This window comes from Gopherus evgoodei, chromosome 19 (genome assembly GCF_007399415.2).
Source record: "Gopherus evgoodei ecotype Sinaloan lineage chromosome 19, rGopEvg1_v1.p, whole genome shotgun sequence".
NCBI lineage: Eukaryota > Metazoa > Chordata > Testudines > Testudinidae > Gopherus > Gopherus evgoodei.
In genome coordinates, this window is record NC_044340.1 from 10,623,498 (window position 1) to 11,776,930 (window position 1,153,433).

Here is a 1,153,433-nt window from a genome sequence, read left to right on the forward strand (position 1 = left end):
ACTTGATAATGAAATGTTACCACAGTGCACCAGGAAGTGACTCTGGAGCAGTAACAGAGCCGTGAGCATCGCACCTCGAGTGACTACAGGAATTTACTCCTTGGCCTGCAGCCTCACATTCGGAGCTGTGAGAAGGAACCTTGGCTTGCAGATCTGGGAGCGACTGTTGAATTTTGACATGAGTAAACAGGCAGCCAAGGGGGGTCCAACTGGATTATTCAGTTACATACAGCAGTGGTGGGCCCAGTGTCAGAACCTGGCCAGGCCATAGCGGAAGGAACATCACTCAAAATACAACCTCTTGCTTCTCTTTTTCCCTTGCTTCTGCTCCCCCTAGTGTTCCCAAATATGTTTTGTGTCTTCACACTCCTGATCAGGAGCTTAACATTTTTCAGCTCTGGAGTTGGCAAGGGAGTTTATCTCCCCCCCAACCCCGCACTTTTTTTTTTTTTTTTAATTTATGGAGGGAAAAGAGGGAGAGGTAAAAAGCGAGCTAAAGCTGCAGTTTTTTCCCCATCAAAACTTTTTGAAAATTAAAAAAAAAGGAAGTGGGTATTCACCCATGAAAGCTCATGCTCCAAAACGTCTGTTAGTCTATAAGGTGCCACAGGATTCTTTGCTGCTATTACAAACAGAAAGTCACACTTGATTATCGCTGAGGGTGAGATCCAAGCTGATCCACCTCATCCCATTGAAACAGACAAAGCGGATTCTTTGACACCTCGTAATCCCCTCTGATCACATTACCCACTCTCGCTGACCGCCAACCTCAGATCAGTAACCTCATGTCCTCAAGCCCCAACACACCATGCATGTCCCAAGGTCATGTACCTCAGCTCTGGCCCTCTGGCCTCCCACTTCCCCTGGGTACGCACCACCTGGAGCCTATGCCCAGCTCTGGCATGGGCTTGTGGCATGGGCATCAACAGTTGAATTCATCTGTCCACGCCTCAGCATCTCTGGTTCTAACCTGAGTACCACAGCATCTTCCACCAGAGGATTCCGAAGCAGCAGGCAAACATCCATCAATCAAGGCTGGCGAGGAAGGCGTCTGAAAGCTTAATTTCTGTGCGGTGCTCCTGTGCCCTTCAGTGGAAACCGCCAGAGAACGGCAAAATATGGTTGTTATAAAATGTGTCAAGGAGGAGCAAGGCCAGATTCATCGCAGGAGGAACAGGGCTGTAAAGCACAAGAGGAAGATGAGACTGAAGGAGCCAGCACATCCCCACAGAGGAGTGGATGTATTAAATAAAGGCCCCATTGCTTTGACTAGTTAGGTGGGGCTGTAGATTCAGCCCAAAATATGGTGCTGATCTCTCTTAGGTCTTTATCAGGCCTCCATTCCCACAGTGTCTGAGCACCTCACAGTCTAGTGGATTTATCTTGACAACACCCCAGGATACAGGGCAGTGCTATGACCTCCAGAGAGGAAGGAAGGAAGTGGAGCTGATTTGCCCAAGGTCTCACACATTCTTTGGCAGATCAGGGAATTGGACCCAGGTCATCTGAGTCTCAGGTGAGCAGCCAAGCCACTGGTGCAGCCTTCCTCTCTTTAACACATACGGAGTCTCTACACCGGAGCTGTACGGTGGAATTTCCATCTGGCGCAGACATACCTGCACTAGCTCTGATCCAGCCAGTGCACTAAAACCAGAAGTGCTAGTGACGAGATGGGCTAGCCACCCGAGTACGTGCCTAGAATCTTGGATGAGATCATCCTTGGGGCGGCTAGTCCATCCTGCTGCCCAGGCAGCCACGGCTACGCTACTGTTTGTATCAGGCGAGCTCAGTGAAAGCTGGCCTGTGCAAGTCTGCTAGAGCTGGAAATCACGCAGTGCAGCCATATCCATAGATGGGCACACAAGGCTCCTCTGTCCCCCTCCCCCCCACATGTGGCTCAGTGACCTGGGATTGGAGCATGTTGGGTTCTGTTGTTACCCTGCTTGGGAAGGGCGCGTCCGTGCCTCTGATTCCCAATGCAATGGAGATAAAGACCCATGCCTCCTTAGGAAAGGTCTGAGAGATCAAGGGATGAAGTGAGTTAGGTGTTGTTATATTTATTGTTCCTGCCCAGCACATGGGGAGAAGAACCTCAGCTCCCATCCACTCCCCACCCATCTGCCCACTGGTCAAGCATCAGCCACACAAGCCATGGCTCTCCCTACTATACATTGGAGCTGCAATACAGGCAGCCTTCACCCAGCCGCAGAAGGAGGTTAGAATCCTTCTCTGCCCTACCTGCTGCATTACAGACAGTCTGTCCCTTGGAGCATTAGCCAAATCAGTTGTTCCTGGGCTGAGGCCAGGGGATTTAAGGCCAGAGCACCATCTTCTCTCCCAGAGATGAAGCCCTGCAAAGCAGAGGGTGTGCAGGGTGGAACTGGCAGCACCAGCAGCTGCCACTGAGTTGTGCATCATCTCAAAATAAAAATGGGTTTCTGATGTTGTCAGAGCCTGGGCTGTCAGAGAGGCGCGCACCCTCAAGCCGGTGACCTTGGCAGTTATCCGTGCTGCCGGAGAGCTTTATTGTTTCTGTCAGTGGCCTGAGCATTCAGCGACGTGACTCGCCTGGGCACTGCGAGTGGGAGATGCTGCAGGGACAAGGGCTGGCGGGTGCAGAGAGGGAAGGTGCCATGCTGCTCCCCTCGTGTGATCTGGCACCTCAGCGGATGTCTCACCTGCTGCCTCCCTATGCTGTGGATCCCCCTCGTGTTTCCTCAATGCAGCTCTCCATCTGTCCTGTGGGCACCGCTTGCTGTGTGTGACAGAGCAGAGGGGACAGGGGAAGGAAGCCAACAGAAGCTTGTTTCTGTGCCATACCCTGCCCCTACTCTTTCTTCCCCCCTTGCCCATCATTCCTTATCTCCCCCTCTACTACTGTCCAGGCTGGAAAACAACCTAGTTAACACTGACCTAGGAACCATGAGCCCAGCACCATGACAGATGGCATGTCAGTTGCTAGTAATTAGCCCGCTCTTGGTACCCAGCAGGAGCCCCTCTGACGAAGTCACTGCCTTCCCAGCAACAAGGCTGGCGAATGCGGAGCTCATGCAAGTGCAAGTCAGCCAGCAGCCCTGCAGTTAATAGCGCACAAGGAGAGCTGTCTCTGTCAATCATCTCAGGCAGTGATGCAGGAGAGGAAAGAGGTTCGCTTCCTAAGCCAGCGCAGCCCAGACCTTGGGAAGTGCGAGGCCCGAGCCTGGGCTCTCTGTCATAGCCCGCTGGGCAGTGTTGCAGGATAGTAATTGTGAGCCAGATGCCAGGGTTCCTTGCTCAGTCTTGACTCAAGCCAAATCCCATTCAGGTCAAGCTGGTCGGAATGTCATTGCTGAAGCAAAATTTCAGAGAAACAGGCTGCTTTGTTGATGTGGAAATGTTTCATGGCGACGTATTCAATGGCACAAAACTTTTGTGGGCAGGGTTTTATGTTGGGGAGAAACAGAGGGATATAGAGCATAGGTGCCGACTTGCTCTCTACCCAGGGAGTGCTCGACACCCCCCGTCCCAGGGCTCACCCCCTCTCTAGACCTTCCCCCAAGCTCCCACCCCACCTCTTCCTGCCTCCACACTACCCCTTCCCCTGGCCCCACACCCACTCCGCCACTGCTCCACCCAGTTCTGTCCCCTCATCTGAGCACACCCCATTCTCTCTCCTCCCCCTCTCTCCCAGTGCCTCCTGCATGCCACTGAACAGGTGATCCATGGCTGGGGGAAAGGAGAGGAGTTGATCAGTGGGGCCACCGGTGGGCAAGAGGCACTGGGGAGAGGGGTGGGGAGCTTGGCTGCCAGTGGGTGCTAAACACCTGCTAAATTTTTTCAGTAATTTGCACAGAGTCGGCTCCTATGATAGAGAGACTGGATAGCTTGCAGGTTAAGGTCCTGGCTTGGGACATTGAAGAACCACGTTCACATTTCTGCTCTGCTGTATTTGGAGTGGTCTGTGATATAAGAGTCTGCTTGGAATCCAGCAGAGCTCGGATTTGAACTTGGGTCTCCCCCTCCACTTTCCTAAGTGCTGGGCTATCGAGTGGGGCACACGCTCACTTCCACATTTGCAAGAACATTCAGAAGGTTCAGGGTTCATTCCACAGTGGTACGAATACAAAGTTCAAACCCTCAGAAGTGGCTGTGAAATGGAATGCTCGTCTGCCAGCCAGCTCTCCATTTGAGTCAGGCCCGAGACCTGCCCAAGTGACAGCTGAGTGAAGACATTGGGATTTGCCCCAGAGTAAAAAGCCTTTTCTGGGAGAGAGGGGGAATGGTGGTGGTAGGAAGGGGCAGCATCCCCACTGGAGCATGCAACAGCTTTGTTTAGCTCCTTAGCTGTCCAGTGTTGGTTGCACTCAGGAGTGAGGCTCTTGTCATGTGTCACTACAAATCTGATGATTCTCAGAGATGCTGAGTGCCCACAGCTTCAGTTTGATTCCATGAGAATTGCAAAGTGTGAGCGGCTCTGAAGTAAAGGCCCTACATGTCTGTACAGCACTGAAAAAGGTTCAAGCTAGAGGAAAAATAAACACTGCAAGGTGGTGTATAGTATGCTATAATCCATCTATCTAAGTATGTTTCTAACGAGCCCATCACCATGATATCTAGACTCAAATCACAGTCATTGAAACTTGTGTTGTTTGTCCATAGTGTATCTGCTCTTTGCACTAAGCACTCAGTTTGCCCTTCCTGGGCCAGATCTCAGTTCCACTATGGTTTGGTCTATGTTGATGCAGCAGCCGAGGATCTGTCCCCATTTAGCACTGTCGTCTAGAGGTGGGTAGGGGGAATAGAGAACCTAAAACTCCACACTGAGGAGGAGAGTTATCAGAAGAGGAATTTGTGCTGGGAACATATTCCTTCCCCCCCCACCCCTTTTCTCTTGTGGGAACAAGACATTGGTTGTTCCCTTTTAAAGAAGGTAACAATTTGCTGAGTAAAATGTGAAGAAAGCAGCAGTGCCAAGAAAAGAAAAGGGAACATTAAAAAACAACCAGCTCCTTGAGGAAAACAACCATTGGGCTTAAGGAAGGTTTCTTGAAAATCTCTAAGACATCAGTCTGATGGGAGGGAAAAAAGGACCATGCCAAATTCCCCTCTAATCCCCTCGACAACAGAAAAATAGGCCTGGTTGCCAAACTTCTCCAGAGCCTGTTTTGCTTCACTCCTGAGATTTTGCAAACTCTGGCATGCCGGGAATTTTAATAAGGACTTGTGGCCTTGTTCATAGTTTTGTTTTTATTTCTGATTGGAGGGGAAGGGCCATGTTTTGCCCTTTCAAAACAAAACGTGTACCATTCCCATGCCCTCAGTCACGTTGATCGAGGTGTCTGCCTCATGTAAATGGCACTTTATCCACTGGAAGTGTGATTCCCATTGCCAGGGCCTGGGTCTGTCATCCTTATCAGCTGAGCGAATGAGACAGGGAGATGTACCTGGTCCTGTTAGTGCCAAGAGAGTGATAGGTAATAACATTTTGAGGGGAGAAGAAGCAGAGGAGCTGATGGACAGGAATCAAGGCACCGAGTGGAAGTCAATCGTTTATTCACTCCCAGTTTCATAGTCTAGGGAAATGTTTGTTTTTTGAGTTAGCCTATCTCTTTTCTTTTCTTTTCTTTTCTTTTCTTTTCTTTTCTTTTCTTTTCTTTTCTTTTCTTTTCTTTTCTTTTCTTGTCAGTCCAGCAGAATTAATTTTCTTCTCCCTACTCTCCCATCTCACTCCTTGTTAGTAATTGTAATAAGTTCCTGTACGTTTACATTCATGAGCTCTGTTATGGCTTTTGAAAACCCTGAGAGAAAGAGAGGTCTCTATAATCTGAGCATGAGGGTCGGCCAGTGTGATGCATGGGTTACAGCATGATGGGCTGAGACCGCAGGAAATGGCTGTTTCCAGTGCCACAGATTTTGTATATTAGTACTGCTATTGTCTTGTGTCTAAGCCTTGAGTGATCTTAAAGCACCGTACAAACTAAGGTCTATTTTCTCCCTTTCATGGGTTAAAATCTGAGGTGTGGAGGAAAGGCTTTAGTTCAGAGATGAATAGTTCCTGGGGAACTGCGGTTCCACAGCGTTGTTGCGTTGGTGGGATGGCTGTGATCACTTTGTTCGGGGTGCCGATCTTTTATTATTTACGTGGGGTAGAGCCTAGTAGCTCTGGTGCTGGGGCCAAACACACACACATCATGAAAATATGGTCCCTCCCCCAGATAACTTGCTATGTAAGCACATGATGCAAGCACATGATGCAAGCACATGATGGTCCCTCCCCCAGATAACTTGCTATGTAAGCACATGATGCAAGATAAAAGGTGAATGCAACAGACAGACACCAGGTAACAGCAAAACGGTTATGATCAACGTAATAAGCAATTGTTGCCAGTTGCTTAGCTATTGCTAAGTGTTTTTCAGGCATCCCAGCAGAGGTGGTTTTAAGGAGGATAATGTAGTGGCTTTGCCAATGTTTACAGGGATCTCCCCCCATGCATAAGTGATGGCACAAGAGAAAGTGTGAAGGTGGTTGTTGGAAAACTTGACAGCTGGACAATGAAGGCTGGCATCATATTGGTCAACGTATTGTGATGGGCGTAGCATAAATGCACAGATAGTTAGAAGGCCGCAGATCATAGAATCATAGAAGATTAGGGTTGGAAGAGATCTCAAGAGGTCATCTAGTCCAACCCCCTGCTCAGGTCTGCTTGGGTAGGGAACAGCAGGAGAAAAAGTCATTTCTGGGGAGCTCACAGAAATGTCCTGGGAACTTTAATGATCACAAGTAGCCAGGGCCCCCAGGAGATACAGATCAGCTATGTTTTCAGTATGCATGGTCCTGAAATTACCCTTTATCCATAGGGTCACCCTGGGCATGAGAGTTATAATGTAATGAGTTAAACTGCTTGTTTACAGCCCCACTAAAAGCACATGGGCTGGAAATTTGCTTTAAAGCTGGGAGGAACATTATTGGCCAATAAATTAGAATGCATAATGGATCAATTAAAGGGGAGCGTCAAGCCAGGCTGCCAAATAAAAAACAGTAAAGGGCAATCTATAAATAGACAGAGCATTATGGGATGCACCACAACAGATGATGGGCATGAGAGATAAGCAACAGCCAGGACTGGTCCAGGGGCTAGTGCCAGGGATCATGATCCTTTCCCCTCACATCCACCCCAACTTGTTATACCGCACAGGGTTTACAGTTGCTTGGGGAAGCCGCCCCATCACATGTGAGTGTTGCTCAATCTCTTTCTTCAGGTCTGTGCAGTGAAAGAAAGGCAGGGATGCCTGGCCATGCACCTCACAAAGGAGATACTTCTCACTGGGGAAGGGAAAACCCACAACCAAACAGTAGTCCTGAGTCACACGAGTAAATGGAGATATGGAGGATGGAATCAATGGGAGTGACATGGCCCCCTGAAGTCCGTGTTGTTATGCCAGTTGGCACCAGCTAAGGAGCTGGCACAGAGATCAGCATCTGACTCCACGTAGGAATGGTCTGATTGAAAAAACACAGTCTGCCCTTTGGTGTGGTGGATAATCCTTCCTGGTGGTCTTAAATGGGGGTAGTTTTTGTAGGGGCACAGCCTTACCTGAGACTAGGCAGATGGGAGGCAAGAGGACTCTCTCTCGGACAGGGATAAAGGCTGATTTCCCTGGTCGGATAAAGCCATTGTCTCTAACACTAAGAGAACTCTCTTGAGTTCAGTGGGGCCAGGATTTCACCCTTCAGCTCTAACAATGGGTGGCCAGACGTGAAAATGCCCTTGCACAGCATAAGGTGGTTCTGTGCGTTCCCACAGCTGAGACCTGAAGTAGGACCCCAGCAGCCAGCAAACTGAGTTAAAACAAGAACTTCTCCATCTTGCCTGCAGTGGGTGGTTTGCTGAGATCATCTCAGCGGGAGGTTGTTCTTTACAGGCCTTGCAGCTTTCCACCAGCCAGCGCCACTGGCCTGAAATGCACTCTCCAAAGCAAGCACATTGCCCTCGGGTTTTCCTGAGGAGAATGAATAGAGTTCTGCAGCTTTTATGGGCGAATCTGGTGCTTCCAAGGAGACAGGGGGAGAGAGCTGAAAGGGGGAGCTGTCAATTGGAGAAATGAGTTGGAAGAGCTAATTTCCCCACAAGCTGTGCAAACTCTCTTCCGTTGATCAAATAAAGTGTGTGTGTGTATGTGTGTGTATTCCCTCTGCTATGAAGTCCCCTCATAGTACTAGTTGCCTTTGTCTGTACTCTCCAGGAGTCCTGGCAAATTGATGGCCCTTTGGCGTGCACACCCCCAATGCGCACCCACCCACCCCACCCCCTGTTGGTGCTGAATTTCCTCCCTGTAGAAATCTCGTATTTCCAGACTGCATCGAAAAACAAACATGAAGAGTAATGTCGTTGACTTGCAGAAAGGATTTTGCATAATCTGCCCATTAGCTGTAGTTTCCATGGGGAATTGGGTGTGGGATTGGGGTTTTTGGTCCCTATCGGACTGGGGTCAATGGCCGCTGTTATTAGGCGACGTTTATATAATGAGTTGGTGTTCTCTGCCCCATCAGTTGGTAAACCCGGTTTGTGATTCCTTCATGTTACATCTGTCCTGCTTCCTGTCCTGCACTTCTACCCCATCTACTGCCTAGAGAGGAGTCCTAAGATCTGAACCATGTGAAATTCAAACCTGGATCTTACCTCCCATCACAGGTCTGTCTCTATTAACAATACGCTGACAATGTCTCTACAAATTCTTGGGTGAAATCCTGTCCCCTCTGAAGGCAACGGCAAACCTCTCATTGACTTCATTCTTTAAGGCCAGGATATCATCCCTTGAATCTGAACTGTGGTCCTGAGAGTCCTCTTCACAGTAGACTGGAGGCTGCTTGGTGCATGGCCCTTTGCCTTTCTAGGTGTTTTGAAAAGCTCTGTGTATGCTTAACAAAACTCTGCAGATACAACAGAGACAGGTGTCAGCCATCACAAGCAGCACTTGGCCCACATCATAAGCAATCACAGCAGAGAGGCCAAACACTTCAATGAGCCATGGGACCTGAACTCTACTGCTTAGGGAAGGTGCTCCTGAGAAGCATCCTGATAAGGAAGCACACACTGCTACAGTGGGTGCTGTCTCTACCCTGTGGGTAACTAGAAGGCTTGAGTGCTGTACTTTGCAAACATTAAAGTCATCCCCTGACTTCATCGGGTTCAGATTGGGCTCTTCTTAAAAAACCATTGATTCTCACTTAGACCCCTCCCCTCAGGGCACGTTCTGCTTTGCCCATTCCCCGGCCGGGGGTCTCTTCCTGGAAAAATAGAGTTGCATCTCTTTCTCTCCAATGAACTTGGTGTCATTTTACAACAGGAGCTGGAGCTGTTTCTAGGTGACTTGGCACATCTCGCTGGCTTGATGCATCATCTGAAGGGATGGCAAAAGTGGGAGTCTAGCAAGGAGAAAACACAAATAATCTGAAATATATTTTTTTCCTTTTTTTGGAATGCAAATTAAAAACAAGCACAACCCCTCTTTCTGACACCTGCATGCACAATCTCAGCAGGACGGCAGCTGAATCCAGGAATGCCAGGCAAGGCGGGGGGTACAAAGCAGTAAAATTATGAGGGGGTAAAAAACCAAAGCAGTATTTAATCCACAATAAGGTAGAGCTGGTTGAAAGGAAAAATAAGGTGAGCAGAGTGTTGTCTACGTCATTTCTTGTGGTGATTTAGACTCAGGGTCCATCTTGCTCTGGGGATCCTGTAGCATCCTGTCCTGATGATGAACGGACTCAGGCAATTCTCCTGGTGAAGTCAGCAGGCCAAGTCCTGAGGCCTGTTCTGAGTAAACACTGAGGTCCGGATTCTTAGCTGGTGTAAACTGGCCTAGCCACATTGACTTACAGCCATAGAGTTTATGGCCAGAAGGGATCATCTAGTCTGACATCCTGTATGTCCCAGGCTACCAACACCACCCAGACACTACCGCACCAGGCAAACAACCGGAATGAGACCAAATTAGTACAGGCCTCAGGAGACGAAACTATTACAGCCCGTACAACATTAACGAATGCTATTCCATGGAGCTACACTGATTTATCATGGGCCCTTTCTCGCCCCCATGACCACGGTATCTGAGTGCCTCTCAATCTTGGATGGATTTACCTCACAACACCCCTGTGGGGTAGGGCAGGGCTATCCCTCATCCTGTTTTACAGATGGGGACAAAAGAGCAGCCAGGAAAAGAACCAGGTTTTTAAGGGATTTAGACACCTAAGGATGCAGATAAGCACCTTGTGGGATTTTCAAAAGCCCCATATGCCTAACTCCCATTGATTTTGAAATTCAAAACCAATCATTGATTAGAAGTTGATGGAAGTTAGGCATTGAGGGGCTTTGCAAATCGCACTAGGTGCCTATTTGCACCTTAGGCTCCTAAACCCCTTTAAAAACCTAGCCTGGCCAAGGCCACAGTGGGGGTCTGTGTGGGAAAGGGATCGGAACCCAGATGCCCTAATCTCAGGCTTGTGCCCTAGTTACTGGACACTCCTTCCAGTCTACACCAGCTGAGGAACAGTTGCTTGAGTGTCCCCTCGATGAGGAGCACGAGATTTGAATGGAGGGACATTTTGCCTGGCAAAGGATGGAATGCGGATTAAAGGAAGGGCGGAGCCTGGGGTAGGTGAGAGATGAGGCCACCTGCTCTGCTCTGTCCATTAATCCTGCTGAATGCCAACAGCCAGAGCTGAAGACGTCATGAGATCTGGGTGATGCTTCTTTTAGAGCTTGCTTACTCACCTGGGCTATAGATGGAAGTGGGATGGGCTCTAGCAGGCTGGCAGAAAGGCCATCAAGGGTTCAGAATCTTGTTTGTGTGTCTCAGTGCAAATGAAAGACACACACACACTCACATCTGTTTTCTTTGTCTGAGTGCATAGCGTTTAGTCTTGTCCCCCAGCAGCAAGCCAAGAATCACAGTGCAGGCAGGAAGCCTCATTATGGAGCAGGCTGGCCTTGGCTCGCCTTTCGTACGCACTGCATATGGACAGGGGCCCCGTGCTGCGCTCCCCCCGCCGAACAGCAAGCTGCCGCGGTAAAGGGCAAGTGTCTGCCACTAATGAGAAGCTCCCCTCTCATCTTGTGGAGTTTCATAAGGAACAGCTGACAAGATCACTGGCCAAATGCTTATTGGTGCTGAGCCCCAGCAGATCCTGGTGAAACAAAGCCTGAATGGGAGTGAGTGAGAGTTGTGTAATGCCTGTGTAAAGCCCTCGGGATTTTGCGTGTTGGGTCTCACGGGAATTGCGGGGACTCGGCATTGCTCAGGATTTGATCATCTGCTTTCTCGTCCTTGAAGGACATGGCTGCTTCTGGCCAGGTCATCCCTGGCGGGAGCAATCTTGGGAACTTTGGCCAGGACCTCCTAGAGCAGGAGAACTCAGCTGCTAAGAAGCAACAGCTGTACTGTTGTGCCACTGGCCGTTAGCACTAAACAGGGAGAGATGTGAAATACAGAAGGATGTGGTGCTCCTTTGCACCTTCCATTCAAGGGTGAGGAGGCTCTTTGCCAGCCTGAGGAGCCTAGCAGCAGGAGGGAGCTGAGTGCTAGTCCAGCACTGTCTCTTGTTCTGTTTAGCATAAGAAAGCTCCTGCCCCACCCCGGCGCTGAGCAGGGAGGTCTGACTATTGCACAGGTTAAGACAGAGGAGAAGGTAGGCAAATCTCCCACCCCAGCTGCAGGACTGGAGAGGGGTAAGGAACAAGGGTGGGACCATGTTGGAAAAATTCCAGAGGGTGGCAGTAGGAAAACGTAGCGAGAAAACCAATCTGGATCTCCCTGCTTTTCAATGCACCTCTCTCTCCAGCCAGAATCTGGGACCTTGAGCAGTCGGCCGGGGGACAGAACACTTGGAGAGTTTCGTCAGTTTCAGGTGGGGAGCCAACCATGCTCGTGGAACCCACTTGTTCTTTCAGACACATCCTTACTGTGTGAATGTAGCTGGGGACTCTGCTGCTCTTATCTGGTCTTTGCTCTTAAGGCTCTTAGAACAGATGGGTCTCTGGGCTTCTTGCCAGAGACACTGCACTGGAGGTTGAGCCTTGTAAATAACACATCCAGGGCCTTAAATTCCCACCTGTCCTAGATGAGCAGTGCAGCAATTCAGTGTCGTGCAGTGGAATTCGGCCTGCAGCCTAGGTCTGATTTGAAGGTTGTGGGGCCACGTGGAAAACAAGGAGAAAGGGGGAAGGTAGATGGAAAGGAACAACCAGGGGACTGCCCGATGAAGACAGGGCAGGGATTGTGCCCAGAGCCAGAAGGAATGCTTTGATGGGCAAGTTACTAGAGAACCACAGGGGAGAAGTGTAGGAGGGTGGCATGGCCCGTGATGCCAAATAGCTTTGCATGTTCTTTGGGGCAGAGAGGCATCGTTTTGTTCTGTGTTTGTACAACACCTACCATGCCGGGCTTTCTAGGTGCTGTCTCCATACAAGTAAATAATAATAGTACACATGGCTTTTGTTCTGCTGCACTGGTTTACAAACGAAGCAGTGCAGCCCCCTAGTGCTGAGGTCATTTGACTTGCAAATGGGCGGATACCATGACATTACCTGATCCCCGTGGTGGAAGAGGGTCTTCCTGTTACTGCGCACACAGGGCAGCATTCCCATTAGGGGCAATATAACCAACCTCGTGCTGGCATAACGGCATCAGCACTAGGGTTTTGACATCACTTGCACCAGCCTGGTTTCTACAGTGGTCCAAAAACTGTGCACAGACCAGGCCACAGACTGCTTTATTCTGTTCTCCATGAGATCTTACCCCGCCCTCATCACCATGATGGCAGAGCACTTTCTGGTTGTGCATTAAGCTATGTGACTAATAAGGCAGATCATGTGCAGTTCGTTCTTTCTCTTATCCTCACCCCGGGGGAGATCTCTGTGTGCCGTGCAGGGCTGTGTCTTGGTAGTGGTTTTAACAGTTATTGCTGAGATCAAGGAGGGAGGAATGAAGAGAGACGTTGTCACCAGCTAGGAAGGGTCACTGAATACATCCAGTATAGCAGCTCCAGTGCTGGGACCAGAGCGAAACCTGGGCTGGGAATGGCAAAGGACACCAATGCATGGGCCACGCTTGGAGAGATGAAAGAGCTGCTTCCTCAAGTGCTCTGCTGAGTAGGAAGTTAGCACAAAGGTGGTGGTTGGAGGGGCAGGGGCAGTGCGGTGGTGTTTTAGGCAGGTCTGGGCAGATTTTGGTGCTCCATTGTTTCCAGCGGGTGTGCTGATCAGTACCCGTAGTGAGCTGGGGAAGGCACCAGCAGCAGAGGAAGTGACAATGTGGGGAATGGGCTGACCAAGAGTGGACCATACAAGGGGACACGGGTGACCAAAGGCCCTGGTTCAGGAAAACATTCAAGTGCATGCTCAAATCCCATTGACTTCAGTGGTACTTAAGCAAGCGCAAAGTGCTGTCCTGTGTAGGGTTGCTTGTTCCAAATCAGTGTCAGAGAGCAGGCTCAAGGGACCATCTGTCATCTCAAACTACTATGAAGGAGCTACTCGTTGTTTCCATGATGCTGCGCAGAACACTGGGCTATATATCTATATGGTTTGAGAACAATCTCTCCTCAGTTTTTTCTTATGTATGGCAGCTGCTCTCATTGTTGTGCGGTCACCTTGGTAGCTGTAGTTCTGCTGCATGTCAGGATGTTATTTGTTTGGCTTGAACATCTTTTTTTTCCAGCCTGATGTGTTGAAGCTGTGCTGTTTCTATGGTGAATCAAAACACTTTTGGCCAAGATTTTCCAAAGCAACTAGTGGTTTAGGGTGTCCAACAAAGACACCTTAGAGGGCCTGATTTTCAGGATGTGCTAAGCTCCCGGCCTCTGAAAATCAGGCCCCTTTAAAAAGTTGATTCAACTCGGGCACCCAGAATCACTACACAGGCCTTTATGTAGACTAGATTCCAGAAGGTGTTGTTTGTTTCTGTGAACTCCAGATATGCTGATGACAACTAGTTTCATTCTCCTGGGGTGATTTACCTCTCCAGGAGCAGGGAAGTGCTAGAACTGGCTGGAAATGTTTCAAAAGTTTGGCATTTCAATTAACAAGGGAGGAAGATGGAATCCACACGCAAATGTTTTGCATTATCTAGCCAGGTTTAAAAAATGACACTGTAGTAAGTTTAAAGAAGAAAGAACCATCAGGGAATGGTAGTTTGTTCTCTAGTGAACACCACTGGTTTTCACCTTGTGAGTGCCATGAAGCGGAGTGGATGGCTGGAGCCACACTTAATGTAGGCTTCCCCTATATATAATTTTGCCAATATGCCTCACTTGTGATCTGCAATACTCTCTGTTGTTCCGGTTCTGGAACCTCTGCTTGGTTTGCCATTGTCCCCTCCGTCCCCACTTGTAGAACCCCATTGATTTTTCCAGTCCTTAGTCCACGTATGTTCTATCATTGGTTCTCCGTCTTCACCCACAGCACTCCCTAATCCTGCTGTCCTGGGACAATCCACTTAACTCTACCGGTGAACTTCAGTCCTGACTTTCAGCAGCCCACACTACAACAGCCTCGGGCCACAACCCAGCTCTGCTAATCCACGGTCAAAGGCATTTGCAAATGATCAAACAACTGCCAACACTTAGGGCCAGTTCCTCAGCTGGTATAGACCGGCAAAACTCCACTGAAGTCTGTAGGGCTAAGCTGACATACACCAGCTAAGAATCTGACCAAAGGTGCTGACTTTTATTTTTCCCTGGTGGTGCTCCACCCCTGCTTTGCCCTGAGGCTCCACCCCATCCCCCAAGGCCCCCCCCCACCCCACCTCTCCTTGCCCCCAGGGGTGACTCTAGCCTTTTTTCTGTGGGCGCTCAAGCCCCGGAGCACCCACAGAGTCGCTGCTTATGGAGCTGACCCAGGGCTTAACAAATGTTTTACAAAAGTTTTAGATACAAGAAGATAATTGAGGCTCCGCCGAGATAGTGTGTGAATATGAACAACCAGAATGTGATAGATTTACCTACTGAATTCTTCAGAGGCTACTGCTTGCCCTGTTGCAATCAGCTGTCCCAGCATAATACACGCCCATTCCAGGACCTCGGGCATCACCAGGCTGCTAGAACAGCTCGGAGGGTTTATTTGACTAAACAATGTCATTGATTTGTTTGGGCTGCACTCAGACTGTGTGGTCTTTGGAAGTCGATACAGCCCAAGCCCTGTTCTGTATACAGAGTAATTACCTTGTAATGTATTATAGCTAGAAAATGAAATGCTGACTCTCCCGCTCCGTGAGTGCGATCGAGCAAGGGAGGAGGGGAGCATGGGTGGTGGCTGAGAGGAGGGCAGGTGGGAGTTAAAATGAGGGTGGTGGAGGAGGAGGCGAGCGAGTGGCCGTGTCCTAGCATTCAGCAATCCAGAGCCCTTTACACAGGGGAGTAAGTAGCATTATTTGCAGACGGGGAAAGCTGAGACACAGAGACTTGCTCAGATCACGAAGCTAATCAGAAGAAGAGCCAAGTGTAGAGCCCAGGTCTCCTGACTTGCTCTAACCACTGGACACACTGGTCCAGATGCGTAGCTGATGTCAAACCATGTAACTCCATTAAAGTGTCCATCAGCTGGAGATGTGCCCCACTGTCTCCCCAGAGAAATGTGAAGGGTGAGTGGTGGAGATGTAATAAAGCTCATAAATAATAGCCCATAGATAGAGGAGTATGGTCCAGAGGGCAGAGCACGGTGCTGGGACTCATGACATCTGGGTTCTGTCCTCTGATCTGCCATGGGACCTTGGGCAAATCACTTCCTTTCCTTGTGCCTTTGTTTCCTTTAACTATCTTGTGTATTAGACTGTGAGCTCCTTGGGGCAGGGACTGTCTTTTACTGTTTAGATACAGAACCTAGCACAGTACAGCTGAAATACAAAATAATAATAAGCATTAGCACAGACTTATCCCCTGAGAGTGCCCTAAGCAATTCCTGTTCCCCCTTGAACCCAAACACTGCCTAGTTGTACTAAAGTAAATCCATAGTCACTCCATTGACTGAAGTAGTGTGACTCCAGATTTACCTTAGTGACAACAGAATATGGCCCTGGTGTAAACATTTTCCATCTGCGTGGACACCCCTCTTCTTTATATGTAGTTGAGCTAGAGTCAAAAGACTAATAAAAGATGGGGGTTATTTTACAGCAATAATTCATCCTGTATTCCACATCAGGCCTTTGCTACAGCTTCTGGGCAAAGGTGGGTCACCAGCCATGTCTTGCCCTTTTCATGGCTGGAGACCATCCCAGACGCTTTCCTGAACAGCTGATCGCAACCAGTACTGGGTGGCAGGTGTCATGAGGTTGCCTTTAGGGAACCTGAGACTCTGCATCTCTGGGTGAAGTTGTCACTGACAAAAAGATTTAAGGCCTCAGGTTGGGACCTGTGCGGCAGAAGCAACTGAGATCCTGTTCCTGGGAACTCATCAGGATGGATTCAGTTCAGTTACACCACCAGGGAGGTATTCAGCACCATGCAGATTTCCTCAATAGTGAACAGCAGGGAGGAGGGGAAAAATACGGACCCTAGAAGCTAAAAGAGAGGTCTGATGAGTAGATTAGGTGTTGGGTTTTGCACGCCAGCAGTGGTCCCACAGTGCTCAGTCAGGAAGACTTCTGCTTGTGCAGCTTTGAGGCAGGCAGAGCACACTGGAGGGATTCCCCCATGAGAGAGTGGGTGGATCTACACTGCAATTTGAGGTGTGATTGCATGGTGGGTGGATATACCTTTGCTACCATGGCTTAAAGTAGCTGTGTAGCTGCAGCAGTGCAAGTACTTGTACACCGGGGACCCTGGATACCAACTCATGATGCTGATGCTCATGCCATCCCATTGGCAGTGCTACTTTCAGCCATAGTAATGCAGGAATGCCCATCAAAGCTGCAATCACACCTCAGATTGCAGTGTAGACCTAGCCAGTGAGTGCAGCCTAGTGGGTCAGGGGAGAGGGCAAAGAGGATCAGTTCAGCACAGTCACACAAAGCAGGGGTGAATCAGGCCCCAAGAGTGGAATGCAAAGGTTCATCCATCCCGGGCGGCTGCTCTCCTGTCTGCACACAGCCTCAGTCCCTTTAGTAGCCCCGTCTGAGTTAGGTTTCCAGTTGATCTTGAAACATGTGTATTAGTTTGGAAAGCAAACGCAACAGCCCAGAGCATGCTGGGTAATGCTCTGCAAACCTATTGGGAAGGTGGGCTGAGCTCTAGCAGATGGAGGGCAGATCTTGAGCGCGGTTAGGAGGCTGAAGAGATGATGGGTTAGGAGGACATGAAAAGAACTAAATACATGCAGCTGGGCCAAGCCACACCTGGGGCAAAGAGGGCATGACAAGTGCCCACAAGTGTGTGATGATTGCCAAGGGCACAGGGTGAGTAGAATTGCTGTCTTTTTGTTCTGTGTTTATAGCACACCTACCACAGTGGGGTCCTGGCCTGTGACTGTGATTCCTCAGTACAAATCATACATAATAACAGCACAGCAGATGGGACACGAAAGAAGATTGAGATGAAACTGAACTAAGGCAAACACAAACTTGGTATAGCGGTCTCTCACATTCAAAGGCAGGGCTGGGTGGGAAATCATTGTGGGAGGAGAATTTGCTGAAAACGGAACAGAAAATGTTCTGCAAAAATAGTTTGAGTTTTCATCAGAAAACTGAAAAACGGAAAATCGTGGCTTCGTTGCTCCAGGGCTTAGTTAGATTTAAGCTAGCTCAGGTGTGTCTGCATAAGCAGTAATCAGATCCTGTGATTGCTGTATAGATGTACCCAATGATTAAAGTCAATGGAACTATGCTAATTTAGACCTTCTGAGGAGCTGACCTCTCATGAAAAGTCTTAGGACCCATTCCTGATTCCATATGTTCCCAAGCAGCACCCCTGAACTTCACAAAAGTGGGTGGAAAACCCTAATCTTTCACCAAAGCATATTCATCTTCCCACACAGTTGCGGGGCGTGTTTGTTATGATACTGTGTAATGGAGTCCGGATGCCGATCAGAATGCATTCATTCAACCATACAAATGGAGATAAGGAAGCCACAGATCACAAAGGCTCTCACTGCTTTCACCATTTAGCACAGTATAATCAGTGTGTAGTTGGAATAACGTGTCTCTATTTTGCAGGAGGGTTGTGTTCAAGGCTACTGTACCATGTTCTTGTGTATGTGATTGTTTTCTACTCCTCTGTACCTAGAGAGGCAGGTCATACAGTGCTCTCTGCTGGGTATGTTTGTATACAAGCAGATAATGGCTCCTACCATACGCCTCCATTAGAGAAATGTATGAGTCTCACCTTTCCCCTGCAATAGGCATGAGATTGGCAAGAAAAGGGGGTCAGGTGGTTTAGTTAACCCTCCAGATGCATTCCAGCCTCCATGACTAATGCAGTACCCACAGAGAACGCCACAATGAGATGCTCTCAGAGGGGCTGTTATCCCACAAAGGAAACTGCTTTAAAATAAACCATGCATGCCCGCAGATTGTCGAAATGCCATCACTCATTAGGGAACCCTTCTTTGTCATTTTCACACCCAGTGTTTCTGAGGAATGCAAAAGACAAAAAAACCACTAAAATAAATCAGCAACTCCCTGGGACCCAGGGGAAAGCAAAAGTGATGCTCCTCTCTTTGCTGGGCACGCCGCATCAGCTGTCTATCTGATTCGTCTCCCAACAGCTCCTCTTCCATCTTCACTGGTGCTGGAGCACAAATAAAGTAGGTAACAAGACTCCTTCAGGTCCATTAGAAACACAGAGGGAAGTAGTCGATGTTAGCCAGAGAAGGGAAAAGATGAAAATGATACGGCTGGAGCAAGCCATCCTCAGGCTGCTAAGAAGGTGCTACTTGAATTAAGTTTGCGAAATATGCCGCCACTTCCTGTGCACGTTTGCAAACAACAAAGGGAGAGTGTGAGTGAAATTTGCTGAGTAAATTATTTGCTACAAATTGTTCACCAGGCTTCCACATATCTGCAGCTGACAAGCCTCTTTAGGGACTGCTTTTCTTTGATGCTATTACTGATTCCCATGGGGATGGGGAAGAAACCTGTGGAAACATGTTGTGATTATTTTTAGCTTTACAGAAACAAGGGGATTAGGCCAAATAATAGAATCCTGTTTGCGTTAACCCCTTGTGCTCCTCATAGAAGAGGCTGTGTAGGTCTCTCTATCTCTCTCATTTTGCTGCATCTTCTCTTGCAGCAGGAGCCTAGCTGTTCAGAATCCGCTGGAGATTTTCGGAGCAAATGAATATGCAGTGAGTTTTCAGTGATCACCTCCTGCAGCCAGCTTTGCAGATGCTGTGAGAGCTGGCAGCTGGAGCAGTGTTAGTTAAAAATCCCTCCAGCTCACCTACGTTCTGCTAAGCATGTGGCTGTGACCATGCAGGGTGCGGCATAGACACTGCATTGATTCAGTTCGCAAGACAAAATAGCATTTAGCAGGATCAGGTAATTCAAAGTGTACAGGGAACAGGGTGCACATCTCCTGGGTGGGGTGATGTGTCTCATCTAGTGGCACCCACGCCACTTAGAGAGAGAGACAGAAATTAATGAGTCTGCTCTACGGCCTTAGCTAACAGCCAATTGGCTTTCAGCTCATGTGGTAGAGCAGAGGTGGGCAAACTATGGGTGGCCTACGGGAAGCTCCTGCCCAGGCCCTGAGCTCCTGCCCTGGCCCCTCGCTTGCTGCTCCTCGTCCCCCGCAGCCTCAGGTCACTGTGCCACCAGTGCAATGCTCTGGGCAGCGGGGCTGCAGAGCCGCAGCCTGATCCAGTGCTCTGTGCTGTGCAGTGGCTTGGCTGGCTCCAGCTGGGTGGCGCATCTGCCTGTCCTGGTGCTCTGGGAGGTGCAGCTGTAGCGCCACCAGTCACCGGTGCTCCAGGCAGTGTGGTAAGGGAGCAGGGAGCGGGGGAGGGTGGGTTGGGTAGAGGGCAGGGGAGTTTGGGGGAGTCAGGGGTCAGGACTGTGGGATAGGGGTTGAGGCGGAAGGAGGGCAGGGAACAGGAGGGTTGAATGGGGACAGGGGTCCTGAAGGGGGGGCAGTCAGGGGCAGGGGTTCCCAGGGGATTGTCAGAGGACAGGGAGAAGGGGTGGTTGGATGGGGATGGGACAAGGGTCCCCCCAGGGACAGTCAGGAAGAAGAGGGGTGCTCCAGGCAGCACACTAAGGGGGCAGGAAGGGGGGGAGGTGTTGGATAGAGGGCAAGGGAGTTTGGGGCAGGGGTGTGGATAGGGGTTGGAGCGGTTAGAGGGTGGGGAACAGGAGGGTTGAATGGGGGCAAGGGTCCTGGGGAGGAGGGAGTCAAGACGAAGCGGGGGTTGGATGGAGCGGCGGGGGGCAGTCGGGGCGGAGGTTCCGGGGGCTGTCAGGGGACAGAGAACAGGGGCTGAATGGGGCAGGAGTCCCTGGGGTGTCGCTGGAGGCAAAAAGCAAGATCAGATAGGGGGTGGGGCTGGGCCACGCCTGGCTGTTTGAGGAAGCACAGCCTCCGCTAACTGGCTCTCCATACAATTCTGGAAACCTGATGCGGCTCTCAGGCCAAAAAGTTTGCCTGCTCCTGCTGTAGAGGCTCATGCACTAAACACCAGAGGTCCCAGGTTCACTCCTGCCTCCGTTACAGCTACACGGGGTTCAGGGCAATGAAGAAGCAGGTCCTAGGCCATTTATTCCTCGCCTGCTTCAATTTATCCACATCAGAGTTAGAGAGGCAAAGGAGAGCTCTGTCGTGCTTGGTGCTGTACAAACTCAGAGGCAATAATCAAGTCCTGTCTACCTCAATAGCTCTCTCCCAGTGGAGAACAGGACCGTTTTAGGCTCCTGGGAATTCTGTGGGTTCCATTGTTTGTCAGTGTATGTATGAAGTATGCAGTCCCTCCATGCCAGCCCCCCAACACAGCACTGCTTAGATCTTGCCAGAGTGATGGGTAGTGAAATGCCTCAATATTCTAGGAGTCCCACCTGCATTGGTCATTGGAAAGCAAAGGTGCCGGCTGCAGCCCATTTACAGCAGCCGGTGACGATCCTGCGGGATCTGATTCAAACCATGGCAGGCGCTGCCCACCCTGCTTGCCTTCAGCAATCTCTGCAGTACTTTAAATCATTCACCTGGCTCTCTAAAACTGGGAAATCATGCTCTGAATCCAGATGAGGGATGATTCTGTGCCCCAGCAGGCAGTGGCAAGCTGGCGCTGCCGGCGCATAGGACTTGCTGTGTATATCCTTGAAGTTACGATTCTGCAGTGGGGATTTTTTTTTTCTGCATGGATTTTACTTCCTCCAGATTTGGCCTTTGTCACACAGAGAGGGCTGGGATATGCATTACCAGTGTAACAGTGTGTGCACTAATTGGCCAGGAATCAGTCCTGAAATGTCACAGAGAGATTTATATCTCCCTGTAACCTCTCTCTCTAGGCACTAATTTAGCTATAGGCCACTGGATAATGGCTCATGGAGAAAATAACCCATGGTTCCCAGTGCCCCTTTTCTTTTTTATCCTGTATGCGCTTGGCAGGTTTCCGAAGGCAAAAAGATACATAAGGAATAAGATCTAATGATATCTTCTTGCCACCTTACAGAGTAATGGGTGAAGGGGGAACGCTGTGAACGGGAATGCTCCTGTGAAAGCTCCCAATAGCTACTGTAAAGAGAGTTCTGTTCCTGGGTTGAAAGTGGGGGTGTGACTCAGCGTGAGAGCTTCCCTAGGAATGAAAACTGAAGCGGGAACCTCAGTAGCTGTGATTGCCATTCCTATCTATTTTCATGCTGGCAGGCCTGGGAGAAGGCTGGATGAGCTTCTGAACCATTACTAGTCTGAGCAGAGGTCTCCTGGGATGAAAACTCAAGGCATTAAGCCATGTTGAGTACCCTAACTTGAGTGCTATTGTGAGGTGGAATTTTTTAGACAGAAACAACTCTTTGGTGGGTCTCTAAGATTCTTTCAGGATGCTAGCTAAGAAGGACCTGGCCTTCCATCCCCACTCCCCAGCATTGCCAGCCTGATTTTGGGGAAGTCTTGGCTACTTGCAAAGAAATATCTGGAAATGTATTGCAAGTAGAGCTGGCCGAAACTCGGGGGGCTGTTTGCAAGGAATCTCTGTAGTTTGGACTCTGCTTTCATTCCAATTTGGAACAAGAGCAAATTTTACTGAAATTTCCTGTGAACTGTCACCCCAAATTTTGCTTTGGAAACGTGGAAAGCAAATTGATCCTCTTGTCAGTTTCACAGTATTGAGTGAATAGCATTGGTGAAACTGAACAAATAAAGTCACTTTCACTCCATCTTGCTGCCTGTCAGTCCAGCTCCTGCAGAGCTCTGTGGTCTGCTGCCATGAAGAGGGGAACCTATCAGCCCTCGAAACCAAGGCTCTGAGGGCTGGCAGGCTCCCTGCTATGGAGCAGTGGACCCTGCAACACCAGCAGATTTCCAATGGAAACCAACCTGTGTTTCCCACAAAAGTGTCCTTGAATTTGTAATAGATTAGGCAAATCGTTTTGCTTCAGTGAGTCACCCTTTTCCGATGAAACCCACATTTCATTTGAAAATTTTGGACCAGCTCTAATTGCAGTAGATCTGTGGCTGCCTAGGAATGTCTGATGTGTCACTCGGCGCTCCTGGGCACTTCATGGTGACAGCAAGGACAGAAAAGCATAGGTCCCTCTTACTTTAACTAAAAGAAAATGTCCATTAGTACTTTAGAGCAGCAGTGTATTATCTGCGATCTAGCTAGTACCAATAGTTCTGATTTAGCGAGTACTATCCAGACAGCCCTAATTTAGGCAATCTCTGAACTAGGTAGCCCTGATTGAGGTCACTGTATGTAATCAATAATATGTTTTTTGTCAAACAAGAATTTTTGTTACCTCCCCAACTGAACCAACAGTATTGATCGTCCTGGTCAGTTACATAAAGACCATCTGCATTAATCTGATTTAATGGGGATTTAGCTGGCACTGGAATGAACCTGTTGCTATTGTAATCTTGTTTCAGCAACACACAGCTGGTTTTTAAACACTACTTTGCAGCCTCCTCTCCTACAATCCATTTGGATCAGAGATTTTCTAGCCAGTTCTTTGCTTTGTCTCGCAGCTTTTCCATGTCTATCTCATGCTGGTGTCGTTTCCTAGAGACATTGCCGCTAGAACGGCCCAACATATGCACAACCCAAGATGTCTGATTTCAAGTCTCATCATAAACTTGGGAAACTCAAACTGTGTTCACTTATTTGTCACTCATTTATAAAATGCCTAATGACATCTGCAAATGCAAAGATTTTAAAAAAATGTGTGTTATCATGTGTGTCAATACCTGAAGGAATGGAGCGTGAGAGGTCAACTGTCAGACCACTGCAGAACCTCTGTCCCGTGCCATCAGCCCTTTCTAGCAAAATTCCTAACTGACAACATGCCCTGACAGTCAGCAAAACTAAGCTCTGTTGGACTAAAGGGAACGAGTGTGATCACCAACGGCTGAGATGTTTAGGGGGGCAGGGGGAGGGTGATCCTGATGTATGCAAAGGAAAACCTGGACATAATGGTGACCACATGCAATCTGAGCCTGCTTCAGTCTGCAGAAACCCTGAAATGAGCTCTAAGAATGGCCCCATTCATATTCTTTCTGAAACCTGAGGCTGTCCCAAGAAGGGGTGGATACAGGGTGGAGTCATGACATGGTGATGGGGCTGCAAGGCACTCTGTGTGCGTCATGCCTAGGGCAGCAGATTGTCTTCATTAAGCCATGGAATCATGATGACACCAGGAATTGATGGATTGACAGGTTTTTCTCCACCTCAGATGGTGGGAGCTTGTGCAAGATATATGAGTAATATGTGCGCTGAGGTCCAACACAATATTTGTGATGTTCCTGCTGAGGGCTGGATGGTTCATGAGCCACATTCAGATTGGGCGTGAGTTTAATTAACTATGATGATCTTTACACCAGGGATGAATTTGACCCACAGTTGCCATTGTTGTGATTACATATCAAAAACTGCATTAAGGTGCCTTGTGCATATGCATTAAGCTGCAGTCTTTATTCACACCATCACATGGTATTTTTCCCACGTTACTCTCTCTCCGTGCAGTGCTGCCATCACCTTCAGCACCCCTGTGTCGCTAAGTACAGAAGAAGCAAAAGCCAGCGTAGGACACAATTTTAATTTGCCCAGTGACTGGAGCCGCAGTTACTGCAGCGTGCCTCTGGCAGCTGTGCCAATATTGCCCGCACAGCTGGACCGCTGAGCTGATGGCAGGCGATGCTGCTCTGTTTTACCTTACTGCTAGCAAATAAATAAATATGTATTTGTCATTTGCTCGGTAACTTGATTGCTCCTGAGAGGTATTTGACAGCCAGCATTGGCATTTTGGAGGCCTCTATTTATTAGCTAAATCCTACAATGCTGGGTGCACTAAATGTGGATATGACGTAGATGGGAGAGAAGTGTATATCCAGAGGAGCAGCGGGGAAAGCAGCACTGTAAACGGTCTCTCCACTGCATCAATCTTGTTCTGAAGGCACCGTTTTTAGGGATCTTTGGCATGTGAATCTCCATCTCTGTGGCCTTTGCTGAGATTGCCACCAATGAGGCCCAGACAGATCACTTTATGTGATGTGGACGCCTTCCCACCAAATCGGTCCTGACTCTTAATAGAATATTAGTTTTATTGTGCACCTGGGGGGCTGGGCAGAGCTATCATCCAGTGCATCGGAGGCTTGGGAGTCAGTGCTTTCTCTCCAGCTTTGCTGCTGACTCACTGTGCGGCCATGTGCAAGTCCCCTCATCTGTCCATGCCCTTAGTAAAATCAGGACAATGGAACTGACCCACCATTGGGATCTACAGATCAAGTGCGCTAATCGCTGTTGTCGTCAGGCTGCTGCAAAGGCTGCACCTGCTGACTGTTCAGAAGCTTAAGCTGGTGCACAACGTGGCCACCTGGCTACTGAGTGCGCATCTCTCTGGGAGCGCGTTATGCCAATCCACCAGAATCTGTTGAATTCTGGGTTGATTTTAAGATGCTGATTTTGTCCCAGCAAGCTTGAAGTGGCTTGTACGGCAAGACCACCTTTCTCCTTGTGCAATACTATTGGCATTGGAGCTGTTTTTACTTGGGGGGTGCTTTGAGTTAATAGACAAGGACCTGACTTCAGGACATCCCTTCAATGTTGGGATTAAACCCTGTGTTTGAAATAGCCTGAATCTGGTAACTCTGTAGGCGTGAATCAAGGTTCATGTGTTTTCTCAGGAGTGGGTGGGCATATGGGTTAATGGGATGTTGTTGTTTTCCTTCGCCTGTCAGGGCTGAATTTTGCTAAGGGTCCAGGGCTAACTGGGGGATGTATAATTTCATAGGCAATGTTTGAATTCACACCCAGGGCCGGTGCTAGGATGTTTCGCGCCCTAGGCGAAACATCCACCTTGCGCCCCCCCCACACCTCTGCCCTGATGCGTGCCCACTCACCCCCTCCATGGCAGCTCCCCCTCCCATCCCTGAGGCATCCCCCTTGCGGCAGCTCCCCACCCGCCCCCACCCCGAGGCACCCCTCCCGCCCCAGTTCACCCCTGCTCCGAGCACAAGCACCCCAAGCATGTTGTCACTACTTCACGTCTCCCACCTCCCAGGCTTGTGGCGCCTAAGCTGATTGACGCCACAAACCTGGGAGGCGGGAGAAGTGAAGCAGCCACGGTGTGCTCGGGGAGGAGGCGGGACAGGGGTGAGCTGGGGCGGGGAGTTCCCCTGAGTGCCGCCCCCCCCATTACTTGCTGCAGGCATCCCTTCCCGCGCTCCCCTGCCCCAGCTCCCTCTGCCTAAATGCCAGCAGCGACTGGCGTGGCCAAAGATCCAGCCTCCGGTTGCTGCCAAAGAAAATGGCACCTCCCAAATCCTAGTGCCCTAGGCAACTGCCTAGGTCGCCTAAATGGTTGCACCGGCCCTGTTCACACTCAGGAGCCTAGAGCTCTGTTTGGACAACTTTTATGTTGTCGTTAGAAATTGAAATTAAAAAAAATAAAGACTGCCACCAGGTCAAAAACGAGAGCTGATGTGTGTGTGTGGGGGGGGAGGAATTCAAAGTATGGAATTTTGATGGGAAAAGAGGAACATTTTCAATCAAAAAAATGTTAACAGAACTTTAGTCCCATTTCTTACTCCACTCTCATGCAAACCTTCTGACAGGCAGGCCGATGGCAACTTTCTTTGATGCATTAGCAGCAGCTGGAGGAGACATGTTTCCAGAGAAGGGCCGGTGACGGTCTTTTCAGATGGCTGTTTTCTTGGGGTTGGTATCCAAGGCTGACCAGCTGCCATGGTGCCTTCCTTTTATAGCCCCTTGGTGTTAGCCTCTGTGGCCTAGATATGTATCTTAAATATTGTGCAGTCCCTATCACCGTAGTATCGGAACATGTCACTGTGTCCCTGGGAGGTAGGGCAGGGCTGCTATTCTCGTTTGGCAGGTGGGGAACTGAGGCCCAGAAAAGCTAAGTGACTTGGCCAACGTTACAGAGGAAGTCTGTGATGGAACAGGGAATTGACCCCAGCGTCTCCTGAGCTCCTGGCTACCACCCTAAGCATTGGTTCATGCTTCTTTCTTTGTCCTCCAGTCACAGCATCACAGATCAGCCAATGGAAATGTGCCCTGATGATCCAATGGTTCATTATTTTGTTTCATTGGTTGAACCATTTGTTGATTGATATCCTGCACTGAGAGGCATAGAGGGGCTAAGTAACTTCTTCTCCGAGGTCACACGGGGGTCTTGGGGGGAGCAGAGAATTGAACCCACATCTCTGAAACCCTGGGCTACTGGGACCACTCTTTCATCAGTCCCTCCCCACTGGCTTTCTCTGAGCAGGCCAGCCAACCCATCTGCAGGCACCTCAGCTGGCAAGCCAGTTGGTTGTAGGGTCATTCACCTGCACGGTGGAGAGAGACAAGAACTTGTGGCTGCCCTTCCTGAAGGCTCCTTGGGGAGACAGAGGCTGCTCTTGGCAGCAAAGGAGTGATTCCATTTGGGATTCTTTTTTTGTTTTTGTTGTTGTAGTTCAATACCCTTATTTTGGTTGCCGTGGAAACAAGGCAAGAGAGAGGGAACACAAAAGTCAGGGAGGTTAGAGCAATGAGATACCCGCTACCCTCAGTTTGTCAAAGATGACTATGCTTTCTTATTTTCCCACAATCTCTGGCATGCCACTGGGGTGTAGGAAATTTGGAGGATTATTAGTAGCATATATTACAGGCGGGACCCGAGCAGGACACAACTTGCAGCTTTTAGCAATTAGGAAGGCTGTGATGACAGCTCCATCAGATTAATAGAGGGAAGTGATGGAGATGCAAGAAATCAGAGGCAGATGAGTGGCAGTAAAGGAGAACTAGCTCTGAAGTGACTCTTCCTCCTGATTTTAAATATGCTGCAGTTAAGCTTGAGAATGGTGATGGTGTGTGTTTAGAATCTCCTACCTCTTTGCAGTCTGCACATCTCAGATCTCCCCATATTCTCCTTACCTTGTACAAAAGACCAGGATTTTTAGTTTTGGTTCCAACATTCAGCTGATGGATGTGCCCAGAGGTGGGATGTTGGACTTGATGAGCCAATGATCATTCCCTCTGGGGCACCTGGCATTGGCCACTGTCAGAAGCAGGGATGGCTTTAGGCCAATTCGCCCGATTCCCCAAAATCGGGTCCTGAGCCTAAGAGGGCCCCGCGCCGGCGTCTTTTAAATTTTTACTCACCCGGCGGCACTCCGGGTCTTCGGCAGCATTTCGGCAGTGGGTCCTTGCGTGCTGCCAAAGACCCAGAGCCTGTGAAGGACCCACTGCTGAAGTGCCGCTGAAGACCTGGAGCGCTGCCGGATGAGTACGAATCGGGCCCCACGCTTGCTAAAGCCAGCCCTGGTCAGAAGACAGGATACTGGACTAGATGGACCTTTGGTCTGATCCAGTGTGGCCATTCTTATGTTCTAATGATTGGCAAATCTTGTGCTATATGTGCATCTCCTTAGATTTACCTGGATTTATCACTTCTTAGGAAGAGGGGAAGGCCCATGTAGAGCTCTCTAGGTGGACACCTTTCCCTACTTCACATTGGTCTCTCAAGTCCCTATTGTCTAGGTGGGCTTGTTACTGTCTGGTCTACCCTTGATCATGGACCAAGGATCATTAGGAGGCAGGCCTGAGAAGAACTGAAAAGAGACCTTCTGGCTCTTCTGGCTTCATCTGATTTTCACACTGTAATTGAAGATACCTGATGGGACTCTCTTCTGAACTCTTAAGTTAAAGGGCATTGAAACCAATGTACTGGACTAGCCGGATCTTTGTGACAGCACTGAGGAGACCTAAGATAAGTCTCAGGAGCTGTGATTTTGGCGATCCAGGACCTGAAATTGTGACGTGAATGTGAGGAGCAAATCAAATGTTGTACAGGAACTGGGCATGGTCAGCGAATGCCTGTGCATGCCGTTCAGTATGCAGGCTCAAAACCTGAGCTCCATGGACATTCAGGCAACAGGGCCATGTCAGGTATTTGTATTTATTTATGTTAAGTTCCCCTCCACCACCCCAAGGAAAGCTCAGCTCACCCACATCAACAGCTTTCAGGCAGGTTCACCCCTTCGTTTGCAATCCACTTTCCCAGGTGGGTCGATAGAGGCACAAGAAGATCAGAGGCATTTGACTCAAAGTCATTGCCTGAGTTACTCTCCCAGCCTGCCTTGCCGCCCAAGCCTTGCTCCAGAATACTAGTTCCCGCCTGTTCGTCTCAGAATACCGTTCCCAGCCCTCAGTGCTGCTTTGAACACCAGTTCCCTTTCTCCTTCTCTCCTGCCCCCTTGCTCTCCTCTGTCGTCTTCTCTGCCTCTCCCTCTCTGTCACTTTCTGCCCATCATTCCCTTTTCTCAAATAACCGGATCTTCGTGCCTGCTCCTCTCAAACCCAGTGTCAGCCATACCAGTCATTTGCAGCAGGGTGCAGAACTTGTCACTTAGAACCAGTAAGTTACCAGACTGTGATGGGTATTTTTTTTTCCCTTTGAATGGATTTTACTTGTTCTCTGTTTGGCCTTTTCAGTGGAGAGAACAGTTTGGATACACATTACCTGCATAGCAGAGTGTGCTCTAATTGGCTGAAAATTGGTCCTGAAATGTCAAGGAAAGATTTATTTCCCAATGCAGACTCTCCAGGTACTAATTCTTCTATGGGCTGCTGGATAATGGCTCCTGTGCACAATAGCCCAGAGACACTAGTTGGAATACAGGGCAGTAATTGGGTTGAAAGGATTTAAAATCATTAAAACCACATTCAGGGAAGGGAATGGAAAATGGAGCTCCCCTCCCTTCCCTCCTCCCTCCAACCCTGAGTGATTCACTTTGTATTTAATAAGATGCTGCTGGCATATGACTTATAATATTCTGGCAATTGTGCTAGGAGCAGGGCTGCCCAAGAGGGGGCTATTCTGAATCCATAATTCTAAAAGTCTCACATCTCACCAATCTGATGGATTTCTAACCCACCACAAGGCCCTACGTGACCATCAGCCACCATCAATTTGGCTTCTAAACTTTTACGGTCCGCAGCACTGTAGAATCTGAATACCTCACCATCGTTAATGTATTGATCCTCACAAAAGTGCTATTATTGGGAAACTGAGGCATGGAGATGCTAAGTGACAAGGAATTGAACTCAGGTTTCCTAAATCCCACACTAAAGCACTAATCACTGGACTGTTTTCCACCAGTGAAATATTACTCTCTCTCCCCAGCTCTGTGTCACGAGCATTCAATCCACAATACTGGAAGCCCTCCAGTACTCTGATACCTGCTCCATACAGACAGTGCCCTCTGGCGCCAGTGAGAGCAAATGCAACAGCAGACTATTTTATTCTACACGGTTTTTATACTGTGCCATCACTGTAGTATCTGAGCGACTTCCAGGAGTGCAATAAACAACGGAACTACACATCTGTCACAGGATGTTTGTTCTCCCATCCTGGCCCCAGTGGGAGTAGCGTGTGCAGGAGAGTGTCTCCTTTGGTAATGTTTCTCTTTAATATAAGTATACCTGATGGTATGTGTGTGTTCAAGAAGGCAAGGTAAAAACAATGCACCTTCCACTTCAACTGGAAAGTGGGAAGGTTTGTGATAGTCCCTGGTTCCTTGGGGAGTTCAATCCACAGTCTGGGACCAGCCCCTGTGATAGCTCTGTCTCTCAAACAGATGAAGTTTACTCATATTGTAGAGCAGGGGAGGGCAAACTTTTTGGCCTGAGGTCCGCATTGGGTTTCCAAAGTTGTATGGAGGGCTGGTTAGTAGAGTCTGTGCCTCCTCAAACAGCCAGGCATGGCCTGGCCCCAACCCCCATCCTACCCCTCCTGCTTCTCGCCCCCTGATGGCCTCCCCAGGACTCTTGCCCCATCCAAACCCCTGTCCCCTGACAGCCCCCAGAACCTCTGCCCTGACTTCCCTCCCCCCACCCCTGCTGCCCCATCCAACACCCCTCTTCTTCCTGTCTGCCCCCTGGGGACCCCTGTCCCCATTCAACCCCCCTGTTCCCTGCCCTCTGACCATCCCAACTCCTATCCACACCTCAGCCCCTGACCCCCACCCCCAATTCCCCTGCCCTCTATGCAACCCTCCCGTTCCCTGCGCCCTTACTGCACTGCCTGGAGCACTGGTGGCTGGTGGTGCTACAGCCGCGCCGCCTAGAGCACCAGGACAGGCAGCCAGGCCTCCCGGCTGGAGCCACCCAAGCCACCGTGCAGCACAGAGCACTGGGTCAGGCCGCGGCTCTGCAGCTGCGCTGCCCCAGGAGCTCGCAGTCCCGCCACCCAGAGCATTGCGCCGCCGGCAAAGTGAACTGAGGCTACGAGGGAGGGAGGACAGCAGGGGAGGGGCTGGGGGCTAGCCTCCCAGGGCAGGAACTCGGAGGCCAGGCAAGAGGGTCCCATGGGCCAGATGTGGCCTGCAGGCCATAGTTTGCCCACCTTTGTTCTAGAGCGATCCCTTGTGCCAGAGGAACGGAGTTGTCAACCAAGGTCCTTCCCAGAGCTTTAGATGATCTTTTGTTATCCTGGACTGAGACAATGGAGTTCTTCGAAGAAATTCTCTGGGAAGCTTTTGTAGAGATTGAAGGATAAGTTTGATGCATTTAACCACTTCCTCCCCGGGGGCAGCTTCGCCAGGTTTGCCTACTGGCGGTTCATCCACAGGGCCTGACTCAACTGCGTTTCCCTCAACGGAGCCATCCGCCACGGAAGCCAGGACAAGTGCTGCAGGAAGTGCGGCTACGTGAACGAGACCCTGCCACACGTCCTGTGTGGATGCAAGCAGCACTCTGGAGCCTGGCGGCACCGCCACAACGCCATCCAGAACCGACTAATGAAAGCCATCCCACCGTCCCTGGGGAAGATCACCGTTGACTCCGCCATCCCCGGGACAGACAGCCGACTGCCACCCGACATCGTCGTGACGGACGCAGAAAAGAAGGAGGTCCTCCTGGTAGACGTCATAGTGCCTTCCACGAGGTCCGAGCACGGAAGGAGTCAAAGTACGCCTCGCTGGCTGAGACCTTGAGAGCCCAGGGCTACGAAGTCCAGTACACACCCTGATTGTGGGATCCCTGGGCTCATGGGACCCCTGCAACGAGCTGGTTCTGAGAGCATGTGGGGTCTGTCGACGCTACGCCCAGCTCATGAGATAGCTCATGGTGTCCGACACCATCAGATGGTCCAGAGACATTTATACCGAACACATCACCGGACACCGCCAATATCACACTGAGTAATTGAGACAGCCAACCAGGGAAATAACCCACTTTCTTCCCTGAGGGTCCAAGGGATGCCCCCCACCCACGTACCTATCCGCTCCACCGATACTGACTTGGACTCCTTATTCTTTCCATGGGTGGCAAACTCGAGCCCACTTATACACTGCCACTTTAAAAACCCTTACACCCCAATCTGGGTCTATGCCAGTTATGTGATATGTATGTAACTTTTCATCCTTGCAAACGATATCTGTAACCCCCCATAACCCAAGCCTGACCCCAGATGTACAGTACCTTCCCTCTCAACCTGTGTATATTTAATTTCAAACATTTACTTTAATAAATTTTTATATCCTGTGTAGCTGAGTTGTGCTGCAGAGTCCTGAACCAGCTGGAGTTTTTAACCCGCTGAAGGCTTCATGCTGTAGTCCAGCCAAGAAACGACGAAGGTGTGAATAACTGGAGCCAGGTCTTCATCTGCCAGAGGGGGACGGAGTTTCCTAGCCAAACAGAGATGGTAGAAATGTTAGTCACTGAAGCTGCTCTGTGAGAGCTCAGTGAGGAAACCAAGGGAACTCCTGGACTATGGACTGAATTGACCAAGTGCGGGTGTGTATCTTCATCAAGGGAGATCTTGCTGTTGCTGCAGTCTTTTCAAAACACTGTCCTCTACCTACTAGCAGCTAAGAGCAAGGTGGGTGGAAAGCAGTGTGGAAGGTGAGTCACACGGTTTGGTTCCAGATCTGAACTCTTCCAAAACGTGGGGGCATTTGGAGCCAACACATTGATTCAGCCCATTACAGACATAGGTCCCACTTTATAACGAAGGCACTGTCATTACAATGTCATTACAGTGCATTTACACTGAGGTAGTACCTTTTGGCACCTGTAAAAAAACCAGAGAGATAATGACACTGACCTCCCTTTGTAAAGTGCTTTGCGATCTACTGACAAAAAGCACTAGATAAGAGCTAGGTATTAGAAGTAGTAGTAGTTACCTCTAATCCACATCACTGGAAATCTCAAAATATGAGTGCAAATGCCATTCGTATTTATTTGTATTGAGGTAGCACCTATAAGCCCCAGTCATGGACCTAGACCCCATTGTGCCAGCCACAGAACAAAAAGATGGCCACTGCCCCAGAGAGCTGACGGTTTAAATGTAAGACAAGAGACGACTGGTAGAGACAAGGGGCAATCCTGGTCCGCATGACGGGCAGCGGGCTCAGCACACCAGCTGCCTAACACCACCGTTTTTTGTAGGCCTCGTGGCAAAGGAGAGTTACAGTGTGGTAACAAAACCTGGATACTACCTGGATTCTAATGGTGTATGTATTAAGCAGAATGCTAAAGGGTAATAAAAGGTATTATTGTTGGTCCAATAAAAGATATTATCTCGCCCACCTTGTCTCTCTGAAGGGGTAATAAGTAATTCAATCATATTGTTAACTTCCCCCACTATGTGAACTAGTGGTAATATACTGAAAACCCAAAGCACAGGGTATTCAGGCAGAAATTGAAGCGTAGCTACCCTGGAATTATGGCACATTTTAATAAGTTATAACCTGGGTACAAGAGAATGCTATAAAGTTTGCATCTGGATATCGATCCCAAATCTTTCAAAATTTGAAACCAGAAATTGAACTAAGGAATGTTATTGCAGATCAGAACCACGTACCGCTGAAAAGGACAGAACCAAAACCGTGGGTCCAAATTAATGTTGCTGAATTTGGATTTGGTTATTCCTAGAGTTTACATTTGACCTGTTACAGAAATAGGGCCCTGCTTCTCCACTGAAGTCAATAACTAAATTCTCGTCAACAACAGTGGCACAGGATCAGACCCTGTTGTAATGTTTGATCAGAATGTTATCACGTGACTCACAGCTAAGGGGCCAGCACTGCTCGTCTTTTGTCTTTCATGCTTCATATCTGCAGCCATCACAAATTGACACTGTTATCTGGCTTGAGGTGCCACCATTTCAGGTATTAATTTCCCATAAGCTGCACAATGCACTCCAGGCACCTTTGAAAGGATTGTGGAGAAAGTGACGTCAGGAAACTCACCGATCGTAGGAAAAATATTATGTCCAGGTTTAATTGGCAATGATCGTTTTGTCTCCTATACAAAGGCAGCAAATCCCAGAAGCTGGTCAGGAGCACAGCTGTTTACGGCGAACAGAAGCTGTCGCTTATCTTCTTGTAGCAACCTGTCTCCAGGAGATCACGGCTTAATTAACTCATGTGTTATCGAGAGTGAAATTGTACAGACGTTGTAAGAAAATAAAATAAAAATAAAGAGAGATAAAGGGGAAAGGAATGAGGTGGCCTGGGAACAAAGCTGTGTATACTCTACAGAGAGTCCAGGCATGTGGCCGGCTTTAGCAGCCCCAGGCAATGATGGAATTTGCATAGTGGGCTGATGGGGTGGGCTTCAGCTCTGACTGGCAGGGCGGGCTTGCTGGATGATGTTCTGTGAGCATAGGTTGTTGCAAAATTATAATCAGACTAACGGGCCTGAGTCAAACCCACTGAAGATTTCCATTGATTTCCATGGGCTTTGGATCAGACCCAATATGATTTGTAAGGCCTGATATTTCATGAACTGCTAAAGGCAAGAAGAGCAGCCATACCTCCTTAGAAAGCTGAGATTCCCGGCTTGCCAGCAGCATGGAATCATTCTGAGATATCACACCTTAAAATGGTCCCTGGTCCCTTGGAGTAGGTAAAAAAACAAACAAAAAAATCCAGGCGGTTTACCAGAGAGGCACAGTGCTTTCCTGGGCCTGTCCACCCTTGCTCATTGACTTCAGTGGGACTTGCAGATGATCAGCATCAATCAGGATTTGGCTCACTATTAATAACTCAGCGCCTTTGTCTAAAAATAAAGGGGCATCCAGCAATGCCTTGAGCAACTGCTTAAAGGCAGTGGGAATGGAGGGCAGTCAGTGCTTCCCAGAGCAGCTCAGCACCTGACAAGATTGAGTGCTAAGGGCCTGATCTGGAGAAGATTGAAGTAGCATCAGTAAGGTTTAGATCAGGCCCTAAGTTCAGTGCCCATCAGTGCCAGTATCATGTGGGTTCGTGATGACTGTAGCAGTGGCGTTCATCGGCTGCAAGAGAGGGAAGACCCTGCCCTCCCAGCCGTGGGGAGTTGATAACAGAGGCACACGGCTCTCTATTGTGACTTAATGAGAGGTGTTGCTGAAGGAAACTGCAAAGTAGCATTTAAGCAGAGGATGCAGAATCACTTGGAGAAAGAGGAGTGCAATTTGACAACTCTTTCTCATTCATCTCTCCAAGTGCTTTAGAGTTCAAAGCCGGCGCAGTGCTAAAACATTTTGAACTAAGAACGTTCATTTCTAGCCAGGGCATTTTCATAAATAATTAAAAAAAGAAAAAAAAAGGCAGCGCAGACCTGTCATGTCAGGCCAATTCCATTTAATATCCAGCCTGTTGACTGACAGGTTTTGAGCAGCATAATTAACATATATAGTCTTAAAAGCTTTCATCAGTTTCTCAGACGTCCTCTGGATTACAAATCCCTCCCCACACAGTTAATATTATTATTCCATTGATATTTACTTATTGTGCCCACTGAGCCGAGCTAAGAGAGAGGAAGGTGTAAGCAACTGCTCTTACTGCCGTTGCATGCCAGGGCGTAAGGCTGTGGCGTTGCACAGACTTCACCTCTTGCCACCCCTGGTGGCTACTTCCTTGCCTGTCTCTGTGCAAGTCCTTCCAGGCCTGACCCTCCAGCCAGCTCACCTAAATGTTCACTCCCCTTCCAGGGTGATAAAGGTCAAACTATACGTCCAAATAAATAACCAGACTAATAATTATTCTGTCCCTCTTGGGCTACTCCGTAGTCTTCTGCTTTTGCCCCTACTCTTGGGCCCTGCAGACTGAGGGAACTGTCCTTGCTCCACTCTCCTGGGTCTGGCCCCAGATTGAGTTTATAGTTCAGTTTAAGTAGTCTTCTCCTGATCACTGTCCCCCGCTGCCAGCCACAGGCAAAGCTGAGCCCGGCTTCTGTTAAACAGCCACCCAGCCTGTAACAGAAGATCAGTCTGATAACTCTCCTCCTAGGATGCATATATGTTATAAAAAGCAGTACTGCTTACCCCAAGCTTTCAAAAATAATGAGTCCAGACCCCTAAACTCATGAGATTGCCTTAAAAATCATGTCTAATTTGGAGTTTGTGTGCGTGTGATAAAAGCTGAGATTGTCATCTAATCACATGACTCCAGGAGCTGGAGCCTGACAAAAGAACACTAAATATTGTGAGATGCGCAATTAAAATCACAAAGTTGGCAACACCAAGGCATGTTCTTCAGAACTATTGCATGGAAGGATGTTGATTAGGGCACTTTCTCCTTGGGTGAAATTCACCCCCCTGTACAAACCCAGCACAAGAGATATACATGCACCATATCCCACGTATGTGCTATTTGAAGGTCTTAAGTGGCATGTAAATTACATCTAGTCCTCATGTTTGTTGTGTGCGTAGAGGTGGATTTCACTCTTTAATCAGAAGTTCTCTGTGTCTCACTGTGGCAGTGCGTCTCGGAGCCTGGGTCAGCTGAGTAGGGCTGCTGTGTCTCGCGCTGTGGGGTGAAACATAGCAGTGTAGATACTGGGGCTTGGGGTGGAACCTGGGCTCTGAAACCTGGCAAGGAGGGAGACACTCGGAGGCCAGACTCCAGCTGGAGCATGAACATCTACATGGCAATTTTTAGCCCAATAATGCAAGCACCGCAAGCCCAAGTCAGTGGATGCGGGCTCTCAGATTTGCTGCCGCAGGGTTTTTGTTTTGTTTTGTTTTGTTTTCCTGTGCAAGGGAGGGGCTCACGCCGTGGTCCCAGGTCTGAGCACCCGAGTTTGGAATCTGAATCCCAGACCTGGATCAGAATTTTGCAGATGCTTCGTATATCTATAATGAGATTAACAAATTGGAGAGAGTCCGGAGGTGAGCCAAAAAAAAAAAGATGTTTGGAGAAACATGACAGTCATGACCTGTGAGGAAAGATTGAAATAACTCGGTATGTATAGTCTAGAGAAGAGAAGGCTGATGAGGGACATCAGTCTTCAAATATGGGAAGGCCTGTTATAGAGGACAGGGATCAATTCTCCTCTATGTCCAACGAGGGTAGGATGAGAAGTAATCACCTGAGTTTGCAGCAACAGAGATTTAGGCTGGATATTAGGAGAAAACTTTCCATCTTAAGGTTAGTTCTTCTTCGAGTGATTGCTCATATCCATTCCAGGTAGGTGTACGCGCCGCGCGTGCACGTCTGCCGGAAACTTTTTACCTTAGCAACTCCAGTGGGCCGGCAGGTCGCCCCCTAGAGTGGCGCCACTATGGCACTAGATATATACCCCTGCCGGCCTGCCCGCTCCTCAGTTCCTTCTTACCGCTGTGTCGGTTGCTGGAACTGTGGAGTGCGGCTTGCTGACCTCCACGTCCCTAGCTCTCCTGTTCGTCTTCGTCGTTTGATTGTAGATAGTTCTTAGTTGAGTTGTAGATAGTCTTTTAGTCTAGTAGTTAGTTAGAATCTTGTAAATAGTTATCGAACGTTGCCTGCGGGTGGGCCATTGCCCTCCCCGGCACCCGGCACCGGGCCCATGCCTGGCTCGCCGGGTTTCAAGCAGTGCTCGGCGTGCAAGAAGCCGATGCCTACGAGCGATCCCCACGACGCGTGCCTTAAGTGCCTTGGGGAATCGCACATTAGCGACAAGTGCCGCATTTGCAAGGCTTTTAAGTCTCACACTAAAAAGGAGAGAGACCAAAGACTTCGCGCTCTCCTCATGGAAGCGGCCCTGTCTCCGGCACCTGCGGCGCAGTCAGCCAGTTCTACTCCGGCACCGGACCGCACCGGCACCGGCAAGACTCCTCGGCACCGACCATCTCCGGCACCGGGAGCAGATCTACGTCCCTCGGCGTCTGCGACACCATCAAGGCAGGCCCGAGCGGACCGCCCGGCACCAACCTTAGCCGCGGCACCGCCTGCAGGACTGCTGTCGACTCCGGGCCCAGAAGGTCCGTCGAGTCCAGCTCCACCTAGCTCCCCCATAAGATCAGGGGTCGAGCTAAGGGTCCCATCGACGCCGGAGACCTTCGCCTCGGCTCGGGACTTAATTGCACTTACGGAGCCATCTCAGCCTCAGCCGGCACCCCCGGGACGCATAACTTCCAGGGATAAGCTGATGCTTCGAGCGCTGTCTCCCGAGTCCCGGCACCGATCACCCCGGAGGCGCAAACGCTCACGCTCGGGGCACCGCTCGGAGTCCCGGCACCGGTCGCCCAGACGGTACCGGTCGTACTCGCGGCACTGATCACCATCCGCACAGTCCCGGTCAGGCTCATCTCACCACCGGCACCGAGACTCCAGGAGCCATTCGCCTCGGCATTCGGCCCCGCGGTCGACCTCCCGGCACCGAACCGGTGGCAGGTCCCGAACCCGGTCGACCTCCCGGCACCGCGCCGGTGGTAGATCCCGGTCTCCGCTGCCGGCCCGGCACCGCGTTCACAGAAGGTCGCGGTCCCGCTCCCGGCACCGACATCGCTCCCGCTCCCGGCCGGGTTCTCGGCACAGATCATCACGCCGTTCCCGGTCCCGATCCCAGTACCGATGTGGGTCGCGGCACCGAGCCTCGGCACCAAGGGGAGCGTCAGTCACGGCGCATAGAGCTGCATATCAACCAAGCTCAGCGCCCCCCATGCCTTCTAGGGAGCCGTCGGTTTCCTCCCACACTGACAGTGTCTATGCCATGGCACAGGACAGGCACGCAGCCCTGTTCCAAGACCCTCCACCACAAGAACGAGGGCCTCCACAGTGGGGGTTTTGGACCCCATGGGCATACTCTCAGGCCCAGGGTCCGCAACACATTACCCCCCGCCCTGTGGTGGAGTGCAGACCACCAGAAGCGACAGCGTCTAGACCCCCTCACTCCCCGGAAACGGACGGTACTCACCGGGACCCAGAGCTCCCTCCGGAAACGGAGGTGCAGCCCCTCACGGAACTCCCTGTGGACACCTTGCTGCCGGGGGTCTCCTCGTCCTCGTCTCTGGATGAGGCAGTGGCGGGAACCTCGTCCTCCAGCCCCCCCCCACTGGATTTGAGGGCACACCAGGACCTCCTCCGCCGAGTGGCACAGAACCTGAACTTGCAGGCGGAGGAGGTGTTGGAAATTGAGGACCCGGTGGTGAGCATCCTTTCATCCGATGCGCCCACCAGAGTGGCCCTGCCCTTCATAAAGACGATCCAGACTAATGCCACTAACATCTGGCAGTCACTGGCCTCCATCCCTCCGACGGCTCGAGGGGTGGAGCGAAAGTACATGGCCCCCTCAAAGGGCTATGAATACTTATATGTTCACCCGACCCCCTGCTCGTTGGTGGTCCAGTCAGTGAACGATAGGGAGCGCCACGGGCAAGAGGCCCCAGCGCCCAAGTCGAAGGAGGCGAGCTGGATGGACCTCCTGGGCCGCAAGGTCTATTCGGCAGGGGCGCTGCAGCTCCGGGTCTCAAACCAACAGGCCCTCCTCAGCCGCTACTCCTTCAATTCCTGGGTAGCGGCGGGGAAGTTTGTGGTGCTATTGCCCCAGGATGCACGCCAGGAATTTTCCACCATCCTGGACGAGGGCAAGAAAGTAGCAAGAACATCGCTACAGGCCTCCCTTGATGCTGCCGACTCGGCCGCTCGGATCCTAGCTTCGGGGCTTACGATGCGCCGGATTTCTTGGCTGCAGGTCTCTGGCCTTCCGCCGGAGCTCCAGCACACAATCCAGGACCTCCCCTTCGAAGGCCAGGGCCTGTTTTCGGATAAAACAGACCCTAGATTGAAGGATCTAAAAGATAACAGGGTCATCATAAGGTCGCTGGGCATGCATACGCCGGCGACACAACGTAGGCCGTTCAGGCAGCAAAACCAGCAGCAGCAGCGGCCATACTCTCAGTTCCGCCCGCGGCAGGACCTTTCGAGGCGCCGAGGCAGGAACAACTGCTGCAGGCAGTCTGGTGGGCAAACGGGGCAGAACCAAGGCTCCGCCAAGGCCCCTCCAGGACCTAAGCCTTCATTTTGAAGGTGCGCCCGGGGGCGCAGTACCAGTTTCCCCTCCGGATCCTTCCCTGCAGTTTTCCAACCGCCTTTCCTTTTTCCTCCCGGCGTGGACCCAAATAACGTTGGACCGTTGGGTCTTGCGTACGGTGCAGGCCGGTTATCGTCTGCAGTTTTCTTCGCCCCCACCCTCCCACCCACCTTCCCCGTCCCTCTTCAGGGACGCCTCTCACGAGCAATTCCTCCGTCAGGAGGTGCACGCGCTCCGTGCCAAGGGAGCCATAGAGGCGGTTCCGGAAAACGAGAAGGGCAAGGGGTTTTATTCCCGTTACTTTCTAATCCCCAAATCCAAGGGCGGCCTCAGGCCCATTCTCGACCTGCGGGAACTCAACAAGTATATCGTTAAGTTGAAGTTCCGCATGGTATCCCTTGGAACCATCACTCCTTCCCTGGATCCCGGAGACTGGTACGCCGCCCTCGATATGCAGGACGCCTACTTTCATATCTCGATTGCCCCCCAACACAGGCGTTTCCTCCACTTCGTGGCCGACCGCCAACATTACCAATTTGCGGTCCTTCCGTTTGGCCTCTCTACGGCCCCGAGAGTGTTTACAAAATGCATGGCAGTCGTCGTCGCACATCTTCGACATTGCCGCATCCACGTCTTCCCCTACTTGGATGACTGGCTGATCCGAGGCACGTCGGAGCTGCAGGTCCGCGTCCATGTCGACAGGATCAGCACCCTCTTTGCGACCTTGGGCCTCGTAATCAATGTGGACAAGTCTACTCTACTTCCCATGCAGCAGATAGAGTTTATCGGGGCCGTTCTAGATTCTACCCTGGCCAGGGCCTTGTTACCCTTGCCCAGGTTCCAGTCGTTGTCGGACATCATTCTACGTTTGCGAGCGGCCCCGATGACCTCTCTACGAACGTGCCTGGCCCTCCTAGGCTACATGGCAGCCTGCACGTTCGTAACAGCATATGCTCGACTCCGCATGAGACCTCTTCAATCATGGCTCATTGCGCAGTATCGGCCGGCCAGACAGTCATTGGACACGGTCGTCACCGTCCCTCAGAGGGTGCTGGACTCTCTTCGATGGTGGCTGGACCAATCAGTAGTCTGTGCGGGGCTCCCGTTCCATCCGCCCCAACCTTCGGCATCCCTGACCACGGACGCCTCCGATCTGGGATGGGGGGCTCACTGCGGCACCCAGAGAACTCAGGGCTTGTGGACGCCACAAGAGATCAATCTCCATATCAACGTACGGGAGTTGAGGGCGGTCCGCCTTGCTTGTCAAGCATTTGTCCATCTCCTTCAAGGTCGTTGTGTCGCGGTCTTCACCGACAACACAACGACCATGTTTTACATCAACAAGCAGGGCGGCACCAGGTCCTCTCCACTCTGTCTCGAGGCAGTACGTCTCTGGGAGTTTTGCATAGCCCATTCGATTCACCTTTCCGCCTCCTATCTCCCGGGAGTGCGGAACACCCTAGCAGATCGGCTGAGCAGATCCTTCCGTTCGCACGAGTGGTCCCTCCGTCTGGACGTCGCCATCTCACTCTTCCAGAGATGGGGTCGTCCCCGGATGGACCTCTTCGTGTCCAGGGTGAACAGGAAGTGTCGAACATTCTGCTCCTTCCAGGGTCGGGAGCCAGGGTCTCTAGCGGATGCATTCCTGATCCCATAGACAGCCCACCTGTGTTATGCTTTCCCGCCCATCCCGCTGATTCACAGAGTTCTCATCAAGGTGCGCAGAGACAGAGCCCGGGTGATTCTCATAGCTCCAGCATGGGCCAGACAGCACTGGTATCCCATGTTGCTGGACCTCTCAGTAGCCAACCCAGTTACCCTGCCCCTTCATCGGGACCTGATCACTCAGGACCACGGCAGGCTCTGTCACCCGGACCTTCCGTCTCTTCACCTGACGGCATGGCTTCTGCGTGGTTGACAGATTCTGAGTTGCGATGTTCCACCCCGGTTCGCGAGGTTCTCATGGGCAGCAGGAAACCTTCCACCAGAGCGACTTACACAGCTAAGTGGAAGCGTTTCTCCTGCTGGTATTCACAGAAAGCTCTTCGTCCTACGGAGACTCCCATCACCACTCTTTTAGACTATATCTGGTCCCTTAAGACCCAGGGTCTGGCACTGTCGTCCCTCCGAGTCCACCTAGCCGCCATCTCTGCGTTTCATCCTGGAGTGGACGGCTGTTCAGTCTTCTCTCACCCTATGGTGGCGAGATTCCTGAAGGGGCTGGAGCCGCTCTATCCACAAATTCGCCCTCCGGCCCCTTCATGGGACCTCAACTTGTTCCTGACTCGACTCATGGCTCCTCCATTCGAGCCATTAGCTACTTGCTCCCTGCTCTACCTCTCGTGGAAGACTGCCTTCCTTGTGGCCATTACCTCAGCTAGACGAGTGTCAGAGCTGAGGGCCCTCACGGTGGACCCACCGTATACCGTCTTCCATAAAGACAAGGTACAGCTGAGACCTCACCTTGCCTTTCTTCCCAAGGTGGTCTCAGCTTTCAATGTGAACCAAGAGATTTTCCTCCCAGTCTTCTTTCCCAAGCCCCACTCGTCCCGCAGGGAGCAGCAGCTCCACTCGCTAGATGTCCGTCGAGCACTAGCATTCTATGTGGACAGGACCAAACCCTTCCGCAAGTCCCAATTATTTGTGGCAGTAGCGGACTGGGTCAAGGGGCTGCCAATTTCCTCCCAAAGGTTATCTTCATGGGTTACCTCCTGCATCAGGACCTGCTACGACCTGGCCCAAGTTCCGACGGGCCGTGTGACTGCTCACTCCACCAGAGCACAGGCATCATCGCTGGCTTTCCTCGCCCGTGTCCCGATCCAAGAGATCTGTAGGGCGGCGACCTGGTCATCGGTCCATACATTCGCTTCCCATTACGCCCCGGTCCAGCAGTCCAGAGATGATGCGGCCTTTGGTTCTGCAGTGCTCCAGGCCATGACCTCTCACTCCGACCCCACCGCCTAGGTAAGGCTTGGGAATCACCTACCTGGAATGGATATGAGCAATCACTCGAAGAAGAAAAGACGGTTACTCACCTTTGTAACTGTTGTTCTTCGAGATGTGTTGCTCATATCCATTCCACACCCGCCCTCCTTCTCCACTGTCGGAGTAGCCGGCAAGAAGGAACTGAGGAGCGGGCGGGCCGGCAGGGGTATATATCTAGTGCCATAGTGGCGCCACTCTAGGGGGCAACCTGCCGGCCCACTGGAGTTGCTAGGGTAAAAAGTTTCCGGCAGATGTGCACGCGCGGCGCGTACACCTACCTGGAATGGATATGAGCAACACATCTCGAAGAACAACAGTTACAAAGGTGAGTAACCGTCTTTTAAGCACTGGAGCAAGTTACCTAGAGAGATTGTGGAATCCCATCACTGAACGTTTTTAAGAACAGAGTGGACAAACACCTGTCAGAGATGGGCTAGGTTTATTTGGTCCTATCTCAGCACAAAGGAATGGACTAGATCAGTGGTTCTCAAAGCTGGTCTATCGCTTGTTCAGGGAAAGCCTCTGGTGGGCCGGGCCAGTTTGTTTATCTGCCGCCTCTGCAGATTTGGCTGATCGCGGCTCCCACTAGTCGCAGTTCGCTACTCCAGACCAATAGGAGATGCAAGAAGGGTGGCCAGCACATCCCTTGGCCCACGCTGATTCCTGCAGTCTCCATTGGTTTGGAGCGGCTAACTGCGGCCAGTGGGAGCTTTGATCGGCCGAACCTGCGGCCCGGCCCTCTAGGGACTTTCCCTGAACAAGCGGCGGACCGGCTTTGAGAACCACTGGACTAGATGACGTCTTGCGGTCCCTAACTTTCTGTGATTCTACAGATCAAAACCACTAATCAGAACTCCTTCTCCCCACCAATGACCAACCTTTGTAGGGTAAAAATATGACCAACAGGGTTTTTTTTTGGTATGGACCTATCTCCGCTCTAAAGTGAGTTTCTCTCTAAATTAATCCTCTGCAAGGATTTCTGTTATAAGAACAACCAGATTTCTCCAGCAAACATGAATTAATTAATGAACCCTCACAGCATCCTCTGAGATAGGTAAGTATTATCCCATCTGGTTTGCAAGTGGGGAAACTGAGGCAAAGAGGTGTGGTACCTTGGCTTGAGATAGTGACTTTCTGAAGAGAACCGGTTTCAAGCCTCAGTTTAGAACTCAGAGGTGTGATCCTGAAAACCTCACTCCTGTGAGTAATAATAATACCTCATGCCTTTTAATCAGTGGATCTCAATGCACTTTGCAGTGAATTTATTGTATCATTATCCCCTCTTTATAGATGGGGTTAATGAAGCACAGACGGGTGAAGTGATTTGCTCAGGGTCACCCAAAAGAGCCAGGAATTAGTACCCAGGTCTCTGAAGTCCCAGTCCAGTGATCTACCCACTAGGCAACACTGCCTCAACTAATTGCTGTAAACAGTGACTTCTGGATGGGCAGATGGTCTGAGCTTCCTATCGCCAGAAGCAGACTCTTCCTAGATCAACCTTGTCCATTCCTTCTAAGTGCTGCCATTTCAGCACTGATCACATGTAAGGGCAGGGGTTCTTTGTAAGGGGAAGAAAAACCTACTCATACTCCTGAATTTCATTCCATGTGGCGATAGGCTCTTCTCATACAGTTTCTGGCAGCAAGGCTCTGTAGCACAGTTACAGGTGTTTGGGCTTATTATGTACCACATGTTGATGCATTAAAGTAAAGTACAAGCTTCTCATCTGTGCACAACGGAGCCAATTTGGACTGCAAAGGCCCTCTGTTCCTGTTGGCTCCAGGGAGCCCGTGGCATATACAATGCAAATTGGCTGCACAGAAGAATAGAGCAAAGCACCAGTGTCAGCGTTTGTTTCATCTCATTATTCCTTTTGTGGCACATCAGCAGCAGATGCTTCGCTAGGTGACTCCCAGATGCACAGACGCAAAATCTGCAGCTTCCACCACTCCATGGCAGATTCGCCTCCTGCCGCTGACAGTTTTGACAGGATGATGCGCGTTGGCATCTTCCCACCACCAGCTTGGTGCTGGCCCTCTGCAAGTCTGTGGGGTCTACAGTGGCTTGGAATAAGGTTTGGAACCTGTGTGTGGATTATTCTTGGCGCAGGCCAATTTCCCTTTGCCGCTATGGTGATATTTCTTGTCTCCAGTTCATTGCTGGCTTGCAGCTGCCACATGCTAACTTTGAACATGCTGTGGATAATGATTATGGAGGCACTCCATAGTTGAGGTTTGTGTGTAGAGCAGGAGTGAAGCCCCCCTGCTTCACACTCTCATGACTGAATTGGGTCGCCACATTAAACACCCTGTTTGTGGAGGACTAGGGAACTTCCTATGTTGTTTGGGTAAAGTATTCACTGACTTTGGGAGAGGAGACATTTAAAGTAAAACATGAAATGTGAGGGAAGTTTGAAAAAAAATTGGGTTTGTTTAGTCTGGAGAAGAGAAGACTGAGAGGGGACATAATAACAGTTTTCAAGTACATAAAAAGTTACAAGGAGAAGGGAGAAAAAATCTCCCCCTTAACCTCTGAGGATAGGACAAGAAACAATGGGCTTAAATTGCAGCAAGTGACATTTAGGCTGGACATTAGGAAAAAACATCCTGTCAGGGTGGTTAAGCACTGGGATAAATTGCCTAGGGAGGTTGTAGAATCTCCATTGTTGGAGATTTTAAGACAAACACCTGTCAGGGATGGTCTAAATAATACTTAGTTCTGACACAAGTGCAGGGAACTGGACTAGATGACCTCTCGAGGTCTCTTCAAGTCCTATGATTCTATGAAAAATATGGCTGGCCAGAAAACAAGAATTCTATTTTATCCCCAAAAAGAGGTTTTGACTTAGGTTTTCATTCTGCATCAGAACAAAAACTAGCTCTTTCCAACTTTTTTTTGTGAAAAACCAGAGATTCCTCCCCAGAGTAGTCAATAGCCCAGTGACAAGGAATAGGAGAGGTTGAAGTCCCTGCTCTGAAGTTGGATTTGTTATAGTGCGGGTGTTCAGAAGTGGAGTGTCTCTTGCTGGATTGGACCATAAATTCCATTTTCGATCCAAGAAACCTTCCCAGTGAAAGCTGAGCTGAAACTGACATGTTTCCATGAAAAGTTTTGGTTTCAGTTAATCACCATTTTCTGTTGGGGAAAAAAAAGGAGATTTCCTGAAAAAATTCCTGCTCTGCTCTATTTAAAAATGCTTCTTTCTGAAATGTTGTTCAGCTTCCATCCCAGGGCTCCTTTAGCTGAACGACCACAACATCTCATAGGCTCCAAACTCTTGGCACATCCACCAGTCAATAATATTGCGGACAAAAGCCATTTGTCAATGTTGAGGCTGGGATAGTCAAAGGAGCCTAAGGGCATCAGACTCCCAATTCCCATTAAGTTTCAGTCCATGGGAGTTGGGTCCATGAGATCTTTTTGGAAGTCTCAGCCTTGCTAATGTAAAGAATTGTTCTTCTTACTCAGGAAAACGTAAAGGTTGCATAGCTAGGTGAGCCAATTGAATTGCTCAGGTCATAGAATCATAGAATATCAGAGTTGGAAGGGACTTCAGGAGGTCATCTAGTCCAAACCCCTGCTCAAAGAAGGACCAGTCCCCAGCTAAATCATCCCAGCCAGGGTTTTGTCAAGCCAGGACTTAAAAACCTCTAAGGATGGAGATTCCACCACCTCCCTATGTAACCCATTCCAATGCTTCACCACCCTCTTAGTGAAATAGTGTTTCCTAATATCCAACCTAGTTCTCTCCTACTGCAACTTGAGACCATTACTCCTTGCTCTGTCATCTGCCACCACTGAGAACAGCTGAGCTCCATCCTCTTTGGAACCCCTCTTCAGGTAGTTGAAGGTTGCTATCAAATTCCCCCTTATTCTTCTCTTCTGCAAACTAAATAACCCGAGTTCCCTCAGCTTCTCCTTGTAAATCATGTGCCCCAGCCCCCTAATCATTTTTGTTGACCTCTGCTGCACTCTCTCCAATTTGTCCACATCCCTTCTGTAGTGAGGGGACCAAAACTGGACACAATACTCCAGGTGTGGCCTCACTGGTGCTGAATAGAGGGAAATATCACTTCCCTTGATCTGCTGGCAATGCTTTTGCTAATGCAGCCCAATATGCCATTGGCCTTCATGGCAACAAGGGCCCACTGGTGACTCATATCCATATTCTTGTCAATTGTAATCCTCAGGTCCTTTTCTGCAGAACTTCTGCATAGCCAATCGGTCCCCAGCCTGTAGGGGTGCATGAGATTCTTCCCTCCTAAGTGCAGGCCTCTGCATTTGTCCTTGTTGCACCTCCTCAGATTTCTTTTGGCCCACTCTGGACCCTATCCCTACCCTCCAGCATATCTACATCTCCTCCCAGATTAGTGTCATCTGCAAACTTGCTGAGGGTGCAGTCCATCCCATCATCCAGATCATTAATGAAGATGTTGAACAAAACCAGCCCCAGGACCAACCCCTGGGGCACTCCACTTGAAACCGGTTGCCAACTAGACATCGCTGTTGAGCACTACCCATTGAGCCCAATGATCTAGCCAGCTTTCTATTCATTGTTTGCACTTACCATGCTGTTAGCTTACTTTCTTCTGCCAGTGCCCCTGGGGTGTTGCTGGGCCAGATTGTGCAACAAGGGGTATAGAGTTGGGGGAGAGAAGGGGTTCGGGAGAGCCGTGGTGGCACTAGTAGCTTGTGCTGTGATACATAGATACTCTTAGGCATACAGCCACAACTGAAAGAGTGGAGGGCAGAGGCCACTGCAGCAATGAAGGGACAAGATGTTAAGTGAATTTTCATTCAGAAACTCATTCAGTTTGAGTTCTGAGTAAAGATTGAGATCTATTTGGAATGCATCTGCCAGTGTCTGCTTGGACTTTCATGGATGGGGCTCCGTTTGTCAAAGGAGAACGCAATGGGGCACCACCAGCAACCATCCATTTGCACACACAAACATTTAAGTGTGCAAGTGTCCATTGTGCACGAACAAATCCTGGTTTGCATGCACCACAGTGGGATTTGAGGGGATGCATTTGGAGTGAAAAAGAGAGCCAAGCACAAGCCTGTGCATCTCTTAAATCCTCAAAACCTGTATGGGGCAATGGCCAGGCTTGAAAGCAGGATTTTCAGAGCCAAAAGCAAGCTAAAGAACTTAACCCTGCAGCTGTAGCAGGCTTTTTATAATGTGTGTGATTTTAGCCCTTAGAGGCGCACTCAAGATCAGAACACTGCCCTGTGCTAGGTTCTGTACATACACACAGTAAGACACTGAAGACCTTACAATCTAAATAGACAAGGAAGGAGAATTGTCCCCATTTTAGAGATGGGAAACTGAGTTACCAAGAGATATGGGTCACACAGAGAGACTGTGCTAAGGGTGGGAATTGAATGCAGATCTTTTGAGTGCTAGCCTTGTGCCCTAAATAGAAAGTCAGCCATTAGAGGAGGACAATGACTCACACGCCCCTAACGTGTGACTCATAAGCCTTATACTGGTGCCCAGCAGAGGGGTAAATTTCACCCCGGCCTGATGTGCATTGCTGAAGAGGCAGCCATTGCTGCTTGATTCACCCACAAGGTTTAGTTTTCAGGATGCGGGCACTTTAATTTCAAGGTGAGAGTGGGGTGATAGGGTTGACATTTGAGCTGGAGCTATAGGGCTGAGGATACAGGATTAGTGTCAGGGCTTGTATGGCACACAGAATTAAGAAAGCAGAGGCAGTCTGTGTTTATGATTCAGGTTTGTAAGGGGATTCAGATAGTGTCATCCTTATATAAGGATGTACTTACGGATTAATGGCAGGAAGTCCAGCATTAGCAGCAGAGAAATAGGTGTTAGTAAGATTAGAGGTGGAGGGTTTATTTTGATGTTCCTGGCATGAGCTTCCCCAGAGACATGGGGCTCCCAGACTGGCAGGGAATCCAGTATTTTGCAGGAAAAGCAAACAATCTGCAAGTCAAAAGAGAGAATTCTCCGCTGCTATGAATCAGCAGAGTTGCAGTGAAATCAGTGAACTTACACTAGCTGAGAATCTGGCCCACAGTAACCAACCTATTTCTAGCCCCTTTTTTCCATGTGTAGAATATTCACAAGCAGTTTGGGAAGATTTGTTCACTGTGTGAAATTATTCAACTTTTTTTTTTCTCTGCAACATTTTTGTCTGAGCCCATGGTTTGATGATAAATGGCTTGCTACAAGTAGGATAGATTTTCTGTGCGCGCTGCATCACTTGCTTGCGATTGGTTGGATAAACGGACACGGTGTTGTTTCTGCTCCCTGACTGGATGAGTGCCTGAGCCTTTCTGGCCGCAGATATTCTCTGGCGTACAATTTACCTTTCGGTTCCCACAAGTTTTGACTCTGTCCGTGAATGCTTGTGCCAATAAACCTCGATCAATTGAAACCACTTCTCTTAAAAATGGGAGCATGTTTTCAATGATCTTTTTATTTTGTGTGCACTGTTAGTCAGCTCTGTTGGAGGAAAGAGAGTGCTGGATTAGACCGCCCACTTACCCCTATTTTCAGGAGAAGCCTGTAACCTGTGGTCCAGGCTCCGGCCTCCTAGGGAGAAGTCTCTTTAGTGTCTCTGTTCATGCCTGGATGATATTCTTTGATTAAGCCATCCCCATAGCATGTTTGCACTGACACAAAAAGTGTTATAACTGCCAAGCCAAAGAAAAACCAAACCAATCCCATTACTTTATGGGGCATTGTCCAGCCCCCCCCCCCCCCCCCGGTACTGTGAGCAAACCCTATGGCTCTTAACGTCTGAAGGGGGTGGAGCTGTCATCAAAAGCCCACTCTGTCCTAGTTTCATATCATCAAGTGACAAGAAGGGAGGGTGGATGTGCAAAGACTGAGGACAAAGGAGCCAGGGGAGGGGGGGGTTGATTTAAGAACATAAGAACGGCCAGACTGGGTCAGAACAAAGGTCCATCTATCCCAGTATCCTGTCTACTGACAGTGGCCGATGCCACATGCCCCAGAGGAGTGAACCTAACAGGCAATGATCAAGCGATCTCTCTCCTGCCATCCATCTCTAGCCTCTGACAAACAGAGTCTAGGGACACTATTCCTTACTCCATCCTGGCTAATAGCCATTAACGGACTTCACCTCTATGAATTTATCCAGTTCTCTTTTAAATCCTGTTATAGTCCCAGCCTTCACAACCTTCCTAAAGTAAGGAGTTCCATAAGTTGGCTGCGCGCTGTTTGAAGAAGAACTTCCTTTTATTTGTTATAAACCTGCTGCCTATTAATTTCATTTGGTGGCCCCTAGTTCTTGTATTATGGGAGTAAGTAAATAACTTTTCCTTATCTACTTTCTCCACATCACTCATGATTTTATATACCTCTATCATATCCCCCCTTAGTCTTCTCTTTTCCAAGCTGAAAAGTCCTAGCTTCTTTAATCTCTCCTCATATGGGACCCGTTCCAAACCCCTAATAATTTTAGTTGCCCTTCTCTGAACCTTTTCTAGTGCCAGTATATCTTTTTTGAGATGAGGAGACCACAACTGTATGCAGTATTCAAGATGTGGGCGTACCATTGATTTATATAAGGGCAATAATATATTCTCCTTCTTATTCTCTATCTCCTTTTTTATGATTCCTAACATCTTGTTTGCTTTTTTGACCGCCTCTGCACACTGAGTGGACGTCTTCAGAGACCTATCCATGATGACTCCAAGATCTTTTTCCTGATTTGTTGTAGCTAAATTATTCCCCATCATATTGTATGTATAGTTGGAGTTATTTTTTTCAATGTGCATTACTTTAAGTTTATCCACATTAAATGTCATTTGCCATTTTGTTGCCCAATCACTTAGTTTTGTGAGATCTTTTTGAAGTTCTTCACAGTCTGCTTTGGTCTTAACTATCTTGAGCAGTTTAGGGTCATCTGCAAACTTTGCACCTAACTTGTTACCCCTTTCTCCAGATCATTTGTGAATAAGTTGAATAGGATTGGTCCTAGGACTGACTCTTGGGGAACACCACTAGTTACCCCTTTCCATTCTGAGAATTTATCATTAATTCCTACCCTTTGTTCCTTGTCTTTTAACCAGTTCTCAATCCATGAAAGGACCTTCCCTCTTATCCCATGACAGTTTAATTTATGTAACAGCCTTTGGTGAGGGACCTTGTCAAAGGGTTTCTGGAAATCTAAGTACACTATGTCCACTGGATCTCCCTTGTCCACATGTTTGTTGACCCCTTCAAAGAACTCTAATAGATTAGTAAGACACGATTTCCCTTTACAGAAACCATGTTGACTTTTGCCCAACAATTTATGTTCTTCTATGTGTCTGACAATTTTATTCTTTACTATTATTTCGACTCATTTGCCCTGTACCGACGTTAGACTTACTGGTCTGTAATTGCCAGGATCACCTCTAGAGCCCTTTTTAAATATTGGCCTTGCATTAGTTATCTTCCAGTCATTGGGTACTGAGGCTGATTTAAAGGACAGGTTACAAACCCTAGTTAATAGTTCCACAATTTCTTTCTGCCAAAGACTTCCTGTGCAACCTTTAGCAAGTCACATCCCTTCCCCATTTTGATACTGGTGGCGACAATACACTGAACTAAATGGGCCACTGGCCTTAGCCATTTCTCCGTTCCCATGAATGACCTGATGTTAACCATGCTGTTGGTGCAAAGCTCTTTGGTGGAATCTAAATGGGCCACTGGCCTTAGCCATTTCTCCGTTCCCATGAATAACCTGATGTTAACCATGCCGTTGGTGCAAAGCTCTTTGGTGGAATCCGGACTGTGGACACCTGCATAGTCAAATTGCATGGTGAGTGAATAGCTGTTTTGTTTAACTAAGCCAGAGCAATAGAGAGTTTCCATTACTTATGCACTTCCTGAAGCTGAAACAATTGCTATTATCCCACATAACATTGCATGACCTACATTTTTACTTGAAAGCCTCCAGCTAATAATTAGTTTGAATTTTGATTTATAAATAAACACATTCATATTCCAGTAAATCAGAAACCCGACCCACAACAAAGTTCCCTCCCCAGTGTCTTGCTCTTTCTTTTGCGTTTGTTGTTTGTCTTTCAGAGGAGGTGGGGATTTTGCTGGTGTGGGTGAAGGATGTAATGAGACTACTGGGCATTTTCCTGGATATCTGCAGGAGCCTCAGTGCTTTTGAGATTTGTGCCATCTGGATAAAGAGGGTCAAGCTACACATTGGCAGCAATTAGACATTGCGGCATGGCAGGACAGCTTGGCTGCGCTGAAGGAGCTGCAGAGCACAACAGATTAGTAAACAAAAGTACCTAGCAGAAGGGGCCCAGGTTGGTCAACTCTCAGGGCATAGCTGGCAGTGGTGATGCCTTTTATTTCTCTAGCTGTCCATCTGTGTGGCCATCCACCCTGGCACCAGAGATGGGGCAGCATTGGAAGGTCTGGAGCTTGCGTTTGGTTTGGGTAAGGGCCCAAAAGCTCCTGTGTAGTTTCTACGGCTGAGATTATGATTTCAACTAAATGTCTGCATAGGGAATTTTGAGGGTGAGAGAACCTCTTCCCCTGATGCACTTGTGCAGGAGTAAGTGGGGAATACTCCTTCCCTGGCGTGTGTTAGTGGAGAGTTGGTGGGCAACGCACACAGCTATAGCTGCACTTGTGTGATGCAGTAGGGACTGTCTGTGTGGGGAGTGGGAGAGCAGGGGAGGACTTTAGGGGATGGACGATGCCAGGGCCTGTAACCTGAGCTAGGTAAGGGAGGGGAAAGGTCAACACCTTTGCCCGGGAAGGGGAACAAAGGAAGGGAGTGGCAGGAGGGAAGCAGTTTGAGTTTGGGCTTGGGGCTGGATGGGCGGAATTCAGGGTATCCTAGCTAGGATCCAAGCACCCTGAAAGCCCAGAAGGACTCGATGGAGGGGTCCTGACTGTGCCTGCAAGCTCTGCTGTAACCGGTGTTCCTGTTGTCCAATAAACCTTCTGTTTTACTGGCTGGCTGAGAGTCACTGTGGGTCCCAGGAAGAGGGGTGCAGGGCCGGACTCCCCACACTCCGTGACAACTTGCTACTTGCTGTGTCCAGCACAGCTGAGATCGCCTGGTGTGCGGGTGTGGGGTAGTTACTTACCGTGGAATGGAATTATAGGAATAAATTGCCACTTTCTTGGGAGAAAGTGGAGAGCTGAAAGGGAATTGAGGTTCTCTAAGATACAGTTCTTTTCCTAGGATACTGGTGTGGTGCTGGTTGGCTTCCTTCCCTACCATGAGCTGTGTCCTTGCAACAGAATTGAGCCCTGAACTATTAAGACTTGATGCAAGACTGGTCTGCAGAACTGGGCTGGAGAACTCAGCTATCCTAGTGATGGGGATGGGAGAAGACTAGAAGAGACTTTTCCTTGGGGTTTGCAGTATTTTTGACGTCTGTTTGGGCTGAAAATAACATGAGAACTCTTTCTTGACTGATATATTGTCAGACTTTTGCTGCTGGTCTTTGCCAGAAATATCAAGTGTAGAGGCTGCCATGACAATCATTACTGAGCCAAATCCTGATGACCGTTTTGAATTATTAGTCATTCAGACTGGCACTGAAGCCAATGGGAGTTTGGTCTCAATATGAGATTATAAGAATAATATCTGGGCAACACGAGTTACTGCACCAAGGACTTGATCCAAAACCCTTTGAATTCAGTGGAAGTCAAGGATCTGTGGACCCAGTTTCCTTCCTCTGACAGTGGTCAATGTCAAAAGCTTGAGAAGAATGCATCAAGCATCCATAATGTGCCCAGTTGCACTGTGGAAGTAATTGTCATTCCAACCCAAGCTGGTGATCAGTGTATGCCTTGAAGCAAGACAATTGCTAGCCTTTGTAATTTCTCTCATGAAAAAAAAAATCCAAATCAAATGTAATAAGGACGAGACCAATGGAGTTCTACAGAAATTAGTCTGAAAACTTATAAAATTGAATGGAGATTGTGCTGCCTGTTGTGGAATTCTATGGATGGGTTTAAGCATTCTATGGAAAGGTTGTTATTCTTGATTAAAATCTATAGGTTTCCTACCAGGTGTTATTCTAGCTCATGCAACTCCAGATGCTATTTTTATTCAGAGAAATGTCAAATCCTTTCTTGAAACTTACTAAACTACTTGCCTCAGCAGTCTCCTGCAGTAGCATGGTCTATAAAATAAAAGCATCCCTTGTTTTCTTTCTCCCTGTTACACTTTTTTGTCTTTTTTAATGTAAAAAACATTTTTAAAAAGGATAGAAACATGAATAGTTCAGATGGGGGCTGGGGCGGATCATAGATCTAGTGACAACATTTCTCCTGAGGCTCACTGAAGTACAGCTATAGGCAGAGAAGCATCTGTGGAAATGGCATTGCCTTCGTTGGTGTTCATGGGTTTGGTCTGATGCCCATTAAAGTCAACGGGAGTCCTTTCATCCAGTGAATGTTGCTTCAGGCCCTGCTCTCTCATCGTGGCTCCCAGATCACATTTGCTCTGTTTACTAGTCAGAAGCAGAACTGAGCAGGAACCAGAATGTCCATTTCGCAGAAGTTCCACAACTTCCAAATTTGTTCTCGTTCTGCATTGAAACAAAAGCCATAAATTTTGAAATTTCACACCGAATTATCTAAAAAATAATTATTTCAGGTCAATGGAAAGGTTTCATTTTGCTTTTTGCTTGTGATTTTTATGTCATAGTCTCATTTACAATAGAAAATAAAACCTGAAATGAAAATTAATTTCAAAATGGAAAATGGGACGGTCCCATTCCAGTAGTGCTGAACTGATCAGTTTGGATCATTTTTTTCTAAACAAAAGTTCATCGAAATCAGCACATTCCCACGGAGAGTTCTGGTTTCAATAAAGTGGCATTTTCCCATGGAAAACAAATGTTTTGTTGCTCAATTGCCAGCCAGCTCTAGCCAGAAGGTCATTGAATGATAGAACGAAAGGGTTAGAAGGAACCACAAGAGTCATCCTGTCTTGTGGTTCTCCACCAGGGGCCTGAGGCCCTGCAGGGCCGTGAGCAGGTTTCAAGGGGTCTTCTAAAATAAACCATTGGGCAGGGCTGGCATTAGATTAGTGGAGCCCAGGGTAGAAAGCCAAAGGCCAAACCCCATTGCCCAGGACTGAAGATGAAGCCCGAGGAACTTAGCTTCGTGGGGCCCCTTGTGGCATGTGGCTCTGGACAATAGCCCTGCTTGCTACCCTCTAACACTGGCCCTGGTTTTTAATCTACTGGATACGCAGAAGAACAATTGTGGCACAGCTGGGCCATGGGGTGGGGCCTCAGAGAGAAAAAGGTTGAGAACCCCTGATCTAGTCTAATTCCCTGCCAAGATGCAGGATTTGGTGTGTCTAAACCATCCAAGACGTTCATCTCTTAGCTGCCTGTATCTCAAACCCTACCTGAAGGGCGAATACACTGCTCAGTTCTCTTTCTCTTTTTCACGCGATGAGAGGTAATTCATACTTGTTACTGATGGGCTTGCTGATGATGCACAGGGCAGAATGGAATCTAGCTCAGACTCTGTGTTGACTCTGCCAGGATAAAAAATAAACTGCCTTGGCCAGTAAAGTGAGCAGATCTGACTGTACGATGCACATGATGCGGCAGGACCGTTGCTCTTTGGACCATAAGTGCATCTTATGGGTCATGTTCAGACTTGTTGGAAGTGGATGTGGCTCAATTGACTTCAACATGCTTGCAATGAGTATAAGCAGGGTCACTTCAGTGAATTGCACCCACTTATGCCGGAGCTGAATTTGGCCCAATATTTGTCCATCTTGTCTCTTTCCTTTAATTATGTGCAACTCTAGCTCTTTCTATTTTATTTTATTTCCCTTTTCCGTTGTGTGCAACTCAGAGCTTTAGATGGTCCTTGGAGGCATTTCTTATAGAGTACTTTATAACATTTTAGTAATAGGCACTTGAAACGTATACTAGATACATGTCCCTGTCACACATTGAATGCCATGATGGGGCCTAATTGGCCGCTGTCTTGGCAGCTTCAGAAGAGCAATCAAGGATTGACTGAGCAATGAAGGTTGGACTTTCCTTTCCCCTGTAGAAGTGCACCCTCCGGGATAGGGCTGAGGAAAACTGGCAGGTCACTGAGAGATCCCTGCATTTCTGCTGCCTGCATGCTGTGCCTATAAGGTGGGTGTCGATCCAGCTCCGCCAGCCACATGCGCCTTTCATCAACCCTAGATTCACTAGGGAAGATCCAGAAAACAGCGGTGGCTCTCTGAGCCCTTGAATTGGAATGGAACAGGTTGGCCTGTGTTGTTAACGAGGCTGCTTAGCACTTGCCCCATCAGGATGTATGGAAAGGACAATGCCGGGCCAAATCCAAAGCTGAGTGCATGTGTCCAGTGCAGCTATTCCTTTCGAGAGGGAGAGGAAGTTGAGTAGTATCTCTCCAACAGATCCCGAAGGAGCAGGACTTGGGCCCGAACGTCTGTACTGCCCTAATAAAACATATACTGGGATTTGGAGACCTGTTTGCACCGACGTGGTGTCTACATATTAAACAATCAAGTTTCCATGCCTTCAGAGGAGCGGGCTGCTAATCTAATCCAACCCTTGGGTTTTGCTCACCACAGACTCTGCATGGAAACAAACAGTGGCCCGGTTTTCCTATTTAAAAGCTTCCAGGGATAATCTGGTTGGGTCGCTGTTTGGGGAACAACATGATCTGATCTCTTACTGGCTTTTTCAGAAACACTCTTGAGAAAATAGCAGGTGTGGGAGGGTGTCAATGGTTGTTTTTTTCCTCTCCAGCCTTAAGTGGTCAGCTGAATTCACGCTCAGAGCCCCTAGCCTTCTGCACCTCATTCATTTGGGACAGTTTGGTGGAATAGAGAATCAGATTGGCAGTTGGGAGATCTTTGTTCTGTGCTTGACTCTCTGAGTGACTCTCTGTGGTACAGAGTTTGATCCCCTTTACTCTCCCCGAGTAGCAGTTTACTCCTCCGTTTCTCCCATTGGTTTCAATGTAACTTCTCTTGCAGTAGAATACATTTCAGTGTGAGCTGGCAGATCAGACTTTACCCCATACGACACTGGCTAAATCATGCACTACTCCAGGCCTCAGTTTCCCCACCTGTAAAATGGAGACAATAATACTGACCCACCTTTGTGATGCACTTCGGGATCCTGAGATAAACAGTGCTATCTCAGCACTAATTATTATTTACTTACGTTTGTTTCCTTGCTTTACTCTTTGTCGAGAGTACTATCAACCGTATGGGCAAAGCAGTTTTTTGCTGATGTCTGTACTATAGAGCCAAACGAGTGACCATGCCAGAATATCTTTTCCAGTCTCTTGCAAATGCATCTCCCCACCTCAAGGATGAGTGAATTCCCTGTGCCAGAATCTGTTACAGCTGGCTATGCAAAGAGGACCCAGCTTGGTTTTCAGAACCTAGCTTGAGTTGGGAAGTGCTGCCAGTGGATTAAAAACTAAACAGAAACCCTCTTTGGATTTGTAATCTGAGCTGGAAATTGTCAAGGCGGAGGAAAAAAAACATACAAAGTCCTCACTGTCATATTTCAAAGCAACACTGCGCGTGAAGTGACTGTGCATGCTCATTTAGGGTGCATGGAGTTAAAACACGCAGGAACACCGGAGACAGAAAACAAAGATATTTCAGCGGTGCTGAGCTCCCACTCACTGCCGTCAGGGCTGTGCATACTCACTGCCGTCAGAGCTGTGCATACTCAGAACCTCTGCAAATCAGGCTCCCATTACGTCTGACTGCCTCCTTTTTATCTATAGTAAATACCAGGATGAGGGTTTCTCAGTTGCTCTGTCAGTTTGGGTCCGATCAATTTGGCTTTCCACTCAGTTCTGGCATCTTATGTTTCTCGGGTACGTTCTGCCTCTTTCATGTAATTCCTTAACTGGTTTCCTATCACTGGTGGGTCTCTTCTTTTAATGTGTTTGAATGTATTTGATCATCAACAAATTTCTCTGTCTGTTCCTGTGATAAAAAATTAAATCCAGGCACCTTTGAAGGCTGTATTTTTTTCCCATGTGCTACAGTGTAGTAACTGACATCCTTTACTTATTAAAATAAAAAAAGTTTTAAATATGACATCTTTTATTAAAAAGAAGAAGAGGGAGAGGAAAAAAAAACACACCACTGTATATTCTTACAGATGGGACATCAAAATGTAAACTATAAAGGATACATTTTCAAAGCCTTGTGCAGGGGCTGAGTTGATTAAATGGGAATCAGGCATCCAAATCCTCTCATGTCACTTTGAAAATGTATTGATATGGGAGAAGTCTGTCATTTTAGCTTGAAATGTGTATGATTTTCTAGCCCTAGCTAATCTACTGTTATGATCTACCCCTAGGGGGAGCTAGAGAACACCGTGTTCTCCAGTAGGATATATCTCTGCGGTTCTCAAACTGGGGGTCGTGACATGAGTGTGAGAGTGAATGTGGGGATCCTGGGTACGGCATTGCCACTTGGTGAGCACTGCAGCTATTACGAGGCTCATCACAGCTGTTTGAAAGGAGCTGCACCTAGTTACTGGCCCATGGGCAATGCAATCTCAGCAGCACCCTGGGATATAATTAGCCAACACTGTGCATTAGACAATGGTCAGTTGTGGCTATGCTATCCGTAAAGAGTTTCATCCATCCGAGGTGATGCTGTAGCTCAGGTTGACACCTGGTCTGCATTTAGACTGGCTTCCCAGAGGCAAAGGCAGTTGAATCGAGCAAACAACATTGTATTTTATTAATTGAAATAAAGGAAGATGTGAATCACAATGTAATACAGCTCCCTGAGTTCATCTGAAACTTCCATGCGTGGTCTGAATCATCCAGAATTCTCAACTGCAATCAGAATATCCTTGAGACACCCCTAACTACCCCGCCCAGCTCTTATGCTCCTGAGCTTTTGGGGGAGTTTACAACCATCCCCTTTCTTTATAACAGGCCAAACCAGACACTTAAGCTTCCAAGAGGTTAGAATCTGTATCCAAGCTCTGCAGATCAAACCTTCTCTGCAATGAGGTGGGTCACACCCGTCAGCTAACAGTCCGTGATGCTCAGCTCCACATGTCTATCACCCCATGAAAGGCATCACCTGAACTCTAGGGCAGAAAAGTGGATGGTGATTTGTTGAGTCATTTCAGACTAAGCTCAGTCTTCTCCCGGTGACTTCAGCAGATCTCAACCCCTTGCCTCAATCAGGCCCTTCCTGCTGTATTCTCTGATCCCTGGATACCCCTTCTCACGCTCCTGAATTAAACACCATCCAGCTTTGTTGCAGGGTCGTGTGGGTTTCTCTCTGATGAAGCCAGTCAGTTGATCTGTTCCACTCCCTTCCAAACATGCTTCTGTGGTGTCAGCGTCTCTGGTATTTAGCTTGGGGAATGGAACTGTGTTTATTCTGCTGACCATTGCCACGGTATCTGAGCACCTTGAAATCAATGGCAACCTGCTAGGTGCCTTACAGAGGACAGTCTCTGCTGTATTTAGAAGAGGAGGTGCTTGGGAGCCAATGGGAATCCCAAAGCCAGGTGATCCTCTACAGAAATGTGCCTCCTTCTGGCTCCCTGAGATCGTGCAGTCAGAACATCCCAGTCACTTGTACTATTCTTGGTTGGCTACATGAAGAGGATGCTCTGTGGGAGTCCAGGCTTAGCCCAACATGGAGGACATTATAGGCGAGGACTGGGGCCTTCTGATGAGTTTGGATTTGGTGTCGCATGAAGGACCCTTCCTGACTTTCCTATGTTGAATTTATCTCATCCCCTTGCTCTGTCTGACTCTGCATCACCTCTGCTCAATGCCAGTACAATGCAATGAACACATATAAAGCATCTGCACAAGAGTCCCAGGGCCCTTTGCAACCATAAACATCTAATCAAAGCACAACCTCCAGCATGAATTCCCATTACTGAAACGTGTAAACCGAGACAGACATGGCATTTTTTCAGCTCTCAACCAAAAACTGATTCTACAGTCTCTGAGCGGCGTTAATTACCGAAAGCTCCATGTTCAAGATGCCAGTTGAGAGACTGGGCTTGGCTGGGTAGGAAGTTTTAAGTGAACATAAGGGAATATAAGGTAATTGTCTGTCAAAGAGGTGGGTGGGAGGCTGTTCTTGTCAGAGGCATGGCCAGGGACAGCTGTGTGTCAGGATGGTGCAGATCCATAAGGGACAATGGTGCCAACCGTTTATTTTCTTTATTTAAAGGGGAAAAAAGACGTTTGCAATGGATTTAGCACTGAGGAAAGGTGCTAGACTGATCGCTAGAGAGGCTGAAGTCCTTTTAATAAGTGTAGCATAGTCAATGTGAGTGCAAGCTTCCCCCATGCTGTCCTATCAGTGTCAGTCAAACTTGTCCAGCTCTAGGGCTAAGAAGAGCATCCAGCCTTCATGTCCCATTCAGTCCATGGCTGCTCTGTTCAGACTGCCAGCCGGCACCACGCACAGTATTGGCATTTGTGACACGCAGACTTGTCAACTGGGAACTAGAGTAGGATCCATCTGCTCACATGACCTACGCCACCCAACAGCCATCAGTTAGGGACAACTTCTGGCACTGTTGATGACCTGGTGAAGAAAGTCCCTAAAGATGGTTATTAATCCCCTGTGCCATCCAGTCACCCTCTTTACACTCTGGTCAGTGATTAAGTGCTCAAAACATTTCCAAGCTGGAGTTAGCTCACATTTTTTGTTGCTTTGCCCAATGCTGAGTGTCATCAGCTAATGAACTTTCTGACAAACGCACCTTCGTTATTATTTGCTTTATACTCGTCTCTAAAGGCCCTGCCTAGCAGATGAAGATCGAACCCCCCCAATGTGCATGGTGCTGTGCACACAGTGAGAACCAGTCCGATCTAAACAGCCAAGAGGTGAGATAGGAGCCAGAGAGGCACAAAGTTGTGAACTGATTTGCCCAGGGTCACAGTGGCCAAGCCAAGAATAGCACCATGGTCTCTCAGCTCTCAGTCCAGTGCCCTACCCATTAGTCCATGCTGCCTTCCCACGTCTAGCTCTGTGATAAAACCTGGAATCAGGTGCTGTGCATCTGGCTCAGGGCTATTTGCTGTGAAAGTTTATCAGCGTTTCTATCTGGAATCTCATGAGTGGTGCCAGGTGCTGGAAACACTGGTGCGGGGCGAGAGGGAAATCCATGGTGGGGAAAGAACATAAATAAGCAACGGGGAAAAAAAGTAAAATGTGAAGTGGCCCTTTAAAATGCAAGCCTCTGGAGCCCAGAGCTCCTCCAGAGCTCCCTCAAGTATTCAAATGAGATTGCAGCAAAAGATTGGTATGCATTAGGCTGGTCTCAATGAAAATTAACATGTAATTGCGTCAAATGAAGTAAGTGAGGAGGTAATCTGTTCTTAAATTGGATTCGCAGGATTTTGTGGTACCATAATGCAGCTGTGAAATGAAATATATTTTAAAGATGATGTCCCCAAGGGGCGAGGGGGAGGAAAAGGGGGATGTTATAGAGCAAAAGTTTCCCCCTTCCCCATCTTGCTTTACCCTTTGTTAGCACTGCTCTCTAATAGGGAAGGGTCTGACAACGGGATAGCAATCTGAGTCTCCTGGACGGGGAATACCCCCTGATGTTCTGGAGTCTTGTCTCCTCAGCCTTGATGTTCCATTGTTCTCTCTTCCTTTCCCTTCCAGCCTGGAGTTCTGTTTTCCCTCTGTCTTGCTGCTCTGCTGTCCTCTCTTCCCTCTGAAACATCAGGGAGCGTGTGAGTGGATGCCTGACTTAGCAGCGAAAGCACAAGGCAGGAAATCTGGCTTCTGTTCCTGACTCTGACGCTGATTGGCTGTGTGACCTTGAGCAGGGTTTACTTAATCCAGCCTCAGTGCCATGGGTAGACTAAATGACCCCTTGAGCTCCCTTCCAACCTCACATTTCTATGATTCTGTGAATTTAAGACACTGTGACCCCCTGTGTGACTCGGTTTCCCCATGCATAAAACAGAGATTAGACTCTCCTACCTTACAACAGAGCATAGGTGAAATGAAATTCACTGATCCCTGGATGGAAAGTGGAAGAGAAGAGGAAAATATCCTCATTATTATTCTGCCAGTGGACAGTAGAGAGGATTCAGGCAGAGAACACAGAGTATAAATATTATCCACTGGGAAATGCCTCCCTGGGTGTCATGAGGCTAGGAATCAGTGGGGTAGGCCGAGAGGAAGCCAAATCCTTGGCATCCAGCCATTCGTTACCTGAGCTCTTGGCCATGGCTGAGCTGCCAGCGTCTCTCTGCTCTCCTGGATGCCACGAGTTGGCATTACAAGAGCTTTGATGATTCCTCTAATTCTCCCCTTTGTTTGTACTCTCCATGCTGGTGTTCTCCAGCTGCACGTGCTGACTGGTTCCAGCTGCACGTGTGAGGAGATAATGGATCTGTGTAACTCAGACGTGGAGCTTTCGCAGCTCCCGGGGTGTATGCGACCGAAGGGGCTCTTGAAAGCGCTCCACGAGGAATGTTTTTCAACCTCTGGAGAATCTCCTGCTCATGAATCCTAAACAGGTAGATTATAAAGCAATGTCCCTCTGTGTCAGCAAAGCAGGGAGGCGGCTGTGCCTAGTGGAGCTCGCTTTGCTGGCTTTACTCCTCTCTTACAGCGGTGAGCTGGTGTGGTCCCTTCCCACTCCCATTTGGGAACCAGTATTCCCGCTGGAGACTGGAATGGACTGCTCTAGTCTGCAGTTAGGAGGCTAGTCTCCACCTGTAACATCAGAGATTTCACAGCTACAGCCCAAGGCAGCTCTTGGACTTGATTCTGTATTCTGTGGGGCAATGGATGCGTCTAAAGCAACACCAGAGTTTGCTGACTTGGAGGACAAGTGGTCTCAGGGGTGGGACGGTGCTGGACTCTAAAATACACCCCCTCTTGTGGCCTCTGCAAAATCCAGCCCTTTCTCCAGGTTTGAATTTGATAGTGTGAGGGTGAGGGGGGCTGGGTGAGGGATGGTTAATTGTTTATTATGGAAATTGGCTTTTCCCTCTCAAAGTGCATATCTACCTATTTATATATCTATCTATTTATCTGTTTAATCATGTATCTGCATCCCAAGATGCACGATAAGGATCTAATAAATAAAGCTGAGACTGGCAGCTTGCCTGCATATTTGTACAGCACCGAACACAATGGGCTCAACGAATTCAATTAATAATAGCCAGACCATGCTGGTGAGAGGCAGGCATAGTGCAGGTGATGTGTAAGCTTCCCATACCTCTGTCACCTCACTCCTCAACTGCTGCATAGCTCTGACAGTGCCTCTTAAACCCAGTCTGTAGCACCTCTGCTACTCCAGGGCTAGGTTTCTCACGTGGTTCTTGCAGTGCCCCTCAGCAACCCCCAGGCTTTCCATTCTTGCAGCTTGGCTGAGGCTCCTGGCGCATGCCAGCCCGCAGCATGCCTTCCTCTTTCAGTCCTGACTTCCTGTCCACAGCTGTGCCACTGCACCTCGGCCCTGACCCGCAGCACCCCCTGCTATTCCATCCCCACTCCACCCCACTCTGCCAATACTCTTCCGTCTTGACTCTCAGCCCCCTCTACTACTCCAGCCCTGGTCCAGACAGCTCTGCTGATGCATGTCAGTCCTGACCCGCAGCACCCCCTGCTATTCCAGTCGTATGGCTCTTCTTAAGAGAAAACACCAGTTGCACCGATAGTTTCCCATCTGTAATAACGTAAGTGCACCACTTCCCTCCAAATGTGTTATCATTGCAGTTAAATGCTGCAGTCCCTAGCCCTTGCGCCTAGTTAAATGCATCCCTTTCACATACGTTGGAGCAATGGCTTAACTTTATTCGTGGGCCATTGGTGTCAATTGCACAAAGCAGAACCTGAATTTATTCAGGGGGCACAGCTCATAACAGAGAGTTCAACACTCATTGCAGCGCTAGCGGCTGCAAATGCAGTGATGAGGGACCAGCCACTGCTCCCTGTTAGGCTGAATGAGGGAAGCAAGGTGGTAAATTGCCAGCGCACTGACTTATCATAAACTGTTCTACTGGGTACTAATGTGCAGGGATGGCAGCACCACCCAGTGGACCGCACACTGCACTGGGAGGCAGGTAACCTGGGTTTTGTTCCTAGCTCTTCTGCATGACTTGGGGCAAGTCACTTCCCTGCTTGGTGCCCCAATTTCCCCATGTGTAAATGCATCATTGTTTGTATTGTGGTAGCTCTAGGAACTCCAGTCCTGGACCAGGGGTCAGGACACCATGGTGCTAGGTGCTGTACAAACAAAGAAATTAAAAGTGATCCCTGCCTGCAAAGAATGTATGGGATTAATACTGGGAACTTCGTAGTGGGATGGTGGCTCAGTTAACTAATATCTATAAAGCATTATGAGTCCCTCGGCAATGCAAGTGTTAATGTTGGCTCTGAACCCATTACCCACCCCTAGTGCTGCTCACTCGTGGCAGAGAAGACAGCTGGGTAGCAAACGGCCGGCCATGGGCTTCCCAAGAGATAAGGGCTTCTCCTTTTCCTTTTCCCATCTGTTCTTGAAAAGGGGATGGAGCAGGTGTGTGTGGGGGGGAGAGAAGTGTTAAAGGATGGGGGTGGGGAATTGTTCTATCTCCTCCTTCTGAATGATCTGGTGAGTCAAATGCCCACAGGCCGTTAGAACGGGCAAGGAGTGCACGAGTTCTGTAAGAGCTTTGCCTTTGCATGGACTCCGGCAGGATGGCACAGAGTCCGCCTACACAGACACTGTTCTGCACAGCAGCAAAGTGCATAGCCCATGCCCATATCTAGCCCAGGAAGGTCAGTACTATTCAGGAGGGAAGGAGAGGATTGTTTCCATCTCCAGCACCTACAGTAGAAAGTTCTCCAGACTGGCTTAGACACCTAAGTAAATGGTCTAGGGAAGTCAGATTGGGAGTTTCCGATTTCCCCATCTTGTAAGGTGAGAACACGGGGACATTCGATGAAACTGAAAGGTGGCAAATTCAAAAATGATAAAAGAAAACACTTTTTTTTTCTATGCAACACATAATTAGACCGTGGAATTCATTGCTACTGGCAGTCTCTAAGGCCAACAATTTTACAAGATTCAAAGGGGAATTGGATATTTATATAGCAAGAATATCCAGAGTTATGACAGTTAATGCTAAAAAAAAAAGAGTACTGAAAGGGAAATTAAACCTCAAACTTCAGTGTTTAAATTCATTTCAACTGTTAGAATTAGGATGAGACCTTCTTGAGGGCAGATTACCTCACATTTACCTCCTAGGGGTTTCTTGCACCTTCTTCTGAAGCTTCTGGTGTGGGCTGCAGTCAGAGAGAGGACAGTGGACTGGATGGACCTGTGATCTGATCCAGTCTGCCTATTCCTCTGTTCCTACATGGATAAGATCTTTGCAGTTCCACTGTAAATTTTCTAAGCAGAGAGTATCTCGTATTCTGTGTGTGTGTGTACACCATCCAGCGCAATGTATCCGAATAAATGATACCAGCACTTAGGACAAAATGGACAAGGTCCCTTAATCCACATACTTCAGCTCATAAATCTGCCGCTGTGCAGCATTTCAAAAGCACAGTGGCGGTGTGCATGCACAACTGTCTGTGTGTACTTTGGTGGTGCTTTCACCCTTCCTTGAAACATTCCCAACCAGCCAGTCCTGGAGGGTACCTGACTGGATGGGCCAGTAGCTTGCTGTAGGTAACAAATCCTGTATCTCTGGGTGACTATCGTTGGTTAGATTTAGAGACAGGGTCCCAGAATGAAAGGACCTATTGGTCCGTGCTGGGGCAGTGACTCCGACCCTCCAGACACTGCTCTATCTCACTAGCAGCTGTGAGGCTGAATTCCTTAGGGTTTTGTAAAGCGCTTTGAGATCCTTGGGTGGAACATGGCAAAGGTGTGCAAAGTGGGGGTGGTGGTAAGGTGTGTTAATAGAAGGATGGGGATGAGTCTGGTGCAGGGCCACAGGGCAAAACACAGCAGTGCTATGGAGAGATAAAGACCTTCTCAGCATGACTGTCTGCCGTACTGGGACTTGTCTGCTTTGGTGTCCTCCCACTATGACTCATACGTCAAGGTTGAGAACACGTGAGCTCCTAAGTTTCTTTTGATGGACTTAATCTTCCACCACTAGATATTCTCCTGTCACAGAGCCTCCCAGAATTAGATTCCTATTGCCTTGGGAGGCACGTGCACACACCCACACTCAGAGGAAGACAGATATGGGGGGCGGGGGTCAGCATTCCTGAGAGCCAGGCCTGGGCTGCTGCTCCTGCAGCTTAGCCAGCCTCTGCTGTTAGGAGACTTGCATGTGGGGGAGACAAGCAGCATGTCAGCACCAGAGCAAATCCCGAGCACCTTCCCACGTTCTCTCTGCCGCCTGCCCTCTAGCCCAGCCCAGTGGTCCTAGCAGCCTTCATCCGCTTCCACAAATGCCCCTAGTGTACAGGAGGGGCATGTAGGTTAGTGGTCAGAGCCCAGGCCTGGGCGTCAGGAAGAGATGTGGGTTCTACTCTTGGCTCTACCTCTGCTCTGACCACGGATGAGTCATTTAATGTCCCAGTGCGTAAGATTGCCCATCTACCTGGTTTCAGAATGTACAAATGCATCTAAGGGCAAAATGAGGATAATGCTTCCCTTGGGGACTAAAGGATTCATCTTACTGATGTCAGCCAGCCTTTATCTATTGGTCTTAATTCCTTAATGTTTGGGAAGCACTTTGAGTTGCTTGGGTGGCTGGTCCCATGTGATCCGCCATTGCTTTAAAGTTGGGAGGGGTCTCTCAGCATGGTGAGAACTAGAAGAGAGTTTTCAAGCACTGGCTTCATTTTTTCCTTCCTCTCTTTCTTTCCATTCCTTTCCCCCCATTTCCCAATAAGCTTGTGTACAGCTGTGTGCCCTGAGCTGTCTGTGCATCATGGCATTGCACCAGACCAAGCAAAGTGGAGCATTTATAGCTTGCATCTTATTAATAATACAATTAGAGCAAATGATTTGCATCTGTAGATTTTGAACTGAGGCTCTCTGGTGCTCTCCGGTGCTTCACAAACATGCAAACTAACCCTCCAAACTCACGCGGGGAGACCAGTGCTAAAATGTGTCACTGCATTTTACTCAAATGGCAAGTGAGGTGGGGCGAGATGAAGCTTTTTGCCAAAGCTCACCCTGTGAGTCAGTAACCAACCCAGGAGTCTCGGATCCTAGTCCCTTCTGCAATAACCACATGACCACACTCACCTATCAGAGCTGGAGACAGAATCCATAAATCTTGACTTCCAGTCCCCTGCCTAACCACTAGGTTACACTCCTTCCCCCAAAGCTGGGAACAGAACCCAGGAGTCCTGACTCAGCCTCACCACTGCCCCACCCCATAACCATTAGGTCACACTTCCCTCACAGCCCTGGGAATAGAGCCCAGGACTCATGATCCTGACTCCCAGTCTCTTTCTTCTAGCAGTTAAGGAAGTGTCTCCTCCTAGATATTGTCTTTTTGCTCCTCCAGCCTGGAGCGAAGGACAAAGAGAACAATTTGGTTTGCAGAGGAAGGAGAAGAAAGAGCAGACTTGAATGGCATTTGATGTCCCCGATGGGCCTGTTTGAATGAAGCTGGTTAAATATGTTCAGATCTTCATGGGCAGGAAGGGAGGTGTCACAAAAAGGTTTTTATTTTCAATACCTGAGCTGCTCTTTTGACTGTGTGAATCCGAATAAAAACCTGGGTGCCAGCCTATCTGAGGGCAGCTGTTGACTCCCAGCCTTTGGAAATGCTCCAACTGCTGAGAGAGAGAAAATTTGAGGTGCATGTGGAAATCAGCAGGTGCGCCTTCCTTATCTGTCTGCTCTCCTGCTGTTGAGTTAATAGTGAATATCTAAAGAGAGATTTTCCCTGGCAGTGAAACTTCTCTTAACCCCTCATGCTATCTGTCCTGTGCGGTTATATTTCTGTCTGTCTCTCCTTTTCTTTCTTTCTTTCTTGATTTGTTCTGAAGCTGTCCACACTTCTGAGAGTTAGTGCCATATATCACACCAGGATCAACTTGAGGGCCGTACGGACAAACTGGGCTGTCAGCAAACTTTACAGCTTCATATAAAATTTTGTGTGCATGACAAGGACAGGGTGGGGAAAGCGCTGAGATGTGTGACAGTAGGCGTGGGTGGAGACAGGGCGTACCAGATTTTCCAGGGGCTTTCTACCAAGGGGATGTGCAGAAGACAAACAGGAGATCACTTCCACACCATAAGGTGACTGTGTTTCTCCCCACACTCATGGGGCAAATCCGTTCCTTGAAGCCCCCATTACCGAGGAGGGCACATAGCTGCGGCACCAGAGCCAAATCTAATAAGAGCTGCTGAAGGATAAATGAACTGCCTCCTTGCCATGAGAGCTGAGGTCCAGAAAGAGCTGCCAGTTCCAGTGTTCAGAGGTAGTGCCCCTTTCTCATGCGATAGCTGCTGTAATTTGAGTCTCCTTGAGACCAGGAGTTATATAACCATGAACCTAATTCTCCTCTCATTTGCAAAGGTGTAAGGCAGGAGTATTTCCACTGACCTGAGTGGAAAACTGGGGTGAGAAGAAAACCAGATCCACTTTCTCTCTCATTCTGATGTGTCACTGAATCATTCAGACACACCAGCTGAGAAGCATCTTCAGCCCTGCTCCTAGATTTATAAGCCATCAATCAGGATCTTCTGTGTGCAGACCCAAAACAAGATTCATAGATTTTAAGGCCAGAAAGGACCATTGGATTCTCTGCTCTGATCTCCTGTACATCACAGGCCGTGACATTTCATGCATTTACTCTTGTATTGAGCCCAGTCATTTGTGGATGGCTAATGTGCTTCAGATCTAGGTCCTAGTTTATCCGGGCCCCAATATTATGGGTAGGGAGATCTGATAAATGGTTCCCATATCTTGCATTGCTTAGTGAGGTGCCACTTTCACATGTTCTGGGGGTCCTAAGGAGGAAAGAAAAGGTCTGAGGAGTTGAAGAAAATGATTTTTCTGATCCACTTCGGTCCAGAGAGCTCTCAAGATCAGGGATTCTTGTGTGATTTTCTTGTATTTCCCAAGGGTGGCTGAGTGTGAAATATCTTGTGATTCATTTTTCTTGTCCAGTGTCCTTTCAGAACTCCAGGAACAGCAAAAGGGATGTACGAATTTATTAGAGAGCCAGCAGAGAAATTGTTGGAGTTCCATGTGCAGTGTCAAGTATCAGCGGGGTAGCCGTGTTAGTCTGGATCTGTAAAAAGCGACAAGAGTCCTGTGGCACCTTACAGACTAACAGACGTATTGGAGCATGAGCTTTCATGGGTGAATACCCACTTTGTCAGATGCATGTGCAGTGCGTAATCTGTGTGTGTGCAATGAGTGTGTGTCGGGGGGGTATGTCTGTGTGTGATATGTATAATATGTATAGTTTGTATGTGTGCTCTTTCTGTGGGTATAGTTGTATACTCTGTGTGCATGTGCATGTAGTGATTACAGACTGTGTGTATATGTATGTTCTCTGTGTACGTACAGTATGTTGAGTAGTTATACACAGTGTATGTGCATGAGTGTGTACTGTGTGTGTGGGTGTGCGCACACAATGGGTATACACTCTGTGTGTGTACTCTTGTGTGTGTACGCTTATGTGTGTGTGCACACTGGGTATGTGCTCTGCCTGTGTGTTCACACTGGCTATGCGCTCTGTGCTTGTGTGTGCGCACACTGGGCATGGGCTCTGTGTGTGTGTGCATATTGGGTAGGCGCTTTGCGTGTGTGTGCGTGTGCACTGGGTATGCGCTCTGTGTGTGTGTGTGTGCGCGCGCACACTGGGTATGCGCTCTGTGTGTGTGTGTGTGTGTGCACACTGGGTATGCGCTCTGTGTGTGCGCACGTATTGGGTATGCGCTCTGCATATGCATGTGTGTGTGCACACTGGGTATGCGCTCTGCGTGTGTGTGTGTGTTTGTGTGTGCACATTGGGTAGGCACTCTGCATGTGCATGTGTGTGTGCACCCTGGGCATGTGCTCTTTGTGTGTGCACACTGGGTATGCGCTCTTTGTGTGTGTGTGTTTGTGTATGCACACTGGATGTGTGCTCTGTGTATCCACACTGGGTGTGTGCTCTGTGTGTGTGTGTGTGTTTGTGTGTGCACACTGGGTATGCGCTCTGTGTGTGCGCACACTGGGTGTGCACTCTGTGTTTGTGTGTGCACACTGGGTATGCGCTCTGTGTGTGTGCACACTGGGTGTGCACTCTGTGTTTGTGTGTGTGTTTGTGTGTGCACACTGGGTGTACGCTCTGTGTGTGTGTGTTTGTGTGTGCACACTGGGTATGCGCTCTATGTTGTGCACATTGGGTATGCGCTCTGCATGTGCGCATGTTGGTTATAGAATACAGGTGAAGAGCAGAGCCAGCAGGCTCTATAAATCCCTTGGAGAGGCAGGCCTGATTGATAGAGGTTGCCAGCCTGTGAGTTGTGGGAGCAGCAGCAGGTAGCTATTGTTTTCCCTGACCTAGCAGAGGTGAACTGTTTTTGATGGTGAAGCAGAAAAATACAAACGAGGCAGAAATGCAACAGCAAGGACCCGGGCTTGTTATTTATTAGTGGGGGAAAGTTGCCCCCCGCCCCCACTAACTCCTGAGTATCATGATCAATGTTCGGGGTGGCAGCCGTGTCCTGGTGGCTGAAGAAGTGGAGACTGGAAATGACCACACTCTGCACACTGCCAGCTCGGCCATGGCTCTACAGCCTTGGATAGCGGGGAGTTGGGAGGGATGGTTGGGTGGAGGATGAAATTAAAGCGGAGGGGTATCGGGGATTTGGTTTGTGGACAGCCTTGTAGATGAGGATGTGGCACTAACATTAAGCCTAATCCCTTCAGATTAGGTCTAGGTGCTATATAAATATCTCGCTCTATATCATTTGAGTCTAGTGTTCTGCTCGTTTTTTCCCCCATTTGTCTCTGGTAGATCCGTGGATCATGGAGTCTTCTCTCTCAGACCCCGAAAGCTCCTTCAGGGGAAACTGTAATGATGCACGGTCTCACCAGACAGCTGTGAAAAGCACCCATGGCATCTTAATCTTGCCTCTTAAATGCCTTGGTAAATCTGCTGGCACAGTATGGCCTTCTAAAAGGATACTAGGCATTGAGATGATGTGGCACTGTATATTACCGAATAATGCCATCCCAAATGGTGTATCATTACAAGAAGAGACAAGCTTTGGGAATTCTAATGAGAAAGGGCTATCCATTCCTCCCTCTCTCCATCCATTCATCCCTCCCACCCACCCACTTTCCCACACATTCCCTTAGTATCTCGCAGGCTGATGCTAGCTCAGAGCTATAGTATATGTTCTTCAGACAAGTGAAGAGGATTTGAACACGCAGGCGGGGCAGTGCGTATAAGATAAATAGAGGGGACTTTCATCTCTGGTGGTGCCAGTCTGGCACCTTTCACCGGCACTCAGATTGCGGCAGGGCCAGATTGTGACTCTCACATTCCCGCTGGGGAGTCATTATTTGCACCAGGAGAGTCTATGATGTCAGTGGGAATTGCTCCTGGATAGGAGTGAGTGGTTCACAGCCCAGCCTCCAATTAATTCTAATAAATAGCAATAAAATGTGATAGTCAAAGAAATAAATCCAGGTTGGGAAGTTCCTGCCTTCGGCAGCAGGCTAGCTTAGTTGATCATTCATAGCACAACAGCTTAGAAGGGGAAACCAGATATGCAGCCTGAACTCTGAGGCTCTCCTGCTTCCAGCACCCTCAGTAGGATTTGTGGGTCCATTTCTCCCTGTGCAGGTTAGGAACAGCTCCCCCTGCTGGCCAGGTCTGTACTAGGAATATTTTCTGCCCCACATTTTACCTGATTTCCAAGCTAGTTCGTCTAAACTGATTTTCAGATGGGTCTAAAGTGCAGACCAGGGTCTGGGTTGCCCAGATCATGTTTAAGGGACTGGTTTCAAAATCCACAGTGGTTTGGAACTGGTTCAGTTAAAAAAAAAACACATCCTGAGCCTCCTGGAACTTGGTCAGTACTATGGCTCCAACACGTCTGAAATCCAGCATAGATTAACTGGTTTAAGAAACTGGTTAGTATTTGGGGGAGAGAAATTTCCCCTGTACAGACAAGAGCCTCTCAGCAGCTTCACTGGGAGTTAGTTTTATCCTAGGGTGTGGCTGGATGAAGACCCAATGCCATCAGTGTGTGTGTGCTTTAGAGTCCCCATCATCTCAGCCCACAGCCCAGATCTGGCCTGAGGAAGAGAAGATGGACCCCCAAATTTGCTGTGGGGAGAAGAGAGCCCAGCTTCCCCCCTGACAATTGCAATGAAAGCAGCAATCAGGTTGCTAATTTGGCATGGCTCCTTTGCAGTTCGAACTCAGATTATGCATTTCTTTCGGTGCCCTGCTGGGTTGAAACAAGCCACATTTCCCAGCCCAACCATCTCAAACACCAGGTCTTTGCATAAGAGCTGACAAAGCCATGTGTTCCAGTTCTAGCACTTCAGTAATTAACAACCTCCTTCCCCGCACCACCTTTGTGTGTGTACTAGAGGACACAAATAGGGACAGTTGGCAGAAACTTCCTCTAGCCTTTGACTGGGACATAATTGTGTTGGCTGTTAGTCTATCAGTCTTCTTCTAAATTTGGGGACAAGTGAGAGTAGTCGGGGGAGGGCTAGCTCAGTGGTTTGAGCATTGGCCTGCTAAACCCAGGGTTGTGAGCTCAATCCTTGAGGGCTCCATTAAGAGATCTGGGGGAAAATCTATCTGGGGATTGGTTGTGCTTTGAGCAGGGGGTTGGACTAGATGACCTCCTGAGGTCCCTTCCAACCCTATTATTCTATGATTTTACCATCCAGATGCAGTATGGCCTAAGAGAGGGCAGGACCCCTTGGGTCTATTCCCACCTCTGCCACTGACTTCCTTTGTGGCCTTGGGAAAGTCACTTCAATGCCTCAGTTTCCCTCTGCGTCAAATGGGGATCATACTTCTGAGGGCAGATAGGTGACTTAACTCTTTAATGCTTGAAAAGGGCTTTGAGAGCCTTATTCCCCACCCTCTGCATGGGGATAAGCTACCCCAGTGGGGAACTTATATAACTGGCATCCACACTAGAAAGAGTTGCATAGTTATTGCACAACAATGCTTGCATGTAGACAAAGCCATAGAGGGGATCTCATCTGAGACACTTTCCCTCTTTCAATTTCAAACTAAAAACTCCTCTTGCATCTCTCCCTCTTGCTTCCTGCTTGTTGCCATGGCGCTGCCGGCTGAGCTGTGTGTTACGATTGTGCATCTTTTGTAAAGGGCTTGGAGATGCTGGAGTTTGGCATAACAAGTCGCCCCTGCGGAGGTCTAGGGGATTCAGAAGGGAGCAGAGAGGAGAGGTATTTCTCAAGCTGTTTGGACTTCTCCTCTCTAAAAAGACAAGAATTGGAGGAGACAGGGGTAGGGGACAGATGCAGCAGAAGGGCAGTTGGGATTTCTGCACACGGAAAGCAGTTAAAGTGAATTACAAGGACAGTGACCGGCTTAGAAAGGACTTAGTGAGTATGAGCACAAGCCTATATTCTCTTTGCACTCTGCGATCCCATTATCTTCAGTGGGAGATTTGGTGCGCAAGGAACGTTGTATTTGGAGGAAAGACAACTGTTGCTAAGGCATGGCTCTGCAGAAGGGGCTAGAAGGAAGAGCTGGTGTCCTTGTTAGGGTTCTAGATCCTTTACCACCCTTCCCTAGCATTCTCTGGGTCCCCATCTAGCCCTATCTGTTTGCTCTACCAGTTTAGGAAAGATGAGCCCAAGCCCTATATCTGGGATCCAGCTTCAGAGAATTCTGCTCTCTAGTTTTGATTCAGTCTATTATAAAAGGGCCAGATATGGCTGCTCTTTACCACTCCCACAGCAAGTAAGGTTTGTAAATAAGCCACAAAGGACTAGGGTAGAATTCTCCCAATGCTGGAGCAGCATACATAAGGAATCCTATCCTACCCGTCCTGTAGGCCTCAGCCTAAGGGGTGTACTGGGACAGGGCTAGGGGTAGGAATGGGGATAGCTTTAGTGCTAAGTACTATAGTGTGCAGTGTAGCCCATAGGCAACCTAGGACAGACTGCTGTAAGTTGGACTGACCCCAGGGCTGCTCTAACTTGCACCAGGGGGTGTTTTGGACCATTCAGAGATCTGGAAACCATACTGAAAAAAAGCTGTCAGAAAGCCATATTTGCACCCCATCTCTGTAGCAAAGTGCACGAAATGTGGAGGGAGGAACAGTTTGCAGGAGACACGCAGAAGTCAGTCTGTACACACATGGCTGGAATGTTAGCTGCAGCTGAAGCCTCTCTGGAAATAGTTCTCTTAATAAAGAGACAGTTTTGTTTTAGAAACTTGGGGTCCTTTGACCTTATTACCCAGCACACGGTACATGAAACATGGTGGCAGCAGTCAGCCAAGTGAGAGACACAGCAAGGAAGAGAATGTGATTGACAGGCAAACAAAGCAGCATCTAGAAGCAGACATGTTGTAACTCCACCTTGCCTTCAAATTATGTGCCCATAAATTGGCTTCCTGGTGCATCCTCCAAATTTTTCCCTCCTGCAACTGGTGCTTCTCCCTCCAAGTTCCATGCCGGTCATTAGTTTCCACCTGGGCTGCACTTCCATCTCCCAGGAGGTGATTATCTAGCCATCTCTGGTTGTAGATGTGGACTTGTACATCTTTGCTGAGGCCACGGCTGTTTCTGGCACCCTGGGGACCCATTTCCCCCTCCTTCATTGGCACATCGCAGGGAGAGCGTGGCTTCAAAGAGGTGCACAAGTGAGCAAGGGGAAAGTGTCTCTGGGCTTGGAGTGTTGCTGGAAGGAAAAGAGGGCAGGGAAAATATCCAGAATCCGCCGTGTATTTTAGCTCCCCCCGCGTCCCCCTTTGGAGCTTGCCCTTGCTGCTGCAACTAAAGGGGCTTTTGGTTATTTTGTTTGCTCCAATCCATATTGTCTCCTTTGTGGGAAAACAGGGTTGCCCATTGACAGGCTCAGCTTTTAGTTAGGAGCTCCTGGAAGAGGGAAAGGAACCAGATGAGGAGGAGAAGGGAGAGAGCATTCGGCCATCCTGAGCTGCACTCAGCGTCAGGAGCGGAAACAGCCTTGGCCATGTGACATCTCTTTCAGAACCATCTCCCTTCCCTACAAGTTTATAGCATGGCTGCACTTCAGCATGGCTCTGGATGGCAGTTGTGGGTCAGGTTCAGAGCTCTGGACCCTTTCTAGGCCCCTGATGTGTGCAGCTGATGTTGGCCTTTATTAATGCGGCAGAGACTTTGGAGCATAGGGTGTGTGGCCTGTTGGGGAGGATAAGGATTCCTGGATCTGCCACTGACTCGCCGTGGGCTACATCCACTGGTATCAATGCCAGAGATGCATCTGGTTCTTCTGTGATGCTGGACAAGTCACTTAGAACTCAGTGACCTCATGCAGCTCCCAGGGAAGCCAATGAAAAGACTCCTGTTGTTATTGCTCAGGTCTGTACATCCCCACACAGAGGATGGAGTGGAGATGTACCACCCTGGAGGAGCTTTGGGTGGCATTACAACTCAGCCAGGACCAACACAACCTTGGCACCACAACCTGTCTGTCCATCCGTCCTCCCCTTGGGAGGGATGCACTATGAGCTGGCCCCAGTCATGCTCTGAGCATCATGACTGCCTGGTCCATTCCTATCTCACATGGGTTGGAGGGAAAGATGAGAACCTGTCCCTGTAGGGGCTCAGGAATCCCATGTGAATGGCATGGAGGAGGACTGGGATCTCAGGAATATTGCTGCAGTATCCGAGCTTTGGGTGCCTATTTCCAGGTACTGACTTAGTTGGGGGTGGTCCTTCTTTGAGCAGGGGGTTGGAGTAGATGACCTCCTGAGATCTCTTCCAACCGTGATATTCTGTGATTCTATCTGGTAGTTGTTTGTATTGTGCTTTTTTTTTTTTTGAGCTTTAAGGAAATACAACATAAATAAAATAAAAAAGCCAGACCCTTGAGTCTGCCCATTCCAGGGACAGAGGAGCGTGTCTATGTGATAAGAAGAGATGGTGACCAGGCACTGTGAAGGCCGAAAGCACTGATTTCGCTGTGGCCTCATGCGTTGCCTGAGCCCTGTTACTTTTCAAAAGCGCTTAAATGCTCATTGGATGGAGGGAATGTTTGGATTACACACTGTCTGGTTCCATTGTTGTCCATGGATCTCCAAGCTGGGGTGCTTCACAAAGGCGGAGGGGGAGGCAGAGGATTTTTTATTTAAACCTGTTCACTGGTCCATGGTGCAAACTTCAGCAGAAGGCGACAGGCAGTTAATCATCTGCATTCCCATCACCTGCTTCATCTCTGAAATATCCAGTAGACAGGGCACCTCTTCGTTTGTACAGAAATGGGCCTCACAGTATTTGCTGGAACCTTTCTTTCACAGTGTCTTTAAATGTGCCAATAGAGGTAGGCCCAGAGCAAAATCCTGGATCCATGCATCTTCCAACGTTGGCTCTAAACTCTGTGGCTCCAGTCCAGCCCTATAATGAACCATTATTCATTTAAAAAAAAAGAGGAGTACAGTAGATTTGTCTTCTTGGGTGAAATCCTAAGGACCTTTCTCAGTCCTTACACAGTTAGAACTCCCTCTGACTTTGCCAGGAGTTTGATTAAGCACAAACTGAATAAAGCCCTCTGGGTTTGCCCATAGCGAAGCCATGGGTATTTTTTAGAAATAATAAAAATCTGTGTATGTCAACATCTCCTTTCATCTGAAGGTCTTCAAAGCAAAGAGGAAGAATGGGCCAGTGGTCAGGGCACTGGATTTGGGAGACCTTTGTTCAGATCTCTGCTCTGCCCACAGACTCCCTGGATGCCCCACTTAGCCTCTATGTGGCTTAGTTCCCCATCTGTCAAATGAGGATAATAGCATCGTCCATCCGCGCAGGAGTGGTGGAAGCATCAATACGTTTAAGATTGTGAGGTGCTCAGGTAGCGGGGCCCAGATCAGGACCTACATCGACAAAGCAGTGTGAAAGTAGTCTTGCTGGATCTCTGTGAAGTAAGTAAGCATTCATGGATAGGAAATTGTTGCACAGAGAGATTAAATGATTTTTCCAAGCATTGCACACTGAGTCAGTGGGAGCACCAAGAACGGAAGACACAGTTCCCAGGTCTAAACTGTCTTGGGAGACTTCACCAGGAGCAAGGTGTACTGGAACTGCAGTTCACACACGGCTGTGATTTTGGATCTTTCATTCTGTCTGCTGTTGATGGAGGTTCACGCTATTCAGATTCACGCTCAAGCGGATTCCGCTCATGATGATGTGGTACCTCTGTATATGGGTCCATAAGTCCCTCCTTCAAAATGTGTCCATTCACAGATAACTTTACAACAGAGCTCATTCGTCCCTCATATAACTGGGCAGCAGGCACTATGACAGGTCAAGAGCAGAGTAATAGATATAGTAGGGGGAGGAGAAATGGGAGGGCCGGGGGCAGAGAGGCCTTACAAGAGAGTGGTGACAGAGAGATGCATGAATTTTAACTGTGACTTTAGTTGTCTTCCATGTTACTTTTATCATTGTTTATTATTTAGACTGCGGTAGCACCCCCAATATGCTAACACTGAGGAAGGCCGAGGTCCCCAGAACATGTCCAGTGTCACAAAAACTCATTGACAGATCCCACACTGGGGCCACATTCATCCTTGCTGTCACTCCACTGACATCCATTCATTGAGGTTTCCATGTTCCACCTCTGTGATCTCTGCTGCACCCTCGCTTGGTAACGTGCAAGTTAATTTGCATCCCCACTGCTCGAAAAAGGAATGAAGTTGACTGGAGAGAATCTAAACATGGGATCATAGGCTGAGCGGGTTTATCCTCTGTCACTGACGCCTAACAAAGCTCTTTCTCTGGGTTATAAAAGCTGTTAAATACTGTGCATGCTTTAAATGGAACACAGTTGTATTCAGCTCGGATGTTTGAATGTTCTCCTGTCCCATAAGGGGTTTGGGTTCGTGCGTTACCATAAGACTCCTGGAAGTGGCAGTGAAACAGGAACACTGATTTTGCAGTTGGGGATACGTGTAGAGGCATTTAGTGACAGTGACTGCTAACAAGATGATAGGATGGTGAGGCGGATGAGGGAAAGGAAGAGAGGATGCTTGCAATGGGTAAACTTTAGGAGGTTGAAAGGTTCTTTTTGGATGAGTGTCCTGATCTTCTTTTGAGACTCTCTGCCTGGAACACTTGGGAGAACAGGAGATATTTTCTCTTTCGCTTCCAGAAACAGAGAGAGACTAGCTCCCTTCATCCTTTGTTCTCCTGGCTGCAGGGAAATGGAAATCTCTGGGGAAAATGAAAAATAAGGTTTTGTTGGGGGAGAAAAGAGATTTGAAGTTTCCAAAAAAGTTTGAGTTGATATTTGGACAAAAGTTGAAGGCTGTAACTATGTACTTGGTAAAAGGCAGCTTTGGCGTGAATGAAGGGGCCCAAAGAGCTGCTTGGGAATGGACTGAGAGAAGCACAAGCCATGTGACTCTAAAGTCATTGAGAATCTTTTTGGAAATCTTCTTGAACTGATCTGAGGCTCAGGTAGAATTTTAGATGAAACAAGAAGCCCTGAGCACAGCAGGCAAAGTGCTGACGTTCTCCTCCTGGAAGACCAGTGTTACTGGGTCTCCGAAACTGCTGCTCACAGCAAAGCTAAAAAAAGAAAAGGACAAAAAGAAAAGCGGCAGTGGGCGAGCGTAGCCACGAGAGGCGATGTGCTAATGAATCATTTTTCTCCTTTCCCTCAGGTGCTCCGTGGATAACAGAGTTACTCGAGTGGCCTGGCTGAATCGCAGCAGCATCCTCTACGCTGGCAATGACAAGTGGTGTTTGGACCCCCGGGTGGTGCTCCTGTCCAACACCAAAACCGAGTACAGCATCCAGATCCAGGATGTGGACGTGTACGACGAGGGGCCCTACACCTGCTCCGTGCAGACAGACAATCACCCCAAAACATCACGGGTGCATCTCATTGTGCAAGGTAAGGCCCAGGGGAGACAGGCCTTCTTGGGCTGCTAGGAGCTTATTGCCCTGCTTCTGTGGTTTCTCTTCTCCCATCTCTCCTGGTTCCTTTTTCCCAACAGCCCCTTGCAACTCCTCTTCCCAATTATCACAGTGACCTTTATTCCCAATTCCTTTGTTCCCGTAGCTCCATCCTAGGCTCCCTCTTCCCAAACAGCATCTCCCTTCCCAGTCCAGCAGCTGCCTTTGCTCTTTGCCAGCCTTGTCCCGGCTTGCTCACACAGCCTGACCATCTGGCCTAAAGCTCAGTCCAAGTGTTGTGGTGGTGGTTGTTTAGCCTCAAGTGGAGCAGGATTGTGAGGACCAGGCAGTGCAAGCAGAATTGGGCAAAGGCCATGTGTTTTATTTTTTCTAGGAAGATGGGGCAGGGCTTGGCTGACTCCCTCTGAATAGGCATCAGGCCTCAACCTCAGCCACTCAAGTGGGGGCACAGACTCTGTTCAAACCATAATTTTCTCACTCTGGAGGGAAACAGCAAAGCAAATTATGTCTGATGTAGCAGAAAGAGGATGAGAGGGAGGAGAGCAAGCAAGCACATCCATGCTGGGAGAAAGATATGTGCATCAGACCCATCTGTGTGTGTTGGGAGCAGATTTGTGTGCTCTGCGGGGGTTTGGGGAATTCTCTGGGTAGGGAGGATGTTTGTATTGGAGAGCTGTGTTTTCTAAGTGTGCACTCACTAGTGTGTGCATGCACGCTAGTCAGGGTGTGTGCACTCACTTGTGTGTCCATACGTCCATTCTCTCATAGTGCAAAGTGCCATAGAGTCACGTCACAATGTACAGTAAACACAGCACATGGGAGTCACAGGCCCGCAATCTTCCTCCACATAGCCTTCAGAAGCATCATTCTGTGTCCCATCTAGTCAGTGACATCAGCAGACCACACCTGCCTCAGGTGCCCCCTGGCACCAGTCCCTCCAAAGCTTGCTTCTGTAATCTTCCTCCACTCAGCTGGCCCACATGGCCCACAGATATGTCATCTTTTTTTTGATCACCTTAATGATATCAGAAATCACTCCAGTTCTGCTATACATTTGGGCAATTACCTTCTCGTTAGTCATATGCAAAGTCTAGCTAATGCGCGGCAATCACCTTTAGCATCTCAATTTGAAGGTAGAAAACCTATTAACGTACTTCTCCCTTAGCATCCATGTCTCACAGGCACATAGCAAGATGCTGAAGACAAGACTCTGCAATTTCTTTTTACACTTCATGGTAATACCTTTGCTTCTCCAAAGTCGGCTGAGTATTGCTGGAGCAGCAGTCGTGAGTCTGATTTCTGTGTTGGATGGCTGAATGATGTTTAGTGTACCTTGTAGTCATACAACACAAGTGTCTGAAGTGTTCAACACACTCTGGTGCCTCTTTAGATTTGAGCAGGAATAGCTTTGGCTTTTCAACACACACAGATGTCACCATTGTCTTCGTCTTTCCATGTGATCTCTTTATACCTAACTTTTCTGCTTCCACCACTATAGTGTTCTACCCATTTTTGCAACATTTCTTGCAATGATCCAATCAGATCCATTTTATTCCTGAAGCATAGGTGACTAATTTTTCATCTGCCCAACGGGTACACTCTCTTTTATGTTTCCATCCGTGGCCATTCTTAAAATGTCTTCAACATAACAGTTGAAGAGAGAGAGTGATAACATGCAGCCTGGTTTAACACCTATTCTCAATAATCCAACTACTTTGGTCACAGCCCACAAAAACCAAAGCTGTCGTTTTTCCACAGATATTTTTTATCAGTTTTATTCCATTTTCCCCAACAAGCTGCAGGATTGCCCCAAAAGGTTTGTGCCATATGTTGTCAAATGCCTTCACAAAATCCACAAAGACATGTATTACTGTCCCATCATTCTCCAGCACTTTGGCACTTAGCACATGCAGATTGAATATTTGCTTCACTGTAGCTCTTTTGGGTCTTAACCTTGTTCTTCAGCCAGAAAGTTCTCTTTCTTGGGCACAGTTCTCTTCAGAAGGAGGCACAGAAGTATTTTGTTAGGGTGTGTCAATAATGAGATGGAGTAATTGGGTCATCTTCCAGCCTCCCAAATTGCATTGGCAAACTTATGGTGTGCTTGGATGAGTACCCCTCAGCCACTTTTAATTAGTTCTGCTTCTATGTTATTTACTCCATTGCTTTTTCAGTGACCTCACTGCATCTTCAACTGTGACATAGGAGGAGATTCACCAGGACAAGTCAAGCTTCCTGTGTAGATTGCCCCTGCCTCTTTCACTTCCAACTTAGAATTTGTTTCGTTCATGCTCTCAGCAGTACCTACCCAAAACGTTAGGTGAAACAATATTTTTTCCTGACAGGGAAACCTTTTGAAAGGGTCTTAATGGTTTCATAGGCCTTCCTAGGGGCATTTGCTAAAAAGGAGTTCTATATATTGAAGCACTCTTGTTCAAGCTAGTCTTCTTCTGCCAATTTAATCAGTGAATCTATTTCTCGTGTTAAATGAGAATATAGCTCTTTTGCAGTTTCATTGGTCTTCCTTTGTGCTCTTAACTTCCTTTGTTGATCACATAACTCAGTAATCTTCTCCATGATCCAAGGTTTCTTCTTTAGGATCCATTTGCCCAGGAGCCCATCCATGATCTCTGTAATGCAGCAGGAGATGATGTGCTGTGCCTGATCTGTGCTTTTGTTTAATCATCCTTTTAAATTCCACTTGTGCTCGATGGACTTTCAGTTGGTCAGCATTATAATGGACTCCAAGGTACTTTCTGCTCTTTTCTTGTTTCCCAGTTTGTTCTTTATGTTGGCCATTACTAATTTATGATCAGATCCTATGTGACCTTCTTGAAGGATGGATCCCCCACCCCACTGAGATAGCATCTCTTCAAAGCCATGACCAAGGCATTCTTGTTCTGAGTCTATAAATGCAATCATGTCCAAGTACATCACCTTGGCGGTTTGTGCTTGAACAAAGTCTTCACTAAGACTGAGTCGTTTCTAGTCACACATTACATGAGTCGCAGTCCTCTGCTGTTTGTCTCAGGGTAGCTAAATGTCCCAACGCAGCTGCACCATTCTGGGGAACTCTCTGGATCAGTGCAAGCATTCCAATTACCCTATACCATTAAGATGTCTCTGCGGTGAACCACTGCTTGCTCCTGCTCGAAGTTGCAGTAGACTTTCTCAAACTCTTCACCACCACTGTCACTAGTTGGGCTGCAGCATTTATGTTATAGGGATTGGCTGACAAGCTGAGGGTCATCAACCTGCTGCTGATCATGTAGCAGGCTGATCTGCCTCCTGATTAGCAGCACAACCCAATGTGTTCCCACTATTCAGGCCATATGTGCATGCATGTTCTTCAGAAAGTTCGGCTAAATTCAGTGCCTTTCACCATGAAGCCTGTCACCATGCAAGGCTCTTCAGAACATGTATACTCACCAGTGTTCACATATGTGCACGTGTGTCTGTGCTGAAGGAACCTGGGTGGGTGTGTATTGCGGAGGAAGGAGTGTGCATGGTGCGATGTGTGCGAAACGTTGCTGTTTTAGCTGAGGGCAGTCTTGGTGAGGATTAATGGAAAACTTCTAATCCCTTGCTAGCAGTCTTTTCTCTCCGAGTTGGATGGGAGCCCTTTTAGCATGACACACCAGCCTGAGTACTGGAATCTCATCTCGGGTTAATTTTCAAATGCTGATGGGTGTATTGATTTGGCAACAAGCTGGGTTAAAAAGGCATTGGTCCGGTACACAGAGTTGCGTTGTGCTAATCCGCTGTCGATATGCTGGGGCTGAGCGTTATTGACAGCCTAATGAATAGAAGGCCAAACAGATTTCAGAGCTTCCCCTCCTCCCTCCTTCTCCTTCCTTTTAAAGCAATCGAACAAACTAAACAAGAGTTGGACTTTCCCCATCTCCATGAGCTGTGAAATGGAAAGTGGGTGCATCGCCACCCCAAATTCTTGCTGTTTATCTAGCAATCTGTTATTACCTGCCTGAGTTTCTTAAGCTGAAGTTGGTTGCCTGAACGCTCTGGAGTTGCTGTCAGGCACCAACGTGACACAACACAATTCTATTGGATCCGTCCTCATTCTGCTGCCAGGTTTCCTGATGTAACTTTCTCCATATTCTTAAGTATCCAGACCCCTCTCTCCATTGTGTTGGATACCAAAGTCAAATCCTGTCTTATTTCTCTAGCGCATCCCTCCAAAGAACTGGAGGATCCTCGAGAGGTTCACAAATGATGGGCCCAATCTTGCGAAGTGCTGATCACCCTCAGCTCTCATTGTGGTCGGCTGGAGTTGAGGGTATTCAGTACCTTGTAGAATAAGGCCTTATGTTTTCTACAGGAATCGCTTAGCTCATCGTCAAAAAGCAGCCACTGCTGGGATGGAACGCAACAACAGTTTAACAGCCCGCAGCAATGCTACATAGCTGTTTAGGGCAGGGAGTGAAGAAGAATATTGTATCCAATTAAAAGTACAAGGGAGGCAGACAGCAACAAGGGTAGTCAGGATCACAGGGCTGCAGGCAGAGAGGGATTCGGGATGAGGAACGACGAGAGTATATGCCACAAAAATGTAATTGCCCCCTGGAATCCTGGAAGAGCCTCATTTTCAAAATGCAAGGCCACAGCTCCTGATCTATGCAACACTGCTCAGAGGAACCTGGCGTGTGTCTCTGAGTTCTGAATGAGGGGACTTCACACACAACCCACTAGCCTTTGGGACACAGCAGCTTTCCTTCCTTTCATCTTGACGTTCCCCCTGCAGGTCTAATTAATGAGCAAATGCTTCCAAGCCATGCCTGCTCCTTTCAGCCACCTGGGTGGTTGCTGCACTCTCCGGGGCATGATGCCTTGGTCTGGGGATCCCAAGAAAACCTGCCTCTGGCCCCTACTGTGTCTCAGCCTTAGCCCCCACCCCCTCGCCCTGCTCCCCATAGGACATTTAAGCTATTTAAGTCTTGCAAACACAGCCCTTCCAGAGGTAACCAAGGGAAGGGGAAGGATAGCATCTGGAAAGCTTTATTTATATATGTAACACTCCCTGTCCTCTGCCTGCAAAAGGCTCCTGCAGCCTTGTAAGATGCATTAAAGAAAGTGGGCATTATCTGGGTACTGGAAAGGGAAGGGTGAGGGAAGCATCCTGTTGGCTGGGGTTGCATTTCACTTAGACACCACATTTGCATGATAGAAAACAAGGGAATTTTAGTGCTTCAGGCAAACCAACCTGGGGGATATTAGCATTTTTCCATCTCTTTATCTGTTTCCCTGGCCCTATCTGACTCTTTTTGTTGTCACTAGAGCAACTAATCACTCCCTCTCCCTTTGTTTGGTGTAAATGAGTTTTCCCACTCCTTCCTGGGTCGTGTGAATCTGCAAATCCTGCCATTGTTGGATAGTTAATTACCTGCTTGCTGGAGTTGCGGGGCTGTGTAGCTCAGGTGGAAGGAGGAAGCTCTTATATCTTGCCCAGCCATAGGAGAGCCAGTGGTGCAGAGTCATGGCGCTTCGCCCCACATATGGTGCCGATACGGTCGTGCGGGATGGAGGCATGCAGCCCCACGAGCCTCTCTGCAAGGTGTGCGTCATGTAGATAATGGGGCCCTTGGGCCTACGGTGTGTTCACGCCACCTTTTATTTCCTTTGTGTGTCTGTTTTGATTCAAACACTGAACTCTGCCTAATTCATTTTCCTTTGGTGGCGTGAGCCCCTATTCTTCACATGAGAATAAGAATAACTTCTAAGGCCTCACTCCCCCCCCCACACTTGTGCTGGTGTAAATCAGGAGTAACCCTATCACAACCCATGTGGCAATGGTGGTGAAAACAGCATAAGTGCCTGAGCCAGAGCAGAACCTGGAATCTCAGCACCTCACTGACGGCTGCCATGTACAGCAAGCCTATGCCACTGGCAAGGAAAGGTGCTGTGCAGGACCCCACTGCTGGGCTCTGGGGGATGGCTAAGGCAGAAGGGCAGACAATTGCAAAGCCACAGGCCCTTATGAGGATCATGCCTCCCACTCCAGATTGCAATGGGAGTCATTCAGCAGGCCCGGCTCCCCAGATCTCATCTGAGATAGATGGCTTTAGCTGTTGAAAGTCCTGTTGGATAAGAGGCAGCTGGCTGGGAACTGGTAGCACTGAGTCACCCCAGTGAAGGCTATGAAGCTATCAGGCCGGGACGTTCTGCAGTAACTGCAGTCAGAGTGGATTTCAAGAACGTGATGGTCACAGCATGGTGAGGTCTGGAGTCCGAGGCAACCCATAGGAAAACTACAGCCTCACATTCAGTCAAGAACACTGATACAGCTGCAGGTTGGGGGGCCTGCACTAGGCAGGGTTGCTACTGAACCAGACGAGAATATCCAGGGAAAGTCATTCCAGTTTCTTATATAGTTTGAGCTGTCACCAGCTCTTTCACATCCAACACGCCAGTCCTGGCCAGGTGCCGGGATAGCGATGAAATAGAGCCAATGTGATCAGGTGAGGCAGTATGGCCTAACTATTGCCTTTCAGTTTATGTGCTTGTACTTTGCTCTTCAATGTGTAATCTAAACGCTTAGATCGAGCTATTGTGAGCATACTTGTGAGATGGCAGGTGTTACCCACCTCTCCGCGCGGTATCACGTCCACAGCGAGCAGCCCCTTTCTCCACAGTCATCTCTGGCCTTGTCTAACCAAAATCATTTCTGGCTTTGTGCCCGTAGCTGACTACAGCCTCTGCTTTGCCGATCCCTGCTAGCGCCGCTTCTGTTCAGGTACCTTCTCTTGGCGTGTAAATCCAAGGGAAGAATTTCCAGGCACAGAACAACAAACCTGTGCGATAAGCTACGGAGATGTGATAGAAGCTTGAGGTGTTAATGTGATAGACGCTTGAGGTGTTATTAGCTCCAGGAGACACCTGCATTTGTTGCTGCTGGAGGAAAGGACTGGATGGAGGGATATGGTCTGAAGAGAGGCCAAGATAAAACCCATCTATCCCAGAGGAGTTGTTGTAGCCAGGGTTCAAATTAGGGCCCGTGATGTTAGAGGAGGTGAACTTCATTATTATTAGTAGTATTTATTATTATTGTGGTGCGTAGACCACAATCAAGATCAGGGTTCGCTCCATTGGTTTAGGGTCTGTACAAACATATTGGAAGAGACACAGTCCCTGCCCCAAAGAGCTTACAAACTAAATAGACAGGCCAGACAAAGGGTGGGAGGGGGAAGAGCTGCACAGTGAGATTAAGTGACTTGCCCACAGTCACCCAGCAGGCTAGTGGCAGAGTTTCAAATAGGACCCAGGTCTCTGGACTCCAGAGTAGTCCTCTATAGACTGGACTGCACAGGCCTCACACCAGACTCAGCACTGGCGCAGAGACAAAGCCGGGTCACAACAGGTAAAATCTATCCCAGTTGTAGTTCCTGTAACGTTCCTGGAACTACAGCGGGAATAAAATTGATTCCGTGTGTTTGAATTCTTCATATCCAAGAGAGACTGGCTCCTGGCCAGTTCAAGAGGTAAAGGGTGAATGTAGATTGAGCCCTGTATCCCTGCAGTAAGCAAGGTATGCAGAGACGCTCCTCAAACCAATTCAGAGGTGAAAGTGCTTTGGAGCTAAGAATGCAGAGCTGAGAGGTTAAAACCACCCTTTCCTTCAAACAAACTCTCCATCTCTTTTGTGGACTCTTTATTGGTGCTGTTTTTTCCTTGCTTCCAATATCCAGCCATCCATCCGTCCCTCCCTCCCTACACACCATAACTATCTATCCATCCATCCGCGCTGACTTTTCTTTTTCCTGGAGGGTGCTCCATCTCAGCTCCTCCCCAAGGCCCTGCTTCTACTCTGCTTCTTCCCCGGAGGTCCTGCCCTCACTCCGCCTCTTCCTCCCCCCTGCCCGCCCGCTGCTGGCTCCTCTCTGCCCTCCCCGAGTGCCTCCTGCCAGTCAATGAACAGCTGATTGATGGCCAGCTCTATCTATCTATCTATCTATCTATCTATCTATCTATCTATCTATCTATCTATCTATCTATCTATCTAATGCTTGTCACCATGTAGGCATAGATCCATGTCACTTTTTCTCTGTTGCTGTCTTTGTTTGCACAAGGTTACCAAACCTCGCCTCTCTTCTTAGATCTATCACAACTGCACCCCCTCCGATGCTGTGTGAAAAGCCAGCTTGTGTTCCTTGAGTACTAAGTACCAGCCATGGCACCCTAGCGAAGAACTTGCAGTCAGATAAACAAAATCATCTTACACCAGTTCCCCCCCGCCCTTGCCTAACAAGCGATTCCTGCAACTGAACTGTTTGGTATGCAACAAAACAAGGCCTCAGTGCAGAGCTGTGTTCTATTCTGAGGAGCAGTTCATTCCAGCATCGTCAGTGGGTTGAGCCTGGGTTCTGAGTGCAATTTAGGAAATTATCACTGTGATGGGTTCCCTCTTGGGTGCCACCTGGAACTGGGGTACCACAGAGGCTGTCATTCCCCTGATTTAAGGAGCCTTTTCCTGGGGTATAGGGGGAGGAACACGAGCGTGAATCACATCTCTTTTACTAATATTGTGCCAGTTTACTTTGCATTTCGCTCACTGGGGGAGGAGAGAGAAGCCACCCAGTGCACTCGGTATATTGGGTCAATGGGTTTATAATGCATGTCAGGGCTGGGGCTACTCCTGGAAAGGTGAGGAACTATATGAGGTCAGGAGTTCAACAGTAGGGCTTGTGACCTACCAGAGGGGCGCAGAATGGGAGTCAGTCAAATGGCTGTCTCTTCTGCACTGCTGTAGATGTCTAATTAGCCTCAGCTAATTCTCCCCAGGAGAAGGGCTGGTTGTTACAGGCTTATTACCATGCATGAATTACTCAAATGCCTTTGCCATTCCTCTGTCCGGTCTAGAGTTCATTCAGGCTGCCATTGAAAGCAGAGCTGTGTTCTCCCTGTCACCCTGGCTCAGTCTCTGGAGTCCATGGGAAGACTCCCTCTATGTGTGTCATCTGCAGAGGGGCCAGAAGAGGGTTCCGTAGACAGGCTCAGCGAGCCGGTACTTTTCCATAGTGACCACCATCTTGTGTTCCAGAATTTCACTATTTATTTATATAGGCAACCTTCAGGTGTTGTTCAACACAGTGACTTCTGCCTGAGTCTGTAGAGAGCCTGGAACAATAGTGCTAGAGAGAGAGAGAGAGCTATGAATGTCCCGATTTACTCAATAAAGTATTATCTCTGAACCCTAATGATGACAGCTGAAATGTTAAAACTATTGGCTATTTCACTGGTGACCTCACAAAGATGAAGGACAGTGCCATTGTAGTCATCTCAATCTATTCTGAGGAGCAGTTCATGCCAGCATCGTCAGTGGGTTTAGCCTGGGTTCTGAGTGCAATTTAGGAAATTATCACTGTGATGGGTTCCCTCTTGGGTGCCACCTGGAACTGGGGTACCACCGAGCCCTCTGACTCACCAGCCTGGGCTTCCTCTCTCACTGTTCTTCTGTGACAAGCTGCAGACCTAGTCCAAGTCCTACACTCCCTCAACATCCACTCAGGTAAGGCCAAGCTGAAGTTACATTCAGGCTCTCTGACCAGCCACTGCATGAACCAACAATAGAGATGCTACACGCCGAGGACCCCAGAGTGGTACCATCCTGCCTTGGTCCAAACCCCAGCCAGTATGAATTTATTATCCAGTTCACCGCCCCCTCAATCTGGAGAGGAATATGCAACAGCCTTTGCCCCTTGAGCTACCATTTCCCATGCATTTCTCTCAAACTCACTGGTTTAGATAAAGTGAAAACAAGTTTATTAACTACAGAAGATAGATTTTAAGTGATTATAAGTGATAGCAAACAGATCAAAGCAAATTACCTAGCAAAGAAAGAAAAATGCAAGCTAAATCTAAAACACTAGAAATTATATGAATTAACAATCTCTCACCCTGACAGATGATACAAGCAGGCTGCAGATTCTTAAGGCACAAGCTACACTTGCTTTGCAGCTTGGAATCCCCAAGTGTCTCATACACAGGCTAGAAATCCCTTTAGCCTGGGTCCAGCACTTCCCCCAGTTCAGTCTTTGTTCCTCAGGTGTTTTCCTCTTGTGTGGGGAGGGAAGAACAATGGATGATGTCACTCCCTGTCATATATAGCTTTAGCATATGGCGGGAACCCTTTGTTCCAAACTCAGTTTGTGGAAAAACACTGACATCCCAAGATGGAGTCCAGAATCATGTGGCCTGGTCACATGTCCTTGTAGAGTCATAGCAGGCATTACTTACAGGTTGTCTAGAGTGTTCTCAGGAAGGCTCACCAAGTGGGAGATAAGCATCCCCTAAGGCGTATTGTTTTCCCTAATGGCTCATTGCCCTGAATAGGGCCATCCCAACTAGCTATCTAGACTAAAAACATCTTGTCTAGTGGGCATCACCCAGTGTAACATTTGAAGTACAGATCCATAGTCAATATTCATAACTTCGGATGCAAAGATGATACATGTATACAAATAGGATAATCCTATTCAGCAAATGATAACTTTTCCAATGACTCCTCACATGACCCATCTTGTACAAAATGCATCATAATTATACCATAATCACATGATCATAATATAACTATGAAGAATATGGGATGCCGTGTCACAACCACCATTTTTTTTTATTCTGACTCTTGGTTGTAGCAAGAGAAGTCGTTAAAAGGGTTGTATATGAATGTGCAAGTAACCCTGTACTTTACCTTTTACTGTCTTCAGGGTCTCCCATGGCTTTGTCTATGTTAAAAAATGGAACGTATTTGGCAGACATGTTAGCTTACCATGCTAATTTAACACCTTGTTACACAGCACTGATAATTTAGTGTAGACAAAGACAGTGCTGTTTAAAAAGGTGTTAGCTGGTCATGGCCAACCCCATGGGATGCCAGAGTTGGCCACAACCAGTTAGCATACCTTTAACTGGTAAAAATGAATTTAACTAACCTGCTATAAGCCCCCCTTTGTGACAGGGCAGCCCATCTACATTAGGACATTGTCTGGACTACGGCCTGGTCTACACTTAAAATGTAAATTGACATAGCTACAACACACAGGGGTGTGAAAAATCCATACCCCTGAGCTAGCGCCCAGTCTAGACACAGACATTCCATCAACCTACCTACCATAACTCACAGAGGTGGACTTCCTACAGTGATGGAAATCCCCCTTTCATCACTGGAGGCTGCATCTGTGCTACAGATTTACGGTGGTCTATCTACAGCACTGTATCTCAGTTGCTCTAGTGCGCATGTTGTGTCTAGTGTCTAGTTGTGTCTAGTGTAGACATAGCATTGCCTAGAATTTAAAGTTATTAGAAGATGTTAGCAAATATCTTCTAACGATGCATCTACACTGCAGAAAGGTTTGTTCTTATCTTGGGTTAGCTAACCCATGTTAGCTGTCTTGGGTTACAATAACAGTGAAGACACAACACTCTGCTTTTAACCTGGGTTAGCTGCTCAAGCTCAAGCTGATAGGGCAGCCTGGCCTTGAACTCAAGCTGCTAACCTGAGTTAAAAGCAGAGTTGCCGTGTCTTCACTGCTATTGTAATCCAAGACAACTAAGACAAATTAAGAAAACACTTTTTTTTTGGGTAGGGTAGACATACCATAACACTCAGGAGCAGACAAGGCAGTGTATAACACATGATAAATATTAGAAATAAAGAGTGGAAATAAGTTGGCCATTTTTAACAGTTAACCATTGGAACAGTTTACCAAGGGTTGTGGTGGATTCTCCATCACTGACAATTTTTAAATCAAGATGGGATGTTTTGCTCAAAGATCCGTTCTAGGGATTATTTTGGGGCAGTTCTCTGGCCTGTGTTATAAAGGAGGTCAGACTAGATGATCCCAGTGGTCCCTTCCTGCCTTGAAATCTATGAATAAACTAGTGGCACTAAACCCTAATGGGGAACCTATGCTGTAATTCACCTCATTTAACCTTTGTTAAAGTATGCACTGCCTCGTCTACACTATACATTTAAAATGTTAGATTGTGTTAGCTAATATCTTTTGTTGTTGGTGGTGGTTTAGAATGTGCACAGGGGCCTCAGTCATGGACGAGGACCTTATTATACTAGACGTACAAACAGAATAAACATTGGTTCCCAATCCAACAAGTTTACATTCTTGTGATGGGGCACCTGCCCCACACCAGGCTCTAAGAGGTTAATAGAGCCCTGGGGAGGCTGCACAGGAGGCAGCCAATCAGAGAAGGGCTGAAGGGAGCAGCCAATCAGGCCTATATAAAAGGGAGCTGCAGGGCAGAGGAGGGCAGTTCTCTGCTGGGAGCCCAAGGAGGAAGGACTGTGTCTCTGGAGGACTGAGAGAACTGCCAGCACTCTGGACAGAGCAGTGCTGCGAGCAGGGACCGGTGGAGCGAGAGACAGCTCCTGGCTGGTTGCTAGGGCTTGCAGGCTGAGGCACTGAGGCAAGGGCAAAGAGGATGCTGGGGCCACGAGGACATGGCCAGACAATTTGCTGCAGTAGCCACTAAGGGAAGTGGCTGAACAGAAGACTGCAGGTCCCTCAGATGTGGGGAGCACAGTGTGTGGCACAGCCGGAAGCCTGTGTCGCTGAAGTGGATGCCGTGGTCCGTGGAGAGACATGGGTCCTAGAGAGGAGTGACAGCGGTGAAGCACCACCCGAAGAGGGTGCACTAACATGCGGAGCTAATCCCCAAGACAGCCAGCAGGAGGCGCCAGAGTGGTGAGTGAACGCTGTTACAATTCTAAATACAAAGAATCATAGAAATGTAGGGTTGGAAGAGACCTCAAAAAGTCGTCAAGTCCAGTTGTCTGTTGCTGAGGCAGGACCAAGTAAACCAGGCCTTTAGGTCTCAACCTACTCAAAGGGTACGCTCATCTACCTATATCATTGTTGTTACATCAGGGCAAATAATGAAGAAAAGGCATCTTAACTCCCTTACATCCACCTGGACTTCCTTGCACCCTCTTATTGATGTATAACTTACTCATTACTTCTGACTTGGTAATATCTGCAACATCGTTGTTATTTCCATGGCAACAGGCTGTAATATCATTGGCTCAGGATTATGAATGTGTAGCATTTGAGCTGGGCTGGGAGGGGAGGAGGTTTTTACTTGCAAATGTAATTCACCATGCTCACTAATATTCACTCAAGGGGTGTTTGGCCTGAGCACAGGACGGGCAGCCAGGCACCCCGGAGGACTGGCCCCGGCTCCAATATTGACTCCTCTTTTGGCCTTGACCAAGTCACTTGACCTCTCTCCAAATCAATTTAGCATCTGTGAGATGGAGATAATACTCTTCACCTACCTCGGAGGGGAGTTACACGGATTAATTAGTTAATGTCTGCAAAGTGCTTTGAAGATGGAATGTGCAATGTGAGTCCTGAGAGTTGTTAATTATGTAGCAAGGGGGCAGGGGAGTGATTGCGGGAAAGGGGAGAAACAGAGAATCTAGAGCTTGTGTGTAGTGTCACTCCCTAGCCCAGGTGTGAGCAGACACGTTGCAAAGCCATACCTGAGTTACTGGTCTTCATTACTGCTACATGCACCCAGGTATATTTCTAAGGGCATATCCCGTGGTTCTTTGCGGTGCAGGAAGTTGAGCTGCTCTGTGGTTCTTTCCCAGTGAATTGATGGAGAAGTTATCTTTCCTTCTGGGGAAACGGGGGATGGAGGGATTGTGGGAAAGCATTGGAGGACTATAGGCATCCCAGAACTTGAGTCTCATTCAGAAGACTTCAGAGAATAAGCTGTGTGACTGAACTGATCTCCTGAAGTCGGAAGGACTGGTGCAACTGGGGTTTGAACGTGTGATTTTAGGTATGGCAAACCTGAGAGTGAGGATTCAAATCCTTCCCCTCCAGCATACAGTCCTTGTTCCTATTCTGCATGGGCCTGATTCTGCATCCCTGCGCACACTGCAGTGCTTTGCATTGATTTCAGTGGGCCTGCCCCCCAAGGGTAAAGTGAGACTCAGTGTGCACAAGGGGGACAGAAGCTGGTCCTTTGTCTCCACTCAGACATATATATCATGAGTCAGTTTCGCCCCCTTCTCCTAACTACCTTAGCCTCACCTTTTCTTCCTTCATGTTCAGCTGCTCTGCATGCCCACACAGACCCTTGTCTTGGATGGCCACGCCAGCTAGTCGCGTAAAACCTCTCCCTCTCCTTGCAGCCGCTGAGGGGTCTTGGATTGTCACTCGCTTTTAAGCATGGAAATGAGCATTGTCAGACCTCACTGGCAGCCCCTTTTACAGGAGGGGCAAATTCTGCGCCAGGTGTAACTCCAGGTTACTCCAGACTCACACTGGGCGCTCCTTGGAACAGTATTTGGCCCACAGACCCTGTTCTGGGAGAAGCGGCTAGGCAGAAGCTCACAGCTCCTGGAAGAGGAGTCTGGAGCTTTGGAGCTGTTAATCCAGGCACCACTACACACGGTGAGTGCTTGTCAGCCCCTGAACAGCACAGAGCTTCCCTGCCTTGCGGCTGCCACCTCCACCCACCTGCGAGCCACATGCCAGGCAGTGGTTGACGTGCTGCTTATTGATGCATGAAAAATGCATCACCTCGCCAGTTAGAGGCATGTTTTGTTTCCCAGATGGAAATGGCTGGGTTTATTAATCAGACAGATGAGGAGCAGGGCGGGGGGGCGGCAGAAGGGGGTGGGAAGGAGCAACAAAAGCCTCTTGCAGCTGTAGGACCATTCATAAGACAGAGTATACCCTGCCACTGGGAGTAGAGCATTCAGCAACTCCTAGGATCAGGCCTATGGCTTGCAAACAGCCCCAAACCCTAAGGGGTATTGAGATGATGGAGGGATTTGTGAGAGGCCCATCTCAAACAACGATATAGCTAGTCTGGGGTTGTCACTATCCTTTACCGCCCAGTCTTTGTTCCCCATGCTCCCCTGTATTACTCCCTTAGTTGGATTTCACTAAGATAAATCCATAAATCCTATAGATTCTTGTGAGCTACAGACCCCAATACAATCCATCCAGCATCTGAAGTTGGATGGAGCTGGTTAATTTCCACAAGGTGTGGAACACCATAATGGATTCACACGGTACAGACAGAATCATGCCATAAACCAGTGATATATCACTCTCTCTCACACACACACACACACACACACACACACACACACACACACACACACACACACACACACACACACACACACACACACACACACACACACGTCTAGACCCTTGATCCGTAAGGTCCCAAGATCCTCTTTGAGCTGAAAGAGAGCTCCCTCAGCTGGCAATAGTAGTAGCCTGCAGAATTTGTCCGTGTGTGTTGCATGTACATGCAACGCACTTTGCACATGTAAGCAACCCATGGTAAATCTGATACCCGTCCACACAGGATGGTTATGAAGCCTGCTCTGAATCACTATCCATTAATGCCCAATGCAGTTTGCTGGGGAGGGGCTTGTTGCTGGTAATCAGAGTTGCTCAGGGAACTCTCCAGCAGTCAGACCCACTATCCCCTTTGTGGTGTGGCTCTTGCTGCTCATCTCACAGTCAGTGCACTGGGGTGGATTTCTCACGTCATAGCACTGGAGCGGGGTGACTAATCCTGCCTCTTGGTAGGAGTCCCAGTTGCCAGAGTCTCAGGAACTCTGTGTAAATCTATGAATTCATTTCAGTGGAGCTGCCCTGATTTATGCCAGCAGAATATCTGATGTCAATTAAAGCCCTGGAGCTGGCACTCACCTGCAGATGGATGCTGTGCAGAGCCGCACCTTTTCGTGACATTTTAGCGCTAGGCTCCTCTCCCAAATGAATCTCGGTCACGACCTATACCCCTCTAGTCCCTTCTATTCCTGTGCCGATCAAGTGAATGCTCCTAACTTGGGACCGTCAGTGCACCGACTATTCCAGGTGGCTCCCACACAGCCTGTCCAAACTGCACTTCCAATCCCACTCTGCCAAGGTATCTCTGTTCTGACCTTTAGTGTCCCCCAACTGTTCTGTTCCCAGGCCTTTCTACCAGTGAATCTTAATCCTGCCCCCCACCCCCGAGATGCAACTGCTAATCGTCCCTTATCTGTGAGCTTTGGATCACTATGTATGGGTATTTAGGCTCTTACCTTCATTGTAATTCTTTGTTTGTTCTTTAATTAAAAAAAAATGAGCCCCCGAGATACCAGAATTGGAATCAATGGGACTTGCTGCCTCCTGCATGCCAGTCTGGCATCGGATCCATCCTGCCAACACAGTCTCCTCTGGGAGTTACATGTTTGAAAACAGTGCAGCAGCCTCATCTCCGATTCCGTGTTTTTCTCCATCATTTGCTTTATTAAATATTGATTTTCTGTTACATTATTAAACCTTAAGTCCTGAGCATAAATTCTGAGCTGATACTTTAATCTGGCTCTCCTCTGGTTCTTCTTTTTGGCCTTTAGAACTGGTTTTCAGGCCAGCTCTCCTGGGGAATCTTTGAGTCAAGTCCAGAGTTTGTTGCAGGAGTTTGGGAGTGAGGGGGAAGAGGAAAGAGCAGAGACCTCTGTTCAGAGGTAGGGTTGCCAACTTTCTAATAACAAAACCATATACCCTAGCTCTGCCCCTGCCCCACCCCTTCAAGGCCCCACCCCACTCATTCCATTCCCCCTCCCTCCTTGGCTCACTCCGCCCCACCCTCACTCACTTTCACTGGGCTGGAGCAGGGGATTAGGGATGCATCAGAGGGTGAGGGCTCCAGCTGGGGGTGCGGGCTTTGGGGTGGGGGGGGTGAGGGATTGTTATAATATAATTCCCAATTCTGGACCTTAGCGTCCAAAATATGGGTACTAGCATGAATTCCCCTAAGCTTAATTACCAGCTTAGATCTGATAGCGCTGACACCAATCAGGAATTTTTAGGGCCTGATACCCTCTGGTCCCCCCAAACCTTCCCAGGGGACCCTAAGACCCAGATTCCTTGAGTCTCACAACAAAGGGGAATAAACCATTTCCTTCCCCCTCCTCCCCTCCAGGTGTTCCCTCCCTGGGCTCCTGGAGAGATATACAGATTTAAGCTTCCTGAATCTAAACAAAGGGATTCCACCCTTCCCCCCCTTCTCTATTCCTGTTAAGTACAGACTCAATTTCCTCGAGCCTCAACAAGGGGGGGAAAAAAAAACCAAACAGGTCTTCAAAAGCAAAACTTTTAATAAAAAAGGACAGAAAAAGTAAAAGGTTTATCTCTGCAGTTTAGATGGTCAACAATACAGGGTCTTTTAGCTTATAGAAAATGGATAAACAGCCTTATCCAGAAAAAATACAATTTAAATATTTCCAGCAGACTAACACATTTGCAAATACAAAAAAAAAACAATATAAAAGCCTATATTGTCTTTCTACCTTATGCTCACAACTGGAGACAGAAGATTAGAGAGGCAGGAGATTCCTGTGGTCACTCTCAGAGCCCAGAAAGAGAACAGACCAAGAACAAAGGACTCACCCAAACTTCCCTCCACCCAGATTTGAAAAAGTCTTGTTTCCTGACTAGTCCTCTGGTCAGGTGTTGTTTGTTAACCCTTTAAAGGTGAAAGAGACATTAACCCTTAGCTATCTGTTTATGACAGGGATTCAGGGTGTGGGAGGGAGCTCCAGGCTGGGGCAGGGAGTTGGGATGCAGGAGGGGGTGAGGGCTCCAGCTGGGGGTGCAGGCTTTGAGGTGAGTTGGGGGATGAGGGGTTTAGGGTGTGGGAGGGGGCTCCAGAGTGGGGCAGGGGGTTGGGATGTGGGAGGCGGTGAGGGCTCCAGCTAGGGGTGTGGGCTCTGGGGTGGGGTCAGGGATGAGGGGTTTGGGGTGCAGGAGGGGGCTCTGGGCTGGAGTTGAGGGGTTTGGAATGGGGGGCTCAGGGCTGGGGCAGGGGGTTGGGGTGCAGGACGGGATGTGGACTCCGGGAGGAAGTTTGGGTGCAGGAGAGTGCTCAGGGCTGGGGCAGGGGGTGTGGGCTCCGGCCAGGTGGCGCTTATCTTAGGTGGCTCCTGTTGGTGACGCTGTAGGGCTAAGGCAGGCTCCCTGCGGCAACCTGGAAGCGGCCGGCATGTCTGGCTCCTTGGCGTACAGGGGGCTAAGGAGGTGGCTTCTGCTCAGAGTCTTCAACTGCAAACTCTATCCTTGTGTGAGGCACCTAAGCCAGATCAGCTGTTTAGGTAGCCAATGAGATCCTCATTTGTTTTTTATTTGCCTGTTTTAGTATTGTGGGAAGGGTCCCCAAAATATTCTGCTTAGGGCCCCCACTGGGCTAGCACCAGCACTGAGTCCTGACTTGCAGTCTGCTGACCCAAATGCTGGCCTGCTGCCCTGGTGCTGTGGTGTGCTCCAGCTGGCTGCAAGGAGAGGCTCAGTCAGAGCAAGGATCCCTGTGCATGGCCTGAGGGGAGTCTGGCACCAGTCTCCAGCACAGGAAGGCTCAGGCTGGTAAATCTCCAGCTGCCTGTGGTGATGGGTCCCCGTGGGTTCCTCGTTGCTGGGGTGCACCAGCCGCAGGAGGCACTGCGCAGCGCTGGTCGCCTCCCTCCAAGTTACTCTTGGCCACGGCGCCCACCCTTCATTCTTCAGAGCTAGAAGTAGTGGCCTGGCTGGGGGTAGAAGCCAGAGGCAGCGGTTTGGCCAGAGGATGAGTGTCTGGGCAGGGGCCTAGGAGCAGGGCACTGCACAGAGCCAGTGCAGGAAGGGAGCCTGCCCTAGTGCTGCCAACCAGGCTTTTAATGGCCTGGTTGACGGTGCTGACCGGAACCTCTAGGGCCCATTTTCGACCGGGCATTCCAGTCAAAAAGCGGACACCTGGCAACCCTACTCAGAAGTAGTTTGATTTGTTGCGCAGCTGCATCTGCAGCAACATTGATCGCACTTTAGCAGTTACAGTTGTGCTGCTCATGGTAGCGCATCCTAGTTTAACTGGTTTGAGATTTGGCAAACGGTCGCCCCGTCTGCCAAATCTCCACAGTCCCTGGAGGTATTGCACAGTGAGATCCCAGACTGGGTTAGGGCACCAGCCTTTCGCACATGGAGTCCTTGATTGCAATCCTGTTCAGGTCACAGATGAAATGAATTGGGGGCAGTGTCTTATCCAAGTCCCCAAGGTGATGTTAGCCTACATGATGAAACCATCCGCATGATGATAGCAAATCCAGCCCAGCCCAGTAACCCTTGCTCTGCCAGATGGGCAATCTGAGCCTTGTTCCCTGTGGTTAGCAGAAGCCTGAGCGTGGCATGGGAGTGGCAAATGAGCTGTGACGGCAATCACTAACAGTAGATCCTGAAAGGGTAGAAGGAATGGGGAATACCAATGATGGGCACAAGATGAGCAGCAGACATCCTGACATGATCCTAAAGAGAAACCCTCATCTTGGCTCCATTGGATAGACGTTAGTTGCAGTGCCAGAGAGGACGTGTCAGACCAATCCTTTATACAACTGCTTCTTCTGACCTCACAAGATGGGTCTCTCTGCTCCCTTTTCCTTCCATTTAGCACTAGCCTCTTCTCCGTCCTGCCACTGCTGCTAACACAAGAGCCTTCTCCTTTGCCACTCCACCTTCCAGCCTCTCTGGCTCTTTTCTAACCTCACTGGAAACTGTGGCAGCAGGTTCACAGATAATCGCCAGCTATTTCTGGTGATGCAAAGTAGCTGTGAACCCATTTCAAGCTGCGTTTGCAGTTTACCACAGCAGTGCAAAGCGGTCAGAGCCGTACTGCAAAACCTGGACTGTCTGGTGGATCTGTTGGACTTCCTGGGACTCCACACTTACCCAGTGTTTAGGCTACAAGATCAAGCTCTAGTGTTATTGCGAAACTGGGAAATATCTGTATTATTTTTGACTGGCGAAGGTGCATGCCTCTGTGTGCTTGTGTATCAGGGATTACTTGCTAGTGAGCTAAAGAAACCATGCAGGAAAAATAAAACAATTGCACAGATAGAAATCTTAGAGGAATCAATGGGAATGCTGTTCGTTGGGGAATGCCCCCTGCTTGACTCCAGGGAGGCTGAGAACGGTCCTCTTCCCAAGACGGCGGCCATGTCTACACTAGGGAGCTTTAATCTGCCCTGGGATAATGGTGCGCTACGCTGGCAAATCACTCCTAGTGTGGATCTAGGTATAATGACAAAATTGTGCTTTGTTCCTGTATAGTCACTCCCTCCCCTCCCGGCCCGTGAGTGAAACAATTTATGCCAGTAGATCAGCTTTGCCAGTATAGCTGCGTCTGCTCTAGGGTCAGTCAGGAATCACAACTCTTCACCATCACCACCACCACCCTCCGACTAGGGTGACCAGATGTCCCAATTTTATAAGCACAGTCCCGATTTTGGGGTCTTTTTCTTAAATAGGCTTCTATTACCCTCTGACACCCATCCCGATTTTTCACACGTGCTGTCTGGTCACCCTAGCCCTGACCAACTGAGCTAGACACAGCCTAAGCCTAGGATCAGAAGGAGAATCTGAAACACTCCAAGACCCTGGGCCTAGAAATGGGGGCGAGCAAGTGTCTGTGAGAGCAGAGAGGCAGGCACAGAGACAGGGAGAACTTGCTGCGAACAGGACAGTGACCAGGCTAGCTGGCCCAAGGGGAACTTACAAACCAGCAAGGAAAGACCCATGTGTAGGGGCCTTGTATTAATTTTAGTCTTTCCCCTGCGTGCTTTGCATCTTGGAGTCGGTGAATAAATAATGCTTTGTTTAAAAGATCCTGGTTTTGCGTCATTTTGATGAGCCGCTGGACACCTTTAAATGCTGCTCTTGGGCTAGTTTGGGCATAACAGAGGCTTAATCCCACCACCACCGCTGCCCCCCAGCTCCCAAATATGCCAGAAGTTAGAGTTTGCCAAAACATCAGCTCAAGCAAGCAGGCTCTGACTGGCTGGAACCCTGCCTGCTACTGGCTTGAGAAGTTCCTGGAACGGAAGAGAGCTGAGCACACAGACACTGGCAAGCAAGCGCTCATAGTCAAAGCAGATTGCACTGACTGGGGTCTGATCACCTTCCCCTTCCTATCTGAGAGCTGCATGCGAAGAGCTAGCGCCAAAGCCCGACACTGCCAGAAACCAGGTGTCTGAACATGTTTGAGGAGCCAAGAAAAACAAGTGGCCAAAAGCAAAAGAAAAAAAAAGCCAGGGCCATAACAGTGATATTGATATTTGGGGAGGAGGGGGCAGAGTCTCTGTTTTTTTCATTGCACACCAGGAAATTGTGAGCTTCACAAATATTGTCGCAAAAAAACAAAGCCATTTTTCACTGGAAATTGGTTTCAAATGAAACATTTTGACCAGCTCTAAATAACAGCAGTCTCCTCTGCAGTGGAGAACACTGGCAAATCTCACTGCTGCAGTGGCCTGCAGGGAGATGGGTGGATGCAGTTGCAAGATATTCACCACTGGATGGCTGCTTTTAGTTTAGCACTGCCACAAGCTTTATTTATCCCCCTTTAGCTGATTTCTCATGTACAACTGGAGTAAGTTGGTGGGCGATCCAGGCCCTTTATTACCAGCGGCAGCTTACTAGCCTGGATATAATGAATTTTGGTGAGTCTCTGTCCACATCCTAGTTGGACAAACATCCACATCATAAAACCCACCACAGCAGTTAGTTGCTCTGATTTGCCTGGAGGACCATCCTTGCTCTGGGCAGGCTTCGGGGTCAGTAAAGATGATCAGCTGCCTTCCCTTTTCCAACTTGCACCCACAGCTTTCACCCAGTCTGTGTGATCAGTGCCTCTTCCTGTGCACACACATCTCTTCGCTGGTGGGATTTATTTTATGTAGTGTTTTTCTTTCCTTTCCATTCTTTTTGGCTGAGTTTGTCTGAAATATTATTTTTTGCTCCTTCGGTAGCAGGGCTGTATAATTGATGGGCCTCGCCAGGCTCTCAGAGCTAAACATTAAACTTTCCCCTGCTTTGGCTCCAACACAGAGTTCATTACTTTTTGAAAAGCTTCATGTCTGTTTGTGCTCAGCTGAGAATTGTTCTGGAAAGGAGGGAGGGTTTTGTCAGGCAGAGAGAGGAGAGCAAAATCAAGCTCAGCGAGGACACTGTTGTTATTAAAATCTGAGCTTTCTTTCTTTTCCATAAATGTCCCGTGGTAACAGGGCCTCTTCTGTGGAACTGAAATACTGACACACTGTTGAGCCGGGGGAGCAAAAACCTGGGGCTTCATAATTAAAGCACAGCAAAGGGACTTGCCGGATTTCAGGCCAGGGGAGGATGTTGCCTTGCAAATAGCTTGTAAGGAAAAGTGCCCACAGCCCAGCGCTGTGCCTGGAGGACAGGGCAGTACACTAGATCTGTGATCTTTTAAACACCTGGGTGGAATAATTTTCTATGAAAGAGTGAGAGCAATTGCATTGCCTACTACAGCCTGGCACAGCGCTGGCAGGGCCTGGGCAAGTGTTTCCCTCACAGTTCTGCCAGTGCATCTGTATCCAACCTCCCTGCTTCTGCAGTCTTGACTAGAGCGGAGTCAATAAGGAATTTTTTGGTTCAGTGGTTGAATGACTATTCTGATATTTTTTGTTTTTGGGAGGGAGGTTGAGCCTGAAACTATTGATTTCAGTACCTTGAACAAAAATTGCATTTTTTGGCAGAATTATTATTCACTGGTGGGGGAAAAGCTCCTCCAGCTCTAGTCTTGACCTCCAGTGGAGTGCTGCCAATGCACTCTGATCCTGATCTTCTGCTGTCTCTGTCCTGTAGCCATGTGGTCATTTAGGGCCTTCTGCAAACATATACCAGAGAACAGGCTGAAATCAACAAATTCATTCTTCCTTGCGGCATGAGCAGCATTTACACGCTGGTCTCCAGAAGTGAAAGACTAGTTCACTAACTAACTGTACCCCTTAACCTCCACTTCTTGCCCTTTTACTTCTGGCCTGGGCTACTTAAACCCTAGGCTTATAACAAAGTTACCTATGCACCTAAGCCCCACCCCGTATCAGTCAGCAGTGGGGAACAGGTGCTGCACTCATGGGCACAGCCCTTCCAGTGCAACCGTAGGTGTCCTCGAATGGGGCACGGTGCTGCTTAGCCTGACCAACAAGGGTCTGTGTCTTAAAAGCACAGTGCACCCCTAAATACCCTGTCTGCTTTCATTCTGATGATGAAAGCAACATGACAAAAGCCAAGGGGGCTGAATTTGGTCAGTAACTCTCTGGAAATGTATTTGAACCATGGGGATCATTTTATTTTTAAGCACCTTTAGGCCCCTGCTGGAGAGAGGAAATTTTCCTTTGATTCCCCCCACCCAGTTCCTCCTGATAGCTTCCTCTTCTGCTTCTGTGGCTTTTCAGCACTTAAAACACAGCAAGGCTGAGGTAATTAGAAGGATTTGAAATGCTGTGACACTTTCCTGCCAAAAAGTAATTGATTTATTAAAGACATTACAATGCATGCATGGCTCAACATAAGAGGTTCCTTTGAACTCACTTGGCATAAAATCCTAATGGGTGCCATTTGCTTTCAGCAGGATGGACAGAACAATTCTGTGTCTCTCCAGCCCACCATGTTCCAACCCAGTTCCCTTTGACAAGCGCAAGTAAATATCACAGCTCAAGGACTCTAGTCCAATGGCCACAGTGTGATCCAATTTAATAGCATTTAACAATTCAAAGTGATTGTTAGCAGAGTGGAAATGTCTGATTTCACACTCAGCCTGCCTGGAGGAAGAACGGGGGGAAAATAAGCCGGGATATGGGGAACAGACACAAATGGACTAGATAAAAAATAATAGAATACAACTTAATTAAAGAGACCTGAGCCAAGTTGAAAGTGGTAATGATTTATAATCAGGGAACGCCTGGGTTTAAAACAAGAAGGGGAGAAGGAACAAGGAAAGAAGAAAAAGAAACTCAGTGTAAACAGCCTGTAGAATGATAAATGGATCAGTTGGGATGGGTGGGGGCTGAGGAATAACTCTTCTAAGAAAAACAGAGGCAAATGAAGGAGACATGTTGCAGCTGCTAAGGTGGGGGTATAAGAAAGACGAGGGATGTCTTTAGAGAAAATAACTGCGAGATGTTTTTCAGGGATTCTCAAAGTTGAGAGGATAGCCAAGGAGATAGCTTGAGGGTTTTAATGGGAAACTGAAGATGCAGGCTTTGTGTGAAAGTCCGGAAAATGATAACACGCATACACACACATCATGGGCAGGCTGGTAGCACCTTCTATTGTAAGACTGCCTAACCCTTCCCACTCTAGGACCCGGTTTTCAGGTGTTTATAACTTTGCCAGAGTTTAACCATTTGGGGTGAAATTTTCCACGCAGCCTCACTTCTGCCCACTTTTGCTTGGGCTTGTGCAGTATGCTTAGGGTGACCAGATGTCCTGATTTTATAGGGACAGTCCTGGTTTGTCTTATATAGATGCCTATTTCCCCCACCCCCTGTCCTGATTTTTCACACTTGCTGTCTGGTCACTGTAAGTATGCTGCAGTTTTTAAATGATATGATCACAGACTGGTTTTTCTGCAGAACCGCTGCCTCATTCATTGCACAGGGTGGACCTGCTCATGGTTGTGTAGTGAAGGAGGCTGTTACCTGTAGGACTCAAGTCCCCTTTGCTGAAGAAGTTGGAAGGTGTATAGTGAATACGGTTGGGGACTGCAGGGAGAGAAAGGATGAAATGCTGGTTAAGGCAGTTGAATGCTGCCCTGGGGAAATAGATTCTATCCTTGCCTCTGCCACAGTGCTCCTAGGTGATGTTGGGCGAGTCACTTAAACTTGGTCCCTAATTGGGTGTTCCTTATTGTCTGGGAGCCGGATTTGAGACCCTGCAGTCCAATTTGAAGAAGGGCTGCATGCTCACAACTGCAACTGAAGTCATGGGAGCTGTGCTTTGCATATATTAAGTGATATATAAGGCTACAGACTGTGACAAATCATGTCCTAGGTGTCTCGAATTGGGCACCCATATTTAGCAGATACTTACGACCAATGGCTATAGCTACGTATAAAATCCAGAACTGTTACATTAAAAGAAAGTTGCAAAGTCAATCAATCAGAAGTTAGGAAATGCCAGAATGGATGTTGCCTGTGCAACCTTAATTTGGCCCGCTTATGCATATGCATGATGGTACAATCTTTAATATCATGAGTATATATTACAGTTTTCTACAGGAGCCCTGCATCATTCAGTGCACAGGATAGTTGAGGCTTCGGGAATGAATCATGGGCAAAATCAGCTTTTTCCCTAACCACGTTCTCTGAAACAGCGGAACTGTTTCTGCTGAAACTTAAAAACAAAAACAACGCAACCGGTGGCAGACACAGTATGGAAAATGTCAGCCCAAATGGCTTAAGTCTGGCAAAATTATCAGCAACTGAAAACAGGGTCTTATGATAGAAAGTGTTAGGCAACCTTAAGTGTAGATATCTCTGCCTGCACTGCTTGTAATACACACCTATCTAGGGTGACCAGATGTCCTATTTTTAAAGAGACAGTCAGTTTTTTGGGCCTTTTTCTTATATAGGCTCCTATTACCCCCACCCCCGTCCCGTTTTTTCACAGTTGCTATCTGGTCACCCTGCACCTATCTGACTATTATATAGGCCTTCTATAACTTATGCTGGGGCTGCCTCAAACCAGAGATTCACAAAGGTGGTGTAAAGTCACTTTTGCCCCCAAATTCTCTGTAGACTGTGTCTTTTGTTACTCATCTCTGCCGGGTCGCAGGGCAGAAACTGGCCCCTAAGAGTGTGTGTTTGTTTTATTTTCTATTCATTACTTCATGGTAGTAGGAGTGGTGCCCTGGGTTACTTATGTATAGCTCTTGTGCAGTTTGCATGATCAGTTGTTGAGTCATGTTTGATTAAGGTGCCTTGAGATCCTTGGCTGGCAGGTGCTGCCAGAGTTCAATTTATGGATAACATGCCAGAACTTCAGTTCTGTTTGAAACATACCTCATAGTCCCCAATCCTATTGGTGGAAATGGGCCTGCCCTTTACAAAGTGGAGTGGGGAGGGAAACAGAAAGAGGACTCTAAGAACTTTTGGTGGCTCTCAGCCATGTGGATCCATAGAGATTATGGGAGCAGGAATGGATGAAGGGAGTCTAGGCTTAAAAGCAGCAGAGATCAGGGAAGGCATAGCCTCTGAACAGGGAAGCATTGGAGAGGGCTTTAAGAGAGCGTGGAGGGAGATGACTGTTGGTGGAGATGTGGTCCAGAGTGAGAAGGAGCAGACTGAGGAGCCTTTTAGATGACAGGCTTGCTTCAGCAGGAGTGATGGAAAGACTGGTATGTCTGGTGTGAGGAGACCTGGTCCCATGGGGAGTGTATGTGGGGTTTGGAGGACAACACATCTGAGTAGCATCTTGTGAGACATAAACCACATCTCCTGCAGCTCATTTTGGACTGTGGGACAGCTCCCCGCCCTCTGCTGAGGATCTGGTCACAAATGGCAGTGTTTGCCTGGAGACCTCCTAATCAAAGAGTATTAGGGAAAGCTGCTCCCTGTCCGATCTGTTTACCTTTCACCAGAGCGCAGGGAGATCGGGGGAAGAGGGGAATCAAATTTGTAAGGCTCCACCTAGATTAAGAGACATGCGTCGAATCAATAAAGCCTGGGTTTCCATGGAACCCAAAATGCCAGCCACGTGGCAGAAAGACAGACAGATCTCAGGGGTCACGGATGTTCAGCAGCTCTGTTAATGCTGCCTCTTGGTCACTGCTTCTTGTGGAGGGAATACTGATACTTTTTGCCTGACAACAGAGATAGGAAAACAGCAAGTGAAGAGCTGTGATCCTCTGCCAGAGCTTAAAGGGGACAGAAAATTGGGAATGATCCTCTGTCACTACTGGGCAGCTGTGAGATGGAGTGCGGGGTATGCACGGGTTGACTGGAGGGTTTCTGTGAATGTACAGAGCCTGTGTTGCAGCCCCTCTGAATTCAGCCCAAAGGGATGAGTCACTGTGGGATTTGGTGCCTACTATGTGTTTTGTATCAAGTTGCTTTACAAAAAAAACCCACATGTGGATTTTTAAGGCTCTGTCTCCAACATTTGGGCGATGCTGCATTTGAGATAACCTTACAGTTTTCCAGTGACTCTCCTTGCTGTGAGGATGATTGACATGTCTGAGGATGTCCTGGATCCTCACATTACAGGACAGTTTATAGTGAAAAGTGGGCCTATGTCACAAATGTCAGGAAGGGTGGTGCTGATGACCCTGTGTTAATTGTCTGGCTGTGCAACACATCCGGTGGCAGCACGGTCTGCAGGATAGTGCCCTCAACTGGGAGTTAGGAGGATCATTCCAGGCTGTGCCACTGACCTGCTGGGTGACCTTGGGCAAGTCCCAGCTGTGCTTCAGTTTCTCCAGCTGTAACATAAGGGAATTGGTGCTACCCTTTGAAAAGTGCTTTGAGACCTGTCTACAAATGATAACGCTTCCCATGCAAGGATCTCAAAGTGGTAATGAATGAGTAATAAATCAGGTCTCTCAACATCCTCAGTGAGTTGGTCAATATAGTTATCCTCCATTTAGAAAATGGGGAAAGTGAGTTGCCTACGGTCACCCAAGTCTCTGGAAAAGCTGGGACTAGAACTTGGATCTCTGGACTCACGGGATCTTGTTTAAACCACTAGATAATGCTCCCTCTTTTGTGCTCAGTTCTTCTTTTTCTTAATGTAAAGATCTCCAACAAATGGCCCTGGATGGAGATATGGCTGGTCTGTCTCTCCCATATAAAGCAACACTGCTATGTATTTTAAACATGCTGATGAAAGAGTCTAATAGCCTCAGATTAATGCATTCATTCCCAATCAATTGAGGGGCTCATTACACTTCTCTGCTAAATCGGCCTCGGGTAATGAGCCATTCAGCCGCTGCTCTGCAGTGCTGCTGTCCCAAAGATGGGGGGAGAGAGTGAGTGGCTGAAGCTGAGAAAAAACAAACAATGGGATGGAGGGGGGCAGGGTGTCCTTAAGGAGCACTGGGGGATGCTACTCCCAGCTCCTTCGGGGCAAAACCAGGATTCCCTGTAAATAAGACATCAGTGCATCATTTGGGTGAGATGCAGATACGCAGGCAGCTGAGAAAGTCTGATATCAAATGTTTGCAGGCTTCTCTAGTATCAGACACCATACCAGGGGGGTGAGTGCATCAATCTGTGAGTCTCCAGCCGAGAGAGACGACAGTACCAAAACCACTGGCTGCGCACAAAGTGACTCCTGTACCTTTCTGCTTCTCTGATAGATGCCCAATCTGAATAGAAATCACACAAGGGTGCATTCCCTATGTAAGACTGGGGCTTGGACAGACAGCTGCAGAGTCAGCAAAGACGGGCTAAGGAGCCGCACCGTCTCCATCCTGCGATTACAAGAGGGATATGTCAGGATAATGGCTCTCGACAGAGATATTTGTTTCTTTATTCTTCATTATAAACTTAGAAAAGATATGAGTGGTAGGTAGACAGATGAAAGATATAACAGATATGCAGATCTAGTATGTGGAGAGAGAGAGATGGTAGGTAGATATTTAGTTAGAAATGGAAATGCAGGCAAAACTTTGGCTTTTTCGTTGGTTTCACGTTAAAACCATGAATCTGCCTGGCTTTTGACCATCAATTAACCAGTATTTGTTCACATCTCCCACATCTTTCAGCAGTCCTGGCCCGAGTCATGTTTTCCCCAGCACATTCTGTCCAGCTCTTTGAATTAGCTTAGCATCATTGTGGAAAGCGTAACAAAAAACACGTACTCTGTGCTTGAGTCAAAGGGAGAACATGAACGAGAGAGAGTGAGCACACAACGATAAGTATGAACATGCAAGAGCAGAATGTGTGCTTAATGGAGAGGAGATTTATTTGTCTCTGGGTCTGTTTAAGCCTCTAGATAGATCATAAAAAACACAACCAACTCCCCCAAAATCGCCGCCATGTAATTTTAAGGGCATCATTTTAACCAGTACTTCACATAAGACTCCTACCCTGTATTCATTGAAGATGCTAGCTACATTAGAGCATCTTATTAATCCTTGGAAGGGATGGCTTCATTCTTTAGTTCATGCAAGTGATACGGGGCAAGGGGCAGTTCAGCCCTCTGTGTCCCTCTGAAGAAGCCCAGTGGCTTTCCAGTTCCTGGGGGAAAACAGCAGCAGAAAAGGCTAATGGTCCATAGATGAATGTGAGCGTGATGCTTGTGGCTCATTTCTTGAGATCATCTCTCCAGGTGTGTGGTTGAGTGGTGAGGGCAGGTGACTGGGAGTCAGGTCTCCTTGATTCTGTTCCATTACTGTGTGACTGTGGGCAAGTCACTTTTAACCTCAGGACATGCTGAGGGAGGGGAGCTGAGTTCGCCAGGCTCCTCTCGTTCCAGCAGGAGGCCCCATGTCTTTCATGAAGTCCCTCCCCTGGAAGAGGCTCCTCCAAATATGCCTATTACCCCATGCTGCCAGCCTCCCAGCTGCCAGCAAGCCTAAAGCCACTCTGTGGCTGTGCTCTGCCTCTCCCTGGCTGATTCCCAGTCAGAGAAGGCAGTCAGGAGCCAGCAGCTTGTGAGGGGAAGAGAGAGGGCTGGTCAAGATGGGCTGCTTTCCCTCAAGGCAGAAATCTTCCCTGACAAGAAGGTAACCCTAGAACTATCCATCTTGAGGCCAGTCCTCAAGATGTAAGAACCTGGGATGAAATCCTGGCTCCATTGAACTCTCTGGAAGTTTTGCCATTGAATTTAATGGGGCCAAGATTTCATCCCAGAGTAGCTGAGTACCCATAACTCCCTGTTGTCATTAATGGGAGTTATTTCTAGGCGCTCAATAGCACTCAGGGTCAGGCCCTAAATTAAAAATCCTAAGGCTGGACCTCTCAGAGCCTCACTCTGGCTATCTGCAAAATGGAGCTGCTAGTAATAACGCCTACCACATTGACTTCTGTTTGTGGTGCTTATCCAGCCCCATTACTGCAGTATCTGAGCACGTTACAGTCTTTAATGTATTATCTTTGCAATACCCCATGAGGCAGGGCCATGCTCTTGCTGCCATTGTGGAGATGGGGAACTGAGATAAAGAAAAGCTAAGTGACTTGCCCAAGGTCACAGTGGGAAATCAGTGGCAGAGCAAAGAATTGAACCCAAATCTCTAGCTAGTGGTCTAAACATTGGGTCATTCAGTCCCTGCCACTGACTAACACAGTTAATGTCTGTGAAAGGGTTTTGCTGTGAAGGGGAAGTGCAAATCATGATCACCATTCCCCACCATGGCCCTCTGGAATAGGCAACCAAATCCTTTTTCATTCCTGGAGCCCACCCTGAGATGAGAAGCCACAGGCTGCAGCAGCTGGTGTCCGACAATACTAGGATCCCAGCGGACTTGCTCCTGCCTGGAGCCGGACATCAAGGAAAGGGGAGTGGGGGAATGGGAAATGGGAGAGAGCTATTGTCAAATCCCCAGCTTGCCCTTTCCAATCTAAAGTTCACTTGTGATATTTTTCTTGACTCCAGTTGCTAATGCGTTTTGTTCTCCTGAGTGTGCCGGGCCCGACTTCCTGCTCAGCCTTTAATTAGTTTCTGGATGATGACATCTCCGCTGAGAATCATCCAGTCGTGTCCCTCCGATCTCAGGGGGAGATAAAGGAATCTAATAAAGACATTCAGCATTTCTAGGTGATGGGTTTGACATGCTTTGTATTAACAAGGAATAGTGTTCAAACTTTCACTCTCACTCTGTCTCAACACTTCTCAACTCACTCCCGTGTGGTGACATTTCACAAGGGGATTAACAGAGGCACCGTCAGCTCTGAGGCCTTGTAGGATGAAACAGAGATGGCTGGGAAATACTACACTCTTGTGATAGAGAAGGAGGGTGGGAAGGAGTCATTCCGTGTTCGATTGGCAGTGTGGTTACTTTGTGAAGAGCTCAGCTTGTTTGCGGCATAGTTGTAGCTATGCTGGTCCCAGGCTTTTAGAGAGACAAGATGGGTGAGGTAGTATCTTTTATTGGACCAACTTATGTTCGTGAAAATGGCATGTTTTCCAGATTACACAGAGCTCTTCTTCAGAGCCCACATTGGTGCTCTGTGGATGGGTGTCTCAGAAACTGGACGGATGATGCGGGAATCTTGGAGTTGTCATATTCCTGCCTGTACTACAGGGTATTTCCTGTCTTGCCGGGGGAATTCCATACAATAACATGGAGTAAAACAGAGACTTGATTCCTGCAATGTAGCTGGGATTTTAAGATTCCTAAATAGCAAATACATAGGTAGCTAGTTTATTTTGTATCCATCCATCCCCATCTACACTCATCTGTCTAAGCTATCCTCCATTCATCCCCATACACACCCATGTATCTAATCTATTCTTCATTCATCTTCAGACATCTCTTTCTCCCCCCACCGCTGTATACACACCTACCTCTCTTTCCCCCTCCCACCTCTTACCTGCTGGCTCTTGGAGATGTGAGATTTTGGGTTAAATTTCACCCAGCTCCAACTCAACCATTTTATTTCCAAGGCTGAAACAGTGACTGATGGGTGTTGCAAAAGGTGAATCACCCCTGGATTTGACTGGAGAACACCTGTTCTATACTATTCTATTCTGCTTCTTTACATCACATTCCTCATTTTGTTATTTTAGCCTGTAGCCTGAGATACAGAGTTTGGATTTCTAACCAGGACTGTTCCCATCTGGAGTTTTGGGGCCACCCCACTTTAGCAATAAGGGCCAGCTGCAAAGTCCAGATTTGGACATGGGCTTCCCTAAAGTTGCAGTGGGTGGATTCAGAACCAGAATATTGGTGTGGGCCCAATCTCCATTTTTGCCTGTCTCTGTTTGAAACAGAGATTGGCCCAAACCAGAACCATTACTTGAAACTTGTCCTTTCCTTCTCTAGGGAGCTGGCTAAAATGGACCAAATCATAACAACTAAACTATTTCTTACCATTAAAAGGATTTGGCTTTCAGTTTAGTTTGTGGGGGAGAGGATAGCAGGGAAGGATGGGTGTTGGTGAATCCATATAGAGACCTAGAATGAGAGGGAACACGACCAAAATCTAGAGAGAAACTGAAACAAATCCCCAGATCCAAACAAGTTGTATGTTCTGTGAATACCTGCAGTCCAAACCGAGATCAGGAGCCACAGTTCTCAATATTTAACAGTAATATCTAGCTCTGTATGGCTCTTTTCATCCATGGATCTCAAGACCCTTTTCAAGGGACGTCAGTATCATTGTCATCATCTTACAGATTGGGAAACTGAGGCATGAGGAGATGAAGTGGCATGCCCGCAGTCACTGAGCAGCAATGATCTATCCACCAGGCCATATTGTTGCCCCTATTTATAAGGGTGTTAACCAAATCCCCCAATTTTGGCCATCCCTCAATCTTTGCAGCATTCAAAATCTGAATCCAGACTTGGTGATGTAGATCCAGCTGCCAGGAAGCGATAATTCTGGGTACGTAGGTTCTGATTTTTCTCTGACGGCAGTTACTCTGATGTATCCCTGTTGCCTTCAGTGGAGCTAGTCTTGGTTTAGACTGATGTAAATGAAATCAGGATTGGGCTCCATTTTGGCACTCAGCCCCAGTGTGTGTCTACATAATCCTGCTGCTTGCCCTGTGATTTATATCAGTGTCCACAAATACTTTACTAATGCTTGATTGGAAACTCCTTTTCTCTTCCCCCCTGCAATGAATTATGATAATATCTTATCATATAACATGCTGTAGAGATGTGTGTAAATAATTTTATGTCCTCCAGCTCAGAAAAGCAGTGCTATGACAGCAGGCTTTGTTATCTAGTTTGGAAATCATTTAGACACATCTCTGCGGCATATGATACATCTCATTAGGCCTTATTTTAAAGAGAGCAATTGCTATTAGTTATTTATTAATTGCTTATTAAGGCAGTTATGTATGTCCCTTTCATTTCAGGCATCTCATTTCATTTCTTCAGCTGCGTTTGGCTTTACATAGCTGCGGCTGAGCTCAGCATACCTGGAAGTCGGGCTGGCAAAGTTGGTATTATTCCCCCGGCCCTCCAATCTCCCATCCCTTCCTGCAATCGTAGGTTCACTTGGGGGTCACTTCATAAATCAGAACAGCTTTAGGACTGCAGTGAATTATGACAGCAGGGATGGCGCTTATTAACCATTCTGCTATCCCAGGGTCTTTGGAGCATGCATCATGCTCTGGCTCCGCCTCCCAGCACCACCGCTCCTGGCTTGCGTCATCTCAGCTTCCATCTTGCCCCCTGAGAAGAGACCAGGTGGCGTAAAGTCAGCTATTCTGGCCAAGGATTCCTCCGCTCTGAGGGAACCCTCACTGCCTGTTTAAAGCAGCTTGAAGCCCACAGTGTGCCACTGGAGAGGCGCCAACGGGACTTACTGGAGGGCAGGACAGCAACCAAAACTTGCAGAACCAGATCAGACAGTTGGTCTGTCACATTCCAGGATAAAACCCAGATCAGGGAGCGGTTGCGTCACCACCTCTCCTGCAACCTTGGGTACTTCACAAGGCTTTGCTGTTGTAGCTCCCAAATAGTCAAACAGCATGCAGGTCACCCCCTGAGTGTCTGTGTGTAACTGCAGTCCTGGTCCACAACACGGACACTAACAGCCTGTCAGCAACACACGAGCCACACTCTGGCTTCCAGCAGCCTGGGTTACGACCTGCAGGGTGACCCCAACATGCTTGCAGTCCCAAATGTTCCCCAAAACTTAGTTTCTGCACTGTCCAGCCCTCTCCTGGATAGTTCAGAGGCCTGTTACCCCTGGGAGGGGTCAGTATACAACAGTTTGCTACTTTAACTGCAGTTAGCAAACAGTTCAGTTGAAACACAACACTGGATTCATTTTGATTACAAATAAAACAAGTTTATTTAACTACAAAGACTTTTTAATGAGTACAAGCATAAGGTATTAAAGACAGAAATGGGTACAAGAGAAATAAAGATAAAAAGCCTTCTGGTAGCTAAAACTTAACAACTAAACTTGGTTCAAGGTCAAATGAGGATTTTTTATCATTCCTCCTCATATGTTCCCACCCACGTTGCTAACCGAAGTGAAAAGGCTGGTTCCTTTGACTTCTTAGGTGAGAGAGAGAGAAAAAGATAGATAGCCTGGTGTGTTTTCCTCCCTCAATTTTATAGTCCAGTCACCCTTTGAAATGCATTTTCCTGAGAGTTAATCCTAGATAAAGTTCCCTTTTGCTATGAGGATGGAGACATGGGGTCTTGTGGTGGAAAAGGTTCCACACTGTTGCTTGCTAAAATGCAGATGGATCTATTCCTGCCCCTCTTGCTTGCCACTGGATGGCCAGTTGACAGGTGATTGCCAATCAACTTTGATGACACCTGACTAGAGGTATTAGCTTGTCCTTTATCTTTGAGGAACTGGTTTATCCCTCTTGCTGTCTCAAGGACCCTGTTTACTATTTGTATGTAAATTGATGTAAAGACATATTTCATTGATTAGGACAGACCTGTTTAACATCTTCTGCCTGGTCAGGGCTATGTTGGTTTGAACACCATCATATGGAGGGAATTCACAACTTTGTATGTAATGTTGCTACCCTCATTTCACCATGATATTATTGATCAGTGAGTTATTAGTTTTCAGATGATACCTCACAAGGCATAGTTTGTACAAAGATTATTACCGTAGTATATAGGGTATGAATACAGGGGTTGCATTCAGTCACATGGTCCCACTGGCCCAGGGTCTCACTTCTGGACATTGCCTGGTATAAAAAAAAATGAACCTATAAGTGTCTGTTTGCCTCGTTGTGCAATGCTAGACACAAAGGGAGGAAATACCTTCCTGACCACTCTGGAGAGACCAGCTTATGCTCTGGAGCATGTGATTTAATTGTCACTGTGATAGCATGCAAAACTGCCAGAGTGTTTAAGTGATGAGGGGAAGAAATAACAAAGATCCCTTAGCAGGATAGAACTGCCCCTTAAAGATTCCAGTGCACAAGGTGGCGTCTTCTTCATTGTGAAGAACAGTGGGCGCCGTTCTATGCTCACATTGATGTGAGTCACTTGATCAGAACTCGGGACAGCTGGAGACTTTACCAGAGAGACTCCCTGTGTTTCCTTGGCCAAACTGCTTAGTCTCTCCATGCCTCAGTTCCCTATTTGTAAAATAGCTCTAACCCTATTTCATTTCTCCCAGACTTGGTCTATTTAGATTGTAAATTCTTTGGGCAAGGATTGTCTCACTATAGGTATGTACAGCACCTAGCACAACAGGACTCCGATCTCAACTGGGATCTCTCATGTCATACAAATAAATGATAATTAACAACTTCATTAAAGCCAATGGACAAACACAGGAGGAAGACACAGGGAAGTGTGGCTCTGAGACCTTGATTTTCCTCACTTATATTGGCCTAACACCATTGACTTCAGTCGAGTTGCTCCTAATTTGCATGGGTGTGACAGAAAAATCAAACCCTCTGTGTTTTGCTGTTCAAACAACGTGGCGTTAGAATGGCAGATGCTAGTTAGCTGGCCTTTGTAAGTGCTTTAGAATACAAATATTATCGAAGGAGCAGCTCTCCCAGTTTTCTCTCTGACTCCCTTTAGAAAAACAAGCACAAAAGGGAGAGGAGACTCAATGGAACAGTCTGGCAGCAACTATAGAGGGATCTGTACATAGACACCAACTTCCTGTTTTCCTGGGGGGTGCTCAACTCCCATTCCACCTCAAGCCCGGCCCCCACTCCACTCCTTCCCCAAGCCCCCACCCTCACTCCACCCCTCCACCTCCAACGCTTCCTGCACACCGCCGAACAGCTGATCATGGCAGGCGGGAGGTGCTGGGAGGGAGGGAGGAGGAGCTGATCGGCCGAGCTGCCAGTGAGTGCTGAGCACCCACTATTTTTTTTCCGTGAGTGCTCCAGCCCCAGAGTACCCATGGAGTCGGCACCTACGGATATGCCAAGAACTTGTGTGTGAATGGATATGGACGGAATTGGTTTGGATGCAGCCAGAAGGAACAGAATGGTTCTGAGGTCCAATAAAAGGATATAAGGCCTTTGACTTCTAGGACACTCTGAGTCCAGGTTGGCAATTGCCAATAGATGCTTTATATAGACTGAGGTGGATAAGTATAAATTGGTATCAACTAGCCATGAGTAGGGATAAACTGGCCATGAATAAATTGAGGCTAGAAATTAGAAGATGGTTTCTAAGCGTCAGAGGAGGGAAGTTCTAGCACAGCTTCCCAATAGGTGCAGGGGGCTGGGGGAAGAGAGGAATACAACCTAGCTAGTTTTAAGATGGAGCTTGATGAGTTTCTGGAGGGAGGTATATGACAGGGCTGCCTGTGGTAGCAGGGGACTGCACTCAGTGACACAGAAGGTCCCTTCCAGCCTTTTGTCCTTTGTCCCCGTATGCATGAAAGGTGATGTTCTGTGTAGTGTTTATTGGAGGCAGTGTGATCTAGTAGAAATAGGACTTGACTAGGAGACTTGGGTTCTGTTCTTCACTCTATCTCTGACCTGCTGTGGGATGTTGCACCAGTCAGTTCCCTGCTCTGTGACTCAGTTTCCCAATCTGTAATAAAACACTGTGAGGTCGACTGATGAAAGATGCCGTCCAAAACATTTGTTAGAAGCAGAGAATCTGCCTGTTCAGTGCTCAGGCAGCTGCCACTGTGCATTTCAGATTGGTTACAGAACATGAGTGTTATTCTCAGTCCTTTTCTCTTGTCAAAGGGAATGATTGTTAAATAAAGAACAAATATAATGTTCCTTAATCTGAAACAGACGTCACCTAGGCTGAAAAATACAAGTTTTGAACTTTGTGTGGGGAAGAAAAACCAGTAGTATTCTCCAGTGATAGTCCTTAACTGTAGCTAGTGTAGCGTTTTGGACCATTGATGTAGGATGTTCTGTACGCTTCTGTAAGGGCTGTTACCATCTGAAGGCTGTTTGAAATGAGTTTTTTGGGTTCTCAGTCCAGCCCGCAATGCACAATGGTCTGTGTCATAAAGAACATCCACATTCATTAATGTCCATACTAGCAAGAAGTCACAGGTTTAAATGGGCCATATCTATGGATGGTGCTGATGTCCCATACCCTCCCTCATCACCATAGTATCTAAGCACCTAACAATGTCTAATGGCTCTTTCCTCACAACACCCATCTGAAGTAGTGCAGTGCTACAGATGGGGAAATGAGGCACAAAGAAACCAAGTGAGTTGCCCATGGTTATCTAGGAAGTTTGTGTCAGAGACGGGAATTGAACTCAGGTCTCCCAAAACCTAGATGAGTGCCCTAACTACTAGACCGTCCTTTCTCTTTGGACGCCCACCTCAAACTTCACCTTCCATAGAAACTAACCTTCCCCTTCGACCTCCTAGAGAGGACACCTCCCATTCGGGGGCAAGGGAGATGGACTGCAAGAGCCGGCTCTGCTTGCTGGCTCAGCAGAAAGCACTGGGATTTTCAGTATGCTCGTGAAATATCCAGTCCAGTTGTGCAGACCCAGGAAGTTTGGATTGTTTGGCTGTGGCTGAGAGAAGAGGCTGAAATCTGGAGTGCTCATCTGAGCCGAGCGGAGCTCGCCGATCCGAACTGAGGAACACAGCATGGACACAAGACTGAGCACATCAGGAACCGGCTGCTCCAGAAAGAGAGCTCATGCGGCAAGGCGGGGAGGTGTGGCCGAGGAAATGAGTGAGGACATAACGCCAGGGGAAGGGATGGGCACTGTCAGCACAGCCCTTGAGGATGGGGACGATAGATGGGGAGATCATGATGATGGGCAATGGCATGGACCGAACGAGGAGGCAGAGCCAGAGATGTTTATGTAAATACAGGAGGGCTATTAAAAAAAAAGGCTGGAACAGGGATCACAGAGGACATCAATCACCCTGTTAACGACCAGCAGCGTGTCACCTGGGGAATGGCTCAGGAGATACATGCCTGCTAGTCCCAGTGTGTGGGGATCAGAAGCATCCGTATGTTAGCGTGTGTGCAGGCACAGAGGAAGGGGCTTTGCAATCCACCCAAAGCTGCATATGTGCCACGTGTCTGCAGGGGGTGGACATATGTCTGCGGGTAAGAGTATGAGGCAATTGGGTATGTGCATGGCGCACATGTTGGGGCATTTCTCTGTGAATAGATGTTCATATACCATTCAACAAGCACATCACACAGATGCACACCCTCCATGCATATATATAATGTGCGTATGCCATCTCTTTTAGCTAAATACTGTGTTTTCTAATCTGCAGAGTGTGTGGGCAAGAGGGATGAAAACTGACCCTGTGAAAAAGCCAGGGTACATTCTGGGGACCCACAAAAGGGACTGAATCAGCTCAGAGCAAACTAAACACCTTTCCCAGCATCATGGCAAAGAAAATGAGATCAGCAAAAGCACAGGCCCCGCTCTGGGGAAATCTGCACGCGGCAGACTAGCGCTGCCATGTTTAATCACCCCCCGAGCAAGGAAGAAATGGATTGGCAACAACGAGAGAATTCCTACTCGGGATGCCTGGATTTATTTATTTGTCCTCATCTGGGTGCAGTTCCATCTGCATCTTTCGTTCGGTTCGCGATTCCCCACCCCCACCCTTGGCTGTAGAAATACTGGCCAAATAATAATGCATTTTAATATAGATGTAATGGGATTACTACTGAATGTTAAATAATATCAGATTTATATTTATGGTCACTTATTTATTAAGGCTTTTCTCCCTTGTGTAGTAAAACCTTACACTCTAAATCTGTTAAGTCTCAAGGAAGGCATTTTAAATAATTCATTCAATTAATTATTCAAACATTTAATTTGCATACAATAACTGTCGTGTTAAATCTGAACATTGCATATATAATTGAAAGGGTAACTAAAGGCTCCTCTGCCCCTGTCACTCTCATTTTCTTCTCCAGGTACTCCAGTGTCACCTCTGCCTTGCTCCAGCTGATTTTTGATTGGGGCAAATCTTTTCATTCCTTGGGCACCTAAAGATTCTTCCCAACTCCTTCCTGAGATGTGGGCGTCAGTGTGGGCTCATTGCCAGTTGGTGCATAAGAGGCTAACGATTGCAGCTCACGTAGCTAAGTGGATTTATGTGCCAAGATCAGAAAGTGCTTAATCAACTGACCATATACTATTATACGCAAGGCCAAAACTGTCCCAGGCCGCCAAACAAATCTAACATCAAATACAGTGATAAGATAGAGAATGCAAGTACTCCCGAGTCAGCAACAGCAGAGTTGAAAGATTAACTTTAAGACTGCCTTCTTATAATTGTGTTTTAAAATGTGACTACTCTTTACATTTGTCAGTTGATGTAATACAACTTGGAGTGTCTAATGCAAACGAATGTGTTGCTAAGTGATATTACAGTAAGTAGTGTCTTTTAAACCCAAGTGAGATCTACAAAACAAGCCAAGTTTGATGAAAATGGATTCAGTAGTTTTAAACTCATTAATGGCCCAGAGCTGAATTAGAAAGGAAGTATGGACTTAGGATAAGGCACTGCACTTATATTTGTGCTCAATTGCTGCCTCTTCTTGTATGACCTTGAGCAAGTCCCTTGATCTCTCTGTGCTTCAAGTCCCTCTCTGTAATGTGAGGATAATAAATATTTCCTTTGTCTGTCTTGTCTATTGAGATGGTAAGCTCTTCAGGGCAATGACTGTGTCTTATTGTATTTACGTACAGCTCCTAGCATAGTGTGGCTCCAGTCTCAATCGGGGCCTTATTATGGCGTCAGAACATAATGTTGCCAGTATCCTTGGCTCCAGCCCCTCCTACCTCCCTCTTGTCAAATCATGGAACAGCTCCTTCCTTCTGAGGTACTCAGAGTCCCATCTAATGTCAACAAAAAGTTCTTGGCCCCCCCTATGGCTCAGCTCTCCAGCCTGAGCCAGCCCCAAACTGCTGGGCCTCTCCAATCCATCAGCTTTCTTCACCAAGCTAACAACTGGAGGTTCCCTAGTGTGTCCCTTTCCCAGGGCTCTAACAGTCTTTCTCCAGGACTCTCCCAGTCACCTCCAAGCCCCAAATCAGGGCTCCTCCCCTACAGGAGCCCATGTGCTTCCTGTGGGTTCCCCCTCGCCTGTAGTCCCATGCCTTCCCCAAGGAGAGCACTCTCTTCCTTCCTCTCACCTGGCATTGCCAGTCGTATCTGAGCAGCTCCCCACATATACTGTTCCGGCACTCTTCTTGTAGAACTCAGATGTTCTGTGCTGATTGGCTAACAAGCCAGCACCTGGAGCACCTACCTGCTCCCAGGTGTAGCTTACAGGGTCAGCATGGGCCAGTTAGGTCCTGATTCTCCATGAAGGGCCACTGGCCCGAGGGCATGCCTGTCGGTGTAACTGTCATACAGCTAATAATGAACATAATCCCATCTCCTCCAGTTGGCAGAACTGCTAGCAGCACAGCATCCCTTAGCACCATACTGAGGCACTGGTTCAAAGGGGAACATACAAGGTACATCTGCCTTGGAGCTGGAGGTGGAATTTTCAGCACAGATAGTCGTCCCTACACTGGACCCAATTGACTGGCTAGTCACTTCAGTATACGCCGAGGGTTTTGGATGGGATCACACTTACGCAGCCAGCCCATCCTGCTGCTTGCTCCCCTGTGGCTGCCCTTCTACCATTAGTGCACTAACTCAATCAGAGCCTGTGTGAGTCTTTCTACCCAAGCTGGAAATGATATCACCAGCTCAAAGTGTAGACGTGCCCGCAGTCCAGTTAGATTGGCTCTTAGCAAGAGCTGTGATGACTCACCTGAATGTAGGTACAGTTCATCCACTATCATCTCCGTGCCCTGCCCCAGGAGCTCTTCCATTCTGCCTACATTTGTTCTGCTGTTGTCCTCCGGTGTATGATTAGCAGATTAGCCATTGTGTCCAAAGTAGGGAAAATGAATTCCCGGCAGTCCTTCACATCACAGGGTAATTCATTACCCACCTTGATTTCCACTTAAACTGTATTTTAAATATACTTCCAGCCACTAACCTTTAATCATACTGGCATTCACAAAAAAGCCCATCTTTTTATTTTATTTTATTTCATTTTATTGCCCAGGGCTAGCATGACATAATCCCTTCCAGGCTGTCTTGGAGTGCTTTACGGATCAATAAATTACTTACCTGTGTGGCAGAGGCAAGATGTGCAAGGAAAGCCCCTGCAGTTGTTCTGTCTCAGCCAGTCCCTTAGAAAGTTCTATGTGCATACCAGCTAATCGTGCATATGTGAGGATCCAGAGAGATGAAGGCGGTGTCTAGCACAGGGGATGCTGTAGCCCGTGGCTGTCATGCCTGGGTGAGAGTCAAGAATGGGAGTAGCAGTGGTTCTTTACATCATTCGTGGATTTTCAGCTGGCATCAATGACATAGCTCCACTGAAGTTCATAGAGCTTTGCTGATCTATAATAGCTGAGAATCTGGCCTTACATTTCCTCTTATAGAAAAGTCCTGTAGAAAATGCAATAATGATGAAGAAACCTTGAGGGTTCTGTGCAAAGTATTCAGAACACCTATGGAACATATAGAATCCTTTCTATAGGTTATTTTTTTTATGCTATAAAATTCCATAGCAGGAGCTGAGTTTTCTATTAAATGCGATAGGATGGTCCAATGAAACAGAAAGGGGATTATTTTCTGTTCAGTTCTACAGGACTATTTTCATGGAGGTTAATAGAGAGTTTGTCTCGCAGAGACTTCCTCTCCCTTCGGAGACCACACAGATCACATCCCATCCTCTGCTCACATGGCAATGTGACATTGGGGAAGGCTTTAGCTGTTTTCTTTCAACTGTATTTAGTGCACGGAGCACTGAGCCCCTTTGGAATACGTCTCGTCATGCTGTTTCCTTTTGCTCTTCATTTCATTTCTGTCCTGCTCGTTCTACTCATGTATTCTTGTTGACAAGACTCCCTCTTTCCCTATATGTATCTATAGCCCCTCATGGCCAAGGTGGAGTCTGCTCTACCAGGCAGCTTTGGCCAAGGAAAGGCATACGCAGGAACGCAGCAAGGAAACTCCCTTCCAGCTCAGGGACACCTGTTCCAAACCCTCCTGAGTAAACACGCTCATTGGAATAGTACAATGGACATAAGAAAGGGAAATATTTATTTACAGAGGGGTGGATGGAGAAAAACACCAGGGGGGAGAAGATAGGGGGAGTGGCAAAACAGGGTTACATCCAACACAAGGACCCATGGACCCAGTGCTACCACAGTATAAAAGGATAGATGCCAAGAACTGTGTGTCTAGACTCAGAGGTCAAGAATCCCGGGCAGCATTCCAGTCCAGCAGTGAGCTGTGGGTGCAGCGCCAGCGCTAGGTGTAAGCAGACTTAGCAATTGCTTAGGGCCCCGCACAGCTCAAGGGGGCCCCCTATTCTCTTTTCGTTGTGTGTTGTGTGGGGTGGGAGGGAGGCCAAACGTTTTCCTGCTTAGGGCCCCCAATGGACTAGCTCTGCCTTTATTTGGGTGCTCCTGGTCATCTTCAGCGCCCGTCCGCTTTCAACAACCAACCCATCTGGTGTTCTGCTGCTCCCCAAAAACCCACACAGAGTAACAACCCCCTCCCCTTTGCTAGCTACAGCCTCCCTCCTTATTCGCCATGCAAAGTCACAAGCACCAGCACTCTCAGCCCCATAGAGTTCTGGTCAACGGTGACTCCGGTTTATACGTCTCAGGTGATTCCTTCCTGGCACAGTGCACCTCCTGGCTCCCATCTTGGGACATCCCCGGAGAGCCACTCTATCTCTCCCAAGTTTTGAGCTGGTTCTCGCCTGCTTCGCTGTGCAATGGCCAACACGCTGTAGGCCCTCTTGTCTGGAGCTACAGGCACCCCCAGGTCCCTCTCATGCTGCTCCTCTCAACTCCCCTCCCCTCAGAACAGCCTCAGGATGAGGTTTTAAAGGGGCTGTGCTCTCTAAACCCCAAGGGAGTACACATCCTACCCTAGATATGTTGCCCAACCATCTGGTTCTCTTCTCCCCAGCTCCCTCCCTGGACATTGGTGAAGAGCAGCACGAGTGGATCTCATCCCTGAGGGCACCACTGTATTCCTCTTCTGTGTAGTGGCAGCTCATAGAGGCAGCTAGGTTGGCTCTTTCTCCTGGCTTCCAGCTTCTTTCACAGGCCTCCAGAATCTGCTTCATGACATAGAGGCAGCTGCAAACAAGGGGCTTGAATTAGCACCACGCGATGAGTGAGAGCTCTACCGGCCCTAGTTTGGAAATGCCTGGCAAAGAGGGTGTTTTCCTCCAGTTAATCCTCTCGAGGACATGATTCCAATGGAAACAGGGCAGGGAGTAGGTTAAGGAGGGATTTGGGGGTAAGCAGCCTGTATATCTGGGAAGGAAGTGGCGATGGGGGAATGTCACCTCCATGTTAGATGGGGCTGATGAGCTGTTGCTTAGCTGGTAATGATGAGATGGGGAGAATCCACCTACACACACAAACTCCCACACACACACACAAAACCCTGGAGAATTAAAATGAAACAGTCAAATCTGAACCTGCCACCTCCTTACTTCTCCCTGTATGTCATTCCAGTGTCTCCCAAAATTGTTGAGATTTCTTCCGATATCTCCATCAACGAAGGCGGCAACATCAGCCTCACTTGTATAGCCACGGGCAGACCAGATCCTACAATCACCTGGAGGCACATCTCCCCCAAAGGTAAGATGGCCACATGTGGCCTCATGCATTCCTAGTGCTATCCCTGCAGTAGGGGCATAGGGGCACCAGCCATTCCCATTCACAAAGACAGATGTGATGCATGCTGCAAGGAGGGGTCTCCGGATGGATTCTGGAATTCTGGCCACAGAGTATGTGCAGTTCTGCCTGATGGCCTGGAAGGAAGATTCCATCCTTCCCTGCCCCAGGAATTGATCCCGAGAGCACAAATGATTTTAGACTGTGTCCTGAAGAGAGGATTCAGGGCTAACATGGCACAAATTCTCAGTTGTGTTTGTGAAGACCCTGCATTAAGGGCGAGTTTGTTTTTTAATCATAATTGTGGGTTGAATGCTTTAATCAGACTAGTGTGATAACAGGAGATCTTAGTGAGTGCAAGATCGATCAAGGGCAACGTTTTGTTTTTGTGTAGGGCCTATACAAAACACCATTTTAAAAAATGCAATATTAAAAGTTACCATTGGGATGTCCATATCAGTGCCAATGAGAGCTGGAAGTAGCAGTGCAAATTAATTGCCATCTCTCATTAATTAATAAACAACAGAGGCCTGTAACAGTGTGGATTTGATTGCTGGAGATTCCTATAGGCACAAATTCATTGATATCTGATCACATTTCAAAATACTTTCCCTGTGATTTTATTTAATTTCACTTTGCATTGTGCAATCTCCAGTGTTTCTCAGATGCTGTTGAACCAAGCGGTTAGGATTGGTTAGACTAGGATGATGACTGGAAGGCTTTGAGTACTGGGGGTCTGGTTACAGTGCCTGCCAGCCTGCTGTCAGGTTAGATCAGGGCAGGGTCTGATTGTCTATGATATCAGCAGCTCTCTACCCTCAACCCGCATGGAATGAAAGAACCTCAGGGCTGAACGCATCTATTAGACAAACGTAACTCCCCTGAGAAACATACCCATTTGTCCAATTGTTCCCCAGTCTAAGTCCATGCTAATCACTGCAGTGTCTGAATGCGACCCCAGAGCTCTCAGCTGACCCCAGTGCTTTCTGCGGCTGCTGGGCCAACTCATTAAACCTATGGACTGAGAAGGACAGAGCAGGGATCCTGACACCTCACTCCATTCCTTTCCTGTCACTTACAATGGGGACCTTTCGAACGGGTCTGTTACAAAACCCAGCCTTCCCTGCATGTGTTGACCTCTCTGCTTGAGATGGATGCACCTCACGTGGACCAAGCTGCTGAGCGGGCCCTTTGTGTGGGTGATTGATAAAGTGCATGCCACAGATCTCTGTGTGCTCCCTCCCAGAGCTGAGCATCTAATGGGACTGGATCAAGGTTACTGCCAGTGCATCTAACACTATCAGCAAGCGTTTATGGTAGGGCATCTCTGCACTGATCCATTTGCTCCCACTCTATAGCCATTCCTCTTCTTTCTTTCTTTCTTCTCCCTCCCCCCAATCCCCTTCGCTCTATTCCCCCCATACTCCCCTCCCTGTCGCTGAGGTTCTGCCACGACTGTCTTTCAGAGGGGCTGTTATCTCTGTGTGCTGCCATCCAGCAGATTTCTTTCCTCAGGGGAGCTTTACCTGTGCTTCAGCCAGATGTTTCCATTTTACTTAGGTCTTAGCTGCTATGGAAACTGAGGATGCACCAAGGGGAGAGGAGTGAGCTAATCAGAAATTACCTGTGGAGTTGGATAATTTACAACAGTAGCTGTTACCAGATTTCTGGCCCAGATTAGAGATTCTGCATTTGAAACCCAATAGAACTAATCGCAACACAGACTGCATGGGGCTGGGTTCTTGCTAGCTGGGAGTGCCAAGCTCAGAATTGGCACAGGGCAGCTCCAATGCCTGCCTACCTACCTATTTATTGCCAGACATGCCATCTCTCTCGCTCGCTCACTAGCTAAGTAGCTATGACTACATTTGATCTGTCCTTTGTCTCTCAGTGTCTCCACCCACACCCGTCGTACCATCTTAGCACTTTTATAGTGCCTGGGGGTGGGGGCGCCTATCTGTGAGTTGATTATTTGGCTGTCATCTGTCTATGTTTGGGCATCCTGAGATCTCAATGTGTGCTACATGCCAAGAAAACGCCCCAGTTTTGTTAATCCCAAGCAAATGCATTTTGACATGGTTCTGTAAAGAGCCTGACAGGGGAGCCTTCTAAGAGGCAGTGTCGTCCGAGGAGCTGGGAGGGGACTGTAACCCATGTATCTGGCTCTGCCAATTATTCCCCAATGACCTCGGACGAATCAGTTCCCAATCCCATGCCTCAGTTTCCCTCAGCTGGATTCTCTGAAGAGATGAAACAGGGCCACAAGGAGTTGGTTATAGGTCCCTGGTCCCATGGTTTCCAGCCCCTGCATACATTTGAGTTGCTAATGAACATTTGTAACCTGCACCATCAGTGTGAGGTCTTTCAGTGACCATCCCTTATGCCAGGGCTGAGGCAGGGATGGCCGGTAGCTGGTGTGGAAGCTAGTTCCTCTGCCTTTCCCTGCAGGAGCTACCCTGTGTAATGTGAATTTTCTGCTGATGTTTTCTAGCCACTTTAAGTCCAGTGACTCATCGTCCACCCCTCCCACCTCCCTGTCAGCTCCTTCCCGTCCACTGCTGGCTCCTGTGACAACAGAGGAGTCCTTGGTACCTGATTTCTACCAGCCTGCATTGCTCTGGTATAGTGTGATATATATGCACCAGCTTGCACTCATAAACCCCTCTGAGTGCATGGTGCTTATGGGAGCTGCATTCACACCACTTGTTTCTGGGGGTGAGGGGGAGAGGGAGGCTTTTCTGGTGCTGACCTGGTTGCTACTTGTGTGTGGGGGTAGGGGTGGGGGTGGAGGGGCATTATTTCTACCATTTAACTCTTTTGCTAAGAGCTGGAACAGGTGAATTTCCTGCTGACACCGTCTCTGTCACTGAGTCACATGGGCTTTGAGTGATCTCTTCTGTGTCTGTGGCTGAATGCTTAAGGCCTTTGGGGAGTTCCCCTGCAGGAGCCGCCTGCGGTTCCTTTGCACGTCTCCATTCACAGACAGCTCTCTTTCCAAATTCCTCTCGCCGTGAATGACAAAATTAGGATCACTGAGGCAAACAGCTTTTGAAAAGAGCTGTCTAAAGCCTATTCCAGTCTAGCCAAGATCTCATTCCATAACACACACTGTTTCTCTCTGTTTCCATCTCCCTCTCTCTGTTTTGCTGATATACTAAACCCTGGCCCCCAGTTACTCCAGTCCTGGACTCTCCTCCAACTCTGTTGATGCACTTCAGTCCTGATCTGCACCACCCCTTTTGCTGCTTCAACCCTGGGACTCTCATAAAACTCTGCCGATGCACCTCTCTCCTGACCAGCAGCCTGCTCTGTTATCCCGGTTCTGAGCCCCCCGTGCATCTCTGCCAATGCACCTAGTCTTAACCAGCAGCAACTCCCCTCATCTTTTTATTCTGCACCACAGCGTATTATTCCAGCTAGACACCTCTGGTAAAACGTAAAGAGCAAATACAACCATCCAAGTGGGCTGAGGGAAGAGCAGGTGCTTCAGTCTTCTGACATCTAGTGGAGCAGGGGAGAGGGTCTGTTCAATTGCTTAGTGCAAAGATCCAAGAGTGTTGTGACTCCTACCCCGATCTTTGGTGCATCTCCACTGAGAAGTCACCTCCAGCCCTCAAATGGGGCCTGGAGGCTCTAATGGGCAGTTCAAGTTCTGCCAGACCCACCAGGCACCCTGCCTTCAAATACCAGTTCAGTAAAAAGCTGTCAGAAGGCCACGCTCTGGCATCTGGTCAGCTGACACCAGCACCCTCGTCATCAGCACCAGTGTCAGAGCCTACAAGGCACTGAGATCATTAGGATGGCAGTCAGGAGAAGTTTTTCCAGCTGTGCGAAGTGAGGAAACAGGAGAGAGAGAAAGACAATGACGGTCAAGAAATGACGTGCTGTGTGGGAGGCAGCAGCATCCTTCCCAAGAAACCACCCCCACTGCAGAAGAACCTTCTTGTGTCACTTGTGCTGCAGACTTGCCCTCGGGGTGCTTTAAAGGTGCTCTAAATTGGCTGATTTTGGAGGCAGATCTTGCACTCTGCTAATTACTAGAGCTGGGTGAAATTCGCATTTCACAGCGCAGAATACATTTGGCTTCTTCCTGAACTGAAAATCCAGCTCTGATGGAGTTCAGATGCCAACCCAAGTCACATAGCTGTGCCCATACTCCCCAAAAGGGATGGCGTCCAAATGCTCAGGGAATGGGAGAAGGTTTTGCCCAGGAGCCAGATTTTAGGGTTCCAGCCTATGACTACTGCTTCCATCTTTCATAAGAACATATGAACAGCCATTCTGGGTCAGACCAATGGTCCAGCTAGCCCAGTATCATGTCTCCAATAGTGGCCAGTGCTAGATGTTTCAAAGGGAATGAACAGAACAGGGCAATTTCAAGTGATCCATCCCATCGGTCCTGTTCCACCCTCTGGCAGTCGGAGGTTTAGGGGTTGTGTCTCTGACTATCTTGGCTAATGGATTGGATTGGTGATCCCTCGATTCGAGGATGATCTCTACCACAGATTTACATATGGGTCCTAAGATGACTCAGGAGTCCGATCCTGGAACCGCAAATCCGCCAGCAGTAGGTACACATTTCATAGCAGGCCAGCTGCCTGCTGAGAGAAAGTTCTTTCTTTTCCTTCCTTCTCTCTTTTTTTCAGCTTCAAAGGCAAGGCACTTCTCCTCAAAGCGGGCCATTGCCTGATGGCAGATATGGTACCTTTGGGGTCGGTTGACGGCTTGCTTCTCCCAGCTTGTGACGTCCACATTAGTTTTATTAAGATACCCTGTCAGTGAGTCTTTGCAGTGTTTTCTTTGACCACCGCAGGATCTCTGACCATGAGTGAGCTGAGAGTAGAGAATTTGTTTTGGGAGGTGAACGTCTGGCATCTGCACACAGTGTCCAGCCCAGCGAAGTTGGTACATGAGGATCATTGCTTCAATGCTGGTGACATTGGCTTCAGCGAGGATGCTGGCTTTAGTGTGGTGACCTTGACACAAAGAACCTTCAGGAGGCATCATTGGTGGTACCTCTCCAAGCTCTTCACATGCTGTTGGTAGGTCATATAGGTTTTGCATCTATAGAGGAGCGTAGGAACAATTGTCTTGTAGACCTGGATCTTGGTGTCCTGCCGTAGGTCATGGTCCGTGAAAATGCATCAGAGCAATTGCCCAAAGGTAGCATTTGCGTGCTGGATCTCACTGTCGATTTTTGCATTTTGAGAAAGTTGGCTACCGAGGTAGCAAAAGTGCTCAACTGTCTCCAAAGTCTGACCCTCAATGGCGATTTGCGGTGGGTCATGTGCAAGGCCTGAAGCAGGTTGATAGAGCACTTTAGTCTTCTCCATATTGAGTGAGAGTCCTGGGCTTTGGTAAGCCTGGGACTTGGCTAATAGCCGTTGATGGATCTGTCCTCCATGAACTTCTCTAATTCTTTCCGGAACCTAGTTATACTTCTGGTCTTCACAACATCCCCTGTTGAGTTCCACAGGTGGCCTTTGTGTTAGATGAAGTACTTTCTTTTGTTTGTTTTAAACCTGCTGCCTGTGCATTTCATCAGATACCCCCTAATTTTTGTGTTATTGAAGGGATAAATAACACTTCCCTATGTACTTTCTCCACACCATTCAAGATTGTATTCACTGTTGTCAAATTCCACCCCCTCCTTAGTCATCTTTTTTCTAAGCTGAATGGTCCCAGTTTTCTTGATCTCCCCTCATATGAATGCTGTTCCATATCCCTGATCACTTTTTCTTGCCCTTCTCTCTACCTTTTCCAATTCTAATATATCTTTTTTGAGACAGGGCAACCAGAACTTCACACAGTGTTCAAGGTGTGGGCCTATCATGGATTTAGTAGTGTCATTATAATATTTTCTGTCTTATTATCTATCCCTTTCCTAATAATTCCTAACATTGTTGGCTTTTTTTGACTGCTGCTGCACACAGAGCAGATGTTTTGAGAGAACTATCCACAGTGACTCCAAGATCTCTTTTTTGAATGGTAACAGCTAATTTAGACTCCATCATTTTGTTTGTATAGTTAGGATTATGTTTTCCATTATTTTTCATTTATAAATATTGAATTTCATCTGTCATCTTGTTGCCCAGTCATCTAATTTGGTGAGATCTCCTGTAACTCTTTACAATCAGCTTTGGACTTAAATATCTTTAGTAATGTAGCATAATTTGCAAACTTTGTCTCCTCATAGTTTACCTACTTCCTTTTCCAGTTCATTTATGAATACATTGAACAGCACTGATCCCAGTCCAGATCCTTGGGGGGACCCTGCTATTTGCCACTTTCCATTGTGAAAACCAACCATTTATTCTTACCCTGTTTCCAGTCTTTTACTGATCCATGAGAGGACCTTCCCTCTTATCCCAAACTGGGATACAATATCCCATACCGTCAGGTTATGGTCACTCAAGTGTTTCCGTGGTTACTGGCCTTCTACTTTTTTTTGGGTAAATCAAATGTTGCCATGGTGACAGCAGTATTGTCATGTGCGTGTCAGCAGACTTGCGCCAGAATATCTTGGCTAAGCAAGAGTACAGCTTCATGAGCTGTAGGGAACAAGAGAATTATGGAAATGAAGAGACATCTCACTCTAATAAGAGTGAGAGGCGACACTGCTGGTGAACCCAGGGACACCTATCCATGGATACGATAGAAATCAGACTCCTCTTTCAAACAGGTGGCATTTGTGGGGATCCGAGCCGTGTGCTCAGGTTCTACGTGCATGGGATCTGTACTCATGGGTCCATTCCAGGTCCAAGGCTTGATGGGAGTCTTACGTAGAAAGATTGCCATTTAGCATGATAGATTCCAGTGTCAGGGGCCAGAATAATGACTGTCAGGCTAACGAGGTATCCTGATGTAGGGCTGAGGCTGTGATTATTAATAACAAGCCAGCTCACAATGGCTTTGCTCACTGAAAATGCCTGTTTCATTCAATAAACCGTGATGTTCGCCTCAATGTGGAGGATTAGAGATGGCATTTGGGCAGGGTCCACAGGATAGTTTCAGTGGTGGATTATTGTTAACATCGCCATGAACCAGGGTGACCTTTGGGCCAGACTTCATCAGCTGTTTGTATAAGAGAGGAAGGATGGTCCAGTGTTTGGGACAATCACTTCAGACTTGGAGAGACCAGAATTTGTTTCACGGCTGCTGCGGACTTCCTGGGTGGCCATGGACAAGTCAGTTAGTCTGTCCGTGCATCAGTTCCCGATCTGTAAAATGGATGCACTAGCACAGCCTCCATCACAGGGCTGATGTTAATTTAAATACATTAGAGGTTGGCGGGTGCTCAGACGCAGCAGGAATAATGTCCAGATCAGTATCTAAGATAGATGAGATTTTGGCCCAAAAAAGGCAGAGGTCTCATGAGATCCTCTGCTCATATTTGCAACAGCAGCGAAGCTGGGACTAGACTCCAGGCTTCTTAACTCCCAGCCCAGCCCCCTGTCCACTACACCAAGCCAATTCTCTATAATTCTTGGCAGGGCTTAAAAGCAAGGTGGGGAATCTTGAGATGAATGAGTTGGTGGATTGGAAGTGGACTGGTTCAGGCCACTTGGTCTGTGAGAGCAGTATGGAGCTGGGCCATGGGATGGTTGGGGTGTTTCAGGGAGCTGGGCAGTGGGTCATCGCTGGGCTGTGGGCTGGTCAGGGCTTCGTGGGGAGCTGGACCGCAGAGCGATGCAGGGGAGAGGGAGGTCGTGGGGAGTGGGCCACGGGGATGTCGGGGGCATTGCGGGGCCCTGGCCCGTGGGGTTGTCCGGGTGCCTTTCATCTGCTGTGGTTCTATCCGTGATGCTCTCCTAATAAACATGCCTTTCTTTTGGAAAGGAAACCTTTCTGTCCGCTCTCCCCAGACCAGGCTAAAAGCCGGGAGAGGGAAAGGTCCATTCTTATGGACCTTAAGGTCGGTCCCCCTGCAACCATGCGCGCACACACACCATGTTCCATCAGCAATGTAGGAGGAAGCAGCATATGCCAGCGAGGCAGCCAGGAGGCTCACAGCGGTGTCCCTGTTCCTGATAACGCGCGTGCACAAAGAGAATGAGGAACTTCACGTTGGGTTGTTGTCACTCTAGCCCTGTCTCGCCTTGTGAGCCTGTAGTGCATTCAGCCCATTAGAGCCATTACAATTCAAAGAATTGTAACCCCCCTGCTGAGCACATAGAGCAGAGTCAGGTGCAATGCAGAGGACTTGGAGAGGCTGATATGAGGGGCTTGGCCATGGGAGGACATGTGGTGGGTGGGAAAAGCTTTAAAAAAAATCCCCTTGCATTGTGGAAACTGGAATCGATCACGGGATCTGTCTGTCTATCCTAACGTATCTATCTGTGCATCTCATCAGTCAGTCTGACTACATCTATAGCACTTATCTCTGTGGGACCCATCCCTTGCTGAGTGGGATGATCGCTAGGGAAAGAGATTGCCTTTTAAACAATAATATACACCTCTACCCTGATATAACGCTGTCCTTGGGAGCCAAAAAATCTTATAGGTGAAACCGCATTATATTGAACTTGCTTTGATCTGATGGAGTGCGCAGCCCTACTCCACCCCCGGAGCACTGCTTTATTGCATTATATCTGAATTTGTGTTATATCAGGTCACAGTATATCAGGGTAGAGGTATATCTAGCCCTGTAACAATTGTCTAAGCAATTTGCCAAGCAGAACCCACCTCTTTAAGGTCAGTTCTCCAGGCCAGGCCAGGCCAGCTCAGCTCTCCAAAAAGGCCCATTTTGAGGCCTCAGAGACATTCACAGCAGATGTTGCTCCCTAAGCCAAGTATGTTCAGAGTCTCTGGTCCTCTTGGCACTTTGGGTAGTAATGGGTGTGCTTCATTGAGAGAGTTAAGGAAATAGATGACACAGGAGCTGAGACGGTGGTTGACAGATGAATTGGGTTATTGATGGTCAGAGTAATAGAAAGAGGGTTTTTTTAAAAGCAATGGCGAAATAGACTGATGAGTTGAGGTATTCAGGTGGGGAAATAGGAAAGCCGATTGCTGTCTAACGCAAAAAGAGACAATTTGGTCAGACTTTATATTAAGGTGGTTCTTATAAAGGGTTAATAAATGGCTAATAGATATTTTAATAAATGATGAATCAGTTGTTACAGATTGTTATAGAGTCCCACGGGTTGATAGGTTATGCATAACCGTGACATCTAATCATTTGTAACACCTTCTACTGATGCTTCTGAGTGTCCTGAAACCATGCCACTCATATCTGTAACATGCTTATATCATCTAGTTATCACTTATTAACCCTTTTTCAACCATTTAGAAATGGAACCTTAATATAAAGTTTTGACCAAACATTCCAGCGAAATAAATACCCCAGTCAGAATGGTTTAGATGCTTTAGTCCAGAGGATTTTGGTCCAAACGACCCTCGACTCCAGAGACAGGAAGTCGGGGCTCCTGGGTTTTATTCCAGGCTGTTTCATTGTTCTTGTTGAATGCAGTCATGCTGTCTCACCTTTGTATTCCAGTGACAGGCACTTTGTATGGTATGTACATTAGGGGAGGTTTCTGTAGTCTATAAAACTCACTATGTTGCATCTGGTATGATTAAGTGAGTGAATGTGATGCGAATAGAGTATGTAAGATCATCTTGTCTTGCTCTGTTTTGTTTTCCTCCTCCTCCTTTCTTTCCTTTGCTTTCTGTCTGTCTATGCTGCAGCACGTTTCTGGTCAAGTTCCTTCCAAGAATCAAATGAGCACCAGTGAGCCCTGACACTTGGCACTCAGTTGGGTTGTCTTAACAATTGGCCAGAAATGATAGGAGCTATAGGGCCTGGTTTCCTCCCGAAAGAACAGATGTGGCTTGTTGAGGCTGAATTTATGGGGTGATTGAAACACTGGCTGATACCAGCCTCTTGAACCCATGTGCTGGCGCAATAGAAACTTTGGGAGCTGGGGCTAAACCTTGGAGGACTGCAGGATGAGAAACCTGAATATATACTTTGGGCTGGTTTGAGGGTTTTGTTGTCTGCAGTGTTTTGGGGATGTCCTTTCCCAGATTAGGGAGATGAAATAAAACTTTTATTTCACCCTCGAGAGCCAGAAGACACCAGTGACTTTTGTTTTATGAAAGCCAGACCTGCTGCTCAAGAACTCACAGGCTGTTTTGTCACTGCCTTTGTTAAGCCAGGCCTGAGATTACACATAACTGTGACATGTAATCACCTGTTAGCACCTTCTACTAATGTGCTCCTGACCATCCCTGAGCAATGCCACTCATGTCTGTAACAGACTTATATCATTTATTAGAACCCTTTATCAACCATTTAGAAATGGAACCTTTGGACTGTGCCTTTCCCTGTTCTGTGAAAATTCCCCTTCTCCTTCAGAGCAGCAGTCCAGGGGCTGGATACCTCGGGATCTCAGCATTGTACCTGGAGCCTTTCTCCCACATGTGTCACAACCTCAACTCCAGCACTGGTTGGTAGAAGCCAAAACTTGTTATTTTCTGACCAGTGTTTTTTGGCCCATGTGGAATACGTTTGTGGTTATCAACCCAGTTCTTACCGGTGTCAATCAACAAAATAGACCCATAATTAATACTAAATGTTTTGTTCCATGCTCAGCATAGGAGACTGGGGGGTCAGTACTGCTGGGTTCTCTCCCAGCCTTTGCCGTTGTTCTGGGGCAAATTATTTCATCACTCTGTGCCAGTAACACCGTCTGAATCAGAGGGCTTGATAATGCTGGCTTTTCTGGTGCGGACTAATTTGTGAGGCTCAACTAATGAATCCATGAGGCACTTTGAAATCCTCAGATGAGAAGGACTGTCAGGGAATACGGTATTGTTTGTCACCCCATTGGGACAGGGAGGGCAAGGACTGATGAGCCACAGAGAATTGACGGCCCCCTGCTACAGGAACTTCCCTCCGGATCAGGGATGGCAGGGCAATGCAGCAGAGAAGCAAGTCCTGGTACTGCCTGTGTTGTACATGTCCTGGGGATAAGCAGAGGCCTGGATTCTCTGTCAAATTGGCACCTTCTCCACCTTCTTGGCATGGAAGGTTCTGTCTGGGTTTCTCTGCTAGGTGTCCCTTTCCGGTTCTATCCCCATTCCCTCTGCATTGTTTTAATACTTCCTCTTCCTTCCTGTTCTTTTTTCCCCTCATATTTTGTCCCCCATAAACAGAGGATTCCTGTGGCCTTGCGGCTCCATTTTTGATGGCAAGGCTCCACCCACCCAATCAGACATCATATAGGCTGGCACCAGCCACACCTTCTCTGAGCATGGGCATCATCCAAGATTCTTTGCTCGAGTGTCCCTCACGCTTTGTGATGGCCCCTCCCCTCTCCCGATGAGAATGAGGCTGCTGCTGTGAGGCTCCGCCTCTCTCATAGAAAGGCACCTCCCACCAGCACTAAATTCTCCTGGTGGGTTGGGGAGGCCACCACATGGCTAGAGCTGGTGAGCCATGGGGAGGCCTGTCTCTCATAGTCAGCAGGTGAGAATGTCATCTTCATCCTAAGAGCCAGTCCCAGGCCTGGGATCCGGCTAAATTCACTGAAGCATTTCAACAGGCTCCAGTCCTGTTGGCAGCTCAACCATCCCCTTGTTTACTGTTGAAATAATTACTGCTTTGCCATAATATTAGCTCTGAGCCGTGACTCCATTACCATTATCGCCAGAATATTACCCATTTATTATCTCCTAGCATCCCTGGAAGATGAGCACTAGGCTTTAGAGACCAATTGTTTTACAGCAGACAGGATCTTGGTGTGCATTGTTTAATGAGATAAACTACATTATAGCCAGCATTAATTTGGCTGTAGTGCAGTCCACTCAATCAGGGTTAACCTGTAAATCTGCCACTGTTTTTGATGTGCACTTCATCACACAGGGCTGGAGATGTCATTTGTGAGAAAGGTCACTTCCGACATCACTGAGGCAACGAAGGAGGGAAAGGGCTGCATGCAAGTCTGGGATGGGGAGGGGGGCATGCTGTGCACATGGCACACAATCCAGGTCACACCAAGAGAGTCCCTTATCAGGCGCTCCCAGATCTCCGCTCGCTGCTAGCACTGTTCGGTGCAGGGAGATGGGAGATGAAGTGAAAAGTAATGAGCATGGACTGCGGCAGAAGAGACAGAAGCAAGAAGATAGCAATCTCCAGCGCTGTCTCATTGCAGTAGGCTAGGGGGCTGGGCAGCATGGGCCAGCTATGTCTGGATAATGCACCAGGCGAAACCAGGCTGTACAGCAGTTACCTTAAAGAGTCAGGACACATGGCAAGGGTCATTAGCTTAACCCCTTCACTCCTAGGACCTATGTATGTGGCTCGGTTTGCCTATCTGTCTATTATATGCCTGTCTGTCTGTCTACAGTATTCTGTCTGGCTGTAGCATGTCTAGAGAGACAGGATGGGCGAGGTTATCGCACTTGTTATTGGACCAACTTGTGTTGGTGAAAGAGACAAGCTTTTGAGCTTACACGGAGCTCTTCTGGCCTGTCTGTTATGTCTGTAAGTGGAAGAACAAGCCTGAGAGACTGTTAGTTCTGATCCGTTTGCTCCTTTTGTTCTGGAGTGAGATTTGTCAGGCGCAGTGTCAGTGTAACTGGTAGCAAACACTCGCTCATTTAACCCACAGACAGATCATCTTGCCCCGGAAATGAGCATGTAATTGACAACACATGCATGCTGTGACCAAATGAAGGGAGCCTGCTCCGGCTCCCGTCAACTCAATAGACTTGTAACGCTTGAGATGCTGAGCATCTGCAGCTCCCATTTAAGTCCATAGCAAAACATCATTGACTTAATTAGTTCAGAATATCTGGCCCAATGGGAGCTTCAAGGTGCTCAGCACTTCACAGAATTAGTCCCTGAGGACCCAAGGGCCAAATCCATCCCTGGTATAACTCTGATACTCTTGGAGTTACACCGGTGATAAAGTTTGTTCCAAGAGTCTAATCCAGATAGACTGGCTTTAGTGGAGAATGGGAAAAATGCCATTCGAGCTTCACAGCATGCCTTACACTAGGAAGTAACCCTCTGCTAGCTCATCTTATGTCAGTATAACAGACGCGGCAGCACACACTAGTGCACTTTTGTTCCCTCCATCGTTTCTGAGCAGTGGGGTTTTTTTTTGATTTCCGGTATGGCTGAGATGATTGAGCTGAGTCGGTTTGTTTGTGCTCTGGGCTATCCAAACTAAAATCTGCATTAAAAAAGTAGAAACCCCCCAGCCACAAATGGGTTGATGTAGTTTTCTGAAACCTCCAACTTCCAGGAGGGATGCATATTACCTATATGTGGCTTTGCCACATCCTCTTCTCCCTCCTCACCACAGGCAAATTGTTCTGGATTCACTAACATCAGGGTATGACTCTTCCCACAGTGTTACTCTAGATAGAACTCACTGACCATTTGTCTACTTGGGGAAGGATCCGGGGTGTATCTCAGTACTCCCAGCTATACCCCAAAATGTTCTTCACTTATAAACAGGTTATTCCCCCTGTTTATTCTGATTTTTTTCCTACAGCTTTCCTTGCTTGTCAAATGCGCAATCTTCTGATTAGTGTCAGGCCCAGTAATGCAAATAGGCTTCTGTTGTGAAGCAGACAACACACCACAGATACATGACAGGCCAGAGAGAGAGAAGCGTCTCTTCCTTCCAGCCTGACCTGACTTTCTGTTGACCCGCCGTAACTCATAGCCCTTAAGAACATAATTTTTTACCACAGATACATAATTCCTTAAACATTACCCGTACACACATTTCACAGTGATTGTGGCAGCCATTGGGCTATTGGTTCTTGGTGGAGCTCTCATGTTTAACACCCTTTGGTAAATTTGATGTGCATTCATCTGACCCAGTGGGTCCCTGTGAAACTCTGTCACCCCTTGTGCCTTTGCCAGCTGGCACCAAGACATTCTTGGGTCACATGGTAAAGGGCACACTACTTAGATTGCAAGCTCTTTGGGACAGGGACTTTAGGGTTTCATACTGCTGCCCATCACCATAGCGTCTGGTCACCTTTCCTGGGAAATCAGGAGCAACAGCCAAGTCCCTAGTAGGCTCTGTTACATGTTTGCATGGTGCCCAGCTCCATGGGATCAGGGTCTCTGGGAGCTAGCATAATATGAAGACATAACAACAGTGATGACTGTAGATTTATTGCTTCTGGGCTGGTCCGTTTTCAGGACAATCTTGTAACGTGTAACAACCTTGTAACGTAGCGCATCTTTCCCACCTCATTGCCCTGCACCAAACCCGTCTGGATCAGACTTCGTGCAGGGGCTGTAAATTCCGACCTACAAGCAGGATCCATTTGCACCTTCTCCTTTATGATTGCCCAACATAAATGAAGCTTTTGATGCTATAGAAGGATGGTTTAGTTTTTTGTTTTTGTTTGTTTGTTTGTTTTTTTCATAGTAGGAAGAGAGAAAAAATGAGCTCGAGCTTCCCAGATTTCCTCTGCCCTCTTTAGCAATCAGAGCGGCTGAAGAATGGCACCCTCATTTCCCTGGTAAATGTGGTGCCTTGTATCCGTGGCTCACTCGGGCTTCTGCGGCACTCAGCTGGCATTGGAAAGCAGGGGGAAGAGCAGGGGATGGGAGTAGCTGAGATTCGAGAGATCTCCACACAAATTAAAACCTTTTATCAGCCTCTAATAGCTGTGCAAACTAATTATATTTTGGCCAAACTTCGCCAGTGACTCCCCGAGGTATTATTATAAAATTCTGAGCTGTGGAATCGCGTCCCCATTCTGTCAACACCAGGATGCTTCAGCTACAGAAAACTCGGCTCCGACTCATTTTAGCTGCTGTGATGAGGTTCGCATAAGCTGTAGCAGTTGCCCTTGGGGAGGTTGGGGAGCACAGCTGTATTGTAACATGTGGCCCGGGCTTCTTAAGCAACACAGCTAAGGACAGAGCTGCACTGAAGGGACGAGCAGTGCAGGGTTTTTTGTGTACAACTCCTGACAGCCTGCCTCATTCTTGTTTTGCCTTCCCAAGGAGGGCAATTGGTAGCACAGGGCATCAATTTACAAGTGGAGGGAGGAGAGTGGTGGGATTCCCCCAAACTCCACCCACAAACTAAGCTCCACTCACTTGTGACACCAAAATGAGACTGTGCTCATAGTGGATGGTGCAGATCGGGGTGTGTTTGGTGTACTAGTGAAATAGCAATGCTGATGATTAATTTGCATCATTGGGCTTCAGAGTGAACACACCATTTAGCTGAATCAAGGGCATTCCTCACCTCTCTGAGCTATTGTTTCCTACTGTCTGCAGACTCAAGACTGGTCTTCACTAACTAGTTAGGTCAACCCAGCTGCATTGCTCAAGGATATGAAAAATCCACACACCCTGAGCAATGCAATTAAGCCGGCCTAATCCCCAGTATAGACAGCGTTAGGTTGACAGAAGAATTCTTGTGCTGTACTGCTGTAGCAGCTGAAGTACAGACATGGCCTCGGACAGACGTCACCGTATCAGTTATCACTCCCTGCACATTTAGTGGGTTTTATTTGCAAACACAAGGTCAAAAGTTAGGCTTTGATTTTTACTGGCGATCTGGCCCCCTTGCACCGCTCAGGCTGTTAATACACAGGAGCTGGGGCTGGCCGGCACCAGGATCAGGGAGCCATATGGACTCCCAACAGGAGCTCAGACATGGGGGAGAACCTCTCTCTGCATTTTTCTCTTTACAGTGAAAGCTGAGTTTCTGGCACCAAGACAGCGCCCCCAGGAAAAAAGCAGCTGCTTGTTCTGAGAGCTCACTTGAGGTTCTTACTCATCTCTTTCCTGTGGTTCCATGAACGTGGGCTTCAGGATCGGGCCCAAGATGTGGTGGGTAGGCAGCATACAGCTTTGGGTTAAAGAGTGTGGCCCTGATCCTGCAGCCTTCTGTCATGTCAGTAGTCATCGCTCACTCCCTTGGTCCCATTGACTTAACTGGGGCTCAGCATAAGGAAGGATTTCAAAGACCAGGGAGTGAGGGGCACAGATGTTAGACCTGAGGGTTGTTGTGGTGGCTCATGGCAAGCATTTGGACCAGGCAGTTTTCCCTCTGGTCTGCCCTCCTCTGCACGCCGCAGCTGTGATTACCCTGGATTCCTAGCCAGAGGCTGAAGGAATGGACAGGGGGAAGTGGTGGCAAGTGGGCTCATCCCTGCCATCTGCTGTCCAGTCTCATGGGCTCCCACGATTGGCTTGTCAGATTCTTGACTCCTACTCAGTTGCTACTAATGACACTGCAGGTCAGTAAATCGTGTCAGGTGAGGAACTGACCATGAGAGAGAGAAATGGGCCCTCTGACAGCCGGGAGATAGGATAGTACCCAAAGCAACTCTTCGGGCTAGAGTCACACTTACACCCACTGCCTAGGATCCTGGGGTGCATATCCTCCGGCACTCAGGGAGCAGGGAGCATGTATGTATGTCTGCCCTGAGTATGTGTCCTGCACTCAGGCGCTGGGGTAGGTATCCTGGGCCCAGTGCCCTGCACATTCAGCCTACGGTGCTTAGATATTAAGAGGGGAGGAGCCTTAGAAATATCAAAGGAAGAGAGAGAAAGGGAGCAAGATCCTGTACTAAGAGGCAGTGGGTGTGTCTCATGCTTTGATGTGGGGGAATCCCACCGCTTTGGGAGCTGAGTCCTCCTGGCATTAGTACCCCGAGTTACAGAACTCTAGGCAGGACCAGATTTACACCTTCTGCGCCCCTAGGCAGGGATCCAACACTGCCTCCAGTGGCTGGGCAGATGCAGGTGCCCCTGCTCTGAGCTACCCACTACTGCCCACATGGGGCTTGGAGCTCCGCCCTCCCCCACAACACTCCACAGCTGCCGAGAGCTGCAGGGTCCCCCTCCCCACCCCGATGCCCACAGCAGCCTGGAGCTCATAACTGCTGCGGGAGACAGGGGTATTGCCACTTTTAACTTTTAGACACCCCGCTGCCCAGCGCCCCACCACCCACAGCCCACCAGCTGCCGAGTGCCCCAACACACACAGACCTCACCCACTGCCCAGAACCCACCACAAACCTCCCCACTGCCCAGAACTCCCCCACAAACTTCCTAGAGACCCACTCTCCTGCGCCCTGCTGCCCAGCCGCACTCACCGGCCCCGCTGGGAGGTGACCGTGTCCACCGAGCTGAGTGAGGAGCGCTTCAGTAGGGCTGCGTGGGGCAGGGCTGTCTCCCCCTCAGCCCGCCCTGCCACCTGCCGGGACCCCGGGAGTGGCAAATTTTGTATTTTTAGGCGCCCCTAGAATGCTGGCTCCCCAGGCACGTACCTACTGTGCCTAATGGGAAATCCTACCCTGTCTCTAGGTCTTTTTTTCTCTTGGCCAGCCTCTTTGGTTCCCCCACCAGCCCCCTATCCATGCCAGGCTCCGGATCATGCACGGCAAGCATGCTGTTCCTTTGCCATCTCAGGCCACAACCCACTTGTTTGCATTCCAGCACAAGGCCTGCTGTGGAGGATCTGCAGCTGAGGACAGCTCAAGGAAAAACTGTGACTTGTCCCAAAATCCTGCAGGCATGGTGTTGGGCCTGGTGGGAGAGAGAATCCCTCCTTCCCCTGAGTTCCTCCCTCCTTCCCCTGAGTCTGCCTGACAACTCTGAGCTCTTTGCACAGATTGCTGGCTAATGGGGTGGAGCTAGCTGGAGTGCTTTCTATTAATGGAGCAGAATATAAACAGAATAAAGCCTTCATTTCCCAGGTTGTGGTTTCATTATTAATATACTTTACAGTTCACGGCTTGTTCATTTGCTTCCATGTTTTCTCAGCTGGTGTAATCTGTACCTCGGAGTGAGAACAGTCATAAAATTTCCATTTCCAGTTGAATGTGCATCCAATTCGCCGTGAAATGTTCTATCTGTCGTGAATATGAAGTGCACCAGGAGCCCAGAGCTGCAGGATTAGGCCGGGAGGATTCCCAGCTCCCTTTCAGGTCTGGGGAAGCAGGGATGGTTTGCCGGGGCATGGGTGCGAATGCTGTTCGTAGCCTGAACAACGTGGAGAGCTGAAGTATGAAGAGAGGAGTATGGGGGTGTCATAAACTATTCCCAGATTTGGACCTTAGCATCCAAAATATGGGGGTTAGCATGAAAACCTCCAAGCTTAGTTACCAGCTTGGACCTGGTAAAGCTGCCACCACCCAAAAAATTAGAGTGTTTTGGGGCACTCTGGTCCCCCCAAAAACCTTCCCTGGGGACCCCAAGACCCAAATTCCTTGAGTTTTATAACAAAGGGGAATAAACGATTTCCCTTCCCCCTCCTCCTTCCAGGTGCTCCCTCCCTGGGTTCCTGGAGAGATACACAGAAGCAAGCTCCATGAATCTAAACAGAGGGATTCCACCCTCCCCGTTTCCAGCCTTGGAAAACAGAAGGATCGAGAGCTTATCTCTCTTCCCCCCTCACCCAGAGGGAATGCAAAGTCAGGCTAGTAAATCTAACACACACAGATTTTCCCCTGACTTCTTCCTCCCACCAATTCCCTGGTGAGCACAGACTCAATTCCCTGGAGTTCCCCACTAAAGAAAAACTCCAACAGGTCTTAAAAAGAAAGAAAAAGTACATAAAAATGGTCTCTCTGTATAAGGTGACAAATACAGGGTCAATTGCTTAAAAGAAATATGAATAAACAGCCTTATTCAAAAAGAAACAATTCAGAACACTCCAGCAACTACACACATGTAAATACAAAAGAAAAAAAAACAATAACCCTTATTGTTTTATGATCTTTGTACTCACAACTTGGAAACAGAAGATTAGAAAGTAGGAGATAGAAAAATCCTTCCCATAGCCGAGAGGGAGGACAGGCACAAGACAAGAACAAAGGACTCACACACAAACTTCCCTCCACCCAGATTTGAAAAAGTCTTGTTTCCTGATTGATCCTCTGGTCAGGTGTTTCATATTACTCCTTTCCAGGTAAAAGAACATTAACCCTTAGCTATCTGTTTATGACAGGGGGGGTTCCTTGGTGATGGCTGGGAAGCAGACAGACAAAGGTGGAAAGCTCTGAGGGGTGAGAAGAAGGGAATGTGGCAGAGGGAGAGATGGAAATTGGATAGAGGGAGAATAAGAAGGGCATAAGAGAAAAGAAAGTGAGGGAAGTGTGTGTGGCTAAGGGTGGGAGAGAGAGAGGAGGAGGGAGAAAAGATGGGATATAGGGGAAAGGGGGGGTCTGAGGCCTTTGTCGGATTTGGGATTAGAACCCACGTCTCTTGATTTTCCCAGAACCAGTGGGATAATTAAAAAAAATGGCTGCAAACGTTTGCATTAATTTATAAACAATTCCATGTGAGCTATGCATGGGTCTCTTCCACGTTTCACTGGTGCCAACACTTGCAGAAGGGAGCTCTTAAGTCCTTTTCATGAGCCATTGCACGGGACTTGTGCACTCATCCAGTCGGAGAGCAGAAACCATGCCATGCAACTTAGCTAGCCAGTGGAGGGGTACCAACCATGCTCCAAGAGGGAACAGCAAAGAGTCTCATGGATTTATTTGAGATCAGTTCCAGTGTGTGTGTGTGCGCGCACGCGCGTGTGTGCACATGCAGTGGGAATGTATACTCTGTCATTTGTACACATGTGAAAAATGGTTTGTCAAATGATTTGGAATAAAATCATGATCTGCTCATGGATACACGATCCGTACTGAAAAGAGATGAGATTTGTATGTGAAATCATCCATTATGAATTAGTCCTAGTCCCCTGCTGTAAAACCTGTGTGTTGTGCAACAGATGGAACATCAGACCCAGGGAGTGATGGGTGTGACAGCTGAGTGCGAGACTAGTATTGTGTATGTGCATGTGTGTCCTGGAGTGTGTGTGTACTTGTGCATGTCTGGGTTCATGCACCGCTCTGCGTTCTCATGCACGTGGGTGTGCTTATGTGAGGAGTGGGTGTGTACTCAAACCTGTGCAGAGAATGCAGGAGCTTTGACTCTCCAGTTCCAAAGTGGTAAGAGAGAGCAGGTGTGTGCATGAGACCAGGACTGGGAGGGAGGGAGTACCCCCGTGTATCATTGGGATGGCATCACCCGCTGCTCAGGGGCACTTGCCTCTGGAACTCATTTCCCATGAGTGAAGCCAAGTTTCTATTGCAGCATCTAAACTTCCAGTGGCCGTGCTGCCCAAAGAGTCAGCACTGGGATTGCGTGCAAAGTCAGCCGAGAGCAGCGGCTGGCTAGGGGTCCGGCCAGAGGCAGTGCCAGGCTCTGGTTCCCTTCCTCTTTGCCCTCTGGCTCTCATATGCTTCCTCTTAATGTTTAATTTAGATCACGCCTGCCTAAGTTGTGTTGTCACATGGCTCCGCTCCAACCAGAGGCAGGTGCCTCTCCTCCCATGGCTTACTGAGGGATTAGGATGTCCGCTGGCTGCGAGCCGAGACGAGTAGGATGCTGTGCCGGGCTGCTTTGGGCAATGTGAGTCTATCAGGATTTAGAAGCTAAGCAGGGTTCGGTTTGACTTAGCACTTGGATGAGGGACCACCCAGGAAAACCCTAGGTACTGCAGCAAGCGGGGCTGCTGCTTTAACAGGGGGTGCCGTTCCCTTGGAAGCAGCACTTTGTAGGAGGGTTGCATATTTGAGAGGAGACATGGAAGCAGAGACCTTGATCAGTTGTGGCCACTCAGAATCCTGCAATATTTGCATGAATGGGAGTATTAAGCTGGGCTGATTCTGGTCGGCTGCATGTGCTCTCCTTCCTTTGGCCTCCGAAGCTGCGTGTGTGGTTTAGCTGTGAAGCAGCTGCCCCATGCGGAGGTTGCAAAGCACTTTGGGATCCTCCAGGATGAAAGGCCCCACTGCAAGATCAGATGATGGGAGGATGAAAGGAGGAAGCTGCCTTTCAGTTCTACTGGACTCCCAGTGGGTTCAGGGCAAGAGGCTGGGAAGTGGCAGCAGGGTATGGGTCAGAGGTCTCCGTGCAGCAAAGGCATTTGAAGATGGGGGAAGTGAGAAGATGTGAGAGCAGCAGGAGAAGTGAACTCTGACACGTGAGGCCAGGGAAAGCGGGGAAGCAAAGAGAGAGAGGGAGGGAGGGGGTGGATTCACACAACACTTACAGGCTTAATGGTAGCAAGGGCACTCTCAACAGCTGGAGTCACAGCTGGCACTGCAGTGGGGAAGCTGATGCAGCTGGAGCTGCATCTGTGGAGAATTCCACATTGCCGTGGGGAGGCCTGCTTAGGCAACCCCACCTCTGCATCCACAGCAAGGCAAGTCCTGGCCCTGAGCTGAAGGGGCAGCCTCCAGAGACTTCCTGGCCTAGCCTGTCCTTGTCTGCTGAGATTGCCAGGGAAGGTGCCCATTAGCGCTGATTGTCTTAGGACTCGATCCTCAAAAGTATGTAGGCTCCTAATTTCCACTGAGGCTAAATACCTTTGTGGATCCAGGCGTCCGGATCTTTAGTAAAGTGGATGCTTGTCCACTGGGAACTAGGCTAAGAACCAGCCAGCACTTTCAATACAGGCCACCAAACAGCCTGAGATGGTGAGACATTCCAGCTGCTACTCTGCTGAGGCCTGGATTTGATCCCAGATCCTTAGAGGTGTGGGGGGCTCTGTAACTTATCTTATGTGACCATCCGCTTTCATCTTGAAGGATCACAAAGCGACTGTCAGACTGTATAAAAACAGAATAATTTCACCTGCCACTGAAAGGCAGCCACCTCTGGGGTGGAACAGGCAGCTGCGGAACAGTGTGTAGCAATGCTCAGGGCACGGGAATGAAGGATGCTGTCCTGAATTGAAACTGCAGGGAGAATTGAGGGAGGAAGAACACAACAGGGAGCGGTCTAGACATTGGGGCAAAGAAAAGCATCTCATTTTGCCCTCAGACATATGCCCAGTGCATGCAGTCATCTGCACATTCAGGTACAGTGACATGAACTCCATGTGCAAAACGGTGGGTGCAGCATTACAGGCTAAAGACAGACTGCCTGGGAAGTTGGTCTTGGTTCATCTCCTTGCATAGTGTGTTGTCTCTCTCTTCTCATTCTCCCCATCCCAGGCTGTTAATTCCCCTTCTTTCATGTCTTTCGCATAATCTCTCTCATATGTGCACTTCCTTGCAGTAGTTTCCCTCTCACCTTCCCACTCTCTTTCGTGAGTTTTCTCTTTTCCTGCCTCTCTCACATTCGAGTGCCTGATCTTTCCCTTCTCTCAGACAAATCCCCCCTCCCTGCCCCCCAGCTCAGCACAGGGTTCCATCCTGCCATGAACTGACACTTTGAGACTGCTCAGTCCCTGGTAGGTTGAAGCTGGTAGCCCAGAAAATAGCATGAGCTATGGCTGGAGCAAAGACTCAGATATGTGCTTCCCTGCTCCATCCCCTTTAAAGCCCCCTCTGCCAAATAGCCGCCGGGACATCGAAACAGAGGACAATAAAACAAACTCCGAGTCCATGCCCAGCTGTGGTGATAATTCCCCTGATCGGGAGCTTTGAAATTCCCCTTTGCTTCCAATTCTCTGCTGAAATAGATTCCGCCCCAGTGTCCTGCACTTCAGGAGGGGAAGGAGAAAATAGTCCATTTTTCTCCCATCTTCTCTCTGTCGAGTTGAGATAATAATAGTCTTTTTCTGATCCCCTGAACTTTCCCATCTGCTTGGTAAAACAATGGCAATTCTTTTTCTTTGCAGTCTCCCTCCTTTCCTCTCCTTTATTTTTATCCTCACCACTATAATTTAAAGCCACAGCAATGCTGTAGCCCATGAGAGGTTCCCCCCCACCCTTGCTTTAATACACTGCTGTTATTTATAATGGCCTTTCCTCTCAGAGTAACACATTCCTCCCCCGCGCACACACCTCTGCCCACCTCTGGAGCAATGGAGCTGGCATCTCACGTGACACTGCTTTCGTCAGGGGAGGGCGTGAGGCCCGGCGGGGTCTCGAGTTGGTCTATTGTTTTTTGTTGGTTGAACGCTTTTGCTCTGGAAGATCAGTGCAAAAACCGTACATATCTCACCGCTTCTGTGAGGTCTGAATGAGAGATCAAGAGGTGTGGGGGAAGGATGGGAGACATAGCAGTTAGAATACCAGACCTTGTCTCTGAACTTGGTGGGTTCTAAAAGGCCAGTCTGACTCTTGGTTTCCTATGGGCTGTGTTGTGAGCCTGGGTTTATAAAATGGGGAAGACTGATATCTTCAGCACAGAGCAGCTCTCCCACAGTACCTCTGCCACGTCCTCCAGTCCTGACCCTCAGCTCAGCTGCTATGCCAGCTCTGCCAGTGCACCACAGGATTGACCCTCAGAACCCCCTGGTCTGCTAACCCTGAACCTCCACTGCAGTCCTGCCAGGGCACGTCCGTTCTGTTCCATAGCTTTCTTACTGCCCTGCCAATGCACCACATTCCAAACCCGTAGCGTCCCCTGACCCCCCCACTTGTGGGCATTGCATGCTGGGCTGAATGAACCTCATCCCCAGCCATTCCAGTGCTGGATGCTGTTCTACTGGTGCACCCAATCCTGACCTGCAGCCCCTATCCACAGTCCTATCTCTATCCTCCAGGTCTTCCAAAGCCCCCGCGTCCTGACACATTGCACCCCCTGCGATGATAGCCCCAGCCATCTTCCCTTCCTTCTGCCCATCTATTTCCCAGGCTACTGTCAATAAGCAGCAATATTCCAAATGATCCTCTGGAAATGGAGATACCAGCACCGTCAAACATGAGGGGTAGAACAAGGCTGCTGGGCTGGAAAATAGTGTGTCTGAAAAACTAAAGATGGGCTCCACATGACGGAGCAGTGACAATGATCAGAACCCCTGTTTGAATTCGGATTGTTCGCTCGTCCCCACCGGAACAGAAAGGAGCTCTCCACAGGGCAGAGAGAGGGGACCCAGTAAGCAGCCCAGACCCACACAGGGCTCAGTCATGGGGCTTGGGATGGTCTAATTCGGGGCATACGGAGTGATGCAGCTCAGAAGGGAAGGCCAGAGTCGCATTAGTGTTGCTGCCTTCTGCCCGTGAATTCCATGCTGGTGGACGGTCCCAGACTGGCACAGGTGACTAATGTAGCCCTGCCTCCTCCTGTCCTCACCCCCTCACTGGGGCTGGGCAGAGCATTCACGGAGAAGGGATGAGACTGCATGCCGCACACATTGATCTCTGGTGCCTCCCCCCGTCCCGGGGCACAGCAAGTCACCATGCTGGCCCTTCAGCTGGACTTTGCTGCCTTGGTTTATTTTAACATTTGTTCCCCATCTTCTGAAAAATTGGAAATTTATCTCCAATCAGCCCTTGCCTGGGCTCTTTATTGGCTCCCCCGGCTCCCTCACTTCTTCTCATTTATTTCTGACAGGCATCATGTAACAAATTCCTAATTTGGCGAGCTAGAGATATCCTACAGGCAAAAGAGCAAAGCAGAGATGTGCTACTACAATTTCATTACTTCTTCAGTATTCCCCAGCCCCCTGGGGGCAGGAGAGGAATAAAAATATCCACCCCCTCTGAGAAGCCTCCCAGAAGCCTGGACTGACAAAATTTGGACAGGCCTGGAAAAGGGGAAGCCTGCAGCTCAGGAGAGTTCACTGGCACAATCAGGGCGCTGGTGTGTGGAATTTCACCGTGCAGGGATCCGAGCTGGCATAATTAGGGCAAAGCTGCAAGGAAGATCGCAGCGCCCGAGGGCTGGTTGGCACAGTCACGTTCCTGCTCGAATGTCCAGCTGCCTCTCAAGCAAGTGGTGATTCTGGACCATCATCTTTCCCAGCTGGAACAGGGTCGGCCTGGACTGGTTTGGGGATGCCAGGCCCAGATGGTGTGGGTGACTCAGTAAGAGATGCTCAGAGTTCTGAGCCAGGACTGTTCCAATACCCCAGCATGGTCTCAGGCTACTGTGCTTAGAGGACGAGATGCAAAACTGAGCTGCTCACTGTTCAGTTGTGGTGCGGGTAGAGCCACAGAGAGGCACATGTGGGTTAAACAGTGGAAACGCAGTCAGTACGGCTCCTGGGGGTACCACTGCCTGGGGGTAACATTGACTCTGGAAGTTCCTGACTTTCAGAGATGCAGGACTCCCTGAACTGCCGTGGACAGCAGGGAGTGCTGCAGGAGTCCAGTACCTCTGCAACATACCTTCCAGCGCTCTCGCCACTTGTGGTCAGACTTTTCAAACGCAGTGTTGCTGGGCAGTTTAATAGCATCAGTGTTCCAACCTAGAGGCTGCTGCATTCTACAGGTGGGAGGAAGGGATCTCTGTATATAGTTTGCAAAGAGCTTTGGGGGGTCTCTCTAGATGATGATGTTCAGTTGCTAGTCATGTGTGTAACTCACATCCTCCTGCCTCCCCACTTGCCCTTCGATTGGATTATTCTTGTGGAGGGAGCAAGGTACATAACCAGTAGGGGACCAGGTGTGACTCAGCCTGCGTCTGGGACCAGCTCCTCTGGTCTCTTCCTCTGCTCTCAGACTGGCTCGCCTGTCCCTTCACAGACTCTGAGCCTGATTCACAAACTACTAAATAAAGCTGACAGCCCAGGACTCCTAAACTAAGCACTTTTGAAAGACACCATGTGCTGCTCCCTCAGCTTCCAGCTATGAACTAATATCTCCCTCCCTTCTTCTTCCACCATCCCTCCCACATTTCCTCTTCTCCCATCATTCTTTCTCTTTTCCTTCCTCCTCCTCTTCCCCTCCCCATCTGCCCTGTCACTAGCCATCCCTTGTAAAGTCTCTTTCTCTCCCTCTCTAATCCCCAGAATAGATTTCCGTTGGCTGTAATTACCAGCTGCTTAAAGGTTTAGGGAAGGGCTATTAAATATTCCATGTTGTTTGTGTACTGTATTCAATTCCAGCCCTGTCCAGCATTCTTGGACCTCTGCTCTGGTCTCCAGTGAGAAGCCTGAAGTCTTGCCTGCAGATGTAATAGCCAGTAGCTGAGAGAGGTTTCAGATCCACTGAGGACTGGGGATTTGAGCCAGGGTTGTGTTTTGGTGACTGGAAGGACACACACAAAGCGGTTGAAGTTTCCCAGGTCCTTGTACAGATGGATTTGGCCAATACTTAGTGGTGGGGGTGGGGATGGAGATGGTGTTGTTTGTGCTCTACTGCCACTTGCTTCCATCCTTAAAACCCATGTTTGACTGAGCTCTGCAGGGTGCAGCCGTTTAGCGGTTCAGATGGAAATCACTTCTTGAAAGCTCTGAGTTTGAGTCTCTTATGATTGGAGCGTACCACCACTAAAAAATGTAGCCAGTTATAAAACTGATCCCAAGGCACCTGGGATGTTTTCTGGTCTGTCTGTTTGGGGGGGCAGAGGGAGGGTTGCTAGAAGACTAAAAATAGAATATTTAGGTATCAGTTTGTTGGTTTATTCCATACGCGTGAGCGTGACGGCAGGTGTGAGGCAAAGCTTTGCTAAAGCACCTCAGTCCTAATCAGCTGGACAACGTGTCATTGCAACACTGCCCAAGCATCTCACTCCAGTCCTGCAGCACCCCCTGCTACTCCGGCCATTCACAGCTTTGCCAATGCACTTCAGAGCTGCCCAGTAACACCCCCTGCTAGCCGGGCTTGGGCCCTTCACACTGCATCTCCATCCGGCCCTGCTGCTATTCCAGTCTTGTGCCACTGTACCACTTACCCAACACCCCCTTATCCTGATAGGCAGTCCCCCCTATTCCCCCAAACTCAGGCTTCCTTTTCACCCTGGCAACCCAGGCCTGCTGTCTACCACTCACCCCCGACAGTGCACGTTTACCTAGCCTAGGCCATCGGAGCGCTCAGGGGATGGTGCTCCTGCTCCTCCAGACTCGGGCCTCTCTTGAGCAGAAGCTGGTGAGAATTCCCCATCGTGGTGAATTACACAGCGCTTATTCTAGTGTGTTGGAAATGTCCAGCAAAGATTAGGCCAGAAGCATCCAAGCTAATTTGATTACTCAAAGCCCCCTTGCATCCCTGCCTGAAGGGGATAATGGTGGTGTGGTATGTAAAGTGGCTTGACCTAAGCAGAGTCAAGCAAGAAGGGGAATGGGACTCACTCCAGCCAAGGGAAGTTGCGGATTTAGTCTGAGGCCAGAGCTCCCACAAACAGGATGTGTGTGTTTGTCTGAGTGATTTTCATCAGAAGCATCTGTCACTCTCAAACCTCTTCTTAGCATTAAACATTACCCACTGAACCCCATCTGGCGATGAGCCCCTTCCACCATCATGGACCCCTGCCTCCCCCAGCTCGCCTGAAAAACTCACCGGCAAAGGTGACGAGCCAAACAACAGGACAAGTTAAATCAAAAAGCGCAGCTTCGGCACCCAGGGGGATAATGCACATCAGCTTTGACTTACTGCATGGCGCACACTTACAAGAGAGAAGCAGCAGTTTTTGTCACTGTGAGGGGCCATGAAAAATGAATTAGGGCCGCTGCTGGGAGAGGGCATGTGGGAGAATCTTTCATTCTGGCGACGCTGTCCTCTCTCACCTTGCAGGCAGCCAAGAAAAGAAAAAAGGGTAGGGGGGTGGAGGGAGGAAGGAGTAGCAAAAAAGAAAAGAAAGCAAAGAACTACCAGCTGGTAGAAGTCTAGCCAAGGTCTGGCTTTATCCGCTGGCACCCCTGGAGTGCAGGTGATAGGAGAGAGGGAGGAGGGGTTTGCTGTGACTCAGAGAGGCATCGGAGTCAATCCGGGAGAACACAACTGCAGTGCAATGCAATGTTTTTCATCAGTAGTGCCTCTTGGAAGACAAAACCACAGGGAGGGAGGGTCAGTCAAATTGCAGGGCTGCATAGGAACCCTGCTTTTGGTTCCAGCTGGTGAGTTCACCCCCTTTTGAGCGTTGCCGTCTGATGAACTCAGTGGGAAAGTCGCTCGCGAATCACAGCGTTCTGCCTGGAGCTGGTACAAAACCCGCAACACCCTCACCTTCCTCTGGTTCTGACATGAAAGTAGCCCAGGTCAGCCTGAAGTCTGGTCCAGGGAGAGGCTTCTGAGGCAGCTGGCCTTGCTCTCCTTGTGGTTTCTTGAGCACTAGGAAAAGATCCTGCCCCAATGCTTGTGCAAAGCAAAGAGGTTCTCTATGCCCCCAGTCCTGCCAGGTACCAGCAGGCAGGATCTAATTCTGGGCCCAGGATGAATAAATGCAGCAGGTCTGCAGGCTGATAAGAAAGCTGGCTGACTCAATGTTGTAATTGTATGTAGATGCCATTAAGAAAAGCAGCCCCCTAATGTGCACTTACACATGTTTTACTGCCGAGCTACACTAAAGAGCTTTGTGAGCTCCAAACTTTGCAACCTCCTCCAACAACAATGTGTATTGTCCAAACATGCCCCTTTCCTGAGGCCTGGCTTTATTAATATGGAAGATAATAGTAAGGTAACGCATAATTCAGCTCAATTCTTCTCTTCCAGTTTTGCAGCCTGTGGGGCTCCTCCCTCAGGAATGCTCAGCCTAAACCCTGTATCCTCTTCCCCCCAGAGGACCATTCCCACCTCTCTTATGGCTGAGTGGGATTACAAGTCACATGCCTCAGTCAGTCAGCAGAACCTTCTTCACCCTTTCCCAGCAGGATCCACATCTGCTAACAGGGAGGGTGATTTCAGGCGAGCCTGTTATAGGCTCATTTAATGTGGCTGGACTTGTTCTATCCTCCTCAGCATTCTCTTTGCTCCTCCTCCAATTCAGCAAACCCTGTGATTTTGTTACTTATTTTGCAGCAGTGTATTTACCGTATGTAGGTGTAGGTGAAAAGGCTGTTTGTGTGTTTTGCATGAATTTCTCGTCCTGCCGATCATTCAGAAATATGGCTCTGAACTTCACTGGCAGTGCAGAAGGGCTTTGCACCGGTTGAAGTCCATGAAAAGTTGGACTTGCAATGACTGCCCCCAAGTGTGATAAATGTCACTGCATGAGCCTGGACCATGAAATTTGAATCCAAACTTTCCCGGAAGTTATTTTATTTTAAATAGGGTTTCATTTGGCCCCATATAGAGTTAGGGTGCCGGGGGTGAACTGCACAACTGGATGCAATTCTCCACCAGAGTTTGGGTCAGAGGTGCCTAGTAGTCAGATTGTGTATTGGACTTCAAGACACACGGTGTCTCTCTGTGTGTGACAGGGTGTATGTAAGCTGAGTTAACACAGTGCATTCCTGTTTCAGTGCCTATTGTATAGCTGGTTGCAGTTGAGTCTCCAAAACAGCTGGCCTTGTTTACAATAACAATCCCCCTTGCCTGCTGCTCCTTGCCTTTGTGCCATCGGCATGATCCTGGAGTGCTGTCACCTCTAAATCAGCTCTTTCCCCAGCACTAACTCAGTTCCTCTACCCCTGCAGCATATTCCTCTCATTCTCTTCCGCATTTCGTTAAGTTTGCTACATAGGGGGGATCAAGGATATGACTGTCCCAGCTTTTTCCCCATGGGCTCCATCACAGTCTCATGTATTCTGGATGCTATATAGATGCTGGGCTTTTCTGAGCTTTCATTTCTCTTCCCTGGACTCTGATACCAGCAGCTCTGTTAATACCATCTGTACACACCGCTTCCTTCTCTACTCCATCCACATTGGAAATAGAAGGAATCATTCTTTATGCAATTAGTTTGCTTGTACGTTAAAGAGGCTCACTCGAAGATGGTGGGTCCATAGGGTTTTGAATATCTATTTACACCATCCACTTCTTTCCTGAGAGCCTCACAGAGTTTAAAGTTCTCATTTTTCTAATAAACATGTAGCCTCAAGTGAGCAACCCTACCGTAACAAAGCATGCTCCTGAGCAGCCCTGCAATAACAAACTGGTCATTTACATGCAACCCTAAAATAACTGCATGCTCGTGAGCAACCTTCAATAACAAAATGTGTGTTCAGGAATAACCTGCAATAAAAATGCTCTCTCCAACTCTGCAGGAACAAGGTATATGCTCAGAAGTGTTCTTTAATTAATCTTAGCAAATTTTACAGCAAAGCTGGGGTGAGATTGGTGTTTTCGGGCAGTGTAGTCTAGAAGAATGTGCTCCGGCATGGGCATCAAGAGTTCTGATCCAGAGCTCACCACTGACTCGCTCTGTGTCTCAGTTTCCCCACATGTAAAATGAGGATTGTATTTACTGAGTTCACCAGGATGTTTTGAGGATTAATTAGTTAATGTTTGTACAGCACTACATACATATTAAATGTTCAAAATGTGAAACCGGGTGAGCTTCACCTAGGTGTGTGTTTTCTTTACAAGCATTTTGCCCAGCTCTTCCATCACAGCCCACTGTTCTGCATACTTGACGCATTCCCCCTAGTGGCTGGTCCACAGAAGACATCAGCTACCAGCTAGGAGAGTTACCCCTTGAGCTCAATTAGCAGAAGCTCATGCTGTTAGCACTGATAGTTCTGGGGTTTGATCTTCAGGGACAGCCCATGATGGGCAGCCATTCCTCTAACATATGTCAGCAATAGCTATAGGGGGAGAATGTACTGGGAGGAGCAGGGCTGGTTGGGAAATGGGTTTCCCATCTCTCCCAAAAATTTCCTGTTCTGCATCGGAATGAATCTGAGACCTTTCAATGTGTTCTGTGAAAAATGAAAGCAAAAGAGAGACAACCCCCTAGCCTGGCAAATGGGGCATGCAGCTGAGATATAGCAGACACTGGTTGAAGCCCCCGGATCTACTATTTGCCTGTGCCCCAGGTGAGTTCTCTAACTGCCTGCTGCTTGGCTGTTCCAGGCTGGGACTCTCCCAGTCTCTCTGGTTGGAGTCTCTGGAACAGGGGCCTGAACCCAGCTCTCCCATGGCCTAGGCAAGTGCACTAGCTGCCAGCCTGCTGGCTGCTTTTGTGGAGATCTCTCTCATGCGTCTGCCTCTCTCTCTCTGACCAGACAGTCTATCCACGACCTTGGGAACCAGTGTTGACAAAAAAAAAATAAAAAATTTCCGTCCAAAAATTCAAACTGGGAGCAACCCCAGTGCTGGTTCAGCAATCGCCCTTGGGCGTGGTAAAGTGCACCATTGGTGTAGGTGCAAGAAGAGGATTATCCATCTCTGTGGCTTCTGTGTCTGAGTGTTTCTCTGGTAGATGTTGCTCTAACTATACCAGAGGTGCTATTCAGAACAGAGCTGAGTCCAGCATCAGACCCAAAACTCCCAGCTTGGGGTCATTGATCTGTTGATTTTGTCACTTTGTGTGTATTTGTGGGACTTTCAGAACATAATGCTAACACTGACTAATGGAGGACTGGAAGCTAGGGTGACCAGACAGCAAGTGTGAAAAATTGGGACAGGGGTTGGGGGGTAATAGGAGCCTATATAAGGGGAAAAAAAACAAATTCGGGACATCTGGTCACCCTACTGGAAACAGATGGGCAAATGGGGGCAGAAGACAGACTAGCACTGCACAGACTATATGCACCACCGGGTGGCGCCCATAGCAACTGCTGGATCCCCATCTTTTAGCTGGAGGCCTCTCTAACATGCCTTTTAAGACAAGATTTGAGAGTCGAAGGCCAGAGAAGCACAATAGCAGATAGAATGCTTGTACCTCATTGTCTGGAGAAGAGATGGCTGCAGGCTTGTGGAGAATCAGAGCTGCCACTCAGGCGGTTTCAATAGAACAGGTGGCAGATAGATTTCAATAAAAGAAATGAGTATAAATATTGTTAGCGGAGAAGGGAGGAAAAATTGAAAAAGATCTTGTTTGACTAGTCACAGTGGGAAACTTTCAAGGGCTTTTCAGTTAAAAACTCCTCACAATGGAGTTATAATGGGTGTCTTCAGTTAGTTGCATTTCAGAGAGCTGCTGAGGACAGTACGCCAACCTGACCCGCCGGGGACTGGTTCCATTGGCTTTGGCACTCAATGGATCCCACCCACACAGCACCACGTTGGGGAGGGGCCAGGCCATGCGGCCCCATGATGGCAAAATAAATAGAAAAGAACGGCTGGGTGTGTCAGAGCACTCCTTGGTGTCTGTCTAATGCATTCAGCGATTGTACTATGAGACAGTGTGGCCTAATGGATAGGGCACTGCACTGTGATTCCACAGACCTGGATGCCAGTCCCAGCTCTGCTTCTGACATCTTGGGTGAGCGTGGTCCCCCTGTGCCCCAGTTTCACCATCTGTAAAATTGAGATAATGATATTCACTATCTGATTTTGCATACATTAAGCACCAGAAACTCTGCCCTCGATTGCAAGGTTGCATCTCTTGTTGAAAGCAGCAGAAATCAGACTCGCATACCTGAGAGCAGAACTGGGCCCCAGGTGAAGTAGCAGCAAATATCATTAGGCAGGTAATGGTCTGTTGCAAAGACACAGAGGAAGAAAACTAGAGGACTGGCTGTGCAGCGAGAGGAATGAACTTCTGAACTCTCTCATGAAATAACGGGAGGTGTGGGGGTCACACAATGCAGACTGCATCAAGAACAATGGACTTCCCATAATACACCAAGTGCAGCAAGATAGCCACATGATGTGTCATGATACCTTAAATGCATCTCTGTACAGAGGAGTTAGTGCGTCACATGACTTGATAACTGGTGATGTAGATTTCACATGGCAACTTATTATTCATATTGTGGTAGAACCTAGCAGCTGCATTGTGCTAGGTATTGTACAAACAGAACAAAAAGACAGTCCCTGCCCCAAAGAACCTACAATCTAAACAGCCTAGGGAGTCTAACAACTTGGGAAATGTGATGGGGAGCTCCTTAAATGAAGGCTCTGAGACTAGATAGTCAGTGCATAGCTATGAACTTCAGTGAGCATGCCTGTCTTTCAGGAATGTCCACCCACAACTCTCAAAGCCCTGTCCCAGCATGCGCTGGGCTCATATATAACCTGGGATGAAATCTTTGGGGGATGGCGTCATTCCAAAATCCTGCTCAGGACTGTGGTTGGGGTTTCACCGGCCCCTTTCAGAAGCAGCTCACAATATTTTGCTCACTGATACTTCCAAAGCGAAAGAGAATGGTTCAGGTGCCCCTGAAGATGGCCCTGTCTTTAGCTTGGAGAGGAAGGAGCGGTTAAACTGATCAAGGATAGGAAGAAACTGCTGCTCTAAACTTCCCCAATACCTTGCAGCAAGACAGACCTTCATCGCTTCCTTTACATATGCCTTGGGCACAACTGAGGCGCTCGTCTTACAGCAGCTCTCACCAGACACCTTCATCCTATCCGCCCGACGGAGACAAAGCAACATCCGCCAGGCCAAGAGGCAAAATTGGACCTGAAAGTTCTGCCGAATCCAATTTAATTAACTGTACAAACAGCGGCGTGTTTGAGTGTGTGAGAGGGAGAGAAAGGCAGGGAAGCATTATTGTTCCCAGGCAGTCAAGCAAGGAGCCATGATTGGCAGAAACAGCACAAAAGCATTTGGGATAAGCAGTGAATATCAAATGCCTTGTGTTTCTGAAAATTAATCTTAAAATCCTTCCCCCTATCCCTACCCTGCTCCTTAAATATCTCTCCAGAGGATGAGAATGAGAGGAAGAATTTGGAAATATTATTGTTAAGCTAGTCACTGGGCTTAAGTTATAATACTGGCAACTTTAAATCTGGCCTGCTACCATGGAGACACATTGTATTTCACTGAGTTACTGCCGGATGCTGTGTGATATCTGGTGATAACTGACTGAGTGGTAAATCTGTCAGACTCGGGAGTCACTGCATGTGTGAAATGTTTCTCAGTTGATATTAGAAATGGGACAAAGCAGGACCTCTGATCTGAAGGTCCATGACATTTGTAATTCTCAGAAAGACAATGAACTCACTACGGTCACTGAAACTGGGTTGAATTTCAACAAGGCCTTAACATTCCCCAAATGTCTAAGCCTCACGTATCTCTTCTGCTCTGCAGTAAAAGCTGGACATTTCTCCCAGCTCTGATTACATTGTTCATGACAGTGGTAACATATTATATTGTTGTGACACGGTGAATGATTTCAGACTTTCACTATTGTTTGCACCGAAAGATCAAGACATACAACTGGTATTACGCACGTCAGTGGGCAGGAGAGCTATCAGTTGCAAAGTTCAGGTGCCTAATCAGATGCTCAGATACCACAGCATTAAGGATTGTATTAAAACATAAGTATGTTGGCAATCTGGCAGACAGTGAGAATTCTGTTTACGGGTCTTCTAGTAAAATAATGAAGACATGTAAGAACATGTTACTTGACATGAGACCATGAAAGATGATATATCTTAAAAAGTAAACGATCCAAAATTTTGGTTTAAACAGATTTTTTACTCCATCTAATGGAAATAGAATATTTTTTAAAATAAATAAATTAAGTTCTGGGTTTTTTTTTAATTTCCATGAATATAGATATTGGGTTTTTTTAATTTGTTTTCCTTTAATCATTCTCCAGCAGTTTAATCACCCTTTAATAGTCCTACTTCAGATTTTGGAAGCTCAGATATAACAGTCCTGGGCTAGTGCAGGAGAACCAAAAAGTGGAAATAATGTTAATTAACCAAAAGTTAAACTGACCAATTTGGTTTCATTGTCCAAACTGAGTGAAAAGAAAAAGTATAGAAAATAGAGAAAAATTGTGAAAAGTAACTGATTTTTAAAATGCTTCTATTTTTAACAATCCTAAAAGCTGCTAAGTGTATCACAGGCAGAGCTGGTCAGGAATTTTTCACTGAAAACCAAGTTTCAATTCACAGAACAGTGTCAGACTCAACAAATTTCCCAGCTTGAAAAAACGTTGAGAAAAAATGTCTGGAAATTTTCAGAGTGTTTCATTCTAGTTTTTCAGTTCAAATGCTTTTTTGATTTGGAAATTTAAGCTAATTAGGGGTGGTGTGTTTTTGTCGTTGTTGTTAGTGTTTGTTTGTTTGTTCTTAAAGGCTAAAATAGAAATAGTCCAAAATGATCAAAATGAAATGTTTAGGTTGACCCAAAGCCAATATTTTTATTTATTTATTAATTTATTTATTTTGGTTCACAAATATATTTGAGATTATGATTTTTTATCCAGATTTGAGATAGGAAAATAATTTTTAGCCTTGAAAATATTTGTGAGATGGGAAAATCGGTTTTGACCGCAGCTATAAGCACAAATAAAGAATGGAATTCTGCTTTGCCATTTCCCTACACTCTGCAAAACCCTGTACGTCAAAGCTGAAGGAGTTCAGAATGCTGCTGAATCAAGGTCTCTCTAATACCCTAAGACCAAGAGTGCTACAACTACACTGCAAACCAGGACCGACGAGAGAGGGGGAAACTGGTACAATTACCGGGGCCTGGCAATCCGGAAGGGGGCCTGAGTCCTGGCTTCCTAGGCTTCATCGGCCCTATTTAGCCGGTCTGCCCTTGCTGGGGGACCCGGAAAAAAAAATGTCACCAGGGCCCGAACCTGCTCTTGACGGTCCTGCTGCAAACTAAATCAGGATTGCATTTTGCACTTATGTAAATGACCTCAGGGCTGAAAAGGAGTGAATGAGGTACTACGTGTTTAAGATTAATTATTAGTATCATTGTTTATTTTATTTACTATACACATTTATAATAGAGCCATCACAATAGTGTCCAAGTGCCATTTCAGATATATGACTCTTAGCTTTTGAGTGTCACCTTAAGGCACAAATTCCTGACACCTTAATTTTTATTGCCAGAAGTAACCATAAATTGATAGCTCAGAAATGCTATTGGGATTGTAATTAACTAGTTACTATTTCACCTCCAAAAGAAGCAATGTTTCACGAAGCTCACTTTTACTTATCTGGAATCAGTTGCTGTCAACATCTGCTGAAGTCAGTATAAAGATTTATAGACCTTAGAGGTAAATATTGACCAATGAGTAGGCTGGCTTAATGTTCACCTTGAAGGACAATAAATTGTGCTATTGATTGAAGCTAGATGTCAATATCTCTATTGTGGCAAACATTTTAATAAAATTATCTCCATAAAATATTCTTATTTTCAAGCTCACCTGATTTCTGAGCTGGATAAAATCATGGGATAGCTTTGCTGTGGAAAGGGGCCAGTGCAGCAACGAAGCCGTGGGACCTTGTGACTCAGGTGCGGGGCTGGGAGTCAGGGCTCATGGGTTCTATGGCCAGCTCTGGTGCTGATACCATGTAACCTGCAGTATGTCATTTTCATGCTCCATGCCTCAGTTTCCCCCTTTGGAAAATGAGAACAATGAGGCTGACCTGCTGGATGGGTAAAATTGACCGAATAAATGAAGTGATGCTTGTAGAACACTTGAGATCTGTGGATTAAAAAGGGATGTACTATTATTTATTAATATTGCAGTAGAACCGTGGGTCCCCAGCTGAGAACAGGGTCCTTCCATGCTAGTGCTGCACATATGCATCATAGGAGTCAATCTAAACAGACGAAGTAGACCCAGGGCAGAAAGGAAAGAGATGCACAGAGGGGCAAAATGACTTACCCAAGGTCACACAGCTGGTTAGTGGATTTTTCTTCTCTTTTGGAAAGAGCCGAGGAATCCCCATTGTGCCGACCATTGCATTCTACATGTGTGTCTCTGTGGTGTCATAGGCACACACAATGCATGACAGGGGGAGACTCCAGTCCAGTGCATACTCATTACACCATGAGTAGAGGCAGCACCAAGGTGAGGAGTGGGAATACTGGGCTAACACGAGCAGGGTAGAACAGGAAAGCACTTAAGTAAGCTTTTTATGTTCATGTTTTTGTCTTGTGCTTGGGAGGTCAGCCTGGTGATCAGGTGAGATGCAGTGGACTCTACTGTCTGCAGTGGGAAAGAAGCAACTCCTGCACTGAACAGGGCCTTGGGAGCCACACGGATGAAAGGCACCATTAGAATGGCTCTCGTGTGCTGCTGTGACAAGAGTGGCATGAATGTGCCGCCAGGTTAGAGTCTTACGAGGGCTGTACATGGAGAGGAAGGATCAGCTTGTCGTTAAAATGCTGCATTCGAGGTCTTGGTTCAGTTCATGTTTCTGCCACAGACTCACTGCGTGACCTTGGCCAAGGCACTTAATCTCCCTGAGGCTCAGTTCCCCATCGATTTAAAAGAAAAGGGGTAATAATTCCTTTCTTCCACACATTGTCTGGTCTATTCAGAGTGTTAGCTATCTAGGGTAGGGACAGTCTCTTCTTCTGTGTATATACTCCATCTATCACAACAGGACCCTCATCTTGTCTAGCCACTAGTCTAATGCACATAAATAATAATCAAAATCCAGATTCTCATGTGCAGAGCATATTTCCCAGAGGTGCAGTGCTCTCTCTGTCAGTGCCAGGAGACATGGTGAAGCAGTCTGGAGTTGGAGAAAGTTTTTCAGTCAGCTCTCGAAGATACAGAAGCGCAAGGCAGGTTGCACTGGGACATCCTTCTTCATTAAAGCTTCTTTAATGGGCACACCACAATGTGCAGTCTGGGGAACTTGGAAGGCAAATCCCAGAGACCTGAACAGACATTAAGCCAAGCGAGGATGGCACGGCATTAGTCTGGGTGCATGTGTTCACATTCTTGTCCGTTATTATCATGTTACAGCCTAGATGAAAACGATGGGTTGAGAGAGAAAAGGAGAAGACGATTGAAGGGTGTGGGGCAGGGGTAGGAAGAAAAGTGCTTTCTCCTGCTCAGTGGCCTGGTTTCTGCAGCCCCGATCCAAGAGCAGATGCCCCCTTCCTTTCTTTTATCTTCACTCATTCCCTCTGCCTAAACCCCAGATCCTTCCTCCCTCTTCTCACGGCTCATTCCAGGCTGCCAGTGCACAGGCTGTCCCGTCTCCCCTCCCCCTGATCTCTGACAGATGAGCCAGGGTCCTTACAATGCAAGGCACCATCCGCTGGCTTGTAGATGGCAATCTCTCTAATGTACCCGCTGCGGCTTATCTCTGCCACGCCACGGGAAAGACAGCGCTCTGTTATTTATACCTTTCTGTTTCGGGCTCATCTCTGCCGTTCCTCTCGTCTGTCTCTGGAGAGGACACGGGGACCTGCGTGACACATTGGGGCTATTCACAAGCTCTGCTGGGTTTCAGGAGCAGTGTTAATGGCACTTGCCTTGCAGGATGTGACATCTAACTCATCCCTTTTCCAGACCTGGGCTGTTCCTTTTCCTCAGCCCTTCTGCACCTCTTTTTTGGCTCCTGATCCTCAGATCTGATCACTCAGTGCCGGATCCAGAGGAAGGAGGAAAGGTGGCTCATAGTGGTTCCCCCCTCAGTGTGAAATAGCTTCAAGGCTGCTTTGACCTATGCTGCCTGTAGTGGTCTGAAGCGCCAGAATCACCATGGCCCAGCATGCTCTGGCCATGCCCTCTTTTCCTTGGAGGAGGAGCCAGGACTAGGGTGAGGATGTGGCTCATTATTTCTAAGCTTCTGCTTTTGTTTTAAGAATGAATCTTAGCACTGGCGCAAGGGGCCAGACCAGCCACCCTGTCATTTAACAGGTGCTGCGTGAGTGGCAGCAGGGCCTGGCAGTGCCCCCTGTGAATGAACTCTAGTCTTTCCCTAGAGAGACCATGCAGCTTCTGTGTTCTACTAACTACTTGACCTCCTTGCTACACCTGCCAGCAGAGGGCCAGTTGGTGCCAACTGTGGTGGAGTTTTGGGAGCTGGGTGCATGCCCCATTGCACGACAGGCTGAGACCCACCCAGCTCATTTCACCCAAACCACCAACCAGCTGATAGGTGGTGAGCACACATGGCCACTATTGACCTGGGCTGGACTTCATGTCCTTGCCTCCTTCATTCTCCAACCTTCCCCAGCACTCTTATGACCTCTCGTTCCTGGTTCTCAGCACCGGAAATCTTTAAGCTAAAGTGCTGTGTAACTGTACTGACTACACCTGTGGAGAATGCAGCCCCTTAGGCCAAGCCCTGGCTGAGCATGGAAGGGTGAGGTTGCAGACATGCCTCATTCCCCATCCTTTGTAGTCCTCCTAGGGATGACATTAGCATTATGTTATATTTTACTGCAGTTAGAATCACGGAATCATAGGACCAGAAGGGATCTCTCGAGAGGCATCTAGTCCAGTCCCCTGCACTCAAGGTAGGAGTAAGTATTACCTAGATCATCCCTGACAGGTGTTTGTCCAACCTGCTCTTAAAAATGTCCAATGATGGAGATTCCATAACATCCCTAGGCAATTTATTCCAGTGCTGACCCACTCTGACAGTTAGGAAATTTTTCCTGATGTCCAACCTAAACCGCCCTTGCTGCAATTTAAGCCCATTCTTTAGTGTCCTATCCTCAGAAGTTAAGAAGAACAATTGTTCTCCCTCCTCCTTGTAACAACCTTTTATGTCACTTGAAAACTGTTATCATGTCCCCTCTCAGTCTTCTCTTCTCCAGACTAAACAAACCCATTTTTTTTTCAATCTTCCCTCATAGGTCATGTTTTCTAGACCTTTAATCATTTTTGTTGCTCTTCTCTGGATTTTCTCCAATTTGTCCACAAGGACAAGAAAGGTAACATGAAATGTGGCGCCTGGAACTGGACACAATACTCCAGCTGAGTATTGTGTCTCCGTCTACCGTGGAGTAGAGCGGAAGAATGACTTCTCGTGTCTTGCTTACAACACTCCTGCTAATGCAGCCCGGAATGATGTTTGATTTTTTGCAACAATGTTACACTGTTGACTCATATGTAGCTTGTGATCCACCATGACCCCCAGATCCCTTTCTGCAGTACTCCTTCCTAGGCAGTCATTTTCCATTTTGTACGGAGCCAGCCCCATCCTCTCCATGCGTCTCTTTGTAGAGCACTTTCATATCACAGAGTATCCCTGGGAAGCAAGGGCCTTAACCCACTGTAGGGACTTCCTGGGTTAGGAGATCTGCGTGTAACACAGTCATCCCCACCATGGTCAGCCTTGCAATGTAGACAGAACCAAGTCATGCTTTCCTGCATCCCAGCATCATGCTGCTACCTTGCTCTGGGGACGGAGTTCAGCCATGGTTGGGTTCCATCCATGCTATAAGACTGATCAGTGTTTTATTGTATTGCACCCTAAAGGGTTGTTCTCCCAGGTCAGACAGGGCCTAGTCATGTACAGGCAAGCAGGATGAGTGTATAAGGCTACATGGGAGGACGCAAGAGGAAAAGTGCTTGGCATTTATATAGCGCTTTTCATCGCTAGGCCTCAAAGCCATTTACCAGGGGGGTCAGTGTCATTAGACCTACTTTACAGATGGGAAAACTGAGGCACTGCAGCGCTAGAGTGACTTGATAGCAGAGTCAAGAACAAAATCGAGATTCCTGATGGCTACTTTCATGGCCGATGCACAGGACCCCACTTCCCCTGGCGGGAAATGTGCAGGCATAATGAGGAGTGTGGGGGCAGGCACAGAAGTACTTCTCTGTGCATGAACGAGGACAGAGGGCAGGAATGCACATTTCTATGTGCACAGGGCTCTGAAGGCAGGAACAAGCTTTCTGCTGATTTACCTAAGTTCCCTGCTAATTGCTCTGTTGCAACCACTTGTGTTCTGCTTGGCTTCTCTGCCTGACAGCGTAAGTTATCATCCACTCTCTCAGAGGCAGTGCTTCACTCGCCAGCTGCTGACTGTGCACCACCGGCTTACAACACACTCCCCCCTTCCAGAATGCACTGGGACAGGTGCCGTTTCCCGCAGAGTTCCTACGTGCAGGGCTTTAGAGCTTGGAATCAAAGGGCAGAACCGAAGATATGGATGCTTAGGTAACTTAGATACATACCCCAGGCGCTGTGCAGTTATGTCACAAGCTGGCTGGGATAGCAGGTTATTGCTCCAACTGTCCCTCTCCAGGGTTCAGCTAAGTCTCTGGTCACTGGTGCAATGTGTTTGGTGGCGTCTCCTCCTAGCCGCTAGTGAATAATTGTGCACACATCACAAGAAAACACCAGGAGCCTGGTAGCGTTCAGGAAAGTGGTAGTAGCAGGGGTGGAGCTGCTAGCCAAAGGGGAAGTGGCTTGGCAGAGCTGTGGGGAGGAGCCAGGAATGCTGCTGCGAGTTCTAGTTGTATTGTTGGCAGTGTTGTTGATCAGTTGTGCCCATCAGGACTGTGGTACGGCAGAGCAATGAGGAGCCCCAGTGCTGGCACGGCTGGGAGCACTAATGGGCCACTTTCAGGTGCATTAACAGACCTGCATGAGACACCTAGGACTGGAATAGCAGGGGATACTGCAGGTGAAAAGCGGGGTTCATTGGCAGAGCTGAGTGGGGAGGCTGGCCAAGTGTGTACCCCACACCGTTCCTGAACCAAACAAGTGCTTCTTGTCTGTGGCTTTGAGATGCTCCAGAACATTCAGCCTGCCATTTGCTTTTAAATGAATGAGTTAAAAATCTAATGGACTGTTCCCCACATGCTGCTTCTGGGAAGCATGGGACTTAAAGAGGCTAGGCTCACCTTCCTTTGCAGTGTGAAAACAATGAGCCCAAGGAAGGGAATCAACAGCAGCCTCACATCTGGGAGCTTGCAGTCCCAGTGACAATCCAGAGGTGATAATATACCCCAAGACAGGTCTGCATCTTTCAGAGGAGACGGACAGACAGACTCACACGCATGTGTGAAATCTACACCCTTCCTGGCTTGATACAGAGCAGTCACTAAAACCCAATAATGACTGAAAGTTACTCAGATACTATTGAGATGAGGGGTACATATAGAGCTAGATTGCTGGGAGTATATGGGATGGATGGATGGATAGGTAGGTGGGTAGATTAGATAGATAGGTAGATAGGTAGGTAGGTAGGTGTGGGGAGATGGGTGGATAAATAGGACTACTGAACAGGTCTTTACTCAACTAATGAAATGTTGTCCCCTGACACACTTGCCCCTGCTACATGAGAAACGATGGAGAATATCTGACCAAACTTCAGAGCTTGCCTTGAGATGCCCTAGCATGCCCCAGGCCAGAAGGGTGCTCCCTATCCTAGTTAAAGCAAGAATCTTGTGTGCACTTAGCTGACGGATGGGGAATACGTACTTCTTAATGGCTCAATTTTCTGGCCTGTGTTATATCTTTATTATTATTATTATTATTAATAATAATAATAGGTGCTGGCTGTGCCAGTTTTGTGGCTCCCAAGGAGATCAGAGAGCTTAATATTAATTCCTGTAATATTTCAGCTCCTAACTGTGCTCCAGTGAAGCCATATTTTAAAAGTTAACAAAGTTGATTCAACAAGGAAGAATGGAAGGAGGTAAGGGAGCTCCCAAAGCTTCTACCAGGAACTGGCTATTTCAGATTAACAGACTGTCCTGCCTCCGATGGTACCGGGGAGTGAACTTTGGGAGAGGCAAATGCTAGCTACGGAAGCTATAACACGGGTATGTGGAGAACTTCACCTGCATACATTGCCCTGCCAATCAGCCTCACCCTGGACCCCCTCTGTGTACGAAATGAGAGGATAGACTCCATGGTCTATTTAATCCTATGCCTTTCTGCTGGAATTGCCAGCAAATGTGCCCATTGTGTTGCTTGGTGTTGTGACAGACCTGTGCCAACTAAGAACTGAGTTAAGTCTTCAAACCACAATTTGAGGACTTCAATAACTCAGACATAGGTTAGGGGTTTGTTACAGAAGTGGGTGGGTGAGATTCTGTGGCCTGCATTGTGCAGGAGGTCAGACTAGATGATCATAATGGTCCCTTCTGACCTTAAAGTCTGTGAGTCTATGAGGTACACTAACCCATTTCGCACAGCCATCAGATGGGGAGGAGAATTTCTGAACAGCCCCATCTCTCTCCTGGGAGCCAGCCCCTCAAGTCCCTTCTCACTAGAAATGTTCACAGAGGCGGTGCTCTAGATCGAAACACAACACACCTGCTTCACCACTGCATCATTCCAGCTTGTAATGTCACTGCAAACAAGAGAGTTGCACTGGCATGGCAGTGGAGTAATGCCGCAGCGAAACAGGCCCGAAGAGTGAAATTTACCCCTCTGCAGCAGGGCCAACATGAGACCTATGACTTAAGCATCACTTAAGCTGCCAAAACAGGGCTTGAGCAGGATGTAAGCAGTGCATACAGCTGTGCCGGGTCTCCACACAGGGGTGATCTTCACCCGAAGACGTACCAGTTCCACCTTTCATGCCAGTCAGCGCCACTCTCTATGTGAATAATTGTCCTTTCCATCTCTAATGGCCCTGTGAGACCCCAGCAGCCACAGTTTACATGAGCGTTCTGTTGCTTCATACTGTCTGTGCTTACAGATTGTGTTTGCTTAACCCCAGTACTGCTCCCCCGAGTCCAGTCTATTTGTTTCTCCATTCGTGGCAGTCACTAATGAATGAGATTTGTCCAGATATCAACAAGACATCCCATTATAAATAGGCAAAAATGCAGAGGCCACAAAGCAGAGTGCATTAGCAATTAGTCTCAATCTGCGCATTTTGCTTTAGACAAATGCAGTGGCTGGTGTTACCCAGCAGGGGATGCTACAGCAAAGGGTCTGCTAAACCCCATTTTATTTGGGGGTGGTGGTGGAATATGGGCAATGAATTTTCAGCTTGGAAGTAGAAAGTTGATCTGTTTTGTACCACACTCGTTTTAAATGGTCTCGGCTAGTTGAGGGTTTTACAGACTTTGTGGCTTGTGACTTTATCTACTGCTTCTCTGTCCAGCGAAACTTGCTCTCCTTTTAAAAACCTGAAACCCAATGGCAACGTACTGTTCAGAAAGGCCTCCTGTGCTCTTGAGCCTTAAGGTGTTAAAAAAAAGGGAAACTGATGAACTATTATGGTTTAGGAGGTGACTGTGCTTTTCCATATATAGGGGTTTTTTTAAGTCTTTTTACTGCCTAGTTGCAGCGCCAGCACTGAATCACCCATGGTATTGTGCAGGGAAGGAGAACTTAAAGTCAAAGCTTAAGTTTTATATATTTAAAAAGATAAATCAAAAGGTGGGGGGACATAATGGCCTGGATACCCCCTGCTGTGCACCTTGTGTTGTCCTTTACCCACACTGACTGTGTAATGGTGCCAACTCCGCAAAGCGCTGTTTTGAACTCCCTCGGCGCAGGTGCCGCTGACTGACAAAGGGACAGGGTGGAAGGACTGGGTCCCGATGTGCACAGAAATGATCACAGGATTTTTTTTTCTCATTAATGGAAAACAGCAGGGGGATTGACTTGTTTCTCTGCTGTGGTGGGAACCCAAGCACAGCATCATGGCACTAGTCCACGAGACACTGACCGTAAACAGTAAGAGAAACTGACCCTTCTAGGTTAATTGTTTTAAGCTGAATAAAGATCCAAGAGTCAACAAAAGAACATAGGTGTTGGAAAGCAAATTAGATTTCTCAAATGTCTTAATAATTCCCAGTGTTGTTAGTATTATGGGTAACTAATGATAAATAGATGGATGAGAAGCAGTGTGGTCTAATGGATAGATTGCTGGACTGGGACTCAGAAAACTTGGGTTCTCTTCCTGGCTGTGTGACCTTGTCCGTGCCTCCAATCCCCCTCCAACCCTTTATTTCTCTTGTCTGTTTGGATTGTAAGCTTTCTGGGGCATGGACTCTCTCTCAGTATGTGTATGTACAGCATCTAGTGCAATGGAACCTCGATCTCAGTGAAGCCTCTAGAAGCTACAATAATACTCATCAAAAGTAGCTAGATACCCGAAGCTGGATCCTGCAGTCTCTGAAAGGGCAAAAGCAAGTGCTGAAATACAGTGCAAGAACTGTGTCTCCGTACTCTGCTGTATTTCTGGCCTGCCTTTGCAGGCTCTAGACATCCAAATTGTTTGGATAAGGATCAGATCTTGTGTGTACCCATCCAAAGTGACTTGGATTCCCTTGCCCTTTGTGGTTCACCCCTCTGTAGGTTTATCATCATGCACTTATCTCCGGCTTCTGCACTATCAAAGCACAAAAGGAAGGACTTGGGAGCCTTTATCTCTGATCTTTCCCTAGCATTTGTGGGTGGAAGGCTGACCCTGACCGTTAATTTTTAACGAAGTCTGTTGCATGCTAAGGAAACACATTGAAGCTCACTTATAACAGGCTCAAACCACACGCGAGCACTGTGGTTCCCTGCACTCCAATGGCTAATTCCTCTGGCATGAGATTCAATAAGGTACATGCTCACTAAGCTACTTCCATGCACTCAGAGAAAGGACTTTTGTTAATTAGAAAGTGGTTCATTATCTTTGCTTTGCAGAGACTGGAGTGAAATTTGCACACGGAAGTATCTGAAGGCCACTGACTGTGTCCTCACTTTATCAGCAGGCAGCACTGTGCTACTGAGAAGCCAATTCTAGGTCAGCCATAAAAGGGTGGCCCTTTTTGCGGCATGCGTTACCGCACAACCCGTGGAATAGAAAAGTGCAATTTTTGTGTCTCCAAAGGATATTGATTTGGGGGTGACGCCTTCACATCTTGTCCTTCAGTTGTGCTAGGTACCGATGAGCTCAGCAGTTCTAGTCGTAAACCAGTCCGGTGGGGATTCCTGCTTTGGACCTCGGAAGCATATGGATGTTAACAATTCATCACAGTGCTGAGGAGCCTGAGATGATGTAAAGATGCAGTGGTTCGCCCCCTTTCTACATTCTGGAGTGCAGCCTGAGCTGCACACAGTGCACTTTAGGGCTGGTTTGTGACTGGCGTGTGTGCATTCTGGTTATAGTAGACACGTATTGGGGGAGGAGTGGGGAGTGAGGGGAGGAAGGCAGGGACACAGGATGTAGATGGAAATCAAAGGAGTGGCCATGCGTCAATTTCATTGCCTGCAAACCCATGTCACAGAAACGCATGGCTGCAAATTGGCTTTTTAAATCATATGATGAACAGAGGCAGCACGTATGGGTGTGCCCCTATCTATGTGTGTTCATCTGTGTATATATGTGTTTGTATACGTGCATAAAGGAGGGAAATCCTGCACCCTCCACCGGAGCAGGGGGAAAGGATGAGGGCCATCTGGCTGTGGAATTAGTATGTTTCTGCTATACAACAGAGGAAACATTATAGGGATGGAGTTCTTCTCTGGGGCAGAGCTCAGCTCTGTGAGTCTCCGTGAGGGGGCCCTTTGGATAAGGAATGAGGCTGGAGGATGCACTGCTATGCAGATCCTATGGCCACTCACCATGGAGCAGCTATGCTTAGCTGCCAGGGAGGAGGATTCATCTCCACTTAGACTCACAGTTCCCGGTCCCCAGGCGAGTAACGGGTGCTGGAGAGATTGCCATGGGCCATGTTTAGCCATATGGCAAGTGTTCCGCAAAATGCGCACACACATGAAAACACATGAGCGCATCTGCAAATCTGTGCTAATGTGCAGTCTGTGTATACTCGTGTACATGTTTGCGTAGTCCTCTGTGCAGTGAACACAGGCATATCTTAGAACCTGTGTGCGCCTGCATGAGCATCAGTATCTATGCAGATGTGTGAGTATATTTGGGTGCTTTATACTATAATGTTCGGGGCATGATAAATAGACAGACGGACAGATAGAATGCTGTCAATCTACATGATCATAGTCACTGGTCAGATGCTGCAGTGATGGGTTCTTGTATGGTTGCCTACTGGAGGTGGACAGCTGTGGGGGGTGTATTTGAGCATGCAGTGTGCGTCTTTTCCGTATTCACACAAGTAACCATGCATGAGATGTGACCAGCCACCCACCTCGAGCCATAACTTATTGGGACGGCAGACCCCCTCACGCACCATCATTAAGGTGCTTCTCTGAGTGGCATTGCCCTAGGTGAGAGGAGAGGCAGGAGAGCTGCAGGACTCGGTGTCCTCTCGTCTCCCCAGATCCAGCAGCCAAGCGCACCATCTCCCTGGGGGACCTGTGAGCACTCCCCTCACCGGTGGCACTCAATCCCAGAAACAGCTGTCTGGAGCTAATTTATTTCCTAATGCTGCAGCAATGTTAATTTATAAATTACACTGGTAATTCGAGCTATTATTAATTTCAGATGGTGTAGGGCAAGCCTAATTAAAATATGACACCAATTGCCACACACATGTACCAAGGACTCCCGTTTAAAATTAATAGGAATATTAAGTGTGACACTGGTCTCAGAGATGCTTTGCACAGTAATTATAGCAGCCCTGCTGCAGGAGATCTGATAAAGGCGATAGAGAGATTTCAAAGAAATACAAAAATCCCACTCTCTCCCAGTTCAGGGGCTATTAAAAAAAAGCTGCTGTTGCTTTTTTTTCTTCTTCTTTCAAGGTCAAACACACTTTTTCATTGGAAACAGGACACAGGAATGGCACCGCGGGAAGCATAGCATTAATAACCTGAATATTTTTTTTAATGCATGCTCCTTATAAACATAGGGTAGGGGTCCAGCCAGTACTAAGAACCAGCTGGACCACCTCTGCTGCAGTCCCAGCTTGCTGACAAAGAGCCTTTGGAGAGGTTTGGTACATGTCTGGGAGACCTCCAAGGACCACTGCAGGAAATGGTGGTTGTGATTCAGTAGATGATGCTCTTCAGCCGACTCTGAGCCAATACAACAGCCTGGTGCCTTAGTGGAAGGGGCTGTGGTTGGTAGTTATCACATGACCATGGCCTTCCATCAAGGAGCAGAGCTGACTGTTCTTTGACTATTTGTGGTAAATATGCCCAATGATCTGTGATGGGACACTAAATGGGATGGGATCTGAGTTACTACAGAGAATTCTTTCCTGGGTGTCTGGCTGGTGAGTCTTGCCCACATGCTCAGGGTTTAGCTGATCGCTATATTTGGGGTCGGGAAGGAATTTTCTTCCAGGGCGGATTGGCAGAGGCCCTGGGGATTTTTCGCCTTCCTCTGTGGCGTGGGGCATGGGCCACTTGCTGGAGGATTCTCTGCACCTTGAAGTCTTTAAACCACGATTTGAGGACTTCAGTAGCTCGGAAATAGGTTAAGGGTTTGATACAGGAGTGGGTGGGTGAGATTCTAGGGTGACCAGATGAGACATGAAATATGGGGACACGGGGGGAAGGGCGGATGGGTTGCCGGCAGCAGGGGTGGGGGGAAATGAGCTGCTGGAGCATAGGAAAAATTGATGGGGGCTGATTCGTGCAAACCTGGGAGGGAGCGGGGGGAGGAGTAATGCAGCATGCTTGGGGAAGAGGCCTGGCCAGGGTGGGAACTTGGGGAGAAATCCAATGGGGCAGGAAGGGGACGGAGTTGGGGCGGGGCCAGGGCTGAGTTGAGGGCACAAGCCCCCTCCGCTTGTGCACCGGAGGGCAAAATATCGAGACAATTTGCGTCCTGACCCAACATCGGTCAGGACGTGGGACAAACAAGTAAATATTGGGACAGTCCCGATAAAATCGGGATGTCTGGTCACCCTAGTGAGATTTTGTGGCCTGCATTGTGCAGGAGGTCAGACTAGGTGGTCTTAATGGCCCCTTCTGACCTTAAAGTCTGTGATTCTATTCATTCCTGGCAAATAAACATTCCATGCAGCCCTGAGATCCGGGGCTCCCCTTCAAACTTGATTGTGGGGCGGTGACGCACCTCTCCCCTGCCCCCAGGGGGGTGATGGAGTGTAACAGCCCCGTGACAGGGGGTCTGCTGGCATAAGCTACTGAGTGCTTCTGCAAATGAGATACACCCCATCCTTTCTCCAGTGCATCACCCTGGAGTCTCAGTGGTTCTCCTGGCTGGTAGTACTTCAGGACAGGGGCATCTGTTATAATTTGTTTCACAGTGTCAAATGCTTGCTGTTAGGAATCTGCCCAGGCCCATTCAGCATCCTGCCTTGTGAGCTGATATATGGGCTTGCTTATGGCAGCCAGTGTGGACAGAACTTGGTCAGAAAATGTATTATTCCTATGAAGTGCTGTACCCTTTTCATAGCCACTAGAGCTGGCATGTCTCTGACTGCCTTCAGCTTTTGGGGATCTGCTTTCAGTCCCTCTGCTATGAGCAAATGTCCAATATGTCACCTCATGTTGTCTGAGTTGCATTTTTTTTCAGTTGAGTTTTAAGTTCCTGTCCCTGCATCACTGTAGAAAAACTTGTCATTCTCTGCTATGGTCCCATTCTGCTCCTGTATCATTGCTTCCTTCACCTACAGTAAGGCTATCATCTGCGATTACTTTCACCCCAGGCAGCCCTGCCAGCGCTTGGGCGAGTTTTCTCTGCAACCCCTCTGGTGCTGGGCTTATGCCCGCCAGCATGCGCGGCCATCCGTGGCAACCAAATGGCATTGCAAACGTTGTGAGCATACCAGGCTCTTTATCCAGGTTCATGTGCCAAAGCTTGTTCCTCATGTCACAGACCACAAAGATTCTGGCTTTGGGAAGTTGTGAGCAGTGAATAGTGGCATCTTTTCAATACTCATTTGTGTTGCTTTGGGTCAAAGCAGATGCATAATTTGCCTGATAACTTCTTTACTACCATGCTGCTTACCCAGGCTGTACTGGCTTCTACAGGTGCTGTGATATCTCTGCTCTGCAGACTTTGAAGCTCCCTGTGTACTGGATTACACAGTGCCATGTAATTTCCCTTCATGATAAGCACACCCAATCCATGGCAGGGCATAGTTCTAGCTGCAGCTTTCATGCAAGGCACCCATTGCCTTTGAAAACATCCCCATGTGCTTTTTAAATTGTCTCCATTGTCCATGGGACTCCCTCTTTTACTGAACCTGATCGGATCCATGGCTTGCATGGCCGTATTTCCCAAGAGGGATCTGTGGTGCTTACCTTCTACCGCCGCAAAGTTGAGCTGGAACCAACTGTTATATTTTGGGTCAGCTGTTATGAGGTCACATTTTCCCTGGGCTGCATTGTGCTGTCATTGTACATTATTTGCTTGCATCTGCTGTTTGTAAAGCACATGTTTGAGTCCAATTCACCCCCAACAAATCATATAATTGTAGAAATGTAGGACAGGATGGGACCTCAACAGGTCATCTAGTTCAGTCCCCTGCACTGAGGCAGGACTAAGTATTATCCAGACCATCCTGACAGGTTTTTGTCTAACCTGCTCTTAAAAACGTCTAATGACAGAGGTTCCACAGCCTCCCTAGGTAATTTGTTTCGGTGCTTAACGATCCTTATAGTTAGGAAGCTTTTCCTCATGTCTAACCTAAATCTCCCTTGCTGCAATTTAAGCCCATTACTTCTTGTCCTTTCTTCAGTGGATAAGGAGAACAATTTATCACCCTCCTCTTTATAACAACTTTTAACATTCTTGAAGACTATTTTCATGGCCTCCCTCCGTCTTCTCTTCTCCAGACTAAACAAACCCAGTTTTTTCAATCTTTCCTCATAGGTCATGTTTTCTAGACCTTTCCTCATTTGTGTCGCTCTCCTCTGGACTTTCTCCAATTTGTCCACATTTTTCTCAAAGCATGGACACAGTACTCCAGTTGAGGCCTTATCGGTGCTGAGTGGAATGGAAGAATTACTTCTCGTGTCTTGCTTTCAAAGTTCCTGCTACTCTATCCCAGAATGATGTTTGCTTTTCTTTTTTCTTTTTTCTTTTTTTTGGCAACAATATTACATGCTTGGCTCATATTTGGTTTGTGACCCACTATAGCCCCCAGTTCCTTTTCTGCAGTTCTCCTTCCTAGGCAATGTTTTCCCATTTTGTGTTTGTTCGATTGATTATTCCTTCGTAAGTGGTATACTTTGCCTTATTGACTTCCATCTATTTATTTCAGACCATTTCTCCAGTTTATCAATCCCTAATTCTAATCCTGTCCTCCAAAATTCTTGCAACCCCTCCCAGCTCTGTATCATCTGCAGACTTTATAAGTGTTCTCTCTATGCCATTATCCAAATCATTTATGAAGATATTGAATAGAACTGGACCCAGGACAGATCCTGGTGGGGTCCCACTCGATATGTCCTTCCAGCTTGTCTGAGAACAATTCATAATTACTTTCTGAGTATGGGTTTCCAATCAGCTTCCCAATGATTTTCCAGTCACGTTGCAGGAGGCCCTGCTATCCAGCTGAAATCATGCAGGGTGTTTCCCTGTTAACATGGTTGCTTACACAGAGGTCGATATGGTCCCTTGTTGCTTCCTATCTCGGTAACCTGAAGTTGGTATGCTCTCGTACTCAAAGAGAGAGTCATGGTGTCACCACCACTCTCTGATGTGCTGCCCCCCTCTTGTACATGGCTGAATGAATCTTTTTAAGACCTTCTGCTCTTGGGCACACTGCCAAAATGGTCCAACTTGCCATGTTCCTTGGAATGCTTCTCCTTTGTCTGCTCCTGCTGTCTTCCACAGGGAATGCATCTCATTAAGGGTAGGGAATCCTGGCCACCTGCTCTTCTTTGCTGTTGTCTCACCGCATGTACCTCCGGGCACATTGGGCCTCCTTGGCTTTTCATCCTTTGACTTGGTCTCTAGTGAAAAACCTGTGTTGCTCCACAGTTTCATTCTGCTTTGGGGAACAGTAGCTCTCCAGAGGACTTCTCTGAGGCTTGGGGCAGTGGTGAGCATCAGAGCACTGCAGACTTCTCTGCCTTGTTCCCCAGTAAGGTAAAGTAAAAGTTTTACTTTCCCGCTGTTGTCGTCCCCTTGCATGGCCAGGGCTGTGTACAGCTCAAACTCCTTTTACTGGGTCCATCGCGGGGCCAGGTTTCTGTCTGCTTCAACCCAAGCTCCGCGGCCCACGCTGCCAGCTGCTGCTCACAGGGGAACTCACAGCTCCCACACTGCCCCCGTGGTTCACTATCAAAGAGGGAAGGTGGGCACAGGTTAAGTTGAAGTGGAACTTATTAAATTCTGGGCACTGCGGTGTCCCTGTGTTGCTTCCAGCCTAATTCCCTGCATTCCTTGTTTTTTCTGGTGTCCCATGAATACCAGTTACCGCAGGGAACATGGGCCCTCTGATTCCAGTTCCACTGACCATGATACCCAAGCTGTGGTGCACTTGGCATGCTAGCAGGGACTGTATCAAAACAAAGCTCTCCAGAGAACACAGCACATAAATGAGAGGCTAAGTCTTCAACAGAACTCAGCCCATTTGGTACTGTGTGGAGCCCTGAGCTCACTGGAAAATCTGGCCCTGGTTGTCTATAAAAATACATCAGCCCTTCCCCCTAAATTAGGGGAAAATCAGGCCTGGCGTCTTGGAACAAATTCCAACATGGGTGATTACAATCTTCCTGCCTTCACTTCCACCACCAGAGTCAGTTGTGTATGGTGTCATGCACTTCCTCTTGTAAAGCCAGGAGCTGTTTTGCTGCTAGTGTGAAACATTTGCTACATTTCACAGCAGAGGGGAGAGCATTTCTGTGCTGGATGAACTGATAACTGAATGTGTTGTGATCCTTCGGGACGGAAAGGTGATTTCCAATGGTCAGATTGTATTAGTACCAAACTGATGGTAAAAGGTCCTGGACAAGGGGAATTTGTTGGCTCAGGGTCCTTCTGACATTGGTGTTTAGTTACAGAGATTCAAGCCTGGCATTTAGACCAAATTGGAATGATCTTTATGGTTTGATGAGGCAGCCTGTTAGCTGAACCAAAGGGGTAGCTTCTTATCCACGGCTCTCCCTATATAGAGCTAACCTGGAGAATCCTATGTTCAGCAGGTGCCCGAGTCGTCTCGGAGGGTGAAGTCTTTAGGGTCACAGTCCAGGGGCCTTGCTAGAGTGAGAGAGAATAGACCTTGTCCATAGGGCCTGATAAATGATTTTCCCATCTTGACCCAGATGGGAATATTCTCACACTGCAGGCTCCAAACCAATGCTACCAGGGTGGAAACTGTCTTCTGCATGTGGGACACCATGGGGCCCTGCTAAACCTGGTTCTGCAATTCCTTATTACTCCATGGCTGGACTGTAGCACTTGAGTTTCTCTCGTGCATCAGACAGAGAAAGGGGTGAAGAGGAGGAGTGGGGAGGAGGGGCTCATGTGTCGGGAAACCCCACTGGCATTGGAGGTAGGTAGAGCGGCTGAAGGGCCCCCCACCGCCTTTCAACGCACGCAACTGTTAACCCAGGTGAGGCGCTGCTCCTTAGCCCGTATTCTCCTTCTCTTTCCGGCCCCTGCAGCTGTGGGTTTCGTGAGCGAAGACGAATACCTGGAGATCACAGGGATCACCCGGGAGCAATCTGGCGAGTATGAGTGCAGCGCATCCAATGACGTGGCAGCTCCCGTCGTCCGGAGAGTGAAAGTCACCGTGAACTGTAAGTAACCACCTGCGCCAGCTCATGGCCGCAGCACAGAGGCGACGCTGGGGGCAGGCAGAGAGCAGAGACAGGGTGGCTGGCAAAGAAAGGAGAGCACCCCCCCCATGCAGGGGGAGGGGTAGAGATCATTGTCCCGTCACACACGGGCCGTGTTGCTGCCCAAGGAGAAGGGGCATGGTCGGGGTTTGTGCAGAGGCCTCGGTGTGGCTGAGGCTAGGAAGGGCTGCGGGGGAGCTGGGTGTGTCTTTTGGGGAGGGCTGGGTGTGTCCTTGCAGGAGAATGGGGTGTTTGTGCAAGGGGGAGCTGGGCTGGGGGCACCCTTTCAGGGAACAGAGGGTATCTGTGCAGGAGGGAAGGGCTGGGCAGGGCTGGGTGTGTCCTTGCAGGGGGCTTGGGGCATACACAGAGTGGGTTGGGAAGGGGAGTGCCTATTTTCTTAGCAGATGTAGTTCTGCCCACTCGTTTGGGTTTTGAATTCCTTTTTTTCCCCACTCCCTCGCCTCCCTGGCTCTCTGTGTGCATGGGAGCTTTCGCAGCCCATGGTGAGATGCTGTGTTGATAACCTCAGGGGAGAAGTGAAGCGGGAAGTGAGCAGCAAGTGGGAATTTAAAAACAAATAATGAGCAGAAATGCTGCTGCTAAGAGAAAACTCAGCCCTCCTGGCACCCTACTCCTCTGCATACACACACAGTGTGTGCACTCAGACACACACAGGCACAGACACACAGGGGGCATGCACTTCCATGTAGACACTGTGGTACACACAGGAGCACCCGTGCTCAAAAAGCATACACATGGTGCATGCGTTTACACACATATGCTCAAGTACCTGTGCTTGCGCTCACGCACATGCACAAACATGTGCACACACTCATTCACAAACATGTGCATGTGCTCACCCACATGTACAAACAAATGTGTGCATGAGCTCACACACATGCACAAACATATGTGAATGCACTCACCAGTATGGGCACACACAGGCGCACGGGCTCACCCACGCACACACGAAGTCACATGCAGTCACGCCAAAGGAACACAACTGTTAGCAGTGGAGAGAACCAGAGGCTCCAATAAGCATGTGCTGCTGGTGAACTGGGGCAGACAGATGGAAGAGCCCATGCTGGCTAGAGACACAGAATGAGGTTTGGGGTCATTCTCTTTCCATCTGCCTGAGCACTGGGCGTGAAGTTCCTTGCAGGCCTGTAAAACAGCACTTGAGTGGCAGGAACTGGGACCGGCTCGGGGAACAGACCTCCTGTTGGCTAGGGGAGGGCGGCTGGCACAGGGACCTTCTGCCTCTAGCCGGTTCATTTGGCTCAGCCCACGAGGTGGGGAAGAAAGAGAGGCTTGTGGAGTGAAGGCAGAAAAGAAGGGTTTTCCGAGGCCCGGGGGAGAAACCCACACGCCCTCATGTCCCCGCAGACCCGCCGTACATCTCGGACGCCAAGAGCACCGGGGTGCCCGTGGGGCAGAAGGGCATTCTTCAGTGCGAAGCCTCCGCCGTCCCTGCCGCAGAATTCCAGTGGTACAAGGACGACAAAAGGTTGGTGAATCCAACAGGGTATATGGGTGGGGGGGGGGACAGAAAGATCTTGCAGGTGGCATCCGCTCCAGCAGAAAAACTATTTGCTGCCATTCCCAGGGCTCCACTTACCTTGAACAAAGCCGGAGTGGTTGAGCCTGGAAAGAGGGGTCAGTGACCTGATTTCACCCTGTCTTTGTGACAGCCACACTCTCACTGCAGGAGAGTGGAGGTGGGGAATAGACCACTCTGTTGTAGTGCTGTTGTAAGAGGCACCAAGATTCTGTTGCGATTCCACACCATCTCCCCCACACACACTCACAGCGGCAAAAAGAGCCATGAAAACAGCATATCAAGGAAGGGGCAGAGAAGGCGGCCAGCCTCCCCATCCAGTGCATCCAGGTGCTATATCCAGGCAGGGGAAACAATAATTAAATACTGAGCATCCCTCTGTCCCAGATGTTTTAATTAAATGACGAGGAGAACAGAGGAAGCCAGATTGCCGAGCCATTTACTCTCCCCAAATCTCGTTTAGCCCTTTAAAAAGAGGCTTTTGCAGAGATAAAGAGGCCAGTGCTCCTGGGAGCAAAGACCAGCAGCTAATTAGAGATGTGCCCAAGGTGGTGTGTTTAGATCCGGATGCAAACTTGCCCATAGTTCAAAGACTGGTGGTGTTCAGATCCAGCTGAATCAGACCTTTATAAACACAGGAGCCAGCAGCTAAAGTCTGATCTGGATTCTGAGCCAGATTTCCCCCCAACTTAGGTCAGGTTCGAATCTGGATTTTTGTATTGGGCCCAAGTCTGCACTAATAACCTGATCTGTACAGGTGCTGAGCATGTGCAGCACCCATCCATTCCAGCAAGACCTGCAGTTGTTTGACTCATCTTAAAATCAGGCCATGAATTTATATTTAATTCATCTTTCTACAATATAGAGTATCTGAACTCCTAGGCTAGTTTTCCTGCCTGGGAATGGATCTTCTGGGCATTTGTTTTCAAAGTGGCCTGAATCTGCTCTCTAAATTCAGATTCCCTAAATTAGGGTGACTAGACAGCAAGTGTGAAAAATTGTCACAGGGTGGGGGAGTAATAGAAGCCTATATAAGAAAAAGACCCAAAAATCAGGGCCATCTGGTCATCCTACCCTGAATTCAGATGTGCATGCCCCGTGCTGCATGTGTAAATGGCATTGGTGGGCTAAAGTGGGCAGTGTGATCCAGTGGTTACAGAAGTGGGCTGAGAGTCAATTAACCTAGCTTCAGTTCCTGACCATCAGTGTCCCATTGGATGACCGTGGGGCAAACTATTACGCTCCTTGTGCCTCCTTTTCTCCATCTGTGAAATGAGAGCAAAAATAATTCTCCTCCTTGGTTAAGATTGTGTGGCTTCTTGCCTGAAAGTGCCAAGAGTATTATTGGAAGCACAAATCCAGGCTTTGGGGGTATGGGAAAATGCAGAGGCTTTAAGACTAAAGATGCTCTCGGTCCAGATCCTTTAAAATGACAGACAAAACGTAAGGTCCTTATCATGCCAGAAAGATGCCCCGATGGGAAATGGAGGAGGATAGTCTGCTGACTAGGGTGCTAACCTGGGATTTGTGAGACTCGCATTCAGTTCCCACCGATGCCACTGTTCTGTGGGACCTCGGACAAGTCACTTAACCTCTCTGTGCTTTGCATTCCCTTCTACGAAATGGGGATAACTTCCTGGGGGATGTGGTGAAGATAAATACATTAAAACAGCTTGTGTGACGCTCAGATCCTATGAGAATCTATCAGTGTAAGCTTAACTAGATCTCTCTTTTTGTAGGCCCTACACCAACTGTGAGTGTTGTTTCATTTGTTTTCTGTGTTAAGCACATCCCAGGAATGGAGAAATGGGTTTAAAATACTAATTGGAGGATATTTTTCCCGTCAGGCTATGCATTTTTCAGAAGCAGGCCATACTGCACTGGCCTTTAAACCGCTAATATGAATAACATTCATATTCATACTGAAGCCAAGTGCTAGTGAGAGTTGTCAGACAAGACCCAAAGCAAGCTGGGGTGATGGTAATGAAGAGCAGGCGCCCACTGGGAGGAATTAGCTAGTAAAAAAAAAAAAAAAGACCAGAGTGCCTGAAGAAATAGAGATGCTGGGGAGGAGGGCGAGTGAGTTGTGAAACACCGAAACAAAAAAATCAGTGAATGGAAGACCTGCAAATGATGTCACACCACACTGCGTTTAGCCAGAGAGGGCAGCATGATCCAGCTGTGACCCATCTCCTCGGCTTGCCTTCTTCATCCCTGCCCTATGGTTTCCTCTAGGTAGGGTACTTGGAGCTAGGGTTGGGGTTCCTGTGGGCCTGGTACCTGGACCTAGGATTGAAGTTCCTATGGGTCTGGTACTCGGAGCTAGGACTGGGGTTCCTGTGGGCCTGGTACTCGGATCTAGGTTTGGGGTTCCTATGGGTCTGGTACTCGAAGCTAGGATTTGGGTTCCTATGGGCCTGGTACTCAGAGCTAGGATTGGGGGTCCTATGGGTCTGGTACTCGGAGCTAGGGTTAGGGTTCCTATGGGTCTGGTACCTGGAGCTAGGATTGGGGTTCCTATGGATCTGGTACTTGGAGCTAAGATTGGGGTTCCTGTGGGCCTGGTACCTGGACCTAGGATTGAAGTTCCTATGAGTCTGGTACTCGGAGCTAGGATTTGGGTTCCTATGGGCCTGGTACTCGGAGCTAGGGTTCGGGTTCCTATGGGTAGGATACCTGGAGCTAGGGTTAGTGTTCCTATACAGAGGGCTTTCTGCCATTTCACAATCTTCCCAGAGCCTAGCCAGGCACATGCCATGCTCTGCCAGCTGGAAATGGGGTCTCTAGAGCGGGCTTTCCTGGGTCCTAGTTTGAATCGAATTACAGGATTAAACTCATCACTCCTTTGGCAATCAGGGTGGGGCAAATCGATTTGGCTCAAATCAAGGCAAGACTTGAGTTTCCGACCTTTTTCTGGGCTAGGCCTGAACTTTGCTGGAATTCTGGGGGAGCTGGTGACTGGATGAAAGGCTCCTGGCGTCTCTCCAATTCCCCTCTCTCCAGTCCCACGCAGGGCTTCTTCCTCTACCAGTTGTCCCCCTGGTCTTTTCTCTCTGTAGTACCTCAGCAGTGTCCCTTGAGAGCGATGCCAGCTCCTCCCATCTCTGTGAGTCCCCACCAGACCATTTCATCCATCCCACATGATGTCCCAGGCATTCTCACTACACAATCCTCACTCAGTTCCCTACATCTCCATCTAACTCTCTCTCCTGTCTCCTCTCTGTGAAAGTCTTTGCAGGCACCAGGGAGTTCAGCAACATGTTTGCAGAACCCCATACTATAGCTCCACTCATACCAAGTCCGCTCTGGGTCTGCTCTCTGATGTGCCCCTGAAAGCATGCCTGGATTGATCAGCAATGCCAGGGCCCAGTGGACACATTGCCAGGGGTCCTCCCAAAGGCCTCTGGGGATAGATTTTCAGGAGGAAGTGGGTCAGGAGAATTTATTAGGGATGCATGAAGGAAGTGAGCCTTGGAGAAGGGGGTTAGAGCAACCTGTCAGGGTTGTCAGATTTGGAAGGGAACAAGGGGATCATTTTGACGGTGGAGGAGAGGGGAGGATAAAGCTGACGTGGAGCTGGCAAGGAGTTGCAGTGCCCACATGGTGATCATCACTACCTGTGCGGGAGCTTTGCAAGCCCCAAGACTGTTCTGCCATGGTGGCTGCTCTGCTTATCTGAGGATGCTTCTTGTGCTAGCTCAGCTCTGAGGTGGTCTGAGTGTGATCCAGTGGATAAGGCATAGGATGAGATTCGAGATTCCAGTTCCAGCTCTGCCGCTGACCTGTTCTGTGACCTTGGGCATTCATTTCATCTCTCTTTTTCCCCACCTACTCTTTGTCTGTTTAAATATAAGCTCTTCAGATCAAGGAATGTCTCACACTATTTGTCCGGTATGGTGGAGCTCTGATCTCAGGTGGGTTCCCTAGGTTTTACTGCAATATGGATAAGAGCCCGAGGGATAGTTAGCAGCCCCTTGCTCTGACCGTGTCTTTCATTCTGAAGGTGTTACCATGTCCCTTTCCCCTTCTCCCCTCACCTCAGGCTGGTAGAAGGACAGAAAGGGGTGAAAGTTGAAAGCAAAGCCTTCTTCTCCAGATTGACCTTCTTCAACGTCTCTGAGCAGGACTACGGGAACTACACCTGCGTGGCCTCCAACAAGCTAGGAAATACCAACGTCAGCATCATCCTGTACGGTGAGTAGGGCGGAGTGCTGGGTGGGGAGAAGTAGGGAGAAGCCGATGTGGCGGGGAGAGGATGAAAGGATGCAACCCCCCAAGGGTTGTATTTTCTGAGTGTTGCTGACAGAAATGACCGCCTCAGTTTGGAGCCTCCATTCATCTTAAAGTGGAGATGTCACCAGATGGGATGCGCATTTCTTACTGATTGTTTCTGCTTTGATGGGGTTCTGAAGTTGCAAGGAAAAGCTCACACATGCTCAGCTGTTATTCCCAGGTATAGCGTGACCAGGAGCCAGGTGGGCTGAGCTACCAGTGCAGCACCTGGGAGATGAGTGGCCTCTTGTCCAGGCAAAAGGAAATTCAATCTCATGCTTGTTTCACCCCAGGTTCTTCCACCCATGCCCTTCAGTTCTGTCCTGCTGGAATCCATTCCCCCAGAACTTCATCCTCCACGTTTGTTCATTCCTGGGTTTCCCCAAACCCTGCTGTCCCAGTATGCCCCCAGCCCTGACCTGGGAGGGACCTCCTGCACTGAGAAAGGATGTCTTCTCCATCTCCATGCAACCCTGGGGTTGTCCACACACTGCTTTCTCCTTCCTTGCCTTGAAATCCCCTCCTTGATTTCCTCTCGCCCTTTGTCTCTCCTATAAACTTCTCAGAATTGACCTAAGAGCTGGACAGCTGAGGGCCCCTAAATCAGAACAACTGCCACCCTGCAAACAACCTAGGCTTGATTGAAGTTGGACATTAAGATCTAAAAGGGCTTTGTGAGAGTGAGTGAAACCTGGTCTGGCTGAAATAAACCCACCTACCTCATTGCCCCAAACGTCTACTGCATGTTCATAAGAGTTGGATGAAATTTTGATAACTCCTCACTCCCATTATGTCCCCAGCTCAGTGCTTCAAAACAGGTCCAGACTAGAGAATACAAAAAAATGGCAAAATATCCATTTTGTGTTGTATTTTTAGCCTGATCAGAAGGAATCAGGAAGCTTGCAAGAAAGTTTGTCCTTGTGAGAGTTCCAGCTTCTCACTACCAATGACAGAGCATTTGAGTAGTTCTGTTAAGGCTGGAATAAAGCATCCAGGTATCTAGGTGCTTATTCAAAGCATGCCGAGTAAGATCTCTGCCAGACAGCTCAGTCAGGATCAGCCCCTTGAGTCAGTGCCTTTTTCTGAACCGTGGGATAAAACATGACAGTATTTGTCCTAGAAACAGGCCCAACCCACAAATTCCACATCCAGACTCGGGTTTTGAATATGTCAAGGTTCGAGGGTGCCCTCGGCCAAGTTTTGCTTTGAGGCTTGGTAGCATTGCAAAATTTGGATCCAGATTCGGTTAGGGGTTCCAGTCACCCCTAAAGTTTGATATTTACTGAGCTGGGACTTTGAGCCTGTCACTAATATTCATGGTAATAAACTACAGGAGCACCCTTCAGGTATGTGGCAATCGCCCAGGTGGGGACATGTGTCTGCAGCTTCGCACAGAGCCATGAAAAGCTATAGTAACAGAACCAGAATCAAGGCGGCACTTGCTTTGTTGCAAACCTGAATCTCAAGACTGTTTTGCTGAGATATATGGACCTTTCAGCCAGCCACAGCCACAAACCAGATAGACTTGGATTGACTCCTGGATATATGCAGGAGACTTTGTGCTCTGTCATGTTTTGAGCTTAAACCCTGGCCAGTTTGGCTGAGTTTCTATTTGTGTTTTTGGGTCTGTCAAATCCCAAACTCAAAGGACCTAAACCCAGATCGGATCCTGATTTGAATTTGTGCAAGTCCATGGGAGCGGGATGAAACGTTTGATCCTTACGACAGAGACATGGCCCAGTTAGGAAGTTCATATCCTGATCTGCTGTGCACGACTCCACAGCATAAATGACCCATGCAGCTCTGTCTTCGTGTGTCAGCTTCCAAGTCACATTTCCTATTACTACAGCATAAAAAAAAAATAGAAAGATGACTTTGCCAGAGGGAGGGAGGGAGGGGGATGGGGAGTTCCGCGGCCTTATCTGGGAACTGTTTTCTCCACATGCCAGAGCCGTGATTAGAGTGATGCTTCCATCTGACACCGCTCACAGTCAGGGAGGACATAATTGCTCAACACATTTGTCACACATCTCCATGCTATGGCAGTCAGTGGTGTCGGAGCCTGTACCGCTGATCAGGAACCAAGTGGGGAGCAAAGTCCTTATCATCCCCTTCCCAGATTCCCCCACACCCAATTCCAGCCCACACCCATAGCCAGCTGTTCTACACCACACCTGTGGTGATACCCACCATTGCATTAGCACCTGTATCCTACAGACCACGGCTGAACCTCATCTCATTATACAGACTGGCTTGTGAACATCACTAAGCTCCACCCCTGCGAATGATGTTGTCATCTCCTAGTAACTAGCGACAACTAATAAGAGGGAATTAAAAAAAAAAAAAAAGGACAGAAATCCAGACTGTATGAGAGCTGGACAAAATATGCAATGGGCCAAAAGATAATTTTTGGGTGGCTTCATAGTGGGGCATCTGATTTGCAGAGGTGCTGAGCGCTTCCCCTTTGAAAGTCAGCTGCCTAGACGGATCTGAAGCCGAGCGGCCGCAAAACTTGAGGAATGCAAACTTAGACACCACTGTTGAGCCTGTGGATCTTCCCTCCCACCTTGGCCTCAGGTTACCGAACTATAAAATGGCTGCAGAATGTTAAGCGTGTACTGGACATGCAGGGGGCATCAGCCTGCACTGGAGGGAATGTCTCAGAGGAGCATTTGCAGCTACAGCTTCCGTTGTGGTTTCTGCTGGGGGTAGGGTGGCTTTATTTTTCTGTGGGAGTTTCAGAGGAGCTCCATCAAACAAATCTGGGAGCAGGAGGTACTGAATCGCGCATTGCCTGGAAAGCCTCCCCCCCATATCCCTATTTCAGGCAAGCAACACTCGCTCTTTGTTCACTGACCCCCTTATAGCCCAAGTTTCAGCCACTTTCCACCATCATTACCTCATCCGCTTGCAGATTATGCCCATTATGGGGGACCCCTGCCAGCGTGTACCCTGCCTCAGCTTTCTCTCAGGTCACCTTCCCCTTTAACGCCCACCCCAGGGGTCACCCTGGCTTTTGGGGAACCTTCCAGGGCCCCCTCAGTTTGTGCTGGGCTGCTGTTGAACTGGTCTGAAAGTGTGAGCCAGGCCATGGCTGATTGATTAACACCGCTGCAAACCACACTGTTATTGGGTTGTGGGCGAGGGGGACAATGGAAATGTGCTGAGTCAGCTTTTCCAGTCAATCATGAGTCAGGCTGTGCTGACATGAACAGTGGGGTGGTTGTGAGGTTGGATTTATTGGTGTGGGAAATCATGGGATGAAAAGCAAAACATTTTAGAGCCTTAAAACCCCTTCTGTGCTGCTCAGCTTCCTGCCCTGCAGGAGACATTCCACTGAGTAACACTGAGTTCCTGTAAAAAGACACACCCTACCTGTAGAACAAGTGAGATTGTAACATATTAGGACCCCAGTCCTGCAGGTGAGTCTGTGTAGGTGCAGGGATTGATCTGCCTGGATAAGTCGGGACCTAGAACTGTATATAACGTCCCTGCAGCTATCAAATCTTTGTCATGCTTCACCTCACCATGCACGATTGGTAGTACCTATTGTGTAATACAGCCTTGCAAAATTCTGTGTGTTCAGGGGTAGGGACTTTATTTTGGTGGGTGAATAACATATTGTTAGCTTTTCATTTACATTATGGTGGCAAGGACGAGCATGGGGATTTTGTAATTGGATTGGTACATTTCCAAAGAGGCACTTTGGTCTAGTGGCCAGTGCACTGGATTTGGAGTCAGGAGACCTGGAGATCTGCCACTTATCTACTATGTGTCCTGGGGCAAATCTCTCCCCATCTCTATAGCTCTGGTCCTCCCTCCTGTTGTTTGTCTATTTCAATGGTAAGCTCTTCAGGGAAGGGATGATCTCTCGTAGTGTATTTTTTATAGCACCTGACACAATGGGCCCTGGTCTTGGCTGGGGCTTTCAGGCATTCCTATAATAATCTCCCTTTTGCAAGGCTGCCATAATATTATTTATTATTTTAAACTCATGGTAAGATCATTCCTGCAATTTCCCATTATTCATTTCACTCACATCAGAAAGAGTCTGCTGCTCCCTGGCCCCACCCTCTGACCTTTTAAATGCCCCTCCCCCTTCCACCTCGATTTACACATCAGAGTGTTTGCGGAGTGATATGTGAACTATAATTTATTTATTTATTTATTTATTTATTTTTGTCATTTTTCTCTTCCGTCGTTTCCTCCCCCGGTTTAGAAATAAGTGAGCCCACAAGCTCAACCTTGTTCCAAGGTCAGTATCACTCTTGCTGTGTGTCACATCCGCTGTCCTTCCCCTGCCTTTAACCTCTGCCTGCTCTCATGTTCCCTGTTTCCCTGTCTGACAACATGCATGGAGGCCAGTACCACTTCCTGGAGGGCAGCCAGAAAGGATGCAGGTAGACGGGCTGTGACTGGTCACCTGGAATTTGTCTCCATAAATAGTGTGGCTTAAACTTGACACGCTTGTCTTGTCAACCCAGAATTCCTTCCTGGGGGGGTGCAAAATGCAGTTCTGCTTCGTCTCTTCCTGGAGCTTGCGCCCAGACTCCTTGTCCAATTGGATATAAATCCAGTTTGCAACCTTCACCTTCAAAATGTTGTAGCTAGGATGTCTTCAAGCAGGCCCCAGGGATCCAGTCCCAGTTCTTCTCTTTATTCTGAATGTTGCAGTATGAAACATCCCCCTGGATGCTAATGCAGATATTGGACCCCATCCTGCAAGGTACGGAGCTCCAGCTGCTCCCATTGAATGTGCAATGGAAGTTGAGGGCGCCTGATAGCAGAACAAACAGTAGGACTTTTGAGAGCTATAGGTGAGGCCTTAATGGTCACTCGCTGTCTTGAGAGGATTTGCTGGGCCCACAGCTGCCTTGGGAGGAGGGATGTGCAGTGATAAGGCATCCTGCCATTGCTGGAGACCCTGGCTCAGGAACATTCTTTGGCCTTGCTGGGAATCTGGTGCAAAATCAGAGCAATGCACCAGATCTGCTTTAGCCTTTCCCTGGATAACTAGGCTAAAGGAAAGGCTAAAGCAGAGCTGGCTTTAGGCTTTACGGAGCCTGTAATGAGGTTATTCTTGGAGGGTCCCCAACCTTTTAATCTCCCCTTTTCTCGTGCAATCTCCTCTAGCCTTGGTCACGACAGGGTCTGGAAGATTTTCTCCCTGCTCAAGGATTGGCCTCCTCCAGGTCAGAAATTACACCGGTCTTTGCCTTGCTGACCCTGGCTGAACCAAGACAGATCTAGTGGAGCACTGGTCAGCACCCCCGGGCAACAGCAGCAGCACTCTCAATGTTGCAGTCATTTTGGGACTGTCTGTTCCGCGAATGCAATCCCCGTTGGCTTTATCTTTGACAGCTCCCAAATGGCAGCTGTTGGCTAAGAGCATCTCACCATTGACCCTCTGAGGTAGCGCATGAGCAGAGCAGCTACATGGGTGATACCAAGGGGCACTGTGTGGCTTGCTCTGGAGGGTAGAGGCTACATGCATGCTAATTTAGTGCAGAAGGGGAAATAGCATCGGGTGGAAGTAAAAGAGAACCAGCTGTAGGAGTGAGTATCTTCCCAGCAGGGTATGTGTACAGCCTTGCCAGTCAGAGCCAACCGAAAATATCCGTGAAGGATTCCAGTAATTCCAGCCAGTCCTCCTACATGCCTGGCACCTTTGTTTATGACATGGTCAAGATCACAAAGGGAAGGGATGGGGAAAAAAATCACCTTTACTCCATGATGGTCTTTAAAAAAAAGACTCCATACCAATCCTGGTACGTTTATCTGCATCCCCCGCTCCCCTCACAGTGTCAACAGAGACAAGGTCACCTCATGCCCACACGTGGAGGCATTTATTAATCATCCCTTCATCCTGTTTTGTTTTTTCTTTCTTTTCTGTTTATCTCTTGCATGCCAACGCCCACATCTCTCCTCTTCGTGCTTCCCTCCATTCTGCCATGTAAGTACCCGCCAGTCCTAATAACTCACCTTCATTCTACTAAACTCCTTAGTGTTCTGTAAAGAAGGGAAATTGGGAGATGTTAGGCAGAGAAAAACAATGCCTTGTTGCAGAAGCCAACCAGCTAATGCACAGAGATAGGACAGATGCATGTGCAGGCACAGAGGTAGGGTAGATACAGGCTGAGATACTGTAGATGGAGCTGGGTAAAGCAATGGGATGCTTCAGATGGCTGAACATAATTGCTAATGGGTTGTGAATAGGTGTAGGTGGGTTGTGATTAGCCATATTGCTAAATGAGACAGGTGTGGGGAGTCACAGATAGATCCCGGCTAGATGGGAGTGGAGTCCTAGACGTGATAAGGTTTCCAGTGTGGAAGAGGTTGAGAACCACTGCAAGAGACGGATGAATGAGACAGCCATGGACACAGTGAATGGTTTGTATAAGTCGGCAGATAGGTGCAGTACATAGATCCCATAGATGTATGTGGCATAAATACATACTGATGCGGGGAGTGAGGCGGGATGAGAGGTGGATGGATGTAGTACACAGACAGATGGATACAGGAGGTAGACATTGTTAGACCGTTTACAGGTGACACAGCTCTGCAGAGAGAACAGGGTTAACATCTCAAAGTCCTGGTAACTGTTTATAACCATCTGGGCTTCTCAGAAGGTGGCTGTTGCACAGAGATTGGAACCCGGTCCCTCTTGGAAGGCTTGTGGGTATATTTGCCAGACATTTGTCCTCTTCAGTGAGGTCATGAGCTCTGTGTCTCAGTGGCATGCAGAATTACCTGGTCTGCTTTTGTGACACAAGGAAAGAAGCTGACTCAACCTGCTATGCCAGGGGCTTTGGCAGCTTTGGTCTTCAGGCACCACAGGTCTCTGTCACATGCGCATTCACTTTGAGCACATTAGGATTTGGAGATACACCCTGCTCCAGATCCATTCCTGGAGTAACTCCGCTGCCTTCAATGGAATCAAACAGGGATGAAGTTCACCCAGGAGAAATAGAAACCAGCAAACCTGAGCAGGTAGAAAGCTCGAATCCCATCAGAGTCTGACGATGGGGTTGACTAGACCTTTCCAGAATGATTTGTTGAATTGCTCCAAAGGCAGTAAGGTTTTGTGAAGTGGATAGGAATAGGATCATTGGACCTGATTCACCACTGAAATACCCCAGGTTGACACTGTGCTGAATCAGATCCAGTGTGTTTGCTGTAATCCTAGATGGGAGTCAGAGAGCAGCAGTATATGAAATGCCCTGAGTTTTCTTTGTCTAGCTCCTTTTATTCTCAGATGCAGATCCACCATCACCCTCCAGGTCTGTGCTACCTCTAGACTAGATCACTGCATGAAATTCAGCCTGCAACTCACCTTCAAGGCAACGCCGGGGCTTCGGCAGGGGCAGACTGCAGTCAGCTAGCTTTGGAGCAGGGTGGGCTAGTGGAACCCAGCTACTGCTACACTCTGAATACAGTCCGCTAATTCACTCCTGGGTGAAATTCAAGGGGTTGGTTTGGGCCCTACGTATCTCAGCAATCTCTTCTCCCCTTATGACTGTATTTGTCAGGAAAGGTTTGGCTTTCTGACCCAGTGGTGACGCCTGGGGAGTTGGGGGTGTTCTCTGTTGCAGACACTTGTCATGGAAATACTGAGCCTGACCACACTTAGAACATGGGGTCAGATACACCTCTTTGCTTGGGCCTTCCTAGGAGGGTAGGCACTAGAATCTCTGATCACCCAGCTTGGAAGTCATCGCCTTTCAGCTTATCTGTGTTCTTGTCACAGATACTCCACTTGGGAAAGAGGCTGAGCCAGAAATCCACCCGTGCTCACTTGAAATACAACCCGCCTGTGTGATGAGACTCTGAGAGCCCAGGTACACGAGCTGGTAACAAAGGGACTGCCACTCCAAGGGCAGACCCGTGTTCCATTGAATCTTCTCTCCTTTCTCAGCACTGCTCTACACTGGGAACTTACATCGGCATAGCTGTGTCTCTCAGGCACGTGAAAAACCCACATCCCGGAGAGATGTAGCTAAGCCAGTCTAACCCCCAATTCTTTTGTTGACCTCACTACTGCCTCTTGGGGGAGGTGGATTACCTGTACTGATGGGAAATCCACTCCTGTTGGTATAGGTGGTATTTACACTGAATCACTATGGCGGCACAGCTGCAAGCAGTTTAAGTGCTGGATGCTTCAAAGGAAATCACAGTGCACCTTCCTGCAATTATATCCCCATAGGGGTGGGTGTCTCCCTGCTCCCAGCTAGCAACTGGTTTATGACCTGAAGCATCAGGATTTACCTGAGCGGTACCTGGTATCAATACCCTGATCTATCTTCTTCAAGGTCCCTGAAGGTACTGTACAAGTAAAGGTATTTGACAAGAGATTTTCACTCTGCTATGCCCCAGGCCTCCCCTTTACATGCACACAGAGACCATCGGGCCAGGGGCTCAGGACAGTGCACAAAGTCATTTGGCTCTGAGCCTCTCTCTCTCACTTGGAGTGTTCTCTGAAGGAACGTTCACAGCAACCTGAGCCGCTCTGCTGCTGTCTTACCGACTGGCTTGGTCCCCACGGAGTCTTTTATCCCCTAGGCATTAAGCTGGCTTTTGATGGTATCAGCACTCGGTAAAAGGTCGGCTGATTAACGTCTGAAAGCGATCATCAAGCCAATTTATTAGCGAATATAGGACTGGAGGAAAACTCCTGAGATCACACGGGAACAATTGCAAAAAGAAGTGGTTATCAAAGACAGGCTCAGCATCCCCTGAGGATTAAAGGGAGTCACTTAGGAGCTGGACTTCCAGTTTGCGGCACTTAAAGGCATAGCATGTGCCAGAAAATTTGCTAGGCTTTCTGCTATAAAGCAGCATCATCTGGGCTTTTATGTGTGTGTGCGTGCTACCCCAAACTGCGACTCTTTCTGCATGGAATCAGCGAGATCAGCAAAAAACTGTTGGCTGCAGGAGTGGCAGGAGATCAAGAGGTTGTTTGTCCTTTCTTCACCCTGCTAGAAAAGCATGATCACATGATCATGTCGCTGGACATGTTGAGTTGCCTGAATGTCATGTCCATGTAGCCTTCTTCCAGGACAGGAGGGGTCACACATGGCACAAGCATGATTTCTGTCTGCAAGTGGGAAAAAAGCTGGAGATTAAACTAACCTCTCAGGGCAGGGAGGGATTCTTCAGGAAAACAAATGCTCTGAGGTGATGGCTCATAGCCTAGCAGAGAGCACGGCCGGGTTCCCCTCACCATCTGTGAGGACCTTTGCCTTATGGGTGAGTTTTCAAGTGTTTTATGGGTGTGCAGAACAGTGCAGGCGGTTCAGTCCCCATGTAGGTACTAGCGCCATCTTTCCCACATCAGTTAAAAGAGAACATCTCATCTATGGAGGCTGACCCTGTGTCCTAAGAGCCCCTCTGTGAACATCAAAATGCAGCCCCCCAAATCCTCCACAGTCAGTGAAGCAATATCCAGAAGGGAGTCATCATGGGAAATGAGGGACCTCTGTGATCCCAGGGTTTTCATGTGCCACTCATCAGAGCCGCATGTGGTCCTGTTGCCCATCCCCAGATAGTAGGAGCCATCAATATCAAAGGCATAAAAGAAGCAAGTGACATAATTAGGAGTAGTGGTTGCTATAGCATCAATCTCTCAGACTGTCTTTTCATAGGCTCCTAGAAAAGTAGGACTGGAAGGGACCTCAGTGGGTCATCTAGTCCAGTCCCCTGCACTGAGGTAGGACTACGTATTTTTTAGACCATCACTGGCATGTATTTGTCTAACCCATTCTTAAAAATCTCCAGTGATGGAGATTCCACAGCATCCCCAGGCAATGTATTCCGGTGCTTAACCACACTGACAGTTAGGAAGTTTTTGTCATGTCTAAATCCCCCTCGCTGCAGTTTAAGTCCATCATTTCTTGTTCTCTCCTCAATGGATAAGGAGAATAATTTCCTCTTTTTAACAACTTTTTACGTTCTTGAAGACTATTATCACTTCCCCCCTTGGTCTTCTCTTCTCCAGACTAAACAAAGCTAGTTTTTCCAGTCTTCCCTTGTAGGTCATGTTTTCTAGACCTTTGATAGTTTTTGCTGCTCTCCTCTGGACTCTCTCCAATTTGTCCACATCTTTCTTGAAGTTTAGTACCTAGAATTGGACACAGTACTGCAGTTGAGGCCTTATCAGGGTGTCATTATTAGGGTGAGCAGAGTGGAAGGATTATTTGCTTACAATGCTCTTGCTAATACATCCAAGAATGAGGTTCACTTTTTTCCCAACTGTATGACATTGTTGGCTCATATTTAATTTGTGATCCATTCTCGAATCTTTTTCAGCAGTATTCCTTTCATAGCAGTCGTTTCCTGTTTTGTATTTCTGCAGTTGATTGTTCTTTCCTATTTTGCATTTGTCCTTATTGAATTCCAGCCTATTTATTTCAGAGCAGTCCTCCAGTTTGTCGAGATCATTTTGAATTCTAATTTTCTTCAAACCTCATTCCTAAATCTTCTGGCTTTGTGGATTTCACTCTGGTTTTTTTTTAACCAGTATAAAAATAATGTTCGCATTATTGAGTGTTTAAAAAAAAAGTTTACTGTTTAAATTGTAAGCAGTAGAGTTTTCACCACACTGTGCAAGCATCATTAGAGCTGCCTGGAAGCTGTCACAGCCTCCCCCTCACCAGGCTTTCAGGCTAATCAGTGTCACAAATGACTCGGCTTTTGTAGTTAAATGTTTGTCTGTCTGTCTATGGCTGTTAAATGCATGTTTCTTGGTCTATTCCTCCTGAGACATGCTCCTTACTAATGCATCATTGGGCTGAAATTTACCCAGAGTTGACACAGAATTTCATCTGGATTAAATAACCTGGCAGAGGAGCCACATGGCAGACAGCCCACTAGTTGGGCAAGGTTTCATTAGGGAAAAAAAGTGGCCACAACCTCCCTTGCACTTGGAATGGGGAAGGGTTGTAGTGGGCCAGCTCTGTCTGCAAAGGAAGCATTGGTGTCTACATGGGGGCAGGAGTTGTGCTGATTCAACCCATATCCTCATCAAACTCCACCAGCAGGTCTCTGGTAAACTGAAAGCTGTCTTCCCGGGATAGGGATGCATCGGGCCATGCTTATACAGAGAAGCTCCAGTTGCATCTCTTTCTGTGCCAGGTTTATGGCAGTTGGCAATTAGACTGAATGAAATAGGTGCTGATATACCACATGCATTGCTTATGTAAAATCCCACAGTGACTGGCCGTGCAGGGATGAATTGCAGGCACCAGGTTGAAAATGCATGGTGAAATGCCTTGACCGCCCATTTGATTAAAAACCACATGGGGCCGATCGTGAAGTCCTTAATTAGGTCAATCTCCCATTGAATGAGTGAGGGGAGCAGGAAAGAGAAGTTGACCTTGTGGTTAAGGCATGAAACTGGAACTCAAGAGACCCAGGTTTTGGTGCTAGCTCTGCCAGACTTGCTGTGGGACTTTGATCAGGTCACTTAAAATGATTTTTTTCAAAGCCACCCAGGGGATTTAGAGTCACAATTCAGATTAATTTTAACTAATTAATTTTAAAGATTTGTGTGCATCTAAATCTCCTAATGAACTTTGAAAATGTCAGCTGTAAATTGTGTGCCTCAGCTTCCCCACTTAGAAACTGGGGATACTCATCTTCCCCTTCCCTTACCCTTTGTCTGTCTTGTCTATTTAGATTGCAAAGTCCTCAAGTGGGGATTCTCTCTTATAATCACAGTCAGAAACAGATCTCAGTTGGGGGCATCCAAATGATATTGTAACACAAATAAATAATAATAATAATAATAAATAATAAGGATTGGACCTGGAAAAAAATACCCAGTGAGTGCCAGATTCTGTCATGCTTACTTATATTGAGTCTCTTTCTCCATTGCCTTACACTTTACATAGATTCTTACCAGAAGGGACCATTAGATCATCTCATCTGACCTCTATATTGTAGGCCATTACTTTTCACTCATCTTACCACTGCACTGACCCCAATAGCTTGTGGGTTGGCTAAAGCACATTCCAGAAAGGCATCCTCTCTTGCTGTGAAGACAGGGCCGACTCCAGGCACCAGCTTATCAAGCAGGTGCTTGGGGCGGCAACTCCAGAGCAGGGCAGCACTTTCAGATATTTGGTGGCAATTCGACGGAGGATCCCTCACTCCCGCTCGGAGCGAAGGACTTCCCGCTGAATTGCCGCAGATCGCGATCGCGGCTTCTTTTTTCTTTTTTTCGGCTGCTTGGAGCGGCAAAACCCCTGGAGCTGGCCCTGTTTGAAGACATCGAGAATCCACCACTTCCCTTAGTAGTTTATTCCAATATGGTTAATCACCCTCACTGTTAAAAAGCTGTGCTGATTTCTAATCTGGATTTGTCTGGCTTCAGTTTCCAGTTCTTCTTCTGCCTATTTCCACTAGATTAGAGTCCTTTCATATGCAGTATTTTCTCCCTCAGAAGCACTTATACACTGTAATCAAATAACCTCTCAATCTTCTTTTTGAATAGTTAAACAAATTAAGCTCTTTCAAGGATACTCTCCACTTCAAAGTTAGGTTTTCTTAACTACATCACTCCGGGCTGTGAAAAATGTCATGCCCTGTGTGATGTCATTTAGCTCAGCTAAGCCCCAATGTAGACACTGCATCAGCTTTTCCATTATTTTGCTTGGGATTGATGACAGGCTAACTGAGGGCTTGGCTACACTGGAGAGTTGCAGCGCTGCGAACCCACCACCAGTGCTGCAACTTGCTCACCGTCCACACTTGCAAGGCACATACAGCACTGCATCTCCCTGGCTGCAGCGCTGGCCGTACTCCTGCTCTGCCTCGGGTATAAGGATTGCAGCGCTGGTGATGCAGCACTGCTCTGCAAGTGTGGCCACCAAAAGCGCTGTAATTGGCCTCTGAGGTATTCGGAGGTATCCCAGCATGCCTGTTCAGCCACTCTTCTGGTTTGTTGTGAACTCCGGGCTCCCAGAGCTGCTTATTTTAAAAAACAAACACAGCTTCTGTTTGCTCGAGCAGAGGCAGGCAAGGGAATTTCTTTGGAATGTTCACAGTTTGCTTGAGGAGAGAAGGAACACGGCAGGGGGGAGGGGGGAGTCCGTTTTGGAGCAGCTGCTTATCTGGTCTGAAAGCTATTTAGGAGTGCATAATTTGCATTTAGTGAATAAGAGAGGGGTGGGAGAAGGGGTCGAAACTTTTAAAATGATTGAAGGTTGGTGCTGTGTATCTTCCAGTCCTTAGAACTTGCAAGGCAGGGAGCTGACACAGCGTCAGCTCCAAAAATCCATTCTGTCTGTCTCCCCCACGCTCCCTGTCACATTCCACCCCACCCCCCTCTTTTGAAAAGCACGTTGCAGCCACTTGAACGCTGGGATAGCTGCCCATAATGCACCACTCCCAACAGCGCTGCAAATGCTGCAAATGTGGCCACACTGCAGTGCTGGTAGCTGTCAGTGTGGCCACACTGCAGCGCTTTCCCTACACAGCTGTACGAAGACAGCTGTAACTCCCGGCGCTGCACACCTGCAAGTGTAGCCAAGCCCTGAGCTATAGATAAGAATCATCTCACTTTCCCTTATTGAATATTGGCACAGCATTAGCACTCTTACATTCTTCTTGAACTTCTCTGCTATTTCAAGAGTTACTAAAAATTAACATCAGTGGGTCAGAGATCTCCTCAGCCAGCTCTTTTAGGACTCTTGAGTGCAAGTTTTCTGGACCTGCTGATTTTAAAATATTTATCTCTAGTGACTGTTGTTTACTATCCTCCTTAGTTAGTAATGGCCTACAAAGTACTTCGTCATCCTCACGTGATACATCCTGCTTCTTTCCAAATTTAGAACACAAATACTTATTGAACACTTCTGCCTCATTAACAAATTTACAATCTCCATGTAGTAATGAAACTATGTAATTGATAGGATTTCTTCTATTCCTTATATACATTAAAAAATCCTTATTGTCCTTCGCCCTGCAAGCCATGGCATTTTCTTGTCTTTAGCTTCCCTGATCAATTTTCTGCACTGCATAACTTCTAATTTATATTGATTGCTATCTATTTTTTCCTTTCCCATTTGTTATATATTGTTTTATTTATTTTTAATTGCTGCCTTCACTTTTCCATTGAACAACAGTGGGCTTTTAGCCAAAGTTGACCTCTTTCTTGATGGTGGAATCAGGGACAAAAAGCCATCTAATAAACTCTTCTTAGATAGCTCCCAATTTTTATTCACATTTTTCTGTTTAATTTTTTTCTCCAAGTAAATTTTGCTCATCATTTTCTTCAGCTTTGGAAAATTAGTCCTTTTGAAGCCCCGAATATATATATTACTCGTCAGGACTGTCTACTCTTTGCCCATATTGAATGTAATCAGGTCTGATCACTGGTCCCTAGGCAACCACTAACTTCCAGTGCAGTGATTAATTCATCTTTATCCATCATAATGAGGTCCAAAATAGAGTTACCTTGGGATGGGTGCAATACCTTTGTGTTAGAAAGTGATCATCTAGAATTTTTAGAAGCTCTGATGATGCTTTATTACTGGCTGCATGAAACCAGCAGCCTATGCCTCCCCAATTGAATTCTCCCAGAACAACACACTTTTTCTCTCCACTCTTTACAGACAGATGGTTAAGAAGTATCTCACCATGCTCACTGGTTTGATTCGGAGGCCAGTAACATACCAGTACCCTTTTTGGGCATTGGTAGCTAGCACATTGATCCATATGCATTCAAAATCCTGGTGTCAATAACTCTAAAACAAGTAATGTTGTCTTTAATGTAGAGTGCCATCCCCTCACTTCTTTTCCCACTGTCATCCACAGCTGTGCAAAGCAGGTATGAACACTACCGAATCAGAGTGGTAGTGTTTTAAAACCACTTTGCAGAATTGTAAATGACTATACAAGGTGTAAGTCAATAGAGAATTGGGCCTATAGGGAAGCAGTTTACTCTCTGAGTAGTCTCACTTACATGAATCTGATCCTTAATTATTTTGGCCGTAAAATCTATTTACTGAGTCCTACAAACAGGGTTAGGGAGCCTGGCTTATTTTGTGGCTAATCTTGAATAAATATATTCCACCAAAAGAGAGAAAAGAGTCATTTTTTAAAATTATTATTTAACATACAGTACAGGGCATCCTGCTTAATTCAGTCGCTGATTTGATTCTTTCTTTAATTTATGAAGACCTCTGGAACCAAATCTTTTTATTATTATTATTATTATTATTATTATTAAAAAAAACCCATAAAACCTCAATTTCCACCCTTTATTGTGATCAATGCTGATTGCTTTAGGCAGGTACGATTAGATAATTCTATCTAGAAAGTTGCAATTAATAAGGATGGGGCATGGGAGAGAGAAAGAAAGAGACCAAGGGAAATCCCGAGAATAATAATAAAAGACAAGTGTAAATTCAAGGCACATTATTTAGACATTCTGGGCCAAACTCAATCCTGATGTAACTCCACCTTTGCACCATCAATGAATGTCTCTCTCAAGTTGAAGGGCCAGAGCCTCAAATGGTGTAAATTAGTGGGTCGTCCTTAAGTTTTATTACGGATCTTGCTGTCTGCTCTGCCATCTATGATGGCCAGGTCTGTAATAAAATCAGCTTCTTGTTTAAGGTTCAGTAGTGCAACCATGAGGCACACTGCTGAGAACTGGCATCAGTCATCTCATTAAAGCCAATGGGCCAACCCTTCATTTAAAGAGTAGGAATGGGCTTGATTGAAATCAGAGGTAGGAGCTAAGGCTGGCAGTTTCTGAAGTGGCCACTGCTTTTTGGGCACCTCTGATTTTGGGTGCCCTGCTTGTGATTTTCCAAATGGCTGAGCACCCCACAGCTCCAGATGAAATCAAAGGGTGCTCAGGACCACTGAAAAATCAGGCCCTATGTGTCTCAGAGGCACCCAGAATCAGTGACTCCTTTGGAAAAAGTTGGCCTGAATGTCTAACTTAAAGGCCAGATCCGGAGCTATGGTGATTAACGCCAGCTGAGAATCTGGCCCTAGATGTTGTTTTAAGACTAAATGATACTACTTTGCATTTGCAGTGCTTTACTTATGTAAAACGGCCTACAACTATTATCTAAATGAATTTCCCCGCCCTATGAGCGAGGTATTTACCAATCCTATTTTATAGATGAGGAAACTGAGACAGAGAGGTGCTGTGACTTGCATAAGGGAAGGTAGCATTTTGAGTCAGTGGCCAAGCCAGGCTGAGAAGTCAGGACATGCTGATTCTAACCCCTGGGCTCATTTCTCCCAGTCGCAATTGCTCCCCACAATAGTTGACTGGTAATCCCAAATGTTATTGAGGAAAGTCCTGTACATGCAGATATTTGAAGTTCCTTGTGCTCCAGGTTGCTCTCTGCACTCTTCCTGTCCGCCTGTCTAATTCTGAGACTCATCACCATCTGTTGCACATGGAAAAGGACTCATTTTTGTCCAAGCCAAGATAAAACCTACACCACCACCTTTGGCTTTTCTCTGTCTTTCTTCAAATCCACAAGGTTTAGTGTGGGATCAAGGCACTGCCTGAGCATTGCTAGGTGAATTATGTAGGCTGCTTTGCTGGTCTTCTCTGCATTCTCAACAGGAGCCTAACACTGCAATACAACCCTTCCCACCATTAGCTTGCACCAATGTCAGCTGAAACTAGTAAGACCTGACATTAGTGAGGATAATGCTATGTCCTGGGCCAGCAGAGGCCTTCAGTTAACTCACAGGGGCTCATCACTGCAGTAAAGAACAGGTAGATTTCTTGGATACAATTGGCATGACTGACCGTCTGCCTGAAATCCCCCAAAGTGCGCTGATCTCGTTTCCGACATGGGATGGGGCTGTCTCCTTCCCAGGATTGCTAGTCAGAACAGGGAAGGCAGGACATTGGTACTAGCCATTGGAGATGAGCTTGACCCAAATCCCCCATGCTTTGGGAGAGTTCGGATCCTGATCCAGTCTTTGCAAACGACCGTACCTCTAATGGGACAAATAACCCACCCTCTGAGCTTGGAGAACATTGGAGAAACAACCCTGAACCCTGGGTCAGAACTATGTGGCTGGTTCTCCCTGCCTTGTAGCCATCAGTTCACCCCTGTGCAAAAGGAACATCTAACGCTGCCAGATCTGCAGGGTTGTGCTTTGTACTCTCTTTTGCACAGGGATGGATGACGACACAAGGTGCAAGCCAGTGGGAAATCAGGCCCAGCAAGCCTCAGACCTGTCTCTAATAATACTAGTAACAGCCACCTTGACATTAGCAGGGGGAATCAGAGGCTATGCAGGATGCTCAGTAGGGGGAAGAATCAGCTGAACTGTCTTTAAACGTCATTTTCCGTTCACTTTAACCATGACTTGTTCTTTAATTTTTAGAAGAGACAACTACAGCCCTGACACCCTGGAAAGGTCAGTAAATGTGCTCCCCAAACTGTGATTACTCCCCAAACTCTGGTTTCGCTGCTGCCACCAGCCCCTCTGCTTCTGCTGTTCCTTGTTTTCCCGTGGCTCAGCTAACACCAAGGGATCGGCTGAGTGGAAGTCACGATCTCTTGTCCCGCAAACCACCGAGAGCACCAATGCAACTAAATTCCTCGTTGCACCCCGGCTTTGTGGGGACCGCTGCAGCCCACCCATTAATGCTTGCAGGGTTCTAATTCAGTAGCATTAGGAATTAGGAGCAAGAAATACACCTGTGATGAGGTGTAGCCATGCTTGTGTCTGGAATCCTGCAACCTGTCCTTTCTTGTAGCCTAACATTCTCTAGAGACCTTCTCTGCACGGCCTTTTCCTCTGGATGCTGTGCAGCTGCCTGCCTAGCTCTCACTCTCTTTCTGTCCCCTTTTGCTGTGGCAAATATCAGGAGTTCTTTCTGGTCTGATTCACTGGGCTTCAGAGAAAATCTGTCTCATTCGAGGTCCTTATTCCTCCCAGATGTTTTCAGCAGATAATTGATGCTTGTAACATTTCTCTAGGACACTACAGGGTTTGATAATTGGCCTCTTTGGACTGTCACATGTTTCCCTAATGAGCTGGAAGTAATGAATGCATGAGACCTGGAGAGCAGTCACAGCCTGGCCTCCTTATCAGCTGCACTGCTAGCTCCTGCCAGCAAGGGTTCCATTATTATCCCCGCACAGCACTTGGCTCCCTCCAGAGCTTGCTCTGAAATTTCAGCAGGTTCAGCCCAGTTTTCAGGCACCCGATGCTTTCAGCTCTCCAGGATGCTGGATCCAACTTTGTTATGATAACCCCAGTTGACTCTCCAGTGCTGGCAAACATGGCTTTTCTTTTTTGAATGCCATGGATAACAGGTACAAGAAGTGAAATCTGTTTAGCCAAAGGAAAAGAGCATGTTAAAAAAAAAAAAAGCCAAGGATGGCTACACCCTTCTCTGGTGCCAGAGGGCATCTAGACAAATGCACACCAGCGGCCAGAAACACTCAGCATCTTATGTGCTCCCAACATGCTCAGCTCTTCAGAGAAGCTTACCACTTATTTTGGAGTCTAAAGAGGTCGAAGGCAAGTTCTTTTGAAAACCTGGTCAGAAATATCACAATGGGACCTGCTGGGACATTGTTGAGAAGTCTGGCCCCAGTTATGGGTCCTGAGTAGGACCAGTTGAAAATTTTCTGTCAAAACTGTTTTCCTATGGAAAATTAGGGGGTTGACGAAATGAAACTATTTTTTCTTGGAAAGTGTCTGCTTTTGTGGAAAATTTCAATTTATCACTGAAAAACAAAGTGCCTGGAGAAGGAAATGTTTTCATTTGGAAATGTTGCTTCTGCGGTGCCTTATGGGAGTTAGAGTTTGGTTGACTCATGTCCCCATTTTTCCCTTTGAGCTAGACTACCTGTCCAGACTACATCTCCCGTGACCACGGACTGCCACCATTCACAGCCCATGGTGCATCATGGCAGATGTAGTCTGACCAGGGAGGCAAATGGGAACATAAAGCACCCTAACTACAAATTGCATGAGGCACTTCAGCACCATTTACAATTCAAAATATTTTGGTTTGCGACTGAAATTTTCAGTATTCAAATTTCCACCAAAAATTTGAAAATTTTGGTGCAAAATGTAGACAGAATAATACATAAATAAATAAAAAATAAATGGCAGGAGGAAAACACAACCAGTTTTGGTGCTGATCATGTAAAAATGTAGTTCAAAGCATGTATCCTAGTGCACTTTGTTTACACACATCGTTGTGTGTTACCCCTCTGTACCCTACTCCCTTTGCATCATGGGAGTTTAAAGACTGCTAGTGAACAGCAATGTTGAATCTGCATTCAGTCCTGCCCGCCACTCTTGGTTCCATCTGGAGGGAGATATAAACCTTTTATACTTTACTAGCATGTTTTCTTTTGCATGAGATGTGGAATGAAACTCCTGGCTACTTCTTAAAAGTCGCAGGACTGTTTTCACAAGCAGAGGGATCTTAACTATGTGATACGGGAGGTCAGAGTAGATGGGCACAGTGGGCCCTGCTGGCCTTCGAATCTATGAACCATGGTTTCCCGCTCCATTTCCCCTGTTTACCTATCATTCTTGCAGCCAGCTCAACAGAATGGGGGAATTCTTCATTCCCTGTATCAGGCAGCTGTGCAAAGCTGCTGTGAACTTTTTAAAGGCTGTTTAAGGTAGGGTGACCAGATGTCCTGATTTTATAGGGACAGTCCCAAATTTGGGGTCTTTTTCTTATATAGGCTCCTATTACCCCCCACCCCAGTCCCGATTTTTCACATTTGCTGTCTGGTCACCCTAGTTTAAGGAAGGTGGATGCACTGCAGTTATGGGGAAGAGATCCCTCTCTATATAAAGTTTGGAGTCAGCTTGGAAAGTTTACCAAGCATTTTTCACTCATTGGCTGGAAGGTGTTGTATAAACATCAGTCATTGGGCCAATTTTAGTTGCTCAGTGAGGAAGCTTTGAGTCCTTTCACCCCCTCTAGTCTGACCGGGCTTTGCAATCATCTTCTCTCGCACAACAGATCCTCTGCCATCCCTCCTTCCAGCTAGTGCTATAAAGTGGGTATGGCTGGGGGGACGGAGCCTGGCTGGGAAAAAGGCAGTGTGACCCAGACATCTCTGCTCTCCGAGCAATCATCAGTTGCTGGTATAGCCTCTTAGGCTCATAAGCAGCTGACGCCAGTGAGAGCAGCCCCCAAATCAGGGGAGCCTAAATGTGATTTAAAGCCAACTTTGTGTCCCCGCTCCCCAGCAGTTACTCCAACAACAGCCGAGGATCTGCCCCGTTAACTTTCTCAGGTTCTGTAGGACTTCCTGCTCAGGGGCGGCGCCGGATACTAGCGCAGCAAGCTTGTGCCTGGGGCGGCAAGCAGATGGGGGTGGCCTGCCGGATGCTGTGAGGGCGGCAGTCAGGCTGCCTTCTGCGGCATGCCTGTGGGAGGTCCACCAGTCCTGCTGCTTCGGCGGCAGGTATGCCGAATCCGTGTTACTGGCGGACTTCCCACAGGCATGCTGCTGAAAGCTGCCTGACTGCCATGCTTGGGGCGACAGAATACATAGAGCCGCCCCTGTCCCTGCTGCTGCTGGTATCTGTCAGGAAATCTTCCCCATCAGTCATCTCATTAGGAAATATTTTCATCTTGATGTTGGGATCTTTTCAGTGTATTCACTTGCCTTGTCATTTCTTTATTTTTTACTTTACACAATTATTATTATTACTACAGTAGAGCCTAGGACTTTAGGAGAACTGGGAGATAACAGCATGAAACTAATTAGTTATCAAGTCAAAATCTGTCCTCACTTCCATCCCTTCTAACTCCACCGAGTGCAGAATTCGGCCCCTCGCATAAGAGTTTTCAGCTTTTAATTTGTGTTTTCTTTTAGTTATCATTATTATTGTCTGAGCTAAACCAAAACAAGAAGTCCAGTGGCACCTTAAAGACTAACAGATGTATTTGGGCATAAGCTTTCATGGGTAAAAAAAACCCCACTTGTTCAGATGCATGGAGTGAAAGTTACAGATGCAGGCATTATATAATGACACATGAAGAGAAGAGTGTTACCTTACAAGTGAAGAACCAGTGTTGACAGGGCCAATTCAATCAGGGTGGATGTGGTCCACTCCGAAAATAATAGATGAGGAGGTTCAGCTCCAGGAGAGGCAAAGCCGCTTTTGTAATGAGCCGTCAAACAAAAGGTGACTTCCAAGAACTGCAAACCTTAACTAACCCTCACAACACCCCAAGGTGCTAGGGAAGTATTTGCTGTCCCATTTATGTGGATGGGAAAAATGAGGAACGGATCATGGGCTAAGTTTTCAAAAGTGGCCACTGATTTTGGAATCAGTGGCCTCCTTTGGAATTTTTGGCCTGTGTGACTGGCACAAGGCCACGGAGGGGAAGAATTAGCTTCAGAGCTCAAGTTAGAATGCAGGAATCCTTGGTGTCCAGTCGCACATCCAGTTCACTAGGCCAGTCCCATCTCTGAGGCTTCTATTGCATGTGTGTTGACTTGTTTGGTAGAGCTTAGCTGGAAGAATGTGGCTCTTGGTTTTACGCTATAGAAGGTCAGTGGTTTGAGTATTGGCCTGCTACACCCAGGGTTGTGAGCTCAATCCTTGAGGGGGCCATTTAGGGATCTGGGGCAAAAATCTGTTTGGGACTTGGTCCTGCTTTGAGCAGGGGGTTGGACTAGATGACCTCCTGAGGTCCCTTCCAACCCTGATATTCTATGATTCTATGAGCTCAAGCTAAGGGACTGGTTAATTGCTGCATCAGTGTTTGGGCTCAGGCTGCATCCCAAACTCTGGGACCTTCCCACTTTGCAGGGTCCTTGAGCCTGGGCACCAACCCGAGCCTGAACGTCTACATCACAATTCAACCACCCTGCGAGTCTAAATCTGCTGGCAGAGGCCAGCCATGGGTTTTTAATTGCGGATTCATTTCAGGGTGGGCATCCAAAGATGGACATGCCCCAGCTCAGTTTTGCAGACATTGCCCTATGATTCTATGAATTAACCATGGCTAATTGGTTTATTTCTTGACTCCTCTGACTAACACCATCGGCTTTTTCCCTCACCCTCCCTCTCCCGCTTTGCAGGCCCTGGAGCAGTGCATGATGGGAACAACGGCACATCAAGAAGAGCTGGCTGCATTGGGCTGCTTCCCCTCCTGCTGTTGCATCTGCTTCTCAAGTTTTGACCCAAGTGCTGATTCTGCGGAGTAGCGACAACCACAGCAACAAGAAGAAGTATAACATTTAAAAAAGAAAAATAAGCATTATAATGAAGAGAATGTATTACCAGAAAATCTGAGGGGGAGAGAGAGAGAGGGGGAGAAAAGGGAATTTTGAAAAAAAAAATCCATTTTTTTCTCGCTGAAGCTTTGACACAGCTGAACCTTTTTCTTTCTTTCTTTCTTTTTTTCTTTCTGCAATGGACAAGTGTGCCGATACCAAGGACCAACCAGTACATTTGGCTGAACGGCTCCCCCCGCTTCCCCACCACATCCCTCATTCCAAGGCAGCTGGCTCGGTCATTTCTTTCTGCTCGACTCTCCTCCCTGGATGATTACAGAGTCGGCTGTTTCAGCGCATGCATATGCAGACACACAGCATTTTTTTTTCCTGGAGATATTCCCTCCTTTTCATGGACTGTGCTGCCATTCGTGTTAGTATGAAACAAACAAGCAAAAACTGACGCCGAGACAAACGAAAAGGAACAAAGCAAACCAGTTGTTAAACATTTCTTCATTCTGCTACGCACAGACATCATGGAGAATGAGGGATCTGATTCATTATTAATTTTATTAATTATATTTTCTGATGAGCCTAGAACGATTAGTTCATAAAAAACAAAAAAAAGAAGTATGTTTATTAAGCATTAAAAACAAAACAAGCAGATAGTGTTGTTCTTAACTAAGTGTGCAAGAGGTGGCATCTCAGCTTGTCTTAGGGTTTTTGCAAAATTGGTGTGAACAGTCAACGAGTCCTGTGGGGGGAAGAAAAGTGTTTTTACAAACAATTCCTCCACCAGCATTATTGAAACTTCATCCATTTCTCTGGTGTTGAAGGCAGAAGATACTATGCTAGCTATGACTATCTACATACTGTTTTGGAAACGGAAAAGCTGATGCTCACTGTATGTTGAATTGGATGGATATGCTTATTCTTTTTATGGGATATATACATATAGATATATATATATACATACACATATATATATATTATTTTTTTTGTTAGCCTTCTAGCCACATTATTTCTCAACAGACTCCTCCTTCTGCCATTCCTGCATGCTGTATATGGACTTAGCTGTGTATTGGTCGTCTTCTAAGAGATGATAGAGTTTCTTGATGATTGTGTAATCAATTCCTGCCTATTATTTTGTCCCCTCCTTCCCCTGGGTTATTTACATGTTGGAGACACTTATTTAAAAAAACAACCAAACAAACAAAAAAGGAAAAGTAACAGATGCAGTGTCTCTTTGCAGGTTTGGCTATTCCAAGGGGAAACCATGTATAACAAGACAAATTTGTCATTTCCCCTTTTCAACACAGCTCGGAATGTTAACACAACACCACTGCAAACTGAAAAGGAACAAAACCCATCGCCCCCCTTTGATTTGGCCATTGGTTGGTTCTATGACACTTGTGTGGCTATGGGAGAAATTAACTTGCTTTATTTTATTATTTTGTTTCCATCTTAGTGGACAAAACTGAAGAACGTGCTTCACATCGAGGTTCTGGGATAGCCACTTGGCCAGAGGCCCTCCAGTGTCGTTGACTTGTTGGGGGGGACGGGGGTGGGGACAAGAGGGAGAGGTTGTCTCTGACTAAACATTAAAAAGATGTTCTATGTTGCTGTTCTGCCTGGTTGTAGTACCTCATTGTGAAGCTTGAAGAATTGGTTGTAATGGTCAGAGGGTGGATCTGTGCTTCTATAAACAAGAAAATGTTAATTCTTCAGTAAACTCATGCTATCCCCTGAAGGAGAGAGGTGGGTTTGAGAACAGCAGCCCAGATCCTCAAAGGTATTTAGGCTCCTAGTTCCCAGGTGGGCATTAGGTACATAAAAACCTGAGGATCTGGGCCAATTAGCTCCAGAGTCCTGCTGTGAGTCTGATGGAGGAGATGCAGTCTCTGAGGAGGTAGAGTGGCAGACAGATGAAACCTGTCATCCCTGCCTGGTGGCTATTACATGAATGTATGAGTGCCAGTGCCTCACCATGATGGATAATGTCCAGATGCAGCTGACATTTGGGGTGGGGGAAAAGGAGAGAGATAATGCTAAATAATCATTAGCAACATCATGGCCAGGATTGCAGCATAGAATGAAGGTGGGAGAGTAAAAATCTCCCAATCCTGCTCAGCCCATCATACGAGGGTTTGAGTCTCAAAGCCCAGTGAGGTCAGCTGAAAGACTCCCATTGACTTTACTGACTTTGGATCAGTGAGTTGGGTATCCTGGAATAGACAGCTGAGGGCTGAGCCTGGGGATTGCTAGGAACTCTCACTTCCTCAGCAGCTTGTAGGATCAAGCCTTTCATTGACTAGGGCATGCTGCTCCTGTCAATCCCAGAAAGACAGACAATAGTGCAGAGCCCCAAAATGTGCTCTACTTTCAAAAGGTCCTGACCTACTGGGGAATGTCTTCCATATTCCAATGCCTGTTAGTCATAGACTCAGACTTTAAGGTCAGAAGGGACCATTATGATCTAGTCTGACCTCCTGCACGACACAGGCCACAGAATCTCACCCATCCACTTCTATAACAAACCCCTATGTCTGAGTTATTGAAGTCCTCAAATTGTGGTTTGAAGACCTGAAGCTGCAGAGAATCCTCCAACAAGTGACCCATGCCCCATGCTGCAGAGCAAGGCAAAAAACCTCCAGGGCCTCTGCTAATCTGTCCTGGAAGAAAATTCTTTCTTGACCCCAAATATGGTGATCAGTTAAACCCTGAGCATATGGGCAAGGGTCACTCACTAGCCAGGAAAGAATTCTATAGTAACACAGATCACAACCCATCTAACATCCCATTGCAGACCACTGGGCATACTTAGCTGCTGATAATCAAAGATCAATTGCCAAAATTAGGCTACCCCATCATACCATCTTCTCCATAAATTTATTAAGCTTAGTCTTAAACTAGATATGGCTTTTGCCTCTACTACTCCCCTTGGAAGGCTGTTCTATAACGTCACTCCTCTAATAGAGTTCTGTTCTTTTGTTTTCAGGCGCTTCCTTGGTCTTTTTAATTGCAGAATTATGGTTCAGCTTTAGGGCTGAATTCCAATCTCATGTTCAGCTGTACAAATTCACTGAAGAATGTGATGGGGGATATGCCAAGCTTTCACTAGCATCACTGATAACAGGATCTGGCCCTCAGCAATTGCCTGCTTTTTTATGGCCAATGATCAAATTATCCTATAATAGCTTCCTGAAGGGATGAGGATTGATCAAAAGCAAGGAAGACAACTTCCACCCTGTTAGAACAAACACCTGAGCTCCTAAGGTGCTGATTGAATTAGCTGGAGGATCAAATTAACCAAGGGTTGAAGGAAGTGAAAGCTGCAGTTGAATCTAAGGGGATAAAGTAGTGAAGTACACCATTCCATCCCCTGAGGAGAAAGATACAATACATCAGTATCTGTTTTGGTGAAATGGGAGTGGCCTGATGTCTGAGTTGTCCCCCAAGGAGCAGTTAACCAGAGGGCACTAAACCAGAGTACATATACATTCTTGCTGGTACCTGGCCAGAGGAGGACATGAAAATAAAGGCATGATGGCATGCAAAACACAGGAGAGAAATGGAGATGAAGAATGTCATATGGAAAAGGTGTGGGCAAGGTTCATTTTAAATGGATGAATAGATGCCACAGGCAAAGCAGAATAAAAACTTTAATCATTTATTTTATGTGTAATTAACAAGGATTTGTTTCAGTGGTTAGCTCTCTTCCCACAATGGCCTGGATTGGAGCCTCACCTGTCTAAGTGACAGGTTCAAATCCAGCATGCAGGCTGGAAAGTGAAAGCACTTGGTCAGCAGGAGGTGGTACAGTAGCTTATGTGAAATGAGTTGGTGGGTCTCTGTTGGGTTCCTTAGACACTTGTCCCCATCACAGAAACCACTTGCTCCATTAGTGCTTGTCAAGTGGTAATCTGTGCAGAGAAGCCAGAGTCTCAAAGGTGCACAGAGAATGAACTCTGCTTTATCTCTAGAAGTGGTGTCTCACCAGGGTGTGACTGAAGCCTGTTCATGCAGCACTGCTGGGCAATCTGGCAGCATTGATTCCTGTGCTCTGTGCATTTAAGAAAAAGCAAAGGATATTAGCAAAAGTATCTCAGTGGTTTGAGCATTGTCCTATTAAACCCAAGGGTTGTGAGCTCAATCCTTGAGGGGGCCATTCAGGGATCTTGGGCAAAAGTCTGGGTATTAGTCCTGTTTTGAGGAGGGGCTGGACTAGACTGCCTGAGGTCCCTTCTACCTTGATATTCTATGAAGTGTCTCTCTTGAAAAACACTTTCTTCTAACCCTATTGCTGTAGGAATTCTGCCTGACTTCAGCCTTCTCCCCTAGTTCTGTCCCTGGAAGCATGCTGAAGCCAGGCTAATAGCTGTGGAACTCAGACATTGGGTCAATGTGGGAAGGGCAGATGGAGTCCACACAGGATGCTGCTTTGTATAACAAGCACTTGGACCTCATTTGCTGAACTGCTGAGTGACTGCAAATATTAACCTGGCGCACCTTAAAAATCTGCCTAACAGACAGGTCTCCAAATTTAAGTGTCAACAGGAAATCATCATTGAGTGCATGTGTTTCTAGAGGAGTCCCACAGGGATCAGTTCTTGGTCCTATGCTCTTTACCATTTTATTGAGGACCTGGAAGAAAAAAAATCACTGATGAAGTTTGCAGATGACAGAAAATGGGGGGAGAATAATGAAGAGCACAGGTCACTGTTACAGAGCAAAATGAATTGTATGGTAATCTGGGTGCAAACAATCCATCGTTTAGTATGGCTACATGTAAAAGTCTATTGCTAGGGACAAAGAATGTGGGCCTTACAGGATGTGGGGACTCATTTTCAGTCAGGAAACAAAGTGTGGGTGGTAGAGATAATCAGCTGAACATGAGCTTCCAGTGTGGCACTGTGGCCCAAAGCACTAATCCTGGAATGCATAAGCAGAGGAAATCTCAAGTAGGAGCAGAGAGGTTATCTTACCTCTCTATTTGGCATGGGTGGGACTGGTGCTGGAATCCTGTGTCCAGTCCAGGTGTCTGCAATTCAAGAAGGATGCAGACAAATAGAAGAGGGCTCAGAGAAGAGCCATGAGAATGACTGCAGGATTAGAAAACCTGCCTGACAGTGATGAGAAGGAAGGAGCTCAGTCTAGATAGTTTAATGAAAGCAAAGTTTAAGGGGTGACGTGACTACAGTCTAAGTACCTGCACGGAGAACCACTACCTGATAAATGGGCTCTTCAACCTAGCAGAGAAAAGCCTAGCACAATGCAGTGGCTGGAAGTTGAAGCTAGACACATTCAGACTGGAAATAAGGTGCTGATTTTTAACAATGAGAATAGTTAACTGTTGGTACAATGCACCAAGAGTTGTATGGATTTGCCATCATTGGCAATTTTTAAATTGAGTGGCTGTTTTCCCCCCTCAGGCTGTGCTCTAGGAATACTTCCAAGGAAGCCCCAAGGCCTGTGTCATTTGGGAGGTTGGACTAGGTGACAATAGCCCTTTCTGACCTTGGAACCTATGACTCTGAACACCAACTGCCCAGAGAAACTCCAGCAGCCCAGCACTGTGCAGTGTTTCACTCCAAGTTGCATTAAAAGGGAAGAGCAGTAGTGGACCTGCTCACCATGCACCACCTTGGGTAATAACTACCCAAGAACACAAACCCCACAGTTGGGTGACTTCTGCCCTGCTCAACTAGGTATGGTCTTTGCCTCCCTTTTGCTGCATTCAGTCTGCCTTTTCCAGTCTGTCCCCCTTCCCTGAGATTCTCTTCTTCCAGACCACCTCAATCTTCTGCTCCCCTTAGCTTTCTCGGAGCAGCCAGCAGCATCCACCTGTGGAGACAAGCAGGGAAGGCAGAAGTTAAAAACAAGAGAGGAGCCAAAACAAATAGCCTCAGATTATGCTAACATGTGTAACACCCACTGTGTGTGTGTTACAGGTCTTCCTCTACAGTACTAGATATAGGGTGTTGTAGCTCCAGCTATTGGAATTTATGCTGTTTCAGCTGTGAGGTTTTGTTCAATCCCTTCTGTGCCACTGAAGATGGCAGCCTCATCAGTCACCAGGGCTGCCTGGAGGATTCAGGGGGCCTGGGGCAATGTGGGGGAGCTGGAGCACTTGTACTCACCTGGCAGCAGTCCAGGTCTTGGACAACCTTTCAGCAGCAAGAGGCCCTTCAGTGCTGCTGAAGATGTGGAGTGACTGAAGGGCCCCCTGCTGCTAAAAACCCTAACTGCTGCTGGGCCAGGGCTTGTGGGGCCCCTGCAGGCCTGGGGCAAGTTGCCCCACTTGTCCCCCCTCTGGGTGGCTCCGAGAGCTACACATCCCTTTAACCTGTGAGTAGTAGCATGGGTCAGCTTGGTCATGCAACTGAAGTTAAACCCATAGGGTGACCAGATGTCCCAATTTTGTAGGGACAGCCCTGATTTTTGCCTTACTTTTATATAGGCTCCTATTCCCCCACCCCTTCCTAATTTTTCACTTTTGCTTGTCTGGTCACCCTAAACCCATGCATCATAATCCACAGCACCTGCTGGCCCAGCCCTGGCATTTGCAGGGTCGCCTTGCATTTTAATAGCACCCTGCAGTGCTGCAGCTCTGCCAGCAAGTGGTGCTGTGTGAGGTTATAGATGAGCTGGGCTGCCGGCCAGCCCCACGCATGTGATCCGAGATGGTCTCTGCCTGCAGGAGGCTGGGCGTGTTGGGTTCCCCTGCGCCCCTGCTCCCTCACCCCGCTCTTTAGGGCTGCACGTGGCCAAGGTAAGCGAGGCCAGCTTGCTGCTGCTATAGCAGGCAGGGGGTGGAAGGAGGCCTGGGGGGCCCTTCCTCATGGCATTTCTTTGCCCCACTGTGTTAAAATGTTCGCCAGGCCCCATGTTCTTAACCACAGTTCTGTGCCTCTCCCTTTGCAAAAAGTAACAGCAAATATTGGCTCATGCCCAGAAGGGCCAGTTCTGGGCATTGTCCTTGCACTGACCTTAAATCACTGCTCTTTGCACTGGCCCCCTGCAGCCCTTGCCTGGTTTTTCCAGCTGCCTCCCAGCTACCCACTGCGAGAGGGAGGGAGGGAGGAGGGACCATTGTTTGAGGTTCAGAGATATTAGCAGGGCTGCAGGTTCCTCTGAATTGGGGCAGCCTAAATAGCAGGGTTTGAGTTGGGGAAACATGTAGCGCTGGGGTGGGCAGAGCAGCAGGTCTGCCCTTCCTGCAGAAGTGAGGGAGCTGTGCCCTCCATTGTGTGTATGCAGTCTGGGCAGAATGCATCAGGGATGTGGTTTGAGCATTGGACTGCTAAACCCAGGATTGTGAACTCAATCCTTGAGGGGGCCAGCTGGGGATTGGTCCTGCTTTGAGCAGGGGGTGGACTAGATGACCTCCTGAGGTCCCTTCCAACCCTGATATTCTGTGTTACTGGAATGTTCTGGGTGTATGAAGGCAGGGTGTGCCCTAAGACCTTCCATCCCAAATAGAAAATTGAGAACTCCACCCAGCAGCAGGGAGCTGGTGTGCATCCAAACAGGCATTGATTAAAGCTGCCCTAGCTTGTATACTTGGTTGGGCAATGGGCCTACTATCATCTAGGGTGGAGCAGAGGGGCAGCATTGCCTCCTATGGCTTGTACAAGGGGGGTGGGGCTCAGAGGGTGTTCCTGGCCAATCTGTTTCACTGTGGGGCAGCAGTGAAAGATGCTCAGAGCATCAAGGGAGGGATGGTTTGAAAGCAAAGAAGGAGTAAATATCTCCAGTGGCTGGCAATGGGACACTAGATGGGGAGGCTCTAAGTTACTACAGAATTCTTTCCTAGGATCAGGGCCACTGAGAGCTGGTTTGGGCCCTGGTGAAAACAATTTCAGCCCCCCCCCCCCCCCCCAGCAAGAGTGGACTGGCTAGACAGGGCCAGGGAAGCTGGGCCCCGTTCCAGACTGCCACACCCTAGTAATTTGTACCCGCTTCCCCCCTCCCCTTGACACCCCTGCCTAGGATGCTCCCTTCTAACCTTAAAGTCTGAGTGGATATGTTTGGCAGGTGCCTCATTAGCTCCAGTTCAGTTTTGTCCAGTGTTGTGTGCATGCTGCAGTCTGAGCAAAGATGCTCACTTCCCATTCCTGCTCAGGATCTTCATTAAACTTCCCCTCTGGTTATGCCCTGGGCCAGGTGGCCCTTCCTCTCATGCAATCTCCTCCACTTCCTCCTTCTGATGCAAAAGCCATCAGGATGCCATTGCTGCACTTGACAGATCTGTGGGATTGCATGAAGTTATTCATGTCTCAGGAACAGTTACAACTACTCCAGTGCCTGAAAGTATAGAAATGCAAAGCTGGAAAGGACCATGAGACATCCTCTCCTAGTCCATCCCCCTGCCCTGCTGCAAGACCAAATACATCTAGATCCCTGTCAGGTGTTTGTTCAAACTGTCCTTAAAAACCTCCAGTGAGGGGGATTCCACAGCCTCCCTAGATAACCTGTTCAACTTTAGAGTTGGAAAGCTTTTCCTAATATCTAACTTGAGTCTCCCATGCTGTAGCCCATTACTTCTGGTCCTACACTCCATAGGCTACACTAGTGTGATTACCCTCCCAATACCCATTTTGTAGCTAGGGCAACAGGCACTGAGAGTTGAAGGGACTTGGTGCAGGGAGGTGCTGATACCACTATCCTCTGTCCTGTCCCCCCATACCTCCCCCCCCAAACTGCAGACCCCTAAAATAGCCACAACTCAGTTAATTTAAAAAGCTCTTACTGGGATGAGGCATGCAAGAAGGGAAATGAGGGTCATGATCACACCAGGAAAACACAAAAGCTGATGAAGGAAAGTCAGGCTCTGGTCCTATAAAGACTGATGCAGCTTACACATGGGAAGTAACCCCGGTTAAGTCACCAGCACTGCTCCCAGCTTGTACAGTTGTGCATGTGTGAGCTTTTGCTGGATTGGGGCCTTCGGTTGGCTGCTTTTGGTGCGTTTTGACTGTGGTGCTGGGTTCCTCCGAGCATGGAGAGCTGGGTTTTTTTCTGGGAAAAAGCCTTGTCCTCTAGCTAATATTTGGCTTTGTGGTTGCTTTGCTTTATCGCTGATGTCAGTGTGCAAGATCCCATTTTCCTGTGTTCAAACAGGCAAAAATAAGTTAGAGTTCAGAACAGACTTGGGGATGGTGATTGTCCTTGTGCAAAAGTTGTGAGGAGAGACTATCGTCTGAAACTTGGAAAGATAGGCCTACCATCTGCCAGCATTTAGGCAGGGGAAGAATTTTAGACATGAAGACATAATAGTTTGAGACTTAATTGCCAGAAGGGAACCTCCGATCATCTTGTCTGACCTCCTGTATATCCCAGGCCATTACGTTTCACCTATGTGAAACCCAAAGACTAGTTAGACCCAATGCGTTAGCTTAGTCTCCAGGAGACTAAGTTGTGTTCCATTGGCAGAAGCCATGGTGCCACCAGGGCCCAAGCCAGTGTTCCCCCTAAGTTTTTAGATCCATGTGCAGAGTGCATTTTGTTAGGTGCACCAATATGGAAGTGACATGTTTTTTGGGGATGGTCCAAGGGGTTAGAAGTGTGGGAGGGGACTCATGGCTGGGGCAGAGGGTTGGGCTGGGATGCAGCCAGTGATGAGGTCAGTGCTAGGGGCAGAGGGTTGGGGTGCAGGGAGTGAGGGCTCTGGCTGGGGATGCAGGCTCTGTGTTAGGGCCATGGATGAGGGGTTTGGGGTGCAGGCTTCCATGGGGAGAGGACTCCTCCAGCCCTCTTTCACTGCAGTGGACAGGGGAGAGTTTCTCCCTGCCATGGCAGCTCTAGCGGGGCTGAATGAGAGGTGCCTCTACCCACTAGGCACCTGCAGCTCTTAATAGCCTACTGAGCAGCCATGCAGCTTACAGGGAACTTGGGCCCAATTTAAAGGTCCCCTGTAACGGCAGGGAATTGATTAGGTGAAATACTCCCAGATTAGCCCAGCAGTTGAATGTCACCTTACAGAATCAGACTTGCCAGCTTGAGGAGATCAAGAGCTCCCCTGTGCCAAGGCAGGACCAAGTAAACCTAGAACCTCCCAAGTAGGTGTTTGTCCAACCTGTTCTTAAAAATGTCCAATGATGGCGATTCCACAGCCTCCCCAGGCAACTTGGTCCAATGCTTAACTACCTTTAGAGTTAGGAAGTTTTTCCTAGTGTCTAGTGCTGCATAAGGTGGTGAAAATCCCAGAACTCAATGGGACTCTGCACCATACAGTTTCTCACACACCTGAGTGTTTGCAGGATTGTGGTTATAATCATCATGAGGGCTGAAAACAAGACTTCATAAGCCCGGTTATCATAGGCTCAGCACCCCCACAACTAGGGTCTGATTTTCAGTGCCCAACAAAAACCTAGCCACTGCTTTTAATACCTCAATAAGTGCCTGATGTCTATCAACATGCAGCCCCAGATTAGTTTAAAAGCATCATTCCTTACCGTTGAGTTTAAAAGCGTTGTGCTTCCTGACCAGTTGATTGGTTAGTTTGTAGTCATTTGTTGGGTGTTCCATTTCTTCTTGTCCATCATAGGTGTTTGCTGTTGCGTTCCACTCCAGAGGTGGCTGCTTGCCCACAGCAGTTGAAATAATTGTGTATAGTTTGTAAAGTGCTTTAGAAGGGTCCAATAGGTTTCTGCAGCAGAAGGCCAACTTGCCACTGTAGGAGACACTGGCTGTTTCAGGGCAGATGGTGTCAGCCTAGGTTGGGAACAACCCAAGGTTTTTGGCTTTCAGGAGGAAATTTCACTCACATGCTCAGTTGATGATCTCCACCCAGGTCTTAGGCCCTGATTCTCAAGTCAGGTCCCCTTAGCACAATCACCTACAGCTTCCTGGGTCCAGTAAGACCACAGGGGTCCAAGCAAGCAGCTCTGATTGCAGGAGGAGATCTGGGGATGAAAGGCCACCCCTGCCAAGCCCTAAAAAAGTAATTCTATCCATCCCTCCCTCCTTGCATTATAGCTTCATAGATTTCAAAGCCAGAAGAGACCATTTTGTTCATGCAGTCTGCCTCCTACCCACTCAAGGAGGTAGAATCCCACCCAGTGATCTCAGACAGCCTGCCTGATAGCAGAGAGGCAAGGATTGGGAGGTTTTGCAGTTTGGGCTTTCCTTTCACTGCTCCACATCCTACTTCAGGAAAATTGGCAGGGCGATGCTCTCACTGCTGCCACCCATCACCTAAGTGGAGGGTTTTTAGTCTCCAGCCCTCTAGTGCCAAACTAGCATAATAAAATTTTAATTGGGCACATACATATAGCATACCAATAGGGAACTGGGAAATAGGGAAGCATTGTCTGTACAGTGTATTGTTAAAGCTAGCCCTACAATAGAATGTCTGGCTCTAGTGGCCACACAGCAAGCCAGACATAGAAATACTGGGGAGAGTTTAAGGAAAAAGTGATCTAGGGGTTGGAAAACAAGCCATGTGATGGAGCTCAACCCAGGCAGCTTAGTGAAGAGAGGCTGAAAGGTGACTTGATCACTGTGGCTAGGTATTTACTTGTGCAAAGACATCTTGGGGGGGGGGTTGGCCTTTGAGAAAGGCACAAGATTCAGTGGCTGGATGCTGGAGTGCCATACATTCAGCAGTGAAGTAAGAGTTTCTTAGCAGCAAGGGTAACTAAAGAGTGGAACAGCTTACCAGGGGAGTTTTGGCCTCCCCATTGCTTGGAATCATTACAGTTAGATTGCATGTTTTTTAGAAAGGTATCTGGGAGAAATTTTATGGCCTGGCTATGCAAGGGGTTGGGCTGGATGGTCATGGGAGTCCCTTCTGACCTCTGCTCATTCCCTCACTTCATGGCCCAGGAAGAGAACAGGAAACTCTGCATTGCCCTCAGTGTGCTCATAACACTTGCTGCAGTGTATTAAAACAATGTCTATAATGCAGTCTCATATTTCATGGCTTCAACTGGTCTGCAAGGGTCAGGAAGGACTATTTTTCTCTAGTGCACAAGTGAGCAGCATTGTGTATTTATATTTCCAGAAAGCCTTTGACAAAGTGCCTCACCAAAGGCTCTTACGTAAAATTAAGCTGTCATGGGATAAAAGGGAAGATCCTTTCATGGACTGAGAACTGGTTTAAAGACAGGGAACAAAGGGTAGGAATTAATAAATTCTCAGAATGGAGAGGGGTAACTAGTGGTGATCCCCAAGGGTCAGTCCTAGGACCAATCCTATTCAATTTATTCATAAATGATCTGGAGAAAGGAGTAAACAGTGAGGTGGCAAAGTTTGCAGATACTAAACTACAAGATAGTTAAGACCAAAACAGATTGTGAAGAACTTCAAAAAGATCTCACAAAACTAAGTGATTTGGCAACAACATGGCAAATGAAATTTAATGTGAATAAAGGTAAAGTAATGCACATTGAAAAAATAACCAACTACATATACAATATGATGGGGACTAATTTAGCTACAGTGAGTCAGGAAAAAGATCTTGGAGTTATTGTGGACAGTTCTCTGAAGATGTCCATGCAGTGTGCAGAGGTGGTCAAAAAAGCAAATAGGATGGTAGGAATCAAAAAAGGAGATAAAGAATAATATATTATTGCCCTTATATAAATCTATGGTATGCCCACATCTCGAATACTGTGTACAGCTGTGATCTCATCTCAAGATAGATATATGGCACTAGAAAAGGTTCAAAGACGGGCAACTAAAATGATTAGGGGTTTGGAGAGGGTCCCATATGAGGAAAGATAAGAGGCTAGGACTCTTCACCTTGGAAAGAGAAGAAACCAAAGGGATATGATAGAGGTATATAAAATCATGAGTGATGTGGAGAAAGATAAGTTATTACTTATTCCCATAATACAAGAACTAGGTGTCACCAAATGAAAATAGGCAGAAACAAAAACAAAAAGGAAGTTCTCTATGCAGTGCACACAGTCAACTTGTGGAACTCCTTGCCTGAGGAGGAGGTGAAGGCTAGGACTATAACAGCATTTACAGGAGAACTGGATAAATTCATGGTGGTTAAGTCCATAAATGGCAATTGGCCAGACTGAGTAAGGAATGGTGTCCCTAGCCTCTGTTCAGAGGATGGAGATGGATGGCAGGAAAGATCACTTGATCATTGCCTGTTAGGTTCAGTCCCTCTGGGGCACTTGGTATTGGCCACTGTCGGTAGACAGATACTGGGCTAGATGGATCTTTGGTCTGACCCGGTATGGCTGTTCTTATTCTGGGATGGGATTCCCCTGCCTTCCTCTGAAGACTTGGGTTTGGCCACAGCTGGAGACAGGACAGTAGATGCAGTGAGCCAGTGCTCTGAGGTAGTGCAGAGAACCCTCTTTAGCAGATGTCTAGTGACGAGTTGTTAAACTGAATGCCAGATTTGGCGTCAGGAAGGAATTTTTCCCTGGGTCAGACTGATGGGGACCTTGGGCTGGAGGTTGACCTTCCTCTTCAGCACGGGGCACTGATTGCTTGCTAGGATCCCATGCCACTGCAGGGGCCTCAGACCCAGGGATTACCTTAGTTTCCCCTTTCCTCAGCCTGCAGCCCAGTTTTAGTCTCCTGGAGGCCGAAGTGCTCCAGGCTAACCCAAACTATTGGGCAGGGGTGACTGGCTGGAACTGAATGTTGTGTTATACAAAAGGTGAGGCTATGAGCTCATGGTACTTGGTCCAACTCTATGACACTATCTACTGGGACACTGTCTTGCTCTGGTCTCATGCATCTCCCATAGTGCCATGATAACAGCTGCATCTTGCCCCATTTTCATTCTCTGAATCCTCTGATTGCATCTGTTAACATGCCCCGGGTCAAGGAATTGCACCTTAAATCCCTATAGTGCCTGGCCCTCTCAGCTTAAATTCTCTCTTCGCCGCCAAGGAATCCAAGCTGAGTTTCACCTTTCTGAAGAACTGAGCTCCTCAGCTCCCTGCATCCTTATGCTGGCTGCCCTCTGCTCCGCCTTCACTGGTTCTTGTAATCCCCATGATATAATAAGGCTGCCACATCAATTCACAGTATTTTACTTGTGGCCTCCCTAGACTTACACTGCTTTTGGAACAGCTGCTGGTGATGTGACATTTCTTGAACCATCCTGGGATTTTTTTGGGCTGGGGTTGAGTTAGCCTGTTTTTTTAACATGGTGGACTGAGCAGAAGGCTTCATTTCTCTCCCAGAGCATGTAGAAGGTGTAAGGTAGCCTGGGAATGATTTTCCTTCCTGAGGGTAGTTTGTGTTAGAATAATACTTCAGATCCTCTCTGGTGTGTTCCACTTGAGGAATTCAAAGACAACAACAGGTAATGCCTCATGGCAGTGCCTTGGAAGGTGGGATCATGTGCTGTCTGGCAGATGGGGAAACAGGCACAGAAAGGGCAAGGCAGTAGAAGAGCTGGGAACAGAACCTTGGTCTATCTTCCTGTCATGCATCTTCATTTCAGGGCCAACCACAGCACATACTGTAACATTTGACTCCCTGGTGGGCCTCTCTTGTTCCTGAATGCTGTTGGGCCAAACTCAACCCCAGTGTAACTCCACTAGCTTCAGTGGAGTTATACCAGGTATGGGATTTGGTTTGATGTATCATGGTAGAAGGTTGTCAGTTGCTAAGCAAGTGTCACCTGCATTCAGCATCCTGGGAAGATGGAGAATCAGACAATTTACATGGCTGTGATTTTATATGGGATGCACCAGCCCATCTCATGCACAACTGTGGCATGCCAGGCTGTTGGCCTCTGGAGTTAATACAGCTCATGCAAGGCTTCTGATGAGGGGCAGTTTTTGGGGCTGACTGTGAACCTGCCTGGCACATTCCCAGAGACAGGTGGCATGAAAGCCCCAGGACAGGCACCATACATCTTCTAAGATCCAGTACAGTTTAGAGATGTGCGATCAGTTGTTTTATAGGACAGTAGTGTCTGCTGCTTCCCTGGTGCCTGCATCCAACCCTGCTGTCTCTGCTTAGTCTGAAAATCAAGCTTTGCTCTGTCCTCAGCAGGACTGGGAAAAGCCAGCCTGCTTGATTTTCTCCTGACCATTTGCATGGGGAAGGAAGAGAAGAGACCTGCCACCCAACCATGGAAGGGGAAGGTGAACAGGCACTATCCACAGGGACTGTGTCAAGGGATTTCCCCCCTACTTTGAACTTTAGCATCCAGAAAGTGGGGACCTGCATGATCACTGTAAGACTAATTACTAGCTTAAATTTGGTATGCTGCCACCAGCCAAAAATATAGTTTGGCATACTTCCTGTTTCCCCCAAAACCTTCCCTGGGGAACCCAAACCCCTTGGGTCTTAAAACAAGGAGAAAAACCATCCCCTCTCCTTCCCCCCCCAGACTTTGCCCTCCCTGGGTTGCCTTGGGAAGCTACACAGATCCAAACTCCTTGGATCTTAAAACAAAGGAATTAACCATTCCCTTCCTTTTCCCCCACCAATCCCTGGTGAGTTTAGACTCAATCCCTTGGATTCCAAAACAAGGAAAAAAATCAGGTTCTTAAAAATAAAGCAATTAAAGAAAGAAAAAAGTAAAAAACTGTAAAATCAGGATGAAAAATGCTTACAGGGTACTCGGATTCATATAGCCTAGAGGGACTTCCCCCCCACCCCCACCCAGCCTGAGATTCAAAGTTACAGCAAACAGAGGTAAAAATCCTTCCAGCAAAAGACACATTTACAAGTTAACAAACATAAGACTAATCTACCTTGCCTGGCTATACTTAGAATTTTGAAACATAAAAGACTGACTCAGAAAGATTGGGAACACCTGGGTGTACCTCTGGTCCCTCTTATCCCCAAGAGTGGGCAAGAGTCCCCTCATTGGTCCTCTAGTCAGGTGTCAGCCAGGTTTACTAAGCTTCTTAACCCTTTACAGGTAGGAGAGACATTAACTCTTAACCATCTGTTTAGACAGGCTGTATTGGTGATTTCAGGAAGAGGGCCTTGTGGGGTTGATCCTGGGGAGCAACCCAACACCCTTTCTCCCCCTGCACAGAAAGTGCAGCCATAGTGGTCCAGTGTTGTTGGACCCCATGGTCCCATATGGGATCTTGGCCTGCCTCGTTAATTAAGTCCCATCTCCACCACATGCAGCTTTGACAGAAGGTCCCATAAAGACAACGAGGTGATTAAACAGCAGCTAGAAGGGGACTGAGGTAGAGACCCCAAGATCAGACTCCCACACCAAATTAATCCCTCAGGCAGTCCTGCCTCTTGGGGTCTAAATAATAACATAATTTTGTCACTTGGTTTTTAATGCACAATCAGCACCTGTGGTCTAGACAGCCTAAGCAGTTGGGTCAGGTGCAGCCTAGTGCTGGGTTTGCACCTCTGCTGTGAGAGAGCAGTTTGGCCTGCCAGGTGTGGGACGAGGGTGCCTTTGTGGTTGAGGTGGCTACAGATTTCTTAAAAAGGCAGGGCAACCAAGTGGCCTCTTTGTGGAATTGCAGTCTGGGCAGAAAACCAATGGTAGGCCAGCAAAGTAAATGTGGACTGGCTTCTCAGAGTCAGACAAGTCTGTATGGAGGGCCCTATTTCTGCCCCTCTAATTTAGCTCCTCCCAGGGGAGGGGCTTATTCATTTTGGATCTACAAAGGGAAATAGCTGCAGATGTACAGAATAGCCAGAAACAGACTGACATTTTCAAAAGGGCCTCAGCAAGTTAGGTAGTCATCTCATTACATTTCAGTGGGATGTGGGTGACTAACTGGGAGTCAGTGATACCTAGCAGGTAGAGCACTGGATGAGGATGCAGGAGGCCTGAGTTCTATTCCCAGTTCTGCCATTGGCTTGTTGGGTGACCATGGGCAAGTCTGATCAACTCCCCATGCCTCAGTTTCCCCATACATGAAATGGGGATATTGGCACTGACCTTTTTAAAGTGCTTTGAGATAAAGTGCCACAAAAATTGGGTATTAATGTCCTTGCAAATCTCAGCCATAAACCAGAGAGAAAGGACAGAAATAGAGCAGACATCCAAGAAGGTCCCCCATTCTCCTAGCCAGCCATCTTTCTCCCACTTGATAAAATCAGTTATGAGTCAAAAGGAAAAGTAGCCAACCTTTTACTGCTTGGAGCTCAGTAGGAGCATCATCCAGAGGCTACTGAACTAATTGGAACAGCTCCCAGAGTGTATCAGGAGGCTTTGGGGCAGGCCGTCAGGAAAGACATGACACCATTTAGCAGCATCACAATGCTGGTGTGTAACAGTGTTGGGACTTACCACCACAGCACCTCCTGCTCTTTGCTCCAGGAATTACCACCATCCAGTGAAATGCTCCCTCCTGGTGATGTCCCATCCATCATCTCACCCTCAGTTGGCATGGTAACCCACATTGCACCCAACCTGCAATGTGCTTTTTGAGCTACTGCCTCCAGTGTAGTGGGTGGGCCTGGGTCCTCCCCACTGCCTCCAGCAGTGGCTCTTAGTCCATCCTAACCCCCTTCCAGGGGGTCCAATCAGCTGTCTCTCTCCACCCCAGCCAATGTGGGCAATTGCACTCCTAAAGTCACACCCCTCTTGGCAAGGGGTTGGTACAGCCCTAGACAGCCACTCATCAGCCAGGTGTAAGGCAAGGGGGGACCCAGGCCCACCCACTACTCAGGTCCCAACCCAGGGACCCTCTAGTGTCAGCCATCCTGCCCACCTTCTCTCCCTCCATCTGTCCAAATCCCTGGGCCCCTCACACCAGCTAGACCCTTCCCCTCAGGGCCTACAGCCTGGCAGACACCTGGCTAGACTTACCTTCTGCTGTTCCAGATGCTGCTCTCCTCACTCAGGAGACAGACCTCCCCCCTCTGAAGGTCTGGGAAAGACTGACTTGTCTCCCTGAGCAGCCTTTATATAGGGCCTAGGCTAGCCCTCATTGGATGGCTCTAATATTGACCCTGATTGGCTCTCAGTAAGCCCTTACCTGATTGGCTATCAGCTTGTGCAGCCTTTCTGACCTACTCTATCCCCCTCTCTCAGGTGATTCATATATTCATTACCAGCAGCAGTTTGGGGATTCCATCCCCTCCTATTTTAATTTTTTTTAATGAGCACAAATCTCATTGTGTTGTGGGGAGGGGGATCTTTGGAAAATCCAGCCCCATGCATGAACCTGGATCTGTGTAAGTAGCAAGAAACATTTGCAACCCTGTGGGCTGGTCTAGCAGTGAATGTGGGGACTCATGGGGTCCGTACCAGGCCCTGCCATTGACTCAGCATGGCCTTGGGCAAGTCACTTCACCCCTCTGTGCCTTGGTTTCCCCAGCTGTGAATCGGGGATGGGAAAGCACTTAGCAATTCTCTGATGATGTTCCAAAACTGCAGAATAATATTATTATTTATTACTGCTCTCATCTGGGTTAAAAAAAAATAATTCTCCTGCTTCAGAGCTTAATCCAACCTCTAACTATTTGTGGTTAGGATGAGACATTCTTGGGGTCCACTGGCTCTAGTTCACATTTTGTGATGGAGCAGGTCACTGTCAGTGACAGGATGCCAAAAGAGGTGGCCCATGATGTGGCTGTTCTGTAACGGCGATTGCTGTGTACTTTAAATTGCCGCAAAGAGAGGAAAGTTAATAACTTTGCTGAAACCACACACAGCTATGAAACTTTATGCCCAGGGAGTTCATATCCTGACACTTTTATGTGGACTAGCACCTTGTTCCATGGGTGGCCCTCGTTGATTTCAGTGGGACTGCTTGCAGTGTGAAGTGCTAATCAGAGTGAGTGAAGGTAGCGGGATCTGCTTTGGTGGCCCCTCACCCTATCATGATGTCTGAGTTCTGCCATGGCGAAGTGGCCCTGGTTTCTCTGCTGTGTGTCTGGATCTTGAGTTCTCATCCTGAGGTTGGGTCATGACCAACCTGCCCTTCCCATATTGCTGAATGAGAAACTGTTTCCAGTTAGGTTTCGGGATGCCTATGGGTCCTGGTATGAGAAAGGTTGAGAGCCACTGCTTTAGGGAGATAGTGTTGACCAATGGTTAGAGCACTTGACTAGGACTCAGGAGATGTGGATTCTATTCCTGGTACTGCCACTGGCTTGCTGGATGACTATAGACAGGTCACTTCCCCTCCCAGTGCCTCAGTTTCCCCTTTTTTGATTGTAAACTCTTGAGGGGAAAGGACTGTCTCTTACTGTGTGTTTGTACTGCACCTAGCACAATGGGGCCCCAATCTCTGGCGGGGGGGGGGACTATGGGAACACAAATAGATAAAAAGACTCCATGAGTATCTAAAGGGCTCTTAAAGGAATACAGTTCAGGTCAAATTTGAAATCATTTTTCCCCCCACAGAATTTAAGACCACTAGTAATGCGTTTATGGGTTGTTGTTGTTTTTCCCAGATCCTAGTAGGAATACTTATATCTATAAACGAACAAGCAACACTGACGTCACAGACATTGCAACACTGTGCTGGAGCATGTGCACCTGAGGTGAAACCAAGCTAACACTGTCTAAATGTGGTTTCTTTACATGCTTTCATGTATAAAAACAAAAGGCCATAAGAACTAGTGGGTAGAACACTGGACAGCGACTGCCCCGGAGACCTGGGTTCTATTTGCAGATTGGCCACTGTTGTATATATTTAGATGGACTATGTAGACCAAATGTGTTAACATAACCCGTATTCGGGTTAGTGTGTGAAGGTAGCAGGACCCAGCTTATAGGACGTCACATAACAAGATTCAGGGCGTAGCATAAAGAGACCTACCTCAGGCTGCTTAATACTGTGGCAAACCCATTATCAGGCCTTGTAAGCCTTTATTAAAGATACAGAAAAAAGGGAAATCACAGCAAGCCTTGAAAACGTGCAGTATTAAGTAAAGTTTCATTTTAACAACATCCCTTGTTCCCTTGCCCATTAGCTGGAGAGAGTTCTTCTCGGACAGGCTCCTCAGTTTTGGTTCCTTGATTTCCAGTCCCACGTTTCTCTCATTTACCAAACACCATTTTAACACGGGGCTTGAGATAGACCAGGGAGTCTTTTTCTTTTGACTTTTTCAGTCTCTGTTTCCCTTTTGCATGTTTTCCCATTACCATTTATTCTTATAGGTGATTTGAACGTTTTCACTTTTGTAGCTGCTGAGATTCAGGTACTGGTTAAAATGCGGTGGGGTAACAATAATAATACTGCGTCCATGGAGTATTTTTGCACCTACAAGAAGCTGGAAGTTATAGACCAGAGGTCGGCAAACTACAGCCTGTGGGCCACATCTGGCCTGCAGGACCCTCATGCCCAGCCCTTGAGCTCCTGGCCCGGGAGGCTAGTCCCCGGCCCCGCCCTCATTGTTCCTTCTTCCCTGCAGCCTCAGCTCACTGCGCCACTGGCACAATGCTCTGGGTGGCGGGGCTGTGAGCTCCTGGGGCAGCGCAGCTGCAGAGCCAGCCTGACCCGGTTGCTCTGTGCTGCGCGGTGGCGACGGTGTGGCCGGCTCCAGCCGGGTGGCACAACTGTAGTGCCGCCAGCCACTGGTGCTCCAGGCAGCGCAATAAGGGGGCAGGGAGCAAGGGGATTTGGATAGAGAGCAAGGGAGTTTGGAGTGGTGGTCAGGGGGCAGGGGTGTGGATAGGGGGCAGGACAGTCAGAGGATGGAGAATAGGGATTAAATGGGGGCAGGAGGCCCGGAGGGGCAGTCAGGAAGGAGAGGGGGGGTTGGATGGAGGGATGGGGGCAGTCAGGAGCAGGGGTTCTGGGGGCAGTCAGGGGACAGGGAGGAGGGATGGTTGGATGGGGCAGGGGTCCCAGGGTGGCCAGTCAGGAATGAGAGGTGGGGTTGGATGGCACGACGGGGGAAGTTAAGGGCAGAGGTTCCCAGGGTAGTCAGGGGACAGGGAGAAGGGGTGGTTGGATGGGGCAGGAGTCCTGGGTGGGGGCAGTCAGGAATGAGAGGACGGGTTGGATGGGAAGGCGGGGGGCAGTCAGGGGCAGGGATTCTGGGAGCTATCAGGGGACAGGGAGCAGGGCTGGGGTATGGGTCTAGGGGACTGGGGGGGTTGATGGGGCAGGAGTCCATGGGGGAAGTCGGGCGAGAAGCAGTGGAGGTTGCATAAGGGGTGGGGCCGGGCCATACCTGGCTGTTTGAGGAAGCACAGCCTCCGCTAACCGGCCATCCATACAATTTCTGAAACCCGATGTGGCCCTCAGGCCAAAAAGTCTGCCCACCCCTGTTATAGATCTTTCCCAGGAGAACTGGTTCTCATGCCAGAACCGTGCCAGATTTCACCAACCCTGTAGAATAAGATAAGCATGTGGGTCAAGATTTCCAATAATTGATGTTGGAAGCCACTCTTGCAAACCTTGGCCCTGAACACTTGGATGCTAGTAATCAGATGCTCCGAATCTTTCCAAGCTTCCCATCCGTAGATGAACGTTGATCGATAAAGCAGACATACCCATTGTTAGGGGATGTATGTAAATGTGATTAAAGATTACATGGATCTGCAATGCTCTGGACTTTAAAATCAGGCAGCAATCAAAAACCCATGGGAGCTCTCGCTTTAGATTCACAAGCCACTTCCTCTTTGCTGGCAGCAACTTAAATGCTGCTGCGGCTTACAGATGAGCTGTTTTCATGAAAGGGCCTGGTCGTCCCTACGGTGTTGAGTGCCTTCCTAGAGAACGCAAAGGAGAGGAAAAGAAACTCATGATTAAACTGAAATTGACATGAGAACTCCCATTGGTTTTAAGTTCCTTTGAGTCCCCTTCTGGAGCTATAACTCCATTAATCTAATATAAAACACTGTACTAGAAAAAATATGGGGCAAGGTCCTCCCATGCTATAAATTGGCGTAGCCACATTGACTTCTGCGGAGCAGTGCCCACTGACGCCAGCTGAGGATCCGGCCCTTAGTTCTTCCATCAGCTCACCGTGTTTGTGTAAAAGGGAACGATGCAGCGAATGAGTTGTAATTTGCGTACCCTGTGAATTTAGATGTATTAACTTCACTGCTGAAGAATTCTCTTCAGTCATTCAAATCTCTTTATTCTCCTCTCTGCCTTCTTGTATAATAGTCCACGCCTGGGGGGCGGCTGAGATCTCTCCATCAGTCTAAGCCATGTGAGAGGCAGAATTCGCATGCCTTGATATGGAGTGTCAGAAAGGACGTAAGAAACTTCCCCCTGAAAGCTATGATCAGGGATAACGTGTTCTTTGCTGTGATGAGGATGATGGTGTATTACTTGTAATACAAGAGTGGCTAGGGGCCCCAGTCAAAATTACAGCTCCTCTCCCCCAAGCTAGCTACTGTACATGCACATGGTAAGAGACAGCTCTGTACCCTGAGAGCTTACAGTCTACATAGGCAAAGAGTGGGAGGGGAAACTGAGGAATGGGGAAAGTGACTTTATTATTATTATAACTTCAGTGCTTAGGAGCCCATGCTCCAGGACCCTATAGTGCTAGGTGCTGTACAAACAGAACACAAAGCCCCAAAGAGCTGTCAATCTAAATATAAGGCAAGAGATGACAAATGGATAGAGACAGGTCGATGGGGGAGCACAAGGAAACAGTGAGACTGTATTGATCAGTATGGTGCACTTGGTCTCTGCTCAGCAGCAGCTTAACCACAGAGTTGGGAATGGGACCCAGGAGTAAAACTCTTGCTCTGTTGAAGTCAGGGGGAAAATTCCCATTGTTTTTAGTAGACCTGTGACTTCACCCAACATTTCTTGACTCCCCGTCCTAGTGCCCTAGCGGCTCGACAGCACTGCATCCCTTATGTGAAAAGCACTGATTGTGTATTTGAGGTTGTTATGTTTTCCCCCTCTGCTCTCTTTTTTGGAGATATCATTTTTAACAGCTAACACATGGATATTACCAAGACGACATTTCCTAACAGCATAATCAATACAGTATAGCTTTTGTATAGTGTCTTCCATACAAAGTACATCCCAGAACTCTTTGCAGACTTATGATTCACTGTAGGTCCCTGGTATAAATTACGGAAAGCAGTTGTACGGCGATAGAATTAAAGCATTTAGTCAGCAGGCCAACTGCAGGGAGAGAGAGATGTTGAAGTGTAGACAAGGGAGAAATAGGCTGCTTTAAACAAGTCAACAAGGAGGTTGGAGGATGTGGCAGGCTCTTGAGGTGGTGGGGAGAAATGGAGAAGCGAGTAGATGCTTGCATGGGTGCTGTGAGCAGGAAAGAGGAGTGGTGAAAGGTGTGAGGCTGTGTCTACACCAGGAAATGGAACCATTTGTAATTGAACACAGACTGTTCAGTGTGTCCGCATGGGCCACGCTGAACTAGTTTAAGAACCTTTGCAGATACACCCATGCTAGCAGTGTTCCAAGCCATTTCAGTCGCAGTGTCCTCTGGCCACCTCTTCTAAACCTCGTCACAGCTCCCAGAAGCAGCGGATTCTGGGAAATTTCTTATGGGCACCATTTAATATTAGAATGCTAGTAGGGATGGATAATTGAGCATTTCAGCAAGTCTGTGTCCACACAGACACTAAACCAGTTGAGACTGAATTGGTTCTTAGACCCAATACAAGCCTCATCTATGCCAACTAATTTTCAAAACTCTTATAAACCAGCTGCAGCATTTCTGCATGTGGTTGTCGCATCTGTTGCTAGGAAATTAAACGGGTTCTTAGACCAGCATGGGTCTTCAGTGCAGTCAAGAGTTGTAAAAGATGGCTACTGTCCGTTTAAGAGAACTCTTAACTTTGACAAAGGCAAAGAAATTCACCAGGTGCCTTCTTGTAATTTCTGATTTGAGTTTCTGGCCTTGTTCAGTCTTAAAGCTCCTGACACAAAAATCATTTGCTCCTCAGTCACCAGTGCTTTGGAGAGGCAAAGTGGTAATTTCATACTTTTCTTTAAACAAAGTGGTCACTGATTAAGCACAGAAAAGAAAAAATCACTAAGGTTTTCTCTTCCCTTTCCGATGCAGTGCATGAGAATTCTTCCTCCTGCTGAATTCAGATTCTATCCAGAGAACTATCCCTCTGTAGCTTGCCCTGGGCTGTGGGGGAGCCTGCAGATGAGATAGCAAAGTGGTTTGACTTGACTGCAGCCTACCTGAGCAGATAAATAATGATGCTGAGGTCTGGTGGTGCTTTACAAAGAATGATAAGTAGAATTATCCTCAGTGGGGAGGGGAAATGATTTGTCCAAGGCTAATGGGAATAGTACCCAGGCAGCCGCAATCCAAATCCAGTGATGTAGCTACTGGACCCCAGAGATTGTCTGCAAAGTGTTTGCCTGCACTCTCATTTAAGGCAAGGAAGGTTTAAAGCAGTGGTTCTCAAACTTTTGCACTGGTGTCCCCTTTTGCACAGCAAGCCTCTGAGTGTGACCCTTCTTATAATTGAAAAACACTTTTAAATATATTTAACACCGTTATAAATGCTGGAGGCAAAGCGGGGTTTGAGGTGAAGGTTGAGAGCTTGCAACTCCCCCATGTAATAACCTCATGACCCCTTGAGGGGTCCCGACCCCCAGTTTGAGAAACCCCGGTTTAGAGGAAGACAGAGATTGCCCTTACCTTCCGGGTACAGAAACTCCAATGCTGGGGCACAGTGTTATTCAAAGTAAAATGGACTCCCAGAGTATGTAATGACGTGGTCCAAGAAGGGGCATAACTTCCTACAGGTACACCTCTACCCCGATATAACGTGACCCGATATAAGACGAATTTGGATATAACGCTGTAAAGCAACGCTCGGGGGGGTGCACACTCCGGCGGATCAAAGTAAGTTCGATAGAATGCGGTTTCACCTATAACGCAGTAAGATTTTTTGGCTCCCAAGGACAGCGTTATATCGGAGTAGAGGTGTACTATGGAAAAAGAGCTGGGCCTATTTGGGGCATCTCAGAAGAATGTGAGATAAAAAGCTGCCAGAACAAACATTTCCTTGGCATTCCCAAGGCAAGAGATGGGGAGGCAGAGCTGAAGACATACTCTGCAGCACAAAAGTCACTGCAGGAGTATTACGGGGTCTGCTTATAAAAGATCTGGAGAATTGAGCCCAGGATAGTGAAGATTGGTATCATTTGGCTTCTCCCTTCTGGATCTGATAGTGCGGGGATAGGGATGGGGAAGTGTGGTACCCTGCCTCTGAGTCCCACAGCTACAGACCCAGAACCTCACAATCATTCCTGCCCTGTGTCGTCCTTTAAAGGAACTCAGTGGGATTCATTGGACTTGGCCCCGCAGAGCAGCAAACATCCTGACACTGATGGACTGGAGAAAAGGCTCTGGAGTTGTACAGTAATTCACAAATCTAGCTGGGGCAACACCTGCGTGGCATTGTGCCGTTCAGTGCAGTGCATCCTCCCTGTGTCTCCCCCGTTGCTGCGCTGGGATGGCTCCCCTTTAGGGCGTGGGTTGGCCAAAGCCTACAGAGGAGATTAGTAAACCAGGATCCAACTGTGCCGCTCCTCAAGCAGTTGTCATTCTACCTAGATTCCAGCCACCTTGGACAGCGTCAGTGCTGAGCTGCCATTGGCTGAATAACAGTCACCATCATTGTAGTCAGTGCTATGTGGTGCAGGGAGTTAATGGGCTCTGAGCCAGTTTCACCACCACAGAATCTTGTAGCAGAGCTTTAGTTCCTAAGCCAGGAGGAAGCATGCACCATATAGCAGCTGTTCCCCACCTCTTCCTAGCCCCATCTGAGCACTCAGCTCTTCGCCCCATCTTTCCATATCGAGAGCTCGTTCAATATGGAAATAAGTGGGACGCAGTGAACGCGGAACCGCTCACTGTAGGGCGGTCACTTTTCAGGGTAGAACAGTGCTTGAAAAAGATCTTGCCAAGTTGCTCAATGTCCTGAATGTAGAGGAGGGGAAATTCCCGGCGGGAGGATGTCTTTGTGTAAGATGTCGTGTAGAACGCCTGGATCTCCAGGGTTACTGCATGGGCTTTGCCATTAAGAAAGATGCAGTCCATGGGGGAGCCTGGAAGGGGCCAGGGTAGCAGCCCCTTAATGAAACAAAATCCAGAGGCAATCAAAAGCCTTACTTTGGAGGTCACAGGGCTCACCCCCCAAGCAGGTAGCCTGTCCTGGTTGATGGGAATATGGAATGTGCCTCCTGAATTTGGCAGCCTCTGGAGGATGCTCAGGGATTGAGATAAGTGTGTCTGCTTCCTGGTCGTATTTATCCTCATATTATATTCCAGGGCACTCACCGTGGGTAGATGTAATAATTTGTACTCTGCATGAGAGCTCCTGTTATGCTATGATCCAGCTGCCACTGAAGTCAACGTGAGTCTTTCCACTGGTATTAATGATTGTTGTATCAGGCCCATAGCCCCACAAGACAACAAGAGAGGCAAAACAGTGGTGGTAGACTTGGTGGTCCCGGCCATCAGCCCTTCCCCAGTAGATGTGCCTTAAACATCATATAGAGGGAAATTCCTTTCTATATTAGAGATGCTACCTTTTTGATAACAATGCCTGGTTCTTATACAGTGTTTATCCATAGATCTCAAAACATTTCACAAAGGTGATCACTAGCATTATCCCCATTTCACAGGTGGGGAAACTGAGGCACGGGTAGGTGATAGGACTTGCCTAAGGTCACCCACCCGGCTAGTGGCAGAGGTGAGAGTAGGACCAAGGTCTCCTGAGTCCCTGTCCAGCACTCTACCCACAGCCCACACTACCTTAGGGTTTGTTACAAATGAAAGACTGTAAAGAAATAGTGCTTTGTGAGTCTGTCGTTGCAATGTTTGCTTTTTGCATATCAAGTTGGATAGTGAAAATAGATGAGTGAGTTATACTTTCATTTCGTGTGACAAGGGGCTGAGACACCACATGCACACATCCCCAGAGAGTGGAGTTTGGGCTCTGTCACTCATTCATAGCCAGTTTTAGGTCAGTTTCACTTTCAGGTGCTCATGCTTCAGGAACAGGGTTGCAGTGTGTGGATGGTTGATTCTGCAGAGGAATGTTCATTTGTCTATCTACAAAGTATACATGGGCTCCCATTGGGATTCAAAACAAAAAAACAGAGACATATTACAGTTGGTCTTAAGTTTTGTGGGAAAAAATATGGAGTCAAATTTGACCTGAATTGTGGCCCTTTAAGAAAGAAATCTTCAGATACAAAAGAGTGTCAAGTTCACTTACAGAGTCTTATTATTCATTTGTTTTATAGTATAGTAAAATCAGGGCCCCGTTGTGCTAGGCGCTGTACAAACACTTAGTAAGAAGCAGACCCTTCCCCTAAAAAGCTTACAATTTAAATAGACAAAACAAAGGGGAAACTGAGGCACAGATAAGTGATGTGACTTGTTCACAGTCACAAAGCAGGTCAGCAGCATAGCTGAGACTAAAATCATGACTGCTTAGTCCCGAGTCTTAAGTGTCTGGATGAATTCCACACTAAGTTCCTGTGACAGTCACATCCACTTCCTGGAGATCAGGTGGAACTCTAAAGGCAGGTCTTCACTACCCAGTCGATCTATCAGGGGTCAAATTATCACGTCTAGTGTAGACGCGATAAAATCGATCCCTGATCGTGTTCCCTGTCTACTCCGGAACTCCAGCTCGCGAGAGGGGGAAGCTGAGTCGACAAGGGAGCGGCAGCGGTCAACTTCCCGCCATCCTCACGGCCAGGTAATTCAACCTAAGATACGGGTGTCTATTTGCATAGCTGAAGTTGCGTATCTTAGGTCGACCCCCCAGCTAGTGTAGACCGGGGCTAAGACTTCATGCTTGTACCAGGGAAAAACAACATAATTCATCCCAAATGCCTTACAAGTGCATTGATAGGACAGAGGAGGGAGTCTGCTCATTGCAGAGCTCAGACGAGAAAGAGTGCACGTGTGTCAAACTCCCTGGCTCTTCCCTCCTCCTCTAGGCTTCTGAGAAGAAAACAAACTGAAAATTTATGATCAATTGAGTTCAGACTAAGGCTGGAGAGATAAGCTGGGATGGATGGTGTAGCTGCAGGCAAGTTCTGGATATTTCCAAGGTTACAGACTTCCTTGAAGAAGAAATTACAGGAGGTAGCATTATTTTGGATGGATTACGAGAACCATTACCCGGCTGAAGTTGGATGTCTTTTCCTGTTTTGCTGTCCAATGGAATATCAGATGAGAGAGTCTAGAAAAATGAGCGGCACTCGCGAATGAGCATGAGTAGACACAGAGTGAAGGTTAGACGGCATTGCTCGTTAAAGGCCTGGAGCCAATAGGAACTGTGGGAGCTCAACACCTTTGAAAATCAAGCCCTGAAATATCAAAGACCTGATCCTGCAGTCTGATGTGCAGGCAGCCCCTGTAGAAGCTAGTGGAAGCTTTGCTAGAATAAGGGTTGCCGGATTGGGTCTCAGCTGGCTGTTACAAAAGGAGAGACAGCCCCCCTAAAAAGTTAGGGACTGTGTATAAATTAATGCACACGAGGATTCGGCAGCAGTCGGAGAGTTAGAAAGAAGAAGGGAGTAGGGCCAGGAAGTAGGACCAGGAAGGAAGAGGATCAGAGACGATCCCATCTGTAGAAACACTTCTGATCTGGAGTTTTGGAAGAAACACAGATTTTACAAAGCTTATGTTTCAAGGTCTAAATTGACAGAAGAAAAAAAGACCCTTTAATTCTATTAGCAATCATTGCCAACATTTCTGTAGCAACTACAATCCCAGCATATACATTGGTGGGAACTACCCTACAGTTCCAGAGGGGAGGGACACCCGGTATGTTCTCTCAAACCCTTATTTCTACATGTCTGTCTGCCCGTTCCCTGAGTATTTCTTCATGTCTCTCTTTTCTTGGGAGACAAAAAAAAACATTGACCAAGCGTAGGGTTCAGGGTTTCAGTTCAGGCCCAGGTCCCGTATCCTGTCTCTGGCAGTGACCAGTACCCAATGCTTCAAAAGAAAGCAAAACAAAGCCTTCCACAATGCATGTGAACTGTTGTGTAACTCTGTCCTGACCCCACTGCTGCTAGGCAGCTCAGCTCCTGAGTCAAGAGGGCTGATTGCTCTTATTATCTTTTGTTACTCATAAGGCAGCAGGTTTGCTCAAGACACAATTGTTTGTTAAATAGGGAAACAATGATCAGGTAGAAACTTCCTTATTGGGGGGCCCCTCCTGCCTTCCCCTGTCTACGTGCCAGCCTCGGTTCCAACCTCCAGTCCCTTTGCTTGCTCATAAACAGGCAGTAATAAGAATCTGATGAAACAGACTTCAGCTTTGATGCGCACGACCATACCACTTAGTGGTAGCGACTGAATGCAGAGTTAATTAGACAATGATTGCATGTTAATGAAACGACCATTGATTGGTGAAAGAAGGAGGGGGAAAACAAGCCTTTGACTAAAGTTCAGTAACAAAATGAGAGAGGCACTTAGTTCAAAACCAAGCTAGCAACCCGCTTGGCGCAGCAACAGGGATATGTGTAAAGTCCACAAAGGGCGAGGGTGCTTTTCTAAGGAGCCCTATTAAATATGCGTTGACTGTTTTGGCACCTTAGGCTCTCTTCATGAAGTTGTCATCGCACGGGCTTAGATCAGGCCCATCACCATTCAGGGCACCTACACGAACAGGCTTGTGTCTGTTTTGAAGCTCCCTCTATCGCTGCCGAGGGAGACGCCTGTGGAAAAAGAGAGTGGCACAACCCTTTCTAAGGGAAATTCAAAGCACACACCGGAGGCATGCAGTAAATCCCAGATTGTGTGCAGCGCTGGCTTCAAGTGTTTGATAAAAGATGAGTTTAACAAGGGGCAGGAGTAGTGGGGATGGTGGCTTGACCGCCCTAGAGGACTGGCGTCAAGGGTTTATCCATGGAAAAGGTATAGAATGGATTAGCATGAAGGCAAGCCCCTCCCAACACAGGTGCCATGACCAGTCAGCACCATTTCCACAGGCTTGAGAATTTGGTCTCTGTGTCTCTCTATTCTTGGCTTCTCTGTCGAGACACCCAGTAAGGACGACAGGATATGATTGGGCATGTGACTGAAGGAACTTTTGATGCCAACTGGCAAAGGATACAGGGATACAGATACCGAGATCCCCTGGGTCTGGCATCTAGCTGCTAATACACCAAAGAATGTCTTGTAAGGTCTCTAGTGAAAGCCAATGGGTCATCATCATCGCTGGGCGATGTATGTATGCAAAACGTGTGAAGAGCTACCTATAACAATATGGTTTCTAGGACTGTGAGTTAAGGTAAGTCAGCGAAAGGTGACCCACTGACTCCTGTCGTGCAGTGGGGAGAGACACTTTTCTCTGGCTGGACATATGCACTTTGAGTATTGTATGGTTCATAATGGAGGCCCATTTACAGTCTGAGCAAAATGTGAATGAATTGATTTTGGAGCCTGGAGGAAAAAAAATAAAACCAGCAGTGATTACACTGGTTAGGAGAAAAGACAATGAACTTTTGGAACTGTATGTGGGGTGCAGATGAATCGCCGGCCATTCCTTCAGTCTGTGAGGACAAGCTGCCAGCTGGCTCCATCTTACAAAAGGGGAACCTTGTCAAACTGAAAATGCTGGGAAAAGGACTTGGGGTCAGCTGTCTTGTAGGAGATAAGGGAATGCCTTGTGAGTTAAGATTAGGCTCTAGAAAACATGGTATGATTTTATTTTATGTGTAACCATTTGTTTTCAGTATTCTCACACTCCCTATCACTTGAATCCTTGTTCTTTCATAATGAATATATTCTTGTTTTCACTATATAGATATATCTAAGTGCTGTGTGTTAAGTGGAGTGGAGATCCAGAGTTGACTCTTACAAGTTGGCAGGTACTGTTCCTTTGGAAATATCAAATCTGGGGGCATTCAGCGAAACAGGGCTAGCCGAAGGATGCTCGGGGGTTGGCGTGTGCATATTGCAAACCTGTAGAGAGACAGCAAAGCCTGCAGAGTGCTTGGATTGCCAGAGGCTGGTGGTTTCAGGGAGCTGATCCACGTCCATCACAGACAAGACTTCCTCACGCTAAGGGCTGGCTGTGGCAAGATGCCTCCAAACCCTGGGAAGCGTCCTGGGGGTTATGATGTAAATGCAGTCGCTGCTGGGAGCTGGCATGAGATGGGTTCTGTGCTGGGAAGCCACACGACGCACAAGGAGAAGGGATGTTTTTTATCCCTGTTAACAAGTTGATGTCTGAACAATGGTCTGGAGGTGGCAAGGTGCCCAGAGGAGCCATGTGTGTCTAGCCATGTTGACAACCCAGGGCTGCGGAGATGAGTGTTGGGTGGAGTTTGCCGAATGTAGGTGGGAGAGACTTCTGTGGGGACCAAGTCAGTCCAGAAGTTGAGACGTGTGAGACATGGCCCAGCTCCTCTGGCATGTTCGTGATGCAGCAGCTTCGTAGTCAGCATGGGGAAGGTGGAGTATATCGGGCTGTTGCCCACTCCTGTGAATGGCACATGTATGTATGGGATGGAGCTTTCAGTGATAAGTACCTGCCACGGGGTGAACAGGAAAACCCCGGCCTGGGGAGCATAGAGAGGGGCATAGGGGTAAAACTCTGGCACAAAGAGTGCAGAAAAGGATAAACTATGGGTAAATTCCCCCATGGCAGAGGGAGTTTGGAGAAAGGGGAGAGGGAGGTAAATTTCCCCTTCTACCCTACTCCCCAGTAGGGGTAGCATTGGTGAGTGGGAGCTGGGGGTTAAGAGAGTTCTGCTGGCATCCTGGTGCTATGGGAGGGTCGGATGCTCCATCAGTCACATCGTCTGAGTATCCCAGGCTTTGGTTTCCCAGGATAGGTGGCAGCTGGTACCTGGCTGCGGTTGCCCTGCCAGGCTAGTCCTGCAGTGAATATCTGACTCTGTGAGATAATCACATCTCCCCCTTTTTTCCAGACAGGCAGTGGAGGGGCGTAGGGCCGGGGAGGCTGGGCGAACAGGTCTGGTCAACAGACAGATATATTGACCTGTTAGTATTTAACGTTGTTTAACCAGGTAGAGATAAACGAAAGCTTTCAGGGGCTGAACTATCGCACACATCACAATTAAGGTGGCACGTGTTCGGAGGACGTAAAATCAATAGGCCCAGACAGGAGGTTTTAGTCTCTATTTGAACTTGAGAAGAGACGTGCATTTTCCCGCTGCCACAGCTGTGCCTGCACCATCCAGGAGCCTCTCTATTAACTGGTGGCAAAGGCCTTTATTACCTTCCCTAATGATTTTTTCCTCTACGCTTTTGTCTTCATCAAAAAGAAAGACACATTGATTGCCACGGGGCTGTTTACTGAGAGGCCATCCGGACCACTGCGCCCGCTATGTGCCAGCGGGGCACCTGTCGCTGCCTTCATGGCTTAACAGAGAGAGAGAAAGAGGATTTCCAATAGAGACCTGCTCAGGCGCGGGGGAATGTGGCTCTGAGTGGCACCTCCCTGTTCCCTCGTGTCTCTAGGGCAATGCAGAGCCCTGGGTGGAATGTCTTATTCCAGCCGCTCTTCAGAGCCCCCGCGGGGAGAGAGATTGTCAGCCAGGCCCCTTTGTGCAGAATGTAGCAGCAAAACGGCAAAAGGGTGCGTGTCCATTCAGGTGGAGACACGTTTAGGATGCTTGAGGCCCCAAGCAAGGGCAATGAGTCTTCCCCTCCCTTTGGGCCTGCTGCCGGAGTGTGTTCAGCTCTGTTAGTGGAAGGCTGGGTGGAGGTTCGGCCTCCCCTGCCAGCCTGTGCCAGCAAAGCAAGGTCAGCAGGGAACTTGGGGTCACATCCTCCACCACCAGCACCACCACCACCACCCCCCGACGCTGGCAGAGAGCAAGCCGTGTCCAGAAAGCAGGCGAGGCAGCCAGTCATTCCCCACTGTGAAGCAGGGTGTCTGCTAGGAGCCACTCCTAACTGGTAAATTGTGATGAAATATACTCAGTCCCTGGTTATTTCTGTATCACCCTTTGATTAATTGGCTGACCCTTTGTGTTAGACAGTGGAAGTGTCACATCCCATCTGGTGGACTGTCACAGCTGTGAGAATTTCTCCCCTCCGGATCAGCTGTTGCTACACACCTGCGTGGAGGGAGAGCAGCACCTGCAACCTTGTGTGCTCCAGACCCTCCCGCCCCCAAGGACCACAGCAGTATATATATATGGGGGGGGGTGGAAGAAGCCCTGGGTGGTTCGAGTAGGCAGCAGTCGTAGCGGCAGGAAGAGCGCTCTGTGATAAAGACCCATGCAGGGGAAAGACGGCAGAGTGAGCTGAGCATTTGGATCGCCCAAAGGAGATGCCGTGGAGACATCAGGCCCAAAACATGGGGCACCTGGGCTGTTTGAAAAGGGTTTTGGTGAAGTGGTTGGAGCAAGGGGGCTGGGAGTTGAGAGGTTAGAGTTTGAGGCCAGATGCCTCCGCTGACGGGGGTGAGCCATTGAAACGGTGTTGGACCAAACACAGCATAGCAGAAGTAGGGCAAACTGCCATCTGAGCTCTCTGGGGATAGTGTTCATGTCAGCAACGGATTGGTCTTCTGGCATGGATTCTCCAAGGTATTTAAGCACCTCTCATTTATTTCAGTTGGGGTTAGGCACTGAAATACCTTTGAGACGGGGGCCTCTATGCCTTTTAGATTCCTTCAGTGAAGACCATTTTCGACAGTTTCCCATGGCACCCAGGACCTCAAGTGCTATGGCACTGGACTGGCTAATGCTTGGGAACTAGCTGGAAAGAGAAGGGGAAACCCACAACAAATCGCAAGGGAATCTGACCAGCTTCACCATCCCAGCGGAGTTAAACAAAGAGCATAAAAGGGCACATTAAAACGCCACTGTTTCCAATGTCGCTTTGCTTTAATAAGCAACACACGTTAATCTTGCCTTGCAGCGACCACCATTGAAAAGCCCGCTAGATAAGTTACCGTGCGGTAGAGTCCGAGGATGAGCTGAATGTCTTTATTCTTAGTCAAATAAAATACCTGCAAGATTTCAGACATCGCAGCATGACTGCTGCTGACTTCTTAACAGCGATCATTGTATGCAAAGCAGTTTTTTCCTCAGCACTTATATATCTTTGAAGCTGGTTTTAGGGGTCATTCGTTTTCCCTTTTTGGTCGGCTCAATTTCTCTTTCCCTTCTCAGAGCAGCATAGCTTAAAATAATCCACCCCACCCTCTCTGGGGCTGCTGGAAAAGGAATTTAACTGTCTTAATTCATATTAGCTTTCCTAGCTAGACAGACAGACAGACTGGGGATTTGGTGGCCCAGTTGAGACACCTTTAAAAGGGCCTGATTTCTGGAAATTGCCGAGCCTCCACTCCATGAAAATCAAGTGTCTCATGGAGGGAATCCAAAATCACTAGTCACTGGTGAAAGAATAGGCAGAAGCCTTCTGTTGATGGGCAACTTTTGGCTTAATAAGCTGTGTCACTTTGATGCCACCACCAGAACTGTGTCTGGTCACCTGGGTACTTTTGCCTAAGAAGCAATCGTAGGATAGGGCCTGGTATACTCAGGGTTAGGCATCTGTTGCTGGTTAGAGTTGGGTGTGGGGATTTTCTCTCTCTTGCTGGAAGAAAGCAGCAGCAAACTGGCTTGGAGAAGGACAACGTTTGTGCCAATGGGGATGTTGGGTGAACAACAGTCCCAGCACTGCTTCAGCCCAGACGGAGCACTCTGCAGGAGTCAGAACGTTAATGCACCCTGTTACAAAACGGGTCACAAAACTGACTCCCGTCGCCTTTTTGAGGTCTGTAAATTGGGGCACTCCTCTGGTTCTTGCTCCTGCAAAACTTACTCTCCATGAAATAGCAGTGTGAGACTGGGCCCCAAAATGGAAACACTGTGGGCTGAACTATTCAGGCTTTCTTCTTAGCATCACCCCCCATTGCAGCCGGTGTGGCGGTACTAGTGGGAACACTCGTGCTGCAATCGTACTAGCGTTCAAACCACTGTGTCACCTAGGCATATGCAAAGCAGCTCTAGACAAGATAGTGATAAAAGTGCCAGCAGCCGCCTGCGTCCAGTCGATGCTCGCGTTCCTCCTGGTGGAGCTGTGGTGACAGGAGGCTTGTGTGTCAGGCTGTACTTCATGTATATTGTTTCTTCATCAGAGGGACTGTCTTTTATTTTCCGCCAGTGGCTCTCACAGTCGCTAGGGTGAGGCAGGAACTTATACACACTAATTGGGGCTCTGTATGTGGATCAGATTGCAGAATCGGGGCCAAACGCTCAGCCACATTTTTCAAAGGAGCTCAGCCCTCGTTATCAAACCGTCTGAAATGCTGAGCTCTTTTGAATCCTGTAGGACTTGAGATGGAGATAGCTAGGCAGCCAATGCAGAGCTCAGCTGCGGCTTCCTCATTACACCCTCTCCCAGAATGATCCTGTTAAATATTACCCCTTGCGTTCCCTTCACTCAGGAAAGACTGTTCAACTCTACATAAACTTTCCAATAAAGGACACGGGGGCCCCCCTTCTGAGGAAATGTGAGCCATGACAAAACACTGCCCTGGCCCTTTAAAAAAACCCTCTCCTCGGTGTCTAGAAGGGAGGGCATTTTTGTTCAGGGTCTCAATGTTATTTGTTGGAATTCACCCTGCAGGGTAGGAAATGATGCTTTTTAAAGGGACAGACTTGTGCACAATACAAGGAAGGGTTAACCATCTTGTTTCTGCTCTGCTTTGCTCTCTATTTATTTCCCCTCAGTCCCGTGTTGATATGTCTTGATAGAGACAGAAACATCTTTAATACTATTACCGCTCCAAAGGCATTTCTGTTTTGTTCAGGGTTGTTTTTTTTCAATAGCATGTATTTCTGGACAAGATAAAGAAAATGCATTGGATCGCTTAACTGCTGTGCTTAAAGAACAACTGGATAAAGCTTCCCCAGTTGAACATTAAAGAGAGATAAGGGCAAAGATTTTCATTACATTGAAGTGGCTCTGAAAATAGGCATGTGTCTGCTAAGGGCTAGTATGGAGATGATAGGTGGATGGATTGATAGATGAAGGTTGGGGGATGGTTGGTTAGCTAAATTGATGGAGAGATATATGTGTGTAGATGGTTACATTAGGCAGGTAGATTGGATGAATACACGTTCAGGGGATAAGATAAATGGGAGTGGAGACTAATGGGTGTTCATGATGGCTGGTGAGTGGCTAGACGATGTAGAAATAAATAGTTAGATGAATCATTGATGAGTAGGCAAGTGAATAGATGGAGTGTGGCAGGGATAAAAGGGGGGCTTTCTACGTGGGTGCTGATAGATGGGTGGGTGGTTAACTTGTTGGTTGGGGGAAGAGAGAAATAAGGGGGTGAGTGAAGAAGTGAGGAATTGGAGGATTGACAGACAGAGATGGATGAAAGCAGGATGGTTAGCTAGTAAGATAATTATAGAGAGATGCTGATAGGGCTTTCAGGCAACTGAGATCTCAACAGTTCATTTAACATGCTCTTCTGGTTGGCGGATAGCTGTTATATTTTGGTTCTGACCCTGTGTCTGTCTCGAAGAGCAGGCCAGGCGTTTGCATAGAATCACCACCCTCCGTATTTGTATGCGGTGCCTCTTCTCCTCGGTGGCTGCCGGGCCAGTTTATTTAGAGCCCAGATATACCAACCTCATCTCATCTGGCTCTGCGAGGTGTGGTCACCGTAGGAACTTGTGGCTGCTCAAGTGGCCAGGCCTGGCAGGGTGCAGGCAGGAGAATGGAAGAAGGAACAGTGGGGATCAGGACAGAGGCTGATGGTGGAGGGGAGAGGGAAGCTTAGAGTACCACTCACAAGAGCCTTAAGTACCAGTGCTGCTATGAATACCAGGTGAAATGAACCCGCGTGCAGACGGGACCAATACCAAATAGGGACGTTTTTCCAGATTAAGGCCAGGTTGAATTTCACCACTGGCGGGGGCCTCTCCATTACTAGAATTCCTCATGGAGTCCAATACAGAAGCGCTGTGTGGGTGGAGTCCCAAATAACCCCTCCCCCCCAGGTACAAATTTCTTCAAACTTTATTGATACACTGCACAATCACAACCATCTCTTATTCTTTCTGAATTAGAAAAGGTTACAACTACAATGTAACATGCACAAAATTCAGGTAGTATATTCACCCTTTTTAATACAATTATTGACGGAAAATCAAGACTTGACTTCATTGCTTTAAGAAATAATCATCAAATGAAAGTACTCCTAGAAGGCTGACAGGAAAAATAAAGTTTGCTTTTTTGTAACAATGTGATGGTTTGTTTGTTTGATTTTCTTTTAAGCGTTTGAATACAGAAAATTATTTATTTTTGTTTTTTGTTGTTTTTTTTAGGATAATTGTGAGTAAAATGTGCACAACCATAGCCTTTTACACAGCTAGTAGAACTGCACCATTGATAAGTCATAGCATTTTTTAAACCTAGCAAAGAGAAGGACTCTGAACTGGACAGTTAACGGTTTCATACACCCAACATGTTCCTCACAACTGCACTTTACGTGTTACAAGAAACTTGAATGCTTTTAAAAAAAAAGGTCCCTGCTAGCCATTCTTTTTAGTTTCCTCTGCCAAAAAGAACTAATCGTGTGGAGCAGAGGGGACTAGGTTAGAGGTTTTCCTGTTCTTGATGCTAACCACCCATGGTTGCAGGAAGAATTCAGCTTGAAGCCGTGGGTCTTGGAGAGTCTAAAGGATCCCTTTAAAGTAATGCAGAGATCTGGGTGTGTGGTTGCCATCTTCCAAAAACTCCATTTCACTTAGCCTTGGAGCCAGCATGTTCAATATCTGAAGGACAACTTACGTTGATTAAATTTGGCCTTAGTACCAAAGTATATCTGAAGAGCAACGTGCATTGGTTGACTATCACTTGGCCTCTGTTCCAAAGCGTTGAATACTGAAAGGACAATGTATCTTGGTTAGCTATTTTATGGCATAGCTTTTAACTGCAATATTTTGTTTTGTTTTTCTCCTGTAAGGGACGAATGGACGCTGTTTCCTTTTGAATAGGATTTTTCCCATCTTAGCGTTATTTGGAAACACTTTTCTCTGATATATCACCCACCTCTTAGAAAGGTGTCCTGTGGCTACTTAAACGTTCCTGTCTTTGGGGGAGGGAAAATTGCACTTGAAGGTTTTCAAAACAAGGGCTGTGCAGAAACTAAAACCCTCTTGCTGTCAGTGGGGAATGAAGAGGAGAAGAAAATCACATTTTTTGCCCCAAATTAAAACATTTTTTCAGCTTCACCTTGTGGCTGCTGTTTTTTTTCCCCCTTGGTTTCCAGAGATAAGAAACCTGGAGTCACATTCAGGGAAATCCTTGGTTTTTGTTGTTATTGTTGTTCCTTTTCCCTTTGATGAGGGGAGAAAAATCTCACTCCTTGTCATGTGTCACTTGAGATTTTTCATGCAGCTCCACTTGGGACCACCCGGGGTGTAAACATCTTAGAAGTTTTCCAGGTGAATCATCTGCAGCAATTACTTTTGTAGGGTTTTTTTTTCTATTGCATGGTTTAACAGATCTATTTTAAGTCAATGTAACACACCCTGAAACAGGAACTTTCTATGACTTTCAGTGCTCTGGCTTGCTACACACCTAGCACATAATGTCATCCTCACATGAAACTTGTGCAGAGAGATGTGGTGTCTGGGATACAGAGTTGAGAGCCTAGAGCTTCCTTGCTAATGTGAACATTTTGCCAAAGCTTGGCCTAAATTTGCAGGGTGCTTGAGATACTGAAGTGAAAACGTTTTGTCTGCCCTTGCCCAAGGGAATGCTGTAGCACAGCAACAGAACATAGAGACCTGACTCTTACATTGGTGGCATTTCTCCTGAACACCAGGAAAAAAACAGGCTTCCAAACAACCATGTATCAGGCACTTAACATTTACCACCAACTTCAGTTCACATGACCTTGAAAGTCATGAAAGATATGGATGCCCCAGTGGGCTTTGAAATGTTGTTTTGAAATGGTCTGTTATTACTTCCACTAGATTCCACTTGTACCTCTCTCTTCTTAACGGCAGTATGCGTGTCTGTGTGGCTTCTCAAGTTATTGTCTCTCTGATGATGATAGCAGGCAGGAAGAGAAGAGGCATCTAGGTAGGAGTAGCTACACTAGTTAACCCCTGTGAGAGACCACTTCTTCAGGTTCTCTCCAGCAGCTCTCCTCCCTCAGCCTCAACAGAGTTTTGGCATGATTAAGCACTTAAAACTCTCTGTTTGGTGCCCTGCTTTGACAGTTAAAGGCATCTGCTGCTGTTTATGGTATTCATACACCAACAACATTGTTCAGTACTAATTCATAGATTTTTAAGGGACTGTTAGATCATCTAGTCTGTCCTCCTGTATGACACAGGCTGTAGATTATACCCAATGATCCCAGCTGCTAGCCTATAACTTGTGGTTGAACTAGATATAAAAGTGAAGACTTATTGTTTTAGTTCTTTACCAGCATTCCACCTAATAAGCTAGTGGAGCCAGCATGCATATCTGTGGTTTAAAATAAGAATACACCTTTGTATGTCTTTGATAATGAACAAGGTTCCATGTGGACCTGTTGCAGGAGGCTTCTTGCACAGATTAAGCCAATGTGCAACAGCTTCATGATGATTTTTTTTATCCAGATGAAAGAGTGGGAGGACGCTGTTAGATTTTTTTTTCAAAGCAGTAAAACAGATGGTGGTGGTGGTGGTGAAATCCAGGCATGTCCCTCTTCATACTCAAACCTTCCCTCTTGGAAGGAAAAATAAATGGGAAGGCAAGTGCATACATTCAAGAACTCGACTGTGCTGGATTTTTTTTTTCATATGCATGAACTCAAAAGAATGTCCTGCTCCATTTTATGAATATACCGCCCAAACGTTCAGTCTTGTATAAGTTTTTTTTCAGACTTTTCTTTAGTCATTCATGTTTTACATTTATTGACAGATTGGATGAGGCACATCCTTGACCTTCTGACTAAAACACCTAGATCCTACAGGAAACCGGCACGAGTCACTCCCTCTCTGCAAGTTCATCTTTGCGTCCCTGACACATGGCTGTCGGCAGCTCAGTATGGTAGGTTGTATGCTTCCTTGCTGCAGTTTGTTTGCCTACTGCGTTCAGACCAGCACCGTTTTTAGTGCCTGCACTCAGTCAGATGGCCACAGTGGTAAAAGGAACAAAAAATAAACTAAAACAATCAACAACAACAAAAATAACCAAATGAATCAATGTCTCCTTTTACTTCCTACCTGGAAAATAGTGTTTATGTCTTGTGGGATCAGAAAAAGCAAAAGGTTTCTACTTGGCAGGTCTTTGTAAGAGCCACTTGATTCACTCTAGTGATTCAGGTCATGCTGTGCCGCCCAGTCAGGTCTGGGGCGTTGATTGGAATGCCTGTCATGCAGACTGCGGTTTGGTCTGTGAATACTACAGTCCTCTAGCCCTGTCAGGCCTTAGCAGTGACCCAGAAAGCTAGTAGTATTTTTAATTAAAAAAAAAAAAAAAGTACATTCAAAGACATTTAAACAATGCAGATTCCTCCCTTACTGCCATTAGGCTTTCAAGAAAGTGCCATGTTTCATTCAAATAAGGCCTAGATCAAACCAAGGAACTTGGGGAAGAATCAATTGAAACTTTCAAAATAAACATCCATAGTCTAAAAAATAAAAGGTCTGATGCTACTGTTCCATTTCGGAGACAGCTGACTGAAATTCCCTTTCTAAAACATTTCCAGAGAAGCAACTGAGAAACAGGAAACCATGTGAATGTAGGTTTGTGGGAGGTTGTATTTTTTTTTCCTCTTCCCTTCCTCTTTCCCATCTGTTTTCTGTGTTGAGTTAATCAAGTGCTTGGAAATTAAGTCAGTTATTCAAGTACCCTCTGCTCATAAGAGGTTCCCAAACAAATACAGGAGTGATGTCAACACACTAGCAAAATAATTGGCCTCCGTCAGCTTCTGAGTGGATGGATTCTGAACAGAGCAAATGAGGATCGGAGCTAGGAAAGGGAGTGAGCATAGAAGTGTTGGCCAGATTGCATCTGGCTCTCCCGGGATGGGTAGTGGACATGTTGTTTGGAATTGCCATAAATAATGGATAATTAGGACTTTTCTTAAAGGAAACTGGATGCATCCCCATTGGAAAATAGCAGTACAAGCACCTGTTAGCAAATATAAAACATTGGTTCTTAAAGGCAAAAGATTATAACAGCATTCGGGTGGAGTGAGGGGTGTTGTTTACTTTGAAAAAGAGAGTATATATTTTGGGGAGATAGGAGAAAACAGATCTCTATTTTTTTTAGTTTTTTTTTTGCGGGGAGGACTAAGTGAAGGATTGCTACTGCATTATCATGTTTTGAATTGTCAGAGACATGCCCAAATGGCCAAATATTGCTTAGCTTTATGACCAGTAGTTATGTTCTACCACACGCATAAATGTAGTATTGTGAAATTTCTCAATATCCTCCGCCGTAACAGGTGGATGAACAGACAAAATAGAAAGAAAGCTAAATGGATGGAGGGAACGAGATAGAAACTTGGCTAGATAAATAGGTGACTCAATAGAGATGATTACGCTGATGGATGGATGAAGAGCAGAGAAGGAGAGATTTGGATAGAAGCACAGATAATTACATTGATAAATTGATAAATACAGTAAAGAGATGGTGAGATAGAAAGCCAGATGGATAACTAATTAGATGGATGGGTGAATAGAATAGATGGATGGATAGAATGGCTCCGTGATTACTTTGATGGATGGGGAGATGGATGACTCACCATTTTGTCTATTTATCTGTTTGCATTAGCCACTCAGCCATCAGTTTTAGCAGGAGGGGAGAACAGTGTCCTCTAGCTTTTCCCTTTCTGCACTCCAAGGGATCTCAAATCCTTTGTCAGTGTCCAAATGCACTATCGCTATGGCCTGTTCACAGCCGCAACTTACTGCTGTTGTTTCCGAGAGCCCAGGTGCTGGCGGGGGCTGGGTGGGTGGATTGATTTATTAAAACATCCCTCCAAATGGATGCCAGGTGAAGCCCAAGTGTAATAGGACACTTATCAACATGAACAGGTATGTACAGTGTAACAAGTAGAAAGAACAATCCTTTTGCTTAAGAGACACAGATATAATAGGACACTTTGACTCCTTTTGACTTCCGCTGTGTGTCGTCCCTCAAACCAAGACACGTCTCTGGGGGCAATTTGAACAGGTTCAGCCGAGACTCGCTTACCTTTAGGATAGGTTTATAAATAGGGTTGAGGGCGGGGCCGGGGTAGAAGAAATTGATTTGCCTTGCGAAACGCCCATGACTTATCCCCCAACAGGCGGTTGGAACTCTTTTCCCCTCCCACTCTCCCTCTCCCTTCCCCCTTGGCAGTACGTTCAAGTGGTAAAACTGGGTGTTGCCCCCGCAGTGTAGAGATTAAAGTCTGTGGTGTGGGAGACGCCAGGTGTCGCCTCCGAGGACCCTTTGCTTTCTTATCAAAACTTGATGAGGAAGTGAGCGAGGAGGGTGCCCGATAGCCAGAGGCAGGCCATTGCTCTGGAAGCCGCATTGCTGCCGTCATGAACTGCTCCGGGGCCTGGACAAGGGAGAGAAAGAAAGAACGGTTTGTTATTACCAGCTGGAGGGACAAGAAAATCAACTGGTCCATTGACTTCTAGGTGAGGTGGGTCCCAGAGGGAAGCCCTGAACTTTGGGGAAGTCTAGATCTGAGGTCCATGGCTCAGCCTTATCTCAGCTAAAAACACAGCAGGTCTTTCCTCCCTGCCTTTGTCCAAAGCCAGAGTTTCATTTCTCTCACTCATTGCTTGCAGCCCCACTAAGCCAGGGTTTGCTGGGATGGGGGGATCCTCAACCATTACTTTCAGTCCACAAACCACTGCAGGGGGGGGAAAGAATCACTCCTAGTCAGCCAACTCCTCCATCTTCCTCCTACTCAGGTCCCCAAAGGCCTCACTGCGCTGCCCACTGGAAGGGATGCTGGAAGGGATGCCGTCTGGTCCATGTGGCACAATTTGAGGACCTGTTTGTACTAGGCAGAGTGAGTGACCTCCATCCGTGAGCTAGCTCTCCCGCTGCATCATGTGGCTGCCTAGATGGATCCTCTATCCTCTATGTGACTCTTTGGGGGTCTTTTCTATTCCACCCTGTTCTGCAAAGGTTCTTACACGGCGTGACTTCAGCTTGACCCCGATTAGGGAAAATCAAAGGTGGAAACAAAATCTGTGAGTCCCAGTTGAATTCCACTCCCACTCCACTAATGCCATGCAGCCTTGCGTCCTAATTACCAGGCACTAGGATTTTCGAAGGTGCCTAAGGGAGTTGGGGACCCAAATCCCAAGGAAATTCTTTCCCATTGGGCTCCTTCTGGAAATCCCAGAGAGAATCTTTACTCAGGACTACACTGGACTACATTGGAGGTTCAAATGAAATGGCCATTCATAACGAGAGCAGATAAATATATCCATCCCTCGACTCCAATTCAAAATATCCCTTTGCTTTTCCACAGGGCTTTTCCTTCTAAGGAAATGGCCCACACACATCCATCGGGTTGTTTTCCTTTAAGTGAATTGTAGTGCTCAGGAAAGGCTCTGGACTATTTAAATACTGGCTGGTGGACCAAGAAAGGTGCAGGCCTGGCCACTGAGGAGACAGCAGTCTCCTGTTTATTCCCAGAGAGAATTCAACGCAGGCTTCCCACCCGCGCTCCCTTGCACCTTAATTTTAAATTGAAAAGCCAGCTCTTGGCATCAGCAATCCCATTCCGCCCTTAGCTTCTGTGCTGTGCTAATACAAGGTCCAGGCAGTACAGTTGTGATGGGGAAGAAACATGAACTGAGCTAGCTCATTTCACGTAAGCCTCCTAGCCATTCCTCAGGTTGCTACCGACGGGGACTGGATTTGAGCTGATAAGCAAGAGGCATTACACATTACACTCACCACGTACATGTAACTACTGGCAGGATGGAAGGTGATGCCTGTTACCAATCTGTTAGCACTGTACAGCCAAGGTAAGGTTGAAATGTCATGGGGAGATCATGATGACACTGGCTCCCACTGTGGGGGCTGGGGTCAGGAACAGTGAGATCAAGGGCTGGAATGTCCTCCACGTGGATGATTCCCAAGTCAGAGCCAGAGCTGCAGAGTATGGACCCGCACTGTTTTTACTGCAGGGGAAAGGCACCGGCTGCTTGCAGCGCTCCCCAAAACTGCCTCCGTTGTCAGAGTCGAGTCCTCGGGACTCCCTCCCACCGCCTGCTCCCGGGGTATCCCAACAGCCCTCCCGCGCAGTCTCGTCCCAGTGAGGAGAACTCGGTGTGCCATTGTTGGAATCTGTATAGGCCTGGGCCAGAAATCCCTGTGGGGCACAAGGGCAGGTTGCTTCTAAAGAGTTGTCATCCCCTGATTTGCCCCATCCTCCTCTACAGAGCCTGATCCCATGAAGGATTCCTGGAGGGGCTTCCTTGGGGTCACAGAGCCAGCAACTCCCCCTTCCACGCTCCCCTCCCCTGAACAGGAGGGAGCACTTGACCCAAAGGACCTCATTGTATATGCAATAGGGAGGGGAAGGGCAGAAAGGAAGAGGAGTTCCTCCCAGGGAACGTTGTGAAGTTGTCGATGGGTGGCACTGCCTGTCCCTAGAGATAAGAAATAGCCGCCTCCCTGTCTCCAGCTTGCGCGCCCCGTGCAGACCACTGGGGGCCATGCTGCAGGCACCGTCATATGCAGCATGGTCCACTGGTGTCGTCCTATATCCTTCATCTGTTGGTGATGGTGTGGTAAAGACACTCCTAGCCTTAGGACCAGGGGACCCAGACTGTAAGTGACATGTCTTTAACCGGCGTCATTCCATTTAGGTCCTGTAAGTAAGAGTGGGTTTAATCGTCGTTGCTGAGTCCCTGCTTGACACCTCCTACAAAACCCTCACCCTGGATCCCAGGACTGGCATAGCAGGGACGGGGCTGCGGGTCAGGATGAAAGTGTCTCCGCAGAGCTGCGTGAAAAAGTGGGGACGAGGGTTGGAGTGTGTTGACAGAGAGATGTGGGAAAGCCCAGGGTGGGAATAGTGCGGGCAGCGGCAGATCAGAACTGAGATGCATTGTCAGATCTCGTAAAGAGAGCTTACACAGAGAGCAAGCAGCTCGAGCTGTTGCTATCAGTCTGTGGGTTTGAGCCGCACCACAATCAAGCTGCCTCAAACGTTGGCATATATAAAAAAGTCAGAACCCTGCAGCCGGCTCCACAGTGCTTTGCAAGTTAGCGTAAATGCTCTGCATTCTTGTACATGGTTTCTCCAGAGCACCATATTGCTGCAAAAAGTATCTGACCCCGCTTTAGCCCAGCAAAACTCCATAGACCGCACTGCCTCTGGTAGGCTCATTTGCTCACAATTCCAGAATATATATCTATGTATTTTGCACAGCTTTCCAAAAGCTCTGGATTTAGGATAGAATCTGAGCAGGAGGAAGCTCTCTCTCCAAACAGATTGCCTCCCCCACCCCCCCACTGCATCCCCAGTGGAATTGCTAGAGACTAAAGACGCGAGGAAAGCGTCATGCTGTTTGATTTATTAATCACAATTTTAGAGTAACCATGATTGACCGGAGCCACGGAAAAGAAAGCAGCTGTGCCTAACTCCTCCCATCTGGAGCTCTTTATGCTGTAACTGCTCTTAAATGCTCTACACTCTTGTAGCTCTGTTCTCTAGTGGGCTCTGTTTTCCCCCGTACATGGAAAGACAGATCTCAGTTGTTATTTAACTCGCCTAATGGCACTAGCCTAATTAAAAATTGATAACTACCAAGGCGCACAGGCTGACTGCGAACCGACAAATACGGCATGCGGCCCCTGCTCATTTTAATGTCATTCCTCTTCATAGCGGGGGATATTAGCAGTAATGATCTGTTGATTTCACTTTCTCCCTTCGAACACGGAGAACCCCGATTTCAAACAGGCAGAGCTTCTAGTCCAGGACTTAGACCATTCGCTTGAGAGGTAAGAGGGCAAAGTTCAAATCCCTTTTCAGCAAGCAGACACGGGGTTCAAACCAGCACATCCCACTAGCCTGCAAAGAGCTCGCGTTTCTTTGTCCTTCTGGGGCCAATGAATATCTAATTAAAGTGGAATAGCTTCAACAGGCAAGAGTGAGGGAGCCACCCATCGTGGTACCTCCAAGGTTAGGGCATAAATCTGGGCTGCCTGCTCAAACTCGCTTTTAACAGGCAGAGGGGAAATTCGTACCCACATCTCCCTCAGCCCATGTGAGTACCCTAACCCCTGGAGTAGACGGGCAGTGTAGGAGACCTTTCTTTAAAGGCCTTTTCCTCATCAGACAGGGTGAAACTGAAACAGGGTCCCTCACATCACAGGTGAAGACCCTAACCACTGGGCTAAAGGTTACACCGCAGGCCTCCCAACTCCTTCCCCCTCTGCCCTCGGCTCTTTTGCGGGGTGTTAGGCCGGGACCTCACAGTCTCGTAAGAAATGGTTGAGGCACCGAAGTCACCTGACTCCGGGAGAGGGGGTTCCTGGCAGAGATAGGCGCTGAATTCCCTGAAAGAAGCAGGGCTTAGCAGAACCACTCTTGTCGCTGTCTCCCAGCTGGCTTTTATGGATCCCGTTCTTAGGTACCTGTCTCTCCCTTTTCATTGAAGAGGGAGCCTATGTGCTCAGCTCAAGCGTTGGGAATCTCTTTGTTCCAATTATTTTTCTAGGCATCTAAAAGGCAGCGATGGCACTGCTGATATTGCCACCTCTGAGTCCTTCTGTGGATCTGGTTCGCAGTCCTGAGATGGAGAGGAGCTGAGTCTGGGTACACTTGGTCCGTTTTATAGGCAGACCATGCTGTGATGTAAGGGAGCAGAGAATGGGCATATCGCCCTGATTGCAGAGGAGAGGGGTTATGCTGAGATTGGGCGTGCTCCGTTCATGCCACATCACCAGGACCCAGAGAACTGAGAATGGGCATGCGGGGCATGCTTTGTAAATGCCACAAGCACTGAGATCAAGAAGAGAGTGCAAAATAGACACCGTCAGTGCAGGCCACAGCCTCGCACCCAAGACCAAGGTGGGGAATTGAGAACAAGTAGCCTCAATGCCTGCCATAGACACAGAGCCCTAAACCTGGGGTGTCCAGATGGGTGTGTGAAAGGCTTTCTGGAGTTCCTCTTCCTCCACACTCGGGCTGCTTGGGATAGGGAGTTCTAAATTCCTTCTCTATCCACTTCTTTGGAGGTCAGCTGCTGTCTTCAATCATCTCTTTTCCCCTGCCTCTGAAAGCTGAAGTAGCGTCACATCGACTGACAGCATGAATGTTTGACAGCATAAGATGCGTGTCCATTCCCAGCTACTCTATGCATGGGAATGCCTCTGTACTTTGGGCCAACACCAATTCAGAAATAGAATTCATCTGCCCCAAGAATAGAGCAATAACTTGGGCACATCAGTGCAACATCTGATTCCAAACTCCACATTAGCGCCCTGTTCACACCGAGTGTTTGCTTTGCATCGGCAATGTGGAAGAACATGCGTGAATCTGCATGTTCCTTGTCCTTGTGATCCGCCTCGAGTTCCGGCAGAGGGGAAATAGGACATACTTCAAACCTGGGATAGCAACATCTCCGGACTGGGCAATAACAATCAGCTTGCTGAAGATCTGACAATCAGTAGTTTATTGTTTGTGCTGTCTGCTTCTTCTCTTCTTCGATTGTTTTGTTGAGATTACCAAATGATTTGAGATTGTGCCTCATCTCTTTGCAGCCTCCTGGTTACGAACGGCTTAATTTCTTGTGTGCCGTTCTCTTTGGTCATGCACTAACTTTCTGCCATTTCAGGTGGGCCCACGGTGTTCACAAGTGGCTGTCTGTTGTCTGGGCTTGTTTCAGGTTCAGTGCTAAAAGGATTTGTCATTCTTGGACAGACATTTCATCTGCAGCCATGCACTTTGTGATAGCTGCATTGTGGAGATCTGCTGCCGAAGGCTGCCCTCCACACATTTGTTTTGTCACAGCTGTTACAGCTGCAGCCAGTTAATACTTGGTCAGAGCCTTATCTTTTGTGCAAAGATGTGGATGCTTCCCACAGTTCTTGTTGAGTAATTGCTCAACGGACATGTCATGCCATCCACCATTGAAGGGTCTGGCAGTCGGGTATACTGCTCCCTGACAAACAACTAGGACGTGACATATTGCTGGCTTCTCCACCTCCAGAAGTCTGGTTTTTGCCCCATTTACAGAACTCCGTCTAGCATCGTTCACTTGACCACACTGGAAGTAAGTGGAATCATCTCTGCAAATGCTCCATGGATTTGTCATCATCTCTCTTGGCTGCTAAGTATCCATTAGTAGTTGAGAGAAATCCATTAGACAGTTTTCCCAGAAGAGAAATGCTTATGAACAGTTTTTTTTCTTGGGTAACGTAAGTGTCCATGACCTGGTGGAGTGATTGGGTACTATTCCTTAAGTCTGCCAGCACATTCAGTGCTTCTACTCTGTTTCCTCTGTGTGCTTTCTCTACAGCTTCAAATGCATCCCTGTACAATCGAGTTTTCTCCAAGATGTGTCACCTTCTGGGAGAATACCATTGTTCGTGGAACCGCCAACTGTCATCCATTTCACACAGTTAATTGCTTCATTCATTACTTTGTGTATATTAATGCCATAGTTAGTTATATGCTTTCCCTCTTAGAGCATGGCTCACAGACGGTGGTTTCCACAAGAATGTTTTCAAACCCACTTTCCTTCATTGCTGCCTATACTGTCCATGAAATTCAGTGCAGAGTGCATGACTCCCACCTCAAGGTGGTCCCTATCAAATTAGTTTTGATTCCTCCATTTAACCAACTGTTCTTTGCAATAGGTTGTTTCATCATAAATAACATATCTCCAGTCTTGGCCCTGAGAATGGAACATATCCTGAAAATATTTAATCATTGTATATGCTGTATTAACATTAGTTCTTGGTGCAGGAATCCTAGGACAGTAGCCACTATTCATAAAATAGCAAACAGAATATTTTTTCTCAGATCAGTCCATTCTACAAGTAATGACACACATTTTGATGTATTACCTGGTACGGACAAGCTCATGCTGTCATGTGACTACAAACTTTTGCTTTAACAGAAGGCAAAAAGTACAGACACTCCCCGACTTATGCAAGTGTATCGTTCCAGAACACCTTGCATAACTTGAATTTTGCGTAAGTCCTGAATGTTTACCTGACCATTATGCAAAAAAAACAAAAGCCAAAAAAGACTTTCTATCTTACAGAATTTACAGAACCTTTTTCGTAAGTGCGGATTTGCGTAAGTTGGGTTTGCATAACCTAGGGACCATCTGTACAGGAAAATGCATAAAATATATCATCTGGGGCTAAATATTTCCCAAACTTTCCAAAACAGTACTCTGTTGAGTATATAGATATGTTAGCAATTGTATTTAGAAGCTTTCTGCCAGTTTTGGTCAAAATTAGGTTACGTCTACCCTACCTGCCGGATAGCACTCGATCTAGCGGGGATCAGTTTATCACGTGTAGTGTAGACGTAATTAATCGATCCCCAATCGCTCTCCCAGTGACTGCTGAACTCCAGCTCAGTGAGAGGCGGAAGCAAAGTCGACGGAGGAGCCGCGGCAATCGACCCTGTGCCATGAGGACGCGAGGTAAGTCGAACTAAGATACATTGACTTCAGCTACACTATTCTTGTAGCTGAAGTTGCGTATCTTAGGGTGACACATACCAGGCCTTAGACTATGTTTCTTCGAGTTGTGTCCCTTTTTGTGATTTTATTATTTTTTTCATGTGTGACAGCAGTACATTTTTTCTAGCTGGTGGGTTACTCTGACTCATTAATAAGATCCTTTTTAGATCTGGCTGGCAGACTAAAGTAAGAATTATCCGTATTTTAAAAATAACTTGAAATCCCGCCAAAACGTTTTGTTCCAATCCCAGGTGGAGTTTTTTTTTCTAGTTTGTCTAATCACCCACCATTTTAAAAACTTTTATTTTGGGGACTCCATCTGCTCCCATGTGCTACGTGGACAGGTGTGTTTAATCTCTAAGGAAGATGCAAAGAGCAGCATCAAAATATTGTTGAATGTAATTATAGCTGGAGCGATAGATCTTAAAGCATTGATCAAGTAAAAGGCCGAATGACTTTCAGCCTGCTTCCTCTGCCTGAGGCCGGGGGAATGGAAGTGAGAGAGGGGCCTCATTAAGCTGCATGAAGAACATAGAGATTGTCTGATGGAAGGCACACTAGGAGGGCAGAGTGTGATTGCTGCCCAAGAGCTATGGTGATGGGCACCACAAAAATGGCTAAATAGCCAGTCGGTCCCAAGTGGCCTACTTAAATTAATCTGAATTAATTAGGTTGAACTAGCTACCCTAATGAAAACAGCCTTAAATTAAGGTTTGCCTTGAAGGAGCTTAACTTGCTCCTGTCTCAGTGGGCAAAATTGTCAGGGACTTCAGTCAACCAGTATCAGGCCCTAAACTGGGAGACATAGGCCTTGTCTATGCTGGGGAATGGTACAGTGTAATGGAAATGCTAGGGCCAGTCGTATGTAATGGGGAAAGGCAGCATGATCTAGCAGACAGGACACTGTAATAGGAGTTGGATTCTATTCCTGGCTCTGCCACTGACCTACTTTGTGACCTCGGGCGAGCCACTTCACTGTTCTGTGCCTCAGTTTTGCCACCTGCCCTCTGTCCCAATTGTCGATTCAAAACGTAAGCTCTTTGGGGCTGGGACTGTCTCTTATTGTGCATTTATACAGCACCTGGCACAGCAGGGCCCCGATTTAATTGGTTGGGACTCCTAGCTGCTACTATAATACAGCTAGTATAATATAATAAACAGTAATAAACTAGCAGTTCTCTTCCACGTGCATTACTCCCCGGGTTCATGCCTCGCGGTGTAGTTAAGCAGTACAAGTGCCCTGCCCACAGCGGAGTGTCAGGAATAATCGGAACATGCTAGCTAGTTTTCCAGTGCTTCTTGTCTGTGCCAGCACTGTAATGTCACAAGCTAAGAACATACCTGATTTGGACATGCTTGAAGTGGGGCTAACGTCAACAGTACAAAGCCACCTTTAGAATGAGTGCGGTTACCCAGAATGCTAGAATTCGCCACTATACAGTAAAGGCCAGACTGGGTAGAAGTAAAATATATCATTCCAGCACAGCACAAAGTAACATATGTTCTGCACCTGTGATCTTCAGCCTTGGGAAGGTACAGTATATACCCCAGGGTCTCATGCGAAACCAGGAAAATGGGGTGTGAAGGACAAAAAAAAAAAAGGAAAAGGAAAAGGCACCATAAAGACTTTGTGTACAGAGTAAAGAGAAAGCAGGGAAGGACATAAAGAAAAAGAGCTACAGAGGAAAAAAACAAGGAGCCATGCAGAGAGAGGCCCATAAAGAAGACATAAAGCTGTTTGGGAATTTGTAAGGTCAATTTGTGTGTGTGCAGGGGGCGAGAAGAGGGATTACTCAGCCAGACAGACCATTTTCAGTGGGAGATGAGTCTGAAAACAGGTTGACAAACGTGACTGTGCTCCATCGCGGTTTCGTCTGGCAGCGACGCTGGAAGACAAACCTCTTAAAGGAGCCAATTATTCTAAGAGAGCCTGAGTGGAACATGACTTTATGACGGGCGAAGGGCGAGTTTAATAACCAGCTGATGCTACAAATGCAGTCCGCTCTTCGGCATCAGCTTCACCTTGGATTTGTCTTGCACACATGGAGGGAAATCTACACAATCTGTTCAAGGAACTTGTTTTCCTCAAGTTAGTGGGAGTGCCTGGGTCGCTCACCCAGTGGAGTGGCAACTGGGCAGGGAGGAAGGGGGGGTTACATTCTAAACTCAGCTTGCATCCTCTCGCTAGTTTGGTTTAACTGATTGAAGTCAGTGGCCTATGAACTGCATATGGCAGCAGCGTGAGTGTGTTTTGGGGAGTGCCCCTTGGCTTTATGGCACCAAAGGTTTCACTGGCCACTTGGCAGGACTTTTTTTTTTTAATCGCAAATCCATCCAAAGGAAATATTTGTCCATGCTTGTTTAGATTAACAGGAATTGTTCACTGTTGTTCCCCAGCTGCTCAAATTGCAGTAGGATATATTCAGCCTCCAGTTACAGAGAGAGGGGGAACCTCTTGTCTAGATCATCCTTCACAAACTTGACTGGCTTATAATCTTGCTGACGGGCCCTAACTGTTAAGGGAGAAATTTGCCCCTTTGCAAGGGCTTGCATGAGACCTTTGCACTGCTTAACTCTCAGGCTTTAAAGTTTAAGTGAGACGTTATATGGACCCTCCTATCCAGAGGGTGTCTGGGATCCAGGACAGAAATAATGCACCTCTGTGTCTCATAGCTGCTATTGGGCTGGACAGCTCAAGACCCTCCACCCTCTCGGTAATTACAGATGGGCCAAATGCGAAGCCTCTGGTCAAAACCCCTCTGAAATCCCATGGAGGTTCAGATTTGAATCCCCAAACTGAAAGCCACCTCAGTGGTTCTACAGTCACACTTTCAGATTTGTCCCAAGTTGATAGAAAACTTGAGACTTCAGCTGAGTTCAAAAGATTTTTGCCATGTGGGGAGACAAAATCTTGTGAGATTTCAGAGCCATCAGTCTCTTATTCGGCTGTAACCTCAAACCCTGAGACTCCCATCGGAATAGCTCCCCCTTTTCTCAGCTCACTGCAGTGCAGTCAGAAATAACTGCAACAAGAGGAAAAGGGAACTTTCCCCCTTTAAAAGAAGAATCGTTAATTTATAATTACACATTAAGTGCAATCTCTCACACTTGGCTGTGATTTGAACTGAAAATAAACACAGTGTGCACAGCCTAACCTCATTAATTTTAAGGCAAAGGAATAACAACCATCATAATGGAAAAAAAAATAATGGAGTGAGGGGATCTAATTAGCTGATGCGTCTCTCTGCTTGTTCAGGAACACAAACCTCTTTTCCGCAGTGCAAAACCAGCCTCGCCAAATTGTTTCATTTCAAACAGAACTTTTATTTTCCTTAATTACAATAGACTGTGGTATTGTGTTTCCAGGCACCTACTAGATGATCTTTGTAGAGCAATTAAAATTATTTTGTGCGGGGCGGGGAGAGAGCAGTGGTAGCTTGTTTTTGGTTTTGTATTTTAAAATCGCATCGAGTTGTTGCAGGGTACAGTGCTGTGACTAGGAGCCTTGTAATGCTCTGTCAGAAAAGCTAATTTCAGTCGGATCATCACAATAAAGACAGAGACACTGCCAAGCTGCAAAAACTCCAAGCCTCTGCTGACTTTAGCAAACGTCGAATTGACGGCGTCAGAACTCGGAACGCTAGGACTAATAACCAGATGGCAATGATTTGGGAAAGGGTTGGGGGGGGGACACTCATCAGAAATAAAATGTGAAATGTCTGCATATTTTTCTAATATGTTGACATTCTGCAGGTTTCAGAAAAAGTAACTGATTGCACGGCTGTCAGCCAGAAAAAGGAAGGGACTGATTCACTCCACTCCTCCGTAACTAAATCGGAGATGTGAAAATGTATTTGGGGAAGGGAATGGAAGGCTCTTCAGAGTTCTTGCTACAGAGGGGAAAAGAAATCCCTTGACAATAATTTGCTTAACCATTTCTGATTGAAAGTGTTTTTTTCCCCCCGCCTTGTTTCAGTTTGAATTCAAGGCACTTTCAATATGACTCACCAATTTACCAGATGAAGCCAGTATGCCATTTGAGAGTCTGTGTGCAGAAAGGGACTGGTTTTGCTCAGTGCTACATAGGAGCCAGAACCTTTAGAGTCAGGCTGGAATCCAGAGCAACCCCCAAAGTCCAGGGAGTATCTGCAGTCACTGTAAAGGCCTGGGCTTATAATAGCGATAAGCAAGATTTGCAGAGGTTGGCTTCATAGCTATTGGCTAAAGTAGGGCTTCTCAAACTTCATTCACCGCAACCCCCTTCTGATAAAAATTACTACACAACCCCTCTGGGGGATAGCACCAAAGACTGAGCCCACCCCAGCACTGCCACCCCAGGTGGGGGGCGGCGGGGGGGGGGGGCAAAGCGGAAGCCCAAGGACTTCAATCCTAGGCAGGGAGCTTGTAATGTGAGCTCCACCACCCAGGCCTGAAGTTGAAGCCTGAGCCTGTCACTTTGGGTTTCGGCTTCAACCCTGAGCCTCAGCAAGTCTAATGACAGACTTGGGGACCCCATGAAAATGGGGTCCCAATCCACAGTTTGAGAACCTTTGGGCTAGAGGGGGCCTCCATTTGATATTAGTTTGACTCACAACAGAGCCCTAAGTCCTGAAGTTTGTATGTGGGTCCATACTCTCCCATAGTTTGGAGATCAGACTCATGCTGTGATTCACACCAATCTCTAGCTAGCACTAGAAAGTTGAAGTTTCAAGAGATGAATGAAGATGTTATTGTATTGTCCTTAACCCTCTTGTGTCCCCCTGAAATTCAAAGTGGCTTGTAATGAAGGTACTTCCTTGTGGCCCAGCTGATCTCATTCAGAAACCTGCAGCTAGAACAGGAATGGGCAAACGTCACCCGTGGGGCTGCCACCTTCGTGGCACTGTGGGCCCTGCGCTGCTCCCGGAAATGGCCGACAGAGCGGAAAGGGCTTTGTGTGCTGCCCTTGCCTGCAGGAACCGCCTCGCATCCCCCATTGGCTGGGAAAGGAGAACCGCGGCCAATGGGAGCTTCAGGGGAGGTACTCACTGGTGAGGGCAGGGAGGAGAGCCCTCTTCCCCCTTCCTCCCCCCGGGGCCGCAGGGACGTGGTGCTGGAGCAGCGCGGGGCCAGGGCAGGCAGGGAGCCGGCCTTAGCCCCGCTGTGCGCCGTTGCCACCTCGGAGCAGCTCCAGGAAAGCAGCCCCAGGCCGAACCCTGAACCCCTCCGGCAGCCCAATCCCCTGCCCCAAGCCCCCTCCCACACTTCACACCCCTGCCATACCCCAACCCCCTGCCCTGGGCCCCTTCCACACCCTGCACCCCTCCTGCACCCCACTCCTCTTCTCTGAGCCCCCTCCAACACCCCGCCCCCTGCCCCAGCCCTACATTCATGGCCCTGCATGCCGCCACCCAGATGTGGCCTTGGGCCAAAAAGTTTGCCCTCCCCTAAGCTAGAACTACTGCATTATTTTCCTGCAAAAAGGTAACGACAATAACTTTCCCAGGGCATGATACGTGGATCTCATTCCTGCCATGCCTGGAGCACAGCTCGCTACAGTTGTCTTTGGCCTTTAAATGGTAAAGGAAAAAAAAATCAGCCTGTTTCATCTCTCCTCCCCCACGCCCCTCCTTTCAGATTCTGAATGCAATTAGTGGGATGCTGTGCCTTTGTCTCATCTCCCTTAAGCCCAGGGGATTTGAAAGGTACAAACACAGCACAAGACACAGAAAACAAACCACCGAACAGTCCAGTATGCTCTTAACTTATGTGTGGAGAGAAAACTCAAGCTAGTGGGTTTTATTCAAGTTGTTTTCTTTCCTTCCACAAAGAGCCGGACTTGAGTGGAGACACAATGTGAATAGATATTTCAACCTGATTTTTTTTTCTCCCTTGCAGCCGTGATAGCAGAAGCTTCCACTACACTGGGTCTCGTGGGATTTTTCTTTTTCGCCCTTCCCCTCTGGTGAAGAATACTCTGCCCATGGCTGTGTTTCTCACTCCAGTTTATGCAGTAAGATGGGACAGACGCTGGTTTATTACTACTTTGGGGTGGGGGAGATATTCCTTTTGGGTCAAGAGATGGGGGTTCTGTTTGGTTTTCTCTCCCTGTGCGGCTTCTAGCTGCACTTGCTGTTTTTCAGATTACAGATTAATACTGCTGCCTGTTCCACTTGATTTTACTCACAGTTTGCAGCCGTCTTCATTCTGCTGCATCTTGTTTATTTTTACCCAATCTCATGTTCTCCCCTGCTCCTTTATCTTGGCTTCTGAAATCTGATTAGCTGCGGCTCAGTAACCTCCTCTATTGTTCCTGTCTATCTCGCTCCTTTATTCACAACTTTCTAGACTCTCATTTTTCTGAAAATGTTTACGAGATGGGATTTTTTTTTCTTCTCTTTTTAAAATGTTGCTTTGTAGCAGCCTGGCTTTATAAACCTAGGCCTCTGTTGATGGATCGCGTTGTCATTTTCACCAGTGCAAAGTGGGTGGGAAGTGCTACCCAATAGGAGCGTTTTCATTTCCCTGACCCTGGTGTAAATGACCCTATGACTGCTTTAGGCCCTGCAGAGGAGCTCAGCACTCAGCGAAGTAAATGCAGAGAGGATCCATCCCTTCCCTTCCATACAAGTTCTAGGGAGAGGGAGTGATCAGGCTGCTCCAAGCTCTCTCTCCAAGTCTGGGGGCAGCTCTTCTGGGCAATGCGAGGGGAGTCCCAGAGCAAGGTGCAGTTCAGGGCCTGCCCCTGGAGTCCTGCAGGATCTATCAGGGGGAAGAGGAAAGGGTAGGAGGACCTAGGGTGCGGCCTCTGAGGGTGCCTCCAGAAGGTGCCTCCTCTGAGCCACTTCGTCCCTTCCCTTCAGTTGCTGGCACAGTCTCAGTAATTCAGAGCTCCAGCTGGGTGCAGGGAGAGCTTCCCCCTAGTCAGGGAGAAGGGGAGGGGACGAGCATGTGGGGTCAGGCACCCATTCTTCCAGCTGAGTCTCGCTCATAGTCCTGGTCTTCCTCCTGCAGACTGCGCTGCCTCAGCGGGTACTGCATGTCTGCCCTCTTGCAGCCACTCTCTCCTTCTCCCAGGCTGACTGCCAGAGCTCCCTTGGGAGCTGAGGCTGCCCTGGGGAGCAGCTGCTGAGGAGTGGGGCCATAGTGCCCCAATACTGGGCCACCACCTCTTTAACCTAAGTGTGGGCAGAGTGGAAGCTGTGGAATGACTTTCCACTTTTGCTGCTCTGGGATGAGAGTTCTGCACCCCCGCACACACACACTCGACTCCCTCAGTAAAAGGAAAATCAGCCTAACACCTTGTTCTTTCCACAGTTCATCTCAAAGCATCTTCCTTTTCCACTCCCCATCATGCAAGGCTACTACCACCAAAGCGAATTGCTGAAGCAAGCAGAGCCGGCTTTGCCCCTGTTGGTGGAGAAGAGGGAAGGTGACAACTGCTGCGCTAGGGAAGGAAGCTTCACGCTACCGAGACTGTGCGCCGCTGCCTTCTCTACACCTCTATGACAAAAGTGGTTGATTTCTAATACGTATTCAAAGTTACCTTGCTCCAGACTAAGATCACAGTGTGTGACTTTCACCCTTTATACCCCTGAAAGCCACTATTCCAGCGTATCCTGCCCCGCTTTCTATACCACAAAGGGGTCGGGACTTGGCACTTACTATGTGCAAAGAGGTGCTGTACTGGGCTGTATGCAAAAGGTACTGGTGGCTAAAGGCCAGCAGTGACCACACAGCCTCACAATGAGCTTTCACTCAGTCCAGCCTCTAAGCATACCCCCGCCACACCCCCATAGCCCTGATGCAACCTCAAAACATATCCTTCCCACACACTCTACAATGCCCCCAGAGGTTTGAGGCACACTCGAAATGCCCCGATGCACCCCGCAAGCTTGAATCAGCTGACTAACGGTGGGGGGACACACCTCATGTTCCCACCAATGCCCAAAACACGGTCCTATAGGCTCAAAGGATAGTCGAACCACGCCCCTGCCATGCCCGCTTGGCACTGAGGCCGTGCCCAGAGGCTCAAAAAACCCTTGTGAAATGCCGCTGATCCACCCCCAAGCATCATCTAAGCACACCCCTCCCATACCCTGATAGGCATTGTTGAACACCAACGCTGACAGGCTCCGATGCTAAACGCATAATTGAACCACAACCCTGACACTCCTCACTCCAAAGCCTATCTATGCGCTGTGAGTCCACAAATTTAGAGATGGGGGTTTTGTGATCCCTTCCCCTTACCTCTGGCACCTGTTCAACTTTAGCTAACTGGCACTTGGGCCTCCTAGATCTCCAGTTCCCTCTGTAGGTTCATGGTGGTTTACCTGGGCTTGGAGCGGATGTGAGTTCAAATCCTCCCTGGGGTGTATGTGCGCTTATCTGTCAGGGGTAGTGTTGGGTGTGTGTTCCTTCAAAGCTGTTCCACTTTAATTAAATGGCCTTTGGTTCCCCCCAGACCCAGTGCCCTCTGTAGGTTGATGGTTGTGCTCTGTGCTTGGGGTGCCGGAGATGTGGGTTCAAACTTTGCCTAGTGTGTGTCCCCTGTCGTTTCTGTAAGAGTGAGGGGGGGGTTGTCTGTCTCTTTCTTGCCTCTCGCAGCTGTTCCACTTTAGTTAAATGTGCTTTGGACCAGGCCCCCCCCCGCAACCCTCACTCTCTAGTCCAGTGGTTAGGATATGCGCCTGGGTTGTGGGAGATCCTGGTTCAAATCCCCCAGCTGCCTGTTCAGCAGGGATTTGCACAGGGATTTCCCGCCTCCTAGGCGACCGTCCTTTGCGGTGGGCCATCCTTGTCTGAACCCCCTCTCTTTCTCAAGAGGCCATTGTCTTCTTGGGACAGAGAGGGGGTTTGGACAGGGATCGCTCACCAGTGACTCTCCCCAGGAGGTGGCAGCCCCCAGTTCACACCCCTCAAAAGAGCAGGGGAGTGCCCTGGGGTCTGCCACAACCTGGGTGTGTATCCTGATCATGGTGGACAAGAGAGAGAGGGGGTTTTACTGCTCAGCAGCAAAGCCTCTTTAATTAAAAGAGCAAGAGGCCCTGTGACAGGCCTCTTGCTCAGCTAGGAGGGGTCTCCTCTCACCCAACAGCAGCCCTCCTGGGTCATGGAGCGGGGACTTGAACCCAGGGCACTCACAATCCAAGCAAGCACCCTAACCTCCACACCATAGAGGGACACAAGATCTTCCCTTGCCCCCGGTTAATATGTAGTTAAAGTGGAACATTTGAGCGGTAAGAGATTGAGATGCCCACCCAGTCTCAAGCAACCCAGGAGGGATCAGAACCAGGGGCCACACCCAGAGCAAGTCTGCACCCTAACCCCCCACACCATAGAGGGGCTGGAGAGCACTGTGTGCCCCGGTTAATAGATAGTTAAAGTGAAACGCTTGCGAGGCAAGAGCTCAAGGGGCCCTACCTTCTCAACAAACAGAGAGGGGAGGGGGCTTGAAGCAGCCACTCACTAGCTTGGGGCCAAGGAGCCCAACCACAGGACTACCGAGGGAGCCACAGGCAGGCTGGGGCCCACTTCTCATGTACTATTTCCTGCAAGGGGCCCATCTGCAGCAGAAAAGAGAGGGAGCCCCCACATCCCACTACTTCCCAGCCCGGCACTTAGGCCACTCAGTTGAGAGCTAAGTGCTCAACTCCCTGCTCTTCAAGAAGAAGAGGAAGAGAACTGCCAACTTCCCAGCCACTGGGTATGTGCTCCAACCACTGCACTAACCAAACCAGCTAGTGCTGCTTGTGGCCCAAATGACCATGTCACCAAAGTGACCCTCCTTTGACAGAAAAGTCAGAGAGAGTCCCCACATGGGAACACCTCCAAGCCCAGCACTCAGGCCGTTCAGCGGAGAGGCAGGAGATCATGGTTCAAAGCCCTTCTCAGCAAGAAGGAAGGGTTTTGAACCCCAACCGCCCACATGCCAGGCACACACCACAGACCCCCGACTACACCATGCTGGTGGGTCCTTTGCTGACCCCATGACTATGTAATGTAAGTAAGTGGAACAGCTTCAGCAGAAAAAAAAAAGAAAGAGTCAAGGGGCCCAAGCTCCCCAGGTGAACACCTCTGAGTCCAGCAGCTAGTGCTTCATGTCAGAACAGGCCATTCAAGTCCTTCCTCTGCAAGGTGGGGGGAGGAGTTGAACTAGCCTCAGCCACACCCTGGGTAAGTACCCAAGCCACTGGACTACACAGGGGTTGGTCTCACTGGCATGGCCGCTTACTACTGAATGAAAGTGGCACAGCCTCGCCACGTTACAACCAGCAAGCCTCCTCCGGCTGTCCTTTCCTTCGGTATCGGGGCTCGCGCTCGAGAGACTGCAGAGCCCTCTTCAATGCCCTGCTAGTCAGGCAGGGAGAAGGAAATTGACCCAGCGTCTTCCCCTCCCAACCTCTGCTTGCTGGCCATGGCCGGGAACCCCTCAGGTGACTTAGGTGCCTAACCCGCTTAGTGTGAGCTGGTTTGGGACCCGCCCAACGCCCCGCAAAACAGCCCAGGGAGAAGGAGGCAGAGGCCTCCCGGGTAACTTTTAACCTAGTGGTTAGGGGGCCTCGCCTGGCATGGGGGTCGAGAGCTGCTTCGGGTTCAGCTGGGGAAAGAGACACTTAAGGTTGGATCTGCTAGGTCTAGCCAATCATGGCTTGGGTGCAGAACGTGACTCGGGTCGCGTTATTCACCCCTTCACGCAACGCAAGAACCGGGGCTCCCCCGCTGGAATTAGTAGGCGGCAGGTTTCACCCAAACCCGAGGCCGTACTTTGCCCCCACGATACACAGTCAGCCTGTGGAACACCTCGCCAATTGCTGTGGGGCGGGCCAAAACTGGAAGTGGGGGTGAAAAAAAGAATGAGAACGTGCTCGGTGAATGGGTCCCTCAGCAGCCATTAGCCGAGACGGTCAGAGACGCGGCCCCACACTCGGGCCGTCCTTAGCCCGCTGCTGGGAGGGGCCAACGAGCCGGATCGCTTGATAATTGGCCTCTTCGGGTCATTGCCTTTGAAGCAGGTGGCGTTAGCCGCTGCGGGAAGACAGGGCGGTGGGCTAGCTGGGCCATTGTTCTGATGCAATCTGCCCGTTCACGTTCTTAACGCTCCCCTTTGCCTGATGAGCGCAAGGGATTTGCAAAGGACTCACCTACCGCCCGCGTGCATGCCCTCATCATTGGGTCCTGGGCTACAGTGATGGGAGCACCCTCAGTTGAAGCTGGTCCACTTTAATGCCAGGCTGCTGGCCCCAGTTAAAGGCTGTGGCTCCCTCTCTGATTCCCGTGGTTAGGCCTCACAGAGGGAACCTGAGCATGGCTCGTTCAAATCCCCTTTCTGCCTGCCCGGTAGGTTGTGGGGTGGGAGGGGATTTGAAGAGGGCTCTCCTACAGCCTGTCTCCGCTCTGCGATGCCACAGCTCTAGCAATGGGGGGTCTTGTGTTCCCCTCCTCTTGCCCGTGAAGTTGTTCAACTTTAGTGAAATATTATTTGGGCCGAGCATTCCGCAGCACCTTCCTCTGTAGTCCAGTGGTGCGGCTACCCGTCTGGCTTGTGGCCTCTGTGGATTCAAATCCTCTCTTGGTGTGCGGCAAAGACCTTTGAAAGAAAGCCCCAGTGGTTCTGGCTCGCCTCTCATTCTGGGCGGTCAAGTTGGTTGCTTTCTCTTTGCCCATGGACAGTGTTCCAAGTTAATTAACTATTGTTTGGGCAAAGCTGCAGATATGGCTCTTGCCATGGTCCAGCGCTTGCGCCACAGGTGTGGGCTGTGGGTTCAATTCCCCAGATTTGCTGATGCTTCAAAGGGCTTCAGCTGAGCCTTTAACACAGGCCTGGTAGGTTTTTGGGTCCTGCCATGCGAGGGCTGCTTTCCTCTTACCGGTGGCAGCTGTTCCACTTTAATTAACTGCCATTTGGGCCACCCAGACTTCCAGTTCCCTCTGTAGGTTCATGATAGTTCACTTGGGTGCCTAAGCTAGGGGCAGATGGGAGTTCAAATCTCCCCTGTGGTGCACGTGTGCTTGTCTCTCGGGGGTAGTGTTGGGTGTGCCTTTTTTCTTGCCTTTCAAAGCTGTTCCACTTTAATCAAATGACCTTTGGTTCCCCCCAGGCCCAGTGCCCTCTGTAGGTTGATGGTTGTGCTCTGTGCTTGGGGTGCCGGAGATGTGGGTTCAAACTTTGCCTAGTGTGCATCCCTTGTCCTTTCTGTAAGAGTGAGGGGGGGTTGTCTGTCTCTTTCTTGCCTCTTGCAGCTGTTCCACTTTAGTTAAATGTGCTTTGGACCAGGCCCCCCACAACCCTCACTCTCTAGTCCAGTGGTTAGGATACTCGCCTGGGTTGTGGGAGATCCCGGTTCAAATCTCTCAGCTGCCTGTTCAGCAGGGATTTGCACAGGGATTTCCTGCCTCCTAGGCGACCGTCCCTTGCGGTGGGCCATCCTTGTCTGAACCCCCTCTCTTTCTCAAGAGGCCATTGTCTTCTTGGGACAGAGAGGGGGTTTGGACAGGGATCGCTCACCAGTGACTCTCCCCAGGAGGTGGCAGCCCCCAGTTCACACCCCTCAAAAGAGCAGGGGAGTGCCCTGGGGTCTGCCACAACCTGGGTGTGTATCCTGATCATGGTGGATGAGAGAGAGAGAGAGAGAGAGAGAGAGAGAGAGAGAGGGGGTTTTACTGCTCAGCAGCAAAGCCTCTTTAATTAAAAGAGCAAGAGGCCCTGTGACAGGCCTCTTGCTCAGCTAGGAGGGGTCTCCTCTCACCCAACAGCAGCCCTCCTGGGTTATGGAGGGGGGACTTGAACCCAGGGCACTCACAATCCAAGCAAGCACCCTAACCCCCACACCATTGAGGGACACAAGAGCTTCCCTTGCCCCCGGTTAATATGCAGTTAAAGTGGAACGTTTGAGCGGTAAGAGATTGAGATGACCACCCAGTCTCAAGCAACCCAGGAGGGATCAGAACCAGGGGCCAGCCCCAGGACAAGTCTGCACCTTAACCCCCCGCACCATAGAGGGGCTAGAGAGCACCCTGTGCCCCGGTTAATAGATAGTTAAAGTGAAACACTTGTGAGGCAAGAGCTCAAGGGGCCCTCCCTTCCCAACAAACAGAGAGGGGAAGGGGCTTGAAGCAGCCACTCACTAGCTTGGGGCCAAGGAGCCCAACCACAGGACTACCGAGGGAGCCACAGGCAGGCTGGGGCCCACTTCTCATGTACTATTTCCTGCAAGGGGCCCATCTTCAGCAGAAAAGAGAGGGAGCCCCCACATCCCACTACTTCCCAGCCCGGCACTTAGGCCACTCAGTTGAGAGCTAAGTGCTCAACTCCCTGCTCTTCAAGAAGAAGAGGAAGAAGGAGGGGAACTGCCAACCTCCCAGCCACTGGGCATGTGCGCCAACCACTGCACTAACCAAAGCAGCTAGTGCTGCTTGTGGCCCAAATGACTATGTCACCAAAGCGACCCTCCTTTGACAGAAAAGTCAGAGAGAGTCCACACATGGGAACACCTCCAAGCCCAGCACTCAAGCCGTTCAGCGGAGAGGCAGGAGATCACGGTTCAAAGCCCTTCTCAGCAAGAAGGAAGGGTTTTGAACCCCAACCGCCCACATGCCTGGCACACACCACAGACCCCCGACTACACCATGCTGCTGGGTCCTTTGCTGACCCCATGACTATGTAATGTAAGTAAGTGGAACAGCTTCAGCAGAAAAAAAAAAGAAAGAGTCAAGGGGCCCAAGCTCCCCAGGTGAACACCTCTGAGTCCAGCAGCTAGCGCTTCATGTCAGAACAGGCCATTCAAGTCCTTCCTCTGCAAGGTGGGGGAAGAGTTGAACTAGCCTCAGCCACACCCTGGGTAAGTATCCAAGCCACTGGACTACACAGGGGTTGGTCTCACTGGCGTGGCCGCTTACTACTGAATGAAAGTGGCACAGCCTCGCCACGTTACAACCAGCAAGCCTCCTCAGGCTGTCCTTTCCTTCGGTATCGGGGCTCGCGCTCGAGAGACTGCAGAGCCCTCTTCAGTGCCCTGCTCGTCAGGCGGGGAGAAGGAAATTGACCCAGCGTCTTCCCCTCCCAACCTCTGCTTGCCGGCCACGGCCGGGAACCCCTCAGGTGACTTAGGTGCCTAACCCGCTTAGTGTGAGCTGGTTTGGGACCCGCCCAACGCCCCGCAAAACAGCCCAGGGAGAAGGAGGCAGAGGCCTCCCGGGTAACTTTTAACCTAGTGGTTAGGGGCCTCGCCTGGCATGGGGGTCGAGAGCTGCTTCGGGTTCAGCTGGGGAAAGAGACACTTAAGGTTGAATCTGCTAGGTCTAGCCAATCATGGCTTGGGTGCAGAACGTGACTCGGGACGCGTTATTCACCCCTTCACGCAATGCAAGAACCGGGGCTCCCCCGCTGGAATTAGTAGGCGGCAGGTTTCACCCAAACCCGAGGCCGTACTTTGCCCCCACGATACACAGTCAGCCTGTGGAACACCTCGCCAATTGCTGTGGGGCGGGCCAAAACTGGAAGTGGGGGCGAAAAAAGAATGAGAACGTGCTCGGTGAATGGGTTCCTCAGCGGCCATTAGCCGAGACGGTCAGAGATGCGGCCCCAGACTCGGGCCATCCTTAGCCCGCTGCTGGGAGGGGCCGACGAGCCGGATCGCTTGATAATTGGCCTCTTCGGGTCATTGCCTTTGAAGCAGGTGGCGTTGGCCGCTGCGGGAAGACAGGGCGGTGAGCTAGCTGGGCCATTGTTCTGATGCAATCTGCCCGTTCACATTCTTAAAGCTCCCCTTTGCCTGATGAGTGCAAGGGATTTGCAAAGCACTCACCTACCGCCCAGGTGCATGCCCTCATCATTGGGTCCTGGGCTACAGTGATGGGAGCACCCTCAGTTGAAGCTGTTCCACTTTAATGCCAGACTGCTGGCCCCAGTTGAAAGCTGTGGCTCCCTCTCTGATTCCCGTGGTTAGGCCTCACAGAGGGAACCTGAGGATGGCTCGTTCAAATCCCCTTTCTGCCTGCCCGGTAGGTTGTGCGGTGGGAGGGGATTTGAAGAGGGCTCTCCTACAGCCTGTCTCTGCTCTGTGATGCCACAGCTCTAGCAATTGCGGGGGGGGGTCTTGTGTTCCCCTCCTCTTGCCCGTGAAGTTGTTCAACTTTAGTGAAATATTATTTGGGCCGAGCATTCTGCAGCACCTTCCTCTGTAGTCCAGTGGTGCGGCTACCCGTCTGGCTTGTGGCCTCTGTGGATTCAAATCCTCTCTCGGTGTGCGGCAAAGACCTTTGAAAGATAGCCCCAGTGGTTCTGGCTCGCCTCTCATTCTGGGGCGGTCAAGTTGGTTGCTTTCTCTTTGCCCATGGACAGTGTTCCAAGTTAATTAACTATTGTTTGGGCAAAGTTGCAGGTGTGGCCCTTGCCATGGTCCAGCGCTTGCGCTACAGGTGTGGGATGTGGGTGCTGTGGGTTCAATTCCCCAGGTCTGCTGATGCTTCAAAGGGCTTGAGCTGAGCCTTTAACACTGGCCTGGTAGGTTTTTGGGTCCTGCCATGCGAGGGCTGCTTTCCTCTTACCGGTGGCAGCTGTTCCACTTTAATTAACTGGCATTTGGGCCACCCACAGCTTCAGTTCCCTCTGTAGGTTCATGGTAGTTCACTTGGCTGCCTGGGCTAGGGGTGGATGGGAGTTCAAATCTCCCCTGTGGTGCACGTGTGCTTGTCTCTTTGGGGGGGGTAGCGTTGGGTGTGCCTTCCTTCTTGCCTTTCAAAGCTGTTCCACTTTAATTAAATGGCCTTTGGTCCCCCCTAGACCCAGTGCCCTTTGTAGGCTGATGGTTGTGCTCTGTGCCTCGGGTGCCCGAGATGTGGGTTCGAACCTTGCCTAGTGTGTGTGCCCTGTCCTTTCTGTAAGAGGGGGTTGCCTGTCTCCTTTTTGCCTCTCGCAGCTGTTCCACTTTAGTTAAATGTGCTTTGGACCAGGCCCCCTGCAACCCTCACTCTCTAGTCCAGTGGTTAGGATACTCGCCTGGGTTGTGGGAGATCCTGGTTCAAATCCCCCAGCTGCCTGTTCAGCAGGGATTTGCACAGGGATTTCCTGCCTCCTAGGCGACGGTCCTTTGCGGTGGGCCATCCTTGTCTGAACCCCCTCTCTTTCTCAAGAGGCCATTGTCTTCTTGGGACAGAGAGGGGGTTTGGACAGGGATCGCTCACCAGTGACTCTCCCCAGGAGGTGGCAGCCCCCAGTTCACACCCCTCAAAAGAGCAGGGGAGTGCCCTGGGGTCTGCCACAACCTGGGCGTGTATCCTGATCATGGTGGACAAGAGAGAGAGGGGGTTTTACTGCTCAGCAGCAAAGCCTCTTTAATTAAAAGAGCAAGAGACTCTGTGACAGGCCTCTTGCTCAGCTAGGAGGGGTCTCCTCTCACCCAACAGCAGCCCTTCTGGGTCATGGAGTGGGGACTTGAACCCAGGGCACTCACAATCCAAGCAAGCACCCTAACCTCTACACCATAGAGGGACACAAGAACTTCCCTTGCCCCCGGTTAATATGTAGTTAAAGTGGAACATTTGAGCGGTAAGAGATTGAGATGCCCACCCAGTCTCAAGCAACCCAGGAGGGATCTGAACCAGGGGCCAGCCCCAGGACAAGTCTGCACCCTAACCCCCCACACCATAGAGGGGCTGGAGAGCACTGTGTGCCCCGGTTAATAGATAGTTAAAGTGAAACGCTTGCAAGGCAAGAGCTCAAGGGGCCCTACCTGCTCAACAAACAGAGAGGGGAGGGGGTTTGAACCAGCCACTCAGCAGCTGGGGGCCAAGGAGCCCAACCACAGGACTACCGAGGGAGCCACAGGCAGGTTGGGGCCCACTTCTCATGTACTATTTCCTGCAAGGGGCCCATCTGCAGCAGAAAAGAGAGGGAGCCCCCACATCCCACTACTTCCTAGCCTGGCACTTAGGCCACTCAGTTGAGAGCTAAGTGCTCAACTCCCTGCTCTTCAAGAAGAAGAAAAAGAAGAGGGAGAAGGGAACCACCAACCTCCCAGCTGCTGGGCACGCGCTCCAACCACTGTGCTAACCAAACCAGTTAGTGCTGCTTGTGGCCCAAATGACTATGTCACCAAAGCGACCCTCCTTCGACAGAAAAGCCAGAGAGAGTCCACACATGGGAACACCTCCCAGCCCAGCACTCAGGCCGTTCAGCGGAGAGGCAGGAGATCATGGTTCAAATCTCTTCTCAGCAAGAAGAAAGGGGCTTTGAACCCCAACCGCCCACATGCTGAGCACACATCACAACCCCCTGCCTATGCCATGCTGCTGGGTCCCTTGTTGGCCCCATGACTATGTAATGTAAGTAAGTGGAACAGCTTCAGCAGAAAAAAAAGAAAGAGTCAAGGGGCCCAAGCACCCCAGGTGAACACCTCTGAGTCTAGCAGCCAGCGTTTCATGTCAGAACAGGCCATTCAAGTCCTTCCTCAGCAAGCTGGGGGAGAACTTGAACTAGCCTCAGCCACCTGCCAGCTAAGTACCCAAACCACTGGACTACACAGGGGTTTGCTTTGCCATTTACTACTGAATAAATGTAACTTCAGAAGAGGCCATTCAAGTTGGGGAGAAGTTGAACTATCATAGCCCCTAGCTATGTTATGTAAGTGGAACATGCCCCTGCCACTCCTCCAGTCAAAAGGCATGATCAAACAACAACCCTGACACTCCCTGCCACGCATTAATGTAAAGACATTATCAAAGCATAACCCTGACAAGTCCCCGAACACGCCTCCAGACTAACGGTATTACTGAAGCAAAACCCTGACGCCCCCACGAAGCCCCAGACGCCCCCAGGGTAAAGGCATAATCAAACCACAATCGTGGCACTTGCCCACCTTGTCCCTGCCACGCCCCCAGACTAAAGGCATAGTCGAACCACAACTCTGATACACTCCTGTGAATCTTCTGACATGCAGAAGGCATAATCAGAGCATAATCCTGACATACCCCTGTCAAGCCCCTAGACACGCCACCAGGATAAAGCCATCATTGAACTACAACCCTGACACGCCTCCCGGCTAAAGGCATGATTGAACCACAACCCTGACATGCCCCATGATGCCTCCAGGCTAAAGGCATAATCGAACAACACCACTGACATGCCTCCGCCATGCCCCTGACATGCCACCACCACACCCACAGGCTGAAGGAATAATAGAACCACAACCCTGACACAACCCCATCATGCCCCTAACACGCCCCCAGCCTAAAGGCATAATCGAACCACAACCATGACATACTCCTGGCCAAGCTAATGACACAGCCCCACCACGGCCCTGACACAACCCCAGGCTAAAGGCATCATCTAACCACAACCATGACACACCCCTGCCATGCCCCCATCCTAAAGACATAATTGAAACATCACTCTGAAAAGCCCCCACTATGCCCTTGACATGTCCCCGCATGCCCCTAGTCTAAAGGCATAATCGAACCACAACTCTTACACGACTCCGCCAAGCCCCTGACACGCCCTCGCCACGCGGCCAGCCTAAAGGCATAATTTAACGAGAACCCTGACATGACCTCGCCATGTTCATGACATGCCCCCAGGCTAAAGGCATAATCGCACCACAATCTTGGCATGCCTCTGCCAAGACCCCGACATGCTGCCAGGCTAAAGGCAACATCAAAATATAACCTTGACACGTCGTTGACATGACCCCAGGCTAGAGGTCTGATTGAACCTCAACCCTGACATGCCCTGCCAAAACCCCGCCGCGCCCCTGACATGGCCCCCAGACTAAAGGCATAAGCGAACCATAACCCTGACACGACCCTGCCGACTCCCGTCATGCCCCTGACGCCCTCAGGCTAAAGACATAATTGAACCAGAACCCTGCCAAGCCCCTGACACACCGCCAGGCTAAAGGCATCATCGAACCATGCCCCTGACACAGCCCTGCTACACCCCCAGTCTAAAGGCATATGTAGCGCGATTCACCCCTGCATCGCCTCTTGCTGGTCATCTCAGGAATTAGCTCTCAAGCTGTTGGAGCACCCTCGGCAGGCCCGTGTCCCAGTACCTCTTGGTGTCGTGTCCCTCCCAGACCCAATGTCCTGTTAACTGGGGCACTGCCCCCCAGCAGTCACCCCTCAGTCTTAGGATCTCCCCTCCCCCGGGGAACCCCCACCCACTATCCCCACCTCGCCTCAGTATATGGCTACTGCCAGTTATTCTCTAGCCCCCACGCCCTGGGGCAGACTGCAGTCTCAGCCTACCCATCACTGGCAAGGAGGGTTTGGACCTGCTGCCTTGGCCTACCCCTGGGCTGCCCTCTGCAATCCCCAGTACCTGTTGGCCTTGTGCTAGGCCACAGCCTCGGACTTTCCAAGCTGGAGTTCCCCAGCTCCTCTGCCTTTCCCCAGGCTGATCCACTAAGAGACCCTTTGTCCAGCTCCCTGCAGCCAGGCCCTTCTCTCTCTGAATGCAGAAAGAGACTGCTGAGCTTCTGGCTCCCAGCCTTTTGTGGCCTGATCGGGGTGTGGCCCAGCTGCGGCCGCTTCCCCAATCAGCCCAGCTTTTAGAGCTGCAGCCCTCTCCACGGCTGCTTTTACCAATGCAGCCCTCTTTCAGGGCTGATTTCAAACCCTTCAGGGCAGGAGCGGGTGTCCACCCCGCTACAGCATGATTGAGCCACAACCCTGACACGCCCCCGCCAAGCCCCACACACACCCCTGCACTAAAGGCATGATTGAATTACAACCCTGACATGCCCCCGCCAAGCCCCACACACACCCCTGCACTAAAGGCATGATTGAATTACAACCCTGACATGCCCCCGCCAAGCCCCAGACACACCCCTGCACTAAAGGCATGATTGAATTACAATCCTGACACGCCCCCGCCAAGCCCCAGACACACCCCTGCACTAAAGGCATGATTGAATTACAACCCTGACATGCCCCCGCCAAGCCCCAGACACACCCCTGCACTAAAGGCATGATTGAATTACAATCCTGACACGCCCCCGCCAAGCCCCAGACACACCCCTGCACTAAAGGCATGATTGAATTACAACCCTGACACGCCCCCGCCAAGCCCCAGACACACCCCTGCACTAAAGGCATCATCAAGCTACAACCTTGACGCGCCACTGACATGCCTCCATTCTAAAGGCATAATCGAACCACAACCCTGACAAGCTCCTGACGCACCCAGGCTGAACGGATAATTGAACTACAACCCTGACATGACTCCGCCACGCCTCTGACACACCCCAGCCATGCCCCCAGGCTAAAGGCACAATCGAACCACAACCCTGCCACGTCCCCACCATGCTCCTGACACGTCCCCAGGCGAAAGGCTTAATCGAACCTTAACCCTGACACACCCCCGCCATAGTCCTGACATGCCCGCAGGCTAACAGCATAATCGACCCACAACCCTGACACGCCCCCACCATAGTCCTGACATGCCCGCAGGCTAACAGCATAATTGACCCACAACCCTGACACGCCCCTACCATAGTCCTGACATGCCCGCAGACTAACGGCATAATCGACCCACAACCCTGACACGCCCCCGCCATAGTCCTGACATGCCCGCAGACTAACAGCATAATCGACCCACAACCCTGACACGCCCCCACCCCCAGGCTAAAGGCATAATCAAGCACAACCCTTATACGCCCCTGCCAAGTCTCTGAATCGCCCTGACATGCCCCCAGGCTAAAGGCATAATCAAACCACAACACTGACACACCCCCACCAAACCCCTGACATGCCCCTGCCATGCCCTCGGGCTAAAGGCAAATCAAACTACAATCCTGACACGCCCCTGCCATGTCCCTGACACGCCCCCGCCACTCCCCCAGGCTAAAGGCATAATCTAGCCACACCCCTGACACGCCCCTGACACGGCCCCCCAGGCTAAAGGCATAATCGAACCACAACCCTGACATACTTCCACAACCCTGACACGCCCCCGTGAAGTCCCTGGCATGCCCCCGTCATGCCCCTGCCACGGCCACTCCCAGGCTAAATGCATAATTGAACCAGAACCCTTCACGCCCCTGCCAAGCCTCTGCCACGTCCCCCCGATACGCCCCCCCCCAGGCTAAAGGCGCAATCAAAGCACAACCCTGATACGCCCCCACCACGCCCCCATAGGTTAGATGCATCATCAAAAGACATGCCCCCTGCGATGCCCCCATAGGCTGTAGACATCCTGGCTAAGCCACTGACACAACCCCATTACACCCTGGCACACTCTCACCATGCCCCTGCCATGCCTGCATAGGCTCGAACCATTGCCGTAACACCCCCGACACTTGCCCACTACACTCTTATAGGTTTGAAGCAGTCTTGATACATGACCCCCATAGCCTTGAGGAAGCCCTCCCATGGCCCTGACATGGCTCCATAGGCTCTAGGCAGCCTTGAAACATGCCCCCGCCATATCCCTGACACCCTCGTGTGCTCACATCAGCCTTGATACAGGCCCCTCCCAAGCCCGTGTACACTCGGAACATACCCTTGAAACATCCTGGTGTCCACATGTCATCCTCAGACCACACCTCTGAGCCTGTCTCCATCTATGCCCTCCCCATGTGTGGGCTGACTATTCCCCTTCCACACCCTTATTTGTACCCCTCTGCCCAATGTGCCCCTGCCCTCGCTCTGTGTGCAAGGAGACCCGTCCATTTACACTTCACTGTGGGGCAGGACTGGCTTTAGGCAGTGCAGGGCCCAATTCAAACATTTTCAGCGGGGCCCCAGCAGGCATGACTAAAAAAAATGTTAAAAAAAGCCTTTAATTTCTTGGCAACCAGGTCCCTATAAAAAGTTCTGATTTAAAGGATGTGCCACAGTATTTATTTTTTGTACCAATAGGGTTACCATACGTCTGTATTTTCCTCCTGGATGGCGATTTAAGAACCAAAAAGCCCGACGTGTCCAGGAAAATATGGCTATCTGTTAACCCTACCTAAAGTTCTTTTTAAAAAAGCCTGGCCTGAACTAGAAATGAGCTCCGTTTTACATGTGTGGGTTCCCGCCACTCCCTGGGGGTGTGCTAGGGTGATCAGATGTCCTGATTTTATAGGGCAGTCCCAATTTTTGGGTCTTTTTCCTATATAGGATCCTATTGCCCCGTCCCGATTTTTCACACTTGCTGTCAGGGCACCTAGAGTGTGCACATATGTGGTTCCCTGAAAGGTTACTGCCCTGGGAACTGCAGGGCACCAGTGGACATGGGGCTGTCTGGAGGCAGGGCAGGGGCTGACTGGAGGTAGAGTCCGGCTGCAGGCAGGTCAAGGGGTGTGGGGCTGGCTGGAGACAGCGGTGTGGGCTGGCTGGCTTCAGGCAGGGCCACGGGGGTGCGGCATGGGTTGGCAGGGCTGGAGACAAAGGAGTGCAGGACTGGCTGGCTTCAGGCAGGGGTGTGTGGCAGGGGATGGCTAGAGACAGGGCAGGGGGTGCAGTGCTGGTGTAGGCAGGGGGTGCAGGGCTGGTGCAGGCAGGGCAAGGGGTGTGGCAGGGGCTGGCTGGAGATGGGCTGGCTGCGGGGAGGGTGCGCGGGGCTGGCTGGAGATAGGGCAGGGTGTGTGGGGCTGCTGCAGCAGGGGCTGGCTGCAGGCAGGAGGTGCAGGTACAGGGGGTACAGCCCACTCTGTACAGTGAGTGCCCCTTCCTCCTCCTCCTCTCCCACCAGGGTAGCAGCAGCAGCAGCCCAGGGTTCAGGGGCTACTTAAAGGGCCCAGCGCTCCTCTGCTTCTACCACCCCGACCCTTTAAATAGCCATGGGAGCCCTGGGGAAGCAGTGGGACTCCGGTGGCTATTTAAAGGGCTGGGGTGGTAGAAGTAACGGGAGCTCTGGACTTTTTAAATATCCCCCAGAGCCCCACAGCCCTAGCCCAGGGCTCCAGCAGTGGGGCTCTGGTGGCAATTTAAAGGGCCTGGGGCTCCAGGCCCTTTAAATTGCCCCCTGGGGAAGCCAGGCTCTTGACGGTATGCTGTACCGGGGCTTGGGCGCGGGGCCCTCTTAGGGGTAGGGCCCGATTCAGGGGAATTGATTGAATTGGCCTAAATCCGGCCCTGCTGTGGGGTGTCTTTTGTATAGAAGAGAGGGATAACTCAGGGGTTTGAGCATTGGTTTTCTAAATCCAGGGATGTGAGCTCAATCCTTGAGAGGGCCACTTAGGGATCTGGGGCAAAATCAGTACTTGGTCCTGCTAATGAAGGCAGGGGGCTGGACTCAATGATCTTTCAGGGTCTCTTCCAGCTCTATGAAAGAGATATATATCCATGAAGGATAAAGAGGTGACATTGCCTTTATTTGACTTGTAACCTCAAACATGCGACCACCACCCCATGTCCAAAACTAGCACGGAATGTTCATGTTCTGTCTCTCATTGTAACTGCTGGCACCTGTTGCTCTAAAGTAGTATGTCTTTACAAAGCACTGCCATCCAGCCCATCTTCCACAGTATTTTATCTTCTCCCTGTAGAACATCATTCCCATGCCGGGAATGCTGCGCTGAAGCCCAGATGCTGTTGATTAGTGCACAGCAACCTGGATCCAAGTCCTATGTCAGAAGGCAAAAGTGAAGGAAAGCTGCAGGAGGGAAGGTACTGTGCAGTACCGAAATAGCTGAGTTAAGGCCCACAGCCAGGGTAAAATCAAATCCAAAAGAAACACTCAGTTAATGAGAAAAGATAATGGAACTGTATCTAGACATTGTCTGATTAAAAATCATATACTTTAATAACACACAGAATTGTTTAGAATCACTCCCTTTGAGTATATAAAACAAAGACGTTTATAGTTTATTTTCATTCTAGCAGCTTTGTTTGAAAATGAAACCAGACTCTTTTATACCTAGCAAAGAGACTGCATTAGCTTCACTTTCTTCTGGTCATGTAGCACTTCAGTGGTGCAAGGTTTACCTTACAAATCTCCCCCACCCCCCACTAAATCCATAAAGCTGCTTGCATTGGAACTGAAGCGAGGCCATAATGGGAGTATTTCTGTTCAGCATAGATTTTGTAAAGATTCAGTCCACCCCAAATTAAAAATTTGGGCTTCTCGCAAACTGACAGTATCCCTGTAACGGTGTCCTGAAGGGGGAAAACATATACATTAGGATGGTGCACCATGTTACGTCTTTATGATGTACAAAGGCAACCTTATATATTTATTTAATTCATCAAGCATATGCTCCTTTGATTGTTTGTTTTAAGCTATTAGATGTAGCAGAAACATCAAGTCTGGTCATCTCTGCTTTCAGTGAAAGACTTGCTGGCGTCTCAGAGAAAAGTTTGCCAAGCTTTGTCAGCCTTTGGCGATGAAAGAGTGAATAATTAACAAAGAGAACTTTTCTGCTGTTTGTGGGACATATGCGTTCAATAGGTTTAATAATAATAATAATAATTAATTAATCAGGTTTCAATTCCTCAGTATTGGTGATGTCCAAATTCTCCAAGTTCTCTGGTAGCCACAGTGTAAACAAGACCTCACTTTCTAACGGTGAAATGAAGCAAGTGCATACTTCTTCCCATGTCCCCACACCCCAAGCACCTTTTAAATATATCATAAAGAAATCAAAAAAGGGCACACATCCAATCTTTGCTTTCCTTTGTGGGTCACCTTTAAGACAAAATCCTCAACCATCTTGCGGCAGATGATTCTGCTGTGTAAGTGCCCTGAGAGTTTTTAGTTGTTTAAATGTATAAAGCAAATAAGCATCTGATCTGGTATAAACAGTGTAACATTACTGATATCAGTGGATTTGCACCCACTCATAGATCTGAAACTGACCATGTGCAGTGAAGTCCTCAAAGCATAAGCCCATCAAATAAACATGGCAGCCTCTCCCTGCTGGAGCTTAGGAACTCTGTAGATCCCTGGCACTGACTGATAGTCATTTGTCCAAACCCTTTGATTATCCGAAGGAATGTCGTGTCCCCGGTTACATTTGTATAACTGAGTTTGCCTTGCTTTATACAAAACAACTAGAGGCTCATTCTATCACGGCAGCCCAACCCTCCAAAATACCAGCACTGCAAAGCCGTGCATGGGTCTGTAAAACTGGAATACACTTTGCCAGACTGACTTCTGCAAAGATGGGACCAAGGCAGCTGTGACTAATGTGTATTTATACAAACTGGCTCCTTCCTGCTTAGAAGAAAAATCTGTGCCCGGTCAGTTCCTTCCTTCCATCCTTCCTTAGAACAGATCGCTGGCCTTAAATCTGTGCATGCTTGCCCACTTGGGCTGATCTAGGAGTCAGTCATCATTTGTAACGAGCCTACATGGCAAAGGTGTCTGGGTGTTGCAAGCAAATGAAGGGAGGAACATGCTGTATCAACCTGCCCGTGCTGTGGGTTCACTTATTTCTAAAACAGAGGACAATAGAGACAGACAGGGAGAGAACAGAAAGGGGAGGGGGAGAAAATATATAATTCATGTTTTCAGACAGTTGATCAAAGAATGATCATTAGAAAGGTGAGTACACACTGATGATAATGTGCATGCCGCTGACATGGTTACACAGAACAGGCAGGAAGTGTGGTTACCATCAGAAAAAATGACAGCATCTCTCTCTCCATACATCCCGCCTCACATTTGCTTGTGTACACTTGAAAGACAATTTGGATTAAGGGAGGTTGTGAATTTAAAGCACTGTAGCTATTCCTGAATAACTCTGTGAGTGGACGCTCTTATTTCAGAATAAGCAAGCTTTGTTCTGGTTTAGCTTAATCCAGTTTGAAAATGGATTAAACTACACAGGAACGAGGCAATCTTATTTCAGAATAAGTGTGTCCACACGTGGAGTTATTTGAGAATAGTTATTCTGGGATAATCCCATGTGTAGAGAAGCCCCCAGTGATGAAGGAAGCTATATACTTCTCTGCCTTGGGTATCAGCACAAATATCAGCTAAGTACATGGGATCATAATGACAGGGGCTGAGGCATAGGAAGAGAACACTGCTAGATTTTCAGATGCCAGGTGAGACTGGCAGTTAAACTCAACAGCCTGCAACCTGGGAGGGACTAGGAGACAATATACTTGGACCCTTCTGCTCTATGTTATATCACTTTTGCAGAATGCAACCCCGGTTTTAAAGAAGACCCAGGCAGAGCAATGTCTCCGACCTCCGGCCCCGCTCACTGCTTTGCCACGAGAAAATGCTGAGCAGGTCTGCTGGCGAGGACGGTGACCATGGAGGTGGCATTTTGGAGGCATAGACGTGAAGATGGAAATGGTTTAGTGAGGTGCAGAACTGAGACCACTACAAAGGTATGGAAGGGATTGCTTTCCCTTTCCAGGCGAGGGAACCAGATTCATTTCCCAAGGCAGTGTAGTCTAGTGGAACGAGACTGGGACTGGGAGCCAGGCTTACCCAACCCCGGCTCAGCCACTGACTCCTGCTCACTCACCCGTACTCACTGTGTGCTTCAGTTTATCTAGCTGTAAAATGCAGATGACAGTGCTTGCCTACTTCAGAGAGGTGCTGGGAGGATTCACTCGTGTGAACAGTGCTTTGGAGACACGAAGCTTTAGATTAAATATCATTGGGGCAGGTGGGGGCCGGGGAATGAAGCACACTCATTGGTGAGGTGACATCACATTTTGCTCATAGAAAGAGAAAATGGCTCCCTTTAGTACTCGGCTGCTAGCGGTATACATCTGTGTGCGTTAGTGAATAAGCAGGGTCGGGTTCTTCTAAGCATAAGGGCCTCGTTTATTTGCAGCTTGGACTTGAGGAGGAAGCATTGAATTAAATGGCCAGATTCCACTTTCTCAGCATGGTGGGTTCATCGCTTATCTTGTTTTGCCTCACACCTCTCTGCAGGTGAGATTCAGAGTCTCTCTCCCCCAGAGGACCCAACACAGGCCCATGCCACTTATGCCCTGAAAGTAGGGCACCCACAGCCTTGGACTGGCACTTTGCAGGGAGCTGAATTCCACCCCTTGTGAGGCTCGGTGGTTATCCAGCTCCTTCCATCAGTACCAGAAGCGTCTCCTCACAAAACACAGGCTCCGCCCCTCATACCTACCGTACAGGATTATACTGGCATTGGTGTTCCCCAGCTTATTAGTGGCCACGCAGGTGTAGTTGCCATAATCCTTCTCCGAGACATTGAAGAAGGTCAGCGTGGACATTCGACCTTTGTTCTCAATTCTCACTCCATCCAGCCCATTGGCTAATCTGTGGGGCAAGAAAGACGAAGGGCTGGTCCCCCCAATGACAAGATCGATCAATTCCCACCCCCATGCAGTCCCACCAGCTATATCTAGGTTAGCAGGGAAAGCACCGCCAGTCCCCAGATCAGGACCTCCCAGCTGGCTGTCACCAGGGCACTGGACTAGCTCAGCTGGTCTAAAGCAGAGTGACTCTCGTCATTTTAGCGGAGCTATGCCACTGCCCCAAAGTCTCCCCCTCCTCCTGAAGTGTCCCTGGTCCAGGATATTTTCTGCCAGGTTATTGAGAAGGTTCTTCCAGCTAAAGGGACCCCCGGACCAGGCCATCACTGAGGGTTCATCTCCACTGGAACAGGAGGTTTAATTTCCATTTGAGGTAGCCATACCCACGCTAGCTAACTCAAGCCAGCCTGCTAAACACAGCAGTGTCAGTGGGGCAGCACGGGGTGATGGGATGGGATGGGCACCCGAGTATTTAGCCTGGGTTTCAGATGAGACTGGTTTTGGCGTGGTTACACCATTCCATTGAGCTGCAGCAACACTGCTATTTTTAGCGTGCTAGCTTGATCAGAGTTAGCAGGGGTATGTGTACCTGAGCGAAAAATTCCACATCCCGTTACCGAGTGAACATACCCTGAGTCTCTATCTGACTTCCACATCGAGTCATTAGGATCGCAGCAGCTCACACCAGGTTAGCACTAGGACTCTCCTCCCCGCCCTTCTGAAACAGCCTCAGGTCAGAGGCTCCTCCTGGTATGAGATTTGGGACCTGGATGTTTTAACTGCAGATACTGATGTGCCTCCCACAGGATCCTTTATTTAGAGAGATATCTGCAGCAAGATCCACCCCTGCCCCCAATAGATATATTAAAATTAAGTGTAATTCTCTCTCCTTCCCGTGCTGACAGATGGCCATCCTGACCAAGGGAATTCAGCACTCCCCATCCGTGCCAAGAACGCAGCCTGGAATCTGCCAGGCCCTGGCAGCCTATTTAGGTACCTAGTTTCTTCTTTAAACCACTGAAATTCTGCGACAGGGACAGCAGAGGCCTCGCAGCGCAAGATTCCCTTCTGGCCCACCGAGGCGCCGGTGTTCTTGGCGTTGGAGATGTATGGTGGGTCTGCAGAGCAAAGGGACATTATTATACCATACTGCAGTCGTGAGGGGCTCTGGATCATGAGCACAGGCTGGACTCAGAGAGACGTGGGGAGAGGTGAGGGATATGGAGCCACGTCGTTATGAGGCTGGTTGGAACCCAGTCCAGGTTGTGCCCTCCTTGGATGGCAGGGGGGAGGGGCACACAGATCCACCCCCCAGGAGAGGCAGTGTTAGGCACTGACCCTTCATATAAAGGACACACAATTGGCTGACATTGCTTTGCTCAGCATCTTTCCCTTTCCCTTCTCAACCCCACCCCATCCCGAGCCATCTCCTTTCTCTCTTCCCACCCCTCATCTGCGCTGTGCTTTGGCCTGTGGTCTCCCCCATTTACCTCTGGGGCTTCCTTTCCCAGGTGAGGTGGGGACACAGAACCTCGAATTGTGTTGGGACAGGGTGGGAAAAGGGCTGGCAGCAAGAGGGAAAAGCCATGTGGGAACAGCGACAAAAGGAGCCACCCTTCCCCTGAGCCCAGCTGGTGGTGGGGAAGGTGGACCGAGGCTAGCACAGCTTAGAGAGCTGAGGTGGTGTGGCTGGCAGCAAGTAGGCCCATCCAGCAAAGGGCAGCAGAGACCGAGAAGAGCCTGGGACAGTTCCCAGCACAACACGGTTACCCCCACACACACAATGTGGTCACCCCTCCCCGTGCAATGTGGTCACCCCCCCACACACAACGTGGTCAACCCTCCCTGAGCAACGTGGTCACCACCCTACACACAACGTTGTCACCTCTCCCCGCGCAACGTGGTCACCCCTCCCCGCAAAAATGGCCAATATCTGGCCAACATGGGACAGTCGAGAGGGTCGGTATCTAAGGGCTGTTCGTCGGCCAGCATGAAATGAGATGTCCTATCAGGGCAGAGGGCCACATAGTGACCTCCCCCATCATGACTGACGCTCATTGGAGCCCGGGTGAGCAATCTCAGTGAAGAAACCAAAGGTGGAACAGGTCAGGGAGACCATAGTCTGCTCTCCCCGCCTCACTGGATCAACACTGGGGCACATTGGTAGCACAACGTAGATGAGACTTGGACGACTGCTACCCATGGGGACAGAGAGAAAGATTCAGGACCTGGGTAGCCAACTCAGCACTAGGTCATTCAGAAATGAATAAGGTGAATGCCAAGGGTCAATTCAGTGCACATTAAACCTTTGGTCCTCCCCACACCGCATGACTGTGGGAAACACACGTTTAATAAGGGAGATACCACATACACAGGGTGGAAACAAGGAGCCTGCAGAATGATAAGAGCTGCTCCATTGTAGGGTGCTGTCCCTGATGTCCCTAATCCCACTTTGGGATGCGGATTGGATGAGTGCCCTAAATAGGGATGCTTTGAATTCACAAGGCTCTACCCTTCCTTAAGCACTCCTCTGACTCATAGCCAGAGTGGGCTTACTTTAAAGTTCTTCTGATCTGATTGGGAAAGTTCCCTGGTTTCTAAGTATCTTTGCATCTTTTAACCCACGCTGTTGTGCCGAGAAATTTACAAACAGGCCAACCCCTCTGTAGGATCTAGACAAAAAGACTAGTTTGGAGAGATGAGCCAAAGCCAGAACAATGTATGCAAAGTCTTGCCTCTCCCCTGCACCCAGAAGGGTTGCTATAAAGCGTAACCCTTAGCCAAACCAATCCTGGTTTTGTATACTCAAAGAATAGACCAACTGCTCCAGTTTCATCCATCTCTGCTAAACCCACTTCTCCTCGTGTCAGGTGTGAAGAGGATTATAACAGTGGAACCCTGCTTGAAAAGAAAAGAGCACCAGGTAGCAGAAGAGCAGATACAGCCCTTCATCCCTAAAATACTCAGGTTTTTTTAAGCTTCCCAGAGGTGCAAAAGAATTCGAGTCACCCCTGAAATGCCGACAAGCTATGTCACTCCAGCTTTTCTGCTTTGGCTCATCGTCTGAAGTCTTTAAATCATCTGGGCTCTAAATTCCTAACCATGCTTCTAAAGAACAAATTGTCCTAAGTTGTAAATGCTTTAAGCTTAATGAAATGTATATATGTGATTTTCTTATAGCAATTTAGTGGATATAAAAACTCTGCAAGCTCCTTCCTAAAGGGAAGGATATTTAATGTGCTCTGTGTGTGGTGAGCCACTAGAGATTTTTTTCCCCTGAATTGCTCCTCGGGAAAAAGGTATTACCATTTATGTTCCAGCTATAAATAGTCTTTAAGGGATGCTGACGTAGATGTTATCTGCTTTACTTTTTTTCAGGAGTTTATGGTTATAGTTCAGCTGTTCTAACATACAAGCAAACCCTAGCCGGCACTGGAATACTAGGATCTCAGCTTTGGATCCCCATCGTCTTGTGCATTTCGTCATCTTCTACACCCCTGCAAAGGGGGGAAGAATCAAGGCCCTTCGATCCCAAAACTGGCAGGTAGGGAAAGGAAAGTCACACTTCAGGAGCACCCATCCCCAGTCAGGGTACGTCAGCACTCTGAGCCGGGGGCACAATTCCCAGCTGAAGGAGACATACCTGCACTAGCTCTGATCCAGCTAGCATGCTAAAAATAGAGTGCAGCTGTGTTGATGGGAGTGGTGGGAGAGGCTAGCCACACTGAGTACGTGTCTAGTGCCTAGGATGGGATCATACTCCGGCAGCTAGCCCCTCTCACCATTTGGACTGCTGTGGCTACACTTTATTACTGGCACGCTAGCTCGATCAGAGCTGGGAATTACACCTTCCGCCTGAAGTGTAGACGTACCTTTCGAAAGTATGGCAATGGGGCACGGTATACAGAACAGAATAGAACAGGCAGTTGTGGAACTGTAAGCAGACTACATTACGGCCCCCGATGTTCAGGCTGGGTAAAAGCGAAAATGATCTCTGTGAAAAGCCCCCACAACTAGCCTGAGCCTGGTGTTGTCTGCAGCCAGGAGGTGGGGTCAGGGAATGTATCATGCTGAGTCGTGCCCTACTTACAGTTCACGGTGACTTTTACTCTCCGGATGTCTGGAGCTGCCACGTCATTGACAGCGCTGCACTCGTACTCCCCAGACTGATCCCGAGTGATCCCAGAGATCTCCAAGTACTCGTCTTCGCTCACAAAGCCCCGGCCTGCAAGGGAGAAGGCGCAAGTGGAAAGATCAACCCGCCAGCCTGCCACTTCCACGCCCGTTGGTGACTGGGAGTAAACTCTGATAGTCTGACGGAATGGCAACCTACAGGTCAGATCCTGATTGGTTACACTGAGGGTAAATCCAGGGCCGGTGCAAGGATGTTTTGTGCCCTAGGCGAAACTTCCACCTTGCGCCTCCCCCCACCCGCCACCCTGCAGCAGCTCCCCCCTCTGCCCTGAGGTGCTCTCCCCCACAGCAGCTCCCCACCTCCCACCCTCCACCCTAAGGTACCCCCCCGCCTCAGCTCACCCCTGCTCCGTGCACGAGCACCCTGAGCATGCCATGAATGCTTCACTTCTCCTGCCTCCCAGGCTTGCAGTGTCTAAGCTGATTGGCGCCGCAAGCCTGGGAGGCGGGAGAACTGAAGCAGCCACGGTGTGCTCAGGGAGAAGGCGGGGTAGAGGCGATCTGGGGTGGGGAGTTCCCCAGTGTGCTGCCCCACCCCTTACTTGCTGCAGGTGGCCCTCCCCGCGCTCCTCTGTCCCAGCTCCCTCCGCCTAAATGCCGGCAGCAACCGGGGCGGCCAAAGATCCAGCCGCCGCGGTCGCTGCCAAAGAAAATAGCGCCCCCCTAAATCCCAGTGCCCTAGGTGACCGCCTAGGTTGCCTAAATGGTTGCACCGGCCCTGGGTAAATCTGAGGGTTACAGGGTGGTTAACTCAGAATCAGACTCTCTAAAACACTCACAGGACCCCAGGGGCCACATCTCACTGCAGCTGTAAAAGAGGTGAAATCCTGGTGGTCCCTCATTTTAAAACATTATTGCCCACATAAGAACCCTGGGACTGATTCCCCTCCAGCTCTGCCTCCAGCAGCATATAAAGCTGCTGAATACGCTGTAAGGGGCCAAAAAACAACTCCTCCGGGTTGGAGCAGTGCCAGAGTGAATGTAAGCACGTCAGGGGCATGGCTGGGGTCGCATTTGGGTTAGACTGAGGGCTACAGCTATTCTGGCCCAGTGCATGGACCTCAGGCAGCTCTGGGAAGGCTACAACCCAGGAGCTGCTCAAATTTATCCTAGTGGACATGTTCCCAAAGCAGTGCAGAGGCAAAGTCAACCCTTGCCCCTGGGCTGCGCCGTCCATGCCGCACACGTCACAAGCTGCAGCGCAGAATCTATCCCACATTTTAAGTTAATACTAATCTGTTCTACTGACAATGCCACTGATTATTATACCTGAAATACATGCAAAGAGCTCCTCGACTTGTTGCCATTTGTGCAGTTTGCTCACTGTTTTCCATTTGAATCCACTGCGGCAGAATATTAAACTGGTCAGTATCATTTCCCATGGTCATTCATTAGCACCCTGCATTTGCGCTAGGGTTCCCAATGTTGCACGGGGCAGGTGTCTCTCTCCCGTCAAAAAAACCACCATTTCCATTGTTTTGGGGGCTGGGGACTAAATTATTATTAAAAAATGGTCTCTTGGTGAACAAATTGGACTGGGAGTCAGGTCTCCTGGGTTCTATTCCCAGCTCTGCCATCCAGATATTGTGTAACTGTTGGCCAGTCACGCTCCGTGCCTCAATCTCCCCATCTGTAAAATGGGGATAGTGCTACTTCTCGGCCTCCCAGGGATGCTCAGAGGTTTAATTTGGGATGTCTGGAAAGGATGGCAAATACAAGCGCTTATTCTTGGCTAGCAGTGTGGGGATGTATTCAGGTCACTCTGCAAACAAGGAGAGGAGGATGAATTTCATTGCAGCGGCGACATGAGTTATCTGCAGCATTCCTATCATGAAAATGTAGCACAGTATCATTACCACAAATTGTCAGAGACCAGGAGATGCCAGCCACTATGTGACAATTATCACAATTGTACTCCAGCCCTCCCTGTGGAAGCTAAAGTTTGCTGCTATATTCGTGTAGTTATTCTTATTATTCAGGGTCCCGTTGTGCAAGGTGCTATACAAACAGAGAGAAGTAGACAGGCCCTGCCCTGAAGAGCTTACAGGGTAAATATATTTTGGGTTATAAGAGCTGCAGTGTTGCTACAAAGATCCTGGACTCTAGCCAGCAAGTCTCAAGAGTTGCAGAGTATCTTTGCCGGTGACGTGGTCACTGAGAGACACAAGAGAATCAGACTGTGATGTCCTAACAGTGCAGTTCATGGCAGCATGTGACCGTGACCAAATGGCATCCCCTATTGGTGCAGCTACCTGTGGCTCACACTACAAGTCAACATCGGGATGTAACACCCCGACTAGCTTGGGGCTCTCTGCTCCTTCTCTCCTCCTCCCCACTCATTCTGTCTGCAGAGGTGAAATGGAGCAGCTGCTTCTTCCCTCTCCCCCAGCATCCCTCTCCCATTGATCTAGAAGCAACAGCAACTCCTTGTCCATTTGCTCAATGATGTCCAGGCTGCTTTGCATCACATGCATCAGTTGTTCTGTTCACTCTGGCTAGACCAGGCAGCAGAAGCTCTTCTCAACCTACAGGAGCCAAGGAGAGCCATACGTTTCAAGAATCACTGTTCTAACGGCTGCTCTGCTCGGACAACGAGGATCTGAAGGCTGGATGTTGAAATGCTCCCTCTAATCCATCCTAAAAGGGTGCCTCTAAATGTGGAGTCATCTCTATACACTGAATAAATACGGCATTAGGTGGTAAAAAATAATCCTCACATGCAGTCTAATTTGTGAACAGTGAATTTTAAAGTTCATGGACACCCAGTTTGTCATAAACAGATAGCTAAGGGTTAATGTCTCTTTCACCTAAAGCACCTGACCAGAGGACCAATCAGGAAACCGGATTTTTCAACTTTGGGTGGAGGGAATTGTGTGTCTGAGGTCTTTGTTTTCTGGCTGCCTGCTTTCTCTGAGCTTTGGAGAAGTAGTTCTACTTTCTAGTCTTCTGTTTCTAAGTGTAAGGACAAAGAGATCAGATAGTAAGTTATATGGTTTCTTTTCTTTGGTATTTGCATGAATATAAGTGCTGGAGTGCTTTGATTTGTATTCTTTTTGAATAAGGCTGTTTATTCATATTTCTTTTAAGCAATTGACCCTGTATTGTATCATCTTAATACAGAGAGACCATTTGTATTTTTTCTTTCTTTTTTATATAAAGCTTTCTTTTAAGACCTGTTGGAGTTTTTCTTTACTTCAGGGAAATTGAGTCTGTACTCACCAGGGAATTGGTGGGAGGAAGAAATCAGGGGAGATCGGTGTGTGTTGAATTGACTAGCCTGATTTTGCATTCCATCTGGGGGAATAGGAAAGTCCTTTTTGTTCCAGGACCGGGAATGGAGAGGGGGAGTCACTCTGTTTGGATTCACAGAGCTTGTGTCTGTGTATCTCTCCAGGAGCACCTGGAGGGGGGGAGGGAAAAAAGGATTATTTCCCTTTGTTGTGAGACTCAAGGGATTTGGGTCTTGGGGTCCCCAGGGAAGGTTTTTCAGTGGGACCAGAGTGCCCCAAAACACTCTAATTTTTTGGGTGGTGGCAGCAGGTACCAGGTCCAAGCTGGTGACTAAGCTTGGAGGTTTTCATGCTAACCCCCATATTTTGGACCTTAACAGTGAATTTTAAAGTTCATGGACACCCAGTTAGAACCAGACAAATCTTCTCCACTAGGAGGGTGGTAAAGCACTGGAATGGATTATCTAGGGAGGTGGTGGAAGCTCTATCCTTAGAGGTTTTTAAGGCTCAGCTTGACAAAGCCCTGGCTGGGATGATTTAGTTGATGTTGGTCCTGCTTTGAGCAGGGGATTGGACTAGATGACCTCCTGAGGTCTCTTCCAATCCTTATCTTCTATGATTCTCCACATCTCTCTGCCAGGGCCACCCATGACCCAGCTGAAATACCCCTTGTTATCCCAGTCATAACACACGCACATGCACAGAGCTTTGCCACTGCACTTCCTTCCTGACTTGCAGACCCCGACGGCTAATTCAGCTACGGACCTTTTCAAAGCAGCTGTGCGAAACTGGTTGGTGGGGTAGGGACAAATGTTTGCCAGAGCCTGGGAGAAGAGTCTACTGAAATAATATCATATCCCCAAATGCTGACCAAGCCTGCCCCAGTTTAACCAGTAATGATCAAAGCATAAGAGTTCACCGCACAATCGTTTTCATAGGCTGGAATATAAATATTAGTTGCAAAACCACACACAAGATTCACTGCCTTAATTACAGCTCCATCACCCCTTGCTGACATTAACACCAGGAATACCAAGCCTTTCAAGCCAGGAAATAACAGTATTGACTGCAAAACCCTCCTTGCTTGGAAGACAAAACCATCCCTTGAGAAGGAAACTCACAGAGTGTGGTATGGGGAAGGTGGAGTGGGAAGACAAAAAATAACGATTGGGGGGTAGGGAGATGAAGCGGATGAGTGACACCGACTCTTTGCAAGTGAGTCTTCTTTGTAATGATCCCATAATCCTGGGGCCATTATGGAACTGGCCTATCCGCCCGGCGATTTCTATAAAAGATGATTGGGAGCGAAAGAAAATAGATTCGACGAGCCGATGACAGAAATACATAAATAACCAAGGTGATTTCTTTCTGTGGAGAAGGGGCCTCGGGAAGAGATAAGCCCAGCTCGCTACATTAGAGAGATAAGGATCTACAAGGATACAAATGGGTGCGCTCAGACGGAGGCTGCGTGACAGACACGGGACCATCAATCATGGAGTAGGGGGGTCATGCCGGAGCCAGCCGGCGCGCGCCAGGTCACGCGCCGTGCCCCCCACCCCTGCATCTGGCTGGATAACAAATATGCTGGGGGGTCTCACAGGGACAGGGCTGCTTGGTGCCCCACTGACTGACTGATGTAAAGCAGGGCCTCAGTCTCCCTTAGGATAAACAAAGGTCACTGGTGCCCAGCGCTGCTCATTGGTCTCCTTTCATCAGTACTAAATCCATTAGACTCTAGCCGGTCTAACGCCTCCCTCCAGCTACCCGCTCCACTCCCATGCAGACACCTGTTCAGGGGAGCTGACCTGAGAGGTGCAAGTTTCTCTTCCTACCTCACCTAAGTGATGCCCTCTAAGGCATCTTCTTGAACCACTTGAGGCCCTTCAGCAACAGGGTCTCCGAGATGAAGCCTGACCCAGAAGAATGTCAGGAAAAGGGAAGCACAGAGCCTGCTGGCTGCAGCCTTCCCTTAGATCCTAAGAATGACCATAGTGGGTCAGACCGATGGTCCATATAGCTCGGTATCCTGTCTTCCGACAGTGGACAGCACCAGCAGCGTCAAAGCGAATGACCAGAACGGGGCAATCATCAGGCACAGAAAAGGGTTCAATCCCCTGCTGTCCAGGCCCAGCATCTGACATTACTGGGGCCTTTCTGCCTCTCGCCCAGATATACGCTGTTCTGGAGAGCCCAGGTTGTTGTCATCCTGAGTTTAGTGCCAACAACAGCCTGCGTTTCCGCTGCTAGGGTACCTGATGTGGTATGACAAGGGAGATGCCTTGGGAGGCAGGACTACAGAGGCCTAAAACGGGGCATAGTGGTGGAGAGAGACGCAGTGAAGTGAGGGGAGGAAGGCAAGGGTTGTGGGGGGTGAAGGAAGGGAGAGAGGGATGTGAGGGCTCTCCAAGCTACCAGCCATCTGCCTCTCTCCATTTGGGAATCTAATTGCAGCAATGGAGGAGTAGATTCCCCTCACTAATTAAGTGTGAGGACGGGCACTGCAGTGCATTTCATTCCTGTAGGGCAGCAGAGATGCCGCCACGCTGGAGTTAATGAAAAGTGTGATAAACCCATTGTTTCATTTCACCTTAATTAATCCCAGTGATTGGATTGTGCTGAAGTCAGCCTGGTTTGGAGAAAGCGCCCCGGGGTCAGCATCCTGCTGGTTGGTGGAGTGAGGAGGCGGCTCTTTGTCTGGGGTGTGGGATGAGCGCGAGTATCTCTGACTGCAGCAGCTGTGACTGAGCTCTGCAGGGCTCCCCTCCCTCCTGCTCACTAACCCCCCCGCAGGCCTCCTGCTGCTGCCCAGGCACTCTGTCTCCTCTCCCAGAGCTGAAAGGTAACCCTAAGGCCAATGTGTGACTGTGATGGGAGCTGTTACTCTGGGGAGGAGGAGAAGATTCAGGCACACAACACGTATGACCCCACCCTCCTTAGAAGAAATGTGGAGGACAACAGTCACAGTCCGGGAGGGGACAGAGCCTTCCATTCTCATGGAGAACCCTGGCATCAATCTCAGGAACTCCAGCCATGTGGCATGGAGGGAGAGGAGAGAGATGATCTCTCCAGCCACATGGCAAGGGGTGGGGTGGGGAGCAGGCAGGTTCTACTAACTTATTTAGATTGCAGCTTTTTGTGTCAGGAATCACCTTTTTGTTCTGTTTGTACAGCACCTAGCACAATGGGGTCCTGATCCGATACAAACAGTAATAGCTATGAATAAAATTCAGGGTGAAAGTAGAGAAAGAACCGACAGGGATTTGAAGCGGGTTTCAATGCATGACAGTCTCTGTCAGCAAGAATCAGGCTAGCTGTAACCCTAATAACGCGAGATTTGTAGAAGCGAGGATTGTGTGAGGCGAGTGGGGAAGAACTGTGTGAGAAGTTGTTGCGACCTTGTGTAGATAAATACGGAATGTAGACTAGAGTCTAAATAAGTGAGAAAAATAAGTTATCAGGATGACCTATGTATAAACAAAATGCAGCTATTGCTTATTATTGTCTGTGTAGTGTTGCTTGTTATTGTTTATAATAAAGGTATAAATGTTTCCTATAATTGTTTACCTGTAGAGAGAGACCTGCGTAGGAGGGGGAAAACCTGTGTCCTAGTACACTCTCTCCCTCTATGCAATTGCTTAAGAATAAAGGATCTGACTTTGCTGCACCCAACCAGAGAGTGAGAACTATGGTTTTCTCCGACAGCACAGAAGGTTTAAAGCAACACCTTCAACTCCACCGGGCAGCAGCAATAATGCAGATCCAGTAGGTGCTTTAAAAATGGGCATGTCCTTACCAGAGGGAGGTTCATATTCCATTAACCAAAGGATGCCCCGAGTGCTTTCCAGCGGGTACTACTAATTCTCTATTTCACACGTGTGGGGTGGGAATTCAATAAAGCCCTATGAGATGCTAGCATGCAACGGGTGACATAATTGCAAAGTTTTCTTGGCAAGGCAGCCCCAGTGCTGCAGATTAATTACATCTGTATGACCTTTCCAGCCAGCCAGATAGAAACAGGATACAGCTAAAGACACGGGAAACCCTGAATCAACACAGTGAGAGAAAGGCAGGGACAGCCGAGCTGGGGGAGATGAATATCTTGACTGATATGCCCAGATGGAACCGGGTCTTTGGAAACACAGAAGGTCAGCTGGCTCTGGCTGGGCAGTGAATGATACAGAAAGGCTGCGAGGATGGAGCCTCAGGTTTCTGAAAGCCTTAGGTTATTATGCTAGGAGTCACTATTGAAAGTGGCAGGTCTACTGCATACAACCCATCCCCCTGTCCTTATAACACTAACCAAAACTGATGGGGCTAAATTCCCCCTAGTTAGACCAACTCCACTGAAGCAACATCAGTACAAGCAAAGGAGGATTTTGCCCACCAAGACTCAACCAGCCTTCCCTGAGACTCAAGTAAAGGCTCAGATGGATTCTTCTGCGGACAGTTCTGCTTAATTGGTCCAAAGTCTCTGTCCAGCATATGGAAATGATCTTGCCAGGACATTATCACACAGCAGGTTTTAAATAGGAAGAGGAGAAGGCACATGCTTTGCTCAATGAGAGATAAGTGGGCAAGGAGAACAAGGGAGTTAGGGTATGTTTCTGCCGTTGCTGGAATGGGATACGCCATAATTTGAGAGGGCACTGGACTCCACTTCCTTATCTGAGCATCCCAAACTTCAGAGCAGTTTGGATCTGCACCAGAATCCAAACTGCACTGCTGGCTGGCTCTCCATGATGGACCAACCAGAAATCCTGTCTCCAAGGAGCCCAGGACCTTGGGGGAAGTTTGGATCCAGATCTGGAATTAGCAGCTTGTGACCCTTCTCTGCTCGGAAGTTTTGGAACATGCATGATATCATCAGAAAACTTGGTGGGATAACAATGAATCCATGTGCTGCACAGGCAGACGATTACTGTGGAAATCACAGCAAAGAATCCTGTGGCACCTTATAGACTAACAGACGTTTTGGAGCATGAGCTTTCGTGGGTGAATACCCACTTCTTCAGATGCATGTGGTGGAAATATCCAGGGGCAGGTATATATATGCTAGCAAGCAAGCTAGAGATAACGAGGTCAGTTCAATCAGGGAGGATGAGGCCCTGTTCTAGTAGTTGAGGTGACACATCACACGATCCATCGTCTACAGCCAAGCACTGAGGTACAACCGCATCTGCTCTAACCCCTCAGACAGAGACCAACACCTACAAAATCTCCAGCAAGCATTCTCAAAACTACAATACCCGCACGAGGAAATAAGGAAACAGATCAACAGAGCCAGACGTGTACCCAGAAGCCTCCTACTGCAAGACAAACCCAAGAAAGAAACCAACAGGACTCCACTGGCCATCACATACAGCCCCTAGCTAAAACCCCTCCAACGCATCATCAAGGATCTACAACCCATCCTGGACAATGATCCCACACTTTCACAGGCCTTGGGTGGCAGGCCAGTCCTTGCCCACAGACAACCTGCCAACCTGAAACATATTCTCATCAGTAACTGCACACCGCACCATAATAATTCTAGCTCAGGAACCAATCCATGCAACAAACCTCGATGCCAACTCTGCCCACATATCTACACCAGCGACACCATCACAGGACCTAACCAGATCAGCCACACCATCACTGGTTCATTCACCTGCACATCCACCAATGTAATATACGCCATCATATGCCAGCAATGCCCCTCTGCTATGTACATCGGCCAAACTGGACAGTCTCTATGGAAAAGGATAAATGGACACAAATCAGACATTAGGAATGGCAATATACAAAAACCTGTAGGAGAGCACTTCAACCTCCCTGGCCACACTATAGCAGACCTTAAGGTGGCCATCCTGCAGCAAAAAAACTCCTCTGATACTGTGGAAATCACGTACACTGATGCATATCTCCTTCATTTCTAGAAACACAGGCCTCGAACACTGGAGCTAAAAGAGAACTCCCTTAACAGGAATCTGTAGTAATAGGTCCCTTCTCCTCTCTGTGAGGCAGCCACTGAAAAGACATTATCACAAACCCATGCAAAGCCAGTATGGAAGTTAATGCAGGGCATTACAAAAGAGAGTGAAGTACAATGCTCAGTCCAGAATATATCCTTGAGTCCTTGCTGCTTCCTTTTGGAATCATCAACAGCTGCATTATCCAGCACATCTGGCTAAGATCAGGTTCTCCCGCTCCAAACTCCAAGACAGCTCTAGCATGTCCTCCAGTGCTGAGTACATCCATCTCCTTCTCCCTCATCCTACAGGTGTTTTTATTGGAGACCTTTTGACACGGCAGGATTATCTCTCTGTGCATAGCCCTAATGGTATGATAATGATGCTAATTAACAGCATTCGTTAATATCTTTAAATTACCTGTATTAGCTCCCAGGCAAAACACCCACTAACAGCGGCGGCAGCATTGGCAGATTTGCATCAGCAAGGGACATGATGTTCATTTCATTGTTCCTTAGAACACTCCAGAGCGATCATGTCACTAAAGGACAGCACGATCCACAGGAGACTGGTCTGGTACTGGAACCAGGTGCCAGAGCTGCTCGTCTCAGCAAAAAGGCCCTGCTTTTGGAAGGTGCCTTTTTATTTATCCATTGCCCTGATACCTCTCTGGTGCCAGGGTGAATCAGCAGTGAGTAAAGCAGCGGGGATAGGACTCAGCCACGTGGGGCTGATGTGCTCATAGGGAAGGATGGACAGGGCTGGCTGGAACTGGCTATGAGCAGGATGGTGCTGTGCAAGCTTCCCTGACCGAACCCTTTGCCAATATCACTCCTGCCTCATTCCTGAACTACAGCTACCTCTGACCTCATTGTTCCAGTCCTGAGCTCCCGTGCCTTAGCCTGTTCTTCCTGGCATGTTTGCAGACTCCTCTCCCGGCTCACTCCTGTTCCTCCTAGCTCATCTCATTCCTAACTGTTAGCCTCGCCCCAATGCTCTAAGTCTCGAGTCCTCACGCCACTCTGCTTACTACTGGGATACTGATTGGCACACCCCACCCCTTGCCATTCCAGTCCTGTCCCTCGCACAGTGTTACGCATGCAGTTCAATCCTGAACAGCAGTTCTCCACCTTTTGCAAGTCCTGGTAGTCAAACAAGTGGCAAAGGATACAGAACACAGGGGAGAAAGAGAGATTCAAGGGATGAAAGGTGGCCAGGAGGAGAAGTCTGGGAGCTGATTTCCGATTTTTCTGCATCCATTTCCATGTTGGGGATTCCTGCTAGCAGCAGCCACCAACACTTCCAGGAGAGCTGGGGCTTTCTGCATGGCATGTCTCAGTCATGGACGTAGATCAGGAGCTTAGAAAGTTGAGCTCTTCAGCTCCCAGCCCCTGCTGCAGGTTGCCCGCCTGCCTGCCTCTGCACGGTTTCTGTGGCTCAGCCCACCGGCTGGGTCTCACAGTGCAAACCACCCCTTCCTGGGGGCAACAAACTTGGAAGAAGCAGATATGGCCTTGGACTCAGGTGACCTGGGTTTTATTCTTGGCTTTATCACAGGCCTGTTCCATGACCTTGGGCATATTATGGCCCCTGTCTGTGTCTCGGTTTCCCCATCTGTAAACTGGGGATAACGGCACTGCTTTCTTTTGTAAAGCACTTTGAGATCCACAGATGAAAAGCGCAATGCAAGAACCATTATTGTACTCCAGGAAGTGCTGTGCTTTCTGACAGAGCCCACACTGGACTGCTGCAGCTGTATCTGCCCACCCTAGGCACTCCAGTCCACATCCAGTTCCGCACCCAGGAGTCAGCTAATGGTTCTGCTCTCCCAAAATCCTTTGCAAACAAGCCTACTGGTCTCCAGTTAGGAAGAAGACAGGCAGGCGCATAGCAGCCTGCTTTAACAAATCAGAAAGCAATTCATTTTCAGAAGAAAACAAGTGATATTTACATTATTAAATCACAATTACAAAGCAAATCAGCTGCAGAAGAAGGGAGCCCATTTTCATCAATTATTACTGAACTGAACGTAATTTTTCAATCAGAGGCGGATTGTAAATGGAGGCCTTGATGCAGCCAGAACTCTTTTATCATCATATTTACTAATCAGGTATTAACTTCTTGGAATAACCAATGACATTGTGTAAAGAAAGCAGGGGATGGAGGGGTGAAGGAGGAAAAAAAAAAAGAAGGATGCACTTGTGCTAATTACAGAAAGTGAAATTAGGCATTGTGAGCAATTCATTGATAGGACAATGAAATGCCGTCTTGTGGGCTGGAACTAAATGGGCTTTGACTTCCCTCCAGCAGATTTTCCTTCAGGAAAATCAATTGTTTCTAGTCTGTTGAGAATTATGATGGTGTGGGGGTGGGAGAGGTACACAGTCATCCCTTTGCTCAAATACAACAGCGATGGATCCAGTAGGAAGTGAGAGAGGAGAGACAAGTTTAGCGGCAGAAGAAAGATTGGAGAGGGACACAGATAAGATAGAGGTATTCATGCCTGAGTCACAACAATTCCACGTCGCTGCCATATGCATTCAGAGAAGAAAGATAGTGCCGTGGGCTCAGACCCAGGAGAGTGAGTTCAGTTCCCAGCTATGCCATACACGGTGTCACTTTTGGCACATCACTTAATCTACATCTCAGCTCCCCATCTGTCAGTCAGGGCTATTAATACGCCTTTGTGTCCACCTTCTCTCTTGTTTGTTTTAAGTATGAGATCTTGGGGGTAGGGGACTCTGGTCTTAACAGGGGACCTTGGGCACTAATGTAACCTGTAATAACATGCCAGGATTGTCACTCAGAAGACCAAGATGCCTGGTGAGTCATTGCGAAGCGACAGAAACAGCTACAAGCATGGCTGAGAGTTTTTTGTTCAGACTATCCCCAGGTTCAATCCTCCCTGGGCTTTGTGGTCTGTTACCATCCAGTTTTTAAGTTCTCAGCCACTCTGACTTGGCCACTTACACCCATGCATGGTACAGCTACAGTAAGGCATACATCTATGCCATGCCAAGAGTCCTAGACCATTGTGAGATTGGTGGTAACTCAGCCAATCACGACCCTTACTCTACAGCTAATTTGTATGCTACAATGTCATTGGTTGTATGAGAGAGACTGCAAAGATGGTGGATTATTTGGCCCATGTCCCACTCCCATGCACGAGCTTTCCAACTTCTAATACAGAGGAGACGGAATCATTTTAGGAGCCAGGTCGGGATGAGGCCAAAGGAGATGGAAAGTTTAGCTTTGCAATTTCCCAATCTTGGGGCCATGGTGTATGTAGCCAGTCCCCAGGCATAAACTGAAGAAGCCAAAGGGCTGCTCTTCTTCACACTGGCACCAAGAAGTTAATGCCAGAGTCTCGACAGAGCATTGGAGCGTTCCAACCACACCCTGTCCATGCTGGTAGCAGGGGATAACATGGGAGTCTCTATCTCAACCCAACTGGAAGAGCCTTGTGCTGGGATGGGTCCGGCGACGCCACCTCGCAGGTGAGATTCTCCCACTGGTGCAGCACACGCCACACCGGAAGGTCTGCACTGTTGGTGTAGTGGAGCCTTCAGCCCGTGCACAATGCAGCTGCGAGCCAGTCTGTGACTTAGGCGGACGCAATCTGTACTTGTAGTGCGGCAGTGTGCGTGGTTACGTCATATTCCCACTTTGCACTGCTGCCAGCTGAAATTTTGAGATCAGGAAATAACTGGGTACATTTCTCTAAATGGAGCCATTATCCTGGTTTTCTGGCTTTACCTATGCAGAGGTGCAATGCAGAGAACAGAACTCAGGACAATTGAGTCTCAATCCACAGAGCTAAAGGAACAATATCTCCTGTTCAGCGGATACAGCAAATTGATATATCCCTGTGAGTAGACATATTCCATCCAGGAGGGGGCAGCAGCAGGTAGCACCATCTTAATCTCTGCATCAGTTTTAAGAACAGAGGTGAGCCTGTGCTTTGATTCAGGGCATTAATGGCCAAGGGATATAAAGGCTATTACTCTGCATTTATAGGTATGGTTTGCTTGTGTGGTTGAATTGAATCAGATCATAACTGCAATGGGCCTGATTTGGACACACTGACTTGTGTCGAGCCGGTCCCTTACGACACAGTTGTCCCAGGAAATCAGCGGAGGAAGTAGCTGCTTGGTGTAAGGGCGCTTTACATTATAATTATGACTGGTGGTTAATCGTGTGGAGCTGACACAGAAATGTAACACATTATTTGGTGTAAGTCACCCCGCTGCAGCTCTGCACAGCCCCACTCCAGCATGTGACAGGGTGCACAGAGCACTTGCCGTTTGGAAGCTGCAGAAAAGCTCCCAGATTTTCCGAATGCTCCTTCCCTGCTCCCCGCTGGATCCTCTGAAATATGGTGGATGGGGGCTGGGACAAGAGTACAGGAAAATGGCAAAAAAGGGGGATGGGTCTACAGAAGATTCCAGGGCTGTGTGAAAGGATGATTGAGAGAATGGAGAAAGTGGGGAGAACGGGTTCAAACCCAAAGCCCGGATCCCCTTCCCATATCAGTCCAAGGCCAGGCACAGCTCCAGCCAGCCAGTCAGGACAGGGCAACACACACTGGCACTACATTTGGGGGTTAAATAACAGCATTTGGGGCTAGTGGAACTGTCCGCTTTCTAATGCTCAGTGTGATCACTTCCTCTAAAACTAGACCCCGACTCCTCCACGCCATTCCTCATTCTGCTAGAGCCCGCTGCGCGATGGCACCTGGCCGGCCTCCCTAGAAATATCTGCATGCCGCATCAGGACGCAGCGAAGGGGATTACCTGGCCCTCACACTCTCACAAGCCAATTGTGGGAGAGGAGAGAAGTGGCTGGGTTCGCCCTGTCTCCATGCGCTCCAGAACACTGTTGACCTGACATTTCTTAATCAGAGCTCCCTGTCCATGTCACCATGTCCATTTCTCGGCACTTTACGAGCTTTAGTATCCTTGCTCAGGATACTGCCGGGTCTATTGCTCCTCTTCGCATTTGATCTCCTTCAGCCCCTTCCCCAGAGTCGTCTTCTCTTCCTAAAGTTTCGCCTTTCACAGGACTAGAACCCCTGCACAGCAGAGCTGTGCTATTAATGCTAATAATCAATGGCTGAGATTAAAATGACAAGAAGGAGCAGACCTTCTTAAGGTTACGAAGCCAAACTCATGCAAAATGAGAACTAGATAATGATTTCCTGCCCCTGGTGAGACAGGGATTTTGCACTACAGCAGAAGGCATAAACTACAAAGGAATAAACAGAGCCCTGTTCTTACTGCAACTTGTAATTTCTGAAGTGAATTTACTGCTAGGGCAAGATGCCAATTTGACAGAATTGGCGACTGACACCCTTTGTTTATCCACAGAGGATGAAATTCACCCCTGTGCAGAAGGCCAGAACGAGTCAAGCCCCGAGCGTGTGTGGGACTTGCGCTGGTTCTCTATAGAGGGATGAATTTAGTCCAGGATAGACGAAGCCCAGTCCTGCAGCCCTTAAAAAGCCTCAAACCATCAGCAAGCCAATTTCCTCCCTGAGGAGAGGAAGAGTGATTGGAGGGGAAAAACCCAACATACATGACAGATGCTAATTACCCTGCTTAATGCAGTGTTAGAAGGTGATTGCAGGAGGTGGTTGAATAGAATAGAATGACTTGGGCAAAACTCTTATGGAAGCCACTTGGCTTTTGCCTGAGTCAGGATGGTAGGACTGGAACCCATCTGTGGGGAAACCATCAAGAGGAGGCACGAATGGCTCCCAGATCAATACATGCCCTCTTGTTCCCAATCCGGTTCAAATGGTTTGGCCTCCAGGCGGCCTCTCCACCCTAGTATATATTACTATTAAAATGTTCTGCAGCTGGAGGTCCAGGTGCAGCCCAGGCAATGACAGTGCAAGCGGGAATGCAGCACTCTGCCCATTCGCCCCAAGCAGCAACACCAATAGCCTCTCTATGCGAAGGACAATCAAAGTATCCCACCATGTTGAAAGCCCTAGTGTAGACAGGCCTCTGATTTTAAGCCTTGGGTCATATGATCCTTCTCAGAGTGGGTCTAACTGACATAGCGCTTGAAATACTGAGGGATCTCTCTGCCCTAGGACTTCCAGTGTTGTTAACACAAGTGGGGCTGAAACTGAATCATTTCTCTAGTGCAGATAAAGATAGAACTCTCTTCCTTAAAGTCCTATACTCCTTTTTGTCCCTGGACTCATTTATATTAAGCAAGTTACTGAATTAAGGTAAACCAGGCTAAGACCCCACCTTGGGCAGGTGAGGCCTCTATATTAGGCGTATGCACTGGTGTAATTTATAGTGGGACACATTTTCTTAATAGAAACAAATTCTCAGTGAGTGCCAATTGTGGTTAGTGATATAGGCAGGCGTTCAATCCACAAAGACTTGTTATTGAGATGCACCAATTTATTTAATGCCTCCAGAGATGCTACTGACTTTTGCCTGGGGGCTGAATTTGGAAACGTGAGCTAGAAATTTGGCCCGTTACCTTTTCATGAGCTAAAGCCCTAAGGAACTCTGGGGAGGGCCAATCTACGGTAACTCAAGGACACACAACATAATAAACAGGTCTTTTGCAGCAGCGCAGGAAATAAAAGCAAGAGAGAGCACCAAAACCTCTGGAATCCCACAGATATTAAACTTCTGAGGAGGCACCGCAGACTTACAGGACTGGAATGGAGTCTGTGGGAGAGCAGCTGGGCAAGCAGCATCTTTTTTGCAGGGCAGTAAAGCCAGTGACTTCAGCTACGGAGGTTGTGCCCACTTCTGATCACCTGGAAACAAATTCTCGGCCAACAGAGGCTCTAACAGTGCAGCTGGCAGAGCAAGAGAGAAAGTCCAAAATGTGCTCACGCAAGAGCAACGCTCAGGGAAATTGAATGGCAATATGACGACACTGAGAGAAAGGGAAGTGACAGCTTCAAAGTCTGTGTCAATTCCCAATTGCAAATGGTTTCACTACAAAGGAATGATTCCAATAGACAACAGTGGTGTCCATACACCTACCAACTAGTCATCTCCCCAAAACCAGCATCCTTCAGACAACTAAGTACAATATTGTAGTACAAAACATTTTAAATCCTGGCCCTGAATCTCACAGGCAACAGATCTCAAAAGTGAGTGTGTGTGTGCGGGGGAAGGATTAGCAGAGTGCTTCAGGGAGGGACCTAGTTGGAGGTATCAAGCCCAGAAATCTTCAGTAGTCATTCTGCACTGCCCAGCAACCTGTGTAGTTATTTACACCTGGGCAGAGTGAGTGCCAAGTGAGTATAAAGGCATCATCAGAGGTGTGAGTGAGTGAAGACTTCTGATCCGGTAGCATTTGACACCTACCTTGTAACAGCTCCAATGGTGGCATGATGTGAAAGGCAGTGTAGAATCAGACCCTCAGTCTAAAGCTACATGTTCACTGCAGACAGAGGTGTGTTTCTACACAGAGACAGCTACCTTGAGAGAGACATCTTGATTTAAAATCCTAGGGGAGACAAGGCACAGATGTTTTTTTTTATTTTTTTTTTACCTTGATGTAGCTAGCTGAGGTAAAACCGACCATGCCTTGTCTCTACTAGGATCATACCAGTCAGCTGTCTCAATGTAAAAACTCTCCTCTTCCTGGAGAGAAGACAAAGCTGAAAGTACAACGTTGCGCTGGGTTTAACTAAAGGTACATTTTTAAGCAGATTTTGTTAAATTGGTGAAAAGTCCTGTATGGATGTTCTTAATTCAATTTAAACTCTGCTTCTATCAGTTTGACTTGGAGTGGTAAATTTGAGTTTTTACCCCAATTTGGTTAAATCAGTGCAACTACCATGGGCAGACACGGCCTATCTGGGAGGGGAAACTGAAGTGTGCTGTGGGCAGGTTGCTAGCAGGACGCTGTACCTACCCATGTTGAAGGATGGGGCCCGGGAAATAGGATAGTTCGGGGAAAGGACTGAGTTTCTCTGACCAGGTTTGCGTGTGAGCTAATGTCTCAGTGAGTGGATGAAAGGCTGGTTAATTTCCTATCACAGGGCACCCAGCAATTCCTCAGGAGAGGGTTCCCAGCCCACTGAAAGGGAAGCTGGGTGCCTTCAACAGGCTAATCTCACATCAGAATGCACCAGGCAAATCATTGCTAGCAGCCAAGGGCTGGCTCCCAACCCAGTTAGATGCATCAGTGACTCCTTGCTGAAATACCGAGATGGATCATCCCACCAGAAATACTTAATGTGACTCTTAAAATAGATTATTAATCAGCAAGTTCAGCACTCTCTCATGAAGGCATATATGCAGATGAGGGGAAAGAGGTTTATATCACAGTGATATAGAGGAGCTGGAGATCTCTCTGACGAAGAGAAATTGGGAAAGATCCAAGCAGAAGCAAGCAGGTAAGGCACAAAACAAGAGTAAAACAATTCACCATCTATATTCAAAACTCCTCTAAAAAAAATCTTTTCTCCCTTGCCTCTATCTGATTCTATTCCTTTCCTCTCCTTCTGCTATTATTCCCCCACCCTCGTTTAATTTTGTAACTAGGTTGTTTAACTCTGAAAAAGCTTTTTTTAGGTTGCTGAGCCCAATGCTATCAATCTACCTTGGGTACCTATCTGGCCCTCATCACTGCAATATCTGACCACACCTCACAGGTTTTAGCAAACTTATCCTCACAATACGCCTGTGAGGTAGAGCAGAGCAGAGGCACAGAGAGACTATGTGACTTTGCCAAGGTCGCAAAGGAAGTTTGTGGCAGAGCAGGGATCGAACCCAGACGTCATAAGCTAGTACCCTAGCCACTGGACCCTTCTTCCCTGCCATTCTCAACTCCCAGTTCTGATGTCACGCACACCAGTGTCATTCCACTAGGAGTGATCCTCTGCTACTTTGCACGTTGGTGTTGTCTTGCAAAAAGGGTGGTAAACTCTCCCCACACACCAGCTGCTCTCTTTTATGCTCACTTTGAATGGCCGCAAATGGCTACACAAAAGGTGCAAGGCAGCAGAGAATCAGCACCCCTAGTGCTAAGGAAGCTGCTCCTGATTTACACTAGGACAATCAGGTCAACTCAGAGTTCACAGGAGTCACTGTTCATAAGGAAGTCATGTTAGTTTAACCCTTTGCAAAACTCTTGTGCCTCTGCATCACAGGCAATGGAAATACAGGCCGGCCGTGCAGAAAGCCGGCCTTCTGCGCAGTTCAAGCAAATGCATGCTGCTGCAGGTACTTTTCTGGGAGTAAGAGTGTCATTCATATGCGTGAACTGCCACGTGAGTGGCTGTCATGCCCACCACGCAAACAAAAGGACACTTGTAGCAGAAGTGGTATGACGTCCCACTGACTGCTACCTGCAGTCACGTTTGTGTTTGCAATTTGGGGAGGGGATTATATAATTTCCACACCCCATCTGCACAAGAGGAATCACCCCCCTGGAAGAAATCGCCTGACCTTCTTATTGACAACCACCAGGAGGATCCCAAGCCATCCGGAGAGCTCAACAAAACAGCAGCCTTTGCAAAACTAATCGGAGAGCTTCAGAAAATGAGGGTGTGGATTCTGCCAGGGGCTGAGTGCACTCAGCCTCAGCACCTGACTAAATCAGACCCTTTCACACTCCCCAGAATGACAATGGGCAGCCCTGCTGGACCTTCCTCCCCAAACTCTGCCTGGCACTTAACTGTTTTTGATTCTTTGTTATTTTCTACCTTGGCACGTGCCATGCCTTTTCAGACAGTACCAGTAACAAAGTGGTCTGCCCCTTTAAGGGCCAGGGGGGCTGGGACCAGCCAGCCCTGTCCTGAGGTAGGGCCCCATTGAGAACAGGCTGGGGCCTCGTAGTTTGCAAGGGGTCAGGAGGTGGCCCAATGAGCACTCAAGTCCTATCTAGGCTGAAAGTAGGTCAGTTGGGTCTCTGGATCAAGCAGGAGATTGTTTGTGGCAGACCCAGCTCTGGATTAGGAGCAGGAAGTACTGGAAATGTTCCCAGGCGCATCCAGCTCTGAAGGGATTTACCCACCACAGACATTTGCTGAAGCCTCGGAAATTCTAGGCTGCTTTATGAAGGGAACTTTTTGGGGGTTTGCCTGTTCGTCACCAGCCTTGAACATCAGTGGGCTGCTGGGCATATTCTGATTCAGAATATGTCTCCAGGAAGCTATTCACTGAGGAACGCAATCAGATTCAGATCTCATTTTCAGTGGAGTTACTCTGGATTAGCATCAGCATAGCTGAGACCAAACACTGTCTTACTGACAGCAAATCTCCCCATAACGTGGCACGCAAGGACACAGCTTCAATTACCATGCCTCATAACCTCTTGGGCAACCTTCCCTCCCCGCCGTCCAACTCAGAACAATATATCTTAATTAGATAGACCGAACCTTACAGTCTAGAATGTAGCTAGTGACTGTGAAACAGCTCTAGCTACAAACGGGATGGATGGCTCAGTCATGTCTGGTTAATGAGGTGTTTACTGGAAGTCAAGCCACGAGCTCACAGCATCCACTAGTCTCTGAGGTTCCCAGGCTAGGGAGAACCAGGAATGCCTTATGATGTGCTCTCACTTTTTACAGGAAAGAGTGAAGGACCAGAAAACACAGCTGGGTCAACTTGAGTGTAAACAGTGAGATAAATCAGGTGGCTGAAAGCAATAACCCAATGGTCTGAGAATAAACTGTAGCAATCCGAGGGATCTGGGTTATGGAAGCCAACTTCAGGGCTGATTGGAGAGGTTCTTCAGGTCAGGAAAAGTGTCTTCTACCTGTCTAGGTAGGTCCTATCAGCATAGTAACTGAGCACCACAAAAATTCACCTCATAACAGCCTTCTGACCCTAGAGAAGTGCTATTATGCCCATTTTACAGATAGGAAAACTGAGGCACAGGGAATCTGTTGCAGAGCTGGGTCCTGAACCAAGATCTTCTCAGCCTTAAGTCCACTCCCATAACCACAAGCCTATATAGATACTAAGGGTCTTCCAACACATTTGGGCACTGAAAAAAACACTGAAAAACACTAAATAATATAGTTCATAGCAATAGTCCAGGTGATGGTTCAGGGTTATCTCTGGTATTAAGCAAAAGGCCAAGCAGCTTTACTGGACACATGCAACATGCCAGTCCCTGCTTAACGTTGATGGAAACAGCATGCACCAAATCTCATGGAGAGACCAGAAGAGATTGCACAGGAGAGGCCAGGATCTTGGTTGTTCCTAAGTCCAGGTGGGAGATATGGGAAGGATCTGTCCAGGGACATTCAAGATGGTTTATCTGTCCCTGAGCTTGAAGAGTAATTCTTCTTTGTGACTCCCGCAGCATTTAACGGCTTCTCAGAAATATGCTCATCTCCCGAATCTGCCCTCCCAGCCCTGGACAGCACCACACTGTGGTCTTGGCCTTTCTATGCAGTTTTTCCATGCGGTAAAAAACTGCTCGGCAGACAGAAGACTCTGGCTCCTGTGTGAAACACTCCCTCTCTGTTCCACAAATCCCTGCAGAGCAAGGCAGGCAGCTCATAATGAGTTCCTTTCACCGCCGTTTCCTATTATTGCTCAGCTCGTGCGGCCACTTTTGTCTCGCCTTCTTCCCCTCTTTCTCAGTTCTCTTGGCTCTCCTTTCATTATGGGGCCTGTGAGTGAGGGAATCCTAGCTGGGAGCTGGCAAAGCATCTGCTGATACCTTGAAATGAGTTTTTCCCCCCTGCTCTGTGGCTCTTCACACATTACATGCAGCATCCCCCCATTGGAGAGTTGGCCTCTTTGTGCAGGCAGGTGGATGTTTATCTTGGTGGTTTTGCTTGAGGGATGCCTTTTTCATCGCGCAGCACAGATGAGGGGAAAGGCGTAGGTAAGTGTCCTGAAAGCGGCTCCAGCTGCAAGAATAGAACTTTATCAAGCGTGGCTAATCCCCAGCGGAATAAGAAACATCCTTTAAAAAGGGATAAATTGAAAGAGCCCTCAACGCCTCTCGCTGAAAGAGCATGGGGAAGGGCTGGGCCATTTTTATTTCCTTTTCCTTTGGTTAAAAAAAAAAAGTTATTAAGACAAAAGTTTCCAGAAGGTGAAGTTTGGGGAGATAAGACACAAAGACGCATACAATCCCACCCCTACTTACCGGTAAACATACACAGCTAGAATATCTACATGCACACTAATGCCTACCAACTCACACCTCTCCATAGACACATCTCTATACCTATCGAACTACAAACACACATAGATGTGTGTCTTTCTCTTGCTCTCAACAGCTACACACAAACACAATCTACAGAGGGAGAGAGGGGTCCGTGTGTGTGTCTAGAGATGTAAAGATATATAGCTAAATGCAGAAAGTGGAGTCTGTGTATTTATATACAGTTACAAAAAAGTCTAACATACACACATACACCTGTCTCTATCTCTCTATTTATAAACGGACAGCTGTCTATATTTACCTCCAGGCTCACGTACGCACACACCCCCACACACTTACTTTCTCATACATATATGATCTAAATGTTGTAAAATGAGGCCAAAGGAGGTTCAATTCTGCATGCACATGCATATATATTCATATGCATCTTAATGAGTGTATATATGCATGTGTTTGTATAGATGTGTGTTTACAGATACATACACAAACTTATTTCCATGCATTGGCTTTAGATTAATGAAAAAGAAAAGGAAAAGGCCATCTAATATCTTCCTTTTGTGAAAAGAAGGGGAGAACAAAAGAGATAGTTGCAATAGAAAAAAAAAAGAAAATGAAGAAAGACAGAAAAAGGAAAAGAACAGATAAGAATATTCCTAGCTGGAAAGTATAAAACTAAAGGATAATAAAATTGAGCTGATGCAGTTTAAAGACTCCTCATTACCTGGCCTGAGATACAGCACCTATTGTTGCTAGCAGTTGGAGATTATTTCTCAACCTGCCACAAGCTGATAACAGATTCATCCACCAGTCAGAAGGCTCTTTGTTAGGGAGGCAGAAATTGCGCTCTGGAAGCAGGGATACAAAGTTGTCTACAGCTAAAGCGTCTTTCATTCTTTGCCTTCTGTAGAACTGTGGAAAAGTGTTCAGGCCACTCAAGATGGAGACTGTGTTTTCCCTCTCCCTCCTTCCCTGAAGTGTCTGAAGGATGAGGGGAACAATCTGAAGTATTTCCATTTACTTCAACGGGTGCTGAATCAGGATGTCGAACATCTGTACCAAGTGCAGGGCCTCTTATTGTCTTGCACTGACCCCTGCATGTCTGTCAAGAGATCCAGTATATCCATTCTTAGTGTGGGAAGCCCAGGACTGAAGATGAACATGGGCACTGCATTCTCCTAGGACACTGTAGTCCCTCCAGGCCAGGTGAGGTGCAGTGAAGAATGAGAATCATTTCAACTTAATTCCCATCTCAGGCAGGAAGACACCTTGTAGCTCAGGACCTGGGAGTGCACGGATGGAGGAGCATGTGGTAAGTTCAGGACTGAACAAAATGTGGTGACAGAGTTCCCTTCATACTCAAGAAAATGGTGACTGCTCCAGGTAAAAATTAGGGCACGTGCAGGCAGCATGAGGCCACACCCAGGATTCCCTCCAAGTACAGAAGATGGCATTCCTACCAACCAGGACTGAGATACTTTGGAAGGGCAAAAAAAAATGAGCCAGTAAAACAGGCTGTCTGGAGTTAGTCCAATTAAAGATATTACCTCAGCCACATTGTCTCTCTGATTCTCCATAGATATTTTATAATTCCTTAGGTACATGGTGGGCCTTCAGACACCCAAGTGTTAAAAATAATCACTTCTCAGAAAGTTTATTCATGGTGTGTTCTATAAAAGACTTCCAAGGGCTCGTTAAGAGGGACAATGTTCTGTAATGAAGTCCTCTTACATATCTCTGGAAATAATCATCACATGCGGAGAAAATGAGCATCTCTCAGTAATATTTATACTTCCCAGCAGTAAAGATGTCCTGTTCTGTAATTCTGCAGATCATGTGGAAAAAAAAAAAAAAGAAGCCAAGAGTGCACAAGTTTTCCATGGTAACTAGGTCACAGCATTTCAGGGACTCAGCTGCTGCCTTTGTATGTTGTAACTCGATGCAGGCTACAAAGCAGGACATGATGTTCCAGGGACAAAGCATTGCTTTGGTAATCTCTTCATCTGATATCATACCGAGACCTGGGGCACCTTATCTCAGGAAAAGATGCTCCACTGGTACCCACTTCATTTGATGTTGTGTCCATTCTTAGAGCATGGCTCGCTGGGGGCAAGCACTGTATCACCCACTCCATTTCAATGTACATTTATTCCCACACAGGACACACCTTTTTCCTGCAAACGTATAATATGCTCACCAGCCCAAATGTGACCGGTAATGATAGAAAACGATCAGCATTCCTAAGGCTATAAGACTTCCAGTTCCATAAGTCATTATGTCATGTCTTTTTCCCCCATAGCACAGTCCCAATTTTCAAACTTGAGTGCTGAAAATTAGCTGCCTCCCGCCACAACTTAGCTGCCTACATGGCATGATTTGAAGAACCTAGGTGACCATGCAAGAAGCGGTATGTCAGAAGTTAGGTCTCTCACCATAAGCACTGGACTCCCAGTGTCCAATCTGGAGAATGGCCCCATGGATTACAACGTGGGTGACTCAGGAGATCTATAGTGAGGGGCACCACCGTGAGAATTGAGGGTAGATCAGACAGAGCTTGGTAAATGGCAAGAGAGCTTTTTACCCCTTTGTCACTGTTCAAATCCAGCTTAGGTTGGTATTTACTCTTGTTTGGCTGTTTGGTGGATGACATGAAGTGAGTTTGGTGGGCTTCAATCTGATTCAGAAAAACACCAACACAATTGGCAGTAACTGCCCTTTCCCCCTTTGTCCCTCAGCAGAGAGGCTAAGAACCAAACAGAGCATGAAGGCTGAACATGGTTCCAGGTGAACAGATGAGACACATCACCCTGGGTCAGCAGTGGGGAAGCTTGCAGGGCCGCTCCCTCTGCCTTGTGCTTTGCCTGCACTAAGGACTCAATCTCAAAGATTGGTAGATCTGCCCTAAATCCATGCACTGTATCAAGGAGAGAAATCATGCAGATGCTGGGGACTGAAGGAAGACTTGCGTGGGTGTCAGCTAGCAATTGGTCAGACCGAGTTCTTGCTGAAGTAGGGCAGAAGGGGCTGAACATGAAGAGCATCTTCTGGAGTGACCACCCGGTGAAATCAAAATAAAGAGTGTCCAGACATCTGCATGTCAACAGTTGGAGTCTGCTCACCCACACTCTTCTATCCTGTAGGACAGAGGGCTGGACCGACCAGACATGCACTGGGAGAGTTGGCCCCAGGCTCGGATTGTGCACAACTGTTACCACTTTGCAATCAGGTTATAACTGGGTCTGTGAGCAGGGAGCATCGGAATCTGACATGTCAAATCCGAGAACCAGAAACATAATTCAGAAAGAGTTGATCTCACCAAGGAATGGAAGGAACAGATGGGGCAAGAAAATAGATGCAGTCCACGTTTTCCTCCCCCCGCCACCACCTTGCCTTGGCCCAGTAGCTGTCAGAATCATGTCTGGCAGCTCTGTATCTGTCACGCCGTTTTAAAAGAACGTATATTTCTACAATGCCTTTCACCCATGTGGTTCCCAAAGTGCTACGCAAGGATCTCAGCAGCCATCACAGAAAGGCAAATGTCTCAGCACCTCTGTGGGGAAGCTGTTTAACGCAACAGTTTGAAACAGGAAGTAAGGGGAAATATTGCATCCAATTGTGAGTGCAGCATGCTTTTAGGGAGGCAAAATGTAATTAACCTACCTAGGAAGTTGGTCAAGGCACCAGGGCTCACAGTAGTGCCCTTGGGAAACATGCCATGAGACTTTTAATTACCACGAGGCCTTAGGGTTTTATCCAAGAGAATGAACAGCCAGCAGCACAGAACCCCTTAGCATCACGCTGGGGCACTAACTCAGAGGGAAGAGAGGCAGCTTATTGTGCCACCAACACCAGCTGGATTCCCGCTGGAGATCTCCCATTCAGTTACTAGCCAGGGCCAGCTCTCCTTAGCTGATAAGATCTGACAAGATCTCAGCTCCAGGTAGCATGACTGCTGGCATGAGCTGAGAGGAGGCTCTTTTGTCTTGTGAATAGCTGCCTTCCTGAGCTTGCTCACCCATATTCACAGTCTCATTGCTCAGCCCAGGGCTAGGTGTATCATACGGTGCAACACATGGGAAGGGAATTGACACAGAGGACCCGGATGGACGTACAATGGCTGTGATTAAATTCCCCAGTCTACAACATATCGCCTCCCCCCCCCGCCCCCAGTATCTGTTGCTGTTGTTTTTGTGGGTTGTTTGGAAGCCTGTCACATCACCTGGCTTCTAACAGACAAATTAGAAATGGAAACCCACATGGGAGACACATGGGCTGGATGGAGCTGGGGTGGAGGGGTTACATGGAAAAGCCTTTGTCCAATAACTCATCATGTTCTGCAAGATTTAAACTGTCAATTTAAAAAAAAAGTTGTACTTTGCCTAGATAACGGAATGCAAGGATGTCAGACTGCGTCTAAGGAGAGACCAAAACAACAGGTCTAAGATATGTACGAACTCTCCATCTCAAATGTGCATTGATCTTAAAGAGTAGCAACATTTATTTAAATGCCAGCATTGTCATCCACTCACTCAGGGTTTGTTACCCATCCATCTCTAGTGCCTGGTCTGCACAATAGGATAAAAACGTACTGCTGCTAGCAGTTGGTAGATATAGACCCTTTTACTCCAATGATAGAGCCCTCTGCTGAAGTTAAGTCCCAGCCTCTAACCTATCCTGGGGTCGTTCCTGAACGAGTGGGTTGCAACTGTTTCCTGGCTGATTGTTTTAGCAGAGGCACCCACTTGCTCTGGGATTGTGGGCAGAAGAGGGTGGGGGGGTATAACACAATGCTTTTTCTCCACTCTGGCCCCCCGGCAGGGAGGCAGGACACATGTCAAATCTGGAGAAAAGAGAGCTTTTGCCAAGCAAAGCCCTGGAAATGAAGCAGAAGAAATGGGAGGAGACTCTGCTCTTCAGAGGGAATGTCTTATGGGTACAGAGCCTGAGACACTGGCTGTAACTGAAGAGAGAAATATATCCTGTAACTAGGTTAGGGAGCAGTCCTGTGAAGTGTCTGTTGCAAAGGAAATATCACACACACAATCCAGTTTCCCTGCTTTTAGGACATGCCACGAGTGCTGTCTGGCATTCAGAAGCCATTAAATTAACAAGGCTCTGTTGCTGCATGCACAATGGGCCGCTGTAAAGGGTCATTGAATCATACCTGGGGAAGGGACGGCAGGTACGGAGGTCTTTGGGGTCTGGGAGAGTAGCCTGTGGTAGGAACCTGCTGGCTTAAATCCATTAGAGGGCTAACGCCGGGCCAGTCAGCAATCACACCCATAGAATCATCATAATAGAAAATAGAGATAGAAATGACCTCCCAGGTTGCATTAGCCACTCCTGGCTGATGCCACATTGTTCCCTGCAGTGTGTCCCAGCCTTTTGTGCAGCCCAGCTTTGAAATTGTTTATCATTGAAAATGAGTGTCATTAAAGTCAATTGTTTCAGAGTCAGGGAACAGAAGGGCCAAAGTAACCAAGGCTGGGACCTCACCAGGGCACGGAGCAGCAGCGAGGGCTAGAAAAGGGGCAAAGGACAGAGTACAAACTTCATTTTTCCTTCTTTCTCTTTGTGCTCTACACACAGGTCCTTGTCTACGCTATCTGGGCCTCGTGTCCCCTCTCCTGCCTGCAGGCCTCTCATGGCCCCTGAAGACTGGCGGCTAGGGCAGATCCACAAGTGGTAGAAAGGGAAGAATCACCACAGACGTCAGTGCAGCTTTGACCCTTTACAGCAGCTGGAGATCTGGATCTGGCAGGTATATTCAGCGGGAGGCCTCAAGTCTGTCCTAACATTCATCCCTGGCGTCACCTTTGTTGGTGATGCTTAGACAGAGAAGATGTACATATATATTACTCACACATGTATGTATGCACATGCATGCACAGGCTTAAAACAATGTTATGGTTGCAAAGGCAAGCACTTAAAAGTTTGGAAGTGCCAGATTTCATACTGCTTGTGCAACCTACATGATCACATATTTCCCCCCCCCCACCCCCCCGTCTCCTGCTTCATTCAGCTAATGGAAACTCTGGTGTGTTTGTGGGATCAGGTACATAGCTGCTAAAAATTGGCCACAGTTACAAACACTATCCACAGTACCTTAAAGCATGGCTCCGCCCTGAAATTGATTCTTTAAAAAATATCAGTGTGAGGCTGGCCAAGCTTTTCAAAAGTGATGACTGATTTTGGATGCTGCGATTTTCTGGGGGAGGCCCATCAAAGCTACTTGATTCTTAGGAAGTGCTGTGCCCCATCCTCTGAAAATCAGGCCTGTTTAAGGTGCCTCAGGTTGGGCATCCAAAATCACAAGCTGCTTGTGAAAATCTCCGTCATTCTGTCTCACTGGTTTCCATGTCAGATTTGCTGAGTTTACAAGCCTAGACATTTGTTTTTTCCAAACTGCCAGACATGCAAACTCCCTCTGGGCTTTCCATCTTGTGCATGATCACTATGAATAAGAGATCTGCAGGATAAATTATGCCCTCAGACACACCTGAGCAAAACTCATTGCCGTCAGATGCCAATCCTGGCTGTGTTACAGTATTATGTGGCACTTAAGCATCCATGTTTTTTTAAGTGTCCCCTCCCCAAACGTGCTACCCTAAACCAGTGCATCTGTTTGGGAGCTCACAGCATGAGAATTTGGGTTTTAACTTTCATCTTTCCCGTTAGTTCTTAAAGAACATCTCAAGCCATACAAGTATTTTTCCTTTATTGATTCCTCACTTTCTGGTATTATTTATCTCTGTTAGCGTATTTATCTGGGTTACAGTTTGAATATTGTGATTTGGATGCCATATAAAATACATAGATGAAGAGATACAGGCACAGTCATAATAAAGTTAGATCTGTTTAGCTAGCCACTGAAAATTTTCTCTCCCTACTGAATTCATCTCAATAGGCTGTTATACCACTTGAATGCTCGAAAGTAGCTTGCTGACCAAATGGTACAATCAGTGGGTCATATGAATTTCCTATTGCTTATTTCACACCACTCTCCTGAGCTTCCTTAGCAAAGCCACAATGTTGTTTAGCAACAGAAGCTTTGTGGCAATGGCCACATTCCATTGCCAGAACCAAATGTGTCATGACTGGCTCTTCAATCTAGTGGACAAGATCCAACGGCTGGAAGTTGAAGTTAAACGAATTCAGACTGGAAACAAGGCACACATTTTTAACAGTGAGGGTAATAAACCACTCGAATGATTTACCAAGGGTTGGGGTGGATTCTCCATCACTGGCCATTTTTAAATCAAGATTGGATTTTTTTTTCTAAAAGATCTATTCAAACAGGAATTATTTCGGGGGAAATTCTATTGCTTGCGTTATGCAGGAGGACAGACTACATGATCACAGAGGCCCCTTCTGGCCTGGAAATCTATGAAAAACAGACAGAATTTGATTTCCTCACAGCTCTAAAATGATCAATAAGCAAGTGGAAAGATACAAGAGAGAACACTAAGTATGACATAATTTGAAGAATAGCTACTATTCACAGATCATACGCCATCATATGAAGAGATCTCTGCTAATACAAATTCAACTTGTCTAAGAAAAGCTATGTGTGCTTATCAATATAAAGCATCAGATGTTTTCATGGTTTGTAGACTTGATGGAAAGCATCCAACATCTACCCCAATCACTTGCGGTTGAACTAGAGCATAGTTTTTAGTCTCGACTTCAAAACTCCAAGTGATGGAGCATCTCACCACATCCTTTGCTCACCATTAAAAACGGGCAACCGTTTTCATCCTGGATATAAAATATTTTGATATTCTTTAAAGAAATAGCCAATTGGCTACATCAGTTAGTCCATGGTTTGAATGAACCCCAACCCAGCGGACTTTAGACACTGTTGCAAAGCTCCCCTTTTCACACAAGTCTTCTGTCACTAACAGTAGCAAAATAACTTTGAGGAGGAGGAGAAGGAAAAAGATTTTTTGTATTAATTATTATTAGTAGCAGTAGTATTAAGTATAAGCAGCTAAACCCAGGCATATGAAAGCAAACCCCACTAGGCATACAGAGTTTAACTGTCTACTTTGGCACCTAGATTCCATGCTGATAGGTACCTTATGCATATGCTAAATGGGTTAGGTGCAGAGTAAATTAGATCAGACGGACAGACAGGCAAAAGCTTCATTTTCAGGCTGATGCTCCTGGAAAAAACCTTTTAGAGACTGCAAATGATCACTGGTAAAATGTTTGAACCCCACCACCATGTAGTCTGTTTATGCCACATACGTTGCAGAGGGTGCGGGTATGTGTGTATATAATGTACAGTTTGTGTGTGTGTGTATACATACATTAAGTATAATGCATAATACAAAATGCATGTGTGTGTATACATAATAAATGTGCGTGTGTATCACATACATCCCCTTATAAGCTTCCATTTGACTGACAGTCTGGAAAAAGCCAGCGAACTAAGGCCTCCAACAAAGAGCCAAGATAAGTAAGCCAATGCAGACCACAACTTTTGGGGAACCCTAGTCCCAGTGGCGTTTAACCATGATTAGCTGGCGTGATAGCGATCATGAGATATCCTTGCCTAGCTCACTGGATTTGAAAAGACTGTGTTCTGACACAATAAAGCTGTAGAGGAGAAAAGGCCTAAGGGTCAACAACAGTTTTCATGGCTGGAGAAGCAGAAGAGAGGGAGTATTATTGAGAGATGAAGGCATTTACTGTACAGGGATGTGGCGTATGTTACATCCCTGTTACATGATGGCGTGTATAGCCCACACCGGACAGCAGCAATAAAAGGGTTAATGGACAGATCAGTTAATTCCCCAGCCGTGACTAAGGGCACTCTACATTTGGAGCTGGAAGGTGTAATTTCCAGCTCCAGGAAACCTACCTGCACTAGCTCGGATCAGAGCTAGAAACAAATGCAGCCAGGCAGCACGAGAGGCAAGAGGGGCTAGCCGCCCCAAACACAAGCCTAGCATCTGGGACAGGTATGTACTCAGGGTGGCTCGCCCCTCCCGCCTGCGTCACCATGGCTCTATTTCTCCTTGTAGTGCAGGTGCTGGATCATATATTATACTCTGTGTAGATGCTATACACTGGATCATATACTATTCACTGAAATGTAAGTGCAGTGTTTACATTCCAGTTGATTTAAATTTATCATTATAGGATAAAAATGAGAAAGTCAGCAATTTGTCAGCAACAGCGTGCTGGGGCACTTTTGTATCTTTCTGTCTGATTTTGTTAGCAAGTCGTTTTTAAATGAGGTGAAACTTGGGGGTACAGAAGACAAATCAGACTCCTGAAAGGGGTACAGGTGGCTGGAAAAGTTGAGAGCCAGTGGTGTAAGCTACAGTGTTTTGTACCTGTACTGTTGGATGATGTGTTCTTTGGGGTCTCTGTCAACACCTGCACTGCCCTGACCCCGAAATTGGCAAGGCCCTTCCTCCATACGCACATCTAAGGAAGATCACATAACCGGCTCTCCGGCCGCGAACCTCCTCCCATGTTTTGTCTGTGCCCCGCCTTGGTTCTGACTTGCCCTCCCGGTATGGGAGGTCTCTGTGTTCCGTGGGTAAGAGGTGAGCGGCACAGCGGGTACTCAGACTGTCTGAACCTGCTGCTAATTACAACGAAGCCTCTTCCCAGCCGCCTGGCTTGCAGACAGACCCAGCTGCCAGTGCCAGACCTTTCACATGTTGGCAACACGTGCAGCAGGCCGAGGACATGGAACTTAATCGGGGACAGCTCATTTGGCTAAGACCCGGGTGGGTTTCCCAATTAGCTTTCGGCCACCAGCTTGGGTCCTGGCAGGATAGGGGCACCAGGGATGAAAGCAGGTCCTGGCTTTCTTCTGCCTCAAAAGGGTTAAAAATCTAAGCCAGGCAGCATGGTTCTGAAGTGGATTCCTAGTGGCAGAAGGCAAGTCAGCTAAAGGGGCTCAAAAGCCCCTGTGTCAGCTTCCCGTCCTCTTCCTCCTCCCCCCTCTCTCCCCTCTTTTCTTGCACTTCTGTCTCTCTCTGCTTTTCCTCTGTCTCCAGTGAAAGGAGGATGTGTATCACATCCCATGGAGAGAAGCTCAAGACAAAGAGTTGCCGGTTTCAAAGGGTTTCTCTCTCCTCTCCTCACCTCCCTGTCTATTGCAGTGGTTTGTGTCTGCTCTGTAACAACTCTTGGTAAAGAGAACACCGGTGCAGTATTAATAATACATGGTTTGCTGAGGTCTCTTTGCTTGCCTTTCCTTCATGATCCCAAAGACTCTGAATTCAAGCCCAGGGAACTTGTTTATTCCATGCTTCACAGGGGATTTGCTCTGGCTCTGTTCCCCTGCACCACTTGTCACATTTGTTTGCTTGAAAGTTTGGGATCAGAACTTGGGGGAAGGCAGGCTGCAAATGGTTTCCCTTTGTAGCTAGATGGGACAGGCAGTCCCACTGAGACAGAAAAGGGGAGAGACCTCACATTTTTATTCTGTGGCACCAAGCAGCTGGGTAAAATTTGTGGACAATCTCCATTGGAACAAGAACCCAAATTTCCTCCCAGCAACACCTTCCCTGTGGCAGCTCAGCGGGAGCTTCCTCACAGCAGTGCCCTATCACCGCCAGCCACTAATCCTGCTGGGAAAGATGTCTCCCAGACGCAGCCTGTCAGTGTCAACTAGGACTCTGGGAGGGTGAGCCTCCTTCTCGAGGCAGCATCTCGCCACTGCCAATTAGGGCTCACAGCCCTTCCGCTACTACCTAGTTTTATTCCTAATCACTCGGCTGTCCTTATCAATAATTAGCCAGAGGCAAGGGAAGAAAAACGTTGCGTTGCAAGCTGCTATTTTCCAGACACTGTACAGTCATGAATCAGGCAGCCTCCAAATATGCTACTGCTTATAATAAATCTAGATGGAACAATTATCTTTTTAAAAATAGCTGCTTTCTCCCATGTAGGGACAAGAGGGAGGTCTCTGGGTATTTTTTTTCCCCTGCTCACCCTGCTAATTCTTTTCAAGCAACTGTGTAGGGGGATCAATCTGTGTCTGTCTCGGTCTCTCTCAACCACATACACAAATTTTCCATTCCACTTGCCTTCCTGACTCTTCCTTTTATTTGTATCACAACACAACGGATGGCCCTCCAATCAAGACCAGAGTTCCACGGGGCTATGCTCTGAGCAAACACACAATAAGAGAAAGTCCCTGTCTCAAAGAGCTTACAATTTCAATAGACAAACCAGACAAACCAGGGGAGAAGGACAGAATTGTTATTTTACAGATGGCAGACTGAGGTTACGTATCGTGCTTACTGAACATTGTGCCTGGGGGAAGTAATACAGGAAACAGAGGAAAATCGGCTTTGCCAGACCGGATTGGATTCACATTCCGTCTATGCTGTCTGCCACAATGGCCAGCACCAGATGTTTCAGACAAAAGGGTGAGAAATGAGGCAGATGTGCCTAAGTCATCCAAGGAGTAATGCAAGGAACATGCAGGCTCATCCCTGATTCAGGACACACCTGCATGTTTCATGCATGTTTGCTGCACAAATATAGCCAGCATGGGCAAAAACGAGCCCCCTAAGAATCAAAGTGCCACATAAGGGGATTCAGAGAGGTGAACAGCTGATTGGCTCTAGTGTTTCCAGTCAGCAGAGAAAGAGAATGTTTCCCAGCTGAAGATTTTCTCTCTCCTTCATGACAGGCAGGATAGCCATATGACAAGTGATTGAATTGCACAACTGGGGACGCTGCCCACGATAGGAGCCCGTGTATGCCAAACGCTGTTGTTTCTGCAGATGCTGTTGTTTTGGCAAGGGTTTGCCACCCCGCTATGGCTACAATACGTGATGCCCAGGGAGAGCAGAGAGGGGCTACCTAGAAACAAGAATGAGGCTAAGTTGTTCCAAAAAGTTCTTGGTGTGGAGTCAAGTCATAGCTGTTAATTGGTGTGAGAGGAACCAAAGGCAGCCTGTGGCTTGCAGATTAAAGAGCTGCTGAGTTTGTACCAAGCTAATTCACACTTTGCAGAAAAAGCTCTTTGGTTTTATTTCATTGTTAACAAAATACGCTGTAGGAACCACCACACAGAATTAAAGTCAATTGTTGCCAGCTCTTGTGATTTTACTGTGAGACTCTTTCTTTTTTCTGAAAGCCCGAGCTCCTAGATTCATGGGATTATGTGAAGAATCTCATCTTTCATTTAAAAAATAAGTCCACTCCTAGCCCTCACAACTGCAGAGAAAGGGATGAAAACACAAATCCTAATGTCTTAAAGGCCAGAAGTAAAACAAAAGAACAGCAGAGTTTTTATGTTTGAAATCTGATGATTTTGGGGGGGGCTGACTCATGATTTTTGAACATTTGAGTTGCCAGTACTAAACTCTCCCCAATACTGCTAAAATTCACTACCATATAGGGAGCCAATAGCTAATCAGATCACTCTCATTTCTGGGCATGAGACTGCAGAATTTCCCACCCCAAAGAGCTTACAAATAGCTGTCAGAAGACTCATAGACTCTAGGACTGGAAGGGACCTCGAGAGGTCATCGAGTCCAGTCCCCTGCCCTCATGGCAGGACCAAATACTGTCTAGACCATCCCTGATAGACATTTATCTAACCTACTCTTAAATATCTCCAGAGATGGAGATTCCACAACCTCCCTAGGCAATTTATTCCAGTGTTTAACTACCCTGACAGGTAGGAACTTTTTCCTAATGTCCAACCTAAATCTCCCTTGCTGCAGTTTAAGCCCATTGCTTCTTGTTCTATCATTGGAGGCTAAGGTGAACAAGTTTTCTCCCTCCTCCTGATGACACCCTTTTAGATACCTGAAAACTGCTATCATGTCCCCTCTCAGTCTTCTCTTTTCCAAACTAAACAAACCCAATTCCTTCAGCCTTCCTTCATAGGTCATGTTCTCAAGACCTTTAATCATTCTTGTTGCTCTTCTCTGGACCCTCTCCAATTTCTCCACATCTTTCTTGAAATGCGGTGCCCAGAACTGGACACAATACTCCAGTTGAGGCCTAACCAGCGCAGAGTAAAGCGGAAGAATGACTTCTCGTGTCTTGTTTACAACACACCTGTTAATGTATCCCAGAATCATGTTTGCTTTTTTTGCAACAGTATCACACTGTTCACTCATATTAAGCTTGTGGTCTACTATGACCCCTAGATCTCTTTCTGCCATACTCCTTCCTAGACAGTCTCTTCCCATTCTGTATGTGTGAAACTGATTGTTCCTTCCTAGGTGGAGCACTTTGCATTTATCTTTATTGAACTTCATCCTGTTTACCTCAGACCATTTCTCCAATTTGTCCAGATCATTTTGAATTTTGACCCTGTCCTCCAAAGCAGTTGCAATCCCTCCCAGTTTGGTATCGTCCGCAAACTTAATAAGTGTTCTTTCTATGCCAACATCTAAATCGTTGATGAAGATATTGAACAGAACCGGTCCCAAAACAGACCCCTGCGAAACCCCACTTGTTATACCTTTCCAGCAGGATTGAGAGCCATTAACAACTACTCTCTGAGTACGGTTATCCAGCCAGTTATGCACCCACCTTATAGTAGCCCCATCTAAATTGTACTTTCCTAGTTTATCTATAAGAATATCATGCGAGACAGTATCAAATGCCTTACTAAAGTCTAGGTATATCATATCCACCGCTTCTCCCTTATCCACAAGGCACGTTATCCTATCAAAGAACGCTATCAGATTAGTTTGACACGATTTGTTCTTTACAAAGACAGGACACTAGGCTAGATGGAGCATTGTTCTGAGCTGGTATGGTTGTTCTTATGTAGGGACCAATCTCTGCAGCACAGAGCTGTACTGCCTCTGTAGAGGATTAGGCCCCAGGTCCAAGTCCAGCTTGGATAGAAAAAGCCGTTTCAGATCTGACTGAGCTAACTCACAGTGTAATGTAGCAGCACAAGCGGCGGGATGGGCTAGATGCCCCAGCACATGACTAGAGTTTCAGATGGGATTGTACTTGGGTGGCCAGCCCATGCTGCCATGGATACACTGATATTTTTAGCATGCTAACTTGATTGATACTAGCGCAGGTATGTCTACTTGAGCTGGAAATTACCTCTCCAGCTCCAGTGGAGACATGCCCTACGTTTTGCTGAAAAGGATACTCTGAGAACTGGGCCCACTTCCGCAAACCACTCTCTGCCATTGGTTTCACTGAGAGATTTGGATGCTTCAGAAGTGCAAGACTGGATGACAACACCTTCCGGTATTAAAGGAGAATGAATTTTAAAAAATAATTTATTTCCCCACCCCATGAATATTGGTTAATTTTTGCATTTCCGTCCTCATGGAGAAGGAGAGGAAACCAGCCATTTTCACTTTTGCTTCGAGACAATTTAACTTCCAGGCACTTACTGCAAATGGATGAAATTCACCCCTGTGCCGAGGGTCCGCACACCTCCTAAATCCTACCGAGGAAACCTCGCAAGAGGGCTTACAGTGGAAATGACATGATAAACGGGTCTTATGCTAGCATTTCACTATGCAGAAACACGTGGGTTGCAGAACATAGGACGGGGAATATATAAACCAGGATAAAAATCCACTTTCACTAAAATTAAAAATAAACAACAAAACAAAGAATATAAAAGCATTTCTATTCATGAGAGCTTTTCTTATTTATTTGATTTTACTGTTTCAGCAATATATACCTACAGTTTGACTTGATGAATGACTTTGGGTGAGTCACGTGATCTCTCCCAGTCCTTGTTTTCCTTGCCTATTTAGATTACAAACTCTTTCTGGCATTGACTATTAGGTCTCTGTACAGCATCTACCACAACAGAGCTCTGATTTCAGTTGGAGCTACCAGTCACTACTGCACTAGAAATTAACAACAGGAACAAATTAATTAATAAATATGTTGGGAGGGGGGTACCCACTACTCACCCCCATGCTTTTTTAAAACATTCCTCACTCCCCACCAAACTATGCCTAATGAAAAACACATTTGTTCCTGACTTTGTCTGATTCCAAGCACATCATAGTGCCCTTTCACACTGTACATTATTTCCACAACTAGCAGATTCTCTCCATAAATATGGTTTTTGATATGCAGGTTTCTGTTAGAGGTGGAAATAATAAACCACTAGGTGGAAGGTTTTAATTAATTTCATATTCATTGTACCAGAAAAGCTCTAATGAGGTGAAAAAAATATCCTGCTATTGGCAGGATCCTGAAGTTAACAAAACCATTACAGAGAAATCCCTTTGAAGTCAATTTCTGTGTACGCTGCGGGGCACACCTAGGTATAAATAAACTTAAGAAGATGGGGGGTTCAAGATATCCCTGTTAAACACAGAAACTTTACAGGAGGTTGGTTGACAAATGGGGCTTGGGGTGGAGGGAGGGAAGGAAATAGACACAAGTTGAGCAAAAGGGACATTTTTCTGCAGTTTAATTCTGCTTCAGGGGAATCAAAGGGAGGAATCTCCTAATCAGCAAATTTCTGGGGAACAGGTTTCCCCCCCCCACACACAGGAGGCTACAATAGGCATATGTGTGAAAAACCTCCACGTGCAACTATCATAAGCATACAAAATCGGTGAGTCGTACACACAGAACCGGTGATCGCATCCAAGTGAAAGGTGAGGGATTTGGCAATGCACACCTTGTACCTCCCTTTGCTATTACATCCCTCCAATCCAGGGACGGGGGCAACTGCAAATCCATCTCCCACCATCTCTGAAATCTCAGGCCAATACACGGGGCTGGATTCACACCTTATGAGCCCCTAGGCACAGTATCTTCAGCACCCCCCAGTCTGCAGCTGACTGTGTTTTCCATAAAAAATGGGAGTCTTCCATCCCTCCCACAGACCAGCGTGGCAGCCGCACTCCAGCTCTGCCCATGCAAGTGAATGGGGCACTGGCCAAGCCCCTCTCTCTCCCGCTCCGGCACGGGTGGAGGCAGCAGGGTGGCCAAGCTTGGGAAGGGGCTGGTATTCTCCCAGCACCTTCATCAGCTGCCGCACCCCACCCAGCCGCGGCTCACAGCATCCCCAGGGCGGACACTCACCCTGCTCCAGCCCCACACGCTGGGCGGCCACCATACCACGCCAGGAACCTGGCCGCCCGCAGGGGAGCTGTATGTTTTCACTTTTTAACTTTTAACCCACTTTTAAACTTTTAGCTGCCCCTAGAACACTGTCGGCACCCCTAGGCATGTCCCTACTGTGCCAAATTGGCAATCTGGCCCTGCCAATACACACAGGTGAACACAAACGCTGCCAAATCCGGCACGCCTTAGGTAGAACTCCCATGGACTGTAATCGAGTCCAGTTGGCAGCTCTGCCTGAGGGAGGGCTCCAATGTTTGGTCCTGGATCTCACTCTCTCCTGAACCACTGACACAACTTATCTATAGCGGCAGATTCTCCCTCAGTGACAGTTTTTTAAACCAAAATTGGATGTTTTTTCTAACCTATCTGCTCTAGGAATAATTTTGAGGAAGTTCTAGGGTGGAGCTCAGACTAGATGACCCCAACGGTCCCTTCTGGCCTTGGGATCTAGGAAAATCATCTCTTCCCTGCTTGCTCTGGGTTTGTTTGAAAGCCCTGCAAAGTGTCTCCCTCTAGTTCCTTTCCCATTTCCCGATCTCCCTGGCTCTGGCTCGCCTGCTTGCACTTTCTGCCTTTCTCACAGCACAGGCACTGACAGAATGGGGACACAAAATACAGTTACAATAATGTCAGCAGCTCAGGAGAGAGGAAGGGAAAAAATGAAAAGGGGGGGTTAGAGGTTTTTAATTAGATCTCGGAGCTGAGTGACTTGCACTTAATATGCAAATTTATTAAGTCCTTCCATTGTTAAGTGAAATGAGAGTTTTATTTAAATGTGAGGGTGGTTGGGAGATGGTGAAGGGTAATTGCAGCAGTGAAATGCAAATCACCTTGTTTCAGGGAGCCAGCAACATTTCAGAAATGTAGGGGAATTGAGGCTAATGTGCAAGGCCTTCTCTTAGCTGGGAGCCTGGAGGATTTGATGGAAATCCCCTCATCGCTGGAGAGTGATGCCAGGCAGTAATCATAAGAATTTCATTAAGGCCTTTTGGTGTTTGTGCTGCCTAATTAAGTGAAACTACATTTCGAGATAGACTTTTGATTTTTTTTTCATACTTTTGCTGATGGAGGGATGTGGCGATAGAGCAGTTGGAACGGGAGGTCTTAGAGCTGGAGAAGCGTCTGGCCACCAGCCCCGAGGATCCACACCTCTGTGGAGCATGGTGAGAGAAGCGGGAGGTGCTCCAGGCCCTCGAGGACCATCGGGCCCGGGGTGCCTTTGTTCGATCTCGCATTCTCCTCCTTTGGGAGATGGATCACGGCTCCCGCTTCTTCTATGCCCTGGAGAAAAAGAGGGGGGCCAACAAGCACGTCACCTGCCTCCTGGCGGAGAACGGCACTCCCCTCACGGATCCGGCAGAGATGTGCGGAAGGGGCAGGGCCTTCTATGCGGGCCTTTTCTCCCCGGATCCAACCGATCCTAAGGCTTGCAGAGTGCTCTGGGACAGACTCCTGATGGTCAGCACGGGCGACCGAGACCGGCTAGAGCTGCCTCTCACTCTGGATGAGTTCTCGGAAGCCCTCTGCCACATGGCCCCCCAAAAAATCTCCGGGCATGGACAGGCTGACCGTGGAGTTCTTCCGCGTGTTCTGGGATGTCTTCGGCCCAGACCTAGTCACCATCTGGGCCGAGTCCTTGCAGAGCGGGGGTCCCCCCTCTCTCCTGCAGGCGAGCCATGTCCTGGGTTTATGGTTATGGGATAATTACTACATCCCTTTAATGTTTTATACCCTTGAATTACTGATACGTGCTCTCAACCTTAGCTGCATCTGAATATCCTTTTATTGTTTGTGAACAGTCATTACCACAGAGTCTGGTTTCTTCCCAACTGTGAAGGACGTTATAGCGAGTGGTTGAGTTGATCTGGATGATTCTGGAGGGAATGAAGGGAATGAGGAGTAACCGGACTGTAATGGGGGAGTCTACCCCTTAAGCAATACTGCCTACTGATCAGTCTACCCTGTCACCTAGCATGGTCCTTTAAGAGTTTGGGGTGGTCTGATACACCAAGCCCGAGGAGACAAGGGGAAAGACAAAAGGAATCCTGGGAAAAATAGCACTTAGAAGGGACTGTTTATCTGTGTTTAAGGGCCTGGGACCTGGAGCCTTGCAGAGATGGTGAGGCAGGGCTCCCCTTTCACCCAGCCAATAAGAAATCAGCTGGGAGAAGGGGCCAGCATAAATGTTGGCCTCCTCCTACCCAGCAGGGCAGATGCCTGCAGACATAGAAAAGAGTAAGAAGGCAGGACTCTAAGTTAGCCAGAAACAGACCCCAATAGAAAGCTGCCAAGCCCTCTGAGCTTGAGGACTTGAGGCTTGGGGCCAGTTTAGGGAAAAAAAGTGCCACTTGCTCCAGGAGGCGAGCTGGGGATGTGAGAGGGATAGTCAAGGTTTGAATTAGCTAGCTCTGGGAGGTGCGCTGGGAGTCCTGGCATACGGAGAAGGTGCTACCCAGTTCCAGGAGGAGAGTTAGGGATCCTGCCATGAGAAGAAAGACTGAGAGAGAACCCTGAGGGGACTGGGAGCAGAGCTTAGACAAATCCTGAAAACCAGAAGCACCTTTTGCTTATTTAAGACTTTTTGTTATGGCTCTTTTTCAAAGAGGTCTGTCATAAACAAGCCCTAGAAAGAGTATTATTGAATCAAGTGTCAAGAGTGCCTGAAGCACAATTACTGGCTTCCTGAGAAGGGAAACTGAGGCAAGGAATACTTGCAGCTCAAGACGAACTCAGCAGAGGGCGCTACAGGGCAGGCACACCTTACAACACAGACTACAACCAAATCCCCTTTGACTTGGGAAGCCAACACTCTTGAGACCATTAACAGCATTGTCAACCATGTGACAACCATGTAGGAATTTTACTTCTCAAGGGATGAAAAAGTTATCTCTCTATATATATAAACAATAACCATCAACGTACATCTCAGTGGGGTTTAATCACTCATAATTGCTGCCATCCGGCTGCGTCGTTTCTGACCCAAACTGTTCAGGGAGAAGCACACACATGCAAACACAATGTGGGGAAAGGAGGCGAAGGAATATGAGTTTGATAGAGCAGGGTGATAAAAACGAGGCTAAGAAGGGAGGCGAAGGGAAGGGGAGGTAGGAGGAGAGGCTTGGGAATAGAGAGAGAGATGATGGAGACATGGGCTATTTCATAATCCAAACTCTTTGCTTAAGAAGCAAAATAACCCAGAAAGTCATTAAAATCCACAACCCACTACACGGGCCCTGCAGGAGGTCTGGAACTCACTAATAAGTCATCCCTGCGCTGGGCATGCCAGCGAAGAGCACAAGAGAGCCTTAATGATCACCCTTCATTTGACTAATGACAGTCCCTTGACTAAAGGGGGGCGGAGTGGAGAGAGAGGACCCCAGGGCTCTCGGCATTAGATACAGCGGGATGAAACACATCCCCCTCGCCCACTCCGTCCCTGCTGGTGCGCCGGATGCATGAGGGATGCCTCCGGCTGTGCGGCCCAGACACAAAGCAACAATCAAGGATTTTCTGCTTAATGAGCCCGGTTCCTCCCTCAGCCCAGGAGCCTGGATCCCAGATTGGAGAGGGACCCTTCCTTGGAGCCAGCTCAGTCCGAATAGCCAGGCAGAGTGTTCCACTCCAATTAAAGTCCTCACTGCTAACGGCTGTTTGTCTTGGGTTTTTTTTTGTTTTTTACTGTCCATCCCTTTTCCCTCCTCTAAGCTCAGCACGGAGAGAAGGGTCCAATTAGCTTGGCAACTGTGTAGTCATCAGTGGCAGAGGAAATATTTAATGCCACAAGACGGTCCACGGAGGTGACCATTCCCGTTACGAATGTGCTGACTCATTTCCTGCCCCACACACCATATAAATTCCTCAAGGCAAGGCCCTGAGAGAAGGTGAGCAAACATTCTCTGTACAGATGCAAGAGGCACTAAGACCCTGTGCAGGTATGTAAAGTTGTTCTGTTAAGTCAGCCTGGATGCTGAATTTCTTGCCCTGTGATTAAAGAGAACCACTCCGTCAGTCATGCTGAAGGTGGAGCCGCTTAGCTACCACCAGCCTAGCAAGGGAATGCTAGGACGCAGGAGGGATCTCCTAGGGGCACACAAGTTCATGGATGGAGTTTAAGGTGGGGATTTCTGTTTTTGAGTTAGCACCCGGGATGACATGGGAGATTGGGGATGAAAGCCCCAATTCAACAAAGCCTTTAAGCATGTTCTCAACTGCAAGGATAGGTTTACCCTGCAGCTGGAAGGTGCGATTCCCCATTCAAATAGCCAGACACATGCTAGCTGTGCTCAAGCTAGCATGTTAAACATCTCAGCAAAGCTGTGGTGGCAGCATGGGCTAGCCGCCCGAGTACAGCTTCGTCCAGGTCAATGGGATCTAAGCACATACTTCAGAGCTTTTGTGAACGGGGCCCTACGTCAGAGTCTGTGTGTTCTGTTGAGGGCAGGGGAGGGGAAACAGCCTGTTCACAGTTCCCTCCCCTTAGGGGATGGGATATTTAGCCCCGCAGTCACACAGCCTGTGCTGCCCACAGACCATGGCTGTCAAGATGCAGTCGTCATATTCAATCTAATTTTTCTTTTTAAAAAGATTTCATCTCATTCCCCTCCCCCCGATATCCCCGTGAGCTACGCTAACCCATCCCTCCTCTGTGCTTATACCCGTCAGCTATTTGTATACGGACATTCCCTTCCTCCCAGGCCTGATTTTCTACTGACTGGCTCCGCATGTCATTATTTATACCTGTGCAAAATAAGTGTAAATTGCTACCATCCTGACTGAATGGCCAGCTACAGCCTTTTTGCACAGGTGTGAGCGAGGAGGCCCAGTGCACGGATGGGGAGAGCGAGGCCCTCCATTGGCGATTAACTTGTGCTATCTCTATGAGAATCACTCCTGCCAGCCCCCTGAGTTTTGCATTGCTTTATCTGAACTCTTTCGAGGCTGAAAGCCATGTTATGGTTGTGATCATCGCACCAGGGCAGCGGAGAGAGGGAGCATTCATACACTGGTCCCCAGGTTGGTGTCTTTGGGCGTGCAGATCGCAGCTCTACCAATGCCCCTATTTTGGACATTTCGGTCCTACATCGCCAGCTCATGCTTCATTGGCTGCCCGCTGTCACCACCGAGGGCCTGTCTTCATTAGAGATTTGCTTCAAGGTAGCTACTTTGGTAGAAACCCCTAATGTCGATAAGCTGCCCTGGTGTAAAATGGGGCCTGCACAGAGCAACACTGCACTGGTGTGAGATGCATTGTCTGCCGGGGCACTGCAGCTGCAGCTGAGTTTTGCATCAGCGATGCTGCATCAATTTGAGCTTCCCTAATGTAGACAAGCCCGGAGTCTCTTTCAGCCATGAACCTCCACCAGGTACCTCTCTTCTACTCCGTGTCTGTGGTTTGGATTATTTCCCCCCTAGTTGTAACTTGATAATTTCAACAGCTGACTCGCAGTTTGGCTGTGGTTCCACTCCGTAAGGCCCAGGTCCTGCTGTGAGTCCCACCTGGATGCAAGATGTCTGACCACGCAGAGCTCACCGCAGTATCAGGGTCTGAGATTCTTTTGTTCAGTTGCCCATTCTTCTGAGACCCGTTTCGCCCCTTTGCCAAGAGGTAGCAGAAATCCGGGTCCTTGCAAGCAGACTTTTTAGGAGGAGGAGAAATCAGTGAAGTGGAGTTTGGGTATACACTGAGTGCAACTGAGTTACACCCGTACACCAGTCCTGAACTAAGATGGTCATACAGCATGCAGGGCAATCTCTTTCAGAAATCTCACCCAGGGAGCAACTCTGCCTCAAGCACTGACTCCAGTCATTGACCAAGGCACAAAGCAAACTCACACAGCTCCCTCTCTCCTTAATCTACCTCTACACACAACCTTGCTTAATCCAAAAAAAGCACAACACAAACAGCACATGTCCCCAGGAATCAAAACCTGCTTGCACCCCAAGAAAAAAGAATTTGGAAGACTGCACAACAGTGCCACCTGCTGGTGCCTTCCATAACAAAATTATCTGTCCTGGGTGTTCACAACTTCTGCTTTAGGGCCAAACTGGGCTTAGTCCCAGAACAGTTCACAAGATAGGGGTGTGGGCAAGGGGCATTCTCCTCCCTGGAGATGGCTCATAATTCCAGAAAGTAAGGGCTTCTCCCTGTAGCACTTCATTCCAAGACTGCGTGAATGCACTGAATCCAGCTCCTAGGCTGTGAGCAGATTGCTCAGCCCTCTCTTGGCTTCGGGAAGGGGAATGAAAAGGGCCTCCCAAGGAAGATATTCCAAAGAATTTACGACTCAATCAACCAACCCAAAAGGAGCATAAATGGAATTAGTTTTAATATTGTTAAGTTGCAAAAATACAGGCATATGTGCATGCCAAAGCTAAAACGGATGCATGCAGCGAGGGGAAACATATGGGCACCCATCTGGTAAAAAGCGCATTGCTAGACCTTCCTACACTTCTCATTTACAACAAGAAGCAAAGTTAGCGAACATAAATTTGCTTTGCAAAAAACGTGCAAGGAACAGCTTGCTTGCCCATAACTGTTTTACTGAGCAAGATATGAATAACCTTGATTTCTCATCTCAGCCACCTCATCCATGCTCTCGGGGGATTAATTAGCCTCTAAACAGGTCTTCAGATGGGGATACAGAGCGCCTCGGAGATAGAAAGGCAAAAGAAACAGAGGAGGCGACAAGACTAGATGACACAGCAGGTCAATATATTAGATGTCTCTCGTTAGTCATTTGCAATTTTACCTGGTTTAGGTCACAAATGAGATTATTTTGGTGGGGCTCCTCCATATTTATTGCTGGCTGATTAGCTATTAAAATAGCAAGTAGAAAGCCACTGGTGCTGCACAAGATTGGATCAGGAAAATCCCAGGGCTTCAAAAGCAGAAGGAAGCAGGGTGGGTGCTTTCTGTACAGGTGCGGTCACCTGAACTGAGCAATAGGTATGTGGGGGGATTAGGAAAGGGGCAGTGTAATCTGGGATTGCTACACACTGGCAGAGCTGTGTGGGGACCAGGTACTGAAAGAGCAGTGGGACGGAAGGGCATGACTGAAAAGCTTTGCCTGAGCATAGTTTGTGTCTATGTGTGTCCAGCTGCTGACGGGGTTTGGGGTGCATCAGTAACAGAGTGGGGGTGGGAGGCTGGAGATAGAATGGCAGAGGGTACTGTAGCTCAGATAAGATACATCAGCAAAGTTCAATGGCTTTGGGTCAGGACTAAGGTGCAACTAAAATGCTGTGCAGGGTTGTTTTTCCCTCCCAGGACCAAGCCCAAATTTAATTAGTGCAATCAGCCTGTCAAGTCAATGAGAACTGAAGGCTCAAAAAATTGTCAGTGCAGAGGCAAGGGGTCAGCAGCTGCCTGTTCAGGAGCAGACCCTACCTGTGGAGCGAAGATACAGCAATGTTACAAAGATCTGCTAGCTGTCTCAGTGCCTGGTGCCTTCGGAAGCTACAGATCCCACCAGCACAAGCCAATTTTATTGCAGGAAGGAAACAAAAAGAATGACACTGTGTAATATAAATAGGTGCAGGTGTGGTCTCCAACTACAGAGAGATGGAAGGGCATGAAACATGGGGAAAAAGCAAGTTCTCTCCCTGACACATAGTTAGAGCAACAGAGCAGAGCAGTGGGAGTCACGGCTCCTGGGTTGTCTGCCAGTGGCCTCCCGTGTGCTTTTGGGCGAGTCACTCTATATAAGCCTCATTCCCCCATCTGTTATGTGATATTTCTCTCCTTCTTGAGTCCTGAGAGGGGCTGTGAGAGTGAATTCATTAACGTTTGGAGAGATCCTTGGATTTATCAAGTTTCAATAAAGCATCATTTTTTGACTGCTTCTGCATTTTCCAGTCCCATCAGGGAGCAGAAGTACACATGTTGAAGAAAGCCTGAGCACAGCTCTTCTCGGGATATTTACTACCTATCCGAAACCCGGGAGAAGCCAGTATCTCCTGAGAGCGTTGGATCAAAGGGAATTCAGAAAGGTCAGATCGGTTCCTACCAGTGACTGAGAGTTCACAATTCCCAGCCGTGCGGATGGGAGTTAAGGATCACACTCCGCATGCAATCTGAGACCAAATACCTGTCTCCAGCCACCACACTAAGAGACATGCTGTGCTCCCCCTTGATGAGAAGTGTGAGTAATAATTAAGATGCTTTCAAAGGGGCCTCCAGCCTAGATAAGCCGTCACCTCTCCAGCAGAAGAATGACCCTGGTTATGACAGTCTCGATACAGCTGATTGCTATTTTAACCAGAGCATTTTCAACCCAGAAGTATTTTACTAAGGTTCTTTTATGCCCCCCATTATCTTCGTATCTGAATAGCTCCCAGTCTTTAACATAGCTCTGTCAGTACCCTGTAAGGCAGGGCAGTGCTTTGATTCCCATTGTACAAATGGGAAACCGAGGCACAGACAGGCTAAGTGCCTTGCCTAAGGTCATAAGATCGTAGAAGTGTAGGGCTGAAAGGGACCTTGTGAGGTTATCAAGTCCGGCCCCCTCACTGAGGCAGGACCAAGTAAACACCCCTGAAAAGGTGTTTGACCAACCTGTTTTTAAAAACCTCCAGTGACGGGGATTTCACCACCTCACTTGAAAGCCTATTCCAGTGCTTAACTATCCTTATAGTAAGAGAATTTTTCCTGATATCTGACCAAATTCTCCCTTGCTGCAGATTAAGCCCTACGCCTCTTGCCCTACCTCCTCACAAGAAGCTCACACAAGAAATCTGCAGCAGAGTATGCAACTGAACCCTGTTCTCTCATGTCCGAGATGAAGACTCTAAACATTGGACCATCCTTCCTCCCTATGGCCCCAGTTCAGGAAAGCCTCCCTACTCAAAAAATCACGTAAGTGTATTCTTCACTTTGAGCATGTGTTCCTATTGAATTCAAAAGGACTTGAGCATGAGCTTAAAATTAACCTTGTGCTTAAAGGCTTTCCTAACCTGGTGCCTATGAATGGATATTCAGTAGTTGAAAGAGGGGAAGGGGAAGGGAGACAGAAATATCTTGGAAGAAACATTTGCATGCAGCTAGATTTCCATTGGTCTCAAAACAAATAAATGAAAAAATTAAGTAAAAGGAATAAAAAGCCACCCTCACCGGCATTTTCAAAAGTGCCGCGTGATTTCTGAGGCCTTAATCTTGGGGTTTTCAACTTGAGAGATTTTTCAAGGGCCTGATTCTCAGAGGGCAAGGTGTTCAGCATTCTCTGAAAATCAGTTCCCTGGAGCTGGACACCCAAAACCAGAGACACGCAAGACCAGTAGGTCCTTGAGAAAATGAAGGCCTCTGTGTTTAAAGGCTGGGACAGAAATGAACAAAAGACATGAAGTTAAAAAAATCAAAGTGATGAAAACAAAAGCAAAAAAGATAAAGATATCAGCTGAGTTGAGCATAGATGGTCAGTCTGACCCTGGAATATCCCCAGCATTTTTCCCTTTGTGTCATGACTTCAATGCTGTATTTAAGTCCCTGGGGTTTTTTATTGTTTTGGTTTTTTTAAATCTTTCCATGTACGGTCTACAAAAAGTGAGTTAAAGCATTTACCAGAAGCCAAGATGCCTTCAAAAAGATCTTCAGGCTTATATAAATATGTATTTAGGATCAACTAAATACATACTGGGGATTTCAAGCATTTGTAAAGATGTCTTTCTTCACTGGTTGCAGAGAGAAATTGGTTTGGGTGTTATACATCCGCACTTGTTATATGTATTGTGTTTTGCACCGATTATGCTTTAGTACAGAGAGTAATGGTTCTGTACATATATAATACACATTTTGCTACACATTACCAACGTTTCGTTGTGTGTTTATGCTGTACATATGTCAGTAGATATGCTACATGTCTTTGGCATGAATCAGGTGCTTTGTGTAATTTGGAACATGTCTTACACACACTTTGCATGTGTGTTCTGTGTATGTTGGCATCTTTGTCATACATTAAATTCTTCTCTCAATTAACACCAGTTTACCTCTAGTATATATTAGGTAAATAACACTATTAGTTACTTTAGAGTTACAATGGTGTAATCTGAGAAAGCAATTTAGTATACAACATGCATACCAAAATGCATGTAACAAATGTTCCAAAGTACAGAAAGCAAGCATGCCAACACACATGTACAATTCATGCCGAAAGCATGTAACATATCTACCAATACACATACTGTAAAAATGTAGCCCTGACAGTTATGGTATACGTCCTATGTGTGTTTCTGATATGTTTGTCATACATGGTCTGGTACATGATTCGTTTATGTGGCAAGCATTATTCCCATAATTCCACCTACGCTGTGCACATATATACCGCGGCTGGATGGGCTAATTTTGAAAGGGTATAGGAGACATGGATGAGCCTATAAGTTTGAAAACTATATTACTGGTTAACAGCCATATTTTGCACTGTCTCTCATGCCTTATTCAATCCCATTGACCCTAAAACTTCCACATCTGCCTGGCAGTTTAAGTAATAAGTACCAGATCTTTGGCAGTATATTCTCCATGGGCTACTGGGGGATACATAAAGGTGAGACATGCCAAAGTAGGGTCTGGTAGGATACTCTGAGAAGCAGGTGATTTACAATGATCAGTAACAGAGTGACAAGATGAAAGAGCAAACATATGCTAAGCAGGAGCCCTGAACACTGGAATAAAGTAGAGTCAAGAGAAAGAGGATCCTGCTGGTGCTTGGAATAGATACTGCGTGGCCGTGTGCTTAAGGCACATGTCTTTCAGCTCTGGCCTGACACTTTAGGAGGGAAGAGCTAAAAGGAGGCTGGTCTCAATGCAAAGCAAGCTGGGGAGCAGGTGCAGGGCTGCCATGAGGCATGGCAAAGATGACTGAATTGAGCTAGGAGATTTAGAGCAGCATTGCAGGAGAGCCAAGAGTGAGCAAAAGCGAGTGTTACTGCCAGCAAACTGACTGGGCCACTGGTCAGCAGCAGATGGACATATGGCTTTGGTAGGTCCCATCAGTGGCAGCAAGGCCTTTGGCTGAAAAATCAGGTGCCTCAGAGGTAAATATTTTCACCTGTTCTGTTCTCAACAAGGACAGCAAGAATTATGCCAGCTCTATGGTTCAGTAAGAGGCAGTGGTGCAAGTAGGGTGGTGCTGTCTGGTACGCCGTACTGGTAAGATATTTATAGCTGGTACGCCGTATTGGAAAGCCACAGGAGGAGCAGAATGTGGGGCTGCCAGGTGGTCCCGTGCCGGCAGCTCCTCCATCGCGGCTGTACCGCCCCTAGCCCTGCCCCCATCCCTTCCACGCAGCTGCATCTAGCGTCTCCTGTCTGGGGTCTGTACAGCCGCCCCCCCATTTAGCTGGTGCAGCATACTGCTAAGAAATGAATTCTATTTGCACCACTGGTAACATGAGACAAAGGCTTTCACCTCTAAGAGACTAGCTCGTTCCTGTAGCTGTCCCCAGATGAACGTTTGGTAGTCTGAGGGAATCAGTCCAGTTCTTGGTCAACAGCAGAAAAACCATTGGCATTTACCAGCCCCTTGTTGACAGTCATGGCAGTGTGAGCAACCGCTGAATGGGACATGGAAGCTGAATTCCTCTCTCACCCCTAGGGAAGTTCTGCCAGGGAAGGGCTGAGATATATTGGCAGGATGTCATGGGGAATACCACACTACACTGCTGATGCTCTTTAGATAAATAGGGAACTTTTGTCTCCAGGACCATCACTCTAGCATCTTTTATAAGAACTAAATCTACTTAGACAGTTGAACCCACTAAACAGACATTGGGCCAAACTCCCCTCCAATACATCCCTAAGGAAGCCATTGGGGTGTATAACAGAGGCCAGAATTTGGCCTAACAGACATAGCACATCTAAGAACTGTATCAGTCGTATTGCTACTGCCAAGTTTTCATAGAACTGGAAAGGGACGGACTTAGCCATACAGATTCAGGCATGCGGCTGAGCTTCCACACACAATGTTAACATATGTCTCCCTCCTTCACGTGTAGCTATACAGAAAGCAATTTGTTACAACTGGGAGACATCCATGAGTACAAATAAAGTAGATAATGTAAACCCAGGAGTCAGTGCATCACTGGTCCGTCTAGTTCAATACCAAGGCTCCGGCAGTGGTCAGGACCCAGTGTTTTAAAACAAGGTTGCTGATCCACCCCACTATATAGATACCTGGCCAATTACACAATGCTGGGGATAAAGACGAGGAAATCTTTTCCTTACCCCTGAAGTGATCACCTTAATCAAGAAGCATGAGATCTGCCTAGCTGATATAACTGACTAGCTTATGTAAGTGCAATGCTAAGTCTGATTCAGCCCTTTTTAAAATCCACCCACACTGCCCCAAAGCTGGCGAGGAGACATCATCTGGGCATCACTGGCCAATGTAGCCCAGGTCATGCTCAGTAAGAACCGCTGAAGACAGAACCAGCCTTGAATCTCTTCTTACATCAGTGTCACCCTGGCATCATTCCATTGAGATCAGTGGAGTTACTCTCGATTTACACCAGTATGCATGGGATCAGAATCGGGTACTTTGTGCTTCCTGATCGTGGGCCATGGCCCTTGTTTGAAAGTGAGACAATGTTGCCATTAGCAGCCTTCACTTGGAAGGGAGGCATTCTCCTGCTCCTGCTTACGTGCCTCTGAAAGCCTACTGGATACCCAAAGGCAGGCATCAATATCAAATGCATTTGTGACTCCAAATGCTTCAGATCCACCAGCCCGCATTCTGGCCTGAAAAACACAGTACTATGAGGAGGAAGAGCACAACAGCTCAATTAACCGATGAACGAACCCCTCTTTCCTCTCTGGAGATGGGGATTGACACGCAGGAGTCCTATTCTCCTGCCGCAGGATCTGAGCAAACACCACCGATGGCAATTAGGATGATGATTATTTGTATTACAATAGTAACCAGAGCTTCCAAGCAAGACTGGGGTTCTGTAGTGCTAGATGCTGTACAGAGGCAGCCCCTGCACTGAAGCCTCTACAGAGAAGACAAAGGCTAGATGAATGGAAATCTTAGATTTCCTATTTTACAAATGGGGAAACCGAGGCAGAGAGCAGCGACGTGAGTTACCTAAAGTCACACAGGGAGAAGAGGAGGTACTTGAACCCAGATCTCCTAAGTCTCAGCACAAGTCATTTGTATCCTGCCCACAGAGATCGGGGACCCAAGCTTACTTAGGAGTGAAAGGCTATGCCTAGACTGCACCGCTTTTAAAAGTCATGCAGGGTAGCCGCTGTTTATCGGTTCTCCTGCCGACAAAAATGTCTACCCCCCAACGAGCGACGTTTGCGTTGTCAGCTGCTGACAACATGCTGTTCACACCGTCATGGCAAAACTTTTGTCTTCCTGGGGCTGGAGGTGAAAGACAAAAGTTTTTTCATTCAGTTGCCAGCATAGACATCGTGAAAATTAGTGTGCTGGGTTTAAATACTGCAGTCAAACACATGACGCAAAGCCACCCCATCAGTCACTGCCTGACAGCTGCCATTTCAGGACTCTGGCGAGAAATTAGAATTATGCTCCAGGTCAAGAAATGAGATGCAGCTGCAGAGGTGCATGGGGTATAGGACCGGCGTAGCAGGATTTGAGCTGCAGGTCAGGACTGTTTTAGATACTTCGGCAGAGCTGGGTGGATGCAGGTTGTACAGCTCCTATTCACTCTGTACATCACCTCCAGTCAGAGCTGTTAGCCCTTTACTTACATGAGTTCTAAAGTGACATTGTCCTTTTACTTAGGTTTCCTGCTGTGCTAAGACACGGAGCATCTAGCGGTGTGAACCATAGTTAAAAAATTATGCTTCATGATTCATAGTAAAGTGGATGCAGCTGCCAGGCCATGTCAAAGGTAGAAAAGCAACATGATGTGTTGATTGCCCATGATTGCTCATATTTTTAACTCCCCAATTCATCAAAAGGAGGAATTAGAGAACTTGTGTGTGTGTTTGTGTGTGCGCGCATGTCAACTTACACATGTGCACATGCATTCATGACTGTGGTGGAGCATTCTCAATGTTCACATTGGTGGTTGTGACCGAAGAGTCCCTGGGTGCCAACTGGCAGAGGGAACAGAGTGCATAAGGTTGTACAAGGATGCCTGGGTCAGATATTGGCATAATAGCCCAGTGAAGGGTGGTATGGGAAGTTTCTGAGAGTCAGTTTCCCATAATCATTGCAAAACGTATGTACGGATCATGTTTAAGGAGTTATGTACCTATACAGAAAATGATGTTCTTCAAGCCTTGGGGTTACAGCAGCTCACTAGGAAGTGATGTGTCTTGGAGGTGTTCCTGTCAGGCAGGAAGTAACTGACACCAATCTCCCTGTCTGGCCACTTGTATATTGTACACTTATTTGCATACTGACCCAGGTGCAAATTGAGAGATTGTACAATCGACAAGAAAGGAATTCTACTGGAAGAAACAAACAATGGGGAGAGGGGTTACCTGTTTATGAAAAAGACAAAGGATAGGTCTGGTATATCTTAGCGTGCAAAGCAACACACAAAATCCTTCACCTAGGAAGCAAACTGACCATATTCATGTCTCATGAAAGAGGCTCGCAGCCAGCCTGGCTGTAAAGTACTGCAGGGACTCTGGGTGAGCAATTCTCTACTCAACAGGAGACTATCTGGTTAATTAAATCTAGGCGCTAGAGTGTGTGTTATGATCTGATTTTGTAACAGTTTGTTTCCAAGACTTCTACTTGCTACAATTTGAATCTCTGTGCTTTGTTAAATAATTTTATACTTGCTGTCACTATAAACTAATCTAAGTGCCACGATTTAAGCAGATTTATGTGGAACTGGTCAGCTGGGCTGTCCTCTTTCTTTGGAAGCAGCAGCGTAATGAATACTGCAAATTTCCAGAGGACCACGGGCTGGACGGTCCAGGGAGATGCTCGGAGGGCTCTGGGCTCGGACTGTGACAGCAGGGCCTACAAGGCCAAGAGGGGAGGCTTGTGTTTGCCATGACCAGTGCTATTGGAGAGCAGACCCACAACAGGCACAGATACACTAAGGGCAGGTGGTAGCAAGGTGCCACCCAGCCCTGGGTACTCCCGGGAAGCATCATAGAGGTACAATATTCAGTAGGTTTATGAATACACAGAGAATAACCTATAAAACAACCCAACAGTCAGAGTTGTAAGCAAAGAGCGAGGTCTAGTGATTAAAGCAGAAGACTGAGAATTGGGATTCCAGGGTTTCACCCCCAGCACTGACTTTGTGTGTATCCTTGGGCAAGTCACTTCACTGCTCCGTGCCTCAATTTCCCCCTTTGTACACATGGCACTGACCCTGTGTCTCCAGGGGATAAAGGGGCTTCATTCATTAGTGTCTGTAAAATGCTTCGGGATGCTGGGACAGAAGGGGCTAGCAACATCCAGCATATTATTGTTACGAATAATAATTCCTCGTCCCTCAGCCCATTCTGGGAGCCAATCCCTCCCCCTTGCTAAGCAGGAGCTTCGAAGCCTCACCCAAGAAACAAACATCTAAATAATTATGACTTTGTGTTTATTTAGCCTCTTTCAGCCACAGACCTCAAATCTTTTTAAAAACATTACGCCTTACAGTGTCTCTGAGGTATGGTGAGGTTAAGTAACTGTCCCACGCAAGTGCCATGATGGCCATTTTACACATAGGGAAACTGAGGCACAGAGGAGTTACTTGCCACACAGCAAATCAGGCAGAACCCCACAAAGATCCTATGAAGCCTGCCTCCTGCTCTCCTGGTGCCATTCCATCACTACAATTCCAGGAATACTATCAGGAACCAAGGACTAAGGGCAAAGGTGCAAAGAGAGAGAAATACACAGGAAGAAAAACTGAGCACTCTCTCCTGTGGCTATTCCCCTACTGCATTTTAGTGTATCTGTTCAGAACCATCGCAGATGCCTGAAGCCCCAGTGTCCATCTCAAGGCATCCTCTTACCTTTTCCAGACAGGTGCTTCCATGTCACCGTAGGCTCTGGTCTCCCAAAGGCCAGACACATGAGAGTTACACTGCTACCTTCATTCACTGTGATGTCAGAGGAGATGTTTATAATCTGGGGAGGAACTAGAAGAAAAGAGAGAGAGAGAGAGAGAGAGAGAGAGAATGAGGAGAAATTCAAAAGAACTGTGTCTGATCCAAGGCTTTGCCATGCACATACACAAGGCAGCATCCTTAATACTTGGCAATGTCAACTCTTTCACTCTGGTACAGCATGTCTGAAGTGGCTCAAGGCTGAATTATGCAGGCTCAGAGAGTTTGGAGTAAACCACATTCCTAGTGCTTTCCCTGCTACACTTGGGAAGTCTCTACTGAAGTGTTAACACAATACCAGTTGTTCAAAGGCCTCCTCGTGCATGCTGCCCCCACTCAGGAGCTGCAGCCTCATTCCACAGTCCAAGGCATGTTTAAAAGCACTGATATATCCCACCATCCAGAAGGGAATCCACCTACTTTCCAAGTACCCTTTGTTTCCAAAAGAGACATGCTGGATGCTGTAGGAGCTTGGCCATTTGCATCCAGCCGGTTTACACATCCCACAGTTTGAAATTCTCTGTCTTCTTGCAAAGTTTTAATAGCACAGAGCAGTCAACTTACTACAACAAAAACATGCCACTGCTACCAAACATTCCTCGGTAGAGCATTGAGGAATTAGTTTACACAAATGAAACCTGTCTGGGCTCATCACATAAAGCACATTTTATAGTGATCAGAGATGAATCCGAAACAAACCTCCAGATCTCATCACTGTAGAATGAGATTTCACAGCTTGGCCCAGGGATCTCTCACTGGCAGAATATAACCCCTGGATGCTTTTAGGGCCTGAAGTCAGTGGAATTTCTATTGACTATGGATCAGGCCCTAGCTACAGTTACTGCCTGTGAGTGCTACATGGGACCCACAAGTGCTCTGCAGACAGGTGGGAAAACAGGCTTGTGCCCTGCAAGATTTACAGTCTGCAGATCATGTTTTAAGAAAGGGGAAAGAGATGGAATGGAAGACTAGATTTTCCCTGCCCCTTCTTTTCCTAATTATAATTGTTTATTATTATTATTTTTAATGCTCAGCTCATTTGCTCTAGGGTGCTGCTCTTGCTGCTTATGAGCCTTGTCTGTTTGCTGTTGGGTTTGTAACCCAGGTCTGTAGGCTTTTTAAATTTGCTGACTTGGTTTTTAAATCCCTGTCCATGTATAGGCAGTTACTGATGTGGCTCTGTCCATGCACAGAGTGGGAAGGGTTTTTTTTTCTCAAACCACACCCTGTTGATTTGATTTGGGACACTGTCCAGGACCTCAGCCACCTAGTACCCTCCCTGCCATAGAGTGCTTGGGAGTAGCACAATTCCCTGCCCTGTCCACCTGAAAATGGAAAGCCTGAGATGGTCTTTTCAGATGACTCTCTCCCCTCCCAGAGCCTCCATCCCCTTGCTCAGCTACTCATAGAGAAGGAGCACTCAAGTCCCTTTCAGCTGTTACCTTTAAAGCAGCCGTGTGACTCCGTTCTTGCCCTGGGAATTCAGGCCCTGTCTGCCTTGCAGTCTGCCTGCTTCTGAGTTCAGTGTTACGGCACTGGCTAGGCATCCAGGGCTACAACACCACCACAAGTCCTCAGGTTGTGGAGACCATACTAGAAGACCCATTCCCACAGCCCAGTCCTGAGATCATGCAGGGATTATCCTCATCCCTTCATGATTTGAGCCCATCAAAGCTATTTGTTGATTCATCGCTGCCTGGCTCTCTAAGAGGCTTGCAATGATGTTCTACACCTAATGGCAAACTCATGTCTCACCTAGCAAACACAACAGCCAGACTTCAAAGCTCTCCTGCTTCCTGACCCTTCTCTCTCATCAGCAAGCCTAATTTCTGTTTCCCGTGCCTCTTAAAGAAACAACCTTCAAAACAGCATCCCAGAGCGGCCCAAGCCTGACTTAAGGGAGGGGGCTGTCAAGTTTTACAGCACTGGCTCTATAGCTCAAGCTTTAGCACTCATACTTTAAGCTCTCAAAATCACTGGTTCAATCCCTCCTATGGAAGCTGTCAAAGAAATTACTGCAGAAAATGGGGCTTGGTCTGTGTGGGGTGAAAGGAATTTAAAAGGGCAGAGTTTCTCAATATGGGGGTCAAGTAAGGCTGCTGAGAAAAGGGTCACAACCCCCTTACACTTTTCATATTGCTGGGGAGGGTGTGCTCCTGGTTAGATGGGAGGGAAGCCCTTAAGTAGACAAGGCTTCACAGTAGTAACTGGTTTAGTTCTAGGTTCAAGCTGCTATCTACGTGTGGAGTCAGGAGTTCCTAGACATTTTGGAGAGGTTATTAAATGTAGCAATCCAAATAAACAAACAAGAGACTGGTCAGAAAAGGAACCAGGAAGCTGGAGTGGGCACTGAATTCGGTTTCCAGCTCAGCCATGACCCTGGGCAATCACTCAGGCCAAACTTTTCAGAAGGGACCCCTGATGTTTTATGCCCAAACCTGAAGCACCCAAAGTTGCTAAGAATCAACAGCTCCAAGGACCAGCCTGTGGGAGCTGGAAGACCTCTGCATACCCCTGGCTGAGAACCACTGCATGTGAAAACTAGGCCTTAAATTGGGCAGCCAAAGATGGAGGCCTCCAGACGTAAAGGCCACTGAGGCCTTAATCCTGTTTTGTGAATCCCAAATGTTCAAAAAGGCAAGAGTTGTACAGATGAGGAAGCTGAAGCATTATTTTGAGAGAGAGAGAGAGAGAATGTGTATGTGCGGTGGGGGGGTGGTTCTGAGCCTTTTGGGTGCCTGCATTTCAAGCTTTTCTTCACTCCCATGAGGTCTAGGTTTTCTGTTTGAGATTCCCCACCATAATCCCTTGGCTCCAAGAGCTGGGGCTGTAAGTAAAACACCAAATATGCCGAGATGCAGTAACATTTCAAGGGATGGCAATGCTCTCTCTCTGGGCCTCAGCTTGCCCTTATGGCTCTGCCCACAGGGAGTTGGTGAGGATAACTTCCTTTAAGTTTGTGGGCCCCTCAGACACTACAGCAATGAAGACAAGCACCTAGCTAACCAGGCAGGTTATTCAAAACGTTCATTTAAGAAAGCTTCATTCTGTGGTGCTGCAAAGCAGTGGGTGGTTGGAGGGAAGATCTCTTGCCATGCGGAGGCTCAATTCTGACACTTCCCTCCCAACTGCTGGGAGCAGGAAGAATTAAAAGCTGTTCACGATGCCCTGAAATCACCCCGGGAAAGATCTTTCGTTTTCACGCCCCACTCTGCTGCTGGCGATGTAAAGCCTGGCAGATTTAAAGGATGGCTGACGTCTCATGGCAAGCTGAAAAATATCCGAAGAGGAAATTATTCAGCCCCCTCCATCCTAAATATTCTATATTTCTCTCCACTGGCTCTTTATTACAAAGGACACTGGCGTGAAAACATGTTCTTCAAGGATTCATCTGTGTCTCTGCTGTTTATTCCCCACCTGAAATCATAAGCTCCTGTTTGCGCCTTCAAAGCTGGTTGCTATGGAAGTGATTATGTCCTTGGTATCTTTCGCTCCCACCATAAAGCAGGGAAGGAAGATGTTAGTTCAAGGAGAGTATGGGTGGTCTCTGCCAGGGCTGGACTGGAGTCCATTAAAGGCACTGTATAAGGAGCGCGGCATGACTGAATAGTTTTGTGGTTTATATTTAAATGAAGAAGATTATCCAGGATTACATGGCCATGCATAGAAGATAAACTTCCATTCAAGCACAGGTAACTGTGATCCATCCTGCATAGAGGAGGCAATGTGTTAGTGCCACAGTTTAGCCCTTGCATGGTATGTTCTTTCGGGCAGGGACTGTCTCTTGAATACATACCGCTCCTAGCACAGTAGGACTCTGAGCCTGGTTACACCTAACTCCTAGGAATGCTATACTCCTTTGAGGTTGCGAGTCTGCCGAGAGGTTTGCATTATGCAGTGCACAGCTAAATTCCTGCCCTTGGGCAGCAGCACCCAGAACCCTGCTGCTTTATATCATGTCATGTCAGCTCAGATCCTGTTATATTTATGATTGCGTCTCGCCCCTGTGTTGTATTTTGTGGAGAGAGATGATAGGGAATGAGAACAAATGATTATGAATTACAAGGATATAAATACATGCCATGATGCTGATGACATCACAAACTACTCGCGCTTTGCTCTGGTGGTTTATAATGATTGTTTACAGAGCATCTCCTGGCATGTTTATTTATAGACTTAGTCACAGTTTCCCTAGTCTTAATGTGCACAAGGCATAGAGTCTATTACACACTGAAGAACAAGAGGTTACTTCTTGCCCATCCTTTCCCTGGCATCTACCTTGGCTCTCTTCCCAGTGTCTGTTGGGCAAGGTACTGACTTGATGGCTCCGGAGACTGGAAATCCTCTCCCCCCACATCCTCCCACCCTAACGTGAGTCTCTCTAGTCTGCTCCCTTTTTTGCCTCTGCTGAGCCTCCTGGCCAGGTCCTGTCACAGTGGTGATTTTGTGACATGCACACTCAGAAACAGGCCGATGGCAAATTAATTTCATACAGAGCAGGCACTTCAGGCCATTAACCTGGGCTGGATCTGAACCACTAACCTTGAGATGAAAGGCCCTGTTACCATCTAAGACCTGGCACTGCCACCTCACTCCTATCCTATTAGCACCTGCTTGTTCAACTGTCTCACTAACTCCCCTTTGCTTTAGTACCAGCTCCTCCTTCTCTTACTTCAGTCTTGACCCTCTCTTTCCTGCTGCTACTGCTTTCTCTCTCTCCTTCCCCTACCCTATTATCCCTCTGCAATTTCTTCCAGCTCGTGTGTCCTGCATCCTCCTTGCTCCTCTGCCTTCTCTTCACCCCATCACCATCCCTTGCTCCCCTCCCCCAGCGCCTATTCTCCAGGCTGGAATGATGATTTCTTGCCACCAGCAGACAGGTGTGAGTGGAGCTGGTGTAGCAGGGATGCAAGAATCCTAATCAAGGCTAGAGGCATTGAGACATTCCCTGTTTACCAACGGCCAGCAGCATTAGTCATAGGACCATTCGGGAAATAGCTAATGGAGGGGAAGGAGAGCAGGAGTAGAGAATTATTCATTGCCTTTAATTTATCTGAAAAAGATGTGGACGCCCAAGTCTCCATGTGGGATGAAATCGGAGCAGAAAGTAGGTGGGCTTATTCTATGAGTAGCCCAATCATGCAGGAAACACCCATGGGTGTGGGCTGAAGCCAACTTGGGTGGGTAATAAAAGGGCAACATCTGCCCTAGAATGGATAGTTTGGGTCTGTAACAGCAGGAAGATCTCTGAAGTAGAAAATAAAAAGGCTGAGATAGTAGTTAGAGGTAGAAGCTCTGTTCTCATGTTGCATGGCTAAAGCAGGCTGCATGGGCATGTGGTGAAACTTCCTTCCAGCTTCGAATACGCAGAAAGAGAGAATGCCTTTCAGACGGAGACTACAGGGATGTAGAGAAGTGCCCTGCAGAGCTAGACTTCCTGGACTGGCCTGGAGGCCTGATGGCCAGACCTAGAGCTCCCTATGTGAGTGTGACTTTCAGGAACAGCTTCTGATTTTGCACCCGTAGATCAAGATGTCTAGGTGCTACTCGTTATGCCTGCAAGATCAAAGGCTGGGGCCAGATGCTGTGAAATGCCAGATATAGGGAGGGGGTCAAGTCTACATTTTCCAGCTTTGAGCAAAAAAAAAAAAAAAAAAAAAAAAAGGGCTGAAAATTGCTGATAAAAACATGATAACTGAGTCTCATTACAGCTAAAGACAAGTCTCATATTTTAGCATTTTTATTAAAGCTTTTTAAATTACTGAGCGTCTGATATATTCAATACCAGCCTAAGTGATTTATATTAGTCTATCCCCAGATACTCCATCTAATAAATAACTCGGCAATCTCCTAATCCATAAATATCCCTGGCCCTGGCAAAAAGCAATTAAAGCATGTTAAGAAATGCTGCTTCCCAGCACTCCAGACTGTAATGTCATTGGATGATTCACCTGGAATATTTCACACCACTTACTCAGGCAAAAAAGAAAAACAAACCACCCATACGCACAAAACTCCACTCTTGCCAAGCCCCCCTCATCCAAAATTTATGCTTTTGCTCCAATTTAAAAACAAGCTACATACAAAACAATTTTTTAATGTTTAAACATGTCACAATGATGCAGAGATGTTACCGAGGAAAACATTATTTCCAGCAACAAGTGTTCCTTAGCTTCCTGAGACAGCTTAGGCTGCTAAAATATTGTTAAAAACTACTTCGGGAAGCAGTTGAGCCAAAGAACGTGCTTAAAATGGTATGGCAATAAGCACCAAGACAGCAGACTAAAATGTTATTAAGGGTTCCTGCCTCACCAGCCCAGAATATATTTCAGGTTATTAAAGTTCAGGCGTATGCCTGGTAAAAGTCACCCTTATTTATGAGAGGAACTTGGAGTTCAGTGTTATATGCTTTAGTGGCACTACCTCTAGGAAAGTCCCTGATTCTTCCCTGCTTTCACCAGGACGATGAACGAGAACCTCTTGTGTACTCTGGACGCTGTGGCTTTTCCAAACAGAAGTTCCCTGTTATGCAATGGTAGGTCACGGAGGGTTTCACTGCAAAATTTAATTGAATTCCAAGAATCTAGTTCAGTTGAGCTATTGTGGGACTTACTTTAGAAAAACAGAATATTGGGGTTGGAAGAGACCTCAGAAGGTCATGTACTCCAACCCCTTACTCAAAGCAGGACCACTCCCCCACTTCCCCCTCCTGATTCCTAAATGCCCCTCCTCAAGAATTGAGCTCATGATCCTGGGTGTAGCAGGCCAATGCTCAAACCACTGAGCTATCCCTCCCTTGAAAAGGGCTAGCTATTTGTCATAAGACCATGGTAAAGTCTCCCAGGAAGACATGCTTTCTTTTGATACTGATTAATGAACCTGAGTAGACACGCTGGGTACATCTACACAGCAGTGAAAGGCATGCAACATCGCAACTGAATCTGGGTCAGCTGACTTGGGCCAGCAGGGCTAAAAAAAGGTGTAGACACGCAAGCTTGACTGGATCCCAGGCCTGAGCCTGAATGTCTACACTCTAGTTTTAGCCCTGCAGCCTGGGCCCAGCTGACCTGGGCTGTGGGTCTCACTGCCATGGGATTTTTTATTGCCGTGTAGAAGTACACATAAGGGTACAGATCCAAGGCCGGGGGGCTTGCGTGAGGGCTCTAAGATAGCCGTGTGGACAGTGCTTTGAAGGTGCTGCGCAGGCTCTGAAGCCTAGGAAGGGGGGCTAAGTATGGCAGACTCTAAGCAAAACATCTTTAGCCCAGATTCTCAAAGGTATGTAGGCACCTGACTCCCACTGCTTTCAATGGTGGGACGCTGACCCACTGTCCTTAAAACTAAGTTCACTTCCTGTTTTTCCAGAAAAGTTTTGGTTTAGAGCAGTGGTGGGCAACCTGTGGCCTGCGGGCCGCATGTGATCCATCAAGGTAATCTGATTGCCGGCCACAAGATATTTTGCTGATGTTCACCATCCGCAGGCACGTCCCTCTGCAGCTTCCAGTGGCTGCGCTTTGCTGTTCCGGGCCAATGGGAGCTGCGGGAAACAGCGGCCAGCACGTCCCTGTGGCCAACCAGCACATCCCAGGAACGGTGAACTGCAGGGGGCTGTGCCTGTGGATGGTCAATGTCAGCAAAATGTCTCGTGGTCCACAACCAGATTACCCTGATGGGCTGCATGCAGCCTGTAGGCCAGAGGTTGCCCACCTCTGATCTAGAGACTAGGATAACGAGTGGGCGGACTTAGAGGAAGTGGGGTCTAGTCCCAGCTCTGCCACTGAACTGCTGGGTATCCTTGACAAAGTCACTTCACCTCTTGGTGCCTTCTTTTCCCCAGCTCTAAAACAGGGATAAGTCCCCCTATCGTCTTTTAAGATCTAGGGATGGAAAGCCTTGTACAAGACCCTGAGTCTAACGCCTGGCCTGGTTTCCTTCTACAGATTTAAAAAGGAGTAATGGGAACCATTGTTAATGTCAGACAGCGAAGGTCTCCTTCAGCCTGGAATTTATCTCTGACTGTCCTAAGTGAACTACCTTAATTAACAGTCATATTTGGTGGCACTCACACCATGGATGAGTTTGGCCCAGACTGAAGGTTCCTTCATACTGGGATATACCTGTGTGGCCAATCCCAGGCCACAGCACTGGGCAACACAGGAATTTGCAAGGAAAGGCCTAACCCTAGTCTGTACCATTCACTTGTCTTTGGAATGGGAGGAGGAGAGGACCTTGAACTGAACCTGTCATCAAGGAGAAACAAGGAGACATTTGTAGGCTTTAATAGGTACTTAAGGTAGTTGAAGCACCCAAAGGTGGAACTGGATATCCTAAGGCAGGGACATATGTGAAAGTTTAACAGCAGCTGCTGTGATGTGAACTCTCCAGCCCACAGAGACAGGACCAGGGATGCTCCTCCAGCCATTAGGGCGAAGTATCCTAAGCTGGGTTCTAGTCTAGTATCTATAGCTTATGGTATCCTCATCATCGTAGTATCTGAGGTCCTCTCAGAGTGTTGTGTGTTCGTTCTCTCATCCTTATCCTGAGGGAGATGTGTGTGAAGGGGAATGTTTAGTTCTGGATTTTATTTTATCACACACACACACACACACACACTGCTCCATGTTCAGGTTGGAGAAAGCAGGGTAAAAAAGAGGTGTCTTGCACTTGGAGCGAAAAGTGGTGAGGTTTGTGATAGGCCTTAGTGCTTGGGGCAGATCATTCCCCGGGCTTGGGCTGGCCTGCGAAAAAGCATTCTCCTGTACAGACAAACGTTACCCTCACAGCCAATAGTTTCATTGTGCCAGAGGAGCAAAGCAGTTAACTGCGCACTTCATCATTGCACTTTAGTGGCTCTTTTAGATACTCTGGGCCCAAGCCAGGGAGTGTCATGCAGATAACAATCGAGACCTTGTACTTGATTCAATATTCTACGGGAGGCCAGTATAAGGAGTGGTGGGCAGGTCTGATGTGCTGGCAGTAGCCTGAGTTGCTGAGGCCATGTGCTGCAGTGTACTGTATCTTTTGGCTGGTGTGGCTGGCTTTGGGGAGTGCCTGAGCTGTGGTCCTGGGGGTGCCCTGGGGACTGCCTGGACAGCAGCTGTCCTGGGGCAGCTGGAGCAGGAGTCCCAGGGACACCCAGAGGCCATCCAGAGAGTGGTCCCAGGAGCACTGAGGTAAACAGAATGAAGTTCAATAAAGATAAATGCAAAGTGCTCCACTTAGGAAGGAACAATCAGTTTCACACATACAAAATGGGAAGAGACTGTCTAGGAAGGAGTATGGCAGAAAGAGATCTAGGGGTCATAGTGGACCACAAGCTTAATATGAGTCAACAGTGTGATACTGTTGCAAAAAAAGCAAACGTGATTCTGGGATGCATTAACAGGTGTGTTGTAAACAAGACACGAGAAGTCATTCTTCCGCTTTACTCTGCGCTGGTTAGGCCTCAACTGGAGTATTGTGTCCAGTTCTGGGCACCTCATTTCAAGAAAGATGTGGAGAAATTGGAGAGGGTCCAGAGAAGAGCAACAAGAATGATTAAAGGTCTTGAGAACATGACCTATGAAGGAAGGCTGAAGGAATTGGGTTTGTTTAGTTTTGAAAAGAGAAGACTGAGAGGGGACCTGATAGCAGTTTTCAGGTATCTAAAAGGGTGTCATCAGGAGGAGGGAGAAAACTTGTTCACCTTAGCCTCCAATGATAGAACAAGAAGCAATGGGCTTAAACTGCAGCAAGGGAGATTTAGGTTGGACATTAGGAAAAAGTTCCTAACTGTCAGGGTAGTTAAACACTGGAATAGATTGCCTAGGGAAGTTGTGGAATCTCCATCTCTGGAGATATTTAAGAGTAGGTTAGATAAATGTCTATCAGGGATGGTCTAGACAGTATTTGGTCCTGCCATGAGGGCAGGGGACTGGACTCGATGACCTCTCGAGGTCCCTTCCAGTCCTAGAGTCTATGAGTCTATGAGCAGCAGCGGGGGGCAGTCAACCCCCAGCACTGGAGCAGGGCCCCTGGAGCAGCTGGGCCCCAGAAGTGGAGATTTAGTCATGGGTATTTTTTGTAAATGTTTTATTTATTGCCCATGACCTGTCCGTGACTTTTATCAAAAATAGCTGTGACTATATCTTAGCCTTAGTCATCTGTGGTGGTGAAAAACAGGTAGACTTATGTCATCTGCATATTGCTGGCACTGGATTCCACATCAGCCAGCCAGTTGACCTGGTAGCTGCATGCGGATATTGAACAGAACTTGTGAGCCATTCACTGCTCTGCCATGGGAGAGGATTATATCCCCTTCTCCTTGCAGATTTTGTCAGCGTGCAAGCCCAGCTGTTCAGACTGTGTGCTATGGAGAGAATAGGCCCCTCTTTGCATCTCCCTCTGCTCCTCTTCCTAGCTCCAGCCAGGTTTCAGCCTGGCAGCAAAGCAAGGAAGAGACTAGTTCCATTTTTGCTTGGACTGCTAGCAAGGTCTTGGAAGGGACTATAGGGCACTTGCCTATAACAGAAACCTCCTCCCACCCAACCTGTTGTTTTTTTTCCACTTGGTTTCTGATTAAACTTTTTACGATATTGCCAGTTCCTTAAGAAGAACAAACTGCTCTGGAACGACCCCAGTAGAAAAGCAATCTAACAGCTTTTGCTCTGCAGGGATTTGCCAGTGTGCTCCCTGCTGCAGATGTTTGAGCAAATAGGACTTTGCCCAGGCAAGTGATTTATGATTTAAAATACAAGGGGGGGAAAAAGAGCCAAAGATTAATGCCCCTCAAATGCCAAATGCTAACCAAATTTCCATTCCCAGCGTTCCAAGTCAAACAGCTGCTCTACACCCATCTAGCTCTGTTTATAGAGTTTATCCTTTTTTAATTATTGTGATAGTCCCTCTTGGTGCAAATCTCCTCTGAACAATCTCCAACACAATCCATAATTTCTCTCTCTCTCTCTCTCTTTTTTTTAATTTGCAAATAAATTAATTGATGGTGGCCCGATCCCAGACAGCAGGTGAGAAATTTAGTCTGTTAAACAGGGACTTGCCAATGCAATCTCACAGGGAATCTGGAATGTATCAGGATGTACAAGTAATTCCAGGCTCTCTCTGTAACCTGCATTCTGGGGATGCATTCCCTCAGAAAGGTGACCAGGTAGTTCACTTCTGCAGTCATCGGTGCAGGGCAGAAGGATTGTTTGCACCAATTCAGTTGCCCCAGAAGTGGAAAGCATCTAAAATGGCACTACACTGATGTAACTCTCTCTTATAGACATCTGCCTTGGATGCAAACCAGGATACTTTGCGTTGATGGGTACCCAGAGAATCATCCGTGGAAGAAAATGTGTATACAAACACAGGGCAGTTTCCACTAACAGAAGGACAGTGCCACTGGTGGAAGACAGGGCCTAAGACTACCTAGAGTGAATTATTCTCTAACAAACTTTCTATAGCTTGCCTACCGCGACACAAAAGATGCAGACACGCTACGAAGAGATGGGCCAGCAGTGTGGTTCAGTCAATACAGGGTCTAGTATCCTATGGGCACGTGTTCTTATATGTCACAGGACTAGAAGGGTACTGGACCTTTAGAAGAACTGTCTAGTGAGAAAGGCATTAAATTCATAGATTCTAAAGCTGGAGGGGACGGCTGTGATCACCTGTTCTGACCTCCTGTATAACACAAACCAGAAATCTTCCCCAAAATAATTCCTAGAGCAGATCTATTACAAATGCACTAGGAATTATTTTGGGGAAGTTCTACGGACTGTGCTATATAGTGCTCTACGCTTTCAACCATCCAGTTGGCTAGGAGACTCCCTCAAATACACAACACATTGAGGTCCCTCCTGCCCAGAGAAAAGCAAAAGATCCTCTGCCACTTTTTAGAAAAGAGTAAAAAGCATGAAACCCAAGCTGCTGTTCCCCTGCTCTATGAAATGGGCGGCAGTTAGAAATGCATGCTACCATTCTGGTAAGTGAGATGTGCTTGAACTTCAGCCCTGTCTCTGTGCCACGCTGAAAATGAGCTATTTTAAAGAGTTGAGATGGGTTTAGTTAAGGATGTACTCACAGCTCCCAGCGCCAAACTGGGCCCCAGCTCTGCCCTCACACTGACCCCAACCAGTGTCCTCTCCCCTGACAGTCAGATCCCTGAAACTGGCCTCATAGAGCCTCCAGGTCTACCATCAGGACCATACCCATAAAGCTTTCCACAGGGCTTTGGCTAACACAAGGACTGCGGCTCCCTCTCTCTTGTGCAGGGGAGGCTCTGTGGTCTAGTGAATAGAGCACTAAACTGTGATTCAGGAGACTGGGGCTCTATTCCCTACTCTGCTACTAGCTTGCTGGGTGACCTTGGGCAAATCACTTCACTGCTCTGTGCCTCAATTTCCCCATCTGTAAAATTGGACTAATGATGCTGCCCTCCTGTGCAAAGCACTTTGAAATCTACTGGGTATTATCATCAGCGGGGATGATTCTCTGAACAAAGTCCTTTGGATTCTAAGTAGGCTTAGGTCAAGACCTAGAGTCGAGCACTACTAAATATAGGAGGATATTAGAAATCCAGATCTGAATTTTTCAAACTTCCTTCTTTTTGACCTATACGATTGTATAAGGTGCCTCCCTGCAGTATCTAAGCAGTGATCAGCATTAAGGAGTACAAAGGCCCAGCAAAGAAACCAATGTTTTGAGACATAACCGGGTGCTAACATAATTGTAACATTGTTTATAGTCTGTTTTCCAACCATGTGTCCATCATACTATAGGATACCTAGGGACTGACTAATTGATAGCATGATTTGGGCTAGTCTCATAAAAATCCCTATCCATGCTGGATAAGGAAACCCAGCAAGGGCCATGCTAGTAATGATTATGGTGGGCAATGGTTCTTAGCAGGATTCCTGCCTTAGGCTCTATTTGCACTAACATTTTTCATCCAAGTTTGCACAGCTTTACTACCACCACATTAGTATCAATGGAGTTGCTAATGTAGCCTGGCTGGCAATGACTTGCCTATATTAGCTGCACCAGTGGTGGTGCCATGGTGATAGACTTAAAGAAACATTCTAATGCAGACAGTGCTCTTATGTGGGCAAATCCTAACCCTCTGGGATGTCTGACTAGTTCTACTATCCAAGGCTATGCACATGCTGTTGCTCAGTGCATCGGGAATGTTGTGTTTGCTTACAGTTTCACTTGCATTATTCCAGTAAAGCACTCAGCGTTTTCTTGATTAAGAGAGGGGCCGTGTAAATCCACATTACATCTATACTAATCTGCCGTGGTACCTGGAAGAGAACAAATAATGGAGTGATTCGGAAGCCCACTGAGTGGCAGAGATTTCTGGGTATTTTGGAAATGAAGCTGAGGCAGGTAAAAGGTAATAATATAAATAATGTATGGAGATAAACCTATCTCATTGAACTGGAAAGGACCCTGGGAGGTCATCAAGTCCAGCCCCCTGCCTTCACTGGCAGAACCAAGTACTGATTTTTCCCCAGATCCCTAAGTGGCCCCTCAAGGACTTAACTCATAACCCTGGGTTTAGCAAGCCAATGCTCAAACCACTGAGCTATTCCTCCCTTTCCCTGGGGAGGGGGGATGTACCAGGCTGACATCCCTGGAGAGCAACGTTCTTCCTTTGTTCATAGGACAGACACCAAAAAAACAAAGCAACTTGTGCATTAGTCTTGACTCAGAGGTTAGAGTTCAACTTCCATGACCAAATAAATATGCTCCATTGAGACAAAGAGCAAAAGTACCAATGGATATTTAAAATACTACATAGCATTTATCCTCCGTTGGGCTCAAAGCACCGTGCAAAGGTGGGGAAGTTAATACTATTTCCCCTCATGTTCAGATGTGGAAAGTGTTGGACAGAGAAGTGAAGCCATTTGGGCAAGGTCACAGATACTGAGCCAGTGACAGAACCAGAACACAAGCCAGATTGCAGGTTCCCAGTCCAGTGCCCTATTTATGCAGATATATTCGTACGTGGCCACCATCATCATAGTATGCAAACACTTCGCAAACATGCATGCTCACAATACCCCTGGGAGCGAGGCCAAGTGCTAGTCTCCCCATTTTACAGATGAAGAGCTGAGGGGCCAAAGGCCATATTGGAAGACTATGACAGAGATGAGAACAGAACACAAATCTTTCCAGTCCCAGTTGAGTGTTTTAACCACAACACCATCCCATTTCTCCTATCTGTTAGGCCAGCCTCTTCCTCCACAATCAGGGCCGACTGCAATAACAGCTGTCAAGATCTGAGTACGTATCCGCTAGGATCCGGACTGACACCCGCTAAGTCATTGCACACATGATAAAAAGGAGCTGTCCGACAGTACCAAGTTTCAGTCACTACCGCTCTGGCTCCAGATTTGAAAGAAGAACCAAGAGGTGAAAGCCTTCAAAGCAGTATTGCCAATCCCTTCAAGCCATCCTGTTCCCCTCTGAGCTCATCTCTTCAATAGCTTGTCAGCGCCGAGCTGCAAGGTTGTGGCAAATAACTCATGTTTGAAAAACAAAATGAAAGAAGTCAGGAGGGAGATGGAAAAGTTTTCAGGGTCACGAGACACATTTGTGGGAAGCTTTTAAAGTAGAATTTAAGAGCAACCGAGCTGTTGCCATGGAAATAGGGAAAAGCTAATCCATTATTTGAAACCTTTGGATTCCAACTGCACCCAGCTGAGGGCATTTTGCTTTTTGTTCCCTCTCCCCCCAAAGCTCATCACAGAAATTATTTAAAACACCCAAATTAATAAAAGAAAAGGGAAAAGAGGACCTAATTTCTTAACATCGTCATAGAAGAGTCTTTCACGGGAAGGGAGGGAGGGAGAGAATCTTTAAAATAAGAAAAATATAAAGACTAGAATAGTACGTGAGATGGAGCGGAACACACCCTATATTAGCACCGGATTCCACTCTCAGATGAGCATCTCTGTGACTGCAGACAGTGGATACTGACCCCTTGCTTTCCCGCACCTCACAGTTACTAGCAATGAAAAGCATCTTGAATGTCTCTTATTACACATGTTAATTCCTTATGCTTTACAATCTGTTCCACCTTGTATTTCGCTGAGAGGCTCTGAGACCGGAAGAAGAGTTCTGTGCAAGCTGGAAAGCTTGTCTCTCATCCACAGAAGTTGATCCAATGACAGTTATTACCTCAACCATCTTGTCTCTCTAATATCCTGAGACTAACAGAGCTACAACATTGCAGATGAACACAGATGAACACCTCTGCCCCTGAATGCACTGCTGCAGAAGGAGCTGTTAAGCTCCCATAGGTTTCACTCTGATCTCTACTTTCCTCTCCAATGGATGGTGCTAGGACCATGTACAACGACCACACTGCTGTAACTGGATCAACATTGGGGTATGGACCTTCAGTGCTAAGAGCACGGGCTTCTGCCACTTGGTGGAACTCCACGGCTTCCCTGGAACAGCCACTAGAGAGGGACAACCAACCATATGCTCCCAGTGTGAGTTACTCCCACATCAGGTAGCCTAAGGCTTCCCTTTACCCCTATTCTCCTTTCAACAAGCACAGTTATTTTGGCCACTACCAACACAATCGCTTCACTGTTCACTTTAGAGCCTCTGTTTCCCCCTTGTGGTACCCTAGGATCGTTGGCAGAGGCAGCATAGGATCTTTTACCCATTTGCCTGGATCCAAGCCATTAATTAACCACCTTGTACTGGTGGAAGCTGCCTGTGTCACAAATTTGCGTAAGCTGAGTGCTTTGGAAGTGTCTGTCAATTCTTGGCCCCCTGCCACAGGGTAGCTCTAATCTGTCTGACAGGTTTTTACAAGGCAGATTTCCCTAAGTGGAGGAATCCATTTGTTGCCCTTCTATTCAGGGATTTTTTTCTCAGCACACTGGCCCACGATGGTTGCCCAGAAGTGAAACGTGCATCTGTGTTCTTTTGTGGAATTTGTTTTGCACCTTGTCTGCCTTTGCTGTCAGATTTGCTTATGCACATGCAGCGCCTGCGGATCCTGTGCATACATGTCTGGTTCATGTTCGCAAGCCTGTTTCCCTTTGTCTCTCACACTCACGGACAGCTGTGGCTCGCAGATAGGCAGGTGTGTGGAAAGACTTCAGGACTGGGAGGGGCCAACTGATGGTTCAGCCAATGTATAAAGAGCAGAATGCATAGGAAAAGCTCCTGCGGCTCCCGAAAACAGTTGGCATGTATGCCATTGCCCCTTTCAGCCTTTTAGATAAGTTTGGTGACTACAGCTTGTTTTTCCCAGTCTGCCTACAAGCTTCCTTCCTCACTGGCTTTGCACTCATATTCTGCCCTCTGAGGAAACCAGGATGGCTGGCTGGCTGGATGATTTGTTCTCTCTCTCTTTATCTGGAAGCTGCACAAAGTGTTTGCACAACAATCCCCGAGCACAGTCAAGGCAACAACTGAAACCAGCCCAATCATTTATTCTTGAGAAAGTTCATGGTGCTCATCTTCAAGCTGCTCAATGTGCTGGGCCCAGGATATCTAACAGACCACACAAAGCTCTATTCGGGAGCTGTGGTGACAATTCCCAGGCACAATGGGATTTTCTATCATAAGCTTACCTGTTCCAGAGACAAGCTTTCCTGAGGGCCAGCCCAAGACTATGGAATGAATTCACCCAGAACTCAGGGTCATCGCAAACTTCCCCACCTTCCACTTCAAGTGCACTTCTCTGGTTTGCTTTCTTTAAATAGAGGGGGCTTCAAAAGAAAGAAATGAAAACAAAACCCTACTAAAAAAAATACCCCAGTGCACAAACAACTCTCCCCCCAGGGAGAGGATGAGAAAACAAACCACATGGCACAATGCCCAATTGGAGGCACTCAGATATTACAGTGGTGAGGGTGGCATAAGAACCTATATACAATAGAATAAATTTCTCCAGGCAGAAGCGAACCCGCACAACAACCTTCTACAGTCGTTCTTCAGTCTTAATGGTAACTGATTCCACATTTGCAGAACCTTATAACAAAAAGCTTTTGTCCATAACTTGTATTCATTTTAAGGTATGACAGTTTCAAAGCCTCTGTAGTGTGTAAGCTGGCCTTGTTGAATGTAGCGTATTAAACAGTTCACTAGGCTTACAACAGTTCAGAATGTTAAAAATAAAATTGTACCAGCAGTACTGTCGTCTCTGCGCTGGAGCAAAGCAGGCAATTTTTGAATAAAGAAAACAGCCGCATTTGTTGGAGCTAACGAACAATGCCAAATGACATATCCTGCACATAATATACAAACTGCATTGGGAGAGCTCATTAGACTGCATTATTATCATATGCAGTATTACCATCGGCAAGAACTGGCTTCCCCGCTGATGCATGCCTATTCTCAGCCAAGAGTGCTAAGTCAAACTGCTACTTAATCTATAAAGAAACTGGAGTTTAACATGGTCACCCATATAACTTGCTATAAAAGTCGCATCAGATCAGAATGATCTCCGTATTTATCGTTTTTAGTACAAAATGCAAGATCAACCTCTCTCTCTCTCTCTCTCTCTCTCACACACACACACACACACACACACACACACACACACACACACACACACACACACACAGAGTCTCTCCTACTCCCTGTCTCAGAGAAGAGGAAAGAACACAAGGCAATCTGAGGTGATCAGATACTAGGGGGATGGGTGCATTATAGACATCCAGAGAGCTCAGACAGATATGACAGAATCAAAGGCCTAAATCTTTAAGTCAGTCAAGCTCTTTCTCAAATGATAACATCCAGTGAGATAAAACTGTCAATGACAGCCTAGTTCAAGAATAGTGTTGAATTCAGATTGATTATTCAGATGATTATTACAGTGTGACTATTGCAGTGTAGGCCAAATTCTCCTTTTGGTTACATTCAAACAGGTTAGTTAAACATCTTTGGGGCTGGATGGGTTAGGAGATTAATAAAGGGATACAGAGCTTTCCAATGCCAGGTCATACTCCCAGGCTAGACTCCAGCCCAGGGTAGGTGGTAAGGACTGTGATTAAAATTTGCTACCATCTGATGGTTGTGAGCAGCGACCTACCAACATGTGTCATGAACTGGGTGGTCTCACCCCTGCTTCCAGCAGAGAGGTGACGATTTCACCCCCACATCATTCCCAGATGCTTTCCTTGTTGCCAGTCACAACAAAAAGATTCAACGGAGAAAAAGGTTCCTGGAAACTGAATTGCCATCTTGTCATCTAGGCATGGTCTGTTTGGGTCAGGCCTGAGGCACATCAGCAGGGGACTATGTGATGAAACTTGACATGATGTTGCTCAGACTGTGTTTGAGCCATGATTAAATAGAAGACTTCAGACTGCAGGGCTAGATTGCCAGCACTAAATTCATTGTAGAACAGTGAGGAGGAGGGGAGGAAGCAGGGCAAAATGAGGTAAACTTTTCTTGTGGTGATTTGAACTAAACTGAAAATGACTCTCTCTGTAGTAGTCTCTTGGGCAAGAATGGTGCTAAACAGGCACTGAGTCAGTGCTGCTAAATCATTTCTTTACAAAAAGAAGGAGGTACGGAAAAACTCCCGCTACATAGAGCAGACACCTGGAGCCTGCCGCCTAGCCTCCCGCGAGAGGGCATCCTCCAATCATGGAGATTTTCAGGGCCTAAAGAATTCATCTGCACTGTTTCCATTAACGGTTTCTCCTCAGTACAGTAGCATGCGGGCACAGGCTGTTCCGAGCGAGACGATAGAGTTCTGATAGACTGAGACGCACTGAAGATGGAGCTGAATCTCAGCAGTCTAATGGACCCAGCGAGGCAGTAAATTTCACAGCAACTTGACACATTAATATAGAAGTACAGTCTGTTATATCAAAGGGAGATTGTCTTAGTCCTTAAGGGGGAACTGGCAATCCAAAAATGAAAAGTGTGTGCTGGCAATGGGTGAAAAATGTAGTCAACACCGAGCGTTGAACTGAGCAAGTTTTACCACCTTATCTCTGACAAACGCCATCTCAGGAAACCGTTTCTACTGCCCAGCACCTGCATTGGCTTCCAAGGGCCAGATCTTTCTTGGGAATAGGATTGAAAATAAATAGACAATGAAAGGTTTTATATTTTTTGGAGGGGAGACCTGAATATAAAACCTTCTCGCCAAGATTTTCAAACATGACCAGTAATCTTGAATATCTCATTCATTGTGTGCCCAATCTGAGCTATCTTAAAAGGACCAGATGGTGTGGAGCAGCTGAAACAGAAACACCTAAAATTGCTGGTCACATCTGAAATTATTGGCCATTATTTTATTTTTGTTTAAATGGGTGCTGTCTCTGAAAATTTACCTCTGTCCACAATACAGGAAGTATAGGCTCTGTAAAAACAAAAGCAGATAAGACTGTATCATCTGTACTTGAAGATGCATGCTCCTGAGGTGGTGCTCTTCTCTCTTCCCCTCAGTATCTTCCAGAACATAACCAATCCTTGACACAATCTCTGGTAGGCACTATTGGCTCTTCAAAGGAACTCTCCTCCCCAGGAAATATTGCAACAGGCAAGTAAGTGCAGGAAATGGAATGGACTAAAACATCACTTTGCACACCATGGTCTCTGGAGCACTACTTATAAGATGAAACACTTAACAGAGGGATGAGCCCTACTCAGAACACTGGATTCGAGTTACCTACCACCTTGTGCAACACACTGTGTCTGGATATGCACGGACATTGTGATCATGAGTTGGGAACAAACCCAGGACCTTCATCCCCTAAAAGACAGTCTTCCACCGCTTGAAAAAATGATTAGGGGTATGGAACAACTTTGGTATGAGGAGAGATTAATATAATTGGGACTTTCCAGCTTGGAAAAGAGACGACTAAGGGGGGATCTGAAAGGGATCTATAAATTCATGACTGGTGTGGAGAAAGTAAATAAGGAAGTGTTACTTATTTCTCATAACACAAAAACTAGGGGTCACCAAATGAAATTAATAGGCAGCAGGTTTAAAACAAACAAAATAAAGTTTTTCTTCACACAATGCACAGTTAACCTGTGGAACTCCTTGCCAGAGGATGTTGTGAAGACCAAGACTATAACAGAGTTCAAAAAAAATTCATGGAGGATAGGTCCATCAATGGCTATTAGCCAGGATGGGCAGAGATGGTGTCCCTAGCCTCTGTTTGCCAGAAGCTAGGAATGGACGACAGGAGATGGATCACTTGATAATTACCTGTTCTGTTCATTCGCTCTGGGGCACCTGGCATTGACCACTTCCGGAAGACAAGATACTGGGCTAGATGGACCTTTGGATGGCTGTTCTTCTGAACTAAAGAGGTGACTCCATTAGCTGAGATGAGTGTCAATATATTATCTTTTTCCTGCACTAAAGCCACATAAAAAACAATATTGGGAAAGTATACAACTATGTATATATTTTGCATAATATTTTATTGTAAAGGGCTTATAATGATTTCCTGTAAAGCCTGGAAAAACAATCCTCTCCAGAAGCAGTTTTCCTTTTCGATCACAGATTTTGCTGTAATTCCCTTCTCCTTAGTCCTCTCTCAGTGTCTGTAATTGCACAAGCACAAAACGGTTGTTTCTGAAGAAAAGATCCCCTCCCACTTGTTGTTTCCATACCTGGGAATTATATAATCTTTTGTTTGCGATACCATCATCATTTCCGCAGCAGCCAATTGTGATGCATTAAGGTGGTCAACAAGGCAGCAGGGGAAGAAGGCTTGGTGAGGAGCGGAGATACTGTTTCTAAGGTGAGTGTCCTTAATCATGAAATGGAGAGTGCAGAAATAGAGAAAATGTATGTTATAGAGACAGAGTGGTTTGGAAACAGAATTAGTCACATTATTCATGAAGCAAGAGAGGAGCTGCACTCTAACTTTCTTTCCTTACCCTTCCTATCAATTTCCTTTGCAACCCCGTGTTCTATCCTTCAGGCTAACTAAGAGGATATTCCCATGGATTACAGAAAAATGAAAACAAATGTTCAGACATCATCTGCTTTTCAGTGTTAACAGATATACATGTTCCCTGTAGGGATTAATGTTGTCACAGGAATGCAGAAAGACAGACAGGTGGACAAAGGACATGTAGGGCTCTCTCTAGACTTTAGCAACAACCCTGGTTTGGGGCTGGTATGCATCCCAACCCACTCCAGAGGAGCTCTGGGAGGCCCTGTGCTAAGTGAGGCACAATGGTCAAAAGTTTCAGATGGTGGAAAGGAACTCAGTTCCACTCAATGCAGTGGATCTGCACCAGCTGACACCACCAGGTATTTTGGTCCAAAATTGTGGGTGGTGGCTTACTGGCTGCTTCAGGGAGTGTCACCATATGGTCTCCTGCATAGCTGGCCAGATCTTCTGCTGGGTGTTAGGGGCATGGCCTTGCCTCCTCTCTGCAACAAGAGGGCGTGAGAAAGGAGCAGTCTCTTCACAAAACAGGAGGTGGGGCACTCTTGCAGGATACTGTCTAACTGGACTGGAAAGAAAGAAAGAAAGAAAGAAAGAAGAAAGAAAGAAAGAAAGAAAGAAAGAAAGAAAGAAAGAAAGAAAGAAAGAAAGATTGATAGTGACACACAACAGTGACCATGTTTCATTCTAACGTAACGCTTCTTCAGTGACATTATACCAGGTGTGGCATAGTGTCCTCTTGTGGACACAGCATGCATCTTACAGGAAGTGCAGAGACAAGTAGAAATAGGCTAGAGAGAGACACGGAGACAGACAGAGTGAGAGCTAAATCTAGTTTCATCCGTTATGTTCTTGATATATTAGTTTAATAAAAGTCATTCACCGAGAGCTGAGACTCCTTGCTTCCTCACCAGGGATGAATATGGCCCAATATATTCATAGAGAATTGAGCAAATTCTGTAAAACATTTCCTGCTCCTGCAACAACCCCATGATTTATTTATTTTTTTCATGACTACCCTCATGCACCTTTGTGATCTCTTACTGGCCTGATCCAAATTGAGGAAGCCAGTGGAAAGCTCCCATTGACTCAGTGGACTTGGACAGGACTCAAAGCAAACATTTGAGTGGTTGAGTTTTACTCTCACCAATGTTCTGGAGGAGGGAGTGAACTTCAAACTTCCGTGTGGTGATCATTTGTGGAAAGCCGATGTTAAATGCACACCCGAGAGTAGTTCACACTGAAGCGCTTGCTAGGATGATGGTGTTTACTTGGTCTGGGAGCGAGGAGGATGATAGGTGAATGACCACAGCTTATTATTATTGTTTGTATTGCGTAGGAGCATCTAAAGGCCCCAACTGAGATCAAGGCCCTTTTGTAGCTTGGTGCTGCACAGGAGAACAGTAAAGACAGTCCCTGCCCCGAGGATTTTGTAACCTAACTACACAAGACAAGCAAAGAGTGGAAGGGGAAACAGAGAAACAGAGAGGTGCAGTGACTCAGTAAAGGTCATGTATCTGCTTCATGGAAGAGCCTGGAATAGTTCACAGCTCCCCTGAGACTTAGACCGTGTTGCTTCTTTATCACACCTGCTTCAATTTCCAATACTGTCTGTCTATCAAATACTCACACATTCTACTGCTCACAACCCACCCACAGCCAAAAAACCCAAAAACTAAACAGAAGTGTGAAACAAATCCTTCCAATAATCCAAGGAAATTGAAATCTCCTGGCAGATATTCCACCAGCAGAAGAGAAAAGCTAAATTAGTCTAGTAAATTATTCATAGTGAATTATTCACTGAGCTCTAATATTTATATATCACCTTTCATCTCAAAGTATTCTACTTACTGAGATTTTATACAGACTATCTGCAGGGTATGCTTTGGGATCTTTACTGACCACAGATGGCCAGAACCACATTCTTACGTCTCATCTGAAATACAGCACCCTCAGCAACAAAGACCTCTCTAATGGTGTGCTAAGGCACAGGTCAGTGCTGACAAAGCCAGGAAAGGCACGGCCTGTGTAAGTCATCAACGACACATCCAGCAGAATTTATGGAAGGTCTCCAGGGTGTCATCTGGATACCTGAACAAAACACAGCAGAAGACGGGGGTCAGAACCAAGCCACAATGAAGTTCCAGAGAGGAGCATTCAAGCTAGGACCTCCTCATGGCAGGAATATTCTCTGGAATCTATCCAGGTACTTACAACCCCCCGTTAATGCTATAGTATCCAAGCACTTCATAGTCATCCCCAGATCTTACCCTCATGACAGTATCCCAATTCTATAGATGGGGAACTGAGGCACCAAGTGACTTGCTCAGGGTTACACAAGACTTCAATAGCTGAGTCAGGACCTGACCCCGTATCACTAGACCATACCTTCCTTCCTTAGCTTGGGCTAAAGCTGGTTTTGCCTGGCTGCTGAGTTCCAGAGCCATAAATTCACACGGAGAGGTCTAGAAAAAAACATCCCTTGAAGCTGAGACAAACATCTCAGGGTAATACTACTTGGGCTACCAAAATTAACACCAAGGGAAGGAGTAACAGAAAATGCTCCTTAAATAGCAATTACACTTTTCAGTTCTATCGCATCTTCCATCTGAGGCTCTCTAAGCACTTTACAAGCATTCACTGATCAGGCATCGATATTCCCATTTCACAGATGTGGGGAAAAAGCACAGAGAGGTGAAGTGATGTGCTCAACATCACACAGCTAATCAGTGACAGAGTCAGCAAAGTCCTGGGAGACCAGGGGGCCTTGACCCTCACTGCTACACCACCCTTAGTGAAAGTCCCCATTGAATCTAACAGAAATCCTTGCTGTGGGCCTTTTTGAGCTATCCTTTAGGATTCCGGTGGCGACTACTCTCCATGTTATAGAATTCAGTGCTAGAGAGTGGGTTAAAAGAAACCCATAGAAAGGAGATCATTCTTTATGAAAGTCTACAGGTGTTTAGAATCATTTCTAAAAGACTTGATTGCATTTCTATGGTGCCCCACTTGATTCATTCAAGGGGACTTTTCCCTAAAGACACACACTCTCCTTACCATTTAAAAACTCAGCCCAGCAAGTGGCTGGAAGGGAACAGGGAGTGGCTGGGAAGAAGGTTAACAGCTGAAGTGAACTGAACAGGAGAAAGGAAGCGGTACATTTAAGAGAAAAAAAATAGACTTGATTGCGCTGGTAAAAATAATCTTGAATTCGTGATTGCTGGATGAAGTGAAATAGGTGCACCCACGTCACATATGGAATGGCTCCCACCCTGCCACAGAGAAATCTGAGCAAGTTATTACGGAGCAGATGTTCTCAGCAACACCTGGCAGCACAGCAACACTGCTCCTCCTTGTTGCTGAATCGTGTTTTCGTGAATGAAAACATTGCACTGCTCAAAAACCTGCATTAACCCTTTGAGCGGCCTACAGTCCCACAGCTACTGGCAAAGGGCTGTTATTTGGCAAGGAGGGAGGACAGTTTATTACAGCAGCTGTGCCTCCTAGGCAGCGCTGAGCGTTGGAGACTGGAGATGTGAACATTGTCAATAACACGGAAATGGTCTTTTGTGACATTTAGAGCAGTGGAGAAAAACAACTAAGGGCTTATGTAGCAATATGAAGCAAGGACTTGCCATACCGGAACAGACTAATGGTCCATCTGGACTGGTTTATGTTCTCTGATTGGCCAACGCCAGATTTTCAACAGATGATGCAAACCTCCACAATGGATCCAATTGTGCCACGGAGAGAGGAAAGGAAATTTCTCCTCAACCCCAGGGCACGAAGAGCTGGTTCAGTGAATTTAGGAATTCTTGAAAGCTCCAGACAGGTGCTGAGACTGATAGTTCTGGTGATAGAAGAATTCTATTTATCTAGAAGATAAATGTAACCCTGGAGCAAAAGGCACAGGTACCACTCAAGTCCTACTCTGAAGCTTAAGGGGGAATTACCTGGTGCATAGATCTTGTACCGGGTTTCTGCCCCAATGAACCTATCCAGCAAAGGCACTTGCAATGCAAGCTTCTCCACATTCCTCTGCCAGTATGCCCCAGCCATGAAAAGTAAGAGACGAGCTAGGTCTCCATGGCCCATTCAGCTTTTGATCTTTTCTTCCGCCAAGCAAGGTATTACAGCTGTGTGGGTTTTTTTGTTTTGTTTTATGTAAACACCTATGCACGAACAGCTGGATTCACATGCCTGGCTTCTTTCATAATAGGCCTCCAAACATCTGTCAGGTGGTAACTGCTTTCAATCCCTCCCACCAAGAGCTCCAGACATGAAGGTGAAAAGCTCTTGTATCCCATTACCAAGCCTGTAAGCCATCCAAGTCCCCTGATGCATGAGGATTGATAGCCCTTGTATATCTTGTATCCTGGTAAGTGGACTGCAGATGCTATTTCTTATTCATATAAATGTCTACAGTAATCTTTTTTGTGATATATCTTTGATATTCTATAGTTAAAGATGACAGGGGAGGGGGAAACAAACCACACAACTCCAGTATGCAGAAGCATTCAATATTTATAACACACCATCTATACCACTAAATATAGAACATAAGAAATGACACTAGACAAATGTGTTAACATTCAAAAGCTGGGGAATAGTGAGAATAGGAATGTCACTTAGGCAGGAAAATATAGTACTATTACCTGTTATCCCTTTCATTGTGTTAACATCTCTGAGACATAATATGCTTTATAACAGCTTGCCACAGCCTCATCAATTCAGGAGCTGTTATTACTAATGCACTTCATAACGTATGATAATAAAATATTTAAGAAAAAAAGGCGACATGCCCCTCCATTGTTTCGTGTGAATTAAGCCATTACAAGAAGTCATCTTGAAGGGATTATTGGTTGAATAGATTAGGTTTCTCCTAAAATTGTAATAAGGTAGGAGGTCATGTCTTCTGAGTTCTTCTACCAAAGATTCAGGAAACCGAATGCAAGATGGAGAGCGGTGTGGAAAATCACTGGCCACCAAAGAAGTGCAATATTGCAAAACTTTTGTATGTCACGCCTCCCCTTCCATCATTCTGCCTTGTGCTGTGATACTGACACACCTCAACAACTAAACCAGCGTTCATCCTCTCCAGGATTTGGATGGTAGAGTCAAAAGCCAGCATAGGCCTTTGCAGGCAGTTGGTGGTTCAGCAGGTGATGCTACTTCTACTGGGTTAATACAACTAGGCTGGGTTGCTGGATATGCCATCAACCATTCTACCAGACGTGACATCAAACTGCAATACTGACATTTTGTGGTTAGTAGAGCCCATTTCCCTCCTCTCCCTGCCAAAGACTAAGAGTCCTGGCCAAATTCTGCTTGGGGTAATTACATTCCACCTGCTTATATTCCACCTCTAGAAGTGATTTGCCCCAGAGTTACCAGTGACCTATGAGAAGGTGGCACGATTTGGCCAATAGTGTTGGCAAAGAGGGAGGGTGGGTACTGTACTTCTTTGGTGGAATAGAAGGACATGCTGGGGGAGTGGGGGAGTAGTAGCAATGTCATTTCCAAAAGGTGACTGTCAGTAGCCATAGGTCCCGTCCAGGACTAAGGATTACTCTGTATGCGAACATTAGGCAGCATAGTCTGTGATAGCTAGAGAGCCAGGGAGACAGCTCTGGGGCTGTCTGCACTCAGCAGCCTCAGTGAAGAAGCTCCTTTATATTCATTATAACCGAGGCCCTGCAGACAACGTAGTGGTGGCAGCTTCATGAGTTTCTTTTCAGTGCGCTAAATCCTGATTCCACTGAAGTCAATGACAAAACTCCCTCCTGCCGTCAATGAGAGCGGCTGCGGTCCCGTAAAGCTCAGGAATGCTTATTCTCCCTTGCTCTGCTGTAGGAATACAAGAGTTCTTTTGTCTCAATTATTCTTGCAAACCTTGGAACTTCGTGTGATGCTGGTAGACCAAGTGCGAGCTCTGGCCAAGGCCGTAGGATTTAGCTAGGAACTGACAGATTTATGCCTGGAAACCAAAACAGCTCCCCCGTATGCTAGTTTTGTCCAAAATAGGTACTAGTCTTATAAGAACGTATTTCGTGTTTAGACTATGAGCTGCTTGTAAGTTGCCGCCTGCATTATTAGCACTTGTATTGGCTGTATTTCATACTATAAGGAAACAGGTAAGTTTTGCTTTATAACTTGGAAAATGTTTGCTCTGCACTTGTGATACCAGGCCCGGCAATCATCTCTCTCCCCCCTCCCTCTATTCAGGAGGCCTATGAAGAGTAAATGGGCCATTAAGGAATATCATATGCAAAGGATTGGTGAATGGCCCTATCACACCTCGGAAATGCTACCTCCAAAGGTGCTCTGCACATGGACCGGACGGTCAAAGGTAAAATATAAAACATGGTCACAAGAAAAAAAAAATCATCCCTTTGCTGTTTGAACTCTCACAGGGCCAGACACACTAAAATTAAGCAGAAATAGCAGAGTCAACCTGAAAGACATTTTGAACGGACAGAGTACTACATCTCTGTCCCCTTTTGGAACTATAGATGGTAACTCATTCGTATGTCTCTGTTTCCTTGCTTTAACCTGTACATAACGTTTTTTCCTAGTTATAACCTTCCGTTAGTTTATGACAGAACTGGCTACAGGCGTTGCCTGTGGTGTGAGATCTAAGGTACAAATTGAGCTGGGTAAGTGACTGGTTTCTTAGGACTGGGAGCACTCATAGGGCTTGTCTACATCACAAAGCTGCAGCGCTGGTGAGGGGGTTACAGCGCTGCAACTTAGGAGGTGTACACATCTGCAGGGCACCACCAGCGCTGCAACTCCCTGTTTGCAGCGCTGGCCCGTACTCTCCCGTTTTTGTCTCGGGTGTAGAGGATCCAGCGCTGGTGATCCAGCACTGGTAATCAAGTGTAGACACTTACCAGCGCTTGTCTTGACCTCCGTGGAATAAGCAGGTATCGCAGCATACCTGAGGAAGCCTCTCTGGTAGTCAGCGGTCTCCTTCCCCGGTTTGCTCTCGCAGTTCCCCGAACCCCCGAGCAAGCAGGTCTCTTTCCCTGTGGTTTGCAGGGGGGGTTCGGGGAACGCGAGAGCATACAGCGGGGAAGCAGGTCTCCTTCCCCGGTTTGCTCTCAGCGTTCCCCGAACCCCCATGCAAGCAGGTCCTCCTTCCCTGCGGTTTGCAGGGGGGTTCAGGGAATGCAGAGAGCAAACCGCGGGGAAGCAGGTCTCCTTCCCGGTTTGCTCTCTCGCGTTCCCCGAACCCCCGTGCAATCAGGTCTCCTTCCCTGCGGTTTGCATAGGGGGTTTCGGGGGAACGCGAGAGCAAACCGCGGGAAGCAGGTCCTCCTTCCCCGTTTGCTCTTGCGTTCCCCGAACCCCGTGCAAGCAGGTCTCCTCCCTGCGGTTTGCTCTCGCGTTCCCCGAACCCCCCCTTGAGCCGCCCAACAGCGCTGCAGTGTGCCACATCTAACACCACTTGCAGCGCTGGTTGCTGTAAGTTGTGGCCACTCTGCAGCGCTGGCCCTATACAGCTGTAATACTAAGCAGTGAACAACCAGCGCTGCAAAATTGTAGATGTAGACATACCTCAATGTTTTGTCATTTTGGTGTAAGTGACCATTTACCACAAAGCCAGCTTGCCTGGGTGCCAAGAAAGATTGGAGAGCCTAAGGGGACTATCTGTGAGCCCATGACAAGACTGTTACAGTGATCCAGAGTTATCACATTTGTTACTCAGTTGGTGAAATCTAATTATAGAACTCATCACAGTTTGGAGGGTCTTCCCTGAGGCGGACACATGCTCCTGAGCCACTCCAGACGGCATGACACTTGGTTTGTTCAGGGCTTTGGGGGAGGGGTGAACTATGAGTCAGAGCTCTAGTGTGCTTCCTTTAGGGGGCATTTGGCCTAATACATAGATCTGTGGACTACAATCAGGAGACCTGGATGCTATTCCTGCCTCTGGTTTCCTAGGTCATCTCCCTGTGCCTCAATTTCCCATCTGTAAAACATGAATAATGACACTGTCCCCCTTCTGCAAAGTGCTTTGAGATCACACTGGAGAAAAGTAATGGGGAAGCTAAGCATTGTGTCTATTTTATTATAGTCTTGTTTTCCATGTAAGCATTTCTATTAAAACTAAATGGAATATGAAACAAAAATCTCAAGAAGCAAGTCGCAACACGTTGTTTACAATCTTATTTGAGCACCAAGCAGCCCTTAGAGGATTTCAGGAGCACAGTGTAATATTAATCAAAGATAAGTTAATACATAATGTTTGGTGGCCAAAAAATGCATTTAAACTGTAATTTCTTGTTTGTTCAAAAAGCTAGAGAGAGATATTGAACATGTAAGTGATGCCACTAAATTCAATAACAATAAGCCCTTGATTATCTCATTCCTTAACAGTTTTAGACCCAAATCATCTGATGTTCTGATTAATCTTTTATATTAGAACTTGGTGAACGCTTCACACAGCCTTCCATGATACTTATTGGAATTTTTAAACAAATTTGCTTCAATTGTGTCTGTGCCTTCCCTGCTGTGAATAGCCTGGAGAACAAGGCAGCGCTGCACAGAAACAGGAATTTTAAGAAAATACTGCACAATATGGGTGTGAATTTCAAATCTGGAAGAGCAAATGTTTACACCAGAAACTGGATTATAATAGTTACACTCATCCAATCAGGGAACTGAGCCATAGTATGTGATCTATATAACCAGTCAAGTAGCTTGAGCAGGGAATAACTCCCAACCAAACTGATTGCGATCAGAGACCAATATTCACAGAAATTATTTAAGCAAATACAGTCTATAACAAAGGCACTCAGGAAATTGTGACCTAATACTTGGTTAGTTCACTTGTTTGCCGTCCGGAGGCAGCTCAGACAGAAAACTGAGATCCGACCTCTTCAAGTCAAACAGGGTTCTACCCAACTCTGTGAAGACCATTGAAATCCTGTCAGGGGCGGCTCTAGCTTTTTTGCTGCCCCATGTACGGCAGTTGGAAAGCCTTCGGCGAGCTTGCCTGTGTGAGTTCCCCGTCCCACGGATTCGCAGCGTGTACTGCAGGAGGTCCGCCAGTCTTGCGGCTTCGTCTTACCCGCCATCGAATTGCCACCAGATCCACGGGACCGGCGGACCTCCCGTAGGCAAGCTGCCAAAGGCTGCCTGACTGCTGCCTTGGAGGGAACAGTCAGGGCACCCCCCGCAGCTTGCCACCCCAGACATGCTCCTGGAGTAGCAGCTGAATGCTGCCTATAGCCTGACTGGTAGTTTGGACTGGACCTGAAAGTGCTTATAGTGCTTTTGGAGGTCCTGAGTCAGAAAAGCACCAAAGACATGCTTAAGTCCATCCCTCCTCAAGACATCATGTATGCATGTCCTTAGCTTTAAAACGTATCCTTAAGTTCTATTGTCTTGGGACTAGCACTGTGATTTAGGGGCTGTCGTCAGAAAGGAATGCTGCGCTGAATTGGATCCTGAAAGAGACGCAGATTTTCATGAGTATATGATTTGTATTGCTGCAGTGCTTACCCTGGTGGTATGTCCACATGCACACTAAGCCTGGTGTGTGGGACTGGAGCTTGTGGACTCACGCGTTTCCAAGCCCATGCTTGAGTCTCCACACTGCATTGTAAATACCTAGGCTTACAACTGCTGGACCCGAGTCTCACAATCATGCTCCATGTCCACCAGGGCTGGTCTCCAGGGTTTTTGGAGCCCTAAGCGGTGGTGGATGGGATCCACAATTGCGATCGGTGGCAATTTGGCGGTGGGTCCTTCCCTCCGTGAGGGACTGAGGGACCCGCCGCCGAATTGCTGCCGAAGAGCCGAATATGCCGCCCCTTCCCATTGGCCGTCCCAGGCACCTGCTTGCTGCGCTGGTGCCTGGATCCGGCCCTGCTGTCCACACTGCACTACACAGACCTTCTGACTCAGGTTTGAGGCTTGAGCTGTGTCCACACTGCAAAATGACAGGGCTTGGACCTGAGTCACAGAAGAACTCAGGCTCTGACGCACCCCTGAGCAGGATCCTAGGACCTGGGTCCTGAGTGCTTGCTGATCCGAGTCAGATTGATGTGTGTGTGGATGGAAGCAGGGCTTGGGCTTAAACCTGAGTCAGAGCCCAGGCTTAGCGTGCAGTGTAGATGCAGACCAGGACCCCATGGTGCTAGGTGCTGTACAAACATAAAACAAAAACTGTGCTTTTCCCAAATACAATATGGGGATAATCATATTGCAGCTACATACAGTTCCAATATAGTTCCAACCGCAGATGGGATTTTTGTCCTAAAATGTGTCTGGCTTTGCAATGTGTCTGCTAAACAACTTCCAGATTCTACCCTGAGAAGGCTTCATTACAGTGGTGGGTGAAATACTGCTTGATAGAGGTGCGTGGCACAGACACCATTTGTAAAGCAGCTTGTCGTTTGTGAGACGCTAGATGAAACCTAAATATTATTACCGATGAATATTCCCTTGCTGGCATGTGCTACCCACCCAGGGAGGATGAGTCATGCCTGCTCCGAGAGACACAGCTCTCACCGACTGTCGCTAAAGCCTTTGTGAGAGAACAGCACTGTTAGTATTACTGCGGCGATTATTTACTGAATGTAGAGCCGAAACACACAAAAAACACAAAGGCTGACTCATCTCACAATCACACTTTTGCACAGATATGTTCTGAAGATGCTCTCGGCAGCAGCCCACAGACAGCGCAGCAGACTATTTTAGCCTAGATCATTAATGCTGCATACCAAGCAGTAAGAGGCTAAGTAAGCTTACAGAACTGACACCCACCACCAATATCCTTCCTCTTTATCATCAGTTTTTAATCCATTAAAATATACTTACTTTTAAACCTTTCAAGATGATAGACAGATAGAGGGGTATGTATGGCAGATGATGACAGACAGACAGACAGACTTCTTGGAATGATTGCTGTTACCTTGGGTCTTTTGGAGAGGGAGGTGGGTGGTATATTTTATATCTAGTTTACAGTCATATTATCCCATAATAAAACCTCCATGTATCACTCCTTGTAATTGCAGTGGCATGGCCAAATTTCAGACGGACCAGAACTGCACAATTTGGCTTTGGATGTGATCTGATTTTGCCCAAAGTCAAAATGAGTTCACATGCAGGGTTTCGCTTCCAGACCCACTCTGCACACCATTCTGATCAAATGTCAGTGTTGCTGCTGGTAAACTTAACCAACAAGCAGTGTCCATCCATGTCTCCAGGAAGATAACAGCTTCTATCACTTTAAAAACAACAAACAGTCTACATAAATCTATGAGCAAATTAGACACGGTCCTTGGGCTTCTGCTAGGAGGATGGAGCTCGGCTGTTCTCTGTGGTGGCTCACCTTTTCACTTAATCCAGATTTGGGCTAGCCAACAAATTTGTGTTCTTTGATGTGCATGACTTGTTCTGTGGATGGCTACTTTGATCCCACCACGGCTGATGAGATTCAGAGCGCAGCAAAGTTTCTTCTTTAATGATGCTGCCCTAAGGCATCATCATATTTGTACACAGCTTCCACCCACACTTAGCTTTCACTCAACAAACTCGTGTTTCTTGGTGCAAGCCCATGCAGACTCAAGGCTCACGGGTTATCCCATGGAGGGAGCCTCACTGGAGACTAAGTATGCTCCTCCTCTTTTCCTTCCCAGGTTCACAACCTGCTCACACATCAGCCAGCCTAGCCATGCTAACAGATATGGCTTTTTTGTTTTGCCATTGTCGCTTTGCAACAAGCTGGTTACAAATAAAATGCTAATGTGGTAACGGATATTTCTAATTTTGCATAAAAAACAATTTCCTCTGTCACAGTTACAAGGCTGGCTGCACCTCTCTGGTGTCTCTGAGAGCACACTCTCAGGTGTTGGGTCACATACTTTTACCTCTGCTGAGGTAGAATTCCCCAATTCTAACCCTCTTAGAGCCAGCCCGGGGCTACAGCACCCTGGGTATCAACTGTGCTAACGCAGCAGGAGTTTGGTACCTGCAATTCTTCCTTTTGGGAGTCTGTGAGCCCTGGCACACAGTGACACACAGCCTGTTTCAATCAAAGTATTGTTTATTTTAACCCATAGGAATAATGCATCATGAAATAAAGGATTTTAAAACAATCACCTACACATACATCTAGTTTACCTAAACACTTATCATGCCCTCCTGGGAACCTAGTCAGGCCTAGGGTGGTTTCTCTGAACAACTCCCCCGCTCTGTCTTGAGAGAAAGGCCCTTTCTAAACCCTGCTACAGTTCTTTGATCTGTGATCCCAGGCTTCTTCCTGTCCTGGCATTGTCTCTGAATTACCCGCAAGTGCTTGTGGAGAAGCAGCTTATATTGAGCCATTCCTTCCTTTTCTGCTTGCTTTGATTCACAACAGCCTCCTGTGAAATGGCACCAATACAGTCATACCGTCAGAAAGCCAATTCTGTATTCCAATAACCGGGTCTACCTACGGTAATCAGAAGCCCGAACTCTGCCGTACCATCCTCAGCCCCCGTGTGATTCTCATTAGTGCGAAGTCAGGCTGCCCATATACACACAGGGCACTGCAAACCCAACAGTCTTGCTCTCCTCTATAGGTTGGGTTCATCTTCTTCCTCCTCTTCATTTCACTCGAAGGTTTTCTGCAGCTTGTTGAAACACTGTGTGCTTCCCATTCTGCTCCACCCACCCTGCTTATGCCTCTCAGTGCTCCAAAAGTCTCTGCATGGAAGGCATGGCAGGAGAAGCAATCACTACTCTACCTTCCTCAATCTGCAGCAAGATCGCGGGATAGCCAGTTCTACAGCTGTGCTGGGAGGGTATCTGTTTGTCAGCAACACCACGAGGAATTCATTTATGCACAGGAAGGATAGGCATGAGGTAGAGCCCAGCGAATGACTGGCTTCAGCTAAAGAATGAGCTGGCCCAAGCCTGCACCCTAAACTCAAAGGAAATTGTTTGCCATTAGGAACAGTTTGGTCAAACTTTCACACATCCATCACGCATTTTTTTTCCCACTTAGATTCCACCCTCTAGTGAAAATTCTCATTTTTTTTTCTTTGGATTTTACTGGTCCCAGCTGGTCAAAATAACAACATAATAACGCCTACTATTACAGTACATGGCATGTTTCATTAGTAGCTCTCACTCTTTAATGTATTTATTGTCACAATACCGCTATGAGGTAGGGAAGCCTTGTTTTCCCCCACGGAAACTGAGGCACAGGGAGTCTAATTCTGTGTTTCTCAACAACCAGTCCATGGACTGGTGCCAGTCCCTGAGATTTCCCTGACACAGGTTAGGAAGGCAGCAAACTGGTCCCTGGTATCAAAAAGGTTGAGGAACATTGGTTTAATTGACTTGCCCAAGAACACAGAGATAGTCTATGGCACAGCAAGAAACTGAATTCAGATCTCCCATAGCCTAAACCAGTACCTCAACCACCGGACAATCCTGCCCTCTATCTGCCCGCTATGTTCCCAGGAACCGACATGGTACGAATGTGAGATACTAGAAAGAACTCTCTCAACTGGTTAATCCATCACGGGAAAGCTTTCAGCCCTGGGGTACTAGACAGAATTCACTCCAGGTCTGTTGTGACAAACATCTCTGCCTGTTTGATTGCTATTGCTTTCTGTACAGTTCCTAGCAGGCCCGTGTCCACATCACAAAAGCCCCCATCGGAACAATGCCTTAACTGGCCCCGTTTATCAACGGAGGTGCCAAGGAGTAAAGAACTCAACATCTTCTTGCCCCCCTAGAGGTGGTGACTCTAAGCCAGGGCTGAGGCTAGAGAGGTGGGGTTGGGCCAAGGCTTTTTGGATTGGCAGGGAGCTCACATTACTGCCAGCACTGCTTGCCAGCATTTCAATCCAGCTCTCTGAGAAAACGTAGCAAAAGCGGCCAAGGAAAATGTTTCTTAGACATTGCCACAGGTGCTGCAAAGCGCTCTCTCTCTCTCTCTCTCTCTCTTCTTGAGGCCACTTTGCTCACTCCAGAGGCACTTTCCTGGAGAAGAGTCCTCTTCCTGCTCCTTTTGCCTGGGATGTGTTCTGAGTGTAGGATCCTCCTGGCTCCATCGCTCTTGGACTCTGCAGGAGGGCAGCATGCATTGCCCGAGTCCCGGCTCCTTTATGCTGAGTGAGTGTTCTTGAGAGCTCTCTGGCTGCTCACATGGAGATAGGCACTTTATTTTCCCTTGTTGCGAGAGGACTTTCCTCCAATATTTGTAGCTGTAAGGTGAGCCATGGCTCTCTTTACATTAATTGTTAATGACTTTCTCAATTCAGATGCAGTTACGGACCTATCAGCTCATAGGCACCGACTCTGTGGGTGCTCCGGGGCTGCAAAAAAAAAATAGTGGGGGATCAACACCCACCGGCAGTCTCCCCAATCAGCTCCTCCCCCTCCCCCAGTGGCCCCACCAATAAGCTCCTCCCCCTTCCTCCCGGGAGCCACTGATCAGCTGTTCAGCGGAGTGCAGGAGGTGCTGGGGAGGGAAGGAAGGAGAAGGGGTGAGGGCAGGGCACGCTTGGGGGCAGGGTGTGGGTATGAAGAGGTGGGGCAAGGGTGGGGGCTCAAGAGAAGGGGTGGAGTGGGAGCGGGGCCTGGGATGGAGTACCCCTCCCCAGCAACTCATAAAGACGGAGCCTATGCATCAACTCCTTATATAGCTTTCCACCCATCTCCGCTTTGTTAAAGTCAGACGCGTGCGGGATGGAAACTTCATCTAGCTCTGCAAGACATCTGCAGCTGGGCAGGCCAGTTGCTCTGTGGCCCAGCTCCAACAGCATTCAGGGGCAGCACCCCATCCCAGGGCAATCTCTAGGGGTTCTTCTACCTTAGTGCAAGCAAATGTCCCTATCTAATGTGCCAGCCTGCAGCTACCTGAACAAACAACAACATAATGCTTAGTACCCCAAGCCCACTGCCTATCCCGTCTATATGGGAGAGGTGGCTATGACCCACACTTCTCAGATCCTTTCTGGGCCTCTTAGGTGTTGCCCCAACAATCTCAGTCTCCCTCTCTGGTCCTCTCAACCCCCTCAGACTGTCTCTGATCCTTCCCAGGCATCTTAGGCTCCCTTCAGTCCTCTCTGTAGCTGTCTGGGAGTCTATCCAGCTCTCCACAGCCCTCTTCTTGCCTCTCCCAAAAACCTCATAAGAGAATTGTTTGCTGTTGTCCTTTTAATCCTCCAGGCAAGCTGCACAGCCATGCCCTTCATCAGACACAGCTGTCACCTCCAGGAAGCACAACTGTAACCCTAGCAAAGGTCGGACACAGGGCATACCTAACAACCGCCCCCTTCCCCTTTCTCCGTTGCTATATAAAGCATTCTCCATTTATAGCTCTGTCAGAGTCTCCAGGCCCGTCTCTGCTCCCCAGCATTGGAAGGATGGAGCTGTTGGAGATGTCATTGTCCAGGAACTAATTAGATGGTGTGTGCGAAGCCAGCAAAGGAAGGAGAAATATATTAACAACTCCAGTTAAGCTCAGCGAGGGAAGTAAAACTTTCTATAAAAAGCACTGGCTGGGTCAGAGCTCTGACGAGGGACTAATCAGCCCTAATGTATTTATTTCCTTTACAGATGGGAAGAAAAGGCCTGGCAGCAGCGGTAGAAATGAGCAGACACAACTTGTCACTTGATACCTCGTCTTTTTCCCCTGTTTCTTTTATTCGTCCCTTATTATTATTTGTATTACAGTAATGCCTGGAGACCTCAGCTGAGATCAAGGCCCCCACTGTGCTAGGCGCTGTACATACCCACACTAAGAGACAGCCCCAAAGAATTTACAATCCAAATAGACAAGACAGACAAATGAAGTGTCACTATCCCCATGTTTACAGATGGGGGGATTGAGACGGGGAGATTAAGTGACTAGCCAAAGGGCACATCAGAAGTCAGTGGCAAAATTGGGTAATGAGTTCAGCAACCATGAGACCCAATCCAACGTCTTTTAGCCACAAGACTATCTTTCCTCCCTGACAAGCTAGAGCAGCTGTCTGTGTGAAGCAGCACTTGGCAGCAGCCACGCAACCAGCCCGAACACAGCCTTATTCTTTCTGCTGCTGGACACCTTGCTGTGATAAAGCACTAAGGGCAGATCTACGCAGCAGCTGGAGGTGTGATTGCAGCACATGTAGACACACTCGAGCTAGCTTTGATTTACACCAACCAGGTACCAATAGCAGTGCAGTTCTGGCAGCATGGACCTCAGAGTGGGCTAGCTGCACAAGTAGGTACGCAGGTTCCTGGGAGGGTCTGTACAGCCCAGGCCGAAACCTGTGCTTTCATAGCTTCAGCCCCAGACCTATGGCAACTCAGAGCCTCTCACCAATAGCAAGGACAGAACTCAGATCCTTCTGCTCCATATGCCTCGGCCACCTAAACGAGAATCTCTGTTAGCAATGCAAGGCTCATGACACACAACTGAGCAATTCTGAGTGCACCCAACTCAGATCCTTCTGCTCCAAATGCCCCAGCCACCTAAATGAGAATCTCTGCTAGCAATGCAAGGCCCATGACACACAACTGAGCAATTCTGAGTGCATTCAGCGGCGGGCAGTGGTACAAATACACACTAGCAAGATTATTACAATATTGAAAAGGACACTGTCAGTTTGAATTTGGCCCACCATTTACATTGCACAAAAACAAGGTGTTAGACAACCTAAGTCCAATAGAAATGTTTCCTTCAAATAATAACAACAACAACAATCCAGTAAAACTTGTTTTTTTTAAAACTCAGAAACATTTCCTCTCCAGTGCTTGCTACCCAAAAATTTCATCAGTAAGTGAAACTCACCCCATTGACGTGCACTGTCCAAGCCAAGAGAAAGGCAAACAGTTATGCTGACAGTAACACACAAACTGGCTTTCTAAAATTCTTCCATATGAAACAATCCAAGATGATATTAGTAAGATATGTCCTTCTTTGCAACATATGATTTTTAAGAGGACCGTGTCCCTTTCACTACATCAAATGTACCTACTGGCTAGGCAAGGGACAAGGTACATCATATCCACAGCTAGTCTGTGTGAATATGTATGCTCATTGTTACTTCACTCTCCCTCCTTCCACTTGTCTACTTCACCCACCTGTAGCATCTTGTCACCAGTCTTTGGAGCAGGGACTCTCTCCTACATCTTTTTACAGTGCTTAGCACAAGGGCGCCCTGCTCCCTGATTAGGATCTATAAGCACTAGGTTCTAATGTAAGACAAACAAATGACCTAATTATTAATTAAATAATGATGAGGATGACAATGATGTTATGAGGCTTAATTTATTAAAAATATGCAATTATAATGTGCTTTGCATTTTTTAGCTGCAAAGTAACACATAAGTGTAAGTATTGTATGATCTCCTCTGGTCAGAGCACACCTAAGGCTTGGTCATGCATGGTGCTGAATATCATGGCTCTGCTTAGGCACCTATGTCATTTAAAGAATGTGAGCAGGGACTATGCAAATCAATGAAGTCAGTGCCCACTTATGTGCTTAACATTAAGCACTTTGCAGGATTGGGACTAGCACTTTCAGCACCTTGTACATCAAACTCCAGCTGCATAATTCAGAAGGGACTAAACTGCTGTGCAGTCAGAACCTGGTTTTAAATATTCTGTCTTTTTTTTTTAATCTAATGTTTCCCCAGTGCAGAAAGAAATTACTCGGTAAAGAACACATTCTTATTTAACTCTCTGTTACTCTGATGCATCAGCAATCTTAGGCCATGTCTACATCTAAAATTTTGCAGCGCTGGTTGTTACAGCTGTATTAGTACAGCTGTATAGGGCCAGCGCTGCAGAGTGGCCACACTTACAGCAACCAGCGCTGCAAGTGGTGTTAGATGTGGCCACACTGCAGCGCTGTTGGGCGGCTTCAAGGGGGGTTCGGGGAACGCGAGAGCAAACCGGGAAAGGAGACCAGCTTCGCCGCGGTTTGCTCTCGCGTTCCCCGAACCACCCTGCAAACCGCAGGGAAGGAGACCTGCTTGCTCGGGGTTCCGGGAACGCGAGAGCAAACCGGGAAAGGAGACCAGCTTCGCCGCGGTTTGCTCTCGCGTTCCCCGAACCACCCTGCAAACCGCAGGGAAGGAGACCTGCTTGCTCGGGGTTCCGGGAACGAGAGAGCAAACCAGGATAGGAGACCAGCTTCGCCGCGGTTTGCTCTCGCGTTCCCCGAACCACCCTGCAAACCGCAGGGAAGGAGACCTGCTTGCTCGGGGTTCCGGGAACGAGAGAGCAAACCGGGAAAGGAAACCAGCTTTGCCGCAGTTTGCTCTCGCGTTCCCCGAACCACCCTGCAAACCGCAGGGAAGGAGACCTGCTTGCTCGGGGTTCCGGGAACGCGAGAGCAAGCCGGGGAAGGAGACCAGCTTGATTACCAGAGGCTTCCTCCTTCCACGGAGGTCAAGAAAAGCGCTGGTAAGTGTCTACATTGGATTACCAGCGCTGGATCACCAGCGCTGGATCCTCTACACCCGAGACAAAACGGGAGTACGGCCAGCGCTGCAAACAGGGAGTTGCAGCGCTGGTGATGCCCTGCAGATGTGTACACCTTCAAAGTTGCAGCGCTGTAACTCCCTCACCAGCGCTGCAACTTTCTGATGTAGACAAGCTTAGTCTCCCACTACAGCTGTACTGAAGTCACCATCAATAACACAGCTTACTAAAAATACACAGGCTTGATGGCAGCAGTGAGTGGTTTTTTGGACTTTCATGACCAGTATTCCTCTAGGACTCGCTGTGGAAAAGAGCCCTAGAAATAGACACACACACATACACTTACACACAGAAGATAGCCACAGAGGAAATTAATTGTCAAAGCTACCAAATTGGACTGAAGCACAAACAGAGAGGTGGTTTCAGAACACAGCAAAGAGCTTTTCTCTTTGGGTACTGCTGCAACAACCGCATCATTATTTCTGGAGGAGGCTCCAGCCTGACATTCCATTTGAAAACTGTCATTTGGCAAGTGTTTAATTACTTCTCAGATACAAAGGATGGCCACAAATGTGTGATCTGTCTTGTTAGGGACAATCAAACTCAACCCCGTTGAGTCACTGCAAAATATAGATGGGATTTAGAATGGTTTTATCATTCACTCAGTATTTCATTAATGATTTTGCACCCTTCCTTTGAGCTCAGTTCATTAGCTAGTGGTACCCAAGGTGGAAAACATCCTCCCTGAGCCATCAGCTTGCTTTCTCTGCTCCTTTTATCCTCAGCCAGTGGCCCCTCTGGTACCTCAAGGTGATACCTTGACTTTGCTGTTCTATTAAAGGTGCCTAACCTTTCACAATATTTATTTTTATTGAAGCAAGAGTTCTGCCTTCAATCAAGAGAGAGCCAGGGTTTCTTAGCTCCCTGTAGATATCACCCACTCCTTTCATAGTCGGAGTAGTGTTGTCAAAGCTGTGTGTGTGGCTTCTCAGCTTCCTGTTGATCTAATTTGTTCCAAACATTTTCCCCAACCATCACACAGCATAAGCTTCTGAACTTTTCTGTAGGCTGCTCCTCGGAGGTCAGATCCTCTTTGCTGTCAAGGAAACAAGTAGTTTGTTTCTATCGAAGGAGGTCAAATACAATAAGGAAAATGCATCAGCATTGGAGATTTAAACAAATTGCCAGTGACACGATTTCTAATGCAGAGTTTTGTCATCTGAAAAATTGATCGCGACCCCATGTTGCCTCAAATTGTATCTATCCCTGGACATAGTCTGAAAGGGCAAGACCTGCTGTACAGTACTGACCACTGATTGGTGAAAATGAAGAGCCATTGCCATGCCCTATTTTATTATATTGCTGTTGTTCTGTTTACATCCTTTGGTGACTGATGGCCAAAAAGAGGATAATAGCGGCACGATTGCTGAAGCTAAAAACAGGTCCTCCTCTAAGTCAAGTGATAGTGTTATCATTATACTAAGTGCACCCCACACCAGGTGCTGTCAGGGAACAGGTTCCTCAGCTGATGAGAGAACAATCAAAATAGGCCAGTGATTCTCAATCTTTTTTTTTCATTTGCGGACTCCTAAAATGTTTCAAATGCACATGCCCATGGACCACAGGTTGAAAACTACCATTCTCTGATAACAACCACCTTTTGCAGATCCCTTAGACATAGCCTGCGGAACCCCTGAGGTCCGTGGAGCTCAGGCTGAAAACTGCTGAACGAGGCAAAATTCAGATGAAGGCTGGGGAACAGGCCAAACCAAAAAAATCAAAGAGATCAAGGTAACGTTTGTAGCACAGAAGGCTGAATGGGAGAACAAAGCTGGAGACATTGATGGAGTAGTCAATGGAACAAAGGAGCTGCAAACTATCCAGGTAGGTTAGCAACTGATCACATAGGGAAACCTCCTGGGGAATTTGATTTAGAACAGATAAATAAGTAATGTTTTCAGATTTTGCACTAATTTTGAAGTTTAGATTTGGGACAGGGAGATTGGTACAAATTGAGTTTAGTCAGGATTAACTTTAGGAACAAAGAGGGTGAAATTCACCCCCTTATGGAAGGCCCGCACAAAATCCTTGCAACAATGAACTTCCATTTAGGTCCTTAAAACAGGGCCTGCATGGGACTTCAGGGGCACATAGACCTTGGCCTGGCTTTCTGCACATGGCAGATCTTCAACCAGAGTTTTCTATTTATTGTAAGCAAATAGCCTAAGCTATGCATAGACATTATAGCTCTGATCCAATGCACACCGAAGACAACAGGAGTTTTTCCATTTTCTTCACTGGGCATTGGATTCAGCCCAGAGAGCCAACTTTTCAAATTTAGCTGGTTCAGTGGCACTGACAAAATATGAACATGTAATCTGGAGATTATGGGTAATATTTTTCAACGGGGCCTAAATGATTTACATACCAACTCTTATTGACTTTCAGTGAGAGCTCAGCGCCTAACTTCCATGGGCTCTTTTGAAAACCCAAGCCTGGATCTGCAAAAGACACGTTGGCACACACAGACACACATCAAAGTGTCAAATACAAATGGATGGTTTTATGCACACAATTTTCAAACACAGCTCAGCCGGCTGTGTTTGAAAACCTGGGCATCTAAGCTTTGTTATTCTTTGTGGGGATGAAGGCATCTGGAGGCTTGAAAGATGCTCACCCCTGGTTAACCTCTTCCAATTTGTTTCTGGTTTGGGAGACTGTGGCAGGGTGAAGAGTGACAATGTGTAATTGTGTCTCAGAATCCCATTTAGCCTATGGGAACAGAAAGTGGGGAGGGGGGGGGGAAATTGGAGTTTTAACCAAGTGTTGCTTGTTGAATCAAAGAATATCTTGTTTGATAAAATCAATTTTGATGACAGCACAATCTGAGAGAGTCGTCAGAGTTGATTTTATCGAGATAATAGATTAAGTACATCTGACAGCTAGAGTTTGGTCAATAAAATGATTTTTGTCAAATTTCTCAGACAGGCAAGTTATGCACCCATCGCTCTCTTTCTAAAAGCATTTTGGTATGGGTTCAATTTTGTGCTTAAATACTCCCCTTCCCTGACATTCCCATCTGGCTCCCCGGATGAAAATACATTTCATGGGGAAAATATGTCCACACAATTTGTAAGGGCGGCTTCAGAAGAGAGTTTCCACCCCAGCAGTTATTCTCCAGTTATGGTGCCTTCTTGTTTCTCTTCTTGCTGTCTCTAAAAATACTGCTTGAAAACATGTTTTGGAAAACAAAAAAGCCCCTTTCACAGCCCTGAAACCCCTGCCCACTCCCTCCTCTCAACCCCTTCCACCAACCAACCAAAACTCCTTCTCCATCCAGATTTCGCATCCAACCTAAAATCCAACAACAGCATTTTCAAACCAGGGTGCTTAAAGCCAAATTTACCGCCTGATTCAGGAAAGCACTTAAGCTATGGTGATCAGACAGAAAGTGTGAAAAAATTGGGACAGGGGGCGGGTAATAGGAGCCTATATAAGAAAAAGACTCCAAAATCAGGACTGTCCCTATAAAATCAGGACATCTGGTCACCCTAAAAGCACATCCCAAACATTAAACACCTGGACTGTCTGGCTCCAAATGATTTAAACCTGAGTTTCAGGACCTGCCTCAATTACTTGCAGCTTAGAGGGTAGGGCCAGATGTGAAAATGAAGCTGGGATGATTGGGCAACAAGCACTAGAAAGGGAGCATTCACGTGCTGAAAGTTAGGCAATGCTTCAGTGCCTTGCTGAATCAGGGCTAAAGGCATAGTGGGTGAAATCTTGACCCCACTGAAGTCAATGGGGTTTTGTCATTGACTTCAATGCGGCCAGGATTTCATCCCAAATCAGCAAAGCAGTTGAATGCACGCCTGAGTTTAAAGCATGTGAGTAGCAGTGAGGTTTCACATCCACCTGTAAGTGTATCGCTGTGTTGTGGCCCTAAGCAGAAATGACTTGATACCCAGAAGTGACGAAACCACTGGCGTTGTAGGAGCTCATCTCTCTAAACCTCTGGCCAGTTTTATTAGGTGCCTAAATGAGGATTTAAGTGCTAAACATTACGTGCCCAGCTTTGGAACACTGCCTGTGGGTAGGGTTAGAATGTGACATTGTCAGGCTGTGAGATTTTTTTGAGGATGGAAATAGGCGTTACAATAAAATAAAATAAAAAGACGCCCAAACAAAATCTGAAAACCTCAGAAAGTGGGATCTTCACATTTTATTCTGAATTTTCAAAACTGGCCCAGGATTTTAAACAACTCATGAAGCTTCCAATCTGGCTTTACTCATGGAAGTCAGACAGTGGGAGTCACAAAAATCCCATCCATCCCAGTGACTGTTGCATAGTTTCAGAGGCTTCATACGCAAAGTTTGCTGGACATTAAGTCAATAGGCCTCAATTCAGTAAAACACTTAAGCAGATGCCTCAGTGCCATTAAGTTAAGTGAGACTTAAGAACATGCTTAAGCGCTTTGCTGAACAGAACGGACTGCTAAATCAAGCCCACAGGCCTTAGCAATAGCTAGCCTACAACCAGATACCATCCCACGGAGCTACCCGTTTTGCCTGGGACCTCAAAGTGATATTCTGCACACACCCTTTTGCTCCAGATTTTCTTGTTAAGACAGTGTACGCAATAAAAATGAAAATAACGATGTTTCACCTACTGTGTAACCACCTGTCAGTAAATTTATGAACAATTAGGAAGTGAAAGTGCTTTCCAGGGAACCATTTGCGCAAGCTATAAAATGCTCATTTTGTTTGGAAATATAATGGGGAAACAACTTTTCTAATTTTTCCTCTCTTTTTAATTTAGCTTTTGTGGTAATTAATCAGCTTTTGTTGTTCTTTTATTCTTGAAACTTACGATCCCCTCAGTATGCAAATACACCAAATTGCACAGAGCTGAAACGGTTGTTTATAACAGCCAGAGAACTTGAGACTCCAGGCACAGGAAATTACACGTGTTAAATGGATACAGTTCAATGGCCAAACATGCTTCATGGCTGTAATGGGGACATTTCTGTTGCATAAATATTGAATACATGTCCCTAGCTTTGGACCTGAAGGATTATCTCCATTAGGCATCACTAATACTAAGGCCTACCAATGTCCTTTGTGGGCTGCAGCCAGTAGACTCTTGGTCAGAACTGATGTTCACACCAGTAAAGGGCAATGGTGACACACACATACTAGCCTTTTTGTTGTACCTTCCCCTACTCTAGCGGATGACACAACTTAATTTATCTAACAAATATCCACAGCCTGCCTTGATTTCTTTTTGTCTTTCACATTACAGAATCATAGAATCATAGAATATCAGGGTTGGAAGGGACTTCAGGAGGTCATCTAGTCCAATCCCCTGCTCAAAGCAGGACCAACCCAAACTAAATCATCCTAGCCAGGGCTTTCTCAAGCCTGACCTTAAAAATCTTATGGACGTGTTCTGGTGCTCCTGGTCGTGTTGTGCTGGTGACAGCGCTGGTCCCAAGCAGAAAAATTCAGCTCTCAATTTTGTGGCTCCACTCTCTTGACCCCAGCAAATTTGGGGGCATTTGGATCTAGGTTTTGGTTAAAAAGTGAGTGACTAGTCTTCAAATTCCAGAGCTGCTAACTCGTGCAATTTTATCAATGGTCTCTCAATATTTGGTGTTTTTGTAAGAACCTCCTTCTACATTCAAAAAAGTAAGTACATATTGAGCAGTCACTGCTGCAGAGAAACGTGTGAAAATGCAAACAATAAATGCTGAAAAGCCAGAGGACAAATAAAAAGACCCCAAATGTACTTATCCATTTTAAGCCATGTGATTTCTAAGCCCACAAAAGCTTGTGCTGAAATAAATTTGTTAGTCTCTAAAGTGCCACAAGTACTCCGGTTCTTTTTGCGGATACAGACTAACACGGCTGCTACTCTGAAATAAGCCAATCTCATTATTTTGGGGGCTTTACTTGTCATTTTTGAATACTCGGGGCTGGCAGTTCTAAAACTCAGATCTGGATCTGAACTTCCTTTGTCACCTAGCTCCAAGGGAACTCCTTACAAGACAACATAGGCTTTCCCGTAGCAAGAAAATGCAAAACAAAACAATCTTTCTGCTTCAACTGAATCGCCCTCGGGGAAAAGAAATAACACATAATGGGCCTATTTCACCACTGAATTGCTCCAGTTTCACACATGTGTAACTCTACTGAAATCAACAAGCTTACACAAGCATAAAACCAGAGTGACGCAGGGGTGACTCAGGGTGGAAGAAATGGCTCACATATTCAAACTTGCTTTTGCAGACTCCACAGCACTGGTTTCCACGTTCCCCTGAATCTCTGATTCCACAAGGTTTCCCTGTGCTCATCGCTAACACCCACTCAATTCCTATTTTTAAAAGCTATTTTTCATTTGGATTTAAACCACTAAAAGATGCCCATCCCAGACTCTAACATTATTAATTATACAATAAATACAGTTAAATTCAACCTCGGCAGTATTCAAATCATCAGTCCCACAGGAACTCATTCAGCCACCTACCCTTCTCATTATCCAGGGAACAAACCTCAGCCTTCTTCAAATCCCCTATCCAACAGGTGTCCTGGGCAGGGGGCTCAGAAAGTCACAACATTTGGGCTATCTGGAACCAGGACCAACAAGTTCCAGAGTCCCGAGCCCTCAGAGGGTATGTCTCCACTGCAAAGTACAACCTGCGGCACCGAGTCTCGAAGTCCATGTCAAGCCGGGTCAAGTGGTCTCAGAGCCTGGGTTGCAGCAAAAGCCTGAGCATCTACCCTGTTATTTTTAGCCCCACAGCCCAAACCTTGTGAGCCCAAGTCAATTGACCTGGGCTCTTTTACTGAAGTGTAGACGTACCCATAGAGAACACCCTGCCAGGTGCCCCATCTCCTTTATAATGTGGGGAGCTCAAGAACTTCTGCAAAGCATGGCAGTGGTCCTGGAAGAAAGGCGAGCCCTCTGGTAGGATGGCCAGGCCACGTAGGGCCTCTGAAATCCTCTCCCTCCAGGGACAGCCCATGTGCTGCTCCCACCCCACAACTTGATATTAAATTAATCCACATTGGTTTTGCTCTCCCCATAGCGCTGGCGGGAGAAGGCTGTTCAGACAGCACTACTGACCTGGGCTGTGTGAGGAACTCCACGGCATGACAATGGTGGGGCTGGTATAGGTGAACGCCAAAGAGCTCTGGAGCAGGAAGTCTTATAACATTTATTTCTCAAGCCTTTTTTTTTTGAGGGGCGGGATGGGGGGGAGGGTGAAGCATGTTTTTGGAGGGGGTGTGTAGCAGGTGTCCACATCAATTTACCTCACCACACAGCCTCCCAAATCAGTGCTGAAGAGGGAAAGCAGCTATCAAACTCCAGGCTATCAAACTCGCAGAAAATGAGACAAAGATATTGCAGACCAGAGCTGAGATTTCTCCAGGAGAAACCCATCTCTGGCTAAATTCTGCAGCCTGGACTCTGGAAGCAGGGGAACTATTGTAGTTCTGGTGCAGCAGGATGCAAAAGAGGCCCTCGCAGCAGGTCTGGGTCCCCTTTGCGCATCACAGTTCTGCTGGGTTCCTTAATGCGGCTGGAGTACTGGGTGCAGATCCACCTTCCAGTGCCGCTATGGAGGTATGGAGAGTGCAGTGGTTATGGGAGTGGCTGCAGCCCTGACCGCAACAGCAGCTATGAGGTGGATCTGCTGGTATCACAACTTGGAAGGAGGTTTCCTTGCCTTCCTGACCCTGCACAGCAACCCTGAGCCACGGGGCAATATTTATTCAGGATCCACCTATGGAACAGACTTTTTCTCAATAGCCACCCACATCTTAAAGAGGAAGCCATAGTACAACCCACAGTAAAACAAACAAACAAACAAAAACAAACAAAAAAAAAACACATACCTTTTCTCCCAGCCTGAAACAGAACTTCGCCATGACAAGCTGTCAGTCATTGCTAGAACATGGCCAAAAAAATCAGCCTCAAACAAATTTGTGAACTGGGTCTTCTGGATTTTTTTTTTCATACTTCAGGTTTTGACATGAACATTCACACAGCAAATATTGTCGGGTTCCCAGGTCCTTCCCAAAAGATTTTTTGCTTGGCCAAATGTTTTCAAAATTAGCCTCTTATTTTAGGTGCTTCCATTTGAGGAAGTCCAATCAGAGACATCTAGAGTGAAGTCCTGGACCCACTTTATCACAGACTCACAGAAATGTAGGGCTACAAGGGCCCTTGTGAGGTCATCAAACCCAGCCTCCTGAGCTGAGGCAGGAACAAGTAAACCCAGACCATCCCTGACAGGTGTTTGTCAACCCTGTTAAAATAATTCCAAAACACAGGGACTCCTCAACTTCAGTTGGAAGCCTATTCCAAAGCCTATGTACCCTGAGAATAGGAAAGATTTTCTTAATATTTAATCTGAATCTCCCTTGTTGCAGATTAAGCCCACTACTTCTTGCCCTACTTTCAGTGGACATGGAGAACAACTGATCACCCTTCTCTATTTAACAGCCCTTAACATATTTGACGACTATTGTCAGGTACCCCCTCGGTCTTCTTTTCTCAAGACTAAACATGCCCAGTTTTTTTAAACCTTTCCTCATAGGTTAGGTTTTCTAAACCTTTTATCATTTTTGCTGCTCTCCTCTGGACTTTGTCCAATTTCTCCATGTCTTTCTTACAGTATGGTGTTCAGAACAGGACATAGCACTCCAACTGAGACCTCAGGGGTACCAAGTAGAGCAGAACAATTATCTCCTTTAAGGGGGGCAGCTGCCCCACCCCCTAAGAATTTAGGCTGCAGTAAGCCAGTGGTCCTGCACATATGAACAAACAATCAGAAAATGGCTTATTTGGAGCCAGTCAGGGCCCAGATTGGAGACAGCCAATCGGGGCCAGGCTCAGTTATATATAAAGGCTGCCCAGAACAGCAACAGGTAGTTTGTCCCAGGCCTTTGATAGGGGAAGGTCTGTCTCCAAAGCAGGGAAGGTAACACCAGGAACTGCACAGTGCTGGGCAGGCCTGAGGAAGCAGAAGGTAAGTCTAGCCAGGTGTCTGCCAGGCTGCAGGCCCTGGGGGGAGGGCCTAGCTGGTGTGAGGGGCTGAAGGGGAAATGGCCCAGGGATTTGGACAGATGGAGGGAGAGAGGTGGGCAGGATAGCTGCCCCTAGAGGGTCCCTGGGTTGAGACCCCCCTTGCCTTACACCTGGCCAGTGGGACTGGCTGTCTGGGGCTGCACCAACCCCCTGCCAAGAGGGGTGTGACTTTGGGGGTGCAGTTTGACCCCCAAGAGGGTGTAGATGGACTAAGGGGCACTGCTGCAGGGCAGTGGTCTGGAAGCAGCCATGAGTGGAGAGTGATGTGGGCTCAGATGCCAACCAAGGGTGAGACAGCACCATGAGAGGTGCTCCACTGCAGTGAGCTAATTTCCAAGGTTGACCAGCAGGAGCTGCTGAGGTGGTGAATCCCAACCTTGTCACACCTCCGATATGATAGTCCTGCTAATACACCCCAGAATGATAGTTGCCTTTTTCACAACAGCATTATGTTAACTCATATTCAATTTATGATCCACTGTAATCCTAGATGGCTTTCTACAGGAATACCATCTAGCCAGTATATCACCCTAGTTGTAGTTATGCACCTGATTTTTTCTTCCTAAATGCAATATTTTCCACTTGTCCTGTTGATTTCAGACTAGTTTTCCCAATTTATCAAGGTCCCTTTGAATTCAATTTGTCCATGTTTCCACTTTCTTGTAGGATTGCTGTTTGGCTTTCAGGTCATTAAGGAGTTCCTGAGGGAGCCATGTTGGCCTGTTACTACCCTTCCTAGCTTTCCTTTGAAAAGAGGTAGTTTACTGTTGTGCCTTTGACTTCAATAGGGCCAGGAATTACCCTGTGTGCCACAGCTCTAACTGCTGTCAGTGTGAATGGTGGCTGTGGCACTGAAAAATCAGGCCCCTGGCTACACTAAGAGTAGTTCTTCCCTTCTGTGTACTGGTTCCAAGAGGTATAAGCAGGAGCGCAGAGCAGAGCACAGTGCAGAACACTCAGTGGCAGCTCCAAGTGAGTGCTGACAGACCTCAGTCTTCCACAGGCTGTCTCTTGGAAGCAATGGGTCTTTGGCAAGTCTGCTTTCATTCACAAACAAGGCCATCACTGTCTTGCCCATGTCTGCTATTTTCTACTGCCAAGCCAAGCCTTTTCTCGAAGTCTTTCCCCTCCTTGCACCCTCACACCTCCATTGTTCTGTTTCTGTGCTTTTCTCTCTCCTCCTTTGATGATGGGCTCTTTCTGTACAAGAGAGCACAGAAGCGACTGAAATGCACAAGTTGCTGGGCTGTTCTTTTTTAATGTTAGTTTATTCTCCATTCATTGTTCTCTCCTGATTTTCTCTGGTCTCTCCTTGGCTTTGAATTGTTTTGTCTTATGCTTTGTCATTAGCTTTGTGTTCCCCTTTGTTTTTGTAGGGTTCAGACTATATTGTTTTTTACATGCCTGTCTTTCATCTATGGAAAGTAACTTTGTACTCTAGATTCTGCATTATCTCTTTTGATAAGTCACAGCACTTATCCAAGCATTAAGCTATCAGCTTGGGGGTTGCTGGCACCTGCTCACTAAAAAGGGTATATTCAAGGTGAACTGAAATCTATCCAGGATAAAATGACACCCTTTCCTCTAGGCAATGTAGCAAAATTCCACCCTACTCTATGTACACAACTGGTGAATTGTGGTGGTCTTGAAGTCATTACTAATGAGCTGTTCATGGCAAAATGAATGTGTTCTCAGCCTAGGTAATGCACATTTTGCAGTATCATGCAATACTATGACTCAGCAGATTGGGCTAAAGAGTAGTTTATGAGCTCCACATTGAAGCAAATGGCAAAACTTCCATTGTCTTCAGTAGGGGATGTACTAGGCCCAAGATCAGTACTGACTAAGTTGTTATCCCAATGTTTGTTTGCTGGCCCATGTGGAAGGAGCCAGTGATCTCAGGCCAACTCCTAGTTGGCAGTCTCAGCTGGGAGGTTGAAGAAGAAATTAAGCAGGGATCTTATAGAGGTGTAGGTATCTGCCACTTTCACCAGCACTGTTGTCAGTACAAAATCCCCAGGCACCATTACCTTGTACTGGATGCAGCCAAAATCTGCTGTTCCCAATGTCACATTTTAACAGCAAGGGAGTGTTGCCTAATTACTTGTTAGGCTAACCTATGTAAATATTCATGCAAATTAGGCACAGCCCTTGGGTAAGCCTACAGTGCAGTCCTTGATGACATAAAATTTCAGCAATCTTGACATGACACCAGCTCAAAGGTGGGGGTTAGCCAGCCCCTGCTAATGTGCCCTGGGGGAAATTCATTTTTATCTCCAAATGTGGCAATCAGTTTCACCTTGGTGCAGGTGAGTGTATGCCATGACATGCCACTAGTCACCATGGTATCCCAGGGAACAAGATGATGCAGCACCTCCCTGGATGCTGTATCAGAAACGGGCCCAACCAGAACTATTTATTCAAAGCCCTGAACCTCTGGCAATTATGATCCAGACCCAGCCATCACCAGTTTAGGTTTTGTAAAATCAAAACAAGACCAACCAGTCCTTATAAAATCAGAACCATTTCCACAGCTCTTGGTTGAAATTCAAATCCTGAGTCTGATCCAGTGTCCCATGAATTGAATGGAAGGATTCTCAATCAATTCAATGGCCTCTTGATCAAGTCTGCTCACACAGCAGGGGAAAAATAAGCAGCCTGTGAGATCTGAATCTAAACTTTCCTTCCCTCCTGTCTCTCCCCAGGACCTTTGCTGTGATTAAACACTCAAGACCCCATTGGTATGCAGAGCTGAAAGTGAGAAGGTGAATTATTATATTATCCTGCCTCCTTGGCATGATCTCTGAGTTGCTGAGTCAGATCCAGCATGAAGCTGGGAGGTAGTCACTTTAGGCACTAACCAGTTTCAGAGGCTTTCAACCTCCATAAGAAGAGATCTTGAGATGTTCCTGTCTCTCCCAGGAGTCTCCCTAGGATCCCTTGTAATAGTGCCAGCTCTAATTGGCTTTTCCTGTTTGTTGCTGTCCTGTCAGCCAGCGGAAGTGAAATAAAACATACTGAAGCTGACTGGACCCATTTCAGTCTATGCCTTCCCCCTGTGGCCCAACAACTTGTGCAGATGTGTACAGAACAGGAGATTGCAAAACATTATTTTTCAAGGCAACAGATGTTTCCCCTTTATCCTGCTAGGGAGATATTTTGCCAGCATAAGTGATTCCCCCTTCCTTTTAAAAGCCCTTTGTGTTATTTTCTTGCTCTCGGTCCCCACACTTACAAAGCCTAAAGTCTGGGCATAACGACTTTGCTTTTCCCCACTGGCATAATTTAACCTCTTGCAATGGGGATCAGCAAAAGCCAATGTTCTGAACAAAGGCATCAGCAAAACACCTAATGCTATTCTGAGGTGCAATGGTGGGGACAACATGATCAAACATGGAGTATGATCAACATACCAGTCTTTAACACTCAATCTAAGGAGCAGCTGTTCAAGCCAAGGGGGAACATTATATCATAAATATAAAGGGAAGGGTAAGACCTTTTATGTATTCAGTAACATAAAATCCCTCCTGGCCAGAAGTAGAGAATCACTTACCTGTAAGGGGTTAATCAGTTCAATTAACCTAGTTGGCATCTGACCAGAAGGACCAATGGGGAAAGAGTTTGAAATCTAGGGGTGGTAGAAGGTTTTGTTTGTGCTCCTTGTTAGTTCCCTCTTGGGACAAGACCAAGCAGGTAAACAGGCTCCTAACAAGATCCTGAAATGAGGCAGCAAAATTACAGAAATTGTAAGTAATAGCAAGGAAATGATGATCTTTTGTTTTTGCTCGTGCATTTTCTCTATGCTAAGAGGTAATTTTATTCCTGTTTTGTAACTGGAAGCAGAGTCAGAGGGGAATCGTTTATGTTAAATCTTTTTATTTAGCCTGTAAAGTTATTTTCTGTCCTAATTTTGCAGGTGTGATACTTCTACTTTTTTAAATAAAATTCTTTTAAGAACCTGGTTTTTTCCCTAAAAAAAACCAGGGCTTTGGTCTGTGCTCATTTTGTTAACCTAGTGGTTGGTGTATTCTCAAGCCCCCACCAGAAAGGGGGTGAAGGAGCTTAGGGGGATATTTTTGGGGGGATAGGGCTCCAAGCAGCCCCTCCCTGAATGTTTGTTTAAATCACTTGGTGGGGCAGCAATACTGTCCAAGGACAAGGAAAGGAAACTATGCCTTGAAAGTTTTATAATGTAAGCTGGTAGAATATAAGTGTAGAGGGTCTTTCATATGGGTCCTCACATCCATACCCCTGAGCTCAGTGTGGGGAGGGAACCCTGACACATCAGTTATATAGTCTACTCTACCTGCAGCTAAGCTACCTCAGGCTGTGATTTCAAGAGCTAAGTTAGGTAAGGAGTTTATCTTTGCTTATAACAGTGCCATAGATCTGCATAGCACGTGGAACATATAAGCTAAGATCACAATGTTCAGCAGTGTCATTGTGAAGTGCTGAGCATCTTTGGGTAAGGTTGATAACACTAGGAGTTGATGGCATTCAACACTTTTTGGGACCAGTCCCTGTCAGTCTCACCCCCTTGATAGGAGAGTAAATAAGGATGCTGTGACAGGAAAGCTGTTGTGGAATGAGGGGAGAAAGAGCTATCAATCATTGAGGGACTTCCCTTTCCCACAAAGGGTTCTGGGTAGGGAAGCTCTGTATAAAACTCCCTATCTTACAGCTGGGAGTCAGTTACAAGGAAGGGGCACCTGTAGGAACCTGGGCCTGCTGGTGTTAACAAAGGTGGTTGTTTAAAAGTGTTGGACTTCTTTTTTTTTTTTTAAAACTCTCATAACATGGTCTTGCTGCTAAATCCTGCTAGGGATACATCTTAAGACCCATCATGGTGAAGGCCAGGCAGTCCTGTGCCTAGTGAAGGGCTATGAAGGTTTTTCCCCCACTTTCTACTTTAGAGTACAAAAAGTAGGGACCTGCATGAACACACTTCTAAGCTTAATTACTAGCCAGAAAGTAGTGTCTGGTACACTTTCTGTTCCCCCAAAACCTTTCCTGGGGAACCAAGATCCAACCCCTTGGATCTTAAAACAAGGAGACAGTAACCATCCCCCTAGACTTCCCCTCCCTGGGTTGCCGTGAGAGGCTTCACACAGATCCAAACTCCTTGGATCTTAAAACAAAGAGGAATTAACCATCCCCCCTCCAATCCCTGGGATCTTAAAACAAGGAAAAATCTATCAGGTTCTTAGAGCTTTTAATTAAAGAAAGAAAAGGTAAAAAAAATTTCTGTAAGATGAGGATGGAAAATGCTTTACAGAGTATTCAAATTCATATAGACCAGAGGGGACGACCCACCACCCCAGCCTTAAATTCAGTTACAGCAAACAGATAAAAAACATTTACAAGTTGAAGAAACAAACATAAGACTAATCTGGCTAAGCCTGGAATGATGTCCTGTCCCTCTCACTCCCAAGAGCAAACAAAACAAAAAGCACAAAGACTTCCCTCCACCAAGATTTGAAAGTATCTTGTCCCTCTATTGGTCCTCTGGTCAGGTGTCAACCAGTTTTACTGAGCTTCTTAACCCTTTACAGGTAAGAGACATTAACACTTAAACATCTGTTTATGACAAGAGCTCTCTTTAGTTTCAGATTGGAACAAAGGTCCAGATCATTTGTGATAATTTAAAAAAGTGACAGGGTAATGCTGGCAGACCCTGGTCATTCATTAGCAGGTGAGATCAAACCTAGGACCTCTGAAGCTTAATGTATGAGCTAATAGCCAACTGCCTGTTAATTAAGGCTGTTGCAGACTCATGTTATGGCTCTTTCTTTAAGTAGTCTTGGTGCCACTAAAGGGGATAGAGCACCATACCTGTGAGGTGTATGGGTTATAAGAGCATCTTGACAAGGGAAGAGGCTGAGAACCTCGTGTTCTGACTAAATCCCAATATAGATAATTACGTTCTGACTAATGAAAATTCCACACACACTGTTGCAATAGAGTATGAACAAGATGCTTTGTTGGACAAAACTCTTGTGTTGGGCTGCTTAAAAAAGGGGGGGGGCACCCTGTGTTAAACAGCAGTGGTGGGTGAAGTCCCAGCTCCTGAAGTCATGTGATCACATGAAAATCTTAGCTTCCATTTAAAAAAGGTTTCTAGTTCTCACAGCTGTGAAGCAACACTTACAAACGTGGCTCAAGTGAACCTTAAAAGCTCAAACCAAAGGTAAACAAAATCCAAACACCAATTGAGTAACAACTACTCATTATGAATCATTTACTTCATGGTTTTAAGCCAATCTCTCCATTTTGGGGAGTCATGACTTTTGAATGCCTTGGGTTGGAAATGCTGGGCCCCACTGTAGATGTCCATTAAGGAGTTTAGATCCACTCATGGGCCAGGTTGTAGCTCTCCTCAAAGCTCCCCTGTGCTGTTTAGTGTCTTCTAAATGACCATCACCTGATGGCAGGGAAGGGCTAGCATTTGAATTGGGTTTAGTTTGCATCAACTCTCATCCTCATTACAGTCTTTTTCATGAAACTGACATCACGATTTGAAATCACCAACCTACTGCTGTTTGGTAAGGATCTTAGATGCAAATAAAATTTCCAGGCCTGGGATGGAGACTGATCTTAGATACCTGAGTGAGTCTGTATCGTTGCATGCATTCTGTTCTTCATCATCCCTTCCTCAGGTCTGAGCAGTAGTTGTCTTTGCAGACTACATGGCAAAACCTCCCTCTAAACTCTCCAGTCTCACATTAGCAAACAGAGATTTAGCACATGCCTTGCACTTCTTATGTTCAGATCACTCTGAGTCTTAACTAATCGTCCAAGCCTGAAGAAGCAATATTTCCATTTTGCATATGGGTAAACTGAGGTGCAGACATCATCAGGGCCCTGGCATATTGAGGGATCTATACACTGTTGAATAACTAAGATTCCTGTGGACAAGTTCTCTGCTAGTTCAAATTGGTGCAACTTGGCTGAAATTAACAGAGCTGCATGCATTTACACTAGCAGAGAATTTGATCCCTGACCTGGCAGGTGTCACTCTTTCAAGGTACTGTCTTGGGATCAAATTCTGCTCCTATTATAATAACTGGCCAAACCTTTACCATGCTTCAATGGGAAGAAGACTGGTCCCTCTACTATTATTCTTGGTCTTTTATCTGATGATGTTGCATCCTACAATGTACAAAATTAAACCTAAACTGATTTACCTTGTGCATACACACACACACCCTTCCATGTCCTGAAAAGGAGAAAGACTCAGGTGTGATGCAGTAGAGACTGTCTGTGTGGGGAGTGGGAGAGCAGGGGAGGACTTTAGGGGATGGACAATGCCAGGGCTGTAACCTGAGCAAGGGAAGGGAAGGGAAAGGTCAACACCTTTGCCCGGGAAAGGGAAAAGGAAGGGAGTGGCAGGAGGGAAGCAGTTTGAGTTTGGGCTTGGGGCTGGATGGGCGGAATTCAGGGTATCCTAGCTAGGATCCAAGCACCCTGAAAGCCCAGAAGGACTCGATGGAGGGGTCCTGACTGTGCCTGCAAGCTCTGCTGTAACATGTGTTCCTGTTGTCCAATAAACCTTCTGTTTTACTGGCTGGCTAAGAGTCACTGTGGGTCCCAGGAAGAGGGGTGCAGGGCCGGACTCCGCCACACTCCGTGACATCAGGGCAACAAACTCAAGTGGAAAGGCAGCATGCATCTCTGCTCTCAACATCTAATGCAGTTAGAAGAACATTTCTAAAGACAAACTAAGGCTGACATGGCCTTCTCATCTCCATATTGTGTGGTACATCCTCCTGGTAAAGTTTTAATAGGTCTCACCGTTTCATCATCTGACTATATATCAAAGACAACATTATCAAAGAAAGTTAAAAAGCCAAAGTTGTGAGATTTCCTGTCTCAGGGCCCTCAGGCACAATGTGTTGCCACTGAAGAACAGCCACCTTGGGTTTTTTTGGAGTTAAGGAACAAGCTGTTATTGGAAAGAAGGGAAGGAAAAAAAAAACCACAACCAAACTGCTTTAGAAACACTTACTGGTGAGATGTGTTTCTCTCTCTCTGATGCATCCATCAGCATGGCATTTTCTCAAAACAGCCCACTTTGATCAATGCTGCTGTGTCTGACATTGGGCATCTTTCTTTGTGCTGAAGAGATCAAGAACGGCATGTTGTGAATGAACTGAATTACCCCTGCTAGGTGTATATGCCCCAGAAGCCAAAGTTAGAGTCTCTCTCCTGCCAAGTAAATATGCACCCTCAATCTCCTTTCTGGGCTACAACCTGGGAGGTGTTGAGCACTCTGGTCCCACTGCAAAAAATACTTAGGCCATGATTCAGAGAGGTATCTGGGTCCTTACTTAACTCATTTCACCGGATGCTCAAAACACCCCTAGTTCTGCAACAACAACAAAAGGCTTCTTTCTGGGTTAAAAATGGAGGTGAAAGCAGTGATATCCCTAGCGAAAGGGGGAAGTTGACAGCGCTGATTATACATTAGAGAGACCAGGTGCGTGAGGCAATATCTTTTACTAGACCAACTTCTGTTGGTGAAAGAGACAAACTTTCAAGCTACACACAGTTCGAATCATAAATCAGTTGGTCCAATAAAAGATATTACCTCACCCACCTGGTCTCTCTAATATCCTGGGACCAACATGGCTAGAACAACACTGCAAACTGACTATAAATTAACAGTTGTGAACTGCAGACAATTGATAAGGGAAACTAAAGGTATTAATGAAAAATCTATGACTAGTAAGATTAAGGAAAGTAAAGAGGAGGGTTCTTTATGTATATTGGGAGCAAAAGAAATCCTGGCAATGATACAGATCTGTCACTAAATAGACAAGGGATAGTACAGCTATAATATACTCAGACTTCAGAAAGATGAAGTACTGCCCAACATTCTGATTAAAAAATTAGCACTCCACAAAATGAATTCAGCACATATTAAATGGATTAAAAACGGACTAGCTGACAGATCTCAAAAAGCCCACTTGTAAATGGGGAATTATCATCCATTGGGGATGTTTCTAGGGGGGTCCCAGAGAGAACTGCCATGACTCTATGTTTTTTCAATATGTATATTGATAGCCTGGAACAAAATATAACATTATGCCTGGTAAAGTTTGCAGAGAACACATTTACCACTTGGAGGAATGGTAAACAATGAGAAGGTCATATCAGTTCTACAGAGTTACTGGGAACACTTGTCTAGCTCATCTGAACAACACATATTTTAATAGTGCAAAACACAAGGTCTAGGATGGAAAACAGTATGTCAAATTTACAGGTTTGGGGGAACATACTCTGGAAAACAGTGACTCTGAAAAGGATTTAGGGGTTGTCACAGGGCTTCCATGGATCACAGCTGAGAATACCAACTTCAGGACAAACTGCTGAGAAATAGGGCAGACACACCCCAAAACTGATGGTTATTCTCCCATAAGATATACCAAACCAGCAATAAAAGTAAACTTCTGACTCACAAGAAGTCAGAAAAAGCAATCTCCTTGGGCATTCCAGTCCTGGATTCAACACCCAGACACAAGACTTAAAGATGAGTGGTTCTTTAAAACCAATTTCATCAAACAAAAGGGTTCTTCTGATCCCAAAGGACCGGCCACATACTCAGGTCAATATGTAACTCAGATCTTACCCAATAATCACGCTGTTGCCAGTCCTTTAGTATCCAAAATCTAAAGGTTTATTTATAGAAAGAAAGGTGAGAGTTAAAATTGATTAAAGGAATCAAATACATACAACAATTGAAAAATTCTTAGATCAGGCTTATAGCAGTGATGGAATAAACTGCTGGCTTAATCAAATCTCTGGCTGCTTCCAAATCATTGGAAGGTCCTCAGTCCCTTGGTTAGAATGCCCATTAGTATAAGTTCATAGTCCAGAGGTTTAAGCAGGAAAGAGGCAAAATGGAGGTGTTTCCAGGGCCTTTCATGGCTTCTGCCAACTGAAGGGAATCCCATTGTTCTTCCTGTGGAAAATTACAGGTAGCAAGATGGTGTTTGGGTTCACATGGGCAAGTCACATGTCTGTGCATGATTTCTCTTAGGCCACGTCTACACTACAGCATAAAATCGAAATTATTAAAACCGGTTTTATAAAACTGGTTTTATAAAATCGATTTTATGCGTCCACACTAGGGCACATTAATTCGGTGGTGTGCGTCCATGGTCCTAGGCTACCATCGATTTCCGGAGCGGTGCACTCTGGGTAGCTCAGTAAAAGAATGAGGCCAATAACTTCGATTTCCGTCCACACTAATCCTAAATCAATACAGTAATATGGATTTTAGGGTTACTCCTCTCGTTGGGGAAGAGTACAGAAATCGATTTTAAGGGCTCTTAAAATCGATTTAAAGTGCCTTGTAGTGTGGACGAGTACAGCGTTAAATCGATTTAACGCTGTAGTGTGGACCAGGCCTTAGTCACAGCAGAAGCCATCACCTATACGTCAGATGGAACGCTCACAGGAAAATCCATTAAGTGTAGATAGGCGTCTCCTGTGGTCCTTTGTGAGTTAAGTGTCCCTTGATGAGACATTTAACTTGAATAGTCCCTTCAAGATATGCAGGCTAGCTGAAATCATGAAATGTACAATTTAAAAAATCCCACGACTATGAAATTTACCAAAATGGACCATGAATTTCAGAAAGCCGTACTTATATCTCTTGTTTTAGCCATGGACTTAGGAGATCCCAGTGGACGTGGTCATCCAGTTGGAAGTGTGTGAGCCAGCCTATGTTTGGGACATCTTTTCTAGCCCCTTCCCTATTTGGGGTGAGCAGAGGGGATCCTAAAAAGGCCTGCTCAGTCACAGCCGCTGCTGCCGAAATGCACTTCTGTTTCATCCAAGCACAAGACGACCATCACACGGCTGCCGCCTGTGTGCAGGTGTGTGACGAAAGACTCCCAGAAATCACTGCTCTTGTCTTCAACGCCACTCCTCCCTCACCACAAGGCTTTGTGCGGTTGTGAGCGCTTAGGCAGAGGCCTGCACATGAAATCTTTTAATGTGGGGAAACCAGTGCACAGGCAGTGACCACATGAGACTAAACAGGAGCAATGCCCTGATCCAGTGGCAAGGAGATCCAAGACAATCAGCGACCTCCCACATGCTGCAGCCATCACCCTCCTTCACAGCCGCAGAGCACTAAAATGTCCTCTATATGTGCCTGATCCACCGTTGGGGTCTTGTGAAGTTTGGACCCTGGTTAATCAGGAGCCTCGCCTCAGACCTGCTCGCCAAGGGGGCCCCTACCAGGAGTGTGAAAGCTCCGGATGATGTAGCTCTGAGGATCTTTAGCCCATGCAAGCCTCTCCACCACACCGAGGTTGCAGTCCATCAGAGAAGGGAGGTGGTATTACCACTGTGTACATGGCACTGGTGAAACTGTTACTGGGTAAGGTATCCAGTTCTGGTGCCCACACCTCTAAAAGGTTGTGGAAAATTTGCAGAGGGTTCGCAAAAGCGCTACCAGAATGATCTGAGCTCTTGAAAACCTGCCTGACACTGAAACTTCAGGAGCACAATCTACTGAATTTTTTTCAATGAAAAGGTTAAGAGGTGATTTGATCATGGCCTATAAGTACCTCCACAGGGAGAAGATTCCTGCTAGAGGGCTCTTTAATCTAGCAAACAAAGGTATAACAAGATCCAGTGGCTGGGAGCTGAACCCAGCCGAATTCACACTAGAAATAAGTCATGGATTTGTAACCATGAGGTAACTGACAATTGCAACCACCTACCTAGGTATGTGGTGGATTCCCTCTCACTTGAAGCCTTTACATCAAGACTGGACATCCGTCTAAAAGATATGCTCCAACTCAACCAGAAGTTATGGGCTTTCTGCAGAAGGAATCACTCAGTAAAATGGTCTGGCCTACATTATTCATATCATCCTAGATAATCATATTGGTCTCTTCTAGCATTAAAATCTATGATCTCCATGAATCTATGAACTTTCAGCATGCAAGCACTCCAGTTGACTTCAATGAGACTACTGCATGCTTACAGTTCAGCACAGGCCCTAGCGCTTTCCTGCAACAGGGCCAAAATGCTCAGCACCTTGCAGGGTCGAGCCCTTTTATCTCCTATTCCCCCCTCTTCCCCAAACCTCCTCTTTCTCACTTCCTTCCATGTTTCCCTCTTTCCATGTGTTTTCCCTGTTTCCCCAGGATCATTTCCATTTCTCCTTCTGTGTTCCACTTTCTATCATCCTGTCTCTATTTTCCCTCCATCCTTTTCTAATATCCTCCCCCTCGACACCATGTCTCCTCCTTTCCCTCCCATTATCAATCTTCCAATTTCCTCTATTTTTCTATTAGCCTCTCCAAACAGCTGGTCCTTCTCTGACTATACTTCCTTAACTTGATTAATTAGTTGATGTTGCTAAAGTGCCCTAGAGATGGTAAGTATTACCCCATTCCTGCCATTTTCCCTATCCCTCACCCTACGCTGCCTTCACATCTACCTTCCATCTTTCACACTCACCCTTCATCTCCTTCCGCTACTGCTGCAGCCTCTTCCATGGCACCCCAATTGTCACTGATGCATGATTTTTATGTCATTCATTTCCCTCTCCAAGGAATCTGTGCTACTGAAGAAATGGAGTGATATTGTTAAGCGGTACATTAAGTATAAAATGCACAGCATCAACCAAAACATTGACTAAGAGCTCTGTATTCAAGAGAAATATATTCTATATCCTGAAACAATCCATGCATGGGAGGCTGCAGGAGTTCTGTGCTGTCAGTAGATTCCAGAGTGCTCCTGTTTATACCACTGATGCTTCCAATGATTTCTCCGAGTGCATATCTATGGCACGCAGATAAAAGACACTTCCCTCCCCGACAGGATTGCAAATCACTCACACGCACAAAATATCAAATGAAAAGGAAGTGGCCTTGTTGGCTGGCACGTTTGTGATGATTTTTTTGGCGTCCCTCTAGCCAGAATCTCACTTCCCTTCCAAGAGCTGCATTTCTGTCTTTATTAATCAACACCCTTTCGAAGGCAAAAGCCTCTGCTTTCGACTAATTGGTCTGATGGTGAAATTACAGCTCCTCTGATGTCATTAGTGCCAATGAAGTCAGTCTGCCAATTATTTCCCCCCTCCCCTGTTCACCTTTACGTGGTCTGCCAAAACGGCTCCAGTTTCATTTATACAGGGATGGCGAGAGCAGAGGGAGATAGACAGAGAAAAGTCCTAAGCCCAACAGCTGTTTATGATAAGAAAAGGATTAGGTGGCTCATACCCTAGTTACATTAAATTAAATCCCAGGTATCTCTCTGTCTCTCTCTCTCTCTCATGCACGCACGCACGCACGCACATGTGTGTGCCCGAAACCATCCATCGTATCACGACAAGATAGCCTCTGAAAAAGAGAAAAGGAAAAAAGAAAAGCCCTCTGGCCCTGCGCCATCACCGCTCTTATAAACCATTGTTAACTGCTGTAATGAACCAATCCAGGAGACATATTAATAACGACATGAAGAGACACATTTATTGTTGATTGTTGAGTTGCTGGCAGATTTACCGCAGGGTTGCTACGAGGGGAGGTCTGGCCCTGCAGTAGTGCAATTAAAAACAAATTGAATACAGGGACAAAGAATCGATAATCTAACTGGGCAACTTTTAGTTTTGCAAAATACACATATAAATTAATTGAGCTGAACACAGTTGCTAACTGGTCATTAATGCCTGTTAGCTAGCCAGGCTGAGCACGCAATGCAGCTCGTTAAGTTGAGGAGCATAAACCTCCCACTTGTGTTGCCCCAGACAGTGGCTGTTTGTGGTTCCACTGGGATCCCTTGGGTTTTCAAGGGAGATGGACCAGAGCTTTCACATTCCGGCCCACATCCGAGTGTCCCCAAAATGCCAGGAGGGCTGGTACCCAGGTAGGGCTCTGCTCCCACCCATTGCTATTATTAGTGCTATAATGATAGCGCCTAGAGGCTTCCATTGAGATCAGAGGGAATAAGTATTGTACAAACATGTAGTAAGAGACAAACTCTGGTCCAAATAATTTACTGTCTAAACAAACCAAACAGAGGATTGGAGAAAAAAAACACCCCATTTTACAGATGCAGATTTGAGGCACAAAGAGATTAAAGGGATGTCTACACTCACAGCAGCATGTAGAGTGCAGACACTGCCCACCCTGCTAGCACGGGTATAGACAGTAGGGTAGACGGCGAGGTACGGCTTAGGCGGGGGAGAGCCCTACATGCCTAATCCCCCAGGCTATGTTCTCTTCATGGCTCTCGGCACGCCCAAGCAGTGCCTCTCATTTCTACATGGCTATTTTTAGCAGTGTCGTGTCCCACTGCCAAAGCCCGCCACAGGGAAAGTCTCCAGCAGCGGCGAAAGGCTCTTGCAGTGGAGAGGCAAGGAGGCAAAGGTAGCTGCTGGAGCCATAGGTGCTGACTCCCACTCTGCACCCACTGGCGAGCCCTGCCGATCAGCTCCTCCCCCACCAGCGCCTCCCAACTGCTGCTGATCAGCTGTTCAGCGGCGGGCAGAAGGCAATGGCGGGAGGAGGAGGAGTGGGGGCGGGAAGAGGTGGAGCAAGGGCGGGGCACATTCAGGGGAGGGGAGGAATGGGGCAGAGAGAGGCAGGGGTGGGGTCTTGGGGGAAGGGGTGGAGTGGGGGCGGTGCCTGGGGCATAATGGGGGTTGAGCATCCCCAGGGAAATCAGAAAGTCGGCTTGTCTGTGGTTGGAGCCTTTCCCCACTGCCGGAGTCTTTTCATGGCAGCAAGTAGCTACACTTTGCAGTGACAAGTGTGGACGCCGCCCACTTTTCACAGCAGCGTGTAGTTACCCATGGGGTTCCAGTACTGTACATGCTGCCATCCGTGTAGACACAGCATAAAGGTCACATTTTGAACAGCACTCTGAATGACGTAGGCGCCTAAGACCCATTTTCAAATGGGACTTAGATCTTCAGCCTTAGACTCATTAAAAAAACAATAGGGCTTGGCTTGGGCACCAAAGTCCCTAAATCACTTTTGAAAATGAGACTTACGTTCCTGAACTAGTTAGGCATTGTAATGCTGAGCAGAGCAACATCTAAATACTGGTGTTGAGCTAGGCCGTAAGCTCCTACGTCATTTAGCTGCTTTTGAAAACTGTACCCTAAGTGACTTGCCCAAAGAGCTCATGGCAGAGCTGGGAAGGAGCCTCCCAGATCTCCTAAACTTCACCACCCAATGATTGTATCCTTTTATTATACAGAGGCGGGCCAATCACAAAGTTCAGATCCAAATGCGATTTCCCCCAAAGCTTGGGTCACTGTAGAGCCAGCGTTTGGGTTCAGTCCTGTCTCCAGTTTTCAGGAGTTTTCTGCTTCTGTAGATTTTCACTCCCTGCTAACACTGCACTCAAAGGTTTAAACTCAGGCTCTGCCCTCACCCTTCCCTTCTTTCATTATGATTGCTGCAGTCTGGCTATAATCTCCCTGATGCAGCAGAACATGGCGGGGGTCTTTTAAGTGCCAACTTTCTGTCAGAGCACTGGCACTTCCATTGGGTGTAACTAGGTACAAATGATGATCCTTTGCTCTCCTACCTGAGAGAGCTTCTATCTGAGCCTCTCTGAGCGCTTCCTGAGCATTAATAACAGTGAATTAAGGATTATTATCCCCATGTAAGAGATGGGGAAACACCAGGCAATTAGAGAACTTTCCCTAGTGTCACACAGCAAGTCAGGTGGCAAAAACTGGGAATAGAATCCAGGAATCTTGCTTCCCCCTCCTTTGCTCTGACCACTAGACAGCACTGCCTCCCTTCAGGCACTGTATGAAAAATGAGGTTGACATCATGTGTACACTGTAATTACTGGTCCAAAATGTTAGAGTTTACACTAGAGATAGTGCAGTGTTTGGGCTTTGTATTGAAAATGTACATGAATTTAATGCTGACTGACAGCCCCAGAGACTGGATCCTCTACCTAGCCACTGAACAGGGATAACGTGTGCCGCAACTGTGCAAATTCTCCATATGCTGCTCTTATCCTGCAAGTCTCAACCTTAACCAGGGAAAACCAACTGCAGAGTTAAGATGGGCATACAGTCTCCATGGCCCATTTAGTCCTTGGCTTCTCTGCTGAGATGGGCAATTACTGTCAACACTGGTGGTTTGCTCTGTGATACTGCCTGCTCAGAACTGGACTCAGGCCATCAAAGAGTTGTCAGAGCAAAACAGTTCCCACTCATTATCAACCAGGGCTGCATCTAAAGCAGGAAACAAGTGGTGAAAGTTTCTGTATCTCCTATGACCAGTCCTTGATGTAGTACCTTATAGCTCCATTGAAATGACAACTAGGCAGTATGAAGTCATGGATTTATTGGAGGGAGAAAATGAAGCAAATGACTTTGCTTAAAAAAAAGTTGGGGTGAAAAGGGGATCCCCTCCTAGAGGGCCAGTCCTAGTGTATGTCCATGTCGTCACTGGGCAGGATTGAACCTGGGACTTCTGAAACTTAATGTATGAGCCTCTACTTCATAAGCTGAAAGATACATACTTTTAGCCATGGTAGTAACAGACTCATCAACCTCTAGATCAGTGGTTCTCAAACTTTTGTACTGGTGACCCCTTTCACACAGCAAGCCTCTGAGTGCGATTCCCCCCATATAAATTAAAAGCACGTTTTAATATATTTAACAATATTATAAATGCTTGGGGAAACGCGGGGTTTGGGGTGGAGGCTGACAGCTTGTGACCCCTGAGGTGTCCCGACTCCCAGTTTGAGAACCCCTGCTCTCGATGGTCTAGGTGCCACTAGAGGGGGATAGAGCACTTCTTTGTGATTTGGGTTATGCTAGCAGTCCCAAATCACAAAGAAGAAAATAGTTAATGCATTTCCACTGATAGGAAGCCAGTAAAGTAAAAGCTTTTTTACATGTTAAAGTTGTACTGGATCTTGGTTACCTGGTTTCCATTATAGTGTGGTCACCTGTACAAACAGGTGACATTTTTCAGCTGAAACTTTTTTTCAGGGAAAAATGCAGTGTCAGTGACTCAGGACTGCCTCACAAAATTGTGCTGGTTTTCCTAAATAGTTTATGTGGAAAGAAAAATCTGAAAAAAGTCAACAAACTTTTTTGATTTTTTTGATTCCAACTGACTTTTTGTTTTACAAAGCTCCAAATCTCAATGCAAAGTTTCACTGCAGGTCAAACAAAATGTTTTGTTCAACCTGAAACTATTAGTGTTTTGTGTAGCTGAAAATTTCAATTTCAATTTTGTCCCCCCCTCCCCATTTTTCAGAATTGCCAGCCGACCAAAACAATCACTTATTCGCACAGTCACTTGTGCTCCTCAAGCTCAGATTCAATTTAGAAGACCCGGCTAAACTGGGAAATTGACCTATGGTTATGACCTTTGCCCTCAATCTCCCTGAGCATGTCCTGAAAATGGCTTAACTGGTAGTACGGATGGGACAAAACCATTTTCAGCAGCACTGAGCACTTTCTGGTTTTGCCCTATCCATACTAGCAGTGAAATTGCTTCAAACATCACTTGGCCACAAGCATTCTTAGCACTGGGTTATGATCACGACACCTGAAAGACACGGAGAGTGTGAAAGGAAGATCCAGTCATCTGGATGAATAAAGGTAAAGCTAAGAACTACTGACTAAATTCACAGCTGACGTTAAGTGGGGAGAACTCCATTAAAGTCAACTGAACAATGCCTGGTTACGCTCGAGGCAAAATTGGCCCTGTGTGTGGAAATAAAGCATTTCCAGAGGAAGGTCATCCATGAATGTCACAATCCCTAACCTTCTTGATTCTTGAGCGCTTTAGAGAAAACGTCTGCATTGCAGACTGCGCTGCTGTGAAAGCCATGGCTGCAGGTCCCCTGGACCTCTACTTCCCTGCGCTCTCCTCTGCTGCAAGCAGAGTTTTGGCACAAGTGTCTCTGTGAAGTAAGAGGCTTTTTCGGCTTGTTTTAAAGAGATAAGATAATCACACAAGGATTTTAGTAGGCAAGATACTGGTTGTTATGTGCAGAAGAGAGGTGGAGCATGCGGAGGGGGAAATAGGAGGCAAAGCTATAATCTCTCTCTCTCTATCTCACACACACACTCATTTCAGACACACACTCTTGCGGCAAAAAAAAAGAGCCCCTCCCTTTCCATCTGTTTCCTGCCCTCTAACTATATTGCAGCCATTCTCCTCTCCTAATTTTGGTCCCCACCCAGTCTTTTCCAGTCCTTAATATTAACCCTGTGGAGGCAGCAAACGGTTCTGTAACTAAGCCTGACATCACACTCTGCCCCCTTGTAAATTCCAGTTTAGAATTACCGTGTACAATCCCAGGGCCAAATGCATCCCTACGATTATTCCATGGATTTAATTACACCAGGGACGATGCCTGCTGTAGATCGATGATAGTGGTGAGAATTTTAACCTCAAAGCTCAAAATGAAACTTAGCAGGAACAGACACATTTTGACCGGTTCCAGTTTGAAACTGGGCATATAACCACTAAATTGCATCACATAAGACCCAGTTCAGTGAGGTATGTAAGCATATGTGTAGCTCTAACCACATAAGTAGTTACACTGAAGTGCCAGTACAGAGATAAGACAATCACCCCAGGATTTTTATAGTTAATTTAGTAGTAAATGGTTTGGATGCAGCCAAAATCTCATGGCAACTGCTATTCTCCTACAACTTTAGGCCAAAATGGACTATATCTCAAAATCATGTATCTGGGGATAAACTATCATAAGACCAGCACAAGGAATTCCAGCATCATCAAACCCGACACCGAACACTTGCCTTGGCATCAAACCTGCTTCTTGAACCCTCTGCTAAATGCAATCCATATCCAGTTCTGAAACTTGCCTTCTGAACCTGTCTCTAGTTACAGTTAGGTATGGGTGAACCACAAAAGGTTTGGAATTTTGGATCTTGGAGGAGAAAGAAAAAGAGAAGTCCACGTGTAAATCACTCGCGGGTTTATATAATGGTGTCAAGTGCTCAGATACATCAGAAATGGACAATGGATAAATTAGAAAGATAAAGACGGGATAGGGTAGATAAATAGATTAAGATTATAGAAAGAGATTTCTCACAAGATCAGGCTTTTTTTGGGGGGTATATTAGCACTTTGCTTTCTAGATCCTGCTGAATGTGAGATGTGTAGATGGGTGTAAAAATGGAATACGCAGCCATGCAAACATTTCAACAGCTGCTTCGTCTGAGTTCAGATCTAGAAATGCCCCCAAATGGGGAAGGAAAGGCCCAGTAAGTTATTTTGTTTTTCCCAAATCAGTTTTGCCCTTTCCTGGTGACAATGCCTAGATTATTTTAGAATGCCTGGGACAGCATACAGTGCATCCCAAATGGACTATGACAATAAATTCCATCAGAGGCTTGGCAAGAAAAACAGCATAAATAATCTGGGCAAGCAGTGAGGTAACTGATTCTTAGATCTATACATAATTAACAGGGTAGGTGACAGATCTGGGTGGGTTTTTCTCTTCCTTAATGACAGCTGATTGGTGGCAGTAATCAGACCTTAGCATTTCTAAATGGAGAGAGGATAAATAACAGTAGGAGTTTTTTTAAGGAACAGGTTGGGGCACAGAAATTTTTCAGATTTGCTCATTGCAAAATCAATACCCATCAGCTGTTTGAAATTAAAGGAAAGATTAGGTCCTGGTTTTATACATGCTTTATTGTATTCGGAGAGCTTTCTACTCAGCCAGATAAATCTTCTTTAAGAGGATTAGGAAACTTTCATTATCTTTATCTAACCTGAACTAACACTAACTCTGAAAAATTAATCTATAGACTGGACAAAACCCAATAGCTGTTGCAAAGAAGTAGGGATCTGGAGTTACTTTCTAATTGAAGTGGGCGGGTGGGTAGCTGGTGAAGGGGTGAAATCTGTTTAGTGCTGAGAAAAACAAGAGCCCCTCACAGGCAACGCTGGTCTCATTATTCTTTGGAGATAAAGGAACCAATGCATTTCAGCATTTATTTCTATGATTCAACTGGATGTGAAAACCGCCCTACACACCCTTCTTTGACAGCTCTTTACACAAGTGACCAAATCTTTCTAACCAATACAGTGCCACTGTTACTTCCTCCTCTTAATGCACAGGGACATTTTCCTGACCTAGTCACGCAAGGAGGATTCCATCTCCTTCCAGGGGATGCAGGGTGCATGCCTTCTGAGTTTATAATTCATGTTCTCCAATGGGTACTGGAAGCTTTCAGACTCTTCTGATTTGGATCAAATATTCCAAGTCAATGGAACTGCTTCAAAAAGAGATTCATGCTGCAGCCCACCTCCTCCTACCCAGCCCGTCTCAGATCTAGAAGCTCTGAGAGCCTTCTGACTGAAGAGGCTCCGGGACACCCACTTTTCAACCCAACAGCTTGTGTTATGCCAAGGCATTTCTCTAATAGCATTAGCCATCGAAGCTTTGTGCCAAAAGCTCTTTATGGCCTGTACTGACTTTGACGTACTTACACAATCTGTCGTCTTTCCTGAAAAGTGATGGCCTTGTTCTCTTTGAATCTGTTCCTCTACAGTACCTGACAGTTCTTTTATTTCAGCACTACATTTCCCAAAGAAGAAGATAACTCTGTTGTCAAGGCCAGTAAGGTGCCACTGAGACATCACTTCCAGTGCTAAGAATCCCTTATTCCTCTGGAACTGAGCCCCCCTGAGCAGGCAGAGAAGCAAGAACTGGCAATGCCTGGCCGGCCCTTCCAACCCCTAGGATACTATCAAAACAAACTCCGGCTTGCCATTCTCGCCTTCTATGGGAAATACTTCAGCTGTTACCGTGAGTATTTTCAAGAACAGTCCCTAGTTGAGCTCATTGACCACAACAATCCAGACCCTCTAAGCTGATGGATCCATGTCTTTGCTGGTAGCATACCTGGTTAACAACCATTAGACCTGGTTGCAATTCCCAACTGGAAACAGCAAGCACTCAAGGGGTCCAAGTTAAACTTTCAATTAGCAGAGTCACTAGTTGTTCTATATTCAATCCCAAGAGAGCAGAGCACTTGCAATGGGATAATCATCAGAGGACATTGGCCCAAGTTCGACACAGCAGAGGGCATGGAAAAGCAGACAGAGGACAAAATTTCAATGCCTGGCTACTGAGCATCCAAGACAGCAAGCAGGAATTATCAGTCTCATTATCCCCTGCGTGTCATCAGCAGCATCTAATAGAAGCTGTAGCGACGGGAAGCCCTGTCTGCCTTCAGCTTAACAAGATTCTTTCTCAGCATGCAGCGCTGGGCCTTACCTTGCACGATCAGATGCACACGCGAGGTCTTCGGGTGATTGTCTGTCTGCACAGAGCAGGTGTAGGGCCCCTCGTCGTACACGTCCACGTTATGGATCTTGATGCTGTACTGGGTGTTTGTGTTTGATAGGATGACCACGCGGTTGTCTATAGACCACTTGTCATTTCCAGCATACAGGATGGTGCTTCGGTTCAACCAAGCTACTCGTGTGACCCTCTCGTCCACGGTACACCTACAAACGGAGGGAGAGAGAGTGTCAGAAGACAGGACAGTGGCCAGCCGGGAACGTGCCCATAGTGATGCTGAAAAGAGGTCATTTTTTTCACTGGTGGTTTTGGGCAACTTAGTATGAAAAAACTCTGTACAGGATAATGGAGATGCAAACAATAGGGTGGCAAAACAATCAAATGGGGTATTATAGAAACCACTCTAGCAAACATATTCATTATTATTCCTATTCCATAGCCCCTACAAGTGTAGTAGGGACTTCACATAAAAAGCAGGTTCCTGACCCCCAGGAGATTACAACCCACATGAATTGGACAAAGAACCACAGAAACTATTCCACAGGACATTTCAGAATGCACAATACCAGAAACATTCATAGAGTGCCCTTCAGTTCCAAAGTCTGGCAGGATATTTGACACAACCTACTTGATGTATTTTACTCCTGGGTCTGTCTGGCTCAGGAGCACCCCTGGAAAAAGTGTCACATGTTTGGCTATATCGAGAGCTGAACATGTCTCCAGAGACTTCCCTTTCTTTCCAAAGCTTCAGCAAGCATAGAAGGCAAGAACACTAGGTTGTGATAAAATGGACATTACTGGTATGGTGGGTTGTAATAATAATACTTGGTCCTCCTACAGCACTGTCCTTTCAAAGATCTCCAAGGGCTTTTCATACATGAATGAATTAACCCTCATAATTCCCCTGACAGGCTGGCCAGTGATAGCCCCATTTTACAGATGGGGAAACTGAGGCAAAGAGCTGGGAAGTGGCTTAGTGATTATTATTCCATGCATTGCGGCAGTGCCTATAGGACCCAGCTGAGATCAGGGTCCTATCATGCTAGGTGTTATAAAAACACTTTAAGAATAGTTCCTGCCCCCCAAAGCACATAGGCCCAGATTTTTGAGGGATTTAGGCATTGCTCTGCTCAGCACTGCAAGTCTTGAGTGATTTAACTTCACAAGTGACTTAGGCCTAGATTCTCAGATCACAGAAATCAATGCAAATTAGGCACCTAAATACCTCTACAGATCTGGGCTTTAGGCATGTGAGTCTCTTTGACTTTCAATAGACTTAGGCTCCTATACCTCTTATGAAAATGGAACTTAGCCACCTCAGTCACGTAGGACTTGAAGGCTGAGTGCAGCAACCCCTCCACAAAACCGAAGCCTTACAGTCTAAATAGAAAGGAGGGATGAAGGGCAGGAAATGGGAGTATTCTGATCCCCATTTTCCAGATGGGAGACTGAGGCAAGTTGAGAGAAGTGACTTGCTCAAGGCCACACAGGGAGTTTGTGGCAGGAGTGGGAATTGAAGCCACATCTCCTGAATCCCAGGCAAGTGCCTTAACCACATCACCATCCTTACAGTTATAGACCCAACTAGATTTATCAAGCTCAGCCAGCTGCAGATGGGACACAGTCCCCCATCAGAAGCTGTCTCAGATACTAAACTGATCCTGCACTGTTCCTTGCCGAAAGCAGTGTCTGTAGTCCATACTGACCCAAGCAGGCCATTAATCTCTAGCAAACAAACAGGTACAAAGCTACTACTGTTTTCAAATGGGATGGGAGCAGGGGGTCCAGATATACCTCTACCCCGATATAATGCAACCCGATATAACATGAATTCGGATATAACGTGGTAAAGCAGTGCTCTGGGTGAGGGGGCGCTGCGCACTCCGGCGGATCAAAGCAAGTTCGATATAACGTGGTTTCACCTATAACACGGTAAGATTTTTTGGCTCCCGAGGACAGCGTTATATTGAGGTAGAGGTGTATATATTTTTGTGGTTTGAGGCATGTGATTTGACATTGGTATGGAAGGGGAATTCTCAGAGTATTAACACCATTGAAATCTGGGGCCGGAGGGACCCCCCAAGAGGTTATCTGGCCCTTCCCCCTGTGCTGAGGTAGGATCATCAGGCCATGCTGGGTCATGCCATGCATGAATGCTGATGATGATGCTCAGACCCCTCTTCAAACTTATAAATTGACAGTAGTGCCTTCCAAGATGTTTCATCTCACTCACCTCTGCCGCCAGACATGGCAGGAGGGGAGCATTGGGCCTCTTGCACTGAAGCTGCAGAAATGTTATATGCCTCCCATGCTATGTTCACCGAGTGTCAGCTCGATCAAGGTTATGATTTGGGGTGTGCGGGTAGGACTGCATTAAGCATATTTCAGTGCCCCGCTGGGCAGGCAGTGCAGAGGAATTAGAGATATATTCTCCCTTAAACAAATAATTCTCCCCTTGTAGCGGCTACATGCTCCCACTAGCCATTTCAAGTGTGGACTCCTAGGAAGACAGATGGTCCGCTGAGCTTGGCATGTTATTACCTTTACCCCAGGAGGCCGTCATATTTCAAACAAGATGCCGTTTCTGCAGCTACACAAGCTTTGCTTCTCAGGAGCCGGAGAAGCGGCAAAAGGGCCGGTCCCACCACTCCAGAAGGAGGCACTACATCATTTAATGGGACATGGTGGACCCACAGACCATGGGGAAGAGGTGTCATTCCACCCTACATTTCCCCCATCACAGTTCAAACAACAGAGGGATTGAGCCACTGGAATCATATTTTGTGTTCCCTTTATACCACTCTGCCCATGCACTTAATCCAGACTGGCAGCCCAGGTGTTGGCTTCTTTGTACAATTCTGCCAATGCACCTTAATCCTGACATTGGCATCATCTGCAGGGCTAATCTTGTGTCCTGCAGAATTCGACCAGTGAATCTCAGTCCTCACCTACTGTACCCATGTTGGCTATTCCTGTCCCCAGCATTGCAATGTGAGGTTTTGAAAGGTGGTGAGCTGATGCAAGTCTCCTGAAAGTCGGCAGAGGGTGCTCAGTGATTCCCAGGACATGCCCTGCACCCAGGAGGATCAGCCCCAGAGTGCCACCACAAAACACTCCTCGCTTCACAGCAGCCAGCCATGAAGAACTGCAAATTCTGGGGAAGGCCATACATGAAATGAAAGTTGGGCTTGAATCGAAAGCAACCCCCCTACCCCTGATGGGCAGCACCCCTCCCACTGCTATCCCAGTCCTTCTCCCACGCCCCCAGAACTCTGCCAGCACACCCCAGTCCTGACCTGCAACATATCCTGCTATTCTAATGTCAGGATTCAGAGCCCTCCCTTTATTCAAATAAACTGTGGGAGAGCTAAGCGCAGCCTAGTTAAGTTGAGCCCTAGGGAATTCCAGTCTAGTGGACTATTACTCCTGTCTCAGTTCATTATAATGAATAATAAAGAGATACTTACACACGTTTTCTGTAAATTATTCATTGCGTGAACTGAAAAATCAGGGTAATAATATGTAAAACAGACAACGTGCATGTCTGTACTCATATAAATATCTAGTATAAAGCCCCTCAAGGTAATATCTGGTCCCCTCGTTAAGGGGGGAAGAACAGGGACTAGGGTTTGAAGTGACAGTGAAGAATTGCTCACTCCAGTTTTGTGCAAGTTAAAACTCCATTCCTCAAATGCTTCTCTCGCTTACCTGGGTGCAGTCCCCAACTGCTGGTGAACCTGTGTAGTGGGAAGAACAACATGCCCACGTATAACTGCATCTGCTTGCCTAGCATTTGTGAGTTTCTTGATCTGACTCCTGATCTCATTCGCACCAATAGAAGTCAGGATTGGCTCGGTTGATAGCAGTGGAGTTACTTGGTTAAAAGACAGAGTAAACGAGATCAGACTCAGGTGTGCTGTGTCTCTAGCTAGGGCTCCATGAATCTCAGCCATATCTCTCTCAGCTGCCTGATGGGTTTGGAATGCACCCAAAGAACTCAAAGCAAAAAGCAGGTGAAATTGCTGCACTGCATCAAAACCATAGACCTGTCAATGTTTGCTGGGCTGGGCTGGGCTTTGAGTTTGCAATGAAAGCGAAAAAACTGCATGGGTCTAAGTGTGTTGGGTACGTTTTGCACGTTTGCTCTCTGAAGTGCTTTCTTGGGCAAAAACTCCCATGGGGCGTGATTTTACAAAGAGACGACCCTCACACCATGCCAAAACTTGGGCTCAGGCTGGTGTCTGGTGGGAGAAAGCACCACACCTATCGACTATGGTTAATATGAACTAGTACGTCACCAGCAATAACAAACTCTACTCGACACGTAGGCCCAGGAGATGCTCCAGCATAAGTGAGACCAAGAAACTCTGTCGCTTTGCACATGGGCTGGCTCCTTGTATGCAAAGGTTTGTCTTTATAGAAACTGCCTACACACCACACTGGAAATCAGGGTCTAACTACAAATGCCCATAGGCACCAAAATTCCAGTAGCGCCGTGCATAATTGTTCAATATGCTCCAAGACCAATATCCATTAGCTTCTAAGCCTCAGGCATCCCCTTATCTGTGGAGTGGTCCTTTGTACCTATTTCCAATTGACCAGGATTATGATAATGTCTCCCGTAAAGCAAACAGGTAAAGAGACTTCTCCAAAGTGTTTAGATAAAGCGGACAAGCTCTGACAAAGCTGGATAATAAACCGGGCTAGGAGGTTTTCCCTTTAAGGGATCTAATTAAGAACAAAGACAAACCTGCATTAACATTCTCCTGAAGGCTCTGTCTCCATCTCCCAAGGAATCATTGTGCAGCAAATCCAGAAAGAGGTGGGGAAGGTGAGGAGAGAGTGTCTGATGAAATAACCTATCTCAGGTGTTCTGTTTTGGCTGGGTAATATTCATCAGTGCCAAATACAGAGGGCAAAAGAACATCTCTACTCTTACTCGGGAGTCCCCTGCTTCTCAGGATCTCATTAGCCCTTTTGGCCACAGCATCACACTGAGAGCTCATCTTCCCCTTAGTACCACCCTCACCATTCCCCAAATCTTTACCCCAGGATAGAGTCCCCCTTCCTGTAGGAGAGTGGCCAACCTTTCCACTAAAGTCAGCAGGAGTGGAGGGTGCTTCGCGCTGTGTGCCCTGCAGGTTCAGCCCCATGGTGCTACCACACAGATTTCCTTCCTTCATGGCAGCATCCCTGAAGAACTGCAGATCCTGGGGAAGCCCTTCCTTGAATCTAAACAGGGGCTTGGATCAAAACCTCAGCTAAACACTCCCACATTTAGAGAGTAGGGCTGAGATGTGAACCAGACCTGGCTCCTAATTTTACAAGTGGCCTATATTTTTATAATCACCTGATTTGGGGGTTGTTTGAAATCTGGATCCAAATTTTGAGAGGCCTTAGCCTTTCTTGGCTTGGGAGCACAGGGAAGGGTTCAGAACTGGGATCACCAAACACTGCAGCTAGAGCCCGAATATTTACCAGTCTCTCTCCTCACTAATTTTGCATTGGACTTAGGAAGAATGAAGTTGTATCAACTTGCAAACACCTACTTCTGCTGGGTAAGCCAACTACATAACTTCTGCCCATAGCAGAAAGCCATCAGCCCGTGGCTCTTCTAACAAACTTGCAGGAAAAAAAAAACCCAAACAGCCTTTCTTGCCTGGTGTGTCCTTTGTTGAGATGATGTGCTGCCTCCGACTACAGTGCTCCTGTGTGTATCACATGCATACAACTTCCTCCGTGTCTGTCTAGTTTATATTCTCTGCTCTTTGGAATAGAGACTTTGGTCTCGCATGGCAGCAAACACAGTGAAAAAGAAAGTCACCAGCAGCACAACCGGTTCACCGACAACACCTTCCACCACAACAGGTGGCCATCAGGGCTAGTTCCTCATTCTGTCCCCAGGAGCGGAGGCTGCAAAAAGAAGCCACGTGGCACCAGGGCTCTAACCCTGTCTGTGCTGATACTGACAAATCTGTGCTCTCTAAATGCAGGCCTCCTCAGGCCCATTTTTTATCCCCCCCATCATGGCTCTGAAAGCATAAGAGCTTCCTTACAGGTCATGCAGCTTTGGAAGAGACAATGGAGACAAATTTGAATGCCGCAGAATGAGAAGATGCATGAAGAAGGGGCTTTGGGGCACCAAGACTCTGCTGCTTGCGCTCTAATTGCAACCATTCTTCCTCCTTACATGCTAATTTTGAAGTTTTCCAGGGAATTATTTTACTTAGTGTCAACAATACAGATTGCGCTGCTAAGTCCTTTGCATCTGCTAGAGCGAGTGGTCAGCCCCTATCTCTGGAGGCCTATTAACAAAGGCCCCTGCTTGGATCACACCGGCAGGCCTACGCCTGGCCTCATTAATGATACTGACATGCTGTTACCATGTAGGGAAGATTAAAGAACAGAAGCCACCTTCATCTCCTGTGGTTGCTATTCCACCCCTCGACTCCTAGCTGTCTCTCATGTTAGGGGAGTAGTAGGCAGGCCTGTGGCAGAGAATAGCTCCTGCTTCACCTTTGCATTGCTTTCTGAGGGGCGAGGTTTTATTTGCAGTGGTGCCAGCTGCAGTGCTAGAGGAATAGGAGGCTTTGCTGCTCTCCAGTCAGAGTGCCACTGTTCCTCTAATGCTGAGGTTTAGGGGGATCAGTGACAGATAAAAAAGTGTGTGTGTGGGGGGGAGAACAAATAGGCCTGCTAAACCCAGAGTTGCGAGGGGGCCATTTAGGGATCTGGGGTAAAAATCTGTCTGGGGATTAGTCCTGCTTTGAACAGGGGGTTGGACTAGGGGACCTCCTGAGGTCGCTTCCAACCCTGATGAGTCTATTCCTGGGAGGAACAAAAGTCTCAAGGAGGGGAGGTTTAAGACCGCTCATGACTTGATCAAGCTCCTGAAAAGTTCAGATGCTTAGTTCAAAGCCATGAGAACATCTCAGCAGACAGGCAGAGTGGTCGTGATGCCAAAGCACTGCTTTTGCCACTCACATCCTGTGTGACGTTAGGCAAGTCACTTGATCCATCTGTACCTCAGGTTCTCATCTGCACTTTGGGAAGAACAATATGCCTTGTTAGATCGCCAGCTCTTTGGGGCAGGGGCCAGCACGTATGTATGTGCCTAGCACAACAGAGCGCCCATCTCATTTGAGTCTCTACACATTGCCATTATACCAATAATATATGAGAGTAAATAACTTAGTCCAAAGATTCTTTAGCTTCCCAATTCATTGCTCTAGCTACTTGACGTTGGCTCCACATTTAAGCTGTGAACGTTTTCAGCTGTAACTACCTGTAAAAGGAGGAAGAACAAAAGTGCGAGCAACGTGCTCTTTGAGAAGGGAATATTAATTACATTTTCAGGGGACTCATAATTGAATATTTTCTCTTCTTCTGGTAGTCACTCCGGCTACAGAGTTAACAGGCTCTGAATGTCTTTTATTCTAGGCAGCTGGAGAAAAGGAAGAAGAGATTTATTTGTAATAATTGGAAATAAACACAGTTCCTCAGAAGTAAACACAAAGGAACAAAAACCTGGCTGGGATCCCACCTCATTAAAGATGCAAATTAGAAACAGGCCATCAAAGTGGGAGGTTCCACTAATCCCCTCTCAGCAATGCAAAGCATGTAACATTTGGTTTAATACAATATATCCCAGAGCGCAGGGCAGTGTCTGTCGGGTTTCCATCATTGTCACTGGTGACATTTATTCCTGGTGTTGAGGGCAGAAAGCGCTGTGTGTTAATTCCCAATCCCTGCTGTTGGCATCATCTCTTCTCTCTGAGCCATGGGTCTATCTGCTCCATGGCACTGATACACCAATATTTTTTCTTTCCACATCTTCTTGTCGTCTTGCTGTTTGATCATCTGAAGCGTGTTCTACATGTGCATGCTGCTTCTTCATGGGCAGGGGACTGTGTGCCCTCACTGAGGATAAGTGAAACATGAATGAGCCATGTTTGAATAGAAATCAAATGCCCTCAGAATCTGGGGATGTTTCGCCTGAGGAGCTGCGGTTCTGCTCTTTTCAGAAATAAGGGTTCTTGCAAAGTTTGGATCCAAGTCCAGATTGCCACAAAGCTCCAGAATATTTGAGTCCTGGGGTTGGATTCAGGCCCATCTTGCTGTTAAAAGGTTCACATGGCCCTCCGCTCACTAAAGCTGCTAACTTTTGCGCAGATCTGGTCCAAATCACATTTCAACTCCCCTGCTCGAGCACCTTCATAAAGAGGACATTCTAAACCAGCAGATTTAAATAAGTTAAGTGGGGTCATACTCAACAAGTGGCTGGAGCACAAATCTCACCATCTCTGGTTACACAGAAGAGGCCTGTATGTCATTCAGGCTACGTCTTCACTACTGGCCGTATTGGCGGGTAGCAATCGATTTCTTGGGGATCAATATATCGCATCTCATCTAGACGCAATATATCGATCCCTGAACGAGCTCCTGTCGACTCTGGAACTCCACCCACGCGATGGGCAGTAGCAGAGTTGACAGTGGGAGCCGCTGATGTCGATCCCGCGCCGTGAGGACGGTAGGTAACTCGATCTAAGATACTTCGACTTCAGCTACGCTATTCACGTAGCTGAAGTTGCGTATCTTAAATCGATTTCCCCCCCTAGTGTAGACCAGCCCTTAGATACAACTTCTCTTTCTTCCCTTTGAATTTCCTTTCTACACGCAGGCTTGAACAGCTGTAGGCAGACTAAGATTCAATGGGACTAGGTACTGACTATGGGCAGCTTACAGCAGGCTGTGTGATGCTAATCTTCACGGGGACAGAGCTGTCTTGCGGTCAGCGTATACTGACCCTGTCTGAACCAGGAAGGCACCAGGGGAGAGAAAATCAACTTTACGCTGGCCTCATAGCCGCTAAATGACTGTATCTTCTTCTCCAAAGCTGTTCACTGGATTTTCTGAATTAATGCTCCAAATGAAGCAAATCCGGAAACCATGGTTTGATCCTTTAAACCAAGTTACTTTATTATTTTTTCCAAAAGCTTTTTATTTGAAGCTCAGATTCAGACTATGGGGGAAAACAAGAACAAAACCCTTGATAAAGTCATTTCAGTTGGGAAGGGGAATTTGCCTGAGCTTTGTGGTTGAGTATTCTAACATGAAATAGGCTCCCCCTTGATTAGGAGCCTGAGCCGCTGGTTTACAGAGACAAATATCCATATTTCGATGACTAAGGACCTGATCCAAACCCCATTAGAGTCTTAGGAAAAACTCCCGCTGACTTCAATGGGCTTTGGATCACGTCCTAACAGATTCCTTTGCTGCAGGGTAACTTCACTGCCTTGCTCTGAAGAAAGACTCCAGCATGCTGGGGTCAGCTTATGATCCAAAGCACCAAACCATCAGATCCTCGTCTCGAGTGTACTGTAAGTCCCTGGCTTATCATGAGTTGTGTATACATCCCATCACCCTAAGTGGGAGCATGCACATAGATTTGCACTGGACCAACAGTATATTTCCAGTAAAGAGAGAAACCTACCTATCTACTTATATACATTTATCTGCTTGTCTCTCTATGTCTATCTAACTACTGTGACAAAGTTCCTCCTCTACCTTGGTGGATCAGGGCCAGTGCAAGGAAGTTTCACGCCCTAGGCAAAACTTCTACCTTGCGCTCTCCCCCACGCAGCCCTGCAGCAGCTCCACTCTAAGCCCCCTCATGGCAGCTCCCCCCCCCGCCCTGAGGCGCCCCTCCCCGTGAGCTATGCGGCACCTCCCCACCCTAGGTCATCTCTGCTCCAGAATCCCTGCTGTCACGCCTGTCGCCGGCTCGTGCCACATGCGCTAAGCAGAGCTGCGGAACTCTGCCGAGCCGCGAGCGCCACCGCTGGCAATGAGAAGAATCGCATGGGATGGAGTGGCCGCTGCGCTGGGAGGGAGAGGGAGTTTGAGCCACCAGCAGGCAGCCCATGGGTTACCCTGGGTCAGCGTGCCGCCAGCAGTCTGAGCCCCTGGACTGCCTGCTGGTGCGCTGACCCAGGGGAACCTCTGGGCTGCCTGCTGGCGGCTCAGACTCCCTCTCCCTTGCAGCACAGCGGCCGCTGAAATGCTTAAAAAAAAATTGGGGGTGCTGCTTTTTGGCGCCCCAAAAGCTTAGCGCCTTAGGCAACCACCTAGTTGGCCTAAATGTCAGCACCGGCCCTGTGGTGGGTCCTGCACTTATTGGCGGATTTGCTCACCTCAGTGATCTTCCCCTCTGGTGGAACCCACAATCTGGGTCAACTCCTCCTGTGTTGGATCAGGAGTTGGGAGGTTTGGGGGGAACCCGGGCCCGCCCTCTACTCCGAGTTCCAGCCCAGTGCCCTGTGGATCGCAGCTGTCTATGGTGCCTCCTGTAACAGCTGCATGACAGCTACAACTCTCTGGGCTACTTCCCCATGGCCTCCTCCCAACACCTTCTTTATCCTCACCACAGGACCTTCCTCCTGGTGTCTGATAATGCTTGTACTCCTCAATCCTCCAGCATCCCACGCTTTCACTCTCAGCTCCTTGCGCCTCTTGCTCCCAGCTCCTCACATGCACCCCTCACTGACAAACTGGGAGGCTTTTAAGTAGTTCCAGCCAGCCCTTGACTGGCTTCAGGTGTCCCAATCAATGTAACTATCTCCACTGCCTTCTAGAAAGATCTTAATTGGCCCCAGGTGTCTTGATTAACCTGGAGCAACTGCCATTTGGTTACCATGGTACCAGGGATTTGTTTAGCCTGGGGCTAACATACCTGTTCCTCATTACTTTACTGTAGCCATCTGGACTTGCCCCATCACAATACCTATATACAATACATTTACCTATTTACAGCTATGTGTTACCTATGGGTCTGATAAAACAGCTGTCTCCATAGATTCTGGGTGCCAATTGCAATGGGACTCCAAAGTGTCATTAATTAGTGAACTTGACCATGACCACATGATAGATCTTTGGAGCTATATAGAAGCAAAGGGCTGTGGAATCCACAATCCCTTTCTAATATTACCACCGAAAACTAAGCCTCCTCTCCCCACCAAATAGTCTGTCAGCTGAACCTCAGGAACTCTGCAGGGTGTGCATGTGTTTTGATTTGAATGTAAAAGTCAGATGTTCCATAGGACGTGCTGGCCATTTGGGGCGATGCTGTTAGGACAGCATGAAAAGGGCTGTTGAGTTACTGAAGTACAAACCTTGAAGACACTGAAGACGTGTCCACACTGCAATCTAAGGTGTGACTGCAGCTCAGGTAGACCTACCCTTGCTAGCCTTACCCATACTAGCTTGTCTAAAATTGGCAATGCAGACATGGCTGTGCAGACTTCAGCACAGGGCAACCATGTGAGTACATACCCAGGGTCCCTGACATGCTTGTACTTGCCATGCTGAAGTCTGCGCCACTGCTTTTTTTTCCAGTTGTGCTATTACTGGTACAGCTACCCAAGCTACAATCAGACCTTGGATTACCCATACTGGGCAGGTTTTCAAAAGCACAAAGGACAGTTAGGCATGCAACTCTCATAGTCAGTCAATGGGATTTAGGCACCTATATTTCTCTGTCTGGTCAGGGTCTCTTGACACATGAGCCTGCTGCATGTTTCAAGCAGCCAAGTGCTCTGCGGTCTGGAATGTGTGTCTCCATCTCAACCTTGCTGCCCCTCCACTCAGCCCATTCTGACCACCATCCCACCAGCCTAGTCTATTCTGAAGCATGACGCTGATCAAAATAATGAGGGAGCTTTTCCCATTTACAGCTCTGTCCACTTGAAGATCTCACAGTGCTTCACAAATGTGCATTGGCTATGTCTGGCAGCACAAGTGGTCCCTCTCTCCCTGGAAGAGAAAGTCTCTGCAGCTAAATTACTTCCTTCTGTCTAAGGATCACTTAACCCTATCCAATAAAATGGAATCTGAAAGCTCTTCAGAGTGTGAAATGGAATCACTTGGCCCACAAGTCCTGAACTCACTCTCTGCTCCATTGCTCCTTCTTAAAACAAGGTCTCAGGTAGAGTAGGCTTTGCATGCAGTAACTCTTGTTTTGAGCTCTGCTCAAGTCCTCTACTGGGTCACTTGACCGAAGGGTAGAGACTGCCTAAGAGATGCCTGAGACTAGTCAGCTGGGACCTAGCAAGCAAGCAAAGAACTGTCTCTCTTTTCCATCTTGAATGCACACTGGGCTTTCACATAAGAGACACAATGTGGTTGCACAGACAGCTTTGCAGATTCACTCGGACCAGATGATAAAGGAGTGGAGCTGAAGCAACTGAACGGAATAGTTTCTGTTGGGGCTATCTCTTTGATGTTACCCAGCCTTCCAGAAACCTAAGCAAGTGTCAGGTTACCCCCAAAAGTGTGTCCTCCATTGGGAAGGGTCCTCCACAGAAGAAGCCACCAGAGGCAAAGAGCGGGGTGAAAGTGGAGTAGGAAGCCCTCTGAGCTGCACTGGCATCTCCAAAACCTCAATCTGTTTCCCAGCACTGACTTTTGGAGTACATGCATGTGAATGCCTCCGCACCTTGCTCCTCTCCAGGCCCGAACTCATCTCTGCAGTTTAGTACATTTTTAAAGCAGCAGCAGCACAGGTCCAGTGGAGAGGAAAAACTGGCACCCTCAGCCTAAGTCCTGTGTAAGTGAGGCGGACAGAGAGCTATTGTTGGTTTAATGGAAATTGTCATTAGGAATTATGAGACAGCAGCAGAAGAAATAGGGTAGGAGGCCTTTGATAGAGCAAATCAATGGGAATGTTTATAGCACAGACGGCACTTGGATGCTAACATCAGAGTAAGCTGATGCTTGCGTCCGTCCCTGATGTACTGCATGATAATGAAAACTAGTACACAAAATGTATCAAATAGGGATGAGCAGACCAGTGTGGATAAACTCAGAACTAGCCCCTCTGCCTTCTCCTACTACTAGACCCAAACCCAAATCTTTTATAAATCTTGGGAGGTGTACTGAAATACCACGAGAAAGTGGCACCTACAACCTGACCAGAACCAGTTAATACAGGAACCTGTTTTGCAGGCTAGCTTAGTATTTATAGGATTCTCATCACCACACTATCCCACAGAAGGATTAAGGACCTTAACCTCACACTGCCGCTCTGCAGTAGGGAAGAATTCTTAGCTTGGTTTTACAGATGGAAACTTGAGACTGAGAGAGACTCTAATGGGCTGATTTTCAAAAGCTCTCAGCTCCCATTGACACACCAAGATGGAGTGCTCAGATTTTCAAGTGTCCAGCACTCAGCAGCTCCCAATGGTGTTGGATTGTGATGCTGGGTACTTCTGAAAATTGAGCCACTCTACACTGCAATATAAGACCATGTTTGATCCCGGGCTCACGGCTAACCCACCTTGCATCTACTCTGCAACTGCGCTAACCCAGGGCTCAGGTCCAGGGTCCCAGGACCCTACAGGGCTGGAAGGTTCGAGTTTGAGTCAAGCTGGGAACCAGGGTCCAAGCCCTATTGCTTTGCAGTGAAGCCACAGCCCTGCTTGACTCAGGTCCTGGGAGTCATCTGGAAGTATCCCATAGTTCCATGGGACAGCTTCATTAATCCTCTGTATCCCAACAATCGACAGTCCATTCCTCTGAAAAGGGAACACCCCCCACCCCACTTGGGCAAACAGCAACAGGTCGGATAACCATCAGCGCATTCTCTTCTGATCACTGATCTGCAAGCACAGTCTCAGAGAGCCTCCTGGGTTTGCAATGAAGAGCCAACCAATCAAGCCTTTTGCAAAGCAAGCTGCCTCCTGGTAACATGCAGGGCAGGCAGTAAAGTTTTCCCACAGTGCACCACAATCCTAGGGCTAGAGCGGCCATATTTTGGAGGTGCAAGGGAATCTGGGATATGGTCACTTTGACTCAGGTCTGTGCCCTGCAGTGTGGATGCCAGAGCCCTAGGTTCAAGCACGGGTCAGACAATTCTTAACATAGAGTTAAAATACAATGTAGACGGTCAAGCTCAGGATTCCCTAACATGGCTCAGCTGACTCAAGTCCCACTAACTCTGAGCTTACATTGCAGTGTAGACATACCCTGTGATGCCTCAAGGGGAGCTAAAGCCCAACTTGTAAAGGTATTTATGAGTTGCTCAGTTTAAGCATTGGAAGGCCTCAGTGACTTAGGAGCCTGTCTCATTTCCAAAACTGAGTTATGCAGTAGGTGCCTAAGTCCCATTGGCTTTCAGCGAAACTTGTATTAAGTTCCTAAGTCACTTTTTGAAAAAGAGACAGGCTCCTGCGTTGTTCAGGCCTTGCAACATTTTGCGGACCACCGCCTAAATACCTTTACAAATCTGGGCCTTAGATGTTTGGAAAATCTGGCGAAGGGTCAGATTTTGAGGTGCTAAAATGCAGATAGGTGCCTAGTTGCATCTAACTCCCATTGAATTAGGTTCCTAGGCTCTTTTGAGAATTGCAGTAGGAACCTATCTGCATCTTTTGCTGCCTCAATCCTTTTAAAAAGCTGGCCCTCAGTGACTTGCCCAAGGTCACTCAGGAAGCCTGTGACGGAGTTAGGAACTAAGCCCTGTCTTTCTGGATCCCCATCTACTGCTTTAACCACCAGACTAGTCTTCAACCCTCAAGGGAGTTGTGTCGTTTCAGTAATTAGCACATCAACATTGGGGCTCTTCTCCAAACCAGCAAATCTTCTGGCGTCCACCCCTTGTTAGCACCAAAGCACCCTGCAGCATCATGGGAAATATATTCTGGATTATAATGTCCCTGGTAGTTCTCAAAACAGCTGTTCTTCTGGGGTTACTTTGCAGCAGGAGATGTGGGCACAGAATAGATGGCTTGGGGCATAACAGCCCACTTGGCAATTTTGTCCTATAGCCTAACAATTTGTATTTTATAAGGAGCTGGTGATTCAGAGCATGAACTGAAACAGGGATCTTCTGGTCAAGGAAGCTGAATTCTCCTCTCAACCACCAGACGACTTGCACAGCCAGACTAGGGTTCTGCTCCGTAGCACAACCCAAGGAGAGAGAGAGGGAAACCTGCTGACAATATTGACAGATTCAAGGGTGCTGATTAAGGGACATGAGCAAGCAAAATACCCTCCTCATTGTAACCCGGCGTTTGCAGAATCATGTGCTTACAGAACACGTGCGTCAATCAGCTGGCTGTGTAAGAATTCAATCAGTGCTAATCTAACACAATACAGCACCTGCTCCCCGGCTGATTTCTAGTGTTCTTCAATCAAACGAAAGAGAAGAAAAGCAGAGTTTATTGCTAGCAGTGTTAGCAGACCTGAAAATGTAAGAACCTGGCGCTCTCTAGATTTTTTTTTCTTCCACCTTTGGGGGCAGAGAGACAGAGAGAGAGAAATTTCACTGCGGTTTCAGCTAGCTCTGTAATTAAGTAACAGTAATTAACATGTGTTAATACCAGGCTCTGGCTACTATGATTCAGTCTTCCTGACAGATTGGTCACAATCTCCATCTGAACCAAGAAACTAGGCCAAATTCACTCTGCGTTAAAGCAGGTACTGCTTCACTGACTTTAGTGGAGTCTTCCCAGCATATAGCAGTGGCAAACAAGGAAATGAGTTTGCCAGTATCCTTAGAATATGGGCCAGGAGACTCCCAGTGCAGGTATGAGATAAAAGGGACAGCTGGCTATTTAAGCAGAGGGATCTTAAATCTGCCACTGATGCCTAAGGACTGGAGGAAAAATTGGACCAGCTATATCATGAATACCTGCTTCAAGCTGCTGCAGTGCTGAATCAATCAGACAGTGAAATTGCCGGTGGAATTCTGGCTGGAATCCATGAAAGGATCCAGACTAGCATCAGTACACAGGAAAAGAAAATACTTGTTAAGTTCAGAGCACCCACAATTAGAGATGTTTCATCACTTGGCCCATGCTGTCCATGAATCTCATAGACTGGACTGGATATCAGTTGGCATAAAATGGGACAGCACCACAGAAGGGTTGAATAATGGCTCAGTCAATGATCTCTTGTCAATCGAACTACGTCAGTTTGTATCAGCTGAGGATCTGCCAGCTGCATGAAGCATCACGATGACAAAAGGGGAGGGGCAGGATCATTGTTTGGAAAAGGCATAACCACAAGGGGGAGGAAGAAATGCGTAGTCTGGTACAAAGTGGGTATGGCAAGGAGTTAAGTGTGATGAAGTTAAGTAAAGGAAGACTTAAGTGAGGTATTTGGATGAGATCTATGGCACAGTTTCACAAGAGAAACAATGGAATGTTTGAATCATTTAAAACTAGATTGGTCAAAGACCTGGAGAATGTCTCGTGTATGTCAAGTGATCTTAAAAACCCTCTCCTGCCATTATTTCCATAGATAAGCCAAGGAGGTGTGTTAAGTTCTGGACCGGGTGGATGCTGGAGTCCAGGGCTTGCGCTGGAGATTAAGTCCAACCTTGGACATTGGGCTTACTTTCAGCATCACCATAATCTTGTGAGCTATTCTTGTGTGATTTGGGCTTGAAATGGTGGAAGTTGCACCATGCTCATCAGTTCTGATGGTCATCCCAGGCCAAAATTTTGCAACAAGGGCCGTTCTTGTGTTATTCTTAGAGAACTGCCAAATAGGCTGCTCTGGATTCAGCCCAGAACTAAAACCGTATGATCAGGTTCATAATTCAGCTCTCATGCAGCATTTACAATCTGTTAAACACCATAGTACCTAGGCACGTTCACCAGGATATCTGAGTGTTTTGGGATCCAATGATTCAAATTCTGTGCCTCTGGCTTGAAGACTGATGAGATTTTGATTTGAGGTTCCACTTCTGACTCACTTGTAATCATTCCCAAAATATATTTGTCATGAGACACTCACTCCTATCTCTGTGACTCCTAAGGGTAATGGAGAAGTTTCAGCCTTTGGAGGATAAGACTCAGATTCTTGGCTGCCTGCCCAGAAGGATTATTTTACATCAGGTTGAGTTCTGTAGTAATTATCTTCAAAACAGCTGGACTGGTGGATAAACTCTCGGTATCTTCATACACAATACAAGAGCAAATATGGAAAATTAAACTGCAGTTTCAGGCTGGCCTAACAGATGGGCAGAAAAAGCATCTTGCCCGACATGTAGCAAGTGAAAGTTCAAGACACCCCTAACTTTAGATTTGGGGGAGAATATTTTAATTTCTAGTCAGCTCAAAACTCCCCAGGGAAAACCAAAGTTGTTCAACTGAAAAAAAAATGGAAACAAGTTTTTTCATTCTAAATTTCTCCCGGGAGGAAATTTCAGTTTGCCAACCACCTACAAAATTGCTACAAGGCAACAGCTGTGTGTCAGTTCGTTCTGGCAGTTTTGGCGTAGCCTAGAGGTCTTGATAAGAGTCCCAACTTTTCATATGTCAGGCTAGCTAAATCCAATCGGTTGCGCTCCACCTACAGCTAGACAAATGTATTGGAGGAAAGGGCAGCACAAAAGAATGGGCTAGATGAAAACCCCTTTCAGAGCCCAGTTTGACCTACCTATTAATCCTGATTCTCATTTATACTCAAGCCATTTTATACTGCAGCACAAATGGGCCACACAGTGGTTTTAAATATAGTTTACACACAGTCAGAGAGGTGTAAAGTGGTCTTCATATATATGAGCATCAGGCCCATCCCCTTCAAAACCTTTGTCTTGCTTCTCCACTACCTTGCGCTTCCTTCTAGTCCTTTCCATTGGTTGCAAAGTGGGCACAAATCTGGACTCCCCACTTATTCACGCCACTGGTAGCATTTTACTTCCAATACCCTGAGGGGGAAATGACAACACAGGGAGCAAGGCAATGGAGATTCCTGCTGCTTATGGTTGGGAAGAGCAAGCAACATCTCACACTCAGCTCCCCGGAGGGTGGTGGTGGTGGAAACTGCAAACATGCTGTGATAATTACAGGAATCTGTCTGTGCAATCTGTGAAATCTCTGTGAGAGTATGCACTTTCTGTATGTACCTTTACCAAGCTGCAAATTCCATTTGCAGCCCTTTGCCTTCTGTATTATCTGTTTGGCTCTATGCTGGACTGGAATTCTAAGGGTCAGTGATACAGGACTGACAAGACATGGTCATTAACTCGCTATGCTCATCTATTCAAATGAAAACATTTTAGACAAGAAGATAGCTCCTACCTAGAAGAATTGGTTAGTCAGAGGAGAGGTCACCTGGTAACAAAGGCACCTAAGAGGTGTCTCTGGTCAGCTGAGGAGGATAATCAGGAAATTACCTGACAACAGAGGGACTGTAAGGTTAGAAAAGGGCATAAACTGCTCCATTTAGTCTCTTTGGCCATTTCCCCCCATCTTAAGATGAGGGAAGGTGCTGCAGGAGTCAGATCAGGCAGGAGGACAAAGGGACCCTGCCTACCTACCTAAACACAGATGGTTCCCCATGATTCCCAAGGGAAGGGTGAGCTAGACAGGGAGATGTGAACAGGGTTGGATAGAACTGTGTATTTCTCATGTGATTAAGTAAAAAGCAATAATGTGTTAGACATCTGTGTGATATGCTACCCCCACCACGTGCCCTCAGACAGTTAAACTGTAACCCAGAGGGCTCAGACCTTTGGAGGGATTCTGGGAGAGGGTGGGTTTAAGATGTAGCGGTGTCTGAGGATTCAGCACTAGTTGCAGGAACTAAGCAATGCTTGGGCTCTCTTCGGATTCTGGATGTTTAAAACATCCAGGGATCCAGAGGCTGGATTCCCTTCATAGCATCTGGTGGGCCATCAGCAGGGGAGGCCGTCCAGATATGTGACACACAGAAACACAAATGAAAAGAAAAAACCAAGAACAAAATAGAATCTTGACTTCCTATAGCAAGGCACAGTAAACAGAATTAGTATGCAAATGTCCTGTAGGCAGGAGTAATACTGCAGAGAAAGAAGGAAACTCTCTCAGAGGATGATGAAACCATATTTCATGGGAGGTGTTATGAACCATTCCTGCCAAATGAAAAATCTGTAAATTACCTGGGTAAGCAATCAGCTCGAGATTATAATTGCCAATTTGCAAAAAATTCACCAACAATTAAGCAAAATAAAATAACCCACCTGAGGAAATTTAATGCCTGACATTCCAGCACCTCTTTAAACGTGTCTAGATTCAACTCAATATTTTATTTCTCGTTCTGAAATTAAAGTGGGATTTTTCATTCAACAGATATGAAGGAAGCGACCATCTCAGCAGAACTGCAAAACGACTTTGTTAACGTCTAATTTCCCTGGAATTCTCTAGGATATAAAACTTCTTTCCTCCCAAACACTTTGGTATGGTACGATATAGAAGGGGAAATAACTGAGGGTTTCTTAACAAAAAAAAAAAACATGTCTAATGAATACGATGCTAATATGAGCACAGAATTTAAACAAATCAAATGACCAACCTGGAGAAATGTGCGTCTGGTAAGGACCAGATATTCTCATCTGCACTGGAGAAGCAGGGCCCAGACTGGACCTGGCTATGTTGGTCCCAGTCAAGGGACATGTTTTCTGGACAGACTTTATATCTCTAGCTACATTGGAGGCGTAGAATTGGAACTCTTGCTGCATGGGTCCAGGATGAAAACCCTGTCAGAATGTGTTCCTGGGATGGCCACCCTGGAGGTGGACCCACATCTCTGGCCAGAGGGAGGACTGTGTTCTTTGGCGGTTTGTGCTTGAGAAGCAATTTTCCTGTCTGGACATGACCGCTCCAGTTGCTAGAGAGGGACTGTGCTCTGTGGGTGAATGCAGTGAGTAAGGGTGTTCCCTGGGTACAGCCAGTGCCTTCAGTTGCCCTGCAGGGGTGCACTGACTAGATACACCTGTTGCAATTGCACCAGCTGCTCTAGACAAACACATTTGTTGGTAATTCCAGCTGCAGAGCTTCAGTTAAGCACTATTTGTCGAGATTGTAAAGAGAGGTATGTATTAACCAACAGCATCCTCACTGACAACCCCCTTTCAAGCAACTTATTGCTCCTGCCTACAATTCCTCATTTTCTCTCCTGGAGCCAAAAGTGGCTCCCATGGGAAAAGAAAACACCAAGTGCAACAAAAAACAAAAACAAAACAACAACAAAACCCCCCCAAAGCCTTAAGAAGTAAAACATCTTCATCTGCTAGGAGAGAATCAGAAATATTGATCAATTTCCCATTCCTTCCCTCCTACCTCCATAACCAGGAAATTGCGGAAGTTTCTCTCATGTTAAACAGACAACCTGTCTCTGAGCCTTCCCTGAGGAGTGATTCATTTGGCTTCTGAATGAAATGTGTGGATTCAGGGCTCCCGACACAAGCAAACTGGCAGTGTGTCCATGCCACTGAATGAGTTCATCTAATTAGGGAGTTTATTTGTTTGAGTTGTACACGAATATACCAAATTACATTATCAGATCATAGTCCTGTGTCTGATTTATTCCTTCTTTGTTCTTCAAGTCTTCGTACATCTAAGCAATTAACCTCTCAAAGAACTGGAGAACACATAATTATCCTCATTTGTCTAAACGTCACCAAGATGGCTGCCTTTCAATTAACCTTCTGGAAATGGTGGAAAGTTGGAGTGATATAGTGATCATTTTGAACCTCGCTGTATGAGTTTCAAAAATGTAATTGAATTGAAATATTCAGATGGTAAAACACAGTCAGATAATTGTTACCACAGGTAAAAGGATCAAGAGCGGGTTTCAGGTAGAAAGGGAAGTTAACTGAGCTACAGTAATATTATAATAATACCTTGCACTTCTGTCTAAGGATGTCAAAGTGCTGTACGCATATTAATGAACTGAGCTTTTCAAGGTCCCTGCTATGATGCACATCCATAGTACTTCTCTCCTTTTTACAGAGGGTCAAATGAAGGCAGAGAGGCTCAAATGTAGCTTGGCTCTTGAAAGCGACTGTGAAAAAACAGCGCTGATCCATTCCATGGTTTTTTGAGTCTCAACCATTTTCAGGTCCAATTCGCACGCTTGATAAGAAAATAGCAGAAACAGAAAGGGTTCCAAGACAGGCGATGAAGATGAGGAGGGGCCGGAAAGACTCTGAATGTAAGTAGACATTGAAAAGACTGGGGCTGTTTAGCTTAAGGAGCTGATGAGTAATGGGGGACATGCTAGAGGTAGACAAACAAATACATGTTATAAGGAAGGTATAGAAACCACTTTTGGCCGTAGAGTAGCCCTGGAAAACTTCAGTCTGAAGGATGAAAATGTTACTAAGTTCTAAGTCCCAGATCCTCAAAGGTATTAAGGCACCTAACTCCCATTGACTGTAATGGTAGTCAGTTACCCCCACTCCACAAAAAATACCTTTGTGGGTCTGGGTTTAACTGACCGAAAACAGGGGGGCTAGAATATGCAACCATTAGAGCAGTCTGTTGCCTCTCCAGCTATAATACAGAGCTAATATTAACAGAGCATGTTTCAGCCAGAAAGGGTCCACTTCCTTACAGTGTGTGCTGGAGTCACTTCACCTGCCACTGAAATGCAAACACATCTGGTGTGGAATTTGGCAGCTGTTTAACAGGATACTGCAAAACTGCTATATACTATTTCAGTGATGAGTGTACTATAAATGTAAGGGGAGGGATTCCCCCGCCCCCCTCAGTATGGCCTCTATATACTTTGGAATATACATGCCATAAAAGCCCCATAGCCAGAAAGGGGGAAATTGTCCAGCACTGTATAAGACAGATGTAGACTGCGGTAACAGGTCCCTTCACAAGCCACAGGAGGTGTATCAAGCACGTGAGGGGGATCCCTGCCTAGTGTGGGGAATGCAAGGAGGGACGATACATATTGTACATCCTGGCTGCTCTGCATTATGTCAGATGCCACACTGGTTCCTGGAATATGCCAGCATCAGAAAGGTGCAAAGGCACCTCTTCCTCTGGGCTGCATTGTTCACGAAAAGCAACACAGAATCTCAGCCACAGAGATGGACGGAGGGATGGACGGACAAGATTTACCACAGGCTCAATAGCCCAAATTCTGAACTCCTTATTCTGGCAAAACTCAACCCTTAAGAGGTCTGGGTTTAATTCCGGGTTATGTCACAGACTTCCTGTGTGACCTGAGACAAGTCAATCTCTCTGCACCTTAACTCCCCAAGAGTACAATGGGAAGAGTTCTACTTTCTTCTCCCCTGCCTTTTCTCTGTCTTGGTATTTCGAATGTCAGTTCTTCAGGGCATGGTCTGTGTCTTACCATGTGCATCTTGCATGCTGAAGCCCTGATCTCAATCAGGGCCCCTACACGCTCCTAAAATCATCATCATTACTGCTATTCAGGCAAAACTCTCATTGATATCAATGGGCATTTTGCTCAGGTAAGGAGCCTATAACAAAGGAATCAAGGACTTCAAAGTTTAGCCCAGTGCAAATCCTCAGAGTTAGAATTCAACCCAGACAATGCATCTTTTCTCTTGCAAGAAATGCCACGGGATTTTTAATGATCACTCGGGGTCAGGACCTGAATCTCATGCAAAGGAAGAAGGTCGCTCCATAATAAAGTTAACATTAGAGAAACTGTCATGGCAAGACTATCTTTGTCTTTATTTTTAATAACAGAAATGTTTTGCTGATATAGCATCTGACATATCGCGTGGGTTATAATTTTGCACTCCCCTTTTCTAATAAATATGTATCATTTCCACCAGAACGTGTCCGGTCAAACGCCGTCCCCAGAACACAGTATATTAAAAAGATGCCGACGCTGGCTCTTGCATGTCAATAAAAAAAATTTTAAAAAATGCCCTCTGAAGTTCATCACATTTCTTTCCTGACAAGCGTGGCTTTCCAATTCGCCTCCGAGCCACCGCTTCCCTCTCAGCGTGAAATCCAGCCCGCCAAAAAGCAATTTCAGCACGGGCACCTCGTCATTCCTTCCAGTTTTGATGCAAAGCGAGGGAAAAAATAAATTGGGCAGCCAGACGGCCAGGAGCGCTTGTTCCCGCAAACCCGCTTGGCCAAATCAGCTCTAAAGCATACCTGTTTTTCATTGTTCAATGAGATTCACATCTACCCCTGACAGTGCGTAACATTGAAACAAAGTTTAGCTCTGCTTTACACTGTCAGTTCCTACGAGGTTGGTTGGTTTGTTTTCCTCTCGAACATCTTCTCATGAAAAATGGGCTTTCTTGCTCTCCCTAGATCATCTTCCTCTCCTTCCCACCCCCTTCTCGGCTCGCACGGCTCCAGCCAGCACCCAGTGGAGTCAACAGAAAGATTCTCCCTGACTTCAGTGAGCACTGATTTAGGATTCACGGGCCAGATGAAGACTACTTGTGAATAAGGCACTGTTCCCTGTGAGGGTATCACAGTCTGGCCCATGAACTCAATGGCTTTCTTTTCACTGACAAGAGTTTCATTCATGAGTTTAGGATCAGTCCTCTATCCCGTGTCCTTGTTCTCCTTTTCCCACCTCCCCAATACCAGAGAGGCCCCACCCTCTTTTTGAGCATGTCTACTACCCATGATTTACAAGGTCATGCATAAACTTAGCTTGTAAGCTCTTGGCAGCTGGGGCCGTCTTTTTGTTCTGTACAGCACAAGGGGCTCTTGATCCATAATTGGGGCTCCTAGATACTACAGTAATACAAATAATGAATAAATAAATACATAATAACTTAAGGAGTCCTTTATACTACAGCGATGGGCATCACACAGGTAGACTAGACTAAGAAGCAGGAGTAGGAATGTCACTCGGGTTATCCTCCTGCCCAGACAAAGTTGCTATTGGCATTTTTATTGGTTGTGTTGCACCGTTATAAAGCTGTTGCATCACCCCAGAGGAGGCTGCATTTTAGCAGCAGGCAGGGTGATTCATCACCGTACATACACAGAGTTTATAAAGTGCAGGATAGAAGCAGCTACATGCAAAGATGAGTAACTGTCACTGCTAGGAAGGGGAGGGGTGCTATTATCATTATCGGCACATGCTGAATCTGTGATGTGCCTGTTGGATTGACGATTAGCAATGCTAACATGTCAAGCCCAGCTACTGCAGAAATCAGTGCAAAGGCTCCCTGCTTTTGCAGCAGTATGGTGGCTTTGGGTGTCTCCCGCACAGTATGTGTGGGGGGGTGCACACAACACCCCCACATGCCCCTATCAGGGACTCTGAGCAGTGGGTGTTCTGCCTCACAGTTCCTGGAGCCACCCTAAGAAACAACAAAACATGGCAGCATCACTTACTGAGATACACGGTTAGGCCTGGCCCCACACATGCGGCATGCATGTCCAGAATGACTCTGGGGCGCAGGGTTAAAGTTGCTGTGGCAGCTGATAATGGGTCCGCGTTTCCTCCACTTTCCTTTGTCACTTGTGGTAACACAGTCCTACACAATACCCCCTGAGAAATGAGGCCTGGCATCGGCGCATGCTGCCTAGTAACCACATTTCCTGGCTCTAAATATTTTCGGGCTGCTTTTAATGACCCAGCCACTGATGCAATAAATAAATAAAGAACTATAATCATCATCATTTAAAAAATGATGGTTTCCTGGAGACATAACCCCAAATACTGTATGACCCTCTTAGGAAATGGTGTCTTAAGCTATTCTAGGGCAACTCTGCATTGTTTATGTATAGGGGCTCCCTTCCTGAGACTTCCCCATTCAGCACAACAGAGGATGTTGCAAACCTCCAAGGTCCCGGCAAGAATAGCCTGCAGGGGGAATTCTTTGCCAACCCCAAATGCTATGTTCTAATTTGGATTCTGGGATAATAGAACAAAAGGTGCCATGTTGCCGTACTAAGTACCAGTGTTAATAATACCACTAAACACTCTTAGGGTTTGACCCCATGTTCATTAATAAGAGTGCCATTCACTTCAGTGGGCATGGCTCAGAACCCTATAGCTCCTCTTCTACCTGTAGATCTCAAAGCACTTCACAGAAGTGTCACTCCCATTTTACAGATGGGGAAACTGAGGCACAAAGCGGTGACTTGTTCAGGGGTCCCACAGTGAGTCAGTGGCACAGATGGGAACAGAACTCTGATCTTCCCCACCCCCATATTCTACATCCTAACCGCACTATCTTACTTTAAGATTAGCTATGGTACTTTACTTAAGGTATGTCTACACTGCAAAGAATGCTGCGTTCTTAACGTGAGCTAGCTAATTTGGGTTAAACTCAGGGGTGAGCTTCCACAGTGGTGATTTAAAGGACCCGGTGCTCCGGCCACCATGGAGCACCTGGTCCTTTACATACAGCTGGGCTCCAGTGAGGATTTAAAGGGCCAGAGGCTCCAGCCACTGTGGGGAGCCCTGAGCCCTTTAAAGCGCCACCTGAGCCCTGCTGCCAGAGCTCCAGCAGTAATTTAAAGGGCCCAGGGCTCCCTGCAACAGCTGGAGCACTGAGCCCTTTAAATCACCACCGGGGAAGCCGGTCCAGTCCAGCACAGCATACCAGCTCTTGCTGGTACACCGTGCCGTACCATACCGGACCACACTGGCTTACTGTCACCTCTGGTTAAAACAGCAGTGAAGAGACGCCAACTCAGCTTTTAACTCAGATTAGCAGCCAGAGTTCAGCCCCAGGCTGCCCTCTAGGTTTGAAATGGAGCTGCTAACCCAAGTTAAAAGCCAAGTTGTCATGCCTTCACTGCCATTTTAACCTGAGTTGAGAACACACCTTTCTTTGCAGTGTAGGCATACCTTTAGAGGCTTCAAAGCAGGTCACCCCCGTGGATGTGTGGAGATGAGTGGGGAGAAAACAGCAAGAGGGCCCACGCAAGAGACTTCATAAAACCATCTCTCCCTTTGCATTATCTGGAGAGAGAGAGTGAGGATAATACAATAGCCACAGAGTTTATTCTCAGCAGAGTCCGATGGCAACATAATTAAAATGCAAGCTGGAGTCAAGGTACCTATCAATAAATCTTTGCTTCTGGCTCCAAAGCTTGACAGGAAGCCTATACCTGGCGAGGGGAGTTCAGACAGGGGGAGAGGCAGGAATAAAGGGTCTGGTTTATGGATGGCTATTTTAATGTTTCAGTTGAGTAATGGGCCTTGCAAATTAGCACCTAGCGGCCTGAAATACATATTTTTCCAAGGACACACAGGCTCTCAATCCGACAGGTGATGTGGGCAAACAGTCCCCGAGGGGAGCTTTGATTTCTGCACTTCTTGGTTGCAGTCATATTTTATTCTAGCCGGGATGACGGTAAAGATAGCAGATTGCTCTGGGGTGATTGAAGGGCTCGGGGAGGAAATGGAGCAGAAAATGACCCAACGTGAGAGCAGGGAGATGCTGATGAACTAAGGTGGTGGGATAAGGGGAGCAGCCAGCCGGTCTCCAGGGGGAGGGAAGGTAGCAAGGAGGCTATGAAGCACCTGATTTGGATGCTTTCTTTCAATCAGAGCATGGTCACTGGCTGATCCGCACAGGGTAGCGTTTCATGGGTTGAGGCACGTCCACTGCAGGGACAAATCTAACAGGGCCAATCCCTTTGCAATCAGTTTCCAACTTTCTGTTCATCACCACTTTGTAGTCCCCCACCACCATCACCACCAATCCGTTGGTGCACAATTCATCTGAGCCTTTGGGAATTTTAGGTAGTCGGCTTAGAATGCTTTCAGCACCCACATGGCCCCACATATGTCTATGCCCGTGACACTATCTGCCAGCTTGCAGTGAAATAAAGAGAGCAACCATTCACTGGGGTAATCATGGACTGTTTCTCTATCCCCCAGCCCCAGTAAATCTCCTCACCTCTTGTCTGTTTGGAGGAAGCTCAATGCTGCCTCGCTGGATCAGGTGCAGTAAAGCTGGGGTGCACACTGACATGAGGCATAGCACGGAAAGGAGAAGGAGCCTGAGGACCATGCCCCAACCCGGCTGGGCCCTCCCCTTTTGTCCACGGGATATTCTCAGGTAGGCTAGCTGCCCCTTTGCCTTCATAGACAGCTAATGGAAGTGTTCTGCCGGGAGCTGCCAAAGCTGCTCGGAGACAGGACTAGGGAGGACTCCCCATGGGCTTCCCTGCCTCCAACCAGTGCAAGCCTGTGGCAGCAGCCCTCAATCAGGATGTGGTTCCCAAATGATGACATCACAGAGTGAGGCCTGACATCATGCAGCAGGTCAGACTAAGATGGAATCTGGGGGAGCTCACACTTCAGCGGTCCCTTAAGGACTAGGGCCTAGGAAAGCTCACACTGAATTTCAGAGTTCAAATCTAGAGCGCCACATTGGCTATTAGCGATGTCTTCCCTTGAGCTGCCTGGTGAAAGGCTATTCCTCCCTGGCATGCTCCTTTCCGTACTGGGCAGAGTGCAGCCTACAGTTGGAGTTTGGTTTGAATCTGAGATTCTGGGTCGAACATCAGAAAGTTTGGCTTTGCCTCTATGCTAACAGAAGAGTGCAGGAGGGGGTTACTGCAATACACACTTTGGAATGCTAGGTGGAGCCCAGGCAATGGATTGATGGGGAGCAGAGAGCAAAAAATTGGAACCATCCATTTCCCCATCTTTCTGGCTCATCCTCCTTTTCACACCTCCATCCATCCATCTCTCTCATTCCTCCCCTCCTTTCCTCCCCCCCTTTTCTCCAGATTCTCCTCATCTCTTTCCCATCACATCCCCCCTACTCCCTTCCCTATCTTTCTCCTGCTCTTTTCTTCACTCCACCCTCACTGTCTCCTTCACACCATTCCCACGCCACGCTCTCCGTACCCCACTGTCTCACACAGACACCGACCGCTTCCGCTGGTGCAGGCTGCGCTGCCTCCGAATAGGAGTGCAAGGAAAAGAAGCGTCTGAGTAACAGGAAGTATTCTCACTGCCCCAAGACGCACGTAGCTACGTAGAGCCACCACCAGCATGCGAGTCAGCAGCAGCCCTTGCCACCCTCCCTCAGCAGAGGATGGTTTACCCATGTCTCTACACAACACTTTGAAGGTTGTGAGGGCTATATTTATCACAGTGTGGGGCATGTGCCTGCAAATTGCTTTGAACCTCCAATTATGGGCATGACCCCTATAATTCTTCTCGTCATTGCACCAACAGCATCCTATGGATACAGCATTTTAAGCATTATGAATTGTTGCTCCCAGCCCCTCCCTACTTGGAAAGTAATTAAGACAAGAAGGAAAACACAGTTTTTCTTGCAGCCCGAGTGTAGCAGCTTCTGAATGTGAAAGGCTGTGAGCCCCCAGAAAACCCATTGCATTTCACACCCCCTCCCTCCCCCCAACCACCTCCAGACACATACTTATATTGTTTAGATTTTGCCATCAGGACTCAGAGATGCTCATCTCACCTCCCCGACTAGACATCTGCTCATGCTCATTGGTGACCCAATTTAAGCCTCTGCAGCTGCATGTGTCATACCAGCCTGTGTCTTCATGCATTCCCAGTGACGGCTTCAGCCTCTGCCAGGGAACACCCCACACCCATCAGAGGAAAACACACATTCCCGTCAGGAGAAGCTGTACCTTCGGGTGAGTGCTGCCTACCACCCACTCTTTTTACCTACAGGAGCTACACCTTCTCCCCCTTTAATCCCTTATTCTGAATATTTCATGGGTATTTAGTGCTATTCAAAGGCACCAGCTTGGCAGTCCTGGAAAGTGAAATCTTCTTATCCTCAGAACTGGTACGGCATCCCCTATGCACATGCCATCCCTGCCCATGAATGTGGCTCAGTGCTGTTCTGGGTAGACACCTCCGGGCATGGGAGGAGAGTTCAGTCTCCGAGATCCATCCTGCCTGTGCGCCAGTGGACCACACGAGAGAGACCACACGTCCACTGGGGATAAGGACCGAGACTCATTTTACACAGGTTACTAAGCAACCATCAGAAGACAACAAATGATGGTTGCTCCTGACTTGGGCTGGACTTGACTCCGCTTCCTCATGGTGACAGCCTATCTCCCATGATCATTCACTTGAGCCATCCAGGTTCACCTGTGCTGTTCTCTCTACACGGATCAATGAAGTGCACCACCTAGTAACTGGCTGGCTCCCATGCACCACTGCTGTGCACTGATGGAATCAGAATCGTACAACCCTGAGTCACTGGCTGTACTCTGCCAACGCTTAGGAAAACTGTACGTCAGCACAAGCTGGTAAGCGCTGTGCTCTGGAAGCAGGGAGATCTGAGTTCTGTCTCTGCTCTCGGCATGAGGTTTCAGGGGGCCAGGAAATGCAGAAGAGGTACAAATATGAACTCACTGTGAAATGCTGCAGAGAAGGTGCAGTGTCTAATTGACACTAATGCCCACCTAGCGATCACCAAGAGCTTTGGTGGTGTGATAAGATTGCCTTTGGGATTTGCCATGATGATGAAGAATGCACATCCAGGCATGACAGAAAGATGGAGACATGTCCATCAGCAGCACACCCTTTCCAATCCCTACATCAATGTGTTGCAGAGGAGGAAAACCACACTTTCAAAGTTAATGAACATGCCTTTTTATGCCCCCATGGCAGCTCTTCCATTCAGTCTCCCACGGCATCTCCCTCTGCTCACATGGGACCTAATCCAAAACACTAAAGTCAACAGAAAACCCCCAGGCACTTCAACAGGCTGTGGATCAAGCCCCAAACGATCTCAGCTCTTTAAAGCTTTAAAACTCTTTAAGAAAAAAGCTAAACACAGGGACCAAAACCACTCAAGCCAGTTAATTTGCGGTCTTCTCTTTAAGTACCTCTGCAGGAAAAGTCACAAGTGGTTCCAGGAAATGCCAGTGGCCTCCTCTACCTATAAAACAGTAAAACTATTATTAACATCTCTCTTTATATACACACACACACACACACACACACACACACACACACACACACACACACACACACACACACACACACACACACACACACACACACACACACACACACACAGAGTTTTTGAAAAAGGAGAGAATGGGCAAAAGAAAGCAGAAGTCATTTTATTTTGGCAAAGCTGCAGACTCAAGGAGAAACATAAAATCCCAGATGAAGGGCTTGTCTAGTTTATTATAACATCAGCTTTAATTTATGCTCCTGCCTTTTATGATTGTTCTCTATCACTGTTCCTGGGGCTTATTTATAGAGGGCCATTAGCACAGGGAGCAAGCCCTAATGAGTGAGCATTTGGAGCATCTGCCAGGGGAATGGAGATATAAACCGAGATGAGGAGGCGGCAAACTCTTGCAGGGGACTTTACCACATCCTCTCTCTGGGAGCCGAAAGGATAATTTGATCTCGAAATGTGATACAACTTTATTTCAGATGGTGTCTTTCAGGCAAACTGTACCCTTCTCTTGACATGGTTTAATAAACTTCAATGCACCATCACTGAACTAAATGATAGCACACCAGCAGTGGAGGGATGGGGAATGAGCGGTAAAGGCAAAGCATAGGTCATCAGCTGAGTGCTGGGGATGCAAAGGAGAAGGCCCTTGTGCCCTGAGCAGGAAGATGGCATAAGCAAAGACAGAAGGCCACATGGAGATGGTTCCAGAGGTGACATAGGAATGTTGAGACAAGGATATACCACAAGGACCTTCTTCTTGGCATGAGCTGCAGAGGAGAAGGCTCTTGGGCCTATGGTGTCAAGACTGCAAATAAGGATGGAACAGAGGATGGAGCTAAATGGGAGGAGGGGAATGGAGAGAAACAAGGCCTGTTAGGTAGGTTGGAGCAAGTCCATGGGAAGGTCTTCTGCCAAAAAACAAGAATCAGGGTCCCACTTCTGCTTATCACAGGGCAATTGCATAGGCCTCAAGAGAGAACGCATAATTTACACTGATGTTCAGTGAGTGGCGTATCAGGCCTGGGAAGGGCAACATAGGACAAGCTCCCAAAATGGACATGAAAGGGGCAGGAGATATTTGAGGTTGTGTGTGTTGTAGTTATGCTTAGAATCGCAAGTCCAGCTGGAGGGGTCCTTTACTGAATTTCTACACAGTCTTTTACTCAGTAAAACTCCCAATGACTCTTTCCCGCCGATGCACAGATGCTTCGCAACAAGGTGGGATTCTTTCTTTCAGCACAAAAAGCACCAGGGCAGATTTTTACACAAACTCAGCTCCCATGTAGGTGCAAGCGCACGCGCACACACACACACACAAACACACAAAAGCCAGATTTTCCAATGAGCTCAACCTAATGGGTGCATGGTAGGTGCAGAGCTCTTGGGAAAATCTGGGTCCCGCTGTCTCTAACCATATGTTTCACAGTCTGGTACCATGCCCGAAGTGAACAAGTGAGGCAACCCCACTCTGGCAGGAGTGAGAGGTTGGGATTGCTGCTCTTAAGGAGGAGCAGTAGAGAGGAATCCGCTAGAAAAAGGCTTATTTAGATCCTTCACTCCCTCTCTCTGAGGCCAGTGCAAGGCAATTCCTTTGTGCTCGACAGCTTTATTCACCCTGCCTTACAAATACCAGGTAAAGGGCTATCCGGAGCTTCCCTTAGGAGATTATTCTACAGCAGGGGTCGGCAACCTTTCAGAAGTAATGTGCTGAGTCTTCATTTACACACTCTAATTTAAGCTTTTGCGTGCCAGTAATACATTTTAATGTTTTTAGAAGGTCTCTTTCTATAAGTCTATAATGCACAACTAAACTATTGCTGCATGTAAAGTAAATAAGGTTTTTAAAATGTTTAAGAAGCTTCATTTAAAATTAAATTAAAATGCAAAGCTCCCCCTCGGACCGGTAGCCAGGACTCAGGCAGTGTGAGTGCCACTGAAAATCACCTCGAGTGTCGCCTTTGGCACGTGTGCCATAGGTTGCCTACTCCTGTTCTACAGCCTAATACATGCAGAACTTCCTGAAACTCGGTCAACCCGCCTGCCAGCCTACCTATCATAGACTCAAAGAATATTAGGGTTGGAAGGGACCTCAAGAGGTCATCTAGTCCAACCCCCTACTCAAAGCAGGGCCAATACCCAACTAAATCATACCTATCTAAGATTTTGATACTGATGCCCATCATCATGGTATCTGAGCACTTTCTGTGTAAAATCAATAGCAATAGTTATGTCCCTAGTGGCGTAAGTTCCCCTTTCTTAGGGTCACTCTATCATTCTTTGTTATGCCCCCTTCAAATCACACTTCAGAAGTCTTTCTCCTCCTGGGTGCCTGCCAGAGATGGGAGGACAGCTCAGAAAAGTATCTCCATACATTTCCTTGAATAAAAACTCCAGGGTCTGAATCTTCAGTTACACGAAAGCCACTTTACACAGCCAGAATGGTGTAAAGAGACATTCATGTAATGGAGAATTCAGGCCATCTGTGATGGCATTCCCAACTATTTCTATTTGCTTCTGTAAACATTTGTACTAGCAGCAGGTTTTTTACTCATGGAAAAGCAAAAGTCGCATGAATACTTGTGTGACAGGTTTGGTCACAGTGATCCCCTTGGGACTGTCATCTGATGTGCTAGAATTACCTCTGAGCCCATTTCCCCTGCCAGCTTGGGACTCCAGAATCCCGCCTTGCTGAACCAGACACGCTAGCCTGCTGCAACACAGATTCAGGTCTGGTCCACGCCCGCAAAGCTGCAGACTTTAACCAAAAACTGCTCAGCAAGTCACCTATCTCCAGCACCCAGACCCCAAGCTTTTACAGAGTGAACTCATATATTGTTAGCTGTCTATAACACTGATAGATATGTACAGCTGTTTGCTCCCCCAAGTATTAATCACTTACTCTAGGTTTAAAAGTGATTTTATTAAATATAAAAAGTAGGATTTAAGTGGTTTCAAGAAATAACAGACAGAACAAAGTAAGTCACCAAGTAAAATAAAACAAAACACGCAAATCTAAGCCTAATACATTTAAGAAACTGAATACAGGTAAATCTCGCCCGCAGAGGTGTTCCAATGAGCTTCTTTCACAGACTAGATTCTTTCTTAGTCTGGGCCCAATCCTTTCCCTGGTATAGTTCTTGTTAGTTCCAGCTCAGGTAGTAACTAGGGGATTTCTCATGACTGGCCACCTCCTTTGTTCTGTTCTACCCCCTTTTATACCTTTGGCACAAGGCAGGAATCTTTTGTCTCTCTGGGTCCCCACCCCTCCTTCTATATGAAAAAGCAACAGGTTTAAGAGAGATTCCACTACCTGGTGACATATTCATATGTCCTGTGAGACCCCACGCCTCCATTCTTTCTGGCTTGACTCTCAGGAAGGCTTACAAGTAAACAGAGCCATTTACAACCAATTGTTCTAGTTAATGGGAGCCATCAAGATCCTAAGCCACCATCAATGGCCCACACTTTGCATAATTACAATAGGACCTCAGAGTAATACTTCATATTTCTAGTTTAGGGTACAAGAATGATACATTCATACAAATAGGATGAACACACTCAGTAGATTATAAGCTTTGTAATGATACCTTACAAGAGGCCTTTTGCACAAAGCATATTCCAGTTAAAATATATTCACATTCCATACATATTTTCATAAAGCATATGGAGTGCAACATCACAACCTGTGCAAACGCATGCGAATGCGTGTGATGATTCACACCAGGAATGTCCCACTTGACCTCTCCTCCTGTACAATAAACATCCCAATTATCCAAGCAAGAAGCCTAATGATATCATGTGATGTAAGTGACCTCGGGTGTCATTATTAAAGAATAGTAAATAGTCAGAGACCTAATCTGAGCAAAGAGTTTGTGAACAGTCCATTGGCACAAGTATGGCAGCACAACGAGATTATACACCCAGAGAAACAGAAAGAGCTGCTGTTCTGTTAAAAGATAAAATAGATTAGACAGATAGCTAGGCAGACAGAAAGACAGACAACGATGGTATCAAATGAATTTGTAAAGATCAAAGTCTGTTCACAGCTCATTTGTGAAGAGAACAAAAGGGTTTAAATTCATCCACTAAATCATTCACCACAAATCATCTGCTCAGCCCTCCTGCTGAATCTCTTCAAACATTTGCAGGTGGCTTCTGTGTCCCCTTTTCACAGAGAGGAGTTAGAAAGCCAGTGGAGAAGCTGCCTTCTTCTTGGAGAAATACAGAGCCACTAATCCAACCCCAGCTATCACAGTTTGAATCACAGACAGGGCTAGTGAGAAGAAAGAGTCGCCCTTAGGAAAATCTGAACTTCAAACTCTAACTATCCCAATCCAGTAGCTCTGATTCCCCTCTTTCTGCCAACAGACTCTCGCTGCAGGCAGAATAGATGATGTTAAATTATTTTGGAATATGCTGAGAATGTCCTGCTTGGGCAACTGAAGCCTCATAAATCATTCTTTCCTACGCTTGATTTCTCCTTCAACAGGAAAATGTCAGCTCGCTGGGGAGTTTGCGGCCTTGCCAGTTCCACCAACATGTTTAGGGTGCGTGGAATGGAAGTTAGGGAGATGTGGCAGAAGAAAGACTGAGGAGCAAGCGGGGAGAAGAGGCAAAGGGTTTGGAAGAGGGGAATGGAGGAATTAAGGAGAGGGCAGACACAAGTTAATGGGTAAGGGTATTTGAGAGAGGTTGTAGAGGCTTGTAGGCAGAACGAGAGACCAGAGAGCCCAGGCTCCTGGGTTCTACTCCTAGATCTGGGAGGGTGTGAGGGTTTAGTCATGAGAAGAGGGGTCTAATCACCAGGACTTCTGGTTCAGTTTGCAGATCCGTGAAGGAGTGCGGGTTTAGTGATTACAGCAGGGGACTAGGAGTCAGGGCTCCTGGGTTTTATTCCTGGCTTGGCCACCCCACTGTGTGAACCTGAGCCAGTTGCTTCACCTCTCTGGGCTTCAGCTTTCCCACCTGTTAGGCAGGTATTATTCTCTCCCCTTGTCTCACAAGATCATTGCCAGTCTTGATTCATTCATGTCTGGGAGGTACTTGGGACACTCAGAGAGGAAGGGCTAGAGAAATGCAAAGTATTTCAAAATGTCAGGTTAGGATTTGTCTACACTGTCCATGTCACAGCGTGGCCACGGCAGCCCTGTGACGTGGGCAGTATAGTCACACTTCATTGCTGGGAGACAGCTCTCCCGGCGATAAAAAAAACAAACACCCCGAATGAGGGGTGGTAGCTTTGTCACTGGAAAGCGCTGTCTATACTGGTGCTTTTCAGCACCAAAGCTTTTTTCGCTCAGGGTTTTTTCACACCCCGAACAACTAAAGTTTGAGCGCTGAAAGTGGCAGTATAGACACAGCCTCATTGTATGCCATCCATCTCTTATGGCTTCTTATGATCAGCCATGGGGCTCTGGTAAGATTATAGTGATGCAACAATACCCACTGCCTGAATGCAGAACATTAGCTGGAGAAAAGAACCAAGCATTCAGAATGACAAAAGCAAGGTGAAGAGCAAGTAGTTACCCCTGAATCCAGCAGCCGGGTACTCCTACGGGGTATGAGGGCCTGTTCACCCCATCCTAGCTCAGCAGAGTCACTGGCATTACATGAGGGGCCAACAGAGTCAATGGAGTTACAGAGTCACCAGGGATTTACCTATGAAGGTGTCTAAATACCAGCGTTGCCATCCCAGCCCCAAAAGGCACTGACCAGCCCCCTTGTCGGCATTCTGAGCAGAGCCACCAAGGTCTGACCAGGCCCTGGAGACCAACATCCCCTGACATTGCTATAAGGGGTCCCTTCAGACCAGCGCTGAGAGGCTCAGATATCATTGTCGAGGAGGACGTATCAGAACCTAGATGGCTAGGTTGATATACTGGGCAGGATGCTGAGCAGGGGAAGCTTGCCCATGTTGCAGCTGTTCTGTAGGGTACAAGGATACCATTCTCCAAGGCTGTCAATCTGGAACCTTTCACCAGCACTAAAATCACTTCTCAACTCAAATCAAAACGAAAACCCTGATTGAGAAGAAACAATTCACTGCCCAGGACTGTCTGGGGGAGAGGAGCACATCAGTGCAGTACCAGAGCCCAAGCACAGCACCATCACCCTTTCGTAGTTATTGTAACATTTGCTTCACCACTCACCCCTCCCACACACCGATGAGGTCATCCTGGGGACTGTGATAGCCTCATGTCTCAGTGCTGGCCTGGAACCTGTCTCTCACGGGTGATGGACAGATTGCAGACTTGGGAGCTCTGTGACAAGGCGGTTCGGGAAGAAGCTTCATTTGTGGCTATGGGCAAAGAGTGACACAAACGTCCTCCCCTTCATGTGAGGATTATAATTGAAAAAGCTAAAGGTGAGAGCTGAGTTTGCACATCCCTGCTGGGAGCAGCAGAAAGTCACCCTGACCCTGCTGACAAGCCTCCTCTGGAAGTTATTGAAGAGCAATGGTGTTGAATCACACCAGTGGGGCAGAAGCCACATGTCCCTGAGCTCCAGGAACATCCCTGCTCTTGGCATTTGTCCTGGAGAGCTTGACTGTTTTACCAACCACTCCCTTTCCTCCCCACACCAAGCTTTGTCCTGTTTTTATGAAGCCGTAGCCAGCCAGCTGAACAGGGGAAACTGACAACAGGGCTGGGCAAAATTTAGTTGGGGATTGGTCCTGCTTTGAGCAGGGGGTTGGACTAGATGACCTCCTGAGGTCCTGTCCAACCCTGATATTCTGTGATTCTATGAAAAGCACACACCTCCTTGAGGTCCAAATATCACTTGAGATGCTCAGATACCATGGTGATGAGCCTGAGATAAACAGACAGACACACCAGGCATGCCTCATGCTGACACATAGTCTCTTCCCGCACATACCACAGGACCTCCCAACTACCTTCTCCATTCTGCACAGCTCTCAGGCCAGCTTTCCCTGACACTCGAGATGAACAGGGTCGGGAGCTTCTTGGTGGAGATAGGGAGGAGAGGGAGATATTGGTACAATATTTTCTCTTGATCACCCAGCACCAAAAGCTTTCCTGACCTCCTCACCCAAAAAAATGCCCTGGGATAACCCCCACTCTCCTGCAAAAGACATTTCACTTGTCACTTTGCAAACCTGGTCTCCCTCTGACTGAACGTCTTTGCTCTACGGACAGCACTCACGCTGCTGCATGCCCTAGCACGAAGTTGCTCAGGAGGGAGTCAAGCCACTGTATCAAAGCACTAATGCGATCGATGCACACAGCCATTGCGTACAATTCATTCTGCTCAACGGCAGAGCTCAACATGCAAGGCTGGGGGAGGTGAAGGAGAGATTTGCTCTCTTGCCATCTCCTGGCTCCCTGGTTGGTTAGTTATTAGTTTCTAATTCAGGTAAAATCTCCATTAAATAATAAATAAATAAATAACACAACCCACCCACGCTCTTCTGGAGCCCGAGACTAAATTTTATGACATGGTAGCTATTTATTGCTCTCTCTGTTTTGCAAACACCAGATGCGACATGCATGGGGAACGGTTTAGTGTAAGGCCCCTTGGTTATTCTGCAGATGGATCAGATCAGCTATTTTAGAGGAGAAACGCACGCCACGCAAATAAAAAAAAGCCAACAACAGCAGCTACAACAACAGCAGCAACAAAATCTATAGTGATGCATTCAACCTTGTTTTTAAACTCAGAGGAAGGTGAAAATGCCAAGAAGCATTATTAGCACCCCGGGACCAACTCTCACAAACAGCTGCGTCAGACTGGAGTCAAGCTGCCGGCAGGCAGAGATTCACCAGAGGCTATAAGCCAAATGATGTGCCACTGGAAATGCCATAGGCTGTCGCCAAGCACAGATCTGGTGATTATCTGTGGAATGGCTCCCCTGGGCCACAGCTGACAAACATGGGACCTAAATAATACCCATATCTCCAGGTCCTTTTTTTGGTGTTTTAGATGCTTATCCATGCCATGGGCCCACTGTAGCACCTGGTGCCACTGTATGTGATGGGTCAAATGCATCCTCGGTGTAAGCCCATCAAAGCCTATGGAGTTACACCAGGGTTTTCAGGTCTTGTTGGGCTTTTCAGAGGAGCTTTGGGATGCTAGTCACCCAACTCCTGGGGAATTTCCGCGGCAGTGGGGTCCTTTGAAAATCTAAGCTTCATTTCTCTCTGCATGCACCTCCTGGAGGATATAATGGGAGATGTGTGTGTCCAGGGGGAAGTGAAAAAAACAACCCTCTCACCAGACTTGATCTCACATACAGCGTTGTGACTCATCCAGCTCAGAAGGCCTTACACTCTGATGTGCTTACACTCTGCCGAGTGGAGAAGAAAGCATCAGGTCAGCCACCTGACGCGTGCTGCAGCGAAGGAACATGCCTGCATTTCACACTCAAGCCAGCCTGTGATTCATTTGCAGCTGCTCCTCCAAAGCGGCTGCCCTGCGATCTGACAAGCAGAGTGCTCCCTTGATTTTGAACAGACCCAGTTACTTGTCCACTGAATCACATAACTGTATCTCACAGGCAAAAGTCCCCTTGAGCTGGGATTTATCTAAGATCTTTGTGGATGAGAAGGCATCAGCTGAGGAGGTATGGACCCACTGTCGGAACAAAGTTCTGATGCAGCAGCATCCCTAAAGTCTGGAGGCGAAATCCTGGCTCCACTGAAGTCAACGGAAACTCCCATTGACTTCAGTGATGCCAGGATGTCTCTCCGGATCCAGGATTTTGGTTTGGCTCACTATAGATATAGGAGTCAGCGATAGGAAGAGTTGCAGGCACCCAGCAACCTCCAGATGACCAGCACCTTGCTGGATCGAGCTGCACACGCCCACACATTCCCAACCTCAAAGAAACAGCCAGGAACTGTCATTCCTTTTTATCTGGGCTTTTCTCCACCTGAACCCCAGCTCATCTGAATGCTGTCAGAACAAGTCTGGGTTACTGAACTGCGATCTCCACATTTCTCTCAGGACTCCCTTTGGAGTCAAACTTCTTTAAAGTCAGACTTTCCTCCCGATTGTCCCGGAAAGGCTATGAATATGAGGATGTGCTTCATAAAGCCACCCCTACAGTCCCGCTGATGGAGATGGAGTATAATTTACAGACGATTAAAACCCAATTAACAACACTAAGTGGGTACTTGAGGCTCTGTTAAAGGAGCCATGCAAATGAGGAGTGATCAGAACCTTTGGTGTCCTGAGCACCTGTCAATTCTCATTTGAAATAAGTGCATTAGCCTGGTCCAATCTCCATCTAACCTTTCCACTCTCCCTTGCTCTGTTTCCTTGGCAACCATTTAAAAGTGTTGGAAAAAGGCACTACTGCCTTCAAAGGAAAGGAAAGACAATATATGTTATTTTAAGAAGCTATCTCTCTTTCTTCAGGTGTCCTTTCCCCCCTCCACCCTGGCTATGTTCTGACAATGACAGCTTTCTAGCCTCTAAAATTTCACCTTCAGTGCACTGCTAAAAAATCAGGCTAATTAGAAGGGTGTTAACTGGTCATGGCAGCAGCTTCCCCAACTTATGGGGCCATGGGAGAGGAACTCCATGGAGCAGAGCAGATTTCAGTTTAGCGGGGGTGGGGGCGGGAGAGGGAATCATGAAGGATCTAACCTGAGTTTAGGAAACCTCATTTGAAGGGGATACTGTGTCAGTGGATGTCCTAGTTATCAGGTGTTTTACTGCAGCTTCTTGGGAATGTCCCCAGGAAAGTTGTCTTCGTCCTCAGATTCTCTGCCCCCACTTAGTGGGACGTGTCCTGGGAAGGGTGGGGAACGTTGAGCTAGCCTCGCTCACACAGCACCAGGGTCCCAAAGGACAGGGTTCTGTGAAGGGTGGTGAAAAAGGATGGGCCTGCGGTTAAAGCCCTGGACTGTGTCTCAGGAGACAGGCCTCAAATCCCAGCTCTGTCACAGGCTCCTTGAGCAAGTCACTTTGTCTCTTGGTGTGGGGATAACAGTGCTGCCTTGCTGCCAATTTCCGTTGTTCCTACCTATTGAGTCTGTAAGTACTTCCAGGAGGGGCTGTCTCTTACTGTGTGTTTGCAGAGTACCTAGTGCAAGAGGGCCCTGATCTTGATGGGTCTGTAAGGGCTTCCCTAATATTAATAACAAATATTAATTTGTTTAATATTAATTAATATGGATATTGTCCTGTCGGATGCTACCTCCCCAATGGGGCTGCCTGGTGCAAACGAATATGGCTGCAGGCCCCAGGGAGCTGTTCCACTTTCCCTCAGTCAATTGCCTCTGCTCTCCTGCTGTTAACCGCTTAGCACATTACGGGCAGACGCCCTTGTATAACCTGCTGAGAGCCGTGCAGCTCTCTGGAATGGTACAAGCAAAAAACTTGATATTTCACCAAACTCCCTGTCACTGTCAGAGCAAAACAGCAGTTAACAAAGGTCAGAACTTGAGGCTGTCATTAAATACTCCCCAGTTGCCTGTGAAGGAGGGATTTCCTCCCTCCCCGGGTCCTCTCCGATGGCCTTGTGTTCCAGCAAATCCACACGAAGAGGGTGGCATTTGTCCTGCCACCATTGGGAGATGCGCTGCAAAGGGCAGAAGAGAGAGAGAGCAACAAGGAGCAGTCACAAAACCAAGATCAGGGATTATGGCCCCCTGAAACCTGTCCCCTCTGAGCCATTTGCCCAGCCGGTTGTGTGAATGTCAATGCTTGAATGGCCCTGCAAAAACATCCACGAGTCATCTCCTCACCCTCCCTGCAACACCTTGAGCCATCAGGGCAAGGCAGCCTGAGACAGGCTGGAGGAATGAGGGTTTAAGCCCCTGCCAGATCAGGAGTCAGCTACAGGCTTCAGACATGCCCTGCAAGACAAGAGAGGGACCCTGGGACATAGCAGAGAGAAACAGCAGCTGATATTAATAAAGGGGTTAACACAGAGCAGGGGAAATTGTGCATTCCTCCCAGGCACAGCCAGATTCCTTTTCGGAATCCCCCCTTCATAGGGATTTGGAGGCCCAAGAAGTGATCCTGTTTGCATGTCAGGGGGCACAGAGGCTACAGGAGCCAAGGGAGAAAGGGAATGTTATTCTATGTGTACAGGAACTGGAATTCACCATGCAGGAGAAGTGGAATGCTAAGGCTCGTGTCAAGGTTCCTCGCCCACTCTGAACTTTAGGATACAGATGTGGGGACCTGCATGGACACGTCTATGCTTAATTACTATCTTAGATCTGGTAACACTGCCACCATCCAGAAATTTCAATGTCTGGAACACTTCCTGTCCCCCCAAAACCTTCCCCTCCCTGGGCATCCTTGAGAGGCTTTTTCACCAAGTTCCTGGTGAACCCCGATCCAACCCCTTGGATCTTAACACAAGGATAATTTAACCATTCCCCCCTCTTTTCCCCCAGCAGTTCCTGGTGAGTCCAGATCCAATCCCCTTGGATCTTAAAACAAGGAAAAATCAATCAGGTTCTTAAAAAGAAAGCTTTTAATTAAAGAAAGAAAGGTAAAAATCATCTCTGTAAAATCAGGATGGAAAATACTTTACAGGGTAATCAGATTTATATAGCCCAGAGGAACTCCCTCTAGCCTTAGGTTCAAAGTTACAGCAAACAGAGGTAAAATCCTCTCAGCAAAAAGGAACATTTACAAGTTGAGAAAACAAAAATAAGACTAACACGTCTTGCCTGGCTGTTACTTACAAGTTTGAAACATGAGAGACTGATTCAGAAAGATTTGGAGAGCCTGGATTGACATCTGGTCCCTCTTAGTCCCAAAAGCAAACAACCCCCAAAACAAAGAGCACAAACAAAAGACTCCCCCCCCACCAAGATTTGAAAGTATCTTGTCCCCTTATTGGTCCTCTGGTCAGGTGTCAGCCAGGTTTACTGAGCTTCTTAACCCTTTACAGTTAAAAGAGGCATTAACCCTTAACTATCTGTTTATGACAGCTCATGGATGAGAGCTAGCTAAAACAGATCCCCAACGTAAGCCATACAGACTAAAATACTAGCACTGAACAATTTGGCTTTTCAGGGCTAGACAACACCATCACACCAAACACCTCCTTGTGTCTAATAATGCCAGGCAAAGCTCTGTTCACGGACTGGCTCAGCTGCACTTCCATCTGCTACCTGTTTACACACCGTTTTAGCACACCAAAGACCAGCTCGACGTCCAGGACTGTTAATGTCCCTGCATTACTTCCTGCTCCCAACATTTGCCTGCGTAACTTCATGTGCATTGTGTGTGACTGTTTACACCATGTACAAGTCTAGCCTTAGGTATATTGTGTGTCTGCACCTTCCGACTCAGCCATGTATCTTAGCAATCTGTCTTCAGGCTCTGTGCTGGACCCCAACCATGCTGGTATCTCAGAACTGCCTTCTTCCTGTCATCAGGTTGAAGCACAGTCAAAAAATAAACAAGGGTTAAGGAGAGCCTGTGGACCCAGCTGACCCCAATCAGCTATACATGCAGCCAGCCTCAGGCATGGAGAAGGGAGTTAAAAGAGCTGACCAGAGCTCTGGTACTTCCTCAGTGGGGTTCCAACCAGGAGCCCGAGAAATGAGGGGGCCACTGGAGCCTGAACCATGGCTCCGCCTCTCCCCCTGAGGCCCCGCTTGGTGCTCGGTCCCTTCCACCCCCACCATGTCACTCGCGCTTAAAGCAGGGGGAAAAGTGATTGGGTCATGGCTCCCTGGGCCCCTCTTGGTTCCAACCAAGAGACTAAGACAGCTTGCTACCTAGATGAGCCATTTGGTGAATAGAATGACTAGGCCCAGGAAGACGGACAAAAAGGAATTAGCATAAGGATCAGCAGAGCTCAACCCAAGACTATCAGACAACCAACATCCCTACACTGCCACCCAGCAGCAGCTGTAACCTGGCCACTCCCAGCGATCCACAAAGGTTGAATGCCACGGGAAGGTCTGCCTCAAGGTCTCTGACTGACAGTGATAAGCCCGTGGAGTGTACAAGATGTGTCTAGGCAACAATGTGGTTCTGCAGCTAGCTGTCGCGATAGCCCTGCTTCTGTGATCCTGAGCTCCCAGTACCAACTTGGATTCTGATTCCTGACCGACTCCTGGAGCCCAACACGGATGCCAATACCTAGTATTGACCCTTGGGTTAACTCCTGACTCTGACTTTGGCTTGACCCTCAGCTTGACTCTTGACCCTTGGCTCTGACCCTCTGGCTCTGACCCTTGGCTTCAGTTCTGGGATCCCAAGTTCCTGCCTAGCTGTGCTCAGGATCCTGACAATTAGCTACAAAGAGACAAGCCTGGAGCAGAGGGGTGGGGTCTGGTTAGGTTTTAATTCACTGTTTCCCTTTTTGTTTTGGACTCCAATATGCCTTAGACTAGGTTAGAGGGGACCTTGAGAAGTCACTTAGTCCGTCCCCCCATGCTAGGCAGAACCAAGTAAACTCTAGACCATCCTTGGCGAGTGTTTGTCCAACCTCCAGTGATGGGGATTCCAGAGGCGCCCTTGATTGCTGTACATGGGCATGCTGCCCTGTTGCGCCCCATGCTGGCTACGTGTGGCTCTGCGAAGGCCCTGCCTCTGGTATATAAGATCCACACAGGATTTATTTCTGTCCAATAATGTTCCTTCTCCCAGGGACTAATTTATTTGCATAACTCTCAAACAATGCTGAGCCAAGAGTCTTCTCCACCCACCCTCCCAGCCTGGTCTCTCCAGTCTTCCCTGCCTGGGTAAGTTGCACTGACTAAGGCCTTCCTGACCAGAGTCTTTTCTACTTCTGTGAAGTTTGCTTTCCCTGCCTCTCAGACTTCAGCTCTCTGGCGCTGGCTTTTGAGCCTAAACCCTTTCCCTCAGTTAAGGGTGTTGCAGAAGACCTCTAATTCCTGCTCACAGCAGCTCTGCTAGTCTCTTCCTGAGCTGTTTCGGTAGGGTTGCCAAGCTTCCCAGTTTCACAGGGAGCCTCCTGGAATCAAGCTCTATCTCCTGGAGGCTACTGAAGCCAAACCAGGAGATTTTAGGTACTAAAGTCCAGTGGTGCAACGGGGATAAGCCTGCTCTGGCTCTGTGCTGCTCCTAGAAGCAGCCGTCATGTCCCTGCGGCCCCCAGGTGAGCGGGCAGGGGCTCTCTGTGCACTGCCCTTGCCCCGATTCTACAGCTCCCATTGGCCCAGGAACTGCAGCCAATGGGAGCTGCGGAGGTGGTGCCTGAGGGCAGGGGCAGTGTGTGGAAACCTCCTGCCCCGCTTAGGAGCCACTGCCAGAGGGAAGTGCAGGTCACTTTCAGGAGCTGCCACAGGTAAGTGCTGCCCAGCCAGCGCCTGCACCCCTAACCTCCTCCCGCACTCCAACCCCTTGCCTCAGCTGAGAGCCCACACCCAAACTCCCTCCCAGAGCCTGCAGCCCTCACCCCTTCCTGCACCCAAACTCCCTCCCAGAGCCTGCACCACACATCCCCTCCTGCATGCCAACCCCCTGCCCCAGCCTGGTGAAAGTGAGAGGGTAGGGGAGAGCGAGCGATGGAGGGAGGGGGAATGGAGTGAGTGGGGGCTTGACCTCTGAGAAGGGGCAGGGGCATGGACTTGAGGAAGGGGTGGGGAAAGGACAGGGCAAGGGTGATTGGGTGTGTGCAATTAGACAGTTGGCAACTCTATTCCCTCAGAGCCCTTTCAGCAGTTCCCAGTGGAATCCTTTTCCCTTACCTCTCCGGCTGCAAGAGAGGTCCCCAGGGAACCACCCTCTGCAGGAGTCTCTCTCAGTCTCTGCAGTCCTCTTCCTGATTCCCTCTTCCATAAAGTGCCCCCCCCTTAAGCCCCAGTTAAGCAGCAGAAAATGAGTCCAAGTGCACCCTCTTAAAGGGGCCAGTCACCCTGTGACAGCAACCTATTCCTGTAACTATCTATCCTGATTGTTAGAAAGTTTTCCCTAACTTACAACCTAAATGTCCCTTGCTGCTGATTAAGCCCATTACTTCTTTCTTCTACCAGGAGTGACAAGGAGAACAGCTGATCACTGTCCTCTTTATAACAGCCCTCAACATATTTGAAGACTGTTGTCAGCCCCCTCCCCCCGCCCTCAGTCTCCTTTTCTCAAGACTAAACATGCCCAGTTGTTGTATTTTTTAACCTTTCCTCCTTGTATATCAGGTTTCCTAAACCTTTTAATCATTTTTTGTTGCTCTCCTCTGGACTCCCTCTAATTTGTTCACATCTTTCCTAAAGTGTGGTGCCCGAAACTGGGCACAGGTCTTCAGTTGAGGCCTCGCCAGTGCCAAACAGAGTGCAACAGTGATCTCCTGTGTCTTACATATGTTACTCCTGTTAACACACCCTAGAATGCTATTAGCTTTTTGTAAGACTGCACCAAACTGTTGGCTCATGTTCTATTTGAGAGCCTCTATACCCTAGATCCATTTCTGCAGTACTACCCTCTAGCCTGTTACTCTCCATTTTGTATTTGTGCATTTGATTTTTTTCCCCCTTGGTGTGGCACTTTGCACTTGCCTTTATTGCCTTTATTGCCTTTATTGCCTTTATTTCATCTTGTTGATGCTACACCAATTCTCCAATTTGTCCAAATTCTTTTGAATTCAAATCCTATCCTCCAAAGTGCTTGCAACCCCTTCTTGTCTTGGTGTCATCTGGAAATTTTATAAGCATACTCTTTACCTTATTATTCAAGTCATTAATGAAAATATTGAACAGTACCAGACCCAGGACATACCCCTGCAGGACACCAGTATATATGTCTTCTCAGTCTGAGAGTGACACATTGATAACTACTTCGAGTTTGGTTTTTCAACCAGTTGTGCATCCACTTTGTAATAGTTTCATCTACACCACATTCCCTTAGCCTTCTTAATGAGAATGTCTATCTTATACATACCCACACACTACACACACATGTATATGTGCACTTAATGCACACAATATTCCTAAATTTGTCTCCTAAACACAATTCATCTCCTAAATCCTTTACAATCACTAACTAATCAACCATCCCGAGTTCCTTGTTAGTTAGCTAAGATTAGGATAAAACATAAAACCACTGTGTTTTAACATCCTATTCCTATAGAGATAAGCAAATGCAAGTACGGGACCATACAGCCAAGCAACTACTTAAAAAAGTAGCCAGATGTCACGGAGTCCCTGGGTGATGCTTTGGAACTGCTCCCCACAAAGCCAGTCAGGACTTTGGGGAGCCTCCTCTCCCTTTGAGCAGACTGTCTTCAGGGCAAGAAGCTCACACGGCTTCACCTTCCTGGGTCTGACCTTGGAGCATTCAGCATATGCCCCTCCGTGCACTTCCCACAGCGAGTCCGCTCAGGCGGGATCCTGGGGAAGCCAGAGTGTCCTGCACGTACCCCCACTTCACAGTCAGATGTGACTCTTAGCCAGCCAGTAAAAAGGAGGTTTATTAGATGACAGGAACACGGTCTAAAACAGAACTTCTAGGTACAGAGAACAGGACCACTCAGCCGGATCCATCCTGGGGGCAGCAAGCCAGACACCGATGTTTGCACTCACTTCCCATCCCCAGCCAGCTCCCAACTGAAACTCCCTCCAGCCATCCCACTCAGCCTTCCCCCGCTCCTTCCCTGAGCCTTTCTCCAGTTTCCCGGGCAGAAGTGTCACCTGGCCTCCAACCCCCTTTCCTGGGTTCTCATGTTACGTGCTCAGGTATGCTCCCTCAAGGAAAGTCTCCCATTGCCAATGCAGACAGTCCCACATCGTCAGACCAGACCAAGGGGGTTATAACAGACAAGACAATCTTGGGTGGGCTCAGTTATAAAGCATGCGTCGGGAATGGGAGGGGAGGGGGTGATTTGGCACAATCTGGGGGAGACATTGTTTGTGTTAATTAATTGTGTATTAAGAAGTGTATCCATGCCACTTAACAATGAGCATATCAAAAAAACAGAAAAGGATGTGAGGAGTGGGGGGGGGGGGGATAACAATCACAAAACAAAAACAAAAAGCCCTAATCTAACATTCAACAAACACTCAGCACCCAAACAGCCTATCTTTGTCAGGAACCTTAGTTCCAAGAACCACTTACAGGCTTTCTTCAACACATTATAATATTAATCAAGACTCATAATGCAGAGTGATTTGCATGCCAACAATATATTTACACTGTAAATTGTTTGTTGAGACGCCTCAGAGAAATATGCAATTCATTGCTATTGAACTTGGGTAGCGGGAAAAAATAAAGTACCAATTCCCTGTAGAGTTTGTTCCTTCTGGGTTTGGCAAAAAAAGAAAAAAAATCATTAACATTCATTCTGATTTTCCATGCAGGCTTCGGTGTTGAACCATTCTGTGGATCACAGCCGACAGAATTAGAAAAGGGCTATTAGTACCTCATATTAAGTGCTGGGGACGGTAGTATGTTTGATAGGGGCTATAGCTGATGTCAAATGGATGCTACGCTGGCTCTTAGCCATAGAGCCAAGGCAAAGCAAAGTTCTCCAAGTGGGGTCTCTTGGTCTCCAGAGCTGGCATGGGCTCAGAACACTGCAGAGACAGTGCACTTCAGATTCTTGCTCATTGGCTGTGTTTCTCCAACAGTGGGACTCTTCCTAAGAGAAAGGTCATTTCACAGAGCCTCATCCTCCCATGCTCACCAATGGCTGGGTCTTTTGACGGGTAGTTCTGCTCAAGGGGGTTAATGGGCCCCAGATAGGGAACTCTGCTCGTCGATGAGTGCTCAGACTATTGTGGGACCAGCACCAGTGGGCCCAAAAGGCATCCAGTTCTCAGCCAAAGTGGGCTTGCCATGACACAGGGACTTGAGAGCTTGGGGTGCGAGTATCAATTTGGGGAGGGGAGACTATTTCCCTTTCCCCAAAGAACGCCATCTTCTTGAAGCCCAATTCTGCTCTGGACTGATGTCCATGGCACAACGCATCAGTGGCAGAAGTATCACGCCCCTGTACTCTAGGAGAGGTGGTAACAATACACAGCTGGAGATCAGGAACAGAGTAAACAGGCAGCAGGGTGGAAGGTAGTGGAAAGGGGTCCTATTAGATTCTACATAGGTTTTTATATCATGCTCATCACTGTATTATCTACAAGTAAAATGGCTGAGTGTTAATTGGCCCTGTTCTGACAATACAATGTCTTTATTTATTGTCGGTTGTATTACAGCAGCATCTAGATGACTTGACCAAGATTGGGGCCCATTGTGCTAGGCATTGGACATACAATAGTAAGGACTTATCTCCATGGGAAAGTTTACCAGTTATACCAATAGAGTTATAGCAGAATAATCCCCCTACTTCCATGTGACACTTTTATTCCATTATAAGAGTTGCTTTTTGTTGTTGTTGTTGTTGTAGCTTAAATCCCTTCAAAAACAACAAAAACTAAACCAAAACAAACCACTCTTATGTTCCAGTAAGAGTGTCTACACTATAACTAGATAGGCTGAAATTCACTTCTTAGGTTATACCAAAACGACTTCCCCATGTAGACAAGGACGTAGAGGCAGTCCTTGCCCAGAAAAGTTTACCGTTTAGATGGAAAAAGGGTGGGGGGAGAAACAGGGGCACAGAGAAATGCAAAGTGATTTGTCTAAGGAGGTGACAGAGCAGGTCGATGAAGAGCCAAGGTCTCCTGACTCCCAGCTCAGTGCACTATCCACTAGACCTTGACGCCCCATAACTGAGCTTGCAATAACATCACGGAAGGTGGCTGTTTTTGTTAAATATGCAGGGGCAGATTCTCAGCTGGTGTTACTCAGCATAGCTCCACTGGAGTCAATGACTGAATCAATGGAAATATGCTGATTTACACCAGCTTTGGAGCTGGCCAAAAACATTGACTATATAAATCTATCTCATGACCTTGCTGCAATCAGCCAGTTTCCGTTAGGTGCCACAGAAAAATTGGCCCTTCAGGAGGGCGACAGGGATGTAGAGGACCAGATCAGGGAAGACGTTCCAGGTACAGCTCACAGTGTGGAATATAGCGCAGGGATGGTTACAGGAGAAACAAACAAATGGGACATCAGTGCTGTCATTCTTGGCAAGGGAAAGAGGATGGTGGGAACAGTGTAATAACAGCCATGGGTGGATAAGGAGGGAGAGATGGAGCTACACAAGACCTTGAAGGGGAGCACAAGAAGCGTGAGCATCATGCAGCAGAGGAGGAGAAGCAAACAGGCGGATTCAAAGAGAGGGGTGACATGAAGTGGGTAGATTTGCCTTCCAGCTCTGGAGTGCTCTGCCCTCAAGCTTGAGAGCTCTGTGGTGTACTCTGTTCTCTAGCTTTTGTGCTGCTCGGTCCCTTTCTTGCCCGGTGCAGAGACCCTGAATGTGCTTGCAAGATCTCAAAACCTGCTGCAGGTGACTATATCTAACGTTCTCCACTCACCTCTTTTGCTGGCTGCAGGGCTCTGGCCTGGAAATAATGATTAGCGGAGGCAGTAGAAGAGAATTAAATTGAGTATTTGCTGGAGCGGCTGAAGAGCTGATTAGCAGGTGGTATTGATCTCCTGGTTCAGAGAACTTCTGAAAACTAAGAAAAGTGGAGGTAGGAGTCTGAGGGGGAGTTGAGAGATGGGGTGGGCGGTGAGAAAAGGGGGAAACTGTGAGCCAAATGCCAGAGAGTGAGGAGGAACAGAGACACGGTGCGGGGACTGTGATATGAGAGGTAGGGAGAGGGGATGGTGGGGCTTCGATTCCCTCCATACTGTGCCCGTCTCTACCCTGCCTCTCCTCTCAGTCCTCCCCACACCAGCTCTCACTCAATCTTTCTCCTTGTGTGGACCCTTTAGAGACCACAGCCATACCACACAGGCATAGGATTAAAACTTTAAAGGGTCATCAGATCCTTGGCCTCTTTATGTTTTATCCTGCATTTCTCTATGCCAAGAAAGCACAATCCAAGCCCCTAATCCCTGCACCACAATTACCAGCGTCAGGCCGAAGCACAGATTTAGTGACTCATTGCTTATGCATGGACAACCGCCTCCTCCCACCCCTCCAAGCTGCAACATTAGGGACAGACACATGTCCTCAAGCCTTACAGCTCTCTGCCAGTGCTGGATGAGGCAAAGGCATCAGGAAAGGAGATGGCGGGGGGTGGAATGGGGTAGGCGAAGGGGGTGTAAACTCTTAAGAGCAACGCTTCCTGCAGAGAAAGAATCCGCACAACATAAATGTCAGGTTTATGAACAATTGAGCTGCTCTAGTCCTGCCTGAAATTGCTCTTTCAGTTCAGTGCTGTGAGGGTTCCCTTGGGTAGCTGGACCATTTGGCTAAGTGCAGCATTGAGGACAGTGGCTTGGCTGCTTGGAATGGAACATGAGTGGGAGAGGAAGGATCTAGCTCCCCTGAGACTAGGGACTGTCTCCTAAGCAGGGAACAGATGTGGCAACTTGATGCTCTCTTGGTGTGAAGATTGCACAGATCCACAAACATGCACAAAGCCTGTTGTGAGATCACTTGAACAAGCAAGAGGAGCAATACACAAGAAGAGGCTGAGGGCCTGATTCCACCGTTTTTATGCCAAGGTAACCAGCTTGACTTCAGTGTAGTAACTCTTAGTTTACACTAGAGGGTTGCACACTTAGTTGCTTCTGTAAGTGAGAGCACTGCGCATATCAGGGACTCCTTGCATCCCTCCATTCCACCCCTACATGCTCCCCATGTGCCACGTGCCCAGCCCTAGCTATTTCAGGGACTCTCGAAATCCACCACTGAATCTCTTCCTCGTGTCTGCCCACCCGTTCCCTTCTCCCGCCATGCCAGGGTCACTTTGTGACCCCTCCCCGGCCCGTTTCTCATCATCCCCTCTCTCCATTCCCCCATTCCACTCCTTATCAGTATCCCCCATTCTCCCCCCAGCCCCGACCAGGGTTCCGGGTGATCCCTCATTCTCTCCGCGTGCCAGAGCTCAGTGTGAACTCCATTTTCACCATCACCACCACTGTGCTCCCCATCCCCTCCACGCCAGGGTACCCTGTTCTCTAACCTACACCAATGGGAGAAGCACTGCAGTGCTTACATGTAGACTTATCTTTCTTTCTTTCTCTCTTTGTCTCACTTTCATCATTTTAAAACTGTATTGGGAGGGTCAGGGCTAAGATGAGGGCTATTGTTATGCTGCAATGTTTTAACAGCTGTGTGGCAGGGTGGACTAAATCCAGAAGGCCCCTGCTGGTGGCCTCATGGCCCTGCATCACCGTGTCCCAGAACAGAGCAGCAGGGCTGCAAGAGTGACCAATAAGGGTCCAGAAGGGTCAGAGAAAAGGCAAGCAGCAGAGCAGAGTCTTCAGTTGCTACCTGGAGCTTGATGAGGGAGAACCGGGTGCCTGGCTGTCTGGACGAGCAGCAGGCCATGGGCAGCTCACTGCAGATAGCTCACCAGGCAGAACTGAGCCCAGGGAAGGCTGCAAAGACCAGGTGCCTGCCTGGCTGGATAGAATAGCAGCAGGAGCATGAAAAGGTCAGTGCGGGCAGGCTGAGCCCAGGGGACTCAGCCCAGGACCTGCCCAGATCAGGCGAGGGTACCGAGATGGGCCTTGCGGGTCTGGTAGCACACTGAGCCCAAGGAGGACTCCAGAAAAGGACATCAGTTGAGGGTACCAAGATGGGCCCTGGCTAGGAGTCTGAAACGGGCAGTGCCTCTGGGGGAAGAAGTCTTAGAGCTTTGGCCCCATACCAAGGCTGAGAAAGAACTTGAACTGTGCACCCAAGAATTGGGGGACAGTGTGTGCGGCTTGGCTGGAGGGCTGAACAGCTGAAGACCAACCGAGAGAAACAGCAGCCAGGGGATGCTCCAGAGAGGCAGGTGCCAGCTGATGTAAGACCAACAACGAAAAACAGGCTCACACCTGAGAGAAAGGGGGCATCCATGAGAGGTGGGTGCCCCCCTCCCCATGAAAAGAACTGTGTTTGCTGGTACTATTGACAAGAGAAAAGGGGGCACCCATGGGAGGTGGGTGAAGACCCTGTTACACACTGCCCTCACCCAACAATTACAGAGGAAGCTGAAGCTGGCAGCTCTGCTAAGGAGATGCCAGGGCTCCATGTGTTCCCTATTTCCTTCTTCTGATTTTCCAATTTTCATCCAAATCAATAGGCTTCTGGCCTAGAACATTTCTGGAATTTTAGAATTGAGGAGGTGTTGCGTTCAAATGTTACTGTATTACGTCCAAACAGAGAAATGCCATAAAACTCGGTGTAAGGGCTGGAGTCAGTGAATTGAGAAGAAGGGCCTGGAGCTATAGAAACACCATGAAAGGGTGCACACTGCAATAAAACTGCACTCACAGGACCCAGGGCCAGTCACCAGCAAGTGCGACCAATGACAGAGATGGGGTCATTAAAAATATAAGCAAGGGAAACAGACAGGCTGTGCGTAGACCTTATTAATGATCAGTGACCATGCTCCTTAATAAAGGGATCAGATATCGCACCCATCACCTCCTCTAGATGGTTCTCTTGACCCTTCCTGCACCCGCCCACAGCCTTAATTAAACAAACTTGCCCTTAGCTCAGCCTGAAACAGGGAAAGCGATCACTCTGCTTTGGCAATTACTATTATTATTTATTTGCATGGCAGTAGTGTCCCGAGGCTCCAGTGCCAGCCACAATATAAACACAGGCAGATACATGGTCCCTTAATTGGAACAGGAGGCCCAGCTACAAATTACCCCCTCCCCAAACTGTGGATCTGGGCTCTTGTTTATATAATGGACTTGGAGCAAAGCCCCAGAACTGAACCCCCACCCAAATCTTGGAAAAGAGTGAGTCTGAGTGCAGGTCTATACTATGGGGTTAAATCAACCTACGGTACACAGCTCCAGCTATGTTATTAATGTAGTTGGAGTCGATGTACCATAGGTCGACTTATTACAGTGTCTACATCATGCTGGGTCGACGGGAGAAACTCTCCTATCAACTTACCTTATGCTTCTCGTTCCAGTGGAGTACTGGAGTCGACAGGAGAGTGATCAGCGGTTGATTTAGCAGGTCTTCACTAGATCCCGCTAAATCAACCCCTGGTGGATCAATCACCACAGCATCGATCCACTGGTAAGTGGGGAAAAGCCCTGAATGTTGCATATCAGGCCCATCTGTACCTTGCGTATGCAAACACAGAAGATGGTAAAACACGGTGAATAGCCAGGCCCTCCTAGGGGTCCACCAGGAAGCCACAGGTGGCAGAGATTGAAGGATGGCATCTTTTGAGCCCCAGACTCACAAGCTCTATCCCATTTGAGGAAAGAAAAAAGCTACGTCTGGGTGCACATAAATCCTGAGGAACGATTGGACCGCTTTGACCTGTGCGGCTTTGGGAAATGGGCTGTCTACAAGCAGAGGGGGCAGATGGTTCTGAAAGTAATACCAACTAGTAGCCTGACACAGATTTAAGAAGGCTTTATGGCACAAGTTGTAAACCCCTTACTTCCCTCCCCAACGCATTTGCGGTATCAGGTCCCTACAAATTTCCAGCTTTACACCCAGTTTTGCAGTGAGGCACAAGGTCAAATGACTTGCCCTGAAAACATGTGCAGTGAAATTATGATTGGACCACGAACCGGAGAAATCAACTTCTCTCTACTGCCAATGCCTTTGCTCTATCCAGGAAAACATGTGTTCTCCTTGCAGGGGACTACTGAGGAGGGGATTAGCTTATAAGCAATTCATGAAATATAGACTATAAAGCCCGTGCAATAAGAAACCCATAGCACAAATCAATACAAGAGGGAGCTGGAGAATGAAGGCTTCAGAGGTTACAGCAACAGACTTGACAGGAGGCTGGAAAGATGAACGTGATTGCAGGTTGATTTGTATTCCTCGGGGTTGTTACGAAAGAACCTTGAGGGGCCATATGGTGGTGTCTTGACCCCAACTCTTCTTATGTCCTTATAACAGCACTGCTCACTGCTGCTGGCTTCCATTTCTTGTTATTCTTGGCAGTGGGTGGCTTGGATTCCAGGGCAGTTCAACCTCATAATGAAAAGCATCAGATGGAGACCATCTGGAAGGAACATCCAACTTTAACCTTGAGGGCTGCTTTAAAAAGAACCTTGAGCCAGCGAATGCTGCCTTCCCACAGAGAAATGGGCTTCTGTAGAACGCTCCTCTGAACACGCCTGGGTCTTGGGAGCTATCAACCTCTGAACAGAACATCACTTAGCCACCGAGGCTTGATGTCTACAGGATGGGTTCTCCATCTGCTCCGTGCCACGTTACCCGATCCTCACATAGTTGGGTGACAGCAAAACAAGGCCAGGAAAGTGACACAATTCAGCTTGGGGAGCTGGGAAATAGACAGCCAAGTGAGTCTCACCGGTAATAAATCATTCAGCAAGCCAAGTTAGCTCTGGAAGTTGGGACAGAAATCTCAGTGATGCCTAACTTTGACCAGGGAGAGGTGGAGAATGGAGCAGTCAATGATTATACTTTTATTATACTATATATTATTATACTATAAATACTTTTCACTTCCACTGCATCTTTCATTTAAATGTTCTCCATGCACCTGATGTTAGTGAAATACCTCACCAGCCCACAATGAGGGAGGTAAGCATTGTTATTACAGCTGTGAAGAGGGTAGAAATTCCATGGTGTGAAGGATTTTGAGGTTTCAAGTGGTCTTCATTCAGATTAAGAAAAACATCTAAAAAAATGAAATTCTCAGTGAAAGAAAATTTAGTAAAATAACTATTGCAGACTATCAGAGGGGTAGCCTTGTTAGTCTGTATCCACAAAAACAACGAGGAGTCCAGTGGCACCTTAAAGACTAACAGATTTAGTCTACTGCAGGTTGATCAAAACATTTTCTTTAAATCTGGCCTTATGTTATGATGTTAAAACAAAACCTGAACCAAACGTCATTTCAAAATGGAGAAGCAAAAAATGTTAAAATGGGACATTTCAACATTGTTGGGGCCCTTTTTTAATGCTGGTTTTCTCCCAAATGAAATTTTGTCAAAATCAACATGACTTTGCAAAGCATTTTAATTTCTACGGCACTGCATTCCCTGATGGGAAAATGATTCAGCTACAGTTTTTCCAATCAGTTCTAATTGTTATCCAACTAACCCTAAACAATACAAGAGAAATATGCAGGAAACAGCACAATCCCCCCACCTTTTTCCTGAATAAATGTCCCCTAACCAGGCCCAGTGACCCACAGATTTAAACCAGATATAGGTGGTATAATGAATCTATGTCCACAGACCACAGATATATCTAATATATTCATCAGACACACGTAGTTGGGGTGGCAGGATTTAAACCCTGGCATATCAACTCCAAAAACATAGGCTTCAATCACAGCAGCTGCAAAAGACGTGGCCCTAACTTGTAGAAGCAGTGTCCTTTATCCTCTCTGTAGACCAGCCAAAAGAGCAGGCCTAGATTAACCTTTTATGGGCCCGGCATCAGATATATTTAAGGGCCTCTATATAGTCATTATGGGTCTCTGTCTCTGTCTCTGTTTCTGTCTCTGTCTCTCTCTCTCACACACACACACACACACACACACACACACACACACACACACACACACACACACACACACACACACACACACACAGCTGTATTTTTAATCTGTCTGAAAACAGCATGGAATCTCCTCCAGTGTGTGTTTGATTGAAAGGAGCATGTACTGACTCCAAAAAGGGGCTGCATATCTTGCAAAGAGAGCATAGCAGCACAGGGACATTTTGTTTTCTGGTGTACTTGGGATGGCTTCAACTATTATAGTAGCCAGTAGTCCAGTCCGTCCATTCTCCCTCCCCACTGCTACACACACACACTCTTACTTTTTAGTTACAGCTGTGAGGACAGGGACTCTAAATGCCCGAGGAACAGACCAGACAGAAGCCTCTTATTCCCAGTATGATGTAGATGTTGATACTGATGTAATTAGAGAAATGGGGCAGAGAAACACCCTGAAGCTTTTCCAACCATGGTCTGTCTATGCAGCATCATGCATGTGAGTAACACATATGATCAAAGGGCAACTTCCCCTCTTTGGCACTGAAGTTTGCCGAGATGAGCCAATCCCTGGCAGTGAATTTGTGTAATGTAACAGACATGTCACAACCTCACTGGGATGTGTGGAATTTCCCTGCTCTCCTAGAGCTTACAGTATCCTTCAGTTTAGTCATTTGATCCCATTTACACAGGTCAATGCCTCTTGGAAAAACAGAAACTGAAGGAGGTGGGGTGTCCTTATTCTCAAAAGGAGACAGGCAGACATAGAGCAAATGAAAGAGAGAAGGCCCTATTCTGATCTCAGTTACATCAGCGTCCATTGGAAGTACTACCAATATCAATGGAGTTACCTGGATTAACACCTGTGAAACGGACAGTAGAGTCTGACACAGCATCCAGGCTTTTCACAGCTTGATCATCCCCTCAACATGGATATGCCAGATAAAATGCTCCCACCCAACAGCATCCGCACAGAGCAGAAAAACAAGCAAACTAAAAAGAAAGCATGAAATGGGGATTAGTCTATGCATCAGAGCTATTATCTGCTATTATTTTACTATGAGTTTTCCTCCCAACATTTGATTTGAGGTATGGTTTGTCTCTAACTGAAATAGCAGCCCCAGGATTTAGCTTTCTTTTCTCCCCCCATCCCCATCTCCATTTGATTTCTCTCAAGCTGCGATCCTGATTGCCTCAGTCTACAGAGGTGGCAGCAACACATTAACCTGTCCAAGAACAGCCAGGGTCATTGGCTGCCACTGTGGCTATCAAAGGACCCACTCAGTTACTCCAGAGTTCCTGGAGACTTAGACAAAGGAGCAGCAATAGCAAAAGACACCACCACATGGTATTTTCATGCCTCACAATTAACTTTCACCTTGGTAAACAAGTGGTGAGCTTTGCATGGCAAATTACATACCGCACTGTTAATGAGGGTCTCTTTTCTCTTCTGAGAATGAATTAATTAGATACATTTCCCTCCCTCTCTTTCCTGCATGTGCATTCTCTCTCTCTCTCTCTCTCTCTCTCTCTCTCTCTCTCTCTCTCTCTCTCTCTCTCTCTCACACACACACACACACACACACACACACACACACACACACACACACACACACACACACACACACACACAGAGCCTTGTTATCAATACACTGCTACAGGTGTGCAAGGCAAGGAAATGAAAGAGACAGTCCTGAGGGGATTACTCTACCTTAGGCATGACGCAGCAAAGAAGAGTGGCTGGTGGGGACAATGGTGGTGGAGGATTCGGGAGGTACTGGAAGAGCAATGCTTACAAGGGCAAAAGATCGTGAGATATGGCTGTGAGACATGCATGAGAGCCTTGATTCCATAAATCATCTCTATGCAGCAAAAAAATCAAGTTTAAGCATGTGCTTAAATCCCACCGAAGTCTGCTACATTTAGGCATTTGCTTAAGTGCTCTGCTGAATTGGGGCCTTGGTTCTTTCCATTTCTTAGTACAATAAAGCTGAAACTGTCAAAGCCACCTCAGGTATCTGGCTTCTCAATCCCTGCTCAGATTCACGGGAACTAGGAAAATGAATCAGAATGGAAAGCGAGAATCCAAATCTCAGCACAGGATTTGAAAATCCCACTTTACGTATGATTTTTCTTTAAAGGCCCAGTGTTTTCCAGTGAGTTTGCCATCTCATTGGACACTTTTCTCACAGTTACTCTGCAGCACATTACTAAGGCTCTTTCTGATAAGGTAGCTGCGCACGCACAGTTTAGTTAAGAGTTTGTTCGAGGATAGGGAATAAGAGAAAAAAATGACAGCCATACGTATAGCCTGAATGTCTCAACAAACTTCCTTACCCTTCAGACTCAAGGTCTTAACTCACAAAGAATTCTATTCTAGAACTAGGGACATCCCTACATTGTGAGCTGACAATTATTATTCTATCTGGATCACTCAAATTGTTATCTATAAAACACCCACTTGGGACAAGGAGAACAGAGAAATACCAGTAATCGTTCCATAATATAACAGCAGAGCAATGTCTTGATGGAAAGAAGCGCTGGCCAGGACTTCAGAGGGGGCACTTTCATCCCTCTGAATATGACGGGAGGGCACAACTGTAAATGTGCTAGTTAAAAAGACAGCTCTGCTTCTGAAAAATGCCACACTCTCCAAGTGGAAGGATTTATTCCAGGCTCGAGACCTTTGCTATCCGGCCAGACTGGCTAACATGCATCACTTCTGCATTGGATCTTAAGGTAATCTCTCTCTCTCCATATCTTCAAAACAGACTGTCACTGAGGCCTAAAACCTCAGGCAGCGTCAGTCTGTCTGCACGCCTACCCACACTATTTCTAGCACACTCATCACGGCGGGGCCTAAGCATAGACATAGCATCTAAGAGTCAAAGACAGCATGAACTAGGAAGGCTAAGAGTGAAGAGTACCAGTAAAAAAACAGAACAAAAGGCCCCATTGCCCTTGTAAGCCACATAACACATATCAAGCACAAGACCCTGGAAGATCACGAACACTTAGACCTGGAGAGAAGGAACACCGACACTTAAGAATAAGAGAGAGCACCACCACTTACCCACCTGCTATCAACAACGGCTCCCTAAGAGGGGGACCAACAAAACAGACTGTATAGGAAACTCCCAAGAGGATAAATGTAACTGGCTTGGAATAGGATACCTATAATCAAACTCCATGGAGAGGTGAACTGGCTAATTTAATCAGGCACATGCTAAGTATGAACCCTTCCAATTATGACCTGCCAGAACCAGGTCCATCAGCATCCTGCCAATGGCTGGCCTCTGCTGGAGGCTCAAGAGTTAAAGAGTTGATCTGAGGTGAGCAGAGATGCTGTGGTTTGAGTACTGCCTGAAGACACTCCACTCCGACATACATACTGAGTTTGATTATTTGCATTGTGTGATTATAAGGTATAGAATTGCCGGAATGCATTAGATGTGCCGCTGTTATAGCAGCGTTTTGTTATGTGGTCTGATAACTGATTGGTTTTTGTGAACAATCACAACAAACCGCATGCCATCAATGCAGCCATGAGTGAAATATGTTTCCTCACATTCTCTGTCCAGTAACCAGCGAACCAGAATATTTGCACTTATGCTGCACTCAGAAATCAATGGACTCTTATTCATCCTCTGTTAGAAACTTGGTTGGGGCGGGGGAGGGCTTGCTCACAGGCTCAGGGTCTAACTGATTGTCATCTTAGGGGTAAGGAAGGAATTTACCCCAGGTCAGAATGACCAGGACCACGTGTGTTTGTGTGTGTGTTCTCCCTTTTCACTGCAGCACGGGGCATGAATCCACTGCTAGGATCTGGGCATATCTCACTGCAGGGGCCTTGGGCTTTGGTAGCACTTGGATCTCTCCTGATCTCTGTGGGTATGTCTACACAGCTACTAGACACCTGTGGCCGGCCTGGGCCAGCCGACTCATGGGGCTTGTGCTGCGGGGATGTTTCACTGCCATTTAGACGTCTGGACTTGGGCTGGAGTCTGGACTCTAGGACCCTGTGAGAGAAGAACCAGGCCCTGGTATATTCATTGCTTTCTGATGGCTTAGCTTATATCCAGCAACACCCACAGACATAATAAAAACCCTGATCAGCACTCACTTCAGTGGACCCATTGCTGCAGTGCTCAAGCAAACCCTTACAGAACTAATTACATTTTAACTGGGGACCACACATCTGCAAAAGCAAAGGGTTGATGGGAGGAACTCAAAACGTTTGGCACTGGGGCTGTGGTTTCGAAAAGCAGGTGACATTCTATATGCATCCCCAAGCATTTGCATGGCCCCTGGACTTTCCAAAACTGGGTTTGACATGACATGAGAACAGGTTCCTGAGGAACCACGATTGCTTCTTATGACCAGGACGTACAGAACGATGCAATCAGATTAATAATAATGATTTGCCTGTGCTGCATTGTATCTAAAGTTATCAAACCTCATGCTTAAGAACAGAAGCCGACTGGCTAGGGACAGAAGGAATTACCCCCTGCAGACAGATTATTTCATAACTGTCCATTGTAAAAGTAGCACACCTTTCTCTGGCGTATCTAGTCCTGACCAGTATCAGAGAAGGGACACAAAACCAGATGAACCAATAGTCAGATTCAATATGGCAATTTTTCTGTTGCTCAGCTTTTCCTCTGGAGACCTTTTACAAAGATGGATAAGTGTTCCTATCAACATTTTACAGGAATTCAACACTGCAGAGATGGCTAAGAGAAGGAAAAACCATAGGGAATAAAAGTTAACTTAACCTTTCAGAACCTGCACATTGTTTTTGATCTGAATGTGTAAGGGGGGGGCTTAGAGGGGGCATAAATACTCACTTGAAGGCCCCTTCACAGTCTCAGAGTAGTGTAAAGGGGCTTTACCATAAATAAGAATCGGTTCTCTTTTCTATTTACTTCCTGAGCAAGATCACCCATCACTATAAAAAACCGTGGTGCTGAGTCAAGCCAGGATGAAGGTACCTTAGATAAATCAGCGATGCAGTGTCTGATAACACAGAGCCACCCAGGGACCGCGCAAGCCAACCTGCTGTGTTCTTAATACATGAACTTTGCCACCACCCTCCCACGCTGCCTGCTGCTTTTTATACCATGTTGCATAATTAATCTGTCAACATTCTGTGACGAGGTATAAATATTAATAATATGATCACACAGTTGGCTGTTCCTTTTAAAATTCAAACTCTGCAAAGATAAATCACACACTTAATCTTTGCTAGCTTTGAAGAGGGTGTCTCAAAGAAATTAAATAAATAAATACATACATAACAAGGATACATTTGACTTTGAAAAAAGGATTGCCTGCCTTTTTACCTGGCTCTGCCCTCCCTTTATCTCTGTGAGCCCAATGAATACCCAGCATTGACCTGACTTCACCAGACACGTGGGCCTTTGAGAGGAGGACAGGGAGGGTGCGCGGAAGGCTGTGCTTCTTATTCCTTTCCCATCAACTCAAAAGCCTTGAGAAAACCCTCTGCCCCTAGACAGACCCTTCCTCCCAGCCCAGTCTACCTTTCCATCCCCCGCTGCATAGAATCATAGAAGATTAGGGTAGGAAGAGACCTCAGGAGGTCATCTAGTCCAACCCCCCGCTCAAAGCAGGACCAACCACAACTAAATCATCCCCCTCACAGACTCTTATCTTCTTCCCACTTCTGGGCCCTTGATCTTCCTATCAACGGAGGCACATGGCTCCTTGACTATAGAGCACAGGTCCCAAGGACCCTGCCTAACCCTGCCCCAGGCTGCTTCAGCACCTTCTTTCCCCCCTACTGAGGTGCTCTGACAGCAAATTCCCTCTCCCTACCTCAAGGAGCTGTGGCTGCCTGTGCTGTTGGTCACAGCGTCCAAGCCCCACTCTAGGACATGTGCCATCTTGTGTCCTCAGGAGGAAACGCTACCAGATCACAACATCTCGCAGATTAAAGCACAAGGGCCCCAATTCAGCATAGCACCTGCTAAACTTCATGCACGGGAGGAATCCCATCTTTATTTGGCAAAGTCCCTCAGCACGTGCTGTCATAACTTTCCTACTCAGATCTGAACCTTAGAGTTCAGAACATGAGAAGCTAGCATGAAACCTCCAAACTTAATTATCAGCTTGGATCTGATATCGTTGCCACCAGCCAGAAAATTCCAGTGTCTGGCTCACTCTGGTCTCCCCAAACCTTCCCTGGGGAACCCCAATACTCAGATGCCCTGAGTCTCACCACAAAGGGAAATAACCCACTTCCCTTCCCTCTCTTTACCTCCTCCCAGATTTCCCCACCCTGGGTGCTCTAGGAGATTCCCTGCTTCAAGTCCTTGAAACCCCACACCAAGAAATCAAATATTTCTCTCCCCTCACCCAGAGGTTATGCAAATTCAGGCTTAGTAAATCTAACACAAAGAGATTCTCTCTTCCCCCCTGTCTTCTTCCTCCCACCAATTCCCTGGTGAGCTGCAGCCTCAATCCCCTTGAGCTCCCACTAAAAAAAAAATCCAATAGGTCTTAAAAAGAAAGCTTTATATAAAAAGAAAGAAAAAGACATAAAATTGGTCTCTGTATTAAGGTGACAAATACAGGGTCAATTGCTTAAAAGAAAAAATGAATAAACAGCCTTATCCAAAAAGAATACAATTTAACACATTCCAGCAACTACACACATGTAAATACAAAAAAAACAATATAAACCTATTGTCTTACTATCCTTGTACTTACAACTTGGAAACAGAAGACTAGAAAGCCTGGAGACAGAGAGATCACTCTCAGACCTGAGAGGGTCACCGAACCAAGACAAATAACAAAGAACTCACACCCAAACTTCCCTCCACCCAGATTTGAAAAAGTCTTGTTTCCTGATTGGTCCTCTGGTCAGGTGTTTGCAGGTCACTGTTTCTTAACCCTTTATAGGTGAAGGAGACATTAACCCTTAGCTATCTGTTTATGACACGTGCTAAAGTCCCAAGTCAGCAGCTTAACGTTAAGCACGTAGTTAAGTTCTTTGCCGCAGAAGGGCCAAAATGGGCAGCTTCCTAGACACCAAACAGCATCTCAGGGAACAGATGGGATCGGATGTTTATGCCCAAGTGTAAACCAGTTGCCAGATTTAAATTAGTCAAATGCACTGGGGTAAACTGGCTCTCCAACTTGGGTATCAAAAAGCTGGATCTGCTCCTCCATCCCAAGTCCAGCACCCTTAGGTATTTTTGCTTCCCTCTGGAATATCAAGCAGGGAACATCAGACTAGTCCTTTCCATACAATCAATTTGCCATCACTGCCAGGGGTGGGGAACAAGGTAAATGGTGCCGGTTAGCCCTGGGGACTCCTCTTCAAGGGTTTCTCTGCAACACAGTTGCCTTATGTGGGGCCTCTTCAGTTTCCAAGCGCATTTCCATAGAAGGAAGGGGTGGGGGGGGGGAGAATCACAGCACCCTCCAGTCTCTGTAATACAAATAAGGCAAAGCGACTACAAACTCTTTCATCAACACTCCAGTCACTTTGTTTTACAGAGCGTTGAAATGAAAAGGATACTTTAGATTAAAAGATTTGTTTAATGGTCTGATTAATTCATTCCAAACACAAATTGTTCCAAGGATCTCTGTTAGCTCTTAGCCTTTCCAGCGTGGGTTTTTTGTGTGTGAGTGTGGATATGTTTTAATTAAATATTCAGCGCTTGCTGCTTCTATCTGGGTTGAATCACCTGGGTTTTCTTCTTTACATGGAGTGTGTGTATGTGTGTGTGTGTGGGGTCAATGCTTCTTAAAATAAACACAAAGAAGCCTGTAAACAAGGAGGGGGGAGAGGAAGCGTGCACCTGCATGGCTGCAAATGCCATGGACAATTACCCCATTCACCCCGGTTCAGTTCACAAAATTAATTAGCATCAAGCGCGGCTGGTCCATATTAGTTATGAGCTAATGAGCAGGAGATGCTGCAGTTTTGGAGGCAAGCATGCCAGGATGCTAAAGGCAAGCTGGGTGCACTGTATTGTTTCTCCAACATTCCCTAGAAGGCACCCTGCAGGTCCATGCTCTGGTGCTTGGTCAGCAGAGCATGATCCAGGATGTAGGGTGCATCCTCTGCAGCTCAGTGGGTACCAGCAGGGGCTCACAACGACGGCCATACACTGCCCATGAGGTATTCTATCCCCTTGAAGTATCACAATGTCTTTTGGCTGGTAGGGAACTGGCTAAGACATAACAGGATGTAACTTTTCTGCTCAGATCTGATGCCTTTAAGTACCACTACCTATACAAAGAGGCCAAATTTATCTCGGGTGTAACTCACCAGGCGTGGTTTTGCTTATTATTAGGCACTTTGTGTCTTTCGATGGAATTCACTCTATAACAGGGTTCAAAAAAGAGCTTTAAGTTCATGGAGGATAGGTCTATCAATGGCTATTAGCCAGGATGGACAGGGATGGTGTCCCTAGTCTGTTTGCCAGAAGCTGGGAATGGACAACAGGGGATGGATCATTTGATGACTACCTGCTCTGTTCATTCCCTCTGGGGCACCTGGCAGTGGACACTATTGGAAGACAGGATACTGGACTAGATGGACCTTTGGTCTGATCCAGTATGGCCATTCTTATGTTCACTCTGCAGGTCAGGGTTTCTCCAGCAGCAGAGGTGGAATTTTAAGGCTCGAACACTTTGCCCGCCCTCAATTATTTTAGTTGACAGAACAGAAGGACCTTTAGGAAATGGTGTGGTGATAGAGCCACCCTCACTACCTGACAGCAGACCTAGGCTCAGTTCTGGAATACAGAGGGTAAGTTTGCTATGCCTGGGAAATGCAGCTCTAACAAGAAGAGTATGGCTTCTGGCCAGTTACAGAGTATCGAATGTAGTCCTGTTAGCATTCCTGCTGGGAGCAACACCCACTCATGGGTGGGGAGTGTTTAAAACAAAGAAAAAGCAGCATTTCAGGACTCCAGCTGGGAAGAGGAGGAGCTGCTGTAATGTTCTAGCTGTGTACAAGTAACAGAAGTCTGGTCTGATCTAGTGGCTCGGGCTGCATATAACACAGAGGACCTACTACTAGGTGTGACTGAGGGAGGTCTCCTTCAGTTCTAGTAGCCTAAGCTATTGTAACCAAAGGACCATGGTTCTTGTCTTGGCTTCCCATATGTATGTGATTTGTACAGTAATTAAACATGTGCATATGGATTGTTTTATCTCACCGGGGTGGAAGGATGAAAAGGACATTTTGCAAGCCCAAAGACTAATAACACCATGGCGCTGGTCAGATTTTCTCTTTCCAGACTGTCAGAATTGGTGGCTGTTACTTACCCTCCCAAGGAAAGGGGACATTTGAGTGATTACAACAGCCAAGAGTCACTGCGTGCCAAGAAAAGCCATACAGTTTCCTAGCATAAGTGTAGGGGATGGAAATGATGGCATGTCAGCTACCAGTTGGCAAACACCATCTCTTTAATGGGGATCTCTGTAAGTCGTGTTTAAGCTCAGGGAAGCCTAGCACATGGTTTTTGTCTCCTTAGCATTTGAACAGCTCACTTGCTCTCTGCAGAGCTGTGAAGACAGAACTTCATTCTTCCTCACACTGAAACGCAAGGACACTCTGTCTGAGGGAGAGGGGGAAGGTGACAAACCGGCATATTAATCAAACAGGTGAGTGAAGCATTGTGGATTAAGTATTCTTCCCAAGTCCGAAATGTGGTCGATGTATGGGATTCAAGAACCATGTCTCGTTCTCATCAAATGGATCTCCATGGAGACTGCTCCCTGGCTACCACCTGTGTCACTGGCATATTGACCAATGGAAATCCACTATGATAATGAGTTCCAATATTCAGTGCTTCTTCCAAATGTACTGTCTCCTCTTTTCTGGTTTCATGGCAAGGCCTGTGCTAGCAAAATCCAGGCTCAGCAGAATGGACGGTCATAGTCCTCTGTGTTATATGGACTATGAAGCTCCATAGTCATGATTCTAGCATCAGGCTGATAAAGCCGAAGAGGCATTTAATTTTCACACGAGGTGATATCACTTACATGAGATCATGGTTTGAGCTTTTAGTTTCACTCTCTCCTCTCTGCTCCTGTCTGTATGACTGGTGTAATATATTGATGTTAAGCTCAAATGACTCGGAGAGTTCAGTCCTAGCATCTTCCAAGAATAATCATCTTCCAAAACTAATCTCTTCTGCTCCCTTTCAAACGAAGGTTCCTTGGCACTTTGCAATCTCCATATAAAAAGGCAGTTTAATAGTGTGTGACTCTAGCAGGATGGTGGGTTTACTGATGGGTGATGGTGACTGCTGGGTTATTATAGATGGACTTATGTAATTGAAGACTGTATCATAACATATAGGCATAAGGGGGCTGATTTCAGGTTGCCGGGCAACCTTAATGCTGGCATTTCTTAACTTTTGAGAGCTTGACTTTGCAAGGATCGATTTTTGTTTTTATGCACTGCTATTTATATGGGGTCAATTTTATTGATATTTATATGTCCAGGCCATTAGCTGTGCTGTACTTTTAAAAATGTGTGTATAACCTATTGCTTGTTTTAATTAGTGTAAATCCTAATAAATAAATACATGGATTGTTTTGCCCAGCACTGACATGCAACGACCTCTGAGGTGGAAGGCGACAACTGTACAAGAGCACACAGCAACATTACAGAACAGTTTAGGACCAGGGGTGAAAGCCAAGATTCCAGATAGGAGTGGATATTGCTCTGGATAGCTATATCATCCAGACTCACAGAAAGGATTTTTACAAAAGCCAAATAAACATGGATTTGGGAAAGGATACAGCCCCTCGCCATATCAGGGAATAAGTCAACCACTAACTGTTGGTGTTAGAAAGAGGCTTCCCTCTGGGCAGGTTATTCTATAAATGCCTACCAGATTGTGCCTTGAACTTTCCTCTGATGCACCTGGGACTAACCACTGTGGGAGACAAGATTTAAAAAATTATTAAAATTAATGTTTAAAATTAAATATACACAAGTTAAGAGGGAAGGTACTGTATATTTGGGGTTAGACTGGAATTTGACCAGGACACTATGACTGACCCCTCTACTCTTACAAACTTTCTATGGCATGTTTAATGACAGCAAATGTTCAGGAATAAAACTCAAAACTCCATGCAAGAGCTGTTAAGTTTACTGGTTGTAGACTTCTCCACATGGACAACTAGGTGTATTATAAATCATGAACTAAGGGGTTGTCTAAAATTGGGAACATAGCTATAGCAGTATAACTATCCCACTACAGCTACGCCAGTTTATCTTCCACTACGGCTACGCCAGTTTATCAGACACTCGATTCTGGAATAAAAGTGATGTTATGCTGGCATAATTACTCCACTTTGGAAGAGCACTGGTGCATCACACCTAGAGCTCGCTGAGCAATCCCACTAGAAAATGAATTATTTTTCATATTTTGTTGATTTTTTAAAATCTTTTTTTTTGGGAGGGGACACGAAATAAATAAATACATAAATATATTCATTTGGTTTGAGACAAATATATATGTTTGTTTTCAGTTTTTGACAAGCAGAAACAAAACAGTTTCATCTGGTCAGGAAGAAAAAAACCCATATATTTTGGTTTTACTTTACATGTTTTACCTGACTGGCTGAGAATTTTTCCATGTTTAGTTGATCAAAAACTGAAAAATGGATGGCTTTTAAGGGTTTGTTTTTTTCAAATACAAACTGAAAAAAACCCAGAAATTTCTGTTTTGACAAAAACAAAAGTACTTTATGGGTTGGAAAAAAAGTGTTTCCAATGTAAAATTTTGATGTGCTCTTCTCCCAAATGCTTGGAATTCAAATGGCTTTCTCAGGCAAAGGATCTGTTCTAGACTTCCTATTGGAGCAAGCATCCCATCCCGAGATGATATACCTGTGGTGATGGGCATTGCACAGGTGCACTAAAAATAGTGGTGTAGGCTCTCCCTAGCCGCAATGTCTACACCACTATTTTTAGTGTGCTGGTGTGATCCTCGTTACTGCAAGTGTATCAATCTGATCTGGGAGGCTTGTTCCCTGATGCAGTGTAAACATACCCTCAGAGGCTCCTTCTGCAGCCTTCAGTGGACTTATTCCAGATGCACATGTGTGTCAAAGCAGAATCCAGACCCTGGAGCAGTTCACTTTTCTAAGGTCACTGCACATTTCCACCTGGTTCTGTGCCTGAAATACAAAAGCTTTTCAGATGTTTCTCCTCTGAAGGGGTGGGATCAGTGCTGGCACCAATCTCTTCTGCAGGACGAGATAATGTGTATTATTTGCTAAAATAAGTTTGACATTAATTAGCAAGAATTTCACAGGCAAAGATGCACACTGAGAGCAGATGTGTCACAGACAGGCTCTCTGCCTGCTGGGTGGATTGGGGGAAGAGCTGGATATTCTGAGTTTACATCACATCCAAGAAGACGATGTCAAGAATTATTGTCACGATTGGTGCTAACTTGAGGCATCTTCTCCATTGCAGGACAAGAGACCTATTTAATAGAGATGTGAGGCAGGGGGCAGATGTCATGTATGGCAGACAAGGCAAGGGCAGAGGGAACCTGAGCTCCAGATATGTCTGCTTGCCCCGGGGAATGCAGTTTTGTGTCACTCTGAGAATAGGTTGATTCTTTAAAGTGTGGCCACTGGGTGATCTAAGCATGAATTTTGAAATACTTAATCTCTCTGGAACCCTACATCCAAATTCAAACAGGGTCACTTCAGTCCTTCATCCACTGGGCTCAGTAAACTCAGGTCCACAGAACTGACAGGATACCGTCATGGGATAAGAGGAAAGGTCCTCTCATGGATTGATAATTGATTAAAAGATAGGAAACAAAGACTAGGAATAAATGGTCAGTTTTCAGAAGGGAGAGAGGTAAACAGTGATGTCCCCAAAGAGTCTGTATTGGGTCCAGACTTATTCAACATATTCATGAATGATCTGGAAAAAGGGGTAAACAGTGAGGTGGCAAAATTTGCAGATGATACAAAACTACTCAAGCTAGTTAAGTCCCAGGCAGACTGCAAAGAGCTACAAAAGGATCTCTCCAAACTGGGTGACTGGGGAACAAAATGGGAGATGAAATTCAGTGTTGATAAATGGAAAGTAATGCACATTGGAAAACATAATCCCAACTATACATATAAAATGATGGGGTCTAAATTAGCTGTTACGACTCAAGAAAGAGATCTTAGAATCATAGAAGACTAGGGTTGGAAGAAAACAGATCATCCAGTCCAACCCCCTGCTCAAAGAAGTACCAACCCTAACTAAATCATCCCAGCCAGGGCTTTGTCAAGATGCACCTTAAAAACCTCTAAGGATGGAGAGTCCACCGCCTCCCTACATAACCCATTTCCAGTGCTTCACCACCCTCCTAGTGAAACAGTTTTTCCTAATATCCAACCTAGATCTCCCCCACTGCAACCTGAGACCATTGCTCCTTGTTTTGTCATCTGCCACCACTGAGAACAGCCAAGCTCCATTCTCTTTGGAATTCCCCTTCAGGTAGTTGAAGGCTGCTATCAAATCTCCCCTCACTCTTCTCTACTGCAGACTAAATAACCCCAGTTCCCTCAGCATCTCCTTGTAAGTCATGTGCCCCAGCCCCCAAATCATTTTTGTTGCCTTCTGCTAAACTTTCTCCAATTTGTCCACATCCTTTCTGTAGTGGGGGGCCCAAAACTGGACACAGTACTCCAGATGTGGCCTCACTAGTACTGAATAGAGGGGAATAATCACTTCCTTCGATCTGCTGGCAATGCTCCTACTAATGCAGCCCAATATACTAATAGCCATCTTGGCAACAAGGGCATGTTGTTGTCTCATATCCAGCTTCTTGTTCATTGTAATCCCCAGTCCTTTTCTGCAGAACTGCTGCTTAGTTGGTCGGTCCCCAGCCTGTAGCACTGTATGGGATTCTTCTGTCCTAAGTTCAGGACTCTACACTTGTCCTTGTTGAACCTCATCAGATTTCTTGGAGTCATTGTGGATAGTTCTCTGAAAACATCCACTCAATGTGCAGCAGCAGTCAAAAAAAGTGAACAGAATGTTGGGAATCATTAAGAAAGGGATAGATAATAAGACAGAAAATATCATATTGCCTCTATATAAATCCATGGTAAATCCACATCTTGAATACTTCATGCAGATGTAGTTGCCCCATCTCAAAAAAGACATAATGGAATTGAAAAAGGTTCAGAAAGGGGCAACAAAAATGATTATGGGTATGGAGTGGTTGCTATATGAGGAGAGATTAATAAGACTTGAACTTTTCAGCTTGGAAAAGAGATGACTAAGTGGGGATATGATAGACACAGGGGCACCTGCCACTAGCCACTGTTGGAAGACAGGATACTGGGCTAGATGGACCTTTGTTATGACCCAGTATGGCCATTCTTATGTTCTGCCCTGTCTCCTCAATGTGGATGTTAAGGCTGGGATTTTCAAAAGCAATGGGAGTTTTACAGTTCACTTCAATGGGAGTAGAATTAGGACAACAATGAGCACTATTTTTAAATATCCCATGCCTGGCCTTGACACAATGCCATTGCCCCAATAACTCTACTCTTTTGTGTATGCTGATTATTTATTCAGCTAATGCCCTAACCCAAGAGGTAGCTGCATTTATGTGCTATCTGAAGTGATTCCTATAGCATGCCTAATTCTGATATCACTTACCTGGGACTAAACAAGAAGTAATTCTGCTACCGTCCTTGGAGTGAGATCTGAATCAGGCTCATAGTTGCTTCATGACACTTTATTGGAAGATGTGTGGCTAAATCCCCTGCATCGCTTTGAAGATCTCAAATCCTTATTCTGAATATGGCTGGGCCATCGACTGTGTACAGCCTAAGAGTCCTGGAATTGTACTGTGTTCATCCTCAAATGAAATAGCAAAAAAAACTTCTCTTGATGATAATAAATTGAGTGAGAGTTCAACTTGGGGATGTCCATTCCTAATCTATTTTTCCTTCATCTGTGTTCCATATGCATCAAGTGTTATCCCAATGCCTTATGCAGGGGTTGCAAAACAAAACAACAATAACAGCACAAACCAAAACCCCACCACTCTGGGACCAATAAGTTAATGTCACACCATTCTAGGTTGCTCTATTGTCTTTCACTTCCTGAGGTCTGGATTGAAATCTTGCTCACATCAGAAAGAGAAGTTGGATCTAACCCTACAGTCCACGTTAATAAATACAAAAACAAAAGACACTTGAAATTCAGCACCACGGACAGCACCTGTTCTGGGAAACCCAGTCTAGTAAATGATGCAGATTAGGACTGAGGCAAGTGAGTAGCCCAGGACTGGACAAGCAGAGGGTTCTGCAAGACAGGACTGAACATCAACAGAACTGCATGAGAGCCTAGGACAAGGAATGCAAGGGGAAGGGAGGAGCTGCAGGGCATGGCTGAAGTGAACTAGCAGAGATGTATGAGGCCCAGGAGTGGAAAAGCTGGGATGCAGGTCCCACATTAGGTACTCCAGGAGTTGTGGATCAGAATGGATGTGCAGTAGTAAGTCAGAGCAAGCTCCTGGGCCTCAGAGCACAGGGGATAGGACAGGTCAGCATTGGGCATTTGCAGAATTCTGCATCTCAAGGTGGAGGACCAGAATAACAAACATTGTTGAAGGTTGTGGCTGCAGAGCTGTGAAGTGGGACTTTCTGTATCCCCTGCCTGCACTATATTTGCTGCTAGCTGCTAGTATCAATCCTTCCACTTGCATAAGTGCCAACTTCCCAACAACTACCCGCAAGCAAAAGTGAAATCCACATGAATGAAGCTGTGTCTCTACCTTGGTCCACTATATTGCAAGATCTGAGCACTCTGACCCCAAATGTATTAACAAATAAAAGGAGAAAAACTCAGCGACATCCAAGTTCAAAGCAGTTAAGGACCCAAATCATGCAGTGTCCACACTGGGAGTGAGCTGACTGCAAAACAGCCTCCTGTCTGGTTGAGTCAGTGCTGAGTTGTTCCAGACGCCCCTCAATCTAATATCAGATTTTCTCTTTCATAGGCTGCTGGAAAGCGACTTGACTCAGGGAGTGGGGTAGAGAGGGCAAGGGGAGGCAGGAGAAAGGAAAAAAATAAATCAATGATGCCACAGTGAATGGAGTGGAAAGCTTTCTAAAGGAGCCATGTTTGTCACATTAAAATGAGAGAAAGGCAGGCACAGGCGCTTCCCTGCCTGTCAATTGCGTTTGTCTCCGGTCCCTGGAATTTTCATTATCCATTATTCACCTGGTGAGGACAGCAGCAACAGCACCAGGCTCTGTCTAATCCCCACCTGATAATGTATTTCTGATAAGCATGACGGAGCCAGCGCCGGTGACAGCATTCACATTTCCAGTGGATAAAGTGTCATTTACATGAGGCAGGTGCTGTGAATTTAGATTGCCAAGATAGGGAAGGTTTGTGCCGATGTATCCCAAAGCCGCCCTGGGAAGTATCGATCTGCGTCTGAGAACACAGAAGACTTCAAAGCTCCTTCACACACATCTGGTGCCAGGTGGGTGGCAAACCTCAGTATCCCCGATAGGCAGGCAAGAGAAAATCCTGCCAGGAGTAATAGAGCTTTATCCTTACAGAGCCTTTGACCTGGCGATCTCCAAGCACTTTGCAAATATTAATTACAATAATTAAGCTTAATTAATTATTGCAATTATGCTGCAATGTGCTGTAAGCAGGCAGGTTTTATACTGGTTTCACTGATGGGCTAACTGAGGAAGAGAGAGGGGAAGTGATTTGCTCAAGGTAAAAAAGAAAAATTTGTCACCAGAACCCAGGAGCCCTCAATCCTAGTCTTCCATGTTCTAATCATTGGATCATATTCTCTTCTAGAGATGGGTGTAGAACCCAGGAGTCTCAATGCAAGAATAGTCTCTCTCATAGTATTCTGATTTCCAGTCTCAACTGGAAACTCAGAGAAGCAAACATGGAAAGCTGAGTCAGCCAAACTTTTTTGAACCCCCCACCTCCTACAAAAAAAAACCCAAACAAACAAATAAACACAAAAAAAACAAACAGGTTAATAAGCCTGGGTCTGGTATATGGTTTGGGCAAGGTCTCATTTTATCTGAACTAGATCTCCTATCCATGACAGAAAGTTCAGAGCAGCAAAGTGGAAAACATCTGTGAGGCAAATGGCAGCTCCACATCTGGGAAGAGAGAGAATTTTATGCTGGTTGGTGTCCATGTCCACTAGCAATTACCACATGTCAGATCAACCTCATTGACTCCAATACTGCCCCTGTATGAAGCTACAGCAACGGGCCATTAATATTTATTCAGGATTCATACGGGGAAAATTGCTTGTATGATATGTTCTGTGTAATTTATATTATGTATTTTAACAGTAGGTCATGGCAGAAGCCAAGTAGCAGTAATCTTGTCAACTAGCAAGACTTATAGCTTGGTTTAGAGATGTGGAAACGTAGGACATTTTACCAGTCTACAAGTATTTGAAGGATGTAAATTCTAAAGAAAAAAAAGGAGGAATTACTTACCATGATACAAACTAGGAAGGTTAGCTGCTAGAGGTGTAATAGGATGAAATTGAGAGAGAGACAATTTAGGCTGAATATAGATTTTTAAAAAAGCTTTTTGGTACTGAGATCTACAGATCTGCAGTACAGTCTCCCAAGGGAAGTGGATGGCAATCCCATGTCTCAGACATTTAATTTAAATCTAACCTGGACAAAGCACTAAACATACAGCGGGGACTAACGTATGTACCAGTAGAGTGAATGAAATAAAATGTAGTCCCTACTATGAAAAATGACACCATCTTACTGTCTAACTCAACAGATATGTTCCCCATGTGTATTCAAGGCCAGATCAACTGATTTTTAGTAACAAAAATAAGTTTTTAATGCTTTTTTCTCCTGTTACCACTTCAGAGTCAATGTAACTAAGAAAGAGGGAGCAGACATTATTTATTCTGGCTAGTGCATCAACAGTCCTGGATTCTGCCATGACTAACAGCACTGTAATCCCACACAAGATAAGGAGGTTGCACAGATATAAATGACGACAGCATTTGTTGTGGGGAAATCTTCATTATGTGTGCTGATGCACAGGCCAGAATAAGCCCAGCTTGACTTGCACATCCCAATTGTCTAGTCGGACTATCAGAAAAGTTAACTGTAAGAGGCATTTTTTGTTAAAAGTCGTTAACAAGTCTTTTCGCGATAATTAGGTGTGCTGAATCCAAATACGGTTGTTACCTAGTTGTATATTGTGTATAAAGGCCCTATAAAGAGCACAAAGTAACAGAGAAATCACTGAAGTGTAAATCTTTATTTCCTTTTTGTTTAGGATAATACACTTCTGTCGGATCTTAATGAGCTGCAGGATGCAATAAAAGTAATCAAATAATATGCCAGACCTTTTTATAAAGCTATTGAATTTCAGTTTCTTATCTGCAAGAGGCATTAGAAATATTTAATACTTTACATGACAATGAAAGAATATGTTTACATGGCTCTTATAACTCGAGCATTTGCACCTTGAAACAAAAGTGCACAAGTTGCTATAACTATGAGAAACACAATACATAATCTGAGAACACCTGGTTTTTTAAAACAGGCACAAGTATTTTCTTGACTAAGCATTAAGTAAACATTTTAATGCACACAAGCTAAGCAGACGTGTTAATGTTGTACTATTTTGAGACATTTTAGCATACAATGGCAGATTAAATCAACATCTTATTAGGTCACATGTTATGACACGTCTACTTATTTGCTAATGCTGCCCTTAAGCACCTGGAATCAGGAACATCAGCACAGACTTGTTCTAGCACTTTACATTTGCAGTCTCCTATACAAACACGTCGTGCCGTCCTGCCCCTCCGTCTCTTGACTTCTGCACCTGGTGTGTGGCCACTGAATACTGCTTCCATGCAATCTGCGGGTATTGGTAGTAAGGACATGAGCTGTGGCACCAGACCTCCGTCTTCCTGTTTCCAACCCTTTGTATTTGGAGGAGGAAACATTGGATTTGGGCAAAGGGACTGTCTCCGGACTATGAGTTCTCTGTACATGGAAGAAAAGAGTATCACTTGTTGGGGAAGAGCTTCTGATGACCACAAGCGTGTGACCAAAATGGAACATGCTTTGTCAGTGCTGTGGACTTCTGGCAAGCCACAAATCTTATAAAAACTCTACTGCACTTTTTACCTTCTCAAAGTCCAGGTCACCCTGTCCAGAGTGTATTAGAAGCTGATGGTGGTGTCACTGCAAAAGCTTTTGCTGTACCCAGCAATAAAAAAGACAGCCTCACAACCAGGCAGCACATGAAATGGGATCTGCAGAGTTTCCAGAACAATGGTCCATATGGTAGTTTTTCACAAATGGCAGGAACAGGAGAGTTCTGCAGTTCCTTTGATGTGCAAGCTGTCATCCAAAGCTGCCTACATGTCATTTTTGCAATAGGAAGCCAGATAAAGAATAAGCGCATCAGTGTCCCTGGCTGCAATGACCACACAGTCAGTATCACCGTGAACACAGTGGAAAATCATTCTTGTGTCTTCTTGAGGAGCACACAGGTGATCGGTGTCAACTGCTGCTGTTGAGCACCATACTTCAGCCTCCTCCTGAAAGCCAGCAGCCAGAGTCATGATTTTACCATGTGATGCTTGGATCATTAGTTGTTCAGATAACAATATTACAAAGGCCCTCCTAATTTTCTGGAAGCACAGTGAAATTCATCCAGTTACTGGAAGAGGCATGTATCTGCCTTTCACCGCTCTTCAGATGGGCCTTGTATCTCTTGTGTGGTTTTGCCCGGTGCCACCCTTCATAGATTCCTTTTAGCACCTGTCAAACACAGCATCAACTCTGTGGAAGTCTGCTCTACTCCTAAATCCTGTTTTACAAATGCGTCTGCAAGGTCTCCAAGAGTTTTGGCTCCAGAGGCCTTTCCTATGGCCTGTACCAAAGCTTGTGCATCTATCGCAAAACAGCTTCTCCCAACGGGAGTAACTGTGGGTAGGCAGGGGACATCAGCTGTCAGCACATCACCCAGTATTACTTTTGTGTTTGTTCTGAGACTGCCACTTGACTATGCTAATGCCAAATGACAGGCATTAATTCATGTTTCAGAACCTGTTGCAAATTCACAATCTGGCCAGGTTCCTAGGCTGTGATTAGTAGCTGAAGAATGTTTCTGTCTGACTTCCTGGTTGGGACCGTTCCTTTGATTGCTTTCCCCCTTTGTATACCATGGAAAAAGCTGCAGTGTTATTTTGTGGCATGGATCATGAATGTGTACATGCCCAGGCTCTTCTTGTTGAGTCGTAAGTGTCCACAAAGCTGCCCAGTTGCACTTTTCCAGGGATCTTTGCATTCCACAGTGCATCTTGGGTAATTTAATTAGCCAGATATTTTGGGGTAATATTTTGCAATGATACGGGTGGTTACTCCCCAGATAAAATCTTAAACCTTTGAAGTGTTTATAAGAGTGCATCCTCATTTTCATTGTCACATTCTCTCTTGGCTTTCTTGACTCACAGTGAATAAGAGCATGTCTACACTACCTGCTGGACTGGCGGATAGTGATCTATCTATCAGGGATCGATTTATCACATGTAGTGTAGACGCAATAAATTGATCCCCGATCGCTCTCCCGTCGACTGCTGAACTCCAGCTTGGCGAGAGGTGGAAGCGATGTCGATGGGGAAGTGGCGGCCGTTGATCCCCCGCCACGAGGATGCGAAGTAAGTGATTCTAAGTCAATCTAAGATATGTCGAGTTCAGCTACACTATTCTCATAGCTGAAGTTGCATATCTTAGATCGATTTCCCCACCCCCCGCTCTCCCAGTGTAGACCAGGCCCTAAGTTAGTCATCCAAACCAGCACAAAACATGACTCTGATGAGGGCTGAGCAAGTCTTTGTGATGCCTCAATTCCACCTCTTTTCTTTCCTATGAAAGCCACACTTGGGTCCACTTGGTTGAACTTCCGACACGATCTCTTGACAACAAAGCTCCCTTGCTGGAGCACTTAGGGCGGTAGTTGATGCATTTCTGCAATGAAGATGGCTTCCCAGCTGGCATAATTTGTGTGATCCTAGCTCCCGAACAAAGGCAGCATACATCTGACGGTGAAGAGATGCAGCTCATCTAGGTTGTGTGAGGAGGAAGAAGAGGAGATGTTCGACGACAATGCCTGGATGCTGATGGATGCAAATAATGCAAAGACGGTAGGAAACTGGTATGGATTTCTTGAGACTTACTACCGTTACCACAGTTTACTCTCATGAGCTGGCTGGCCCTTGGAGGCAGGCTAGACTCAGCCCTTGCCCGTGACTTAGCAGTTATCCTTCAGCCTCACTGATGAGATAGCAACATAAGGCCTAATTAGTGACCCCAGCTGGGTGTAATTAAACTTAATTAGAAAGACTGACCCCAGTTGTGATGGTGAAGCAGGGTAAGCACTGCTTAAATAGAGCTAGGAACACAGTAGAAATTGAGAGATCCAGGAAAGAGGAGGTGGGGAGAGTTTTGTCTCTCTGGGAAGGGCCTGGAGTATGACCCAGTAGTTTGGGACTGATTAGGGCCAGGAAACAGAGCAACAGGAGTTGGTTAGCTCCTGTGGTGGGGCCCTACAGTGGAGAAGAGCCCCCTGGCTAGAGTCTCTAAGGATCAGAGAATGAGGTAGACTCCTAGCAGGGAAGAACCTGGGGAATCAGTACCCTGACAAGGGGGATGAACTGAATTTGAGACCAGGAGGGGCAAAGGACTTATTGTTTAGCGTCGAACTCAGGAAGTATGAAGAACCTTTTGCCTGCAGCTGAATCCCAGAACGGGGACTGAATTGTTACATGGACAGAGGGGTGGCCAGACTTGGCCAGAAGGATGAACCACAGAAGACCTAGGGAAGGAGTCTGGGTGAAGAGATCGGCTTGGAGCAGTCACTATGGCTGAAAAAGTGGCCATCAAAGGGAGTGTGAAAGGCAAAGTTCCCTGTAACGCCATGTCCAGGCACAAGATGAGGACAATTATAACTAATACGAGTGTCATAACTAAGGCTACGATTTTGTCATGGTTACTTTTAGTAAAAGTCATGGACAGGTCACGCGCAATAAACAAAAATTCACGGGAGCCTGTGACCTGTCTGTGACTTTATTAAAAATAACCAGGGGCAGGGCAAGGTAGGGGGGAAGGAATGACAGCTGGAGTCCCATGGTGGGGGGGAGGAGGGGGCTGATAGGCCAAGTCCCCTGCCATTGGGGGGAGGCACAGCCCCAGCTCCAGCAGTCACAGCCCCAGTGAGGGCATACATCCCCGGGGGGGGTGTATACAGTCCCCGCTCTGGAGCTGGCCACAGCTGGTGGGCAGGGGCACACAGTCCCAGTTCCAACTCCAGCCACAGGGGGTGGCCCACGGCCCTGGGAAGCCGCAAGGGGTACGCACGGCTCCCGCTGCAGCCCCTATCACAGGGCAGGGGCACATGGCCCTGACTGCAACCCCTGCTGCAAACTGTGGGACAGAGGTGCACAGTCCCAGCTGCAGCCCCCACCACAAGCTATGGGGCAAGGGCGCATGGCCCCAGCTGCAGCCCCCACTGGAAGCCATGGAGCAGGGTCACACGGTCCCGGCTCCTATCCCCACAAGCTGCAGAGCGGAGGCACACAGCCCTGATCACAAGCCACAGGGCAGGGACCCATGGCCCTGGCTCCAGCCCCAGCTTCAGGGTAGGGGTGCACAGTCCCTCTTCCAGCCCCGGCTTCCGAAGCTGACAGTTGAAGCTGAAGACGTCACAGAGGTCCGGTACAGTCACTTAATCCGTGACTGCCGTGATCTCTGTGACTAAATTGCAGCCTTACTCATAAACCACAAACTCACCTAACTGCTGTTGCTCTCTCTCTTTGTAAAAAATACCATCACTTCTATGTTAATTCTGCTCTAACTACAAAGCATTATGGTGCTCTCAAACGAATACTAAGCATGCAAGAAAATGATTTCACGAATTACAGGAAAAATAACTTGTGTTCTAATTTAACTGATTTCTAATATTACGGATATATAGATGTCTACATGCAATAAAAAGTTGAATATTAGGGTAAAATAGGTGTAAAAACCATGATGTGTCTTCTCATATCTGTTCTTAATAGACTAAAAAGGAATTATGCCAAACAACTGGATTTTGCTGGTAGGGCCACACATGCACTGCTGGAATATCAAACATTTCTGGTGAATTTTGGTGGCCATATTTAAGTTTGAGGTCCACATGTCAAAATTCAGCTTGGTAACAACCATTTTCAAAATCAGCAGGTTCACATTTTGTTAGAAAAAGCAGCTATCACCTTTTAACAAAATACGACTCTTGATCCCTTATGGAAGATTGATTCTGATATTTCCATCTAGTATACAAGTTGAGTTTGCAGAAAATCCTTTCACTGGTAAATACATTTGATATGGAATCACTGAGGCACAAGAAAGATGGTGCAGGAATGGCTGAGTCACACTCGGTAGGCAAAATCCTCGGCTGGTGTAAATCACTGTAACACCACTGAAGTCACATTAGGCATTTCCATTAGGTCTCCAGCTGGTGCAAACGGGCCCCCAAAGAGCTTCATTGATTTATCTCAAGTCAAGGGTCTGGTCCTCAAATTTCCATGATTAACAAGCCTGTCTTGGCCTGGCTATCTCACAGGGAATCTGATTCAGGGGAGAAGGGAGACAGGGTTGACTGAACCCCAAGTAACCCCAAGAGAACTGAAAATTATTTCCTTCCATTCCGTACTTATGCCAGCCGGAGGATAAGAGGAGAATGACGACTATAACTCCCTTCTTAAAATGATCATAACTATGCAAGAGAAGCTCTTTAACAGGCTCACTCGCTAACAAGCTGCTCTTGTTTTCATGTTTTGGAATGGCTTAATCCTGTATATGATAACATCCCCGACAACCGAGTGCATTAAACTGTGACAGCTTTTCACTGACCTAAGCAATTGCATTACAAAAACACCATTAGCGGCTCTCTTCTCTTCATCTAATCCCCCCACGCCCCCCTTCATCCTCCACCTCCTTCTCCTCCTCCACTTCCTTCTCCTGGGCCAGTAAAAGCTATGCTCAATACTACTATTAAATTACCCTTAGAAATACGCTCCGGAAAAAAAAAATCAATGCACATGTGTTTTAACACTTGTCACAAATAGATCAACCGGGCAATCTAACATATATTATTCCACCCAGAGATTTAAGTAAATAAAAGACCTACACATTGATGGGCATGCTTGGTGAGCGCTCCAAGCTCCCATATGGGCTACGTTTAGGAGGAGGGAGATGAGGGACACTGAGCAAGCCACTTGTTCATATGATTCCTCTATGCTTTCTGTTCAGATGCCCAGCCAGATTCTGATTTCAGTTTCAATCTGGAGTTACTACCACTGACGTAGATAGAATTACTCTGGTGTAAAACTGGCATGAGGGGAAGTACAGCCCCCTCGCCCCACAGTGACGCTGGCATAAATCTTTCTGAAGCCCATGGACTCACTCCATATTTACACTCGTGTAATTGAAAATAGAACTTGGCTCCCCAAGTTGCATGCTGTGTTGTGTATAGGCTATGGGGACTCAGGAGGCTGCAGAGGGCACTGGGTTATACACACATCTGGCCCACTGGCTGTAGGACTATCACTCTTTGCTTCCCTGTGGTCCCATCGAACCAGCACCAGCAAGTCTGGGCAGAAATGAATCCCCTACGTGTGCTGCCCTCACTCTGCCCGACTGCCACCACCTCCAAGCTTCCCAGGCAACAGGGATAAGTAAAGGCTGAGGAGAGGGGGCGTGACACAAGCAGAAGGAATCCAGGGATGAGTGGGGAGGGAGCTATATGAAGACATTTATGGCTGGGCCCTGCTGCCTAGGGAAGGTGCATTAACCCAGCAGAGGGAAAGGTGTGTGCAGGATTGGAGAGCCCCTCTCACCTGCCCTGATTAACCCTTTCTTAGCCTCTGCTGGCATGCACGTTTCCGTTACTTTTCCTTTCCCATTTTTTTTTATCCTCTCCTTTTCCGCTTTATGTCTGATTTCATGGAGATACCCTGTCCTTAGTTCAGAAGGGACAGCTGTAGGGGAAAAAGGGAGAAGGAGCGAGAGCTTCTGTCCCTCCATTTAAAGGGCCAGTGTCACTAATTTGTATGCAACATATGGCCAGAATTCAGTTTAAAGTGTTGGCTAAATAAATTGTGAGCTCTTAAATCTATTCCTCTTATGCACTCATTAACTGCCACTGCTTTCTATGTCATCATCACTTTCTTCTTCTTTCTCTCTCTCTCTCTCTCTTTTTTTTTTTTTTTGGTTGAATCAGGACAGAGACAGATTTCCTGCTGACTAATTAAAGCCCCGCATGTTAATGAACTCCCAGCACTTTACTGCTTCAGAATGTCTGCAGCCCCCCAGGAAATTAGTAAGAGTTTTATACATGGAGAGACTTGAAAGGTCAGTGCCTGCTATGGATTTCCAAACACAGAAAGCAACAGAATCAGGTCCTATTTTAAAATCATCAGCATAATAAGAAGCCACGGGGCTGAGGATATATGCATAATAGACAGGGAGGAAAATTAGAGGCCCAGCTGCAGTCACAAAGCTGGAGGGAAACAGGAAAGTGGTGGTTGTAATTAAATGTTGTGGTGGTGTGTTCTATGTAATCCCTTCCTCTTTTGTTATCCCATTTCCCCCATGCTGGCCTGGATGCACATGGTCTTTCTACCTACTAATGACCTCCAGCCCCGCCTACTAACCTGTCTACTTACCTAGCGACCTCCTGCTCTATCTGCCAACCTACTTACCTCCTGCCATACCTACCTACCTAGTGACCTCCTGTCCAATGTACCTCCTTATGTACCTCTTGACCTACCTAGTGACTTCCTGTCCCACCTTCCTACCCATTTCTATGTGTTTATTTACAGCAGGGGTAGGCAACCTATGGCACGTGTGCCGAAGGCAGCATGAGAGCTGATTATCAGGGGCACTCACATTGCCCAGGTTCTGGCCACCGGCAGGGCTGGCTCCAGGCCCTAGCGCGACAAGCGCGTGCTTGGGGCGGCATGCCATGGGGGGTGCTCTGCCGGTTGCTGGGAGGGCGACAGGTGGCTCTGGCGGACACTCCACAGGGATGCCTGCGGGAGGTCCACTGGAGCCACGGGACTGGCGAGCAGCAGAGTGTCCCCCGCGCCGTGCCGCCGTGCTTGGGGCGGTGAAATGGCTAGAGCCAGCCCTGGCCACTGGTCCGGAGGGCTCTGCATTTTAATTTAATTTTAATTGAAGCTTCTTAAACATTTTAAAAACCTTCTTTACTTTACATACAGCAATAGTTTAGTTATATATTAGAGACTTAGAGAAAGAGACCTTCTAAAAACGTTAAAATATATTACTGGCACACGAAATCTTAGAGTGAATAAATGAAGACTCGGCACACCAATTCTGAAAGGTTGCCGATCCCTGATCTACAGTATTTAAAGATATCCTAGGTATGTAGACAGGCACTGCAGATATAATTTTGTCATATATCTGTCTATGATATCTATTTACATACCTACATTACCTGGTTAGCTACAGTATCTGCCATATTTCCTATTCATTTATGAATAGGTATTTATAGACCACTCCTCCTGGTAGTATCTAAGCCCTGAGTTGCAGACTGAGGCTTCATGGGATATTCTTGCTCAAGTTGGGTGAACCTCAAAAGGTTCTGGGGCTTCAATCAGAGAAGACTGAAGCTACTTTTAGAGTTTTAAAGCTAAGCTCTTTGATCTCAAATTCAGGCCAGACATTCCACGAGAATAGAATCTCTTGAGACATTTAGAATTTCTCTTTCTGGCCCTGGCAGGAATCAGGAAGCAAGAATTCATACTCAAAAGAATTTGTAGGGCAGGCCGCTTTATGGTATTGATGGTGGGATTTTCAGCTAGGCCTAACTGGGCTCCTCCTGAAGTCATTTTGACTCCAGGGCAGCCCTGAGGCCTGTGTCATGCCGGAGGTCAGACTAGAAGATCACAGTGCTCCCATCTGGCCTTATAATCGATGAAAGGGAGTTTTATTCTTGACTACAGTGAAAGCCCGCTCCATTTCTACGTCACCGGTTTGAAGCCAGACCCAGTCACTACAGAGCAGAAGACAGCATGTTCTAATGGTTAAAGCAAAGGGCTAGCATTCAGGAAATCTGGGATCTATTCCTGGCTGTCTCTGTCTCACTGTGCCCTTAAGCCAGATAGAGGTACTTCTGCTTAGCCACTTTGGTGAACTGCTTTGAGATCCTTTGTGGAAAAAAGAGTAGGGTTGCCAACTATCTAATCACATAAACCCAAACACCCTTGCCCCACCCTGCTCCCTTCCTCGCTTGCTCTCCCTCACTCTCACTCACTTTCACTGGGCTGGGGCAGGGGGTTGGGGTGTGGGCTCTGGGCTGGAGCTGATGAGTTCAGAGTGTGGGAGGGGGCTCTGGGCTGAGCCTGGGGTGGGGGCTAGGGTGCAGGAGGGGGTGTTGGGTACAAGCTCTGGGAGGAAGTTTGGGTACTGGAGGAGCTCAGGGCTGGGTCAGGGGATTGGGGTTCAGGAGGGGGTGAGAGGTGTGGGCTGTGGGAGGGAGTTTGGGCGTGGGAGGCTCCTTGCCTGCCCTGGCCCCACACCACTCCCAGAAGTGGCTGGTTTGTCTCTGCGGCCCCAGGGGAGGGGGAAGAGGGCTCCGCACACTGCCCACCCCCACAGTTCCCATTGACCAATGGAAGCTGAGGAGTCAGCGCTGGGGACGGGGGCAGCGTGCAGAGCCACCTGCCCCTTCCCCAGGGGCCACAGGGACGAACCAGCTGCTTCTGGGAGCTGTGTGGGACTAGGGAGGACAGGAAGCCTGCCTTAGCCCCACTGCACTGCCAGACTTTCAGCGACTAAAATCTCCCGGTTTGGCTGCAGCAGCCTCTGGGAGATAAGGTGTGATTCCGGGAGCCTCGCGGCAAAACCGGGAGGGTTGGCAACCCTAGAAAAGAGCTGTGTGAGTGCAAAGCATTGTGGTGAGGGAACAGAGGGGCCTCTTTGAAGTGACTTTGGAGGTCTCAGCCCATTTCCTAGTGGTTGGTTGTTTACAGCACACGCACCCCACTGCCACAGTCAGTGCTAACAGTCCGCCATGGGCAGGCAGTCTCAGCAGAGAGGCCCTGGATTGAATGAGCTCACATAGGCCAAACTCCCCTCTTACTCGTAGAGGAGGCCCCTCCAAGTGAAGGCTGCGGTGAGCATGCACAGGAAGCTGCCCAGGGGTATTAAATCCACACACATATCTGGCTACGGTCCACTGAAGATTTGGGCCTTATTTCTTTTTTATGTGGCCCAGTACCCACCTCTCCAATTTCTTCTCTTTCCACCCACCTTTTCCACAGGTCATGCCTCCGTTACCAAAACCATCCTCTCAGGCACCCTGTCCCTACTCCGCTCAGGTTCCTTCTTTCCTTAGCCTCTGTGCCTCTACCACGCTGTTTCCTACATGACTCTGGAAAAGCTTCAGCCAGTCTAATCATCAACCAGCAGAGAGATAGTCACTCTCCCAAAAGGCTACTGTCCCCTTCACATGCCTCTATCCCTTTAACTCCTTACTGGCCATGCTCCTCACTCTCCTTGGGAGGGGTCTCCATGGTGGGCTTTGGGAGAACAGCGGGGAATAATTTCTGAGGACATGCAATAGCTGCTCCTTTGCCCCCCATCACATACCTTTCTCCCCTCCAGCCAAGTCCTCCTGCTCGCCTGGCTCTTGTTTTAAAAAAGAGTCTTCACTGCCCCACTTTGTTTCCTTCTAAGTGACAAACCATAGCTGTCTAAAGGGTCCAAACACCAAGAAGGGAGCAGACTAGAAACAAGTCTGAATCAACACTATGCACTCCTGGAGTTCACTGAGGTTTGGAATCTGGATATGGATCAAAACGTCACCACTGGTCCCTCTGTCAGCCTTGGGCCAAACCAGTACCCCAGCTCACATCATGCCCAGATGCTGGTGGGGTTGGAGATCAGCATCTCGACTGGGAGGCGGCATCTCAGGTCCATCTCCAGAGAGTCTTTAAAGAGCTCGACACTTAGCTGGCCATTTTTATCTCTACAGGCCAAATCCTGAGAAGGGATGAGCCCTGTATAACTGCCTCTAAAGTTCAAGTGAGCCGTTGGCATCAGATAGACACTAAGGAGATCCACAGCTATGCTACCTGGGATACAACTGTACACAGCTTCCTGCTTCAAGGCATAAAGCAACCACTAACTGCCGGGAGTGAACAATGTGCGGTTTCCTGCCCCTTACTCTGAAGCATCCACCTCTGTCAGAGATGGGATATTGGACTGGAGGGCTGTTGGTCTGATCCTCTACGGCAATTCCTGTGGTTCATTTTGTATTACGGCTGCCTTATCACCCCTGGGGATTTGGCCCAATCTGCAGAGATAATTGGAAACGCACCCTCTGCCACCTCCTCATGACAGGAGCCAGCTGTCTGCTGCTTTAAAAACAATCACATTGTTTTCATCCCGGCTCCCCGCTAAAGCCTCATCCAAGATCCTGGTGAGATGAGCACCAGGGGAGCTGGGGGGGTGCTGCTTAGTTCCCAGGCTCCATACCACTCCAGATCTGGCTGAGCTTCCCCTGTAATATTCAGAGTCAGATTCCCTGAGAGCTCTTCAGGGGGTGTTAGAAGAAGTCGTAATAATAATACAATTAAAGTCTCTCAACAGCCGTAAAAGAAGAACCAATAATTACACCTGCTGCCGGTTCCACAGGCACCAGCCCTATCCTGGTCCACCCTCTTCTCCCCCAACGAGGAGTCTGAGGCCACTCGAGAGTGACAGGGAGTTTGTCACCTCTCTCTGAGGTGCTGGACCGGTTGACAGTAATGGTTGTATGAGGAGGGGAGCGCGCCTCAGTTCGCTTCACCTCACCCGAGAGCACCGATCAAGGCGGGAGTGGCCAGAACAATTGTACATGTCTGCGGCTTCCCTGGAGGGTCGGGCTGCTTCCAACCCATCAACATGAGAGGCCTGGCTGAGGTGAAAATGCCCCAGCTATGCTGAAAAGTGGCTAATGTTCAGAGTGTACTGGGAGCTGCGAAAGATGACAGGAGAAAGAGCCTAAGGGACCAGAGGCAGAGGTGCCATCAGCCCAGGGATGTCATATGCCTTTGGGACTGGATAAGGCAGAAGATGTCACCCCTCCCCCCCTTGCACAATTCACTCCCGGTCTCCGGTTTTCCTGCTGTCTCTGCCTTGCATTTCTCATAAGGGCTTCCCACTCTTGTGCATGCATGTGCTGCTAGCTGTGCCCCGATTGTTAAGTCCCCTCTCCTTTCACCTGGTCTTTATGCCTATCCCTGCTGCACTGGACGAAGACATCTGAGAGAACTCACCTGGGAACCGTCGTCTGTTGGGGACACAAAGCTGAAGACGTTTCATCCTCTGCCAAAAACCCAATCTCTGTGATTGACAGAGGGGATCTCTGTGACACAGCTCACACAGTTTATCTAGGGGGTCACCTCTCCATTACCTCTTAGCCTGAGACATGGGACTTCTTGGGCCTTCTCAAACAGCCCTCAGGGTGTATGTGTGTGCAAACCTCTCCTTGCGAGCCTGGGGAAACATGGGGTCCCTGAGACAGCTCTTCAGCCCAGGATGCAATGAGATCACTGGGTCACTTCCCCACAGAGCAGGGGACACAGAGAACCTAAAGGCCCAGGGAAAAACAGAAGGGAGGTCTGGAGAACAAACCTGCCAAGCTAGGACTGGGAGAACTTCACACTCCCAGCAATGAGGAGAGGCAAGCGCTTCCTGTGGGTACAGCACCGCTGTGTGTCAGATGGCGAGATCTTTGGCTGGCTAAGGAGATATATATATATATATATATATATATATATATAAAAAGAAGAACGACACATTTAATGATCTCTGATATCCTCCCTGTAAAGAGTGGGAAATTATCTGAGAGTCTAGGAATATCTTCATTAAAAATGCATTTAGCTGTGGAGCTCTATGAAAGAGAAACCTGTAATACATGAAAGATTAGCCCCAGATTGCTGATTGGACTATTTCACATCATTATGGTAATTAGGCTTGCAAGGCTGTAGTGCTGACGCTGACACTTTGCTGCACTTGCCTTTGTCTCAGATTTAAAGTGGGTTTTTTTCCTCTCCCCTTCCCCACCCCCAAACTCTCAGTTGAAGGCCTATCCCTGCACCCTCCCTCCCTCCTTTCGAAGAGTCCTGAACTAGCTCCACTTCATGCATATGCATTCTCCTCCACTGATTCCCTCACACTCCCCGGGCTGCTTCTGCCAACCTCAGCCTGACTTGCATGGGAAGAAATTAACGATAATTACAAGGTGCGAGGGGATATTACAGCTCTCAAGCTGATTGCTGCTGAAACCAAATAAAAATGGAACTTAATCAGCCAATTATTAAAACAGGGAATAAACAATCCGAGATGCCTGTGCTCCCTCCCTGCCATGTCACGGCTTGTGAATTCATGCCTGGTCATGAGTGCCCTGCTCCACCACCAAAGGGAAAGCCTATGAGGTTCTGTCTAGATGGGCAAATTCACTCCTGGGCCTTGCACTCCTGAGGTATTGCACAGGGATGAATTTCACCTAGAATTGTGCAGGAGTCACACAACTCTTAGTTCTCGTTTGCCACCTACCCTTCTTGCAGCAAATAAGCTACAAACTTCAGTCCTGGTTATCCTCTCACTCCCACCGATCTAACTCCTTTAACTTCAGTGCAGGGCTTAATTTATGCTGAGTTTTGCCAGGGGTAAGTCACTGCACCTCTAGGATTGGCAGTTCATAGCCCCGGCCCCTCTGGACTTGCTGCATCAGTTATGAATGTAACAGAATTGCTTTGAGTCCCAGCACCTCTTTCATTACAAATGAAGCACTGCTTCAGTGGAGTTACTCCTGATTTACGCCAGTGCAAGTCAGAGATGTACCAGGACTCTTGGCTAAATCTTCATTTGAGCAAAACTCCAGTGACTTTATTTGGAATTTTGCCTGAGAAGAGAGTGAGTTAAAACTGAAAGGGAAACTTTGAGATTTGGCCTCCTATGTATACCGTAATCATTCACTCGATCCATCATGAAAATGCAGCCGCTTCTGGGGTGGAATGTAATGACTATATAATAGCACATGGAAACACTACGGACATATTTGGGCCAGGAAGTAAAGGAGGATCCTATATCTAGACAGAATATTATCAGTATGGGCCAGAATATTGGGGAGACAGGAATGCACATTACAATCCTCTTACCCAATTTTTTCAGTTAAATTTCAGAATGTTGTACCTGCTATAGAGAAGAGCATAAGATTTATCTTACACACACTTAAAGGAGTTTGGATGAGTTTTTCAAAAGCACTTAGCATTGGCCTAGAAGCTCCCTCTAAAGTCAATGGTAAAACTCCCACTGATTTAAACGGAAGCAAAGTTAAGTCAATATTGAGTGCTCTTGCAAATTTCAACCTTTCTGTTTTGCAATTAATTTAAAAAATGTGCTGACCAGCCCTGGCAATTACCCAAAATGATCTCCAACAGAACACCAGGGTTCAAATCCTTTTACTTGGGAAAATGTCATGGGATCTTTGATGACTACAAAGTGGTGAGGACCTTAGTTTTATACCTCATCCAAAAGAATAATTTGTTAGGCCTACTCTTTGTGTTGCCATTTGCAACTTTGTCCCACAATGCCTTTCACTACCAAAATAGCCAATCCCGCCTTATCAATGTACCCAATCTGACCCCAAAGCAAGAAGCTTCAACCCTCTACACCATATTAGCTTTCCACATTGTATTATCTGAAACAGGCCTATCTGGAGCTGGTTTCTTGAGATCAATTTATGCTATCCCAGATATGACAGATAAGGACCTCTCTGGTCACATGCGGTTTATACAGTTAATTTGGAGCTCCACACCTGGGTTTGTGAGATGTCCCAGGGAATGTGAGGAGGCGTGGGTGCTTGTTGCGCCATACACCAAAGAACAGATCACAATGAGGAATAAAGACAGCATTTAAGGAAAATAGACTCTTGCTCCAATATCCTTTTTTGTCCCCCGTGTCATTCAGAAAGGAAATCAATGCCTATTTTGCTCAGCCAAGCAGCCCGGAAAGCCTAACTGGTAAAGGTGTGATTCAAATGGAGGAAAAGTATTTGGGGAAGGGCAGTTTCTGCTGACGATTATCATTAACAACTAGATTTTCAAACATGTCTCATGGCTTAACTCTTGCTGGGAAATACCGCTTTAGCTTATTCTTGAGTGGCTGAAGCTGCTAGGGTGAGCAAAGTGGCCACACATCTCCTTTTGAACTGCATCAGACCTACTAGGTGGGAGAGAACAGCTGGCTGCAAATGGCTTGTACAAAAAGGGGCAGGGGGGTGGCATGTTGTTGCAAGCAGCCTGCATCTCAGTGAAGCAGAGGGCATGCCAAATGCCAGCTAGAGCCTAGGCATCAAGCCAACGCCCCAAAGACTGTCCTGCCTTCCTGTCTGCTTCTAGGGGCTGCCATTCAAAGTGCTGACACCGAGCTGTGGCTACCACAGCAAAGCCAATGCATTGCTGTATGGATTCTCTTCCCCTGGAATGCTGCAAATGCAGCCCGGCAATGTATCTAGGCAGCCTTACAGGGAATATATGTATGCGCTGGCTACACATTCAAGGTCTGTGAAACTGATATTGGTCAGTGATGGCTCGATCAGGAGCATTGTTGTAAAGGCTCCTCTTTCTCTGCATCCAGGGAGCCGCTGAGTTCCAGACCCAGTGTCCCGGTGGCAGAGCTTGGTAATTGAGGGCTGGGAACCCACCTGGAAAATAAGGACCGCGACCCATACCCATGTGCCCGCTTGGGCAACAAACAGAATGGGTGTGTCTACATTGCAATAAAAGACCAATGGCACGACCATCCTGGATCGGCTGACTCAGGCTCATGGGACTCAGGCTGCAGTGCTATAAAATTTGCAGTGTAGTTGTTCAGGCTCGGGCTGAAGACTGACCTCTGAAACCTCATGATGGAGGGGGCGGGGGGCTCAGATCCTGGGCTCCAGCCTAAGCCCGAATGTCCAGACTGCTATTTTTAGCCTTGCAGCCCAAGCCAGCTGACCCGGGCTCTGAGACTTGGTGCAGGGGGGTAGAGGGGTGGTATTGATTAGCCCTTTTCCCACAGAAAACACATGCACTCCTCAGCTGCTGCCACCCTATATTCACAGCACTCTGATGCCCTCAAGCTGGTTCCAAGCAGGATGATTCACTTGCCAATCCCAGCCATGCAGTCCCCTAATTCCTCTCTTCAATCTTTTCTCTCTCAGCCCTGAATCTTCTCCACCTTAAATTTCACCTGGTGTGTTTCTAATCCGGAACATGGCCCAGAGGATCTCAGAACAGTGAGTGGTCCTCTATTAACCTTATGGCACCATTGCAATTTTGGAGACTTTCCAGATGTGCTCAGAATCTCTGACTCAGAATAACAGACAGGGACACTCATAAATTAATCTTCTCTTCCATCTATCCCCTGCTCGCATGTGTATTGATGTGTTTCTATAGACTTTCCGCATCCTACCTTCTCTCTATTCATCCATCTATCCCCTGGCATGTTCTTTAATTACCTGACCATTAGGTTTTCTGTTTCCTAACCGGCACATTTTATCCCTTTTCTGATTACTGCGGGGAATAAGGTTTAACCCCACAATAGCCCACAGGAGAAGAGCTCATGGGGTTATCCAAACAAGGAGGAAGGGCTGTGCCCCAGAATCCTTAGGGAACTTTCTGCAAACTTCTTCTAGTGGGAGAGAAGCAATTTGATTACTACAGCACTTGCTCCCAGGGATATAACCAGCCACCTACCCACAGGGACACAGCTGTGATAGGCCAGAGTGCCTGGTTTCAGGGATGCTATTGTGATAAACTAGTGTATCTGCTACAAGGGATGTGACTATCCCAACCACTGCTGTCAGAGACACGAATGCAACGATGGTACAACAATGCAAACTCTGTCTCTGCTCCTGTAACAAGTGACCATATACAGGCCTGTTTGTTAGCCCGAGATAGAATTTTGCGTTTGATTTTTGATACTTTTTTTTTCCACATCCTTATAGGTGTGAATAAAAAACAAAGACACTGTGTGTTGCTTCTGCCCAGCCAGATGAGTTTGTTAGCAAAATGAGAAAAGATAAGGGATAGGGCTAAAGTGTTACAGGGTATGGTGGGGGTGTGATACATGAGCATACACTGGAAGGCTGTCTGACTCCTCTCTCAAGCCAAGGTCACATGACCAGTCAGGAGAGACAAGAGGGGATGGGGGCGGGGAGGCATAAGACACATTAAAAGCTGAAGAAAAGCCTGGCCTTGGCTAGTAAACAACCTCACTCTTTACTTCTCCCATGAGATACAAGAGAGGTGGTACCAAGGCCCCAGACTTGACCCTCCAAAACAGAACATGACCATACGTTGTAAGGGGTGGGACCAGGGGTGTGCACTGCAGGTATATTTGGGCCTGCTAAGAAGGAGGTGGGACTAGGGAACGAGAACACTGGTAAAGGCTCTGCAGCATCAGAGCTATGGATACGCCTGCTTGAAACTAATCCCAATAAATATCGCATTGCCTGCACTTCGGACTTCTGGTCTGCTTTCTGTCTGCTTGACAAGAACCAGGGGAAGGGGTGAAGGGAAAGCCCCCTAGCAACAGGGCATGCCCTCTGCTCCTGTTTTCCTCTGTGCACGCAGACCACGTGGAGACCCTCTGCTTATAAACACCATATGTGGTGTATTTACCGTGGTCCCCTGCCACCTTCACACCATTGTTCAGTGCATTATCTACAACAGCATATAATCATCAGCCTCTTAGACCATGAACTCTAGCTCTCTTGCCCTCTTCCCTTCTTGGCACTTCCTTCCTGTGCCTTTTCCACTTTCCGGGCTCATGGGTTAATTAGCCTTGGAGCTCTCTCCCGCCCATCCTCAATCTATCAATTAGGCCCCACTCTGATTGTCAGGTTTACTTCCAGCAGGCTATTACACGGTACAGCTGCTGTTGCCCAGCGCTCTGTCACTCCTCCTCCTCATTCACATAGAGTCCTTTCTGGTCACATTCAAATCCTTTCTTTCATGAGGCCTTTCAACAATACCCTTTCTGATCACTACAATAAAAGACACTGAACAGAGCTGCTGTATTGCATGTCATGGGCCCTGTACTGCTAGCAACAATGGAGACTCTCCTTTAGCTCGGGGTAGGGGGCGTAGAAGCGTGTGCTAATGGAGCAGAAGGACTGGAGTTCTATCCCTACGGTAGCAGTGCCGAATGGTTTTGTTACTTGCAACAGGTTGCCCCGGATTTGTTATAACAGTAGCATTCAGAGTTGATGAGACTAATTCAGATTCAAGCCTTCTGGGGCAGCGTCCATCTCCAGAGATCACATCATCAGCCCTCAATGAACACCACCATCACAAATAAACCCTGTGGACTGGCAAGATGGCAGCTGTAATAAACCAATGCACACATCCCACTTTGGCTTCACAGGAACTGTTCTGTGTATCCAAATTGCTGATGGCATTTGGGTTTCAGCGACACAGTCTGACAAGGAAATCTGAGGGTTAGTCCCAGCTCCCAGCATTCAGCCTGAAGTCACCTCTCTCCCATCATCCTTTTGTAATTGTTTAATGACCATCATATTGTAATGTACCAGCTTTTTGTGAGCGTCTGCTTATGACTGACCACAATCACATTTTATCTTTCATAGCATCTGTCACTCAAAAGGGGAGAGGCAGCGTTACTCAACTTAACAAATGGGAAAAACCAAGATACAGAGAGGTGAGGTGACCCCTACCCAGAGACAATGGTTGACAGAGCCAGACTAGAACTCAGGCTGTTTGAATCCCACCTCTGTGCTCTAACCACCAGACAAGCAGGGCTGTTCTTCTGTGGCTGGCCCAAAGATGGATAAGGGACCGAGTGCTATTCACAGTGACAGGAGGTCAATTCTACCTCAATTAGTAGAAGCCTATATTTCTGGAGTTGAAATTTCTACCACATGGTGGACAGTGGTGATTGTGGGAAAAGCTTAGGAGATGGACTAGAGCCTACAATCAAAAATGCCCAGGCATAATAAATAAGGAGGCTATTTAAAGAGGAAAAGGCAGCTAAGTCAGAGACACTGCAGCCCATAGCTTCCTGTTCTCTGTCTTCTGCCCAGCTGCCTTTTCGTCTTTAAATAACCAAGGGCCTCCTGGATTAAACTCCATGCTGCTTTGGTCTTCGGCTCCAGCCTGTCCCTTTAATGAATGGCACACTCCTTCACAGGGATGTATGCAGCAGCTGAATTTGTTACAATATGTGGGCACCGCATTCCCATTTACCTTTTGCTCATACTCCTGAAGGGTGCCAGGCACCCGCAGTCAACAGGACTCCCAAGCTGGCTGCAAATTGCTGATTCCAGGGATGATCTCTGCACAAGCAGAGACCGATCGTTCGGCCATGTCACAATCCGGCGTCTGTGTCATCACAGTTCAGTACCCTGGAGACAACTGTGATGTCAAAACAAGACCGAGCAGCTCTGTTGGGTGCAAGCTGAGCATGGCTATTTATACCCCAATGTTCTGATGAGCACCAACAGCAGGAGAAAGCGTAACTGCTGCTTGATGGGAGTTTGGCTAGATGGAGATATTTTAGAATGGATCTGACTTGTGATGAGAACATATGAATTCCCATCACCCACCTGTAGCATTTTCTCCCTCCCTCCACCTACCCCGGCCCCTGCCTCCATAATTAAAGCTGCAGACAGAGAGCTGGCTAATGAAACCTTAATTCTGCTCAGTGACTCATGTGCATATCCAGTATCATAAAATTGTCTGGCTAACATGGATGCAAGAGCAATTGGGCAAATCACTGCAATTCTACATAGTGGAGGTTTGCTCCCTGCCCCCCTTGAAAACCAAAATGTGAGAAGAAATTTAAAAAAGCTTGGGGTTAATGTACCTCGCTGTTGACTGGCTTCCTGGGGAGCCTGAGACAAGACAACAAATTGCAACTTAATGCTCCTTTAGCCAACAGTGGAAGTCAGAGATTCATCACGTGTGGGAACCCAGGGAGAAATGATCTCCAGTCAAGGGGGAATCATCTGTATTTATAAACCCACAGGCGATGGGTCGGCCTTCCATCGCCGCTTAATCACAGGCAGACAGGAGCTTCTATTTTCAGCCACATTAACACAGCTGTGTCAGTTTCTAGCGGAATCAGCTTTGCTTCATCAGACACATCAACAGACTCAGCCCTGCCTTCTTCTCTCCTGCTCAGATTTATTTTAACCACAAGCTGTAAATATCATTTTCTCTCATTTCCCAAACCACATCCATTTGTGAATACCTCTTGGATCTCCCAGACTTTGGTCTTCCCCATCCTTTGCATGACTCCTCTCTCTGTCCCTTCCTCAGCTCACCCCTCTCTGCTCGAACTCACTTACCCATGGAAGTTATTGTTTCACATCCTGGACTACGGTTTTCCGAAAGGACCCTTGATTATAGGTTCTCAACTTGAGACACCTTAAAGGGGCCTGCTTTTCAGACAGCAAGTGCTCAGCCCTTTCTCAGTAGAAAGACCCTTTTTAAAGCATCTACAGCTGAGGCACCCAAAATCATTAGGTTATTATCCTGGCCTTGAAGTCAAATGCTAGTCTAGTCTCCCAAGGCTGGCATTTCCCTAGGGACTTAGGTGCCCATCTCACATAGAATTCCAATGAGATTTGAGTGCCTAACTCCCATAGGCCCTGAGAACAATTCAGTTAGGCACCTAAATAAGTGGCCTGATTTTCAGAGATACTGAGCTCCCATTGGTTGGGAATTGTGGTTGTCTAACACCTCTGAAAAACAAGCCACTTACGTAGGTGCCTAACTATTAATTGAGATGCCTAATTGAAGCACACAAAGTTGGCATAAGGACACCTGGGCTCTAAGCCAATAGCCACGGCCGTCTCATTCTGGGAGCCCCTTTCTCTGTCCTGGTATAATTAGCATTGTTAAAATTATCTGACTGAGCTGTCATGTCACAGTCATATCAGCAAAGGAGTCTGCCCCTATTGCATCCGCCAATGCAGCTATTTCTTAATTCACTTTGAGACACAATCATTGTTTTCCTCATCAGATATTTAAAACAAGTAATCTGAGCATTCATCCCAGTAATTAGCAATTGAAGTACTCCAGGTTCCGCTACCATTTACATGGGATGAATGTTGGACAGTGGAGTGACTCCAGATTTACATGGCTGAAACTGACAACTGAACAGGGCTCAGTGCTCATCCAAAGCTGAAGGAGAAGCCAGGCAGAGATGTGAATGGCACAGGCGCCTATAGTGTATTTGAATGGCCAATGCAGGATGGTAGTAGTAAAAAAACAAAATAGCAATGGTTAGTCACTCTCCTAGCCTCACAGAAACGACTGGAGTAGTTAGATAGAGCTTTTCCCATTATATTTCGTTAATAACTTGCCATTCTCATCATATCGCATTATGAGGAAAGCATGGCAGGCAAAATATCTATGGCTGATGAAAGAGGTGTCCTGGAATCTCCATACGGAAATCCTAATCATAATTAAAGGCTGTTATTCCCATTATCTAGAAAGGCAGCTCAGTAATTAAATTCACCGTGCAAAGAATTTTTTTTTTAATAAAATGATTTTAAAAAAAACAACAATGTGTTCAAAGTATGAACTGGCTTCACCCACTCCGGGAAGGTTTGGGACCCTCCCTGTGAGAACTCTTTTGTGTTTGCTGTCGGCCTAGCGCATAACAGACCAGTTTCTCATCTGTGATCTGGCTCCTTGCACTTTCCAGGCAGAGCAATGGAGCTGAATTCTGGCCTTAGGTAGTCAGCTGAGAATTCCTTTGGGGCATGGGAAATTTCAGCTGGTATAAAGATGATGGAGCCCACCTCTCCAACGCTGGTCTAGAAGGCATGTGGAGTGGGGGAGGGAGGTGGTGGAGTGGGGCAGAGAGAGAAGGGGACGGGTCAGTGTGAAGCTCTGCTCTGTTGAGTCTCCATGTGGTATATGGTACCTTAGATTGGTCTAAGTAACACCAGCAAGGGTGGTCTCACAAACTAGAGAACCCAAACCCAGTTCTCCTGGTGCCTCTGAACCGCCCCAAGATGTTGAATGCAGGAGAGGATCTAACCAGATATTAATACAAGACCCAATCCTGCCACTTTTACGCACTTTGAACAGTACCATATCCCCGGTTTCAGTGAAGAAAATGGGAATACTCGTGGAGCAAGGTATATATAGGGGTAGCAGAACTGAGTCCAGGGTCCATCAAGGCCTGATTCTGCAAGGGGCAGAGCTGGAATCCAGGACACTTGGGCATGTTCAGCACCCAGCAGGATCAGACCCTGAGTCTGCAAATGGTGATATTTGTATCTTTCAAATAACGTTTCTGACAGCGTAGAAATGAGAGTTGGAAAATGCAGATGGTGAGAGTGAGGAATGAGGACAGGTGCAAACCAGCTCTGTGCCAAGGCTCCTGATTTCACTCTGGTATGGGAGAAGGGTCTGATTCCAGGGAAGAGGGTGGTAAAGAAATGAAAGTAAGACGGAGCAGGATACACAAGGATCTGTATCCCTGGTGGAGCTGCCTGGTGAAAGATCGCACATGAATTGGCCAGGAGGAGAGAAGAAGGACCAATGTGATAAGGAGGGCTCAGCGACTCTCCTCATAACCCTCTCCTACTAGGCCATGATCAGAAATGGCCATAGGAATTGAGCAAGCATGTCTTCTTAACTATTTGTAGCTATCTGAAAAATCCTTCAGCTACAGTGATACACGCACATGTTGGCTGCAGTTTGGTGCAATACCTAGCTGATTTCAGTTCAGACCTGGGTTCTCCCGAGCATACCTGTCCATCCAGACAAAGGAGACCAATGAAGGAATATGCAGGCGATTAACATGGCAGCAGCAATGCCACTCTGGGAAATACAGGCCTGCAGTTCACACACCATAGAATTTACAGGCAGAAAGGACCTTTTAAAACTATTGAGTGCACCCCCTATAAATGCAGGGTGCAGAGCATATCAAATATGTAACTGACCCTAATCCTGTTTGGAGCCAAACGTGGGATGTTAGCGGCACAAAGGCTTTTTAGAGAGTCAAATTCAGACCCAGTCTAAGATAGTGCAACTGCATTGAAATCAAGGGAGTTCTACCAGTCTGAATTTGGCCCAGCGTGGCCCGCTGCTATAGAAAATACACATTGCCTGCTCCCTGTAGACTAATAGAACCAGCCTGCCATGGCTGCCTTTAATAACTTTGCAATCAAGTTTAAATTGCCATTGCAAAAGGTTTATAAAAGTTTGTGTTGCCTGCTAATTAAATCCATGTGAACGCTGGCTTGGTATTAAGTTACTGTAAAATTAGTGCGAGGCTGCAGTGGGATATTTGCAAGAAACATGCCCATGACGAATTGCAGCGTGGAGCCGCTGACCTCAGGAATTATCTCCCCAAACCCTGCCCACTGCAGATCAGATGCATCTATTCTTGGGAATGCCACATTGCAAATATTGTTGCTTTTCAATTAGTTGGTGACTGATCTAATGGTTTGGAGACAGGAGCTAATTAAAATCTAATTGAAATAAAATCATTTCCAATTCTGTCTCCTTTCATCGCCTCCCAGAGCAAAAGATTCCTTGCTCTGCACACTGTCTTTCTTCAGTCCCATTTATTCCTTTGGTTTGCAAACAGCCCACGTGTCATCACTGTCTCTGTTCTGAGTTGGCTTCCTGGCATTTTAAGAGGGGCTAAGCTGGATGGCAGGCAAGGAGAGTTTCTGGGAGGGTGAAGGGAGAAGGCAGTGGGGAAGGAAGGATGGGGAAAGCCCTGGAATTGGGGAGGGAAAATGAGATGGGGTGTGGAGGAATAGGCAAGGAAAGGGAGGAGAGGTGTGGAAATGGAGGGAGGTGAGGGGGTGAAGAAAGGAGATGGAGAAAAGATGGGGTGAGGGAGCAGAGGAGGAGAGTGTGGGCAGTGCAGAGAAAGAGGCAAAGGAGACCAAGGCGAGGAGGAGGAAAGTAGGGGATGCCAACTGGTACAATTAATCCTATGCTCACCAGCTCTCTGATGAAATAAATAACATGCAAACAGATGCCTTCAAGCAAGAAAGGGGAGTGAGATAGGAACGTAGCCTTTCTCAGTGCAGACATCAATAAGCTGCCTACTCTGCCGGAGCAGTCCCCAACCCTCCCACTAAATGGTGCCAAGATGGATTGCCTGCTCAATGCAGATGACCCAGTTGTGCTCATACCCACACAATGGAGAGTTTGCACGCTAGTGAGGGGCTACTGGATGGGAAAGCCTGGAGCCCACCCCAACCACAGCATACCCCACTGCCTTTTATTGAGGAACCTGCCACCTCTCAAACTACATGTACTTTGGCATCAGGGAAAATGCAGAATCAACAGGACAAGAGAAAGCTCCATGGGCCTTGCACAATATCCCAAAACCAGGCCCCCTACCACCTGGGCTGCACTGAGGAAGTCACTACTGCTGACAATGGGAGCGGCCGGCCTGGAGCAGAGAATGGCTGAACTGCAGGGAGAGCCAATGCGTCGCACCACGGCTGAGCCTTGCAAAGCATTTCCAGCCCTGCTTCAGCCTCCATTCTGAGCAGTGGGTAAATGTCCTAGCGGAGAAGTGACTTGGCTACACTCACACTTTACAGCGCTGCAACTTGGGTGTGAAAAAACACCCCCCTGAGCGCTGCAAGATACAGCGCTGTAAAACGTCAGTGTAATCAGGGCAGCAGCGCTGGGAGCACGGCTCCCAGCGCTGCACGCTACACCCGTAAGGGATGTGGTTTACATGCAGCGCTGGGAGAGCTCTCTCCCAGCGCTGCCGCTCTGACTACACTCACATTTCAAAGCGCTGCCGTGGCAGCGCTCCCGCAGCGCTGCCGGGGCAGCGCTTTGAAATTCCAAATGTAGCCATACCCTTAGAAGCCTCAGATCAGCCACCTTCCAAAATTAGCCACCCTCCACCCCCCAAAATTACCAGACACGTTTGAAAAATTGGGCCTATGCATCTTGCCCAAGGTCACAGATTGTGTTCATCAGAGTTCGCAATAGGACCCAGGAGTCTTGCTTTTTTGCTTATGGTAGCAAAGATTAGGGCTTAACTGCACTATAGCCTTATCACTCTATAGAGAAAGGGATCAAACATAATTAGAAAGCCTGTAGCTGTGCTTTTCCACGTACACAGGATCTCTCCTCACAATGGCTGCAGGGCAAAACTAGGACAATTCTCTCTGCTCATCATTATACATAACCGAGCACTCAGCTGCTGGTGCCGTGGCAGTAAAAACAACAGGGTCCCCAAACCCCTGCCACAAAGCACTAGTGGCTCATTGCAGCTGCCACTTAAATCACTGCAACGATTCCCATTGACTTCAGGAGCCTGATCCAAGTCTGACTGGCAACTGGAGATGGATGTTTGGCCAACGCACATCGCTACGACATAGCCCAGCCCTAGGGGCTCATTGTTGTCTTCTGCAGACCTGCCATGCCGACCACCCCTATGCTCAACATTAGACAAGGCTCCAAGGAGATAAGAGAGTGCCAATTGCAGAGCAGAGCAAAGATCGCAACCTCGTGCGATAGTGAACCGTGCATAGAATCTTCATGGTAGCATCTGCAAAATGCAAAACTGCAGGCAGATGCTTTACCAAGTACAGAGCCAGCTACTCCAGACACATGGGAAAAAGAAATGGGGTGAGAGAATGAGGAATGGAAATCCATGGAGGAACAGTTCTGTAATTGACACGACAGGGGAGAGATTGAAACCGAGAGCCGTTCTGTCCTTTGAGATATAGAGGGGTTTTTACCTCAGGCATTAAGAAATAGTTGGGGAGGGGCCTATCTATTCCTCATTCAAAACTGAGGATGAAAAGCTGTGCTTAACTTGAGCAGTGATGGCTGAAATACCCTCCCAATATACACCTACCTGAGCCATCAAATCAAGAAGTAGACACACTATATAAACCCCAGCTACCACTGTGAAACTCTCTCCTAGACACAGACACTTGAGACAGTATTAACTCCAGCAAGACTGGCACATCTTGTCATGCCCATAAAGTTCTTGACATTGAAATTGAGAGAGAGCGAGAGAGCGCATGCTAAGGGAGGAAGGGACCGAGGAAAGAGAGAGAAGGAAGAAGGGTGAAGATCCCAACAAGCCAGTTCAATTTGCCTGAAACATTTGTTCTGGTATATTTTTCTTCCCAGTGAGTTGACAGCTCAGCGGGACTAACAAAGACCACAAAAGGGGGACAAAAAGAAAAAGGCGAGGAAAGAAAGAGAAATAAATACACATGGTGCTTTCAGGCAGCTAAGCTTCCACATCAAAGTCTTTAGAGAGAAGTCCCTTCGTGCTCTCTCTTGGCAAACGTTTTCCTGCATTTATCCATTTGTAGCCGACTTGCCTTTTAAACTATGTCAGCCGAATGTGGCCCCTGCTGTGATTCAGGCCAGACAGTCTCTCTTGAATCAGCCAGGTGACTGCGTGGGTTGCATGCATACAGGAGAAAGTAAAAGCCAACTGAGAATGCCCCACTGGGAAGTCTGAAGCAAACAAGGACAGCTAAGAAGTGGGAATACAGCTCCTCTCCTACTCCAGCCCCTCACCAGTTCAAGGTAGGGAGGAAGAGAGACGGAGACAGGCTGTGGAAAGGAGGCACTGTGAGGACAGCAGCACAGAGATGAGATGGGATGGGACAGAGGGAGCTCTGGGAGGCTACAGGCATGAAGACAACTCCTTCATGGAGTGGGACAGAGGGGGTTCTGGGGGACAAGTGTGGAGGTTGGCCTCTTAAGGAATGATGAGACACATAAAGCTCTGTGGGGATAGAACCCCATTACTGAATGGAACAGAAGGTGCTTGGTTGGGGGATAATGGTATAGAGACATCCCCCTGATGGAGTGGCATGTAGGGGGCTCCGGAGATGGGGGAGATATCAGTACAGAGAGAGAGCCCTTCCTGAAATGGAAGCAATAGCATCAGAACACTTTTCTCTTCCCACTTCCCCAAGGCTTTGCTTTTCCTCCATCCCTCCCACCCCCCATGAGGTGCCTCATGGATGAAAGCTTCCCCAGAGAGCCCCCTGGTGCTATTTCTCTTCTCTGGTGATGCCCCCGCATGACCAGCCCAAGGTCCCATCTGAAGCACTGGGGCACCAGAGACTACTTCTTTTGAGACTGTACGGTGTTTCACTAGAACAAATTACTCCCCATTATTAATCCTCACAAGAGGTTGCAGGGGATCACATTGATCAAACGATATCTGCATTAGCCGGCATGTAGCAGAGTCATCACTGCATAACTCAGCTCATTCTCTCTCCCAATATTCACAGCAGCTTAAGGGCTAAACAAACTTGGTTTGAGGAAGAAAGAATGGAGGACTTTTTGCCTCTGCAATATTAACAACAACAGGGTTTAGGAAGCAGCAGCAGCAGCAACTCTGGGGGCAGAAGAAACTGTGCTGAGTCCAGGATATAAGGGGAAACCTTTTAAAGGGGGCCACTGGAAGGCTAATGGGATCCGAAGCTTTCTCTGAGTGTTGGGTCACGTCAGGGGCAAACAGAACTTGTCTCTCTCTAGCTGCTGCTCAGTGTCCTCTCCGAATTGACTGTGGTAGATCTCAGGCCAGCTCCTAGCTGCCTACAACAGCACCCCACCGTCACAATTAGCCCCCTTTTTGGTCCTCCTACCCAGGAGACCCCAGGGGGGAAGAGTTCATGGAGTGCCAGCAGGTCAGGGTTGAGAGAGATACTCAGCATGTGTGAGAATCTTGCTCTTGCGCTGCCTGTGCTGCATCTCTCCTTTAGACCCAGGGCTCAGTGAGCTATCCAAAGCCGTCTAAGGGATTTGGATGCAATCCCATTGCCATCAATGGGGATTGGGGCTCCAAATGCCTTAAGCAGCACTGGTGGATCTCAGCTTCGGTCTCTGGGGCTTTTCATCCAGCAGAATCAAACCTCCAGCTTTCCCTTGGTTCCTCATTGACTGGGAGCAGCAGGAATAAGCAGTATGGAAACATCTCCTTGCCCCATGCTGAGTAAGAAGGTCTAGATACTACCAGAACCTACACATACTCTGCCTTTATTACTATGAGACTACCCAGAGAGATATGGATCAAAAGACAGACAAATTAGATAGTGAGGATGAGGGGAAGCAGAACAGGAGGTTATTACCCAGCAATATTCCTTAGACAATAATTCCTTCAATGTCATTAGGAAAAATAACGTTAAAAAACCATTTGTGAGAACCTCCAGATTTGAGTCAAGGGAGGAAGGGATGGGAAAAGTCATTTCCATCTCTTGACTGTTGGAAAAAATTTCTTCGTCAGTAACGATGCTGATGTCTCTTCATATTAATGATGAGTCTGAGTGTATCAATTCCGTGCTCCCAGAGAGCTGAGACAAAACACGTGCCAAGGTCAGGGCTACATGGCTTAAATGTATCTATTGTCATCCACATAATGTACTGTCATCCTCATAATAGCAAATGAGATCCTTTTTCTCCTCTTTTCTTCTTTAATAATCATATACAAGGGATGTAATTCTTTATTAATAAAGTATATAGGATGAGTCAATAAAAATAGGCATGTGCCCTTTTTTTAATTAATATTAATGTGCAAAGAAAATCTGAAAGGTAAAGTTTGGGGTGTTCACTGCTCATTTCTGACCAAAAAGTATTTTGTTTGTTTCTCTTTTTTTTTTCTTTCTTGAAATGAACGTACAAATATCAGGAATATCAAATTGTGTCTGTCTGAAGAAGTTATTAGAGGCCTCCAAAATGTAGATTTGGGCCTTTCTGAATCCTTGTTTGAAGAGCAAGGGACCTCATCTCTTCAACAAAGACATCCTTTCTCCCATGTGTTCTCCCCAGGCCTCAGATGTAAATAAAGGTGATGATAAAAACAAATCCTGCCTCCAAACCAGGGGTAGGCAACCTATGGCACGTGTGCTGAAGGCGGCACGCGAGCTGATTTTCAGTGGCACTCACACTGCCCAGGTCCTGGCCACCAGTCCGGGGGGCTCTGCATTTTAATTTAATTTTAAATGAAGCTTCTTAAACATTTTAAAAACCTTATTTACTTTCCATACAACAATAGTTTAGTTATATATTACAGAGTTACAGAAAGAGACCTTCTAAAAAGGTTAAAATGTATTACCGGCACGCAAAATCTTAAATTCGAGTGAATAAGCGAGAACTCGGCACAGCACTTGAAAGGTTGCCGACCCCTGCTCCAAACAGTGGGTTTGAATCACTCTGACACCCCTTTCTTTTTGAATGAATCAGATTATTGATAATGGTAATCCTACTACGTTCTCCAGTTGTCTTCAAAGTCTCCCAGGAAACAAAGGATAGACAAGACCTGAATGTCTAATGTACACAACAAGCAATAAGTGAACAAAACACAACTACAAAACTAACAGAATGAAACTTTTTAGTCCTTTCCACGTAAATCACTGTGGTACATTCTCCCCTCTGGAATCAAGAGACCTTTTCTCCCCCATTTCAATTCTCAGCAGCTTTTGTAAGAAAAACTACAGCAAACAACCATGCAATCATCAAGTCTGAGAGGATCATCCCACCCGCTACAACTTAAGCTACATACACTCACAAGCACATATGCGTGTGCATACATGGAAAGACAAATGCCCACTAATTCACTCCTTGACCAAGGCCTTGCCACCCCATGGGAGATGGGCTTTGTCTGTTGTTTGGAGAACAGGAATGACCCTTCCAATGAAAGGCAGAGCCCGAACGTGCTTTACCGATACTGACTTCTGACTGCCAGAGCTGAGGCTTGCTTAGCAGGTTCCTGCTGTGCAGGACAATTTAACATTTTCTTCCACTTTTCAGAGGCTGGTGGGAAATAAGTCAGAGGCTCTCAGTCTACTTCCCAGCATCCACAGCATGAAAGTGACCATCAAGATCAGCCTCTTGATTGGCAGTTTCAGTAGGGAGGCCGAAAAATAAATGGACCAATGGTGGCTGCACAACCTTCTTGCCCCTGCTGTAGATGTAATTCTTCTATGTCAGGCATGAGGCACATCAATGGGGCAGCATGCGGAGAAGCTGGCACCATCACTGGTGTTGTTCTGTGAATGAACAGAAGGATTCCCATGTTCTATCCATGCTCTGGGCTGCTTGTGGTGGAACACAGGGATGCTTCTTCCACTTGTTCTGCTCTGAGCCCCATCACCTAGACTGTAGGTGGCATTTCTTCTAGTGCCACAAAGGATAAGCCAACCCAATCAGCATGTGGTGCTGGGCTTCATTGTTCCTGGCTGAGCCTATCATCTTTTATTAAGAGCTTGGCTTCCTGCCAGTCACTAGCACCAAGCAGCCTTTCACCTGCCAGTTACACTAGACTGCAATGGTGAAGGCAACTCTAGGGTTTATTATTGTCTTAAGGTAATGAGAGATGAAGGCAACGTCTGTGCAGGGATTTCAGACACCAATACAGCTGCATCCGTGCATGCACCGAGGGGACATTATTTCCACTGGCACAACATGATTTGTACTAGTGGGTTGAATCGTGCAGTATCAGTGTCCTTTGTGTCTGAACTAGGAGTTTTCACTGAAATCTCGGCGTATGCAAGGCCTAAATTATGAGTAGGGTTGCCAACTGTGTAATCACACAAACCCAAATATCTTTGCCCCGCCCCAGCTTCACCCCTTCTCTGAGGCCCCGCCCCACTCATGCCATCCCCCCCCCCCATCTGTCGCGTGCTTTCCCCCATGCTCACTCACTTTCAGAGGGCTGAGGGCACGGGGTTTGGAGTGTGGGAGGGGGCTCTGGGCTGAGCCTGGGGCAGGGAGTTGGAGTGCAGGAAGTGGTGTGGTGTGCAAGCTGTGGGAGGGCTTTGGGGTACAGGAGGGGCTCAGAGCTGTGGGGGGTTGGTGTGCAGGAGGGGTTGAGGGGTGTGGGTTCTGGGATAGACTTTGGGTACAGGAGGGTGCTCGGGGTTGGGGTAGGGGGTTGGAGTACAGAAGGGAGTTTGGGGTGCAGGCTTTGGCTGGGAGGCGCTTACCTGGGGTGGTTCCCAGTCGGCGGCACAGTGAGGCAAAGGCAGGCTCCCTGCCTGGCCCTGCCCTGGCTCCACACTGCTCCCAGAAGCAGCCTGCAGCTGCAGGAGGGGAGGGAGCAGGGGGCTTGGTGTGCTGCCCGCACCACAAGCTTCGCCCCCGCAGCTCCCATTGGCAGCAGTTCCTGGCCAATGGGAGCTATGGAGCTGGTGCTCAGGGCAGGGGCAGTATGCAGCGATTCCCTGCTCCCTCCAGGGGTCACAGAGACGTGCTGGCCCCTTCTGTGAGCAGAACAGAGCCAGGGCAAGTAGGGAGCCTGCCTTAGCCCTGCTGCATCACCGGACTGTTAGCACCTAAAATCTCCTGGTTTGGCATCAGTAGCCTCTGGGAGATAAAGCCTGATTCCAGAAGACTCCTGGCCAAACTGGGAGTGTTGGCAACCCAAGTTATGAGGAGAAAGGCAGTGTCCTCAGGGAAGGGATAGCTAAGGGAGAATGATGGCCCACATCATTCTAGCCCCAAAGGCCTGCTTGCACTTACTTCTGTGGGTCCTGTGCTATTTCCATCAGACTGGAGTGTTTGGATGAGCGACAGCGGCCCTCACTCACACTCCTTGTACCAACAGGCCACAAGTACCCAGAAAACACCAGTAATTTAGCAAGAAAACAAGAGATCCTTCTATTCATAGCATCGCTCAGAAAGAACAACCTGCTATCCTGATTCAACACATCCTCAGATACACAGACCTCAAAGTTGTGCTGTGCACAGCAGGGGCTGGTGTGGTGAAACCAGTGCACACAAAAAAACAGACTTGGCCCCAACCACTGCCCAAACCACGCAGGGAACTCAAAGGCCAGCCTGTACGCCCATTTAGCAGCAGGCCCCCACATGAGCAAGCCCTCTGAAGCCCATGGGACCAGTAACTACTCACTCATGTGGGTACGGCCCTAGTAGCCTGTTCCTAAATGTGGCAACTTCTTATCCCAAGTCCTGCCTTGTGGGATTCCCAGTGCAAACAAGAATCAGGATGAGCAGCTATGTGAGAAAAAGAAAAAACCCTCTGCGCCCCCCGCCACACTCATTTCCAAACCTCAAAAAAGTTTGTCCCAGTTCCTTTTATTTCTGCATTCGTTGGCTCCATCACTGCTATGTACTGAACATCCCCCAGGGTTACCCTTACTCCTGAGCTATCTCAAGACAGGAAATGGATCTCATTCTCACATTAAATGTCATATCAGCGCTCACCATGTAGAATTAGTGCTGGTAGATTTCTCTGACTAGAACATGTTAGAAATCGCAGATTGGTTACAAGAATCAGTTGAGGCCAGATGGCAGGGTGTGGAACTTTAACAATGCGCTTTCCGGTAGGACTGCACATGCTGGCGAAAGGTTCTTTCCATTTTCATTTAGATTTAAAATCACTCAAGTGTACATTCTGTGTAATTCATTCTGGGAATGGAGAGGAAATATCCCAGAAAGGTGTGAAATGTATTGTTCTTCTCTGGTAGATACAAGCAGAAATAAAGGACCAGAGGACAGATCCCCTGCTGCTGTAAATCAGCATAGCTCCACAGAAGTCAATGATTTACAGTGAAGCTACACCAATTGATGCCAGATGAAGATCTGGCTCGGACTCTGAACCTAATTCTGCATTGACTTCTTTCAGAGCTGTGGGTGCTCACTACCTTGCAGGAGCAGATATACTGTAGCTTAAGTTAAAAATTCATTTCACACCCTCCCCAGACAAAATAGGATGCTCATCACCTTCATAACCAGCAGAACTAAATCCCAAACAGTGATTCTTAAGAGAGCTGGAGGCTGGTAATGGCACCCAGCCAAGGTTAGTCAGGGGGAAAAAAAGCAACAAAAAAAAGAACCACACGCTTGCTAATATGCAGCACACCTCCACTGCTGCAATAAAGACAAGATTGAATTGCATAAAGTGGCTGCAGGTCTTGTTTCTATACGTTTCAATGTTGTGCTCCAACAGGTCGGAATATTGTTAGCAATTCCGTCTGCAGAGGAGACATTGCTGAGCTGGGTAAAACATGTGGTAAATTTCCTTCTGCATTCATCTTAGATCAGGTGAAGGCATTTGATTATAAAGACTTGGGGCTTATTTGCATTATGGGATTCCCAATACTCTTCTTGAAATGGTCAGGAGCATTATGCAAATTAGCTAAAGAGGAAACTGCTATAAATGTCTCAGTTGACCGAACAACTTTAATCTCAAAACTGGCTACTTTTCCAATTATCTTGTATGTTTTTTGTTACTCACTGCTTCAAAAAGCAAACTCAGCCTAGCCTAACCCAGCTCTTAAAGGAGATCCCTGAGTTGTCACATTAGAAGGAAATCCTATTCCATTCTCCACCCTTGTGCATGGGCTAATATAGCACTTTCTTGAGAGGAGAGGAAAAGTTAAATCTACCCCTTATCCTCTGAGTCCAGTTCCAAGGCTGAGTCTGACGAGAGTGAAGCCAGGAGGTTTACAGCTTGGATTTTCAAAGCTGACTAAGAGAATTAGGCCCTCAACTCCAAATGACTTTCAGTGGAATGTGGGCACGAGAAATCTGATGAGGTTCAACAAGGACAAGTGCAGAGTCCTGCACTTAGGAAGGAAAAATCCCATGCACTGCTGCAGGCTGGGGACCAACTGGCTAAGCAGCAGTTCTGCAGAAAAGAACCTGGGGATTACAGTGGACGAGAATATGGATATAAGTCAGCAGTGTGCCCTTGTTGCCAAGAAGGCCAATGGCATGAAGTCTTTAAACCATGATTTGAGGACTTCAATGGCTCAGACGCAGGTTTGATAGGGGAGTGGGTGGGTGAGATTCTATTGCCTGTATTGTGCAGGAGGTCAGACTAGATGATCATAATGGTCCCTTCTGACCTTAAAGTCTATGATTCTATGACTCTATATTGGGCTGCATTAGTAGGAGCATTGCCAGCAGATCAAGGGAAGTGATTATTCCCCTTTATTCAGCACCGGTGAGGCCACACCTGGAGTATTGTGTCCAGTTTTGGGCCTCCCACTACAGAAAGGATGTGGACAAATTGGAGAGAGTCCAGAGGAAGGCAACGAAAATTATTAGGGGGCTGAGGCACATGACTTATGAGGAGAGGTTGAGGGAACTAGGCTTATTTAGTCTGCAGAAGAGAAGAGTGAGGAAGGATTTGATAGCAGCCTTCAACTACCTGAAGCGGGGTGCCTGTTCTGTGATGTCTTCCACCAGGCCTGGAAAGGCAGGGGTGGGGAATCTCAAGAAAGCCCAGCATTGCAGAGTGGAGGGACACCCTACGGCTGGATCTGAATTTAAGGCTTAGGCTCATTACTCTGGAAAACAGATAAGACACATAGACAATTTAAATATCTTCTGTTCCTGATCAGGCCAGGAAATAGGCAGACAGCTTCACCTGTGGTAATTTGGATTTAAAAATGAAGCCAGAAAGTGAAGGGGAATGAAAAATCTTTGGGATCTGTTTATATCTTGGGATTTATATCTCACACCTCACCGAGGTGTCTGAGTACCTGAGTTTGAGCTGTGAGAGAGTCCGTCAGGTTTCTGGGAATTCCCCCCCATATCTGAACCAGTTTCTTTGTTCCTAAGCAAAACCTCAAGTTCCTCAGATTTACACCCAAACTGAGTTTCTGGAGTTTTCACTCTAGTGGTTAAAGGACGTAACTCTGCTATCATCAGGACTGTGGCTAAGTTTCATGCTGGAAAAGCTCTAGGGGAGAGCCTTCTAAACACGAAGCAGCTGATCATTTAACAGGAACTCTCTAAACAAATGACTCTTGCTAAGGAATAGGGAGCACTATCCAGAGAACCTCTCAATTTGGTTATCGGAAATTACTTCATTGTTGTTGCCCGTTGACAGTTGCTGAGATGCTTCTGAATTTACTAGATTAGAATGTCCATATCTCCCTTCAGAGATACTTTGATTTATTTTACTCCATTCATTATTTAAGCTGGATACCTTGGTGTAATATTGAAGACTGACTCATTCTTTATTATAAATTGCCACCATATATCCTAGGAGGCTCTGTGATCTAACTAGCCTTCGATCCAGTGGGAAGAGAAGAAACCCATCTTGATCCCTTTGTAAGTATGAGGAATTGCTGAACTCCTTTTTATATTGCCTGTGTTACTGAAAGTGCCTTGCCACAGAAAGAATTCTTAAAACCTAATTTACTTTTTCAACCGCTGTGCTATTTGTTTGCTGCTGCTGCTGCCATTTTTGCTACAGCAAATCAGCTGAGGATCTGCCCTGCTGTCGTTCTCTGAGTTCCTGGCACTGCAGGGGGCTATTGAAATTCCTGTCCTCCAAAATGTTTTACTGGAAATTGTAAAGGGGGTGATGAGGAGGACCATGAAAAAGTTGATGGTTATGTTATATCGTCATGCTTCTGTTTTTTAAACTCCATTTATCCCCTTTTAGGGCCTGATCTTGCATGTTGTTCAGCAATTGCGATCATCATTGGGAGCTGAAGGGGCTCAAGAGCTCTCAGGAGGAAGCATCTTTAATGGCAAGATCATCCTCCCCCCCCCCGTGTCTCTTTCAATGGTAAATGAGTGTCATGTTGGATGCTTATTCCTGTGTCCACTGATGATTTCCCAGTCTTTGACAGAGTTCACCCCTAGTGCACAGCATGTTCTCCAGCTCCCATTAAAATAGAGGGAGCCAGCCCAGACCACTGGACCTAGAACTCCCCAAAACTGGGGTCTGGATCTAGGTCTGGATATGAAATTCATAGCTTGGGTCCATCTCTACAATGGCATGCACAGAAACACCAAATATAAGAACAGCTCCCTACCACGGATATGGATCTGCATCCGATAAGAACTTTATGGCTCAGACCCATCTCTACTTTCAAGTAAAATATGGAAGGCCGGGGGACTTAACCAAGGAGGAAGGGAAGGCACTGTACAGTGCGCTTTTCATTTCAATTGATCCCACAGCACTTTGCAGACTTAATAAGTGGCTGTAAGTTGCTCTACGTAAGGATCACTTCAAACACCACTGAAGTGCAGCCACCTCTGGAGAGAAATGTGGTAGCTGATTAACAGTGCACAGCAACAGTACGCACCAGTTTAGGAAAGGAAGAAAAGCTAGCACAGCGTATCCAACTGCAACCAAAGTAGGGGGGATATTAGAGAATTAAAACACAACTACTTGAGCTGGAATTCAGCACAAATACCAGGGTTACCATCCCTAATTCTTACAAAAAGCTGGATCTTTAATGACTAAAAGCGGGGAGGACCTCTGTTTACATCTCGTCTGAAGAAGACTGTATCTTTCAGCACAGCATGCCCCAACCATACCTAGCTAACTTCAAGGTTTTGGTGCAGTGGCTGGGAGATAATATGTCTAGAGGGAAAGTGACACTGAAATACACTAGCTGTGCAAAAGGGATATAGAGAACAGATAGTCCCTGAATGGTTAACAACTGTTAATTCTGCTTTGCACACAAAAATTAGAAAAGCTCTCTACCCGCTTATCTCAAAATAGGACCCAGTTAGGAAGTAAAAAACAGTAAGAAAATGACTCATATTATGTGAGATACTTTGTCTAAGGACCCACAGATCAGTTAAGGTTATGAGTTCCACTCCTCAAGGATGGAAACTAAAATGAATACATGAGACTATTGTTAATGGCTTAACCAAGAACCTCTCTCCATTGGCATATGGATAACATTTCTTTTTCCCCTCTCAACCTAGCTTAAAAAAACTCCAAAAAGCTACCAGTGCAAAGTGGCCCATTGCACACGATGAGTGGATCAAGAGACAGATGGGGAAGCTGTGAGTTAAACTAGAGATTATTTGCTGTGAGACTGAAGGTAACATAGGACAAACTACGTGTTGCTCCCAAGAAATCCAAACCATGTTTTCACCCCAGATTAGAAGCTGCTCTTTTGTTTGCCTTTGAGTCAGATCTACATCTTTCTATACATTCACAGCATCTCTTGTTCTCTTGCAAAACCAAAAGAACATGAAATGCTTATGTACAATAAAGGGATGTATGAAGTGTAGATTTCGAAGATACGGGGTTTTCTTGGCTTTTACTGTAAATAATTGTTGCACTCTAGAAGCAATTGTATTGTATGGCAGAAGGAAGATGGAATGTTGAAAGATACAAATCAGCTTATAACTTTGAATTACTGAAAGAAATTGTTTAAAGAGGGGAAAATGCCAACTAATAACATGGGCTAACGCTGAAATACAACCCTTAAAATGAATCAAACATAAAAAGCCTCCAATAAGAAAAGGACTGAAAAAGTTTGTTATATACCATCACCATCTACTGGATGCCAATGGAAGCAGCAGAGAAACTGAGAGAGCTGAAATCTGAGCACTCAGTTGGCAAACAGCCAATAGAAATCAGAGGGTGGCCCCCTCTGAGGAGCCCTGGAATCATCATGGTGTTTAAAACTGAGGTCACCATGTGGGGCCCTAAAGCTACCAGAAACCCATGCCGTGGACAGCATCCCCTTCATCCAGGGTCATAGAATTGACTGAACCCTTAAGAAGCTGCAGAAGCCCTAGTTCGACTGACTCCTGGACCAACCGGGTAGAAAGCAAGAATTCTTCCATCACACTAGCTGCATCTACAATAGGCTTAGGTCAACCTAACAATATCCCAGAGTTTGAAATTTTTCACAGCCCTGAGCAATGTAGCTTGGTCAGTCTAATTTTTAGGGGTAGACCAGACCTGAAGAAGATCTTACTAAGCCTGGGATTCTTACTAAGTTGACACATTTTCGTGAGACCTCAAGTAACCATATTGTAGATTTAACTAATGGTATCTGCATGTTCTCCTTTATAAGTGCAAGCAAATCGACCTAAGAAAGATCTGAACCGTAACTTTAAGCAATTGCTTTAGATAGTCTAACTTGTCCCTTTCCCATCAAACCATTCAAATAGCAGCGACCACACTCTTGAAAGTAGGGTGACCAGATGTCCCAATTTTATAGGGACAGTCCTGATTTTTGGGTCTTTTTCTTATATAGGCTATTACCACCCACCCCCCGTCCAAATGTTTCACACTTGCTGTCTGGTCACCCTACTTGAACGTACTTTAAAGACAAGAGCATCCTTACTCCTTGGAGGAATACCTGAAATGTGCTAAATGGTGCTAAAGAATTGATGACTGATGTCACAAGTAAATGTAATAAAAAAAACCTGGTAACTTGCATTGTTCCTTGATTTTACTATTGATCATACCTATAGTACATGACCATTGCTAGAAGGACTGTATTGGTGCATTCAGTACAGGCCTAGAATATCTGTTGTATCTGCACCTGATTAATGAACTGTTGATCGTATACTGATGTGATTCTGAGTTAATTCATACATCGTTGATCAGCCAAAAATAACCAAGTGTCCTGATTTGAGAACTACTGTTCAGATTAACAGATGACCAAAACAGAACCTAGCATTAAATTACTAAGCTAACACTCCCTGAACTCAATACACAGGGGTTATCCTATTAGATTCCAGTCGAATGTTTGCTATAATGTTTGCATTTAGCAAATATATTTTGTTAGATTTTAGCTTTAAAATTTAACTGGCACTTTGACCATAACATTAATAAAATTAATAAAATAGAGCCCCTTTCATTCTTAAAGTCCTGTCCAAAAGCAGAGACAACACAGACATCGATTTCAGGTTATTGAAAGTAGCATGAGATATTAAAATGCTCATCTCAGTCTGTTAAACTCACACTCTTTTCTTTTTTAATAAATGCACATGATGTATCATCTCCATTTTTAAACATCAGAGGGAAACCCAGGTATAGCAGTGGCGATGGAAAATCCCAGGCTTTTCAACTTCCCACAGCAGGCACCTTAAGTGAATCGAACCAAAACCAAACTGGTAATTTTTACTTGAATCGGAACCGAACCTGAACCATAATTTTGCCCTTTCTAGCAACCCTGATTGGAATTGAGTTGCACGGAGTTGGGGGGGGAGTGTTACTGGTTAAAATAAAGGTTCAGCATTTTTTAAGCTCAATCGTTTTTTACAAAGTTACAATGATCTTATTTTCATTACAAAAGAAGACAACAAAATAACTAATAGGCATGTAATTGCTACCTACAAAGGTTTTCTCCGGTAATGAGAAGAGACTGACATGAGAATGAGAACAGGAGACTAGCCCACACAAGTGGGGAGGGAGAGGGGCAGCTGCCTGTTCGCCATATGAGACAGCAGGGACCCCAGAGATAGAAGAACCATTTCTCAGGCTCCTGCCTGGGAAGAGAAGAGGTGGAATTCTCCCTGGACCCAGGAGTTAACAATAACTCTTCAAGCCCAAGGAAAAAGGAAATGGGTCCCCAACCTTCTCCCAGACAGACAGGCTTCCCCTCACCCACCCCCAACCCCTGGGGCAGCTTCTTCCTCCAACAGCACCACTTCAGTCAGGGCCCATTCCCCAAACTTACTTCCACCTTTAAGCAAGCCTCATGACCTCTCCCGAACCCTGTCCTCCTCCCTCTGGGGCGCCAAATCTGAAATCTCATGACATCTCCAAAAAGGAAGAGGTATCTGGACAAAGGATACCACCCCCCCAAAAGGATTGGGCCAATTCTTGATTCATTTTCAGATGAGCCATGTCTCAGTAAGAAAGAAAACACATTTAACTGACATAAAATGTCATGCCCAAGCTGTATCAACTGGCAAAAAATTGTATGGGAAGTTCCAGCAACAACAATAAGTGCTGAAAGAATGTTTTCAAGCCTCAGATTTATCTTGTGATCACAGAGGTCCAACATGGCAGAACAAATATTAGATTATGTTATTTTAGTTCACTGACACAAATTGGTCACAAAAAAAATCGTGTTGATTTGACAACACACGAACACTAGGAAAACTCTTGTAAAGTTAAAAAATAAATAAATGGTCAAAAATCAAAATAGTTTTGATTTGAAGGTTCATCTCTGTTTTTTGAATTTACATCCACTAAGATTGAAATTTGATTTGAACCATTTCAAACTGGTGACCAAACCGTGGGTTATTTTGTTTTGTTTTGTTTTGTTGGCGGCTACACCAGAACCGAACCCGAATACACAGAATAGAACTGAACCCAAACCTGAACCAAGCCAGATAAATACTGTTTTCAGTCCCTGCCCACTCCTTAACACCATAATGGGGCAATGATTCTTCACAGATTCAGGGGATAGAGTGCCACCTGCTACCTCATCAGCACCATTATATCAACACATGGCAAGGCCCACCCGTGATCATCTCGCTGAGTCAGTTCCACATTTGGATTCAGCCAGCACAGATCTATCCAGCTAGGGGAATTCAGTATTGACTATTCAGTACTATCTAAACCAACAAATACATGCTCATACACACGTCTCTTATTTTATTTTATTTTCTCCATAACCTACCATTTTCCCTAGCCTTTAGTGAACATCCCTGTGGGAGACAAGTCTCACAGTTTTAGTCCAGCCACATTAAATATGACTTCATACAAAATCCGATAAAGAGTAAATTACCCATTTGTAAATATCAAACACGGTTGTTTTGTGAAAAGTTCAGCATCTTGGGTTGGGCTTTTTTTTATTATTATTTTCATTTTAAGCTTTGTCAATACTGAATGTGCTTTTCTTCCTGGAAACTGTATAGTAATGAGAGAAACTGTTTATTTTTCTCCTTAAAGGGATGAAGTATTTTTTGCCGATATTTTGCATGTCCATAAAAACGATTTACGGGATTGAGTGGATGCCGAGGCTGAATCTCTTTGGCGGCTCAGGGGAAGAGAGAAGGGCAAGATTTCAAGACAGTTGTTTCTAGCAATGAGGACAAAGGCCTTTATGTGAAACAGCCTGGGAGCATAGAAGCCCAGAATTGAATGGACAGTGAAGATAATTCCCTTCAAAGGCTGGAAAAGAACAGACTTTGAATGTCTTGACTATTTAGATTGTAAGTACTTCAAGGCACAGATTTGTACTCAATATGTGCCTGTACAGCGCCTGGCACAACGGAATCTTGAGCTCAACTGGTATCTCTAGCCAATACTGTAATGCAAATAAATAAGAACAGTAGCCGGCCTATTAATGGTGTACGTTATACCTGGAAACTCACACATGGATGGAATTTTCACTCCACCAAGTTGTTTAATTGAGTTTTACCCATTAGGAATATGGCACTACCTGACACAGAGCTGGAGGGGTGTAACAGCAGTCCCATGTGTTTTTCAGACCATTCACAGATATGGGGATGGGATTTTCCTCTTAATCATAGAATCATAGAATATCAGGGCTGGAAGACACCTCAGGAGGTCATCTAGTCCAACTCCCTGCTCAAAGCAGGTCCAACCCCAACTAAATCATCCCAGCCAGGGCTCTGTCAAGCCGGGCCTTAAAAACCTCTAAGGATGGAGAGTCTACCACCTGCCTAGGCAATCCATTCCAGTGTTTCACCACCCTCCTAGTGAAATAGTGTTTCCTAATATCCAACCAAAGACCTCCTCCACTGCAATTTGAAACTATTGCTTCTTGTTCTCTCATCTGCCACCACTGAGAACAGCCAAGCTCCATCCTCTTTGAAATCGCCCCTTCAGGTAGTTGAAAGCGGCTATCAAATTCCGCCTCACTCTTCTCTTCTGCACACTAAACAACCCCAGTTCCCTCAGCCGATCCTCGTAAGTCATATGACCCAGCCCCTAATCATTTTCGTTGCCTTCCAGTGGACTCTCTCCAATTTGTCCACATTATCATTTTGATAATGATCAAAATCTAATTAAATATTGAAAGACATGGAGTCAACATTCAATCTAAAAATCAGTTTCTGTGTATAGTAGGCTGTAAGGCTGGATAGACAGACAGAATGCACCATAGCTTTTTCCCCAGGAGACTACCATTTGCAGCCCCTTGCAAAGCCAGTTAATCAGGCTTTGCACAGAAAGATGCATATCTGGGCATATATTTCAAAGTGTACAGATGGTAAATTTGTGCCAAACACAAACCAAGAAAGCTTTGCCTTTAAGTGGAAAAACCCTGAGTAGAAAGAAACAGAGCAAAGACGTGGGGTAGGAGACTCATCCCTTCAGTAACAGTAGATATGATAGTTTTGAAAGGAATAACAAGGGCTTCAAAGAGAAATGAGAGAGGGGAAAAAAATCCTCTAATGTCACCTCGTACACTTCACTCACAAAGTGCAGGAATTCTCCCAGCAGCAATTTTTATTAAAAACATCACACACAAACAACAGAGCTTTGTCCGGTTCCTGCCCAGCAGGAGAAAGGGCAGTAAGAGGAGAATTAAAAATTTCCTTTTTCAAAACAAAACAAAACAAAACCACTTTCCCTGCCCAAGTTTCTTTACGGAATAAAGTGGGAGAAAAATGAGACCATCGAGAAATACCGTATAAGGCCTTATCCCCACTACCAAAGAAGATGGATTTTTTTTACCTCAAGGTAACTAATATACGAGTTATCCTGAGGTAAAATCAGAGTGAAGTCCAGGCATTTTAGTTTTACTTCAAGATAATTCCCTAAGATCAACACCTGGAGTGGGTATAGGACTATTTACCTCTTGGTAAAACTAACAGGCCTGGTCTTCACTGTGTTTTTACCTTAGCAGAGCTTGTGTGTTTTATCACTCTGAGATGAAACATGCACCTTTCAAAGCAACGAACACAGAGCTAAGTGTATTTGCAGTGCACAGAAAGGGTTAGTATGGACCAGGCTGAAGAAGAGAGGATGCATGCAGCAGGATTTGGGAAAATTCAGAGCCACGGTGTGAGCTTGCGTGTGTGTATAAAGCATGGCAAATTGAGAATAATTGTGTGTGGGCGGTGGGCTGGTGTGTAAGATGACAAATTAAGAGTCACTGTGGGTTTATGTGTGGGTATGGGTGTGGAGCATGGCAAATTCAGAATCAGTGTATGTGTGTGTGTGAGAGAGAGAGAGATGGCAAATTCAGAATCACTGTGTCTATGTGTGTGGCATGGCAAATTCAGAATCTGCGGGGGGCAAATTCAGAATCAGCGTCTGTGTGGTGTATGTGTGGGTGTGGGGGGGGGGGCAGGTACCCAGTGCATTCAAAGGAACTTGGGTATCAGCAAGGCCAGATGGAGGCATTCTGAGTGCAATGTTCTAAGAACTCTCCAGTCACTAGAGATTAAAATAACTTCTATTGTTAACACAGGAGCTAAGCAGGAGATTTGCTGCCTCTCAGTTGTACGACCCAGCTGGTTCTGTTCAGTTCCAAGAGAGGAGCATGTCACAGGATGCTTACAGAGCACACTGCATCATCTAGGCTGTTTGATATAGGTTTAGACTGCCCTCATGACTCAACATTTTGACAAAAGCGGCAATTTTTCATCCAGACCAAGAGAAAAATGCAAATTGCTTCATGCTTTTGAGACAAAATAATTTTTTGCTTAGAAATGAGACTATTTCTGCTTGGAAATGGGTCTGATTTTGGGGGGAAAAAAGTCACGCTTTTTTTTGGCGGGGGGTCACTTTTGTACTGCTCATGAAATACCACGAGGAAACAAACCCACCCTGTAGCCATTTCAATATATTTGGATTTTAAACAACGTTGCATTTTGCTAAGTCTACTTCAGACACTTCTAAAGCCGTTATTTAGAGAAGGAAAAGAAGAAAGAAAACTAGGATGAATAGAGGCAACTGGAGTCCAGCTAGTGTTAGGTCCTTGCCAAGGAAACCTGTTAGAAATATAACGATATTAAGGACATTCATTAGAGATGAAATGAGTACTGGTGGAACTCTTATGTATTTCTCTGTTTGTTTTGTTGATGTTGATTTTTTTTGGCAGGGGGAAAGAGAATGAGAATCTAAGCACTTGTCAGCATGGGTTCATCATGTAAGGGGGAAAAAAAAGAGGGTGTAAGACAAACATAATTGATTTTGTTAAGGGAGTGACTAAGAAAAGCAGACAGAAGGCAAGCAGCGGAGGCAGTTTACTTAGATGTCAGCCAGTCCTTTGAAATGCACCACCCAGAGGGAGAGTGATCAGCCAAAGCAGCAGCAGCAAAGAGAATCAACAGGGCGCTGGGGTTCACTAACAAATATACTAATGATGCCCCTGGTGAATCATTACAATTAAAAATCAAGGGTGGTAGCAGGCTCCCTAAATAAGTCGCCTCAGCAAGAGTATCACGTACAATATCGTTCACCTACTTCAAGACAGGCCAAGCAAGTCTTGGAAGGAATCCAGGCAAGGCAAGAAGCCTCATGTGGGAAATGGAAGGATTGTTTTAGGAGGAAAGGCTCTTTAGCAAGTTAATCCAAGAATAAAAAGGATGGCCCCAATTTAACAAAGCACTTAACCATATGCTTAAATCCCATAGGCACTCGTGCTGAGCACTGCATTTCTCTGTAAGCAGCCCCATCGGCTATTACCTGGGTCGCCTGGCATGGTCAGGAAGTGTTCAACACAAGCAAAGGTGGCAGATACCGCTCGTAAGACAGGGCTCATTCACGCTACAGGCAAAGGGTATGATGTGCATCACAGAGGAAGGTAAATTAGTAAATGCTCTCAGGAGAGGGTCCCTGTTCCAGAGGGGCACTAGCCTGAGAAACAGTGTGAGCAGCACACACGCATGAGCTGAAGGGAGAAGGGTAAGAGGAAAATCAATGCTACAGATGGGCAAGGGGTGCATCTCTCTCTCTCTTCCTCCATCTGTTAATTGTCTGTTTCACTTTCTGTCCCCCTAAAGGAAACCACCCTCTCTTCAGAGACATTGCGGAAGTTGGAAAGAACGGGTTTTATTTTCTCCTCGCCATTCTTTTTTCTCTTTTTGGATTTATGACAAAGAGTTGAAAACCAAGAGCTTCTGTTCCTGGAAGAGCAGCATTGGCTGGGAAGCCCTGCGGCTGGCAGATGCACCAGGCAATTAACCCCCGTGCATACAGAAGTGAAAGGAAAAGGAACATCTGCAAACCACAAAGAAAGGGAAGGGGAGCAGAGATATCCAGCTTGAGCATCTCCTCACTGCCATGTGGCACAGCTGGGACGTGAGCTGTGCCACCAGCCAGAGTACACGTTCTTCAGCACATTGTGGGTGACAGCATCTGCTATGGGCTAAGGCCCAGACCCTCCACTGAAATCAATGGGAGTTACAGCAGCTGAAGGTGAAGATGCTCAATGCCTTATAGGATCTGGCCCTAATCCAATCATCCCCTCAACAGTACTGTGAGTTAGTTATGGATCACTATCCCCATTTAGCAGATGGGGAAAACTGAGGCTCAGAGAGACTGAAGGACTTGCCCGAAGATCCTACCGAGGTGAAATCCATGACACAGGCATGGTCAGAGCTCACCAGTTCCTACCACAGCTCCCAAGTCCCAGGCTCCGAGCTCTGATGGCAACACCTCCTTCCTATTGTCTGTATTTATTAAGTGCTAACCATGAGCTAAGTGCCTGGCAAGAGACAAAACAGGGAAGCCCCCTGCTGTGAGAAGCTTGCAATCTAAAGGAGAGGTGTAAAAGGATGGGGGGTACTGGGAAGCCCGGGGAGAAATAACTTAATGCCTGGCTCTCTAAAGGCACTGCCTGCAGGGCAGGTGCGGCGCCCATGCTACACCACTTGACAGTGTTGTTTAAAACAAAGCTGGTGAGTTTGTTCTTTTCCAACCTGAGAAAAATCAGAGCTTTCGTCTCCTTTTAATTTCCTGAGGTTGTTCTCTCCCCCACCCTTCCTCCCTCCCTCCCTGCAGCCAGGCTGTGCATTTGCAGAGTCTAGCTATACCTCCTGGCCCCTGAGACAATGTCCCCCACTCCGACTGCCAGCAGCATCTTGGAGAAGCCAAAAACATCAACAATTTTCTTCAACTGAGCCGGAAAGAGCAATACATCAGCTCCAGCAATGGCAAATGAAACCAATTGCTCCACCACAATTCATGCCTTTCCTTGCACTGCAGCCACCAGCAGAGGGATCTGCTCATTAGAATTCTAGCCGGAGAGCTGAGTGACAAGAGATGGAGAGAGAGGGGGAGAGGTGGGAAGTCGGAGAGGATCAGAATGAGAAAAAGAGAGAGATGAAGAAGCAGAGAGGGAAGGAGGAGGATTCAAAAAAAGAGGGAGAGGAGGAGATGGAGAAGAGAGAGACGGAAGCAAACCACATGAGAAAGAAAGAAAGAAAGAAAGAAGCAGAAGGAGGTGAAGGAGAGCTAGAGAGGAGGGCCAGAATGAGATAAAATAGTAACAAAGGGATTTAACAACAGAGCTTTATCTTTCAGCTAAGAATAAAATAAACTCCTTGCTTAACTAAGGTGAATTTATCTCTCCCACTGTCCCTGTGGCACTTGCAGTCAGCAGCTGAAGGAGTAAATAATTATCCTGTCAGGTTGGACCAGGCCCTTGCTTTTACACCAATGGTGGTTTAAGTTTCTTGTTATTCTCCATTAAAGACTGGATATTGCTTCCTCCGGTGAGCCCCCCTGCCACATCCCTCTTTCTTGTTTAATGGCCACAATGGATTATATCCTTATTTCCCCCTCAACAGTGGTTTGCCAATCATCATTTGGTTATTATTCTGGATGACAAACTATTGCAGCTAAAGCTCCCCTGACAGAAATTCCTGCCCTGTCACAGTCAGATTTCTGAATGCTACAGCATGACTAGGAGAGAGAGATGGGAGGAAATGAAAGCAAACAATGGGGGTGAATAACTCAAGAACACAACTGATTTCCCGCCCCTCTGTGGCAGAAGGCAGAAAGCATCATTCCACTGAAGGATGTAAGTGTTTTAGCAAACTGAGCCAGGAAGCACCATGATCTCCGTTTGCAATGCTGCCTCTCAAACTGCTTTTTGCTATGTATCGCCTCTTTGCCCTCTGCGACTGAGCCCTCCTCACCAGTGATCGGAACTGACAGGTGCAACCGCCAATAAGAGGTCTCTAGTCAGGCGTTAACCAAGCAAGGGGAGGAGGAGGGTGGAGAAACTTTCTGAAGACATTCTTTTAAATTATATATGGTAGGGATGGGTCCTAGGCTGTTGTACATCGATGTTAACATCACAGACTTCAACGGATTTATGTTGGAGCACAGAGAGTGCAAAAATATCATTCCACTCTAAGTTTTTTTTTGCTGTAGTTGGTCCTAGCAAGACTTTGAAAGATCAAAAGGGATTTGTAGCAATGACAGCAGTCTTCAACTCACAAGGAAAGAGGAGGAGCCTGGGAGACAGGACTCCTGGATCCTGTGTGTCTCTGCCACAATTTGTCGCGTGACCTCAGGCAAGCCACTTACCCTCCAATTTTCCAAAAGTGGGCACTGATTTGCACGCCCAGCTAAACCTACCTTGGATGTGATTTTCAGAAGTGTCGAGCTGAAGTCAATGGGAGGCATCCGCAGCACCTCCGAAAATTGGGCCCACCATCTCTCAAGTTGGGCACCCAAAAACCAAGGCACTGAGAATCATTCGGGCCTGGCCCTCTCTGTGTCCTCAATACCCTCACCAGTGAATAGGAACAATGGCCTGAAACTTCCCTCCCTCTCTGCATCTTTACCTCAGTGCAATCCCTCTGACTTCAGTGTCTCCTGGCTTACCTTGGTGTAAGTAAAAGAAGCAGCAGGGGAGATGGGGAGCCTTACATTTCCATCTGCCCTGAAGGGTGAATTCCATTGAAAATCACTGAGTTCCTGTGAAATCTAACTTTCCTTTCTCAGAGAAGAGGTGGATCTTTAAGGCTCCAGCACAATACCTCACAGAAAGACAGTGAAGCGTACTGTGTTATAGTTTCAGAGGAAAGCACATTGTCATCCTGAGTCAAAGATGCTGCTGAAAGGCAAGAGTGGGATTATTTATGTTTTGAACTTGGCTAGATTCACTGGTGATGCGTCTGGTGCTCCAGCAAGGCCCTGATGACAAGATTACAATACTTAGCAGGGAAGCTGCCAGGGAGAAAGGCCGTCAGGCTGACAGTGTACATTGGGATACACTGTGAATGTCCCATAGTGCTTAAGAGCTCCAGCTTGCTTTGGGCGAATGCTCACGGGGATAGATTCTTAGCTGAGACTGACAGGGCATTGCTGTGAGGCGGTCACAACCCAGACAGTAATAGGGCACTGCTCTGATGGAGCTCACACAAACGTTGCGCAAGCCAACACTGACAGAATGCTGCTGTGATGTCGTGAAGAAGCTAACGCTGCCAGAAGCCATGAGGCCACTGCCGTGAAGGGGCTCACCTGGTCCAAGATGAGTGTGTCACTGCTGTGGAGCCAGGGGAAAAGATGTCTGGTTCAGAAAAGATGGAATCGATATCTCCTGACAAGGGCTTCCTTCCTACAAACCTGAAACCTGGCAGGGAAGTCTCTCTCCGCACAGGCCAAGAGAGGCATTCTGAGGGCAGACATATTGTCTTTCAAGCCTTGACCTCACAAGTATCCTGGTAGCTCCACAGAGGGGAAAAAAAAAAAAACCCTCTTCAGAGATCCAAGTTCAGGGGCATCCAGTTTGTCTCTTTAACGGTGTCAGGCAGGGCCTGTGCTGGGAGCATTGTTACTCAGAGCTTCACCTTGCAAATAAATAGCTCTGAACTACAGCCAGAAGCACTGGGATCTTTCAAAGACATTATCTGGAAACACTCAGTAGAAAGCACCTAAAGTCCCATTAATCATCCCACCGCTTACAGTACTTTTTAATGGCTTTTATGGCTTATCCTTTGAATGCCAACAAAGAGTGCGATTTCTCCTGGCTTATTCTATTAAACAGAAATCAATATCTAATACAAATGTGCCGATGGTGGGATATTTGGAAAGGCCAAGGGGATGCTGGTGCCTTTTCTTCTCTTTCTCTCTCTCTCTTTGAGCAGTGGGCCATGGTGCAAGGATTTGCTAATCCCAACAATGATACCTGATATAGACCCTGCTCAGAAAGGAGCCTGTGATTCTCAATCCCCACACTGGGGTTTGGAGTCAAGGAAAAGGCTCGGAAGCCAGCAAAGCCAGCAGCCGATGTACTGCATCATTGTTCCAGTGCTCAGAAATGAGGAAGTGAGTGGTGGGGAAAGTCCAGGAGCCTCTGGCCTCCCAATAGAAGAGAAAAGCCAGATGGAAATGCAACCTGGCACTGGCCAGAATCCCAGACCCCCCATGACTCTAGACCAGATGCCCAGCTGGGTCACACCACTGTCGATTGCAGTCTCTGGTCCAATGCTGATTTACACTGCCTGTGTAGCCTTCAGCAAGTGCTTAACTCTAGGGTGGGTGAACAGTCCCATTGTCAACAATGTAAAGTTAAGCATGTGCTCTAGTGCTTTGAGAGATTCGGGCCTTCGTCCCACAAGTCCATAACTAACATGCCTGTGGTTGAAGCCAGGATTTGGAGAGTAGCTCAAAGCTGATTTAGAGCTAGGATTTCAGCTCAGATTTGACAGGGTGGGTTCCTATGGTAGCATGAACAAAACTAAAATATTTACAAGGGCTGTGTTAATCAATAACTAACTAACTAAAATGACTAAGTGATCTTGAATTACTGATATCAGTTGGAATCTGTGTTTGCTAAGAGCTACTTACCCGGCATACACATTTGGGGCTTCCTTTCTGTACATTACTTATAACTACTTGTTGCTGTTTTTCAGTAATTTGCTATTTACCAAGTACAAAGGCTTCGCACAAATACCCAAAAGGAAACACATCACTTGGAAAATGAACTCACTGGCCTAGATTTTCCTCCCTGCCTCTGCTCTCCCCCGGCCCGCACCCAAAACCATGCAGAGATCTCCCCCCTCACACTGGCAATGGGGCTCAGCAACCACCTTTGTCCTCATCTGTATATCCTGAACGCTCTAGAGGATGTTCCACAGGCCTGGGACCCAGGCTGGAGCAGACAAGAGTGTGGGTGGGCACACACATGCCCTCCTGTAGAGATAACCCCATTAAAATAATCTGGCCTGGAGAACAGCTATTCTACGGACTAAGCCCCAAGATCAAGGGGCAGTTGGGGCCAGGGATCCAGCTGGTAGCCTGGTAGTCTAGTTCAAATGGAGTCAGAGAGTGACTCACTAGGGCCCAGAGCCAAAGTGGAGGCAGAGGGCCTCCTTGTGGAAGTCACTTATGTCCCAGGACACAGTTATTATGGCCTAAAAAAATGCTTTCTGCCAATCCGAGCCCATGGAATCCCTGCAGCTTTGGTGATCTGCAAGGTTCCTTCAGCACTTGAGGGATTAATAACATCTCATTCTGTTTCCACTAAGCACTCTGGCTATCAAAAACACAAGGGTGCAATGCGGCAGAGGTCTGGGTTTAGGACAACAACAGCAGAGTTTGCAAACTACACAGAGGTACCAATTTATTGTGCACAGACAGTGCTAGGAGGATGCATTAGAAATGGGAGATGATTGGATGGACGGACAGACCAGTGAGTAGGCTGTCTTGCGAATATCACAGACGGAATAGCTGAATGGCAGAATTAATGCCAATAGATAGCCCAGGGAAGAGAGTGGATGACAAAATGGATACGAGATGGCAATGTAGCAAAACCAAAATCTATGTTGATTTTTAGTTGCATATGGAGAGGTACTGCAGATTAGCATTGGGAATATCTCTATCTATCCACCTAGGTCCATCCTCCATGTCCCTCCCATAGCATCTAAGTGTGTTCTCCACTGGTTCAATCAGACCAGATGCTGAGCCGTCTGACCCTGAACCAGTCAAGCAGTTAAGCAGGTGCTGAAGTGCTTTGCTAGACCAGGGTTAGTGCTCTCAGCAGCTTGTGGCAGCAAGCCTTTTATGGCTCCCGTGCAGAATACCTTGAGCTCCAGACACCAGAAAGACGTCACCTAATAAAGAGAACTCAGAGGAGCTCAGATATAGGGCTGGCGGGACTGACTTCAGGAAAAAGGTTCAAAAAACGGAATAGATAGGGATTGGCCAAACCATAACCAAGGAAAGAAGGGTATGAACAGCATAAAGATTCCCTAGGGTCAGTGGGAGCCAATCAGCACACTGAACCAGCAGCCCTGCAGGCTGGTGTATCCATGGCACCCCCACGCTGGGATACTATTTAACGTGGTTGATTGTGCTTGCTTCCTTGCTCCCCTTATGAAAGTGTCCCTTTAGGGAGAGAGTCCCTTTAGGGAGAGAATAGTTACAGGTGCTCCAGGCACTTAGCTACACTTAGCATCCTGAAGCCTGCCAGAAACATCTGAGCACTAGTGATGCTTCCAGATCTCAGCATGCATGAGAATGGAAAGCAAGATGCCGGCTTGCTCATCATTGGTCAACGCTTGGCCGTTAAGGCAGCCACTCTCCAAAATGAGAGAACAACCGAACCCCTAATACAAACTGGCTGCACACTCGGCCAGTTCTATTTCCAATGCATGTCACCTCTCATAAACTTCTGCTACAGGCAGCTCACGAGGTTTACACACTGGGTGAGAACCTTTGTGCGTGTACATGTGTCTGTGCGACCTGTGTCGGTCCTGTGACCCTAGACGCCCCTGTATTCACACGCTACATGCTACTGCAGTAAGATCTGTACTGATTATGCCTTGTGAGATATCATATGAAAGCTAACACCATTCTGGGTATTCATCTGCATGTGTTAACAGTGAAGTTATGAATTCCCCCTGTATGATGTTACTGAAACATGTTTAAGACCAGGCAGCCTAGCCTAGGTGTAGGAGATAAGGCTCTACCTTTATCTCTTACTTGGTATCACTTAATCCTTGCACTTTTGTTAATAAACTTGTTTTGCCTTCGTTAGAAATCATCAGTGCTGTGTCAGTTCAGTAGAGTGCGGACTTCTAGGAAGCTGACAGCCTGGAGTGTTTGACTGTCTCTGGGAAGGTAGCGAATCTAACACATTCTCTGGGCAGTTCTTCCAGCAGGATGATTTGGGGGCAAATTCAGGGCTGGAAAGGGCCCTCAAGTCAGCCTGCAAGGAGTAACCAGGTTGGACGAAGGCAGGGTGAGCCTTTTGTGCTGCTGGCACTGGCAGCCTGTTGGGGACAGAGTTCTGAACCAAAGCTGAAAGCACAGCCACAAGATACCCAGGATTACAAGGCAGATAGTGACCAAACCCCTGACTGGCCTGGCCAAACCCCCAAAACATCACAAGTGTACGTGTGGGGTTGTGTGTGTGTTGACATGTGTATGCCAAGCCTAGAACTGTTGCCTAAGTGTATGTGGGCACCAGGGACGGCTCCATGGCAGGTGGAAGCCGTGCGGCTGCAGATGGTAGTGGAGCAAGGCAGTAGGGAGAGGAGGGGCACCCCTGCTCCAGAGAAGTTACCTGGCTGCTCCAGCTGCCCGCCTGGCATTTGGATCTGTCCGTCCTGTCCAGACACTGCCACTTGCTTGCCTGGCTGCTTCTGTAAGCCAAGCTGGCTCTTGGCAGATCAGGTGGGATATTCCGCGTGGTGCTCACGTCAGCACTGCCATGGTGACCCCATAGCACAGCACCCTGGGCAGTGCCCTCCTGGAGGACACAGGCATGGATGGGGATCACAGGTCTGCATCTGTGTATGTGGGAGGGCAGAAGCAGGCTATGGGAGGCAGGGGTGGAGAGGAGAGGAAAGCACAGGTATGCATTGGTGTGCCAGGGTGTTTGTGTGCATGGATGGGCAGGTATATGGATATGTGTGCACCCTTGTACGTGTGAGCAAACGGCTGGGCACGACCCACACTGTGTGAGTGGGCACACATAGGGAGACTTGCCCTCCTATGTAGTGGGCAGGTGTGCAGGCCCAGACCTCTGGCTGACGAGTGTGCAGGTGCATACCAGGAATGTATGCGGGCACCTCTGTATCCCCGACTGGGAGAAGGTATGTGTAGGGACGGCGGGGGTAACATGTCCCTGCCGCCTTGGGGAAAGGAAGTTACAAGGAAGAAGAAATATGTGTCTACTCATCTGCCTCCAAGTGAATAAGAGGTTGTTTAAAAAAAAAAGAGAGAGAGAGAAAATGTCATTTCTCTGGAGATGTCACAAAAGGTCATTTTTCCCCCCCTGGAGAAAGGCATCTCCAGTTTAAATAATGAAAGTTGTCTGTATTGTTCCTCTGCCAATCTGGGTTTATTTGTTTATTTGACTCCATCCCCACCAGCCCATAAATCACGGACAGTCTTTGAAGCACATTCAGAGTCCATTCGGAGCCACTTGTTTCCCTCTGCTCCTGCCCACCACCCCATAGCAGAGCAGCTGAACGAGCCAAGGCAAACATCTCTAATGTCTCCTTTCAGGCTCAAAATGTATTTTAATAATTTAAAGCTGCGCGCGCCTTTCAGCTGCTTGATGAATTATTTACAAATTCTATAACAACACGCGGGCGCTCACACACAGGAAAAGAGCCATCCTCTACAATTTCTGGGGCGTTAAATCATGTCAGAGCCGAAGAGCAGATGAAAGCGGGGGGGGGGGGGGCGGATGCAGGGGAGTCAGCCCTTAAATTCTTTACAAATCGCTGCCTTCTTTATTGCTCTGGATGAATGTTCCACAAAAACTTCCTGGGACGTGTGACAACAGGAGACAGCTCTGTCCTGCACCTAAGCGTGAAAGAGGGAGACAGATGGAGAGGATAAAAACTGCTAAGGTTTAAGTTGGACACAGACATCAGAGGCAGGGCTTCCTTGGGAGTACAGGGCTCTTCTGAACTGAAGTGGAAGGGGAGTTCTCAAAGAGCCAGTGAGCTCCTGTCGTGCCGCCTTCAGTCACTTTGTCCATGCAACATGGTGAAGATCAAATGCCAGTGAACGCCAGCAATGTAATATGGAGAAAGGAAGCACTCCTTTATGACAGGATGCTGTCTGAACAAACACCTGGATCCACAAATTGCATCCCTTACCTAAGTCTGAGCAAAACCTGATCAGTCCAGTAGAAAGGAGTCCACCCTGACCTGCCTTGGAAATCAAAGGGATTGTGATGGATTGGTTTAGTACGAATTACAAATTTTGGATCCATCACCAAACTTTTCTAAACTTTGTGGATGTTTGGCTCTGCTTCAGGTCTGTCTCTGACCTCTGGCAACTCTCACACACAGAAAAATCTCCAGTATAGCACACGATGCATGTAAAACCAGGTGAAACACGGCTGTTCTACTGTGGTATTATTTTGAGTTCAGGGACCGAACTCTCCTACTACAGGATATGAGCAACACCCATTGAGGTTAACGGCATTACTCTGAATTGACAACAGCATAGAATATGGGGCCATTCATTTCAATAGAAGTTACTTGTTTTGTGCATGCAGCTACCTGCTGGCATATATATTTTGAGAGGATCAGTTTGGACTGTGGGCATTTTTATGTTGCCCACCGGCCCAGATTTTCAAGTTCTCCGCATGATCTGGGATTAGAATTTCTAAAGAGCTCAGAACCCAGCAACTCCCGCTGTGGTCCTTCTGTCCAGGATCTCAGAAGAGCTCAATGCCCAACTGAAATGGGTATTGAAAAAACTATTTTAAAAAATCCAACCAAAAACGCATACAAATGCAAGGCTTCTTCCTTGTTTGTTGCCACTAAACACAGAACAACCCCCTGACCAAAGCAGCTCTAACATCCATTTGCCAGGTACTTTATCTAACCTAATCTAGCTACTTGGATCTATCTAATGTATTTCTATCATCTTTGTATGGAAGCCTCCAATGACCAGGTCCAGTTCCAGGGGCAATGTCAAGTCAGTACTGTGATTCCATTAAGGGGTGTTTAGCTATACTCCAGGGACCAGTCCTCTCCTCTTCCCTAGGTCATGCCCAAGGTAATCCATGTGGGCTGCTCAGCAAGACACAAGACATGAGATGAAGCCTGTCTAGAAAGTGACAGCTTGTGGCCTCTGACCTTGGGAAACAAAGCCAGTTCAAATTCAGCAGAGCAGAGAGGTTTTGCTGCTGCCTGAGCATGCGAGGGACGTGACCTTTCTGAAAACTCTGGTTATTTATTTTTATAATCCTTCTGTTGGAATAAATGCTCTGCTCTCCTCAGCACCGGGAGGTCACAGGAGTTAACGACTGGAGGAGAAAGGCCAAGTGCATGGGATTTTTCCATGTGACTGAATGTGCTAGAGAAGGAAAGAAGAAATGGAGGGGTTTGGGGGGGTTTGTTTTGTGCTTTTTACAGTTGTCATGTCTCTCTCTCTTTCTCTATACGTAACAGAATGTTGGGACTCATTAAGAAAGGGATAGATAATAAGACAGAAAATATCATATTGCCTCTATATAAATCCATGGTATGCCCACGTCTTGAATACTGCGTGCAGATGTGGTTGCCCCATCTCAAAAAAGATATATTGGAATTGGAAAAGGTTCAGAAAAGGGCAACAAAAAAGATTAGGGGTATGGAACGGCTTCCGTATGAGGAGAAATTAATAAGACTGAGACTCTTCAGCTTGGAAAACAGATGACTAAGGGGGAATATGATTGAGATCTATAAAATCATGACGGGTGTGGGGAAAATAAAAAAGGAAGTGTTATTTACTCCTTCTCATAACACAAGAACTAGGGGTCACCAAATGAAATTAATAGGGAGCAGGTTTAAAACAAACAAAAGAAAATATTTCTTCACACAACACCTAACCTGTGGAACTTTTTGCCAGATGTTGTTGTAAAGGCCAAGACTATAACAAGGTTAAAAAAAGAACTAAATAAGTTCATGGAGGACAGGTCAATCAATGGCTATTAGCCAAGATGGGCAGGGATGGTCTCTCTAGCCTTTGTTTGCCAGAAGCTGGGAATGAGCGACTGGGGATGGATCACATGATGGTTGTTTGTTCTGTTCATTCCCTCTGGGGCACCTGGCATTAACCACCATTGGAAGACAGGATACTGGATTAGATGGACCTTTTTTCTGACCCATTACAGCTACTCTTATATTCTTATGCCTCTTTCATATTCCCATTTTCCTACATTTTCCCTGTCTCTTTCTCACCACACTCTCTTCCTCCGCTCTCTCACTCTACCCTGTTCCCCTGTTCTCCCATCCATCTCTATATCTTTTCCCCTCATTCACTCCATCTCAGTGCTCCACAGACAGGGTTAAGATTCACAGATAACAATGACAGACAATCATCCACAACATGCTTTCAAATTGGGAAAGGAGAATTGGAGAGGCAGGATGTCCATGCTGGAATTTAGCAAGGACAATGGGGTAACAGTGGTAAATGTTGTGGGCTCTTTCATACCAACTGCTCAGGACTGCAGCTATGCAAATAAAATTTTTTGATTCATTGACAATCCCCAAAAGTCAAAAACAAATTGTTTTGGGCTGACCTGAAAAAGATTTTTTTTTTAATTGTGAGTGAATTAAAAAGAAAAATGTTTGCTTTGGGTAAGATGAAACATTGTATTTGATGCAACACGAGATGTTTCCTTTCAGTTTTGAGCATTTTAAAAGTAGAAAAGTAAAGGAAATTTCAAAGGGAAAAGCTGTTTTGAATTAAAAAAAAATTAAAAAACATTTAGTTTTGAAAATATCACAACAAAATGTTTTGATTTTTTTCTGATATTTGGTGGATTGCCACTTTATAGTCCCACAGCCTGAGTCAGCTGCCCCAGATGAGGCCCAGATCCCATATTGCAGTGTAGCCACACACTTACTCTCGCCCTCCAAGTACTGTCTAGTCCTACTCTGCTCGGCTTGTGAGAGATGAAAGGTTCACATGATAAAGTGACACAGCTGTGGGCAGGAAAAAGAAACAGAGCAAGAGAACTGTGGTAACAAATGAATCTGCTCCAGTTGCATCAGGGAGTAAATCAGTGAAATGTACCAAGCAGGAGACAGTTGAATCAGTACGTTGCTGTGATAAGTCCTTTTAAAGGGGCTGGTAGAATAGGCTGCCCAATAAAAAGAATACACCCCAGCTGGTAGAGAAAGATCAATGAAACATCTCATACTGCCTCTCAAGGCACAGCCATCCCTGATGTTTGCAGCAACTTCCAGTCCCCCAGTCCTAGGAAAACTTTAATGTTTGATTTTGCTGCACTATATTTTCAAAGAGATGGCCACCATGGGGGAGCAGGTGGGACAGTGCTGGTTTAAAGGGAAGGTTTGATGGCAGAAGGAGAGAGAGATGCTCCAAAGCTCTTAGGTTATCCCGGCTAACGGCAGAGCTGTTTCTTCACTATGTTTCTTAGTGCTTTATTGCATCAACTTTTCAATGGCTGAAATGATGGACCTTACAAGTGTGTCCTCTGGGGAGAGGATCCCACCGTGTAAGGCCTTACTGGTAGGAATTCTTTAATGCCATGTTAAAGACTAGCAAATTTATTTCAGTATTTCAGCTCATGCTGAAATAAGTTTGTTAGTCTCTAAGGTGCCACAAGTACTCCTGTTCTTTTTGCGGATACGGACTAACACAGCTGCTACTCTGAAACCTGTCATTAATGCCACGTGTATTCATTACAAACGTTCTGATGCTCAATTTCATCTCATCTTGGGTCCCTCTAAAAAGTTCCTCCTCTTTCCTGGTTTGTAGATTCCCTCAAAAACCCAGCTGCATGCAACCTTAATTGTTATTTGTATTACAGTAGCACCCAGAAGCCGCAATTAATATCAGAGCACTGCACGTACACAAAACTTCCAACCTAAAAAGACCAAGTGTGGGAGGAAGGCAGCCTCTCATCATCCCCATTTGACAGCTAGGGAGCTGAGTCCCAGAGAGATTAAGTGACTTGTGCAAGTTTACCCGGGGAATCTGCGGGAGAGTTGGGATCTGAAACCATATGTTCCAAGTTCCAGTTCAGCACCTTGTCTTGTCTATGCATATGGGTTCTTTTAATCTCTTCCTGCCTTCGGTCAAGTTGCTCCTGTTACACGACTCTCTTCAGGCCCTTGCACATGTGAGCTGCACCAATTTAGGGAGCATCCACACTGCAGTTGGAGACGGTTCCTGAGCTAGCTTGGATCTAGCAAGGTCCAGTAGCAATACCTGTGAACCCGTGGCAGCATGGGCTGCATGAGCCCACCAGGGACCCTAGGTACGTACTCAAGTGGCTAGCCCGCGCTGTCACAGCTTCTCTGCTATTGTACTGGAGCTTGCTAGATTAAAGCTAGCTCAAGGATATCTATACATGCTGCAGTCACACCACTGGTTGCAGTGTAGACAGATCCTTAGACGCTATCTCTCAGTCTCAAGAAGCCAAGGTGATATGTAAGCGGGTATTAATCACACATTAGTGAGTGGATGTATCCACCTAATTCCTGCATAATCTCTCTCTCTCTCTCTCTCTCTCTCTCTGTATGTGTTTATACCTTGATCATAACTGTGATCCTGATTCAGCAATGAATTTAACCATGTACTTAACTTTATGCACATATTTAAATCCTACTAATGCTTATGGGCTTTAAGCATGCTTTAAAATGTGTTGCTGAATCAGGCCACAGAGGACTCAATCATCTTGCTCAGTGTAACAGGCCCACAGAGGGGTACCAAAAGCAGGGGTTAGTGACGTTGATTTAGATCTGCCTCTCAGTTCAGCTCAAGATATCTACCTGCCCAAATGCATTTGCTTGTCTTGTACCTTCAGCCTAAAAATAGCGTCCCCAGCCCTTCTCATCACTAGCCACTTGTATCTTCCATGCAGGAAATGCTCTGGTCCCACTTAGCTACTAACAAGGCATTCAAATGCAAAGCAGAGGAGGATGTATTAATATCTAATAGGAGTGATGGACAGCGTGGATAGCCTAGGTGCTCTTGCTCGCCCATGCAGCTCAGACACGAAAGCTGATTTCAAATAGTAATACCAAGACATACGTAGAAGCGACATAACATTTTCCAAGCCAATTGATTCCTTAGCAAGAATCCTTGACAGATATATTTTGATCGAATTGTCTAATTGACTACAGTTCTCGTTTTCCTTCAATTCACAACCTTCCACGCCCACGGAATAAATGCAATTTGGAGAACTCCTCTTCAGTCGCAAACTGCAGCTCCTCTGGGGATGCACAGCAGCTTCGCCAATTTTAAATTGTAAACGAAACACCCATCAACCAAGCCTGTCAGAATCTGGCATCTGGTCCTGGGTCCCTAATGTTTCTCTCCCTATCGATTTCAAAGTTAAACAGAATTAAATGAAGAAGACGAAATATAAGCAGTTTGCAAGAAGCCAAAGCCAGGTGCATGAGCTGATGACTGCAGCTGGAGATAGACATGGGCTAGATCTGTTTGATATTCAGCTTATGTTTCCCCATGCCTTACTTCATCCCACAACTCCTCATCACATCTATCCCCTTCTCTGTGCTCTTCAGATACCAGCAGAAAGCTATTAATCCTTTCCTCAACTTAGCCTAGGTTCTCAGCTCTTTCACCATTGCTTCCTTCCCGGTCGCTTGTCCCTCACTCTCTGGCGGCGATTCGGCACGCCAGGGGAGAGGTGGCACTTTTCATAAAATTTCACAAGAGACAGCTTCAAGGATGAAAGATGACAAAGCCATGTCCCTGGCAGACAACACGCCGTCCGCGCACCAGGAGGGGTGCCGAGGAGAAGAGCCGCAGCTGAATCTTTTATAATAATATCAATCGATATTAAAAATGTATGGAGACTGCTCAATTTTTAAAGCATCTTAAATTAATCTTTAAGTACAACTATTTTGCTTAAGCCAAAGGCTTTTTGGTAGCCTGACAAGGGTGTCTCCTTCTCTCCCCGCCACCCCCAAGTGCCCCCCAGCTCAGATCAGTTATTTCAGGAGTTTAAGTAACCAATATTCACCAAGCAGAATTCCCCAGAACTTAGGGGTGTAAAGTGGAATCCTACGTGAAATCCACTCTTGATTTAACTGGGCAGTCTAATTTGCCGTGCAGTGCGATGGGCACTATAGGAAATATTAAAATAGCTAATATTAGGCAATATGGGGCAGAAAACATGGTTCCATAGGTAAGCCCCACAGTACCAGGCCAGAAAGGTGTAGCGTGGAGGGGTCTTCGGAGGGGGTCCCACTCCTCTGGCCAGAGCTCTGGCCGGAGCTCCGAAGCCCCACAGCCCCGCTCTCCCGGCTGGAGCTCAGCAGCCCCATGGCCCCGCGACCCCAGCCAGAGCACAGCAAACCTCGTGGCCCTGCTCTCCTGGCTGGAGCTCCGGCCAGAGCTCGGCAGCCCCACAGCCCCGTTCTCCCGGCTGGAGCTTGGCAGCCCCATGGCCCCGCGACTCCGGCCAGAGCACAACAAACCTCGTGGCCCTGCTCTCCCGGCTGGAGCTCCGGCCGGAGCTCGGCAGCCCCACAGCTCCGCTCTCCCGGCTAGAGCTCGGCAGCCCCACGGCCCCGCGACTCCAGCCAGAGCACAAAAAACCTCGTGGCCCTGCTCTCCCGACTGGAGCTCCGGCCGGAGCTCGGCAGCCCCACAGCCCCAGCCAGAGCACAACAAACCTCATGGCCCTGCTCTCCTGGCTGGAGCTCCAGGTGGAGCGCGGCAAGCCCCGTGGCCACGCTCTCCCGGCCAGAGCATGGCAGCCCCATATCTCCGCTCTCCCAGCTAGAGCTCCAGCCAGAGCACAGCAACCCTTAGGTCCCCCTCCCCCAGCCGGCAATCTGAAGTGCTGCTGAAGACTGGGAGTGTCGCATGGTGAGTACAAGCCCTGCCCCCAGGAATTGGGCCCTGCACTTGCTAAAGCTGTCCCTGGCTGTTCACTTCCAGGGCGCAGTACGGTCCATGGTGCCAGGTCCCCCCAAACCTAGAACCCATTCCTGAACCCCAAACTTCTCATCCCCAGCCTCACCCCAGAGACTGTACCCCCAGCCCAGAACTCTGACCCCCTTCTGCACCCCAAGCCCCTGCCCCAGCCCAGAGCTCCCCCCTACACTCTGAACCCTTCCTTCCTGGCCCCACCCCACAGCCCTCACTCCCGCAGCCCCACCCTCTGCCCCAGCCCTGAGCCCCTCCCATACCCCAACCCCCTATCCCCAGCTCCGTTGGGTCACGGGCATCAACAATTTTCTTCAACTGGGTCACCAGAAAAAAAGTTTGAAAACCATGGCCCTAAGGGATGCATTTGTCTGAACCACATGCTCCTCCACACCTGTCAGCTTTCCCCCAGCTCTTAGTTTAATTACAGATGTGTGCTGATTATTCTGGGTGGTGAACCGGTGAGTCCCTTGATTTAGCACTCTTGCAGATACAGCTCACAATCTGCTGAGGCTCAGGCCGTATCTACTGTGGATGCTACAAATCGCACACCTACTGTGCTGCTCCCGTGCTGCTGTAGCATAGATGCTTCCTGCAGTGACAGAAGGGTTCCCACCAATGTAGGTAATTCACCTCCCCCAGCAGTAGTAGCTGGGTCAACAGAACAATTTTCCCATCAACCTAGTTGCTCCTACACCTGGTGTTAATTCAGCTTAACTACGTCCAAGGTGGATTTTTCACGCCTTTGAGCACCACAGCTACGTCAACCTAACTTTTGAGTGTAAACCAGGCCTCGGGTACAACACTTTGGTGATCAGGCCAAAACCTATTGCTGTCGCAAACGTCCAGCCTTACACAGGAGCAGAGTTCTGCTCAGCCCAGTTCTCAGCCCCAGACTACAGTCTCATCTCACTTCTCACTTCTGTGGGAGCCATACAGGGGATCCTGCCGCCTGATCATTAAAACATCCTGCAGGATAGACAGAGATAAAGGTGTCTGTGAATTCTAATGCCACAGGAGGCTGGCTCAAGGCTCAGCGCCCAGGGCATGGACACAACACGTAATTAAGAGGTTCATTCTAAGTGTATAAGGAAACTACCCACCTGCAGCTGCAGCAGGGACTGAGAGAGGAATGACAAAATTATCTCCACTGGGATATGGCCAACGCGCTGAGCCCTATGTTTTAGCACAATGTGCTATGGGCTCTTCTGTGACCACTAATGGCACAGGACTGAGATTTACATTTCATTTAAAAGTCTGCACCAAAAACAGCCCACTGACCCCTAGCAGCACATCAGGACACTGCCCGCTGGCTCCGTTTTCCTTTCTTGGGCTTCCCAAGAGCTGCACCCAGAAATCTCCTGTGACAGAAATTACAGCCGTTCTTGGGATCCGGTTTCTACTTTCTTCAGTCCCTCATTGGGCTCAATAGTTCTTTCCTACGTGCCTAGGTCCTGCCGCTACCTAGCACTTCCTCAAGCCTCTGCCTCTTAAGGCTTCTGCTCCTGCCCTCATGCCAGCTGACTCCAGCCAGGCCTTTCCATCTGGTTGGTATGGCAAGTGCCTTCCCAAATCCATTCTGATCCTGGGTCCCCTGTAGAAGCCTCCCCGCATCTCTCTCTCCTTCTCTTCTTTATTGCAACAGGCTTAGGTTTATAGGAAATCCCACCCCTCAGCTCCTATCCTGGTCCTCTGACCCAACTGACAACCCAAGCACAAATCGACCATCTGGGGCTGGATAACAAGGTACAAGTGGGACGGAGCCCAACTCCCCAAAACAGTCACGGCCTCTATTTGGCACTGGTGAGGCCACATCTGGAGAATTGCATCCACTTTTGGGCCCCCCACTACAGAAAGGATGTGGACAAATTGGAGAGAGTCCAGCAGAGGGCAATGAAAATGATTAGGGGGCTGGAGCACACGACTTACGAGGAGAGGTTGAGGGAACTGGGGTTATTTAATCTGCAGAAGAGAAGAGTGAGGGGGGATTTGATAGCAGCCTTCAACTACCTGAAGGGGAGTTCCAAAGAGGATGGAGCTCGGCTGTTCTCAGGGATGGCAGATGACAGAACAAGGAGCAATGGTCTCAAGTTGCAGAAGGGAGGTCTAGGTTGGATATTAGGAAGAACTATTTCACTAGGAGGTTGGTGAAGCACTGGAATGGGTTACCTAGGGAGGTGGTGGAATCTCCATCCTTGGAGGCTTTTAAGGCCCGGCGTGACAAAGCCCTGGCTGGATTTATTTAGTTGGGGATTGGTCCTGCTTTGAGCAGGGGGTTGGACTAGATGACCTCCTGAGGTCCCTTCCAACCCTGATATTCTATGATTCTGTCCCATGACAGGATGCTTGTTCAACACTAAGAAAAGAGTGCCCCCTACTGAATCACTAGCACCTGCTTCCCAATGGGCATGTACACCGCTGCTCCTTTGAAGCCTGCCATCTTGGTGTTGCCCGGGCATCTCGGCTCGCCTTGTGAGCTGTGACAGGAATGCGGGAAAAAGAGGGGAAGAGCTGCAGGCTTCTCCTAATTTGCTGCCTCCCTTCATGCGCTGCAGCTCCCAGCTCATATCTAAGCAGAGTCCAGAGCTTTGCCAGTGGTCCTGGTGTCACTGTCAATGGTGACAGCTGCTCCTGAACGTGAGAGCTTCCTGAACGTGGGAAATGCCAAAGAAATGGCATTCAGCAGGGCAGGGCACTTCCCAGCCACAGTGCCTCTCATAACATATTCAAGGGATGTGGCATTTCTGACTGCATCGCTTCTGCCTCACTTGCCATTTAACGTTAAGAGGCTTGTATAGTCAGCAGCGTTTAAAGTGTAATGACTGTTTTCATGCTAAATGCTCTTTTAAATAACCCTGAATTATTGTGTTGGGTTATTGCATTTATAAAATGGCATTTCAAAAAAATAATAATTGTTTTAGAGCTAATTGATGTTTTTAATGGGCTCTGTGCGTGGAAGCTGCACTCAGCAGAGGGATGGGTTTCTGTCCGGGAGACAGCAATAAAGGGAGAAAGGTTTTGACCTGGGCAGCATGGTTGTGGGATCTTCCTCCTCCTCGTCTCATTCGAGGGCTGCTTTTATATGAGCCCTTTTTTACAGCCATTAGAGCTGATACAAGCAAAATAAAGTGCAACCCAGTTGCTTCAAAAAGCTGTGGCCAGTTTAAATATCACATTGCAGCAAATCTGCAGGCACATCCAACTTTACAGCTGCCACTCTGCTGTGCATCATAGGCATTAAAAATTTCACTGTGACAGGACTAGAACTGAGATCCCACTGCTCCGAAAGCAGAGGTCTGTGCCACTTGAGCACTACGTGGCCTATGACACACAGTACAGCAGTTCTGTTTGTATTCGCTACAGGGCAGTGGTGACACATACACATAGAGGGTTAGTACATTAAGCTCTCACTTAGTCGATGCACTGTATGGGGAAGACTTCAAAGTCCATTTCTAACACGATGTAACTATAATTTGTGGCCACATAGGCCTTTACAAAGGTCACAATGCTGCACATTGTGTGGACATTCACAGCTTCGCAATGACAGCAAGGATGGAACATGGGTCCACCTGCTTCAAAAGCACAGGCCATTACCACTTTCAGTAAAGGAGAATCACCGCTAGCTGTTACCAGTACAGGGTTTATTACACACTAGTGAGCAATTTAAATGTTATCCAGCAGGGGAAAGGAGTGCTCACACTAGTACTGTATTAACAACAAAAGGATTTTAGAACTCTAATTTACTTCTGACCATTTGTGCTGTTTACTTTTTTGCATTTCATTCAGCACAGACAATGGAGCTATGCTAGCCATTTCTGGATGCATAGAGTTTAAATCTCAAAGGGAACATTATGATCATCTAGTCTGACCTCCTGCATAACGCAGACCAAAGAATTTCATCCAATAATTTCTTCATCTACTAGCACAATGCCACACTGCTCTGGTTGCACAAGATGCAGGGAACGTATGCATGAAAACAACGTCATGAAAACTTCTGTATTAATGCTAAGTTGGGCTTTCTATATATAAATAAAAAAGCAAAACCTACACACTGAGCCTAAAACAACCTGACAGTGTTGTTTTAAGCCTGCAGATGCTGTATTTGACCCTGTGACCAAGACAAGAAGAAAGTACTTGCTGCCAATGAACCTAGAATCTTCAAGATAAAGGCTGAAAATGAAACCCAAGTTCACCCTACAGACTCAGAAACTTGAAAGCAAATAAACTGAACCTTAATAATAAAATAAAATAATAATAATAATAAACACTGGTGATTTTTAAGCCAATTGCATGAATGTTTGGGGCCTGACATATGACTTTTGAATGTCTGGCATTAGCAATGCAGGTCACCATTACCCTACACATGATTAAGTCATTTACACAAGCACAGAGTGTGAAATGTGGATTCTGACTGGGGAGTGTTTCACACTCACATTGCACTAGTGAAAATGACTGCACAACAGGCACTGGAGAACTGGGCCCTTCAGTCAGTAGTGAGCTGAAGCTGGTCAGCACTGGTTCACGCAAACTGGTTGTTAAATTTAGAAGCCGGTTTAGAACCGGTTGTTGAAGGAGTGGGCTAACTCTGGCCCACGGGCCACATCTTGTCCAGCCCCCCTGAGCTCCCAGCTGGGGAGGCTCCCCTGGCCCCTCCCCTGCCTTTCCCCCTCTCACAGAGCCTGGCGCCAGTGCTCTGGACCACTCCTGGGCAGCTCTGCAGCTTCTGCCGCCTTGAGCAGCATGGTAAGGGGATGGGGCTGCGAGCTCCAGCGGGCCGCATGACATCCATACATGCTGCCCTGAGCAGCATGGTAAGGGGGCCGGGCCGGGGCTGGGAGGAGGAGTTGGATAAGGGGCAGGGAGAGGTTGCGGGGGGTGGAGGTTCTGGGGGGGCAGTCAGGGGACGTGGAACGGGGGGGTTGGGAAGGCGTGGGAGTTCCGGGGGTGGTGGTGGATGGGGTGGTGGCAGTCAGAGGACAGGGAGCGGGGCGAGTTGAGTAGGGGATGGGTCCGTAGGGAGCAGTTAGGGTGGGGGGTCTCAGGCTTATTCTCACGGTTGGCGCTTAATAACCGATTCCCTACCTGGTCATCATCGGCACTTCGGCAGCGGGTCGTTCACTCGCTCTGGGTCTTCAGTGACACTGAAGGACCCACTGCTGAAGTGCCGTCAAACCCGGAGCAAGTGAAAGACCTGCCACCAAAGTGCCGCCGAAGACCTGGTAGGGAACCGGTTATTAACATTCTGGCAGCTCATCACTGTCTTTAGTCATGGGTAAAGTACTTACAGGAACACACGGTGGGGACTACAGACTATAACAACAATCATGGAAGAACACTTTTGGCCAGGGACCATCTCTTTTGACATCCAGTGTATCTGTAGAGTGCTTACCCTGGCCTCTAGGAGCTACAACAGGGCAAATGATCGTTCCTGACTCTCTGGTGCAATGTGACACTTGCTCTGTACGAAGAATTACTTGAAATTCACACCTACACTGGGAAATTATTTAGCAAACTTTAATTACTTAACAAAAGCAGCAACGATATTTCTAAGCGGAGAGAGCACCCATAAATATGGTGCCATAAATAAACTGCTCCTCAGTAACATGAATTAATTTGTATTTAATTACGAGAAATTGCTATCAATTACTAAACATTCCTTGCAGAATAGGCAAATCCTTTTAAGGACAATATCGCTTTCTAATTGAAAGTAATTTCCCCCTTCTCTAGCTCTGGATCATGTGGGGTGCTCAGCTGTAGTGGGTGTCTCTCAGAGATCTGGGGGCTCAGGATCTTGCAGCATGAAGCCTTGTGACAAACGCGCACACAAAGTGACTTCTGTGTATTTGTTTAGGTATGGATGCCCTTAGTCATTTTCAGTAACGCCTTGAAGCCAATGAGACAACTCATGCTCTTTGATGTATGCAAGGATCATGAGAACCTGACCCCTGGATTTCACACACAATAACCCCAGGGAAGCGGATGAAAATCCAGGGCATGATTTAAAAAGGAGCTGAGCTGCCACAGGTCTCCCCGACTTGGATGGCAATAGATCACTTAGGCTATGATTCAGGGAAGCGTTTGATTTAGTCCATCCATACTCAGGATAACACTAAAAGAATATATTTAACTTTAGACATGTGCTTAACTCCTATTGGTATCAATAAGATCTAGGCACATGCCCAAGTGCTGTCCTCATTGGTGGTTCTCTAGCACCGGGGCTGTCGTCTTCTGTGTGTTTTAAGAACAGGTTGGAGATGGTCTAGATATACTGGCCCTGCCTCAGCACTGGGGGCTGGACTTCATGGCTTCTTGAAGTCCCTTCTAGCCCTGCTTTTTTATGATCCTACAAGTTTTCGCTGCTTTTCTGTGCAGCGTCTAGCACAATGGGGCCCTGATCCTGGTGTGGAGTTCCTAGGTGCTATTGTAATACAAATACATGGCAGCCACATCAGCACCTCTGAAAATCAGGTCACACTAGCCACAACAAACCAAATCAATGCATTAGCAAACCAGTGACAGATCCCATCCAACAGAAGGCATGGGATGGCAGAAGCCTCCTCCTCCCACCCCCTACCACCTAAAAACTGAAATTAATTCTAACCATGGGGGTGTAGCAACATACCTCAGTTCCTACTACAGATCCATCATTGAGCTCTGGCCCTCCCCCATGCCACACCATTTAACTTCTTCCTCCTCTCTGGAAGGGATAAAGCCATTTCACAACCCTTCCCCCATTAGATTGGGGCAGAGGCTGAACTGATGTCAGTGCATATGTCCCTGCTGCAGGAGGTTGGCTGCATGGCATAGTGGGCTGCTTCCCCCTCTGTGCCTCCTCTCCCAACAACCCCATACAGTTTCTGACTCATCTTCTGGTGTTTTCTGCTTTGCTGTTGGCATACCATCCTCTCAGTGCAGTTAATTACATCCATGCTGAGTGTGAAGGACAAGCTGATTCTCAGAAGAGCCAGAGGCAATCCAATCCAGCCCACTGCTCTTGCAAAACAAATTCCATTGTCCTGATGTACTGCAGCTGAGGCTGCTTCCCCCAGCATGCCAGAGACGTAGGGCCCATGGGGGGTTCTCTGCCACATGCCACCACCCCAACATGCTCTCACCTCCCAAACTGCCCAGTGAGGCCATCTGACTGCTGCATCCATGTCATGATGCCTGAACACGGGCTGCAAATACCCCTCAGCTGGTGCTATTTCTCCTTTCTTCTCCTCAAAGCCTAGCTCTTCAAGAAAAGTTTCTTCGTTTCTCTTTCTAACTATTAGATTATGGTAGCACCTACAGGTCCCAGTTTATGTAATTTCTAACTGTGGGGGGCGAGAAGTCCTGCACATCACTCTTCACACTGAGGAAGAGAGCGAATTTTTATGAGCTTGCACTGTGCAGATTTTTCTACGCAGTGCAAGACAGTATTATTTTCGGCTTATCTCCCAAAAGGGGGTGCATGTAAGTGCTAGGGAGAGACCTCTCACACAGAGCTGACTTCAGTCTGTGTCTGCAGCAGGGTGTGTGCTGCAAGAGGCTGGAGAGCCTAATCCAGCAAAGCAGTGAGAGGGAACCCAGGCTGGTTGAGCAGGAGAGACTCAGTGAAATCCCAGTACATCAGGTGGCATCCCAGAAGGGGGATCCAAGCTGTCACACCCGGCTGTCACACACCAAATGGAGCTCAGAGCTGGGCTACACTAGAAAATAAGACTGATCCAGCTACCTCATTCAGGGGTGAGAAAAATCGACATTCTTGGACGACATACATAGTTAAGCCGACCAAAGTCCCTGTGTAGACAGCACTAGGTTGACAAAAGGATTCTTCCATCAACCTAGCTACCGCTTTGCTACTGGATTAACCTCTCCCATCAGCGTAGGTAGTGTCTACACTGAAGCACTACAGGTGCACTGCTGTAGCATTTCAAGTGTAGACAAGCTCTTGGGACCTGTGCCGGCCGTCACTATCAGACTGGGCTGGGAATGTAGCCAAGGGCTGTCTCCATGGCCACACCTGAAAGCTCAGCTGTAGCAGGATGTGCTGTCACACATAGCCACACGCCAGGGGATCCTTGCTTGTCACCAAGCTGGCTCTGGTACAGCACACACTGAACAGCAGCAGTCCTGCCCTTAGCATGACAGTGTCATTCCCACTCCAGGAGGAAGAGGGAGGGGAAGTTTTCTGCACTAGACTTGTTAGACTTGCTGCTTTCGAAGGACCAGCCAGGCCTTGATTAGAAGAGAAGTTTCACAGGGCTCGTCTACATGTGGAATGCTACCGCTGCACAGCTGGGCTGCTGCAGGGCTTCAGTGTAGACATTCCTGGGGGAGCATGTAGGGGGAGCAGAGGGGAGCTGCTCATGCTATATGTGCTCTGTGGTCAAAGAGAGCCTGCTGATCCCCAGGAATGTCAATCCAGCACCAAGACATTATTCAGTCCGCCCCCCTTGGACAAGGCTGATGCTACAAGGGAGACAAGCATCATCTATGGCAGGCACAGCAGATGACACGCACATCTCCAGCGAACAATAACAGACCTTCTGTGTCTAATCCGTCATACTTGATGCAGATCTCTTATCCTGAAGTGTTGTCAATGAGGTTTTAATTTAGAGTTAATTAGACAAATATTGCATGTTAAACACCCATTGATTATTAAGACACAGTAAACGCCTCTGCAGTACATAATGGACACGCTGTATTATAACTAGGACGAGACGGGAAAATGTCTATAGCTGTTTCTAATCATCAGCTGGTAATTAACATCCAATAACTTGCAACTTGGTTTATCGTTATAGATTCAGGAAGGCAGCAATTGTACTGTATGCTAATTAAATAAAACTGGATTATTTAAGACATATAAAGCTTTAACAACTATGTAACAGATATACTACAGTTGTGGAACTTTAATAACTACAGCTTTCCTGTGCATCATTTGGTAAAATTGGTTTTCTGTTAAATATAACGTTGTGGGTGAGATTTTCAGAAGCAAACAGCATTGGACTAAAGGCCAGATTTTTAAAGGTATATAGGTGCCTAACTCCCGTTGACTTAAAAAACTGGCCCTATTGAAAAAACTGTGCTCCCATTGAAGGAATGGCATAGCTCCCAATGAGTTCCGTGAAATGAGAATGGAGTTAGGCCAGCACTGAAACCCCCATCTGATAAGCAAGGGGCAAATTTTGCAAACGTGAGGACCTAAAGTTGGGCTCCTAAAATCGATATGTCGCTACTCACATACAAATGGTCTGATATTCAGAGATGCTGTCAACGGGAGCCAAGGGGGACATGGTACCTTTAAAAAAAATCAGGCCATTTTGATAGAGGTGCTTACCTATGGATTTAGGTGCCCGTCTTTGCAGACTGTGGTCAACCTTTATTTGGGGGCCAGCATGAAATGAGCCCGGTGGGAATCGGACTATTCCTACTGGCCAGGTGTCTGCATCAGCAAGCCACAGGCACAAATGGCAGAAGGCAAAGAAATGACTGAAAAGCATGGGCGGCGGGTATCAGAGGCTGGAGGAGGCTGCGTCTCCTCAAACTCATAGACTCATAGACTTTAACGTCAGAAGGGACCATTATGATCATCTAGTCTGACCTCCTGCACAATGCAGGCCACAGAATCTCACCCATCAGCTTCTATAACAAGCCCCTAACCTATGTCTGAGTTATTGAAGTCCTCAAATTGTGGTTTGAAGACCTCAAGCTGCAGAGAATCCTCCAGCAAGTGACCCGTGCCCCACGCTGCAGAGGAAGGTGAAACCCCCCCAAGGCTTCTGCCAATCTGCCTTGGAGGAAAATTCCTTCCCGACCCCAAATATGGCGATCAGTTAAACCCTGAGCATGACAAGGCCTCACCCACGCTCCGCCCCCAGGCCCCCCCTACTGTATTCCACTTGGCGTGTGTCATAACCTTAGTCCCAGATTTGGACCTTAGCGTCCAAAATATGGGGGTTAGCATGAAAACCTCCAAGCTTAGTTACCAGCTTGGACCTGGTACTTGCTGCCACCACCCAAAAAATTAGAGTGTTTTGGGGCACTCTGGTCCCCCTGAAAAACCTTCCCTGGGGACCCCAAGACCCAAATCCCTTGAGTCTCACAACAAAGGGAAATAATCCTTTTTCCCTTCCCCCCTCCAGGTGCTCCTGGAGAGATACACAGACACAAGCTCTGTGAATCCAAACAGAGTGACTCCCCCTCTCCGTTTCCAGTCCTGGAAACAAAAGTACTTTCCTCTTCACCCAGAGGGAATGCAAAATCAGGCTAGCAAATCCAACACACACAGATCTCCCCCCCTGATTTTTTCCTCCCACCAATTCCCTGGTGAGTACAGACTCAATTTCCCTGAAATTTCCCAGTAAAGAAAACTTCAACAGGTCTTAAAAGAAAGCTTTATATAAAAAAGAAAGAAAAAATACATACAAATGGTCTCTCTGTATTAAGGTGACAAAATACAGGGTCGATTGCTTAAAAGAATATTGAATAAACAGCCTTATTCAAAAAGAATACAAATCAAAGCACTCCAGCACTTATATTCATGCAAATACCAAAGAAAAGAAACCATATAACTTACTATCTGATCTCTTTGTCCTTACACTTAGAAACAGAAGATTAGAAAACAGAACTACTTCTCCAAAGCTCAGAGAAAGCAGGCAGACAGAAACAAAGACCTCAGGCACAAAATTCCCTCCACCCAAAGTTGAAAAAATCCGGTTTCCTGATTGGTCCTCTGGTCAGGTGCTTCAGGTGAAAGAGATATTAACCCTTAGCTATCTGTTTATGACACGCCCCCCAAATTGCAGACAGTGGGGAAGCTCACTGGCGGCGATTTCCTTCTAGAACTTTAAAATAAACAGATTACTACAACACATGCACCTTTACATATACTACTAAGTATATAACTAACAGACTTCTACATTTTAAGAACACTTTTTAACTACTGAAATCTGGGAAACTCTCACGGGAGAGTGCATCAGCAACTTTGTTAGAAGCTCCTGTGATGTGTTGAATTTCAAAATCAAAATCTTGGAGAGCTAAACTCCAACGAAGAAGTTTCTTGTTGTTCCCCTTGGCAGTATGAAGCCACTTTAGTGCAGCATGGTCAGTTTGTAGTTGGAACCGCCGACCCCAAACATATGGGCGTAGCTTTTCCAGGGCGTACACAATGGCATAGCATTCCTTTTCACTGACTGACCAGTGACTTTCCCTCTCAGACAGTTTCTTGCTGAGAAACACGACAGGATGGAAGTTGTGATCTGTTGCTTCCTGCATGAGCACTGCTCCTATCCCACGCTCAGATGCATCCGTGGTTACTAGGAATGGCTTGTCAAAGTCCGGGGCCCTGAGCACAGGGTCAGACATGAGCGTTGCCTTAAGTTGGGTAAAGGCCTTTTGACACTCATCAGTCCACTTAACGGCATTTGGCTGGGTCTTTTTGGTCAGGTCGGTCAATGGGGCAGCGATTTGGCTGTAGTGTGGTACAAATCGCCTGTAGTATCCGGCCAAGCCTAAGAAGGATTGGACCTGCTTCTTGGACCTTGGGACAGGCCACTTTTGGATAGGATGTCGGAGGGCCAACCTACCCTGGCAAAGATGTCTGTTAGGGCCAGGCACACAGTGTTAGCCCTGGTGTTGCCTAGAGCGACTGCTTCTGGCCATCGGGTAGCAAAGTCCACTAAAGTCAGTACGTACTGCTTTCCTCTGGGCGTCTTTTTTGGGAAAGGGCCCAGAATATCCACAGCTACTCGCTGAAATGGGACCTCGATTATGGGGAGTGGCTGGAGAGGGGCCTTGACCTGGTCTTGAGGCTTACCCACTCTTTGGCATACCTCACAAGACCGGATATAGTTGGCAACATCCTTGCCCATCCCCTCCCAGTGGAAGGACTTCCCCAACCGGTCCTTGGTTCTGTTCACCCCAGCATGGCCACTGGGATGATCATGGGCTAAGCTTAAGAGCCTCCCCCAGTACTTAGTTGGAACCACCAACTGTTTTTGCGGCTGCCATTCTTCCCGGTGTCCACCAGAAAGAATTTCCTTGTATAAAAGTCCTTGGTCTATAACAAACCGGGATCGATTAGAAGAGCTGAGAGGCGGTGGGGTGCTCTGTGCCACCGCCCATGCTTTATGAAGGCTGTCATCTGCTTCCTGCTCAGTCTGGAACTGTTCCGTATAGTTCTTCCTCAGACTGTGGACTTGGGCTAGGTCCTTCTGGAAGCGATGTAGGTGATGGGGTTGTTTCCGTTGCTGGTGAACCGCTCTCCGCTGGTGCACCTGAGGGTATTTCCGGCTCTGGCTGAGCCTTTTGGGTATGGCTGTCTTGTGCTTCTGCCAGTTCTGGCTCGCTGGCGCCCTCTGGCATTGAGTTTGAAGATGTGGTTGCACTTGCTGGTGCTGGTTGCTGTTCCAGTTCCGGGCCTGGGACTGGAGGTGCTGTGGCTGTTTCAGTGGTTGGCATGGAATCTGGATCCACTACCTCTGTCTGGGTCTCTGGTAACACAGACGGGGCGTCTGTGGACGGCTCAGGAACAGGAATGGGTCTGGAAGCTTGCCTGGTTTGGCTACGTGTAACCATTCCCACTCTCTTGGCCCGCCTCACCTGGTGGCCAAGTCTTCCCCCGGTAGCATGGGGATAGAATAATTGTCATAGACTGCAAAAGTTCACATTCCTGACCAGCCTTTGTACTGGACAGGCAGTTGAGCTGTAGGCAAGTCTACAGCTTGTGACATGAAGGGGTAAATTGTAACTTTGGCCTTTGGGTTGATGAATTTGGGGTCAACGAAGGATTGGTGGATAGCTGACACTTGTGCCCCCGTGTCTCTCCACGCAGTAACCTTCTTTCCGCCCACTCTCAAATTTTCCCTTCGCTCCAAGGGTATTTGAGAGGCATCTGGGCCTGGGGATCTTTGGTGTGATGGTGGTGTAATGAATTGCACTCGCATGGTGTTCTTTGGACAGTTGGCCTTGATATGTCCCAGTTCATTACACTTAAAGCATCTTCCATCTGATGGGTCACTGGGCCGAGGTGAGTTACTGGAGACTGGTGAGGTGGAAGGGTAGGGTGTCTGTGGCTTTACTTGGGTGGTATGTGGGGTCTTTGGCTGTCCTCGGTTGTAGGGTTTATGGTCTGTGTGCCCCCTGGGGTAATCGTTCCCCTTGACAGTAGCTTTCTTGCTTTCTGCCAGTTCCATCCATTTGGCTCCAATCTCCCCCGCCTCAGCGAGATCTCTGGGTTTTCCATCTTGTATGTACCGTGTGATGTCTTCAGGAACACCATCCAAGAACTGCTCCATTTGTATGAGGAGGTGCAGTTCTTCCAAGGTTTGAACGTTGTTTCCTCTTATCCAGGCCTCATAGTTTTTTGCAATGTAGTAGGCGTGTTTGGGAAATGACACCTCTGGTTTCCACTTTTGGGTTCTGAAGCGCCGACGGGCATGATCTGGGGTTATCCCCATTCTGTATCTGGCCTTGGTTTGAAAAAGTTTATAGTCATTCATTTGCTGCTTAGGCATTGAGTCTGTACTCACCAGGGAATTGGTGGGAGGAAAAAATCAGGGGGGGAGATCTGTGTGTGTTGGATTTGCTAGCCTGATTTTGCATTCCCTCTGGGTGAAGAGGAAAGTACTTTTGTTTCCAGGACTGGAAACAGAGAGGGGGAGTCACTCTGTTTGGATTCACAGAGCTTGTGTCTGTGTATCTCTCCAGGAGCACCTGGAGGGGGGAAGGGAAAAAGGATTATTTCCCTTTGTTGTGAGACTCAAGGGATTTGGGTCTTGGGGTCCCCAGGGAAGGTTTTTCAGGGGGACCAGAGTGCCCCAAAACACTCTAATTTTTTGGGTGGTGGCAGCAAGTACCAGGTCCAAGCTGGTAGCTAAGCTTGGAGGTTTTCATGCTAACCCCCATATTTTGGACGCTAAGGTCCAAATCTGGGACTAAGGTTATGACAGCGTGGTTCCAGTTTCCTTGTGGGGTGGCCCTGGCTCAGGCCATGCCACCTGCTTTCCTGGCGCTCCGGGACTGGGGCGGTGCCAACTGCCCCCCCAGCACTCCGGAACTGGCATGATGGGGGTTGGGGTTGCTCTGGGCCTGTGAGGTACTAGCCAGCAGTGGGGGGGTTCTGGGATCTGGCAGTGGGTGCAGAAGGGGCGGGGCCTCAGTTGGAAGGGGCGGGGCTGGTGGGCTGCCCTCCCCCCGCCGACGGTTCACAGCCCGCCAATGCTGGAAAGTGAACTCTCGCCTCTCCTTCTGAAAGTGGTTCTTGCAGAAGAGATCAGACATGGTGGGGGAGGGGTTCACACTGATGCTTCCTGCGCTGTGTCTATTCTGTGACTAACTAGATGAGTCTCCAGGTCAGTCAGCCTGGCACCTGTCAGCAGCACTATGTTGGCTTCAAGGCTGGGAGTTTCAAATGAGCCAGCAGGAGTTCGGCACTCACCTCCTCACTGCATTTCAGTGGGATTCCTTCAGGCTTCTTTGAGAATCTTGCCCTACATGTCTAAAAATAATGAAACATCAAATCAGATGCATACGCTTCTGGATCACTTTTCAGCCAAAGAGCTCAAAGCACTGTGCAAGTGTAGCATTCTTGCCCTTTTACAGAGGTGGAAACTGAGGGAGAGAGAGCAGAAGTGACTTGAACACCTTCACATGGAGTCAGTGGCAAAGCTGGGGAGAGAAACTAGGTCTCCTGACTCCTAGCCTTGTGCCTCTACAGAGATCTCTCTTGATCTGTGTAGACCCTCCCACACAACAAGATGTATTAAGCAGAGCTGCCAGGTCTTTAAATTAACACTGAGACTCATGGCAGTAATCCAAGGCTGCCAGTGAGTTGAGATATAGCAGCTGCCATGGATTTAAAAGACAGTTACGCACAACGAAACCCAGAATCTTGAAAAAAATGTGTCTAATTTCAGGCTGAATCTCAGATTCAGATCATGTTCCTCAAAGACCTGCTAACATTTGCAAACCTTTAGAGTAGCCCTGGCCCGATTTATGGTTTCACCCAGAAATCATCGGTAATCCACCACTTTGTTGCATTTTCAATGCACTTGCAAATTTTGATTGAGCTTTTGGTTTAGTCTGAAACTCACAAGGGTGCAAACTCTACAGGAACTGAAACCAGACCTAATGTCTCTTGTAGGCACTAGAGATAGGACTGATCTGAGAAGACAGCACTGAACTTTCCTAAACATCAAGGAAATCTAGGTCCTGTGGTCTGGTTTAGATCATATGCCTTCCAGTGATGGCTCCAAGACATGAAACTCTCCTCCAGATCAGAACTTCTCCAAAAACCTGGGGGAGTCAGATCCGTGTTCAAGTTCCATACTCAATACCGCTAACCCCCTTGAGTGAAAATGCTTGACTTTCACCACAGTTTGTACACCTGAGGTACATTTCAAATGACAGAAAAGGGCTCCTTGATATCACAACTTTCTAAATACTGTCATTCCCTCACATCTCCTGCCACGGGTTTCAAGCTGTTTAATCATCCCCAGAAGTCTCTGCTGGGATTCTGACGGCCCCACAGGGCATCTTACCTGTAACAAGCCAGCTGATCAGAAAAGACACGCACAAGCTCCAGTCTGAAGTGATTTACCACTAAATAATAAACAAAGGGAATCAATAAGTGTCACATGATGTTACAGAACCAAACTGGGTCCCGTCAACCCTTCACCGGAGAGGCAGGAAGCACGATGCCTGCTCACAGCTCAGGTCTGCTGCGTGCTGCTGCGTTTCCTCCTCCTCTCCAATATCACACCATACAGGGCCTGATTCTGTGTGGCACAGGGGCCTGGCAGGGAGGTGCTGGGCACCCAGCTCAAGTCAATGAGAGTTGGGAGTGCTTGGCACCTCGCAGGCCCAGGCCCCACTGTTTGCAAAAAGCAGCAGCAGCAGCATGCTTGAGTCTGAGGCTGAAGGGAAAATGGTTTCTGAATGGGAACAGTGTGCAGGGAAGCACCCTGTTAAGTGCAAAAATGCCATCACAAGGATTGCTGTAGCAGGGGACTTTGCAAGGGCAGGGCAGGATTGAGATGCATTGGCAGAGCAGCACGACAGGTACAGGCCTGGAGTGAGAGCATGTGCCTTGGGTCAGCACCAAGCTGTATCTGAAGAACTAAGCTCGGGGTCAGCACTAAGAGAGCTGGCAAAGGTGCAAGCCAGGACTGAGGTTATTGGCAGAGCTGTGCTGGGGAGAACACAGAACAGCTGGGGGTGCTGCAGGTGAGGATGGGGGGAATTGGCAGAACTTGGGGGCAAAGAGGGCAGGGACTGGAACAACAGAGGGTGGGTGCTGCAAATGACAATGAAGAATCTTCCTCCCTGCCTGCTCCAAGACTGAGACAACTGCAGCAGAATCCTAATTTCTGGGATGCTGCTCCTGGAGAGGACACCAGGGGATTTGTAGAAAGCGGGTGAGGGCGGAGAGACAGAATGCTGTCCCAGTACATCAATCACTGACAGCCAGGGAAGTTAATGTACCACTTAGAAGGTGGAACAACTTTTTTTTCTTTTTAAAGGGAGGAGATTTCTGCAGACAGGCTGCCCCAGTAATTGATTTACCAAGGCAATAAAAGAAAAAAAAATCAAGACAAAATGCTTGGACTACATCTCTGGGCGTCTGCAAGTGATGTTTGTGGAGTCTGGGCAGTCCCTCGCTCTCCTTTGAAATCTGTGGTGGTGCTGTTGGGGCTGACAGCAACTTACCTTGGGCTGTTATTACAGCATAGTTTAGGGGGGAGCTAGCAGTGAGCTGGCTTTGACCAGACGGGCTCGCTTGCAGCCACTCCACTGAATAAACAAGTAAAGAGATAAGTGAGGCCTCAGATTGTGAAGTGCAGGAACAGGAAGCAATAGTGTTTCCTGCCAGAGCTTGCTTGTGGGTCAATACGCGCCCCCTGAGAAAGAGATGGTGATAAAAACGGCTATGTGAATTGCTTTAGACGAACAGTCTCACCTGCGGACCCTGGCCTTGTGGGTGCCCAGGAATTCCCCATGCTGGAGCAGCACCCGCTATGAGCCCTCAAGGACAAGGCTGGATGGTCCGGGACTGTGCGCAGCAGAAGGGGTGTAAGCATTGATTCTTTCCTGCTTGGGCACTGGAAAGCAAGTATTTAGTAACGCGTGAAGGCTTGGAAGTTTATTATATCTTGGCAATAAAACCAGTTATATTTATGCACCTGGTGTGGCTTAATTGAGTGTATCCGAGGCACTCCCCCCAACCCCATTTGGCTCAACAAGTGCTTAATTAGTCTGTGGGACAGTTTGGAGAAGGTGTTAGCAAGCTCGCAGGATGGTGGCTGGCTCTGTGATAGGTTCCAGAACCCCAACAGCAATGAAATGGAATATAATTGTTGCCCTTGCTGGTCACAAACCTGCTCCCATAACCCTGTAACAGAGCTGCCCTTTATGAGACTCTCCTACAGAATGCAAGGAGGTGACGCTAATAAACAGGCTTTGAGAGAAATTATTCTAAAAATATTTTAGACTTTAATAGAGAATGAGATAGTTTCGACAGGCTGTTAAGACCATCCTATAGAATTCTACAGCCAGCATGGGAGTCGCTATTAAATTCTATAGGGTGATTCAAATGCCCTACAGAAAAGTGAACACTCTATTAAAGTCCACAGAACTGTCAGCATCAGACCTTTGCCACCAGGAAACATTTTACGTGATATTCCAGAGTGTGGACCTAGCAGATATTTGAGCCAGAAGAACAGATGTGACAAAGCTATGTCAAGCCATAAACCTGACCATGTCTAAAGCATACACAGGGACGGATATTTTATGCGCGGGATGGCATAGCGTGTCAGTGAACCTCTGGTTCTGGCTTCATGGGGTCCTGGTGACAAGTGTGACTCCCCCAAATTGTCTGTGCATTTGACTCCTGTGCATATCCACAACACAGACCCCTGGAATCTTTCACCTTGGAATCCCATGCGGGCTCTGCCTGTGGGACTGATCCACAGACAAGGAAGAGAGACTGGGATGCTAAAGATATAGGATGCAGGATGGCTGGCAGGCTGGGCATACAGCAGGGCCCTTGGATGGGTGAAGCCCTAAGCAATACAGAGTTACCACAGGCCTAAAGAGGGCCTACTTATGTTACTAATCCACAAAGAGAGTTTCTATTGGGAGCTTGGGCTGGAGAATGGCTGCCAGTGGGTGAACCTCGGAAGGTCATAGGGCCAGAAATGCACAGGGAAACCTGAGTTATCTGAACTGTACCTGCACTAGAGATGAGATCAAGTGGTACATTCAGGTTCAAGGTAATGTAGCAGGGCCGCCTGGAGGATTCAGGGGGCCTGGGGTCTTCAGTGGTGGGGGGCCCCCACTGCCGAAGACCCGGCACTTTGGCGGTGGGTCCCGGGGCAGAAGGACCCCCCTGCCGCCGAATTGCTGCCAAAGACCCGGAGTGGAAGAAGCACCAGGGGCCAGGCCCCGTGAGAGTTTTCCAGGGCCCCCAGAGCGAGTGAAGAATCCCACTCCAGGGCCCCCAGAAAAACTCTCATGGGGGCCCCTGAGGGACCCAGGCCTGGGGCAACTTGCCCCTCCCCCCCTCGGGCGGCCCTGCAATGTAGTAGGACGAGCTGATCCGGGGGAGCAGGAGTAGGATGGGCTCATTTGCAAAATCCCAAAACCAAGATCCAAGTTTGTATTTTGCACACCCTTGGTATCTGGGGCCTGGGTTCAGGTCTATTTCTAAGCCAAACCACTCAAGACTGGGACATCTGACCAGGAATCGCCTTAGAATGCTAAACAGTTGACGTAACACTCGGCAGACACTCAGACCTTAGGATGGGGAGTATGGAATAAATACCAAGAGCAGGTGGATGGGAAGGAGTGAGAGAGGGAGAGCGTGAGCAGGCCAAAGGTTTCCAGTCGTGTGAGGCATTTACAGGGGTGCCGGAACTATTTGTATAGTGGGGGTGCTGAAAGTCACTGAACCAAACTGTAAACCCTGTCTATGATGTAAGCCACTTCAAGCCAGGGGGTGTGGGAACACCCTCAGTACCCATAGTTCCTGCACCTGTGGGCGTTTACCTGCACACTGAAGCAAGCACCGAAGAGTGGTGAGATAAGCCGGGGAGGCGTCACAACAGATCAAGGATTCTTCAGGTACAAGACAAAACCAGTTCTAGAAACCTAACAGAAGTGTGTTTAAAGCCTCCAGAGGATATCAATTGAGAGCCTGTCACTTGGTGTCCGGATAACTTTCCGGGCAGCTCTCAGGGCTTGTTAAGTCTCTCTTGCTTGGGCTGCATTGCAGCACTAGTGGCAGGGCTGCCTGAAAGCAGAAGCACTGAAATTGGAGATGAAAAAGACGGATGACGCCTCAATGCCTCATCCGTTCCCCTCCCCCACTCCCAGCGAGCAATACCCAATCCCCTGCGCTATATTCCCAACTCTTGTGCTCTATCCAGCATGGTTTTCATTGCGATTTGAACAATCAAGCCATTGTCTGCTCCCATTCCTCTTGGGAACAGACAATGGCTTGATTTCATTGCACAGATTCCTTCACCACTTCCTATGGGGCAGGGCTGTCTGGTTTGGAAATATGATGAGAACTGTCTCCATCTGGCAAATCAGACACCATTTGGGGGATGGTGAGAGGTGCGTCTATTAATTGAATGCTATTGGTTTCCAGGTTGCTCAAAACATGTAGTTAATCCTCTAAAATTCTCTGTTAGGGCAAATTATTAGTGACTTTATGGAGTACATCCATTCAGGCTTAAATCTGCAGAACACTCTTGACGTAACCCTTCCATAACTGAGTCTTCTGTGAACCCTGGCATGGATTCCTTAGATTGTCTATCCAATTTACTTTGCCAAAAATTCTTGATTAAAAACAATGTGCAGAATCTTTCTAGGGCATTGGCTCCACTGGTTATTAGCCCCAACTTCAGCAATCAGTGGCCAGACCTTGGCATAGGTGCACCATGGCACACCCACGAGGAAAGCCACAATTTACAGCAGTTGGTCTTGCTTGAAACTTGGGTTGGCTCAATTAGTACAAATCACTCTCGTCTACACTAGGGGTCAGCAGCGATGCAGTTGTGCTGGCCACTGATAGCCGGAGTCATGGCTATTCCCTACTGGAAATGAGACCCAGGACGCTACCAAAACAAAACCACTTTTAAGATAGCATGTCCTGTTTCCACTCCAGACACTCTCCTACGCACTCGAGTATATGGCATTGGTGACACTTTTACTGCAATACCATGTCCAGTTCTGGTGACCACACTTTGAAAAGCATGCTGAAAAACTGGAGAGGGTTCTAGAGAAGAACCGCAAGAATGGTTCAAGGTCTGGAAAACATGCCATACAGGGGGAGGCTTCAGGAGCGCCATCTGTTTAATTTAAAGAGTAGGATGTGATTTAATCGCTGTCGATAAGTACTTACACAGGGAGAGGATTTCTGAGAGTAGAAGCTGAAACTGGACAAATGCAAACGAGAAACAAGATGCAAATGTTTAACACTGCGGATAATTAACCATTGGAACAATTTATTCAGGGATGTGGTGGATTCACCAACTAGAAGTTACGGGCTTGATGCCGGAATTACGAGATGACACTCTATGGCCTATGTTATGCAGGAGATTAGACTAGATGATCATAGCAATTCTGCTGGCCTTAAAATCTTTGATTCTCTGACTAAACAGCTCCTTCCTCCAGAGCGATAACCATTCCAGTTACCTTACACATCCGCAAAAGATGCTCTGCTCTCCTGGCACCCTAACTTCAGTGAAGTCTGAATATTCCTCCCACAGATATGAAGGAAGCAAGGCTGTTTCAGACAGTACCAGGACCAGCCTGTGTAATAATTACATAGTTAAACATAGTAATTAAAACAAAGCAAAAAAAAAAAACTAATCAATTTCACTTAATGGAATATATGTGAACAAGGAGCAAGGCGAGGGAGGGCAGGGCGAGGGAAAGAGAGATCTTATGTGACATGCATACTAACTGCTTCCAAATGAAGCCACTGCTGCAGTGAGCCCCAGGCCTAGCTGCTTCTCACAGTAACTTCAAGTCTCCCTGGAAATGGTTCAGGGTACATCTACACGGCAAAAAAAATAAAGACCTAGAGCAGGAAGTCTCAGAGCCTGGGTCAACTAACCAGGACTCATGCTACGGGACTGAAAATAGCAGTGCAGACATTCAGGCTCTGGCTGGGCTCTGAAAACCTCCCACCCTCACCAAGTTTTAGACACAAGCTCTAGCCCCAGTCCGAATGTCTACACAGCTATTTCTAGCCCGCTGGCATAAACCTGAGTCTATAGACCCAGGATCTAAGACTCGCTGCAGTGTGGACGCAACCCTCTTCCCTTGGAGACCTGTCACTGCATCAGGGCAAGTCTTGCGATAGCACAAAAGACTTTAAATCCGGCTTTAACAGCCCGGATTGAATTAAATGCATCGTAAACAGCCTCTCCGTTTAAGGGGTAGGCATGGGAGCTTGCTTTCTCCTCTCTGCTAAAGGCTCTCTCCCTATTTATGGAATGATGAGTTGACTGTGGGCTACATGCTTCCTTTTTTTTTTATGACATCTGATCAAGAGGGTTATAAAACGCGCTGCAGTAATAAACGTGGCGCGAGGAACCCGCTGCAAAGCATGGCAGAAAAAGGAGATACTGTTGTGAGGATGTATTATTAATAAATGAAGTAGGGTGATTACAGGGAAGCATAGCAGTATTCCACAAGCTGGGGCAAAGCAGTGATTTAGGAAGGGCAAAGGATAGAAACACATTTAAGATGCTGAAGCTGGGCTTTAGGAGTCCTGAGGAGTGGGAGGTCGATTGGGGGTCACTGAAATAGCGAAGCCAAGATTTGTGTTTCTTATCTCTGAAGCTTTATACAGTTGACACCATCTTGATTGCACAGACTGTATGGGTCCATCTTCGCAGCAGAGTTAGCCTGGGGTCTTACTAGGGTGTTGCCCCAAACCCCTCTCCCCTCCACCCATCAAACTCACACACATTTGATGGTGCTTTAAACCTGAGCTGGCTGGGCCATTTGGAGCTATAAGCTAAAGCTTGAGTGAGGCTTTCACATGGGCTGGTAACCCACCCACTTTGCAGTAAGGCTGCAGACTAAACCTCTGAAACTCTGATAGCCCTTCAAAGCCTTCCCACAATTCCCTCCTGAGTGCCCAGAAGAACAGACAAGTTCTCCCACAATTCATGGGAAAGAATCATAGAGCAGCATAGCTTATTGTGGCACAAAGAACCACTGACGGTGGCCTCTGAAGTCCTAAGCGACACACATGGCAGAGCACGGCACCAATGAGGATGCAGTAACTGGGGTAGGGCTTTGCCAGGTGGCTGATCAGGCCCAGGTGTGAGTTAATTCTGCAGTGAAGATGTACTTTACATGGCCGGGTTTGTACTCGGGTGAGGAGACAAGGAACCTGGGAAGGGACTGGAGAAGAACTTGGCATGGAGAAATGATACAAACACAGGGCTGAGTTGGAGATAAGTTGCAAAATAGACCAATGCCAGAGATGTGGGCTCCTCTGCACAGATAGAGCCTCCGTAGGGTAACTGGTAGTTAGACCAGGAGACTGGCACTTTGAACTGCTGGATTCTGCTCCTGAGTTTGCCATGGACTTCTTGAGTGACCTTGAGCCAAGTCAAACCAAGCCCAATTTGCAAGAGTAAGGCACACGTGGAGCTCCTGCTGACTTCAGCTGGAGTTGAGGACTCTTGGCACGTCTGCAAAACAGGTCCTCAGCTGCTTTTGTGACTCTGTTTCCCCATCTGGAAAATGGGGACAACCATACCAGACTCACAGGGTCGTCATGGGGCTTCCTCACTTAACATGTGCGAAGTACTTCAAGGCCCCTGAACGGAAGACACTGCAGGAGCTTAACACATTTATTATCCATCTCTTCTCTTATTCCCACCCTGAAGCCTTCCCTTTCAGGATAAACTGCTCAAGGGTCTGGAAAGAACCTGGCTCTTCCCTGCCCCTCTGTTGGGAGGACAGGGTCCTGGCACATGCACATGGCAAGTGGCAAAGGCCCATGAGAATTATGGCCAAGTTCCCAGGCCTGGACTAGGCTGTTGGCTCCTTTTTACGAGCCTTCATGGTTATTACCACCTATTTCTTTTTACACTCCTGCCAAAATACCAACATTAATCTCCCTCACTCCCGCAAGGCAAAACATGGGTAATTGGATTTATATGGTGTGGAAATTTGTTAGATTTTTTTTTAAATGTACACACACACTAAATATATAAACAAATAAATAAATAATGACAGGTGGGAAGGCATTGCCCCGCTGTGACATATCCTGGGGGATGGGTAACAGCAGGCTGGCTTAAACCGAAACCACATTAATCTTAGCTATCTCTAGCCACCACCTTTCCCTCCTGTCCTCAGGCTAGTTGTGTTGATTACTTGGGTCTGATTTAAGAAGTCTCGCCTTCTCAGAGCACTGAACTTTACAAGCTTCCCGTTGTGCACTGCCATTCAAGCTTCAAGCATTCCTGCTTTCTACTCTCTTCTCCCTTCTTTCTCTTCCACTCTTCCCTCTATTTTCCTGCCTCTCTCTCCTTCCAATCCTACCCTTCTCTTTCTTGCTTGGTCCCTTTTTCCCTTTCCTCAGCTCCATCCACTCCCTCACTGGGACACAAAGGAAGCCCCTCCACCACATGCAATACCCTTTCAGATCCTTGCTGCATAAACAGCAGGAAAAGAGAAACCTGGATTTCCCCATAGGGAAGGAGAAACTATGAAAGATCCTTCTTCCGCTCATCTGGAGCCTCCCTCCTTCATAGGGCAATTCAAAGGGTCTTAGGACTTTGTCTAAGTGGGGAAATTGACCAGACTGAGGCATAAGGATTGTTGAGGAATAAGCAATAAAGGTTGAGGAAGTATTCCAGAACAGCTCCCCGCATTGACCCGCTGTCCCAGAATAAAAGTGATTTTATTCCAGAATAAATGACTCTACTGTACAAGTGCACTGATGATTCTGGAATAAAGGCACTTTTATTAACAGAGTGTCACCTCGGTGAGCTATTCCAGAGTATTTTATTCAACACTGGCTATGCTAGTCAATTTCTCCATGTAAATGAGCCCTTACCCAGGCTCTTTGCAGCACAAACTGGAAGCAAGCAGCACCCTATTCTGCAAATGGACATTTAGCTGTAGGTAACCCACAACATGCTTAGGCAATGGCCATTTTGCACCTTGCTAATCCGATCCCTGCTTCAAGGTATGAGCTGTATCCTGCAAAGGGCAGAACTAAAAGCCCTTCTTTCTTCTATATGCAGCACTGCCCAGATGAAGAGAGGACTAGAAAGAGAACCTCAGTTCATCAGCCAGTCGAGACTAACAGCTGTACTCCTCTTCTGCGGGCATAACGCAGAGTGGGACGGCTACTGCAAAAAATTATTTCCACCACCATTTGTCCAACTACTTAATCAAATTTATTTTCATGGGACTCAATGCCCTTTTGTGTTTGCTTTCCTCACATATTCCAACCAACAAATTGGCTAGGGGGAATGTTCATGCAATCAGCCAGTTTTAAGCAAATATTATTATATCAGCATTACTCATGCCCCAGAGCCCCGTTACGCTAGGTGCTGTATGAACGCAGAACCCAAAGATGGTCCTTGCCTCAAGGAGTTTACAGTCTACAGGAGAATATGAATGGAAAACAAATATACAATTAGTATTTGTGAGTATTGGCACTGGAGATCTACCATTGAGAGTAATGGCTCATCCCACCAGGGAACAGAAAACATGAGATGTACATGTCCTATCAAATCAGCTTGAATGTCAAATATCCCACAACAAACTGCTCACAACAGACAAAGAATTATTGGCAGGAATTATTTGGTGAATTGTTTTTCGTGAATAAAATTGGAGAAAAACGGCACTCCACCCACAGATAACTGGCAAAAGGGGTGCAGGGGAAAGAGGTGAAATTCACTGAATTAGTTATTCCTTATGAATTGTCTGCTTGACTGTAGTATCTAGATTATAATTTAAAATAATACACATGGCTGCTGTATGAGGTATCCTTACTTTAGAGTTGAGGGAAAACCAAATAAGTTCAGGAAATGGAAAAAATATCGAGATTCAAGAGACAAACTGTGAAAGAAGGTAGTGGAACCAAGAAAGGCTTCAGAAGATGGAAATTGGAACAGCAAGGGTCCTGTTGGGTCTTGATTTCATTTTGTGGAGTTAATTCCTAAACCCTTTCCAGAAACAAAGACTAGAGCTCTAGGAACTGTGCATATGTCCGGACAAAGGGCAGCTATTACCATCTTCAGTCCAGGGGAGTTTATTGTGCCTGCAGAAGATTTAGTGTATTCCACAGCAAAGGGATTACAAAAAATGTATTCTGAACCTCTGTAACTGAATATTGCTGCTTCCAACTATTTCAGATGAATAAAGCTCAAGTGTCAAGGGTTTGGAGCTGTGTGTGGATGCTGGCTTTTCACTAGAAAGAAATACAGGAACCTTGCTAGAACTCAAATCGTATTCCTCATAGAACAGAAAGCAACTCTCGCGCTTTCTTTTCTGTGAAGACAGAAGAGATCTGTTGCATTATGCAAAGCAGATTTTAAAGCAAGGATGGTTGTTCCAGTTTTCTGGTTGCAATTTCACTGTCTCCAGGTCTCCACTCACCTACTTCCTCCTCCTGTCTGCTGTATTCTACCCAGCCCCCTGGACAATGTTCAGACAAAGAGAGCAGGTCTGATCGGGTACCCAGGGCAGCCAGTGGGAAAGCACCCCTTGTCTTCCTGGTCCAGCATCAGGCCCAGAGAGGTGTTGGCAGAATCAGTGGTTAAGTTTTGTTGAGGAATATATTCCAAAGGCCTGATCTAAAGCCCATGCTGAATTCATTGGGGCCCAGATCCTCAAAGGTACTTAGGTGCCTAAATTGGGACCTAAAGTTCTTGCCATTGACTGCGATAGATGTTGGATCAGATCCCGAGTGAATTAGAGCCATTGACTTCAGTGGGAAGTTTGCTTGAGTGTAAAACCAGAGCGTCTGATTCTGGATTAGGATGTGAGTAAGGATGGCAGAGCCTGGCCTGCAGTGAGAACTTTGGGATTTTGCCCACAGAGTGTAAAACTCTTTAGCATCCGTCAGGAGATATAGAAACATTAGACATTCCTCTCACTGCTACTTCTCGCGCTTCCTCCCCTAACACAAGCGATGGCACCTAGCTGCAAAGCGTGAATGAGAATTTCAAACACTCCACCATGCATGAGTCCAGGGGGCTGGGTTCGGGCAGTACCCTAGCAGCTGCAGTTCTGTAATCGCACTTGTCTTGATGCAACAGGTTGGCACAGAGGGGAACTCTCCTTCACCCCCATGCCCTTTCTCCAACACCCAGACAATGGCTTTGATATTACAGTTAAATTAGTGGGCACTGTAATTATACCTATCAGGAACAGATAAGACAAGTTAAATACCAGCTACCTAGGGGGAAATTATTATGCCAACGAGGAGGATCCAAATGCCAGAATCCATGGCTGTAATTTCACTGCCTCGCCAATTACAGCTCCTACATGCAGGGAGCTCTACCTTGGAAATGGCAGGTATATATTTAGCTGCTTCAGGAAACTTTTGAGGGGAGTAAGGGGGGCAGTGACAGAGCAGGGCTTCATTAATCTGGCCTGCACTAATTCCCATGCACACTTTCTTTGCCTTTATAAATGGGCTATTATTTCTTAGCTACAGATTAACCTATAAAGCCTTGAAAATTCTGCTGTTGCTTTATGTCTTGATGTGATGAGACTTGACCCAGCTCAGTTAGATGAGACTTCTGAGGTAGCACCATGGGAGGACCTAAGTTTCTGTGTGGTCTGGGTGTGGTCAGAGTGCATGTCATTACGTTGGAGGGAACTTCTTTGTCACTAAGGGCTGCCAAAAGCAGAGCGGGGACGGAAAGGACTGCTGAAGTCAATAAGCTAGATAAAATGCCATTATTGTGGTAAATGTTTAAGTAAAATAAGAATGGGAATCTACTGTAAACCACATTGCATTGCTTATCTTGCCAGCAAACCAGCCTTTTACAACAGACACCAGTACAGTTCAACTGGTATTTGGCCGAGATAACTCCAGGGAGTACCTGGGTACTACAGGTAGAAATGTTGGTAAATCAGTAGGTGGCACTCACTCCAGCCTGGGGCTGGGATACACTGTGTGACTGGAAATGGGGTTTCAGATGAGATGTACAACTGCGGCCCTAAGCACATGGTTATTCAAGATTCCACCAGGGCTGCCCGGGGGGGGGGGGAGGGAAGCAAGTGGGGCAATTTGCCCCAGGCCCTGGGTCTCGAAGGGGCCCCCAAGAGAATATAGTATTCTATAGTATTGCAACTTTTTTTTATGGAAGGGGCCCCCGAAATTGCTTTGTGCCAGGCCCCCTGTATCCTCTGGGTGGCCCTGGATTCCACAGCACTTTCCACAAGAACGAGAATATTAAACCTTGCATCCTGACCAAATTCCAACTAGATAATGAAATTCTTACTTTTAGTTGCAAGCAGATTTGTGTGTTTTCCTTTCCTGTTCTAACTGCTATGTAGTGATCATTTCTGTGGGCTACTAAACATCTACTGTGCTTCACACCAGAAGTGGCTGCATTTCAGCAGTTGGTAACATGTTGGCTGTTTGTTTGATTTTATTCACAGTGTATAGACTGACTGCAAACCACTTGGAGTTCCTTTGAGATGCAAAGTGTGTAAATGTACTAAGGGAATTGTTTGTTCTTAAAACAAAACAGCAAGTTATCCATTAAAATATGAGAATGGTTTTAGGGCAGTGATCTAAAGTGACACTGGAAGCTGCCAGTTGAGGGAGCCATAGATTATGCTAGCGATCTCTAGGGAAAAAAAGCAGAGCACGATTCAGGAGCAGCTCAGACCCAGGAGAGCACTAAGCTATTGCCTGTCTGCATGGAATCTTCATTTGCCGCCCCCCTCCCCACCCTAAAAAGCCAAAAGTCCTGCTCTCCATTGTAGATCTCATTTCTTCTATCAAGGTGGTCGATTTTTCAGCACTGTACGCATTTAAAGGACTGATCCAGAGTGGTGATGAGCTTCCATATGTCCATTAAAGCCAACAGGGAGTTGCAGGTGCTCTGCACCTCTCAGCATCAGGCCCTTCTACATTATCATTTTAAAAGGGACCTTCTGGGTGAAAACTAAAAAGTGCATTTTCAGGGCTTACAGGAATAAGGAGCTTGCATCTCTGGACCCTGGTTTGTGAAAGTGCTGGAAGGCCCTACAAGTCCTCTTGTTACTGGAAAAAGAAACCTCTAACTTCTCTTTTAAAGCGTCAGTCTCCTAACTGGATAGCTGTCAATGCAACCTCCCTCCACAATCTGGGTGTGGACTCTGCATCTCATGGCAGGATCAGATCAGAGACTGTGCATGCCGGAGGCCTAATGCAAGCTGTCATCAATGCATAATCCAGTGAGTCTTGGAAGTCTGTTTTAAGGGTGTCACTGCTTTCCCATCCCATGGGAGAAGGACATTCTAAAATCTGTATTGCATGCATCCCACTGCACTGTCTTCTGGGATACTGCAGCCTGTTGCACAGTGAAGCCACAAATCAATGTCAGATGCATCCCAATGTACCCTCTCCCTGAAACTGCAAAGCAGTATCACATGCATCCCCGCTACCCTGTCTCCTGCAAGATATTGCAGTCTGCTATAGCAGGCTGTTGCGAATCAGCACCAGCTGCATCCTTGATATATCGTCTCCCGCAGGATATTGCAGCCTGCTCAGTGCTGATGCAAATCATTTCCCACTACATCCCTGATACACCATATCCCTGCAAAATGCCGCAGCCCGCTGCATGGCTGCCGGTGTCACATCTCAGGTAAGGACAAACGCAATGCCACATTATCTGAGGGAAGCAGAAGGTTCACTTTAAAGATGAATTGCACATGTGTGTCTCAGATAGTCGGATTGAGCTGCAACAGCTGCTTTCAGCAATGAAGGCCCTGGCAGTCTAGAATTGTTCCTACAGTTAGTGGAGTTCTCCCGTGTGATGGCAATAACCCAGCTCCAGAGAGAGCTAAGGCTGTGCTTTTCAACACACGTACTGATCATTCTGCGCAGTGGAGCCCCTGGGAAGGGAAGTGGCACCATGGTGGAGCACAGCAGGGAAGCTGGTGCCCTGGCTTTGATAGCCTCCCAGGGCCCCCGTTAGACAAACCATTCCCTGAAAGGTCCACTGGGTTAAGCTAATTAATGAAGAGGCTGTGGGCGCGATGGGCTAGCATAGATACTGTGCGGGTTGTCCGCATTAGGGGGTCCTGAATCTTCATTAGCTCACTGAGCAGCTAATAGTCTTCTAGGGACTGGCAGCCAGGCAACAGGGAAAAAAATTCAAAAAGGAGCCTGGCAAGACCAGCTGGAAGTGGGGCTGGCAGGAGGTACCAGCAGACCCTGGCAAGCAGTTATCATGGAAAGGCACGAGGAGAGCTGCACACAATTCCTGTGGCTGGGCTCCCAGCGATGCCACCACCAAAGCAAGTGCAAGGGGCTGACAGGGGAGTGGCTCACTGCAAGGAGAGTGGCTGGGGATGAAAAGATGGAAAGGGCAGAGTGTGGAAATGGGGAAAGTGGAGAAGAGACGTGCGGTGACGAAGAGACGGGATAAAGAGGGGAAGGTTGAAAAGATGGAGAGACAGAAGGCAAAAAAAAAGATGAAAAGAGAGAGAGAGAGAGACTGATAAAGGCTGAAAAGCCCAACAGCTATGGGGCTGGATTCTTCCCAACCATTCCCGTTCCCAAGGCCAGCTGCAGCAAACTCCAGCCTCACAGCAGGCAACCAGCCCAGAGCCTCAAAAAATAGATCAAAGTTGGCCATCTGCTGGTGGAAATCAGAGAGTGCATCAGAGACAGCTTCAGATAAATTTATCCCTAAAATTTAAGCTATTAGACCAAGAGACATGTTCCCAGTGGTTAAAAACCAGGAACCCTAAAAGAAAATGGCTTTATATTTTTAACATATGATCTTCTCTCCCTGTTAGATTTGCAGCCCTAACATCATAGCACTTTGCTAGGGCATGAGAACCTGAAAGTTTACTAACTAGTCTGCCTCCATTTTCCAGGCTGGGAGGAATTCAAAAAACCACCAAGCAGCATCCAGGGTGAAAGAACAATGAGATTTTTAACCAGCTTAGGTTAATTATCTCAGAGGCTGTATTATTGGGAGCAAAACGGAAATTGTGCCTTTGGCTTTTTAACCTGCGTCCCTTTAATCACACGTTGTAAACCACCCCGGCTTGGGCTGGGCAGACCTCAGGGAGAATCTGACTCTGAAGAGGACAGAGCACAGAGGGGAGCTGTGGTGGGAGGGGGGCCCTTTGCCTGGCCTGCAGAAAGTGTGTTTATTTCAGAGCCAGAGGGTTAAGCGTCCTGGAGTCCTGAGTCCTAACCCCAATTCCCCTATGTATGATGGGGTGGGTGGTACTTTGCCTCTCGATTTCTGTTCTGTTTGCTCTTTCTTCTCAGAAGAGTATGTGTGGGCTCATTAGCTAATTTTGGGAATGAGCTTTGGAAAGGGGCAGCGGTGTTGCAGATCCTGTTTTAACAAGGCCACTGTCTGAATGGCAGGGTGCAATTTGTCCGTCTCCCTCCGGGAGCCCCTCTGCCCATGAAGCAGGGAGATGACAGACCAGGAAGCGGGTAGGTAAATGGGGCAAAGCCCCCATTAAAAGGGCAGGGCTCATTAGTCACTCTTCTCGGAAACTCAGCATCCTTTTGGTAGTGACCCCCCGACCATGGGGCACCAGCAGAGATAGAACCCAGGCCCTTCAGCACCTCTGCTGCCATGCCAGCTGGTAATCATAGTAGGCTCTTATCCCCTATGTGGGTCAGCTGCTAGAGGAGGATATGATGACACACTTAGCCTACATGTTGCTCCCCCTTGTGTCAGTTTGGGAGGAAGAACTGCTTACTGCAGCCCTGGCCTTCTAGGTGTATGGAAGGAAGCAGGCAGGCTAGTGTGGTGGAGCGGTATCACAGACTATTTGGCATTCAAGACAGGGCAGGAGAATGCAAAGTTCTCAGGACCTGTTTGTTTAAGATCCGTACGCAAAATCCACACCCCACCACGGACACTTCATGCCGCATAGATGACCGGAAAAACACTGGACCTGTCTATCTGACCACAAGCAGCACAGTCAGCATCTACTGAACTGGCTGTCTCTGCCGTGCCAAAACCATGCGCCCACAGCACACTGGGCACACCTGTAACTCGCCGAGGAAAGGGAAAGGAACGCTCTGCTGTACTGCCTCATGTAGAAGCGACCCATCTGCATATAAGTTGCCTGCATTTTTTGCAGCAAACAGTGTAAGGTAAAACATCCAGCAGAATTCATAAGATGCACCCCCAGAGTAAAAGATTGATTTGATATTAACAGATGTGTGCAGAGAATATAAAGTGATCAAGGCAAAATACTGACATCTCTGGAGGCATCACAGCCCTGGAAACCAGTTAGAAATGCAAACTGACATAGATACACAGGCAATACAGAATCCTGATACTCACCCTACCTCTCCTCCCACACACATACACACAACTTTAGGAAGAGAACTGGAGTGTCAGCCAGCGCAAGCTCACTGTCTGCCACCTAAGCCCAATTGCCAGCTCACTGTCTGGCACCAGTGTTCTCCTGCCAGCTCCACCCTGACACCGCCAACACGCCACCCAGCACCCACGTTTCACTGCAACCCCCCCATCTGGCACTCACGCCCCAGTGCTGAAGAAACAACAGAATGTACCCTCTTTGTTCCTTTAGACGCCCTGGTACTCTATGCCGAGACACCCCCATTACCGTGTCAGCAAACCCCCCCACTCCACTCCCAGCTCACTGGGCCCCAGCTCCGGAGCTCCTGACTCAGCACTGCACGTTCTTCCCTGACTCAGGGGTCTCACCCCACCCCATTCACGACAAACCCTCTCAACCTGTTTTTACAGGAGAAACAGTCAGAGCCAAGGCTAAACCCTGTTACAATGTGGCATCGAAGCCCTGGCTCAGTAGGCTTGTTCCACTCCTACACTGCCCCTCCTGGCATGCACCTGGGGCCGGAGCACCCACAGAGCAACCCCCCTGTAGATACCCAGAGGAAAAGCATCTGCTCCTACCTGAGGGTGGCGCTCTCCCCTTGTCTGACGGTCACGTTGTCCATAGCTTTGGGGAAGGTGGCATCTCCACTGCGCACGGGCACTCCTGCGGGCACAAGGAAGACCAGCCTGAGACAGAGGACGACGAGGCACCTCCAGGGCACGACTAAGCACCCGCCGACCTCCATCCTGGGCAGCGGGGACTTTCCAAAAGGCCAGAAACACACCCGACAAGGCAACCAGGAGAAACCAGGGGGAAAGAGGCAAACGGGGCGGGAGCTCCTCGGAGATCAGCAGCGCCCCTGGCAATCCAGCCTCAGAGACCCGAGCATCCGGAGGGAGTCCCCAGTATTCCTTGGGCGAGGGAGGAGGAAGGGGGCAGGGTGGGGGGCGGAGGAAGAGGAGGAGGGAAGGTGCTGAGCGAGAGATGAAGGTCACAGATCTCTCTCTGCTCCAGACGCTACTTTAAGATTCAGCTGGGCACGCGCTGCGGAGATCTGGCATCAAAAGTTTATAACCCAAGGAGGACGCGTGAGGCTCTCTGGCAAGAGGGGGGTGGCTGTCAAACCCGGCCCCGGCCCGGGGAGGGGGAAGAAAAGGGAGGAGGAGAAGGAAAAATAAAGAAAAGCCACAAAAAATTGCTTCTGTCGCAAGATCAAAACTTCCCTGCGGAGCAGCGGACTCTGCTGCCAGCGGCTCTCCGGCAGCGCAAGGCGAAGCCAGCCCGGCGTGCTCCAGCAGCCCGGGCTCGGCTCAGCTCCGATCTCCGGCGGGCGCGGGGCAGGAGCCCGGCTGGCCCCGGCTCGGCTCGGCTCGGCTCGGCTCTGCTCAGCGCGGGCAGGACGCGGCGGCCGGCGGGAGGCGAGAGGCGCGCAGCAGAGGCGCGCAGGAGCCGGCGGCTGCCCCCACTTTCAGCAGCCCAGCTGCGCGCTCCCTCCCGGCCGGGAGCATCGCCTCGGAGCTCGCCCGCCCGGGCGCTGCCTTCCCGGGGTTGTCATGGCAGCGACTCCATCAGTGACCAGCGCCCGGGCTCCGGCCCCCCCCCGCCGCACTGAGCAACGCGGAGCCGCTGCGGGGCTCTCCCACTTTAACCCTGCCAGCGCCGGGCTGCCCGGTGCGGTGCAAGCGCTAGGAGCCGGGCTTGCTCTGGGCTCCCGCAGAGGCGGCATCACCGAGCCAGGGGACCACCAGCCTCCTCCACCCCCGTTAACCATCGCAGCGCCAGGCATAGCGCGGGGGGGGGGGGGGGGAAGAGTGCGTGTGTGTGTGTGTGTAAGTAATTAAACCATTCCTGCAGCTGCAGCAGGGACCCCTCTGAGAAGCATAACTCTCCTACCCTGCAGGCATCAGCGCTGGCTGCTGGGTTTACAGTAGGGCACCACATAACTATAAGACCCTCAATGTCCCCGCTCCTACATAAGTCACCCCGGCTTAGGCAGCTGGTGTGCTGGGACCACGGCAGGTCATGTATTGTCTCCTGGTTTCCTTGTGCTTTGTCTGGATCCATCTGTTGTCTCTAGTTTTATAGTTTGGTTGCACAGGGACCGGCTTTTCTTTCTGTTTGTACAGACACCCTGGGGTCCTGGTCCATGTCTGAAGCTGCTAGGTGCAACCGTAAGACAAATACATAATAGCCCACTACCAAGGACTTGCTCAGCTTCTCCCACACCCCTAGTTTCTCCTGCTTCCTCCCTCTTCATGCCCCCAGGTGGCCTCCAGCACCCCTCATGCATACCCTGCCCATTCCCCAAGCACCCCATTTCCTCTCTGCCCACCTCTGGGCATACAGCCCCCAGCCCTGGCCTCACCTACCCCACACATACGGTGCACCAGAATGCACATCCACCCTGGTCCCACCTGTCATCTAAGCACAGGGATCCCCTTGCCATGCCTTCCCCATCCAAGCAAGTTCTTCCCTTTGTGTGCTGCCAGGCACTGACCCAAAGGCCATTGCGCAAGGAGATGCTCAGGGCTTTTCATCCACCCCTCGTGGTTCAGTGCCCTCTGCCATTATCATCAACAGACCCATGCCAAGGATCACCCAGCATGCACACGGGGCTCAGAGGGCCCCTGCATGGCACCTGTTCCACAATGCCCAAGTCAGGCTGGGCATTTCCTGGCAGCTCAGGAAGCAGCTCAGATGCCCTGCCAAGAGGCTGCTGACCCGGTGATGTTTTAATTGCAAAATTAACCCCTGCCACGCAGACTCGCCAGTGGCAAGCTCTCTGTTAACACCAGTTAGATTTCTCCCTCTGATGGAACTCACTGGGTCAGTGATCAGATGGAGCATCTGAGGATGTGTTACCTACCCCATCAGATGGGGTGTGTACTGTATGCAGGGTAATATGGCCAGTGAAGGGAGTTCTAGCTGCTTTACTATGCCTTCATGTGCCTTCCCTAGACTGGGGGTGTGACAGGTGAGTCAAGTTCCAAATGTGGTGGTTACAATTTCCTGACTATGGCTAGAGACTTGGGACCTTTTAGAGTCCTTAAAGGTCCCCTCAAGTCTGAGGGGTGGGGAGGGGCAAGTGCTAAGGTTTGAGGAGCTTTGAAATGGAAAGGATCCTAGCAGTGTGTGTATGTGTAAGAGGGGATCCCTGGCATCGCTCAGGTCTTTTGGGATAATCAGGCCAGCCAGATCAATTTCCATCTTGCATTGAAATGTCACGACCCTAAAAACACAGCACTAGCTAAGAGCCTAAAGCTGCAGGCACTCACATTGGCTCAAGGCAAGAGGTATCGCTGAGAGATGCTGACTATGTCATTCGGATAAGTAGGGCAGCCGGGTCTGATGAAACTGGGCAGAGGCTGGGCTTTCCATCCAAAGATGGCATAGCTCTAAAAAAAAAAAAAAGTTTGCTTTACCCCTAATGTTCAAGTTGGCTGGTCCATTTAAGCAGGGTCATTGATGGCTCAAGGTAACTGAGAGACTGGCCTGCTGTCCCTGCCAGATCACCCCAGGCATCAATACAGGGGAAATGCATATGGAGCTGCTGAGAGGAAGTAATAAACCACAAACAAGTCCATCAAGCACATACCAGCGCAAGGACTGGGTTGACTGGAGTGATTGCTGCTGCAGGGGCTTTCCGGTCTGGTGGGTAAATTGGTGTTTACCCCTTGGGATAGGAAGCTGTTGACACACAGTGCATGTTTCTGAAATAACGCTGAAATGGGTGTAATGCATACAAGGGGAAGATTGAACTGACATCCTGCCGCAGTGCATATCTACCTTCCAAAGGCTGAGCCAGCCTCCAGAGATAAGAATACGCATGACTGGATGGATAGGCGCAGACGGGGGATAGATAGATAGACAGACAGATAACTCCCTGCTATCTATAGCTGGGCATATGTGTGAGGGACGAGGGAGGAGAGAGAGAGAGAATGTTATACATATTTATGTAACAAAAACCTGCCTAACTGGGTATTTACCCAATGGAGTGGAATGACTGTGAAGGAGACTGTGCAGCTTATTCGCCTAAACCAGACTCCCTCCAGGGGCTGTTTTGGACACAGAAGAGCAGGAAGCACAAGCAGATTAAATGTGGAATGGTGGATCCATGTGATAATAGAGTTGGGGGTTGAGCCAAGTGACTGAAGGGAGATAAAAAGCTGCCCTAACCTCTATTCCTTTCCAAACGTGCAGAGTTTAGACAAGATAACCTTTCCCCACTCTAGCAAATCAACTTTCAGTGCCTTTCTGCCCCACTAACCTCCATGCGCCTCCTACCATCCTTCACATTTCCAGCTGCCACGTTATGCCCCAGAGGTGGCTGCATTTCGGGGGTGGGTGACACAGTCACTGTAATTTTTCTGGCATACTTTGAATCACACTTCTAATGCATTTGGGACCCACAATATAATTAATAATGAGTGAACATGCTGGTCTCAATAGAAAGGAGTAAGAACGGGGAGGGAAGACAGAGAACTTTGCAAAAGAGTGGGTGGGTGGGTTTGTGCTAAGGGCACAACATTTGGATCTGAATTTGATGGCTGGGGTTGACGAGAAGTGGAGCTTTGGGTCCACCATTATAAAAGGAAAATGAGAGGAAGGGGGGCTTGTTATTAAGACACTGGTTTGAGTCTCAGGAAACTCAAGTTCAATTCCCAGCTCTGTCACAGAGTTTCTGTGTGATCTTAGGCCAGATTTGGAAAGGTATTTAGGTGCCTAACTCCCACAGAAATGAATGGAGGAGTTAGGCTCCTATATAACTTTTAAAATCTGGCCCTTAGTCTCTGTATGCCTCAGTTCCCTGTCAGAAAAATGGGAATAATACTGCTCTCTCTCCTGCCCTTTGTCTGTCTAGTCTATTTAGACTGCAAGTTCTTCTCTGCAGAGATTGCCTCTTATTATATGTATGTACAGCACCCTGCACAGTTGGGCCCTGAGCTTAGGTAGGCCCTCTAAGAATAAGAACAATTGTTATGAAGATGGGGTCATCTGCAAACTCCAGACCTGGATTTCAAACACCCGCAGCCCATGTGGGTGCCCAGCTCCATGGCTTTGCATCAGACCAATCTCTAATAAAATCACAGAACCAAGAAGTACTTGGAGCTCAGCGTGATCTTCTGGTGGCACCCAGGGTTCAGCAGCGGTGGATTGTCACTTGTGAGGGTAACAAGCTCTGATCGGCTCTCAGCATACCACAGGCTCAGAAAGAAACTGAGCTTGTGAGGATGAGTCCCTTCTCCCCACCCCCCTCTTTCCTTCCTTCTGATTGTCAGTCTCAGGTTTTATTAGTGGCAGAGGTTGGCCACAGTCGCCCTTGGAGATTTCTCCCTCCTTGCTCTAATCAGCAGTTTGCAAAGGTCAGGAGTACAGGCCTGGAAGCAATTAGTAAGGGATGGGAAGACTGGAGGCTGGGGAGTGAGTCAGGCAATGGGGCCAGAAGCTCATGGTGAGCAGCCAGCAAGACCCCTGAGAATGAAGGACTGAGGTGTTTGATCAGCTTGTTCTCCAACCTTGCTGCTGCTACTGGATTTTCGCTCCATCTCCCCAGAGCTATAGGAAGCTGCAGTCAGAGAGGCAGAGACAGCTAGCATCCCTTCCAGCTCCCAGCCAGGCTCTTCTTTCCTCCCCCTCGGCTCGGGGAGAATTTAAGAAAACCCTGACAGAGTCTATTAGTACGGATCCCTATATTCCTGTTGAAAGGCACTCGCCAACTCAGCGTTGTCTGTGTTACTCAGCATGCTAGCACTCCAGATTCCAATAAGACCTGGCTCTAAGGCCCTGCCCGCAGTTCACTCGAGAATCCGCTAACAAGCAAGATGTTTATCCGCAGTGCTGGCTAACAGCCTTCCAGGACACTGCCTCTGATCAGCATGCATGGGGAAGGGTTTCTGGGCTGAGGAGCCATGTTTCGGTGCTAGCAAACCATGCAGCAGCGTAAGGTCCCATCTGAACCATCCATCCTACATGTTGCTATTTGTGTTCCAGTAGCACAGAGAGGCTTTAAGCAAGACCGGAGCCATGTTGTAGGATTGTACTGAGCACAAACAAAGAGGCGGCTTCTACCCTAAAGAGGTTGCAATTTAAGAACACAGTAGAAAATATCATTCGCCCCTTTCACAGGTGGGGAACTCGGAGAGCGATATTGGGCCAGAGCCTCAGCTGGAATAAGGAAGCATCGTGCCACATCCAGCCCTAAGTGATCTAGCCAAGATTACACAGGGAGTCCATTGTAAAGCCAGGTGTTGAACCCACTTCTTTAGTAGGACCACGAGACTATCCTTTCTCTCTGCAATACAGTTAACACACAGATTGGTCATGCAGCAGAAGGGTGACCAAACAATGTTTTAAAACTGTTTCTGAGCTGTCCTTTAAGAAAATGATCAGTCAGTTTTTTGGACCATCTATAGAATTTAATAGAAAAATTATATCCCTGCCGTAGAATTCTATAGACTGGTTAAAAACCTTTTTTTAAAGCTACAGAAAGCTTAGAATTCTCTATTACCTTCTTCAGTCTATAGTAATTCCTGTAGAATGCAATTGGTTGAATCCCAATCAAATTCAACAGGACTCTTCCATAAGAGCTATAGTTTTGTTTTAGCCTAGCCAAACAGCTACCTGGTTGTTAATGGGTTCCCCTAACAGTTAGGATGTTCAGAGAAAAGGGGAAACACACAATGGATTTATTTTATTGCATGGTTTTGCTAGCCTTATTGATAAGGAAAAAAACACGTCCACATGAGTGAAGGGGAAACAGTATTAAAACATGGCTCTGGCATGGTCACTCACAGCTGTAGGATCTAGAAGCCCATAAAGTTGGGGAAAAGGAGATCACAAAAAAGCAGGGAGGAATAGAACACAGCGGGTGAGCTCGAAAAAAAACAAGTGCAGTGCATCACAAGGTAGACCTTCAAGTCATGTCTGTCCTGGAGAAAGGTAGGGTCTTTTGGTTTTTTGTTTAATTAAACAAGAACTCCACATTCCTCAATGGAATTCAACCCCGGGGGCTGATGGGACCTGAATTTCCGCAGGACAAGTTGATTAGTGATTTCCAGGGTCTCAACTTTTGCGTGCCCTGGTTGAGAGGCACCTGATTGGTGGAGGGCAGATGCACAATGGTTTTTGGGCCCCCTCCTACTCCTCCCCTTTTACCAGTCCTAGCCACGTAATTATCAAAGACAACACAGTATTCATTACAACGATCAGCTTTTTGTTTAGAGAAATGTTACACAGCCACATAATCATGGAGGGCTCTGTTTAGCAGGGTGTTATCATCTGATGGAGTGAGCATCTTTACGCTAGCCCTGACTTGTTGTTTTCAGTGAAAAATGAGGCCCCTTTAAGATATCTCATAATCACTAGTCCCCCTTTTGAAAACCTGGCCTAAGTATCTGGCCCACATGCATATAGTATGTACCTGGCACGTGTCTATACCTATGCTGTATTGGTAGATGCAGATGGCATCTGTATTTATCAGATCTTTAAACTAGTTTCTGAGCCATTCTCTCCTCTTCCCCCTCTTCTCTCCCTCCTCCTCTCCATCTGTCCCTAGCCCCTTTTTCTCTCCACCTTCTCGTCTCTCGCACATTTTCAGCCGCTATTTTTTACCCAACACGTTTGTGAATTAATTCCAACCCTTTCCCTCCCTCATCCCGGTTTGCCTAACTACTCCCTGTTGCTCTCAACGCTTTTTATTTAGTTCAGACACTGCGATGCATCCGGCTCTTGACCTCTGCATTAGGACTACCAATAAGGTGTTCTCTTGTGGACATCTGAAGCTTGGGAACTGAACAGACCACCAAATATGTCCCCATCGGTCATCAGAGAGAAAATAAAAACTTTCAGTTGTCACCAGCATGGAACAGATTTGAACTGGTGGTCTAGAGGAGAAAGTCTGTCTTTCCTCTATCATGAAACCAACAAGTGCCACAGAGAACACTGCAGGATTGTTTGCCTTCCTCTTGCCTTCTTCCTATTAGGTGCTGGCCAGTGTCAGACACCAAAGTAATTGGACTGTGTTGCCACTGTTTCCAGCCATGACCTTGGGTAAGTCACTTAACCTCTCTGTGCCTCAATTTTCCCCATCTTCAAAATGGAATTAATAAGACTGTAATCAACTAGCTAGCGTGTATGTGCATCTCTGCCTCTGCTGGATAAAACCAGCTCAGACGTGTGAGAGGCTCTGTACCATTGACAACTAATTGAGATGCATTTGTAGCCCCAGACCAAGAGATTGAGTCTTTACAAATGTGGGATGGGGGAGGGGTGTATCTAAGTTCTGGCTCTGCTGTTGCCATGGTGACTATTAAGTCCTAGATGTTGCAATAGTTGCCTGTCTCTGAGTGCTTTGAGATCTGTGAATGAAGGGTGCAATGTAACTACAAAATATTACTATTGTGTTTCAAGTGTGGGCTTGGACGGTGACATCCCTGCAAGACAAATCAGAGACAGAAGCTGAGTGGGAGAAGGAAAAAGCCTTGATTAAAACAAAAAAAAAGAGCCTTTAAGAACCACAAAGGGAACAGCAAAAAATACCAGCCAAGTACATTGCTCCCTGTGTAAAAGTTCTTTCCAGAGTGAAAGTCTCTCTAAAGCTGTTCACACTTCGCAGGATTTACTGCTGCCTGGTATATTCCACATTAACAGCTCACCTCAGTAAAAAATGTTCCCCTCAGTTCTTTTCTTGGACGGCCCTTCTGAAAATTAAGACTGTCAGATTTGGCCTCTTGAGGATCTATTGGGCACAATTTACGTACTCTACCTAATTTCTTAGTTGTTTTATCTTTTTATATTTGCACTAAATCAGGATCTCTCTGCAACCTCAGCTTTTATTTTCTGTATGTCTGCATTTAATGTATTTTACTGTCCAAATTTTAGTAAAAACAATCGGGGTTATAGTCAGTAAATGTAATCTCCTCTTCAAATGGGTAACATTCCTTCAATTGGCCCTGCAGACACAGTTCTGAGGAAGGAAAAGAGAGGAAGTATCTTGCACTGTTCTACAGCAGTCCCTACTGGCCAACATTAGCATTACATTAAAAGTTACATTTACACCAGATGCCGAATTTAGTTATTTTTGAGATTGGGCTCCAGTGTGATGGGTGATGTACACAGTTTAGGCTAGAAGGAACCACCAGATCGCCCAGTCTGATCTCCTTTATGTCACAGACCACCAACACCTGCACACCAAACCTAACAACCAAAATTAGACAACACTACAGCCCACAGGAGACTCGATTATTACGTGTCGTGGCGAGACAATAGGAGGAACCGATGTACATCAAATCTGGAGGCCTCTGCAATGGTAGGGAACTGATTAAGTGACTCACATAGGCACTTTGCGTTATTTACAGACATATGCACATTTTGGAGGTCCCAGTACAACTGTCTCCCACTTCTCATCCATAGCCCATGCTGCGGAGGAAGGCCAAAACAAAAAACAACTCCCAAGTTTACTTCCAATCTAACCTCTGGAATACATACACCTAGTAAAACACAGTCCCTGCCCCAAAGATCTTATAATCTAGATAGACACGACAGACAACAGGGTGGAGAAAGCAAATATTTTCTCCATTTTAGAGACAGACAGAAGCACAGACAGACCAAGTGATTTACCCCAAGGCAGGCAGGGAGCCTGTGACTGATTCAGGAACTAAATACAGATCTATATACTAGTCTAGTGTCTTGACCCCAAGACCCCCCTTCTTTTCTTTCAAAGGGTCTGTAACAGGCATCAAAGCCCTACCTTTGATCACAATGGCCCTGTAGAGCTTATAGCCACGATTCAACAAAGTACTTAAGCTTTATACCTAAGTCCTGACTCCCTGGGTTCTCTCCTCAGCTGCTATTCTTTATGCCGATTCTGTTTGGGTGACTTTTTTCTCATTACATTGATGCACACTGCTGCACAACCCCTTTGCGGTCAGGAGGAGAAGCAAATGTATCAAAACACCATCAGAGAAGTGGGTTGTTTTTTAAAGCCCATCCACCTCTCCTGTGAGGTTCACAGCCCTGGGAGATTCAGAGACTTCAGAGAAGCAACCCCTGTTTGGAGTGATTATCCCCCAAACCTTTCGGGAGTCACCTACTGCTGCAAAGGTATGGAGGTGATGTGAGGGGGAAGAGTCCATCTAGAAATCCTTGCATATTTTCTAGAACTAGTCAAGAATTATAGCAGTGAGCTAATTAAAAATAATAACCAAAGGGGAGGAAAAAAGAGAAGACTCTAGGGAGTGAGAATGGCACTTGCAGTTGTTCGTTTGGTCAGCTAATATTTACTGCAAAGTGGAATCCGGCACGCATAGGAGGGAGAGAAATAGTCTGGGGGAGGCGAGCATGCTCGATGGCAGAGGACGTGTAAATCTTATGGAGCCAGACAACGGGACTGAGAGAGGAGGCTGGGGAGAGGCCAGAGTCCATGGCGGGAGACGGAGAGAGGCAGAGTGACAAAGGAGAGGAGGAGGGTTGAGTGAGGGAGTAAAGAAAGAGAGTGCGGAGACAAGGAGGGGACATTTGGGGCACCATCCAGTGCAGTACAGGTGCCAAGGTAAAGGTGCTGGGTATCGGGACCCCCAAGTCTGTGCTGTAGAGATGTTGCATGTCCTAGCAGGAGGAGAGACGGTGGAGAACTGAGGCCAGGATAAGTGCCCTTTTGGCATGATTAGGGATCATGGCTATGCCAGCGTCTTCTCTGACATACCTATTCTCCTCCCACACCCCAACCCTGTTACCCAGCATAGGCCCACAGCTGGCTTGTGATTGACGGTCGCTCAGCGCAGAGGGGGACGCCTGGTGATGAACCTGACTTGGGCACACACCAGCTCTTGCAGGCTCCGGCCCCAAGCACAAACTGGAGTGTTCGTGTGCGCAAAGGGAAAGAAAGAGGCTCGGCTTTGCCCGGGTACTATGAATTCAGGACACGCCAAAACACCCTTTGAAAGAGAACACAAATGGCCAATTAAAAGCCTGTCTGATTCAATATCGCCCTAAAGAACGTTTCCTTCCATAAAGGAACCGCTCACTGGAAATATATAGTCCCTGAAATTTTCAACCAGATGCCATTGCTCTAAGGCTGCTGGCGACAGGGCTTTGGAGGGGGCCAGGACAGTGCTGTTTCTGCAGTGGGCTCAGCTTGTTGGTGTGAATCCCCTGTGGTGGAGCAGGTTGGAGAAGGTAGGCTCTGAGTTTGCATAAAGCCCCTCCTGCTTGCTCCATGCCTGCTCTGGACTCTGAGGCTGCACGGGGGATAGCCAGGCTGATCAATCCCTATATGGCCCAGTCTCCTGTTTAAAGGCAGCGTGTAGTGCAAATAGGTTACTGCACAGCCAGGCTGAAGAGCTTTTGCATACGGTATATCAGCGTTCAGAATTCCCACGGGTTCCCCTTTCCCCAGGGGAGTGGGACAAAACACTGCTATGTTGTGTTCCACTTTCCCACTGGAGAGGAAGAAGTGGCATGACAGTGGGGATGGATGAGAGGGGGTTTCACTAGAAGTATGAGGGGTGGGGCAGGACTGACTGAACCTCAGCTGGTTTTTACAGGCCGGAGTCTCAGAACTCTACAACATGGAGAAGAATATATTATTCTCTGCCTTGCAGTGTTCATGGGCTGTGAGGCAAACAATGGGGAGACATATCCTGTGAGGGTTCAGAGTGTCCTTCCACACAGACCTTGTAAGGATCCCTCATTTCGAACATCACCTCTTATTTCAGTTCTGTGCCAGTTCGCTGTTGCCAGTTCTCCTGATTACATTGTGATCTCTGAGGTGCTGCTTAAAAGCCCTAGCTCCCTGGGCCAGGGGGCTGCATGAGAATCTCACCTATAGCCTCTCCTTGAGGTTCTGGTTGCTTTTTTTCCCCACATCTCCCCATTCATGCACATCCCACCTGTGGGCATGGCCTCACAAAGGTGTGAGATCTCCTCATCAGCCTTCTCCTGGCACTCACCAAGACAGCCATCCATCACATCAGGACAAGACAGCTGGACGGGAGTTGCTCTGAGCCCGAGCCCGGAAATCTACAGTGCAATGAAACAGCCCCTTTGCCCGAGCTTCACGAACCTGAGTCAGCTGACACAGACAAAGGTGCAGTGTGACTTCTACAGTTGTGGGAGGGGCTCCAGTCAGGTCAACGGGGTGGCGCGTTGGGGGAAGCGGGGAGGGGGGACAAATTCTGTGCCTGCCCACAGAGATGCCATTTCAGATTGGGAGGATGGGAGTGCCACTTTAACTGTGATTCCAGGGGCTATGTGGGCAACTGAAAACTCTCTTTTTTTTTCAGATAATAACTTAGAAATATTTGATGGGAGCATTGTATCTAATTCTTATATCAAGAAAGAAAAATTAATAAATATTAGACCCACTCAGCCCTAATACTAACATGTTCTGACAGCTTGTGGGACACTGGTTAGGTTTAAAATTGCAATGTATATTCTTACTCAGATACTCTTACTAAAGTCACAAGGGACCATCATGATCATCTAATCTGACCTCTTATTTCAGTTCCTTATGTTTTGTAGCAACTCGGTACAGACCGTAGGCCACAGAACCTTACCCACTCACTCCTGTAACAGACCCCTAACCTCTGGCTAAGTTACTGAACTCCTCAAATCATGGTTTAAAGACTTCAAGTTACAGAGAATCCATAGAAGAAGGTGAACCCCCCCCTCCCATGGACTCTGCCAATCTGACCTGGGGGGAAATTCCTTCCTGATCCCAAATGTGATGATCAATTAGATCCTGAGCATGTGGCAAGATCCACCAGGCAGACACCTGGGAAATAATTATTGGTAGTAACTCAGAACTCTCCCCATATAGTGTCCCATCTCCAGTCATTGGAGAGTTTTGCTACAAGCAGTCATCGATGGGCCATATGCCATCATGGGCAGTCCCATCACGCCATGCCATCCATACATTTATCAAGTTTGGTCTTGAAGCCAGTTAGGTTTTTTGCCCCCACTGCTCCCCTTGGGAGACTGCTCCAGAACTTGACTCCTCTGATGGTAAGAAACCCTCATCTAATTTTAAGCTTGAACTCATTGATGGCCAGTTTATATGTATTTGTTCTCGCTGGCGCTTAACTGAAATAACTTCTCTCCCTCACTGGTGTTTATCCCTCTGATGTATTTATATAGAGCAATCATATCTCCCTTCAGCTTTCTATTGGTTCGGCTAAACAAGCCAAGCTCTTTGAGTCTCTTCTCATAAGGTAGGTTTCCATTCCTCAGATCATCCCAGTAGCCCTTCTCTGTACCTGTTCCAGTTTGATTTTTTCTTTCTTCAACATGGGAGACCAGAACTGCACACAGTATCCCCGATGCGATCTCACCAGTGCCTTGTATAATGGTACTAACAGTTCCCTGTCTGTACTGGAAATCTGGCCTGATATATCCTTTTTCACAGTCACAAGTTGGAAGCAGCATTTCCTCAATCTCATCTGCAGAACTCAGGCTGCCTGTCTGAGACTTACAGTTTGGGAAGGCAATGCCCTCCCATGCCCGCTCCAAACTCTGCCCATGGGAATGGGCCAGCCACAGGTTTTTAACAGCAGTGTAGACATACCCTGAGAGGCTTCAACCAGGTCAGTGCTATACAAATATACAGTAAATGTTGAGCTCTTTGGGGCAGGGATTATTTCTTAAACAGTGAGTTCAGTACCGCGGTTAGAGAATGAGAGACTACTCTGGACCCCTGAGTTCTATTCCCGTCTCTGCCACTGTCTCTTGCTGTGACTTTGGACAAGTCACTGAACTGTTCTGTGTCTCAGTTTCCCCTATCCATAAAACAAGATCAGAATTTTTTCTGACCACTTGGTGGAGTTGTGAGGTTCAATTCTTTAATGTCTGTGAAGTGATTTGAGCCCCAATGATTAAAAGTGCTGTATGTGGGCATGATATTATTATCTATTATATTTCTAAATATGCACCCATTTGTGTAGCGTTGAGTCTTATTTGCAAAACAAAGAGAAGCACAAATTATCATTGGATGAGTCAGCTGCCAACACTAGAGGCTATAACAGAAATATACACTGCTCCTGGGATTGCTGGGCATCACAGAGACAAATGGCCCCTGCCCAAAACTCCGGAGGATAAAAGAAGAGAAATCCACCCATTTGTCTGCCTCACACAGTCATTTCTCCTCAGTCACCCCACATGCAGAGGGATTATGCCCACAGGGTCAGAAAATTAGGAGCCTGGTGGACAGATGGGGGAGTGAATTCCAGAATACAAGACCCTCCGCTGAGACAGCCCTAAATGAAAGCAGCAAAGAGTCCTGTGGCACCTTAAGACTAACAGATGTTTTGGAGCATGAGCTTTCGTGGGTGAATACTCACTTCGTCAGATGAAGTGGGTATTCACCCACAAAAGCTCATGCTCCAAAACGTCTGTTAGTCTATAAGGTGCCACAGGACTCTGCTGCTTTTGCAGATCCAGACTAACACAGCTACCCCTCTGATACTTGAGCCCTAAATGAGACACCCCAAAGTTCAAATCTAGGGTGTATTAGAAAGGCAACTCAGCTGCCAGAGTGGTGCTGGAGAGAGAGGAGGACGGTTCCTCCTACAGGCGGGTCCCTGCCCACCTCTGGCTCAGCCCAAGCCAAGTTTGTCTTTGAGATGGCCCTTTCAATTGCCAACATATTTCACAGACCCTCCTGGGATCTCTTCCTTCCCCAAGTTAGCTCATTAACCCAGGTGTGAGAGCACAAACCTCCCCAGAGGCTGAAAGCCCTGCTGTAGGCCTCACATTCCATATTGAAGTAACAGCTAAGCGACGGCAGCGGGGCGATCGGAAATCTTTTCTCATTAGATATTGCTTTGTACAAATGAATCCCTCTAGACTGTGAATTCAAGGTGGATGTAATTTTTTTTCCAATATGTCATTCATACTTAGGCCCTTCCCTCCCATTATCCTGAGGCCCCTCATAATCTTAATCCGGTCCTGGGTCTTCTTCCTGCTGGGATTCCAGGCTCCTTAACTCTGCAACCGAGCATAGGGCCATGGGCATGGGTAAAGAGAGAGAGATAAGAACAGGGGACAAAAAGCTGGTTGGACAGCCCTTTCCACCTCCACAACAGGCTCCAGCAGCAGCGCCCTGGCGGACAGTTAGTGCCCCGATACATTCACCGAGTGACACAACAGAAGTCAGGGTGTTTGGTAAAACTAAACCATGTCAGCAGGTACTGTGTGCTGCTTCCCCCCAATCTACCCCATGCCAGGGGCCCCTTCCCTTCCCTTTCCCCTCCATACCTGGGGCACTTCCCCCCATATCTCTCCCATGCCAGGGCCTTCTTCCCCTACATCTCCCTCCATGCTAGGGGCACTTCCCCAGGTCAGAGTCTCGGTATCTCCTCAACCGCCCTGTGTCTCACCATGCCAGGGACTCTGTGACCCCTGCCCGTGCTCCCAAAGGTACCTTCTCTCCTCCCCCTCCACTGGGACCTGAGTCTCTTCTCCCCAACATGGTGCCTTCCCCTCTACCTCCGAGTTCTTCCTGCTGGCTGAGAGTGATGCTGCTGAGCCTAGGTCAATGCTCCACTGAGGTTTGGTGGCTCAGCAGCTCTCAGGGCAGCGATTCTGGCTCTCGGACTGAGGTCCCCCCAGCCCTTTCCAAGCCAGGCTGAGGGCGGCAGGGAGTAGCACTGTTGCTTCCCTTGGCTAAGCTGGGTGGAAGGAGGGGGCTCTTCTTCCATCTCCCCTTCCCTTCAAAACCTGTGATCAGGGATGTCTGTGCTGCTCAAAGGCCAGATCCCCTGGAAGTGCAGGAAAAGTCTCCTATTGGCAGAAGTGGGCACTGGATCAAGCCACAGGGGTGCACCTGAGCAGCCACACTCGTATCCCTGAGGCTTTCACAGGTAAACTAACCCAGGTACAAGCAGCACAGCCTATAAACACCACCCTGCAGGGGCTGCGTGTTGGTTCAGGCAATCCCATTCCTTACAGATAATTTACATCGTCCAATCCTAACAGATGCATGCTCCTTGCATTAGTCACGCCCCTGCCACTAAGAAGATGAATGGGATTTGCCACCCTGGATCAAACTTCAGGCCCATCCAGGCTGTTATCCTGCTTCTGGCACCATGGCCAATAGCTAATGCATTACAGGGAAGGGGGGAAATATCCTTCATAATACATGTAGCTAATTGAGCAGCGACAGAAGTGAGCAGAATCCAAACCAAAGAAAACAACAAGAAACTTCCTAGCCCCTGAAACCAATCAGCTTATACCCTGAAGCATGAGAGTGGACATGTGTTATTTTGTACTCCATTCTGTAATCCTGCCCATTTCATTTTCTTTTTAAACTTTCCATTGCTCTTGGACATAACAACCGAGCTTGGGTATAATCCCATAGGGCTTCAATGCTATTTCACTGGGGAGGAATATGACTCTAGAGAAGGCTAAAATCACATAAGAAGAAGCCTGGATTCCTGCTTTTGGGTGCACATAGGCTTATTTTTTCTCTCTCTCACACGCACAGAGCTATCCCTTGGCTAGGGCAAATCAGGGCGACTGTTCTGGGCCCCGCACTTTGGGGAGCTCTTCAAGCCTGTGTGGTTGGCTGGTGCAGTCGGTCCCAGAAGAGATGAATCCATCACTTCCACCCTGGGCCCCCTGCTCCTGGCCCTGCACTTTGGGGGGCCCTTCGGGCTGGTGCGATTGGCCGGCATGGTCAGTCCTGGAAGAGATGAATCTGTCACTTCTGCCCAGGGCTCTGCACCCTCCTAGGGATGGCACTTTGTACACACACACACACACACACACACACACACACACACACACACACACACACACACACACACACACACACACACACAGAGTCTCTAGAGAGTGTGACAGACCCAGGCCAGTGTACTGGTCACTGGCTGAGTAGTTTTTTGTTCCCTGAGTGACCAGAGCAGGGGCTGCACTAGAGTAATCAGGAACTTGCTGGAACCAATTAAGGCAGACAGGCGGATTAGAACACCTGCAGCCAATCAAGGCAGGCTAATCAGGGCACCTGGGTTTAAAAAGGAGCTCACTTCAGTCAGGCGAGGAGGAGCCAGAGGAGAGGAAGTGCGTGTGAGGAGCTGGGAGCAAGAGGCACAAGGAGCTGAGAGTGAGAGGGTGTGCTTCTGGAGGACTAAGGAGTACAAACGTTATCAGACACCAAGAGGAAGGTCCTATGTTGAGGATAAAGAAGGTGTTTGGAGGAGGCCATGGGGAAGTAGCTGTCATAAACAGATAGCTAAGGGTTAATGTCTCTTTCACCTGAAGCACCTGACCAGAGGACCAATCAGGAAACCGGATTTTTTCAACTTTGGGTGGAGGGAAGTTTGTGTCTGAGTCTTTGTTTTCTGGCTGCCTGCTTTCTCTGAGCTTTGGAGAAGTAGTTCTGTTTTCTAACCTTCTGTTTCTAAGTGTAAGGACAAAGAGATCAGACAGTAAGTTATATGGTTTCTTTTCTTTGGTATTTGCATGAATATAAGTGCTGGAGTGCTTTGATTTGTATTCCTTTTGAATAAGGCTCTTTATTCAATATTCTTTTAAGCAATCGACCCTGTGTTGTGTCACCTTAATACAGAGAGACCATTTGTATGTATTTTTTCTTTCTTTTTATATAAAGCTTTCTTTTAAGACCTGTTGGAGTTTTTCTTTACTTCAGGGAAATTGAGTCTGTACTCACCAGGGAATTGGTGGGAGGAAGAAATCAGGGGAAATCTGTGTGCGTTGGATTTGCTAGCCTGATTTTGCATTCCCTCTGGGGAATAGGAAAGTCCTTTTTGTTTCCAGGATTGGGAACGGAGAGGGGGAGTCACTCTGTGTAGTTTCACAGAGCTTGTGTCTGTGTATCTCTCCAGGAGCACCTGGAGGGGGGAAGGGAAAAAGGATTATTTCCCTTTGTTGTGAGACTCAAGGGATTTGGGTCTTGGGGTCCCCAGGGAAGGTTTTTCAGGGGGACCAGAGTGCCCCAAAACACTCTAATTTTTTGGGTGGTGGCAGCAAGTACCAGGTCCAAGCTGGCAACTAAGCTTGGAGGTTTTCATGCTAACCCCCATATTTTGGACGCTAAGGTCCAAATCTGGGACTAAGGTTATGACAGTAGCCCAGGGAGTTGTAGCTGTCATTCAGCTGTTACAGGAGGCACCATAGACAGCTGCAATCCACAGGGCCCTGGGCTGGAACCCGGAGTAGACGATGGGGCCGGGTTCCCCACCAACCTCCCAGCTCCTGATCAGACACAGGAAAAGTTGATCCAGACTGTGGGGAAGATCACTGAGGTGAGCAAATCTGCCAAATAAGCGCAGGACCCATCAAGGTAGAGGAGGAACTTTGTCACAAGAGAAACAAGGAACCCAACACACACACACAAACCTTCCAAACGTCCCTCCAACTCGACCACAGTTTGAATTGCAGGACTGCTCTGCATGAGCATAAGCCTGCTGTTTGAACAGTTAGAGTGCAGGAAGGACTGAGAACTGAAGGAAGCTGATGTGCTTGATTTTGGGCCTCTAGAGGGTGGAAAGAAGAAATAAATAAATTCTCCTTCCTGTCTGCTTTGAATTTTCTGCATTCAAACTGTGATGGGTGAAACACAGAGAGTTTGGTGGTTGTTGAGATAAGCCGACAAATATATAGAAGTGGTTCCTCTGTAGTATTTCAGGTCTATTCTCTTTATGATCAGGAGAGAAGAGTTTTTGTATCATATGAAATTTCATCTGGTGTGCTTTGGACAGTAGAGGAAAAGACATGAACAATGATGGGTGAGGGAGGGAAGAAAACTAGTTCAAACCCTCAGAAAGGTTCAGTTTCATTTGTACTCTGGGTAAATTGTCACTACAGGTTTCATCTTGTCCAGACTAGTTTATCTGTTCCCTCCTTACGTGCTCGTTCATTTAGTCCAACTGGTGTTCGTCAAGTAGAGGTGACCCCAAATAGCCAAGTCTGGTTTTGAATCTGAACTTCTCCATCATTCTTGGTTTGTTCTAATTCACATTTTAGATTCAGCCTGTTACGGAGATGGGTCTGAGTGCCCAGGTCAGATCTGGATCCAGAGATCCTCACCATTCAGGTTTGTTTGGATTCAAGTCTTTGAATCTCGGCTCATCTGTATCACAAAATTAAACCCAATGTGCTAGAGACAGACCCTCATAGCAGGGTTTAGCCATGATTTCAAAAGGGTGCAGAACAAGCATTGGTCTGATCTGTGGTGTGTAGTGCCAGTTCAGTTGCATCCATTGCCAGTTATCTATGGCCCTAATATGGTCCCTGTTTCTATAGTACCTGAGTGCCTCTTAATCTGAAATCCTCACAACATAGTTTTTCCATTCACAGATGGGGAACTGAGACCTGATCCTCAGAGGAATGGATGTTAGAAGCCGAAATGCCTTTAGGATCTCAGGCTAAGTGACTTGTCCAAGGTCACACAGGGAATCAGTGTCAGAGCAGGGTATGGCACTCAAGTCTCCCAAGTGCCATGTAGTGCCCTAACCACTGGACCATCCTGCCACTGAGTGACAGGTAGAATTCCCAGTGCAGACAAAACCATGCAAAAGCAAACACTGTGTTCAATGTACCATATGCTAACGACAGCTCTTCGACCAGAGAGGCATCTGCACATGGAACAGCTTTGGGAAGCCACCGAAACATAGCTCCCAAATCCTTGGGCCTGATGGACAGGGTCGTTTTCCAAATGATCTCCCCAGAGCCTGGCGAGGCATTTGTGGGAAGCACAAGCAGACGCTGTCACAGCGGCCAGGGCTGTTCATTGCTGGGCGAACATGTCACACAAGATGTCGGGTTAGAGAGCTCCATTATTCACTTCCCGGTCCTGCATCTCCTCGCGTGCATTTCTATTAAAGCCAGCATTTGTCATGTTAAGTAGCTGCCGCAGCGTAGAGCAGCACTGTCACAAAATATGAGCATTCCAAACTGGTGACATTTGTCATTTAATGTGCTTTATTGTTTCCCTCCCCTTCCCTTTAAAACTATTTTTCTTGCTGGACTGGGTGTGCAGAGCTGCTTGTCCAACATTGCCAGGAAACTAGCTGCTCATTGAACGTGAATATGGAATACTCTTCGTTTATCTGTCTTTGTTGTCAATACTTAGCATTTCCTGAGTGACTTTCAGCAAAGGATGTCAAAGCACAAATACTAGCCCTACTCGCTGAGAGCTATTATCCCTGCTTCTCAGAGGGACAAACTGAGGCTTGGGATTGACTTGGCTAAAATTGTACAGCAAAGTCAACACAGGAAGGGAACTCAAGAGTCCTGACGCACATTTTCTTGCTTTAACCTAGATCCTCTCCCCACCCACCTGCCAAAACTAGAACTCAGCAATCCTGATTCTGAGTCCATTGCTCTAAATCAGTACACTTACAACCCATTCAAGAAGTATGATGAGTACCCAGGAGTTCTGGCACCACCCAAAACTACAAGTAGAATCTAGGAGTTCTAACCACGACTTGCGTCAGCTGGGAATGTCCCGTCCAATTCCCTTTTGTAAACCCACCCCCCCACAACAGCTACAGGCTGATAGAAATAAAGTGACCTACAAGCTCTATTTATTTCCTCTTAATAGGAACCCCAGAGGTGTTGATGTGAAACAAAACAACCCAGGGCTCCACCACTGACCCCAGGCTCAGGCTGGCTTGCAGAAGGCTGGTTGATTATTTTATAATAGTTGGTAGCATCTGTGATTTAATGCAGCTGTTAGAAATTAGCAAGGACTCCATCGAAAGCATCCCAGTCACTCACAATAACAGGCTAATAAATCATCCCCTCCCATGCTCCATGGCATTTATGGTTCTATTTTACAGATGCAGCACAAAACAGATTTGGCTGCTCTCCTGGATTTATTTTTATTTGTGTTTTTTTTTAATAATGCAAATAAATAAATAAATGTAGGATGTTGTGACTTTGTTGCCAAAACCAGCATGGATGGAAGCATCCCCTGTGTGAAAGTCTCTCTTTATTCCCTCCTCCCACCCACCCCCCGCCAGCCAATTAAACTGAAAATAAACAGCTCTGAGATGCAAACAAAGGAATTCTTCTGAACTCATAGGGTGAAATCCTGACATCAGTAGGAGTTATGCCATGTGGGGCTTGGAGTTCACCCAGAGTATTTATGTAGGGTGTGTGAGTGGGTTGTTTTTGTTTGTTTGTTTTTGCTATTTGAGCAACTAAAAGATCCCTCTATACTTGGCAGCTGCTCATAGCTAGCTACTACTTTACACACTAATCTACCATACAATATGGCTAAAAAACCCAGCGTCATTAATAGCCACATATCACTTACATTCTTCAAAACATGAGGAGAAACTTCCCCCTAAATCTAATCACTCTGTTTAGCAAGTGGAGCCACTTTAATGGAGCTGAGTATATAACTGACTTTTTGATTCAGTGACCGAGCCAATAAATAAATAAATAGAAATGTTTTGGGTTGACCCCAAATGTACATTTTGTTGTAGTTTTTTTCTCAACAAAACAAAACCCTGAAAAGGTATTCCTTCAGGGCAAATAAAACATTTTTTTTTCCTGACCCAAAACAATTTTTTTTTGTTTGCTAATTCATTTTCTGGTGTTTTTTGTTTCTTTGTTTTGCCCTTTTGTTGCTGCTGCTATTGTTTTAGCCAAACTTCAAAACAAAAATTTGTTTAGAAACTGAGTCAAAAAGGTTCATTTCGCCAAAGTCAAAATGAAACAGTTCAACTTTTTTGAAAAACATTTTCCTTTTTTTTTTCCCCCTGAATTTGATCTGAATTCACAAATCATTTTTGTTGATCTGAAACTGCGTTTTTTGGTGGATAAATTATTTGCCCCCCCAAAATCTGCCCAGTTCTATTTTAACTCTTCCAGTGAACACAGGACCAGCATGCAATGCTCAGGAAGAGCCCGAATAGCTTCCAACCAAGCCAACTAATGCACATGTACCAATAATTCAGCACATACCCAGAGTCCTCAGCAGGTTCTCTCAATTCTGCTAGGCAGGTTTGTCTAGTAAATCCCACGATTTACTGGTGCTTTATATAATCTAATCATAATCAATCCCTGCTCCTTACATTTTTAGGTCCCTGTTACAAAGAAAGAAAATGGGATTTGCCATCTCAGACCATGGGTTCATCTAGGTTAGTATCCTGCCTCGGGCAGCTTTAGAGGGACGGAGAAAATATCTAACACAATATACTCAGCTAATGGAGCAATGAAGGATGTGAATGAAAAAGAAACCAGCCCAAACTTCCTTGCCCCTAAACACCTTCAGTTTGTGCCCGGAAACATGAGAGTGGCAGCAAGTTATTTTGCACTCCGTTCCGCTATCCTGCACAATGCATTCTCTTTTAAAACCTTCCATTGTTCTTGGACACAAAGGCCCAACTGAGCCATGGTGCAACCTTTCATAGAGTTATATCAAGGAAGAATAGGACTCTAGAGAAAAATAAGACCCCCAAGAGGAAGCCTGGATTCCTACTTCTGGCTCAGCATGGGCTTATGTTCTCTCCTACACACATACACACAGAGTCTCTAGAGAGAAACAAGGAAACAAGCTAAGAAACACAAGCCTTTCAAACATCTCGCTGACTCGAGGGCTGTTTAAATTCCAGGAGTGCTCGGCCCAAGTGTAAGTTTGCTGTTTGAAAAGCTAGTTGAGCAGGAAGGCCTGAGAACTGAGAGAAGCTGACTGCCTTGGTTTCTGGTCTCAAGAGGATGGAAAGAGAAAATCTATATATTTTCCTTCCTGAAGGTCTGCTTTGAGTTGTCTGCATTCAAACTGTGATGGGTGAAGCACACAGAAATGGTGGTGGTTGTGCTGATATAAGCAGTCACACATCCAGGATGCATCTCCCAACCTTCTCTCTACTAAACAAATCCGTGTGTGATAGAAATACAAGCAGCAGATGCACAGGGTGACCAGATGTCCCATTTTTTAAAGGGACAGTCCCATTTTGGGGAACTTTTTCTTATATAGACGCCTATTACCTCCCTCTACCTGTCCCATTTTTTCACAGTTGCTATCTGGTAAGCCTACAGATGCAAAACTTGTGGTTTACGATGAAGTTGAAGGAGTCTTTCTTGCATGATTTCAGTACATCTGCCTCTGATGCCAGTCGGTAGAGCAGAGGTGCCCGAAACACAGAAAAAAAAATTGGAAAGATTCATTTAGGGTTAGACTTGAGTTTTGGTGAGTCTGTTTTGTTTTATTGAAACCTTGTCCGTCCCTTGTTCATACGGTCATTTAGCTTTCCCCAAAAGAGTCTAACAAACAGAGATGACTCTCTGCTAACGTCGACATCAACCTGAGCTACGTTTTTGATACAGCCTATTGCAGAGATGGCCTGGCCCACTGAGTTCTGCTTTGGTTCAAACTTCCTCCAAGTTCCTGGATCCAAGGCTTTGGAATCAGATTCCTTTCTAATGCAGGATAAACCTCTTTAGCCTCCTTCACTAAAACTGACCCTCCGAAACAGGGGCTCTTACTTGTTCTAAGTAATTAAAAAAGCTGGAATAACAGATGTATTCCTGAATAATATTTTATATTCAAGTACAAGTACCTAATATCCAGTCCAACTAGCAGATACTTCCATGCAAATTGGATCGTGTCCTAAGTGCTGTGTCCATGTAACATGCTTTAAGCATTGTCAACATATTCTAGCTTTTGAGTAGAGTTACAGTCTGAAAAGTTATTTTGCCCAGAAATGCCAGTCGTGATTCTGGGGGGACCCCTTTCTCCCGTAGCTCAGAAGCCACAAACTGGCCACCTCGACAGCAGGTACAGGATGACAGCTGAATGTGCTTTCGGTTGATTGAAGAGACATTGGCGGTGCTTACTCACTAGATTGGATCTGAGTGAGAAAAAAAATATTCCAATGGTTATAGCTGCCTTGTGCGCCCTGCTTAATATCTGCGAGGCAAAGGGGGAAAAGCTGCTGTGAGTGTCAGGGCGGAATTGGAATGCCTGTCTGCTGCCTTTGATACACAAGGGCCATTACAAGAGCTCTGTAGTTATGTCAGCCTAACTTGGTAATGCAGACCAGGCCAAAGACTTGCCAGGAGTAGGGACACTGAGAGATGACAGGTTATTTTAAATAGTCACTATTCAGATCACAGGCTACACTTTAGCAGAAAATCACTATGTCTAACTCTATTATTACATTCTTTAAAAGCCCTTTCTTTTAGGAAACAAGGAGAGTTTCTGATAACTGAGCTATATAATGGATCCTACCAGTAGAAGCATGGATTCAACTGCCCTGGAAGTTTTCTTTTTAAATTAAAAAATAATAATAAATAGGAGATTGCATGGCTCAAGGAATTGGTATCATGGCACAGAGACATGCATCTCTAACTCACCAGTATGCTCGTACTGACTGAGAGCTACTAAGAAGCTTGTTCCTAGTCTGGTGACTTGTGAGCAATGAATAAGACATTCACATGGCTAAACGGCAGTATAGTCTAGTGGACAGGGCATAAGACAATCAGCCAAGAAACCTGGGTTTTAATACTAGCTGTATCACTGACTTGCCATGATGCTTTAGACTAGTCACATCCTCTCACTGTGCATCTCTTTCCCTTCCCACCCTTCATTTATACAGTAAGCTCTTCAGGGCAGGGACTACATTGTACTCTGTACACAATGGAGACCCTGTATCAGCTGAGAATTGTAGGTGCTACAGGAATCCACACAAAAAAAGAGCTGGTTGAAAAACAGGAAAATAGTTTCATGGGTATTTCTGAAGTTGAAGTTGTCACAAGGTTTGAAATGGCCCCATGTTCTATTTTTGGTGACATTTTCTATGATACTTTTAATCCAAACTTTTACTGAAGTGGTCTCAGATTTGTGTGTGTCTGTACAAAAAAGCCTATTTTCATGAAGAAAACCTGGTATTTGGTAATCACAAGATTTAAAAAAAATGATTTCAATAACAATTTTGGTTGAATAGATCACAGAAATCTTCACAAAGAAAAAGGAAAATGTTAATCATGTAGTTGATTGCTCTAAGTTTCATATTTTTAAAAGCCTTCTTAAAACCAACTCACCCCCTTTCATTGGATGAAATTTTTCCACCTGCTCTTCAAGTAAATAATAACAAAGAAACAACCACTGGCCAAGCACTAACCAGAATCCTTGATGGCAACCACAACAGAGCCAAGAGTTGGATGGACCCTAGTGGCTGAACTTCTAGTGGGTGGTATCCGGAGTCAGAGTGGAAGCTGACAGACTGGACAGCTATGAAGCAGCCTGTGCTGATGCTATTCATTCTCAATGCAGTAAGAAACTGGGAAAAAAGATGAGCTCTTCACTCAAGCTAGCTAATATAAGGTAAAATCTTAGAGAAGGCAAGCTGGTTTGTAATGTTCGTGAGTTAGCAGGGTGAGTTAAAGGCTACAGGAGAGCCTGAGGTTTACCTTGACCTGCTAACTCGAGTTAGGAACACGCTTTTCCCCCCCAGTGAAGATAAGGCCTTGCAAAGCTTTCACCAGCAACAACAATGCCTGTTTTAGGACACAGATCTCTATAACATCCCTGTGCTTGGAGGCTCGATGAGCAGCCAGGAAGATGCAGCCACCATCATTGGGGAAGGAGAGGTTAGTCGCCCGTATTGCAGCTCATGTAGAAGAAAGGTGAAAGTCGAGCCTTCTGCAAACAGCTATGGCTGCGATGAAGTCAGCAGAATGGTACTTGTCCCTGGCACTAATCCAGGCTCTGGAATGATCCTCGAACCAAAAAGCCCACCTAGGCCCTGGGAGACATCTCAGCTGGAAGGGCCAGGAGCAGCAGCAGCATCCTCCTCTAGCAAAAATAAGGTGTTGGGGCTATTTGTGTGACCCTGACATGCATTAGGAAGACTACAGATGTGGAGCACTTATTATCAAATTAGGATGGCTTTGGAATGAAGCTGTCTTTACAGTCTTGTGGCAGGCAGCTTCTGGCAGGCCACGACCCTCATCAATCACCACTCAAAGTCAAATGCAGGCTGCCACAGCAGCTACTCCCCAGCCAGATGCAGACTACCCCCAATTGTCACTCCAGCCTGCTTTGCCATCCAATAAGCAACAGCCAGGGAAACCACATGATCACTTCCCTACACAACCAGGTTTAAGCACTGCTTTCCAAGGTTAACATGAGGCCTGATCCCGTGCCTACTGAAGTCAATGGCAACGTTCCTATTGCTTTCAATGGCAGCAGGATTGGGACCACTGTAAATTCCCCAGTCTATGTGGATAGACGGCCAGATTGAGATCTCAGCTGCACCCACGTAATTCCAGCCTTGCTCCAGTAAAGTCAACGGTACAGTTGCCAACTTTCACGCGGCAAATAAGAACCCCGACTTTCACCTTAAGCCAAAAATCAAGTTAATCCCATTTCAAAACAAGCCAATCCCTAAGAACCCCAACACTCTATATGACTAGATCTCACGGTGTGCAGTCTGGGACTGTGGTGGGGCCGCTGTGCACCCTAACGCGTTCCCTACCTTGCCCTTGCTTGCTCCTCCTTACCCCTGCTTGCTGGGAGCTGATCAATAAAAAACAAGCAACAAGCTACAAGCCAAAAACTAGCCAACAAGCAACTCCAAGCCAAGTAAGGCTCAATTTACACCAGATCAAAATCTGACCCAGGGCCTAGTTTGTAGCCTCCCAGCCAATGCACATTCTGATGACAGGGCCATGTACTGAGTCCCTAGTTCTCCACTCTGACTGTCCAGGAGAATTCAGCAGCTTAAGGGAAACTGGTTTTATTGTATTGACTTTTCAAAAAATGATGCAATTTAAAAAGTAAGAGAGAGAGAGAGAGAGAGAGAGAGTGTGTGTGTGTGTGTGTGTGTGTGTGTGTGTGTGTGTGTGTGTGTGTGTGTGTGTGAATTTTTAAACGCCTACCCAGGATTCCCAGGCTTTGTCTCCTACTCAGCCATCATTGGTTCACCATAGCCAGCGCTTCCATAGGAGCTCGCCATATTGATTCTGTGCTGATGTGGGAAATGCATGAAGCTAAATTGGGCACAAAGTAGTAAGAACCAGGAGCCAGCAGTCCCTGACCTGGGAGCCAGGAAATGTGAAAACCTGATGTCAGACCTAGGAACTGGGAACCAGCCAATCTCAAACAGAGTGAAAAGAAACGGTAACATCAACAACAACAGTTTTTGGTTCTTTGGCTGTTTTTTTTTTTTTTTTTTAACTGAGAATCCCTGTGGCACTTTGCAAATGATTTTTAATGAATTCTGTCAATAAACTTGAGTCAGATGGAGCAGAGAGGTGAAGTGACTTGCCCCTGGCCACTTAGAAAGTCAACGCGAGAGGCATGGATAGAAGCCATAAATCCTGCCTCTCAGTCCTGTGTTTTAACCAGCAAAGTAAGACATGAGAGCTGTAAATGAGATGAGAAACCTGAGGTGAGGTCTACAGGGGGAACCGGGAACCGCTGAGCCCTGAACTGGGAGTGAGGAATTATTATTATCATTACACACACAGTCGATCAAAAGCAAGGAGAAACCATGCTTTGGAGCCAGGTATTACAAGATGTTCATGTGCATCTACCACACCCCAGAGGTTCAGCACAGATAGGATAAGCATCCTGTCTTTTGTGTTCCTAAGCAAGCTGCAGAGCTGAAACAACTGAGGTTCAGCCGACAGTAGGGTGGATGAGATATGAACTGGAAACAAAAAACTTTCCGTGCTCTACACATGACAGTCTTTTCTCAAGATACCTTAGGAGGGAAAGAGAGAATTCTGCCTCTCAAGGGAAGCACATGCCATTCACTGATCAGTGGCTGGGCTATGCTGATAGTTTCTAGCTGGGCACGGCATTTGTGTTTCTGTTTTTACTTTATTATTCTTTTTTTAACTGTGGAGTGATTTTATTAATATTAATAAACCTGCAGATAGTGCTAATTTCCTCCATCGTTTTACTAATTAGCCCGATTGAATTGTGAGGATCATCTGCATGAGTAATGACTCCCTGTGCACTCCGTTCACTGTTCTGCTTCTGCTCGTAAAAAGAAGCGGAGAGAACTGAATCTTGCATGGCCGCCCAGATGTCAGAGGCAGAAGGAAGTTCTCAAATCACCGGATTCCCCCACTTCTGTCATGAGAGCTGAAAGATTCTCCCACAATCTCCAAAAGACATCTCATTGAAAGGACATGGAGAAAAACCAGGTGGGGTGCAGACCTCGCAAGATCATATCAGACAACAGACAAAGCATGCCCAGTGCTCGCCTGGGACATGCACGTTACAGATAAAGATTCCTCGTGTCTCCGATCACTGGGAGCATGGAATTAAGACACAGAGGGTAAAATCCTGGCCACACTCACAGTTTTGCCATTGGCTTCAACAGAGCCAGAATTTCCCCGTGCACCTCAGTTACAACAGCAGCACCCCCACAGTACACAGAACAATCCCAACGCCTACTGGCCTATTGGGTCTGGTGTAAAAGCTTACTCAGGGATGACTGCTAGTTGCACAGCCCAGGCCAGGGATGTGGAAGAAGGCGGCTCACCTATACCACATATGTGGTGCTGTGAACTAGGAGTGCCCATTCCACACCTAGCTTCTTAGGGTAAGCCCCAGAAAGGGGAACGGGTACATTCTGGTCTCTAGGATGGCCCTGGTGAGAAATGCTGCATGTGTTATTGCCTGGTGGAGAATCATTATCCTTTAAAAGATTTGATATCCTTGGAGTTGATCCATTCCTCTGCAGCTACAGTACACTGATGGACTCGCACGAATGAAGCTTTCTGCCATCCAACGACAAGTTGCACATGAGTCTTTCTGGTAGGATTATATCACTCGCTCTCTCGCCCTTGCACTTCCTCCAAATTCCTCTCCTTCTGGTAGATGCTTTCACACATCCAGGGCCCCTGCTCCCTTACTGCAGGATATCAGCATCTACCACTGCACTCACATACCTCTGAGCTCCAGATGCCTGTAGGAGAAAACCAGTGAGGAAGGCCTCTGTGATCTTCACTGTTATTGCACTAATATAGAAGAATCGCTACCATATCAGCCACTCAGCCAACTGCAGGGGGAAGGCTTTTTCACAGCTACCTCCATCAGTTTTATGCTCATCTATCCTAACCCTGGAAAGTCCCTTTCTGGTAGTGGAATAGGACATAAATTATTTTTCTTCTTCAGATGCAAAGCAGAGGGGAGAGAGGTTAGGTTATCAGAGGCTCTCATTCTCTGAAGAGATTGTCTGGATCATATTTGTATTCATTTTCATGAACTCAATGTACAAGTCACTAATAGAACACAATCTGCTAATTAAATTTCACTCAATACGGCAATTTTCACCTTAGATCAGCTGTGTCCTTGCACATTTTTGCCACTAAGGTACTAATAGCATCTTATTTACCTTATAATGAATTCCACCAGGCTTATCATTCAATTCGAGATATTAACGAGCATAAATGAGAGCAACGTGAGGGGAGGAGGGAGAATTCCAAAGAGATGGAAACTGCAATTCCATTTTCTTTCCTTTATAGTGCTGGCAAAAGGTAGCTCTAGGGAACGAAGTCCTTGATTTCACCACAAGGGCAGCAAGCTCGTCCCATGCATGAGCCCTAACTTGGAGGGAATTACACCTTGGTGTATGAGAAGAGGCCAATTTGCATCCTCCTCTCAGCTTCCTCTGAGAAAACTGGACAGTCGTGTTTGCCGGTGGGTAACAGTGCCTCTAGTGGATGGAATCAGGACTGCTTAACGGTGTATGTCAGGCCCCATGCTCGGTTTTAGCTCAGGTGGTAGGGGCCTGAGCTCTTGAAGCAGGAGAAGCTGGGTTCTATCCCTGCTCTCATTTGGAAGTCCTAAGTTTCATTACAATATAGGTTTATTTAAAAAATAAAGTAATATGTTTGCATTGAAATTCAGGGTCTCAAGTTTCAAATGCATTTGCACTTGCTGGGTTAGAATACACCCCTCTGGACATGAAGATGGGTAGATGCGGCTTTCCAGGAGCCTAGCCATGACCTGCACTAGAAAATGGAGATCAAATTTAAACTATTTTTCAAAGGAAGGCGGGAGGTGGGAGAGGCGTTCATCTCTATTATGGATCGCAACAGGACGCAGCTGTTGCCTGTGGTTTCCTGTGAATAGTTCTAGGGATGGGTCCAAGCTGCAAATTTTAAATTCAGATCTCAGTGGCGTGCCCCTATTCTCTCTCTTGGCAGAGTCAGTGCTTTCTGGAATCCCTCCATTGCTCTCCCTTTCTAAGGGCTTGTGCTCCAATCATCCTTCCTCAGGCCTTGGAACCTTTGTGGTACACAAGATGGTCTTATTGAGCATTAGTCAAGGGTAGGTCATTAAAGAGCTACTCAACGTGCTCCCACCCAGAAGGGGCTGGGCATGGTCTCTCAGCACAAACATATCCAGCTTTTCATGGAACGGAAGCTCATCCTTTTTCTGCCCCAAATCAGGGTCAAGTCCAGTAGACACACGGGATCATATCCAGCCTGGATGACCTGACTTCACCTACTTCCAACCAGGGCTGCATCCAGTCCATGGTATCCTAATAGCCAACCACCAGGAGGAGAAAAACAATCAACCACCCAACGCTGCTATTCTGTAGAGTGCTTTTTCTTTGCTTTGCAAGTTACATGGATTTTCACAACTATAATTGGCTGAAGCAACATTGACATCCAGTGGCCGATTAGATTAATCGCAGAGTATCTACACCGTATTTTCTCGGGGGATGGAGAAAGGAATTAGCTCTTTGACAAGGATGGAAGTTCGATTTGGAACTGAATAGGAATGCCCCTGGCATTCCACGCAGCATTACTCCTATGGTGTGCCTAGTTCAATGGCTATGACAACAGGACCACATTTGTATCACTGCTGTGTTGGGGAATCACGTCTTAATGTTGTGTTATTCATAAAACCCTCTTAGAAACTGGAAACTATTGGGAACTGGATCCTCAGCTGGAGTGAAGCCGCACGGCTCCGCTGAGTAGAGTTCTAATGATTTACACAAGCTGAGGATCTAGCCCCACGGCTTTGCCTCACAGTTTTCCCTTTCCATTGGGTTCACAGCTAGGGTGTCCAGATGTCCCGATTTTTGGGTCTTTTTCTTATATAGGATCCTATTACCCCGCCTCATCCCGATTTTTCATATTTGCTGTCTGGTCACCCTATTCACAGCTGCTGCTAACTATGGAATGACACTGTTTTATATCAGCTGAGAGTCTGAACCAGGGTGTTTCTCACCCACCCCCTGTTTCTAAACAAATCAGAAACCAGCAGAGCTGCCTTTCAACCAGTTTCTTATCTATATGGCGGCATCATGCAGGACATAAGCGGCTGTGGCAGCAGTGCTGGTCTGTAAGCAGTGGATGCAGCCTACAAAAAACATCAGCCACGTACTAGATTTTACATGGGGTGCTGAAAAGTGCAAATACAACGTGTTGAACAGTAAATGCAACTCCACTAGTACAGTGGCCTAAGGTGTGTGCGTCACTGCCTCTGCTGAACAGGATAGGAACTGTCCAGCTCTGCAACAGACCCAATGCTACTTGAGAATTAATGGATATTCTCGGTTAGCTCAAGTGATCTGATCTATAGCTCTGCCAGCAGAACATCAGATTTTAACCTGAGAGTTTAGGGCTCATGCTCTGTTCAGATTACTCCTGCTCTATGCCTACAAAAAGTAGTCAATGGTTAGTCAGCTAGTAAGCTGTGACTATCTCTCATCATGCTGGATCATAGCTGACTCATTACTTTGTCCTCCCCATCTGGTTATTGTCTCCTCTCATTGCCTATAGTCTTATCCTTGACTGTAAGGCTAGGGGGCAGGGACCCTTGGCGATATGTTTGTACATCCCCTACCACAAGAAAGCCTCTAGGTCCTACCTCAAGACAAATAACATATTCCTGCAATTGCCAGGAAGTTCTGAGTGGACTGTGGTGTGAGGCACAGATACCTTCACAATCTTAGTTGCTGACACTGTGGGTGCTCCCTGGAGCACCCACAGAAAAAAATTAGTGGGTGCTTAGCAGCTCTCTCCTCTCCCCCAGCACCTCCCAATCAACTCCTCTCTGTGCCTTCCGCCCACCGCAATCAGTTGTTTCGTGGTGTGCAGGAGGTGCTGGCGAGGAGGTAGATGAGCAGGGATGGGGCACACTCAGGGAAGGGGGTGAAATGGGTGGGAAAAGGTGCTGCACAGTTGTGGCGGGGACTTGGAGGGAAGGGGTCAGGTGCGGGCTGGGCCTGGGGTGGAGCAGGGAGGTTGAGCATTCCCCGAGCCTGGAGGAAGCCGGTGCCTATGTATACAATACTCAGTACTTATATGCGACTTTTCACTTCAGATACTGTGCAGACATTAACTAAAACCAGACAACTCCCCTGCTGGGGGTGTTATCATTATCCCAATTTTACAGATGTGGAAACTGAGGCACAGAGGGGAAACATGAAGAATTCAGTGGTAGGAGTGGAAATTGGCACTGAGTCAGTTCTTAATCCCCTGTTTAGACCGTGCTGTAGTATATTAAGAGCTACCATTTCTATACTTAAATGGGGCATTTAGATTCCAGATGCCATCTCCTCTCCTGAGGGTTAAATCCAGCACTTAGGTTACTCATTACACCCATTTTAACGTTTTTCCGTTCCCTTGCCCCTCCTCTCTTTTAAAGAATGCTAAGGAATTTATTGCACTGCATGATTAATATTGACCGGAAATTCTCCCCAAGTATATTTCCCCTCCATCTCTTCACTTCCATGGGGAGAACATCAAGTTCTGTTTCCTAAGCTGTCCCCACCCAGTGATTACTTTCATTAGGACATTGCCTTGTGGGGTTGAAGTATTTTCCTTGTTCCTGTACATTTAATTAGATAATTCTTCCCTAGAAATTATTTATAGCCGAGCTCGGGAGCTATTCTTAGTCCTAATGTAAATAAGACTCAAAGAGGAATTCCCAGAGTCCCCCTGTGACTGGTGAGCCGCTCACTTCATTCCATTAGCGCCAGTCCCAGCACTCCTGCTTAACACAGACTTCCAGGGGTTTTATGGCTGGAGCTCCCGCTATTAAAAATAAAAAAAGTCCAGACATGAGTTCCTAATTAAACTTTTGACACAGGACCACACAAAGGACGAGTTCCACAAGGTCAGAGCAGGGGACCCACTGGCGTGTGGCAGGAAATTGATTTTTCTTGGGAGGGAATTAAAGCAGAAGGTATGAATGGAGAGGGAGAGAGAGGGATGGGAGTGGTGAATGACAAAACCCTCCTGAAATGTGGGGCAGGTGTGTCAAGTCTATACAATGAGTGTCTGGTTAGCCGGAACAGTTTAGAAAAAACCCAGCTTCACAAATAATTCGATGACTCAGTCATGGGGCTACTCTTTATTCTTGAATATTCAGATGGCTGCCTGGTATTTGTGAAAATATGCTCCAGTGTTAGCACTGATGCTTATTCAGTGGAAAGGCCGTACTGGAAAAGAGCATCATTCCCTATCCCTTATTCACCTGTTCAGGAAGGTTCCGTCATCCAATTGAGGAAGGGGAACAGTGGCACATGCCTGCAATGGCCAGTCACATAACACAAACACATAACAAATCTTTAAAGTTAATGGTTGGGTAGTGAAGCCATTCAGTACGAACACCAGGCAAAAGCACGAAAACTGGGATCAATTTTCAAATAAGTCTGTAGCCAAAAAACAAGCCAAGTTTACAACAAATCCCGGGCCTGATTCACCACCCACATCTGTTTTACACCATCAATTCCCAGGGATTTATGGCCGATTTACATCAGTGAATGGGGACTATTTGTTGCAAAGAACCACGCTAGCACTGTCCAACTGGTTTAGCTTCCATTACTTGAAGGATACGTCTACATTGTGTTTGAGAGTTGGTGGGAGCGTATCACCCAGTCTGAGCCAATAGATTCGGGCTAGCACTCTAAAAATGGCTGCACAGATGGCACTTTGCAGTTGTGCCTTGGGCTGGAGCTCAGGCTCTGAAGCTTATGGAGAGGGAGTGGGCATCAGAGGGGAAATAAGATACAGAGATAAAGTGAGGTGCCCATGGTCACAGAGGGAGCCTGGAAGTGAACCCAGCTCCCTTTAGCCCCAGGCCAGTGCCTTAACCAAAAGACCATCCATCCCCTGAGCTCAACCCGCCCTCCATCTCCACGTGTGCGCTACACATCTTTACTCACCTGCGATTAGAGTTCTCTGTGCCACACATGTCCCAGGGGCTGGGCATGCTCTGGCTGCATGCACGTTAGCGGCATGCACACCGTGTGTGTCTGGTGGGAGGACATGCCAGCTAAAAAACACCGGTTCCGCTGCCAGTTTTGATTTCTGTTGCCTCCCTGAATTGCCTGCTCTGCGACCCTGCCTGTGCGAGGCTTCCTGGCCCAGCCGACTCAGGCGACAAAGATGCCAGCCAGCCAGCCCCTTCTCAAAGCTGCTGAGCCTTGTCAGGAGCCATCACACTTCTGGAAGGGGAACGCCAGGGGGATGTCTATTATTTTAAACATATAATTGATTCTAATTCATCACTTATCGCACGATGACAGATTTTTATATAGTTTATTATCTCAGTCACAGCACAGGGGTCCGCTGGGGCCGGCTCCTATGGTTCTGCGTGTCCTACGACTTGCTCCCGTTATCTGTCGGATTAAGTTAGGGATTCTGGTGTCTCAGGGTCCCCAGGTAACCGTCAGCATTCTCCTCCTCCTCCCACCGCAGGCTTGAAGCAGCCTTTTTACACCGCTCCTCCTCGACCTGCCTGCCACACTTAGTCTCCCAGTTAGCTGATTAATTGGGGACTGTGGATTCCCGTCACCTGCAGAGACAGCTACTACTTCTTGCCTTCTCTACACAAACACACCCCAACATGCAGGAGTCTCTGAAAGAGCCACAGACCCCAGAACGTTCCTGTCTTTGTAATTGTAGGCAGATGGGCTAGTGGGGTAGAGTGATTCCTAAACCCCTCTCCCAGCAGGAGGGGTCAATCTCTTTCTCCTCGCCCATTCTCCAGTGCAGCTTCTCCCTCTGGAGAGCCTTGGCTGTCAGCAGGGAAATTTGCAAAGGTGACCTCTGATTATAGGTGCCCTGTCTGTCACAGGTTGTGGCATGCAACCCTCACTACCAGGCTCTGGAATGGCCCATTGGAGATTGCAATGGACTAGGCTGTGACTTTACAGTGTGTCCTGAGGACGTGGGGGTCAGGGAGTGCACGGCTACACTGCCTTGTGAGCAGACCAGAGAAGGAACTGTGACTCAGAGAGGTGTGATTTCTCACCTGCTGCCTGCTTGCTGTGGCAGGGGAGTAAGTATTATATCTCTTTTTATGGAGCAGATGACTCTTTCCTGTATCCCAGCCATGATGGGTGGGGTAGAGCCAGAGTCCTCTTGCTCCCCACCCACTTGCTCTCAGGTGGGGGGAGGGAGGAGAGGGACCTTGCTCCTATGTTCCAGCCCTAAATGCCATCTGAGCAGGGGAGTAAGGTAGGACACACTCCCCTGTTTGGCCGAGTAAGGGCTGGGACAATCTCGACCCATTACTCTCCTACCAACTCCAAACAGACCTAAGTAAGGTTTGCATGGGACAATAGCCAGAGTCATATGAACATAAGAATGGCCGTACCGGGTCAGACCAAAGGTCCATCTAGCCCAGCATCTGTCCACTGACAGTGGACAATGCCAGGTGCCCCAGAGGGAGTGAAGCTAACAGGCAATGATCAAGTGATCTCTCTCCTGCCATCCATCTCCATCCTCTGATGAACAGAGTCTAGGGACACCATTCTTTACCCTTCCTGGCTAATAGCCATTTATGGACTTAGCCACCATGAATTTATCCAGTTCCCTTTTAAACATTGTTATAGTCCCAGCCTTCACAACCTCCTCAGGGAAGGAGTTCCACAAGTTGACTGTGCGCTGTGTGAAGAAGAACTTCCTTTTATTTGTTTTAAACCTGCTACCTATTAATTTCATTTGGTGAGCCCTAGTTCTTGTATTATGGGAATAAGTAAATAACTTTTCTTTATCCACTTTCTCAACATCACTCATGATTTTATATACCTCTATCATATCTCCCCTTAGTCTCCTCTTTTCCAAGCTGAAGAGGCCAAGCCTCTTTAATCTTTCCTCATATGGGACCCCCTCCAAACCCCTAATAATTTTAGTTGCCCTTTTCTGAAACTTTTCTAGTGCTAGAATATCTTTTTTGAGGTGAGGAGACCAAATCTATACGCAGTATTCGAGATGTGGGCGTACCATGGATTTATATAAGGGCAATAATATATTCTCAGTCTTATTCTCTATCCCCTTTTTAATGATTCCTAACATCGTTTGCTTTTTTGACGGCCTCTGCACACTGTGTGGACATCTTCAGAGAACTATCCACGATGACGCCAAGATCTTTTTCCTGACTTGTTGTAGCTAAATTAGCCCCCATCATATTGTATGTACAGTTGGGGTTATTTTTTCAATGTCATAGAGTTTAAGGCCAGAAGGGACCCCCAGATCATCTAGTTGGACCTCCTGTAATCACAAGCCTGCCCACAAACCCCCTCCAGTTTCTCCTGTATTGAGCCCAATACCCAGGTTAACCTAAGATATTACAGCCCTCCAGAGATCAAATTATTGTGTGCCACAGGCAGAGAGCAGCAGGAACCGAAGCCCCCTGCAATGGAAGGGAATTGATTTGGTGAGACAGACGCAGAAGATTCTAGTAAGAAAACCATGCCCCAACCTGCAGAGGAAGAAAACAAAAGCTAAACAACCTCCTGGCCCCGCACCATCACCACTACTACCCCAGGTCCCTGTCAGATGAAATGAGAGGCATACCTCCCCCTACGGCCTTTTGCCAAGATGTCTGCAGACAAAACAGTTGAATTTGCTTGCTTTTTCTAGCAAAGGAGATCTCTCAAAGGAATGTTCCCAGTGAATTTTTAATCAAACTGCAGGGAACTTTAATGAAAAAGTAATGTTGAACAAGAATAGTCACCTCCAAACCCAAACACTAAAGAGTTTGCGGTCAGCCGGCACAGCTAGATGGAACAGACCAAAGCCATGGGAATGGGGCACAGAAACAGAGCTATCCAGAACAGCTAGATTACTGTGAAGTACCAAATACATGCAGCAAACTGCTGACCAATGGTCCACAAGCCAAGAATCATTTGCAAACAGGTCTGGCGAAGCAATTTCGAAGAGCAAATGCAACTGAAAAAATCAGGAACCTCTGGTGAACAATTAGTCGAACGGAAGGAAGAGACTAAATTATTGTCTCACCTCTGATTTGGCCAAGCCACGGAATCAGTATCTCAGGCAATGTGGGGGTCTGAGGTTCCTTCAAAATCTAGATACTGCACTGACTGGTGTTCAATACATTTCATGAATAAATGAAATAAACTGAATAGATTTTGATTCAATTAGCTTAAGTTAAAAAGGTCGAATCATAGAAACGTCAGGCTGGAAGGGACCTCAAGAATCAGCTAGTCCAGCTCCTGTGTTGAGGCAGGACCAAGCAAACCTGGACCACTCCTGGCAGATCTTTGCTCAACATGTTCCTTAAATCCTACAATGATGGGAATTCCAAACCTCCCTTGGAAGCCTGTTCCAGAACTTAATTATCCTTATAGTTTGCCTAATATCTGACCTAAATCTCCCTGGCTGCAGAGAAAGCCAATTACTACTTGTTCTACTTGCAAGAGACACAGAGAATAATTGATCACCATCCTCTTTATAACACCCTTAACACATTTGAAGACTTATCAGATCCCCCCTTCAATCTTCTTTTCTCAAGGGTAAACATGCCCAGTTCTTTTAACCTTTCCTCAGCGGTCAAATTTTCTAAACCATCTATTGTTTTTGTTGCTCTCCTCTGGACTCTCTCCAATTTCTCCACATCTTTCCTAAAGTCTGACACCCAGAACTAGCCATGATACTCCAGCTGAGGCCTCCCCAGTGACAAGTAGAGTGGGACAATTACCTCCTATGTCTTGCGAAACTCCTGTTCATACACAGCAGAATTATATTAGCCTTCTTTGCAACAGCGACACATTGTTGACTCATTCAATTTCTGATCCACTGTAATGCCCAAAGCTTTTTTTGCTTTACCACTGTCTAGCCAGTTATACCCCTTTTTTGTAGTTAGTTATGTGCTTGTTTTTTTTCCTTCCTAAGTGAAGTACTTTGCACTCATCTTTACTGAATTTCACCTTGTTGATTTTAGACCAATTCTTCAATCTGTCACGGTTGTTTTGAATTCTCATCCTGACTTCCAAAGTGCTTGTAACCTATCCCAGCTTGGGGTCATCTGAAAATGTGATAAGCAGACTCTTCACTCCAGTATCCAAGTCATTAATTTGTTCCAGTATTTGTCCAGTTATCAAAGTTACGCTGACTCATCTATAATTTCCAAGGTTCTTGCTCCCACCTTTAAAGATAGAGGCTATGTTTGCCCTTCTCTAGTCCTCTGGGTCCTCACCGATCCTAATGGAGCTCTCTAAAATAATTGCTTTCGGTTCCGAGATTGCTTTAACTAGTTCCTTAAATACGCTAGCACGAATTTCACCAGCTCTGCTGACTTCAGTACATCTAAATATTCTTTCACCTGTTCTTTCCCTCTTTTGGCTTGTGTTCCTTTCCCTTTGTTGTTAATATCAATTGTGTAAAGTATCTGGTCACAACTGATTTTTTCAGTGAAGATTGAAGCACAATACGTATTTAACATCTCCGCCTTCTTGATGTCATCCACTATTGGCTCTGTTTTCCTGCAGAGTAGAGGTCCTACGCTTTCCTTCATCTTTCGCATGCTCCTGAGGTATTTATAGAACTTCTTCATATTGCCTGTTATGTCCCTTGCTAAGAGTAACTCATTTTGTTCTTTAGCCTCTGACCTGGTTGTGCTCCCCTTCCCCTCCCCCACACTTCTCCTTAGCAATTTGTTCATCTTTCCATTTTTTGTAGGATTCCCTCTCGACTTCCAGGTCACTAAAGAGCTCCTCCATATTGGCCTCTTATTATTCTTATCTGTCCTTCGCATGGGCATAGTTTTCTGTTGCACCTTTAATGTTGTCTCTTTGAGAAACTGCCCACTCTGCTGAACTCCATTTTCACTTTGGTGTACAGGGTGAGAGAGATTAGACAGACTAGGTAGTTAGATTACTTTAGATTGCAAACTCTTCATTTATATTGTGTTTGTACAGCACCTATTGCAATAGGGCACAGAGTGATTGGTCTTGTGGCACCACCACCACATGATAAATAGTAAATAAATAACAAGGAAAAATGAGATCAGACAGGTTTAAATTAAATAGATTGGGATTACATAATTATAGATCGGAGAATGGGGGATTAGATTACACTAGATTAGAAGAGTTTGATTTAGATTAGACAGAGGATGAGACTAGATTAGATGTGATGTGTGATCACATATATTTAGATTAGATATGATGGAAGAGGATAAGGGAAAATAATGTTCCGTGCTTTAGGGTTTCTCCTTCCTAGCTATCCAAGTGATTTTCAAATGCAGGTACATACCATCCCTATGTTACAGATGAAAAAACTGAGGCAGAAAAAGAGAGACAGGAAGCAACTTATTTGGAGTCACACAATGAGTTAGTGACAGTGTGTGGAATAGGACCCAGATTGCCTGAGTCCTGGCTCCATGCTCAATCCCTGGCAATGTAAATCCTTGGTGCTTGAAAGAACTATCTGAAGGGGGCCCCATTGACTATGCCTCTTGCTGCTGAACATGGATGACGTATGCTGGGGTGGGCTTTGAATTGCTAGGGAAGACCAACTCTTTTCCCTACCAACTATTGCCTTTGCTGGTGACATTTTGCTCGCTGCATTATGAGCTTCCTCCCCCACTTCCCCTAGGAATGACACTGCTGTTATCTCCACTGCATCTAAAGCACACACAGACTCAGTTTAGGGACAGTTAATTTCCAATTCTTTCCAGATGGGTTGGAATAATATCCCCAGGTGGTAAATACATTATTAAGGAGGCAGTTTGGTGTGAAATTGGCTATTAAAATATAGATAAAGTTTAATATATTGAGCTCCTTGTCAGAAAAATCACTTTAGAGGGAGCTTATTATTTGTTTGATATTAAAAGAGTCACAGCTCCGCTCCAAGTGATAAATGGGGGGGGGGGAAATGCCACTGGTAATGAATAAAAGCTTTTTAACATTTAAATTTAGGTTTCCGTGCAATGCCCCATGCTGCTCTGAGCATGCCCACGCAGCAGATCCATCCATGGTTACTAAAATGTCAGAACTCAGGGTCCCTGGGAGGCTGTCGGCCTGCACCAGCCATTTGAGAAGTGGCTTTGCTGAAATTTGAGTGTCTGCAATGAGACGAGTTTGCAGCGCTCAGCTCTGTTGATCAGAACTCCCACCATGCCACGGATGGGCTCTTTCTCTTCCCTCTGCCAAGTTAGCCCCAAGATCTCTCGTGACCTTGCCTCCTGGTGAGCGTCTTGCAAGGTTAGGGTGGCTGGAGCAGCATGTAAGAGAAGCTTAAAGAAGCACAGAGATTGAATGCCTTTCAGATCCCAAGAGAGGGTGCTCTCTTCTAGGCATGAGGAATCACGTGCAAGGAATTATGGGTAACTTTACAGTTGTACCTACCCTAGGAACCAGTTTTGATCAGATTTCACCCAAATCTTGAATGGGAGCTCTTTTTGGACAAAGTGTGGATCACTTTCCTCTCTGTAGGCTACTGGCCCATCTCCCCCAGCCCAGAAGGGCTAATGCAACACCCAAAGTCTGCTTAAGCCCTTCCTCTGGGGGCAGTTTTTTCCCCTCAAACATGACACTCACAAGGTAACACCCAACCACAGCTCTTCCCCTGACCAACACAGGCTGTAGCTACCCAGGCTACGTCTACACTGGCAACTGAATGACAAAACTTTTGCCTTTCAGAGATGTTAAAAAAACACACTCCCCCGAAAGACAAACATTTTGCCAACAAGGGCCACTGTGAACAGTGCTTTGTCAGCAGGAGCGCTCTCCTGCCAACAAAGCTAGTGCCGCTCGTTGAGGGGGTGACTTTTTTTGTCGGCAGGAGAATACTGTAGTGACACAGCCATGTTGCTAAAAGCTGCGCAGTGTAAACATAGCCCCAGAGACATTTTTCCGTGAAACTCTGCCACAGCTCCCCTTCAACTGAGCATTACTAAGACTTCATTAGTTTTACAAAATATACTACAGCACATTTACTAGCAGGCTATGAAGTATCATAAATAATTAAAACCAAATTACACTTGTCAAGAGTACGAAAGAAGTGCATTGCGCAATGGGTTCTCCTTGCTTTTTTAATTGTTTGCCTGTTTACAACTTCACAAGGGTTTTATGGGGTGGGTTAGAATCTGGCAACCTTTGGGCCAAAGATATAATGAGCCTGATTCTTAGCCCGCTCATCATTGATGTAAATCACGAGTAAATTCAGTTTAAGGCAACAGACTAATATCCCTATGCCATCAGTCTGAGATCAGAATCAGAAGCGAGAAGCATTATTAATCAGCATTATTATTATTACCTGGCAATTTGCAAAGTTCAGTAATTGGCACTTATTAGATCTTTCAGTTGATGAGAATCTACAGTCATAATCCTTTGAGGGAGGGCATAATAGGAGTCCAAAGTGTTTTACAAACATTAATTAATCCCAGGACTTTATATGTAAGTACTATTGTATACTAGATTCATGCACCAAAACAATGCAGCAGGAGAGTACATTGGGCTATTGTTTTATAGATCTGCAGTAGTTTTCTATAGTAAGAAGAGGTAGGTTAGCATTATTATCCCCATTTTATAAACCAGTAAACAAAGGCACAGAGAGGTGAGACAGTGTCAGAGCTAGGGTCGCTGATTATCTGTCTTTTGCTATAACTGCTAGACGACAGGGCCCACTGCATTCCTGGAAATGAGAACTCATTGCTTTGACCCAGATACAATCCCAGCATCTGGTTTCTCCGTTACTCTGTGTGTGTGCACAGACTCACAACGCTTCCTGTTCTTATTCATCCACCCGCATGCAAAGTGAGTGTGAAATGTCACCATTCGGATCAGGTAGAGGTTCACGTTCACTTTTCACCAGTGTAAACGATGGCAGAAGGTGCAGTGTGGTGGAAAATCATGCTCCAGATCTCTCTCTCTCTCTCTGCAAAAGGAACTAACAGAGTGCCAAGAGAGAGACAGAAGAGTCGATTCCCCAGCACTGTCCCAAATGTCCTGGCAACAGGGACCAGCTGATTCTGATGCACAGTGGGGTGTAGGCGTGCGGCGAGGTAGGTTGGGGGAGTTCATTGGCAAATGAAGGTTGTGCAGAGATTTGGGCATCTTCCCCTGTAGGAGAGGAGGAGCACATGTTGCCTGTCTGTGTGTAATGTGACTGCTTCACGCTACCTTGCCCTTGTAAAAATCCAGACTCTACTTCTATATCCCGGGGCCTCTTCTTTTTCTTTCTTTCTTTCTTTTTTTTTTTTTTTTTCCACAAGTGCCTCCTAAAAGTCACTTTCACAAGTTAATACATCTCCAGGGCACAAGCGTCTCATTGGGGGACTCCAGGGAGCCCGAGTATGTGATCTCCTTTATCTCCCATTTCTGTTTGGCTCTTTAGATTCTAATGATTTTGATGTTTTATTAATGGTCTCGTTCTCTTCTAGGTGGCTAGAGTCCTGCCTGTCACTGGGAATTGACAGCTAAACACCAGGAAAGGAGAAGGGAGGAGGTGGGGGGCAACATTTAGCAGTTGTAGCAAGGTAATAGGACTCTGGGATTCTATTGCCAGCTCAGCCACTGACCTTGGGCAAAGCGCTATGTGCCTCAGTTTACCTGCCCTCGCAAGGGGCTTTTTCAGTTTTTCAGTTTTTCAGTTTTCATTAATATCCGTAAAAAGCTTTGAGATTCTTGGATGAAAGATGTGAAAGAAGTGCAAAATATTAATTAGTTTATTAAGAATTAATTAATTCCTCCAACAACTGCAAAAGAGAAGAAATAAAAAGATTCATGAGTGGCTCAGAGGGTTGCATCTGTCCTGTCCTGCTCTTGCTGCTGAACTCCACTGGAAGCCTTAGCGCGAACATGACTTGATTTAGTTTATTGCTCTTTCCCCTAAGACTAAGGGTAAGTCTATGTGGGGTTGGGGGTCGGTGTGTGTGTGTGTGTGTGTTGCTATCTTTGCTTAAAACAGCAGCAAAGGCAGAAGAGAGTCGGCTTTCTTAGTTGTGTTTGCAGCTTGAATTCAATCTAGGGTGACCAGATCATAAGTATGAAAAATCGAGATGGGGGCGGGGGGTAATAGGTGTCTATATAAGACGAAGCTTTGAATATCGGGAGTGGGATTGTCCCTATAAAGTCGGGACATCTGATCATCCTATTTCAACCCCCAGGCTGGTCAATAGGCTTTCATTTGAGCTGCTAATCTGAACTGCGTCTTCATGGCTTATTGAACCTGAGTAACAGCCCTTTTTTCTCCTTTCAGTGCAGCCTAAGGCCTTGGCTACACTGGCGCTTTAGAGCGCTGCAACTTTCTCGCTCAGGGGTGTGAAAAAAACACACCCCTGAGCACTGCAAGATACAGCGCTGTAAAGCGCCAGTGTAAACAGTGCCGCAGCGCTGAGAGCGCGGCTCCCAGAACTGCAAGCTAATCCCCACGGAGAGGTGGAGTATGTGCAGTGCTGGGAGAGCTCTCTCCCATTTCTGGCGGTGTGACCACACTCACACTTCAAAGTGCTGCCGCGGCAGTGCTTTGAAGTTTCCAGTGTAGCCAAGCCGTAAGAAAAACGAGGCGCAGTTGTTAGGAGCTGGCTACCTGTAATTTGGGAGGAAAAAACCCTGTTAAACTATGCTACAGCCTTCCCCAGTAATGCCCCCTCCATCAATGGATAGAGAGCAAGGGCTTTGCACACAAATGTTCCCAGCTCTACCATGATGTTGCCACATGTCATTGTGCAAAATGAGAGGACAAAGCTATTTAAGTTCTATGTATATTATGATGTCACAGTGCTACAGCAGCCAATCAGATGAGATTTCAATGCTCAGGTATTTCTGACTCCATTATTATTATTTCTCTTACAGTAGTGTCTAGAGGCCCTAACCAAGATCGGAGCCTGATTGTGCCAGGTGCTGTACAAACACAGTGTAAGGTTATGTCTTCAGTGCCATTAAAGATGGTTCTGTTTAATTTTTTACAGCAAGAGAGCTAACTTATGTTAATTATCTCACTGTAAAACCACACCTTTCTCGGCAGGGAAGACATAGCCGACAAAGCAGACTCACAGACTTCTAAAGCAAGAAGGGACCGTCGTGATCAACGGCCTTGAGAGCGCCTGCAATTAAAAGCCAGATTTTGATCACCATTACTCAGGTCATGTAGCATCTTATTCTGCAAAGAGCCTCATTGAAATAAATGGAACTACTTGCAAGGGTTTCCAGCTAAGTGCTCTCTGGAACCCCGCCCCCAAAATGTTTACCTCGACTTGCTCACGTGTGTGAAAAATACAAACTGCCTGATCTCTGTGAGGGTTTTATCACATGCTCATTCACAGGGGGTAAGAACACACCTTCACACAGCACACAGTCAACCTGTGGAACTCCTTGCCAGAGGATGTTGTGAAGGTCAAGACCACAACAGGGTTCTAAAAAGAACTAGATGAATTCATGAACGACAGGTCCATCAGTGGCTATTAGCCGGGATGGGCAGGAATGGTGTCCTAGCCTCTGTTTGCCAGAAGCTGGGAATGAGCAACAGGGGATGGATCACTTGATGATTACCTGTTCTGTTCATTCCCTCTGAAACACCTGGCATTGGCCACTGTTGGAAGACGGGATACTGGGCCAGATGGACCTTTGGTCTGACCAGGCAGGGCCATTCTTACGTTATGTTCTTTTTTTCCTAGTGAAGACAAGACCAAAGTGAGGAAGGCTAAATAGGCAAGTGTTATCCTCATCTCTGAGTACCAGATGGGAAACTGAAGCACACACCGATGAAATGACTTGCCAGAGGTATGTCTGTGGTACAGTCAGACTTTGAACCCCAGATCTCGAGTATGGAGGCACTGTTTTAACCACCGACCGTCCTTCTTTTTAATACGAGAGCATTAAGTCTCATCTGTAGTCTCCTCCACTAAGCTTGCCCCAGTTCTGGCCTGCAGCTGCGCCGCCTAAGAAAACTCCCACTGCCTGCGCCGCCTCCTCCTCACCTGTCTTCCCCTTCAGTCAGACTCGTGCAATTATCTGCCAAACCCGGAATCCTTGGCACTCCCACTCTGCCCGCTGCCTCCTCCCCTCACTCCTCGCACCAGAGGAACTTACTTGCAGTTAGTACTGGGAGTGCGTTTGCTAGTGGAGGAGGCGGATCAAGGTGGTGGAGGCTCCTTTCAAAGGGAAGATGAAGAGCTTTGGAGGAGAGGCGGGCCTGGCTGCAGGCTTCCCCAGTACGTCTTAACAGTGTCACTTTCACACATCACTTGAAAGCCGCCTGACAACGTTCTCTCTTTAGCAAAGAAAATATTGTACAAGTTAATAGCCCTTCAGGCACAGACGCATGCAGGCCCTTTGCACTCGAGCCCCAACGGTGTTTTTCTTCCGCTTGTTCTCAATGTCTTTTCAAAGCCTGTGCAGGAGCTGTGGTCCTCAAGACTGTGCCTTTGAGGGTTGATCTTCCCAAACAGGGAATCTAGAGTCATAAACTGAACTCAGATCACGGCTTTGCACTGGATTCCCCACCGGCAGCACCTGCTGCTATGCTCACACTAGGCTGCCCACCGATAACCCTTCCATCCACCGGAGTTAGGTACCTGTACCAGTGGGGCTTTGAGGGAATCCCTTTGAGGATCTGGCTGGAGTGATCACTGAGCCCACAGGAATCATCAAGGCAGAGCAATATGCAGGAGAGATGTTCTAGGGAGCCCTGAACTATGAGAGATTCATGCCCACCTTCCCCCGTGTGCTTTGCTGGAGATGGATCCCTGCCATGCCTTTCTCTCTGGCCGGCAGGGGGCGAGGATGATGCACCATTTAACTGGTGCGGACTAGTGGCGAGAAGCAGGTACTCTCATGGTCAAGGCCAGGGTGTGTGTGTGTGTGTGTGTAACAGCAAAAACCCTAGTGCAGGCATAGTTATGTTGGGTCTAAACTTTTGATGAACTTTGGAGCCAAAAAACACCCAGACTGGCCATCTCTGCATAATCCTTTCTGAACCTTTTTTGAACAAAGCACTGACCTGCAAACTACTCATGACACCCCCTTCCTCAAGTAGCCATTAGCCTTTATCTCTATGCATTTACTTGTTAAACTTGCTCTTCCTGTAAAATCTTGATTGATTATGCATGACCATTATCTTTTATTAATCACTTTGTTTACTTCTGTGTATAAATATTGATGCTCACCCCTAATAAAGGTGCCACACTTATTCTAAAGCTTTTGGGGTAGTGTGAGCCCGTTGATCAACGCATTAGTGTCTGGTCTCTGACAGAATTGTGTGCCCAAAATTCCAACTCCGCACGAGCTTGGGTGTTGGAAAGGTGAGTGAGGACTTGCTTTATTACCTAACAATTTGGGGGCTCGTCCGGGATTCCTTCTGGTGCGGTACCTCTGTCCAGTGGTCAGACCACTCATATATGAATTGGCAAGGCGCCACAGGAGATTTCTCCTAGCCAATTCAATATTGAGGGGTCGTGTATTGGACAGCAGGGTAAACGCCAGTTGGAGGGCTCCTGTCAGACACCATGGGTCAAGGGACTAGCGTGCCTCTTGAGAGTCCGTTGGGGATTGTAAATAAGTTATGGAACGAAGGGAAACTCCCAGTACAGACAGGAATGTCTAGAAAGAAGTTATACACACTATGTGTAAGGAATTGGACTGGGTATACTGCGGTATTGGCCGACTCGGAGATGAGGTGGCCTTCGTATGGCTCTTTCGAGCAGGCTGCCTTAAGAGGAGTAAAGAGCCAGATCGAAAAAGACCATCCGGGACAGTTATGTTACTGGTTTTGTTGGGACACAGCAGCAGAGCTGTGGAAATCTTTAAAAATTATGGCAGTCAGGTACTCTCCCGAGAGTGAACCCCCTCCAGGTTATTTCGATGAAGGGTGTAGACCACGGCGTGTTTTGACTCGTCAGCTGGTCCCCTCTGCACCTGCCCCTATTCCTCCGCAGGGGGACTCTCTCCTTGTAGCAGAGGGGAATCTGCAGGATCCCAGATTGGAATTTGTGCAGAAGGATGAGGAGGAATTGGAGGGGCAAACCTCGGGAGGAGTAGTTACTAGGCTTAGGTCCAAGCAGGTACAGCAGGGTGCATGCCCCCCCCTGAGGATAGCCCAGAGGATGTCTCCGTCAAATCTCTTGCGAATAATAAAAGTATAGTTAGAGAGATGCCTTTACAGGTGCACGATCAACCTTATATGGGCAATGATGGACGATTGCAACATGCTACTATTGTGGAATATAAAGGATGGCTAGAATGGGATTTGAAAGAGTGGGGACAGTTGTCAGGGTCTTTTGGGGAAAATCCCCGAAAGATCATAGAACTTCTAGAAAGATTGTTTTTAAGTTATAATCCTACTTATACGGATGTGGATCAGTTGTTAAGTAGAGTTTTGACCGGAGAAGAACGTAGTAGATTGTGGATGGCAGAAAGGACATGGGGAGATAGCAATGCAGCTAATCTTACTTGGATGGATAGGCGGGATCTGGCCGCTGGCTGGAATCCCCTAGACTGGACTCAGCTAAGGCTGACTCAGCTGCGAACAGATAGAGAGCGATTGTTAGAGAGACTCAAGGAAATGGCTCGCCGCTCGCCTAATCAGGCTAAGTTCATGCAGATTCGGCAGGAATCTGATGAGCCGCCCAGAAAGTTCTGGTCGAGGCTATTGGAGGGGGCCCGAATGTTCACTCAGATGGATCCTGAGAGAGAAGCAGACCACCCTACTCTTATTTCATTTTTTGTGAATCAGTCGGTGCCCCCTGTAAGGGATTACTTCTTAAAGTTTCGCCCTGGTTGGGGAGGTGAGTCAGTCACTTCAGTGTTGGAAGTAGCTGATTTTGCCTGGGAGAAAGAAAGGGAAAGTAGTAAAAAGAAAGAGAAAAAGGAAGAATATAAGCTGATGGCTTTAGCTTTTCACGGTGGTGTTCGAGGCAAAGGCCGTGACCGTGGCAGGGGATTCCAGGGTGCCCGGGGAAGAGGGTCCTGGCGACCCCAGCCATCAGGAAATTGTTTTCAGTGCGGACAGCCTGGTCACTTTAAACGTGAATGCCCCTGGGGACGCCCAGAGGGTCTGGTTGCATCCGCAGATGCTTATACAAGTGAGGAATACACCCCTGCACCACCAGCTCAGCCCATCCCCCAGGCCTGGATCAACTACGGGAAACAGCAGCAGCCGCAGCAAACTCAGCCTCCTCAATGACGGTACCCCGGGGGCGAAGGCAAACAATGTGATGGTCTTATTTCCTTAATGTCTTTAGCCGGCTCCTTTCTCACTTTCTCCCCTCCCAGCAAAGAGCCTCGTTTAACCCTTTCAGTCCAGGGACTGCCTGTCTCTTTCCTCATTGATACTGGGGCTACTTTCTCTCTTTTAAATCATGCCCCCTCTCCCTGGCTATCCTCTGAGGTTAAAACTGCGACTGGGGTGGAGGGCAACCCACAGTCTCTGGGACTCACTTTGCCTTTGAATGTTATTTATGCTGATAAATGTTTTTCTCACCGTTTTCTTTTTTCCCCAGCTTGTCCGATCCCTTTGATGGGCCGGGATTTACTCTGTAAGCTTGAGGCTACTTTAACCTGCACTCCTGAAGGGGTAGGATTATTGATGACAGTATTAGGAGATTCGGCCCCTACTCAGGGTAATTGGGAAACACCTCTCTCTCTCTCCCCTGACCTCACTGACTTGCCTTCAACCCTCTGGGGAATTTCTGACACTGATGTTGGCCTGCTCCTTTCGGCAGAGCCCGTAAGGATTCAGGTAAAGCCTTCCTTAACCCCCCCGTCAGTCCCTCAATACCCCCTGTCGCTGGAAGCCCGGGAGGGCATCCGCCCCATTATCGAGGGATTCATTGCACAAAAGCTAGTCCGCCCTCAGCGCACTCCCTGTAACACCCCTATACTGCCTGTCAAAAAGCCTCCTAAAAAGGACGGAGACCCTGTTCGTTGGCGCTTTGTACAGGATCTACGAGTTGTTAATCAGTATGTGGTCCCTCTTCATGCAGTAGTTCCTGACCCAGCTACTATCATCAGCCAAATCCCCTGGGATGCTGAGTGGTTCACTGTTATTGACTTAAAATCAGCTTTTTTCAGCATTCCTGTGCACCCAGACTCTCAGTATCTCTTTGGTTTCACCTGGGAGGGACAAAGTTATGTCTGGCAACGACTTCCTCAAGGCTACAGAGACAGCCCCACGATTTTCAGCCAGTGCCTCCGCCACGACTTGGAAGGTTTCACCAGTCCGCAGGGATCCACATTGGTCCTATACGTAGATGACATCCTATTAGGTAATCACAAAGAAGCTGCCCTCCGCATCGATGGTAAGGCACTTTTATTATACCTACACACCAGAGGCCACAAGGTAGACCCTAAAAAGATTCAGTGGGTCTCACAGAAGGTCCAATATCTGGGCTTCCTGTTAACCCCAGAAGGAAGACAGATGGACCCAGCCCGCATAAAGACTATTCAAAACTGCCCTCTACCGAACACCAAGAAACAACTTCGAGGTTTCTTAGGATTAATTGGCTTCTGTCGCCCCTGGTTGCCGTCCTGCGGGGAGTTAAGCAAACCGCTCCACCGACTCACTGCTAACCTTGCTCCTGACCCTTTGCAGTGGTTCCCGGACACTATTCAAGCCTTTCAGTTACTCAAGGACAGTGTGGCCTCCTCCATGTCTCTCCGCCCCCCCAATTACAGCAAACCCTTTCACCTTTTTGTCCACGAGAGGGGCGGAATTGCTAGTGGTGTCCTTACCCAGCTAAGCGGGCCCCACCATTTCCCGCTTGCTTTTTACTCTCAGCAAATCGACCCTGTCGCTCAGGGAACCCCATCCTGCACCCGGACTCTGGCAGCAGCTGCCCTGCTGATCACAAAGGCAAAGAGCCTAACCCTGGGTCATTTTACCACGGTTTGGACCTCTCATGCCTTGTCAGCCCTTCTGCGTAGGGGCACAACCCAAGTCTTTTCGGCCCATCGTCAGCAACAGCTAGAGGCCGAACTCTTAGAAGACACTAACCTAATTTTTGAAAGGTGTGGACCCCTTAATCCAGCTACCTTGCTTCCTGACCTGCCAGTCCCCCAGGACCAGCACGACTGTGTGGAAGTAGTTTACAGCATCTTACAGATAAGAGACAACCTGTTTGACGTGCCACTGGACAACCCCGATTGCATCCTCTTCTCGGACGGAAGCTCCTTCTATGTTGATGGCAAGCGTTTCACTGGTTATGCTGTCACCTCTGAATGGGACATTCAAGAGGCCGCCTCACTGCCAGGCAACTGGGGAGCCCAAGCCGCTGAACTCTATGCCCTGGCCCGAGCTTGCCAGTTGGCCGCTGGTAAGACCGTTACCATTTTTACTAATAGCAAATATGCTTTTGGAGTTGTGCATTGTCATATCCACCTCTGGAAGTTTCGAGGTTTCCAGACAGCTGCCGGTAAACCCATTCAGCACCTCCCCCTCATCCACAAGCTTTTGGACGCCCTCCAAAAACCCTCTGTCCTGGCTGTAGTTCACTGCCGGGCCCATACTAAAGATAGCAGCCCCGTTACCCGTGGGAATGCCCTGGCTGACGCCTCCGCCAAGAAGGCTGCCACCTTACCTTTAGCCATGCCCACATTGGCTATTGCAACCTCCTCCTTTACTCCACCGCACCCCGTACCAGTACCCGCTGCTGAACTAAAATCATGGGAAAGCCTCGGGGCCACTCTGGTCAAAGGGACCTGGCTTATGCCAGATGGCCGAGCCTGCCTCCCTCGCTCCACATACCCCGTGGCAGTTCGCTGGCACCATGATAAAGGGGGTCACTACGGCACGCACGCCCTCGTGGACACTATCGCCCGCTTTTGGTATGCTCCAGGCATTCAACCCTATTGCCTATCAATAGTGAAAGCATGCAGCACATGTCAGCGTAATGGACCTGCTCCACCTCTTAACAAAATTAAGGGTGGAAGACCTCCGCCTGCTGCTCCATTTCAACATCTTCAAATTGATTTTGCAGATATGCCAAAGGCTTTTGGGAAAAAGCACCTCCTTGTTTTGGTTTGCCCTCTGACTTCCTGGGTCGAAGCTTTTCCTACTGCTAATTGTACTGCTGCCACAGTGGCGAAGATTCTCCTTAGAGATATTGTACCCCGTTTTGGCATCCCTCTTGTGCTCGACTCAGATCGCGGACCTCACTTTACTGGTCATGTCCTTGGCCATTTAGAACAAGGACTGGGCATTTCACACTCCTTTCATACACCCTACCACCCCCAGTCTAGCGGGAAAGTTGAGCGTATGAATAGGGAACTTAAGTTTACATTGGCTAAATACTGTCAGGAAACAGGATTAAAGTGGCCTCAGGTACTTCCCTTGGTCCTGTTTCACCTTCGTACTCGCCCAACCCGCGCATTGGGATTATCCCCCTTTGAACTGCTCTATGGACACCCCCCTTTCAAAGGCGGGGCGCTACCACGTGCTGATGTTTCACTATTGGGAGGGGATCATATGACTGCGTGTCAGTTTCTCTCCCTACAGGCTCGCCTCCGTACCCTTTGGAAAGCCTCGCAGTTTTCCCAGACCGTGCCGCTGGAGGAACAAATCCACCCGTTCCAACCAGGGGACTTCGTCTGGGCCAAAAAGTTCGTTCGTGACGACACCCTCCAGCCAAGGTTTACTGGACCCCACCAGGTTCTTTTGACAACCCAGACTGCAGTGTTCCTGGAAGGACGCAAATCTTGGATCCACCACTCCCACGTCAAGCCAGCCGTAGTGGACCACAGTGACGGACCAGCAGCTCTTGTCACCACTGAGGACACTGCCTTCGACCAGTGGACCAGCTTACCTCTCTCAGACATTAGACTTAAATTAACTCGAAAAAAATGAGAGGACCCTTTATTCTGACAACTGTATGTTTTTTATGCTTTTTCAGTTTATTTTCTGCTTATAAAGATAATGCTTTTATTAGATATTCCCACGAGGTTAAAACTCGTATTTTAGGAAATAGAAGTGATTGCTGGGTATGTACTCAATTTCCAGTAAATGCAGCACAGGGACTCCCCTTCACACCCATTCCCCTAACCACTGCTAATATGACTTGGATGCCACCGACTAGAATAAAAAATCCAGTCCAACCCAATCTTACATGGGACAAAACAGAAGTGCCAATTAACAAATATCTCAGGGTAACCAATCAAACAGGATCACTGTGTTTTGTTAAAGAAAAAGGGTCAACTTTTGTGGGAACAAGTAAATGCAACATATATTTTAATGGCACCGCCTTTAGTAAAAATCTTGGCTTCAAGCCTTGCGCATCCCACTTATCCCATATGTGGATCCCTCACCCCGATCCAACCTTTTCAACTTTTTCATGGAGGGGCAGGTTTTCAAAGTCAGTTTTTAAAAAGCCCTGCTCAGATCTCGAGGGTGTCCAACTAATTGTTAAAGGATACACAATTGCCTTCTACAACTGCTCAAGCAGTACTACACTGCCCTTTGAGGACAACACTACCAAATTGTGCCTCTGCAGTTCACACAACGACCCCTCTGCGTTACCAGGGGAACAGTGGTACAACGGGTGGTGGGTTACTTCCTACTTTGAGAAATGGAATACCCAAAACGCATTATATGGAACATACTGGGTGTGCGGGCCCAAGGCTTATTATTTTCTCTCCCCTGATTGGGCAGGGTCATGTTATTTGGCATGGCTAGCACCGCCTTCTCGGATCTCCCTCACTCCCCCTCATTTTCCCCACGTTCGTAACATCCGTGAAACTGACAGAGATATTAATCTCCGTGATGGTTTGTCCTGGCAGCGGTGGGCTGGTCACACTAGCTTGAAGGGTGCCATCATCCGTCTACAGGGACTATTAGAATCTTTGACCAATGAAACTGCAACCCTATTTAAGAACCAGGCCGGGGAAATGTCCCAGCTGCGCCAGTTGGCTTTGCAAAACAGAATGGCTTTAGATATGATGTTAGCAGCCCAGGGAGGAACTTGCGCCCTCATAAATGAAGAATGCTGTGTTTTTGTAAATGACACCTACTCTGACACTTTTCAACGTACCAAACACCTAAGGGAAATGGCTAAAAACTACTCCTCTGGCCAGCCACCTTATAATTGGTGGGGAGCCTTATGGAATTGGCTGCCCGGATTTGGGTGGGTTAAAAACCTCTTGGTGGGTGTTGTTGGGGCCATGGTAGTCCTTATAATACTGTGTTGCTGTATTCAGTGTGTCCCCTCCCTCATAAACTCATGTAAGTCAGTTTATTCTTTTCCCACTTCAACTAAAAGCCTTACTCTCTTCGAATTGGCCCAGGCTGAAATTGCCAAGCGGCCCTTGAGATCTTGAAATAGGGTGTAGCTTTTTGATTAATAGTTATCTCAAAGCTACAAATGGAGGAATGTTGGGTCTAAACTTTTGGTGAACTTTGGAGCCAAAAAACACCCAGACTGGCCGTCTCTGCATAATCCTTTCTGAACCTTTTTTGAACAAAGCACTGACCTGCAAACTACTCATGACACCCCCTTCCTCAAGTAGCCATTAGCCTTTATCTCTATGCATTTACTTGTTAAACTTGCTCTTCCTGTAAAATCTTGATTGATTATGCATGACCATTATCTTTTATTAATCACTTTGTTTACTTCTGTGTATAAATATTGATGCTCACCCCTAATAAAGGTGCCACACTTATTCTAAAGCTTTTGGGGTAGTGTGAGCCCGTTGATCAACGCATTAGTGTCTGGTCTCTGACAGAATTGTGTGCCCAAAATTCCAACTCCGCACGAGCTTGGGTGTTGGAAAGGTGAGTGAGGACTTGCTTTATTACCTAACAGTTATACCAGCAAAACAGTGCTTTGGCTCAATGAACCAGAATATGCTGTGCTGACAAAAAGGTTATTTTGCTGCTGTAACTGTCTACACGAGGAGCATTCTGTGGAATAGCTATGCTGGCAAGGCTTTTATGTGCAGACAAGGCTTAAGGCACTGGACAGAGACTCCAGAGATCTGGGTTCAGTTCTGGCTCTGTCATAGACTTGCTGTGTGGCCTGGGGCAAGTCCTTTAATCTCTCATTGTCTCAGTTCCTCCACCTGTGTGCAAGGGTCTGGTGCATTTGGAAGGGGGGCGCAGGTCAGGACTGAGCCAGTGTGAACCCAATGTGAGAAGAGCAGGAGGCCCGGCTGGTTGGAAACCCAGGGCAATGTATAGATGGATGTGGGGAGCCCAGGACTAGACTAGCAGGAAGGTGCTGCAGCTCTGGATTGAAATGCAAAGGCACAAAGGGGTGCAGGCAGGTCAGGACTGAGAGCAGGAGTGGAAGGCCCATGCCAGTGATTCATTCTGCAACCCCGTAAAACTTCTCCCAGGTGCACCCCACAGACAAAGCCCTGGTGGGCTTTGCATGACGAAGCTAGAAATATCTACAGAGACAAGTTTGGTTTGCTTCCTTTCCTTTTATCATATTCAAAACCATTGTCCTCCATCCTTCGCCTCCCTAGAAAGCAGCTCCCTCAGCTAATGCCCTCACCAGAGCCCAGCAATTGATTTAACCTCTGTTATCTCTCCGATTAGCCCAGCCATGGTACAGATAGTTAGCTCTTATCAGCCCATTAAAGAGTCAAAGAATGCTGTTACCAGTTTTTTATCTCCAAAATGCACACAAAGCCCTGCTGATTATTCTATTAATTTGTTAATGAACCTGTCCTGCCAGACAGATTGTCTTCTTCCTTGCAAGGCAGGGATGGGGAATTCAATCTTTCTAGGGGCCCAGACCCTGGGCTCAGAAGGCTTTTAGCTTAGAACTACTATAAGATCTGAAACAGAAGTTCTTTGCCCCCAGACATCTGCCAAACAGATGCATGCAGTGACTCAGAAACCACTTCAGCATTGTGAGATAGTAAGTAAATTGGTGACCAGCCAGATAGGAGAACAGACACTATATGTTCTGGGGCCCCTTGTTTTGCATGACTCTATGCAAAACTCCCTAACACAAATAAGGCCCAGTGTAGCTCTGTTGCTACCCATGCAGGCAAGAATTTTCTCAAGTGACAAGTGATTTTGGATGCCTCCAATTTTGGGTGCCTAACGGGAGAGGCTAAGGACCTGATTCTGAGAGAAGCTGAGCATCTGAAACTCTAGTTCAAGCCAACGGGAACATATGGGACTCATAATCTTGGAAAATCAGGCCCATGGCTCCCAAAAATACAGGTGCCCAAAGTTGGAGGCCACAGTGAGATCACAGAGGCTGTAGGAATTCCATGGCATTCTGAATCCTTGGGCACACTGATGGGTGATTGAGTCACAAGCTAAGTGACTTGCCCAAGGTCAAACAGAAAGTCTGTGGCGGAATGAGGATTTGAATCCAAGTCCTAGGCTCGTCTGTGCTAACCACCATCCTTCCTCTCCACAGCCATTTTTTTTTTAAATAACAAACACTGAGATTCTCGTGAAACAACACAACTCTGGGAGCTTGTCTAAGGGGAAAAAAAGCTCAACCATTATGAGAGTTGGCACCACTTAAATGAAACACAGAGCTGACCCTTTCCTCCCCACAGCACTCATCTGCCTCCATTCTTTTCTCCTGTCAATTTTCTACTGCTTATAACAGAGGGCTGGGTGACAGGGCTGCCGAGTTCTTTTCCCAGCTCTGCCACTAGTTCACTGTGGTCTTGGGCATTGCCTTGACACCCTCTCGTCCTCAGTTCACCCATCTGTAACATTTTCAGTGCATCAGACAATAGAGCAAATATTCTGCTGTCATTGAGAGTTGGTCGGCGCAGAGGACGAGGGCAGCTAGGCAACCACTAACAGCTTCACACTAAACTCAGCCCAGGGGCTGCTGGACATGGGTTCCCCAAGAGGCCATCTCCCACTGGAGACAAGTCAGATCACAGCATGCTTTTGGCACAGCCTCTCTTCACCGGGGCTGCAGAAAGGTGGTATTAAACCTAGCTATCCTGCCCCTATGCCTTCTGGGATCTCTCCAACAGTGGGGAGATTTGGATGGTTTTCACTCTGGAGGCCCACAGTGAGCAGGGCAAGGCATAAATCTGCCCCAACATCTGTACCTCCAAAGCAAGGCACAAGGGAAATGCAGAATAATATTACTACCGTCAGAAAATACCATGGGAGTGGCCATGGGCATTCTTGGGACAATTTCTCCTGCCCCTCATGCAAGAGAGAAGTGGAAATCCTATTTCAACAAAGAAGAGAGTGACAGGGATTCAAATTAGGATGCTGCCGAAGAGTGGGAGGAGAGAGAGAGACAAAAATATCTAGCGCCGTATTAAGAAAGGTCTGTCTATCATAAAGGCTCTATGCTTTCACGGTGAGGACAATTAATTGCCTCCTTGCTAGCCTCCTCCCCCTGCACCTCACTCCTTCCAGAAAACTGTTTTCTTTTCAAATGTATTTTTAGGCAAAGATAGCTGGATATTTAAGTATTTCTAAAGCTGCGAATTGCACAACAAATTAAATCCATAACCCCAGTGCACTCTGGGGAGGAATACATTACGGACAAAAGAAACCTGTCATCACACCCACACACAACATTATTTACTTTGCACTCATACACGACTCTGCTGTCACTGTGATCCGTGATTCCCAAAGGTGAAAGACAAAAGGCAGAGAAATTCCCAGCAGCTCAAAAAGTCCCCACCTGATAGCCACAAGTGTCACTTGTCCCCAAATCCCACAAGACTGCAGGGGGCTTGGATCGGGAAAGCAGATGCAGACATGATCCAACCCACCAAAGTCAAAACGCCCCAGGCTTCAAGGTAATCTATCTGAATCCAGTTCTGGATCCATATATTGCAAACAGGCCGTATGTCTGACTCATCAGCTGAACCAAAATGCTGGATCTGAACTCCTTAGCTTTTGGGGTGCTGAAAATCTAGACCCAAATATTGTGGTTTTGAACTGGTGCCTGGTATAAATGAAAGGAGGTTTTCAAAATTCAAAATCCTGCAGCAAGGACTTATTTGGAAAGTCTGATGCTCATTCCAGGATGCCCCATTTACTGCTATTTTCACTTCTCCATCTCACTCTGGGACCCAATGTTCATCCTGTTTTCACGCTGAAAGTTCAATGAGTTTGTTCTAAAACCAGAACTGATCTTACATAGTAACCTTGTTGGGGCTTAAACCTACATAACCCATGTTCCAAAACTGCCAAACCCTCCCCGTCAATTGTTGACTCCATTGACTCACTTTGACTCCATTGCTCTGGATATCCTCATTTCCTCTTTACATTTTGACCCTCTACCCCAAGTCTTCTCCTGCACTTTTCTTGAATCCTCAGTGGACTTATTCAAAAAAGATTCTTTAAACATGGCATTAAAATAGGGTGAGAATATTTTCCCAAATGGAAAATGGGACACCCATGCAGCCAGCCTGAGCGCTTCCTGCCTCCCGCCCACGTGGAGACAGCTCAAGGACCCCTTCCCTCACATGGGGCCGGTCCAAGCCCCCCAGCGTGGGGCCATCCCCTTGCTGTCCACCTCCTGAGCCCTCCCTCCTGCACAGGGCTGGCTTTGCTGCTTTTCCTCCCACCCCCGCACGTTCCTCCACACCCCACTAGTGGTAGCACCCCCCTTTTTTGCCAAAAAGTTGGGACAGTCAGGACAGGACTTAAAAACAGGACTGTCCAGGCCAAAACGAGACATATGGTCATCCTATATTAAAAACAAAAGCACTGGAGAACCAAGCTGAATCACTCGGGGATGGGCTAGTTGGCCTCACAGGTCCAGTCCATTTGTAATTGGCTGTTATTCACCAAGTCATAATATGTTTCCATTGCACAAGGTCTCGGCAATATACTTGTATGTTCTCTGCAGTCAAGGTGAAGGGGTAAGGACTTTAAGGAGTATATAAAAAGTGAAAAATGTGATTACAAAACTGAAAAGGGGAGTGGGTGTGTGAGAGACAAGGAACACTACTTCATTACCCATGACCAAGGGGATAACTTGAGCTCAGTTGCCTCCTTCCCTGGCTTGTGGAGATGCTCAGAGGAAAGATCATAAGTGTGTCTGCTTAGGAGACAATGTTTTGAGGAACATACCCAGTGCCAGAGCTCTAGGACCCGGAGCTGGGATGTTTTCTCTTTATTCTCTTTTATTCTTGTGTTAATGAGGGATATTGATCTCTATTTAGCCATGCTCTTCCCTGGGGGAGAGATCTTGGTGACTGCTGTTGAATTTGTTTGTTCTCTGTTGCTGCTGAGTCACTCCACCTGTTTACCATATGCTTAAGCCCATTTCTGGCCCAGCTCTGGAGTCTGAACTGTTAGGGTGATGCTGTGGGATGCTGCAGATTAAGGGTCACATTTCCAGAGGAAGCACCCCACAACAATCAAACAGCGGGAGCAATGTGATGATTACACTCAGCGTTACCTTTTCCCCAGCTGACACTATTAGAAAAATGAGCAGCACTCTCTTCACATCACAGCCCGTCACTACAGTCCAGTCTTATGCTGCGTCTGTCCCATGTGCCCCACTGCTTTGCTGCACCACATGGCATAGGCACCGACCCCTTGGATGCTCTGGGGCTGGAGCACCCATGGGAAAAATTAGAGGGTGCCCTGCACCCACCGGCAGCCAAGCTCCCCTCCTCCTCCACCCCATCTCCACTCCACCCCCTGAGTGCGCCGCATCCCCGCTCCTCCTCCTACCTCCCAGAGTTTCCCGCTCGGCCACTGCCAAACAGTTGTTTGGCAGTGTTAGCATGCTCTGGGAGGGGCAGGAGGAGTGGGAAGGTGGCACGTTCAGGAGAGGAGGCAGGTAAGTGGTGGGGCCAGGGCAGGGATTTGGGGAAGAGGTTAGAATATTGGCAGGGAGGGAAGCAGAGCTGGGGTGCGGACTTTGGGGAAGGAGTTGGAATGGGGGCAGGAAAGAGGTGACGGGAGGTGGGGAAAGGACAGGGCCTCATGGAAGGGGTAGAGTGGGAGCGGGGCCGGGGGCAGTGGGTCAAGCAATCACGGGAAAGATGGGAAGTCGGCACCTATCCCACATGACAGCACTCAAAACCAAACACATCCATCCATACATTGCAAGCTCCTTGGGGTAGGGACCATCTTTTTGTTCTGTGTCTGTACAGCTCCTAGCACAGTGGGGCCCAGGTCCTTGCCTGGAGCTCCTAGCTGCTACCACAATACAAAACAATAAATACTACTAATATGCAGTGGAGCCATGTGGCACTCATTGACACTGTGGGAACTCAGGAAGGGGAGGTGTCTCAGATCAGGGCTAATCCTACAATCCAGTAGAAGAACATCTAAAGTCCTAGGGAGTGTCGTTCAGGTAAAAAAAAATATAAAGGTGGTTGTCTTTACAGGAACTCAGCATCATCCAATGGCATTCGTCCTGCAGGACATGAGGCATGTTGATACTCAGGCACTACATGTTCTCTTCTCAGTGGGGACCACCTCCCTTTTCCCTGCCTGCACCTTTCTGTCCAGCCAGTGCTTGATATTTGAATCTAAAGGTTAGATACGTGTGGCCAAGAGGATAAAAGGCCACAATCAATTACCGTGTCTGCTTGTCCATTGGAGTTAATTTTTAATTATGGTGATTTGGTATTTTGGGAGGTGTGGGAGTGAGGTGCAAGAAGGGAGAATTGTGTATGTGTGTCGGGGGGTGGTTAAATTAGGTTTTATATTTTGCATAGAGGTTCCTCTGACCACATGGTGTCCAATGCATCCCCTTTTCGCTCACTTTCCTTTGCTGCCATGCAATAATTCAGCAGAGATGGTGACTGTAAAGACACAGCCAAAAGCTGCCGGCCAAAACGTTTCCAAACGGCAGCAACTCCAAAGTGAAAAATATTCCCACTGCAGCTTCCGGGAGCAGCAAGCTGCCAAAGACATGCGCCCTCGCGCCCCGTCTCCTTTGCAAGTTTCCTTAGATTCCCCCTTTAAGCATTTGAAGGAGCTTCCAGCTCCCTGCCCCTGGGCCTCAGTCAGACCTGCACAGAGAACCTCCAAGTTCACTGATTCTTTATGCCTTTTGCCAAACCTGCCAGTATGGGGGCCCATTAGTGTCTATCACCAATGGTGTGGGGCAGGATGAGCTTCCCGATGCAATTTTTAAACTACATGGAAATATTGTATTTTCCCCAGCATCACACAGGCAGACATTCAGTCACAGCGCCGCCCACCCATGGCTTTGTACCGGGAACTCATGTTCAGCTGATCATCCACCAGGACTCCCAATCTTTTTCAGAGTCACAGTTTCCCAGGACCGAGTCCCCCATCCTGTAAGCACAGCCTAGTTTCTTTGTTCCTGAATGCACACATTGATATTTAGCTGTGGAAATGCAGAGTTTGCTTGCGACCAATTTACCAGGCCATCCAGATCATTCGGTATCAGTGACCTGTCCTCTTTGATATTTACCTATGCCCCGATTTGTGTGTTCTCTGCAAACGTCTGTTTACAGCAACATGTCCCTTGTAGTTCAAAGAGGAGTACCCCTTCATATGCCCCCCAGGATGCTCTGACACACACACAAACTCAGAGCAACACATATACACTGACCATCACATACACACCAGACACACACTCCCAACAGTCCAGACTCACATCCACAGCCACCTCCTCTCTGGCTTTTGTAATAATTAACTATTTAAAATTCTAAGAGTGCTAATGGAAGCAGCACTGGGCTGGGTTCTCATTAGCCAGGATCAATTCCTGTTGACTATTCGCCTCCAGGGGCGGATGTGGACAGAATGAGCTGATGATTTCTTTCTTGCTATGCCAAAGCTAATGAGTGGCTGCCGCTATTGTGGTGCAGTCACTCTCCTGTAATCAGTCAAAATAACAAGCAACAGCACCTTCTAGGGATGCGGAGTATTCTACATAAATATACATAGACAGTCAATCACGCCAATGGACTCACATTTCAATGAGCCATGGCTCAGTCCTCCCCTAACTGGGCGGATGGAAAAACCCACAGCCTTGGAATTAGTTTAGAGTCTTCACGGAACATCACAACCATGCTGGGGAGTTTCCAGATATATGACATGTGATGATATCTACCTGCACAGTCCCAGAGCCTTAAGAGTCCATCGTCCCTGAAGAAGCACTTCCATTGAAGAACACTGAGCTCCTCTAAAAACCAATAATTATATGCGTCCTTCGAGAGAGCTGGGATTTTGAGCCCTGTGCAAATTAGGGTGATCAGACAGCAAATGTGAAAAATTGGGACAGGGAGTGGGGGGTAATAGGAGCCTATATAAGAAAAAGACCCCAAAATCGGGACTGTCCCTATAAAATTGGGACATCTGGTCACCCTAGTGCAAATACAGCTGGTTGGGGAATGATTTTATTTTTCCTGGGGATTTTTTTCCTCTCATTTTTGTTGACATTTTTCCTCTAAAAAATTCAGGAGGAGAAGAGGGTGTTTGACAGACTTGCTCCTCCAAGGCAATCCATACAAACAAACAAACCAACCAACCAAACTGATAGCGTCATCAATTCTTAGCTTTCAGAGTGAGTGAATACAACACAGTCAACTCAGCTGTCATCTCCCTGCCAATGTTAGAACCCGCCTCCTCTGTAGCAGCTCAACCGCTCAGAGCAAAAGGAGCCGGTTACAGGTAGCCAGTTGGCAGGAGTTGAAGAGAACTCTCCTTTTGTTGCTGAGGCATAGCAGGGCTACCCAGAGGATTCAGGGGGCCTGGGGTCTTCGGCGGCAGGTCCCGCTTCAGCAGTAATTTGGCAGTGGGGGGTCGGCAGAAGGACCCCTCACCGCTGAAGACCCAGAGCAGAAGCAGCTCCAGGGGTCTGGGTCCCGTGAGAGTTTTCCAGGGACGCCGGAGCAAGTGAAGGACCCCACTTTAGGGGCCCTGAAAAACTCTTGTGGGGGCCTCAGGCAAATTGCCCCACTTGTCCCCCACCGGGTGGCCCTGGGGCATAGCATCTCAGCTACGATCAATTCTGACCAGAAACCTGCCCTCGCCCCTGTACCTAACTATATCAGCCTCATTCAAAGATGGTACCCAAGAAGGATGTTCAAAACAATTTATCCCTAAGAAGTATCATAAGTGAGATGAAGCACCAGACAGTCTGGGCGGGGAGTGGGGGGAGGAGGGAAACCTTTTTGATATTGAAAAAACACAGAGCATAAGTCAGAGATCTTTAGAGTGAAGTGATCCATGTTAAATTACCTTGCTCAGGAGCTCCCGATATTGGAGATCTCCACACCTGGAGCCATAAACAACAGAGAGGGCAGGAACTGGCCTAACTCACTGGGAAATGTAGCTAAATTAGCATGCAAAATACAGGCCCTAATTAAAGAGCTCATTCTGTGAGACAGAGAGAGGAGAGCACAGATTGGGAAAGAGGAGCTTTATGCAATTAGGGGGGACAGTGTTTCCCCAGTGAGTCAATGAGCAGGTAGCCATGGAGTTGGAAGCAGGTCACCCTGGAGATGCTGGAGGATGGCTCGCCCACATGAAGATGCAAGCAGCATGTCATCTAGGGACAGAGGGGGAGAAGTGAATGTCATTTCCAATCAGGCCTCACACAGACAGGTCGCAGGACAGCATAAAGATGAGAATTGGCAGGCGCCTTCACCGAATGACCAAGCAAACCTATTTTCGCTCCTTATCAGCAATTAGGTGAAGAAATTAAACTGGCACTTTCTTAGCGGTCTGCTGTCACCCAGGCGATGAAAGAATCCTCCTTCCTGAGCCTGGAGACAATAGCAGGACCATATTTGTAAAGAGCCAGGATCTGAAAGCACTTCACTGATATCAACGTAGTCCCAACACGGCTGCGAGGTGGGGAAGATCATCCCTGTTTCACAGGTACGGAAACTGAGGCGAGGAGAAGGGCCCATGATTTGCCCAGAATCAGACAATACATCTGTGGCAGAGCCAGGAATAGAATGCAAGGCTTAATTCTATTTTCCATAGGATATGAGTAACTCCCAGCTTTTTCAGCTGGATCTACTGTTGTTGGTGTTTTTTTTTTTTTTAAACTAGTTTAATATTAGGGAATGAGGAAGCTAGCTGAGTTTGAAGTTTTTTTGCAGGTTTGCAGTTTGCAGAAACTTCTCAAATTTGTGAATCTTCCCCTGGGCTCTTCTATGATTTAAATCCATGAATTTGCGATCCAAGAGGAATTAATCTTTGAACAAACCAAACAAAGTTTAGGTGTATGTAGGTAGTGTGTGTATGTGTGTCGGTATATACACGTGTGTATACAAACACACAATTTCAATAGGAGTTACTCAGATCTAACAGTGGGAAAATCAGGTCTTAGGCATCCTGACTCCCAGGCCTCTGCTCTAACCATTAACTACTGTAGTGTTGCAGTATGCTATTAAACACGTGCTCCATCCCACCCCAGTCTCAGGTGAATAATCCCTCTTTAGAGAGGAGACAGTCAAGAAAGCTGTATTCTATTCAGTTCTATTCTGGTTCCCACAACATACCCCCGGAGCAATCTGAGGGCTTGGCTACATTTGCGAGTTACAGCTGGCAAGGCACGTAGAGCGATCTTGTCTCCGCAGCTACAGTGCTGCTGGTACTCCACCTTGGCAAGTGGAATAACGTTTGCTGCGCCTTGGCTACAACACCCGGGCGCCAGTGTGAATGAGATGTTGGGTTACTGCGCTCTGATCGGCCTCTGGAAATATCCCATAATCCCTTTAAATCAAGTTGCCCCACCTGTCATTGTTTTGAACTCCTGTAGGAATGTGGAAATGGCCTTTCAAAGCTCCGTTTCTGACAGCTGGCATGCAAGCCATTAGTGTGGAATGCTGTGTATGAAAGAGATAGGCGGGTGGGAGGGTGGGTCTGCTGTTGTCTGAACTTACAAGACAGCATGCTGACATGCTCTCAGCCCCCCAAAAACCCGCTCTCTCCCCCACACATACACACAACACACTCCTTGTCACACGCCATCCCACCCACCCCCATTTGAAAAGCACATTGCAGCCACTTGCATGTTGGGATAGCTACCACAATGCACTGCTCTCTGTGGCCATTGCAAGAGCTGCTAATGTGGGCACGCCAGTGCGGTTGAAGCTGTCAGTGTGGACAGACTGCAGTGCTTTCCCTACTGCGCTCTCTGAAGGCAGGTTTAACTCACAGCGCTCTACATCTGTAAGTGTAGCAATGCCTAGGCCTGCACATGCTATATAAACGCAAGGCACTAGGAATAAAAATCCAAGGCATGGGAACTCAATTCAGCTAATTCTGAATCCACTCCAAAAATCATACGGTTGAATGATCAATTTCAATAGGAGCGTTAATGGTCTCACATGCCAATCAAGAGACCCAGAAAAGAACAGCAGAGTGAGGGAGAGGGGAGAATCCTAAGAAAGAAAGAAAAAAAACAACCCCCCCTCCCCCAGAATATATGTGTTCACATGTACACACAAATGGGGCCCAACGGAGGGAAATTAAAAGCCTGGAAGTTTCAGCTTTGCTGCTCCTTGTATCTCTGTCTGCAAAGTCTGGTTAGCAGAAAAGGAGAGTACATACACACATTATAAAGTTCCTCATTTTCCATGATTAGGGATAACAATAGGTCACAGGCTCAGAAACTGCATGAACAGAAGCCATCTCTAGCATTCACCCTGTGCCTTGTTACTTTTGCAACTGCAGGTTGACAAAAAACAAAGCTTAAGTCTCAAGACAAAAATCTAACCTGTAGGCAGGTCTGAAGGCAACCCGACTTGTGTCAGCTATGTACCTATTATACAGTGCAGGCTTCCCCTGAGAAAGGAAAATATGCTTTTTCGTACAGCACTTTTAATCAGATGATCTCAAAGTGCTCTATGTACAATGATCAGCATCATCTCCGAGTTACAAGAGGAGAAACTGAAGCACAGAAGCCTAGTCTTGAGTAGGTCAAAAAGAGGTGTTCTTAACTAGCGATAAAAACCTAGTGGAGGCAAGGCAGGGCAGTGTGTAGATTTCACATGAGTTAGCTGGACAAGGTGAAGCCTTGGCTCCTCCATAGGGTTTAATTTGACCTTCCAACTTGGGGGAAAACTACAAACTACCTTGTTTTCTCTAATCAAGACCACCCTCCGCCCCAGCTCCCAGTGAAGACCCAGAGAGATGAAGTGACTTGTCCAAGGTCCCCATTAGACTACTGGTGGACATGGGAACAGAATCCCGGATAGAGACACAGCCCGGTGCTGTATGCATTAGATCAGACTGCCTCCCCGATCACTCTTGACATCACTGCTTATTAAAGGGAGTGGGGAAGGAAAAGAATCATGAATTGGAACTGATTCTGAAAACTCCTCAAGGTAATTTGAGAGATTTGCAGAACTCCACTAGTTTGTCCATCTTTAGCAACAGCACCACTGATGAACAAAGGGGAAATCTAGCAGCCAAGACGATCCGTCACTTCACCAAGGGGGGAGGAGGGAAACAGACGCCTCAAGGCAGCCTGCTTGCTGAAAATCAATGACGAGTATTAAAAAATGGATCTATTTCCCATTGGAACAGACAGCTCAGGGCTTTGCCATAATTCTGAGGAACAGTCAATATTTACTGAGAGTGTCTCAAATAAAGATTGAACTTCGATTTACTGAGCCCATTATTGTGTGTTAATAATATGCCAATTGATTATTAAACCATATTTACAGAGGTTATGAAAAATGGGCTGGAAAAAACAAGGGTCTCTGCTGCCGGGTTATGATAACTAGGGAATGTAATTGCACAAGGCTGCATTAGCCAAACTATCTTCATGTTGTTAAAACACATTTTATGAAGGCATTAAGACAATTTAGAGCGGGAGATTACCTGGGATGAGTCACAGCATTTGGGCAGCTGGACAAGGTTCAGCTCAGGGCCCCACAACATGCAACTGTTTATTCATTTGGATGATGGCTGTGCCTCAAGGCTCCAACTTGGATCACGGCCCCATTGCGCTAGGTGCAGCCCATACACAGCACCCAACTGGCCCTGCCCTAAAGAGAACACAGTCTAAATGCACAAGACAGAAAAAGCATGGGAAGGGAAACTGAGGCACAGAGAAGTGAACTGATGCACCCAGGGTCACAAAGAGAGTCGGGTGGCAGGGCCAAGAATTAAACGCAGATTTCCGGAGTCCCAACCCCAGCTTTAACCAGCCCTCTATGTCTCCTGGGACTACATAGCTAGTGATGAACTGCACCTGAAGGCTGCGTGCTTTCTTTAGCTACTCAAACTCTCATGTCGACTTCTGAGATAGATTTAAAATTCAATTTACAAACTTGTTGTTGTTAGTTTGACACCAATAATTGTCCTAACAAAGTGTAAATTACTTGTGCACGGCAGCCTAAGGACACTTACCACAAGTAAGGCCTATGTGAAACCCGCACACTCTGTTCTGTGAATTTTCACTTGCAAGTTGCCAAACATGTCAGACTTGAGTGTTGCATCTTTCCGCAACAAAGCTAAAATAACCACAAGGACATCTCTCCTACTGGAATAACTTGGGCACTGCACGGTCCTGATGACGCAGTCTGCGCCATGCTGTATTTTTTATCAGCTGGGAGAGTTGACAGGCATTGCACAGCATTCAGAACTGGCACGTTGCTGAAATTTGCATTGGGAATCTTTGCCATTTTAGATTTTTCGCTTATGTGTCCACAAATGTCACTTCTTGCGACGTGTTCAGCAAAACCGTCAATGCTCATATTGGAAAATACAGGAAAGCGTCAATTTTTGCATGCTTTTCGTACGCTAAGTCATGCTCATTTTACTGACAAACTAGTGAAAGGAATTGTTTTATCAAACCTGTTCCCCCTTCTCTCCCCCCTCCACCCCCAACTCACGATCTGGAACTTTAAGCTTTGCACTCGTTGTTAACTTTCACGCATCCCCCTAACAATTTGACCAAAGTTTCCTTTTGAAACGAAGCCCTCGCTGCTGAGGGACAGGATACCAATTATTGTGCAGTCCAGTGCAATAGTTCATAACAGGTGACTGTTTAATTGTGATGGGAATGGCTTCAATTTGGAATAAGATACCTTACCACAGCTCCTCAGTGGATTGCTGCTCTCCAGATATTTATATTTTGCTTGCTCGTGGCACCAAGCTAGAGGGAGATTTTGAACTTTCAAGTTGGAACTTTCCCAAAGCCCAGCCTCATTTGGATCCTGGGATTTGGTTCAGGCCCAAGTCCTAACGAAGACATTGCAAAGCTAAAGCATTGGGATCCTGCAGAGTTGCACTTTGTACTCTCTGCACACACATTGCTTTGGTCACACAATAAGTAAACTTATTATGCCTGGGCTATTAGGTACATTTTAAATACAGCTGATAAAAATATATGGAGATCTAAAGCAGAGCTTTAAAAACTCAGGAAATTAAAATTAAATACAGACCCAGTCGGCATCATCACTTCCAAAGGGGAGTACCCGCAGGGAGAGTGGTTTTCTTGAATTATTTGAAGGTTGGTTTTAATTTTTCTCTGCCTCAGCGCCCCATGCCATTTCTGCTCGTATCTTATCCCGCACGCCCCCATAAGCAGTAGCAGAGCCGTACTTCTCTACTTATGAGCTCCATCCCACCCCCATAAGGAGGGGAAGGGGCTCATAATTCATGCCCCGTGCTCTCTAAGGCAGTGGGGTTTAGCAGGCAGCAGGTGGCAAAGGTTGAAGAGATGTGGATTTCTTCAAGATGACATTTGGAAGAAGAAAAACTATCCCCCAGTCCTGTTGTGTTCCCACCTGATCCTGACACTCAAGGATTTTGTGCTGCCCCAGTGAAATCAATGGGAATTTTCCATATGGCTCCAGTGGGAACAGTCTCGAGCCCTGTCAGGGTTCCTTCCCCACTTTGAACTCTGGGGAACAGATGTGGGGACCTGCATGAAAGACCCTCTAAGTTTATTTTTACCAGCTCAGGTTAAAAACTTTTCCAAGGCACAAGTTCCACCTTGTTCTTGAACAGTGTGCTGCTACCACCAAGTGATTTAGACAAAGAATCAGGGAAAGGACCACTTGGAGTCCTATTCCCCCAAAATATTCCCCCAAACCCTACACTCCCTTTCCTGGGGAAGACTCGAGAATAACATCCTTACCAATTGGTACAGGTGAACTCTTGGATCCTAAGAACAATGAAAAATCAATCAGCTGGGGTCTGAGCGCCAGGACTCCTGGGTTCTATTCCCACCTCTGGGAGGGAAATGTAATCTAACAGACAGAGCACAGGACTGGGATCCAGGAGGACAGACAGTCCGATATAGGCTCAGTCTTTCTTCTCCCAACACTGCCAGGAGGGAACTAGCCAGGATGAACACTTGAGAGATACAGGAACTTGTTTTCAGAATATGACTTTTTTGCAGTGTTTGATGGAGTGGCAAAGTCTCCCTTGGAAGAGGCTGCTCTGCGGCAGCTGCTGCTGGAGGGAAGGTGACAGATAGGGTACCGGATAGCTTCCGTTTACCTCTCCTCTCTGGCTGACTGCAGCCGGAATGAAGATAATCTATGAGTGGTAATGTGCATCAGCATTGCTCTCTCCCCTGTATAAATCAGGAGAGAGAAGGCTTATTGAAAACAGTTCTTCTGGTGCTTGCTTCCTTCACGCCCAAGGTATTATCCATCTGGCGCTGAAGGTCACACCAGCCTCACAGGAGGGGATAATCACCAGGTGAGGTGGAGGGGTTCGCTCTATCATTTTCAGGGTGGAAGGAAAGCTTTTTCAGAACCAGATCAAGAGATCTGGGGTCCAATTTTTTGCACAGGTTTACACAAGAGACTGTGTGGGCCAATGGACAAAGCACTGGTGTGGGTCTCACAGCTCCACCACTAGCTTACTGCATGACCTTGGTCAAGTCATTTCCCCTCTCTGTGCATTAGCTTCTCTTTCCTCGCTGTCTGCGAAGAAAGGTCTTTAGAGCAGGGCTGACTCTTAGCATGACTATGTGCAGCACCTAGCACCACAGGGCTCCTAGAGAGTCAGGGCCAATGTAAACACAAATTCACAATAATATCCATGCCTCAGTTTCCCCATCTATAAAGTAAAGGCATTACTGAGCTATCTGAGATGGAGGGGGGACTAAAGAGAGTTCATTAGTGCAGTGTTTCTCAAACTGGGGTCGCCTCTCGTATAGGGAAAGCCCCTGGTGGAGTGGGCCGGTTTGTTTACCTGCCCCATCCACAGGTCAGGACTATCGTGGCTCCCACTGGCCGCAGTTCACTGCTCCAGGCCAATGGGAGCTGCTGGAAGCAGCACAGGCCGAGGGACTTACTGGCTGCTGCTTCCAGCAGCTCCAATTGGCCTGGAGCAGCAAACTGTGGCCAGTGGGAACCACGATTGGCCGGACCTGTGGACGGGACAGGTAAACAAACTGGCCCGGCCCGCCAGGGGCTTTCCCTACACAAGTGGCAACCCCAGTTTGAGAAACACTGCATTAGTGTTTGCACTTCTGAGTACCCTTGGAAACCAGGCCACTTTTATTTAGGTGTCTCACTGGAATCAGTGGCCTGTCTTGAGGCAACCACATTTGAAAACGTTGTCCTTGGTGCCTACTCAGAGGCGACATCCTGCCTTTGAGCTCTGTGTAACCCCCGTTCTCCACCAACTGAGCCTGGAGGGAGACCGCTGTGGAACAAGGGAGGCATACAGCCGGGAACAGAGATGCTGACCCACAGACCACCGGACCTGTGGAATTTGATCCCTGCACTCCACAGAACCAGTCTGCCCAGCTCAGGCATTACACAGTGACTGGTGAGACAGCAGCTCAGCAGGTTAGATAAAATGGCTCAGGCAGACAGATGCAGAGAGAGGGATGTAACAGGAAAGTCCTGGGCTGGAAGGCAGTGAGAGGAACAGGCTGGTGGTGCCCTCTGTGCTGAGCTTTGATCACGCATCCCCCAGGCAACCCGCTGAGGAGCTGAGTTTCAGAGGCTGTGATTTATCAGCCCCGGTGACACATCCAATAATCTCATCCCTCTTCCCGACACGACGCTGGCGCGGTCGTGATGGAGCACCCAGTCAGACCGCGTTTAACAAGCTGTGATGTGTGACTGATGGGAGCGGGGGCCTCGCAACTCTGCAGCCTGGCGGCCCATCGCACAACCCCACCTTGCGAACGCATCTGTCCCCTCCTCTAACCAGACTAGGCTCCTCAGGTCCAGTCCTCTCCCCCACCCTCCTCTCCTTGGTCCCTGCTGCTCTCTCCTCCTCGTTAGCGCCCATCTCAGGCTCCCTCCTGGCCCGATAAGCTTTGTAACAGCTCTAATTTATCTGCTGCACAACTTAATTAAAGCCAACACCAAGGAAGAGCTGATCAAGTAATTGACCCAGCTCCGGATCGTTTTCCTCCCCCCGCTCCAGCCAAGGAATGACCCAATGCACCAGGCTTCTTTGCCTGCAGTGCATTCTGGGTTGGATTTGGTTTTTATTTCTCCAGACATAGGCTATTTGTTTTCCTACAGGACCCTGCATGCCACAGCCGCTTTTGTGGGGAACCTCTTGGGCCTCCAGCTCATTGTTTCCTAGAGGAAAGGCTTACTCTCCCTACCCCTTAATGCCCTTTCTCTCGCCTCTCTGCTCACCTCCTTCTTCTCTCCTATACACACAAACAGGGGACGGGGTACAGGTTGGGATCAAACCAACAAGCTCAAACTTTGCCCCTCAGTTTGAACCAAATCCTTGGGGGGTGGGGGTCGATAACAAAGATTGACTCAAACTTTTGTTCTTCTTCATTTCCATGCCGTTCTCCCCCTCTGAACCAAGGTCCAACTGGAATAGCCCTCCAGGGTTCTCATCCCCTGCCTCCCAGAAACTTCAACTGGTGAAAGCAAAGGAGAAGAAAAGGAGAGAAAGAAAAAGTCATGTAACAGCTAAAAATGAGATGACTAAGCCCTGTCTACACTACAGAGCTAGGTTGATGTAAGGCAGCTTATGACGACGTAACCCTGTCAGCATCTACACTAAAATGATGCTCCCCTCGATGTAACTCGCCCATGACAACAACTTAACTCAATTTCCGCGAGCGGCATAGCACTTAGGTCAATGCAGTTAGGTTGACGTCGCATCAGTGTAGACACTGCGTTGCTGACATCGACTGGTGCTGCCTTTCAGAAACCGTCCCATGATGCCCCACCCTGGTGGTTAAATCAGTGCCAGCACTCCATGCAAACACACGGTGCGTAGTGTGGACGTCTAAAACCGATTCAGTTGTCCGCTGACGTAAGCTACATCGACTTAATTTTGTAGTGTAGACTTGTCCTAAGTAATTTGTGATGTGCTTCCTATATCCCCCAGCAAGCAGGGAGGTGTGATATGGTTGATGAGGTGCAGAAAGCTTCAGTGAGGCTTCAAAGGCACGCAGGGAGACAGTGGGTAAAACTGAGGAGGACTCCTTGCTACCAGCATGAAAAGAGGTCATCCGTTCACAAAGGGCCAGCAGCATCTGAACCTTCCAGACACCCCTCCTTTATTCATTATTATTTACACTGCAGTAGCACCTACTCGCACCAGCCGAGATCAAATCTGCGCCATGCTAGGTGTTGTACATACACATAGTGAAAGACCGTCCCTGCCTTGAGGAGTTTGCAGCCTAATTAGATAAGAGAGAAATGGCAGGTCGGATACTGAGGCAGACAGAGGTGAAGTGACTTGCCCAAGGTCACACAGCAGGTCAGTGGCAGAGGTGGGAACAGAATCTACCCACTAGACAACACTGCCTCTCCTTAGCTGTCCCAGTCTCCATAGATTTCCCTTGGGGCATCAAGCGCCCACATAACCAGTCAGGACATTAGCTCTCTTCCATGTATTGCTATGTAAACAAAACCTTCCAGTTGTTGGCTACCTAATGGGCATCCGTGACCCATTTTTGTTATAGGGACATGGTGAGTTTGCAGTGGCATCTTTATGCAAAACCCTCAGGGGGCTGAAAAACCCAGGCCTGGGTATTTCCGACATTTTGGCCCTGCCATTCAAAGCCATAATTGGTACCTGCTCCAGGAAAACAATTCCAGAATCAATAAGCATTTGTCCTTGGTATCCATGGCACGTTGGTGCCTCTGGATTCTCTGAGTCTGCTGCAAAACCTATTTTTCTTCTTTCTCTGGCATCATCACTAAGGCTAGGTGCTGAGATAAACCTCTGAACCCCCTTTTCTCAGCTCTCTCGATCGATAACCAGCCCTCTGCTAATGACCTTTCCGTCCCCCTTGTTGAGTGGATCAGTTAGAGAGCAGGGCTGAGCCAGGACCCTGCTTGGACATTGACTAATCACTGCCATTAGATGCAGAATTACAGACAAAGAAGGAAGACAGAGAAAGTACTGACCCGATGTTTAATGCAACTGATGACCAAGCGCCCATTGCAGCTGCAATGCTGAAGGAATTTCAATGTATCTCAGGGCAAAGCATTTCAAAGCCTTTCACGGCTCCCTGTCTACACCTGCCTGCAGCCGATTAGAAATCCCCTCTTGAGTGCTGCTCAGGCAACGAAGCCTCCTCATTGGGTGGAGCAACATGGAAGAAAGAGGTTGCAATGGGTCGGCAAAGCTGTCATTTCATGGATTAGCCCTACCTGTCTGGGCTGATCTCAGGGCTTATCAACACTCACATCGCACCGCTGAGCTCTTTCCCCCAGATTAATTTCAGAGGGTTCCATTACAATTCAGAGCATGACCACTCTTTTTTCATAGCTGACCTGTTCCTTTAATTACCTGGGGACTAGGAGAATGAGGGGGAAATGCATGAAATTGCCAGTACGGGTGAGAAAAGCCACTGCATAAGAACAGCCCTTTTTGCTCAACACATCAGAGCCCTGCAGGTCTGAGCCCTACAGAACTACATGCTATAATGACAAAGTAAGTTTGGGGGCCTGTAAGCTGCAGAACAAATGCATGAGGCAGTGAACTGGATTCTAATATGGTTCATGTATCATCAACTCAGCTGCCCTGACTGTGGAATCTTTAGTTCAGGTCAGAGGTTGACAGAGATCTTGCTGGGTTTCCAGAGCCTAAGACATAATCGTGACAGGTGAGAGATTGTTTCTGAGTAGTAAATCGAGCAGAGTGGCTCTGAAAGTCCTTGGGAGGAAACAGACACAGAACGCCACCAGGTGGTTTTTACAGCCGGTTTTCTGACTACAGCAGCACCGTGGCTTTTGGTGTTGTGGCTGCTGCTGTTTTCCTCCCTTGTCAAACCCCAGGCCAGAGTCTTCCCTTTTATGTAAAACAACCTGGTCAGGAAAATGTCCGCTGGTCTCCATGCACGGCCAAGGCAGCAGATTTCTCTCTTTTCTGTGTCTTTCTCTGAGTTTGCAGATCTGGACTCCTGCCAGGTACAAATTGCCTTATGCACCAACTCAGGTTTATATTTGCAGGTGGGCTTTGTGCCTCATTGATGGGTTTCCAGTCTGAAAAAACTGTCCAACAGCATGAGGCAGTCATTGCAATTAGCATTATGAGCCAATCAACATCAATGGGAATCTTTCCATTGACTTCAAGGAGCTTTAGCTCAGTCCCTTAGTGAGGAATCAGTGTGCATTGTACACGACTATTCGGCTGTACAAATAGCTTAGCTGAAAAGGTTATGGCAAAGAAATGCAATACAACATGATTGCACTGTACATCTGAAGATCCCATGGCACTCTGCAGGCATACTCTGATGATACACACTGACTCACCACCCACACAGTCCCAATGACTTTACTGGGCTTGCTTGTGGGGTGAGGTGCTACCTACCAGGAGCCAGGGTATCAGAACTTTGCCTAATAAATTAAGCCTTATAATCCCCCTGTGAAATAAGTAAGTATCATTGTCATGAGGGTTTATACAATTGGCTTATTCCCCTCCTAATAAAGTAACACAGAGTATTAAAATGGCAGTGTTAAAAGCAGAGATGGGTACAAGCCAGGGAGGGTCTCAGATCTTAGGGGGCTGCGAGGGCATGGAGGTTTTGGATCCAAGATTCTGGTTTGATCTCACTGCCAGTGATCCAAACTACCAGATCTCCTTGTTGAGTTGAAGGCAGGCCAAGAATGTTCAGATCAAATAAGGATTGATCCAAACATTTGCCCCAGTCTTGAAATGATTTTACCAAAGTCTGAAAAAGTTTGAACAGTCTTTCTTCCCTTTCCTCCCTCCCGGCCCCATTATTTTCGTAATGTTGCCTGCCTGCCTGCCTCTTTATCAGCACTTGTCCCAGATGGGCTAAAATAGCACAAGCAAAGACATTCTGCTAAGATCTATAGATTCACTGGGAGCAGGAGGTATTTGGAATCCAGAAATAAAACTGTCCTGTAGGCCTTCCAGGCCAAGGCTGCAGATCCACAGAGTTTAGTGAAGTTTTTGAAGTGAACACCTGAGAATCCTGAGATTCTCCCATCACTACAAACAGGATGAGCTACAGATATGAACTTGCACAGAGTTTTTAGATTGTTCAGATCCGGAGTGCTGGTTTGAATCCCTTCCTGCTCATCACTAGTTCAGTTCATGTCACTCAGGGTAAGAACTCCCACTGAAAAGTGCTTTGAAGATCAAGACGGAATGGGCAGCATGTCTCTCTTAGGCCGGGAAATGACTGATCACTGGTTTCAAAGGCAATTAAGCTGTATGATTACTGTAATATGCCACATCCTCCTTCCCTCTCTGGTAACCTTCTTCACCGCCTACCCTTCCCTTATCCACCCCCAGGTCTTCCTCCTGAAAGTTTCCAACGGGCTTCCCAAATTAACTTTAAATCCCACACAATTGTTTCCTTCCTATCACTGTGGAGGGAGGGATCCACACTTCTCCTGACTTCTCTCTGAATTATTCAGGCAATGGCATTTCCAGGCCATGACAGGAGACTTACAGAATTAATAATAATAGTAATAATAATAAAAATCTACTCAGTATCGAATCCTCTCTTTCGCCGTGGTAAATATTCATCAGCACAGCTACTCTTCCACATCCAGCCCCCGCCACAAAGAGAATGGCCAGCGATGTCACTCCTGCCTTAGGCATTGTACTAATAAGCTGGGAGTGGGGGAGTGGAGGGGAATATTTTGTGGGGAAGGAATGCGAGAGATATTTTCTGGGGCAATGTCATAGGGGCTCAGCTAATAGAGGGATGAGTGAGGCACAATTGCATAGACAGAGAGAGATTAGACAGCCAGACTGGATGAGAAAGAGAGAGACAGAGATTTGCAGGCTCTTTCATCTAGAAGGATCCTATAGCACTTTACAAACTATTGCATAGACAGGGATCACACTCAGAAATGCAGCCACCTCTGGGGGAACACATGCAGCTCTTTAACAGAGCACTGTGCAGCTCTGACAACAGCTACAGGGGAATTTAGGGAGGTAGAATTACCCCATATAGAAATAGCCAGGACATAACAGCTGCCTCCACAAACCTACCATGGCAGCTGCATAGCCAGGACCTCTGTCCTAGGTCTCATCTGTGCCTGGGCTGTACACGTCCAGCAGCCCAGCCCACTCATTTCTTTCTTTCCCAGACCTGAGCCAGGGCGTTGGTCCAGCATTGACTCAGAAGGGCACAGTGACCAGATGTCCTGATTTTATAGGGACAGTCCTGATATTTGGGGCTTTTTTCTATATGGGATCCTATTACTCCCCCACCCCATCCTGATTTTTCACACTTCCTGTCTGGTCACCTTAATCACAACACATGGCACCCTGGGATTTCTTCAGTACCCTCTCATCCAAGTCTGTACCAACTCCAAACCTGCTTAGCTCAGGAAGGCCAAATGACAGCCCAAGGGGGTACAGCGGCAAGTCTCCATTGTAGAGCTCTGAGAAGCCCAAGCTTTAAGGGTTTTTTTGTTTTGTTTTGTTGTGCTTTGTTTTAAGTCCTAATAGTTCATCTACCATAGGCAGATCTGTATGTCATGCTGGTCCATCATCTCATGGTGTCTGCCTACCCAGGATATTTCATATCCTAACACACCTGTGAGCAGCTAGGACTTCATGGCAGCCACTCTGCTGCATGTCACAGTCACTTGGAACTTCATAGGTAGTGGGAACAGAACCGGGATTCCCCTACTCCAAAAACTCAGGGTCCTACCACTTGAGCCAAAGAAGAATTAGCCTGAGGTGTCAGCAAAATAGGGCTTATGACACAGCGTTGAGCAGTTCTGATTCCATCCAGCAGAGGTCAGTGCTGAATCTTACACGAACCTGTTCATCCTAGCACAGTACACCGCCACCACTTATTTTGTGACAGCGCCCAGAGGACTGAAGAAGTTGAGGGCCCCGCTGTGCTAAGTGCAGTACAAACGCCTAGGAAATTACAGTCCTGGGTCCAGAGAGCTTAGAACGGTCATGAGCCACAGCTGCTGGTGACTTAATACCTTTAGGTGGAGTTTCAAAACCTGTAAAACTAACAGACAGACTTGGCGAGGGAAGTTTTCCACACACCACCTGGAGGTGGAGCAAACTCTCCTTAGCCTTGAGCTGGAGGCAGCTCTTTTGAGGTACAAAACAAGAACCTCATCTCCAAGGCATACTCAATGTGTGGTCTTCTTGCAAAGAATGCCAGTAGGGAACAGCAAATAGTGGCAATAGTCTATGGTTTCTGCGACATGGATGTCTATCTGCTAGGATCTGGACCGAGACCCACTGACGCTGTTCACACATCCCTGAGACGGCCATGCCTCTTTGGTACTTGTGACCCGAGACTATCTGAAACAGTAGAAGACAGGCCGTCAATATCCATTACTGGAACCCTGAGCCACTTCTCTCCCGATAACCATTTGATAGTTGTTGACATAATATACAGAAGTGAGTTTATTCTCAACTTGATTGGGATGTACTTAATTAACATTAATGGGGCGCATGCATAGGAACTGAGATGCGAATACGAACTCCAAAGTATATTAAATCTAAAGAATTACTGCAGACTTCTTGGCCTAATTACAGTGCATTGTTGAAATACCACTTAAACATAGTTATTATTAAAAGCTTATTATTGATTGAGGTTTAACTGATATGCAAATAAGTCTAATAGACGCAAACTGAACTACAAATTTATTACCTAGCTGTAAATCCTTGATAAATATGTTTTCATGAATCAGTTTGTTTATTATACAATAAAAGTTTATTAAGCCACAATTAATTGCATATTTGGGGAACCTTCATTGAAAGCTCCTCCGTTCGCTGCCAGTACAGGAATTATGGCAGGCATCCTTGATAGCCACTTTGCAGGCTCCTTTCCTCCCTCGTGAGTGGTTGAAAATAGGTGCTTCTCACAGCTTGCTCTAAATCAAACTCCACTCACTGTTCAGAGTCAAAAAGTCATCTCAGACTGGGGTCTGGCTTGATTAATAATTAACAATGAACAAAGTTCAGCTCATACTCTCTCTTCAGCCCTGACTCGTCCTCAAGTTCCTCTTTCACCTCTGCTCTGCCCACACCCTAGGTCTTCTCTTCCCAGCTAAACATTTCCACTTCCATCATTTCCGAGTGGGGTAATGAGCCACCTGCCCACAAAGAGACAGCAGAATCCATTTAGCCCTTTCCCAATTCAATAACAAGTGCTTGTGTAGCTTGCAGATTGGGCCTAGTGTGAACCTTAGTCTAGACAGTATTGAGAAAGGCATATGTTTGGTCGTACTCTCTATTGAAAGTGACCATGACTAGACCTATTTAGAGTCCTGCCTGCTATGTTTTATCTGCATAGACGTTTTAACCTCGGTGCACACACCATACAGGAATGTTATGATATATTTAATATGCCATAAGGATGTGGATTTATTACATACTGCAGCACACACAGGGTCCTGCATTCACATCCCGACTGGGTCTCACAGGAAAGTCACCAGAACTTGTCGACTCAGCCACAGACCTGGTTAAGCTGTGTTTATGGGCACAACTCAAAAAAGGTTCATGAGAGGGAGGAAGCATCTAACATGTCCAGCCTCTGAATATTAACAAGCATCCACTACAGCATGTCGCTAAATGTTGAGGATCCCTCAACCTCTTTGATGTAATTCTGCGGGTGTCTCTGAAGGGAGTAGACTGGGATCCAAGAACAAGACAGGCCATTTCAATGTGTACAAATGGACTCTAGCAAGGGGGCGTGGGGCGAGCGAGTGTAATGCAGCAAGAGTCACAAAACCGTAGACTTCTACAAGAGACAGACATAATTAATGATGGGTTCAAGCCACCAGATCTGGGCGTGGATCTCAAGCAATCCAAAGATGTTCTAGGCAGTTCAGCTCCAGGGCCTGGGTTTTGGACTATCTCCACTCAAAACAAAGCCATATGAAGAGGACAGGGTTACAAACCATAGAATTACATGTGCACAGAGATCTCAGCTGGGATACACACCAGGGAATGGGGATTCATGCCTCTAAGAATGAGACTTCTGGGATAGTAGGGTTGCCCATACACAGCCATTTTTTGCTTCCCCACGGCCATGCTGCAGCCGCTGCATTTATTTATTGACAAATAAAATTTGTAGAATTTTAAAATATTGTACGCAGGACTTCTAATTTTTTTTGGGTGGGGCACAAAATGCCCTCAAGAGTAACTGGTAGATTAAGAGCAGATGAGATCACTTCTCCCCCCTGCCCTCCCTGGCCACACACACACACAGTTTCTCCACTAGAACCTTTCACTAGAAGGTCCAAGAAGAGAGGGGGAAAAAAGTGATTTTTTTTCCCCAAGAAAAACATTAAATGTCTATGACTTTTCAATCTGTTGGAAAATTTCAAGCAGCTCAAGAATTCAGCCTCCGTAACTAGTTGACTTCCTCAAGTTCTGTTAGCTAAAACAGAGTCTGAATTCCTTCCAGGGAATGAACTATATTTATTGATAATAAGTAAAATAAGCAGCAGCAATATTTTGCATTTTTCCAGAATTTTTCCTCCATAGATTTCAAAGCACTGTAAAACTGAAGGTCAGCATCAGAGCTCTTCGGAAGCAGAATTTCCATCGTAATAAAATCACAATACTTCAATGTTCATTTTCATCCTGTTCTAGGATGAAAAATTGAAACATTGGAAATTTTGGTGGAACAAAAAATTCCAAGGAAGTTCTGAAATATTGACATTTTAAATCAAACCATTTTGTTTCTAAGTACCAACATTTCTAATATTTCAGAGTGCCAACTCACAAAATATTCAGTTTTGAATTTTCCCTGCAAAAAACGCCAATGAAATGGGCCCTTTCTCCTGTGTGACATTTAAATTTAAATGAAACTCTGTCTTTCACTGGGGAAATGTTGGGGTTGAATAACATTTGACCAACACTAGTAAATATTATTTACAAAATGTCCATTTTACAGATGGGGAAACCAGGGAACAGATAAAGTCATGACTTACCCACGAGTATACAGTTCTCCCCACCAATTATGCATTTACTCAACCAACAGGGAGAAAGCCATGGAGTGATTTTATATAGTGCACTTTGTCCTGAATGACCAAGACTGATGGTGAGTTTAGTTTAGTTTGTGCAACAATATCAGGAAAGAAAACGCTGAATCAATCTATCGGAGAAAAATTAATGCTCTCATTAGAAAGCTTAATTATTAACATCAGCCTCTGGTTATTTCCCTTGACGTTAATTTCATTTCTGACTTCAGAGCAATTGCTCTTCTCAAACCTGCACAGCTCACAACAGGTGTTGGCTGTCTCTGGAATGTTTACAGCTTTACACACGGCTAGTGCTGATCAAACAGCCTCCTTGGGAACTCCATCTCCTCCTTCCGCCACGCAAGACATTGTCGGTTCATTCGTGCAGAAGTACAGACCTTACTTCGAGAGAGCAAACTCTGCCCCATAGCCTACGGACCCTTTCTCCCCACCTCCCCGAAGAGACACACTTGTACACTTCCACACTCGCACTGCAGATCCTCCCTCTTTGTCTCACACACTAAGCCTCATCTGCAAAGTGCCCCTTCTCACCCATTGCACTGACATTTACATGCATCCCATGGTACTGCAGCCCCTGCCTCCTTCATCTCACACAGGTCTGTTCAGCCATTCACACAATCAACACAGTACTACAGTCCCCCGCTGTCTCTCTCACACACACCACATTTTCTCTGACCTCCCCTCCTAAACACATACACATAAGTGCCGACTTCACGGGTGCTTTGGGGCTGGAGCACCCACAGGAAAAAAACAGTGGCAGCACCCACTGATGGCCCTGCCAATCAACTCCTCTCCCTCCCTCCCAGTGCCTCCCGCCCGCCGTGGATTAGCTGTTCAGCAGCATGCAGGAGGCTCGGGATGGGGGGGAGCAGGGCAGGAAGAGGTGGAGCAAGGGTGGGGCACACTCAATGGAGGGGGCGGGATGGGAAGAAGTGGGGTGAAGTGGAGTGAGGGCAGAAAGAAGCAGGGTGGATGTGGGACCCAGGACAGAGCAGCGGTTGAGCACCCACTAGGAAATTAGAAAGTTGGTGCCTATGCACACACATAGGTCTGGTCTACACTATGGAGTTAGGTCGATTTAAGAATGACTGCATCCACACAACCAACCCCATTCCGTCGACCTAAAGGGCTCTTAAAATTGACTTCTGTACTCCTCCCCGGCAAGGGGAGTAGCGCTAAAATCGACCTTGCTGGATGCAAATCAATGGTATTGGCCTCCGGGAGCTATCCCAGAATGCTCCATTGTGGCCACTCTGGACAGCACTTTGAACTCTGATGCACTAGCCAGGTAAACAGGAAAAGCCTCGGGAACTTTTGAATTTCATTTCCTGTTTGGTCAGCGTGCCAAACTCAGCAGCACTGGTGACCATGCAGTCCCCCCAGAATCGTGGAGGGTAGAATGTTTCTACGCTCCCCCTATCATCTCCATCCCTGAGGTTATCGCAGATTAGAAGGCCACAAAAATGCACTCACGATTACATGTTTTCTGAGCTCACGCAGTCCTCCCACACTGATAGGGCACAGCTTAATGCATGGACGCACTCGGTGGCAGAGGCCAGGAAAAAATTCAGTGAGTGCGAAGAGCAGAGGCAGGATGCGATGGTGAGGCTAATGGGGGAGCAAATGGACATGATGATGCATCTGTTGGGGGAGCAAATGGACATGATGAAGTGTCTGTTGGAGCTGCAGGAAAGCCAACAAGAGGACAGGCCCCCGCTCCATCCACTGTATAACTGCATGTCCTCCTCTCCATGTTCCATAGCCTCCTCACCCAGATGCCCAAGAATGCAGGGCAGGGGGAGGCTCCGGGCACCCAGCCACTCCACTCCAGAAGATGGCCCAAGCAACAGAAGACTGTCATTCAAACAGTTTGATTTTTAGTGTGGTTACAATAAACAATGTGGCCCTGTCCTTTCCTCCTCCCCCACCCCACCTGGGCTACCTTGTCCATTATCTCATTTTTGTTTTAATTAATAAAGAAAAAATGCATGGTTTCAAACCAATAGTTACTTTATTTCGAAGAGGGGAAGGGTGGTTGGCTTACAGGGAATTAAAATCAACAAAGAGGGCGGGTTTGCATCAAGGAAAAACATGCACAACTGTCACACAGAAGCTGGGCCAGTCATGAAACTGGTTTTCAAAGCCTCGCTGATGTGCAGCGAGCCTTGCTGTGCTCTTCTAACGGCCCTGGTGTCTGGCTGCTCAAAATTGGACGCCAGGCGATTTGCCTCAACAGTGCATCTCTACCCACAGTGCACCACTCCATAAGTTGATGCTAGCCACAGTAGTTAGGACGCACGCCACCAACTTAATGCGCTTCGTCTGTACATATGCAATTGACTGTATAAAATCGATTTCTAAAAATCAAATTCTAGAAAATTGACTAAATGTCGTAGTGTAGACATACCCATAGGCCAAATTCAGCTCTCAGATTCTGGTTTCTTATTTCAAGCCTGAGCAGTTCCACTAGAACATGAGAGCACAATTCTTTCTGTGTTAAAAGCTGCACAAAGGAAGCCATTTGGAAGGCCACAAGAAGAGGCTTTTATTAGTCCTACCAAACCCAGTGGCAAAGCTGTGTATTCCTGAGCACCACCTATTGCCACATTTTCTATTCGCTACGTGCATACAGACAGACACAGAGCACTCTCCTAACAGCCTCTGCCTCACACACACTATTTGCACCACCTCAGGTATTACTGCTAGGCCATGGCTACACTGGCGCTTTACAACGCTGCAACTTTCGTGCTCAGGGGTGTGAAAAAACACCCCGAGCACAGCAAGATACAGTGCTGTAAAGCCTCGGTGTAATCAGTGCTGCAGCGCTGGGAGCACGGCTCCCAGCACTGCAAGCTAAACCCGTAAGGGATGTGGTTTACGTACAGCGCTGGGAGAGCTCTCTCCCAGGGCTGGGACTCTGACCACACTCACACTTCAAAGCGCTGCCGTGGCAGCGCTCCTGCAGCGCTGCCGAGGCAGCGCTTTGAAATTTCAAGTATAGCCATACCCCTAGCCTCCTTTCCTTCCATACGCCCCATCCAGCGCACCCTCACATGGACGAGACAAGGCTACACTCCCCACCTCTTGCAAAGGTCATACAGCATTCCAAGTACCATGCTCATAAAGTTACCCTAGATTCTGTTTCCTCTCATTACCAGGCCTGGATGTGACAGTGCAAACTATTGGAGAACATGTGTTGTAGGTCCCTCTCTGTGCCTGATCCACACAGGGTATGAGGTAATTACAGTCCTGCAGTAGCTCAGGCTTTTAACTCTGGAGGCCCCTAGTTCAGTTCCCAGTGTGTCAGCCAAGAAGATGGCTATCATGCAGGTGCCATCAGAGTGTCAAGAAAGTGAAATGGAAACCTTCAGAACCAAATTAGAACCAGCCTCTAGTTGTTTTTTCCCTGAGCTGGCTTAATATCACAGTTCTCACTGGCATCCTCCATCACCTTAACAGCCAAAGCAGTATGGAGGTGGCCCATCAGCTCCTTCACAACTAAATATATTACATAGGTTTCCTCTCTGCCAGGTCCTCCACTGCAGGATAATCAATATTCTCTTATTGCTAAAGCATTACTCTTTCAGATGCCGTGACCCCACCGTGCTTTATTGGACATAACAAAAGTATGTGCAAAGAGAAGGGGATCTAGCAAAGGCGAGTGGGGGATCTGACACACACATACTTTGTGACAGACACGGCAATTTCCTGCCATGTCCTTGGGGACCTCACTGAACTAAGTTTAAATCTCTTTGGGGTCTGTTGTATTCAATGAACAGTTTATATATTATTGTGGGCTGGGACTGTATGGAACCTCTCGAGGGGGGGAAATGTGATCGATGTGAGACTTGGGGGTTCAGAGGACTACACTGAACAAGGGCCAAACAAGAATGAACTTTCGGAGTAAAGCGTGAAACGATTTTCCTGGGGAATATCTAGGGGGAGGTGAATGCAAAATGCTCAGCTCCAGTTATGCAAAACCCACCCTTTTGAAACTATGCCCTGAGGACTGGACCATTGTCTGCTGATCCCCTGTTACATGAGGCCAAGATCTAAGGCCCAAGCTGTATAAAGGAAAGTCTGAACCATTCGGAGTGTTCTGGTTCTGAATCTGAGACAGTTATGAACTTGGAAGCATGGGGGAAACCCAGTTATGGATTTTGACACCTACCAGAGCCCAAGGTTGGAATTGGGGTGAGGGGGGCAGGGGGGTGATTTCTGGAAAGCTTTTTAGCATATGTGTAGGTTCTGTTATTGTTGTTAATATGTTTTCCTCTGTAATACATTCATCCTAAGAATAACTGTGTTTGCTTGGAAAAAACTGTGTGTTGAATTGTAACTGATGGTCATTACGCTGTTCATAACCTCTGGAGAGAAAGCCAAGTGCAGACGCTGGTCTTAGTTACTGGAATATTACAGTGTAAGCAGGGAACTGTACAGCCTGGAAAAAACCAGGTCTTTACCGAAGAGGTGAGGGCTGGGAGCCAGGAGTCCAGAGTGAATGCCTGGGGTGGACCACAGGGGAGGAATGCAGGTAGAGTTGTCCTGAACTTCAACATATGTATATATATTTCCTAGATATATCATTTATTGGAAACACATCAGAGGCCGTTCGAGAACGTCTGATAGAGAATTGATCGCTAGGTCATAAAACTAACTGGTGGCGCTAATAAGAAAAGCAAACAAGGGAGCCAGGGAAGGGAGGAGGGACATGCATATAGGGTGATTAACAGTCTTACCAACTAACTCCATACGTGTTTAGAGTCTTCAGGGAATCTGGAATCAATGAGATGAACCGGAACAGTGCTAAGCCTCCTCTGGGATCCAGTAAATCTCAGAACAGAGTAGGCAGCCCTTTTGACACCATTAAGAGGGAAATGGACTGGAAACGTTTACAGAATGGGATCTGTGGTCACTATGGTTTGCTCTACATTTAAAACTCACAATGGCATCATTACGCCGGCAACCCCCCTAGTTTAGATGCAGCTACACAATGCTGTCTGGGGAAGTGCTGTTCTTACATAGGCAGAGAAATTCCTTCTGTCGCTATCCGCTGTGTCTACACTACGGGAGTACAGACTCTCTAGTGTAGACAGAGCCTTAATCTGAGTAGAATGTCTTAAATATGACAGATTAACTAGATGGATCTTCAATTAGGAAATGGATGACCTCAGACTGGAGACCCCCAAAAGCATTTTAATCAACAGTATCACTTTACCGGACGAAAACTCCAGCAGTGTCTCCCCCATTTGGATTTGCATGTCTCCTCCCTGCAATTCTAACCCACAATGGGTCACCATTTGCTTGAGAACCAGCTGATGCTCCATGGTCTTAGACATTGTGCCAGTGACTGGGAGGCAGATGGCACTGATGATGCACCCAGGTCAAGGGTGGAAACATCATTGAGGAGCCTGTACTGCTTCCAGTGAAGTCAATGGAAATGTCACCATTTATTTTGAAGCAATCCGTATTGAGGAGGAGGTCTATACTAGGGAAAAGTTATGTGGAGTGTCAAATTCTGAAATACCAGTACTGACCAACAGATCACTGTTTGCGGCTTTTAGCCTAGAGAGAGTCACTACTGGCAAATTTTATCCATTGTGCTCAGATACTATGGTGACGGGTGAAAGAAAGAAAGGGACTGTATCTTAGGCCGTATCTACACTGAAGATTTGGTCAACACGAGTTCCATCAGCCTAGGGCTACTGCAGTTAGTATACAATTAGTGCATACTTGGCTGCTTGAGTCGGTTCTTCGTGTGCTCACCAGGCACGCTTCTGTCAATGCAAAGTGTGATGCACCATCGGTAGGTATCCTGGTGTGCCAAGCACTGCCATATGCCTTCTGGGAAGTTTTCACAACGTGTCATGGGGTAGAAAAGGGTCACACCAGGAACTCTGGGAGATATGGGTCAAGTTGGAAATCTCATAATACCATCCCCTCTATAAACGTATCAAGCTTTTAAGGCAATAGATAAAATCCCTTTCCTAATAAGGATGATCTAATATGAAAGCGTAAAGCCAGAGGTTGCATCTTTATGTTTATTTTTGTGTCACTTGTATACGTTTGCCTTCCTCTTTGAATTGGTGGGTTGTTGTTTTTTTTCTATTAAATAAACTTTGTTTATTTTCATCCCAAGCAGGTCTCTGGTGTGCCAACTGCATGCAGTGTGGTGTGCCAATGTGAGATGACAACTGAGCAGCTGGTTTCATTCCAGGGGGTGACAAACTAGAGGGAAATGGTCCAAGGTAAGAACTCAGGGAGGACGTATTTGGGGAAACCTGGGACTGGAAGGGCTGTTGATCATCACCCTGCAGAAAGTAATTGGCCTGGTAAGACCTTGTTCACGCTACTGGCCAGGGAATGGAACCACAGCTGCACAGCAAAAAGGCCGTGAAAGTTGTAGGGCAGGTGATGACAGAACCCCTTACTGTTCTGGGTGGAGCCCAACCCATCACAGCAATGCAGACTGTAATTTCTTCAGGGCAAAGGCTGTCCTTGACTGTGTGTTTGCACAGAGCCCAGCATAATGTCTGCCTCACAAACAATAAAGGAATACAATGGGTGACTGGCTTTCTGCTTTTCACTGGGGACTTGTGTCAATATGATGTGTGGGAAAGGAGGGAATTAATAGCAAAGGGAGAGACTCCTAGCACATCAGTGCTCCAAGCCCATCCGTACTCGGCGCTCTACAAACTAAGATTTTAGAACCTAAGCAAAATGCTTTGCAACGCTGACCAGCAGCACCGTGCTGGGCCAGCTGAGGGCTGGCCATATATCTCTGCCAGTGCATCTTAGTTCTGATTTACAGTACCAATACTGTGTCCCAGCAACGCGTACTCCAGTTCCACCAATGCATCTCACTTCTGACCTCCACCTCCCACAGCAATTCAAGTCCTTGCCACTTCTCTCCCCTCTTCAACCAGAGTTCTGCCAATGCACTTAAGCCCCAACCTGCAGCACCCTGTTAGTCAAAAGAACGGCCATACTGGGTCCAACTAAAGGTCCATCTAGCCCAGTATCTTGTCTTCCAGCAGTGGCCAATGCCAGGTGCCCCAAAGGGAATGAACAGAACAGGTAATCATCAAGTGATCCACCCCGTCACCCATTCCCAGCTTCTAGCAAACAGAAACTAGAGACACCATCCCTGCCCATCTCAGCTAATAGCCATTGATGGACCTATCCTCCATGAACTTATCTAGTTCTTTTTTTAACCCTGTTACGGTCTTGGCCTTCACAACATCCTCTGGCAAGGAGTTCCACAGATTGACTGTGCGTTGTGAAGAAATACTTCCTTGGGTTTGTTTTAAACCCCCTGCCTATTAATTTCATTTGGTAACCCCTATTTCTTGTGTTATGAGAAGGAGTAAATAACACTTCATTATTTACTTTCTCCACACCAGTCATGATTTTATACGTCTCTGTCTGACCCCCCCTTTGTCATCTCTTTTCCAAGCTGAAAAGTCCCAGTCTTATTAATCTCTCCTCATACGGAAGCTGCTCTATACCCCTAATCATTTTTTATTGCCCTTTGCCAAGTCCAGTCTTGGTCTCCTCATAGTTCTGCTGATGCTCCTCAGTCCTAACCCACAACGTCTGAAGTTATCTCACTCCGGGGCTCCCGCACACGTCTATCAATGGACCTTGATCCCGAGCTGCAGGCCTTTCTGCTGAGCCAGTATTGAGTCCCTCCCAGTGCTGCCCACACCCCCTATTCCTGACCTGCACTCCCTACAGTCCTCTGCCAAACCCCAGCCATTGATTTACAATGCTGCAGCCCATCTCTTCCCCTCTCCTCACCTCTCTCTCCTCTCCCTTGATTTACACCTAGTCAGCAAAGCTTCCAGTGTGAGGATGCAGGGGAACCAGATAAGTATTTCCTCCTCTCTTATCAGGGGCCTTGTTTCTGACAGATTTACAAGGCTGGGCCCTGAGATTTTAATTAGATTGACCGTCTCCCCTCAAGGCTCTTATCTGTGAGACAGGGGTAATGCTTTGTTTAGAGTTTCTGGCTAGAGCCACCACTCACCTACTGCATGGTGCCCCAGCTCACCTTGTCAATGGCTGTGGAAGGGGACAACTGAAAATGAGAATGGCTGTGAGACAATGTTACTGACTATGTTTGTTTACAATGCACTAGCCACAGACAATACACCAGCCGAGGCTGGGATGTCCGGCCACCTGGTGATGTACCACACCGCTGCAGATGTGCTGCCCAGACAAAACATCTGTGAACAGGAGAGTGTTTTCCAAATCCTAAGCATCTCAGGACGGTTTTACAACTCTGCCACTCCATAGGTGTGATTGTCAGTGATTACAGCAGGGAACTATGGGGCCCGGACTCCTGGGTTCCCTTCCCATGTTGACTCGCTGTGTGACCTGAGCCAAGATTCTAACTCACGCTGTGCCTCAGTTTACCTTTCTGCCAAATGGGTATAACAAATTATTTCTTATCTCCTGCAGGCATTGTGAGGTTTGTAAAGAGCTTTGGCCGACCCACACTGGAGTTTACCATAGGGAATTAATAGCAATAAACAACAGCTATTGGTTTTGTGCGATCTACAGAAAATAGTGCTAGGCACGCTCATGGCTGGCTCTGCAACAAAGCTAACAGAGCAGCGCTGAGCTTACTGAAGAACTGCGTTTTGACCCGGGCAAGGCACAGATGCGTTCAGAACCCCAGAGAGTTGGAAAACATTCTCCTGCTTAAAAGGGTGCTTTAATTTTTAAGCATCGCTCTTGGATTGTTACAAGATATCAACAGGTGGAAGGCAAACTAAAGGTTAGACAAAGACTCAGGCTGAGGTTTTCAGTTGCCTGAGAGACGGATGCCCTGTTTCTATTAAAATTAATGGGAATTGAGCATCTCAGTCTCCTAGGTGACTTTGAAAAGCTCCTTGTTTTTGTGTTTTCTGTCCAATGCCCCAATGACACTCCCTCCTACACCCCCCCTCCCGCTCACACACACACAAGTGCTGGCAGAAGAAACTGGTTTACGCAAAACAACTTTTTTTTTCCAGTGAAATAGATGATTCTTTTTTAATATCAAACTCATCTCCTCGTCTCCCATTTGCCCTGTAATTTACATACATATAAATAATTACACACGAGGAAACAAAGGGAGGGAAGGAGGAGGGTTTCGAGCTGAAATCTCTCACTGAGCAAAATCAGAAGAGCTCCAGTGCAGGACTAGCCAAATACACAGTCTGTGTCCTACAGACGAACCACCTCCCGCCCTGCCCTCTTTTGACAGGCTGTCCCTGCAGCCCGCGTGAGCACAGCAGGTGTGCGCTGCTGTTGTGTAAAACCTAATAACTCTGCAAAGGGTGTTCATTCTCGGCCTGCAAAGCAAATCACACTTCCTGTCAGTGACAGCTGGAGCCTTGGGGAATCGCAGCAAGTGCAAAATTGGGAAAGGTACACAGATTACAGCCAGCATTGTTCAGGGGTGGGCAGGGCACTCGTGCCATCTGGAACAGGTGAACATATTGGAAATGCATCAGGCTGGGGGGTCGTTTCCCAGGCAAACCTCTCTCCTGGGAGAGGAGAACACAGAGATAAACAGCCAAAAAAAAGGGATTGTGCGCCAGTGTTGTGCCATGCCACATCATCCATCTACTCTGCACTGGACACAGAAAGCAGATAATACATCTGAGATGCTCTGCCCACCTCTGAGGGCATGCAATGCATCGAGGATGCAGTGTCCCCTACCTTGCATCAGACACCAAGGGCATACTGCACATCCGGGTGCACTGCCCCCTACCTTGCATCAGACACCAAGGGCATACCGCATATCTAGGGTGCACTGCCTCCCTACCTTGCATCAGACACCAAGGGCATACCACATATCTAGGGTGCACTGCCTCCCTACCTTGCATCAGACACCAAGGGCATACCGCACATCTGAGGTGCACTGCCCCCTACCTTGCATCAGACACCAAGGGCATACCGCACATCTGAGGTGCACTGCCCCCTACCTTGCATCAGACACCAAGGGCATACCGCACATCTGAGGTGCATTGCCCCCTACCTTGCATCAGACACCAAGGGCATACCGCACACCTGCGGTGCACTGCCCCCCACCTTGCATCAGACATCAAGGGCATACCACACATCTGGGATGCTCTGTCCACCTCCGTGGGCATGCAGTGCATCTAGAATGCAGTGCCCCTCTACCTTGCATCAGACACCAAGGGCATACCGCACATCTGGGTGCACTGCCCTCCTCTGCGGGCATGCAGTGTATCTAGGATGCAGTGTTCCCCTACCTTGCATCAGATACAAAGGGCATTTTGCACATCTGGGATGCACTGTCCACCTCTGAGGCAATGAGCATCTAGGGAATACCAGCCCTGTCTGGCTGGAACTTCTGGGCATGGTGTGCACCCGTGAGATACACTGATAGAGGTGCCTCAGCCACACCTCGGACTGCACCATGCCTGTAAATTCCACTGTGCCCTTGGGATGGGCTGCACATCTGGAACATACGGCCTCCCCCAGATATGACATACATTGGGGATGTATGTCATATCTGCAAGAGGTGTCACACACTGGGGTGCATGCCGCTCCTTGGAATGTACTGAAATACACAGCCAGGGAAGAAGCCGTGACAAGGAAAAATAACAGTTAACATGGAAGGATTGGCTTGAGTCTTTGATCGATGGGGACGGTTTGTATTTCAACCAAGCCTGCTCGCCCATCACTGGGAAAAGCCTATGAAATGCACCTGCCATGACTGCAAACCTTATGAGAAGTTACAGTCCACTCAGGAGGCATGTGCCCCCTGGAGACTGCCTCTTTACTTGTCCCCCTGGCTACATGAAGGCCCTTGGAGGATGCTCTATGCATCAGGCATCGAGCTGTCCCCCTCCTTGGGATGTGCAGCCTGGAGGCATGCAGGACCTTGCCTGGGTCACCCTAGCATTAGCCAGGAATTGTGTTTTGCTTTTTTCAGTGGGATGGAGATGGAAAGGTTAACAGCAGCCCTTCCCCCTGACCCCAGGAGGGAACAAGGAGGGGATTCTCCTTAGAAGAGCTCATCCAAAGGGGAGGGCCGGGAAACCTCCCCCTAACCCAGGCTATTTGGCACTTCCGCTAAAGGCACCAGGTGCTGAGTATTGGAGCTGCCTCTGTTGGAGGGCTGCATCCTGCATTCGTACAGGGAAGGGCTTTCCCTTCGCCGATGGTAGAATATTATATGGCGAGGAGCAGAGCTGAGACCGGCACAACCACATCATCCCGTGCCCCTGACAGGTCACCACTTCCCAGGCTGATGCCCAGCATCAGTCACAGGCTGCAGAGAGGGCTGCGGCTTACCGCAGAGATGAGGACAGGAGTTAATGCCCTTTGCTCACAGCCACACTGGGTGTTAGTTTCGGCTAATTCTTCAGTGGAGAAGACCCCATTGCTCATAAACCAGCTCTTCATTTCATCACTGTGATTTCCTCTGGCTGTGATTCCATCCCCAATGTGGGGCCAGATTCTCTCCTGATGTAAATTGGCACCACTCCATTGAAATTGCCAGCTGGGGATCAGGCCTGTGATCACTAAAAAAGAGTGAACTTCTCCAAACTGGGTTATTACCTTCCTCTTCCCTTCCCAACCTTCAGTGAAAGAGAATGAATTATACACTGGGGATGTCAGCTCCCAGGTACCAAGATATGGAAGAAGAGGAGGAGGCGGTGGTGAGAAAGAGAGAAAAAGAGAGAGAGAGAGTGTCACAGACAGAGGAAACATCCTTGTGGGACTAAATTGCATTCAACATAATAAACTATCATCTTGAAACGAGTGTTCCAATTGAGTTTTGATGTAAACACTAATATTTCCTCCACTCTGCTATTCTCTTCTGGGGAGATCTCATGTATATTTCACTAGGTGTCCTACCTACTATTGCACTCATACATCAAAGGGTTCGAGGACAAGAAGCCTGATTTTGAAAACATTATTCTTTTAGAGATTTATTCTCTCATCTTGACCACCTCCTCTGCCGAAAGAGAGCAGCTCTCCATAAATTATTTTAATGGCCTCTGTAAAACACAGCCACACAATCCTCGTGCTGCCTCCGAGCAAACTTTGCACTCCATTCAAAAGTCTTGCTCCCCAACCCCTCTTGGTCTATTCTACCTTAGGTATATACATGCTCCCATTGCCATAGTATTCAGCACCTCGCCTGCCAGGCAGTGAGATGGCTATTGGTATCCCCATTTTACAGATGGGAAACTGAGGCACTGCTCAAAATTTGGAGGTGCGACTGCAGCAGGTGGAGACATATCTGACCTAGATCAAAGCTGGCTTGAATAACAATAGCAGGAATCCATTGCAGCACAGGCTAGCCCTACAGGCCCATTGACCCTGCCCTTGTTACTCAGCTATATCTACACATGCTACAATCGCACCTGCTGGCTGCAGCACAGCAATACCCAAAGAGGCTAAGTGACAAGCTCAAGGACACACAGGATCTATGTGGCAGAGCAGGGAACTGAACCTGGTCTCACAAATCACCAGCAGGCAGTTTAACCTTGGGGCCATCCTCTTCCTGTGCATCTAGGCCCCAGCCTTCCCACCTTGAGTTTTTTCCTATACTCTCTCACGGCTGCACTAAATCATCCCAGCCGGGGCTGGCCTCCTACCCATGCAGCTAATGGGATCATAGCCCAACATGTGACGATCTCCTGCCTGGGTTGCACCCACTGTCCAGACAAGTGTGTTATGACATTTGTTCTGAAGCTGATGGGCCCTTGCTGCATTCCCATGCTGCCACTTGCACTACTTGGGCCGGAGCGCCCCACACAGACGATCTGAGCTTCTTCATAAAGACTCAGCACCATTTCCCACCCCTGGACACTCCACTGAGTGCCTCCCAAAAGCTGCTCAACCTTAGAAACCCTTGTTAGTTCATTCCCTCTCCTGTAAGGCTGCTTGGGAGCCCGACACCCACACCAGGGCCAGATCAGAGCCTGGACTCTAAATGGTTAGCACAGCAAAAGGACCACAGAGCGAAGGGTGCAGGGGAGACAAAATAAAACACAAGGCTCTGAGAGGATCCAAACCTTTCAACAGGCTTGGAGGGACCACAGTTCATTCTGGCCTCAGGCTGTTCCAGAGTCTCTCCTCAGAGCAAAAAAAAAAAAGGATGTGTATTGAGATGCATGGGGGAGAGGATGGGAAAAGAAATGCACTAAGTGAACTGGGATATAGAATCATAGAATATTAGGGTTGGAAGAGACCTCAGGAGGTCATCTAGTCCAACCCATGCTCAAAGCAGGACCAACCCCAATTAAACCATCCCAGCCAGGGCTTTGTCAAGCCGGGCCTTATAAACCTCTAAGGATGGAGATTCCACCGCCTCCCTGGGTAACCCACTCCAGTGCGTCACCACCCTCCTAGTGAAATAGTGTTTCCTGATATCCAACCTAGACCTTACACAAGAGGGGGGAACATCTGCACTGACACTGGGGAAATGAGACAGTTGCTGGAGGAGCAGCTGGAAGGAGACCATGAACATGGATTTTAGGGCTGACTGAGCCATGGAGTTGTGTCAGCACCATGTGGACAAGTGGCAGCATTGCACGCTGTCCTTTCTGACTTCCTGTTTAAAGGGAAAGCAAGCGGGGGCTGGGGGCCCTGCTCAGTGCAGAATCACGCGGAGGGAGAAACAGATTTCCTGTCTCACCAACACTGTCAAGATATCAAGTCTTCCTACCCTGAATTGGGATGAAAAGTCAACATCTCTAAAATGTTTGTGAACCAAAAATTGGGGAGGTGAGGGAGGATCAGTTTGGGTCAATCAACATGTTTCATTTCAATCATTTGGAAATGCATCGTTGCAATTTTGATTTTTTTTTTTTACTATAATTAGCTTACATTTCTAAATGAATTCATTGCAAACTGAAAAACCAGCATTTTTCATTTTGAAAATGTTGAAGCAACACATTTAAACAACGCTGAACTGTTTTATTTCAATTTATTCCACCCCTGGCTCCCGAGCTGAAAAACTGGTCAGCACTGATCCTTTCTCCACAAAGTGTTTCGGACTCAACTAACAGAGACATTTTCTGAAGAAAACACAGTTTGTTGGACATTCTCGACTGGCTGAAATGCAGAAAGAGACCTTCTCCTGCCCCGGCTCCTACAAGAACTCCTGCTTATTTCCCCTGACACACACATGTAATGGGGTAAACTCACTGCAGATAGTGCCTCCTTCTGACTGCTCTGGCAATCAGCTATCGCCTGGTTTGGGGTCCTCTTGTCGGTTACTCAGGCCCTCTCTCTCTTCCTGACTCAGGGTGTTCCATCTTCGTGACTGGCCCTCTGGCCAAAGCATTGTATAGTTCTCTCCTTCCAGGGTAGCAAAGTCCCTCCAGACCAGCTGGCATTTCCAATGCTCTTGTGCCACTTCCCACTGGCTGGGTAGGGAACCAAGGCCTGGGTCCAGCCCAGGGACCTATAACAAGCAGCCAAGGTCTGCACAGTCCAACTCCACGCTGCTTCTTCCTACCTAGCCCTCTCAGGCTTCCTTTCCCCACAACTCCTCTGGGATTGACCCCTCTTCCAGGGCAAGAACCCTGGGGCTTATTGTCCCTCCTGGATGTTATCCTCTCAGAGTGTGACTGCAGATTCTCTCCCTACAGCAAACATCCTGGCTTTAGAATCCAGCCTACTCCTGACCAGCTGGGCTTCTGTTCAGTTAGGCCTGGCTCCCTCTTCAAGTGCACCCAAGTACCTTAAGTGGCTCCTCAAGCTTATATTAACACCTTCAGGCAGGGCTGGCTCCAGGTTTTCTGCGGCCCCAAGCGGTGGGGAGGGGGGGAAGAAGCTGACTGGTGGCACTTTGGTAGCAGCTCAATCGCTCCGCACCATTCTTCGGCGGTGGGTCCTTCACTCCCTCTCTTCCTCTTCTGCAGCAATTTGGCAGCAGCTCAAAGAGCAAGAGAGGTGTTGAGGGACCCGCTGCTGAATTCCCGCCAAAGACCCAGACGTGCTTCCCCAATAGCGGACAGAGTGCTGCCCCTTTGTATTGGCCACCCCAAGCACCTGCTTCCTTAGCTGGTGCCTGAGCTGGCCCTGCCTTCAGGGCCTGCTTGGGAGTACACACCCCATCGCAGAACATCCTCTAAATTAACATGAAGGTCATAAGGTCTGCTGTCTGCGTGAGACAGAGCACTGTTCAGAAATGGGTGCATACAATGATACTTTGCATTGCTACAGAGCAGTGGTTCTCAATTTTTTTTTTGCAAACCACTTGAAAATTGCTGAGGGTCTCGGTGGACCGCTTAATGATCTTTCCAAATGTTGTTTGTGCCATTAGCTAACTATTGTAAAGCAAAATGTTTTTTTGTTCTATAAATAAAAGCACACAACTCATATTTTAATATCAGTAGTCTTACCTTTCTAATGTGATGGATGTGCCCTTCTTCCCCTGCCGTGGCAGCCCCTGAGCTGGGGCTGGAGAGGAGGGGGGTCTCTCCCTCTCTCCCCCACCGTAGGAGCCCCTGAGCTGGGGCTGGGAAGGAGAGCCGTCTCTCTCCGGCAGCCTCAGCCCTGGAGCTGGAGAAAGTCACCTCTTTCTCTGGCTGCCACAGCCCTGCATGTCCCAAATTCCTCCCATCCCCTTTTCTCACCCCATTGCCACCTCCCACCTACTCCCTATTTCCCCCACCTCACCCCACTACCCCCTCCCAGCAACCCCCTATTCTCCCCAAGGCCACCACCTTACCTTACACATGCATCTTCTCCATGGTCCAGGCACCTAATTAGTGGAAGCGTGCAGGTATGGCTCCACTAATTAGATGGGTGGCCCATCATTTATGTGTGGTTGCCCAGGCGTGCACCTTAGAGGGAACTATCCGCGGACCACAGTTCGAGAACCTCTGCTACGGAGCTTCCCATCCAAGCAGCTCAAAGCCCCAGCTGAACATGAAGCAATTAAGTGGCACGAGTTACACATTATTATTCCTCTTGTACAGATGGAGAAACTGAGGCACAGAGAGGTGGAGTGATAGTCACTGAGTGACCTCGGGCAACTGACGGGGTTGGGAACAGAACCTAGCCCTCTTGATTCCACAGCCTGTGCCTAAACTAAATGATCATCACTCACTGAACCCAGAAGCCATGCATGCAATATTCTGGCTCTGCATCTCTCTTATTAGTGATCCATAGATCTTTTTTAGGCCAGAAGGGAAAATTCTGATAATTTAGTCTGACCTCTAATAAAACAACCTCAAAAAGTTCACGGTTTTGGTTCAGAATGAGCACCCAGCTTTTCAAATCCACATCCTCCTCTTAGGGCTGCAAAATTAAGTCGAAGGATAGGGTCCCTTGAGAGATTTTTGATATTGACTGCTCCTAGTCAAGCCAGAAATGCCAGAGGAATAATCTTTCTCGAGATATTTAATGGTTGCAGGCTAGCCTGGATTCTGATGGTACAGAGACCAGAGTGAAAATGGAAGCAACATTAAACCAATGTTCCAGAGCCTTCAAATCTCAATGAGTGTTGGTTCTAGAAAGGCACAGAGACCAGGAAATGTCTGTGGTCAGACTCGTATTACATTCTCCCCTTTTCTGTCCTGTTACTTGCATTCTTTCCTCCTCCACGTTATCACGGTGAATCACCTTGGACATATTCATTCAAATACAAGACAGTGGTGTTGCATACTTCTCTGTTAGAGTTGGAATGGTGGGGAAAGGCAGAACGTGTGCCCCAGAGGTTTCTAACCTGTTCCTCTCCTCCATACTCAGATCCAGAAAAAATGTCCAGTTGGGTGACTCCTAAGGATGTATCAACTTGGGTTGGGCAAAACAACAACCCCATATGCTCCTATCAGGAATAATTCCCATTCTTAAGAACTAAACTTGAAACAAAGTATTTATGGAGGTTCTAAAGTGTTCTGATACATTTTCTTCATGCCCAATTTTCGGACAAGAATGGGAAGCAGCAAAATGCTATGAAAAAGGCTCACCTCACAGTATCTCCATTGTGACCAGAAACAGAAAATCTTCACCAAGATGCCTCATCTTATGAGATCCCCAAGGGATTCTGATAAACCTGAACCCAAACCTTGGATATGAACTCATCTGATCTTTGGGAACGCTTGGAGACCATCAAATCGTAGTGGTTCAGGCCTCTCTCTCTCTTTAAAGGGGTAAACCAAAACCAAGCATGCACCCCAGAAGGATGTGGAAGTTGGACTGACTGGGTCACAGGCCAGGACGAAATGCTCCAATCGCAGGCCACAATGGACATGCATCCTGCATAGTACACATAAACACCCTTCCACTCATCTCGTCTCCTGGGGGGACGTCCTTAAATGGTCTTTGGTTCTATTGACCAGATAAAAATACACAAGCCATTTACCGGCCGGACCAGGAAGCTACCAGCATCTCAACCAGCCTATTGCGCCAGGTGCTGTATAAACACAGAACTATCAAAATAAATGGTCATTGCCCCTAAGAGCTTGGGCCAGTCTCCTGTGCAGAGAAGCACCTGAGTTGCCAGGACATTCCTCTGAATCAGTGTCAAACCACGAGCCCTTGAAAGGTTCAGCCACCTCCATCTCTACAGTGCCACCAGGACCTCACCCCCACTACCGTCTGCTGCCCACCCAAAACTTATCATCAAGGGTCTGTTTGTGAGGCGCTCCCCCTTCAAAACATTGCTTTGGAGCCTCGAAGTGTGGGTGGGTGGGAGAGAGAAAGATCAACTCCGCAAAGCCAAACTCAGCCGGATGTGATTTGAAAGTTGTCTGGCTGCATTTCTTTGCAAGCGTCTGGTCCAATTTGTAAATTATTTATCTCGCTCTTGAGAACATGGAATCATTTAGGAATCGGTGTACAGGCTCGGGAACGAATCAAGAGCCCGCAGTAGTGGACGAGACAGCTTGGTTTCCTTTGACAGAGACTGCTAACTACATCAGTCGTGCCAGGCGAGCAGCCGACAGGCAGGGCACTTGGGCCTGTGCAATCTCAAACACGCCCTCCCCACTGGCGGGGTTGGTTTTCTTTAATCAATTTATGAAAATCTATGCACTGTTATTTAAGGCGGAATGAGGAATGACATTTGGCAGAGGACGCATAATTCCAGAGATGAAAAGAACAGGGGAACAGACACAAATATCCCCTTGCCTCTAACGTTTGAGGAGGCATGTCAGAAGCACTGGAGACATTTCCCAGAGAAAGGCCTCATCTCAACATTCGGCCCCTGGCACCTCGAACCTCTGAAAGGACAGGGTCCTCAAGGTCTGCTCAGAATCAGGGAGCTTCCTGGAACTAATCTGCTTTCCTTAAAGACCAGGGGCTTGATTCTCCTTTGCATTAAAGGCTCTCTGCACCACCCTGGCAAGGAAAAGGGGCCTTAAAGGAAGTGCGATATAATTGATGCCCTCGGTAAGGTTCCGTCACACTGCCAGAGCAGTGCCTTAGTATTAATGAGACCCAGAGAAGTAAGCTTGGTCCTATTATAGCATCTTGAATGGTGAAAAACAACCTTTTTTAAAAAAAAGATAAAATACATTTCCCCCAGGTTTTCCATTAAAAAAAATTAACCCCCAGCACTCCAGAAATAAAAGAATCAGGTGGTGAATTAATGATCCATTAATGGCTATTAGGCAGGATGGGTAAGGAATGGTGTCCCTAGCCTCTGTCTGTCAGAGGGTGGAGATGGATGGCAGGAGAGAGACCACTTGATCATTACCTGTTAGGTTCCCTACCTCTGGGGATACCTGGCATTGGCCACTGTTGGTAGACAGGATACTGGGCTGGATGGACCTTTGGTCTGACCCAGTATGGCCATTCTTATGCTCTTATGTTCTAATTATCCGTTATTTATTTTAAAATCTCTTTTTCATCATCCTTTCCCTTCCCCCAATCATCCAGTTAGATACAAGGAAAAACTTTCTAACTCTAAGGGTCGTTAAGCTCTGGAACAGGCTTCCAAGGAGGAATCCCCATCACTGGAGGGTTTAAGAACAGGTTGAACTAACACCTGTCATGGATGGCCTAGGTATATTTGGTCCTGTCTCAGAGCAGGGGGATGGACTACATGACCTTGAGGTCTCTTCCAGCCCTGCATTTCTGTGCCCCACCCCCCGAATGAAAGCAAAGCGCCTTCTCTCAAGAGTACAGTCAGATTTCTCATTTCATCTCAAGCTAGACACTTTAGTGTCCATCCGTTTTCCCCACTTGCTGGCTGTTCAGGGAGCTATATGAAATGAAGGGGGGAGGCTCCCTTTAGTTCCCAGGTGAGATTGGGCCCAAACTAGAATTGTGAGAGTTTGGTTCAAATCTCTGCAAAGAAATCTGTTCTTGCCTTTTTGGTCTGGGCCCCATGGAAAAGCAGATGGAGGCTTCTGCCCCCTGGATCAGACGCCACCTCAAGACAACTGAAATTTCAAGTACAGCTGGTCTTGCAAGATTTTCCAGAGATGATGGAAAATTGGGCCCAAATCTGTCTGGGACAGCTCTACAGTGATGCTTTCGAGCCTTAACCCCCATTCATCAGCTTCAGGTCTGAGCCCTAGTTCAGCCTGACAATGAAGTCGGCTTCCCCCTGCTCCCCTGCACTGTAGAAGGAGTCACATCAAAAACCCATCAGTCCCAGTAACTGGCTCTTTGTGGGGCAGCTTCGGCAGACAGGCCTAAGCCAGAACGTGCCACAGAAATGGTCCCAGTCTTTCCACTACAGAGGTGCCCGCTGAGCCCCCAGTATAAAGCCCATTAATGGTAGAGGTCCTTATGGGAGGAAGCCTGCAGAGCGCATGCCCGATCTGTGGGTAACAGGACTTCCCTCTTTAAGGCCAGCAATCCAGCAGCACTAAATTCCCCCAGAATTCCTTATGCTCCAAAGAAATTCTCCTGCATGGGCTATTTTCTCCAGCAGCACAGATTACCCTCTTCCACTGCTCTGGATCCCCGCAGCTGCATCTGGCCTAGCCACAGTTGCTTGTGGGACAGGCAGGTGATTATCACTTCCCTTGCTTGGGAGTGAGCCTTGCAGATGCAGGGGGTGACAGAGCCTATTAACTCTTTGAAGCGCCAGGGATAATTACCATAATCACGGCATTCTCATTTCCAAAGCTAATTTGAAAGCTAGCTCAGAGGAAGTGAAGGGTGCTTGCGTGTGGTAGGGAAGTGGTTTGAATAACCTAGGCACAGTCACAGATGCTGCAGTGATGGGTTCTTGCCAACAAAAAACTCACCATCACCTGCTCAACTAGCACCAGTCCCCAACATACCAAGTGCCACTGGCCTGGGGAGGAATGCAGTTTAGCTGGCGTCCTCACTCTGTATCAACAATAAATACACAAGGCTGTAACTGATTTGCATTGACATTGGGTTGGGGGGGTGGGTGGAGAAGGAGAGAAATAAACTCTGTTATAGCGCAGAGTAGTTTAGGATATTACCGCCGGCATCTGAATTACAAATCTACCTCTCATTACTGGTGTGTTAACAGGGAAAGGCAGCTTCTCAACCACATGCAAAGCAGAGTTTATTAGCATACATTTGCATAATAATTAGCTCTGCAGCAAGCAAAGACTGGTGTGCCTTTCAAAAAGCCAACTTTCAATGTCAATTTCCAGTGTTGCTCTGGCTTCCACTCCCAGGCACCTCTGCCCGGCATCCATTCACCACAGACACTTCACCAGCCGCTGCTCTGGCCCAGCTCACTCCTCTGCCTGTGATTTGCCCAGGGATGCTACCGGAGTGGCCAGTCCAAGAGGGGCTGGCTGTTCACAGGTTTGGTTTTCACCAGCTGGGAGCCAGGCATCAGAAGAGAATTCCTAAGTAACTAGGTACGTGCCTGTGCCTCGTTGGGAGCAAGCCATTGTACTGTATGCCCCCACAGCTGCAGCTCTATCTCGGCTACTCCATTGCCCCTCGCATCACTGTGGTGTCTGAGCGTCTCACAATCTTAACAGTTATCCCCACAACATCTCTGTGAGGAGGGAAGTGCTATTGTTCCCATCGTACAGATGGAGAAGTCAAGCACTGATAGACTAACTGACTTGCATAAGGTCACACAGGGAGTCTGTGGAGGAGGGGGGACCTGAACCCTTGTCTCCAGAGGGCCAGGCCAGCACCCTAACCGTTCAACTCTCCTTCCTCCCTCAGTCTGGGGAGCTCCCTTTGGGTGCCCCTTGCTGCGGGGGGTACTGCAAGCAGCGCATAGCTCTACCTCCCCTAGGAGGTGAGACGATGGTATGGCCCTTTGGGGGCCACAGAGCCTTGTCATAACATCCTTCCATAGTCCCCCCAATTCCCCTTCCATCAGCAATATCAAGGTCAATGTCTTTCATTTCCACCCACAATGCTTTGCTCCCCTCACTTGCCCTCTGCTCTGACAGGCTCAGAGTCTTGAACAAGTCATTTCATCTCCCCGTGCCTCAGTTTCCGATGTAGATGAGGCTCCTTCGTGGGTGTATGGAGCATGTTAGCCATTTAATGGTTCTGAAGAGAACGGAAGACATAAGCTCTAGGCAACACTGGTGAAGTCTGTTCCAGAGAGTTCCGTCCTCAACTTCTTCCCCTGTAGCTCAGTTGCCTTCTAAACCATAATCCCGCCATGCCCCCCCACCAACCTATTAAATCTTCAGAAAACATGACACACAACAGATGCACTGTTACATGCTAAAGGTCCACCACGCAGAATTAAGTGCGTGATTGGAGCGGGGGGTGGTGGTGGATTATATATCCTGCTTCAAGTTTCCAACACTGGCCACCAACAACATGAAACCAGAGGGACCATCAGTTTGCCCCGGTCTGGCATTTCCCACGAGAGTCAGCCTCTCTTCCCTAATTGGGCCCAATCATCCTGAGCAGCATGGATGAGTGGGACGGGGGTCCTCTGAGTGTCTCTCAAGCCTGGTTCCCCTTCCCCACATCCCCCAATGGCCAGACCAGCCACAAATCTCTGTTGGAGAGGCAGCAGTATTCGCTAATGACGCTGACAGTGCCTGCACTGTTCTGAGACCGCCCGTTAAATAACCACCAGAGTGTGTTTTCATATCACATTGAGAGCTGTTAGAAATGAACTTGGGTCCGTTAGTGCAAAGTGTTAATTGTTACATGTGTAAGTGCCCTGGCTCCCTGGTTGCTTGCGGGGCTTGTACGCTGCGCACATTAGCCAGCGAATAAGCCGTGAAACAGAGAGGTCAGCCCGAAACAAAATGCCCTGCTCAGCTGCACACAATCCAATCTCGATGCCCTTGTCCCAGCTGCTCGGTGGGATGCAGCTGCAGATTTCAGTCACAGCATACAGGGCTCTGAGAGCTGTGTTGTGCCAGTCACAGCAATGCACAGAGAAGCCTGGCCAACACTGTTGTCTTTCTGTGCAATGGTGATCCCAGTTTAGATAAACCAAGCACAAAGCCTCTTGATAATGCCCCTTGGCTCTTATAATTTATAGACTGTAAAGTGCTCTATGGGGAAGAGCAATATCATTATCTCCATTTTACAGATGGGGAAACTGAGGCACAGAGAGAGGAAATGACTGACCTAAGGTCACCGAGCCAGCCAGCAACAGAGGTGGGAGTAGATCCAGTGCCCTTGCCCCCGAGGTACACTGTCTATATCATCCATCTTCTGGCTCTGCTGACATGCTGCCCAATCACCCATCTCGGAAGGGTGCACAGGAATACAGACCCAATCCTGCCAGGACTTAGCCCAGTGGGATTGGAGGGCATTAGAGTCATGGGAGAAGAACCTGAGATGACAGGCAGAGCACAGTTCAGCAGAAGGAAAGGATGAAGCAAAACTTTGCCCCAGACTCCAAGCAAACCACCTGAAAAATTGTGTTTTTTTTTTTACCCACGAAAGCTTATGCCCAAATAAATCTGTTAGTCTTTAATGTGCCACCAGACTCCTTGTTGTTTTTGTGGATACAGACTAACACGGCTACCCCTGAAACCAGAAGTGAGCCTTTTGCACCGTTCGTTCCAGTTGCCATTGTCATCTTGGGCTCTGCTGTCTCCATCACATGCACAAGCCTCAAACAAACCATCCAACCCAACTCTTACTGGTCTGATAGTGTTTTCAGCTTAAACTGAGATGAGCTTAAACCAGATCCCAGGACTCAATCCCATCAACTGGGCTTTGGACGGGACTCCTGCTCTATACAGCCACTCCCTGGCCTCAGCAGAAGCCCCACATCTGTAGCACCCTGCTTATGGTAGAGAAGAGATTGGATGTGGCCTTAATGTTTGAAACCTCATATCACCACTTTTCTGGCAGAGAAGGGCCAGAAACTATTTCTCTGGAAGTTATTTTGCTAGCGTCCCGGTAACATGGTGGCTAAGTATGTTGCATCTCCCCTCTAGTGGCTGGTCCACAGAGGATAAAAACCTTTTACAGCTACCAGCAAATGTAATAACTCCTCTAGTTCATGAAATAAAAGGGTGCTTCTTCGGAGCTGCAAGTCTTTGCTCTCCCTGATGAAAGTCCATCTTGAGGGTCATTCTACTGCTGGAGCATGGCTGATTAGCCTTCCAATTATGCTAGTATAATTTATTAGTTCAGTGCTATATAAAAACACTGGTGTGAAAGGGCCCAGGTGAACAAACAAAGTTCTGTGCTCCTAGAGATGCAGAATCCAGTCTGATTCTGTTCTCTCCTAGAATGAGAGCCTCTTTAGATCACGGGGACTCACTGAAGATGCTACTGAAAATATTATCAAAATCCAATCCTGAGATGAAGGAGAAACAGGAAAAGGAAGCAGAGTAGCTCTTCAAAGACGATCTATTGATAATTAACCTGATAAAGGGCTGGGGTTCAGGAGTCAGCTTTTGGACAAGTGCAGAGTTCTGCACTTAGGAAGGAAGAATCCCATGCATCTCTACAGGCTGAGGACCAACTGGCTAAGCAGCAGTTCTGCAGCAAAGGACCTGGGGATTACAGTGGACGAGAAGCTGGATATGAGTCACCGGTGTGCCCTTGTTGCCAAGAAGACCAATGGCATATTGGGCTGTACTTGTAAGAGCATTGCCAGCAGATTAAGGGAAGTGATTATTCCCCTCTATTCGGCACTGGTGAGGCCACACCTGGAGTATTGTGTCCAGTTTTGGTCTCCCCACTACAGAAGGGATGTGGACAAATTGGAGAGAGTCCAGCAGAGGGCAATGAAAATGATTAGGGGGCTGGGACATATGACTTACAAGGAGAGGCTGAGGCACCTGAGGTTACTTAGTCTGCAAAAGAGAAGAGTGAGGGGGGATTTGATAGCAGAGATGGAGTTCGGCTGTTCTCAGTGGTAGCAGATGACAGAACAAGGAGCAATGGTCTCAAGTTGCAGTGGGGGCGGTCTAGGTTGGATATTAGGAAACACTATTTCACTAGGAGGGTGGTGAAGCACTGGAATGGGTTACCTAGGGAGGTGGTGTAATCTCCATCCTTAGAGGTTTTTAAGGTCAGGCTTGATAAAGCCTTGGCTGGGATGATTTAGTGGGTGTTGGTCCTACTTTGAGCAGGGGTTGGGCTAGATACCTCCTGAGGTCTCTTCCAACCCTAATCTTCTATGATTCTATGATTACCAAGGTTCACGCATAAAGCTACTAAATGTGCCAGCCTTAGATAGACACAAGAGGGTGCTGCATGCCCACCAATTTATACACGTCTAACAGCTCTGGCCTTAATTCCAAAGCTGCAGCTAACCATCAAACACCAATACTCTGGGTTAGGTTGATTTTAGCTTCATTGCTAGTAATATTCTCTTTCACTTTACAAAACTAACAGAGCAAAGTATAGGGTGGGTATAGAAAATGCAAGTGACGTATTGATTTATATAGCTCTGTGATCAACTGAAATCACTGCATGAGCAGCAGCTAGTTATCAGCATATTTAAAACTCATATGAATGCAAATTAACAAGCAGCACTGATCACATTTTTTCATCTGACATGTTTTTTCAACAACCAAAAACACTTTTTATTCAAAATGGTCGTTGTCCATGGGAAATGTCCATTTTTGACAAGTTTCCAGGTTTACATCAGAAAACTGAAAATCAAAAATCTTCTGTTTTTGGCAACTGAAAAAAAAAACAAAACAAAAAAAATATTTTAGCCAAAAATGGTTTTGGTTCCTGAAAACCAATGTTTTATTTTTTTCCTCTGAAAACTTTGGAGAACATTCGATAAAGTTAGTTTGCTTTTGTCTAATTTTTTTGTGGGAACTAAAAACATTTCCTGACCATCTGTGGAAATGAGATCAACCCAAAACTCTGGATCCAAACACCCCAAGTTTTGGGGAAGTTTGGATCAGAACATATCTAGTGCTATTGTACCACCCCATCTGGCGAATATACTTTAGATAGTGAATTAGTCATGTGTAATTTTGATAGGGATATTATCAAGACTGTCAGTGACTCGGCATGTCTATATGTGATCCTACAATGACAAACTTGTGTGGGAACAGGGCTGGGGGGAAACAAACATTTGGAAGGAGATGCTTCTACTTTGAGCTTCGAAGGAGTTACCGGTGTTGGGTGAATCAATTTGGATAAGACAAGAATGAGAACAACCGTTGGTTCCAAATTTACACTGACCTAAAGTTGAGTGTTTGGGGGTTGAATAATTCCAGGCAATGGTATATTTTTGTAAAACAATTTCCTGGCCTTCTGGCATGTCTTATCTAAGAAGGACAAATACGGGATGTTCATATGCTGTGGTGATGAAGGTGGAATGGATGGATAGATAGATATACTGCAATATCCTTAAGATGTTTCACACTGTGATATTTCATGTGTGCAATACAGATAAAAGATTTTCAAAAGCGATTGGGGGCACTTTAATTTGGGGGGGGGCAATGGAGGTGCCTTAAAAGGGCCCAATTTTCAGAAAGCACTGAGTGCCCCCTTTTCTGAAAATCAGGTCTCTTTGCAGTGTTCCAAGTTGAGTGTCCTCAAATCACTAGTCCAGTCCTTCAGCGTCATGAAGCTCAGATAGTCTGGATAAGCTTTATATGCAGGCTCACAAATTCGTAGATGCTTATTTGAACCCCATAGCTAGTTCCTAACCTTATGTGGTTCATTTGTCCCAGCTAGACACGGGATTAGAACCTTGAATCCACTCAACCCCCGGGTAATTTGTATTTAGGTCTGAACTTTTAATCTCAGTTTCCATATTTAGTCCCTATTTATAACCGTGATTTTGGCCTTCAGCTACAAGCCTAATCAAGGTAGAAAACTATAGCTGCGGGAGAACACATTTCCCCCAGTCACAGCACCAATTATCACATCCCCAGCCAGGCATGTCTGCGCAGGTAACGCTGTCTTACACCTGCAAGATTTCTGCCGGTAACACATTCTCCCCACAAACCAATTACGTAAGCACTAAAACCTATTTACAAGCTGCATTTGGAACAAGCTACCGAGATACCAGCTTTCAGGCTTCCCTGTGTCTCTTTACTTTCTCAGTCCAGACTCAAAACCCCTGTCTCGGGGCGGCACAGTATGCTCTGTTATCCCACCTTCATAGATTACAACAAGGAGGTTTTAAGCAGATTAGCAATGGCGCAAACCAGAAAAGCAGAAGCAAAACTGACAACATAAAAAAAGAGAAATTCAAAGGTTATTTCTGCCTGCCGGCCAACTGGGAACTTGTTAAATAAAGTGGTATTGATCCAGTTCATAGGGAACTCAAGTCCACATCACAAAACCAGCATCTCAAACAGCACTGAAGGGTGAGGATTTTCCAAAGAGCCCAAATGATTTAGGAGGACAATATCCCATTGAGAATCACTGAAAGGATCAATGTCTGAAAGCCAGTGGTCGTTGTGCCCCTAAGTCATTTAGATGCCTTGGAAATGCCCATCCTAATGAATAAAAGGATAATAATAGCCCAGGTGCCTAGCTCCTTATTCAACCCAACTTCCATTGACTTTACTGGCAGGTTAGCAGGAGCAAGGACTGAGTAAAACCCAAGGATTTGGCGTAAACAGATGACACTTAGCACTTATTTTCCAAGTGCTTGATAGACAATAATCCTCATGACACAGTATGAATTGTTCTGATTTTACAGATGAGAACAACCGAGGCTCTGAAGTTTAGTGACTTACCCAAAGCCACAGATAGAGAATTGGGATAAGAACTAATGAATACCTTATGGCCTTCCTGTGCTCAGATCACTGAACCACAGAAGAAGAGGAAACCTTGTTGGCTCTCTCAGCAGAGGGGAACAAGGCCTGAATGAAGTTTCAATCCCTCCAGGCCAGGGTTGAGGTACATTTGTAGGACTGTGTAGGAGGGAAGCCTACATCACCACAGCCCACGTTCTACGTGTCCCATTAAATGTATTACTTTTCTTTATTACTTATACTGCTGAGCACCTAAGGGCTCCAGTCATAGACCAGAGCTCCATTGTGCAAGGTGCTGTACAAACACAAAGAGCTTTCAGTTTCAGTGACTGAAGACAATGCAACAATTCCCAGTCAGTAGCACCTGACTGAGTACCACTACATCAAGCACAACATATAGCGTTCCGTTTGGTAGCTGGGGCATGTGCTCACAGTTAGGGGTGGATGAAACATTTCTGTCAAAGTGGTTTTTTTGTTGTTTGGTTTTTTTGGGACCAAAAAATAGGGTTTTTTGAGAAAATGAACATTTCACAGGCAGTGTCTGATTTCCTCAATTTTTTCAATTTTCCACTGGAAAACCAAAAGCCCCCATATGATTTTTTTCAGCTGAATACTGTGGTTAGATGTTTGGTTGCATGTGCGTGTTCTGCCTGTGTGCTGCCCCAGCTCTGAGCAGACAGCCGGCACAGCAGACCTTGAGCGAACCGCCCAATGACCACAAGATCCATTAAGGTAAGAAGGCACCAGGCCAGGTTTATTGTTGACAGAGCATTGTAACAGCACCTGGCAGACTCTATGAGGATACTGAGACATGTAGGCCCATGACAATGGATGCAGCTCAGAGAATGGCAGGACTTTCCATTCCCCCCTCGGCTGGACAAAGCTACTCCCTCTGAGCCCACGTCCAGACTACCCCGCCGTATCGGCGGGTTAAAATCAATTGCTTGGGGATCGATATATCGCGTCTAATCTAGACGCGATATATCGATCCCTGAGCACGCTTATATCGATTCCGGAACTCCATCAACCCCAACGGAGTTGCGGAATCGACAGGGAGAGCCGCGAATATTGATCCCACGCGGTGTGAACGGGTGAGTAATCCGATCTTAGATATTCAACTTCAGCTACGTTATTCACGTAGCTGAAGTTGCGTATCTAAGATCGATTTTCCTCCCCTAGTCTGGACGAGCCCTGAGATAAATCTTTATACCCTGATACGAACAAGTCAGTATTGCCTCTGACATAGTGAGTTACTGCCCCCTGATGTGACAACTTATCACCTTGTACATGTTGGTTCGCACAAAATATCTTTATTATGTACTGTCATCCTGACCTTATTTTTTAGGAGGGGTCAGTGTGTTCCTGTTATCCGTGGGGGATGTTTTTGTACCATCCTTAATATTGGGATGCTGTGGACCCCTTAATATCAGGATGTGTTTGCATGAGTACTCTGTGCTTACTGCTTCTTAGCAATGTGTATTTCTGCAATATCAGCCCTGTTCTTGTCAGATTCTCTGAGCAGGCTCTGCCTCATATCAGGCCTCTGTTACAAGGGCTTATGCCTCAGGCTCTCTTCCTAGTATCAATATCAATTTTTTTAACAGAAAAAAATCATTTTTTTCTTCAGAATACGCCTTCCCCCCATTTTCCAACCAGCTCTATTCATCATGTAATCAATAACAGTTAGCACTTATACATAGTCAGACATTACATGATGTGAGAGTCAACCAATCATTACGATGTATGACATTATTGTTGCATCTAGATGCTGCAGCCGAGGTTGGAGCCCCACAGTGCTAGGTGCCACAAAAATGCATTGTGAAACCAGCTCTTCCCCAAAGCGCAGAGGCCCAGATTCACAATGGGATTGAGACTAGAAGCTTCAATAGCTTTGTGGATCTGGGCCTCAGACTCTAAACAGACCCGACAGTCAAAGGGTGGGAGGGGGAACAGAAGCACAAAGTGACAGAAGGACAGAGCTAAGAATAAAACTCCCGCTCAGTTCCCCATCTTCTGGATCCCACTTTACCATCAGTGAGCAAAGAACCCAGATTCCAACTTCCCCAAATGGATCTGAGCATTAGAGCTGTAGCCATCTATCCATGGCCTTGAGAATAGTTGGAAAGGAGGTGCCATATACTACTATGACAGAGCCATACCGCTAGATAGGCAGAGAGATATTGAACCATCAATCATTTACCGCCTCCTCAATCAGCTCTCAACCAACAATTCCCAGGCACTGTAAATATATAAACATTGAAATCTCCCTCCCCCTCCACCCTATCCACTCACTCTGCTTAGCGTGCCCCAAAGGAGGAGTGAGTCAGCACAGCTGGCATGAATCTGGATGAGATTTACAGGGTGGCTTCCAGGATTCCTTGCAGGCATGACTTTGAAATTAGCTTTACGCAAGCATCCATGCCCTAAATGGCCTGACTCTCAGAAATTGCCTCTCTCCCCGTGCCATTCTGCCAGACCTGATCACTCGAGCACCCTTCACATAGAAAAGGTTCCTTACTGCTTGCAGGGTATTCTCCAAGAGGGCTCCTGGACTATGGAATTTGCTCTCCACTTTGGGTTGAAATAACCAATATCTGTTGATCTTACACTATTTGTTGGAGCTTTGGAGAGGGCAGAAGGTCCTGGGCTTAGAGAGGGGTAGGATGAGGTATATTCTGTGTTCGTTTAAATGTATTGTGCCTCAGGATGCTGGATGGTTATATACTGCATTGCCTCTGCATACAGCTGGTCGCAGCACACCTGAGAAAGCTTTTTTGGTTGAACTGGCACAAATAGGGAAACAGTAAGGAAGTGCGGGAAAGTGAAAGAAGTGTGGGAAAGTGAAGCTGCTTTCCCCCACACCCTTCTACTTTTTCGAATCCCCCTTTAGTTTTTATCTCCACACACAAGTCAAAAAGAAGGGGTAATGTCCCAAATTTTAAACTGAATTGAAACAACATTTGAAGCCCAAATGAAAAACATTGCATCGTTTCTCAAATACTGAGTGAAACACCATTTCTCTTCTATTGAAACTTTAAAAAGAAATCCAGTGGCAATATATGGGGAGACATCCCATTTTCCAACCCATCTCATTCCACCTCTACATTATAAGAGCATACTGAATTTACTTTTAATCTAAATAAATAAAAGTAAAATATCATCTCTGACACATTCGCAGGAATCAAATGCAAAAGGGGTGAGAGCATGACCAAAGCTCACTAAACATTCTGCGTTCAGTTCCTAGCTCTGTGATTGATTTTCTGTGACCTTGTGCAAGTCAGTTCACATTTCTGTGCCTCAGTTCCCCCTCCGTAAAATTGTGCATGAAGGGGAACATCACAGCCAGTGTCACTTACTGGTCAGAAGAGGGTGTGGCAAGTCAACTTCCTCCTAGGCATTAAGAACATAACTACATAAGAACGGCCATACTGGGTCACACCAAAGGTCCATCTAGCCCAGTAACCTGTCTTCTGACAGTGGCCAAAGCCAGGTGCTCCAGAGGGAATGAACAGAACAGGTGATTATCAAGTGACCCATCCCCAGTCACCCATTCACAGATTCTGGCAAAGAGAGGCTAGGAACACCATCCCTGCCCATCCTGGTTAATAGCCATTGATCAACCTATCACCCAGAAATTTATCTATTTTTTTTTAACCCTGTTATAGTCTTGGACTTTATAACATTCTCTGGAAAAGAGTTCCATAGGTTGACTGTGCGTTGTGTGAAGAAATACTTCCTTTTGTTTGTTTTAAACCTGCTGTCTATTAATTTCATTTGGTGACCCTTAGTTCTTGTGTTATGAAATAGAGTAAATAACACTTCCTTATTTTCTCCACACCAGTCATGATTTTATAGACCTCAATCATATCCTCCCTTAGTTGTCTCTTTTTCAAGATGAAAAGTCCAAGTAGTTTTAATCTCTTCTCATACAAAAGCTGTTCCATACCCCTAATCACTTTTGTTGCCCTTTTCTGAACCTTTTCTAATCCCAATATATTTTTTTTGAGACAGGGCAACCACATCTGCACGCAGTATTCAAGATGTGGGAATACTATGGATTTATATACAGGCAATATATTTTCTGTCTTATTATCTATCCCTTTCTTAATGATTCCCAACATTCTGTTTACTTTTTTTTGACTGCCGCTGCACATTGAGTGGATATTTTCTGAGGACTATCCACAATGACTCCAAGATCTTTTTCTTGAGTGGTAACAGCTAATTTAGACTCCATCATTTTATATGTATAGTTGAGATTATGTTTTCCAGTGTGCATTGCTTTGCATTCCCCTTCTTAATACTGCTCTACCCTTGACTCAGCCCTCTGGCCAGGTCACATTTTCAAGTCCACCACTTTTGGGGTATATATAAATACTCCATATATAAAAGTCTTTAATATATACCCCAAAAGTGGTGGACTTGAAAATGTGGGAGGTCATCAGAATTAAGCAAAGGATTCAGGGTTTCCCCTTTGGGACCCTCATGGTCCAGACCCACGCATCTTCAGGATCTTCCCTCAGGTAGGTTCTCCACCAAGGGATAGACTTCCATCATTGCTCCTCTTTAGAGGCTGGTAGGGGAGCACCGGCCCACCCTCTCCAGGTTCTGATCTAGGGACCAATGCTAGGCAGCTAAATACTGCACCCTGGGGTGCTATGCACTGCTTTCCGGCATCACTTCCTCTCCATCCCTGCTCTGCCCTCAGGGTAAAATAAAGGATAAAATCTCTAACCTCCAGGGAGTCACCAATCACATCTTTCTAGGTGTGGTCAGCTCGCTCTAGCCAGGAGTCTAGCATATAGATCAGCTTCCCTTTCCTGCCTGTCTGCCACTGAGCTCCTCTGCTCCCCTTTTAAAGTTCCTCCTCCAGGCTTTGCAGGTGAGGTGGGCTGGACCACCTGGGCCCAGAGCAGCTCCTTAACCCCTTCCTCTCCAGTGTGGCATTTGTATGCCCCATCACATGGGGACAATGCCTCCTTTGTTTGTCTTGTCTATTTAGACCATAAGCTCTATAGGACAAGGGCTGTCTCTTACTGTGTACGTATGCAGTGGACAACAGGGACATGACCTCAGTTGGGAGCTACCACAATAGTAACTAACAAATAATCCAAGTCACGGCTCAGCCGGTGGTTGTTTAAATTTAATTCAAACTTTACATTTTAGAGCTGAAAGAAGCAGACAGTGTCCCTTTAATACTAAAGAGCTTTGTTAAGGGAAAGAGTTGAAAGGCAAGAGATATGTTAAAAACCAACTTCCCAAACTGACCTGACCTGCGCTCCTACACTGCGTGTGTGTGTGTATGAAACACACAAAGTTGGGGAAAGATAAAAATCCAATAAAAAATTACAAGTAGGGAATGCAACTTTTTTATTCAAACAAAGAACTTTTTTTGGCAGCTAGCAATCTTTTTCTTGCTCTCTTCCTCTCTCCTTTTTGAAGCTGGCATTGTGCAGCACCGTGTCGCCTTTTCAAGATTTCAGATGTTGTTATGTTAAAATGAATTCCATTTTTTCACAATCAATGACGCTCCCTGCTCTTTATTACCTACGGCCCTTCCTAGCAGCCAGGGCTCTTGGCTCCTCTCCAGACCCCAGCCTGGCATGAAGGCAAGGCAAGGTTGCTCATGTCTCTCCAGCTGTGCAATGGAGGTAAGATGGAGAATGTCACCTACAGCTGGGCAATTTTTAACTTTCTTCCCCTACCTCCACTGTTAAATTACCACTAGCCTATTTATCTGGCTAGAGGTTAATAAAACACTAATGATGTTAATGAGCCTTTCACTCTGAGAGTTATGTTTTCAAGAAAGAGATATAATAGCTGTTTTCCTTCCCTTTTAATCTCTCATCTTTCGGGAGTTACAGGGCCGAAGCAATTAACGACTCGCATGGCTCTGTCTTCCCTCCCAGTCATGGCACAGTGGGGTAAAGAGGAGAGGGCTATTAAACCTGCTTCACGTGTTCACAGGTGAGGATCTCATGGGCTGATGCTCACGCTGGCCTGGCCAGAAGGCAGAATGCTCTTCAGGGGGAAAAGCCGGGCAAATTAACAATCTGTCAATGAAGCTTTCGCCATGGCAGCAAGACAGCAGGAGCTTTCCAAAGTGGGGGAAGAGTCACCACACGCGTTTCTCTATTTATTAGTGAGGACGATGAGATGCAGTGCTGGCAGAGGTGGATGAACCCCAAAGGGTGAGGAAATTTAGATGAGGTGACACAGTCATAGGTCTGAAGGTTCCTCTGAACTAGAACTGAACAAAGCCGCACTCATGAGATGCCTGAGCAAGGCAAATCTGCCACGTTTCAGGTTTCATTTCTGACCCGATACTGGGCGCAGAACTGGCATCAAGCTTTGATTTCAGGTGTAAACCCAGCAATTTGGCATCAGTGTTGGTCCCAACGCAGGCCAAACTTGGCTGTTTCTGCTGAGTTTAGCTTTGAGCTTCAGGCTTCTGTTCAAAGCCAAAACTCAAAGAGGAACCCAGGGAGCACAAACTCTTGCAGAGGAGTAATGGTCTGAGCAAATCCTGCCAGAAACAGACTCCCTGGGAAGCAGAGGTAGAATTTTGGATGCAAACATTGTTAATTTAATGTGTGCAAAGCCCCAAGAATGGGAAGCTGGTGTCGTGGCATTTCAATGATGGGCAGGTGGGGCTACATCAACCCTCCACTCCGATCCACACTTTGGGTTGATCCAGTTCAAGACATTGCAACATGGGCCCAGAGATGTGTGTGTGGGTGTGTGGGAGAGCTTAGAAGTGTGTGTGTGTGTGTAGGGGGATGGGAAGACAGGAGGCACACATGCACACAGAGGGTTAATAAAGAAGGATAAATTTTCCATCTGATATGGAGGAAAGAGAGAGGCAAGTTTGGGACAGCCGAGAGAACAGCTGCAATGGAAGAACAGGGGCTGCTAATGTTTGAAACAGAGGGACAGATGGGGGCTGTGGAGATGACCCCTGAGGACATGAAACAAAGGGTGGGATTTTCAAAATGCCTAAGGGAGTTGGGTGCCCAAGTCCCATTGAAAGTCACATAGTTAGGGGCCAGATTTTTAAAGGTATTTAGGTGCCTCATATTTAAGTTAGGAGCTTACGGCCTAGTGAAATCAATTGGAGTTGGACACCTAACCTGCTTAGGGACTTTTGAAGACCTCATAGGCATCTTTAGGCACCTAACTCCCTTTGAAAACCAGCTGCTTGGTGTTTCACTCACTTAAGTACTTCTGAAAACTCCATCTAGAGCATTGAGGGAAAGAGAGTTGTTTACAGACCCTCTTTCCCGCCAATGGGAACAGCACTGCTCTTCCATAACCCCTTCCATTCAAGGATCTGAAAGTGTCTGTCTGTTCCTTCATTAATCCTCCCAGCAAACGAGGCAAATATTACTTGACTCCTTGCACAGATGGGCACGGTGAGGTTAAAAGTGACTAGCCCAACATCACTCAAGTCAGTGGCAGAGGCAGGATTGTAACCCAGGAGTCCTGATCTCTCATCCCTTCATTCTCTCCCCGTGGAGAGAAATGAGGATACAAGCCAGACCTCCCTCCCACAGATCTGTGAGCACCCTTGGAATGTAACAAAGGGAACACTGCAGCTGCTTTTATTGATGGATGTGTCCGTGCCAAAGGGCACAAAACTAAATTATGAGCTGGCACTTACAAAGAGTGAGGGCTCCTGCTTGCGCTTCCATTAGAGGGTATCTATCTGCATTTAAAGCTGCGGCGCTGTGATAAGGGGGAGGGAGTGCTCTAGAGAGACCTCAAAAAATTGCCTGGACCAACTCCGAGATAAGACTTTTCAAACAGACAAAAAAGCCTATCCTGATTTATAGAGCTTCGCCCGTCCTTGACAGTACCTCTAGACCTCCTGGTCTGAGCTGTAAGAGGAAAGTTCTCATCACAAATGTATGTTCTGCCCCCTAACCTATTTATCCAGACAACCTGTCAGCCTACCACAGCCAGATCTTCTGCTGACATGGACAAGACAGCAATACAATAGCCCGGCTTTTCTTTTCAGTTTCCTCCTCCCCTCCTTCTTAATAGTCACAGATGCTTTGTCTGAACAATAATAAAGATCTTGAAGGACTCAGTTTCCATTTGTTTATCGGCCCTTTCAGCTGGCGGGGTTATTTATGACGGACACAAAATGCTTTCATGAAAAGATGCCATTATAGTGGAATGATGCTCTCTTGACATTGGAGATCGGAATCTGCATAGACGCTGCATAACAACTCATTTTTTTTATGTTTGCCTACTTGTCTTAATTCTCTTTTTATTATTATTATTATTTCCATGGCAAAGAGTGCCAGAGAGAGAGAGAGAGAGAGAGAGAGAGAGGACTACTTGCAGCTCAGAGACATGATGCGACTCCAACCCAGGCCACAGATGGTGTGGGTTGGCTTGGCTACTTCTGTCCCCATTTAGGGAAGCTGTAGGTAGTCACGCTCTCATCAGGTCTGCTAAAAGAATAGGACCCTATTGGAAGCACTCTTGCTTATGGTGTGGAAACATTCTCTCTCACACAGAGCAGGGCAGGAAGATGAGCAGCAGAGAAGAGGGGGTCTCTTTCTAGCAAGCCAAAACTGGCAGATGCTCACAGATCATTATTTTCCATGTGTGTTCAGATGGACCTGGTGGGGGATTCCCTGGAGGGAGGCAATAGACAAACTCTGTCCGCTCTCTGCCCAGTGCTGAACTTGTTCATTTTAATTCTCTTGTGTCTGATTCTGGGCCTGGAACCCCACTACCCTCAGCTCTTTAGATTAGTATTCACTAGGAATGACAAACAATTCATCACAAAGAATTGGGCTCAAGTGGCAATCCAGATGGCACCCAGAGACATGCACAGCAGAGATTCCCAGGTGTTGACTCACACTTGGAGGTGGCAGAGGAGCTGACTTTGTGTTCTAATTTTAGCTGCCAACAGGCCCCAGTAGTTCAGAGTCTGTTCAGACGTGTCTGCCACCTTATCTTGGTCCCGGCAGCATCTCCGGACTATGACACTGGAGAGACCATGCCAGCTTGCCCCGAGCTGCCACAGCGCCCAGTGGGTGCCGACAGCATATACACCCCTTGATCTGCTAGGAGCACGCTAGCCATCAAGCGAAGAGAGGGAAATAAACCCTTCTGGCAGAAGAGCTTTCTGCTCAGGGAGCAACATGAAACTGCCTAGAATTAAGGCCCCTGCTTCACAAAGCACACCCTTAGAGCTAAGCATGCCCTTAAGTGCTTTGCTGAATCTGGCACAAAGTAGACTGCAAACTCCTGGGGAGAGAATTCAGGACCTTCTGCTTCAAAATTATGGCCCCATCCCCACTTCTCAGCTCAAGGAGAGACTGCATTGACTGTAATACCATTAGCACTTGGGGCTGCAGCCAGAAGAGGGCGACATGAACATTTACCCTCAGATGAGATCAACATTCCATCCCATAAAGGTCACATGCACGAACCCCGAAGTCCTACTCTCTTGCTCCCCAGTTCTCATTCAAGCCCATCCCAGTCAGCTCCTCAGGTAGAACACGAGAGCGATATATATATAACATCTAGAGCAACAGATTTGGCAAGGTGCGCTCTCCGTTTTTCACCTTTCCAGGCCTCCCTTTCCCCTAGTCCCCCTTGTTTCAATCTTCCTTCTGCTGGTTGGTGCAATCACATGGAGTGAGGCAGGGGGCCTGGACGACCATGGCTGAAAGAGCCTACTTGTGCACAACGCCATCTGCAGGGGAATAGGAAGCTGTGCTTCTTCAGGCAGTGCAGATGCATTATGCCGTGGAAGCAGGGCTGGCGAGCGGACAGTTGGGGGTTGGGGCAGGGACCATCTTTTTGTTCTGTGTTGATAGCAACTAGCACAATAGGGTTCTGGTCTAGGAGACCAGCTCCCAAGTGCTACCACCAAACAAATAATAATAATGATAATGAGGATCTTCTAGGAATGATGGACCCACATTCGCTCACAGAAACATTATAAAGCATTCCAGCAGCTGAGCGGACAAGAGTGGGCACCACTCACATGCTGCAGATGAGCAGATAGACCTGGCACTCCTTCCCTGTGGTTCGAACTGGTGCGTGAGTGTGAGCTCTAATCTCCCTCCCCAAGATTACGTGTGGTGGGTCATTCCCTCCCCCACCAAAAAAGGACTGTACTCCTGGTCCTCTGGCATCACATTGCTTTAGTTAAGGCATGCCTTCCCCCGACATCAGCTCTCTAATTAGTTCTATTGGTTTCGACACTTCTGCAGACTCGGTAAATGTAATATTTAACACCCTGGAGGGAAGCCTTTCACTCCAATGCCTCTTTCATCATCTCTGCCCATCTGGTGCTCACTTTTAGCTCATGGAGCACCACCTGCCTTGGAAAACAATGAATTTATGTGACTTTTCCATTCCTATGGCACCCAGCAAAAACAATAAAGGGGCTGACCCTTGTTTGCTCAAAGGCTATTTTGCAACCCAGCGTAAAAAGGCCTGAACATGGGAGTCAATTACATTTATTAATTATGATTAATAATCATTTGAATGGCAGTAGTGCTCACAAGCCCTATCATTGACCAGGGCCCCATCATGCCAGGCGCTGTACATTTACACATGGGCTTTGTTACATTTACACTGCTACAGCTATGCAAAGTGGTCTGAGCACAGATGAGAATCAGGCCTAAAGAAGCTGTTTGCGTTCCAAAGCCAAAACTTTATGGATTAGTTTAGCGGTGGCATCTGCCAGAGAATTACATCTGGATTTGATTAGATTCCCTCTGGTGACTGACACCTGCTAATAACTTGGAAGATGTGCAGAGGACACTCGTATTGTCATCCGGAGTTATCTACAACTTTATTTTCCATCAGCTTTGTCACTCAAGGACAGCAGCAAAGGATATTATTATTATTATTATTATTTCAAAGCTGCTCTGCTATCTATCTGTAGGCATCTAGGCTGAAAGAAGCAGGGAAGCTACTCAGCAAGATTCACCTTCACAATGGAGGAAATCAATTGCAAAGATTATGTATAATGTATATTTCTATTAAATTAAAATAAGCTTCCCTTTCCCAAGTGCAGTGTGTTAACAGATAGCTGGAAGGACGGTGGTTTTAACCTCATGCTTAGCCACAGACCCATCCACACAGGGAAGATGGATGGGTGTTCACGCCAAGGGAAATAGAATAATCTCCTCCGTCTGTGACGCTGAACTGTATTTCTGCGCCTCCTGCCTCTCTGAATAAAGCATATTATCCACTCACTGGTGCTAAATAAAAAAAGAAATAAGATAAAAAGTAAAAATCCCAGTGTGCAACAGTGCCAAGGGCAGGCAAGTTAAAGGACATTATAACTCTTTAATTACATCAGTCTTGGAAAGAAAAGAACTGTCACTCCCCACTTGGCCCCTCCAGGGAATGCTTGATATCTGCCTTGGCCAGAATCCCCTTAGGAAAGTTGTCGCAACATATGTCTCCTGTATGCTTCATGCCAGGGCTGGGTTTAGTCCTGCATTAATAATCCCCACCCACTATTTACTGAAGTTGCACATGTTCAAAAAAAATATGTATTTCATCTCCTGGCTTGATAGGAAAAAAAAATAAAAGCAGCTTACAAGATACAACTAGAGCGATGTGGAGGTTGCTGGGTTTGGTTTGTAGAGAGGATTTTTTCTGGTGTGAACTGATATAGGTTTGCAACACACGATTGCAAAGGGGTACTCAAACGTCTTATGGGATTCCACATGGTCTTTAGGGAGTCACTGTAGTCCAGTGTCAGGGGTACAGGACTTGGAGACAGGAGACCAGCATTCTATTCTCTGTTCTGCCAATAACCTGCTGCGTTACCTTGAGCAAATCATTGTGCCTCAGTTTCCCCAAATATAAAATTAGGCCAATGATACTGACTGGCCTTGAGATGCACAGATTAAAAAGTGGTGTTAGTGAGCTAAGTGTTATTCTTAAAGATGCTTGAAATTCTGCAGACCAAAAGATTTATGTTTGTGTTGAAAAAATGGCCTTTTATAAAAAAAAATGAAAAGCGTCATGAAAACCTGTTGACTTCCTTTCAAAATCTGTCATTACCTGTGACATTTATTGAAATTTTTATCTGAACTGTTACTGAATTGGTTATAGAAACAGCCAATAATGTTTTCAATTCTCATTTTGATTTAAAAAGCCTGATTATTTTTCGTCCCCCAGATCTGGTCCTTTTTGAGCCCTGAGGCACAGGAAACAGCATTGCAATTTTGATTTTTTGGGAATGATTTTGAATTTTTTGTTTTAAATTTTTTTTACCAGTTCTAATTATTACTATTCAAAACCGGGTCTCAAGATTACTTCTGAGGTTTGTGAACATTGGCAGATCTTTCAGGGAACAGAGCAGGAGTTCCAAATCTGTGATAACTGCCCCTTCCCCACAAGACCCCTCCGGCAAACTGCAGAGTTTGTTGAATGGTGAACAGGTTGCACAGCTGTAGACACAACAGCATTTAAAACAAAATAAAACACCCTGTAGCCCATTTCACATTTACACCAGTGTAAATCAGGAGCTGTTCCATTGACATCAGTGAAGTTACACCTTCGCAAGACAGGGATCAGAGTTAATCCAAGACCCCATAAAGTCCTGAAAGATCAATTAGACCTATATGGCCATCATAATGTCTTACAAAGTCGTTGGAGAGTAAACAAAGGTATCACATCATAAAAGCATCCTGATGTTCTATATACAACTACCGACAGTCCTATCTGATTAAGTGTCACTTGTTAAAATTAACATCTGGACAGCACATTGTGTGAAGCTTTGCACAGTTGTTTTACTGTTCCTATGCAGTGGCTCCAATTTTTCAAAGATGCCTGGCCAAGCATCCTTTTCCACAGCTGGGCTCCCCAGTGTCCATGAAGATGTGCAGTTAGCCCTGCAGCTCTAAATGCTCGTATACTGTTACAGACAAGGCAGGGAGTATTCTTTTCACAGGAACGCAGTGTTATTGAATAGTCTCTACCTTGCAGGAAAGTTGGAATGTGAAGGTGCCAGGCCTGTGTACCATTGTATCTTACGGATTGTGAACCTGGACAGCAGACCACTGATTGAGGTTTCAAAAAGGTCTAATTTCTGGGTGGGCTATTTTGGTGGGGTGAGGGAGATGGGTTAGTTGCATAGTGTAGACCTGGAATTAGGAATGTGATAAATGCTTTCACGTCTTGGCCACATGTTCATCTCCAAGCCCAGATCAGCAGAGCCTGGCATGGCATTATCAGTTGATGGTTCTCTGGCTGCCTATGAGAACTGAGCTTATGGTCTAGTCCAGCTCTTAGTGAACATGAATCCACATCAGTAAATCCCCACAAAAACTCACAACCTTCTTGGCAGCTGCAGCAACTCAAGTGCAGGGCTCAATAGGTATGGGCTAAATACCCCCACCACAGCCTCTACAAACAGCCCCTTGCAAGACTGGCAGATTGGCAAGGCGAATCAGAAGGAGCTTCAACTGCCCCTACTCATGCTCGACCTCATCTGCGGCTACTCAGAGCACTGCGCTCCCCAAGGCCGCCAATCCAGCACCTTTGACAAGCACTAACATTGGCTCAAAAATAAGCACACAAGCCCAGGCTGATGAATAAGGAGGGATGGCTGGGTCAGGAGGCAATGGCTCCAGGGACCCGTTATTAACAAGATTCTTCCCCCGCCACCTGCATACCCACAGACCATCAATAACACCCGCCCACGTTCCCATCCGGACTCACATTCTTCGGAACTTTCCAGTCACAGGCCATAGATTGGATTTTTCTGTCATCAACATAAAACCAGACAAATTGTCCACGGCTGAGAGACCCTTGATAAGACCATTTCCTTTAGGCCAGGAGGCATGCTCCATAAAACTGACACTGTTTTTCATGACGATCCAGCCCCGTTCTTTTCTAGGACGCACTTAGTCACAGACACTGCAGCCAATGCCATCACAACTCTCTGCAGCTGGGGAGGGCATCTTGCTTTCTCCCCACCTTTTTTTTTTATGTTCCAAGAAAGAAGAGGAGAGGAGAGCCAACCAGCTACTCGTCCCACCTCACTTCTGATCCAGGTCACCAGCAAAAAACTACCCTTTGCTGCTTCTATATCTCACAGGGATTAATGTATAGCAGACATTAACCCCCCCCCCCATGTTTATGAGCATCTTCAAGACTCCTAACCTCAGCCCTCCTTGAACAGCAGCTAGAAATCAGACCCTCATACTTGGTGCTCACCAAAGGGATACCACTTTCCCATAGACTCATCATTACTGGGACTTTTTACAGTGGAACTTTCTGCTGAGGGGGTCTTATGCTGAAAAGCCCCATAACGTTGTGTGAGGTCCGATACTGACAATCTGTAATGAGCTTCCCACTGACAGGTATGGGGCCAGATCCCCAGCGGGTGTAAAATAGACATCCTCTGATTTACCCCAGCTGTGCATCGACTTCATTTGATAACATCCACCTACTGTGAGGCTCTTCTCCCACGCTCTCCCAGGTAGCTGGAGTCGGTCAAGACTGCACAACAGTGAGAGAACCCCTATCCCAGGTTCTTCCAGATGCATCGTGGGGCATTAATACCGAGGCTGACCTGGCAGGGGAGCCAAGGAAGAAGTCTATGAACCCGTTTTGCAAACTAAGGAAAGATTAAAAAGCAGTCACACTTGTCCATGTGTTACCAGAAAACTGGGGTGAAATCCTGGCCCTATTGAAGTCAATGGCAAAACTCCCAGGAACTTCAGCAAAGCCAGAATTTCACCCTGGGTGGCCAGCTGCTCCAGCTCCAGACTTTGCACATAGTACTTGAATAATCATGCCTTTGGGCAAATGTGGTATGGACACATTCTCTGTCACAATAACCCTTTAGAAATCCGGCCCTCCTTGGAGATTTTCCACCAGACATGCCAACCTGAGCCTTCTAGGCGATGCCAGTCCCCATTAGACAGCAGTCTGCTTGAAGAGCGTGGCAGGGAACCCGACATCAATTGGCCTCCATGGAATATACAAGCCACTCAACATTTGTTCTTTTTTTTTTTTTTTACTCTGCATTTAAATCATCAGCTGTATTATCTGGGCCATTATTCTCATCTCTCACCTTCATATCCATTAGACTGCAATTCAACAGTCGGTATTCGTTTATGTTAACAAGCTGTGGTAGTGGTAATCCCGTGTTGCCAGACTCCATTGCAGATTCTACTGAGTGCGCCATTGTTTGTCTCTGCTCCCTGAGCACTATATCCACAAACGGCTCCTGACCCTCCAGGTCCCTCGAGCTCTCTTCTGTAGTTTCTCAAATGCATGTGTCCCAGTGGGATTAGTATTGGGCCATAGAGAGCTTTCACCTCTAGGTCATTGACTCACACATGGCCAAGGAGGGCAGTGACCAAAAGCTGCTGCCATCTGATGTTCGTTCAGTGGTCTGGGTGGAAGGAGTTTGGAGGATCTCACCTAGCTGTCCACATTTCAGAGCCACTACCCCATAGAAGCCACCAACCTCAGCACAGAGGCAAGGACTGAATGGGGCCATGGGGACAGAACTCCCCTGAACCCTGGAGATGGTCCCTCCATGAGACCTACTGGCAGGGAGGCTAACATGTGGTAGTTTGCATTGCCACTGTCCATACTAGACTTATGCATTTGTCAAGCGGAGGCAGTTAAGACACAGGACTGGGAAGCAGGAGGCCTGGGTTCTAATCTCTGCCATAGAGCCCTCTGTGGCTGTACACATGTCACTTCCCCTCTCGGAGCCTCAGCTGCCTCATCTATGAAACTGGGATAATGCTACTGATCAAATTCATTCATGCTTGCAAAGGGGGATGGAAGCTCTGAGTGGAAGGTGCTATGGAACAGCAAAGAACAATTGTCACTACCTGTTCTTGTGCCTCAACATAACACTTTTGTGTTCAAGGATGTCAGCCCAGCTCTTTACAGCCGTGCTAAAATTCCTTATTTGGGATGGTTCAGAACCAAACGCAGATCCTCCTAGAACCCCGAAGATGCTCCCACCTAGACATACCTATGGTTAGGTCTGCAATGAGATCTGGGGCTGGGATTCCCAGCTCACATAGACACATTTGTGCTAGTTCTCCTCAAGCTAACATGCTAAAAAGAGCAGTGTAGCTACAGTAACATGGGCAGTGCTGAGCAGCGGCATGAGCTAGCTGCCCTGAGTACAAACTGGCCTGCACCCTACGGGTATGCACTCAGGGTCAGGAAGAAGAGTCCACAGCTGGGCCTGGGACCAGTCAGCTAATCATGGCTGAAACCCCTCTTTGGCCAGATTCCCCAACTGGCTGAGCAGTTTTGCCAGGACTGCTCAGAAGTCCAGCAGGAGCACTTGGCCAGCGGCTGCTCAATGCTTCTGCCCGTGGCTGCCATTGCTCCTGTGCATGCTTTATTTCCAGCCTTGCTCCCAGCCCTGCTCCAATCCTGTTCCTGCCCTGTTCAGTCTCTGACTCATTATTCCAGCTCTGAGCACTGCCTATGCCCCTGTCTGCGACACTTGGGGTGGCTAGCCTGTGCCTCCGCTCACAGCTCTCCATGCTGCTGCAGTTGCACTACTATTTTTAGCATGCTAGCTTGATGAGAGCTACTGGGGGTATGTCTATGCAAGCTGGGAATCACGCCCATAGCTTGCAGTGCAGATGTAGCCCTGCAGGCTTGGCCTCCTCTTTCTCTCTAATGGGCTGAGCCAGGCGGTCGAGTTCAACCTCTTCAGAGAAGCTCCTGTCTGGTTCCATCTCTATTAATTTCTCAGTTCATATGTAAATATTTCAAATAATTGCATTAGAAACAACACAAGCCAAGTGTTCTTCTGACTCCCCTTTACTGGTACAGGGCAATGCCTGGCGCCACCCCATTTGGGCCAGATGATAGCTGAGACCCAGCGTGGGATCTTGCCAGGAGCCTTCCCTTGCCCTGGCATCCGCTGTGCAGGGAGCCTGACAGAACTCCAAACCCAGCCCACACTCTCTTGAGTACGGGGACTGATCCCCACTAACTTCCCACCCCTTGCTCTGCCTCCTCTGCCCAGTTACGGAGCTAAGCGGTACACACTGTGCCCTTCCGAGGCTTGGTACCGTGGATGCGTTCCTGCCGTGCCCCAAGAAGTATTTTGCCTCCCAGAAGCACAGCGCCCTCCTCGTGTTCTGTATGGGGCAGTGCCGCTCCATGCTACTCTGATGTGATTTCACAGCATGCATCTCTCCCTTTGTGTTTCACTTGCCAAAGCTGGCAGAAAGAAACATTTGGAGAAGGCCGAGAAACAACAGCAGCAACAAGAAACACCACCCAATAGCCATTGCAGAGGGGACCAAAAACAAAAAAACATCATCTCTACTACTCACCCGTCAGGGAGCAGCACAGCTGTCCAGTGAATGCCATGAGCCAGGGCAGCCAGACACACACACTTGTCATGGAGAAGGAACTGGGGCATGAACGACACTGGGAACTGGAGACATGAGGCAGCATCCCCTGGACCTGGTCCCATGGTCATCTCTTTAGCAAGGATGTTCCCTGAGCACGTTCTGGATTGGCTCTTTTCCAGATCAGAGATGAGCGCCTCATCCAAACATCGCTCAGTTGGCAGCATCTAGATATTAGCTAGTGACACCCAGATAACTGGCTCCCTTCTCACCTTTCCTCCCTCCCGAAAAGTGCTCTCCAGCAATGAAGGAAACCTTATGATTATTTCTAAAGCCCTCAACTCTGCACAAAGCTTCATGCACGGCTCCGAGATGCTTTCAAGACCCCTGCTGAGCTAATGGCTGGTCTGGTTTTTAGTGCAAGCATTTAAAAAGCAGTGCACCTGGCACTGATTAGCGGTGTTGGTCTCTGAGGCTAAAGCAGAAAAGGAAATTCAATGCAAGACTACAAACAACTACTCCTCTTCGATAATCATTGCTTTGCAGGCCAGCCACACATATCAATATTGGATAATGTCACCCTTCCTTTCTTCTGGCTAATTCTGAGCATTGCAGTAAATGATACACTTATTCCTAAGCCAGTAAAAATCCAATGCTTACAGCATGGCATTAATGAAGACACCAGGGGTGCTGTCCTAGTGGTGCTGGAGGGTGCTGCTGCACTATCCCTGGCTTGAAGTGTCTTCCATCAAATATAGGTTTACAGTTTGGTCCAACGGCTTTCAGCACCCTCACTATGCAAATTGTTCCAGTGCCAGGCACTGTTGCCCTGAAGGCGCTCCTCCTAGATCACAGTAGCTTTGGTTTGGCTGGATCAGTGATCTAGGGGCCAACCACCCTGCCTGAATGGTCATGCAAATCTCTTACCAAGAGCTAGCATGTTGGCTGGAGACAACTCATCTATGTATCAGTTTCCTTAGCAATGCCGTGCATGGTGGATAATAGGGTTTAGCAAGTGGGTTTCCTATTAGTTCCCTCACTCTGTTCTGGTCTGTTGCTGCAGAAATAGGATGGAATGTGATTTTCTCACAGTTACTAGAGGCTAAGAATTAAAAAAAAAATCTGATTAAATGGATGCTGAGGAAGTGGAAAGGTGCAACACCAGACACACATGAAAAGCCTTGGCAGTGAAACATGCTGATAAAACATGACAACCAGCATGACATTGGCAAGGGCTGTCTTTGCAGAGAATCTCTCGCTGGCATCCTGCAGCAAGTGCCACCTCTGAATCTGGGGACTCAGAGAAGCCAGCATAGGGAGACACAGCCTCTCAGTTTGTTTGAGTGGCATCTGATTTAATATTACCCTAACCTCACCTTTCCCAAGTTTTGAATGAAGTCCTCAGTGTCAAACACTAACCAGAAGAAGGATTTCTCAGGCCAAACCAAGTTTCAGTTTCCCCCCACCAGTTTGATTTTCTCTCATTTGTTGCCTTGCTTCCCTCTCCTCCCAGTGTGTATGGAAGAACGTATAGTGTGTGTGTGTGTGTGAGAGAGAGAGAGAGAAATAAGTGAATGTGAGATTGAGTATGTGTGTACATTCAAGGGAGTCTGCATGCGTGAATATGCACAAACGTGTGCATAAACAAGTCACACGCCTGGCTGGGTATACATGTATAAATGGAGGCATGCCCGTGAAAGCGTGTGCACATCAGCTTGCACATGTGAGGAACGTGTGGCTGCACCAGCATGTGCATGTGGAAGGTTTGCGTGCACCAGTGTGATAATAAGTGCATGCACCTTCTCCTGGCAGGAGGAACACTAAGGTCCAGAGCAAACCTGGCACCGAGACAGGCTGGAACTGCAGACAAAGGCACTGTCTCTCACAATCACATAATACTTTGGACAGGTCTCCCTGTCTGCTTCATCTGCAATTGTTTGGTTGTGGACCATCTGGTCAGCTTCCTGCCGCTCCAGCAGCGGTAGGGGAGGAAGGGGCACAGATGGAAGATTTGTTTGGTAATTCTTTACAACGAGGCACCCAAGCACAGCATTGCCATATGCCAAAGGGCCAGCCAGCTTTGGGAGCCATCACAGCTGACCCTTCCTCCCTGGCTTCTGAAACCAGGTGGCATCCCACGTGGGGGACAGCAGCCCAGCGAGCGCATGCACTCCTCTGAGGTGTGGCTTTGTCTCTCTTTGCTGGCCACAAAAGGAACAGGAGGAAATTCAGATTCCTGGAGCCTCTTCAAATTCACACACCTACTGCACTGGGCCCCGTAGCCAGCAGCCACAAGGAGGCAGACATCTCCACGCCAAGGGTGCTTCCAAAGAGGGACCGGGGGCTAGAGGTTACAGTACAGCACAGCTGGACTTCTGGGTTTAGGACTCAGCCCAAAGTGTCTAGTAACCAAGCTTAGGAGTGGGGAGAAAGACCCAGCTATCAGGGACAATACACCAAACTTACCTAGTCTACCTGGAAATGTGCACTGCTCCTACCAGGCCAGTTCAGTGACCACCTTCCGCAACCGTGTAACTAGCCCCAACACCCTGTATTCTCCAGCCGCTCCTGCACGCCCACATTTCCCTTTGGCAGCCTGATTCTGAAACTGTACTCAGCAATTGTACAGTGCCCCTTCAACCAAGCTCTTCATAAACAATCCTCTCCACATTCGACTCAGAGGGGAAACTGAGCCACAGAAGAGCAAAGGACCAGATTTTCCAGGTACCTATAGACCATAAAAATCTGACTCTAAGTGGTTTTCCCAGGATCATAGAGCCCAGGAATCCTGACCTTTAGTGGGCAGATGATGACCAATAGACCACACTGCCTCGCCACACAGCTATCCCACTCCCCGCTTCAGACAGAAGCGATTCACAACTGCCTCTGCTCCCGGGTTTGAACAATGCCATTTTGCCGTCCTGGCTCAGTGAGTGCCACGTGCATCACACCAACCTCATGACGGAGAGGGAAACTTCACCGAAGCCAGACACTTGCTGAGCTCCCTGAAGGTCAGACTCTTCCCACAACGGATCATCGCGGTCAGCAGCCACCAGCTTCTGCCAGGGAGCGAGCTGTCACCAGCGTGTTCATTCAAACACAGGGCAGGCCTCACCTCCTAGAATGGGCTGTTTACTCACTCAGCTTTCACCTGTCATGGAGCGTTCAGAAAAGCTGGATGTCTCCAGGATCTTTCAGCTTCTCCCTCCCCTCACCGTCACATACACAGACACTGCCCCGCTGTCTGCTCAGCTCTGGGTACCCTCGGGGACTGAGAGTGAAGAAACTGATTGGCAGTGCTGGAAAAGGAACAGTCTGGCTCGGTGGGGTGCTGCTATCACCCGGACCTAGGGGAGGTAAAACTGAATGGGATGGCTCGAAGGCAGCGTTGCCTAGTAATCCCAACACTGAAATGGGACTCAGGAAACCTGGATTCTATACCCGGTTTGGCTACAGATATGCTGAGTGACCTTTGGCAGGTTTCTTTGCCTCACTGTGCCTAGTTTCCCCACCTGTCAAATGAGGATAATGGTATTGACCTCCTTTGTAAAAGGTGTTGAGATCTACCGAAGAAAAGCATTAGATAAGTGCAAGGCATTCCATTATTCTTAATCATAAAGCAAAATATCAGACAAGAGAGCGGCTTTCGTGACATTGGCACCTTGATGCTGCTGCTCCACCAACCCCAAGCTTTCAAAAATCACGGGTCAGGTCCCAACAATCATGAGATAGGCTTAGAAAACACAAGATCAAAAATAAATAATAATTAATAACAATCATCCATTGTGCTTTCTTTCTATTCTCCTTCTCTGTTTTGAGTCTGTAGGTCACACTCAGGTCACATTGTCAAGCTTTATCTCTGCAACCAGGAGTGCTAGATAGAAACATAACTTTTTTCCCAGTTTACTGAGATTCTCTTGCAATCCTGGGTCTCCAAGAAACAGGGCTTTCAGAAAAACACCAAATATCTTCAGCCGATTACAGTGGACGAGAAGCTGGATATGAGTCAGCAGTGTGCCCTTGTTGCCAAGAAGGCCAAAGGCATATTGGGCTGTATTGGTAGGAGCATTGCCAGCAAATCGAGGAAAGTGATTATTCCCTTCTGTTCGGCACTGGTGAGGTCACATCTGGAGTATTGCATCCAGTTTTGGGCCTCTCACTACAGAAAGGATGTGGAAAAATTCGAGAGAGTCCAGCGGAGGGCAACAAAAATGATCTGGGGGTTGGGACACATGACTTATGAGGAGATGCTAAGGGAACTGGGCTTATTTAATCAGCAGAAGAGAAGAATGAGGGGGGATTTGATAGCAGCCTTCAACCACCTGAAGGCGGGTTCCAAAGAGGATGGAGCTCAGCTGTTCTCAGTGGTGACAGATGATGGAATAAGAAGCAATGGTCTCAAGTAGCAGTGGAGGAGGTCTATGCTGGATATTAGGGAAAAAAAACTTTTTCACTAGGAGGATGGTGAAGCACTGGAATGGATTACCTAGGGAGGTGGTGGAATCTCCTTCCTTAGAGGTTTTTTTAATTACTTGACAAAGTCTTGGCTGGGATGATTTAGTTGATGTTGGTCCTGCTTTAGGCAGGGGATTGGACTAGATGACCTCCTGAGGTCTCTTCCAACCCTGATATTCTATGATTCTATGAGATGGCAATGGTGACGATGCAAGCCATGGGGGAAAGAAGAGCAAAGAGACAATTGTTTAACAAAGCCACAGGAATGTGGTTGTCACTCTTGGCAAAAATCAAAATCATTGTATAATGGGGTGCTGCTATACCTCGCCTTCCCACTGAGCAGAACTCCTGAAAGGAGGGAGTGTCTCCCTCCAGGTCTGCAGCCAGCAGCGACAAGGCCAGGGAGAAGAGATTATACCAGTTGAAAGAGAGAACAATATCTTGAAATAAAGAGGAGCAGTTTTAAGGTACAAAATAACTGACAGGTCCCTCTGTGAGGCTAAGTGGTGTTGGCGTAGGGGGCTTGTGATGGAGTAGGGACTGTCTGTGTGGGGAGTGGGAGAGCAGGGGAGGACTTTAGGGGATGGACGATGCCAGAGCCTGTAACCTGAGCTAGGTAAGGGAGGGGAAAGGTCAACACCTTTACCCGGGAAGGGGACAAAGGAAGGGAGTGGCAGGAGGGAAGCAGTTTGAGTTTGGGCTTGGGGCTGTGTGGGCGGAATTCAGGGTATCCTAGCTAGGATCCAAGCACCCTGAAAGCCCAGAAGGACTCGGTGGAGGGGTCCTGACTGTGCCTGCAAGCTCTGCTGTAACCTGCGTTCCTGTTGTCCAATAAACCTTCTGTTTTACTGGCTGGCTGAGAGTCACTGTGGGTCCCAGGAAGAGGGGTGCAGGGCCGGACTCCCCCACACTCCGTGACAACTGGTGGCAGCGGCGGGACGTACTGCACCCCGTGCACGGTGCTTCCTGCAGTAAGTGACTGGGGAGCAGTAAAACGAAGGGGTGACTAACCCCTGGGAGTGTGTGCCCAGTGAGAAGGACTTTGCAGTAACAGGGTCCCCCGGGGGATTGCAGCAAGCGGTCCAAGGGTGGAGGAGTCTGCAGCTCGACCCTGGCAGAGAGGTGGTGACCTCACGAAGGGCTGGTGCACTAGGGGTCCCCCTGGAAACCGTGGGGAGCGGCGAGCACCCCGGCCTGTGAGTGGCCAGCAGGAAGATGTATGCCAAGCGGCGCAAGTGTGACCTGGTGGAGCTGTGCAAGCAGAGGGGGTTGCACCCGGGGAGGCTCAGCAAGGACCAGCTGATTGCCCAGCTGGAGCAGGGAGACCGCATGAATGAACGGAGCCCTGTCTCTGAGGGAAGCAGCCGAGCAGATGCAGCTCAGGCACCAGTGTCTGTCCCCGCTGGGAGCGGTCAGCTGGCGGACGAGGGCTTCCCGAGACCCCCCCTTCCTAGGCGTAGGGGAAGGGCGGGGAGGAGCCCAGTGTATACCGAGGGCACCGTGATACCCCCGGCCAGCAGAGGATCCGCCCGGCGAAGCTCACCCCCCAGCAGGGGATCCTCCCGGCAACGCTCGGCATCCGTGGAGTGGAGGCGGCTGGAATATGAAAGGGAGCTGAGACGGGAGGAGCTCGAGTTAAAGAGGAAAGAGCTGGAGGAGAAGGCGAAACAGCGTGAACATGAGGAGAACCAGCGTAAACATGAGGAGAACCAGCGTAAACATGAGTGGGAGGAGAAGGAGAAACAGCGCCAGCGTGAGTGGGAGGAGAAGGAGAAACAGCGTAAACATGAGCTGGACCTGGCCCGGCTGAGGAGCAGTGAGGCCCCGGCTGCGGTGAGTGAGGGGGGGCCCAAGCCTACAAAGAGCTTTGATAAGCACTTGCTGCCCCGGCGTAAGGAGGGGGAGGACATAGATACCTTCCTGACGGCCTTTGAGAATGCCTGCGAGCTGCACAGGGTTGACCCTGCAGACAGGATCGCAGTTCTCACCCCCTTACTGGACCCCACAGCCGTGGAGGTGTACAGCCGACTGAAAGGGGCGGAGGCAGGGGACTACGAACTGTTCAAACAGGCCCTGCTCCGCGAGTTTGGGCTGACTCCTGAGATGTATCGGAAAAAGTTCCGGAGCCAGCGTAAAACCCGTGAGGTCACATACCTACAACTGGTCAACCGGGCGCAGGGGTATGCCCGCAAGTGGACAGCTGGGGCCCAAACTAAAGAGGACCTGCTTGACCTATTCATACTGGAGCACCTGTACGAGCAGTGCCCGTCCGACCTGAGGCTGTGGTTGATGGACCAGAAGCCGGAGAACCCACAGCACGCAGGCCAGCTGGCTGACCAATTTGTGGACAGTCGGGCAGGGGATGGCAGGGAGGAGTCTCGAAGGAGCAGGCCTGCCTCAACGCAGAGAGAGAGTCATCCCGGGACCTCCCAAAGGGGGCCTATGGAGAACCCCCCCAAAAGGGGAACATCCAGCGGCAGGTCCCTCCGACCCACTCAAGGGGACCCACGAGATATGGGCTGCTATCGCTGTGGCCAACGAGGTCACATACGGGCCCAGTGCCCCAAGCTCAGGGACAGACCAAGCAGACCCAACCCACAGAGGGTGGACTGGGTAAAAACCCAATTGGAGGAGGGGCTACATTCCCAGGAAAGGGGGGTTGGCAACATACCACCTGTGGATGCTCCAGGCTCCGGGTTTTTGGTTTACCGGGTGGGCGCAGGGCTGCCCCTCCGGAAAGAGTGCATTGTTTCCCTGGAAGTGGATGGGAGGAAGGTCACTGGGTACTGGGACACAGGCGCAGAGGTGACGCTGGCCCGGCCCGAGGTGGTGGCCTCAGATCGGATGGTGCCCGACACCTACCTGACCCTGATGGGCGTGGGCGGGACCCCATTCAAGGTACCCGTGGCAAGGGTACACCTGAAATGGGGGGCCAAGGAGGGCCCCAAGGATGTGGGGGTACACCAATATTTGCCCACTGACGTGTTAATGGGAGGGGACCTTGAGGACTGGCCTAGTAACACCCAGAGTGCCCTGGTCGTGACTCGTAGTCAGAGTCGGCAAATGGCACTGCTCCCCGACAACGGGGAAGGTACTCGACCTGAGGTGCAGGACCCTAACTCAGGGAACGGGGAACGCCCAGGGGCACGGTGCAGAGAGGCTGCGGCCTCAGACCCAGCCAGCAAGAGAGAGCCAGTCCCCATTCCTGTCCCAGCTGCTGAGTTCCAGGCCGAGTTACAGAAAGATCCCTCCTTGCGGAAGCACCGGGACCGGGCTGACCTTAGTGCGGTACAGACCATGAGGAGAGGTTGCAAGGAGAGGTTCCTGTGGGAGAAGGGGTTCCTGTACCGAGAATGGGCTCCCCCAGGGGAAGTAGAGTCATGGGGGATCAGGAGGCAGCTGGTGGTTCCCCAGAAGTTTCGTCACAAGCTGTTGTACCTGGCTCATGACATCCCTCTCGCAGGGCACCAGGGAATCCGGCGCACCAGGCAGAGGCTGCTACAGAACTTTTACTGGCCTGGGGTCTTTACCCATGTCCGACAGTACTGCCAATCCTGTGACCCCTGCCAGAGGGTGGGGAAGGCCCGGGACAAGGGGAAAGCGGCATTGAGGCCTTTACCCATCATAGAAGAACCTTTCCAGAAGGTGGCCATGGACATAGTGGGACCCCTCAGCAAGACGACCCGGTCAGGGAAGAAATACATCCTGGTGGTGGTGGATTTTGCCACTCGCTACCCCGAGGCGGTGGCCTTGTCCTCTATCGAAGCAGACACAGTGGCAGATGCGCTGCTGACAATTTTCAGCCGGGTGGGGTTCCCCAAGGAGGTCTTAACGGACCAGGGGTCCAACTTCATGTCGGCCCTGCTCCAGTCTTTATGGCAGAAATGTGGGGTCCAGCACAACTGGGCCTCAGCGTATCACCCTCAGTCCAACGGGCTGGTAGAAAGGTTCAACGGGACGCTGAAGAGGATGCTAAAAACATTTATGAACCAGCATCCGCAAGATTGGGACAAGTACTTACCTCACCTGCTGTTTGCGTACAGGGAGGTGCCCCAGGAATCTACCGGGTTTTCACCTTTCGAACTGTTGTATGGAAGGCAGGTGAGGGGGCCCCTAGACCTGATGAGGGACGAATGGGAGGGGAAGGCCGCTCCCGAGGGAGAGTCAGTGGTGGAGTATGTCCTGACCTTCCGGGAAAGACTGGCCGAGCTCATGGGCCTGGCCAGGGAGAATCTGGCCCGAGCCCAGAGGAGGCAGAAGGTCTGGTATGACCGCACAGCACGAGCCCGTGCCTTCGCCACCGGGGATCAGGTGATGGTTCTTATCCCCGTGAGGAGAAACAAACTCCAGGCTGCCTGGGAAGGGCCCTTCAAGGTTATCAAGCAACTGAATGAGGTAAACTATGTGGTGGAGCTGTCAAACCGGGCACATCACCGTCGGGTGTACCATGTGAACATGATGAAACCATACTATGACAGGGGGAATGTGGTGTTGGCCGTGTGTGGACATTGGGAGGGGCAGGGAGATGACCCCTTAGTAGATCTATTCCCTGGGACAAAGGCTGGTTCCCCCCTGGAGGCAATTCCCCTCTCTGATCAACTGACCCCGGGCCAGCACGCTGAGATCAGGGGGGTGCTGCATCTGTACCGACAGCTGTTTTCCAACCAGCCTGGACGCACTAATTTGACTGTCCACCGGGTGGAGACCGGGTCACATCCCCCTATAAAATGCTCCCCTTTTCGGGTCACTGGGAAAACTGCCCAGGATCTTGAAAGAGAGGTCAGGGACATGCTGGCTTTGGGGGTGATCCAGCCGTCTTCCAGCCCTTGGGCCTCGCCAGTGGTGCTAGTCCCCAAAAAGGACGGGTCAATCCGGTTCTGTGTGGACTATCGAAAGCTCAATGCCATCACCGTATCTGATGCCTACCCTATGCCCAGGCCTGACGAGCTCCTAGACAAGCTGGGAGGTGCTCGGTACCTCACCACTATGGATCTTACCAAAGGCTACTGGCAAGTGCCGCTGGACGCAGATGCCAGGCTGAAATCGGCCTTTATCACCCCTCTGGGGCTCTATGAGTTTCTGACCCTGCCCTTCGGCCTCAAGGGACCGCCGGCCACCTTCCAGCGCCTGGTGGATCAGCTACTGAGGGGGATGGAGAGTTTTGCCGTGGCGTATATTGACGACATCTGCGTCTTCAGCCAGACCTGGGAGGACCACATATCCCAGGTTAAACAAGTCCTAGACCGACTCCGAAAGGCTGGGTTAACAGTAAAGGCGGAGAAGTGCAAGGTGGGGATGGCTGAAGTATCTTACCTGGGCCATCGGGTGGGGAGCGGCTGCCTGAAGCCGGAACCAGCCAAGGTGGAGGTGATCAGAGACTGGCCTGCTCCCCAAACCAAAAAGCAGGTCCAGGCCTTTATTGGGATGGCGGGGTACTATCGAAGGTTTGTGCCCCACTTTAGTGCCATAGCCGGCCCCATCACTGAACTGTGCAAAAAGGGGAAGCCAGACAAGGTGATTTGGACTGAGCAGTGCCAGGAGGCTTTCCGGGTGCTGAAGGAGGCTCTGGTTAGTGGCCCAGTTCTGGCAAACCCAGATTTTGACAAACCCTTTATGGTGTTCACTGATGCCTCAGACACGGGACTGGGGGCAGTGTTAATGCAGGAGGATGAAAAGGGGGAGAGACACCCCATCGTGTACCTGAGTAAGAAGCTGCTACCCCGGGAACAAAGCTACGCGGCCATCGAGAAGGAATGCCTGGCCATGGTGTGGGCCCTTAAGAAGCTAGAGCCATATCTCTTTGGGCGACACTTCACCGTGTACACCGACCACTCTCCCCTGACCTGGCTGCACCAGATGAAAGGAGCCAACGCCAAGCTCCTGAGGTGGAGCCTGCTCCTGCAGGACTATGACATGGACGTGGTCCATGTGAAGGGAAGTGCCAACCTGACAGCGGATGCGTTGTCCCGGAGAGGGGACCCTGAACTTCCCCAGGTCACTGGGCAGAGTGACCCCGCTCAGTTCAGTCTCGAAGGGGGGAGAGATGTGATGGAGTAGGGACTGTCTGTGTGGGGAGTGGGAGAGCAGGGGAGGACTTTAGGGGATGGACGATGCCAGAGCCTGTAACCTGAGCTAGGTAAGGGAGGGGAAAGGTCAACACCTTTGCCCGGGAAGGGGACAAAGGGAGGGAGTGGCAGGAGGGAAGCAGTTTGAGTTTGGGCTTGGGGCTGTGTGGGCAGAATTCAGGGGATCCTAGCTAGGATCCAAGCACCCTGAAAGCCCAGAAGGACTCGGTGGAGGGGTCCTGACTGTGCCTGCAAGCTCTGCTGTAACCTGTGTTCCTGTTGTCCAATAAACCTTCTGTTTTACTGGCTGGCTGAGAGTCACTGTGGGTCCCAGGAAGAGGGGTGCAGGGCCGGACTCCCCCACACTCCGTGACAGGGCTCATGTGATCACCTCTAGCATGCAGCTTCCCCCGAGTATGTGCGGAACAAGTGGTCAGGAGGTCAGCACTGGGCTGGTGGGGGATTTTGTGAATTGAGTGTGAAAGTAGATGAAGTGCAGCTAGATAAGGCTGGATACAGCTGAATGGGGCAAGCTATGTATGTTTGGCAAGGGCAGGCAACGGGGGAGATCCGAATTATCCAGCACATTCCCATGCCCCTTCCCTCTGTCTACTGTGTGCTGGATAATTCGGATCTCCACCCATTGCCTGCCCTTGCCCAACCCAAGGCTGTGGGTTTCTTTTCCCCCCTGAAATTTGAATTTAGCACTGGCAAGAGGTGGCAAGACTCTGAAACTCAAGTCCTCTTTCTATATCCTGGTGAGCAGCAGTGCAACTTTTCCCCACAATGCCCCACCACTGAGACTCAACCCAGACATGGAGGCACCTCTCCTGGGGCAAGAGGGGAACTCTCATTTGTTCTTCAGAGTCTCTGCTTGGGATGCCAGCAAAGAGCAATTACTGCCAGTAGCCAGGATGTTTGGAACTTCACCTTGTAGTGGCTAAAGCAGCTTCTAGACTGAGACTAGGAGCTCCTAGACCCCTGGTGAGTTATCAGAGGATGCAAATTTCCAGCTCTCACTCAAGACAAGCAGTCTCCTAAACCACCTCAACCTGCAAGAGGTTCCTGACTATTATGGGGCAATGGTAACATCCCCAATCATGTTAATTTCTGCCTCCTTAAAGTAAGTACCATATGAACCCAGCTATGGGCTGCACTGAGGGTCATGCGGGTCATTGGACCAAAGCTGGAATATTTTGGTGTGTTGAACTGACTCAGAATGTTTCATCTGGAGTCAGCTCAACACATTTCATTTGCCTGTTGTGTTGCACTGCTTCATGGGAGTTGTAGTTTGGATTCCCATTCTCCCCTATGAAGTGAGCTCCCTGGAAGACTACATCTCCCATGATACAATACAGTCCCCTCTCCAACCAAGCTGCATGGTGCATCATAGGAGTCATAGGAGTGCAGATGCCTGGCCCTTAGTGAAGGGGGACATCAGGTTCATGATACAACTTCCATGAGGCAATGCACCACCACAGGGAAATGCAATTTAGCATTGAATTGACTTGAACCATTTAGATTTGTGAAAGTTGAAATGTTTTTTTGGATCCAAACTGTCTAAATGAACTGGTTCACCCTTTCCAAATCAAAGTTTTTTAGCATTTTCATTTGGGAAAAATGTCAATAGTTCAATTTTTTTGTCCTGATTCAGGATGAAAACAATTGCTGAAATACTGCAGTTTCCTCTGGCATGGCAAATCCAATTTTTGCTTAGCCCTGCTCAAGACAATAAGCCAAGTTGTTCCTATACTGTGCTACTCCATTGCCCATGAAGCAGGAGGAGGAAGAGAAAGAGGACAATCCACAACCCATGCTTGCAATACAGAGGATCCTGTAAGCACTACATTATGGATTCAGCCATGCTGTGCAATCACACTCTCTGCACTGGGACATTGGGTTTCATTTCCAGTCCTCTAATCTCCTACACCTTTGGGGGCTTGTATGCAGCAAACACTCACACCCACCACGCCAGCTTCTGCAGATCATTAGGAATTAGCCTCCTTGGATCAGGCTTCTCAGGAGTACCCATGATAGCACCGATGCACCTTCCCTTTCTGGTTGCAATGGTGGGACAAATTCCTGGGTCCCAGCATTTGCTAAACCTGTAAGAAGCTCAGGCATTGCCTCTCGAAGCTCGAACTGAAACCCCTCAAGCAAATTCACTGGGGATGGTTATAACTTCCCCCCTCAATGAGACGTGTATGAAGTTACTCTCCTTGCTAATGATTCACTGCAGAGCCTCGGGGATGATGCAGGACAAAGAACCTGACTAGCCGGTAAGGAAGAACAATAAATAGCATGCGAGATCAGCCCTGAACTCCTTTCAGCAGCCTCTGATGAGACAGCATCCTCCTGTATAATGAAATCTTGCTCTATTGTATCCATGCAAATCTCAGGCACTGCTTGAAAGCTTGTGCCTCAATAAGTTATCTGTTGGGCCAATAAAAAAGGTATCACATTATCTTGGCCACTTAGCCATTAGAGAAGCTCTGAAGTCCATTCATTAACATCCTACAATGCTTATAGCTCCCTGCTTCCAATCAAGGGGAGATTTCTCCTCACTCTCCTCTCAGAGGGCCAGCTCTAAGTCCACTACAAGCCGAGGCAACGTCTCCCATTGATGTGAATGAGTTTCAGCTCAGATCTATAAATCTTTATGGATACTTAAGCTGGTGACCATCTTTCTCCTTTAACAGGCTACCTGTATATAATCAAACCAAAGGCCTTTCTTGTTTATAGAACGTCTTTCAGTCAGATGTCCCGATTTTGGGGGCTTTTTCTTATATAGGCTCCTATTACCCCCCACCCCATCCTGATTTTTCAAACTTTCCCTCTGGTCACCTGTGATGGAGTAGGGGCTGTCTGCATGGGGGATGGGAGAGCCGGGGATGTCTTTAGGTGAGGGACAGGATCTTTAAGCCTGTAACCTGAGCCAGGTAGGGGGGAGAGGGTTAGCACCTTGGCCTGGGAAGCTGGACAAAGGAATCGGCCGGCTGGAGGAGGGGCAGTTCAGTTTTGGTTTTGGGCTGGATGAGGGGAATTCAGGGGATCCTATGCTGGACCCAAGCACCCTGAAACTCCAGAAGGACTCGATTGAGGGGTCCTGACTGTGCCTGCAAGCTCTGCGGTAACCTGCATTCCTGTTGTCCAATAAACCTTCTGTTTTACTGGCTGGCTGAGAATCACTGTGGGTCCCAGGAAGAGGGGTGCAGGACCGGACCCCCCACACACTCCGTGACATCACCCTAGAAGGATCTCAAAGCACAGCAGAGGCTGTAGCCAAATCATCTTAGGGCAGGATCCTGTCTGCTTTCTTATGCTCTGCAAAGTTGGGTTTGGCAAATAACCAGATGAGAACTTGCCAGCACAAGCCAGGAAGTGGTGCTGGTGATTCAGAAGGTGGCATTCTTTGCATTGCCATTTTCCTGATGAGGTCCCGACTGCTGATTATTTATGCGGGTTCAATGAGACCCTCTGTAACGGTGTGTGCGGGGGGGTGTATGTGTGTGAAGGGGTGTAGCTCTGGCACCGTGCCCGAGCTCCAATTCTTTGGATTACGTTACATTCTTCCTCTCTCAGAATTCCCTCTGCAGCCAATATTCTCTCCTATCACACTTGCACTGTTTTACCATTCCCCAGAGGTGGCTGTGCTTCAGCACAGGGCATGGTGATTTAGATGGATAATCTGTGGAGCAACTTGCAATCCTTCATGATGCAAGGCTCTATACAATTGTAATAACCACTCTTATTATGACCCAAAAGATGGTTGAGTACATCAGCAATGGCTGAATTCCTATGGAGCGCACTCAATTCTGTGTTTCTGGTGCCTCTGTTTTACTTTCTGTTCTTTTAAACGATTAAAATATATTTTAAATCCATGCACTTTGGGGGATGGGGAATGGAGCAGCTATGCTGTGCTGCTAACACAATACTGTTTTGTGGATTTTTACTTTTTTAAGCACAACCAGCAAACAATAACTTTATCCAGTTGGAAGAGCAGGGGGAATTCAGGTAAGCAGAATGCAATTAACCACGCTGGATGTGTGCCATGTACAACAGATGTAGAAGTGCACCTTGGGAAAAAAAACAAACAAAAGCAACTCTCATCTGGATATGTAGAACTCTCATCACCCTCTTCACAGTCCCATTCTGGTGCCTGCCCATCTGAGTGCTGACGGGCTGTGAAGCTAGTTAGCTGGGGGCTGCGGATGTTGGGTTGGGAGATGTGGCTGGATGGATTAAGGCCGTGGTGAGGTGGGGGGGGGGAGTGCATTGAGTAACAAGACTGGTTCCGTCAGAGGGAGGGAGAAGGATTTGGGCTCTGCTGTCAGCCAATCAGCCCATCTGCCTGGATTACCAAAGAGATGAAGGGAGTAAGGCACTGGAATTTGGGTGCCTAACTTCCTGATGCTCCTTTGAAAAAACTCAGCCTATGTAGATACATATGGCAAGAGAGTGACTCCCTGATAGCTACATGGCTATCTCACTCCTGGATGATGCCGTGTGTTCCCCAATATCCCCGAGACAGAGCTGTGGCACTGATTACACTTGAAACACGACAGTGGCACCACTGCAGTGCTTCGGTGTTGTCATAAACAGATAGCTAAGGGTTAACGTCTCTTTCACCTGGAAAGAAATAATCTGAACCACCTGACCAGAGGACCAATCAGGAAACAGGATTTTTTTCAACTCTGGGTGGAGGGAATTGTGTGTCTGAGTTCTTTGTCTTCTGCCTGACTCTTTCTCAGCTATGGGAAGGATTTTTCTATTTCCTGCTTTCTAATCTTCTGTTTCCAGTTGTAAGTACAAAAAGATCAGACAGGATTTATATGTTTTTTTGGTATTTACATGTCTATAGTTGCTGGAGTGCTTTGAATTGTATTCTTTTTGAATAAGGCTGTTTATTCAATATTCTTTTAAGCAATTGACCCTGTATTTGTCACCTTAATACAGAGAGACTATTTGTATGTATTTTTCTTTCTTTTTCTATAAAGCTTTCTTTTAAGACCTGTTGGAGTTTTTCTTTAGTGGGGAACTTCAGGGAATTGGGTCTGCAGCTCACCAGGGAATTGGTGGGAGGAAGAAGTCAGGGGGAGGTCTGTGCGTGTTAGATTTACTAGCTTGATTTTGCATTCCCTCTGGGTGAAGAGGGAGGTAATTCTGTTCTCCAGGACTGGGAACGGGGAGGGTGGAGTCCCTCTGTTTAGATTCACAGAGCTTGTGTCTGTGTATCTCTCCAGGAGCACCTGGAGGTGGGGGAAGGGAAAAGATTTATTTCCCTTTGTTGTGAGACTCAAGGGATTTGGGTCTTGGGGTCCCCAGGGAAGGTTTTTGTGGGGACCAGAGTGCCCCAAAACACTCTAATTTTTTGGGTGGTGGCAGCAGTACCAGGTCCAAGCTGGTAACTAAGCTTGGAGGTTTTTCATGCTAACCCCCATATTTTGGACGCTAAGGTCCAAATCTGGGACCAGGTTATGACAGGTGTGGACACTTCCTGCAGCAACGGGACAGGTTCTCCCATCCCACCTCCCTGAGAGGCTGCAGCTGGCTCAATGAAAGAATTCTTCCAGTTATATAACTTTTCTAGCCCTGAGCAGTGGAGCTTTATAAATAGCAAACCCCTAACGGTCTGGAGTAGCGCTGGCCCACAGCTTGAATGGGGCTTTGCTTTCAAAGTTGGGAAATTCCAATACTCTCTTCACAGTTTGGGGGCTCCGGATCCCTGATTTTGCTTTGAGGCCCACTTTGGCTAGCTTCAGTTAAGCACCAGATGGAAGGATTTGCTTAAAAATAGCGCTGAGGGGTAGTAGTATTATACGTAGATTAGTCAACCCCCTTCTGAGTCCCACATGTTAAAAACAATCCTCTGTATTTGCCCCATAAGTCTGAACATGCAACTGCAGGTTCACAAGAACTCGAATAGCCCTGACGTAACCTGTGCATGCAACTCCCATCTGCTTTGCTGGGGCTCTCTTTTCCTTCCCAAGGGATGCAGTTTTTTAATCTGATGTGTGGTAGAGATGGACCTGAACCAAACCCCACCTTCTGGACACCTGTAAAATCTATTTCAGTTCAGATCTGGGTCTAAAGAACATCTCCAGAGAGCTGTAAACGATGTAAAATAAGATTTGCCCCATATTCTCCTCCATGGCTTCAAACCCTGCTGGAGAGTGAAACTTAAAATGATTCTCCAATTAGACCTACACTGGAAGGCATGGGTGTGTGTGTGTGAAGAACTCTTCCCTCTCCTTTAATCATCTGAATTTCCCCACTCTGCCTTGGATCTCGATCGGCACTGTATTACAGAACGGGAGGTTTCACTCGTTCCAGATGTCAGAGCTGCCAATAATTGCAGCACCCACTTAAATTAGTGTCAAAAGGATTAAACTTTTTTAAGGAGGTGAGATCACTGCACAGGCAGCTTTGTCTAGGAGATAGTTAGTCGCTGAGTATAGCAGTTTGGCTAATGAAGACAAGCTGGCTTTGGCGTCTGATCCTGGCCTTACTCACGGACCATGCAGCTATCCTGCTGACACTGGCATTGTGCACACCTCTCTTACTCACTGCTTGCCCCAGAAAGATGTGCAGCTGAGCAGAGCCTCGTTTCAACTTAAAAATCACAATCCCAGCTAAGTGCTGCCTTGGCAGATTGAAGAGTGCATTTGAAAGGCAGTTTCCCACTCCAGTGGCAAACTGCACTCGCATCAGCTCTAGGAGCAGGTCAGGAAAGAGGGCCCCTGCCTTACCAACGGTGCAGGCTATGGGAGGCTGGGAAAACAGAGCACTGCATGAGCCCAAAGGCTAAAACATAATTTGTAGGTTGGTTCCTCCCCCTCCCATTCTCTGCAGACCTCCTCGCCCAGGAGTACTGGAGAGCAGCACTACCAGCTAGGGGTGCGACTCTTGTGTTCACACACACATCCTTGCGCTAGCTCTCCAAGACAGCACAAGTAGAAACAGCAGCGCAGCCACGGTAGCACTCGGAGCGGCAGTGGAGACCTGAAAGCGGTGGGTCTGTATTCAGCATTGCTGATCTGTGCTGCCGTGGACTGGCTACACCGCTATTTCTACTCTTGACGAGGGCTGGCGCAAGTATCAGTGGAATCTCACCCCTCACTCATCGTGTCCAAACCTGGCCTCTCCCTGAGAACTAGCCTCAAACCAAACCGTGTGTGAGGTTCTGAAATCAGGGATTAAAGTAAGAACGGAGGTTGGAGCTGAGGGGAGCACAGCACCCCCTCCACTGGCTTGGGCAAGCTACTTTACCCACTGTCTGGAGTGTTCAGATCTGCTGTTTTCCAGCTCTGCCAGGCAGGGGGATCACGATACAGATCTCTCTTGCGGTGTGGCTGGATGAGGAAACCCCAAGAATAAGCCCTTTGGGGCAGGGGCCATCTCCTTGTTCTGTGTCTGTACAGCACCTGGCACAATGGGGGGCAGGTCCATGACTGGGGCTCTGCGGTGCTACCACAATACAAATCCTTACATCATCATAATCTCCCGGGGATCCTGCTCTGGTACATTTTCTGGCCCCATTTTGCAAATCCCAGGGTTACCTCTAAGTTCCATGGAGCACCCAAACATATGAATACGTCTCCAAACCAGATCCAAACTGCAAATCTTCTGAGAGTTTGCCCATTCCTCCAGCAGTGTGAATGGAAGTTGGCCATGTCCCAGCAGGGGTGCTGAGGAGTTTTGCCTGGGGCTGCTAGGGCAGAGTAGAAGACTGGAGGGAGTCCTGGAGTTGGCTCCCCCCTGGTTTTCTTTCTCCATCTCCTTCTTGCATTTCAGAAGCTGCCCCATTCTCCTTGTTCACCTCCTGCTGGGATGGGAGAGCAGCTCGCCCCTACTCCCGGGCCTGATCCTTTTCCACTGTCAGCGAAATCAGCAGCACTTCCTTTCTGCCTGACACATGCAGGCAGAGCTGGGAGCCGAGTACTGATCAGGGGGCTATTCCAGTGTTAAATAGAGCAAAGAACAGTCCCCTTGAAAGAGGAAGGATGGAGCAGTGGTTAGGACATTGGTCTCGGATCAGGAGACCCAGGTTAAATTCCCTACTCGGCCATAGACTCCGTGTGTGAACCTCTCCAAGCCACTTAGGGTATGTCTACACTGCAATCAGAGATGGGACGGCAACATATACAGGGGGACCCAAACTAGCTTTTATCTAACTAGCATGAGTACCAAAAGCTATGGCAGCCTGGCCTAGCTGCTCCACTACATACCCAGGGTCCCAGGTGGGCTTGTACAGGCCATGCTCTGGCAACATCGCCTCTTGTTATTGAAGCTAGCTTGATCAAAGCCAGCTCAGGTATGCCTACAGGTGCTGCAGTCACACTCTGATTGCAGTGCAGGCAGATCCTTAGCCTCCCTGTGCCTCGGTTTCCCATATGTAAAATGGGAATAGTTGCTGCCTCCTCATCTCACAGGCATGTTGTGAGGATAAACAGTAAAGACTCTGAGGTGCTCAGGTATTGTGGCGCTGAGTGCCTAAGGGAGCGATACGGACTGCTATCTGGATCTCCCATCCTGGCTGTGGGCTTCTGAAGGGAGAGTGGGGCACGTGGAGATTGCCTGAGCAGCCGGGGAAGTGGCAGGATTGTAGAGGAAGCAGGTGTTGGAGCAGACAAAGTCTTGACTAAAGGACAATCTCTCTTCTGTTGGGAACTTTGCCCTAGCAAGCTGCAGTGATTCGGGGATACAGGGCATGAGTTTGAGAAGCAACCTTGTTTCTGCACGTGGAGTTTTGCCCTTGCATTTAACTACAGGTGCGGACGGTGCCGAGCCCTGAGGCATCTACCTATCTGATCCTCACCTGCAAGTCAGAGTCTGATGATCAAGTGCTGTGAGTCGTGCCCACGGTTAATTACGCCCGCGGAATCTGAGTCCAGGCTGGGGAAATTGGGATCATGCCACAGAAGCAGAATGATCCCAGAGAATCCCATGAGACCTCAGCTCCCCTTCAACCAGAGTGACATAAACGGGTAGCTGTGAAGCCTGACAAACAGGAGGAGAGGGAGAATCACAGGGCTTGTTAGCATCCCAGCCACATGAGGGATTTTAGTGCCAGCCTTTGAACAGCGACATATCTTACGCTGGCTCTGTTGGAGAGCCTGCGAGGGTTGCACCTGTCACATCTTATTCCCTCACCTTCGCACAGAAGAGGAAATTTTTGCTAAAGGCTTCCGGCACCATGGGAAGACACTTTCCTCCTTCCCTTAAGAGAACAGGAGTTAGGGAGCCCCTGTGTGGTGACGCTATGGAGCACAGGCTGCTAGGCATTGTGTCAGCCAGAGAGCACATCTCCCAGTCAGTCTGTGTCCAGCAGCCTCAGCAACGAACCCCCTGTATGTTCATTACAGCCAAGTCCTGCATTTAAGGGCTTTCAGCTGGACACTGCAAATGCATTCCATGCCCGGCTCGTAGTAATTAATGTCCCTTGCTGGGCACAGACAGGTCCCACTGGGGATGGCTCTACAGCAGCTGGGAGCAGATCTATGGATGTTGCCACACTGGCAGAGGCTTGGGCTAGCCACTTGAGCTCAGATGCAGGGGTAGGGTGGCCATTTTAAGCACACTAGCCCGAGCCCTGCTAATGTGTGTCTGTCCACCTGGGCTGGGAGACCCAATGAATCCCAGAGAGATGGCCCAGCCTACCACGCCCTGTTACTGGCAGAAACCTCTCCTAATTCCCTTATTACAGCTCCTTCCATAAGCCCTGAAGCTCTCACAAAACCTTTTGCTTCCTTAGGGTTAACAAGGCTAAAAAGGGGACATGGGGTGAGGCTGCCCACTAGAGGTGACTCTACTGCAACAGAAAAAGACTCTCTGTGCATGAGCCACCTGTCAGCATGGGGTTTGCATGCTTAATAGTGATGGCCAGAGAGATGGCTTGGAATGGATGGACAGAGAGAGGGGTATGTCTAGGGAGACAGACAGATGGGCTAATGCATGAGGAGACAGACAGGCAGATGGACCGGGTCTGTATGAGAGACAGACAGACAGATGGACAGGAGGTAATGCACGAGGAGACAGACAGACAGAGCGGGGGTAATGCATGAGGATACAGACCAACAAATGGATAGGAGATAATGCATGAAGATACAGACGGATGGATGGAGTATGTATGAAGAGATAGACAGACGGACAGATGCACATGGGGTAATGCTTGAGGAGACAGATGGGGTAATGCATGAGGATAGAGACAGACAGATGGATGGGGGGTATGTATGAGAAGACAGACGGATGGAAGGACAGGGGGTATATATAAGGAGACAGATTCCAAGCTCCTTGCCCCTCTCTCTTGTAAGAAAAGTGCAAAACTCCAATGGGAACAACGACGCCAAGTGCCAAGGGTGAGGTGGGAGATGAAATATCACAATCAAGATTAAACATCTACAAAGCATTTTCCCCAGGCTGATCCCCTCCCCGGAGGGCTGCCAGGCCAGGCTGGCCCCTTGAGTGCACATTTCAGATGGGCAGGAATTTCTGATGAGCGGCACAGACTTCAAAAACAAACAAACACTGCAAAGGCAGAAGCCATCAAATATTAAAGGAATCAAACTCCTGTCAACAAGGAGGGCATGGAAAGCGCTCCCAGAAGCAGTGGGGCCATCAACTTCTCTGATCAGCTCAGCTTCAAACAACTTGTCAGCTGGATGTTCCTGCTTCCCAGGTCCCTGACCCCTATGCAGTTCCCACCTCCCCTATCCCCAGCCCTCGTCTTGGGCCAGATGCTCAGCTGTGGTGAAGAAGCTTAGCACAACTTACATCCACTGAGATTCAGGCTCCTCAATGCTTATTCAAGCTCAGTGTAAGGGGAAAAAATGGCTGATGGCTGACAGAGGAGGAAAGAACCCAGCTCATCTGTGACCAAGGGGGAGGCATCAGAACCTGGAGTGAGGGAGGAAAGTTGGCAGTTCTGGGATCACCACAATACATGTGATTGGCAAGGACAATGCAGGACGGCACCTGCCCAGAAGTAAATGGGGAATGTACCTAAACTAGAGGCAGGCCCCATACCAGCTAGGGCAACAAATTAGGTTAATCTCAGTGTGGCAGAAAGCAGCCACAGTGGAGAAAGCAGTGCCCTTCCTTCTGACCTAGTTTTAAACCAGTGGCCCTTGATCCTTGAAGGGATATTGTGTCATCACAGGTGGCTGTGCATGTATTGGGACAGGCCATTTAAACACGCGAGAGTCAGGGACCCAAAGTTCTATCCCCAGCGATGCTACTGTCTTCTCCTGTGACCTTGGGTAAGTCCCTTAACCCCTCTCTGTGCCTGAGCTATCTCATCACTACATGATATCAGTGCTTACCTACTCCCATAGAGTGCTAGGAGGCTGCAATACTGAATGGAAAGTGTTTTGGGATCTTTGGATGGAGTCACGGAACTCCAAAGCCCTTTTAAAATGCAGATTCTTTCTCTCTATGTTAAGCATCCCATGGTACTTTTTACAAGGATAGATGTTTAAGCCTTCTCACTATAGCTTAATTCCAACTTGGCTAATTGTATGTGGCCTTTCTTAAATTTCTCCTGCACTTGCCACTGGATGCAGGGTTCTTCTTCACTTCCTGTCCTGCATTGGTTGGGTAGTATTGCTGTGCGCCATCAGACAGCTGCTATGTTCCACCTCAGAGCTGGCTGCACTGCAATAGGGGGTAGAGGGATTCTGCCCTCATTCTGTGTTTAGCAATTAAAGAGAGTCACTGGACAATGAGAGATGTCCCAAACTTGTCTTGCCCTGCTTTTCCCAGAAATCCTTCCCAGTTCCCACATCAGAGCTCCACCCTTGAACTCAGTTTTGCAAAGGGTTTTGGTTGCTTCTTGGATAAAACCACGATACATGCAAGTTCCTTCCTCAACTGGTGCAACGGAGGCTTGGAACTAGTCACCCCAGAGCTAGGAGGGGTAATTGCCTTTTCTCATTTTGCAAGTCAGGACCATGGCATCTCAGAGTGCCTAGTACAGCGTTAGGTCACATCCTGCTTTATACAGTGATACAGATAGTGCCTGAAGGGCGATTCATCCACCTTTTTAACACACCCACACGGAACGCATGTGACCATTTATCAGCCAGGGCTGACCCAGCTGATACCATGTACCCACAGCCACAGCAAGCACTGACCTGAAAAAAAAAGGCAAGCAAATCCCAGTGAAATTCAAAGAGACTTACTTTAGCCCAGGAGGTTAATGTACCAACCTGTCAACTCAGGAGACCGGCCTTTGCGTATGGATTAAGCAATAAGTAAAAATCATTTTGGTTCACTACAGCCTGTCCATAGCGGAGGTTTGCCAGAGCCCCTCCACTGATTTTGCTGCAGAGGGTAGTTTCTGCTCAGAAACAATCCAGGCTTGGAAGAGCTGGGTTTCTGCCAGCCAGGACTGAAGCGTTACGGCACAGCTCTGTGGGGAGAGCCCAGGGGGCAGGGGCAGGACTGAGGTGGATTAGCAGAGTCCTGGTGGGACCTAGGATTACCACAGCAGCTTAGGACTGAAGTGATTTGCAGAGAGCCAGGACTGTAACAACACAGATGTGCCAGGCAGGCAGCCCACAGGGCATTGGCAAAGCTGCATGGAGGAGGCTCCACAAACAGGGAGCACTGGTAGTGGTGGTGGGGATGCTCATGAGCAGCACAGTTCATCCATGCCTTTACCTGGGAGAAGTACTGATGCCAATGCAGACATTTCCAGTCTATTCTGCTCAGCCTGCTTATCTATTCCATATCCAAGTGCAGACCTGCTCCCCTCAGTGCTTCTTTTTGCTTGTTCTCTGTGAAACACCAGCAAAGCACTTCTGTGGTCTCCAGTCCCTCCCCCCCACCCTTACCACTCTCATTTGCTGGGATGCCTACAGTAAACTTGGCACTGCCAGATCACTCGTGCACTGAGACCCCTGCCTAGCATGCTGCCCAATGTTCTCTCATTGTTTCTTTGAGCTCTGCCTGTTTGTATCCACCAGTTGTCTCTTGTCTTATAGACTGTAAACCTTTTGGGGTGGAGTATTTTTGTTCTGTAGTTGTACAGCACCTAGCACAAGGAGGACCATGGTGGGGGCACCTAGGTGCTACAATAATGCAGATAATTCAGAGTATGCTAATAATAATCATTAGTAATAACCTCAGAGGGGTAGCCGTGTTAGTTTGGATCTGTAAAAGCGGCAAAGAGTCCTGTGGCGCCTTATAGACTAACAACGTATTGACGCATGAGCTTTCGTGGGTGAATATCAACTTCGTCGGATGCATGTCCAAAGAGCTGGGTATTCACCCACGAAAGCTCATGTTCCAATACGTTTGTTAGTCTATAAGGTGCCACAGGACTCTTTGCCGCTAGTAATAACCTAACTGCTAAATGTTGTCATGCTGGTGAACAGCTTTCTGCACAAATAAATAGCCACAGCACTATCAATGGAGCGACCAGATCAGTCATACAGGTAGTTAGGAGAGGAAAATACCATTCCTATTTAAGTGTGCACTGTGCAATTTGCTTACAAGTACCATTTCCCGCTGTTCTGAACAATGGAATTGAACTCCAGGACCTGGACAGCTCTCCTCCTTCTCTGCCTAATATTAATGCAAAGGTTATTGATTCTATGTAGGTGACAAGGGGCAGCTAGATGCCCTGGCCTTCTGACCTATCTCTGACCAACTAACCTTCTCTCGCACTGGGAGAAGTAAGCCAGCTTTATTTACCAGCCTTGTATTAATCAGCCCCAGCCACCTTTCTGAATGCCACCCAGCTATTAGAGAAATGCCCTTGCTCCCAGGCAGGTGCGGCTGCCTGGTTCCTTCATTAAGTCCCTCCCTTCCCCTCTCCTGAGGATTGGCACACACTCTGAGCAGCTCAGCCTTAGGGGGCGGAGGGGTTGACCTCTGTGGCCATGTGCAGTGCATCTCATCAGCACGCTAGTCCTCGTGTCTGAAGAGCAGACATTCAATTTGGAATCCTGGCCAAGCGGTTCGAGCAGGATTGTCCAGGGAGCGCAAACCACAGCTATTTTATATGGGGGAGAGACAAGGATGTGGAGGGAGGTTTGCTGAAGGCTGGAGCAGTGGGTTTGTGGCCTCTTAGAGGCCTAGGCATCTCCATGGCTTAAATGTCCCACACTCAAGGGCTGGGTGAACACTTCACCAGTCTACTGGGGGCTGCCCTTAGCCCTCTGGAAACGGGGCTCACATCTCTCTTCTGGAGTCAGAGCGCCTCCAGCTGGACTCAAATCTGTAAACTGCTCCTCACCTCCAACTGAATGTGACTCGGAAACCTCCCCGGTCTCAGCAGGATTCGGACTGACCCAGCTGAATCCAGAGCAAATGCTAAACACGTCTAGTGGCTCTGACACACCAGGGCCAGGCTGTGCTCTCTTGGGTTCACTGGTGTATCTCTATTTGCATTCCTTGGTATTACTCTGGATTTACACCAGAGTACAAGCTGCGGCTGCCCCCCAGTAGGCACAGCACAACAGAAACACCCAGGATAAGACGGGGTACCCTGCTCAAACTGCAACGTTACTCGGGAAGGAAAGGATGAGTCAGTTTAGTCTGGGCCCAATACTCAGTGCTGCCAACCTTGGCCATTCCCAGCCCCAGCTGAACAAGCTGGTCAGAGCGGTTCACTCCCAACTAGGGCAATGCATGTGGCTGAGGAAGACAGATGGAGAGACTCAATGTCTAAAGAAACCAAAAGCTCACAAGGGCTAACAGGCCTGTACAGATTTGCTTTTAAATCAGAGGTTAAAATGACATGGAAGAACTTGCTTCTTTCCCTGTTTATTCTGGGGAAGGGGGACTGGCTGGCCTGAAGGACACAGGTAAATCAGCTTCATAAGGCAACATTTCAGAACTCTGGAGCTAACTTTTGAAGCTGGTTCTTACCTCTATAGTGGTCTAAAGAAAACCTGGTCACCAAGCACCCTCAGTCTTTAGGGGAGAGGAGGTGCACATACAAAGAGACCCAAACTTTGAGAAAGGCTGGACTCAACTTCTGCAGCGTGAGTCTATCACTAGTGACATTATATATTTGGTTCTGATAATTCAGATCAATCAGCCCTAGGTTCTGCTTTGCTTCTAGTTTTCAAACCCCAAACCCAGGGCCCTTCTAAATCTGCCAAGGTTTGGCTGGTTTGAGGCTGAAGAAACCATCAAGTTTTGCATGGCTTCCACACAGCATGATGAACTGGCCCCAGGTCACACAAAGCTTCAAGAACCTCAGGGAAACTTTCATTGAGTATGGCACAAGTTTGAGGTTTGTATAACTATCCCTGCTATGGATAGTCAGTGGGGATCGATCTCAGGACCCTAAGCACAAAATCACAGGCCGTTGCCACTTGTCCTAAAGAAGTGATTCCATGCATCAGTAGCAGCAGTAGGCTGCTATCCTCTACATGAACCAGTTAGAAGCAGGGGACGTGATACATTGAGCCAGAATGTGTTATGTTTGTCATGAAACCCACTTCCCCTGCTTTGGATTTCATTCTGAAAAGGTTTCACTTGACTCTACGACTGCTGGCCCTTTAACACAAAGTTCACTTAGTTTCACATTAACTCAGGTAGCTTCCTGCAGGGATTCACCCCAGCAGACACCTGCAGCAGTGACATACGCACTATTTTATCCCTCTCTCAAGAATGCCAAACTTGGAGGTGAGCTTAAGCCTGAATGCTCCGATCTGGGTCTCAACTTACCCCAGAGCTTGTCTTGTTTGGTTTGACCCCATCTCTACCTATAATAAGACTCTAACCTTCTCTGTGCTGATACACAGGAGTCCATCCCCCAGATCCCTGAGTCTCTCTCATCTCATCCACGCATTCAGGTCCTTGCTATCACATCTGCTAGCTCTACTGCAGCCCAGTTTGTGATGCAAGCATCCAGCTGCACTGTCTCCTCTCCCACAAAGCAGCTCCCTCATTCACAGGAAATTTCAATAACAACTAAATACCTCCTCCCGTCCCTCTCTGAGCCAGAGAGGTTTCCACTTCAGCTCCAACTTGCATGATAAAGTAGTATTGGATTGAATCATCCATCCCCAGCTCACCCCTTGGCCTCTGTCCACGCGGCAGTCTCTTAGTACAGCAGCAAATTGCTAATGGAAAAGTGGTTAGTCACAAAGATGATATTGCCTTTCGCCTCAAAAACAACTTTGCAGTAGTTCGGCCAGGCCTGTGACAAGTGGCTGCAGGTTTCAGTCAGCAGCCACGCGAACAGCAACCCCAGGGACTGCTCCCCGGAGAGCTCTCTCCATAACTATTTAAAAATTCATCTGCCCCGAGAACAAACACACAAGATCTCATGGCCCCTGGAGACTCCTTGGGAATGTGCAGTTTCATGTTTTGTTGCCATCTGCTGAAAAGTTGGCAAGAACAAGGTGCAGGAAGGGGACCTAGAGCTAGGGCTTAGGGCATACATATGTTGTGGGGGGGCGGGGGAGAAGGAAGGGGGTGATGGGATATTAAACCCCATTCATCATAGCCACAACTGTCCACTCACATCAATAGTGTCAGTGTCCTACACTCCTATCAGATCAGCGAACCTGCAGGATTAGCACTTCAGATACCTTCTTACATCACCGTGTTGCTCTTTATCAACACAGAACAGAAGAATGCAGAGGACCAAAGAACATATGAATGGCCTTTCTGGGTCAGACTAATGGTCCATCTAGCCCAGTGGTTCTCAACCAGGGGCACACATACCCCTGGGGGCATGCAGAGGTCTTCCAGGGGATATATCAACTCATCTAGAGATTTCCCTAGTTTTACAACATAAAAACACTAACAAAGTCAGTACATACTAAAATGTCATACAGACCATGACATGTTTATACTGCTCTCTATACTATACTTTGAAATGTAAGTACAGTATTTATATTGCAATCAATTTATTTTATAATTATGTAAGCAGAGTCAGGATAAGCTCTACACTGACATCTGGTGGAAAGAATTTCAGAGAGTGTATTTGCATAGGCATGCCTAGCCTATCCCAGACTGCCAAGCTGTGGGACTGCTTGGTGACAAATTGCTCACCCTCAGTTGGGTGGCACTTGCTAGACAAGGGACATGGGTTCCAAAACCCAGAGAATTGAGAGAGGCTGGGGACAGGTATCTGTGCCTGGTGGTGCAGTCTCCTTGTGGAGCCAGAAACACCAGTTGCACCTCCTCCTCTCTCCACTGTGGAATGTCAGAGTTGATTTTTTTATTTCCTTAAGAATTTAAATACAGATTACTGAGCTGAAATCACTTTGGGCTAATGGTGCACTAGCACTGGGGCTCCCCTACTATGAGCTGGAATCAATAAGAGCTGAAAATCACTAAAAAGCTAAAATCACTGAGCTGAGAGCACTGAGTACTGTGCTAACTAGTGGGGAGCCCAAAGCTATACTGTGGAACAGAGCTGATGGCAGAGTGGAGCAGTTGTGGGGACGGCTGGAGCGGATCACGGGACAGCTGGTGGCAGCGGAGCGGCTGGCAGAGTGGAGTAGCTGTGAGACAGGTGGAGCGGCCCACAGAACGAGCAGAGCCGAGCAGTTTGCAGGGACAACTGGAGCAGCTCACAGGGCAGCTGGTGGAGCTGAGCAGCTGGCGGAGCGGAGCAGTTTCTGAGGACGGCTGGAGGAGCAGAGTGGAGCGGCTGGTAAAGCGGAGCAGTTCGTGGAGAAGGCGGGAGCAGAACCCACGGAGAGACAGGGCAGTTGGCCCCGGACCACGTAAGGTGCCCCTTTCTACCAGGCGGGGGGGGGGGGGGGGGAGACCTCTGCAGATAGACTCTCAAACTTTGGGGCTGCACTGACCCAGGACAGAGACTTTTGGGACTGTGGGTGATTTGGGGGTTGCTGGACTCAATAGCCCAGGAAAGAGGACACAGCCCAATTTCCTGGGGTGGGTCTTTGCTCACGGTTTGGTCTATGAACTCTAGCTGAGGTGTTTTTCCCAATTTAGTGTTTGTTGTTTATCTCATGTATTAAATCTTTTCTGCTACACCGAGACTCTGTGCTTGCGAGAGGGGAAGCATTGCCTCTTTGAGGCGCCTAGAGGTGTGTGTAAGATTTTCCCAGGTCACTGGGTGGGGGCTCGAGCTGGTTTGGCATTGGGTTATTGAAACGGAACCCCTGGATACTGAACCCGGCCCTTGTTGCTGCCAACTCAGAGGGGCAGAAGGGTTACAATTATATGGTCAAAATAAGTCACTTTTCAGTAATAAGAACGAGGAGTACTTGTGGCACCTTAGAGACTAACAAATTTATTTGGACATAAGCTTTCATGGCCTACAACTCACTTCATCGGTTGCATGCAGTGGAAAATACAGTAGGAAGATATATATAAACAGAGAACATGAAAAAAATGAGTGTTGCCATACCAACTCTAACAAGACTAATCAATTAAGGTGGGCTATTATCAGCAGGAGAAAAAAAATGTTTGTAGTGATAATCAGGATGGCCTATTTCCAACAGTTGAGAAGAAGGTGTGAGCAACAGTAGGGGAAAATTAGTCTGGGGAAATAGTTTCTATTAATTAATTTCTTAATTGATTAGTCTCGTTTGAGTTGGTATAGCAACTCCCTCTCTCCTTTCCCCTCTGCCCATCTCATCTATTCACACTGTAAGCAGGGAGATGTGGACATATCTGGATGGTGTCTTTCTCTGTTTATGTACAGCACCTTGCACAATGGGGCCCTGGATCTACCATAATGCTTATACCATGCCCCACAGGAGAGGAATGTCTGCTACATCTACCATCTCCAAACAACATGCAGCCCTAAAGACTCAGGGGAAAGGGGGATGGTGTTGTTGAGGAAACCCCATCTGGCTTTGCTGTGAAGTGAAGCCAAGATTTGGACTAAGAACTGCAGAGAACACCAAGTATCGCTTCACCTACAGTGCCATTTACCCTTGGGCAGAGGGCTAGAATGAGGGCAGTGCACCACTTCAGGCTGCTACATAGGACTTACCAGGTGCATTGGTTTTGTGCTAGGCAATTGTCAACCCCAGAGCAGCTTCTATTTAAAATCTGCTATGCTCTAGTTTAAGACAAGCAAACTCTGCATTCCCAGGGTCCTATGGAAATCAAGACAAGGCCCCTCTTCCTGTGTACAGTCTATTTTGACTTGTTCCACCGTGCAGAGCTATCTGCTCTGTAATCGAGGGAGTGTTAATGTGCCAATGCAGGTAAATTGTAATTAATTTTCCTCTAATTGATGCGTGGGAATATCCAGGACCCTCATTCTCCTGCCTTCAATTCCTTTATAAATACCTGATTTGACAGGTTAATTTGAAAGTAAAAGTAAGGTTCTTTACAGCAATCCAAGCAGAAGCCCTGGAACGCAGCCTGCTGCCTAGCTGTGTGGGGCATAATAAAAGAGGTTGAAGTTAGGTTCGAGTCTTTTTTCTCCTTCCTTTTAAAAAAATTAATTAATTTATTTATTTCCCCACTAATTTAATTTTTTTCTCTTCCGCCAGCTTTGGAGGATAATAAAAGCTTCATTTCACAGTCCAGGGAATTTGGCAACAACAGGTGATGGAGAGCCAAGGAGACTGATGGCGGAGGTGTCAGTGGGTGGCAGGTTTCCTTCTGGCTCGTATGGCTTACATGATATCTGGAGGGCTGCGGGACATGATGAGCCAGCAGAGGGCACTCTGAGATGGGACAGCATTTTTTTAGGGAGTGCTGTGTCACTAAGGGGTGTTGTCATCACGGTGACACTGAAACCCATACACGCTAACCCAGGTCATCAATTGTCCTCCCTGCTCCAACATATGAACAGCACTACTGGGAAAGACCAAAGGTCCAGCGAGCCCAGTATCCTGTCTTCCGACAGTGGCCAGTGCCAGGTGCTTCAGAGGGAGTGACCAGAAAATGGCAATTATTGAGTGATCCATTCCCTGTCATCCAGTCCCAGCATCCAGGAGTCAGAGGATTAGGGACACTCAGAGCACGGGGCTGCATCTGTGACCACCTTGGCTAATAGCCACTGATAGACTGATCCTCCATGAGCTTATCTAATTCTTTTTTGAACCCAGTTATACTTTTGGCCTTTGCAACATTACATAGGGGAAAGCAATGTGTGTGGCCTAGACAGACAGTTAGATCTCATTTTCAAAGGTGCGGCAGACATCCTTCTCCCATGAGCTTCACTGGAATTGGTGGGTGGCCTGTAACTCTGACAATCAGATTTATAGAATGGATAATTAGTAGTTTGCTCGGTGGATAGGGCACTGCAACGGAGGTCAGGAGCATTGTGATCTATTGTTAGTCTTGCCAAGGGCCTGCTGGAGTACTTTGAACAAGTCACTCCCTCCCCCCTGCCTCAGTTTCCCAAATGCAAAATGACCTGATATTGGTGTTCCATTGTAAAGCACTGCAAAGTGCAATATAAGATGTAGGTAGCATTACATATACAGAGACTGATAGTCATCTTCGTCTTGGTCTTAACTCTGATTGTGGTTGAGTCTGAAAGCTCACCAGTCAAGGATTATATTTATTTGCATTTCATAAGGTATCAAACCTATGCACATGGCAACTCCTTATAGATTCCCATGGAACTGCATGCAAAATTTAACTACTGTCATGGCCTGTCAAGGTTCCTTCCCCCCTCTGAACTTTAGGGTACAGATGTGGGGACCTGCATGGACACTTCTAAGCTTAATTACCAGCTTAGATCTGGTATCACTGCAACCATCCAGATCCTCCATCTGGAACATCCCCTTTCCTCCCAAAACTGTCCCCTCCCAGGGTAGCCTTGAGAGACTTTTTCACCAAGTTCCTGGTGAACACCGATCCAACCCCTTGGATCTTAACACAAGGAGAATTTAGCCATCCCCCCTCTTATCCCCCACCAATTCCTGGTGAGTCCAGATCCAATCCCCTTGTATCTAAAAACAAGGAAAAATCAATCAGGTATTAAGAAAAAGGTTTTTAATTAAAGACAAGAAAGGTAAAAGAAAAAAGCCTCTGGGAGAGATTAGCATACCAGCTACTCTCACAGACAACAGATTCAAAACACAGAGGAGGTTCCCCTGGGCACAAATTTAGTTACACAAAAAAATACCCAAATACCCAATTTTGATAATTCCTTAATGGTACCAAGACAAGTTACAAAGAAAATAAACAAACCTATTTATCCCTTTCTAAAACTTACTACTCTGATAAGAGGCTGGCTCCTTGATCTTTTTCACTCTGGCTGAAACTGAAACTCTCAACAAAGGAAAACTTCCCTCCTTCCTTTTGAAACATCTTGTTCCCCCATTGGTTCCTCTGGTCAGATGTCAGCTAGGCTAGGTGAACTCCTTAACCCTTTACAAGTAAAAGAGGCATTAACCCTTAACTATCTGTTTATGACATGGCCAAAATCCTATATGGGTTGATTCCATTCTGCCTCCCTAAAAGACCTCTGGTGTTTCAGTCAGACACAGTACTCATCATTAGAGCTGGATGGGTAATGGGTATTCCTGTTGTATGAAATTTTTTTGGGAATCAAAAAATGTTGCCATCCCAAATTGGGAAGAAAAGTCACAATCTCAAAAAGTTTCACAAATCAAAAATCTGGAAAAACAATTCTGTTTGAGTCAATCAAAACATTTAATTTTGATTTCAACCATTTTAATATTTAAATGTTTTGAACTATAACTTACATTTTGTTTCAAAAATATTGAAACAAAACATTCAGACAATTTAGACTTGGTTTTCCAAAAAGTTTTTCAGTAAAAAATATATTTAATCAAAACCAACTCATTCCCATGAAAAGTTTTGGTTTTGACAAATCAGCATTTTCCAATGAAAAAATGTGTCAAAAATTCCCAATCAGCTGTACTCCTCATCTCCTGTTCTACATGCAATTTCTCAGAGACCATAAGAAAGGTCCATCTAGCCCAGCATACTGTCTTCCAACCAATGCAAGGTACTTCAGCGAGAATGAACATCATAGGTCATCATCAGGTTATCCAACCCCGCTTGCCTATTCCCACTTTCTGGCAAACAGAGGCTAGGGACACTGTCCCTGACCATCCTGGCTAATAGCCTCTGATGGACCTATCCTCCATTAACTTATCTAGTTCTTTTTTTGAACCATGTTATAGTCTTGGCCTTCACAATATCCTCTGGCAAAGAGTTCCACAGGTTGACTGTGCACTGTGTGAAGAAATACTTCCTTTTGTTTGTTTTAAACCGGCTGCTTATTAATTTCATTTGATGACCTCTAGTTCTTGTATTATGAGAAGGAGTAAGTGACCCTTCCTTATTTACCTTCTCCACACCCATCATGATTTTATAGAGCCCTATCATATCTTCCCTTAGTCGTCTCTTTTCCAAGCCGAAAAGTCCCAGTCCTATTAATCTCTCCTCATATGGAAGCTGTTCCATACCCCTAATATTTTTTGTCGCCCTTTTCTAAACCTTTTCCAAATCCAATACATCTTTTTTTTGAGATGGGAAGATCAGATCTGCATGCAATATTCAAGATGTGGGTGAACCATGGATTTATATAGAGGCAATATGATATTTTCTGTCTCGTTATCTATCCCTTTCCTAATGATCCCAACATTCTGTTATCTTTTTCATTGCCATTGTACATTGAGTGGATGTTTTCAGAGAACTATCCACAATAACTCCAAGATCTCTTTCTTGAGGGGTAACAGCTAATTTAGACCCCATCATTTTATATGTATAGTTGGGATTATGTTTTCCAAAGTGCATTACTTTGCATGTATCAACGTTGAATTTCATCTGCCATTTTGTTGCCCAGTCACCCAGTTTTGTGAGATCCCTTTGAAACTCTTCGAAGTCTGCATTGGACTTAACTATCTTAAGTTGTTTTGCATCATCTGCAAATTTTGCCACCTCACTGTTTACCCCCTTTTCCAGATAATGTATGAATATGTTGAATAGGACTGGGCCCAGTACAGACCCCTGCTCTCCTAATTAATAGCTTACTATCCACTATCACCAGCTAGATACTGAACATTGCTTTTGGTTTTGGCATTGAATCTCTCTGGAATTCCACAGTTCTCCACCCCGAACAGCTCATTATACTGATACTCCTGACTTTTTGGCAGAAGATTCCCATGATGAGCATGCTAAAAGCTCAGGGGTTGGCAGAGAGAAAGGATTGATTATGCCTGAACATTTGCTGAGGGTATTCTACAGGGTGCCTGATTGTGAATCTTCTACCTAGCTTCCTGGCAGACGTTCACACTGAAATACCATTTGCTCGGAATATTTATTAGAAGCAAAACTGGAATAGAAAAGCATATGGGACTGTTGTCCTTCCAGAAGCAACATTGAGGCAGTTAAAGCATTTGCCTTTGTCCAAGGTATTTGGTGCGGTTCCTTTAGTGGAAATCTGTGGGTAGATGTGATTGCAAATTAAAATATTCTTTAATATCAATTTCCTGCTGATTTCACTGAATGGTGTTCAGCATAATTTGAAAAATTCATGGTAATTTTCGCCTGCCTCTTTTTAACATTTGCTTTTCCTGCTGGCTACAAGCTGCCCTTTTCACCCATGGTGAAGAATGTGGTGAATGGGACTAGCAATTCAAAAGGGAGTCTTTTTGGCATTCTGTTTGGAAACACTAAGGATTCAAGGAACTGAATGGATCCAGGAAATGGGCTAAAGGTACCTCATTTCAGCACGAGAATCACTGGTTTGAGTCCTGTCCATGTCGGTAGTGACTGAAAGTTTTTAACCATCTCGTGCCCTACAACTTGAAATCATAGAATTATAGAATATCAGGGTTGGAAGGGATCTCAGGAAGTCATCTAGTCCAACCCCCTGCTCAAAGCAGGATCAGTCACCAACTCAATCATCCCAGCCAGGGCTTTGTCAAGTCAGACCTTAAAAACCTCTAAGTTAGAAGATTCCACCACCTCCCTACTTAACCCATTCCATTGCTTCACCATCCTCCTGGTTATATAGTGCTTCCTAATATCCAACCTAAACCTCCCCCACTGCAACTTGATACCATGGATCCTTGTTTTGTCATCTGCTACCACTGAGAACAGTCTAGATCCATCCTTTTTGGACCCCCCCCCCTTTCAGGTAGTTGAAAGCAGCTATCAAATCCCCCCTCATTCTTCTCTTCTGAAGACTAAATAATTCCAGTTCCCTCAGCCTCTCCTCATAAGTCATGTGCTCCAGTCCCCTAATCATTTTTATTGCCCTCTGCTGGACTCTTTTCAATTTTCCACATCCTTCTTCTAGTGTAGGACCCAAAACTGGACACAGTACTCCAGATGAGGCCTCACCAATGCTGAATAGAGGGGAATGATCACATCTCTCAATCTGCTGGCAATGCCCCTACTTATACAGCCCAAAATGCCGTTAGCCTTCTTGGCAACAAGGGTACACTGGTGACTCATATCCAGCTTCTCGTTGACTGTAACCCCTAGGTCCTTTGCTGCAGAACTGCTGCCTAGCCACTCAGTCCCCAGCCTGGAGCGGTGCATGGGATTCTTCCGTCCTAAGTGCAGGACTCTGTGCTTGACCTTGTTGAACCTCATAGGATTTCTTTGGGTCCAATCCTCTAATTTGTCTAGATCCCTCTGTATCCTATCCCTACCCTCCAGCATAGTCTCTGTGAATAATACTAGTCTGTAGTCTCTATTCCTATTTCAAGGAGTCAAAGAACAAATAAAACCAGCACAATTGTCCCTCATTGCCACTTCCATGCCAACAATCTTGCCTTGCAAACATTCTTACCAATAAAACTTTGCTCACCCAAATGCAACGAAGCACATTGGTGAGGTTTATTCCACAAGACTTTGCTTTGTTGTATTCACCCTGCTCTGCCACTGCTCCCGGTAATGGTGAGGTCACCTAACCCATCAAGTAATGGTAGGAAAGTAGAAGTCAGGTGCCCCCGTGAAAAACACAGTCAGAAAGGACTGGAATGTCCTAAGATTAATCACCTTCAGATTCCTAACCAGCGCATGGTGGGAGAAGACTTTGGGAGTTCAGGGAATACTCATGCAGTGCAAACATGACCAGTAAAAGGGACAGTTACGTGTCATGACGTAAGGAGCTCCTAGTCATCTGGGAGATAACTAGGATGTCCCAGGATGAGGGGAGCTGTCTTTGGAACAGATACCTATCCAGGATCCTGTGGCTAAGCTCATTGAAAGACTCCCACTGACTTCAATGGGCTTCAGATCTGGTTGTAGCTGCACCCAATTCTCATTTACTTTAGTGGTTGCTCGTGTTTTCCTAGAAACCGAAACCCATCCCTAAACTGAGTGGTCCAATTTACCAGCCAAAACGTTGCACAGCCCTAGCTGACCATCAGTAGCTGAGGAAGCCCTGGGTAGCACCTGAGCTCTGCTTCTGCATTGAAGCCAGAGAACAAATTCGCTAGAACTGAAGGACATGAATTAGAAATAGAAAAACCCGGAAAGTAAAGGGCTTTCCAAAAGCTCTCCAGAAAACAGGGCCAACCTGGGCTTGCAGACCTTTATAATTCTGGGGTGGGGAAAAACGGATTCTCCCTCCCCTCTAAACCAAAAGTTGGAAAAGAATTCTGCCCTCTTGTACTGGAGGAAGAAGGAAAACCATCAAGCCTTTCCTGAGCCCCCGCGAAATACAGCAATTACCTTGTTCTCGCTGCTATTGCATGAGGCTCTCGCTCCTCCTGCTGCCTCTCATAAAGGGAAGATATAGCAATCGTCAATTTCTAGTGGGGAAAGAACAGTTTTCTATCCACTCTATGAGGCTTTTTTTTTTTATTGCCAACCATTACTGTAATATTTGCTTTGATTACCAGATTAATCACCAGATTGCAGAGCCCATTAGATGTAATCGAGTTGAACAGTTTCAGGTGTTCCTTTCAGGAGCACTCACTCTCTCTCCCCCGTCTTCTCTTTCCTTATTCCTATCTCTCCTGCCTTCTCTCAGCTGATGGGGGAAACAAGCCAGCTCCCTCCCAGGGAACGAGGGCGAGGGAGTGTTCAGCCTCTCTCTCCCGGATGACCCGGGATTAGACTGGGTTTTATGCACCGGTGGGTAGGTCAAAAGGGGTGTGGATGGGCTGGGCAGCAGCTGGGGCCTCCTATTCATCTTGGGAGCTCCCACGGATCTCCTACTCCAGCGCCTTCTGTAGCACCTTTGAAAAGGCTGCACAGCGGCTCCCCCTCTGATCCTAGCCATCTCTGCCACCCAGGGGAGAGTCATAGCCTCACCCTAATGCTGTCCCTACTCACCCTTCTCCAGGCACTAGGAGGGCACAGGGACTACTCTCCCCAGGGGGATTCTGAGCAGCCCCTGTTCAAAGGAGGATGGTGGAATGGCCTTGCATCTGGCATCTTCTCTCCCCTTCCACACACCCACACTTCATTATTGAATCCATGCAAGGGCTGGTCAGAATGACCTTTTGTTTTAACTGTCTAAACATATTCGGGTCAATGTTGGGTACTTGTGTGGATCTGGGACAATTGGTGGCCAGGTCAGGAGGGTGAGAGGTGGAGAAGCAAAATGGGTTGGAAGAAGAGCCCTTTAGAAAAAGCATCTTCCGCCAGCAGCATCGTATGGAGATTGGTGGGTGGGGATGGGGAACTGCCTTGAGCTGGATGGGGTAGATTTAGGTTCCCTAGCTCAGTGTGTGGATCCCCAAGAAGTACATGGGATGGAAATCGGTATGCAAAAATATTAACCAGAACCCAAATATTTCAGGACCTCCAGAAGGATTCAGCTATCAGAGTGAGACCTCATCAGGAATACTGCATATGATGCTGGTCACGCATACTCAAGAAAGAAAGATGAATTGGACACGGTGCTGAGAAGAGGCTCTAGGATGATCAGGAGAATGGAAACCCTCTCTTAGTTCAATTCAGGAAAGACAGGGAGACTTATGGTGAAATGACAAGAGCTGGCAGCACCTGGCACACAACTAAACATGGGGAGCATGTGTTTCTTCTGTGTCTGGAAAATAAACTATTTTCATGAAAACATATCCACTTAGAACAAACTAGGCCGGAAATTCTGTATATCTTACATTAAAACAGTAATTGTTTTCCCCTGCTTGTTGGTCCCTCTCTAGAATACACCAGTATGACAGTGCAGGCAGCACCTGCTGCTAGCTCCCTGATCACCTTAAAATCCCAGTGCTTAATTTATTTATAGATGTTTAATTTTGTCTACATCTAGATTCTGCCTGGCCGGTGGACCACAGGGATCTGACTCTGGCACCAAGCTGTAGCTCATTGGATAAAGGTGGGATTGGAGGAGCTGTCTTACCCTTCCCTCTGTGCCCCTCAAGGGTTCAAATCCTGTACTGAAGAGGATCTTTACGTGATCCAAGCACTCCCTCTCTGATTTAACACCAAACACTTTAAAAATTGCTCTGCCTCGTCAATCCTTTCTGCTCAGAAACACCCCACAATGCTCTGTTGAGGTAGAGAGAGCTTGCATGCCTCGCCCAAGCTATTCAAGGCCGTGGCACAGCCAACCCTGACTTCCAGTTCTCCACTCTCACCAACAGACTTAAACCAATCTTTCCTGGTCATTTGGTCTTTTGCCATCAGCAGTTCACCTATTCCATTAGAATCATAGAATATCAGGGTTGGAAGGGACCTCAGGAGGTCATCTAGTCCACCCCCTGCTCAAAGCAGGACCAGTCCCCAACTAAATCATCCCAGCCAGGGCTTTGTTAAGCCTGACTTTAAAAACTTCTAAGGAAGGATATTCCACCACCTCCCTAGGTAACGCATTCCAGTACTTCACCACCCTCCTAGTGAAAAAGTTTTTCCTAATATCCAACCTAAACCTCCCATTGCAACTTGAGACCATTGCTCCTTGTTCTGTCATCTGGTACCACTGAGAACAGTCTAGATCAATCTTCTAGGTGGAACTCCCTTTAAGATAGTTGAAAGTAGCTATCAAATCCCCCCTCATTCTTCTCTTCTGAAGACTAAATAATTCCAGTTCCCTCAGCCTCTCCTCATAAGTCAAGTGCTCCAGCCTCCTAATAATTTTTGTTGCCCTCTGCTGGATTCTTTCCAATTTTTCCACATCTTTTTTGTAGTGTGGGGTCCAAAACTGGACACAATACTCCAGATGGTCCCTATCTCTGCTAGACCACTGAGGAGAAGGAGGGGCTCTGAATGAGAGAATGATTCCCAGCCCCGACCTCCCCCCTCCATATACACACACAAATTCTGGGTTGGACCCTAGATTGTCTGGATCCAAGTTTTTTCATGCTCTGTGTTTTCTGTCTCCTGAGGGATGCAGTAATTCCCATCACTTTATTTCGGCCCCCTCTGCCAATTGTTTCCCAACAAGGAAACCAATCAAAAACCTTTAAGTGGATCTCTCCAGTGGTTATGATACCAATTACAAAGAGTTAGCCATCCAAATGGCCAAGCAAAATGGAACAATGAGAAGTAATTAAAACCCTGCTGGTGTCTTTCCTTCCAAACACAGACTGCAGAGCTGCAGCAAAACTCAGTGCTATCCCATTAGTTTTCTCCCAGGAATGCTGGAGAAAGCCCTTTCCAGACAGAGGTGTGTATGGTTTAATTGCAAGAACACTTTGTACTTATTCTAGCTCAGGGGTTCTCAAACTGGGGGGCAGGACCCCTTTGGGGTCACAGGGTTATTCCATGGGGGGTCATGAGCTGTCAATCTCCACCTCAAACCCTGCTTTGCCTCCAGCAAGTACAATGGTGTTAAATATATAAACAAGTGTTTTTAATTTATAAGGGGGGTCACACTCAGAGGCTTGCTATGTGAAAGGGCTCACCAGTACAATAGTTTGAGAACCACTGTTCTAGCTCCTATCATATGAGGAGCTAAAAAAAAACATCCCCAATTTTCATATCAGGAAACAGACCAGGGAGGTGAAGTGACTTTGCCGAAGCTCACAGAGCAAATCAATGACAGAATCAAGAAGAGAGCTCAGGTCTCCTGGATCTCAGTCCCATCCCTGGATCCTGCAGTCTCCCCAGAGCTTGAGAAAGGTTTGCTGAAGTCAAGATACCCAATGGCCATCATAGGCTAGTTTCAAGCCAAGAGGGCCACATTGACACTTGACTGGAAGCTATAAGATTCTGGATGATTTCTCATGAACACAAGTAAAACCTGAGGCTCAAACTCAGCTTTCAAACTGCAGCTCAGGGATTGCAAATCTCCTACAAAATGGAAACTAAACTAGGGTGACCAGACAGCAAATGTGAAAAATCGGGACAGAGGGTGGGGGGTAATAGGAGTCTATATAAGAAAAAGACCCTGAAATTGAGACATCTGGTCACTCTAAACTAAACAAACCTGCAAACCAACCATGACTGGCTTTGGTGAGCTCTCAGCAGCTTCCTGCTTCTGTCTGGTCTGTGTAGGCTGGACTATGTCCTCCTCTAGAGAACTGCGGCTAGTTACACAAGTTGGTCTTTTTAACTCCCTCTCCCAACTGAGCTGTTCTCCATTGGATGAGCAAGCACAGAATATTCTTCTCCCCCAGGAAGTCCTGCAAGAGCCCCAATCACCATGGCCAATCAGGGATTCACCGTCACCCTTAAGAGTCCTGAAAATGCTAAATGATCAGGTCCTTTCCCAACCCTGTTGGTCAGAAAGGGTGATCCTTCCACGCCACCTTGGGTTGACACCCTGGTCCAGTGCCCTGTTCCATTTTCCCTCTTGACATTTGCTGAGAAGCCCCGGCAGGTGAGAACGGAATTTACCCTGTGTTTCCACATCACGCTTCCCCTTGATATACCAGCACTGGAAGGAATGAAGCTGTCACTTTTTGTATTTTCAGTTTTTCAAACCTTATATTTCATTTTACCACCAGAGGCTGAAAAGGCCAGAGCAGGGAGCACAAAATCAATACTCTGCAGGAAGACAGAAGATCTGCTTCTGTTCTTCTTCTCTGATGTCGGGTACCCAGGGAACATCGCCGCAAACAAGGTTTCGGGCGATTGTCTTCCTGCTAATGTCAAGTCGTCCCTGGTTCCTCTACACCAGTGGCTAGATAGAGGGCTGCTTGCTATAGAGGAGCTGTAAAGGGACTGCTCCTCGGAAATGTTCTTTGGCACTGTCTTTCCTGAAAAGCATTAAAAAATCCCAGACCTGGTTGGCTGGGCTGGGTATTGCCTTATAACAAGATCACTTTGTAAGCTACTGGCCTTGTGTGTGCATGTGATGCTGCCCTCTACAGGCTGGTCCAGAGAGAGAATAAGGGACCTTCCACTGCTAGCAGCTAAAAGAGCTCTCCTTTAGCTCAAGGGAGAGAGACCTTGGAACTGAAATGCCAGAGTTCTAGTCCCCTGTGGGATCTGGAGGCCATATGTCAGCAATGGAAGGTTTGGCTGGCTGCTGGGACAGAAGCCAAACTTCCCCTCTTTATGCACAAAACCCATCAAACAGCAGCCTCAGGTGTTAGCCCAAGGGACAGTCTTTCTGCAGAAGCTTTAGGAAATCCAAGCAATGGAAGATACTTGCCAAGGGAGCATTAGGGGAGCAGAGAACGAAACCAGATAACAGATATTTTGCTTTTCCAGCTTGCCCATCACCATGAGCTGTGCAAACAAGTTTAAAGGCACAGAGGCTGAGCGTATGAGGCCGATGACAGAGTTGACAAACTGAAGTCCTGAGGAGAGGGATGAGGAGATGGCTGGTATTAGCCAAATCCATGACCTTATCCTACAGGGATCAGCCACGGCACTGTGATGTCCCCATAAATCAGGAGGAAGGGATGAGCACAGAGCACCGGTGTTGCAGTCTCAGTGCTGCAGTCATAAATCAAGACCTAATTCAATCTTGCGAGATGCTTCATTTGATTAATTTGTCAGCATTTTCCACTTCATCCGTAGCTGCAACCCCTCCCTGTCTCTTCTCTCCCTCCTGTTCTCAATGCACCAATCGCATCCAGACCAGACCACGCAGAGACCTTAAGCTGACATTCCCATCAGACTTGACACAGGAAGGTTGGTAGCTGTGGCCAAGACCCCAGGAACTGGTGCAGAGAGATAATCCAACCACTGCATTGATTGGTGTTACCAGTGGTCCAACCACCAAGAGATTTGACTGACCCTGGTTCAAGAGCCCATGACCATGAGCAAAACAAGGCACTGGATGTTCCCACAAAGCTTCCCCAGATAATCCTTCCCTTCTCCTATGTCTTAATGAAATGATGTTCAGCCTGCTAGATTCCTCAGTTACCATCAGAAAGCCCAGGTTGGTGGCTGGCACAGCCAATGACTCCTTGGGGAAATCTGTTTGATTATGGGGGGATTTTCCTTGCCCTCACCACTTAAAACAGTGCACTAGTCCTTCATCTTCAAGGCCCTGAACAGTCTAGCTCCTGCCTCTCTCTCTGCTCTTGCCAAATGACTAATGTCCCCTTTTTGGACTTCCTCCACTCTCACAGACAGGCCTTGTTCCACCCAGCTCTATAACTGGGATGTGTCCCCAGTTCTCATTTATATTTCTTTTAAAATGGGTTCATCTTTCACGAGGATCCCTTGTGCTCTCCTCAGAGAGCTGCCAAACCAGACAACATAGAATCTTGACCAAGTTCCAAGGCGCACAAACTCAGGGAACTAACATGACATACACAAGCTAAGGTGACGCTGGTCAACCACAGCCTCATACCCTCCCTGTGTTTCCATAATGCCTACCTAGAAAATGAGCTCTCGGAGGCAGGGACTTTCACCTCTCTATAAAGTGTTTAGCATGCTTGCTGTCACCACACAAATAACAAACAACAACGACATCTGCAAATAAGTCTAGACATGGTCATGAAATAACCTGCAGGTTCCTCAACCTACAGTGAAAGCTTGTGAGTGAAGAGCATTAACAGAAGTGGGCCAGTCTGTATTTCATGGCTCATCTCTCTCTGAGCAATGGAGAGGGAGATCAGTAAGGTGGAATGAGAAGGAGAAAAGCAAAGCACAGGAGGGGCAGACAACTTTGCTTAACTCTCCTCTCTTGCACGGGATCCCAGCGAGACAATATCAAGGGCCAATCACTCTGAAATTGGTTGTGCCCTCTGGCCTTCATCTCATCCAAGCCTTCCCCAAGGAGGTGAGATACAGAGGTGGAGTCACCGCTATCTGGGATCAGAGCAAGCATCTGGTGACCTTGATAGGTATGCTATAATCTTTGAAAGAGCCACCTGCTTGTGACCTTGGGCAAATCACTTGGCTCACACTCTTTTATGGCTCAGTCAACCCAGCTGGAAAATTGAGTGACTATTAAAATAAAAAATAAGAACAGACCTCACTGAAAAACCAGATGCTGCATCTGAGCCTAGATTTCCTGGGGAAAGAAATTACCGAACTAAATGAACATAGAAAAAAAACAACCTGAAACTGCCATGCTAGGATTCCCTGCTGCATTTCCTAATAACGAGATTTTAATTAAGAAAGTGAGTAGTCAGATGCATTAACTGGAAGCTCAAGGCTGAGGGAGTGCTGAATGTAACGCCCGCAATGAACTCCAGCAGCCTCGGACCGAACCACTCTAAAGACACACACGTCAAAGGACTGAATTAAAGATTCAGATCACTTACTGCAGCATTCATTTATTTAGTCAAGAAGTAAAAGAGACAGAGCAAGTGGTGTTTGGGCCATCTGGCCTTTGCCAAAATGCTTCTCTGCTTGCGCTCTCCCTTCCCTGGCACTAAATTAGCAAGACCTGCAGGAAGCAATGACATCTTTAATTCAGTGCTGTAGATTCCAGGAGACATGTTTTGAGCTTGGTTTCACTGTGAGATGTTCCATAACACACTTCCACCAGACCAAAAGTTCAGAAACTAAAGGCACTGATGCATGGGCCCTGCCTGATACCTGAAAGCTAAACTAAGGACTGGACAGATTCTCCTTAAGTTCACAGACCTCCTGCATCTAAGGATGAATCTGGATTTTATTTCAGGTGAGCATTAAATGCCACTGATTATTTACCCTTCATAGACACCAAAATCAAGTTCACATTCTCTTCTCCCAGGGACTGCAGCCCGAGTAATCTTAGACACTCAGATTAGATTTGAACAAAGTCTCTAGATGACCTAAATGAGGTTAGATTTGGATAGGATTATGGAGTGGTAAAATAAACCTGCCAGTGAAATATATCCCGGTTTCTTCCCCTCCAGGATGCTGCACTCAGAATCTATGCAGGTAGACACCGAACTCCAATTTAGATTATTCTCCCAGGAGCTGTCAAAGAAAGCAGGTGAGATTTCTCCTCCTCCTAATCCTCTGGATTTAATAGACCAAGCAATACTTTGCCTCTCACTGACACTGGTAGGGCCTCCCAGAGTGAGATTTTCCAAATGCTCAGTATTGGCCCCACTCTGCTCCCAGGGGAGTCCGGAGGCAGTTTTAACCATAGACTCCCACATGAGCAAAGCGAGGCCAGCACAGACCGCTTTTGAAAAGTGAGACAAGACTGAGCCAGCCTGAGACAGACTGGCTTGCAATTCCATGCCCAGGCAGAGCAGATTCTTCCCTCGCTGTGCAGATTTGAGTAGAGAGCTGCAAGTGGCCTTTTTGGCTTGTTTACCCCCCTTCCTGAAGGCGCTAGTGGAACAGAGACCAAACATTGCCATGAGGGAAAATACCCAGCACTTCACTGCAATCCATAAGTAGATATGGGCAGCCTGCTGGCAGTGCGCTCCCAGGATGGCTATGCCTGACAGACGGTGCCATAGGTGCCTTGAAAGGAGAATGAAAGGGCATCCCACAGGAAGACTGTCCAGCAGTTGGGTGCTCCTGCCTGGCACTGAAATCCTGTCCCTCACAGCTCAGAATGCACTTGACAGATCAAGTACTCGGCACTGGTAGGGGACGGACAGGGAGTGATGCACTGTGAGGTGTAGAGTCCCATTCAGAATAAGCTCACTTTCAAAATAAACTTCTCTGGTTTCCTCGGGACACTGGGTCCCTTGACTCAGCACAAGCAAAGCCCTGCAAAAGAGAGGCCCAGTGCAGGGAAATATGTCCCAGCTTGTTCCTAGCTAGGGTCTAGGACGTGTACCGAAATTCAGACTTGCACCAGGAAGGGCTGCTGGCCTGTGTGTGAACCTGGCTGCTGCAGATGGAAGGGGGATGAACGAGTTTCTGTTGGTCAAAGCACAGACGTGGACTTTCAGTATAGATGTACCCTGATCTCACATCTCCTCCAGCTTCTTCGCTGCTCTGTGTCGGGCTGAATATTGGCTCTGTGCGACTAGTGAAGAGGCACTCAGCTCCTACTCCTTCCAACTGCCAGGTTGCAGCATGACACCCATGTGCCTCAGCTCATTGCAAGCACTGTGCTAGGGACTCCCGCAAGCCTCTCCTCCCTCCACGTGCCAAGACTCCTCTCCCTCTGGGCACTGTGCTGTGATTCAGATCCTACTTCCGATGGGGAGTGTGCCCTCCTGGCACTTTTCCAGATGAAATGCCACTCAACGTATTGGTATCTGCAGCGGCAGCTTACAAGGGCTGGAGCTATTTCAGAGCATCTTCACTGGGAGCAGGTGTTTACAGAGAACTATCCAGGATGACTCCAAGATCTCTTTCTTGAGTGGTAACAGCTAATATAGACCCCATCATTCTCTATGTGTAAACTGGGATAATTTTTTCCAAAGCAGCATTTATCAATACTTAAGTTCATTTGCCATTCTGTCACCCAGGTTAGTGAGATCCCTTTGTAACTCTTCACAGTCAGCTTTGGGCCTAACTATCTTGAGTAATTTTGCATCGTCTGCACATTTTGCCACCTCACTGTTTACCCCCTTTTCCGGATCATTTATGATTATGTTGAACAGCACAGGTCCCAGTACAGATCCTTGGGGGACCCAGATATTTACCTCTCTCCATTATGAAAACTGACCATTATTCCTACCCTTTGTTTTAATCAGTTAATGAGACAAAGACCTTCCCTCTTATCCTGTGACTGCTTAGTTTGGATAAGAATCTTTGATTAGGGACTTTGTCAAAAGCTTTCTGAAAGTCTAAGTACATTATATCAAGTGGATCACCCTTGTCTTCATCTCTCGCACATTCTCCCTGGTAAGACCGATGCAAAGAATTCATGTAACTAGTCCACAATAGCCTTGTCTTCCTTGAGTGCTTCTTAAGCACCTTGATTGACCAGAGGCCCACTCCACTAGCTGCTTAGCAGGCTTCCTGCTTCTGATGTACTTAAAATAATTCCTGCTCATTTTGTGTCTTTAGATATTTGCTCTTTAAATTCTTTCTTGGCCTGCCTTATTATACTTTGACACTTGTCTTGCCAGAGTTTATGTTCCTTTATCTTCTCTTCATAGTATTCTACTGTTCAGCAACTGTGTCATTTCTCTCTCTCTCCCTCTGTTTGCTTTTTTTGGGAGGGTAGGGGGCAGAGGAAGGTTATACATTTAGTTTGATGTTCAATTAAAGGTGTTTTTAAAAAGTCTCCATGCAGTTTGCAGGCATTTCATCCTTGTGACTGTTCAATTTAATGTCTATTTTACTAGCTTCCTCATTTTTGCGTAGTTCTCTTTTTTGAAATCAAATGCTACTGTGGGGGGTTTCTTTGGCATTTTCCCCCTCTTCAATCGTGTTAATTTTAATTACATTATGGTTACTATTACCCTGCAAGTGAGCTATATTCAACTCTTGTACCAGATCCTGTGTTCCACTTAGGACTAAATCAAGAATTCTCTCCCTTTGTGGATTCCAGGACAATCTGCTCAAAGAAGCATTCATTTATGGTGTCTAGAAATTGTATCTCCGCATCCCTCCCTGAGGTGACATATACCCAGTCAATATGAAGATTGCTGAAATCCCCCATTATTGCATTTTCCACCTTTGTAGCCTCTCTAATCTCCCTGAGCATTTTACTGTCACCATCACCATCCTGGTCACGTGGTTAGCAGTATGTTTTACTGCTGTACTCTTATTGGTCAAGCATGGAATTTCTAGCCATAGAAATTCTATGGCACAGTTTGACTCATTGAAGAATTTGCACTTTGACTCTATGCTCTCTTTTGCATACGGTGCCATTCCCCCATCCAGCACAACCTGCTCTGCCATTGCTGTATATTTTGTAGCTTGGTATTATTACTATGTCCTATTGTGTTTCCTCATTCCATCAAGTTTCCATGATGCTTGTTATATCAATATTCTCATTTAACCAGGCACTCTAGTTCACCCATCTTAGTATCTAGATTTCTAGCATTTGTATATAAGCACTAGTACATTTTGTCAATATTCAGTTGCTTGTCATCATGTATTATATTTAAATGGGACTCTTTGAGTTTGATTGATGCCTACTACCAGTCCCAACTACCGTTCCAGTATGAACCAGAGAATACAAATTACCTCATCTACTTTCTACATAAAGACTAGAAAACCATCTGTATCCACCTATTCATCATTTTCATGCAGCTATGCAGCAACAGGCCTGGTACATATATATACATATCCATGCTGCTCAAATGTACCCAGATAGCAAATTCTACACAGATACCTGACTCCCACAGTTGTTGAAATGCAATGAGACAAAACTGCAGAACACACATGACATTCTCATGTGTAGTCAATGATGTGTACATAAGAACGGCTATACTGGGTCAGATCAAAGGTCCATCTAGCCCAGTATCCTGTCTTCCAGCAGTGGCCAATGCCAGGTGCCCCAGAGGTAATGAACAGAGCAGGTAATCATCAAGTGATAAATCCCCTGTCACCCATTCCCAGCTTCTGGCTAAGGACACCATAAATGTTTATGATATCCCCATATCCCCATTACAGAGACATAAGGCTTAGATATGGGGTAAGATTTCAGGTTTTTCCAGACACTTAACTCTGCATTTCTTGCCTTTCATATACATATATACACACACATCAATCTTGGTTAAAAACAGTTACATTTGAAAAGGGCAAATAATTCCCAACTCAAACCTGCAATAAACAGAAAATACAGATGAAAGCCATAGACCAATATACATCACCTTCTCACATATGCACAATGAACACTTCTCACCAAGATGTAGCATCCCTACCACAAGCCAAATAAACAGACCATCCCCAGTCACTGGTTGCAAATCAGCTTAAGCAAAACCAATTTCAAAGTGTCTACACCACAAGGGGTTGCACCGTTTTAGCTATATTGGTTTGTAAACTTGTTTTACTAAATGGGGGAGCAAATTGTTATACATCTATAGATTCCATGGCCAGAAGGGACCACACTCTGATCCTCTAGTCCAGTGTTTTTCAATCTGTGGGTCGCGACCCAGTACTGGCTCACTGCATGTAAGGCACTGGGTTGCGGCAGCTCTGGTCAGCACCACCAACCAGGACATTAAAAGTCCCATTGCTGGTGCTGCCCGCTATGGCAGGCTAGTGCCTATCTGTTCCAACACTATGCTGTGCCCCGGAAGTGGCCAGCAGCGGATCCGGCTTCTACGCAGTGGGGCCACGGGGCTCCGCGCGCTGCCCCTCCCACGAGCACTGGCTCCGCACTCCCATTAGTCAGAAACTGGCCAATGGGAATGGCGGGGCGTGTCTGCTGGTGAGAGTCATGTGGAGACACTTATGCGCCTTCGCCTAGGAGCCAGACCTGCTGCTGGCTGCTTCTGGGGTGCAGTGCTCTGTTCTGTTCAACCTTCCCTTGCAAGAAAAATCTCTTCTGCTACCAAACTATTAACTCTAAGCTGGAGTTATGGCTAAATAAACTTCAAGGGCAGAATGGATCAGGGTTCCATAGGTGGCACAATTTATACTAAAAGCTCAGCTGGGGTCAAGACAGACCTGTTGCCAGGGATCAGGGCCTGCAGTCTCTTGGTAACCCAACAAGTGCAGCTGGCCTGCAGCAGGCTACCTGACTGACTGCCCCACTTGACTGGTCAGGCAGGGCAGCTGGCTGCCTTTTAAGACCAGCAGCAGCTCTCCGGCTGCTCAATGTGTACTTGCCTTTATTCTAGTCCCTGCTCCAACCGATTCCAGCGCCTGCTCCTGTACTGCTCTATCCCTGGTTTCCCTTCAGTTCCTGCCTCTCCAGTACTGATCCTTGGCTCTGTCCCTGGCCTTAGACTCTGGTTGGCCCTCCAGCTCTGATGTTTGGCTCCTGTCTCCCTGGTATTGCTCCTTGGCTCCACCTCTGGCATTTGGCTTACATCCCTTCGGCACTGACTCTCAGGTCATTCCTGGATTCCGTCTACTCTGAACTCAGCTGTCACCAGTAAGCCAACCTCTCACTTTAACCACTAGGCAAGACCACCCACAGCCCAGTGTCTTCATTTTAAATCAAGCTCAGATTTGCTTAAGGTCACAAGAGATGCTGGGCCAAATCCTCAGCTGGTGTAAATCAGCCCAGCTTCACTGGAGTTCATTTACACCAACTGAGGATCTCAGATGGTCTCATTTGAAACTCCCATTTTTGTACAGCACCAATACCCCACCCGCTTTGGCCTGGTCGCTCAGCTCTGCTCAAGGGAATGCCCAGCACTAGAACAACAAGGAGGTAGTATTGCAAACCAGGAGTCAGGTACCTCCTCAGCGCTGCATATGGGCCTCAAACTGGAATAGCAGAAATAGGAGTTGCTGATCAGGATCCAAAGGGTCCTGATTTGGAATAGTTAGAAGGAGACTGCAGCTCAGGATTCAGCTGCATTGGAAAAACTGGGGTAACATTTCACACTCCGCCTGCCTTGAGCCACTACTAAGAGCCTTTCACTTTTATGAGCAATGAAGTAGACCCAACAAGGTTAAAGGAGGAAACAAAACAAACAAACTGAGCGTGACTCTGCTGTGATTTCTCACAGAGTCAAAGCGTTAAAGCACTCCACTCGTATACCATTATCTAGCGCAGCCTTGATCTCAGGAACCGTATTTCAAGTGTCTGTAACCAGTGTGTACTGTCGATTAAAAGAAATGTGATCTGATTTTCAGAGGTGCTGCGCACCAAGATCCTGTTGGTTTCAGTGGGATTGGAGGGTACTCAGCCACTTACAGAATCAGACCATTTGTATTGATGCGCCTCGGTGTGGGGCAGGAGGCTAACTTTAGACACCGGAGTTTGCAAATGTTGGCCTACATATTCTGCAGAGACATATTCTCACATCCTCAGCTCCCTCCAGCCCTCAGAGACAGGCAAGCTGGATTAGATCCAGTAAATCTCCTTCATGTAAATCTATATGTACTTTCAATTAGATGTATAGTTTAGAGCAATTAGGAAAAGGCACTTCACTTGAATAGACCGGCTGCTGTGTACTACCTACCAGCTGGTTATGGAAAGCAGGCATAATGGATATCGATGACATATCAGATATTAAACATCTCCCATGGTTTTAACATTGCTGTTTGCTAGACAGTGATTGTCCAGCCCATTCTGGTTGAGGCCGGCAAGATAATTCTTTACCCTGGCATATCAGCTTTTACCCACAGATCTCAGAGGATCCCAGGCCCTAATTCAGTATCCCAGCTCCTCTTGGAAGCACCTTTTTAACAGGAAAAGTGAGGCACACACGTTAAATGACTTATCTGATGTGCGTCTGAGACATTGGCAGAGCTGGTCACGGAACCCAGGAGTCCTGACTCCCAGTCTTCATCTGCCCACTAGGGAAGTGCGAAGATCCTACTTTGAGTGAGACGGATTTGCTAGTGGCTATGTCCCACCTGTCTGATGAGTGCATATTGGAGTTCTGTGATGGTGGATGTGCAGAAGGAAATATAGACCCATAGAAATTAAAGATGGAGAAGGCCAAATAAGAAGAACAGCCACCATTACATAAGAGGATAGAAATGTACATGGGACATAAACTCTCATGATTCAGGCCATATGCCAATCGCTAATTGCTTGGGGTGAGAAAAAAACCTCCTATAGCTGAATGATTCTATGATGGGTTTCTTGTCTCATCCTCAGATACATCTGGTAGCAGCAGACATCAGATACAGGACCACTGGTCCACTCCAGTATGGCAATTCCTATGTTCCTAATTACTTCACATCATCAAGATCTTGTCCCTGGCCAGCACAGGATCAGTCCAGACAGTATGTTTTCCAGTGTATTTTCCATTGTTAAGGGATGGGCATCCATCTCTTCCTGCTAGCGACTAACAGGTCTCAGTGTGTGCAGGGTTTGTCTACACAGTGAGTTGCTGCATGGCAAGTCACTCACTGCTACAGAGCACCAGCCATGCTGCTAAGCCGTGCTCCGGAACTTTCAGCGCGCTGCAGCCATGTCCTTGAAGGACATTACTGCATGGCAAGCTGGTGTGATGTGCATTCACAACCTGGATTGCTGCGCAGTAAGTCACTGCGTAGACAAGCCCTAAGATCCTCCTGTTCTTCAGGCTAACTATTCCTTATTGTCATCCTAGTTATAGGTAATTTGTGGAGTCCAGAGTTACCCTTTATAATTCAGATACACCTCCCAAACCAGCTCACATCAGAAAAGGCCAGCTTGGAATAAGCTGTCCAAATTCTAAGCAATTCACAGACACTCATGATAAGCTCTACACACACACAAAAGGCACTCATATGTCAATCTATCAATCAAAGGATTAGCATAAAAACATCTCAAGAAAAAGCCAGAACAGACACCCCTAATCAGAGTTCATTCACCAATTACATTAGGATAATCATGATCCAGACACATTTGTGTTTGTATAAGATTATTTGATTTTTCCCAGCACTAAACGGTCTTTTATTACCAACCAACACTGGCATAATAGCCCCAGAACAGGAAGGAAAGCCATCTAAATTAATACAGCTCTCTGACTTTATTTCATCATGTCAGCGGGGGCTCTCGGAGAGCCCCTGCAGGGCTCAGCCAATGGCGGGCGGGGAAATAAAGCCCTCAGTAATGGCAATCACAATAGGAGAGCCAAAATGGTCTCTTACTGACGGGAGGAAAATAAAAGAAATTAGGAGCCCATTGAGGGGGAGGCGAACAATCTGGAGAAGGAACCTCGGGGGTGGAGGGGGACGAGGACTGTACATTTCCATTTGCTTTCTCTGGAATCTGTCAGAGAGGTTCTCTCTGGAAGTCAGCGCACCAGTGAGACAGGAGGCCATGAGTTATATTTAAGATCTCCGCTTGTTTGATCACCACCTGTGGGCTGCATAATAAGAGACTGATGGGGTTGCAATGGAACAAAACCCTTAATGGGATGATGTGTAGGCCTGATGCATACATGTGCATGCAATGTGCCGCCCTAAAGTGCTGTTTATGCATTTCCCTGCACCAAACACAGGGGGAAAGCCTGGTCCTACTGAGGTTAATGGGAGTTTTGTCACAGACTTCAACAAGGCCGGATTTCACCCAGGAACTTTTTTAGAGTTGTTCTGTTTCCTTTCCCATATGATCCTAACACTTTGCACACAGCCAGGCATCCATAGGGGCGAACCTGCCTGTTTAAGTGTCTCTTGTCTGCCTCGGTGAAATTCTAGTCCCAGAGGTCACAACTGGATCCCATGCAAAAATGCAAATGCATCTTGAAAGACTGCACTGAAAGCAGATCTGCTAAATCTGGCACTTCCCCTAACTTTGGGCTCCCAGGAAAGCAAGCATGAAACCGATTGCTCCTGTCCCAGTGCAATTTCACAAATGTTTACTCTCATGGAAAAGGCACTTGTCACCACTGAAAATGATTTTGTGCCTTGACTGCTAATTACTCCCCCAGCTACTGCAGCTCAGACAAAATAAAGGGCAACAGGGAGCATGAGAGTTATACCTGTTTAGACTCTGCTCCCATAGATGCCTTCCTACTAACGTGTAACCAAATCCACCAAATCTGTTGGAGTCCAACTTGGTGCAGTTCACATACCCGTGTGACAGAAGAGAGGAGGAAAACAAGGAACGTGACTAGCAGGATGATGCACAGAAGGCACAAATGAAAGCAAGGGGGTGGCCTGCTTCAGTGTGTCCTCTCCTCAGTGGCTTTTCCTCTCTTCTCGATCCTGGGGTCATGAATTACCCAGCTTCGACTCAGTGAGCCTAATCCAGAGGTGATGTGTATCTCATGTTACCTAGACTCACACCCACTTGCTAATATGTCAGGGAGTCTCAATTAGTGCCAATTATACAGATTCCCTTCAATTCACTTAGGGCTTGTCTGTGGGCACACAGTTTCTGTACTGCTGTAACAGTGTCAGTCTGAAGGGGATATAAAGTGATTCAAGCCCAAAGGGTGGATGTAGTTATACGGGTGTAAGGTGTCTTTATAACTGCATCCATGCTATTATTCTGGTAAAGTCACCCCCCGAAGTGACATGTACTGGTACAAAATCTGTGCATAGACCAGGCTTTAGACTAAGGGTATGTCTACATTTCCTTATTAATGTTTGATACAGGCATAGTTACTTTGGCTGTTTCTATCCTCTGGATCCAACTACCTTCTCTGAGTAGATTTCATTTGCCTGAAGTCCCCTAGACTTCACTGTTCTTACCCTGTGATGATGGGACAGGGCAGTTCCCCCTCCTGCTTTTGTCCGGCAGAGATGAGTTGGTGTAATGCCCCAAAATGAAGGGTTTTTTGGAGGGAAGGGGGGAGTTCCAGGCAAATGGAATCTAATCAGAGCAGGCCATTGGACTCAGAGGAGAAACATAGCAGAACTATGCCAGTAATATGCAGGAATAAGGAAACCTAGAGAGGCCTTGGAAGGGAAAAAGAGAGAATGGAATCTGCCCAAATTTTATATACATATATATATTCCCTCCAGCTCCTTCTGCCTCTAATCAAAGATTGTGCAGAGCCAACGATGAACCCAACAAAATAATCTCTCCCCACCACCCCTTACGATGCCGCAGGGAAGCTCCTGGTAATCACATCCACCTTCATAGTGCGACCTCACTCACATCGTCCTGAAGGCTGTTCCTTGGTGCCTCCAGCAAATGGAACGGAGAGTTAAAGATTTAGTATTTCCCATTCCCTCAGCGTACATCCCTGGCTTGCTCCGCCTTTGTGCAGAGGAGGGAACCTGTCAGCGTGTATGTTCTGCTGGGGAACTTGTCGGGCTTGTCTGGCTAATGAAAAGCTGCTTGGGATTTCCCTTCGGGCTTTTCGGGAAGGATTAGTGAGGTTTCTCCAAGGCAGACACGGCAAGACAGTCAGTTTCTCTAAATGCAGCAGGGACTTCTGCAGCGCTTGGCTTTGGCACAAGCTGAGTGCAGCCGTCTTGAAGGTTGTCTCCTTGCTCAGGTTTACAAACAAGAAGGGACTGAGGAGGATTGATAATGGGCTACAGGCCCTTTCCCTCTCTAGGACGCCTGCACAAAGCCAACCCAGGCTAATAGCAAGCGAAAGTGGTTACCCACCAATGGCTCCCTGGTGGCCTGCATGAAATGAGATGGAATTGGTGAGGGGGAAGGGGTGTCACAGAATGGCTCCCAATGGATGGCTGACTCTGTCCCACCTGACACCCTTGTTTCCAGTCTCAGCAGGAAGGCCTTGGAGTGAAGGGGTAACAGAGACTAAATGCGCCTATCGCCCTCCATAGAGTCACCACCTTACCATCCTTCACTTCCCTCTATCACCAGACCTAATGGCTAGGGAGGTGGTAAGCTGGAACTGCTGCCTACTAGGCAAAGTACACTTTCCTTGGCCTCCTGTTCCCCCTGCCCCATTTGTCTTTCACACACCTGCCGTGTCTCAGGGACATGGTGGATTCTCTCTGACTTGCTGGGCTTCAGTCAGGACTCGCTGTCTTTCTAAAAGTCATGGCACAGCTCAAAGAGAAGTGATGGGCTTGATGCAGAAATCAATGGGTGAGGATCTCTGGCCTGCACTATGTCAGAAATCAGACTAGAGGATCGTAACATTCCCTTCTGGCCTCACAATTTAGGGCACTATAAACCCTGATGATGAGCTCTGTGGAGCAGGGAGCATGTCTTTTTGTTACTTGTTTGTATGGTGGCTAGCACAACTGGGTCCTCATACTTGATGGGGGTGGGGGGTATCCCAAGACACTAGTGTAACATAAAAATCAATAATTATGACGACAAACACCTCTCAATATGCCTAACTGGTTGGTTCGTCAAGGTGCGGTTTGAGATCCATTTGCAAGAAAGTGTAACGGAGAAATCTGCACAGATGCTAGGCTCATTCCGGGGATAAACAAAAAGACCTTGGGTCAATCCGGCACCTTTTAGTAGCACTAAAGTGTAGATAAGGTTGAAGCTTTGCTTTGGAAACATTTATTCAATGAAAAATAGATTGTTGTCAAAACAAATTTGCATGGGAAAATGTCTATTTTCAAAAAAGTGTGTGTGTGTGTGTGTGTGTGTGTGTGTTGTGGGGAGGATTTAAAAGTCAGCTTTTATCAGCGATAAACTACAAAATTGCAGCTGAAAGTGGAAACATCATCAGGTTTTGGTTGCCAAAACTGGAAAAAAAAATGTGGTTTCAGGATTTTCAGGTTTTTGACCAAAACCCAAAGAACATTCTTGTTTTGTGTTGTTGCTGCAAAAAAAGTTGAACTTTTCTCAACCAGCTCAACTAAAATCAGGTAACTGAGCAGTTCAGTATAATAGGAACGGACCCACATCCTTGGCCCAAACCCAATTTTTTCCAATAGGTTTGAAGACTACTAAACAGCTTTTTTTATGAATTGTTTTTCATGTTCACAGTAGCTTCTGCACTTTTTGGTTTCCATGCACGATTGGCCGTAGAAGGGCCATAATACCATGCAAGAGGCTTGGCCAGATCAGAAGTTCTGGGAACCTCCTGAGACACCCTGATTCCATGAGATTTTCTAGAGAGTTTAGAAATGATCGTTCATAATGCTTAGCACTTACACTGTATTTTCAAAGCATTTTGCAAAAGTGAACATATCTTTGTCAGTGTACATGGGGAAACTGAGGCATGGAGAGATCGTTCACTTGTGCAAGGTAACACAGGGTCAGAGGGTGGATTGGGAACAGAACCTAGCTCTCCCAAGTTTAGGTCCCATTCATTAGACATTGAACCATCCTGCATTCTATGGGCCATGCGTTTATTCTAAAATAATCTGGTCACACCTTTTAGTAAGGGTTCATTTATGAATAAATTTATAAAAAGGTTAATAAATTACTTCAGATGCTTTAATAATAATACCTAGCACTTCTATAGCAACTCTTCATCCACGGTGCTTTACAAAAGAGGTCAGTGCCATTATCCCCATTTTACAGATGGGGAAACTGAGGTACAGGCAGATGAAATAACTTGCCAAAGGCCCCTCAGCAGGCCAGTGGCAGAGCTGGGAGTAGAATCCAGGTCTCCCGAGCCCCATTACAGTGTTTGACCCACTAGGCAATAAACGGTGAGTCTATTGTTGTGGATTTGTATAACCTGTAACAATGCATAGGTGCCTGATATCAGTAACATATAAAACTCATGCTTGTAACATGTTTACCACATCTGTTCATCGTAAATTTAAAAAAAAAGGCATTTATTAACCCTTTATAAACCATTTATAAATGTACTCTTAATACATCGTGAATTCCAGCTATGGGCATGTTTAGGTTCAACTCTTGCTAACGCTATGTTACTTCTAATACGTATTAATTGTGACAATACTGCAGCCATATTTATGGACACCATCCGTTTGCTTGGTGCTTTGCAAGTACCTAGTATAACACAAATATTCCTGAGTTTAAACACAGCCCAAACCCTTTCGACACCAACTGCCCCGCTCAGGGGGCTAAGCGAAGGTTGATGCAGGCACCTTGCAGAGGTGGATTTTTAAAACCTGCTTGGAAGAAGTGTGTTGTGAGGAAGGCCTTGAAGGGGCAGGCGGGGTGTTGTCTGATGTACGAGAGGAGGCAGTGGTAGAGAAGGTGAGTGGCACAAAGGACGGCATGGAAGAAAGACGAGCAGGGGAGAAAGGAGCCGACACACAAGCAAGAGCTGATTTGCACAGGGCTCTCTTATCTGTGTTTCCATTGCAGCCCTACAGCCTGTATTTCCCAAGGTTTCTATGCCTACATGATCCCATTTCACAGATGGGCTGCCCAGCACCAACAGTGTTGCAGATGGGCTCCCATTTCCCATTGATTAAGCATAGTCTCCTCTACTCAGGGTCCTAGGTGAGCTGCATATTATCCTCTGAGTAATTGGGCCAAGATTAGCTGTCTCAGCTCAGGAGCCCTTAAGGGAAGCTGTTGCTGGCAGGGGCAATCGCATGCTATCCCAGTAAAATCAGGGGAACAAGATGTGATAGCCATATCACCTCCAAATAGGCTACATGCAAGCTATTCATCCTCCCCTCTGGGGGTCTGGCTTTGTTTGAGCAAGATTATGAACTCCTTTTCGGAAGAGCTTCATCATTTCCACATATTTCCCATTGGTCATGGCCAGGCAGGATCAATAGAGATATAATCCGAGAGACAGCTGCAAACACAAAAGTTCCTAATGAATTTCAGACCAGACAGTCAGCCCCAACACACAGCCCTGTCAGCTGGGGATTCATGCAAAACCATCACTCCAACATGCCTAAAATTTCCCCGTGGAGGGGAGGGCTAGATGTGAGAAAGCATCAGATGGCTCTTGTTCCATCTCGTAGTTCAGCATTATCCCCAGTGCAATTATTCCACCAGACAGTGCCGCCTTTGATAGAGGAAAAGAAAGGGAAGAGGGGAAAAAGGAAGCATAGAGCTTCAACAAAGGGACAGGGTAAGAAGGTTTGCAAAAAGGGCTATGGGAATGCTCTTGGAATTGTGACTCAGGTTCCTGGTGGGGGAGAAACTGCAGACATTTACGTAGGAAGCAGGCAGTCACTAGAATTAGGCTGCATTCGCCATTAAAGCTAATTCACAAAGCTAACAGCTGTTGCCATCTTGGTTTTTCAATTCTTACGCCTGTCTCCTCTAGCATACTTAAGCATCTACTGTTTCAACATGTACCTCTTTGGAGTCTTGGACACAACACAGCCCTATAGGATGGGATTTTCAAAGCCACATAGGAAATCTGGGCACTCAATTCCCATTAAAATTAAAAGTGCCTCCAAATCTCCCAGGCAGCTTTGAAAAAATCCATCTGTGCTGTACTGTACTGACTTTTTATGAATGTTGCCCTCTATTGCATAACCCATAGACAGTTTAAAGTGTATATATATATATATATACACACACACACACACACTTCATCCCCACTAGAAGCACTTTGTTGGTACAAGCAGCAAAGAGTCCTGTGGCACCTTATAGACTAACAGACGTTTTGGAGCATGAGCTTTCATGGGCGAATACCCACTTCGTCAGATGCATACTGTTGGTACAGTAACTCAACTAGCAAAGCACTCCTATTGTAGATATAGACCTTATCAATAGGGATATTTTTAATGCCATAGTAGATCAGATTGTATAGCTAGGTTTTCTACCATTTCTGCCCTCGTAAAAGTTTACAAACGATGTTACTTATGGGAATGGATCAGTGGAATCAATAAATACACTGCTGTGGTTTGTATTGAGCTAATGAAAGCATTCAGCAGCTCTGAGGCATGAGCTCTGCTTCCAAACACTTTTAGCTGATTGACTTCAATGAATGGTGCCAGGACTGTAGGTAGGGGCAATAACTGCAGGATGTGACACTAAATTCTCCATCCTTATTGCTACTGCAGCTGGCCCACTGACTATTTGTGTCAGGTTCAATCCAAAGGACCCAGGGAAGATGAATGATAAAATAATAATAAATTCTTTGGCCTTCTTTACCACTGGCCAGCCAAGCCTCTCAAAGATCTTCATTAACATTCGTAACAGACACCCCAGGAGGCAGGATAACTATTGCATGGAACTGTTGAGTGTGCACCACTGCTCTCTACTGAATGGAATTAGAACTGATGACACATGTATCAAAGGCCCTATATGGCTACTGGGTAAAAAGGATTCCCTCTCGCTCAGGTAGCAGGAAGCTGTACTTCTGGAGGAAATGCATCTGAGTTCTAGCCTTGTTGTTGCTGTGAAGTTCTGAGTGGCCAAAGAGCACGACAGAGTGACAGCGTGATCACAGGTCTGTTCAAGGGTTAACCTTATGAAGAAAATTAAGCAGTGAACAAGTGAATTGGTGGCAGAGCCAGAAGTAGAACCCCAGGAGTCCTGACTCCCAGGGCTTTGCATTGAGAGCACATAGCCTCACTTCTCTGGGTGATATCCACTTTATTGCATACGTCTACTGGCCTCTCCTTGCCCTTGGTTGAAAGATTCATCCCCACTTTTGAAAAAGATCTCAATGGCTCTTGGAAGGTGGGGAAAGGGTTAAAACCAGGTAATTCATTGTGTACCCAGTCCACATGTCTGTGCCTGGAGCCTCACCTTTGCTAAAAAGATTGTCTGTTTTGCTTCCCACAGCCCTGTGGCTTCAGCGAGAGGCTAACTGTGAGGAGCATCTGGGAATTTGGCAGGCTCCCTTCCTGAGATACGAGGGTCATGTTGAACATGTGCTCTCTGCAGTTGGTACAAGACTTAATGCTCTTTGTCATTCTGAGTGCTGCCTAAGTGCCCGTAATAAGAAACAGGTTGCCCAACAATTCCTCCTTCCTATTATTGATTATAGGAAAGTAACACACTGTACAGCAACAGCTGCCTTCCACTGGCTGGATAGCACATCTAACAAAGATTTGCAGGTTCCTTCTCTCATGCGGCTATTATGCTACACTCCAGGAGGACGTCTGCATACAGGCTCAGTTGGCCAAGACCTTCCACACATAGGGATTTCCATTCCTATTTCAAATGAACGTGCACAAGGGAATAGGAGCATACTCTAGGAAGTTCTCAAACCACTGGTCCATCTAACACAATACCCTGTCTCTGACCATGGCTGGCACCTGATACTCCAGAGGAAGGTTCAAGAAAGCCCGTGTTAGAACATTTCTTAATAATATACTCATGTGGCAAGCTTATGCATCTTTATCTTAGCTAGAGTAAACATAACTGATATCCACAGTATTCTCAACAAGCTCCACACGGGAGTAACTGAGTGCAGTTCTATAGTCTGTGTTGTACTGAAGATGACAGAGAAAATGAACTGGTAGTTTCTTCTTGCCTTAAAACCTATTAATCTAGATATACACTGACCTAATGCTTTATTTGAACCCCATTAAAACTGGTTGCTTCAGTAATATCTCATGCAAATGAGTTCTATGGGCTAATTATGTGGGGGAGGAAGCAGGGGAGAATAGCCTTAAATGTAATGGCTCTTTTAGTATCATCAGGTTCTCCACTTGTATCATGACAGAGGGTGAACTTTCCTCCCCTATACTTATCAGCATTCATTATATTATAGTAACAACTGAAATCAGGGCCTCATTGTGTGAGGTCCTGTGCATGCACAGAGTAACAGACAGTCCCTGCCCCAAACTGCATACAAAGAATAGGATAAATTAACTATTATCCACTTTTACCGATGGGGAACAGAATGGGAATGAAATTTTCCCATCCTCACACAAATTGCCTGGGATAGAAGCAGGGGTTGAACCTAGACCTGAATTCTAGGCTCTTAAGCACCAGATTTTCTCCAACCACTCATTCTTTCACATTCCCTTTCCTGCCTCCTTTTAGTCATTCTTGTGGGGCCCAGAAACATCCCAGGGCTCAGACATTTTTGCTCAAAATTTTCCAAAATCCTCCACTCAGATCATGCCTGGAAAATTGCTACCTGGAAGGTAAGAGCTCTGAGCAAGTGAAACCAGGGGAGTGTGAATAGAAATGCTTGGACAACTTTATGCTCTATGATTGTCACCATTTTTAAATGAGCTGCTGCTCCAATTTTTATTAACAAATGGTTTTCATAATAAACATTATTTCTCTCAGGAACCTTACCAGGGCTTAGCATGTGCCAAGATGAATTGGAATAAGTGTGGCTCTCCCAAGGGAAAGCTTCTATAGATACACACACATGTGGATATACGTACATATCTATTAAAAAACACTACCACTTTCTGTGTTTGTCTGGCAAATGAAGCCGGCTCCGAGACACGGCTCATTTTGCCAAGCTGTCACTCACTGTTTTGTTCATTATCAGGAAATGAACTCCATTCCCGAGCATCCAGGGGACAGAGAGTAATTGGGTTCTCTGAAGCCTTTTCACTTAATTTACTGAAGTCCTATTTATTTCTTACAGAATTAGGTTTTAGCGGCTGATGGACAGGACATCAGGAAAAAAAATGAAGGCAAATGGATAGGATAATAAACTCAGATGGAGAAAAATGATCTCTCTCACTCTCTCTACATATCCATCCTCTTTTCTTTGCTTCACTCTATCTCATTTCCTTCTTCCACCCACTTCCCTCTTTCTTTGCAGAGTCAACCACGTCTTTGATATGAAGACGGATCCCTGTGTACAACAACATGAGTCGGTGGGATTCATGAGAAGTAATATTGTTATCCAGGTTGCATCACAAGATGAAAAGAGTCAAAATTCAGCACTTCGTACAGTAATAAGTACTGGAGAAAATCCTAAGACATCAGACAGGTTACATCAATGAACAGAGACAAGATAGATCAATAGATACATAAATAAAGAAAGAGAATACTTCAAGAGGAAGAGAGGGTGGGTGGGTAGCTAGGTAGCTAGGTAGCTAGATAGATAGATAGATAGATAGATAGATAGATAGATAGATAGATAGATAGATAGATAGATAGATAGATAGATAGATAGGAGACTGAACAAAAGAAAAATCTCTGGACTTTCTGAGTACTGGATTTGGTCTTTGTGTGATTATTGCTGATTAAACCCTCCCTCTAGATCTCCTTCCAATAAATACCCTATGCCATGCATGCTACATGATGTTTGGTGGCGAAGCATGACCCCAGAGCAGCAGGGAAAAGACGGAGAAACAGAGTACCTACTTGTGACCCTACAGCCCTACTTGTTATATGATATTAAATGCTAAAAGGAGGGGGTCACAGTTCTAATAATACTTTGCACCTCTCTAGCACCTTCCACTGGTTAAATATTGACACATATCCAGGAGCTGCTGGCTGTCATTGTGCTGAACACCACAGCTACTTGGAAATTCATGGCAACAGCCAGGATAGACGTCAACTCCTCCTATTCCAAAAAAATGCAGGCACCTACCAGATATGCTAAAGTAGAATCACCAGACACCTGGATCACTGCATTCCCCTTACAGAACTCTGCAAAGCCAGCCAATGAAGCTGGGCTGCCTGACCGATTCCAGTTTCAGCACCATCTCAGCAGAGTCTCTTCCTAGACCAACTGGATCCCACTAGACCTTGTTCTGGGCATACAGACCAGGTGTGAACACAGGATGCGCTCTATTTTCAAAAGCCACATCTGAACCCCACCTTGCTGTTAATAATTATTTGTACTGCAGTAGTGCGTAGAGGGTCTGGTCATAGATCAGGATCCCACTGTGCTAGAAGGGTGGATGTGTGTCTGCTTATATAAAAACAATACACGAGGAGTGGGGTGGGGAGATACAGAGGACTTCACCCTAGACACCTCTGTAAACCAATGGCCGGGGCTAGCGCGGTGGTGCTTCATACAGGGAATGGGTCACGGAAAATAGAGGGGGCCCTATTTTATCCGGGAAAGGGAGAAGGGGGAGCTATAGCTGAGAGGAGGAGAAAGAGCTGAAGATGAATGTAGTGGTTAGAAAAAGAACTGGTGTCAGGACTACAAGTTCTGTTCCCAATTCTGGGAGAGAGTGTGTTCTAGTGGTGCTCCGGAACTCCAACAGGTTATTATTAGAGGACAAAAAGACTTAATCCCCCACCAAACTGTCCACCCATCTCCAGCTGAGAGAAGCGAAAGTCACAGGTTGGCTAAATAAACCTCATTATCTCTGCCGTGGCAGATGGGGACCGGCTCTCCTGAGCTAAGCACAAGCCGCTTGCCTCTTCAGTTGCATGCCAGTCAGGACTTACTAGCTGGGAGTTCGTGCTCTTGAATCATCTCCCTGCAGCAATCTTCCCCAGCTGGGCAAGAAACACACCAGCATGAAAGGGAGTCTCTGGGCAGAGACTGAAGAAGCCAATGGGCTTCTTAAAGAATCTTAGGGAGGGTTTTACATATTGAATGAGGGAGAGAGGGTGAGTCAGCAGGGCCAGAGAGCACAAGGTGAAAGAGGGTGTTTAATAAAACACAATCAGAATTAGATGGTGAGAAACAGTGAGAGTGTTCACCATCAGTAAAGAAGGGAGAGACACAGGCCTATCCTCCTGTCACCTACAGGCCCAAGCTAGGTAGTCCCTACACATAGCAGCAGCAGGAACAGGCCGTTTCCATCTAGACCTAGCTAAAGGAATCGTAGCTTCTATGTTTGGTGCTGGCAGGGGAGTTACATGGCATCTAGCACAATGCTTGGAGAAATAGGACCCCTGGGCTCCCAGAAAGGAGTGTAGGGCCTGGTGGTTAAGTGCAAGGACCTAAGCTATCCAGAATACCCTACATGTATAACTTGGTAACATGAAGCAGCTGCTTTCAGTCTTTGAGAGATTTAAATGGCACCCGGGAACTGAGCAACCACGCTTCCTGAAAGCCAAGGTCCATGAAACCCACACAGTACCAATGCCATGGCTCTGTCTGAAGAAAGGCCATGTCACAGCATGGGGACGGGAACTGGAGGAAGTGCACACATGGCTTTGACTCGGCCTGTGGCCTCATAAATTATGCACCTGTCTTCATCAGTTATTCAGCATAATTTATTTTGAACATTTCGATCAGCAATTTGTGGGTGTAAATTTAAAAAAAAAATCTGAAAACCCACAAGCAAGAAAGGAAGGCAGAGGAGAGGGGAAATGCTTGACTGGACAGACAGTCATTAATCAGATATGGGCTGTGAGATGACAGGAAGAAAAGGAGCAGCTGGGAGCCACTTCAAAGAATAATAAGAGCTCCCGTTCCCCTGCGTCCTTATGGGTGGGAGTTTGGGGGAATCGGATAAAGAAATCTACGCCTACGCAGAGCATCTCCGCACTAGATATGGATTTAGTTCCTCTCTCTCAGCCACAGATCCTCAAGCACTTGAGATGCTAGAGCTGAGCAAACAGCCTCTTGGGTTGGGATTTTAAATGAATTTGCTACCCTCCCATTCACGTCCCCTTCTGGGCTTACGGTCTACAATGGTAGGAACAATCCCTGCCCATGCTCAGGAAGTCCATTTCAGAGCCATGTGTGGGAGTGCTTGGGAACACCACATTTTACACTGGCAAACGGTAGCACTTTGCACTGGGAAGGCTTGTACACTTATCCAGTCAGGTGGCAGAAATAATGCCATGTGACTTGTGTGGCCAATCCAAATTAGCCAACACATCTTGCAGAGTGAATTAAGAACCGTTTGCAGTTAACTCTGACTGTTAAAAAGTTCACAATATGCATATATCTTCCTCGAGTCATTTCCAATAAGGAATACTTTTAAGGAAACAGCAACCTGGCTATGGACATTCCCCAAGCTGAATTTATTATTATATTAATAAATTGCTCAGCATGAATTATTTGCTCAAATCTAATACACACAGAGTCAGCCACGGTGTTAGAGGAAACCCACCAGCCCACAGAGAGCAGCACAAGAGTGAAAGGATGAAGGGGAGAAAATGTTGTCCAAGAAGAACAGGGCAAATCTTCTGCCATTATGAAAAATGTCAGAGTCTGTCTAACCCAGGGTAGACATGCCCTTGCTTTGCAAGGTCTCGTCTGAAAGACTCACCCCACAGCACTCAATTATCCGCCTCAGAAAGGGTAAAGGAGCAAGCCAGTTCTGATAGGATTTCAGTCTGTAAATACTAAGTCCCCAACTCAGCGTGTGGGAGATGTACAGAGAGCAGCTTTGAAATGAGACAAGCTCAGCGGGGCTCCTGCCAGTTTGGCCTGGAGAAACTTGCATCCCTCCCTGCCTAGAGACTGGACACAGGCACAGGTTTGGTTCCCAGCTGCGTGCAGCACTGGGCAGTGGGACACTCAACAAAACCATGTTAAGGAGGAGGAAGCGGCTGACGCAGATCCCAAAGGCCAGAAAGTCAGGGGTGGAGGGGGGTGATGATAGAGGCTCTCAAAGGAGGAGGGAGTAGCTGGAAGGTCATGGGCTTACAGTACACAGGCACATAATGATAAGTTCCCTGACCTTATGCCCAGCTTCCCAAACCATCTTGCATGCCTGACACTCCTATGCATTCCCAATGTGGAGTCCTAACTAGCAAATCCCCCTAGAACAAACCCCCCTTTCTGCTTGGGGTTTAGCCTCCCTGACATTAGGGCAAGCCAGGCATTTGTCCCCTGCACTGATTGACATTGGCCATCCACATGCCAGTTAGACCCTTGCTAGCGTCTGCTCATCAGGCAGCAGATGCAATGCTCTGTCACTGTGGGAAGAGCTGGGGCCAGGCTGATGGGTGGAATGACCAGAAATGGGGCCTGCATTCTAAACCCGGGAGGGCTCCCCCGCTTCACACAGCCAATACCCAGCTCAGTGTGGCAGTGCATCTCACGAGCAGTACAAACGGGCCTCCATTCCCCATGGGTATCTGCCCAGGGTACAATGCTATGCCATGCCCCGCACCCAAAAGTGACAATGTCACAAACAAGGTGATGGCATTACTGCACAGCACGAAGAGGTGAGACAATACCCCTCGCGTGCCTGAATCTTCCTTGCATGCAGCCCATGTCAGGTCTGTGAAACGTAAGCATTTGCTCACCCTCCTTCCAACTCTGTGGCAAAGTGACAATCCCCTGGAGGAGTTTCTGGTGCATTCTCCAAAGGAGACAGTCTCTGTCTTCGTGGATTCCAAACCTCCACCCTTGAATAACTAGGGTAACACTTGGCAGCTCTGTGGAAGCTTTCCTCTTTGTTTCTCATAGTGCTGGGCAAGGTTTCATTCCTACTCACAGACCTGTTGGGTGGAAGGGGCATTGTCTTATGGCACGCGGGGAGGTGGGGAGGTGTTAGAGAAGTATGGGAATCGCAGATGTATGTGGTGCCGTGGGAATGTTTATAGAGGAAACATAACTGCAATTCTCTGGCAGAATCAATATGAGTTTTGTTTTGTGTCCTTCAAACCTGCAGGGGACCATTGGATCCAGTTATGAAGAGCATGTTTTGTTTGCAGAAGAAAAAAAGATGTTTCTATTGTCAGCTTATTAAGGAACCTGAGGCTCTCACTAAAAAAACAAAAAACACACACACACACATTCTCTCTCATCCCCACAGCATCAAGGAACTCACATAAAAGTGGAATATTAGCATGATAACCTTTGTCATGCCTGGTCATTCAGATTGATTGGTGGGGCTGACATCTAGCCAAACAGCCCTGAGACGGCTATTAAAGTCCTAATGGAAAGTCAGGCCAGCTTAGTCTGGGAAAGCCATCAACATTATCAAGCTGGAGACAATTTAGTCAATCTACAATACTCAGCTCTAGCTTTCCAGGCCAGTAGCTTTGGAATGGGAGCAAGTGGGAAGGAGAAGATTGGAATAAGTGTGTGGGATACTTGTCCAAACAAGAGAACATTGAAATGGGGAGTGTAAGGTCCAATTTTTGATAACTTTACAGCTGCTGCTTGATCTGGGCTGGAACCAGCAACTTCAGTAAATGAGAGGTATCATGGGGACATCAGTCCAAGCAACAAGGTTGCCCAGTTCCCAGGTCTTGGCTCCTTAAGCTCTGTCTGTCATAGATGCAATTTAGTTGGGCTCCACAGAAACTGAATAGCAGCAGGAGGAGGGGAGGAATATTAGGTAGTTTGCAGGCATGGTGCAATGTGTGCACTCCGCTGAGAGGTCACCACGGACAGGATTGGCTGGAGACAATGATGTCCTGGAGCTACTCATTACACCGGCTGCCCGGGAAGGGCTTCTGTGCTCTTGGTTAGCCATTTTTCAAGCTGTCACCACTGATTCCAAAACAAGTTAGCAAAGTCCCCTTTTCTCTGGATAATCCCAGAGGTGAAGGTGATTCGCTGGACATAAGCATTACAGATACAAACAGTCCATCTCCAGGGGACACAACACGCTGAGCCCAGTTACCACTAGCCCGCAAGATGAAAAGAGGTTTACTCGATTTTTCCATTATTACTTTGCATATCCATGTCAGAGACCCATCGAAGTTCTGTTTCCAACCAAATATGCTTTTCTCCCTTAACTCACACCACTTCTCTTGCAATGGAGCTTTCTTCTTCCCAGCTTTTGGGAACCTCTACATAAACTAAGCTGACTTTCAAAACTTTAATGGGCCCAGATGGTTCCATAAAACGTAAATACAGTAATAAAAATACTGGTAATTAACATTTGATTTATACTGTCCAGGGAGGATTCAACTGAATTACACTTAATCCAGCGAACTTTCCATCCTGACTCTGCAAATGTGCCTGTAAACCTTCCTTGTTCCATTCATCTACCTCAAGAAATCTCTTTGGGGGTCTCTCCTGACCCATCGTCCCTGTGATCCTCCAGCCCATTTTAAAGGGTAGAGTTGCACTGAAGGTGCTAATGACAAAGTGAAATTAATCAACTTGATGTCTGGTTCCTCCTCAAAAAAGTGAAGGGGCAGTGGAAGAGTTGTAATAGAGTTTTTGCAAATGTCAATTTAGCAAATGATTTTCTTCTCAGGGGTAAACGGTTTTGGCCAACCAAAAAAAGAAAACTCAAAAAAATGGGTTCACCACATTTGCAGAGCAGCATGAAGCTTGAAAATATTTAAAGCCAGAAGGGAGCTCCATTGTCATCTACTCTGACCTTCTGCATAACCCAGGCCATAGAATTTCACCTGGTAATTCTTGCAGTGGAAAGAAATATTCATCTCTGTCTATGTAAACACTATTGAGCCAATAGCTTGATGCTCTTTCTTTTGGATTCAGACAGACATTTCCTTTGGCTTTGGTTCATAGCACTGCACACTCTCACTTTCTCTGCGTTGATGGAATTACTCCTGGGGGAATTCTGCGCCACTGCACATGCACAGAATTTATGCCCCTTGTAGATTTCTTTGCTTCCCCACAGAAAAATGACTTTCTGACAGCGAAGCAAAGGGAAGCCACAAGAGCAGTCATACAATCCTCTCCAGTAGTATGTTTTGAGTGCCCAGTGCAGCCTGAAGAGAGGTAAATCACTGTGGGTCAAAGGCGGGACTGCAGAAGACCTGGCTGGTGGCTCCTATGCTGTGCCGGGCTCAGCTGCTTGTGCTGGCTGGGTTGGAGAGGACAGGATTTCCTCTTGCCCTGCACAGCATCCGGGACTATGTCAGATGCAACCCCAGATTTCTCTCCCGGCTGTAGGAAGCGCTGCAACCTCTCCCCATCCCTCCCCCCACCCCTGCTTCCTGCACCCATTGCTTTTCAGCTGCAGGGGGAGGGAACATTGTATAGGGAGCTGCTCCTTCATCCACCCAACCCCCTTGCATCAAGACCTCCTCATGTCCAGACCCTCCTTCCAAGCCTCATGCCCCCTGCACTCAGACCCCCCTGATGAGCCCCACTGCCTTGCACGTGGACCACCCCGACAAGCCACCTGCATCCCAATCCCCACCCTACCGAACCCCAACCAGCTGCACATGGTTCCCCACCCCACAGAGTCCCCCACACCCAGATCCCCCTGCTGATCCCCAACCACCTTCACTTGGACCCCCAGAATAAGCCCCTGTTCATACCGATCCCTCCGCATCCAGATCCCCCACTGAGCTGCCCACTTCCAGATTGCCCCACACAGAGCCCTCTCAACCCACATCTGGATCCCCAACACTAAGAGTCCGCCTGTGTGCCTGGCAGGGAGAGGCAGGCCTAGTCCTTGCACTGTGACAGGGTTGGATGCAGCTTCACTTCTAAGTCCGGGTCCCTGATGGGACCTGAACAGTGATCTCTCAACACTGTGCAGCCAGTGGCCTGTGCTCCCCAATGCCATGCTGGTGTCTCCACATTTATTTCACAAATAAAATTTGCAGAATTTTGCAGAATTTTAAAATATTGTACGCAGAATTTTTAACTTTGTCGGTGCAGAATTTTTAATTTTGGGGGGCAGAATGCCTCAGGAGTTACAGAATCCAAAAACGAAGGCAAAATTCAGTCAAAACAACAAAGCTCCACCTAGATTCACATATAAACCTTGAGGAAACCCATATACGTTGCACGATTTTGACACTAAACCACAAATCAACCCCAATTTTATTCTACACAGGGCTCAAGTTTGCTTGAAATGAGAGGTCGTTTCTGGAGATATGAACTTGAACTTGGGAAGAATCTGGATCCCAACAGTGTGGGCGGCATTCCCCATGCTCATTAAAAACGGTTTATGGAACCTTTGGTTCAAAGCAAACCCGAAGCCAAATGAACCCCATCATCAGGTTTTAATGTGACCATTGCACATAGCTCTAACAAATGCCTATAAAACAGTGGTTCCCAAGCTTATTTGATCGTGCTCCCCCTTCTTTGTGTCTGTAGTAGTTTATGTTCCCCCTCCTGCCACCCAAGTACCTATACTGATTAAAAAAATGCAACTTTCACTAAATATTAAATCAGTAAGGCATTGATTCAAACAGACCAACAATCCACCGTAATAAGAGCAAACGCAAAACTACAATTGTGGTTGATGCTTACAATTAAGTGTGCACACTGCATCGTAGTAAATAGATTTGTATAATGCTATGCAAGCTTAACAGAAAACTGTCAAAAGGCATAGCGCCATTAAACAAACAGTGCCATCTGAGGACCTGATATGTCTGGAGGAATCAGCTTTGCTAAGGAGATAAGAACATAAGAAAAGCCATCCTGGCTCAGACCAAAGGTCCGACTAGCCCAGTATCCTATCTTTTGACAGTGGCCAATGCCAGGTGCCCCAGAGGCAATGATCCATTTCCGATCTTTCATTCCCAGCTTCTGGCAAACAGAGGCTAGGGACACCATCCCTTTCCATCCTGGCTAATAGCCATTGATGGACCTAGTCTATCGAGTTTGAATTTATCTAGTTTTTTTTTTAACCCTGTTATAGTCTTGGCCTTCACAACATCCTCTGACAACAAGTTCCACAGACTGACTGTGCATTGTGTGAAGTTATTTATTGCTAGTTATTCATTGCTGCAGGTAAAATGTGTGCAGTAAGTTATTTTTCCCCTAAAACTTCTCTCATGCACCCAGAATATGTTCCTTGGCCCCTCAAGGGGGGACTCCCTCCAGTTTGAGAACCTCTGCTGCAAAACAATGACCAGTTATTCATGTATTCTCCAAATGACTTAATGATCAGGGTGGAGTGAGAGAAACTATGACCAGTGTGACGATGCAGTTCTGGCGGGACCCAACGCAGAATGCCAATTCAGGACCAATTGCTTAAACAGGGTAGTTACAGCCCTAGGCAGGGGTTTTTCCACCTCTAAGGCAAACCAAACCAGCCAGACAAAAATGACTTTGGTTTCACCCCACTGGCTAACCACAAGTCACACAAGCAATTTCCTTAGACACTCCAGTCTCCCAGTATCACCACCAGTGCCACTCGTCCTGGGGATGAATGGTTATGAAAACCAACATCCCAATAAAAGAAAAAGGTTCTCTCAATCCCAAAGGACCAAGTCCCAGACCCAGGTCAATATACACATCAGATCTAACCCACAAATCACGCTGTTGCCAATCCTCTAGAATCTAAAATCTAAAGGTTTATTCATAAAGGGAAAAAGGTAGAGATGAAAGCTAGAATTGGTTAAATGGAATCAGTTACATACAGTAATGGCAAAGTTCTTAGTTCAGGCTTGTAGCAGTGATGGAGTAAACTGCAGGTTCAAATCAAGTCTCTGGAGAACTTCCCCTGCTGGGATGGGTCATCAGTCCCTCGTGCAGAGCTTCAGTTTGTAGCAAAATCCCTCCAGACATAGGAAGCAGGATTGAAGACAAGATGGAGATGAGGCATTTGCCTTATATAGGCTCTTCCAGGTGTAAGAACCTCTTTGTTTTTACTGTGGAAAATTACAGCAAAATGGAGTCTGGAGTCACATAGGCAAGTCCCTGCACACCCTGCTGAGTTACAAGGCGTATCTGCCTCCTGTCAATGGGTCAATTGTGTAGCTGATGGTCCTTAATGGGCTATCAAGCAGGCAAGGCAGAGCTAACACCAACTTGTCTGGGGTGTCACCCAGAAGCAGAGCACAAATACAAAATACAGAGAGTATAGAGCCAATACTTATAACTTCAACTACAAAATGATACATACATATAGACAGCATAATCATAACCAGCAACCCATAACCTGGTCTTAGACACCTTATACGACCCCCTTTACAGAAGCTTTGGTGCCACTACAGGACCTTGGTTGCAAACCATGTTCTATATGGTCCCAGTTTATATCAATAACGTCACAACCAGTGTATAAAGTTGCCAAAAATTGTGTGACATATCCTCCTGCAAAGATTGTGATAGATTTGCAAGGTCAACACATGGGCTTTTGTTCCTTCTTTGTTTTAACTGGAGAATCCTATTCAACCATTATGACAAAGCAGAGCCCTCTGTAGGTCTGCCGACAAAGAGCTTTTTGGGAGTGACACCCATCAGCTCGACCTCTTTTGAGCTTTTTAATGCTGCCATGTTGTTGACACTGTTGCTTCTAGGTTCTTGAGTCTGATAGAAATGGCTTTGAACTAATATGTCCTCATGTGGCAAACAAATTGCCCAAACAAGAAGAGCAGTGGTACTGAGTCAAAAGGCAAGGTGCGAGAGGTGGCAAAGACAACCCCATAGGCTTGGTGGAAGATAATCATAGCCTGGTCCAAAATCTATTGAAGTCAATGGGAGTCATTGCATTGGCTTCAGTGTAGCAATATGCAATAGCTATTAGGCTCACTGCAAGCTGCTGATGTGTCTTGACTAGAGTTAGTTGGGAATTTTACAACAGAAATATTTTTTTTCCATCAAAAATGCTGATTTGTCAAAACTGGGAATGGGAATGAATCGATTTTTTAAAAAATCCAGACCAAAAAAAGCTGAACAAAAGTTTCTAAATTGTTGACATTTTCAAAATGAAGTTTGGGTTTCTCGTCTCAAAACAGCTTTGAGTTCTGAAATTTAGCTTAATTTACACTGGAAAAAGGTTTAAAAATAGAGAAAAAAGAGCAAATCTTTTTTTTTTTCAGTTTACGGGGAAAAAAAATCTGATATTTGAAATTTCATCCTGATTCAGGACAAGAAATTTTTTTGAAATCTCAAAACTTCTTGCCTGACAGGAAAACCGTTTCCTGCCCAGCCTGAGTCCTGACCAGGCATTCTTAGGATGGGTCCTGCTTCCCCCTCTTGGGGAGACTGAGGAGGATTGATGGCAGGAAGCTGAGTCCTGCAGAATGCCCCAGAACGAGGCCAAGTCTGCAGGATAAATAATGATGTCACTAAGGATACGGAGCCGATTTAAATATGTCGCTTTAAAATATGCCATGTCCTGCCTCAGCATTGCCCTGGAGCAAGCAGCACCCAGGCAGCCAGAGGGGAATTATATTGAAGTGAAACCTCTGGTTTCTGAAACAGCCTGGGCACTCCAAATGATGTCATATTTCGAGGGCTGTGGTTAAAGACTGATATTTCTTAACAACCAGACCCCTCAGCCTCCTCTCTGAGAAAAATGCCAGGCCTCTCCAGGCTGCCTGTCTATATGGGGATGCTCAAGAAGGTTAATCCAAATTAATTATTAAAATGGATTAATTAAGATGTATTAAGCTCCTGTGTGGACACTCTTCTTCAGAATTGAAGTGACCTTCATTTGGTTTACTTAATTTGTGTAAATTAAGACCAGCTGAAGTAAGATCCTTTTATATTCTGAATGAGAGCGTCCAGACAGAGTTTTAATGTGGTTTAACAATATCCTCTACATTCACTCCTTTCATTAATTCACATTAATTTTCCCTCAAACTCCTACAAACTTTGATATCCACAGGAGTAGCAGGAATGGGCCCAAACTTTATGGGGGGGGGGTTCAGTTCCTGATGCAAAGTGTGCAGCTGGCTCCTGGCCCTATTCCTTTGGGGGAAATTCATATCCAGACTCCAGGGTTTGGGCATCTCTGCTTCTTTGGAGACTCCTCAGTGGAAACAGCAGTCACAGTCACAATCTTAGGAAGGGGAGTGATAGTCTATCTGATACTGCTGAAATATAAGTCCCCATTTTAACATTTGCAGGGTACCCCACACAACCGTATGCCAATCAGGAAAGGCATGGAAGCAATATCATGGCCATTAAAATTGCTTGGATGAGTCAGATCACATTCTCCACTCAGGGTAGCAACACAGTTAGAAACCTGCATCTGTTTCAACTGTGAAAAAGGCCCCATTGGGGGTTAGCCAATATGTGATTTGTAACCTCATAAACCAGTAGAGAGACCTTTTTTCTATCCAGTTATTGCCCAGAGAAATATCCAGTTCAAATACATTGCTTGAGTCTCCTAGAGTCCCCCAAAATACATCATCTATCACTAAAATCAGTTTCTAACATAGGGGCTGAGCCTCAGAATCACAGGCCTTGGAAGCCTTACTTCATTATCTGGTAAACTGGTTAAAAGCCCAAGATGAACACGAAATGGACACCAGTGTGGCTTTTGTAAAAATAAGCCAGGCCTCTCCAATCTATCAGAATTCTTTGAGGAAGTCAACAAAATAGTGAAGAAAGGCAAATAGGCAGCATTTGGACTTTCTGTGTGTCTTTGATAAAGTTCCTCAGTGTAATAATAATTATTAACATTACAGTAGCACAGAGAGGCTGCCAACTGAGATCAAAGCTCCATTATTCTACCCATGGGACAAACATAGTGAGGCACCATCTCGGATCTGGAGACAAGACAGGCGAGGGCTTAGAGAGGAGAAGTAACTTGCCCAGGGCTTCAAAGCCAGTAACAGAACTCAGCTCTCCTGAGTGCCAGTTCTGAGGTTTAATCTACTAGACTAACTTCCTCTAAGGAAAGCAGGTAGTCATGGGGTAGCAATCATAGGTTAGAAATGGACTGAGAGACAAAGAGCAGACAATAATGACCTTTTAAAAAACAAAAAAAACCCCAACAACATAAATTGATAGCTGGGTGACCCAAAGATCTGTGCTAGGGTTGGTGTTACTAATGATGCGGAAACAATTGTGTCGATATTGAAGTATTAATATTTGCAGTTGACCCAATGTGACTTATATTAGTCAAGACATAAAAAGATGAGGAGGAATTCAGAACAATATCAAGCAGGTGGCAGGTTGGGCACCACAACGGCAGATGAAATCCAGCGCTGACAGGTACAAGGTAATGCACATTGAAAGAAACAATTTCAACTAGTCACACACATTGATGAGTTCAGACTTAATTGCAACCACTCAAGAAAAAACAGCCAGGCGTCATTGTGGACAGCTAAATGAAAACATCTATTGAGTGCACAGTGGTGAGGAAGCTGCATTTAGAGAGGACCGAGAACAACAAACTGAAAATATTCTGACGCCATTATATAAATCAGGGGTATGCCCTCGAATGGAATCCCGTGTTCTGCAGTGGTCAGAAATGGGCTAGGTACAGAGGAGGGCAAAAAATAATAATTAGAGACATGAAAAGACTTTCATAGTGAGATTAAAAAGATTAAGACTGAATAATTAAGAGAAGAAACAAATAAGAGATGAAATGATAGACGTACAAAAAATAAAGCCTGGAAACCAGAGATTAGCTCTTTCCTTCTATGCAGGCTTCCCATAATACAAGGACAAGTGAATTTTCAATGGCATTGAAAGGCCACCAATCAAAAAATAAAAGTTCACCCCCTCATAATTCATAAACCACTCGTGAAATTCTTTGCCACGAGCTATTAGTGTGTCAGAGCTTAGTAGGTTTCAAGAAAGGATTAGACCTGCATAGGAATAACATGAACGTCTGCAGTTCAACTATCTGCTGTAGGATAAAAATCTAGCAGCCACAAAGAACCTGATCCAAAGTTTACTGGAAGTAATGGAAGTCTTTCCACTGACTTGAATGGGTTTTAGATCATCCTCTAAGCCCTCATGATCCATCCAGTTTCTTGGAGATAGGAAGACATTTCTCTTCAGTTGTTCTCTATGGAGGCTTTGCACATTCCAGGCTCTGAATCATCTGGCATTAACCACAGCCAAAGAGTGAACTAGAAGGACCACTGGCCTTATCTGGGATGGCAATCCCTATCTTCTTAGTAACAGGGTGATTATGACAATGATTTGGCATTTCTCTATCACCTTCCATCCAAACATATCTCAAAGTGTTCTGTAAATTTAGTATCTGATTGTAAAGTGGGATTAATCAGTGTTGGCCTGAGTCTGCTCCCAGCAAAGCTGAATGTAAAACTCCCAGCTGGCTCCAGCGGGAGCAGAGTAAAATCAGTGTTGAGTAATTCGGAAAATCCCATCCTATATATACACAGCACAGGCAACTTGCCCGTCACTCTGGTGCAACCACCTCTGGGTGAAATATAGCAGCTGGTTAATGGTTTACAGAAAGACTATATAAAGGTTTAATGCAGGAAATGATGAACATATCTCAGGTCCAGTTGAAGTTACCAGGATAAAATTATGGAGACAGAACACAAATTGACAACGGGGTTCACACCCCGCCCCTGCACAAAGAATCATGAGATCTTTGGTGTAAGTAGTCAATACTTTTATGTCTCATCTGAAAGGCAGCACAGCAAGCTCTTAGGCACCATATGGCATCAATGATTCAATACTGACTCAGAGCAAAGAATCACTAACTCCACTTCCTTCCAGCATCTGTGGTTTTCTATGAGGTCTCCCATCCAAGAAATTGACCAGGTCTGACTCTGCTTAGCTCTTGTGGGATCTTATGATTGCATACCTTAATGGATACATGGCTGCATAATATCATCTGTTGCAGAATTAGATTAGTAGGCCCAGTTTCCTTGCTCATGCTGAATTACAGAAGGTGCAACCTGAAAGATTAATGCACTTCCACAGAAGGAGACAACCCATGCTGTAGCACATGGGATGGGGAAAAAGCAGCAACCTTCACTTTCCTGATTCCTAAACCGATGACAATCTTCACTAAGAGGAGGGAAGGAGGAAGGGCACTGCAGTGTGTGTTTAGATGGGCCTGTGATTCATAGCCACAATCTGCCACCACTCATAACCAGGGGCAGATGTGAAGGGCAATCTGAATGCATTTGGAAACAGATTTAATAATAAGGAGCTGTCTGCCTCAATGTGTCAAGCTATCTGCAAGTAGCGCAAAAGAATATCATAGAGCATGACATAATGCAAAGCAATATAAGGTCATTTGCTTGGCTTTCCTCTGTTTTAAGGCATCACAACAGTTCTTTTCAAACACAGCTTTTACAGAAACATGATCAGCTGCCTAAAAAATGGCTTGAGATCAAGCATCTGATATTCAAAATTAATCCCACGAGGATTAGGCACAATACATTCCCTTCTCTTTTCTTAGTTGACAGGCTGGATATATCTCTGTTCCATTAACTCCACTTCAAACCCTTCTCTCCCATATACCACCAGCAGGCTTTCTTCATGGGCTCAATGAGTTCAGCTCTCCCTTTTAGGATCTAGTAATGGACATTTAGGGCCTGTTCCCCCACTACTTACTTGGACAAAGTTCCCTGAGAGGTTTCTGTAGGCAAAGTTCCTGCAGGATCTCAGACTGCTCAGATTTCTGACTTCTAAGAAAGACCAAGAGCCATAAAGTTTGGATGAGAGATAGAGGCTGCTCAGAATACTCTCTGAGAAATTCAGACCATGCAGAAATTCATAAAGTTTTCAAATCTGGGGATGAATCTATAAAAATGCAGGAGAGAGGGCTGAAAAGTGGGTTTTTAAAATACATTTTCAATAATATTTCAGAAATATTAGGTCAACCAGATCTATTTATCAGGGTTCCTCTGGTAAACATTTGCTGGGGGAGGGGAGGCACTAATTCTTGAGTGATCTTGCTTTTACTCAGAAAGCTGGTATTTTGGATCAAAAGCCTACAAATATTTCCATATGTTGTGTTTTTCTCTTTCAGTCCCACTCGGATCAATTTTCAGTGCCAATCTGAGACCTCCATTTCCTGGTTAGTGATATTTCCTTTATCCATCACCACTCGGCCTCTGCAGCCTCCTAGCATAGACGTTGAGCACTGTAGTTCATGGGAACTGTTCTAAAGGAGAGAGAAGAGAGAGAACATTATGGGGAAGATTTTCATTTCTGCTCCAGCTGAAGTCATCAGAAGTTTTACCTCTGACTTCAACGGGAGCAGAATTAGGCCTTTGCTGAGTGCTTTTGAAAACCTCTCCCTAAAATGCAGCTTAGGGAGAGTGAGGTGAATTCTACATACAGGTTCATGTAGGGCCAACAAAAATTGCCAGCCATGTTCCAACTGCAGAAGCTCTCTGAGTGGAAAGGACATAGAAAGATCTTGTAGATTTAGCAGTTAGGAAAATCATCCTTTGAGCAAATCTGATCTGGAAGTCACTGAGGGGGAATGGAGCACCACAATGTTGATTTCTGCTGCCACTTTTCTTTCAACAGTTGCACTTCATGGTGCTTCATGTACAGGTGCTCCAAATGCAGTCACTAGGTAGGTCTGGATGTACTTGGCAAATCTTGATGTTTCATCATAGAAAACTGCTGCTAGAATACACACGAGTATAGTCAACCCCCAGGGAAGACATTAACTTATGGAGGGAAGTTACCGTTACAAAATAAAAATGTTACTTATGAAATGATACCCAAAAAAAGATGAAATGATTTGGAGAACTGGATTTAACATTTCAAAACATGTAAACGTCTGGTAACAGCTATCACTGGGGACAGAGAGTAACCCATCCAGTGCTGACTGCTGCAGCTCTGCATAGCTAAGGGAAATGTTTGTATCAACTCATGTGATGCTGAGAGGCAAAGCTGACTAGAAATTGCAGAAGAGGGGACTGGAAATCAGGACTCAAATCAGGGGACTGGAAATCAGGACTCAAATCCGATTCCAGGATCCGACACCAACTAGTTATGAGCTTGTGTGAGCCCCGCTCTGACCATAGGGTGACCAGACGAGAGGAAGAAAATATTGGGACATGTGGGCGGGAGGTTCGCCAGCAGAGGGGAAAAAAGAACCCATCAGAGTGCCACCGGCAGAGAAAAAAAAAAAAAGCAGTGCTGCGAATTATTAGGACAAACGCCTAAATATCGGGACCGCTGGTCACCCTATCTGACCATGTCACAATCTTTTTGAGCTTCAGTTTCCCCATCTGTAAAATGGAGAGGAAAACACCATCACCAACTTTTGAAAGCTTGAAATGAAAGCCATACTGTACGGGTGAACATTATGACACAACTGTAATCTAGAAAGTGAACTAAGTAGAGAAAAGCCAGTGTTTACCTGTAACAATGATGTGTTACATCTCTTAACAGCAAGGAATAGAGGATTTAAGAGATCTGAGTACAGGACCATCGAGTCCAATATTTGTCTGCAAGACTGACCAAACCCTGATACTTCAGAGGAAAATAGTGCCCTTCCTCACCACTTCATAATGCCACCATACAGCACAGTATACAGGAAAAACACCTTCTTCCTGACCTAGCAACTATCCAGTTTATGCCCTGAGGCATGACATTTGATGACTCTAACCAGTATGCAAAGTGTTGGCTAGCTCCGGATGTTAATAGCCATCATAACATCTAAAGCTGGTTGAAAAATCCACATTTTCCGTGTGAAAAATTTCAAAGTTTTCATTTTCATTTTTTTGGTTTCAACTTTCAATTTTTGCATAGGAAAGTTTTGAAAGTAAATGAAAGAAAATTTCCATTTCTAATCCAATATACGGGCTTGGTATCCTTTAGATTTGAATTATAATTCTCATTGTCGTTCGGTTTTTGAAACATGGAACATTTTTGAGAATTGAAACAAACCAAAACTTTTCATTCAAAGCTCAACAATACATTTATTTTGTTTCATTTTGAAAATTCCTATGAGGGAAAAAATCAAAAACATTTTCCCGTGAAAATTTTTATTGTCGATGATCCCCCCCCACACTATTTTTCAACCAAGAAATGTTTTTGCTCAAATAAAATGATTGAACACTTGTTTATGAAGCCAACTGTGGTGCCTGCCTCTCTGTAACACCCAGTGGGAGTGAACTGCCACCTGGTAACATTACATTATATAAACCACCATCCTTTAGCAAAGTGCTTGTGCCTTCTCATTCAGGCTATGAAGTGGCCAAAAAATGGAGCCACTTGCTTACACTTAGCTCACCCTGTGCAGGAAGTTCAGGAGAAAGACAGACTCTGCTGCCTTGTTAGATTAGATCCGTAAGTACAACAGCAACAAAAATAGTGAAAAGGTGGAAAAAATACACAACCTAACTCTCTGCTTTCTCCAAATAGGCCCTGCTGCGTCAAGTGAATAAAATTACCTTCTAATCAAATGCATCATTAAAAGTACAGACATTAGAACCTGGCACTGACAGCTTTATGAGTGAGGCATTTAAAGTTAATTAGGATATAGTGCCTCTGTAGCTGGTATAGCATCCAGGGTGCACTTTGACTAACGCTAAACACAGCAGTGTTCCAATTCTCCATTGCCAGCACTACCATCCTGGGTCAGTTTGCGGGGCTGTGTGCGGTCCCTCAGCACTGCATCAGCACGTAGGGCTCATACTGCCAAATCCAGCCTGGTTTCTCTGCTGTACTCCCTCTAAGGGAACCAGCTGGCAACTTCTGGGCTAGTGCATCTGCTGGGATTGTCTCAAGCAGGAGCTGTTCATGCCGCAGCTAGGAGAGAGAGATTGGAAAGAACATGGATATGTCAGCTGCCCTGGCTCTCATTTTTGGAGGAGCTGAGTGAATCAGAGGGAACAAAGAAGTATTAACAAGCAAGCTCCATTAGTTCGGCCCTCTTGACTATCCTTACAGCAACCCATGGATTCATATCACCCACTGCTTCCACTCACAGCAGGCATTTAAGGCCATTTATACTGTCACAGAACTGAAAGGCTAAATCCATTAGTATTCAAGCAACTCCAAACCACCCAGCCTGGCTACAGGACAATTCAAACCAGTTAATTATATGAGAAGCCTTGCTGTGGCATGCAAAGCTCTGTGCATGTCCCATTGGCTCCGGGTAACAGAGCCTCAGGTTTCCACTAAAAAAACCACGAGAGTCAGGTTCTCCAACTCCTCTAGCAGAAGAACAAATTCCATGAACAACCATGAAGATGAGTCATGCTCTGAGGGCCATCAATTTCTCCGTGTACAGTAACCATGGGATGTCCCCAGGCACATCTGAGTACTCTGCACGAATATGTTCTCTCCAGACCCTCTAAGCTCACCCTCTCTACCCATACTCTGTACACCCGAGATTCAGGGACGTTAGATATCTTGATATAATCTGAACCCTCCCCATACTGTAGTCGTACACACCTGATCTGGACAAGTCCATCAGTCTATCTACACAGACTTGATCTCATGTACACCTGAGATTCAGGGACGTTAGATATCTTGATATAATCTGAACCCTCCCCATACTGTAGTCGTACACACCTGATCTGGACAAGTCCATCAGTCTATCTACACAGACTTGATCTCAACATCCATACACACCTGATCTCAACACGTACACACCAAAAGCTCCAAAACATCACAGCTGTCCCACTACAGTGCCGACAACCTAGTCAACTTCACAGAGGAGACCCTTCACCATACCCTCAAACAAGCGGGTTAACATAAAATACAACTCCCTCACATTCTCAGCTTACTCAGGAGCCCCAGAGGGTACAGAAAATCCCACTTAATTACAATATGTAAGTGAAACAAGGACATTAGACAGCAAGATTTAAAAATATCAGAAAATCTTTCAAAATGATTATTACTGCTCTTACAAATAAGCAGGTGTGTGATCTCAAGAGGCTAGAAGGAGGACAACATTTTAAATGACTCCAACTACAAACACACCCTGGTGTCTTGAAACAGCACAGGAAGGTCACAGTGGCAGCCAGAGACACATGATGCTGCAGCCAGTCATATTGGGAACAGCCCTTTGGAATAAGTTTGGTGGGCCTGATTTTCAGAGGTGCTAAGCACTGGTTGCTTCCAGTGACTTTAGCTAAGTTTTGGGTTCCCAGAACTCCTAGAATCAGACCCAATGCCTTGCTTTAAGGCAGGGTAAGAAGGTTTTACATGGATTTATGCAATAAACCATCTCCCAGCTAGAGCTGTGTGAATAATGGATTTTCCAGTTCACTGGCAATTCCAAAAAGCACAAACAACAAAAACTGTTTTGGGTCAACAGAACATTTTATTTTTCAAAATTTTCAGCAAATCAAATAATAATAAATAATAATTTGGGGATATGTGGAATGTTTGAGGTCAATTTTGAGCATTTTAAAATGTTTGATTTTTAAAAAAATAACATTCAAGGCAATTTTGAAATAAAGTTATTTTGAACCAAAACAATTTGAAATGTTGCATCTGAAAAATGTTGCATCAAAATGAAATTGTTTGGATTTTCAGATTTGTTCTTTTGTTTGTTTGTGTTTTTATTCCAAATAAGTTGGCTAAACAGACAAATCCACAAAACATTACACACACACACAGATTTTGTATGAAAAATTTCACCTAGCTCTACGCTCAGTTCCCCCAAATCAGTAACTTTCCTAGAAAGAGCAGTGGAAATCAGCTACTATTCCCCTTCACATTCTGTGACTGTGGCTTTGACATTCCCCTCTTGAAACATGCTAGCAAGCTGACAATGGATCTATTTCCTGCTTCATTATTTCGTATTTTTATATATTATATTATATTATATTATATTATATTATATTATATTATATATATATATATATATAGGGCACATTTTAAAGAAATAATTGCTAGCGATTCAGCTGTATTGTACACCAGATAGAGTGACTTAAAAACTAGTTCATATTCCACCACGATTTTCTCTTAACTTAGCACGTAGTGACTAATCACACATTGCCTCAGAAGATTGACCTGATGTCATGGAAGGCATTGGCTCCTTCTACTAGACTATCCATAGTACTGTATGATATAGATGTAAGCAGTGTCAGGATAAGCTCTACACTGACATCTGGTGGAAAGAATTTCAGAGAGTGTATTTGCATAGGCATGCCTACCCTATCTCAGACTGCTGAGCGGTGGGACTGCTCGGTGACAAATTGCTCATCCCCAGTTGGGTGGTACTTGCTAGACAAGGGACATGGGTTCCAAAACCCAGAGAATTGAGAGAGGCTGGGGACAGGTATCTGTGCCTGGTGGTGCAGTCTCCTTGTGGAGCCAGAAGCACCAGTTCTAGCCCCTCCTCTCTCCACTGTTGGAATGTCAGAGTTGGGTTTTTTTATTCCCTCAAGAATCTAAATACAGGTTACTGAGCTGAACTCACTTTGGGCTAATGGTGCACTAGCACTGGGGCTCCCCCACTAAGAGCTGAGATTACTAAGAGTTGAAATCACTAAAGAGCTGAAATAACTGAGCTGAGAGCACTGAGTACTGTGCTAACTAGTGGGGGGAGCCTGAAGATATGCTGTGGAACAGAGCGGCTGGTGGAGTGGAGCAGTTGTGGGGACGGCTGGAGCGGATCACGGGACAGCTGGTGGCAGCAGAGCGGCTGACAGAGCGGAGTAGCTGTGGGACGGGTGGAGCGGCCCACAGAGCGAGCGGAGCCGAGCAGTTTGCAGAGAGAACTGGAGCAGCTCATGGAGCAGAGCAGCTGGTGGAGTGGAGCAGTTTCTGAGGACGGCTGGAGGAGCAGAGTCCAGCGGCTGGTAAAGCGGAGCAGTTCGTGGAGAAGGCGGAAGCAGAACCCACGGAGAGGCAGGGCAGTTGGCCCCGGACCACGTAAGGTGCCCCTTTTTACCCAGGCTGGGGGGAGGGGCCTCTACAGATAAACTCTCAAACTCTGGGGTGGCATTGACCAGAGACTTTTGGGTTGTTGGACTTTGGGGTGATTGGACTTAAAACCCTAAGGGGAAAAAGGACAGTGCCAAACGTACTTGGAGGTGGGTTTTTGTTTATGGTTTGTGTTATAACCCTGTTTGTAGTGTTTCTCCAATGGGATGCCGCATTAATTCCTTCCTTTATTAAAAAGATTTTGCTACACTCAGACTCCGTGCTTGCGAGAGGGGAAGTATTGCCTCCTAGAGGCGCCCAGGGGGGTGTGGTATGTGAGTGTCCCAGGTCACTGGGTGGGGGCTCGAGCCGGTTATGCATTGTGTTACTGAAACGGAACCCCTGGATACTGAACCCGGCCCTTGTTGCTGCCAACTCAGAGGGGCAGAAGGGTTACATATAGGAAGAGAGTTACTGAGCTGGCTGGGTAAGTGGATGTGTGTCTGGGCATGCCCACACACAGAAGGATATGGCTCCTCCCAGCAGGGATGGACCCAGGCCTCAGCAAGTTCAGGTGTGTGTGAGTGTTATCCAGACTGCGTGCCATGCAGTAACTGTTCATGTGGACCCTCCTCCTGCACATAAGAAGTTCTCTAGTGCACTTTTGAGCTACTCTGCTTTGAAATGGCAGGATGTCAACACACACCAGGGAACTTTCAGTGCACGGTAGTAGGGTCCACACAGATAGAGGTGCACCGCACATTATCATGCTCTACATTTACACCCCAGCTTGCCACACACTGACATTCAACGGAGACAATCCCACATATGCTTTGGGCAGAAAGCGACACTGTTATTGGTCAGCAGCTGCAGGAGGGGAGGCGCCTCTGCACCTTCTTCTAAACTGATGATATGCTTCTGTTAAACCAAGCTGATGCCAGTATTTGAGGGTTAGCAGGGCTGTGCGGAGCAAGCATGATGTCACACCACAATATAATTTGGCCATTCTAAAAACAGAAAAGGCCAGATGTGAACTCACAGTGGCCTTCGCCTCTCTAGCTCTGTAAGGCCCCCATGCCACGCATACGAACACAAACCACTAGCCCCAGCATTGTCTGCCATCTCAGGCCCACCTGACTTTGACACATCTCATGGGCCATGGCAGAGGTGGAATTTCCTAACTATCCTCCCCGTGCTTGGAAAAATGTGCTTTGGCCTTACTCTTCGTGCTTTGGGCAAGGCAGACGAACAGTAATGGGGGTCCTCTGTGACATACCAGTGTATGATCCAGACTAACGAGCAACTGCATCACCCCTTCAAGGTTGGGTGCCCTACAGAAGCTCCTACCTGGGCCACTCACAAACAGCCTACCATCATGCAACCCACCCACACAGCAATTGCAGCCTGCCAGCCACACTTGGGTTACACTCTGGCTCTTACCAGCCTGGGTTATACTGCAGGATAACTTCAACACACTTAGAGCTTTAGATTCCCCCGCACCCCAAAATGTATGTCCTGTATTACCTGGCCCTCTTCTGGACAGTCCAAGCTATATTAGTCCGTTATTTCTTTACAAGAATAATATACACACAACTTGCCACTCCAAATGGAGTTTCCCAGACACCTCAGTTTAAACACACTGGATTAGATAAAACAATGAAACAAGTCGATTCACTACAAAGACGTAGATTTTAAGTGAGTACAAGTAATGAGGCTTAAGGGTGAGAAATGGTTACTAGCAAAGGAGAGCTAAAATGCTTACTGGTGCCTAGCTCAACAAACTCTGCTAAACTCAAAGTAAAGTTTTCTCACCACATACTTTCAGCAGTCTTACTGACCAAGCTTCTTAGGTGAGGACCCCTCTCCAAGTCCAAAGGCTGCTACTTTTGTTGCTTCAGGTGCAGTAAACCGATGAGCCGAGAGAGAGGGAGCAAGGGGTGCCTTAGGGTGTCTGTCCCTTCTTTTTATATTCCTCTGAGAGGGAGCTGGGACCATGGCAACAAGCAGTCTGTGTGGGTGGGAACTCCATGCTGTTTCTTTGCTAAGATGTTGATTTTTCCCACTCCCGCTTTCATGCCACAGAATGGCCACTTGGAGGTAATGGTCCATCAGCCTTGTTTACACCTGGCTGAGGCATCGGCTTGCCCTTGTCTGAGGAACTGGTTTGGCCACTCCCCAGAGAAGTCATGAACCCAGTTTATGTTTACAACATCACATGTAATGCTGCTCCGTGCATTTTGCCATGATATTATTGATCACCAAGCAATGAGTTTCTAAATGATACCTCTCAGACAGAGATGAATTCTGTCACGCCCCCCACATGGCAGTCAAGGCAGAAGAGAAGCTGTGGAGAAGAGCTGTCTTCCTAAGCCAGGGACCAAAGAACTCTCCCTTTGCTTTTAGCAAACGAAAGGCAGCATCCACTGCTGCGTTTTACTCCTGCCTCCTTGCTTCTCTTTCCACGGACAACACAAGGCCAAAGAGGTGAGCACATGGGATGTGATCTAGCCTAAAGAGGACAAGGCACTCACAGGGATGGAGTAGCTAGAAGGGTACATGATATGGATAGTTGCCCAGGACAGGTCTCCGAACTGAGTGGGGAGGGAACTGACTGGCTCACATTTGTGTCGCTTTGCAGAGTGCTGGCTGCATCAGTTCCTGGGTCAGCCAGGCCAGCTCTTGCCAAGCGGTTTGATGAGGTGTAGTGCACTGCGTGGTTGAAAGTGTTTCAGTTGTTGATGAAATGCTGAATTTTTGCAAAACAAATCAGAAAAATTGAAAAGCAAAGTGAATTCCTCCCCTGTCGCCCATATCTTAAAATTAAAACAAAAACAAAAACCCAGCTCTACCACTGTCTGACATCGAATTTATCTAGATTTTCTGTAAAATCTCAGATTGTTATCTATGTGTTGTGACAAGACCTGGCAGATAAAAAAAATCAGACTTCGTCATTTGCATGTTGTCAGTGCATTCCCTTTGACCCCATTAACTTAGCTTTTGTGTATGCCCTCTGCAAATATTCCAGTGAATGAATTAGCCATTTGGAATTTTACTGAAATTGTGGAGAATATGCCAAGAAAGCAAATTGCAGCTGTGAAGCCAGGAGCGTTCATGCCAGAAACATTGTTTCTAAAAGTTACATCCATCCCATCAAGGAAAAGAACAATACCATGTGACCTAGTTGTCCAATCAGAACAAAACAGTGATGTGACTTATGCTTCCTATCTAAATGATTTGAATTTGGAATATCGAATACTCACAACCAACTGCTCACAAACAAGCTACAAACCAAGAATAAATTGCAGAAATTACCTGTGAATACATGCAACACGATACAACTTTCAGGAAACTGATCTGCTCATATCAGGTGATACGTAGCAGATTATTACAGTCCATTCACTCATTCCTTGTCATGACGTACATTACTGATGTCCATGGAGAGCTAACATAAAGGCAAACAAAGGTAATTCGAACATACACTGAGTTGACGCTAAACATTCCTGTTCCTTAGACAATTCTGTTCAGCGTCACCATGTCAGACTATCTGACAAGGTGAATCCCAATTTGTAGCTTTTTTTTTCAGATCTCTTAGGAGTAGAGAAAGTTCCACAAGAGAGACTACCTCCTGGGATCCCTTACTAAAGAATATTCTACAGTAACAGAAAATCTGAATTTACCACAAATGTATCTTCTCAGAACAGTGGAGTCCTGGGGCTTAGATGGCTGATGGGTTTCCATGTCTAGTGATGCACCCTCCAGCATCCCCTGGATAAGTCTGAGAAATGTGACACTTTGCTCGTCTCCTGCTTTTGTAGCCACAGCAAACAGCTCTTTCAGCAGCTCTGTTTTGACAATGGGAATTTGGATCATGAATGACCCAACAATCAGATCGCCAGACGAGAGGATGCCTTCTCTGCATGAGCGTAGCCCAACACACTGTTATTTTTCACCATGGCTGCAGGAAGGGGTAATGGTGACAAAGGAAGATGAGAGAGCTTGGAAATGGGGTCTCTCATTATGTGCCAACACACAAAGTGACACGGTCTCAGAAGTGAACCCCCACTCTTTAATGCTAATAAAAGCTTCCGGAAATGCAGTGGGTTACACGTCACAGCTGGTTTCCCTGCCACTTCAGTGGATCGATGGAGTTCCTCATACTCTGAGCAAGAAAGACAAATGTCCTTGCTTAATATGAATAAAATGTGTCACTCCTCATCTTGTCGGTATTAAATCATTGGCTACACATCTGCTGAATTATGCAACAGTAGGGAAAGGGGTAGGGAAGGTATTTCCCCCCTCAATACTTCAATTTGCTACATCAGGAAAATAATTCAAATATTAAATAACTAAGACATTCATTCATAGTCCTATCGTATGATTAACATATGGAAGTACTACTTAAATGCTGAGAAACTGATGCACTGGGAAAGAGAAACTCAGCCTAATCAAAGAAATGAATGCTCATGTTAGAGGGCTGGCCAGCTCACAGAAAAAAACAGTTCAGGTTCTTGCCACCATGTTTGGCCAGCTGAAGGTGTAATGCTATGCCCCTGTGCCTGCTCTGGGGGTGGGGTCCCAGAATACATGGAAGCTCTTGGCCAAACAACGTGAACTTAACACATGAGTCTAGAACATCTGAAACAAATGAGTTTGCAGGTGCTAGATTGATGGGAGATGGATCTTTAACTCAGGCAGATGACCTCCTTAGCCTATACGTTGCTTCACCAGCCAAGTAGCCTGCAACAGGAGACAGCTGGACAATACGAGTTCTTTCTTATCACTTGTTTTTCCTCACTAGTGCCAAGAAGGTTTTAGTTCAAAGATCAAACACTGCCTGCTTCATGGAACTACAAGTTTTGGCTTTGAGCCTGGAGCTGTCAACACACCTGGTGCAGGATGCAGAGAGAACTCAGGTAACCAAGTTAGGAATTTAGTGCATTCGTGTAACTAATACAATATATTTGGTGCTTTAAAAGGGCCACTTTCCCAGAGCTGAAAACAATTGTGAGCAAAACTGATTGGGAGGAAAAAAGTTAAAACAATGTGAATAACTGGGAATTTGTCTAAGAAAACTTTACTAGATGCCCCAAAAATTCCATAATTCAGCAATTATGAAAGAAGATGTCTTCAGTTAAACTATCCTACTTAAGACATATGAAAACAGCGATTAAATAAATAAATTAAAACACAGATGGGAACTGGACACTGATAGAAATGACTATATATTAGAAGTTATAAAATGAAGACATTGGAAAGGGAAGCTAAAGGCATCAGTAAAAATATATCCAATCACCAATAAAGCTAAGGACAATAAAAAGGAATTTTTCAAATATCAGGAACAAAAGGACATTGTGCCAATATTTTAAAAGGATAACCTGCATAACTGCAGGCCTATTAGCCTGATGTCGATTCCAGGCTAAATTATGAAAAGGCTGATATGGGATGCATTCAGTAAAGAAGACAGTTTTGTGGAAAATGTGTCTTGTCAGACAAACTTGATAGAATTTTTGAGATTATCAACCAAATTTATAAAGATAAATATTAACACAATATACTTAGACATCTGTGAGAGTCATGCTTTAGTACTACATGCGAGTCTGATTAAAACAGAATATATATTCAAAATCATGCAGTGCGTATTAAATGGATTAAAAACTGGTTAACTGAAATATCTCAAAATAAACGGTAAATGAGGAAATGTCACCTAAAAGTGGTGTTTCTGGTGGAATCTCACAACTATCTGTTTTGGGCCAATACAACTGAATATCTTTACCAATGATATAGAATGAAATAAATAATCCTTGTTGGTCAAATCTGCAGATGAATCAGACTGATGACTCTAAGGAGGATTGCTCTAGAACAGAGCAATGTGGCTTGCATAGTAAACAGGGCTCACTAGAAGAGTGTGTGTGTGTGTGTATGTGTATGTGTTTAAAATTGCAAGGTCATACATCTAGGAACCAGGAATGTAGGTCCCACTTCTAGGATCATTAATGTTGATTTTCAATAAATCTTGGAATACTGAGGAAGTTCCAGAAGACTAGAAGAATCTAATGTTGTGCCAATATTTTAAAAGAGTAAACGGATGACCCAAGTAATTATAAGGCCTGTCAGTCTGACATTGATCCCGGGCAAGATAATGGAGCAGCTGATATGGGACTTGATATAATAAAGAATTAAAGGAGGATAATGTAATTTATGTCAGTCAACATGGATTTGTGGAAAATATATCCTGTGATTTTTTTTTAACAGGATTATAAATTTGGTTAATAGTGTTGATGTAATATGTTGGTGTAATGTACTTGGACTTCTGTAAAGTGTTTCACTTGGTATCACACGACATTTTGATTAAAAAACTAAAAAGCTGTAAAATTTACGTGGCACACGTTCCATGGATTAAAAGCTGGCTAACTGATAGGTCCCAACATGTAATTGTCAACAGGCAATCATCATCAAATGGGTATGTTTCTAGCATGGCCCTGCAGGGATCAGTTTTTAGCCCGATGCCATTTAACGTTTTTATTAATTACCTGGAAGAAACTATAAAATCATCACTGATAAACTTCACAGAAACTGGGGAAGCGATAAATAATGAAGAGGACAGGTAATTGATTCAGAGCAATCCGGATCACCTGGTAAACTGGGCACAAGCAAACAATGGTCCAAGGTAAATATCTATCTAGGAACAAAGAATGTAGGCCATACTTACATGATGGGAAACTGTGATTCTGAAAATGATTTGGGATCTTGGTGGATAATCACCTGAACATGGACTCCCAGTGCAATGCTCTGGCCAAAAGAGCTTATGCAATCCTGGGATGCATAAAACAGGGGAATCTCGAGTAGGAATAAAGCGGTTATTTTATCTGTCTATTTGGCACCGGTGGGACTGCTGCTGGAATCTAGTGTCCAGTCCTGATGCCCACAGTTCAAGAAGGATGCTGATAAATTAAAGAGGGTTCAGAGAAGAGCCATAAGACTGATTAAAGGATTAGAAAACCTGCCTGATAGTGATAGACTTAGGAGCTCCATCTATTCAGCTCAACACAGAGAAGATGAAGGGGTGATTTGATCACAGTTTATAAGTTCTTAAATGGGGAACAAATATTTAATAATGGGTTCTTCAGTCTAGCAGAGAAAAGTGTAACATGATCCAATGGCTGGAAGCTGGAGCTAGACAAATTAAGACTGGAAATCAGGTGTACATTTTTAACAGTGAGAATAATTAACCAATCGAATGAGTCACCAAGGGTTGTGGTGGATTCTCCACCATTGACAATTGGATTTTTTTTTCTAAAAGCTCTGGCCTGTCTTATACTGGAGGTCAGACTAGATGATCACACTGATCTCTTCTGGCCTTGGAATCTATGTATCTATGAACACCCTTTCTGCTTGCGAATCTGTGACAGGGTGTGTCATCACAAACTGCCCTGGACCACACTGCTATGAGCCTATGCCTGTCAAATTTAATTTGTAACACTAAGGACTAATGCAGGTAGTTCGGGCTGGCTCTGGATTCAACCCAAACTGCCTAATTCCACGTCAGTACCCAGAACGAAATTTTCCAAAGGTCGGGAAAGAGGTTAACAGGTGTTTGAACGCCAACAAAACCCAGCCTCTGCCACATGTGGGGTAACTGTAGGTCAAACACACTGACTCTTCATTTCTGTATGAATACGCAAGTTTGCCTGATCAAACACAGCATTTTGAGCATGCATCTACATTTTTGCAGGCGCACTTATAGTAACCTCATGTGAAAACCTGCCCTCAATGCAAACATATATTGGAACCTCCCCCACACATAACACCCTCTGTGCATGACTCTTAAGTTTACCTCATGCACACCCCATTCCACCGAGCCCTCCACAGATCTCCCCTCAAGTCCTCCAATGGAGGGCATTAATTCACTTCCTGGGGAAAAGGAACATGATCTTAGCTTGGCAAGCTGGCAGCTCCAGCCACTCAGGGCTGGGCAACACCTTGACTTTAACCTTGTGTGAATTTATTTTTGCAGCAATAACCGGCTGCCAAATAATTTGATCCGAGAAACAAGAGGCGAGAACCCTTTATCCCTCCAGATGCAATCGAGCGATTTACAGTGTCTGCAAGAAACCTTATTGCAAACATGCTCTTGCTCAGCGTGAAGCGGGGAGAAAGCCAAGCTGAGTGGGCAGAGGACAACATCTCTGTAGTTCTTCTGAGACAGAGGGGGCAGATGCAGCAGTGATGGGAAAGCAATTACAAGCAATTATTGGCGGAGGCTGTCATGTGGAAACAGTCTCACTGTTTAAAATCTGACCCAGCGTGACTTCCTCTCTTTAAAGTGGTTATTGCCTTATACTTTAAATTTAAACAGCATTATTTACAATCTACTACTCCAAGGGAGACTGGATGACTTTGAGGATTGATAGCAGGATGCAGATCTTTTCACTCGGTCACCACCGAGTTTTGTAGCAAACTAAAGGATTGTTCTCATTATATCGTTCTCCTGTATGCTAGGTGCAATGATTTTGGTTGATCCTCCCACATTGCTTAGCAGAGTCTTGTTACAAAATGCACAATTACTACAGATGGCAGTTTCAGGAAAAGACTAAGAAATGAATGTATCATGGCTACTTTCACCTCCATAGGTAATTCCAAGGGATAAGACACTTGGAGGAAGCTTGCATTTCTATTGTTCAAGCTGCAATGTTTTCAGCTGAAACAGTGCACCTCCCATGAACCTAGGAGATGCTATTTAGGTCTGGTTTAAGTCTTGGTTCACAGTTGAATAGGGCTAGGAGTTAAGGTCTGATGGTGCTGAAATCTTCCAATTTGCAGGTATTCTTGTGAAATGTCATATCACTTACATCCAAAGTGGATAATAGGCCCTTTCTGGGTTTGGATCTGACCTGGAACAAAACCATACTGAAGAATTCAAATCAGACCCATCTGCAAAATCCTGAAAGGTAGGTTCAAAGTTCCGTTTTGTCCCATCTGTACCAGAAGGCCAACAAAACCATGATGCAGAGAGTTCTCGCCTCTGACACCACTGCTGCCTTAACAACACCCTTCCTAAAGTCCCATCAGTGTCACTCACAAGTAATGCTGCTGGAAAGAAAGAAAGAAAGAAAGAAAGAAAGAAAGAAAGAAAGAAAGAAAGAAAGAAAGAAAGAAAGAATTCGGTGCAATAAGAGGCTGTATTGAACTGAAATGGTCATTGAACAAAAGCAGCCATGTTAATTTCAGCTCTATTAAAAAAATAATAATGGATCAAAGTTTGCCAAATAGAAAAGGACAAAATCAGCAGAGAATTACTTTAATTATTACCTTCAAGCTTGCAAAAAAAAAGATATTACAACTGAGCACGCACATGACCGAGAAATTATAAAGGAAGTACTTTACAGTGGCCCTTTAATTAAACTGCACTGAATATCATTAGCAATGGACCTTTGGAATTTAAAGCCAATTACATTCTAAATAAAAGTTACTTGCTTGCTGAGCAGCTTATGCATCCTCTATCAGCACTGTGTAAAGAAAGGAAAAACCTACCCTTTGTCAGGCAAGCGTTTGTCTATCCATGGATTTTATGGAGCTCCTATGATCAGGCACCTAAGCAGACAGACCTCTGGGGAAGAGAGAAAAGATGATTTCCCATTGGGATGGAGCCAGAGGCCACGACTGACACACCTGGTGCTTTTTTGTCTCACCAGGGAACAATGGTAAGTCCATTTTGTAAGTTCTGCCTCAGTATGACAGGAGAATGGCTAAACTTTGCAAAGTTTGCAATAAGCTTGAGATCCATACAAAGCTCACCTGGGTTAGGGGATTTGTTACACATCTAGACCTGATTCATTGAAAGGTTTGTGAAGTGTGAGAATCCAACTTGGGTCAATTTCTGTGTTTGTGTGGAAATGATGTAAGTCTGCGATTTTGTGCTTGTAAAAATAGCTAATTGTTGCCTGTCAAACCCCAGCGCTTTGGTACTGTATTACCACTGGATAATATAGTACCTTTTTTTGTTGTTTTTAAAGAGATCCTGGTTTCAACACAAATGCCTGTAAAACTCAGGCATCTAGGCCAAGTCTTACTTTATGATTTGGGGGAATTTCGAAACAGAATTCCCAAGCTGAACTTAGGTGGGAGATGAATCTACATACAAAGAAAAAGACAAAAGTACACAGAAACCCTCGCTAAGCCACCGTAAACTGCTGGGTTTCTTGCAGTTCTAGAGCTGAGGTTATATACACAATAGGAAATATGATGGCCCAAATGGTGGAGACAGGGTGTAAGTGGGACCAGTGTGGTTGTCCTCGCCTCGCTGAATGGATGCTCCAATACGTCTGTTAGTCTATAAGGAGCCACAGGACTCTTTGCTGCTTTTACAGATCCAGACTAACATGGCTACCCCTCTGATACTTGGATGGATGGAGAGATTAAACCAAATTCTAGCACTTGGGAAGTGAAGAAAAGAGAAATCCCATGCTTCATATCTTTTGAAAGAGAGGGCAAAGGGGGGAGAGAGAGAACTCTATCATCTGGTGTCAAGGACAGTGATAAAAAGAGGGACCTCAGGTTGGTGTAGCAAAGCCCAAATCTTGAGGCTACAGTTGTCTTGCCAGCTCTTGCAAAAATTCCAGGATAGTCCATGAGTGCCAATGAGAAGCCAACGGAAAGAGCCCTATTGACTTCCGTGGGGTCTGAAACAGACCCTTACCACAGTGCAGCATAAAGAACTCACTGCAATTTATATTCTAGATATATTACTGCAGAATAGGCAGTAGTATGATACAGAGTCTATTTATTTTGTAACTGCTCCTGCTGTACTTATTGAGCCAAATTCTGCTCAGTTAGGCTGGAGCAAGTCAGGAGAAGCCCTGTTGTTTTTAACATCTGCCCTGCATGCTAGTTGTCCCTGGTGCAGAGGACTGCGGAGCTGTTCAAGCAGTTACAGGGCTTTAGTGAATACAGAGCACAAATGGCTCCTATTCATGTATCAGTTTGCAGGCTGTTGGCCAAAGTGCGGGAACTTGTGATAAATATACTGAAAGGTTTTTGAAGGGTGGGAAGGGAGGGAATTCTGCAAAATGGAAGGAGTGCTGAATGGTTTACCAGAATAGTCAAAGATCAAAGAATTGCCAGAAATTGTACCTCAGATCATCTATGACATGGGAGCATGCTGGGTTCATGGCAGCTTGGGACGTGGATAAAGAACCCAAACTCTTATGGTAAGAGGTGAGAAGAGAAGTGGGGTGAAAACTTCATGCTCTGATGCCCAAGGCTTCTTTGCCGTTAAAGGTAAAAAAAAACAATTAAGGGTGGATAACATTTGTCACTTCTCCTGCTTCCTCCATCTCTTAGTGGAAGTCCTACAGAATTTTTATTATTATATCCCTGCCCTTCAATTATATAGGATGGTCCAAAATAAACCCCTCTCTATATATTAAATCCTATGTGTATTTCAGAGTAATTTCTATGGAAGGAGACAGCATGGTCAAGATGTTTGAGCGCGGGCTAGAAAGAGTTCTCCTCGATTCGAATGTTGGCTCTGGCTTTGCCTGAGACACTTTGCCTGCCTGCCTCAGTCTTCCCAGCTGTAAAAAAGGGACAATAATACTTCCATTTGCCTACTTCCCCAGATTATCTAACACCTAGAAGCACTTTCTGACCTTCAGGTGCTGTAGCATGGGTAGGTATAGAAGTTTATCGGTGTCTTCCCCACTAAATTCATTGGGGCATTCCCATAAGGAATGGAAGGGTCTCAATACACATGACAAATGCTAATTAAGGCCCAAACAACATCCTTTGTGAGGTAGGTCAGAACCATTATCTCCATTTTTGAAAATGGGGAAACTGAGGCACAAGGCAAAGTGCTGGGATTTGCACAGTGAGTCCGTTGCTGAAGTGGTAATGAAACCCAGCTCCCCTGACTCTTTGTCCTTCCCTCAGGCAGACGAGCAGCCCCTTTACAACCTCTGCAGGACTGTGGAACGTTCCACAAGTGCCAGCCGTTTACAGTTCCCTGTGACAGGGGAAGCCGTGCATCCTCTCCTGCAACTTAGCTCAAACTCCTAACTCAAGTGAAAAACTGTGATTAATATAAAAATTCCCAAGGGCTTTAGGAGCAGAGGCTGGTATGTTCCTCATGATATTATAATAGTAACCTTTTTCATTTAATTTGGGCATTACCTAATTACTGGCCTGCCGAACGCTTTGGGGGAGGGTGGAGGTTGCATGTAAGGGAGCTCAGGATTGCTATTCATTTCCTTCACATGGTACATTTTGGCTCTGCTCCATGCTCCAGTTGCTGAAGCTATTGCTACCAGACTCCGCTGGGAGCTGTGACTTCCTATTCCTATTGCGTAACCCAGGCTAAGCAAAGGACAATCTATTGATGGATACTACCGTGGCCCAGGCGGCTGTTCCACGAGGCTGAGATCCACGTAACCTGGATGCGCAGTGCTGCTTCCATTTGTTCGCTATAGCATCCAAGCAAGCCCTCCAGCTCCACTCCATCTTAAAAGGCTGCCTGGAACATTTGCTAAGCATGCATCATTCCTTTAAGGAATTAGCTTCAGTGGAACAGAAGGCTCTGGCAGGCATCTGAAGGCTTTGGACTTTGCAATCTGGATAATCCATCAGAAACTCGGAAACCAACTCAGAGAAAGGGGAAAGAAAAGTCATGAATAAAATAACAGGAGTACAAATCTGTCTGCAGTCCTTCCAAGCAACCATTTTATCGCTGGTCTTCAGAGCAGACCCAGGAGTTCCTGTGGTAGCCGCTAATGTGTTATCGGGGGCCAGGGGATAGTTAGACTATTTGGGTGATTGTATCCACATATACATGCTGCTTGCAGGCTGGGAGGAGATAGGCCAGAGCAAACCTGCCCAGGGTTTTAATTCCGGTTCTGCTATTTTTTCAGAGCAGAAAGATACACAGCCATGTAACACATGATTGAACAAACCTGCTAGTCCTTGTTTTCCCCAGTAGCCTGCACATTCTCCGATATTGCAGCTGTTCCCCTGTAACGTTGCTGGGCTCAGCCATTTTATACGCAGGATAAACAGAGCAGCTGTTGTGTCACCCACTGCACGAGTCCTAATGCAAGGAAAGGCATGGGAGCTGGCCTAGTATAGGAGGGCTTTGGCATGCAGGCACAGCTGATGGGAATGGGTACACATACCCCAGGGCAGAGCTGGGCTCTTCATTTGGGGAGCTCAAAGGGCTTTACAAATCCAAGCTGCTGTGAAGGTTTGCAACCCTCAGGAAGTAACTTCTATATAATGCAATAATTAGCTAACAAATTTCCCTAGCTCACACAGTAAGTCTGTGGCAGAGCTGGGCACAGAATCCAGCAGATCTAGTTCCCTTCTCTCCTGCATTTACCGCTCCTGTAGCCCAGCCAGGAATGGAATCTGGGAACCCTGCTACCCAGCGCTCCCCTCTGACTTCTAGGCCACAATGCTTCCCACAAGACTGGAAAGAGAATACTCAGCCTCCTCCTTATTTGGTCCCAGCTCTCTCTCCTTCTCCATTGTTTCTTCTCTGTTCAGCTGCACCGCTTGGGGTTCAGAGGCAACAGCTTATCTGGCCTCCTTATGATGCTGGCATTTGGAAAGGAAATCTGCAGTTTATTCAGGATTCCTTTTGCAGTCCCGCAAACAGGAGGATGGGTGGTTGCTGCCACTGAATTCCCTTCATGACCCTAAGCTTGCTGCTTCCCATAACATTTTCAGCACATGTCATTTAATGTACTCTCAAACCCTCTATTGGCACATCCCTCGCAAAGGCTAACAGTACTGCTAAGCACTCCTAAAGCTCCTTTTCTCCCAGGATCTCCCAGGTGTTGTACAAAAACCTTCCACCCCTCCCACGAAGGCAGCTCAGGCTGTTGATCCCCATTTTACAGATGTACAGACTGAGGTACTGAGAGATGGTGAGACTTACTTGAGGCAACCACTAGCTGGGATTAGGGGGTCAGTCTACATTGCATTTGTAGGTGTGACTGCAGCACGTGTAGATATTCCAGAGCTAGATTTAATCTAGCCAGCTCTGGTGCTGTAGTAGTGAAACCGTGGCACCAGAGGCTTCAGTGCAGGCTAGTACAGCCCGTGTTGCAGCCCGTGCCACTGCTATTGGTACCTAAGTTAGCTAGACTAAAGCTAGCTCAGTTATGTCTACACAAACTGCAATCACACCCTGTGATTGCAAGGGAGATGTACCCTAAGACTCACAACTGCTGACTAATAGCTGGGCTGGAGAGTCTCTTTATAAACTGGTGCCCTCGATGGGATGCGTCTATGGCCAATGCCTAGACTGGGAAAGCACAGGAGACTGGAGTGAGTTAAGCAATTGAGCAGGGGCACTGAGACAGCATCACTGTCAGCACAGAAGAATTGCGAGGGGATGTGGTAGCAGACACAGCGCCAGACACATCTATTCCATTTTAAAAAAAGTTGAACCTGCCACTGCAACAATGGCAAGAGAAAAGAGAAAATGCATGTCAGGCTGAGAAATATACAGCAGACAGGACTGCGAGTCTAGCAGCAGAGACATGGATAGGAGCTGTTACATGGAGGTACAGCAAACCTGTGCTTTTGCTCTGCTCCCTGATACAAAGGAATCTAACAAATTTTAGATGCAGTGCTTTTCTAACCACCTTTTGTAGAAGTTAAACACATTTCAGGCTGACAGGGGTTCGGAGCCATTCCCATTGCATCCGCTGCTGTCAAGACTCCAAACAGCATGCTTAAAATGGACACCCTAGCTTTACTGGCTGTGGAATCTACTGGCTGCACAAGCACCAGAGTAATCTTTCTTCTTCTTCTTTTACTGCAGCAAGGAGGAGAAGAGGGAAAACAAAATGCAGAGCTAATAGGAAAGAAGCAGAATCACTGAAATGCCAGAAAGTGGGACCTCACTAACAGGAGGTGAATCAGGGCAAAAGGAGACACTTAGAGTGGCTGCTATTTGGCTTCAAAATGTCACTGCATTGTCTGGCGAGCCTCACGGAATTGGAAACTTTTGCAATGCCAGGAAAACTGTTTGGGCAACAAGTAGGGGGATAGCAGAGTTATTGAATTAATAGTTCATGAGTCACTTCTCCCTCTGATTTCTTTCAGGGGGGAGCAGGATAAAAATCATATGATTTTGCAGCTAAAGAGAAGGCTGAGTTGCGTGTTAGAGACAGAGGACTAGAGCTTAGCAGGACATGTTTTTTCCCATCCCGTGAAAATGGCCAAAACTTCAAAACTTTCCCCTCTTTGCACAGAGACGAGACCAAGACCCTTCAAAATATTTCATGACAAACGAGAGACAGAGCCCCTCCTCTCCTGGAATAGCTAACAGCCAGGTGCTTTGGGTAATCCCTTGGAATGTGAGAAACTCAGGTTCAAATCCCTCTTCTGCCTGATTTGCAGCAGAGCTCCGATCCTGGGTCTTCCACATCCCAGCCCACAGCCCCAGCCACCAGACTGTTGGCTATTTTGGGATGGGGTTGTCACATTCTCTTTTGCTGGAGATGTTCCACTTTGCATAAATAATTCAATGTTCATTGGGCCCAGAAAGAGACTGACTCTAGCGCCCAGTGGTTAGGATTCTCACTTGAGATGGGGAGGTCTGCTCTATTTGATTTAGAACAGGACCCTGAACCCAAATCTTGCATTCATTGGGGATATGTGGCTTACCAAACTTGGCTATTCTCTCTCTCATTCTGTTTTTGACTAGAAATTCTATTCTGGCCCTGAGAAACCTTTGAATGAAAGTTTTGCTGCAAGGAACCCTTTCCCGCAAAAAGTTTCGGTTTTCACAAACAGATGTTTTCCAATGAAAAAATATGTTTTGTCAAACGAATCCCAAATGGTTCTATAGAGGTCTCCAAGAATTACGTTTACGTTACAATTTGAGTTGGGATGTGCTGAAGTGTGGTAAAAAAAATGACTCACAAAGCTGTAGTTTGTAGCACATCTATGCTAAGTTAACACTGGCGTAGCACAGCTAACACTGGTCCCGTCCAATGGAATTACACCAATGTAAAATGGATGGAGTGGAGGAACAGATCATTAAGTCCCAGAACCCCACACTAACAGGGAAGTAAGTATTATGAAAAAGGAGGATGCACTGAACCAGAAATAGGTTAATCATCTGTCCAGGGTCACTGACAGAACTGGCAATAAAAACCAAGAGTCCTGTCTTCCAGGCCACTAAAGCTCACAAGCCATAGTACACCCTCTCCAGAATTTTAATACGGAGAGGTAAGAGAGACTTGAAAGCTGAAAGCCCTACAATGTTCTTAAGTTCCATAGTTAATGAGCATCTTTTGAAGATGTCTGCAATGAGTGCGCTTCCCAACACACCAAGGTTATACATCTATTAGAAGTGGTTTTGTTTTTAACGCAAGATGGGTCTGTTAAGCTGTTAGTGTCTCCACTACAGTAAAGATAACTGAGCTGTTCAGTATATTAAAGTTCACAATTAATTTAGATAATACCAGATGAGCTTTTTTTAAAAAAGAAAAAATCTAGAGATTAATGCTTAGAAATCTACAGGCATTAGGGAGAGTCGTATTCTCTCTTATATGATGTAAAATCAAGTCTTCTTTTTTATATGATTCAATTACAGATTGATGAGAAGGCTGCAAAACATGGATTACTGATCTTTTCTTAAAAGAAAGCTATACAGAATGAAAGACAGAGATACGACAGGAAGAATTACTGCTCCCTGAATCCTGATTAAGATTTAGTATGTTATATTCAAAATAGTGTAATAGGGAATTTGTGGATTCCCAGCTACATTAAGTGAGGATAAAGGAAACAGCACGATATAGTAAATTATCTTCCTGGAAACACTGCAAAGAGGGGGGAAAGGAAATCTCCAGATGCGCACTACCAATTTAAAGAAAACAGGGCAGATAAGATAATGAGTTTTGTATGTGGAAAAGGTAGATTGTTATGGGGCCCCGGAGCATTTAGAATGGTCTGAGTGAGTTTTACAAATCCAGGGCAAGATCTTCAGCTGGTGTTGGTGTGATTGCATTGGTGTCGATATAACTATGCTGATTTACACCACCTGACCCTTTTGGCCCCTCCCTAGCTCTTTTTCTAGGAGGAGCTAGTGGGTTGGTTCAGAGAGAGTTCCAACTGGATTCTCAAGACCAGCCGCCTCAGAGCCTATTTGCTCTTAGTGCAACTTGAACTTTCCCTCTGCTGTGATTTATAACAGCTCCATCTAGCAGAACAGGGCCCCCTATTTTAGCATGGAGAAGAGAAGACACAGCTTCAGAGTCCCCATGTTCTGACAGGTCAGCAAAGGGATTGTTCCGAAGAACCAGGTGACTTTTCATAAGCCATCCAAAGGCTGAAAACCAGTCACCTAATCTTTAAGGCGAATACTTACGTATAATGGAGGTAATCAGAGACATTAGGGTCATTTGGCAAAGGATCACACAGGCTGTCACATTCATGGGGCTTGATTTTGAATTTCGGCTCAGGTGTGGGGCAAAGGCCATTGGGTAAAACACACTACTCCTCGAATAGCCCCGGCAGGAATTGTGATTCAGACATACCCCTCTGATTCACAATGCCCTCCCTGCTTCCTCTTCCTCCAGAGGGACTCTAATTTTCTGCTGGCCTATACAACCCCCGTGCCATCTAGCCCGTGCGAGCATGCACCCAGGCTCAGCTCACAGGAGCGCCAATGAGCAAGGGAGCTGAAACAAGGGTCCACTCATTTCTCTGCACACCTGCCCCGATGGTCAGAGTACCCCATGTAGGAAGTGAACTGGAGGGAGAGAGAGTGTTTTAAAATATAGTGGATTTTTTTTCAAAACAGAGTTTTTGGCTGAACAAATATTTCCAGGGAAGGTGGTTGCCTCACTCAAAAACTGTCATGTTTAGATGGGAAAACCAAAAACCCAACACCTGAACTTTTTGCCCAGAATAGGAGAACGCTGGGTTTTTTCCTTTGTGTTTTTGTTAAAAATAAAGTCAACATTTCCCACAAAACAAAACCAACATCCAGCCAGCTCTTGTCCCAAGGATGGCCCTGTGGAAGGGCACTATGCTGGCATGCGGGAGACCTGCTCTGACATAGAATTCCTACATGAGCTTGGCCAAGTCACTTGGGGCTTGTCTGCACCCCAAAATTGTACCACTGTCATTCTACTGGTATAAAGCCCACAGCCCCCCTATTGTACACATTGTTACACTGCTTATGCCTGGACAGCTTCATCTCCCAGAACAGGAATAAGCTCTGGTGATGAATCCACTAATTAGGAAGCTACCAATGGCCCTCAAGCCCCTCCTTATGGATCTGTGACTGTCCAAGGGTGGCCATGCAGGCACATCCCCTTCGCCTGGCTAGTTAGCAGGAGGGGGCAGAAACATTAGGGAATTTCTTGACAGTGGAAGTATCTACGCTCTAGGGAGGCAGCAGGTGCATGGCAAACTGGGAGCAGCAGGGATGCTGAATGCAGGGGAAACGGAGAATGCAGAGAGTTCAGACTGCATGCAAGCAGGGCATTACCAGTGGACATGGCAGCTGGATTCAGGGATGTGCAGAACCAGCAGGGAACAAGTGCTAATGAGCCCCAAATGAGACAGGCCACTTAGTGAGGCTGGAAACATGCAAGCTCCTATTTGTCTCTTGCAAAGACTGGATTGGAGAAGGTACCCCAAACATTAAGCTGAAGCGGGCCCAAACAGGAACTGCTATTGTTTACCTTAAATGAAACCGTAAGTCACAGGACCCAGGCTATTTGCAACCTTCCCCTTTCCTGCCCTAGTAAAATTTCCCTTCCCTTCGCCAAGCATCTGAGTCATTATTGGGCCCTACCAGGGCTAAAGTCTGTAGGGCCTAGCATCTGATGAGCCTTCAGCACTTGCCTCTGAGATGTGGTATACCTGGTGCCCTACTGGTACCAGAGAGATCTGGTGTACCATGTGCTGAGCAGCTGGAACAACGACACTAAGCCAGTACAAGGTGTCTTTACACCGGCATAACTGCATCCACCCTAGGGGCTGTGCTGATATCACTATCTCGGTAAAACAGTCACACCCCTAACTTAGCTCATTATAGGGGTACAGGAGCCATATGTAGACCAGGCCTTAGTCTCTCTGTGCTTCAGTTCCCCCCAAGAGGATACTGGCACTGCCCTACTTCACAGGGTTGCTGTGAGAATTAATACAATCAAGATTATGAGGTGCTCCTATATTATAGCAGTGGGGGCCATGCTAATACCATAAATAAATAACCTAGCCCTACCATGAATATTGTTTTGTAACGCACGATCCAACCAGTGCGACTCAATATGCAATAACAGCAGCAAAGCACATTGTTTGAGAGGGAATTGTTTACCTCTTTGTTCAGGAAGAAAGAGGTATCTAGGTCATTTATTACAGGGGAGAGGAGTATATGAGAATGCAGACACACATAGCTCAGGGGCCTCACAGGGAAGCTGGTTATGAAAATGAAGGGAATAAATAAGAGAAGAATAGCTTCCAAAGAGGTGAGATTTTTATGCAGTGCACCTCTTGGAGGACTACAGTGAGGGGTGGATATAGGGAGGGGGAATTGGAATAAAAGCCAATGTTCTAGGAGCTCCAGTATGTAGACACCAGAATCTAATTCACACATCTTAGTTGACTGTCCTTTCAGTTCAGAAGTGTGGAAAATGACATCCAGAGCAGAGAGAACTCGGGGGGTTATTTTTAAAACCTGCCTCAGACGGTACATGGACTCTGTCCTCAGCTTGGAAATGGGAACTAGCAAAGAAAATAAGGAGCATATGGCAGTTTTTCACACTCAACGTTTCATGTCCGGCCTGCTGTACTTAGTAATTAAAGCAAAAGTGGATTCTACTGAGGAGGGGGGGGGGACTTCATCGTATTGCCTTTCTTTAAAAAAAAAAAGGTTTCTGATAAGAAGCAGCCTGTACTACATGCTGTACAGAACAGAGAAAGAGAAAGTAAATAAGGATGTGTTATATACTCCTCATTACACAAGAACTAGGGGTCACCAAATGAAATTAATAGGCAGCAGGTTTCAAAACAAACAAAACAAAGTATTTCTTCACATAACTCACAGTCAACCTGTGGACCTCTTTGCCAGAGGATGTTGTGAAGGCCAGGACCATAACAGGGTTCAAAAAAGAACTAGGTAAGTTCATGGAGGATAGGTCCATCAATGGCTGTTAGCCGGGATGGGCAGGGATGGTGTCCCTAGCCTCTGTTTGCCAGACTGGGAATGGGCAACAGGGGAGGGATAACTTGATGATTAAATGTTCTGTTCATTTCCTCTGGGGCACCTGGCACTGGCTACTGTCAGAAGACAGGATACTGGGCTAGATGGACCTTTGGTCTGACCCAGTATGGCCTTTCTTATGTTCTCATGAATTACAAGGCAATGAAGTATTTAAGCTTGTAATTAAGTTAAAATAGACAGGGAAGGATTCGTTCAGTTAGCATTTTGAATGGGTGTGGGGTCCTTAACTATTTAATACAACACAGAATTCACAGGGAGGGAGAGACTAGGACAGGGGTACTACTTGGTGCTGATGAACATGGGGTGAATTCTAGTGCCTTTCAAAAGTGCCCAGGGGAAAAGCTGTGCAGCCAATGTTGGGGTTCAACTTCCTATTCCTTTTCTGCCTGGGTTTATTATTATTTTCCTTTCTTGTTACACCCTTTGTCCCTTGAAGAAAACCCCTTGCTGACTGCCTTCTGGGTCACTCTTACACAGACACCAAAATACTGTGAGTTTGGGTCCAATCAGCACCCAGGTGCTTATCTATTGGGAATGACCAGGCTGTAAATCTCATGAGAACAATTTGTCCAGCAGGATTTCCAGCTCTTGCTGTTTTGACCGGAAATACCCTGGGGACAGATGCTCTCAGTTCCACTCCTAGTTCTGGATGATGACAACAATAAGAACCCAGAAGAATGATTCAGGTTTGGTTCTAGAAATTGGGATCTGTGTTTTTGGGGGGTTGTGTTCAGAGGGAGGGGTGGAAGATGAGGGGAGCCAGGTATCTATTTTCCAAATCCATTCCTAATCATTTTAATGCAGTGGGTTCCTTTGGGTAATTTAAAGATAAATACTACTTCACTCTTATGCCATTTATGGCATCAGTGCGTCTCAAAGTGATTTACGTGGGTGGGGAAGGACCTTGATTTTACAGAGCAGGAACTTGAAGCACTGAGATGCAGCAGCAATTTTGCCATGGTCATGCAGCAAATCTAAGAACAGAACCCAGATCTCCAGACGCTCAACCCAATGACCTGCCCACTAGACTGCCCCACCTCCTTGTAGCAACCCAGTAGTTTATTTTTATGCTGCAGTATATTTTATTAATGTTACCTAGCACTGGATGAGGATGGGGGACTTATTTCACCCCAGGAAAAGGCAGCTTGTCTAGGTAAAGGATGGGGTTCCACTCGTATAGGGGACCCCACAACTGAACCAACATGAAGACCATATGATGCACTCATCCCAAGAAAGGGTGGTCCACTCCAGATCAGGGCTCCGGTCCATTGCCTCAAACATGTCAAGATAAAAGAAACATATGGGAATTTGCTTTAGCACTTACCCTTTATCCCTCCAATGCCTAAATATGCAGATTTTTTCCCTACCCCTGGTTCTATTAATTGTTTTTTGTGAATCTTCCCAGCAGAGGAAGTTGCTAGAAAAGTCCATATACAGAAGGGCCAGAGAGAATTTTAGAGGCCAAAGTTTCTGTGAAATGCTAACAGCCAGTGGGAGACAGGAAATGTTATTGATTTGCCTCCTTGTTTGAAAATTAAGGGTCTTTGGTTAAATCAAAGTTTCTCTCTTCCTCTAATAAGATGACAGCCTAGACCACTCAACTGACTGCTGAGACACTGACTCCTCACTAGCTTTAGATTACTCAAGTGCTCAGAATTTAATCTCAAATGGCTGCTATTGGATTCTGCTAAAACTGGCTGGCTGATGGGCACAAGTAATAGAAACCAGCCCCAGTGGGCCAGTGCCATCTCCTAGCTCCTGGAGTTTCAGAAGCAGCCACCATGCGTGGTTATGCTGTATCTTTTACTCTAGCAGGATAATAAATAAATAAAATCACAGAGTCTACCTGATTCTCTGCATGAATAAGGGCATCTCAGAGAGAGCTGGTTTGTGAATGAGCAGAGAGGACAGCATGTGTGTCTGTGATGGAACATGATCATAAATGGACAGGAAGGGGCTGCCACATGTCTGAATGTGACTGTACAGGAATAGGGAGCAGCCAGTTTTGAGCCTGCGGTACGCAGGGGGTAGCTGTGAGTGACTAAACACACATACCTGTGTACTAGGGAAGTTTACAGTCCAAAACAACTGTCCCCAACGCCCTCATGCACCACACATGCACACACAACGGCAGTGCACGCTCCAATCCCCAGGTATCCTCTTCCCCGTGCCTGGATATCCTACATACGTGGACTGAATGATGCTCACGTTTCCCAGCAGTTGTCTGGACACAGATTTCCTCTCAACTAGAAAGAAGGTGGCACTGCTCAGTTTGTTCTTAATGTTTCAAATGCAGTACAAAAAACAGCTTTCAACAGCACAGGTGGTATTCATTCCTCTCAATTTAGGGAAGCGTGGGGGGCAGGGAGAGGATTTAGATGTTGTTTATTCCCTCCAGCTTTGGAAAGCATCTGCTTTAAAGGTATGACTATGTTTAGAGTACTCTCTTACCTCTACACACCCCCTTTTACACACACAGGTACTGATTGCATGAAAAATGATCCCTCGGGATGTGTGTAAACTCACGGCAACATGGTGTAATTTTCCAAAGTACACACACAGCTCGGATGAGTAAATGTTTTCCAGCCTCTATCGAAGGGTACATGTCATTTACACAACACTGTCAATCATTGTTCTCTCAACCAGGGCAGCAGTGTAAATTCATGATAATGTCAGATTTACAGACGTCTATTTGTCGGTAAATGGGTACGTTACATATGTTGTATCACTTGGTTTTTATCATCTGGGTTTGCATACATTTGCACAGGAGCTGTGCTACCAAGTGAAGGAGATATGTATTGAAGCAGATCACTAGTTTACATCTATGTTCAGGGGCAAAATCTGTCCATTTTTGCTGGCACTAAAGATCTCCTGGCCACTCGTCTTCTCAGAGTTGCCCTCTGATCCCAGTGCATGAGTCAGCAGTTCAGACTCCTACCTTCCCCCTAGCATGGAGAGGGCACATTAGCATGGAAAGGGCTCCAGCTAAAGCTGTGGGGAAATTTTCAGTTGAAATCTCACCCCTACACACACCAAAAAAAAAAAAAATAGATTTGGTGACATCAAAATCTTGCACGTGGGTTTTACCAAATTGACCGAACTGGGGTGAAAAATCCTCTAAAGCATATAGTTTTGTCTTGAAATTTATAAAACTAAATCCTTCAAAAATTGTTGGGTCAAAATGATTTTTTTGTTTCAAAATTTCCTTTGATTTAATTTTTAAAATGCAAATACATTTAAAAATCCAAAACTCAAATCTAAAAAACCAAACGTTTCCTTTTGGGCCAAACAAAACGTATCATTCGACTTGAAACTTTTTTTCTTTTTGACTTTTCAAGTTGCTGAAAATTCAGCAAACACATATATTCCCCATTCACCCCCGCGTATTTTTCAGAACTGCCAATGAATAAAAAATCCATTAATCGGACAGTCCTTGCAACAGCAGCAGTTGCCAAGTAGCTCCACATCCGGTGAGGGGAATGAAAGAGGAAGAGTCTCTTCCCACGATCTGTCTTCCCAGCACCCTGCCCTGCTGCTCAGTTTGGGTCCCAGCAAATGGGTTTGTTCCAAATTTCATATTTCCTTTATGGAAAAATTGTGTAAAGAAGGTTGGACAAGTTGAGCTGTTTGGTCCAAGGGCCTTTGAAGCCATTTGATTGTCATTCCTACACACAAAGCCATAGATTTACAGACAAACTGCCTCCCCATCCCTACTCATTTTCCTCAAATGCCCTAGCAGACCAATTTTTTGAAGCAGGGTGGCACTAGAGACATATCTGTGTGCTGTGGTGTCAACATCTGGTGCCTCTGCCACTGGCCTGCTAGATAAACTTGGACAAGTGACTTTAGTTCCCTGGGCCCAATTTTCCCTGTGTGTAAGAGGAGGATAATGATACCGATTTCCCTTGTACAGTCATTTGAGAGCTACTGATTACAAGTACTACGTAAGAGCTAGGTGTTGTTATTCCCCATGGAGAGGGTAAAGAACTTCCTGCAGCTGCCAGCTAAGGGAGATTTCCTTTAGATGAAGTAGCAGAGGCCTGTGCGGTAAAAGAGGTTGGCTTAGGGAAGGAGGAAATAAGTACTGTGTCTAAAACTGGTGTGTGAATGTGTTTGTGGAGGGAGGGAGGGCAGAGAGCTTGCCAGTTAAACACCAGAGTGGTATCCAGTGGTATCTTGCCAGGACAATAACAGGTAACAAATCTTGACTCCCCAGGTTCTCAAGATGTTATAGAGGCAGCTTGTGTCCCCGCAATATGTGGCAATGCAACATGAACAACATTTCAGCCTGCTGCAGGTCGGGAAACATTGCCTGAATTAACACTGACTTCTTTGCTAACCACAATGCTCAGCAATCCTCTCCTGTAAACATTTTTTTTTTTGTATTCTGGTAGCACTAAGGAACCCTAGTCATGGACCAAGACCCCATTGTGCTAGGAGTTGTGCAAAAAGGTGGTCCCTGCCTTCCAGAGCTTACAATCCAAGTAAGCACTTGCAGACCATCCGTGCTAATGTTGCTTCTGCAGCTAGATGAAGTTTTGTCTACATGAAGGTACCTGTTTTATCCCAAGGAAAAATGACACAAAACCAGGTGTCTATTGGACTCTGGTTGGTTGGACTTTTCATGTCCCAGCTCTGGCTACTGACTATTTTAAAGCATCAGAAGCAGCCGCCCTCCAGGAAACAATTACAAGATGCTCTATCACATTTTGCAACTGTTACTTCTAATGCTTCTATTTGCCATGCTCCGCAAGGGATGAGTCAGCTGCTGTGACCTCTCTGAGCAGAGCCCTGGATTTCACAGGAGCCAATGTTCCATAATACCCAGGACAGCCCGTAAAAGCCAAACGCAGATGTGGAAGGAGGCAGAGCCACTCCAAACAGACATGGACAGTTTGTCATAAATGGGTGTCCAATCCATTGTTAATTTGCCACATCCCGGGCTGAATACGTCCGATAAACAGCAGCATAGCCAAGGAGCCATGGGGGAAAGCTATAGTACATATCTTTTGTGTGTTGCATACACAGTCACTCTCTCTCTCTGCTGGTGCTCTGCTACCTAGATTCGACTTCCTTGTATAAAAGCGTCTTCAGACAGATGCCCTTGACCAAATCCCCATCTGAATTTCCCTTCTTGCTACATTTTACAATGGCTTTCTTTCTCCTCCCTCTGGTCATTTTAAAACACAGACTGAACATCTTGCCATAGATTACACAACTATTGGAGATAAATATCCTCCCTGCTCACCAGCAAAAGAGCAACACCTTGACAGAACACTTTAGACTGGAAAAGTAAAATGAATAAAATCTTTCAACGAACAAAGTTCTGATAGAAAAGTCCTACAGCTTTTAATAGAAAATTATCAACTTCCTATATGTCTTTTGAACCATCTTACTGAATTTAGTAGAGATTTGTATTTCACTATTGAATACCTCAAGAAATGAGGACATTCTTTATTAAATTCTATAGGATTTTTGAATAATTCCCCTAAAATACTGCTTCAGAGCCCTAATAAAATTAATCCCTGTTGAGATTCTCAAGGACTTTTCTATAAGGACAAATGAGTGCTGACATCTGTTAGCAGCAAAATGCGCAATACTCAGAAAAGAAAGATCTTACACATCACTAATGTACTCAGAATGGTTGACAGATGTCTTGAACATGTAGCTTAATGGGAAAAATACATTAAAATTGGTGTCATATGGCTGCATTAGTGCAGTTGAGCTGCAACATGTCTTTCATACACAATGTCGTTAATACAGCCAGGGTTTTATAGACAGCATTTGTAACCCTCATAATCCTGTCCTGGGCCTCTCTAGTATCAGAAAGAAAAAACTAAGAATGATATAAGAAAGAAAGATTAAAGCATAGAGCTAAAGATGTGTCTGTTTGCCTTCCTTTGTCCTGATGTTGGTAATGTGACAACTGTTGTATTAATTTTAGGTGCCTTGCTTGTTGCACTGCAATTTGGGGAATGGAGCAGGAGCTGCACTTTTCTTTGAAACACACCGCTGGAGGAAAAGCACCAGCCTGATTGCCCTGGATACCTCAGGGCTCATCCACAGAACAACTACAGGATGGGCAGGGACAGTGTAAGATTCCTCAGCTCTTGCTGACCCACCAATGTGCTTTAAGCTGATCTGGAGAGACCACAGGAGAGGCATTCAGTCTCTGTGGCCCATTTGGTACTTGGATCCAGTGCCAAGAAGGTACCCAATCAGTGTCAAATGTTGACAGTACTTTGTTGCAACACAGACACCCATGTTTTAGGAAGTGGTACTTCCACAACCCAACTCAGAAAGGCAACCAGCTTTAAAAGCAGGATCTATTGCATTATGATTATAGCAACGGAAGAAACAAGAAATCCCACATTTTCCCTTCCATGTGTTTTCCTTCCAAAATAACATTTTAGAGCTGAGCATAATGCAGCATTAACATTTTATCACCCGCCAAACGTGTGCATATATCTATCTCTATATAGAGAGGCAAATATATAAAGGACAAATCTTTTGCCAGTTAATGCACTGAGGACACCTGAAGCGAGCACACAGCATGCAGAGGGAAGCTGGAAATTGCTATAGTGATGCATTGCGGAGTTCTACATAAACAGAGGTCCATAACGGACAGTTGCAAAAGGTAGGATGGAGAAATAGGTCAGACAGGCAAGCTGCACAAGGTGGAATGAAGAAGTCAACCTAGAGAAGTTTCCTTAAAGGTCAAGACCCCTGCAGCATCCCTGGGCGATGGCATCACTCAAATATTATTTTTGATTGTCTTGTGTTCTCATTAACCCAAAATTAGCATCACTAAAGCCACCAGATAATTAAAGAGACATTCAAAATACAAGATACAGTTTGGGGCCTAATAAAGACGCACCATGTTCCTTTTATTACAGCATATACAACTGTATATGAGGAGAAAGCCTCATCGCCTCCTCAGTCCTAAGTACCATATGGTTAAAAAGTCAGAGAAATGAGCCTGGTTTGTAGTTCCTGTAAGGAAGCAACACGGCCCAGTCTTCGATCCAAGCAGGCAGCTGTAGGTTTATACACACACACACACACACACACACACACACACACACACACACACACACACACACACACACACACACACACACACACACACACACACGGAGAGGCAGAAAGGTGTTTAGGGAGCATGAGAAGGGACAATCCACTCAAACATTAGGCCTGGGTTCAGAAAACTGGTTTAAACAGACTCTCTGAATGAACATTTCAATATGTATATATATAGGATGGAGTGAAAGACGTGGCAGTTGCCTGTAATATTCCCATGACTATTATATGACCCTCTGTGACAAACCAGGTCCAAACACCCGGAGGGGAGTAAAGGGGGTCTTAACCCCAAAGAATAAGCAATTGAATCAACTGGTTGCGTATTTATTGTGTCTAAAGATATGTCAAGTAAGGTCTTCTATGAAAGCGTGTCATGTTCTGAACTTGAGGGTCATTAGGAGGTACGTGTACAAGTTATGGTTACAAATGCACATGTGTACATGTGTAGAAAACTGTAATAGTAACCGTGATGCAACTACAGCACCATCTCACAACAGTGTGGTGATTAACAACTAGGCAGTGAGGCGCATTTCCCAGCGTGGTTCTTTACACAAAACCAGCTTCAGGTAACCAACCATTATCCAGCTGGGAAGGGACAATGAGAGACCATTAAAGTTAATGGGAAAAGGCTGAAACAACTTGAAACTGACAAAAACAAACAAACCCTAATCTTGGAAAACTGAAAAAGGAGGAAATTCACCCCACTCGGAATAATTGTCACCATGATGAGAAAATAAAACATTAAAAAACAGGCTCGAGTCTGGGGGTGTTTTTATCCAGAAACCAAGAGCACATTTAAGCCGGTGTTGTCCATGAGGACACAGTGGGGAACTGTTCAGAGGCCACTGATAACTTGTATCAGAAAAGGGAACGTAGTTAATACAGTAATGTAAAGACTGAGGTAGCATCTTTGTGTTTATTTTCTGGGTAAGTTGCCTGCATTTGCTTTCCCTCTCCATTCCATCTTTGAATCCAGGATGTTTCTATTAAATAAACTGTGTGTTTTGTTTTACCCCAAGGAGATCTCTGTTGTGCAAATGGTTTGGCACACATGTGCCAAAGTGAACTGATAACTTGGGAGAGGGTTTCACTCCTTCGGGGGCGACAGACAAGAGGGGAAAAGTCTGAGTGTCTGGCAGTTAAGAACTCGGGATAGATGGATTTGGGGAGACTAGGGGCTGTTGATGTTACTCTGCAAGGCTGGTGAGACCTTGTGCTTGTAGGTGGGCTACTGGTGTCAGGGCTCTGAACCATAGCAGCACAGCGTTAAGGCATCCCAAGTCAAAGGACAGGTGGTGACAGAACCTTATTAGTCTGGGTGATCTCCAAAATCTCACACCCTCTGATGGTTAGTGTGTTGCTTGCTAAAGGATAATCAGTCTTAGAAGGTTTGTTTTACCTCCACCATGCTCCTCTGATAAACAGGCTGGCTGTTAACTGGGGGTGGAGGTGTGAGGGCAAGGATTCAAGTGGGGAAAATGAAACAAAGACTTTGGGAGGGGGCTCCGAACCTCAGCTACGAAGCTGAGAGAGACACATAAAAAGGTCATGAGTACTGGGGACCCAGAATGGCCCACTATTCACAGGGTTGGGTGGGGGGGTCTGAGATAAGTTAAGCCCTACTAAAGCTTCAGGTACGACAAATGCCTGAAGGTGGTGTTTTGTTTTAGCCCTTTCCTCTCCTGGCTCTGTCCTTATGGATGTAACTACATAACATGTAGTGATGAAGAAGCTGTTCCGAGTCACTGGATCACCTGCTGGCCGCAGCTCCAGCAGGAAATCTGGGCAGGAGGCTGAACAGAGACAGGTTTGCTGAGTGATCATGGCTGGCACACAAGAGTGCTGTTGATTGCAGAGCCAGTCTGATAGCAGGATTCCAGAGAAATGAGGGCCTACGGACGGTCACTTGAAAGGGCGCCCATGGAGAGAGAGAGGACCAAGGTGCAGCGAGTCCTGAACTGTAATGGGTGGGATCTTTAAAAGTGTCAGCATGGGCCTAACTCTGCCCAGATTGAAACCACTGGTAAAAATCCCACTAACTTCAACAGGTCAGAGACAGGACAACGCTAAGCACTTATCCAAATCCCACCCCGCATGGTAGAAATTCAAACAATAGATCGCAAAATCTGCACAAAAAGAGGCCTGCAGCTGTGCCCAAATAGCAGGACAGCTGTTCAAGCTAGACAGCAAGGGATGCACATAGGCTAGACAAAGAGTTTGCATGGGGTTGCGTTGCAGTGAATGATAGGAACCTACTGCCATGCTGGATCAGAGCCATGGTCCATCCACTCTGGTCTCCAGCAGTGCCCAGTGCTAGATGCTTCAAAGGAAGGTTTAAGAACCATCTGCAGGCAGACGTGGGGGCAATCCGCCCCCTGAATGCTTTCTACTTAGCAAAGGAAAGAAATGCTTGACCCTGAAAGGTGAAGCATATCTAAGTGGACGTAAACTCTGAAAGTTAATAAAAATGCATGTGTGGTTTTTGGTTTTTTTTAAGACATGCTCATTCCCTCCTCCAGCAGAAAGCCAGGCTTCGCCTACTAATCTCCTTCTGGCTGGCTCTGGAGCTGCACTGGGTGTGTACGAAGAGCGGTGTGCTGGGTAGACAGTAGCTAACACTGAATTTTGCTCACCCTGAATGGCTGACATCCTCCCTTGCTACCCAGCCCACCTGCCGTGTACACCTAATCCCCTGAAGCGGATGCATCATTACACACAACAGAATCGCTAACACAGCAGGGTGCAGTTGGATGGAGAGATCTAGCGGCGTGTTAATAACAGGCCTGAGGAAAGAACAAAAAAACCCCATATATCTGATAGTTGTCAGAAGGAAAATTGCCTTCAGAAATGCAAACATTTTATATTCTTGCGCACCATGGTGCAGCTATCCAGTTACCACAGTGACAGATGTGTTCGAAATTGTACAAAGATATGCAGAGGCAGGCAGATAGATGCATAGCTAACAGACAGATGGAATGGGGCAGTGTTGCCTAATGGATGGAGTACAGGACTGGAACTCAGGACACCTGCGTTCAATTCCCGGTTCTTCCACTGGTTTGGTGGGTGGTCTTGGGCCAATCACTTCCTCTCCCTCTGCCTCTGTTTACTCATCTGCAAAATGAGGATAATGATGCTGTCTTCCTTTGGAAAGAACTTTGAGATCTATAGATGAAGAGTGGTATATAAGAACTAGGAATTATATTATAGATGTACAGCTGACTGCTAAATACATGCCAACATAGCTAGACAATTGGATGCATAACTAAATAGATGAATAGCTACAGATGTGATGGCTACTTACAGTTTCAGTTCTGGGTGCAGCTGGAATTGAGAAGCCCATAGTAAATAAGATCAAGAACAATTTCAAGGGCTGTGCTTTCTCTCTCCCGCCCTCTCTGACTTTTGCAATGGCAGTGCCCTCATGTAAACAGACACATCTGCCACGCCAGATGAACTCTTCCTGTTCTCGTGTTCTTACATTGCACAAAACCTGGTCAACACCAATCACACACCAGAAAGAGCTGCGGGGAGGGGTGGGGGAAACAAACCAAGTGCTCCTGGCCTTTCAAATGGCAAACTCATTACGACCCCAAGTCCTGACAGCTTTTGTGATGGCATGTCAAGTCAGTTGCTGGTATTAATGTTTCAGTATCACCTCACACAAAATGACACATCAGCAGCAAAGAAACAGGGTGGCACAGGAAAATAGGAACAGAAAGGGCTCTCAGACATATAGCGCAGATGTACTGCTGGTATTTTAACAGAGGATGCCCACAAAAACATCTCCTTTCCACCTTTTCCCTATGTGAAACCCCAGGTGTCAGAAGTGGGTCGGAAGCAGAGGGGATGGGGAAGAGGTAGGGTGACCATATTTCCCAAAGGGAAAATGGGACACTGCGTCGGGCTAGCCTGAGCCCCCCTCTCCGCACATGGCTGGTGTCGCTGCTCGCCTGAACCCTGCCTCCCATCCTGTACAGGGCTGGCATCACCACTCACCCCCCGCATGTTCTTCTGCACCCCACTTTTTTGACAAGTGGGCATTTGTCCCATTTGCTCCATGTCCCAACTTATCAAGTTGGCAAGAGCAAATGGGACAAATGCCTATTTTTGGCAAAAAAATGTCAGGACGGCTGGGATAGGGCTTTAAAAAGGGACTGTCCCGGTCAAAATGGGATGGATGGTCACCCTAGGAAGAGGCAAAGGGAAATCTGTGCATTTCTCTTACCTTATTAGACAAAAAGTACTGCACTTTTGAACAGGGAGGGAACTGACAGCACTGGGCAAGCAAACTCCAACTGAGCTGTACTTTGCTGCCAAGATCCTTGAACAGTATGTGGAATATGGCCCTGATCCTGCAACTGGCTCTGCACAGACAGACTCAGGGACCCATGCTGGGGTCATTACAGGGTTAGGGCCTACAGCCATGACTAACATGCTCTAAGTTAACTCAGTTAGGGATGAAGACCACGTAGGAAGGAGCTGTGGAGTTCCTAACCCAATCAATTTATTTTTAAACTCAGTGACAGGCCCTGCTGTTGTATGGGTCTGATTCGTAATATGTAAAAAAACAAAACAAAAAATGGCTAAACTTCATAATCAGACAGCAACAGAGTGCAAATCCCAGCGATGACTGAACCTGGGGATACTTTGAACAAAAAGACCTCTCAGCCATGCTTCTAGCCGTTTCCATTGCTTCACACCAGGGCCAGTCAAGGTCCAAATTTCTTGGGCAAGGTCTAGTCAAGGTCCAGATTCCAGAGAAAATAATAATAATAAAAATAACAATAATGATAATAAGAAGTAAATAAAAAGATTTCAGGGTCCATTCAAAAGCATCTGGCAGTCCAGACTTGGCCCCCGGTCACTCAGTTGACTACCCCTGCTTCACACTGACTCACCAGATGTCCTAGGCTTCTGAGTGGTCCGCACGCAGAGTCTACCTGCCATTTGCTCCAATCTCATCCATTCCCAAGGCAGAATTTTGGAATGGATAAAACCAAGCCTGGGCAAGGATGATTTAGCTGCAGTATGAAGTGCAGGAGGAACAGGGAAATCATCCCAAACCTCCCTGCAATTTACTGGGAAAAGTTTACCACAGGGATCTCAGGGAGCACCCCTCAGTGGCTCACCGAGATAGCGATGGGGGCAGTTTCGGCGCACTTTGAAATACAAGCTCAGTTGTCTCATTAGCAAAGTGCATGAGTGTTCAAACTGGGAAGGAGTGCCAGGGATACAGCCTGGATCAAAGGTGATTTTTTAAAAAAAGCACGATAATGTGAAACAGTTCTTGGAAGTCAGGCTTTCTATTAACACAGGGCAGGTGAAGAGAGCGTGATCCCATTTTCATTTCAGTCAGAGCCTCCTTGTCCCTAGGCATGAGCCTCCTTGACATCCGTGCAATTCCTGCACAGAGATCAAGGGACATTTAACAGCAGAACCTGCTTCTAAGGAATTCAGAGCAAAACTCTGTTGGCAGTGAAGTCATTCTATGAGGAGAAGAATTTGTTTCATTACAAGGGGATTCCACGGTACAGAACCCCCTACCTGTACCTATTTGAATAAGAAGGGGACTCTGAAACAGGCTTTCCTTCATATTGCAGCTCATGGAACTGAGGATGTGACTCAACACAGGTTCAAGAATTTCTTCTCTTTTTCTCACAATCACTCAATACAGCTCTTAACCAATGCTATACTTTCGGCGGCTCTCAATGCAGCAACTTATGGTCTATGATGCTGTCCTTGGTCCTCCACAGAATGAAGCACTCTATGAACCAAGTGTGATGACCACCATCTTAGCCAACACATCAGGGACTAAAGCAGGGACTTCCAGCCATATGTGAGAGTTTCTACAATTTGAACTAAAGTTTCGGGCTCTGAAACTGAGAACTTTAAACAGACAAATCAAGCACAGAAGGATATTCACTGACCCACAGGTTCTACAAGTCCTGGGTCATGAATGGTGGGACTGACAGGAAGGTCTGTGGGAGGATGTAGATGAAAAAGTCAAATGGCCAAATTCTTTCCACATAGATCTGATTGTGAGATCAGTGCATTGAGCCCTGTCCAGACAAGGAGACTAGACGTGTTTTTAAAATCTGAGCTACCATGTTTCAACATATTATACAACCCTTCTGAGAACTTAGTGTAGACAGGGCATAACCCCATTAATAGTATATGAGCTGGTTGGGATCAATCCTAGAGCAGTTTAGGGTTCACTGCAACCAGCCTTTCTCAGCATGGTATGCTTAGTGCCATTTGCATTAAATTACCACTTCATTGCTAACATGTTACAAAACCCACTCATTTGCACATTCCAGACAAGCTCCTTAGTCTAATCCAAGTGCTCACAGCAAGGCCATTTATAACCAGAGATAACCACTGGTGTCCATGGATCCAGCTAGGACTGGGACGGGATGAGCGTGTGTGTGTGTGTGTGTATGTGTGTGTATGAAAGTTTTGTGGAAAATCTTAAGTGCTACAAAGGCCAAACTGCCTTGGACAGGTTTTAAAAGCAACCACCGTAAGCTCTAGCAATTCAGGCCGCATTAACGGCTGGGTGTAAGGTGAGGCTGCATTACTGAAACACTAAGCTCCATCATTTCATTCTCTGCTGCTCTTCTAAAATGATAGTTTAACGGGAAAGTTCAGTTCAAACTCAGGAAAGAGAGAGACTATCTATTGGTTTGGGGTTGTTTTTTATTAACACCCTCCCTCCATATTTGTACGAAGAGTCGCTGAATCTGTGATTTGCAGTCTATCCGAGCATAGCTGGAGATCACTTGGGAGAATGAACCTACAGTTTTATAAACTATTTATTAGTCCTGTCCTGTACAGCTACATCAATATGGCCATCGGTGAAGCAAGACAGGAGCTATAAAAATGCCATCTATTCAAAACAAGCTTTATAAAATCAAACAGAGGCTGGTACTGCCAGGGATGGAATTGTGACTTGACATATAAAGGGCCTCTCAATCTTTAAGATAGACCATTAAAATCCTCAAGCTCTTTTGGTTCAGAGAGGTCTAAAACAAAAGGGAAGAAACAATGACACCTTTTCTTCTGGAGTCACAGCAACTGTGGGGAGTTAGCCATAGTAATATTTGTTTCTCCTGAGGCTAGATAACTCCCGCTACTAAGTTTCCTTCCCTGCAACGCCTCCAATACATAATCCCTTTGTGAAGAAACCATTGCCCCTTTCTAACATTCCAAGGATACATTTTGATACATTTAGGGAGGGAGCCGGTCAGGGCGGGACCTCGGAATTAGAGTGATATCCTGTTCTATCTTCCTCTCCAATTCCCCAAGGCAGCGAAGTAAAGCAGGAGGCAGGTCAATACATTGTTGGTTATGATGATTAACATTTCCAGTCCGTGCCTTTTCGAACCAGCTCTAAAATGTGTCTTAATAAACTACATCACAAATAGCCTTGTATTTCTACCTCGCTGCATCTGCTAGGGTGAGATAATGTGCAGACTTGAGAAAAAGTGACATCCTGTGAATGAGCTGAAGAGAGTTATATAACAAAGCTAAATCTTGCTCAGCAGCCACCTGGCAAACTGTTCCTTCTCATTTTCATCCCGGTAACTGACATCCAACTGAAAATAACCCATCGGAAATATTCTAGCCATGGGAGGGTCACATCTTGAGCAGCCAAATTACACCATCCAAAAGCAGAGCTTCTGTTAATGCTTATTTATGAAGCAATCTAAGGGGCCACTAATGGATAGTTCTCTCCATCATCCTGCAGAGCCTGGGCGGTGCAGTTCTGGGGAATAGAAGCCAAGGGACCGTGTAGTATTCTCACAAGGTCACTGCACTGAGAGTCCTTGATTCAATGTGCTGCGAGGAATTATCTTCTTATAGAGAAGATCATCCCTGCATCCAGGATGGCGGCATAGGCCACCAAGAGCCACAGGGGCAGAACTGAACGTTCTTCGCCATTCACAACGGCAGTTGTCCTGGAGACACTGATGGCAGTTGAGGCCACCACTGATCCCAGTGACTTGGACTCCAGCCCTTCCTGAATGGTTACATCAGGACCCCTTCTCAGCAGAGATTCTCTATCCCGCTCTGTCCAGGAGGAATCTGCCACCCATCCTACAACACACAATAGTCAGACCAGTACTAAAACCATCACTCAGTGCAAAGGACCTTGCAAACTATTGCCTTCCCCCACCCAAGTCCCAGATATCATCTCTCATTAGTAAGCAAGGTGATTAAAAAATGGAGTCTCTGTGGCACACATCAGCTGTTTGGATCCCAGGTCCCCATTCATCAGGCTTCAGAACAGGGCATAGTACAGGGACAGTGCTTTTACTCTGGTGGATGAGCTCCTGTTGGTAGGCAAAGGAAGCGCATTCACACACATCCCACTCATCGTTTCTGCAGCATGATCACCAAATACACCTGCCTTTCCTCTGCGGGTGCGAATGTAAACACTTCCTATACAGAGTAGAGGAGCCAGCCAAGGTCATATCAACTTAAAGACACTCTTATCTATCTATAGTACATATAGGGAGTCTTTTACAATAGTATCAGATTCCTTCACAATCTTTTAATGTTGTTATCCTCACTCTTATGAGATAGGGACAAACCATCAGCCAAAGGCACATAGAGACTACGGAACTTGCCCAAAGTCACAAAAGAAGATTGTGGCAGAGCAGGAAATTGAACCTGGCTCTACTAAGTGGCAGATTAGTGACTAACCACTGGACCATCCTTCCTGTCAGAATGAGGCCCTCAGGGGTATTAAGGGCAACTTTTCCATCAACATCTAGGTGAGGCCACCGGGTGAGAAGACGCATGATGAAGTGTCAGCAGGAAATGCTGGTCAAAATGATTTTTAAAGAAAAAAATCTTGATTTTTCTGACCCAATTTTAAGAGGTGTGGGAGTGAAAAAAATATAGTTATTTAATGGAAAAAATTAGGGTAAATTTCCATTTACTAAAAGAACAGGAGTACTTGTGGCACCTTAGAGACTAATAAATTTATTCTCTAAGGTGCCACAAGTACTCCTGTTCTTTTGGAGATACAGACTAACACGGTTGCTACTCTGAAACCTTTCCATTTAATGAAACTCAAGTTTTTGGTAACTGAAAAGTATTGATAACTTTCAATAGTGACTTTGAAAAAAATGATTAAAAATAATATGATGAAACAAAAGTGAAGTTTTCCACAAGTTTTTATTAAAAAAAAAAAAAAAGGTCAGGGTTTCTGAGGTTTATTTTTTGGGTGTTGAAAGATTTAACTCCACCATTCTATGGCTGCCCATCTGACAATGGCACCAAAAAAGTCCAAAATCCGTCTGCAAGTGACTGTAAGACTGTTAGCCATCCTAACAGACACAGAGCTAGCTGTGGGGATTCATACATTCACTGCAACTCATTCTTATACCTAGGATTGAAGCCAGGCAAGCCGAAAAAGGTACAGAACACAGTAGCCCTTCCGTTTTCCAACAAAGGGGGCTGTGAACACATCACCTTGCTGCTGAGACCTCCACCCTACCTCACCCTGCCCGCAGAGTCAAACTCATATCTCCATCCTGATGATCAAAGCCCTGCATGGGCTTGCCCCTAGCTCCCTGAGACATTGCCTCTCCTTTCACTGCCACAGCGGCTCTGTTGCACTGAGACAATGACACTGTTAACCAATCAGGGGAGTCTCATGGGTGTTGGAGACAGAACTTTCCAGGGAGCGAGACCCAGACCATGGAACTCACTCCTGCAGGAGTTAAGAATGACCACGGGACTTGTCATGTTCAGAAATGTATCAATAACTCAGTTATCTGATTCAGTTGTCTTCCAATACATCCTTTGCACACCCCACTTTCACCAACAGCAGCATAAATTAAAAATAATCATAATTAAGCTTTTTCTCTGCTATAGACTAGCAAGGAAGGAAGGGCTGGGAAGGAGGAATGGTTGAAAAACTTGTGAAAGCCATTTCTATTGATGCAAACACCGTGCTTTGGAAACCCCGAGGGGTGTGAATATAAGTGAAATCTAGCATCATTTTGGAAGCAGCACAAGTGAGAAGCTTTCCAAAGCTCTTACTCTGAACACTTGTTTCTTGGGAATCTGCATGAGCATCTGTAGAATCAGAACTCCTGGTCAGATTTATCATATTCAATGATTCTAAAAACCCCTGTTCTGTCTGCATGAAAGCAAAGGGCTTTGAGAAAGAGCACCCTGTACCTAAGAAGCTGTCTAAGCCGCATCCAGATGCTGAACTTCCAAGGTTCACATTTCCAGGGGTCCTGAACCCTTCACTTTCCCAAAGTGCAACGTTCAACCCAAACCACAAAGACAGACAGCAGGGCCAATCTCTCGGGCAGCTCAACTCCTCAAAGCAGTGAACTGTAAATGAAGGTCACACACCTCCATATTTTCTCCTCTGCAATATCAGCCAACGTCAGTAACATCAAGAAGAAAACAAAACATCTTGAACTGGATAGGGAAAAAAAAAGGGGGGGGGTTACCTGCCAAGGAATCTCCAACCAGGCGAGGATGTTTTACATCCCTAAAGCTGCACTTTTATGAAGCTCAACACTAAGCAAATGCCACTTACCTGTAAAAAGAAAAAATATAGAGAGTGAGATGAAAATGAAAGTTAAAGTTCACCAAGTTTTATTACACCAGGATGGAGCATTTTTTTAAAGCAATGGGATCTTTAATTCACTTCTAAATTGGAGAAAGCACAAAGAGAAACCCTAGTTTTAAATATGCCTTGGTAAAGGTCATCATGAATGGCACATTGTCGCAAAGGCCATCCCGCATGCTGTTTGTTTTCTTATTTATTCCTCACAGGCTCATTTAGATGGTTTTTTCCTGCCACTGCCATCACAGCTTGGAGGAATGGTCTTTCCTTTCAGAGGCAGCTCTTGCTACAGTTACATGTTCCTCTGTCACCCTGAGATTAGAAAATATGGCGAAACCTGCAGACCATCCTGAAATTTAAGCTGGTGCAGAATGTGACTTCCTGCATATTATTAAGCACCATTTCATATGGAAACTTTCACATGGTAATTGTTCCATATTCTGTACTGGCTCCTAGGGGGAATTTAAGGTGTTGGTCTTGATCTGTGAAGCCTTAATTTGGGTTATCAACTGTTTGTGAGACCACCTCTTGTCATGTACCATTATAACCCACTTGTCAGTGTGTGTGTTACTGGTCCCCCTCTGAGCCCGGTTCACAGAACTGAGAGTTGATTACACCCCCAGCTAGATAATCTTTGTTTCTTATCTCCATCTGCAGCAGCTCATATTTTTAACTTTGGAGCGCCCCGTGTTAAACCCGCTGTGGGTTTGGCCATGTTGGTGACCTTTAGACTACCACTACAGTTGTAACGACTGGTGACATTTAAGCTACTGGCCCTTCCATCTGACAGAGATGGGAGCTAGTAGCCGAGCATTCTCCAGAAAAGAGAGGAAGTACCACCCCCATCAGGGGCCATATTCTGTGTCCTTCTGGGCAAGCTGAAAGCCGATCAATTTTTGCAGGCAATCAGGAATGGGATGAGGTCATGGCTGGATTGATCTGGTTGTCACGTTGTAGGATGTTGCAGCAATACAGCAACGGCATGATGGGGCATGTTGTCTAATGCATGCCTGTGTATATTCTAACTTACATGAAAGGGTGCCTTGAGCTATAGACAGATGCTGTTAAAATATACAATGGAATAAATAAATGAAAGATAGCAAGGAGGGAATGGAGAGGCCGCAATAGGAGAACGGATGGTGGAATTCTATGCCAAGGTGTTTACAAAAAAAAAAACTCCACAGAGCTGCCTAAATCTCCTTTGAGACTCACAGCTACGTGGTTCAGCTGCTGAAAAGACTGAACCAATAAAAAAGAAATGAGAGAACTGTCATTGCAGATTACATGGTATTTATTGCAAAATCTGCTCATTATCGAAATTTACAAGACAAATGGGTTTTTAGCAGGAAATGGCAGCTTTTCCTTATGTGACTATGAAAGAGCAAAAACTTGTGGGAAGCCCAATCTCTCCCTCTCTCTTCAGAGACTGTGGGCTCCAAGTCTGACCAAACACCCTGGAAATAGTTGTTAAGCTAAATAAATAAATACATAAAAATTCCCTGCCAGCTTCTTCATAATCCTATGAGAAACCACCATTAAGAAATATTTGAAGCAAGAAAAGATCATTTGGCCTAAAGAGCTTCTAGACTGTTAGAGCATCTCTTGCTTCTCAATGGCATACAACCATAATTGGTTGAAACTGCTACTAACTCCCTGGATTCTTCCTTCCTTCCAGGGAAAACTCTTCAAGAAGAAGAATATTTGCTGGTCAGGTTTTAATCCACCTGCCTTGATAAATGATTAAGTATCTGCACAGAGACTAAGGTGCTTCACGTTCTGCCATATCCAAGTGCTTCTAATGACATCTTGGCTTTTTTCCGAGTTAAATCCAAGAGTCTGAAACCTAACCCCCTCCATTGCCCCCTCCCTTTGCCTAATGTCTTGTGTGCATGTTCAGATAGTTGACTGATAATATACAAAGCCATAATATGCAGGTTTAAAAAGAGTCTCTCTTTAGCGGAGTCTCAAGGAGGAAGAACAAGGTGGCGGGAGGGGGGGAAGCAATACACCTTGAAATATTATAGAGTAGGAGCTGTCAAGCTGAAAAAAGCTTCTACAAGGTTTTCAGTGCCATGACTGTATTATTTAACTGGGAATGAGGATTTGCAGACACACATCAACAGGGGAAAGAAGGGGTTTCTGGAGGAAAAAAAGGAGACACCTGTCTTATTTGCAGTTCTTTTTTGTAGGAAAGCAATTACAGCCTTACTCAATTTATGACCCAGAACGCACCTTAATCTACTTGTAAATGCTTCTGATTCACAAGGCAACACTTTCAGTTACAGCTGGAGTAAATAAATGGGAGATTGGTCCTACCTAGGTTGTGGCACAACTGTTAATTGGGACGTCCCATGAAACTTAATTATGCAAAACAGAGCGGTGACACTGAAGCCACTAATAAGATGTTTGATTCAGGAATAATTTGCTGAATTGTTTGGCCTGTCCCTTCCATGATGCTGCACTAATTTTTAATCCCAGCTTTTTAATGAGGTGCCAGAAGAGCTCAAGACCTCACAGCAACAATAGTAACAGGAGAACAGTAACCGCATTTAATGGGTGTATACCTAACTTCTGCTGTTTGGGGGTCTTGCCCTGCAACAGTCAAGAGTTAGAATCACTCTCCCAAGTGAAATGGTGGAAGGTCCAATGCTAGGGAGAGATGGACTTAGGCTGGGCGAAACACAAAGCCGTGTGCTGGCTAGTAGTAGTTAGTAGGCCCAGCCATGATGGCAGAAAGGGCCTTTTCCACCTTCGCCATCCCTTGCACATGGGAGCAGGCCAGCCACGATCCAGATACAAAAAGGAATAACCCTGCATGAATGTGGAGAGACAATAAAAAGAGCTATTTTCCATCTCTGACTTGTCTGATTCCATGAACACATGCCCCATCCAAGCTAGGAAATGGCCTATATGTGTGGAATTCTGCTTCGTAGGTCTTGACGGTGGTGGGCTGCTCAAGCAATATGTATTTTCCAGTTAATGAGGACTCAGAAAATTAAATAAAGCAAAGCAGGTTCAAGTTAGGGGGAGTGGGGTCTGGTGGACTGGCTGGCCCACAGGATTGGTAATAAGCTCTGGAGTCTCTTCCCTAGAAGTTGCAGGTTCAGAAAAGAGCTACAAGAAGTCTGGAAAACTTGCCACACCACGAGAGACTTAAGCAGCTCTATCATTTATTTAATCCAAGAGAAAATTGAGAGGAGATTTGGCATAGGTACCTCAGGAGAGATATTGGACAGCAGAGGTCTCTAAGGTGGAATCAGATCCAATGGCTGGAAGATGAAGCTAGACAAATTCTGGTTAGAGAGTGAGGGTAATTCATCACTGGGACATCTTACCCAGGGACATGTTGGAGTCTCCATCACTTGAAAAGGAGACCATATAACTCTAAAATAAATCAAGACCATATAACTCTAAAAAAAAAAAAGAGTCTAGCTCAGTCACAAGACACAGGCCTGATGCAGGAATCCTTGGGGGAGGTTCTATGGCCTATGTTACGTAGGAAGTCAGATTAGAAGATCATAATTGCCCCTCTTGGCCTTAAAATCTATGGTTCAAACCCAACCCAAGTCAGTGGCAAGTGTAAGTTAATGCCAGGCTTCTTGGTGGCCACTGTGCAATGACCTGTGTTGCTCGGTCCACTTTGTATTTGGACAGGTGTCTACATCACAAAAAAGACATCCTTACCACTGGCCTCCAGGGTGACAATCTCAGCCTGTATCTACACTTAAAACTTGACAGCGGCCCAGCCGCAGTGCTACAGATGAGCTGCTGTAGCGCTTTGGTGGAGACACTTACTACAGGACCAGGAAGGGTAATCCTGTCAGTGTATTCCCCTGAGAGGTGGTAGCTACGGCAATGGAAGAATTCTCCCATCGACCTAGCGCTGTCTACGCCAGAGGTTAGGTCATCTTATGTCTCTCAGAGGGGTGGATTTTCCACATCCCAGAGAGATGTAGGTATGATGACATGACTTTTCAGTGTAAATCAGTTCTCAACAAAGGGTCTAAGGCTATAGCTTATGTCGGCAAAACTACGTCCTTCAGAGGTGTGAATATCCCCTCCACCCAGAGCAACATAAGTTACACTGACATAAGCATTTGTGTGCACAGCGCTATGTCATTGGGACAGCTTCTCCTGCAGACATAGCTTATGCTGCCCAAGGAGCTTTTTATGCCAATGGGAGAGCTCTCTCCCGTCAGCATAGAGCGTCTTCACTACACGCTTTGCAGCTGTACCAGTGTACGTATAGACATGGCTAAGGGGACGTCTACACTTCAGTTAGACACCAGTGACTGGCCTATACCAGCTGACTTGGGCTAAGGGGATGTTTAATTGTGGTGTAGATGTTTGGGCTCGGGCTGGGATAAATATTCAATTAGAAATCAGGGACCAAAGTTCAGATCTGAACTTCTCAAAGTTCTGAGATGTTCACAGCTGGGGATTCAGAACAAGAGAGAAACATAGGCATCCACTGCAAAGTTTGGAATTAGATCCAGACCTCACTTCAGGGATAGTTCAGATGTGGGGCTTTTGCTTCAAATCCATCTTCGATATTAACACCTTTCAGCTGATTTCAAAATCCCTGTTGCACTAGTAAAAGCTGAAGTTTTGGAGCAAGAGTCAGACCAGTAAAGCCAGGAGTCTACAGGTGGGGCACAGATGCTTCACTAGCAGAAACAAAATTGGTTTATTAGCTCACTGGGAGTTCCCTTAAAACCCAAGTGACCTTCTGGGACATGCCTGTAAAAGGACTATATATTCACTCTCAAGAGAAGCTGGGGGGCGGGGGAATCAATGTATATTTTGTTTAATTTTTTGTGGGGGTTATTTTGGTTTTGATGCTAGGTTTTAGATTTGGGTTTTGTTAAATAATTTTTGAAAGTTTCCTCAACAGCTAAATCTATGTTTAATAATATATTGCACATTACTCTGTCATCTCCCATCTGAAGATCTCAAAGCACATTGCATGCACTAATTCAATGGTTCTCAAATTTGGGCCACCGCTTGTTCAGGGAAAGCCCCTGGCGGGCTGGGCCAGTTTGTTTACCTGCTGTGTCCATAGGTTTGGCCAATCACGGCTCCTAGTGGCCGCGGTTCGCCGCTCTAGGCTAATGGGGTCTGCAGAAAGAGTGGCCAGCATGTCCTTCGGCCCGCGCCACTTCCCGCAGCCCCCATTGGCCTGGAGTGGCGAACTGCGGCCAGTGGGAGCTGCAATTGACCGAACCTGCGGACGCAGCAGGTAAACAAACCAGCTGGGCCCGGCCCACCAGGGGCTTTCCCTGGACAAGCGGTGGCCCAAGTTTGAGAACCACTGCACTAATTCATTAAACCCCATCACTTCTGTGTGTGCTATGTCACAGCCATTTTTCAGATTCACTCAGTGTCCCAACTGGGGAGTTCACCCAGAGAACCAGTAATAATACCACATAAGACCATAACATAAGAATAGACATACTGGGTCAGACCAAAGGTCCATCTACCCAGCATCCTGTCTTCCGACAGTGGCCAATGCCAAGTGCCCCAAAGGGAATGAACAGAGCATGTAATCATCAAGTGATCCATCCTCAGTCACTCATTTTCAGTTTCTGGCAAACAGAGGCTAGGGACACCACCCCTGTCCATTCCGGTTAATAGCCATTGATGGACCTATCCTCTATGAATGTAGCTAGTTCTTTTTTAAACCCTCTTATGATCTTGGCCTTCACAACATCCTCTGGCAAGGAGTTCCACAGGTTGACTGTGCTTTGTGTGAAAAATACTTCCTTTTATTTGTTTTTTTTAAACCTGCTCCCTATTCATTTCAGTTTGTGGTCTCTAGTGCTTGGGTTATGAGACAACAGACAGATTTAGATTCAGAAAATACCAAGAGACTATAGCTTTTGATTTCATATGGAGACCAGAAAAGCCACAGAATTTGCATCCAGATTTCAACATGACACAGTTTGGGTGCATTCAGGTACAGCAGCTGAATCCACTGTAACGATATGTGCTGTCTGCCTAATTCTGACCCATTATTCTTTATTATTTGTACTGCAATAGCGCATAAGATCCAAAGTGATGAACCAGAGATCTGTTGCACCAGGTGTTGTACAAACACAATAAAAAAGATGTCTCCCACATCAATGAGCTTACAAGTTAAATAAGAGACAAACCAGTTTCAGATTTTTAACTCCCATCCCCTTTCTGGCTATTTCCTCTGCAATGTTTGGATTTGATCTTTGTTTGGGGTTTGACTGAAAAAAAAATCACCTGCCTACAAGTAGCATTAAAAAACCCAGGAACTATAGTGTATAAGAAGAAACCTGTAGGATACCCTCCAATAAGTCGCATGATAGATTAGAGCTACAAGCTACCCAAAGCCATCAGAAAGATATAACGGGAACTGGGAGCGTACACTGCCCTAGACACTGATGGCAGCCAAGATAAAGAGCAACTTATGATCTAATATGTTGAATTCTGCCGACAGCTCTAATAAGATCAGGACAGATGACAAGCCACTCAATTGTGCCCCAGCAAGGTCATTACAGAGCATTAATAAAGGAGTCTTATTATGAACATATCACTCAGAGAAATTGCATTTCCCACCTTCACCGTTAAGCAACAGTGGAAGAGACTCTCTCATGCCACAGAAAAGCTGGTTCATTTTGCTCCTTCCTGCAGCTGTTCAGAAGCAAATAAGGATTTGGCTATGTGGCTCAGCAAAGCGCATTAGAGTGATGTCACCTGTTGAATGCTCTAACCGCCCTGTGTAGATCCTGCTGGTGCAAACTCAATGATACCCAGTTCACATCAATGCCAGGACCACATTGACATGAACTAGTTACCTTTTAATTCATGCTAGCAGGGTCAATATGGGGCAGTGAGAGTGCAGAACTTTAGAGTGCTCTACAAACACACCCCTCCACTGTGCTTTGCTGCACCATGTAGATAAGCTTGAAGGAAAGCTCAGCAGGGAATGAGACCGATCCAAAGGAAAGACTCAGACCTAAACCTCCTTGAATTTTAAGGGGATCCTTAATCTCAATGGGAATGTTGTGGTTCCATGCCCCCTCTATGCGAAACCCAGCTAGAGCTCTCTGAGTATGGGAACCTTACATGTGTCTTTATTATCTCCCTTTCAATCCTTGCAGTCCCTACGGAGAAGGTGTGTCTACACTTGTGTTGGCTGACTCAGGCTCATGGTGCTTGGGCTAAGGGGCTGTTTAACTGCTGTGTAGCCATCTGGGATCTGGCTGCAGCCCAGGTGCTAGGACCCCACACGGTGGGATGGTCCCAGAGCTCAGGCTGCTGTCCTTCCCCAAAACAGTCCCTTCGCCAGAGCGCCACAAGCCCAAGTCAGCCAGCACGGGACAGGCACAGGTGTCCAACTGCAGTGTAGGCATACCCTGCGTGAGGTTCCACTGAAAGGGCAGAACAGAAAGAGTTGAGACCTCAGGCACCAGGAGGGATGGTGCAAGGAGCACCTACAGAGCTCCAGGCCTGCTCCCACAGAGGGTGGCAGCCATGGTGCTCCCACTGAAGCTAATGGGAGATGGAGGCAATCGGTATCTTGCAGGAGGAGGCCTTTAGCTCGTGCTCCTTTGGAAAGAGAAATGGGACCAGGACTCCACTGATCTCAAAACATTTTCTGCAGGAATAAAGGGAGACGAGTTGTGACAGGGTGCAGATCCTCTGGTCAACAAAGAGGTTAAATCCAGCTCAGCCTCTCCTTACACAGGTGCTCAGAAAAAGTTCACGAGCGTTTGGTTAGAAGATAAAAGCAAGGGAATGCTGGCTCTGCACCCAGGAATGGGCTGGACTCCTTCAGAGACAGCTAGTTCTTCTCTTCTCCTTTATGTTAAAAACTCTTCCTACTTTCTTGTTATACATGCTCTCCGATGAGGTTAAGACCTTGCTGACTGCTTACAGGGAGTGATCTGATTTGGCTTGTTTTCACAGGCTGCTGTAGGTTGGGGTTACTGATAGCACCCTCATCCCTGCACTCTGTGAGGGCCTGATGATGAGCATCAGGTCAAAGACTGTCAAGGTATTTCCCTGCCCTCCAATGTCTTTTATTTTTTCTTTCAAGAGAGGTTATTATTATGTATTTGTCCCACAGTAGCGTCTCTTGGTCCCATTCAGGTATCTGGGCTTCATTGCATTAGGTGCCGTATGGAGAGAACGAGATAATCCTTGCCCCCAAAAGTGAACCTCCCTGAAATCTGGGGAAATTCAAATCTGGATCCCAAATTTACAATCTGTTTCTCTCCATCATGGGCCAAATCAGACCCCTGCCCCAAACAAAACTCTAGCTCTGCTCATTCCCTGCCCCTCGGCTCTGGGGGCAAGAAATAAAGAGATGCTCAGTGCCTCTTTGCTCTATGCACCCATCTCCAAGGTCCACGTGGTTCATGCAGGGATCAAAGAGGATTTCTGACTCTCCTGTGTAAGTCCTAGGAATAATTAAGTCCACAGCAAGCAATCTGCAGAGCTAGTGTATCCAAAACTTTCCTAAAGTCCAGCTACGCAACCATGCCAAAGTGAAACATGCTGCTCCCCAGTTCTTTTTCTCCAAGGATGACTTCCTTTGAAAACTGTCTCTGCAGAATGGTCCCTGGAGGTGGAGATATACAATATGATACTGTAGAACTTGGCCATAAATTTATACAACAGGAAGGAACTCTTTACTGTATTGCCTTCAGAAATAGTGGTTTTTTTAAATATAACAATAAAAATTTTAATATAGTGAGTTTTGAACAAGATTGTTCGCCTGCTACTTTGTAAGTGAAGGTATGTCTGTGAAATTCCCAAGTCACCATTTCTTGTTACTTTCTAAAAACGTTGTTCTTTGGCGAAAGAGGGTGTTTTATAGTAGCTCGACGGGGAATGAGTCGAGACTCTAAGGTTTTACACACAGCTCTCCCATTATCAGTCTACCTGGGCCCTTACATGGAGTGCCTTACTCAGCACTTCAGTGACTCTCGAACCACAATAGCAATAATAATATCTAACTCCTGCTGCTTTCCATTGGTAGATCTCAAAGAAAAGAGGAATTTTACAGCTGGGGACACTGAGGCACAGAACAGGGAAGTGACTTGCCCAAGTCACACAGAAGGCCAGTGGGTGAGTTGGGAATAAGACCTTGGTCTCCTGAGACCCAGTCCTGTGCTCTATCCACTAGTCCACACTGCCTCTCCAAATTCAGCACCTTAACCACAAGGCCATCTATTTGCTTTGTCACCAAGTCATCTCACTTTACCTCTCTGCCTTTGTTCCCCCAACTGTAAAAAACACAGAATGCTCGGTACTTATCAGAGCTCCAGAGATGCTTAACAATTGCAAGATCCTTTAAAAGTCTTCGTATGAAAGGTGTTGTGTACCTCCAAGGCATTATTGTTAGGTATGAACAGTCCTCACTTACAGCGCTGGAATCAAAGGCAACTATCCTCACCACAACTATCAGTTATGCTCTGATTGCTAAATCTGTATGATTAGTGATGAGCAAAGAAGCAGGGTGAATATAGCTTGATTTTGCAGCTCTAGCAGTTAGGGAAAATAGTCTTTAAACTTGTAATTGGAGCAAATTTGCTGTCGAAATCATTGAGTAAGAATAAATATGGAATTCCACAATGTCATTTTTCAGGGTAAAACTTTGATTTAAAGTCTATTTTCTTTTTACTTCCCAGATCTCTTCTAAAAAGCCCTCCCACAAAGAACACAAGTTTTATATTAACTTATCTTCTGTCCATTGGCATGTCCCTCTCTGCTCTGCTCTTGGACAGTTCATACCCATTTGCGATTTCCTATGCACTATGTAAACTTTAATGTGCTCTTAAGCAGTTTGACAGCTGTTCTTCTCTGATTATCATAAGCACAGCATCTTTGAATTACAACACCAAGTGCCAAGATCAAATGACAGGTTGATTTAGTGTAGCTCTTACCAATAGCTTGGGGGAAATTAGAAGTAAATATGGGGTCAAATAGCTCATCAGTAATTTGACATTAGCAAATTTGGCTTATTTAGAGGTCTTCTGTAGTAAGAACGATCGCATCTTCAGTTTACCTGGGAAAGCCATTCTGTAAAAGAGGAAAGGCCATTTCCACCTGAAGACACGCTAAGAGAATAGAGCTCTAAACCCCAATCATTTTGAACAAGACTTTGTCTGTTTGCATAAATATTGCCAATGAAACAGAACTGGAAATGTCCTAAAGCGAGGGAATATGGCCTGGAATAACTTAGTCCTAACAAATGGAGGTGGCTGCCTTCACAACGCGATAGCTGTCGATGGTCCTGAATATAATCCCACTGATTGAAACTAGAGGTATCCATCTGCTGCTATTTCATAAGAAATTCAATAACAAAAAAAATCGTTCTTGATTCCAAATACCAGTAGGAGAGACACATGAAATCCTAAGGTTAAAGAAAACACAAGGAGATAGACACAAAGAAAACCACAAGGAGATAAAAAGTTTTACTTATGCATTGTGATATGGTTAGAAACAACGTTCTTCCTACAATTGCCTCACTGGAGATTTAATTTGGATGTTGATCATTTCTTCAGTCCCCCAGATCAAAAATCCAAACCATGGTGGAGTAAGTTTATTCCTTTAAACGTCAGTCCTTAAAATATAGGAATATTGAGACGATGCAGAGGAATATTAACGTAAAACATTAATTACTGCCTACAGACCACATGAGATGACAGCAATGTTTGCTCATAAGCATCCCTAATATAATCTAACCAGATCCATTTTGTGTGACAGTTTGAGATATCCCCAAGACACCACGCTAATACCATTGTGGAAGGTCCATCTTATGGGTAGGGATTATCAATAAATGTTATCCTAGCTACTCTTCATGCCAATTCATAGCTCTCCTTACAGGAGCTGGTCACTGAGAGTCTGGTTTTTGTTTCTTTTGTTTTCATCCCAGAAGAGCAAGGGACACATATGCATAACAAAAGGATCATGCAGGACATCTGAAGAGAGGAAGGATGCACCAGTGATTCAGGCACTAGCTTAGGACTTGGGAGACCTGGGTTCAGACCACTGCTCTGCTGCAGACAACCTGCAGGACCTTAGACAAATCATTTAGCCTCTCTTTGTGCCTCAGTTCCTCCTCTGTAAAATGGGGACAACAGCACCGATCCATCTCGCAGGGATGTAGTGAAGATAAATCCTTCGAGATTGTGAGATGCGTGGCTACTATGGTAACGGGAGGTGTCCAGACACAAGCCTGGCCTGTTAAAATGATGGAATTACTCAGCAGCAGTGAAAACACAGCAGCAGTCAGGTGGGAGGAAATCTTTGTCATCTTCATCGGGCTGGGACTCATCTCTACCACTAACCTGCTGTATGAGCGTGGGCAAGTTGCAGTCCCTCTCTGAGCCTCTGTTTTCCCTCCTACCCATCATCTGTCTTGTTTATGGACGTTGTGAGCTGCACAGGGCAGGGACTGTTCCTCACTATGTGTATGTACAGCACCCAGCACAATGAGGCCATGGGTTAACTGGTAACTCTAGTCTTCAGATAATTAATAAATAACTCAAAGCAAGGTGACACACCACAACACAAAAAAAAAAGTTCCCAGCCCACAAATCAAACCTGTACTCAACCCTGCCCACCTGCATCATCTCCCTTCCCAATCCCCACCAGCCCTCCTTCAGCTCTGCAAGGGCAGGGGGAAAGGAAGCTGGAGTGAACCCCTTGTATACCAGTAGGTAAGAATCCAGTGCACTTTGTCACACTTATTTGCAATAAGTCATGATCCCTGTATCATCCTAGCTGTTATGCCCCTCATCCCGACGGCTGACTTAAGAGCCATTTTTCTTAGTTAATAGCAATTGTGATAAAGTAAAAATATCGCCATTCACAGAGCGAGAAGGAATAGAATGAGAGGATCAACAACACTCTCCATTTACTTTCTGCCAGCTACGATTCCTACTATGTACCCTTGGGGAAGTTACATTTTAAATTAAGATACTGCTCTCCCAGTAAGGAACTCAGATGACCTGTTGGGTCATGCCAACTACTCTGCAGCCAAATGATGTCATCAATCAAAGACACCTTCTGTGCACAGACCAACAACTTTCAACTGGGCCTGGCATATATGGACCAGTTCAATAGGGGAAAAAATGCAATGAAGGTAAATGGCAATGTTTAACAGTGTGGGTAATTAAGCACAGGAACAACTGGGGGAGTTGCATTCTTTATGTCAAGGACATATGCAAGTCTGGGTGTCTTTCTAGAAGATATGCTGGTAGGTCAACCAGAATTCCTGGGTGAGATTCTCAGGCCTGTGTTATGCAGGTGGTCAGACTAGATGACCATAAAAGGTCCCTTCTGGCTTTAAAATCTATGCTCATCTATGAACCATCCAGTTAAGGATTTTTACTCTCAGAGCTTGAGGAGAGAGTTCATGCCGGTCTACAATCAAGATTCCCCCATGTTAGGCATCCTCCCACATTAAGACCCCAGCCCAAAGTACCTCCAGTCATATATGCCTGGGTGTTCCACTGTTTTGGAGGCACTTAGCAATGCTGTTGGCAAAAAGCAGCCCTAAAGCTAGCATAAATGTCCATAAGGCATAACCCTAGTATAGCTCCTCCGGTGGTAATGAAATGGTGTAGAAGCACCTATGCCTCACTCTGCCAACAGTGCAGGGGGTGTGGCCTGATGAAAAGGGGTGTGACCTGGCCACTGGAGTAAAATAAAAATGCAGTGGGGGAACTAGCCCCGTGCAAAAGCAGGCAGGACTGAGGGAGCTCAAAGCCACATTGTGCTCCCCGCTTTCCCTCATTCTGAGATGTCTTGTGAGTTTTTGGGCCACAGCAAAAAAATATCAGGGCCATGGAGAGAAATTCTGATCTGTCTTTATTAGACGGCCATCTCAGTTAAGTAACTGCTATTTGTCAGTCCCTGGAGTGTCTGCCTGAGACAGGATTTGCTGTATTTCAGACCTGACATTACTCGGCAGGCAGTGCAAACCGGATACTCATTAACTTCGCTGAGATGGGAACAGCCACTATAAAAGATACTGAAACAAATCTAACATTCGGTGCGTGTCATTTAGTGAGCTGCAGGGCTCTGATGTGTCCCTCTCACTGTTTGGCTGCTCCCCCTCCCCTTCAACTTTATTTTTCCATCCTGACACTCGAAAGAGAAAGCCCTTGAAAGCCCTGTTTTGGGGCACTCAATTCATAATCCTCATTCTTCCTTGCTTTCTCGCTGTCACTTAATAGAAGCATTCAGAAGTCTAATATTTGATCTCAGTCCATCCTCTCTTTTCCCTTTGATCACCCTCTTCTCAGCCTCTCTGCTGTTGTTGCAGTGAAGGCACTTAATAGAGATAGGTTGAGGACAGAGAGTTCGGATCTGGAGCAGGCTTATGGGGCTGGGATTTAGGTCTCAGGCAGGTGGGGTTTCCAAATCACCAGCTGTTCTGGAAAGATTTTTTGCCCCAGCTGGCAGTGAGACTGAGAGACTGCATGCAATTTTTGGTCATATTTTACAGTAAGGGAACATTTATAAATAGCTTACACAGGGTTAATACATTATTAGTAAGGATACGATTTAGTCACAGAGGTCATGGCAGTCACAGGTTCCATGACTTTACTGGACCCCCATGACTTTTTTGGCTCCAGCTCCCACTGGGACAGGAACTAGGGCCATATGCATCCCCTCCCCCCACACCTGCTGCCAGGGCTGTGTGCCCCTGCCCATGGCCTGTGATGGAGCTGCATCCCTCTCCCCGGGGCTGAATCTGGGAATGTGCACCCCGACTCCTCATGGCTGCGATTGGGGATGCAATAAGGGCTGTGTGCCCCTGATCCATGGCCTGGGCTGGAGCCAGGAGTGTGAACCCCCCTCCTCTGGCTTCTACTGGGGCTGGATCGATGACTATGTGCCCCCCCTGCACCCCGCCCCCGTAGCTGCGATGGGGCTGCAACTGAGGCTGCTCATCGCTGTCCCAGTGCTAGAGCTGGAGCCGGGAATGTGCAGCTTCTGCTGGAGCTGTGTGCCCGTCCTCCCACCACTCCCCCACGGCTGCAGCAGGGGCTGTGCCCTCCCTCATGGCGGTGGGGCTCGGGCTGTCAGTCCCCTAATAGGGTGCCAGCTGTCATTCCTCCACTCCCCGCTACACTCCTGCCCCTGGGTTATTTTTAGTAAAGTCACAGACAGGTCACAAATAACCACGAATTTCTGTTTACTGCCCATGACCCGTCCAGGACTTGTACTAAAAATATCCATGACCAAAATACTCATTTTAATTATTAGTAGATGTAAATGACTAATTGCCTCTTACTGAGTCCAGAGACTCAGCAGTTTGATTATAACCACGGCTTAGAACCATCTGTAACACCTGAGGCACTACTAACTAGTTTTACACATCTGTAATATGCTTATAACCTCTGTTAATCCTTTATAACTCTCTCTGTTCTATTTATAAAAGTTACTTTAATATCAAGTATGAGCAGATCACAAGCATCTTTAATGGCAAATATCTCATTGGCGCAACTTTTTTTGCACAAGCAGTTTTGGGCTGAAATCTCCTACAAACGTCTGGTGAGATCACAATGGTGTCTGGAAGGCACGACCCTTCCAGTTTCAGGTTCCAAGGGGAACCCAGTCGGTAGAGGCAGGTGGAGTCTGAGCTCACACAGCCCTTGAAATTCAAAGAGTTCAGGATTGAGATCCTGGTTTTGAGGCATCTCTATTTAGTACTAATTGGCCCTCATCCGAGGATCTCAAACTGCTTTACAAAGGTGGGTAAGTATTACTGCATTCATGGTACAGATAGGGAAACCGAGGCAAAGAGAGGTGAAGTGACTTGCTCAAGGTAACAGGGGGAGTCAGTGGCAGAATAAAAAGATCTTCTGATTCCCAGGCCTTCCTCTAGCTGTTAGGCAACACTGAGGCAAGGGGGAGATTGGTGGGTTTAACCTTCAGTGGCCTCTCTAGTCCAGTATTACGCTTCCATCCATTAACAAAAACCATTCATAATGAGATCAAATGCAGTGACTTTATTCTGCATGTGGCAGCACACATGTTCTAACAGCTCTTCCCCTCTGCTGACTTTTTTTTAAGGCTTTTAGAGGTGAAAAGTGTAGTGGGAGTGACTGTATTGCCGATTAACAGTGCTGGAGGGACAGCCCCAGAGTATGAATTTCTCTCTACCAGTTCAGCATGGGAGAGCAGCAAAGTAACTTTTCCCTGCACCGCTGTCCCAGCCAACGTGCCTCCTCCCTGTCCTAGAGATCCTGGTAGGAGGAGATGGTACCTCACTCCCATTCTGGCCTCAGCCTCTCTGCTGAGAATGCTTAGCTGGGCTCTCAGTTGGCATAAAGTGATGTAGCATCATTAACACCACTGTGTAATAACAGTAACACAATGCACAAACACTCACCCACACCTTTATAGCTCTATTTGTGTGCAGATCTTCAAGTGCTTTAAAATGGTCAAATACATAACATTATCCCCATTTTATAGATATGATAAATTGAGGTGAGACGGTCAAGCTAGCGGTTCTTAATATTTCCAACACTGGGATCCTCCTAGGGTTCCCCTTCCATCAACCCATGGTCCAATTAAGACTCTCCTCACACCTTGCAACAAGAGAAGCGAGTGCAAGCTAGTCAAAACCCCCTGACACCTGGGGTTCAAAAACCCTTGTGTTGTATGATTTGCCCATGATCAGCGACTGAGTGACAAAGCTGGGAACACAACCCGAATCCCAGTCCAGTGCTCAGTTCCCTGGACCACAGCCATGGCAGAAAGGTGCTACAGAAAGGCTAAGGACTATTATTATACAAAAAATGTTTCCCTTTTTATAATGGCCATCATCAGTGTCCTGCATTCGACAGACAGATTGTAGGACTCATGCTGCTTCTAAAGCCATGGGCATTCCCACTGGACAACAGGCAGATGGATCCTTGCATTGCTACAACTTCACATTTTTGTTTTAAAGCCGCTTTAGCTGTACTGCCATATTCTACAGCCATTCCTAGTAGAAGTGTCCTGATGCTACACAGTTCTGTCCAGCAAGCAATGGGATTTATTACCGCCACCACAGAACCATGAGGCCCGGCTGGCTGTAATGCTAACACACTGCAATTCCACAGCTTGGCGTAATGGACATTGCAGCTTGAAATTAATGTTGCATCTGCTCTTCCACTGCAGAGAGAGTGGGTTGTAATTTCATCTCCAATCCCCCGAATAATGTTTGTTGTCGTGCTGTAATCTTGGCAATCAGCGTAGCAGCTGAACAGATCGTTTCGTCTGAAATATTTGCTAAACATGCTAAGACCTTGAAACCACACCTCAGCATGTGTGTATTGTGTACGGAATTACACACCGAACTAAACAAGGACGAGATGAGGAAAGAAATGGAGAGAGTTGCCAGCCAATTAAAGCAACCACAACAAAAAACCCACAGTGCTCATCTCCTGCACCTTTTACCAGGAACGTCTCACTGCTTTGAAATCAGGAAAATAGCAAAGCTGGAGACACTGATTGCTGCAAACACAGCAGCAGCACAGACAGAAATTATAAAAACAAACCAAAAACCCCTATATATGCATTTTAATTAAAGTGGAATTTAATGGCCACAGAAAATCAATTGGCCAAGTCAGTGCTAGACTTGTTAATCTCCAAATATCTCACTAACTGGAGTGCTGCTTTCACATGTCTAGATATAAATAGTCTGAACTACAATTTAAAAAAAAAAAGGTTTGTTTGTTTCTTAAACCTGGTGCTTGAACAAAAAGAAGCTTTGCTCTGGAAGTGGAGACAGTACTGTCGAGAGGGCTGGGCATTCAATAGCAAAGAAGGGACCTGGGTTCTCGGCCCACCTCTAGGGCATATTTTCTTTGCGACTTTAAGTCACTCTCCCTCTCTCTCTGTGCCTCTGTCTCCCCTCCTACTCTTTACTTGTCCTGTCTGTGTAGATCAGTGGTTCTTAACCTGGGGTGCACGCACCTCCTGGGGGGGCCAAGATGCCCTTTCTGGGGGTGCGAGACATGCCAGATTTTTTTAGAAGGTAACTCATCGGAAACACAAATTAAGCACAGGCACACAAGTACAACTACTTTGTTTCATCAAACATACGTATTTATTAACATTATACATGTTTTAACAATTACGGCATTAAATTTTAACTGCAAAATTAAAATAAATATATAATTCTCTCTCTTTCATTCTATAGTTATGCTATATCTAGGTTTACAGAACTGACCTACTTCAACGATTTTTGATAAGGGGTGCGAGAACATATTTTTGAGAACCAAAGGGGTGCAGGCAGCAGTAAAGGTTAAGAACCACTGATTTAGATGCTAAGCCAGGGGCTGGCAGGAGATGTTTCTTACTATTTGTATGTACAGCACCTAGCACAATGGGGCCTTGATCTCAACCGGCGCCTCCAAGCAATATTGTATTATAGAGCTCAAAGCCATGATGCACCCCAATACAAACCAATGGGACTGTCATCACATTGAAGACATGAGCATCAGTGAAACAACACAGACTCTCTGGGGCCAGAAGTGGGGTGAGTAGCCAGACTTCTCCTTTCCCCCTTACCAGAACATACCAGAGAGAGGCTCCGATATTATGGTGAACCATGCTGCCATGATACAAGCACCAAGCTATATAGCTTACAAAGGGGACATGATTTGTCCAAGTTGAAACCCGATTCCTGCTCCAACATCTAGTGCCAGGCTATTCACGAGCAGAGCTGGTCAAAAAAAGGGACAACTTTTTCCCAAACAACTATATCCTTTCCCCCGCCTATTCCCAAAACATGTGAAATATCAAATTCTGAATTTTATCAGCCAAGTGAATGCGTTAGTCAAGATGACACCATAGAGACTTGCAGCTGAGCAGGTCCAGAGTGCCATCCATTCCCAAAGCATGCTGGGCAATGAATCAAACTTTGGGCCTGTTAGTGCTGTCCAATAAACCGGCATACATTTCTGAAAACAGGAAGGGGTACAGGGAGAGAGGAAGAGTGGTCTGTTTGCAGAACTAGGGGAGAAGTCAAACTCATTAGCTCTGACCATGGCTTTGATGCTCAGCATGTTATTCAAATTCTGTGACCCATTTTCCCATAAGAGGTTGACGATACAGCTATGAACCAACCAGACTGTGCATATGTGAATGTCCATGTGTCCTCACTACTGCCATCTACTGGGTAGACTCAGAACTGCTATGCCATCAATGCCCCCAGACTTCTAACAGCTAATGGAGATTCTCCTTTAGTTTACATGGCAGGCATGTGTTCTTCTGGAGGAAGGGGATGTAAATTCTACCCCTGTCATTGCCGTGAAGTTGAGAGTGGTCATGCCGGGGAGAACAGTGGCCATTGTGAATTTCCTAAGTGATTCTGGACAGGTTGCCCAACTTATCCGTCTTACAGAGGTATGACATTTGCCAAGCATTTTGAAGCACAAAGAATTATTTTTTCGGGAATTTTTCCCCCATGCCTGACACTGCAGGGAAAGCTTGGGGATTTCCTCCCTGATGGAATGTGGAAAACCTGCCTGCAATCTAGTCTAGTACCAGTACCTGGCTATGTTTCTCTACCATTACAGGCCACTTGCACTTTCAGATCAGCCTTGGAAGGGCCTTGGAAGGGCCTTCTCCTCACCTGTCTGATACACCCAAGTGGTAGTTCCACAGGCCACACAAACGTGGCTTGAAATGAACAAACAGGAAGGCCTTGTGCAACCCATTATGCGACCTAGGCGGTCGCCTAGGGTGCTAGCATTTGGGGGGCAGTATTTCGGGTCCTTCGGCGGTGACCGTGGCGGCAGGATCTTCGGTCACCCCAGTCGTCGTCGGCTTTTAGGTGGAGGGTTCTGGGGCAGGGGGATGCGGGAAGGGCTGCCTGCAGCAAGTAAGGGGGGGCGCGGCTAGGGAATCTCTCCCCACTCCAGCTCACCTCTGCTCCGCCTCCTCCCCTGAGAACGCTGCCCTGCTCTGCTTCTCTCACTCCCAGGCTTGTGGTGCCAAACAGCTGATTGGCACCGCAACCCCGGGAGGCAAGAGAAGTGGGACACTGATGGCGTGCTCAGGGAGGAGGCAGAGTAGAGGTGAGCTGAGGCGAGGAGCTGCCGCACGGCTCCCGGGGCCAGGGGGAGCTGCCACAGGGGGGAGCACCTTAGGGTGAAGTGGGGGGCAGAGAGCTGCCTAGGGCGTGAAACATCCTTGCACCCGACCTGCAAACAGGGACACCCAATCCTGTCTTAGGCATCTATGCAGCCACTGCTTTGAAGATCTGTGTATAACAGCAACTATGCTAACCATCCCTCCTGCTGTGATGGACTCCATAATGAAGGATGACTTAGGAGTTAAGACTCTTCATAAAATTGAAGGAGTCACTGATTCCCTGGCTACCCTAGATTCCTTTGCAAAGGTTCCCCCACCCCTCTGCTTCTTTCCCTTTCTCTTTCATTACTTATTCTCTCTCTTTTTTTCAATGTCATTTTGCCCAAGGTCTGGAACACATCGAGAGTTTTTCTCTTTTATTATTCTTCTGTTCATTTGTGATAAAGAATGCACGCACTTCAGGAGGCCAGACCAAAGCGGCTAGGAAAAGTCACCCTTGCAGCAGAGCTAAAGCAAGAAGGATCTTAGATTCTCAAACTGATCAATGCTGCTTCATATGACGAAAACAACCTGTGTGGAGTGAACGCACCATGACCACGGTGTTGCCCGTTCATTGGAGTGGGGCTTGCACACTGAATTCACAAAGGACTTTGACCAACTCATTTGGCTTAGATTGTGGGCTCCTGTTGTGCACAAAAGCCTCCCCCCTACCAGGGCATCTCCTTACCATGAAAAATCTTGCAAGCAGAAGCTAGGAATAATGCTCAGCACTTACGTGTTTTACCCCTTCAATTCATATTAACAAATGTTAATTCTCCTGACACAATTGAGAGACTCCACTCCAAAGCCAAAGTAAGAGAGGTTACATAGACTATGAGCTCTTTGGGGCAGGGACTGCTGCCTTGTTCTGTGTTTGTACAGCACCTTGTGCAGTAGGACCCGGGTTCACAACCAGGGACTCCTAGGCACTGTGCAGTAACACAAATAATAGTAATGATCATAGTTAATTAACCTGCCCAAAGCCACACAATGAGTCAGAGGTTTTGTCTCCTAAGCTCCATCTACTAGAGACCTTCATCCTCTTATCCGGTAATTCAAAGCATGTGGTCACCACCATTGGCATAACAGCACTATGGTGATGAGGGTGGTTCACACATTGGCCTGAGATTGCTCCACCACAGCCATCCTGCCAGATGTTGGGCAAGTCTCTGTGCTTCAGTTCCTCTATCTATAAAGTGTGGTTAGTAGCCATTCCTGAGCTCAGAGGGGTGCTGTGAGGACAGATCTATGAAAGGCCATGAGGCACTCAGTAATGGGGGCCATAGAAGTGATTAAGGGAGACAGTGATCCCAGCCACCTTCAATTTCCCACTGATACCCGAAGTTAATGTGGGGACTCAGAGTTCTAAACCCAACACTACAGAAACTAGATTTGGGGGAAAAAAGATATCCAGAGTCATTTAGTGCCTGTCCCTTGGTCTCTGGCAGGCTGAGTCCTTACACTCTATCATTTAGTCTCCTTTTAAACATCCCCTGCAATAGGGCTTCAACCATCTGCACTGTTGCATCACTTCTTGGGATCCCACAGAGATCTTGTCTGCACTGGGGACTTACTCCAGTTACAGCCAGCAAAGCCAGGTATTGGAGCAAAGCCCTATTGCAGATAAGGGAAACCCTGCTTGAAACAAGCATAAACTGCACCACAGCAAATCACATCTTCGCTGGTCTGTATTAGGGGCTTGCATTTGTGCATCCATGGCCAAAATCGCAGCGTCCACAAGACTTGAGCATCACTCCCTAAGGAGCATGAAGGAAATCACTTTGCACGTCTCTATCATGCAGCAGACTTCAGTCCCCCAGCAAAAGCCAACCTGGCCTGCTAGCAACCATCTTGGCTGGCTCAGACATGAAGATGCAGCCTGCCAACAGGCCGAGGAGCAAGCAGCTGCCAGCTTTCCCATCTTTGGCAGCACTCCCAAGGTGGAGGAACAGCAGGATTTCCCTAAAGGAACGATCCAGACAAAGGAAGCACCATGCATCTTGCTAGACTTGCATTGCTCTTGCCAATGGACACATGTCTCTTCAACAACCATCGCACTTGGTACGCAAATCCCAGGGAACCTCTCAGATGTGAATCCCTGGTAGAAAGTGGGGAAGGGAGAGGAAAAACCTCTCACTGATGGACATTAAAAGGAAACTTACAAAAAAAACAACAACAACAACTCCCAAACTTAATTTAATCATTTCCTCCACATTTGCTAATTACTCCTCAGTTTCTCTAATGAAAATGCTAAGCCAGGCATCAGGAGACCGAGTGGCCTTCTGCTAAAAATCAAACGTTCAGTAGAGTGCTGCATTTACCGAGGGAAAGCAGCTTCAAAGCCTTCCTTTCCACTTAGATTTTAAGGAACTCTACAAAAGAGCATTGATTTTGGGTTAAATCGGCTGATTTTATTCATAGCGGGCTCATACGGTGTATTCAAAAGACAAATTGTATGTGATTGTAAGCTGTAGATCAGCTCTAATAATTCAGAGTCCTCCTCTTTCACCTTTTTTTTGTTCTAAATATTTTCTGTGCTCATAATTTGCTATTATTTAGCCCCTGCCTGGACGGAAAAGGCATATTCACAGTACGAGAGCTTCTTTTTGAAGGGAGGGTATATTTTAATGCCAACTACATCAGAAGTAAGAATCAAACATCCCTGTAACTCTTCTGAGCTCCTGCTTAGTAAATAGTTCATTCTGGGGGGCGGGTTGCTTTTTGTCCACATATATTATATTTATGTGGTTTGTCTATTGGCTCCGATTTAATTGAAATGTATAATAATCAACATACATATCAAGTGCTAAGCACTTGTGATAAAGATCAACTTTAAAAATCCCTCAGACGCATTGCAATGGCTGTTAGGAAAAGTGCTGTCTGAATGTTCTTTACATATATAACATGCCATGAATGAGGCTTTTGAACCAAATGCAAGCAGGAAAGCACTCGGAAGCTGGCTGTGATACAAGGTGCCTTAGCGTAGGAAAAGAGGGTGCTTCCGCCTCGGTTCAGTTTCTCTGCCTCACAAGTGTAAAGTGGATCTAGATTCTAGTCTCAACTCCGCCGCTGACTCGCTGGGACTTTGAGCAGGTCCCGCTGCTTCTCTCTTCGTCGGTTTCCCCACGTGCAAAACGGGGATGATAATATACACCACAGAGGAGTATTTAGGGATTTTTTTTTTTTTTGCAGAGTGCTATGAAGTCATTGGAGGAAAGCTGCTGAATTATTATCTCCATCTGACTGACGGTATTCATTTGTATTAACAAGTGGGATACAGTGTTTTGGTAGCACCAATGTGCTCATTACACCTAATATAAAAGACAGGCTACACCCCAGCTTATGATGAGAGAGGAGAGGAACAAAACCAGGGCAAAATCACAGTGACATACTGACATTTGGTGCAATAAGCAGCCATGGCAGCTTGACCACTAGCCTCATGAAAATACTAACAGCTCAGGAAGCATCAGGCGACCACTAGCCTCCTGTTGGGACCTATTAGTATCATTCCCCCAAACACGGAGTGTTTCAGAAGACGGGAAATGAGTAGAGAACCCACACGTGGGAAATGTTCATATCTTCGCCCTTGCTGGTATTTACCTTCTTTGGGCTTGACATTTTAAAAATAAATAAATAAGAGAAGGCCGGTGCGAAAGGTCTGAGTGCCCCAAGAATAATTAAATCGACAGTAAGCACTCAGCAGCATTCTGACTGTCAAGCACACAAATCAACTCCACCAGCCAGCAGCCTTCAGTAATCAAACCTAGATGACAACTCACCTCAGCCAGCAGTACAATAAAAGTGAAAAGACAACCTGCCCCACCAACATACCCTCATTCTCTCCCCAGACTCTAGCCAACCAGACAATGGCTTTGAGATACACACTTGCCAGCCTGAAAACTTCTTCTCCATGGGCCTCTTTGGAGGAAGTGCATCCCCAGTTCTCCTTAGGCGAAGAAAGAGTGGGCGGAAGTGATGCAGGATGAAGTACCAGGCCCCTGTTGGTACCGACTATGCATACATTAGAGGGGTAGTCATGTTAGTCTGTATCCACAAAAACAATGAGGAGTCTGGTGGCATTTTAAAGACTAACAGATTATTGGGAGTGGACTACATCCACCCTGACTGAATTGGCCTTCAACCCTGGTTCTCCACTTGTAAGGTAACTCCCTTCTCTTCATGTGCCAATATATATCTTTGCCTGTATCTATAATTTTCACTCCATGCATCTGAAGAAGTGCGGTTTTTTACCCATGAAAGCTTATGCCCAAATTAATCTGCCACCAAACTCCGTGTTGTTTTTGCGCATATATTGCACTAACTACACACGGAGGGCCGGATCCATCTCCTATGAAAATCAAAGGAAAGACTCCCTTGATTTAAATGGGATTTGGATCGGACTCGTAGAGCTGTCAGTGAGGATGGTCATGTCTTTATTTTCTTTTCAGGCCTCTTATCCCAACACTTTCTCTCATATTTCCAATGCAGGCAGAACACGAGCGATATGCAGAGACATTTAAAGTGGACAGTGCCAGAAAAGCATTTTCTTGATCTTAGTCCTGGTTTTCAATGGGGTTCGGCACCCGCCTCCCCCACCCCTAGCTCCAGGTGTCTGCACTAGGAGTTGAGCACATCTGAAAGACAGGTCCTTCCATAATCGTTTCAGGGGAGCCAAAGCTACAAATGGATACCCAGTAATAATCTCATGTACTCAGTGGCAGGCGAAAGCGTTGATAATTGATGAACTGAGTAGAACGCTTCATTTGATGATTTGCAAATTAAGGCCCTAATCCTGCAATAAACTGAGTGTTCTTTTAAAGTGCTGAGAGTTCTCAAGTCACACCGCAATCAGGGGAAAGCACTTAGCACCACACAGGCGTGGGCCATAATTTGACAGCCCCCATGACTGTGTATATCTATTTGTCTTAATGTGGATTTAATTGCATTTTTGCATTTCATTTGGAAATAATAAAATATAATTACAACAAAAAAAAATACTTTCCCTCCAGGAGGCTTCCCCTCATTCCATCCAGCCCCAAAGGAGTTTTGCCTTTTGGTTATGAAAGAGTGGAGAACAATGTTAAGAGCGTGCGCGCACACATACACACAAACATAAACACACACACACACAAGACGAAAGGGACTGATGCAAAGCACCACGAAGTCAATAGGCATCTAAGCCATGTCTATTGCACAAACCTTCTCTTGTACCTCCCAGATGCCACATCTATCATTCCAGGAGTCCCTTTATTCTACTAATGATTCTTGAAGACGGATTTAGGGAATATGAAGCGAGAGGCAAACTTGAAACATTTTAAATTGCCCAGTCCCAGACTGTACCCTCATCGCTGGTCAGATGATGAGTTACAAAGACAGGCACCACTGATTGCAGAACTCTCACTGAAGACAATGGGGCCAGGAATCCACTCAACATTTGTTACAAATTTAGGTCCTGATTCTGCAAACACATATCCATGCGAGGAGTCGACTGAGTTGATGAGCATGTTGTTGCTCAAACACAGATGTGTTTGAAGGATCAGGGTGTCACTTGGTCTCATCTCTGGTTTTCGAACTGTTAGCAAACCAAGCCAAACTTATCTGTACTCTTAAGTACTTGCGTGTGGTTTGAGCCGACAATTTTTGGCCTATGGCCTGCTTGAGAAATTGTCCATTTGTTTACAGGGTGCCTAAGTCATGCCTGAGCCAGCAACAGAAACAGGAGAATAATGATGAGCAAACATCCCACTCTTCCAGTATCACTCATTTGTGCTGACGTTCATGACATTCAGCAACATTTTCACTAATGCCTCGCTTGGTCCAGATACCTGTGAAAAACTCATTTCATAGCAAACCAAATGGAGCACTTTTATTTAAACAGATCAGTTTAAGCACCATTTGTCCAACTGCAGTTAAATCATGATGATCTCATCAAAAAAGAATGTTAGAAAAGAAATGGCCAAGTTATTTCTATATAGGTTTTTATATTAGCATTAATTATGGTAATCTGAGCCTCATCTTCTATGCATGGTGAGCAATGATGCCCAGTCCCAGTGCCTGCCAGGAATGCTGGCTGGGTGTACCCTTGTGAGTATCACTTAATTATCTCTTTCCTTTCTAATGGGGAAAGGTCTGCGTACAGGTGCATGGCCCTTGCTCCCCTTTATTTCATTCAGTTTTGTGGCTCATGAAATATGCTTTGGCTTCATCCAAAAGATGAACGGAATGAAATAGCCTCTTGGAAGAAGACAAGAAGGGATGTAGGTGAAAACATAATTTGATAGACTTTGGAAAGTCAGACTCTGACTATGAAAGGTGCCCAAAGAATTAAAAATTAACATGCAGGAATGAACGCTATAGGAGACTATTAAGACAATTAACTCACTGCAGTGGGAGAAGAAACACTGCATGGGCTTTCTACAGGCATTCAGAGAGACACTTCTTTCTGGATGAAATTCACCGTGCGCCACTGGACTTAAGTGATCCCACCTACCGGTCCCTGTGTACATGGGGGAGGTCCATCATCTGTGGGTCCTAGTCCTACTGTGGGTTTCCTATGAACTGTTACTAGACCAGGAGCAACTTTAGGGATGGACGCTGAAGGCAGTGTTCATATCTAAGGCTGTGTCCATGACACATTTTTATTGTCAGAACTGATGGCAACAACAACAGTGGACCATTAGTGTAGAGTAGCTACCACAGTGTTACCTAACCTTGCTCAGGAAAGGTCAAGAGGACAGCGGGGTTAAACTTATGGTGGGATAGCAGCAGTCTCTCTATGCTAGCACTTTCATGGGGAATCTTCAACTGTGGCTGCAATGGGTGGGAAATTTAAAGGAAATAGGATAGTGTAGACAAATAACTGGAACTGGCCTGACATCACTGAGATCTGTGTGCTGCATCTTCACCTATGCCCATGTCTGAAGCAGATGCCTTTCGGCCTCAGACATGCACTAGGATCATGCACGTCGGCTATAGAACCACTTCCTTTGATGCAGTGTAGAAATGGTGGCAAAGGATTCTGAGAGGTGTTTGGAAATTAAAGGCACCTGCTGCATAAGACAGCAGAAAGAGGGGGATCCTTCTGGAGAACGAAAGGACAGATGCTGAGCTGGATGGGTTGCTGGGCTGAAGGATACAGTTAGTGACAATAATTGTTCTCATGGGAGAAGAGGACGGAGTGCTTCCTATCCTTTCCTGGTGCACCCAAGGCCATCTATATGAACCACTGACCTTTTGACAGCATCAGGTCCCTCAATGTCCACCTGAGACTGTCCTAAGGACACCAGGTCAAGACCTTATTTCAAGAGACTAGAACAGTGGTGGGCAACCTGTGGCCCACAGGCCGCATGCAACCCCATCAGGGTAATCTGATTGCGAGGCATGAGACATTTTGCTGACTTTGACCATCCACAGGCGCATCTCCCAGCAGCTCCCAGTGGCTGCGGTTCACCATTCCCAGCCACTAGGAGCTGTGAGAAAGGGCAGGCCACAGGGACGTGCTGTGGCCCATCAGAGTAATCTGATTGCAGGCCACAGGTTGCACACCACTTTTCTAGAAGAATCACCACTAAAATGTCAACATTTACCAAACAGGTACCACTCAGTAGTATCCAAGATGCTGCCTTCCCATCCTGGGCCTGTAATAGGAAATAAACCACAGCTTCCCAGCTACCAGTGGGGCTGTCATTCTTGGCAAGCATTATTGTTTCAGTGGTGACTGCTTTAACAGTCTTCTGATTGTTATTTCAGGTTCTCTGCCACCCCAGCAGGAGCCAAAGAGAGAGCTTTTTCAAAAGTGCAGAATAAAGCTGCAGGTAATTAAATACAAGGGCCTCCTGTTGTCATCTTTGCAACTCTGTTTTGGAAGCTGGCTCCAGCAGAGCAGAAGAGGGAAGATTTGATTTTAATCACAGAGATTTTGGGTTTTATTTTGCTCATTAAAATTTCTGATAAGGATTTAGTTTGACGTTATGCAGATCCCTCTGCATTTGGGAGGGGCGGCCTGCTACTCTCTAGAGTGAGAAGATCTCTCTTCCTTCCCGAAATATGCACAGGGATACAGACAGCTGTGGAAGGAAGAGGTTTGGGATGGGGCTGTCATGGGGGTGGGAACATAGTCGTGAAAATCTATGGCCAAAGAGCTAAGGGTTGAATTGAAATAAGGAAAGGCACTAAGTCCCAAAATTACTCCTCATTTTTATGATGATGATGGACACGGGGTGTTGTATGTAGGGTGACCAGACAGCAAGTGTGAAAAATTGTGATGGGTTTGGCGGGTAATTGGCACCTATGTAAGAAAAAGCCCCAAATATCGGGACTGTCCCTATAAAATCTGGACATCTGGTCACCCTAGTTGTATCCAAATCCTCAGCCTCATTCTGACCATACGGAGGGCACAACTCAAGACATGGGAGGACAAAGGTAGCGTAAGGCCACTCTGGCATCTCTCAGATTCTGCAGCTGCCATAACTCTTAAGCCTGGATTGATATAGCCCTAAGATTCTGCCCGACAGCAAAGAAAAGTCAAGTGTTCTCAGTGTGCTGGCCATGCGTCCCACCTCCAATTTACCCCTTCTTGCCCCTCTGTTAGGTGCAGTACGAGGTGCGGGAGTGGGGTCAGTCGGTGGAAGAATTCTCCTGTACAAGGGTTCTCCCCAGTGATGAGAGCTGGCTGCTTTGAAGCCCCTCTGTGTCACATGAGCAACATAACGGGCCCAGAACTCTGCTGAGAATTTTACCCATGACGTTTTAATAAACAGGATTTTTTTCCAAAATTATTTCCATGGACAAGAGATGGCTGGAAAAAAATGTCAGTGGAATCATTTTCTACTGGAATAAGCAGCTCCACTGAAACATTTTGTGAAATTGTGTCAATTTCACTGAAATTTCCTTTCAGGAATAATAGGAGGGTTTTTTTAGGGGGGGGGGGGACAAGGTTGAAATTGACAACATTGAGCTTTTTCAGAAGGAAACATTTTGGGCTGTCTTCTTTAAGTGACTTTTCATTTCAAAATTTTAAAAAAGTATAGTAGTATAATATCAAATGTTAAAAAGTCAAATATGAAAAGTTTCAACTGACCTAAAACAATTTAATCTCCAATTTTTTTTCAAAGAAAATTTAGCATTTTTCAAAATGAAAACAAAGCAGAATACAAATGTGACGATCTCCAAATCCACCACAACATGTAATTTGTCTTTTCTGCACAGCTCTTGAAATTATACATTCACCCTTTGTTTCTTGCCAATGATCCTCTCCCCCAGGAGGTTCCATTCCATGGTCACCCCTCGCTCTGCATACTCCTTCCCTCAAGGTGTCACTTTCTCTCTGCTTTCAGGGATCCTACCATCAACACTTGTCTATCCCTCATTCTGGCACCAGCTTCCCCCCTCCCACCGTCCCTCCTACCCACTCCCATCTGGCATACTCAGCATTTCCTGCTATGGAGTCGCCCACCAAAGAGCAGCAGCCTGGTGCATGAGGTTGCAGAGGCCTGTATAAACAGTGATAAATTTCGGATCACCCTGCTCTTCATGGATTGAGAAGTTTTGGCTGCATCTTTCAGTCTGACCATGTCTCGTACATTTGGGAGTCTGAAGGATTGAAGGTTAGAGTCCTGGAGCCTACCAATTCCACTGTCCTTGAGGAAAGGAATATGGCATCTACAGGAACTCAGTGTTACTCAATGGAAATCTCCCTACAGAACAGGAAATCCTCCAGACTGTTATATCTCCAGGTATAGGCCTCTATTCCATCGGTCTCTTCTTCTAAGCCCTTCATCTCTCTGCACCCTGGACAGGTACATTCCCCCACAGTATCCAAGCCCTCAGTTCTCTACTCTTGCACAGGCTCCTTTCTCCCTCTGCTAGTCCATCACTCCTTGCAGACATCAGCACTGCTTCCCCCTAACCTTAATGCTCTCCCACTTCACTCTCCCAGAAGGAATCATGCATGTGAGACAAGAGGGGGCTTTCTCTGGGCTTTGCCTGCTGTTTTCATCCTGCTCTTATCCAGCCTGCTGGTCTCAGCTCATCCTACCCATCTCTGACAATTTTAAAATCAAAACTGAAAGTTCTTTTTTTTCCTAAAAGAGATGCTCTGGGAATTCATTTGGGGAAGTTCTCTGGCTTACATGACACAGGACTTGGTGATCACAATACCAGCAATCTGTGTTTGGAAATCCTGGGTTCTATATGTAAATGCAGGGATCAGAGACAGCAAAAGGGGCTGTCCACAACCCATCAGGAGCACACTTATATTAGCCTCCCAAGACAAGGTGGGATTTTTTCTTACCCCATATGGCATTGCTTGTGAAAGGTGCCAGAAGGAAAGCTTAGAAAGGAAATCTCATCCACAGCAGAAGCAGCAAGCTCCCCAAGCCCTCACTTTGCGTCAGCCCTGGCCATCCTCAGCTGGGCTGAAGCTGGAGACAAGTGAGCCCTGCAGGATCTGAGACTCACCACTAGGATGACCAGACAGCAAGCGTGAAAAATCGGGATGGGAGTGGGGGGCAATATATAAGAAAAAGACCCCAAAATCGGGACTATCCCCATAAAATCAGGACTTTGGTCACCCTACCCAACACAGACCTCATACCACCTTCCATTGGTCAAGCTGTCTTTGCCAGTACAAATACAGAACACAGCGAACAAACTATCTACCAGATTTATTTAAGATCCCCAAACAGTCCCTAGGGAGGGAAAGAGAGAAAGACCCACAAATGACAAATGCAAGCCAGGTCCTTCATGGGGCTCAGGGCAGTATAAGGATTCCCTCGCCACGACCAATTTATCTTATCTGCTGAGACTGAACAAGGGGGCCAATTTGTCTCAAACAGAATAGTGGCTTTTTGTGATGAAAATACGACCACAAGGAACTGGGCAGAGACCCATTAACTCATCTCATGTGTGGTAGTCTTTCCATGACAAGATTTTCCATTGGTTACCAACGCAGGCTGAAGTTGAGCCAATAGCTTAGAGGGAAAAGACTTCATATGCTGTTATCAATCCCCTGAGCCAGCCAGTCTCCCTGAAATGAGAGAACTAAGCAGGTCTGGGGACACGGAGTTTGGATGCTTTCCAAAGATGTATTCCCCTTGATTACATTTCAAACCCACCCAGGGTCAAAATGTAGTTCAACATAGTTTCCCATCCGGAAAAGCAGCACATGCTGGCAGCAGAATCCATCCTAGCATTACTTGTGTCACCACCTACCTCTCTGCTGCTCCCACAGTCTCTGCTTCATAACACCTGCTCGTACATTGCTCAAGACTCTGTTGTTTGCTTGTCGATTATGAACCAGCAAATGCAGGCCATTTGCCTCTTATTTCTCAAGCTCCAGCTAGCTTTGCATAAATACTATTTTAACACCTACTTAATGTTATTCATGAAGAACAAGAAGTCTGCAGCTTTGAAAACCACCACAACACGGTGTTAATTTAGTGTCCTGTGAACCTCATGTGGATTAGAATTTGGTCTGGAAAGACATCCAAAGAGTTAGAAACTCTATCTGAAGTTTGAGCCACTTTGGACATTTTTAAGTCGGGATGGGATGTTTTTCTACAATAGATGCTCAAACGGAAATTAATTCAGGGAAGTCCAGTGGCCTGGATAATGCAGGAGGTAAGACTAGACTTAAGCGCCAACTCTCTGGGTGCTTCAAGGCTGGAGGTGCTCAGCACCCACCAACAGCCAAGCTCCTCTCTCACCCCCCTACTGCCATTTGCCGGCAGCCCTGCCTATCAACTTCTCCCCCTCTTTCCCAGTGCCTCCCACCCACTGCAGATCAGCTGTTCCATGGCATGCAGGAGGCAGTGGGAGGGAAGAGGAGGAGCAGGGACAGGGCACACTCAGGGGAGGGGTCTGAAACAGGTGGGAAAGAGGCGGGTTGGGGGAAGAGAAGTGGGGGTGGGGCCAGGGGTGGAGTGGGGGAGGGAAGAGGCGTGCAGGGGTGGGAGCTGAGGGGAAGGAGCGGAGTAGGGGAGTGGGGCAAGGGTTGGAGTGGAGGCGGGACCTGGGGCTGAGCACTCCAGGGGAAAATTAGAAGGGGTGTCTGTGAGACTAGATGAGCACAATGGCCCCTTCTAGATGAATAATCTATCAATCTATTATCAAGATGCCAGCAAGAAATCCTGTGAAAACAAGATGTTTGTGTGAGATACTCAGCACGTCCTTCTGAAATCCAAAGTCAAAGTCATAGAACAAAGCCAAAAACAGCAAAGCAGAGTGCAATTAACCAAATGCCTCCTATCGTCTGTAAGGGTTTAACGTGGACAAAGGTTCACACTGATTCCTGATACATTTACACTAGTGTGTAGAACAGTATAATACCACCACCAAGGAGTTTCCAAACAGTTCATAGTGTGGACCAAATCAATGATTCTTGTGAATAGTTCCCCTCCCGTCAGTGATTGCATCACCGACCTGAAGCAGCCACCACCATTGCTCACATAAGAAAGTAACATTCAGGAATTAATGAATGTATTTTTAGCTTCAAATTTAGCAACTGAGGTGAGGAGGAGCCAGCAACATGCAACCAGTTTTTCAGGGCCCATTAGAAAATGTACCCTGGACCACACTTTAGGAATCTTTGCTCTAATCATGGAAACATATGGCTGGAAGAGACCTCAAGAGATCATCCAGTTCATCCCTCTGTGCTGAGGCAGGATTAAGCATGCCTGTACCAGCCCCTAACAGATGTTTGTCTAACCTGTTCTTAAAAATCTTCAATCACAGCAATTCCATGGCCTTTCTAAGTAGCCTGTTCTAGTGCTTAACTATCTCTATAGTTAGAAGGGTTTTTTTGTAATATCTAGTCTATATTTCCCTCGCTGCCAGCTAAGACGATTCCATCTTTTTCTACCCTCGGTGGACATGGAGAAAAATTACTCACCATCCTTGTTATAACAGCTAGCTAGCACACTATGTACTAACATATAATGTACTAGCTAGTATGTGTGTGCACCAGTGCCCTGTACTGAATGGAATCAGAATGCTGAACTGTGGGTCACAAGCCCTACAGTGATAACCGCCAGTACAGATTCTCCCTCCATGCAAGTGGTAAGAGCCTGGGTTTGGAATGAGAGTTCTACCCCTTCTGTCACCAGGAAGTTCTGATTTCCTGCAGCAAAAGCAGTGAAATCCTAGATGACCTCAGATTTGTTACCATTCGTTGCACGTGCATTGTATCTTCTACTGGACAACTCCAGAGTGCTTCAAAAATCTCCCAGTTCTCATCAAGCACATAATCCAGCTTCAATTTAAATCCATGGGAAGACTTCAGGGGTGTCTGACTGGGCCTTAACTCTCCCTATACCCCTATGAGGTAGATGGTATCTATTTGATGGTGAAACTGCAACGCACACGACGGAAAGGAAACTGGTAGAAGGGTCATTTAAGAAAGTCTGTGTCTGGAGTCAAGGATACAACATAAGTTTCCTGACTCTTTGCCCTGGTCTTCTACGCATTAGGCCTTTTCTCTTCTTCACACACTTTTAAAAAAAATTATTTATCAGATCTTTTCTTTCTTTCTTTCCTCCTTCATCTTCCACACTCTTTATTATCTGTCTTTCAACCTGAACAAAAAAAGGAAAAAAAAAATCTGCCCAACACAATAGCATGTGGGATCCTGTCATTTTCAAAACCATCTTCTCCCCTCCCTTTCAACTCTCCTTGCTTAGCCGAGAATTTTCCTTCATTAAAATTAAGCCTCATTTCAGGCTCATCTTCTTTTCTCTCTCTCCTTTTCACGGAATTGAATGGAATGTGATCTCCAACATCCCAGTCTTCAACTGCCTACCTTCCCATCGCCTCCTTCTCTTGTCGCTTTCATAACCAAATCTTCATTGCCTTGAAAAAGTATGCAACTGGCCGCCTCCTGTCCCCGCTTCCTTTCTCTCACCACTTTGCTGCTGTCAATTCAGCCCCACCTAGGCTGATTCCCCTCCCCTGCGGGGTCACATTCACATCCCTTTAATTGGAACCTATTTCCTTCCGCATAATGGAATGAGACCTTCTTTCCCCCTTATTTTCTCTCCACCATTTCTACCCAGCGTAATACACCTTCTTTCACTCTTGGAAACCAATAGGGGTGAACATGGGGGAACAATTCCATTAACTTGGACACAACGCGAGTTGCTAAGTGACTCAGAGCCACCTGCAAGACTTCAGGTCCCACAGTAAGAAGGCAAGAAGAGATTATTAGCAAGGATCTTTCCAGATAATACATGGCAGCACTGGCTGTTTAACAACTGCTCAGAACTCTCTTTAAAGAGAACTCTCTCCCGTCCTTCTTGGTAGCCAGAGAAAGTGTGTGTAGTGGCTACAGAGCAGGACTGGGAGTAAGGACTCTTGGAATCTATTTCCAGAGAGGGCGGTCTAGTGGTTAGAGCACAGGCTCCCAAGCTAGGAGTCCTGGGCTCTGTTTGCAGCTATGCCATTGCCTCGCTGTGTAAATCAAATTAGCTTTCTGCAGGTGACCTCCTGCCACCCCACGTGTGAAATAGGTAAAATATTCAACCTTCTGTAGCTCTCCAGGGTGCTCTGAGGGTTGAGTAAGGCTGGTAACATGCTGAGATCTCCTCAGAAGAGAGGACCAAAGTATTAAAGTGGAATTTTTCCTCACTTCCCCTAAGCATTTTCTCTAAGCCGGGTCCACTCAGTGTAACCTGGTTGATTGCTCTTTGCAGTAGTGTTGTAACCATGTTGGTCCCAAGATAGGAGAGAGGCAAGGTGGGTGAGGTCATATCTTTTATAGGACCAGCTTTTATTGGACGAGCTTACACAGAGCTCTTCTTCGAGCCTGTGTAAGCTTGTCTCTCTCACCAGCAGAAGTTGGTCCAATAAAAGATATGACCTCACTCACCTTTTTTCTTTGATTTCTCTTGGTTTTTCTATCTCGGTTCCCCTCTCCTCCCCTCCTTTCACTCCTCCAGTTACTCAAGGCTTCTCTCCACCAAAGCTGTTTTTAACATTCTCTGATGCGCAAGGCCAGTCAGCTCGTTAGCTCAGCTACACCTAGATCAAGATCTGGAGACAAATCGCTGCTTCATTAGGGAACTAAGGCTCTAATCCATTTTTTCCCCTGGCTGTTTAACTTGCAAGGACAACAGATGGATACAGAGCTGCATAATGCAGGGCACTCCTTAAGATCCATCACAGACTGGGAACGCAGAAAACACAAGGCTGAGGAATATTTAACTAGGAAGTGCCTTACAGCAAACAACTTAAATTAGGGATGCGGAGGAAAGATGTTCCTAGACTAGAACTGAGAAAAAAAATGCCAGTTAGTTTTACAGAAAAAAAAAATCCTTCAAAATTTCTCCAATAAAATGCTTTGTTTTTTCAATAAAAAAAAATCCAGGTTTCAAAAACCATGATTAGTTGTTTTTTTTTAAATAAATGTTTTCTAAAAAGTGAAATATTTCACTGAAGAAAAACCAGCTTGTGGTTTCCAGCTTTGCATTGAGAAAACAGAAAATTTTGATCAAAACAAAAACCCCAGGAAAATGTTCATTTTAGATGAAAAGCTGTTTTCTGGTGGCAAAACTCTTTGGCGGGAAACACTTCAACCAGCTCTAGTTCAGAAAAAGTAAAATCCAGCCCTTCCCTCAAGATAAGGCTCAGAATAGATCCAGACTTGCTATCATTGTAGGTTCCAAGAAGTTATGGGTAAGTGTCTCCCCAATTCTCATCTGTTATCTTCAGCCAACTCCTTTATTCACTTGCTAAAATCCATCTCTGCGTACCGGGGAAAAGTGCACTGCACATCTGCTAACCTTACAGAACTGGCTGGTTCTCTTCAATTTTTATGAGCTCTCAGGCTGTTTCTCAACAATCAAAACAGCAAATACATTCCTGGTGCCATTTGGGGCATATGGGAGCTGACAATGCTTGAGCTTTGCTTTATCATAAGGGCATATGAATACCACTCCACAAATTGGGCATTGTAGTCTAGAGCTGTTCCTCTATAAGACAATCATCTGCAGGTGTTATATGAGGAGTTACTATCTGGGTCCATACACAGATAATGGATTCACGGATTAAAAAGCCAGAAAAGACAACTGTGATCAACTAGTCTGACCTCCTATAAACAAGGCGTGTCACTGCAGTATCTGAGCACCTGCCGTGAGCACTTAGCACTGTACTCTGTAGCAGTGGAGCGTGGCAATACTGGCGTTTGCATCAGTGTAAGTGCAACGACCAGTACAAATTCCCTTTGTCTAGACAAGCTCTTAGCAACAATACTGGATCTTGCCCCCCCCCCTTTCCTCTCCACCAGCAGACACTGTGAACACCAGGTGCTTGCTAGATTAGAAAAGGTGCCATGTGGGTGATTGAATTTCTGAATCATCTGCTGTTGGGAGGTGTTTTTGCTCCTCCATCAGTTTAACTGCTACCTACCAGCATCAAAAGCCGATTGCAGGTAACCTGAGCGAGTTTGTTTTCTCCCATCGAATGCAATTGTTTAGATGACAGCCTGTGAATGCTGCAATTTCTCAGGTCTTCAAACGCTTAATTCATCTCAGAGCTGATACTGAAAAGCAAGACTGGCATTTACACAGCTACAGCCATCTCCATCTGGAAGACCTTTTGTACCTGCCCCCTGGTACCAGGGGGTGGCTGCCCTGACAGAGGGGTATGAACAAGAAAGCTGAAGAGGAAATCCTGCCATGCCAGAAGAAACCCACCTACCCCAGGTTGAAGGTTGTGTGGGTGGAGTCTACACCCTCAGATGAACTCTTTGACCTACTCGCCCCTATCCCTGCACCCCATGATTAGCAAGCTTTAAAGGTGCCTTTGGAAGGGGAAAAGGGGAACCAAAACGGACTTTGTGCCTGTGGCAAGAAGTACAAGCCCAGGAGAGTTGGCCCTCACTGCCTTTGGTTCCCCACTGCCACAGTTTCTGTAACAAAGTGAGGTGACACCCATGTGGGCCGGTAGCTTGGCCTCAAGGAGTCCCTTTCCAGAGCTGAAGGGAAGAGGCCAGAGCAGCTGCAGCTATTGCTGTGTTACCAACTCCTGTGATTTTTGTCACGATATTCGGGATTTCTCTTAAAGCTCCAACCCCTAGCATCATGTGTAGCCCATAGAGCTGTCTTGAATGTTTATTTTATGCAGCAGTAATGCAAAGAACCCAAAGGCCTGTCCCCCGTTAGACATTGGCTTCAGCAGTTAGCATAAGGCTTGAGGCTTATGAATTCTGGCACAGATAAATAGCCTAACAATCATTTCTACGTTTTGGGGAACTGGGAATAGAGTGTTTAAGGGGGAGGTTTCTCCCTAATGATGCCAGCCAACCACAGGAACATGAGCTAACACCAGTTTTTGGATATTTTAGGATAGGAACATCTGCAGATGCCATGGCAACAAATTGATGTATATGCGAAGTTGACATCATTAATATACTAACCTATTGGAGAAGGGCACCCTAACATTAGTAAGGTGAAGAAATACAAATATAGAAGAGGTCGGAAACTCCTAATGAATATGCATTAGGCATAGTGGCATCAGCTAACGTATTAGAAAAGTTGTATCCCAGCCTGGGTTCAGAAGCAGCCAGGATCATGGCCACTGGTCATGATGAGGAAGGTGATGGCGATGAGGAAGATAATGGCTAACGTTTCAGGTTGTTCCACAAGGGGTGGTGTGAATATATGGATGCGCAGACATACATTCTGTATTATCTATATCTACCTTGCTGGTATATCGGGGTTCCCAGCTAAACAGTAATTTTAATACTACTGGGCCTAATCTGGGGAGAAGATTAGTCAAACCTCAGAGTGATAACTGGGAATTCTTAAGTATCAGTATAAATTCCTGCATAATCTATAGACTGTGCTGCACATATGATTAGGTGAGTATGTCAGTTTTCATTTTTAAAGAAAGTTTCTAGTCCTCTTGGTTGCAGAGAAAAGTTTGAAGTGTGAACTACAGGCTCTAAGCCCTGAAGACAAAGAAAAGAACCCAAAAATTTGTTATGTAAAAAAAAACAACATTATTTTAAGCCAAACTCCTGATTTTAGAGGGTCTGATTCATAGTTTTAGAACACTTAAGGTTGGTAATATATATTAAAAGGCCTGTCTGCTTGAAAGTTGTTGGTGGAAAAAATTTGCTGCTTCTTGCAGGGGCAACTTTTGAAACCTGTATGTACCTATTATCTATTGCTTATGAGAGCTTTTGAGAAGTGGCTCTACTCCATTACTGACTCTTAAAATAGCCAGTCTCTGACTAAGAGACATATCCCCACACCCTTTTGTACCAAATAATTCTCCTGTAGTTTTAGGACTGAGTGCCCCTAATTTGACATAGTGCCTTGCTGTGTTTCCTCCTGATTGATCAAAAAGGGATGAAATATTAAAACACAGACACACACATGCAGACAGTTCTCATAGTCTGCCTGGTACTGGTTTGGGGTTTTTTTGCATTAGAAATTCACATCTATGCCGTGTTTCCTGGAAGATTCTATAGCCAACTGGAGAACTGGTAAAATTACGGCAGCATAAAAACCAAGTGAAATCTGAGCAACTCGGAGCAGAAGGGATTGGGAATTGAACTGTTTAAAATATGTGGGCTTTTGTTTCCAGTGGCCACCACCTGAAAGATTCTGCACCCTCTTCGCTTCCCTCTCCATAGCTCTTTGGACTCTTATGACCCAGGAGAATATCCCAACCATTAGGCTACAGATTGAGTCATGTCACTCTGGCTCATTGAATATTCAATTTTTTATGCACAGTGGAACAGCTCCAACAGGAGAGATTGAGAGGGCTGCTTCACAAAATAGCCCTGATCAGTAGGGCACTCGCCTGGACCCAAGTTCATGTCCTTAGTCTCAGTCAGGAAGAGCAAGGACTTGAACCTGGGTAGGCCCACATCTCAAGTGAACGCCCCAACCATGGGGCTATTTTGAGGTGGAAATTTGCTGGCTTATTGGCTTCTCTAATTCTGTTTTTATGTCCCTCTTCCTCCCCCACCCCACCCACAAAAAATACCCTTTGAAAGCTCTCAATTTCATCACAACACAATTTTTTTTTTGAAATCTTGAAAAGTTGCCTGGCATGGGAAAATCCTCTTCCAGCTGTGAATGGGAGGAAGATAAACCCTACTGAGCAAGGCGGGATGTCCATAATGGTTTAGGTCTAAAAGTGAGGAAAGGCTCAAAGGTGCATTTTAGTTCTTTTCACTATTTCAAACTTTCCACCCCAACCCCTTCACACAGCTTAGCAGTGCTCTGTCAATACTGGTTTGAAACAACTTGGCCCTTCAGGGCAGGGCAATGAAAACAAATACAGCAAAAGAAAACAACAGACAACATCCGTCAGGGATGGGCTAGATTTACATGGCCCTGCCTTGGTGCAGGATGACGCATTAGGTGACCTCTTGAGATCCCTTCCAGGATGACATTTCAGAGTCTCTGTGAAAGGCCCATGGGTGGCCATATGGTCTCTGTTCACATGGCTGTGGAGGAAGGGGAAGAAAATAGAGCAGCTGGGAAGGAGAATCAGCCAAGTGGATAAATCAATGAAAAATGGCAGGATCTCTTTGAAACAGCCTTGCTCCATTGCTCCAGAGTCAGTAGGGGTACGTTTCCCCAGCTCACCTGCTCTGGGCTCACAGATTTGCTGGTTGCTGGGATCCATTCTTTGCCCACCCCAGGTGAATGGGCATCAGGCTCCCTGCTGATCTTCAGTGCGAAGCATAAAGTTTCCTATGGTAGAGCAACTAGACAGGAGTAGGAGGAGCCGTGGCCCCCCACCCCCGGCAGCCTTTAGGCATATGTGTGGCATTTTTTCCAACCAATAGGTATAATAGAAAGTGGCACCAACAATGTCCCATCACCCTCCAGCTCTGCCACTGCTCAAAACCTGGCTCCACTGCTGGCCGGCATCTACATTCACTCAGCATTGGCTCACATCCCTGCTTCTTGGACTCTCCCCTGATCCCTTTCGCAGCTTGCAGGTAATAACTTGCCTTCTTATCTGACCCAGAAGGACAGCCAACTGTCAGCACACAAACATGGCCTTTGTTTATCCTTAAATGAAAGCTCAGTTAATTAAAACCAGAAATCACTTTCTCTTATCTGCAGCCTCTGGCCGATATGCAGCAGGCACTGGGCTCCTTGGTACTGTGCTGAACTCTGAGGGGCCAGAGACAATAGCCCCCTTACAGAGGGCTGTCCTGATAGCCCCACGTGCATGTTCCATTTTTCTCTTTGGGCACATCATGGGTGGAGAGATAGGAAGTGATGGGCATGCCAAGAGCACCTCTGGATTGCGGGGCTGGCGAATGCTGCTCTTCTCAGCACTTTGTCGTTTCCTGAGTAGAGGCTCATATGCCTCTTTTCTGTATTTAACATGTCATGAGTTTGATGGCCTCAGTCCAGTTCCAGAGAGCAGGTTTCTATTATGCTGCACACACCAAGACTGCAGTGTCTCCTCCTGCTGGTAGGCTCGGCAAAGGCTAAAAAACAAATGGACCAGTAAGAATGAATGACCCTCTCACTCCTAAATGCAGTGCTCCTCTGCCAAGTCAGGGATGAGGGTGCTCTAGCCGGGTACAGTATGGAGGAGGCTTGGGGAAACAGACACAGAGAGAATAAGCAATTTCCCAAGCATCTTATAAGAAGACTGCAACAAAGCTGGGAATGGATCTCAAATCCTAGTTCAGTGCCGTAATCACATGGCCAGCATTCTTCTCAGGGAGCATGCTCAGATCCCCCTGTTTCAAAAGGAAAAGCTCCTGCCACTTAAGTTAATGGAGAAGCACCTCTATCCTTTACCCACATATCACCAATGGGTGAGTTAAGCACTTCTGATTCCATCCAGTGGACAGCAGAGGGTAGATAAACCCCAGTTAGCCACTACATTTTTCTTTGAATCCTCTGTACAATGATATGAGGACAAATATACTTTGTGTTTAAAGAGTGAACCTCCTCCTTCAAAAAGACCGCCTCTTCCAGATCTCAAACACTGCTCCAGCCCCAGGGTGAGAGCTAACAGCGATGATGCTGGGCAGCCAGGTTAACCGACTGCTGCCTGATGCGAAAAAGGATTGCAAACAACCTCCTCCACCTCGCCATAGTGCCACCACTCTGTGCATGCAGGGCAGCAGTCATGGTTATGCAGCGCAACAACTTGCTAGAGAGCCTGCTCTGCACTCTGAATATTGAAAGAAATCGACTTCCACCCTGTGCAGGCGGCAGAGACAATCGCATTCAGCTCACCCGAGAGGTTTCAACAGCAGCAAGATTGATCTACTTGATGAGAAGAGACTGTCACTCTCTTCTCCCAGCCTCCCCTGCCCCTCTCCCTGTTGATTTCAGACTCCACGCAAACAAGGCAGCCAAGGGGTGGGGAGGGAACCTCACCTCTCGCTAGCTGAGCATTTCCTGAGTTTGGAAAGCAACTGCCACCCACTTCAGTGTTGGGGACCCCAAACGTTACCAAAGCAGGGCAGTGAGCTAGGGTTTAGCTGCTCACCAAAGGAAGGCAATGATTGCTTCTACATTGGTCTGATCAGCGATTGGCAGCATCCTGGTATCACTGCTGTCAGACTTCACTAGAAGATGGACCATCACAGGCATGTGTAGTCCAGTGCTTGGGGCTCAATACGGGGAGCCAGCAATTACCAGGTTCTACTTCCAACTCCCATTCTGGGGCTTTAGGCAAATCATTTGAACTGCCTCCCTCAGATCCCTGGTGTGTGGACAGTGTGACTCAGATATGTCAGGAGGAGCCTTCAGTGTCTGCACAGCACTTGGAAACAGTCAGGGACTCGGCCTAGAGTCCGATACTGAGATTAGATCCCATGTAGATGCCTCCATGAGGCAAGGGGACACTGGCCAGGGTCTATGAACAATTTTGATGCAAGCATAAGTGTCAGTTAGGGGTGTGATTCTTTACCAAAACAGTGATCTCACTGCATCTCTTAATGAGGATGCAGTTACACTGATATACAGGTGCCTTATTTTGGTATAGCTTATTCCCCTTCCTGTACAGAATAGCTGCATTGGTATAAAGCACCTTTACATCAACATAACTGTGTCCATACTACGGGGGTTGTAACTAAGGGGCTTGTCTTCACATACAGCGGCTCCACTGTAATGCTTTAGCGAAGATGCTACAACCTTGATGGGAGAGCTTTGCGCATCAGCTTAGTTAATCCACCTCCCTGAGAGACAGTAGCTATGTGGGCTGGAAAAACTGTCTGGTCAACATAGTGCTGTCTACATCAGGGATTTAGGTTGATATAGCTACGCTGAGGGGGTGTGGATTTTTCACACCCCTGAGCGACGTAGTTCTACTGATATAAGTCTGTAGTGGAGACCTGGCTTCATTCTACCAGCAGGGTTGAAGTGTCCAACCTGTGTGTGTAGATAAGCATGGTAGCAGTACCCTAGGAGAAAAAAACGAGGAGTCCTTGTGGCACCTTAGAGACTAACAAATTTATTTGAGCATAAGTTTTTGTTAGTCTCTAAAGTGCCACAAGGACTCCTCGGTTTTTTTGCTGATATAGATTAAAACTTCTACCACTGAAACCGGTACCCTAGGGTAACTCTGATCTGGGGCTGCCTTGAAAGAGATGAATTAGGTAGTTCAGCATTTCAGAGACATGCTGGGATTGAAAGTATACTCGGGACATGGATTCTGACATGGTTTCAGGCTGTTCCATGTTAGAACAGTGACTGTGCTAAAAAACATTGGGTGACAGGAGGAGGAGGTAGCTCCATCCCCGTAGAGTCAGGACATTTCCTGGGTGTTCATCCCCAAGAGGTCAAGGGGCCGTCTTCCCCCCAACCCCCTCTCCATAGTCTCCTGTTTGCTCTCTGCATGTCGCTAGCTGCTGCCTCCATTCCCTTTCATCACAGATGGCGTTCGTCATTTTGCCATTTACATGTGTCACACTGAAATCTCTCTCATTAGGTGGAAATTGAACTTAGTTAATTAAAACAATGGAAATCAATTAACCTTATCAGTGCGCAGGACCCATTTGAAACAGAATCTGGCACAAGGACCCATCTCTCCATGATCAGAGGCCTGCAGGGGCAATATTCTGGTCTGCATAGTGGACAGAAAATAACTTGCTGGGGGGAAGGGGGGTTGGGTGGGAGCGCAGGGTGTAACAAGAGGAAATTCAAAGCAATTAAGCACCCTGAGCTTTACCCTCAAATGACAAGCTCCACAGTAACCATCCCCTCCTCATAGCTTTGCACCAGGCATTAGGTTAGAATGTTTCTAGCAAAAGGAGAAGGGGAAGATTTTAAAGTCAAACTAAATGAGGTTGTTTTAAATAGTTACTGTGTGGTTTTTGCTCCCCCCTCACTCCCCCTTTGGTGTATGCTTCATCAGAACAGCTTGGGAACTCATCTGCTTTATAAATAGCTTGGCACATTTTAAATTCACTCCTTCTCTTCTTTTAAAACATAATATACCTGCAAAGCCTAATGCCAGAGCTAGAGTCTCCTCGGCAAAGCCCTGGCGGTTTTACGCCCTTCAGCCCACGCTAATTGCTGGAGCAGCCTATGACAGACTCAGTGCCAGCCTCAATAAAGGATCGAACTCTGGCCCAGCAACATGGCCAGGGCTTGCACAAGACAAAAAGGAGTGCCATAAGGGAGGCATGAAAAGGCTGCCCAATTCAGCAGCATGGTGCCATGTGCTGAGTGAAAAGCCGCACATTGCAGAGTCTTATGGGATGATTTTTCCTGATCTGGGTTCTAATACGTATAACAGCCCCCAGCTCACAGGTCTATACCTGGGACTTCATACACTACAATGTAGATCTCTGAACACCTGAGCTAAAGGTGTCTCCCAATATCGAGGTATCTATATTTAATAACAAAACCTAGCTCACACAGATCACTTATCTGTAAGAGCTAAGCATCATTATCCTTCAGGAGACAAGGCACAAGAAGGTGAAGTGACTTCCCTAAGGTCTCCCAGCAGCCCAGAACCCAGACCGCAGCCCCAGTCCAGTGCTGTGCCACACTGGGCCATACTGTTGCCAGGCTAACAGGGTGGCATCTCAGCACACATTTGCTGTGACATGGCCAGGTTGGGATGTGCTGGGCACTGGTTCAGGGGAAATGCCAGTAGCTTGAGTGAGGCCAGAGGCTGAGGGATGTAAAAGGGGAGAGTGTCAAGTACACTAAATCCTCTCCTTCACCTGGTGTCCCAGCACTGTCAGGATTTTGTTGGCAGTTTGCTTTTAAGAAGAAGGCTCCATTGTATCAGGAGAAAACAAAATGAGGCTGACACCAAAACACCAGCTTCAGAGCCCAGAGGGGAGCACAGCATGGCCCTCTCCACCGCCTCTCAGGAGCTTCGATCCAGACTCCAGCCTGATTCCCTCCCAGCACAATCTCAGGGCAGGTATCGAGCGGATTCTTCGGTGTCACAGAGAGGCACCAGTAGCAGGAGAGGGGAGGTCTCCGGAGGATGCCTAGCTCAGAGGTAGTAGCTGAAACCTCTCAATTATTTACAGTTTGCCATGCCCTTCCGTCGCTCAGCTCCCCGCTGCAGAGAATCCATCTGCCTGGGACTCGTGTGCTCGAAATGAAACAAATGGATCACTCGAGGCTTTTCCACCAGCTATCATGCTGAGGGCTTGTCTTCGCAATCACACTAGGAGAGGCAGAAGCTATGCTGCAGACACCACTTTAAGTTGATGTAACTTACATTGCTCAAGGGGGTGGCTTTTTCACACCCCTGAGTGACATAAGTTACATTGACTTAAGCGGTAATGTGGACAAGCCCTGAGGCAACTGACACAGAAATGACTCTCACCTGCTAGAGTCCGTGGCTGAGAGTAGGGATGGGAGAACTGCAAAAGGTTTGGGGATCAGATTAGAGATTGACCTCCACCCACAACCCTGGAGCCAGATAGTCCCCAAACTGATGCTCACCTCCTGCTTCATCACACACAGTTCAGAGAAGCTTACAGAATGTTTGACGCTTCTCTGAACCTTCTCCATCAGCAGAACTGGACTGGACACCTCACAGCAGGCTCTTAGGAGAACTCTGTCCAGCGCTTCTACTCCTGGTTACAGCCACTCAAATAATAGTCATGAATAATGTCTTCAGCAATTTTCTCAGTCAACTTATGAAGGCTTGGGGTCAGCTCCTCAGCTGGTGTCAATCAGCATAGCTTCACTGATACCCACGGAGCAGCGTGGTTTTCTCAGAAGAGGATCCGGCCCATCATTGACACAGAACACCCCTTTTTTTTTCATTATTTGCCACCTTTGCAGCTGGTCAAGTAATACTAGTCAAATAAAGCATTTGTGATCTTTGCCAGTCACTAGATAAAATCTTCACAAATAAACCCATGTTCCCCACCCATCCTCCTGTCCATTGTTCAGCCAATTCTCTTCCTGACCGTAAATGTCTAAAAGAACAGCCTCTCACATGGTGTTCTTGGCACTTGTGACTGCAGTCCCAAGGTGAAAGTGAAGAAACATTAGTCAGAACATTTCAAGACTGCACGGAAGACAACTAGATTTGGGTCTATAAATAAATATGGGTGAAGATTCATCGAAGGCGAGGGGCTTAGAATAAGAATGAGGATTACTGTTTTCTCCATTGTTTCTAGTGTTGTATTCGATTGTATCTTTTTGGGGAGGGACCATTTATTTGTTGTGTGCTTCTCCAGCACCTACCAGCCTTAGTCACAGACCAGGACCTCATGGTGCAAGGCGCAGTACAAACACAACAAAAACATTGTCACTGCTCCAGAAAGCTTACAGTCAAAGTATGAGTCAGCCGGTGGCTACAGACAGACAAACACAAGGAAATCATGAGACAAATATCTGTCAGTACGATAGGCTGTGGTCTCGGTACAATGGGGCCATTGTTCACAACTGGTCCTCCTCGGCACGACCACAACACATCATAATGTACTTCCAGCATAGAACCATGCCATGTGGTGCTCATTGAAACCCAAAGCCACAAGCCAGTAACCTGATGCAGAGAGATAATTTTTGAAAATTTCTCAGCGCCTGCCACCAGGGCCAGTTTTGCAGAGAGCCAAGCACCCAGCAGCTCTTATCCTGCTGAATGGTGGGTTGGGATCTCCACTGGGCTCAATGCGAGTTGCTGGGGGCTGGGTTGAGGTGTCTGGGGGATGGCAATTCTACTTCAAAGCCATGAAATCAGTTTTCATTCCACATTGTAGGGGGAGGGGGGCTGATTCTCACATTCGATAGCCTGATGGTTAGGAAGTTGACCTGGGATGAGAAACTCCCCAATGTGCAAGTCTGTGGTCTGTCTGATTCAGAGTGATCCAAAATGGGGGAAGACAAAAATAAATAAATTTTAAAAAGGGCAAAAAAGCCTCTAAATCACCCAGAGCAGAGATTTGGCTCCAACCAATATTTCTCATCAAAACCATTCTGACCATCTCTAGTGCTGAGCTCTTTCAAAAAGCTGGCCCAGGTAGCAGCTGCTTAGACCTTCTGAAAATGCTGCCTTTGGAGCCTCTACTACCAGCCTCAACCTCAGCCCACAGATTCCACGGTGTTCTCTAAGATTTGTGACTTTCAGGTTGGACGGTGGCTGCTTGGAGGACACATCTGAAGCAATAACTGGAGGAGGAGAGAGGGGGGAAAGAGTCCAGCTAGAAAGCAAAAGCCAGTAACCAAAGCCACCTGGATTGGCTGAAGCTGGGTGAGCAACTTACTGTAGACAACTCATCAGTCTGACATAGACAGCGTCAGATGCAGGCCCAAAATAATGTGTGTTTTGAGCAGCATAGAAAGAATTAGGGAAGAGGAGATACAAATATTTTAGGAATATGTTCACCATTCTTTTTCATGAGTGCACTAAAATACAATACAAATGTGACTTTAAAAAAAACCAGCCATCCCCTGACAGAATAAATACAATACTTATTATAAGCCACACACAGAGAGCAACTTAATAGCAACATATTAAAAGTAAATCGACACAAAGGTAGCCAGGAAGGATAGAGCTACACCAGCTGAGGGATTATAGCATAAAGCTGTAATATTTACTCACAGGATTAAGGCACTTATGGGAAATGAAATATTGTCCTTTAGTCATAAATCAGTCCCTTGCTTTTTTCCAGGCACACTGGACATACGAAGGGATTTCAAAGATGCAGACATATATACACATGCCTATTGTTAGACAGTCAAGTATAGACTTCAAATCCTGCCTGTTCTGCAAAGAGATTCAATTTGGTTGTTGTTCTACAGGAACTCAGCGTTCAACAATGGAATTCACCCAGCAGGGTAGAAAATCCCGTGTTTGGCTGGAATTTAAAATCTCTAGGACTGCATGTAGGCACAGTCTAAAAGTACGTACAATGATGCCATGTGATACCACCGTAGTTATGATCAGGGGCTTGAGCTAGCACTCCCCTGGTTCCAATGGAAAAGAGCTGGTGGTAAAGTTTTCCATCAGGATCCCTTGACTCTAGAACTTGCTTCTATCTTCAGTTCCATATAGCCTTGCTGGGACATGGTAAAGCCCATCTCTTCTCAGGAGCAATTGGGTAGGGACTGTTTAAGGGGTAGAGAGATGAATGTGGGGTTGTTCTGGAGGAGGGTTTGCTGGTACCTTTAGACTAGCAGAACACGTCAAAGCATCCTGAGCCTCACTTCTTAGTTTCTGGGCGGGCTTGCTTTCACACCTATGCCAACAAACCTTTGTCACATAGACCTGACCTAACTCACTGGCAACATTCCCCTGGAGAGTTGACCAAGAGTGGGGTCCAGGTTTCACTGCAAAGCACAGCAAACCTAGTACATTAGGCAGCGCTGATGTGGTTAACAGAATTTCAAGTGTGCAGAGAGGCTGACAGACATAGTCCCACTAGCTTATTTATTTAATAATAATTATTTGGATAGTGAGCCCGACCCTGCTGTTTTGCTCACTTCACTTTTTTGTTTCCCTAGCCATGGCAGTGTCACTTCTCCAGAGGCAGCCTCCCCTTCTTTGCAGAGTTAAATTGCATTCCAATTCCATTAAACGGCACTAAATGTCTTCAAAATCAAAGAGCAAATATAATTTAAGTGCCATTTGGGTCTTCCCACAGGTTCTCAGCTGTTCACTCAGTAACCACTCTGCAGAAAGCTGCCTGGTGACAGGGCTATAGTTTACAGGGAAGCACACAGTCGCTATGCACAATACAATTCTATTCTGCAACACGTCCTTTATGCAACTCACAATGCACAGCCGTTACAGATTAAAACAATGGGAATGCTATAACAAGAATACAGGAGGAGGGGACAGCTACACAAGCAAACACAGCTAGGGCATGAAGGATTAGTTGATAATGGTACTAAGCGTGTGTGAGAGAGAAATAAAGAGAGAGGGGGTGGTAGAAACTGAGGGGAAAAAAAATTCAAATGAAAGGAGGAACCACATGAGCCTTACCTGGTTTCAGATTCCTGTACAAACCCCAAGGACACCTCAGACTTTTCAAAAGAACCTTCTGATCAAATCTGGGCCCAGCTTACAAACAAAGCGTCAGAATAGTGCATAGGTTTCAGAACAAACCAGATGAGACAGATCCCTAGATGATTACCTGTTCTGTTCATTCCCCATGGGGCACCTGGCATTGGCCACTGTCAGAAGGCAGGATACTGGGCTAGATGGACCTTTGGTATGACCCAGTATGGCCGTTATGTTCTTATAAGAATCCCACAATCACTAGCCACTTTGTGAAATCTTGGCCAATGGGCTCATTTCTGGTCTCGCTCCTGTTACGCACACGTCTTTCCACTGGACTCAGAGCTACTCCTGATTTACATCACTATAGGCGAGACTGTAACTAACTTTCTTGTGCAGTGCATGTTGCACCCCCACACACACCTCTTGCAGCTTGTCCACATATTGTATCATAGTTTACTACTGCTGCCAGCTAATGGAGTTGCACCATCAATCAAGCGATAGAGGTCTGTGCTTCAGTGCTTAAGGACATGGGCTCATACCCCAGCAATGGCCCGGGGGGGGGAGGGGATCGTACCAAGCTTGCAGAATTAGATCTAGATGGAGGAAGGGGAGAGTGTGTTTGAACAGAAATCAGCTTAAACCTGGCCTTTCCCCAGTCTCATGACAAGCAAAGAAAATGACCCCATGCTGGACATCTAACCAGTCCCCTCCCCTCAGGATGGCTATCACATCAAGAGTCATTGCAAAAGTAGAGGGATGAATCACTGCCAACACATGGTTCACCCCAGCAACGCATGACTATTGCCTCCATCAACATACATCCTGGGCTTTCCATGCAGAAGGATCATGAATATAACATATAGGCGAGAACTGCTTCATCCACTAGAGAAATGCAGCTGCATCTAGTGTGGGAAAAGGCAGCTGTTTAACAACAGTAAGCAAAATGTTCAGGCACTGAATGAAGAACACAGTTTCAGACTAAAACTGTAGGGAGACCACATACAGCAAACCAAGCCAGACTTTGGCCAAGACACTAACACAGCACCCATGGGACTAACACAGCACCCATGGCATCAATTTTAGGCTTTGCCTAAAAGAAGCTGCGACTATGACTGGCTGGAAAGCAAGAACTCCAGTTTGTGAAAAATGTTGAGCTTTTAACATTTCTTCTCCTTCTGCATTGAAATGACACTGAGACCTTTAGAAATTTCTCATTGAAAAAAATCACAGAAAGGAAAAGACCCTAGAAGAGCCTTGGGGTTAGGGACCTAGGTCTCCCACACCCCAGGTGAGGGCCCAACCCACTATTGACTATTATTTCTTTTTCTTCTCCCTCTCCCCTCATTTTTGCCAGAATTTCCATCCGTGACCCTCAAAACTGGTATTTTTCCAAACGCAAAAATTGCCGTTTCAATGAACTGGTATTTTCCAACAAAAAAGACTTAATCAAATAATTCCCAACTAGCTCTAGCTGCAGCCAGCACAGTCCATGCTAACTCCATGCTGGGGTGTTGCTTCAGAATGACTTGAGAAAGAAGAATGTTGTTTATTGAAAAATCAGTACCACTTCCAGTAACAATGGGGCTTTCTATGGCCATCTCCCTTTCAAGCACTGACCAGGCCTGACTCTGCATAGGCACGCAAGCTCTGGGAAGGTCAGAGTCCAACGTGATGCGTCAACATGCCACAAGCATCTCCCCACACTCCTGAAACATAAGCATCCTCCAAAAAATCACTCCGGGCTGCAAATGCCGGTACACATGTTTGCAGAAAGGAAAGTGCTTACAGCAAGAAAGAGCGTATACAAACACTTTAGCAACCCAGTGGCATTCTGTTCACACAGAAGAAGAAGGATAACAGCTCTCCAAAACTCACTGTTATCGAAGAGGCAAAATGTACCATGACCTTGCATGAAGCTCTTCAGGATAGAAATGAAGCTTGGCTTTCCCAGTCATCTCTAACGAAACAATGCCGCTAGGTAAACTCTTCACTCATCTCTCCAAGAGCCTTTTTTTCCTGGTATCTTGGGAAAAACTTTCAGAAACTGAATTCTTTTACATAAAGCGAAAGGACCCTTCTACTGCCGTTCCATGGAATCTATATCCAGCAATATATCCAGAGGACAGGCAATATAGTATGCCTCTAGGCTGAAACATTACTATAAAGACTAGCTACATGTGTAATAATAATCATGCCAGCACCTAAGGAATTTCTTTCAGATCCTGATTTCACCAGCTTCCCCCATTACAAGAGACAGCTTTGTCCCCTGTTACATATGGAAACTTCACAATGAAACAAGTGCAAACATTCAGAATTTCATACCCTGAAACATTCCCCTACGTACAGGCATGGATTTTAAAAGTCTCAGTGGCTAGATGTGGCTGCATTGCAGAGCTACCAAGATCAAAAAGACCTTCAGCTCACAGAATTAAAAGGCTCAAGGGGGTCAGTAATACGAGACAGAGTTTTTCACCTCTAGGTCAGGCGTGATCAAAACCTATGTTTTGCCACAGTGAAATGAGCAGCTGGCCTCAGTTCAGTTCCCAACCATCAGGTGTCTTTATCTTGAAAAATGTTGTTGAAGTCAGCACCCCTTAGCCTAAGGCTTAAAAACACCACCGAGACCAGAGATCGACAAAACAATGACATATCCAGATGCAGGACTAGGGTTGGAACTTGAACATCCTCCGAAGTTCTAGGTTTGGGTAATAGTCCTGCTGTATGCGGCACTGGTGAGGCCTCGGCTGGAATACTGTGTCCAGTTCTGGAAGTCACACTTTACAAAAGACATGGACAAATTGGAGAGAGTCCAGAGGGGAGCAACAAAAATGATCAAAGGTTTAGAAAACGTGACGTATGAAGAAAGGTTAAAAGAACTGGGCATGTTTAATTGTGCAAAAAGACAACTCTGGGGGGACCTGATAACAGTCTTCAAATATGTTAAGAAGACTGTGTTTAATAATTCTCGATGTCCACTGAAGTAATGGACTTTATCTATAGCAAGGGAGATTCTGGTTAGACATTGGGAAAAACTTTTTAAGTATCATATTAGGTTATGGAATCCCCATCACTGGAGCTTTTTAAGAACAGGTTGAACAAACCCCTGTCAAGGACAGACTAGGTTTACTTGGTCCTGCCTCAGTATAGGTCCCTTCCCACCTGACATTACTATGATTCTCTCACTGATGACAACTGAACTCCTCTCTCAGGCTCTGTCTTCACTAAACAGTTAAGTCAGCCCAATAATCTCACTCAGAGGTATGGAAAATCCACATCTGGAAGATACAGTTAAGCCAACATAACCCCTAATGTAGACAGTGCTAGGTCGAGGGAAGAATTATTTTGTCAACCTACCTACCACCTTTTTGGGAGGTGGATTAACTACAACGATGGGAGAATCCCTCTCGTCACTGTAGTAAGTATCTGCACTGAAGCATTACTGTAGCATTTCTAGAGGGTAGGGTGACCAGACAGCAAAGGTGAAAAAATGGGGATGGGGGATAATAGGAGCCTATATAAGAAAAAGACCCCAAAATTGGGACTGTCCCTATAAAATCGGGACATCTGGTCACCCGACTAGTGGGGGACAGCCTCAGCTGTGGAGTTGATCAGGGAAGAGGCACACTGGATGGGCAATGTGCACGAAGCTTTCTCTGCAGTTGATTGCACTATATTGGTAGTAGGAATAACTACAGACCTTCCATTACCAAGTTCCTGACTGGGCTGTCAATCCAGCACCTTCCACAAAAGCTAAATGAACATTTTAAAAAAAGCACTTCTCCTCAATTTCCTGCATCCTCACAGTCAAGATTCCCACACGCACAGTTTGAGATTGCCCCTGTTGCTCCCTCTCTACTGCTGAGTCAGTGGGGTCGCAATGCAGTTAATTGCTATATGCCATATCACATCGCTATTTCCAGAGGGGGCCCAGCTGACAGAAGGATCTCTCCAGTTCTCTCTCCACATTTAACCCCATAGCAAATTAGCTCGATGCTGTCGTTAAGAGAGAAGCCAGAGCTCTCAAGATATCTACTTCCAAATGATCTTTAATTAGCAGCACAGCCAGGGGGGATCAGACAGATTTTGTTTGTGGCCAGAATTTGTCTGTGTCACAAGTGGAGTTGGGCCAAATTTTTCATACAAGTAGTTTAATTGCCAAAAAACACGGTTTCGGTTCAACCAAAATTATCCATGAACTTCTGTCGAATTCAGTGAATAGTTAACAGCTGACAGAAAAATGACACTAGATTTATTAGAAAAACGTAACAAAAAGCATTAAAATACCCAAAAACAAAATGAAAAAAAAATTGTTTCCAGTTTTTCATTTTCCCCACCAAACCAAACCAAACCAAACAGGCAATGATTTGCTTGGCTCTACTCACAAGCTGATGGACTAAAGCCTGAGAGTTCAGTCGGAGACAATTTTTGAGTCTACACATTTGGGGGAATTTCTGACCTTGAGATTTTTGATTCAACACAGTAAAAAGACAGGGACCATTGGCAGAATATGAGTATAGATGTCAAACATCCTCCCACCCGAAAATCTTGGAGATATTTGGCTCAGACCTATCTGTAATCAGGAGAAGAGGTATGAATGAAATTCATTAGGTTCTGTAACATGGCTACAGCAGTCCTAGTGAGGTATGTGCACCACTCCCATACAGTAGTATTCCCAAAGGGTGGATAAAGTTCCAGGAAGGCTCAACGGACCAGCCTGGGATGGGGAAAGACCAGACAGACCTTGCAGTTGTTTTCCAGAGTCAGCTTTCATTTCAGTGGGAAACAAAACAAAAAAACTGAGTCTCTAGCTGTTATGGTTGCAAAGAAAACCTTCCTAACGAGAAGTGAGCGTAATGGATGTAGAGGTGTTTCCCTGAGTGTGAAGAAGACTGAAGAAGTAGCTCTCAGGTGTGAACTGCCCCATTCATATCAACAGGTGCTAACTCAGATGCCTGTGACAGCACTTAAAATGCAACACTGCTCATCTATGCATGCAAGAAAGCAGAGAATGCCTTTGATTATAAAGATCTACGGCAATGTTTCTGAAAAAGTGTCTGTGTGCATGCGTGTGTAAGTGGAGTGCAGGGGCCAAACACCAGGGAAAGATGGGAAAGATGTATATTACTTATTGCCATCATTATTTGCATTATCACACTGCGTAGGAGCCCCAGTTATGGACCAGGACCCCACTGTGCTAGGCGCTGGTCAAACACAGAACAAAAAGATAATCCCTCCTCCTGAGAACTGACAATCTAAGTATAAGACAAAAGGCAGCAGACAGTGGTGCTGGAACAGTTTTTGGAGTGGGGGTGCTGAGTTGCACCCCTCTTACCCCTGTCAGTGCCCCTCACCACCCCTTAGAGCTGGGGCCAGGAGCAGGGCTGTGGCCAGGGGTAAGGTGGCAAGGATCCATATGCAGAGCCAGCAGGGGCATGGGGCTGGAGACCGGGCGGGACCCTGGGGCTGGCAGCAGAGCCTCCGGGGTCGGCATCTGAGCGGGACTCCGAGCCGGCTACGGAGCTCCCAGGGACAGGGTTGCTGGCCGAGCGGGACCTGGGGCCAGCAGCGGAGCCCCATGGCAGCAGTGGGCCAGCGGCCAGGACCCTGGGTGGCAGGGGCGTGGGGCCGGTGGATGGGACTCTGGGCGCAAAGCCTTTGGGGTTCTGCAGCACTCTCTGCACCCCTGCTTTCTGCGCCTATGGCAGCAGATGGATATAGATAGACCAATGAGGGAGCCCAAAGAAACAATGAGACAACATTGGTCAGTATGACCACCAGTGGTTTCTGCACACCAGAAGCCTAAATGTTGTCAAGATATTTTTGAAGGCATCACAGCAAAGGGGAAAATCTTGCATGGTTTTGAGACAAACCCATAGATTCACTCAGCTTTGTTCTAAATGAGCCCAAGGTTTGCCTGAAAAGTTTGGACAAAATTGGCCTGGAGATTTGAGCATTTAACATAAACCAGGCAAGTTGCATGTGGCTTTGGATTTCACTGGGCATGGTTCCCACAGCTCTAGTTGTAGAAGTGTGACAGAAGGGAAGGGTTGGAACAGACTAGGAGGAGGCGATAACCTTTCATAACTGCACAGAGATTGAAGTCTCCTCCCTATCCACCCCTGCAACGAGCCATCTGCTGCACAGAGCTACTTAATTGAGTCTGTTACATTTCCTAGCACTTCCTTCAGCAAAATGAAACCAACTGAACCTCTCCACCTCACAGAATCATAAAACTGGAAGAGACCGTCTAGTCCAGTCGACTGCACTCATGGCAGGACTAATTATCTAGACTATCCGTGACAGGTGTTTGTCTAACCTGCTCTTCAAAGTCTCCAGTGATGGAGATTCCACCACCTCCCTAGGCAATTTATTCCAGTGCTTAATCACCTGGACAGTTAGGAAGCTTTTCCGAATGTCCAACCGAAACCTCCCCATCCACTCACCATTACAGCCCTGCCAAGTGCAATTTTGCCACCGAGATCTCTTCTGCAAAGAACATTTCCCTGGCCTGTCACTTTCACCACGTCGCTTGTCTCCTTTGCATCCCTTCCCTGGTTCCCCCTTTTCTATTGAATCAAAAGACCAACTGTCTCTCTTCACTTTCAAAGGCTTTCTGGACCGATCCCGACCCCTGCTTATTTCATTCAGTATGAAGAGGTCGACTCGCACCTCTGATCAGCCCATAACATCAGCTTCCATAGCTCAATTGTTATATTTTCCAAAACGAACTTTTGAACTTTCCCCCATGCTGCTGCTGCTGCTCCTCCTTCAAATTTTCCTTTGCCATGATGTCTACAAAGAACATTGACAATACCAGCCTGTTAGGGTGTAAAGATTGGATGTATCTACACTGCAATTAAAAACCTGCAGCTGGCCCATACCAGCTGACTCTGGCTTGTGGGCCTCAGGCTAAGGGGTTGCTTAATTGTGGTATAGACGTTCTGGCTCAGGCAGCAGACCGGGCCCTGGGAGCCTGCAAGGTGGGATGGTCCTGGGACAGCACTATGGTACTACAAATGGAAGTAACAATAAATACATTTGCACAGTTGCAACATAAAACCATGTGCAGCTCACAGGTTCCCACTGAGTTCTGCTTGGAGATTTTGCATGTGTTGGAAATTCAAAGCCAAACCCAGAGCCGGCAAAACCAATGGAAATATTTGCACAAACCTCCATGAAGTGAAACCGCAAAGGTTCTCACAGCTTTAATTATCACTGGCATACTTCCACGGTATTAGTAATACTCATGTGTGTATGGCATCTTTCATCCCAGACGTTCCCAAAGCCCTTCACAGACTTGACAGGAATACACACGCTGCATCACTACTAAAAAGTAACCACCTCTGGAGTGGAAGACACAAGAATTTAAGACTGGAAGTGAAGAATGTTAGGCCTGATTCTCTTATGGTACGTCTACATTGGAGCTGGGAGGTATGCTCTCAGCTCGCATAGACATACCAGCACTAGCTCCTCTTGACCTAGCACCTAAAAATAGGCCTGTGTCCGCAGTGGCTTGGGCAACCACTCAGGATAGCTGCCCCAAGTACAGGGTCACCGAGCCCCCTGGGCATGAACTCAGGCAGCTAGTCCACTTGGGACACAGCGCTAGTCTTAGGCACTAGCCAGGGACGGCAACTTGTATGGGACTGTGGTGCCCGGGCTCCAGCAATATTCAGGGCCTGGGGACCCAGCTTGACCAATGTTTGGGGCCGGGTCTCTCCCCCGGCCCCACCTGCCATCCCTGCACACGTCCCCTGGCCCCCACTTTCTCCCCTTGTGCACCTCCCCCAGCCCTGGAGCCTGACTCTGTTCTACCGGCTCCTGGCATCAACTGCTGCCACAGAGTCCTAGTGCCCCTCATCTACTAGCATCAAGGCAGGCTGCCCTTACCCTGCCCTTCTGCCTCGGACCCTTCCCTTTTCCAGTGCAACCCTCCACCAGCAGTCACCACTCCTGCCCACGCTGGGCAAGGGGCAGCCCCATCCCCCACCCCCAGTGAGGCTACGGTGAGGGGCAGCAGCAGGGGAGAAGGCACACATGTGATGGAAACTCCCCTCCTGGCACCCACCACAGGGGAGGTGAGGAGGATTCCTGGACATGAGAGGGGCCCTAGGAGCATGTGCAGTGACAGTGGTGCAGGGTGAGTGTGCTGCCACGGGAGGCAGGAGGGGGGCCCCCCCCCAGAGCTCAGTGCTGCTGGTAGGGAGAGGGCGGGGGGAGTCCTCCTCTCTGGCCCCAAACTCATCCTCAGCCCCACCCCGCCTCACCCTAGACCCTGCACCCCCAGCCAGAGCCTCACCCCCCGTCCCAGCCCTGAGCCCCCTCCTGCATCATGAACCCCTCACCCCACACCCCAAACCTCTGCCCTGGCCCTGAGCTCCCTCCCACACCCCAAACCCCTCATCCCCAGCCCCACCCCACCGCCCTCATCCCTGCACTCTCTCCCCATTCCCATACACTGCCTCCCGCCCCAAACTCCCTCCCAGAGCCTGCACCCCCTCCCACCCGCTAACTCCCTCCCAGGGCCTGCACCCCTCACCCCCTCTTATACCCCCACCCCCAGCCCAGAGCCTCCACTCAAACTCCATCACAGAGCCTGTACCCCTCACCCCCTCCTGCACCCCCACCTCCTACCCCAGCCCAGAGCCTGCACCCAGCACCCAAACTCCATCCCAGAGCCTGCACCCCCTCCCACCCACTAACTCCCTCCCAGGGCCTGCACCCCTCACCCCCTCTTATACCTCCACCCCCAGCCCAGAGCCTCCACTCAAACTCCATCACAGAGCCTGTACCCCTCACCCCCTCCTGCACCTCCACCTCCTACCCCAGCCCAGAGCCTGCACCAGCACCCAAACTCCATCCCAGAGCCTGCACCCCCCCCACCCACTAACTCCCTCCCAGGGCCTGCACCCCTCACCCCCTCTTATACCCCCACCCCCAGCCCAGAGCCTCCACTCAAACTCCATCCCAGAGCCTGCACCCCAGACTCCCTCCCCCACCCAAACTCCCTCCCAAAGCCCAACCTCTCACCGCTTCTGCACCCAAACTCCCTCCCAGAGCCTGCACCCCTCCTGCACCCTAATCCCCAGCCCAAGGCCTGCACCCCAGTCCTCCTCCCCTCACCCAAATTCCCTCCCAGAGCCTTAGGCAGGTGGGGCAAAGAGTTTGAGGTTGGGCAGGTTCTGGGCACCACCACCATGTCTACAAACCTGTCATCCCTATCACTAGCTCAAGCACAGCTAGAGGGGTAGGTCTGCATGAATCACAGCTCCCAGCTCAGATGGAAGCGTACGCTGACTTACATGAGTGTGAAAAGGGAATCACTTCACTGACGTCAACAATTAACAGTCAGAAGAGTGCTATAAATAAGTGCTGAGTCAGGCCTATTTTGCCCAGCTGAAACAGGAGGCGGAATTCAGTTGCTCAAATTAGAAATCTAACAGGACACTGGGATTCACATGCCAAAAATATCTCCTGTTGTGTATGGAACTAACCAACCCACGTTCCTCATCCCAGTCCTTTCTCCCATTTTCTACCTAGTTCTTCCTTTCCTTCTCCTGCTCCCCCTTCACTGCTTCATGTTCAGCTGTGCAACTGGTCTAAACAGAAGGAGGATCATATATGACTCCACATAGCTCAAATATTCAAAGCTCAATGATCCTTAGCAGCCTTGGGGTGAATCCCTGTAATTACAAAGGTTCCAAAATTACACCGGGGCCTAACTTATTCCAAAGAACTCTGAGATCTCTATACTTGATCACCATATTGATATTCTGGACACAGGCACACCTTGCAGTGTTGTAAATGCCCTGTCTGCCAAGCAATCAAAGGAGATGATGGCCTTGTGTTTATTCTATTTACAGGACCGGACTGTAGGTTTTGGAGTCATTAGAAGAGCCAAGCATTCCCATCTATTACACTCAGCGCTATTTCCTTGAAATCTCTTCTGTCCCTCTCAGAGAGGGACCTTCAGCTTAGGTTGTCAGGAAGAGGGGGCTAGACCTTCAGCCATTGTCAACTGAGTCCAACAATATCATTCAAATCATGCTGGTTTACAACAGTTGAGGACCTCGCCGTAGATAAGGCAACAATTATTCACGCTGTACCCATTCCCAGCTTTGCCCTGCCAACCAGTGCAAAGTGAGAAGAGAGAGGGAAAGGTGTCTATACACCATGGACTGTGGCCGCAGCTAGTACAGAAGATGATCTTAGTCTTCAACTCTCTAAACCCTGACGGTCTCCCCATTAATGCAAATGCTCCAGAGAAGACCAAGGAAGGAAATATGGAAGACGCTGTCACCTTCTCAGAGTTGCCTGCTGTTATCTGACCTATTTTCCCTGTGAGCTCGCTGGCAGTTAGCACCTTGTTTAGAAGGCATTTCAGCCTTTCCAGGAAGGGAACAATTTCCTCGATGACACAAGAACAGAATTATCCATTTGGAAAAATGGAGCCTCATCAAACTGACACATGCAATGAAGGCAGGCTTCCCCCAAGACTGACGGCAGCACCGCAAGCAAGATCACTGGAATCCCACAAAATATCATTTGGAGGCATAAAATATTCACCATAAATTGCAACTCTGCTTGGCACTTTGAATTCAAAGTGCAAAGATGAAAGCAAGAAATGAGGTCTGAGCAACCACATTCAGCTCCTGATCTGAACTTTCCTCCGTGTCTTGGGGTCTTCAGGCCACCAGATAGGGCACTGGACTAGACTGAACTAGGCTGTCTGTGGCTCAGTGGGGAATATCTATTAATTATTATGAATAATACCACCCTTGTTCTTTACATGGTACTTTCCACCCATAGATCTCAAAGAACTTTACACAGGAGGTCAGTGTCATTATGCCCCTTTACAGATGGGGAAACTGAGGCACAGACAGATGGAGTGATTTTCCAAGGTCACCCAGCCAGGCCAGCGGCACGATCAAGAACAAAACCTAGCTCTCCTATAACCCAGTGTTATGCTCTACCCATTAGGAAACACTGCCTTGCAATAAGGAGAAGACATTAGATTGGGAGTCACAAGACCTTGGTTCTAGTCCTAGCTCTACCACTAACCTGCTGTGTAACCTTGGGCAAGTCACTTCACTTCTCCATACCTCTATTGTCCCATCTGTAAAATGGAGGTAACAGCTCAGCTCCAACCCTGTTTTTGTAAAGTGCATAGAGATGGATGGAGAGAGCTATGGAAGAACACTGCTAGGACTTGGCCTCAGATAAGTTGGATGTGGATTTGAATCCAAACTCCCACCAAAGGCGAAGAGTGTATAGATGCAGGAGTTGGCTCAAAGGCCCAAGGAAGCTAAAAGGAAGCTAACTTGACATCCAGTAGCAAGTCAGAGGAGGAAGTGTTGGCAAGAGGAGGCAAGGTTAGCAAAGATCTCAAGCAGTTTCAGCCATCAGTGCCAGTTAATGCCATTATAAAATCACAGAGGCACTACCAGGAAATCCAGCTACATTCTCCCTACCCTCAGCAATGGTCTGAGGGCACCCCAAACCAGTCTGACACATCCAGAAACCAAGACTCTGATGAACGCCACCTTGAGGGATTATGGAGAGAGGAGATGGATTCCGAACGAGCTGAGACCATACCATTTGTGACATGAATGAGAGAAGAAACCGAGGCTTATTACGCAGAGAGGGGTAACAAAGCAAGTTCTGGTAAAGTCAAGAGTTGTGTAAAACAGTTACAACAAGATCAGAACCCATGCAGCTCTCACCTAAGTTCTGTGCTGTGCTACAGATAGTCACAACTATGGCTCATAAAACTCAGGTCCTGGGCTGAACAACACTTGGAGGGTGAACATATGGGTCTGCAATGGAGTTATTGGATCTGATAGGCTACCAGGTGGAAATCCACAGAATTTTGCTCTGAGATTGAGCATTCCTGTGACTCTGAAATGCAAAGGAAAGCTCAGGGGATGAGGGAATGCTGGAGCGGGGTTTGAAATCTGATACAAACCAAAACCGACACAAACCCCTGCAAAGTGAAACTACAAAGCCTTAGCAAAAGCCTCTTTTTACACCAGCACTTAAAAAACAAAACAAAACACTATCTCATGGCCTTCCACACCATTCAACTCTAACTGCTCTTATTTGTGGGTCTGAGCACACTAACCTGTTCAGGAAGCCTGCTTGTCGAGGGTGATTGGACCCTGCCTCTCTGGGAGAAATGGCCACTTTTCCAGAAGCTTAAAGAGCCAGCTGGTGTCTGATTAGGGGGAGGTTCAGCCATTTGGTGGTATTGCAGGCCTAAACTAAAAGCACAATCATGAGACACTAGAACTCTGAAAGTGTCTGACAAAAAGCCCTTTGGAGGCAATGAGAAAGCTGCCATTGAGTTCAGATCAAGCACTAAAGGAGGGATCCGAGATATGGCTTTCTGTTTGTCAGGAGAGGGAGATGAGAATTTGAGCTTTGTCTAACCAGATGAGGGAGCAATTGTCATTTTAGCCAAGAGCGGAGCTTCAATGTGTTTTATATTGCCGTCTTATTTCTAGGACGGGACCACAACTGGAGTCATTTATCTTCATCCTCTGAGCTTATTTGTGTGACCAGGGAGGGGGTTAATAAAGGACGGTTGACGTAGGTTCTAAGCGCTTTGGGGGTAGGAAAGGTCTTTTCGTTGTTTTCGTACAGCGCCTAGCGCAGGTTTTCCCCAAAAAAACCCTGAAAACCAGTTTTCAGCTGAACTTTTTCTTTTCTTGATGGAAAGTCACAGTTTTCTGGCAAAATCAGGGGCTTGCCATGAACATTTTACTTTTATGAAGAATCCAAATTTCCTTCTAAAAACCACTTTCCATAGAAAAATTCCACCCACTCTAATAAGTAATTATTAAAGACACCTGGGTCTGAACCATCTTGGTTTAGCTTTGTTATCTGCAAACCTTGCTGGAGGTTTTGCCCACCTGGACTTATGTTGTCATTCTTTTGTTCCTAGCTGTCGAGCATCGGCTATTTTTGTTTTAATATTAGCACTGTATGTTTACTAATGTCTCTTTATTCACACGTGAAATGAGGGTCTTGTGCAATTGCTGTTTCATAAATCCCTGATGGAATTTCACTCAAAGGCTCAAGGAAAATTAAAAGGAGAGACCAGCAAGGTCCTATTCTTCTTCTTTGTTGAAGGGTGGTGAGTAGAACCTCCTATTCTCCTGCCTCTTTTATTATCGTTCTGGAGCAAACACTATGTAAAATTAGACAGAAAAAGAAGAAAAGGCTTTAAACAGCACAAACAGCAGTCTTCTCTTTGGATGGGGGAGGGAGGGTAAACATTCAGAAATAAGTGAGCTGTACAGACGCCCAGCAGCCTAAGAACATAAGAATGGCTGTACTGGGTCAGACCAAAGGTCCATCTAGCCCAGTATCCCGTCTTCCAACAGTGGCCAATGCCCAGTGCCCCAGAGGGAATGAACAGAACACGTAATCATCAAGTGATCCATCCCCTGTTGCCCATTCCCAGCTTCTGGCAAACAGAGGCTAGGGACACCATCCCTGTCTATCCTGGCTAATAGCCATTGATGGACCTATCCTCCATGAACTTATCTAATTCGTTTTTGAACCCTATTATAATGTTGGCCTTCACAACCTCCTCTAGCAAGGAGTTCCACAGGTTGACTGTGTGTTGTGTGAAAAAATACTTCCTTTAATTTGTTTTAAATCTACTGCCTATTAATTTCATTTGGTCTTACTTCTCTAAGGAGGAGACTTCTTTGTCTGAACAGATGCACCTCAAGCACATGATTTGCTGACTCCCATCTGGTCCTTTCAAACTGCTTGAAAGCAGCTCTTTTAATGTAACCTTAACAGCGTCCCTCAACAGAGCTCCTTACTTCGGCAAATGGGCTTACTTAGACTGGGAGATGCAGGCTCACAACTATTCCTCTCACGGGGGAGTCCAACTTGCCTTGAATGTAAAGAGGAAGAGGAGGATGGGGTCGGAGGAATACAAGCAGGTGCTGCCATGGTTCAGTGAAACCTGAGCTACATTTTATAACAATACTGCACATAGGATCTTAATGCACTTCACCTGTATTTACTAAGCATTTGTGGCAGAATCATCATCATCCTCCACTGAGCTCTTTGGAAAATGTCTCCCCTCCCTGCCCAGTGGAAAATTTCAGCAACACAAAATGGTGGCTTTTCACTGAAGGAACCAAAAACCAAACTGAAAAGCAGAGTTGGCTGAAAGCAGCCAAACCAGAAAAACATATTTTTTTTGTAGTTGTTGAGGAAAGCAGACTTTTTTTTCCAAAAAAGGCCTCAATGGAAAAATTTCAACCACAGGGAGTGCAGGATCAGGACCAATGGAGGAGTAGAAAGCAGGCTGCATCCCTCCGTGAGAGCTGTCTCACTCCATCTCTCCTCCATGTGTGTTGACATGAGCTGAGAATGACTTCTAAAACAAAGTTGTCATTACGAAGGAGGAGCATGCTGTGCTGTGAGCTATGAGTCATCTCAATGGCCTCTGCTCTTGCCAGAGAGACTTCAGAGGCAAGGCTGATGGGACTGTCAGCAGTGTTCTCCCTTTACTCTGAGCAGCCTTTTAATGAGCAAATGTATCATGTGTTTAATTAAACCATGCTTTTCATATTCATCGCTCCTAATTTTGAGTAAATTTAGTGCTGGTGAAAAGTGGCAGATTGACAGCCCTGGAGACTGGAGTCCTCCGCTTACATCCTGACAATGGCTCCTGTATGAGACGAGCATCCCATACGCGCTGCTCACTCGCAAATGTGCTTCAATCCTCACATGCGACTTGAAAACCAAAAAGAAGTTGGCCCCAAACAGCTGAAAACGGGAAAATTGAGGGTGGAAGGAGGGTTGGTTGACAATTTTCTTTTTTTCAAGTTTTTTTATGACAAATTTAAAAATGTGCTAGAAAGCAGAGTTATTCTGCCAACATTTTTGTTTCACTGAACATCCAATTTTTGATTGAAAAGAGTTGGATCAAAAATCTCAACCAGCCCTAGTTACGGAGCGTCACGGGGCCCAAACCCCACTCCCTGCCAGGGCTCTTTGCTACCTCCACAGCTCACAGAGGTGCTGTGGTTTGAGTTTGGGTGTTTAGTGTAATCAGATGTTGGAGAGCTATAAGGATCTGCCCAGGCTGCAGCCATAATATATCTTGCAAGGCTCAAACTGCTGTTCAGTCACTTTGAAAGAAGTCACAGAGGAAGGGAAAAAAAGGGACTGAAAATTGGATCCATTTATTTTCCCTCTACCTTCACCAATAGCTGCTGGTTATTTACCATTATCTCTCCTTGCATGTTGGTGTTAGACTGAGTCTCTGCTGCAGGCTGCTAACAGCCTATGATTACCAAGCAGTGGAACACTAGTCGTAAAACCAGCCAGTGCGGCTGCAAACAGTGGACAGCCCAATAAAGATCCTTCATGCCAGAGATAAAACAAATAGCCTCCAGGAAAGGGAGGAGGCGGCAGAAGAGGAGGGAACAAAAGATCCATGCAACATGCAGAACAGGGAGCGCACACTAAAGATATAGAGGGCTGAATTCTGCTATCAGTGATTCCATTCCCCTCAGTAGACTCGCACCAGCGTAACAGAGTGCAGAGTTTTGGTCTACGCACTGGTATATTGACATTCCGGGCCTGTCCTCCCTCTACGTAAATCAGTGGCATATAGGCCCTATCCCAGTAAAGCCCAAGGCACATGCTTAACTTTAAGCCCACACGTAGTCCAGCTCAAGTCAATGTTTCTATTCATATGCTTAAAGTTATGCATGTGCCTTAGTGCTTTGCTGGCTTGGGATCAGAACGCTTAGTACCCTAATGGCATTGCTTTATGGGGTGCACACATTCACAGGGGTTGGGCTGTGCAAGATTGACTTCTGCCTGCTCTGTGACATTGCTGAGGTAAGAGACACAGTCTCACCATATCTCATAAGAACCCGGCAGAACAAGGCCTTTACTTCGACTGCTTTCTGCCCTGCTCCTGACTGTAACCCAAAGCTACCTCTTGCCCAGCTGCATTCTCAGAGGGTAACACTGGGATCTGCACATGAAGTCCATTTTGTTCAAGTATCTTAAGAGCCAGTTGGGAAGGCTCTCAACAGAAAAAAAAAAAAAGACTGTAACGCCTGGGTTGGAAACAGGAGGGAGCATGGGCTATAATGGCAGAGAGGAAGGAGGGTCAGGGCAAAGCTGGGAGGCAAGATCAAACCAGTATCTTAGATGCCTATATACAAATGCAAGAAGTATGGGTAATAAGCAGGAAGAACTGGAAGTGCTAATAAATAAATACAACTATGACATTATTGGCATTACTGAAACCTGGTGGGATAATACACACGACTGGAATGTTGGTGTAGATGGGTATAGTTTGCTCAGGAAGGATAGACAGGGGAAAAAGGGAGGAGGTGTTGCCTTATATATTAAAAATGTACACACTTGGACTGAGGTGGAGATGGACATAGGAGACGGAAGTGTGGAGAGTCTCTGGGTTAGGCTAAAAGGGGTAAAAAACACGGGTGATGTCGTGCTGGGAGTCTACTACAGGCCACCTAATCGGGTGGAAGAGGTGGATGAGGCTTTTTTCAAACAACTAACAAAAACATCCAAAGTCCAAGATTTGGTGGTGATGGGGGACTTCAACTATCCAGATATATGTTGGGAAAATAACACCGCGGGGCACAGACTATCTAATAAGTTCCTGGACTGCATTGCAGACAACTTTTTATTTCAGAAAGTTGAAAAAGCTACTAGGGGGGAAGCTGTTCTAGACTTGATTTTAACAAATAGGGAGGAACTTGTTGAGAATTTGAAAGTAGAAGGAAGCTTGGGTGAAAGTGATCATGAAATCATAGAATTTGCAATTCTAAGGAAGGGTAGAAGGGAGTACAGCAGAACAGAGACAATGGATTTCAGGAAGGCGGATTTTGGTAAGCTCAGAGAGCTGATAGGTAAGGTCCCATGGGAATTAAGACTGAGGGGAAAAACAACTGAGGAAAGTTGGCAGTTTTTCAAAGGGACACTATTAAGGGCCCAAAAGCAAGTTATTCCGATGGTTAGGAAAGATAGAAAATGTGGCAAAAGACCACCTTGGCTTAACCACGAGATCCTGCGTGACCTACAAAATAAAAAGGCGTCATATCAAAAATGGAAACTAGGTCAGATTACAAAGGATGAATATAGGCAAATAACACAGGAATGCAGAGGCAAGATTAGAAAAGCAAAGGCACAAAATGAACTCAAACTAGCTATGGGAATAAAGGGAAACAAGAAGACTTTTTATCAATACATTAGAAGCAAGAGAAAGACCAAGGAAAGGGTAGGCCCATTGCTCAGTGAGGAGGGGGAAACAGTAACGGGAGACTTGGAAATGGCAGAGATGCTTAATGACTTCTTTGTTTCGGTCTTCACTGAGAAGTCTGAAGGAATGTCTAGTATAGTGAATGCTTACGGGAAGAGGGTAGGTTTAGAAGAGAAAATAAAAAAAGAGCAAGTTAAAAATCACTTAGAAAAGTTAGATGCCTGCAAGTCACCAGGGCCTGATGAAATGCATCCTAGAATACTTAAGGAGTTAATAGAAGAGGTATCTGAGCCTCTAGCTATTATCTTTGGGAAATCATGGGAGACGGGGGAGATTCCAGAAGACTGGAAGGGGGCAAATATAGTGCCCATCTATAAAAAGGGAAATAAAAACAACCCAGGAAACTACAGACCAGTTAGTTTAACTTCTGGGCCAGGGAAGATAATGGAGCAGGTAATCAAAGAAATCATCTGCAAACACTTGGAAGGTGGTAAGGTGATAGGGAATAGCCAGCATGGATTTGTAAAGAACAAATCGTGTCAGACTAATCTGATAGCATTCTTTGATAGGATAACGAGCCTTGTGGATAAGGGAGAAGCGGTGGATGTGATATATCTAGACTTTAGTAAGGCATTTGATACAGTCTTGCATGATATTCTTATAGATAAACTAGGAAAGTACAATTTAGATGTGGCTACTATAAGGTGGGTGCATAACTGGCTGGATAACCGTACTCAGAGAGTAGTTGTTAATGGCTCCCAATCCTGCTGGAAAGGTATAACAAATGGGGTTCCGCAGGGGTCTGTTTTGGGACCGGTTCTGTTCAATATCTTCATCAACTGTTTAGATGTTGGCATAGAAAGTACGCTTATTAAGTTTGCGGACGATACCAAACTGGGAGGGATTGCAACTGCTTTGGAGGACAGGGTCAAAATTCAAAATGATCTGGACAAATTGGAGAAATGGTCTGAGGTAAACAGGATGAAGTTCAATAAAGATAAATGCAAAGTGCTCCACCTAGGAAGGAACAATCAGTTTCACACATACAGAATGGGAAGAGACTGTCTAGGAAGGAGTATGGCAGAAAGAGATCTAGGGGTCATAGTAGACCACAAGCTTAATATGAGTCAACAGTGTGATACTGTTGCAAAAAAAGCAAACGTGATTCTGGGATGCATTAACAGGTGTGTTGTAAACAAGACACGAGAAGTCATTCTTCCGCTTTACTCTGCGCTGGTTAGGCCTCAACTGGAGTATTGTGTCCAGTTCTGGGCACCGCATTTCAAGAAAGATGTGGAGAAATTGGAGAGGGTCCAGAGAAGAACAACAAGAATGATTAAAGGTCTTGAGAACATGACCTATGAAGGAAGGCTGAAGGAATTGGGTTTGTTTAGTTTGGAAAAGAGAAGACTGAGAGGGGACATGATAGCAGTTTTCAGGTATCTAAAAGGGTGTCATCAGGAGGAGGAAGAAAACTTGTTCACCTTAGCCTCCAATGATAGAACAAGAAGCAATGGGCTTAAACTGCAGCAAGGGAGATTTAGGTTGGACATTAGGAAAAAGTTCCTAACTGTCAGGGTAGTTAAACACTGGAATAGATTGCCTAGGGAAGTTGTGGAATCTCCATCTCTGGAGATATTTAAGAGTAGGTTAGATAAATGTCTATTAGGGATGGTCTAGACAGTATTTGGTCCTACCATGAGGGCAGGGGACTGGACTCGATTACCTCTCGAGGTCCCTTCCAGCCTGGTGTCTATGAGAAAGGACATGCAAATACGAAATCGTACCCCAGAAGCATGACCACTGACAACTTCACCGCAACTGTGCTGTGTAGATTCTCCTCCTCCAAAAGGACAGGCCAGTTGAGCCAAAGTAGCATCTGTTTCATTCAACGTAGCTCAGAAAGCAGCAGTGGAGGCATGGGAATACCAACCCATCTGAAACCGGTGGGTCTGTATTCAGCATAGCTCAGCTATGCCTCAGCGGCTGCTACTTGTCCTGCTGTTTATAACACGGCTAGCTCGGTCAGAGCATGTGTACACGAGCAGGGAATCACAGCATTAGGACAGTGTAGGCACAGATTTACATCCCTTGGGACAAAGGTGCTGAAGGCACGGTTGGCATCTAACAATGAAATAATCATGTAGAATCAAATTGGGTGAGCTCTGACTTTTCAAACACTGGTCCGGAGCTTAAAGCACGGCAGAAACAGCATGGAAAAGCAACCAGCTTTGCTGCCTTTCAGAACGATTCTGGGATTTAAGTTCTGTTTTCCACAGCTGGGTTGTATACTTTGAAATAATCAGTATATTTATTAGAGGTGGTTGGAGAATAAGGCAAGTAGGTTTCAAAAACAATGTGAAAGGAAGAGGAATAAATTCCCATTTGTTTGAAAAAAAATCCATTATTTTAAAATTGTTGGAAAAAAAATCTAAATTAAATTTTGGACATTAAAAAAAAACACTAGATCAGTTCACTGGGGAAAACATTGTCACTTTTATTTTGTTAAAAAAGAGAGAGTGGGAGTAGTTCTTAAAAAAAAAAAAACATTCTCCATCTTTTTCCAGTGGGGAAAGGAAAAACCTGAGGGACAATGTCCCTCCTACTCCCCATTTTCAAATTTTTACCTTTTATGACACTGGAAAAAGAGGTGGGAATGAAGTCAGAGGATGCACAATTATTATTGTTCATAGAAACAAGTGAAACATTTTGAACTCCCCCCCCCAAACTGAAAAATGTAAACTGAAATGAAAATGTCCAAGATTGAGAGCTCTTTGGGGCAGAGACTGTCTGATTGTTGGGTTTGTACAGCACCTAGTGCACTGGGGGTCCTGGCCCAGGACTGGGGCTCCTAAGTGCTACCACACTACAAAATAATTATTCATAATTCTGGTCAAAACATCATGGTTTGACAATACAATGGGGAAATGTCAATCAGTTCTAAGTGGTATCAACACAAGGCCTGGGACCCAAACACACTGAACTCTCACCATTCTAGGATGAGTCAACAGGAGCTGTCAGCTCTGAACCAACATTGAAAACTCAGATTTGTACACAAAACTGTGAACTAAAGAGTCACGAAAGAGAACAAAGCCAAAAAAGGCTAATGGGGGTGAGGAGGGAGATGCGGGGAGAGAAGTGTTATTCAGTTCTGTTTTGGCTTGGTTTTTTGTTTCTTTATTAAACACACACACACACACACACACCACACTGTGTCCCCTGGGCCAGAATTAGCATAATGCTCATTAATCATGTCGTCTTCTGCTCCTAGCCAGCTGTGGAGGCACTGTACCTTTAACAGATATGGAATTAAATACGCTAATGGCTTCCACTGGGAGAGAGGAGAGGGAAACACCACTTTGCAAATATCGATCAGACCCATATTATCATCAGGATTTAGGTGGGAGAAGGTAGAAAACCCATCTCGTCCCTGCCCATTCTCTAACCCTGCCTATGATGGGGTTATACCAGAGCAGCACTGATGGCCGCTGGCAATCCAGATCACAATCCTTGCCAAGAGAGCGAGCCAGGAAGAAAGCATTGCTTTATCGCTCTTGGCAGAACTGTGGCTGGGCACATCTACAAACCCAGCCTCACGTCTGAGTAACAAAAAATATACTTGGACCCCCTCTTGCCCCCATCGCCCAGGCTCCCCCTACCCCAGTAAATGCCTTGCAACTTTTAGTCCTGTTTGTTGCAGTCTTTAAGGGATGCATTCATTCACCCTGCATCTCCCTCGGACAACTCCATGCTCTGTCCCCCTTTTCCACCCAGCTCCACTAAGGAGAGGGCTCCGGAGGGAGCCGCGGGGATCCCTCCAGATGTGTTGCACTTTTATTTAGTGATCCTGACCTCTGCAGCTCCAGCTTTTTCCATCCGTCACAACTGGAATGACAGTAGAAGTCACTGGATCTTAGTGCTACCCTAGAGAGTATACCCGGAGGGGTGGTAATAATAATAAATCGGTACTTCATGTAGAGCCCCTTCTACCCAAGGCTCCCGATGCCTTTTATAGACACTAGGATTAAAGTGAAATTCACTCCTGTGCAGAAGGCCAGCACTATGCTTATGCACTAGTTGCAGTTATTTTTGCATTACAGTAGCACCTACAAGCCCTGACAGAGATTGAGAACACACTATGCTAGATTCATAGCTTTTCTGGCCAGAAGGAACCACCACCACCACCACCTTGTGCATGACACAAGCCAACGAGCCTCACCGAGTAATTTCTGCATCAGGCCCATAACTTCTGTGTGAGCTGCAGCACACGTTTTTATGAAGACCCCCCAGTTGTGACTTAAAGACTGAAAGTGGTGGAGAATCCACCACGTCCCTCGGTGAGTTACTCCAATGGTTAGTCACCCTTCCTTACAATGTGCACCTTACTTCCTATCTGAGTGTGTCTAGCTTCAGCTTTCACTTGCTGGATCTTGTTATGCCTTCATCTGCTGGATAGCAGAGCCGTCCACCAGGTAAGTAAATGTAGATGTTGATCAAGTCTCCTCTCAACTTTCTCTTTGATTGAGCTTCCTTAGTCTCTCACTATAAGACAAGCTTCCAGACCCTGATTCATTCCCATGGCTGTTCTGTGAACTCTTTCCAATTTTTCAGAGCCCCTTTCGAAGTGTGGACACTAGAACTGGACACAGCATTCCAGTAAGTCTCATTAATGCTATACACAAAGGTAATAGCTCCTTCCTCCCACAAGAATTCTTCATGTACATATAAGAAGAGACAATTCCTGGGTCAAACAGTTTACAATGTAAACAGACAAGCCAGATGCAAGATAAGAGAAAGGAAGGATTATTGTTCCCATCTTATAGATGCAGGAACTGAGGCACAGAGAGATGAATACAAATAATGATCATACCTAGATAATATATAGAACTTTTCACCTGTAAATCTCAAAGCACTTCATCATTATCTCCATTTTACAGATGCAGAAACTGAGGCATAATGAGGCGATGCAATTTGGCTACCATCACAGTGCTACAGGAGAGCTCTGTATCTGTATATATGTAAATAGCATGAATAGAAATGGTGTCAGTAGGTGACACAAGAGAACAAGTAGCACAGTTTCTGGGTTTTGGAGGGCCAATAAAACTTGCTGTGCCTTGCAAATTGATTCTCCTGGCAGATCTTTAGCGTCTGTAACTGAGACAAGAACTGAACCCAGATCTCCTGAGAGCCAGACCCATGTCTTCACTGCAAAGTCATCATTCCTTTAATGCTCTAACTCCCAGTTAAGTCCTGAAAATAGCTCTTAATGTCACCCATTAATGCATTCCTCCTTACAACTTGCCTGAGTGGCACCTCATTGGGTAAATGAGGCTGGCAGAATGGACATGATGGACCACACAGAGACAACTGCAGAGCTGTGACTCCAGTTCTGAGCCCCTTAAATAATGAGGAAACTTCAATCCTGATATGAATGTTCTGGTTGGCCCGTCGCTTCCTGATCCAAACCAAACATATTCCGCACAGGTCCATAATCTTGAGACTGCGATGGGAATTTCACAATTGACTCACATACTTAAAACCTGCTAAACCAAAATCCTAGATCCAGTGATCCCTGAACTTTGGGGAAGTTCAGCTCCAAACTTTGCAGCTCTGGCGATCTCTGTGAGAATCCTGTCAAGCTGCATGGCCATCGGATGAGGTATTGTGTAGCCCCTGACTGAAGGGAGTCCCTTGTAAAACAGTAGCATTGAGTTTAATGCTCTTCACTTTCCCTCTGTGATAAAATGTGCACCTATATTTGCATGAGCAATTCAAGTTTAAGCACATGCAAACTATGACCATGCGTGCATCTATCTGGGTATTTGCATATACAAATACTTGACTTGTGCATGCCATATACCAGACAACGCACACAAAGTACATGTGCATTTGACACCTAACACTTTTGAAAATCAGACTGATCTTTTCTATGTCTCACCTTTCCCATCTGTAAGACAGAAATGACACTACTTCCTTGCCTCACAGGTGGAGTGTGTGTAGCTAAACGCACTACTGCTTGTAAAGTGCTTTCTGATTTTTAACTGGAAAATGACACAGGACAATCATATTAATTCAACCTGGCCATCCAGCCTCCACCCAGGAATGCTGGTGTTTAATTTCACCTCCTTCCTCATAACCCAATGAACAGGACCCTACCAAATTCAAGGCCATGAAAAATGCATCACGGATCCTGAAATCTGGTCTTTTGTGTATTCTTACCCTATACTATACAGATTTCACGGAGATGACTGGTGTTTCTCAAAAAGGGGCTGTGGGAGGAGTCATAAAGTTACTGTTGGGGGGTGGGGGGAGTCGTAGTATTCCCATCCTTACTTTTGCGCTATCTTCAGAGCTGGGTGGCCTGAAGGTGGTGGCTGCTGGCTGACAGCCCAGCTCTGAAGGAGGCAGCGTAGAAGTAAAGGGTGGCAATATTGTGACTGCCCTCCTACAATAACCTTGAAACGCCACCCCCCCCCCCCGCTTTTTGGGTCAGGACTCCTACAGTTACAACATCATGACATTTCAGATTTAAATAGCTAAAATCATGAAATTCACAATTTTTAAAATCCTATAACCATTAAATTGACCAAAATGGACCATGAATTTGGTAGGATCCTACCAATGAAGTTCTGAAAGTCATTCTCCCCCACACCCGCTTGCATCTGGCTCCTCCCCAGAACCTCCAGTGACAAAGACTGACAGAGCTGCTTGACAGCCAATGGAAATGCCAGGCTTCTCCAGCTGTGTGATTGAATTAGCAATAATGTATTCAATTTCCAGGAGGGCGTTTGACAGATTTTTTCCGACAGCCACAGAGATTAATGCCTGCGCCAAAAGCAATTTTGTTAGCAGAGCCAACTACCCAGGGTCAGTGTCGTTCTCTCCCCTCACCCAATTATTCCGCAATACCCACTTCATTTTTCTGAGTAACAGATCAGGTAGTTAAGGGGCCAGTCAGAGAACAAGAAAAGTGGCAGGCTTGAGTCTTGCATTCTAGACTGCTGTTGACTGGCAAGCCGGTTTAGGAGATCCAGTTATTAAATGGTTAAAAAGGGAAGAGATGATCAAACTAGATGAACAATGCAAATTAATTAACTTGGGGGGGGGAGTTGAGGAGTTTGTTGGTTGGTTTGTTTGTTTTTCGCTCGCACCAAATATCAAATTGAGATGCAGGTAAATTCATTTTCATAAACATTGATTTTCATTCCCATCAAATCTATCTAATCCAGCTCTCTCTATGAAATCCCTTAAGCAAAGGCTCACTGTCTCACACAGTGTTTTCCACAGCTGTGTAAGTCTCACAGAGTTGGTAGAAAATATCAAGCGTGGGTGGCATTGCGAGTTCCCAGCAAGCTCCGGACGTGAACAGTGCTGCACTTAGACTTTCTCTCCGTCTAGTTTCAAAACATATATGGCTTTAATGCATTGCAAGTCACCTCTGATCAAGATCAAGGTTCAGATCTATCTTGGGACCAAGACCAGCAGGTGCTACTTGCAGGGCAGGACTGAAGGGCATTGGCAGAGTGATGTGTGTGTGGAGGGGCTTAGCCAGAGCAGAAGAGGAACAAGAGGGGGGCTTTGCCATTCAGGACTGAGGTGTATTGGCAGAGCCCAGGAAAGGAATGACAGGTCAAAATTGGGGTAAATTAAGAGAAATGTCTGTATTTGCAGAGACATGGTGGTCAGAGGCCTGAGAATCAGTGAGGTGCATTGGCACAGCTCTGCATGTGTATTTAGGGAGAGAAGCCAAGTTTGGCAAAGCAGTGGATATTATAACAGAGGGATTGTGTTGCTTGCCAAGGACTGGCTCAGCTGAGGATGCTGCCAGTCAGGATTGAGGCACATTGACAGAGCTGGGGTGATGGAGGTGAGGAATGAAGCGCTGCAGGCAGAGTTCAGGAGGAGTTGGTTTAACCTACTGGCTGCCTGCTTGTGTTCCGCCTGGCTTTCCAATCCCATCCTTTCCTGGGACTCTCATGAGCAAAGTCACCAACATATAAATAAATAAAACCTCTCGAGTCTCCTCAAGGGGAAATGATGCTGCACTGTTGGCAGATAGGTCACGTCAGAAAGGAAAAGGTCATTCGGCACAGCCACGCTTTCTGGTGCCACTTAAAAATGTGACTGGCTTGTGACTTGTTCGATCAGTGCAATGGACTCTGTGGTCACTGCCAAATTGTTTTCTCTCTTTGTAGAAGTTCACAAATCACAAACTGTCTGGCTCAGAATTACAGGCTGAGAAGGTAGAGATGGGAAACAAGAAAGTACCATTATTCATTTATTGGCCTTTCTACTGTGCTCTTCTGAGTGCCCCTCAGTCACTAAGAAATGTATCCCCAGCATATCTCTCTGAGGTTACACAGTGCTATTGTCACCCTCATTTGTAAAATGGGGAAACTGAGGCAGGGGCAGGCGGGAATGACTTGCCCAAGGCTACACAGCGAGTTAGTGGCAGAGATTGGAATAGAACCCAGGTGTCCTGATTTGGAGGCCAGTGTCTTCAAAATACGCCCCCCCTTGTATTATGAAAATTGTGAGCTCTTTGGGGCAGGGACTGACTTTTTAATCTGTGTTTGTACAGCACCTAGTACAATGATTCCTGGTCCATGACTAGAGCTCCTACTTGTTATGGTGATACAAACAATAAACAGACATAACAACATGGAGGAAGCTTAAGGTGAGGGTGCTGCCAACTCTTACAATATTTATTTTTTCTCTTAAAGACCCAGAACCTGGAGTCATGTGATTATATGAGAATCTCAACTTTAGTAATATAAAAAGCAAGTTTCTAGCCCTCATGGTTGTGTAAGAAAGCTTGAAAGCATGACCCAGGAGACATCTAACAAAATGTACGGCAGTGAGCCTCTGAGCCTGGGTTGACAGACTCAGGCTCGCAGGGCATGTGCTACGGCGCTAAAACTAGCGGTGTAGACGGTGCAGCTCAGGCTTTGAGGTCTAGGGAGGTGGGGTGGACCTCAGAACCTGAGCCAGAGAGTCTACACTGCTATTTTAGCACCCTCGCATGAGCCCCGTGAACCTGTCTGCCAAGTGGGGTTTGGAGGCTCATTGCCACTGGCTGTGTAGATCTACACCTGGAGGCTCAGAAAAACCAGAAGACAAAGAAAATGAACCCAGAATTTATTGTATTCCATTTCATTGTTTTTAAGGCAATCTCTTGATTTTTTTTTGCCCTGATTCATGATTTTTTGGTCACTTGCGGTTGGTGATCCTGGTGCTACGCTCCCCTCAAAACTGTTGTGAAGCAGAGGCTTTTCCAGGGTTGTTAAGACAGCTCCTTTCAGCCAGCTAAATTCACAATCCCAGCAGCAGGACTCGAACTCTCAGCCTCCAGAAAGCTAAAGCAGCTGCATTTCCACTAGGTAGCTCTGCAACAAATTTCACTTTAACCTAACAAATCTAAACCCAACCACACTTTGGTCAGCGCAGACTAGACCACGGCAAATTACTCTCATGGTGCTGCCTACTGCTGTGCTTCAGCATTTTTAAACACCCTTATTCAGAAAGAAACAAGGTAGATGGAGATAGTAGACGACAACAATCTCCCCTTTTTCTATTTCGCACCAGCCCTGTGCTTCTCTTAACCTTGGCCTTTCTCTGCACATCGTGTGCTGCGTGGGAATACATATAGTCTGGGAACTGGAAGAAGGGACACAGGGGGAGTTGTGGTAGCTCAGTACCCACGCAGGAGGATCTCAGCACTTTCCAAGATTGAGCCAGGGTGAAGAGGGGAAAGAGGCATTTCAATTATTAAAGTGTCACATGGAATTTATCTTCCCCGACCACAAACAAAAATTAGGAAATGCACTGCCTTGCAGATTTAATATGGTGCTGGTGACAGGGCTGCCGGGAGCTCAGGAATTTGGAGCTGAGGAACCGGGAGAGCTCATAACAGAATCTTAATGGGTTTCATTTTTAAATACAAATAAATAAATGACAAATTAAAACAAAAGCATAAACCTCAGCCTGGCACCCCTGCAGTGAAATATCATTTGCAAAGGAACCAGCTACAGACAGGTCTTTTACACCCAGGCCAAAGATCAGATGCTTATCAGGGCAATCTTAGCGGGCAAAACGAACATCTCCTGTCAGGGTGAGATGCAGGCCCCATTGGCAGGCCCCTGAGCAGATGATAAGAGAGGAGCAGAAGGTGGTGCACAGTTGATTGCTGCCCTCCTACTTGTGGGGAGCTAAGGAGGAAGATGAAGCACTTAGGAGACAAGAATCTAGGGGAATGGGAGCAGGCGGAAGGACAGGGTGTGAGAGTCCAAGCAGGGTGGGTGAGCTCTGAGGAAGGAAGGAGCTCTCTGTGGGGACGTAAAATTTGAGTTGATCTAAGGCCCATTTAGCCTCAGTCCACTGATGTGTTCTTGGCATGTCCAGGCTTGCTCAGGCTATTCCTTCCCCTGACGTCTCATTACTTCGCCCACCACCACCGCCACCTTTTTCTTTTGTACTAGTTTCCATTTGCATTCTAATGCTGCTGTCCAACGAATGAACATCAGCCTCTGTCCATACACTGTTTCAGGCACTTCCTCAGCTCCAAGAGCATTTTCACTCTGAACACCTCATGGACAAAGCAGCACGGTAATTAGCGATGGATCAAGGAGACGCTGTGTGGATACAGATTAGGGTTAGGGTTTGAGCCTGATTTAAAGCTTGGGTTTGGATTTCACAGCACTGAAGTTTCTCCGGCTGTTCTGAGGATATTTCAGCCCCAGATGAGGGAAGTTCTCAGAACAAAATGGATTCAAGATGGCAGACATCTCCCAAGTAACTGACATTCAGGGATTACTGTCAGGTGGAAGTGGGATACCTCATAAATTCAGCTCTTCCAACAAGGCTCCTGCTACACCCAAAACAAACCCAGAAGACCAGCCCTTTCCAAAATTTGGATCCAACCTGGAGCCAAAAACTGTAGAAGCAAAGGAGCTTTTATCTACTTCCAGAAGTCCCAAGGTATTCAGATCCATGTGGGTGGTATTGGCCTGTCTCTGACAATACCCATCTGAATAGCATGCCCTTCTATTGCTCTTCTCAACCAAAACCAAAGAATTTTATCAACATGCATTAACTTATTGTCACATCTCCCTTGCAGCAAATATATTCCTCCTCATCTGGGAGACAATGGATCGGGTAGCTGAGTGGGACTAAGGCAGGGGTCGGCAACCTTTCAAAAGTGGTGTGCCGAGTCTTCATTTATTTACTCTAATTTAAGGTTTCACGTACCAGTAATACATTTTAATGTTTTTAGAAGGTCTCTATATGTTTATAATATATAACTAAACTATTGTTGTATGTATAGTAAATAAGGTTTTTTAAAATGCTTAAGAAGCTTCATTTAAAATTAAATTAAAATGCAGAGCCCCCTGGACTTGTGGCCAGGACCCAGGCAGTGTGAGTGCCACTGAAAATTAGCACGCGTGCCATAGGTTGCCTACCCCTGGACTAAGGAGACCTCAACTCTTCCATTGCTTACTAGCTCCTTGTCCCTCAGTTTCCCCATATGTTAAATGGAGATACTTTTCTTCTTTGTAAAGTCCTTGGAAACCTATGACTAAATATGATACTGGTACTAAATAAAATTATAATTGAAGTATTATTTTAGAGGTGGGGAAATTGAGATATGGAGGTGAAGAGAGATGCCCAAGGTCATAGAGTGAGTTAGCGGCTGAGCTGAGAACAGAATCCAGGAGTAATAACTCGCAGCCTCCTCACATAACTCTAGATCTTTTGCCATCTTGTTTAAAAAAGCAAACCAAAAAAATAAGTTCTTATTTTTTTTTAAGTCAAACTAATTATATTTTAATTAAACTGAGCAAAAATGTACCTCTCGGAACTGGTTTGGCCGCAAAACTCGGTTGTGAAGCTAACACTTAAAAGGGTTCCTTCAGGTTGGGGGGGAGGGGAAGGGGAGATAAAACAAGCTTACAACTCTGTGTGGCCCTTCTGAGAGAAACGGAAGGAGCACTTCAAGGCTCACACTCACAATTCATTTTAAACCATCACAAAACGATGCCTATTAGAGGAGAGAGAGCGCGTGTTAATAGGCTGAAGTGTGAGAACGGGGGAAATTAATAAAAGCAACAGCATGACTACAGCATGCGAGGCAAATGAAATAATTACTCTGCTCAACATTGTTATAACAACGCAATAAATTTAATGTAATTCCAAAAGGCCAACCAGTTCTTTCTTTCTTTCTTGCTGCTTCTTTCTCTCTCTCTCTCTCTCTTTTTTTTAAATTCCTTTTTACAGTCTCAGAATTATGCTTTAATTAGCATAACATTTAAATTAGTGAATGGAATCTTAATTAGCTGAGGAAATAGACTTTTGTTGGAATGGTTGCTAAAACAAATAAATCCTCTTCCTCTTTCAAGAGCCATTTGCTTATGGCACATTTAATAGTCTAGTGTACCATAAACCATTTGAGACAAGGATAAGTAATTAAATTAGAAAACATGCCGACAGAAGTACCCTGGCCTGGCCATCTCGGAACTATAAGGAGATAATGCAAGCGCTCTCCTTCCTCAAGGGAAACTGTCCACTCTGGTCTGTTCAGCTACCATTATGTGCATTGCTGTAATATGCAGAGGCCTCCATTTAGAGATTTGGGCCCCATTGTGCTAGGTGCTGTACAGATATATAACACAAAGACAGTCTCTGACTCAGAGAGATTACAGTCTAATAAGAAATTACAGTTTCATTCAATGGGAAGAAGAAATAGGGTTGAAGACCCAATAAACGGAAAAAAGACTTATCAAAAAGAAGATCAAGATATAACTTGATTAGGGGTGTAAGTACATTCACGGTGAGAAAATAACAGGTAAGAAAGGGCTCTTTAAATCTAGTGGAGTATGGCATATCAAGAACCAGTGGTTGAAATTTAAAGACAGACATTAAAGTTAGAAACAAGGCACCAAATGTTAATAGTGAGAGTGAATAACCATCGGAACAAACTACCAAAGGAAGCGGTGTATTCTCCAGCTCAAATCAGGACTGGATGCCTTTCTTGGAGATAGACTTCAGTCACACACAAGGTTACTGGACTCAACAGAGGAATAACTGGATGACACTGAATGCCCTGTGATATACAGGAGGTCAGTCTAGATGATCTAAATGGTGCCTTCTGGCCTTAAAACCTATTAAACTATGGGAAAATGTTATTTGGTTCTCCACTCATTTTCTAGCTTTTCCAGTCAATTATTTCAGCTTTCTGTGTTTCAAGGAAGCATTTCCTAGTGGTAAGAAGTAAGGTCCAGAAGTCCATCCAATGGTGAACTTTTTGCTTCTTTCAGTGCTTATGCAGTTTGCAAGAGATTGGCCTATTCTATGTCTGGTTTCAAATGTCTCTATATAACAAGAGCTTCTCAGCACTCCACCCAGAAGCTTAGCCCTTAAAGGCACAGCCCCCAAAACCACATATTCCCTTCTAAGCACAGCCCCTTTGCTCCAGTCCGGTTCTGCAGGTGACCTTGGGCAACTCACTTTATCTTGGTACCTTGCTGTACCTGTACCTTGGTGTGCCCAGCACCAACACAAATAATTTCTACCCAGAAGGAATGATAAGGGGCTTAATTGGTTAACATTTGGAAAGTGCTTAGAGATGTATGGACCCATGCTATAGAGAGGCAATGCATTGTATTGTTAATTCAGGGTGGTTTGTGAAGTATTCTGAGAACCTCAAAAGTAGTTATGAAATATTTATACTCCAGTATTGCTTGAAGGTCCCATCCCAAGATCAGGGCCTCAGAGCACTATGCACTGTATAGACAGGTGAGTTGGTCCCTGTCACAAAGAATTTACGATTTACATAGAGGAAGTGAGGAGGGGAAACAGAGACACAGAGAAGCAATTTATGCCAGGTGACACAGCAGGTCAGCCACAGAGCCAGGAAGAGAAACCAGGTCTCTTGATTTCCCATCCAAAGACTTATTTACTAGCCAAAGTTACCATCCACGGCCAACTCCCATAGTCTTTGCTTAGGCAACATTCTCATTGACTTCAACGAGAGTTTAGCAAAGACCTTGTAAATTAGTCATTGGTAATTCCTTTGGTTAGTGCCCATAATATGTTTGTTTGCCCATCGGCATGGCTTCCCTTTCTTTGTTATACTCATCGGAAAGCGCTTTTTTTTTTAAACATGGGACCTATTCTCATACATACTAGGACCCCTTTCCCAGCAATTACAGACTTACAAGGGATATTCTTGAGTAAGCCCTTTGACATCATGTTACCAACTCACAGATCTCACAGCACTTCACTAAAGAAGATTATCTCCATTTCAGAGACAGAGAGACCAAAGCACAGAGATGGTAAGTGAATTGGGCGCAAAGTCACATAGTCAATCAGCAGCAGCGCTTCCCTTCTCCCAATTCACTGGGACACCCAACCTAGAGGGAAGCTTTTCTTGGATCTTTCCCTACTCATCCCGCACCAGCACAGCAAAACATGGAGACATACAGCACATTATGGAAGATGAGCAAAAAACCTAGCAGATCTGGAGTTGAAAACCTGCGTCTCTTTTGATCCTGCTATTGCACCCGGCCGCATACAACCATAAACCCTCCAAAGAGAAGACAAAGTATTTGCAGTTGCAGGCCTCTCTATTCCGCTCCAGCCAGGGAGCTGTAGAGAGCAATAAAACTTTAATGGCTCCCAGTGGGTCAATTCAGAAAAAATGAAAACGCCATCAATCCAGCACAGTGTTTATGCGGAGCTTAAAAACAAACTGCTCCAATCACACTTAGTGAAGCCATCCAGTTCTCACTCAAGATGGGAGTGAAAAGGAAACATTTAACCTTAGCTTTGGCAGTGGCTACACTAAGATTTCGGGGATGGCAGGACTATAAAGGCAGGGACTGAATTGGTTGGAATGATTTTTACCTAGATGGTTTTATACACAAACACACTCTAATATGCATCATCACGGCTCACCAAACAGATCAGTTGTGTGAAACTGATGCGTATGACTACACTGGTGTAGGAGGTGTAATTTCCAGACTGGGGTAGACGTACACACAGTAGTTTTGGTCAAGTTATCATGCTTTGATCGAGCAGTGGTGTGGGGGGCAAGATAGGACTGCTGCCCTGTGTACGAACCTCTCTGATTTTTGAACCCAGTTATACTTTTGGCCTTCACAATATGACAATGAGTTCCAAAGTCAGGCAGCTAACCCATCCCACTGCCTGCACCATCACAGCTACACTTCTGTTTCTAGTGTGCTGGCTCAACTCAACCAAAGCTAGTGCAGGTATGTCTATCTGAACTGCAGTTTAGAGACAACCATAGACTACAACTGGAAACCACGCAAAGACACTTCATTGCAATTCTCAAAATTGGGCCCAGTTTCACCCCAGTCTGGATCCAGTTTCAATTGTAGGTGGCCCAACATTCAAGCAAGCCAGGCCCCAGACTGATGCAACCTAGACAAGGATTTTCATAAAACAATTCCATGAACAATTTCTGAAGGTCTTGGGTTTCTTTCCACCCCAGAATGGAAACAAACATCAAAGCCTCAATTTTTTCAGTAAATGGAAATCTTGTTTTCCAGCCAGCCCTGCTTAGGAGTTTTAACTGCAGGCACCCACTTCTTTTGGAAATCTTGGCCTGGGGCCCAATTTTGCATAGAACTGGACTGAGTTTCACATGGAGTTACGGTTTGGGGTGAAAATGATGAAAAACTTGGTGCTTTGACATGATTCTGACCTGAAACCAGGCACAATTTTGCTATTTAGGCTAAGTTTTACTTTATTAGCATCCAGAGACTCTGATTATATTTAAATTCCAGATGCTAAACCAGAAGCAATACAGAAGCTGGTACTGCATAAATCTCAGTAGTTTCAGCCTTTACAATGGCATCTGTCTATAGCACTTTTAAGGCCCTTATGACTATAGTATATGAACCACCTTTAATGTATTTATCCTCAAAACACCTTTGTAGATAAAGTATTATAGTAGTATTATGCTTAATTTACAGCTGAGGACCTGAGGCACAAAGAGAGGTTTTCTTGGTCACACAGGAAATCTGTAGCAAAGCAGGGAACTGAAACTGGATCTTCCAAATATCCAGGCCAACACTCAATCACTGCACCCTTCTTCCTTTGGATGCCATCATCAACATGAGGGATTTTCAGCAGGACTCCTCCTCTCTGAGGTATGACGCTCTACTATGGTTTCCAGTCATTCCTATGCCCCTTCCTATCACTTCATGGCCCTCTCTCCTCCACTTCCACATGCAGCTGCAGATAGCGTATTGCTAATCAGCCAAGGAGCAAGGAAACCCTGCAGACAATAACCAGCCCTCACTGCAGAAACCCCTGCAGAGCTGCATCTGACCCTGCAAGGTGAAGATGCAATGCAAACCCATCAATGGTGTGTCTTCTTGCTTGTCTGTGTTAATAAAGCAGAGGGGGGAGATGGTTACAGCTGATAATTAGCCTCTGCTCTTTTGTAAAAATAGTTGATCAGCAGAGGGAATAGCGGATGCTAAAAAAAAAAAAAAAAAAAGCCTCTCATCCATTCTGGGTCCCAGTCCTGCTCCAGGCCAGTGCCTTTTCTGCACGGTAATATCACGTCTAGCCTCCTGGGGCTCTATTCTCCCTTAGCTTTGATAAAGTTACTCATATCCTGTGGGGTGAAGAAAGGAGTCCTGGAACTACCCTCTCAAATCCTTTCAGTCAAACAGGTTCTGAGTGTGTTTGCACTCTGAGCAGATGAACAAATCCACATCTGTCTCATCACCACACTTTGAGAGCAAAGAAAACATTTCATAGGCAGCCAGATGGGACAAGCCAGCATGCACAAAAACAAAAGCTAAGATTTTCAAAGCATTCTAAGGGTATTTAGATGCATCTTCCACTGATTTCAATGGAAGGTGTGTGTCTAAATTCTCTAGACTGATTGAAAATCTCAGCCCTAGGTTCCATGACATGTTTCCAATCCCCAGGATACAGAGGACACAATTACTCACTGAGAATAATTTACCCTGTGAATGTTGCTCCTTTTCCTGTTTTCAAATTGGTCAGGACCCCACTTCCATGTCTACCAGCATAGGCTTCATTCATAAGTCCCAACAAAACACTGGTTTTCTGTGAGCGGAATCTTCCTAAATTTGTCTGCTATTTCCAGAGAGTGATTGGGCACCTAAGCCCCTTGGCATTTGCTTCTGCTCCCTGATTGGATGATCGTTAGCAGTAATACACAGAGGATGCTCTTATTGTTGTGTTCAAATATCCTCCCACATTTTGGGTATTCACATGAAGGGCAGACATTCCTCAAACTTCCCTGCAAACTCCAGCTCATCCAGGTTCACGTTGGAAAATGCAAAGGGGCGAATATGTTCTCCAGCTGAGCATCAACTGGAAATCCCGACCCCCATTCACAATTCCTTACTGTGCAGACATATTCGAGCCAACCAGTGCCCCGATAAAATCATAGAAGCATAGAACTGGAGAGGAACTCAATAGGTTGTTGGGTCTAAACTTTTGGTGAACTTTGGAGCCAAAACACACCCAGACTGGCCGTCTCTGCATAATCCTTTCTGAACCCTTTATCGAACAAAGCACTGACCTGCAAACTACTCATGACACCCCCTTTATCAAGTAGCCATTAGCCTTTATCTCTATGCATTTACTTGTTAAACTTGCTTTTCCTGTAAAATCTTGATTGATTATGCATGACCATTATCTTTTATTAATCACTTTGTTTACTTCTGTGTATAAATATTGATGCTCACCCCTAATAAAGGGGCCACACTTATTCTAAAGCTTTTGGGTTAGTGTAAGCCCGTTGATCAACGCATTTGTGTCTGGTCTCTGACAGAATTGTGTGCCCATAGCCTCCCGCACGAACTCGGGTGCTGGAGAGGTGAGTAAGGACTTGCTTTATTACCTAACAATTTGGGGGCTCGTCCGGGATACCTTCTGGTGCAGTACCTCTGTCCAGTGGTCAGACCACTCATATATGAATTGGCAAGGCGCCACAGGAGATTTCTCCCAGCCAATTCAATATTGAGGGGTCGTGTATTGGACAGCAGGGTAAATGCCAGTTGGAGGGCTCCTGTCAGACACCATGGGTCAAGGGACTAGCGTGCCTCTTGAGAGTCCGTTGGGGATTGTAAATAAGTTATGGAACGAAGGGAAACTCCCAGTACAGACAGGAATGTCTAGGAAGAAATTGTACACACTATGTGTAAGGAATTGGACTGGGTATACCGCGGTATTGGCCGACCCGGAGATAAGGTGGCCTTCGTATGGCTCTTTCGAACAGGCTGCCTTAAGAGGAGTAAAGAGCCAGATCGAAAAAGACCATCCGGGACAGTTGTTACTGGTTTTGTTGGGACACAGCAGCAGAGCTGTGGAAATCTTTAAAAATTATGGCAGTCAGGTACTCTCCCGAGAGTGAACCCCCTCCAGGTTATTTCGATGAAGGGTGTAGACCACGGCGTGTTTTGACTCGTCAGCTGGCCCCCTCTGCACCTGCCCCTATTCCTCCGCAGGGGGACTCTCTCCTTGTAGCAAAGGGGAATCTGCAGGATACCAGATTGGAATTTGTGCAGAAGGATAAGGAGGAAATGGAGGGGCAAACCTCGGGAGGAGTAGTTACTAGGCTTATGTCCAAGCAGGTACGGCAGGGTGCATGCCCCCCCCCTGAGGAAAGTATAGTTAGAGAGATGCCTTTACAGGTGCATGATCAACCTTATATGGGCAATGATGGACGGTTGCAACATGCTAGTATTGTGGAATATAAAGGATGGCTAGAATGGGACTTGAAAAAGTGGGGACAGTTGTCAGGGTCTTTTGGGGAAAATCCCCGAAAGATCATAGAACTTCTAGAAAGATTGTTTTTAAGTTATAATCCTACTTATACGGATGTGGATCAGTTGTTAAGTAGAGAGAAAAAGGAAGAATATAAGCTGATGGCTTTAGCTTTTCACGGCGGTGTTCGAGGCAAAGGCCGTGGCCGTGGCAGGGGATTCCAGGGTGCCCGAGGAAGAGGGTCCTGGCGACCCCAGCCATCAGGAAATTGTTTTCAGTGCGGACAGCCTGGTCACTTTAAACGTGAATGCCCCTGGGGACGCCCAGAGGGTCTGGTTGCATCCGCAGATGCTTACACAAGTGAGGAATACACCCCTGCACCACCAGCTCAGCCAATTCCCCAGGCCTGGATCAACTACGGGAAACAGCAGCAGCTGCAGCAAACTCAGCCTCCTCAATGACGGTACCCCGGGGGCGAAGGCAAACAATGTGATGGTCTTATTTCCTTAATGTCTTTAGCCGGCTCCTTTCTCACTTTCTCCCCTCCCAGCAAAGAGCCTCGTTTAACCCTTTCAGTCCAGGGACTGCCTGTCTCTTTCCTCATTAATACTGGGGCTACTTTCTCTCTTTTAAATCATGCCCCCTCTCCCTGGCTATCCTCTGAGGTTAAAACTGCGACTGGGGTGGAGGGCAACCCACAGTCTCTGGAACTCACTTTGCCTTTGAATGTTGTTTATGCTGATAAATGTTTTCCTCACCGTTTTCTTTTTTCCCCAGCTTGTCCGATCCCTTTGATGGGCCGGGATTTACTCTGTAAGCTTGAGGCTACTTTAACCTGCACTCCTGAAGGGGTAGGATTATTGATGACAGTGTTAGGAGATTCGGCCCCTACTCAGGGTAATTGGGAAAACCCCTCTCTCTCTCCCCTGACCTCACTGACTTGCCTTCAACCCTCTGGGGAATTTCTGACACTGATGTTGGCCTGCTCCTTTCGGCAGAACCCGTAAGGATTCAGGTGAAGCCTTCCTTAACCCCCCCGTCAGTCCCTCAATACCCCCTGTCGCTGGAAGCCCGGGAGGGCATCCGCCCCATTATCGAGGGATTCATTGCACAAAAGCTAGTCCACCCTCAGCGCACTCCCTGTAACACCCCTATACTGCCTATCAAAAAGCCTCCTAAAAAGAACGGAGACCCTGTTCGTTGGCGCTTTGTACAGGATCTACGAGTTGTTAATCAGTATGTGGTCCCTCTTCATGCAGTAGTCCCTGACCCAGCTACTATCATCAGCCAAATCCCCTGGGATGCTGAGTGGTTCACTGTTATTGACTTAAAATCAGCTTTTTTCAGCATTCCTGTGCACCCAGACTCTCAATATCTCTTTGGTTTCACCTGGGAGGGACAAAGTTATGTCTGGCAACGACTTCCTCAAGGCTACAGAGACAGCCCCACGATTTTCAGCCAGTGCCTCCGCCACGACTTGGAAGGTTTCACCAGTCCGCAGGGATCCACATTGGTCCTATACGTAGATGACATCCTATTAGGTAATCACGAAGAAGCTGCCCTCCGCATCGATGGTAAGGCACTTTTATTATACCTACACACCAGAGGCCACAAGGTAGACCCTAAAAAGATTCAGTGGGTCTCACAGAAGGTCCGATATCTGGGCTTCCTGTTAACCCCAGAGGGAAAAGAGATGGACCCAGCCCGCATAAAGACTATTCAAAACTGCCCTCTACCGAACACCAAGAAACAACTTCAAGGTTTCTTAGGATTAATTGGCTTCTGTCGCCCCTGGTTGCCATCCTGCAGGGAGTTAAGCAAACCGCTCCACCGACTCACTGCTAACCTTGCTCCTGACCCTTTGCAGTGGTCCCCGGACACTATTAAAGCCTTTCAGTTACTCAAGGACAGTGTGGCCTCCTCCATGTCTCTCCGCCCCCCCAATTACAGCAAACCCTTTCACCTTTTTGTCCACGAGAGGGGCGAAATTGCTAGTGGTGTCCTTACCCAGCTCAGCGGGCCCCACCATTTCCCGCTTGCTTTTTACTCTCAGCAAATCGACCCTGTCGCTCAGGAAACCCCATCCTGCACCCGGACTCTGGCAGCAGCTGCCCTGCTGATCACAAAGGCAAAGAGCCTAACCCTGGGTCATTTTACCACGGTTTGGACCTCTCATGCCTTGTCAGCCCTTCTGCGTAGGGGCACAACCCAAGTCTTTTCGGCCCATCGTCAGCAACAGCTAGAGGCCAAACTCTTAGAAGACACTAACCTAATTTTTTGGTATGCTCCAGGCATTCAACCCTATTGCCTATCAATAGTGAAAGCATGCAGCACATGTCAGCGTAATGGACCTGCTCCGCCTCTTAACAAAATTAAGGGTGGAAGACCTCCGCCTGCTGCTCCATTTCAACATCTTCAAATTGACTTTCCAGATATGCCAAAGGCTTTTGGGAAAAAGCACCTCCTTGTTTTGGTTTGCCCTCTGACTTCCTGGGTCAAAGCTTTTCCTACTGCTAATTGTACTGCTGCCACAGTGGCGAAGATTCTCCTTAAAGATATTGTACCCCGTTTTGGCATCCCTCTTGTGCTCGACTCAGATCGCGGACCTCACTTTACTGGTCATGTCCTTGGCCGTTTAGAACAAGGACTGGGCATTTCACACTCCTTTCATACACCCTACCACCCCCAGTCTAGCGGGAAAGTTGAGCGTATTAATAGGAAACTTAAGTTTACATTGGCTAAATACTGTCAGGAAACAGGATTAAAGTTGCCTCAGGTACTTCCCTTGGTCCTGTTTCACCTTCGTACTCGCCCAACCCGCGCATTGGAATTATCCCCCTTTGAACTGCTCTATGGACACCCCCCTTTCAAAGGCGGGGCGCTACCACGTGCTGATGTTTCACTATTGGGAGGGGATCATATGACCGCGTGTCAGTTTCTCTCCCTACAGGCTCGCCTCCGTACCCTTTGGAAAGCCTCGCAGTTTTCCCAGACCGTGCCGCTGGAGAAACAAATCCACCCGTTCCAACCAGGGGACTTCGTCTGGGCCAAAAAGTTCCTTCGTGACGACACCCTCCAGCCAAGGTTTACTGGACCCCACCAGGTTCTTTTGACAACCCAGACTGCAGTGTTCCTGAAAGGACGCAAATCTTGGATCCACCACTCCCACGTCAAGCCAGCCGTAGTGGACCACAGTGACGGACCAGCAGCTCTTGTCACCACTGAGGACACTGCCTTCGACCAGTGGACCAGCTTACCTCTCTCAGACATTAGACTTAAATTAACTCGGAAAAAATGAGAGGACCCTTTATTCTGACAACTGTATGTTTTTTATGCTTTTTTAGTTTATTTTCTGCTTATGAAGATAATGCTTTTATTAGATATTCCCACGAGGTTAAAACTCGTATTTTAAAAAATAGAAGTAATTGCTGGGTATGTACTCAATTTCCAGTAAATGCAGCACAGGGACTCCCCTTCACACCCATTCCCCTAACCACTGCTAATATGACTTGGATGCCACCGACTAGAATAAAAGATCCAGTCCAACCCAATCTTACATGGGACAAAACAGAAGTGCTAATTAACAAATATCTCAGGGTAACCAATCAAACAGGATCACTGTGTTTTGTTAAAGAAAAAGGGTCAACTTTTGTGGGAACAAGTAAATGCAACATATATTTTAATGGCACCGCCTTTAGTAAAAATCTTGGCTTCAAGCCTTGCGCATCCCACTTATCCCATATGTGGATCCCTCACCCCGATCCAACCTTTTCAACTTTTTCATGGAGGGGCAGGTTTTCAGAGTCAGTTTTTAAAAAGCCCTGCTCAGAGGGTGTCCAACTAATTGTTAAAGGATACACAATTGCCTTCTACAACTGCTCAAGCAGTACTACACTGCCCTTTGAGGACCACACTACCAAATTGTGCCTCTGCAGTTCACACAACGACCCCTCTGCGTTACCAGGGGAACAGTGGTACACCGGGTGGTGGGTTACCTCCTACTTTGAGAAATGGAATACCCAAAACGCATTATATGGAACATACTGGGTGTGCGGGCCCAAGGCTTATTATTTTCTCTCCCCTGATTGGGCAGGGTCATGTTATTTGGCATGGCTAGCACCGCCTTCTCGCATCTCCCTCACTCCCCCTCATTTTCCCCACGTTCGTAACATTCGTGAAACTGACAAAGATATTAATCTCCGTGATGGTTTGTCCTGGCAGCGGTGGGCTGGTCACACTAGCTTGAAGGGTGCTATCATCCGTCTACAGGGACTATTAAAATCTTTGACCAATGAAACTGCAACCCTATTTGAAAATCAGGCCGGGAAAATGTCCCAGCTGCGCCAGTTAGCTTTGCAAAACAGAATGGCTTTAGATATAATGTTAGCAGCCCAGGGAGGAACTTGCGCCCTCATAAATGAAGAATGCTGTGTTTTTGTAAATGACACCTACTCTGACACTTTTCAACGTACCAAACACCTAAGGGAAATGGCTAAAAACTACTCCTCTGGCCAGCCACCTTATGATTGGTGGGGAGCCTTATGGAATTGGCTGCCCGGACTTGGGTGGGTTAAAAACCTCTTGGTGGGTGTTGTTGGGGCCATAGTAGTCCTTATAATACTGTGTTGCTGTATTCAGTGTGTCCCCTCCCTCATAAACTCATGTAAGTCAGTTTATTCTTTTCCCACTTCAGCTAAAAGCCTTACTCTCTTCGAATTGGCCCAGGCTGAAATTGCCAAGCGGCCCTTGAGATCTTGAAATAGGGTGTAGCTTTTTGATTAATAGTTATCTCAAAGCTACAAATGGAGGAATGTTGGGTCTAAACTTTTGGTGAACTTTGGAGCCAAAACACACCCAGACTGGCCGTCTCTGCATAATCCTTTCTGAACCCTTTATCGAACAAAGCACTGACCTGCAAACTACTCATGACACCCCCTTTATCAAGTAGCCATTAGCCTTTATCTCTATGCATTTACTTGTTAAACTTGCTTTTCCTGTAAAATCTTGATTGATTATGCATGACCATTATCTTTTATTAATCACTTTGTTTACTTCTGTGTATAAATATTGATGCTCACCCCTAATAAAGGGGCCACACTTATTCTAAAGCTTTTGGGTTAGTGTAAGCCCGTTGATCAACGCATTTGTGTCTGGTCTCTGACAGAATTGTGTGCCCATAGCCTCCCGCACGAACTCGGGTGCTGGAGAGGTGAGTAAGGACTTGCTTTATTACCTAACAAGGTCATCTAGTCAAGTCCCCTGCACTCAAGGCAGGGCTAAGTAATAACTAGATAATTCTTGACAGCTCATTTTATAATATAAAGCTAAAGACTCATCCTTGGCCCAAGTTATTAAAGGGGCCAAATTCATTCCTGGTTTAGTAGTCACACTAAATTCACAAGACATTAAACTATCATGACGTGTGATCCCACATCGTTCCGAGATGTCATGATGCGCCAAGGAGTGATAAATTTGCCCTGGAAGGTGATTTTTTTTCCCAAGCTTGTGGTAGCTATCCATACCCAGATGAGTTTTCAGCTGGGCCACCATAGGCCTTGGAATCTATTGAGTCATTTGCCATTGGTAGAGTGGATCTTCTCTTGGACAGATCAGCACGTTTCCAGCAAATTGCTGGTTGGGAAGTGGGTTTTTTTGTGCTTCCAAAAATTTCAAGGAAAGCAAAAGAGGTTTTGTCAACATTTGTCTTGACAAACTTTTGGGTTTACAAAACACAACAAAACAAAACAAAACAAAACAAACAAACAAACAAAAAAATATCCCAACCCCCCAAATCTTTTGCTTTTTGGTCAACCAGAATGGAAAAAATTTCTGACAAAAACTGATATATATATATATTTTTTGTTTCTGAAAACCAAAACATTTTCAGGTTTTGGCCAACATTGTTCAAGTTTCAATGATCAAAAACTGGAAAGAAAATAATTGCAAGTTTTTCAACAAAAGCAAGAAAAACCCCATTTCCAAAGGACATTTTCCATGCCATTTTTTTCCAGGTGGGGGTGGTCAAATTTGGATGACAAAGTTGAGCAGATCAAGCTGGCCCACCCTTAACTTCCCTGGCTTTCACTGATAGCTGAGTACACAGCGTACCTTGCAGTAGGTGCTTAGAACTTGACAGGATTAGGCCCCATATAAGATTGCAGCACTGCAGATGGGGCAGCGAAGCTGGGGGTTGTAAGAGAGTTGGCTGGGGCAGCACTCCATAGTATCAACATTTGCAGAGTGACAATCAGTACTGACAGCAGACACCCCACGATAGTCAGTTGAAAAATTCTTCATGTGACACTGGGCATAGCAGCGAGGGGGGAGAAGACATCAACCTCATCAGGCCCCTCTCAGCGAGCAATGGATGAAGCTATAGAGCAAGGGGAAATAGGAGTTGGAGTAGTAACCACAGCCATTAACTTTCCTATTGTGCAGTTTCCATTATTTTCCATTATGTCTGAGTCTCAGCTGACTTTTGTTCCGGACTAATAGCCTTGCGCAAAAGGGCTGGAGAGATGAGACTTCGCCAAGATACAAGACACGCAGAAAAAGAGAGGTGAAAATGTACAGGGAGAGAGGTGGTGTTGGCAGCTCATTGAAATCCCAGCTCACAAAGTGCCCGCGACAAGCAGAAAGCAATGCTTATTTCATGCACCTGTCTGATTCTTAGATTAGAAGGATAAGGAAGATGACGGTACAAGCATTCCCCACAAAAATTTTGCATCCGATGCCAAGCAGTGGAAGTCATTTCCTTCTTTAGACACAGCTTGAAACTTCACCAAACCCACCCACAAGCAATCCTCAGAGGTCTAATAAGACTGTTTAATTTTTTATTAAGATTGAGCCTACTGGTATCCAGACACAAACGTGTCCTGGCCATATCCTTTAGGCCATCATTTATGAAATATTTACAGCATCGACACAACTTCCAAGAGAAAAACAAACTCTATCACATTGATTTTTTTCTGTTAGTGGCCCTGCAGCGTCTGGATAGCTAACTTTGGGAAAATCACCTCTGTGAGAGGCAAATAAGGATGGATGGATGAGAAGGTGGGTAGGGGGAAGCACTCTGCAGAGAGAGAGAGAAATTTGCCAAGTTCAGTAGAGTCATACCTGCTTAGCCCAGTGACAAATTTGCTCCGCTGGGACAATAAACCGTGCTGCGCTGTCCCTGCTCTGATGCACAATACAGACCACATGCAGTATTGGGCCCGGCAAGATAAATGTATGCAGACAAGCTCACCCAATGCCGAGTCTTCTCAAAATGAACCTTTTTCCCCCAAAAGGATTTAAAACCCCACCCCTTCTCCCCTTCCATCAGTCATCCACGCATTGATGGACAGAGCCTGCATTCAGATCCTTTGCTTCCTGACACTGCAAGACTCCCTCACTATAAACCCCCCTCTGAAAAGCTTTAAAGACCAATGCAACTATTCATCAATATTGTCTGAAAAAAAGGAGGGTTTAGAGGGTAGGAAACTAGACCAGGACTCAGGAGATCTGAGTTGAAGTCTCAATTCTTGCCCAGATTCCCAGTGTGACCATTGGCAGTGGTTCCTCCTCTATCAAATGTAGACAATAATACTCTCTTTCTCTGCCTTGTGTAGAATCATAGAATATCAGGGTTGGAAGGGACCTCAGGAGGTCATCTAGTCCAATCCCCTGCCCAAAGCAGGACCAACACCAACTAAATCTATTTAGAATGTAAGCTTGTCCAGGCAGGGGCTACATTACGGTGTCTATGTACTACACCTAATGTAGTGGGGAGCGTCAGGTGCTAATGTAATACAATGCTTGACTCCACAGAGTCTTCAAAATCATTACAGTGATCTAGAGGAGGAGCCCTAAGCACTGATACAACACTAGCCCAAGCTGTATTGTTATGTAAAAAAAAATGGAGGGAGAGAGGTCTAGTGGTTACAGCGGGGGAGTCACAGGGCTGGGAATCCAGACTCCTGGGTTCTATTACCTGCTCTGCTATTGACTAGCTGTGTGTGTTTTCAGGCAAATGATTTTGCTTCTCCTTGCCTCAGTTTCTCCAGCTGTAGAATGAGGCTAATGCTCCTTCCCTCCTTCACAGGCGACTTGTGAGAATTACTGTGCTGTGAGGTCAGATGATGGAAGATGCTACAAGGACGGCAAACTATTTATTTGGGGACAAATTCTGAAGTCCTATCTTAATCTTTGGCTGCAATAGGAGGACTGCCTCAGGAGCCGGCCCTATGTTATTACAGCACTTCTGATGGGTTTGGGGGAGGAAGGAACGTTCATTACAATACCCCAGACATACAGCTGCCATCTCAGTGACTGCTGGAACGTCACAGAGGAAATCAGTTCCCCACCAGAGTGTTTGTGCAGCCAGGGGGAACTCATGACTGAGGCAGAAAATCCCCCGTGACTGCTCCAGACTCACTGTGCAAGATTTGTTGGTGGCTGAAGAGCGATGCCTGAATTTCAAAAATGCCTGCTCCCATCCCCTGGCATCCCATGCTTCCTGTCTCCCCAGTGAGAAGAAATAACCAGAGAACTCTGCACCCGATTTGGCCCACTTCTCTCTGTGTGCCTGGAGCAAATTAAATGCCAGCAAAACTGTCTGGCTCTGTGTTATAGCACTCTGTCCTACCGTCCTGCAGACAAGTGAGATGAGCTTGCTCTGTCTTTCTTGATCACGTCTCCCTGCCACTACACCTTCTTGCTTCCCTTTCTCTCAACCTCCTGCTTCTGTCCTTATTCTCTTCCCGATCACCTCCCATGGGCTCTCAATTCCTCCCTCCACACCCTATCTGCCTGCTTTCCTTCTCTTCCCCATTTCCATATTCTCTCCCACTTATAGACTCGTAGACTCCAGGGTCAGAAGGGACCAATGTGATCATCTAGTCCGATCCCCTGCACAAAGCAGGCCACAGAACCCTACCCATCTACTTCTATAACAAACCCCTAACCTATGTCCGAGTTATTGAAGTCTTCAGATTGTGGTTTGAAGACCTCAAGCTGCAGAGAATCCACCAGCAAGTGACCCGTGCCCCATGCTGCAGAGGAAGGCGAAAAACATCCAGGGCCTCTGCCAATCTGCCCCAGAGGAAAATTCCTTCCCGACCCCAAATATGGCGATCAGCTAAACCCTGAGCATGTGGGCAAGACTCACCAGCCAGCACTCAGAAAAGAATTCTCTGCAGTAACTCAGATCCCATCCCATCCAATATCCCATCACCGACCACTGGGCATACTGACCTGCTGATAATCAAAGATCAATTGCCAAAATTAAGCTATCCCATCATACCATCCCTTCCATAAACTTATCAAGCTTAGTCTTAAAGCCAGATATGTCTTTTGCCCCCACTACTCCCCTTGGAAGGTTGTTCCGGAACTTCACTCCTCTAACGGTTAGAAACCTTCATCTAATTTCAAGTCTAAACTTCCTAGTGTCCAGTTTATACCCATTTGTTCTTGTATCTACATTGGTACTAAGCTTAAATAATTCCTCTCCCTCCCTAATATTAATCCCTCTGATATATTTATAAAGAGCAAGCATATCCCCCCTCAGCCTTCTTTTGGCTAGACTAAACAAGCCAAGCTCTGTGAGTCTCCTTTCATATGACAGGTTTTCCATTCCTCGGATCATCCTAGTAGCCCGTCTCTGAACCTGTTCCAGTTTGAATTCATCCTTCTTAAACATGGGAGACCAGAACTGCACACAGTATTCCAGGTGGGGTCTCACCAGCGCCTTATATAACGGTTCTAACACCTTCTTATCTTTGCTGGAAATACCTCGACTGATGCATCCTAAAACCGCATTAGCTTTTTTAACGGCCATATCACATTGGCGGCTCATAGTCATCCTGTGATCAACCAATACCCCAAGGTCCTTCTCCTCCTCTGTTACTTCCAACTGATGTGTCCCCAATGTATATCTAAAATTCTTATTATTAATCCCTAAGTGCATGAGCTTGCACTTTTCACTATTAAATTTCATCCTATTACTATTACTCCAGTTTACAAGGTCATCCAGATCTTCCTGTATGATATCTCGGTCCTTCTCTGTGTTAGTAATACCCCCCAGCTTTGTGTCATCTGCGAACTTTATTAGCACATTCCCGCTTTTTGTGCCAAGGTCAGTAATAAAAAGGTTAAATAAGATTGGTCCCCAAACCAATCCTTGAGGAACTCCATTAGTAATCTCCTTCCAGCCTGACAGTTCACCCTTCAGTACGACCCGTTGGAGTCTCCCCTTTAACCAGTTCCTTATCCACCTTTCAATTTTCATATTGATCCCCATCTTTTCCAATTTGACTAATAATTCCACATGTGGAACCGTGTCAAATGCCTTACTGAAATCGAGGTAAATTAGGTCTACTGCATTTCCTTTGTCTAAATAATCTGTCACCTTCTCAAAGGAGATCAGGTTGGTTTGGCACAATCTACCTTTAGTAAAACCATGTTGTAATTTGTCCCAATTACCATTGAGCTGAATGTCCTTAACTACTTTCTCCTTCAAAATTTTTTCCAAGACCTTACATACTACAGATGTCAAACTAACAGGCCTATAGTTACTCAGATCACTCTTTCTTCCTTTCTTAAAGATAGGAACTATGTTAGCAATTCTCCAGTCGTACGGTACAACCCCTGAGTTTACCGATTCATTAAAAATTCTCGCTAACGGGCTTGCAATTTCATGCGCCAGTTCCTTTAATATTCTCGGATGAAGATTGTCTAGGCCCTCCGATTTTGTCCCATTAAGCTGTTCAAGTTTGGCTTCTCCTCAGATGTGGTAATATCCACCTCCATATCCTCATTCCCGTTTGTCATCCTTCCATTACCCCTAAGCTCCTCATTAGCCTTATTAAAGACTGAGGCAAAGTACTTATTTAGATATTGGGCCATGCCTAGGTTATCCTTAACCTTCTTTCCATCCTCAGTGTTTAGTGGTCCCACTTCTTCTTTCTTCGTTTTCTTCTTATTTATATGGCTGTAGAACCTTTTACTATTGGTTTTAATTCCCTTTGCAAGGTCCAACTCTACTTGGCTTTTAGCCTTTCTCACTTTATCCCTACATGTTCTGACCTCACTAAGGTAGCTTTCTTTGCTACTCCCACCCTTCTTCCACTCCTTGTAGGCTTTCTGCTTTTTCTTAATCGCCTCTCTGAGATGCTTGCTCATCCAGCTTGGTCTACAACTCCTGCCTATGGTTTTTTTCCCCTTTCTTCGGATGCAGGCTTCTGATAGTTTCTGCAGCTGTGACTTAAAGTAATTCCAGGCCTCCTCCACATTTAGATCCACAAGTTCTTCAGTCCAATCCACTTCCCTAACTAATTTCCTTAATTCTTTAAAGTTAGTCCTTTTGAAATAAAAAACCCTAGTCCCAGATCTATTTTTGTTTATCCTTCCATCTAGTTTGAACTGAATCAGCTCATGATCACTCGAACCAAGGTTGTCCCCTACAACCATTTCTTATATGAGGTCCTCACTACTCACCAAAACCAAATCTAAAATGGCATCCCCTCTTGTTGGTTCTTCAACTACTTGGTGAAGAAATCCATCTGCTATCACATCCAGAAAAATCTGAGCCCTATTATTCTTGCTAGCACTTGTCCTCCAGTCTATATCTGGGAAGTTAAAGTCTCCCATGATCACACATTTCCCATTAGTGTTTACTTCATTAAGAACATTAAAGAGGTCTCTATCCATATCCAAATCAGATCCCGGCGGTCTGTAGCACACCCCAAGCACTGTCTCAGGGGAGGCTCTAGTAGCTTTCTTTCCCAGTGTGATTTTTGCCCAGACAGACTCTGTCTTGTCCATTCCATCACTTCTTATTTCTTTACAGTTAACCTCCTCATTGATGTACAATGCTACTCCATCACCTTTGCCTTTATTTCTGTCTTTCCTAAACAGCACATAGCCTTCAATACCTGTACTCCAGTCATGAGTACTATTCCACCATGTTTCTGTTATCCCTAGAATATCCGGTTTCACTTCCTGCACCAGTAGCTCTAGTTCCTCCATTTTGTTCCCTAGGCTCCTCGCATTAGCTACAGATATCTTAATTTTTGCCGTTTGGCTTCACTGACATTCTTTACCCTATTAGGCACAGACATTCTACCACCAGCATCACCTGTTAGTCTTCTATCTACACTACCCTTCCTCCTTATGCCAATTTTTCTGTCCATGGCTGTATCCCCTCTTACTTTGTTTACTTCCCTCTCAAGGTTAAATTCCGGCGTGGCGATCTCCTGGATATCTCCCAACCATCTCCCTCAAATTTCTAGTTTAAAGCTCTCTTAATCAGTTTGGCGAGCCTCCATCCTAGAAGTCTATTTCCCTCCTTACTCAGGTGAAGTCCATCCCAAGAGAACAGTCTTCTGTCCGTAAATGCTTCCCAATGGCCGTACATCCCAAAGCCCTCCTTATAGCACCACTGCCTGAGCCATCTGTTGATCGCCATAATCTTGTTACACCTTTGTTGCCCTTCTCTAGGAACAGGCAGAATCCCACTGAAGATCACCTGAGCCTCGATTTCCTTAAGCGTCTTCCCCAGTCTGGCATAGTCTCCCTTGATACATTCCAGAGAGTATCTAGCCGTATCATTCGTTCCCACAGGAAGGACAATCAACGGATTCTTTCCTGCTCCTGCTTATGTTTCTCTCTCCTCCTTTTTGCATTCTCCTACATCTTCCCTCTCCTGTCCTCCTCCTCCTAATGCCCTTATCTTCAGGCCTTTTGAATCTCTCCCCCCTCTCCTCTTTATTCACAATTACTACCCCATCCCACTCCCTGCAGAAGATGCCCTTTGACTCATGAATGTTCCAAAGCTTGGTTATTTACAGGCATTGCTCACTCTGCAGTGTGCCGTTAGCAGTGCTGGTGAGCTGGAGAGAGATGACAGCTAAAATCCAATTGCTTTGGCCTAGCAAACTAAGCTGGATGTTTACGACAACAAGCCTGCATATTGGGCACAGGGGAAAGGAGAGGGTATGCTGTGAGCTGATAAAAGTGAAATCATAGTAATCTATGACACAATGGTGATATTCATCCCCTGGAGGGTGGTGAGCTGCAGAGCGCAGAATAAGCAAGGGGATTGGTAATATGTCAGACAGCCTTGCCCGGCTCAACTCTAGCCCAAGTGTCCAAAAACCAGAAGTAAACATCTGCAAGCTTCTCAGTGGCCTACACGAAATGAGCTGGTGGGACCCAGGCCAGTTCCCAGCTGACACAGGTCTTTGCCATTGCATGCAGTCTAGTGAAGGATTCCTAGGTCACAAAAAGTGAGTTGGACACTCAGTCTCACAGCCATGCTCTCAGTCAATATTTGCATGATGGTGGCATCTAGATGCTCCAGCCAATAGCAGAGCACCATTGTGCTAGGCGCTGTACATGCACATAGTAAGAGTCTCTGCCCCCAAAAGCTTAGCATCTCAAGAGATTAAGGGCACATTATTCCCTCAGATGGGGAACTAAGCCAAAGAGAGACAATGTGACTTGCCCAAGGTCACCTGTGGCTGAGTTGGGAACCAAATGCGGCACAGCTGAGGTCCAGATTGGTGCCTTCACTACCAGGCCAAAGGACTCCCAAAGGAGCAGAAACAGGCCTTTTCGCAAGCAGGGATGGGCCTCGTGCAAGCTGAAGCTGGCTGCATCCCAGGGGAGCTTTATTGTCGACTCCAGTGAGAGCTGGAGCAGGCCTCAGCGAGGAGAGCAGGGGGTGGGAGGGATGAACCGCCCCAGCAAAGAGAGGAACGTGCTGCCACGGCAGCATAACTTTCAATCCTTGCACTGAGACGGCGGTTGGCTATGAGCAAAGTCAAAGGAATCCCCACGGCCTTTTAAAGAGCAACATCCTCTCACTTTATTACCCTACAGAGCTGCGTGAAGAGCAGATCCGCACAGCGCGGGGCTTATTAAGGCTTTGGCTCCTTCAGAAAGCACCAGTCTGTGCTTTTAGAACCAGGCCGGAGGAGCCGCCACCAGAATCACTGGTGCATGTTATTGGGGCTCAGCAGGCATACTCTCGTCCCCTCACGGCGGGCCAGAGCAGCCAGATACTCGGACAGTTGGGCAATATTTTCCCAAAGGGAACTTTAAAGGGACAGATCATCAGCTGGTGTAAGTTGATGTAACGCTGTTGGTTTCAATGGGGCTCAGCTGATTTACGCCCGCTGAGGATCTGGCCCTGAATATATATATTGTCATCATTCCCGTGGGCGCAAAGGGCTTGGTTTGGTTTCTCCAGTGGGATTCTCAGGATGGATTCCCTGGTTTGAATCAACCGGCCTGGAATTACACTGGCTCACCAGCACAGGGGCAGAAAAGAGCTCCGGGGGCAGGATGAATTGGCAGCCGCCATAACCTTCCTTCCGCTGGGAAACTGCAGGGGTTGCCATGGAGTCTGAAAAAAATATGACAGGCGTTGGCTGCTCCAATACATCCAAAAAAGGTGAGTGTGCACAAGATGGAGCACACCTGCAGAATACAAGCAAACAGCCCGGGGAGCCATGGGACATATGTGAAGAGCACACGGGGGAGCGAAGGGAGATGCAGGAAGGGGCTGAAGCACATGAGTAAGGATGCACGAGAGCAGATGTTGAGCTGTTGAAACTCTGCAGCTCAAGGGCCTAAGTGCACACGAGCCTCAGATCAACACTGGGGCCATTTGGAAGAGAGACACCTCAGGGGATCCCCAGAGGCAGCGTTTCAGCACCAATGGCTCCAGCAAAGCTGCTGGGGGAAAGGAAGAGGCGAATCTCACCAGAGAAGGCAGGCAGGGGTTGGGATTAGGGGGTGGGGAGCCTGGATTAAATAAGGACCTTCTCAAATCAGGGTCCAAAAAACTGAACCAAAAAACTTTTATGAGGTTTTTAAAGGTTCCAATAACTTCTCACCCAGCCGTGATTTTGCATTTCTGGTGCTGTAGGGACCAGCAGTGGAAGTGCTCTGGTGAAGTTATCCTCTGTGAGAAAGCCTTTCCACCGTAAAAATAACACTCACAACAAAGACAACCCATTTGAACTTCCTGAACCCCAGTACTAGCATCCTCTTCTGTCTCCAACCCTAGTAAGCCTCCTTCCCAAGAAAATAAAATCAGTAACATTTTGAACAAAAGCCCGGTCCCAAGCAGAGTAGTGCCCCCAAAAAGGGACATGTATCAGATACTCCATGAAATTCACGAGGGACTTCAGCAACGCTATTGATTTTACAGGGAAGATGATCAGACACTAGGATGACAGATGGTACAATAATCCCCACCAAGGCAGATAGAGAAGGTAGACAGGAGTGATTTCCATGGGGTATTATTGGCATGATCAGAAGCAGAGAACACCAAGGAAGCCACAAGAAATCCAGAGCAAGATTTCCAAAAGTGGCTAGTGATTTTTGGGCCCCCCACTGAAGGAATCTTCAAGGGGCTGATTTTCAGAAAATGCTGAGCACCTGTCATCAGACAGTCAGGCCCCGTTAAGGTGTCACTCTGGGCACCCAGAATCACGTGCTACTTTTGCAAATCTGGCCCTTGGTCTTCAAGAGACTCTCAGCCCTGTTTTGAAAACTCAGGTGGTTCAGAAGGTTCACATGAGATTCTGAAACAGCAGCTGAGTTTTGTTATTTCCCTGGGGCAGAGATCACCCCCTTTGTCGGGTGTGAGTACAGTGCCTAGTACAACAGGGCCACAATCCCTGGCAGGGCCATCCGGGTGCAACTGCAGTACAAATAAGGAACAATAGCAACACTGAGGGTCATCCACCACTGCATTACGTGAGAGGCTGGGAATGAAATACAAGCACAAGAAAAATCATTCCCTGGGTGGAGTTGACAGCAGGAAGATACAAGCAAACCATGGTTTGCTCTGCAACAGTAGAGTCCATACCAGGATTGACTCAGTGGCATGGAACTGCTCAAGTGGTGATAAGGAAAGTGCAAGGAAAATATAGTTCTGTTGGATTGTGGGAGACCAGCCCGCCCTGGACTCTCCATGGAAGAAACACAGTCAGCAATGTGCTGAGAGCTGTTCCAATGAGAGGTAATAATTGAATTTGTTTTCACTTAATTTGGAAGGCCTTTAATTAAAAGCCAGGCCTGTGTGTGCGGAGAGATAAAGCCAAGCACATGGAGACCAGGGGTAATTTGGGTGCAGAATGCAATAATTAATTGTAAATGCAGAGGTCAGGAGACTGGCTCTATCTCCCAGCAATCAGCGTACCACGATGGCCATCTGAATGGAATGGGCTCCTGAACACTGGAAATGTTTAAGTGATTTTTGAAGCCTTAATGGCAATTAGAAAGCAGTGTGGAGGTTAATTTGCAGAGTTCATTAATTAGGGTAATAACCACGCCAGCGATCGGCAAGGAAAAGGGAACCTGAAACAGGGAGGGCAGGCTCCAGAGCTGGACGCGAAACGCAGATGATGCTAGGCAATCCATGACCCCACATCGCTTCGACTGAATTCCTAGCCACCTATCATGTGGCCGCTAACCCTGTGCTGGTATTAGCCATCAATCCCAGGGCTAAATATATCCCAAATCTAGATGATGCTAACTGGATAATCCTAACCTTCCATTTGATAATCCTGATTCCATTACTGCTAATTTGACAGTCCTACTCCTGCTCATCAGCACAATAAAATTTAACCTAACTCCTACTAACCCCAAAATCCTGGCCCCATTGCTGGTAATCCATTAATTCTGACCCTACTTCTGCTAACCCAATAATTATCAACCTCTTTGCTGCTAACCCGATAATCCTCATCCCACTGCTCATAAACCAACAGGTTTAATCCTAATCCTATAGTAAGGGATTTCCCCCAAATATTAGTCTTCCACCGGAAAGCTAAAGATGAAGTTTTAAGATGTGATACCCCAGGGTACAGGACTATTGTTAACAAACTAGACTACGGCGTTTAGAAAAAGTGAAAGCAAATGGCTTGAATTCAGTGGTCAGCCCTCGAGTTAATATGAAAGGGTTAACCATGAGCATACCTCTGTGGAGGGGTCCTGCTTCCCGACCACGAAACGGAGCTAAGGCGTGAACCTGTTGCAGACCGAAATGACATTCCGTGAGGTCATTTTAGTGGTCAGATTGATCCCAGCATGCATCAGGGTGGACAGGGATGTGGAGATGGGACAAAAGAAGTGCTCTCATCCTCACCAGCTCCTAAAAGACTGTGGGGGACAATGTTCCAGCGGTTACTCTCAGCTGACCTAGGGTGATTTATTTGCAGCAAATCCCAAGCCCAGTATGACTGGCCAATGATTTGGTGGTTTCCTTACTGACTCCAAGTGGAGAGCAGCTTCCCTGTGAGAACTCTTGCCCTGGTGTATTGCGACTACAGCTGGTCACAAGCTGGGCATCACAACATTTTTCTGACAAAAATCAATTTTTGGACAAAATGGAAATTTTGGGGGGAGGGAAGTTCTGGTTTGGGCAAAAACTGAACACTATTTGCTTTTCAGCAGCTAGAGATGGGAAGTTTTCACTTTTCAAGTTTTCATTTTTCTGACAAAACCCTCAAAATTTTAAAGAAAAATCACTCCCAGCTCTAGTGATCACTGCTTCTCATGCTGATCACAATGTCGTGTGGTTCCTTGGTGCTTCCCCTTCTGTCTTAGCCTGTGTGTAAGACAGGTGGGTATGTCTACACTGCAGTCATGGGATGTGATTGCAGCTAGAGTAGACACACCTGAGCTACCTTTAATCTAGATGACTTGGGTATCAGATCAGTAAATCCACGGCAACATGGGCTCTCTACACAAATAATGAGCCAGGCCTTGTACAGCCCTCATTGAAGCACGTGTTGTGTGACTTCATTGCTCTAGTCAGATCAAAGCTACACAAACAGCTATCCCACACATGACTGCAGTATAGATATACCCCTAGACTGCAAACTCTTTGAGACAAAGACTGGTTGTTTTATTATTGTTATGTATTGTATATTGTACAACACCTAACACAAGAGTCCCAGTGCTTGACTGAGACCTCTGTGTGTTACAGGAATAATAATAGTAACCAAAACGTTGGCCAACATCCTTTACAAATCACGGCCCAGGTTCTAGTTGAGTTGGACTGGCTGGTGGCTTGTGTGTCAGACTTACCATCTAAGCACTTGAACAGCACTCACCGCTTTGACAGCTAAGAAATTAAGACACTCCTTGTACAACTAAGTGGTTCAAAGACATGTTGAGATTTATTCTAATAATAATAATAGAACCAAACTTGGGCCCACTCCGAAATCAACGTGACGAGTGGTTCTCAGCGGCAAGGATACAAGCGGAAAGGACTGTAAGCAATTCCTCCAGCTGGAATCAGACCCTTCTCTACGGCGGGGGAGAATGGGAAGTAGAGGAGCATTTACCAGAGAGGGGTCAGAATTGAACAAACAGTCCCAATCCAAATCCACATTCCATGCACCTCCAAAATTCATGAGGGGCTTTCATAATAACTAGGCCTATGAATTTACCCTTATTGTGAGCTCCGCATTGAAAGAAAGTTCACAGAATGTCAAAATAACATAAAATAATAAATGCGGATGGGGAAAGGTGCAAGAGGGAGACAGAGAGAGAGAATTACCACAAACACGACGGCTTACTGATATAATTCTAGGACTGTTCTGATCATGCCTGGTAAAGAATCACAGTGTGGGACTGGAAACCAGGGAGCCAATATTGATGCCACTGCCTTCTGGGACCCGCTGTAACATGGGTGGGCTTTCCTCATCCCATTCCCAAGAGATGTCCAGAGCTGGCCAAAGAGAGGGGCTCAGATGATAGTGCCATCTCCACCGGCTCTGGCTAATTCCCAGCCATGACCCGGGATATGTGAGATTCTGTTGTCTCCCCAACCCTCCCCCAATGTGTCCTTTTCCTTCCCCACCTTATGTCTTCCCTTTCCTCCCACCTCTTCATCTCACTTCTGTTTAATAAGTGCCTGGCTTAGACAGCCAAGACTGTTTATTTCTCAACACTGCTGTAAGCCTGTGGCCAAGAAGAGGCAGTTAAAAGCAATGCCCGAAACAGCCCGATGCTGAGAAAAGTTTCCCAGGTTTCAGAGTGGCTAATAAGACTGTGTGCTGGGCCTGTGAGTGAGAGTCAACATCAGAGACAGAAGGTGCATTTTCTCTCTTTGCTGCTCTTCTCATTCCCCCTTCGTGCGGTTGTCTTTCATCTGCTAAGAAACATCAGGCTTTAACAGTAACAGCTCCAGCCCGTTCCAACTAACCTCTTCCCCGCCTGCCCCCCCAAAGGACAGTTATCATCTAAGACAGTCAGACAAGGGAGAGGAGGGTTTCCTTCTCAAAACTCTCTCCAGCTATAAACAAAGGGAACAAGGGATGACGTTAAAATGAAAACCTTAAATAATACTTTATGTTTCAACTGCTTTACCTGTTTTCCCTTCTGCTCTGTCTCTTTTATAAAAGGTTTAAAGGATTGTTAATGGTGTGTTTGCCATGAAACTAAACAGGCTGAGGTCTTTGCAAACCCCGAACCTTGTTTTAAACTGACTTATTCTAGGCACTCACTGGGTCACATTAGCACTTTGGTTCTATGAGACCACTTAGACCCTCACAATTAATACAACCGGGACCAGGATTTACCTTCAGCTCATTATGAAGAGAGACCATTTGCAAGATTCAGATGTGGATTTTGGTCACTTCCAAAATTCATTGGGGTTTGGATCAGGCCCATCTCTAGATTTTACCCCTCCTCCCCCTGCCAGAAGAGGGGGAGGAATTAGGGGTGAGCTTCACCCCTCCTTAAGATGGTTTGAGACTGGAGTTACCCCTCTCTGCTGACATGCTCACTTTGGGGACGCTGTCCTTTAAGAAGCATAGCAGCTCCTCTTGTGGCATGCATGCCGAGGGTCCATGGAGCAGGTAGGGGAAGCTGGAATGGCAGAGGATCCATTTACACGGAAACGCATTAGAAGAGTGGAGCGCTAACAGCTTTTTTCTGGCTGATAATTGCTCCCTGGAGAAGGGCTGCATTGCACAAAGTGCTGATTTTTCCTCTTTCCTCATAGTCTATTTCGAGAACTGGTTTAAGATTCTTTTTTTAAAGCCATGGAACGCACTCACATGGAAGAACTGAGATTCCACGGCTCTCTGATGGGCTGGGAGACAAAGTGAGGAACACAAGCCTGGTTCCAGGCTAGGGAAATCAAGTGGTTAAAAAAACCCAAAATGAAAGAAAAGAAAATAAACAGCCACCACCAATGCAGTTAGCCAGGTAATACTTTGGCTAGCCTACCACATTCTGCCAACATTTCTCTTGGGCTTACAAACACGAAATGAGTTTACAAGATCTTAGCCACACTCAGACCCCCAAATTGAGTAGCCATGTTCCTCAGCAAAGTGCATCTCCATTTACTGGGAAATAGGTACCTCCTACACCAGCTCAAACTGTCTCTCAGCATCTGCAGTGCTTTTAGCAAATCAACCCACGACACTTCTGATAGGAGCCTCAGCCCAATTCTGCACCTCGCTGCTCGGCCTTCCTGCTATATCTGATCAACATCTTGGGCTGACATCTGCCACTCTGAGACTTTCCTCTGCTGCCAGTGCTCCCAGCAGTCTAAACCTACCACTGCCCATTGCTAACCCAGACTGACCCCTCTGCTCCCATAGAAGCACCAAACCAGTCTCATTGGTCCTTCAATCACCCACACCATTATTTGGCCTCCTTCCACCTCTTACCTCCCCCATCTCCTTCCACCTTGGAACCACACTAGCAAGCCCAAAATCCTAATGGGTATGTCTACACTGCAGTCAGGTGGTGAGACTGCAGCACGCGGGCCCAGGCTGCCATCCAGGCTTCCTTGGCACAGCTGCTATTTTTAATGAGCTAGCTTGAGCAATACATTCACTGGAAATCCAGGCGGGAAAGAGGAGAGATAAGGAAGCAGCCAGATTCCATGAGAAGATGGCCACAAAGTCCAACCATGGATTCACCTGTGAGTGTCTCAGGTGAAAAGCCTTAGCTGAGGGAGTTTGTGCTATCAGAGAGCTCCCTCAGCCTCCAAACCCAGAAGATGGACTGAGGCTGAGCTGGATTTCTGTATCCATATTGCCAGTATGTCACCCCTGCACGTCTACAGCACAATCTGAGGATCTCAGAGGGCTTTGCAAATAATTATAAGTTGCCTGGGTGCTGGTAGCTGAGCATGAGCACTGGAATGGGAAGGAACTGGAAATGGGACATTTCCACACTTCAGTTTCCCAAAACTGGTCCAGTTTCAGAACGTCCAGGAAGAAAACGGCAAGTCTTTTTGTCAAGTTGTACTCTTGGATGGTTTTGCACAGCCCCGGTCAGTGCTTTTATCTGGATGGAGAATTCAATACACAGAGAGAGGTTACTGGCCTCTGTGCTTCTGGAAATCAGCTTTTGGGTGACTTGGCCAACACCACCCCAGGATTATGTGCCAAAGACAGGATTCAAACTCAGATCTCCCGATTCCTCTGCATCAGCCACTCAAGTGTCTTACAGCATGGTATCAAGCCAAAGCTGCTTCTTACCCAGTCTCAGAGCAGTGGGTACACCTATTCTCCTGATATGTGCCGACACCAGAGACGGGAAGCCAGTGGCTCCTCCCTTTAGCAGTGTCTTACCATGTTGATTACACTTGAAAGAGTTGGTCACCTCCCCCAGCATGTGGTTAAGAGAGGGCATGTAGTGTCATTGATGCCCAGCCTAATGCATCACCTCCAGCCCGGCTGAGAGATTGGCTCTCTGCCCCCAAGTGCCTTCCACTGGCATCCTTCAAGGAAGAAAAAACCTCTCTCTTTTCCCCACACCTGCACTGACTTGGCCAAGAGCAGTGTTAACTTTTCTGCCTTCTAGAACTGTGTTTAATTAAACATTTAAATTAAAACCTACAAGAGTGATTACTCCTGTTAGCCTGTGAAATGAAGGCTAATAAAGTATCTTTCATTCATCCAACGAGTGACCCAAGGACGTGCCACTCGGAGGAGGCAAAGGACGGTGACAGGGAGCTCAAAAGGAAACTAGGCTGCTACCCATCACTGCAGCTGCTTCCCATTCTCCCCACATCCCTGAGGGAGGTGAGTGAACCAGCCCAATGGCTAATGCAGAGCTCACTGCAGGAGTAAGGCAATGCACACTGGTCGATGTGTGAGCATGCACAGATGCAAGTGTGTACTAACGGGCAGGCAGGAAGCATGCACAAAAATCACAGTGGAATGGGCATGCAGAGGTGTGCGGGCACCGACATGTGCCTGCAAGGGCGTACAGCCACAGAGAAGGGCGTGCACAGATAGATGGGCAGGGCACTCATACAAACAGGCATGGGCAGACACGTGCAAGGGCACATAGTGAGAAAGAGGGTGCAATTCCTTGACCGAATGATAACCCAGCTTTGACTTGCCTGTGCAGGACGGCTCAGGCAATGTTTTTTTCCATATTATTATAGTATGTTTCCATTACAGGCTTTGTTTCCATCTGCCCTGGCAAACCCAAACATTTTGGAGGGTTAGCCAGTTATCGTGTGAAAACTTCTACTAAGCAAAACTTTCAGGGTTGATGAGCCAGCCCGGCCACAGAAACAAGCTGCTGCAACTTCACTGGTACATTTATTTATCTATGTTGTGGTAGCAAGTAGTGGTCCCATTGTGCGAGGCGCTGCACTGATCAATTGTCTCCTTGTTTCCTAGTGCTCCTCCATTGGTTTGTTTGTATCCATCTGTCATCACTTGTCTTATACCTCAATTGTAAACTCTTTGAGGCAGGGACTAGGCCCTGGAGGTTTTTCGCCTTCCTCGGCAGCGTGGGGCACGGGTCACTTGCTGGAGGATTCTCTGCAGCTTGAGGTCTTCAAACCACAATTTGAGGACTTCAGTAACTCAGACATATGTTAGGGGTTTGTTATTGAAGTGGACGGGTGAGATTCTGTGGCCTGCATTGTGCTGGAGGTCAGACTAGATGATCATAATGGTTCCTTCTGACCCTAAAGTCTATGAGTTTCACGGGGGTTTGTTCCATGATTGTACAGCTCCTGGTACAGTGGAGTTCTGGTCCACAACTGGGGCTAGTAGGTGCTACTGCATTACCAATAATAGATAATAATACATGTCGATAGATAAGACAGATATGAGAAACGATGTATTATGACCCCTATTTTGCAAATAGGGAACTAAATGATGAAGTGATTTTCCCAAGGTCACAGAGCAATTCTGTGACAAAGACAGGAAACAAACCCACATCTCCTGACTCCCTGTCCAGTGCTTTAACCACAAGGCTAACCCCAACCCTCTTTCACAGTATCCCCCTCTTTCCCAGTCCCTTAGTGTGCTGTGTCGCTGGGAAGACTGCAGCTAGACAGTGAAACCTTTTAACATTGACACTGACTGCCTGCGAAGCGTTAGAGCACATTATCAGAAGTTTTCTCCCTTGACACCGATCAAGAACAAACAAAGTATCCGTTGGTGGTGGAGTAAAAAATTCATCAAAACCAACATTTAAAACGCCCAGACGCACACAGCTGAGTTTGAGTAAGCCGAGAGACAACACTTAAAATCTTTGTGATCAGAGCACGGCGTCTCAAATCCTGACAGAGGAGATGTGTTTATAATTTATTCAAAAAATATTTTATAATTTATTTTAAAATTCACAAGATTTTTTTTTCCTTCTGACAAACAAGCTTTTCTGAAGAGCCAAGAAGAGCAGTTAATAGAGTGGTATTGGTGCAGGTTGTCCCCTTTTATTGCAATGCTCGTGAACATGAGGAACCCAGAGTGAAGCCAGTTGCCAGAGAAAATGTGGGCAAGCTCCCCTGCCCCAGGCCCTGACGCACAAGCTCCAGCTCCGCGCCCACATCTGTGAATGCATCTCAGTCCTTACCATGCCTACATATTCCACACACAACTCTACCAATGCACCTCACTCAAGAGCAGCACAATCACCTGATATTCCAGCCCAGGGCCTCCACAGAACATCCCATTTGTAACATGTGTATCACAGAACAAGGAGTAATGGTCTCAAGTTGCAGTGGGGGAGGTCTAGGTTGGATATTAGGAAAAACGTTTTCACTAGAAGGATGGTGAAGCACTGGAATGGGTTACCTAGGGAGGTGGTGGAATCTCCTTCCTTAGAGGTTTTTAAGGTCAGGTTTGACAAAGCCCTGGCTGGGATAATTTAGTTGGGGATTGATCCTGCTTTGAGCAGGGGGTTGGACTAGATGACCTTCTGAGGTCCCTTCCAACCCTGATATTGTATGATTCTATAATAAATTCCTGGACAGGCTCAAGTCTTTAGCCGGACTGTGGAACAGAGATTCATCATTTTCAAGGCAACAAGGGATCACTGTGATCATCTAGTCTGACATCCCATGGAACAGGCAAGAACAGTGCCAGCTCCAGCTTTTTTGCTGCCCTAAGCAGCAAAGAGAAAGGGAAAAAAAGCCGCAATCGGTGGAACTTTGGTGGCTGCTCTCCCGAGCCTTCCATCCAAGAGGGACTGAGGGACCCGCCGCCAAATTGCTGCCGAAGACCTGGACGTGCCGCCCCCTTTCATGGGCCGTCCCAAGCACCAGCTTGCTGCGCTGGTGCCTGGAGCCGGCCCTGGGCAAGAAAACTCCCCAGAATAATACCTTTTGAACCAGAGCAAAATTTAAACAAAACACACTATCCAATCCTGATCTAAAAATTGCCATTGATGGAGAACCCACCATAACCCTTGGTAAGCTGTTGCAATGGTCCATTACCCTCACTGCTAAAAATATATGCTTTATTTCCAGGCTGAGTTTGCTTAGCTTCAACTTCCAGCAAGCTAGAACATGAATTGCAATCACAGCGGAGCTGGGTCTTTGAATTTGGTCATATGTTTAATGTCCATTGGTCCATAGGTTCGAACTTCATCTGCGTCGCACCCTGCGGTTCCTCTACTGGGCTCCTGCAACACAAAGACTTCATTTTGGCTGAATCCTGTGTGTTGAGGCACTGATCTAATAGAACTAGATGCCCACATAGGGTGACCAGATATCCCAATTTTATAAGAACAGTCCCGATTTTGGGGTCTTTTTCTTATATAGGTTCCTATTACCCCGCACCCCAGTCCCAATTTTTCACACCTGCTGTCTGGTCACCCTATGCCCACAAAGCAGAGAACTGCAAACCACTTTTCCTACTGACCTAATCCAAATTTGAACTCGTCTCCTTTACAGTTAAAAAGCCAGGGCAGAAAGATGAATCTGTGATCCCTTCTACTGTACGTTTTACCAACAAGATTATGAGGTCTACTGCTGCTTCATCATTATCCTAAATAAAGCAGGCTTTCAAAATTGCTCCAGACATATTGGATGGTGTACTTTTTACACTTCCAGGGACAGTGGTTATAATATCTTTTTAACAACACTGGGAAGAATCTATTTTCTTCTTCCACTGAGCTGAAAAATACTGTTTTCTGAAAGGAGGAGGAAAGAAATAAGCTATTGATTTTGTTTAGGGTCAGAATAAAATATCATTGGAGTGGGTGTTGAAATCTCCAGCCACAAATTATTTCCAAAATGACAGCCTTGGGTAGTGAAGATTTTTCTTGCGAAATAAAACAAAACAAATGAAATTTAGTGTTCTTGCTTTTGTGTGTAGGGGAGGAAGGGGGGGTGGGGGCACTGGATCTTCTAGCCAGATTTTGGTAGATGCTTCAGTCTCATCAGTGCTATTCTTCTATTCATTCTTCCTTTTCCCACACCCCCTTTTGCCAATATGGAAAAGTCATTAGCCAGGGCCAGATTCTACTGTCATTTACACCAACGTTCATCTGGAGTAACTCCAGGGATGTCAAAGGAGTTACTCCACAATAACTCAGGGCTCCACTCTGCAAGGTGAGATGCTGAGCACCATCAATATCTGCAGAGAGACCCAAAGGGAACTCTACTCACTCCTAACACTTGCATGGACCCCCCCCAACCCATCATGCTGGGGAAGGGAGAAGGAAAGGGGAGAAGTCACCAACATACCTGGTCTGGCCAGAGAGTCCAAAGTTTGGAATATCTATCCAGATTGTGTGTCAGGCCACTGCCTGACAACCACCTTCCCAGCTTTCTGCTGGCTGCTTCTCTCTAAGGCATACAGCTCTGTCTAGAATTGTGCTCAGCTCAGGGATTGAAGAGAACCAGGTGCATGCAGTGGAGAGAGGCAGCCAGCGAGGGAACTGAGCAACTTGGAGATGAACCAGCAACATCTATGTTAGCAAAAAGAGGTGAGTAACCAGGAAGAAATAGGGCAAACCATGTGAGGAAGCCATATGTCAAGAAGAGGGAAGCTGAGAGGACGTGGAGGTAGACTGGGAACAACAATAATTTTCACAGAACAATATTTCAAATCAGCCAATGGCTTCACTCATCACCTTAAATTAGCAAGACCTGCAGTTACCTACAGGAAGATAGAACGGGTGCCTGATGCATTGCAAAACATAGTCACTCTGCCCCCGACATTTATAATGTAAATAGGCTCTGGAAGCTACTTCTCGAAGCTCCTAACCTTACACTGTTCAGCCAGTCATTACATCTCCAAAGAGTTAGCAAATTAACTCCCATTTATATGCAAAATCAGTTTTCCTCCAATCTATCCATCTATCTCTGCTCTTATGCTGGTGTACAAGAATAATATTTGCTTTAAATACAATAATTTCTTTATAAATAAGGAACAGGCAAGGGTCTTGAAAGCAAAAAACAGATGTCTCCCTTCCTCCTGAAGGCTTTTTACTCTATAGCATTGTGTATGTGTGATAGAAATATGCCACGAGAGTAAGAGCCATTGTAGGCACCTTCCCTTTGCTTCCATTTGTATTTTACTTATACTTAGATTTAGGCAAATGCTAAAAACAGTCACCTCTCCATATACTCTGGGTGCCCTTGATGTAACTTCACAATGTATCATAAAAATGTCCTATGTGATTTAATACAACTCACTACCAGTAAGATAGGTAACAAACCCTTTGAATTCTCTTCCCTTGCTCACTATTACCCATCCTCCCCACCATTTCCAAATACCTGGGCTTCCGCACACGTACATGTATTTGAACTCCCCTTAAGATTTGCCCAGCACTATCTCACCATTCTCTATCCCCTTCTGTTCAGAGAAGTTGCATTTTTTCCCCACATCTGTTACTCCACTGAACATCTGTGCATGATCAATCACTCTGTCTCTTACCCTTCTGGAGCTTGGAGTTATGCAGAATTCTAAGGTTCAATGCTGGAGCCCTTACTCACGTGAGTTCATCGCACACTGAAGCCAGTGGGATAGTTTGCATGAGGAAGGGCTACACAGCTGAGCGCCTAAGGAATTAATAAAAAATAAAGCAGGTCAGTTCCTTAAGTCCCTGCTCAGGCAAAACTCTAATTTTCTCAAAAATAGCTACGTCTGAGTGAAGAAGACCTCAGGATGAAGCATGAGGAGGCTAGGAATGGGCCAACTAGCTTGAGTAAGACCATCACTCACCATCAATGACCATCATTCATCATCAATACCAGCAATTACAGAACACTGGCCTCCCGAATCAAAGTTTGTTGATGTTCAGATAACTTCCCCCTCCTGCAACTCCTTCCATTGCAGAGAATTTTCACAGCAGGAGATTCTTAGCTTCTGGGCCAGGTAGAAGAAGTAGCAAAATACCACAAAAAGGCTGTTCTTGTTTTCCTACCCAACTGGAAGAGCGAGGTGATAGAAATGCCAGAAGCCCTGTTCTCATCAGATTGCCAAATCAATTCTGCAGTCCCAAGAGAGCTAGTTCACTTTGGTGCTTATCTGAGCCAATCCTCAGAACCTTCTGAGATACCCCAAACTTTGGGGAGCAGTAAGGTGGTCAGATCCAAGATGTTAGTTTGAACTATAATAGAGATGCTGGTCTGGGTTTTGGATGTCCCTGCAAGTTCAGGAGTATTTGGATCTGGCCAATATTAATGCTGTGATACCTCTCGCATAGGTTTCGACTAGGAGGTGAGAAGAAACCCAGTGGCAGATGGTGGGTACTGAGGTCCTAGTTTTGACACACAGACACAACCAGCATGGCATACAGTACAAGTGACATAGAAGTCCAGGGGCCCATCATCATAACCAGATGGGCCCGTTCAACACCTCACATAGGAAGAAGCTGCTTACTGACAAGGGGACTTCCCAACGGCAAAACAATGGGAGACTTTAGCAGCAGATTTATGAAACCCCTAGAGTGGCGGATCCACTATCACCCAGAAGCAAAATTCCCATTGCCTGATTTTCAGAGTCCACAGGATTTCTTTGCAGCAATTCTTCATTATTACTGGTCACCACTCCCTTGGGACCAAGCACAAAGACTGAACTAATGAGTCTATTAAGACTTCATTATACAAATTTTGAAACTATTAATCTAGGAAAGTCTTGCAATGGCAAGAATCCAAATAGAAAAGCATACAGCTGCCTTGCAAAGTCACATGTGTAATTGGGGTTAATATACACAACCACGAGGCAACAGGGACGAACTGAACAGGAAAGTCACATACCCTAGTAGTTAGAGTAAGGATTGGGCATCGGGACTGGCAACCAAAGCACCAGGGGTTCTATTCCCATCTCGTCTTCAAACTCATACTTCGTCCTGCTTGCAAGATGGTGAACACCAGAAATATTTAGGCCAAAGTTTCCAAACCCAGGTGCCTAAAGCCAACATTTGGCACCTAAGTATACATGATTTTCAGAAATGTTGAGTACCTGGGTGCAGAGCAGGGCCACTGCTGGAGGGATCCATTTTGCTTTCTGTCTTTGGTGGGGCATTGGCCACACTTATCATATGGTGGGAGAGGGAGGCAGAAATCTGTGAGAAAAAAAAAATTGAGGGGAGGAAAAACCTGCATATTGGGGCAGAATCAAAGTTATAGGGACAGATCCACAGCTTGTGTAGATGGGCTGAGTTCCACCGAGGATCTGGCTTGCAGGGTCACATTCTGATCCCTGTTATATATGAGTAACTGTGTAAATCAGCAACAACTCCACTGGTGTGAACTGCGTCTAAGAGCCAGTCTAAGAGAGAGCAGAATCAGGCACACAAGATCTACACCAAAGCGGCTGGGTCTGTTTCTGAAGTCACTCGTATACCCTCTTTTCTGTCCCTAGCACTCACTAAAAGAGGGGAATTCACTGGGACTCTTGAAACAGAAGTCTAAGGGACACGCACAGAATGGGGATTTCAGAGAGAAGAGGAAGCAATTTTACCCTTGGTCTCCAGTCAATTCACATATCTTTCTTTCTTGCTTTTTTTTCATATGTAAAAAAGCCCAGTGTCTGCTTTGAATTCTTAATGAGGCCAAGTTCTTTCTGCCACTTATTTTGTTTTGTCATGCACTACATACAATTACACAGCCCTAATCCCCAAATCCTCTCGCAACACCAGAACACGTGCCAAGCCTTTCCTTCCTGCTGCTGCATTAGAGTTCTTTGGGGGACGGCTCACATCCTATTACAAACAGCCTACTGCTACGGACTAAGAACAACTCACTAGCTCTTCAACCTCTGAGCTGTCACAGTTTGCCTCAGGCAAGGGCTATGCTGCTGGGTTCCACTACTTCTCCCATATGCTGACAAAACCTAGGGAACTGTCTCATTGGCTTTGGAGAAACACCCTATAGGAGAACAAGAGGCCTGGAGGAGGTTTACATTAGCACCATAAGCGGCGGATGATGGTAAGGCAAAAATGGCAGCAATATCCTGACAGGTCCAACTTTGCACTAAATTGTACTCACAGTCTCAGAGTCGCACATGCCAGTCGGGACATTGCACACACGCTGTTGTGCAATTATGTTGGCTCACCAGGATTTTGCACACGCAGATATGAGATGACGCTCCAATTTTGCAGCCTCAGTGGAGGCATCAGAAATGAAAACGTGGCCCCCAAAACTGGGTCAGCAGCAGCACTGTTCTGAACACTGTACTGGATCTGCCAATTGTTGGCCAGCATTGGGGGGACTTGTCCAAATGACAGAATCCTGCATCTGCTGGCAGGACTCAAGTACAAGAGCAGGAAAGATTTACAGAAGACCTAAGCACCAGCAGCTCCCATTGGCTTCATCTGGAGCTATGGGCACTCAGCCATTCAGAAACTCACAACTGGGAGCCTGGTGGTTACAAGGTTCTCCCAGCTGAGTGGAAGGGGAAGTTTCCTCTATCAAAGTCGACAGGAGTGAAGATCAGCATCTCTCAGACAGAAATCACATTTGGCAAATCCCCCAGATAGAATAAACTCACCAGTCAGATATTAGCTCAGCAAAACCCGCCAGGCAAAAGATCTAATTAATAATCAGCAGCATCGGGAGTTTCCACATTTCTCAAGAAGCCGAAGACTTGCAAAGCTTTGATAACACTCTATTTGTTGGAAGTGCTTCCTGCACACTTGCTACCTGAAGCATGGTATAATTATTGCCACCAGGTCGGATGCCACATGCCGTATGTCAGAGACCCTGGGGGTAGGACAATGGACAATTAACGCCTGACTCACCTTCTTAGTCATTCAGCAACTGGGGGCTGAGTGAACTTTCAGTGACTCTTCTGGAGCTCTGGAAGGCAATGACTCATGGGGTCAGTTCAGAGATGGCAGATGGGTCACTTGCAGGCCTGTTTTCCTTTTCAGAACCGTTTGTTTCTTCGGCAGATTACCTGACCATCAAACACAGTGAAACCTGGGTAAAAGCCTATCCTTGTTAAGCAGTCACCTGCCCTAAGCCACCGGTTCAAGGCATCCCTCAAGCATCTTACAATGTTACATTGTCCGCATTAAGCAAACTACTTCCTCACCATGGCCATGGACCTTCCAGACACAGCAGGGTCCCCTCCTGGGAGACCAGCTTTGCAGAGAAAAAAGGAGCTGGCTGCATCTGTGGACATGACATGTTAACCTTAGCTGCCATTACTTGCACAGTGCATGGGACAGTGCCATCCACCATGTCGATCCACACACGACGCTTCAGATGCCCTCCCCCCACACACACATTTCATGCTTTCGTGTCATTGCTTGGTGCTTTCAGCCTGACTGGCTGATGTTTCCAGTTTGGATTAGCTCCAAGCACCCATGCTGCCTTGAACACAATGGATTCTGTTGCTGCTGCTGCCTATTTTTTAGGGCACTGTGCCACGTCTTAGTTCATTTCCAACTTGAACTCTGAGATCTACCTAGCTCCTGCCTTCCCTGCACAAGGCCATCCTGTAATGCCCCATAATCCTGTGCGACTGCTCTGATGGGGGATGCTGGTTGGTTTTCCCTTGGCCCACCATCATTACAGCAGGCAACAGCCATCAGATACCATCCGTCCTTCCTGGTGGTCTTCCCCTGGAGCCCGCCTGCAGTGGAGGTGGGTTTGACATCATGCCAGCCAGCTAGCACCAAGTGTTGCCTGACAGTGATTTGAACACTTCAACTCCCCGGGGTGACATGGTGGTCAGTGCACGAGAAGTGACCATTTCTCATAGCACAGGGCAGGCACGAAGAGGCAGAGATGGGAATGTTTGAAAACTTGTGGCAATCAGAGGAGGTCCCAGATGACTGGAAAAGGGCAAATCTAGTGCCCATCTTTTAAAATGGTAAGAAGGATACGGGGAACTACAGACTCACCTCAGTCCCTGGAAAAATCATGAAGCAAGTCCTCAAGGAATCCATTATGAAGCACTTGGAGGAGAGGAAGGTGATCAGGAACAGTCAACATGGATTCACCAAGGGCAAGTCAGGCCTGACCAACCTGGTTGCCTTCTATGATGAGATAACTGGCTGTGTGAATATGGGGAAAGTGGTGGATGTGATATATCTTGACTTTAGCAAAGCTTTTGATATGGTCTTCCACAATATTCTTGCCAGCCAGTTAAAGAAGTATGGATTGGATGAATGGACTACAAGGTGGATAGAGGGCTGGCTAGATCGTCAGGCTCAACGGGTAGTGATCAATGGCTCGATGTCTAGTTAACAGCCGGTATCAAGCAGAGTTCCCCAGGGATCGGTCCTGGGACCGGTTTTTTCAACATCTTCATTAATGATCTAGATGATGGGACGGATTGCTCCCTCAGCAAGTTTGCAGATGATACTAAGCTGGGGAGAGAGGAAGATACACTGGAGGGTAGGGATAGGGTCCAGAGTGACTTAGATTTGGGGGAGGATTGGGCTAAAAGAAATCTGATGAGGTTCAACAAGAACAGTGCAGAGTCCTGCACTTAGGATAGAAGAATCCCATGCACTGCTACAGGCTGGGAACCGACTGGCTAAGCAGCAGTTCCACAGAAAAGGACCTGAGGGTTACAGTGGACGAGAAACTGGATATGAGTCAACAGTGTGCCCTTGTTGCCAAGAAGACTAATGGCATATTGTGCTGCATTAGTAGGAGCATTGCCAGCAGATTGAGAGAAGTGATTATACCTCTCTATTCAGCACTGGTGAGGCCACATCTGGAATAGTGTGTCCAGTTTTGGGCCCCTACTACAGAAAGGATGTGGACAAATTGGAGACAGTCCAGCGGCGGGCAATGAAAATTATTACGGGGCTGGGACACATGACTTATGAGGAGAGGCTGAGGGAACTGGGCTTGTTTAGTCTGCAGAAGACAAGAGTGAGGAGGGATTTGATAGCAGCTTTACAACTACCTGACGGGGGGTTCCAAAGAGGATGGCAGAACAAGGAGTAATGGTTTCAAGTTGCACTGGGAGAGGTCTAGGTTAGATATTAGGAAAAACTATTTCACTAGGAGGGTGGTGAAGCAATGGGGGAGGTGGTGCAATCTCCATCCTTAGAGGTTTTTAAGACCTGGCTTGACAAAGCCCAGGCTAGGATGATTTAGTTGGGGTTGGTCCTGCTTTGAGCAGGGGATTGGACTAGATGACCTCCTGAGGTCTCTTCCAACTCTGATATTCTATGATTCTACGTTATGGCCAGCCAGGGGCAGGGGATGAAGGAGGACCTTTGGTGAAAGAAAGATGGAGAGACCCTTTAGAGAAAGTTGTACTTGCTAAATTTGTCATGGACTAGATTCAACAGCAAAAATATAGAGAACCTCAGCTGGTGCAAGTCAGCATAATGTCACTGACTGCACTGGATGACATCTCCTGAGGATCTGATCTTAATGAATTTCCATATGTCTATACAGCAGGAATAGTGAAAGGGAGAGAGATACTGACAGAGAGGGAAAGGGAAGAGGCAAAGAGGAAGAATGGAGGTACTCTCAAAGATTGATCTAGTTTGCCAGAAAAACCATTCGGCTTCTTTTGTTTTGGATGTTGTGACTGTAGGGGAAACAGTATTTTCTCTTTCTTTTATCTGCCTCTCTCTCTCCTTTTCCACACATCTCTCTCCTCTTCCTCCTATATAAAATGATGCACACATCCACATCACAGCAGCCTGAACTGTCAGGAGGCTGCTAATGTCACTAATCACCAATTGGAGACAGCGCTATCTCGACTCCGCAGCAGGGAAGGGGAAGAGATATGAACTGGGGCTTTTCACTGAGGCCGGAGCCCTCCTCTGAGAGTGGGGAGTGCTAGGTAGGCAAGCGGTAATGCTGATAGGACAACAGACCTCTCCGTCGCTGTTTGGTTAAGGAAATAAGAGAGACATCAATTTCCAGAGCTCAGTACCAAAAATCCAGCCCTCGCCTTTGAAAACATAATTTATTCAAGCCACTCTATTATTGCTAAGCCTGGTGTAGATGGGGGATTATGTAGAGGTCACCGCTGGAGCGACAGCAATAAGAAAAACTAGTCAGATCAGAACAGTATCTTTCAGGAGTTCCTCCCTCACGAAGAAGCTTCTTTTCTACCCAAGGGGAATTAAAGAAATGGAGAGAATGTGTGCGCTATGGAAAGGGGGCAGATGATGCTTCCTCAGGCCCCACTTCAGCAAAGCTTTCAAGCATATGCCATAATCAGTCCCTGCCCCCTTTCTCCATTCAGTAAAGCACTTTAAGCACATGCTTAAATCCCTCGGAAGACATAAACGCTATTCTGAATAGGGAAGGCCTACAGAATCAGGGGCCCTACCAAACTTAAATTAGAACTGGATACTTCTGCAGTGGAAACCAGGAATCACGTAGACTTTCCCCTCCTCGATTGAGGATTTTGTTGAGCACTTATTATTCAGATCATGTTCGTGCAAAAGTTCTGAGGTTTCTGAGCCTTTCAAGTGAACTTGAGCTGAACCTTGAGCAAATCTGGTGCCTGTTTCACAGTTCTGTGGCAAACCGGCATTAAATTTATGGTCTCAGAGTGCAGTCAATGGAAATTCATCAGAGGTGTCTGCACTTTGCTTGGCTGGTTCCAACCTGAACCTCTGAAAGAAACCGCTGCAAGGTTCAAAGGGGAGGAGCAGCTTGCCCAAAGCCCTAGTTATGCTCCATGCTGTACAGCTGGATCTTAATTCCTACAGGGGAGATGAAAGTATCCAAGATCAGAATTGTCCAGCAACACCCTTGAAAGAGGATCCAGTGTTCTGAGGACTAATCTTGGACTTGGGAAACTCTGCACCAAGTCCCTGTTCCACCCAAGCTATCTTGTGTGACTTTGGGCAAGTTACTTAGCCTCTCTGTGCCTCAGCTCCCCATCTGTAAAATGGGGAAATGAACACACTAAGAATTGTGATGTGCTCAGATACCACAACAACGAGGCCATCTAAGTACCTTAGGAAGATAACACCTCAAAAATCTAGGCAATCTACAGGTCATGTCTTGCATGGTGCTGGAAAACAAGGAGATTCACTCCTTTTAGAGGGAGCTGAGAGAGCAGAAATGATATGTATGGCCACAATTTGCCAGCAATGAGATTCCTTTCACATAGCCCCACCTCCTTCCACAGATACAGACTCAGACCCACCAGCAACATTACTTGCTTTCTGGGAACAGGGCATGTTATCAACTCTTAGCAGCTAAGGTTGCCAGGAGTCCAGTTGAACGGGGACCTGTACAATGTCCGGTCAGATGTATTAACTGGACACCAAAAGTCTGGTTACTCTGGGTTGGTGGGGGGAGGATCTTGGTCACCAACCTGTGCCAGCCCCTGCTCAGCCAAGACCACCTCCTACCTGTATCTCGTGGGCAGGCAGACTCTGTGTCAGGAGCTCAAGCTCCTGCCCCAGTGCTGGGGCAGAGGGAACCCAGCTTGGGTGTGTGTGGGGTGGGGAGAATGAAGAGGATGGAGCAGTGAGAAAGGGGGAGGGGGAGAGCAGCTAGCAGGAGCAGGGCCTCGAGGGACGAGGCGGAACAGGGAGTGAGAGCTCAAGGGACGAGGTGGAGCAGTGGGGAGATTCCAGGGCTTCTGCTGTAGCGTTCGGTTTTCAGATATTAGAAAGTTGGCAACCCTATAGTAACACAAGTCGGAAAAGCAGTGGGGATGGAAAACCTGCTCCCAGCTATGCTTCCCCAGTGGTACCACCGCACCTTGCAAGGCACCATCTGCAGTTCTCTTCACTACACAGGGTGGAACTCAACTTCAAGGCCACACAAATGAAACCAGAGATAGACCCTAACAAAACCCTGGCAACAAACACCCTCAGGTCCTAGCCTGATTCTTGCCTCTTCGTCCCAATTAAAATATTTCAGTTTTCCATGTTCTGTAGGTGGTGTAAAGCAGGGGAAAGAAACGGGACTATGGTGCTGCCCCTCCTTCCCCCATATAGATGCATATGAGAGTGATTTGTAGCCTGCAGACTAGCATCTTAGCCAGATGCCAATGTGTGATTCCTTCACTTATCACAGCAACACACAACTAAAAAGGGAAATCTGAAGAACTTTGCAGAAGGTGACAGTAAAGGGGACTTTAGACTACCTGTCTTGTGAACCCAATTAGGCATATTTTGAGGAAAGGGTGTATGTATATTAGATTTTAATTAAGTAGTGTTAATTATAAGCTATAAGATGTGCTTACTGCTTATCTGATAATTATGAGAAAGCCAATTTGGCTGCTGGCTTGAGACAAATTAAGTGGAATTAGTAATGATAATTATAGATTTAATTTTTGTTTGCCTTCATTGGCGAGGGGTGGTTAATCTACTTAACGGGTTGGGGCAGGAGGAAACGGGATAGGATGTGTGATTGGGGAACATTTTTTAGAGCACTCAAGTTCTATTCCAATAAACTACAGATCATCGAAGGAGGAGCTAATAGGAGAGACATGTATCTTACAGAGTTGGAACTTCTCCTTCATCCCTGCTTCTCCTGTTTGCTACCCATTGGGATGCAGAATACAGTTTTCATATATTTCTTATATTTCACAGCTTAACAGAGTACACAAATGCCAAATATTGCAGAAGTGCCTGGTCCCCCATTACAATTCCTGCAAAAAAGACTCCCAAATCTTTCATATGCATTGAAATAAAATAAGATTGTGCTACATGCTATACTGACTTTAAATAAGAAAACAGCCCAGCTGTCTACTAGCAGAGATGTATTAAATCAACATCAGCTTTGTTTCAGCAAAAGCATAAGGAAGGGAAGAGGAAGCTGGAGTTCTATTCCTGACTCCACCATTGACACAATGTGTGATCTGGGATCAGCCACCTAGTCATTCTATGCCTCAGTTTCCCCATCTGTAAAACGGTAGTAATCATAATTATTCTCAATAAACATATATATTATGGCAACATAATGATACTGACCCACCTTTCTAATGTGCTTGAAGATGTATGGATTAAAAAGCGCCAGTGAACATTATTATTATTATGCATTTGTACCAAAACACAGAACAAAGCTTCAAGGAGAAAAGCATGGCAATTGGATTTTAAAAAGAAGTGGATAATTTTACAGCTTCTGCTTCCATTTGTAGTTATGCAGGCTAAGTTAATGATCAGATTACTTCAGTCTCATACTTCAGGGCTGAAGAGGAACTCCTCACCATTCCCCATGCCCAGTGTCTTCAGCGCAACAGGCCGGACAGTAGACTGGGTGGAACACTTGTCAGATCTGATCTGTTCAATTTGTTGTTACAGCTCCTCTGTTCTATTTGTTGTTACTATTGGCAGAAACCCAGTGAATACTGCAGTCATGGACACCTGCCTATCATCTTAAACACAAACTGTATTTCTAATTCCTTACCGAGTTAAATAATACATGGCAATATAGAGTATAAATTACAGATAACGACGGATCGAAGGCATCACATGGTGAATGTATTAAAGCACCTGGCTACAACGTCTCTATTACAGCGTGACTCATTTGCCAGATCTTACTGTAAAAGGCTTAGTTTCCTGTTGATGTACCCAGGGGTAGCTTCTATTAGTGGTAATGACAGTTGTGCAGGGATGGGTCTGTACGGTACCAAGCACAATGGGAGCCCAGTGTGATTGAGGTCGCCAGCTGCTACCGCAATATAAATGTTAAATAATCATCAGCAGCATAATGTGTACGTGCTTATGGAGGAATAGACTAACCTCTGACTGAGGACAGGCAAGGTGAAAGGAGGGGCCAATTTCTGCTCTCAGATCTGGGCAGCTATGGTGATGCAGGGCAAATTTTGACCCCCAGAGTCCTCTCTCTGTCTCCCTAAGCTGGGCAAGTCCCTGAGCCGAGCAGAGTGAGAGCCAAATTCATCCCCCTGGATTACGGTGGCACAACTCCTACAACCCTGCCACTTACCCATTAACCACATGTCGTCTCTAGTGCTCCAGGACAATTAAAGAGGCACATGGCCTGTGGCCACACTATTGTGTCAGGTCACAGAAGCTAAACAGGGACAGACTGAGCCAAAACTTGGCTGGGAGACTATGCAAGTGCCTCAGGCATGTGGCTCATGGCTCAGTGCCTCAACATGGTGTTAGGCGGGGCTGTGCTGCTCGAAGTATCATCCTTCACGTGAGACATGAAACTAACATCTTGGTCATTAAGGGTTATTTGCAGAAGCAGGAGTGTTCGCCGTGATACCATGGCCAAGTTCCAGGCTGACTCGTTATCAGAAGCTGATCGAGGTAGAATGATTTTTTGCATTTCAACACAAGGTTGAAAATGGGCCCTTCTATAGAGCAAAGTTTTACTAAGCGTAACACATTTTTCCAAGCAAAAGATGACTAATTTCCAAGCCAAAATGCCTGGAAAATTTCACAGTTTTTAAGCAAAAATGGCTTTCCCCCAACAATTCACATTTTGCATATAAAGCAAAATCCAACAGGGTGCAAAGTCAGGCAAACCCCCTGCAAGGTTTTCACTGGAAATTCCAGGTAGCAAAAATTTGAATTTCTCACGGCCCCAACAGCTCTATCTGTTCCCCTACAAATTCCCCTTACAGTTTCCTTTTTAAATGGCATTCTAAGAGCACATTATAATCCATTATTTAAGAGTTTAGAGCATCAGAATTAAGAGCATTTGCTGAATCGTATATTCAGGATCCTGTACTTAATATCTTCATAAAATACATTTAATCCATTCACTTCCTGTCCTAAAGAGTCCTGGAACCCTTTGGGATGAAAGCCCAAATGGGCCTGCCTGACATTATACTCAGTTGGCTTAGGTGGACTTGCTTCTGATTTGAACTGGGGGTAAAGGAGATCACCAGCTGGTCTGGGACTATAAATACAAGCTTGGAGATGGGTCACAGCTGCAATGTGACAGCCCAGATTTTTCCAAAGTTCAGAGAAATTTGGATTTTGAGGCCCACTATGTGATCATCTCTATGTACGGCTATCCAGGGATGGCTGGTTAGGGGCAGAGGAGACTAGCAGGGCATCTAAAGTGAGGGGGAAATGGGGTTTTAAGAGAGTAATGTCTCACAACTTTAGGCAGGCTGTTGGATGAGAGGAAAGAAAAGCCAGAAGCCAGGGACTGATAAAAGCTACAGCCTGTAATTTCATTGCACCTTCTCTACTCAATAAAAGGCTTTCAAGTCAGAATGTCTCTCCCGTCCAACCCAAAAAGGACCTGAAGGGTAAGCTGATTGCATCGATCGCACGCATGTTCTTCTGGCAAGGAAAGTGGCAGGGTCCCGCAGAGCTCCTGCACAAAGTACTCCACTTACTTATTATGGGAGTATCACCAGCCACTGCGGAGCCAGGAGCTGGGATAGCATGGGGAATTCACAGCTCACTGAGTGATGGGGACATTAAGAGAGAACAAGCAGTGGCGGTGGGAGAACAGCAGCAGCAGCTCTGTCTTTTCCCCTTCAGAATCACTGATGGGTTGTCACATATGTTATGAGTTTTGACAGCCCCTGGGGAACATTCTCACATGGCTGTCATTAACCCTTAGAAACTGATGAGTTAGAACACACCCTTGGGTAAATTGAGCTGATCTGCAGAGATACTCGTTCCAGACACAGACACCCCATCTGCCCTCATCACACCTGTTAACCCTACCATTCTCTCAAGCACCCCAAAACCCTTCCAGCTCACGCTCTCCCATTAACACCTCCCTTGCCACAAGAAAACTCTAAATCTCACCCTAGCTGCCCAGCCCAGCACCCCCACAATAAACCCAACATTAAGACTTCCCCAAGCTGCAAACCCCACTTCATTTGCCATCCACTCCCACACACATGGCCCTCTCTCTAGAGAATCCACCTGGTACTCCCTACTAATTATCCCACTTGCTGGAATACTGCCCCTTCTCTTTGGGGAATTTATTCTTGTCCGCTTTGTGGGAGTGTCTAGAGACCTTGACTAAATTGAAGCCCGGTGGTGCTAGGTGCTGTACACTTATAGGTATAGAAATCTATGCAGAGAGCTTTGAAGACTTTTTGGATGTTATCATTTTGCATGGAAGACAGTGATTGGGGGCAGAGGGTTGGGTTCTTCATTTGAAAATAAAGACAATACACCATATGTAGGTGGGTGGTTTAGAAGGGAGAATATGGTCTAGGAAGGACCTGGGAGATAGGACTTGAGTTCCATTTCCAGCACTGCAAATGACTTGTGTTATGGCCTTAGATCACTAAGCGGCTCTGTGACTCAGTTTCCCCACTTGCAAACAGAGGATAAGTCCTGTCTGCTGCTACGGGCATATAAATTGACATTTATCTTGTTGCAAGAGATGTACTGTATCTCACCACAATCTTACATTGGAAAGTGTGGGAACATGGTGCAGTTTGTCACAGTAAAATCAATATTGCAGTAAGACAAGAGGAGTCTCAGAGCTCAGTAACATCACTGTATTTATTCTGTCTAAAGATACACTATTGGGTGTTATGAGAGGTGGTAAAGAAAGGTCTAAACCAAAACTTCAGAGCAAAAGAAAAACACCCCAAAAGGCATGTGGGGGAAAGAATAGGAATCCGGACACAGATTTGGATCCGAATTTGATGTCTGACTCCTCTTGCTATGCACTAGATTCTGTGCCCATTGAAGTCAGTCACAAAGCTCCCACTGACTTCACCGGTGTAAGACCAGGGCCAGTAATGAGCCAAAATATAATCCCAACCCTATATGGCCCCGACCTTTGTGGAGTGGGGTAGGGATTCAAACCCACAGGTGAATTTCACGTTTGCTCCATTCTTGTCCTGGAGGCAACCTAAGCTCCAGGTTCAAACACCGCTAAGGTTTTTAGTATATGAAATCTGGATCAGGTTTTAATTATGATGTTTTGAGTTCAACTCGGATTCAGTATTTACAGTTAGTACTGGTAGTTGTACATATGTGCATGTGGCTAGGGGTGTGCAGGTGAGGAACACTCCTAGCCACATGCTAGGAGCGTACATAGGAGTGTATATAGGAGTGTATATAGGAGTGTACATAGGAGTGTATATGTGCACACTTGTTTGTGGAGTATAGGCGTGTACATGAGTGTGCATGTGTAACCCACTGGTGAATATGTTATGGGTCCTGCTCTGTGCAAGAGTCTGCTACAATCCCAGCTAGAAAACTTTTGCACCAGCTGTAACAGCTCATTCATTTAGCTCTGGAGGTTTCTGGTTCAGTCCCCAGTCTGTTAGCCAAGATGGGAGCTGTCACATATGGATGGATGAATACACAGATGTGTGCACAACACAAACATGTATGGCGCATGTGTACACACATGCTGGGGGAGCAGGGTATGTGCGTGTAGCATGTCCATGTCCCACTTAGCCAACTAACCAGCAAGAAGTTTTTCCTTTAAAAAGAAGCGTGCTCCATTAAGCGAGCTGCCAGAGCCATTCCCTTGAAGAGGCTGAGCTGGTGTCTGCTGTACTGTCTTGGAAGGAGAAGGCTATCAGCTCAAAACAGCCGAGACCTTTAGCTCAAATCCATTAATCCTCTTTATTAAACCCAGGTCACCTCTGAGTCCTAGCAAATTAACCAGTATCTCCCCACTGCAAGTACATCAAGAGGAAATGCACTGTACAGCGCCTGTAATTTTCATGGACCAGGGCTCCGGGGTCAGAGAGCTTCCCAGACTCCATTCTCTGCCTTTGTCAATTTAAAAGGGAACATCAGCTTGTACTTGTATAAATTACGAGAGGCTGTGAGGGGACCTGGGGCGGCTGCAGCGTTTCCGAACCACACGGGAGGGCAGAGCGCTCTGCAGGCTGCAGCCGCGCTTGTGAATGCTGAACTCTGCTGAGCAGATGCTGCTTTGTGGAGGAGGAGGAAGGGGCCTGGACAGTGCCAGGTGGAGGTTCAGTGTGGAGAGAACTCATGGGGGACAGAGCAAGTCCAGGCCACGCCATTGAGCCTGGCTGCGGCACAAATTCACCGCTGTTGACCTGCATTCAACCAGCATGGAGGATGAATTCCCCTCTGCCTCCTCCCGTGAAACTGCTGCTGCTCAGAACTGACCCGCTGCTGTATAGAGAGGGGTTCCAAACTCGGCGCCCTCAAAGGCCGCTTGCCTTGCAGATACAGCCTTCCTAATAAGTTGCAAATACACCATAGCAACCCTGGTGGGGCGGAAGAAGTGTTTGTTGCTAGAGCTCAGCAGCTACCAGCCTCTGCATTTAATAGCCCAGGTCCTCACCCTGCAGTTACATGAAGGATGGATTTTAAAGACAACCTTCATGTAAAAGTTCTGCCTTGTGCCAGGACAGACGACAGAGATTTGGGGCGCCACAAACACAGGGCCCACAATGATCACCACACAACGATTAGGGGGAAATGTTCAAACAGTAAATTGAGCCAAATTCTGCTTTCATTTACACAGTGGAAACAAACAACAGGCCAAATTCTGATCTCATTTAAACCACTGTAAACCAGGTGTCATACTACTGAAGTCAGTGGAGTTACCCCTGTGTAAAGCAAGTTAAAGATCAGCAACTGCAGATCCAATGGTTTTGCTGAAGTTATTCCGGATTTACATCAGCTTAACCCAGCAGGATCAGAACCAAGGAATTTAAATCCATAGACTGACATGCTTGTCCTCGATTTAGTCCAATAGCGCTTGGACTTTTCCCATGCTGACGCGAGTTCGGGGTGGGATTATCGTCCATCACTTTAAACCTCCAGCTCCCCATCAGCTTGTATCACAGCTTCAGTTTTATTAAAAGCATTGTTTCCTTCTGTATTTAATCACTGCAAGGTCATTTCAGTGACAGTCGCAGGCATCCCAGCCAAGAGACCGGAGGGGCTGAGTACCACCCTGCTGACCAGATAAAAGGACCAGGCGCTGGGCTTCATTTCTTCATTTCCAATTGAAAGGTGCCCACCTCAGTGTGAAGATTAAGGCGTGGGTGAGCTGATGTCAGACCCCTGCGGGCTGCGTTGGGAAGCCACTGTCGTCTCTGCTCATCAGGAGCCCGGAGGAGAGAAATTGCATAGCTCTCTCAGCAGCCCTCTGCCTGCCTTAAACCAATTTCTAGTCCTTTTAATTCAATTCTGCTCCTCCTGACCTCGGCAGGCTGGAGTTACAGAGTTTCTCTCAACAGATAGCACCAATTACAGAGGTGCGAAAATGGAAGGTTTCCAATTCGGAGAACAAACCAAGTAACTGCAACTTCATTGAACTGAGAAACAGCAGGTGGGAAGGGAGACGGGAGGGAGACCTAGAAGAAACTTGCACTGATAACCAATGTTTTGCTCATATTCACTCTATAACCAAAGGTGAAGGCTGCACATCTGGAAGTCAGCAGAAGGGGGCTGATATTTGTCCCTACTGCATCTGGAGACTGGGAGAGCCACTCCTGGCACCTCTGCCCTAATGCATGGATCCTGGTGCACTCAGAGAATGGGAGAGTGAATGTAAAATTATAGAAACAGAGGAACTGTGTGGATCTGACTGTGCTTGGAGGCTGGGAATATGAAACCTTTCACTAGTCCACTGGGGTACATCCTTGTTTATTCAGAGGCCGTAACCTTGAACCTCTATACTCATTTCCCAAGTGACCAAATCGAGCTGGCATTTCAAATGTGCTTAGGAGAAGGGCTTTGCCAATGAATCTGAACTGAGACTGCAGAAAGGGAATTCATTTCTAATGGAGAATCCAAATCCTCACACTGGATCTGACTCAGATTGGAGTTAGCTCACACCATTCCTATAATGCTAGCTGAAAATAGCCCAGGACCATTGCCACATGCAAAAACTTCTCTATCATCTGAGCAAACTACAAGAGGCAGATCCATAAAGGAATCTTCTCCCAGCCCTCCAACAGCTTTGTCCCTCAATCATAAGTGACTGTGTTTTCTATGTACCTACATATTAAGAACAGACCAAACATTGTAGGGCCAAGGCTATGTATACGGTAGTCCTTAAAGCTTCAGTGTGGTCCTGGGTTAATTCCCTGTGTGGTTGCAAATTTAAAGGATTCCTTGCTTGGCTGTTCTGTTGTGGTATGAAAGACCACCTGTGCTAAAAGAAGTTTAGCACAAACAGATGAGTGTTTCATTGCAAAAAGGCAAGACTTTAGCTCATCCCAATTTCCTGTGACAGAGAGTTCCATAGATGGACAGTCTTCATCGCGAGCGTCTTCCCTCCAGCTCATCTCTGCTAGAGAGCACAAAGCTGTGATGGCAGAAGAGACCGAAGGGAAAATCCATCCTTCTAGCTTCTCAGTTAACTGGAATCACTCAGGCAAAAGACCTGCATGTCATCAGGGGACAGCTTGATGCAGTCCTCTGCTCAATGTGAGACAAAGAAAATACAGTGTTCAACTGCATAAGGAATGGGATGGAAGGTATTACCCAGGTTATGACTGAAATCAATGGGATGCCCTCACCTTAAGTACTGTGTTCAGCACTGGTTACCTTGTCTGGTGTGGAGGGGGAGGGGGAAGAAATATCAGAAACAGATGAGATCCAGAGATAAACAATTAACATGATTGAAGGCATGGAAAGCACAAGATGATGCTGGAAAGATTAGGGCTGCTTACCTGAGAAAGGGGACATGAGAGAGCTATTCAAGACAACGGATGGTACAGAGGAGATGAATCAGGCACTCATATACATCCTCTCATAATACAAGAACAAAGGGATGTCCAATGAGAAGGAAAGGCGACAAACTGAAAACTGACTAAAGGAAATATTGTTTTTAAGCCATGCATAATTTTATCCTGTGGAACCCACTGCCAGAAGAGTCCAAGAGCTTAGCTGGATTAAAAAAAGCATGTAGATGAAAACATCCACAGCTATATTAGGAGGATTAAAAAAAGATAAGGGCTATAACAGCCCCATGCTTCACTAGTCTGGGGCTAGGAATGATCCCCTTTAAGAAACACTTTACCCACACTCGTCCTCGCTCTGAGGCAGCTGGTACCGGACATAGTCAGAGACAGGATGCTGGCCTATGCAGTATCCTGGTCTGATCAGCAGGGCAGTTCCTCTGTTTCTATAATTCACACTATCTCTTGTAGAAAGGGGATGTGGAGTCTCAAAAGATTTGACGGACCAGATGAGTTCACAGAAGTCTGATCTGGACCATCAGCCTGCAACTCTCCCGAGAACAAGTTCTCCCATGCCATGTCTAGCCAGGTTTGCACACAAACCTATCAGTTCAGTACCTAGGCAGCAACAAAGCCCAGCGTCTTGCGTCTACTCCCGCTGGAGACTGCACCGGAATAGCCTCAGAGCATATCTTGCCTCCCACTTTTTCTAAACCTCAGTACGAAAATGGCTTGGATGTGCTTTGAGTTCTAGACAAGGGTTCACACTGCTGGACGTTCCATCTGAGCAGGCTCATCTGTCCCTATTGATTCCATATTCTGAGGCTTCTCCCCCGTCACATGCCCCACCTGAGACAGAAGAACTGCAAAAGGAACCAGCTGGCTGTTTCTGCCATCTGCTAAAGAGCCACTGTGTGTCCTCGGGAGCCCTGCAGCTTTGAAGCCAGTACACAGCATCTCCTCTATCTCCAGCCGATAGGCAGCCGCAGCTCCCTCCACCGACTGCCCATAAATCCTCTAACTCGGTAAACAGTCGAATTACGGCTCCCCTCCATTGCTTAGCTGCTTTTGACACTAATTGCTCTGTGGAGTGTGTGCGACTGGCAACACCTTATTAAAAGTGAAATATATTATACTGTCCACTTATTGCTACTTTATAAAGATAAAGTATCCCCACTACATAGAAAGGCTGGCAAAGGAATTGACTAGCAGCCAGTGGATAGTACAGCTTACAAAGAGGAAGCACAGCAGGCATTACCAGGACAAATGCTTCCTCTTAGTTTAATTTGAAAGAGTATTTCCATTTTGAGCTGAAGGGTTGAGTCGAAGAGCGCGTTTATGAATTTCTGTTCCGTCCGCCCCCCAGGTTTTGACTCAAGGAACTCAGCCCTGAATCTTCTGGGAATCTGGTACAAGTCCCAGCCAGAGAGAGCCACTAAGGGGCTGGCTTTCAGAGGTGCAGAGCACACAGGTCCACAGAGCCAAGCTCAAATGACTCACCAGGTCCAAGTTTTAAGACTTGGCCATGCTGTGGACATGGCAGCAGTTAGCAGCAGGCATCCAACCTGGTGGAATTCTCTCGGCCACAGCAGGACTCTGTGTTGTCTTTTAGCCTTGAACTAAGACAGGATGAGGTGGTGAGGCCACAGCAGAGAGACAGTTGAGCCCAGAGCAGGAAGCATCACCTTATTTTGACGTGCAGTCTTAGGCCCTTCCAATCACAGTGAGAATAGCATTGGTGCCTGTGGGTTAACACAGCAACCGTGAGCCCAATTGCCCATGGAGGCTCCACTTCCATTCCTGGAAAACTCAGGACTTGAGGTAAAACTTGAATAATTCTTTAGCCTTTCACAAAGCCTTTCCTCTGAGCATCTTTCTAGACAGTGAACTCAACTCTCAGTTAACCAAATAAACCTTAATTCATCCATGTTGCTACTGTGCTTTGGAAGAGGCAATGCTAATCAGTAAGCAATCAGGCTAATAACTTGTCTGCTTATAAAGGGCTGGAGGTACCAGATACTTACTTCCTCTCCTCATTTACAATGCAGTTAGATCCCAGATGGTGCTGTGCTCATATCCAAAAGGGAACAGGATTCTCTGAACAACAGGTCTGAAATACCCAGATTCCCTGGCTCACCAGGTTCAGATTACCTAGGTACCATGCAGTGATGTGCAAGCTGTTTTGCTCAGAAGTTGAAAAGCTGAACCTTCACATTCATCCCTGGAGTTACAGATCAAATCAGCATGACTGGCTAATGGGGTTCAGCAGCTGAACTGAGCCCTCGCTCATATAAAGGGGGTTTCATCCTTTTCAGTGAGACCTTAAATAAAATGGCCCAATCTTCTAAGGCTCAGAGTCACTGGCAGCTGCAGGTGCTCTGCATGTCTCAATATCAGACTGCAACTTACTTTCTGCTCTGCATGGCCCATCACGATCCCATGGCATTGTCCATAACAGTTTGGGATGCTTGGTTTCCCCTTCCCGTAACTTGTTCCAGGGTGCTGGCTCTATGACTGACTGTCACCTTTCCTTGCTGGAAATGACTGCGCAACCCACTAGCACCGTGTATGCCACCTCCACATAAGCCTACTACAGCTGCCTGATAATGCAGTTAGTTGTTCCTTCAACTCAAGTGGGAGAGCCCCAGGTGTTTCTAGTGCTAAAGTTTCCCTAGTTCAGACTCAAACAATGAGCATACCAGGGGTTGTTCCAACTGAAATTCCGTGCCTAAGCAAGTCTTGTGTCACCATCAAGGATGACATCCTGTTCGCTTTTCCCTTATGTGATTTGCCCAGGTGCCACCCTCAAGTTAAGGTAAGTAGAATCCAGTCTGTGCTTTGTACAGGACTGGGGGATGAAAAGTGCTATATCAAATGTAAATGATTGCCATTCTGCTGATAGAAAGGAGAGGGGCTAGGTGGATGGATGAGCAAAGACAGATATAAAATGCCACGAGGAGAAGAATGACCTATTTGACAGATTTCCCTGCCTATCAAAGCTAACTCTGCTTAGAGGTTCTGACATCTAACGAATTGTGTCATGCTCACACGTTCAAAAGGTTCCATTTCCGACAGCCCTCGCCTTTTATCCTTGCAATGTTTTACTGCCGAACCGGGTCCCCGCTCGCCTGGAGGGGGGACGCCACATGGCACAGCACGGCCCTGCAAGCTGGAAGATAACAAGAGAGATGGAATGGGGGGAGAGAAGCCTATTGTCTGGCATCCTTTTTGTGATAGGCAGATACTAAATTGCTGGCTCATGTTGACATTTCAATGACCAAATTAAAATGCGCCACCATGGAGACTAAATGTCATTAGCCTCATTAGAAGTGATCACATTAAAATAAATACAAAAATAAAGTGGAAATTAGCCCAAGCCATTAAAATTAATTAAATAAATGGGAATAGCCAGTGGGACCAGGTGCGTCCGAGACAGGGATAAGAGCTACAGTCTGAGTCTACAGAGGTTGACGAGAGCAGAGAATAATAGCAGAGGTGATTTGAAACGCTATGTGGCTTGGTTTTAGAGTGTGGGGCTGGGAGTCCTGGGTTCTTGCCTTGGATTTGTGACCTTGGGCCGGTCACTGGACCCAACATTTTCAGAAATAGCCACTGACTTGGGGTTCCTGACTTGAGACTTCTGGGGGACCAATCTGAGGTGCTGGGGACCCAGAGTTCCCATTGACTTCAACTAGAGTTGGGGGTGCACAGAGCCCCTAAAAGTCAGGATGAATGGATCTCAAAGGGTTCCATGAAGTCTCATGATATTTTAGTCAATTTACCAAAAATGATTACTTCACCAGCCACAGCAAAGCAGCTGCCTCTGGAGTGGAACATGGTGGTAGTCCACAGCAACATGGCCCAACAATTTAGCACAGAAAGTGAAGAATATTATACCCAACAGAAATGAAAGAGAGAAATTAAGGAGACTGGGGCACCTACGTAAACTGGAATTTCCCCAGGACATTGACATTAATGTTCCTAGACTTGACAAAATTACCATAGGAGCTTTAATGGTCGTGAGTGGATTAGTACTTTGGTCTTATAACCCAGAAGCAAAATCTTGGGCAGCACAGCATGCTCCTAAAATTATGCTGAACAACTGGAGATAGGCCCCACCCAAAATTTCAGATCCATGTACCCCTCCCTCCTACTTTAGAAAGTGTGCCTGTTTGAAACTATGCAGCTTGGTCTTATCTTTGAGTGATGATTCAGAGAAGAACGCCACCTACTGATGCGCCACTATCACCTCCTGATTCCCTCTAAATGGTTCTATTCCATTCAGTTCCCTGTGTCTCTTCTCTGTGTCTTCTGAGCAACATTAGAGGATCAGCATTTGCCAACAGGTGCCACACGGTGAGCAGAGGAAATAAGCATGTGCGCAGTTTTCTGGCAAGCAGGGACTTTTTAACAGCAACCACTCTAGTTGTCCCTGTGTGGTCTCCCAGCCAATTACTGACCCAGCTAGGCACTGCTTAGCTTATGTGATGTGACAGGATCGCAGAGCAACATGGAAGAAAGCACTATCTTTGTTCTCAGAAGGGAAGACTTTTTTTTCTTTTAACCCATTCTTGCTCTGCAAATACCTCTTCCTTTGGGGATGGAGAAATCCACAGAAGGCCCTTGCAAGATCCTGTTTCTGACAGAGCAGATCTGAAAGCACAGCAATTTCCCACCACCCCATGCACACTTCCCGTCTGTCAAATATTATAATCATCATTTTCCAGCTTGCTAAACAATCAAAGCGTGGCCTATATTCGCTGGAGCTCCTTCCACACGCTGCATGCATAGCAACAAGTATGGGAAACAAAAGCCAGAAGTAAACAGTCAGGAGAGAAGAGGGAATTGGCTGGCAGGCAGACAGCAGAAGAATGTTTTTCTCAAGGATTGTGTGTGTTTTGGGAAAGTGTGGGGGGGGAAGATACCCCATCATCCCTCCCAATCCCTATATCTACTTAGGTCTCCGACTCAGAAGCCCAAACTTCCCCTTATATACTTTGCAAGGAACACACACACAAACACAAAACGTGCTTGGGCAATATTCCCATTGGAAATGTCAGTGACTTTTCTCTTTGCTTGAGCTCTGCAGCGAGCGAGGCTGCAAGCTGAGCCAGCTCCTGCTTTTTCACTGGGCTGAGTGGGGTTTTGCTGCTACGGCTGAGTTGTTTCCAAAGAAACATCCAGGCTGCCTTCGATTGCTGGCCTGGTTTAACTAAGGTGAGGACAGGGCTGAGCAAGGGGAGGCAGAAGGGAGGTAAAGAAAAAATTTCAATGTGCTGGTGTGAATCCTTCACCAACTCAAAGGAGAGGACCAGGGAGTGGTACTGGTGCCAAATGGGCTGCCTTGTGCTCAGAGGAATCACTTCATACCCCTCTTGTGACAGGGATAGCAGGTCACATGTGCTGAGTGCCTGGCTGTGAGCACTACACGAGGAGTACGCAGAAACTGAAGGCACGGACTGGATGTGCCAGGGACGTCAAACTCCCTCCATCTCGCCTTTAGCGAGTGCCCCTCTGTTTCAGGACAGAGTGTGGGTGGGGCGCGTGCACTGTCACGGATGCAGCTGGAGCTGCTCTCTGGACACACAGATGGCTTCAGTCTCCCGGTCCGTCAGTCCAGCACTTTCCACTAGTAGAGAATTCACAGGAAAACAAAGCTAACGGTAACTCCTTCGATTTTTTTCCTCCCCCTCAGCCCAGTTTCGTTAAACACATGCTCCAGGTGAGTGGAATCAAGCAGGTTTCACAGAGAATGAGCCCAGGTTTCAAAGAAGGGCTGCTCTTGCCACTCAGGGGCACTTTGGGGCCTGATTAGCCAGCCAAACACTGTGCAACAGTGCCCTCCTGAGGTGCTTGGCTTGAAACAGTGGCCCACATGGGTCACTTATTCCCCAGAGACACATCACACATTCAACCAGGTCTATGAGATGGGAACAGTCAGGCCCTGCCCTCAACGTGTGCCGGCAATGCCAACAGACTGCTTTGGGCTGCCCAGCTATCAGCAAACTTTGCAAGGGAGCACGTATGAGCTCCCTCATCTCTCTCACCACACTGCCACACAGCCCTTTCAAAGGATAAACTTGAGGAGCCAACCACTCTCTGGACACGTCCTGACTCAATCTTCCCAGTTGCTAAAGCTTCCCAGATCACAGGAGTGAAAACCTTCCACCATGAACCCTAAACACGCACCACCAAGCCACCCTACTGCCAGCCCTGTCCTACAACAGATGCTGATATAAGGCCCCGCGTGGCTAGTTAGAGTCCTGCACATCTTATTTCGAGCTGCACCTCACAAAACGTAGGTAGCAGCACCCACCGCATAACTCCTGTCTTCTCAGTGGACGGGTTACATCACAAGCCGTGGCAGAGCACACCTCCCATGCCACATCAAGCTCTCTCTCTAACCCAGCTGCTTGAGGCACTTTGCTTGGTAGCACTCCCTCCCTCCCTCACGGGGTGATAATCCAACCGGGGCTCTTTAAAGAAACAGGCAGGAAAAAAAACTTTTCTTCCCTGAGTCTGAAAGAAAGAGGAGTTCCCTGAAAAACCCGCCCACCGAGCAATAAGTGTCAAAGACCCTTTTGTATGTGCTGTTGCAGCACTAGTAATTATCGCTACCATGCCTTCATTAGAGAGAGAGAGAGAGAGATGACTAGGAGGTAGGGAAGTTGCAGAAGAGCTGTTGTTATTTTTAAGTTTGGATTAAAAGGAAAAGCGTGAGGGCTGAGTTCTTTCCCTCTCTGCACTCACTGATGGTAAAGAACAGCTAACAGGAGAGCTCAGCCTGATGGGGTGAAAGGTAGGGGGGGAGGAATGGGGTGCAGGGAATGACCAGGTTGCTCAGAAGGGCTGACAAAGCAACAGGCTGCTCCCTGTATAGCTGGAGGGCTTGGTGAAGAAAGCCAATGCACCCGCAGGATGATCTCAAAGGGAGTTGCATGCGCACAGGAAACCTCCTTGATTTGTTTTGAGTCCCAAAGAGATTTCATTAGAGGAACTCTGGCTGCAGGCGCAGCTCTGACTGAGCAGAGAAGGACGACATACCAAGTAAAGGCCTCAAGATCTAGTCAAAAGAAAGGATGGTGAATGCCCCATCGCTGCCAAACATAACGGGCACAGAGCAATATGCACAAACTAAACGTACGCGAAACTTAGCACTTCCTGTTTCCCTGGGTTCACACCACACACACATATCCCTCCCAGTCACTCGGAACCAAATTTCCTACTCAATACGTTTGTTTAGCCTCCACTAACTAAGCCTATTTTACATCAGCACACAAGCTGACCCTTTCATCTGAGGAATTCACTAGCTTTGGGCGAACTATTCAGAAGGCATCATTTAACTCAGCAAATCTTACCCTTCTCCTCAGTTTTGCATGAACTCCCGCTGGCGCCATCGGGCGCATGTGTGTGCATCTGGCCCTTCAGAGCAGTGTGTTTAAAATTATTCACAATTCTCAATCTGCCGGCCATTGCAAATGCACACCAGGTGAGTTGCAGCAGTCCTGTAGCATCACTTCTGTGTCTTGACTGGGGGACTTGCGTTATAAACCAAGCAGGGCACAGATTTCAAATTGCGTATCAGAGGGTAACATTTGTCTGGCTTGAAATCTGCAGGAAGCAAGTAGGCAAACCCAGAGAACTGAAGGTGCTCAGTTCCCATGGGAGCTGCCCTTCATGTCACTGAAAAATCTCTCCTTTTGAGTTGGTGAAGGATTCACACCAGCAAAATTTATCCACAAAGGCATTTGCACCTAGTGACCACACCAGGGACATGGAGTCTATGAGAAAATCTTTTAAAATGCAAAGAAGTTGTAACTTTTTCCTCCCAACTCTTGATTCAAACTACCCTGAAAGCTTGAAGTGATGCTCAGATGGAGAATTTTGCCTGTGGTGGGTTTGAAACCACACAAATCCACTGGCTGACTTTTTTTTCCTAAATAATTAGTGACTGTGGGTACTTGGCTTAGCACACCTTAAAGCAGCCTGATTTCCAGAAAGGGGAAGCCAGGGCTTTTGAAAGGTATCTCAGGTTGGGGCCCCCAAAAATGGAGGCACTCAAAATTATTAGTCACTTCTGAAGATTTAGGCCACTGTGTTTCACATGATGCTGGCTCAGAACCTTTGCTTCCCCAAGCTCAACAGAAATGCAGCACTGGGCTGGCTCCAAAGATTTGAGATTTGCTTTTCAAAGGCAAACTCAAACTTCCCCCCTACAGGAGAAAGTAGTCAAGGACATAGAGGTCAATGGTAATTGGGACGAATTGCAACACGGATTTACTAAAGGTAGATCGTGCCAAACCAATCTGATCTCCTTCTTTGAGAAGGTGACGGATTACTTAGATAAAGGAAATGCGGTAGATATAATTTACCTAGACTTCAGTAAGGCGTTCGACACGGTTCCGCACGGGGAACTGTTAGTCAAATTGCAAAAGATGGGAATGAATATGAAAGTTGTTAGTTGGATAAGGAACTGGTTAAAGGGGAGACTCCAGAGGGTCGTATTGAAAGGTGAATTGTCAGGCTGGAAGGAGGTCACTAGTGGAGTCCCTCAAGGATCGGTTTTGGGATCGATCTTATTTAACCTTTTTATTACTGACCTTGGCACAAAGAGCGGGAATGTGCTAATAAAGTTTGCGGATGACACGAAGCTGGGGGTATTGCTAACACGGAGAAGGACAGGGATACTATTCAGGAAGATCTGAACCACCTTGTTAACTGGAGTAATAGGAACAGGATGAAATACAATAGTGAAAAGTGCAAGGTTATGCATTTAGGAACTAATAATAAGAATTTTGGATATACGTTGGGGGCGCATCAGTTGGAAGCGACGGAGGAGGAGAAGGACCTTGGGGTGCTGGTTGATAGCAGGATGACTATGAGTCGCCAATGTGATACGGCTGTTAAAAAAGCAAATGCGATTTTGGGATGCATCAGGCGGGGTATTTCCTGTAAGGATAAGGAGGTGTTAGTACCGTTATACAAGGCATTGGTGAGACCCCATCTGGAATACTGTGTGCAGTTCTGGTGTCCCATGTTCAAGAAGGATGAATTCAAACTGGAACAGGTTCAGAGACGGGCTACAAGGATGATCCGAGGAATGGAAAAACTGCCTTATGAAAGGAGACTCAAAGAGCTTGGCTTGTTTAGCCTAGCCAAAAGAAGGCTGCGGGGGGATATGCTTGCTCTATATAAATATATCAGGGGGGTTAACGTTAGGGAGGGAGAGGAATTATTTAAGTTTAGTACTAATGTAGGCACGAGGACGAATGGGTATAAACTGGATATTAGGAAGTTTAGACTTGAAATTAGACGAAGGTTTCTAACCATTAGGGGAGTGAAGTTCTGGAACAGCCTTCCGAGGGAAGTAGTCGGGGCAAAAGACTTTCCTGGCTTTAAGACAAAGCTCGATAAGTATATGGAGGGGATGTTATGATAGGATTGTTAATTTGGGCAATTGATCTTGGATTACCACCAGATAGGTCTGCTCAATGATCTGCGGGGAGATGTTGGATGACATGGGAACTGAGTTACTGCAGAGAATTCCTTCTTGGGTGCTGGCTGGTGAGTCTTGCCCACATGCTCAGGGTTTAGCTGATCGCCATATTTGGGGTCAGGAAGGAATTTTCCTCCAGGGCGGATTGGCAGGGGCCCTGGAGGTTTTTCGCCTTCCCCTGCAGCGTGGGGCACGGGTCGCTTGCTGGTGGTTTCTCTGCAGCTTGAGGTCTTCAAACCAGTTTTGAAGATTTCAATAACTCGGTCCTGGGATAGGGGTTGTTATAAAATTGGATGGGTGGGGTTCTGTGGCCTGCCTTGTGCAGGAGGTCAGACTAGATGATCAGATTGGTCCCTTCTGACCTATTAGTCTATGAGTCTATGAGTCTATGATCTACCACATACCCAGCAGGGAGAAATCACCCAATGTTGGGGGAATTACAGCCTCTATCTATGCTTGGCGCCAACCCTCAGCCAAAGAGATAAAGCAGTTACATTATGCTGGTCTGAGCACTAGGTCCCCTGCTGGGACCAGCCAAAACTTCTTCCCTACAGCTCCTGAGCGATGAAGGACTGGTGTCTGCAGTGCCTTATCCACTACTAGCCCCAGCCTTTAAGACAGCATAGAAAATCCCTTTAAGTCCCTCTGGCTCATATTGAAATGACACTAAAGCGGAACGAATGTGCTCCAGGTACTTATTCTCAGGCTCAGGGATCAGCAGCTCCCCATCAGTCCAGTGTCCCCCACTGGAGATGAGTGACAGGCCAAGTAACAGGAATCTGCTGCAGCAGGAAAACCACTCTCCCGAGGCAGAGTCTGAACGCCTGTCTCTGACACTGCTGGCTTAAAGCATCCCTGGGCCAGATCCTCAGCTGGTGTAGACAGAGTGAGGGGAGCCCATTTCAGGGACCTGACATCACTCTGCTCCCTAGGCCACTCCACACTCCATAGCACCATCCTGAGAGTGAGTTTGCAGCTCGATTCTCTGCTGTGGGGAATGTCTGTGTGTGGGAGAGAAAAGGGGGCATTCCTGGGAAAGAGAGAGGCACTGTTCACCTAGGCAATGCCAGCTTCCTATTTCTATGCCACATTTCAAAGGCAGGCACCCCGAGTAAGGATGGACTCTCACTAGTTTGTGTCCCAGCTGTACGCAGGACCAGTGTTTCTCTGAGAGCATAGGGCAAGTGCTGGCAGTGGCCACACACCACCCTTGATCCACATACATGTTCTCCAACACCGGGTGGGTTTGGTAATAATGATAAATAACCATGAAGGATAAAGGCCCCATGGAATCCTGTTCAGTGATCCCAGGCAAGGCAGAGGTGCAACAAATGGAGTCATTTCTCAGAGAAAACCCCATTTACCTACCTCTGTACTTCCACAGCTCCCAATCACCATCATATCTGAGTGCCTGACACATAGTGTTGAATGCATCCTCCCAGCACCCCCAGAAGTAGGGAAATGTGGTTAGCCCAGCTGTGCAGATGGGAAACAGAGGCACTGGTAGCGTAAATGACTTGCCTAAGCACATACAGGGCATAGGTGGCAGAGCTGAGAATAGAAGCCGGCTCTCCTTAGTACCAATCCATTGTCATAAGCACAAGACCATCCTTCCTAAGCACCTTTGCCAGCTGGGTATATTCTGAAAGGCCTCTTTGTTGTTAAGGACATTTGGCAGTGCTGCGTCTGGGGTAGGACAGTGCTGGGATCTGAAGGGTTAAAACTGTTATTCTCTAACAAGAGTCACTGACAATATTTCCAGCTTAAAATTTCAGTATCACGGGGGTAACTCAAGAAGAAGATTTCTCAGTACTCAAGACAAAGACACCAAAGCAAGCCATTCTAGACCACAACCTATCATACTGCTCATTATGGTCTCACTGTTTCCTCTTTGGTCTGGCTGTATCCCTCTGGTGTCTTCTCTTATACTTCAGCTGTAAGCTCTTTGGGGGCAGGGTCTGTCTTTTTGTTCTGTGTTCATACAGCACCTAGCACAATGGGGTCTGGATCCACGGCTGCGGCTTCTAAGCGCTATGATAATACACGTAAGAATAGCATGCACCCAAGTAGGAAATGCTTGCAGTCAACTGCCCCTATTGAGCCGGGATGGACCAGCAGTATTGGAAAAGAAGCAGCACTGGGAGCATGCAGGTGAGTCTGTAACGGGCATGTGGTGTCCATCAACATGTAGAAATAGAGGAGACAGGCCTTCAAAGACAGCAGCTAGCACTGCAGAAGGGATTCCTGGCTGATGGGCATGGACCCCATCCTCCCGGCCCGCTAGCTGTCTGAGGAACAGATCCTGTGCTACAGTGCACACCAAGCTATGGCCTTGGATTACACAAACACCCTAACAGAGGAGCAGGGGATGACTGCCACTACCCTCCTCCCCATAGCAGCCTTTAGCCATATGTGTGGTGCATTTCAGATGGGGCTGGAGAACAAGCCCGCCTCACACTCACCTAGCAGGGGCAGCTCCTGTGCCATGGTGCTGGGCACAGCTCCCCCCGTGGGCTTAGCAACAGGGCACTGTGACCCCATGCACATGTTGCAATGCCACTCGCTCTACTCTGGCCTGGCTGCCCCTCCATCACAACGTAGGGGCAACCTCATGGCGTGGCGACCTCATGTGTCAGGTCAAACATCCAGAGTGAGGAACCAAGCCCAGTCCCGCAGTCATGGGACAGGAGCCACCACTGCTGGGGGAGCATGGGGCGGGGTCACTCTCCAGGCCCCCACCAATGAGCCATTGTCCCCCATCGCAAAACCTGGCTCCACCATTGGTTAGGGGCCTCTGTATGTGGGGTGTGCATACACCAGTGAGGGAGGGAACAGGGTCTGTGAATGAGGACACATCTAGGTGGGTAAGGATGATGATGTCTCCGCATGGAGGCTGAGCATGAGGGGAAGAGTGGTGAGGACTGCATGCATAGTAGTGTTTGGCAGTATGTGATCAGGGGATGTCTGAGAGCATAGGCCTCTGTGTAGAGGGCAGTATGTACACAGAGGTAATGTCCAGGGGCAGAGGGTATAGACTGTCTGTATGTGGGTCTCCTTTGAGCAAGAGGGGTGTGTGTGTGTGTGTGTGTGTGCGCACGCGCGCACATGTGCGTAAAAACAGCTCACACCCATCCCTTAAATTATTCCTGTGTGTCTGTGACTCTTTTCCTTTTCCTGGGCACTTTCCCTCTGTTTTGTGCATCAGAATCAAATCCAAAATCCTCTCTCCAGAGACTGAAATTACAGAATGCGCTGGTGCCTGCACAAAGGACCCGCCCTCCCTTGAGGGGAACAATTGGCTCCTGGATACAGTGGGCTCCGAGCTAAATCTGGCTAACCTCCCTGATACCTGTGAAAGGCAGATGGGAAGGAAAGCCTTGCTTGGCAGAGGTCTCTTGCTTTCAGATCCCTGGGCTCTGCTTACTTGCCCATAAGCGCAAACATAAGAGGTCTTCAGCGGGTCAGGCCCAAGAACACTGGCTGGTGCTGTGCTGTGTGAACCAACCAGACATTCTCAGCCAGGCTGTGAATGCAACACAGACTGGCATTGAGAGGTGCTAACATCTATGTCTCATGATAGGCAGCCAGGAAGGCAGGCATGTGTGTCTGGTCTTCAGTCCCATGCTCAAGCCCATTTGACTGACTTGCTAACTCTTGTCAAGCGGCCTCAGCTCTGGGGCGGATGGGCTGAGCTGGCAGGAGCCTGGCCACAAGAAGGGCCTGTGGGCTGGCACGCTGGCACCGCGTGGAGGGGAACCATAGCACGCAGGCTGCCATTGCAGATTCAATCACAGCCATGATGGGTCGAGCGCAGAAACCAGCTCCTTGGCGATGAAGGTGACAATGGGCCACCCAGGGGAATGCCCCATTCAGAAAAATGGGGAGACAAAATCAAAGCAAAATAATTGTCCTTAGCACTTTGCAGCTTCAAAGCCTCGCACCAACAACTAATTAATCCCTGAGAGGAAGGGAAGTATTGTAACAAATCCATGGTCAGGGCTGTCAGTGCGCTGCACATTACGGCACCTCACATCCCCACAGTGACAGCAGGACGAGAACTCTGATCCTCCAGCCCTCCTAGCACCTGCCCCAGCCACTTGAGCTAAAGCAAAACCTCCCTTTGCAGTCAGGTGATATGCAGCCTGTGACACACAGGAAAGCAGCTCTGATTCTACCCAGCAGACAGCGGTGAGTGGAATAGAAGGGTCTCTGTGGTCCTGTAGCACAATCTAACAAGGACACCACAGAGCGGGACGGGGGTAGCGAGACAGAAAAGGGGGATCAGTGTCAGGGGCACAGAGGTTATTGGTGACTGTGGGCCACGATTAAAAGGAGCAAGGGCTGTTTTACAGGGACAGTATTAGGGACAGGAGAAGTAAAATAGGGCTGTCTGAATAATTCAATATTCTGTTCAGGGGCAGGTTAAAAAAATTGTTTCAGGCCAACATGCAAGGAAAACGTTTTCAAATGTGCTGCAGACCGAAAAGTCAAAAAATGTTTTCATTCATGTCAATTGTGAGGATTTCGAAAAGCTGCTTTTTTTCCCATTGTTTTTGGAAGAAAATTCGAGGGATATTCCAAAATGAAACATTTTTCCGTAATGAAAAGCCAAAATATTTTGTTCAGGAAATACTGAAATGAACCAGTTTGATATTTCCATTCTTTTTCTTTTGTTGACTGATACAATTCACTGAAGTTCACAAATCATTTTTTTTTCAAACTGAACCTGCAATTTTCAGGTGGGAAAAGAAAGGTTTCCCATGAAAAATTTCATCAAGCTCTGAAGCAGGGGTCACCTCCCAGGGCGCTGGAATGCTACGGTTGCTACAGTCCCTCCTCAACAAGCCAATCTCAAAGCTATTTACTGGGGCTCTGGCCGAACAGTGCTTTACATTGGCAGTTTGGGGGCTTAGACGCACCCTATGATTCTCCTGATGGTGGCTACAGCGCCTCCTTTGAGGTACGGCCATAGCCACTCTAAGCGATTCTGTGTAGCATTTGGGAACTAAAGGGTTCCAACTGCAGATAACAGAGCAGGAACCGCCAAGAGACCAGGTGGTCACTGACCTTGTTCAACTGGTGGCAGGAAGCGAATGGGAAGCCGGAGAGGATGAATGATCCCATCTTCACCTTAGGATGCCAATCCCCGGGAGCAAAAGGTGGAGTGGCTGGGGGACTAAGCCATTGCAGATGCAGCAGGCTTCTACATGGATCCCTTGGGGTCTGCTGGGATGGATTAATGGATCGAGCCCCCCCACAACAGGACAGTGACAGCAGGAGACGGGGAATTCCCTGAGAGGACCCTCCCAGAGATTTCTTTGCCCAGAGATCATGCTAGTGGATGTCATCAAGGGAGGGGATGGTCTGGACCTCACTCATGTGCAAAAGGAGGTGGGAGAGGGAAGGGCTGTGAGGCAGAATGAATTGCCCAAGGAAGACTCTGGAGATTAAAAGCATTCCAGTGCCGAATATTTGCTAGGGAATTATGGGGCAGAGATGAGGAGCTGGCAGGCAGAGGGGGTAGCAAAACAGGGATACAAGCAATAAAGGAAAATTTATAGCCAGCCATGAGAGCTAAGTAACAGCTGCTCAATTCCAAGGCACCATGTTTTGGCAGCAGGAAATACAGGACCACAGAGGCCCTTCTATTCCACCCCCTGCCATTCATTAACCAAGGGAGCCAGTGCTCAGCTAATAGGTTTTCCTACAAGGATCAGACATTAGGGTTTCGGGGGGGATTTTGCAGAGGAGCTCGGGGGCCAGCAATCCAGTGACACCCCTGACAAAATATCATCGCTCCACAGATGGAAGTGTTGGGGTTGGAGATGAAAGATAAGGAACCTAGTTTGAATAGGGCTGTTGTGTTGGGCTCCCTTGTTGGGCCGGGCCTTTGGGCGGTGGGAGCCCAGGCAAAGACCAGATTCTCAGCATCCCCCTGTCATTGCTCTGTTCACCCCACCCAACTCAGCAGTCCTCCTGGACACAGAACTGTCTCCTCCTCTCAAAAAGCTGGTGCTGTTTCCCTACTTGGTCAAACTCAGGCACCTTTTGTTCCCCAATTGCCCCCAGAGAGAGAGAGAGAGAGAGTAGTAGAAGCACCGAGGCAGCCAACGTGAAAACATTCCAGGCCACAGCTGTGACAAAGGCCATGGGCACGAGGATGCAGAAATAGGGAACCTCTTACTAGAGGGGACCAGAATCTCCACAGCCAAAGCAGAGCAGCTCAGGGTGGCCTGGTGGGGAGTGACCACAGAATTCTCATGCTATTTCACCAACAACTCCTTATGCATAGCACTCCAGGTGGCTGCCTACTCAGCCTGTCCCTACAGAACCCCTGCTGGATTCTGGATCTTCTGCCTGGATTCTGTGTCAGGAAGGATGAGGCTCAACACGTCTCAGCTTGTCTCCTCATTTCCAGGACAGACCCAGTCTTCTCTGGTCCATCCCACACTCTAACAAGCTAATGGAGGGAAGTCCACAGGTGTCTCGGCATCAGAGCAGCATCTCACTGGGATAACGTTGGATGGCATTGCCTTGCTATGCAATGACATTGCCGGCTAACCACTCCAAGACATGAAACGGTCATGGCATGTGGCCCAATTTTATCAGTAGTGGGTAGCCATTGCTTCAGTCACCTCTAAGATCTCATGTCCCAGATTGGTTATTGGGATTGCACTCCGTGGAGCTATACAGATTTACTCCAGATGAGAATCTGTCCCTGAATGTACAAAAGGATTGACAATGAATGGCCTAACTCTGGTCTCACTCCAGGTTTACACTGGTGTAGCTCCATTGCCTTTTGTGGTGTCACTCCTGATTTACACCAGTGTACATGAAAAACCACTCACAGTTATACTAGTGGTTAAGTTCAGAATAATTCTACTACTTCAAGAGAGATACACGCTTGTCGCTCGGGGCACAGCTTGGCCCTGAACCTCTAAGAAGACCTCTGATCCTGAGGGTCAATATGTGACCATCTGAGGGACTCCTCTTCAGACCCCAGTCTGGAAAGAAGTGACTAACCCAGCTTCCATGAGAACAACTCAAACTGGAAGGGTGGGGAACACGTGTCCCTACGAATAAAGCAAATATCAATGCCAATGGAAACTGAAACACATGCATAGAGTGTCTTGGTCACCTATGGAGCTCACACATCATGCTATGGGCCATGCAGAGTAACTCATGATACCTCGCCCCACCCGAACCCCACTTTCTTTATCTGACCCACAACATCTCCCACCAGTCCAAATCATAACTCAGTGCCCAGAGATGCCCCTGCAGTTTGAAGCACTTGCTGTTGGCTTCACAATTAAGCTTCCCACCCACCACCTCCCTGTCTTGCGGCTCCAGGCTCATTAAAAACCTTCATTGTCCTTCCCATCAGAGAGATTCCGCCTCGGAAAGCAATTTATGGCCACCGAACCCCTTCCCTAAAGGCACCAGGAGACAACAGCATTAGCCTTAGAAATTATTCCGAGATAGAAACACGTCTTACCAAGAAATGAAAAGCTGCAGAGTAAGGCGCTATCTGTGACCGGAGGGGTCAGGGTTTCATTATTGCATTAACCTTTCGTGTCTTTAGACTCCACAAGAGTAAATTGGTAACGAGACAACATGAGCCCCTCTGGGAGAAACGCATCTTTCCAAACAGAAGATATAGAAAAGAACAGAGGGGAGAGAATGAGAGAGAGGAAAAAAACCCTGCAAATAAGCCATTATGGCTAATAATAACTGCAATGCTATTTTCTGCAGGAGCCTTCAAGTTGCGATGTTTTCCTTCACTCTAATTACACCTTCTGAGCAAGTTCTCTTCTCACACCTCACATGAAGCACCCTGCAGGATTAGCATAAAGATCGAGGGAAAGCAGTTTAAGCTTGAGACCTGCTTCTGAGTATCCCGTGGGAGTTTCACATGCATAAAGCATGAGGGATCAGGCTCCCCAAATAATTGACACTCCTAAACAACACTGTGGAACAGGTGCCTGAGGTTGGAGGGCTGGATTCTAATCTCGACTACTCTGGGCTCTATCTAGAGGGACTGAACAGATGCTAATTGAGTTACTCCAGCATCACTGAAATCAGAGTGTGACCCAAATACTGTTGCTAGGTTTACAAAAGCTGGATAATATGGATAACAGTTGGAATTATGTAAATAAAGATATTCAAATGTCATGCTTCAGGGCATAAACTGGTCACTGCAGGGGTCAGGAAGGAAATTCTTCCCCTGTGCACTGCATTGCATGGCTAGCCAGGGGTATTAAAGGAAGGGTATTTGACATCTTCCGAAGTATCAGGCATTGTTGATCAATGTAAGAGGCAGGTTTCTGGATGTGATGGACCAATGGTTGGTTCAGTATGGCAAATTCCTATAGTCTGGTTCAGACCACAGGAGAATCAGAGTTAGAGCAGACTGACATCTCATCAGAATGCAAAAGACAGGCTAGAGCTTCAAAGTTCCTCTCTGGAACCAGAACCAAGCTTCCCCCAAGTCTGAAGTGCTCAAACCCTGGCTTTTGACTCTCCGCATTACTGATAGCGATGCCACAGCCTGAAAGTTGGATCAGTCCCATCCATCATTACGATAGCAGGGGCCCAGGACCTGCAGAGCACTGCACAGCATCGGAGCTTCCCAAGTACAGCAGGGCAGAGCTCTGCCTGGCTTTGGTGGGCACCTTTGCCAGAGCCCTGCAACTCACCACTGAGAATTCACAGAACCTCACACCAACATGTCACCTGCAGCAATTCCATACCTGCCAAATGTCAATTCATTTGCAATTAAATGGGGCACTTTCACATCTCCGCTAGTGGCACATAACAGTCTAGTCTCCTGTGGGTCTTGTTACCGTTGGGTTTAGCGTACAGGTGCCTGGCAGTGCTGGTGGCCTGCGATTCACAGGTCAGACTAGATCAGGGGTTCTCAAACTGCGGGTCGTGAACCCTCAGGGGTTCACAAGGTTATTACATCGGGGGTTGCAAGCTGTCAGCCTTCACCTCCAAACCCTGCTTCACCTCCAGCATTTATAATGGTGTTAAATATTTAAAAATGTGGTTTTAATTTATAAGGGGGGAGGTCACACTCATAGGCTTGCTGTGTGAAAGGGATCACCAGTACGAAAGTTTGAGAACCACTGGACAAAATGATCTGACGGCCCCTTATGACTTTCAACTCTGGGACTCTGAAAGCTGCCAATTCTTCAGTAGAGCTTTTTAGATGTAAGCCACCCTCGCTCCTAAAAAGGGGCCCTATCTTTCCCTTGAAAAAGTGACATGACTTCAAGAAGTTTTCCAGGAAAAACACAACCCTGGAATGCAAAGGAGATTTGCAGTTCACACACCCCCAGCACTACCCAAACACTGTTTCCTAAGCGCTTCTCTGTGCAAAGTTACCTTTGCACCTCTTTGGTTTAGAAAAGGGGTTCTCAAACTGGGGATTGGGACCCCTCAGGGGTCACAAGTTGATTGCATGGGGGGTCACAAGCTGTCAGCCTCCACCCCAAAACCCACTTTGCCGCCAGCATTTACAATGGTATTAAATATACAAACAAGTGTTTTCAATTTATAAAGGGGGGTCACACTCTGAGGCTTGCTGTGTGAAAGGGGTCACCAGTACAAATGTTTGAGAACCACTGGTCTCGGACAGGGGCCTTGGGCAGAGATTTTAAAAACACTGTGGCAACTAATCCTCCATAACGGGTCTGAACTGGTCAAGCTAGGAACAGTGTGTGACTCTCATCTTTGAGCCGTGGGCCTCCCCAGTGGCAGTACCCATTAAAAAGTGACCAACAAGTCCTCTGCTCAGGAGCAAATTTCACAGAGGATGCTGTAAACAGGTATCAGATGTTGGGGTCTCTCTTGAAGTTGGGATTGCTCTACTGATGGACCTGTGGTCAGTCCAGCAGTATGTGGATTAGCCCCACAGCTCATGCCCCACTGATTCTGCCCCACCAGGCTTTGGGGGGTTTTTTGGGTGTAGGAGATCTAACACTTCCCCACCCTGCCTCCCTGCCCACCCACACAACCCCTGCGGAAAAAAATAAATTGCACACTGACAAGCTATTTAAACACAGAGCTCTACCCTGTATCTCCGCTTCCCCCTCACCCCCCATGCCAATGTAAATCACAGCCAGGATCAAGGAGAGACATTTGGATTACAGAACCAGGATGGGATTAGGACATCCAAGTCCCATTCATTTTAACAGGAACTGGGTGTCCGAGTCTCGTAGGCAGCTGGGCAGATCTCAGCCTAAAAGCACAAACCATCATCAATTTCTGTCGCCTGTACCATTCCCTTGCCCCTCTTTGTCAGTGTTATGCCTCTCATATGGCCAGTGGGGTGGCATATGCTGGATTGTGTTTCGGTTCCCACGCTGAGACCTCATCTGTTGAGTTTCAGCCCGGAGTGACTCTCTAGAGGCAAATTACCATAAACCCCATTACAAGTGGCGTTTTCCAACACCCTGATGCTAAGCTCCTGGCGAGTGTCGCGAGGAGGACAGTCCAGCATTCTCAGCATTGCATTAAGTCTGTAGGGAAGTCTACACCTGCTCAGCTTGCTACGGTTGCAGCATCTGTGCCTCTTGCCGCAAGCTGACTGCCCGAACAGTGGCAGTGGGTGTCAGCATGGGGAAGCGAGCCCCAGAGAGGGAAGGAGAAAACAGGACGATTCAGGATAGAGGGCTGAGTCTCCCAAAATACAAGAGGGAAAGCAGGCGCTTTGGGAAAGAATTGGAGATGAAGGGCACTGAACTTCGAAGGGAAAGGTTCCCCCATTCACTGGGCATGTAATAACGGAGGTGTGTGTGTGTGTGTGTGTGTGTGTGTGTGTGTGTGTGTGTGTGTGTGTGTGTGTGTGTGTGTGTGTGTGTGTGTGTGTGTGTTACAGAGAGACTTCTCCGGAGCATCCCTGCACGCTTTGCCTGGAAATACCATTCAGCCAATTCCTGCACATGCAAGAGCCTCTTCTCCCCATGCTGTTCGGACAGCAGCTGGTCTCTGTACCAGCTCAGCACTCATTTGGGAAGCAGCAGCCTGGTCATAGATCTTTGAACCCCGCTCACAGTGGCTGCTAAAAGCACTCTGCTGCAGAGCAACTCCTCTGTGTGTGTGTGTGTGTGTGTGTGTGTGTGTGTGTGTGTGTGTGTGTGTGTGATGCACACACCATTTCGTTCTCCCTCCCTCTGCTCTAAGATCCGCACATCCCCTAGACAGACAGAGAGAAAAAACCCAATTCCCCGCTGTACCTGGGATGAAGAGCAGGGCGGTTGTGGCTGTGAAGACGATCCAGCAGGCAGGATGGTACATCTTGGAGCTGCAGGAGTCTAGAGGCTGCTTGGCTTGCTGCTTCCGCTGCTTTCCTCTGTGCTGAATTCTGAGCAGGTTTAAATCCAATGTTTGCAGAGGGAGGGAGAGTGAGTTAGTGAGCTGGAGAGAGAGAGAGAGAGAGAGAGAGAGAGATGGGAACAGGCAGGCAGTGTCTCTGATTTTTTCCTGCACATACACACAACTAGCAGAAGAAACACCCGCACTAGACTGTGCAGTGGGGAGAGCAGACCTCCTACCAGGCACTCATTGGTTCGAGCCTCCTGAGTGACACAGTCACTTGCCTTTTCTGAAGGTTCCACTCTATGGGGAGCTAACTGCTGCCAGCTGCCCCCTGGGTGCGCCTCCCACTTGTACCCCTAGGTCCTGGAGAGGGCTTTGTGGGACTGGCACAATGGCAGGGCAGGGGAGACTGATCTGCTGCCAGCAGCACCGCACTAGGGCAAAGGAATGCACACAGTGTCACGGATGCTCCCTGGGCTAGTCCTCTGAGCTGTCCTTCATGCAAAAGGGCTGGGAAAAGCTTCATCAAATTAGATTGCTTGGGGATTATAACTTGTTGCAGCCATTCCAAAGCTGCTGAATGAGTTAGAGTCTGGAGCATGCCTGTTGCTTTCCATCCATCGCCCCTTTACCCTCCGTTTCAGCCACTAGCGTTACAATTGTGGTAGGGTTTCCACTGCAAGGTGCTTTCTCAGGATCAGGCACGGAATGCTTAGAGCTTTATAACCCAGCAGCTCTGCTTGCTCCCAAGGGAGGCGGATTGAGCAGTCATGTATCTTAGCACCTGGGTGTCTTTTAAAACAATTATAGAATCGTAGGACTGGAAGGGACCTCGAAAGGTCTTCTAGTCCAGTCCCCTGCACTCGGTATTATCTAGACCATCCCTGACAGGTGTTTGTCCAACCTGCTCTTAAAAATCTCCAATGATGGAAATTCCAGAACCTTCCTAGGCAATTTATTCCAGTGTGTAATTGCCCTGACAGTTAGGAAATTTTTCCAACCTAAACCGCCCTTGCTGCAATTTAAGCCCATTGCTTCTTGTCTTATCCTCAGAGGTCAAGGAGAACAGTTTTTCTCCATTCTACTTGTAACAACCTTTTATGTACTTGAAAATTGTTATCATGTCCCCTTCTCAGTCTTCTCTTCTCTGGACTGAACAAACTCGATTTTTTCAATCTTCCTTCATAGGTCACGTTTTCTAGACATTTAATCATTTTTTGTTGCCTTTCTCTGGGCTTTCTCCAATTTGCCCACATCTTTCCTGAAATGTGGCGCCAAGAACTGGACACAATACACCAGGTAAGGCTTTATCAGTGCAGAGTGGAGCAGAAGAATGACTTCTCGTGTCTTGCTTACAATACTTCTGCTAATGCAGCCCGGAATGATGTTTGTTATTGTAAAACAAACAATTAATCATGCACAGGGAGTATTTTGCATTACTGTTTCCATGGGCAAACAGAAGATTAAAGTCTCCAGGGCTGTCGATGCCTCAACCTTTACCAGCACTAAACTCACTTTAAAAAAAAAGCAACAATCCTTCCCTTTGAATATGACAGCTGAGACTCCTGCCCTGCTGTATGCTTCCTCTAGATAGGCTGCAAGGTACAAACTCACGTATGCAGGTGCTTTAACAACATAGAGAAGACAGAAGATGGATGGATAAGTTGCCTGTGCAGTGGCTCCTATATAAGCCCAACTCTCACATGGCTGCAATTGTTCTGTCCTGGTTGGATCCAGTTTAGGAACCATGCTGGCAAGGCTGGGATTGCAGCAGACAGAGCTAAGGAAGGAGATCAGGCTACCAGTGGAGAGGAGGAATATCTGTCTCCTCTCCATGCACTCCCTCTGGATGATTGAGGAATAGGGCAAGGAGAACCCACATGGAGCCCATAACACCACTGCTTTGCACTTATATAACACTTCATAGCAAAGCACCGTACTAACATGAAAACTAACCCTTACAATACTCGCCGTGAGGTGGATAAGCATTAGGATTCCCATTATACAGATGGAGAAGTGAACCAAGGGGTTAAGAGAATTGCCCCATGCCAGAGAATGAGTCTGTGGCAGGGCTGAGAATAGAACCCAGGAGACCTCACTTCCAGTCCACTGCTGTATAGAGCCTGTGCAGGGCGATTCTTGAATCCTGCTCCTGCTATTATGGCAGCAGGTCCTGCAGGATGCAGGGGATCTCAGTTGCACTGCAGTTCTCTACTGTTCCAGACATTTGACAAGAGTCTCCCTTGGAACTAGACATAAGAATCTGCAACCCTGGCTTCTAAGTCCCTGCCCTGCCCTAATGGGTGGAGACTACCACCTATATTACACACAAAATTCCTCCACTAAATGAACATGATTCAGATTGGCAGGTCAAGCACTCCACAGTTAGAAAGTGCCAGAGTTAAGGTTGTTTGCGCAACAAGATTCAACAAGTGGGTGTAAAACTGTTGGAGGGAAAAAAAAATAGGAAAGATGAGGGGAAACGATTTGGCCACCTTGTGCATATGCAAATTCAATACAATTTTGAATTACGTGATCACATGATATTTCTTCCAGTCCCTGTTGCAGTCCTGTCTCTTCCCTGCTAGTGGCTCCTTGTGCCTGTCCCATTCTCAGACCCAGTCTCCAAGCCCCAGGTTTCTCATTCCATTTCCAGTCTCCTTGCCCAGCCAGGCCTACTCTCCCCCTCACTGTCCGAAGCCCAATCCCCTCAACTCTCAGGCTGTCTACATTGCCCCACAGTTTGGATTGGGGTGTGGGGAGGTGGGTGAATAACAGATGCATCGAAGTATTGTGCTGTAACTGTCACATGTGGATGCTCCCTGGCACAAACTTAAAAGGTCCCTACTTCATGTTACTGACATCCCATTTGAAGAGTACTATGGTAAGGCAAACTAGGAACCTTTGCGTTCGAGCCACACCATCCACACAGTGGAATCACAGCACAGCACTTTGGTGTGCACAGCTATTCATGCCCTTGTAGCCCAAACTGTGGGGCAGCCGTCAGTTTTTCCACCTCCCGACAGCCAGGCCCAGTCTCCTTGTCCAACTTGCCCTAGTTCCCCCCCTTCCACCCTAACTCCTTGTCCACAGTCTGCTTGCCCAGCTAATCCTGGTTCCTCATCTGATTTGTCTCACCCTCCACATGCCTCAGCTCCTCGTCCACCCAATCCAGTCTCCCCTCACCAGCCCCTCATCTGATCTCAGTGTCTCCCCCATTTCTTTCACTGGCTTCCAGTCTGAGTCCCCTGCTGAATCGATACCAACCTGCTCTCCCTTCTGGTTCACAGTCTGCTTGCCCAACCAATCTCCCCGTTCTTGCCCAACCAATCTCAACAAGCGTTCTCTTCCCCTCCCATCCAACTGCTGCCCCCTCTGCATTCGAATCACATGGCTTCTTCTGCCACACTGCTTGAGTGCCAGCTGCGGGGGGTGGGGTCACTGAGAGCACCTCCGAGACAGGGTCCCGGCTCTCCATTCTAGTGCCCTGCCCTGCCCTGGCCCTGCCTGAAGCAGCTGTTCCAGGGAAAGTCCTGCCGGGCCCTGGGCTGGACCGTGCTGTCTCTCAGTGACTAGTGCATACACACTCTGGTCACCACAAGGGACTATGAGAGACTCGAGCACACTCAATGAAGATGGACTCTTCAACAGTTTTATCTGCTAAACACTAGCATGTGCAAACTGAAATTTTGCAAAGTCAAAGGTTTATAATTTGGCCAGATTTGGGTAGATTTTCAAGGGAATGGTAAAGGCCACCCTACTCCAACCAAATTTCAAGATCCTGTTTTGAAGCACGGGGATGCTAGAGCATTTCAAAGAGGAAGGTCTCAAGATTTTTTTTTTTAAACATGGGCAAAACAACAGTTTTTCATAGCCTCATTCTCAGAAACAGTTGAACCATCTCAGCTGAAAATGTCCCCCAAAAAATTCAGCCTGACACAAACACCCACCATGGAAAACTTCAGGCCAAGTATGGCAAAATGATAAGCAGTTAAAAACAGGGTCTTGTAATGGGAAACATCAGGCAACCTTAATCAAAAACAGTGCTACCAACCCTTCTTTGTTGGAACTAACAATGTCTTTCAGAAGGGAAGTAAAGGACAAAATTATATGATGGATTCCAAAAGACCCTATGCCCTCCCAACTACCCCCACCCCTCAAAAAAACCCTGGAGGTAGTAATCTAATAAAAATAATTTGCTCTTTTGTCAGTTAACAAAGTTTTAAAGGATTTTTAATACATTTTTATTGCACACAGCCATACACATCTCTGCACACTGCCTTAATCCACATGCAGAGGACAGAACTAGAATGTGCTTCAAAACGGTTACGGCACTAAACTAGAAATCTATTCCCGACTCTGCAAAATACTTCCTGTGTGGCCTCAGGCAAGTCCCTTAAATCTCCCTGTGCCTCAGTTTCTAAATCGGTAAAATGGGAACAACAACTGTGATTTAGCTCTTGGGAAACTAAGAGGCTAAATCCATTACAGTATGCAAGGTGCTCCAATTGTTGTTTTCAAAAAGGCAGAAAAAAGAAAAGATATAAATATTCATTTCACCAGCAGAGCTTTTCTTGGAGATGTGGGGAAGGGGTTGTTTGGGTTTTTTGACATTAAATAAAGAGTCTCCAAATGGCATATTTAAATTTGACAGGCAGCACCAGCTCTGAAAGAAAACATTACGGTCTACTGGGCGCATTTAAACATGATTTTTAGATGTACGTTTTGTGATTTTTTTTCAAGCTGCCTCAATGCAAATTTACTAGTGGGACCAGTCTAGTCTCTTGGCTAAATAATACACTGTCTTAAGCCTTCAGAGAAAAAAGAAATTCCACCTCCCCATCCCTCTTTTAGAGCAAAGACTTACAGGAAAAAAAGACACCCAAAAAGCATTAACATAGGCACAAGCTTACAGAAAACAGACACTTCGAGAGAGAAGAGACTTGGTGTTCTGGGTGTGGATTGTATGCAAAGCAGTAGGACTTTGCCCTGATCCTTTTGCTGGTTTGTGTCAATGCCTTAGCATCATATAATGCTTCTGTGTTTGTACAGTACCTAGCATAATGCGGTCCTGGTCCATGACTGCAGGTCATAGCATGTGCATCATGGGAGCACCTAAGCAGTAGTAATAATGGTGTGAAATCAGATGGTTAAGGAGGAACTAGGGGTCTAAAAAGGGAACATGTAACATGCTGGCTAAGTATGCTTTCCCCCTGCAATGGACGCTCCACAGCCTACAACTGCTACCAAGTAATCTGTTTAGGTTAAGTGGAAGAGGCCCATGCTTTAAGGCTGAAGGTCTGGTCCAACTGATGCCCTGTACTGGGTGGGGAGTTGTTTCATGAGCATATCTAAGCAGGACCCCATCAAAATACTAGCATAGTGTGAGTGGATCCAGCAGGAAGAGACTACCCCCAGGCACTTTGGCCAGGGCAAAATTAATGCAGGGGCTTTAGGAGCTGCAGTGCAGGGCCTTGGGCTAAGGGGAGCCCTGTAGGCTGGATGAGGCCCGCTGCTTCTTTTCATCCGGCCCACGGCAAGTCTCCATGCCCTGGGCCATACACCTGTTCCTGAGCCTCAGTGCCCACCCTGGGCCTGGAGCTGCAAGCACTGGCATGCCCCTGTGGTCCCTAGATGAGGGGTGTTCAGGGAATCTGTGTGTGGTGCCCCTGCTCCCAGTGCCAACTCCGCAGCTACCATTGGCCAGGTACTGCGGCCAATTGGATCTACAGGGGCGGAGCCTGCAGGCACGGGCAGCATGCACCACGCAGAGCAGCCTGGCCCCTCTGCCTAGGGGCAGACATGCCGGCCACCTCGGAGAGCAGAGCAACATGGAGCCAAGGCAGGCAGCGATCCTGTCTTAGCCCTGCTGCGCCACTGACCAGGAGGCATCCGAGGTAAGCGGAGCCTGCATCCCTCATCCAAATCCTCTGCCCCAGCCTTGAGCCCACTCCTCCACTCCAAACCCTCAGGGGGCCCCACAAAATCTAATTGCCCGAAACCCACAGGAGAGTTAATCAAGCCCTGGCTTTGCCCTGTGATGCCCTTCCTAACCCATGTTTGTTATGCTGTGGATTGTTAATGTTGATGTCTCAGTGCCCATCTATGGCTCTAACATAGGTATTCTCCAGTTCCCCATACTGCAGGCCACCTCCCCAACCCCATGTGCTAGCTAGGGAGGAGAACTTAAGGACGGTCCCAGATCATCAGTGATATTCAGTCTCTCCTGATTGCCCATGTGTTCTGTAAAGCCTATGAGTCAACTCATGAAATAACTACTACAGATCCCCATCATTCATCTAGGGAGCAAACTGCTCTGTAATTGGGGAGCGGAGGGAGGAGTGGCACAGCCACCAAGGCCTGCAGTGGGGGAAGACATGGGAGCTGAATGGTGGAGGAGATCACAGGGAAGGGGAATTTAGCAAACCAACCCACTATCTAATGCATCGCAAGTAAACCCTGTGCCGCTTGCCATAACCCTCGTTTCTCAGCTTCTCCATCCCCTCCCGACCAACCCTACCACTGGCTTTGGCTTTTGATTCTCCTCTGTCTGTCTCTGCATTTGGGCAGCACCTAGCACGGCTTAAGTCATAACAGCTCGCAGGGTCCAGCAGAGCTGTGATGAGCCTCTCTGCAGCCTGGAGAGACACACTGCATATCTTACACTCCCTCCCCCTTACTTCCTGTGCTCCTCTCCATCTCTTACCCCCTCCCTTTTTTCTGTCCCCTCTTCTCTGTTTTTCTCTTCTCCCTGTGCGTGTTTGTGTCTCTGTCTCTCCCTGAATGAAAGGCTACCCTTTTCTCCTTGACATCTTGTTAGAATGTGAATACAACATCTATTGATTTGCATTTCATGCGAGCACACACACAAAAACCTCACTCTCTGAATTCACATTTACCAAAGGGATAAGCACAACACACAGGCAAAGGCGGCTTTAACTCCCTAGCTGTCTGCCATCAGAACCCTCCAGAGACCCATTGCATCAGATCCTGCAGCCAAGGCACAAGGACCACTTGTGAGAGGTGCTGACACTTGCCCTGGGAGGTGTCCCTCGCTCATGCACCTGGCTGCAGGTGGGGTTTAAAGTTCGTTCGGCTTGAAGAGAGCAGAAATTAATAATCAAGTGCAATCCCAAAACAAAAGGTCTTAACGAAATGAAAAGCCAGAATGTTCAGTTTCAGAAGTGCCGAAACAAACCAATTTTGATATTTCCACATTTTTATTTGACTGAAATAATTTGTCAAAATCTACTCAAATTCGAAAATTGTTTTGGTCAACCCAAACCTGCATTTTTTTGGTGAAAAAAACAGTATGTACAATTGCCCAAGCTCTTTGAGGATGAGTTAGAGGCAGAGTGGTTGAGCTGTCAGTGTTCCATTCTTCCTTCTTACTCCAGTAACTGAGCCAGGCTCAGATTTTGCATCTCTGCTCTAGGGATGCTGAGAAAGGCATCGAAATAGCCTATTACAACTGGGTTTAGACGCTTATCTTACCTAGAGTGGGCTCCTGTCCATGCCTGCATGGAAATAGAATCCCAATTCTTCTCTTCCACCCAGGGGCTGCAGTCTGTCCCAGATGTGTGTGCATATAAATGGATACTTCAGGATCTTCTATCCAAGTATGATCCCTAGTGCCCGTTCCAACTGAATACAGATATTGAGCTCAGATTCTTCTGCCCAAGGACCATACCCCTCAGCACCCATTCTAGTAAGGCAGAGATTTCTGGTTTAGATTCTTCCTAAGATAGTTCAGCGTGGCCTGGTGTTGACCTGAACTTGAGCTCTGGACCTCCTGAGGTTACCCGTGGCCACCTGTGCTGCCCACACAGACTGCACACAGCAGGCTTTCCCATCATGTCCACTGGATGTCACCACGGCTCCTGGCAAGCAGCAGCTAAAGGATCATTCGCCTGGCAGTAAGATAATAACTGAACTGTGAAAGGCTGGGACAGTGGGTCATCTCAGGGCTCCATATTGGAGGTAAACTGAGAACAATCAGGCTGAGCTGTATGAATGGATTAATAGCTGAGGAGAATAAGGATGAAGTGGGATGGAGTGAGGGAGGAGATACACCAAGGTGCATGGTTCATCCCTTGAAGTGGCAGCTTTCGAAAGCCTTTAAGAGCATTAGAGTCTGAGTTTTGTTCTTTATTTTTTCCCCTTCTTTTCATGTTACTCTGCATACAGTTGCCTCTCCATGTGGGACTCTGAAATCATGCAGCTGAGGTACAAACAATCCAGCTGACAGAGCACTGGAAATAAAGCAACCCCAACCCCTCCAGAACAGTAAACAGCACCACATGGATAGCAATCGGGGAGACCACCCCGAGGTCACAAAACAGGCACAAACCTTGGCAGGTATGTAAAATGGAAATAGCAGTCCTTGCTCACCTACCACAGCGGGGTTTCGGGAGGAATAATGAATATTTGTAAAGCACTTTGAAGATAAAGAAGGCTGCATAAGTGCTAACAAGGAGGGGACAGGCAGGGAGATAGGGCTGAGGAACCCAGCTAAGCAAAGATTTCTTATCTCCTACTCGAGCTGCAGATTTGGCAGAGGGGATGCTGCCCAAGTCCAGATGAAAGGTAGAGTGGGAAAGTTTCCTGGGAGAAAAAAAAATAAAGTGTGTGCTGCTGGCAGAAAAGGAGAGAGATGAAAAGAAAGGATCTAAAAGCCAGAGACATCTGTTATTGATTTAGGGTTGGCAGGAGCTGGTGTCCTGCTAAGTGCACCTAGTTCCTCTTGTTCGATGTCAGAATGGGGTCAGATGGACAAGATACTAATTCCACTCGAGAGTCATTACTGTCTCAGTGTTAAAACCAGGGGCCTCTGAAGTCGCCCTGTGCACTCCCAGAACCCATGGATTCAACAGCTGCTGGAAGAGGCCAGGACTGCAGAGAGGAAAGCACATTCCAGACACACTTGTTCATCTCTCCCAGTGTCTCATCTAAAATGCTGAGGATGGGAAATCCCTGAATGCATGTTAAGGAACTAACTTACAAGTTACAAGGCATGGGGAGATGTTGGATGATGAACAACTGGAAGCTCCGCGAGGTCCTCCCTTCCCCAGAACCCACACAATAAAATTGTGCACTGCCAGCACTGCACAGTAGCTGGTCAGCACTCCACGATATCACTTCTAAGCCATGGCCTTGGCAAAGCGCATTGGTTCCAGTCGAGGAGAATAATGGAGACAGTGTCCAGAAGGAAAGGGCAAAGGTAATGCAGGTATGACAAAAAGGATGTTGCTGGGTTTCCTTTTTGCTACACGATGGGCTCAGATGCATATGTGGTATGTTTGCAACTATACATCTATTGTGCGTGTGTGTTTTCACGTGTAAATACACACACATATGATCGGTGTGTGCATATGCATGCTTTTGTGTGGGTGTTTACAAGCACATGATACACTAATTCCTATTCACTAACATACACACTTACATTCATATGAACTCAGGTTTGTAATCAGACATGCACGTGCACACACACCCCTGCCCTAGCTGCCCCTGATATTCCCCAGGTCGCACACCCACACATGCAGCTGGATTCAGACACGTCCTGGTAGGGAGGGCCTCATTCCTTTCCCACGTGTTACTTCTGCATTTCCATGTGTTCCTTCTGCTGTTATGGCAGACTGTTCCCATGGCTAATGAGAGTATCCCTTCCCACTCCAGTGTGTCTCGGTCAACTGGGCCCTGCCACTAGAGTCAGACTCCCACCTTTGGGGCCTATGGAAATGAATGGGATGCTCCACACACAGCAGCATACATTGAGATGCTCTGAGGGCATATCCTCATCACTAGGGTGCCCACTTATGCCTGGACGGATGGATCGCTTGATGATTACCTGCTCTGTTCATTCCCTCTGGGGCATCTAGCACTGGCCACTGTTGGAAGACAGGATACCGGGCTAGATGGACCTTTGGTCTGACCCAGTAGGGCTGTCCTTATGTTCTTATGACCCAGAGTTGCAGGGGACTTCGCCACTTTCACTGTCCCAGCTGCTGGCTACTTTCTTGGCCCTTCACTGGCCAGTTCCAGCCGGTGTCTCCTCCCAACTTTCTGGCTCTTGTGGCCCAGCCCCCTAGCACAGTTCATTTCCCTTCCAAGGTACTCAAAGTCCCAGTAAATGCACCCAAAAGATCCTTCGCCCCTCTTGGGCTTTTCAGTTTTCCGCACTCTGGTCGGAGCACTGGCTCCTCAGGCTTTTCTCCGCTAGGAATCCAAATACCATAGACTGGTCTTCCGTTCCCTTATCCTTGCTAGCCCTAATCCAGGACTCCCTCACAGGAGACTGTTCTGCTCCCTGTGGGTGCCCTAGCCAGATTTCTTGAGGCTCTTCCCAGCGGGGAACTCCCCTGGTTTCTCCCTCCGGAATCTTCCCTCCTCTACTGAGCGGCCAGCTCTATTGAAGTAGCGCTCTCTCTGCCTCACCACCACAGGGTCAGCTTCTAATCATGCCCCATTACACCCAGCATGGGTCATTCATTAGCCCTTATGTCGCTAGCTGCTAAGTCATAGGCCAGGCCAAGCCCAGCTTGCCTCAGAGGCCCAGTGAGCCCATAACAGGCGCATGAAGGAGTCCAGACAGATCAACCTCTCTGCTTCAGGGAAGGGAGGGTTTGTCTCCTGCTCATGCTCAGATGGCAAGTAATGTTCATGCAGGAACACACATTTACAGTCTGGCTCAGATGCATATTCACACACACACAAACATAAGAATGGCCAGACTGGGTCAGACCAAAGGTACATCAAGCACAGTGTCCTGTCTTCCAACAGTGGCTAATGCCAGGTGCACCAGAGGGAATGAACAGAACAAGTGATTATCAAGTGATCCATCCCATCACCCATTCCCAGCTTCTGGCAAACAGAGGCTAGGGACACCATCCCTGCCCACCCCGGCTAATAGCCATTGATGGACCTATCCTCCATGAACTTATCTAGTTCTTTTTTGAACCCTGTTATGGACTTGGCCTTCACAACATCCTCTGGCAAGGAGTTCCACAGTTTGACCGTGCACTGTGTGACCTCTCATGCTCATAGGCACTACACGTGCCTGGCATGTACGTGTACACACACACACACACTCCTGTCCAAGTTCTAGCTAAGGCTGTGTTTCCTAAATGTCCTAAATGTCCCAGGTGCCCTCATGTGCGGCTGAAGCCCCAACCATCTCAATTTATGCAGCTAGTGCTGCTTCACACACCTGGCTGGGAGAGGGGCACCCTCACTCCCCATACTTTAGCAAAACCAAACTCTCTATCTCAGGTACTTACATGGTCTCCATGACCACAGTAGCTGAGCCCCTCACAATCCCTAGGGGCAGGCAGTGCTATTATCTCCCTTTACTGATGGGCAATTGATGCACAGAGAGGCTAAGTGACTTGCCCTCAAGCCACAAAAGAAATCAGTGGCAGAGCAGGGCCGGGAACCTGCTAATCACTCCAGCACTCAGACAACTTACTGGTTCAGCTGTGCCTAACCCGCACAGGGACACTCAGATCCGCACTGGGAAGGGGTAGACCAAACTCAGGCACTGAAAGGAGCAGCTGGGGGAGAAAAAACAAGAAGGGGGTGGGGGGAGGAAGTTGGCAGCAATTTTGTTCCCCTCCCCATCAGCTGACAGGGGGATCCTCCCACTCCAGCAGATGATGAAATGTTGGATACCCTCATGCAAATCTTTGATCAGAGTGACTATCCCTCACTGTTGCATACAAAACACTTTATCTCTGAGCAGAAATCACCCTCCCTTGGCATACGCTTCCCCCACAGACCCCTACAACTCTGTTCTCCCCCTATCTGAGCCACTGTACACGTTATCATTGTCACTGATGGCAGAATTTCCATTTTGCATCAACGCAGTGATGGAGTGAGAGAGAAGACTCTTATTCCTCTAGCTTTGATCAAAATGTCTGAGTGTCAGAGAGAAGGGGGGAAAAAAAGAAGGGTAGAAATGATGCATCCTGATCCTTACATAGGAGACAGTTCAAGGATAATTCAGGCATTGTTTACTGGCCGCACATTTCTTTGAGAGAGAAAGAAAATATTTTTCTAGCTTTCCTCTTTTATTTTCCTCCTAGTCTGGAGGCTTTTGTCATCAGTTCTCTGTAGCTCAGGTAAGAACAGAGGGCTCTAGATTAAAGGGAAACACAAAAGTGGGTATTCACCCATGAAAGCTCATGCTCCAATATGTCTGTTAGTCTATAAGGTGCCACAGGACTCTTTGCTGCTTTTATAGATCCAGACTAACAAGGCTACCCCTCTGATACTTGACAGAAGTAGAGAGAACATTGTACAGCCAGCAAAGGGGACAGAGTCGGGGAAGAGAAAGGAAGTTTGCCGTGCTAAGATTCACACTTCAGCTCCAGCAGAGGTTGAGTTTAGACATGGACAGCAAGCTGCAAAATTCTGACCCAGATCTAAACTTTCCCACAGTTCAGGGTCCTTTTGGATGCAAGTGTTGTTGAACTGCCTTTAGGGATGTTAAAATAAAATGGGTGGCACTGACCCAACAAGCAAGATATGATTTGTCGGGGGGTTGGGGGGAGTGGGTGTCTTTCAAAGATATTTAAAATACACTTGATTCTAAAATATGTACCTGGGTAGATAGACAGCATGCTAGGCTTATAGCACAAAGCACATGCATCAGCAAGGCACACAGTGTCCTGCCAACATTGATCACTGTAACCTGTGGGAGAGACCACTTCCATGAGTGAGAGACGATTTCAGTCTCTCTGGTCCATTCAAGCCCGGGCTTCTCTGTTAAGAGCGCCAATATGGTGTCAGTTTTGGAAGAGAGTTTTGTGCCAAGGTTTTCTTCATGTGGATCTGAACTGAGACCCACCAAGTCATTTCACATGAAACCACAACATGGTAACTATTGTCCCTCACTGCTGACACAGGCTGGAGCTGACCCAACAAGTTGGAGGCAGAAAGCATTGTACCTTTACCAACCTCTTGAGCCCCTGACTCTCCCAGTTTGAAGCAAGCAATCTTTAAAACAATTGCGTGTCCTGCTAACTCTTGGGTAGACCAAACCTTGAGATCTTTAGTTATTTCTTTGCTGTCGCAGAACATCACTGGAAGGTACGGGTGTTTGTTAAGAAGTTCACGTTTTGTCCCTTTAAATGTATATTTCCTGTGATGTGTCTACAAAGATGGAAATACAGAAAGAAGCCGGAACCTGTGGAGATTGAGTTTTGACCTCATGGAGTACAAAGACCTTGCTCTGAAGCAGTTGCTCATAACAGATCATATACCCCTTTAATCAAGTTTTCCTTCCAAAGCACAAAATGTTCCAGGCAAAAAATCTTTGGGATAACTATTGGCAACCAGAGTGATGAAGATTAGTTTGTCCTGAGTTTTCATCTAATCTAGAGACCTGTTGATTAGTGCTGTAGCAACATTTTTTGACCAACAATTTTTCAGCCACACCAAAACATTTTGCAAATTCATCATGATTTCATCAAATTGCTTCAGTCAACCCCCCAGCCCGCCCCCCAAAAAAAAACCTTTCCAAGATTCTGAAAATATGGAGAGGTTTTGTTTTGACACTGTCAAAGAGAAACATTTCCATTTTTTCGGTTCAAAATGAGTTTGCTGTTCTGAACTACCTTTAATTTTATTAAAAACGATCCCCAGCTGACCTACAAGGCTGTGAAAAAAGGGCTTGCCCAAAGGACAGAGCGAAGAAGCCTAGATTAGGGTAGATGGAGGAGGAAAGAAGGAAACAAGCTCACTAGATTGTTGTGGAACAGGGAGCAGCCCTTACAACCAAGAGTCCCTGCAAGGCAACAATGCAAAAGAGGAAGGTTAGCTCTGTGGTTCGGGTGCTAGGACTCTGGATTTCAATTCCCCGCTCAGTCACTGACTTCTTGTGTGACCTTGAACAAGTCTCCTAGCCTCTTTGTGCCTCTGTAAAATGAGAATAACAGCGCTGCCAACACACTAGAGATTGTGAGGGGCACAGCTGCTGTGGTGATGGGGATCATCTCTACATACCTGAGAGATACAAACAGGTGTCTAAAGAGAACATTCCACACCCCGCCTCAGCAAAGAAGGTATTTTCCATATGTTGCCTGCTCAGTTACATGTTTCTTAAAATGCTATTGGACAGATATTTCAGATGCACCGTGTCATACCATCTGTTATGTTCTATACTGCAACCAAGCCCGGCCAATTTGATATGCTGCCTTTTCATCTCCTCCATTTTGTACACAGCACAGGCATTTCGTGAGGCAAGTTGATGGCGAGGGGGAATTTGAAAGGGGATGGGCTGCTGAGAAGAAAGAAACAAAAAATGATCTGGGAAACAGATGAGTGCCCTGAAATGAGACCCTTTCTGAAGGAGGGAAGCTGTTGCAGCCATCGTCTCCTTGTCTTTCTGAAGAAAACGAGAAGCCTCTGATCCGTACACAGAAATTAGCTGTATGATTACCTCCCTGATGACGCTCACATGGTACCCACATGCCTCTTTCCTTAATTCTGCCTCCATGCCCCTGTCTTTGATAGCTATCGCGCAGGGAGCAGAAAAAACTCCAGTGTCATCTGGATGCACCTCTAGCCACTAGTCTTCTCCTCACCCCCTTTGCCACTTCCACAGCAGTTGTGGTTCATGCTAGCTCCCTCCTCACCCATCCAGAAAACATGGCACAAGCCTCACCTGGTACCACGCTGCGTCAGAGGCACCCAGATCAGACACTGGCTCCCTTGCGTGAAGCTGTCAGATCTGGGCATGTCTCTTAATGCACACAGCAAAGAAAACCATTCAGCAACAGCGTCTTTCAGAAGAGCAGCTCCAAGCTGAGGCTATCCTTTTCATTAGGAGCCCTCCTGAGAGCACAGAGGTGGGGAGAAAAAGCTCTAAGGTGCCAGAGGAGCTCATTATTTGAGCCATGCCTCTGCCCTGTTTGAGGGGCCCAGCTGTGAAACTGCCCTGATGGAACAAAAGACAAATCAGAAATGGGCCATGGCAAGTGGCATCAGGGTGAAACACCCAGGCTCATGTCTCTGTCTCAATGTATTGATGTCTGGAGTAATGGTTTGAATGACCGGTACAAATAGGGTGGGGGGGAACCAACTGAGTTTATTATGAGAGATTAACTTGTGAGGAATGCAACTGAAACGCCCTAAGCAGATGGGAGAGGGGAAAACTCCGCCCACCACTATGTCACCAAAACAAAAACTTACGCAAATTAACTATTTCATGAGTGAAACATACATCTGTAATGGCAATCTTAATGTCATGCAATTTTTTATTCTGATTTTATTCTAAATGTGTTTAAAAATTGAATCTTGAAGATGTACAATGATTTGTTGGCTCCCTCCTCTGGCACTTGGAAAGATTTTTACTATGCAATAGTTTGAACCATCAAGTAATTTAAACAATGCTGGGATTTTCCTTTCTGTCATTCACAAAGTCCTGCTTCCATTCAGCATGTGCAACTGGGGAGCCTGATTTTAAAAATTAAATGTTTTATATCTGTTAGAGCAATTAAAATCACATTCATATTATATCCTTCTCCTCCACTGCCTAATGCATAAAGAACAAATGCTTGTTTAAAAAAAAAAGTCCCTCCCATATACTATAGGAATTATAAACAGGAATGGAGGAATAGCTGTATCTGATCAGTGGTTCACCTACAACAGTGATCAGCTTTAGATACTTCAGAAGAAGATGCAGGAATCCTAAAGTGAGGAATTATGAAATAACCTGCCCCCGGAGAAAGTTCCTTCCTGACCTCCCCATTAGCTAGATGTTAGTTTATGCCTTGAAGCATGAGGTTTTATATCCCTTCCCATTTTTTAATGTTATATATAATCACATCATATAATGTAACTGTGGAAGTTCTCATTATTAAGGCTATGATATAGTTATGGGTATTTTTAATAAAATCATGGACAGGTCGGGGCAATAACAAAAATTCATGGCCCTGTGACCTGTCCATGACTTTTATTAAAAATATCCATAACTAAATCTTAGCTGGGAGTGGGGGCACTGCTGAGGGGTCCACTGGGGGGCCACTGGTCTGAGGAGCGGGGGTCTGGGCCCATCAGGGGCTGCCGAGCAGTGGCAGCTTCAGCCGCCCCCAGGCCACATCCCCGCCATTCCTGGGACGGCTGCTCAGTCGGTCCCCGGCAGGGCAGGGTCCAGGGTTTTTCCCACTCCAAGCAATGAAAAAAAATAAAAATAAAAAAGCTGTGATCGCGATCGGAGGCAATTTGGCAGCAGCTCCACCACGCCACTTTCTTCTTCAGTGGTAGCTCCAGGACCGAGGGACCTGCCGCCAAATTGCCGCCAAAGAGCTCGACATGCCGCCCCTTCCCCTTGGCCGCCCCAAGCAACTGCTTGCTGAGCTGGTGCCTGGAGCCAGCCCTGGTCCGCGGGGCCAGCTGCTGGGGGCTGCCCAAAAAGCAGCCTGTGCGACTAGCCCCAGGGCAGCTCCAGCAGCAGCCAGTGTGTCGTCTCTGGGGCCACCTGAGCAGCTGGCCCTGTAGCCTGCTGCTTGTGCAGCCCTGGGGTCAGCCACACTGGCCGCTGCAGAAGTCACAAAGCCCATGGAAAGTCATGGAATCCGTGACTTCTGCCACCACCGTGATAGAGACAGAGCCCTATACATTCATTTTTTTAGAATCTTGCTAAGCCCTTTGAAGTCCAGAGGAGTCTTTACATTGACTTTAATGGATTTGGAATCAGCCCTCTTCCCCTTCTCGGTCTCTGTGGCAGATTTCTATGGGTTACTTACACACAGGGTAAAAAAAGGTGTCTCTTTTTATTACCCTTAAATCTGAAAAAAAAAGAAGTAAAAAACCCTAATTCCTTGGAAGCCCAGGTGACTTTTATGTCATTTTCTTTTTCATATTGTATCATTTTATATCGCACAGCTCCTGTCTATATCTTTGTGGGTAAGAGTCTGGATGCAGGCATCATTATTTTTGTAGACACTACGGTGTGAGTTAAGCACAAGGCAAACATTTATCTCAATCTCATCAGGTCATTAACACAAGTTAATATCTCTTTTGTGGTGTGTGTTTAATATTCTCCCTGGCTCTTTGATTTTCCATTTAGAAAGAGATGTTTCAAGGTCTTTCTAAACATTTATTTATTCTTCACAGGACACGATGGATAGGAAGCAGCTTTTCCAGTCTATTGCAAAACTTGGAAACAACTTTCTCCTTGTAGGAGAAAGGAAGTCACTTAACTCAGTTATTGGGATTGTTCAGGACCCGGCCCTGTAGAAGTAACAAAAAGTAATGACATTCTCAAACATCCCTCCCAAGTTTCAAGTATTTAAAAAGATTAGCTCATTAACAGCATTGCCAAATGAAAGCATTCCAGAAATCATCATCTAAGCTTCAAAATAGCCTGAGATTTTTAAAATCATAAATTGTGGATTTTGTTTATTGGCTCTCTGGGTTATGAGCCCACGGGGCTCATGTTTTCCAGCTTTTCTCTGCAACTGTGTGGGCTAGAAACAACCTCTTTTTTTTAAGAAAAAAGAGCTGAGATTGTCAGATAATAACCTGAATCCTAAAGGAGCTAGGACATTAAGAAAAGCACCAAACATTGCAAGAGTGGGTGACCCTGTTTTATCTGAGACTGAGGGCACTGCCATTGTTAGTAGCACCTTACAGGGAACCTGAAGATCATCTCTTTTTCCCCCGTTGATCCAGGTCTATAGAAGTTTGACCTCATGGAAGCACTTGCCGGCCTTTTAACACTGCCAGAGCCAGGACCAAAACTGTGGCTGTGGATGCAGCTGAGAGAAATGGAGCTAAATATGTTCTTTGCTCTTATGCCATATTGGGGTCACTCTGCAGCGTAGAAGACCCCTGAGAAGCTATTCTACCTTGTGCCAATAGCTCCAAGTGACCATTACAGTAGCTGGGGACATCCAGGGCACACAGGAGACCCTATCACATTACAGTAACCTGTGAAGAGCCAGGCAGGAAGAACATGACTTCCAGAAGGGAAGAGTTTTGAGGAGGCAGCAGTCTGTATGCAGGTGGCTAGGAACAGCAAGCTGCAGTGGGTGCAGCTTTGTAATTAGTTGCTTTAACACAGAGCCAGATCAATGTAATAAGGATGGAACCCACTTGTGTTATTACCCAGCATGTGGTACACAAAATACATGCCCCCTTCTTGCTGGCCATGCCCCCTAAGTTTGCTCTAGTATCTAGCTTGAGTCTGATCAGAGCTACACGCAAAGAACTGCACAGAGGAAGCCATTTGCAGTGCCCAGGTCCTATTGGTCCTACAGTAATAACAACGCCACATAGCAATGATATAGAACTTTTCATCTGCAGATCTCAAAACTCAGGAGCTACGCTCCACACAACTGCATGCCATTGACTGGCACCCTATCTATATATAATACTGACACACACACAGAGCACTCCTGGAACAACGCCAGGGAACTGCCACTTCACAGTTATAGCACCAAAGGTCAGGGGAGCTCAGAGTGGGCTTTACCCCATTTCTGCTCCTTCCTTCTCAGCTGAAGATCTGGCCCAAGGCTGTTGACGAGCATGGCAGGTGCTTGGAACGGTGACTACCATTGTAATGCTCAGCGCAAATGCTCAGCGCCTCTGAGATTCAGGCCGCTGAGAACTGTCTCCTGATGGTGACCCACTGCAGTGTAATATATGGAGATATACCTATCTCAAAGAACTGGAAGGGACCCCGAAATGTCATCAAGTCCAGCCCCCTACCTTCACTAGCAGGACCACTAGCATGACCATCCCTATTCAGTATCCTTTAACTGGTTTCCCAGATGTCCCAGCTAAGTGCAAAGGCTGGGAGCAGGAAGTTTGGAAGAGATTCCAGACAGGGAGCACACCAAGCTGCCCCTGGTCAGAGCTGAGCAGTCCACTGCCCCTAACAGCACAGAGCCTTGGCCCCACGGTGGATGATGGGAGAAAAGACCAAGCATATTGCAAAGGCTGTGAACTCCATCTCTTGGGGAGCCAGGGGGAACTGTCATACACTCCTACTGGAAGGAGCATAGCTACCAGCTTCCTGAAGCAGTCACACAGGGAATTACCAAACCAGCGAACATACACGCACATACACACATACACAACACTGGTAAACTGGACATGGCAGTAAAACACCACCTACCAAAACTATGTGCACATACAGCACTTCCCGGGAGGAAGGACCTCTGAAAACTCTGCATCACCATAGCAACAGGGCTCCCATAGTCACTATGTTCCCCTTTGGTTTCTAGTTCAGGGTTTATTGGGGTTTATTTTATTCCAAAAGGTGAAAAGGGGACAAGGGTAACATCTGGCAGGGCTGGCCTTACCATGAGGTCAACTGAGGCGGCAGCCCCAGGTGCCAGACTGTGTGGGGCGCCATTAGGATCCAGAGTGTAGAAAATTGTGTCCGCTGCTAGTGCATATGTATTCTCTCTGCTCTAGATGCACAGAGATGGTGGAGTGCTCTGCTGGAGGAAGGAGGGCACAAGAGACATAACAGGCAGGTAGGCGAAAAGGTGAGAGGGAATATCAGAAAGCAGCAGGAGCTGCAGGGAGAGAGAGGAAGAGGAGCCTCTTACATACCTCTCTAGCGCCCCAAGGACCCTGGATTGATTAACACCCGCGTCTCAGGGAGCTTCCTGTTTCCTGCTGCTTCCCTGAACTCACTTGAGGAGAACAGGCTGTCAACTGACATAGTAGGAGCCAGTTAGGCCCTTAAGATGCTGATATCTTCCCTCACTCAGGCCCTGCTACCATCCTGCTTATTTGTCCCCTTCAATTGAGTGTTGAGAGCCACTATAGCTGGCACAGAACAGCAGTCATGGGTGAAAGAAGAAAACGCCTCTCTGGGGCAGCATTCAGAAAAAGAAAGAAAGCAAAGGAAGCTTTTCTATCTAAGCAGGAAGGAGCTCTCCTGAGATACATAGACACAAATGTTCAGGGTGAGCCTTCCGGCCCCAGTGAGGATGTGAGTGGTGAGGAGATGCCTCATCTTCCAGTTAGTCAGAGTGCAGGCAACCTGGCAGCTAGGGCAGCATGCACATGCACCATGCACATTCCTGAAGAAAAGTGTAGATCAGACAAAAGTGTGGTGGAGGCGCAAGAAACAGCTGGTGCTGAGTTTAGTTCCTTAAGTCTAGATGATCCAGGACTGTGGACCCACTTGAGCAGTAGCCTGAGGGACCTAGTTGTACTGCATGGGCCACAGCAAGTGAAAAACTTCATGTTCCCCAAAGACAATGAAAATAGAAGTTTCCATCCAACACATTACTGGTGTGAAATCCCCAGTGTGATGAAGTGGAGAGGCCATGGCTTATGCACTCAAAAACCCAGAATGCTGCATACTTTTATGTTGCAAATTCTTCAAGTCTAATGTTCCATCCACGTTGGGTTCTACAGGAAAAAAGGACTGGAAAAATCTGGCTAGAAATCTGGCATGCCATCAGAAGGCAGCAAATCACCAGAGAGCATTCCATAGGTGGAAAGAGCTTGAAATGAGACTAAAGGCCACCATAGATGATCAGCATCAAGAGAAGATTGCATCAGAGTCTCTTTACTGGCAAAATGTTCTGAAAAAGCTCATTGCCATTGTGAGAATGCTTGCTACCCAAAACCTAGCACTGCGTGGCACTTCAGATCAGCTGTATGTGCCAAACAGTGGAAACTTCCTTAAAACTGTGGAGCTGATGGCTAAGTTTGATGCTGTACTCCAGGAGCACCTAAGAAGAGTCACCACCCAAGAAATGTACCACACCACTATGTTGGAAAAACAATTCAAAATGAGATCATACAGTTACTGGCAACAAAAGTCAAACAGAAGATTGTAGCAGATCTGAAGTCAGCAAGATATTACTCTGTTATTCTGGACTGCACACCTGACATGAGCCATACGGAACAAACGACTTTAATGATGAGTTTTGTAACAACAACAGAACCTAGTGAAAATGTCCCTGCAATGGTGATGGTCAGAGAGCATTTTCTAGAATTCATTGACGAGACTACAGGAGGTGGTATGACAAATGTGCTTCTTAAAAAGCTGGAAGATACGGGAATTGCGATAGCTGACATGAGAAGTCAGGGCTACGATAATGGTGCCAACATGAGAGGAAAGAACAGAAGAGTGCAAACACAGATCCGAGAGTTAAACCCTTGAGATTTTTTTGCCCCATGCAGTTCTCATTCATTGAACTTGGTGGTCAGTGATGTAGCATCAGCTTCTAGTGCGGCTGCTGAATTTTTTAATGTAATTCAAAGCATCTCTGTATTTTTCTCTGCATCAACTCATCGACAGCAAATTTTGAAGCAACATCTGGGAACATCCTCTCTGACACTGAAACCACTGAGTGCCACATGATGAAAAGTCAAGTGGAGGCAATAAAGCCTATAGAATACCAAATTGGGAAGATAGATGATGCCCTAGTTGCCATTATGGAGGATAATGCTATGACAGGAACTGTTCATGGGAGAACAGTGGCAGAGGGAAACGGAATCACCAGAAGCAAATTTCTGTGTGGCTTAGTGTTGTGGCATGACGTATTGTTTGAAATAAATATTGTAAATAAGAAACTCCAAGGTGCTGACCTTGATATATCTGGAGCAATGGAACAACTGGACAAAGCAAAGTCATACCTACAGTCTTACTGGTCAGATGAGGGATTTCAAAACATTCTGAAGAGTGCACAAAAGTTGGCAGAGGAACTTCACACTGAAGCTATTTTCCCACCCATTCAAGAATACAAGAGACACCAAAGAAGAAGACATTTTGATTACAAAGGCACAGGATAATCCCATAAGAGACCCCCAAAACAATACAAAGTTGAATTATTTAACCAGGTGCTAGATTGTGCAATAAAATCAGTTGAAGAATGTTTCATGCATTTCAGGGAAAACAGCAGTATATTTGGGATGTTGTATGAGATTCCAAAACTCCTCACTATACCTGAAGAAGACCTACACCAGCAATGCAGGGCACTAGAGACAGTGTTGACACATGATGAGATGCGCAATATCGATGCGAGTGATTTAGGTGATGAACTGAAAGCCCTTTCAAGATACATTTCAGCAGGATCAACTCCAAAGGCTGTTCTGGAATATATATGCACAAATAAGATGACCACCCCGTCATGGCATAAATCCCCAATCTGAACCTTAGAGTCCAAAAGATGGGGTACCAGCATGAACTCCTCTAAGCTTAATTACCAGCTTAGATCTAATAGGCTGCCACCAACCAGGACTTACAGTGCCTGGTACACTCTGGTCCCCCCAAAAACTTCCCTGGAGACCCCAAGACCCAGATCCCCTGGATCTTGACACAAGGAACGTAAACCCTTTCCCCCACCGTTGCCTCTCCCAGGCTTCCCCTCCCTGGGTTACCCTGGAAGATCACTGTGATTCAAACTCCTTGTATTTTAAAACACAGAGGAATTCCACCTCCACCCCTCCTCTCTCCCACCAATTCCCTGGTGAGTACCGACTCAATTTCCTTTGAGCCTTAACAAGGGGAAAATCAATCAGGTCTTTTAAAAAGAAAACTTTTAATAAAAGAAAGAAAGAGTAAAGATCAACTCTGTAAATTCAAGATGGTATATTACAGGGTCTTTCAGCTTATAGACACTAGAGAGAGGCCTCTCCCCAGCAAAAATAGAATTTAAAATACTTCCAGCAAAATACACATTTGCAAATACAGAAAACAATTAGAAGACTAAACTCGCCTTTTTCCTGGTACTTACTAAAATTAGAACAGAAGAGATTTTTTCAGATTGGAGTAATCTGCTTACATGTCTGGTCCCTCTCAGAACCCAGAGAGAATACACACAAAGAAAGAGCATACAGACAAAGACTTCCCTCCACCGAGATTTGAAGTATCTTGTCTCCTGATTGGTCCTCTGGTCAGGTGTTCCAGGTTCACTGTTTGTTAACCCTTTACAGGTGAAAGAGACATTCACCCTTAACTATCTGTTTATGACACACCTTCTTTCCAAAAGCTTTTCTTGTTCCGTGCATACTTCTAACACTTCCTGTAACCGTTGCCAGTGGAGAACGCAGCTTCTGCAAGCTGAAGTTAATAAAAACACATTTACACTCCACAAAGACGCAGGAGAGGCTGGTCGGCCTTGCAACCATCTCAACAGAGCATGAACTGGCCCAGACCGTATACCTTCAGGAAACAGTTCAAATCTTTGCAATCAAGAAGGCACAGAAAGCACCACTTTGATTATTCAAACAGATAAAAATGCCAGCATTTACTACGCAAACAAGAAAAGTTGCATTTGCTGTTCAGGCATTTGAAAGTTAAATGCTACTTAAAATTTTGGAACAAGGCATTTTAAGTAGTTAGTTCTCCTTTATTGGGGTAGGCAGCAGAGCAGTACCATGAGAAGAGTAGAACAGGAAGATGGCAGAATTGAGACCTTTCAAAGTTTTGGCCCAAGCGAGGGGGCTTGGGGGCATCATCTGAGCTCCCTACCTCAGGTGCCAAAATGTTGTGGGCTGACCCTGACATCTGGCCAGCTCTGTTGTGCGTGGGAAACTAGGGATGAGGAGAATTCAAGCTGTCCAGCTGGAAGAGTGCACAGCTGCTCAAATGCACCCCCGTTCTGTGAGTCTAAGTGAGGGGCTCAGCTATCTAGGCCAGGTCTTCTAGCCGCCAGGTTATTTACTGAGTAACTTGCCTTCCAATCACAATTTTTCATCATCTCCAGAGATAAATGGCCTCACTGGCATGGCTGTAGAGCCGGCGGTGAATAAGGTAGGTGGATCTGAATAGAAACTGGGCAACTATGAGCAATGATCAGCTGGTGGAAATCAAACCTCATCCTTCAGGGTGTGGGTCAATCACTGCAGGGGGCAGGAAGGAACCTCCCACATCCCTTCACTCCCTGAGTTCACAGCACTTTACAACTGGCTAGGTACTTCTGACACCGGTAGTGATTATCTGATACTACTATCAGGGATACTGAGCTTGTTAGGCACTATATAAATGTCAATAGAGAAAGATTATTAAATAGATATATCTGCTGTAGCATCAATTATTGACCCTAGCAAGGAAGCAAAATAAACTGTGAGCATATGTGGTCTGATCCAATAGCAAACTCTGCATTCCCCATATACAGTCTATAATTCAAATACTAATTATGCACCTAATAACTGATTTTTGCATAGCCCAGCACACTTTCAAGGTGACAGGGAAGAAATTAGCAGATTCCTCACTATTTCAGCATCATATGAAAAAGGAGGGAGCTGCAAACTTCACCTATGCAAATGAAACCTTTACAAAATATTTGGTGTTTTGACACAGCTTCCATGTTGGTCAAGCAATTTGGAAACTCACAAGCAAGCGGGGGGTATCTGTTTCTTTCTGACATAGCCACTTGCAGAGGGAGTGCTGCTGATCACCTTCCTGGCCGCTACAACAACTTAATGGGATGGTTTGAAAAGATCCTGACAAGGATAAGGGCATATTCACTAGAATTGGCATGAGTCTCAGAGGATCTCCCTTTGCAGGTGTTCTTGCAATTTTTTTCTTTGAGCTCCCGACCATCTGGAGTCTCGTTATGGAGTTTAATGGGGAAACAAACGCTCAGAGCGAAACTTCATTTAAGATCAGCGGGGTGTACCTGATTCTGCATCAAAACTGGGTAACATTGCAGAAGCTACAGCAAAATGATGCAACGTCCATAAGTCAGCAGCCCAGGCTCTGTAGAAAAGGTCCATTTCAGTGAGTCTTGAGACTAAGCTGGTCTGAATGTAGAGTTTGCAATGAAATTGAAACCAGGTGAATTCTGTGTGGTTTGGGGTATCATGAGACCAATGTTTTCCATAGCTCTATTACTGATTCATAGAGAAGCAATAACTTTACATTTGGAACCTCCTAGACTAAACTAGTTTTACAAATCAACTAGTTTGGATCTCTATAGAACCAAAATACTTTAAATGACCTACAATGGCAGAAGTCTCTTGGATCGTAGTCTTAAGTAATAGGCTATTACGCATCAATTGAGATAATAATCCAAAAAGAATCACGCTTTCTAATTGTTTTTCAACTTCACATACAGCTGGAGGAATAATGCCTGCACAATTCTCATAAAAACATGATCATAATCTATCAGTTCTATGAGCTATAGAACAAAACCTAAGAGATAATTGGTGTCGACACTGAAGAATAAACATGTCAAGATTATGATTTCTTTGCTTAAAAATGAAACAAAGATATGATTGGAAAGGCAGTGCTTTGGGATACTGAGCAATATCCCTATACTCCATCACTTAAATTGGTTTATGATTTGCAAGCATTTGTATTTTTAGGAGCAGTTTAAAGACAGGTGAGCTGAAAAACATGAGGTGCCAAATATCATAACATTTGGCCCTTCTGGAGCATCTTTCATCCAAAGACCTCAACATGCATAGCACATGCTCCGTCGGCCTCGCAAACGGAGCCATGTGATAATACTGAGGTGTTGGTTGGCAGGGGTTCCACTGAGACTTTCCTATACTTCCATTCTCCAGGGCTCATGACCCAGGAGATTTGCTTTGAGTTTGTGAGGTTTCTACAACTCCAACTGCAAAGTCAAGCTCAAAGGGCAACCGGCTTGATGTGAAACCACAACTGCTCCCAGTTCCCTCGACCTGTGTTGAGTTCAGCGTTTGCAATAAAACCCAGGCAAACATCTCCTGCTGTCAAATTTTGCAACTTTTTTTTTCCTTTTTTTTGCGGGGGGTGGGAGAATAAATGGAAGTTATCCCTTTTCAGAGACAAGGAATTTAAGAGGCAGCAATTTAAAGTGTTTTGCCCGCTTGGTCACACAGTGAGTCAGTGAAAGAGTTAAGAACAGAGTACCAGTGTTCCTGACACTTCCTAACATTCCCTGCTGCCAAACCGTGACTCAAACACCTTTACTGTATGAAAGGGACACGTGGGCATGGAAGTCTGAAGAACACTTGATGGATGTTTTTAATGATTTTTGTCTTTGTCAGCTGCTCCATAGTAAGTGGCAGGACAAGGTCAGCAATGAGGATGAAGCCAGACACAACAACCATCTTCCTCAGCACTGGTTCAGATTCAGCAGCTTTATTGGTACAAATACTATTAAGAAGGAAAACCCAACAGATCCCAAAATGCATTTACCATGGAATGCTCCTACACAGCCAGCGATCTCGTGGTCACCAAAAACTTTGGTGGTGTGATTAGATTATGCCCATCACTTGCAATCCTAACATCCAGCCAGATCACCTGGACACATTAGTGGTGAGATCAATCTGATGCCAATTGCTTTGCCAGGAGGCAAGATCCCTTTGGGATTTGCCAGACGATGATAAAACACCTCTCATGCTCAGGCATATCTAATGCCCCTTACCACTACTGGTCGGCACCAAGACTGGAACCCGCAACTTTCATCAGTAACCTCACCCACTTCAGCTAAAGGAATAACTCTATTAGCAGGAAGTAGCAGTAGGTTCCTATCTTCTATGAGGATTGACTCATGGTGGTCAATGCATATTGACAGCTATTCAACAGTAACCGTGTGAAATAACGGTGTTACTTTGGTTTATGAAGGGCTTTATATGGCCTTTAGAAAGGGAGATTAGTGATATTGTAATTACAAGCCCCACAGAAGTAAGATGAGACTAATGGCTGAGAGGCTGCATTATTCAAACTGCCTGTTACAGATTCTGGTGATTCCAGGATAGACTCAATTGGCAGAGGATGTTAGGTTGCTAGTACAATAGTGCCATGAATTTGCTCAAGGAGATATGCCAGTTTCCAAAACATCCTTCTCTAGTGGTTACATCATTACTCCTCCCCCGTTCTATCACAGCAGGAGAGAAACATGTCCACAGCTCTCTGGGTTTTCCAGAACAGCAGACCTCTCTTCCCAGGTTCCTTAAGGGATTCCAGGTGCCAAGAGAGTGAGTCAGTCCTCTGACAAGGCATGAAAGAAGCACCTGGACTCTGTTAGCAACTGGTTAGCTGACATTACCCATAATCTACCCAGACGACCCTGTCCTCCAGATCCAGTGACTGAAAGAGAGCTTGGGAACAGGGGTCTGCTTATTGCCCCACCAGAACGAGCTCCTCTTGGGGTAGTTATTCAATGACCATTCCTCTTATTCTGCACACCACCTTCACTCACTGCATCGCTAGCCTCAGCACTGCAGCCGCAGCTCCAGTATGATAGTGAACGTTTACCCTAGAGCTAACCTGGTGGAGAATCTCTTTCCCCCTCATATTAATGCAATTCAACCTTGACATAACTATTTCTTCTAGGCTCTGGTAGCTCCCCAACTGATCCCAGAGAAAAAGGCGCCCGAGGGCAGTACAATGTCTGAGCTTTATTCATTCCTTGACCTCTCTCTTAAGCCAAAGCAACTAAAGGGCTGAATTACTACCAAATGCAGAGGTGGCTTTTCAAGTGCGGACACCTGACTAACGCAACCCATTTCACACAGGCCCTGGGCCAAGCAGCAGATGGTAATGACTGTGTTACTACTGTTACGGGATGGCTGATCTAGAGCTAATAGGTTTCACAGACATTTCCAAGGCCCTCTGGGCTGTCCGATCCCTCTTAATTGTTTCAGAGCAAAAATCATTGTGAAAAAAATAATTCAAAGTCAGATGCCTGCAACTAGATTACAGCAGGTTAAAAACAGTAAGTACCTCACAAGAAAACAAATCTAGTTCTTTAAAAAAGCAATGAAAAAATTATTACGTTCCCCAATTTTGATTAAAAGCCCATTTTTTTTAATTTTCATTTTTCGATTTATTAACCCCACCCCAACCCCGCCTTTTCAGCAGCAAAATAGAAAAAGGTGGGGGAGAGAGGAGACAAAGGTGAGGGCACAAAGTAACTCTCTCCAAAACCATACAAACACAAACATTCAGTGGTTTGGTTTTCAGCAGCGTGCTGTGTTTCTGATTTTTCGGGCCGGGGGAGGGGGAATCCACATTCTAAAAAAAAAAAGGGAAGTTTTTGGTTAAAAAAGTAAAATGCAATGACCAGCTCCAAACTAGACACCCTGCTGTTAATTATCATTTGTATTGTGATAGTGCCTAGGAGCCTCTGCCATGGACCAGGAGCCCATCGCCCTAGGCACTGCCCAGAACAAAAAGAGGCCTCCTCTCCCCAAAGAGCTGCCTGGTCTGGTTTTCAGATGGCTGAGCAGCCACAGTGCTCCCAGGGGAGCAGGGAGCACCAATTGGTTTGGTTTGGTGCCTGGAGATTTAGGGGCCTACCTGGAGATCCCCAAGTTTGCAAATGGTGGCCTCAGTTTACAGTCTTTGGGGAGCAAGACACCCTGAGAGCCCAATCTCTCCCTTGCAGCCACTGTCTCCCTGGACTGCAGCTGTAGAGAGGAGTTTGGCCAGAGGGGAAATCACAGTCCCAGTTTTGACCGCTCTCCCTGCAGATGTGGAAAGAGCCAGGCTGCAGCACAGGATCTAGCTGCCGCTGTCACCTGAAGCCATATGCACAGGATGTTCCCAGCACTGCTCCACACCTAACACCGCCTCCCCCATCCCCTGGCCTGCAGCCTGGAGGGATTCCCCCAGAGAGCTCCAGGTAGAAAGAGAGACTGATGAACCATGAAAGTGAAAATAACGAGCCCCTTTGTCCGTGACTGTTCCCGTCTCATCCCAGCAAAATCCCCAGGGGTTTCCTTGGGGAGGGTGGGGAGAGAGAAACAGCCAGCTGCGCTACTTGCTCCATATGGCATCCATTAGCCCATCGTCAGGCCTTGCTGAGACAGCATCCAGCGGAGCGTGCGGGGAGTTTGCAGCCAGTGAACATTCAGAGGAGTCTGGTGAAGAGCGGATGCTCCTCTCCCCTCCGGAGTAGCATTCTCCCTATGGAAAGCCCAAACTATTCTTTTGGGGGGACAGAGTCTAGCAGCAACTTTTGCTGTGAAAAATTGACACGTTCCTAATGCTAACCACTTTGCCTAAAGGATCTCAAAGCACTCTGCCAAGAGTAATCAAGGGACAAGCCCACAGCCTAGACTGCAGGCTGGGGAGAGACACGGGGCCCTACATCTCATTAGTACCGATCTGCCTCAAAGCTGTGCCCCTAATGCTTTGGGGGTGGGAGGCTAGATCTCGGGAGCAGCAGGTCACCCTGGCCTCCACAAGCAGAGCTCTGCGCTGTGCTGCTCAGGGAATGGGCACCCCCTTGTGTGGGCCCCCACTCTTGCATGGTAAATCATAGAGATCATTGCCAGGGAAGCCTCTGAGGCCTGGAATGCAGAATGTGCTCCTAAGTCCTCACCTATACCGGGATTTCAGCCAGAGGAAAAGCGGCCCCAGTGCAGATCTCCAGCACAGACATGGTGGGCACTAGGATGCAGCTGTTTAACCCAGTCACTGTGAAATGAGGGATTAGCCTTGGGGCAGCTACACTGAAGGCTAAAACCCTGGTGGCTTCAGAGACAGGCTCAAGCAGCGATATTCTAGCATTCAAAGACCCCGAAGCCCAGTGGTGTTGAGATCCAAGGTTTTGCCACCAGCCCCACCTGTGATCTCATGCATCTCGGGGAGGCGGGTACATGGGATCCCATTGGACAAGGTGGGGAAAAGGTGAAACTAAGGCTCAGGGTTGAAGCAACCTGCCCAGAAGAGCTAACGCATGTGCTTTGGTGAAGCTGCAGAGCAGCAGTGAGACCAGCCCGGGCCGTCCCATGCTGTCATCAGAAGACACGCCACCACTCAGCCCAATCCACCTGGGCCATGTGTGACTCAGAGCATTGCAGATATCCCCTGCTTATGCATTTATATAGGTGCCTTTCAGCTGAGCTCCTGTAATATTCCCCTTGATGCACATGCCCATTCCAGCCTGGCATATCTGCTTCCCACCATCCACAACACCCCCAGTCCTGTTACTGCTGGAGAGAGCCTCTCCTCTGTGGGCTTTGCCTATTCAGAAGAGCAAATAGCAGAGAGTGAGCGTGCGAGAGGGGGCATGTGGGTGTTGCACACAGAGGAGATAGAGAGGGCTAAGAGATCTCATTCTGTCTGGGATTCCATGTCTCAGTCACTTCAGTTCCACTCACAGGCCTTTCTTTGTGCCGGAGCATCACAGCAGGGCATTATGCTGGCTGAAGCCAAAGTGTGGAAACAAAATCAACCGCCTGCTCAGGGCACATGAAAAGAAAGGTTCCCCTAGGTCAGGGGGAGATGGAGAGAGGAAGAGACAGACAGAGCGCTGTGATATCAGCTCATACCCTTAAACAATCCAGCTGACCCTGTCCTGCACATCTATCATCACCCTCCTGCTCCTCCTTGCTAGCTTGTTTTGCATCTCAAAACAGCAGGGAGGTTTTCTGCAGCAAGAGCCTCCTGCTTACAGAGCTGCAGTTGTGCCACCACAGGGCAGCCATCTCATCAGTGTAAGCAAACTTGACCCCTTCCCTTTCTCTGCCTGATCACCTGTCCCACCTCCCCCCATCTAGCAGGCACAACAGAGCATGCTTCTCAGAGCAGCAGAGGCACAGCAGAGGGCAGGGATGTTAGCCCCAATGTCCTTTCCAGATTCCAACTCCAAAAACTACATCTCATCTTCCCTAAATTCCCCCTACGGCTTCAGGTGTATCAGCAACTTCTCCTCCCCAAAACACCATGCAATACTGCCGACAGGCTGCCTGCAGCATTTCCACCCCAGAGGCAACCGCAGCTTCAGCAACAGGTGATGTGTTCCCCGTACACACGCCCACCGCATCCTGCACCAGGGCTGTTAGTTTTCCCAAGTCTTGCTGTGCCCCCGCAGACCCAGGTACAAATGGATCCCCAGTGCTCAGCGTTGCCTGAGACGGATGGAATAACAACCTTGATAATGCCGCCCTCTCCAGTCTCCAGGGGGTTGCGCTGTTTTGCTCAAACATCCCAGAGCTCAAGTTTAGATGTTGCAAGCATTAAAGGAGCAAAACGTGTAGAGAGGATGAAAAACAGATGCCAGGTGTTCAGCTCCAGAGTCCTGCTTTGGGCGCTGAAGCAACAATAGGTAAGCTGGCAAAGGCTCAAAAAAAGCATCATAAAAGGGGCAGGTGCTGCTGGAGTGTTTCCAAACTTCCCTTCGGATAACGGAGACCGTGCCCATCTCATGCCGACGGATGAAAGCAGGGAAGAGCAGACGGGGAAGGGAATGTCCCTGAATGGATTTGGCCATCTCAGCTGCCCTCTCATTGCATCTCACTCATAGAGCAAGAGCAGAGATGCAGAACTGGCCTTTCAGTGAGTTCTGGTTTTCTTTGTGCCTCTTGCTGCACTGTTAGCTTTGTTAATTGGCAGTGGCTCTGGATCTATGTGAAGCAGAAAGGTGCCTGGGCCTGAATCAAACCCTAGAGTCCAAGTATCCCCCAAAGTGCGTGGGGAGTTTGGATCTGGAACTGAGCCACAGCCCAGCCAGCTGGTGGAATGAGATCCAGGGTTGTGGCACCAGCCCCATCTGTTCACAGAAACAAACCCAGGCACAGTCAGTGAGGTCTTTCCCTTAAGAAACAACAAGGCCCATGTCATAAGCCAAGGGGCTGGCGGTTAGCTTTGCCAAAGGCATTCTGCAAAAGTGAAAATGAGGCTGAGCCGGAGTCAACCTCTTGTTCGCCAGAGACCATTTACAGGCCCCATGTCGGGTATGAAGGATGCAAGGCAACTGCTCCTCTTAGCTATTCTCTGCAATTCTTGTTTCCCTCCCTTCCAGCTCCTGGAGTTCCCAAGTGGGATGGTGGCTAATGGATACCCTCCAGCATCCCCAGCCTGACAGCCAGCACCCTTCCCAATGTATTCCCAAGGGCTTGGGTCACTAACACGGCACTAAGACCAACGCAAGAGCTTTGGATGAGGGCAGAAGAACCGTAAGAGAATTCCCAGCCCCCACCTCCACCCCACCATGGTATCGCTTTCTCCTCAGGCACCGAAGCTGCAGCACTGGTTAAAAAACTGTGCAGACAGGAGGCTGACAGGCTATCTGCAGAGGGGCGCGATTGCTCCTGACAGGTTTATCAGCAGCCGGCTTTGCCTGCAATGAGATGTAAAACATGGGTTTCATTTCCAGAGCAGACGCTGCTGCTAAGAAGCCGTTAGACACTTCATCAGACAGGCTCAGAGCTGGGCCCTCTGTTGGGAAGTGACAGCACGTCACACGCTACAACCATGCTCCAGGTATTCCTCCCCTGCCCCCAAACTTTTGCTTCACAGCCTTCAAATTCTACCTTTTCTACAGGAAAAGGGACTGTTATTTTTAAGCAGGAGCTCAGTGTTGCTCAAAGGAATCCAGCTTGCTGAGAAAGGAAGCCCCTTCAGAACAGAGGGGAGGGCTCTGAGAAGCATGGAATAGAAGTGGTCAGTCTCCACAGGGTTTATACTCCAGGCAAAAGCAGACAAGAAAAGGGAAGAGTACAGGGGATGTGCTTAGAGTGGCAGACTCAGTACAGGGCTTGTGTGCATGTCAGGGTCGGGGGAGATAATTTTGTTCTTTCAGTGACTCAGCAAAGAATGGCAAAGAGGGGCTGAGATTTGTAAAAGGAGGGAAGGGGAAGAAGATAGGAAGGAGAACAGAGGACAGGAATAAAGAGGATGGAGAACAGATGCGGGAAAGACGGATGGAGAGGAGTTTGGATCTCAGTGATGTCCAGTAACACATGGAGACCGGCGGACGGGTGTTAAACGTAAAGGGAAGCAGGAGGCAGAAATGCCATGATAGTAATGACACTCTAAATGAAAACAGCAAGTCCTATAAGGAAGTCTCCCAAATGAAGCCCAATTTCACGAGATTCCTAGCCCCGCAACACACACACAGGACAAAGACTTTGAGGCCCTGCTCAGAGTTAGAATCAAAGCTTCTGGACACTGATCTGAACAAGAGATGAAGCTTTCAAGGTTTGCTTTGCACATTTTAAGAGAAGTGCCTACACAAAGGATCTCATAGGTTTTGCTGGTCCAAATTCCTGCATCCTGAAGCCAGCCCCATTGAACCAAACCCATCTCAATCGCTGTTATTCACACCTGTGGATGGTGTGAGGGGAATTGAATTGCTGGTTGCTTCTTATTTTGTTCTTCCCTTGACGTATTTTTTTGTTTGTTTGTTTTTAAGCCCATCATGCTTTGCATTGCCTAACCTTACTTCCAACCTAGGCATTTTCCCCCCGCAGCATAGTCATGCAGCTGGTAGCTTGAGAACCCTGCAGGACATCTCCCTCCCAGCTGAACAATCCAGGTCCCTTTGCATTAGCAATCGACTGCTGTATCCCAATGAAGCACTCTAAAGCAAGGTGGCTCCAGAAGATTTAATGGCATGTGCCTGCACACTCACACTTAGTATGCCAATAAATCCACCTTTTAAATAAAAGTTAATTAAAATGTGATTAGAACGGGGACTATAAACAGATGCCCCTCGGCTTAACTCGCCTGCTCCTTTCCCCCTCCCCGCTCCCCTTTATGAGATTCAAAAACAGCTACTGGTGTCGTTTTTATAGGAACCAGAAGACATGGGCAATTTGGTCAGCCTCCCGCATGCACATAGCAGAGATTTGCACACAGTAGGCTGCAGACGGCTCGGAGGGAGCTGAGCGGATTAGTAATGCTCTAAGCTGCAGCTGCAGAGGAGCTGAGTGTCTTCGGTATTGAAATGGGGAGATGTGGGAAGAAGCAGGGCGACTGTCATATTCAGTGACCAGTACCTGGACAGAGTGGCCCTGGTTCAGTGCTCACTCAGGAGCTATGAGGTACGATTCTGTTGGTTTCAATGCAGTTACTCCTGAGTCACACAGGGGTAAAATGAAAGGACAATCAGACCCCGTGTGCATTCTGCATGGGGGAACACCTCAGCTGAGCCTCCCTCCAGTAAAAACCCAAAGGGTCACTAGCTCATACCTGGGATGCGGAATTAAAGGGACAATATCAGGGCAATTTAGGCCAAACACTGGTTTTTTTTTAAAATCCTCCGAACCCCTGAGATCAACAGTAAAGGTGCCACAATTTTTACTGTATTCCAATGAAGACTGTCCCCTGTAGTGTTTGCAACCCAGACATCACACAGTTTTGTGCAAGTGCACTGGAATTGGGAAGTGAAACTGACTAGGAACCAAAGCAAATTGCATTACTTGGTGCAAATAATTTATTCAAGGAGGGTTGGCAATTTTTGTCCAATTAATCATGAATATTTATTTTGCTGTTTTTCCCCTAACACCGTAGATCATCAGATAACGTTCAGTGAATGATTTGATGATTGTTTTTCCCCCACCATCAAATAAAATTATTTGCGAATGTGTCTGCAGGAAACCAAAATGAAAAGGACAAGTCTATTTTCATTTCCTGAAATGAGCGAAATGCACAGCTGCCAAATTCGGTGCAGCTCCATGTGTGACATTTTATGCTAATTATTTAATGAGTGTATTTGTGTATTTACAAACAAATTACATATACCATAAACTTCATCTTCGGGGGAAAACCCATGTAGATCTAGTTCCGGTTAAAGGCATCAGCATGACTTTAATATTCATTATTATAGTGCCAAGAGGCCCCAACTAGATTAGGGTCGGATGAAAAAATGTTGGGACCTTGTGCACTATGACAATAGCTTTCCCCACTCTGCCCCACCCTGCTTAAACTAGACAGCATGAGAAAGCTATAGTGGAGGCTTACAAAACCCTCTAAAACAATTTGGCGGGCCATATTTTGGTTTGGGTTTTTTTAAGAGGCTCCATACCAACAACAAGCAGCACCAACTCTCAGGGCATTTCAGCAGCACAGCACCAATAGCCCAAGCATGCTTTGCTTCCAAACAAATAGCTCCCTGGGCAACTAGGCAGTGCCACCTACTACCAGAGCAATAGAGCTCTCTCTCTCTCTCTCTCTCTTGCAGCATGCCCTGGGTGGCCAGGCCCAGCAGTAGGTCACAGCAATGTGGTGAGATCAGGACGCGGGGAGAATTCCCCCTTCTAGCATGTGGGGTAATGCGGTGGAGGGTGAAACAAAATGATCTGGCCGGCCCGATGTGATCGCCAAGCCATTAGGTGCCCAACCTGTTTTTTTCCACCCTCTGGGGTTCACCCTGAAATGGGGGCCCTATGCAAGTTCACATAGTTGAATCCAGGCCTGGCAAACAGTTCCTGCCATCCTCATTTTACAGATGGATAACTGAGAGACTAAATAAGTACCTACGATTACAGAGGGAGTCTGTATCCGAGCCAGGAGCTGAATTCACATCTCCCGAGTTCCAGGCTAGTTCCTGACCTGGAACAATACTCTTGCTATCATATAAACTACTAGAAACCTCACCAATGGTTCCCTGGGGTCAGTTCTAGTTTTGCCTAAAGGCTCATGCAAAATTGCGATTTTGATTTTGTGAGATTTCCAGACCCAGAAGATTCAGATAAGAACCCAGATGTTGGCTGCTCAGCAACATCAAAACCAGACACTCTGAAGATGCCAGTTCTTCATTAAACCCAATACCTGGGGTAGCATCTCTGAAACCTTAATGTAGCATTCTCTAACTACTGGAAAGCAGATCTGCTACTGGAAGGATAACACATCATTTCCCACTAATGAGGGGAAAAACCCATCACTCATGGGGAAAAGGAGATGGTTTTGGTAAGATACGGACTTTTCAGTAGTTATATTATCCCAGTGCAACCTGTTACAGAGTCATTAGCAGAGAAGTAATATTCTTGCTGTTAATAATTTGACTAATAAGCCTGTTTGGCAAAATGAAAAATCTCTCCATGGATCTGATTAAAGGCATTGCATGAATTGGCAGTTTGTTTGGATAACAAGCACCTGAACAGGAGGCAAACCCGAAGTATATTTCTATGTGGAACATCACTCCTCTCAGATGGGAATTTACCTCTGTCCCTAATGGAGCTGGAGCTGTATTGCACTTATTGATGTTGATTATTTACATCAGTTTCATAATCCCTTGCTCCTGTAATCATAATAGAAAGAACTCCTAGTTATACTGTGGGTAGAGGAGTTATCATGCGCTGTTCCCTATTATTTTTCATTTGCATGGTATGCCTTATGCCTGGAATGGCTGCTCCATATCATTCTCTAATCCCCTACTTCTCCCGATGCAAATTTGAAAGAGATAAAGTAAGTAACCATTGGCACAGTTTACCTAGGGTAATGATGAATAGAGCAGTGTCAATACCAGATTTTTTTGGTTTGGTGGCAATTAAAAAAAAAATTGCTGTCAAATCAAACCTGAAATTTTTGACAAGCTGAAAAGTCACAAAAAAATTATACGAGGTCAAATGAAATGTTTTATTCACTGTTGAGCACTTTTGAATGTTTTAATTCTTAATATAAAATTAAGGGAAATGTTGAAAAAAAAAATTAATTTCAAACCAAAACATTGAAACCTTTCATTTTGAAAATCTCAAAATGAAACACTATTTCTACTGAAATTTTTAGAGTTTTTTTTTCCCCCACGTACTGAAATAACTTGGCAAAACTGATGCCAGTTCATGAAATGTTCCGGTATCACCGAATCAACATTTTTCACTGAAAATGGGTTTGTATGAAAAATGTCACACCGCTTTAGTGTTGGATTCTCCATGTCTTGGAGTCTTTAAATCAAAGCTAGATATCTTTCTAAAAGATTCGCTCTAATTTAGCCACAAGTTATTGTCCTCAATGCAAAAATCACAGGATGATCATCTTTGGCCTGTGTTGTACAGGAAATCACACTCATTTGTAAGACCATAAGGGACCATTAGGATCAATCTATGTGTCTGACATATCTCCTCAGAATGATGCCTACAACGTATTGCCAGCTGATAACAGCTACCAGGTGGTCTTTCAAAAAAAAAAACAACGTTTTGAGTCGAAACCCACACTGTCATATAGCTAATGTATTATATCTAGCCTCATGTTCCTATCACTGTCACCTCCTCCGCCCCCATAGCCTCCAAGTGTCTGTTTCACCCACTTGTTGAGTCTTGTCTTAATCTAGATAAGGACCAAGGGCCAGATCCTTCATGGGTGCAAATCAAAGCTATGCTGATTGACATGAGCGGAGAATCTGACTCTGAACATGTTTGTGAAGTGTCTGGTTCTATGGGCCCTTGATTTTGCCTTGGGCCTATAGGTGCTACTGTGATATAAATTATCCAAGTAACAGCAGCCTCTGCGCTTCTGGTTTCTAGCCAGGGCCTGAAGAGTAAGAGACAAAATGCCCCCAAGAAAAGCTGTTAAGGAACCACCAGTCTTGCCAAAACCAGGACACATTCCTTCTAAGAAAGCCTGTCCCATCCTAAATGTCTGTCCGTATGGGAAATGACCAGCCACGGTGGTGATTCTTTGCACTCCTTTGGCCTCTTTCATTTGAGCTACTCACCACAGCAAGAAGAAGGAATTAATAAACCATACAATACCTGTGAGACAAGCCAGGGGTGTACACTCACAATCATTTCAACCACCAGTGAAATGGGGCCACAACAGGAAAGTGTCTGGCTGTTCAATGCCAACACTGCGGGTATGTCTACATCTACAATTTTGCAGCGCTGGTTGTTACAGCTGTATTAGTACAGCTGTATAGGGCCAGCGCTGCAGAGTGGCCACACTTACAGCAACCAGCGCTGCAAGTGGTGTTAGATGTGGCCACACTGCAGCGCTGTTGGGCAGCTTCAAGGGGGGTTCGGGGAACGCGAGAGCAAACCGCGGGGAAGCAGGTCTCCTTCCCCGGGTTGCTCCAGTGTTCCCCGAACCCCCCCTGCAAGCAGATCTCCTTCCCCGCGGTTTGCTCTCGCGTTCCCCGAACCCCCGTGCAAGCAGGTCTCCTTCCCCGCAGTTTGCTCTCGCGTTCCCCGAACCCTCCTGCAAACCGCGGGGAAGGAGACCTGCTTGCACGGGGGTTTGGGGAACGCGAGAGCAAACCGCGGGGAAGGAGACCTGCTTCCCCGCGGTTTGCTCTCGCGTTCCCTGAACCCCCCTGCAAACCACGGGGAAGGAGACCCGCTTGGGGGGGGGATTCGGAGAACACTGGAGCAAACCGCGGGGAAGGAGACCTGCTTGATTACCAGAGTGGTATCCTCAGGTATGCTGGGATACCTGCTTATTCCACGGAGGTCAAGAAAAGCGCTGGTAAGTGTCTACACTTGATTACCAGCGCTGGCAGCGCTGGATCCTCTACACCCGAGACAAAACGGGAGTACGGCCAGCGCTGCAAACAGGGAGTTGCAGCGCTGGTGATGCCCTGCAGATGTGTACACCTCCTAAGTTGCAGCGCTGTAACCCCCTCACCAGCGCTGCAACTTTGTGATGTAGACAAGCCCAAAATAAATAACAGCTCAGGACAGGAAGCAAAGAACATTCAGTTTGGAACTTCAGGAGGGATTAAAACAGAATTAATGACTGAGCTAGAATTCGGCCAGGACACCAGGGCTAAAAATTCCCACAGGTATTTTAAATGCCACAAGTGGTCAAGGTCCTCAGTTCTACATCTGTATTGAAAGGCTGAGAACAAATAGCTCAGCTTCCCTGCCTGATTTCTGCAGCCTCCAGGACGAACACAACTGGGATTACCCAGCTGTAGCTCTGCAGTGCATTCTGGGTGTGGATACCCACGCAAATGGGGTGGAGGCTTCTGATGACCCTGCTTTTGGCTAAATTGGATTCTTCATCCACCTGCCTTTGATCCTCCTGATTGAGAAACTCAGAACATAGCAAATAGGTTGGTGAGATGTGAGGAGGGGGAAAAGGTTAATGCTACATTTCCCCTACTCTGAAGGAGACCTCTTCTTTCCCCCAAATCCAAGCTCATTCTGTCATCCCCCCCAATATGGTTCTGCCATCCTACCCCCCTCTTCATCGTCTCCCCATCTTGTTCTCCACTTTCTCTACTCTTATTCTTTCTGTGCCCTTTCCTGTTAGCTGCCTGCTGGAGGACTGCCTTTGAAGCATGAGAGAAAAAGACTCATCAGCCCAAATGTATCTGGTTTTTAATCAGCTTATCACAGATTCTCTTTTGGCTGCCAACGAGAAGTTGACAGGATCTCCCCAGCCATTCGGAGGCACCATCGGCCAAGCTCACATTCCCAGAGCAGTGGAGCAGTTCTTCATGCAAATTCCAGGGAACTATTAGGGGCTTGTACAGTAACTCCCCTGGCTCAGTACCAGAAATGCTAGTTCCTTCAAGTAAATTTATGACTTCTCTGCATGCTCGTTCACCACACACATGCACACAGAGATTCTATCTAGCTGTTCCCAGTAAGGGACAAAACCGCAACTAAGACCGCAGCGCCTCTTCTTGCTAACCCGCAAGGACAGTGCAATTGAGTTAAATACGACACACACACCCCACCAAAAAAGGCAGAGGATGGAGATATTTTACTCAGAAAACAAAGACAAGGGAATCAGCATCCTTAGTGAGCATGCTGGTCAAGCAGAGATGGAAGTGCAGTGTCTTAAAAGAAGTGGGGAGCTCCGATGAAACCAAACCATGCAATTAACTGTTCATCCAGGAGAGATTCTGGACAGAGGGGGCTACAGTCTGCATTCCCCTCCTGCCCCTCTGAATCACTCTGGCAAAGCAGAGGGGAAGCATAAAGCTGATCTAGGAAGTATGGTCTAGCGGGTAGGGCATTAGTCTGCTATTCAGGAGACTTGGGTTCTGTGCCCGACCCTGACTGTCTGTGAGAGTATCTTCCCCTGTCTGCCTCTCCATTTTTCCTTCCACCATTGATCTGTCATTTCTGGGCAGGGACTGGCTCTCATCATGTGGATGTACAGCTCCTAGCACAAGAGAGTTCTGATTTTAGTTGAGGCCTCTGGGCCCTGCTGTTATACAGATAGTGTAAGGCAGTTGTCTGTGTTGCCAAGAGCTGCTAGATGGCTCTATGTTGCCATCCCGTCACCCCACACACAGCCCCAAAGTATACAGGCTTGGACACCACAATGGACCCTGAGGGCTATTGCAGATGAGCATGGGCAAGTGTAGCCCTGAGACCAGAGAAAGCCTGAGTGGCCCCAAACACAGGGAGGCTTAAAACAAACTTTGCTCCTGCTGCCTCCCCGTTTCCATTCCTGTGCCAATCATCGCTTGAGAACAATGGAATCTGGGCCCAGGTCTGTTGGCCCAGACAAGCACTGCCCGTGTAAATCACACATATAATGCATTAGGTGTCAGCAAATATAATTCCAATCATAATGTAATCAATATGGATGCAAATACCATATTTGTACAGGCCCTTTCATCACTCAGACAGAATATTCAGTGCCAGTGCAAATACTCCCAGTGTCTGAAACCAAGTATTTGTCAAACATGACAGTTGCATGCCTGCAAGGCAGCCTTGCAATTTGGGTTTTTTAATATACATATACACTAGGAGCTGAAAGTCCGAGCTACCACATGGGTAAAATACAGAAAGTCACATGTGTAAATATAGCAAAAAATGGCTAAGAACTTTCCAGTTGAACAGTAACAGATTGTGAATCCCAGTGATGATTGAACCTGGTGACATTCTAAAGAAAAGGAACTCTCATCCATTTGTGAAGCAATTGCCACTACCTCACGTTGACTCAGACATTCTAGTCTTCAGAGTGATGTTTGGGATTATTGTGTATGCCGGTTGTATTGCTGTGTGGATAGTGGTGCTGTGTGAGAGTTGTGCTGGGAAAGTTGTGGGGATGGCAAATGGGGTGTTTGCTGCAATAAAAAGCTGTGTGTGTTTGGAGTTGCTAGTTGTGCTGTGTGGATGGCTGTGTTCATTTGTGGGGGTGGTTGTGCAGGGAGATTTATGTGGATTTGTGCAGGTGGTGAATGAGGAGGTGCTAACTGGAGCTACTTGGAGTTATTGCATATGCAGATTATGTCGTTGTGTGGGTAGTTGCGTTGATTAGCGTGCAGGTTGTATTGGTCTGGGAGACCTACATGGATTTATGCAGGTGGCAAATGAGGGCTGCGTGTTGCAGTGAGGGCTCCGTGTGACTGGAATTATTATGCATGCTGGTTATGTTGCAGGGGTGGTTGTATCAGTTTGTGTGTGGAGGAGCTAGCTATGCAGGGAAATTTGTGTTGATTTGCGCAGTGGCATTTGGGCCAAATAATCCACCATCTCTTAAGTCCCTCTCATACAACCAATGACATTGTTGCATGCAAGTTAGCTGTAGAGTAAGGTTTGTGATTGGCTGAGTTACCTCTGATCTGACAATGGTCTAGGACTTTTGGCACGGCGTTGATACATGCCTGACTGTAGCTGTACCCTGCACGGGTGTAATTCGTAAAGTTACAATAGCAGCGAACTGAACAATTGGACCATAACAGACCACAAAACCCAGCGATGATTGAACCTGGGGATATTCTGAAAAAAGAGCTCTCAGCCATGCTTGTAGCTGCTTCTGTTGCTTCACAATGACTCACCAGGCAGCCCCCATCCATACATCCATTAAAAAACGCTCCCACATTTCCATTATGTTTTGGAAAATGGTAAAACCTACATTCGCTTCAATGAAAAGCAGGACCTCACTGTACCGGATGTCAAAGGGAAGCAGCCCCTCCACAGACCCCAAAAATATTGGACAAGGCAGCCTTTTCCTCTCTAAGTACAATGAACCAAATCCATCCCTAATGGATCTACTGAAGTCAATGGTGTTACAGCCTGGGGACCACAAACATGACGCTAAGAAGGTGGGGTTCTACTTAACTGTTCCAGTGCCCAGCCCCTAGAAGTACTCATAGAAATTCTCTACATCACAATCTCCTAATCCTTCTCTAGCTCTTTTCCCATCAGTTATCTCAAAGTGCTGTACAAACCAAGAGCCAGTAGTATTTATCCCCATTATACAGAGGGGGGCAATGAGGCACAAGGGGCAGTGACCACCTCAAGAGTCCACCAGCTCTCAAACACATCCACGTGCATAGCCTCTCATGGCTAGAGCTGAGTGAATAATGGATTTTTCACTTTGGAAGCCAAATTCGAGGGGAAAAAAATCCACCTCAGTTCAAACTGAAAAACGTTTTTTTATCCTCTCAAAAATGTTAATTAAAATGGAAAACTTCATTTCTTTTGAATCAACCAAACCATTTTTGCTTGACACAAAATGATTTTTTTAATTTAGTTTTTCATTTTGATTCAGATGTTTTCAGGTTGCGTGAATTTTTTCCTTCCCCCTTTTTGCACTTTTTTTTTCAATTTAATTATTTAAGTTGGTCACATTTGAAAATAAATTGCACTTTCAAAAGAAAAAGTGGAAATGAAACATTTTTTTCCTACAATTTTTTTTTCTATTCTTTTTAGCTAAAATTATCCATCGAATTTGACCCAAATTCACAAATACTTTTGAAGGCCCCAAAAATGCCATTTTTTGTTTGGTTGGGTTTTTTTAGCTAATAAAAATTTCACCCCTCCTTCCAGCCCTTAACCCTGGGACAGCATGTACTGGGTACCTTTAGAGCCATGCTCTAGGGAGAAGCCCTTTGATTCATTTATTACCCTCAAGGGAGGCATATTTTAGTTTCCTTTACCCAGGGCTGTCTGCCAAATGTAGCCTTCAGTTACAGCTCCTATAGAAGGCAACAACAGGTCTCTTGGCCATGCTGAGTCTGAGCAACACATTGCTTGTCTATTGCAGGCTTCGCTGTGGCTGCCACTAACCCGTTGGTCCCGCTTTGAGCAGGGGGTTGGACTAGATGACCTCCTCAGGTCCCTTCCAACCCTGATATTCTATTATTATTCAATTTTCACATTGTGCTAGTGAAATTTAGAGTCTGGCCCCGCCTCCATTTTGGATTCCTCCACTCTTCTCTTTGCACCATTGTTGTGTTAGGGCATCGGCCTGGTTTGTACCACTCCTGTGGGCAGCCATTAAAACTGGAGATCTCTGTATAACCTCAGGAGAGCTGCGGCATGGATAGCAGACAGCTTCCTCCACATCGCTTTGCCCAGATGTCTCATCCATGCACCTCGACATCCAACATTGAAGAATGTGAATGGGCTTTATCTTCATGGCCTCGTGGCTTAAGATGGCCAAAGAGAGGCGCTTTGGTGATGAGGATACTTGGCAGCAGACAGATCCAAAAGTCACTTTGTACATGTCAGCAAGCAGTAAAAACCCTCAGTCACCGCTGACCCAAGCTCGGTTTGACCTGGTGACCCACGGGCAAAAGACTTTAATGCTCAAATTGCCATAGACCCTTGCGATCCATTGAGTACAACACAAAGAGAAGGGAGAGGAGACCCTAAAAAATAGCATCCCCCAAGCTGTCAGAAATGCTTTGTGGGATGTGCTAAAGGCTAGAGAGGATCCAATCATCTCTAAGGTGCAGTGATCAGAATCACAGACAGTAACACTTTACCTTGCATCTCTCTCCTGATTTGGGGGGAAAAGGCATCAGTCGGAACCAGCACAATGCAGAGATGCCATTTGATGGCTTAACAGGAGGAAAGGACAGCTCTGCTTGTTGGTGAGATCTCTTCAGCGTAATCTTCATCCCATGCCTATTCTCTCTCCATCACCATTAACCCTTCCCGTCTTTGTCAGTCAGCCTGATGGTAGAGTTTCCCCTCTCTTCCCTTTGCTTTTTTTTTCCTCTGCACCCTTTGACAGTCACCAAAGGGTTCAGGTCTACATTCCATTCCATTTGTTGCAGGCTTCTGAGCAGTTGGCAAGAAAGTGTCCCCAGCTCCCAGCTTGCAAAGAGCCTGGCTTGTATGCATACATAGCCCAGCTGGCTAAGGCTCATAACTGTTATTTAACAGTGTGGAGAGAGTGATTGTGAGTTGACAGTAGGCGGCAAACAAAGGAACCCTTAGGATTCCTGACAAATAGCAGGGGATGGGCCAGCGACAGGAATAGCTTCTAAATTGAAGTCAGTCAAATAATTGATGGCACAGGGTGAGAAGGGGGGAATCCATCCCACAGCCTATGGTCCTGGGCCCAGGTTCCCCCAGGTATAATGGTAGTGTATGTTCTGATTCTGGCTTCCCTTGTATACATTCCATCTGTCTGGGAACAGCACCAACCACTCGGCATTAAGGAGTGAGGAGCAGAGACGGGGAAAAGGTGCCCAGCTGTGTATTAAGTTTAGGAACTCTAAAACCACTCAAGCTTGCATGAAAATGAGCCGTGAAAAATCAGATGTGCCCCCTCAACCACAAAACGGGGGGTATTTGGATTGGTGAAGTTTACCTGCTTTGGTGCCCTCCCATCTCTCTTGTCCCTTGAATCCAATCCAGACATTTCATCACAGGTCTCGATACATTTAATGTCTCAGTAAAGACAAACACCAAGCACTGATGCCCCTGTAAAGTTCCTTGACAACAGACAGCCTAATGGCTCCTTATTTTTTTTTCCCAGCTGCAGTCTGGAAAATGAAATAAATTTAGCTCCTTAAGCATCCTGCCAGCTCTATAAGCGACATATTTGCTGCTCTCCTAGGCTGTACAGTTAGCAGACAAGGCAGCGCAGAACTATGGGTGTATGCAGCACCTGCGCCTAGGGGACCGCACAGTCCAAGGAATTGGAACGGACCATTCAACTATTCACATCTATTTTATTGGCTCACATCCTACCCACATTGGTGGTGGACAAAGTACCTTTCATTGCCTGTGTCAAGTGAGAGTGTAGGGCTCAGTCCATTCCCCCTAGTGTCCACAACACAACATTCACTACCATAATTGGCACTGTCTCCCACTTTGTTGGCAGGGCCAGCAAAGAGGCCAGGAATTGAATGGTGCCATGGAGAGAGAATTGAGCTTATACCAAGAGATGGTCAATTCAGAGCCAGGGATGAGGCACATCAGCAAGGGGCCACGAGGGAACTGACATTGCTGTTGCCCTAGAGATAACTAAAGAACGTGAGTGTCAGCCCGGTACCTTTCAGCTCTGCACCTTGCAACCAACATCCCCAGCTCAGGTCTGAGCATCCGTACTGAGTGTGTGATTTCCTGCTTTCCTGTATGCACCGGCAGTATTAGCAGAGGCATTGCTAAGGCATCACACTTTTCCTAGGGGAAGGAAGTGCCTGCAAATCAGTTCTGGGATTCACTGGGCAATGTCCCAGCAGGTACACGGGAAGTGACAGGCTCTAGGAGAATGCCAATGGATGCAGAGGAAAGCAAGATGCTTGAGGTCAGGACCGGCAATGCAAGGAGGCCCGAGAAGTTAGTGAGGAACCAAGGGCAAAGTGAAAAACCACTGACTTCAGAGTCGGGGCACAGGACGTGTGTCCATGGAGAATTCCATCCCTCGAGTCTATTCATCCGATCAAGGAGTCTAGAGGATGGGAAGGGAAAGGCAGAGTGTGAGGGACAGGGTCTGTGAAGGAAGATCAAAGAATGACAATATCTGGGAGGGGGAAGACATTTTGTGCCACCCAATGTTTTGGTGCATCCTGGATCTAGTTACCTTTAATTCTACCATCCCTTGAGCAAGAGATAAGGAGAAGGGTCTCTCCTTGGGCCTGGATTTCTCTGTGCCTAGGGGAAATTAGCCTGTCAGGCAGTGTGAGGGCTCCCTCCTGCCTAAATTCCTCTGTGATTGTCCCTGAGAGAGGAGCACTCAGTATCAAAGTCTACATGAGCTTGAGAAATGGGTACCTGGGCATGGCTCTGCTGGCAACAGGCCCTAGAGCAGCGATTCTCAAATAGGGTTGCCAAGCATCTGATTTTTGACCTCTAGGCACATGGGCAGCAAGGGAGGATCCGCACACTGCCCCAGCTCTGAGTTCCAGCTCTGCAGCTCTCATCGGCCAGGAACCGCGACCAATGGGAGCTGCGGTGTTGGCGCCTGCAGTCATGAGGGCAGCGTGCTGAGACTTCCTGGCCGCCCATGCACGTAGGGGCTGCAGGGACCTGGCGGCCACTTCCTGGGAGCCACGGTAAGCGCCACCAGGACCCTGCACCCCAACCCCCTGCCCAGCCTGATGAAAGTGAATGAGTGTGGGGGAGAGTGAGTGAGGGAAGGAAGGGGGATGGAGCTAGCGGGACAAGTAGGTGTGGGGCCTCAGGGAAGAGGCAAGACAGGAGGCAGGGCAGGGATGTTCAGTTTTGTGCTATTAGAAAGTTGGCAACCCTATTCTCAAGCTGTGGGTTGTGACCCCAATTTAATGGGGTCGCCAGGGCTGGATTAGACTTGCTGGGGCCAAGGGCTGAAGCCAAAGCTTGGGGCCAAGCCCCAGTGCCTGGGCCAAAGCCCACTGCCTGGGGCTGAAGCCCTTGGGGTCAGGGTTCAGTCTCCCCTCCTGGTGTAGTAATTTTTATTGTTAGATGGGGGTCGCTGTTCAATGGTGTTTGAGAACCCCTGCCTTAGGGTGAATCATTAGTGCCAGACAGGTGGAGGGCTCCCTTAACCCTTGGCTGCCAGCCCGTGACAGACATGAATCCACAGCAAATGCTTTTCCCCTAGGCCAAACCTAGCACAGAGGGTCACAATCCCTTGGCCAGAGGCCCCCGCAGTGCTGCTGAGCGATGGATATGAATAGCCAGCCCTGCTGCAGAGGAGGCAGCAAATGCTCTGGCTCATTAGACACGCAATGGCTCGTGGCTCCACATCAGAGTGGAGGCTCATAAGCCAAACCATTTATTTTAAAAGTTCATGCACAGGTTACGTCAGGGAAGGGGCGGAAAGTCATTAAGCAATAACACACTGGAGGCACCGCCTGCTCCCGAGGCTTCGGGAAGCATGTCCCTGATCCAGCAACAGGGAGGAGGTCCTGCTGCATAACATACCCTCCCCACTGGTGTCTGTCACTATTTCCTGGGGGGTGGAATATCAGAGAGGGGCAAACCAAGGGATGCGGATTGGGGTTGCTGGACTTTGGCCTGTTTTCCTGATTTGCAACCCCTAAATCAGGGATGGAAAGGGATCTGGGTCCCATCAGATCCTAACCCCCACAAGAAGGAGGGGGTCAGATAACCACTTCCAAGCTTTGACCCCTTTCCTCCCCACTTGACCTAGGTGTGTGCGAAAGGGCTATGCTCTCTGCTTCCTCTCCCAGGATAAGGCTGAGAGCTCTGCCACCTGCTAGGCCAATGAACAAGGAGATGTAAAACATAAGAATGGCTGTTGGTTCAGACCAGAGGTCCATCTAGCCCAGTATCCTGTCTACTGACAGTGACCAACGCCAGGTGTCCCAGAGGGAGTGAACCTAACAGGTAATGATCAAGTGATCTCTCTCCTGCCATCCATCTCCACCCTCTGACAAACAGAAGCTAGGGACACCATTCCTTACCCATCCTGGCTAATAACCATTAATGGACTTAACCTCTATGAATTTATCCAGTCCTCTTTGAAACCCTGTTATAGTCCTAGCCTTTACTAACTCCTCAGGCAAGGAGTTCCCCAAGTTGACTGTGCGCTATGTAAAGAACTTCCTTTTATTTGTTTTAAACCTGCTGCCCATTAATTCATTTGGTGGCCCCTAGTTCTTATATTATGGGAACAAGTAAATAACTTTTCTTTATTCACTTTCTCCACGTCACTCACTATTCTCCCTTTCTCTGGATCCAATCTCTCCATCAGCGCCTAAACCATCTCATAGCTGCCTCCAGTTCACCCAGGTCCCTGCATATATTCAGACCTGCTAGGAGTTACCAACGATTAGCTGGGGGAGGGTTGGCTTCACATAGTGTCCCTCCAAGCCCTAGGTTTATCCCTGTCCTTCCGGTCTGTACAGGTTTGTCAGAAGTGAGGCTTTGGGGTTACTTGCATCCTGCAAAGAGGAAGGATTTTGCTGCCAAGAAGCCAGGACAGGGAGCTCTGGATACAGATGAGGTGGACCTGTTAACACAGCTAGGTTTACATGTGGAAGAGAAGATTTTTAAGGACGCGAAGGGACATGACCGAAGACTGGGATTATAAACATCAAAGACAAAGTGTTTGATTCATCTTGCCTCTGTAACACACTGGTCAGGGTGGAGTATACCCAATCCATGGAGCACGTGGATCTGCTCTAGGTCTCTACTGGAAAGTGTAGCTCAAAACTGTAGAGAGTCATGATTCTGCTGCTGGAGATTCAGGTCTCTACCAGAATGGTAGATGCACAGATCTCCTGCTAGTAAAATAAACTGTAAGGGGCGGAGGGAGTGACAGAGGCCTGCTGGTGGTTCCCTGTTCTGTGTCAGCAACTCTTGCGAGGCCTGACACACTCACTACACCTAACACACTGTTGTCATAATCTGTATTTAAGAGGTATTGTGTAAGGTACCATGTACAAACTAGTCCTGAAAATCATCACATGGTGTATGTATGGGGTTTACACAGAAGAGACCTCACCCCAGCCCTGCCCATCAGAAGTTACATACATGGCAGAAAGGGCTGTTCCATATGTATGTTTTCCTTGGTGCGGGTGGTACATTAGGCAGTGTGGCTGCAGTTAGCTGGGGACACTGTGATCGGGATCCTTTCATTTGTAGAGCGCCAGTTCAAATCCAGCACATGCCAGTAGTGACCAAAAGCTGTTACCCTCCAGTAGCCTGTCAAAACGGGTTGTAGAGTGTCCATCCAGCTTCCAGGGGAAAGGCACCCAGGTCACCCCATCCCGCGCCCCAGCTGACAATTTCAGCAGAAAACCCTCAACCACCCATGTATCCTGAACTGGTGATTCCTCTGGGTGAGGGCCCAGGAGGCACAATGGCAGGAGAAGCCTTTGAGGATGAACAGAGAGCTCCGGTCGCCAAGACTGTTAACCCAAGTGTGTCTGATTCACGAGCCGCCAGCCCTGTCCAGCAGAGCACGTAAGAATGTGCTGAAGCCCCATTAAAGTCAGTGGAGCAATACGCATTTGCACCACCTGAGGACTGGGCCCAGCCAGTCTACTAGACAGAGCCAGAGCATCAGCCCCTACATTGCCTGAGGCCAATACCTAACCCCCTTCAGCAAAGGGAGAAAGACAGGCTGAGGCATTTGCCTCCAATTACACAGGCCTGGTGTGGGGTAGTGATGGCGAGGGCATGTTTTAGCCAATGGAGCTTCTCAGGCTGTCTATGGTGATCGAGGAACCCATCCATTTCTAGGCCTAACCAGCTGGTATGACTCCACCTCCCTAATTCAGATGAGTAGGAGACACCAGGCTCTGGAAACTTGCTTTCCCCCTCTGCCATGGTTCACCCATTGCTGCTCCTTATATCATTTCCAAAGCCTGGAATCACCAGCAAACCTGAGTGAGAAGCTGTATCCCGGCCACTCAGCCTCTTAGTGACATCAGACATCGTTTAAAAGACGCTACAAAGGTAAGAACCTCTCTGAGCAGCAACATACACCATTTGGAGGTTTCAGATTCAGATTTTAAAAGTCTGGACTTTTATGAAGTCCTCTTAGGAGACTTCTTTTCTGGTTTGCTGGAGGGAATGGCTTGGGAGCAGCTCGCAGCCATGCACCTCTCTGTAGGCACCGAATGGAACGAGACGCAGGCACTGACAGCAGAAGGATTCTCTGTTCACCTCGGTTCTACCATCTGCCATAAAGAGTTGCCGCAGGGCCCTGCCAGAAACGACTCACAGCTAATATCAACCCACCGGGAGGGGAATCTCTCTCAAGATGTTTCTGCCACAGAACGTATCCAGGTTTGATAATTAAACACACACCCCAGACACTTGGGAAGGTTTCACTGGCCTAGGAGGATGTTTCTAGAAAAGGCTGCTCTCCACTGCCTGTTGTCTGAAGGGAAAACAAAGAGGAAGGAGCACCTGGAAATGCCGATAAAGATGGATGAGAGGGCACGGTGACAAAGGTACTTGCCGGCACTCTGTCAGCTTCCAGCTACTCAGTTTGTAAACAAGCTCATCCATTATCCAGCCAGCCTGGGCACAAACAGCCCCTCAGATAGATATACACGAGCCGATTCACCCCAGTGAAAATAACCCCTCAATACACACACACACACACAGACCTCCCACTTAGGAACTAAATCTCAGAATCATGCACATAGGTGCACGCACACATGCTGAAAACACAGCTCTAAGGTGTACACACAACCAACTCTGCCATTGCAAAAACAAGTCTCTCTCTCTCTCACACACACACACACACACACCACTATCACGGAGAACCCATCACCAGAACATGCACCACACACATGTCCCTCTACCACTTAAGAAACAGCTTCCACATATAAACACAGAAAACTAGCTCTCCCAATGTAACAGCAGCACCCAAATATGACGCCCTGCCTCCGCCAGGCGTAGCTCTGTTAAATCAGTCCCCCAAAAACACATGTACACACCAAGCTCTGCCATAGTACAAACAGCCCCTAGATACACCAAGAGCTGCTAGCCTGGAGCCACCACTCCCCAGAAACACACTCAGCTCAGCCCCCGAGAAAAGCAGCCTGCAGAGACAGAGACTCCTGAGCAAATTAGGGTATTACCTGCAGTAAGTATCTTTTTCACACATACACACACGCGCGCGCCAAGTTCCGCTGCTGAGATTGGACACACACACACAAAGCTCTGCTGCTGAGATTGGCGCCTGGATACACACCCACACTCAAGCAGCTGGGTGAGAACAGCCCTGAGAGACACGCACACACTCCACTCTTGGGCACTGGCCAGGAAACACATCTGCAGGGGCTTTCCGGGCAACAGAAGGGCTCCACTCAATGCTGCCTGCCAGGCTATTCCATTCAATTGCAGGGATCTGCCACCAGCCTCTGGTAGTGACCCAACACTCCCCTTGGCCCCCCTTGCTGTCTAGGAAAGGGCTCCTGATGCAGAACAAACAGAGCAGCTGCTACGTGGTGCGGTTGGGGTGTTCCTAACTGGTCCCTCCTTCCCCCATGCATAAGGGTGTCTCAGATCCTGTCCGGCTCCCCTTGCCTGCTGCCCAGCAGACTGCTCTGAAGAGAATCCAAGCCAAGTTTTTTCCTGCATGCCTTGGGTGTCAGGCGGAACTTTGCAGCAGATCCATATCCCAGACCTCATGAGGTGGAGCTCTGGGAGAGGGTATCTTTCAGTGACAAGGGAGTCTGAAGGGTCGGTACTGAGCCCAGAAACCAGGAAGTTGGGCAGTGGATTCAAGCTCTCTGGTGCTTGGCAGAGGGTCTGCACCCACAGGGATCCCCCAAACCAGGGCAGCGACTGGACTGCATTCAGGCCCCAGAGGTTTAAAATACCCAGTGATCCAGAGAATTGGACTCCCCTTGCAGCAGTCTGGTGGGTGGCTGGATGGGGGAGCGGAACCAGATCTGTGACAAGGGACTACTCTGTTCTCTCCACAGAGCCCCTCCTTGTAGCCCAGCCTTTGGGGTGCGGTGAGGATTACTGCAGAAGGATAAAGCTGGATCGCAATAAAAGGGGTGTGATGATGCACAGCCATGGGACAAGGTGAAGAACCCATTAGCAATTGTGTGTGGTGGGGGAGGTGGGGAACAGTCAGAGTAGCATCTGAATTGTGCAACCATTGACTCCCAAAAAGATTAAGAGGGTCAAGAACCTCAGAAATATCCTTTGAACATGAGAAAAGATGAAAACTACACAGGGCCTGTATGTATCACAGATTCCTTATTTCGGCTTCCCTCTCACCTCAGCCTGCTTGGCCTTCCCTCTCGCATCCCACCTGAGACAAACTTTTAGCTTCTCATTGGTGTCTCCTTTGACCCACAGACTTGGTTTCCAGGGATCCTGCCTTAATCCATTCATGTTTAAATGCCCAGTGGACAGCATCCTTTACCAGGTTCCAGAATCTCTGACCCCTCAGCTTCTTCTCAGCAGGGTCCACATGCTCCCCCCAGAGGAGTTGAATGCATTCACACTCTCAACAAGTCAGTCAATATCTGGGGTGACCTGACTTTTGTTGGGAGCATTTGGGAGCCAGAGAGGGATGAGCAAAAAGGAGAAATCTGTCAATTCTATTCAACTGGACTAGACAGCACCACGGTTTAGAAACAGACCAAAGGAGGGAAAGGAGACGGGCCAGGGATAACGATGATAGGACTGGAAATGAGACGGAGGGGGAGAGAGGACAAAGGACAGAGAAGGAAGGAAGGATGGCAAAGGCACAAGACTAGGACTCAAATCCCTGCTCTGCCACAGACTCTATGTGACCCCGGGGAAGTCCTTCAAGGTGCTCAAACACTATGATGAGCGCAGTAGGAGAACCTACAGACTATCTTCTCTGTGCCTCTGTTCTCCATCCATGCAATGGCAGGAGCTTCAGACACTACAGTGATAAGAGCTGTGTAAGGGAGTAGATGGAAGAAGGGAGTGAGAGCAGAGGCGGGGTGGACCATCAAGCTTCTATTTAACTATGTCTGCTGGAGCCCTCTGGAGCTAGTCCCAAGCCAGTTTGAAACAGAAGGATTGGCATCAGGCTGGCAACCGGCCAAAACATTTTCCCAAAGAAATCCATTAAATCCATGGATGTCAAGCACACCACCCTCGTTTGAGTGCCACTGCATTATTGTGCACGGTTGCAGTGAAAGAAGTGAGTCCAGGAAATAAGACCAGTACCTTGCAATATATGGCCAAAGGAAAGTGCAGATTACTCACATTCAAGAGACCAAATGGAAGGATGCAAAGGTAAGATATATTGGGGAAGGCTACAAGTGCCCACGCTATGGCACATCAAATAAGAGAAATGGAGTTGATGTAGTTTTAGATAAAGTGATGTGGGAATGTGTTGTGGATGGATAAGTGAAAGGATTATTTTAGGTAAATTAGCTCTTGAAAATGGCTCCCAAAGTGTTATGTATGCCTATATGTCCCCAGTTGGATGTGAGGAACAAGAAAAATAATTTCTAGGGGAAAAATAAGCACTGTGGTACAGGAAGTGATACAGAATGAGTAATCACTGGAGCCAACCTTAATGGTCATGTGGGGAGTGATGGTAAATGCTTCAAAAGGTGCCGTGGCAGCTATGGATATGGATATAAGATCAAGGAAGGGGAAACTATCTTACAGTACACCCAGACAAATGATTTGGTAGTCTTTCTTCTTAATGACAAATGTATTAAAGAACATTGGATTATCTATAAGAATAGCTGTATGAGGATGCAGACAGTTTACTTCTTGATAAGCTGAGCTGAAGAACATAAAAAAACAGTAAAGTTATCCCAGGGAAAGCACTTGAAACTCACTAAATTCTGGTTCTTGACTATGGATACACATTGTATAAGAGAAAACTGTCCAAAGCAGTACAGAAACCAAGGATGGAAGCTTAGGGAAGTTAGGGAGAGGTTTAAAAGGAAAGCGTTGCAGAAGAGCTCTTTAGAGAACATTCAAATCAATAGTGGAATTGTATTGCAACCAAACTTCAAGAACATGCAAAGAGCCTGCTTGGTGAAACAAAAACAGAACCTTATCTCAGATGTGATCTGGTTGTGGAATGAGAAAGTTCAAGAGGCCACAAAGGAAAAGAACTTTAGCAAACAATGCTCTAACCGCAAGATTTTCAGGAGTATAAAAAAGGCAAAGGATAGTAAAGAGTGACAGCCACCAAGGCTAACGCCATGGAAGGCTTGTATACTCATCTTGCAATGGAGACTGAGAAAGAAATATAGAGACTAACAAAGACCCTCTCTAAGAATAAAAGATATTGATCTCACCAAAGTCATTAGAGATGAAAGTGGAAAGACATTAATCAATGAGAACCAGATTAAAGTAATTTCTCCACCATTGCTTAAAAAGCTGATGAATCAAGACGCTCCCAGAGAACCACACCATATGATAAAACCAAACCAGGGTCTCTAGTACCAGTCCTAGAAGCAGGTAGCAAGATGAAAAATAAGAACGCTCTCAGTCCCAAAGGCATACCAGCAGAAATACATAGGTGCCTGGGGAAAATTAACATATTGATAACCATTTAATTGCATTATGAGGATTGAAGATGCCTGATGCCTGGAGAAAGAGCTACATGAGTACCAATATTTAAGAGACGCTCAGTCCTACAAGACTGTGGTAACTATAGCATCAAACTCATGAACCACACAACAAAGCCCTGGGAGAAAGTTATTGATACGAGTCTATTAAGAGAAGTAAAGGTCAGTGACATCTGGTTTCGTTCCAGGCAAGTCAACAATGGACGCTATCTTTGCATAAAGATCGCTTATGGAAAAAGACGGAGAACAGAGGAAAACCCTGTTCATAGTATTCATTGATTGTGAGAAGGCTTATGACCACACTTCAGGAGAAGTGGGGTAACAGTAACGGGAGACTTGGAAATGGCAGAGATGCTTAATGACTTCTTTGTTTCGGTCTTCACTGAGAAGTCTGAAGGAATGTCTAATATAGTGAATGCTTACGGGAAGAGGGTAGGTTTAGAAGAGAAAATAAGGAAAGAGCAAGTAAAAAATCACTTAGAAAAGTTAGATGCCTGCAAGTCACCAGGGCCTGATGAAATGCATCCTAGAATACTCAAGGAGTTAATAGAGGAGGTATCTGAGCCTCTAGCTATTATCTTTGGGAAATCATGGGAGATGGGGGAGACTCCAGAAGACTGGAAGGGGGCAAATATAGTGCCCATCTATAAAAAGGGAAATAAAAACAACCCAGGAAACTACAGACCAGTTAGTTTAACTTCTGTGCCAGGGAAGATAATGGAGCAGGTAATCAAAGAAATCATCTGCAAACACTTGGAAGGTGGTAAGGTGATAGGGAATAGCCAGCATGGATTTGTAAAGAACAAATCATGTCAAACTAATCTGATAGCGTTCTTTGATAGGATAACGAGCCTTGTGGATAAGGGAGAAGTGGTGGATGTGATATACCTAGACTTTAGTAAAGCATTTGATACAGTTTCGCATGATATTCTTATAGATAAGCTAGGAAAGTACAATTTAGATGGGGCTACTATAAGGTGGGTGCATAACTGGCTGGATAACCGTACTCAGAGAGTAGTTGTTAATGGCTCCCAATCCTGCTGGAAAGGTATAACAAGTGGGGTTCCGCAGGGGTCTGTTTTGGGACCGGTTCTGTTCAATATCTTCATCAAGGATTTAGATGTTGGCATAGAAAGTACGCTTATTAAGTTTGCGGACGATACCAAACTGGGAGGGATTGCAACTGCTCTGGAGGACAGGGTCAAAATTCAAAATGATCTGGACAAATTGGAGAAATGGTCTGAGGTAAACAGGATGAAGTTCAATAAAGATAAATGCAAAGTGCTCCACTTAGGAAGGAACAATCAGTTTCACACATACAGAATGGGAAGAGACTGTCTAGGAAGGAGTATGGCAGAAAGAGATCTAGGGGTCATAGTGGACCACAAGCTTAATATGAGTGTACAGTGTGATACTGTTGCAAAAAAAGCAAACCTGATTCTGGGATGCATTAACAGGTGTGTTGTAAACAAAACACGAGAAGTCATTCTTCCGCTTTACTCTGCGCTGGTTAGGCCTCAACTGGAGTATTGTGTCCAGTTCTGGGCACCGCATTTCAAGAAAGATGTGGAGAAATTGGAGAGGGTCCAGAGAAGAGCAACAAGAATGATTAAAGGTCTTGAGAACATGACCTATGAAGGAAGGCTGAAGGAATTGGGTTTGTTTAGTTTGGAAAAGAGAAGACTGAGAGGGGACCTGATAGCAGTTTTCAGGTATCTAAAAGGGTGTCATCAGGAGGAGGGAGAAAACTTGTTCACCTTAGCCTCCAATGATAGAACAAGAAGCAATGGGCTTAAACTGCAGCAAGGGAGATTTAGGTTGGACATTAGGAAAAAGTTCCTAACTGTCAGGGTAGTTAAACACTGGAATAGATTGCCTAGGGAAGTTGTGGAATCTCCATCGCTGGAGATATTTAAGAGTAGGTTAGATAAATGTCTATTAGGGATGGTCTAGACAGTATTTGGTCCTGCCATGAGGGCAGGGGACTGGACTCGATGACCTCTCGAGGTCCCTTCCAGTCCTAGAGTCTATGAGTCTATGAGTCTAAGTCATCAGGTGGTCTATGAGAATGAAACAAATACCTGATGACTATATCAGACTTGTCCAGGACATGTACAAAGGTGGGTTTTACCACAATCAGAAGTAAATGTAGAGAAATTGAACAGTTTCTAATAAGAGACAGAATACATCATGACTTGGCTGCGAGCCCCCTTCTTGTTTATGTTGGTGCTTGGTGGACTTACAGGCAACATCCAGAGTGTCGCACTCTGGTGCATGCTTTTTGCAGATGATGATGTGCTCCTGGGTGAGAGCAAAGAAGCAGTGGAAAGACTTAGAAAGCTGGAGGTACACACTTGAAAGAAATGGCATGAAAATCAGCTACAATAAAACACAATACATAGATTTGTTGATAACTTGCAGGAAAACAACAAGACTAAGTCAGGGGAAAGGGGGCAACCACTACCAAAGGTACAGAAGTTCGTAACTTGGTTTGATAGTACAGGATAATGGTGAACTCAATGACAAACTTATGAGGAGAACAGGAAAGACAGATTAAATGGAGAGAAGTGAGCAGAATGACCTGTGATACGAAAATGTCTAACAAATGGAAAAGTGAGATCTACAAGACGGCAATTAGACCGGCATGTTTGTATAGTTTTGAATGCTGAGCACCAACGAAGAGACAGGAGTGGACCTTGAATATAGTGGAAATGAAAATGCTGAGATGGATGCTTGGAGTTACAAAGATGGACCATGTTTGGGACAAACTAACTGGGGAAAGTGTGAAGGTGGTAGCAATTGTAGAAAAGCTGCAGGAATCCTAAGCTATGATTGTTTGGGCATGTGAAAAGATTGGAAAAATAGATAGGAAAAGGGGCATTCAACTTAGAAATGAAGGGTAAGAGATGGTCTGGAAGACCTAAAACTAGGTGGATGGATGTCATACAAAAGGATTTGATTAGCTGTGGTGTTTGAGAAACAGCTTCAGGACAGCGCGGAATGGAGAAGGAGGACACTAAGAGCCAACTCCAGTAAAGATGGAAGGCTAGAAGAAAACCTGAAGCCCAACAAAGGGACGAGATGCATGGATTGATGAGGCTGCTGAGAAGTTTGCAACCAGGTATAATACTGTGAGGTTCTTAACACCCCTGCAATGAAATAAATCAACAGCATTAAATATGAGCGAAGAAGACGAGTGCCAGATTGACAGGACACATTCAGTTCAACTGTGCAGAGCGATTTCTCAAACTGTTTGTTCCATCTGAACTAACAGAGAGCTCATAAACAAGCCAGCAATGGTTGCGGCTGTGGGGCATTTCCAAACAGCACTCGTTTGAACCTCTGGCCCCAAGCTCTGCCTGAGAGAGTTTCCTTCCCGATGCAAATTACTTCCCCACGCCCTTTCAGAATGTTCCATCCCCTCACGGGTGATGATGATAGCTGCACCCACACGCACTTGATGTTTGCAAAGCACTGTGCAAACATTAACTAATTGCTCCCTGTGCCGTGCCATGGGTGTTGGAAGAATTAGCTCAGTGTTTTCATACTACTTTGAGGATGCACGTAAATTGCCATAGAAGTGCTAAGAATTATCATCAGTGATCTCAAACCTTCCAGTTTACAAATAGGATTACCAACCCAAAGCAAGGTTTCTTATAACCACAGATGAGGCAAAGATGCTATTCACAACCTTGCTATGCCAGGCTGATTAACCTGGGATGGACTCAGCTACTCAGGGGATGAGTGCTAATGCATTGAAAATACATATAATAATGCCTCCAACCTCTTAAATAGCTCTTGATTCTACTCAGTCTCAAAAGGGCCTTACAAAGGAGGTAACTAACTATCATTATCCCCATCTTACAAGCACCTGGAATGCTAGGCTCCAAAACAGAGGAGGAAGGTACAGAACAGCAAGTAAAGGAAAGGGTACAAACAAAGGAATTGGATTTTAGGGACATGCAAAGAGTTTTGTAACTTGTAAAATCATCTTATACATTCTCCGAGCTGAAATGTGCCACTTTGGAAAGCATATCATCTCTGTAGGGTGAATTTAAAAAGCACGAGACAGCTTCCAGGAAACTGGATCGTACTGAAACCTTTTTTTCCCTTATTATACTATTACTGACATTTAGCAATAAACCATTGGTTATCTGGGCTCTTGGGTATGTTTCATAACAAACCAAAGCGCGATCAAGCAATTAACTATACAATTTATCAATATTGGGTAAAGAAACATGTATTTGATCCATTAACTTTCTATATGTAGGCTTTAGAGTTCTAGATTATCTTTTAGTATTATTTGTATTGCAGTAGCACCTAGGGCCCCAGCCCTGGGCCCTACTGTGCTAAGGCGTGGTACAAACAGCAAAGGCAATCGCTACACCAAGGACCTTCCTATCTGTGAACTCAGGAAAAAGACGTAGTGTTCTGCTTAGCTCCATAAGACCTCAGATCAATGGGCAGTTGGGATCAAATGAGCAGGCAGAATGTTAGGAGGCAATAAGGAGCAAGATGAATAAGAGAGAGGAGTTCTATGTTAAATTACTCAATAGGACATCCTCACATGGACCTCATATTCAGTTCTGGTCAGCCCATCTCCAGGAGGATATAGCAGAAATAAAAGAGGTTCAGAGACAGGCGACAAAAATGTTTAGAAGTCTGGAAAAATTCCATTTGAAGAGAGAGTGAATGGACTGGGATTATTTATTTTACAGAGGAGATGAATAAGGCAGCACACGATAAAAGTATCAGAAATGATGAAAGGGAGAGATGGCATATCAGAAACGTCTGTTCTCCCTGCCTCAGTGAAATCCCAGAGCCACTTTTAAAGGACTCCAACCATCAGTCATTGCAAAGCCCTGAGCGGTGCGGGGGTCAGTCATGCCCTTTGCTGAAATCTCTGGACTATTGTTGCCTCTCAGCACTTTTTAGAATTATATCCCCTAGCCCCCTTTCTTCTCAGCACTTCTGCTACACCTGGCAGGGTGATTTTGTCTGATACAGCCACCCGCGTTTGAACCCGTGATACTCAGTGCCAGAGTATTCTGGGTGGAGTAGTCACAACTAGGGTACTTATGTTCCTGGAGATTAGTTCTGAGCTTTATCTCTCGGCTTTAAAGCATGTGGCAAGAGATACCTCTATAAACTGGTATTTCCCCAAACAAACATGTTGTAAGACACTCCATGCATCTACCCTGGACATCTACCATTATAAGAAATTAGCTTTCAGACAGGGAAAGAATACTTCACTTTTAAGGATAAGGTGGGAAAATAAAATGCTAAAAATGCCCAATTTTCACTGTAATGGGCTCTTTAGAAATGCCTGTAACAACATGAAAAATAATAGCAGCAAAGAATCCTGTGGCACCTTATAGACTAACAGACGTAGAGGAGCATGAGCTTTTGTGGGTGAATATCCACTTCGTTGGATGCACACAGGACTCTTTGCTGCTTTTACAGATCCAGACTAACATAGCTACCCCTCTGATACATGAAAAATAATCATCTCAAAGCAGGCCTCAGTTGAAACCTGGCAGTTAAAACAAGGAGAATTTCACATTGAAACCACGACTTTCACAGGATTGTAAACTAAAGCCATAAATCAGTCTGGCTTTGCTTGAAGGTTCATGAACTTCAGCAAAAGTAAAATCCTCCAAACTTTGGACAAACACTGTCTGACTCCTGAGCTTGTGAAGAAATCTGGCAAGAGTTGCATGATGCCATATCATTGCAAATATTTCTCAGACCCCAGCCATCAGGCTGTCCTTACGATGATACACATATTACTATTGAGCATCTAAACCTGTGCTAGGGGCTGCATAAAAACAAGCAATGATACAATCCTGTCTTGGAAGAGCTTGTATAGGGGAGGAATTTCAAAGGCTTGGTCCCTGACTTCCATGAGAGTGGGACACTGTCTTTCGTGTCTTTGAAAGCCTCCACCATAATCTCCACTAACCCTAAACAGTTTAGCCCCACTGGATATTCTCAGGTTCAGATTAGCAATGTGAAGATCACTCAGGCATCAGGATGTAACTGAAGGAGGCAGTATGGTATAATGGTTAGAGTGGAATTCAGGAACTCAGCCCCAGACTTTCTGTGTAACCTCAGGCAAATCCCTTAGTCTCTCTTTGCCTCGGTTCTTCATGTAAGATGGGGATAACAGCACGGCCTTACATTACAGGCCTAGTGTGAGGATAAGTACACTGAAGATTGTGAGGTGCTCAGATACCGTGGTGCTGGGTCCAAGTAAGTACTCCAGATAGACAGAACTAGATCCCCTGTGGGTGCTCAGCAAAGAAGTTTCTACACACTCAATTCGACAATTGGTCATGATGTTGGTTTTCCACCATTCTCTTAGATTATTGTCTCTTGGCCAATTCTGGAGGACATAAGCACTTGGTGAACCAATGGCACAATCCCATCCTCACATTTTGGTTTATGTGGACACAAATGTCTATCAGGGATGGTCTAGACAGTATTTGGTCCTGCCATGAGGGCAGGGGACTGGACTCGATGACCTCTCGAGGTCCCTTCCAGTCCTAGAGTCTATGAGTCTATATATATTAACAAACACAGGTTAGCCCTGGGGTAAAGTTGGAGAGGAATTTCATTTAAGCCGTGTTGTTTCCATTCAGCGTGGGCTATCCATCTCTCTGAAGAAGAGTCAGCATCCACAACTGACACACCGTCCCTCAGTCAGGGGTAATTTATAAGCCTATTGGGAACAGCGGCTAAACTGATGAACCCATCTGGTGAAGGAACATGATGGATTCACTCTCCATGCTAGTACTTAGACTTTTCACCCTCAACAGGCCGCAAAGCCTCGTTCATCATCGTCATCAACCCAATGGGTAAATATCATTAAATCTGCCGGCCTCTGGCAGCAGCATTGATATTTTTTCTCTTTATTTTTGTGTTTTAAAAGCTCACTGTCCCCAGCTGCACCCACTGTCTCACGCTGAAAAATGGCACTTATGCCTGTCGAGGGGACATGCGTGCTTGGAACCAGATAGGTGAGATGGAGAAAGACTTCACATTTCTGATAATTTCTAGCCCACTGAGGGATCCCATAAGAATCCATCTTCCAAATACAAGACACGGATAGTGATCTCCCTTCAGTGGTGGGTTGCCTATTATTTACCCACTAGTCGCAAAACCCAAGAAACTGGTGATGGCTCCATGTTACCCAATGAAATGAAATGGTATTGCTGTTATATTGACAATTGCCATCGAATGCGGTGCTCAGAAATGGCCTAATAAATGCAACAGATAAAAGACCAGGTGCAGAGGTGGTGTAAATCAGTAGAGCCGCATTAAAGTCAAGGGAACTGTGCCCAATTACACCTGCTGAGGATCTGGCCTTGCGGTTCCCAATGGACAATTTCCCACCATGCGTTCTGGGAGAATGTAAGCTAATCATTAGTCTTTGCTATGCTGAGGTAACGCAGTGCATTATCTTATGTCTGAAGTGCCCAGATCAATTACGCAAAGAGCACAGAGTTGGAATATGAAGGTCTGGGGGTAAGGTGTATTGGTAGAGTTGCATGAGTGAAGCACAGGTGGTTATGTTAGCTGGCTTTATGACTCCCTTCATTTTATAAGGGATAAGATCTTCCATTTAAATAGTTCCTTAAATACCAAAGTGCCTTACAAATGACCCCATCACAGAACCTCTGCTACAGAACATGGGAGCTGTTTAACAGTGCAGAACAACACTGCAAAAGTGGTTCAGTCTGCGAAGAAGACTCCATACTATTTCAAACAAAGAAAATGAAGGGAGTCGGGATGTAATTATGCAGGAGACCAGGACTAACTTTCTCAGTTTAGCACAAGAATAGCTTTGGGATCTTTGACAGGCCTACTTTTTATATACCCTCCAGAAAAAGGCATCACAAGCAATAGGACGGCCACTGGTGCCATGTATCAGCTTAGGTTCAGGAGCGACTCAGTGGGATAATTGCCCCCTGCTGAACCACAGACACTGATTCTGCCCACAAACTGACTTTTTAAACTTCCCAGTCTCCCATCCAAGCCTTGCACAGGTCCAACCCAGCGTAGACTGGCCATCCAACAAGACCACGGCCCAATGACAGATTGGCAATAGAACAAATTCACTGCCTGCTCTCAGCAAAAACCCACAGTGAGGCAAATTACATTTAAAAGAGTATTTCCACCTAGGAAACACCCGACAAAAACAACCTGACTCAGGCAAATCTTGGTTGAACCGGGAGAAACCTTGAATGAAAATCCTCGTTTGCCACTATTGTGTGAGCAGCATAAAGGAACAGACACGTCATCCAGGCCATAGATTAAACCTGGCAGCGCATTCAGAGGAGCCAAGCAAAATCTCTGCTGGCCATTTTTTCGGAAAAAGTAATGAAGGAGAAAGGAATGAGCATGCCATTGGCTGGCCAGCATTTCAGCGATGGATGGGATGGACGAATCACTTTATTAGCCCTAATTGCTGCTTGAATGCCTTTCCATGTCTGCACGTAAGCCTTCAGTCTGAAGGAAGTTGTCAGTTCAAGTCCTGAATGAGCAAGGTTGGTTAGCAGGCAGTTTACAGCCCCTGTGCTGTGGATTAATTAAAAAGGCTTTGTGCCACGGCTCATTCATTAGCACCACCGCTTCTTTAATCACTGCCTCTTCAGCCATCGGGACAATCTATAAATCTCCTCAAATATGAAATAATGAAGTAGAATGGTTCAATGTATTACAAAGTAATAAGTCAGGATAGTGTGGGGGTGGACAGGGCAGTGCCAACGCTGTCTCCTTGCCCGGAGCCTTCCCATCTCGTTACCAATGGCAAACATGCGTGAGAACAGCAGAAAGAATCTAGACAAGATATAGATATATAGATATAGATAGATAAATCTATATATACATATATATAGATATATATACACCCATGCAATACAGTGCTACACACAATACGCTGTACCTCTCTGGTTCTGACCCATCTGAACACAAACCTGCTGCAGCTGATTTATAAGGATCCTGCGGACAATATATAATCTATTTTACTCCTGTGGATGAGAGAACCTTGGTTTCCTAGAAAACACCCCAAAGTGCCCCCTAAAGACATGCATATTATTTAAAGGCACACTACTTATGGGTCACTCTTGCACAGAAGGGCTGTATTGAGGGGAAAGCGATGCACTGCTCACAGGTATTAACCCCAACACTACTGTCCAATCCACTTCCAATTGCTTCTTTTGATATCGTTTTAGTGTAACTGCTTGGTGTGGTGCTCTGTCCCCCTCTAGTGGCACTGAGCCCAGAAAGAGATTGATGAGTCTGCTACAGCCTTGGCTAGGAGGCATGTGGCTTTTACCTCATGCAGTAGTGGCTCATACACTAAGCTTCTGAGGTCCCAAGTACGATCCTGCCCACTGACGACCAGGGTCTGTCGAGGTTACATTAGCACTGCCATAAGGTGCCAACCTATCGGATGATTGGGATTGGTAGGCAAAGCCCAACAAACCAAAGGAAGAACTGTCACAGAACCTAGACCTCAGCTGAATATGTTTATGTTCACAGCAAACACACAGAGAAGTTAGTTAAAACCTGAAATATGTTTGCTGCAAGGTTGCAACATAGCACTATTTTATTTCTTAAACTCCAGAATCTTAACACACAGGAATCAGAAACAGAGACGCACAAAGCAGGCTGTTCTTTACAGTAGAAAGGCACGGAGGCACAACTCACCTCACCTTACTTTAGGCAGGCTCTGCAGTCAGTCTGCAAAGACAGCGGAGATTGGTTCTGTAAGGACGCAGGAACCTAGCCTGCAAGCAGGACCAATAAACTAAAAGTGATGGCTTGTAATTAAAACCGTTTTCAGTACACCGCAGACATGGGAGGCAAAGGATGAACAAACAGGCTCACAGCCCACGTGAATACTGTTCTCTGTCTATCCCCAGAGCAGGTACAGCAGAGGCAGGGCAAGCTTCCCACCTGTGGCACCTCACTAGTGAGGCTCAGGCCTGATTCAGAGGGATGTTGTTTCTAAGGACCGGGAGAGAAATCCAGCCTCTTCTCACTGGATAACACTAAAAGCTAAGCCTCCCTGCTAAGGGTGCGGAAGAAGGTGTGAAGGGGGTTGTGATATGGACACCAGGGACCTGGACTGAGACCAGCACCTTATTGCTCACATGCCAAGGAGTAACCACTTTCCCAGAATCACAGAGAGTAGAAGGTCTCCGCCACCCACTGTCATAACCTATTCCCAGATTTGGACCTTAGCGTCCAAAATATGGGGGCTAGCATGAAAACCTCCAAGCTTAGTTACCAGCTTGGACCTGGTAAAGCTGCCACCACCCAAAAAATTAGAGTGTTTTGGGGCACTCTGGTCCCCCAAAAAACCTTCCCTGGGGACCCCAAGACCCAAATTCCTTGAGTCTCACAACAAAGGGGAATAAACCATTTCCCTTCCCTTCTCCCTTCCAGGTGTTCCCTCCCTGGGTTCCTGGAGAGATACACAGAAGTAAGCTCCATGAATCTAAACAGAGGGATTCCACCCTCTCTATTTCCAGTCCTGGAAACAGAAGTACTTCCCTCTTCACTCAGAGGGTATGCAAAGTCAGGCTAGTAAATCTAACACACAGAGATTTCCCCCTGACTTCTTCCTCCCACCAATTCCCTGGTGAGCTACAGACTCAATTCCCTGGAGTTCCCCACCAAAGAAAAACTCCAACAGGTCTTAAAAAGAAAGGTTTATAAGAAGAAAGAAAAATACATAAAAATGGTCTCTCTGTATTAAGGTGACAAATACAGGGTCATTTGCTTAAAAGAAATATGAATAAACAGCCTTATCCAAAAAGAATACAATTTAACACATTCCAGCAACTATACCCATGCAAATACAAAAGAAAACAATAGAAACCTATGGTCTTCCTATCTTTGTACTTACAACTTGGAAACAGAAGATTAGAAAGCCAGGAGACAGAAAAATCCTTCTCATAGCCGAGAGGGAGTACAGGCAGAAGAAAAGAATTTAGGACTCACACACAAACTTCCCTCCACCCAGATTTGAAAAAGTCTTGTTTCCTGATTGGTCCTCTGGTCAGGTGTTTCAGGTTACTTCTTTCCAGGTAAAAGAACATTAACCCTTAGCTATCTGTTTATGACACCCACCACAGACACATCGGCCCTATCTTATGAGCTGTCTGGTGCCCTTTCCCTGTCTTACCGGCACAGCACTCAAAGCGATGGGTCAGAGAAAAGCCCAGGCCGAAGTTCACAACCCAGCTCAGAGCTCCAGCCTCCCCTAGAACCCAAGAAAGCTCAGGTCCAGACCCTCATTCTGACTCTCCATGTTGCGAGCATCTCTGGAGAGTTGGGTTAAATTCATCTCCAAAGTTTGACTGGGATAGGCTGGAGCACTGCGCCAGATCCCACTGCCCGACACTCAGGTGAGCGTAGTACTTTCCGTTCACATGCAGATCCACACCAGCAGATGAGTGGGGAAAGACAGTCCTCATCCACAGCTGAGACTCACTTTGCCATTCCCACCAGAGCCAAGGAGAAAAGACAGGCACTGCAGAAGAGTTGGTTTTGGTGAATTTTCAGTTTTGAAAACATTTTGGAACAAAACATTTCAAAATAACCAAAAATCTTTTCAAAACAATCCGTCCATTATCTCTGACTTAGGGCACTTTAGAAATCAACACCCCCACAGTGTGCATTACCCCATTGTGCCGACAAGCCCTTAACATGTCTTCCAGTTAAGTGACAAAAGATGAACTAGGTTATCTCCCTTCTCCCTCCCTAAAGGTCTCGCCCATGTGTATTTTCATTGATCACTTTCTGAAAGCCATTTGGTTTTTCCTTTGGGGGATTTTGTCCTTTATGATCAACTAACATTAAGCCATACTTGGCCCAAGTCCCTTTCCAACATATATGTACCATTCCTATCGATTAGGCTGGGAAATGAGAGCTGTGGATCCAGGGATAAATTTTGGTCTACTCTAGAGCAAATATGTCACCAGCAGATGCTACAGCTGAGTAGATGAGAAATGACAATGAAAATACTCGGGAAATCCTCTATCCGGGAGATGGAGAATGTACTGCACAAAAGCTTCAACTTTAATTTGTTACGAGCCCTGGGAGCTCAAGAGGTTACCGCATGAATACCAGTGGAAAGGATATCGCCATACAAGCGCCAACAAGCAGCATGCCCACAAACCTGTTAACTGGTAAACACCAATCTTCAGTAATTCCAGCTATTAAAAACAGCTTAAAGAGAAATCAGACCTCATTTCACAGGGAGCGCAGGGGCCTGGATGACTATTTTAAATTTTTTTCTTATTCATCTGAGTTAATGGCCTCTGACTCTCAAATGCTCAGCTCCCGTGCCATTTCCCAGGTTTATAAAACTCAGAACCAGAGAGACAAGGCAGCTTTTCTTTTCTTTTTTCGTTTGATGACTCCCCACTTAGAGGAAAAGAACATCACAGATCTCGCGGGGTCACAAACTGGGAAAGAATATCCCTTGGAACAGCATGAGAAATTAGAATGACATTTCCTTCCCGGCTGAAATCAATATAGTTATGTATTCCAGTTTAAAGAAAATATGTTTAAAAAGACTCTAGGTGCCCTCCTAAAAATTACATTTACAGATTACAAAATTATACGCAGCAGCACATGACAGTAGAAACACCATTACCCTACCAGCCAGTAGATGATGAATATCACAGTAGTATATGCTCCACCTAGAAGCCCAAATCCTCAGCAACCCTATCAACTACCTACCTTATGCAAGCCCCACATCTGAGCACCTCATGATCTTCACTGTATTTAGCCTCACTAAGTCCCTGTAAGGTAAGGAAATGCTATTCTCCCCAATCTACAGATGGGAAACAGGGGCACAAAGATGCTTAGGGAATAGGATGACCAGATGTCGCGATTTTGTAAAGACAGTCCTGATATTTGGGGCTTTGTCTTTATAGGCGCCTATTACCCCCCCACACTCCGTCCCGATTTTTCACACTTGCTATCTGGTTATCCTATTAGGGAACATCTACACTAGAGATAAAGGTGTAATTGATCAAGTCGCCCTGAGTGCATAACTAGGATTTCAGACAGGATTTTCACAGCAAGGGGTTCGCCTTGAATCATTGTTTTCAATGACTGGCTCCTTCCTCTGTAGGCACTGCAGAAGAAGTGATTTTTAGGAACGATCCATTGGTGGGCTGAGATTGAGGACAAAGCACGCATACAAGGCGAGTCAGGAAAAAAAACACAGAGTTAGGACATACAAGGAAACAAAGGCATCACTGATGGAGAGGCGAGCACATAGAACCTGTTAAGAGGCCAGGGCTGAGTTGGAAGCAGGGCTTGCATTATGCAGAAGATGTGTAATTTAAATCTGACAAAGGGCAAGGGGAAGCCAGCAGAGGGAGTCATGGATGGGCAGTGATGTGATCCTGTTTTAGACAGACTGTTTGGAAGGTGATAAGGAGATGAGAAAGGGCAAAGGAGGATGCAGTAGTCAAAGATAGACAGGTTTAGAATGCGGACAAGTTTCTTAGCCATTGGAGAAGGCAGGGAGTGTTAGGTTTCCAATGTGTCATAGGGAAAGAAATGGCAAGATCTGGTCACAGCTTGGATGAGTAGGCAAAGGAGAGGGAAGTGGCCCCAAGACTGTGAGCCTGCATGATAGGGAAGCTGGTGTGATCAGCAGCAATGGAGGAAGGGAGAAGTAGGAAGGTTTTGGAGAGGAAAGAGAAAGAGCATATCGCACTGCATACCATACAGACCAACACAGCCAGGGGGAGAGGGATGGAATGCATAAACAGGAAGCGTAGGCTCGCTATTAGGACAGAGGCACTAATAGAGAAATCTATTCTGTTGAGGAATCATCTTCCCATGGGAGTCACGGAAGCACCGTAGCTCAGGCAATTTACAATTAGGCTGAATAATATATGCACTCCTGGCACGGCCAGAGGGAGGATATACATGGCCTACGGATCTTCCCCCAGGGCGTGTTTCTAGGATGCTAAGCATCTCTCATCTGAATACGGGGGAAGGGTTAAGCCAAAGGGACACCCATCAGTGACGAGAATTATTGATGAGGAATGCTTTGCTGACTGCAATTTCACTGAAGGTGAAACTGGATTTCTTAGACTTGTGCATGTTTCCATGCTGTCTTACAAGACCTTTCTAATGCTAAATTCCACTAAGGTTCCCCTGTCACCAGCTGGATTCTTACAGAGCTAAATGATGCTGTAGTGAGAAGGCAAGCAACTAAATACTGACAAAATGTACAAGTGCTTACATACAAATATATACAAATACTGTAAGTCTAAACGCTAAGAGGGAGAACTCGAGTGCCTGGTATTAAATGAGGATATTGATACAATAGGCATTATGGAAAGTTGGTGAAATGAAGATAAATCAATGGAACACAGTAACACCAGGGTCAAAAATATATAGGAACAACAGAGTAAGATGCACCGGTGGGCGAGTGCCATTATATGTAAGAGAAAGAGTCAAATAAAGTAAAAAACCTTAAAAGAAATAAACTGTACCATAGCAGCTCTATGGATAGACATTGCATGCTGGAATAGAGTATAGCAGTAGAAATAGACTACCATCCACCTGAGCAGGAGGTGCCAGTGATTGTGAAATGTTAAGGGTGGTTAGAGAAGTTACAAAAGCAGAGAATGTAACAATAATGGGTAATTTCAACTAGCCCCATACCGGCTGCATAAAAGTCACCACTGGGCATGATGAGGAGATAACATTCCTAGACACCATGTTTCTTGGAGAAGCTAGTCCTGGAACCCACAAGAGGAGAGGTTTATGATTTAGTCACTAGCAAAGCACCGGTTCTGGTCCAGCAGGTGTCACAGAATCATAGAGTATCAGGGTTGGAAGGGACCTCAGGAGGTCATTTAGTACAAACCCCTGCTCAAAGCAGGACCAACCTCAACAAAATCATCCCAGCCAGGGCTTTGTCAAGCCTGACCTTAAAAACCTCTAAGGATGGAGATTCCACCACCTCCCTAGGTACCCATTCCAGTGCTTCACCACCCTCCTAATGAAATAATGATAGCGGGGCTGTTCAGTAATAGCAACTATAATTAAATTTAACTCAGGGATGGGAAGGAAATAGCAAAAAATCCCACCATTGTAACATTTAACTTTAAAAAGAGAATCTACATAAAAATGAGGATGCTTGGTAGGTGGAAAGCAAAAGGAACTGTTGCCAGGATTAACTGATCAAGAGGACTATTTAAAAACATTATAATATTGTCTCAGAGTAAATGCATACCGTCTATCAGGAGAGACAATAAGAGGACCAAAAGTATGGCATCATGGCTAAGCAGCAGAGTAAAAGAGGCAATTAGAGGCAAAAAGGCATCCTTTAAAATTTGGAAGGCAAACTCTAGTGAGGCTAATAGGAAGCAGCACACACTCTGGCACAGTAAGTCTAAAAGTACAGTAAGTAGGGCTCTACCAAACTCACAGCCATGAAAAACGTGTCATGGACCATGAAATAAGACCTCCCCCGTGAAATCTAGCTGTTGGAGGAATGGGGATGGGGCAGGGCTAGGGGCACCCCAGTCGGGGGCTCTTACAGTTCCCCAGGCTCCAACTGCTAGTCCCAGTGGGGCTGTGGAGGGACAGGACTCCCCACTCAAAGGCTCTTATGAAAACTAAGTAGTTATGGGATAATAGCGAAGATGGTATAGGAGCTTCTCCTGAATCAGTAACTGGTTAAAAGATAGGAAACAAATGGTAGGAATAAACAGTCAGTTTTCACAAGAGATAAACAGCAGGGTGCCCCAAGGATCTGTACTGGGGCTCACGCTGTTCCACATATTCATTATTGATCTGGAGAAGCGAGCAAACAGTGACGTGGCAAAGCTCACAGATGATACAAAATTATTCAAGATAGTTAGAGCCAAAGCTGACCATGGAGGGCTACGGGGCGGGGGGGATCTCACAAAACTGGGTTACTGGGCAACAAAATCGCAGATGAAATTCAACATCGATTAGTGCAAAGGAACGTACTTTGAAAAAAACAATCCCAATTACTGCACATATATAATGAAGGGTTCTACATTAGCTGTTACCACTCAAGATAGATCCTGGAGTCATCCTGGATAGTTTTCTGAAAACTTCAGCTCAATGCGACTGTCAAAAAAGCTAACACAACATTAGGAATGATTAGGAATGGGATAGAAAATGAGAGAATAGCATAATGCCACAATATATGCAAGGTGTGCCCACACCATGAATACTGTGTCCAGTGCTGGTCACCCCATCTCAATAAGGATATAGTGAAACTGGAAAAGGTTCACAGAAGGGCAATCGATGACCAAGGGTTTAGAACGGCTTCCATACGAGGAGAGACTAAAAATATTAGGGCTGTGGATCGCAAAAAAGAGACAATTAAGGCAGGATATGATGGCATCTATGAAATCATGAATGCTGTAGAAAAAAGTGAACAGAAATATTATTGATCCTTTCCCACAATATAAAAACTAGGACTCACCCAACGAAATTAAAAGACTGCTGGTTAAACACCAACAAGAGGAAATACTTTTTCACACAATGCACAATTAACCTTTGGACCTCACTGCCATGGGATGTGGCAATGGCCACGGGTTCAAAAAACAGCTAGATAAATTCACGGAGTATAGGTCCATCATGCTTGGGGTGACCTGATGCCTCTGATTGCCAGAAGCCAGGAGGGAAAGACAGGCACATCTCTCCAAAATTACCCTGAAGCTCTGGCTAAGGCCACAGTCACAGACAGGATACTGGGCTAGATGGACACTTGGTATGATCCAGGAAGGACTGTCTTATATTCTTAATCTTGCATGCCTCAGAACCAAGATCACCGTAAACAGCCAAGCAAGTCTAAAGTCTGAAAAAATTTAAAAAACATCTGCCATTTAATCATCAGATAGTTTTCCTGCATCTTCCTTCTTTTCACATCTCAAAAAACAAGGAGTTATATCTACGTATTGGCTTTTCCCCTCATGATCATCCACCACCTACATCAATAACTTGATGTTATGAGAATAATAAAATAAAACCCATACTACTTAACAACTATGTCACCTTGCATCCATAGCCCTCCAAGTGTTTTACAAAAGAGAAATATTATTCATGTTTAACAAATGGGGAAACGCTGTCTTTGCCTTCAAAACCCCTGGGCTGAGTTTGGTTATTTTCAGCTCCTGGGGAGAACATCTGAAAGGATCTCTCATTACCACTGCATAGCGCTAGCACTGAGAACTGAAGAGTAGACAATCAGAGATGAGTGAAAAATATCAATTCTTAAAATAAAACTTTTAAGGTTTTTTTATGTTTATTGACATTTCTTGTGAAAAGATTTCATTATTTTTCCAATGAAGAACTGAAATCAAAAACAGAAAAGAAAAAAAAGGGGGTTGAGGACCATTGCAGTTTAAATAAGAGACCGTCACCCCAAACTCTGAAAAACATTGTTGACAATAATTTCTACCCCATGATCATTTTCAACAAAGTCGTTTTTCATCAAAGTTGCCTTTCAACTATCTGTGGGGAAAATGAAACCCTTCGATTTGACCTAGTACATTTTTGTAGTGAGTTCTCTAACACATGAAGAAAAGAAGTTTATGATCTTAAGGTTTATATGACACTAGCATTTCCTGGTTTTACTCAGTGTTCAGTGCCAAAATGATGGAGAGATAGATGGGAATGGGACAGTCTCTGTTGTCACCAGTAACAAAAATAAAATGGTGTTAATTACAGACCAATGTGTATATTCTCTTTCCGATGTCCACGCACAACTTTAATTAATTCCAACGAGGGTTATTACAAGCAAGATAAGAGGAGGAGATTCATTACATTACATAGCTGTGCACTATTGACTTTCTACTGTATGTGTTTATGGGTTTTTTGTTTAGGTTTATGTTACTAGGTTTTTGTCTCTAGCCTTTGTTGTTTTCTAAACTCTTCAATCTATACAGTATTTATGTCAGTACTCATTCAAAAATTTTCAATTAAATGTAAAAAAAAAAACTCAGAAACAAGTAAATCTATTCTCTCTTTTGACTGTTTTATTGATTAAAATGAATGTCTGAGCTGCGGCCGCTGAACTGTGAAAAGCAATCTGTCTTAGATGGGTAACAGATCGTTAGGAAATCATTGCGCTGAGGCAAGAATAACTGTATGTTTACACACACACACACACACACACACACACACACACACACACACACACACACACACACACCGTAAATACACAAGCTATGCGGAACAAGCCATGACCAAGCAAAATTCCCGTATTAAGAGAACACCAGGAACTTGAAATCTAAGCCACTTTTTCAAATTGAGTTTAAGGTAATTTGATAAACAGCTCCGAAGCCTCCTTCAATTTGTTTTCAGCTTTACAATCACATTTTACTGTTTAAAATTCTCTCTCTCTTGCTACCTGAAAGACCCAATACAAACAGGTGAAACTGACTATACTGGGGAAAGAGTGATACTGATTAGACACAGAGTGACCTGGGTTGCATCTTTGCTATTTGTAACAATAGTAGGTAACATTTTTCAGACTGAACTGTGATTTGAATTGATGTTGTCCTTTCAAAGGTTCTGAGAGGTAAGCACACAAGAGTCAGGAAACAGACTTGAATGTTCCACCTTGGATCTGCCACTTTGAATAAAGACAAAAGCGGGGATGTTTATGTTTTGTGGGGGAAGGGGGTGTTGCAAAAAACCTTGTTGGTCACAATCAACCTTTGTGATTCAGGGCATAAGCCAACCTCTAATTAACTGGGGCTAGGAAGTAACTTCTCCCGGGTGCAGTTTACATCATTCCACTCTGGAGATTCCTGAACCACTCTCTGAAGCATCTGGCACTTTCTGCTGTCAGTTTCTGGATTTAATGGGTCTTTCTCTGATAGGGCAACTCCCATGTCCATAATCGTGGCTACTCTGAATCCAGGTTCCATGTTATCTGAGCTCACAGAAGGGAAGCTGATAGCATGGTTCTAATTATAACTCACCTCCATTCCAAATACTGTACAGAGGACAGCTGCAATTTTGGCTTGGCAAAGCCTCAGAGGCTGCGGTTTTGGTTTAAGAACCAATTTGCACTTCATACAAATGCCACCTTTGGTAAAAGGTTCCCGTCCTTGCTCCTCTCTAATTACCCTGGATTGGCCAATCACTCTCTCTAAGCTTGGATTTGGATCCACGTCCAGATTCAAATCTCAGGAGGTCAGGATGGTGTCTGGTCAAATTTTCAAAGTGACTTAGGAGCCTAAGACCCAGGCTCCTAATTGCCTTAAGTTAATGACATTTTTTCCCTTTGAAATTTTTACCCAATGCCTTCAGTTGTGGGATCATGCCCTCTTCCCTCCATGTAAACCATTTAGCACAGTGCAATATTTTGTACTGCAAGGTGGCACAACATCCATGCAGACTGCCCGTCTCTGAAGTGGGTTACCATCCAGCAGGGAGGCATTTGCCTCACCCGTCATGGAACTGCAGAGACTGAGAACAGAATAGCAGGATGACAAACAAGAAGAACCACCCTGCTGGGTGCTTTTGCCACTGGAAGGAGGGGCCCTCTTAGTTAGCTGGACTTGCTGTGAAGAAACACTAATAATTTAATGATCAAGAGCAAGAGAATGGGAGCATTCGTTTATGGGAATGTCGCTAATGGACGTGCAACAAAAACAAGCTGTCACTTGAGATTAGGAAATATTTCCCCTCTCTGCTCTCTACTTGCCTGAGATGTTTGTTAATGGAGAGGAGCAAGGCGCAACAGCAAATTCCACCTGACTCATGCTGTCTGTGTTTCTAGCATGCACTTTTTTTTTTAAGGTGAGTTTGCAGCAAGGCACATATGGGCAGCCACCCAGGTTGTCAGCCAGCTGCAAACAAGGCAGAGTATAATAAAACCTGCATTTCCACACTACCCTTCTATGAAGGATCTTATAACACTTTACAACAGTTCATCCTCACAATAACTTTAAGAGTTATCATTGGAAAAGGCAGGGGAGCAGATGCCGTGCACGTGTGCTGATAAATGTCCATAGTAGTTTTGCCAGGTTGTATTTGCTCCATTTTACCGATGAGGAAACTGAAGCATAGAGATGGTAAACTGCATGCCCAAGATCACATAAAGTGAATACCTAAGCTCAAGAAAAAGAACCTAGGTTTATCCTCCCAGCCAATGCTCCAACCGCTAAGACTATGCTTCCCTGCAGTACCACAGCTTGCAAACATTCAGGTCTAGAGCAAATAGGGGGAAAACAGAGATATCTTCACTCAACAGGCCAAAGGAAGAAACTAATCAACAGCTTTAACATTCCAGCCAATAGAAAAACAATGACCAGAATAGACCCAAACCAGCATTCTCATAAGGAGTACCCTAGGGTTAGCCACAAGCAACTTATCTGCCCTAAGGCCAAAATGATATTTAAGATTGTACTAGTTAAAATGCATGAATACTTTTTCAAGTGCAATGTATTTTGTCTGTAGAGACAAGGCCATACATTAAGGATGGGGCACTGCTGGTTTTACGGGCTGCTAGCTCTTGTGGTGGTTTGCAACTTTGTCATCAGTGCAGACGAGCAGGATCAAATCTCATGCTTCAGGATGCAAATTAATCACCACAGGGGTCAGGAAGAAAATTTACACACACTCCCACACCATGCAGAGCAGTGCGCAGTCAGCTAAGTGCTTTATAGGGGACTTTTCACCTTCTTCTCTGCTATGAGGATGGGGCAGTGCTGGAATCAGGCTGCCAAAAAGAAGATCAATGGCTGATCTGGGAAAGCAATTCTCATGTCACCCGCATGTTAAATAATGGAATGTATTATTTATATTATAGCCTCATTCGCACTTTGCAATAATTTTGGGACATCTTCATTTAACTTTAGAGACATAAAATTGGTGTCTAAATGCATTTTAGAAGCAGGAGGAAAACTGCTTCGGGGGTGGGTGATTTATTTCTAGCGCTGAGTTAATAACCAGACCAGGAGAGGATTTCAGGGCTGGAGATGGCAAGTTTACCTTTAAAAGGACAAGAAAGGATCTCAGTTTGTAATGTGAGACCAGAAGCAAATTAAGAAACAAATGTAGCTGCAGAGCTGTGTTTTTGAAGGTTTTTTCTCCTTATTGTTTTGATTTCCTTTGTTTCAGATCAGTTTGTTTCCCAAGAAGCCCCGTTATAGTAGTAAACTTAATCCAACAGTAAAGCTGGCTGGACAATTGGGTTTCCCCCTCCATCAAGGAAAATTTGTTTTTTACTCTTCTTTTCTGAAAACCTCAAACCTCAAACATTTTGAGATTTCAGCTGAAGAGTTTTAATTTTCGGATTTTCAATTTTCCACCCAGAAATTGAAAGTTGGCAACATAAGGGGAAATTCCTGGCTTCCCAAAAGAGAAAAAAAAATGCTCATTCTACCCCAAACCCCAATTTTCCATCAGAAAAAAAGGTTTTGGATGGAAATTCAGCTCTAGCTAGTAGTTCAGAACCATTTTCCATCTCCCCTCCCTCAGTGTCTTTGCTTCAGCCGCACTTGAGCTACCCTATGTGCTCCTCATATAGCCCCACCCTCCATTTGTCTCTGCCCCCCTCCCAGCAAAACCCCATCCAGCAATGTTTTTAAAAAAAAATACAATAATCCTGGCAACAGCATGATGGTTGCTGACCATCCCCACAACCCTGCATCAGCATGGTCTATTTTGGCTTCTAATTTTTTTCAGGCAGGGACATTCATTTTGTACAGTACCTAACATTATCATAGCCCCTAGGACTCTTGGACAAAATAGCTGGAGGACTTGATTCATTAAATCACTTAAGCATGTGAAGTAACTCACAGAATCATAGAATATCAGGATTGGAAGAGACCTCAGGAGGTCATCCAGTCCAACCTCCTACTCAAAGCAGGACCAATTCCCAACTAAATCATCCCAGCCAGGGCTTTGTCAAGCCTGACCTTAAAAACTTCTAAGGAAGGAGATTCTATCACCTCCCTAGGTAGCTCATTTCAGTGTTTCACCAACCTCCTAGTGAAAAAGTTTTTCCTAATATCCAACCTAAACCTCCCCCACTGCAACTTGAGACCATTGCTCCTTGTTCTGTCATCTGCTACCTCCGAGAACAGTCTAGATCCATCCTCTTTTGAACCCCCTTTCAGGTAGTTGAAAGCAGCTATCAAATCCCCCCTCACTCTTCTCTCCTGCAAACTAAATAATCCCAGTTCCCTCAGCATCTCCTCGTTAATCATGTGCTCCAGCCCCCTAATAATTTTTGTTGCCCTCCGCTGGACTCTTTCCAGTTTTTACACCTTCTTGTAGTGTGGGGCCCAAAACTGAACACAGTACTCCAGATGAGGCTTCACAAATGCCGGATAGAAGGGAATGATCATGTCCCTCAATCTGCTGGCAATTCTCCTACTTATATACATGGTTAAGCATGTGCTGAAGGTGTGCTGAACTGGGGCCTGAATGAAGCCATGATTCAGCAAAGTACTTAAAACCATCCCCATTCAGGCCAGTAGTTAAGTACATGCTTAAATGCTGTCCTAAACCGGGGCCCATGTTTGCTTTGCCAAGGTACCCACAATGAAGCCAATGCTTTATAATGGAGGTCAGTCCCCCATGTTATGGTTGCCCCAGCAAAAGCAACACGTAAGCAGCCTCAGTTGGGACTGAGATGGGTCTGAGCTGAAATGGTAGGACTTGAATTCTAACATTCCCAAAGCTTAGTGGGGGTTGGGCCAGAGTTTATCAGTACCACCTGCTATGCAACAGTCCTCCTGCACACCGTGCAAGACACTTGCAGTATGTGTACGTAAATAAGCACACACATTGATGTATACCAAAGAGGTGCTAAATGAGGCAGCATCTCTCAGATCCTTTAATATACTTTGCCTAATTAAGCTGTTCAATTCTCCAGTTTAAATAGCTGCCAAATAGCTACTGCAAACTGATTTATCTTTTGATGAAGCTAAAATTTGCTGGAAAAACTGGAGACAAAAACAGTGAGTTTTCTGTGATTAAATTATCTTGTCTTGTGTTCTGATCTGAATAAATTTTGGAGACAGGATGAATCTTTTAAATCTTTTTTTTTTCTACTATGTGGACATTTCTATACAAGTTCAACTATCATTATTTAGACACACACTATGAACTATATAGGATTGGGATAGCCTTAGAACCAGTCACATGAAATCCGTTGATGCATACACGCACACACAACTAAACAACAAAGGACATTTGCCACACTAGTTCTGTCTGTCCTTAGGCAAGTCACTTGCCACACCGCGCCTCAGTTTCCTCACCTGTAAAATGAGGATAATGATACTGACCTTCTTTGTAAAGTGCTTTGAGATTTCCTGATGAAATACACTATAGATGAGTCAGGCATTATTAATAAGGAGAAATGTTGCTCTCGCAGCGAGGAGCACTGAAAACAAGGTAAAGGGACAGATGAGCTAAGGGACTGACACATGGAGTTTAAATGCCTATAGCACATCCTATGCCAAGTGCTGTCAGCAGGCAAAGCACAATGCTGTCAGACATCCTCATTTTGGAAGGGGCCTATGTGGCCCATGTGAATAAAGATGCCCCCATCCCTCAATAAAATCCATGCTAAACCCAACCTAAAAGCAGAAAGGGAAGTCATTTACATCTCTAGCTGAGTTCTCAACCTCCGATAATCTCTTTCCCTACTTCTGCAGAAGGCCAGAGTGTCTCCAAGCAGCCAGCTCAGAACCATTCACAGAAACAGGACATTCAGCCAAAGACATGTTGGAACATCGATGGGGATTTCTCCTTTAGTAACTTATTTTGTGCAGGCCTGTTATTTTGGGCATGTGTTTTAGACACAAACACCCCATGTATGTGAAGGTGGTATCCACAAGATAATTTGCACAGATGTGATAAATATATTTAATCTGATGCCTCTCCTGTAATTTGCCTCTAATCATGTCACATACCCACTGAGTCATCACCTGGGGACTTATTCTAAGGTACAGTCCAAACCCTTCAGACAGTCACCACTTTAAAAAAAAACTCAAGAATATTTCCTCCCCCTTCCCCCTCAAAAATGTAAATTTCTTTCTTTCCCCAACATTTTGGGACTGTGCACGGATAGAAACAGGAGCTGTCTACCTCTCAGAAGGGAAATGCCTGGCTTCCCAAGAGGACCCACAATACTTGATCCCACATCTGTAAGGGTCCTAGAAGCTCTGCTATTTCTAAGTATAGAGACGTTGTTTTAGATCTTCTGTATTTTTTTTAAGTATTAGTTCTATTTCCTCCTTCTAGTCCACTGATCGCTGTACAACTGGAAGCATAGAACCTGATTTGCTCACTAGGTAGTTATACAGCACCTCATACAGTGGGTGCCCTATCTCGGTGCTACTGTAATACAAATACTCTATATTGTAGTTATGAATGTCTGGCACCTGTTTTCTCTCCATGGTGCAGAACCAATGACTCCTGGGCCCTGTCCCAGGTGCTGAATGCACACCTTAGAAAATCCCTGGAATACTGCTGGTTGGGTGGAATCCAGCTAGGAATTTAACTTTTGAATGGGAAATAGAATGAGGTATATTTATCTGTGTTCTTGTCATTCTGTACTGTTGTGAGAGCCTTTTCCTCTGCAGCTGGAATGGTGTACCCTTCCCTGTCTGTCTCTGCCTTCTCCATTCTGTGTTCAAACCTCATTTGAGAACCTCTCTTTTCTCTCTTGACTCTGTCTTAATCCTTTCCTCAGCCATTATTCAATATTTAACTTTGTAACTGCATTATTTAACTCGGCAAAGTGTTTTGGGATATAATTTGCATGAAAGATTCTATTTAAAAAGTTAGATGATACCCTGTTTTGCAAGCATGTAGTAGGATGCATTCAATGACAACCACAAAAAGGAAACCAAAGCCTCAACCCTCAAAAGATTAACCATGGGCAAACTAGTCTGGTGCTCATGAAATCAGCCCTCATGGAAATAAATCAGCAAAGCAAACACTGAAGTCGGTAATTTTGTGACGCAGAAAACTGACTCATATTTACGATCAACACATTTCTCCCTTGATAAAATGTGCACTTGACTTTTTAGCGTAATTATTTGAGCAATATTTTTAACATTTGCTGCCTTTCCTGGCTGTCAAACCTGGAAATAATAAATAAAATAAAAAATACTCTCCTTCAGAGACAGGATTTACAAAGAAACAAATCTCAGAGAAGCCTCCTTTGTATTTTGTTGTGACAAGACTGAATTTAAACAGCCTGTGAAGTCAAAACAACAGGAGAAATATCAATACACATTAATTTAATCAAGAAGCACTCCTCTGCCATTCCAGGCTAAACTCAGATTTATTCCCATAGTGGTTTCTGTGGCAGCTATATTGACATCTTGCTTGTTTGTCTTAAGCTATCTGTGGTGGCCAGTGGTCTTTTAAAACTGCTCAGAATGCCTCAGAGCCCCCTCAGTATTTGCATGAACTTTTTCACATTGTTTTAAACCATACACACACAAACACAAAACCCAAAGTGTTACCCTAGGGCACAGCCCTGGTTTCTTATCTGCATCTTCCCATCTTAAAACCTGTTTCAGCTGGTGAACGAGCCACTCCCGGCTCTCCTGGGTGACCATCCTGCCATAGCTTCTTTCAGTACTGTATAGGGAAACCCACTTCTAAAGGAAAGCCCAATAAAAGGATAAATACATTAATGAAAAAATAAATGCACTGCACTTGACTTCGTCAAATTCTGAGTGCGTGTGGAACCACTTTGAAACAAGCATCGCATTAAGATGGGGAGAATTAACAAGATAAGCCCCTGCATACCAAATGCAGAAATCAGATTTACTTGACCTTTTAAATGAATGTACATTTTCTGACTGACTTTTCGTGCCAAAGTAATTCAAACAGACCACCTGACAATCATCTTAACAGACAAGATTTTTGACGCTGTATCAAGTACAATGTATTGCCATCACAGGAAGGTCTGACCACACAGCTTGGATCTGTCTCTGCCACTGATTTCCTGAGAGACCCTAGGGAAGTCACCTCACCTCTCTGGGGGTCACTTTCCCCATAGATAAAACGTTGGGAGGTTCATGGTCATTCATAACGTCATTCGTTCTCCCTAAAACAGCATCAACCCTCAGCTGAGCAATCACAGATGTGCAGGGCCTCGCAGGTCAGCTTCCCAGTGGAGGAGAAATCAGAGACAACGTCTGGATAGGTTAAGCGTCAATTTCTTTATTTCCACCAGTCCTGGAATGGAGATGGTCAACACAGCCAACAGAGCCAGCTCATCTTCCACCAATCTCAACCCAACATCTACACCTGCTCTCCACCCTGCCTCAAGAACTGACTCTCCTCAGAGACCAGTGCAGAGAGCAGCTCCCCCATCCCAAACCTAAAACAAACGCTGCCATCACCTGTCTTACAAGGCTCAAATCTTCCCCTCGTCCTAAGAAAACCACCACTTAGGAGATGTATAATAGCATCTACGGTGATGCCAACCATGTAGACATTAGATGGAAAGTGCTATGGGTGTGGAGTGCGTTATTATATTACCATTCTTGGAAGACTTTGCTAGGGTCTAACTGGGACACAAAATTCAGAGATTAGTATCTGAAATAGGGTACCCCATTGTGCGAGATGCTGTACAAATGCAGGGTAGAAGACAACGCCTGCGTCTAAGTTCACCATCTAAATAGACAAGACAGACAAAGGGCAGGAAAAAGGAAGTAGTATCTCCGCTTTCCAGATGGGTAACTGAGGCACAGAGAGATAAAGCGATTTACCGAAGATCCCATGAGGAGTTTGGGGCATAGCCAGGAATTTAACCCGGTTCTTTAGAATCCCAGTCCAGTATCTTAACACCACAGCCCAACCTCCTCCCTTCAGGTGACTTCTGCTAGCTAGTAACACGAGTCATATAACATGAACTGTGGCAAGATTTGCAACGCTGGATTTGTGCTCAGCACATTTGAAAAATCAGTCTCAGCTTCCTAAACATGAATTTAGGTGCTTAATGTTTAGTGCACATTCTGGAAAACACTGTCTCTGTTCACGAGGAACTAGGCTCAGATCCATCAGACTCATTTCAAACAGAACCCCCCTCAAATACTGACCACTCCAGGGTTAAACTGAGGCAGAGGGTATAACTTACCCTTGCTTTGGTCAGGAGTCCTGTATATATTGAAGTACATAATAACACACCTACATGGAGAAAGGGAGAGATACCAGCCCCCCTATGGCTTCCCACTGGGCCCTTCTCTGTTGTTCCAGATTCTGAGGCAGCCCCTCCTCCTACCAGCTGAGGGACAGAACCACTTCAAGCAGAGGCAACTCCATGCACTAAATAACTTGGCCAGAGGCAGCAGAAGGAGGATTGCAAATAACATTTTTCAGGATGTTAAGATGGGCTTGCTAGGCAGATGGGACACACCCCCTTTGGGCCTCCGTTCTGAAACTCTGGTTTTTCTACTCTGATCTAAAAAGGATCAAGAGTAAGGTGACCAGATGTCCCGATTTTATAGGGACAGTCCCGATTTTTGGGTCTTTTTCTTATATGGGCTCCTATTACCCCCCACCCCCTGTCCTGATTTTTCAAACTTGCTGTCTGGCCACTCTAGTCAAGAGAGAAAACCAGTAAAGCCTTGCCCCAAGCAGGCGTTCCTGTACCTAAAGAAGGGAGAAGCAAGACTCCAAAAAGTCCACTGGGGACTTTGCTGTGTTAATCTAGTTAACCAGGGAAGTACTCAGACACTAAGTAGCGGGTGCTAATACAAAACCCAGAAAGAAAGCAGGAGGCACCCAGAAAAGCAGCAATTCTGTATCCATCCTTGCCAATACTTTGTCCTCTAGCTCTTTTAGCACCTCCACAATGTGATCTCCAAAGAGACAAGTGGAAAATTGCCCATTCTGCTAAGTGCAGCAGAAGCAGAAGCATGCTTTGCTGGGTGAGTTGCATTGTTTATTACTTGATTGGTGCTAAAAATGTTCACACCTAATCAAGCTTGCTCTATAATCACTTTTCTGCATGTGGCGTTGGTTTGTTGTTTTTTTTTTGTTTTTTTTTTAAACAGCTGCACTTTTAATGAGCCGCCGTTTCCATTCTGACATTTGAAATTTAATCTGGAGCAGCAATTTGATGGCAGGTGAGCACCTTTCATTTTGCATGTTTATCTGTGCAGCATTTGCAGGCCTCTGCTAACAAAGGCGAGTCAGTCCCTGCTTTCCAATCAGCGGATATTAATTACTCGCCAATGACAATGCAAATCCTATATAATGCTGCTATGCGGGTGCCACTCGTGCCAAGGTCAGAAAGAGCTAATGATGATTAATCTATGGCATTGAAGGGCCTACAGGATTAAAAAAAAAAATCTGCCACTTGTTTGCGATGTGTCATCCATGGGTCTAATTGCACAAAGAAATGTGCCATGTCTTGGCGTCCCGTGCGTCTGTAGCCTCCTCTGCTCTTGAGATAAGAGATGGGAAGGATAAAATGGGATGGGGGTAAGGCTCGAAATTTTGTTTGCAGACTGGGAGAGATGGTGATCTCACAGGTAGTAAGGAACGTTAATCCCATCCTGCCTAAACGTTTGAGAGCTGATCTGCAAAGCTGGGCAAATGACTCAATGGATGCGTGCATGCGTGTGTTTAAAATCACCCAGCAGAGGAAGAATGGGCCAGTGTTTAAGGGCTCAGGCTGAGACTCAGGACACCAGGTCTAATTCCCTACTCTACAGAACTATGGGTGACTCAGTCTCTGCACCTCAGTTTCCCATCTGTACAATGGGGATAATAGCCAAGCCCTCCTACCAGGGATGCTGTGAGGATAGACACGTTGAAGATTGTGAGGGGCTCAGATATTATGGTAACAGAAGCCCTATGAACATGGGAGATAGAAGCTGGATCTCTGCCTTGGAGAAACTACGGACTATGTTGCAATGAATGGAGCATGGGGAAAGGGAGTCAGCATCTAAACAAAGGGCTTGAAGCGTGTCTGACCTTGTGCAGCGGCATGAAGGAGGAGCAGAGGGATGGAACAAGGACTCTTCCTCCATGTTGTGTGGCCATTCTAGGAGCCAGCCACAATCACACAGTCCCTGCGCTCAGCACCTGCTCCTGTCATATGCCAAGAGAGCCCCAGCCCTGTCTTCCTTCTGCACAAGACTGCTGAATGGGTTGCCCACAGGGAAACAAGCTGCACCACCCAAGGGATGATGCAGCCCGTGCAACTATGAGAAACGCCCCATTACACACATCTGCTAGACAGCACCTAACAGCTGCAGAATGTCACCCTGCAAACAATCCCCACAGACACAGCACCGTAGTTAGAGCAAGATTCCCCACACACACCAGTTTTTAGGGATCCCGAGGTGCTGGGAGAACATCTTCGCTCCCGATGCACTTTGTGACCTGGGACAAGTCCCCCTCCTGTCCCAAGACCTCATTTGCATTATCTGCAAAGCAGAGATGATGATACTGACCTTTGCAAAGCCCTTTGGAGTCTCAGATGCAAAGCGCTTCAGGAGAGCAAATCCACAGAAAGGTGTGTACCCTTGGGAGAGGCTATTTAGTATTTGTTTATGGACTACACCTGCAGACCACTCTGTGACTAATAGCAGACTTCGCTTCAGGGAACACTGACATCAGCAGCCTGGTATTTCTGGTGCGTTCTTTCACCAGTCAATGAGAAGTAACCTGGAAACAGAAGCTTCTTACAGGTTTTGCAGTCAACTAAATCAAACTAATGCACTGCGCAGCAACAGAGTTATATTTTATACATGCACACATATAAACAGTACGTTTCTTGTCCAAGAGTACTGTTGATTATTGCTCCTGCCACACAGAACTCAGCAATTGGAATGCAGACCAAATATCCAATGGCTTTATGTGCTCTGGCTAGACTTCCCTTCCTCTGAGCTCCCCTGCATGTAATATTAATTGGTTAATATTTGTTTAGATCATTCCTGCCACTTTGCCTTTCCATTCTGGCTGCAGTTCATCACTCGCTTTGAGACTCACAGCCTAAGGAATGCAACAGAGAACTCCAGTTGCTAGTGGGGAGCGTAGGGCTGACTCCTGACACAGCAAAGTCAAGGGTTGGGATTTGCAGGGTTTCTCTTCCAGTCTGGCATTCAGAAACTGCCCTGGAGACAGGAGGAGTTTGAGACTAACTCATAGCAAATGTAGTCAAGGAAGGATAAAAGAGCCCACCGGGGTATTTAAAAATTACGCAATGTGGTGGCATTCTTTCCTTTACTACCTATGCTATGGTAACTCAGTGGACAAACAAACCAGCTCAGGCAAGATCCTGTGAGCTGGAGACTCGCAAACAACGGAGCTTGCTTTTGGGGTTTCCAATCGAGTTTAAAACATCCTCCTAAGAGGCCTCGGTGGTTTTTTTAATATATCTTTGGGCTTCACAAAGGCACACTGCATGTGGTTTTTAACAAAGGCTCTCTTTACTCACCCTGCTGGGTTAAATGGAACTTTTCCAAACTGATGCTGGCCCAAAGTCCTGAACTGGATCAGGACACGTCTATATCAAAGACATACTTCACACCTGGCTTGCCCTGAGACCTCAGGGGAGGTGCATTAAGATGGGCCCTTTAACATGTTCATAAGGCCCAGTCTACTCTTAAAAGCTTTGCCAGTGTAGCTTTGCCAGTCCAGCTATATCAGCAAAACCCTCCTAGGCGAGACCCAGCAAAAGAGTGCCTTTGCTAGGAGAGTTTCTAGCAGGTCAGCAAGTGAAATAAATGACAGCGGTCAAGTCCCTTTTAAGCCTGTATTCTAGAGCCTGGGTTTTTCAAGGTACTGATGTGTTGCTGCACTCAGAGTTGCAATGCCAAACTGATTTAGGAGCCTAAATCTCATTTTCAAAGGGGATAAAAATAAAGGTAAAGGTGGAAGTCCTTTGTCTTTCAGGTCAATCAACCTGTTCTGTTCATTCCCTCTTGTGTGGGCCACTTTTGGAAGACAAGACACTGGGCTAGATGGACCATTGGTCTGACCCAGTATGACCATTCTTAGATTTTTCATCAGAGCCCTGAGCAGCCTCTAATCCTCATTCATAACAGCCAGAGCTAAGGGCATTCAGCACCACACAGGATGAGGTCCCATTATTTCTGAGGTGGTCATGGCTGTAGCATCTAGGCTGCAAAGCTGAAAGGAATCCCAGGAAATTACCGTAAATCTGTGGAACTCAGAATGCCAGCTGGAAAATCCCCCAGAGGAAAGTTAGTCATTGAGATCCCAGGGGATCAGTCTGCACAGCTCTGAGCACCAGGCTCCATTCCTTTGAGGCAGTTAAATAGTTAAATGTCTTTTTGAGTACTAGCCCTAGATAAGGGAAATTAATACCATCAACTTCGGGCACACACACACCCTGTCTGCCTCTAGTCCTCCACTACCTAGTCACACACACCCCCATTCTCTCTCACCAGGACGGCTTGAAGCGTTTGCTTTATCTGTAATGTCTGTAAGCACTGCCCTGTCCCCATAGCAATCAGCCCGTAATCGGGGTGCAGAGATGCAGCAGAGAATGTGCAGCTTGCAGATTCTGCTGCTCAGGAGATTGGCTGTCACATCCCTGCTGTTTGTTGATTCGTGAGGAGTATTTCCCTCTTCCCTCCCCCCTCAACACATCATAACAGCTCATGAATTTTATAAACTAAACTCATTGTAACCAAACCATGAAATTGCACATGTAACTGTCAGCAAACAAAGACTTCGAGGAAGCTAATGCTGCCTGACTCATGTCTGCAGCGCTGCTGACCTAACCATCTCAGACACATGGGGAGCCAGCCGCATCCCCTGCCCAGCTCCCAGACAGGGCTCGCGGCAACCTCGGAGCCAGGATGGCCAGCATGGGGCTGTGCCTGATTCCGTTTCCATAGCCGCAGGGGGATTAATGCAATTCCACTGGATCCTCCTGTGCCGTGGGGCACTGCTCTCTGGCCACGCAGACCAACAGGCCACTCCAAGCGTACAGAGGGTGCAGAGACACTGGGTGGGGTGGGGAAGATTCCTTTCCTCTAGTTGCCATAGAGGCTCAGCACTGGCCCTCCCTTGCAAAGCCATCTCAGCTGCAGAGCCAACAGGCAGCGCCACCGTGAGGAACCCCACACAACAGGGCTTGTGCCCATGTGCTGGCGCAGATCCAGGGCGTGGAGCGGAAGCAACAGGACAAACAGCCAGCAGTCACCACTGCTGCAGGGGGAGTGTTTCCATCCAACAGCCCCTCCTGCTTGCATTCATAATCAGTGGAGCTCGGAGGGAAGGTTGATGTTAGCCCCCTGACCTAGCCCCAGTCCTACAGTGCACCAGGGATCTCAGACAGAGCCAGCCTCAGGCCCCTGGCTACAAGCAGGCACTGCTCCCGTGCCCCTCGATTCCAGTCTAAGCCTGGATCTTCCACGGCCTGACCCACCCTGCCAACTGCTCATGCAGTGTCAAACACCCTGTCAGGGGAGGCCAGGAGTGTCCTCATTAAGCTGATTGAGTGCTAATTCATTCGCAGGCGAGGGGGAGAGATCGGAGGCGCTGCCTCATTTGCTCTGTGGAAGTGGGTCATTAAAATGAAGGGTGGCAGGCTCTGAAGATGGAGTGGGCAGGCGAGGCTGCCAGCTGCTGGAGGGATGGAGGAGGGGGGCTCCCCAGGGAGAGCTTGGGTTAGTCGCATCCTTTTAGCAGTGTGCAGCGCAGCCCTGTTAGGGTGAGAACAGACGTCAGCGGGAGCTACCCCACCAGCTGGCTGGATTTAAGACCCAGGCAGAGCCCTGCCAACAATCACCATCTCCGACACTAACGGATCGCAGCAGTGTCTGGTGCAGGATAAACCCACACAGCCCTGAGAGACAGAACGGCCTAGCAGACAAAGCAGCAACCTCTCTCCCCGCCTCCCCTAACATCCTGAAATACAAAATATAGAGCGCCAACATGGTATGAAACTGGCCACTAAGGTTTTGGGAGGCGGGGGGATGTTAATACATAACCCTCTTGGAGTTGCCAATTCCTGCAGCCTTTGCAGGGCCCTCCAACATGTTAATACGGCCTAATCCATGTTTAAGTTTTATCGGTGTAGCCACAGCAGTCTGGCTATACCAGCAAAACCCTTTTAGTGTACACCCAGCTTATATCGGCAAGAGAATGCCTTTGCTGGGACAGCTTATAGTAGTTCAGTGAGTGAAAAGCTACAGAGACCAAATCCCTCTCAAACCAGTGCCCATATTCTAGGGCCTGGATTGTTAAAGAAATTGAGCTGTTGCAGTGCCTAACTGATCCAGGAGCTTGAGTCTCATTTTTAAAAGGGATTGAGGCACATAGCTGGGATGCGGAGGGCCACTGAACCAAAGTGTAAACCCTGTATATGATAGAAACTTCAAGCCAGGGCGGTACTGCAGAAACCCAGTTCCAGCATCTCCGTCGGTGCCTAAATCCATTCAAAAAGGAAATTGAGGTCCTCAGCCAGTGCATTGCTGAGTGCAGCAGTAGCACTGAAAATCTGAGTCTGGGGCTAGCAAAGAAGCATCACACGCACATACAGTGTCACACCCATTCCCAACATTACTATAGCCGCAAAAGTTTCCAGCATAGACCCGGTCTCAGACACTACAACTGAAGCCCTAGAGAGCCAAACATTCCCCCGACGTAACAGTGCATGCTGGGCATCCCCTCCTGGCACTGACCTGCTGCTGCTCCCCTCTAAGACCATATTGACAAAGGTGGTGAGGCATCTCGTGGGACTTTTTAAAAAAGCCCCTTAATGAGTTATGTGCCTAACTCCCATTGGCTTCAAGCGCCTGCTGGAGACAGAATGATGGGGCCTGACACACACTTCCAAAGTTCAGACACAGCTCGATCTCCGCCTCCATTGCTGGTATCTGCCCAAACCAGGCACCAACAGCATTGGCTTATGCGCTGAGCAAGGCTGCCTGCAAGAGCCTCAGCAAGCCCATTGCACCAGGGCCCACTCTAAGACCAACGCCTCTCTGCAGGTCTCTCTTCCCACAGTACCTGGAAAACCTGTTGCTGCAAGCACCTGGGAGGCAGGGTGGCTGACAGATGAAGGGATGGAAAGCCATGTTATCACCAACGTTGTCGGTGGGGGAACAAGACTCATTTTTCCTGCCAATCATTTTCTCTTCCCGAGCCACAGCCTAGGAGGATCAGAGAAAAAACTGAGCTGTCTTTGGTGAGGCTGGCAAAGAGGGCACCCAAAAGCTCCAGGTGGTTTGTGACTTTCCACTGCCTGAGTTTTGGGCCTAACAGGAGCTCCTGCTCCCCACTTTTTTTGCCCCCTAGCTGCTGAGAGGTGTCAGTATTGTCTTGTCTCAGTCCCACATTGGGTCTAGCCCAAAGCACAAGCCACACAGATTTCCACTGTGGGACTCTGAACATTCCATAGCCATGAGCAGAACCAGCAGACAGGCCAGACGGATCTACACCTCCATTATCTAAAGCGGGGGGGGGAAATTACTTCCCATCTGTTACTCTTCCCTGGGTTGAGACCTCCTCAATCACAGCACATGCCCTCTCCATCACAGACCCTTGGCCACCGGCTCTCCTACTGGCCTGAGGAGCAGCCCTGGTTCTTTGAGCAGGGAGCAGCAGAGATGAAGTTAAGCATCATTTATGGAATGGTGCTACAGACAGTCCAGTTCCTTGCCCACATGCGCCTTGACTTCCTGTACTCAGCTGAACAAAGACAAACTTTTTTGGCTGGGAAGCGTTTTTGTTGCCAAAAGGCCAATTACTTTAAACCAAAACTTTTCAGGAAAATGAATTGGTGTCAATGAAAATTTCAGCTCCAGGGTGAAATTGCTGGTAAAAGAAGAGGGGGAAAGAGAGAGAGGCACAACCAGCAGGCTACAGAGTCAGTTCCTTTCTCCCAGCCCAATGAATATTTCATTTATATTAGGTGGAGTAACTCCAGCATGAAAGGTTAAGAGAAAACAAAACCCACCCTAGAGAAGCCTAGTGGTTACGACATTCACCTGGTACATGGGAGAATCACATTCTAGTCCCTGCTCTTCCTGATTCTCGTTAACCCAGTGGATGCTTCCTGACCCTGCCTGACTGAGAGCAGGAACCTGAAGCTGGTTCTCCCACCTCCCAGGCGAGTGCAGGCTATTCTGGGGGGTGGTACACTTGTTTTCCCATTAACATTTTCAGAAAGTCTTGGTTTAGTTCTGCTATGGAAAGAAAACAAATGTCAAAACCTTCGATTTTTTTTTGCAGAACAGAATTCTTGTTTTCTGGCCAGCCCTGGAAAAACACCAGCTGAACACAAGCAGCAAATCCCAGAACATGAGGTCTTTGAGCCTGTGCAATGGAACAGACTTCCCAATACAAAGCTTCAAGCCCCATCTCTTAAAACTGGCTTGGATTGTTCTGTTGGCCCTTGGAAGAATCACTGACTATTCAGGAATAGGAACTGCCAGGCTGAATCAGACCAATGGAACCTAACCCTCGATGTCCGGTCTCTACCACAGTGGAAACTGCAGAGAAAGGTGCAGGAATAGTCAAAGGATAATTATGCAATCAGGGAAGTTTTGTCTTCACTTGGTATATGACCTGGAAGCATACAGTTCTCCTGTGCGAGCTGTGAAGCACCCAGAAAAGTGACAATGCAAAAAAATGGTACCTTCTCATTCCAGCAACCTGCTCTCTCGTGTTGTTGTTCACTAGAAACCCCAATCAGAGACTGAGGCCACATTGTGCTAGGTGCTGCACATGCATAATGAAAGGAAAATACCTGTCTCAATAGTTTACCAACTAAGCACATGATGAGACAGCAGGTGGAGACAACACACACGCACAAATAACAGAGACAGTCATGGAAGATTAGCTGCCTCTCCACTATCAAATGTTTTGCAAGCATCGTGAGAGAGACAGGCTTTAAAGACAATAAGATGGCAGCTTTGCATAAAGGGAAAGCATGAAGATGCTCATGGGAAAATTTGACTAACTGGCACCAAAGGTTGGCATCCTTGGCAGAGAAGAGGCAGGAGGGGTCAACAGAGTATAAGAGCTAAGGGCACAGCTGATGCACATAAAGCCCGAAAAGCAAAAAGTAGCAGGTTGTGCCTGTTGCTGCAGAATTATCTGCTGTGGTTTGCTTCCAAGAAGCAGGCAGATTCTTGTGTTACGTTGCTACCTTTCACCCATTTGCACTGCAGAAGAAACGTAGCCGTGGAACAGAGCTGGGCTCCAATCCAGCTCCCCCATCATCAATACAATTATTCAGTTCTAATCCGAGGGCTAAATTCTGCCCTCAGTCATGCTTTTGCAAAGCCTTCACTGTGATTGCACAGGCACAACTTTGGGCAGACTGTGACCTGCAGAATCTTTATCCCAGCCCATTGTGTATGAGCCAGCCAGAACCCAGCTTGATTTTCAGATGCTAGGGGGAGTTTGTAGGAGGAGAAACATCTTCATCTTCTGTAAACCTGTGACGCTGGAGTTGTAAAATCTCTTCCTAGAGTGGAACCAGGGATGACTTGTTGCAGCATGATTGTCTATTTTTTTTACAAGTGCTTCCATTCCACCCTCTTTTTTTTCCCCCTCTAAACCATCACTTTAAAGTCTTTCCAGTCCAACTGTGCCTTGTGGAAGATCTTTTTTTTTTTTAAGGGAAAGTATTTAAAAGCTTTAAATCTACTTCTCTAGTCTCCGACCCCCTGAAGATTCCAGCACAGCAAATAAACTGCTTCGCCACCCTCCTTAAAAAGATTTAATCTCCTATATTTCCAGAGCTCGTGTGATTAAAACCCACTTCAATTTCCATTCCTGGAGCTACAGCTGATTCGCTGCTTAAAGGAAAATGGCACAGACAAAGCTTTCTGCACCACATTCTCCACAGTACAAAAAAGGCAGCTTCAGGGATCTCTGATGCCCAAGTCTTTTATTATCAGGAAGGGAACTACCCCACTTCTCCAGGCATCTAGACACTACTCTAACCTTACCACTCGCAATTCAAAAATAAAATGGGACCTGTTGTCTTTTCTGGACTGACATTCAGATGACTTAGCTGATTAGAAGCCACGCCCACCAGCACAGAAGTTTTCACTCCCAAATATCATCAGCAGTAGAAAGGGAAATAGCCCAAAAGCAACACTAGGCAGGGAACAGTGTTAAAACCAGAGATGGGAGAACAAGAGCACAAGTGAAAAAGCATCAGACCTAAGACCCTGGTGAAAACATTGCAGCGACTTGAAGACCGAGTAAGATGGCTGGAAGCAGTGACACATATCTGAGATGCAAGGGGACAAGAAAACCCTGACCAGAACAGCAGTTGCAGTGTGTAAATAAGAAGCGTCTTAGAAATGAATGGGTTCTACTGGATCAGCCAAATCCTGCAGTCTTTTTCACTGGTGTCAACCTGGAATCAGGTCAGTGGAGTCACTCCTGATTTACAAATATAAATCTCAGCCCGCTGAATGTACCTTTGTGCGTTCCTTAAATCCTAACCATTTGTTTTTCCTGAAATTTATATGATTAACTTTATATGTAGAGCTCATAAATATACACAGTGCAGTACAGGAGAAATAGATAGATGGTCCCTGCCCCAAAGAGTTTATAATCCAAAAACAGGAGGGGGTGGGACATTAGCAATGAAACAGCTAAATAAAGAGATTGTTCTAATAGAATTCTCTCCAAATAAATGTTGTTAATATTGCTGTGTTTGGGTGTCCTATTATATGTATGCAGATTGTTAATAGCCTGTGACAATGGGGCTATGGGTTTACTGAAAAGCTAGAGGAAATAGACTTTCCAATGAGAGATGGCAGCATGACCTTCACCTGCCAATAGTTAAGGCAACCTTTCTATAACCGTTCAGAATCGCAAGTAAGCAACAAAACGATTACAGGTCAAAATGGAGATAACCCTTGAAAGGACAATGCAGTAAAAGGAACAACAACAAAAGAAAATCCATGTTAATAAGAATGTTTAGCACCTGCCAACATGGAGCAACGGAACTGTCTGGAAAAATAAAATCAATATTTTCATACAAAATTTCCAAAAATGTCTCATCAGCAATTTTCATTGTTTCAAAAATTGGAAAGTTGTTTTTTGTTTGTTTGTTACCAGTTCAGCTGATGCTTTTGAGCTAACAAATAATAATTGCTCCTTTCAACACCTCAGTGAGGTATTATCCATCCATAGCAAGTATGATTGATGTCCAAGAGTTCATCAGAAAATGATTGGTATTTTCCATTGAAAATGTCAAAAGAAACAAAAGACATTCATTTTTCCCCTCATTTTTTTTACCGTTTTAAAATAATTTCATTTTTCTATGAATTTTTTTCTTTAAAAAGAGTGGGTTTTATTTTAAAAAATGCAGATAAAACTCTTCAACCAGGTATATTATGCCCCAAGTGGAAACACAGAAAAAGGTAAGACTGGCACTTCCAAACTTAATTGGCTAAACGTTGCCTCCCTGCTGAACATATTTCTGACAAAAAGTACAGACTCTTTTGACTTGAACTAAAGAAGAATCTGTTCACAGTATAAGGCCTATGACACACAGACGAGCCTTTTAATACAGTATTAGTTACACTAAGCAGAGATCACTAAGCACACAGCAGCAAAGCTCCTCCCAGTAGGAGCTGACACCACAGTGCACAGTTCTATTTGCCTTGAGAAAGAAGAGTCCTTCAATACCATGGAATATCCCATCTCTCAGACCAAATGGAATCTACTTTAATTAGCAACAAGACCCTTATAAAAGAGCAGTTAAAAATTTGCAGGAGCTACCTGGAGCCAGCCTGCCAGAGATCTGTTGGACAGGAGAGCTGGCTTCTCATCCGGCAGCACAAATCCAGCAATGCATACGTGATCTGTACCCAGAGTAGAACAATTGCTCCGATGCTACTAAGCAAAAATAAAACCTGAAAGAGCAAGACTGAGAGGGAGAGCGTGCACATCTTGGAAGCATGCAGAAAAAGCATCACTAGCCCACAAAGTTGCACCTGGTCTTTTATCTCACTCTATTTCATCAATAGAAAACAGCAGCTTCGTTTCTTGGTTCTAAATTTGGCAAGATACAAAAGTAAAGAGCTCAGGCTGAAGCCCAAGGGAAAGATCAGTATTAGAGGAACTATGAGCTTCTGAACAGCTAATACTTCTACGCTATCTTCACAACTGGCTTCTGCTGGGAGACACTGGAAGAGAAATAAATAGATAGGGGATACTGGTATGTTCATGATGTACGAATAGAGAAATTAGATAAAATATACTCTTGCTGGATGGTTGCAGCATAACACTACTTTACTTCTTAAAACTCAAAACAATTACACAAAGAACCTAGTAACAGAGAGAGAGAAAACAGGCTGCTTCCTGTGGCAGCAAGGTACAACTCATCCCACCCTCCTTGCTTTAATCTGGCTCTTTGCACACTGACTCCCATTGCACACTTTGTTACAGAGCCCCCTAGCCTGCTAGCAGGTCCAAAAGAACCACCCACTCTTAAAGTGATAGCTTGCAATCCCAGCACAGTCACCAATATATCACAGACACCTCATAGCTAGCTCTTTTACATCATTTCTTACAGTGATATCTGCTGAGAGATGCTATGACCGCAGTAGCTGTGAGTTCCCCTTGATCCAAACTTTTCACTTTAGAACTAGCAAGAAAAGAAGATAAACATACAGTTAGGGCCTGAATTTCAGAAACAGCCCTTGATTTTCCTGGTGCAATTTTGCAGCTACCAATAACTATCTATACATTTTGCACTTGCAATTAACTATGGGTGCAAATGGCAGCATTTCCCCAGTTGCCTGACTGCAGAATCACACACATCAGTGTTAGATGTCTAAATGTTATCATTTGCTCCCATCGCTAAGTGTTGCCCAGAAATTAGAGGCGAGACTGCGGTCCTTTTAGAAACCCTTAATCCATGTGATTTTGCTTTGAACATCACAACATTTGCTATATTTGGATTACTCAGAAACACCAGCTCCTTAATGTCAATCAATTTACTGTCTCACCACCGCTATTAAATATTTTCATGTCACTTTGTTTTTTTATCTGAAATTCATATATACGAACGGTTCAAGGTCACTCAAATTCCTATATAAATGAACAGGTGGGTGCACTTGCATCAAAATCACTGCATTTAAATTAGCCAGAGATGAAATTGAACACATGAGGTTAAAAACTTAATTGACTAAATCAGCTGAGACGTCAAGCACTGATTGTATCATTTAAAATAAATGTAATGTTGGCCTTCAAAACATTCATAACATATTATTACATATCAAGAGCCATTATTCAAGGAGCACAAATATTCTCTCAATTCCCTAATGGATTTATGAAAGAAAATCTCTCACATTTTTTATTTGCTTGTTTTTCTTTCTTTTCTGAGGAGGATGGAATGAGGGATGGGGGCAGCAGTTGAATAAGCAAAAAAGACGGTTACTCACCTTTGTAACTGTTGTTCTTCGAGATGTGTTGCTCACATCCATTCCAGTTAGGTGTGCGCGCCGCGCGTGCACGTTCGTCGGAAACTTTTTTACCCTAGCAACTCCAGTGGGCCGGCAGGTCGCCCCCTAGAGTGGCGCCGCCATGGCGCTCTATATATACCCCTGCCGGCCCGCCCGCTCCTCAGTTCCTTCTTGCCGGCTACTCCGACAGTGGGGAAGGAGGGCGGGTGTGGAATGGATGTGAGCAACACATCTCGAAGAACAACAGTTACAAAGGTGAGTAACCGTCTTTTCTTCTTCGAGTGATTGCTCACATCCATTCCAGTTAGGTGACTCCCAAGCCATACCTAGGCGGTGGGGTCGGAGTGAGAAGTCGCGGCCCGGAGCACCGCAGTTCCGAAGGCCGCATCCTCCCTCGACTGCTGGACCAGGGCGTAGTGGGAAGCAAAAGTGTGGACCGATGACCAGGTCGCTGCCCGACAGATTTCCTGGATGGGCACACGGGCTAGGAAAGCCAGCGATGACGCCTGCGCCCTGGTAGAATGCGCAGTCACACGGCCCGCAGGGACATGGGCCAAGTCATAACAAGTCCTGATACAGGACGTAACCCAAGAGGATATCCTCTGGGAGGAGATAGGAAGACCTTTCATACGATCTGCTACCGCCACGAAAAGCTGGGGGGATTTTCGGAAGGGCTTAGTCCTGTCTATGTAGAACGCGAGAGCCCTACGGACATCCAGCGAGTGGAGCTGCTGCTCCCTGCCTGAGGAGTGAGGTTTTGGGAAAAAAACCGGAAGGAAAATCTCTTGGTTGACATGGAAGGCTGAGACCACCTTGGGCAGAAAAGCAGGGTGTGGTCTCAGCTGCACCTTGTCCTTGTGGAAGACCGTATATGGGGGGTCTACCACAAGAGCTCGGAGCTCCGACACCCGTCTAGCTGAGGTGACAGCCACTAGAAAGGCAGTTTTCCAAGAGAGGTAGAGCAGGGAGCAAGTAGCTAACGGCTCAAAGGGGGGCCCCATGAGTCGGGACAACACCAGGTTAAGATCCCAGGTGGGAGCAGGGGGACGGACGTTAGGGAATAAACGTTCCAGCCCTTTAAGGAATCTCGACACCGTCGGGTGAGAAAAAACGGAGCGACCGTCCGCACCCGGGTGAAAGGTGGAGATAGCAGCTAGGTGGACTCGCAACGACGATAAGGCCAGACCTTGCCCTTTGAGGGACAAAACGTAGTCTAATATTTCGGAAACCGAAACTTCCATAGGGCGGAGATTTCTCTCTACGCACCAACAGGAGAAGCGCTTCCATTTCGCTGAATACGTGGCTCTTGTGGACGGTTTCCTGCTGCTCAAGAGCACCTCTCTCACAGGCGTGGAGCATCGCAGCTCTGGGCCAGTCAGCCACGCAGGAGCCACGCCGCTAGGTGCAGCGACTGCAGGTCTGGGTGACACAGGGTCCCGTGGTCCTGGGTAATCAGGTCCGGATGAAGGGGCAGGGGAACTGGGTCGGCTATGGCCAAGTCCAGCAGCATGGTGTACCAGTGCTGCCTGGGCCACGCCGGGGCTACCATGATCACGAGCGCCTTGTCCCTGCGCACCTTCAGGAGGACCTTGTGGACCAGAGGGAACGGGGGAAATGCATAGTACAGGTGGGTCGACCACCGGATGAGGAAGGCGTCCCCTATCGACCCCGGTTCCCTGCCCTGAAAGGAGCAGAATGCTGGGCACTTCCTGTTCCCCCTGGACGCAAAGAGGTCCACCCGGGGATAACCCCACCTCCGGAAAATGGAGAGAGCGACATCCGGGCGAAGGGACCACTCGTGCGACAGGAAGGATCTGCTCAGTCGATCTGCCAGAGTGTTCCGTACTCCAGGGAGGAAGGAAGCCCTGAGGTGAACGGAGTGGGCTACGCAAAAGTCCCAGAGACGTATCGCCTCGTGGCACAGGGAGGAGGACCTGGTGCCGCCCTGCTTGTTGATATAGTACATCGTCGTCGTGTTGTCCGTAAACACGGCGACACAACGACCCTGAAGCTGATGACAAAACGCTTGACAAGCAAGGCGGACCGCTCTCAACTCCCGTATGTTGATGTGGAGCCCCACCTCCTCCTGGGACCACAGGCCCTGTGTCCGCAGGGTCCCCAGGTGGGCCCCCCAGCCCAGATCTGAGGCATCCGTTGTCAGGGATACCGATGGCTGAGAGGGGTGAAAGGGAAGACCCGCACATAACACGGACTGGTCCAACCACCAGCCGAGAGAGTCCAAGACCTTCTGGGGATTGTGACTAACATGTCTAAAGGTTGCCTTTGCGGCCTGTAACGGCTGATAAGCCACAGCTGGAGAGGCCTCATGTGGAGCCGAGCGTAGCCGGTCACAAAAGTGCACGCTGCCATGTGGCCTAACAGGGTTAGACATGTCCTTACTGACGTCAACGGGGCTGACCGCAAACGCTGAACGATCGCCGCCATGGTCTGGAACCGTTGCAGAGGCAGCGAGGCCCTGCCCATCGTGGCGTCCAAGACCGCCCCGATAAATTCCACCTTTTGCGTGGGCCTCAGAGTGGATTTGTCTGTGTTTATCAGGAGGCCCAGACTTGCAAATACGGCGGTGATCAGGCGGACATGGCTGCTGACCTGCTGCTCCGACGTGCCCCGAATCAACCAGTCGTCCAGATAAGGGAACACGTGGACACGGTTGCGTCGAAGATGCGCCACGACAACTGCCATGCATTTTGTAAACACCCTTGGGGCCGTGGACAGGCCGAAAGGGAGGACTGCAAACTGATAATGAAGAGCCCCCACAACGAAGCGGAGAAAGCGTCTGTGGCGCGGCCAAATGGCAATATGAAAATACGCGTCCTGCATGTCGAGGGCGGCGTACCAGTCTCCCGGATCCAGGGATGGAATAATGGTCCCCAGGGATACCATGCGGAACTTCAACTTCACGAGGTATTTGTTGAGTTCTCGCAGGTCGAGGATAGGCCTGAGGCCCCCCTTGGCCTTGGGGATCAGAAAGTAGCGGGAATAAAACCCCTTGCCTTTCTCGTTTTCCGGAACCGCCTCTATGGCTCCTTTGCTGAGGAGCGTCTGCACCTCCTGTCGAAGGAATTGCTCGTGAGAGGGGTCCCTGAAGAGGGACGAGGAAGGAGGGCGGGAAGGAGGAAACGAAACAAACTGCAGGCGGTATCCCGTCTGCACCAGGTTTAAGACCCAGCGGTCCGATGTTATTTGGGACCACGCCGGGAGGAAAAACGAAAGGCGGTTTGAAAACGGGGGGAAAGGATCCATAGGGGAAACTGCTACAGCGCCCTCGGGCGCACCTTCAAAATGAAGGCTTAGGACCAGGCGGGAGTTTCGAGGAGCCTTGGTTCTGCCCCCCTTGGTTCCCAGACTGCCTGCGCCTGCCGTTCCTGCCGCGGCGCCTGTAAGGGTCCTGCCGCTGGCGGAACTGGGAAAACGGCCTACGGTACGGCTGCTGCTGTGGCCTAAAGGGTCTACGCTGCGTCACGGGGGTGTGCATCCCGAGGGACCGCGCAATGACCCGGTTGTCCTTCAGACTCTTGAGTCTGGGGTCTGTCTTTTCCGAAAACAGGCCCTGGCCTTCGAAAGGAAGGTCCTGTATCGTGTGCTGGAGCTCTGGCGGAAGGCCGGAAACCTGCAGCCAGGAGATGCGACGCATCGTAACTCCCGACGCGAGGGTACGGGCAGCCGAGTCCGCAGCGTCCAAGGATGCTTGTAAGGCCGTGCGCGCGACCTTTTTGCCCTCGTCCAGGATGGCCGTAAACTCCTGGCGAGCATCCTGTGGCAGCAGCTCTTTAAATTTGTCCACTGCCACCCAGGAGTTAAAAGCGTACCTGCTCAGCAGGGCCTGCTGATTAGAGACCCTGAGCTGCAGGGCCCCAGCCGAATATACCTTACGGCCAAGGAGGTCCATCCGCCTGGCCTCTCTGGATTTGGGGGCCGGAGCCTCCTGGCCGTGACGCTCCCTATCGTTCACCGACTGCACCACCAGTGAACCGGGAGTCGGGTGAACGTGCAAGTATTCATACCCCTTGGAAGGGGCCATGTACTTTCTCTCGACTCCTTTCGCTGTCGGAGGGATGGAGGCCGGGGACTGCCAGATAGTATTGGCATTGGCCTGAATGGTCCGTACAAAGGGCAGGGCGACCCTGGTGGGAGCATCCGAAGAGAGGATGGTAACAATCGGGTCCTCTATCTCCGAGACCTCCTCTGCCTGCAGACTCAGGTTTTGGGCCACCCGCCTGAGGAGGTCCTGGTGCGCCCTGAGATCCAGCGGGGGGGGACTGTTGGAGGAGGTACCCGCCACCGCCTCATCCGGGGAGGAGGATGAGGAGACCCCAGGCACGATAGTGTCCAACTGAGGGTCTTCCTCAGCCCTCGCCTCTACCTCCGGAGCCACAGCGGAGTCCTGCTGTTTGGACCCTTCCTCCGCCTCCGGGGAGGGAGGGGGGCGAGACAAGGAGGCTTCAGGGGCCCTACGCTCCGCATTCGCCGGTGTGGGAGGGAGCTGCTGGGGGCCCTGGGCCTGATGGTATGCCCAGGGTGTCCAGAATCCCCACTGTGGTGGGCCTTGGTCTTCCAGCGGCGGATCCCCGAAGAGCGCCGCCTGCCGGTCGGTGCCGAGCGCATACGCACTGTCCGCCTGCGAAGATACGGACGGCTGTCTCGAGGGCCACGGCGGGGCCGACCCCGGATGGTACGGGCCGGCGCGGGTCGGCACGGAGGATCGTCTCGGTGCCGGGGACCGGTGCCGGGAGTCGTATCGGTGCCGGGATTGGGACCGGGACCTGGATCTGTCACGGTGCCGGGATCCTGATCGGTACCGGGTGTCGCTTCGGTAGCGGGACCTGCCACCGGCTCGGTGCCGGGAGGTCGACCGGGACCTACCACCGGCTCGGCGCCGGGAGGTCGACCGAGACCGGGACCTGCCACCAGCTCGGTGCCGGGAGGTCGACCGGTGCGGCGAGTAGCGATGGGACCTGCTCCTGGAGTCGCGGTGCCGGTGACGCCGACTGGAGCTTGACCGCGACCGTCCGGAGGTCGACCGTTGCCGCGAGTGCGACCGGTGCCGCTGAGGGGAGCGGTGCCGGGACTGCGAGCGGCGTCGGGATCTGGAGCGCCCAAGACGTCGGGACCTAGATGGCGAAGGACTGTCTCTGGGCGGCGCCGACATCATGGGCTTGCCCCTGGACACGACCCGCACCGGAGGTACCGGGGGTGGCAGCCGAGTGGGCTCCGTCAGGGCAATAAGGTCCCGAGCCGAGGCGAAGGTCTCCGGTGTTGACGGGACCACTATCTCAACCCCAGATCTCATGGGGGAGCTCGGCGGCACCGGACTCAACGGACCCGCCAGGCCCGGAGTCAACGGTGCTGACGGTGCCGGCGGTGCCGCGGCCGATGTCGAGGCCGGGCGCTCAAGCCGGGTCTGCCTGGCCGGAGTAGCAGACTTCGACGGCCTAGGCTGTGATTCCGGTGCCGGAGAAGGTCGGTGCCGAGGAGTCTTCTCGGTGCCGGAGCGATCCGGTGCCGGTGCCGAGACCACGGTCCGCGAAGTCGACGGGTCAAGTGCCGCCTCCATGAGGAGAGTTCGGAGCCTCTGATCTCTCTCCTTTTTTGTCCTCGGCTTGAAAGCCTTACAGATGCGGCACTTGTCAGACCTGTGCGATTCCCCGAGGCACTTCAGGCACGCTTCGTGGGGATCGCTGGTGGGCATGGGCTTCTTGCAGGCCGCACACTGCTTGAAGCCCGGCGAAACAGGCATGAGCCTGGCGCCGGGTGCCGGGAAGGGCTAAGCCCCCGGCCAAGAACTATTTAACAACTATTGACTAAACTATTTACTTAACAACACTAATTAACACTATATAGAACTAGAGATAAGCGATTGAAAACTAGGAGAGCTAGGGACGTGGAGGACAGCTAAGCCGCGCTCCACAGTTCCAACGACCGACACGGCGGTAAGAAGGAACTGAGGAGCGGGCGGGCCGGCAGGGGTATATATAGAGCGCCATGGCGGCGCCACTCTAGGGGGCGACCTGCCGGCCCACTGGAGTTGCTAGGGTAAAAAAGTTTCCGACGAACGTGCACGCGCGGCGCGCACACCTAACTGGAATGGATGTGAGCAATCACTCGAAGAAGAACTTTTCTTCCTGAAACTGCCACCTCCCCCCTGAACTGGAACCAATCACCTTTCTTCACTGTTCTTAAGACCCAATAAACTGAATCATGGAAGTTGTGATGGAAAGGTCTGGGGATGTTTTCTTGGATTTAGATTTAGCATGAGGAGCAGGAGGGAAGGCACTAAAATCACATCTGGAAGCAAAAGCTCCAGTGGTTCTGGGCCCCAGAAGTGCATACAAGTTTTGAGGGACCTAGGACAAAATCTGAAATTGAGGGCCCCCCTTCCAAAAAAGTTACCACTGAGGGGAGGCTCAGGGAAGAGGCGTTGGAGAGCAAACCCACCCCATACTCATGCCACAGCGGTAGCTCCAGGCCAGTGGGTCTAGGGCCCAGCTCCTCATTCCGGGCATGGTGAACTGGCCATGGGGTTGTAAGGCCACTCATTCAAATTTGGTCCGGCCGCCCTTCTGGCCAGGTCAAATCTGAGGAAATAGCATTGCAAGCTGGCTCATGGGGTTACAACACCCCTCAGGTATGGCCTGGCCACCCTTCTGTCATGACAAAGGTGAAACTGAGTGAGAAGAGTTGCGACCCCATGCACCAGGTCACGATGCCACTCAGTTTGGGGGGGTCCAAAGAGACGGTTCAGAGCAAACTTCTCCTTTACCCATCTTCCCCAAGCAGACTTGCTGGGCCCTCAAACTAACACAGGGGTTTAGGAGAAAACTTCCCTGGTGGTCAGGTTGTTTCATAATTACCTACTGCAGGGTTACTTGCATTTGAAGCATCTGGCACTGGACACTGATGGAGCACAATAGCAACCATATGGATCACTAGTCTCACCCAGGATCACAGTTTAAGCCCAGAAAAAAAACTATTATGATCAATTGGTCTGACCTCCTGCATAACCCAAGCCGGAGAACCTCACCCAACAATTTCTGAATGGACTTCCATTTGACCTGTAACATGTCTTTTAGAAAGACCTCCAACCTTGATTTAAAGACAGGAAGCAATGGAGGATCCCTTGCATTACCTAACTTGGTTGTTCTAACCAAACACCTTTTCATAATTTAGTGGCTGTTTCAACTCCAAACTCGCGTTTGGTCTGAACTTCACAGATGGACCCATCTCAGGGCCCCAGATCCAAACACCCTATAGTGGGGGTTCAAAATCCACATTCAAATTCATTAATGTTTTTGTGCATAATGCATGAAGCTCAGTTTGCTGCTATTCAGAGTCGGGTGACTCATGAGTTTTTGGTCAAACTCTGGGAGGCTGAATGGAAATGTGGTGTGTCCTTCTTCACAGAGAATAAAAGTCTGTTGCTGCTACCACCTTTGTCCTTTAGCTCACGTGAGAGAGGCCTGCACTTCCGAACTGAAGATTCAGACATCTATCCCCACTGCAACCTGTTTCACAGGGATGAGGGGAAGTTTTCATCAGCATCATTCATTCTTCAGCTATTTAAAAAAATCTCAGCCATCCAATCCGGAAGCATGAACCACACCTTGTGAGATAGGCAACCAACCACATGCCATGAACAGTAGAAGCCGGCAGGTCACTGACAGAGCATCATCTGAAATCTCTTCACGGAACAATGAAGACATTTTAAGAAAACCCCGCTGGGCTTGCAAGTGATTTGCTAATCCAGAAAGGGAGCTAACTACAGCACAAATATTATCAATATGAATAGCTCCACTGGCTCCAGAGTTTGGGGGTTTAATTTTATAGGAATAAAGTTAACTCAAAACCAGATCTTTCCCAAAACTTCTGCTCCCAGAAACTGGGAATGGGCGACAGGGAATGGATCACTTGATGATTACCTGCTCTATTCATTCCCTCTGGGGCACCTGGCGTTGGCCACTGTTGGAAGACAGGATACCAGACTAGATGGACCTTTGGTCTGACCCAGTATGGCCGTTCTCATGTTCTTATGCTCTCCTTCTTGCAGGGTGTCAAGATAGGACCAATAACTTGGGCTTAACTCAGTCCGTCCGCAACCATGACAAAAAGACACAAATTGGTGGAGGGGAGGAACCAACAAAGTCTTTAGGTAATGTTAAAATATGCAAATCAGCTCTAATAAAAGGCCCTGGGCTCTTAATTACATTCTGATCACAGGCAGTGCTATCAAGGGCTTTTCAAAACCCATATCTGTTCTTAAAGAACGTGTCAGGGAGAGGTTTCTTTGCAGCGCGAACACCACATTAGCATGCATGCTTGATGCAGATGGAGAAAAAAGAGCAGCCTCCCTAGAGTGGAAAGACTGAATGGGAATTGGCCTCAGAAACAGCAAGGAGCACTAGGGGACTATTTACCATGTGGGCCTAGAGGAAACCGCAGCTGCATCTCCATATCATTCAGCTTTGCCAGGGCTGGCCAGGGGCCCATATGGACACTTCCCTAGAAACACTGAAGGCGCGAGCATGGAACCAGATTAATACTCTCTATGTGCTCTGCTTGGGGACTGTCTGCAGTGAGATGGGCTCCATGATCTCATGGAGCTTTTCAGGCTCTAAATATTCACCCCCATGCACTCTAGAGTTGAGAAATCGTGTGTCCAACCCACACAACAAGTGACCCCTTATGCTGGACCCTCCCAAAGTGCAGGGCTGCTGGCCACCAATCGGTGTGATCATACTGCTGTTTCCTAGCCCCAGCCCAGCCTCCTTACATGCGCTAATTCAGCTCAGTCCCAGGGACGTTATGCAGACTAGGCCCCTTCTCCACCCATGGAACATGCTCTGTGGGGATTGGGAGGGGAGGGGGCTGCATTACAAGGCTGTTTACTTAAAAAACAGCAAAAATACCCAACAAAGTTACCGTCACTGCGGGGCTTCACAGCCCCCTGACTCGCTCAATCTGGACTCAAATGCTTTTATAAACAAGGGCTTGTGGCAGGTCAGGGCTTACACAGAAAGCAGCTCCACCCAGTTTTCTTCCCCTTAATTTCAACCACTTGGAGGATATTATCCCTGTCCCGCTGTCCTTCAAGTCCCCTTCTCCTGCTAGGTCACTGAGATGCTCACAATAAAAGCCAGAGTACTGGGAAAGGAAGTCAGGCTTCTTCAGGGAGTGAATCCCGGAATGATAGAGCATGTGTATTCTGTTCAGACCTGCAGCCCTGCCCTCCACAACCAGCTCCTGGCAGTAGCCCTGAGTGCAAAGCAAAGGCAGGGGGAACATCTGGCCTCTGGTGGGCTAAGCCTGCCTGGATTGCTCTTGGTTGACCTGCTTTTCTTTCCCCGCCTCCCCTCGCCTCTAATTAACGTAAAGGTGTGTAACAGAGATCAATCTTAACATATCCCAGGACAAGCAACTTGTTCTCTTTCACTCTGGACACAGATGATGAATCGAGGCCAGTACAGGACCCAAAACCCAAAGGAATCTTGAACTTCCCTGTGGGTCTTCTTTGGTCCTGAGAGATGATCTCAGTGGGCTCTCTATGGTTCAGGCTTTTATGCTGTTTATGCTGGCCAGAACAAAAGGGAATTCATGAGATCCTGGCTCTGACACTGACATCCTGTGTCTCCCTGGACAAGTCACTGAATCTCTGTTCCTTCGTTCTCCCGTTTGTACAATGGGGTTCACAATACACACCCCTACATGTGAGGAAAATTCCATTATCTCTGTTAGGGACTTGACTGTCTTGGTGATGAGTGTCACAGAAAAGCTGACAAGCAAGGCCTCAGAGATCCAGGCATCGAATGGGTTTTAGAAAACTAAATACTTCTCTCCATCAGTCTCAAAGCACTTCATCAGCCTTCATTAACAGAGCATCCCAGCACAGCAGGGAGCTAGTGTATGGTCATTGCACCCATTTTACAGAGGAGGAAACTGAGCCACCAGGAGGTCAACCATCAACTTTTCAGAAATAGTCACTAGCCTTTGAGTGCCTAGTTTGAAACAGCTTGGACCAGTGCGTGCTCAAAACCTCTGAAAACCAGGCCCAAGGATGATGAAGTTTGGCACCCAGAACACCAAGGCATCCAAAGAGAGTGGCCCCATTTGAAAGTTTGGGCCTGAGCAACTTGGGTCACGGTTGCACAGTGCATCAGTAGCAGAGCTGGGAACCCCGGACCCTTGCCCTGTACTCTAACTCTTAGGACTGACTACCTCCCCAACACTCCACATTTCAACTATACACAGACGAAAATTAACCTGGCCTATTTTGTAATATTTAAGACTTTGGCAGTCCTACCCTCAGCTCCTCCTGAGCACACAATGCCACTCCTCTAAGGGTTAAATCATACTCACTGGTGAAAGGCACTGGATTGCCAGCTAAAGATACTGAAGTACTCTACTGATCCACAGAGCAGCAAGTCAAGCTTCCCCCTGCATACTTCCCTGCTCCAGTCTTGACCTAAGGTGGTAGGACAACCTCCACTGCTCAGTCCCGAGCGTCTTTCCAAACCAAGACATCATGGACACTTGAAACTAGGCTGAGACTCAATGGCTCCTTCCAGAGAGCCAACAAATGTCGCAACTTTTGGTCACAGCTGGGGCAAGCTCTAATCCAGAGCACAGTTAATGGCAGCCGCCACTGTTCCTGGGCACCATTCAGCTCACCAAGTTCCAAAGCCAGCACAGAGACAGAGATGAAATGCTCCATGGCTCATTACCAGTCCCCTGGGGCCAAGCTATTTGTCAAATGTGCTTATGTCCTCAATGCATCAGCCCCGGCTAGCTGCCTCCACCCCAACTCCTTTAATCATATGTCCCCAGGGAGCTGTATTGGTCTGAGAGCAGCAGGGCTGATTTATCCATGTCCTCCAGTAGCAGGCTCTGCCCTGGGCCTTCTGTGTCATGGCCCCAGAGCACATGACAAAGGGGTGCCCCTTCTGCAGGGAGTCAGGATATAGGCTGCACAGGGCTGCACGCTTATTTCAGTTACGCCCCACTGTCTCCAATACAGTCACTGGCTGTGATCAGATTCAGTCTTGTCCTGGTTTAATACCCTGGTCCCATTCTCTCTCTCTCTCTCTCTCTCTCTCTCTCTCTCTCACACACACACACACACACACACACTCACACTCACACTCACACTCACACTCACACTCACTCACTCTCTCTCTCTCTTACTTTGTGCTGCCAGGCAGAGCATTACGGAGGCAGGCTGAGACATTAAGATTCCTGGCACAGGGGGAGAGGCGAGATCCATCGCATCCTGCTGCAGAGTAAACTAATTCTACCAGGTTAATTCTCTTCCGTGGCTCATTCTGGCTTATTAAAGCCAGCAGGCACCCTGCGGAGGATTCATTACCCGTGCCACTTGAAGGCAAGGCTGCGCTTCAATGAGCTGAGGAACACGGGGGCTGTCTCTGCTGCAAGCCTCAGGCGGCTACATTTGTCCTAGAGGCAGGGAAGCCCTCGACCCCTGGGGTCCCATTCCCTTCAGCGGAGCTATTACAAATAAAAGGGGGACGTGTGGCAGAGGCTCACTAGCAATTGGTGGGCTTCTGAGCTGTTGCACCAGAGGCCTGGTCTACACTATGCTTTTAAACTTAATTTATCAGCATTAAACCGATTTAACACTGCACCCGTCCACGCAACAAGGCCCTTTATATCGATATAAAGGGCTCTTTAAACCTGTTTCTGTACTCCTCCCTGACGAGAGGAGTAGCGCTGAAATCGGTATTACCATATCGGATTAGGGTTAGTGTGGCTGCAAATCGACGGTATTGGCCTCCAGTCAGTATCCCACAGTGCACCATTGTGACCACTCTGGACAGCAATCTGAACTCAGATGCACTGGCCAGGAAGACAGGAAGACAGGTAGACAGGAAAAAACCCACAAACTTTTGAATTTCATTTCCTGTTTGCCCAGCGTGGAGCTCTGATCAGCACGGGTGGCGATGCAGTCCCAAATCCAAAAAGAGCTCCAGCATGCACCATACAGGAGATACTGGATCTGATCGCTTTATGGGGAGACAAATCTATTCTATCACAGCTCTGTTACAGAAAACTGTTGATTACTGATTACTCTCACCTCTCACTCCACCGATATGGTCACAAGGTGCCCGTTATCTACCGGGTAATGAGCATTGGGATAGGGTGGAGGTTCGATCACTGGATGCCCTCGGGAGGGGTGACAAGTGCCCCGAAGGTAGTAATGGGGATAACGCAAACAATCAGTCGTGGGGTTAAAAATTGAGGGTTTATTGAATGGGTCACAGGTGAGGATAAGGAACTCAATACTAGTTACAACTTGGGCTTACAATATAATACCAGAACAAATAATAAAAATACTGCAATTACAAACAGAAGCTGACCCTGGTACCTCTCTAGGTCCCAGTAGTTATTCAGGTCCTTCCAAGGGTTAGTAAGGGTACTATCGGTGCTATTATTAAGCATAAATGCAATGACTCGTCTAAATAAAAGCAAAATGCAATAAAACAACTAAAGCTTGCCGTAAAACTCCGGCTTACAACACAATACAGACTCAATTAGCTAGCAAAAATAGCAAAATTAGCACCCAGGCATACTCACACACACAAACCACGAAAGTTTCATCATCACCGGTAATCGGGTAGGCTCCTTAAAACACGCGGCCGAGGGAGACCTCGAGTTGATCAGGCTCGGTTACAAGGTCCGTCTCTGCTACCTTGCAATGGCAAATGAATGTTGCTGTGTAGCACTGCAGTACCGCCTCTGTCAGCGGCATCCAGTACTCATACGGTGACAGTGACAAAAGGCAAAACAGGCCGCATAGGTTGCCATGCTATGGCATCTGCCAGGGCAATCCATGGAAAAAGGGCACAAAATGATTGTCTGCCGTTGCTTTCACAGAGGAAGGAATGAGTGATGACATTTACCCTGAATCACCCGCGACACTGTTTTTGCACCATCATGCATTGGGATCTCAACCCAGAATTCCAATGGGTGGGGGAGACTGCAGGAACTATGGGATAGCTACAGGATAGCTACCCAGAGTGCAATGCTCCAGGATTCGATGCCAGCCTCTGACCATGGACGCACACCGCCGAATTATTGTACTTTGTGTGGCAGCGTGCACTCGACTTTATACAATCTGTTTTACAAAACCGGTTTATGTAAAATCGAAATAATCCCGTAGTGTAGACATACCCAGAGATAATCCAACATGTGTGTGTGCATGTGCGCGCACACACACACACACACACACACACCAATTTCCTCTTCACCCTGCTCTACATCAGGGCAAGTAGCTTGTGGGAACTGCACTGCCATGATTTAATACCCTGTGGTGTCGGTGAACAGCCATCCCTTTGCCCTCCAACCTGACCCATTTCCTCCGTCAGTAATCACAATCCCTATCAGGACTGCACAGTGCCGTCCTCATGTGCTTGGCCTTTATTTATTTGCTCCAGGGGTGCCCTATCAATTCCCCAGGGAGGGAAAGCGCACAGGGAAGATGGATTTCCAAACCAGAAAGTGGAAAATGATCTGAGAGAGAGAGAAGGTGGCAGCTGCTGCTGTACATCTTGATCCCTTTAAATAGTTCCCAGCCATCCCCCTATAGAGTGAGGGTGTCTGCCTAACAGAGCTCTCCTCTAATTAATCAAGTCACCTCCACCACCAGTGAAAAAGACCCAGAACTGGTGGATAAGATATTGCGGGAGTTAACGGAGGATGGCAGCCTTGGGTTAGCGAGGCAGAAAGGAGGTGGAGGACTTCATCTGGAGGGGCACAATTATTTTACCACCATGCTATGCCTCTATACGCAGCACAGTCTGGCTAGCTCTGGCAATAGCTTATCTTTTTGATCTGGGCTTTATTTTCCCTTCTTTTCTCTCCAATTCCCTTCTTCTTGCTGGGTGGCTGTTGAATTTGTTTTATCCCAGGCCTTTCCTTTCATGAGCAAACTTGCATGTGTGCTTTCTGTCTCTAACTTCATTTCCAAAATTCTGGTCATAAAAAGGAGGAAAGATTGCAACAGGGACGGAAAAAAGGAGCCGAGAGATCAAAGGTACTTTTTATATCCATTGCAAGAGGCAGAAAGACAAAGGAAATAAGGGGGGAAGAGAAAGACCCCCACACTGCTCACGCCATGGTTTCTGGCTTGAAAGGAGCAAGGGATGAGGGGACCTTGGCAAGCCTCATCTCATAGGGTCAATGGCTTCCCAGAATCACAGCAAAGCAAAAACGTTGCCGAGAACACAGAGCATGCTGTCGAAAGGAAACAAACCCAGAAAAAGGCTGCAAACAGCTGGGAGCAAATCAAATCCAGAAACAATGCTTGAAAATCGTTCGCCTCCTCTTCATGGCTGGAGCAAGATCATCTTGTCTCTCCACTCTCCGCCCACTCACTCCCTCTGCCCATCTACATCAAAGCTCCCTGCAGCCCTTTTCCCCCCGCCCCGGCTTGCTGGGTCCACTCAGCCAATTCTGCCCGTGTAGACTCCAGGAATTGCTTGCCTCACCCATACCCTCCCCAGACTTGCTCTCTCTGCTCTGCATCCCATCCTATGCCCCAGCACCCCTCCTCCCATTCAGTCTTCTGAGGAACAGCTCACCCATCTCCATCCTCCTAAACTCATGGAATGCCATATGGCAAAGAGGCTGGGCCAACACTGGCACTGCTACGTGCCTCTGTCCATAAATCCTATCCTGCCTCACTGTACATTATAAAACTGAATTGTGCTGAACCAAGCAAAGGAAAATTCACCATCAGCATCAATACCATAAACTCCACCCCAATGCAATGCCTTTTGGAGTTCTGTCTTTGCCAACTCTCCAAGGCTCCTCACACAAGAGATTGGCTTACACGACAAGCTTCTCAGGGCAGAGGATATCCATATTTTACATCCTACACAGACCCAGGCACTTCAGTGGCTAAGCCAGGGCCAAAATTTAAGCATTGTGATGTCCACTGACGTTCTTTTAAGGTGCACTGATGATTTAGGAATATCCCATATTCTAGTCTACACTGGTTCTTATACTCCACTCATCATCATAGTATCTGAGCATCGTCTAGTTGTGCATTAAGCAACACGACTAACATCTGCCACATGGTTATCTCATCTTCTCCGCAGGAGAAGTGTGTGTTGTTTTTGATTTACATACAAATATATTATATTCACACACAGAGAGAGAACTGTGCCTTGCACTTAGAGCAGAAGGTGAGGAGGTTTGTGATGGTCCTTCATTCCACAGTCTTAGGCTAGGCCTGAGAAAGCTTTGTGTCCTGCACAGATGAGCTTTGCAAATATATACACGCAAACAAGAGAAAAATCCCTGCAAACTTATAGAGGGACCACCCTCCAAACTGCTCCCCTCAAATGCTTTACAGAATTCAATCAAACAGCACGAGTCAAAGGAAAATTCTGCAGAGACACAGATGTCTATGCAGGGGAGAAACGAGACAGATTGTGTGAAGGAAGAGAAAGGGGTTTAGTGCCAGATGAGCAGTCAGATGAGCATAAGATGCTAAACAAAATAATGGCACGATCCTAAATGTAAAGTGAGGCAGCATGGCCAAGTGGGTAGGGCACTGGATTTCGTTGCAAGAGATCTGGGTTCTAATCTTAGCTCTGCCACTGACCTGCTGTGTGACTGTGAGCAAATCGCTTCCCCTCCCTGTGCTTTTGTTCCCTCCTACCCTTTGCCTTGTCTATTTAGAGTAACTTATTGAGGCAGGGGCTGGCTCACACTATGTGTCTGTACAGCACCTAGCACACAGGTAGGACCACTAGAGGTACGTCTACACTGCAGCTGACAAAGAGTCTCCTAGACAGACTCACTAGTGGGGCTCGAGCTAGAGCGCTAAGAACAGCAAGGAGGACACTCTGGGCCAGGGGAAAATCCGGGCTCCCAAACCCACTTGACCCTCGACCTGGAACACCCAAATGGATATTTTTCTGCACACTGGCTTGGGTCTGACTCCCCATTGCAGTGCAGCCATCCCCTCAGTGACACACTAACGCAGATGTGCAATACCACCGCCAATCTCAAAGGCGGTTCATGGGAGTTTCCTCAAAAGCGGGTTGGACCAAGTGGGCAGCAGCCAAGGATCCAGAGGGGAAAGTTGGACGCAATGCCATTGCCAACGCTATTCCTAAGAAACCCCAATGGGGCTCAGATCTTCAAGAGAGCTCAACTTCCATTTAGGTTCCACGCAAAGGGGGTAGAGTTTCAAAACGTATAAGCACCCAGCAGCACAATGGGGAATCCTCAGAACACAGGGAGCGTCTAGGAGCTGGGCACCTGGGAAATTTGGCCCTCAGTACTGGCTGCTGGGTTCTTTGGAAAGCTGGTACCAGAGCGAAGACGCCTTCCTGGGAGTCTGTTGTAAGCAGGCACAAGAGAGATCAAAGGATCCTGACAGAGGGAAGTCTGATCTCTGGGGCTCTGAGAGTGAGAGACAGAGCTGGACTGATGTAGCTATAGGAATGGTACTTGGAGACAGATAGGATGGGGCTGCCTGGGGAGGGATATTATCTGCAAGGAGCAGAATTTCTTAATACTTATCTTTGCTGGTGATCAGAGAAATGGAGACAGCAAACAGAGCACAGAAGGGAGGCAATCACTCATTTAAACTCGAGCAAGGAATCTGGCTGCCACATCAGGGCTCTGCTGATGAGAGTATTTAACGATCAGTGGGAAGGTTTGCAATCCAAACAAAGCTCAATTCACCCCTGGTGTAAGCAAGTTCCATTGGATTCAACGGGGGTGGGTAGCTACTTTACAGCAGCAGTCGGTTTGGCCCACGGAGCGGTACAGCTACCCACCTGGCTTTTTATTTCAATCTCAGAAACAAGGACGTGCATATCGCCTCATACACATACACCGCATACATACACTCCTACATTTGCCAGTGAGAAAGGGATCAAATTGAACATAGTCTCTAATGGGTTGAAGATGACATCATCCGGCTGAAGTACAGAAGACAGCTGAGGACTCCAAATCACCCCACTTGCAGTCCATGGTCTGTCACGGACCTAGAACATTAAAAGCCATTTTTAATCTCCTCTTGGGTGAGAGCTGCTACCTGTTAACAGCTCCTTCAGCACCCCTCCTGGATTCAGAACAATCTTTCAAGAGCATCCTCTAGCTCTCAGTTATCTCAGAGGCAGGAGACCGTGTTTGCTTTTAATACTTTTGTCTAAAGGTCTGAGCGTCAGCATTTGGAGACTGAACTTGTGCTGATATAAATCCAACCTAACTCCACTTAGGTCAGTGGAGTTAACTCTAGATTGACACCAGTGCAATGGAAAGGTGAATTCAGGACTAATTTTTAGCTATGCTTCCAAACAGAGCACTCTCTCCACTTCTGATATTCCCTTGGACGTACTGCACTGGCCCAGCCCTGTACCTCCTGCATAGAGATCTTGGGACTAGTTCTAGGGCTTCCTTTCTCTGTTACTAGTGACCAGCATGCTGTCTCTGTTTAGGTTTGCTTATTGTTTCTCTCTTCTCTCCCTGGTCTCTCATAGAGCTCCCATCTCTGCCATTCTCTGCGTGGTAACAGGGTTCTGCTCTATTTACCTTGGATGAGAGCCAGGCGTCTCAGTCCAGTATCATGAGTCATCACAGAAGGATGGAGCAAAGCAGGAGACAATTCTTCATCTGACCAAATGTGCTTCAGCCCATTGCTACTGATATTGCAGAAATGCCTACAGGCCCCAGCCGAGATTGGGTACCATTGCGCTAGGGGCCGTACATTCTCACAGCAAGACCCAGCCCTTGCCTCAAAGAGCTTACAAAAATAGACAGAGAGAGAAAAGGCAGCAGAGGAAACAGGCACAGAAGTTAGTGACTCACCCATGGTCAGTGGCAGAACAGGCACAAGAGGTCAGTGGCAGAACAATGGACTCCAGGTCTCTCAATCCCTGCTCATTAGACCACGTTGCCTCTTGTGCCCTCTAACCTTGGTTCTTCCTCTTGTCTTTATCCTCCTGCTACCCCTATCCCATCTAGATAGCTCTTTACTCAGTGCTGGGCTTGCACTAGTAGAAACACAAACCCTGAATCATGAAGAGTTAGTAGGGAACCTTTCCATACCCATGTGTTTTGTCACATCACTAGCTACCTCCTTTGGCTTTCTCAAGCAGTTCCTGGAGCAAGGGGAGATGATCCAATGCAGATAGATCTTGCATGGTCTCTTGGCCTGAGCCTGGTGAGAAATTCAGGGTTGTTTGTGATGATAAACATGACCTGTTGGAGCATGCATCAGAGGCATAACTCCACAGGATGAATTTGCCCCTAAATAACTTTGTAGCTTTCGTTATTTTGAACACCAGCAACCTCTCGCTATGCTCTGTAAATGTCCAGGCTGTTCTCTATGCTACACAAGCTTTTCAAAGGTCCTGTCAGACCATTGTCACATCCAAAGCAATATGCTCGTCTGAGCATGTTTCTTCGTGTCCAAAGGTTGAGGCAAGTCTCATGGTGCTTTGCAGAGTGGCTGCCAAAGCCCATCTGCTCTCAACAGGAGTTTATCTGTGATTACTGCTCACTTACTGTCCTTGAGGGAAAACATCTGTTTTTGTGTCCTATTTGTGTAATCCTTATTTCCTCACCAGTATCCCTGTGCGTGTTAGCACATGTATTACAAGCCTCTCTCGGTGGGGTGGGAAGGTTTCTTGAGCTCTCTATAGTTCATCTTCACCTGTCTCGCTTTCTATCCAACCTGACATCTGTATCTCCCTTTCCCTCTCCTTGTCAGTGTGCACCTCCAGCACCGGATGGGGGATCAGACAGTGTGGATTTGGTTTGACATGGAACCAGTGGTACTTAAGTGCATTCAGAATAGCTCAGATGGCAGTCAAGTGATATCATGAGTGCAAAATTCAGTTCAAGCCTCCCGACTGGCTGTTTAACGTAGAAGGACCAATCAAACTGGCTTTGGCATGAGGGCCTCATTTTGCCTTTTGCTTGGGGATGCCATGAACGGAAAGCACATGGCATCATTGGGGAAATTCTCACTCTATTGAGGATTCCAAAGCAACAAGAGCTGATTGCACAGGGTGTAAATCCACTATCTCTTAGGGCAACGCACAGTCTGGCTGCTTCACATTAACTGTACATACAAAAGCAGGCAGAAGCATGACATCTGTAGGCATGGTAACACAAAGTGCCAGGGAACCACATGTCCTTAGAGTAGCCATCCAACCCTTAGAAAAGTATATATTAGAGATTGATGGAAGAACATGCTGCCCAAGGGAGACTTTGTGAATCGATTCCCCAGAGGAAGAGAGAATTCCCCCTGCCTCAGGTGGGTGACCGGCAGCTGCTAAGTCGTTACCTTCAAAAAAACACATGCCAGTTTCACCTAAGGTAAAATAGATACATTTATCTGCACATCTGCTCTACTACCTTGTATTGTCCTATAGGAAATAGCTCAAATGTTACAAACACTGAGGTCATCTGACTTCAAATATCTAACACAGGGGTGGCCAGTCTGTGGCTCTTCAGAAGTTAATATGCGGCTCCTTGTATAGGCACCGACTCCGGGGCTGGAGCTACAGGAATCAACTTTCCAATGTGCTGGGAGGTGCTCACTGCCCAACCCCTGGCTCTGCCACAGGCCCTGCCCCCACTCCACTCCTTCCTGCCCCGTCCCCTGAGCCTGCCGTGCCCTCACTCCTTCCCCTCCTCCCCAGAGCCTCCTGCATGCCACAAAACATCTGATCAGCAGGTGTGGGGAGGGAGGGGGGAGGCGCTGATTGGCAGGGCTGCCAGTAGGCGGGAGGCGCTGGGAACGGGGAGGGGAGGAGCTAATGGGGGGCTGCTGAGGTATTACTGTGGCTCTTTGGTAATGTACACTGTTAAATTTTGGCTACTTCTCAGGCTCAGGTTGGCCATCCCTGATCTAAGGCAATTGTTAAATGTTATCTTTGCATTTCAGGGAGGAGGATTTGTTATTTGGGAAGCTCATAAAATTATTGGCATTCTGTTAACAGCTCCTCTCCTTTGCTTTTCTATTAAATCAGTTGTCACAAGTCACAGCCCAAAAAATTTCTCTGGTGATTCTGTGCCTTAATCATGAGAATACCCAACATCTCCCTACAAAGATATCAAAACTACATTAGAAGAACGTTAAGATTGGCAAGTCAAATCCTTCTAACTTAGGGAAGGCCAGGATAAAGGTTCTCTGGCACACATTTGGAACACAAGAGTGGTGTGGAATTAGAGCATGCTCAGTGCAGATGGAAAGTTCAAAGAGTTTAGCAGCAAGCCCTATTAAGCATGTGCAAAAGATAATTTTAAGACAATTATAGCTCTGCCGGATCTGGATGGAGTTCCACAGGGACAGCAAAAGGCACCTCTCTGACCGCAGGACTATCTTCCTGCCTAATTTCAAGTTCATCCTGCAAAGCGTGGAAGCATTCGAGCTTTTCAAATAAAATGAACAGTTGGGGAAAATGTTTAACATCAGCAAAACCACCTATTTTCTCTAAACTTTTATCTCAGAAATGGCTGAATCGTTTTGCTGATGCCATCTACAAAAATTAAGCCTCAGGCAGGGAGCAAGCTTGGAAAATTTCAGCCTGAATGGTTAAAGTTCAGAAACAGGGACTTATAATGGAAAATGTTATGCATCTTTAATTATAAGCATTACTGCCAGCTCCACCTTTAATTTTAGCTAGCAATAGAAAAGCCCTTAATAAAGAGCAACTTCATGCTTGCTCTGCTCTCTGAAAATGCACAGCATGTCAATAGACACCCAGTCTCTGCAGCTACACACACACACACACCATCTCTGCCTGTCAGCTGTCACTCTAGTAAAGTGAGACATCAAGCCATCCCCGAGATACCCCTTCAGTCTCGTTCACTCCGCATCTTGTCCCAGCCCTGTGTATACCTGGCAGCTGGCTTGTTCGTGCGGGGAGGGGAGGTGGAGAGGTTGCACACCAGTGCAAACTCCCAATGTAAATGCACTGCACTGGTGCAGTTACCAGGCAGAAACCCTATTTTCACACTAGTGCAACCCCATTTATGTGAGGAGTTTGCACAGGCCTAACAACAAGGTAGTTGACCAGGGCAAATTTCCCTTGTCTAGACAAGCCCTGTTGCCTCCCATACCTTTGCCCTGTAAGGGATTAAACCATTTCCTGTTCCCCTAAATCCCACCTTTTAGCTCCAATGGCCTGAGACCATGTGTTCCAGCCAGTGATCTATATTGTATGGAGATATACCTCTCTCATAGAACTGGATGGGACCCCGAAAGGTCATCGAGTCCAGCCCCCTATCTTCACTAGCGGGACCAAGTACTGATTTTGTCCCAGATCCCTAAGTGGCCCCCCTCAAGGATTGAACTCGTAATCCTGGGTTTAGCACTGAGCTATCCTTCCTTCCCTAGAGCACAAGGGGGTGGAGAAAGTCCACCAGCCAGCACAAACTGCAACTGTTTGAGTATCATACCCACATACAAAGGAGGGACCATCTGCTCCCTTTCTGGAGAAGAGGGCAGAATGGAGCAATCCAACCTCTCCATCTGTAGCCCTCTTTAGCAAAAATCACTCTGGATCAGCCATGAGCTGCTGTTGGCTTCCCAGCCTGAAACAAGCCTCAAAGCCAAGGAAACACAAATTAAACAACTTTCTGTACCACATGCAAAAGTTGCTGTTAATATCACATGCCACCACATCCGCTGACCACTGTACCATCTCCTGGGATGTTCAGGCGATAAGTTGGCAATACCCTGGACGGGAGAAGTTGCTTTAATTAGTCTGCAAATGCAGCTCCTCTAGTACCATTATTTGCCAGTGCCTTGAAGGTCACAGTGCTATGTGAACCGCAACCGAGCTATCTGTTCTTGCCTGCTCAGCTAACACTTCCTTTAGCAAGACAATTTGAGGATTTTTCCAGTTTCAGATCTGTCCCTGAATGGCCCCCTGCTCCCCCTGAAAACTTCCAGCTCTGAGACACAATTGTGTCTGTTCTGGAACAAAACTGCTATGAGACACCACTGCGTCCCTCGTTATACTCGGCAGCACAGCAGCTGAGGGAGCTTACAGCTGTGAAACCCAGCTGTCCAGCCTGTTCTTCTACCCAGCAACATCTGGGAGATGCACCCATACTGCCCTTTCACACGGGAGCATGAGGAAATGTACAGCGGTGAGCCTGAACCCCACAGCTTCTATTCTTCTACACAGCAGCACCAGGGAACTTCCAGCTGGGAAGACCCAGCTGCGTCACTCATGTTAATCTATTCAGCACAACATCTGGGAAAGTTCCAGCATCTAACCACTGCACTGCTGTGCAGCAGACAGGGCCCTGAACTACAAACCCAGTATCCAACACCACTGAAGTGTGGAGAAATTCGGAGCCAGACCCAGCAGTTCTGGCCCCACCTTTCTGCTTCACTTAACACTCCGGGGAACGTCCTAGGGCAAGAACCGCCCCTTGCTGTATTTTCTGCAGCGGCACATTCCTGGGCATTCCTTACTCTCACCATGCTCCCGTGTTGTGACTGATGCCGGAGGTGAGTTCCAGCTCTTGGCCTCCCCATCAGCCTTTTTCGAGTCAGAGCACCCCAAGCGAGGCTGATAACCAGACCTGTTCCCTCACATGCCTCGGCAAGATAATGACGGGATGAGAATTTTAAATTCCATGGCCAATATCTATCCATTGGACCTGGAGTCCCCGCAAGGGAGTGTGTGATAAATTCACTCACAGAATCAGAGTCACGAGAGCCGAGTGAGGACTTATCCTTCACATAGATACAGATTAAATATTTAAAATTGCTACATAGCTCTAAAGAGCCAGGTTATTTATTTTTGCAGGGGCTGATCAATCACAAGCGTCCCCAAAGAATGCCAGACCTTTAGCTACTCATCTGATTACACCTGCTGTAATCGTGTCATTCCTGCCCCGGTGCTTAATATTTCATCCACACGGCTCCTAGGCAAAGCAGGAACGAAGGCTGATTTCCTAATGGAACAGGTCTTTGACTTTTAGAGGGGTATATCCAATTCTTTTCAAGAGAAAAGATGGGGAAGAGACAACAATTTCCCTCTTCACTCCAAAGCATCCAGAGTTACTTTAAAAATAATAATTCTACAAATAAGGGATAGTTACAATCTGGCATGCGAACTGCAGACCTGCTGCTGAGTTTAAGTACAAACAAGTGATATCAAGGCTTGTAGCATACAGCAGCCGCATGGCTTCTAGCTAAGGTGCCGTTCTTATTACAGTGCCGGGATTGGACTTTGACCCAGCAGCAAGCTGGGCTACTAATACACAAACTGAGTTTACAGGCCTCAGCTCTGTCATTAGAGGGTAGCAGGCAGGCACATCACTGGTTATCTCTTGGTGGGAAATCCATTGCAAGGCCAGGCGTTTTGGTATATCAAGCTGCTAAGAAAACCTTATGATGCCCGGGCCACTTTCGTTACATGGCAGCTAAGCTCACCCTCTCCTCATGGGTGCGCCTCAACTTCCCCTCTGAATACTGAGACTCAGTATTAAATGCCATGCATTTCTGAACCCATGCACCCACCCCACAGCTCCCGCTGGGATCCAAGATGTAGACAAAGCCGGAGCTACTTATTAATCCCTTCAGGAGGTTAAGATCAATTGCTCCTGGGTCCAAACTACATCTAGCTGTAGGGTGACCAGATGCCCCAATTTTATAGGGACAGTCCCAATATTTGGGGGTTTGTCTTATATAGGCGCCTGTTACCCCACCATTCCCTGTCCCGATTTTTCACACTTGCTGTCTGATCACCCTGTCTGGTGTAGATTTTGCAAAAACACTATGTTTTGCCAATCAAAGCCAGCCTCCAATTAGCCCTATCCCAGTGCCATGCAGAGGCTTTATTGTGGGATGGGCACAACTATTTCTCAATACGATCATGTAATTTTCTCCCCTATACAGATGGGGAAACTGAGGCACAGAGAGGCAGAAGCGACATGCTCGAAGTCACACAGTCCATCAGTGGCAGAGCCAGAAACAGAATGCCTGGATCCCTGCTCTAGCCACTGGGAAAGCTCTATGGGAGCTAGGAAACAAATGGGAGATTCTGGCGGTGTTTTGCTTTTTCTCCTTCTGTTGTCTCCTGCCACATGTTTAGTGACCTGCCTGCAGCAGGGCCTGCCTTTCTATTTCATGTGTGCACAGAAGTAAGCCCAATGGGCCCTAAATCCCTCATGAGGGACCCTAAGCAGACCCGCAATACAAATAAGTAAGGAGGATGAGAAGAAGAGATAGCAGGGAAATTGTACGCATTCCCAGCCCTCGTACAAGGGATGTCACTGAGACACTCCTCCATTATGTGACCCGGCACCAGCCCAGGGTCCCTCCCACCTCACCTTGTGATGGCAGATTTGAAGAAGGGGCAGCATTGTGCCCACAGATGGTTAGCAGAGAACACTAGCTCCAGAGACGTGCAGCAGCGTTCAGAAAGGGTCATGTTCTCTCTGTGGAGTGCTCAGAACAGAACAGAATGGCTTTTAAGTCAAGGCCGTATTATTCCAGTACGTCTCTTTTGTGTGCCTGCCCTAATTGGATGGTTATGGCGGTACTAAGCAGCCCTTGCATTTCAAGACCAAAGTCAGCTGAATCTCTGAAATCGTGTAATTTTTTGCATGACCGAGCATGGAGATGTAATAAAAAAAAAAAGAAAAGAAAAAAAGCTGGGCCTTAAATTAATCCCCAATTGACAAAGACGAATGGTTAGAGGGAGCTGAATTACAAACCTGCTGGCATGGAACTCAGCCCCTCTTTAACAGCTCGGGAGACTGAGAGTGGCTATTCAGAGACATATCCCCAGACCAGAGGTTCCTGGCTTGGCATCAGGGGTGCCTGCTACACAAAGCAGTGCTAGGCTCATTAGCAAACTAGGGCTCATTAGCAAACTAAAGAGTTGTTAATTACTCTCTGGCCATGCTAAGCATTGTGTGGGACCCATCTCATTGTCCTATGGGAGGAGAGGAACAGGGCCCCCATTTGGCAAAGGGCCAGTCCACATCTCTCCACCACCACCACAAGTTATAGATGCAGCATACACAGTTATAGCAGCAAAGAGTCCTGTGGCACCTTATAGACTAACAGAGTTATTGGAGCATAATGCTCCAATACTTTTATTAGTCTATAAGGTGCCACAGGACTCTTTGCTGCTTTTACAGATCCAGACTAACACAGCGACCCCTCTGATATTGTACACAGTTATGTAACTGAAAGGGGAGGCTGGAATTCTGATGTCAGTGTTCAATGCCTTTCAACATAAAGGAACCTCCTCTTCCTAGCTTCAGAGATGGGCATCCATTTTGTGTTTAGTTCAGATACAGATTGCTCTGAAGAAGTCACACATACTGTACTCTCTCATGGAGATTTGATCACCATGGTCCCTCTGGGCTTCATAAGCTATTAATTTTACCTTTGTTCTTGATGGATTGGTTGTTTTCTCTTAATCTAAAATGAAAGGCATTGAAATCGAAAGCATTTCTTCATGCCTGGAGAGTATTCCATAGAGTTTACGTGACTGGAGACAGAGCCCCCGGCTAAACGTCCCTCACAACATGCCAAAGATTTGCCTAATGTGTGAGGCACCAGTGAAGGTTTAATCTGGAGCAGGCGGATTTCAGAAGATGCTCAGAACAGCACTAGCCAGAGTGTGAATGGATAATACACTGCATTTAACTTGGCACTTGCTGATTGAACAGGTTGAGGCTTCTATTCCTTCTGGAGGGTTGTGGAGGACAGAGTTTGGCAGAAGTTCTGAGACCTGTCTCCCTCCATCACATGCTTTTAAATCCAGTATTCCTCCTTCTAACTCTCAATCACTGTGATATTGTTGAGAGGCATGGCCCTGTGATCTGAGCCCAGGACTACTGAACAGCAGACCTCTGCGTTATTATCCTGGTATGGATAGTGACTTGAGGCAAATCACCTAATCTCCCTATACCTGTGTTTCTGCAGCTGTAAAATGGGAATGACAATGCTAATGACTCACTTTACTGGGAGAGGGCCTTGGAAACACTAAAGGACAGTTTCTCAAAAGGAGCCCTCCATTTTTGTGCTCACAATGCGCAGGTATTAATAATTGTTGACGCAATATAGGCCATTTAGATCTCTCAGCTCCTGCCCACACCTGTAAACCTGGCACTTAGATGTCTCTAAATCACCTACACTAGGCCTGTAAATACCTGTGCACGTAACACTATGCCAGGGTGTCTGCAGGTGCCATAAGGGGAGACCCCAGTAAGACCGGTCTGAAAAACTGCCTCAGGAAAAGTTAGAGCTCTCTGACAATGAAATATGCTAAATGAAGTAGCCAAATTATTATTACTCCAAACACGACAGGTTCCCCCCTAATACGCATCAGGAGGTACAAAGAAGGTTTTCAAAAATCAATCAGTTGGATAAAGATTTATGAATGTTATTCTTAGCGCACTTTAATTGCATGTATAAATTAAAAATGAGCTAATCCTGTACTGGGCAAAGCAACTGCACTCACCTAAACAAATTGCACTTCAGCTTTTAATTCTATTTCAATTGCCCACAGATGCACAAAGTTAACACCATGCTGCATAGAAATCAGAGCCTTTATCAGATCATGCACTTAAAAAAATTGCAGTCACAATTTGATTCCACTTAGACTGCACACATAAATTTTTAAAAGTTACTGCTGTGCTGTACAGAGCAGCATTAATTGAGTGTTAACGAGCTGTCAGATCAGTTTCCCACTGTCCTTATTATCAGATGTCAAGATTTCAGGGATGTCCCAATTAAACATAATCAAAGGCTATTTAATATACGGTAAACTGATTCTCAGCCACTTGAGCTGATTAACCAGATGTCCCTATTATCTGGGTCCCAATTAGAACTGGGTTTGGGTTTTTTTGTTTTGGGGTGGGGGGCAGGGAAGAGTTTGGTAAGTTTATTTGCCAAAAAGTGCATTGTTAGGTCAAACAAAACTATTCACACATTCAGGCCAAATTTGGCTCATAGTTCTGGCCAAATTAAAAAAAAAAGGAACTGCAACATTTCAACTATGTTTCATTTTCAAATGTAGTTAGAGTTGTTAAAAATATTAAAAAGGATAAAAACATCCCAAAATGGAAGGAACAAAAAAATAATAATTTTGGGTTGAATGAAACATTATATTCAAACCAAAACCATGTTTCTTCTGGAAGTTTTGGTTTGGTCATGGAATTTGAAAAAAAACCCAAACAATTATTTGCTCAGCTCTTGCCCTGATCAGATGGTATTGCTCAGCGCATAGCACACAGGCTGCTCAGACATTATGTCAATGAGCATGGCATAAAGAGAGATTACAGGACCCAATTCAGGACAGCACTTGAGCTCGGATTTAAGGGTGGTTCTGAATCGAGGCAATAGAAAGACACAGATGATAGCACTGCCACGTTCCTGGGACCAAGGCACCAGCAAGGCAAACTAAGCACACAGGTAGGGCCCAAATACGGGGAAGGAGGGTCCAAAATATGTGTTCGGGGTTTTTATGGGGGGGGATTAACTGATGCGCCAACTGAAAGAACTTCATACTCTTGAATGAGTGGTCATGACGGAGCGGTGGCCTGGCCAAATCTCAGTGAATGGCATTATGATCCTCTGCACCAGGTTGCAGCGCCACTCACTTAAGTGAGTGAAGTTCTTTCAGTGTACACACAAATCGGCACCAGTGGACAAATGGGCAGAGACAGTCCTCATACACATCTGAGGGTCACCTTGGCATACCCACCAGAGCCATGGAGAGAGAAGAGCACTGGATAAAGAAACTGCTTCCTTCTCCAATACCGGTAAGCCAACAGGCTGGGGTGGGAATTTACAGCCATGGCACATATAGGAGGGAACAACAACCAAGTGTATTTTATTTCCCTTCTTTCCATTTATTGCAGTTTGTTGCTATTTGTGTTAGAAGTCAGAGGCTCAGAAGAGTATGTGTGCCTGGGTCCAGGGATGGGTTAATACGGCTTTGCCTGGAACTAGACACACAGGCCAAGATTTTTAAAAGGCAACAGTGATTCTGAGAGTCTGACATGCGATGCCATAAATGTGACTGATTTTCAGGGAGTGCTGAGCATACACCTGCTCAAATTGAGGATCCTTTAAGATGCCTCAAACTGGGCCTCCAAAATCACTAGTCACTTGCCAAATCTTGGCGAGAGCTTTATTTTTATTGGCCCTAATTACAACCAGGGAATGAATTAAATAAAATAACTATGATCACCCCACCAAAGAGAAAACCCATCTTCATAAACACAGGACTAGAATCCAGCCCTCGTTAGATAAGCCTCTGAGATTCACCATAGGCTCAGTAAAGAACAACAAGGAAAACCTCTCTGCAGTGGGACAAAGCCTAGAGTGCTGGTAGACAGCGGGAAGAGACTTGGCTTTCACTGTGGGTTATTGGTACATAATCCTTCCACCAGAAAAATCACAGCAGGCCCCAGTTCAGTCCCCCTCGCTTCTGTTCAACAGGGTGATCTTACTTCACAAGCGGCCATAGGGACTCCTCAGCAGGGTGAGGGGGTCAGAATCAGGTCCACAGAGGAGATTAAGTCAAATCCAGGAAGTAAAGAATCATCCCGAGTTGTCAGGAAAGTTTCCCTTCCTGTGAATTCCCTGTAGCCTGGCTGTGCTAACAACATAACCTTGACTTCCACAATTAAGGGAAAAGAGACAACTGGATTTCTTCTCTCTTGTTAACCACAGTTTGGCAGGAAACACCACAAGTGCCTGGCAAACCTAAAGAAAGTAGTAAAAACCCCACTCAGGACACAGTCAAAATTTCAGTGTCAGACCCGAGAAACAGCCCTGAAAATAGGCATTCACTTCTGCATCTAACCATTGCACTTTGCTTTCCATCCTCCCAAAAACAGTCATAATGAGTCAGACACAGGGGCTTAGCTTACAGGAACCATGTTCGGAGGAAAACTCTTGATTTGCAAGTTTAACATGTCCCAAAGCTGTGACTGCTAAATGGGGAGCAGTGAGGGGACCTAGAGGAAAGGAAATTGACACATCTTCATGCTACTGACCTATCCATCAACACACAACGCTGATATCCCCCTAAGCTGTATAGCATCTGTCTGATTTGAAAGTGACTCGGGTTCTGTCTATGGCTCATTTTGTGCCGAGCTTAGAAAGAGCAGGTCAAAAAGCTCTAATTACTCTTCTCAGAAAATTCTGCTGGGAACTTTTTTCAAAATTCCATACAAACTTTGACTCCCCCCACTCCAGCAAAATATTTTAGTTTGCAAATAAAAAAAAAACATTTTCAGTTAAAAAAAATGGGTTTTGTTCATATTTACCAAACCTTTATGGTTTCAAGTTTAAAAAACGAGAAGAGAAAATTGCAGCCCAAATGAGTAATGGCTGGAATGCCATTTCTTTTCATTCCAAATAACGTTCAGATGAAAACAATTTGACTAGCACTGTTGGGAGGGAAGATTCAAAAGATGCATTGTAGAATACTCAGCAGACACTCCAGGACTGCACAAGCTAAGGGCTGGGCTCTGTTAAAGTTGCCTGGGAACTGCAGGGTCCATCTATGTCCAGCAACCTCAGTTAAGAATCCTTTTTATATATATTGCATCCAAGTCCTGTCCTCTCTCCTCCAAGACAGCATCAATTCTTGCCACAGATTCAAACCCCACACAGAGAGGAGAAAAAACATAGCTTCATGCAACACAGGGCTCCCTCTTTGCATGATTCTCTTTGATAGAAGGCTCCCACCCTCTTGCTGCCAGCTCCATGAACATCTATGAGAGATCCCTCCCAGGCAGTGTAACACACAGTTTGATATGATACCAGACCCCTGGAAAGGCATTATCCAACAGGCTGTGGTTTCAGTTACCAAACTGGCAGTGCAATGGAAAGCTCTAATCATCTGAACCGTTCCCAACTGGAACAGGCAGGGGAAGAGGAACAATCCTGCGTGCGCAAGATGGGAGAGGAAGATTAAGTGATAGAATCGGTTTTTAGCTCTATAACGGAAGGATAAGGAGCAGTGACCCCCACTGGAATAAGCATGACACCTTATAAGACAATCTGAGCAGCTGTGCATGAAAGGAAACAGACAGTGTCTCAAAGCCTCCCGATGACACTCGAGATAAATGAGAAAATTTAAGGTGCGGAGGAGAACTAAGGAGATTCCTGTAGATGGGAGCTGAACAAGATAAGAGCAGTGATGAATCTAGACACATTACACTAGGACAAGTCAAAGCACTTGTGATTATGGTGCATGGAAAAGAGATAGTGCAATGTACTTACGGTCCCCAGGCGCTGTCCAAGCATTCCCTGCAACCTTGGTCAGTCACTTTCTAGGGAATAAGGAAAACAAGCTTTTAAAAACTGTCAGAACACAGCCGTTCTCAGCAGAGGAAATGTTTGTTTGTTTTTTAACAACAAGGAAACCACTAAAGGTTTGGGGTTTGGAGAATAATAATCACATTCAGTGCTGACAAAACACCACACGTTCAAAACACTGTGCAACAGAGGCAACTTGTGGGGGGGCACACAGGGTCATCTGCCCCCCCCCCATATTTTGCCAGAGTTTATATTTTTATTTTCATTTCTTTTTTTCACAGGGAGTGGGCTCAGAATTGTACCCTCCCCCTCCCCCAATATCAACAGTTATATGTTTCAGACTTCTGGTTCTTAAATAAGGCAGTAAAGTAAAATATCCTAACCCAGACCTGATCAGAAAATTACCATCTAAATGAAATTATACATTTTCTTACCAACTCTGGCTATTATGGCCATTCTGCAGATAAGGAAAGAGAGATGCAAGGAGACTTGCACAAGGCAGAGCCTGTAAGTTTGCTGGCAGTTGCCAGATGATGTTATACACTCTTATAAAATCTGTTAGACTGAATGTATGGGCAGTAAGTTTTAAGGGAAAAGTTTGTTCTTTAGTTATGGTGAGCATATCAAAGGTGAGCATATCACTAGTAAAAGTCTGTTCTCTGGCTCTCTGTCCAGATAATTTCTTAGATGCAGAGCTTCTTCCTAAAGGATATGGGGCCATCCAGGCAAAATGAAAATACAACATGGGATCAAATCCTTTGCAGAATCAAAATTAAAATTCCTTCCTCTAGACCACACCGCTACCTAAGAGTTCAGATGCTTTCCCTAACTCTAACTAAACTATTCAACACTCTTGAGTGTGGGAATCTCATGGGAACAGCTCTCATACTTTAATATGTCACTTCCAGTCCTCAGAAAAAAAAACAAAGTTTGGTAAAAAATATAAAAAAATCACAGAGAGGACAAAGTTAGCCAAACTTCATCCAAACATCCAGATCCATCAGCTTCGAGGACATCAGTATGATGGTGATGGACACATCTGAAGTGTCATTTGATATACACACACTTTAAATCTCAGAAAAGAAGCTGTGGGTGGGAATAGTGCAATGTCAAAAGCTCTTTCAAAATGCTCTAATCAGTTGTCTCCCCATCTCCCCAGTCTGTTGTTTCTCGTCACTGATTTCTGCCTAGAGGACACCGCTCAGTAACTGAGGCTCCAAAGTACTACACACTACATATGCAAACATGAAAAGTCAATCACTGATTCAAACAGCTCATCTGCCTACCCTGCATTGCAAGCTCCACAAAGTAGCAAATCGATCTGCTTACTTGTTTGCAAAGTGCCACAGTCGCAGGGCTACATGAATAATAAGGACCAGTTCCTATTTGATTGAAACAACAATACTAACTGTACCGATCCCCTTGGCATCACTAGTGACTGTGGGCAAAGAATTCACTTTCACCCTAGGACATGGGGGATCAGGCTAGGTATTGGAGACAGAGCTGCTAGGACTGTCTGGTCTAGAATCAACATGTAGGAATGGAAGATCCTGCATGGACAATGGAGACTGCAATGACCAAACGACACCCAGCTGCAGAGGCAGCTGAACATGTGAACACAGTATTGCTGTGTCCAGAGAACTTGGCACATCAAGTCATTCAAATGACCCCCATCCCCTCCATCATCATCTCCATCTTGCTCAGGTAGGTCAGTCTTCTCAAGGCCTTCTGTCCTTCTCCCTATGCCACGGAGAGCTGGCTTATCAGGCCTAGATCCACAAGCTCTGTCCTCACCACAGCAGCAAACTCAGCGTTCACTCCACACAAGGAGGTTCATTCACCTCGGCGGGGTAAGCTGAGGGAGAGGGGATTTGTGGCTCCTCATGCGTGGCAGCCTGACCCCTTTGCTCAGGTTGGGGGAGGGTGGTTTGTGGGGTGACATTATTTGGTTTTCCTCTCTTTGCTCTCCCTGGAACACTGGCTCCTCTGCCTTCTGATCTGCAGAAATGTATTCATGTATTCATTTAAAAGTTCTCTCTGTACTCAAGCGGGTGCTGCTTGTAATTGCTGGCGGCCAAAATCTGTTCTGTTTTTTTCTGGCTGAGGTACCAGGCAATCATCAGCTGTAATTATTCTGAGTCTTGTTACAGATGGAACTCCAAGCTTTTCCGTCTTAAACAGAATTCATTATTCAAATGCAGACTCCAGCCTTCTGGAGGGGCTTGCAAACGGACGGTTGCGGAGGAGCAGGCTGTGCAGAGTAATGGTGAGCAGCGATATGGGTCCGGGGAAAGGTGAGGGGGATAGTGGGATCTCCTGAACGAATCATCCCTCTTGATTTTCTTCCTGGGTCTTTCTTACTTTCAGGCTGCTGAAAAGTTGCAGGAGGTTCGGCTTGGTTTTGGACAGAGGCAAAACGTGCAGGCTGGGGTTGGAACTGCTCCCACGCCATTTAACGTGGGAGCCTCGTTGTTCAGTGATTAAAGCGGTGGAAGTCAGCACTCCTTCTGCTCCTGGTTCTAGGAGGGGCTTTACCTGAGTGATTTGAGCAGGGGGCTGGGTTCTACTGGCAGCTCTGCTGTTGACTTGCTGCATGAATTTGGATAAGCCACGTCTCCCATGCAGGTGTCAGTGCCACTATGGACAACACGGAATAATGCAACTCACCTGCCTTACAGGGATGCTGGGAGGTCAGACAAGTTAATGTCTGTAGAGAGCTTGGGGATCAGTAGATGCCAGATACCAGGGAAGTATAAAGTGGTAAGACAGACCCAAAGGGGAAAGCCACTGCCATCCCCCCAACCCCACATTAGAAGTCTGCAGTACGAGTCTTGAATCCCACTCTGACCTTCCTTGATTAACCCCTTTTGTGCCAGGATGGAAAACCCGGGCTGCTGGAACCATTTTTATAGTGGGGGTGCCGAAAGCCATTGAACCAAACTGTAAACCTGGTATATAATGGAAACCACTTCAAGCCAGGGGGTGCTGCAGCCCCCCTCATTCCAGCACCTATGTGGAAAACATACATAATGGTCATGCTGGTTTCATGCAGCATAATAATTTCACAGGGCTAAACAGTGTCTATCTGCTTTGCACACTCATCCCTCCACAGGCCCTGGAAGAGCTAACATGTCCTGTCCAATAAGATCCATTCCCTGACCATTTTCTGCCTTTTCCCCAGTCCTTTAGCTGTTGTCCTAGGGAGGCTTATGGGGAACCCTCTCCCCAGCAATATTTCTACATGAAGCCCCCACTCGAAGAGGTCTGAGAACTAGCAGCAAATCCAACCAAAGCCCACTGGGACCCCACAAAGTTTTGGACCCAAATTTGGAATGTGGCCTTAGTAGTACCAGTAACCCTGACACTAGCACCTGCGATCCAATAGCAGAATGCTGTCCTGGGGAGAGAGACAGGCAGTGAGAAGGCAGCTTCAGCTGGGGAGAGGGCTCGGGATCTTCCCAAAGGGGGATAAAAACTGTTAGAGAAGGAGAGAAATCTCGATGCCCAGCGAGCAGATGAACCAGAGCTGCGTAGGAGGTGAGGTGATAAAAGAACAGGAAAATACAAGTAGGGCATTGGGAAGTGAGAAAGAGGAAAGAAGGAAAACAGGAAAGGTTTCGGGTCAGGAGAAGCAGAAAATCAGAGCTGGGTATGTGAGCAGACACTGTTAGAGAAGGGAAGTAGAAGGGGGGGAATCTACAGACGTAGCGGAGAGAGGATCAAGGGAAAAAAAGGAAAGGAAATAGAATTGGTGAAAAAGGGAGTTGGTCAAAAAAGCCAGGTTAGATAAAAACAGATCCTGAAAACAGTAAACGAGAAGCCCACCCACAAAAGACTGGAAGTGTCTGAACAGAGAGAGTGACTGCTTGGACATCCATTGATGGAACACGGTTCGAGTGTGCCTAATGGACAAGTGAGAGCCCAGTAGGTGAAGAAACCCAGCTTGTGTGAAACAACCCCAGGAACATCCAATCTAAGGAGCACTTCAAGGCAAAGAACAGCGAGGAACAGTGGAGCTGGATTTACAGCCATAGTGAGGAAAAGCTGATTCTTCTCTGACATGACACAGTGTATTGTTGAGTAATCTCTTTTGTTCTTGCTCATAACAATGCATTTGGTATGAACGGCACAGAGCGTGGAGGAGGAGGAGTAGCAGGTACAAGCTCACAAAGGTTGATGTGTGGTAACCTATAGTTTATGATGTTAAGTAGTAAGTACTTGGTAATGTTGCATATTATTTATGCTCCTGGTACAGTTCTTGGGTTTTCTAAAAATTTATCTTTTTTGTCTTGGTTTGCCTCTGCCCCTCTCCTCACCCTTAGCCTAGCAAGGTCACTACAGCCACAACACCTCTCAGGATTTGGCCTTAAAGCTGATCACTAGAATGTTCCCTTTCTCTCAGGGCTTGCAGGCTATGTCTACACTGCACACTAGGTCTGGGCTCTGACTCGGGTTTGAGCCCAGACCCACTTCCGTCCACACACAAATGTGTCTAACTTAGGTCAGCAAGCACTCAGGACCTGAGACCTAGGACCCTGCTGGGGGAAATGACAGCCCAAGTCCTTCTGAAAGCCAGGTCCAAGCTGTCATAAACAGATAGCTAAGGGTTAATGTCTCTTTTACCTGGAATGGAGTAACCTGAAACACCTGACCAGTGTGGACACAGCTCAAGCTCCAGACCTGACCTGCGTAGAGCAATACGAACATGTTAGCATGGTTGCGAGATCGGATCCAGCAATTGTAAAGCCAGGTTTACCGTGCAATGCGGATGCTCAAGCACAGGCCTGGAAACACCAAGTCTACAAGCCCTGGTCCCACAGACCAGGGTTTACAATGATTTGCAGACAAATTCTTTGTCCATTAACTCTGCCCTTTCATGGGGTTTTATTTTCAAGGATCTCAGAGCACTTGAACATGCCTCATACACCCACGGGGAGGAAGTACTCTCTCCCATTCACAAGGTCTCACAGGGAACTAAACTGCAGGCAGTGGGTGGGACCGCAGCTGAAGTAGATATACCTGAGCTAACTTTACTCTAGCCAGCTCAGGGACTGAAGCAGCGAAATCCCGGCCGCCTGGCTTCAGCGTGCCCAGCAGCTGCAATCATTACATTGACATACCCTGAACTTTTGCCACAAGCACCAGAAAGCATGTTCTCTGCCACAAGTACCCTGATCTTTTGCCCCAATCTTATGCCACAAGCACCAGGAAGCATGCTTCCTTCCCCCTGCCAGTCACAGTTAACAACAGACAGCAGTCTGGCATGCCAGAGGAGCTATGGATGGATACCGGGCTGCTTACTAGGGGACCGCCCTTTGTTCTGTTTGTACAGCGCCTAGCACACTGGGGCCCTGGGACTATGACTGGGTATATGGGGGAATTCTGGGCTGTCTTTTGGTGTTTGGTATAACAAGGATGAAAGAGAGTCTGAGGGAGTGTTACTGGCAGCTTTGCCACTTTCATCTTCCCCAGGTGATGCTTCCAACATGGCATTGGGATTAGACCTTGCTCTCTCTCTTTCACTTTCTTGTGGGTCATTCCCAAAGTCTCTCAATCTCTCCCCAGCAGCCTCTGCTGGCGATGCCCTGCCCATCCCCTCCCCAATGCCAGATGCTGCCTCCGGCCAGAAAACTGCTCAGGGTGTCTCTCCGTGGCCCAGCCTGCCAGACAGACTCACTCTTGCAAGGCTTGAGCTGGCACGCTAAAAGGAGCTGTGTGGACGTGGCAACTCCAGAGCAAGCGTGGGCCAGCCACCTGGGCTCAGACCCCTGTGCCTCTGCCGGTGCAGCAACATCCACTTTGCTATCTTCAGCGCACTAGCCTGAGCCCCACTAGAGAGACTGGCCACCTGGCCAGAAGGCTCGGGCCCGGCTGCTGCGGAGACATGCTCTTTGTCTTCCCAAACTTCCCTGCCCGCTTTGCAAGCTGGCTGCCCAGCCCCATCCCACTAGAAGCCCCAGCTCAGGAAAGCACTTTGGGGCTACGTGGAACAGGGACGGACTGACGCACACGCTTATAAGCTCTGCTGAGCTGAAGCCTTCCACACGCGCTGGCTGGCTGCCTAAACGGAACAAGCGGAGGCAGGCTCCGTTAAGGGTCTCCACAGGATCGTGACTCAGCAAGGAAAGCTGAAGCCATCCCTCAGCTCTGCCAATGGACCTCTCTCTCCTCTCCACTGAGTCAGCTGGCCACAGGTGCCAGGTAGCAGGACTAACCCAAAGGGGTCCCAAAGAAGGGGAGAGACCTTCTCCCACCCCAACAGCTGGGCAAGGGGAAGAGAATGGGGTGGGTGTCTGGAAGGTGGGAAGGAGGATGAGACAACTCTCTCTTGCACATGCAGCCCTCCTGCCTTTTTCCCTTTCCCCCCAAAACTAGTGTTCTGACCTGGGAAGCTCACTCTGGCCTGGCACTGCTAGGTTCCCCTCCGCCCAGGCCTGCATCCACAAGCACCAAATCATCATGAGATGGGCTGCTCTGGTATGTCTGGCCCAAACCCAGAGCTTCAGGCACCGTAAAGCGCCTGTTCCGGTGAGATTTCTCGCCTCACTTTCCAGCTGAAGGAAGGATTGGATGACATGAGGGAGAGAGATGGACCTAAACAGGCTCCAAAGGAAGGTGCTCTGTCTATCTAGCTAGATTCCTCCATACAGCCCCCATTAGCATTGCAGCTTGGCGCCTCACAATCTTTAATGTGTTTATCCTTGCAGGACCCCCCTGAGGTGAGGCAGCACTATTATCCCCAGTAACAGAGGGCGAACTGAGGCACAAGGAGGCCACTGCCTTAGTCACAAGACCTTCCTTCCTCTCATCCACCTTCCTGGAGTTGTAGGAATGCCTGGTCTGCCCTACACCCTAGTCTCCAGCAAAGATCACATTGGACCAATGGCCAGGACAGGAGGCAGCTAACAGCTAATAGAGATGCCTCATTAAAGCCATCCCCAGCAGTTTCTGACACCTTCAGTCCCACTAGGAGCTTGTCTGCAAATGAAAGTTATTCTGGGATAAGGCAGAGCATGAATTTCAAGCACAATAGCTGTTCCAGAATAACTCCAAACCCTATGACACAGTTTCAGCCCCTCATCCTTTGGCCACATCATTCCTGCTGATGGGTATGACAAGGTAGCAAAATAGAAGCTTTCTCTGCCTCTCCCTTTTCGTCATCTGTGTCTCTCTTGATTCTCTATAGGTTCTTAGACGGGGCTCGTCACCATCTGAGCCCTCTAGCATCTGAGCGCCTTCCAGTCGTGCACTAAGCAACGTGACTAATGTAACATGATATTACAGAATGAGCTTTTTACAGCATCTGGGACGTGTTGTTTCTGGTGATCTTATTAAATTGAGTGAGACTGCTAACTCTACGCATATTTCTCAACCCAGATGTGCCTTTCAAACGTTAATATTCAAAAATATTGGACAGGTGTTCAGGGGGTTCTCCTCCCCCACACCCCCAGGCAAATGTACTTTGAACACTGAATAAATGGTACCCAAATACTATTTGTCCTCTGTCTATTCTGATGGATACACACCTGATGCCTCAATTTTTCCATAACTACCTCTCTTTTTTTTTTGAACCATTCTTCCTATATGAGGCTATTTTTTCCTTCTCAAGGAGAGGCTGTCAGCTGCTAACAAATGGGAGATGAATTCTTCACTTCTCTGAGCGTGATTCAAACTCCTTCCTGCCCCCCGGCTCTCTCCACTGCCCCAATCTGGGCAAATTTCCATTCTGCTGAAATTACCCAGTGGATTTCTAGCTCGCTGTGACTGGAGAGGCATTTCAGACCCTCTTCCTGTATCAGGCTCAGGCACAGACAGGGCAGCATTAGAACCACAGCAGGAAGACCTAAAACAGATGGCACGTCGCTTCAGCTTCATGGAGCAGGAGACGACGTCCTTGTGCAGCACGGGGCTGCCCCGTGGAGGATCTGGGGTTTTAAATGACTAACCAGCTGAGATATGTCAGATCCCTTGGCATGCAAGAAGTCTGTCCTCAGGCAGATCCTAGCAACCCGCATCCCACTCTTGGACTGGGGGAGACTATGATCAACCTAGCACCTCAGGAAGAAGAGGTAATGTGCATCGGGGAAGAGGGAGGATGAGAACTTGTGTTCATGTGTGTGGACCAACCTCTCTCTGTTCTCCAAGGAACTCCCTATCCCAGGCTGAGGCTTCTATGTTTAGAATCACTCCGGACAGCCAAAAAGGCAATGGGAAAAGTCAGCTAGCCAGTAAAAGAACAAAGAAGAACCATTTACCCACATACACCACTTTCTATGTACATTACACACACAAAAGCTATGTTAAAAGAACGTTAAGGTCACCAAGCCAAGCATTTAATCTTAATTCACCCCCTTGCACATATGTATTATGATGATACCGTCTTCAATTACATGAGCGCAGACTAAGTTTTCTAGAGGACTCCTGGCTATCAGCTCTGCCTATAATTCACACACACACAATGACCTGCATTTCCTCCTCCTGTGCCTCTGTTCCTTTACTCAGATGGTTCTAGATACAATGGACTTGGCTCTCCCTTGCCATGCATCTTGTGCTGTTCTTCTAACCAGTGCAAAGTGAATGTGAAACATTGCCATTCTGCTCTGGGGATGTTCTACAACCACTTTGCCAGGTGTAAGTGTCCACACGCAGTGCAAGGCACTGGAGGATCTGGAGCAACAAGTCAGATTTTGCTCCTGCTGAAGTCCATGGGACTTTTACTGTTTAATTCAGTGGATCAGGATCAGGCCCAACAACCATGCAGACTACAGTACAGACCAGAAAATAGGGCACAGGACCAGGAGTGAGAAGACTTGGGTTTGATTCCTGGCTATTATTATTTAGGAGCCCCAGTTATGGACCAGGACCCCCCTGTGCAAGGTGCTGTACAAACAGAGAACAAAAAGATGGCCCGTGCCACAGAAAGCTTACAATTTAGCTATAACACAAGAGATGAATACAGACAGACAGGGTAGTACAATGAGACCATACTGATTAGCATGATAACCACTCTCTGCCAGTGACTTGCTATATGACCCTCGGGCTATTCACCTCACTGTCCCATGCCTCAGTTTCCCTAGCTGAAAATAAGGATAGCTCCCTTTGGAAAGTACTCTCAGTTCTATGGCTGTGGTTAAGTGTTATTGTATTTCGCTAGAGGATCCCATACTTCTAAAAGGTGAGGCACAGGAGCTCATAACTGGGTAGATGTTACATATTTGTGCCCTAGGCACTCAGCTATCACAGCACAGATGTACCGTTGCTTTAAATATTGTGTCTGATAATTGGCTGCATGAGGGGCAAAAAATATATGGAACAGCAAACACACTTTGCTGCCTGCAGACATTGAGTCTGAAAACACTGCCTGGCCCACAGCTGGCTTCTAAATTGTGTTGTAAAGAAGAACTCAAAGTCAGTCAACAGAGTGTACCTGGAAAGCCACAGAAGGTCTTGCCCTCTGGGGCAACATTAAGGCTCCAGCACTGTAGAAGCATGTTTGGGAGCATGGAATATGTTAATACATAAGTGTGAATCGGAAGGGGAGGGGTTGCTTTCAGTCCTATGTTAAAACATGAATGTGACTGGGAAGGGGGGCGGGGTTACTATGAGTCCTCAGTTCCTGTAAAACATGCATGTATTATCCTTGGGGAAGAAGTATATTAGGCAAAGAGGAATGATTCACTGGCCCTGTGATTTATTTAGCCCCCAAACCAGACATCAGAGCCAGATGTGTTAAGGGTTGGCTGGTGCAGATCAGAAAGCAGGAGCTAGGGGCAAATGAAGGAATAAGAAGCTGTTTATGTAAGTACTGCTGTACTGTAGAACCCAGAGCAGAACATGAGGATTTGTGAATAGTTAAAAGCACTATACCTTACTGTTTAGGGGTTTGATAATGCAAGGCAAAAAAGCTGTTGTTATTACTCACCACCCACTCCCCTCCCTGCAAACCAAATCTCTTTGCAACAAAGGAACAGCTAGCTAGCCCACAGCTGGGACTTCTTATAGTCAGGGAGTGAGGTGTGACCTCTGACCCTTAGGTCTGTGGCCTTATGGGAAATGTATTTTGGTAGCTGGGGAGAGGAGGCATTTTGTAGTAACTGTTCCAGGTTTATCTAAAAGAATGTGATACTCCTGTGGGGATTTTTGTATTAAACAAGAGTGATGAGTTAAGGGCTCTACACAGGGATCAAATAAAGACAAACTAAAAAGACCCACATTATTACTATTATTTTAAATCTCATGATTTTTTTTTAAATTCACTCTTATGGTTTCTGGGGCCAGAGTTTTAAACAGTCAATGCTGTGAATCTAGCAATAGGCTTCTGGGCAGAGTATAAACATTCATTTGGCTTGTAAATTAGGACATTTACCTTAGACTCAACCTTAGACTGGATGGTTTAAAAAAATATCCATCAGCCCTGAAAGATGGGAGTATTCCACTTCTCCCCACGGAACTTTCCTCCAAATCCCCAAAGGCATTTAGGGGCCTAACGCTCTTTGATTTAGTGGGTGGTAGATGCCTAAATACCTTTGTGGATTTGTTCCTGGTTGCTAGTTGATCAAATTCACTCTGCAGGATGAGAGGAGGTGTAAAGGGCTGGATCTACACTGTAGCATGGTCATTTCCACCCCCTTTCACTGTTTAAAATGAAGAGAAGTTTAAGTCCCTTTATTTTCTGGTTCTTCGGTGAGTTGTCCTAGCACCTCACATGGAAAGAGAGTGTGTGTGCGTGTGTGCACACAGACACATGTGCAGTTGTGTGATACAAGCAGCAGTGTAGCTAGGAAAAGACAGTGTGAGCTTCATGCATGCATCTTTGCTGCAAAGCATGGCTCTGCACAGTCTTCCTCATTCTCTCTGCAGACAAAGTTGCTACAGAACAACCTGTTTGTGTTTGCTGCTTGGCCAAAGCTTGCCACTGATGGGGTTCATTGCAGGGGATTTAGATGTCATTTAGAGAGGGCAAAAATTAAATAAATAAACTCACATGAGTTTCCCCTTAGAGAAAAAGAGGACAAAACAGGGCACAGAAGGGAACAGATGTTAGTCGTGTGGCTTAATGAGCTTCTGGAGGAGGGTAGCATCAGGACCTGAATCGACTAGAATCACTGAGCCGAGATGCAATGGGTCAGGTTTGCCTCTCTCCTTCACATCATCAGGGCATGGAAGGCAAGTCTACACTGCGAAATTAAGTCACCCTAAGTTACTCTGACGTACAGTCACTGCAGTAATTGGATCGATTTTACCCGTCCACACTACGCTTCTGGCATTGGCAGCATGCGTCCTCACCAGAAGCACTTGCTCCAACATAACTGCCACTGTGCGGGCTTCATTGGACAGCTTCTGCAAGGCAGCGCCAGTCAACATAAGCAGCACAGTGACTACACTGACACTGCATCGACCTAACTACATCAACACCTCTCGCAGAGGTGGAGTTATTAAGTCGGTGTTGCGGGCGGGTTACATTGGTGGGAGCTGCATTTTAGCATGGATGCTGGCAGAAGTAGGTCGACGTAAGCTGCCTTACGTCCACCTCGCTCTGAAGTTTAGACCAGGCTGAGCCTGGCTGTTTTGCCACCGAGAGCGGGAGCCCGATTATGGGACCTAATTAGAGATATCTGGAGAGGACGACAGGGAGAGCTGCTGGTAAATGTGTTGAAATCTGTTGGACTAGGAGATTTATTGGACCACCACCAAAGGCAGCTGGTAAATAATATTTTGTGTCTTTCATCCTAGGATCGCCAAGTACTTTATAAACATTAACGATTCCCCACAACTTCACTGCGTGGTAGGTATTGTCAATATCCCCATTTTACAGAGGAGGAAGTAGAGACGCAAAACCAGAGGCAGGACAAGGACCCAGGAGTCCCCATTTCCTAGCCCTTGCTCACCAGTGTTCTGATACCTCTCTAAAGAAGGCACCGTTGCTCAGAAAGGCACATAACCCCCTAGCCTCCAGATGGGAATTGGGGGGGGCCAGGAGAGAGATCAAAGGAGCCCAGCAGTTGCCTTACCAGCATGTTCGAAAGCTCTGTTGATAGGAGACGGGCAGGAATGTTTGCCAGTTTGCAACACTGTCTTTGTCTCCTGAAAAAACAAAAGCCCTGTAGAAATGCAATTAAAATATTATAATTATTTGTAGTGGCGTATTTGCTTTTATCGGCGCCTGTTTAAAAAGATGCAAATAGGAGCGATGTTAGCATTCCAGTCATCCAGGCACCCTCCTACAAGGATGAAAATCTTTGTTTTAGGCAACTTTAATGTGTTGATTTTTTTAGTTTTCTCAAGCACAAGCTCTCTTGCTCTCTGACGGTCAAATAATTAATTAGTTGCCATTCCTTCCCCTTCCCACCATCCAGCTTAGCTAGGAGTGGAGTATATGTACTAGAGAAGAGCAAAAATCTGAAGTACAAAGCCCTGAGGGGTCAACACAGAGAGCTCTATGTGTTCATTGAGTGGGGCCATACAGCCACCAGGGAGACAAACAGATGATGTAGAAGAACCACCTAGAGACATACTGAGAGGCCAATGCAGGAGAGGGTGTCATAAACAGATAGCTAAGGGTTAACGTCTCTTTCACCTGGAAAGAAGTAAATTGAACCACCTGACCAGAGGACCAATCAGGAAACAAGACTTTTTTAAATCTGGGTGGAGAGTTTGTTGTGTGTGTGTCTTTTGTTCTTGGTTCTTCTCCCTGCCTCTCTCTCAGCTTTGAGAAGTGATTTCTGTTTCCTGCTTTTTAATTTTCTGTTTCCAAGTTGTAAGTACAGAGATCATAAAAACAATAAGGGTTATTGTTTTTCTTGTGTATTTACATGTTTATAGTTGCTGGAGTGCTTTGATTTGTATTTTTTTTAAATAAGGCTGTTTATTTATATTTCTGTTAAGCAATTAACCCTGTATTTGTCACCTTAATACAGAGAGACCATTTGTATGTACTTTTTTTTCTTTTTTAAGACCTGTTGGAGTTTTTCTTTAGTGAGGAACTCCAGGGAAAGTGAGTCTGTACTCACCAGGGAATCGGTGGGAGGAAGAAGTCAGGGGGACATCTGTGTGGGTTAGATGTACTAGCCTGACTTTGCATACCCTCTGGGTGAAGAGGGAAGTAATTCTGTTTTCCAGGACTGGGGAATGGGGAGGGTGGAGTCCCTCTGTTTAGACTCACGGAGTTTGCTTCTGTGTATCTCTCCAGGAACACCTGGAGGGGGGGGAGAAGGGAAAAGGTTTATTTCCCTTTGTTGTGAGACTCAAGGGATTTGGGTCTGGGGGTCCCCAGGGAAGGTTTTGGGGGGACCAAAGTGCCCCAAAACACTCTAATTTGTTGGGTGGTGGCAGCAGTACCAGGTCCAAGCTGGTAACTAAGCCTGGAGGTTTTCATGCTAACCCCCATATTTTGGACGCTAAGGTCCAAATCTGGGACTAGGTTATAACAGAGGGAGCTAGAGCCAGACACGGAGCAGAAGAGCCACAGAAGCTGTGATACTGGCAGGCCAGATGTCGTCTCATGCCTAAGTCCCCATGTCTCCCCTGGACACTGACAGATACTTAATAGATGGCGGGGAAACCTGACATATTGGTTACTTTGTGCTGGGAGAGTAAAACCAAACAGAGTGAGAACTACCCAGGGGCTGCTATGGGGCTCTGAGAACCATGGCGGAGCACAGAGAGGAGCTAGGAGAGATTTCAAGGTTTGGATGTGGCATGGTTGGAGCTGGGTGTGTCCGTGCTTGCACTAAGTCAAGGTTGGGCTGTAAATGCTGTGGTGGCAGGAGCAGTTCCAGGCTAACTGTCCTTGCAGCCCAGGAAGAAGAAATAAACTAGGATCTGCCGAGACTTTGGTGTGTGTAGGGTGCCCAGATAGCAAGTATGAAAAATAGGGACAGAGTGTGTGTGTGTGTTTGGGGGGGCAGTGAATAGGCAGCTATATAAGAAAAACCCTGAATATCAGGACTGTCCCTATAAATTCAGGACATCTGGTCACCCTAGGTCTATGGAAAGTGGCCTGCAGGAGCACATACTGCTAAGTCAAGATTGGCACCCAGGAAAACAGCTGAGCCCTGATTGCGCAGCCCAGCTCTCTCTCTCTCTCTCTCTCTCACACACACACACACACACACACCCCTTTCCCTTCCTAAGGACCACCTGCCCCCACGACTCCTTCAGCCCCTGCTGAGCAGCTCAGCATCAAAGGGGGTCATCTGCTACTACGTCTTAGCTGGGCTCCTAGTCCGGCTGCAACAGGCTGGTGCCTGCCTCCCTGCATTTAATTGGTATTTAAGATTAGAAGGCAAATTACCACAGCAGTCACCCCAAATCCACTTGTCTATATTTCACAACAGCTCCCGAGCAGTTTGATATTTACTGTCAGCTGGCATTTAATTACTGAGCCAGTTTCAGAGACTCTAATTGACAGCAGACTAATTCTTGAAAGGGACGCTCTTGCCACACTAGAATGTGCTGGCTAATTGAAGCAAATACTCTCCTTTCTGTAGAACAGGGAGGCTGGTCATTCCAGTTGGGTAAGCTCCCTTGCCTTCCACCCACACACATCCTCTTAAGTACAGTGCAGTGAGGTGCCACTGAACTGTAAGCCAGCTGATTCAGGGTCTCTGTAATGGGCACTAGCCCTACTCAGGTGGTTTAAAGTCTGGCCCCAGCCAATGTAGTTATTATTTATGTTAGAGTGGAAACTAGAGGTCCCATCAGGGTTTTATCATGCTAGGCATTAAACACACAGTTAGAGACAGCCTGTGTCCTGAACGGTTTGCAGTTGAAGTAAAGAAGACAAAGCACAGGAGAGGGGATGGATCATAATCCCCTTTTAATAGGTAGCTGAGATTAAGTGACATGACCAGCTTGACCAAGCAAGTCTTATGGCACAGCTAGGAATTGAATCTAGGTCTCCCGAGTGCCCACGCCACTGCTGTAACCACACACCACCATCCCCTTATTGCTGCTTATGTGGAATGAGCAGATGGTCTCATCTGTTGCCAGATCTCAGCATTTGAACTAGTGTCACCATCAGCCACCACAGTGGAGCAACCAAGAGCTGAAAAGACCACGGAGCCCAAAGTCTCTTCTCCCCACCGGGGCAACTCTTATGTGCTATGGTGAACACTGACGCTGCCAGGGGCTGGCTTGGTACCTATTAGTGGATATGAAGAGGTCTGTGCACTTAACATTTTCCCTTGCCACAAAAGAGGGAAAAATACCCATAAGTTGGGACACTAGGAAGTGCAGAATCCCTTATCAGATGGTGGAAATATCCAAAACTTTGCCCTGCCTGTGAATTCATTTGGGGAACTGTATGATCTCCATAGGGGTGTATGGACTAGCCTGCATCCCTGCCCCTCCTACATGGAGTGCTGCTGGACCATGATTTATAATAGGAAAAATAATATCCCACTCTTATCTAGCTCTTTTCATCAGTAGATTTCAAAGCAGGTCACCATCATTAGGGAAAAATAAGGCCCCAGTTGTGTAAACATGCATAGGAGAAGTGAAATTACAGCAATACCGACACATTTTGCACATTCATGTTGGTTTTCCTAAATTGCTTTGGTCAAAGTTCTCCCCTCCCCTTACCCCTTCCCCAAAAATCAAAACCTTTCATTCTGAAATTTTCAAAATGAAACCATTTGATTTGTCAGTTTAAAAGGACTTTTGGTTTCAGAATTGCCTTTTGTTTGATTCTGAACACAATTAAGCCTTTAAGAATGGTCAAAACTGAAACACTACACTTTGGTTTTGTCGACACAAGACATTTCATTTGACACAATTTTATTTGGCATTTCAATTCATCGAAAAAGTTTTAAAAGTTTATTTTAGTTTAACCTGAAATATTTCCCCCCCTTCCCCGAGTTTCTGAAATGTCCAGCAAACTGAAAAAAACTCTCTTTATTCACACCACTCCATAGGCAAGTGTGCCTTCATGTTCCTTAGTAGTCCTACTGACTTTGGTGCAAGATCCCCCCGTCTCTGTCCCTCATCAAATGAAGTGTTGATTTGGGGAACGTCCAAGGTTTAATACTCATTGCGTAGAGCCCTGAAGTAAGCCACTGTTCATTTGTAAACATCATCTGTTCATCACATCACCCACTTTTATGTATTTTGCTTTGTGCTAATCTTTTCCAAATAATGGAAGAAAAGGCGCTTGTTATTTGTTATTGTTGTTGTAAATATGACATGGGGAAAGGAAGCAGAAAAGGGGATGTAGGAGGAGTGGCCTTGCAGTTAAGAAACTAGCATTAGGCTCAGAAAATCTAGGTTCCATTCCTTGCCACAGATTTTGTGCAAGAAATAGAAAGAATGATCTCATCTCTCTGAGCTACAGTTCCCCATCTATAAACCAGCACTCATGCAACTTCCCTGCTATATAGGATGATGGACAAGCTAAATGTGAGGTGCTCACATGCCATGGTGTACCTCCTAGGTACCTGCATAAATACAATTCTAGAGAGGCATTTAGACTACGTTGGAGGGGAAGTTTTCAAAAGTATTTAAGTGACATATGAGTCTAATTCTCATTTTTTTAAAGGTAACTAAGGTCCTTTGGAGCCCAAATTTCAGTAAAATTCAATACAGCTTAAGCACCAAAGTCACCAGGGCCCTTCTGAAATTTTCACCCATTACATAATGGTGGAGATCTTTTTCTGCTGGAAGGCATATGATTAAGGGAAAACATTCAAATAAAGACATCTTTTATTTGGGTGGGGGAAGAGGACATAAAATATTTTTTCTAAATCCATTAATGTTCAAATAAATCTGCTAATTTCCTCTTGTTCCCCATTATTTGACCATATCCAGTAGTAATATGCATACCTTGTGTTTACAATGCCCCCTAGTGGCAACTCCAATTATAGTATTACTTAGTACAGGAAATGTCTCATGGATATGGGTACTAATAATCCTCACTAGAACATTGAATGCATCAACATCCCTGAGCCTGCCTACGCTTACACACATGCTTACTTTAGAACATGAATAGTTCCACTGCCTAAGCACAGTACTCATTGAACTCAATGTGACTATTCATGTGCATCAAATTAAGCACATAAGGAAAGGTTTGCAAAATCAGAGCCTGTGTTTGAGGGAGAGAGAGAGAAAAAAGCATAGCATTAGCAGCAACCATCCAGGTCTCCTGCTACACTTACAATGCATCCTTCACCATCTGTACACTACATCATATAATACATGGTACTTAGCCAGCAAAGCTAAGTGCTTGTATAATTCAAGATTATAGGTGTTTTTCCCCAAAGGAATAATGTTTAGTGCTTAGCTATAACAGTGGGAAGTGCTACATGAATTGTCATCGGTGGATCAAGGCCCTACATTTAGATTTTGAATGAGTATTACAAAGCCTAATATGAGTAGAAAGCATCATTGATTAGGCTGAACTTATTCTGATATTTATTGGGGGCGGGGATAAGTTTCAGCAAACACAATTTTGGAGCTGGCATAAGAGGATTTTCTGCTGCATTTGCAGCCTCAGAACTCCAGGCTTTTGTATGACTGAAGGTAAACCAGACGGTGCAACTGACTAGAAATACAATGTGAAATTGATCCATCTCCATTTGGTTTTACTCTCCCAGCAAAAAGTAAACCAATGCATTTATTAAAGTGTTAGTAACAGGGCGTAGGCCTTGGGCAGAGCACACTGTCTAAAGGAAATACTGAAAAAGAAACAGGAGACCACTTTTAGACATGACTTGTTATTTTGGGGACCCAATGTGAAATGACTTAAAGAGCTCTGATTTTCAGAACATCCACTCCTCTGAAAATCAGGTCCTTTTAAGAAGTCTGGAGCTGGACCCCCCAAATCACTAGTCATTGTTGAAAATCTGGCCCCCAATCTTGTTTCCCATCCATGTACAACTGAATTTCATGTCAACACAGTTTCTGACCTTGGGTGCCAAAGGCTACAAAGACTTAAATTTTATCCTTCTTCTAAAATAGCATGTTCCCCCTCACCCTGTTAATAAAGGGGAGCTCTCCTGCCCACCAAGCACTGTTCACATGGGTGCTTTTCGTTGGCAAAACTTTTGTCATTCAGGTTCCAATGTAGACAAAGCCTAAGAGGCCTGGTTTACCTTTCCTGGACATGAAAGTTATTCTGGGTCTGTGCAAAGGCAAAACAGCAGCTGCTAAAGCTCATCAAAGGGTAAGAGCTGAGCAGATGAACTACATGCGGAAGAAGATTTGGCAGATTAAGTGCACGGATCATCTCCAGCTACCTTTCTGAGCATACGTTCACTATTTATGGTTCTTTGGCCCAGACTAGGCACCCATTCCTATTTTGCTGAGTGAGCAAGGTGCAAACCACCACTTGTAGTTTAGAATAAAACTTTTCTCAGTCTGCAGTGTCATTGTAGGCATGTCAGTCCCAGAATATTAGAAAGACAAGGTGAGTGAGGCACCTTTCTTCAGACCAACGTCCGTCGCTGAGAGAGGCAAGCAGTCTACTTTCTCCCACTCTCCCTCGAATCGTGGGCAATTTAAAAGCATGCTATCGAGTTAATGAAAATCCTAACCGTATTATGAATGTTAGTTCAAATTTAAAACCCAAAGGATTTTTAAAATAAAGTTTATTCTTCAACCTTTGATAGTGTTTACTTAATCAAATTTGTGTTTTTTTTTAAGACATTGAAATTACGCCAGTCAATTTCACTTTGTTTATAATCCATTTCACTTTCAGGCTCTTTGTGCTCCTAGGATGTTGCTACAGTTAAAGCTCCCAGCAGAATTTGCAGGCCCTGAACTGTGAAGTAGGTGAGAATTTCAATTTGTTTCTCAGCATACCAGCATCCACACTGGAGTTGAGTAATTCATTTTTCAGTTCAGTGGCTGAACCAAAAAATCTGAAGAAAAAAAATTGCTCCTGTGACGAACTGGGAATGTTCTTAATGTTTTCTCTGAATACTGTGTTGGTGCCTCAGTGTCCCCATGGCAGTTCTTAAGTATCTGGCAGAGCAAAGGGCCAGTGCACCTAAATGCCTGACACTCTGTCTCTTAGCAACTGATGGCCTGGGCCCCTCCCCTGCAAAGGTGCCAGCTGAAGGTGTTGGAGACAAAGGGATCAGGTGACCTCCTGGCCCGGGAAAGGGGCTGAGGAGAGAGGAGGGGCTGGGAGGGGTTGTTAGTCTGGAGCTGGCTGGGGTCAAGGGTCCTGCCTGGCTTGGTGGGGAGGAGTTCCAGAGCATCGCCCGGTGACTCCGTGACAACTGGTGGCAGTGGTGGGATGTACTGCACCCCGTGAATGGCGCTGCTTGCAGTAAGTGACTGGGGAGCAGTAAGACAAAGGAGGGATAATGAGGACCAGGCGTGCTGAAGGCTCAGAGATGGACGGTTTCAGGGGGCAGTTAACCTCTGGGAGTGTGTGACCAGCGAGAAGGACTGTTGGAGTAAAGGGGTCCCCCTGAGGACTGCAGTGAGCAGTCTCAGGGGCGGAGGAGCTTGCCGCTCGACCCTGGGAGAGAGAAGGATTTTGCAGTAGCAGGGTTCCCCTGGGGATTGCAGGAGCAGTCCCAGGGGCGGAGGAGTCTGCAGCTCGACCCTGGCAAAGAGGTGGTGATCACGAGAAGGGCTGGCATACCCGGGGTTCTTCCTGGAAACCATGGGGGAGCCAAGAGCACACAGGCCTGTGAGTCCAGAGCCACTTGGGAACGGTGAAGTGATGGCCTATCACCATCTCCTTGAGAAGGACATTGTGATCCTGTGCACAAAGAGAGGGTTACGCATGGGGAAATTCACCAAGGCACAGTTAATCATGCAGTTGGAGGAGAAGCACCGCTGAGGAGCAGATTCCTGGCCCAGATGGGGCTACAAGAGGATCTGAGAGCAGCTGGAGCATCAGCCAGGCATCCCCGGGAGTCTGGTCCCCAATCAGATGAGGGTCTTCACGATTGGGTTCCCCATCAGGAGATTGGAGATGGATGGGATGGGAGCAGAGCCCGAGAGAGCGAGAGGACCGTGAGAGAGAGCAAGAGCCTGAGGAAAAGCTGCAGGAGAAGCAGCAGCAGCATGGACTGGTGATGGTGGAGCAGAGAGACATAGGGGGCTGCCCAGGGGTCAGTGGGGAAACAAGCCTGCGGGGGCAAGACCCTGGGACAGAGAGAACTGTGGTGGTGCAGCCCCAGATGCTGAGGGACTGCGGGACCTGGGTGAAGTTCCCTGGGGTGAAGCCCCTCACCCTGCCTATGGCCGGATCCCTGTGCAGACCCAGGAGTGGTTGGGCTGGCTGGTAGTTGGGGTTCTCCAGGATATCAGCTGGGAGGTCCTGTTGGGGGGTGACTGTCTCCCCATGGGACAGGATCCAGGCCCCGCTCCTGTAACGGCCGAGGGTTTGAATTCAAATCCAGGGAACCAACTGGCTAGGATGGAAATGGTCAGTGAAAATGCAAATGACCTGGCTGGCAGGGGGGAGGGGCTGCAGGGCTCAGGATACCTGCCTACCTGTAACCAGCCCCCTGGGGCTGAGTGGGAGGGAGAGATGCTCCCCGCCCCCCTGCACACCGGAGAGGGGGCTCACGCTGGCTCTGATGCTGTGACCAGAGCAGAGAGCTCGCTGCCTGGCCCCACTGGTACAGCAAGGGCAGCGCTGAGCACGGGGGGAGCTGAGACCCCAGCTGAGTGGGGGGACACCCAGGCAGGGCAGGTCAGCTGCCAAACAGGTTTGCCTGGTCCAGACATGCTGCTGGGAAGTGATTACACAGCAGGGAGGGAGCTACCAGGGACAGGGCTCAGGGGGGCTGTGACCCCAGGCCCAGCCAGCGAGAGGGAGCAGGTCCCACTCCCTGCCCCAGCTGCTGAATCCCAGACCGAGCTGCAGAAGGATCCCTCCTTGGAGAAGCTGAGAGAACTTGCTGGCCACAGCGCTGCAAACCTCCTTGGGGAAGGCTGCAGGGACAGAGTCCTGCCGGAGAAGGGATTCCTGTACCGGGAATGGGCTCCCCAAGGGGAAGTAGAACTGGGGGGAATCGGGAGGCAGCTGGTGGTGCTCCAGGAATCCACAGGGTTCTTCCCATTTGAGCTGCTGGATGGGAGGAGAGTGAGGGGACCCCTGGACCTGAAGGGGGAGGATTGGATGGAGAAGGGGGAAGACCCCCTGGGGGATCTCTTCCCTGAGGTGGGAGACAATCTCCCCATCAGGTGTTCCCCGTTCAGAGTCACTGGGAAAGCAGCCCGGAACCTGGAGAGAGAGGTCAGGGACATGCTGGCTTTAGATGGGATCCACCCATTTTACAGCCCATGGGCCTCACCCATGGGGCTGATCCCCAAACGAGACAGGATGATCTGGTTTTATGGGGGCTATCAGAAGCTTAAAGCCATCACAGTGTCCGATGCCGACCCCATGCCTAGGCCTGGGGAGATTCTAGACAAGCTGAGAGGGATGGAGAACTTGGCCCTGGCAGACACTGATAACGTGCATCTTTAGCAAGACCTGGGAGGAACAGGTATCCCAGGTGAAGAGGGGGCTGGGCTGCCTCAAGAAGGTGGGACTGACATTAAAAGCTGGAAAGTGTAAGTTGGGGATGGCAGAGGTGTTGTATCTGGGCCACAAAGTGGGAAGCAGCTGCCCAAGCCCAAAGCTGGCCAAGGCCAAGATAGGGGCTCTTAAGCAAGAGAGCCCGAATCGCAGCCCAGAGTGCGGGGAGAAGACCCCATCTCAGTTTGAACCCCAGGGGTACTGGGGTGGAAAAAGAGTTCAAGCCGCATAAACCTTCCCACATGCGGCCTGCAAGTGCCATCAAGCACACCCAACCTAAGGGAGGGCATGAGACTGGACTGTCCTGGTGTAACTCACACCAAGGAATGGGAGAGATGCTGGGGCATCCATGGGAACCTTGGTGGGTTCGAACTTCCCCAGGTCACTGGCAGGAGTGACCTCGCTCAGTTCGGTCTCAAAGGGGGGAGAGATGTGACAAACTGGGAATGTTCTTAATGTTTTCTCTGAATACTGTGTTGGTGCCTCAGTGTCCCCATGGCAGTTCTTAAGTATCTTGCAGAGCAAAGGGCCAGTGCACCTAAATGCCTGACACACTGTCTCCTAGCAACTGATGGCCTGGGCCCCTCCTCTGCAAAGGTGCCAGCTGAAGGTGTTGGAGACAAAGGGATCAGGTGACCTCTTGGCCCGGGAAAGGGGCTGAGCAGAGAGGAGGGGCTGGGAGGGGTTGTTAGTCTGGAGCTGGCTGGGGTCAAGGGTGGAGGGCAGACCTGGGGGTCTGGCTCACTGCCGCCCACAATGGACCCAGCCGAGGGGTCCGGTTCGCTGTATCTACAAGCTCTGTTTTAGACCCTGTTCCTATCATCGAATAAACCTCTGTTTTACTGGCTGGCTGAGAGTCACGTCTGACTGCAAAGTGGGGGTGCAGAACCCGGTGGCTTCCCCAGGAACCCGCTGGGGTGGACTCGCTGTGGGAAGCACACGGAGGGGCAGAGGATGCTGAATGCTCCAAGGAGAGACCCAGGAGGTGAAGCTGTGTGAGCTTCTTGCCCTGAACAAGTCTGCTCCAAGGGAGAGGAGGCTCCCCAAAGTCCTGACTGGCTTGGTGGGGAGCAGTTCCAGAGCATCGCCCGGTGACTCCGTGACAGCTCCTCTGAATTCTTTTCTCACCAAAATATAGAGGAGGGGGGACATTTCACTATGATCCAACAAAACATTTCAAATGGCGTTTCAAAACAACACAGTTGGTTTAGAAACAAAATGTTGAAAGAAACAACTGACTTTTTTTAAAATGATTCTCCCTTCATTTTTTGCTGAATTCAACCCAAATATATGAATTGTTTCGGCCACCACGAAACTGCATTTTTCAGATATTACCCAGCTCTAGTCCCCTCTTCCCCTCCCTCCCACCCCCCACACAAGTAATAACCTCAAACTACAACACTCAGCAACACAGCTGGAGGCCTGAGCAAAACAGCCAAGGTGGATAATAGATCCTGAACGCCCTCTTGTTGCCCCTAAGTGGTGGTCCCGCAGCTCAGGGTTGGGGCACAGCAGGCGGATGAGGGAAGCCCGCACAGCAGCAGCTTGTGCAGTCCCTGTACTGTAAATAATAGATGATGGGGAGGCAGGACCTCCTACCTCCATCAGAGGTGAGAGTCCCCGGGGGGGCAGCCTTTACTCCACCGTGATTCCACGGCCTGCCCAGGACATAGTGGATGGGACCCTTCATGGAGCTGTGAGCACAAGAGTGTTGTCAGTGTGGTTCACTGCGTTCCCCTATAAGTGCCAGCCTCTTGCTGGGTGAGAAGGAGACCCTGGGGCACACATTTGCGGAGGGCCAGGTTGCAGCCTCTCTCCGGCCCCCTCCAGAGGTTCCTCTTGGGCAGTGGCTGTACTTATTAATTCACATCCAATCTGTGGCCCCCACAAGGACCAGAGACCTCCCCACTTTACAGAGGAGGAAACCGAGAGTGAAATGACCTCCCTACGGTCACCCAGCAGCTCAGGGGCAGAGCTCTGTGTGACCTCCAAGTCCCCTGGCTCCCCTCTCTGATCCCCAAGCTGAAGGAGCCCATCCCCGATCACTTCTTGAGAAAAATCCTGCCAAGCCTCTCAGCAAAGGGATGCTATAAATGAATCCTATTAGCTCTTTGCTCTGTTTATTTCTTTACTGTCTCCTTGTTATCTAGGAATCTATATTTTAACCCTAATTGTCTCCCTGTGGTAATGATTAAAGCATGTCTGGGAGATTTGCATTACAACCACCATAGGGCTTTTCGAATAGCCCTGGTGAACTGCCAAGCTCGGGTCTAGGGCCCTTTATCTTTCCCTTCATCTCCATGCTTTATAAACCCCCCAGCTCAAAAAATAATGTTTTGCTACTTCAGCGGCCACCCACTAATATTCTCCTGGCTGTGTCAGTAACAGCACTCCTGACCATGGCAGCGAAAGCATCAAGCCAACCTGCAGCTGGGACAAGCCGAGATGCTCAGCTTTTTATTTTGAGGGGCATCAGCAGGCGCATTCGCTCCTACTCTTTCAAATCCTGTGTACATAGGGATTAAGCACAGTGTTCGAAAATGTGTCATCCAGCTCCCTGTTCAGCTCAATTTTTCCCTTAACACAAACAAAGACAGTCGTGTTTAAAGATAAGTTAGCGGACCATGGTTAACCCCAGTGAGGATGACAAGCAGCTAAACCAGCACCTTAGGGAAACAGAGAGGGTTAACCATGACCAGTTACTGGGCTTTTAAATCACTCCATGCCCTCTAACTCCATCACCGCACATCTTTGGACTCAATGTTTTTCTGGGTACAGACCAGGCTTTGTGTGGTGCATGCATTTCCCTTTCACAACAGGGTACTCCCAGCTGTGATGAAAGTGCCCTATGTCAGTACAAATCCAAGTGGTTAATAGATAAGCAGCCAGCAAACGGTGCTCAAGAATATGCAGCCCAGTCCCCAGGTTCCGTAGGACCAATAAAACCTCTGGTAGCACACTATAAATGACTCATCTGCCCAGCTTTTTATAAGCAGCTCATAACACAGCCCTGGGAGTTTTGTAAGGGGACCACTCAGTGCAATAAAAATAAGTCTGCTGACAGGACTGCAGGCTGGGAACTTGCTGCTTTATTTAACTGCACCACCACAGAGTTCAGGTGGGCTCCCATTAACAGGAAGTCAGGGACGGGAGTAAGCCTTGCTCCACCCCATAATACTCTGGGGAACTCAGTTAACCCTATTGTTACCACTTTACTAAAGGGAGTCTCTCAGTTGGGACATACAGACACAAGCAGCAATTATTTATCATGGGGGTTTCCTTTTCCCCATCTTCCCATGGAAATGGTCTAGCTGCTTACTGATGGGGAAAAATAAAGCTATTTTCTTTGGTTCTGTGCAAAAATATTGGACCTTATTCCCTCACCCGGCACATGTTGCATTTACAGCTCCCGCAGGAAGAACAGAAGGCCAGAGGAAGGAAAGGATGGGAGGCTGAGAACGGGATAGAGAACCTTGCATCTTGAGGCCACCAATGCTGGCCACCAAAGTTTGGGCTGTGCAGCCGTTTGTGTGAAATGAGCTGGTGGGCTCAGCCCCCAGTTGCTGACTGCTCACATCCCAAACACCACTATCTTCTGCCCCTTGACACCATCTGCCCCCTTGTGGCCAGGCTGGGAACATACAAGCTGGAACTAGGTACTGAGCTGTACTTGCATCTTAATTTTTAGCTGAACATTTGCTGTGAGGCACAGAGCTTAGCTTTGTCCGGGGAGGGAGGGCAGACGGACAGACATTTGGGGGATAACCCAGAGCGGTAAAGGATTCTGTCCTGTAACCTGGGGGCACCTAAATGCTGAGCTGCTGTGTCAGACCCCAGACACCAGTCGCCTGCCTACAAGCGCACAGTCTCACTCTAGCTTCCACCAGCCTATTTACTCCTTGCAGGATCACACCTGAGTCTCCCCAAATCCACCCTCCGTGAGTTCTTCTCTCCCAGCCACTCAGACTCTTCCCTTCTGGTTTTCCACTCCAGTCTCCCTCCAGGTCCACCACCAGCTTACTTTGGTGCACACACTCCACAGAGGCCTGCTTGGAGTAAAAAACAAACAAAAGGCTTAGTTAATGAAAACACTCCCAATCCAAAGATGAAACAGCGAGGCTGAGCAAACACAGACAAGTTCCATGGAAAATAAACGAAGTCGCAACCTCAGACGTTACACTTTCAAATTAGATCAACTCCCTTTTCTAATGCCAGTTACCTATTGCCTCTGAACAGCTTCCCAGCATGCACCCCACCACAGAGGGGAGCCAGTGTTTCACGGACAGCACCTGCCAGTCATAGTCCCTCTGAAGACCTCCCTTTCAAACCTTGGTTAATAAATGGGCTTTCCTCCTTCCTTCTACCTCCCCTGCCTTTCTCTCCTGGTACAGTATTAAGTGGTTATTCAGGGTGGGAAACTGTAGCTGGGATGTCTCATTGTCTCCCCATTAGCTCTAATGGCCCATCACTTGCCTTTTCCTGGGTTGTACAACATTAAGTGGTTGGAGAGGCAGTCCCTCCCTGCCTGACTGTGCCACAATTTCTGAACACAGTTTTCTATATACATGAATACATAAATTCAGAATCACAGTATATGTATCTATATAGATCTATCACAATGACCACCAAGTTTAGAACGTTGTAAGCTTTTGTAAAAGGCCTTACTTGGCATATTTTTATACACAGTAATATTGTACACAATCAGTTGTTTAATCTGCTTATTTTCAGGCCTTCCATTCTCCCCTGGTCCCTTATCGTCACAGTGTGTGTGTTGGAAATCAAGTGAAGGATTTACCTAAGACTCTGTCATTGCTAAATAATGGAGTCTGAGAGAAAAGGAAAAGGTTCCTGGCTCAATTATTCCATGGGATATAAAGAACCATAATGCTGCATGTTGGCAGCTGAACAACAGACTTCAAACTATAGCCCTTGGGAATAGAAGAATCTGCATTAGATTCCTCTGTCCAGCTGGAGTGGATATAGCAAGAGTGACTGGGAAGAGACCCCCCCCCATGCATGACTGTGCCCAAATGGTAATGATCCTAGCTAATACAACCTCCCAAAAGAACAAATCACCTAACAAATAAACAAAACACACACACACACTCCATATGAAAAGAATCGCCAACAGAAATCAGACAAAGAAGCTGAAAACTCAGTATGGAGAGAAGTTAGTAAATAATGAATATGAATTAGAAAAATAAAATATATTAACTTATGGAGTAGAGTAAAAACCGGGTTGGTAAATATCACTCTATAAAGAGCAAATTGCAGTGGCACTTTGGTTTATTTAGTTTTACGTGAGGTTTTCTGAATGAACCCGCTCAAAACCACTCATCAGTTCAGCTCAGCGGTTGTCACAATTGTTCAGTAGATTAAAGGGACTGACTAGCAGTTTAGGTACACATGTATTTTTTTTATTTTATTACGCGCTACAAATAATTTGGTTACATTTTGCATCTCAGCGAGATAAACAGTTATATTTGGATTTCTGCATTCTCCTTTAGCACACGAAACCCAAGCTATGGCCCAAAAAGGAAACAGAAAGGGAAACTAAAGCTGCCTATTTTGATTTTCCAAATGCCAATGAAGTATCAAAAAAGTTGAAAAGGCAGCGTAAATGATTAAAAATCAACCAAAAAATCACCTGGGTGCATTTTAATCGAGTTAAGGAAGTGCTCACAGTATAGAAGAGGACAGTTGCTAGAAATAGTCTCTCTTTTGAAGAAAAAAAAAAGACAAGACTATATCTTTTAAAATTTGGAATACAGAAAAATTGAGAAATATGCAGGTATAACATTAGTTTTCCATCTCTACACCAACACAATGTAAGCACTGTTCCATTTAAAACACGAACTCAGAGCATGTCACATCGTAAATGCAGTATTGCCATTTCTTGCAATTTTACCACAAGTCTTGAGACATTTAGTGTTTTTTTTTCTTAAAGCCCCAGCTCATGGAATCATGTTAACATAAGAGAAAATGGGTTTTTTTTAAGATGAAACACACTGCTTTCTTCCCCAGACCTGAAAAAGAGCTGTGTGTAGCTTGAAAACTTGTGCCTTCCACTAACAGAAGTTGGTCCAATAAAAAATATCACCTCACCTGATTTGCCTCTCAGAAAGTCAGTAGTTATTTTTTTTTAAAGTAAGCTTCTACCCTTGCAGCTGAGGAGAAATGGTTGAAAATGTGACTCAAGAGAACCTTAAAAGCTCAAAAATAAGAACGCAAAGACGACACCCACTTTTACAAAAAAAATCATGATTTTTAAGCCCATCTTGTCATTTTTTGAGGCCTGACTCATAATTTTTTTTAACCGGTGGGGTTGGCAATACTGTGAAAGGAAGGAGGAAATGTTCGGTCTGAACACATCAGTTTGCCATCAGGTACAGGGAGTGCAGAAAGGGTTGTCTGCCTGTCAAAGACTCTCATTGCTTGGCACGGAAAATGAAAACACCCAGAGTTCCAATGGCAAGGATTATATATATATCTATATATTATATAGATATATATATAATCCCGATGATTCAGGGCATAAACCAACCTCTGACTAATGAGGTTCAGGAGGAAACTCTACCTGTGGGCCAGTTACACCACAGCTGCCACTTGCTGGGTTTCTTGAACCTTACTCTGAAGAATTTGGTGCTGGCCACAGTCAGAGAAAGGGCTAGGAGGACCCCTGCCAGTTCCTATGCTGCTAAACCCAAGGCAGTTCCTGAGAAGCTGCAATACTGTTAAAGTTTTCCCAAGCTTCTGAAATAGGGTGTTGTCTGGCTGCACGTGTGATCTCTGCCCAGCCTGGCCAAGCTAGAGGAGTAAGGCCTGTGCCCTCTGTTAAACAGTTTAATAACAAGAAAGACAGAGATAATTGATTCAACGGGAGCTGAAGAAGTGGAAGTGCCATCAGCCATAACCCAGCCTGGTGCAATCTCGGCTCCAAATATTTTGAAAGATCTGTCAAGCTCCAGCAGAGAGAGTGAATGGAACTCGAGAACATCAGGGCAGGAATACAGCACGGCTCACTTAAACGGTCCTGAAGACCCCGAGCTGGAAGGAACAGAGACAGGCACGTACCGATGCAAAGGGATGCTCAGGTAAGGAACGTCAAACCACTGCTGCTAACTAGTGTCTAGAAATCCCCTGCTGCTCCATTTCCAGTTGGGGCTCACACTGGTTTGGCTGCTAGTATAATCAGGGCTGAGAAGCTCTTAACAGCCAGTTGCAGGCAGTCTGCTGGACACTTGCAGAGACAGGCCGGCATTTGGGGAGTTGAGCTCCTAATGGAATTTTGGCTCCTAACTCCCTTAGCTTCCTTTCATAATCCCAGCCTGAACAGCTGCTGCAGCAGATCAGTCTCCTGGCTGCTTTGAATCCTACCTGGGCACAGAGTAGAGCTGGTAGGAAGTTTTCCAATGGATCAATTTTCCATCGGAAAGTACCAGTTGGTCACAAACAAAACATTTTGCTGGAAGGTGTCAATTTTGAGGAAATTTCATTTAGAAAAACAAAAAAATCAGAATGTGGCATGGGGTTGGAAATGGAACATTTTGATTTTTGGTTTCTAAACAACTTGGGTTTCAATTTTTTGTATATTCTATAATATAAACTTACGTCAAAACTAGAATGAAACTGTTGGATTTTATCTACACCGAACATGTTGATCAGGAGGGTGGGGGCGGCGAGGGCGGAAATGTTGGAATTTTGTTTCATGGGGAGTTTAAAAATTTTTCATTTTCATTCCATTCCAGAATGGAATGGAGTTTTTTTGGAACATCGGGGAAATCCTGTGACAGCAAAGATTCAGTTCCCATTCAGCTCCAGTAAGGAGAGGGAAAGAGACCTGCTGACAATAAGGCTCTTCCCCTCCATCACAATGAAGCATGGATTTCCTCTCTCAGTTCTCTCATGACCCCCCATCACCTTCCTTCCCACTGCTTCTACTGCAGCACATCTGAATCCCAAGGTGGAGCCATCCAAATGGGTGAAGGGAGGGAGAATTTATCATCTGGAGCAGAGATTAAAAGATGTTCGTAATGCCCAGGCAGGGCCTCTGACTGAGGAGAATTCTTCCTCTGAGCCGCCCAAAGCCCAATCAGGTCCATTAACCGCATGGGGCAGCCAGTAGCTCCCCAATGAGGGTCTGGGTGAGTCCTCAGCTTTAGGCTGGAGGGGTTAATTGTCTGGCTATGATAAAGATGATGCATACAACCAGGCTGTCTGAGTCCAAGCAGGCAGCCAAGCTCCATGCACCAAAACAGAAATCATCAGGGGCAGTCCCAAAGCAACTGGAGATACTGACCTTCATCCACCTGGCAAGGACACCCCAGCTTCTCCACCCACTCTCTGCTGATGCTGGGCCCCTGGTAGGAGTCAACTGAGGTAATAACAGCCCTGTGCAAAGTTGGGGCCACCTCCGGGAGGACAACAGGGCTGGTGAGGGTATTAGCCACTGAGCTGACATTCGGCAGGTGAATTCTGCAGAGGCTGGTAGAAAGAATCCAGTCCCCAAGATACAATCGGCCACAGGCATTTCAGTTAGGGCCCAGCCTGCTCCCGTTGACGCCTAGGGGTGTTTTGCTATTGACTTTAATGGGGATGAGAGCAGGTCCCTCGGCTTGTACTCAGCTCCGTGATCAGGAGTAACCAAGAAAGCAGTGCACAAATATGGGAACAGAGTTTATGCCTTCACCCCTGCTGCTCCCAACTCAGCAGGCCCGATTCAGATCTCTGCTAGTCCCAGACAAGCTCAGGGTAAGTCCATTTACTTCAGTGCAGCCCCTCTGGATTTGTATTGATGTCAGGCTGGTTTCAGCTTTCGGGGACCTACTGAAAACCTCCCCCAAGCTGGGAGTGGTCTGGACTCAGCATCGCCATTACGTCTCCTGAAGCACCAAATTCCTCAGTTCCCTCCACTGCCCTGCAAGGCTGCTGCGGCGTGAGCGTCTTGCATTGCTGTGGCTGAATGAAAGGGCAGATCTGATATACATAAATCAACATATTACTCATTTTCTAGCATTGCAATTTGACAGCTGTTACATGAGCACATTGTTAAGAACCGTCAGGCAGTGATACATAGTGCCTTTTACAACATATGTTGACTTTTATCTAATGGTTGTTCCATAATTAGCCCCAGGGAGTTCGAATCTGAGCATCCGGTTGGCTGTGTGATCTCAGCTAACCTTTTCTTCTACTGGGAGAAAGTTAAGACAGGAGGGGAGGAGAGTGCCATGAGCCAGACTGGTGGAGAACTGGAAGGCAGGTGAAGTTCACATGTTTGCTGCACCTAGAGTTTCCCATATTGCAGTCTAGGAACAAACAGGTTCTTGTTTCCTTCCCTGGCTCCTAGTCAGCTAAGAGCCATCTGCAGGGCAGATCATCAGCATCTGAGACTCATGAGCCTTTCCAAAAAGCTGGAGCTGAAGTTTAGGCTCTGGGGGGGGAGGCAGTATTTTTGAGATGGGATCTTTGGAGAAAGGAGGAGGGGGAAAAGGAAGAAAGAGAAGCAAGAAAGTTGGGAGCCACTGTGTGTGTGTGAATGCAAGGATGGGAGAGCCGCCAGGAGCCCCTTCCCAAGAACCCAGCCCAGGGTCAGCTCGGTCTGATTGCAGATCCTTGGAAAAATCTCATATAGAGCAAAACACAAGCTGGATAAGCAAGGAGAGTAGAACTCCCTGCTAGAAAGCAGCCCCTTGGAGCTGATGCAGGATGGGTTGTTTCTTTAAAATAAAAAGATCATATTTCAGGGCTACAAGGGAGGCAAAGACACTCCATCATTCTGTGATGTGTGCACCATTGCCTTCTGCTGGATGGAATCAAAACTGCTCATCTGTGTGCCAGAAGCCCTATACTGCTAACAGGTGGGAGAGACTCTCCTTGAGCTCAGGTCACAGGGGCCATAGGAGGAGGAGGAAGATCTGGATGCTACCTCTGCTGTCACTGTGAAGGTTTGACAGCCTTTGAAGTGTTAGGTGAGCAGAGGTTCGTCACTATACACACTTGTTATTTTGAAGCTAACAAGGAGCCAGACAGTTCCCAGACACTTCAGGGGCATCTTGGGTGGAATCGTCCAGCTGCCATTCCTAGCCGTGTTTGTCACTTTCATTAGCAACACACACACCCCATGGAGAAAGGAGCAGGTGCCGGCAGAAGAGAGATGCCATGCTTGTTGTGCCATAGCATGAGGGGAGGAACAAGAAGCGGCATTAGCATACCATGCTGTGCCCAGCTCCACTCGATGTAGGACAGACAAAGGTCAGGAGATGGCAGGGGGCAGGCAGTGAAGTAGACAGCTGGAGAGTTAGACCTCCCAGCTGAAATGCTTCTTGAGTTCAAGCTGAAGTAAGGCAGGAAGGTAGCCATTGCTCCTAGGGCTTTTTCCAGATGATCCCAGCTCCCTCTTAGTAGTCAGGAAGTGGGACAGTAATGGGAAAGCAAAGCTATCCTCTCCAACTGGGAGAATACGGCAACCATGTAACCAAAGGGCAGCCCTGAGCCCCCAGCTATAGCGAGACGACCAGGGGATAGTAAGACATTGGGTGGGATGGATGAGCCGTCGTTCCCCCACCACCACCCCTGGAAGCCTTCACATTGGGAAGAAGAGGGGAAACGTGAACGGGAGAGTGTGTGCCGATGAGGGAGGGGAAAGCACACAGCATGGGGAGATGAAGGGAGAGGACAAAGTGTGGAACATGGGGCAGTGCAGGGGGAGTTCTTGGAGCACGTCTTCCCAGACCAAGGTTGGGTCAAGAGGATGCTGGTAGCAAAGCCAGGGAGGGGCAGAGAATGCAGTGCTTTGAAGGTCCTTTCCAAGTGTGAAATAGAGGCTGCCCATAGCTCATCCAGCAGGTCTATCACCACCACCATTGGCTTCCAGGCACTGGGCATTGCTGACAAGCAATAGAGCCTCTTATCTCTGAGTCACAGACTCAGATCCAGCCTGGCTTGGTAGTGGCTGAAAGTCACTGTTTGGTGGCTAATGTGAAGAGAACCCAGCAGCTTTAGTGCGGTTCCTGGGAGACCCCCAGCCATGCAACAAAAGTGGGCCATCTCATCAGAGACCACGGTCCGAATGGGACCTCACCACCACTACAGGGCATCCCTCCAGGTCAGGATGGAGGCTGCAGGGCACCAGAACACACGCCAGCCCTGGTGACCGAAGCCCTTTACCAGAACAACAATCGCTCGAGCACTAAAGAGGAAAAGAATGACTTGCACTCTCTTGGCTCAGAAACTTACAGAAGCTGGTCCAGCCCAGACCAACCCCACAGCTTGTCACCCCAAAACCATAGCCAAACCCTGGTGTTGGCACTACTCGAATAGTTCCTGAGGAGGCCAGGCTGTTAATAATGGCACTGCCTCAAACAGTGGTCAGGTGCTTGCCTAGGCTCTCCATGTTTACATCTGGGGTCTCCAGCCTTTGCCACCCCAGTTGTCACTCAATTTCAAGTGCACCAGTGTTACCGTTCTTGGTCAACACTGGGCATGGGGTGGGGGAGTTGTTCTGAAGTAGCCACATTTTCCAGGATCATTGGCATTTCCCACCCCCCCCATACATGCACTTTGTTACTCTATGGCTGTCCTCAGTGTATTTGGAGGAAAGCGATTTTCAGAGCAAAGCTTTTCCTGGACTTCAGCCTCCTGGGTGGTGGAACGTGTCCATGAAGTGGGTCTCTTGGATATTGTGTTTGGTTTTGCTTCTCCTTTTTACCAAAGGCACCCACTGTCACTGGTGGTGGTGCAATCCTCAAGGATCCAAGGGGGAGGGTCCTCATAGCTATAGTTGTTTTAAATCCCTGTGGTTATCCTGCAAGACTGACCGAGTACAGTATGAATGTTGCGTGCATGGCTCGAGCAAGACCAGCAACCCAGAGAGAGGCCGAGAGGGATTTTCTTACTCATAGGGCCCATTCCGTTACCCTGGGCATCATCTCTTTTAAAAACAGGAAAGAGTGTGGGGAGTTTTTATAGTTACAAAGAAACCAGCCACGGATCACCCATGAGCCTCCCAGGGGATGGCCTGGATCCAAACAGAAACCAGTTGACCCATTGTGCAAGCTCCCCCAGCTTCTAAGCAAACTCCCCTTTAGACACCAAACCCCTTGAAAAGGGGCTCAAAGAAACATCTGGGGACAAAGAGAAAACTAGAATAAGACCAAGTCATTGCAGCCAGGGCATCCACCCAGTTTGTCCATGTGTGTCACTATTCTGGCCACAGAGAATAGCACCTCCAGGGCGGACGTTTGCACACACATCACAGGTATGTGACTGGGCCAGGCTACTGAATTTTAAAGCTCTCTCTCTGCAAGCCATAGGATGACATGTGACACAGCACTTGCCTTGAGGCCCATCAGTTGCACATCACCATGGGAGAGCGAGCCAGAAGATCCCATCCGGACCCATCATCATAATGTAGAATAAGAGAGATGGAAAGAATGCAGCTGAATTTCCAGATCCAAGTCGAATTTTTAGGGCTGGCATCTCAGAAAAATATTTGTTGCTTTGTCAGCTGAGCAGGTTAGTTCTGGGTGCTTTGGAGGGAAGAAAGGAAGACACAAACCTTTCAAGGTCAGTGTTTAGAGTGAGACAATTTTCAAAACACATTTGTGCTTCGGGGCCTGATGCTGCTTGCACTTCCCCATCTCTTGTGCACTTGGAAAGGACTGATGGCGGGGAAAGAGAGACAACAGGATAGCAGCCCACAATGGCGGGGGGTCACTACACACTGCTGAGCAAGTGTCACAAATCGGCAGCTTGGCCATCACCAGAGACTAAGCCTAGGAATTTCAGAGCTGCAGCACGGGTGAAAGGACCAAGTCCCCAAGCCGTGAACCAGAGCAGATCCACATTTTCTGTGGGTCAGCACAGAGAGGGAGGCAAAAGATACCCCCAAAAATTGGTTATGCACAAGGGGCTTGATGTGCCTCCAGGTATCTGCAGCAGCTGCAAAAGGGCTCTGCTGGCATGGGAAGGATCATTCCACTTGCTAGTACCAGGCGGCTCTCCCAGCATACTGTTCAGCTAGACAGGCTGTGCACTGTGGAAGAAGCACTGGGCTATTTAATGGGGCCATGCGATCAGTAAGACAGTGTTTCACTTTGGAGCCACCCTTTTGCATAGCGGGAAGCCTCCCTTCTGTTGGGTCATCATATGTAAATGAAATTGAGTGTGGGGCAGGAGCAGACCACAAATGGGAAGATTTTATCAAGCAGCCCAAGATAGGAGCACATCTTCGTGGCGTATTGAAAGCTATTGAAATAGTAACCTGTCACTTCCAATGCTTGAGTGGGGTTCCCGGTCCTGCTTGCCTACACATGTGATCTGGAGACCTAGCAGCAGTCAGTTTGCAGACAGCTTGCTCATAGGCCATGTCTACATCTAAAATTTTGCAGCGCTGGTTGTTACAGCTGTATTAATACAGCTGTATAGGGCCAGCGCTGCAGAGTGGCCACACTTACAGCAACCAGCGCTGCAAGTGGTGTTAGATATGGCCACACTGCAGCGCTGTTGGGCGGCTTCAAGGGGGGGTTCGGGGAACGCGAGAGCAAACCGGGAAAGGAGACCAGCTTCGCCGCGGTTTGCTCTCGCGTTCCCCGAACCCCTCTGCAAACCGCAGGGAAGGAGACCAGCTTGCTCGGGGTTCGGGGAACGAGAGAGCAAACCGGGAAAGGAGACCAGCTTCGCCGCGGTTTGCTCTCGCGTTCCCGAACCCCCCTGCAAACCGCAGGGAAGGAGACCTGCTTGCTCGGGGTTCGGGGAACGCGAGAGCAAACCGGGAAAGGAGACCAGCTTCGCCGCGGTTTGCTCTCGCGTTCCCGAACCCCCCTGCAAACCGCAGGGAAGGAGACCTGCTTGCTCGGGGAACGGGAGAGCAAACCGCGGCGAAGGTGGTCTCCTTTCCCGGTTTGCTCTCGCGTTCCCGAACCCCCCTGCAAACCGCAGGGAAGGAGACCTGCTTGCTCGGGGTTCCGGGAACGCGAGAGCAAGCTGGGGAAGGAGACCAGCTTGATTACCAGAGGCTTCCTCCTTCCACGGAGGTCAAGAAAAGCGCTGGTAAGTGTTTACATTGGATTACCAGCGCTGGATCACCAGCGCTGGATCCTCTACACCCGAGACAAAACGGGAGTACGGCCAGCGCTGCAAACAGGGAGTTGCAGCGCTGGTGATGCCCTGCAGATGTGTACACCTTCAAAGTTGCAGCGCTGTAACTCCTTCACCAGCGCTGCAACTTTCTGATGTAGACAAGCCCATAGTAAAGGGTGCCTCGCTGCTTTATGGAGCAGCCTGCTCTCTCTCTCTCTCTCTGTGTTTTTGGCTCTTGTATTGTTAAGTTTCTGGATTTTAGGAAATCAAGTAGGGTTACATTGCAACCTTCCAGCAAGATAATTCTAGGGGGGTTTTAAACTAACTTCTCTGTGTGTTTACCATGAATTTGACAACCTTACAGGCTGAGAATGTGGCAGCCAGTCTGCATCTCAATGTATAGGCAGAGAAGTTTGCAATGGCCCATTGAGAGGATGGGTGAGGAGGGAAAGCATTCATATAGAGACAAGGGATGATTTAGTGACTGAAAGAGTGGTACAGGAAATTAATGAATGGAAAGAAGAGATGGATGGACCAAGAGACATGGGCATGGATGAGGACACACTCACACTCCAAGCCAATCAGCACAAAAACAAAACAACCCCTGAGTGGCACAGCACTCCAGCACCCCTGGAAATTGACACCAAGGTGACTACCCCCCTTTCCCCTGAAGCTGGCTCTTGCAGCCAGCTAAGAGAGATCGTCTTCAGTTCAACTGCTAGAGGCCTGTGTTTTGGGGCCAAGAGACAATGGTTCCAGTCCTGGCTCTGTAAAGAATCTTAAAAGAATTGTAACTTTTGTCTGAAGCACAAAGACCTGTTGCACGGGACTGTGAAACAGGACGACCTCAGCCGGTTCACCGTATCTTCCAGGTGCAGACTCAGCACGGGGGGCTTGCCTCAGGCCTAATTCAGGGAGATATTAGCAGATCCTGGGAACAAGATGCCTGCTCCAAAGCCTGCTGAAGCCAGTGGAAAGGCTCCTGTTGATTTTTATGTGCTTTGGATCAGGCCTCGATGAATAGGTCCATAGACCCAGAAATAACGACTACAGTCAAAAGTGATGGGGCAGGTATATAAATAGAAGGATATATCTGACTAAACAGATAACTTTGATTTCAAGATCTTTGGGGCAGGGCCCATCCGTTTTCTGTGTTTGTCCAGCACCTAGCACAATGGGATCCTGGTCTGTGACCGGAGCTCCTGGGTGCTATCACAATATAAACTAACAACAATGAATGGCGAGGCAGATGAAAGAAAAGCTAGCTTGATGCTCCTTCAAGTACATCGGCCTGGGAAAGATCTGAAACTCATCAGCCTCACTCCCATACATTACATATGAGAGACAACCCAACCACATTTCCCCCTCCATCACGTCCTGCATTATAAACCTCTTACTGCCACGTAGAAGCTTGAATCCCAAGTCTTCCCAGTAAAGCCCTCTCTGGTCCCATTCTATCAATATCGGTGTCAAATATTCACTGGTCCTTTTAAAGTGACTTCCAGCTGCTTGAGATTACATATGAGAAGGAGGATAAATCCAAAGGGATTAGCTGTTTCAGGGTTCGGGGGACATCAGACGCAAGGAGTCTGCAAAGTTTGAGGGTTGTTTTCTCCCTCGCATGTGTGTTTTAAGGGAGGTGAAGGAAGGGAAAAATCAATACAAACACAAAGATAAATATGCTTTTCAGAGCTCCTTGGCTGCAACCAATTCCTCTGGCCCTGCAACAGCAGCTGCATAATTCATCAGCTCTCTAGTAATATGCAAATATTGCAGCTCCCAACAGGCTGTCCGAGGCAGGCCTGTCTCTCTCCTCGCTAGGAACCCCTGAAGTTGAGAGCTCACAACAGGAAACAAGCAACTCGTTGGCTGAGCCTTAATTGTGAATTATGCAAAGCCCCTCTCGTGAATTATACAGAAGGCATGATGTGCGGGCAATGGACTTGTTTTATGTTCTGCTCTGGTAGCTTCCTACTTGGCTGCATGTCCCCTCACCCCCCAATATTAGATTCAACCTCCTCTGCACCACTTTCAACCAACATAACACATACACACAAATCTTAGTCTCCCGTGAGTCTAGAAACAATAGGAAACCTGGGCTTTATGGCCACCGGTGCACCGACTGCCCAAGCTACAGATTAAAAGGTATACTGTTGTCAGCCTAACACTGAATTCTTCCATTACAGCCCCACTATGACTTGTCCATCCACGTCATTGATTTTAAATTTCATTTATTTTTCGCTGTGTCTATTTCATTTCAATTGTCTTAAGCAACCAAAACAAATACTTAGTATTTTTTTAATATGGTGATTTCAAGGTGCTTTGCAAATACAGGGAAACCGAGGCACAGAGAGTCAGGTTAAGTGACTTGCCTGAGGTCCCACAAACATCTGTAGCAGAACCCGGGACTCTGCTCTGCACTGGATGGGACTGGTGACTGTCAATTTCATAGTTGTTTCCAGTCTTCTCATGTGCTTCCTTGCCTTCAATCTGGTCAACTGTAACTCACTCTACCTGGGGCTGAAGGGGACATATACACAGCCAGGTCAAGCTTGTGCAACACGAAGCAGTCCTGGCTTCTTCAAGAAAACCTTCTTAGAACCCCTCATTCCAGGGCTCTGCCCACTCTTCTGTCTCCCTGCTACTATTCAGGGCCCTGGTTATACTCTCTAAAGCCCTTAGTGGATTGGGCCTGACCGGTTGATGAAAGCTTTCCCTTTCTCCATAACCTGCCAGGAACGGTAGGTGTGGCAGAGCCAAGGCTCATGCCCTCAGGAGCTGGTGATTGCCCATGATGGCTTCCCCCAACTGCAGAACGTGGCCCCTTAGGCAGTCCTAATAGACCACCCCAACCCAGAGCAGCCGTGAGGAATGGAGAGAAACCCACAGCAAAATGGCTAAACCTTCCAGCAATGAAAAGCACCGTCCTTCAGGGCTGGCTCTTCAGTTTGGATTCGGTGCCCCAATACTCTGGTGATGGCCTGATCACACAAGACATATTGACCCCTTTAAAGATCTTCAGAGCTCCCCTGCCCAAAACAGCTATTTTCACTGGTGTTTTAAAATAATCATCAGTTGCCCAGGGAGGCTGTGAAACCTCCGCCACTGGAGGTTTTTTAAGAGCAGGTTGGACAAACACCTGTCAGGAATGGTCCAGATAATATTTAGTCCTGTCATGAGTGCAGAGGACTGGACTAGATGACCTCTCAAAGTCCCTTCCAGTCCTACAATTCTATGTTCACAGTTAGGAGAGCATTTGTAAAGCTACTGCCAAACACCTGCATATGGGGCTTAATGCTGCACGGCTTTGTCTTTCCAACTCCACTCTCAGGTCATTGACCATCCGAATTAAAAGCCATCTACACACCTCATGGCTCTAAAGGCCCCAGCTCAGCACATTCGCCTACTTCGTTCCTTATTTTACAGGGGTAGCATCTAAAAAGCTTGGTCAGGATCAGGGCCCCCTGGGGCTAGGTGCTACACAAATACAGCATCAGAGACAGTCTCTCAAAGAGCTTATGGACATAGGACCTAATCTTGCTAATTACTTCACGCGAGCAGAGCTCCAGTTGATCAAAGGCTTTGCACAGGCTTGGTGCATGATCAGAGTCTTCATTTGCAATCGGCTTCCATATAGATACAGCCCTGGTTCTTCCGTCCCCTCTTTTCCCTCAGCTAATGCACTAGCCTGTTCACTGTGGTATGCGTTAAAGTAAGGACACCCAAACGTGCCTTTCATCGGTAGCTTGGATCACATCCCGTTAGGGGGGTTCTAGTTCAATGAGGTCCGTGGCTCTAGCTAAGTGGAGCAAAGAGGCAGTGTGATGAACTGGGAATGTTCTTAATGTTTTCTCTGAATACTGTGTTGGTGCCTCAGTGTCCCCATGGCAGTTCTTAAGTATCTGGCAGAGCAAAGGGCCAGTGCACCTAAATGCCTGGCACTCTGTCTCCTAGCAACTGATGGCCTGGGCCCCTCCTCTGCAAAGGTGCCAACTGAAGGTGTTGGAGACAAAGATCAGGTGAGCTCCTGGCCCGGGAAAGGGGCTGAGCAGAGAGGAGGGGCTGGGAGGGGTTGTTAGTCTGGAGCTGGCTGGGGTCGAGGAGTGAAGTGCAGACGTGGGGGGTCTGGCTCACTGCCCCCCAGAATGGACCCGGCTGAGGGGTCCGGTTCGCTGTATCTACAAGCTCTGTTTTAGACCCTGTTCCTGTCATCGAATAAACCTCTGTTTTACTGGCTGGCTGAGAGTCACGTCTGACTGCGAAGTGGGGGTGCAGGACCCTGTGGCTTCCCCAGGACCCCACTGAGGTGGGCTCGCTGTGGGAAGTGCACGGAGGGGCAGAGGATGCTGAATGCTCCAAGGAGAGACCCAGGAGGTGAAGCTGTGTGAGCTTCTTGCCCTGAACAAGTCTGCTCCACGGGAGAGGAGGCTCCCCAAAGTCCTGACTGGCTTGGTGGGGAGCAGTTCCAGAGCATTGCCCGGTGACTCTGTGACAGGCTGCCCGCTGGAAAGAAAGAAAAACAAACCAACCAGGCTTCAAGGCTGAACCATGGCATGCGGGGGAAGATCAGGTGTCTTCAATACAATCTGGCCAGGCGTGGTGGTGGTGTGGTTTTACAATACTGTGGTGGAGGCCGTGTGCTCCCAGAGAGGGGCAGGTTCAGGATAGCAGCTAAGCTTCTTACATAGAAGAAAGGTCGAAGAACGGTTGCATAGTCAAGGCACAGGACTGGGAGCCAGCAGGGCCAGATTCTAGTCCTAGGCTCTGCCAAATGCTACCGGTTTGATCCCAGAACAGTCACTTCCCCTCAGTGTGCATCTGTGTCCCCAACTGGGGGATGTGGGATGCTCCCTGGGGGCTGGGAATTTTATGGCATTGAAGCTTGACGAGGAGCTCCGATACTGCAGCGATGAGCCCCATAAAAGTGCCCATCTCTAATGTATAGATGGGTTAGCTAGCAAGCTCTTTGGGGCTGGAACTGTGTCATATTCTACAAAGCACAGAGGTACCTTCACAGCAGCTACATAAATTACTGATAATTATAACTGCCTTCAGTTCTAGACAACCTGTAGGGACTGCTTCAGATCTGCACTATCCCCACTGCACCCATCTGCAGAATCCACGGTTACCACTTACGAAGCACTGCAGACTATTAGCATAATCAGAACAGTCATGATCTACTATCATTAGAATCTCATCTGCAGCCCCATCCCTCATTAATAAAACTTGCTTCAGTTTCTGTGCACCTTCCACCTTTCCTCACCTGAACTCAGTTACTGGCAAGCATGAGAGTTGCAGGACTGGTTAGTTACTTGCATCATTAACTTCTTCTGAACCCTGATGCTACAGCAGAACTGCACGTGCTCTTTTAAAGAGCTGTGCAAGGTTGCCACTGATCTGTTCCACCCCAGAGGAGGCTGCGTTTCAGAACTGGCCAAAGTGGATCCTCACACATAGCTCCTAAAAAGCTAGTCAGTGTAGGGTGACCAGATGGCCCAATTTTATAGGAACAGTTCTGATTTTGGGGTCTTTTTCTTATATAGGCTCCTATTACCCCCACCCCCACCCCCTGTCCCAATTTTTCACCTTTGCTGTCTGATCACCCTAAGTTAGTGAGACGCTATTACCTCACACGAGACAGACCTATTAAAGGGAGGTGCACAATCACTCTAGATCAATCAATGAGCTAAAAACACAGGGGCTGATCCAACCACCTACCTGCACGTGCTTAACTATTAAGGGAAGTCAATGGGATTTAAGCATGCTTAAGAGCTCTGCTGAATCGGAGCCCAAGTTACATTCTTCATTGCTTGAAGATGGCCACCAATCTCATTCCTTTGGGTGGGATGGCCCTATCTGGCTACCGGCAGCCCTCAGGCAATGCTGTAGCTGGGGCAGACTTCGTAAGTGCTTCTGCAGCAGGTGTTCACTGAGTGCTCTGCCCATAAAGCCCGGGGCTTTGGGGAGCTCTGCTAGAACATGCAGTGGGCATTCCAGGCCATGGGGTCAGCCAGCCCTGCATGGACTGTGCTTGGTTGTTCACTCCAGCTTCCTCCCAAACCTTCTTCAGCCTCACTCCCCCGCCCTCCCTCTCCCAGCCTCTCCGCATACACCCCCATATCCCCCTTATCCTCTCTTTCCCTCTCCCAGCCTCTCCGCATACACCCCCATATCCCCCTTATCCTCTCTTTCCCTCTCCATTACTACCCCCCAAGGGCCCCCATCATCTGATCACTTTGTTTGTAGGTTGCTCCACTTTCCACCTCCCCCTCTCTTTAGCCTCTAAGATGTTTTGAATAGGGACAGTCTGTCATAGTTTCGTACAGCCTCTAGCACAATAGGGCTCTCATTCTGATTGTGGCTTCTAGACTCTGCTGCAATATAAACAATGACATGCTCTCAGATAACCAGATGCCAGTGGCCTTAGAGCTGGGATGCAGGTAAGTACATTGTACTCTGGCTTTTTTGCTCGCTACTTGTGTGGGCCAGGGCACGCGGGTGTCCCAGTGAGAAAAGCCTCCCCATTCCCCTCACCAGCCCCACCGACTAAGTTTTTAGCTGAGGATTTTTGGGTTTCTAAAAGGAGGATTTTCAAGACATTTCCTTTCAATCTGAGAGACAAACACTACAGAGAAGGGAAAACCTCAGGCTAAGACCTTAAGGGAATAGAAGGGCAAAAGGCTGTGTGTTTTTATGAGAGATTAGGGCAAACTTAGTTTTGTCTTAAGCCACTCAAGGCTTATTAAAGCCCCCAAGAATAGACTGTGCACCTTGGAAAAGCCTCCCAGGGCTTAGAGAAGAAAAGTCAATTTAAAAGGAAGAGAGCAGGCTGCTTAGTTAAAGAGGCAGCGTCTTTCCAACTGTACGGAAAAGCTGCTCAGACACTGGAGACCTGGGGGCCTTTTAGGAAAGCACAACATATCAAGCAGAGCCGAATTCGTAGCTATGGGAGACACGGCCCCATAGGCCTGATGTACTCTCAGGTTTGTACTATTGCAGGTCGGGGTGTAATTTTATACCAGCGCAACACCTACCATGTAAAGGTGCCTTATGTAGTGTAACTCATTCCCCTTCCGATACAGGGAAACACCTTTCTATTGAGAGAAACCCCCACCCCAGCGTGAAAGTAATTGTATCTCTTGAACTATACCAGGATAGTTAAGCAGTACTGTACAGTTTTCTAATGGAGACAAACCCTGCATGGGGAGGTTAGCATGCTGAAAGCTGCCGCCCTGTGGAAAATGGGGTGCATTGCCTATAATAAATGTTCAGTACCAAATACTGGTGCTGAACACATACATGAACAGAGTGACCAGATGTTCCGATTTTATAGGGACTGTCCCAATTTTGGGGCTTTGTCTTGTATAGGCACCTATTACCCACACACACACACTCCCTGTCCCAGTTTTTCAAACTTGTTATCTGGTCACCCCTACACATGAACAACATCGTCCCCGCTCTGAGGAGCTGACAGTGGGACTAATTATGGTTAATGTTAAGCACTTGCGTGCGTCTTTGCAGGCTTAGGGCCTAAAAGCCGAGGTCTGGAATCTTCTCTGGGTGAGTATAGCCATTCACTTTTCATTAATGCTACAGAAACAGCCCAAGAGTCGTTCAACCTGGCATTGGCCCATGCTGGACATTTCACAGGGAGAATATTGCACCTGGCCAGCTGAGCAATTCTGTAACTTCTACAGGATCTTGCTGACCCCGGCAGGGGACCAGCACTATGCCCCAAAGCATGAACACCGCTAATCATTTTAATAATATATTACATGCAAGGCTGCTAACCAGCCACCTTCCCCCCATGGTATCTCCCGGTTTGGAGGGAAGAGGCAGCATATTTACAGCCCAAAGCTAGTTCCAGTTGGTTAGGAGACAACCAACCCCCACCCCACTTTGCCATCACCCTCTCTACAAGGCTCTCAGTCCCAGGCCTTTAAAGGAATAGAATCCATGACCCCTTCTTCTCTCCCCATATCTGCCAGTGTCATTGTCCCACACCTTAAAGAGGTCACACTGTAAAACAGGGGGGATGATGCCTAGATCCTACTACCCTTAAGAAGACAGGCCACCCCATCACAGACACCAGTGTATATGGAAGCCACCAAAGCAGATTGCACTTGCTGGAGATGTGAAGTCCTGGGAGAACAAAGAAAAAAAACAAGGCCAGTCATTGCCATTTCATCTGGCTGCTGCTTTGTGTGTTGTTCTGAGCCCCCACCTCAATTTTTAGGAAGATGTGTTAGATGGAGGTTATTTCCTACTGGCCCATGAGTATCATATCCATGGACTACACCAGAGAGACTCAATCAAAGCTTATTTCAAAATCCCCGCTTCACACGCACTCACACCCTTTCTTAGCACCGGTTTCTCCACCTTTTTATGGGACTTGACCACCAAGACCTTTTGGGATTCTACATTTATTGCCTCTACTATCAAATCAAGTAAAAAGACCTCCTTGGATCAGAGAAAGAGAGAGAAGGGGATCTTCTCACTGCCATCTATGACAGCTCAGCCTAGGATCTAAAAGTCAAGCTGGATTCTCTCTCACTCACATCCTATAAAAGATTCCATAACCAAAGATTACCTCACATTTCTGTTGGCAACGCGCAAGCCAGACTGAAATGCAGCTTATTTTACTGTACTATGACTCCCCAGTGCTAATGGGGGAGTAGGGGAGAACCATAGCAAAAAGGATGGCCTTCTGAACCAGGATTTGGGAGAGCTTTGTTCTGTGCCCATCTCTGCCACAGACTTCCTGCATGACCTTAGGCGAGTCACTTCATCGCTCTGTGCCTCAGTTTCCCCACACGTAAAAGGAAGATAGTACTCTTTCCTTTCACCCACCTCTTGTCTATTTAGATGGCAAGCAATCTGAGGCACAGACTTCCCCTTACTATGTTTGTACTGCTCCTAGCATAAAGGGCCCCAGATCATGGTTTCAGTCCTGAGAGGTGACCAATATTAATACAAACTTTTTTAACTCATGAAAGTATTTTATTACTTGTTCAGCAACTTATCTGAGGCAGGGAATGACTCATACAGGGGAATATTGGCATAATGAATAAGAAGGTGCCTTGTTTACAGTCATGAGCTCTGAGGCATGAGCAATCTTCTCCCAGCCTGGACTAAAGCCAGAAGCAGCCTTAAGGATCCCAGCACAGCAGCTGTATCATTTTCTGGCTGGAACACTGATGCTGTTCCTGGTGAGAGGCTCAGCAGTTCCAAAGAGGATGGATTTAGACAGTTCTGAGTGGTGGCAGATGACAGAACAAGGAGTAATGGTCTCAAGTTGCAGTGGGGGAGGTTTAGGTTGGATATTAGGAAAAGCTTGCATTAGGAGGGTGGTGAAGCACTGGAATGCGTTACCTAGGGAGGTGGTGGAATCTCCTTCCTTGGAGATTTTTAAGGTCAGGATTGACAAAGCCCTGGCTGGGTTGGTTTAGTTGGTGGTGGTCCTGCTTTGAGTAGGTGGTTAGACTAGATGACCTCCTGAGGTCCCTTCCAACCCTGATATTCTATGATTCAGTGAGGTTGGATTTTAAACACACTGGAGGTAGGAAACCGAACCGAAGTGAGTCACGGGAGCTGGGACAGGGTTGTCAGGAGAATGACAAGGTTTTCTTCCCACCTGTATGTTTGGAAAGTGGGGGAGGGAGGAATAGGTGTTCCCAAGGAATTGATAAGGTAGAGTGTGTGGTTTCTTGCCCTTTCCTTGCTTAATCTATTTGAATCTCCTGGAATAGTGCTCAAAACAGGAAGGTTTTTTTCCCAGCCTCCTCCTTCCCAAGGATAACCCATCAGATTAGCAAGCAAGGGCTGCTCTCGCATCCCTGAGCGACGCAGTTACGCTGACTTAAGTCCCAACGTGGACAGCTCTTGGAGGAATTCTTGTACCGACCTAGCTAGTAGCTGTTCGGGAGGTGGATTGACTACAGAGATGAGAAACCCCCTTCAGTCAGCATCGGTCACATCTCCATTGAAGCACTACAGTGGCACCGCTGCAGTCTTTTAAGCATAAGCAAGCCTGAAGGTTTCTGTAGCATATGCAGCAGATTAGGATTCAGGAGATCTGAGTTCAAGCCCCAGGTCTGACAGCTTCCCTGGGTGACCTCAGCAAACTGCTTCATATCTCTAGGCCTGAGTCCCCCATCCACACAACAGGGCTAACAGCCCTCACCCACTTTGAGGAGGGCTGCTCTGTAACAAAAAGGGGCATTGCTTAACTCCAGTAAAAATAGCAGCGAAGATAGGACGGTTCAGGTTAGCAGCTCTCAGAAAAGCCTGCAGTTGACCCTAAACTACTAAGCCCAGTCACAAACCCAGTTTCCCGTGTCTTCACTGCTGTTTTAAACCCAAGTTAAGAACATGTCTCTGTTTTTCAGGGTCAGCCTGCTCTTTGTCTGTGAGTCCACCCCCTTTTGGGTCTTACAGGGCCTAGGCCAATGGCGCCCATCTTGATAGTGGGCTCGAAATGCAACCATGGCATGGGTGCCAGACCTACAGGTGCTGCTGCACCCCCGGCTTGGTTTCCATCAGACACAGGGGTTACAGTTTGATTCAATGGCTCTCAGCACCCCCACTGTACACACTGGTCCAGCACCCTTGTACCATGATACAAATGACCTTGCTAATATTACTGTCCCGTGACAGAAACTTTTCCTGACTCCTGGGGCATGTCTATGGGGAGCAGTGGGTGAATTAGACTTACCCCCTCCTCCTCCTCTGCTCCTCTCATGCCCAAATCAGCTGCCTTCTGCTCGTCCCAATGTAGCACAGAGCCCTTTTCCATTTAGTCCTACCGAGGAGCAATTCTTTGGGCAGGAACAAATCAGCCAGTCCCTCCTCTTGGCTTGCTGTGGATGCCGGAGAGCCACTTCTGCTGCAGAGAACTGCTGGCCCTGTGGGGCACTGAGCTAACTCCCTGAGAGCAAGGCCCTTAGGCTTCTGCCAGCCCAGCTGGGGCTCTTTTAAAGGCTGTTAGGTGTGACAATCAGCAGCTAGCAGGAACAGCTGTGCAAAATGACCTGAAACAAGCTCTTCAGGTCTTGCTGAGGCTTGAGAGAGGCAGGTTAGGCTGCAGGAAGCAAAGACTGCAGGTTAGGAGGAGGAATCCAGCCTGTGCATTAGGGAAACCTGGTATTGTGTTATTGCTGCTGTCATCCGGCTGCACCCATCACCCTGACACACACACAGTGGTGACCGCCTCCTCCCTCTACCTGAACTCCTTCCAGTGCTACTGACCAGCAGCATGATATAGCATGCAGAGCTGGGACAGAACAAAGAACTAGGGTCTGCTACTGGCTCTGCCACTCACTCCTTGTCTGACCCCCTGCCTCAGTTTCCCCTCTGTAAAATGGGGATGGTGACAGTGCTAAACCTGACCCCTCTCCACACTTTCCTTAGAAGCCTTGGGTCTGATCCAGCAGGCTGCCAAGGTGCCCTAACTCCCTGTGTTTCAGGGGGGTTGAAGGCCCTCTGGACCAGCTGGGCTTTGAGGAATAGAGCCTGGCATTTTCAAAAGGGGCTTAAAGCAGAGAGGGGCCCAGATTCCACTGAAAATCCAGAGGGGAGACAAACTCCCTTGCACGTCATTTAATGATTCCACCCATCATTGCTGATCAGTCAACCTCGGCTCCTGTTCCTTTTGAAAGCCACAGGAGCAAGATCCAGCCTCTCAGTCAGAGTCCTGGCTTCTCTCTTATCCTGAGGTTAGTGCTCAGTACCACTGGGAATGCTGAACTGGGGCACCAGCTGGCTGGTCCTCCTGTTACCCAACCCCATTGCCAAAGGAGTACCTGAGGCTTTCTCCCTTTCTTCCCCAGAGGGCGAGGATCTCTCCCTAAGAGCTGCTGTCTTCATTGTGTACAAAACACAGGCCTTGCCTACGCTCCATTCCACTAGTTGTGCCTTTTCTTCCTGACCTTAACATTTACCCTGACTGGCTGCTTCTCCCAGATAAATAGCTTCAGTAGGTTTCTATTGACTCAGGCAGATATGCTCCTCTGGCAACTGCTTTGTGATGATGCAGGAGAAAGAGGGGAGATGCAGAGAGCCCCAAAGAGGCACAGTTTGTGCCCTCTGGGTGCCAACGGCTGCTCCTGCAGACAGGGAGCAGCGTGGAAGAGCGGAAGAGACAGAGAGCAGGTCCGGAGGGACTGCAATCAGCAGCCCCATGGTGCTCCACAGCCCACTTTGGGGGGTACAAGCAGAGGGGAGGAACTGGGCAGCGAGTGGAGGAAGTTTCATGATGCCAGAGGGCTCCATCTCCATTGAAAAGGTGAACCTACAATTCTGGAACCAGCAACAGGCCACCCACCTTCCATCCCAGCTCCCACAGGGCCCTGCAGCAGCTGGCCATAAAACCCATTCGAGTGACCCTACCCCGCACAGGCAGTAAGACAAAAAACCAGAGGGCCAGAGTCCTAGGACCCTCATCCCAGGCACAGGACCAACCCAGATCCTATGGCATTATCAGTCCTTTTGCCCCATTAGCCTGCCTCCAGTCATGGTCAGCACTGTGCCTAGTACTGCAGGAGGAGGACGGGAACGCCAGGAGGGGGGCAGCTAGTCTCAGGCTTTTCAGTGTGGTAATGTAGGCAGGGGTGAAAAGGAGACGAAGGCAGCGAGGCTGGGATAAGGTACAAGTGAGTGTCCTCATGGAGGTGGAGACAGCTGAGTGGCCAGGAACCTAGGAGCATTCTTGTCCTCCAAGCACGGGCCCTCCAAAGAGGAACACATTTGTCCTGAGAGGCCTGAGTGTTGTGATGGGGATGGCAGGCTAGACACATTTTCAGAAGCAGACTCTGATTTGGGTACCTCCATTTTGCAGAATCCAGCACTAGATGCCAAGGGATCCAATTGCTGTGCTGGGAGTTGGGTGCTTTGCACCTATAGAGAATCAGACTCCAGTTGAGCATCCCTTAATCAGCCTTGAAAACAGCAGCCTCAGTGATGGAGCTTGGGCAGAAGACTCCACCAGAAGTCTGGCTTCCTGCTCAGAGAACTGGACTGTTTTAAGCACATTTACCTTCCTGCTGTGAAGCAACACTTCCCTATGAAGGGATGTCAGTTTCCCATTAAAACCCCTTTCAGTGCTTTGATTCCAGAGAGCCCTTCACCTCAGTGAAAGAGATTCTGGTGAACACACTTTGGGGGATATGTTTTCACTTCACCCCTAGCGGCAAACAATGCTGCTAAAACCACCCATGGGCTTTCCAAGATGCTGCTGGGTGCTACCAACCCACCTTCAGCTATTTCAGGGAACTAGAAGGGGAAGATCTTATTAGCAAGATTGCCAGTAACCAGTAACCTGGCTGACAGGAAAGCCCACTCCCAAACTTCCCAGCTAGAATCAAATGCCAGCAGAGCAGCATAAGAGCTCAGACGGAAATGAAAACGGACAAGTAGTGACTAGTAATTTCAGTGGCCAACTTGAGACAGCTCAAAAAGAGTACGTCTACATTGTGATACAGCTCCAACCCTCAGACTCTGGGTCAGCAGGCTCGGGCTGTAGGACTAAATTAGCAGTGTAGACGTTCCCACTCAGGCTGGAGTCTGGGTTCCGAAACTCACTCAAATTCTTCAAACAATTCGCCCACCCCCCACCTCAGCTTTAGCTATGGCAAAGTCTTGAATAATGTCACTGTAATTTAAAGACCTAATGATTTCATTCTCAAGAGGGACAAAGCACTGAGATGCTTTTGAGTCATGGTGGATCGGAGGATATTTTTGACCCTTGTTAGAAGACAGAAGGAATGTTCTCCACTACAGTTAGTGGTCATTAGTGACAAACAGAGCCGTAATGCAGTTTCAACATTTAGGAAATGTTCCATCACACTGGGTTCAGTGATAACTCGGTACAGCCAAATCAATTGGCTTTAGTCACCTTTTCTCTATCTCCTTCAATTTCTGTCATCCTCCTTTCTTCGACATTGTCCATTGTAGGCCTACTGCATATAAAGTTTGGGCCCACAAATGCTAACTTAGCCCACAAGGACAAAAATCATAACCACCATAAATTGAATTCACAGCCCGGATGGATTCATTTGTACAAAGCAATATCTAATGAGAAAAGATTTCCGACAGCCCCGTCACCCTCGCTCAGCTGTTACTTCAATATGGAATGAAAGGCCCACAGTAGGGCATAAAATTGGAGGGCCTAAGGCTATAGCCTTATTAGCCCAGGGGTTAATCCTGTCTTGTGTAGACATAGTCAAAGGGGCCTGAACTTGAGAGGCGAGTGCTCAGCATTTTTTGTTTGTTTGTTTGTTTGAAGGCCAGTCCCCTTTAAGGCATCTCAAGTTGGGCTCCCCAAAAATGGAGGCAGCCAAAACCATGAGTCCCTTTTGCAAACCATAGCCCGATTCCCTAGGATGAGAGAAACACGAGTAGCCCAAGACCACAGGGAAAGGGAAAGGCTGAGACACCCAGGAAGCCCCAAGAGCCTGCTGAAGCTGGCGGGAGGAGGAGATGGAAATAGACATGTCCAAGAGAGCACCAGACATTTCCAACACCGTGTTAGGAAGAATTTTAATCTTCAAAGTTGGCAAAAGATTTGAGCTACATGAAGAACAGTCATTAGCTTCCTTCATGCCTGGACGAGCTGACCAACTTTGCATAAACCCTCTTCCTTCCCTCTGATCTGGAAAAGCTCCTGATGAGCCGCAGGAGGCTCCCAGCGCGGATTTTCAGCTCCACACCTGGCCCCCTGCTTCATTAATGACGCTTGCCAGTTCTACCACATTTCATCCAGCGAGTTCACCAAAATCTATTCCTCTCACTTCCCCCGGCAGAGCTGCAGAGCAAAGCGAGGCACAGAGAGTTTACAGGGCTTGACCCCACAAGCCTACCTCCACGAACACTCCCTTTGCAGACAACCGCACTACTTGCATGAGGGAATCAGGAGCAGGTCCTTAAATGGTTCATTCAGGGTCAAATAAGCCAGCGATAGGGCCCAGGGGGTCTGACGCTCAATCCTGTGTTGCAGACACGCTCCCTCCCACCACCAGGGGTGGATTGTAAGAGCAGAGCTGCTCAATTACTGGCAAAACAGATGATTCATTCAATAAATTATACACACAACTCAACAGCATCCTTAGCTGAACGATGCATGTGGAGATTATTTGACCAGCCCCCACCTAGGAGTCCAGACTTCCAGATCCCCCGCTCTAATCCCCTGACACACTAGCTCTCCGAGCCGGGAACAGAACCAGGAACTCTGCGTCACGTGCTCCATCTCTGATCCTTTGAACGTACGCACATCCTGAACCCGGGCGCCCTGACTAACTGCAGTGTGCATTGCATTTCCATGTGTTTTCACATCATGCCAGGGGTCATAACACTGTAGAAAAACAGGGGAGGGGTTAAAAAGCCAGTTCCCCACTATTCATCCAAAGAGAAGCTCATGATGAGAGCGATCTCTCTGGACTTTTTAGCTTTGAGATGAACACAGGCCCACGATGGTGCTAGAATATTAATACCAGGGAATGCAGGCCCTAACTCCAGCACATGAGAGAGACATCGGGCGTTCAGTTTGTGTTTGCCAGAGTGAAGGAGAAAATCTAATTAAACATGGCATCTGGGCTTGGAGGAGCTAGGGATGGGGCTGGAATATAAAGAGCGGCTGCTACCTACAGATCAGAGGGCAATATTAATAAACCCACACAAGGGGACCAGAGGATCAGATGGTAATATTGATAAAATGCAAAGCAAAGACAAAGCAGCCAGGGGATATTGGATGGTGACGCTGATAAAAATGCCATAGAGACCGTATCAACAGCAGCCAACGCAGGACTCCACAGCCTTGCCCCAGGCTACACTCTGCCAGGCACCTGGGTGTGTGTTCCTGACACATGCATCTTGACAGTGCATGATGTTGTCCCACTCCCCTCCTAAAGGGCCAGTGCGCACAGACTGGTCCAGGCCCTTCCCAACAGGAGCATGTTGCCAGGCCTGAAAATGACCTTGGAATCCCTTCATGGGGCAGAGAAACCCCCGCTCAGCCGCACACAGCTAGCTGCAGTCTTGAACTATCCCTCACATGCTACCAGCCTGCCCACTGATGGGTGAGTGGCCCCTGAATCCCCAGCGGAAGATAACAAGTTTGCTATTGGTCTGCTTTCCTTGGCCCTGCTATCCTATGCCTAGGAAAGTGCCCTTCCGTTTCTAGGGTGGAAACTATTTAGGAGAAACCCTTCTCCTCTCCTAATGTCAAAGCCCCACCCTAGCAGTCACATCTTACCTGCAGCGCCTTGCACATTTCCCAACCTGGACCCCCACCCGGCTCTGCTGATGTGGAGCAACTCCTGTGAGTTCAGTCCAGTCCTGCAAACATCCATAAGGCCTGAAGTCAACAGCCCTTGCTCGGCTGCCTGTGCCTTTCACTCAGCTCTGCCCCTGCCCCTCACTCCTGGGCTGCAGCTTTGGTAACAGGATTGGTGAAGAAGACCCAGTGGGTGAGGGGGAGAAGACAGGCTGGCCCAGAGGAACCAGCAGAGAGCGGTCGTGTGTTCTCTCCTTTCCCTGACTCTCTCAAAAAGGCCTTTTGTACTGGGTAATAAGGATCATTAGCAATCCCTGAGGAATGACCCCAGGCCTGGCAGTCACTATAGGAATGGGCCAGGTGGTAACCCAGCTGGGGTGGGAGAGAAAGCAGCCTGAGCCTTGGTTCAGAAAAGACACTGCACTAGACTGGCTCTTGATGCAGGCAGGAGGGGTACTAGTCGGGTTAGGGCCGAAGGCTGAGTGCTGGGATAGGTGTGAGGAGAAATTGGGATCATCGTATGCAGGGTGGACATGGAGGAGTGCCATCTGTTGGGTGAGGGATGCAGGGAGATGGAGTAAGTGCCATATGCAGGGTGGAGGCCCCTGGTGGGCTGGGGCTGAGGGGGAGTTTAGTGGAGTAAGTAAGCCAGTGAGGATGCCATAACCTCCGCAGTTGCTGTTTTACCAGGTGAGCACGTGTTTGCCTTTCCTACTCGCCTTTCATCTTCCATCTGATCCTGAACATGAAAGATGAAAGTTTATTCTCTACCTCTCTCTGGGAGTCGGAGCACAGAGTGATTCTGCTGATAGCTTGCTCCCTGGGGGCTGCATGTATTAAGGGAGGGGTTATCTGGCTCCACGGTCCAGGCTGGGGATGGAGGCACTGGGCGCTCTTGTTGCAGGGACTGTAATTACACTTGGCATATCTGAGTCTGTTGCTGTCGGTGACACAAGTGGGGAAGATCCTTTTTGTGCTAGCAGAGAAGGTGCAAGGCAAAGCCCACCCCAGATGCAAAGAGACAATGCAGCTCTCTGAAGGCTGCAAGGGGTAGCATGCAGATGTGCCTGGGAGAAGCAGAGCCCTCTGCATCTCTAGGTTTCTGGATGCACAAGCCTTGCATTGCTCCTGGGAGGTGAGCATAGTTATCCTCATCTCCCAGCAGAGGAAAGCAAGATGCAGAGCCAGTGACAGAGCTGGGGATCGAACACAGGGCTCCTGGATCCTGGCCACTGGACAGTGCTGCCTTGAAGAGATGTCTAAGGCCTCAGCCTCCTCCAGCTGCAGATCTCATCTGCTGCAGCCATATATGAATAAGGAGCTAGGGTAATAAGGACGTGTAAGTTCACACGAAGTACAGGGGTTGACTGGTGTTTGTATGTGTTGGGGGAGGACAGAACCCACGTGCCCTAGTTCTAAGCTGCTTCTCTCCAGCGGCCAAGAGCATAAACTGGTGCCTGGGGTCATGAGGAGACACTTCAACTCCCAGCGTGAGCTCAAGCAGTCCTGGGGCTGCTCTGACTGGCACCTTGGGCTACAACAGGTCGCAAGAGGCCATTCAGCAGCTGAGCAAGGCCAGAGCACAAAGTGTGCTGGTCACAGCCCCTCAGACCCTGGACACGTCTCTGCATGGAGGAGGGTCATGCAGGGCAGGCGTGCTGGGGAAAACACCCCCCCTCCACAGGTAAGATCTGCTGCTCTCCAGTCCCTGTGCACCAGGCCCATCAAGGGGCTCAAACGCAGCTCAGAATTGAGGTTGTGGTTACTTTCCCTGACCACGCAGCTCAAGTGTCAGTGTCAGGCAGGGGAGGGAGAATGTACACACACAAAGCAACTACCTGGAAAGTGCAATGGTGCATGAGCCCCCACCCATCCAGTCTATGCATGGATTCATGGGTACGTGTCCCACACCCCCCGACATGGCAAACCCTCCCTTTCCTGCTCCTTTGTTCAGGGCCCAGAGCAGGAGTGCACTTCACCCACTGCCACAGAGCTGTTCAGGCAGAGACTAGTGGGACGCTGCTGGTTGTGTGGCAATCCTGAGGATTGGTACCAACAGCCCTAAACTCAGTCAGAGCATGCAGCCTTCAGAACTGGGACAGCAGCGCCATCTGGCTGCTCCACACAGGCCAGCTCCTAGACACGCCAGACTTTTTCCAGATGCTTTGGGGTGGGCATGGAGGAGGGGTACCAAAACCGTGGTGGGTCCATCCAGTTCCTTGGCAGGACGAAGTTGGCTTGATGTAGAGCCCCCACCATGCTGCTCCTTGGGACGGCAACTACAAGACATGTCTGTTATCAGTCAGCAGCAAAGGGGTTAAATATACAACTGAAACCCCAGCTGTTCTCAGCCTCCCCCTGCTCCCCAAATAAATGAAGGAGGGGTGGTGGTGCGGAAGAGAGAACCCCCATCATGAAATCAAACCTGCTCTCTGCCATATCACTTGGGGCCTGCTCACATCTGTCTGCCCCTGAAGGAAGTTACCAAAACTTTGAAAGAACAGCTACTGTTCTGGATTGTTTTTGAGAGATGGCGGGGGGGGGGGGGGAGAGAAGAGGGAGAGGGCTTGACCCTGGGAGCTTGCCACATAATGGAAAACAGGCTGAACAATTTTGCCACTCTCTCTATTTTAGCTCCTTTCCTGACTGTGACAGATCTGTTCTACCTGGCGTATTCCCATCTGCTGGTTAATCAGCTCAATGCCACACAATCTCATGCAGCCATGACTTGGCCTTGACAAATAAGAAAGCACCACAGATGGCTGCTCTATCTCTGCAAAGTCTCTTTCCAGCCCCAGCCCTCTCCTGTAGCCTGAAGATGCAAACAGCTCCATCTCACTCGGCGAAGAGGGTGTCTCTTTTCACCAGTAGCATGAACCCTGTGCTGCTCTGCATATCCCCAAAGCTGGTACCCCAACCCCCTCCACCTGAGTGCCATCATCACCTTGGCTCACCTACCAACCCCAAGTCCCCTTTGCTGGCTGGTGACCCTCAATGTCAACTTATCCTCGTCCCAAACCTGCTGCCCTAAGCCATTCATACGAGAACAAAATCCACAATCCAAACTATTATCTGCCCCCACACCCAAGAACCTGGTACCCATCTTCCACCTGACTGCATCACCCAACCTAAGGCCCTAGCCCATCCCCATTGCTGTGTGCATTCTCCATCTGCTCACCCATAGCCCCAATCCCTCCATCTGCCTTGTCCCTGGTGCACTTGGTTTGGCTGCCCACCTTCCCCGCAGCCCCAAGTAGTAGCATGGAGAATAAAGAAGGTGACAGGCTCAGAAAGAGCTGTTGAGCACATATTAAATAAAAGATGGTGTATTTCAGAGCCCTTGGAGTGATGATTTAAACATGAAGTCCAAGCTAGTAATGGTGTTGTCAAAGCTCTAGTGTTAACACCGATCAATGATTCACTGATGTGCTGCAACTGTGCCTCAAGCCATGGTGTCTGCTTGTGGGGAGGCAACTGGGGCTTCCCTTAGAAACACTCCTCCCGCCCCCAGCCTCCAGCGCCAGGCACAGCAATGCAAGCCACAGCTGAACTGCCACTGCAGCCTCTCAGCTGCCTGGTGGCTTTGCTCAGGAGGAAGCAACAGAGCCAATAAACGGCTACCTACAAGCCCTTGGGGCTCAACTTTCCGCCCTTAGTGTGGCTTGGGGCTCAGAGACGCTTGGGTGCCCAAGCCCTGTCAAAGGCGAGGGGGGCCCCAACTGGAGCAGGATGGGGTTTGTTGCTAAGTAACTTGAGCAAGGCTTCACCTGGCTGTGCTATTTTGGGCAGAGCAGAAGGGTGATGAGGGGAAGGAAGAGATTGAAGGCAATACCCCCCCAAATAACCATAATGGGGGTGTCACAGTTCAAGGCAACTGCACCTGTATCTCTGCTCTAGGCTCCTAGGCCATCACCTCTCTTGGGTAACGACTTAAGTCTCTCTCCCGTCTGACCAGGGTTTTTCCTAGATGCACAGTTCCCCTGCCTACACTGTGATATTCCCAGCAAGCCAGACTGCTTAAACAGCCAGCAGATGCACTCTGCTTTCTCTCCAGAGGTTACCAACAGCATAATGGCCCACAGTTACTAGTGACCATACAGCTCTTTCCAAGCAAGCACATTTATTCTTAAGGTGAAAGTTTAGTACTAATGTAGGCACGAGGACGAATGGGTATAAACTGGACATTAGGAAGTTTAGACTTGAAATTAGACGAAGGTTTCTAACCATTAGGGGAGTGAAGTTCTGGAACAGCCTTCCGAGGGAAGTAGTCGGGGCAAAAGACTTTCCTGGCTTTAAGACAAAGCTTGATAAGTATATGGAGGGGATGTTATGATAGGATTGTTAATTTGGGCAATTGATCTTGGATTACCACCAGATAGGTCTGCTCAATGATCTGCGGGGAGATGTTGGATGACATGGGAACTGAGTTACTGCAGAGAATTCCTTCTTGGGCGCTGGCTGGTGAGTCTTGCCCACATGCTCAGGGTTTAGCTGATCGCCATATTTGGGGTCGGGAAGGAATTTTCCTCCAGGGCGGATTGGCAGGGGCCCTGGAGGTTTTTCGCCTTCCCCTGCAGCGTGGGGCACGGGTCGCTTGCTGGTGGTTTCTCTGCAGCTTGAGGTCTTCAAACCAGTTTTGAAGATTTCAATAACTCGATCCTGGGATAGGGGTTGTTATAAAATTGGATGGGTGGGGTTCTGTGGCCTGCCTTGTGCAGGAGGTCAGACTAGATGATCAGATTGGTCCCTTCTGACCTATTAGTCTATGAGTCTATGAGTCTATGAGCATTACAGAGAAAATGTATTAAAAACCAATAACAGAACCTATGAACATGCTAGAAAGCTTTCCAGAGATCATCCCTCCTGACTCCAACTATGAGCTCTAGCAGGAGTCAAAATCCTAAGCTGGGTTTTCCCTGTGGTTACAAGTTCAGAATGGTCTCAGATTCAGAACCAGAACCACCATAAACCACTTTCTTTATACAGCATGGGCTTTTTATCTTGGCCTCATGTAATAAGCAATAAGCAGACAACGGCCCACTCTTCAGGACATAGCTTTAAAAGGGTGGAGTTTTGCATAACCTCCCCCTAGATATTCCCCAGGAAAACTGCTTCACACTTTTTGTTCCAAAAGGCCATTCTTGTCTGGCCCCTTGCTCAGGAAAGTCCTCTGAACTGTCAAGTCTCACATTTGTCACATCTGTCTCTCAAGAGATTCCATAGAGTCCTGGCCCATACTATGACAAACCGCTCATTGAATACAATGCACCTCGTACTTAAAGGTAATTCAATAAGGTTTCCCAACAACATTGCAGGAAATTACCATCGCTGTCACAGGGGGACCTTCAGAGTTCATAGATCCATAGACCTCAAGCCAGAAGGGACCACTGTGCCCATCATGTCTGTCCTTCTGTGTAACACAGGCCAGAGAACTGCCTGAAATAATTCCTAGAGCTTTTAGAAACACAATTTAATCTTGATTTACAAGTTGCCAGGGATGGAGAACCAACCACAACTGACCACAATTACCACCGATACTTAATTACCCTCTCTGTTAAAAAGGTAGGCCTTATTTCCAGTCTGAATTTGTCTAGCTCCAACTTTTGGCCACTGGGTTGTGTTTGACCATTCTCTGCTAGACTAACCTATTGTCAAGTATTTGTTCCCCAGGTAGGTACCTACAGACTGCAATCAAGTCACCTCTTAACCTTGGTTTTGTTGGCTCCTTGAGTCTATCACGAAGGCATGTTTTCTAACTGCTAGCGCTACTCTCCCAGCTCAGCCTGCTGCCCAAACCCTCGCTCCCCCATCCGGGGCCATTCACCATTTGGTCTCTTCCATCCAGGGAGAAGCACATTCTGAGCCCTGATGTAAGGTCTAAAATACCTGCCGGCCCATCAAGGTCTCTACAGAGAAGTCAGTTGTCCTGAGGAACTCCCACTGTGCCTGAGCTGTGACCAGCTGGCCTTTCCAAGCCATGGCTGAGAGCACTCACCCGGAGGAGGTATTCCAGCCTCCCTCCCTGGTTCCACTTCTAGCCTCAGGCCGGCAACTTGGCCCCATCTGCGAGATGACCCAGGCCGGCTTTAGGACTTTCACATCGGCCCAGCACTTAAACCACGCCGAGTGTGAGTTTTCAGACCAGGGTCCCTTCAGCATTCCTGCCACAGCCACAGTCAGCCCCGTGCCCCTGCAAAATCCATGACCCAAACACACACCTTGATAAGCTTCATCAGCACCATTTAGCTACACTAATGCCTTGGTCATGATTGAATGACCTCACATTTGCCATTGGTTTCCCTTTAATCCAGCATGAATCAGTGCCTCCTAGAACAGGTGCAGCAGGGCACTGGTTTTCCCCCCGCCCCGGGGCTCAATCATGCATGGAACAAAGCTCCATTTGAGCGACTTAATGAGTTCGCTCTTGCCAGAGGCCTGGAGAAGCTGGGCTTGTAATAACAATAACGGCTTTGCCCTCTTCCTCTCCCTTGTGCAGGGCTTATTGTTGTTGCCAAACAAGCAAGAGATGCAGCTAGTGAGGGAGCAAGGATGGGCGGCAGGTGAATCCAGACGTTTTGCTATGCACTTTGGGGTGTCTCATCAACAGGTTCAGGGTCCCAGAGAAGGAAGCGGGATGTGGGGGGAAGATGAGGGTTATGGCGGTGGGGGAGGCAATTACTGAACAAAGCAGCTGATGATTAACAACACTGGATTGCTGGTTTGCTAATCACGCTGACCAATATGGCCTCACTGTCTCTGTGCTCATCAGTCCGTATCAACTAGTGCGTTTTGTCTTATACACAGTCCCTGCTTTGCAATCGGTCTTTCTGTTCTGTCATGGAACAGCACCTAGCGCCATGGGGACTTGGATCAAGGGACTCCTGGGTGCTACAATGACACAAATAATAAAAGAATAATAATTATTATGAAGAGCATCAGGGGACTTTTCTACAGCCCGGCCTTTGTACAGTCCTGCCAGCAGTGCTCTAGCTACATGGTACGCAGAGCAAGGACGACTGCAGGGAAACCTCCAGGATTGGTTTGCTGCACTTCCAGGGGCAAGAGCACCCCCATCTGGCCATTTCAGGCTAGACACCATCCGTTTGATCCAGGATTCAGCAATAGCCCCCGGCTATTTTTAGTAGAACTCTTATGAAATAGTATCAGAAGGGTAGCCGTGTTACTCTGGATCTGTAAAAGCAGCAAAGAATCCTGTGGCACCTTATAGACATCTGTTAGTCTATAAGGTGCCACAGGACTCTGCTGCTTTTACAGATCCAGACTAACATGGCTACCTCTCTGATACTTGACACCATGCAAGGCACTGCATTTAGCTGAATGGAGTGGAAATTCATATGTCTGATAGTCTATAAGATGCCACAGGACACTCTGCCGCTTATGAAATAGTATCTCCACTTAACCCCTGCTGTCTCTTAGACCAACAATCTCACTCCCCCATTTTAATCCTGAGTGCTCCCAACCTCCTTCCTTCCAGTCATCAGAGTGTTTGGAATGTAAACAAACCTATGGGGGGGAATATATAGACCCAGAACTAACTGGCCATGGGCCTGCGGGGACCCTGAGCACCTGGCTTATGCATCATGCCCTGAACTTTCATCTACTTGTTCTTGTTTGACTGGTAAGCTCATTGGAGCCAGGGCTGTATCCTTCTGTGTGTTTGTACAGCCCCGAGCACTGCAGAACCCATCACCGGGTAGGGCTACAAGGCAAATGTAGAGAGAAACATGGGACAGATTTACCCCGAGAAACTTGTGTGCAATTGGCTATATACTGGGTGGGGGTTCTGAGATGGGAAATCAGAGCTCATGAGGACAGTCCCAGTACTGCAGCAATTGCCTGTTCATTGGGAAGTGGAGGGATGGAGATCTTCTCTCTCACTCCCCTCCATGCCTAATTCCACCCAGCTGCGATGCGCGTTACAGCCTCTCCTCTCCGAGTTCATTTCACAGGCCCCTCCCTCCTTCCCACTTCAGTCCCTCAAAAAAACATTTCCCACTGACATTGATAAAGAAATATGAGTTACTCTTTCCCTAACTTCTGTCCAGCCTTAAACTGTCAGCATCTGGGGCAGGGACTGTCCCTTCTTACATTAGGTGGAAAGCACCTGGGGGACTGAGTACCAGACAAACAGAAGAGAGAGGGGCACAGACTAGGGTGAACAGGTGTCCCACTTCTATAGGGATAGTTCTGATATTTGGGGCTTTGTCTTAGATAGGTGCCTATTACCCCACACTCTGTCCTGATTTTTCACCTTTGCTATCTGGTCACCCTAAGAAAGACAGAACATAGCAGAGGAGCGAAACCTCTGGTCTTTTACAGATGTGCATATTCCCTTATTGTGTCTCAGCTTCCCTCATCTCCTCCCCTCCCCTCCCCCCACCTGCCCCCTTCTCTCTCTCATTCCACCTCCCCATCTTGCTGCACTGCCATCTTGCAAGTAAACATCCTCATCTTGTGGACTGTCATTGCTAAGCAGGCCAGAGAGCCTTACAGACTCCCCTCCCGAATACTGCTTTACCGGAGAGTCGGGTAGACAAAAGCACAGCAGCAGACCAGGGCACATTCTACATAACAAGTGTCTTTATGACCAGCTCAGATTTACGAAACAGGAGTTAATATGTTCGCCAGATTTGCTCTGAAATGGTTGGAAGAAAAAATTCAAATGCAGCCTGTCTCTGCGGTAGGAGGCCTAGGCTGGACAAAATGCTGCAAAAGAAAAGCAAGAGAGGTGAACAAGAGCTATGGCATCAGATGGGCCAGGATCCTAAGGAGGTAAATAGGATTAAAGCCTTTCACCAAGGATGGCAAAGCACTTCCCTTATTTAATGGGTCTTATGCCCCCATCACCGTGGCCTGGGGGCACATGCAAAAATTCAACAGCACTGCTTCAAATCAAGCCGTTCCTTGCCAGGCATTGCAAACAATCCTCCCTAGCCTTAGTACATGGGTCTGCCATGATCTACAGGCCAATGAACGCTTCATCAGGAGATGGGACCTGGCACCATACCCTATAGGTCAGAGGAATCAGTCTCCGATGGATGCCCATGGAAAGCACATTCCACAGTCAGGGACCCTCTCCAAGAGTGGAGCCTGGCTGACCTCAGCATCCCACTCACTAATGACCTCTGACAACAGGGGGTGCTGGAACAATGTGTATAGGGCTGAGAGCCACTGAACCAAACTGTAAACCCTGTCTATGATGGAATCCACTTCAAGCCAAGGGGTGCTGCAGCCCCCGCATCCTCACCTCCCCCACACACACCCTAGTTCCAGCAACTGTCTCTCACAACCCCTCCTTACTCCATAGGGAATACGAGGATTCTTTTCCCTATGTGGCTGTCCAGCTCAGCTCCCTTAAAGGGTCCCGAGTTTCAGAGCTGGTGAGCTAGTCAGCTTGGCTCAGGTCACGGCGGGGCACAATATCTCATTGAAGGGATCAGGCTTTGGGCTAGATTCCGTGCTGGGCCCCTCGGGAGATACCATGCAGGAGGGGCAGCCGAGAACGATGACAAAGGTGGCTTTAAAACCACCTGTGTCCCCCCTGGACACAGAGGACAGTACAACCTCCAGCATAAGCTGGACCAGCCCTGGTGTGTACACCAGAATCTATTGTGTTTCTCTGCAGGGGTGTGGGGGAGGATTCACCCTGGGGCCATGGCAGCTCCTTCCCCTCCCCTATGTACCACCAGAGCCGAGGCCAGAACCCAGCGCTTGACTCTGGGGGTCAAGATGGAAAGAGACCCCAGAACCATGGGAATTCCCCCCCCCCGCTGAATTCTTGGCATGCAGGCATCAGGCAGGGCCCATGGAGAACAGAAAACAAAGCTGGACAGAATCATCACTTATCCCCGCGTAGCAGCCTTTCCAGACAGGGAAAAGTACTGTGCAAGGCCCAGCCAGGCCTGCCCTAGACAGCAGAACAGAACCTGGGTGCCTTCCCTCTTCCCCTGCCCACACAGACCAACATGGCCACCAGCTTTTGGCTGGGACAGCTTCCCTGGCCACTGTCAGGTTTTGACGGCTAGCAGCTGACTCTCAGCTCAGCCTCTCAGCCCCTGGTGGCTTACAATGACAGCTGACTCTGTCCCAAACTGGCCAGCCAGGATGGCATGGGACCCGTAGCCTGAGGTTCCCCATATGAGAGAGAAGGCCAGCGAGGGTCCAAATTTCAGATGCCCCTCGATGCCTAGACCAGGTGCACCATGAGGTCACAACTTGTCTTGCCCCAGGTCTGCAGCAAAGGCAATAGAGGCCAGGAGGGAATCTTGGCATAATTCACTCTAGGGGAAATCACTTTTATTTGTTATCCTGATGCTCGCTTATTTGGACCTACATGTCTCAGTACAAAATGTTAGCCCTTCATCGCGGGCCTAAATTTACTCTCAGCCCAGGAACTAGCTGGGGGAGGCCAGCTGGTGAAGAAGCAGTGATAGGAAGAAACTCAGGGCTGGATTAAAATGGAAAACAAGCTCCTTTCTAACCTCAGGAAGAGAGGACTCTCTAGGGTCAGGTCTATGGCGGTGGCAGGTTTGAGGAAGCTAGGAGCACTGAATTAAGGAATGCGTTGAGACTCATCTCCAATGTTCTACCCGACCTACACACCTTACCTGCTATATTTAGCTCGAAAGCGTGGCTCGGATCTCAGTGTTCGACCTGTTGTTCTGCATTGCTTGAAGCATGACCTGGGACACGCTGAAAAAACAAGAATTTAGAGAGGTGTTGGACCAAGCAATGCACTGGGGAGGACTTCAATCCATCCATCTCGCGGCTTTGCACAGGTGACCATCACTGCAGGATCTGAGCGCTGGCCAGAACTCAAAATGTGCTGCCACTTAACTGCAGAATTGGGTTTCCTGCACCTGGATGTCATTTAGGGGGATCTATGTTTCAATCTCCAACTGGTAAAAACATGGAGAAAGCAGATGTTGCAGTTGAGTCTGCAGAGGTAGAAGTTAGAATTTCATGTGCACTGCCAGACTGGATCAGACCCATGAGCCATCTAATCTAGAATCCTGTCTCTAAAAGTAGCCAGCACCAGATGCCTCAGAGGAAGGTGCAAGAGCCCTACAACAGGTTGATGTGGGATAATCTGCCCCCACAAAGGCCTCGCCACAGCCCCAAATCACTGGAGTCTGGTTTAAACCCTAAAGCAGGGAGTGGTTATCCCTTCCAAAATTCTTTTCTTTTTGTATTAACTATAATATCACTGAATATTTTTCTTATCCAGATAAATGTTTGGCCTTATTTAATTCTTTCGTCTCAATGACATCCTGGGGCAGTCTAATCACATGTAGAGAGAAAAAGGATGTGTTGAATTTTCCAAATTGCAATTAATTGAAAGTCCCCTTGTTCTTCTGTCATGCAAAAGGAGACAAGGGGTTAATTTCCAGCTAGAACAGCTCTAGTAGCATGGTGACCATTGGCTTGATCTCTCTAGCCAGTGAGGACTCTGGATAGCCAAGGAACTTGGGCTCTCTTCTTCTGGAAGAACACCTGGATTAGAGGACTTTTGTTGGATTTCCAAGTGGTGACAAATATGGACAGCAGCAAACGTGTCTGAATTCTCTCCCTATTATGGAGGCCTGGCGAAGTTTTCACTGGGGTCCCACTTGGAATATCTGGCTGCACATCCATATTTTTAAGGATCAGTACAACTTGAACCCAGGCCTGCAGGGCTACTAGGCAACCAACATCCCCACAGTACCATGCAGCAGCAACTGTAACCTGGCCACTCCCCGCAACCACAATCTGCAGAGGTTCAACACTACAGGAAGTTCCACCTCAAGTGATCTAAAAGATTGGTCTTAGCAGTCCCTGATGGGCTTATATAGGGACAAAACCAACGAGGTGTACCAGAATGTGTCCAGGCAACGCAGCTAGCTTCCATGACCGGCCTGCTTCTCTGTTTCTGAGCTCCTGGGACTGATCTCGGCTCTGATTCCCCAACGACCCCTGGGACCCTGACTCCATAATCTGGTATTGACCCTCAGCTCAGATCCTTGTCTTGACTCGAACCTCAGCTTGACTCTTGACCCTGATACTGGCTCTGACCCATTTCAGTTCTGGAATTCCAAGTGCCTACCCCTAGCCCTGCCTACCTTTACCCAGGATCCTGACATTACCACCCTAGGGCTCCAGCACAGTGGCCCCACTCCAGCAAG

General features: G+C 47.1%; 3 protein-coding genes and 1 long non-coding RNA gene across 15 annotated transcripts in view; 2 read left to right on the forward strand and 2 right to left on the reverse strand.

Moving 5' to 3' along the window:
* The window catches only part of NTM (neurotrimin), a 731,054-nt gene extending 527,032 nt beyond the window's left edge, over positions 1 to 204,022 (forward strand). For 2 of the 10 annotated variants that reach the window (XM_030538348.1, XM_030538346.1), the window contains 8 exons: positions 78,590 to 78,822; positions 122,290 to 122,415; positions 175,252 to 175,386; positions 176,815 to 176,935; positions 181,029 to 181,180; positions 185,478 to 185,513; positions 198,626 to 198,658; positions 203,320 to 204,022. In XM_030538348.1, coding sequence (XP_030394208.1) covers positions 78,590 to 78,822; positions 122,290 to 122,415; positions 175,252 to 175,386; positions 176,815 to 176,935; positions 181,029 to 181,180; positions 185,478 to 185,513; positions 198,626 to 198,658; positions 203,320 to 203,420 — 937 coding nt within the window. In that variant the 3' untranslated portion in view covers positions 203,421 to 204,022. Of the gene's footprint in view, positions 1 to 78,589; positions 78,823 to 122,289; positions 122,416 to 175,251; positions 175,387 to 176,814; positions 176,936 to 181,028; positions 181,181 to 185,477; positions 185,514 to 189,005; positions 189,097 to 198,625; positions 198,659 to 203,319 lie in introns of all 10 variants that reach the window. The other 8 variants (XM_030538347.1, XM_030538350.1, XM_030538352.1 and 5 more) reach the window with 8 other exon arrangements.
* Positions 204,023 to 240,293: 36,271 nt separating this feature from the next.
* OPCML (opioid binding protein/cell adhesion molecule like) lies at positions 240,294 to 965,149 on the reverse strand. 2 transcript variants are annotated; one of them, XM_030538415.1, is made up of 8 exons: positions 964,874 to 965,149; positions 573,148 to 573,232; positions 407,325 to 407,557; positions 337,571 to 337,696; positions 284,179 to 284,313; positions 281,086 to 281,206; positions 279,941 to 280,092; positions 240,294 to 245,815 (listed from the first exon to the last, which is right to left on the reverse strand). In XM_030538415.1, exons 1-8 carry the CDS (start codon positions 964,932 to 964,934, stop codon positions 245,715 to 245,717), a joined length of 1,014 nt encoding a protein of 337 aa, XP_030394275.1. In that variant the 5' UTR covers positions 964,935 to 965,149; the 3' UTR covers positions 240,294 to 245,714. The 2 variants fall into 2 exon arrangements, with proteins under 2 accessions (XP_030394275.1, XP_030394274.1); XM_030538414.1 differs by lacking the exon at positions 964,874 to 965,149 and having other exon boundaries at positions 573,148 to 573,446.
* LOC115637287 lies at positions 247,935 to 260,461 on the forward strand. 2 transcript variants are annotated; one of them, XR_003997226.1, is made up of 4 exons: positions 247,935 to 248,055; positions 252,807 to 252,893; positions 258,810 to 258,924; positions 260,229 to 260,461. It is a non-coding gene; the product is annotated as an uncharacterized LOC115637287 (long non-coding RNA). The 2 variants fall into 2 exon arrangements; XR_003997227.1 differs by lacking the exon at positions 252,807 to 252,893.
* A 186,730-nt stretch (positions 965,150 to 1,151,879) lies between the features above and the next one.
* Positions 1,151,880 to 1,153,433, reverse strand: part of SPATA19 (spermatogenesis associated 19) — a 5,084-nt gene continuing 3,530 nt past the window's right edge. The window contains exon 6 of the mRNA XM_030538377.1: positions 1,151,880 to 1,151,964. Coding sequence (XP_030394237.1) covers positions 1,151,889 to 1,151,964 — 76 coding nt within the window. The 3' untranslated portion in view covers positions 1,151,880 to 1,151,888. The remainder of the gene's footprint in view (positions 1,151,965 to 1,153,433) is intronic.

Bases quoted from the DNA above. Each gene is read 5' to 3' on its own strand.
- OPCML (XM_030538414.1), bottom strand. From the start codon at position 573,314: ATGGAGGTCGGCGGGTGCTTAGTCGTGCCCTGGAGGTGCCTCGTCGTC. The intron at 407,558-573,147 runs GTAGGAGCAGAT...CTCCGTTTGTAG, and splicing joins GGGGAGAGCGCCACCCTCAG to GTGTACCGTGGACGAGAGGG. The intron at 284,314-337,570 runs GTAAGAGGATGC...TCTCCCTTGCAG, and splicing joins GAAGCACCTGTCTGGAAAAG to GCCGGGGCTTTGTGAGCGAA.